Source organism: Cervus elaphus, chromosome 22, assembly GCF_910594005.1.
Source record: "Cervus elaphus chromosome 22, mCerEla1.1, whole genome shotgun sequence".
Taxonomy (NCBI): domain Eukaryota; kingdom Metazoa; phylum Chordata; class Mammalia; order Artiodactyla; family Cervidae; genus Cervus; species Cervus elaphus.
In genome coordinates this window covers 27,668,252-28,635,569 of record NC_057836.1, presented here as the reverse complement: position 1 = coordinate 28,635,569, position 967,318 = coordinate 27,668,252, and the positions used below count along the sequence as shown (strand labels likewise).

The following is a 967,318-nucleotide window of genomic DNA, read 5'->3' as shown; positions in this document are numbered from 1 at the left end:
TTTCCTGTTTGTGTTTTGTGTGCCAGATAGCAACGGTTTGACAAGTTGCCACGGACCCACAAATAAGAGTGAATTCAGACTCGACACAACAAGTTTGCCTCTTCCTGGACCCCTTAAATCTTTTAACGTTTTGTGAAATACAAGCTTGTCTTTTTCCCTTACTTTTTAAAAAATTCAGTTATTTACCAACCTGAATTTCTACTTCCTCCTATCTCCTATAAATTATATTAGCTAACTGTACAGAGCCTTCGAAACCGTGTACATTTTTTAAGTCCTGTGGATAGTACTATAATCCCCATTTTACAGATGGGAAAAATAAAGTTTGAAGAAACTTGCCCAAGCGTCCCCATGGACTGCAGCCCACCAGGCTCCTCTGTCCATGAAATTCTCCAGGCAAGAATACTGGAGTGGATTGCCATTTCCTACTCTAGGGGATCTTCCCAACCCAGGGATCAAACTGGGGTCTCCTGCATTGGCAGGTGGATTCTTTACACTGCGCCACATGGGTAGCCCCCAAGGTCATAATACTAAGTGACAAAGCCTGTATTTTAACTGACTGTTAAATTTCAAAAGTCCATTTGTATAATCACACTGCTATACTTATTTTAAGTCCCACCTTTTCTCTGCCCTCCCACCCTTTTTTGTTGATGTTGTTTTGTTTTGTTTTTTAACCAGAGAATGGCAGATTTCTTTGCAACTAAGATCTCCCTTAAGGCCAGTTAAGAGCACTGGCCTCCTCTTATTGTCTCTGATGCTCAGCCACACTTGGAATTGCTTCTGTGTCTTTGCAGCAAGATGACTCATGCCAACAGGACTACACAGCTCAATAATAATAATACTTAGTATTCTCATAGCACCTTTTTCTGACCAATTTTGGGGACCTCTGAAGAATTATCTTACTCATATTCCCTAATGCTCAAAGAAGCAAATCTTTTTCAACAGTTAGAGAAACTAAGGCAGGAAAAGGGTAAATGACCTTGGCCAAAGCAAGATCCAGCCACTAAGATGGAGCCTGGATGAGAATGCAGTTTCATTGGACTTTTATCTCTCATCCTCTAATTCCCCAAGGCCATTCTGTCTTTGGTGAAAAGGAGTCTGCAATTACTGCTATAATTTTGCTGTCCATCTGCATACACAGGGGAAAAAAATAACATCACTTTAATGTTTCTCTCTTTTCAGTTCCTTTGCATTCTCCTCTTTCATTTCATTACTTCTTGACATCTTATCTCCTGCCCAGTCTCTGGAAAAATGAGGTTTTTTTGTTTTTTTTTTTTAATCAATGAATAACTAGCAGGAAATGTTCCACATTACCATCAGTGGTCACAGGCTGTAAAATAGCAAGAAAATCAAGAGGTATTGACTTTATATCGTGCTATCATTATATACTGAAAAATCTAAAGTGAGTCTTTAATATCATAATAATAGCTTTAGAAATCTAATACCTATTAGTACAGTAGTATCATTTGACTTTTTGACTTCATACTGCTGAGAAGTCATTAAGTTGACCATAGGTTGCATGGAGAGTTCATTTTACATGTGAATCTTTGATTTACAAGATTCATGAACGCAAGGCATATTTCAAAAAGTGATAGAGGGACTTCCCTGGTGGTCCAGTGGCTAAGACTCTGAGCTCCCAGTGCAGGAGGCCCAGGTTCGACCCCTGGTCAGGGAGCTAGATCCCACATGCTACAACTAAGACCCAGAGCAGCCAAATAAATAAATAAATAAAAATTTAAAAAAAAAAAAAAAGTGATAGAGATTCACTTATAAAAATGTGTATCTTACAAAATCACATTTGCAGTGCTTAAATAGTAACCTAAAATCTTATATACAATTCCCTATGTCTCAAAATTTAGGAAAGGCAGTAAATAAAGTTAATGGCAATATAAAAAAATGAGGCGTATATAAAATGCTCCTGATTTGGAAAAGTAATAGTCCCCGTGGCTTCAGGGAAGTAATTAAAAGCAGCTTCTTACATTAGAATGTGAGGCACTCTGGATAATTTTCGCCCTTAATGAGTAAAGCTATATTCTTTAAATTTTCCTTGAATGTCCTTTCTCTGCAGCTTTATTGCCTTACCCAGGTCTGCTTTACTTTCTATTTGTGTGTACATGTAGGAAGCAAAGAATCATGTCTTCTCCATCACTGAATCCTTCCCAACCTTGAGTCAGTTCTCAGATGATTATTGGATTTCATTTTCTTCCCAGAGCTTTGACCTCCCAGCAGAGTTAGTTTCCAGTACACATCCCCTTTTTATCACTCTATACCTCTTTAATAACTGACTCAGATCTAAACTCCTATCTAACCTCTGCTTTTTATTTTTTTTTATACTTCCATCTTATGAAACCATTCCATTTCATACATCATGATCTACCTTTTTGAGGAGTATCAGCCTATGACTGTTGCAGCTTCTCTGGAAAAGAAGTTTAAAAGTGCTGAGCACTAAAAGTAAACATCACTCTGTCTATGTATAGAGGACAATCCTTGTCCTAAAGAGCTTCCAGTTCAAATATAACAGAAAAATATATACTGTGACAAGAAAAATCAGAGGAAAGTTTCTTAAAATATGTAAAAGAGAACAAAGCGACATCTTAGAAAACAGCAAATCAATTTTCCCCCCTTTTAATGGAAATGATAAAAGCCTGAGCTCTGGAAAGGGGACAAAGAGGCTCTAGAGAGAGAATTTTCTTGTTTACTATCAACAACCGTCTCTTATTCACGCACGCTGTTATTGTTCAGTCGCTCAGTCATGTCTGACTCTGTGCCACCCCATCTGCAGCACTCCAGGCTTCCCTGTCCTTCACTATCTCCGTGAATTTGCTGAAACTCATGTCCATTGAGTCAGTGATGCCACCCAACTATCTCATCCTCTGTCACCCGCTTCTCCTCCTGCCCTCAATCTTTCCATTTACCAACAAAGTTTGTGACTTTGATTAGGTTGTATTTCCAACTATGTTTGTGTTATCTTTTATGTTTTGTTACTTTATTCATTCACAGAGTAAAGACTATTGTAAACAGTTCCTTTAATTACTCAACTGTTGTTTAGCTGCTAAGTCATGTCCGACTCTTGTGACCTCATGGACTGTAGCCCACCAAGCTCCTCTGTCCATAGGATTTCCCAGGTATCAAACCCGCGTCTCCTGCCTTGGCAAGCAGATTCTTTACTGTGAGCCACCAGGGAAAGTGAAAGTGAAAATTGCTCAGTTGTGTCTGACTCTGCAACCCCACAGACTATAAAGTCCATGGAATTCTTCAGGCCAGAATACTGGAGTGGGTAGCCATTCCTTTCTCCAGGGTATCTTCCCAAACCAGGGATTGAACCCAGGTCTCCTGCATTGCAGGCGGATTCTTTACCAGCTGAGCAACCAGAGAAACCTCTATATATCAAGAAAAGTTCTGAGGAGGGGCAAATAGAGGATGCAATTAGTTCATTGAAAATCCAGAGAGAAAAGGTGGAAATTGAGGATTTAAAAGAAGGCAAATAATATTTCAAAGTCAATGTTTTAGAGATTCTTTTTCTGTTAAAGAATAAACTGATCAAAGAGTTATAGTTGAAATTATTTCCCTCATTCATTCAATGGCCATATATAGAATCCCTACTGTATATGAGGAACCAGCTGGGTGAGAGGAATCAGAAATCTTTGCCTCCTCTTGGAGGCTTAGAAAGAAAGATAGAGATGTAAATATTGAAGTACAGTTTAGAAGGAGCATCTCTACCCTTCCCATAGAAATAAACCAGAGCAGTTGCTTTCTAAGGGTGTCTTGTGAACCCTCAAGGCTTATCTCAAGCTACAGTCTTTTCATGTTGATGTTTTGGAGAGCTCTTCAATTCTAAACGGGGATAATTGAAAGAAATATGTAGTAGCGCTAGTAACCCTACTACTGGCTGATCCATCTACCACAGCTGGGGTTCTAGGCCAAGTTGGCATCTGCTTGGAGACTTGGGACTCACAGGGATGGATATCAAAAATGTCTTCAAGGAACTTAGCTGTGATTCTCTGGATTTGTTCAAACTAAACACCTCTTCCTTTATCCCAGTCATCAAAGCTTCAGTCATCTGCTTTTTTTCTCTGCTGTAAAAGGACTTCCACCAGGGAAATCTTTAACACTTCTTTTAATTCTCCACCATTTGCATTTTGGTCTTTTCTCTGGTGGCTCAGTCAGTAAAGAGTCTACCTGCAATGCGGGAGAACTGGGTTCAATCCCAGGATGGGGAAGATTCCCTGGAAAAAGAAATGGCAGCCCACTCCAGTATTCTTGCCTGGAGAATTCCATGGACAGAGGAGTCTGGTGGGCTACAGTCCATAGGGTCACAAAGAGTCAAACACGACTGAGTGACAAACACTTTCATTTCCACTTTCAGTGGTTAAGAGTCCATGCTTCCACTCCAAGGGGCACAAGTTCGATCTCTGGTTGAGGAAGATCCCACATGCTGCAGGGAAAAAGAAGTATTCTATGATGCACGGGCAAGAGGCTGGATACAGTGAGTGATGAGTCTGGCTGAATTTCCTGACTTTGCCATGAATCAGTGTGTGACTTTGAACAAGTCATTTAACCTCCATTCCCGTCTCAGACCTCTGGATTCTCATCTGTCAAGTGAGGGCATTGGTCTATTTAGTACGTCACCCATGATTCTCTTTGACTCTGAAGTTCTCAGCTTTCATGGGGTGAGCATTCCAGGAGCTGAAGCTGAGGATGTTTCGTCACTGTGAACAGACACAAGTAAGACGCCTGCTGCATAAAACTGTTTAGGATTTTCTGCTGCTCAGATGGTTTATTATAGAAGACTTTGGAAGAGCAATTTAGAAAGTTCTTTCACATGCAATGTCATATTTAACTTGTGCATAGGCATTATTAATGTATTATAAACAAGAATATGGGCTCCACAAATATATTATGTAACCTAGCCATTAAGTGGCAAACTCAGGGCTTAAGCCTGGTCGATTTCGATGACCCTTAGGGTTTCGATGTTCAATTTCAAATTCTGTCCATAAGGGATTCCCCTCCTAGCCAAGCTCCATTCGTTCACTCTCTTCCTTACCTGTAATCCCTCCCTCCCTTCTGCAGCTGGTGTCTGCTCTCACCACATCACTGCACCTGCTCTCCTGAGTCACCAGGTCCCTCCTGAAGGCTGCCAAGTCCGGTAGATGCATTCAGCTCCAAGCGTTCCTGATCTCCCTTCTGTAATCCATATATCACCGCTTCTACTCCTTGAAACTTTCCATTTTGGAGTTTCTTAACGTCACTTCCTTGTGGTTCTCCTCCTGCTCTTTGCTCTAAACCATCTGCAGCATAGTCACCTGGTAGCTTATCTCAGCGTTGATTCCTAGGCCTCCCCCAGATCCATTCAACCAGAACCTTTGAGGATTAGAGCAAGGAATCCACATCTAACTATCACTTCAGAGATTTTTGTATACATGAGTGTCTTAGAACCACCGCCCGATATGATGATAATTTCTAGCTTATTTCCAGCCTAGACCTCTCTCCTGAGTTCTAGACCATTTATCAAATTTCCTTCTAGACATATTTCTTCTGGAATATCCCTTCTGGGTGGTCCTCAAGAACTCAAATTCAACATTCCCAAACAAATCATTTTCCTCCAAATACTTGCCCCACCCCATGTGTTCCCCTCTTATTGACTGATTTGTTGTTGTTGTTGTTGTTGAGTCACTAAGCACGTCCAACTCTTTGCAACCACATAGACTGCAGCACACCAGGCTCCTCTGTCCTCCGCTATCTCCTAGAGTTTGCTCAAATTCATGTCCATTGTGTCAGTGAAGGGTACCAGCACCCAAACAAACATCCACACCAGAAACTTCAGAATCATCCTCCCATAACCAGTTAATAAGTTGTATTAATTATTCATTAAATATATCACAAAGCTATCCCCTTCCTCACTTCCCAGGTCCTAATATAAGCATTCATTGCTGCTGCAAGAAGGATTATTTTTTAAAATGCAAACCAGATTATGTTTCTTTCTTGCGGAAAATCTTCTCAAGGCTCAAAAAACTAAGACAAATCCTAAGCCTGTTGCCTGGTATTCGAGGCCCTTCTTGATCTGAGCCCTGCCCACCCACTGGTCACCATGAGTTGCCTGGGTGTGTGCTCAGTCACTTCAGCATCTCCAACTCTTTCCACCCTATGGACTACAGCCCACCAGGCTCCTCTGTCCATGGGATTCTCTAGGCAAGGATACTGGACTGGGTTGCCATACCCTCCTCCAGGGAATCTTCCCAGCCCAGGGATTGAACCTGCACCTCCTGTGTCTCCTGCATTGCAGGCAAATTCTTCACCGCTGAGCCCCCAGGGAAGCCCAAGCTTACTGTTCTCTAATTGAGCCAGGCTCTTTCAGGTCTCCATACCTGCTCCTTTCTCCCTACAGTGTCCTCTTCCCTGCTTACCTAACAAACTCCTGCTTATGTTTACAGTCTTAGCTCAAGACTTCCACTAAGAAACTATCTCTGGGGGATTTCCCTGGTAGTCCAGTGGTTAAGACTCTGCACTCCACTGCAAAGGGCACAGATTCGATCCCTGGTCAGGGAAGTAGGATCCTGCATGCCTGATGGGGTGGCCAAAAAGAGAAACCATCCTTGATTCCTTTGGGTCAACAAGCTACTCCGTCTGCCATATTCCCATACCTTCTCTACTGAATTGCTCTTATAGTCTACATCTCTTTCTCCATCATATTTCCCTCAATGAAAACATTTTATTTATTTATCTTTATCCCCTAACATTCAATAAACGTTGCTTACATGAATGAATAATGGTACTGATATTTACTTAGTGCACTGTATTTTATGAAGCACTCCTTATTTGATACTTATTTCTGTTTTTATTACTGCAAGTTGCCAGTGAGTCACGCTTCTTTCCTTTCTTAGATTTAACATTCTGTTTAGCTTTTTATAGAATATCCCATATAGAAGAGAAAAAAAAAATGGCATAAGCCCAAGACCAGCATAGCAGTATGTGAAAATAGCTGCTTTCTGTATAACTGTCTACCTGGCTTAAAGAATAGTAAGATTTGTAGTTCTTTTGAGTGAGAAATTGAAGGACAGAAAGGATTAAGCATTGTCTGTGATTTGCTAAAGGGCTTTATGGCATCTTTTTTTGAATATAAGTTCTTCCTAGAAAAAGCAATATTGATAAAAATAATATGTAGTACCTAGAAAATCAGATACTAGAGCTGAATGAACTGGAGGAAAAAAAACAAACTCACAATCACGAATTATGTGTGTAGCTGTAAGTGATAAAGGTTATCAGATCTCATGCCCTAAACCCAAGGAATAAATGAAAGGAAGCAAGGGAGTCATTTTCTCCCTCATTGTTAGTGTTTTGGGCATCCCAGGTGGCTCAGTGGGTAAAGAATCCACCTGCCAAAATTTAGGAGATGCAGGTTTGATCCCAGAAGATCCCCTTGGAGGAGGGCATGGCAACCCACTCCAGTATTTTTGCCTGGAGGAGTTCATTGACAGAAGAGTCTGACGGGCTACAGTCCCCAGGGTCACGAAGAGCTGGACACGATTGAAGAGATTAAGCATGCATATTAGTGTTTTACTTTCTGAATAGACAATTTTTCTTTAATATTTTGAGTCACTACTTGCTTAGAGCAAGAGATTTTCCCCCAACTCATCTTATTATAGAAAACTGTGTGCATGTACATGTATACATATATTTCCAGTTGTGTCATTCTGAGCCCAACTTTATCATTTGTATAGAGTAGATAGAAATAGCTCTTTATCTTGCTTTTTTGTTTGTTTTAGTATTTATTATTTATTTGACTGCATCAGTTCTTAGCGGTGGCATGCAGGATCTTTGTTCCATCATGTGAGATCTTTCACTGTGGTGCATGGACTTCCTATTATTAGTTGTGGTCCACAGTACTCGGGTTTAGTTGGTATGTGGCATGTGGGATCTCAGTTCCCTGACCAGGGATTGGATCCACGTCCTCTGCATTGCAAAGCAGCTTCTTAACAACTGGACTGAAAGGGAAACCCTTGTGTATGTTTTTTACTAGAATATTTTAAGAAAGTTTCTTGGGTAAGCAATCTTCATGATAGGGTGATTTAAAAACTTTTATAATTGTCATAACATTCATCATAAGCAAAATGTAATGAATTATGAATTTGTCAGCAATATTTAACATGCTCAGAAGATTAGATGATGTTCTAAATATTGATGAAAATAAAAGAATCCCTTCTGTTAGTAAGTAAAAAGATTGGTGCTAAATATTTTGATAGCTGGAGAAATTCTCTTTATACTATTACCCTGTGGTAACTAGCTTTATTATGATTAGAGATTCTTTATCTGCAATTTATTTTATCCAATTTAAGTAATAGACACTTTTCATGAACCTAATAATACATCTCATCCTAGGCTAGGGAAACGGGATAAAAAGAAATACAAATGCAGGTTAAGGCCCTCAAGGCATCATAGTCCTCAAGTTGAAGTAGAAGGGAGTGGAGAAGAGATAAAAAATATTATACTGGTAATAGATGATGTGATAGATAGTGCACAAGATGGAAGAAAGCTTGTAAAAAAGACATCCATCTTGCCACCATGGCAGGGGGAGGGTAGGGAGGTCTTTCTGGGAGAAAGCATTACCTGAGTTGTGTTATTAATCAACAGTACCTCTACAAGGATTTATTTTTTTTAATCATTTATTTTATTAAAGTATAGTTCATTTACAATGTTGTATTAATTACTGCTATACAACAAAGTAAGTTGATTATTCATATATGTATGAAAGTTGAAAGTGTCAGTAGCTCAGTTGTGTCTGACTCATTGTGACCCTAAGGACTGTAGCCCGCCAGGCTCTTCTGTCCATGGAATTCTCCAGACAAGAATACTAGAGTGGGTAGACATTCCCTTCTCCAGGAGAACTTCCTGACCTAGGGATTAAACCCAGGTCTCTTGCACTGCAAGCAGATTCTTTACTGTCTGAGCCACTGGGGAAGCCCATATACATATACATATACATATACTCTTTTCCATATTCTTTTCCATTATGGTTTAGCCAAGGATTTGAGTATGGTTCCCTGTGCTATATAGTAGGGCCTTGTTGTTTATCCATGCTGTTGCTAATCTCAAACTCCCAATCCATCCCTCTCCCATCCCCCTTTCTCTTGGCAACCTCCAGTCTATTCTCTATGTCCATGGCTCTGTTTATGTTCCATCACTGGGGTCATTTGTGTCATATTTTAGATTCCACATGTAAGTGGTATTTGTCTTCTGACTTCTTCACTTAGGATGATAATTTCTTGTTGCATCCATGTTGTGGCAAATGGCATTATTTTGTTCTTTTCTATGGCTGAATAGTATTCCATTATATATATATATACCACATCTTCTTTATCCACTCATCTGTTGATAGACATTTAGGTTGTGTTCATGAACTGGCTATTGTGAATAGTGCTACTATGAATGAAGGGATACATGTTATCTTTCTGATTTATTATTTTGTTTGGATATATGCCAAGGAATGGGATGGCTGGATCATATGGTAATTATATTTTTTTGTTTTCTAAGGAATCTCTATGGGAGAAGGCAATGGCAACCCATTCCAGTACTCTCGCCTGGAAAATCCCATGGACGGAGGAGCCTGGTAGGTCACAGTCCATGGGGTCACTAAGAGTCAGACATGACTGAGCAACTTCACTTTCACTTTTCACTTTCATGCATTCAAGAAGGAAATGGCAACCCACTCCAGTGTTTTCGTCTGGAGAATCCCAAGGACAGGGGACCCTGGTAGGCTGCCGTCTACGAGGTTGCACAGAGTCAGACACGACTGAAGCGACTTAGCAGCAGCAAGGAATCTCTATACTGTTTTTCACTGTGGCTGCACTGTTATATACCTACATACATTTACATACTACATACATTCATGTATATACTACACATCTAGTATGTACATACTACATAGTTACATACTAACTTACATATCTACATACATAACTTACACACCTAACTTGCATTTCCTACAAAGTGTAGGAAATTTCCCTTTTCTCCAAACCCTCTCTAGCATTTGTTATTTGTAAATTTTTAATGATGGCCATTCTGATCAGCATGAGGTGGTACCTGACTGTAATTTTGATTTGCATTTCTCTAAAAATTAGCGATGTTGAGCATCTTTTCATGTGCCTACTGGCCATCTGTATTTCTTCTTTGGAGAAATACCTCTCTAGGTCTTCTGCCCATTTTTCAACTGGGTTGTTTGTTTTTCTGGTGTTGAATTGTATGAATTGTGGGTATATTTTGAAAATTAAGCTCTTGTCGGTTGCATTTTTTGCAAATTTTTCCTCCCATTCTGTTGTTGTTGTTATTGTTCAGTCACCCAGTCATGTCTGACCCTTTGCGACCCCATGGACCGCAGCATGCTAGGCTTCCCTGTCCTTCACCATCTCCCAGAGTTTGCTCAAACTCATGTCTATTGAGTCAGTGATGCCATCCGACCATCTCTTCCTCTGTCGTCCCCTTCTCCTCCTACCTTCAATCTTTCACAGCATCAGGGTCTTTCTTAATGAGTCGACTCTTCCCATCAGGTGGCCAAAGTATTGGAGTTTCAGCTTCAGCATCAGTCATTCCAAGGAATATTCAGGATTGATTTTCTTTAGGACTGACTGGTTTGAACTCCTTGCTGTCCAAGGGACTCTCAAGAGTCTTCTTCAACACCATAGTTCAGAAACATCAATTCTTTGACACTCAGCCTTCTTTTATGGTCCAGCTCTCATATCCATACATGACTACTGGAAAAACCAAGCTTTGACTCAATGGACCTTTGTTGACAAAGTAATGTCTCTGCTCTTTAATATGCTGTCTAGGTTTGTCATAGCTTTTCTTCCAAGGAGCAAATGTCTTTTAATTTCATGGCTACAGTCACCATCTGCAGTGATTTTAGAGCCCCCCAAAATAAAGTCTGTCACTGTTTCCATTGTTTCCCCATCTATGTTTGTTTTGCTTATGGTTTTCTTTGCTGTGCAAAAGGCTTGTAAATTTGATGAGGTCCCGTTTGTTTATTGTTGTTTTTATTTCTATTGCCTTGGGGGTATTTCTTGAAACTGGTAAATTACAGCATCAGCTGACGCTGCCCTCATTCCTCCCTGCGATAGTTCTGTTAGAATATTAGGTACTAGAGATTTGGGGCCATGAGAGGCAGAAACTGATAATTTACCCAACATCTTTTCTTCCCTCTTAAAGCCCCCTTAGTTTTGTTGTTGTTGTTGCAGCTGGGTGCATGGATGCATGAACTAAAGACATATCTCCCAGGCATGCTTTCACTTAGGTATGAGCTCTTCAATTGGGTTTTGCAGACTGGGATGTAAACAGAGAAATGTATGGCAGATTATGGGAAATTTCCTTAAAAGATGGTTAGCAAATACTTGGTCCTGCTTATTTCCTCTTCTTTGAACTGTTGCTTGAGATGTGGATTGGACGACTGTATCTCTTCCAATACTCTGGCCACCTGATGCGAAGAGCCGACTCATTGGAAAAGACCCTGATGTTGGGAAAGATTGAGGGCAGGAGGAAAAGGGGGTGAGAGAAGGACGAGATGGTTGGATGGCATCTTCGATTCAATGGACATAGGGTTGAGTAAATTCAGGGAGATAGTGACAGACAGAGAAGCCTGGCGTGCTGAAGTCCATGGGATCACAGAGTTGGACGTAACGGAGCAACTGAACAACAACCACCTCCATCTGGGCTGAAGAAGACAAAGACTACATCCTCGGGATGCAGAGCAGATGCCTGGTTATATCCTGGGTCTCTTCGGACTCCAGGCAGCAGCACCAACATAACAACTCTAAAGTGCTTTCTCCAGACTTAAAGTGAGGGAGAAATTAAATTCCATCTTGATTAAGCTAATGCTGTTTGGGGAAATCAGGATGATCTGCTGCTGCTCTCAGCTCAGCCTAACCTTATGTATCACATTGATCTTACTCCCCAGCACTTACCACACACTACCTATCACATGTCAGATAGTAAGTAATTTTTTGAATGAATAAATTAATGAATGTATGGATGTCCACACACACATCAAAATTACTTACCCAAACTTTGCCTTATGCTTCAATAACTCCTAATTATTTTTTTGAATGAATTAGATAGTCTTATGGTGTACCTTGTTATTTCCTGCGAGTGAGGCAGGCTGCTTTAATACGTTCTGGGAATTGGACAATTTCTTTGATATCTTAATTTGAACTATAGCAGGCAAAAGTTAGTTGACTGCCCAAATAGTCATACTACATGCTATGACGACACATTGCCAATGTGCTATCATATTATTGCAAACAAAAAGCAAAACAGACAGAAAACTTGGATCCAAATAAGCATCTTTGCCAACTATGTACTGTTGGATATGTGTCGTACTGTGCTTGTCTTCTCTCTACCCAGGTCTCAGGGAGAGGGTTTGAATACCAGGTATGCCAATATCATCAACTTTCTCCCAGCTACATGCTTTGTAGAAAAGCACTGCTTATTAGGGGCAAGACACAGTTTTCAATAAGATTTGTATCATCTAGTTTGTTCTATATACAATGAAGTCTAAAGAGTAAACATCTTAGAAAACATTAAAAAAAACAGCCTTCTAAATGGTTCCAGTTCATTAATAGGAGTGCATTTTATTAAACATTTTGAGATGCAGCAAAGCGCATTAGACTCAGAGATCTCAGTCTTATGTCAATTTGGTGTCAGTTGTTTCTACTTTCCATCTCTCTGTAAAATGGCAGAATAGTTACCCAGCACGCTTCATTATGTGTGTTGAAACAGATAACATCTTAAAATAGCTTGAACTGCTCAGATATAAATGTTTTAAAACAAACATGGCATTTGTCTAGAGTAGAGAAAAAAGGAAGGTCATTTAAATTAGTAGTAATTTGCATGCTCTCTCCATCTCTGGGCAGCTTGCTGTGATTTTTTTTTTCTTCTAAAGACCATCACTTATTTTCAAAATGACTACTCCAAAATAAAACTAGAACAGCAGATTTTGTTTTGAAATAGTTGTAGAGGAGAATTTTCCTCCATGAAATTATACTTAATTCAGGGATGGAAATGAATTGCTTTTAGAAACAGAAGAGAGGAAGGAAGGAAAGGAGGGAGGAGAGGAGGAAAGGAAGGAAGAAAGAAAAGAAGGCAGAGGGAAGAAAGAAAGTGGAAAGAACCATACTATTCCGTGACTCTGATTATCTACAAGTTAAAGCTTGTGCTCAGTAGCTCGGTCGTCTCCGACTCTTTGCGACCCCATGGACTGCAACCTGCCAGGCCCTTCTGTCCATGGGGATTCTCCAGGAAATACTAGAGTGGGTTGCCATGCCTTCCTCCAGGGAGTCTTCCCAACTCAGGGATCGAACCCAGGTCTCCCACATTGCAGGAGGTTTCTTTACTGTCTGAGCCACCAGGGAAACCCAGGTTAAAGCTTAGAAGCTCAAATTGATTTTTCAAATTTTTTTCTTTTTGTTTCTGATCAATCCCCTCCTTATAGAAAATTTTACTGGATATGTCTTTCTTTTTGGACCATAAGAATTTATCATCATGAATAGCTTTCTCTTTTTCAGTTCCTTCATACTAAAAAATTAATGGCTGTAGTGCTTCAGGAGTAAATACAATCCAGTGCAATGATGAAGCTAATTGAGAAGGGAGAGGTTGGAGGAGACTATTTAAGGAGCCGAGTTAGAGAAAAGGGCTGAGCAATTCACAGAATGGAGGCTCTCCATCAAGCAATTAGAATGACTCTCAAAATTGTTTCAAGATATTTATGTACCTAAACAGTAGCCTCATGTATTCAGGAAGAACTCATTGAATCAAAATTGCTGTAACTTGAACAGGCCTAATTTTCTTTTATTATGTTTTACAGATGAGGAAGTAGAGGCAAAACCAGCTGTATAGTTTGCATAAATGAAAATGTCGGGCTCCTTGTTCAAAAATTATTAGGCAGGTCTTCCTTGGTGGTCCAGGGGTTAAGAATCTGTCTGCCAATGCAGGAGTGACAAGTTCAATCCTTGGTCTGAGAAGATCCTGCATGCCGTGGGACAACTAAGCCAGTGCTCCACAACAAGAGAGGCCACCTCAGAGAGACGTCCAAGCGCTACAGCTAGCAAGTCACCCTCGCTTGTTGGAACTAGAGAAAGCCTGCATGTAGCAATGACGCAGCAGCCAAAAATAATAAGTAAATAAACTGCTAAGAGTTGGACATGACTGAGTGACTGAACTGACTAACTAAAACTGCTAGTTGCTCAGTCATTGAGATCCCATGGACTGTATGGAATTCTCCAGGCAGGAATACTGGAATGGGTTGCCATTCCCTTCTCCAGGGGATATTCCCAACCCAGGGATCAAACCTGCATCTCTTATGTTTCCTGCATTGGCAAGCGGGATGCTAGCACCACCTGGGAAGCCCCCAAAAGAGATCAGTTCAGTTCAGTTCAGTTCAGTCACTCAGTCATGTCCAACTCTCTGCCACCCCATGGACTGCAGCACGCCAGGCTTCCCTATCCATCACCAACTCCCACAACTTACTCATGAGGTTGGTGATGCCATCCAACCATCTCTTCCTCTGTTGTCCCCTTCTCCTCCCGCCTTCAATCTTCCCCAGCATCAGGGGCTTTTCAAACGACTCAGTTCTTTGCATCAGGTGGCCAAAGTACTAGAGTTTCAGCTTCAGGATCAGTCCTTCCAATGAATATTCAGGACTGATTTCCTTTAGGATGGACTGGTTGGATCTTCTTGCAGTCCAAGGGACTCTCAAGAGTCTTCTCCAAACACTGCAGTTCAAAAGCATCAATTCTTCAGTGTTCAGCTTTCTTTATAGTCCAGCTCTCACATCCACACATGATTACTGGAAAAACCAAAGCTTTGATTTGATGAACCTTTGTTGGCAAAGTAATGTCTCTGCTTTTTAATATGCTGTCTAGGTTTGTCATAACTTTTCTTCCAAGGAGCAAGCGCCTTTTAATTTCATGGCTACAGTCACCATCTGCAGTGATTTTGGAGCCCAGAAAAATAAAATCTGTCACTGTTTCCATTGTTTCCCCATCTATTTGTCAGGAACGAATGGGACCAGATGCCATGATCTTAGTTTTCTGAATGTTGAGTTTTGAGCCAACTTTTTCACTCTCCTCTTTCACTTTTATCAAGAGGCTCTTTAGTTCTTCTTCGCTTTCTGCTGTAAGTGTGGTGTTAACTGCATATCTGAGGTTATTGATATTTCCCCTGGCAATCTTGATTCCAGCTTGTGCTTCATGCAGTCCAGCATTTCTCATGAGGTACTCTGCATATAAGTTAAATAAGCAGGGTGACAATATATAGCCTTGACGTATTCCTTTCCCTATTTGGAAACAGTCTGTTGTTCCATGTCCAGTTCTTAACTGTTGCTTCTTGACCTATATACAGATTTCTGAGGAGGCGGGTCAGGTGGTCTGGTATTCCCATCTCTTAAAGAATTTTCCACAGTTTGTTCTGATCCACACAGTCAAAGGCTTTGGCATAGTCAATAAAGCAGAAGTAGATGTTTTTCTATAACTCTCTCACTTTTTCGATGATCCAGCAGATGTTGGCAATTTAATCTCTGGTTCCTCTGCCTTTTCTAAATTCAGTTTGAACATCCAGAAGTTCACGGTTCACATACTTTTGAAGCCTGCCTTGGAGAATTTTGAGCATTACTTTGCTAGCGTATGAAATGAGTGCAATTGTGCAGTAGTCAGACAGGTTAAATTACTTGCCTGATGTGATGAAACTGGTTAGGAGAGCTAACCTCCTAGTTCTTTGACTGGTTTTTCTTTTTTTCTCCACATTCTATTATTTTTCCATATTCACCTGATGTTTCACTTAGAATAGTATATATTCATTCATCTTTAATTTAATACATAAATTTAATGAATACAGAGTATGTGGCAGCACTATATTAAGAATCAAATAAATAATTTAAGACAATTCCTTTCCTTAAGTACTGCTTAACACTGGGTGCAGAAAAAGGATTTAAGGGGGGAAAATCTATTTCTACAGAGGTTGTGCAGAAGGTGAAACTCATATTCTACCACTGAGAGTTAAATAGTTAAGTGAAAAAAAAAAAAGCGAAGTGAAAGTATTAGTCGTTAAGTCGTGTCTGACTCTTTCTGACCCCATAATGTAGCCTGCAAGGCTCCTCTGTCCATGGAATTCTCCAGGCAAGAATAGTAGAGTGGGTAGCCATTCCCTTCTCCAGGAGATCTTCCCTACCCAGGGATCGAATCCAGGTCTCCTGTACTGTAGGCAGATTCTTTACCATCTGTGCCATCAGGGAAGTCCCAGTTGAGACTTAGATAGATATTAATTTTCTGGAAGGCACCTCGGCTATATTTGACAAATGTCTTAAAATGGGTATACCCTTTGGCCCAGAAACAATACTTCTTGGAATTTATCCTAAGGCAATAATAAAAAATGTGGCAAAGTTATATATACAGAGTTGTTCATCATGGTGACTTTTTTTTCTCATAAAGGCTCAAGAATTTGGGTTTTTTAGGCACATTTTTGTATATCTATGCTGTTAACACATGGCCATTAAAAATGTGGTTTTAGAAGACTATTAACACAGGGAAATATAATTGGCTGCTTATGACTAGAAAAGCAGGGGAGGACATATACCTAAATCTTGCAGTGATTAACTTTTAGTTTAGTTTTTTTCTTTAGAAACTCATCATATTTTCTAATAGTTCTTTATGAGGTATATTTTATTTTCATTATAAAATAAATTTCATTTCACCTTTATTTAACTATGAAAATTTACATTTTCTAAAATTCCTAGAGTAGGGTAGCAATTCTGTATTTTACCATTGGGAAAAATTAATAAAGTTTCATGTATAAAGCCTCATGATAGACTAAACTAAATGTCCATCATAAACTTGGGTGAATTGAAATATTTCCCTTATGGTTGAAAGAATTATACAGGTCATATAAGCTAAATCTCTGTAGAAATTGACTCTATAATACCCTTGATAAATTTTATCTAAACTTACTGAGTTTAGAGACAGATTCATTTTATTCATGAAAACCTGGATTTTTAGATCAATTGTAACAAATAGAAGCCAATTTGGAATCAGAATACCAATATTCTGTAACTACCCTTTAGATAATTGTGTTTGGAAAAAGATAAAGGGAGTGGGTATATTACTGGATAGATGCTTTTTTAAAAATTCATCCAAATTGATAATTGACTTTTGGCTACTGTATGTTTAGTGTCACTATTCACCAGAGATTCTGTTTTTTAATGTCTGGATATGAAAGTTAGGAGCACTTCACCCAGAACACTCTCATAGGGACTGATCTACCAGACTGTATCCATAAAAATACCCAGGACAAGGGATCATTTAGAACCTCACCCAGTAACATTTTATATTTGTAACTCTACAGGAAAAACTGTTTTTATAATCATTACATTAATATTTTGTAAAGTGAAAAGGCAACTTTCAAAAATTACTATGAACTTATAGAAACCAGAAATGCATACGCAATAATAATATTTTAAAAAGTTGAACTCATAGAACCAGAGACTGAAAAGTGATTATAGGGGCCTAGGGTAGGGGAGATAAGGGGATAGGAAGAAGTTGGTAAAAGGGCATAGACTTTCAGTTATAACATCAATGAATGAATAAGTTCTGAGGATCAAATATATAGCATAGTAACTATAATTGCTAACACTGCACTGTATAATTAAATTTGCTGAGAGTGAAACATAAATGTTTTTACCAAAAGAAACAAAACAAAACCATGCGAGGTGATAAATGTGTTCATGAACCTGATGGGAGAATCTTTTCATAAGGTATATTTTGGACCCTTTAACTACCTTACAGTTTTCATGATTTAATTCAATAAAGCTGAAAAAATAGTGTTAATAGTCTGGTGCCATTTTAAAATCTCAATTTTATTAGAAAAAATATATGCAGAGAAAAATGTCTAGTGGATTAAAAGAAAATATTAATAGTAATTATCTTTGGGGAAAAGATTATAATTTCAGAATAACAAAACTCTGAGAGGAAAATTCCTTTAAAACAATACTGAAGGCAACATACTTCTGGAAAGAGTTGGGTAAGTTGCAAGAGTGTGCTGACTGAAAAGGCTATTACATTGGACCCGATCATTCCTTTACTCTAAAATCCCATTTTCTATCTTTTTGGTTTTTGCTTGTAAATATCTAAATATTTTGTACTAGTGGATCACAACAATTTTTTTTTTTTTAACTTTCAGAAGTTGTCATTCATAATCGTTATACTTTTAGTGTCTACTGACTAGAGGGAAATATGTATGTAAGTCTTTTATCCCAGTTGCCATACCTGTTCTGTGCCCCAGATTTCTAAGGAAAATAGTTTAGGAACGACTATTCTATATCTTCAGAGAAGGCAATGGCAACCCACTCCCGTACTCTTGCCTGGAAAATCCTATGGACGGAGGAGCCTAGTAGGCTGCAGTCCATAGGGTCGCGAAGGGTCGGACACGACTGAGCAACTTCACTTCCACTTTTCACTTTTGCGCATTGGAGAAGGAAATGGCAACCCACTCCAGTGTTCTTGCCTGGAGAATCCCAGGGACAACAGAGCCTGGTGGCTGCCGTCTATGGGGTCGCACAGAGTCGGACACGACTGAAGAGACTTAGCAGCGGCAGCAGCAGCATTCTGTATCTTGGTATTTGATACATAAAGTTGGTCCAGCACATTCTTCAAAGATAAAGATGATGGTAAAATTACTTTTCCTTAAGAATGACAATCACGAAAACAATCACAAAAGCCTATGCTCTATAGCTTAGAACATGCTTTCTTATTCCAGAAAATATTTAAAAAATTTTGCTCAGTCCTGGTCTTTTGTGAATTCTTTGAAACCCACAACAATTCTTGTAGCATTTGTTATAATCACTTACTTGACCAGTTTTGTTACAATGCAGTTAGATCGAGTTTATGAGTTAAGAATTATAGCTATGATAGTTTCTCCTCCTCTTAGTTTTTTCTGCCTGCTTGGCAAAACACAAACCAAGGTGTTATTTAACACTTAAGATCCCTTTTTTAGTATCACTGCATCCTTCTTCTCTATCCGCTTCACAGCTCTCAGAGCTCGTGATCCTTTTTATCCTTAGAGGTAAACTCTTCTCCCAGCCTACCTCCTTCTGAGCTCCTCCTTGGCTCCCATTTAATCCAGAGGACTACTGGTGAATTTTGCCAAATCTATCTTGTTAAAATATGAGAATGGAGAACATGGGAGAAACAAACTTTGCTTTAAAACATGTTGCTTTTTGGTTTGCGGAATTGCAGCTTAGAGAACACCCATTAAAATTAGTGTTATTTTTTTCACCTTAAAAGAACAAATGCAAAGGGAAACTTTTCAGGGATAAATAATGATATCATAAAGTAGGGGGAGACAGTAAGCAGAAAAAGAACTTGTTATATACAAGGAAACCCCCAGGAGACTATCAGCTGGCTTTTCAGCAGAAAGTTGGCAAATCGGAGTGGAATGCTATATTCAAAGTGCTAGAAGAACAAACACACACAGGTGGAGACTGAACAACAGGCTTACCGATTCACTGCATTCTCAAATTCCGATGGAACTTTTCATAGAACTAGAACAAATGATTTAAAAATGTATATGGAGAGACTTCCCTGATGGTCCAGTGGTTGGGAACCCGCCTGCCAATGCAGGGGACATGGGTTCAATCCCTGGTCTGGGAGGATCCCACATGCTGTGAGGCAACTAAGCCCATGTGCCACAACTACTGAAGCCCCAGTACCCCAAAGCCCGTGCACCACAAGGAATAGTAGCCCCCACTCACCACAGTTAGAGAAAGCCCAGGCACAGCAACGAAGTCCAGCCAAAATATATATATATATATATATGGAACCACAAAAGACCCCAAACAGCCAAAGCAATCTTGAGAAAGACAAACAAAACGGTGGTTTTGAACTCTATTGCATGTAGTCTTTTGGATAGCAGCCATCCTGACTGGCGTGTAATGGTACCTCATTGTGGTTTTGATTTGCATTTCTCTAATAATGAGTGATGTTGAGCACCTTTTCATGTGTTTGTTAGCCATCTGTATGTCTTCTTTGGAGAAATGTCTGTTTAGTTCTTTGGCCCATTTTTTGATTGGGTCATTTATTTTTCTGGAATTGAGCTTCAGGAGTTGCTTGTATATTTTTGAGATTAATCCTTTGTCTGTTTCTTCATTTGCTATTATTTTCTCCCAATCTGACGGCTGTCTTTTCACCTTACTTATAGTTTCCTTTGTAGTGCAAAAGCTTTTAAGTTTCATTAGATCCCATTTGTTTAGTTTTGCTTTTATTTCCAATATTCTGGGAGGTGGGTCATAGAGGATCTTGCTGTGATTTATGTCAGAGAGTGTTTTGCCTATGTTCTCCTCTAGGAGTTTTATAGTTTCTGGTCTTACATTTAGATCTTTAATCCATTTTGAGTTTATTTTTGTGTATGGTGTTAGAAAGTGTTCTAGTTTCATTCTTTTACAAGTGGTTGACCAGTTTTCCCAGCACCACTTGTTAAAGAGGTTGTCTTTTTTCCATTGTATATCCTTGCCTCCTTTGTCAAAGATAAGGTGTCCATAGGTTCGTGGATTTATCTCTGGGCTTTCTATTCTGTTCCATTGATCTATATTTCTGTCTTTGTGCCAGTACCATACTGTCTTGATGACTGTGGCTTTGTACAAGCAATAAATGCTGGAGAGGGTGTGGAGAAAAGGGAACCCTCTTACACTGTTGGTGGGAATGCAAACTAGTACAGCCACTATGGAAAACAGTGTGGAGATTCCTTAAAAAACTGGAAATAGAACTGCCATATGACCCAGCAATCCCACTTTTGGGCATACACACTGAGGAAACCAGATCTGAAAGAGACACGTGCACCCCAATGTTCATTGCAGCACTGTTTATAATAGCCAGGACATGGAAGCAACCTAGATGCCCATCAGCAGATGAATGGATAAGGAAGCTGTGGTACATATACACCATGGAATATTACTCAGCTGTCAAAAAGAATTCATTTGAATCAGTCCTAATGAGATGGATGAAACTGGAGCCCATTATACAGAGTGAAGTAAGCCAGAAAGATAAAGAACATTACAGCATACTAACACATATATATGGAATTTAGAAAGATGGTAATGATAACCCTATATGCAAAACAGAAAAAGAGACACAGAAATACAGAACAGACTTTTGAACTCTGTGGGAGAATGTGAGGGTGGGATGTTTCAAAAGAACAGCATGTATACTATCTATGGTGAAACAGATCACCAGCCCAGGTGGGATGCATGAGACAAGTGCTCGGGCCTGGTGCACTGGGAAGACCCAGAGGAGTCGGGTGAAGAGGGAGGTGGGAGGGGGGATCGGGATGGGGAATAAGTGTAAATCTATGGCTGATTCATATCAATGTATGACAAAACCCACTGAAATGTTGTGAAGTAATTAGCCTCCAACTAATAAAAAAATTAAAAAAAAAAAAAAAATGAACTCTATTGCAAACCTATAACAATCAGTACGTGTCTGTGTGCACAGTCGTGTCTGACTCTTTTCAACCCCATGGAATGTAGCCCACCAGGCTCCTCTGTCCATGGAATCTTCCAGGCAGGAAAACTAGAGTGGGTTGCCATTTCCTTCTCCAGGGGCTGTTTCTGATTCAGGGATCAAACTCATCTCTCTGGTGTCTCCGGCATTGGTAAGTGGATTCTTTACCACTGAGCCACTGGGGAAGATATTAAATTATTAATTTGACTCCAGAAGTAAAGGTAGCAAAAGCAAAAACAGACAAATGGTACCACAGCAAATGCTTTTGCACAGCAAAGGAAGCCATTAACAAAATGAAAAGACAACCTACTAAATGAGAGAAAATATTTGAAATAAAATTTCCAATAAGGGGTTAATATCCAAATTACATGACCAGAGCAAGCAACTCAATAGCAAAAAAAAAAAAAAAAGCAACACTCCTCTCCAACACACACAGTTTGTGGAATCTTAGTTCCCTGACCAAGGATTGAATCTAGGCCCATGGCAGTGAGAGCTTGGAGTTCTAACCACTGGACTGCTGGGAAATTCCCCAAATAGGACAATTAAAACTTGGACAGATAATCTAAACAGACATTTTTCCAAAGAAAACATGCATACATGTGTGCTAAGTCACTTCAGTCATGTCCAACTCTTTGCAACCCTATGGACTGTAGCCCGCCAGGCTCCTCTGTCCATGGAATTCTCCAGAAAACTGGAGTGGTTAGACATTCCCTCTCCAGGGGATCTTCTTGATCTAGGGGTCGAACCTGAGTCTCTTACATCTGCTGTATTGACAGGTGGGTTTTTTACCACTGGTGCCACTTGGGAAGCCCAATATAATGTTATATACTATGTTTATCTCTCTTTTTTTTAAAAGAACTAATCCAAGGAGAAATTTTTCATGAAGAAATAATGTTCATAAAGTGGAGGATGATGGTAAGCATAAAAGGGTTGTATAGAGGGATGAAATCTGTCCAGTCATACTAAAAACTCTAGGAGCTTTTATTTCAGATCTCATTATTATTTTTAAAAATATTTATTTATTTGACTGCCCCAGGTCTTAGTTGCAGCACGTGGAATATTACATCTTTGTTGCAGCATGCAGGATCTTTAGTTGCAGCATGTGGGATCTAGTTCCAGGACCAAGGATCCTGCCTGGGCCCCCTTCATTGGGAGCTCAAAGTCAGCCATTGGACCATCAGAACCTGAAATCTCATTATTAATGGAAGGATGTGCAGGATTGAGAGGTGTCAGTAAGATTTTCAAGAAACAATTAGCCTAGGTGGAAATGTTAACTAATGAAATAAAGACTATAACAATCATTTTTTGGGAATGAGAGGATGAAACTTTGAAGATGTAAACATTCAAGGAAATGATTAGTTTTGCCTTATCCTTGGGTAGATAAGAAGCAAGCAATCGTCATCAAAAGGGAAAAGGGAGGACATTTGGACCATAGGGTAGCATGCCAAATTGAGACATAGACACTGAGGACTGGTTTTGCATTGACCCAATGGTTGAAGTTGGGAGAAAGTGGAGCAGGAGGAACAAATTTATGTTTATTAATACTGTCTTTGTTATGGGGCTTCCGTGGTAGCTCAGCTGATAAAGAATCCTCCTGCAATGTGAGAGACCTAGGTTCAATCCCTGAGTTGGGAAAGTACCCTGGAGAAGGGAACGGCTACCCACTCCAGTATTCTGGTCCGGAGAATTCCATGGATTGTATAAGTCCGTCCAAAGAGTCGAACATGACTAATCGATATTCTGATTGTAATGCTACTTGATTAATCAGTTACCTTCTACCACATCCCAAGAATGTTCTTTAGCCTTAAATATTGTGAAGAATTGCGTTTTCCTATAAAATATTATGATTAAAATTCCTGCTAAATTTTATATTCTGATAGTATAAACTCCTGCATAACATAGCAGAATCTACACTTTATTAACTTAGCAGTTAAGAAAAATATTCAGTCACATAAAAAATAAAAACATGAGTTCCTCAAGAAGCTAAAAAAACCTCTAGTTCCTCAAAAAGAATATCATATGATCCAGCAATTCCACTTCTATGTATATTATGAAATAATTGAGACAGGGTCTCAAACAGATACTTACACACCAATGTTCTTACCAGCATTGTTTACAATAGCCAAAAGGTGGAAGTAATTCAAATGTCCATCAATGGATGAATGGATAAACAAAATGTGGTATATACATACAATGGAATGTATGTATATTCAGTCTAAGAAAATAAAAGGAATGAAATTCTGATTCATCTTACTACACAGGTGAACCTTGATAACATAATGCTAAGTAAAATAAACCAGACAAAAGAACATAAATTTTATGATTCATTTTAAACAAGATACTTAGAATAGGCAAATTAATAGAGACAAAAAGCATAATAGAGTTTACCAGGGGCTGGAGGAAGAAGAGAATGCAGCTATTGTTTAATGGGTATAGAGTTTCTGTTTGGGATGAGAATAAAGTTCTGGAAATGGATAATGATAAAGGTTGCATAACATAGCAAAGGTACTAATGTCACTGAATTGTAACTTGAAAACTGTTGAAATAGTAAAGTTTATGCTATATATAATTTTACCACAATAAAAATACATTAAAAATAAATATTAAAACAGCATTTAAAAAAAAAAAAAAAAAAACAGCATTTAACTACCACAGGAACTTTGAGAAATGCCACCGCTTCATACCAGAAATGGCCCTTGTTTTTGAATGTGCATTATATTTAATCTTTCAAGCATATAATACAACTTTAATTTTATGTGTTTTTCAAACTTTGAGATTATTCATTTCTTCACATTTCTCAGTCAGAGCCAGACGCCTGAACACTCTACAGAGGAAAAACGTTCCGTGCTATTAACCAAACAAAGCTAAACAGAGTCCTTAATAAGCTAATGTTCATTTCTTAAAATCTCCATGGTCTAGTTTGCTGCCTTTTTCAAATGTAAATGATTACAAACCTTTCAACATGTCCCTGACCCAGGCTTCTTTGGGACACGCTTTGGAGGATACTGATAACATGTCACCTACATGGTGCAGTTTATGAATCAACCTCCACAATTGATTGATCCATTTACTTCCTTTTCATTCTTTCATTATTTTATTCTGTCATTCTTGGATCAATTCAACAGTTATTTATTGAGTATCACATTGTGCCAATCAGTATGCTGAGTGCCACTCAGTGTCCCTGGTCAATTTCCTATGTCTAGCTATGAATAACCTGAAATACCTCTGTTTAGCATTTACAATTATCCTTGAGTCTGTCCATTTAAAGATTTGCCCAGGGACTTCTGGTGGTCCAGTGGTTAGGAATTCACCTGCCAATGCAGGGGAACGTAGGTTTGATCCTTCTGGGCCAGAAGGATCCCACACGCCACAGAGCAACTGAGCCTGCTATCCACAACTACTAAGCCCACATGCTCTAGAGCCCATGCTCTGCTACAAGAGAAGCCACTGCAATGAGAAGCCTGCGTGACACCGGGGCCAGGACTAGAGAAAGCCTGCGTGCAGCAATGAAGACCCAGGGCAGCCAAAAATACGTACATACATACATTAATTAATTCAAAAAAAGAATTGCCCAGTTTCATGTGAACCCATCTCACTGTATTCTACGGAAATGACAGAAGAGGAGCTTCGCAATGGAAATCAGCCACAGTTTAGGATGTGAGAGGAGGATCTTCACCTCCTATCCAAGGATCTTTTCTCCTTTGCCCTCAAACCACAGTGGGTTTGCTTTCTCCTCCTACCCTGTAGGTGGACATCATCTGCCCATCTCTGCTTCTGCATCTTTACTTTTCATGTAAGTGGATCTGTGGTTTCCAGGCCAGAAACACAGGATTCAGTATCTTTTGGGACTCCTCTCTGTCTGCAATTCTGTTTTTCCAAGGGAAGAATCTCCTTGACTTCCAAGTGCCAGAGGCCTGTTCATTTATTCATCAGAAATATTTTGAATATCTTCTTGCCTGTATTTTGCCAGGCACTATGGATCCAAAAATGTATAAAATTTGTTTCTTGACTAGAGAAACTGGACTCACACAAATCTAACAAAATGCAATGGACTAAGTGATATACTATCCTCCTTATAGAAATTCCAAATATCTACTGAATGCTCATGTCCTTACGTAACATTGTTTTCAGTGTTTACTGTGTGTTAAGCTGCCATATATCCATAACAAACTTATGATGTTGTTACTTACATTACTCTCATTTTATAGATAAAGGAACAAGCCCACAATTATGCATATAAATCTGATAAATGGCAGATCTGGAATTTGAACACTGCAGTTTGACTTCAGAGTTGGTACTGTTAGTCACTATTCTATGCTGCTTCTCTAGGTCTGACATAGGAGGGAGACAAGAAGCCTCTCCTGGGAAAAATCACAATGGAAGTACTAATGAGCTGGGTCTTGATGGATGAGTCCCATTTCACTGAGCACCACATTGAAGTGTGTAGGTGTGAAGGTGGGCAGCAGAGCAGGGTTAGAAGAAGGACCACCCCATAGATTGTAGCACTCCAGGCTCCTCTGTCTATGGGATTCTCCAGGCAAGAATACTGGAGTGGGTTGCCATTTCCTCCTCCAGGGGTCTTCCCAACCCAGGGATTGAACCTGAATCTCCTGCACTGACAGGTAAATTCTTTACTGAGTCACCTGAATCCACTTTTCACATTCCCCTCAGAAAGTCATCTCCAGCCCTATCTCATTCCCAGCTTGGGTAGATTGAAGCAGAGCTCGATGTTTTTCTTGAACATTCAGTATGATCTGCCCCAATCCATTAACTAATATTATTTAACATAAACTCCACATTATGTAGAGTTGTCACTCTCAGCAAGCCCAGAAGTGTTCCTAGCTTGCCTCTCATAAGGTCTTTTTATTTTTAATGCAAATACTCCAAGTGTGAATAACGCTTTTGACTAATTTACACTGAGGTGTTAGGGAGGTTTTTTTTTTTTTTTTTGATGGTCCTTTATTCCTCAGTAGGAACTTAAGGAGGGAGGTTAGAGAATAGGGGAGGGAGGATATACAAAGGAAAAGAGAAAAGGAAAGAGGCAAGAAAACGGAAGAGGTGGAATAAGCATAATTGAAACTGATAATACCTGATGGTTTCATCATTTAACCACTTCACAATTTTTACTTTTGGCACAATGATTAGAATAATATCTTAAGGAAGCTCATCAAATGAGTTTATTGACACTTTTTTTAACCCTTTTTTAAACTTGAAGTATAGTTGATGTACAATATTGTATGTTACAGGTGTACAATATAGTGGCTTACAATTTTAAAAGTTACGTTCCATTTATGGGCATCCCAGGTGGTGCTCTTGGTAAAGAAGCCCCTGCCAATGCAGCGCAGGAGACGTAAAAGATGCGGGTTCGATCCCTGGGTCAGGAAAATTCCCTGCAGGAGGGCATGGAAATCCACTCCAGTATTTTTGCCTGGAGAGAATCCCATGGACAGAGGTGCCTGATAGGCTACAGTCCATAGAGTCGCAGAGTCAGATGCGGCTGAAGTGACTTAACACACACACACACACAAGCACTCCATTTATAGTTATTGTAGAATATTGAGTGTATTCCTTGTATTGTATAATATATCATTGTAGCTCATTTTATTTTTCATTTATTTTTTAATTGGAGTATAATCACTTTGCAATGTTGTGTTAGTTCCACAACACCATGAATCAGCTATATGTATCCATATATCCCCTCCCTCTTGAGCGCCCTCCCAACCTCTAACCCTACTTGGGCTTCTAAGGAGCTCAAGAAGATCTCTTGTGAATAGGTTTCCAAATACAGAATTTTTTAAAGTATTGATTCAGACCTTTCATGATATATATTACAGAGAGGCAAGATTTCCTACTCTTGATAAATAAGAAACAAGTTTTTCTTTCACATATCTTATGGACCATGTGAATTCTTTAAAGTTTGTGAGGAAATAAAAACTTTCCCTCAAAGTGTGAGAACATTATATTACATGCCTTAGGACATATTTGATATAAGGAACAGGTTTCCTCTGAGCCAGCTAAAGAAAAGAAGAATCTTTTATAAAGAGGCAAGGTATCTCAGAGAACTCAAGGGCAAGAAATACAATCAGCTCTCCTGAGGGAGTGGAGTTGAGGACTGAAAAGTTGTCAGTGACCAAGGCAACACTTGGTGTGCTTCTTCCTTTCCCTCCTTATTCCCACCCCCACTGCACATTCACTCTAGTCTTTTTTTAAAATTTTCCTTTTACTTATGTATTTAGTCCTTTGGCTGAACTGCTTGGCATGCAGAATCTTAGTTCCCTGACCAGGGATTGAACCTGTGCCCCAGGCAGTGGAAGAGTGGAGTCTAACCCCCTGGACCACCAGGGAAGTCCCTCACCATATTCTTTAACTTTGCTTATTGCTATGTTTTTACTCTCTTTTTACAGAGCAGCGTTCTTCACTTTACATGGCATATGTGTTGATTTGCCAGATTTAGCAAATGAAAATCCAAGATGCCTGTAGTTTACCTGGCAACTGTATCATGGCTAGTCAATCCACTGCCCTCATTTACTGGGTGTCCCTGATGTGTGTGTGTGTGTGTGCGTGTGTGTGTTAGTCACTCAGTCGTGTCCGACTCTTCGCGACTCCATGGACTGTAACCTGTCAGACTCCTCTGACTGTGGGATTCTCCCACAGGCAAGAATACTGGAGTGGGTTGCCATGCCCTCCTCCAGGGGATCTTCCCAACCCAGGGATTGAACCCAGGTCTCTCACATTGCAGGCAGATTCTTTACCATCTGAGTCACCAGGGAAATCTGTACCTGACCCATGCCAGAGATAATTTTCAGGCCTCTGTATCCTTATGCAAAATTCAGTAGGGAGAATTTATTTAGTTCAGCTTGGGTCAGTGACCAGTCCTGGTGGCTAAGGTAGTCTTAGGGCCCTTCTCTATAGGTGGGAAGCGTTGTCAGAAAAGGAGTAAGTGCTGAGGAATCAGCCCAAAATGTTACCTGCTAAATATCAATTGAGATTATGAGTAAATTTTGCTGCTCATAGGGAAGTCTCTCTTGCAAACTTCTTGAATTCATAGACTAAGTTCAATTGGTCTTTGCATTTCCTGGTGTCTGGCTTCTGGTACTTCATACATACTGGTAAATTCAGTTAAACAAGAAAATTTTCGGAAATTATTCTATTTCTCTATTATCTTGAATATCCAAAAATGTGGGGAGAAGACTTCCCTAGTGGTTCATGGTTAAGACTCCATGCCTCCAATGCAAGGGGCGTGGGTTTGATCCCTGGTTGGGGGAAGTTCACAGAAGGACCGTGCAGCCAAAAAAAGAAAATGTGGAGAGAAAACAAAATAACCATCCAGAAGTGGTGTTCTAAGTTACTACTGTGTTGCCTTTAAGGAATAGTATAATAAGGGATCAAATGGAAAATGATGTGGACCTAATGAAGGCAAGAGTCACCGAAAGGCTCAGTGATTTAAAAATAGCTTAAATATTTTCTCTGCAGCAAGTTTTATCATGCAGATATGTATTTTTTAAGTAGACAAATTACCCCAGGAAGGCTAATATATTAACCAGTCACTAAGAGGGGGATTTATTCTTTTGTAACGCTTTGATGAAATGCTTCTCTCCTAATAAACAATTTTTTAAAAACCTGTTGTAATGGATCATTGCTGTTTTATTTTCTTGCTTCCTTTTTTGGTTATTCATAATACTCTTTCCATGATGATTTTTTAATTTAATTAAAAATTTTTATTTTTGGCTGTGCTGGGTCTTTGTTGCTGCATGGGCTTTTCTCTGGTTTCAGCGAGCAGAGGCTACTCTTTATTGCAATGCGCAGGCTTTTTATTGCAGTGGCTTCTTTTGTTGCCGAGCACAGGCTTGAGGGCACCGAGCTTCAGTAATTGTGGCACGTGGGCTCGGGCTCAGTAATTGTGACCAACAGGCTGAGTTGCTCTGGGGCATGTGGGATCTTCTTGGATCAGGGATCGAACTTGAGTCTCTTGCATTGGTGGGTGGATTCTCTACCACTGAGCTACCAGGGAAGCCCCCCCATGATGATTTAATATTATTTTTCATGTTACTTTATGCACTGTGGGAGCTAGCAACTTTTAATTTATTACCTATCTCTTTTATTATGCTAAGTAAACATGGGGTAAAATCATCTTCATTATCAACATCTATAACACTGATGGCTAAAAGTCATGGCACTGATCAATCCACTCGGGGTCATAAGACAGGAGGCAAAATATGGAGGAGAGGAAATTGAACCTGGATTACACGACCTGGGCGTGAAGAAACGTGGTCTAGGTTTAAAACCTACCGCTCCCTACTGTAGACTATGATGCCTTAGGCGAATTTCATAACCTCTCTAAGTTTCAGTTTCTTTAGAGCAGGGATAAATATGTCTGCCCTGGCTATCTGCCAGATTGTTAATCAAATGAGATAATGTATGTGAAGGTATTTGTAAACTATAAAACACTTCACAAACATCAAATTCTTCTTATTTTTGTTATCTGGTAAAAGATGCTTATAAATCACATTCATAGTGTAAGAAAATACCTAAGAAAAATGTCATTGCTCTATTGATGGTTACTATGAGCTAGAGGAATAAGCTATAAACGTAGAATCAAAGAAAAATAATCACCCTGAAGTGAATATTACTTTATGTGTCATCTTTAAGAACAAAACTATTCTCAGTATTTATTATTATTTTTAATATGTAATTTGAGATGAATGGAAAACTCAAGGCTTGGGAGAAATATAAGCCATAACCTAAAGTAACAGGGATAACAATGCTTTCGTGGTGACCACATGTGGTTTTCTTTTATATATAGTATTTTTGCTTATTTTTATTTATTTATTTATTTTTTTGCTTATTTTTAAAAATAATTTTATTTGTTCATTTAGGCTACCCTGGGTTTTTGTTGCTTCCATGGGATTTCTCTCATTGCAATGAGTAGGGGCTACTCTCCAGTTGAGGTGTTTGAGCTTCTCACTGCTAAGGCTTCTCTTATTGTGGAGCACTGGCTCTAGGGCACACAGGCTCAGTAGTTGTGACGAACTTGGCATGTGGGACCTTAGCTCCCAGACCAGGGATCGAACCTTGGTCCTACGCATTGTGGGGTGGATTCTTAACCACTGGGCCACCGGGGAAGTCTGCCCACATTGTTAAAAGGTAGAATCTTTGAGGCTCCCCTGTTTGATTCCCATCCCAAGCCACCATTTCCCTTGTCCTTATTTGGTTGGAATCCCCAGAGAGAAGGAAGACCCTAGCTGCTAATAAATCCCCTGCCCCACACAGAAACTTTAACATTGTATCTGTTCTCTTCTTATTCTATTTTCCTCCATGATCTTAAGCCATGATATAGTAAAATGAGAAATGGCAAAAAGCAGACTCGTGTGAAAGCAAAGATCTCTCTGCTGCAAAAGCTCCTTTTTCCTTGTAATGAGTTTGGAACATATTGATCTTGTCTATGGTGATTTTCAGCTCATCATCAGGGCTTCCCAGGTGGCTCAGTGGTCAAGAATCTGCCTGCCAATGCAGGAGTCTCAGGAGATGTGGGCTCAATCCCTCGGTCAGGAAGATCCCCCGAAGGAGGAAATGTCAGCCTACTCCTGTATTCTTGCCTGGAAAATCTCATGGACAGAGGAGCCTGGTGGCCTATAGTCCATGGGGCCACAAAGAGTTGGACACAACTGAGCAACAGAGTGCGCGCGCGCGCACACACACACACACACACACACACACACACACACACGGATGATTTTCAAGCCCTAGCTGGGGGTCCCATATACATAGGTCCCCAATAAATGACTATCAAAAGGATTGATAGTAGCCTGGCTAAATTACTATTGTCTTTTAAAGGATTTATTTATTGATTTGGCCGAGTAGGGTCTTTGTTGCAGCACACGGGATATGTCATGCAGAATCCTGCGGCTCTTGGACTCTCTAGTTGTGGTGTGTGGGCTTGGTAGCTGTGTTGTGTGTGCTCCAGAGGTTCGGACTTCAGTAGTTGCAACACACGAACTCTCTATTTGTGGCACAGGTGCTCCAGAGCTGGGGCTCAATAGTTGCTGCGTGTGCACTTCCTTGCTCCAAGGCCTATGGAATCTTAGCTCCCTGAGCGGGGATCGAACCTGCAGCCGGTGCATTGCAAGGTGGATTCTTTTTTTTTTTGCAAGGTGGATTCTTAACCACTGGACCACTAGGGAAGTCCCTTGGCTAAATTATCACATTCTCAAGAAGAAAGACAAATATCTTTTTGTTAATTAATCCATTTAACTATATAAAAATATTACAAAACATTTGGCCCTGAGATTGTCTATGGATTTAATTCCCCAATATAAAGCAGCTGTAGAACAGATTGCTAAATCAAACTATTAAGTACCGTTAAATCAAACCCTTGCAACTTGTTTTATTTGGGAGTAAACAAATTTGCAAAAATCCATTTTAAATGTTGATAAAACAGTATGCCTATGTTCTTTTGTATTAATAATTTTTATCATTTCTTATCATTTAAAATTTTAAAGTCACCTTAATTCATGTTTAACCAGACTGAACTGAATTTCAAGTCCGTGTTGTTAACTTGGAAATGATTAACATTTACAAAGGAAAAACAAACAGGCTATTTCCAGGCAAATTTTATGTTTACAAGTTGTAGAAAGATTGCTTATTTTAACCAGTGAGATTGGTCTGGAGTGTCGAACTTTTAAAACAGGATGGACTATGACCAATTTGACCTAGAGACATAGAAAATGAGTTATGAAAACAAAACAGGCAGGATAGAGTTACATTGAGGGGCAGTTTTTTATATGGGATTTAAGCACTGGTTATTATTCTATTTCTTTTACTAGATTCATAGATCCCGATCATTGTAACATTTCAACTAGCTAATGTATCAGGTTGCTCATGTGCTTACTGCAGAGTCTGTAATTGCTTGTCGTATCACGATATTTTATTTGTTTGGTGCTGCTGTTGCTCATCTCCATCCAGGCTCATCAAATTCTGCCCCTTGTTTACACTGTCAGTTTTCTGTCCTTATGCCTGAAGAAATTATCTCCACTTTGTTGCTTTCCTTTGTGACTTGTCTCTTGCTTAGGTCCCAAGTTTCTGCCTAACTGGTTGGAGAAATACTTCTGGGCTTGCCACTGTAATTTGTTTAATCAGGTCCAGGTCATGGGAACAGAGCAATGATTCTGAGAATGGTTTGCCCTCAGCTGAGGTCTGGCCACCCCAGAGAATAGAGTTAACATTATGGGAGCCACAGCATCCTGTCTCAAAGCAGGGGACAGCGAGCCCTGAGAAATCATTCTGGGGAAAAGAAATTTGGAAATTAACCTGAAAATAGGAGAAACTAGTGGGTAGTCCAGAACAGAATATCTGCCACGCCTGTATGGCAGTTGCAGTGGTCACATCCTTGGGCTCAACTGTCTTGTCTTTAGTTAAAATGAATGTAATATATTTTTTGCTTCTACTTCATAAGCAATCACATTTGTATATCAGTCAAATCTTTCCTTTTGCATGCCACCAAACTTTTCCTGTAAAAATTTAACAAAGAGTTTTCAGTTGCAGTCATTAATTCATTGATCAAAGCAGTATTTTTCTAGGAGAGAAATAGATACAACCTTAAAAAAAAAATCATACATGATAATAAAGGGAATATTTTGATATTCTCTAAAGATGACTTTGGGTGTTGAAAATGAAGACAAAACTAATGCTATAGCAACAAAATAACTCTATCTTCATGCTTGCACACATAAACAATAGACTTGGTAATTGCATAAATGTCAACATGCCACTGAGGTTATGTAAAATTATATCTAAGAGCCACTTTTGTCCAATTTGAAGCAGAAGAAAAAATGTCCCATAAAGGGTAATTAAGGTTTTTCTTTTTTGCCCACAAACTTTTTCTTAGAGAATGACTTATTCACCCCAGAAGGACTGTGGGGGGACAACACAAGTTAATTGCTAATAATAGACACTATGGAGTGTGCAAATAAAACCAGACTGCTGAGGTCTGATTCACTTTTTTATTTTTCACCACACTCTATGGCATGTGGGACCATATTTCTCCAACCAGTGATTGAACCCATGCCTCCTGTATTGTAAGGTGGAGTCTTAACCACTGGATGACCAGGGAAGTCTTGAGATATGATTCTTTGGATATTACCATTTTAAATATGCTTGCTTATATTCAGTTCAAAATATGATGAAGACAAACCTTGCTATATTCACATGATTCCTAATGACTGATTTGTGATTGCTGCAAGCTCAACTAAAACACAATATTTGGAAAATCTGGCTTTTATTGGGCAATACAGGCAAGGGTTGGGGCTGGTGTGGTAAGACATGCAGTTCTCATAACATTCTCATGAAAGTTCAGTGGCCAGAGGGGAAAAAAATGTCTTTTGTGTCCTTATCATGTTTGTGCAACATTAAAAAAAAATTACTGCTCTAAAAATTGTGCAATAGAAAGGAGTCATACTTGGAGCTTTATAAGATTGCAATACACGGGCCACAGATGTCATTTAATTAAGTACTGATTTACCTGTTTAAACATGTCTTTGCTGTCCCTGGGTATTCAGCAAAAGTTCAGGTATAATTATAATTAAGATTTTAAGCACTTAGTAATGTACATATATAGCATTTGTGTAATTACTGCTTTTTGGTAAAAACTGGACCATAAGTTTTGTTTTAAAGGCATGAGTACCAAACATATCATTTCCCAAGGTTATGCTTCCACAGTGTTAACTTTTAGCTGAAAGAAAGAAATTAACTTTGCCAGTAAAAATTAATTTTTTCCTACTAGTACTGAAATTTAAAATATGTTATGGCATCAAATTTTTTATGAAAATGTAGGCCGATCAATTTTGTTTAACTTAGCATTACATATAAACTGTTAGGCAGAATTTTAAATGTGATAAACTTGTTGACACATTATGCAAACCTTTTTGCCTTCATTTGAAGATATTTCAAGAAACACCATATGTATATATCTGATATTATGTATATATATATATTTATGTGTATATATACGTATATACATACATATTCATTCAGTTTCGTCTCCTCTTTCAACTCTTACAAAATTAAATTTCCTGATATTGGAGTAGTTAACTCAAAGAAGGTAAATAGAAAAATGGAATACTACCCCTGTACTGCAGAAACAACCAGAATTCAAGATAAGGGTAGTGAAACTGCCAGAAGCCTTCTTTCTTTCTAGCTAAACCTACCACACCCATCGCAATAGGACAAAGTTCAGTGGCTGAAGCATAGCTTCCTTCAAACCAGTGGCTCACAGATTTTTGTTTTTCAAATGACACTTTTGCCAACAAAATGCCACATACTCTGTTCCCTTCTTCCTTGTAAAAAGTGCTTTTCTGAAGTTTACTTCTTAAGTGGTTCATAAGTCAGTCCCTTCCTAACTTAATACCTCCTAAAGTAAACAACACAATTGTGCACTAAGAATACAAATATGAAGGTTCTTAGGAGTTATCCAGTAAGTTTCATTGTGATAAGATAGTGCTTAAATCTAAGAAAAGGAGGGGGTATGTTTACAAATCTTTAAAGCTCTTCTGCATACAAAAGGAAAAAATCATATAGAAATAACTAGGCTTAAGAAAAAAAAGAGTTCATAATACTAATGTGGCAGTAGTCTAGGACCACAGATCCTGATAGTTCTAAGTTGCTGACGGTTGGAAGAGGGAATAAAAAGTTTTAGACCACCAAGCATTCTTACTTGCAGTTCCTTCATAAATGATAAAAAGTGGATTTGTTTTAGGGTATCCTCCTCCTTTGTTTTGGAAGAACTCATACTTCATGAGTTAGATATTTGTAAGTTAAGTAAATAACATTTCTTTCAGTTGAGTATTTGTAAATGAAGTACCCATCATTACCTTTCAGGAAGCCCATTGATAAAGTCCTCCAAAAATCGATCTCTAAGTCTACTGACTTCTTTAGGGAGAAGAAGAGATTTTTGATGATATGACCTCTCACAGAGGAGATTTTTGATTATATGACCTGACTATTCTTCCTCTGGCTGAGTCTGAGACCGTGTTTAGGGATAAGGCACTAGGAGAAGAAATGAGATCAAAAACAGAACTTTGGCCAGAGGAGATGAAGTTGATTCTGCAAATACACAAGTAGACTGGGTCCCAAAGAGACAACCCACTAAGAGATTTCCTGTGAAGAGGCATGTTAATCAACTTTAGACTTTAGGATGAACATCTCACATCAATGTTCAGATGTCTCTTTTCCTTTCTTTTTTGTTTCTTTTATTTTCTTTTTGTTACTTGTTTTTTTTTCTTTATTATAATCTCTTAGATTGTCTTCAAACCCTAGTGAAATATCCTAAAATGTGTTAATTGTGTTTTTTTCTAAGTTCAATGTGTATATGTGTCGGGGGGGTGGGGGTGGAATCCATTTCTATACTTTGGGAGAAAAGTGTGTCTATGCTTTGGGGATGTTAAGAAGCCTGGAGAACTTCAGTCAGGCCAGAACAGTGGAGAAGTCTGAAGCAGCAGCCCAGAGGGAGTTGACACAAAACACTCAGGTTGGATTTGTGAAACATGTGAGAACTTCCTGTGTGACTTCATAAAGTCTGGGGGAGGGACTGGACTCTCTGCATTCCTTGGAGGGAGACTCTGATCCTTCTTCTTCAGATACCAAAGAGAAGAGTAATGTTGGGAAGCTGGAGAAGTTGTGTTAAAGAATTCAAGCCACAAGAGTATGTGATGAAAACCCAGTCACACCAATACACTAGTATCTGGCAGTAAAGTAGCAAGATCATGCCAGCAGTTGAAGAAAAATTAACCAGTCCATCTAAAAAAGGATTGGAAATTTTTATTTGAGCCAAATTTGACGATTATAGCTCAGAGCATCTCAGGAAGCTCTGAGAACTGCTCCATCCATTAGAAATCAAAACACAGTTTATGTAAGTTTTTTGAAACAGAAGACCATACATTAAATGACATATTATTGACAGTTAACATAATCCAGATTTAAGCACCAACATGATGGGTCATGTGACCCTTTACAAGATCCAGAAGGAATGTTATCTTTTAAGAAGTTGTATTATTGATGCTGGGAAAATGTTGCTGTTTATGGTTAGTAGGTATTCCTGCTATGGGGGGAGGTGTATGCATAAAGTGCATACACAATGCACAGTAGGGGAAGCGAGCAGTCAATGTGCAGAGGAGATGTTTTATGTTTAAATTTTTCTTTTCTTGCTGTAAATATGAATTTTATTTTATGGAGGCAGTTTCAGAATAACTTGGAAGGTAAAGAGAGGAAGCTTTAAATAGAAAAGTCTTTTACTTCTCTACTAAATATGACACCTCTATTGTTGCCTAAGGACATATAGAAAAAAATACATAGGCATGCAAAGGGAAGAAGCTTAAATGTGCATTAACAAAAATTATAAAAGGTCTACTGTTCACTCATCATGGTGAGAACCGCAAAAAATGTTTGAAAACACATTCCTGCCTTTGAGAAGTCTCCCACTATGATGTCTAATTTGCATACAAATAGAAAGATATATCTGAGAGGCCAAAGAAAGCCTGTGCAGAAGCCCGCACCTCTCTTCCCAGACAGGACACGCCTCTCTAGACAACAATGTCTGGAAGACATAGGATGTGGTGGCCCCTCTTAGACCAGATTTGGGATGTGGTACTTCTACCAAACAAGTGTCTAGAATCAGTGGGGTGCAACTGGGCATCTTGTTTGTCAGATTTCAGCAGAGGGGTGTCTCATTGCTACTGTTCAGCAAGGAGAGGAGCTGAGCAGTGCTATGAGAGAGGGCCCATGCAGTCCAAAAGTCCAGAGAAGGAATTCTAGAGTCACCTGAGTTCTAACTTAGACAATCCACTTCTTTTTCTTGAGAAGTCACCTTATTTTCAGTCCACAAGAATCAATTTAGATGAGTCACTAAAGAGGTAATGTTTTAAGACTTGATTTGAATATTTCCGTCCAGGCTTAGATGAGGTCTTACATGATCACTATAGATGACAATTGGTTTATGCCTACTCTGGATTCCTTTTGGAAGTAAAAGTTATTCTTGGTTAAGAACAATGGAATTATGTCCAATGGATTCCTTCCCCTATAATTGAGGTTAGGTCTGTTACATTTTGAGGCGCTTCCAGGTGGCTCAGTGGTAAAGAATATGCCTGCAATGCAGGAGACACAGGTCCTTCCCTGGTTTGGGAAGATCCCCTGGAGACGGAAATGGCAATCCATTCCAGTGTTCTTGCCTGGGAAATCCCATGGACAAAGGCACCTGGTGGGCTACAGTCCATGGGAATGCAAAGAGTCAGACACGACTTGATGACTAAAACAACAACTATTACATTTTAGATATAAGGTGCAGATGAGCTTGATGGGTTTGGGGCCATCTCCAGGACAATTAGCAGTGAAAACCTTGGTTATGGATTAGTAGTGGCATTAGAAGAGTTTCTGTAGTCATCATAGATTTTCTGCTACAGTCTACCACCTGGTGACTTGGTAGTCTTATAGAGTAAAGGAGGCAATGATTGAAAAAAAAGTCAATAGATAGTTCTTTGCTGATAGGTATAATGCATAAACTGTGTTGTTGGGTTAGTTGAGAGGTTCTGTAGAAATATAATGGTGTAATAATACCCCTAACAGCAGTATTCTATAAAACTAAATAAACTCCCTTTTTATTAAAAAAAACTCCCTTTTTAGAACAGACTTTCGGATTCAGTGGGAGAAGAGGAGAGTAAGATGATATGAGAGAATAACATTGAAACGCATGCACTACCATAGGTAAAATAGATAGCCAGTGGGAGTTTGATGTATGATGCAGGGAACCCAAAGCCGGTAGTCTGTGACAGCCTGGAGGGGTAGGGTGAGGAGGGAGGTGTGAGCGGGGCTCAGCAGGGAGGGGACATATGGATGCCTACGGCCGATTCATGTTGCGGTATGGCAAAAACCATCACAATATTGTAAAGTAATTGCCCTCCAATTAAAATTGAAAAAAAAACCCTCCCTTTAAAAAAAAAATGATGTTCTGTCAAAAATGGTAGCATTAAATTGCATTTAATGTCCTCCTCTAAAAAAGAAAGGGTGTTATGATGGTAAGATTGTTTTGTACTACATGTACCTTAACAATAGTTGGTTTCTTCCGTATACACTTTACTACTCTGTGCTGGCGTTAAACTATGAACTAAAGTTCAGGGAAAGAAAGCCAGGGGAACAACACTACAGTCAGAAACAGACTACACTGCACAGGAAGGGGGTACTCAGAGAAAAAGCACATGTCGCAAGATCTCCAACTACCTTTTAAAAAAATTATTTACTCGTTTATTTTTAAACTTTTTGTTTTGTATTGGAGTATAGCCAACTAACAATGTTGTGACAGTTTCCGGTGAACAGCGAAGGGACTCAGCCATACATGTACATGTATCCATTCTTCTCCAAACTCTCCTGCCATCCAGGCTGCCACATAGCACTGAGCAGAGTTTCCTGCGCTATACTGTAGGTAGATCCTCCAAGCACTTTTTTGAAAGTATAGTTCTCATACCGATACAGAGAGTCCAAGACCTACTACAGCTCAACTTTCTATTCCTTTGATTTGACCATGGGGCAGAGGTGGCAAGCATTTGGTAGAAGCCATACTTTGAATTTGGATCTTTTCTGGGGCTCCTGATGATGCAGTATGACATTCTCTCATGACCCTGAGCAGTGGCAGCCTCGACAGCTCCCAGTCAGCCAGGCAGTCAGGAGGGTAAACAATTGATATACTTACAACTATTCTGTATCCAGACTAGCATTATGTTTTATTCACTTTCAATACAGTCATCAATAAGTTACATAAGCTAGTCAATGTTTTATTATAAATAGGCTTTGTGTTACATGATGCTGCCCAAATGGAGGCAAATGTGTTTTGAGCACACTTAAGGTAGACTAGGTTAAGCTTCAGCAATACCTGAACCATGAACTTCCAGATGTTCAAGCTGGTTTTAGAAAAGGCAGAGGAACCAGAGATCAAATTGCCAACATCTGCTGGATCATCAAAAAAACAAGAGAGTTCCAGAAAAACATCTATTTCTGCTTTATTGACTATGCCAAAGCCTTTGACTGTGTGGATCACAATAAACTGTGGAAAATTCTGAAAGAGATGGGCATACCAGACCACCTCACCTGCCTCTTGGGAAACCTGTATGCAGGTCAAGAAGCAACAGTTAGAACTGGACATGGGACAACAGACTGGTTCCAAATAGGAAAAGGAGTACATCAAACCTGTATATTGTCACCCTGCTTATTTAACTTATATGCAGAGTACATCATGAGAAACGCTGGGCTGGATGAAGCACAAGCTGAAATCAAGATTGCCAGGAGAAATATCAATAACTTCAGATATGCAGATGACACCATCCTTATGGTAGAAAGTGAAGAGGAACTAAAAAGCCTCTTGATGAAAGTGAAAGAGGAGAGTGAAAAAGTTGGCTTGAAGCTTAACGTTCAGAAAACTAAGATCATGGCATCTGGTCCCATCACTTCATGTGAAATAGATGGGGAAACAGTGGAAACAGTGTCAGACTTTATTTTTGGGGGCTCCAAAATCACTGCAGATGGTGATTGCAGCCATGAAATTAAAAGATGCTTGCTCCTTGGAAGGAAAGTTATGACCAACCTAGATAGCATATTAAAAAGCAGAGACATTATTTTGCCAACAAAGGTCCGTCTGGTCAAGGCTATGGTTTTTCCAGTAGTCATGTATGGATGTGAGAGTTGGACTGTGAAGAAAGCTGAGCACTGAAGAACTGATGCTTTTGAACTGTGGTGTTGGAAAAGACTCTTGAGAGTCCCTTGGACTGCAAGGAGATCCAACCAGTCCATCCTAAAGGAGATGAGTCCTGGGTGTTCATTGAAAGGACTGATGCTGAAGCTGAAACTCCAGTACTTTGGCTACCTGATGCGAAGAGTTGACTCATTGGAAAAGTCCCTGATGCTGGGAGGGATTGGCGGCAGGAGAAGGGGGCCACAGAGGATGAGATGGTTGGATGGCATCACCGGCTCGATGGACATGGGTTTGAGTAAACTCTGGGAGTTGGTGGTGGACAGGGAGGCCTGGTGTGCTGCGATTCATGGGGTCACAGAGTCAGACACGACTGAGCAACTGAACTGAACTGAACTGAGGCTGAGCTACGATGTTTGGTAGATTGGGTGTGATAAATGCATTTGACTTATGACATTTTCCGTTTTTGATGGGTTTATAAGAATGTAATCCACTTGTGAGGCTTCCTGATTGGTGCAGTGGTAAAGAAACCGCTTGCCAATTCAGGAGACTCAGGAGATACAGGATCAATCCCTGAGTCAGAAAGATCATCTGGAGAAGGAAACGATAACTCACTCCAGTATTTTTGTTGGGAAATCTTATGACAGAGGAGCCTGGAGGGCTATTGTCCATGGAGTCACAAAGAGTCAGACATGACTGAGCAACTAAGCACAACCCATCAGTACTTAGACCATTTCAGGTTAGAGTTCTAGGTACTGTCCAGCTACTGTATAAATCATCAACTGCCATTGTTTAAATTTTCTTGAAGTTAAACCTATCCTTCGTTTTATAGATGGATAATATAAACCAAGGAGTAAGAAAAAAAAAAGCAAAGAAACACAGCCACATCTGCTAACTCTTGATTTCTCCTGGAGCCAAGAAGATATACTTCCATCATTCTTACCTAAAAAGTTCAAAATATCTGAAATGTTCATTCCAGAATCTTAATTGGGAGAAGCCTCTCAGAAGTTACTTTTAGCATTATGCATTTACCATATCTAGGGTAAAAAACCTGCTTTTACATTCTGCCTTTTTTTTTTCATCTATTTGAGATCAGCAAGTGAAATATTACAAAATTCAGAAATTTTCAGTTTCATCACTTGATCTCATTTGAAGGGTCTTTCCTTCTCATACACTATACTCAAAACTTCTTAATTTCCATTTTTCCTTTGTGTCCATCAGAATGAAGAAATACGTCTGCTGAGAAGTTTCTCCCTCGTATATAATTACCATGTCAAGAGTCAGCTTGAGGTCCTGCCGAGACTTAAGCCCATACCCAAGCCACATGAGGTTAAGATTTGATTCTGTACTGTTCCCCTCCCACCCCAGCTCCAGTGCCGGATGGACTCTGGAGCAGCAGGTTCCTAAAACTGGCAGCAAATCATTAACTTAGAGTCATCCTAATGCTCAGGGCACACAGAGCACTCCTCTGTCTAATTTAGTCTCAGGCCTGGCTGGGAAATGAAGTAAAGACACCAAAACTCGTTACACCCCTTAATGTCTCAAAGGCCTGCACACCCATGCTTTCTCCTTAGTTAGATGTTTTCCTGGCCGGCATAAGGAAAGCTGTGTCTATGTAGTAAACTGTAGCAGTCTGTATCCCGTGGCTGCCTTTATCCTTGCTAAAACCCACCTGCCTGGCACATCGGTTTACAAGACTATCACTCCTGGCTCCCATACACTTTTGTAGGGTTCAGCGGTCCCTGCCTTTTGCCCTGTGGTCCAAGTGTCTAAGGTGTTCACTGGGAGCTGCACTTAAGTAGATTGCCCTCTGCCCAGCAGCACCCCCCTCCACCCCCACAAGCAGCCCTTGTCTCTTAGAAACAGCTGTTCATCCCTGGATAAAGCTGCCATAAATTGTAGTCACCATTCTGTATGACCCCAAACTGAAAGCTCACTCTCAGACTCTAGCCGTCTGCCCATCTGTTCAGTCAGCTTAGCTAATAGGTGCCTTCACAAACCATTCAGGTCAAAATGTTCTGCCCGTACACTAAAGTCTAAAGCCCTTTGCCACCCCTTCTGACCCCATCAAAACCCACTCTTATGTATATATATTCTTTTTATCCCCTCATTCTACTTCCTTTATTTCTCAATGTTAATAGCTCATCCAAATTAGGGGTCTTGGTGAAAAGTCACCAAATAGTGCCTTTCTTCCTCATCTGGATTCTGAACAGATTGGAAATATAAAGTAAAAGAATAAGACAGCTGGAACGTCCAAATGGCACCACTATTACCAATAAAGGTTTTATTCAAGAGCCAAATGGACTTCTTCGTACTGAATCCCATGATGAAAGTCACAGCTGGACCCCTACAAGAAGTGTTTTAATTTGCTACACTTAATGGAGGTGAAAAGAAGGCAGGGGAACCAGCGCTTCTCAGAAATGTCAGATCAGCTCTGTCATTTTAAACTATCTCATAATTCAGAGAAGTCTCAGTTGGTCCAGTAATCTGTAATTCATCAGGAATTCGACAGTGCCGCTTGTCTAGAAAAAGAAATAAATCTATGGAACCTGTCTTTTACCTTTCTTGTGAAGATTAGGGTGTAACAACTGCCTTCTATTCATTACAGAAGCTTTGTTTCATTTTTCCAGAAACACTGGTTAGGTCTGTTCGGCATCAGCAGTCAATCAGCCTAGCTACTCCCGGTAAACAAGGACTTGTTCTGCTCCGGCTCTGCTTAGACTTCCAGAGGCTGTGGCGCAGCTTTTCAGCCTGGAAGATCTAGTTTTTATTGTTGCTGTTTTTGTTGTAGTTGTGGTGGTGGTGGCGATGGTGCGTGTGTGTATGTAGGTGGGAGCAGTGAAGAGGGACGAAATTTATGGGAAATATTCTTGTTTTAAAAAAAATAGTGAAAATATGGCATACAGAAATGTGCCTTTGGCTAGCAAACGTGAGACAAAATTAAATGCACACTGGCTGAAGGTTTGCTGGGGAAACGGAAAGAATAAGAATAATTGAAGGAAAATAATACGCTGAAATAGAAAATTGGATATAGAAAAACAAATGCCCAATACTGAAAATTTGTGATTTGCTAAGAAAATGTGGCCTGATCTTTTTTAAACAGACAGAAAAGGAATTTAGAAAGAGCAGAGCTTTAGAAGTATAGCATCACATTTAAGAAAAAAGTCTACAAACAATAGGGCATTAAAAGCAGTGTTCGTCTTACATAAATGCTGAATTAGAATTTTTTTCATAATGAATGGCCTAAGGGATTTTTTTGTACAACTGTGTGATTTAAAAAGACAGCTTTTTTTCTTTGACTTGCGAAAAAAATTATGGTAGGGCATTGAAAGCTTGTTATTATTATTTTTATTTTCAAAAATGAAGATTTTTCTATCCAAATGGAAGACTTTATCTTAAGTCACAGTCATTTGCAATAAATAATTATGCCTAATAATAGAAAAACATATGGACTAAATGTAGCTAATTTATAATATGTTCTTCTAAAAAGCTATTGTTTAAGTTGATTTTAGAATTAAAGTAAGATTATAAAGGAAAGGCAAAAAAAGAAAGAAAATTTCTAAGTTCGAAACCCACTGAAAGTTTTCACTTCCAATGATAATACTTTCACAAAGAACTATATTCAGAAAACTATTGGCAATTTGAACAAATATTTGATGTTGTGGTAATTAATTTAGTATGCAGTTTAACATTTTTGACTTTTCTAAAAACATGGTCACTACAAAGTCTGAAGTATCTGTGAGAAATAAATGATATATGATTGAAATTATAGGTTATAAAAAGTAACTATTTTATTCTTCTTCCTTACAATATCTTTAAAAAAAACAATAAACAAAAAATTATTGTAACACGTTATTTTTCATTCTATAGGATTGTAATGAAATTAAAAGAGATAATATAGTATAATATATTATATATTATAAGAGATATAAGATATATATATTATATATGAGATAATATATATATTATATATTATAAGAGATATAAGAGATATATATATTATATATATATATAAGAGATAATATAATATACCCACTCCAGTATTCTGGCCTGGAGAGTTCCATGGGCTGTATAGTCCGTGGGGTCGCAAGGAGTTGGACATGACTGAGTGACTTTCACCCACTCACTCACTCACTCCTTCCTGGCAAATCAAATACTGAACCTTCCAGTTACCTACAGTGGTGGTCGTTTAGTCGCTAAGTCATGTCCAACTCTTTATGATGCCGTGGACTGTAGCCTGCCAGGCTCCTTTGTCCATGGAATTCTCCAGGCAAGAATACTGGAGCGAATTGCCATTTCCTTCTTTAGAGTGTCTTCCGGATTCAGAGATTGAACCTGTCTCTTAGGTCTCTTGCATTGGCAGTTGGGTTCTTTACCACTAGCCCCACCTAGGAAGCCCACACCCTGAGGTACTGGAGGGTGTCAGATGTTACTGTACGAACTGTGGGAAGGACATAATTCAACTCAACAGCACATATCCAAGGAGAAGACGGTTTCTCCCGTCACACCTACTTGTCCCTGTTTTCCTCTCTTTTGTGTGGCCTTCTACAGAAGTGTTTACATGTCATCCACCCCCCAGACACTGAGCTTCTTAAGATCAGAGGCTACGACTTCCCTGGTGGTCCAGTGGTTAAGAATCTGCCTGCCAATGCAGGGGACACAGGTTCAATCCCTGGTCCTTGAAAATTCCATATGCTGCTGGGCAACTAAGCCCATGCACCACAATTACTGAACCTTCCTTCAATCTAGAGCCTGTGCTCCGCAACAGGAGAAGCCACCATAATAAGAAGCCCGTTCACCATTACTAGAGAGTAGCCACTGCTCATTGCAGCTGGAGAAAACTCATGCACTGCAACAAATAAAGTTTTTAAATATATATATATATATGCGTGTGTGTGTGTATGTGTGTGTGTGTGTGTGTGTGTATTTAACAAGATCAGAGACTACATGATTTTAACCTGTTCAGCTTCTGGCACAGAACCTGTCATAAAGCAGAGTAGTCCTATCTCCCTTGAACTAGTAACTGCAATCGCCTTCTAATTTTACTCCCTGCTTCCTCCACTTTTGGTTGAGCCATTCTGATTCATCTTGCACAAAGCTGCTCACTCATTAAAGAATGCCCTTGGCCAAGTGGTCTATCTGGCAAACTCCCATTCATCCTGCAAATCTTAGATCAAACACTCTCTCATCTCCAATACCTCTGTGACATTCCTGGGCAAAGTTAGGTAGTTAATTCCTCTTTACTTCCATAAAACATTGTGCATACCTGTGGTGGGCATTGGACATTCAGTAAACGTTTGAATGTATATTTGAATTAACTAAGTGAATGATTTATAAAGCAAATCCTATAAAGTGATTTTTTTTCTAAAACTTTTAGGGAATATTTTCCTACTTCTGTTTGTACTCTCACATATGTATCACTAAAGACTTATTTCTAAAATTGAGACATAATTGACATCACCTTTTTGGTACATTTTATTTTTATTAGAGTATAGTTGCTTTTCAATGTTGTGCTAGTTTTTGCAGTACAGCAAAGTGAATAAGCTATATGTATACATATCCCCTCTTTTTTGTATTTCCTTCCCATTTAGATTACCACAGAGCATTGAGTAGAGTTCCCTGTGCTATACAATACATTTGCTATTTTATACAGAGGGGTGTATATATGTCAATCCTAATCTCCCAATTCATCCCACCCTCTCCCCTCCACTGTGGCATCCATATGTCCATTCTCTGCATCTGTGTCTCTATTTCTATTTTGCAAATAAGTCCATCTGTATCATTTTTCTAGATTCCACATATAAGCAATATTATACAACATTTGTCTTTCTTTTTCTGACTTACTTTGTATGACAGTCTCCAGGTTCGTCCATGTCTCTGCAAATTGCACAATTTTGTTCTCTTACATCATGTTTAACTCCAAAGAACTACCTATAAATATCACAAAGAATGTAGTTCAAAAACAACACGGTATCAATATATGATTTACAATTTTTTATCCAAGTTAAAAAAAAATCCTTTAGGGCCCTCAAATTTTCTTTTGAATAAAGATCAATATTCATAAAAGAACCAAAAGAATGACATACCATTATTAAGGTAACTACCCAGGAACATCATTAACATCACTTGACAAATCAGAAAACTTCATCTGGAAAAGAAAGCCTTGGAATGTATCACTCCTCGGCTATCTGGGCCACGAAGATCAGGTGTCAACTGTTTGGGTAGGGCACATGAAATAGATCACAAACAGCTTAACAAAGAGGGTTAAGACAGTAAGTGGAGCAATTCAAGCCTGTGCTGAAAGCAATTCGAAAAGCTCCATGTATCATCATTAGGGACAAATAGGAAGCTACTGTTGCTCTCAGAGCTAATTTGTATATCTTGGGTTTAAACTGCATGAAAAAGTAGATTATCTCACCCATAAGAAAATGCTCATAGCAAAACCCAGGGACTGCCAAGCCATCCACCCTCCATCTGCCACCTAGTCCTTTGTCTTCACTTCATATGGATCCTTCTCCAAAATGTCCTCTCCATTTTCAGTCCACGTCTTCAATTCTCTTTCGTGTTCCCTCTGGCCACTTCAGTCTGGTTTCTACCATTGGTCTTCCCTAGTTGCTCAGTGGGAAAGAATTCGCCTGCAATGCAAGAGCCACAGGAGGCATGGGTTTGAACCCTGGGTCGGGAAGATTCCCTGGAGAAGGAAGTGTGAACTGACTCCAGTATTCTTGCCTGGAGAATTCCATGGCCAGAGGAGCCTGGTGGGCTCCAGTCCATGGGGGTCACATAGAGTCCAGACATGACTGAAGTGACTTCGCATGCATGCAAGGGACATGAGGCTATTTAACTTTTTTGAAATGTTGTTTTCTTACTGTTTGACTCTTTAGCTCTTATATGAATGCCTTTATATAACACGAAAGCTACCCTCTGACACAGTTTCAAGTGTATAATACAGGATTATTAAGTGTATGCCCATTGTTATACAACAGATCTCTAGAATTTTTTCTTCTTTAAAAAAGTTTATTAGCACCTAGAATTTTTCATATTTATTAAGTGAGGTTTTTTTTTTTTTTTTTTTTTTTTTATTTTGGCCATACTGGCTCTTCACTATCGAATGCAAGCTTCTGTAGCTGCAGCACAAAGGCTCTAGTGTGTGTGGCCTTAGTAGTTGTGGCACTGTGGACCTCTCTACTTGTAACGCCCGGACTTAGCTGCCCTGAAGCACGTGGGATCTTGGCTCCTGACCAAGGGTCGAACTTGAGTCCCCTGAATTAGAAGGCAGATTCTCAACCGCTGGACCATCAGAGAAGTCCCTGTAGAACTTTTTCATCTTGCAGGACTGAAACTATACACATTGAACAATAACTGCCCATTTCCTCCTCCTCCCAGCTCCTGGCAAACCATTTTACTTTCTGAAGCCATTTTTCTGGATTGCAAATGACCTCTTAAGTGCAAAAATCTACCGTGCTTTTCTGTCTTTATCTTACTGGGTCTTCTGCATTCCACACTGATGAGTGAGCTTTTCTTCTTGAAACCTTTTGTCTTTCAATTTTCCTTCCATTTTTTTGTGTGTGTTAGTCACTCAGGCATGTCTGACTCTTTGTGACCCCATGGACTGTAGCCCACCAGTCTCCTCTGTCCATGGAATATTCCAGGCAAGAATACTGGAGTGGGTTGCCATTTCCTTCTCCAGGGGATCTTCCTGACCCAGGGATCAAACCCAGGTCTCCTGCACTGCAGGCTGATTTTTTACCATCTGGGCCGCCAGGGAAGTCCATTTCTTTACTGTCCTCTATTTCCATCAGTGACTCCTGTCTTTTTATCCATCTAGTAAATGCTGGTGGCCTCCAAAACCCAGTGGTCTCACTCTCACTCTCCTAGAACTTCCCTAAGTGGTTATATCAGAACTGATTTCTGCTATTCTATCTGCCCATGTCTGCTTCAATCCTTGACAGTGTATATTCTAATGACCATCTTTACCCAAATATCCCACAGGCGATCCATAACTACACTTGTTGAAAACTAAACTCTGTATTTTCAGCTATTATTTCCTTCAGCTGGTAACACTAAAAGTCTTACAGTAACCCACAGCAAAGATGTCGGAATCATCTAGAACAACTCCTTTTTTCTTGCTCTCTACATCACTCATTCACCAATTCAACGTATTTTAATTTTCAAACTTTCTTGCCTTTGTCCATCCCTCACTATGTCTGCCATCACTGACTCAGTTCAGGCCTTCATCCTTTATGATCTGAAATTCTGAAAAGTCTTTTAATCTCTCTCCTAGTTTGTAGTGTGTGTTTTTTTTAAAATTTTTTAAAGATAAGCTTGGAAATTTTTGTTATACTTTCTTAAAATCCTTCTTTTCTTTGGAGTTTAATATAGCTTCTTCTTCACATTATGTGTCAATTTTAAGGATTTTTTTTTTTTTAATGTGGGCCATTTCTAAAGTTTTTAACTGAATTTGTTACACTCCTGCTTCTGTTTTACATTTTGGTTTAGAGGAGAGAACAGCAGACTTGAAATAAAGAGATCTAGGATCTATCCCAGTTTCACCAGTCATTGAGTTAAATTATTTATTTGTCTCTTTACATCTTAAACCATAAATTGATCATCACTATAATACAATCCTACCCCCTCCAGTGTTGCTTTGAGAATTAAACAAGTGTATAATGCTCAAACTACCACATAATTGCACTCATCTCATATGCTAGTAAAGTAATGCTCAAAATTCTCCAAGACAGGCTTCAACAATACGTGAACCGAGAACTTCCAGATGTTCAAGCTGGTTTTAGAAAAGGCAGAGGAACCAGAGATCAAATTGCCAACATCCACTGGATCATCGAAAAAGCAAGAGAGTTCCAGAAAAACATCTTTTTCTGCTTTATTGACTATGCCAAAGCCTTTGACTGTGTAGATCACAATAAACTGTGGAAAATCCTGAAAGAGATGGGCATACCAGACCACCTGACCTGCCTCTTGAGAAACCTATATGCAGGTCAGGAAGCAACAGTTAGAACTGGACATGGAAAAAAAAAGAACTGGACATGGAACAACAGACTGATTCCAAATTGGGAAAGGAGTACATCAAGGCTGTATATTGTCACCTTGCTTATTTAACTTATATGCAGAGTACATCATGAGAAATGCCAGGCTGGATGAAGCACAAGCTGGAATCAAGATTGCCAGGAGAAATATCAATAACCTCAGATATGCAGATGACACCACCCTTATGGCAGAAAGTGAAGAGGAACTAAAAAGCCTCTTGATGAAAGTGAAAGAGGAGAGTGAAAAAGTTGGCTTAAAGCTCAACATTCAGAAAACTAAGATCATGGCATCTGGTCCCATCACTTCATGGCAAATAGATGGGGAAATAGTGGAAACAGTGTCAGACTTTATTTTTTGGGGCTACAAAATCACTGTAGATGGTGATTGCAGCCATGAAATTAAAGGACTCTTGCTCCTTGGAAGGAAAGTTATGACCAACCTAGATAGCATATTAAAAAGCAGAGACATTACTTTGTCAACAAAGGTCCATCTAGCCAAGGCTATGGTTTTTCCAGTGGTCATGCATGGGTGTAAGAGTTGGACTGTGAAGAAAGCTGAGCACTGAAGAATTGATGCTTTTGAACTGTGGTATTGGAGAAGACTCTTGAGAGTCCCTTGGACTGCAAGGAGATCCAACCAGTCCATCCTAAAGGAGATGAGTCCTGGGTGTTCATTGGAAGGACTGATGCTGAAGCGAAACTCCAATACTTTGGCCACCTCATGCAAAGAGTTGACTCATTGGAAAAGTCCCTGATGTTGGGAGTGATAGGGGGCAGGAGGAGAAGGGGACAACAGAGGATGAGATGGCTGGATGGCATCACCGACTCAATGGACATGTGTTTGAGTAAACTCCAGGAGTTGGTGATGGACAGGGAGGCCTGGCGTGTTGCGATTCACGGGGTCGCAAAGAGTCGTACACGACTGAGCGACTTAATTGAACTGAACTGATGCGTGTAAATCTTCCCAAGTGATGCTGGTGGTAAAGAATCACCTATCAAAGCAGGAGACACAAGAGACACGGGTTTGAGCCCTGGTTTGGGAAGATCCCCTGCAGTAGGAAATGGCAACTCACTCCAGTATTCCTGCCTGGAGAATTTCAATGGACAGAGGAGTCTGGTGGGCTACTGTCTATGCAGTTGCAGAGAGTTGGACACAACTGGATGCACACACACACACACACTCATGCAAAGTACTTTGTAAATTACAATACAAATGTTATTTCTTTAAAATTATGAACTCTTTGATGGTAAGAACTATATCTTATTTATTTCCAAGGTTCACCATTTCATCTCCTCACCACAATAGTGGGGAGGCAATGTGCATTTATTAATAAATTAGAAAAATTGTGGAGAAAGCAGAATAAAACCCTGCCTTATGCCCCTGGAAATTATTTGGCTTTCAAATTTTGTTAAAGTACTAAAATATCAGGTTTCTGAGTATCAAAACAACTTTTCTAGCTATAGAATCAAACAATAATAAAAAGTAAAAACAAACAAACAAACACAAAACTCTGTAACTTTTGTTATATTGAGGTTGGAAGATCCCTCCAGGGGTGATAGGGAGCGGTCCCAATCCAAGAAGGGACTTGCCCAGCCTGAGGTCAGCTTTCTCCTCCTGTAAAAATGGAAATGAGAAAACTCAGTGTGCAGTTTAAGTAGTAAGATGATATAAAAGTTTTCAAAATAGTGGCTTCCCCCCTAATTAAAATTAAAAAAATTTATTGTAGAAAATAAATATTGGATTATATATATAAAAGAAGAAAATTAAATTCATCCAGTATTTGGCTATTTAGAGATAGCAATTTTTTAACATTTTGGTGGTTATCTTACAAGGGGGCTTTTTTCAGTGTAAGAATGAATTTGGCATCATAATAAATATATACTATTTTATAACACTTAGTCTCAGTTGATTAAACTTTCGTCTATAAAATGATGTTCAGTGACTCCCAAACAATTCACTAAACCAGTAATAATATCAGTTTCTATGATCTACTGAGCACTCACTATATACTACAGTTAGATATACTTATAAACACTTATTTAATCTTCACAAGAACTCTGCAAGGCTATTTCAACTGAGGAAGCTGAATCTTAGAAAATTTGAATAACTTCTCACTGTCACACTGGTAGGCTGTGATTGAACCCAGATTTGTATCATTCCACATACTAAGATCTCAGTCACTGTTGACTACTGGCTCATTTATGGATGTAACACCATATATTTATTTGAGCAATTAACCAGTTTTGTATCATTTTGCATTTTCATATATATTTAATCAATTTTATATTCTTGGAGTTTAGGTGATTGTTAATTTGATGATATGAAAAAAACTGTGATTAGCATATTCATAGGAAAATTTATAAACATAAGGAGATTATTGCTTTAAGTTAACTTGCTAGTAGTAAAATTGCTCAAAGGGACTACAAAATTTTAAAGTGGCTTTTTTAATACTTATTGCCAAATTGCCCTCTAGAAATACTGAAGGAATTTATAGTACCTAGTTTCCTAAAATCTCCTCAACACTAGGTATTGTCTTTTCTTCAGATGTTGGCATAAAATGTTCAAGGAGTGCCCAGGAAATTAAAAATTCTATAGTTTTGAGGGAGTAGATGATTTTCTTTTTGGAAAATTTGACAGACTAGATTTCTGTCTTATTAAGATGGTATTGTATCTGAGCAATTAAATCAATAAATAATTTGGTGAAGATTGAAGCCTTAAAATAATAGTAGACTCCGACAGTTTATGTTAGCTGGAGCTCTTCACCCTGACTTTAATTTAAGAACTTAAAGTAAATGGAAGCTAAAAAGAGGATTTATTTTGTCATGGCCTAAGGGGATCATTAAATGCTTCTTCTTTATGATATATTACGTTATATACATCTACACAAACTTGATAGGAAGAGTGATTTTTCAATGTCATTTTTAGTTCTTGAAAATATGAATTATGGTGTTTTTGTGTGATCTGAACAAAACTTCTCTTTCCAAACTTCTTTAAATATTTGAGGTCAAAGCACATGGAAGAACCTATGTTAGATAAAAATCAGAGCTAAAGGCCAGTAGTGTAGTAAGATGGTGGACTGGGAGTCTCTTGACCTGGATTTTTGCCCTACTTCGTTTATCTGTGGGCAAGATTCTTAACTTCTTTGGGCTGTGTTTTGTGTGTATTATGAAAATACTTTTCAACCTAATCAGTGGTTTTCATACTGCTACAGGCATTGTAAGAAATATGACTCAAGTTTCACTTGGAAGTGAAAGTCACTCAGTCATGTCCCTGGTCTCCTGCATTGCAGGCGGATTCTTTAGCAGGTGAGCTGTTAAGGAAGCCTTTAAAAGATAATTTTTGACTATTCAAAAGTCAGTTGGTACAAACTGAAGGTTGTTAAGCCCCCCCATTTTAATGTATTTGAGACCACTTACACACTGTTATGGGCTTCCCTGGTGGCTTAGAGGGTAAAGAGTCTGCCTGCAATACCTGGGTTCCATCCCTGGTTTGGGAGGATCCCTTGGAGAAGGGAATGGCAACCCACTCCAGTTTTCTTGCCTGGAGAATCCCATGGACAGAGGAGATAATCCATGGGATCACATAGAGTCAGACATGACTGACTGACTAGCACTTTCCCACACTGTTGTATCAACCTCTCTTTTGAGGTCAGTCCTGGTGTAAGGATCCCTATGCTTATATTTGACTGCTATGAAAATGTGTCCTTGACCAACACGGATACAGTTTTTCTAGGAAATTCTGTGAATTTCCTGCAAATTCAGGCCCAGGTGTTCTCAAATACAATTATACACATGAATGCAAAGACGGGTGTCAAAGAAATGACAACTTAAGGACTTTGATGGCAGTCCAATGGTTAAGACTCTGAACTTCCACTGCAGGGGGCACAGGTTCAATCCCTAGCTGGGGAACTAGGATCCCACATGCTGCTTAGTCCATCTAAAAAGAAAGAAATAAAAGACAAGTCAGAAGCACATTCATCTGCCTGGCCTCCTTCCACTCACCATCTAATCATTAGTGGGATAGTCCCGGGTGACTGCTTTCTATATCTTTGCTTGAGAATGCAATTGGCAGTGTATTTAAATGCTTACTTTTCATTTTGGGTGCTTGTTATCTGATCTTAGTACTCATGTTGTTACACGTTTTGAGTGTTTTGTGGATTGGTTTTTGTTTTTTATGTTTATTTTAGGTGAGGTGGAAAAATTCCCCTGCAACTAGAAACGGATTGCTGGTTAAAAGTAGCGCATTTGAAAAGCAAATGTGATAAATGATCATATCGACTAGGCTCACATTTTAGGATGGATAGGCAGTATTGATTAGACTAAGAATAAAACGAGTCATACTGTTAAGAACTGAATGCATCTTACAGTTTTATCGACCAGACTTATGGCAGTATACAAAATGAAAGTGATATGCAGAGTATTCTCTTCAAAGTCACTGTGATGCAAGTTTATATCTGTTTGGCCATTCAGGGTCTCAATGAACTATAGCTACGTATTGAAGTATCAGTAAAAAAAAAAAAAAAAAAATCTGAAAACACTATTTTTTGTTTGTTTTTACCAGTATTTATCACTGAGACTTGCCTCTGTGATAATATGAATGCCCAAAGCTTCAATATGAAGATTTGCAAGGTACATAGTGAAGTTTTCCAAGATACTTTTACGTTCTAATAATCAAATTACATCTTCATTTTGAAGTGCAATTTCGTGAAGTAAACAAAAGGATTCAAGATCCTTTCAGAGGTGGTCTATTTTTTGACCCCTTGAATCTAAACTTGCCTCTTGACTTCTTTCTATTTTGACTGTGCTGGGTCTTCATTGCAGCGAGTGGGCTTTCTCTAGGTGTGGCCTGTGGGCCCTGTTGCCCTGAGGCCTGTGGGATCTTAGTTCCCCCACTGGGGATCGAACCCTTGTCCCCTGCATTGGAAGCTGGATTCTTAACGACTGGAGCACCAGGGAAGTCCCTTGACGAGCTTTTACTCATAGAACGTTGTTGAGGTCATACTGTGCAGAGGCTGGGCCTCCAAAGCCTTGGAGCACTCGTCTCTCCCCCTTAGAATGCTCTGGTCATCTCGTCAAGAAGTCTAGCAACTGACCGATGAGAAACCACACAGAAACCACCCTCTGACCCAAAGCAAGTCATCTTATCAATACGACCACAGGAGTGAACACAGGCAAGACTAGCAGAAGAGCCAGCCAGTTAATTTATAGAATTGTGAAAAATAATATTGTTTTTTTAAGCCCCTGATCTCTGGAGTGGCTTGTTACATAGCAACAAATAACTGATGCAAACGTAGTAACAAATATGAGAGCAGATCTGTAACATTATCTGATAACACATTCCAGAAAGGATTTCAGAATGTACCTACTGAAGGTGATACATTAGTAAGGAAGCTGAGATGATACAAATTCTTTATAGCTCAACTGACAATGCTGCAAATACTGTGAAGTTTTCATTTTTGCTTGATTCATCATATGTTCTGGCATGCATATAAGATGATTTAAGGCTGTGTCAAACACATGATTCATAGGAACCAGAAAGAAATGGTAAGAGTTAAAATCATTTTTTCAAATATTGAATATTACTCATGTAGGAATGTCTTCAGTGAGTATGTAGGAGCAGTGGTGGGGGAAAAAAGCACCAAGGGATCGGTGGCTCAGAGAAAATTCATTGCCAAAATGTACTTAGTCATCATATGTTATATAAGAGAAACACTAGCTATTAAGAGGATTCTAGCATCTTTGTATGCAGTGTTGGATGGTGCCATGTGCTCTGCTTAGTCGCTCAGTCGTGTCTGACTCTTTGCAGCCCCATGGACTGTAACCTGCCAGGCTCCTCTGTCCATGGGGATTCTCCAGGCAAGTATACTGGAGTGGGTTGCCATGCCCTCCTCCAATCCAGGGATCAAACCCTTCCCAATGAGTCCCTTCCCAGTCCAGCAATCAAACCCAGGTCTCCCTCACTGCAGGCAGATTATTTACTGTCTGAGCCCTGAGGGAAGCCCAACAATACTGGACTGGGTAGCCTATCCCTTCTCTAGGGGATCTTCCTGACCCAGGAATTGAACCGGGGTCTCCTGCATTGCAGGTGAATTCTTTACCAGCTGAGCTACCAGGGAAGCCCTAGATAGTGCCATATTAATTTCATCAACTCTTAAATTTTCAACTGCAGGTTTTTCAGGATTATCTGCATCGATATGGGTAGTAAGTTATAGAATGTAAACAAGCTCATGTTTATTTGGCGATTCAAGATCCCCATGAATTGCAGCTACAGATTAAAGTGTCTGTAAAGAAATGAAAAGACTTGATATACAAAATAACGCAATCTGATTATTTTACAAATTTCAAGAAATATCTGACAAAATTGTCCTAGAATCTGAAGTTTTAAAAGATACCACCAAACATATCATAATTTAACAATATATGTTTGAAAATTATTTTTCCACCAATAACAGTCTGAAGAATCCATCTATTGATTCTCTCGACACTGAACATTTATCAATTAAGAAATGTTTGTAGATATTATTACTTATTAGGGCTTCCCTGATAGCTCAGTTGGTAAAGAATCTGCCTGCAATGCAGGAGACCTGGGTTCAATCCCTGGGTCAGGAAGATCCCCTGGAGAAGGGAAAGGCTACCCATTCCAGTATTCTGGCCTGGAGAATTCTATGGACTGAATAGTCCAGGGAGTTGCAAAGAGTTGGACATGACTGAGCAACTTTCACACACATTATTACTTAATAGATATTAAAACTTTGCTCTTAATTTAAATGCCTGGATTGGTGTTTCCTGAATGTGGAGGCTTGTTTCTAAAAGGGCCACCATCCACTCCTTCAGCTTTTTGAATGCATATACCATTCCTCCACTGAGAGTCTATTCTTCTCTCCCCTTGAACCTGGGCAGGCCTTAGCGCCTTGTTTGTTCAATAGAATGTATTGAAAAGAATGCTTTAAAATTCTGAAGTGAGCTCACAAGAAGACCTGCAACTTCTGCCCAAGCCTCTTGGAACTCTCACTCTTGGATCCCTGAGCTACCAGAAAGAAATCTGACGACCTAGCTCGGGTGCCACATGGAGCGGTCCTGAGCTTGCAGGGAGGTGTAAGGCCTCCACTGAGCCCTCCTATCAGCTGTGTCCACCAAAGAATCAGATGTGTGAGTGAAATAATTTTGATCACTCCAGAAGAGGTCATCTTTCTGCTAAGTACCATTGAAGAATGATCTCAGTTGAAACCACATGGAGCAGAAGAATGAACCATCTGAGTTCTGCTTAAATTCTTAAATTGCAATGATTTTCTAAGCCATTGCATTTTAGGGTGGTTTATTACATCAATAGATAATTAGAATATTGAAGAATAATCTGATAATAAGATAAACTATTAGAAAGTTATGACCACTTGCACCTATTTATCTTGAGCAACAGAAATGAAGAATGCAAAATACAGAAATAAATTAGAACATCTTGTCTGGTTTAAGACCATGTGTCTGATTTAAGGGGCTTCCCTGGTAGCTCAGATGGGAAAGAATCTGCCTGCAATGCAGGAGACCTGGGTTTGATCCCTGGGTCAGGTTTGATCCCTGGGTAGGGAAATCCCCTGGAGAAGTGAATGGCTACCCACTCCAGTACTTTTGCCTGAGAAAAATCCCATGGACAGAGGAACCTGCCTGGCTACAGTCCATGGAGGTCACAAGTCTGATTTAAGACTACAGTTAACACCAGTAACCTTTAGTTTTCAATATCTTGGCATTTGCAAAACTGCTTTGTAATTTTCACTGGTTGTACTTTTAAATAAAAACTTATTATAAATTTGAGTTAAAAATAAAATTTTGCTAGTATAATACCCCCTTTATCTCTTGGGGGTCTATTCATATTCTTTTTGGAATATTACATCTGGGAAATACTTTCTGAACTTAAAATTGTTTGAAACCACTGGAGAAATGGTATCTCTTTCTAGTTCTAATATTTATAAAATGTGTCACAGTGGGCAATGGTGGATTTCAAGTGGATTTTGATTTGAGTCACAATTTCACTTGGTCAGGGGTATTGAAAAATTCTTCTTGGTGCTTGGACAGGATATTTTTCTTTTAAAAAAAACCCCAAAAAACCAGAGTCTCTTGAAAATAGCACCTGCCTTAATAAAGGTGAAATCACTTCCATTTTATGTGCTTATGTACATGTTATAAATCTCAATGCACAGGTCAAAGTATGTAAGAAATATACTTTTATTTTTCAAATTTAATTTCTCTTTGAACACCCATTCCTCTAGAATGGTAGAAACTTAATGGTGGTTAAAGTGGTCAGGTTCCCTATACTTCTATTACCTTTTTACTTAGGTTGCATTTAAGACCAGAAGAACTTACTTAGGTCTAAGCCCTTAGGGCTAAAGAGGACATTTGACGACACACGCATCTCTGAGACACCCCAGTGTCCTGTCCTGTCCTCGTATCTCATCATGCGTGCGCTCTTCACTTCTGTCTGGAAGAGGCCTTCAGTTCTGGCATTGGTCTCAGCTACATTCCCGCCTTTCTAGGGGTTTTGAGAAAATTGTATTACTACTCCAGGTCATGCTGGCATTTGTAAACCTCTGTGGAGGCTGGGAAGACCCTCTCTTGCCAATACTTAGAGGACTAGTCATAAAATAGGGCTCATGTTTCCTTTCCTCTAAGATTCCAGAAAGTTATCTGGGAGTCCTGCTACCTCACAGCAGTTTGGTTCTAGGACAAGAGTACTGGGTCCTGATTACCCCACCTCCCACTACCAAGGAGACCTCTAATAGTCAGGGGCTTGTTCATACTCTATGTTTTCTCCTAAATTGTTCCTATGCCATGAGTCCTTGCTAGTCTACAGAAGTTCCCCCACCTTCCTAGGTTTATGGTGTCCTTAGTGTGTTGATAGTTTTCTTCATGGCACCCATAGGCCTAAACAAACAAACAAAATATAAACAATGAGCAAATGAACAAGTCAAATACCAGAGTCTTTTTTTTTTTTTCTCAGTGGGTTTTGTCATACATTGATATGAATCAGCCATAGATTTACACGTATTCCCCATCCCGATCCCCCCTCCCACCTCCCTCTCCACCCGATTCCTCTGGGTCTTCCCAGTGCACCAGGCCCGAGCACTTGTCTCATGCATCCCACCTGGGCTGAAATACCAGAGTCTTAACAGTTCCATTCACTAAACAGTTAGGTCCAAGCAGCTTAATAGCAGTACTTTGTGCACAGACGGCTCAAAAATTTAAATACGCCACTGTGGTCCTGTACATTCATGGTAAAACTATGGCTATTGAAACACAAAATCCAAGAAGACTCACTTTTTGATTTCATATGTTCTTGTATGCACAGGAGCTCAAAAAGGACAATTTGATGGACAAGAGTGAGCAGTGGGGTTGTGGCAAGGGGACAGGACATAATAGAAAGCAGTTGCTATAAAAACAAATGGGTTCCACAGTGATAAGAGAACAGACCCTGTATGATTTCAGTATCTTTAGACCATGAAATTTTTACACCTGTTTTATGTCCCTGGATATGTTCCTATGCCTCCTAGTTTACAATCTACGAGAACTTGAATAGAATTTGAAACCTACTGTTACGTGAAAATTCTATAATTATGTTGAACTGATTGACAGTGCTTTTGAGGTCTACTGTATCCTTCTACTTTTCCTTATATTCTATCAATTTTTGAGAGTTTGATATTGAAGCTTCAACTAAAGATCTTAATTTACTTAAAAATAATTGTAATATATAGTAGAACTATATGTAACCTTGTTCTATATTTTCTAAGTATCCTGTAAATGTGTTATTATACTTCATAATTTAAAAAATAAAAAATTAAAAAAAAAACCCAAGCGAGTTTCTCCTACATTGTTGATGGAAATGTAAATCGGTGCTGCCATTATAGAGAACAGTATGGTGATTCCTCAAAAAATGAAAAATAGAGCTACCATATGATCCAGCAACCCCACTCCTGCACATATAATTTGAAAAGACACATGCACCCAATTTCTACAATAGCCAAGACATGGAAGCAACATGGAAGACATCCATCAACAGATGAATGGATAAAGAAGATGTGGTATAGACAATGGAATACCAATCAGTCTCTAAAAAGATTGAAATCATGTCACTTGGAGCAACATGAATGAACCAATAGATTATCATATAAAGTGAAGTAAGTCAGACAAAGACAGATATATAATATCATTTATATGTGGATTAAAAAAAATGATACAAAGGAACTTATTCACAGAACAGAAATAAACTCACAGACATGAAAAACAAACTTATGGTCACCAAAGGAGATAGAGAAGGGTGGGAGGGAAATAAATTAGGAGTTGGGGATTAACATATACACACTATTATATATTAATATAATATAGGTAAGCAGCAAAGACTTACTACATAGCACAGGGAATTATACTCAATATCTTGTAATAACCTATAAGGGGAAAGATAGAAAAGATTCTGAAAAAGAATACATATGTACATCTGAATCACCTCTGATTCACTTTGCTGTACACTCAAAACACAGCATTGTGAAGTAACTGTATGTTGCAGTCCATGGGGTCACAAAGAGTTGGACACAGCTGAACAATAACATAAGTAGTATTCTAACAAGAGATTTATAATAGAAAAGGGAAGGAAGAAATGAGAGAAGAATCACTAACCCATTTATTATATGAGTGAAAAGTCGAGGACTGCGGGAAAACCCAAAGAAGCCAAGCATATAGATAACAAACGATGAGCTCATAAGGAAGTTTGTGGAAAAACTGTTAGCCCTGTGGGTTCACAATCAAATGTCTGGAGTCGCTGTTGGTAAATTGGGACTCTGGAGGGAACAATAATGTCCACATGTATTCAGTGATGGTGGTCAGGGAGAACTAGGAGAGTTGAACAAATAAAGAAAAATTTTATTTAAGAAGATCAGGATTGGATAGTTTCCTCAGATATCTGAGCACGTAGCTTCCCAAAGAGGAAAAAAGACCACATTGGATTCTGGGGGCTGGAAAGTTTTACAGATGGATAATAAAACTAAATAAGCTCTCTTGAGATGAATTACCTATCTTGCAATAATTTGCACTTTTCTTATTGTCATTAACTGTAGTAAAGTAGTTATTAATGTCCTCACCAAGAATGATTGTTGTGTCAGTTGCTAAGAATGAGAGAAATCAGAAAATAAATGGTGTGAGGCGATTTTTGTTTCCAAGTTTATAAATACAAGAGGAAACCTTCAAACGCTCTGGTGGTCACAGCAAAGGCAGTTGGTTACTAAACTGTCACATTTCCAGACAAACCTGGTCTGTGAGTTCTATTTGAAACTGTCACAGTTGTAAAAGCCAATGGGTATAGAACGGACTTGCCATCCCATCGAACTCAATTCTGAATTTAATTATATGGAGGGGTCTATAGCATAAATACAAATTAAATATTCATCTCTTTAAGTCACTTTACTGGTAATAAAAGACTGGTAATCTGCTGGTCTAATGAATTGTAAAGATGATTTTTGGGTGGTTGAAAACCAGAGTGCAGTTCTTAATGCATAAAATCCTGACAAATTTGAGCAGGAGAAGATGTGCATTAGTCCATTAATGCTGGGTGACAATCACAAAACTGAGGGGCATAAAACAGCAAGCATTTATTTCTTGTTTACCCGTTTGGTGTCATCTGGAGTTCAGCTGCTCCAAGCTTTAGCTGAGGGTTGGGCTTAGGTCTCTTACATGAGTATTCATTTTAAGACTGGGGTCAAAGGGGTAATGGCCATCCAGTGGAAATCTGTCCCAGGGCAGCGAGGAGTGCAAGAGGGCAAGTCCAACCACACAGGCACAGGTCAAGCCTTTATGAATCTTATTGGCCAAAGCAACTCACATAGTCAAATCCAACATCAATGGGAAATGAAAGCATATGCCTCGGATGGAAAGGGGAAGGGTGAATATTCCCTTAGAATTTACTATAAAGTTGCTTTATGGGCTTCCCTGATGGCTCAGATGGTAAAGAATCTGTCTACAAGGCAGGAGACCTGGGTTCAATCCCTGGGTCAGAAAAATCCCCTGGAAAAGGGAATGGCAACCTGCTCCAGTATTCTTGACTGAAGAATCCCATGGACAGAGGAGCCTGGCAAGCTACAGTCCACAGGTTTGAAAAGAGTCGGACACAACTGAGCAACTAAAATTGATGCTTAGTTGCTTATTAAAAAGATGTTTTATACATTATTAGTAGGATGATTAATTATTCTTATTAATAAGATGCTTTACATATTACTTTCTATTATATCTCAAATTTTAAATTACTCCAGTTCAGAGTCAATTTTTTAAATTTAAAATATTTACATATATACACAGGCTTCCCTGGTGGCTCAAAAAGTAAAAAAATCTGCCTGTAAGGCAGGCGATCCGAGTTCGATCCCTGGGTCGGGAAGATCCCCTGGAGAAGAGAATGGCAACCCACTCCATATATATATGTAATATATATATATATTTATGGCTGCACTGGGTCTTCTTTGCTGTGCATAGGCTTTCTCTAGTTGCGGCAAGTGGGGGCTACTCTCTGTTGCGGTGCAATGACTTCTTATTGCAGTGGTTTCTCTCGTTGTGGAACACGGGCTCTGGGCACTCTGGCTTTAGTAGTTGTGGAGCATGGGCTTAGTTGCTCTGAGACATAGAGGATCTTCCTGGACCCGGGACGGAACCCATATCGCCTTCATTACAAGGTGGATTCCTAATCACTGGACCATCAGGGTAGTCCCCAGATTCAATGTTAAATGATAGAAACTGCTAGATAACAGTAGATTACAAACTGCTAGATAACAATATAGAATCTTTTTGTACCTGTAAATGAAGTTCACAGGAAAGCAAGCCAAAGTAACATGGTTTCTTCATAATCTGGAGCCCAGTGCCTTCTCTGTAGATCTATTACTGTTTCTAGGTCACTTCCTGGTCCAAGATGCTAATCAAACTGCCTCAGCCATCAAGTTCACATTCCAACAGCAAGATGGGAAATGGGATGAAGAAAATCCCCTCTCCTGTCTTCCCAGAGGTTGCACACAATTTTTTGGCTTACATTCTTTGGTCAGAAATTATTCACATAATTATACGAGAAAGGGAAAATGAAAATTTACACTTTATTTTTGAAAGTCTCCAGGTGGCCATGTTTCCTGTGAAAAATAATAGGTTTTAAGATGTTAATATACTATTAGGGAAGAACAGCTGTTAGTGTAAACAACTGGGTGAGTTTGCCACAAAATTACAAAGAAACCATTTGTATTCTCACTCAGCACTTCTGAGGCTGGGTTCAGTAGCTCTTCAACTCTTTGCAACCCCATGGACTGCAGCCCCTGCCAGGCTCCTCTGCCCATTGGCTTCTCCAGGCAGGAATACAGGAGTGGGTTGCTATTTTCTCCTCCAGGTGATCTTCCCAACCCAGGGAGCAAACCCACTTCTCCTGAGTCAGCAGGTGGATTCTTTATATATATTCCCCACCACTGAGCCACCAGGGAAGTCCATCACTACCAAGCTTTTACATCAGATATTTAATTTCTTCTTCTAAATTCTTACAACAAAAATATGATTGTTAACAGTAAAGACACCATAGATAGCATTCCTTAAATTAACTTTCTGAATTATTTTTAGTTATAGCTGGCAAGCTGCTAAGAAAAAGGTGGAAGGAAGGAGGTTTCTAACATGCACCTTTGCTCTCAATGGAGTTTATTCTCAGTGGTATCTCTACTATCTTTCATTCTGAAAATGAATTACAAGGCAAACCATACTTTATCTCTTCCACCATAATATGCTAATTTCAGTACATGAGTTTTTGAGAGATTTTGGAGGAGAAAACATTTCCTGTTATGAGTAAATGGCTAAGATTTGAATTATCCCACAGACACTGATGGAACACTGCTTTTTATCATGATAGTTAGCCTCTAATCAAGGTCATCCAAGAGCTGTTCCCAATATACCTTTCTAGGTTTATCTCACACAACTCTTTTTCATGTATCTTTTAAAAATTTATGACATGTTGCAACATGTGAAGTGTTATATGACTTTCTCAAACAAATGAGATCTGTTGTGCCACCCAAATATATCCTGTATCTTTGTTTCCCTATGCTTCAGCCATCTTAGTAGAGTAACTCCCATCACAGAACTATAAACTTATTGGTACAGTGCTTAAGATTCTGCCTTTCAGGTGCAGGGAATTCAAGTTCAATCCCTGGTCTGGGAACTAAGATCTCACATGCTGTGGGGCAACCAACCCCGTGTGCTGCAACTGGAGAAGCTCCCATGCATGACAGCTAGAGAAGCCCTCATACCATAACGACGACCCAGTGCAGCCAAAAAACACACAAAAAACTTATTCCTTAATTTAAGACTTAAAACAAAGATTTACTTCCTTACAAAAGCCTCTCCAGAATCCCACAATCAGAAATGAATCCTTTCTATACTCAGAACTGTTTTTGTGTGCTAAGTCACTTCAGTCATGTCTGACTCTTTGCAACCCTATGGACTGTAGCCTGCCAGGCTTCTCTGTCCATGGGATTCTCCAGGCAAGAATACTGGAGTGGGTTGCCATTTCCTTCTCCAGGGGATCTTCCCAACCCAGGGATCAAACATACATCTCTTATGTCTCCTGCGTTGGCAGGCGGGTTCTTTACCACTAGTGACACCTGGGAAGTCCAAATATAACTATATTATATTCAATATTTCCTATACTATTTTACAGTTGATTTTATTGAATACCCACTGTGAAATCTCTGTGCTAGATTTCATTCATAGCATTTACAGTCTAGTGAGGGACATTAAACAAACAATATTTTCTTATGTACATTCTACAAGCTGTCTCAGGTTTTACTTCTGTTCATCTTGCTTACCTCTACAAGATAAAAAAAAAAAAGGAAAAACTGTCTTATCATCTGTATACCCTCTTTACATGTAGTACTGCGCCTTGCACTGTTGGTTACATATTCAGCAAAAATATTTGATGAGTGAATATTCTTGGTTTGTTTCATTTACTGCTTTCCCCTAACTCCAGGAGAGGCAATAAAAAGTATGTTACCATTATGTTAACTGCTATAGAAAAATTTGTTTAAAATCAAAGCACACATTTAAAAATATATATTTGTTGACTGAAAAACAGCAAAATCTAAAAGTTGAGAATTATGCTTTATTTGGTGGACTTGCTGAGGACTTAAGTCTGGGAGGAAGCCTCTCAGATACCTCTGAGGCACTGCTTGGAAGAGTAAAGGAGGGGTCAGGATATATAGGAGTTTTGCAAAAACAAACCAGGTAGCTGAGCATCAGAAGATTTCTTCTAATTAAAGGAAAAGCAAACATCTCAAATTAATGAACTTAGCATTTTTCTGTGTATGGGAAGATGCAAGAGTCCAGGCTCATTGAAATTATTCCTTTGTTTGGCATTAACTATCTCGGGCCAGTATCCCATTTTTATCTATCCTGAATCCCCTCAGGGTGTATTGTGGTGGGGGACTTAATGGTCACAACATCCTTTGTTTATTGATATGGGAGGTGACATTGCCCATCCACATACATGTATCTTCATTATAGGAATGGTGGAGATGGGGAAGAACCTACAAAATGAAAATCCAGCCTTTATCTTATTAAAAATACAAAGTGTCCCAGTGTAAGATTACATGAATTTCAGGAGAAGACTACATATCAGATGTCCAGTGTCCAGACTTGCAAAAACCATAGAGATGAAAGTAAACCCTGTCTAATCTTTGTCTGCTTTCTGTGATTAAAAGAAAGAACACACCATAAAGAAGTGATCTTTAGGCATTCTGGGGAATACTTACATCCTGCTACAACTACTGTGTATCATGATGTTTTCTGGCTCAGCAGCATTTGCCTTGTTTTGTCTTTATCCAGTCTTCAGATCATAATTAGGAATCCGGTCATTCTTTCCCCAGCTCAGATTCAATTAGCCATATGTTACAGGCAGCAAACACAGTGGCTATCAGACTTCAGCAATTACCAAGGGGAAAGAAGGTTGTGGGGTCAAAATTGTGGACTTAAAATTCATAAAGTAGAGGCAAACTCCTAATTACAGAGCATTAATCAGAATTTTTGTCTGATCATTCATCTGTCATCTCCACGGACCAGCTCTGGAAATAGCAGCCTCCTATCCGTGTGAGACAGAAGAGTGGAGCTCCTAGAGCAAAGGTATCAGAAAAGGAAATGAGTTAATATGCAATTCTGTTTACTTTCTCCATCTCAACAATGAGAAAAATCAATAGGCTTACAGAATATGGCAACTGTACTTTCCAATGAAGGCTCTTTAGAAGGTAGGTTTTTTTGTTTGTTTGTTTGTTTTGTTGTTGTTTTTTGTAACTTACAAAGGCTGATTCCAAACAAGTGGTTTTCTCACTGTGGGACACTTTATGCTTAATTAGGGTTGTGCTGGGTCAGCTCTGCTGTGGGAAAGGCTTAGTGTGGAGGATCACCATTAAATTCATTTTACTCAAAAAAGGTGAAGTTAAATTTAAAAATTTAACATTGAAAGCTGTGTGAGTTCTGAACTTTTCTTCTCTGTTACACGCTGATTTGTTAGAGAAAGGGGGTTGGAAGTCCTAAGGGGCACATAACATTTAAAAAAAAAAATTAGTTAAAAGAAAATGAGTATTGAGGCATGGAGTTCTTGAGGAAAAACACATAATTAGGAAGGTTTGGTGAAGAAATCTACTACTTTATAAAAACCTATTAATTTTTGGCTAACCCACCCATTCATGCTCTTCTCCAAAGAAGGAACAGAGTTACAATACAGCCACACTCCATTAAAAATAAAATTTATTCCACAGCAGGTCTGCCTCCTGGGCTAGCTTCCTCTTAGAAAAGGCCTATTATAGATCCCAGTAATTTTCCCATGAGTTCTACAAAGAGTGTTTCTTCGTGGTGGGTTTGAGTAGTTTATCCACTATAATTTAAATGTCTCAAAGGATGTCACTTCAAGTCATTTCCCTCAGGAAAGTAGCTCCAGCCTGAAAAATATCTTCATTAAGAGATTTCTCTAGCATTTAACCTGGGAATTTTCCATTCTGTTTTATCTGGCATCAGAAATATGTCCTTTTCTCCCCAGCCTGACCACTGAACTTTGTTTGAGGAGCCAGTATGCTGGCATGAGAAGGGTGGTTGCCTTTTCTTCATAAAATAAGTATAATTGAGCTCAATTATACTGAGCACATGAAAATTCCCATTTGCTTTCATCCGCTCTATGTATGTGTTGGAGACACCAGTTTTGAGAATTTGGTCAAGGAGAAATTGAGCTTCGTTTAGAGGAGGATGAAGGCCAGTGGAGAGAATTTTTAAATGTAAATTTTAATTACTTCATACAAATAGAGTTGTTGTTTTTTTTAAGAAAATATTGAGAAGTTAAACTTTAATCTGGCAAAATGGAAATTGAGGAAACCAAAGAAGTTACAAGAACATGTGTGTGAAGCTTCAGAACTGTTTCCTTTGGAGGCAAAAATAAACAAATGAAAAACTGGGAAAGCATTTTGCTAAGTAGTCAAGGCACAGACTTCTGATCCCTTTATGAACTTCTACCAAAATTCTTTAGCTTTAAATGCTTCTACTTTAATTTTAATAACTTAATTGGAATGACAAAGGAGGAAAGTATTGTGGAAGCCAATATATTAAAAGATTGTTAAGGAAGGCCTGAGAGCCCTGTGGTACCGATAATTCGCTCAGCTCCATGGGGATGTGGATTTTTGTCACTGGAGTCCTTGGACTTTTCAATGTGTGTGCAGCTGACAGTTCTATGGGAAGCAGAGCACTCCAACGAAGGTCCTAGAGCGTCCGTAGATGGAATAGTGCAAGAAAATACACACACACACACATATAAACTACACATAGTTCAAAATGGTTGCTTCTGACAACCTTGTAATTCAACTTTTGTAAAAAGAAAACTCTAGGGACTTCGCTGGAGGTCCAGGTGTTAAGAATCCACTTTGCAATGCGGGGTCATGGGTTTAATCCCTGATCGGGGAACTAAGATCCCACATGCAACTACTGAACCCCGGGCCACAAGTAGAGAGTCCCTGCACTGCAGTGAAAGATCCCACATGATGCAGCTAAGACCCAAGACAGCCAAATAATAAATAAAAAGTAATATTTAAAACAAACAAGGAAAACTCCAACGTCCTCCATTTAAATCAATGTCATGATGGCTTCAGTAAGGATTGTTGTGTTGAGCTGTCATATAGGATTATTCAAGTTACCATACAAAGGCCAGGCCTGAATTTAACAGGCCATTGGTTGCAACTAGCCAGTGTCAGTGGACACCACCCACTGGTTCACGTTGAAGCTTTCTTAAGCTTTTAAATTCTGAAATTAAGAGTTTAAGAAATACAAGGATTTATTGCAGCAATGTTTACAATTGCCAAGCCATGGAAGCAAACTAACTTGCTTCTATTGACAGATGAATGGATAAAGAAGATGTAGTATATATATACAATGGAATACCACTCAGTCATAAAAAGTATGGAGTCATGTCACTTGCAGCAACATGGATGGAACTAGAGATTATCATGCTAAATGAAGAAAGTCAAAGACAAATATCATAACATATTGTTTACGTGTGAAATCAAAAAAAAATTATACATATTAACTCGCATACAAAACAGAAATAAACCCACAGAAAACAAACTTATGGTTACCAAAAGGGAATGGTGGGGGGGATACACTAGGAGTTTAGGATTAACATATACACACTGCTATTTATAAAACAGAAAATCAACAAAGGCCTACCATATAGCACAGTGAACTATACTCAATATTTTGTAATAATGTATAAGGGATAAGAATCTGAAAAAGAATGCCAAGAATATATGTATATATATAACTGAATCACTTTCTTGCACACCTGAAACTAACACAATATTATAAATCAATTAAACTTTGATTTAAAAAATTAAAAACAACGTTCAAGGTGATCCTGCTATTTGTAGCAACATGAATGGAACTTGAAGGCATTATGTTAAGTGAAATACAGCAGATCAGTCAGTCAGTCAGTTATGTCCAACTCTTTGCAACTACATGGATTATAGCCCACCAGGCTCCTCTGTCCATGGGATTATCCAGGCAAGAAACCTGGGGTGGGTTGCCATTTCCTCCTCTGGGGGATCCTCCCAACCCAGAGATTGAATCCACTTCTCCTGCATTGGCAGGCTGATTCTTTATCACTGTGAAACTCTGAAATGCATCAGATAGGGAAAGACAAATACTGCATGATATTCACTTATATGTGAGTGAATTTTTTGAAAAAAGGCAAACTGGTAGATACAAGGGAAGATTGTTGGTGCCAGAGTTGGTGGTGGGTGGGGGATGGCAAAATTGGTAAAGGTGGTCCAAAGGTACAAGCTTCCAGTTTTAAGAAAAATAAGTCCCAGGGATGTAAGGTACAGTATGGCATCTTCCCAACCAAGAGATCCAACTCAGGTCTCCTGCACTGCAGGCAGATTCCTTCCATCTGAGCCACCAAGGAAGCTCAACTATGTGGGGTGATAGATGTTAACTAAATCTTGCTTGCAATGTATCAGATCATTATCAGTACACCTAAAGCTAATACAATATTATATATCAGTTATATTTCAGTTAAAAAAAAATTCCCATTATCACTAAATTGATTAAATTTCCAAAGACAATTTGAAGAAAAATGAAAGAAATAAAGATATATGAAAAGGCATGAAAAAAAAAATGTGTGCCATAATGATTTATCACAAAGCAAGTCTTGCAACTACCACTCAGATCAAGAAATAGAATCTGGCCAGCATTCCCAAAGCCCCTGTTGCATCCCCTTCACCTCCTCCTGGTACTTACAGTAATCACTTCCCGCTTGCTTTATAGTTCCAATGTATCCCAAACTCTATAGTCCTGCCTCTTTTGAACTTTACAGTAAATGGAATCCTATAGAATAAATGCTGTCATGACAGACTTTTTCTTCTCAATATATTTGTAAAATTTGTTTTATAAATAAAATTTGTAAAATTTGATCACAGCTGTAGTTAGTTCGTTTTCACTATTTTATAACCTTTGATTGTATATATCTGAAATTTATTTATCTATTTTATTCCCTTTTTTCCAGGAAAAGAAAAGATTTATTATTTGCAGCAAATAAGAACACTGGGGATCTTCCCAAAATAGTGTCTCCTATTTATCTATTCTACTCATAATGTATGTTTGGGTATTTCCAATTTGAGATAGGAATAATACCATTAAGAGCATTCTTCTCCAGTCTCTTGGTGCACATGTATACACATTTCTCTTCTCTCTCTTCCTAGGAGTGGAAATGCTGGGTCCTAGGGTGTGCTTGTATTCAACTCTGCTGCAAGTGCCAATCTCTTTTCTAAGGAGGTTGTACTAATATACTTGCCAAGCAGCAGTGAATAAGAGTTCCTGCTGCTCGCTACTTGCCTCAATGACTGGTATTATCAGTCTTTTAAATTTTAGCCATTTTGATGGGTTTTGTAGTCAAAGGAGAATTCACTTTTCGCACAACTCTTCTGACACCAAATGTGTGGGCTTTTCAAACCAAGAAATTCTCTAATCCTCTGTTGGCACCCGTGGATGTTACATGATTTAATTCAATTCTGACCCACCTGGAGTTAGTATAGACCCTACAGCATAAAGGCTCAGTCCCACGACACTGCCCCCACCTTAGATGCTAATTGCAAGTATTAACAGAAGGTTCCAGGTTACTCACACTTCTGTCTTACTCGACTAAAAATTGGGGGTTCTCTTAACCCCCTTAATATGAGGTATGAAAATTTGCTATAATGGTTCACAGAACCTAGTTTTATTTTATTTTATTATCACCAGTTTATTTTAAAGAATGTTATTGTTGTTTTTCAGTCACTCAGTCATGTCTGACTCTTTGAGAACCCACGGACTGCAGCACCCCAGGCTTCCCTGTCCTTCACTATCTCCTGGAGTTTGCTCAAACTCACGTCCACTGAGTCGGTGATGTTATCCAACCATCTCATCCTCTGCTGCCCCCTTCTTCTCTTGCCCTCAATCTTCCCAGCATCAGGGTCTTTTCCAATGAAAAGAATGTTATAAGGGTGCGTTAGATAGCTAGATGAAGAGGTACACAGTGCAAGGTGTGGGAAAGGGGTGTGGACCTTCCGTGTATTCTCTGGTTGTGCCAACTTCTCAGCACCTCCGTTTATCTACCGACCTGCACTCCGCTCTTTAGGGTTTTAACGGAAGTTTACTATCAGTACATGGGCATGGTTGATTAAATGACTAGCCGTTGGTGATTAATGCAACTGTAGTCTCTCACACCTTCCTGGATGTTGGTGGATGTGGGGCTGAAATTTCTAAGTTTCTAATTATGCCTTGAGTTTTCTGGGAATTAGCCCTCATCATGAAACTATCCAGGGATCCCGGTGACCAGTCATCTCATTAGCTTGTGAGGAAACATGCCTATCACTCTGGAGATATCAAGCAACTCAGAAACTCTTATGTCAAGAACCAGGGATTTAGACCAAATATTATAACAAAAATGCTCCTGTTACTCCTGTCATTCAGGAAATTACAGGGTTTTAGGAGTTCTGTGTCAGCAATTAAGGGCAGAGGCCAAATATAATATTTCTTGTCACAGTAGTGTTATCTCACATAGTGTTTGTTTACATTTCCCCTGACGTTACATTAGTCAAAGTGAAGTTGCTCAGTTGTGTCCAACTGTTTGCGACTCCATGGACTGTAGACTACAAGGCTCCACTGTCCAGGGGACTTTCCAGGCAAGAGTACTGCAGTGGGTTGCCATTTCCTTCTCCAGGGGATCTTCCCAACCCAGGGATTGAACCCGGGTCTCCTACACCGCAGGCAGACGCTTTACCATCTGAGTTACCAAGGAAGAGTTATTCAACTCATATGCTCATATAGTCGCTGGCTATTAACTATCATAATTTGTGAAGTGGCTGTTCAAATCTCTTCCCCATCTTCCTTTTGGTTGCCAGAATTTATTATTATTATTATTTTTAAATTTATTTTATTTTTGATGATACCATATGGCACTTGGGATCTTAGTTCCCTGACCAGGGATCAAACCTGTGCCCTCTGCATTGGAAGCACAGAGTCTTAACCAATGGATCACCAGGGAAGTCCCAGATTTTATTATTATTGCTGTTGATTTGCAGAATTGTTTAGGTGATTCAAAATACTTTGTCTCTCACTCTGTGGCTTACTTTGTACTTCCTTATGGGTGTTTTAATGAACTTGAAATAGCAAAATTTATAAATCTTTCCTTTATGATGATACTTTTGGTGTCTTGTTATAAAGTATTTTCCTACCCTAGATCATGAATATATTCATCTATCTTATCTTCTAAAAGCTTCAGAGTTCTATATTTCACATTTAAATCTGCAATCCGTCTGGAGCTGTTTTTTCTGAATGGTATGTAATTGAATTCAAGTCCATTTCCCCCTGCCTCCATACCCAGCAACCCCCAATGGGGATAACCAATATTCTCAACAACATTTATTGTAAAGTTTTGCTTTTCCTAAGGTTCAGAAGTGTTATCTTAGTCATTCAGGAATCTATAAATGCACAGTCTTGATTTTATCCCCTTATTTTGTCTATTCTTTCATTAATATTCTCTTGTCTTCATTACAGCCACATGAGGAAAACTATCAGTGTCTTGTAGACTAGGGTCTCCCACCATGAATTTCTTTAAGGGTACCCTCACTATTCTTAGTCTATTGCCTTTCCATTGATTGCCATTTTGGAATCAAGCGAGTCCACTGAATTTTAATATATTTTCTAGAATCTGCTCTTTGAATTCCATAAAAGCAACAGTAAGCCAAGTAGATACACATAAACATCAACATACACTTAAAACAATCTGGTCACATGGGTAACAGCTACTGTTGGGCTGTGCCCAACTTTTAAAAAACACAACAAAGTAACAAAATAAATCTGACCACTGAAACAGCTACTTATTAAGCCCCATATCCCTTATTAGAGTATTTCTCAAACAAAAGTTATTTTTTAAGAACCAAATGTATTTGACAATCTAAACCTCTAAGGAGGTCACCCACCACTGACTCTAAGGGAGACTGTTACATGGGGGTGAAGAACATACAGAAACAAAATAGAGAAAATATCAAGCTGTGTCAGTTTCCTTAAGGTGTCAGCCCAATCTTACCAGCTGACCAGAGTCCATCACCTGTGAACTGTGACCCTCCTTCCGGGCAAGTCGCTTTCCTCCATGCGCCAGACCAGTTCCGTTGACATCTCAGCCTCTGTCTCCACCTCCTTGCCTTTTCCCTTGGCCTTCTCGCACAACTCGGATACTCTATCATCAGCCTCTCCATAGGGAGGCCGGATGCGATTCAAGGTGCCCTGCTCCGAGGCCTCCACCTGTGTTTTCATCTGGATGAGCAGACGGTCCACCTCCCGCCACTTGCTTCTGGTCCTCAGACATGCGCTCCTGGATTCTCAGTTGAGCGCTTTGATGTCCTCCCGCAGGCAGCTGATGCCTGGGAGCAGAAACTGCTTAAAATCTACCTCGGGCTCCAGCACACCCACCTCCTCCAGAGCTTCTACTTGGTCCAGGGCCAAGATCCCCATTTTTCCTGCCACTGCTTCAGACCCACAGCCCCGGGACTATTACTGCTCAACAATCTCTGCTGCAGTCGAAGCGACCCACACTCCTGGTCAATAGTATTCCTGAATTATCTTTTAAAATAATAATAAAATTTCCCTTTACTCCTCCCACTTCCCAGCTGATCTGGAAAGAAATGCCTCGCAGGCATACAGCGGAGCCCTCAACTCGCTGGTGTTAGTGATTCTTTCACAACACAGCCAGTCCTGTGTATCTTATGTTAGGTTTGATGTTTGGTAATTGGATGTTTCCAGTTTTGTTGAGTAAATGGTCTAAACTCTTATTTTCTGACTGTTCATTGCTGATATACAGAAATATGTTTGTGTCTAGGTGAAGCCTTTAGAGAGACTTCCCTGGTGGCTCAGATGGTAAAGCTTCTGCCTACAATGTGGGAGACTTGGGTTCGATCCCTGGGTCGGGAAGATCTCTTGGAGAAGGAAATGGCAACCCACTCCAGTATTCTTGCCTGGAAAATCCCATAAACGGAGGAACCTGGTAGGCTACAGTCCATGGGGTTGCAAAGAGTTGAACACTGAGCGACTTCACTTCACTTGAAGCCTCTAGAAGATAACAGAGGAGGAGACTTACGACCTGTCATACAAAAAGAAATGCTTTTGTGTATTTTATATAGCAACTCGTTGAACTCTCTTGTTAGTGTCAAGTATCTGTAATTCTTATGGAGTTTCTTCTCCCTCACCCCAGCTTTACTGAGATATAATTGACATATTCAGTTCAGTTCAGTTCAGCTGCTCAGTCGTGTTCGATTCTCTGCGACCCCATGAATCGCAGCACGCCAGGCCTCCCTGTCCATCACCAACTCCCGGAGTTTACTCAAACACATGTCTGCGGAGTCAGTGATGCCATCCAGCCATCTCATCCTCTGTCGTCCCCTTCTCCTCCTGCCCCCAATCTCTCCCAGCATCAGGGTCTTTTCCAATGAGTCAGCTCTTCGCATCAGATGGCCAAAGTATTGGAGTTTCAGCTTCAGCATCAGTCCTTCCAATGAACACCCAGGACTGGTCTCCTTTAGGATGGACTGGTTGGATCTCCTTGCAGTCCAAGGGACTCTCAAGAGTCTTCTCCAACACCACAGTGCAAAAGCATCAATTTTTTGGAATTCAGCTTTCTTCACAGTCCAACTCTTACATCCGTATTTGACAACTGGAAAAACCATAGCTTTGACTAGATGGACCTTGGTTGGCAAAGTAATGTCTCTGCTTTTTAATATGCTATCTAGGATGGTCATAACTTTCCTTCCAAGGAGCAAGTGTCTTTTAATTTCATGGCTGCAGTCACCATCTGCAGTGATTTTGGAGCCCCCCAAAATAAAGTCTAACACTGTTTCCACTGTTTCCCCATCTATTTCCCATGAAGTGATGGGACCAGACGCCTTGATCTTAGTTTTCTGAATGTTGAGCTTTAAGCCAAATTTTTCACTCTCCTCCTTCACTTTCATCAAGAGGCTTTTTAGTTCCTCTTCACTTTCTGCCACAAGAGTCGATAGCGTGTAAATTTAAGGTGTACAATTTGATGATTAGATATAGTAAAATGACTAGCACAATTAGGTTAGGTAACATAACCATTGGGCTTCCCTGGTGGCTCAGTGGTAAAGAATGTGCCTGCCAACGCAGGCAATGTGGGTTCAATCCCTGGGTGGCTAAGATCCCCTGGAGAAGGAAATGGCAACCCTCTCTAGTAGTCTTCCCTGGGAAATGCCATGGACAAAGGAGCCTAACTAGCTATAGTTCATGGGGTCGCAAAGAGTTGGACATGACTGAGTGACTAACACTTGTACTTTCATAATTAATATACAATATTATATTAGTTTCAGATAAAATAGATAGCTAATAAGAACCTACTGTATAACACAGGGAACTTAACTTACTACTCTGCAGGTATCTCTTTGAGATAGTCATTTAGTTTCCTTCAGATAAACACTCAGAACTGGAATTTGCTATACGATATGATAGTTCTATTTGTGCGTGTTTAACCTCCATATTATTTTCCAAAATGGCTGTCCCATTTACATTCCTTTTTTGAAATGTCGGTGAACACAAGCACGTGGCATCTGTGAATAATGAGAAAGTGTTATTTTTTATTTCTTCCTTTCCAATTGTCTCTCTCTTTTCTATAATAGCTATGTTCCCTGTTTGCACTGTCTGGGACCTTCAGTTCAGTGTTGAATAGAATGGTGATAGCAGACATGCTTGTCTTGTTCCAGGTCTCAGTAGGAACGCTTTTATCATTTCACAACTAACCTTAATGCTTGCTGTGTTGATACAACAAGAAATGTTTCTTGTTGATGCTGTTTTTGAAACAGACAAATTCCAGTCTCTTCCTCTTTTGCTAAAAATATTATAAACAGTAAATTTTATCACAGTATTTTCTCCATTTATTAAGATAGTCATGCTATTTTTCTTTTCTTCCATTAACATGATAAATTACATTGATTGATTTTTGGCTGTTCAGTCAATTTTGTATTCCTGGAATAAACCCAATTTTTATATTTTGCTAAATTTGATTTGTTAATATTTTACTTGGACTTTTTTCAATCTGTGTTATGAGTGACATTAGCTTGGAATTTTTCTTTTTCATGATGTTTGTGTCATGTTTTGATATCAAGGTTATTAAGCTCCCTTAAAAATGATGGGAAGTTGTCCCTGGTTTACTGTCCTCTAAAAAAGTCTGTTTAAATGTTTGGTAGAACTCACCAGCAAAACCATCTGGGCCTGTGGTTATTCTCTGTGGGAAGGAATTAAATTACCAATCCAATTTCTTCAATAGTTATAAAACAATTTAGGCTTTCTATTCTTGTATTTGATTTGTAGCTGTGTTTTTGTCCGTGTTATCTGAATTTTTAAGTTTACTGGCACGAAGTTTTTCATAATGTCCTCTTATGATCATTTTGATGTCTGTATGATCTATAGTAGGAGTCAGAAAACCGAAGCTCTCAGGCCAAATCTGACCCATGGCCTGTTTTCGTTTGGCTCAGTGAGCTAAGAATAATTTTTATATTTTTAAAGGATTTTTAAAAGCAAATGAAAACAAAACAACAGCAAACACACACACACACAAGAATATGAGACAGAGACCTTAATTCCTGTTCTTATCTTTATATTCTCTTCATTTTCTTTATTTTTAAAAATTTTATTGAGGTATATTTGATTATACTGTTGTGTTAATTTCTGCTATACAGAAAATGATCCAGTTGTACATATATATTATTTTTCATTATGGTTTATCACAGGATATTGAATATAGTTCCCTGTACCCTACAATAGGAACTTGTTTATCCATTTAGTATGTAATAGTTTGCATCTGCTAATCCCAAACTCCCAATCCTTCCTTCCCCCACTCAACCCCCTTGACAACCACAAATCTGTTCTCTATGTCTGTGAGACTGTTTTTGTTTTGTAGATATGTTCATTTGTATCATATTTTAGATTCCGTGTGTAAGCAAAATCATATGGCATTTGTCTTTCTTACTTACTTTGCTTAGTATGATCATCTCTAGATCCATCCATGTTTCTGGGAATGGCATTATTTAATCTTTTTTTATGACTGATTGACATTACATTGTATATATTTACCAAATCTTCTTTATTCATTCATCTGTCAATGGACACTTAGGTTGCATTTACATGTCTTGGCTATTATAACTAGTGCTGCTTTGACCATCAGGGTGCATGCATCCTTTCACATTATAGTTTTGTCTGAATATATGGCCAGGAATAGGATTGCTGGAATCATATGACAACTCTATTTTTAGTTTTCTAAGGAACCTCTATAGGCTTTCCACAGTGGCTACACTAATTTATATTCCCACCAACCATGTAGGAGGGTTCCCTTTTCTCCACACCCCCTCTAACATTTGTTATTTATAGATGTTTTAGTGATGGCCATTCTGACTGGTGTGAGGTGGTACCTCATTGTAGTTTTGATGTGCATTTCTTTAATAATTAGTAATAATGAATATCTTTTCATGTGCCTAATGGCCATCTGTATATCTTCTTTAGGTTGGTTTTTTTGTTGTTATTGCTATTGAGTTGTGTGAACTGTTGGTATATTTTGGAGATTAAGCCCTTATCAGTCACATCATTTGCAAATATTTTCTCTCAATCTGTAGGCTGTCTTTTCATTTTGTTTATATTTTCCTTTACTGTAACATTATAAGCAAACAAAAACTTATAAGTTTAATTAGATAGGTCCCATCTGTTTATTTTTTATTTTATTTCTAATGCCTTGGGAAACTGGCCTAAGAAAACATTTGCACGATTTATAGCAGATAATGTTTTGTCTATATTCTCTTCTATGAGTTTTATGGTGTCTTATCTTATACTTAAGTCTTTAAGCCATATTGAGTTTATTTTTGAATATTGTATGACGGTATGTTCTAACTTCATTGATTTGCATGCAGCTGTCCAGCTTTACTTCATTTTTAATTATTTTACTTAGTTTCCTATTCTCAGCTATCTTCTTGAGAGGCTGATTTTTGTAAATAATCGATGTGTATTTGAAAAAGTCAAGTTTGCTATGTTATTTGATTCTTCTATATCCTTCCTAAATTCCTGTCTTCTTACTCTAGTAAGTTAGTGAGAGTTGCATAAAAAACTCGTTTATTGTGGATTTGAATACTTACCCTTGTAATTCTGATAAAATCTTGCTGTACATATTTTGAGATGATATTATTAGAATAATAATAAAATAAATAAGGAATAATAAAGGAATACTATGAACAACTTTATGTGCACATATTGTATAACCTGTTGAAGCTGGCCAATTCTTTTAAAGATACAATTTGCCAAAACTCACACAAGAAGAAATAGGCCATCTGAATAGGTCTGAATCTGTTAAAGGAATTGAGTTAGCTACTTTTTAAACAGTAAGCACCAAGCCCAAAGAGGTTCACTGGTGATTTCAATGAAACATCTTAGGAAGAAATTATACCAATTCTCTACAATGTCTTCCAGAAGATATAGACAGAGGAAAAACTTTATAATTCATTCTATGAAGTCAGCATTATCCTGATACCAAAACCAGACAAAGACATTGCAAGAAAACTACAGACATATCTGGCATGAAAATGATGTAAAAATCATAAACAAAATATTAGCAAATCAAATCCAACAATATATAAAAAGATTTATAAACCACAACCAAGTGCAACCTATGCTAGGTGTGCAAGGCTAGTTCAATATTTTAAAATCAATTAATGTAATTCATCATAATATCAGGTTAAAATAGAAAAACCACATGATCTTATCATAGATGCAGAAAAGCATTTGATTAAATCCAAAACTCATTTTAAGTAAAGACTCCATTTTGATACATGGGAACTTTCCCAACTTGATAAAGAAAAAAAACCTTGAGCTAATGCTATATTTAATAGTGAGAAACTTGAAGTTTTCCCAGTAAAACCAAGTACAAGGGAAGGATATCCCCTCTTACCACTCCTTTTCAATATTATACTGGAAGTTACAGCTCAAGATGGATCATAGACCTAAATGTAAAACATAAAACCATGAAATTACTAGACAACATAGAAGATAACATAGAAGGAAAACTAGATGACATTGGTATGTGATGATTTTTTAGATACCCAGAGGAATAATCCATTAAAAATGATTGATAGGCTAGACTTCATTAAAATTAAAAAGTGTAAAGTGAAGTTGCTTAGTCATGTCCAACTCTTTGCGACCCCATGGACTATAACCTATCAGGCTCCTCTGACCATGGGATTTTCCAGGCAAGAATACTGGAGTGGGTTGCCATTTCCTTCTCCAAGGGATCTTCCCAACCCAGGGATCGAACTCGGGTCTCCTGTATTGCAGGCAGATGCTTTACCATCTGAGCCACCAGGGAAGCCCAAAATTAAAAATACTTCCCTGCAAAAGGCACTGTCAAGAGAATAACAAGACAAGCCACAGACTGGGAGAAAATACTTGCAAACACATCTCATAAAGGACCACTATCCAAAATATACAAAGAACTTTTAAAAGCCAAAAATAAGAAAACTAACAACCAGATTTCAAAAAGGCCAAAGGCCTGAATAAAGACCTCACCAAAGAAGGTATATGGATGGCAAACAAGCAAAGGATAAGATGCTTAACATCATACGTTATTAGGGAACTGCAAACCAAAACAGTGAGCTACCGTCACCTAGCTATTAAAACAACCAAAACCCAAAGCACTGTCAACACCAATTGCTAACAAACATGTGGAAAAGTAGGAACTCTTGTTCATTGCTAGTGGGAATGCAAAATGGCATAAGCACTTTAAAGCAGTTTCATGTTTGGTGTTTTTTTTTTATGAAATTAAGCATTTTTATCATGTGATCCAGCAATTGTACTCCTCGGTATTACCCAAAGGAGTGGGAAAATATGTGCACAAAAAACCTACACATGAGTGTTTATAAAAGCTTTATTCAAGATTGTCAAAACTTGAAAGCAACCAAGATGTTTCAGTAGATGAAAGCGTAAAGAAGTTCTGGTACATCCTGACAAGGGAGCATTATGCAGAACTAAAAAGAAAGTAGCTATCAAGCCATGAAAATACATGGAGGAAACTTGTGTGTGTATTGCTAAGTGAAAGAAGCCAATCTTAAAGTGTATGGTGTCCTGGAAAAGGAAAAACTATGGACCTAGTAAAATCAGTGATAGCAACGAGTGTTTTCCAGGGTTGATGAAGTGAGTAGGCTGATTACAAAGGATACTTAGGGCAGTGAAAATACACTATATGATACCATAATGAAAGAGTGTTGTTGAATCTCTAAGTCATGTCGGGCTCTTTGCAACCCCGTGAACTGTTGCCGGCCAGGCTTTTCCAGACAAGAACACTGGAGTGGGTTGCCATTTCTTTTTCTAGGGGATCTTCCAGACCCAAGGATCGAACCCATGTCTCCTGGATTGGCAGGTGGATTCTTTACCACTGAGCCACCAGGGAAGTCCTTAATGAAAGATACCTGTCATTATACATTTGTCTAAACCCGAAGAAGGAATACCACAAAGAGTGAACTGTAATGTAAACTATGGACATTAGGTGCTTATGATGTGCCAATGTAGGTTCATCAGTTGTAACAAATGTACCACTCTAGTGAGGGATATTGATAACAGGGGAGGCTACGCATGTGTTGGACCAGGGCATATATGGGAAATCTCTGTACCATTCCCCTAATTTTGCTGTAAAACTTTAACTGCACTTAAAGAGCAGTTTAAAAATAATAATAATAATAAAGGGTAGAATATGGGATGAGGAGAAATTGGGGGAGTGTGATCAAAAAGTGCAAACTTCTAATTAAGAGATTAAGTACTAGAAATGTAACATACAACGTGATGACTGGTTAACACTGTTTTCCTACGGTATATAGGAAAGTTGTTAGCAGAGTGACTGTTAATAGAACTCCGAACAGTTCTTATCACAAGGTGATTATTTTTTTTCTTGTATGTACGTGAGAAGATGGATATTCACTAAACCTATTGTGACAATCATTTCATAATATATGTAAATCAAGCCATCATGCTTTAAACATATACAGTGATATATGTCAATTATTTCCAAAAAGTAAAAGCCAAAAACTAGAAAAAAATTGGTGAGGACTTTATTTTGGTTTGCTTTAAGTGTCAGGGGAAGGAGTTTGCATATAAGCCATTCCAATTTTTTTTTCCTGTTGTGCTTTTCAGCATGTGGGAGCCTTTTTCCCCAGCCAGGAATGGAACTCGAATCCCCTGCATTGAAAACGTGGAGTCTTAACCACTAGACCATCAGGGAGGTCCTCCATACCAAATTTCTGAATGTCATTTTTCTGACCTAAATTCAAGCTGTTCATAATCATAAGCAGTATGAAAGACTATGATTTAAAGCTTTAGACATCTTTTCATAACTTTACCAAGAATAAATGATCTTAATCATTTATTCTTAAACATCCAGTTTTAATAATTATTCTACCGTCTCACTTCATTTTTCTCAAGAAACAAGTGAGGTAGATTTTTATAAGCATAAAGAACAAATGAGTGCTCATTTGTTATCCCTATGTGAAAATACTCATGTTGAAAGTAAAAGTCACTCAGTCATTTCTGATTCTTTGTGACCCCATGGACTATACACAGTCCATGGAATTCTCCAGGCCACAATATTGAAGTGCATAGCCTTTCCCTTCTCCAGGGGATCTTCCCAACCCAGGGGTCAAACCAGATCTCCCTCATTGCATGCGGATTCTTTACCAGCTGAGCCACAAGGGAAGCCTAGGAATACTGGAGTGGATAGCCTATCTTGTCTCCAGTGGATCTTTCCCACCCAGGAATAGAACCAGGGTCTCCTGCATTACAGGCAGATCCTTTAACAACTGAGCTATCAGGGAAGCCCACTCATGTTGGGTATTCCTTTATTTTCATTTGAATGGTGACCTTTGAGATAAAAATAACTGGAGAGACAAAGTGAAAGTCTGGCCTCAGAATTGGCTCAGTCCCAGAGCTCTGTATGTGCCAAGTCGTGCCTTGAAGAGTGGCTGCCAGGTGATTCTGGTTTGGTGGTTGGAGATGCACAAAGGTTAAGATTCAGGACCCATTCAACCATGACAGAGCTGCAGAGGGACTTACTCAACAAACGCCAACTTGAAGTCAGCGAAAGGAGGATGAAATGGAAGGGGCAGCAGGGGAGGGCTCTCAGGGCTTTATAGGGACACTCATCTATTCAACAGAAAGCTGCTCTGAACTTTAGACCAGCCTTGACTTCTGCCTTACCTAACAGTCACCAAATTTACAGCAACCATATCTTCAATGATTCATTGCCTACTAAACTGTTCATTCTGATTTCCCCGAATCCCACCTTCCCATCTTTCCATCTGTTGACTCTGAGGGTTCAGAAAAAGACAATTCTCAGCTGGGATGGGACTCTGGTACCCTTACCTGACAGGAGAGGTATCTAGTACATGACTGGTTCCATGCCTTACTTGACAACTTACGGGTGGTGAGAACATCAGTTCAGTTCAGTTCAGCTGCTCAGTCGTGTACGATTCTTTGCGACCCCATGAATTGCAGCACGCCAGGCCTCCCTGTCCATCACCAACTCCCAGAGTTTATTCAAACTCATGTCCATCGAGTCAGCGATGCCATCCAGCCATCTCATCCTCTGTCATCCCCTTCTCCTCCTGCCCCCAATCCCTCCCAGCATCAGTGTCTTTTCCAAGGAGTCAACTCTTTGCATGAGGTGGCCAAAGTATTGGAGTTTCAGCTTCAGCATCAGTCCTTCCAATGAACACCGAGGACTGGTCTCCTTTAGGATGGACTGGTTGGATCTCCTTGCAGTCCAAGGGACTCTCAAGAGTCTTCTCCAACAGCACAGTTCAAAAGCATCAATTTTTTGGCGCCCAGCTTTCTTCACAGTCCAACTCTCACATCCATAGATGACTACTGGAAAAAATAGCCTTGACTAGACGGACCTTTGTTGGCAAAATAATGTCTCTGCTTTTTCATATGCTATCTAGGTTGGTCATAACTTTCCTTCCAAGGAGCAAGTGACTTTTAATTTCATGGCTGCAATCACCATCTGCAGTGATTTTGGAGCCCCCAAAAATAAAGTCTGACACTGTTTCCACTGTTTCCCTATCTATTTCCCATGAAGTGATGGGACCAGATGCCATGATCTTAGTTTTCTGAATGTTGAGCTTTAAGCCAATTTTTTTGCTCTCCTCTTTCATCAGGAAGCTTTTTAGTTCCTCTTCACTTTCTTCCATAACGGTGGTGTCATCTGCATATCTGAGGTTATTGATATTTCTCCCCGCAATCATGATTTCAGCTTGTGCTTCTTCCAGCCCAGCATTTCTCATGATGTACTCTGCAAGTAAGTTAAATAAACAGGGTGACAATATACAGCCTTGACATACTCCTTTTCCAATTTGGAACCAATCTGTCATTCCATGTCCGGTTCTAACTGTTGCTTCCTGACCTTCATATAGGTTTCTCAAGAGTCAGGTCAGGTGGTCTGGTATGCCCATCTCTTTCAGAATTTTCCAGTTTATTGTGATCCACACAGTCAAAGGCTTTGGCATAGTCAATAAAGCAGAAATAGATGTTTTTTTGGAATACTCTTGCATTTTCGACGATCCAGCGGATGTTGGCAATTTGATCTCTGGTTCCTCTACCTTTTTTAAAACCAGTTTGAATATCTGGAAGTTCATGGTTCATGTATTGCTGAAGCCTGGCTTAGAGAATTTTGAGCATTACTTTACTAGCATGTGAGATGAGTGTAATTGTGCGGCAGTTTGAGCATTCTTTGGCATTGCCTTTCTTTGGGATTGGAATGAAAACTGACTTTTTCCAGTCCTGTGGCCATTGCTGAGTTTTCCAAATTTGCTGGCATATTGAGTGCAGCACCTTCACAGCATCATCCTTCAGTATCTGAACTAGCTCAACTGGAATTCCATCACCTCCACTAGCTTTGTTCATAGTGATGCTTCCTAAGGCCCACTTGACTTCACATTCCAGGATGTCTGGCTCTAGGTGAGTGATCACACCATTGTAATTATCTGGGCCGTGAAGATCTTTTTTGTACAGTTCTTCTGTGTATTCTTGCCACCTCTTCTTAATATCTTCTGCTTCTATTAGGTCCATACAATTTCTGTCCTTTATCAAACCCATCTTTGCATGAAATGTTCCCTTGGTATCTCTAGTTTTCTTGAAGAGATCTCTAGTCTTTCCCATTCTGTTGTTTTCCTCTATTTCTTTGCATTAATCACTGAGGAAGGCTTTCTTATCTCTCCTTGCTATTCTTTGGAACTCTGAGTTCAAATGGGAATATCTTTCCCTTTCTCCTTTGCTTTTTGCTTCTCTTCTTTTCACAGTTATTTGTAAGGCCTCCTCAAACAACCATTTTGCCTTTTTGCATTTCTTTTCCATGGGGATGGTCTTGATCCCTTAATCCAAGGCCATGCCCCAATCAGTAATGCTGAAGAAGCTGAAGTTGAATGGTTCTATGAAGACCTACAAGACCTTTTAGAACTAATACCCAAAAAAGATGTCCTTTTCATTATAGGGGACTTGAATGCAAAAGAGGAAGTCAAGAAACACCTGGAGTAATGGGCAAATTTGGCCTTGGAGTACAGAATGAAGCAGGACAAAGGCTAATAGAGTTTTGCCAAGAGAACGCACTGGTCATAGCAAAAACCCTCTTCCCACAACACAAGAGAAGACCCTACACATGGACATCACCAGATGGTCAACCCCAAAATCAGATTGATTATATTTTTTGCAGCCAAAGATGGAGAAGCTCTATACAGTCAGCAAAAACAAGACCTGGAGCTGACTGTGGCTCAGATATGAACTCTCTATTGCCAAATTCAGACTGAAATTGAAGAAAAGGGAAAACCACTAGACCATTCAGGTATGACCTAAATCAAATCCCTTATGACTATACAGTGGAAGTGAGAAATAGATTTAAGGGAGTAGATCTGACAGACAGAGTGCCTGATGAACTATGGATGGAGGTGAGACCATAGATAAATTGTTTTATCTACCTCTGCTCTCTTTCCTGTATCTGTAACCTGAAGATAATAGAATTGTACCTCCTCCTGCACACTTAACTGACGCACCTGTGAAGATAAGTGGAGGCTGAATTGCAATGTAATAAACTCCTAAGAGTTCTAGGAATAAGGACTATGTATAAATAAAAATGTATTAGGAATGAAGAGTGAAAGTGAAACTTGCTCAGTCGTGTCTGACTTTTTGTGACCCCATGGACTATACAGTCCATGGAATTTTCTAGGCCAGAATACTGGAGTGGGTAGCTTTTCCCTTCTCCAGGGGAGCTTCCCGACCTAGGGATTGAACCCAGGTCTCCTACATTGCAGGTAAATTCTTTATCAGCTGAGCCACAAGGGAAGGAAGCCCATGATTACTGGAGTAGGTAGCCTATCCCATCTCCAGCAGATCTTCCTGACCCAGGAATCGAACTGGGGCCCCCTGCATTGCAGGCAGATTCTTTACCAACTGAGTTAGCAGGGAAGCTCGCATTATGAAGGTCTGCATATTAATCAAGTTTTTTATATTTTACCCTCATGGTACACTGGGAAGTCATAAACTGTTGAATATCAAAAAGATCTTTTCGCCCCCCTCCCCAATAACACTTCTAAACTCTCCAAGTTAGTCCCTAGAAAATAACCATAAAGAAGATAAAATTTGTCTCTGTTCTCCCAGTTCCCCTTTTCCCTCTCATCCACACCACCACTGCAAATAGGTTCAGGGCTTTCATGGACTTTCCATTAAAATGCATTCAACACAGAGGAGTTCATAAATGTTCATAAATTGAGGTAAGAACGACTGATGAAGGTATCATGCTATCTTTTTTAAAGTATTTTTACAAGTTTTAAATAGTACACAATCTGTGTGTGTGTGTGTGTTCAGTCACTCAGTTGTGTGGACTGTAGCTCACCAGGCACCTTTGTCCTTCAGATTTCTCAGGCAAGAATACTCAAGTTGGTTCCATTTCTTCCTCCAGGAGAGCTTCCTGACCCAGGCATGGTACCCACATCTCCTGCATTGCATGCAGATTCCTTACCACTGAGCCATCAGGGAAGCCCACACAATCTTTAGTGAAATAATTTAATCTAAAAAAGGGTTTTCGGATTTTCTTTTGAGTGAGGTTTTCCCGCCCCCCCCCTTCTGGTGGTGGTAGAGTTGAGAACAGAAGGGAAATAACAAGTTGGAGCTTCTGAAATCTTACTACATACGTCCAGGTGTTAAACAATAACTCTAGTATCAAACACTTTATGTATCACCAACTGTGAAGTGAAAGTTGCTCAGTTGTGTCTGACTCTTTGTGACCCATGGACTGTAGCCTGCCAGGCTCCTCTGTTGTTGGGATTCTCCAGGCAAGAATACTGGAGTGGGTTGCCATTCCCTTCTCCAGGTCACCGACTGTACTTATACGCTATCCAATGCAACCCTCAGTAAATTAGATCATACAGCATTTGCCTTTAAAAAAAAAAAAATGCAAAAAAAAAAAAAAAATGAAAGTACTGAAGCTTGAAGAGATTGAATAACTGAGGTCACACACCCAGAAAAGAGCTGAGCTGAGCTGAAATTTGAACTCAAATGTGTTTGTTTCCAAAGTGCTTTTCTTGTGCTATACAATAATTTAAAAAATCACAATTTGTAGATCTGCCCCTACAGTTGACTTTGAACTTACCTCCTTTTGTTTCATTCTTGCTAGTCAAGCACACATCTTTTGTGTGTGTGTAATTTTTTATTTTATATTGGAGTGTAGCCAATTAACACTGTTCTGATAGTTTCAGGTGGACAGCAAAGGGACTCAGCCATACATGTGCATGTATCCATTCTCCCGCAAACTCCTCTCCCATCCAGGCTACCACTTAACAATTGAGCAGGGTTCTCTGTGATATATAGTAGGTCCTTGTTGGTTGTCTATTTTAAATGTAGCAGTGTGTGCATATCCATCCCAAACTCCCTATCTTTCCCCCCCTTTATCCCCCCTGCAAGCACCCATATTTTGATGCTAATAGGGCTTCAAGTCCATGGCTCTGTAATTCTAGCCACTGAAATAGACATGTGTATATTCAGCCTGCGCTCTGAAATAATTACGTGGTGGTGAAACATCATCAATAGATCAACAGTATCTTCTAAATGCCCTTCAGCATTTCATCAAATGTAACAATTGATGTATTTTCATTAAATATCAGAAAAAAGAATGCTGTAGTAAAACACATATGGATGAGCCAATCCAAAGGCCTTTTCTTTATCAGCAATTTTCTTGACATAAGTATAGCATTTTTCCTGGATCTATCTGTACACTGTAGTACATGTAGTTCTCTTGCTCCTTCTTCAGTCAGTTCTGTTATTTTTTCCAGCTCTTCTTTCTTTTTAACAGAGCTCTTATATAAGTATTCTGTTACATTTTTCTTTTCTATTACCTCTTAAGCATTTGCAATCTTCATGTTGGCTTTTATTTCTTTCCAGTATGAATCTTGATTCAGGCTTGAATTTTCCTCCATTCTTCCCACCTTGCTTTTCTGTATACTTATGCTTGTATCCTGACCCCTTACACACACACACACACACACACACACACACACACACAACCAGCACTCCATTTAGTACAAGCTCTGTGTTGCCCACACTACGGTTAGGTCACTATGTCACAGAATTCACAATTTTTGAGTTTTTTCCAATAACATTTGAGAAAATTAGAGACAAATTATCAAGGTAAATTCCTAATAAAATTAGTGATCAATACTGAAGTTTCTCAGTAAAATTAATAGCTAGTATTAACCAAGTGGAGCCATTATCACAGTTTATCTGAGGGTGTGCAGTCTTTTGTGTTCTTATGGGATCTTTGCTCATCCATAGGTTTCTCTCCGCTCATTCACAGTTCTTTGCTCACTGTCATTTCATGACTCAGCTGCCTGTCAACATAAGTATTAATTGGGGCCGTTGATGACATATCCCCTTGTCACATCCACTCACTCCATTACCATTACACTGACCTTTCAGGCTTTCATCTCGAACTCTCCCTAACCTAGAAAAATTTTAGAATGTGTCAGACTTCACAACAAGTCAAGTTAAAAACCCCTATTTTTTTTTAAAATCTATGAATATCCTTCTCACTAACTCTTTCCTGAAGCACGGGAACACTCTCACATCAATAACTGCTCCCCTTTCTCTTAAAATTTGGCTCATATTTCCCCAGAACAACCTGAAAGTATTTAAATGTGAGAATAGTTTAAAAAATATGTTTTTAATAAGTCATGTGTTCTGTTTCTCCACGTGGCAGAGAAATACCCTTTTGAATTTTCCTCTCACATGCAGTTTCACTGAAATCAGAAAGAGCTTGTAAATTATTTTTTGAAATTCCCTTTTATCTCTAGGGTAATCCATCAGTTTCTCTAATTATGATCAATAGAAACTGACTGCTGTTAACTTAAAAGAGAATTTACTTAAGACTATGATGGCGATGAATACAGTGTTTGTGTACGCAGGAATAACAGGTAAGGAGGCTGTGAGGATAAGCTTGGAACCAAAAAGAAGGAAAGAGAGCTTTAGAGGACCAGGAAGAACAACCACCACCCCATGGCAAAAGACACCTCCTTAGCTGCCACCGAAATGAAATCATCTCCGTAATAGTTTCTTCATTGTTGCATCACACTCTCAAGATTCCCAGTCCCAGGAGAGAAAAACTGGTTGGCTGAGGTTGTCAGATGTCTGACCCTTGGGTTTACCACATAAAGGACCTGGGTCCTGGGTCTCCAAAGCCATGCAATTACTTTTCCACTGTAACAACATACAATAGGGAAGAGGTAGTTTCTTGAAAGAAAATCAGGGAAAGGTGAATAGACTGCAGCCAATAAAGACCAATATCTGTGAAAAAATGAACATTTTGGACTGAGTTGCTCATCAGCTATAGGGAAACTGAGTCTAAATACAACTTCATGAAACCATCAAATATTACCAGTTATGTACTTATCTGTTATAGGAAATAGTCCTAGATAATATGTATGTATTTGCCTTCTAAGAACTTACAATAGTATACACAAGCAAGTAATTCCCAAATGGGCACAAGAGATGGTCTCCATCTTTGATTTTACATTATATGTTGTTGTTATTCAGACGCTAAGTTGTGTCCAACTCTTTGCAATCCCCTGGGCTTCAGCACACCAGGTTTTCCTGTCTTTCACTATCTCCCTGAGTTTGCTCAAACTCAAATCCATTGAATTGGTGATGTCATCCAACCATCTCATCCTCTATCTGCCTTCTCCTCTTGCCTTCAACCTTTCCCAGCATCAGGGTCTTTTCAGTGAGTCAGATCCTTGTATCAGGCGGCCAAAGTATTGGAGCTTTAGCTTCAGCATCAGTCCTTCCAATGAGTGATCAGGGTTGATTTCCTTTAGGATGGACTGGTTTGATTCCCTTGCTTTCCAAGGGACTCTCAAGAGTCTTCTCCCGCACCACAATTCAAAAGCATCAATTTTTCAGTGCTGTCTTCTTTATGGTCCAACTCTCACATTGGTACGTAACTACTAGAAAAACCATAGCTTTGTTTATATGGACATTATCTGTTGGGCTTCTGCTGAAATGTTATAGAAAGGAGAGAAGAGAAAGAATAAATCTGAATGAAGGATAAAGACAAGAAAGGCTACATGGGGAATAGATATGAGTGGATCAGCATTTTACATACATCACTTGCAGATCTACTTATTTGTGGAAACTTGGAACTGATTTTCAAGATCTTGGGGAACCTGCTTTTCTTTTTTTCTATTCAACTTTCTTCTTCCATTCTAACAGGTAGAGTTTTCTGCACAGTGGATCAAGCTTTTGAGCTACATGTATTTACTACCCACTTTTCTCTGTGGCAATTTCTATCCCAGTTTTATGCATGCTGCTTGTGGTATAATAAGTAGTAATAAAGTTTCATTTTTCAGGAGGGAGCATCGATAGTAAAAGAATTGTAAAACCATTCAGCATCCTTCATTCTTCTTGTAATTAGCAAGGAATGGGTTGAAGGCAAGATAAAGTGGATATAGTTCTGACTTCCTTTTTGTTTTCCTTTTTTTTTTTTTGCAGATGACAAGGCAAATTGGGCTGTTTCTTGTCTAATTTAACAACATGACTATTGTCAGCCACATGTCTTCATTAATTCTATGAAGGAAGAGGAGAGAGGATCAAAGAGAAAAAGTGTTGAGCTTTCTTTCTGATCCTCTGGGTAGAGGTCATACATCTTATAGGATGATCTAAGAGAATAAGAGTGGTTTATGGTATTTTGTGCAAAATGGTCACTTTTTTAGGATTAAGATCACCTGTAGCAAGCATTTGTTGGGTCCCGACATCCCATTTTATAGTTTTGGGATATTCAGTGTTATGACTCATTTCAGGGAATGATAACAATTGAGACAGACTTTCATTTTTAGGTGTTTAGGTTATGAAGAGAAGTGTATGGCAACCAGGTGAGGTTAATCCAAGGTGGAGAAGACTGGAAATGAGCTGGATTAACATCCCCACCTATAATGAAGCTTACCAGTAAAATCATTTTAACAGTAATTTTATTTATTTATTTATTGGCTGTGCTGGGTCTTTGTTGCTGTGTGCAGGCTTTTTCTAGTTTCGGCAAGTGGAAAGCTACTCCCTAATTGTGGTGTGAGGGCTTCTCATCGCCCTGGCTTCTGGGCACGGGAGCTTCAGTAGTTACGGCTCCCAGGCTCTAGAGCACAGGCTCAATAGTTGTGGAGCTTGGGTTAAGTTGCTCCTTCGCATGTGGGATCTGCCCGCATCAGGAATTGAATCCATGTCTCCTGCATTGTCCGGCAGATTCTTTACCACTGAGCCACTGGGGAAGCCCTTAGTTGAATCATTTTTGTCAGCAGTGTCTATTTAATTTCATTCCTGTACATCTCAAGTTAAAGAAATAACTACCCACACGTGAGTCCTTTTTCTATTTCATAATCCTCATTTTCCTTGCTTTTCCTCCACTCCCAACTGGAGGATCAAAATAATCTTCCCCCTAGAATTTCTTAGATTTTCTTCTTCTTTGATCCCAAAAGCGTGTCAAATACCCTTTCTCAGGATTTATCCTTGTTTTTAATTCTTTGACTCTTCAAGTTACCTTATGTTCGTCACAGTGGTCATAGAATAATGTTTTTTTGTAAGCAGCAAAGAGTCTCAGCCACTCCTGAGGCTGCTTTCTTTCTGTAAGTAACGAGGTTTCTTTCTGTAAGTAACCAGGTCCCTCAGCAGGACAGGGTAAGAAAATGGTGTCACAGCAAGAAGCTTATATTGTGCTAGTTAAGTGTGGGGAGTGACCAGTGGTCTACAATCAGAGCCTGGAGACTAAACAACAGTGGCAGCCATTCTGGACAGATTCCTGCTCTATTAATTCAGTTATGCATTGTGATAACTACTATGCATCCTTAACAATAAACTGCAGGTGATCAAATTATGCCTTTCAATCATCATGATAATGTAGAGGGGCGTTATAAGAGCAGCAGCTTTCAAATGCTATGTACTTAGTAACCAAAAAACCAGGGTTAAGAAATAGTGCTGCCAGGAAGAGTCATTTTTCTTTTGTTTCTTCTTTTTCTCTACCTTTTAAAATTACTGGTTCCTTCCCAAACCCACTAGGAAAATGTCAACCATACATTTTAGCACTAGGTCTTATCCTTCTTCCCCTCATCAGCTAGTACAGAACTTGAGAAATGAAGTACAGAAAAAGGTCTAACACTCTGGATGTATGATCAGGGAGTATTGTTTACATTTGAAATTAAATGGGCTAATGTGATAGCAGTGAGGGAAGGAAAGAATGGACGATGACAAGTCACTTAAAAAAAAATAGCCCATAACATATGGAACAAAGTAAGTTTAATGTAAAAGTTCTCACTTCAATTGCTTCTATTAGGTCAGAAACCTTTACCAAGATGTCAAGAATAAGATTAAAGATAATGTGATTATGATATTTATGCACCCAATCAATAAGAATTTATTGCATGCCCAGTTGCCAGTTGTCAAAGAATACAGAAGTGAACAAAGTCCTTGTTCTCATGGAGCTTGTATTCTAGTGGTGGTGAGAAAATAGGGACAACAACTAAGCAAGTAAATCCACAACATGGTGGATGATGAGGAGTACCACAAAGAAAGGATAGAGGGATGGGAGTAGTAGCGAAGAACAGCTATTTTATCTGAGTTTATCCAATAGAATCTCCAATTAGAAGATGGCATTTGAACGTAGACCTGTAAGAAGTAAGGAAGTCATCACTGTGGATATTTGAACAGAGTTTCCAGGTAGCAAGTGCAAAAATCTCTGAAGGAGCATGCTTAATGTGTGTCAGGAAAAGCAAGGAAATAACATGGTTAGAACTGAGAAATAAGGAGAGTAGTAGAAGATGAAGTCAGATAGACGGGTGGGAGGGGGTGGGAACAGCAGGTCAGTTTATGTAAGTACACCTGTAGGACTTAAAGCTTGGAAAGACATTGTGTTGTTATGTTGAGAATACATTGTTGGGGTTAGGATCAGGGCAGCTTCAGGGAGACCAGTTATGGGGTGTCTTAAAGTTTGGGTTGCTATTACAAAGAGCCTTGGATTGCGTGGCTTATAAACAACAGAAAGAGGAAAGTTCTCATCAGATTCTGACTATGCTGGCACTGTGACCTCAGACCTCCAGACTTCCAGTCTCACTGTTTCCTCAAAGGGCAGAAAGAGGGAGAGAGGGTTCTCTGGGTTCCTTTTTATAAGAGCACTAATACCATTCATGAGGGCTCCATCCTTTTAACCTAATTGCCTTTCAAAGGTCCCACCTCTAAGTACCATCTGGGTACTAACTGGGTGCTGGGTTTTCAACATATGAATTTTGGGGGAACACAAACATTGAGTCCAGTGCAGGGGTTATTACAATAATTAAAGCTAGAAATAATGTGACTTGGATTAGATTTTGTATCAGTGGATGTAGTAGAAAGTGGTTGGCTATTACAAATGAAAGTTCTATGAGCTTTTATGTATGTACAAATCTTTGTTTGGATGTACACATACTTTTCTCTTGGGTAAATAAATACCTTGGAGTGGAATGACTTGGTCACACGATAAGTGTATGTTTAACATTCTGAGAAACTACCGAACTGTCTTCAAAAGTGTCTTCCATTTTAATGTTCCCTCAGTACTGTTTGAGACCTCCAGGTGCTCCACGGTATTGCTAACACTTTTTACACTCTTTAATTTAGCCGTTCTAATAGGTAGGTAGTGAGAGGTATCTCACAGTGGTTTTCGTAATAAATAGTATTAGTATAATAAATAGTGGTTGTCTCTCGTAGATAGTAATGTTGAGTGTCTTTTTCATGGTGCTTATTTGCCATCCATATATCTTCTTTCATGAAGTGTCAGTTCAAACCTTTTGTCAACTTTAAAAAACTGGATTGTTTGTTGTCTTATTGGCTTTTAAAAAATTTATTCCACTTTTTAATTTTGGCCGCGCTAGGTCTTTGTTGTGGTGCTTGGGCTTAGTTGCCCCGCAGCATGTGAGATCCTAGTTCCCCAACCAGGAACTGGACCTATGTCCCCCGTATTGGAAGGCAAATTCTTAACCACTGGATCACCAGATAATCCCTGTCATCTCATTGATGAGTCTTGAGAGTTCTTCATATAACCTGGATGCAAGTTGTTTGTCAAATATGATTTCCCAGTGGAGAAAATATTTTCTTAATATCTTTTGAGGAACTGAAGTTCTTAATTTTAATTTTAAAAGAAAAAATTAAAAAGGAAAGGAAAAGAATGAAACGAGGTCCAGTGTTCAATACAACATCACATGTTGCATTTGTCGTATCTCTTCCATCTCATTTAATCTGGAAAAGGTCTTCAGACTGCTTTTGCTGATCATATCCTTGAGATAATTGAAGAATGCAGATAATTGAATACAATACAGTTATTGTCATAGAATGGTTCTCAGTTTGGATTTATCTGATGTTTCCTTGTGATTAGTTTGAGGTTATACATTTTGGGCAGGGATATCACAAAGGTGATGCTGTATGCTCCTCAGGGCCCTATATCTGGGTCACATGTTGATTTGTCTTAATACTCGATGTGATGTTAACTTTGATCATTTGGTTAGTTTTCTCTGTTGTAAAGTTGCTACTTTTCTCCTTTTAATTAGCAAGCATTTTCTGGGAAGATAATATTTTGTAAGGTACACAGGTCTCTCAATTCATCACCAAACTTACACTCAGTAGTTTGAGGAGTTTTGCCTAATTCAATTACATCTGTCATAGAAAAGTTTTTCTTAATCTTTCCATTCATTTATTCATATGTTTTCTTTTTTTCTTTGATTTTTGCTTTTTAAATAAATTTTAATATCTTCCACTTAGTCTTTTTTCCTAATTCATTCATATGTTTTCTATATTAGGATAAATTCATGGATTCTTATTTTCTCGAATGGAATTTAATCTGTTAGTATATATATTTTCCTAAAAATAATAATATAATTATTTTAATCTGCTAATATAATGATTTTTACATTTGGCCAGGTAAGAACTTTTTCAAGATGATTTCTTTTTTTTTCCCATTTATTTTTATTAGTTGGAGGCTAATTACTTTACAATATTGTAGTGGTTTTTGCCATACATTGACATGAATCAGCCATGGATTTACATGTGTTCCCTTCCCGATCCCCCCTCCTACCTCCCTTTCCATCGCATCCCTCCTGTGTTTTATTGCCATCCCTAACATTTTTGAAACCTTTTCTTACTTTTTGGCACAATAAGGTGTTCACAGTTCCTCTTATACTTTTTCTGTCCCAGACTTGATTCCTTTAGCACAAAATATATTTAGAAGTCAAAATTTGGTCATTAATTGTACTCTCTGCTCTTGGGGAGTGATTACTTCAAACACATAGGGACATTCATATATGCATATCCCTTAGCTATTTCTTGACCTTTTCCCCTCTTTTATGGGCTTCCCTGATGGGATCAGCAGGTAAAGAATCTGCCCACAATATGGGAGATGCTGGTTTGATCCCTGGGTTGGGAAGATCCCCTGAAGAAGGGAACGGCTACCCACTCTTAAAATCATATGTTTAATATTTACTAATGGTTCTTTCTCTTTAGAATGAAGATATAGTATTAAAATGCTGTGTTCAAATGTTACTTGAACCTGTAACTAATATTAGTTTCGATGTCAATTAAATCTCAATTTCAAAAAAGTTACTTGAGGACTTCCCTGGTGGTCCAGTGGTTAAGAATCTGCCTGTCAATGCAGGGGACACAGGTTGGATCCATGGTGATCTTTGGTCTGGGAAGATCCCACATGACCTGGAGCAACTAAGCCCATGTACCAAAACTGCTGAGCCTGTGCTCTAGGGCCAGTGCTCTGCAACAAGAAAAGCTGTTGCAATAAGTCCGGGCACCACAACTAAGGAGTAGCCCCCCTTGCTGCAAGTAGAGAAAGCCCACACACAGCAATGGAGACCCAGTGCAGTGCCTCCACCAAAAGTAAATAATTAAAAAATTTAAAAGTGACTTAAATAGCTTTTCCTGGTCCACCACCACCCCCAACTCCCCCACCTCAAGTATGGTTATATCATCCTTTTGGAATATAATAATGTTCGTTTGCTTTATTTGTTTTCTCATTTGCTTTGTATTCCCTTTTAAGAATAAAATCTATTCATTAATTACTTTATGTGTTAAAACATTAACACGATTCAAAGTCAAAGTGATAAAAAATTATATCCTTAGAGAAGTATCACTCCTCCCAACTTTTCTATATTCTATCTCAGAATTATTATTATTTTAAAAATTTGACAGTGCTCTTTAAAACCTTTTAGTCACTTAATGTCCTATGTCTGGGGAGGCCCTTCATGAACCAGCTTCTGCCTAATTTTTAGCTTCATCCTGTGATAATCCTTGCTTACTATGTTCCAGGCACAAGAGCTGTCTTTAGTCCTCTGAGTAATTATACTCTTTGGTCTCTTAAGACCCTCTCACACATCATGCCGTCTACCAGTAATACTCTTTTCCGTGTCTTTGCTGTTCAGTCACTCAGTCCTGTCTGACTTTTTTCAACCCACTGGACTGTAGCACGCCAGGCTTCCCTGTCTTCACTATCTTCCGGATTTTGCTCAAATTCATGTCCATTGAGTTGATGATGCCATTCAACCATCTCATCCGTTGTCTCCCCCTTCTCCTCCTATACTTTATGTCTCTTAAACTTATTTATTATTCCTTAAACTCCAAGCCTAAGCCAAATGCCACTTCCTCAGGGAAGCCTTCTCCATCGCCTATGCCACCTCCCCACCCTCTCCAAGATGTCAGTCAGACCTTCCTATTATTACGTCCTCCTGACATTTCCTTTATGGCACTGATCACTCAGTTCAGTGCAGTTCAGTCAATCAGTCGTGTCTCTTTGTGACCCCATGGGCTGTAGCAGGCCAGGTTTCCCTGTCCATCACCAACTCCTGGAGCTTGCTCAGACTCATGTCCATCGAGTCGGTGATGCCATCCAACCAGCTTATCCTCTGTCCTCCCCTTCTCCTCCTGCCTTCAATCTTTCCCAGCATCAGGGTCTTTTTCTATGAGTCAGCTCTTTGCATAAGGTGGCCGAAGTATTGGAGGTTCAGCATTAGTCCTTCCAATGAATATTGAGGACTGATTTCCTTTAGGATTGACTGGTTTTATCTCTTTGAAGTCCAAGGGACTCTCAAGAGTCTTCTCCAGCACCACAGTTCAAAAGCATCAATTCTTCGGTCCTCAGCCTTCTTTATGGTCCAACTCTCACATCCATACATGACTACTGGAAAAACCACAGCTTTGACTAGATGGACCTTTTGTCAGTAAAATAATGTCTCTGCTTTATAATATGCTGTCTAGGTTGATCATAGTTTTTCTTCCAAGGAGCAAGTGTCTTTATATTCATGGCTGCAGACACCATCTGAGGTGATTTTGGAGCCCAAGAAAATAAAGTCTTTCACTGTTTCCATTGTTTCCCCATCTATTTGCCATGAAGTGATAAGACTGGATGCCATGATCTTAGTTTTTTGAACGTTGAGTTTTAAGCCAGCTTTTTCACTCTCTTCTGTTACTTTCATCAAAAGGCTCTTTAGTTCCTCTTCGCTTTCTGCCTTAAGTATGGTGTCATCTGCATATCTGAGGTTATTGATATTTCTCCCTACAATATTGATATTTCTCCCTACAATATCTCCCTGGAATATTTCTTGATCCAGGTTGTACTGATCACTATTTGCTGTTAAAATAAATATTTAACTGTTTGCTTATTTGAATCTGTGGCCCACCATCCCCCAAGTTCCAAGGACAGAAATACTTGTTGAATTAACTTAAAAAATGAAATGTAAGTTAGTATGTAATATCAAAATAAATGCCATCTTATATGTAACTATTTTAGCTGATTCATAGTTATTTTAGTTTTGTTCACAAATTCTTGTTTATTTGCCCAATTAAAGTTAATGTAAAATATAAATCTAGCCATGGCTAATTGAAAGTGGTTCTTTTGGTAAATACAACCTCATACTTTTAAATGGCTAAATTATAGAAAAGAAAGGATTTTAAGGAAAAGAGAGTGGATAAGTGAAATAACTGCTGTATTTCTTGTTGCTAAGTGTAGGAAGCAGATGGAGTGAAGTGGGAGATAAAGAGAGTCATTCTTCAACAAACAAAAGACAGCTATTTTGGTATTTGACTGAAAACCCTTTTCATTATTTTTGTTATGTTTTCCAATATGATTGCAAATATGCTTACAGACCTTAATGCAGAGCAAATGCTTTTATTTTCCGTGGTCAATAAATATAATTTTATCTACAACAATTGCAGGCAACTATTATTTTTTAAAACTGTTAACTTTATTTTATATTTTTATTGTTAATAGACTTTATATTTCAGAGCAGTTTTAGGCTTATAGCAAAACTGAGCCGAAGATACACAAATTTTCATGTAATCTCTTCTCCAGATATTCATAGTCTTTCCTCTTACCAACAATCTCTGATAAGGTAGATTTTTTGTAACAACTTATGAACATACTTTGACATATCCTTATCATTGGAAATCTATTTTTTTTATATTAGGGTTAATTCTTGATGCTGTACATTCTATGGGTTTGGACAATTTCCTAATGGCATGTATGCATGGTTTTGATATCATATAAAGTAGTTTCATTGCTCTAAAAATTCTCCTTCCTCTACCTGTTTATCTCTTCTCACCAGTGCCCAGGTATCCACTATCTGCATAGTTTTGCCTTTTCCTGACTGTCTTATAGTTGGAATCATACAGTATGTAGCATTGTTTGGTTGACATCTCTCAGTTAGTAACATGTATTTGAGGTTCCTCCATGTCTTTTCATGGACTGATAGCTCTTTTCTTTTAGCATTGAAAAATATTCCCTCTTAGCAAATCAATTATTTCTCTTTTAAAACTTTTTGTTTAGTGGTTGCCCTAGAGTTTGTAATACACATTTACAACTAATTCAAGACCATTTTCAAATAGCCCTAAACAGCCCAGTGGGTAGCTCAAGTACCTTATAATAACAAAACATTCCTAGTGATATGAATGTTTCCTATAGAACCAGGCACTGAGGTATGTGGACAGTGTAAGAGAAAAAGGGTGTTTAAAAACAGGAAACTAGTCTGTAGAAAATTCTTCTAAGCATTAGAAGTGCAGAACTGTAAGCAAAGCATCTCCTTCTCATTATCACCTAACCAAAATGGTTGTTCTCTCCTATCAGTAACACACAATAATGCAGAATGTACAATGACAAATGCACCAAATATTTTTTCTTTTTTGGATGAGAATCACAAAAATAAAATTTATCCAATAACTCTTGTGTTTATAGGTCACAAACTTTAGGAATATTACAAACAGTGACTACGTCTCTTGACAGGCCGTGCATTTCATTCTAATATGTCAGATCTCTTCTTGTAGTATCTGACATATTTTGTCCTTGGAAAGTTGAGCAGTTCCTGATGAAATTGTCCATGAAGAAATACAGACTGAAAAAATAAGTGCTCCAGTGACAGGATATCTATACATATTCATCAACTTAGTCAATGTATGTAGTGTAAGAATAATTTGATATTGATGCAGCTCAATATAATGTAGCAACAATTTAAAACTCTGTTTTAATTCCTCTTGTGTTGCAGTTAATTTTGTAAATATATTTCAGAGTATGAAGCCAAAAAAAATAGAACTATGGGGACTTTTCTGGTGGTTCAGTGGCTAAGACGCTGCATTTCCCAATGCAGGGGACTTGGGTTCAATTCCTGGCTAGGCAACTGGATCCCACATGCTGCATCTAAGAGTTTAAATGTCACAACTAAAGAATCTGAAAGTACAGCAAAGGTTGAAGATCCCATGTGATGCACCTAAGACCCGGCACAGCCAAATAAATAAATATTAAAAAATAGAAATATGTATCCGAGAATCTTATCAGGCAATTAATTAATAAAATAGCTATTTTCTGTATTGTGTGATATTTAATATATTTGTCTGTTTCTTAAGTTGTATTTCATTGTGATTTATTTTTCCTTCCACACACATATTAACATTTGTTCCCAATATTTCATTTGTAGTTTTGCATTCTTTTTCTTAAAAAGTAACCCCTTAAGCTGAAAGGACTTATGCAGACTTGATCTTCATTTGGTTAGATGAACTAAAGATGTTTGTGTCCTTTGAAAGTGTTTTTCTGTTAATCATGAAGATAATTAAACACATACACATACTGCTTTTCCTCAACTGTGTTTTCCACATTCATGAGATAATTGTTCAGCTTTCGTTTAAGTTATGTTTGGATTATGAATTCACAGAAATTGGGTCCTTAGAGAACTTTTAACCCTTCCTCCTTCAGAGATGGGTCTATTTTTTCTTGGCAAAGACAGGCAGCATCTTACCAGGAAGATGAGTCAGTGGTTTGAGCCAGCACAGAATAACAGAGGGAGCTGGGGCTGGATGGAGAACTAATTAAAAAAATAAGTTCACATAGCTAAAATCTTACTATTCGTGTTAAAAATATAGCCAGATGATATCAGATGCCTAGGAATAAGCTACTAAATGCAGAGAAACCAAAAAAGTCACTGAGTTGGAATCTGGGGGAAAAAAAAAGGTTATTATGGGATTGTGGGCTTCCCTCATAGCTCAGTTGGTAAAGAATCTGCTTGTACTGCAGGAGACCTGGGTTCGATTTCTGGGTCTGGAAGATCCTCTGGAGAAGGAAATGGCAACCCACTCCAGTATTCTAGCTTGGAGAATCCCATGGACAGAGGAGCTTGGTAGGCTATAGTCCATGGGGTTGCAAGAGCCAGACATGACTTAGCAACTAAACCACCATCATGGGATTGCATGAAATCATGTATGTGAAACTTCAGAAAATTATAAAGCACTATAGAATCTAAAGAATCTTTCATTCAATTAAAAATAAATAAACTGACAAAACAATTTTACTCTTTAATTCTTCCAGCTAAAAAATATGGAAAAATGAAAATTATCAAATTTACATATAAGCTGTTTATTTTATAATTATGTATATTTAAGATATAAATTATTTATTTATGATTGTATATAAATATATACATAATTCCATCTGTATAGTTTTCCTTCAAGTTGAAAGACTCTTTTTCCCATTTGTTACGGTTAGGTTTGTTTGTGCCAAATTTTTTGTTTTGTTTTCATTTATCTGAAATGGCTATATTCGCCTTTGTTCCTGAAGAATACTTATGCTGGATGCAGAATTTTGTCTTGGCAGAAATTTTTAAACCTCTTTGATGCTGTCTTTTCATCTCCATAGTTTCTGATAGGAAATCAACAAGATTCAAACTCTCTGTTCCTTTATGTACAGTTGCCATTTTTGTGTATCTGCTTTCAAGGTTTTTTTCTCTTTGGTTTTTAGCCTATTATGTGCCTTTGCATGTTTCTGCTCACATTTATTCTTCTTGAGATTTATTTGTTGTTGTTTAGTCACTAATTTGTGTCTGACTCTTTGAGACCCCCATGCACTGTAACCCTCCAGCTTCCTCTGTCCTATAGCATTTCCCGGAGTTTTCTCAAATTCATGCCTACTGAGTTGGTGATGCTATCTAATCATCTCATCCTCTACTGCCCCCTTCTCCTTTCGCCTTCAGTCTTTCCCAGCATCGGATTTACTGGATTTCTTAAATCTGAAAATTAATTTCATTCATTAAATTGTGAAAGTCTTTCGTTAGTTAAAGTCACTGAGTTGGAGTTTGAGAAATGTTGAAGCCAGAGGCTAAGCATCAATGTAAACAAAACAAAACAGACCCCCCCCCCCCAAATATCCCAAAGGAAATAAAAGGAATGGAAGACGAAAGACTAACTGAATGGAGGTTGTAGGGCAAGCTAGGAAGATCTCTTGGAAGTTATTTGAAAAGAGCTGCCTCTCTCCTGACCAATTTTGATATAAATCAAAGCCTCTGCTTCTTGTTTTGTCTAGCCTCAGATTTTGGTCTCCCTTGCACTGTGGTCACATATCTAGTGAGCAGAAATGGTATTATTCTTCCATATTTCTCACAGAGGTTTTGCCATTGGATTTTTCTGGCTCCTACTCACCTTTCCTTTGGGGCTTCTTTCTGCTTAGGTGGAGCTGGAAGTTGCAATTTCTAATTGGCAGCTCAAGTGGCTAAAGCTCTTTGATGTTTCATCATTGGAGAAAAAGTAAACTAATCTGCAGATTATAAGATATTTGCTATCAGAGTACATGGAAGGAAGGATAAAGAAAATCCCAAGGACTTTCCTGGTAGTCCATTGATTAAGACTTCACCTTCCCATGCAGGGTGTGCGGGTTCCATCGCTGGTGGGGGAACTAAGATCCCACCTGCTACGAGGCCAAAAAACTAAAGTGTAAAGCAGTAACAGTAGTGTAACAAATTCAATAAAGACTTTAAAAAAATGGTTCACATTAAAAGAAAAATATTAAAAAAAAAAAAGAAAATCCCAAATTTGAGACCAGATCACAAAGTGTTGAATTAGGTGAGTTAATAGTATGGTTGGGGATTCTACAACCACACAAAAACCTGTTAAGTCAAAACATCTGAAGCTTTGTCATTCATTCTTGTACATTTCTTTTTTTGCCATTCCTTCTGTCTTAAAGTACAATAAGATTTGTTATAATTTTTGACAGCAATCTGGTTATCAGAAGAAAATGTAAAACATGTACATCAAAAAATGGAGAATTCTGAGCTGCATTAAGAAAAAAAGGGTCAAATTTTAGCTAAACATCCTCAAGCCTTTGCACAACAAATTACCTCTGGAGAGCTGTAATAATATGACTCAATCTGCTGAGTGTCACATGTTGCTTGTTTTGAAAATACTTTGCATTTCTTAGCTGAAGGGCACGCTCTAACACTTCAGATCACAATACTGTGGACCGACATTTCAGCTACTTTAATTCACATCAATCTCACAATCCAGCAGAAACATTTTCCACCCAGTCTGCATTTGTTCTGGTCACACACAGAATTCTGTTTTTAGAACAAGGTGTGTAGTATGGAACCACAAGCACAGATGTAGAAAGATGTTATCCTGAAACTTATGGATGTGTTTCCGATATCAAACTTAGGAAATGAGGTATTAGTTAATTTCTATGGATGATCCTGTCTTGCCTGGACTGTAAAAGGAAAAGAGGAAACAAAAGAAAAAGAAATATATCCTTAGCAAGCTCAGGGAAAACTTTCTGCCTCTAAAATTGTTTTCTTTCAAGGGTAGAGAAAGTGTAAGGGTGGAGAGTTATTTGTCATATCCTGCTCTGATTATATTTCATGTTTTGGTTTAAATTTTGCTCATATGCTTCAAGGACTCTTCATGAAGAAGGGGGAAAAAAAACCCTTCCAGAAATGCTTATTAAATCCAAAGCACACCTGCTACAGATTAAATGCCAGTCTCTCTTTGACTCTTCACATCTGAACATCTCTCTTCACTGAGGTGTATCATTTTTACTGCCGGAAATTCTGAGAAACGTGGGAGTTAGACATGCAGGCCAGTTAAAAGGGAATAGACCTAAACAATTTAAACAAGTTTGGGAAAAAATCTTCGTCCAAAGCTTATGATATTTACCACTGTAAAACACGTTCCTCATTCTTTTGATAAACATCAGTGCTTCATCCACACTGGAATGTTCTGTTGAACTGTTAACAAATAATAAATCTTACCTTGCTATCTCAGAAGAATAAGGAATAAGAAAGCTGTCTTCTAAAGGGAAGTTCTTCTAGATAGGTAACCTGCCGTTGTGTGTTATTTATTGCAGTTTATTTTTAATCATTTCACAAACTTCACCTCAGAGGCACTTTAGGGGAGAGGAGGGGCCAGGTGAAGACCTTGACCTAAGGCAGAGCTGAAACCTGGAAAGGAATCAACAGCCGAGGTGGAAGCAGCTGGTAGAACAGATTTGTATCTGGAAGACAGTACTTTTTTAAGCGGCCAACCCAACATGTGATGAAAGACTGCAGAATGTAGGGACTGGTGAAGCCAGATAGTAGCTCAGGGGTGAAGAATCTGCCTGCCAATGCAGGAGACATAGGAGATGTGGGTTCCATTTCTGGGTCAGGAAGATCTCCTAGAGGAGGAAATGGCAACCTATTCCAGTATTCTTGCCTGGGAAATCCCATGGACAGTGGAGCCTGGCAGGGCACAGTCCAGGATTCTTTTTTCTCACAAAAGAATCGGACATGACTTAGTAACTGAGTGAGCATGAGCATAGTTATCAGATTTTTTTTTTTAATGGACTTCTCCAACTTTTTTGTTGAAAAATTGATTGGAATGAGACAGAAATGGATTTCGGGAGACCATGTAGGTGGCTCTTGTCAGAAATTTCACCAGATTTTTCAGCTTCAGACCCCGATGCCAACAACTTGAGTCCTGGGAATAATTTTAACCAGAGCAGAGTGTACATAGAGCTAGGTTCAGATACACTAGCTGCAGAATCTACCTGGCTGCTGAGGGTGATGTCTTGTTCCCAGCATGTCCTAAGCCATGAGGCTGCAGCCTCTTCCACTATGGCTCTGTGGGCCTGGGTCACGTGCCAGCCACTGTTTCAGGGCTTCCTTCTTCTTTCATTTGGCACACGTGGCTGAAACCTGTTCCTAAAACCTGCCCCTGACCTCTCCCTGGCTTCCCTCTGATGGCTGTGTGTGTGTTCAGTCGTATCTGACTCTTTGCAATCCCATGGATTGTAGCCCACCAGGCTCATTTGTCCTCTGTCAGTGGGATATCCCGGGGAAGAATTCTGGAGTGCACTGCCATGTCCTTCTCCAGGGGATCTTCCCCACCCAGGGATCGAACCTGCATCTCCTGCATTGCAGGCAGATTCTTTACCAACTGAGCCACGAAGGAAGCCTACGATACTATTCCAAATAGTATAACATAACAATAACAGTAAAATGAACCATGTCTGTGGCTTACTTTATTTGCTACTAAATCCACTTTTTTTCAAATTCCTTTTTTTAGGGTTGGAAAAACCTTACTTAGAGGAAATGAAAGAGAGAGAAGAAAAGAGACAACAAAATACCATTATCAGTTTTCTGGAATTGATAAATCAACTGAATCCTTTGTATTGATGACTTTTTCTATGTTCGTCCGTAAACCACTAAATGTACTGTTGTTTTCCAAAGTCACATCAGTCTACAAACAGTAATATGTTCAATAACCTACACTTTAGTATGTTGCCAGAGGCTTTTATCTCACTGCCCTGTGTAATACATTGGAGTTGAAGTGAAACCTTAATATTAGATCAGTTCACCAAAGGAAAGGTAAAGTGTGTACCATTCCTGCCTGCTCAGTCCAAACAGTGTCAAGATCTGCTCCATGTGTAATAGGACTTGTGAAAGGCTGTTCATTCAATTTATAAAATGTCTCTAAAATCCGTTCCCTCTTCCTGCCTCTGTTCACACTTCTACTATCACTACAGTGATTTGGACCCTTTGTTATCCCTCATACGAGTTATTTTTAACAGTCTCATGGTTTTTCTGCCTCTTATATCTCCTTTCTCGACTCTTTCCTCCTGGCCTGCAACCAGAATTAGCTGTCTGAAATGTAAATATGGTCATTTAACTTCCCTAATTAAAGATCTTTTATGACTTTCATTTGCTTATATGAGCAATTTTATAACCTAGAAATAACAGCAGGGTTCTACTTCCAAATTAGAAATATAAAAGAGATATATTAAAAAGATATCAAATGGGGTGGGGTAGAGTGGAGGGGGTCAGAGCTTTGACCTATTGTGCTCCCATTAGGGGACCTCTTTGGGACCTGCGGACTCATTGGATGACCTGGTTGACCTCATCAAGTCCAGTCTCTTCAGAAAAGCATTCATGAGTCTTTACAACCAGAGCACACTTTACCCTCTACATAGCCTTGCTAGTCCACCCACATACTTTCTAACCCCTGAATTTGTCACTGTTTCCAACACTTTCACTTTTGCCTTGGCATCTTCTATTAGTGCTGATTAGAGAGGCTGCTGGTGAAATTTAGGACCCAGCTTGAGTCTCATCACTTCTGAAAGGCTTTTCAGATGCTTGCAATCAGAACCAGGCTCTTTCCACCCCCAACACTGGTTCTGCACTCAACCCCATCACAATACTTAGCACATTATATGATTTGTTTCCTTATTTGACATTAGAAAATATTTTCTTCATCTTGGTGAAACTAGTGCTTTCCTAACACTGATAGTTAGGTGTTTGCTGAATGCAAGATGGTTCTACTTCCTTCTGGAAGTAAAATTCCTGGGGTGGGGGGTGAATTCAACGTAACTTTTTCATCATCATCACTTTCCTCCCTGCCACCGTATACACTGCTGTGGACTGAAAGTTACCCTCTGCCCCCAACCCACCAATTTATATCTTGGAGTCCTAATTCCCAATGCGATATTTGGAGGGGGGACTTTTAGGAGGTAATTAGGTCATGAGTGTTAAGCCCCAAAGTTGGAGTTAGTGCCCTTATAAGAAGAGACATGAGAAAGATACTCCCTCTCTGCCATGTGAGGATAAAGTGAGAAGGTGGCTGTCTATAAACCAAAAGCAGGCTCTTGTGGATTGAAAGGGAAAGCTTAGTCATATCCTACTCTGCGACCCCATGGACTGTAGCCCGCCAGTCTCCTCTGTCCATGGGATCTCCCAGGCAAGAATATTGAAGTGGGTTGCCATTTTCCTCCTCCAGGGGATCTTCCTGACCCAGGGACTGAACCATGTGTATCTCTTGAGTCTCCTGCGTTGGCAGGTAGATTCTTTATCACTAGAAAAGAAGCCTAAGTGGGCTCTTGCCAGACACCAAGGTGTCTGCTGACACCTTGATCTTGGACTTGCCAGGCTTCAGAACCATAAAAAATAAATGTCTGCTGTTTAGACTGTCCAATCTATGTTATTTGTTATAGAAGTGTGAGTTGGCTAAGACACATACCTATACACGGAGAAGGCAATGGCACCCCACTCCAGTACTCTTGCCTGGAAAATCCCATGGACGGAGGAGCCTGTTGGGCTGCAGTCCATGGGGTCGCTAAGAGTCGGACACGACTGAGCAACTTCACTTTCACTTTTCACTTTCATGCATTGGAGAAGGAAATGGCAACCCACTCCAGTGTTCTTGCCTGGAGAATCCCAGGGACGGGGGAGCCTGGTGGGCTGCCGTCTGTGGGGTTGCACAGAGTCGGACATGACTGCAGCGACTTAGCAGCAGCAGCATACTTACATATTTAAGATGCTGATTTTCTCTTCTGCCTGATTTGAATAGACATTTCAACAAGACATGGCTATCCCTTTCTTGGGCTTTGAACCAGACTTTGGATTACAAAGAAGAGTCCAAGAGGGTCATTGGATCCCTCCTGAAGAGCTACTAGAGGAGAAAATGCAAGAGAGGTGCCAAGCCTTAAAATACAAGATCTTGGAGAGAAAAACTGAGAGAGCCCAGAATTGTTTTTCCTTGTGTCACATATAGTGAGTATGAATTTCTCAAAATCCAAAATTCAGATGGGCAAAAAAAGAACATTTTTAGATTTTTTTTTCTTAATTTCAATGCAATATCTTTTGAAAGACTCTATTCTTCCTGATGGCAGTTATCATAATTTTAGTCATTTCCTGGCAAATTCAGTCACTTCAAGTTTTAATGCAGGCAATTCCCTGACTGCGTTTGAGTAGCCTTTTGGCTCCAGGGAAGGAGGAAACATCCGGGCCTTGGTAAGTAGTTGTCCTTGCTGTCATTTGCTGAGGTCATTGTGTATGATTTCCAGATGTAGTAGTCATTAATTTATAGTAGCTTCTATTGAGATGTTCATGTTCCTTGTAATTTCTGGTGCTATCATACAAGCTTCCAAAGAAAGCTGCAGTGTTTTTTTGTCATGACTACAAATTTCATTCAGGGCTCTTCTCTGTCTGTCAACTAACTCTGTAAACCTAAGCCAGTTTGGTCATAACAAATTTAGGTTATTTTAGTAAATAATAGTAACCACCATAAAGTTGACTTACTCTCCATAAATTATGCCACAAATACAGACTTTATTAAAAAAAAAACACCACTCACTGGCAAGCAGACTCAAAAACATTTATGCAAACTGTTTTGTAAGATCGATGAAGTCCAAGTTCTCTATTCTTTTGAAGAGCTCCAACTATCTCTTTACAGGAAATGTTTACCTGAAGCAGATGCAAAAATACCCAGAGGCAGAATCCTGTGCTGTTGGAGTCACATGAGGCTACAGGAAGTCCTCTGACTCAACAATTGGACACAGGTTCACTTGTGGGTCAAGCCTTTGGCATTATCCTTAAGGGTAGAGGCTACAGTCAATCCTGGGTGAGCCTGGTAGTTCAGACAGTAAAGTATCCACCTGCAATGCAGGAAACCCAGGTTTGATGTTTGGGTTGGGAAGATCCCCTGGAGAAGGGAATGGCAATCCACTCCAGTATTTTTGCCTGGAGAATTCATGGACACAGGAGCCTGGAGGGTTACAATCCATGGGGTCACAAAGAGTCAGACATGACTGAGTGGCTTATAGTTGCTACAGTCAAACCTAAAGGAAATCAACCCTGAATATTCACTGGAAGGACTGATGGTGAAGCTGAAGCTCTAATACTTTGGCCACCTGATGTGAAGAGCTAACTTATTGGAAAAGACCTTGATGCTGGGAAAGATTGAAGGCAAAAGGAGAAGAGGGTGGCAGAGGGTGAGATGGTTAGATAGCATCACTGGTTCAGTGGATATTAATCTGAGCAAACTCCAGGAGAGCAAAGGACAGGGAAGTCTGGCATACTGCAGGTTATGGGATTGCAAAGAGTCAGACACAACTTAGTGACTGAACAACAACAGGCTACAGGCCTTGGTGGACTTTCTTGTTCTGTTCATTGAATAACATATCTCAAATTCTACTCATTTCCACTATGAGACCTTGTTTCTAACATTCATGATGCTAATTACAAAAGCTAGTATTGATGGATATGTGGATAACAGAAGGCATATATTCCTATCAGCTGTCTCTGGAGTGTGGGTTCCTGATTTGCATGCCAGATGGGCCCTCCTGGGAACTTAGTTCCTGATTTGGGTAATAGTTCAGCCTGCTATCACAAAAATACCACAGGCTGGGTGACTGAAACAATGAATATTTGTTTCTCTCAGTTTTAGAGGCTGGGACGCCCAATATCAAGGCATAAGCAGATCCAGTGTCTGGTGAGAACTCTCTTCCTGGCTTGTAGATAGACATCTTATTTCCTTCAGTGATGGAGAACAGAGAAAAAGGGAAGCTCTCTTTCTCTTTTTATAAGGACATTAATTCCATCATGGAGGCAACAAGGTCATGATCTAATTATCCCCCAGATGCCCCACCTTCAAATGCCATCAACTAGGTCTTCAACATATGAACTTTTTCTTGTTAAGTTGCTAAATTATGCCTGAATCTTTTGCAACCCTATGGACTGTAGCCCGCCAGTCTTCTCTGTCCATGGGAATTTCCCAGGCAAGAATACTGGAGTGGGTAGCCATTTCCTTCTCCAGGGGATCTTTCCGACCCAGGAATTGAACCCTCACATCCTTTGAGTCTCCTACATTGGCAGGTGGATTATTTACCACTGAGGCCATCAGGGAAGGCCAACATGAAATTTGGAGGGACACAAACATTCAGTCGGTAACTGGAAACTAAACCTTGAAAATGAAGAGCCAGTGATTGGCCATCGGAAGTTGACAACCAACTGAGAGCATTATTGAAGCTGATCCTCTTACAACTACACAAGAAGTTGCCCAAGAACTCAGCATCAACCATTCTATGGTCATTTGGCATTTGAAGCAAATTGGAAAAGTGAAAAAACTCGGCGAGTGGGTGTCTCGTGAGCTGACTGCAAATCAAAAAATCATTGTTTTGAAGTGTCATCTTCTCATACTGTACACCACAACAACGAACTATTTCTCAATCGGATTGTGATGTGTGATGAAAAGTGGATGACAACCACTTTATATGACAACCGATGATGACCAGCTCAGTAGTTGTTTAGTCACTCAGTCGTGTCTGACTTTTTGTGACCCCATCAGCTGTAACCTACCAGGCTCCTCTGTCCACGGTATTCTCCAGGCAAGGATATGGAGTGGGTTGCCATTTCCTTCTCCAACCAGCTTAGTGGTTGGACCAAAAAGAAGCTCCAAAGCCCTTCCCAAAGCAAACTTGCCCCCAAAAAAGGTCACGGTCACTGTTCGGTGATCTGCTGTTGGTCTGATACACTACAGCTTTCTGAATCTCGGCAAAACCATTACATCTGAGAAATATGCTTAGAAAATTGATGAGATGCACTGAAAACTGCAATGTCTGCAGCCAGCATTGGTCAACAGAAAGGGCCTAATTCTTCCGCATGACAACGTCTGACCACATGTCACTTCAAAAGTAGAACAAATTGGGCTACGAAGTTTTGTCTCCTCTGCCACATTCACCTGACCGCTCGCCAATCGACTATCACTTCTTCAAGCATCTTGACAACTTTTTTGCAGGGAAAATGCTTCCACAATCTGCAGGAGGCAGAAAATGCTTTCTAAGAGATCACTGAACACCAAAGCGTGGATTTTTATGCTACAGGAATAAACAAAGTCATTTCTCATTGGCAAAAATGTGTTGATTGTAATGGTTTCTATTTTGATTAATAAAGATGGGTTTGAGCCTAGTTATAATAATTTAAAATTCATGGTCTGAAACCACAATTATTTTTGTACCAACCTAATATTACTCTGGTTATGCTGACGGATTTTAAATTTGTCCTCTTTGTACTCTGGTTCTGCCATTATAACTATCCTTTTGGACAACTATCCTTATGTTAAATTGCCTGAATTTGAGGTGGGAGTGGAGTGGGATGAAGTCAGGATACATGGATCAGTACTTCAAAATACTACCCTACCCTGTAAATGTACTTTTCTCTTTTGAGAGGAAATGCAGAAGTCATTTGCCCATAAACCATCAGCAGGAAATGGATAACCCTTTTAGATAAATGTTAACATTTTTATTATTTGTGACAACAGAGCCCACTGACATGTTGGGTAAGAGAAAATTTAAACTGACCTGATCTAAATTTAGAAAGTGAATCTTGGAGCTTTTCTTTTCTTAAGGCAATCCAGTTTATCTTTATTTTAATTAATCATTACATCACAGTAGGTTGCCTTTTGTAATCAACACACAGAAAGGCAGGGATTATAAAAAACCTTGAAACATCTTAAATCTTTAAGTATGAAAACCATGCATAGAGGAAAAATAATTTTAAGAAACTTAATAGCAAGAATCTGTCACACAGTAAGGCCTCATTAAGCACTTGTTTTTGAATGAATGAATGAACGCATGATATCAAAAAGTTCATGGGGATGTTATTAAAACATAAGCATTGGCTTGGCAACCTTATGCATGGTAGAAACTTCTAGATGATTGAGTTTGTTTCTGCAGACATGATCAGAGGAAAAAAACAACACTGTCAAATTCTTGTGGGACAATTAAGGTGAGGAATCCCCACTGACTCTCACCTCAGTGCCTTTGAACTTGAAGCTCAGAATCTCAGAGTCTGAGGTTTTCTGATGGAACAGAGAAGGATTATGGGAACAAGGAGGACGCCTCAAGAAGGCTGTTGCTCCTCTTTGAGTGTCAGAACACAGAGCAGGGCAGAAATTACCTGTCAGAAGTTTAGAAACAGTCATTAAACTTTGACTCCTACATTGTAGGAAATTTTTCTTAACTTTATTTTATTTTTTATCAAATTATTCAGGAGTGATGTAAAAGGTTAAATAGTTGTATAAGGTGGAGAAGGAAATGGCAACCCACTCCAGTGTTCTTGCCTGGAGAATCCCAGGGATGGGGGAGCCTGGTGGGCTGTCGTCTATGGAGTCGCACAGAGTCGGACACGACTGAAGCGACTTAGCAGCAGCAGCAGCAGTTGTATAAGGTTTATAACAAAACAAGAAGTCGTCTTTCTTTTTTTATTTCTACATCCCACTACTTAAAAAAAAATGTTTTCTGCCCTTGCTGAGCATCATGCAACATCTTGGTTCCTTGCACCTTCGACTTCTGCATTGGAAGCAAGGAGTTTTAATCACTGAACCACCAGGGAAGACCCCCAAAGTCTCCTCTCCTACCTCTTTTTACTCTTGATCCACTAAAGTGGCAACTAATGTTAACTCTTTTAGTTATTATCATGTTTATACTTTTATCTCCTATTTTTTTCAGTTTTAGACATTAACTATTCACTTCCTAATAGGGAGGATGAGAATTTAGCTTGTGTATGTCCTCCATGCCCTTCCCATTTTGTCTTGGCTGAGATACCTGTAATAAGAGACCGATTGACAAGAGAAAAGCAAACAGCAGTTTATTAAGGTGTATACCTCACGTGTTCTTGAGAGAGACCTAGGGAAAAACAGGTAACTCCCCCAGGTGGCATAGAATTCACACTTAAATTGCCTTCCTAATAGGGAAAAGGGGAGGGAGGACATACACCTCCTTAGGTAAATGATTTTGAGGAGTGACAAATGGGCCCTTAGAAGAATAGGTGGGAGGGACGATAGTTTGTGACAAAGTTTGTCTGGGTAAGGTGTCCATTTCTAGTCTCCTCCTCTGTAATAAATATCAATCTTCCCTGCTTATGAAACTCCTGGGAAGGGGTTTATGACCACTGAGTTCCTTATGGGGCACTGAATCTGTCTTTAGACTGAAAACAGAAGCTCAGAGAAGGCCTCTTAATGTACCCAAACTGCATATTTTGGGGTAGCAGGTCCTGAATTTCTGTAGTCATATTTTGGGAGTGGCATAATCTGCTACTGGCTGTTTTGCTACTTATACTCCTAACATAATGAAACATAATTTTTGTTAAATCATCATTCAGTGTTTATTCTCACAGGACCACATGAACATCCATCACGTAGCATGATTACATTTTCTTTGTGGTTCAATCATTTTTTTCCCTGGAATATTTGTCTCAGTGTTGCTTATTAGGTTTTCTCTGTATCTATCTTCGAAGTCTTCCACAGAGGTGTAAGTGTCTCAGTATATTTAAAAACACCAGGCATTTCCTTGGTTTTTATGGCATGTGCAATCTATGTTATAATTAAGAGTATTTGAAAGTGAACAGTGTTCATTGCTCAGTTGCGTCAGACTCTCTGAGACCCCATGGACTGTAACCCACAGGCTCCTCTGTCCATGGGATTCTCCAGGCAAGAATACTGGAGTGGGATGCCATTCTCTTCTCCAGGAGATCCAGGGGTTGAACCTAGGTCTCCCACATTGCGGGCAGATTGTTTACCATCTGAGGCACCAGGAAAGCCCAAGAATACTGAAGTGAGTAGCCTTTCCCTTCTCCAGGGGACCTTCCTGACGCAGGAATTGAACTGGGGTCTCCTACATTGCAGGCAGATTCTTCACCATCTGAACCACTGGGTCCTGGATTTAGACTCGGGATGAGCTTCTCTGCTGGTTCAGACGTAAAGAATCTGCCTGCGTTGTAGGCAGACCGGGGTTCGATCCCTGGGTTGGTAAGATCCCCTGGAGAAGGGAATGGGTACCCACTCCAATCTTCTCATCTGGAGAACTCCATGGACAGAGGAGCCTGGTGGACTCCTTCGCGTCCATGGGGTCGCAAAGAGTCAGACATGACTGAGCTACTAACACTTTCACACTTTTCATAAGGTTTAAGAGGATGTTGGGATAATTTGAACATAAGAAATGGTTAACTTTTAGAACAATAACAGATGTGTTGTAAATGTTAATTTGTAATAGCCCTCCTGTAGCCTCTGTTCTTCTGCTCTGGAGTATTTATTTGTGCTGTGTGTCTTGGGGCTTATGTTTCCTCTTCCTTGGTTCACTCCTTATTTTGGAAGGAGTATAACCACTGGTAAAGTGCTTCTCAGGCTTCAGCTTGTGCTTAAAGTTTGATAGGATACAGGTTGTAACCTTTCCTCTCCCTCCCTTTTTTTCCTACCCCTCCACTCCTGTGCCAGCCCCTGAGTTTCTTCTTCAGTAGAGTTGGGGTGAGGTCTCAGAACTTGTATTTCTAAACAAATCTCTGAAAGATGTTGATGTTGCTTTGGCAATCATAGCTTTAGAAGCTCCCTGAGAGAGAAATTTTAAGAAGGAAAACTTCTGAGACCTTGCTTTATTCTGTAATCATGCATGGTTGATAATTCGAATGGGTGAGAACTCTAAGGTGCAAATCATTTTCCTCTATAATTTTGACTGTTTTGTAACTTCCAGGAATTCTTGAACAGCCAGTATAATTTTCATTCCCTATAACTTTGTATGTGATCTGCTTTTCTCTCTGAAAGTGTTAGTCACTTAGTCATGTTGGACTCTTTGAGACCCTATGGACTGTAGCCTGCCAGGCTCCTCTGTCCATAAGATTCTCCAGGCAGGAATGCTGAATGGGTTGCCATTCACTTCTCCAATGGAAGTGTTTAGGACTTTCTTATTCCTAATATCTTGAAGTTTTTCTATAATATTCTTGGTATATATATGTATGTTTCAATCGGGCCAGTGCTTGGTGGGGCCCTAGGCTCCTTCCTCCTTAAAACTCACCTCCATAAATTCTGGAACCTTTTGTTGGTGTTTTTTTCTCTTTTTAACAATTAATTAATTTTTTTATTGAAGGATAATTGCTTTACAGAATTTTGTTGTTTTCTGTCAAACCTCAACATGAATCAGGCTTGGTGTTTTCTTTTTGACAATTTCTGCTTATCCATCGCTCTATTCTCTCATTCTGGGGCTTCTGCCACCTGAATGTTCAACTTTCTTGCCGGTTTTCTTTTTCTCAACTCATATATATATTTTACTTACAGATGGTTTTATTTCCTTTTGGACAGCTTCAACTTTATTTTCCAGCACTTTTATTGACATGTTTATTTCTGCTATTTTTTAAAATTCTAACAGTGCTTGTTCTCTAAGGATTATTTGTTTTAAAAAAAGAGTCCTGTTTTTATTTAATGGATGTAATAGTTTCTTTTCTCTACCTGGGAACACTGGGGTTTGGTTTAAGACATTTTCTCTTGCTTGTACTGTAGGTCATCTCTTTTCCTTTTACCTGTTTTGCCTTCTACTTTCATATTAAAAGCCTTCTTCATGCTTAGTGATCCTTGGCAATGCTTTTAGGTTTAACTGTAAGGCAGTTAAAAGCTGATTGAAATTTCTGTGTGCACCTGAGAGGCATGTCAAATGTTGGCTTCACTGCTGGATAATTAGCATGGAACCTGTGTCTTTCAGTGGGGAATCTCCAGCTATCTGCTCCTGTGGGTCTTCTCCTGGGTTGATCAGAGTTAATCTCTTGCTTGAGGCTTATTGTTGAAGCTGCTGCATCCTGGGAACAAACGGAGAAAAGGCATTGGAGACTTTACTATTCAGACTGCAGATTTTTCACTTAATCCTGGTTTTCATGATTACCTACATCTTTTGCTCCCAGCTCTGTCTATTGTCCTCAAGTCCATATTCCTTTATTTTAAAAAAATATTTATTTATTTTTAATTGATTGATGATTGCTTTACAATATTGGTTTGATTTCTGTTATACATCAACACGAATTAACTATGGGTGTACATATATCCCCTCCCTCTTGAATCTCGCTCCCACTGCCTGCCCATTCCCACCCCTCTAGGTTATCATAGAGCCCCAGTTTGAGTTTCCTGCATCACACAGCAAACTCCCATTGGCTATCTATTTCCATATGTTAGTGTATATGCTTCCATGCTACTCTCTCCATTCATCTCACCCTCTCCCTCTTCTCCCCAACCCTCGTCCATAAGTCTGTTCTCTATGTCTGTGTCTCCATTGCTGCTCTGCAGATTGGTCAGTACTATCTTTCTAGATTCCATATATATGTGTTAATATACGATATTAACTTACTTTATTCTATATAATAGGCTCTAGGTTCATCCACCTCATTAGAACGGACTCAAATGCATTTCTTTTTATGGCTGATTAGTATTCCATTATATATATGTACCACAGCTTCTTTATCCAATCTGTCAATAAGTCCATATTCCTTTTGCTTCATTTTCTCCAAAGAGAAAACCTCTGGTCTTCTGCTGGAGTTGGTGACAGATAGACACCTAGTTCAGGGAGCTGGGGAGTTGATTTAGGTATTTAATTGATTTTCACTTTAGATTTTCTGCTCCCCTTGAACACCTCCCATCTCTTTTCAGAAGCATCTTATTTCACGAATTGCTGGGTTCTTCTGGGATTTTGTGGGGGGCACTTAATTTCTTGATTTTCTGCTTACCTGTGATTTGTCATTCAGCTACTTAATTTTGGTTTTCAAAATTTTGTCACTATTTCTCTTAGTTGTAGTTTCTTATTTTTTTTAAATGTATTTATTTTTATCTTTTATTAAAAAAGTTTTTTTTTGGCTGCAATGCATGGCATGTGGGATCATAGTTCCCCAACCAGGGATCAACCTTGTGTCTACAGTAGAAGCTCAGAAGCTTAAGCACTAGATCGCCAGGGAAGTCTTTGTTATGGTTTCTCATGTATTCTTGTTCTTATGTGTTTATACATTTTGTTTGGGTAAGTTAGGGGCAAAAAAGTGTATTCAAATTACCAGATTTCACCAGAAGTTAAGTAAATGCATTTTTCAAAGTACAGTGTGTATCCTCACACATGAAATTTGATTGATGAAATGTCTTTTGTAACTGTAATGATTTTTAGAGTAACTGATGATGCAGTTTGTAATAAGAAAAAAATGCAAATTGTAAATACAGGCATCAGGAGGCAGAAGAAACTTGTATTTGCTATAGACAAAGAAAAGAAACTAAAAAATGTATTCTTGGAGATTACTAGCCATCTAATTTGTTTTGTTTTTCTCTACATATTTGTTCAAACTAACAATCTTGATGTCATCCTTACAATGTGCTCTTTTACATCTTCACATTCAATTTTCCCCTAAATTTTATTTTTCTCTGTTCCCTTTACTCTGAGCTTAGTCCAGACAGTATACCATCTCTCATGTATGCTACATGGCCTCTGTGTACACGAGTGGGCTTCCCATGTGGCATTAATGGTAAAGAAGACATCTGCCAATGCAGGAGTAATAGGAGACACAGGTTTGATCCCTGGTTGGGAAGAATCCCTGGAATAGAAAATGGCAACACACTTCAGAATTCTTGCCTGGAAAATTCCATGGACAGAAAAGACTGGTGATCTATAGTCCATGGGGCTGCAAAGAATCAGACACAACTGAGTGACTAAATACACATACACAAATAGCCTCTGTGAGGGTTAATTTTATGTGTTAACTTGGTTGGGCCACAAGTACCTGAATATTTGGCCACACATTATTTTGAATGTTTCTGGGAGGGTGCTTTTTTTTTTTTTTAAAGTTATTTTATTTATTTTAATTGGAGGATAATTACTTTACAGTATTTCAGTGGTTTTTGCTATACACCGACATGAATCAGCCACAGGTATACATATGTCCCCCCAAATCTGAACTCCCCTCTCACCTCCCACCCCACCTAAAATTAACATGTAAATGAGCAGATGTTGAGTAAAGCAGATTGCTCTTTATAATTTGGTGGGCCTTGTCCAATCAGTTGAAGGCCTGAAGAGAACAGAGAGACTCACTTCTGCTGAGCAAGACAGAATTCTCAGCACTCTGTCTTTGGACTTCCACTGCAGCACTGAAGGACTCTTCTGAGTGCTAGGGCACACAGCCTTCAGCTAGAACCACGGCATCGGCTCTCGCAGGTCTCAGCCTACCAGCCCAGCTGGCAGGTTTTAGATTTGCCATCATCTGTGAGCCAATTCCTTAAAAGAAACCTCTTTCTATATAAATACATATACACCTCCTTTTGGTTCTGTTTCTTTGAAGAACCCTAAAACAACTTCCTTACTTTAATTTCACTCTTACTCTATTTTTTTGCTGCACTTGTGGCACGCGGGATCTTAGTTCCCTGACCAGGGATTGTGACCAGGAATCAAACCTGCACCCCCTGCAGTGGTAGCACAGAATCTTTTATTATTTGGTAATTAATTAATTAATTTTAATTGGAGGCTAATTACTTTATAATATTGTGGTGGTTTTTGCCATACATTGACATGAATCAGCCACAGGTATACATGTTTCCCCCGATCCTGAATCCCTCTTCAACCTCCCTCCCCACCCCATCCCTCTAGGTTGTCCTAGAGCACCGGCTTTGAGTGTCCTGCTTCATGCATCAAACTAGCACCGGTCATCTATTTCACATATGGTAATATACATGTTTCAACGCTATTCTCTCAAATCAGCCCACCCTCGCCTTCTCCCACAGAGTTCAAAAGGTCTGTTCTTTACTTCTGGGTAGCACAAAATCTTAACCACTGGACCGCCTGGGAAGTCCTTCAGTCTTACTCCTATCTACTCTCCAAATTGCAATATGAAATTGTCTTCTAAAACTGAAATAAGAAAGTTTCACTTACTTGTTGAAAAGCTTTTCAGCGTCTTCTGTATAGTTGTTTGAGATTCCAGGCTACCTTTCCACTTTATCCCCAGGCCCCAAATGGTGTAAACTTCCTGAACACACTGTGGTCTTTCCTCCTCTGTCCACTCCTTTGGGGACTGTCCTCCTCTCTCTTTTCCATTTGGAAAGCTGGTCTTCTTTTAAGTCCCTGCCAATATGTCACTCCTATGAAGTGTTAATAATGCTTTTCTTCTCTTTCCCAACCAAGTGAAAGCTTTCTTTTCCTAGCCTCCCAAAACCTTTCCCATAGTCGTATTTGGAAAGAAACGCAACCCAAATTGATCATACTACATGGAGATTATTTGGTTTTGTTTCTACTTCTCATTAGACTTCAAGACTCTTTAAGGGGACCTAGTATGTAGGAGATATGTCATTAATATTTAATTACTATTTCTTGGACTGTATTTAAAATTTCTTCATCATTTCTTATTGCAGCTGGAAAAGGACAGGAAAAAAATGAACCAAACTCACCGCAACTGAACTTAAATTTTAGTTATGTATGTCACAGCTGACACAGCAAAGAAGACTATTTCTATATTTTCTGGTACAATTCTCCCCCCTCCCTGTCTGTGAGATCCTGCCATCTTGTTCTTTGCTGGTGCAATGTTCTAATTGTTTTCATATCTTCACAGTTTCTATTGTACACATGCTTCAACCTTTTCTGGAGATTGACAGTCTATAAATAATAAATAATCTAAACCAGAATATTGCTTATTTTCCCAGGAGACTTTCCTTGTAAATGCACAGTTGCCTTTTCTTTTGTGAAGCTTTATAGATTGTTAAACAAATAAAGGGTGAGAAAAATATCTAAAATGAAAAAGATGTAAATAAGTTACTACCTTCTTCTATTTTTCCTGAATCCTACCTCTCTCCATGACAGAGAGAGACAGATTCTGAGGCAGATTCTAGAAGTGAGAAGAAGCACTATCAGGCAAGCTCTTTCTTGACGTTATCCCTCACTTGGCCCCAGCTTTTCATGGTGAGAGCCAAACTGATCTCCAGCTTCTGAACTCTGAATAAGCCGATGCCTTTTCCGCTCCACCATCTTGGGCAATGGGTTTCTCCCTGCTGTTGTGATCATCTGATGAGTGGCAGTGTGGGGTTAGGAACTTCTAGAACTCAGCCTCTGGGCCTCTATCAGACTCGGGTTTCCAGTTTCCTTTGAGCTCCCAGGAAATTTACACTTTAGAAAATTCTTCTTACTGACCTCATGAAGTTCTTGTCTCTCTTGACTTCCCTGATATTTGTGCTTCTGTTCTGTCAGTTGATTTTTTTTTTTCTTTCAAATTCAAGTTAAAGTTTCAGCCTTTTGTTCAGTTCTTTGGGCAACAGCTGTGCAAACTAGCCCTTTTCTTTGTTGCTAGTGGCTGAGCCTGGAAAAGAGGGAGAGAAGCTGTCAACTACTTTATTAAGGCAGATCCCTGTTTGTTTATTTTAGAAACCACTCTGTCTCTCTTAATGCTTGATTTTTTTCTTTCTTTTAAAGTTCTTAGGTTATTGGATTCAGTGAGCTTTCAAATTCTTCTTTAATCCCACCATCTTTTTTTCTAATCTCTTCGAAAAGTTTGTTATAAGTGATAGGTCACCTGAGAAACCAGGAATGAATTTAAACCTACGGCCTGCACCTCTACAGAATAATTCTTTTGTGTAAGGATTCTAAGACCCTTTTCTTTGCTAATAGGTATGCAGGATAAAGCTCTTCTCTTAAGAACCCGACTGAAGGGAAGCAATACAAAGCATCTAGCACAGCAAAACTGCAGCAACAAAAGAGATTTCTTTTTATAGTTTCCAGAAAAAAATGAAGTAGAAACTTCCAGAGGAATATCGGAGCCTGTTATTTTACATATGCTGTGGTTAGAGTTGAGAGTAACTAGTTTCTTTCCCTAAAATGGGTTGCTGTTGTTTGTTGTTGTTTAGTTGTTATGCCAGGCTCCTCTGTCGGTGGGATTTCCCAGGGAAGAATACTGGAGTGGGTTGCCATTTCCCTCTCCAAGGGATTTTCTTGACCCAGAGATCAAGTCTGCATCTCCAGGAAGCCCAGGATGGACTGTACAATATTTCTATTCAGGATCACCCTAAGAAGCAATGAAAAGTGGTCTTGTGACCAGGGAGAATAATAATCCAAGCAAACTTGATATTTACTCTGTTTTTTGATTAATTATTACTCTAAAATGAAACGTGCAGTGACGGTTTCCATCTAACTTTTGTTTTCCTCACCGCCCTGCCTTGAACATTTCCCTGTCCAGGGCTGCTGGTAGCATTCCACGGGCGGCTTCTCTAGGTATCAGTTTTTCCTGTGAGCTGAAATCTAAGTCTTTATTTACAGAGAAGAAAGCAATCAACTTAATGCAACACCCTGTAAATGGAAATTTTACTGGATGTAAGTGAAGTTGGTAAATAGTTTCATGCCCCTTTTATTGTTAGGTACTTAAAAAAATGTTTTGGTTCAGACTCTGGAAATCTTTTCTTTCTTCTACTCAAAGGGAGACTCAACAGGTGGAGAAACAAAAGCCTTGCAGGTGGCTCCACGCAGAGCCAAGCCAAATGGAGACCAGCAGGCAGAAATCAGACAAAAGCAGTGGAGGTGGCAGTGATCTGAGAGCAAGGGGGTATCCTGGAAGGTCAGGTGAAAGGAGGCAGCTGTTTTCTAGTCAGGTATTTGGTTCCCTTCTATCTTATTCTTCTTAAAAAAAAAGAGGAGAGAGACTGCAACATGTATATGTAAGATGAAAAGTTCATGCATATTACAAAAATTTGTTATTTTCCCTCAGAATCAGAACAATGTCACCAGGTAGAATAAACTTTTCCTTTCACTCTTGTAAAATAAAATAATTATTACCATCAAATGGGTATGTACTGCATGCCTGGTGCAATGCTGGGCATAGTGTGTGCATTGTCTGATTTAACCACCATCATTAATATTAGTCCGATTTTCTTTTTATTTTTTCCAATCTAGTACTTTGATTTTTGTGTACTTTGATATTTGTCCATGCTATGTCCCACGGACAGAGAAGTCTGACAGGCTACAGTTCATGGGGTCACAAAAGAGTTGGACAGGACTTAGCAACTCAACAACAACAACATCAGTGTTATATATAATCCGGAGTCCTGAGAAAATCATTTTCACCAGGTAAAGGAGAAAAAGCGACACTGCACTTATTTGAAGATGACCATATTCTTTATAGCAGAGGATCTCATACCCTGTGTGTACATTGAAAATGGAGTAAAGACACACTGTGCGCTGTCTGAACATTGCTTAAACTTCTGGACGTTATTGATCCGATGCATAGGGTACCAAAGCAACAGTCCCAGCAACATACCAACCTTTTTGGCAGCAGGGACGGATCTCCTGGAAGACAATTTTTTCAGGGACCCGGGGTGAAGGAAATGGTTTACGAGATGATTAAAGCGCATTTCATTTATTGTGCACTTTACTTTATTTCTAGTATGATGCTGCCCCTGATCTGGTAGAAGGTACTGAGATGCAGCCCCGAGGGTGGGGATCCCTGTAGTAGAGAATTCCTAGCATACATTTTACATCCTAGATTCAACTCGAGTGATCATGGATCTTGGCCTTCTGATCATCACCGCATGTTTTAGTGGCATTAAGACCTGTGGCCTGACTTTGATTCAGCAGCAGCGTTCCTTGACAATTGTGTAATAGTCATCCAGTTTATCCCACAGGGTTTCATGATCAGGTCTCCGAATGTTAAAGCTTTCAAGAGGTTCATAGAATGCATCAAGTGAGCTGGCCACTTCAAATTGTTGACTCTAATCATAAGCGTTGCAGGCTAAACTAGAGAAATTTTCAAAACTGAGCGTTTGGTCAAGGCTCTTCACCCCAAGACTTTCCAACTCACTTAGGCCAGGAGCCTCGCCTTAGTGCTATCAATTCCACCAGGAAAGCTCCAACCCCGCCTTCCCTGGTGGCTCTAGTTTTAAAGAATCCGCGGACGCTAAAGACGCCGGTTCTCTCCCTGGGTCAGGAAGATCCCCTGGAGGAGGCTATGGCAAACTACTCTAGTATTCTTACCTGGAGAATCCCCTGGATAGAGGAGACTGACAGGCTACAGTCCCCAGATCACAAAGAGTCTGCAGGCCGGAGCACGCACACACACACAAGCTCCGCCCCGGCCAGCCCACCTCTGCCAGCCCCGCCCCCTGCAGGCCACGCCCCCAAGCGGCAGTGCCGTGAGACGCCCCTACCGGAAATTATCGCGAGGGCTGGCTGCGGCCTGCTGAGTATCCAGGAAGACAGTGAGCTCTGAGGTAAGAGAACTTGTCCAATGGTTGAAGCTAGTTAGAAGTGTTCAGATCCCATTGACGTATTTTGTGGGTAGAAACACTCCTTTGTAGGAAGTCATTTATTTATTTTTTTAGTGGAGTGCAGTTTATTACACCGGCGGGCCCAAGGCAGAGTCTCCTCTTAGCCAAGAGCCCCGACCAGCATTTGTGAAAATCTTTTATACCCCATGTGTACGTGTCCAAACCCACCAGCCCAGGAAGTCAGTAATTTAAAAGTCAATTTTGTATCCACTTTTTTGGAGAATCAGTTGTTTAAAAGAGCAGGTATTTTAAACCAAGGAATATATGCAAGCTTTTATATATATATATATATCCTTTCAATTCAGTAATTGTTTGTTGAGTATCTACTACGCCATGCTCTGTTAAACAAGTGCTGGAGAGAATGCTGTTAACAATAGCCAAACAATTGTACAGTTTTGTCACGTAGACCTACAAAATTATTATTTTTTGAACAACACATACAGAGGAACTTCCAACTGTCAGGACTCAATTGCATTTCTTATTACATACTGAATCCACAGTATTTAAGAAAGGACCTGGAACATCTGAGAAAAACGTTGGAATATGTCTAACTCAAGTTATGTATGTCCTCATTTTCACAAGATTTCTTCTTGTGGACTTTAGCATTAGCCCCTCAAAGAAAGAACATGGGAAATCGGTTTGTTTTAAAAAGTAAAAGCATGTATCAGTATAATAATTACCTTGTAGGAATTGCTTTTGTTAATCTTCTTTGTAAAGGATTTTCAAAAGTGGAAGAGTACTTATTTATCAGCAAATTTAGTCTAATGACAGGTACATTTCTGTTTTGCCTCGTAATGATAGGTAAGGTTTTAAGCTTAAATGGAAAAGAAAAAAGTTGCAGTGAATTCTTTAGGGCTTAGTGCTCTTCTCCTTTGTTGGTACCACTGTACAAAAAAAGATGACCTTTTCCCTTTTCTTGCATCAGTGAGAAACACCAAGGCTTCTGGAAGTGAGATTGTTTTTAATATGTAAAAGATTGTTGAATTACTTCAAAGTTAAAGGCCTGGAGCAGAGAGAAGTTCTTAATTGATAATGTTCCCAGTGGGGAGCTTATGCATTTAAGTAGAACTTTTCAGAAGCCACTAGGGGAAGAGGTGATTTGGGAGAGGAAAGAATGCTTTTGAAACTCTGAGTACTTAGGTGAAAAATGATGACATAAATTTGGCTGTATGTCTCATGTCTCTTCTTGGACCTTTTTAAAAAGGGAAGAATGGACAGTAAAGATTTGGAATAATTTCACAACATATTAAGGTTGCACATAAAATACAGAGGAGATGCAGGGAATTAAAACCATAAAGGCTCATTTTTCGCTAGGATAGGTAACTTCTCCAAAATGTATTTGAAAATCATTAAGAACTCAACTGAGACAGTGAATTCAATGATCCAGTGAATCAAAGAGCCTGCAGTGATTACTCTTAACTTAACCAATTCTTTATTTAGTTTAAGTTGAATAAACAGCCTTCCTAGGCAGTTTTGATATTGGACTATTTTTTAACTAAAGGAACCTAGACTAATCAATAACTCTTATTTATATTATTAGGCCTGCTTGAGAAATTTAAATAAGAAAGCAAAGACCTTTGGAATTTGTGGAGCTGTTCCATTAACAGCAGGCATACATGTAATTATTCGGTTAGCAAAGCATATCACATGTCTGCTCCCTTTGGGAACAACCTTTACCAGGTACCTTACTATGTCTGACATAGAGTAGTACGTGGTTGATTGTGATTAGTTTGTTCTTTTAGACACACTTGGTCAAACTTCTGTATCTTTGCATGTCCACATTTCTAATAAAGGAGTGTATTACTGACTTAAAGACTATTTGAATCAAATGGTAGAACATTATGTAATTTTAAGCTGCTTTCAAAAAGCCCCAGCAATACCACAAAAACTCATATATTGACATATATTATTTAGTCCAAAATAAGTGTGTCTTTTGTAATGTTCCATTGCTAGGTGAATGGAAAGTTTTTCGTTCATTGCAGGAACTGAAACAGAATTCTTTTCCTGTATAACATAGAAAAAGAAGAGTAAAATTGAGCATTTGATGCTTCCGGCGTTCATAGATTAGTGAGAATATGAATACTGGCAAGGGAGCTCTGTGTTTAATATTAACTCTCATATTTGAAGATGATGCTTACAGGGTGACTGTGATATCAAAAACACAAACATTTCTTGTTTTCAGGGGGTAGTTTTTATTCATGAGAGTACTGGCGAAGTGGCTCTAAGTAGGAGACTTGAAAATAAAACATGGCCAAATAGAAGGAACCTTATTTCTGTCTTTCCTAATAGTCTAAAAGTAGGTGAGCTGACCAGGGCAAGTTGACAGCTTTGTTCCACAAAACATGCAGGCACCCAGGTTCCTCCCATCACAGGTTATACCCTCCCTGAGGGTGACTCATGACCACCACATCGAGGCTCCAACCCTTAACGGGCCAAAGAGGAAGTACAGATTCCTCTTAAGATGATGACCATGTCAAACTTTACCAGAGCCCTGGGATTCTGGAAGCCAGTGATGGTTAAAGAAATCCCTCCTTCTCTTTCTGTTCTGAGAAACTTCTGTTCTGTTCTTACTGCAAAGAACCCCCCTTACCCATGGTTTAGGTAAGAACTCAAGGAGGCCCCTCTTGTTTGTGTATTACAAGACCAGACACTGACTCTCCACATTCCCATTCTTTGCTTCCTAACTGATTAACTGAACTGTTTTGTCTCCACTGGAGATCACTGGGAACAAAATATTTATTAACCAAGCTTTGGTTAAGATTTTCTCCTTCCCTTGTGCCCCTTGAAATTTGATCTGCCTTCCGCCTGAACTTGGGTACAATCCCTCCTTAAATGTCTCACAAAAAACATATTGGACTCAGAGTGAAACATTCTTTGATCTACTGTCTTACTTTGCCACCCTTTCGTCCACTGTCCTATGCCTGCTTCTTTTTAGCCTAGATTTCCTTCTCTTGGTGGAAGAAACCTGTTTTGCCTACCATGTGCAGTTCATGCAGTCAGAATGCTCTCCCTGTTCTAATAGTTCTCTTTCCTCCCATTGCAGTCATCCCTCCCCAGCACTTTCGCAGTAATCCTTTTGACTAAAGTCCAGATTTGTTTTTAATTCAACAGATGTCAACTGAAAATTCAGCCGAAAATTCCATTGTTTTGAAGCTAGCTGTCAAGGAGGCTGGGAAAGTATCAAGCCGATCAGCCAAACCTAGCTAAAACTAGGGGGAGTTTGGGTTTGAGTGTCAGTCGTGGCTGACTCTTAGTGACCCCATGGACTGTAGCCCGCCAGGCTTCTCTGTCCATGGGATTGTACAGGCATGAATATTGGAGTGTGTAGCTATTCCCTTTTCCAAGGGATCTACCCAACCCAGGGATTGAACCTGGGTCTCCTGCATTGCATTCTTTACTGTCTGGGTCAACAAGGAAGTCCCTAAAACTATGGGGTTCTGTCCCTAAAGGAAAGAAGTGGGTGATGGATATTAGAGGACCATCGACAGCCTCTGGCACACTCTTCATAAAGCCAGCCATCATGTGTAGTTCTGCAGCCTCTTCTCGTCTCTCTGTCTGGTCTTTTTGCTCAGAATAGATCACCCAAGGCTTCCTTCATGGCTCAGCAGTAAAAAATCTATTTGACAGTGCAGGAGATATGGGTTCAGTCCCTGATCCAGGAAGATCCCACATGCAGCAAAGCAACTAAACCCTTGAGCCTGAGCCATAACTATTGAGCCTGTCCTCTATAGCCCCGGAACCACAACTGCTAAGCCCATGTGCCACAACTATTGAAGCCTGTGTGCCCTAGAGCCCATGCTCCACAAGAGAAGCTGCAGCAGTGAAAAACCCATGCACTGCAACTACATAGTAGCCCCCCATTCACCGCAGAGAAAAGTCTGAACAGCAATGAAGACCCAGCACAGCCACAATAAATAAGTAAATAAAAAATTTAAAAATATATCACCCAGAATCTAGAATATATATATTTAAATCTATATTTTAAAAATATTTTAAAAATAAATATATTTAAATATTTTTTAAATTCCAGGGAGTCACCTTGGTCTCCCTGTCAGGGTTTCCCTGAACTACTCTGCTGTATTTCTGAAAATGTGTCAGTATGGTTTTCCTTCCATGAAAATGCTTGCTTCTTCTCAAATTCACTTTAGGACTTCAGCTTTGAGCTTAGGGCTCAGTGTTTAAAACTTCATCAAAGTCTTCCCTGGTGGCTCAGTGATAAAGAGTCCACCTGCTGGTGTAGGAGACACAGGTTCGATCCCTGATCCAGGAAGATCCCATATGCCATGGAGCAACTGAGCCTGTGCTCTAGAGCCAGGGAACTGTACTGAAGGTGGTGTGCCCTACAGTTGTGTTCCACCACAAGCGAAGCCACCACAGGAAGCCTGAGCACTGCAGTGGAGAGTAGCCCCAGTCGCTGTAAGTAGACGAAAGCCTTCACAGCACCGAAGACCCAGCACAGCCAAAAATAAATAAGTAAACTTATTAAGAAAAGCTTAAACTTTTTGCGGAAAGAGTTGGGCTTTAACCGGGCCATTGTATATGGCTGTGTAGGTTGAACAACCCTATCAGGCGGCGAGAGGGATAGGTGTAATATCAAATCCTGGCACTGCAGGATTGTTAAGTAAAGTGAAAGTGTTAGTTCCTTAGTTAAGTTAGTCCCTTAACTCCCTGGGATTTAAACAATATTTAAATATATTAAACGAAAAATTCTCCAGGCAAGAATACTGGAGTGGGTAGCCATTGCCTTCTCCGGGGATCTTTCCAACCCAGGGATTCTTTACTGTTTGAGGCACCAGGAAAACCCTTATAGGAATGTTAAGCCTGGTATATAACCCTCTGAAGATTTGATTCCTTATCAAAAAATGGGAGACCTGCTTTGTAGCATCACTGCAAGACTTAGAGATAAGATTCATGAAGTGTCTTGTTCAGTGCCTGGCCCTTGGCATGTGCTCGATGACTGGTGGATGCCATTTTAATTATTAGATAAAACTTCTTTGGAATTCTGGAATTCTCCCATTCTGTCTTCTCTTCAAATGCTTCATCATTCTGTGTTGCTCCCCTTAGTCTGGTTCCATACCCACATCTCATCTTTCCAGACAACACGCTGTGCTTTCTTCAGTGTTTTTATTTTCTCTTCTCTGCTATCAAAATTGTCTAATCTGGGTTGAATTACTTTAAGGCTCAGTTTTCTGGTTTTAGATATAAATTTTTTTAAAAAAAGATAATTCTGGGACTATAACAGATAGGATGAATTATCTCTTTGGTTGTTCCAAACTGCAACCTGCTGAGCTATGGGACAGTGAAATGACCCTGTGATATTTTCTTAAGTATCCTCCTATTAAGGGCTTCCCAGATGGTGCCATGGTAAAGAATCCACCTGCCAATGCAGGAGATGCAAGAGATGAGGGTTTGAACCCTGGGTTAGAAAGATCCCCAGAGAAGGAAATGGCAACCCACTCTAGTATTCTTGCCTGGAAAATTCCAAGGACAGAGGAGCCTGGTGGGCTACACTCCATTGTGCAGCAAAAAGTTGGATGTGACTGAGCACACACAGAGCACATCCTTCTGTTCACTGTTTTCTGGACATAGTAGGAGGAGTAGAATTGCCTGGCTCCCACTTGTTGAGAAAAATCCCATTCAGTTCAGTTCAGTTCACTCGCTCAGTCATGTCCGACTCTTTGTGACCCCATGGACTGCAGCACACCAGGCCTTCCTGTCCATTGCCAACTCCTGGAGTTTACTCAAACTCATGTCCATTGAGTTGGTGATACCATCCAACCATCTCATCCTCTGTTGTCCCCTTCTCCTGCCTTCAATCTTTCCCAGCATCAGGGTCTTTTCAAATGAGTCAGTTCTTTGCATCAGGTGGCTAAAGTATTGGAGTTTCAGCTTTAGCATCAGTCCTTCCAATGAATATTCAGGACTGATTTTCTTTAGGATGGACTGGGTGGATCTCCTTGCAGTCCAAGGGACTCAAGAGTCTTCTCTAACACCACAGTTCAAAAGCATCACCACAGTTAAAAATCCCATTAGGATATTTAAATAGCCAGAACGTGTTACATAACTTGTCGGCCTGCATTTTGATGGAATATACATCAAATGGTGATTGAGATTAGTTTCAGAATCGAATCCCTGACAGGCAGAAGGATGAAGTCACTCACCTCTTTTATGGTGTCGAGATAGTGTTTGTGGGTGAAAGTACATGGGTTCTTATTTCAGGTGTATATGGTTTTAAACTCAGATCTGCAGGTCACTTAGGGTGCTTCCTTAGGTGTTCTTTTGATATAAATCATTAAACGCTTTATAGTCCTGGCAGTGGATTGCTTGTTTTGCTAAGAATAACTTTAATCTTTGAGTTCTCACCAAATTCAGGCTTAATTATTCTGCAACCAAATATTCCATACCATCTGTTGGTGTTGTTTACAAGGGAATAAAAGTAGGCATGTATAAATCTGAAGCAAATTAAATCATGTAGAGAATCCTTAAGGCCTCCAGGTAAAGCAAAAAACAAATTTCATGTAGGGGAGGCTCAGTAATTTTTCTTGCATTAGATGATATGAAAACAAGGCTTCACAGATTACCAGCATCTGAGCTTGGTGCTGTCAAGTTTTCATGATGATGAAGCATTTTTACTCTTCCCTCAGTCTTACTGCAGGATTTGGGGAGTACTGATATAAATGGGAAAATGTGTTGAGTAGTCTTTTGACAAGATTGCTAGAGAATAACTGAATAACTATAAGAAAATATATAATGTGAACATCTAAAATTATTATTCTGCAGCCCCTTCTTTTGGGAGCCTAAAGGCTGGCTGGTGATAGTTATAGGACTAAAACAAACAAGAAGAAATTAAAGTCAACCACAACACTTCCCTCCTCCACTCAATATCATGGTGAGATTTGATTTTACTGGCACCTTGGAACCTTAGGCACCTAAGCCTAAATCACCATCATCTCCTTCCTGGACTATTCCAGCAGCTTCCTAACTTGTCCCTATCCACTTCTTTTGCGTTTTTCCAAATGATCACATGATAACCAGAGTAATTTCCTAAAAACAGAAATCAGATCATGCCACTCTCCTCCTTAAAACTTGTCAGTGAAAAAAGAAAAAAGAAAAAAAAAACTTGTCAGTGGTTGTTCAGTCGCCAAGTTGTGTCCAACTCTTTGCAACCCTATGAACTGTAGCCCTCCAGGCTTCTCTTTCTGTAGGATTTCCCAGGCAAGAATACTGGAGTGGGTTGCCATTTCCTTCTCCAGGGGATCATCCCGACCCAGAGATTGAGCCTGTGTCTCCTGCATTGGCAGGTGGATTCCTTACAGCTTAGCCACCCAGAAAACCCTGTGGTTAAAAATCTGTCTTGCAATGCAGGGGACGCAGTTTCGATCCCTGGTCAGGGAACTAAGATCCCACATGCCACAGAGCAACTAAGCCTGCTTGCCACAACTACCGAGCCCATGGGCAGCAGCTAGAGAGTCCATGTGCTGCAACAAACGATCCTGAGTGACCCAGTGAAGATTTCATGTGCTACAACTAAGATCCAGTGCAGCCAAATAAATAATAAAAACAAAATTAAACTTTCTGTATTAAGTTAAAAAAACCCAACCCTTCTCAATGTTTCCCATTGAACTTAGAGTAAAAGCCAAGTTTCTTCTCATGTCCTACAAGATTCTGCATTTTCTGGCTTCTGAAAATCTTTCAGTCTGATCAGCACTTCTTAATAAACATGCTCAAGACCCACAGTCTACTTAATAGTGCTTTCCCACTCAGCCTCTGTCTTCTGCCTTTTCCTGCTCTTCACTGGGTATTTTCCTCATCTTTCATGTCACAGTTTAACGATAACCTTACCCAGGACGCCCTTCCCGATTACCCCCTCCCTCTTTCTCTGGTGTACTCTATTACAGCACCTGTTTTCCTCTCAGGCCTTTGTTGTTTGCATTGAATAAATAGATACTGATTTGTTTATTGTGCGTCTCTCCAGCTAAGGTGTAAGCTGCATAGGGTACAAAGACCATGTCTCTTTTATTCACCACTCATTATTCAACGTTTAGAGGGTGCCAGGAACATAGTAAGTGCTCAGAAAATAGTTGACGAGTGAATGAAATGAACAGTGTTACAAAAACAAACATCTCTTAGACCCTTCTTTTGTGTTAGATAGTTGTCCTGCCATGATCCTAGCAAGAAACATCAAGATAGGTACTAACATCTCTGGTTTATGGATGAAGAACCCAAGGTTTAGAGAGTCTACATAGCTTGTCCAAAGTTTGACAGCTAATAGATCATGAAGCTAGGACTCTGACTTAATTCAAACTTAAAGATCATACTGTGAACCACTGTGCTATATTGATGTCTATTCATTTATCCTTCAAATGTTCAGTAAGGATATAAAGTGAACAGAACTATTAGGAAACAGGGAACAATAGTAGTAGTGGTGCTTTGTTTTGAATTTATAAACGACTGGCATTTGAAGCATATTTATGGATGAAATTACCAGATGATATTTGTAAGGCAGACTGGAATCCAGCACAATATTGAAGTTTCTTGTCCAGAGGGATTACAGGGCAGAGATAATTGAGAGTGAGCAGTGATTGATGGGAGTTGGCTCTGCCGTGAGGAATGTGATGGGCGAGACTGGAAGAAGCCTCTCATTGAGCTTGTTCTGCTACTAGAGAGGAGACCATGGGGATCGTAACAAATGACAAGGCTGTGTCTAGGGTGATAGGAGCAGAGCTGAAATCAGGTTTTCAGTCTACTTTTGAGGAAACAAATGGTAATGTTTACTTTATAAATGTTTGTTGCCTCCATGGAAAAAATGCCCCTCCAAGCTATTTGAAAATGTTCCATAGTTTTGTGTTGTTATGGCAATGCGATAGAGCTGCTGTAGAATGAGATTTGTAAAGGAAAAAAAGAATGTTAAACCTTAGTGCTTAGCCTGTCTTATCAGTCAACTTTATTTCTCTTTGAAAACATGGAGGGGTTCTTGGGGAGTTAGTGTGCAGCCATCGAGAGATTGTTCTAGCTTTTGAATATCCAGCAGGTTGAATATTCTAATACACAATTACATTAAAGCATGAAGGTCCCTTCTAGGTTTATCGATATTAAAGTAGCAACTTTAGAGGTTGTCTTTAAAAAGGAATCATGAACTAATTAAACAGGAGGAAGTTTTACTTGAGCAAAAGGTCAAGATGCTTAAAATTATACTTTCTCATATATCTTGAAAAATCTCAGAAAAAAATTATTATTGTTTTGTCGGTCATTTGGTTATTTGCTTTTAAATTACACTTATTACATTTAGGCTGAGAAGTTCTTTCTACAAAAGTGCATTTCAATTAAATATTTTAATACCTCCAGTTAGGTGTTTATTTGTAGACAGAAATACGACATTTCAGACACTGATTGGACTGATTAATGGTGCTCATCAGGGAGAACCAAGGGATCATAATTAAACACCAAACCTACATGGTCTGTTGGTTTTATGTTATATAAATTATGTATGAGTTTGGCATTTATATTTCATGGAAAAATTACAGTGCTGTTTCCTCAATGCATTTTCTACATAAAGAATATTATATGTGTGTGAATGTGAATATGAATTTTCAGAACCTGATGTATTACCTTTTTTTTTAATAAGCAAAAATTTCAAACAAAGATTCATGAGTTTCTGCTTGAGGATGCAGGAGGCTCTATTTCTGGTTGTTCTATACTATTGCCTCTTACAAAATAGTCAATTGTTTAAGGTAGAAAGCAATCTAGATACTATTACCTTTTGAGTCATTTGTTCCTACACTTGTATATTTCACAGAACACAAGAAGATACCCCAAAGTCAGATGAAGGTACTTTTGGGGGTGCAATAGAGTTGCTCCCTTTTGATTTTTCTAGGTAAAGACATTGAAAATAAAACCGACTATCATCACTATTATTTCACAAAAAACTAATAAAGACACAATTATAAAATTCAAAATTGAATGAATTTATTAACAGTTCTCTACATTGTCCTGTTTTTCTTGCTTTTGCACCTCCAGGCACTAAAACTTATTATTCATGGCATGGCACGAACCTGCAGACCACATTTTGGAAATTATTTGCTTCATAGGTCATTAATTTCTATTTCCTAGGTAGTATTTGCACATTGTTGGCAATTGGTAACACCATGGCTATAGTAACGAACGTACGCCTAGCCTCTCAGGATAGGCGTTCTATGCAAGCTATTATGAAAAAGGCATATATCTTAGTCTCTTATTATATGTCCCCCCTGCTTGCTGATTAGACCACAGCAGCCTTCTTTCAGCTCTAAGAATGTACAAGTCTTCTCCTCCTTCAGTCTCTTACTGCTTCCCTCTATCCATAACAATCTGTCGCGCATTCTTCACCTGCCTAATACCCCCTTATTATCTTTTTTGGACTCACTTTAAATGTTTATCATTTCAATAAGGTTTCCATGATAGACCTGCGTATTAAACTTGTGGGTTTCCCTGGTGGCTCAGATGGTAAAGAATCTGCCTGCAATTCGGGAGACCCAGATTCTCTCTCTAGGTGGAGAAGATCCCCTGGAGAAGGGAATGGCAACCCACTCCAGTATTCTTGCCTGGAGAATCTCATGGACTGAGGAGCCTGGCTGGTTACAGTCCATGGGGTTGCAAAGAGTCAAACATGACTGAGCAACTAACACTTTCACTTTCACTAAACCTGTGGCTTTCCTCTGCTGAACTTAATGCAGATAATAGACTATAAGATCTCAGAAAGTACAGAGTAGGGATATGCTTATCTTTGTATCCTTGCCACCCATCATATGCTTGTCACATAGCTGATGCTCCAAAAACAGTTGAATGATTACTAATTATACAAAATGATAGCAACAGTATTACCATTTGTTGAGTGCAGACTTTGTTTCAGGTGCTTTATGTGTAGTAGTTGTCTCTAGTCTTCACAATAAACTTGGGAGGTAGTTCTTTCAATGCTTGCTGTGTGAAAGAAGAAACTTAAGTTCACAGATTGGTTTTTTGGTCTATGATTAGCTAGCTAGTAAATGTTAGAGTCAGAGTTTTAACACAAATGTGGCCTGTTTCAGAGCTTATGATCTTGGCTCTGTAATGCTAAAGTTTTTTTTTTATTAAAGAACATGGAAATTACTAATACACAAAATAATTTCTTACTTTTAATTTTTCAATTACCTCCCATTCAAAATCATTTATTTCAATTATCACCCCAAACCCTTAGTGTCTGAAAACAATAAGAGTCATTTTGTTTACTTATAACTCTGAAATTTGAATAGGACCTGATGGGACAGTTCCTTTCTGCTTCACATGACATCAGTTCTGGCAACTTCATTATGGCTGAAAGATCCAATTCCAAGAATTCTCATCTGTATGCTGGCAAATTGATACTTGCTAGGAACTCACTTGGAGCTATCAGCCAAGGTCTTGATGGCCCTCCACATGGCCTCTCCACAAGGCTAGGTTGGGCTTCTCACCACCTGGTCACTGATTTATGTGAGAGAGTCTCCTGAGGGCAGACACTCCAAGTGGACAGACTCCATGCGCAAACATCTGTTTTCATCAAGCCCATTAGTGTGCGTGCGTGCTCAGTCATATCCAGCTCTTTGCGACTCCGTGGACTGTAGCCTGCAGGCGCCTCTGCTCATGGGATTTCCCAGGCAAGAGTACTGGAGTGGGTTGCCATTTTCTACTCCAGGGATCTTCCCAACCCAGGGATTAAACCCACGCTCTTGCGTCTTCTGCATTGGCAGGTGGATTTTTTAACATTAAGCCACCTGGAAGCCGCCTGTTAGTGTACTGTTGGCCAAACCAAAGTTAGTGTACTGTTGGCCAAAGCCAGTCAAATAGTGAATCCCAAAGTCAGGGTTGAAGCGGTCTACGCCGGGTCTACCCAAGGAGGCATGGTTCACTGGAGGCCACCAAAAAAATCATCTGCTGACTTGCTGTTCAGTGCAGAGTCGTAGGAGTAAGATTCTTGGTCGCATTTGCTTTTAGCCTTTTTTTCTTAAAACTGAAGTGATGGCTGACTCATAGGTACTTATTTTTCTGATCACTGCTCTTCTGAGAAAAAGTACAGTCATCTCTGTGTTGGTCAGGATAATCTGGGTTTCTAGCAGGAATAACAGACAACCCCCACATTTAATGAACTCAGTTCAAGAAAGCTTCCTTTTTTTTTTTTTTTTTGCCTTTTAAAAAATTTATTTTTAATTGGAGGATAATTGCTTTACGATGTTGTTTACAACAAAGTGAATCAGCCATAAATATACATATGTTGCCTTGCTCTTGAACCATCCTCTCACCCCACCCCTCTAGGCTGTAAAGAGCTTTCTCCCAAGGACAAAAGCTTATTTCTTGTTCTTGCTGCATTCCCAATGCCAGTCAGAAGGGAGGCTCTGCTTGTCACAGTTCTTCAGTGACACTGACTGATGGAAGATTGGTCTTGACATGTACCTAGATATGACCTGAGCAGAGGGGAGAGAATGCCCTGAATCCCACACTGGCCTTTAAAACTTCATCTGGAAATGGTACACAGCACTTTCATTCACATTTTATTGGCCAAAGCACAGCATATGGCCACAGATAACTTCAAAGAGGCTGAAGAAATACAATTCTACATGAGCTCAGAAGGGAGATGGCTGGAAGTATTTGGTGACCAGCACTGTTATGAGTTGAATTATGTGGCACCCCCAGATTCACGTGTCGAAGTCTTAGCCCCTAGTATCTCAGAAAATGACCTTATTTGGAAGCAGGGTCATTACCAAGATAATTAGTTTGGATGAGGTCATAGGTGAACCCCCTACTCTCACTTGACTGGTTTTCTTATGAAAATGGGGAATGTGGACATAGGGCATGCACAGAGGGAGAACACTGTATGAAGATAAAGTCAGAGAGTGGCATGATGCAGCAGAAGCCAAAAGGAACACTGAAGTTTGCTGGTAAACCATAGAAGCTGAGACAGAGGCATGGAACAGATGGTCGCTTACAGCCTGCGAGGAACCAACCCTGTGGACACTTTGAACTCAAACTGGTAGCCTTCATATCTGTGAGACGAAGCTTCTGTGTTGTTCTAAGCCCCCCCATTTTCTGATACTTATGGCAGCTTTAGCAAACTAATTCAAGCACTAAGGACCATCACCATCTCTAACCCTCTCCTATTTTCCCTTTAAAATACTAACTTTCTCTTCTTAGTTTCCCTTTCTGTTCTTCTTCACATATTGTGCACTTGGGTGTTAGTAGTAAAGAATAACCCATTTTTCCAATTTAAGACTTTGAAGTTATGTGCAGCTCTTTTTTTTTTTTGTTTTTTTGCATCTAATTGGAGTCAGTTTCTGATCCACAGTACTTCTTGCATGTTCTTATCTTTCTTTTAGCCTAAACCTTGTTGCCTCTTGCATCTCAAGGTGATAGGTTTCTACCTCACTTCTTTGTCTCAAGTTATGCACTACTTCTATCCACTTCATGTATAGTTTTCAGAATTGCCTACTTGCAACACTAAATCTCTGTATTATTTCTCTAGTTGGTCTAATGTGTCCTGTTATTTCCTAGTCGAGTTTTTACATCTCTGGACTTATTATGTCTCATTCTCTCTTCCTCCATAGCTTCTTTCTCAATTTTCATTATGAATAGGTATCACCTGTCTAACCCAGCAGACTATACCTGATGGTTGCCCATTACTATATTCATCTTGGTAATTTTACCTCAGTGCTTTTGTCTGACATTTTTCCGTATGGAATGTTCTCCCCAATAACTCATGTCTTTCTTTAATGGTTTTCTCAGAAATCACCTCCCAAAAAAAAAAAAAGAAAAGAAATCACCTCCCCAGGGAAACTTAATGGATAATACCATCGATACTACTCTTAACCTTCTCAGCAGTTATTTAGGGTACATTATTATTATTACTTTGATCTGGGCATTGTGCTAAATGGTCTGTATGAATTATTTAATATAATTTTCTTGCCAGTACAGTAGATAGTATCATTCATATCTTCTAGACAAAGTTTCAGTGAGGTTGAAACCCACTGAATCTTTTATAATAGTCAAAGTGGTCATGATGAAAAAAGTCACTTCAGGTCTAATTTATATAAAATAAAATGCACAGATTTTAACAGTACAATTTGATGAGCTTCAACATGTGTATGCATATATTCTCTATAATCATCACTCCAGAGAAGATATAAAATATTTTCATAACCCAAATACTTTTTTCATGCTGCTTAGCAGCCAGTTCTCCATCTTCAGGCTCAGGTCTGATTTCTATCACTGTTGGTTAATTTTGCTTTTTCTAGAACAGCATGTAAATGGAAGCATACTGTATATTCACTTTGGTTTTTGGCTTTTTTTGCTCAGCATAATGATTTTTTTTTTTCCATAATGATTTTAAAATTCATTCATGTTGTATGTGCATTAGTAGTTCTTTTCTTTTAATGCTGAGTAACATTCCATTATGGGCTTCACTGGTGGCTCAGTGGTAAAGAATCCACCTGCCAACGCAGGAGGCATGGGTTTGATCCTTGGGTCGGGAAGATACCCTGGAGAAAGAAATGGTAACTCACTCCAGTATTCTTACCTGGGAAATCCCATGGACAGAGGAGCCTGGTGGGCTATAGTCCATGGACTCACTACAACTAAACAACAACATTCCATTACACCACATGCCACAGTTTCTTTACCCATTCATCAGTTGATAGGCTTTGGTTTCCATTTTTGACTATTTTGAACATAGTTGCTATGAAAATTTTTGTTGAAGTTTTTGTGTTCACATATATTTTTCTTTTGGGGAAATAGAGTAGAAATGCTGGGTCATATGATCAATATACATTCAACTTGAGAAACTACCAAACTCCTTTCAAAGTGGTTACAGCATTTCACATTCCCACCAACATTATATCAGAGTTGTAGTTGTTTTACATCCTTGTCAACACTTGGTATTGCCAGTCTTTTGAATGTTCACCATCATGTAGTGAGTATGTGTGATATCTCATTATAGCTTTGTTTCTCATTTCCCTGCTGTCTAATGATGTAGGGAATATCTTTATGTGCTTCTTGACCGTTTATCTTGTTTTGAGAAATTCCTGTTTAAATATTTGGCCTGTTAAAAACTAAGTTATTTGACTTCAAATAGTTGGAAGAGTTCTTTATATATTGTGGGTACAAGTGGTTTGTAAGACATATCAATTATGAATATTTTCTCCCAGCCTGTGACTTACCTTTTCATTTTCTCAATATTTTTGAAAGAGTAAAAGCTGTAGTTTTGTTCCAGTCTAATTTAATTATTGTCCTCTTATAGGTGGTATTTTCAGTGTCCTGCCTAAGAAAAATTTGCCTTCCCCAGTGTCATGAAGAGGACTGCTAAGTTGTGTCTTTCAAGAAATTTGTTGATTTCATCTAAATTTATTGGCATACGTTTGCTGAAAATACATCCTTAATATTTTTAAGAACTGTGAAAAGCTAAGATTTTACTCTATTTGTAAGTTGTTGAGTTGCCAGCTACAGTTTCATGGATGCTGGTAGAAGACACAAGAGTCTTGGGTCAGAGGTGAAGGATAGTTTATTACTCATAGCAATAACAGTAATTAGAGTGTTACTGTTTCTTTATCAGTTCCCAAAATCTAGTTCCCATAGGGTGGCTTAAAGAAGGCCAGATGACACTTGCACATGCAGTGGGTTGTATTATAGGAATTGCACACCAAGTTTAAGAAATCCAAAAACTTTTTCTTGAGTGGTAATCATACCTGCCCTTTGTTATAGAGGGAATCACTCTATCTTCCAAGGCTGTAAGCAAGTCCTAACCCTTATGCTAACCCTTCATTAGAAAGTTCATTAATTAACCTAAAGATACCAATTTAATATATTTAACAAGTATTCATTTGGCTCTTATTATTTGACAGTCATTGATCTTAGCACTTTGGAAACATCAACTCATTTAATTCTCTTAATGACCCTACAAGGTAGGCATAATTAGCACTCCTATTTTATAGACAGAGGATAAGAGGTACAGAAAACTTAAATAACTAGCTCGAGGTTATGTGGCTCGTAAGTGGCAGAGCCAGATTTGAAACCAGGCAACCTGCCTCCAGAGCCTGCATCCTCTAAGATTATACTGTGCTGCTTGTTGGAAATAATTTTTTCCTGGTGAAATAAGTGGTATTTTAAGATATCATTTCTTGACCAGAAGTAATATTCAGATACCTCTGTAAATGTTGCATAATGATATTATATCATAATATTATGCATTAATAAGAATTAGGGAGCCCATCAGCCTCAAACTCTTTGAAAAAGGGCTCAGTACATTTAGTTCAGCACTCCACCACTTAATGGAAAATTCTGTTGTCTGCTCTAAATAGAGGATTCGTTGATTCTGTTGCTAAAATATTTTTGTGTCTGCCATGCTTGTGAGATACATGTTTGAGTGTCTAAAGGACTTCCCCCAGGCTCTGAGATTGTGTGGCATTTTTAGTGCCTGCCTGCTAATACATATTGTACATGTCACAGTATTTGGCCTAGGGTTTGCTTTCCTAGTGGCTCAGACGGTTATGTATCTGCCTGCAATGCAGGAGACCTGGGTGTGATCCCTGGATCAGGAAGATCCCCTGGAAAAGGAAATGGCAACCCACTCCAGTATTCTTGCCTGGACAATCCCATGGACAGAGGAGCCTGATGGGCTACAATCCATGGGTTCACAAAGAGTCAGACAAGACTGAGAGACTAACACTTGTTTTCATTGTAATATCCTACTTGTTCATAAGATTGTAGGTGGAGTTCTCTATTGGAAAAAGACCTTGACATTGGGAAAGATTGAGGGCAGGAGAAGGGGGTGACAGAGGATGAGGTGGTTGGATGGCATCACTGATTCAATGGACATGAGTTTGAGCAAACTCCAGGAGATAGTGAAGGACAGGGAAGCCTGGCATGATGTAGTCCATGGGGGCTGTGAAGAGTTGGATGTGGCTTAGTGACTGAACAATAAGAACAGAATTCTCATCTGCTATTAATTTCTAGAGATTGCAGACATCTACCAAGAAGAACCAGATAATTTGGAAAGTCTTTTTGGCTTAGATCTGTTAGCAGTGCCAGGTTTGTCTGAGTTCAAAATGCTTTTGTACAGATTATAGCTAGCTTATAGCCCTTCATTCTGTATTTCCTTTAGAAAAAGACAACTCATCTATTTTGTTTTTGAAAGGGTAATACAAACACATGGCAAAAAAAGTCAAGGTGTATAAATAACTGAGAGTGAAGTGAAGCTGTCCCCACCGTGGCTATCTTTCACTCCTCTTCTGTAGAGGAAACCACTGTGTTTGTGTATTGTCCAGAAGTATTCTATGTGCATGTTAGGAGATATTCTTGATTGCTTCTTAATAGTTCTTTGTGTCATTTCATAACCCCAAATATCTTTCGTGTTCATTAATGGAAGACTATTTGTTAAAAAATTTTTTTCCACACTGCTCAATGTAGTTTCTTAAAAGAAAAAAAAAAAAAAAAAACTCTCAATAAATACATATTTTTGTTTTCTATTTCGGTAACATGAATAATCAAGAGAAAGGAGAGTTGGATTAAGTTAAGGGGTATATTCTGGTGTCCAAATAGCTTGAACACTTCAGACTCATAAGTGAAATAATACACACATACATATGCACCTAGTAGAATGGTTAGCTTTTTTTTTGGCCTATCAGTTAAGGTAAAGAAAATCCTCTTTCTGTCTCATATTCCTCATACCAGGGAGGGTCCATGGATACTGTGGGATACTGCTTTCTTTCCTTCTATAAACACAGAATGGTTAACTTTGAATAAGAAGAATATCAATTTACACATTATGACTGTAGACCTCATATCCCCAAACTTCAGTGGTTTTGGTTCCAAATGAGGCCGTGTTTGCTTGTATATTTATTTTTCTAGCCAGTTAACTCCCACCTGCACAGCCTCTGAGACTCCCCAGTCGTTCTCAGATTCCCATGTGCGCCTAGCATCCCTCTGGTGCTCTTCCATCTAACTCTTCCTATTGAGAGCTGCTGGCTGCAGGCTGCTTTCCAGCAGTCACTGGGAAGGCTGCTTCTCTACCCACCATACTTTCTCCCAGAGCTCCCAGAACTGCAGCCTCTCTAAACTGCCAAATGTGACTGAATTCCTCTCCAGTTTCAGGGCCACATCAGAGCCGTGCTGTGTTATTTACAGGAATGATAAAATGTCCTTTCCCCAGCTCTTCCTGGGACGTTGTTAACCTGGCACCAAGCTCATGACATGCCTTCTGCAAACAGCCACTTCAGCTTTTCTCTTCAGCCCTGTTCTCTAGGATAGTTCAGACTGAGTCTTGGGGGGCAGGCTGTCAAAAGGACTAGATTGTTATCCCTTGTCTTTGTTCCTCTCTGGACCCAGGAATCCACATATAAAACCATTTTTCTCTATCCCCATATTCCCTCTGGCTCCCACAAATGGATGCTGAAGCTGGGAGGCGTAGCGATGGGCGTTGCCAACCAGACACATCCGATCTCAGCTATGTTAACATTTATTCTAGTTATTCAGTGGAAATGGAACATGGTTTACCAGAATGTCTGTTGGCTTCACATCCTATTTAATGACATTTAGAACTCTTTATTTTGGGGTATCTCTCTAACATCAGTGTTTTTCATATTTTTTTCAAGTGAAGGATCTTTGCACACTGGATTGTAAATAATGTGTTTGTGTAGTTCACATTTTAACTGTTGTGCTGAAATCAGTGGAGACATACTCTGAATACTGATTTGATAGAAATGCTTCACTGATTTTACTAGCCTGGGCCAAATTCATTAACAGCCTGGATTCATTAGGAAGGCACCATTAATTCAAGGAAAATTAAAAAAAAAGATTACATTCTTTTATTATATTTTATAAAGTATTACACATTAATCAGAATTTAGTATGTTTGGTTTTAAGACTACTTCCATTTCATCTATGAATCTTTACAGAGAACACATTTATTAGTTTGCTTACCAAATATTTATTTGTGCTGGTCTCTATGTTGAGTTTTGTTGAGCTATGTGAACTGCAGGATGGGGTTTTAAAATCCTCACCCTTTCATAGGTTAAGTTATTAACGTCTGCTCCTGGGGGTTCTGGCTTATGCTAAATTAGAATAATACGACTTGGTAAAAATGGGAAAAAAGACAGAAATTCTTTAGAATCAGAGCTATGCAGTGAGATGAAGATGCTTCCTCTGGTTCTTAGAGAGAGGTGGTTCCCCCTTGTTCCTTCCCTCTGCACATAAGACCAGGCTCAGGGGATGGAGTGAAATTAGAGAGGAGGTGGGTAAGTAATCATGGAAGGAAGAAAGGAGGGGAGGAGGCACATAAGAGAGACTTCCTGACATTCTTCTGAGCTAGACTCAGTAGGGACTGGCTCTGACTCCAGGGAAATGTAGAAGTCTCATTTCTCCATCTCTAGAAGTTGGGTTTATTCCTCCTCTTTCCTTAGTACAGGGCTTCCCTTGTGGCTCAGCTGGTAAAGAATCTGCCTGCAGTGTGGGAGAGCTGGGTTCGATCCCTGAGTTGGGAAGATCCCCTGGAGAAGGGAAAGGCTACCCACTCCGGTATTCTGGCCTGGAGAATGCCATGGACTGTATAGTCCACGGGGTCACAAAGAGTCGGACACGACTGAGCGACTTGTACCACACTGCACTGTACTTCCTTAGTACAGTTTATTTTGGGGCAATGTGCTTATCAGCTGATGCAGTGCTAAGGAGATTTTAGGGGTCTCTAGTGCCATCAACATCTCCATCAGAATCCCAAAGCCACCTAAGCAGCCTAGGTGAAAACAGTTTGCTAACCAAGCAAATGCCTCTTCCAGCCAAGTCTCCCATGTCCTTCCTGCCTCCACAGCCAGATTTCTAAAGCCCTTCTTGATAGGAATTCTGGAGCCTACTGATTCTTGTCCTTCCAGCATTTAATGGCATAGCTAAAGGATTCTTCTGTGTGAATAAAACACAGCCCCTTCCTTTCGGGAACAAATAATTTAGATGAAAGTAATGATGTTATACCAAAAGCTGAAGTAAAATCAGAGAATAACCCGTGTTAACTTCTGTTATGTCCTTCCCAGGTGGCACAGTGGTAAAGAGTCTGCCTGCCAATGCAGGAGACACAAGAGACACAGGTTTGACCCCTGGGTCAGGAAGATCCCTTGGAGAAGGAAATGGCATCCCACTCCAGTATTCTTACCTGGAAAATTCCATGGACAGAGGAGCCTAGCAGGCAGCAGTCCATGGGGTTGCAAAGAGTTGGACATGACTAAGCATAGTGCATGTGCCTAAATTTTGTTACATGCTAGGAAGGGTGTTGAAAAAAAAGGTAGAGATTTGAAAGATTTGAGCATGATTGATTCAAAGTATGGATCAAGGGGAAGCAAGGATGAAAGCAACTTTAAAGTTTTGTGTCAGGTTGATCTGAATGTTAGTGATGTTGTTAATAGTGAGTTGTCTCAGGGGAGAATAAGAGGATCTCCAGTAGAGAAATGTTGAGTTGAAGGAATGAAGGGATAGATTGGAGGAGATACAGGAGGGCATCTGATGTTTGATTCTGGAGATCAAAAGAGTGTTCTGAACTAGAGGCATGGATTTGGTGTCATTGAATATGGTGAAACCTGAACTCTGATTAGGATAAAGTCGATGCTGTTCCTGCAGAGAAGGGGCTGACCATTAAAATGCATGTTTAGTAGCAGTTAGAGGAGGAAGAAAAGACAGAAACAAAACACAAAAGAACAAGTAACATTTTCACAAATGCAAATGAGAAATGAGAAAGCAGAGGGGGAAGAATCCATTGTGTGAACAGCTGAGAAGTTAAAAGGGATGAGGGTGGAGGAAACGCCCGTAGACTTGATGACAGAGAGGTTATTGGTTTGGAAGAGTGGGTGGGAAAATGGAACCAGACTGGGTTGGAATAAGGAATGATGAGTAGAGCGGAAGTAAGAGTGAGTGCAGATTTCACCACCACCATCACCACTGATGAGTACATGCAGAACATTTAAAAAAATGAGGCAACGGAGTCTTGATTCTGTATGTGCCTTATCTGAATTGCTTTGAGATCTCAAATGTATGTATTATATCTTTAGGGGAAAGTAATCTTATATTATTTTATAACAGGAATAAAAAGGTAGTTTTGATTTCCAGTTCCTTAATCCCAAACCAGCTAACTAAATTATTCATTTTCCAGTATCATATTATAGAGAGTAGGTTTCCAAGGTCTTAACACTTATTAAGAAATAGATTTTGGCATAAATGAGATTTTTTTTTCCAGCTACCTTAGATTTCTAGAAACGATTAGAAGACTAATGTAAAAAAAAAAAAAAACTTAATTAGGAAAAAAGGCCTAAATGTTTAGCTGCTCTTCTGGGTCTTCCAGTTGAATTGAGAATATAACTTGATGAGAAGAATCTAATTTTTCATAATTAGTTATAAGACACTTAACATAGCTTTAGGAAAAATATAAACTAATTTAAAATGTAGGAACACCTATCATCCTCAAGTATAGGAAATCTTAATTTTAGTGAACTAGTTTTGGTGTCTTTAAAATCCTCTTTGTGAGTTCCAATACTTCAGTTAGGAACATGTCAAGAGTTGCAGGGGCAAGACTCTCTTTTAAAGTGAGAACCTAGCTGGAAACAGTCTGAGAATTCTTTAGGAACAATTTTAAAGCAAAAATAGTATCACCCTTGAACTTTGTTTAGCATGAAAGAAAGCTATAGTACTCATCTTAATCTTTCCTTATCTCTAAGGAGTAATTCAGAGCACTAAATAGATATGGAAAGTGTCATTCTCCATGAATTTACAGTCTAAAATCTACAGGATTTTTGAGTATACTGCATGCAGAAACATTTGCATTGCTCTGTCACACATAGATGACAGATACCTTAAAATATCAATCAATCAACCACTTACTTTTACAGGGGAAATATCAATCAATCAACCACTAACTTTTACAGGGAGGCGAGGATTGGGTTTCTTCTCCAGTACACTACACGGGGGCAGGAAATTGTCAGTGAGGTCACCAGGTGCCCTCTTTACTACAGTGTGACCTGGCAAGATGCTTTCTTGACCATGAGTTTCTACCTGTAAAGATAATGAGAAAGTATGCATCTCACAGGATTGTTGTGAAGAGTAAATGAGACAACAGATGTGTGAGTCGTTACTCAAATTTTGGTGCCTTTCCATGCATTTATTTCCTTTTAAAGTGCATAACTGAAAACAGATATGCTATATATAACTTCACTTAGAAGAAGCTTTAATTCAACAGTCTACTTGTTCATGGATTTCCGTTCCCCATGTGCCCCATTGCTACAGAGTCCTAACTTTCTTTTTCACATTAAAAAAAGAGACCTCCCAGCTATTAGGTTGAACAATATAAAATTGCTAATATTGAACCCTTTTGACCTATAAAAACCTGACAGCTTCATGTGATTCAATCTAATAATTTTACTCCAACTATAAAGTCCAGCTCAGATCTCAGCATCCAATTTGAGACTGGAGATGGAAATCCTGTGAAACATAGCATCTTTTCCTGCCGCATTTCCTGTACATTTATTTGGACACTTCTTGTGTTACTCTTTTGTATTGTTGGCAATGCTTTCATATGAACGAGTCTTGCTTTCACAGCTGTTTTGTATATTCCTTGAAGGTGTTCACTGTTTCTTATCTATTATGGGAAAAAATTTTTATGATGTTAATAATAATATTTCATAACTATTGACCTGACTGCTCTAAGGATAAAAAATTTATCCTACACTTTCTCCCAACACTTAACCTTTTCTTCCATGTGTCTCACATCCAAGAAGGAAAATTCTTTGGTTTGGAGGTGTCTTCTGGTGATAATATAGGTAATATAATGATAATACTGTCCCTGATACACAAAGGTAACTGCTGCTGATCAGTTCAGCATGAGTCTTAGACTGTTTTCCCACTAAAGGTCTTGGAGTCCTGTTAATCATTATGGTTTCCCTGTAGGTTCCACTTGGCTGGAGAGCTTGGAGAAGTAAGATGTTAGCTAAAGTGACGAGGAGCCAAGTTAAATTAACTGGTCCACATGGGACTGATCCCTTGTTCTTGGTATGAGTTATGTTGTACTTGAATCAACAACCCACTCCAATATTCTTGCCTGGAGAATTCCATGAATAGAGGAGCTTGGGGGGCTACAGGCCATTGGGGTCACAAAGAGTCAGACACAACTGAAGCAACTTTAATCAATAAAGATGAGCACCAAATAAAGCTTATTTTAGAAGCAAAAATGATGTATTTTAGGGGGGATTCTAATCTCGTATTTCCAGCAAGAAATAGGGGGGGAGAATTATGGTCGTTGTATGTCCCATAGGACAGGAGCTGGCAGAAAGATTCTCTCTTATGTAGAGTTGGGTTTGACAAAAGTGAGGAAGAAGGCTCAAAGCAAGAGCTGAGCTTCAGAGTTAAAGAAAAAGGTCTAAGTGAGTTACCAACATGAGGAGAAGGGCTTAAGCCAGGGCATTGTTGAAGTTTGAGGGGGTCAGTGAATCACACACCTTTCTACTCTGGGTTCAGTTTTACTAGGAAATATGAACTTGAATGGCGCCTGTGCTCAAGGTCTAAGTAGCTTCCTGTTCTTTCTTCCAGTGTATCAGACTGGTTCGGCTTAGGGTGGACGGAGCAGCTGGGCACCAACCTGCCGGGCAACCCCTGCACTTCATGCCACCTGGGAACAGGCGGATTTATGTAAGAGAACAAGAAGCACTGAGGAGGATAGGCCGCCTGCCTTCCTAGAACACTTCCTCTTGCAATCTGGCCACTAGTTATGTTGCTTTTCTTCCTATGTGGAGAAGCTAGTGAGAGCTAGAGATAAGGAAGAAGTTTCTTCTTAAAATTCAGGCAGTGTGACAGCTCCCAGTTTCAAGGCTGGCAAACATTTTCGACTAGGGGGAGAAACTGCCTTCCCCTCCTCCTAACCCAGTAAGAATGAACTTGAAGGATTGAGGAGAGAGGTTAAATGTCAAACTGGCAGGCAGTTTGGACACATGCCAGAGTGAGGGGCTCAGCTGAAGCCAGCACTTACGGGTCTCCTGAGGAATGAATATGGGTAGCTGGCCTCATCATAAGGGTCTGAGACAAAGCAGATGTCAGAAGCGGATTGAATTTTCACTTTGTTGTTTCAATATCCTCTTATGGTTAATGTCTTTAGTTTTCTGCTTCTGGCTGTGATGAAGTTATTGGTACAAGGATAGCCTCATGCCACACACTGTCATGAAACTGGACAAGAGGTATGTGGCATTGCTTTTTAGGCTTTGGACAACAGGTTAGTGCAAGACTGTAATCTTTGAAAGAGGGGACACTCACAAGATGAGTCCCATGCTTGACCTGAATGTCAACCTAGGAAACATTTCCCAGTCACAGGAGAAGATGCTAAAGAGATAAAGATTAGAGTTCAAGATAGCATAGCAGGTAGAATATTTGGGTATTGGAGAGGAAAATGTGAACCTCAAATTTATATGGAAGTTCCCCATTCCTACCTTGTCTGAGGATTGGGCTTCATATGTCCCAGGTGAGACTACTCAAGCTTACTAGAGAGCTCAGACTTGCACCTGTGGGAGATGAGAGTGGAAGAGGATGCTGGAGGTTGAAAAGTTCTGGGGACATTGGTGTTCTAGCTCAGTTATAGGGAGAAGTCTATTAATAGTTAACATCTCACAAATGTTTATTATGATAAAATCCAGTTAAGACATCAAAAAGACCACTAAGAGCCACATCCTATGGTAAAACCTGGGGGAGAAAAAGTTTGGAAGGTGAATTTTGCCAACTTAGAGGAGCTGGGGAAACGCCTTGTGCTTTCTGCCAGTCCTTCCTAATGAAGCGTAAACCCAGGCACACCAGGTTTTCATATAAGGTTCAAGATAATCATTAAGTAATTGAGCTGCTTAAGAAAACAAGTCAACTCTTCAAGGGAAAGATAATAGAATGCAGAGTCTTCATAGGGATTTGTCCACAATGTTGAGTGTAAGAAACCCTCCATTATTATAAATATGAAAAAACACCCAAGAAAATATGGCCCATAACCAGGAAAAAAGTTTAATGAAAGCCAACTCCAAGATAACTCATGTATTGAATTTAATAGACAAAGACTTTTAATTGACTATTATGAATATATTCAAAGAAAGAAGGGGAAATATTACCTTATGAAGGACAGAGGGAAAATCTTAGGAGAGAATTTTAGAGTTTAAAGAAGAACCAAATGGAAATTCTTGAATTGAAAATGAAATGTTCAGTGGAAAATTCATTGGGTGATTTTAACAGCAGATTGGAGATGGAAGAAAAAAGTTTATAGTCTTCAGAATGAAAATTCACTCAAACCAGCCTTGGTCTAAATTTCCTCAGTGATCTCTGCTGAAAGATTTGGAATCATTTTGGAGGTAATTTACTCATTTTTATTTGTTGTACTCAGTCAGTCTCTAGGGCCTGTTGATCTTGTCTTTAAAATACTTTTCATATAGGAGATTTTTATTTCTATTTCTACCTCCCTAGTTCCAAGATATCAATCTCTTATGCCTGCTGCTGCTGCTGCTGCTACTATAGCCAACATGCTGGTCTCTAATCCTTATAGTACAATTTTCAGTCCATCTAGTCTTACTGCTTTAATTATTTATTCATTGAACAGATATTTATAAAGCACCTAATCTGTTTCTGATATGCATCTCTATTCTGTTTTGAAATCTTCAGTAGTTCTGATTTTCCTGCAGTAGGAAGTCTAAATTTCAAGTCTTCTATACTCACTTCTTCATCCTCCATTAATTATTCCAGTCATATTTCTGCTTGTCATAAGCACTGTAGTAGACTTATGGCCAGCCACTAATGGAATGCCAGCCACTGATGGAACCACTTAACTGTGGGAATCCCTGCCTTATGAAGCAGAACTACACCCCTGTTGTAGAAATGGAAGATACCAGATAGTCACCTTTCCTGCCTCTCTTGCGGTGTCATCATCTCTCATAGCATGTAATCTAGGTTCTCTCTTTTGGACATACTTCTAGACTCTGAGTCATAAGATAGAGATACAGAGTGATAGGGCCCTCACAGAATGCACTGTAACATGTGCTGGCAGTGGCAACACCCACTGCATTCCGGAGGCATCAGTGATGGTATCTGGATGCAACAGTGCGTCCTAAGGTGTCTGTGTCCATCAGTGGGTACATTAGAATCTTCTAGGACGGTCTTGCATTACATTTTTGGTCATTGACTCTGGATGCTTAACCTCTAAACCTAGTTCTATGTTTCTCCTGTGAGTTTTGTGATCTCTCTGAATCCTTAAATTAGCCAGAGTTGTTTTCTCATTGGATGTGGCTAAGAATTTTGACTGAACACATGCACACACATCCTACCCTAGACAGGTTAATCTTCTCATCCCAAGAGCATGCAGAACTCATCCTGGTCTGCGTGCTTGGCTGAGGTCATTGTAAACAGTAGGAATTCATCCATTTTTCTGTGTCTCTGTTTAAATCCTGCACACCTCCAGTGCTTCAAAGAGATCTTTTTCCCTGACTGTTCCTAGGCTTGAATAATCTGTTTTCTCTGTCATTCACATCTTAACCCTAGGTTACATATAATTTTTTGTTCTTCATGAATTTTAAATATGTAATAACTTTCATTGTTTATAAAAGAGACTACAGTGCATGCCCTAGATGCTCATATCCCTCATCTTGCTTAGCACTGTGTTCAGAACATTATAGTTATTCACTGTGCCTTAAAAGGAGGATGAATTTTATGAAGGATTTTGCTTTTAGTAGTGTTTTGTAAGTACCAGTAATATCCAGGATAATGTTAAAACATGACAGCCTTTGTGTAGGAAGATGGCATGTTGACTGGTTGAAACCATCTGACATGAGTGCATTCAGTTTCTTACATTCCCATCACAGTATTTCCCAAGGGCCCTAATGTTTTTTCTTGTTCTTCTTGCCTCAGAGGAACAAGTACGACTCTTTATACCTTGACCCTCTTCCAACTCTTTTGAAATCTTATTCTGTTAATCTTTTCCCCATCCATATTCTCTTTTCCTTGGGACTGCTTCTCTGTACTAAAACAACAACAAAAGTTCTCATAATCTAGTTCTCTTTTCTATTACCTTTCAAGTTGCTGAATCCTTTCCATCTTTTCATGTCCAGATTTACTGACACAATGATCTTGCTGAATATGTCACTTATCCCCATCCTATCACTTCTTGGCACCTCACAAGACTTTTTTTCCTCCCCACTTTGTGAAGCTGCTTTCATGAGGGCTCCCCCAAATCTTGCTCTGTCAGTTACTTAAAACCACAAAGATTAGCCTCTCAACGTGTGTTACACAGACAACTGCTGCAGTGTTGGGAGTGGCCTGGGGATGCGCCCCATGACAGCATCACTCTCAGATCCAGGCTGATGAAGTAGCGCATATCTAGAACGTTGCAGGTTGCTTTGGCAAAGGAAAAGAGAATTCCACAGGGTTTTGTACTCGCAAATTACATTTTTCTCACCTGGAAATGAGACATGTCACTTTTGCTGAAACTCATTGGCCAGAACTAGTCACATGGCCCCATCTAATTAAAGGGGTCCGTTGAGGAAGTACAAGCTCTCTGTGCTCAGAAGGAAGAAAAATGGAACTATTCAGGGAACTACCAGGTCTCCTTATTATCAAATAGATTTTTCTCTCTTCATTCTTCTTTATCTTCTGCAGCTTTTGATATTATTGATTTACTTACCCCTTCTTACAACTACAGATCTTCCTCGACTTATGACCAGATTACCTCCTGATAAGTTCCTTGTAAATTGAAATTATCTTATGTTGAAGATGCTTTTCAACACTCTTGATCTACTGGGCATTATAACATAGCCAGCCTACCTTAAATGTGCTCAGCACTTACATTAGCCTACAGTTGGGCAGAATCATCTAACACAAAGCCCATTTGATAATAAAGTGTTGGATATTTCGTGTAATTTATTGAATACTGTACTAGAAGCGAAAAGCAGATTGAGCGGGTACAGAAAGGTTATAAGTGTATTGAGTGTTTACCCTTGTAGTCACGTGAGTAACTGGGAGCTGTGGATTGCTGCCACTGCCCAACAACAGGAGGGGGTATCACACTGCCTGTCACTAGCCTGGGTAAAGATCAATACTGAAAATTCAAAGTACTGTCTTTACTGATGCAAACTGCTTCTGCACCATCATAAAGTAGAAAAAAAATCGTAAGTTGGGGGCATCTTTAAAGCCTGTTTATGAATCTGGTTTAGTATTTAGCCAGAACTTCAAACTCACTGTATATAAACACAAATTCATCATCATCATTTACCTTTCTGACTCCTCCTGGCTTATTGCATCCCTTTTATTTCTAGTCTTTATTTCTGCTTATGATACTACCATTACCTCTATCACTGGATTTTGAATCCTCATATATTTTTAATTTCCCTTCCTTCAATAATTTCTTCCATCTGATCCACTGCCAAATCCCGGCAGTTTCCATTTTCCCGGTATTTTCTGAATCTGTTTCTGTTCGCACTGAGATCTTGGATATAGCTATTGGGAGAGCCTCATTTTCTTTGCTTTTGTCCCAAGCCCCTCTCCATGGTTTGCCACGCCACAATCAGTGTAGTCACTGAACTCTATTCAGGTGATTGCTGTTTTAAAAATTTCTACTAGTTCTCTGTTTCCTTTTTTTTTTTTAGGATTTTTTTTTTATGTGGATCATTTTAAAAATCTTTTTTGTATTTGTTAGATTATTGCTTCTGTTTTATGTTTCGGTATTTTGGCCGTAAGGCATGTGGGATCTTAGCTCTCTGACTAGGAATCGAAGCTGCACCTCCTGCGTTTTGGAAGGTGAAGTTTTAACTCTGGGAGCCACGGAAGTTCTTACTAATTCTCTGTTTCTTAAAAGATAAAGTTTATTTATGTAGTATTCAAGGCCTTCTGTTACTTAGTTTTTACTTATTTTCTAGACTTTTCTCTCAATTTTTCCTATAAGCCCCAGACCAAAATTCCTTTTTTCCATTAAGTCACTTTTGATCACACTAGCTGAATATGAACTCTCTGTCCTTTGTAAGACTATGGAGCTTTTAAAATTTCATGATTTATCATAAACCCTATTTTAGGGCTTCCCTGGTGGTTCAGATGGTAAAGAATCCACCTGCAATGCAAGAGACTTGGTTTAATTCCTGGGTTGGGAAGATTCCCTGGAGAAGTGAATGGCTACCCACTCTTCTTACATTCTTCTTGCCTGGAGAATTCCATAGACAGAGGAGCCTGGTGGGCTGCAGTCCATGGGATTGAGGAGAGTCAGATACGACTAAGAAACTTTCACTTTCGCTTTTCATTATGCCTATTAATTACTTCTTGCTTGTATTGTAGTTTCTTTTTTATATGTCTTGGCGTTAATGTTTGACTTTAGTTCTTTGTTGGACAAGACTGCTCCTGAAGTCGAATGGCAGATTGAAACTGCTCTGCTTACCTTAGTTTTCTTCTGATCTACTACTGACCTAACATATTACATTGCACGGAGCAGATGTGGGGTATTAATTGTTGAGTGAATGACCCACTAATTTCCCTATAATCTCTAAACAATGATGGTGACCTTCCTTGAGTTACCCACACTCTTTCTCTAAATATTCTCTTGAGCTCACTGGCATGTTTTTTTTACATGGCTGGCTGGGTTTAGAAGTTTAATCTGCATCTGTGGAATGGTGGTTTTTGTGTAAGTGAAGTTAATTGGCTCATGTGGAGATTGAATCCACAGCCTTAGCCTCATTAGCACTTTGTTCTAATCAGTTGAGCTTTCTGGCCCAGTGCTATAAAATATCCACAAAAGACATAAATATAGGTACGTTTTAACCGGGCTCATGCTTTTCTCTGTGTACTGTGGCAGGGGTGAAAATTAGTTGCCTATGAAGCTTAGACAATTGTTTTAAATTGAATCGTGGAATTCAATTTTGAATGAATGAATGAATGAATTTAATTGAGTCAGAATAGGCTAATTAAAAGCGATGGAGCAGATTGAGCCTTTGAAATACATAAGAAAGACACTTTTGTGTGATGTTTTGCACTTTGCGCACTTCAAAAATGCTAGACAACTACTCAGTGGGACTTGAAAATTTTTGAAGAAACTGCCTAAATGCCCCAGAGTGGTCCGGCACCACAAGAAATTTCTCTAAAGCCCAAACTTGCAAGCTTTTTTTGGAGCAAAACTTGAAAGCAGCTGCAGGTTGGTCATGTTGACTTGGGCGGGGTGGGGGGTTGGGGCACAGTCTTGAGCCACAGCTGTGAAGAGCAGCTTTGATGAGGGACTTTGGAACAGTGTTAACATGGCAGCGCTTTAAAGTTAGCAGGCTCATGCTGTGGGCTAGGAAGGTACCTGATGGGGAGGGACAGCCATGGCTGACTTGTCTATAATCTATTGCTTTGTCTAGTCATGGCAGACAGTCTAGGGCAGTCAAAGGGCCAGATCATAACTTACCTCCAAAAATCAGAGGGTAGAAACCGACATGAGGGACCCGGCACCTGGTCTGAGTTAAATGGATTTAAAAAAAGCCCACTGTTATTTATTTGCCTGCTGTGTATATTTCAAATATATTTATTTCATTGTCCTGAAAGAGCTCATTAACTTACATCCTAAGTTGAAATTTTAAATATTTATCATGGATACATTAGTTGGTTTGTTTATATGCCACCTTGTTACTGATTTAGTATGGAACTGGAAATACATGTCTAAATTTGACATAGTTGTAATTTTGCTCCAGGATAATAATTGCCAATTTTTTCCCCCTCACATACTTGAAATATTGAGAATTGATGCATTTGAAGTAATTGTGTTCTGAATGTGGTGCTCCGAGGGCATCATCACTGTCTCTGAAAGGTGAACTTGTGTATTTGAGGGCCCTCTGAACAGGTCTGGGAAGTTTGTGATATGAAAATGTGCATTAAGCTCAGGCCTTGGGGGAAATGGTCAGTCTAGGCTTTTGAGAGAAAACATTTGAAAGGGTTGGGGGTTGGGTAATCTCCATGAAAGAAAATAATTGGCAGAAAGTATTCTTGAAAAGAAGTTTTGGTGAAAATTTTGAGATACAGCAAGGAAAATGAAGGTCTGTCTTTGTTTCCTGTAAGGAAGAGTTTAACTGAGAAGAGTTTGATAACCACACTGCTGCAAATATAATTTCTTTGTTATTAGTTATTTTTTCCTGGTTATAAAAGTAATCAATGTTCATTGTAGAAAAATGAGAAGTTGCTAACCTAATTTCAAACAAAAGGCTGAAATAAGCTTAAGAGGAAAATGAAATTAGACAAAACATAATAGCTTTTAATACTGTATCCTTTATACTCAGTGCATCAAAAGAGTATTAGGAAGAAAGCTTATGTTGATCAAAATTTGACCACAACAGACCTTCTTTCCTGAAATCTCTACTGGCTGGTATTGATTCTGTTTCTAAACTGGGGGTGACAACCACAGGTAGGTGGGCTTGGGAGCTGATTTGTGGACAGCAGCTCTCTGTCTGCATGTGATTCTGACAGGAAACTCCTCCTCTTCCCCCTCTCAGTGTCACTGGACTTTTCCTTCTAGGCAGAAACCAGCAGAACTCTTTTCACAGCAGAGCTCCCTGTTAAGAGACTGCAGTCATCCACTCTGGGCACTTCAGTGTTCTCTCTCAAAAGGACCAAGCAGTCATTACATTTACAGCTGGGCCTGTCGCTCTGTGAGCACAAAACCGGATGCTTTTCTTCTGAGCTGTGCTGTTTGAGTCACCAATTTTATTTTAAAATCTACCCAGTGGACTAGATGCTACAAAGAAGATGCAAAGTGTTTTCTATCCAAGAAACATATATAAGTACATAGCAACAGATGAACAAAATTTGCTTTCATTGAACTATATATTTTTATATATACACACACATACACACACATATATATGTATATATAGTAGTAAGTCTTGTAAAGGACTAGGACTAGGTGGAGGGTTTTATTTTTATTTGATTTATTTTTTTATTGGAATATAATTGCTTTTCAGTGTTGTATTAGTTTCCACTGTACAATAAAGTGAATCAGCTATATGTATACATATATTCCCTCCATTTTGGATCTCCCTCCCACCTTCCCCCCATCTCACCTGTCTAGGTCATCATAGAGTACTGAGCTGAGCACCCTGTGATACCCAGCAGCTTTTCACTAGCCATTTGATTTACACATGGTAGTATATGTGTGTTAGCACTACTCTTCCAATTCATCCCACCCTCCCATTAACCCCTCTACGTCCCATGTCCGTTCTCTATATCCATGTCTCTGTTCCTGCCCTGCAAATAGGTTGGTTCATCAGTACCATTTTTCTAGATGGTGGAGGGTTTTTAAATGCTGTGTACTTAGGACTGGTAGATATTTTGTTGAAGTCTTTCTCTCTGACACTTAATCTAATTATGAGTTAATTGAAACAAACGATTTTCTGTCTAAAAGAGCTTGGAATAAACGGCTTTGACCAAACAGTAGTTTTCACTGAAAATAGTGAGGTCTTTGTCTTTCCTTTCCTTAGATCTCATTTCTCAATTGCAGTGAAACACTGCTAATATACCTGTATTTGCAGTGAGATGTTATAGCTCAGTGTCAGAAGAGTAAGATGAAAAAAGAGAATAGTTCTTTGGGTAACAAGTGCAAATGAACGACTTTATTACCTAATGAATGTTTTTTAAAGAGAATGTCAGAAGTGGATTGTTGCTGTGACTAATGGTAATTCATCTTTGAGGTGCTTTCAAGTAGTGAAACTATGATTTCTTTGTTTTGTGATCAAAATAAAACCAAAATTTGCAGGTGCAGTAGGGTATGTCATTAGACTTTGCTACTGAGCATTTTCTCCTTAAGGTAGCTTTTATATTGAAAGTTTAGAATAAAACAGTCTTGTGACGAAGTAGGAACGATTAATACGAGGAAAATGTTGGTTCTGGAGTTGTTCTATTAGCAAAACTTTAACATAGTGAGAAACTCTTAAACTGGAGCCTGGGTCCTGCTGTGGTCTAAATGTGATTAAAACTATCCCAGGAAAAAAAAAAAAAAGAAAAACTATCCCAGAATACACCTTAAGAGTCTGGGTCAGTTGTGGTTGATGTTTTACCTTCTTTTAAATAAATGTTGAGCAAATATCATTTGATCTGAAAACCAAGACTGGTTAGATTCCCAGCATATAGCCAGATTGTAATCAGTTTCCGGCTCTTGTGTTAAGGAAGAAGCTTTGATATTTTTGTTTACCTAAGTAGCTGCTTCCTGTTATAGAAGTCCACTTTTTTTTTTAAAGCCATAAATTGTATCTGGCTAAAATCTATTTGGGTGAAAAACAATGTGTGTACATAATGAGTTATTTGTATGGCACAAACAAGATAATTGGTGTCAGATGATTAACCCCCAAATCGATTTTTATAAATGCAGTAACAGAGAGTAACTTTGGACTGCTGAGCATAAACAGGCACACAAAACGACAAAGATAAAAACAATTAAGTGCCTATAAAACAGAGAGCAAGCAGGTCCAAGTGTAATAAGCTGCAGAGCAATGGCTTACAGCATAATTATCTGATGGTCATATTTGTCAAGTTTTTAGTGAGAAGTATCTCACTAGAGTATCTCACAAGTATCTCACTCTAAAATAGCTTATAGAGTTTGGCTGAAATGTATAGGAATTTAAGAAAAGGTTCATTTCAGTTCAGTTCAGTTGCTCAGTCATGTCTGATTCTTTGTGACCCCATGGACTGCAGCATGCCAGGCTTCCCTGTCCATCACTAACTCCCAGAGCTTACTCAAACTCATGTTCATCGTGTCAGTGATACCATCCAATCATCTCATCCTCTGTCATCCCCTTCTCCTCTTGCCTTCAACCTTTCCCAGCATCAGGGGCTTTTCCACTGAGTCAGTTCTTCACATCAGGTGGCCAAAGTATTGGAGCTTCAGCTTCAGCATCAGTCCTTCCAGTGAATATTCAGGACTGATTTCCTTTAGGATGGACTGGTTGGATCTCCTTGCAGTCCAAGGGACTCTCAAGAGTCTTCTCCAACACCACAGTTAGAAAGCATCAATTCTTCAGCGTTTAGCTTTCTTTATAGTCCAGTTCTCACATCCATACATGACTACTGGAAAAACCATAGCTTTGACTAGACAGACCTTTGTTGGCAAAGTAATGTCTCTGCTTTATAATATGTTGTCTAGGTTGGTCATAGCTTTTCTTCCAAGGAGCAAGCATCTTTTAATTTCATGGCTGCAGTCACCATCTGCAGTTATTTTGGAACCCCCAAAAATAAAGTCTCTCATTGTGTCCATTGTTTGCCTATCTATTTGCCATGAAGTGATGGGACCAGATGCCATGATCTTAGTTTTCTGAATGTTGAGCTTTAAGCCAACTTTTTCACTCTCCCCTTTCACTTTCATCAAGAGGCTCTTTAGTTCTTCTTCACTTTTTGCATTGAGGGTGGTGTCATCTGCATATCTGAGGTTATTGACATTTCTCCCGGCAATCTTGACTCCAGCTTGTGCTTCATCCAGCCCAGTGTTTCTCATGATGTACTCTGCATAGAAGTTAAATAAGCAGGGTGACAATATACAGACTTGACATACTCCTTTTCCTATTTGGAACCAGTGTGTTGTTTTATGTCCAGTTCTAACTGTTGCTTCTTGACCTGTGTATAGATTTCTCAAAAGGCAGGTAAGGTGGTCTGGTATTCCCATCTCTGTAAGAATTTTCCACAGTTTGTTTGATCCACATAAATGAAGGCTCTGGCGTAGTCAATAAAGCAGAAAAGGTGATACTATGCAATTAGCTCATTGTCTGCCCTGGTGATAAACTCTTCAGAATGGTCCCACGAGGTCTCCACTGCTAGGATGAGATTTTAAACTATTCTGCACAACCAAAAAGGCTGTGCTGACTTGGCCTCTGCCTTTTGATTCTGGCTTCGTTTTTCCAAGGGGCTTCCCGTAAGCTTGTTTCTTGGTCTAGGTAAGTCCTACATTTTGCTTAAGAATCATTTCAGGAATGTACTTCACTGGAAAACTTCTCTTGTCTTTTTTTTGCCAACATGGCACCATTCAGCCATAATGGTTATTACTGAAATTTCTGTATAGTAGGTACATTACGTTCGGGTCATAAACTGCTTATTTATTCCTTCCAGAGTATGCATGTCAGCTAGAGAGTTAAGGTTACAACTCTATACTCATAGTTTTCTGGTATTTTATTCTCAGAAGAAAGATATTCAAGAGAGGGTAAGTGGAAGCAACATCTCAGAAGCAGTCTTGTTGGCTGTGTAGCCTGAAGAAGGAGATTTTGGGGGAAGAATAAAGACAAACTAACCTTCATTTTAGAGTTTCTTTTAGAGTGGTATTTTAAACACTTTGTTGATCCAACTTTTTCCCTTAGTAATATCAACAGCATTTAATTAAAACTTGACTGGGTGGTGAAAAACTGCTAGATTATGGTGTTTTCCCCCTAGGTATGGAGCATTTAACTTTGTGATCTCATTTTTTCTTTTAATTTCTTTGGAGAATTCATAGATTTCCATAGATCTTCTAATGTTGTCATTTTTCTAATACTGTAGAATTCTTAAACCCTCCTGAGTGCAGTTGCTTGCAGTGTACCTGTTTGACCATTACAAACTCATGTAGGAAAAGGCCTCTGGATTACTGCTTGAATATTCATTCAGTTAGTTCATGAGATAATATATGTCCATATCTTTCTCATCTGCATTTAGCTATTTAGCTGTAGCCTTGGCAGCATCAAAAAATGAAACACTGATTTCCCCCTCCCCCATGTTTTGGAAGGAGTTGGAGGTTGAAGAAGGGAGGAAGCAAGTGAAATTTTGGCACAGGTTCAATCAGTGAAGTCTTTCAGGGAGCATTTCCTATATACTTGTAAGGCTTCTTGTATAATGTCCTAGTACTCCCTCTGAGAGGGGAGGAGATGATTTGAAATTCTGTTAAATTCTGCATGGAAGCTAGTGGATGGGGCCAAAAAGAAAAGATGCAGACTTCTTTTCTTTATGGTCTTTTTTTTTTTTTTCATTTATTTTTATTAGTTGGAGGCTAATTACTTCACAACATTGCAGTGGGTTTTGTCATACATTGACATGAATCAGCCATGGAGTTACATGTATTCCCCATCCCGATCCCCCCTCCCACCTCCCTCTCCACCCGATTCCTCTGGGTCTTCCCAGTGCACCAGGCCCGAGCACTTGTCTCATGCATCCCACCTGGGCTGGTGATCTGTTTCACTATAGATAATATACATGCTATTCTCTTGAAACATCCCACCCTTGCCTTCTCCCACAGAGTCCAAAATTCTGTTCTGTACATCTGTGTCTCTTTTTCTGTTTTGCATATAGGGTTATCGTTACCATCTTTCTAAATTCCATATATATGTGTTAGTATGCTGTAATGTTCTTTAACTTTCTGGCTTATTTCACTCTGTATAATGGGCTCCAGTTTCATCCATCGCATTAGAACTGATTCAAATGAATTCTTTTTAATGGCTGAGTAGTATTCCATTGTGTATATGTACCATAGCTTCCTTATCCATTTGTCTGCTGATGGGCATCTAGGTTGCTTCCATGTCCTGGCTATTATAAACAGTGCTGCAATGAACATTGGGGTGCACGTGTCTCTTTCAGATCTGGTTTCCTCAGTGTGTATGCCCAGGAGTGGGATTGCTTTGTCATATGGCAATTCTATTTCCAGTTTTTTAAGAAATCTCCACACTGTTTTCCATAGCGGCTGTACTAGTTTGCATTCCCACCAACAGTGTAAGAGGGTTCCCTTTTCTCCACACCCTCTCCAGCATTTATTGCTTGTAGACTTTTGGATGGCAGCCATTCTGACTGGCGTATAATGGTACCTCATTGTGGTTTTGATTTGCATTTCTCTGATAATGAGTGATGTTGAGCATCTTTTCATGTGTGTGTTAGCCATCTGTATGTCTTCTTTGGAGAAATGTCTGTTTAGTTCTTTGGCCCATTTTTTGATTGGGTCATTTATTTTTCTGGAATTGAGCTTCAGGAGTTGCTTGTGCATTTTTGAGATTAATCCTTTGTCTGTTGCTTCATTTGCTATTATTTTTTAACACTATAAAAAAATGACAACCATATCATGTACTGTGTTTACAGGGCTGGTTTTTTATAAAGCTCTTTGTCTCACCTTATCTCATCTGACAGAGAAGAGACATCAGGTCTAAAAGTAAATCTCTCAAAATGTTTATTTGTTTTACATAAGGGTTTAAAAACTATTATATAGTTTGCTTCCCTGATGGCTCTGCAGATAAAGAATCTGTTTGCCCAGGCGGGAGATGCAGGAGATGCTGGTTCCTGGGTCAGGAAGATCCCTTGGAGGAGGAAATGGCAACCCATTCCAGTATTCTTTCCTGGGAAATCCCATGGACAGAGGAGCCTGGTGGGCTACAGTCCAAAGGGTCACGAAGAATCAGGCATAACTGAGCAACTGAACATATAGTTTGCAATTATGAGAAAACATAGGTCACTTGTCCCAAAGTATGCATTCACTGGAAATAAGGAATATCCCCCTGACAGTTTTTTTCTTTTTTTTTCCCTGTCATCAAAGAACTTAAAATTCTAACAAATAATAACTTAGAGTCAAAGACTATTTTAGAAAGAAACTGAAGCAGTTGCTTTGTAGGGAAATTTGTAGGAAAGATCAGCCATATAGGGTTGGATCCCTAGGTCGGAGGATCCCTAGGAGGAGGGCATAGCAACTCACTACAGTATTCTTGCCTGGAGAATCCTGTGGAGAGAGGAACCTGGTAGGCTGTTTAGTCTATAGGGTCACAAGAGTTGGACATGACTGAAGCGACTTAGCGCGCATGCGCGCGCGCGCGCGCGCGCGCACACACACACACACACACACACACACACACACACACACACACACACACACACACACACACACACACGCGCGCGCGCGCGCGCGCGCGCGCGCGCGTACATAGTGGGAACTAGATAGCTTCAGTTCAGTCGCTCAGTAGTGTCCGACTTTTTGCGGCCCCATGAATCGCAGCACGCCACACGCCACACACACACACACACACACACGTATATAGTGGGAACTAGATAGCTTCAGTTCAGTCGCTCAGTAGTGTCCGACTTTTTGCGACCCCATGAATCGCAGCACGCCAGGTCTCCCTGTCCATCACCAACTCCCGGAGATTACTCAAACTCATGTCCATCGAGTCGGTGAAGCCATCCAGCCATCTCATCCTCTGTTGTCCCCTTCTCCTCCTGCCCCCAATCCCTCCCAGCATCAGGGTCTTTTCCAATGAGTCAACTCTTCTCGTGAGATGGCCAAAATATTGGAGTTTCAGCTTCAGCATCAGTCCTTCCAGTGAACACCCAGGACTGATCTCCTTCAGGATGGACTGGTTGGATCTCCTTGCAGTCCAACGGACTCTCAAGAGTCTTCTCCAGCACCACAGTTCAAAAGCATCAATTTTTCGGCACTCAGCTTTTTTCAGTCCAACTCTCACATCCATACATGACCACTGGAAAAACCATAGCCTTGACTAGACGGACCTTTGTTAGCAAAGTAATGTCTCTGCTTTTTAATATGCTATCTAGGTTGGTCATAACTTTCCTTCCAAGGAGTAAGCGTCTTTTAATTTCATGACTGCAATCACCATCTGCAGTGATTTTGGAGCCCAAAAAAACAAAGTCAGCCACTGTTTCCACTGTTACCCCATCTATTTGCCATGAAATGAGACATCTTACTTTACTTCATTTATTCATTAGCTACATGTGAAGGAACTAGTGCTTACTAAGCACTGTGTCACTAAGGCTTGAGACCCAGTTTTTGCTGTTAGGGATCTTAGAGGCTAACATGGAGAAACCAACAGACATCTGTGATGATGTTATTTGAAATGTTTCATTACTTCTTTGCTGTGCATTATAAGGAGAAATTGTGAAAAACCTTTAAATGGGCAAATATTGTGTGTCTGCTTGCTACAAAGTGTGCTGTTATCTTCACATGGTCAATTTGTTTAGAATTTGACAGTTTGCTCTTTAGAACTTCAGAATTTTCTATCCATCCATCCATTTAATTAGCAAATATTTATTCAGTACCTTCCATGTACTAAATAATGTTCTGGGCCCTGATGATCAAGTGGTGAATAAAACAGAAAAAACCCAGCTGCAGTGGTACTCACATTTTGGTGACTAAGTCCTTAAAAAAAATGTGCATATGTAGAATATATAAGATATTAGATATAGAATATATCTTATAATATATAAGATATTATAAGATATGAGATATTATGTAGAATATATTAGATATGTATATAATATATATTATATAATATATTATCTAGAATATATTATATATATAGAATATATAAGATTAGATATAGATATATCTTATATAAGATATTATAAGATATAAGGTATTATCTAGAATATATTAGATAATATATAAGATATAAGATAGTGATGTATGTAAGGAGAAAAAACTTGCATGGAATGAGGTTAGGAAGTGTGTGTGTGTGTGTGTGTGTGTGTGTAGGTAGAGAGTGGTGGTCGAGATGTTTTGATAATGTGACTCGAAAAAGCATCACCTAGAAGGTGATCTTGAATTACCTTTAGGTTTTAGATTCCTTCTGATCTTCCCTCCTCTATTTGTCACTTCTGCACATGACACACATTCCTTTGGAGATAGTTCTTCTGTGGGTACCCATTTCATCAAATAGGGGCTCAGGTCAGAGTTCTGCAGGAAATGACTTTCACATCTTTTAGAAAGATTTTGCTGTTTCACAATTCTTGTTGCGTGTTGAAATGTTGTTTTGACACCTTGGAAAGGGTACTAGTCATCTCTTAATAAAACCGGATCACTGTAGCTGGACCTCAACCTCAACTTTTTTTTTTTTTTCTTGAGCTAAGAAAACCCTGCCAAACTCAAAGGCTCAGAGCTTTCTAGGGGCAATTTGAATTCAGCTTTGAGGGTAAACTGCTCTTTTGTTTTAAGAAAATGTCTTGACTAAGGCTTTTAGATATGCAAATGAAAGGCTTTTTTCAAGCACCTTTCTTTTTTCTTCCCTGTTAAGAGTTGGGGAAGGCCTGAAGGTGGTGCAGTAACTGGAAGCAGATGTTTCAGAGGGAGATGCTGAGAGTTCTGTGTAGTCATAAAAGTCAAGAGTATCCTTTATGTTTTCTTTGGAGAATTTTTTTCCCCCCTCTACATATAGAGCCTCTAGTCTCTGAAAATTATTGTTTTTTCTTGTGGGGACTGAGTATATATTATTACTCATAGCTGTGTCTAAGCACTTGCTAAAGATTGTGTGCTAAGTTGCTTCACTTGTGTCTGACTCTCTGTGACCCTATGAACTGTAGCCCTCCAGGCCCCTCTGTCCATGGGATTCTCCAGGTAAGAATACTGGAGTGCATTGTTGTACCCTCCTCGAGGGGATCTTCCCGAGCCAGAGATTGAACCTGTGTATCTTGCATGTCTAGCATTGGCAGGCAGGTTCTTTTACCACTAGCGCCACCTGCCAAAGATTAGAGGAAAGATATTATTACAGGAAAAAGGATGCAAATAGACACCACAAACTTGGGGGAGGGGTACCTTAAAAATGAATTGACTGAAGTTGTTGAAGCTTACTATCCTGGATTGTTCCGTTGAAGCCCCACAAATGATGTTATCAAAAAATTGAACAGCTTTAGGGCTTCTCTGGTGACTCAGTGGTAAAGAATCCACCTGTCAATGCAGGAGACACAGGTTCCATCCCTGATCCAGGAAGATCCCACCCACAAGCCTCGGAGCAACTAAGCCCATGCACCACACTATTGAGCCTGTGCTCTGTAGCCCGGGAACCGCAACTGCTGAAGCATGGGCACCCTGGAGCCTGTGTTCTGAAAGAAGAGAAACCACCACAATGAAAAGCCTGCACACCACGGCTAGAGTAGCCCCTCACCCCCTCGCCGAAGTTAGAGAAAAGCCGGTACAGCAACAAGGGCCCAGTACAGCCAAAACTTCATAGCATAAATTTAAATATACATATTGAACAGCTTTAGACTTTAGAAAATATGCAATTATTGAGTTGTCATGATTGTTGTGTTACAACTCTCGGGGCAAGAATAACCCCCAGTGGGCTGAAATGGTATGTGTATGTGTGTGTGTGTTGTGTGTGCTTGGTTGTATCTGACTCTTTGTGGTCCCATGGGCTGTAGCCCACCAGGCTTCTTTGCCCATGGAATTTTCCAGGCAAGAATACTGGAGTGGGGTGCCGTTCCCTTCTCCAGGGGATCTTCTTGACCCAGGGATTGAACCTGCGTCTCTTAATGTCTACCTGCTTTAGACGTAAGTAGGTAGGTTGATTCTTTACAACTAGCATCACCTGGGAAGCCCTGGAGATGGTATATCCCTTATAATTTACTGTGGGAAGAGGCCAATTCTAGGGCAGAGAAATAAAAATTCTTGGAGGTAAATTTTAGATTCCTCTTCTCTCTGAGTCAAGTAACAGTTTTGCCTGGACTGTGGGTTATCAGCAGAGTTCTTAAACCTCCCCCACGGTGGAAGGGGTGAACTGACATCAGTTACCTGGAGAAATCATGGAGGCTAGGCAACAGGTTCTGAAACTGAGTTTGTATTTTTAGTTTCAGAAGAAGAGTGGTTACTTCCGGTAGCATTTAAACCACTCTTTGTTGTCTTAGTCTCTTAATTATTCTTTGTCTCCATTAAATATGTTGGGCTGGTTCTGAGTTGTGGAGAACTGGGGACTGGATGGACTCTCCTGTGCTTAAGGAGCAGGGATAGCAGTGTCATGGCGGTCACAGTGGGGTCAGGTATGCCCAGCAGAGCAGCTTTGTCGTGAAGGAATTCATGACAGTTCAACCTACAGTTGCACCAGATGTGGTGAGGATTTAATTTCTGAAACTGAAACTGGTGGGAGCATGAGCTCTTATTAGTTGACATTGAAAAACATGACCTGCTTTTGGTGTTCTGTGTCTCTCAGGCCTGTGACATATTTACTTATTCAACAAACATTTATTGAACTCCTGATATGTGCCAGGTGCTGTTTATGTGCTTGAGAGATACCCATGAACAAAGCAGGCACAGTGACTGAGCTCATGGAGACAGACGGTAAATAAGCAAATTATGTAGTAGAGTTGGAAGGTAATGAATGCTACAGGAAAAAGGTAGAGTAGGTGAGGTAACGTGGAAGTAAAGGGAATCAGGAATGCAGCGGTGAGGAGTTGTTGATTGTTTTATTTTTATTTTATTTATCTTATTTTATTTTTTGGCCATGCCATACAGCTTGTGGGATCTTAGTTCCTTGACAAGCGATTGAACCCAGGCCCTGGCAGTGAAAGTGTCAGTTTCTAACCGATGATGCATGCATGATAAGTCGCTTTAGTCGTATCTGACTCTTTGCAACCCTGTGGACCGTACCCCTCTGTCCATGGGATTCTGTAGGCAAGAATACTGGAGTAGGTTGCCATATCCTTCTTCAGGGGATCTTCCTGACCCAGGGATTGAACCCACGTCTCTTAGTCCCCTGCATTGGCGGATAATGGGGATCAGCCGAGTAATTATCTAGAAGAGTGTTCCATGCAGGGACAGTAGCCAGAGCAAAAGCCCTGAGGTCAGTATGGAGGCTGAATTATGTAACCTCCCCCCACCCCCCAAAATATGTTCATGTCATAATGCCCAGAATCTGTGAATCTTATCTTATATGGCAAAAGGGACTTTGCAGATGTGATTAAATTAAGGATCATAGAATGGGGAACATATCCAGATTATTAAAATGGACCCAGTGTAATCACAACCTCTCTTATAAGAAGCACAGTGAGAGGTCTGAGTCAGAGACGACATGATGATGGGAATAGGGGTTGGAGTGATGCATCGTAAAGTTGGAGGAAGGGGCCACAAGCCAAGAAGCTCAAGTGGCCACTTAGAAACTGAAAAAGGCAAGAAAATGGGCTTTTCCCTGAAAGCCTCTGGAGGGAACCAGGACTGCTGACCACTTGGCTTTAGCCCAGTGAAGCTGATTTCGAACTTTTGACCTCTAGACTGTCATAGAATGAATTTGTGTTGTTTTAAGCCACTGTGTTTGTGGTAATTTGTTGTAGTGGCAAGAGAAGATTAATATAAGCTGAGTGTGTCAAAAATTGTTCAAGCAACAGATAGGCCAGTGTGGAGGGAAAGAGGAAGGGCAAGAGAGATAGCAGTGGTGGGGCTGCTCTCATGAGTTTCATTGAGGTTTTGTGCAGAGGAGTGAAGTGAGATGAGTTTTATAATAGATTCTGTGTGTCTGTGTGTTTTGGAAGAAGGTTGGGGAGCCTAAGGTGGTAGAAGCTTTCCTGGTGGTGCAGTGGTAAAGAATTCACCTGCCAATGCAGGAGATGCCAGAGATGTGGGTTTGATTCCTGGGTCAGAAAGATCCCCCGGAGAAGAAAATGGCAACCCACTCCAGTATTGTTGCCTGAAGATTCCCATGATTAGAGGAGCCTGGCAGGCTACAGACCACGGGGTCTCAGAGTTGGACATGAGTCAGTGACTGACATGCAAGGTGGTAGTTCAGTAATCAAACAGAGAGATGATGCTGGATCAGATCAGGGAGGTAGCAGTGGAAGTGCTGAGATTTGCTTTAAAAATAAATCTAACAATATGTCCTGACAGATTGGATGTGGGATATGAGTGAGAGGGGGGTGGGGCAGGTCAGTGATGGCTCCAAGAGATCTGGCCTGAGAAACTGGGATAGAATTACCAGTCAGCTATGCAGAGGAAGCCACAGGTAGAATATGGATCTAAAGTTTGAAAGTTTGAGTTTGGATTAGACATCCAAGTGGAAATACTGAGTGGGTACTCAGTTATACAAGTTTGGATTTCAGAGGATGATCTGGGATGGAGTTACAAATTTGGGAGTTGTTGGCAATATGAATACTACTTAAGTGATGGGATTAGATGAGATCACTGATGGGGTCATGGGAGACAGGGAAGAGAAGTGTTAAGGCCTGAAGCATGCCAGTGTTCAAAGAAGAGGAGGGACAGGGAAGAAAAAGAAGAGCAGTGGGTGAGATAGGAGGAAAAGAAACCATTTTCTTATCCAAAAGACAGTAAACTCAAATTTATTAAAAAAAAATTTTTTTATGGCTGTGCTGGGTCTTTATTGCTGTCCACTTTCTCTAGTTGTGGCGAGTGGGGGCTACTCTCTAGTTGTGGGGTGTGGACTTCTCATTGTGGTGGCTTCTCTTGTTGTGGTTTGTGGGCTCTAGAACGTGCAGGCTCAGTAGTTGTGGTACACGGGCTTATTTGCCCCATGGTTGTGGAGTCTTCCTGGACCAGGGATTGAACCCATGTGCCCTGCATTGGCAGGAAGATTCTTAATCACTGGACCACCAGGAAAGTCCACCATAAACTCTTGTACTTAAAACACACATCACTCCAGAACCCAAGAAGAGAGGCTACTATTGGGGATGTTTCTCCATAAGACTTTTGTTTCTGCACAGTTTGTCTTTAGTCCAGGCTGTCTTTAAAAGATATTTGTAGAGTGATCAGCTTTGGAAGATAGAAACAGTATCTCCCTCTAGAGCAGAGAACAATTTCATTTACTGTCCAGTGTAACAAGGACGGGGCTGTGTTCCTTCCCTGTTGTTTGACCTGAGGCTAAACTGTGGTGGAGGTAATGAAGATAATGGGTTTCCTTGGTGGTACAGAAGGTAAAGCATCTACCTGCAATGCAGGAGACCTGGGTTTGATCCCCCAGGTCGGGAAGATCCCCTGGAGAAGGAAATGGCAACCCACTCCAGTCCTCTTGCCTGGAAAATTCCGTGGACGGAGGAGCCTGGTAGGTTATACAGTCCATGGGATAGCAAAGAGTTGCACATGACTGAGCAACTTCACTTCCTTCAAAAGGTCCCATGCATGCACTGCCGCACTCAGTGCCCCCGACCCTGCACCAGGCCACTGCCAACCCATGCCTCTACTGGAGACTCCTGAACACTCGTGGCAAGTCTGGGTCACTCTCTTGTGGGATCACTGCTCCTTTCTCCTGGGTCCTGGTGTGCACAAGGTTTTATTTGTGCCCTCCAAGAGTCTGTTTCCTCAGTCCTGTGTAAGTTCTGGCGGCTCTATGGTGGGGTTAATGGCGACCTCCTCCTAGAGAGCTTATCCCATACCCAGGTCTGCTGCACCCAGAACCCCTGCGGCAGGCCACTGCTGACCCGTACCTCCACAAGAGACACTCAAACACAGTTCTGACTCAGTTTCTGTGGGGTCTCTGGGTCCTGTTGTGCACAGGGTTTTGTTTGTGCCTTCCAAGAGTCTGTTTCCCCACACTCAGGGCCATGGTGGAGACTTCTGACAAAACATGGACCACTGTAGAAGGGAATGGCAAACCACTTCAGTATTCTTGCCTTGAGAACTGCATGAACAGTACGAAAAGGCAAAAAGATAGGACACTGAAAGATGAACTCCCCAGGTCGGCAGGTATCTGATATGCTGCTGGAGAACAGTAGAGAACTAACTCCAGAAAGAATGAAGAGATGGAGCCAAAGCAAAAACAACACCCAGTTATGAATGTGACTGGTGATGGAAGTAAAGTCTGATGCTGTAAAGAACAGTATTGCATAGGAACCTGGAATGTAGGTCTGTGAATCAAGGTAAATTGGAAGTGGTCAAACAGGAGATAGCAAGAGTGAATATCAACATTTTAGGAATCAGCAAACTGGAATGGGTGAATTTAACTCAGATGACCATTATATCTAGTACTGTGGGCAAGAATCCCTTAGAAGAAATGGAGTAGCCCTCATAGTCAACAAAAAGTTCAAAATGCAGTTCTTGGGTGCAATCTCAAAAACAACAGAATGATCTCTGTTCATTTCCAAGGGAAACCATTCAATATCACAGTAATCCAGGTCTATGCCCCAACCAGTAATGCTGAAGAAGCTGAAGTTGAGTGGTTCTATGAAGACCTACAAGACCTTCTAGAATTAACACCCAAAAAAGATGTCCTTTTCGTTATAGGGGACTGGAATGCAAAAGTAGGAAGTCAGGAGATACCTGGAGTAACAGGCAAATTTGGCCTTGGAATACAGAGTGAAGTAAGGCAAAAGCTAACAGAGTTTTGCCAAGAGAACACACTGGTCATAGCAAACACCCTTTTCCAACAAGACAAGAGAAGGCTCTATATATGGACATCACCAGATGGTCAACACCAAAATCAGATTGATTATATTCTTTGCAGCCAAAGATGAAGAAGCTCTGCACAGTCAGCAAAAACAAGACCAGGAGCTGACTGTGGCTCAAATCATGAACTCCTTATTGCCAAATTCAGACTGAAATTGAAGGAAGTAGGGAAAACCGCTAGACCATTCAGGTATGACTTAAATCCCTTGTGATTATACAGTGGAAGTGACAAATAGATTCAAGGGATTAGATTTGATAGACAGAGGGCCTGAAGAGCTGTGGATGGAGGTTCGTGATATTGTACAGGAAGCAGTGATCAAGATCATCCCCAAGAAAAAGAAATTGAAAAAGGCAAAATGGTTGTCTGAGGAGGCCTTACAAATAGATGAGAAAATAAGAGAAGCTAAAGGCCAAGGAGAAAAGGAAAGATATACCCATTTGAATGCAGAGTTCCAAAGAATAGCAAGGAGAGATAAGAAAGCCTTCCTCAGCATTCAGTGCAAAGGAACAGAGGAAAGACTAGAGATCTCTTCAAGAAAATTAAACATACCAAGGGAACATTTCATGCAAAGATGGGCACATTAAAGGACAGAAATGGTATGGACTTAACAGAAGCAGAAGATATTCAGAAGAGGTGGCAAGAATACACAGAAGAACTATACAAAAAAGATCTTCATGACCCAGATAATCATGATGGTGTGATCACTCACCTAGAGCCAGACATCCTGGAACACAAAATCAAGTGGGCCTTAGGAAGCATCACTACGAACAAAGCAAGTAGAGGTGATGGAATTCCAGTTGAGCTATTTCAAATCTGAAAAGATGATGCTGTGAAAATACTACACTCAATATACCAACAAATTTGGAAAACTCAGCAGTGGTCATGGACTGGAAAAGATCAGTTTTTATTCCAATCCCAAAGAAAGGCAATGCCAAAGAATGCTCAAACTACTGCGCAATTGCACTCATCTCACATGCTGGAAAAGTAATGCTCAAAATTCTCCAAGTCAGGCTTCAACAGTGCATGAGCTGTGAACTTTCAGATGTTCAAGCTGGTTTAGGAAAGGCAGAGGAACCAGAAATCAAATTGCCAACATCTGTTGGATCATCAAAAAAGCAAGAGAGTTCCAGAAGAACATCTACTTCTGCTTTATTGGCTATGTGGATCACAACAAACTGTGGAAAATTCTTTAAGAGATGGGAATACCAGACCACCTGACCTGCCTCCTGAGAAACCTGTATGCAGGTCAGGAAGCATCAGTTAGAACTGGACATGGAACAACAGACTGGTCCTAAATCAGGAAAGGAGTACGTCAGGCCGTATATTGTCATCTTGCTTATTTAACTTATATGCAGAGTACATCGTGTGAAATGCTGGCTGGGTGAAGCACAAGCTGGAATCAAGATTGCCAGGAGCAATATCAATAACCTCAGATATGCAGTTAACACCACATGGCAGAAAGTGAGGAAGAACTAAAGAGCCTCTTGATGAAAGTGAAAGAGGAGAGGGAAAAAGTTGGCTTAAAACTCAACATTCAGAAAATTAAGATCATGACATCCAGTTCCATCACTTCATAGCAGGTAGATGGGCAAACAATGGAAACAGTGAGAGACTTGATTTTTTTGGCTCCAAAATCACTGCAGATAGTGACTGCAGCCATGAAATTAAAAGAAGAAAAGTATGACAAACCTAGACAGCATATGAAAAAGCAGGGGCTTTACTTTACCAACAAAGGTCTGTCAAGTCAAAGCTGTGGTTTTTCCAGTAGTCATGTATGGATGTGAGAGTTGGACTATAAAGAAAGCTAAGCACCAAAGAATTGATGCTTTTGAACTGTTGTGTTGGATTAGACTCTTGAGAGTCCCTTGGACTGCAAGGAGATCCAACCAGTGCATCCTAAAGGAAATCAGTCCTGAATATTCATTGGAAGGACTGATGCTAAAGCTGAAGCTGCAATATTTTGGCCACCTGATGTGAAGAACTGACTCATCTGAAAAGACCCTGGGAAAGATTGAAGGCAGGAGGAGAAGGGGACAACAGAGGATGAGATGGTTGGATGGCATCACCGACTTGATGGACATGAGTTTGAGTAAGCTCCGGGAGTTGGTGAAGGACAGGAAAGCCTGGCGTTCTGCAGTCTATTGAGTCACAAAGAGTCAGACATGACTGACTGAACTGAACTGAACTGAACTGTAACATGGACAGTGTCTCCTCCTTCCAGAGCTAAATTCAGTTCAGTTTGCTAACTCTCTTTTTAAAAGATTGGGGGTTCCTAGACTTAACAATGGCACAGATTCATCTTGGCTGCTATGCCCAGCCCTTAAGGAACTTGGGATGGAAGGAACTTGCACAGATAAAGAAGCTCATGCTTCCTGCTGTACTGTGACTAACAGGTTCTTTGTCCCTGGCCCAGAAATCTCCAGTCTTCTGCCAGCATGAAACTGTAGCAGTTGCAACTGGGCTGAAACCTCAGGCCCTCCACAGACTGTGACAGTCACAGTTCTTCCATTATCTGGATGTCCTGATAGTTATCCTGTTGCACATGAAGATAACAAAAAATAAAAAATATTTGTATATTAACAGTTTTCAAGGATAACCATTCTCAAATTGTTCACATTCTTTCCCACTTTATAAAAGAAGAAGTTTCTGAAATCATCTTTGTCTTTTGGGGGCTTGGTGTATGGTTCGGCCCTGAAGGCCTATTGAGTTATATAGGGCTGTCTGCATCTACACCTGTGATTCTCAAACTGCCCTTTAGGAAAGAATCACCTTGTATGCTTGTGAACATTGGACTTTCCCACACCCCCAAGGAAGTATTAACAGGGCTCAGTACCTTACGAGTTTAACAAATCCCCAGATGATTCTGATGTGCATGCTTCACACTTTAAGAAACTCGTGAAATGACTCTGGATTAGCCGGGGTTTGACCTCTTAGGACAGCATTTTATAGTTGTATATCTTTTCCCCTTACTGTCATTGCAAATTATTGTTGTTAACATTGTGACTGCTTCTAGCAGCTTTTCACTTCATATCTTCTGTGCCCCAAGGAATGTGATAACCAAATTTGTTAGCATTGTGTCTAAATGAATTAAAGCAAGCTTTAAGTGAAGGACAGAGTTATTCTTCTGGTGCAACTTGTATGGTCTTTGCTGCAGAGCTTTTGTAATGTTTAGAGGTTTTTGTTTGTTTGTTTTTTTTTTTAATTTTATCTTTTTGATGATCAGAGCTGTGTTTTACAGCAGCATTCCCCAATCTTTTCGGCACCAGAAACTGGTTTCATGGAAAGCAGTTTTTCCATGGACCTGGAGAGGGGATGGTTTTGGGATGATTCAAGTGCATTGCATTTATTGTGCTCTTTATAATCTAATGCAGCTACTGGTCTAACAGGAGGTACGCGTGCGTCCCTGGCCTGGAGATTGGGAACCTCTGTTTGAGAGAGTCAGTGTTGCCATGTTTGTACTCTCTGGATAATTTAATTTACTGATTCCAGTCTTTCCCTGCAACGAATTTGAAGTGGCTTTTTCAATGTTAATAAAAAGATAATTAAATAGAAATTCAGAACTATGGAAAAGTGGAGAATTCAAAATGATGCCCTCTGGGAGTCTGGGATAGAGCACAGTGCTCTATCTTAAATGGACAACCAGCAAGGACCTGCTGTATAACAGAGGGAACTTTGCTCAATGTTATGTGGCAGCCTGGATGAGAGGAGAATTTGGGGAGAATGGATACATGTATATGTATGTACATATACATGTACACCTTCTCTGTTCACCTAGATTATCACAGCATTGTTAATTGCCTAGACCCCAATACAAAATAAAAAGCTTAAGAAAACCCCAAACAACAGAAAAACCAAAGTGATGCCCTATGGATTAATTTATTGCCATATTGAACTTCACATTTACTTTTGGGATTCCTGGCAGTCAGTCCGAAGGGAGAAATAAAAGAAACTACCTGTTTCTTCTTATTTAAAAGGAAGAAGCCCAGGTCTTAGAAAAGGTAAAGTTTTTCTGGCAGCATTTTCTGGAGTAAATTTTGTCCAGGGGCTTTCCTTTATAGAAGACATTGTGATAGGTTCGATAACCTACCCAATTATTATTTTTTTTTAAACAGCAGATGCAAAGACAGATTTCTTTTGAATGTTTCTTATAACAACATTTCATAGATGCTTAAGGCAGCATTAAATGGTATCTCAGTCAAAGCAGTGCTGGGACGTGCTGAATTGCTGTGGCCCAAATATCTATCTTTTTTGTAACATAATAAAGTAAGGTATAACTAAGTTTAATTTTTCAGGAAAAGATGCTTGCAGAGAAAATGTGCACATTCATCTTCTGGAATGAATGGCTGATGTGATATCTCTCAATGAGATCAGGGCTAAATTATTCCTGCTCTATAACTGCCCTGACCCACCCATTCAGTTTATATATCCCATATTTTGTTGCCTTTTCTTACCTAAAGCTCTGTAAAAACTGTGTATGGATCCTGGATGGTTGTGGCTTTTGATTTCTAGATTATTGTTCTGCTCACCACATGGATTAAACAGCCACCTACTTTTATCTCAAACCTTTAAAACTTTTGGGTACTCTTGCTCTGTGATCATTTGTGCTTGTGCTGTATGCTTTGAACATGTCATTCATCACAGATTTCTCTGGGGCACTGCATAAAAATTACCACTTGACTCTAAGACATTATGTTACCCAACTGTGACTAAAAAAGATGTTTAGATACTAGCTGTCAGCATGGTTGGAAACTCCCACCTAAACATGGAAATTGTAGCCACAGCAGAAGATTCAACATGCCTCTAAACAGTGGCTGTCCATATTAGTCTGAACGATTTGAGAAGGGGAAGGACCAGTGAACAGAAATTTGCAGTAAGTGAGACAAAAAGGTAGGCATTTGTCTTTGTAAGTATCCTGTTTATAAAAGTTGGAAATAGACAACTGGTTGCATGGACTTTTATGACGTGTCACAGCAAGATCAGATATCTCCTGTGGGTAGGCTTAGTGCTTCTGTACATAGGAAACACTTTTGCCTTTGTTGTTCAGTGCAGAATTCTTTGTACTTTCCTATGGTTCTCTCAATTTGCACTGATCAACGTCCTTCTTAGGATGTGGTGGTGGTGGTTTATTCGCTAAGTTGTGTCTGACTCTTGTGACCCCACGAACTATAGCTCGCCAGGCTCCTCTGTCCATAGGATTTTCCAGGCAAGGATACTGGAGTGGGTAACCATTTCCTTCTCCAGGGGATCTTCACCACCTAGGGATTGAACTCGGGGCTCCTGCACTTCAGGCAGATTCTTGACTGAGCTACCAGAGAAGGCTTCTTAGGGTGTGGGGGATTTTTCTCCCAGCTCAAATAATATTTGTGTTTTTAATTGGAGGACTGGCATAAAATATCTAGCATTTCTACTCGAGCAAGGTTTTGATGTCATCTTGAGATGCTCTGTGCCATTCTCCAGCAAGAAGCATAGCAACCAAGATAATTATATAAACATTCCATGTAAAAATATTCTATCTAAATCCGTATAATTATATAATAACATAATATAGTAAGCTAATATATCGGACCACCTTGCAGGGAGAATTGCAAAGCTCTCATACAGACATGCTCTGGGATATATAGGAGTCTGCAGGCAAGGAGGGATTTTAAAATGGGAAGCAAACTGGAAAACAGTTTATGTTTCCAGGTTTCACAGTTGGTGCCTTGAATCTTAAAATGTTATAGCAATAAAAAAATTATTTTCTACATCTCAAGAAAATTTTATCTACTCTCCTCTAATGATAATGTGAATCAAATGGTTCAACATTCTGATCGTAAATTCTTACCTTCTGAGTGAGCAGGTTAGATATTTTTCAGAATGCTTGATGTGGCATTGAAGAACCTTTTGGAGCTCTCATGGTGGGCAAATGGGGAGTCTGCAGTGGTGGTGAGCTTGGATTCCAGTAGTTTAATGCATCTACTCCCCCTCCCCCCAGAGGAGTCCCTGCTACTTCTTGCAAGCCAGGGCATTTGGGAAAGAGTCCAAGCAGGCCAGAGAAAACAGAAGGATGTGTGTGTTAGTCGCTCAGTTGTGTCTGTCTCTTTGCTACTCCAAGAGCTGTAGCCCGCCATGCTCCTCTGTCCATGGAATTCTCTAGGCAAGAATACTGGAGTGGGTTACCATTCTCTTCTCCAGGGGACCTTCCTGACCCTGGGATTGAACCTGAGTCTCCCTATTGCAGGCAGATTCTTTACCATCTGAACTACCAGGGAAGCCCACAGAAGGCAGTGCACATGTGCCGGCTAAGTCGCTCAGTCCTGTCTGACTCTTTGCAACCCCATGGACTGTAGCCCACCAGGCTGCTCTGTCCATAGGATTCTCCAGGCAAGAATACTGGAGTGGGTTGCCATGGCCTCCTCCAGGGGATCTTCCTGACCCAGGGATCGAACCCCGAGCCTCTTATGTCTCCTGCATTGGCAGGAGGGTTCTTTACCACTAGTGCTACCTGGGAAGCCCCGGAGAAGGCAAGAGGATCAAAGTAATTAGTAAGATAAGCAAAATGGCTTTTAGGTGACCATGACTGAGTGGTAAAAAGCAATACGTAAAAAGCCATCTGTTTTTCTCTCTTTAGTTTTGGGAATTTGTTGATCCTGTTATTAGTTTGTGATTTACGGACTAAGAAAAGAAGGAAATTGGGGCGGGGGGAAAGAAAAAAAGCCCTTACTATTTAAACAGGAGGTTAAATTAAGAAGAGTAATGGCTCAGTTTGATTTTCCTTCCTTTGACAGCTTGGTGTTAACTTTCTTTTTACCTGTTGGTTTTGTATGAAAGTAAATAGGGTTCTTTAAAGCCAAATTGTATTTTAAAATTACTGTATCTTTTTTTTTTAAGATTAAGACCTCTTTTTTGTTTTATTTAAGTCTTTACTGAATTTGTTACAGTATTGCCTGTGTTTTACTTTTTGGCTTTGGTCGCAGGCATGTGGGATCTTAGCTCCCAGACCAGGTGTCGAACCTGCACCCCATGCATTGGAAGACGAAGTCCCAACCACTGAACCACCAAGGAAGCCCCTACTCTATTTTTTAATGGGAGCAATGTCACAAATTGTCTTGAAATTCCATTTGAGCGATTTTTTTTGTGTGTGACCTAGATATGCGTTTCATCATTCATAAAAATAAAAATATTTTAAAAAGATATGAAAGTAAAGTACTAAGCAAAAGCATTCATTCTGCTCTGTATTCCATTATCGATCATTGTAGGGTGGGCATTATACTCTATGTCCTGTTACAGCTTCATAGGTTGACAGAATTGAGGGTAAGTGGGTTTAAGGAATTCACTCAAGGTTATGTGGTTATTAAATGTATTGTGGGGATTATGCCCATTTGTCTAAATGCGATTTAAACTCAGGTTTATGTAATTCCAAGGCTGGCATTCTTTCCATGAATAAATAATGAGCTCATACAGCTTTACTTGATTGATTATATTGGTATCAGCTAAGCTGAATGACTTTTACTACAGAGCACTTAAGAAAAGTAATCCTAGAGTCTTGCTTCATCAGAGGTGTTCAGAAGAAAGCAGGTTTACTCCAGGGAAAAGTTCAAAGGGTTCAAAAGTTCAAAGACCGGTAGCTCGGAGGCTGTCCTTCAAAAGGAAGGATTTACTTCTAGGACAAATGTTGCTGTAGGGCAGTGTGGTCTAAACTTCCCGTATTAGAAGGCTCACTTGTGATGCTTGTTAAAAAGTATGGGCTGTTAGCCCTCCCCTTTAGAGATTCTGATTCAGGAGGGTTTAGGTGCTGGGATCCAGCAATCTATATTTTAACAAGAACCCCTCCTCCCAAGAGTTTATGATCAGGGAAGTTTAGAAAACATTGCTTAAAAAGGATGGGTCAGTATTCTGAACTCCCAGAATCTAACAGAGACATGTATTTTAAACAGATGTTAGAAAAAGAGTATCACAAAACAATCATCAAGGAGATTTTGTCTAAAGATAGATGTAAATAGACTGTGTGAAAAAAATAAATCGGAGTAAATGAAGTTCAAATAAAATACAGTAAGGTCCCCTACATACCAGCCCTCAAGTTTTGAACTTTCAAAGATGCACAGTGTGTTCACATGTCCAGTCCTGTAAGTTAGTTCCCGAGTCTGGCGTACGCTATCACGTGCATGCCTCCTCTGCAAGCGGTGGTGCAGCTTGCCCTCCGTCCCCTGCTGCTCACAACCCTTTGTCTCCATCACCCCTCCCTCCTCCAGTCAGTAATTCTTGCCTGTTTGCTCGGTGGCAGCCCCTGTATGCTGGCTGTTGTACTGTGTTACTGTACTGTACCTCAGGGTACTGCACTATAAGATTTTGGTGCTGGAGAAGACTCTTGAGAATCCCTTGGACTGCAAGAAGATCAAACCAGTCAGTCTTAAAGGGAATCAACTCTGAATACTCATTGGAAGGTGATGCTAAAGCTGAAGCTCTAATACTTTGTGTACCTGATGCAATCAGCCAACTCATTGGAAAAGATCCTGCTACTGGGAAAGATTGAAGGCAGAAGGAGAAGGGTGACAGAGGACGAGATAGTTGGATGGCATCACTGATTCAGTGGACATGAACTTGGGCAAACTCCGGGAGATGGTGAAGGACAGGGAAGCCTGGCATGCTGCAGTCTGCGGGGTTGCAAAGAGTTAGACATGATTTGGCAATTGAACAACAACACTGTAAGATTTAAAATGTTTTCTGTATTTTTTTAAATGTATTATTTGTGTGGGAAGTATTATAAGCCTATTACAGTACAGTACTACATAGCCAATTGTGCTAGGTGGGTAGGTGGGTACCTAGGCTAACTTTGTTGGACTTATGAACAAATTGGACTTTTGACCGTGCTCTCAGAACAGAACATGTTTGTTTAAGTAGGGGACTTACTGTAAAGGATAGTACACATACCGTTTAGAACTTGTTCAGGTACATGTGACCAGCTCACACTAGTTTAGGCAAATAGTTTGGGGACTGGGATCTACTGGTTTACAAAATAGTGGAAAGAACCAAGGGTTTAAATACTGTGTGGGTTCTGCTTTGCTGATGCAGCTTCCTTCTCAGGGAAGGCTGTGACTGGCCATGTGAGTCACGTGCCTGCCCCTATGGTGATGGTTTATGGTCAGTGATTGACAGTCACGTGTGTACCTCCTGAAGAGGAGAGGCAGGCTTCTTTAAAGAAAACCATGGTGGTACAAGAGAAGGGCATGGGGAGAGAGATCTAGGCTTGGGGAGAAAGTGATTGAGGTCAGTCACTATTGTCCCGTCACACACTATAATTTTTATTTTCCCATTATTTTGTGCCATATTTAAGAATTTCCTTAAATCATATAAGCTGCTTAAAGTATTACAAATAAAACTGAGTATTGTAATTAAAAATGTATACACAATCCTGGGGGTGAAGGTGGCATTTTCCTGGAAATTTCCTATAAACCAGCACCTTAAAATCAAACTCTAGTCGATCATGCTGCTTATTTTTCACTTCAGTTGAACAGAAAAAGGACATGGCTTTCAGGGCAACTAAGAAACCTCTCTCTCTTTTTTTTTTAATGTGAAGTATAGTTGACTAATAATATATTAGTTTCAGTTGTACAGTATAGTGATTCAATATTTTATAGATTATGCACCAAAGTAATTATAATATTATTGACTATATTCCCTGTTGTATAGTACATCCCTATAAATTCTTTATTTTATATCTGGTAGTCTAATGTGCCTTTTTAGGGCTTGCTCCACTCCCAAATAATGAGTACATCATTGTTTCATTTACTTTTATATCTAGTACTTCCTTGAAGTACCTATTTGAACTCATAAATTCTCTTTGGAAATTGATTTTTTTTCCAAAATTAAAAGCATCAGTTTTGCTAGAGTTTTCCAGAAACATTTCCAGTAAAAATTCTGAGACTTGACTTTGTTGAATATGCGTTAGCCTTATGAGAAAAAGGCTTTGTTCTCAGTAGTTGCAAAGATAGAGTGATAAGATAATATTTGAGTACCTTTTACTGAAAAGTTGTGAAGCTTTTAAAATATTTTTAGCAGACTAAAAATATTGGTTATATTAGCAACTTTCTAAAGCAGGATGTCCTTTGAGACCAAAAACAAAGTGGCAATGAAAGAGCTCTTTGTTCGTTGAACAAATCTTAAATACAAAAGCTTACCATGTGTCACGTCACAGTAAATAGTTTGGGAGTTTTGGTGTGTGTTATTTGTTATCTGGATAAGTGTTTCTAGAATATTAGTTCTCTAAGTCTCTCAGAAATTTGTTGCATAACAGCTTTTGCTCAATAAAATTTGGAGATTTGGGGCTTCCCTGGTAGCTCAGTGGTAAAGAATTCACCTGCCAATCGATATGGGAGACGTGAATTTGATCTTTGGTCCAGGAGGATCCCATCTGCCTTGGGGCAGCTAAGCCTGTGTGCCACAACTGTTGAGCCTGTGCTCTGGAGCCCACATGTCCTGGAGAGAAGGCACCGCAGTGAGAAACCCACGTACCACAAGTAGAGAGTGGCCCCCACACACCCCAGCTAGAGAAAAGCCGGCACAGCAATGAAGGCTCAGTACAGCTCCCCCCATCCCCAAAATGGAGATTCACGGTTGTCGCCACCACCGGAAGCACGGGGTTGTCGCCACCACTGGAAACACACCCTGTCCTCACTACCTGCTGGGTTCCCTTTCAGGACTCCTTGCTTTCCTTCTGTTCCTTCTCCCTCTGTCAAGTTTCTGCACAGCCCCTTCCTGAGTGCTGACTCTCTGGGGCTCCAAAACGTCTCATTACTGGCTCCCTGCCTAGCTCTCCTCTCTCGCAGTGTGCCGTCTTCCAGAATTACCCCTCATACCAGTTATGATAAGTATTAGTTGGTGTTAAGATGATACTATGGTTGTTGGTGTTTAGTCATGTCTGACTCTTTTATGACCTGATGGACTGTAGCCCCCCAGACTCCTCTGCCCATGGTATTTCCCAGGCAAGAATACTGGAGTGGGTTGCCATTTTCTTCTCCAGGGGATCTTCCTGACCCAGGGATTGAGCCTGTGTCTCTTGCATTGTCAGGGAGATTCTTTATTGCTGAGCCACTAGGGAAGCCCAGTTCTCAGGAACACAGTAATACTTGAATCCTGCCAGTCTTTCAGGTACCCTCTTTCTCCAAGTTCCCGAGGGGGATGCAAGCATCTCAAAGTGAATGAAGAAAATGCTTTTCTCCCTGTATTGTGAGAGAAAACCTTGAATCTTCCTGCTATATACTCAAAGGCCCATCTAACATACTCAGCAGGTCTGAGAGGATTAAGCCAGAGAGACAGAGAGCCTCCTAGGAGGCTCTGGCCCTGCTGCCTTGTGGGACAGCAAATCCTTCAATATGTCTTAAGATCTGTCTTCCTTCCAAGAGCACTTTTTAGAGTTGGTTTTGAACAGTGAGCTTTTCCTAACGTTGAGTTGGTTTATTTTTCTCCCTCGGTTCTTGTCTCATCGTAACAAAAGATTTGGAGTGATAGTCTAATTACAACTCAAGCAGGTAGGATTTCTCAGCTCCTGTCTTGTCATAGCAAGGATTCAAAACTTGTTATGGCTCAGTTACAGCTCAAGCAGACAGATCTTTTATTAAACAGACAGGGGACAGTACACTCCTGACAGAAGGGAGTGAGCCGACCCTGAAGGAGTGGCTTCCCTTATTATATTCCCTGTCTCCCCCTCTTGGTTCTGCCCTATGCAAAATAAGGCTTGTACCCACCACCAATCAGGAAAGGGAATGCAAATAGGCATATGCTCAAGTCTGATCGACAGTTGCAAGTTATATAATAACAGGCTCTATTGTGCACATCTTTCCCATAATTCAGTCTGTTATAATCAGATGTCAGTATGGATAGAAAATTTATGAACCCTTAATGAGCTCCTGATATGCAGATGACACCACCCTTATGGCATAAAGTGAAGAAGAACTCAAGAGCCTCTTGATGAAAGTGAAAGAGGAGAGTGAAAAAGTTGGCTTAAAACTCAACATTCAGAAAACCAAGATCATGGCATCCAGTCCCATCACTTCATGGCAAATAGATGGGGAAACAGTGGGAAGGGTGGCAGACTTTAATTTTTTGGGCTCCAAAATCACTTTAGATGGTGACTGCAGCCATGAAATTAAAAGATGCTTACTCCTTGGGAGAAAAGTTATGACCAACCTAGACAGCATATTAAAAAGCAGAGACATTACTTTGCCAACAAAAGTCTGTCTAGTCAAGGCTATGGTTTTTCCAGTAGTCATGTATGGATGTGAGAGTTGGACTATAAAGAGCGCTGAATGCTGAAGAATTGATGCTTTCTAACTGTGGTGTTGGAGAAGCCTCTTGAGAGTCCCTTTGACTTCAAGGAGATCCAACTAGTCCATCCTAAAAGAAATCAGTCCCGAATATTTATTGGAAGGACTGATGCTGAAGCTGAAACTCCAATACTTTGGCCACTTGATGTGAAGAGCTGACTCATTTGAAAAGATGCTGATGCTGGGAAAGATTGAAGGCAGGAGGAGAAGGGGACGACAGAGGATGAGATGGTTGGATAGCATCACTGACTCAATGGACATGAGTTTGAGTAAACTACTGGAGTTGGTGATGGACATGGAGGCCTGGCATGCTATAGTCCATGGGGACACAAAGAGTCGGATACAGCTGAGCAACTGAACTGAACTGAATGAGCTCCTGAGAGTCCCTTGGATAAGAAGGAGATCAAAGCAGTCAAACCTAAAGGAAAGCAGCCCAGAATATTCATTGGAAGGACTGATGCTGAAGATCCAATACTTTGGCCACCTGATGTGAACAGCCAACTCATTGGAAAAAGACCCTGATGCTTGGAAAGATTGAAGGCAGAAGGAGAAGAGGGAGACAGAGGATGAGATGGTCGGAGGGCATCACTGAGTCAATGGACATGATGAACTTGGTGTAAACTCCTGGAGATGGTGAGGGACATGGAGACCTGGCATGCTGCAGCTCTTAAGGTAGCAAAGAGTCGGACACTATATCACAACTGAACAACAACAACAACAACCGTGGGCTCCTGGCTGCCTAAGTTTGCTTGAGGACGCCGCTGAACATCAAGGGAACATGTGCTGCAGTTGGAGAAGCTCCTGTGGTTAGTTTGTATTCACTGTGTACCTAGGGCACATGTGCAAGAATTGAAAAAGTCTCTGGTTATTTTTGTAGCATTTTTGTGAGCTCTCTTGGGTGTGTTTGGGAAGGGGTTTAGAGATCAGCTTGCATCCTTTTCGGCTAGGCCACCCCTCCTTGCTCATGCCTAACTTCCAGCTTAACACCATCAATTGTTGTATACCAGCTTTCCCCTTGCACTCTGCACAAAGTGGTATTAGTGGATTAGATCTTACTTCTGAAATGCTGGCTGTCGGTATTTATGTGACCTTCTTATCTAAGGCCCTAGGGTGACTGCAGAGAGGAAGAAGCTGAAAGGCAGGCAACTCGTTCCCCTTCTGCTCCTTGCGGCCTGTCGACTTTAGGCAATTCACTCGATTTCTCTGAACCTTAGTTGCTTGATTCATAATCTCAGATAATGACTGCCTTTGATATTTTCCTGAAGGGCAAGATAAGCTCTTGACATATCTGCCAGCTCCCAATTCCTAAACCTCTTTTTTTAGGCTTTGGAGGGGCCCCAAAGTGTGAGGATTTTCTTTTTTTTCATATTCATTTATTTACTTAGAAGGGAATGAAAATGAAGGTGGAAGCCTCAACTGCTTTTCTATGATGTCAGAATAGGTCATCCAAATGGCTTGCTTGCATCCAAGTCCCCAGGCCTCCTGGGAGAACAGATGCAGAGAGCTGGGAGGCCTGATGGCCTGGTCTTGGGAGTCGTAGGATGGAGATGTTCTAGGAGAAGGGACTCCCCGTAGCCCCAGCATCTGGCAGTGCCTCCAGCAGCGGGGCGCTGCTAGAAGGAGCCAGGTGCTCAGTGGCAGCCTCCAGCTCGTGACTGGCAAGAGTAGAGTTTCTGAGAACCATGAAGGGTTTCTCAGGAGATGAAAGGCAAACACAGGAACGACAGTAGAATCAATTCCTTCCCGACTGAAAAGTCCACCTGACATAAAATTCTAGAATATGTAAACCCATTTCTGAATACCTTTCTGATAACCTTGGGGACTTGTTGGGAGCATGGAGAGTTGAAAACCCTAGCTCATAATAATCATCTAATATTTGGAGAAAAGGAGTTTGCAGAAGAAAAAGTATGATCTAAAAATGAACTCTTGGTTTTCTTTTTTTTTTGGCTGTGCCAGTTGGCATGCGGGATTTTAGTTCCTCGACCAGGAATTGAACCCACACCCCATGTGGTGGAAGCACAGAGTTTTAACCACTGGACCACCAGGGAGGGAAGCCCTGAAAATGAACTCTTACTTAAAGTCTCATTAGTTTCTTGGTTTTCTTTTTATATCTCTTTTTATGATGATAGTTTGTATCCTTGCCCTCTTAAGCCTCCCTCCCGCCTCCCGTTCCATCATCTGTCACAGAGTGCCAGGCTGGGGTCCATGTGTTATACAGCAGGTGTCTATTGATTATCTATTTCATACATGATAGTGTATATTTGTCTTACCCTCTCCTTTTCCTGCTGTGTTCACAAGAGCAGAGGGCAGCCCTGTCTTTACAGATGGACTGGACCTGCGTTCCCTGGGCCTCTCCATCTGTGCACACGCATGGGCTCAGGCTGGTGGTCATGTCCGTGGTTCTCTGACTCTTCCCTTCACCTTGCCACAGCCCGTTCTCTGATGCTCCTCAACTTTTTGTCCACTTATTTCTAGCCGTATCTGGTGTGTATCTCTTGTGCTTAGGAGCAGTTCTGTTGGCTAAAGATGCTGCTAAGTCTGCCATGTTCTTCTTTCTTCTTTTGGTCCTTTTGCTCTTTGTGACCACTCTGGGGGGTGGTCACTGCTGCCTGCTGCTGTGGCTAGGATCAGCAGGGGTGCCCCAGGCATGGTCAGTGAGGGGCATCAGGACCACCTCTGATGTCTCCAAGCAGCAAGGTGAGAAGCGAGGGGGAGGCTTCTGTCCCCTCCTCTCAGTCACATTGTTAGGCAGTGTTGCCTGTTACTTGGATACAAATGTAGCATCACCTCTACTGGGTGATTTGTAGAATCTCTCATTCAGCCTGAGGCCTGTAGTCAGTCTCTATAAAATGGCTCAGCATGAGACTCTCGGCCCAGGCCTGGGAATCCCACAGGTGACAGATGCTGTGTGTGTCTTCTCTCTCTCTCCCTCCCTCCTTCTCCTTTCCCCACCTTCTTCTCCCTCTCAGCATGTTTTTCCCCCTCATGTAAATCAATTCTTGCAAGTAGATGCTTGCTGACCACCTGCCTTTTTGTTTCATGTATATGTCTTGACCAGTAAAATTTTAGCATTTGGGACCCTTACTATACTAACAATGTGTGTCATTGGTATATTCATTCAAGTGTGCTGTCTATATATAGAGTTCCAGATAAAATACAGGATGCCCAGTTAAATTAAAATGAATACTGAATAAAATTTAAAGTGTAGGAGCTTCCCTGGTGGTCCAGTGGTTAAGACTTTGCCTTTTCCAATGTAGGGGGTGGAGGGCGGGGGTTCGATCCCTGGCCAGGGAGGTAAGATCCCACATGTGTTGCTGCCAAAAAAACCAAAACATAACAGAAGCAGTGTTGTAACAAATTCAATGAAGACTTTAACAATAGCCTACATTTAAAAAAAAAAAAACTTAAAAAATTTTAAACTGTGAGTATGTTCCAGATGTTGCATGGTACATTCTTATACCTTATACTAAAAAAAGTATTTGTTGTTCATTTGAAATTTAGACTGAACTAGGTGTTCTGTATTTTTATTTGTTAGATATGGCAACTCTAGTCTGTTACTTTATTTTTATAATTATAAAATATTTAAGAAGCTTTTTATGATCATTCTGGATGTTAGTCCAGTTTTTTTCTTTTTAAGGTTTCCTTCAGCCAAAATCTCTCTACAGAAGTCTTTTAGAAACCCAAGCTCAAAAGTTGGAAGGTTGGTTCTCATAATCAGTGTCTTCCCCAAAGCTGAGAACCCAGCATTGGAAAGCAGAAATGAAGGAGACAGTAGGCTAGGGCTGGAGACCTGACTTCAGCAGAAGGAGGGTGGTCTGGGGAGTTTGGAGATCTTGAACATTTTTCAATAGAGCTTTGGGAACAGAGATCCCTGGGATATTGCTCATGACCTTGGTTATTGCTCAAAACAAATGTGACGTGTTTAAGGAAGATTTACCCAAAGTTAGCACTAACAGAACAGGAAATGTATGAGAGGAGCATCCAAGCAGTTCTGATGTTAACAGTTATGTCTCCTGAGTTCTCATATTACATGTTGAAAAATTCCAAGCTAAGACTGTGGATTTATATAAAATGACAGAAAATACTTTTCCCATAGAGAGAGATAAAAATAGAAATAGTGCCTTCAAAACTTTAGCGTTAGAAATATAATCTCTATTGATCTGAATTGCTGATGCAAAAATATTATGTTTTTATTTTTAAATCTATATCCCTCTGTCTTAAATTTTTCATAAATATTGTAGCAGAATATTAGCTTTCATTATTTATGAATCTGTTGAACTTTGCAAGGATTTGCTGACAGTTAAAAGATTACGGTTTTAAGGATAGTTCATTTTACATCATAAATAACCTAAAAGGTCGTTCAGTATTTTACAGTAACATCCAAAGAGCAGATATTGAGAGTGTTAGAAGTATTGACGATTATTTTTACAAAGATCCATTGATTAAAAGAATTTGGAAATAAAAAAATAGAAGTTCAATGAGGGTTAATATATGTATTTGCAAAGTGATTGTTTTTGTTTATGTCTTTTCTGAAAGTCCTGTTATTTTGTTAGTATTTTCCTATATTTGAGCTTGTTGTTTTCTGGTTTGTGGGCATTAATTAAGGTATAGGCTAGGCTGCTCTAACAAATGAACACAAAATGAATGTGGCTTAAGCAAAATAAAAGTTTCTCTCTTTCTCTCACACAGACATAGACACTGCAGACACACACAGACAGTCATGCATACTGACACACATTTGCTTGCCCTGCATGCTCAGTCACTTCAGTTGTGTCCGACTCTATGCGACCCTATGGACTGTAGCCCACTGGGCTCCTCTGTCCATGGGATTCTCCGGGCAAGAATACTGGAGTGGGTTGCCAGGCCCTCCTCCAGGGGATCTTCCCAACCCAGGGATCGAACCCATGGCTTCTCCTGTGTCTTCTGCATCACAGGCAATTCTTCACTGCAGAGCCACCCAGGAACACAGGCCTAAATGTTCTGGGACTAGCCAGCACTCTTCCTTTTCTCAACCCATGGCCTCCGTGTTTGGGTCCAAGCTGGCTGTCTCGCTCAGTAATGGAAGGGTGCAAAGGAACTAGCGGATTTATGTTCAGATGTGTTGAGACCAAGACCCAGAAGCGACACAAATTATTTTTGCTGGCATTCCACTGAACAAAACAAGTAGCCACATGAAACAGTGGGAAGTATCTGGGGCCCTCTCACAGTGCTATTTTCTGATTTATTTCGCTAACAGCTGTTGACAAAATAAGGAGTGAAATTTTTGTTAAGCAGAAACTCTTTTTTTAAATATGTCTTTTAGTTTCCAATAAAATAATCTTAGTTAACTTCCATTTAAGGTAATGATAAATTAATTCTTATTATATAACTTTATAATAGTATCTGTTCATCATGCTATTTTGTAATAATTATTAGCTCCATGTAGGATGTGATTTTGTGTGTGTGTTAGTTGCTCAGTCGTGTCCGACTCTGTTTTGTTCTATTTTCTTCCTCATGTTTATGTATGTTTTTTAAAAACTAATAATCCTTTTAAAAGATACTACTGTGTGGGTAGTGAGATATAGTACATTCAAAATGTAATTATATTTCCAAACTTGAAATGGAGTCAAACCTTGTTAATAAATTTGTTGCTTATACTTCTATTTTTAATCCTCTAAGACTACTGTTGTTGTTAGTCACTCAGTCATCTTGACTTTTTGCGAACCCATGGACTGTAGCCCTCCAGGCGCCTCTGTCCTTGGAACTCTCCAGGCAAGAATACTGGACTGGGTTGCCATGCCCTCCTTCAGGGGATTTTCCTGACCCAGGGATCAAACCCACATCTCCTGCATAGCAGGCAGATTCTTTACTGTCTGAGCCGTGAGGGAAGCCTAGGATGTGATTAATAAAGTATAATTGTTACCGTAAATGAAAAATAAGCTAATATCTAGATTTAATCCTAGATGGGGGTTTTACATGCTTATGTTTCTGTTGAATTTACAATTCAGTGTGGGATTTTCTGTTTTCAGAAGTCTGGTATACTGAAAGTGGTTTTCAAATATTATGCCAGCTAAAGCATTTGTTTTGACTTTCTACTCCAAAAACACTTTTGGAGACTTAATGGAAACAACTTCTCTAATGGAACAGCGTTTCCTTCTATGCTGCTTAATTGTATAATTTAGTTTAAATTGTAGATGTTCTGTTACTTGGTGACATGTAAACTTTGCTGCTGAGAGTAGTGATGATATGAAGGGCTCTCAATGCTTTTGAAAGCTTGGCGACAAGGTACCACTCAGGTCAGTGCATAGGACCTGCCACCCTATTGGTTAAAGCCTAAGAGGTTTGGAGAATTATGAAAAAGGACCTAAACTGTACTTTTCCCCTAGCCTCTTGGAAAATAAAACTCTCCTGGGGGCACTTATTCAATATTTAACTTTCCAGGCCCCTCACCTGGAAATTCTGATTCAGTGGTTCAGGGTGGGGCTTGGGTGTTTGTGTGTCTGTCAACTGCTTCCAGTAGTTTTTATCATCTACTGTGCTGAAGAGCAAGGCAGCATCTTCCTTCAGGGGGTCCTGTGCTCCAAGTGCTAGGTGGGGGGCTGCCAGTCACCACCCAGTAGCTTCTTAGGCTCTTCTCTGCCATGGAAAAGCCGAGATGACCGTGGCCACTGTTCACTGCCGGCACCTTGCGGTGCACACCTTTGTTATTTGACAGGGAGTCGAAAGATAGCCTAAAATATTCTCTCTCTGGTCCCAGACTCACTACCTGATGGCAACTACTTTTTGTTACCGACCAGGGTTCTTGGACTTCCCATATCAATAGAAATTGACTTGAGACCAGACAAGAAATTCAGGCAAAGGCTTTATTAGGGCCCCTGCTGCAGCATGGGGGAGTGAGAACAAACAACAGGTTCCCTTCCTCACTTGCTTCCCGAGGTGGGGCAAGCTTGTTCCTTAAATGGGGTGAGGGTAAGGGCGAGGGTTGGGCTGGAGGGGTGGCTTAGATGTTTTGCTCATCCTTTAGGTGGTGGTGTGTGCAAGGGGGCATGCACAGTACCCAGCTTTTGTTCTAGGCTCTTCAGATGTGGCAGTTGCGTTTTTTGGTCTCTGTGTATCTTTTATCCAGAATTTGCCCCTAGGGCAAATGCATGTGGTTATTTTTAGTCCTATATAGTTTCTTTGTATTTTGTTGCTTAAGGAGAGGTGTGTCCAGGTGCAGGCATTGTAGCACTGCAGCAAGGGGTCCGGGGTCCCAGACTGTCTCACTTTCTACAGAGAGGAAATCCTTTTATGACTATGGACGCTTCCCTAGGTGTCCATCCTTACGCTCCATTTCCGAAGCAGAGCTGACAGTGTATGTGCTTAGTCACTCAGTCGTGTCCAACTCTGCAACCCCCCGGGGTATAACCCATAGACTCCTCTGTCCATGGAGGCTGTCCAGGCAAGAATACTGGAGTGGGTTGTCATGCCCTCTTCCAGGGCATCTTCCTGACTCAGGGATCGAACCCCTGTCTCCTGTGACTCTTGCAGTTTGGGCAGATTCTTTACCCAATGAGTCATTGGGGAATCTCACACTACCTCAGAATTGTGGATTCCTCAGTCTACTAACAATAGCTGTTTTACTTTTTACCATCCTTTCATCTCTAGATTCTTGGTGCCAGAACATTTTCCTCTTCTTTCTTTTTCATGTGCGGGAGCAGGGAAAGTAATGGTCTGTGTACTGAAGCTCTCTAACCTTTCTCTGGCTTCGACTAGTTCAGGTTATGGCCAGAGTCCACAATAGGGTAAAAATAGCCAGGGCCTGTGCTTAGCAGACATGTGGAGACTTTCTTCATCAAACATCTGAACTGAAAACCTCTTCTTCTTCTAAGATTCTGTATCCTTGGTCCTCCAAATGGGGCACTATTTAGAATCTGATTCTAAGCAGGGATTTTTACACAAGTGTTTCCATCTTTGCTCTCCAAGATCCAGTGCATCTGTGCTCCACAGAGTGGGGTGACCATCCACTTTGAGTTAATTCTAAGTGGAATTGTGCTGCTGTGCCATGAATAAAGAGCCTTGAGTCAATAGCGAGATTTTTTTTTTTTTTAAAGCAGCATCCTTTAGTGCGGTATGCAGTTGCTTTGAATAGTAGGCAAGAACTTTGTTTTCTGATGCGGGATGACAAGTGGCTCTAAAAACACACCTCTTATTTCTTAGAGTGTCTCCTTGAGGGAAGCCAAATGGGTCAGTTTCTGTTCTGTGTGGGATAAATACCATTTTGATGAGCTGGCTCGCTAAATTTTAGAAGGCACAGAAAGAATCATTTTGAAACCCTCTTACAGTCCTAAGCAGGCACTCATATATAGTAAAATAGGGATGCAGAAAGTATGTTTTTACAAACAGCATAATGAACAATCATAAGACCCACCTTCTGGAGCACTGAAAATTATCATCATTTGTGGTAATGCAGATGATATCTTTCTTTCTGGAGAAATAGTGGCCATTCAGTAAGCATGGAGCAGCAGTCTTTCTTCTTTTGTTTTTCTTCTCCTCTCTGCCATTTCTCAAATGTGACTGTCTTCTCATTTTTATTGTAATCAAAGGGAAAGTGTTAGCAGAGAAGAGTCTGGAGGCCCCCTCCTCCCATGGGCCTTGGTTCTTTGTAAGGACACCAAGAAGAATCTACCACTGTGAGAAAGTTTATTGCTGATAAGAAAAGAAAGAATATAGAGAACACTTCAAAAGAGAGGTGGGTCACACAAAGGGAGGCAATGGCCCGGGAAGGCTGGGGTAGAGAATTTTTAAGGCAAGGTCATAAGCTAGGAGGTCATTGATTGATAGTCTGGATTGATAGCTGCAGGTTATATAACAAGATGCTCTGCTGTGCATGTCCTTCTCATAATTCAGTCTGTTATAGTCAGATGGATGTATGGTCTTCCCAGGCTTCCCTGGTGGCTCAGATGGTAAAGAGTCCTCCTGCAGTGCAGGAGACCTGGGTTTGATCCCTAGGTTAAAGGCTCAAAGAATCTTCTAATTGTGGTGCTGGAGAAGACTCCTGAAAGTCCCTTGGACAGCAAGGAGATCAAACCAGTCAATCTTAAGGGAAATCAACCCTGAACACGCATTGGAAGGATGAATGCTAAAGCTGAAGCTCCAGTATTTTTGGTCATCTAATGCGAACAACTGACTCATTGGAAAAGTCTCTGATGCTGGGAAAGATTGAAGACAGAAGGAGGAGAGGGCATCTCAGGATGAGATGGCTGGATGGCATCACTGATGCAATGGACATGAACTGGGGCAAACTTTGGGAGATGGTGAAGGACAGGGAGGCCTGGCATGCTGCAGCCCATGGGATCGCAGTCGGACAAGACTGGGCGACTGAAAAACAGGTGGTGCTAGTGATAAAGAATGGCCTGCCAATGCCATTCAGAAGGCCAATGCAGGAGGTGCCAGAGACACAGGTTTGATCCCTGGGTAGGGAAGAGACCCTGGAGGAGGGCATGGCAACCCACTCGAGTATTCTTGCCTGGACAGTCCCATGGACAGAGGAGCCTGGTGGGCTGTGGTTCATAGGGTTGCAAAGAGTCAGACATGACTGAGTGACTAAGCACACACAGTGAGTCTGATGACCACCAAGGGTTAATTTAGTACATGTAGTGTGAGATCTGTGCATGTGCCAGAGTAGGGAAATTCCCACCAGTCAGCCGGTGGGGGATTTTTCTGACCGCCTGACTATTTTGGAGTACTGATGGGGCCGTATTTGGGGCAGGGCTGGTAAATTGGTTGATGGGATTAGGTGGTCTTTGGATGGTTAGCTCTAAAGAAGGGATACCTCTTTAAAGTTAGCCACCTCTCAGCTAACTTCCTGCCTAACAAAAGAAATAATAGAATCTAGGCTCTCATTGGCTTGAAAGAATATTAATGGTTGTTTAGTTGTCTGATCATCTCTTTAATGCTGGGTAAACTCTTGCATCTCACTAAACTGCCCTACTCATATTTATCTTGCTGCAGGGAACTAGAAGCAGCTTCCTATTCTTGAGACAAATCATTCTTCTTGTGAATGACTCAGACTGTTGATAGCTTTTCTCTCAAATGAGCTGAAAACTGTTTCTAAGTTCTACCTGTTCTTTCTCTTTCCTGCATGGCCATGCTTCATGTGTTTGCTGCCACAATTGATAACTTCACATGAGTCTTTCAGTAATAACAACTGCCAGTTAGGGGCTTCCCTGGAGGCTCAGTGGTAAAGAATCTGCCTGCCAATGCAGGAGACATGGGTTCGATCCCTGGGTCAGGAAGATCCCCCAGGAAATGGCAATCCACTCAAGTATTTATGTCTGGGAAATCCCATGGACAGAGGAGCCTGGTGGGCTACAGTCCATGGCGTCGCAAAGGTGTCAGACATGACTTAGTAACTAAACAACAACAAGAAGGCTTTGTGGTTAGCAGTTTATAGGCATCATCTTGCTTAACTGTCACAAATAACCTGTTTGTCAGGTGCTGCTGTGATCTTCATGTCACAGATAAAACACTGAGGCTTACAGTGTTTAAGTGATTAGTCTAAAGTCACAGAGTTAAGAAGCCAAAGAACTGAGACTTGAACATGGCTATATCAGGGTTTGAATTTGGGTCAGCTTTACAGTGAATTTCCCATTATTTGTTTAAGAAGCTCAAGTTGCTCTCTGCTACTGGTGGCTACAGTTGACCTAACAAATGTACTTGCTAGTCTGTACTTTGCAGTATCCAGCTTAGATTTAGAAAAAAATGTCAGTTTTTGGTTTTCTGTCTCCAGCCTCACAGCCTTTCCTCCTCCTTCCTGGATTCTTCAAGATCACTGGATGTGCTTTGAACTGCTTCTAATGGGAATGAACCATGTCTACGGAAGCCTACCTGCCTGTTAATTTGCTTCAGTCGTGTCCGACTCTCTGCGACCCCATGGACTGTAGCCCGCCAGGTTCCTCTGCCCATGGGATTCTCCAGGCAGGAATACTGGGGTGGTTTGCTGTGCCCTCCTCCAGGGGATCTTTCCAACCGAGAGATGGAACCTGCATCTCCTTACATTGGCAGGCATGTTCTTTACCACTAGTGCCACCCGGGAAGCCCCGCCTACAGGGCAGGACAAGTCGGTTCCCACTCCGCCAGGCTGCTGGGCAGTGTCCGTCGTGGCCCACGGCTGCTGCTCTGCCTGCTCCTCCTTTCACTGTGTGCACAACCGTATGTCACCCAGCAGGGGAAGGGAGAAGGGTTGGAAAGTTGAGAAAAGGAATACATTTCTGTCTTGTTTTGTCCTCTCACTTGAATACATTCCATGTGGTTTATAAACAGAATAAGACTTATGAGGTACTCAGTTTTTTGAGCAATTTTTGATATTTATAAAGCCATTGTTTGAGTATTTTACATCTCTGGGTTGACTTAATCTAAACAGATCACCCCAGCCTTTTATCAGAGAGAGCACAGTACCCTACCTGACTACTGATACATGAAGAGATTTCCCAAAAATATGGGAAGCATAAATGACCCTAGAGGTAGGAAAAGCGCTTCCCTGGTGGCTCAGTTGTAAAGAACCCGCCTGCCAATGCAGGAGACAAGGGTTCAGTCCCTGGGTCGGGAAGTTCTCCTGAAGGAGGGAATGGCAACCCACATTCAGTATTCTTGCCTGGAGAGTCCCATGGTCTGAGGAGTCTGGTGGGCTATGGTCCATAGAGTCTCAAAGAGTCAGACATGACTGTGCACGAGAGGAGGGAAAAGAGGAAACATATTTAACCATGAAAGTAAAAACGTCAAACACATAGGTACACGATATCTGTAATTCCTCTTTCATACGATTTCTTGGGAGTAATATCTTTGAGTGATCTCAAGAGTAATTAATATTTATGTGCTTCTTTTCCACTCAGATCCACTCCTGGTGTGGCTCATGCGTACTCCGGTTCAAGTCCGCTATGCTTTCATGTGCTGTGTAACCTGTTTCCTTATTTTCTGCATTGGCTGCTCTCAGTAACGTCGGATGCAGAAGTCCTGGCTGCCCACCACGCTGGGCGAGGCGCACTGGCCATCACTACTAGTGCCTGACATCCAGAGAACTAATCCTGCTCCGGGCTCCCAAGGTGTCTCTGCCACCCCCAGGCAGGCCAAATGTTTGAATCCTATCATAAAACACGGCAGGGACTAGTTTGGGAAACGCCCCTCCCCACTGCAGAGCATTATTTATTTATTTACTTATAAGTGCCGGTGAGGTTTAGCCAGCTCTTGTTACAGCTGTGGAGAACAGTCTCATTTGTAACATGTTGATTTTGATCCTCTCATTACTGCCATTTTATCATTTATCTACTTACTGTTTTATCATGTTCACCAAGGAGTTAGCATGGTCAGGAGGGGAAATCAGAAATCCAGTTAATTTGATTAGCAAGTTTTGTGGACTGTTTGGTGAAGTTCTGAAAAGGTAGTGCTAGCTACAAAGAGATTTTAGGATTATTCATGGGCTTTGCTTATCTATGCCTTTCCAGTCATGCACCACCGCAGATAATTGGAAAAATGCCTTGTATGCATTACCATGTCAGGACACTGCATGATGACACAGTGTGAAACGGCAGATTTGGGTGATGACAGTAGCTTGGTCTAAAGCAGCATGATAAAAATCAGTGAAAAACACATTTAGAAACAAAAAGACAAAGTTACTGAACAAAACAGAATGCAAAATTAGTTTGAAACAGTAACAGAAGAAAATCCATGTGTTTAATATTCAGTGTATGGACCCGTAAAAAGTCAATTAAAGGTTTAAAATTTCAGTGCCGATCCATATGTCACCACATGTTTCCTTAAGCCCTGGTGCAGAAATGAATATTTCCAAGAATAATCCTTTCCTCATGAGGTCCCTTAGGCCTGCCCTGCTCATGAGTTGGAGTCTGTAGGTCTAGTGAGAAGAACTGTTTGAAAAATTATAATAGTCCTTCAGATCTGAGAAATGCAACAGGAAAATGTATTGTAACCAGCATGGTTGATATTATTTTCAGCTTTAAACTATTATGGATTTTCTTTTTTACCATTGTTCGTTTGTAGCCTCCTGAGATAGTAACCTGTAGTTTTATTCATTAGTTTTTTACCCCTCCCAAAGTGGGGGTAAAAAAAGAAGTTAACTGCCAGGGACCTGATATCATAAAGATGGCAGTGAGGTAAGAGAGTTCTGAATTCAGAAAGTCTCTGCAGTAAGCAGTGCTTCATTAAGAAGGTGCACACAAAATTATTTCAACTCTAATTTCAGATTCTGCCTAAAAAAAGATAAAGGAATTTGATTTTATTATCACTTCCCTTCCTTTGGGGCTAGAGGTCTGATGACTTGAACACAGTGAAATCCACTCGATGAAAGTAGAGCTCAAAGACTCTATACCCTCCCCGCACCCACCCCTGCCACCGGGATGTGCCCAGGTAGGCAGGAACTGTCCTAAGAGCCAACACCATTGAAAGTTCACTTCTGCTGTCCCATTCTGTGCCTCTCCTGGCTGAGTGCCAGGACAGAAGCACGAGCAGGAGTGACTATGCAATTACTTGATTCCTCAAAAATTCAAATGTCATTTCCAAGACACACAGGCTCCTGTCTTGACCCTGGTCCTTTGCCTTCTCAGCATGATAGAGGAGAAAGAGGAGAGGCAGCAATGCCATTTGAAGTCATCCCATGATCCTGGAATGTGGACAAGATGGAGAGAGGCTTCCGAGCATCAGTGATGGCGTCATCTCTTAGGAGATCTGCAGTCATTATTTTAAAGAGGAGAGAAGGGTGGTAGGACGTAAAGGGAGACCTGCGTGGGATGCTGAGGGGTGGAGGAAGCCAGGTGAGGTCAGCTCAAAGGATTATAGAATGATAAGAGTTGGAAAGACAGGGGGGAAACATCTTTATGATCTGTTTTTGGCAGATGAAAGAACTGGGATGCACAGAGGCTGTGACTTTTCCAAGGTTTCAGAAAAGTAAGATTGATTTTTTTATGGGTAGGTTTTGATGTTATGATAACAGATTCCAGCACTTCTGTCTGTAGTCTGTGCTGCAGACAGGTGTGAGTGCTGATAGGTGAGGAGGGGAGTGGGTGTGTTGAGGGTCTTCATAAGAGGCTCCATTCTTTTATTGTGTCTCCAGTCGGGGCACTGTTCTGAGGCTAGATCTTATCCAGACAACAAACTCTCTACTATTTTGAGCTTTAATTTCAGAACGGAGTAACAGAAAGCTATCTGAGCTTCAGTTTCAGTTTGCATTAGTGTTAACTGTAGATGCAAGTGACGCTCATACCATGGAGAGCAGAGACCGCCACCTCCCATACAATAAGAAAACCCTCCTTCCCCAGGCAGGACTGAGAGTGGGGTGGGATGAAAGGTATTAAGCATCCATCTTTTCAAAATGCCAGTTTTCTCTTGGTCCCGTGATTCTTCGTATAATTGGAAGAGTTCCTGGAGCAAACCAAAGCCGTGGTGGTAACTCAGTCATCCCTGAATTGGATTAGTCAGACCATTACCAATGTCTGTCGTGCTGAGATTACAAACCTCCAGGGCATGGGCTAGGTCTTCTCTTCTGTTTTATATTATTTCAAACTCAATATTGGCTCTTGATTGGTGATTTAGTATATGATTTAATATACAATATGATTTAATCTAGTATATGATTTAGTGTTTCACCTCAACCACTGTATATAAAATATGAAAAATTTAAGAAGAGTTCTAGTTAACTCTGTAAGTGAATGTCAAATTGAAACAGAAAACTAAAACCTTCTGTGAACCTCCCGTTTTAAATTAGTGTGACATTCCAGTAGACTACTGCTTAGCTCAGTATAAAATGTGACAGTAGCTTCTAGAATTGGACCAACACCTATCATTTGACACCTGTGTCCAATTAGTTTTCAACACCTGTAGCTTCCTACATAGTATTGCTGGTATCTACTTCTTATCTATATGGGGTGATAAATGTTCACTAAACTTCTTGTGGTTATCATTTCATGATATGTGGAAGTTAAGCCATTATGCTATTCACCTTAAACCTATACAGTGCTGTATGTCAATTATATTTCAATAAAACTGCAAGGAAAAAAATAACCAGTCATAAGTACCTAGTTCTAGATTCTAGTATCTGGCAGTTGCAGACTTTCATAACATCATTTAAAATTATACAATAATTTAAAAGTTTTAATATTATATTGATTATGCTTACTAGAACTGACAACTGTCTTTATCATTCATCCACTTATTCTTTTTTATATGAAACTTGTTTTTTCTCTACATCACATTGTAATGTAAAGTCTTTCCAGGAACACAGTACTTTTTTTTTTTTTTTAAAGTTGCTGCATGCAAACTCTTGGTTGTGGCATGTGGGATCTAGTTCCTTGATCAGGGATGAAACCTGGCCTTCCTCTGCATTGGGAGTGTAGACTGTTAGCCATGGGACCATCAGGGAAGTTTTGAACATAACACTTTTAATTATAGCTAAAGGTAGTCTTATCCTTCATACTTGGTTTTCAGGTTGTGTTGGAAGCTCTGAAGTTTCTTGTGACTTTAGGGAGATCCACTGGGCTCCAAAGCTACCACAGAGGAATGCTTGTCCATCACCATCCTTTGATCCTCACATTTCATTGTCTCCTTGTTCTTAGTCCGCCATAAAGACAATTAACTGCCCCTTCCCTACGCTCCTTAGTTACTTCCTCTTTCTTTTGCTTGACCCCTTTTCTTTCTGTGTCCAACTGGAGCCGTTCATTAACTCTTTTGTAAATGCTCCATTAACGACCATGCTTAATCACAGCAGTTTCCCTCCATGATGCTAAACTTCCTCTGTCCTTGGGCAGTGTGTGTCTTGACCCAATTCTTGATGAGCTTGGGATGCTATTCATCTTTGAAGGTCTTGAGTAGTTAATTCCAGTGTGTGCCTCTGGTCTGGGCAAAGTCACAGCTGTCACCGTGTATATTTGTACAGGGCTGGGACCAGCACCTGGTGGGTAGTAAGTGCCCGGTAGTTCCTGAATGCATAAATAAATAAACCGTGCCCTGTATGGACTTGGTTTCCCAGCCCAGACGTTGTTTGCTTCCATTCCTTTTTGTCCTCATTAAGTCCCTGTTGGGAGCGGTAGTCAGTGGTGTGCTGCAGCAGGCTTGCACTGGGTTACCAGTAAGTTGTTAAATTTTCAGTTTTGTGAACTGGAGGTTAAACAAGGCCATAATTAAAAATTAACTTAAAATTAAATAATTTATTTTTAAAACAGAGGTAATACTCAAGACCCATCACTTCCTAGTGATATTTCTGCAATTTAATATCATCTGTATGTTGAGATTGGATTTTCCTGGTGACTCAGTCAGTAAAGAATCCACCTGCCAATGCAGGAGACCTGGGTTTGATCCCTGGGTCAGGAAGATCCCCTGGAGGAGTGCACAGCAACCCACTCCAGTATTCTTGCCTGGAGAATCCCATGGACAGAGGAGCCTGGCAGGCTACAGTCCACGGGGTCGCAAAAGTGGGGCATGACTTAGTGACTACACCACCACCACTGTTGCCATGTGTTGAGGTTATTTATGTCTGTCGTGTCTACCATAGGTAGCTTCCAGCCACTTGCTAGCACATGGCCATGGTTGCTTTCTTCAGTGGCTGTTCTTCATCAGTGGATAGAAGGACACCTCTTATACTCTTTCATATATCACTCTATACCAGCAATTGGCTTCCAGCCAATTCCAGTGAAATCTTTTTCTTCCAAAGAAAATATTTAATGTGATATATATTCAAGTATGTAAACATAAATGTGTCATTTAATAATGAATTTGCAGGAAATACCCATGAACCACTACCCAGGTCAAGAAACGGGACACCATCAGCACCTTAGACACCCCTAGATACCTCTCCACAGATCAAGGGACCTCTCGCCTGACTTGATAATTGTTTACTCACCTTTCTATAGAGTTTCACCATTTAATTCTGCATCACTGTTTGTGTCTGACTTAGAATTTTATATCACCGAAATCATGCAGGATGTATCAGTTCAGTTCAGTCACTCAGTCGTGTCTGACTCTTTGCAACCCCGTGAACCGCAGCATAACAGGCCTCCCTGTCCATCACCAACTCCTGGAATCTACCCAAACCCATGTCTGTTGAGTCGGTGATGCCATCCAACCATCTCATCCTCTGTCGTCCCTTTCTCCTCCTGCCCTCAATCTTTCCCAGCATCAGGGTGTTTTCAAATGAGTCGGCTCTTCTCATCAGATGGCCAGAGTATTGGAGTTTCAGCTGCAACATCAGTCCTTCCATTGAACACCTGGGAGTGATCTCCTTTAAGATGGACTGGTTGGATGTCCTCGCAGTCCAAGGAACTCTCAAGAGGCTTCTCCAACACCACAGTTTAAAAGCATCAATTCTTCTGCATTCAGCTTTCTTTATAGTCCAGCTCCCACATCCATACATGACTACTGGAAAAACCATATCCTTGACTAGACGGACCTTGTTGACAAAGTAATATCTCTGCTTTTTATTATGCTGTCTAGGTTGGTAATAACGTTCCAAGGAGTAAGTGTCTTTTAATTTGATGGCTGCAATCACCATCTGCAGTGATTTTGGAGCCCCCCAAAATAAAGCCAGCCACTGTTTCCCCATCCATTTGCCATGAGGTGATGGGACCGGATGCCATGATCTTAGTTTTCTGAATGTTGAGCTTTAAGCCAACTTTTTCACTCTCCTCTTTCACTTTGATCAAGAGGCTCTTTAGTTCTTCTTCACATTCTGCCGTAAGGGTGGTGTCATCTGCATATCTGAGGTTGTTGCTATTTCTCCCAGCAATCTTGATTCCAGCTTGTGCTTCCTCCAGTGCAGCATTTCTCATGATGTACTCTGCATATAAGTTAAATAAGCAGGGTGACAATATACAGCCTTGACACACTCCTTTTCCTATTTGGAACCAGTCTGTTGTTCCATGTCTAGGTCTAACTGTTGCTTCCTGACCTGCATACAGGTTTCTCAAGAGGCAGGTCGGGTGGTCTGTTATTCCCATCTCTTTCAGAATTTTCCACAGTTTATTGTGAGCCACACAGTCAAAGGTAGGATGTATATGTTTGGCTTTTTCTTTTCAATATTATTGTTATGTGCTTCAGACATGCTGTCATTTTTGTTCAAAAAATTTTAATGCTTGTAACTCTTGTAAAAAGTGGGCATTTGATCCATTTTAATGGACTTACCCCACTGAATAAATAGATGTGGAAACAGTGACAGACTATTTTTTTGGGTTCCAAAATCACTGCAGATGGTGACTGCAGCCATGAAATTAAAAGACGCTTGCTCCTTGGAAGAAAAGTTATGACCAACCTAGATAGCATATTAAAAAATGGAGACATTACTTTGCCAACAAAGGTCCGTCTAGTCAAAGCTGTTCTAGTAGTCATGTATAGATACGAGAGTTGGACTATAAAGAAAGCTGAGCGCCAAAAAATTGATGCTTTAAACTGTGGTATTGGAGAAGACTCTTGAGAGTCCCTTGGACTGCATGGAGATCCAAATAGTCCATCCTAAAGGAAAACAGTCCTGAATATTCATTGGAAGGACTGATGCTGAAGCTGAAACTCAAATACTTTGGCCGCCCGAAGCAAAGAACTGACTCATTGGAAAAGACCCTGATGCTGGGAAAGATAGAAGGCGGGAGAAGGGGAAGACAGAGGATGAGATGTTTGGATGGCATCACTGACTCAATGGATATAAGTTTGAGTAAACTCCGGGAGTTGGTGATGGACAGGGAGGCCTGGTGTGCTGCAGTACATGGGGTCGCAAAGAGTCAGAAACAATTGAGCAACTGAACTGAACTGATCGCACTAAATGAAGGTGAAATTTAACTGAGGTGCTGAAAAGGGGAACCTTCATGCATTCCTAGTGTTTCCAAACTGCTCTTGGGCTCCTTCCGTTTAGGCCAGGCCATCAGAACCAAAGCACCTGGCCATTTTGTGCATAATGGCCTCATTACCTACATTTTTCTCTCTCCTCCTCTCCCCTGTGCTCTCAGAACCAAAGTCCTATAGAGGTGTAGATCCCATGGCAATCATCTAAGGGCAACACCTGGCTGGTCGCAGTTGGTCATAACCCTGGGGGCCCAGGTGGGCACTTGTCATTTAACTAAGGGATGCCAGTGTTGCTACCGAGGAAGCCTCCTTCCCACACTGTTTTAGGGGGGTCGGGTCAGGCCTGCTCTGGTTGGAGCAAGTCAGAACTATAGTGAGTGGTGGCAGGTCAGCATGCTGGTCACTGCCAAAGTGCCTTCCTTATGGTACCAAACTTGAACTCCCTGGGGCTGGGGAGAGGCATGGTACAGCAAAAGTCAGGCTTCTGCAGTCCTTGGAAAGAATCTGTGTGCAGAAAGTGGAAATGTGGGGTGCTGATGGGCACAGACACTCAGTAATCAAAAATAAATTCTCTTGTAGCACTAGAATAGAGTTCTGGAGTCCCTCTGGAGTTCCAGAAATAACTCTTTTGGTTCTGAATTGAGAGAGGTTATGATATTCCTGGGGCAGCCTCAGAAATGCTAACATAGTACATAACCCGCAAAGAAGTTGTGGCAGTGGTCTTTACCAGTGATTAAAGAGGTAACTGGGTCTTTTAATCGCTACAACCTTATTAGAGTGCAGTGGCCATACCAGCCCTGGGTATGTGTGTGGTAGGGAAAAGAGCCTGTTCTCCAAGGACCCCTAATTCTCCCTGCTGGCTTAAAAAAAATACATCTCTCAAGTTATGAAGCCAAAAATTCAAAACAAAACAAATTCACTTGACTCTATTATAGTCTCTAGCTACCATTTTTTTTCCAACCAAGATTCACAGCAAAAGTCTCCAGTGAAGGATCTGTACAATAGTCTTAGCTTTCTTACCAATCTTCTTAGTCCCCTTTAATCTTATTACTTTCCCAGAGACAAGACTCTGAAACTAAGAATAGGCTACCTTAGGAAAGGAACTGTTAAAGAAGGGAGTTTTTGGTAATTAAAAATATGGTTTTTGATTAGCAACAGTTTAAGACAAATGAAGAATCTACCCATGAGCTCCAACAAACATCTAATGAAAGTTCTAAAAATAGAAAATTGAGGGAAAAAAGAAAGAAATACAAAATAAGTATTTCTCAGGAGAGATGAAATATATGAGTGATCAAATTGAAAGGCCTATGAACTGCCATACTGAATAATACTTCTTAACATCTTATGTGAAGTATATTCCTGATAAATTTCAGAAGACTAAATTTATTCAGATGAATAAAATGAAGATTGAAAATTGTTCAGAGGAAAAGCTACTTACCTACAAAGAAAAGGGAATTACATTGGCCTCAGACTTTTTATCAATAGCACTAGATGCAGGAAGATAATGGTTCAATAACTTTAAGTCTAAAAGGAGAGATTTTTATTCTAGAATTCTCATTTCAGTTCAGTCGCTCAGTTGTGTCCAACTGTTTGCGACCCCATGAACTGCAGCATGCCAGGTCTCCCTGTCCATCACCAACTCCCGGAGTTTACTCTAACTTATGTTCATTGAGTCAGTGATGCCATCCAACCATCTCATCCTCTGTTGTCCCCTTCTCCTCCTGCCCTCAATCTTTCCCAGCATCAGGGTCTTTTCCAATGAGTCAGCTCTTCGCATCAGGTGGCCAAAGTATTGCAGTTTCAGCTTCAACATCAGTCCTTCCAGTGAACACCCAGGACTGATCTCCTTTAGGATGGACTGGTTGGATCTCCTTGCAGTCAAAGGGATTCTCAAGAGTCTTCTCCCACACCACAGTTTAAAAGCATCAATTCTTCTGTGCTCAGCTTTCTTTATAGTCCAACTTTCACATCCATACATGACTACTGGAAAAACCATAGCCTTGACTAGATGGACCTTTGTTGACAAAGTAATGTCTCTGCTTTTTAATATGCTGTCTAGGTTGGTCATAACTTTCTTTCAAGGAGTAAGCGTCTTTTAATTTGATGGCTGCAATCACCATCTGCAGTGATTTTGGAGGCCCCCCCCACCAAAATAAAGTCAGCCACTGTTTCCCCTGTTTCCCCATCTATTTGCCATGAAGTGATGGGACTGGATGCCATGATCTTAGTTTTCTGAATGTTGACCTGGCCAAAAAGACACTTCCAGAAATTCTAGCAAGAAGTCCAGAAATTTTGTCTCTCATTCATTTTTTTCTGAAGAGTGTATTTGAAAATATGTGAAGAGAAATAAATCCAAGAGAAAAGAGGATACAGAACCCAAGAAACATTAAAACTAACCAAGTAGTATGAGAAAATCCTTGGGTGACCCAAATTGTAAGATGAAGCCCAAGGTATGCAGAAAGAATGTCTTCAAGAAGAAAGCAAATTTTATCACACAATTTTTTATCAAGAAATCATATCATTTTGTTGATAAGATACTGATTTGTTTTACCAATCACAAGAAAGAAAGGACAATTAGGAACTCTGGGCAAAGGAAATTTTTTTTTTTTTTTAAATCATAATCTAAATGTTGAGCAAAATAAAATGTGTCATGGATTTGAGTAATTGATGAATTATAAAAAAAAATTGTTACTTTATTTGACCCTAATATTTGGGATATTTTCCTTCCACACAGGCTTAGGTGAGATTTGGGGTTTGTTGAGAAATTTAAATGTGATAACATTGGAATGTAACCATCATACAGTAATATACCCAGTATGCAACATCTATTGTATAGTAATTTCTCAAATATCACTTCCTTCATTATCTCTACCATAACTCCTAGTACTTCTAACTGTGTGTGCTCAGTTGCTCACTTGTGTCTGACTCTTTGCAGCCCCCATGGATTGTGGCCCACCAGGCTCCTCTGCCCATGGAATTTTCCAGGCAAGGATACTGGAGTGGGATGTCATTTCCTACTCCAGGGGATCTTCCTGACCCAGGGATCGAACTCTTTTCTCTCACGTCTCTCGCATTGGCAGGTGGATTCTTTATTACCAGCATATAACACTTCCCAGTTGTGTAGTTGAAATTTCAGTCATTCAGAAAAATTGTTAAATTTCCCTTTGGGAAGAAATGAGAGCAGCTTGACCAAATATGTAATCAAATGATTGCATTGGGTTGACTAGAAGGTTCTAAAGCAGAAATAATATTTAGAGAGAAGATTATTATTATTTTTTTGATGTGGATTGTTAATGCTTTGAATACCTTAAAGGAATAAGGTAGTAACTGAGAAGACAATATTATAACACAAGTACCTGTTCTCTCTAAAGGAAAAGCAGTATATCATGACAGACCAAAGTGATACATTTCTGATCGCTTTACTCTTTTTCTTTCTTTATAGCAAAGCATCTCTTCCCACTGCTCTACTGCTGTAGACCTTTCAAGGAGATTGGTGTGTTTCAATAGGTTTCCTGTCCTTCCTTCAAAGGAAACAGTGTGTATGAAAAATCCTAGGCAGATCATTAAAATTGTAATAATACCCCAGTGTGGAAGATGAGAGGGAAGAACTCTCCCTTATGCTGGATTTATTTTTAGTACTCAGTGGTGTGTTTTTTTGCATGGTCCTTGGATCAGATCATCCAGAAGGAAAGGATCATATTAACATTGGTGTTTGCAGGGAGATGCAATATTATTTAGTAGGACTGTAGCCTGTGAAACCCAGATGAAAATGAATGGAGATGGTGCTGCATCCAGTCCCATTTATTGAAACCAGTTCTTCTGGCCAGTGACATGCCTGACATTCAATGTAAACTCATCTCTTTCTCTCTCTCTCTTTTTTTGACAATTTATTACCCAATTTCAGATAGCAATTTATTGCCTGATACATGCCAGACCACATTCAAAGTATCAGTCATGTTCGCCAGAGAGTTTAGAGTCATAATTTATTTGCTTCCACATCAATACAACCCTAATCACGCCTCAGAATTTTCTAAAAATGCATAGTCAATAGGGTTGGATATCCTATCTGCTGAGAAGAGGTGGCTCGGTTATTGATGGCTACTTGAGTTCAAGTGAATTCTGTAGCCACTGCCTTTCCTCTTTGTTTCTGCCTGACTTTTCTAGCTCTGCCCTTGCAGGGGGGCCTCAATAGAGTGAGATCTGAGGAATACGAATCTGCCTGTAATGCAGAAGACCCAGGTTCAATCTCTGGGTTGGCAAGATTCCCCCGGAGGAGGAAATGGCTACCCACTCCAGTATTTTTTCCCTGAGAATCTCATGGACAAAGGAGCCTGGTGGGCTACAGTCTGTGGGGTCGCAAAGAGTTGGAGAAGACTGAGTGACTAACACTTTCACTTTCATAGGTGGCCAAAGGAAGGCAGGCTAATTTTATTATATGGGGAGTTTTGGAAAAGGTTGATGAAGAGGAGGTTTTAGAAATGATCTGGAAACTAGAAATTTACTTTTGATTTGTCTACCATTATCATTGCACGTAGGAAAAGTGTTTTTCACTTAAGAAAAGTTCACTTAAGAAAAGTATTTTTCACAATGACACATTTAAAAAATCACATTACTCAAAGATGTTAATAGACAATGTTCTTTTTGCTAACTTTGTGATTCTGGCAAGATACTTAACTCACTCAGCTTTGCTGTTTAGTTGCTAAGTTGTGTCTGACGCTTTTGCAACCCCCATGGATTGTAGCCTGCCAGGGTCTTCTGTCCATGGGATTTCCCAGGCAAGAATACTGGAGTGAGTTGCCATTTCCTACTCCAGGGGATCTTCCCAACACAGGGATCAAGCCCAGTTCTCCTGTATTGGCAGATGAATTCTTTACCACTCCTCACTTATAAATATAGCAAAAATAGCACATACTTCATAGGATGGTGGGGAAGATGAACTGGGTTATAAAACATGCTTCTGGTGGTACTTGTGCATATTAAATATAAATATAATTACATGATTTAAATATTTACAGAGTTAGAGTGACAAAATATGACCTTTAAAATAAACAAACACATGCTGAATTTTTCTGCTGTTAGATTTTAATTTACAGATTTGTTAAATGCTCCCAACTTTCAGGTCTATGTAATTTAAAATTTTAGTAGCAGACAGAGTTTCACCAGATTTCTTTCTAGGCATAAAAAAGTGCTAATTATGCTTCAGTTTCATTTACTTTCCTTTCTCTTTCCTATTACTGCAATAACCAATCTGCTCTCCTCTTCCTGTATTGATGGGGGTTGCCTGTAGATTTTGACTGAGAACTTGAAATCAGTCATAAATTTATACAACTAAGTTCTGCCCTCAGGAATGCCAATTTTATTTAATCTAAAAATACTAGAATTCTATTAGAACAGCATAAACTAAACATTATAAAGCAACTATACTCCAGTTAAAAAATAGAATTCTATTAGATAATTTTTATATTCAACCTTGTGAATCATAGAAAATGATATCTGAAAAAATATAAAATGTTCCTCAGCTGAAGTATTGCATGTTTGAAGCTTTAAAGTATGTGACTGTGTATCAATATTAACACATTTTTTTTCAAAGACTTTTAATTTTAGAGCCCATTTCACTAGATTGTTTTCTAGATCAGTCATGTTTTTTTAAAAATTTTAATTTCCTAGTCTCTTCTGTAATTTTAATTAGAATTATGTTACTCCTTATTATTTGGTTTGCCATATGTCTAATATCTGCATGTTTTGCATCCCTCTGTCTTCTCTGCTTCATTCTGGGTAATTTCTTTGTGTGTGCGTGCATGTGTCTGTGTATGTATTAGTCATTAATTCTCTCTTCATCTGTGTTTTATTTTCAGTTTAGCCCATTGATTGAGATTTTTTTTATTTCAACAGTGTATGTCTCTGTACATTTTAACGCAAATATATCTGGTCAGGGAACTAGATCCTTGTTGTTCTAAATCTAGAACAACTAGATCCTTGTTCTAGATCCAAGGTTGCTCTTAATAATCTCATTTCCGTAGTCAATCTCTGATTTTATCCTCTATTTCATTAATCATTTTGTATGTCATTCTTCTATGTTCTGTAGCAACAGCCCCTGGATCTGTTGTTTACCCTTTCTCTGAATGGTGGCTTTCTTTCAAGTATGTTTCACATCAAATATTGTGAGTTTGTTGCTTAATCCTTTATGCCTTAATTGAAAATTTGAGAAATTGCTTTGTAGTGAATTTTTTTTTCCTGCTGACTGTTTTTGTCCAGTTGCTCAGTCATGTCTAACTCTTTGAGACCCCAAGGACTGCAGCATGCCAGGCTGCCCTGTCCTTCACCACCTCCCGGAGTTTGCTCAAATTCACGTCCATTGAGTTGGTGGTGCCATTCAACAATCTCATCCTCTGCCGCCCCCTTCTTCTCCTGCCTTCAGTCTTTCCCAGCATCAGGATCTTTTCCAATGAGTTGGCTCTTCGCATCAGGTGGACAAAGTATTGGGGCTTCAGCTTCAGCATCAGTCCTTCCAATGAATATTCAGGGTTGATTACCTTTAGGATTGACTGGTTTGATCATACTGTCCAAAGGAATCTCAAGAGTCTTCTCTAGCACCACAGATAGGAAGCATCAGTTCTGACACTACCTATGCTCTGCATGTGAGATCCAAGTCCTTGTTCTGAGATTCATCCTAGCCCAAGGCTGGCTTGAGGCTGAGCTTCCTGACAGTAGCTACTACAGTAGCTGCTTTCTGGGAACTCTGCTCCTCCTGGATGTCTGCTACCAGTCTAGCCCCAGTGATGTCTTAAGAAAAAGACTATGTCCTTAGGAAGGACTTTCCTGGTGGCTCAGTGGTAAAAAACCTGCCTGCCAATGGAGGAAACGCAGGTTTGATCCCTGGATCTGGAAGATCCCTTGGAGAAGGAAAAGGTAACCCACTTCAGTATTCTTGCTTGGGAAATCCCATGGATAGGTTGCCCTGAAGCCTGGCAGGTTACAGTCCATGGGGTTGAAAAGAGTTGGACACAACTTAGCAACTAAACCACCATCACCATGTCTTTGAAAAGTGTTCCTGTTCTTTGAGGTCAGCAATAATTTTCATATATTTACATTGTTTACAAACTTCAGTTGTTCAGTAGAGGGATATTTCCTTGAATCTTCTAGTCAGGCATATTGTTGGAAATAGAAATCTATTATATGTCATATGTACACCTCACAAGCAACCTAAGCATGTTTTGCCTTATCATTCACATTTATAGGTGTTTGAATGAGTATATGTGTGCTCGCTTTGGCAGCACGTATACTAAAATTGAATGAGTATATGTTAAATAGATGACATCTCTATCATCTCTATCACTATTTTATTAAGCTTTTAAAAATCTTTTATTTGAATTTATATATTTGACTGCATGTGGTCTTAGTTGCAGCACGTGGAATCTTTTCTTTTTAGTTGCTTATGGCATGAGGGATCTAGTTCTCTGACCAGTGATCCAACCTGAGCCCCCTGCATTGGGAGCAGAGTCTTAGCCACCGAACCACCAGTGAAGTCCCTAACCTTTTCAGTAATATTATCTGTTAAATTTGAAATAGTCAGGTTTTAAAAATAAATATTCAATATTTGCTTTTATTGTTTTATAACTTATGTATATTCTTTGGTATATAACAGATATTTCATTTATCTAAAAAAAAATTGGGTGTATAGGGTTGAAAGTAGATGTAGAATGAATTATCACTCACCTCACAGAAAATTTTGACATGCTCAGCCTGATTGTTCACAACTATTTTGTGGTGGTTTGGGTGAACACATAAAATGACAGCAAGGGGAAAGAGAACACTTGGAAATAGGATGATAAGATTATTTGATAAAACTGAGAATTACACAAAGGCTTGGGTTACATCTATAAAAAGAAGCAAATAAAAGAAAGAAAACCAGGTATGTTTCCAAGGTATTGAACCACCCAACAAGTTCAAGAATATAGATTAGCTCTGAGCCCAACTTGAGTGAATGGGCAGTGTCTTCAGAGATGGTCCAGGGCTCAGTCGACTAAATAAATACACAATAGACTTCTTTCCGGGAATCAAGCCAGCTCACTTCAAATGGCAGACTGCAAACTTCAGTAAAACTACTAAAGTATTTTATATTTGAATATTTACAGTATCATCAGTTCTTGTAAAAGAATCATCTCCATAAGGCTTTAAAATAAAATTTTTCTTTCTACCAAAATTGACGTTCCTATTTTACTCCACAATTACTGTGCTTTGCTTCAGGGTGGCATAAGCTCATACTCTGAGAAACCTGACTTTCATTTTTCATTATGTAAAAATCCCAATGAAAATCATGCATTTGTGTGAAAAGAGAAGGCTCATGATCTAGGAGTCTGTCTTTCACCAAAAACAAATTCTCAAACTATATTGAGGTCTTAGTTCATGGGAAGGATTATGGCACAGTTTGCCAGAAGTAGCCTTTCCAAAGTGCTTATCATCATTCTGCAATTGGTTTTTAAATTTTAATGGACCTGATTTTTATTTGACAATAACAGTTGTATAACAACCCTGTTATAAGGGCCTAAGGAATCCTAAGCAAAAAAGACCCAGGTTGTCTATGTTTTGTTTGCTTACAATTTGGCAAATTGCAAAGAAACATGTAAGCTGCAAATTTTATGACACATTAGGGGCAAAGAAGGTGATTTGTGATTTGCATTTGTGAATTTGAGACGGTAAGACCCAGTTAATAAACATGTGTGTAGCATTATAAAGCCTACATTTTAATAAAGTTTGAAAGAATATAAAAAAATGTGAACTGAGTGATTATTTCTGGGTGGTGGAATTATCATGCGTGAATTTTACTTTCTTTCGTCTCTTTAAAACAGATTTTCTGTAAATTACCTGTTAATAATCATTGAAATGGATTATTATTATTAGCCAACTCATTGGAAAAGACCTTGGTGCTGGGAAAGATTGAGGGCAAGAGGAGAAGGAGGTGACAGAGGATGAGATGATTGAATGGCATCACCGACTCAATGGACAAAAGTTTGAGCAAACTCTGGTAGATAGTGAAGGACAGGGAAGCCCGATGTGCTTCAGTTCATGGGGTCACAAAGAGTCAGACAGGACTTAGCGAGTGAACAACAGCAGCAGCAGCAACAGCAACAAAGTATTCCACAAGCAGTGACAGTGGCTTTTTTAGGTAGGGTTACCTTTAATCTTTAAATTGTGGCCCTAAAACAGACCACATGCTTCTTGCTGTGGATACAAAGCTAGGTTCTACCTTCATGGGGGTCTAAGAGTCCAGTGGACAAGGCAGTTAAATGGACAGTTCCAAATGTGGGAAGTAGTGAACTGTAATAGGAAAAGTACAGATTTTATGGAGTTAATGACAATGATAACAGCTATATGCCAAGTATTTAAAGATGTAACCTGTTAAGTAACTGTATTAAGAGTGTCTAATTATCACTCCTTTCCCAGTTTTCACTTATGGAGGAACCAAAGCTTATGGAGGTTGAGGTAAGTTGCTCAAGATCACATAGTTTATGTGCCAAAGTGTCAAGAGGTCTGCGGCCTCTTTTCAGATGGTTTGGCCACAGGGCAGTGTGTGTCTGTGTGCGTGTATCTATATCCCTCTTTCTATATAGTAATAATATGGCAGGCTATTAACTGTGCTGCTCATTGTACTTTTCGTTCAAATTTACTATGGGAATAAAAAATTTCAAAATTAAAAGGAAGGTCACACAACTAAGAGTTAGGAATCAAATACAACCCAAACTCATATGCTTAAGCATCAGCTACCGCCATCTTGTTATATGTAATCTCTCCATTCTCGGGCTTTTGTATCATTTTGTGTGAGGAATCAGGAATGATATATGATAATATATAAACTGACTGAAAAGTCTTGATTCTCTTAGAGTCTCACTAGAGTATTTTTAAAGATTATATTCAGTTGGGCAGTTGGAAAAGCTGATTTGCAAACCTGTTTTGTACATGCTTTCTAATATGTGCTCAGTTTGATTTGTTATTCAGTGAGTATTTGTTAATCACCTAGTATATACTCAGCCCTGTGGGAGAGGTAGCTAATATGGAAAAGTTCAAGAGTTCAAATTATCTATTTTTTAAAGCGTTTAGAGTCTGTTTAGGGCTTCCCATGTGGCGGTAGTGGTAAAGAACCCACCCACCAGTGCAGGAGATGCAAGAGACGTGGGTTCAATCCCTGGGTTGGGAACATCTCCTGAAGGAGGGTGTGGCAGTGCAGTCCAGTATTCTTGCCTGGAGAATCCCATGGGCAGAGGAGCCTGGTGGGCTATGGTCCACAGAGTCACACAGAATTGCAAACGACTGAAGTGGCTTTGCATGAACACGGGCAGAGTCTGGTTAAGTAGACATGATAATACATGCCAAACATTAGTGACCGACAGCAACACAAATATATGAGCAGGATTTTGATGCAGACCCTAAGTGCTCTAAAAAGTAAGAAGACAAAAATCAGTGTGGTCTGGGATTATTTGGGAATGCTTAATGAAGAAGGCAGTCTCACAATCTCTTTGAAAGATGTCTAAGATTAGAAGGTTTAGAAAAGAACATTCCAGATGGAAACAATACAGGCATTATACATAGGTATTTTGTGTTGATGGAGCAATGATGCAGCATGATAGAATGGATTAATTAGTACAGAGAGGATATGTAATGGTGGGAAAGTTGGATTGGAAGATATGCTTTCTAAGGTGAGTAGTTTATTCTTGTTATCACCGGAAAAAATAAATTATTGAATAAGGTTTTATTTATCAGAGGTGCTCCTGATGAAGCTTTCTTTTTGAAAATCTTTATGCTCTGCTCTTTTGTTGTTGAGGCCTCTGTCAGAATGGCTTTCAGTGAACTGGGTGTTCTGTGTCACTATCACAGGCTTCAGTAAGACATACTGTATACAAATCAGTCTTAGAAAATGCTTATATACTTTTTTTTTTTTTTTAACTTTTTTTGGTACTGTATTCACTGCAGCGAAGTTGTCAAATGTCTTGTCTGCCACATCCCTCAGGGACCCTGATTTTGGGGAACAAGGAACTTTTCTCCAATGTTCTTGATTCCAAGTGGAGGAAGCTGCAAACTGTGTATGTCTTTGCCTCTCATTTGCTCCTCCTTTGGGGAGGTGTGAACTAATGGGTGATTTTGGAAGAACTGGGTAAGGGTAGCTCATCCCTTCTGTCTGTTCTTCTTTTTTGGGAGTGAGTCTGTACACAGAGTGTGCTCTCGACTGCCCTCTGCTCTTCTGAAAGCTGCGTGGTAGAGGGGGGGCCCTGCTTCCATGGGGCCATGGGCAGGGACTGGCAGAGGGAGTTGACCTAATCCTGGGTTCAGTGTGTGAGTGTGAAGCCCATTCGCCTGCAGATGTTAAGTTGTATTCTCAAATTGAAGCTTTATCAGTGGTAATCTTGTTATTTCACTGGTATATTCCCTTCTTCTATTTTCTCAGTTAATAGAAAACCTGGGTAAGAGACAGGGTTGCTATTTGTCAAGCTTTTTCCACACCCCAATATCTTATGAATCGAGAACAATGAATGGATAATATTTCTTCATCAGGTTGTTGAAAACTAGCTTTTTAGTAAATTAGAACACTTGTAAATGCCTTTATAATCTACATATCTATGCTTCATTGCTCTCTGATATTGTATTGTATTCTAATTTATACTTTCTGTAGTTCTGATTTTTTAAATTTATGATGAACTGTTTTATGTGCTTTCTATATGCCACTTCAAATATTTTTGTGGAATTAGGCCAAGTTGAAATCATATAATACTTCCATGATATATTGACAGATCTGAAAGATGGCTGGCTGTAGAAAATGAAGGAGAGAAATTAATTAGAAGTGTGTCAAAATCTCATCTAAATGACTCTAAGAAGGTGGCATCGCTGTGAGACCTCAGTGTTTCACAGATTGAAGGTGTTGGTTTTCAAGTGAACAAGGGACATCTGAGTGAAATAACCAGAAGATGGGGCATTTGAGAGGAGCTTAGGTAAATGAAATAATGAGAAAAAATTGATAAAAGAGCGAATAGGGAGGGGGAGAGGGGGAGAGAGAAAATAACCATATGCTTTGGAAGAATGTCCATAGTTGATGTAAATAAACAGGAAGCATGACTAGAGAATAAAGTGAGCAGGAATCAGAGAAAGTTACATTTCTGAAACCTTGGGAATGATCAGGTAATGTCCACTGTAAAGGGAAGTTTTAGGAGAATGATGCTTGTAAGCCCATTTCTAGGCAACAATCTCTTTGAGGGATTTATTTTATCTTTCATTCATTTGTTTACCCCATTCCAGCAATGTTTATGCAGTGCCCAGCATAACGCTACGTCATTTGTGCTTGGACTAGGTGAGAACTAACCACAGGATTCGATGAATGAATCTAGCCAGCTGGTGTGGTCTGTAGGGTGGTTCTTCTACATGACACTTCTCTTACACTGGATGGATGGCTGTGTGTGAATATAGTATGTGGGTACCTACCACTAGAGTGTTTGTATATAGCCAAGGAAGGAAGTATATAGCCAAGCTAGCCCCTCTTCTGGACGATTAAATAAGAAGCTCCTCATTCTGTGGTATCTCATCCACGCTAGGAACCCTGGCCTTTCCAGGCATATTGTGCAATTTGTTTAGAGAGTGTTTCTTTGATCTTAGTCTATGGCAAAATATTGCTGCCACCAGTCACTTTACACATGTGGAAGTGGCGGTGGGTGGTGGAGGATGGGCTGCTGGTATAGCTGTTCTAGATACTATACTTTGATCACCTGACTTCTGCCCCCTTCCCACTCTAATTCAAGTTTTGGGGCTTCTCTGGAGCTGACCTGGAAAGAATATCTTCTCCATGTTTTTTTTTTTTTTTAAATTTTGTTATTAGAGTATAATTGCTTTACAGTGTTGTTGGACTCTGCTATACAACAAAGTGAATCAGTCATATGTATACATAGTCTCTGATCTTTTCATTTTATTTTGTTTCCTCTGTATATTCTGGACTGCAGTCTGTCCCCCCAAGCTCCTTCTTTTCCATCTACATAATTCCACTTGCTTTCTGTTTTTCAGAAATCATTCAAATCCCTCTTAGAGCTCTCCCTCTTAGAGCTGCTATGAATTTGTTCTCTTTTTGGCATAAATTGTCATTTCAATTAGATCTTTGCAGGAAGGGCTGGTAAATATATGATGTGTTCACTCTGCCATCTTGAACTGGCAGTCAGTTTTCAATTTAAAAATATATTGCCAAGACTCTCACTTTTTAAAATTTATTTTCCTTATGGACATTTGAAAGATCTTTATTTCTCAAATTGTGTTTATGATAATGAATTAATTGTGATGATAAAAGCATATTTTTTCCCTTAAAAATCATTATTTCTAAGGTCCAAACAGACCTTACAATCGGCAAACGTAAGCTGTGACATCAGACTGAATTGATGCAATTTCAGGCAAGAAGAAGAAGTTTGACATTTCTGTTTTCTAACATAGCTATTGTGATAGAAAATAAATTATTAATATCAAGAGCTGATTCAGATGTTCTAAACATTTATCAAAAAACAGTTACATGTTAGGCCCTCTGCTAGACCCTGGGTGTACTGGTGAATAAAATAGACGTCTGCCCCAAGGCATTTGTGGACTAGTGATAGAGGAAGACATTAAATACACACAAGTAGAAATAAAATTGTGGATAGTCTTTTAAAGGATAAATGTAGGTTACTATGAGGAAGCATGTTAGAAGGAACCTAACTTAGTTTGGAGGCTCAGGAAAAATCCTCTTTGGAAAGTGACATTTAAGGAGAAGCCTAAGACAGGCATTTAGGCAGAATAGCATGGGGAATACTGAGGGTGATGGGACAGCAGATCAGATCCCCAGTGGTCTGGGAATGGGCCAAAATGGGGAAGAGAGGCCCAAGATAAGGCTGGAGACAAGGGGAGAGACCCAATCAAAATCCTGCAAAGTCTTGGATTATTTTCTAAAATCTGTCAAAAGATTCTACCCTTGGCATTGGCTTGATCTGGTCTGTACTTTTAAAGATTTGCTCTCTTTAAGCTTTGTGAAGAGCAGTTTGGTAAAATGGTACTGCTGTTATAGTACAGTTGAGAGATGATGGTGGCATGGCTAAAAAATGCCCAGGGACATTGAAAGAGATAGCTAAAATTGGAGACACACACACATACACAAATACACACGTGTTGAATTGATAGAATGTAGTGATGATTGTGGTAATTTTAGGAATGAAAGTTGAATGACTTCTAGGTTTCTGATTTCGGCAACTGCGAGGTTGAAGTTTACTGCGATGATGGATATAGAATAAAGATGAATTTGGGGGCAAAAATGAAGAATTTAGTTTTTGATTTTTCCTTGGAAGGGAGACAGATCTAAGTAGAAATGCTAAGAAGGCAGTTGGGTGTGTGAATCTGATCTCAGAAAATAGATCTTGGCTAGAGATATAAATTTGGGAATTATCATCATATCTATAATTATTTAATGCTGCAGGAGTGGAAGATATCAGGGAGAAAATGAAAATGAGAAACCAAATCCCCAAGGAGCCTCAACATTCAGAGATTGGATAGAGAGGAGAAGCTGCTTTGAGAATTTGAAAAGAGCCAGAGAGGTAGAAGAAAAACTAAATGAGTTGATGTCAAAGATATCATGTCAAAGAAATATATGATAAACCCTTTAAAATATTGCTAACAGACCTTCTGTGTTCGAGGATCCATATTGTCTTTCTCCTATAAGAATTTCAGTCTGAGATGAAACCACATTCCTTTTAAATTTAAATTTGTTTATTTATTTAACTGGAGGATAATAGCTTTAAAATATTGTGTTGGTTTCTGCTATATAGCAACATGAATCCATGTTCTAAAGTTAGGGAGAGATTCTGGGAGTGGAGCTAGGCAGGTGGTCTTGGTGGTGTGTATCAGTGGTTAATGGGAGACAAAGCAAAGAGATGTCAGGGATCTGGCTTATCTCGTGTCTCCCCTTCCTCCACCTGGCTTCCCACCTCAAACATCTTTGCATCGCAATCTCAACAACTAATATGCTAACAGAAAAATTGTTGTGAAGACAATACTATTGGAGAATTTCTCAAAGAGAGAAATTTCTGCTCTTATTACTGTCTAATATGGTGCTCTGCACCAAGTTGAGAACAGCTGGAGTAGTTAATACAGGTGGTTTGGGGGAAAAGAAAGCTCATTTTTAACTTGAGTTTTCTGGAAGATTGCACTATGTGAATCAGGTAAGTCTTTGACTGTGTTCATCTGAACACTGGCCTCCTTTGGTGGCTCAGACAGTAAAAGATCCACCTGCAATGAAAGAGACCCAGGTTTGATCACTGAGTCGGGAAGATCCCCTGGAGAAGGAATTGGCTACCCACTCCAGTTTTCTTGCCTGGAGAATACCATGGACAGAGAAGTCTGGTGGGCTGTGGTCCATGGAATCGCAAAGTGTCAGACATGACTGAGCTACTAACACTTTCACTTTCTTTTTACTTTCATCTGAACATTAGTTGAAAGTTGAATATCAACTTCTGTTGAGTCCTTCTTCCCCTGGCTAGCTTACCATACTTTATGTAGATAAGATTATAAAGTATTGTCATGGTTTTTTGCATGTAGTTTTCCAAATCAGAATAATGGACCAAATATTACCTTTCTGAGTGTTTTGTAGTTATGCAAATATAAGAGAAAATACTAGGTGAAATTATATGAAATTGTCATTTGATGAAAAAATGGCCAAATATGGGCAATTTCTTATAGTTCAACCTAATACTTGACGTGTGTCTAGCAGTTTATTCCAGAAATGACTCTTTGTTTTGTTGTTCAAATAGTTTCTCTTAGTTATGGTGAGCTATGGTAAATTAACTTGTGCTAAACTTAATTCTGTTTTGTAGTACTGGACATAATATTTTGAATTTTTATCTCCTTGCATACTTTCTTTGTTAAGTGGTTTCAGGCAGCACTAAGGAAGGAACTTCATCCAGACTATAGTGAAAAGTTTTCAAGTTTACTCATTCTTTCCTAGTCCTTTCCTTATGTCTCTGATGTAAATGGGTGAGAGTTCACAGAAGCTCATCATGTGCCTCAGAGCTGTATTCTAGAATGTTCTTGAGGAGTAAAGGCAACAAATAGCTCAGAAAGATTCCTTTGCCTGTGTTGAAGGATAGTAGCTATTTTATTGTTCTCCAACAAGATGATCTTTAGCTATTTTATGAGAAATTTCATAAGAGAGAAAATTTCCAGTGCATAATCTTGTTCTACAATAGGTGTTTCATTCTTGGCCAGAATCAGCTCTCATACAATTGGATTTATCTTTAAATTTTTAAATTTTTCGGTTTTTAAATCTTTTATTGAAGTATAGTTGATTTACAGTATTGTGTTAATTTCTGCTGCACAGCAGACTGAGTCCTTTATGCATATATGTGCTAAGTCACTTCAGTCGTGTCCAACTCTTTGCGATGCTATGGACTGTAGAATGCCAGACTCTTCTGTCCATGGGATTTCCCAGGCAGGAATACTGGAGTGGGTTACCATGCCCTCCTCCAAGGGATTTTCCCTATCCAGGGATTGAACCTGTGTCTCTTAGGTCTCCTGCATTGGCAGGCAGGTTCTTTACTGCGAGAGTCACCTGGGAAGCCCTATACATGCATATATAAATATATCTATTCTTTTTCATATTGTTTTCCATTATGCTTTATTACAAGATATTGAACGTAGTTCCCTGTGCTGTTTGGAAGGACCTTGTTGTCTGTCCATTCTGTGTGTAATGGTTTGCATCTGCTCACCCCAGTTTCCCAATCTGTCCCTCCCTACTCCCCCAGCAACCACAGGTCTGTGTTCTGTGAGTCTGTTTTTATTTCTTATGCTTTGTGGATTGGTTTATTTTTGTCATGTGTTACAGTCTACTTATAAATTTAACTGAAGCTGGAATTGTTTTTTGGCTGCCAGATTAGTAATTTAAAAAATTGTGAATAGATTCAGCACTTGGTAATATTATATATTGATTTTATATATGCATGTATACACATAAAAAAGGAATGTCAAGTTTTGTTATAGCTGTAATAGGTAAGTAGTGTTCTAACTCACAGAGTTTGAGTTATATTTACTTGTGTGAACATATTTTAAATTTGAATAACTGTCATTGGGAAATACATTGAAGTTGAAGTTAGCAAGGACCTGTTAGTTCCTTGCTTCTAATATAGGCAGATCATTTGAAAAAACATAGAGTCCACAACCTGTGGATTCTAAAATGATACACACAGTTGCATTTTCTTACGATTTGTACATGTAGTATCTTTCAGAAGATTAGGAAAACAGAGAGATTTACTACTAAGAAATAAAACCAATTAATGTTGTGGTGTGTTTTGTTAAACACATGTAGCAGAATGTGACCACTTAGATTCTCTTGATGTATTTTTCTATACTGCAAATGAAAGATAGCATACAAATACTTCTTCTTATCTTTTGGAAGGAGTTAAAGATAAAACTTCCTCTACACTCAAGATAAGGAAAGCTACTATTAAATATTGTTAAATAACTTTTCAGTGTCCTATCTTTTTGCCTTTTCATACTGTTCATGGGGTTCTCAAGGCAAGAATACTGAAATGGTTTGCCATTCCCTTCTCCAGTGGACCACATTTTGTCATTCTCCACTTATCAAACCCCTTACGATTATACAGTGGAAGTGACAAATAGATTCAAGGGATTAGATCTGATAGAGTGCCTGAAGAACTATGGACAGAGGTTCGTGACATTGTACAGGAGACAGGGGTCAAGACCATCCCCAAGAAAAAGAAATGCAAAAAAGCAAAATGGTTGTCTGAGGAGGCCTTACAAATAGCTCTGAAGAGAAGCCAAAAGCAAAGGAGAAAAGGAAAGATATATCCATTTGAATGCAGAGTTCCAAAGAATAGCAAGGAGAGATAAGAAAGCCTTCCTCAGTAATCAATGCAAGGAAATAGAGGAAAACAATAGAATGGGAAAGACTAGAGATCTCTTCAAGAAAATGAGACACACCAAGGAAACATTTCATGCAAAGATGGGCTCAATAAAGGACAGAAATGGTATGGACCTAACAGAAGCAGAATATATTAAGGAGACATGGCAAGAATACACAAAATAACTATACAAAAAAGATCTTCATGACACAGATAATCATGATGGTATGATCACTCACTAGAACCAGATATCTTGGAATGCGAAGTCAAGTGGGCCTTAGGAAGCATCACTATGAACAAAACTAGTAGAGGTGATGGAATTCCAGTTGAGCTATTTCAAATCCTAAAAGATGATGCTGTGAAAGTGCTGCACTCAATATGCCAGCAAATTTGGAAAACTCAGCAGTGGCCACAGGACTGGAAAAGGTCAGTTTTCATTCCAGTTCCAAAGAAAGGCAATGCCAAAGAATGCTCAAACTACCGCACAGTTGCACTCATCTCACACGCTAGTCAAGTAATGCTCAAAATTCTTCAAGCCAGGCTTCAGCAATACATGAACCATGAACTTCCAGATGTTCAAGCTGGTTTTAGAAAAGGCAGGGGAACCAGAGATCAAATTGCCAACATCTGCTGGATCATTGAAAAAGCAAGAGAGTTCCAGAAAAACATCTATTTCTGCTTTATTGACTATGCCAAAGCCTTTGTGTGGATCACAATAAACTGTGGAAAATTCTGAAAGAGATGGGAATACCAGACCACCTGACCTGCCTCTTGAGAAATCTGTATGCAGGTCAGGAAGCAACAGTTAGAACTGGACATGGAACAACAGACTGGTTCCAATTAGGAAAAGGAGTATGTCAAGGCTGTATATTGTCACCCTGCTTATTTAACTTCTATGCAGAGTACATCATGAGAAATGCTGGGCTGGAGGAAGCACAAGCTGGAGTCAAGATTGCTGGGAGAAATATCAATAACCTCAGATATGCAGATGACACCACCGTTATGGCAGAAAGTGAATAAGAAGTAAAGGGCCTCTTGATGAAGGTGAAAGAGGAGAGTGAAAAAGTTGGCTTAAAGCTCAACATTCAGAAAACTAAGATCAAAAAGAAGACTAATAAAAAAAAAAAAAGAAAACTAAGATCATGGCATCTGGTCCCATCACTTCATGGGAAATAGATGGGGAAACAGTGGCTGACTTTATTTTTTTGGGGCTCCCAAATCACTGCATGTGATGATTGCAGCCATGAAATTAAAAGATGCTTACTCCCTGGAAGGAAAGTTACGACCAACCTAGACAGCATATTAAAAAGCAGAGACATTACTTTGCCAACAAAGGTCTAGTCAAGGCTATGGTTTTTCCAGTAGTCATGTATGGATATGAGAGTCGGACTATAATGAAAGCTGAGTGCCGAAGAATTGACGCTTTTGAACTGCGGTGTTGGAGAAGACTCTTGAGAGTCCCTTGGACTGCAAGGAGATCCAACCAGTCCATCCTAAAGGAGATCAGTCCTGAGTGTTCATTGGAAAGACTGATGTTGAAGCTGAAACTCCAATACTCTGGGTACCTCATGGGAAGAGCTGACACATTTGAAAAGACGCTGGTGCTGGGAAAGAATGAAGGCGGGAGGAGAAGGGGATGACAGATGAGATGTTTGGATGGCATCACCGGCTCAGTGGACATGAGTTTGAGTAAACTCCAGGAGTTGGTGATGGACAGGGAGGCCTGGCGTGCTGCAGTCCTTGGGAGCGCAACAAGTCGGACACGACTGAGTGACTGAACTGAACTGAACTGAAATAATTTTTATTTTTTGAGTTTGTTTAATTTCTTTATAGTTAAAGGTATGGATTGAAGGTTTAATGGGGCTTCTGGGTCTGTTATAAAAGAGAAGAGGAGTGTCAGTTTTGAGGATGGATTAAGTGTTGCTCAGGGAAGCCTGAAGAAAGAGATGGGCTATAGGAACATATGGTATGGAATGATAGTGGAGACATGAAGAGTAATAGAGCGGTGCCTGTCAAGGTGGGGAATTTTGTCCCAGGATTGAGAGGGCCTGATTTCTGGAAGTCTCAGATGAATGAACCTGGCAAAATAGGTGCTGTAAGTTATTGAACCTTCCAGGACGTGCATTGGCCCTCAGTCCCTGCCCACTAATAACTTAGCCTCCAGTGACATCTTGTAGCGTCCCATTGCCTATGGCAGGGACTGTTACCCTTTTACTCTTTCCAGCAGGACCAGAGGAGCATTTCTATTATGTTTGTAGCTAGTATTATCACTCACTGACTGCCCAGCAGACGTCATCCAGTCCATGGTGGACGACTTTTCTTGGTCCCTGTTTGAGTACCCCATGTGGACACCCCTCCAGCATAGACTGGGGAGTCTTTCTTAGTTTGGCTTCTTCTAGAAGTAAATCCTGAGATGAAGACTGGACTGCAAGTAATTTATATGAGGGTGATTCCAGGAAACCCTGGTAACAGGGTGGGAACGTAAAGGGCTTCCCTGAGAGCTCAGCAGTACAGAATCTGCCTACCAATGCAGGAAACATGGATTCAATTCCTGGGCCAGGAAGATCCCCTGGAGAAGGAAATGGAAACCCACTCCAATATTCTTGCCTGGGAAATCCTGGCGGGGTACAGTCCATGGAATCGCAAAGTGTCAAACACAGCTGAACAATTGAGCACACACGCAGACAGCCATTAAGGAGATTGTAGTCAAGCAAGTTACCTGTAGGTAACTGCAACTCACTGAGGAACTCTGGGAAACAGCAGAATGTGTGCTTGAATTATCCTCCCTTCACATGGAAGGAACCATGGCATTTATACCCCAGTTCCCTCCAGTCACTGGTTGAATGCTGCTCCTGGTGTGTGTTAATTCTCTGACACTTCAGCCTTCCCTGTGTGTGGACAGCAAGGCTTTGACCCCCAGACAGAGTCATTGCACAGTTGGAAGTCAGCTTTATGCCCTACAGTGGTACAGTTTGAGGGTGAATGATGGTACACAGATAATCTCTGCTAGTGTCTGCCCCTTGCACTGCTCAAATACACTCCTGCTCCATAATGAATTCCTTTCTTCTGTCATTCATTCTTCAAGATGGTGGCTCGTTACAAATTCTTAAGAGTTTTCTCTTTCAACAGGTGCCCTCTAAATCCCTTGAGTCCCAAACATACTTAACCCTTTGTCCATTTTGCAGAAGTTCTAGTTCCTCATGAGAGTTGGTCACTCCTGCTCACTTTGTCTGCTGATCTTTTGTTGTTCAGTCACTTAGTTGTGTCTGACTCTTTGTGACCCCATAGACTGTAGCATGCCAGGCTTCCCTGTCCTTCATTATCTCCCAGAGTTTCCTCTAACCCATGTCCATTGAGTCGATGATGCCATCCAACCATCTCATCCTCTGTTATCCCCTTCTCCTCCTGCCTTCAATCTTTCCCAGCATCAGGGTCTTTTCTAATGAGTCGGCTTTTCACATCAGATGGCTAGGATGTTTAGGATAGTTAGGATGAACGATGAAAATGACTGTGAGGCAGTCATAGCTTTAGGCTTAATGAACTCTTGTCCTTCATTATATTTCCACTCACCCAGGAACCAGGATCTTCAGTCCAGGTGACCTTAAAGTTGGAGGAAGGGTAGGCACAAACTCCTTGAATAATTTACTGGGACTGATGGTGAGAAGGGCCACCCTTACTTTCATTCCTTGGTACCCATTTCAATTCTAGTTGTTGACACAGAGCAGCAGATGATGGCCATTGGTTCAAAATATGTACTGTATCCTAACCTCATGGGGTATCATCCCATAGCTGGCACTTCAGCTGTGCCTTTAAGATGCTGTTCAAATACCCTAAAAGGCCAATGGCTTTTGGCATGAAAGTGTATGGTGGGAACGAATGTAAGCTGCTGTCTCATCCAAGCAAATGCAAACTATTTAAGATCCTCTTTCCTGGAGGTAATTGACGAGAACTCCTTCAAACCTGTAGCTTCATTCCAGTCTGTGCTAATTTCTTCCAGTAAAGATACTACTTCTGGCACTGCTGTAGTGACTAAGATTGCCATTTAATTCAGTTTGTATATATACTCAGTTGTGCCCAACTCTGCGACCCCATGAACTGTAGCTCACCAAGCTCCTCTGTCCATGGGATTCTTCAGACAAGAATACTGGAGTGGGTAACCATTCCCTTCTTCAGGAGTTCTTCCCAACCCAGTGATCGAACCTGGGTCCCTTGCAGTCATATTCTTTACCATCTTAGCCACCAAGGAAGGCCAGAAGATGTTCATTATTGGTCATTTCCAGCCTGTCCCAGGTGCAGGCAAAGCAGATTCTGAATGCCAGAGAAAACCCTAAGGCAGTTGGAAGCCAAGCAGGTCTTACTCTGCCTTGGAAGGCCCGAGAAAAAGTGCTGGGGTGCTGACAGTGTCTACTCTGGGACCCAGAGACTCAGCACAGAACCCTGGACACTTTGTGGGCTTGTGGGTCGCGTATGTATTTTGAGGTGTCTGAACTCAACAGGCTTGAGATCCGCAAGTTGGGGCATGGCTAGATGCTGTCATATACATATACATATACATACTACATGTCCAATTTTATATCTTTTTATCACTTAACCTTGTACCATGAGTATGGTCGGGCTTCCCAGGTGACATGAGTTTTAAAGAACCCGCCTGCCAATGCAGGAGACAGAAGAGATGCCAGTTCGATCCCTGGGTCCTCCCTTAGAGGAGGGCATGGCAACCCACTCCAGTATTCTTGCCTGGAGAACCCATTGGCTGCGGAGCCTGGTGGGCTACAGTCCATGGGGTCACAAAGAGTGAGACACAACTGAAGTGACTTAGTGCACATGTGCGCACACACAGACACACACATGCATACACACACACAATGAATATGCTCATATTACCTGAAACATTATTAAAAAACCATTTTTAGGTGCCATCAGAAGGAGTTTCATCTTCAAATGAGAAGGCACGTTACACTCGTTTACTGACAATTCTTGGAATTTAAAAAGCATGACAGAATGTCGACAGACATATATTCATGGCTATAGACAGGTAGAGTTTTGAATCTGTGAGCTTAGAGTATGTCCCATATTTAAATTACGCAGCATGCACACTGAAGTCCAGATGTAGTTTGAATTGTACTTCATCATGGGGAGGGTTCTGTTCCCTCTCTGCCCGGGGCTCCCTGCCTGCTCTCTCCTGGCTGTAGAAGCACCATCTGTGTGAGAGCTCCTGAGAGACAAATTGCTTCCTATCCTGGGCAGTAGTGCTTAAGAAATAATTGCTTCAGGGATCTCAGAGTACTCTCACCTGATGAGTTCTGGCAGCTTCTCGAGGAGTCACAGGACTTGTGACTGAGGCCCCCAAAGATTGATTTGAAACATAGGAAGCAAAGATGTGATGTCTAGGGTAGAAGGCATTTTGTGATACCCATTCCAAAGTACCAAGTTATATATGAATACTCCTCAGGTGTTGGAAGAGGAAATGGCAACCCACTCCACTTTTTTTACCTGGAAAATCCCGTGGACAGAGGAGCCTGGCAGGCTATAATCCAAAGGGTTGCAAAGAGTCAGACATGACTGAGTAACTAACACCTATGCACACACACTCCTCAGGTGTACAAGGCTAGGAGGTGCTAGTTTCCTGTAAGCTGAGATGGGGTAGGATGGCCAGGTAGATATGAGCAAGGGGAGGGAGGGCTGTAGGGAAAACAGTGCAAACCAGATGTGACAGGGAAGACCTTTAGAAACTTAATTCACCTAAAGAGTAGGCCAAGGAAGAGGGCATTCCATAATGCCTTCTTGAGGCAACATTGAGTTTATATAAGTTACCCGAGGGGATTAGCTGGATTCAGAGGAGCTGAAAAGTATAAGAGAATTTTGACTTGTTTCAGAAATGCCTCTTACATAGGCTTGCTGACTCTTCCCTCTCCCTAGTTCTCATATGACATTTAAAGCAGGTTTCATAGTTTTAAAACTACTTTGAGATGAATCAGTGATCCCCTTGTTTTAGTGTTAAAAGCCCAGATCGGTCTAATAATCAGATAATTCCTGTCTAGTCCACCGTTGTATAAAAAGAAAAGATAAGTCCAGTATAGTTCAAATTCACTTACTCAGCTCCAGCCTGCTTCAGGCTTGGCTTGTCAGCCTACCATGGGAGAGTGGCTGTAATCATCTTCAGGCTCTTGATGTATTTTTTTCTCCCTGGAAAGTAACTGCTCGACCCCTTCCAGAGCTGGCCCAGCCAGAGAGTAGATAGGGAGCAAAGGGGGCATTTTATGCGGAAACACAAACAGCTCTTCTTCAGAAAAACCTACCCTTTTGCTACATCAGTAGCAGAACAGTTCACTCCTGATACATCCCCCTTTCTTCAAGCCACCATCTTTAGTTTTGCCCACTGTGAATGAGTGTTTATTTTTCAAAGTTGAAGGGACACGTGTCAAGCTTTTCCCAGTGTCCTGTGATGTTCCTCTCTTTGGCTTGAGGCAATGGGGACTTGGACTTCCCTGGTGGTTAAGTGGTAAAAAAAAAATTCGCCTGTAGTGCATGAGACATGAGTTCGATTCCTAGGTTGGAAAGATTCCCTGGAGAAGGGAATCTACAGTATTCTTTCCTGGGAAATCCTATGGACAGAGGAGCCTGGCAGGCTACTGTCCATGGGATCACAAAGAGTCATATACAACTTAACAACTGAAAAACAACAACAAAATAGGGACTCATCCTCCTCCTCATTCCCAGGGTAAAGAGAGGAGAGGGGCCATGGTGACCCTACAAGTCTCTCTAAAAGAAGCATTATCTTTAGTGTCCTAACTCTTTAAACCCTCAAGGTATGAGGTAGGCTAAGGTTGACAGAACTAGTTTTCTACTTTCCCAGCATGCCCCACACTTACTGGTGCTTTGGAATCTCACTTAAGGATTGGGCAGTGCTTGCCACTTTTATTATCCTTTGGAAACTCCACTGAAACAATTGTTGTTTAGTCACTCAGTTGTGTCCAACTGTTGTGACACCATGGACAGTAAGTAGCCTACAATCTCATCTGTCTATGGGGTTTCCCAGGCAAGAATACTGGAGTGGGTAGCTATTTCCTTCTCCAGGGGATCTTCCTGACCCATGGATGGAACCCGAGTCTCTTGCATTGGCAGGCAGATTCTTTGCCACTGAGCCACCAGGGAAGCCAGTTGAAACTGAGATATGTATAATTTTACCACCTGTCTCCTGTGCTTTGGTGTCAGATGGAAGTAGGTTAAATGGAGGCTCTCCTGCTTGTAACTGACCACCTTGGGCAAGTCACTTAATTTCTTTCAGCTTCAGTTCTTTCTGCTGTAAAAAGGGGAAGATAATATTTCTCAGTAATAGGTTTGTGATGAGGAATGTAAATTTATGAAGTGAGGATGTGGGGCTCCTCAGATCATGAGCGTAATGATGGCACTGGCTGGGTTTCCTTAGGTTCCTGACTGTCTTCCCACCACCATCTACTAAAGAGAAAGCTGCAGCCAACGATGAGATGTCCTGCCCATGAGAATTCCCCCAGCCCTCTACTCGAGTGGTGGAAATGCCTGGGCAGTGGCAGGCACTGCAGTAGAGTCTTGGAAAGAGATGAAAAGAAGTAAGAGATGGTCACAGTCCATTATTCTTTGCTCTCGTTATTCTATCATGTACCCATGGGCCGTGTTGGAGGAGTTGCCTCCCTGGACATTCGTTCTCTCACCAGCCTCCCTTACCAATCAGGAAGGGGATTCATGGAAAGCCTGGCTGGTGGCGGGATGCCAGGCAGTTTCTGCTTGCTGGAAAATTTGATGTGGCAGCTGTAGCTTATTGTCCTTGCAGCTACCCTGCAAATGCCAGAGAAAAGAGGGTTGTAAATAAGTGCGAGGAGCTGATAGCAAAAATTTGAGCCTGCACTGCAGTGCTTCGAACACCATTACAGGGCACTGATTTAGTGCCGGCTCACAGAAGGGCAGGCTACCTTGAGTACTGAATTAGCATGTCCCCAGGGTGTTCTTTGGCATTCTACCCAGGCCGCTAACCAAGTCCTCCACGCTTCATTTATGGAATCTGACACTATCACAGACTCCAGCAGTATAGCTGCAGGCTCTAGTAAACTCCTAAATTAAAAGTCAGCCTAGTCAAGGATATTTTGATGTCCAGGGCTTTGTGTACAGCTCCTGTGAGGATTAGTGCCCAAGTAACTTCTGACTTATTGAAATAAATGCAGACCCTCCTGTCCCAGCCTTATGTTTTTGCACAGGAGTTTTTTAGGGCTGAGATGAGATTTTTCATGTAGGTCAATCACTTTAAGAACGCTTCCTTTGGGGACAGGAGGCATATTACATATGTAAGGCACTATTCTGCAGAAAGGATAAAAATACTCTTCCTGAAAATAAACTCTTTCTTTAGTGTTTGGGTTTTATAGTCCACATTCTAATGAATTCCACCTAACATAGAGCCATTGAGGAAAAGGGAGAGGGAAAAGCCTGTTAATGAAACAGTCTTGAAAAGCATGGAGGTTGCTAGAGAGAAGCTCTCTCAGCTTCTTAACTCATGGATCTTCTTAATTCATTAAATGGTTTATGGGCTTCTCACGTGGCACTAGTGGTAAAGAACCCGCCTGCCGATGCAGGAGACATAAGAGGTGCCAGTTTGATCCCTGGGTCTGGAAGATCCCCTGAAGCAGGGCATGGCAACCCACTTCAGTATTCTTGCCTGGAGAATCCCACGGACAAAGGAGTCTGGCGGGCTACAGTCCATAGGATTGCAAAGATTCAAACACGACTGAAGTGACTTAGCACGCACAGGGGGTTCATAGATCAGGTGGTTCATCAGAAGCCACCGAACACTTAACTGCAGTACAACATAAGTGTCACAGACTGATCCTGTGCCAGCTTGTTGGCAAGAGAGAAAAAAAATAATGTATGTTTCAGAGCAATGCAGCCAGCTAAAGTTTTTATTGCTTCCTTTTTCCACCCTCGTCCACGACACACTATTTAGAGTATTGTCCCAGTTACTCAGTGGTGATGTGTAATCAATGCACTCAATGGCCACGCAGGCATGTGTGAGAGAACTGCATTTAGAGGCTTTGATCTTGCACAGTCTGGTCAGCTAGCAATTTACAGATACAGTAAAAAGAAAAAGAGAAGCAAAAACAAAAATAGAGGCAGACCTTCTGAAACTTTTATTGTTTGTTGATACCTTTTGGGTGTCAGAACTTTCACTTATACTATGTTGGAAGCGGGTGATTTGGGTTCTATCCCTGGGTCAGGAAGATCCCCTGGAGGAGGAAGTGGCAACCCACTCCGGTATTCTTGCCTGGAAAATTCCGTGGACAGAGGAATCTGGTGAGCTATATAGTCCATGGGGTCGCAGAGAGTCGGACACGGCTGAGTCACTGAACACTCTGAGCTTGTTTCTGTCTCGGGGCTTCTACATGTTGCATTTAGAAGAGTTAAGTGGCTTAGAAAATAGGACTCCATGGAAATTCTGTTATATAAATTTTGATCTGTAGGGGCAATAAGTGATTTCTTTTTGATCTCCGCTACTGCAGATTATGACAAATGATTCCAAAAATTTCATTAACCAAAGAGTTCGTTTGATTTTTTTGTAAGATGGCACTAATAGCATCTAGTTGTCTTTTAACTTCATTTGAGACAATCTTGTTAGATTGTATTTTGACAGCTGTGCTATCAGCATGCATTAAAATAAAAAACCTTACCAAAATTGGTGAATTTTTGTGTAGGTATTGAAGGTGAAAAAAAAGCAGCACTTCTGGCATATTATGCTTTATTATTACAAGAAAAGTAAAATTGCAACTGAAATGCAAATAAAGATTTGTGCAGTGTATGGAGACGGTGCTGTGACTGATCAAATGCATCAAAAGTGGCTTGCGAAGTTTCTAGCTAGAGATTTCTCACTGGATGATGCTCCATGATTGATAGACCAGTTGAAGTTGATCGCACTCAAATTGAGACATTAATTGAGAACATCAGTGTTTATAGCACATGAGAGATAGCTGACCTACTCAAAAATCCAAATCAAGTGTTGAAAATCATTTGCACCACCTCAGTTAGGTTCATTGCTTTGACGTTTGGGTTCCACATAAATTAAACCAAAAAAATCCTCCTGACCATATTTCTGCCTGCGATTCTTTGCTTAAATATAGCAAAATGTTCTCTTTTTAAAACATTGTGACAGGCTATGAAAAGTGGATACTGTACAACAAGTGGGGCTATAAAAAGTGGATACTGTACAATCATGTGGAACAGAAGAGATCATGGGTCAGGTGAAATGAACCACTACCAACCACACCAAAGATCAGTCTTCATGCAAAGAAGATGGTGGGATTGGGAGTCCTCTATTATGAGCTCCTTCCAGAAAACTGAACAGTTAATTCCAACAAGTACTGCCCCCAGTTTGACCAACTGAAAGCAGCACTTGATGAAAAGCATCCAGAATTAGTCAATAGAAAATGCATAATTTTCCATCAGGATAACACAAGACTGCCTGTTTCTTTGATGACTAGGCAAAAACTGTTACTGCTTGGTTGGGAAGTTCTGATTCATCTGCCGTATTCACCAGACATTGCAACTTTAGATTTCCATCTACAAAATTCTCTCAATGGAAAAAAAAAAAATTCAATTCCCTGGAATACTATAAAAGACACCTGGAACAGTTCTTTGCACAAAACGATAAGTTTTGGGATGGTGGAATTACGAAGTTGCCTGAAAAATGGCAAAAGGTAGTGGAACAAAGGGGTGAATATGTTACTTAATAAAATTCTTAGTGAAAATGAAAAATGTGTCTTTTATATTTATCTAAAAGCTGAAGGAACAAAGCAAGCATTTTTTATGAAAAAGGAGCATACTGCTAATTAAAACACTCAAAAAGAGGTTTGATATTGAACTGAAAATTTTAGAACTGGAAGGTATCTTAGAGAACATCTATGTAAAACTTTTTCTCCTTATCTTTGTCCCCATTCTGTCAGGAAGAAAACTAAAACCCTAAGAGATGTGGTTGCTGTCCCAATTCATAGCTCAAGGTAAGAGACCATTGTCTGAGGCTTATGGCTTTCTGATTCATTATACCTAATGGGAGGACAAAGGCATCTCTGGTAAGTAGGGAAAAAGTAGCCTAATTTAATATATGATCTTGTGACAGCTTGTCAGTCATCTGAAAAATAATAGTGAAATGCAAAAAAAAGAAACCTTAAACATTCTATAGAAGAAAAAATAGTGAATGCCTTTAGAACCTTGGTGTGGAGAAGGCCTTTTTGAGTATAACACAAAATATGGAGGCCATAAAAAGCAAAGACTGGTAAATAAAAATATATAAAAATAAATTCTTAATGGTGAGACCCCCAAGAAGGCCAAAAGACAAAAAAAAAATGGTGAAAATATTAGCATTCCTATATTATATATAGAGTAACCTCCTTAATATCTAAGAACTCTTTGATGATACAAAAAGACCAACTAGATCAAAAACTAGTCCGAAGATTTACACAGAGCTTATACAGCAAAGGAAATAAAAATAACTCAAACATATAACTCTTGTCTTTGCTACCCTTTGTTATACATTCTCTCCGTTGACTATTAAGTTAATACTAAAAAGATATTCTGTGTCACTCTGATTAAGAAATACAAATGTATATCCACTGAAACATACTTTGTAATTTATTGGATTGGCACAAATGCCAAAGATCAATGACACACTTGTATAGCTGAGGCTATGGAAAAACAATTTCCTAAAGAAATACTATCTTCACCTATAGTGGGACATTTAGGGCAATTTAGGAAAGTTTCTCAAAATTTAAAATGCATGAACTCTCTGACATTTTAAGTAATTCCCCTTGTATGTTGCTCTACTCTTGCTCAAAGTATGCAATGATTATACAGACATAAGTCATTATATACAGTTCTTTCTGTCCATCTATTTATATTTTTAAATGTTTTAAAGGATATTCCCTTGTGAATAATAGCAAACATGTTGAAATAAGCTGAACGTTCACCAGTAGGTGACTGGTTAAAGAAATCATGGTATGGACATGCAATAGAATATAATACAGCTGTGAAAAAAGTATAAGATGTTCTCTGCATACTGAAATGGAAAAAAACTTTCAGAAATATTAAGAAAAAGAGACAGAGTACAGGACATTGTAAAGAGTAGGTTACCTTTCTTGCTTCTTTTTTTTTTTTGGCAAATTGGTGGGGATTGGAGGAGATGTATATCTGTATTTATTTGCTTATATATAAAAATATAGGATTATTCACAAAGAAAAATCATAGTGGTTACATGTGACAGATGGTAGGTTCAGAGCTTGGAAGATGGGAAAGGGAGTTGGAAGAAATTTTATCACTGTGTACTTTTATATAAATAAAAGGAACAGGGGAATCTATTACCTTCTCAGTTAAGTAAATGTCAAAAAGAGAGAAAATATTAGAGGACAAAAATACCGCTGACCCTCTGTAGCAGTCAGAGTTCCAACAGAGAAGTAGAACTATAGAATATTTATAAAAGATTTTATTGTAAGAAATTGGCTTATGTGACTGAGAGCTGGTTAGGCAACTACATCAGACTGTCAGGAAGGACCAGCTGGAAACTCTCTGGGAGGATCTGATGCTGGGGAAGTTCTGCTTCCTCAGGGAAACTGCAGTTCTCCTCTCAAAACCTTTCAACTGATTGGATCAGGTCAACTCAGATTATGGAGGATAATCTCCTTAAAAAGCAACTCCTGCAGCTCAATTCCAGAAAAATAAATGACCCAATCAAAAAATGGGCCAGAGAACTAAACAGACATTTCTCCAAAGAAGACACACAGATGGCTAACAAACACATGAAAAGGTGCTCAACATCACTCATTATTAGAGAAATGCAAATCAAAACCACAATGAGGTACCATTACACACCAGTCAGGATGGCTGCTATCCAAAAGTCTACAAGCAATAAATGCTGGAGAGGGTGTGGAGAAAAGGGAACCCTCTTACACTGTTGGTGGGAATGCAAACTAGTACAGCCACTATGGAAAACAGTGTGGAGATTTCTTAAAAAACTGGAAATAGAACTGCCATATGACCCAGCAATACCACTTCTGGGCATACACACTGAGGAAACCAGATCTGAAAGAGACACATGCACCCCAATGTTCATCGCAGCACTGTTTATAATAGCCAGGACATGGAAGCAACCTAGATGCCCATCAGCAGATGAATGGATAAGGAAGCTGTGGTACATATACACCATGGAATTTTACTCAGCCGTCAAAAAGAATTCATTTGAACCAGTCCTAATGAGATGGATGAAACTGGAGCCCCTTATACAGAGTGAAGTAAGCCAGAAAGATAAAGAACATTACAGCATACTAACACATATATATGGAATTTAGAAAGATGGTAACGATAACCCTATATGCAAAACAGAAAAAGAGACACAGAAATACAGAACAGACTTTTGAACTCTGTGGGAGAAGGTGAGGGTGGGATGTTTCAAAAGAACAACATGTATACTATCTATGGTGAAACAGATCACCAGCCCAGGTGGGATGCATGAGACAAGTGCTCCGGCCTGGTGCACTGGGAAGACCCAGAGGAATCGGGTGGAGAGGGAGATGGGAGGGGGGATCGGGATGGGGAATAAGTGTAAATCTATGGCTGATTCATGTCAATGTATGACAAAACCCACTGAAATGTTGTGAAGTAATTAGCCTCCAACTAATAAAAAAATTAAAAAAAAAAAAAATCTATTGATGGAGAATGTTAACCTCATATCTACAGAACACCTTTACAGCAATACCTGGGTTAGTGTTTGAATAACTGGAGACTAGATTCCAGGCAAGTTGACTCAATAAAACTGACTGTTACACTTTCCCTCTTAAATCCAGTTTGGGTTTAGAGAATTACAAGGTTTGAACCTGTATATTGAACATGACAGAAAATCAGATTGCTTTTCCTGAATTTTCTGGAGTAATCCTGGGGTCAGATTGGTCAAATCTAAGATGCTATTGATTGTAAGGCACACCGTTACTTTTTGTACCACAAATCAAGAAAAAAAGTGCTATCAGTTAAACCTGCATGTTACTGATTACAAGACACACTCTTATCCTTATTTCAGTGATGTTAGAATAATAAAACTATGTGTCTATTAGCATTGATAAAAATATTCTGTGTTCTTTTTTTTCCAAATCTGTATTTTATTTTTTTTAACTTTAAGCTTTTTATTTCATATTGGGGTATTTCTGCTTTATTGACTATGCCAAAGCCTTCGACTGTGTGGATCACAATAAACTGGAAAATTCTGAAAGAGATGGGAATACCAGACCACCTGACCTGCCTCTTGAGAAACCTATATGCAGGTCAGGAAGCAACAGTTAGAACTGGACATGGAACAATAGACTGGCTCCAAATAGGAAAAGGAGTATGTCAAGGCTGTCTATTGTCACCCTGTTTATTTAACTTATATGCAGAGTACATCATGAGAAACGCTGGGCTGGAAGAAGCGCAAGCTGTAATCGAGATTGCCTGGAGAAATATCAATAACCCCAGATATGCAGGTGACACCGCCCTTATGGCAGAAAGTGAAGAAGAACTCAAGAGCCCCTGATGAAAGTGAAAGAGGAGAGTGAAAAAGTTGGCTTAAACTTCAACATTCAGAAGACTAAGATCTTGGCATCTGGTCCCGTCGCTTCATGGGATATAGATGGAGAAACTGGAAACAGTGTCAGACTTTATTTTTGGGGGCTCCAAAATCACTGCAGGTGGTGGTTGCAGCCATGAAATGAAAAGATGCTTACACCTTGGAAGGAAAGTTATGACCAACCTGCTGCTGCTGCTGCTGCTGCTAAGTCGCCTCAGTTGTGTCTGACTCTGTGCGACCCCACAGACTGCAGCCCGCCAGGCTTCTCCGTCCCGGGGATTCTCCAGGCAAGAACACTGGAGTGGGTTGCAATTTCCTTCTCCATATGACCAACCTAGACAGCATTTTAAAAAGCAGAGACATTACTTTGCCAACAAAGGTCCGTCTAGTCAAGGCTATGGTTTTTCCAGTGGTCATGTATGGATGTGAGAGTTGGACTGTGAAGAAAGGTGTGCACTGATGAATTGATGCTTTTGAACTATGGTGTTGGAGAAGACTCTTGAGAGTCCCTTGGACTGCAAGGAGATCCAACCAGTCCATCCTAAAGGAGATCAGTCCTGGGTGTTCGTTGGAAGGACTGATGCTGAAGCTGAAACTCCAATACTTTGGCCACTCACTTCATGCAAAGAGTCGACTCATTGGAAGAGACGCTGATGCTGGGAGAGATTGAGGGCAGGAGGAGAAGGGGACGACAGAGGATGAGATGGCTGGATGGCATCACCGACTCGATGGACATGAGTTTGAGTAATCTCTGGGAGTTGGTGATGGACAGGGAGGCCTGGTGTGCTGTGATTCATGGGGTCACAAAGAGTCAGACACGACTGAGCAACTGAACTGAACTGAATAGATGACTAACCATGTTGTGGTAGTTTATTCCGTACTCTTGTTTGACTGTGGACTGCTTGACCATTATCTGACTAGTATGGTTCCATTTTGGTTCAGAAAATATAATTATATTATCCATAACTCATGTTTTTGAATTGTCTGCCCTGCTTTCTGGCTCAAGAATGGAAAATGAGCTCTGTCTAGAGTCTATAGATGTGTCTCCAAAGGTGGAGTGGTGTTGGTAGCATTTTGAGATGAAGTGTGGAGGATGGGAGAGAGTCCTTTGCAGATTCTTTCCTGCCTTCCTTTCCCCACCCCCATCCTAAGCTGGGAGGAGGACCACAGCAGTTTGGGGCACTGTTTGCCACATGCTGAGACTAGTTGTAGCTAATCACTGGTGTTTGGCTTGTCCCACTTTCTTTTCTTCCTCTCTGATGGCCAGAGAGTGCAGGGAGAGGACAACCTGAGGTATCTCACATTTGTTGTTAAGTCATGTCCAACTCTGCAGCCTCATGGATTGTAGCCTGCCAGTGAACTGTCCGTGGGATTTCCCAGTCAAGAATACTGGAGCGGGTTGCCGTTTCCTCCTTCAGGGAATCTTCCCGACCCAGGGATCGAACTCACATCTCCTGCATGGCAGGCAGATGCTTTACCACTGAGCCACCAGGAAAGCCCAAATATTAAACCTTTGCTCTATATCATCATATATATATTTGTTGTTATTCAGCTGCTCAGTCATGTCCAGCTCTTTGCGACCCCATGAACTGTAGCATGCCAGGCTTCCCTGTTCTTCACTACTTCCCAGAGTTTGCTCAGAATCATGTCCATTGAGTCAGAGGTGTCATCCAACCATCTCATCCTCTGTTGCCCTTTTTCTCTTGCCTTCAGTCTTTCCCACCATCAGGGTCTTTTCCAGTGAGTTGGCTCTTTGCATCAGGTGGCCCAAATATTGGAGCTTCAGCTTCAGCATAAGTCCTTTCAGTGAATATTCAGGATTGATTTCCTTTAGGATTGACTGGTTTGATCTTCTTGATGTCCACGGACTGTCAAGAGTCTTTTCCAGCACCACAGTTCGAAGGCATCGATTCTTTGGTGCTCAGCCTTCTTTATGGTCCAGCTCTCACACATTGGTACATGATTACTGGAAAAACCTTAGCTTTGATTAGATGGACCTTTGCTGGCAAAGTGATGTCTCTGCTTTTTAATCATAGCTTTTTCTCCAAGGAGCAAGTGTCTTTTAATTTCGTGGCTGCAGTCACCATCTGCAGTGATTTTGGAGCCTAAGAAAATAAAATCTGTCACTATTTTCACTTTTTCCTCATCTGTTTGCCATGAAGTGATAGGACTGGATGCCATGATCTTAGTTTTATGGATGCTGAGTTTTAAGCTAGCTTTTTCACTCTCCTCTTTTATCCTCATCAAGAGGTTCTTTAGTTATTCTTCACTCTCTGCCATTAGAGTGGTATCATCTGAAGTTATTGCTGTTTCTCCTGGCAATCTAGATTTCAGCTTGTGAGTCTTCCAGCCCAGCACTTCGCATGGTGTACTCTGCATGTTAAGTTAAATAAGCAGGGTGAAAATATACAGTTTTGACGTACTCCTTTCCCAATTTGCAACCAGTCTGTTGTTCCATGTCCAGTTCTAACTCTTGTTTCTTGGCCTGCATATAGGTTTCTGAGGAGAAAGGTAAGCTGGTCTGGTATTCCCATCTCTTGAAGAATTTCCCACAGTTTGTTGTGATCCACACAAAGACTTTAGCATAGTCAATGAACCAGAGTAGATTTTTTCTTTTTAATTCCCTTGCTTTTTCTGTGGATCCAGTGAATGTTGGCGATTTGCTCTCTGGTTTCTCTGCCTTTTCTAAATCCAGGTTGTACATCTGGAAGTTCTCAGTTCATGTACAGTTGAAGCTAGGTTGAAGGATTTTGAGTATTACCTTGCTTGCTTGTGAAATGAGTGCAATTATATGGTAGTTTGAACATTCTTTGGCATTGCCTTTCTTTAGGATTGGAATGAAAACTGATCTTTTCCAGTCCTGTGGCCACAACTGTATTTTCCAGATTTGTTGCATATTGAGTGCAGCACTTTCACAGCATCATCTTTTAGGATTTGAAATAGCTCAGTTGAAATCCCATTATTTCCATTTGCTTTGTTTGTAGTAAAACTTCCTAAGGCTCACTTGACTTAACACTCCAGGAGGTCTGCTCTAGGTGAGTGATCACTCCTTTGTGGTTATCCAGGTCATTAAGACCTTTTTAATAGAATTCTTCTGTGTATTCTTGCCACTTCTTAATCTCTTCTGCTTCTATTAGGTCTTTGGCTTCTCTGTTTTTTATTGTGCCCATATTTGCATGAATGTTCCTCTGATATCGCCAGTTTTCTCAAAGAGATCTCTAGTCTTTCCCCTTCTATTGTTTTCCTCAATTTCTTTGCATTGGTCACTTAAGAAGGCTTCTTATCTCTCCTTGATATTCTCTGGAACTCTGCATTCAGTTGGGTATATCCTTCCCTTCTACTTTACCTTTTGCTTCTCTTTTTTCTTAGCTATTTGTAAAGCCTGCTCAGACAACCACTTTGCCTTCTTACATTTGTTTTTCTTGGGAATGGTTTTGTTCACTTTCTCCAGTACAGTGTTATGAACCTCTGTCCATAGTTCTTAAAGCACTCTGTCTGCCAGACCTAGTCCCTTGAATTGATTTGTCACCTGTACTGTATAATCATAAGGGATATGATTTAGGTCATACTTGAATGGCCTAGTGGTTTTCCCTACTTTCTTCAATTTAAGCCTGAATTTTGCAGCAAAGAGTTCATGATCTGAGCCACAGTCAACTCCAGGTCTTGTTTTTGCTGAGTGTATAGAGCTTCTCCATCTTGGGCTGCAAAGAATATATCAATCTGATTTTGGTATTGAATATCTGGTAATGACCATGTGTTATATAAATATATTTATTTCTATCTCTTGTATGATATAAATATAGGAATGTGCAAATTTCACCTAATGGTTATGAAGTACACTGGCTCCTACTTGGGGCTGGGCAGAGGAGCCTGGGGGACTATAGTCTGTGGGGTGAAAAAGTGTCAGACACAACTTAGCGACCAAACGGGAACAACAGCAACAACAACAGCAAGCTCCTAGTTAGTTTAACTTGAGAACAGAAGGGTGGCAAAGCCGCCATGCCATCCAGTTTAGAGTTACAGAAAAAAAAGCTGGGTGCCATGTTTCCATCCAGAGGGGAGAAAAGACATTGGAAAGCCAGTTGAGTGCTCATAATCAGTTATGGTGACCTACAAGCCCAAAGGAGTGGGTGGCTGGTCCATCTGTTTGCCAGGGCCAAATTTATCACCACTGTTATGAATTGGAGCTCTTACATGTTGCAGATGTTTGAATATTATCTCATTGAGGATAGCCTACTGTTTGTAGAAAACTGGTTCTGATTGCTAACTTCAAAAGGGCCAAAAAGATTGCTAACTTTAAAAGGCATGTCAGAATCATGCCTAGTTCAGCTTTACTCACCAGCCTTCCTGTACCCCATTTTACTCAGTTTTATGGAGTCTACATAAAACTTGGAAGGAAATTTGTGACCAACCTAGATAGCATATTAAAAAGCAGAGACATTACTTTGCCAACAAAGGTCCATCTGGTCAAGGCTATGGTTTTTCCAGTGGTCATGTATGGATGTGAGAGTTGGACTGTGAAAAAAGCTGAGTGCCGAAAAATTGATGCTTTTGAACTGTGGTGCTGGAGAAGACTCTTGAGAGTCCCTTGGACTGCCAGGAGATCCAACCAGTCCATCCTAAAGGAGATCAGTCCTGGGTATTCTTGGAAGGATTGATGCTGAAGCTGGAACTCCAATACTTTGGCCACCTCATGTGAAGAGTTGACTCATTGGAAAAGACCCTGATGCTGGGAGGGATTGGGGGCAGGAGGAGAAGGGGACGACAGAGGGTGAGATGGCTGGATGGCATCACCGACTCGATGGGCATGAGTTTGGGTAAACTCTGGGAGTTTGTGATGGACATGGAGGCCTGGCATGCTGCGATTCATGGGGTTGCAAAGAGTCGGACACGACTGAGTGACTGAACTGAACTGATGGAGTCTAGAAAGGCATCTTGTTTTTAACACCATGGGTTCAACAAAGTAAGCCATGATACTGACTACTTTTAATCTCAATTAGTAGGAATATAGATCTCAAAAAAGATCAACTTACTTTTATTCAAACTCATAGTAAAAATATAATGAGAAGATAAAAACACAAAAACAGCTGAGTCCCTTCTAGACCCTTATTTCTGAAGAGCTCGGTAACAATTTAGGATGAACTTATGCTGTTTAAAAAGGTGGCATCATAAGCTCTCTGTGTTTTGAAATTTGCTTCTTTTCTTTATTGGTTTTCTTCTTCTGAGAAACAAACTGACAATGATTTGAATGGTGAATTTCTTCCCTAAATAACAACCACTGGAGATATTATTGTAGATACAGCATCAAAAGAAGAAAACAAAATCCTGTTAAGAAGCGGGAATAAGTACCCCTCAAACAATGAATGCTACTAAGAACCACTGTTAATATCTATTGTTGATATTAGATCTATTTCTACAATATGTATTGTTGATATTTTAAGTGTTGAAAATCTACTTAAAATGTACAGGTGTGTATAATAGCATCATAGGAGCCTGGGGAGCTCTTTTGTGTCTAGCATATAAGTCTTCTGAATGCATCAGGAACATTGTGCCTCAGAAGTATATTTTATATTAAAGGTATTTGAAGACAAAAAAGAAAAAAAAATAGCAGCAAAGGGCCAAGTCTCTCCCATGCAAAAGAGGAAAAAGTCATAAGAGGAGAGAACTGATGACCTTTGGCACTTATTTTCATTATTTTTGACAATAGCCTTCCATTATATCTCTGATTCTACTGTGAAATCTAATTTTTACCCATACCTTTGAAAATGTGGTTCTGAAATATGTTCAACATAAGAAATAAAATTTTGAGTAGGCTTGTTAAGTGAATCTGTCACCTGAAAAGGCAGAGTGCATATTCAATGAAAACACCTATTGAGCATCTTCTATGTATAAGACCCTGACTCTGGGATGTGGAAGATGCAAAGATGAATAAGACACAGTTGCTGCCTTTGTGAAGCTTGCAGAAGATGAAGGAGAGAAAACTAAAAATAATTACCTGTTGTGCTGAAAATAAGTTGTACAAATAAATGCAATGGGTATAGTACTTTCTTACAAATTCAGCCTCTGTTTAGACTTGAAAGCTAGTTGCAAATCTTATCTCCTCACTTCCCTTCTTATACTGTGAATGCAATATTCTTCATTTTGTTGTTCTTTAGTCGCTAGGTTGTGTCCGATTCTTTGCGACCTCATGGACTGTAGCCCTGCCTGCTTTGTCCGTGGGATTTTTCCAGGCAAGAATACTGGAGTGGTTAGCCATTTCCTCCTGAAGGGGATTTTCCCAACCCAGGGATTGAGTCCACATCTCCTGCATCAGCAGGTGGATTCTTTATCACTGAGCCACCAGGGAAGTCCCGTTCTTTGTTTTGGAGTCCTCCATTTGCAGAGTCTGAATTCTAAGTAACACTTGCTTGTTTCCCCCAGTTTCCAGCAGTGCTTTGAAAATGAATCCTTGAACTTCTAACTAAATGACTGTGTAAGAAAGGATCTTTTTCTTTTCTTTCCATTTAAGTATGCTTTTCAACAAAAGCTAGCAGTGCTACCTTCTCCTTTTCTATTAAGAATTGATGCCAATACATGGCATGAGTTGCAGTTTGACTATTTTCTGCACTTGTAGAGGCCACATTAGGTTTTGATTCTAGGTATCCTTTAAAAATGGCTCCCCAGGTGGCACTAGTGGTAAAGAAACTGCCTGCCAGTACAGGAGATGTAAGAGACGAGGGTTCAGTCCCTGGGTCGAGAAGATCCCCTGGAGGAGGGCATGGCTACCCACTCAATTATTCTTGCCTGGAGAATCCCATGGACAGAGGAGACTGGTGGGCTACAGACCGTTGGGTTACAAAGATTCATACACGACTAAAGTGACGTATCACACACGCATCTTTTGAAAAAATAAAAATCCTGAAAAAGAGATGGGTAAATGATTTCTCAAAATTGCTAGTTTTCTTTTTTTGGTTGATGGAACCAGACCTAAGATGGCTATGTTGATCTGAAAACTGAAGGAATGCTGCTACACTGAGGACAGGAGAGAGAGGAGTGCAAGATGGGGGAGGGAGGAGGGTAAGGATGAGGGATAGGAAGGAGGGCAGGACGGGGGAGGGAGGAGGGCCAGAAGGCATGGGGCAGCACAAGGGTTCACTTTCGTGCAGGTTGCATCATGGCATCGTGGGGAGAGTACAGATTCTGGAGTCAGCACACTGAACTTGAGGCTTGTGTATTAGTTGTGCCTCCTTGAACACTTAGGCTCTTTAAGCCTCAGTTCCCTAATATGTAAAATTGATTTAATACTTTGTAGTTGTCTAGAGTGTTGAGACAGCAAGTGATTTAGCATGGGTTACTTGTTTATTTCATGGTGTCTAGTGCATAGTGAGTACTCAGTAAATGTTTGTTTCTCTCCCAGGGCAGAGGGAAGGTACTGGAAAGAAAAAGGTTGAAGGAAATGCTAAGAGAAAAGGGAAGAAAGGATTGGAAGATGAACTTCATAAAGTAACGGGAGGTGGCATTAATTTTGAGTATCTAGTAACTGTAGAAACCTGGGACTGTCTAGGAAAATACTTATCGTTTTTTCAGGCTCACAGGTAGATGGGTTGAAAGACCACTGGATTGGGGTTTAGGAGCCTTGGGTTTTATGATCAACTGCTTCACTAAGTAGCATGGCCTTGGTCAAATCTCTGAACCCCACTGAGTCTCTGATCCACTATTAAGTGAAGAGTTCATTTAGATGATCTCTTCTGGTCCTAAAATTCTTGATGAAATATTTAAGATGAAAATAACTGAGAATCTACCTACGTACTTCATCTCAATCTAAGTAGTGACCTTGTAAAAGTCAGGAATGAGTTTAAGTAGTTTTATTTATAAAGAAACTATTTGCAACAGTATGAGTGTAGTGCTCATACTGGGACGTCCCTGCTGGCTCAAGGGTAAAGAATCCACCTGCTAATGCAAGAGACTTGGGTTCAGTCCCTGGTTTGGGAAGATCCCCTGGAGAAGAAAATGGCAATCCACTATCATATTCTTGCCTGGGAAATCCCATGGATAGAGGAGCCTGGCAGGCTTTAGTCCAAAGGGTCAGACAGGACTGAGCACAAAAGCCCTGAAATGTTGGTAGTATCAAAGAGCTCTGAAACATATGATCATTAGTTTGATCCAGGAGCCAACCGATACATATAATACATTTAGATGTTATGTAAAGCATACAGATTCTACCTGTGTTGAAAGTTCCACTCAAATTGTCTTAAAGAGGGCAGATATTTTGCTTCTGGCAAAGTAAGTTTTATTTTGATGCTCTGTGTCTTCAGGGCATTTTTGGTTATTTTCAGAGAAAATAAATAATTGCCAGTAATTGAGGGCTGTCTATGCACCAGACATTGTAAGTGTACTTCACACATGAAGTGAGATAAAAATTATGCATTTCTTCTAGATTCTAAGAGGAGTCTGGAAAGACTCTTTGGGCAGATTCTTCTTACTAAGTGAAACATTGCAAATATAAGACCTGTTTGCTGTCTCTACCTATGGGAGGGGGGATAAAAGAAAAATTTACCTAGGGATCCCAGTGGACTTTCTTGGAAGAAGGGGTATGGGAACTCTTTCAGAGATTTGAGATTTAGGAACTGGGTCTTCAAACTTTGCTCTCAAGAAGAATCTATAGGGACTTCCCTGGTGGTACAGTGGGTGTGAGTCTGCCTGTCAAAAAAGGAGAGACAGGTTCAATCCTTGGTCCAGGAAGATTCCACATGCTGTGGAGCCACTGAGCCTGGGCACTACAACTACTGAAGCCCACGTTCTAGAGCCCACGCTCTATGACAAGAGAAGCCACTGCAGTGAGAAGCCTGTGCACCTCAACGAAGAGTAGCCCCCGATCACTGAAACTAGAGGAAGGCCGTGTGCAGCCACGAAGAGACAGTGCAACTAAAAATAAGTAATTACATAAATTATTTTTTAAAAAGGAGAATCTTGTAGTGGATTGAATAGTGTCCCCTCAAATTCATGTCCACTGGAACCCAAGAATGTGATCTTTGAAATAGAGTCTTTGCAGGTATCTGGATGCTTGAGTTATTAACTCTGAATGAAAAGAGACTTGGCTGTGTGTTTATCCTGAGTTGGTGAAGTTGACTATGCTGTTTGTACCTTTATAACTTCTAGGGTAGGTGAGATATATTTATCATGTTTAGATTGTTTTGGCAACTTGGAGAGATAAGGTAAGTGCTTTACTGTCACAGAGTCTAGTTGTGAGTTCAGATCTGAATTCAGGGCTTGAGATTTTAGTTACTGTATGTTCCCTCCGCCAAATCCCACTGAGAAGCTACTGGTTCTCCGTTGTCTCATATAGAAATATATCTAGCCAACCAACGTTGGAATTGGGTGGGAGGGAGTGGTCTACACCTTAAGCTTGAAGTAGGGTCCTGAATGTGGGCCTGAGTATGGTGGAAGTTAAGAGGGGTTAAAGGGAACTGGGAAGCAGACTTGGGCTGGGCAGAATGGAATACTGCCTCAGAGATGGTGCCACCATGAGGTGGGGTTTCCTGGATAAATCCAGATGTAGCAGCCAGCTAGCAAGCGTGGCTCCGACAGGACTGGGTTGTCATGGAAACAGAGAGAGAGCCAAAGGCCAGAGCCTGGAATCCAACCAAGTCAGAGTGAGATGGTAACTGAAGCCACAGCTGGAGCACACATAGGCCGGGGCCCACAGATGTCCTCCATGTAGCTGCCTGCTGCTCTGATGTCTCTGGTCCCTGCTTACTGTCCTGGAGAGTCCTCTGGCCCTGAGGTGCCTTAAAGGCGTGCTCATACTTCTGGTAGTGCAGTAAAGAATCTGCCTTCAGTGCAGGAGACCCAGGTTCAATCCCTGTGTTGGGAAGATCCCCTCGAGAAGGCAGTGGCAACCCACTCCAGTACTGCCTGGAGAATTCCATGGACAGATGGGCTACAGTCCACGGGGTCACAAAGAGTCAGACATGACTGAGTGACTAACATACAATGTTTCTGACAAGCAAAAAACCCTCTATCACCTCTCTGTAACTGGTTTACTGGTTCTTGCTCAAATATATTCAGCAACAAGCTTCTGAGTTTAAAGGTTCTGTCTTTAAACAGTTTGTGATACAGTTTTGTTATGTGGCAGTGACATCTGCTCCTGAATCAACAGAGAGTATTTTCTTTTTCTCCTGGGGGCCAGCTCTTAAACTGTTAGTCACAGAGACTGGCTGGAGGAGTCTTCAAATTCTCAGGGCTTAAGCAGCAGAAATTTGGATTCACTTAAGTCAGAGGCAAGGCCAGAGAGAGTCTGTGTTTTTGAAAAACTCCCAAGATGTCTGCTATGTGCAACTAGAGTTGGGAACCACTCATGTAGTTTCCCTCATTAAAATCCAACCAAGTAGTAAACATTATGAAAAGGAAGCAGTCTAACACTTGTAGAGAGCTAACCAGTTGGGCAGGGAGGGGCAATTTTGGAGTAGGGGATAGGAGGTACAAACAGTTGGGTGTAGAATATAGGCTTAGGATGCTTTGTGCAACACTGGTAATATAGCCAATATTTTGTAATAACTGTAAATGGGAAGTAACCTCTAAAAATTGTATAAAAAAAAAATCTCGTTAATTCTGCCTGCCGAATGTTTCCACAAATAGCTGGCAAGGCTTGCCCTCCTTACCGCACATGCCATCTTAGTGCCAGCTCTCATCACTGCCTACCTCTGTTACTACACAGACTTCTCACTGGTCTTCCCATCTCCAGCTTTTCATCCTAATTTTAATCCATCCTTCTCACAGTTGCCAAAGTGATCTCTTACAACTGCACATATGAGCATGGCACTTCCAGTCCTATGCTCACTGACCATGGCAATGATAAGGGAAATAAAATGAGGTGGATGAACCTAGAACCTATTATACAGAGTGAAGTGAGTCAGAAAGAGAAAGATAAATATTGCATTCTAATGCATATATATGGTATCTAGAAAAATGGTACTGAAAAATTTATTTACAGGGCAACAGTGGAGAAAACAGACATAGAGAATAGACTTAAGGACATGGGGAGAGGGGAGGAGAGGGTGAGATATGTGGAAAGAGTAACATGGAAACTTACATTACCATATGTAAAATAGATAGCCAACGGGAATTTGCTGTATGGCTCAGGAAACTCAAACAGGGGCTCTGGATCAACCTAGAGGAGTGGGATGGGGAGGGAGATGGGAGGGAGGCTCAAAAGGCAGGGGATATATGTATACCTGTGGCTGATTCATGTTGAGGTTTGACAGAAAACAACAAAATTCTGTAACGCAATTTCCTTCAAAAAAAAAAAAAAGTAAAATAAATAGACAACCAATGACTTGTTAGGTCTCTGACTGTCTCCGTTCAGCCCTGGTGCCCTGGTCATGCCACATCACTTAAGATTCTCTGATGCTTCCTCCTTTGTCAGGATCATACCTTTGCATTCTTGCTTCGGCCAAGAATGTCCCTTTCCTTGCCTAAGTAACTTCCTGTTTGTCCTTCTACACTCGGGTTTGGCATGGCCTTCATAAATAGGTTAATCCAAGACTCTTCCTGCACTGCATCATTTGTTGTGAGATATTTTGACTCGGCTATTTTCGGTAAATTTTACCCTGAGGACATTTTGATTCCAGGAACATTTTTATACACCATCACTTACTCGAGTTCACTTTGATGGAGCCTAAAAAAGTGAACCACTAAATTCTTGACTTCAAAAATTCCTGAGAAAAAACAGTTATTCTTACCCTATTACTGACCTTTACAGCATTGCTGACCCTCCACTCTGGGGGTGGGGAGAGCGAGGAGATTTGATTTAGGGATGGTGTGAAGATGAGAGTGAGGACTGGAGTGGAGTCTGAGATGGGGGAAGGGTCCATGATGAAGGGAGGATTGGGGTCAGAGGCCCCTGCTAACGTGGGAGTATAACTTTTGTTACAGCTTCTGTTTAGATACTTACAAAATAGAAAGAAAAGATATTTTGACATGTTGCTTTCAAATTAGCTGTGTGTTACGAGTTGAACTCTGTCCCCATCCCCCTAAAAGGTATGGAAGTCCTAGCCCCCAGTACCTATGAATGTCACCATATCTGGAAATAGAGTCTTTGCAAATGAGCAAGTCAAGGGTGGGGCTTCACTGGTGACTCAGAAGGTAGAGAAGCTGCCTGCAGTTCAGGAGACATGGGTTTGATCCCTGGGTTGAGAAGATCCCCTGGAGAGGGGAATGGCTACTCACTCCAGTATTGGTGCCTGTACAATCCCATGGACAGAGGAGCCTGGCGGGCTGCAGTCCACTGGGTTGCAAAGAGTCAGACACGACTGAGCAACTAACACACATACACACAAGTCAAGATGAGGTCATTAGGGTGGGCCCACATCCAAAATGACTGTGTCCTTATAAAAAAGGGAAATTTGGCTAAGGAGACACACATAAAGGAGAGACTATGTGAAGAGACACAGGGAGAACACCATGGGAAGATGAAAACAGAGATCAGGGTGATGTATTTACAAGCCAAGGAACACAGAATTGCCAGCAAATCACCAGCAGATAAGAAATTCATGGAACAGATTGTCCCTCTCAGCCTTCAGAGAAAACCAACCCTATGGACACATTGATCTTGGACATCTAGCTCCCAGAACTTTGAGACAAAAAAATTCCTGTTGTTTTCACTGCCCAGTTTGTGGTTCTTCATTAAAACAGCCCCAGGAAACTTAATGTAGCATGAAAAACAACCGTATCGAGAAGACCTGGTCAAAATGTCCTGTTTCAGGGTGAGTTGTCTGTCCTCTGAACTCTCAGAGGATCATTACTTTATATGTTAATGGACTGAAAATTGTCTGTTTTGGGCACCAGACTGTTAGGTCTCTAAGATCAAAAGCTTGCTTTTATTCTGTTTTTAGTACCTGACGTATTGAGCCTAGATAATTTAAGAATAAGCAGACCGTATGGGCTGAGGATCCTGGGAGGTTGAGATGAAATGGTTGCCCTGGTTCTCAGAGTGTTAGGGCTAGGATAGAACTCTGACTTGGTCTTTAGACTGTGTACTTTCCATTATGCCATGAAGAGTGCTAGCAAATTTACCTCTAGTGTTTTCCTCTTCAGACTAAATTTCCTCTGTTTCTCTAGCTTTGCCGTATATGCACAGGTCTTCAAAGCCTTCATTGTACTGGTTACTGTACTCCAGATAGACTTAAAAAAAAATAATTTTAGGCATAAAAGACATGGGTTCAATCCCTGGGTTGGGAAGATCCCCTGGAGAAGGACATGGCAACCCACGCCAGTATTCTTGCCTGGAGAATCCCATGGACAGAGGAACCTGGTGGGCTAGTGGTCCATAGGGTTGCACAGAATTGGACACAACTGAAGTGATTTAGCACTCACGCATTTATTATTTTTGGCTCCGCTGGGTCTTCATTGCTGTGTGGGCTTTCTCTAGTTATGGTGTGCAGGCTTCTCATTGAGGCGGCTTCCCTTATTGCAGAGCACAGAGCACTGGCTCAGGAGTATGGCGCTCTGGCTTAGTTGCTCCACAACATTTGGACCAGGGATCAAACCTGTGTCCCCACATTGGCAGGCAGATTCTTTACCACTGAGCCACAAGAGGAACTCTGGATAGACTTGATTTTAAATAGTGGCATGTAAACTCACTGTGGAGAACAGTGTGGAGATTCATTAAAAAACTGGAAATAGAACTGCCATATGACCCAGCAATCCCACTCCTGGGCATACACACCATGGAAACTAGATCTGAAAGAGACACGTGCACCCCAATGTTCATTGCAGCACTGTTTATAATAGCCAGGACATGGAAGCAACCTAGACGCCCATCTGCAGACTAATGGATAAGGAAGCTATGGTGCATATACACAATGGAATATCACTCAGCCATTAAAAAGAATTCATTTGAATCAGTTCTAATGAGATGGATGAAACTGGAGCCCATTATACAGAGTGAAGTAAGCCAGAAAGATAAAGACCAATACAGTATACTAACGCATATATATGGAATTTAAAAAGATGGTAACGATAACCCAATATGCAAAAGAGAAAAAGAGACACAGATGTACAGAAGAGACTTTTGGACTCTGTGAGAGAAGGCGAGGGTGGGATGTTCAGAGAGAACAGCATTGAAATGTGTATATTATCAAGGGTGAAACAGATCACCAGCCCAGGTTGGATGCATGAGACAAGTGCTCAGGGCTGGTGCACTGGGAAGACCCAGAGGGATGGGATGGAGAGGGAGGCGGGAGGGGGGATCGGGAAGGGGAACACATGTAAATCCATGGCTGATTCATGTCAATGTATGACAAAAACCACTACAATATTGTAAAGTAATTAGCCTCCAACTAATAAAAATAAATGAAAAAATAAATAAATAAAATTAAAAAAAAAAAAATCTCAAAAAAAAAATAAATAAATAGTGGCATGTAAACTGAACAGAATCTCCCATCACCATTACCTCCTTTGATACAGACTCTGGGCTAGTCCTCATTTACTTACGTCTGTTTGCACATTCTGGCTTATTATGGGCTGCAGCCTACCTTCTGTGCGGTGCTTTATCACACAGGTTTGTCTATGCCTTCTTCACTCTCTTTTCAACTTTTGCAAGTTTTGAAATCAAATACACAACTTTATAATTAACTCTGTTAAAGTTTGCTGCTTTTCCCTAGTGTTCTGATTTGTTAACATAATTTTATGTTCTACACAAAATTATACATCACAGTATAGTATCTTAATTATATTAGCTCTCTCATTCAGTTTGGGCCATCTGAAAATACAGTAGGGATCTTATTTATTAATATGTTTTCAGATCACTGCTAAACATGTTGGACGGTTGGATGTTTACCCAGTACAGATTAGCTGGTTAATCATCAACTCTCAGCTGCTTTTTTTTTTTTCTGTTTAGTCTGGGCTCAAATCAGCATAGAATTGGAAAGCAGAGCAAAGCCTTTTTGATATGATGTGAGGCAGGCAACTGCGTGCACACACTTGAGTAATGTGTAGTGAGATTTTGTGACCTACAGATTTTGTTCTCATACAACTGTTCTTCCAGTCTCAGCTGGGATTGTCTGGTTCCAGTAGTCTGGCAAGAGCCCCCTCCATACCCAGCTGTGCCAGTACAACCTGGCAGAAAGATGGCTCTCCATTCTCAAATTTTCCAGTTGTAGAAAATTTTGCCTGAACTTCCCACTTGCTTTCTTACCGTCAGTCAAAACTCCTGTTGATGGCATCTTAAGTAGTAAATTGGTCAACTCTTCCCAAACTCTGTTACCATCTCAGGTGCAAACTAATTGGTAGGGTTTCTAGTTAAGTTGGGATATAACATAATCTAATGAAGAGTGGGAATTACAGAATTTATTTCGGGTCCAATTTCAGTTCTGCTAGTGAACTATGTGGCTCTAGCTAAGTTATATAGCCTCTCAGTGCTTCTGTGTTCCCATCTGTGACAAGAGGCTATGAATATCTGTTAGTGTTAATGAGTTTTAAATTGAATTAGGTGGGGTAGGTAAGCGCTTATTGCAGGGGTTGGCACACAGGAGACATTTAATCATCATCATCAACATCATTATTATTTAAGCATAAAGCGTTTACATCTTTTAAAAACACTAAGGGAACTATACACGAAGTACTTAAATTTTCCTTTACCATTACTGACATAGGAACTTAATGCCCCTATTAATCTTTGCATAAACATGAGCTTATTGAAACTATTTCACACATTTAAGGAATGCCTTCAAATAAGTGGAATGGTTCACCTAATTACCGAAGTCCTTTCATTTTGAGCAGAACTGATTCACCCTTCTAGTATGCCTTGGAGATCTGTGAAATCCAAAAAAAAAAATAAAAAATAAAAAGGATGTTGGGGTGGAGTAGGCAATCTCAAAGCAGCCCAAACCTTCTAAGACAGAAACAAACAAACAAAAAAACTGTCTACAGAGTCCTCAAAAGAATGAAGACTGGCTCTGTTGAGATCCATCATGCACTGTTAACTAAACAGGAATGTTTCTTTAACATCTGTACTTTGGACCAGCGCACTTATTAAGGACGGTAGGAAAATTGTTCTTCCATGGAACTGACTTTTATAGTCCAGTTTTTATTGTCTTAACCTGCCTACTTGATTTTTCTTTTTTTTTTTTTTCCAGAAAAGTCTGGGTTTTCTTGTCAGATTAAGAAAGAGTAGCAGTATAGTTTGGTAAACTCATATTTGCCCTACGTTATGAAGATCACTGTAATAATGGCTGAAGTTGGCAGTCAAAATTCAGTTCAATTGAGTGAGCATTTATCATATGCCTTTTTATATGCAGATGCCACATTAGAGCCTCCAGGGGGTGCAAGGCTGACCAAGAGTTGGTTTCTGTCCTCAAAGCAATTACAAATGAAGAGGGACAATTCCAGGAGAAATTGCATGAGCAAAAGCATAAGGGAGGCAATGAGGATTTGCAAGATGTTCAGAGAATAGAGCTGGAGGAGATGATTTGTTTTGGGAAGAATGAAGTTGCAGAAGGAAGGCCAGGGACCTGAATGAGGGCTTAGCTATAATTATTTTGCATGCTATTTTCTATTTGATAATTGATCTAATACACCAAGTGTCAGTTTTCATTGAACAAAACACTGAAATAGTGGTGCTCAAATGAGATGAAGTTAGTGTTAAATAGCTTTTGGTATGTGTGTCTGTTAGTTATCGCAGTATTAAATTTACTTGTCTGACATATCATTATTAATTAGTGATGGAAGCATTCTAAAACTTCTAATGAAAAGCTTCACAGATTGACAATTCAAAACTCAGGCCTCTCTCTGTCTCTAAATTTAAACTGCTTTTTCCCCTTGTAACATTTGCTTCACATCTGTAAATCTTTAACCAACTCAAAGTAGATGGGTTACATCATTGTATTTCCATTGCATAGGATTTAAAAGAAATGATTTTGACCACAGACAGTTTGTGAGGATGACATGGAGCTCTGATTTTTAGGAATCATTTAGCCTTTGATAGTTACTAAGAGGGCTTTCCTGGTGGCTCAGTTGTAAAGAAACTGCCTGCCAATGCAGGAGACCTGGGTTTGGTCCCTGATGGGGAAGATCCCCTGGAGAAGGAAATGGCAACCCACTCCTGTATTTTTGCCTGGGAATTCCCATGGTCGGGGGAGGCTGGCGAGCTACAGTCCATGGGGTCGCAAAAGAGTCGGACACGACCTAGCGACTAAACAGCAACAACAGATTACTAAGAGTTTCTGAGAGGACCAGTCCACAGGCAAAATAAAATCTTTATTAAAAAGGTAACCTAAATGTTAAACTCCTGGAGAAAATGTGGTAGGTCACATACTGATTCCAAGGTCCAACCCAGGGCATCCTTTATTATTCAACTGTTTGCTTTCCTGTCTTCATTCTCCCTGAGATGGTGATCCCTGTTTTCTGGACTCCCTAGCAATTTGGATAGAAGCCCCGGCAGCTTTGGGGTTAGGTAGCCCTCAGGCTTTAGGTATTTTTTTAGACACTTGTCCTAAGATCAGAACTAACATCATAATATCTATGAGAAGTCCCTGTCCACCATTAAAAAAAAGAAAAAGATCTCAAGTTAGGCAAAACTATATGGGGAAAAGTAGAATGAGCTCTCATTTGCTAATGGCTTCATAAGTCTGGTCCAAGTCATAATCTGTCCTTTTATTTTATTTTTTTACTATTATTATTTTTTTCATTTGTTTTTATTAGTTGGAGGCTAATTACTTTACAGTATTGTAGTGGTTTTTGCTGTACATTGACATGAATCAGCCATGGATTTACATGTATTCCCCATCCCGATCCCCCCTCCTGCCTCCCTCCCCATCCCATCCCTCTGGGTCTTCCCAGTGCACCAGCCCTGAGCACTTGTCTCATGCATCCAACCTGGGCTGGTGATCTGTTTCACCTTGATAGTATACTTGTTCCAAAACAACAAAGCAAATGGCAATGGGACCATTCTTATCAATTATTACCTTAAATGTAAATGGGTTGAATGCCCCAACCAAAAGACAAAGACTGGCTGAATGGATACAAAAGCAAGACCCCTATATATGCTGTCTACAAGAGACCCACCTCAAAACAAGGGACACATACAGACTGAAAGTGAAGGGCTGGAAAAAAATATTTCACACAAACGGAGACCAAAAGAAAGCAGGGGTTGCAGTACTCATATCAAATAATCTGTCCTTTTAGAGAATAGGTTTTCAACTATATGCTCTACTGTATAAGAATGGACAGATTTCTTTCCCCCTTTTCTAAAAATTTTTTTATTTATTTGTGGCTGTGCTGTGTCTTCGTTGCAGCATGCGGGCTTTCTCTAGTTGCAGCGAGCAGGGCCTCCTCTTGTCGCAGTGCATGGGTCTCCCATTGAGCTGGCTTCGCTTGTGTCCCACAGGCTCTGGGCGCTTGGGCTTCGGCAGTTGCCGCACCCAGGCTCAGTAGTTGTGGCACATGGGCTTAGTTGCGCTTTGGCATGTGGAATCTTCCGGTCTAGGGATCAAACCCATATCCTCTGCATTGGCAGGTAGATTCTTATCCACTATACCACCAGTAACGTTCCCTTTTACCCTTATGTCAACTCAGATCTGCCTTTGAGCTCCTATCCTGTCGGGAATGGTGGCACATTTGACCTTTAGTGTTGTCTGCCCTCTGCTCCACCAGATTGTACGCAACTCCGGGGCGTTTATGGCTTCACCAGAATGTCAGGGAAGCTCCTCCAGTCTCACTGATGACCCCTGTGATGCCTGTTGTCCACGATCCTTCCAAGAGGAACAACTGTGCTACTTTTGTTTCAAACTTGGGGACGTGAAAATCATTACTTTTGACTTAGGGCTCAGTGTCCTTGAGTGACTGCATAGCAGTGACCTGAATTTAGCTGCCTTCTCCAGTTACCGCTATAGAGCCATGCTATCCCTTGTCCTCTTAAGACCCTGGTGTGATATCTTCAATGAAGTCACTTCTCTGCTGTCTGCACAACAAAACACTTGAATTGAGAAATCTAAAGCAGATGTCACCAATCCCTGGGCCATGGACTGGTATCAGTCCATGACTGGTTAGGAACTGGGCCATACAGCAGGGGCAGTGGGCGAGTGTGTGAAGTTTCATCTGTATTTACAACTGCTCCCCACTGCTTGCATTTCCCCCATCCTTGGAAAAATTGTCTTCCATGAAACTGGTCCCTGGTGCCGAAAAGGTTAAGGCCTGCTGATCTAAAGGATCTGGCTACCTGCTTGGTAACATGGAAAGAAAATGGAACGGCGGTCTGATATGATTAAATATAGGTAAAATATCTTGCCTCATTCTCATTGAAGGAGGTAGGATTCTTAGTGAGACCCACTTTCTCTTTTAAATTTTTTCTTTACTAGGTTGCCTTACCTTCAGTATTTTTATAGATCCTCAGTGTTTTCTACATCTTAAAGCTACTTCAGATCTCTACTAAAAATTTTTTTGCCATTTCTTCCCCTCAATGTCTTCTTTTTGAATAATGATAATCACTAATTGCACAATATTTAACTCTTCTGTTGTGTGTATGCTCATGCAGTATATTTCTAGAGAAGAGACAACTTTACAGTTGTTGGTCATAAACATATGTTTTCCAGAGGAGGCGAGTGAGGGTGAGCAACCATTTTACTTCTTTCCTTTTCCTGTTGAGTTGCCACTTCTGAGTTAAACTTACTGGGGTTTTGCAACTTCTCTCTCCCTGTTCTCTTCCGTTCTACACAAGTCCAAGTTCTTCTGGTGCACAGAAAACCCAAGGTCATGATCACTTTTGTTTTGGACTGGAATGTCTGCTATCAATTCTATGGTTGCTTGGTAGTCATTAGAGTTGTTTCACCTCAATACTGGCAGGTGGTAGGATTACACTATCTTAATTTTGTAGTTAGGCCTGGCCGTGACTTGTTTTGACTAATGAAATGTGAGCTAAAGTGATGTGTGTCACTTCCAGGGGTAACTTTACCAACTGGTGCATGATAATTTTTGTTGCCCCATATCGTGCTGTGGCTCATCAAGGAAACCTGTTTCAAGATGGACCTCCCTTTCATCTCATCCTTGAGTGATTGGGATGACCAGAATTCCAAAGTCAGTTCACACTGGGCATGAAAGAGGGAGTGAGAAACAGATTTGTGCTGTGTTTAGTCACTGTGATTTTAGTGTATTAGTTGTGGAGTCATGTCTGACTCTTTGTGACCTCGTGGACTGTAGCCCGCCACGCTCCTTTGTCCATGGGATTCTCCAAGCAAGAATACTGGGGGTGGGTGGCCATTCCCTTCTCCAGAGGATCTTCCCCACCCACAAATCGAACCCACATCTCTTGCATCTCTTGCATTGGCAGGCAGGTTCTTTATCATCTGAATCAGTAGACACTGAGATTTTGGGGTTGATTTTTACTGAAGCATAACCTGGCTCATACTGACTGACACAATCTTCTTTAACAGTGGATTATCTGTCCTAGATTGTTTAGAGTGGAATATCTAAGAGAGATAAAATAAATAGATCTTGTCTTACTGATATCCACACACTCTTCAGTTTGAAATAAAACAAACAAAAAAAAAACCTTAAGAGTGTCTTTGCTTCTTTCCTTGGTCTTTCAAAGATTCCGTTTCCATCTGAACTAATGTGGGCGGGATGAAAAAAGATTGAGTGGGGTGGACAGTCCCTTTGTGCCACGATGGGTTTGGATGCCCCTAGTCTCCATTTTCCTAAAGCTTCATACTTCTCAAATGATATGTAGACTTTAAACCATGTACTTTATTTCTATCTTTTGATAAGTCTTTTGGTGACTCCAAGATTTTAATCTCAGGAATGCCAGTGATCTGAGATCAAAACTGAGAGCATTTCGAATGTGGGTGCTCTGTCTGTGTTAAACAGAAACTTCAGGTATAGAATGGCACACACTGCATGCTCCTCATTCAGTCTTCAGTTCAGTCAGTTCAGTCGCTCAGTTGTGTCCGACTCTTTGTGACCCCGTGGACTGCTGCACGCCAGGCCTCCCTGTCCATCACCAACTCCCGGAGCTTACTCAAACTCATGTTCAATGAGTCAGTGATGCCATCCAAGCATCCAATCCTCTGTCATCCCCTTCTCTTCCCGCCTTCAATCTTTCCCATCATCAGGGTCTTTTCAAATGAGTCCTTCACATCAGGTGGCCAAAGTGTTGGAGTTACAGCTTCACCATCAGTCCTTCCAATGAATATTCAGGACTGATCTCCTTTAGGATGGACTGGTTGGATCTCCTTGCTGTCCAAGGGACTCTTGAGAGTCTTCTCCAACACCACAGTTCAAAAGCATCAATTCTTTGGCGCCCAGCTTTCTTTGTAGTCCAACTCTCACATCCATAGATGACTACTGGAAAAACCACAGCTTTGACTAAATGGACCTTTGTTGGCAAAGTAATGTCTCTGCTTTTTAATAAGCTGCCTAGTTTGGTCTTTTAATTTCATGGCTGCAATCACCATCTGCAGTGATTTTGGTGCCCCCCAAAATAAAGTCTGTCACTGTTTCCAGTTTCCCTGTCTATTTGCCTTGAAGTGATGGGACCAGATGCCATGATCTTAAGTTTTCTGAATGTTGAGTTTTAAGCCAACTTTTTCACTCTCCTCTTTCACTTTCATCAAGAGGCTCTTTAGTTCTTCTTCACTTTCTGCCATAAGGGTGATGTCATCTGCATACCTGAGGTTATCGATATTTCTTCCAGCAATCTTGATTCCAGTTTATCCTTCATCCAGCCCAGCATTTCTCATGATGTACTCTGTGTATAAGTTAAATAAGCAGGGTGACAATATACAGCCAATATACATTCAGTCTTATAAACTTATTAATGGCCTAATATGTACTAGTGTCTTGTATGGATGTGAGAGTTGGACTATAAAGAAAGCTGAGCTGCGAATAATTGATGTTTTGAACTGTGGTGTTGGAGAAGCCTCTCAAGAGTCCCTTGGACAGCAAGGAGATCCAACCAGTCCATGCTAAAGGAAATCAGTCCTGAATATTCATTGGAAGGACTGATGTTGAAGCTGAAACTCCAGTACTTTGGACACCTGATGCGAAGAGATGACCCATTTGAAAAGACCCTGATGGTGGGAAAGATTGAAGGTGGGAAGAGAAGGGGACGACAGAGGATAAGACAGTTGGATGGCATCACTGACTCAATAGACATGAGTTTGAGTAAGCTCCAGGAGTTAGTGATGGAAAGGGAGGCCTGGCGTGCTGCAGTCCATGGGGTCGCAAAGAGTCAGACACAATTGAGCAACTGAACTGAACTGAACTGATGTGCTAGTGCCATTGCTAATCATAATCCGTGATAAGTGCTCTGAATAAAAGTTACACAGGGATATAAAGGCATGTATTGGGGAGAACTGATCTGTTTGGGAGCATCAGAAGGTGTCTTGAGGAAGCAACATTGGCATTGAGAGCTGAAAGATGAGTTGCATTTGGCCAGGAAAATGATGGGAAGGAGTTAGGATCCAAGGGTTTCTGCTGAGTAAGTAGCACTATCCTTGTGAGGAATCTGAGGCTGGAGCATGCGTGCTTGCTAGCTCAGTCCTATCTGACTGTGACGCTATGGACTGTAGCCTGCCAGGCTCTTCTGTCCATGGGATTCTCCAGGCAAGAATATTGGAGTGGGTTGCCATACCCTCCTCCAAGGGATCTTCCCAACCCAGGGATCGAACCTGAGTCTCTTATGTCTCCTACATTGGCAGGCAGGTTCTTTACCACTAGTGCCACTTGGGAAGTCCATTGACAACATGAGATTTGGGCTTATGACTGGATTTAAGTTTGTTCATTTAGTTATTTATTCATTCAGCTTTACCATAGGAATTACAGAGCAAAGTGTTGAATCAGCTCTGTGTGTGTGTGTGTGTGTGTGTGTGTGAAAGTCGCTCAGTTGTTTCCGACTCTTTGCGACCCCATGGACTGTAGCCCGCCAGGCTCTTCTGTCCATGGGATTCTCCAGGCAAGAATACTGGAGTGGGTAGACATTCCCTTCTCCAGGGGATCTTCCCAACCCAGGAATCAAACTCAGGCCTCCCACACTGCAGGCAGATTCTTTACCGTTTGAGCCACCCGGGAAGTCCTATAGATGCTAACTCAGTTGGGGTTATCTTTATAAAAGTCAGAGAAAGGGCAGGGAAATTGTCTCCAACATGCTTAGTCGTCTGTGGCTTGCTTTGATGTGGCAGCTAAAGTGTTGGTCCTGGGATAGGTTTTACGTTATCTGAATTTATTGGACCAAGGCTAAGACATATAATAGTAAACCTTGTCTTTTTAATATATTCCCCAGGGATAGGCTATAATCCTAAAATATTGATTCACTAACCAGACTAATCAGGGACTTTACATAGTTGCAAACAGAAAATATGTTCAGATGTGGATTGGTAGTACAGTTTCCAGAAGAAGGCCATAAGTTTATTTTTCCAGTTTTATTGAGGTATATTTGACACATAATATCAGCTAACTTCTAAGGTGTAAAATATCAGAATTTGATACATGTATATATTGTGAAAGGGTCACCACAATAACTTATATCACCTCGTATAGTTAACGTATCACTACATATAGTTAGAATTTTTATTTTTGCTTATGATAAGAACTTTAAAGATCTAGTCTTTTAGCAACTTTCAAATGTACAATACCATATTGTTGACTGAATCAGGCCACTACTTCATATTAAACTATAACACTCAGGCTCATACAAGCTCTCCTTGACGTTTTGGTAGCAGCTGAATCATAGTTTAAAATAGTCTGAACTTAACCTCTGAGCTTTTATGGTAGGAAGCAATTCAACATTGGCAGGAAGCTGAATTGAATGCCCTATAGATCATTTCCACATATGAGTTTCCGTTGTTCCAAACAAATCCATATTCATTCCAATGATTTCCCCTTCATTCATTGCAAATTCCCGAGCAGAAAAGATTAGATTCAAGTTTCCTCTCATAAATTACACAGTTTTAACTCAGTAAATTTGCATAAGCCTTGAATACCAAAGTTCCTACTACTGGTTGAAAAAGACATAGCATTTATGTATCGCATTATCTATTCATAGATTTTCAAATTATGAATTATCTGACTTTTGTAGAATATAACTATGAGGAAGGTCAGCTTCAATTCCCACAGCAGAGATAGAGCCAGAAGGGTTATTCTACTTAATGAGCCTGAGACCCATGAATTCGAGCCCAGGAAGAACAAGGAGAGTCGAGGAACAGAACAGTATCCCAGTGGAGCCAAATTTAAAACAAAATAATCCTTTGGAGGAGTGTCTGGACATGAAGCCTTGTGTTAAGCACAGGATCCAAGCCATCCACTCATGTTCACTTCATACCAAGCCTGATATTTGATATCCTGAATTGATGATAAATTCCTCGAGGGGACTCTGGGGAGCCTTGCCTGAAGATGGGCCAGACTCAGGGCATTTGGCTGTGTGTGCCTGGCAGAGTGCTGACAGGTTCATGGTTCCTGTCCTCTTGTCTTCACCTTACGGTGCTTCACTCTTGTTGCTTCTGCCCTTCAGGTGTTCTCATTCCTCTCTTCCTTGTGCTTTTCATTTCCCCAGTCAAATGTAAATAAATGGCTTTCTTGCCTTTATTCAGTCACCTTCCGTCTTCTGAAATAATGTCTCTCATCTTCTGATCAGACCGTATCACTCCTTCTTAGACCTTCCTGAATTTTCTCTCCTTCAAAAAACCTTTTATGACTGCCATTCAGCCTGCCCCTGCTTTCCCTTTTCTCTGAATATCTATTGTTCTTATAATCAAGGGCTTCCCTGGTGGCTCAGAGGTTAAAGCATCTGCCTGCAATGTGGGAGACCTGGGTTTGATCCCTGGGTTGGAAAGATCCCCTGGAGAAGGAAATGGCAACCCACTCCAGTATTCTTGCCTGGAAAAATCCCATGGACGGAGGAGCCTGGTGGGCTATACTCCACGGGGGAAGCAAAAGAGTTGGACACGACTGAGCGACTTCACTTATAATCAAAGCACAAAATTTCCTGCCTAAATGTTCTGAATTTTTTTAAATGAGGTCTGTTGTATCTCTTAAATGAGCTATAAGCTTTCTTAAGACAGAGTCCTTGTCCTAGACATTTTTCTCTTGTTGAGCAGGCTTCAGATGGGCATGAAACAGGTACTAAAAACCTATTGACTAATTAAATTGTTTTCTCTTTTCTTCTTGTCAGGATTGTGTTGTATGATTTGAGGTTTTTAGTTCAGCTGCTTTTGGGAAAATTTTACTGTTATAGCATGGGTCTTGACAAATGCATTAAAATAAAACACTTTGCAAATGAATTTTAGTAATAATGACAAGTGAATTCTGAGTTTTCTCCATCACCAGTTTCCTGAGTATTCATTGCACTTATGTTAAATCACACCATTTTCTAAAATAATAACTAATAATTATATATATTTCAGGGTTCAGGTGATTTTCATGTCTATTTTAACAGTGCAGCTTAGGGTCACTTATGTAATCTGTTCCAAGTGGAGGAATATCTTAGATTTACAAAAAATTTTTCTTTAATAAAAAGAAGTTAAAGAAGATAAATCCTTAATTCTATAACATATTTAGATTTTAATGTATATCCACAGTGATTACTAAGTTAATAATTTCTGTTATCTGTTTCAACATTTACTTTTATCCTCTCCAGCTTATATTGGTAATTTCCATGAATTACTGATTTGCTAGGCAAAATATTACTCTGTTGACCATTGAGAGGAAAATTATATTTCTCTAAAATTCCTGATGAAATGAATTTAAGGATATGAAAAATGTGAAATTAATTTGGTCCTTTAAATAGGAAGACAGATGTTTGGTTACTTGGAATGCTCTAAAACTTATTTTCGAAGTAATGTGTGTTTATGTAGAAAATTTAAAAATATCTCCCCAAAAATTATCAATTAGCCTTTTATTAACATTTTAGTGTCCCTAGTTTTTTTAAACAAGCATTTTACCATAAAGTACAGTTGATATTTTTGTCCTTAGTATACATGGAAATAAAGATAAATGCAAATATTTATAAAATTTTTTAAGCTTGTAAAAATATGAGCATATTTTATTAGCTTTTTAAGTTTTTGCTCTGATGAGTTGTAATACAAAGCTTAGCTTCTTGAGTTACAGAGTTTTAACTTTTACTACTATGTCTAGATGGAAAGTTGCTGATTCTGACCTTGAGGGTGATTAATTTTTAAAAAATACCTTGAAGCCTTCTGGGTAAATTGGCTAGAATGTATGCTGCAGTTAGAATTAGAGACACAGTGAATTTTCTCCTTCAAATTTTCAGTGAATTTTAAGTGTTTGAAAAACATGCCAGATTGACAGATTATGTTAACTCAAAGATATCATAAACACTGATAAGTACAGAGAAAACCTCTCTGCTTTGAACACACCCAGATATCATAGCAAGAACTTTTATAAAGCACAAGACACATATGGGAGAAGTGTATGAGGAAAAAATATTCACAAACAACAAAGAATTAAGGTTAGTCAATTATATAAAAATTATGGTATAGCAGACTATTGGTAATTCTTGCTTTTGTTCTTGAATGATCATGTGTACAGTTTTGAGGAACACTTATTTCTGGAAATCCATGCATATGTTGGAGGTGGGTTAGAAACAAATATTCACATCACCAGGAAAATTAGGTGTCAGGATCAAACTACAAATTCATTTAGATTGATGTGTACATGTCTACAGCATTTTGCCATGTAAGGGAACCGTATGAGCAAAGGTGACTCAAAATCCAAGACTTTCTTGGTGGCACAGTGGATAAGAATCCGCCTGCCAGTGCAGGGAACATGGGTTCGATCCTTGGTCTGGGAAGATCCCATGTTCAGCTAAGCAGCTAAGCTTGTGCACCACAACTACTGAACCCACACTTTAGAGCCTGTGTTCTGCAACAAGAGAAGCCTCCCACAATAAGTCCATACATTGCAACTAGAGAGTAGCTGCCATTTGCTGCAACTAGAGAAAGCCCACATGTAGCAACAAAGACCCGGTGCTTCCAACAAGAGAAGCCTCCCACAATAAGTCCATACATTGCAACTAGAGAGTAGCTGCCATTTGCTGCAACTAGAGAAAGCCCACATGTAGCAACAAAGACCCGGTGCTTCCAAAAATAATTAATGAATTAAAAATATTTAAAAAACAAAATAAAAAAATTCAAATCATGTTGCTATTATAAAGTGAGTCTCCAGAATCATCTCTGTAGAACACCTCCTTCAACTATGTGTGACTAATATATTATAATAAAACATTTTGCAGACATACATTTCTAAGGTTTTCTTGTTTCCAGTTCTCTGTGGTAGACCCAGTTGATAGATGCATGTTAGTTCCTGAACTAAGGGGAGAAATTTACTCTCTCACTCACCCGATATTTCTGAAATGATTTATTCAACAAGTATGACTGAATGAATGAATGAACAAGGAAAGTAACCCTTTAGATTATGGCAGAATCACACATGTGACGGGGAAAGCTGTGTACAACCAGAAATGAAGCTTTGGTTGCAAAAGATATGGATCTCCTCAAGAACTGTCCAATAGTTATTCTTGATAATATTTTCAAGACACCTGGTCAGACTAGTCAGAAATACAATACAGAGAGCAGTTGTGTAGAGGGAAATGAGTGGGATAATTTGATAAGCTTTAATTATATCCCAGCACAGAGAAAAAGGTCTTTCACAACACTGATTACAAGAAGAGCAGAGGCGGAGCATAGAGTCTCATTTTTGCAACCCTGATGCAGTTCACCCTTCCTTTAGATCAAAATTTGCTTGGCCTCTACATAAAACCCAGCTGTGTCTCCACCCACTGGGGGAAGAGGGGAGTCAAGACAATTATGTTGCTAATCTCTCTAAAATGGACAAAATTGCAGAAATAGTTTTCTCATTTCCCCTTGAATTATCCAGATAGGGGGTCTAGAATGATTAAGTTTCTGAGGGCATCTCTCTCTCTCCTCTTCATGTTTGCATATGCAGGCTCTTTCCCCCATCTCTGCAGCTGACATTTGCCAACTGCTAAATCCTTTGAATTCTGTACCTTCACAGTTTGACCATGAGGTCACTGTATATATGTAGATCTGAGAAGTTCCATAGCTCAAACACATGCACACACACACTCATGAAATGGAGATCCAGTCCCACCATAATTCTGCTTTGATATACTCCATGTTGTAAAGGTGCCAGATGAAGAGCACAAACTTATATAAAATAGCCCAAGGTTTAGCAGAAGCCTAATGTAATCTTGTTTTTCTAAGTACATTCTCTGCTCTTTGGCAGGAATTTCCAGACCATGTTGTATATTTCTCATTGTAACCTCCATTAACACTTAACACATGTCTAGTCACATAGCTGTATTTTAATAAAGTATTTTTGGAATTGAAACCTCAGTTTGAATACATGCTGAGTCACTTCATTCATGTCTGACTCTTTGCGATCCTATGGACTATAGCCCACCAGGCTTCTCTGTTCATGGGATTCTCTAGGCAGAAAGCTGGAGTGGGTTGCCATGCTCTCCTCCAGGGGATCTTCCCGACCCAAGGATCAGACCCAGGTCTCCTATGTTGTAGGCAGATTCTTTACCCACTGAGCCACCTGGGAAGCCTGAAATCTCAGTTTAGTGCTTATTACTGTGGTGTAAGTCTTTAAGCAGAGTCTTTAACATGTTTTAAGCTCAGGTAGAGATGATCGTATGCTGTCTTAGTCCATTTCAGCTGCTATAATCAAATCTCAGGGCTTCCATGGTGGCTCAAGAAATCTGCCTGCCATTTCAGGAGATGTGGGTTTGATCCCAGGGCTGGGAAGATCCTCTGAAGAAGGAAAGGGCAACCCACTGCAGTATTCTTAACCTGGAGAACCCCATAAACAGAAGAGCCTGGTGTGCCACAGTCCATGGAGTAGCAAAGAGTCAGACACAACTCAGTGACTGAACAATCAACACCACCACCAAATTTCACAGCCTGGGTGGCTTACAAACAGCAGAAGTTTATTTCTTATAGTTCTGGAGGCTGGAAGTCCAAGATTAGGGTGTCAGCACGGTAGGGTTCTGCTGAAAGTCCTCTTCCTGGTGGCAGACTGCCTACTTCTCACTGTGTTCTCACATGGTGGAAAGAGCAAGGAAATTCTCAGGAGTCTCTCTCATAAGGGCACTAATCCCTTTACAAGGGCTGCACCCTCATGACCTCAGTACTGCCCAAAGGCCCCACCTGCTAATGTCATCATTTTAGGGATTAGGCGTGTGAATTTTGGGGGAGTGCCCAAACATTGAATCTGTAGCACGTGGTTTTCAGAGAACTACTTAGCTTAATCTCTTCGTGCTGTGGGGAGGGCAGCAGAAGAGATTGGATGGTTCTAATAATGTACTGATTTTTAAAATTACTCCTCTGTGAATATTCCTTTAACTTTTATTTTGAGAAGTAACTGAATAAGATGTGAGAGGAGGATACAGAAAGAGAACCAGTTGTGGCAGTTCTCAGCTTTTCTAAAATAATCCCCAGAAAATCAGTTTTGGCTTGAAACTCACATTCACCTCTTAGCAAAAGAAAAAAAAAAAAACCCCAAACCTAAAAAACCTTGAGGTCAATCAAACATAGTCTCCTTGGAAGGAAGGCAGGGTTATCAGGCTGTTAACCTCCTCTAACCTCCCACCTTCTGAGTTTATTCTTTCCGTCTATAAGCAGTTGGCTTTGAGAAGAGTCAAGATAAAAACAAATTTCCTCACCTCATTCCTGTCCAGTGACACGTTGTGACTTCATAAATGGGTACTATGTACAGTTGCCTGGCCTGGGAACCAGCTTAGGGCAGAATCTGTGATGTGAAAAGTTTGGATCAAGAGTTTGGCTTCAGGACATGGCTGAGCCACACACTACAGTGTAATTGAAATATCCTGGAATCCATCTCTGTCCCTTCTAACCTTTACAGATGACTTTTTGAAGGCATGCAATTCAGAGATGAAAAACTCGAAACTGCTTGAATTGTAATTATTTTCTTCTTTCTTTCTGAGTTCTGCCTGCGAAAAGACAGACTTAGAAAGAGTTTGTATTCTAGACACTCTCCACAATGAATGTGGCTGAAGAAGCTGTGTCCTCGGACTTCTGCAGGTTAACTTCTCAGCAACAGGTAATTAGAAACTACCCACCAAAAAGCCACAAAGTTGCACTCCCTGATGTCTCAGATGGTAAAGAATCTGCCTGCAATGCAGAAGACGTGGGTTTGATCCTGAGTTGGGAATATCCCCTGAAGAAGGGAATGGCTACCCACTCTAGTATTCTTGTCTGGAGAATTCCATGGACAGAGGAGCCTGATGGGCTACAGTCCATGGAGTTGCAAAGTTGGACATGACTGAGCTACTAACACTTTCTCTTTTCTTTCTTCTTTATAAAATTTTACCGTGTTAATCCTTAATCATAATTCTGCTATTAAAATGTATTGGTCTGAATCTACATTAGCCTCCCGTGGGACTTAGAAGCAATTACATTTAAAAATGGAATTGTGGTCCACACATAAACAGGAATGATCTTTAAAGCAAATTAAACAAAGGCTCTAATTACAAATCCATTTAATTTACAGACAGAATTAACCTTTGGTTCACTGATGTAAACTAATATGCAGAGAAACAATAATCCACTATTTGATAACAGGAACAAAGTATTTTTTATAAGCTGCAGGGCTGATATTTGATCATAGTTTTCCGTATCGTTTCACCTTTTGAATTTTAAAAGGGTTGAGGAGAAATTAGTCTGAGCAGAGAAGAGAATGAGTTCTAAGTTAGTTTCAGGTTACTCTTCCTTTTTTATTATGTCTGGAGATTATTTATATATAAAAGACCTCTTTATGATAAAGCATGTTTACAATGGGCCACCAGTCCTGACTTGTAACATTCATCCTGTCTGGCTAAACTGTGAAGCTGTTCACATAAAAAAGGTTCTGTGGCCAAAGATTTTAAGAGTGTATCAATCAGAATGTTGCTGGGAAAATAAGAGTGACCAAAAGTGGTGTTATGGCCTGAATTGTGTTCCCCCCAAATTCATATGTTGAAGCTTGAACCCCCAGTACCTCAGAATGTGACTGTATTTAGAGATGGGGTTTTAAAGAGCTTGTTGTTATTCAGGCACTAAATCATGTCCAACTCCTTTTGATCCCATGGACTACAGCATGCCAGGCTTCCCTGTCCTTTACTATCTCCCAGAGTTTGCTCAAACCTGTGTCCATTGAGTCAGTAATGCTATTTAACCATCTCATCCTCTGCTACCCCTGTTGTGTCTTGCCTTCAACTATTCCCAGCTTCAGGGTCTTTTCCAGTGAGTCAGCTCTGCATCAGGTGACCAAAGTGTGGGAATTTCAACTTCAGCATTAGTCATTCCAACGAATATTCAGGCTTGATTTCCTTTAGGTTTGACTGGTTTGATCTTGCTGTCGCAGAGACTTTCAAGAATATTCTCCAGCACCACAGTTTGAAAACATCAGTTCTTTGGCACTCAGCCTTCCTTATGGTCCAATGTTATGGTGGGTTATGAATCCCATTGGATGAATCCAATATGGCTGGTGTTCTTAAAAAAAGAGAAAATTTGGACATACAGGGGAGACCCCAGAGACGTGCGTGCACAGAGAGGCAGCAAGAGGGTGGCCATTTACAGGACAAGGAGAGAAGGCTCAGAAGAAACGTGTCCCGCTGGCATCTTTTTTTTTTTTTTTTGACTGCGGTGGGACTTTGTCGCTGTGCACGGACTTTCTCTAGTTGTGGCGAGTGGGTGCTACTCTCTAGTTGCGGTGCAGGGGCTTCTCATTGTGGTAGCTCCTCTTGTTGCAGAGCAGGGGATCTAGAGTGTGGGCTCAGTAGTTGTGGGGCACAGGCTTAGTTGCTGCACTGTGTGTGGGATCTTCCACGACCAGGGGTGAGCCTGTGTGCCCTGCATTGGCAGACGGATTCTTAACCACTGAACCACCAGGGAAATCCTACTACGAGCATCTCGATCTTGGATTTCCAGTCTCTGAAACTGGGAGAAAATAAATTCTATTTAAGCCACCCCATCTGTGATATTTTGTTAAGGCAGCCCTAGCAAATTAGTTAAAGTATTAAGGGAAGAAAAAGTTTTCTGTATAAGTTGGAGCTTACACAAATGTCAGTCAGGGAGAAGAGTGAAGACCTCAAGAGAATCAAAGGATCAGGAAGTCACTAATCACAATGGCGCAGAACGTGGGTTCTCAGAGTGCTGTCTGGGGACATACTGGCTTTCCTGAGACCTTCTCAGGGGTCCCAAAGACACCTTTTAAGAAGTCTGTGCATGCGTGCTTAGTCGCTTCAGTCGTGTCTGACTCTTTCTGACCCTATGGACTGTAGCCCGTCAGACTCCTGTCTCCATGGGATTCTCTAGGCCAGAATACTGGAATGGGTTGCCACGCCCTTCTCTTGGGGATCTTCTTGACCCAGGAATCAAACCTGCATCTGTCTCCTGTCTTGGCAGGTGGATTCCTTACCACTAGTACCACCTGAGAAGACTCAGGAAGTCTACAAGATCAAAATATCTTAATAACGCTCCTGAGATATATTTTCTTTTTTCTCTTTCAAGTCTCTCGTGAGGATATGGTGGGAAATTTCAGAGCCTACGTGACTTGAGATCGTATTGACATGGAATGTGTGTGTGTGTGTATATTTTGTGTTTTATTAATAAAAATGCCTCTTATTTTTTTAATATTTATAGATATATGATCCATGTATAGTAAAACTCTTTGGGGGTCTTCATTTGTTTTTAAAAGTGTAAGAGGACAAAGTTCTGAGACCAGACAGCTTGGAGCCTCAGACATGGAGCTTTGGTGAAAATGTGCAAGTTAGAGTTTGTAGGAGAATCCCAAAAGCTGTGTGTCAGGTTGTGTTTAGTCACTCCGTCATGTCTGACCCTTTGCGACCCCATAGACTGTAGCCCGCCAGGCTCCTTTGTTCATGGGGATTCTCCAGGCAAGAATACTAGAGTGGGTTGCCATGCCCTCCTCCAGGGGATCTTCCCAACCAGGGATCGAACTCTGGTCTCCCACATTGGAGGCAGATTCTTTACCGTCTGAGCCACCTCAGGTTACTGGAATGGAATTGCATTACTGGAAGGGGGTGTATTCATAGGGAAGGGTGTGGAAGCTGCTGCCTAACTGGGAACTGCAGTCAAGCATTTGGTCGTTGGCTTGGGATCTCCATCAGTGGGCAGGTTAGGGTCTTTTCAAATGAGTCAGTTCTTCACATCAGGTGGCCAAAGTATTGGAGTTTCAGCTTCAGCATCAGTCCTTCCAATAAATATTCAGGACCGACTTCCTTTAGGAGTACTGGTTGGATCTCCTTGCAGTCCAGGGGACTCTCAAGAGTTTTCTCCAACACCACAGTTCAAAACCATCAATTCTTTGGCGTTCAGCTTTCTTTATAGTCCAACTCTCACATCTGTACATGACTACTGGAAACCATAGCCTTGACCAAATAGACCTTTGTTGGCAAAGTTGTGTTTTTTAATATGCTGTCTAGGTTGGTCATAGCTTTTCTTCCAAGGAGTAAGCGTCTTTTAATTTCATGGCTGCAGTCACCATCTGCAGTGATTTTGCGGCCCCTCAAAATAAAGTCTGTCACTGTTTCCACTGTTTCCCATCTGTTTGCCTTGAAGTGAGGGGACCAGATGCCATGATCTTAGTTTTTTGAATGTTGAGTTTTAAGCCACCTTTTTCACTCTCCTCTTTCACTTTCATCAAGAAGCTCTTGAGTTATTCTTCACTTTCTGCCATAAGGGTGGTGCCATCTGCATATCTGAGGTTATTGATATTTCTCCCAGCAATCTTGATTCCAGCTTGTGCTTCATCCAGCCTAGCAGTTCTCATGATGTACTCTGCATATAAGTTAAATAAGCAGGGTGACAATATACAGCTTTGATGTACTCCTTGCCCTATTTGGAACCAGTCTGTTGTTCCATGTCCAGTTCTAACTATTGCTTCCTGACCTGCATACAGATTTCTTAAGAGACAGGTCAGGTGGTCTGGTATTCCCATCTCTTTTAGAATTTTCCCCAGTTTATTCTGATCTACACAGTGAAAGGCTTTGGCATAGTCAATAAAGCAGAAATAGATATTTTTCTGGAACTGTCTTGCTTTTTTGATGATCCACGGGATGCTGGCAATTTGATCTTGGTTCCTCTGCCTTTTCTAAATCCAGCTTGAACATCTGGAAGTTCACGGTTCACATATTATTGAAGCCTGGCTTGGAGGATTTTAAGCATTATTTTAGTAGGAGGCTAATTACTTTACAGTACTGTAGTGGTTTTTGCCATACATTGACATTAATCAGCCATGGATTTACATGTATTCCCCATCCTGAACCCCCCTTCCTGTGTGGTAGTTTGAGCATTCCTTGGCATTGCCTTTCTTTGGGATTGGGATGAAAACTGACCTTTTCCAGTCCCGTGGCCACTGCTGAGTTTTCCAAATTTGCTGGCATATTGAGTGCAGCACTTTCACAGCATCATCTCTTAGGATTTGAAATAGCTCAACTGGAATTCCATCACCTCCACTAGCTTTGTTCATAGTGATGCTTCCTAAGGTCCACTTGACTTCACATTCCAGGATGTCTGGCTCTAGGTGAGTGATCATACCATCATGATTATCTGTGTCATGAAGGTCTTTTTTGTACAGTTCTTCTGTGTATTCTTGCCCCCTCTTCGTAACATCTTCTGCTTCTGTTAGGTCCCTACCATTTCTGTCCTTTATTGAGCCCATCTTTGCATGAAATGTTTCCTTGGTATGTCTCATTTTCTTGAAGAGATCTCTAGTCTTTCCCATTCTATTGTTTCCCTCTATTTCTTTGCATTGATCACTGAGGAAGGCTTTCTTATTTCTCCTTGCTATTCTTTGAACTCTGCAATCAAATGGATATATCTTTCCTTTTCTCCTTTGCTTTTGGCTTCTCTTCTTTTCACAGCTATTTGTAAGGCCTCCTCAGACAGCCATTTTGCTTTTTGCATTTATTTTTCTTGCATATGGTCTTAATCCCTGTCTCCTGTACAGTGTCACAAACCTTTGTCCATAGTTCATCAGGCACTCTGTCTATCAGATCTACTCCCTTAAATCTATTTCTGACTTCCACTGTAAGGGATTTGATTTAGGTCATACCTGAATGGTCTAGTGGTTTTCCCTACTTCCTTCAATTTCAGTCTGAATTTGGCAATAAGGAGTTCATGATCTGAGCCACAGTCAGCTCCTGGTCTTGTTTTTACTGACTGTATAGAACCTCTCCATCTCTGGCTGCAAAGAATATAATCAATCTGATTTCGGTATTGACCATCTGGTGATGTCCATGTGTAGAGTCTGGTCTTGTGTTGTTGGAAGAGGGTGTTTGCTAAAACCAGTGCATTCTCTTGGCAAAACTCTATTAGCCTTTGCCTTGCTTCATTCTGTACCCCAAGGCCAAATTTGCCTGTTACTCCAGGTGTTTCTTGACTTCCTACTTTTGCATTCCAGTCCCCTATAATGAAAAGGACATCTTTTTCAGGTGTTAGTTCTAGAAGGTCTTGTAGGTCTTCATCAAACCGTTCAACTTCAGCTTCTTCAGAATTACTGCTCGGGGCATAGGCTTGGATTACCGTGATATTGAATGGTTTGCCTTGGAACCTAACAGAGATTATTCTGTCGTTTTTGAGATTGCATCCAAGTACTACATTTCGGGCACTTTTGTTGACTATGATGGCTACTTCATTTCTTCTAAGGGATTCCTGCCCACAGTAGTAGATACAATGGTCATCTGAGTTAAATTCACCCATTCTAGTCAACTTTAGTTTGCTGATTTGTAAAATGTCAATGTTCACTCTTGCCATCTCGTTTGACCACTTCCAATTTACCTTGATTCATGGACCTAACATTCCAGCTTCCTATGCAATATTGATCTTTATAGCATCGGACCTTGCTTCTATCACCAGTCCCATCCACAACTGGGTGTTGTTTTTGCTTTTGTTCCGTCTCTTCAGTCTTTATGGAGTTATTGCTACACTGATCTCCATGTGACATGAGAAAGTAAAATTTTTGCTAGTAGATCATTATGTTGCGAGTAATCGCTCACATCTGTGTTTCTTGATTCCCAGGCCATGAATCCTGGCTATGGTAGAAAGAGTACTGTATTTTGTTTGCTGAATCAGGGCATATATTGACTCCTAAAAGAAACATCCGAGTTCTAAAAGCTGGCATGATAACTGAGTCTTCAAGTCACTCCCCTATTCTATCAAGCCAACGTCTTCAGAATGATGGAGAATATGATGAAAGCAGGGAATCCTTTGATCAGGAACCTAATGCCACATTTCATTCACTGGACAGGGAGCCCTTTGGTCAGAAGTAATTTGGGTTGGAATACTGTGAGAGTGAATAAAGGATCTAGAATAACCTGGAGACTAGTTTTGTCAGAGGTATGTAAGGCAAGGCAGATCCATATGAAGAAATGAAACAGATTGATGTCTCTTCTGTGATGGGTCTCATTCAGTTAATCAGCGTACCTTCAGTTCTTCTTAGTTGCCACATTGAGAGCTCAGTGTTGGTATCTGCTGATCACCGGTCATGGTTGCAGGTTGGCCTTTCTGAGCCAAAGCCGTGTTGCTGAACTCAAATCTCCATTCCTGTTGCTCTTGTCATTCTGTGCTGGAGCCCATATGGCAATGACAAAAGTGACAGGAGTAAGTGACTGTCCTTCCCAATTAGGTCGTGTTTTCTGTTTGGTTCATAAGAGCCTTCTCTGCTCAAATTACAGTGAGCATTTACATGAGGCACAGATACTCTCACATGATTTGCCAATTCTGAGAGGTCTGTCCAGATAACTCTTCCCCTGACCTTGTTGTCATCAGTGTTAGAGTTGTGCTCTTTCCAAGTCTCCAGTCACCTAGAGAAATGGTTAGCCACTGCTCCTGAATAAGTATAGATCTGTACCTCTGGAAATCATTCCTTCCAGGCAAAATGAATGTATCCACTTCTCTGCCCAAAGGTGTGCCTCTTGGGATGGTTTCCTTTCACTGCTGTCCATCCCTGAATGGACTACAGTGCTCCAACCAGCCACTTGTAGGTTGTACCAGTATTTATACAGAACCATCTGTAGAACAGGCTCACATTTTTCATTTATCAGCTAACTGACCCCTATTTTCACAAAGTTGGTGGTTTAGAAAATACTAGTTCATGATCAGTGGCTCAGATAAATTGCTAGTTCATGTTCAAGCATTCAGTTTGTAGTAGGTCCCATAAGCAAGCTAGGGAGGATAGTTAAATGGAGAGTAGTTGTATGTAGAAACTGAAGTAAAGATTAATGGCTTCAAAATACCGAAGGCCTGTATTATGATTCACCTTTAATGACTACAGGCTTCCTACTGCATCTCTTTAAGCACCATTGGATCTACTGGGTCATATGGACCAAACAGTAGGGTAGCTTGCATGATAAGCTGTATCTGGTGCAGAGCCTTCTGTTCCTGTGACTCTCATTCAAAACAGATTATCTTATGGATTACTTGGTAGATGGGCCGGAGCAGTCTGTGCAAGTATGTGTGTACTGTTGTATCTGTTTTTTAGTAACAGCAGGTGCAAGGTCAGTAGCATATCCATCTTAGAGGGGCTATCTCAACATGCCCCAGCCTTTGAACCCCTGGAAATAATAGTAAGAATTCAGGTCTGTGTTTATTTGCTCCAGTTAGAAAAAAATAAAACATCTGGACCAGCAGTTGCAATAAAGCTGAAACCTGAATTATTGTTATTCCTTAAGAGCTATTTGTTTTCTCACAGTCCAGAGAGGTGGATTAAATGATTTGGTAGGAATTGGGGTTCCCTGGTGGCTCAGATAGTAAAGAATCTACCTGCGATGCAGGAGACCTGGGTTTGATCCCTGGATTGGGAAGATCACCTGAAGAAGGCAATGGCTACCCACTCCAATATTCTCACCGGGAGAATTCCATGGACAGAGGAGCTGGGCAGACTACAGTCTATGGAGTTGCAGGGAGTTGGACTTGACTGAGCGACTAACATTTTCACTTTTCTTTTTCACTTGGTAGGAATAATCATACTTCATTCTTCAAGTCCTTGATGGTAGCACTAATTTTTGCAGTCCTTACAGAAATGTACTTTACTCTTTTTGCAGGTAGAAGTTATAGAAGATTTGAAAAAAAAATCGTGTGTGCTTAATTGCTTAGTCATGTCCAACTCTTTGTGACCCACGGAGTGTAGCCCACCAGCCTCCTCTGTCCATGGGATTTCCCAGGCAAGAATACTAGAGTGGGTTGCCATGCCCTCCTCCATGGGATCTTCCTGACCCAGGGATCAAATGTGTCTCTTGTGTTTCCTGCATTGCAGATAGATTCTTTATCCACTTAGCCATCGGGGCATTGCTTTTTAAAAAATAATTTTGTTTATTTATTTATTTTTTGTTGTTAGCGGTCCTGGGTTTTCATTGCTGTTCAGTCTTTCTCTAGTTGTGGTGAGTGGGGCTGTTCTTTGCTGTGGTGTGCAGGCTTCTCGTTGTGGAGCATGGGCTTTAGGGCACTCAGGTTTCAGTAGTTGCTCCCATGTTCTGGAGCACAGACTTGATAGCTGTGACACACGGGCTTAGTTGCCCTGAGGCATGTGGGAGTCTTCCCAGATCAGATTGAACCCGTGTCTCCTGCATTGGCAGGTGGATTCTTATCCACTGAGCCATCATGGAAAACACGTTATAGAAATTTTCACTTGCTCTTTCCCTTAATATTCCTTAGGGGATCAGTTTGGTATTAGTCTATTAGGGGTACCGTAACCTAACACCACAGACTAGGTAACTTAGACAGTAGGAATGTATTTTCTCACAGCTCTGGAGGCTGGATGTCCAATATCAAAGTGTTGGCTTTAGTTGGTTTCCCCGAGGGCTCTCCCTTCTTGGCCTGAGAATGGCCCCTTTCTTGCTCTGTCCTCACATGGCCTTTCTGTGTGCACATCATCTCTGCTGTCTCTCCTCATGTCCTAATCCCCTCTTCTTACAAAGATGTCAGTCAGATTGGAGGAGGGCCCGCTATAATGGCTTCATTTTCATTCAGTCACCTCTTTAGAGGCCTGTCTCCAAATACAGTCACATTCTGAGCTGCTGGGGTTTAGGGCTTCAATATAGAAACTTTGGGGAGACACAGTTCAGTTCTTAAGGCTTATTCTGTTAATTACATTCTGTGATTGGGGAAGTAGCCATGGAGAATCATTGAGATTCCTTTGGAAGGAATCCAAGCCAAAATTCCCACCTGATTTCTCTAATTCTGTGCTCTGACTAGTAGACCACGTTTGAGTTTGGGTCCCAGGAATTCATGTTGGATGTGAGCTACTGAACAGAAATCTCTGAAAAATGTGGGTAATTACTTTACCCATTGCACAATACTCTGGAAAATGGTTAATTGGGTAAATGGCTGTTGGTTACGTTGTTGTTGTTTTAGTCTTTAAGTTGTGTCTGACTCTTTGTGACCCCATGGAGTGTAGCCTGCCAGGTTTCTCTGTCCATGGGATTTCCCAGGCAGGAATACTGGAGGCAGTGGACATTTCCTTCTCCACGGGATCTTTCCCACCCAGGGATCAAACCCATGTCTCTTATATGTCTCCGGCAGTGGCAGGCAGATTCTTTACTACTGAGCCACTAGGGAAACCTGTTGGTCTCTTTAATAAAGTGTGAAAGGAAGATTTATAGCACACATTTTAAAAGGCTTGCAAGGATCTCCTTCATGGGGACCTGGCCTTTTCTTCATCAGTGGACTCTGGGTCTGGGAGCACTCTAAAGTCTGGAAATCAGTTGAGGACCCATAACTCTGTGGAGGTTATTGAAATCACACTTTTGCTCATCAGAACAAGACAAATCAAATTAAACTCTTGTCATCCTCCCATTGGTTCTCGTCCTAGTGACAGCATGATCCATTAGCCAACATGAAAGAACTCGGGGTGAGGGTACTTTCTGATGGCTTAGCTTTGCTGCCATTACAGTAAAATTCATTTCCATACATATTTTTATTCCCCAGGTTTCCATCACTGTAAACTGGAAAAACCTGATATTTTGGCATGTGTGGGACCTCTTACTGGGCCGTGCTTTGTCCTCAGTCCCATAGATCCTCCTAGGATCTGAGGCTGGTTATAAGTGTGGAAGCAATGAGAGGTCATGGAGATGGGTGTTGAAAGAGGACCGTCATTCCCCTGCAAGGTCACTTACATCAGCAAAGATCACTGCAGTATCTTCAGATAAGGGAAAACTGCTCTCTTTGCTCTCTTTGGAGAGGAGATGAAGAGCTATTTCTGTTAGAAGAGGGAGTTCAGCAGAATTCAGGTGTCTAAGACCTGCAGCTCCTTTCTATCTGCCCAAGTTTTCAGGACCCCATTATTTTCCCAGTCAATATCTTAACTTTAACATAAGAGATCTCTTAAAGCTATGAATTTAATTTGCATTGTAATTCAATCACCTGCAGATTCAGATTTGGGGTTTCGTTTTCAGAAATAAAAACCCTGCATGAAGAGGAGAGGAGGATTTCCTGCAGAAACATTATGTTTTTTGCCTTCTTACTTGAGTCAAGATGAGAGAATTTTAAACTCAGAGATGATCATTTTCTTTCTCCGAGCTCCACTGGTAGACAAAGAACTCCATAGTCTTTATTCTGTTTCTTTCCATGATGATGTTTGATGGATGGCAGCAATTTGGTCACCCAAGCCTTGACTTTGATAGGCATGCAATTATGGGTGACTTCAGGTGATAATTTAAGTGACTTTTGCCACTGGATATCATAGAATACTATTGTCTCGTTTACTAACAGCAACAGGGTCACTCATGCATTTCTTTATATCTAATCAAAACAGAGGGGAAAAACGTCAGATTAGTGTAATATCACTTGTATGTGGAATCTATAAAAATGGTATAGATGAACTTATTTGCAAAGCAAAAATACAAGCACAGACATAGAGAATAAACTTATGGTTACCCAGAGAGGAAGGTGGGATAGGATGAATTGAGAGATTGGCATTGACATATATACACTACTATGTATAAAATAGATAACTCATGATAATAGACTGTATGGCACAGGGAACTCTGCTCCATGCTCTGTGGTGACCTAAACAGAAAGGAAATCCAAAGAAGAGGGAATACATTTATACGTGTAACCGATTCACTTTGCTGCCCAGCAGAAACTAACTCACCATTGTAAAGCAACCATAATCCAATAAATAGCTAATTTTAAAAAAGTCAGAGTCCCCTCCCTATGATCTTGTTCTTCTGAAACCACTTTCAGTACTAAACTGGAACCAGCAGTAGTCACTCAGTAAACCAACCACTAAAATACCATGGGATTTACCGTAGAAATTAGCACTTACATACTTGCAGGAGGAACCAGGAAAGTGACAATCTGGATGAGCGGAATCAGAATCAGAAAAAGCCAGTAACACAAAAGCCAGAAGCTTTAGTGTTAATGTTTGGGTCAAAACTCATGGGAAAAATCCCCCAAGCGGAAAATCCCCCAAAGTGTCTGTTTTAAGCAACATTGCAAAGATGAGTTACACTGAAGGGGAATTTGAAGGGGGAGCTGGTGGAGAGGTTTGTAGAAGCTGCCGCCTCTGTGGGAAATGCAGTCGAGGATTTGGTGGTGGACTTGGGTTACTCTTGACTGACATAGCCAGAAGCTGGGAAAAGAGCTTAAAGCTGGAGCCCTTCAGGCACTTTTACCACCTCTGTCACTGAGGCTGGCTGGCCTTAGCCCTGGAAGTTATGGGAAGGCTATCCTGGGAGATGTCATTCCCAGCCTCAGGGGAAGTGATAACACCACACTGACAAAACGCAAGCCAGCATATAGGCAGACAGTGGAATGTGGCTACTCTGTGTCATCATTTTACAAATTAGCAAGCAATTTAATATAATAGACACAGTGTAATATTTGTTTTGTTCCCATTCATCAGGGTTGTCAAGAAGGGCAATACATTTGCAATTTGGACTCCTCACTCCATTACAGGATCCTAGAGATTTTACTCAGTTCTAAGACAATTTACCCTGTTCTCAGAAAAGAGATACCCTCTGTGGTCAGTTGTCTGGCTGCTCTCAGGGCAGGGTATAGGTTTCTCAGAGACAGGCACCTCTCAGTGCAAAGTTTTACCATGGGGACATCCATCTTCCTGGTGGCCATGTTTAGGAACTCTACACTTTTTTGATGAAAGTGAAAGAGGAGAGTGAAAAAGTTGGCTTAAAACTCAACATTCAGAAAACTAAGATCATGGCATCTGGTCCCATCACTTCATGGGAAATAGCTGGGGAAACAGTGGAAATAGTGGCTGACTTTATTTTTTGGGCTCCCAAATCACTGCAGATGGTGACTGCAACCATGAAATGAAAAGATGCTTACTCCTTAGAAGGAAAGTTATGACCAACCTAGATAGCATATTAAAAAGCAGAGACATTATTTTGCCAACAAAGGTCCGTCTAGTCAAGGCTATGATTTTTCCAGTGGTCATGTATGGAGGTGAGAGTTGGACTATAAAGAAAGCTGGGCGCCAAAGAATTGATGCTTTTGAACTGTGGTGTTGGAGAAGACTCTTGAGAGTCCCTTGGACTGCAAGGAGATCCAACCAGTCCATCCTAAAGGAGATCAGTCCTGGGTGTTCATTGGAAGGACTGATGTTGGAGCTGAAACTCCCAAGGCTTTGGCCACCTGACACGAAGAGCTGACTCATTGGAAAAGACCCTGATACTGGGAAAGATTGAGGGCAGGAGGAGAAGGGGACAACAGAGGGAGAAATGGTTGGATGGCATTGCCGACTCAATGGACATGGGTTTGGGTAGACTCCTGGAGTTGGTGATGGACAGGGAGGCCTGGCATGCTGCGGTTCATGGGGTCGCAAAGAGTCAGACACGACTGAGCAATTGAACTGAACTGAACACTTTTTTCCTATGTGAGTAACTGTTTGGGGCCATGCTTAGGAGGAGTTTTGTGCTCTCTGTTACAGGGAGTCTATACTTCTCTTCCCCAAACTTGTTTACGTCAAGAAGCTTCCTTCTTTAACCATACAACTCTATAGCGTCCAAAATGTCTTCTCTCCGGAGAAATTCAGCCTCATTCTTTTGAGAGACTTGAGTTTCCAAAACCAAAGAATATATACAACTGTCTTTATAGGCATCCTCTCCTTCTGTCAGCAACTCTTCTGATTCCCCCAAATTGGAAGGTTATCTTTCTCATCTGTTACTTTTTAAAAAATAAAACATAAGTGAATTTCCTAATCACTCTTCTTTTTAGTAAATAGTAATAAATATCTTATCTGTTGACTAAACTGAGAAGGTTATTTCAGCTAGATTTCTTAGAGTTTCTGTATTTGTTTTTTTTGCATACTAACCTTAGAAAACTTTGACAGACTTTGATAAAATTTGGAACACTTTTAAAGGTTATAGGAAAAAAATTTAAGTTTGATTTATGGTTTGATGGGGCTTCCCTGATGGCTCAGTGATAAAGAATCTACCTGCTAATGCAGGAGACATGAATTCAATTCCTGTATCGGGAAGATCCAGGATAGAAGATCCCCTGGAGAAGGAAATGGCAACTGACTTCAGTATTCTCTCTTGGGAAATCCCATGAACAGGGAAGCCTGATGGGTTACAGCCCATGGGATCACAAAAGAATTAGACCTGAGTTAGCAACTAAACAATAAGCATCAAGCAGTGGTTTGATCTTTGAGGATGAATTTTCAAACTAGCTTATATTTTGTAATGTGAAATGGATTTCAAAGATACTTGATATGTAGGCAGATATTATGATATTAAGTGATTGGTTTGTGAAACCTTCTAGTTTGTGATTTGAAATCATACAGACTCTCTTTTTTTTTTAAAAGCTGTGATGAACTCGTCTTTTTTAGAAAAGCATTTATTTAATTTTGACTGTGCTGGTTCTTCCTTGCTGCGTGTGGGCTTTTCTCTAGTTGGAGTAGGCAGGGCTTGCTTCACTGTGGTGAGTGGGCTTCTCATTGCAGTGGCTTCTCTTACTGCAGAGCATGAGCTCTAGGGTGTGCAAACTTCAGTAGTCATGGTGCAGGGGTTTAGTTGCTCTGTTCATGTGAGATATACCCGGACCAGGGATCAAACCCGTGTCCTCTGCATTGGCAGGCAGATTCTTAACTCCTGGACAACCGGGGAAATCCAGACTCTTTGGAGATACTGTATATATAATTGCGTGTGTGTGTGTGTATTTACCTTTGTGTTTACTCATATCAATATAAGGGAAATTACCTGTCATGGAACAGCACTAAATCTACTGCTTACAGTCTGGTTCAGCACAGAGCACTCTTGTATTTTGTCAGTATTACCACAAAAGACTCTCCAGATTTGATGTCACCACTGGGGAGTTTTGTATCCTCAGGCTCTGAACGAAGTGATAAATAAAAGAAGAGAATGACAGATGGAGGACACAGTATTATCTTCAATATTGACAGTGGCTTAGAGGATGTGGCTCCGGTTCTAGTTAGCAAAATGACCTTACTAGTTCTGAACCCCAGAATTAGAAAGGCTGATGCCAACAGACTCACGCAGTGTTGGACCAAGCCAGACACATTGCCTCCACCCCTGTCTGCCTCCACCCCCATCATAGGGTAGAGGACTCTAGACTTGTTTCAGGACAAGCTGCCTCCAAAAAAGGAAGAAAGAGAGAGCTGGGCTTAGCATACCCAGATTATTATTCCCAAATTCACCAAGAAGTTGAAGCTTTCCAGCCCCCTTAAGGTGGAGTGATTATGAGTGAAGCTAACAGGAACACTGAGTTGTCCTCTTAGCAAAGAAACCTAAAGACCAGGGAATAAATTTTATCTCCTAATACTATCAGATTGGGAGGATTATAAAGATAGTGAGAGACTTAATTCTTAGGTAGGTTGATAAGGGGTCTAGCCCTCGAAGAGGAAGGGCCCCAGGGCCCTTGAGGAGAAGAAAGGGACAGACTTTTTTTATATATTGCTTTGTCTTAGACATATAAGACATTTTTCTTAAATATCGAGTTGTAAAAAAGAATAAAAAAAAATATCGAGTTGTTAGGACAACAATCTTTAAGACTAACTTTCTTTAAGCCCAGAGCTCATGATTACACTGGTTTTCTAAAACCAGTTCAAGCTGGTTTTAGAAAAGGCAGAGGAACCAGAGATCAAATTGCCAACATCTGCTAGATCATTGAAAAAGCAAGAGAGTTCCAGAAAAATATCTATTTCTGCTTTATTGAGTATGCTAAAGCCTTTGACTGTGTGGATCACAATAAACTGTGGAAAATTCTGAAAGAGATGGGAATACCAGACCACCTGACCTGCCTCTTGAGAAATCTGTATGCAGGTCAGGAAGCAACAGTTAGAACTGGACATGGAACAACAGACTGGTTCGAAATAGGGAAAGGAGTACGTCAAGGCTGTATATTGTCACCCTGCTTATTTAACTTAAATGCAGAGTACCTCATGAGAAATGCTGGACTGGATGAAGCACAAGCTGGAATCAAGATTGCTGGGAGAAATATCAATAACCTCAGATATGCAGATGGCACCACCCTTATGGCGGAAAGTGAAGAAGAACTGAAGAGAAGACCTTTCTATTGTTGATAACTGAATAAAAAGGTATCTAAGGCCTTGATAAGACTAGGTGAGTGGGGCACTCTCCGTCCCCCTTCTGACATCTATGTGAGAAGCTTTCTCTATCCTTTTTAACTGTAATAAAACTTCTGCCATACAAAAGCTCTGAGTGATCAAGCTGGGTCTCTGATCCTGAAGCTAAATCTAATTCAGAAATCACGAATCCAAGATCATTCACCGTAAGCTGTCAGTAGCTGGGTGGTTGTTGTTCAGTTGCTAAATCATGTCTGACTCTTTGCAACTCCATGGACTGTAGCATGCCAGGCTTCTCTGTCCGTCACTATCTCCCAGAGTTTGCTCAAACTCATGTCCATTGGGTCAATGGTGCCATCCAACCATCTCATTCTCAGTCACCCCCTTCTCCTGCCCTCAATCTTTCCCAGAATTAGGATCTTTTCCAATGAGTTGGTTCTTTGCATCAGGTGGCCAAAGTTTTGGAGCTCCAGCTTTAACATCAGTCCTTCCAATGAATATTCAGAGTTGATTTCCTTTAGGATGGACTGATTTGATCTTGTTCTCCAAAGATATCTTTGTTGTTGTTCAGTCACTCAGTTGTATCCAACACTTTGTGACTCCATGGACTGCAACATGCCCGGCTTCCCTGTCCTTCACTATCTCCCAGGGTTTGCTCAAACTCATGTCCATTGAGTCAGTGATGCCATCCAACATCTCATCCTCGTCCAAAGGTAACCATGACTCATCAGATTGCTTCAGTCTATTCTTTTGTCTGATTCCTTTAGTCCCTGAGACTATTGGCTGCTAACCTGTTATAAAAATTCAGTGGGGGTTTGGTGTAGTAGGCATGTGTATGTTGGAAAAGGTGTCTGAATCTAAAGTATCCCCTCATCTACTTTCTGTTAGAAACTACTGACTTAGATTGCAAATATGCCAGTTTATATTCCCCTGTGGCTTTCATGAATCTTCAGTTTCTATTGCTCATCTAATTCTGACTCAGCACTTCATGGACCCTGCAGGTTTGCATATATTATACTTTTCTGGTCCTGGAGTTTCACCCTGGCCTCAAGCACACTGCTGTCCCTATGACAACCAAGCCTAGGAGGATGGAAATGAGGCATGGACACGCTAGGGAGAGAGTTGCTGCCTTTACAGCTGGCCCTGATTGGAAACAGAACAGTTGGCGGCTGTAACGCTCCAACGTCAGGTCAGTAGCTTGAAGCTCTGAGCTGCCACCAAACCAAAGGACTTCTCTGGACCGGGTTGGAGCACACCAAAGAGGAAAGGATGAGATTTCAAAGGGCATATGAGAAGGACATTTGTTTAGTGAACGTTTGAATGTGTAGCAAAGAGTGTCTTATTCAGGGCTCATGAACTCACTGATGCATTGGGAAAAGAATCGAATTTGATGCCTTTTGTGACTTAGACTCTCTAGTTTGGTCCTGTCACTCTCTTCCTTTTGCCGTTTCTTTTTAAACTAGGCTGCAGTCCATGTTGATGTTATCTGTTCTGACCAAAACCCATTTGAGTTTGTTGCCCCAGGTCTACTGTGAACTTGAGATTTTTTAAATAATCCAAACTCTTGATCCTCCATCTGCAGCCATCTTTGGCTTCCTTGGGGAAAGATCTTTAATTTCTCATTGCTTAGTTCCTCCCTAAACCTCCATATAATCCTAAAATGCCTTGGCAGTGAAGTGTCAGTCAGTTACCAATTAGGATGACACTGCAGTTTTTATTTTATTTTAAAAATCTTCTTTCTTTATTTCTTTTAAAAATATTTATTTCTTTTTGGCTGTATCAGGTCTTAGTTGTGATGTGTAGGCTCTGTAGTTGTGTTGTGTGAACTTAGTTGCCCTGTAGCATATGGGATCTTAGTTCCTGGACCAGGGATCAAACCTGTGTTGCCTGCATTGGAAGGCAGATTCTTAACCACTGGACCACCAGGGAAGTCCCCGAAACCATGGTGTTTTAAATTCATAGAACATAGTGCACTCTCATGTTATGGGCTGAACTGTGTGTGTTCCCTGCACTATCCCCTGCCCCCCTGCCCAAGTCCCCATCCCCTTGATCTATCTGTTAAAGTCCTAACCCTCAGTAACTCAGAATGTGAGTATATTTGGAGACTTTAAACATGTACTAAGTTAAAATGTGGCTATTAGGCTGGGCCCTAATCCAGTCTTATGGGTGTCCTTGTAAGAAGAGGAAATTTGGACATGTGAAGGGTGTGTGTGTATGGGGTGTTCCCAGGTGGCTCAGTGGTAAGAATCCACCTGCCAATGCAGGAGACACAGGTTTGATTCCTAGGTTGAAAAGATCCCCTGGAGAGAGAAATGGCAACCCACTCCAGTATCCTTGCCTGGAAAATCCCTTGAACAGAGGAGCCTCGTGGGCTATACAGTTCATGGGGTTGCAAAGAGTTGTACATGGTAAGAAGGCCACCGTCTGCAAGCCAAAGGAAGAGGCCTCAGAAGAAACCAACAGGGCTGGCACTTTGCCCTTGAACTTTCAGCACCAAGAATGTGAAAAAATAATTTTCTGTTATTTAAACCACCCAGTCTGTGATAGTTTGTTATAGCAGTCCTAGCAAACTAATACAAACCATTTTGTGTAGGAACCTCCCATTCTGCATGTATCCTAGTGGAAGGAGAAGAGGAAGATTCTAGTATTTTTTTTTTTTTTTTTTGCTTTTATCCACAAAAAGCCTTATGTAACAGTGTCTCCATTTGTGCCAAACAGCCTCTCTTCTTTTTTAGTACATGTCACTAAGCAGACTGTATTCCAAGTTCCACTCTCCAGCGCCTCTTTTTTTTTGTTTTTGTTTTAAAAAGACTATTTATTATGATATATAACTGCTAGTTAAAGACAATCTAGTACATTCGTTGGTCTGCCTGTCACTCAAACCGAATGGCTCAGATACAGTGCAAACCTGAGGGACCCCAAAGATAATCTAGGTAAAAAGTAATCTAGGTCATCCGGCCTCATGATTTTATTTCCTTTTTTCCCTATAGGTTCCTCTGCCCATATTGTATCCAAAATGAAGTAGAGGGATAAATATAGTCACATGGAATCTGTGGAAGCTAAGCATGTACAGGGGGATGCAGGAGAAAGCTGAGCAAACAGATAATAACTTTGATTGACTTGGACAGTTATCTGGGCACCTTGGGTAAAACACTCCTGTGTGCTGTTTACGGCATCTTGTAGATTTTTAGTAAAAAATAATTGTTGATTTCAAAAAGAAAACTGCATCTCTTATTTCAACATAGCATTTTGGTTCCTTCATCTTCAGACCTTCCTGTTATTAAGATTATTAATTTATTCCCTTAGCAAACACTTTGAAAGCCTTATGTGATTCTTGACATTGAAGATTAGAAAAGTATATGATACCTATGACCTGCCCTCAAGAAATTACAGTCTGGACAGAGGAGACAAACACATAAACAGATAACTGCAGTGATGTGTGTGAGGTCACTTCAGTGTACACAGATGATTCTGCATTAGTAGCTGCCAAAGAAAAACTGCGGGCATTCTTTATAGAGAATATTGTTGATATCCTCAATATAAAGATCACTCTAGATGAAGGAAATCATCCCTGAATATTCATTGGAAGGACTGATGCTGAAGCTGAAGCTCCATTACTTTGGGCACCTTATCCAAAGAGCTGACTCGTTGGCAAAGACCCTGATGCCGGGAAAGATTGAAGGCAGGAGGAGAATGGGGTGACAGAGGGCAAGATGGTTGGATGGCATCACTGACTCAATGGACATGAGTTTGAGCAAGCTTTGGGAGATGTTGAAGGACAGGTAAGCCTGGAGTGCTGTAGTCCATGGAGGTGCAAAGAGTCGGACATAACTGAGTGACTGAACAACAACTAGATGAAGATCTAAGAAGATCTTCCTCTGAGGAACCATGATGAGTTCCACTCCCTCTTTTACTTTGACGGAAAGGAAATCCAGAACAAAATTTATAATGCAATTTTAGTAAATTTATAATGAGGATTGGTAGCTGAGAAACCCCCTCCTCCTTTCATCGTCCCCCAAACACACACATACAGGCACTAGGAAGAAAGAACTTGGACTAGGCTTTCTTCTTTGTCAGAACTGTGTGAGAGGATGAGATGTGTGGGGTAGGATGGGAGAAGTAAGTGAGGAACACTGGGTGGAGCAGAGGTTGATGGGAGGGAAAGTTAAGGAGTTAGGACCTTGGAAAATCTGGTTTCTCATGTAGGATGAGAGAACTGGAAGGTTGGGCCAAGGGCTTAATTTCTGACTCAAGGGCTCGTCCCTTGCCTCTCACCCAGATAGTCTCTAAAGCTTTGAGGGGTGCTTCCTTGATGGCTCAGCAGCAAAAGACTCTACCTGTAATGCAGGAGACACAAGAGAGACGGGCTTGATCCCTAGGTTGGGGATCCCTTGGAGGAGGAAATGATAACCTATTCCAGTATTCTTCCCTGAAAAAATCCCATGGACAGGGTTGCAAAGAGTCAGACACAACTAAGTGCCTAGACAGACAGAAACAGAAGATTTGTGACCTTTGCAAGGGCCCCTTCTATAAAGAGCTGTTTACATTGGTGAGGCTAGAGTATTTCCTTTGGGAAAGACAAGGGCTGTGGCTTTAATTCTGGTGGAGAAGGGATATCCTCTCAGTTCAGTGATGAGTGGCAGCTTCCTCTTGGAGATTCCCAGGCTGAGAGGAGCATCTACTCAGAGTCCTTACACAGTTGAGGAAACGAGGTCTGTCCATCCATAAAAATAGTTCTCAGCAAACTTTGTGGGATAGGAAAACCAAAGGTGCTTCTTTCCTGGGCCAGGACCTTAGGGCTTGACTGGAAACAGAAATCTCCTCATGATACTAGCTTCTCATTATGTGTCCCCCAAATCCATCTCTCATGTACCAATTTCATATTTTTGCCCATTTTACATTGAATACTTGTGCTGCTGTTTTTTTTTTAAGAGCAGTGCAAGTATTCAATTTTTACTTACTGTTTCTGTGACTAAGCTCATTTTGAAATTCTAAAAAAAAATTAACTTTGTTCTGAGTAACTAGTACTTGTGAAACCACAGATTCTATGTGCTGTTTTTTTAATTGTTTTATTATTATTTACTATTATTATTATATTACTACTATTAATATCTTACTATTAGTATAATACTTAATATTATTATGCACAGGCTTTTCTCTAGTTGCAGTGAGCTGGGGCTGCTCTTGCTTGCGGTGCGCAGGCTTCTCACTGCAGTGGCTTCTCTTGGTGGTGGTGCCTGGGCTTCGGGCATGTGGGCTTTAGTAGTTGCAGCTCCCAGGCCCTAGAGCACAGGCTCTGTTGTTGTGGCGCACAAGCACAGTGGCCCAAGGGCATGTGGGATCCTCCCCGACCAGGGATTGAACCCACATCCCCAGCATCGACGGGCAGACGCCTGTCCGCTGCACCACCAGGGAAGTCCTGTGCTGTATTTTTTAAAATGCACATAAAATACAAGTAAAATTTCAAAAAAAGTGAATTTACATATCACTTAAAATCTCATGTATCAGCTTGAGTAACACTGTCATAGTGTATTTATTTAAATTTTTTTTTGTTATAAATTTAAGAACTGCATTTTCCTAAGCTATTTTAGTTCCTGTGTGGTGGATGCTGATGAGAGCGCATATAGGAAGAAAACACGGGTACCAGTGTGATGCTGTCAGGATGGAATTGGGGGTCTTGGGGTAAGTCTCGTTGGCTTCCCACCAATAGAAACCCTTTCTGGAGTTGGAGGTCCAATCTCATTTAATGATGACTCTTGTGCTCCCGATTCTCATGGCCACCTGCCCCCAACCCCGGGTTATTTGGGGGGTTCTGCCACAGTGGAACTTGTCCAAGGAGCTCATCCTTGATTTTTCTGACCCTTAAGTGAAAACCTACAAATGTGTCACGTTATCTGGAAGAACACACAGGTTGGCATTTCTAGGTACCAGGGCTGCCAGATTGCCAGGTTTACATTTTCTATATTTTTATGAAATTTTGGCCTACTTTTGACTATATTATTTCAGGCCTGCCTAGAAGAACTCATGCATAAATAGACAGGCTTGTTTTTGCCTGAATCACTATGGTGATTGCAAAACCTTTTCTCAGCTTTGGCTGGAGACTCGGGGTAAGAAGGGGAGGTTTGGAGTCTGCCTGAGTCAATCCGTGTACTTCTTTCCATCCCTTAGGCCCCCTCTGGCAGGACCCTCACCTGTGGTTTCTTTACCTGTGCCAGCCAACTTGCTTACAAAGAGACAGAGCGGCTTCTAGGAGTGAAGTCTTTTTCAAAAAGCTTTTAGAAGCAAAAATAGCCCATTTCTTTTCTGTGAGGACCCAGATTAATCGCTGATCTCTCTCTCTCTTTTTTTTTTCCATTTGCAAAGTTCAATTGCACCTTTCCTCACAAATGTGGTCTGAACGTGCACAGCTTGGGGTGGCCTAGAATTGTCACTTATGGAAAATAAACTGGAAAGGAAGTTGGCTTAAGAAATTGAGAAGAAGCAATGGGCAGTTCATTTTAGGACCATAATTGGCCAGTGTTCCCTCCCAATGTGTGGCGGCGAGTTTTACTGTTGTACAGCAAAACCCACAGATACATTTCCCAGGCGATTTCTTAGAGATATTCCATGACCGCCTTGCCAGCTAAATACGATGCACATTGAGAGCTGGCTGCTTCAAAAAGCCCAAGATTTTGTACAGTAAGATTAAGAACTGTAACATTTTCTGTGAGCCAAACAATGGGAGGCTTTCCTTTTGGAGGAAGCACATTTTAATGGCAGACGAGGAAGAATAACCCTGCATGTTTATTTTTTCAACAGTCAACCTGAACAGATTCAATTCAGCTAAAAAGCATTTGCCTTCCATTTGCATTAAGCCATTTCTTTTCTCCACTGTGAATTGGCCATACCCCTCTGCATCACTTTCTTAAACCGACTTCATCGGCTGATGCTCTGGGATATCACATGCTTTAATTTATTTATTTATTTATTTCTTCCATTTATTGTTATTAGTTGGAGGCTAATTACTTTACAATATTGTAGTGGTTTTTGTCATACATTGACATGAATCAGCCATGGATTTACATGTATTCCCCATCCCGATCCCCCCTCCCACCTCCCTCTCCACCTGATCCCTCTGGGTCTTGGAGAAAAGGGAACCCTCTTACACTGTTGGTGGGAATGCAAACTAGTATAGCCGCTATGGAGAACAGTGTGGAGATTCCTTAAAAAACTGGAAACAGAACTGCCATATGACCCAGCAATCCCACTTCTGGGCATACACACCGAGGAAACCAGATCTGAAAGAGACACGCATGCTTTTAGAGAAGTAGAGAGATGGAGCTTTTAATTCTGTATACAGCAGGGGCCTAACTCAGAAGGGGATGGTGCTCTCCCTCCACACCTTGACCTGCTGATCACAGTTGAAATGAAGTTGGCATCCTCTGTGGTCCTGGGTTGGAATTTTAGCCTCCATCTTGCTGCAGCAGCCTAGCGCTCGTTCTGTGGGTTCTGAATCACTGCGTCATGTAACACAGTCCCTAGAACTATCTGAAACAGCAGTATCATTCTTTTTTTTTTTTTTTTCAGATTATGGTTAGTATTTTTAGCAATAAAGCATTTGTTAAAAATTCATTCTATTTATTTATTTACTCTCTTTGGCTGCGCTGTTGCTGTGTGCAGGCTTTCTCCAGTTATGATGAGTGAGTGAGTGAGTGAAGTTGCTCAGTCGTGTCTGACTCTTTGTGACCCCATGGGCTGTAGCCTGCCAGGCTCCTCTGTCCATGGGATTTTCCAGGCAAGAATACTGGAGTTGTTTGCCATTTCCTTCTCCAGGGGATCTTCCTGAGCCAGAGAACAAAGCCGGGTCTCCTGCACTGCAGGCAGACTCTTTACCGTCTGAGCAACCAGGGAAACTTGATGACAAGCAAGAGCTGCTCTCTAGTTGTGATGCTTCTCGTTGGGATAGCCTCTCTTGCTGCGGAGCACTGGCTCTGGGGGGCACAACTTCAGAAGTTGCTGCACAGGGGCTCAGACGCTCTATGGCATGTGGAAGCTTCTCAGACCGGGGGTGGAACCCGTATCCCCTGCACTGGCAGGTGGATTCTTAACCACTGGACCACCGGTGAAGTCCTCATCCTTGTTTCTTTTTAAACAAGAAAAGCAAAGCATAGATAGGTTAAGCAACTTGCTCAAAGTTTCACAGCTTGGAAATACCTGGCTCTGAAACCTGTTTTCCTTGCACACTGTTGCAAGCATTGATGGAAGTAGATGGTAATTTCAAACACGGTGTTCAAAGTACCCCTGGCCCCCAGATATCTTTTCCTGTGCACCTGACCAGAAACTCTCCTTTAATCAAAAGACAGGCTTTGTCCAAAATGAAAATACATTCATAGATACAGAGAACAAATGAGTGGTTGCCGGAATGGAGGGGTGTGGGGGCCAAATAGGTGAGAGGATTAAGAAGTACAAATCTCCAGTTATGAAATAAGTCACCAGGATGTAATATATAGAATAAAGAATCTGTAATACAGCATACAATATTATTATAGTAACTTTTTGTATGGGGACAGGTGGTTACTAGACTTACTGTGATGATCCTTTCATAATGTATGCAGATGTCAAATTGTTGTGTAGTACAATTGAAATGAACATAGTATTGTACACAACTATGTTTCAGTAAAAAAATAAAAGAAATTGTGAGAAGGGGAGAGGTATATGGAAACTGTCTGTGCTATCCGCTCATGTTTCTCCTGTAAATCTAAAACTGTTTCAAAAGATAAAGTATTTTTTATTGAAATATAGTTGACTGACAATTTGGTGTTACTTTCAGGTGTGTAGCAAAGTGATTCAGTTACACACACACACACACACACACACACACACACACATTGTGTGTTAGTCACTTAGTCGTGTCCAACTCTTTGTGACCCCATGGTCTGTAGCCCAGCAGACTCCTCCGTCCATGGGATTATCCAGGCAAGAAGACTGGAGTGGGTTGGGTTGCCATTCCCTTCTCTAGGGAATCTTCCCAACCCAGGGATCAAACCTGCATCTCCTGCATTGCAGGCAGATTACTTACCGTCTAAGCCACTAGGGAAGCCTATATATATATATATATATATATATATACACATATATATATATGTATATATATATATTCTTTTTCAGATTCTTTTCCTTTATAGGTTATTACAAAATATTGAATATAGTTCCCTGTGCTGTACAGTAGGTCCTTCCTGGTTATCTATTTTATATAAAGTAGTGAATATATGTTAATCCTAATCTCCTAGTTTATTCCTCCTCCCTTTCCCCTTTGGTAACCATAAGTTTGTTTTCTATGTCTGTGAGTCTATTTCTGTTTTGTAGATAAGTTCATTTATATCTTTTTTCCCCTTAGATTCTATGTATAAGTGATATCATATGATGTTTGTCTTTCTCTGTCTGACACACTTCACTTAGTATGATCATCTCTAGGTGCCATCCATGTGGCTACAAGTGGCATTATTTCATTCCTTTTTAGGGCTGAGTAATAGTCCTTTGAACATTTATTTATAAAACACATCTTTTTTATCCATTCATCTGTTAATGGGCATTTAGATTGCTTCCATAGTTTGGTTATTGTAAATAGTATTGCAGAGAGAACTGGGGTGCATGCATCTTTTCAAATTATACTAATCTCTGGATGTATGTACAAGAGTGGGATTGCAGGATCATATGGTAACTCAAAAAATTAAAGTCTGATTTTTTTTAAAAAAAGGCATCATCTTTAGCTGGTTCCTGAAGGCTGTCTGCTTTATTGACATCTACTTTTTCTTTATTGATTATGCCAAAACCTTTGACTGTATGGGTCACAACAAACTGTGGAAAATTCTTCAAGAGATGAGAATAGAAGAGCATCTGACCTGCCTCCTGAGAAATCTGTATACAGGTCAGGAAGAAACAGTTAGAACTGGATATGGAACAACAGACCGGTTCCAAATTGGGAAAGGAGTACATCAAGGGTGTATATTGTCACCCTGCTTATTTAACTTATATGCAGAGTACATCATGAGAAATGCTGGACTGGAGGAATCACAAGCTGGAATCAAGATTGCTGGAAGAAATAGCAACAATCTCAGATATGCAGATGACACCACCCTTAGGGCAGAATGTGAAGAAGAACTAAAGAGCCTCTTGATGAAAGAGGAGAGTGAAAAATTTGGCTTAAAACTCAACATTCAGAAAACTAAGATCATGGCATCTGGTCCTATCACTTCATGGCAAATAGAAGTGATGGAAACAGTGTCAGACTTTATTTTTTTGGGCTCCAAAATCACTGCAGATGGTGACTGAAGCCATGAAATTAAAAGACTCTTGCTCCTTGGAAGAAAAGTTATGACCAACCTAAACAGCTTATTAAAAAGCAGAGAAATTATTTGCCAACAAAGGTCCATCTAGTCAAAGCTGTGGTTTTTCCAGTGGTCATGTATGGATGTGAGAGTTGGACTATAAAGAAAGCTGAGCACTGAAGAATTGATGCTTTTGAACTGTGGTGTTGGAGAAGACTCTTGAGAATCCCTTGGACTGCAAGGAGATCCAACCAGTCCATCCTAAAGGAGATCAATTCTGGGTGTTCATTGGAAAGACTGATGTTGAAGCTGAAACTCCAATACACCTGATGTGAAGAGCTGACTCATTTGAAAAGACCCTGCTGTTGGGAAAGATTGAAAGCAGGAGGAGAAGGGGACAACAGAGGATGAGATGGTTGGATGGCATCACGAACTCAATGGACATGAGTTTGAGTAAACTCCGGCAGTTGATGATGAACAGGGAGGCCTGGCATGCTGCAGTCCATGGGGTCGCAGATTCGGACACGACTGAGCAACTGAACTGACCTAAACTGACCTGGAGGCTGTCAAAGACTCTTGTTTATACCCAGTGTTTGTGGTTAGATTTATGATGGTTCTCAAGCTTGTTCTGGATGCAGTCATCAAAAAGTCATGGTGCTTTTCTTGTGTAATACAATGAAATATGGTTATATTAGTTTTCCAACTCTGAAATAATTAGTTTTTGAGAAATGAGGGAAATAGTAATTAAGTATTAATTACCAGTGTGGAGTGGAGGGAACAGTTTGGAAAACAGGGATGAAAATGTGACTTATCTGAATTTGTGTTATGATTTTGTCTTTGAAATTGTTTTTTTTTTTTTTTTGCTATTATTAAGAAGTTATTTTAGTCTATATTTTTAAAAAAATGGTTGAAAAGTGAAAGTCACTCAGTCATGTCCAACTCTTTGTGACCCCATAGACTATACAGCCCGTGGAATTCTCCAGGCCAGAATACTGGAGTGGGTAGCTTTTCCCTTCTCCAGGGGATCTTCCCCACCCAGAAATCAAACCAGGGTCTCCTGCATTGCAGGTGGATTCTTTATCAACTGACCTATTATTATATATTAATTTAATTAATAAAATATAAGCTGAAAAACTTTTAAGATTTCACTAAAAAATATTCTTGATTTATAGGCAGGTCTAAGTATGTTTCCGCTATCCTCTTGAGATGCATGTCAGTGTAACTGTCTTTGTACATTAAACCCCAGCAAGATTAAAGGTTTAAGAAAGAAGTCCAGATACTAATTTTTGCCTAGTTTTCAAGTCATACTGTCTTTGTCCCTTATGGTTTTTGAAACCAGCTTTGTTTAGATATAATTCCTGCTCCATACTTTCTACCCACTTAAAGGGTACAATTGAATGATTTTTAATATAGTCACAGGACTGCAATCATGACCACAACAATCTATATTAAATGTGTATAACACTTCTAGGATCATTTTTCTTGTTCACAAAATACATAACTTGAAAGTTCCTTTGGTAAAAGTCTGTTGGTGGTAAGCTCCCTCAGTTGTTGTTCCTTTGAATGTATCTTCATTTTACTCATTTTGTACACTTCATTTTGAAGTGATAAGTTTTGCTAGATTTACAATTCTGGATTGACAGTTATATTCTGTCAGGCTCTGAAGTTAGTAATGCTCAGTCTTTGGCTTCCACTGTTGCCAACGAGGGGCAGGTTATGGGTATAATTATCATTCCTGGTAAATGACCTGTCTTTTCTCTCCATCTGCTTCGATGTTTCTTTTCTTGTTTTCAGTATTCTGTAGCCTTTTAAAAAATACCCCAGTGTGTATCTCAAGGTCTGTCCTATTTGGTTTATGTGCAACTTCTTATTTGTGTGTGTGTGTGTGTGTGTGTATGTGTGTGTACAGTGTATATACACTTTATCAATTCTGAAAATTTTTACACTAGTTGTATCTTCAAACCTATCCCTTCTGTGCTTTTTCCATTTTGTTTCTAAAAATCATTCAGAAGCATTGTTTAATCATGTTCTTATCAAAACAAAACCTGTAGAAAAGTTCACACATCATACATCTTGGCAAATTATCACTTGGTTATCCATTTTATTCATTTATTTATTTAAATTTTTTAAAAATTTATTTTTAGTTGGAGGATAATTGCTTTACAATATTGTGTTAGTTTCTGCCATACATTAACATGAGCAGCCACAGGTATACATATGTCCTTTTCCTCTTGAACCTCCTTCTCATCTCCCACCCCATCCCATGCCTCTAGGTTGTCACAGAGTGCCAGTTTTGAGCTCCCTGCATCATGCAGCAGTCTCACTGGCTGGCTGTTTTGTGTGTGATGATGTGTATGTTTCCACGCTCTTCTCAATTCATCCCTCCCTCACCTTCCCATCCTGTGTCCACAAGTCTCTTCTCTATGTCTGTGTCTTCATTCCGCCCTGCAAATAGGTTCGTCAGTCCCTGTTTCATTTTAAAATGTTCTCTTCTTCTGGGACTCAATTGGATTCATGATAGACTCTCATTTCTCTGTCCTTTCATACTGTTCTTGTTTTCTTTCTGTGCAGTACTCTAGGTAATGTTTTCATATCTCTTTTCCAGTTTACCAACTTGCTCTGTTCTGATGCCTCACCCATTCACTGAGACTCCATCTTTACCCTATTTGTGTCTTATTTCTAAATGTTGATTCTCCCTTAGTTTTTCATGGTGTTTTCTGATCATTACTTCCTTAATCGTATTTTGGCCCAAATACTTTAAAAGATTGTAACGTTTTATACATGTTCATTTATGCTGTTGTTTTTTTCAGTCATTGAGTCTTGTCCGACTCTTTGTGACTCCATGGACTGCAGCACCCCAGGCTTCCCTATTCTTCACCATCTTCCGGAGCTTGCTCAAACTCATGTCCATTGAGTCTGTGATCCCATCCAGCCATCTCATCCTCTGTTGCCCCCTTCTCCTACTGCCCTCAATCTTCCCAGCATCAGGGCCTTTTCCAATGAGTCAGCTCTTCTCTTCTGGCCAAAGTATGGTTTATGCTTTGTATCTAATAATTATAAAAGCCAAGTCTTTGATGTCCTAAAACTGTTGTCTGTCTTTTCTGCTCATACTTACAGTGGGTTGAATGGCCTCTATTTTGGCCATCTCTGATTCTGAGGTATCATTATTTTGAACTTAAATTAGATCCTAAATCAGGGATATATTTCTGAATTTTTTTAAATTTATGTCTCTTATAGCCTGTATTCCTTGACAGGAATATTAGCTCCCCAAGATCAGGAACCCTATCTTATTCACACTGTATTTTCAGTGTCCTGAACAAGATCTGATAAAGAGAAATTGCTCCATCTTTGTGTATTTTCTCATCCTGTCTCTCCCCCTACCCAACACACATACACATGCTCATACTTTGTCATGAGCTACCATTGATTCTGCTTCCCAGGTGGCTCAGTGGTAAAGAATCCGCTTGCCAATGCAGGAGATGCACATTTGATCCTTGGGTTGGGAAGATCCCCTGGAGAAGGAAATGGCAACCTACTCCAGTATTCATTGTTCATGCCTAGGAAATCCCATGGACAGAGAGACCTGCAGGCTTCACTCCATGGGGTCACAAAAGAGCTGGACACAACTTAGTGACTAAACAACAGCAGCAACCATTGATTGTAATTCAGTAATGCTGCTCTAAATTCACTTGTTTGGTCATATACATATAGTTCACTCAGCTTCTAAGATGGGAAAAAGTGTGCCAAGTATTTTCAGGTCATATTTCTTTATATTTTTCCAATTTATGCCTCTGAGAAGTGTGCTTTTAAACACAAGTTACTATCGATTCTGGATCAATAAGTGCTTGAAATTGCAAGCTAAAGATGTTTGCCCTCATGACTGAAAGGGTAAATACAGTTGAGAATTCCTTACTTAATCCTGAAAATAATTTCACGTGTTTTCTGGAGAGACTTTTCTAAGTCACAGTAAGTTATTAAGATCCTCAGTGTAAATGAGCTAGGGAACAAACATTGCCTTATTAAGCTTGGAGTGATTTAAAATATAAAGATTGAATCCTACAGTCTTGAAAAAATGTTTGTGATTAAGTGGACTGCTTCAGGAGCACAGAGAAAATATAACCAAATCAATAATGCATTTATAAAACTGATATTTACCCAGGAATTTTTGTATTTAATCTCTAAAATGAGAGATTTGAAACAGTCTTATCAGGCTCACGCTTAACTTGGAATTGAAAATTATAAACTATTTCTCATTCTGAAGTCTGAACTTTGTATGTTATATCTTCTTTAGGCATTTATAAAATGCCTATGCAGAGTAGTAAGTTCAGTTCAGTCACTCAGTTGTGTCCAACTCTTTGCGACCCCATGGATTACAGCTCGTGAGGCTTCCCTGTCCATCACCAACTCCTGGAGCTTACTCAAACTCATGTCTATCAAGTCGGTGATGCCATACAACCATCTCATCCTCTGTTGTCCCCTTCTCCTCTTGCCTTATCTTTCCTAGCATCAGGGTCTTTTCTAATGAGTCAATTCTTCACAGCAGGTCGCCAAAGTACTGGAGCTTCAGCTTCAGCATCAGTCCTTCCAATGAATATTCAGGACTGATTTCCTTTAGGATGGACTGGTTGGATCTCCTTGCAGTCCAAGGGACTCTCAGTCTTCTCCAACACAGTTAAAAAGCATCAATTCTTTGGTGCTCGGCTTTCTTTATGGTCCAACTCTCACATCCATACATGACTGCTGGAAAAACCATAGCTTTGACTATATGGACCTTTGTCGGCAAAATAATAAGTTGAGTCTCAGAAATTAAGCATTTTTCTCAATTTAATTGCTTGCATACATAGGGCACTTGACAATAACCTCCACACTATAAAGTAGGCACTAACATTCATTAAGGTCATAAAAGATAATGATAATAAGAACCCTGGGATGAATCCCTTAAGAAAAATCGTTAGGCCATTAGGGAAGTAGATTTGGGGAAATGATTTTAGGAACTGAGTGCTATGTACGTTATTAATGAATTGTATGGTAGTGGTGACAGGATAGTCGCTGAATCGTATCCGACTCTTGTGACCCCATGAACTGTAGCCCACCAGGCTCCTCTGCCCATGGGATTTCCCAGGCAAGAATACTGGAGTGGGCTGCCATTTGCTCCTCCAGGTTATCTTCCTGAGCCAGGGGTCAAACCTGTGTCTCCTGCATTGGCAGGTGAATTCTTTACCACTGAGCCACCAGGCAAGCCCAATGAATTGCATGCTTACCTTCAAAGTATCTATCACTCATGAACTTGTAACCTGTTATCAGAAGCAGTGTTTACTTGGAACATAAATAGCTTTATAAAACATTTTGAAGACCCTGCGAAGATCACAAATGAGTTAAGTTTCTACCTTTTTCTTCCCTGAAAAATGTAAGGCCATTGGAAATTCTAGTTCTTCACTAACAACTGTGTGTTCTCTGCATTTCATCCAGTGAGAATGATTTTATGGAACCACTTTTAAAAGAAGAATTTTCAAGCCTTTGGAGAACTTCCAGATCCTTTGGGTACTTAACAGGAAGGGAGTCAGTGACTGAATTATCTGTGTCAGCGCTTCAGTGCTCTCTCATCCTCATTTTGGAGTCTCAGCTTCTAACACTCTTCCTGTTGCTTCTTCCCTCGTGCTTTATTCTTCCTGACACCTAGAGTTCAGGTGATGAGGACAGATTGAAAGTTTCTTCAGCTCACACCAGGTGAGCAGTGTTTGAAATAGTCTGCAAGGAGACATTATGCATTTCTGAAAATATCAAGACTCTTGGGAGAAGTTTCAGCCTTGGAATAGTAGAGTAGGGAATCATATCATGTTTGGTTTCATGACTAATGACATGCTTAAGATACTTGTGAAAATTCAGGAAATGCTTATTGAATGAAAGACTTATTTTTAAAAATTTATTTATTTTTAATTGGAGGATGATTGCTTTATAATCTTGTGTTTGTTTCTGCCATATATCAACATGGATCAGTCTGAAAAACATATTGAATGAAGTTATTACATGTGGAAAACAGGATGCGGATGTAACTGACTACCTTGATGCCAGATATAAAGTAAAGCAAGTGTTTTTTTTTTGCTGTTAAAGTACCTGAATTTGTCTTCCAGAATTTTATTCAGAGATTAAATCTTTAGACCAGAAATTATAAATGAATGAAAAAAATTTTGCAAACTGAAACAAGGAGCCAGTGTAGGTTGGCTTAAAAAATACACCGAGTGAGTATCAAGTTTGTAACTCTACAAATGACTAATGAAATCACTGCCAAAATAACACAGAACTGAGCCTGGAGAATATCCAGGTAGACTTGATTATATTACATTTCCTTTATATAATTCTCCAAACCCAACTTGGCTTCCTTTCCATTCAGATATTTCCCTCTGGATGGGATTCAGTTGTGCTTTTCTGAGTTGTCATCATATTTGCCTGTTAGAGTCCCTTAAAGGACCAAGGTCTCTTTCTTCAACACTTTCAGGCAAATGAACCTTTTATAAGATAATAGGCTGCTGATAAAGTCTCCTCTACCCCTCTTTCTTTTGTGTTGAATGTACTGAGGTTTTTCACTCTCTCCCTCTAAGTTCTTTTCCTTCCTTCTGAGGCACATAGAAATATGATACAGGCCTATTACCTTCCAGCCAAATGTACTGGAAGAAATTGTTCAAAGCAAAATGTGCATGAAAGGAAGGATCATTATGAGTACTGACATCTACCTCCCATGCTTGGTGAACAAAGAAATGGAATTCATAAGCAAAAGAAAAAAATAAAGTTTTTTGATGTGGCACTTCAGTGGCAGCTTCATTGGTAATTATGGGACATTAAAGGGTTCAGTAATTATCACCATTATTAATAATAATGCCACCTGAACAACCAGTCACTCTAACCCAGTCATCTGGAAGAATCATGGCAGCCTCTTATCTAATTATCACTTCGATAAAACTGCTAAACCTTTTTTTCAATAACTAAAATAAAATTATTTTGTAACTAATGCTATATCTCCATCATTAATGAAACATTACTCTGAATTTGGGATGATAAAATAGTAATGATAACAACAACAACAATAATAGCAGCTCCTGTTTGATGAATGCTTCATGTGTGTCAAGCACAAGGTTAAATGATTTACATGGATTGTCTCATTTGTTTTTCTACTTACAAGCCCTCAAAATAGGTATTATCTCCATTTTACAAGTGAAAATTGAAGCTTAGCAAGTTTAACTTGCCCAAGGCCACTTAGCTAATACGTAGAGGAACAGAAACCTCAGTCTGTATCTGATGGCACAGTCTAGTCTTTTGGCCACATTGCTGTTCTCTGTGTGTGTGTGTGTGTGTGTGTGTGTGTGTACACACGTGGTGGGATTGTCCATATACCCAGCTGTACCACATTGCTATTCTGTGTGTGTATGTGTGTGTGTGCGCGCCCGCACGTGTGTGTACACACGTGGTGGGATTGTCCATATACCCAGCTCAACTGATCGTGAAATACAGTAAACATTTGTTAGCACTGGGACACTTGCCATGGCTGGAACAGGTTTAAATCTAAAAGACACAGCTTTGGTTACTGTGTAATTTCTTATGGGCACCATGTCTTTGCCTTAGAAGATGTCATCAACCACTTGATGATGCCAGCTGGGATAACCAGTTATCACTAATTAGGACCTTTCCTCAGGCATCTCTCTTTGAGAACTTTAGAGATACAGACATATAATTCAGCAATTATGTTATAGAGGTATGAAGAAACTTAACTGTTCCATCTGTATGTTTATGGTTTGTCAGTTTCCGTATGCAGGTGTTTCAGTTTCTAAGAACTATTGTTTTGTTTCACTGATGAAAAATCTGATGTACAGGCAGTTTAAGCAAGTTACCCTAAAGTGTACAGATTATAACTGGCAGAGCTGGGGTTGCAATCAGACCACTATACCACAGAGCACATGACCTATTACGGGGGAATCAGTGGTGAGAAGAACTCTCTAACCCTTAGGAATGTGGAAGAGAAAGATATAAATAGCAGTTCTCTGCTTTAGTCCATAAATACCAGTGAATTAATTTTCCAAGTCATAGCTTCATTGTGCAATAGAAACTTTCAATAGGTTGTGAGGAAACTTTGTTCCTTGTGATAATTTGCTTATTGGTAAAGTCTTGGGGCTTCCCAGATGGCTCAGTGAGTAAAGAATCCACATGCAATGCAGGAGACACAGGTTTCATCCTTGGGTTGGGAAGATCCCCAGGGAATGGCAACCCATTCTAGCATTCTTGCCTGGAGAATCCCATGGACAGAGGAGTCTGGCAAGCTATAGTCCATAGGGTCGAAAAGAGTCAGACACAACTGAAATGACTTAGCATACATGCGGAGTGTTGAACTACTCAAGGTGAGGCTGACAGTAGCGCCTGCTGGATCCCTCCTTTAAGCTTAGCATGGCTTGAAATACTACACCTGCATAATTTGTGTCAAAAAAAAGGACTTTCAAGCCAGAATTTCCCAGATATTTAGCTTAGAGTAGTGGCCAATAAATATTTAGTTTGTGCTGCTATTTTTCCAAATCCGTTCGTCCCTTATGTGAGTGTGGATGGTTTGCATAACCCAGATAAAACAAACCTTGCATGTCTTCAAATGATATCTTTAAATCAAATACTCTCATGAGGTATCTTAGTGTGTTTGGGCTGCTGTAAAAAAAGTACTGTAGACAAGGTGCTTATAAACATGGAAAATTTATTTCTTATGGGTCTGGAGGCTGAGAAGTCCAAGATCAAGGTGTTGACAGATCTGGTGTCTCATGAGAGCCTGCTTCTAGGTTCATGTGTCCTTACTTGGTAGAAGAGGTGAAGGAATCTCTGGACTCTCTTTACCAGGGAGAGAGTCTTTACCAGGACTCTCTTACCAGCTACATCCTCATGACCTCGTGACCTCCCAAAGGCCTTGCCTCCAAATACCATTGCACTGTGAATTTTTTTTCAACATATGAATTTTGAGGGGACACAAACATTCAGTCTACAATGTGAGGTCAAATTATAAATAAGGCAGTGAAGATGAAAAAAAATACAAAAAAACAAAAACCAAGAGCTAAAAGCAAGGGTAGAGATCAAGACGTGTTAGTCTTGATAATTGTGTAAAGACAGAGTTTATTACTTCATTTATTTATTTCCAAACTCAAATTGTCCCACAAAAGATTCGAAGTGGCTTATACAAAATGCATAAACAAGCATGTTAAAAACAACAAGAATTTTTAAATTAAAATATCAAGTAAATATACATTAGGAGATCAAGGCAAAATTATAGGCAGGATTAAGAGTTTGAGGTAATGATGCATCTGAGTCAGTTTTTAAATTGCTATATATGAAAAGGTAAGAGTTTACACTCCTGAATTAACTACATTGGGTATCTCTACCAGCTAATTTGTCTGGGTAGATGCAGGCTTCATTGGGCATTCCAGTATAATTTTTAGTACATGTGTGTGTTACAACATTGCTCTGAAAAGCACAAGCCTACTCATTCACAGAGCAAAAGCTGGACAGACATAAAATCAAGAGATGATGTCACAATCTTAGTTAAAACATCCTTTCAGCCTCATTTTTTTTTTTTTACTTTTGTAGACTGGGAATTTTCCACTGGAAACTGCATTGCGATTGGGAGTGCAGTAGCAACACGGACTTAATTAGCTACTGTGCATTTGCCTGCATTAGACATTGTCAGAAGGATTGGCAGTGGAATGATTCAAGTGGGTGCTTACTGGGAACCACCCACACTCCCCCACCTACCTCACTATGGCCATCAGTTCCACCACCAGGCTGGCGGGACTTGAGGAGCCACCAGTGATCACTAATGGAAAGTACTTTGTGTTCCTGCAGTACAGTCAGCAGACAACTGTTTATTACTGTTGTTGTTATCTTTATCATTATCATTATTTTTGAATGGAGTCAGGAAGGAGGAGGAGATGAGGAGGAGAATGGGGATAGGATGACGATGGTAGATGTCACACAGGAGAACAAAGAGGAGGAAAATAACAGCTCGAGGGAGGAAGCACTGATCGAAGGAGAATAGAAAGGGAAAGAGAAAAACCAAGAATGAGATCGAAACTGATGGGAAAGCAACAGATTTGCTGGGGAGAACCAGAGACACAATCAATTTGACATCTCTATTTGTCCCAGTATGATCCTACTAACTCCTGTGGATGCCAGCTTGTTCGTTTCTGGGATAATGGGGGAGGATAAGCAATGAGAGCTCAGCGGTCACTGCCTCGGTCACTCTTCGGTAACTCCAGCCTCTAGGAACCTGCAGGCAGCTGTGACCACTGTGGGAACAAAGTGCGGGGGAGGAGGAAAATCTCAGTTTATTGGTGACTCATTCTGGCACCGACTTGGCCTTCTGAAAGTAATTTAACTCAACTGGGCTGAACCTCGTCATAATTAATAACAGGATACCTGTTTATAGAGTAGGTCCAGTATTATCAACAAAGCACTGCCTCAGGCAGAGCCTGGCAAGAAGAAACAATAGCATCAGAAAAAGAAAAGGGGAACAAGAGAAGGGAGAGAGGACAGCAATAGCTTCCAACATTCTTTGGGTTGTAGGTGCCTTTCTGGGGGGGAGTGGAATTTGTGGGTTCATATGTATAGTGCAATTGAGATTTTATGGAAATAATACTTCACTGCCTATTAGGTACCAGACAGAGTGCTGAATGCTTTTTCTATGTAACTTGTGTAATCTCTTCAACAGTCCTGGGCAGTAGCTGTTATTATACTTCTTCAACTGAGGCTAGGAAAATAGCTTGCTTGATATAACAGGTTTGAACTCAGGTCTACAGGGCTTGAATCAATGCTTTGAACTTGAAAATAATTGTACAATATACTCAAAGAGACATAGCACATATATATATAAAAGCAAGCAAATTTTCTGCCAGAGTCATTGCCTCTTTTTTTCTAGTGTCTAACTTTGTCTTAAAATCCCAATGTGTCAATCTGCCCTTCAGCCTTAGAAAATACTGAGGGATTCTGGGGTGGGAAGAAAATGGAAGGAAATGAACTTCGAAGTTAGAAATCTGGCCTTGGATTTTATTCTCACAGTTAGGTGTCCTTGTGTGTATGTGTGGGTGTGTACTTAGTCATGTCTGACTCTGTGGACCCATGGACTGTAGCCTGCCAGGCTCCTCTGTCCATGGAAATTTCCAGGCACGAAACTGGAGTGGGTTGCCATTTCCTTCTCCAGGGGATTTTCCTGACCCAGGGATCAAACTTGCATCTATTGCATTGGCAGGTGGATTCTTAACCACTGCACCATTTGGGAAGCCCTAGATGATCTTTGGAATCTGTAAAATAGGATTACTATTAGGTTGTTTTTTCTAAGGATGAGTGAGTTATGGGGACATACCTAGCATGGAGCTTTTCACTTATGGGGCACTAAATTATTGGTTTCCTTTCTTGAAATTTTAGATAGGATTCATTTGTTTCATAATTTCCCAACTATCCTTTGCAGACGGTTAGGAGTTGTGAGAGATGTTAGTAATATTCATCATTAAAACATTTTTAATGGTCGGCTATGTTGGCATTAAGTAAATTATTGTTTTTCCTTTATTCTTACCCCTCCCAATATTCTACCACATAGGGCTCATTGTATTAAGAGACTAAATGTAAAAACTAAAAAATAAAACCATTTAGAAAAAAACATATAAAAATATTTATATGATCTTTTGATAGTGAGGATTTCTTTAAAAAGACAAAATCTCAAAATGTGGAGGAAAGAATTTTAACTGTATTAAACTTCTGTATGACAAAAGACACTATTAAAATATATACCAGCCATAGACTATAAGAAGATATTCAAATGTATTTTATCCACAAAGGATTAGTATCTGAACATATAAGCATTCTTATGTATTAGTAAGAAAAAGGCAAACAGTGTGATAGAAAAATAAGCAACAGGTGTAAATGGACAATTCATAAAAGGATATGTTAAATGGCCAAGAACATAAAGAAAGAATAACTTCACTAATAATTGAGGAAGTGCCAACTAATATAAAAATACTTTATGCTGATGAAATTCACAAAAATTGAAAAGGTTGACAATACATACCTTTTTATTGTTAGTTATTAATATTATTTCTACTATATTTCTGCATTTTACTAGAAGTATAGTAACATACCTCAACAGCATAGTAACATACCTCGACACACAAACACATATAAATGAGATAGATTGCATAAGGATTGGGAAAGAAGACACAAGACTGTTATTATTTATAAAAAGTGGAATATCTACCAAGAAAATCCAACAGAAACTCCAGACAAACTATTAAAACCAATAAGGTAGTTTAGCAAGTTGATAACGTTTAAGATGAAGTTTTTTTTTTTTTTTTAGATTCAATTTTGGGGACTTCCCTGGCAGTCCATTCATTATGACTTCATTATGCAGTGGGCATGGGTTTGATCCCTGATTGGGGAACTAAAATCCCATGTGCCGAGTGGCGTGGCCAAAAAAAAGTTTCAGTTTGTGTAAACTGTATAGTAGTAACTACAAGAGCCTTTAATACTGTCCAGTAAATAATTTTGGTTCTGTCTTAGTACATGTCAGGGTTTTACTTGTTTATCCCTTTAAAGTTAGCTTTGATCAGATGACTGCCTGGGACCAATGAAATGTAATCAGAAGTGATATCTGTCACTTCCAGGTGAGTGAAAGCATTGGGAACTAGTATTGATACATGACTGGCAACTCTTTTTCATTGTTTCTCAGAACATGGCAATCTGCTGGATAATAGCTGTTTTATCAGTTGGGCCTTGGGGTGAGAAAAAATAGAGCAGTGGCCCACCTAATACATGTTAGACATGCAGCATAAACAAGAAATAAACTTTGTTGCTTTTAGTCACTGAGATTTTAGAGTTAAAACTTCTGTGAGTCCATAAGAATGAAATCTGTGAGGGTTGACACAGGAATAGATAAGCCAATGGAATAGAAAGGAAATTTAGAGCCAACTCTATTTATTTGAGGAGTGTGGTAATAAAAATTGGCAGAAACAAGATGGACTATTAAATAAATGATATTATGACAAAAATTGATATAGAAAAAGTTTATATCTGTTCATATATACAAAGTGAATTCCATGAACTAAAAGCCTAACTTTAAAAAGTAAAATAATAAAATATAGAGAAGAAACATGGGAAAATAGTATTTTAGTTATATCAGGTCTAGATTTCTTACATGTGATGTACAAGCACAGACTAATAAGGAAAATATTAATAAATCTAACTACAGAATCACTTCCATAATATACCATGAACAATGTGAAAAAAGAAGATAAAAACTGCCAGAAATTTGTAATGTATATAACCATTAAATTATTAGTATCCAGAATATGTAAAGAGCTTCTGCAAATTAATGATAGAAAGCAAACCAACCCAATAGAAAGATAGGCAAAGGCCATGATGGGCAATTCACAGAAGAAAGTGAATGCAAGTGAAATTTTGAAAAGGTTTCAACATTGTTAGTATTCAATTAAAAGTCATGGCATGCTATATCAAACTTATATAATGAATACAATGTAATAATTCTGGTGACACCTGCTGGAGAGATTATGTATTAACAATGGTGTTATAAATGTGAAAAGAGATGGGGACAGCAGAGGATGAGATATTTGGATAGCATCACCAACTCAAAGGACCTGAATCTGAGTGAACTCCGAGAGGTAGTGGAGGACAGAGGAGCCTGGCATGCTACAGTCCATGGGGTCCCAAAGAGTAAAACCCAACTTAGCAACTGAACAGCAACAAATAAATATGAGGGTACTTGTGTGCTATGACCCAGCAATTATACATTTAGGGAGAAATTCATGTATATAAGCAGACACATTATATAATTATTTTTCAACACTGTGTTATAGAGCCATACAAATAAGCAAGTTTGAACTGCAGGTGCCAGCATAGATCAATGTCAGAAATATAATTTTTAGGGACTTCCTTGATATTCCAGTGGCTGTGACTCCTCACTCCCAATACAAGGGATCTGGGTTCCATCCCTGGTCAGGAAACTAGATCCCACAAGGAGCAACTAAAAAAAAGATTCAATGTGCCACCACTAAGACCTGGCACACCCCAATAAATAAATAGATATTAAAAAAAGAAATGTACTTTAAAGAAAAGAAATATATTTTTTAGAGGGAAACGGTTAAAAGGGTATGTTTAATATGTACGAAAAGTTTTAAAGTACACTAATATTAGTAAATTTTCTTTATGGAGGTAAATGTCTCAAAACTTGTATGGAAAACATACACAACAATTTCAGCAAAGTGATTGAGAAGAAGAAGAGAGGAAAACAAGGGAGGTAGGTCTTTAATTTTAGCTGCAACATTTTATTTTTTCAAAAGGAAAAATTGAAACATATAATGGGAAACATTAACATCTGTTCATATTAGAGGCATGTTAATAGGTCACTGTTACTGTATTTCTACACTTTTCAGGTTTGAAGTATTTCATGATTAAAGTTTAAACTTGAAGTATCCTTGGATAGTATATTTGTATTGTAAAACAATTGTTCTTAAATCTTACAGCTAAGCAAAGGAGGAGGAAATGGCAACCCACTCCAGTATTTTTGCCTCGAGAATCCCATGGACAGAGGAGCCTGGCGGGCTATAGTCCATGGGGTCGCCAAAAGTCGAACACGACTGAGTGACGAATACTTTATAGTTGGTCCTTTGTTTATCATAAATAAGACAGTTTTTCCTCAGGTGTGTGTGTGTGTTTTAATCCATGTTTTAAAACAGGTGGCTTAATTATTTCTGGGATCTTTAGCAATAATTATGTATATTCTTAAACCCCACCCCCTGAGTTTATATGTCAAAGCCTGTTATCTCCATGTAATGGTCAGTTGGAGGTTTGGCCTTTGAGGGAGAATTCAAATTAGAAGAGGTCTTAGGGGTGAGAACCTTGTGATGGGTTAGTGTCCTTATAAGAAGAGAAAGAGATACAAGAGTTCTCTTTGTCATACAGGGGCACAAGAACATGGCCATCTGCAAGCCAAGAAGAGAACCTGACTGTTCTAGCACTCTGATCTCAGCCTTTTAGCCTCCAGAGCTGCAAGAAATAAATTTCTTTTGCTTATGGTAAAAAAAATTGTAAGGTCTACAAGCTTAATTTGAAGATGTTTGCTTGATTGTCACACATTCCTCAGGAAGTAGATGCTGTAATCTCTTTTTATTTTAAAGATTTTTTTTTAAGTCTGTATTAAATTTGTTACAGTATTGCTTCTGTTTTATATTTTGGTTTTTTGGAGGCACATGGGATCTTAGCTCCCTGACCAGGGATCAAACATGCAGCCCCTGTACTGGAAGGTGAAGTGTTAACGGTTGGACCGCCAGGGATGTTCCCCACCAGAATCTTACATGAAGACCATGGGACTGGGACAGATTGCCTCTGGTCTTCTATTGAAAAGCAGCAGGGCTATTCCTTGTACTTGGGATTTCATCCCTTAAATCAAAGCATCCTTTTTGCCTTCAACTGTCATTATTTTTTGTTTTCCTTTCATGCACAATGGGATCCATACTGGGCAAAGGTGACCTAGAAATACAGCTCTTTGGCCGTGGTCTCAGTGATCTCCTTTTTATTGACTATTCTAATTTGCCTTCAATGTATGAGACTGTGAGTGATTTTAAGTCCTAGCATGAAAAGGCAGACTAGAAACATTTCAAAGGAAATTTTTTTGGCAAGCATTATAAATTCTGAGGGAATAAGATATCCTTAAGGTAACAGGTATCTACAGGAAGAAGTGAGAGAGGTAAGAGCGAAATGAACCAGGGAGAGGAGGAGAGCAAGACGATGGAAGGAGAGAAGAGAGAAGAGGAGCAGGATCTAGGATGATAAAGTGCTGCTGACAGTGGCCTCATGGGCTTCTCAGTGGCCCTCAGGCGCCTTCGCGTCTGCTGTCATCCATCCTTTCTGTTCATGCAGGGTTTTCCAGGTGGGAACCTGACATTTAGGAACAAGGTTTGCAACCCAATCTGCTGCGGTCCATGCACTGACTTGCGTGTAATGCTGGCAATTGGCATTGTTGAACGTGGAAGCAGACAAGATATTAAAGGGCAAGGAAAGGAGAAAAACTTGGACACATGGGAGCTGCAAGAGAAGAGTCACTGAAGTGTGTGACATGGAGGTCTTCTCTCTGCCAGGCAGAGTTCATTAAGTGGCCAGTGTCTGCCGCTTCCAGCTCACAAACAGAAAGATGGCAGTGACAGCTCAGTTGTCACTAACAGATCAGACAGCTCTTTGCTGACACTATTCCTCCAATTAAAGAGAGTCTCAGATCCAACATTGGAAGGAATATAATTAACATGTAAGATCAGCAAACTTTCTATGTAAATTGCACTTAAAAATATCAAAGGTGAAGACATTTTAGCTAGGTTCTAAGCTGAAATTTGTATAGAAAAAGGCAGAAACAAGCTCAGTGGGGGTATTTTTCTTTTCTTTTTTTTATTTATTTTTTTCCATGTATTTTTATTCGTTGGAGGCTAATTACTTTACAGTATTGTAGTGGTTTTTGTCATACATTGACATGAATCAGCCATGGATTTACATGTATTCCCCATCCCGATCCCCCCTCCCACCTCCCTCTCCATCCCATCCCTCTGGGTCTTCCCAGTGCACCAGCCCTGAGCACATGTCTCATGCATCCAACCTGGGCTGGTGATCTGTTTCACTCTTGATAGTATATTTGTTTCAATGCTGTTCTCTCTGAACATCCCACCCTCGCCTTCTCCCACAGAGAGTCTAAAAGTACAGAGTCTAAAAGTCTGTTCTGTACATCTGTGTCTCTTTTTCTGTTTTGCATATAGGTTATTGTTACCATCTTTTTAAATTCCATATATATGCGTTAGTATACTGTATTGGTCTTTATCTTTCTGGCTTACTTCACTCTGTATAATGGGCTCCAGTTTCATCCATCTCATTAAAACTGATTCAAATGAATTCTTTTTGATGGCTGAGTAATATTCCATGGTGTATATGTACCACAGCTTCCTTATCCATTCGTCTATTGATGGGCATCTAGGTTGCTTCCATGTCCTGGCTATTATAAACAGTGCTGCGATGAACATTGGGGTGCACGTGTCTCTTTCAGATCTGGTTTCCTTGGTATGTATGCCCAGGAGTGGGATTTCTGGGTCATATGGCAGTTCTATTTCCAGTTTTTTAAGGAATCTCCACACTGTTCTCCATAGCGGCTGTACTAGTCTGCATTTCCACCAACAGTGTAAGAGGGTTCCCTTTTCTCCACACCCTCTCCAGCATTTATTGTTTGTAGACTTTTGGATAGCAGCCATCCTGACTGGCGTGTAATGGTACCTCATTGAGGTTTTGATTTGCATTTCTCTGATAATGAGTGATGTTGAGCATCTTTTCATGTGTTTGTTAGCCATCTGTATGTCTTCTTTGGAGAAATGTCTGTTTAGATCTTTGGCCCATTTTTTGATTGGGTCATTTATTTTTCTGGAATTGAGCTGTAGGAGTTGCTTGTATATTTTTGAGATTAATCCTGTTTCTTCATTTGTTATTATTTTCTCCCATTCTGAAGGCTGTCTTTTCACCTTGCTTATAGTTTCCTTTGTTGTGCAAAAGCTTTTAAGTTTCATTAGGTCCCATTTGTTTATTTTTGCTTTTGTTTCCATTACTCTGGGAGGTGGGTCATAGAGGATCTTGCTGTGATTTATGTCGGAGAGTGTTTTGCCTATGTTTTCCTCTAGGAGTTTTATAGTTTCTGGTCTTACATTTAGATCTTTAATCCATTTTGAGTTTATTTTTGTGTATGGTGTTAGAAAGTGTTCTAGTTTCATTCTTTTACAAGTGGTTGACCAGTTTTCCCAGCACCACTTGTTAAAGAGGTTGTCTTTTTTCCATTGTATATTCTTGCCTCCTTTGTCGAAGATGAGGTGTCCGTAGGTATGTGGATTTAACTCTGGGCTTTCTATTTTAGTGGGGGTATTTTTCATAAACTTGTGTGTATGGATGAAATTTTAAATACAGATAGATGTTTAAATACTGCACTATTGAGGAATGCAGATTGTAAGAAAAGTAAGGAGAAATAAAATAAATATGAATGAAAGAATCTCTGTGGGATTGTTTTGCAAAACACCTATCTTGCTATATGAAAGAGGTGAATTTAATAATTGAACTATTTTTTTATTTGTTAAAATGTATGTATTAAACTCCTCCACTGAGGGTCTGTTCTGTGCTTGGCATTGTTTTAGGTATTCCCTGCTCATGTATGTCCTGCATTCTACTAAACGTAATAAATAAGCAAATTGTATAATACATTAGAAAGCAGTAAGTAATATAAAAATCAAGCCTGGAGGAGGCCAGGGAGCATGCGTGTTTGGGAGAAGGTCTGTGCGGTACAGTTTGTACTAGGTAAGGCCTCATGAGGAGGTGATACTTGAGCAAAGACATATAAGGAGCGGGAAAGGCCGTTTCCCGCTGAGAGAACAGCTAGCACAAAGCCCTCAGGTTGGAGCGTGCCTGCTGCGTTCAAGGAGCAGCATGGAGGCCAGTGATGACTGGTTCAGAGTGAGCAGGATGGCAGGTAGAGGATGATGTCATCAAGGTAACGGGGGTAGAGTGCAGGGAGCCTAGAGGCTGTGTGTGCTACGATGCTTCAGTCGTGTCCGCCTCTACAACCCCGTGGCCCCTGCGTCCATGGGATTCTCCAGGCGAGAATACTGGAGTGGGTTGCCATGCCCTCCTCCAGGGGATCTTCCCGACCCAGGGATTGAACCCGAGGAGTCTCCTACATCTCCTGCATTAGCAGGTAGGTTCTTTACAACTAGTGCCACCTGGGAAGCCCCACCTAGAGGCTGTTGTAAGGCTTTTGTCTTCAGGGGAACTCTGGGGTATTTTGAGCAGAGTGGCATGATCAGACTTTGATTTTAGAAGGCTCACTGCTGAGAACAGACTGGAATGGCCAGTGTGAAAGTACGTAGATTGATCGGCATTCAGTGCAGTGATCCGGGTCGAAGATGGTGGTTGGAGCCGGGACAGCAGTGGATCGTGGAGCCAACATGTTTCTCTGATAGAATGGAGAGAAAGAATGTTGAGTGAAAGAGAAAGACAGAAATCCAGAATGACTCTTGAGGTTTTTGACAAAAGCACCTGCCAGGGTGGGATTACGGTCAGATGAGTTAGGAATCTATAGGTTTAGAGTGAAAGATTAGGAGTTTGATTTTAGACTTGTTTAAATTTGAGATAGCTATTAAATATACAGGACTTCCCTGGTGGCTCAAGGGTAAAGAATCTGCCTGCCAGTGTGGGGGATGCGAGTTTGACTCCTGGATGGGGAAGATCCCCTGGAGGAGGAAATGGTGACCCACTCCAGTATTCTTGCCTGGGAAATCCCATGAATGGAGGAACCTGGCGGGCTACAGTCCATGGGGTCACAAAAGTCAGACATGACTGAGCAACAGTAACAACATTAGATATACAAATAGATGTTGTATGAGTTCAGTTTAGTGGCTCAGTCATGTCCGACTCTTTGTGACCCCATGGACTGCAGCACACCAGGCCTCCCTGTCCATCACCAACTCCTGGAGTCCACTCAAACTCATGTCCATCAAGTTGGTGATGCCATCCAACCATATCATCCTCTGTTGTCCCCTTCTCCCCTGCCTTCAATCTTTCCCAGCATCACGGTCTTTTCAAATGGATCAGCTCTTTGCATCAGGTGGCCAAAGTACTGGAGTTTCAGCTTCAACATCAGTCTTTCCAATGAACACCCAGGACTGATCTCCTTTAGGATGGACTGGTTGGATTCCTTTGCAGTCCAAGGGACTCTCAAGAGTCTTCTCCAACACCACAGTTCAAAAGCATCAATTCTTCAGTGCTCAGCTTTCTTTACAGTCCAACTCTCACATCCATACATGACCACTGGAAAAACCATAGCCTTGACTAGATGGACCTTTGTTGGCAAAGTAATGTCTCTGCTTTTTAGTAAGCTGTCTAGATTGGTCATAACTTTTCTTCCAAAGAGTAAGTGTCTTTTAATTTCATGGCTGCAGTCACCATCTGCAGTGATTTGGGAGCCCCCCAAAATAAAGTCATCCACTGTTTCCATTTGTTTGCCATGAAGTGATGGGACTGGGTGCCATGATCTTAGTTATCTGAATGTTGAGCTTTAAGCCAACTTTTTCACTCTCCTCTTTCACTTTCATCAAGAGGCTCTTTAGTTCTTCTTCACTTTCTGCCATAAGGGTGGTGTCATCTGCTTCTCTGAGGTTATTGATCTTTCTCCTGGCAGTCTTGATTCCAGCTTATGCTTCATCCAGCCCAGTGTTTCTCATGATGTACTCTCTGCATATAAGTTAAGTAAGCAAGGTGACAGTATACAGCCTTGACGTACTCCTTTCCCTATTTGGAACCAGTCTGTTGTTCCATGTCCAGTGTTAGCTGTTGCCTCCTGACCTGCATACAGATTTCTCAAGAGTCGGGTCAGGTGGTCTGGTATTCCCATCTCTTGAAGAATTTTCCATAGTTTATTTTTATCCACACAGTCAGAGGCTTTGGCATAGTCAATAAAGCAGAAGTAGATGTTTTTCTGGAACTCTCTTGCTTTTTTGATGATCCAGCAGATGTTGGACCACAATCTAATCACATGGACCACAGCCTTGTCTAACTCAATGAAACTAGGAGCCATGCATGTAGGGCCACCCAAGATGGATGGGTCATGGTGGAGAGTTCTGACAAAACGTGTTCCACTGGATAAGGGAATGGCAAACCACTTCAGTATTCCTGCCTTGAGAACCCCATGAACAGTATGAAAAGGCAAAAAGAGGTATAGTTGGCGCCTGAATAGAAGCAGCTGGATTTCAGAAGGGCAGTCTGGGTTGGAGACATAGAAATCATCCCATGACCGAAAGTGATAGGATGAGATAAGATTTCCTGGAAAATAAATGTGGATGGATAAAGGAAAGAAGCCCAAGGACTAAGCCCCAGGATTCTCCAGTGTTAAAAGGTAGAGAGAAGAGGAGAAACTAGCAGTAGCGACTGAGGAGGAAACCTTGGTAAATGGGAGGAAAACCAAGGAAATACAGTATTGGCAAAAGACATGGGAAGAAAGTGTATTAAAGAGGAACGTGGGGGATCAGGTATGTAAAGTGCTGATGGAGTTTAGCAATGGGGAGGTCATTGGTGACATCACTGGTGACACTGTGGAGTCTTCAGGGCAAAAGACTTGTGGGAGCAGATTGTTAACAGCTATTATATTTTACAAACCATTTTTCAAAGCTCTATTAAAGGATTACAAGCTTGTCATTTAAAGTCATTAGACTTTAAAACATGAACTTACATTCATTTGTCCAAATCATGCCCTTTTTTCCTCTTACCACTTTGTTTTATTTTGTTTGTGATGCAACCAGGAATACACAATACCCAGACTATGTCAGAATGATATTATTTGTATTGTACTGTATTGTTGAGTTATTTTCTTATTTGCATTTTTCTTCACAGCAATAACTATGGTAATTTGGGGACAGTGTGTAATACTCAAAATTTTCCAACATGGAATAATACATTAATTGAAAAATTGTTGCTTTAACTACACCAAGCACCTTGGCTGGAAGCTTATTCCCAATATGAGAACATACGTTGAAATATTTCATCCCAAGATGTTGGTTTACTGTGATGAAACAGTATCTATCTGTAACTTTATTTATGAGGCAAAAGTTCATCGACAATTATCAGTTATTCACCCCTCCATAAGTCTACATCTTTGCAGTGCCCTTCCACCATGGTGGGAGGGATGTGTCCCAACTCTTGGCAATGGGTTCAGCCGTGTAGCTTGCTTTGGTCAATGGATGTTCACAGATATAATATAAGAAGAGGCTTGAAGAGGGCTTGTGTGTTGGGGTTTGCTCTTCTGATCCTCTGCCATCACCATGGGAACTTCCTCAGGTTGTCCTGCTAGGGCATGTTGAACCAAACCATGTCACCCCAGGAGTCATCACTGGGTGATCCAACTACCATGACTCCCAGACATGTCAGTGAGAAAAACTCACAAAAGCCACTGAAATTTTGTGGCAATAAACAACTGATGCTCTACCCTTTTCTACCCTTTTCTCAGTATACTCATGTCATTGAGAGTGGATAATTGACTTAGAGGCAATGCAGCTTAGAAAATTTTATATTTTTCTATATTGATACATTTTCAACTTAAGACCACTTACTTGTCTGTGAGCCTAGAGTTAAAACCCTGCTTGCATTCCAAGCAGGTGACTTATGCTTTTCTGAAAAAATTAAGTTGGTTTGCACGAGCTCTTTTAATTTCTTTCCTGACGACACCTTAATTTGCCTTTCGACTATTATCTATTTTTTTGCCTTCTGTCAAGTTTGGCAGAAGAAATACATTCTTTTGATGACTAACCCTATCAAATTATTCTCTTGATTCTTCCCTTTACCCTCTCCCTGACTTTGCTCCATCAAGTATTCTTTTTACTTTCTTTTTTTGGCAGGGGTTGATTTTTTTATGTTCATTTTTTGGATATATTTTTAATTAATTTTTATTGGAATATAGTTGCTTTACAATGTTATGTTAGTTTATGTTCATTAGTTTTTTTTTTTTTTTTTGTTCATTAGTTTTAATGAAAACCTACTCTATAGCACTGAGAACTCTACTCAATGCTCTCTGAGACCAAAATGGGAGGGAAGTCCAAGGATAATTTTTATTTTCTATCCTCACTCTATTTTGCTCCATTTGCGCCTTCCCTTCTGCATATAGATTAACTTATATTTCTTCTAAGAACATAAGCTCAGGTTTTTCCAAGTTATCCATGCCCTGAAGTTACCATTAGAACTCTCTGCATAATTTTACTTTTATCATGTCTACTTTCTCAGTTCTTACTTATTTTTTCACTCGGAGCTATGTAAATCCTGCCAACTGAAACTGTACTCTTAAAGACCACCATTGATCCTCTCCAGCCTTATAATAGGTAGCCCCTTAAGATCATATAATGCTATTGACCACTTTACTTCTTTTATGAAACTCTCTGTTATAGATTCTTTTTTTTTTTTTTTATTTTTTTAAATTTTTTTATTAGTTGGAGGCTAATTACTTCACAACATTTCAGTGGGTTTTGTCATACATTGATTTGAATCAGCCATAGATTTACACTTATTCCCCATCCCGATCCCCCCTCCCACCTCCCTCTTCACCCGACTCCTCTGGGTCTTCCCAGTGCACCAGGCCCGAGCACTTGTCTCATGCATCCCACCTGGGCTGGTGATCTGTTTCACCATAGATAGTATACATGCTGTTCTTTTGAAACATCCCACCCTCACATTCTCCCACAGAGTTCAAAAGTCTGTTCTGTATTTCTGTGTCTCTTTTTCTGTTTTGCATATAGGGTTATCATTACCATCTTTCTAAATTCCATATATATGTGTTAGTATGCTGTAATGTTCTTTATCTTTCTGGCTTACTTCACTCTGTATAATGGGCTCCAGTTTCATCCATCTCATTAGGACTGATTCAAATGAATTCTTTTTGACAGCTGAGTAATATTCCATGGTGTATATGTACCACAGCTTCCTTATCCATTCATCTGCTGATGGGCATCTAGGTTGCTTCCATGTCCTGGCTATTATAAACAGTGCTGCAATGAACATTGGGGTGCACGTGTCTCTTTCAGATCTGGTTTCCTCAGTGTGTATGCCCAAAAGTGGGATTGCTGGGTCATATGGCAGTTCTATTTCCAGTTTTTTAAGGAATCTCCACACTGTTTTCCATAGTGGCTGTACTAGTTTGCATTCCCACCAACAGTGTAAGAGGGTTCCCTTTTCTCCACACCCTCTCCAGCATTTATTGCTTGTAGTCTTTTGGATAGCAGCCATCCTGACTGGCGTGTAATGGTACCTCATTGTGGTTTTGATTTGCATTTCTCTAATAATGAGTGATGTTGAGCACCTTTTCATGTGTTTGTTAGCCATCTGTATGTCTTCTTTGGAGAAATGTCTGTTTAGTTCTCTGGCTCATTTTTTGATTGGGTCATTTATTTTTCTGGAATTGAGCTTCAGGAGTTGCTTGTATATTTTTGAGATTAATCCTTTGTCTGTTTCTTCATTTGCTATTATTTTCTCCCAATCTGACGGCTGTCTTTTCACCTTACTTATAGTTTCCTTTGTAGTGCAAAAGCTTTTAAGTTTCATTAGATCCCATTTGTTTAGTTTTGCTTTTATTTCCAATATTCTGGGAGGTGGGTCATAGAGGATCTTGCTGTGATTTATGTCAGAGAGTGTTTTGCCTATGTTCTCCTCTAGGAGTTTTATAGTTTCTGGTCTTACATTTAGATCTTTAATCCATTTTGAGTTTATTTTTGTGTATGGTGTTAGAAAGTGTTCTAGTTTCATTCTTTTACAAGTGGTTGACCAGTTTTCCCAGCACCACTTGTTAAAGAGGTTGTCTTTTTTCCATTGTATATCCTTGCCTCCTTTGTCAAAGATAAGGTGTCCATAGGTTCGTGGATTTATCTCTGGGCTTTCTATTCTGTTCCATTGATCTATATTTCTGTCTTTGTGCCAGTACCATACTGTCTTGATGACTGTGGCTTTGTAGTAGAGTCTGAAGTCAGGCAGGTTGATTCCTCCAGTTCCATTCTTCTTTCTCAAGATTACTTTGGCTATTCGAGGTTTTTTGTATTTCCATACAAATTGTGAAATTCTTTGGTCTAGTTCTGTGAAAAATACCGTTGGTAGCTTGATAGGGATTGCATTGAATCTATAGATTGCTTTGGGTAGAATAGCCATTTTGACAATATTGATTCTTCCAATCCATGAACACGGTATGTTTCTCCATCTGTTTGTGTCCTCTTTGATTTCTTTCATCAGTGTTTTATAGTTTTCTATGTATAGGTCTTTTGTTTCTTTAGGTAGATATACTCCTAAGTATATTATTCTTTTTGTTGCAATGGTGAATGGTATTGTTTCCTTAATTTCTCTTTCTGTTTTTTCATTGTTAGTATATAGGAATGCAAGGGATTTCTGTGTGTTAATTTTATATCCTGCAACTTTACTATATTCATTGATTAGCTCTAGTAATTTTCTGGTAGAGTCTTTAGGGTTTTCTATGTAGAGGATCATGTCATCTGCAAACAGTGAGAGTTTCACTTCTTCTTTTCCTGTCTGGATTCCTTTTACTTCTTTTTCTGCTCTGATTGCTGTGGCCAAAACTTCCAACACTATGTTGAACAGTAGTGGTGACAGTGGGCACCCTTGTCTTGTTCCTGATTTCAGGGGGAATGCTTTCAATTTTTCACCATTGAGGGTGATGCTTGCTGTGGGTTTGTCATATATGGCTTTTATAATGTTGAGGTATGTTCCTTCTATTCCTGCTTTTTGGAGAGTTTTAATCATAAATGAGTGTTGAATTTTGTCAAAGGCTTTCTCTGCATCTATTGAGATAATCATATGGTTTTTATCTTTCAATTTGTTAATGTGGTGTATTACATTGATTGATTTGCGGATATTAAAGAATCCTTGCATTCCTGGGATAAAGCCCACTTGGTCGTGGTGTATGATTTTTTTAATATGTTGTTGGATTCTGTTTGCTAGAATTTTGTTAAGGATTTTTGCATCTATGTTCATCAGTGATATTGGCCTGTAGTTTTCTTTTTTTGTGGCATCTTTGTCTGGTTTTGGAATTAGGGTGATGGTGGCCTCATAGAATGAGTTTGGAAGCTTACCTTCATCTGCCATTTTCTGGAAGAGTTTGAGTAAGATAGGTGTTAGCTCTTCTCTAAATTTTTGGTAGAATTCAGCTGTGAAGCCATCTGGTCCTGGGCTTTTGTTTGCTGGAAGATTTTTGATTACAGTTTCGATTTCCTTGCTTGTGATGGGTCTGTTAAGATCTTCTATTTCTTCCTGGTTCAGTTTTGGAAAGTTATACTTTTCTAAGAATTTGTCCATTTCATCCAAGTTGTCCATTTTATTGGCATAGAGCTGCTGGTAGTAGTCTCTTATGATCCTTTGTATTTCAGTGTTGTCTGTTGTGATCTCTCCATTTTCATTTCTAATTTTGTTAATTTGGTTCTTCTCTCTTTGCTTCTTAATGAGTCTTGCTAATGGTTTGTCAATTTTGTTTATTTTTTCAAAAAACCAGCTTTTAGCTTTGTTGATTTTTGCTATGGTCTCTTTAGTTTCTTTTGCATTTATTTCTGCCCTGATTTTTAAGATTTCTTTCCTTCTGCTAACCCTGGGGTTCTTCATTTCTTCCTTCTCTAATTGCTTTAGGTGTAGAGTTAGGTTATTTATTTGGCTTTTTTCTTGTTTCTTGATGTAAGCCTGTAATGCTATGAACTTTCCCCTTAGCACTGCTTTTACAGTGTCCCATAGGTTTTGGGTTGTTGTGTTTTCATTTTCATTCATTTCTATACATATTTTGATTTCTTTTTTGATTTCTTCTATGATTTGTTGGTTATTCAGAAGTGTGTTATTTAGCCTCCATGTGTTTGAATTTTTAACAATTTTTTTCCTGTAATTGAGATCTAATCTTACTGCACTGTGGTCAGAAAAGATGACTGGAATGATTTCAATTTTTTTGAATTTTCCAAGACCAGATTTATGGCCCAGGATGTGATCTATTCTGGAGAAGGTTCCGTGTGCACTTGAGAAAAAGGTGAAGTTGATTGTTTTGGGGTGAAATGTCCTATAGATATCAATTAGGTCTAGCTGGTCCATTGTGTCATTTAAAGTTTGTGTTTCCTTGTTAATTTTCTGTTTAGTTGATCTATCCATAGTTGTGAGTGGGGTATTAAAGTCTCCCACTATTATTGTGTTACTATTAATTTCCTCTTTCATACTCGTTAGAGTTTGCCGTACATATTGCGGTGCTCCTATGTTGGGTGCATATATATTTATAATTGTTATATCTTCTTCTTGGATTGATCCTTTGATCATTATGTAGTGTCCTTCTTTGTCTCTTTTCACAGCTTTTATTTGAAAGTCTATTTTATCTGATATGAGTATTGCGACTCCTGCTTTCTTTTGGTCTCCGTTTGCATGAAATATTTTTTTCCAGCCCTTCACTTTCAGTCTGTATGTGTCTCTTGTTTTGAGGTGGGTCTCTTGTAGACAGCATATATAGGGGTCTTGTTTTTGTATCCATTCAGCCAATCTTTGTCTTTTGGTTGGGGCATTCAACCCATTTACATTTAAGGTAATTATTGATAGGTGTGGTCCCGTTGCCATTTACTTTGTTGTTTTGGGTTCACGTTTATACAACCTTTCTGCATTTCCTGTCTAGAGAAGATCCTTTAGCATTTGTTGAAGAGCTGGTTTGGTAGTGCTGAATTCTCTCAGCTTTTGCTTATCTGTAAAGCTTTTGAGTTCTCCTTCATATCTGAATGAGATCCTTGCTGGATACAGTAATCTAGGTTGTAGGTTATTCTCTTTCATTACTTTCAGGACGTCCTGCCATTCCCTTCTGGCCTGGAGGGTTTCTATTGATAGATCAGCTGTTATCCTTATGGGAATCCCTTTGTGTGTTATTTGTTGTTTTTCCCTTGCTGCTTTTAATATTTGTTCTTTGTGTTTGATCTTTGTTAGTTTGATTAATATGTGTCTTGGGGTGTTTCGCCTTGGGTTTATCCTGTTTGGAACTCTCTGGGTTTCTTGGACTTGGGTGGCTATTTCCTTCCCCATTTTAGGGAAGTTTTCAGCTATTATCTCCTCGAGTATTTTCTCATGGCCTTTCTTTTTGTCTTCTTCTTCTGGAACTCCTATGATTCGAATGTTGGGGCGTTTCACAGTGTCCCAGAGGTCCCTGAGTTTGTCCTCATTTCTTTTGATCCTTTTTTCTTTTTTCCTCTCTGCTTCATTTATTTCCACCATTTTATCTTCTATCTCACTTATCCTATCTTCTGCCTCCGTTATTCTACTCTTGGTTCCCTCCAAAGTGTTTTTGATCTCATTCATTGCATTATTCATTTTTAATTGACTCTTTTTTATTTCTTCTAGGTCTTTATTAAACAATTCTTGTATCTTTTCAATCTTTGTTTCCAAGCTATTTATCTGTAACTCCATTTTGTTTTCAAGATTTTGGATCATTTTTATTATCATTATTCTAAATTCTTTTTCAGGTAGATTCCCTATCTCCTCCTCTTTTGTTTGACTTGGTGGGCATTTTTCTTGTTCCTTTACCTGTTGGGTATTTCTTTGCCTTTTCATCTTGTTTAGATTGCTGTGTCTGGAGTGGACTTTCTGTATTCTGGAGGTCTGTGGTTCCTTTTTATTGTGGAGGATTTACCCAGTGGGTGGGGTTGGACGTTTGGCTTGTCAAGGTTTCCTGGTTAGGGAAGCTTGCGTCAGTGTACTGGTGCGTGGAACTTGATTTCTTCTCTTTGGAGAGCAATGGAGTGCCCAGTAATGAGTTTTGAGTTGGGTCTATGTGTTAGGTGTGACCTTGGGTAGCCTGTATGTTGACATTCAGGGCTATGTTCCTGTGTTGCTGGAGAATTTGCGTGGTATGTCTTGCTCTAAAACTTATTGGCTCTTGGGTGGTGGTTGGTTTCAGTGTAGGTATGGAGGCTTTTGGACGGTCACTTATCACTTAAAGTTCCATGTAGTCAGGAGTTTTCTGGTGTTCTCAGGTTTTGGGCTTAAGTTTCCTGCCTCTGGATTTCAGTTTTATTCTTCCTGTAGTCTCAGGACTTCTCCAACTATACAGCTCTGATAATTAAACTTCTAGGTTAATGGCGAAAAGATTCTCCCCCGTTAGGGACACCCAGAGAGGTTCACAGAGTTACATGAACAGGAGAAAAGGGAGGAGGGAGATAGAGATGAGTAGGAGGAGAAAAAGGGGGACTCAAGAGGAGAGAGACAGATCTACGCAGCTGTCTGTTCCCAGAGTGTTCTCGTATCTCAGACACCTACAAGGATTCACAGAATTGGATGGGGAAGAGAAGGGGAAAAGAGGAAATAGAGGTGTTCTGAGGTAGAAAACAGAGAGTCAAGATTGGGAGGGAATAATCTTCGGTTTTAAGATAGGGCTTCTCTTTTTTTTTTTTTTGTAAGGTTATAGTGTAGTGAAGATGAAAATGAAGAGTAGTAGAGGAGTACTAGAGGACTTTAAAAGAAATAAGAGAAAAAGAAAAATAGAAAATAGAAGAGAAAAAGGAAAGAAAAAAAAAAATTTTTTTTTCCCCTAATTAAAAAAATCGTAAAAATCTATGAAAATGAAAGTTAAGGAGTAATGGGGGAGTAATAGGGAATTTTAAAGGAAAATAAAAGAGAAAAAATAAAAAAAATATATAAAAAGAAAAAAAAATTTTTTTTTTTCCTTACTTAGAAAAAACAGAAAAATAAAAAAAAAAGTAAAAACATGTCTAGGAATTTCTCTGGAGCTGTTGCGGTCAGTGTGGGTTCGGCTCAGTTTCAGATAGCTCCTCGTTCCAGCTTGCACTTCTCGATATCTACAGGGCCCTTCCGGTGAAGTCGGTGTTTTCTTCAGGGATTTTAATCTGTTGCACCAGTCCCTTCTGAAGCGGTTCCCTTTGTTTATTTGGCTTCTGTTTGCCGGTCTCTTCAGAGGCTCATTTCCGCCCTGACACAGGCGGCCGGAGGCGGACTCTTATTCAGGTAGCTAGTTCCGTTGCGCTGCTGGGAGGGGCTGACGCTGCGGGGCGGGGCTGACGCTGCGGGGAGGGGCTGGCCCTGCGGGGGCGGGGCTGACGCTGCGGGGAGGGGCTGGCCCTGCGGGGGCGGGCTGGCGCTGCCGGAAGGGGCTGACGCTGCTTTCTCCGTCTGCGCTGCTCAGGCTCCCGGCTGTTCTATATGGAGTGCGCCCCGCGCTGCGCGAGGTTCCAGCCCTCGGGTGTTACACAAAAGCGCGGAAGGAAAAGCTGCGCCTGCTCTCTGTGCCTTCCCCGTCAGAGCGGTCCAGGCAGCCAGGGGCTTGGTGGGCGCGCTATCCCCAGGTGTGGCGCACCCACTCCCTAACGCGGACCCAGTCTCAGTTTCCGCTGGCGCCAGGCGGGTGCGCGCGCCTTCCGCCCTCCGCGTCCCCAGCCCCAGTCCCCGCCCCGCGCCGGTCGGGTGCCTGCGCCCTGTGTCTCGCAGCGACCTTCCCCTCCCCCCTGCCTCCTGCCTCCGGCGGGGCTGGGCCGGTCCGCAGCCTGCGAGCTCTTCTCGGGACTTTCCCCGTCCCTTTGTTCTGCGAACGGCCGGCAGTGTGTTCCGGCCGGTCAATTTTCTCTCTCTCCTTTGGTCTCCCACAGTTCAAGTTGGCTCCTCACAGAAGCTCCCCCCGATTGTCCTCAGGGCACTCAGGCCCGGACCCTAGCCCAAGCAAGGCCGCCTAAGACTCCCTTCCCGGGACGGGTCTCCGTCCTTAGCTCTTTTGTCTCACTTTTTATCTTTTATATTTTGTCCTACCTCCTTTCGAAGACAATGGTCTGCTTTTCTGGGCGCCTGATGACCTCAGCTAGCGATCAGAAGTTGTTTTGTGAAGTTTGCTCTGCATTCGGTTATTCTTTTGATGAATTTGTAGGAGAGAAAGTGGTCTCCCGGTCCTACTCCTCCGCCATCTTGGCTCCTCCCTCTGTTATAGATTCTTGAGATGCAGCACTCAGCCATTTCTTTCCCCACCTTCTTTCTGGTTTTCTTTTCCTTTTCTAATCGCTTACATTTAAATACTCCCCAAAGCTCACCTTTTAGCTTTTCTCTTCTCTCCTTCCCCTCCTTTCCTCTTGAGCAATCTCACAGGCTCCCATGGTTTCAACTATAATCTCTATGCCTAGGACTTGTAAAACTACTTTGTCTGATTCCAGATGTGTTCAGTAAGTCCCCTATAAATGAACGAGTTCTGTTCCAAGAGCATTTTCCTAGTCCCGTTTGTCAGTCCAACAAAGTTAGCCTAGCTACCCAACTAACACAATTGGCTATGTAGTACTATACTATAATAGGTTTATAATACTTTTCATGCAAATAATACATAAGAAACAAACACAAAAAATAAAACATTTTTAATCATACAGGACAGTATATGGAAAATTGCAGTGGTACAGTACAACGGCTGGTATACAGGGCCTGGCACCAGGTGAACAGGCATGAAGAGTTACTGACGGGAGGAGGGAGAGGAGGAGGAAGATGGCAGAGCTGAAGGATCCTTAGCGACAGGAGAGAGGGTGCAAGCTGTAACATCACTCACACCTGACGCTGATGGAATACACGTTTGCATCTTTGAAAATTAGCAACTTGAAGGTTTGTATGTAGGGGGTTTAACTGTATTCCCTGTTGCTCACAGGATAACTCTAGTATTTCAAACTCACATGTTGATAATCAAATAAGTTATTTTCTCTATTTTCATTGGTTTGTGCTACAGTATTACAAACAGCATCATTATTCTCTTAAAATGGTAACTTCAGATGCATCTTTAATTCTTCCATTTAGTTTATATTCAACCTCTGATCTTTCGCTGGATATTGTGTATGTTAGTTGCTAAGTCATGTCCGACTCTTTTTGACCCCATGGATTGTAGCCGGTCAGGCTCCTCCGTCCATGGGATTCTCCAGGCAAGAATGCTGGAGTGGGTTGCCATTTCCTTCTCCAGGGGATCTTCCCACCCAGGGATCGATTCAGCATCTCTCTTCTCTTTCTGACCTCCCAGCCGTTGTCTTAACTCTCATTCCCTTTCAGCTGCATTATTGCAGTAAATTCTCTAGTCTTTTCCTCATATAATCTGCCTCCTCTAAACTCTAGAATAATTTTTCTAAAGCAAAATTCTGATTAGATTATTCCTCTACTTCAAAACCTCTGTTGTTTCTTCATCACTTACACACTAGTGTTTACACACTAGGGTTTGTCAAAACATCCTAAGACAGATATAGAACAGATTAAGCTGAAATAACTGTGGAAATGCAGATTTTTGGGCACAGCCTCAGGCCCCCTGAATCAGACTCTGGGCACGGGGACCTGGAGTGGGCAATAGCCTGCTCTTTGAATGACTGAATATACTAAAGTTTGCAATTCTCTAGCTTAAATTTGCCTGCATGTTAAATTTGATACACGGATTAGTTCCTCAAATCAAGCTTGATTTGTAATTCCACATGGATTTCTTGTTATTCAGATCTACTTGGATTTTTCATATTATTTTGAAAAATAATAAAATTGTTCTTACTTCATGTGTCAAATTTCTATTTATGTTTTTATATCTAAGATGATTATATTCAAGGATAAGCACTTTATGTTATGTTTTTACAGAAGATTGTCCTTATTTTTTTTGCATCTGAGAGAGCAAAATGTCCTCCAATAACTGGGACAAGCTGTGTCTTTCCATCCTTTTTGTAGGGATGCTACTCTTCTTTCAGGCTCGGGGTCATTTCTTTTTTGCTCCCTCTTCAGTCTTCCAGGGGAAAAGAAGGACAGTAGCTCTTAGACTAATAGCTGTTGGGCTGGCCTGAGTGAATGTCAACATAGGCCAAGGTGTTCTTTAAGAGTGGGTGGAAAGGGATGAGGTTCACATAAAAGTGGTGAGTAAGAGGACTTGAACCATCTTTCATTTCCAGGTATTGAAAATTCTTTTTTTTTTTTTTTTGAAAATTCTTGATAAAACTTGACAAAAAACTGTCTTAAGTACATAACTGAGTTCACGACATAGAACTTTACAAGTGATAGATATAAAACTGAAAATGAAAAGGAGCAAAGTGCCATGACTGCTAAAAAGTAGTCCAATGGGGCAAGGACATTACTTAAATTTGAATCTGTGTGAGTCTTTGCTTACAGTTTTCATTAAAGTGCCTCCTTCAGCATTTGATGACACAAAAGGAGACGATTTCCAGGTTATTTGATGGTTAACCACAAAGCTTTGTTTTACTTACCAGAGAGTGTGACTTTTATTTGACAGAACCCATGAATGAAGCAAAAATATATATCACAAGCAAGTAAAAAATAATTACAATGCATGTAAAGAACAAAGGGTTAGTGTTTAGAATATATAAAGATCTCAAACATCATAATAATATTAATCAACCTAACAGGAAGATGTGCAAATTATATGAATAGAGGAGAAAACTACTAATAAAACTAAAATATGCCAGCCTGCGTCTCCTGTGTTTCCTACATTTCAGGTGGATTCTTTACCCACTGAGCCACCTGGGAAGCCCTATGCTCCACTTCACTAGTAATCTAAGATTTTCAGACTGAATAAGAGTCAGATACCACTTCACATCCATCTGCTTGACAAATGTTTGTAGGACTAATGTTAGTATGTATTTGTGAGAATGTACACAGAAATAAATTGCTGTGGAGAGTAAAATTTGTTCAAGTTCTTTGGAAAGCAGTTCCCAACACCTGATAAAGTTTAAGATGCTTATGCCTTGTGATGTAGCATTTCACTTCTGACTGTTTTAGAAAAACTCTTATGTAAATTTACAAAGAGTTAATTCAAGAGTATTCACTACAGAGAAATAACAGTGAAACATTAAAAACAAATTAAATTTTCCTTATTAGTAGAAGGGAGAAATAAACTAGTATTCATTTATTCAATGTGATACTATATAGCCATTGATAAGGAGTGAACTGTGTATATATATATGTATATATATATACACACACACACACCTATAAGAATAAACCTTAAAACATAATGTTAAAGATATGGTATATTTATGTAAAATTTTAAGTATACACACTTTATTATCTACTTATCTACCTACCTATTTACCTATCTCCTCTGCCTAATTACCTTTTTACATTGCATTTGGACTAGAATCTGTTAGAAGCACCTGTTTTATAAAAAATTAAAACATTTTTTTCTGTCGTCAGGTAAATCTAAACCCAAGGTGTCTGAATCTTCCTGAGGAGCAAGAGAAACTACTCTTATATATATGGTACTGGTTTAATAAAGTACAAAATATGTGAGGACATTTATGGCTTAGATGGCCAAATTTTAATTCTTATTACAAATATATCGTTTGGTTGAACAGTTTCCTAAAACAAAATTTGGAGTTTTCATTATGCCTTCACATTCTTTGAATTTTGTAATTAAATGTTGGCTAATGTGGGGATCTACTTTCTCCTCACTGAACACTGAAGAAAGTCATTTACTTTAATGAAAATAATAAGCAAAATTTGCACAGGTTTAGATTTAAGTAATATTATTATCTCGCTTAGCCAGTGTCATAGCAATTTCTTCATTTGCTTCCAGGGGTTGTTGGAATATTAATATTTTCTAATCATGTCCTTCTTTTCCTGAAGCAAGTAATGACCAGTACAGTGGTTTGACTTTGCAAAGTACCTCTTTCAACAATGTTTGTTCAATCCAAGGTTTCTCTCAAATACCACTGTGACATAGATTTTTCTCTTAATTTTACCCAATACTGAGTTAACATTTTTAGATTTACTATTAGTATTTCCACCATTGTTGTTCAGTTGCTTGGTCATGCCTGACTCTTTGCGACCCATGGACTACAGTGCACCAGGCTTCCCGGTCCTTCACCATTCTGCCACAGTACAAGAAAGACAGACATGAGATGAGACACCCTGACCTCAGCAGAGTGACGACCCTGGGGGAGGAGAGTTAGGAGAAAATGTTTGGGGGGTGTGTCTTTTGCTCACATGTACCAACTTATCTCTTTAAAAAAGATCAGTCATCAGAAGCAATTATAGCAAAATATTAACATCTGCTTAATCTCTGTAGAGGCTACACATGTATTGGATTATTTTCTGTTTGAAAAGTTTTATAATTAGATGTTCAAAAGGGAGGGAGTGGAAGAGGAGAAATTGAACTTAGATTGGGTAATCCTGGAATGTCCTACCTACCTCAAATTAAGCACATATTAAATCCAAGATCTCTAGGTGATTAAAAATTTTTTTTTTTTTTTTAGTTTTTATAAACTGATGGAACTTTGTACCCTCTTTAAGCTTGCTTGTCAGGGGACAGGCTGTATGCTTATTGCCTTAGGACCATGCTCCTGCATTTTGCCAGCACCTGGATCCATACAGCTATAGCTCCCAATCTTATTCTTGGCCAAGCCCTTGCTTCAGTTCCTGCGTTGGTCAAGGCCCACAGTCACCTTTACAACCACTGGCTCATGACCCCAGATTACTTGACGTTGACATTGTCTCCAACTTTTAAGGTTTCTGGGCTGGATCAGTCTACTTAGTTACTAGCTTTATGTTACCTGGGTTGATGTCAGCTAGTTCTCAGCATGGCTCTTATATACACAGTCTTAGGCAGTTTGGTCAACACTTTCCCAGACTTTTTGTGAGCAGTTCCACTCACAGAGTTTTCTGCAGCTTCTGTCTCAAATTTGCTTAATCCTTAAAAGCAGCTCTTTGGTGAGCACTGGAGATCAGCCACCACAGTTTTAAAAAGACTGGGAATGGAAACAAAGACTTGAGAATTATCAAGATATAGCCAATGGAATATGTAATGGGAATAAGTGAAATTATCCCAGAAGAGAGCTTAGAAATGCAAAAGGAGAAAACAAAGACTGAACTCTGGAATAACTCAAAATGTATGGCCCAAGGCAGTGGGAGAGGATTCAGTGAAGAAAACAAACCAAGTCAAATGAGAAGAAAGAACCTGGAGGGAATGCTACCTTGGAAGCCAAGACATAGAAAGTTCTAAGAAAAGACAGAGTGGTAAAAATGGTCATTGTTTTAGGATAATAAATTAGAATAATGGCATTGGAGCTGAAAATTAAGATGTCATTGGATATTTCAGCAAGAGAAGAACAGATAGGGCAATAGAAGCCAGATTGATATGAATCAAGTATGAAGTGAGGAAGTGGAAGTGAGACTAGACCATACCCCTGAGCCTCTAATGTGCACCGAAATCGTTTGGATGGCTTGCTGGAGCTGCTAAAAAATGGAGATATCAGGCTCTCACTCTCAGAAGTTTAATTTAGTCTTAGCAAGGGCCAGAAATTTGCCATTTAAAAAACTTCCCAGTTTTAATAAAGACTGGACTATAGTTTTAAAAACTGGCAATGAAACAGAGGGATTATATGGGGAAGAAGTCTAAATGTTAGAGAGGGTGACGAATACCTTAAAATTTTAAACTTGCTTCCCCTACCCCAAAAACTTTCTTCCAGGGCAATTATGTGTTGTCCAGCCAAGATAAAGAACAGCCAGCTTAACAGTTATGCTTTTCACGGTAAATTATTTAATTGATTTTTTAGTTTGAATCAATTTGGGCACCATGACCTAATATATCCTAGGGCCTGATGGCCCTTGGATAAACTGAATGTTGGTTTTTTTAAGCCTTCAAAAAACATTTATTGTTTGATTTTTAGCTCTGCAGTCCCTAGAAACCAAGTACTTGAGGATTAAAAAAAATTCTGAATTCTTTCCCGACCATCATTTTTTCAGCCTCCATTCTTGTTTGCCAAGAACAAAGATTACTAGTGATAACCTTCCAGGCAATCTTTGCAAGAAGAGCCTTTTACTGTTTTCAATCTTTCCAAAAAACCTTTTATTATTTTCAGAGTTCTTGAGAGCTTGCTCTTTTCAAACCCTTGCCATCTGAATTCTACACTTCCTATTCTGCTTAAATCTTACCATATAAGGTTACTCAGCGATGTAAAAATCCACATTAAATTTTTTTTTGTTTTTAATTTTTAACTATCCTAAAGCATTAGAAATTGTTAATGCTACTTTTCTAAAATTAACCTATTCTTTAGATGTTTCTTATTCTCCATATTGCAGCCTAATTGTGGATGGCCACAAAATACCTGATTTCCAACTTTTATGTAGTAGTCTCATCTACTCCTAAAAATACAAATGTAAATTATATGCCATTTATTTATAGAATTTTAATTTTCAGCCCTGCCTTTCTTTCTTAGTTACTATCTTTCTCCCTACTTTTCAGGCTTTTTAACTTGATTGGCCTGACGACTGTCATGTGTCTTAAATGTAGTGGTCAATGTTGAAATAAACATTCATATCCTTTAAATTCTTTTCCAGATGTTTTGCTGTCAGTGCAACTGATTTCTATATGTTCATTTTGTGTCTTGCAGCTTTACCAAATTCGTTTTAATTCTTACTTTTTTGGTGGAGTTTTTAGGATTTTTTTGTATGTAAGATCATATCATCTGCAAACAGAGACAATTTTACTTCTTCGCTTCCAAATTGAATGCATTTTCCTTGCCTAATTGCTCTGGCTAGGACTACTATGTTGAATATGAGTCATGAGAGTGGGCACCTTGTCTTGTCCTTGATCTTAGAGGAAAAGCTTTCAGTCTTTCACCACTGAGTGTGATGTTAACTGTAGGCTTGTCATGTGTGCATGCGTGCTCAGTCATGTCCTACTCTTTGCGTCCCCATGGACAGTAGCTCGCCAGGCTCCTCTGTCCATGGGATTTCCCAGGCAAGAATACTGGAGTGAGTTGCTATTTCCTTCTCCAGGGGATCTTCCCGACCCAGGGATTGAATCCTTGTCTCCTACATTGGCAGGTGATGCTTTGCCGCTGCACCACTTGGGAAGCCCAGGCTTGTCATATGTGACCTTTATTATGTTGAAGTACATTCTTTTTATATCCACTTTGTGGAGAGTTTTTAATCAGGAAAGGATGTTAAAACTTTATCAAATGCTTTTTCTGTGTTTATTGAGATGATTATATGATTTTAATCTTTCATTCTGTTCATGTGGTATGTCACATTTATTGATTTGTTTATGTTAAACTGTCCTTGCATGCTAGAGATAAATCCCACTTGATCATGGTGTATGACTTAACATGTTGCTGAATTTGATTTGCTATACTTTGTTGAGAGATTTTGTATCTATTCTCGTTAAGTTTGTTGGCCTTTAGTTTTCTTTTTCTTGTAGTACCTTTATCCGGCTTTGTTATCAGGGTAATGTTGGCCTTAAATGAAGTTCCTGCTCTTCAGCTTTTTGAAGGAGTTTGAGAAGGATTGGTATAAGTTCTTCTTTACTTGTTTGGTAGAATTTACCAGTGAAACTATCTAGTTCTGGGCTTTTCTTTGTTAGGAGGTTTTTGGTTACTGATTTGATCTCCTTACTTGTTATTGGTTTGTTCAGATTTTCTGTTTCTTCATAATTCAGTTTAAGTAAATTGCATGTTTCTAGGAGTTCATCCATTTCTTCTAGGTTGTCCAATTTGTTAGAGTAACAACTATTTGTAGTAGTCTCTTACGATCTTTTGTATTTCTGTGGTATCTTTTATAATGTGTCTTTTGTTTCTGATTTTATTTCAGTCTTGTCTCTTTTCTTAGTCTAGCTACAGTTTTGTCAATTTTGTCTATCTTTTTAGAAAATCAGCTCTGAATTTTGTTGATCATGTCTGTTTTTTCTCATCTTTATTTCATTAATTTTGTTCTCATCTTTCTTATCTCCTTCCTTATGATAACCTCAGGCTAAGTGTGTTTTTCTTATTCTAGTTCCTGAAAAAGATATAAGGAAAATAATCTAATTTACAATATCATTAAAAATGATACAATATTTGGAAGTAAATGTAATCAAGGAGGTGAAAGGTTTATACACTTAAAGAGATAATATTTTGATGAAAGAAATCGAAGAAAACACAAATAAATGGAAAGATATCCCATGTTCATGAATCAGAAGAACTGATGTTGCTAGAATGCTTATACTATCCAAAGCCATCTATAGATTCAATGCAATCTTCATTGAATTTCCGACAGTTTTCATAATAATAAAAAAACAGAGACCCTGAATAGCCAAGGCAATTTTGACAAAGCTGGAGGCATCACACTTCTTGATTTCAAACTATATTACAAAGCTATGGTAATCAAAATATTATGGTACTTTCATGAATACTCAGTAGGAATAAAAGATAGACTCTTCAATAAATGGTGTTGGCAAAACTGGATGATCATATGTAAAATAATGAAAGTGAAAATAATTTATTATATCATTCACAGAAATTAGCTCAAATGAATTAAAAACTAAAATGTAAGACCTGAGAATTGGGAATGTAAAACCAGTGTATCCACTATGAAAACTAGTATGGAAGTTTCTTAAAAAATTAAAAATGAAACTACCATGTGCTGTTCTTAGTCACTCAGTCATGTCCAACTCTTTTCAACCCCATGGACTGCAGCTCACCAGTCTCCTCTGTCCATGGGATTCTCTAGGGAAGAATACTAGAGTGGGTTGCCATGCCCTCCTCCAGGGGATTTTCCCAACCCAGGGATCAAACCAGAGTCTCCTGCATTGCAGGCCGATTCTTTATCAGCTGAGCTACCAGGGAAGCCCAAAGAACTACCATGTGATCTAGCAATTCCACTCCTGTATATTTATCCAAAGTAAACAAAATCCCTATCCCAAAGAGACATTTTCACTCTCGTGTTTGTTGCAGCATTATTTATAGTAATCAAGACATGGGAACAATCTTAGTTCATCCACTGTTGGATGAATGGATAAAGAAAGTGTGGTAGGTATATACAATGGAATATTATTTAGCCACAAAAAGAAGGAAATTCTGTTATTTGTGACAACATGGGTGGACCTTGAAGATACAGAAAATTACTGTAAAGTCTCACTTACATGTGGAATCTAGATAATTGAGACTCACAGATACAGAGCATAGAATGGTGGTTACCAGAGGCTGAGGGTGTAGGAGAAATGAGATACTTGTCAAAGAAAATAAACTTTCAGGTATAAGTTGAATAAATTTTGGGAATCTAATGAATAGCACTGTAGCTATAGTCAGTAACACAATATTATATATTTGAAAGTTGCTTAAAGAGTATATCTTAAATGTTTTCACAATAAAAGCAAAATGGTAATTATATGAGATAATGAAAATGTTCACTAACCCTATTTGACATTAATTTTATAATATATACATATTCAAATCTTCACCCTGCACCTTCAACTTTATGTCAATTACATCTTATTAATTCTGAAGAAAAAAATCCACCTCCCAAACTACTTCCTTTTCTTGGATTCTTTATTTATTTACTTTTAGTGATTCCACCATGCTTTCAGAAGAAAGTTACTCCTTTGATTTTATATGCAGTTAGTTGCTGACATCTATCATTTATTCCTTTTTGATGTATTTAGAATCAGTGTCAATTTCTAGTAGCAGTCACACTACTGTCAGATTTAATTTGGATATTTTTTGTAGGTTTTAGTTCAGTTCAGTTCAGTTCAGTTGCTCAGTCATGTCTGACTCTTTGCGACCCCATGGACTGCAGCACGCCAGGCATCCCTGTCCATATAGGTTTATCTGGGTGTAATTACATATTATAAAATTCACTTTTTTGAGTGTATATTTTAATAAATTTTGGCAAATGTATATAGTTGTGTAATCACTGCTACAATCAAGACATAGAACATTTGCATCATCTGAAAATGTGGCAATCAGCATGTACAGTCAGTTCCTTTGCCAGCCCCCTGATCTCTAGCCCTTGGCAACTGCTAATCTGTTTTTCTGTCCTTCTAATTTTGCCTTTTTTATAAAGTCACATGAATTAGTTCACTCAGTATGTAAAATTTTTAATGAGGTTGCTTGCACATAGAGTGCTTTTGGGATTAATTCATGTCACATGTATTATTGTAATTCTTTCCTGTTTTATTGCTGAATAATATTCCACATATGGTTGCCCTGCAATTTGTTTATTGACTAGTTGATGGATACTTGGACATTTCAGTTTTTTGGCTATAATGAAAAAACCTGTTGCAAATATTTGCATGCAAATCTTTGTTTGGATATATGTTGTCATTGTAATAACACTTCAGTCATTTCCAAGCATGTAGTTTCTTAAGTTCATGGTGCGTGCATGTGTGTGTGCTTCAGTCATGTCTGACTCTTTGTGACCATATGGACTCAGTTCAGTTCAATCGCTCAGTTGTGTCTGACTCTTTGCGACCCCATGGACTGCAGCACGCCAGTCCCCCCAGTCCATCACCAACTCCTGGAGTCTACTCAAACGCATGTCCATTGAGTCAGTGATGCCATCCAACTGTCTCATCCTCTGTCGTCCCCTTCTCCTCCTGCCTTCAATCTTTCCCAGCATCAGGGTCTTCTCTAATGAGTCAGTTCTTTGCATCAAGTGGCCAAAGTATTGGAGTTTCAGCTTTAGCATCAGTCTTTCCAATGAATATTCAGGGCTGATTTCCTTTAGGTTGGACTGGTTGGATTTCCTTGCAGTCCAAGGGACTCTCAAGAGTCTTCTCCAACACGACAGCTCAAAAGCATCAATTCTTCAGCTTTCACTTTGATCAGTTCTTTATAGTCCAACTTTCACATCCATACATGACTACTGGAAAAACCATAGCTTTGACTAGACAGACCTTTGTTGGCAAAGTAATGTCTCTGCTTTTTAATAATGCTGTTTTGATTGGTCATAACTTTTCTTCCAAGGAGAAGGCATCTTTTAATTTCATGGCTGCAGTCACCATCTACAATGATTTTCAAGCTCCCAACAATAAAGTCAGCCACTGTTTCCACTGTGTCCCCATCTATTTTCCATGAAGTGATGGGACTGGATGCCTTGATCTTAGTTTTCTGAATGTTGAACTTTAAGCCAGCTTTTTCACTCTCTTCTTTTACTTTCATCAAGAGGCTCTTTAGTTCCTCTTCACTTTCTGCCATAACAGTGGTGTCATCTGCATATCTGAGGTTATTGATATTTTTCCCGGCAATCTTCATTCCAGCTTGTGCTTCATCCAGCCCAGAGTTTCTCATGATGTACTCTGCATATAAGTTAAATAAGCAGGGTGATAATATACAGCCTTGATGTACTCCTTTTCCTATTTGGAACCAGTCTGTTGTTCCATGTCCAGTTCTAACTATTGCCTCCTGACCTGCATACAGAGTAAGAGGCACGTCAAGTGTTCTGGTATTTCCATCTCTTGAGGAATTTTCCACAGTTTACTGTGAACCACACAGTCAAAGGCTTTGGCATAGTCAATAAAGCAGAAATAGATACTTTTCTGGAACTCTCTTGCTTTTTCCATGATCCAGCAGATGTTGGAAATTTGATCTCTGGTTCCTCTGCCTTTTCTACATCCAACTTGAACATCTGGAAGTTCACAGTTCATGTATGGTTGAAGCCTGGCTTGTAGAATTTTGAGCATACTTTGCTAGCATGTGAGATGAGTGCAGCTGTGCGGTGGTTTGAGCATTCTTTGGCATTACCTTTCTTTGGGATTGGAATGAAAACTAACGTTTTCCAGTCCTGTGGCCACTGCTGAGTTTTCCAAATTTGCTGGCATATTGAGTGCAGCACTTTGACGGCATCATCTTTTAGGATTTGAAATAGCTCAATCTATAGGAATCCATAGGGATTTCATCACCTCCACTAGCTTTGTTCATAGTGATGTTTCCTAAGGCCCATTTGACTTCAACATTCCAGGATGTCTGGCTCTAGGTGAATGATCACACCATCGTGATTATCTGGGACATGAAGATCTTTTCTGTACAGTTCTTCTGTGTATTCTTGCCACCTCTTAATATCTTCTGCTTCTGTTAGGTCCATACTGTTTCTGTCCATTATTGAGCCCATCTTTGCTTGAAATGTTCCCTTGGTATCTCTGATTTTCTTGAAGAGATCTCTAGTCTTTTCAATTCTGCTGTTTTCCTCTATTTGTATTGATCGCAGAGGAAGGCTTTCTTATCTCTCCTTGATCTTCTTTGGAACTCTGCATTCAAATGGGTATATCTTTCCTTTTCTCCTTTGCCTTTCACATTTCTTCTTTTCATAGCTATTTGTAAGGCCTCCTCAGACAGCCATTTTGCCTTTTTGCATTTCTTTTTCTTGGGGATAGTCTTGATCCCTGCCTCCTGTACATCGTCAGGAAACTCCATCCATAGTTCTTCAGGTACTCTGTCAGATCTAATTCCTTGAATCTGTTTGTCACTTCCACTGCGTAATTGTAAGGGATTTGATTTAGGTCATACCTGAATAGTCTAGTGGTTTTCCCTACTTTCTTCTTTTAAGTCTGAATTTGGCAATAAGGAGTTGATTTGAGCCACAGTCAGCTCCTGGTCTTGTTTTTGCTGACTGATAGAGCTTCTCCATCCTTGGCTGCAAAGAATATAATCAATCTGATTTTGGTATTCACCATCTGGTGATGTCCATGTGTAGAGTCTTCTCTTGTGTTGTTGGAAGAGGGTGTTTGCTATGACCAGTGTGTTCTCTTGGCATAACTCTATTAGCCTTTGCCCTGCTTCATTCTGTACTCCAAGGCCAAATTTGCCTGTTACTCCAGGTATCTCCTGACTTCCTACTTTTGCATTCCAGAGATAATTGCATTATAGAGATAATGTAAAGGACATCTTTTTTGGGTGTTAGTTCTAGAAGGTCTTGTAGGTCTTCATAGAACCATTCAGCTTCAACTTCTTCAGCATTGCTGGTCGGGACACAGACTTGGATTACTCTGATATTGAATGGTTTGCCTTGGAAATGAACAGAGATCCTTCTATCATTTTTGAGATTGCATCCAAGTACTGCATTTTGGACTCTCTTGTTTACTATGGACTATAGGGTACCAACAGAAAAAGAGGAATACCTGTGACAGTGCTTTGTACTTCCACCAAAACTTTTAGTGGTTTTCCATTACATTAGATTACACAAAATTTATTCCTTAGATAACATTATTAGATAAAAATCAAACCACTTGTTTTTGCATTGAAGACTTCCATAACTGATCTCAACCCACATTTTCAGGAATATTTCCTACTTTATGCTCATCTGTGCTTCTGGATATTTATCATTCCCAGCATGAGTTATAATTTAATACTTCCTCTGCTTCCACCATTAATTTAAATAGAATTTAGCTAAGTAAACATTCATTGATTACCTACTATGTATAAGTTGAAATGTTTTGTAGATACTAGTATTCCTTGCTGGTCACGTCTTATTGGTTCTTGAGTTTCTTAGAGCAAATGGTGAGAATTCAGCTAGTGAAAGATACTGACTTCATCTTAAACATTTATTTGTGTATTTATAGAAAAGCTTTTTATTTTGCTTTGGGGCATAGCAGATTAACAATATTGTCATAGTTTCAGGTGAACAACAAAGGGATTCAGGCATACATATACATGTATCCGTTGTTTACTAAACTCCACTCCCATCCAGGCTGCCACATTACATTTAGCAGAGTTTCATATGTTTTACAATAGGACTTGTTGGTTATCCAGTTAAAATATAGCAGTGTGTACATGTCCATCCCAAACTCCCTAACTATCCTTTACCCCCATCCTTCCCCCCTGGCTGCCGGCAACTGTAAGTGTGTTCTCTAAGTCTGTGAATCTCTTTCTATTTTGTAAGTTTATTTTTATCATTTCTTTTTAGATTCCACATAAAAGGAATGTCATATGATATTTCTCCTTCTCTAACTTCACTAGTTTGACAGTCTCTCGGTCCATCTATTTGAGTATTTTTGAGTTCAGATAGTGATAGGAGAGTCTCTAGCCCACGACAAGTCTCTGTATACAATGGATGTTTAGTAACTGCTTGTTGAATTAAATATTATTCATGTCAGTGGTATGAGCTTTGGAGCAGATTTCAGGTGAGTAGGGTGAGTTTATTTTTAGACACACTGAGATAGAGGCATCATGAAAACGTGGGCTAGGAACTAAAGAGAGATCTCGTTTAAAGACATCGCTTGAAGCAGCAGTCACAAAGATGTGGTAGTTGATGCCAAGGGAGTAAGGTCCCTGAGGGAAAAAGCAAAGGAAGAGGAAAGACAGAGCTGAGAAAGCTTTAGGGAATGCAGGCATTTCATGCCTGTTTGCTGGAGTGGAATAATTCAGACGCTGCGGAGTAGACAAGCATATGCAGGAAATGGGCAAGGTGGTGGAGAAGGGAGGGCCTGGTGAAAGGCTTGAACATTTATTTAATGACTATTATATGTCCGATAAGGATTAATTGGCAATTTACATAACTTGCCTCATTTAACCATAATAATATTTCTCATGAAATAGTATTATTCTCCTTTTATAGGTGAGCAAGATTATGGCTGGGAAATGCTATATAGCTGGGTTAAATATTAAGCAGAGTGAGGGCATGGTGTTTCATGTCTGTCTTTACCATTGATCCCCAGAACCTAGTTTAGTCCCTGGCACAGACTGTGTATTCTGTAAACACTTATTGATTGCATTAAATCAAATTTAGGTTCATTTGACTTCAAGGCCCATGGTCTTTGCACAGTACCTCATTGAATGATCACAGAAACCAAGGAAGGTGAAAGTTTGAATATAAAAGCAAACATTAAATCATGTAGAAATGTTGAGTCATCACAAGGACTTAGAAAAATGCATTGAATTTTTCAGCATGGAAAGTAGTCGTCGGCAGCTTTTAAAAGAGCATTATTCTATAGAGGAGACCTGGAAACCAGAAGGTAATAGGCTGGAAAATGCCTTGCCCCAGTAAACACTGGGATTTCACACTGATCCCTACACATAGCAGCAGCACGCCAGTGCTCTTAAGATAACTGCAGCTTACCAGCCTATTTCTATCTCCTCATCTTGGTGGGAGTTAGATTCCAGCCAACTGTGCTCCTCCCAGCTTCTGGGCTCACATGCTGAGTCTCAGGAGCAGACTCACTGATGCTCCCTCATGAGGCCTGAGAGCTTCCCCACCCCTACGGAAGTTGTGACTCCAAGCACCGTCTTAGAAACACTCAGAAAGTCCATCTCCTATCTCCATTTTTCATTTTTTAAAACACTTTTGATGTGGTGGAGGGATTCAGGCATTGTTTCTAATGAGCTATTTTTAAGTTATTTTTAAATTAATTAATTTACTTTTAAGACGTTTTATTTTGTATTGGCGTGTAGCCGGTTAACGGTGGACAGCACAGTGACTCAGCCCTGCATATATGTGTATCCATTCTCCCCCAAACCCCCCTTCCATCCAGGCTGCTGCATCAACGCTGAGCAGAGCTCCTTGTGCCGTATAGCAGGACCTTGTTGGTTATCCATTTTAAATAAATCAGTGTGTACATGACGATCTCCAGTGAACTACTTTTAAAATTCTCTAAGTGGTCCGGGCTTCCCCGGTGGCTCCATGGTAAAGAATTCACCTGCCACTGCAGGACATCAATCCCTGGGTCAGGAAGATCCCCTGGAGGAAGAAATGGCAACCCACTGCAGTATTCTTTGCCTGAGAAATCCCATGGACAGGGGAGCCTGGCAGACGACAGTCCATGGGGTCACAAAAAAGTTGGACAGAATTTAATGACCAAACAACAATAACGACAAATAATGGTCTAGCACCTCCTTTGGCATGTAACATCTATTGTGTTGGTGTTTCCATTGAAACTTGCAGCTTAACATCCTGTTATATCAGCAAATATTTGCAATACAGTGTAATGTGCATTATATAAGAGAGGTATGAAAAGGCGTGGGGCAAAGGAAAGAGTGATCAGATCTCCCCTGGCGTGGGGATATGATCAGGCAGGACTTCACAGGAAATGTGATGTTTGACTTGGGTTTTGAAGGATGGCAGCATGTGGGTGGCATAGGGCTTTGACAGTGGCTGGCAAATAGTGTTCTTCTTGCATCTTTCCTTCACTGGCCTCTTTCCAATCTCTTTTGGTTCAGGTGATAAACTACATGTGCATAGCATTGCATTTTTTGAGATAATTTTGTCCTTTTTTTCCCCTTTAAGTTTATATAAGAAATGGTTCTGCTGCTGGTGGTATGCTCACATGCAATAGATGGAAAATAAAAAGAAAAATGACTTAAAACACAGAGGAAGCAAAATTAGATTTTAAAAAAAGGCTGGAGAAGCCAGAGAAGAAAGCTTTTTATGAACCAGTTATGGGAAGGGTGACTATTAAAGAAATGGGGTGACTATCTAGAATGTCATTTTGCCTACTGAATTGCTTTATATAGGCAAGTTGAATCATAGACATAATTTAATGTGTTGAAATAAGTTCTCACAGATTGAACCAAGTAGATAGCATTAATAGTAACATGGTAATAGAATAATATTTTAAGTCAAATTTCAGACCGTGCAGATAGAAGGAGAGACCTCCCTGGTGACTCAGTGGTGAAGAATCTACCTGCAATGCAGGAGACCGTCTGCAATGCCAGAGATGTAGCTTCGATCCCTGGACCAGGAAGATCCCTGGAGAAGGAAATGGCAAGCCACTCCAGTATTCTTGCCTGGGAAACCTTATGGACAAAGGAACCTGGTGGGCTGCAGTCCACGGGGTCACAAGAGTCAGACACGTCTTAGCGACTGAACCACCAGACAGAGAAAAAAGATTATTGAAGATACTTGTCATTTGGTGATCACAAAGAAGTTCTTTCTGAGGTGATTGAGGGTGGGGAGAGAATCAGGGTCATGGAGTGTAGACCTGCATGCAAAGTCCAGTTGTGCTAATTTCTGTGTCTTGACTTCAGGAAGACTTCTCCTTTAAAACTTCAGTTTTCTCATGTCTAAAATGCAAATGATGGCATCTTTGATGTTAGTTATGTGAATTACATGAGTTCAGGTACCTGCAGTACCTTACATAGTGTCTGGACCAAAGCAGTTGCTCAATTGCTATTGGTTAATTTCTCCCTTCTCTTTTCTTTTCCACCCTTCCCCTGTTTATCTCCTCATGTTTTCCTTGCCTCTTCTCTTACTATTATCAAATGGGAATGAGAAGCTATGGTATATTTAAGGAAAGTCTTGGTAATCGTTAAAGAGTCAAGAATTGAGAGTCAGGACTTATATAAAAGAATGATGACATGGTAGATATCATGTTGAAGATTATCACTCTCATCTTACGTATAAGAGAACTAAGCTTTGGAGAGATTAAGTAATTTGCCAAGCTTACTCCGCAATACAAGTCAGATCTGGGACTTTATCCTTCCATCTTTTTGACTCTAAAGAGCAAGCCCCTAATCACAGTTCACCCTATTGACTGATGGTAAGCTCGCCATGAACTTGACTAAATTCCTCAGTTCTCATTTCACCTGCTGCCTTAAGCCGCAACTCCCCCAGCCTGTGCTTGAATAGCAAGGCTCTTTTCTTTTCTCTTCTTTTTCTTGTTGTTGTATTGACCTTACATTTATCCTTATTAAATTCCATCTTGTCAGGTTTGGCCCATCTCTCTAGCCTGTCAAGATCTCTTTGGCTCACAATACTGGCATACTGTCATCCAACCTATTCCTTATCCTTCCAAGTTTTGTATCCTCTGCAAATATAATACACATATATTTTCTGTCTTCATTCAAGTCATTGATAAAATCGTTGAACAAGACAGGGTGTAGAGGCCACAGACTGTGACATCATTTCATTAATCAGTATCCTCAAGAAATGACTTTCAATTCGCTTCAAGTCCGTCCAGTGGTATTAGCTTTCAATCACATTGTCTCTTTCACAAGAATATTAAAAAAGGCTTTTTCAAGCCTTTTGGCCTTGATAGTGTAGATACATGATGTCTTCTGCGTTTTCCTGATGTGTAAGTGAAGTAACCCTGTCAAAAGGGGAACTCTTCAGTTTTCAACATAGTATGCATCACATATTGTTTGCTAAAATATCTCCTTTCAAAAGAGGATCAAATTCTAATACTTTTTTTTTTTTACAGCTACCTAGTTAAAATAGAACTTCAATCTGCAGCTCCTGATTGTAACTGTCTTTGTACAAAGCTTCTCACTTATGCCTTTTCTAAATACCATAGGCTCATAGTTCATTCTCTTTGACATGAAGTTAAATATATATACCTTCTATTAATTTTTATAATTCACCTATTCTCAATAGGGTGTGCTTAAAGCTTCTTATTTTCCCTAGATAAAGGATTTGAAGGTGATTCCCAGGAAGCTGACAAAAATCACAAAATTCTATATTAAAAATAACTGACACAAAGAATGGTGCAAGGCAAAATCAAAAATATTTAAAATCTGAAGTCTATGTGATTGTGTTTTCATTATAACAGGAATATTAAGAAGTGATGCCGTGATGATGGAGGGGGAGACTGTCCCACAAAGATCAACGTCCCCCCACAAAGACCAATCATTAGACAGTGATCTGCCAATAAAAACAGCTCTGGGAGATCTCAGGAGTCCACTTACGAAACTTCAGGAACACAGGAGAACAAAACCCCTGGGAGTAAGAACAAACAAAGGGAAGGAAGAGCAGCTTCAGTTTTGCCTTGCACCATCCCATTCCCCAGACGCCAGTGCTCTGTGCAAAGAGGGAACTTCCAGCTAGAGAGGGTTCCCCTGGCCAGGAGAGAGAGAGTAGGGTGAACCACTGGCTTCTCCAGCCTTTCAGGGACCACGTGAAAGACCTGCTTCAGTTTCATCTCAGCAGAGACCAGCAGAGCTGAGATGTAGTGACAACTAGGAGCAAGGAAGAAAGGCTGTCAGCCATGCAGCAGGAGTTCCTGGGGTTCCCAGTGACCTTTCCTGCAGAGGGAACCCCAGCAGCTTCAGCCACTAAAGAAACCAGCAACCAGCACAGCCACTGCAGACCCTTTGCAGATTTTCCTGGGCTTTGTCCTACAGGTTTTTTGTGTGTGTTCACAGGTGGCTAGCACAAGGTGTCAGCCTAGACCCCTGCAACTGACCGCCACCCCCACCACGAGATATAACTGACATATAGCATTGTGCCATTTTAACGTCTAAATGTGATGATTTGATAAACATATATTGCAGAACAATTACCACAATTATGTTAGTTAACACTTCAGCTCAAATGATTGCCATTTTTTTGGTTGCTGTCATGGGGAGAACATTTCAGGTGTATTCTCTTAGCAACTTTTTTTTTTAATGTGGACCATTTTTTAAGAAGTCTTAATTGAATTTATTACAATATTGCTTCTGTTTTAAGTTTTTGTTTGTTGGCTGCAAGGCATCTGGAATCTTACCTCCCTAAACAGGGATTGATCTTGCACCCCCCTGCATTGGAAGACAAAGTCTTTTTTTTTTTTTTTGACTCCTACAATCTTTATTAATATTAATATTTTTAGTTCTTAACTTTTAAATAATTGTAGATTCAAAGGAAGTTCAAAGATAATACAGAGAGGTCCTGAGTACCCTTCTTGGACATTAGCGGATTCTTATAACCATCACTGCAATCAAGATTCAAAGCCCCTCGCCTCCATTTACCCCTTTATAGCCACACCCACTCCCTCCTGTCTCAACATTCTTTTTTTTTTTTAATTTTAATTGGAGGCTAATTACTTTACAATATTGTAGTGGTTTTTGCCATACATTGACATGAATCAGCCATGGATTTACATGTGTTTAAAGAATATTTTTAAAGGAATTTTTATGTGCAATACCTTGCTTGACTTTATCTGTTTCATGAAATATTTTTATAGCATTTTAAAGCAATATTAGCACACAGGAAAATATGGAATAAGCACTTATAAAATTCTGAAATTTGCGGTAACCTATTGGGACTTCCTGGTTGCTTAGTGGTAGAATCTGCCTGCCAGTGCCAGAGATGTGAGCTCGATCTCTGGATCAGGAAGATCCCTTGGAGAAGGAAATGGCACTCCAGTGTTCCTGCCTGGGAAACCTCATGGACAGAAGAGCCTGGTGGACCACAATCCATGGGGCCATAAAAAATCATGATTTTTTATGACATGATTTAGCAACTCAAAAACAATAACATATACATTGCACATATGTGTATGTGTATACATCACATTTATTTTATTCATTTAGGTTGTTTCCATGTCTTGGCCATGAGCATGGGGTTCAGATATCTGGCCAACTTTTACTTAGGGAGTAATGTATGAGGAATCTCTGGCTCATTACATTAGGTAGAATCCTATGAATCTGCCATTTTTAAAGTCAAATAGTTGAATATTGGCAATCTCATATAGTTTTCACTAATAATTATTTGAAATCTGAGAGAGAAAATTTATTGAAGCAATTTCTTTGCAACTGGTTAATAGCAGGAAGCAACTAGTTTGTGGACGGATTTCTGAGGTAACAGAACCGTTACCGTCCTGCAGCTTATTCCTCTAATTGACACTGAATAAATCTCCCATATTATGAAGAGGAATGAATGCTCATATGATGCCAGAGAAGAAAATATGCAGCATTCGAATGCCAAAATAGAATCTTTATAGTGATGAAACAAACAATAAATGAGGTGCTCGCCAAAGTGAATAATCACTGTTGAAAAAAAAGTGAAGCCAGAGCAGTGTTTTGCTTTTGAAGACAATGAACAGATGGCCTGTTCTCATAATTAGAATGAAGCTGGATCACTTATTTGAGTTAGTGACTGTGATTCATTGGTCTTACATCACATGTTGGGAAACAAGATTAGTTATAGGAATGTTTGGATGGCTTCCTTGACAGCTTCTTTTGACTACACTTGAAATATTTAAAAACCTGACATAAAACAAGTGAGATGGAAATATTGGATGAGTTATGTTGCATTCATTTATAGAACCTGATATTGATCCCAACCATGATTTTGTAGGCAACATAGAGTGAGACAGGCCACATGGTTGTAAACCTTAGCATAAATTTATATTATAAAAAGTCGGTGCCATTTCCAAAGTAGCACTTTGTCCTTGAAATATGTTTTTGTACTTTCTTTTTCTTAACCAAATAAGTGGACCCTTTCTTTCAGTTAAATGCATCTTGAAATTTCATCTCTTTCTGTTTGGATCATAATGCTTTGCTCCATCTTTCTTCAGTTTTGAAATTCACTGGATGTATGCCTTGCTTTTCATGTGTGTTTTACTTAGAACTTTTTATTCTGTTGCTATTTATGGACCTTTGTCACTTTATCATCCTATCTCTATATGCGTAACTATAGAAGCATACATGAACCAAATGAAATATGGTGTGTGAATCACTTTTTGAATTGTGAGATAACATGTAAATGATTATTGTTAGCCTATGTCTATTGAATTATAAAATCCCACAGGGTGGTGGTAAGCTGTGTTTATGAAATTCTTTGTTTTATCACTGTACAAGGCCAATGATGGTGTTGACATGTGTTAGGATGTATTGATGGTGTTTTGAAAGGAGGAAGAATCAGAACCAGCAAAGCTTTTATGTGTTCTTGGTTCAGTCTGAGCTCAAAAGATAAGAAGTATGAGTTATTGTACAGTTCTAAAAATTGTTCAGTGTCATTGTGTTAAGAGCTTTGTGTTCTTTGTCAGGGATCTCCCAGTGCTTAGTGCAATAGAAGTTAATGACTTTGATAATGAATGACTGAAATGTAACTGTTTAGTAGATGAAGGTTATTTCTGAGCATTATCTATTTGTTACTTACTAATAGCTTTTTTCTCTTTCCTTTCTTCCCTGCCCTCCTTCCAAATATATATCTTGTCTATTTAGAATTTTAGTAGCTATTTAGAACTTTAATTTTTAGTACATTTTATCTTTTGATTTGATCTACTTGAGTTAGTGGTCAATTAACATAGACACATGAGAAGGTAACCATTTACTAATTGAAGAAACATAATGAGTTAACTTACCCCAAATTATAATTAACATCTGTGGCACTGTAAACCTCTCTTTTCTCTCTCTCTCTCTCTCTCTCTCACTATACATATATATATATACACACACACACATACAATGTGTGTGTGCACGTGCATATACATACACATATATAAGTACATGGTGAAGGAAATGGCAACCCACTCCAGTATTCTTGCCTGGGAAATCCCATGGACAGAAGAGCCTGATGGGCTACAGTCCATGGGTTGCAAAGAGTCAGATACAACTTGGTGACTAAACTACCATATATAAGAATGCTCGAAAATTTTGTTTCTTTATAGTGTTCAAGGTTTACTCATTCTTCTTACCTACTGAACTAAACTTTTTCTACATTTGCACTTCTCCAGTATTTAGCCTTTAAAGGAAGACTGTGTTGAAGTATTTTTCAAGAATTTAGCTGTGAATATTTGAGAAGATAGACTATATATGTATGTGATCTTCAGTTATAATATTACACATATTTAAGGTAGCAACTAACAATAATAGAGTCAAAATGGTTTTTTAGCTGTCATACTACTGTAAAATGAGAGGCAGTGATTTCTAAAGCAGTTTGAGATGGCTCAGATTGGTAATTTTTCACAATAGTGCTATCATTTGTATTCTAGGAAGAAATTTAATTTATTTCTATACTAAAGTGTAACAGCCACTTTCCCCTACATTTTATTTTAAAATGCTTTTCTACTATAAATTCTCACAAATTATAGAAATAAAATGCAAACTGCAGTATAATCACACATCAAACTAAAATAGTGCATCATGTTTTATTTATAACTAGGTACTAAGTATAATGCAGAGAATAAAAATAAAAGTAAAACTCATGTGCACCAAGTTCTGTAGCTCATGTGTGCAAAAGTCCTGTGTCTGTGTCCTGGGAGATGAAAGAGACTTTGAATTTAACTACAATAGACTTAGAGCTTAATTCTTCCTTTCTTCTGCTGAAAACAATTTAGAGATCAAAGAATGTAATGACAAAACAAATGATTTCTCCTGTATCCAGCCCTGAAAACACTTGACCCTGGCCAGTTAGAAATAGGATCATATTTGCTTTAACCTTAGGAATAAGACCAATTTATCTACATTTTTGCAACTCTAGTCCCTGTCATTAGGAAACTTATGTAGGGCATTTGCACATGTTCATCTATCTTTCCTTCTTTTTGTACTTGGGTAATTGCTAGTCATCCTTCTCATTTCAATACAAGAATGAGTTTCTTGGGAAAGCTGTTTCTGAGTATGTCACATTTCCTTATTATAAGCTCTTACATTACCATATCCTCATATTATAGCAGTTATCAAAAGTTGATAACTTCTATAACTTCTTTGTGGTTATTTGATTGTCTTTCCTGCCCCCATTCCAACTGTAATCTTTGATATTAAGGAGTGCTTTTGTTTTTGCTGATGATTTTTTTCTGTCCCTGAGTATAGAGGCCAATTCACTTTGGGGCATTAAATACATAGCAGTTGAATGAATGAATGAGTATGATAAATTGTACTCAATAAACTTATAGGAGATAACATAAAAGAAGAAGAGAAAATAAGTGAAATAATGTTCACTTAATAGTAGGGAATGATGGGATGAGTGGTAAAATATTATCCTCAAGTTGAGGGTTAGTGCAAATAAATCTTTATGTCCCAGTGCAGTTCACCACATTGCTTAATTTGAAGTAACCTGAATGATAACTGTAATGAGTATACCCACATTCTAGCAAGGTTTTTTTTTGTTGTTTTTTTTTTAATAGCCTTTGCAGGCCTAATTACAGCATAACGTTCTTTGTCATGGTTTTATGGAACCCAATTAAAGAAAGCTATTGGAATGACAACCATTGCTAAGTTTTGTCTACTCTTAATTTCTTTAATCTATTGTTTCTTAGCCAAAGAACATACAGGACATGAAGAAAAGAAACTATAGAAGAAGCTAGTTATTATACACTTCCACATTACATTCTTAGATAACTTAGGAAGCGATGGTCTATCATTCTAATGACTTACCCAAAGAATTACTTACTTTATTTTTAAAAATTTTGTTTATTTATTTGGCTAAATCAGATCCTAGTTGCAGCACATGGAATCTTTGTGGCATGCAGGATCTTCCATGGTGGTGCAAGTGTTTCTCTTGTTGTGGCTCAAGTGTTTAGCCGCCCCACAGCCTGTGGGATCTTAGTTCCCTGACCAGGGGTTGAACCTGTGTCCCCTGTATTGAAAGGTGATTCTTAACCTCTGGGCCACGAGGTAACTTCCCAAAGAATTCTTTGAAATACTCCAGCTAATATGGCAAGAGACTAGAAATAAGAAAGTTCAAATTTGATATCTTAATTCTACTGCATATAAATGGTCTTTGTTTTGGCTGTTTTATTAGAGGTCTTTGACATGGTCAAGCTTGACATAAGGCTGATCCCTGTAACAAGCAAGACACGTTCCTGATTCACCCTTGCTGTTTACTTTCGTGTATGTTCTATGTATAGGCAATTCCAACCCTATTCCCCCCCTCCCGGAAGTTAATAGGAAAAACATTTGTATTGATGAATGACACCAGTAATTCTGATGTAAAAATCTATGCTATGAAACACAGAAGTAGCCTCAAACAAATTCTATTGGTGGTTTGTGCTATTTGTTTTACTGCCTCCTGTGTTTCCATCTTCAAACACTTTTTTTTTTTCTTTCTTCATTAAGCAGGCTCAGAAACCAACTCCCTGGTGTTTTTACAACTGTGGACAATGCAGACAGAATATCTCTCTCTAGAGAACCATCAAAATCTGCTAAGGTGCTGTTGACAGTCTTCTTTATCCGCTGCAACATAATAAGCTTTGTCCTTAAAAAAGGTTCTGCTTAGACCTAGTTAGCTCAGTTGGCTAGGTTACTAATGAGGCCAGGATCAAGGAACAGAACCTTAGCAAAGTTAATCAGCTTTGTATCATTCTGTAGTCATCCACTGTTCCTAAACCTTATACAGTTGTTTTATAAATTTGTGCTGTCATTCACAACAGGAACCTAGCAAGAGAGGAAATGGATCAGGAATAATTTACCACTACTGGTAAATAAACAGCACCCCCCCCCCCCCAAAAAAAAAAAAAACAGAACAAAACAGAAAACAAACAAGCAAACAAACAAAAGTTAACTAATAATGATTTTGTATATGAAGTTCAACATATCATTACTATGATAAATTATTCATGGATCATTTGTCTGTTGACTTCTCCCACTCTCTGATTCTCTTTTATACACAGATGCTCAAACTTTACTTGGGAATGATTGCCACATTAACAAATGTAGAAGAGTGCTTCACATTCAATAGTCTGTTTGTGTTTCCTCAAGTTTCGAGTGCCAGAAAGAACCAAAAGAAATTTTCTTGTTTTTAAACTTGCATTGTCTTCTGATTTTAAAAGCAAATAGTTTCTGGTCTTACATTTAGGTCTTTAACCCATTTTGAGTATATCTTTGTGTGTGGTGTTAGGAGGTATTCTAATTTCATTCTTTTACATGGAAAGCTGTCCAGTTTTCCCAGCACAATTTACTGAAGAAGCTGTTTTTGCCCCATTGTATATTCTTGCCTCCTTTGTCAAAAATAAGGTACCCATAGATGCTTGGGTTTATTTCTAGGCTTTCTATCTTGTTCCATTTGTCTATATTTCTGTTTTTGTGCCAGTACCATACTGTCTTGATGACTGTAGCTTTGTAGTATAATCTGAAGTCAGGAAGGTTGATTCCTCCAGTTCCATTCTTCTTTCTCAAGACTGCTTTGGCTATTCTGGTTCTTTTGTGTTTCCATATGAACTGTGAAATTTTTGTTCTAGGTTCTGTGAAAAATGCCATTGGTAATTTGATTGGGATTGCATTGAATTTGTAGACTGTGTTGGTAGTATAGTCATTTTCACTATGGTCATTGATTCTTCCTACCCTGGAACATGGAATATTTCTCCATTTTTTGTGTTGTCTTTGATTTTTTTCATCAGTGTCTTATAATTTTCTGTGTACAGTTCTTTTGTCTCCTTAGGTAAGTTTATTCCTAGATATTTAATTCTTTTTGTTGCAATGGTGAATGGGGTTGATTCCTTAATTTCTCTTTCTGATTTTTCATTGTTAGTATATAGAAATGCAAATGATTTCTGTGTATTGATTTTGTGTCCTGCAACTTTGCTAAATTCACTGATTAGCTCTTGTAATTTTCTTGTGTATCATGTCATCTGCAAACAGTGAGAGCTTTACTTCTTCTTTTCCAATCTGGATTCCTTTTATTTCTTTTTCTTCTCTGATTGCTGAGCTAGGACTTCCAGAACTATGTTGAATAATAGTGGTGAAAGTGGACACCCTTGTCTTGTTCCTGATCTTAGGGGGAAAAATGGTACTGAAGAATTTATTTACAGGGCAACAATGGGGAAACAGACATAGAGAATAGACTTATGGACATGGGGAGAGGGGAGGAGAGGGTGAGATGTGTGGAAAGAGTAACATGGAAACTTACATTACCATATGTAAAATAGATAGCCAACAGGAATTTGCCGTATGGGTCAGGAAACTCAAACAGGGGCTCTGGATCAACCTAGAGGGGTAGGATGGGGAGGGAAATGGGAGGGAGGTTCTAAAAGGGAGGGGATATATGTATACCTGTGGTTGATTCATGTTGAAGTTTGATAGAAAACAGCAAAATTTTGTAAAGCAATTGTCCTTCAATAAAAAACAAATAAATTTTAAAAAGCAGATAGTAATTATATTATTGAATTGCAACAGAATACATAGTTCCAGATATTAATTGTGAGTAAACACATAAACATTTTTCTTTGACTTTTGACTTGTCTTCTCAGCATTTCTCTGTGCTTTATTTTCAACTACCTTCTGGCTATTTCCAACTAGATGTCCTAATCATCAGTGAGAAGAATGTTTGAGAAAGATGATGGACACAGAATCACAATGTATAAAAATCCTATCTGTTCACTGCAGTATCTTGTAAAGTCTCCAAGAGAAATATGCACACAAAGAAAATATATACTCCTATCAGTGACTGGGGATCTGTATGAAACCCCAGTATAGTTCCGTGCTGGAAGTGGAGGATGCCTTTTACTTTTAAAATAGCAGAGTTGGCCAAATCCCTTCATTCTGGCTCAAGGTGTGCATTGGTAGGTAGCCAAAAATCATTTCCCAATTATATAGAAACATGGAGCTAAGTGAGTATCATAGAAATTGTTCTGAAACCAGTGAAACTTAAAGACTTCAGCAGCAGAAATTATAAAGTTGATCCATATGGGTAAAACTCTATAACCTAGGACACATGTGACTGTATATGAAAATCATCATAAATAATGCAATGAGATAAAGTCAGCAGACCAAACAAATGTGAATATTCATACCTGAGGGGAATAACACCTATCTAAGAAAAGCTCTGAAAGGAGTATGTCTAAAATGTTCAGTTATCTTTTGAGAAATAAGGTAGTTGACAAAATAAGAATACTGCATTGAATAACAACAGGCAGATTGAAAATAACCCTCCAAACATTATAGAAGTAGAAAATGAAGTTATTGAAATAAAATATTTATATATGAATTAGCAGTAGACGCAACAAGATTAAAGAAATAATTATTTAATTGGACAACAGCTCTGAGGAAATTATCCAGAATATAGTATAGTGAGATAAAAATAGGAAATATTTAAGAGAAATTTAAAGATGTGAAAGATAGATCTAAAAGATTCAACATGTGTACACCCATGGCTGATTCATGTCAATGTATTTATCTAATATAATTAAAAAAAAGAAAAAATATGCAATGCATAAGAGAAAATAAAGAAGTGAATTAAAAGACATAATAGCCAAAAATTCTTAAAATTGAGGAAAGATTTGAGCAGTCAGAAAAAGCACACAATTGTGAGAAAGATAAAATAAATTCAGAGTTAGTTTATTCTTTCATTCATTTAGCAAAAAAAAATTTTTTTTGAATACCTGTTATGTACCAGATACTGTTTGGGGCCCAGTGAATTGATCGCAGCAGGCATACTTTATGCCTTCATGGAGCTGACTCTGTAGTGTGGGGCACTTGTATGCAAATCTCAGGTGAAGAAGAGAGGAGGTGTCCAGCATAACTGGGGAACAGCAAGGGTCCATTGTAGCTGGAATGGAGAAATAACCTGAAGTCAGGGATTGATAAATCAAACTATGCTAATATTAAGTTCCCTTCCTCAGAAGATGTCATTTGGTGAATGAAAAGGCAAGGTGCAGAGTGGAGAACATATTGCAATATGTTTTTCCAATGAAAAGCCTGTTGTCCTATATGTGTGCGTGTGTGTGTGTGTGTGTGTGTGTGTGTGTGTGTGTGTGTGTGTATGTAAGCTGGAGAAGGAAATGGCAACCTACTTCAGTATTTTTTTGCCTGGGAAATCCCAAGGGCGAAGAGCCTGGTGGGTTTGCAAAGAGTCTGACATGACTGAGTGACCAAACAACAATATATATATAAACACAGTAGTAAGGAAAAGGCAGAAAACAATTGAAAAGGACAAAAATATTTGAACCAGCTTTCAGAAAGTAAACATTTAAAAGGCTTGTGAATGTATGAAAAAATGCTCAACTCTATTAATCATTAGGGATTATATGAATCCTTAATTGCATATGGAATTTGAAACCACATTGTGATGCCATATTACATCTAGAAGATGGCAAAAAAAAAAAAGAGATGATACCATTTAGTGGTGAGGATATGGAGCAACAGAATTCTCATACATTGCTGGTGGGAATGTACATTGATTAAAAACCAGCTTGCAAAGCTGGGAGTACCTAATAAAGTTGTAATCATATTCCATGGCCCTGTAAGTATAGCTATATAATCAGCTGAAGTCCTTTTTGGCTGCTCTAACACAATACTACAGACTAGGTAGTTTGCAAAACAGAGAAATTTGTTTCTTATAGTCCTGGGCATTTAAAGTATGAGATAAGGGTGATAGCATACCAACATGAGGGCCCTTTTTGGGTCTCAGACTTGTCATTGGGTCCCCACATGGTGAAAGCGGCAAGGGACCTCTCTGGGGTCTTTTATAAAAGCACTAACCCCACTCATGAGAGTTTCACTTTTATGACATAGGCACCACACAAAGGCCCATCTTCTAATATTATCACACTGTAGATTTCAACATACAAACTGGGGGTAGGGGCACAAAAGTTCAGACCAGAGTGAATGTATACCTTTGATTACCATATTATATGTATAGGAATGTTCATGGTATCACTATTTGTAGCAGCCAAAATAAAAAACTAACCAAGATGTGGTAGAATTGATAGAAATGTATGCTTTGTTTATACAGTGGAATACTATACAGCAGTGAAACGACTGAACTACTGCTACATGAAATAACACATGTGTATCCCACAATCATAATATTGAGCACGCTAAGCCAGATACAAAAGGGTACAATTGACACTACATAGAATATGTTCCTAACCATGTGTAGTTCAGCAAAATAATTCTGTTGTTTAAATCACTCTGTTAAGATCCGTGAAAACTGAAGTATAATACAAGTTCTGGATCTCCTCTGTTTATAATCCAATAAGAAAGGGAAAGCCTTTTGTTTTCCATGCTTAGTCTGCTCTAGAGAATTCTCACTTAGCCAAAATGAATTTTAAATTTTAGTTTCTACCAGTACTAAAGCTTGCTTTTTAATCAATTCTTAAATTTTTCTTGGTTTTACTGGTCATCTTCAGAACTTTCAGGGGAAGTCATAATGCTTGATGTATAAATGTGATGGGCTTGTTTTGAGAGGAGAGGCTTGTTTTCTTTAGACAGTAGAGATGCTTTAAACTGAAGGGAAACTAGTTTTCTTTCCATTTCCTTTCCTATGGTATATGCTTCCCTGGTGGCTCAGCTGGTGAACAGTCTGCCTGCAATGTGGGAGACCTGGGTTCAATCCTGGGTAGGGAAGATCCTCTGGAGAAGGGAATAGCTACCCACTCCAGTATTCTGGCCTGGAGAATTCCATGGACTATTCCATGGGGTTATGAAGAGTCAGACAAAAGAGTAGTTTTCTTTCCATTTCCTTTCCTATGGCATATAAGTCAGAGTAGCTTGTTGGCAAAACATGCTGTTCAGTGTGGAGGTAGGGGGTGGAGAGTGAGATTTTCAATTTAGTTATGAAAACACTCCCTTCTAAACAAGTTAGGATGTTTTCTTTTATAAGGGGAGGTAAAAATTTTTTTAATTAGCTGGTAAATTACTTCATACAGAACTGAAAACCAAGAAAATCCTTAGGCCAATCCCCGAATACACATGGTGGAGCAGTTATGAAGAGTCTAAGGAGATTTGATGGTACTAATTATTTTTGAAATTTCCAGAGACTTGGGACTCTTTTGATCAGGGTGGGGGGACGTGTCTTAATTTTATAGTATAAAAATTTTATTTTATAAAAAATTTAATACCAACCCCCATAAATATAGTTGTATACTTAAAAGTGCTATAAAAACCAACTGAATGATAATAGTGTTTATTCCTTTTTTTTTTTTTTTAACTCTTTCCCCACATATTTCTGCTTGTTTGTGGGAAAGGTCAAGTAGGAGTGAGATTGAAGGGGAGTATGTGTTTAACCTTGTTTGGTGTCTTGTTTTATTCTTTGCTTTTCTACAACCTGTGATCTGCAAGCTGGAGTTTTTAGCCTCCATAAAAGAAGTGGTAGGCTTGGTAGTAATATGACTGGAATATGAAATGAATTAGTGTACTGGAAGCTACCTTAATTTGGTTTATGGTAACAGGGCGTTCACTGGCAAAATAATTGGTTTTATTTGCAAGCCTTTAATGAGGGAACTTACAAGAGGAGCAAAGAGACATTGCTTTTCCCTGAGTCATATAATTTTTAGTCTGTGTCTTCATGACAATCAATGTCAAATTATTTCAGCTTATCTGAGTATACTGCTTATCAGTTCCAGATCATTAATTCAGTTCCCATTTGGGCCAGTTTGGCTTTGTTCTGTTCCTTGGCCACACGTTAGCTCTGAACTGTCATTTCATAAGTGGGTGCTATTGATCACTGAAGGCAGAACCAGAGATTATGAATGAATAAGCTCAAATCCATCACCATTTCCAGAAAGGAACTCAAAACACAGGCTCACCATGGCAAATTAGTGTCATCTTCTGTATACAAAAGGAAATAATGACTTTTGTTGATATTTAAGATCTACACACCATCCGACCCCATGGACTATAGCCTATCAGGTTCCTCCATCCATGGGATTTTCCAGGCAAGAGTACTGGAGTGGGTTGCCATTTCCTTCTCCAGGGATCTTCCCCACCCAGGGATTGAACCCAGGTCTCCTGCATTGTAGGCAGACGCTTTTAACGTCTGAGCTACCAGGGAGGCCTATCCTGAAATTAAGCTCACAGCAACTCATTGAGGTAGACTTTTATCTCACTTATGGGAAAATGAGACTTAATGAGGTTAAATATGACCAAAGGGGAAGGTGACATGCTTTGAATTCGGATAAAGTTGAGTTTGGGCTTTCCAGGTGGCTCAGTGGTTAATAATCTGATTGCAACGCAGGAGACGCGGAGGAGCCATGGGTTTGATCCCTGGGTCAGAAAGATACTCTCGAGGAGCAGATGGCAACCCACTCCGGTATTCTTGTCTGGGAAATCCTATGGACAGAAGTGCCTGGTGGGCTACAGTCCATGGAGTCACAAAGAGTCAGACACAACTTAGTGACTGAACATGCAAAGTTGAGTTTGAAATCTAGCTTTGATAACATATAAATGTGAAGTGGGAAAACTTATCTATTTTCTTACTAAGATAGGATTAAAAATATGTGCCTTGCATTATCAAGGTTAAAAGAGATGATGCATATAAATCACTTTCCACTAAGCCTGGCATGTGTTATTTTTATGAAGGGACCTGCCTGGGATCACACAATTCATGGCAGAACTAGGGCTTGCTTGCACATGGATCCTCTGACTCTAAGTTGAGTGCCCTCCCTTCTGTATGACAGCTGAGATTATGTGAAATGAAGGGTAGAGGTGGGAAGTCACTGTCACTTTCCTCTATGTAGCGGTTCCCAAACCTGCCTGTGCATTTAAGAGAGACAGTTGCGGAGTATGATTAAGTGCTTCCTTATGATTTCCATGTCATCCTTGACCCATTGCCTGTCCAGCTACAGACTGTGTTTCCCAATCAAATGACTAAGTGCTCACTGAGCGGTTGAGAGACTTAGTGTCATGGGCAACTTCTACCCTGCTGCTGATAAAGAAACCATTTGGCTTGAATGTTTACTCTTTACCTTCCCAAAGCTGAAAAGTGAATATGACAGTGACCTCACTTTGACCCAAGAGTCAAGGCAAGACTTCAGCCATTAAGTTTGCAAAAAGCGTCTTTAATACAGTTAATATTTTATAACTATAAATGGAATGTAGCCTTTAAAAATTGTGAATCACTGTGTTGTACAACTGGAACTTACATAATATTGTACATCAACTCTACTTTGATAAAAAAAAAAATTGCTTCTTGTTGTAAGCTGGTTATATGGATGAGCAAGAAGGAAGAAAACTGGGGTCTTTAGTGATTAGATGGAGCCCAGCTACTCTGCCTATCTGGGTGACTCATTGTTGGGACTGTTAAGAAAGAAATACATGTCTATCTTAAATTATGTTGCTGTATTTTGGGGTGGGAGATGCTCTTTGCTTCAGAAGTTTAGTCTTTAAGCTACTTAGGAGGCTTTAAAAATGTAAACCATCAAACTCTATGAGATTTTAAAATCACAATCTCTGTGAGTGAGCTCGGGAGTCGATGTTAGTAAACTGTACTGAAAGCTAGGCTTGTGAACCACTGTTCTGTGTAACAGAAGACCCTTTCTCTGAAAGTCTTCACTTTTTGTAGAACAAGAAAGATTAGGAGGAAAGGGGGGAAAACTAGAGAGAAGAATAAAGAACATGAACAGAGAGAAGCTAAGACAAGACTGGAGTTTCCTAATGTTTCTCGTGGTTTTCATACTTTTGGATCCAATCCCTTTTCAAGACTGACTTAGCGTTCCTGCTCTTGATATGGTTGTGTGTGTATGTTCATTTGCTCAGTTGTGTCTGGCTCCTTATGGCCCCATGGACTGTAGCCCACCAAGCTCCTCTGTCTATGAGATTCTCCAGGGAAGAATACTGGAGTGGGCTGACATGTCCTCCTCCAGGTGATCTTCCTGACCCAGGGATCGAACCTGCGTTTCTTGCATCTTGTGCATTGGGCAAGTGGATTCTTTACCGCTAGTGCCATCTGGGAATCCCCCTTGAGAGAGGTGCATATCCCTAAAGCTGTGAAAAGAGACAATATTTGTTATTTAGAGTTTTCCCTGCCTTCCAAGGAGGTGGGTACTTCACTGCATTGGTGAAACACAACAGACTGGGGAGTCAGAGACCTCAGTTATTCTGCATAAGAAAAGGAACTTAAGTTTCAGTCCTAGAGCTGTGTTGGAAATGCTGGGACAGCAGAACTTGTAGTTCAGAAGAGAGAGACTGCTGCATTGGGAGAGAACGCTTGGGGAGATGATGGAAGTTTGACCATGCAGTATGGAGTAGAAGCCCTCTTTTCCACCTCCCCACAAAACTTTCAACAACACATCTTTTTGTGTGTGTAGCTAGTATGTTGATGAGCTGGATATATCTTTTTTAAAAAATTATTTATTTCTGATTTTTTTTGGGGGGGGCTGCACTAGGTCTTCACTGCTGTGTGTGAGCTTTCTCTAGCAGCACCAAGCGAGGACTACTTTCTAGTTATGGTGTATGGATTTCTCATTGCAGTGGCTTCTCTTGTTGAGGAGCATGGGGTCTGGGCATATGGGCTTCAGTAGTTATGTCGTGTGGACTCAGCTGTGGCTCATGGGCCCTAGAGCACAGGCTGTGTAGTTGTGGTACATGGGATTCATTGCCCTGGAGCATGTGGGATCTTCCTGGACCAGGGATCGAACCTGTGTCTCTGGCACTGACTGGTAGATTCTTAACCACAGGGCCAGTGGGGAAGTCTGAGCTGGATATATCTTGATGTCCAGGGTTTTTCCAAGTACTAAATTCAGCTTCCAGGTTGATATGAAATGAGATGAGCATTCTTTCTATGGGATCTAACCAGTATCACTTAAAATAGTTGATTTTTGTAATTAACAACCAAAAGAAAAAAAAACAAAAAACCCCACCAGTTAGGACTATTTGTTCTATGTAGACGACTTCCCTGGTGGCTCAGATGGTAAAGCGTCTGCCTCCAGTGCAGGAGACCCGGGTTCAATCCCTGGGTCAGGAAGATCTCCTGGAGAAGGAAATGGCAACCCACTCCAGGACTCTTGCCTAAAAAATCCCATGGACGGAGGAGCCTGGTAGGCTACAGTCCATGGGGTCGCAAAGAGTCAGACACGGCTGAGCGACTTGACTTCACGTCAGAGGGCTTCCCAGCTGGTGCCAGTGGTAAAAGACTCTGCTGGCCAGTGTAGGTGATGCCAGAGACATGGGTTTGATCCCTGAGTCAGGAAGATCCCCTGGAGTGGGAAATGGCAGCCCACTCCAGTGTTCTTGCCTGGAGAATCCCATGGACTGAGGCGCCTGGCGGGCTACAGTCCGTAGGGTTGCAGAGGGTCGGGTATGAGAGCACATGTGCCCTGCCCTGCACCATTCGGTATAGACACAAACTTAGTCCTTCTGTATAATCCTCATGCTAACTTCTATATACCTACTCAATTTTTGACACCTTGTGCTTTTCAGTAATGGCCCTTGAATGTTTATTCCCTCTACACCTGATGCTTATATGTGAGATATCAAATTGAGTTTGGGAAGATGAAAATGATGCCAGCACTGTCAGTAGTCATCTTTATCTTCCTGTTTTCGACTGCTGCTCATATGATGAACAGCCTCGTTTCACTCCGTAACAGCTGCATTTTATTGATGTGGCTTGTTATGTTTGTAAAGAGTCCATAGGTTACAAGTCGGCTCAAGTGCAAAGTGTTCTGATTAATGATCATCTTCAAAATGACAAGTGATAAAGCACTTGAGGATTCTGGGAGTGAAGAGACAACCTTGCAGCATTATTGGAGGCTCCTGAATTTCTAGTGACTGTAAAAATATCTCTTTAGAGATGGGCTAACACCCACATCCTCTAATAAATTAAAATTTTGGATGCACACCTCTGTCTTTTTGTTGCCAAGTACGCTTTAGTCAGATAAAAGGCAGAGTGTGTGCCTGGTATTTGATCACTTTAGAAGACTTTATAGTGTAACATGGGCTTCTCAGGTGGTGCAGTGGTAAAGAATCTGCCTGCCAATGTAGGAGATGCTGGAGACTTGGGTTCATGCCCTGGGTGGAGAAGATTCCCCTGGAGAAGGAAATGGCAACCCACTACAGTATTTTTGCCTGGAAAAATCCATGGACAGAGGAGCCTGGTGGGCTATAGTCCACGGGGTTGACAAAAGTCAGACATGACTGAGCACAACAATAGCAACAACAATAGTGTAACACACTACTGTTTTTATCCTTTGCATTTAGATTATAAACCAATAAAATCAAGGATTTCCTTTTATAATCAAAAGACAGGATGTTCAGAATTTCAGGGCTATCCCAGAAATACCATTAGAGAGACTGTGCTGGGAGGGTTGATTTATTTGTGATCTTTTTCGCTGCTCTTCTTTTGTTTGGCTTTGTTTTTGTAACTCTTCAGAATAAGAGAGTGATTGCATCCACTGCTGTAGCATTTTCTCAGAACACCCATATGGGGCATATTTTAGATGAAACAGAGTCTGGTTGGCAGTAGCTCCCTTTCATTTCACTCTATTATTAAGAGTCATTTCTCAAACTGTTTTTTAAATTTACATCTGGAATAGAAAAATAGAGGACTCTAAAGATGTCTTTGAAAATTAATTCTTTAGTAAGTCTTCTCACCATCTAGGGAATTGAAACTTAGCTGCAGATTTTCTTTAAGTGAGCTCTCTGGATGCAGAGCAGGATTCGGTTAGTGGGTAAGAGGAAGGGTGTATTGAAAACAAGGGAATGTTAGTGATGGCAATCAGCACGCATTAAATGGTGAATTTTTTTTTTAAATGAGCTCTGAATCAGAAGTCATAATCACTCAGTCACCTGCTGGGTTCATTTGTCCTTCAGAAATGAGGACATCTCAAAGTGTAGAGCATTTTAATAGAATAGCACCAGACAAGCTTGTTATATAGAATTTTATTTGACAGGCTGGAACTTGTTTCCAATATTCTTGTTTCCGAATTACATGAAAAACTGTATCCCACGGGTGCATTGTGAAAGGATAAATGGTAGATGACATCAAAATAAAGCAAAGTGATCTTTTTTCCTCCATTTCTTTAGAGATATTATCTTCCTGTGGCTGTGACTACCAGATTCCATGATAAGGCAATTAAATAGTTCATGTAATAGTCTTTCTCCAATGACAGCCTAGGACAGTAAAAGGATGCAAATAGATGTACCATTTGAGCATGTAGTTCCATAAAATAAACTTGATAGAGGCATTACAGTGAAAATAGTAAGGCATTGCCACCAGTCTTTTTTCCTTTGTAAAGTCTTTGTAAAGACCTCCATACAAACTGACTTTCCAATTTTGTCTTCTACCAGCATTAATGTGGTTATTATTCATTTTTATCTTTGTTGAAGATTTTGGACACATTTACTATTTCTGATAAGAGAGAGGGTTCATGATCCTGCTGACTTTAAGTCCATGTTCATGAATATATAAAAGTGACACTTCATACATACACAATTTGACCTACAGTTCACGAAAGCAAAGCAGACTGAATTGGATGGGAAATGATGAGGACCCCTGTTTCATAATCTATTCTTTGTCTAGTTGGTAACAGCATGTATCATGATGATATCCAAATAGTCCATTTTAGGGGGCCCTGGGTCCTCCAACATTATCCAGTCTTATTTCTCTAGCTGTGCATTCTCAACAATATTTCCTCCATCCCTTTCATGAGTCTCATACATCAGATCTTACACTTTCGTGATTCTTACTGTATCACTTTGTTAATTGTAGAAAATTTTGAAAAGATGAAAATAAGAATCCCATGACTCTGTGTCCAGACATAACTAATATTAACATCTCAGTTTCTTTTCTTTTTTTCTACCCTCCACTCCTCTTCCTATTGTTTTCCCCTCCTTCCTACTTTCCCTGTCAGATTAAATCAAATTATAAAGAGGACAGTCTTCCTATAATGCTTTAAGGCAGAAGCCCCTAACCTTTTTTTTTTTTTTCCCTTTCCACCTTTCTTTTTCTTTTTTTTTTTTATTTTTATTTTTTTATTATTATTATTTTTTTTTTCCAGTGGGTTTTGTCATACATTGATATGAATCAGCCATGGATTTACATGTATTCCCAATCCCGATCCCCCCTCCCACCTCCCTCTCCACCCGATTCCTCTGGCTCTTCCCAGTGCACCAGGCCGGAGCACTTGTCTCATGCATCCCACCTGGGCTGGTGATCTGTTTCACCATAGATAGTATACATGCTGTTCTTTTGAAATATCCCACCCTCACATTCTCCCACAGAGTTCAAAAGTCTGTTCTGTATTTCTGTGTCTCTTTTTCTGTTTTGCATATAGGGTTATCGTTATCACCTTTCTAAATTCCATATATATGTGTTAGTATGCTGTAATGTTCTTTATCTTTCTGGCTTACTTCACTCTGTATAATGGGCTCCAGCTTCATCCATCTCATTAGAACTGGTTCAAATGAATTCTTTTTAATGGCTGAGTAATATTCCATGGTGTATATGTACCACAGCTTCCTTATCCATTCGTCTGCTGATGGGCATCTAGGTTGCTTCCATGACCTGGCTATTATAAACAGTGCTGCGATGAACATTGGGGTGCACGTGTCTCTTTCAGATCTGGTTTCCTCAGTGTGTATGCCCAGAAGTGGTATTGCTGGGTCATATGGCAGTTCTATTTCCAGTTTTTTAAGAAATCTCCACACTGTTTTCCATAGTGGCTGTACTAGTTTGCATTCCCACCAACAGTGTAAGAGGGTTCCCTTTTCTCCACACCCTCTCCAGCATTTATTGCTTGTAGACTTTTCGATAGCAGCCATCCTGACTGGCGTGTAATGGTACCTCATTGTGGTTTTGATTTGCATTTCTCTAATAATGAGTGATGTTGAGCATCTTTTCATGTGTTTGTTAGCCATCTGTATGTCTTCTTTGGAGAAATGTCTGTTTAGTTCTTTGGCCCATTTTTTGATTGGGTCATTTATTTTTCTGGAATTGAGCTTCAGGAGTTGCTTGTATATTTTTGAGATTAATCCTTTGTCTGTTTCTTCATTTGCTATTATTTTCTCCCAATCTGACGGCTGTCTTTTCACCTTACTTATAGTTTCCTTTGTAGTGCAAAAGCTTTTAAGTTTCATTAGGTCCCATTTGTTTAGTTTTGCTTTTATTTCCAATATTCTGGGAGGTGGGTCATAGAGGATCTTGCTGTGATTGATGTCGGAGAGTGTTTTGCCTATGTTCTCCTCGAGGAGTTTTATAGTTTCTGGTCTTACATTTAGATCTTTAATCCATTTTGAGTTTATTTTTGTGTATGGTGTTAGAAAGTGTTCTAGTTTCATTCTTTTACAAGTGGTTGACCAGTTTTCCCAGCACCACTTGTTAAAGAGGTTGTCTTTTTTCCATTGTATATCCTTGCCTCCTTTGTCAAAGATAAGGTGTCCATAGGTTCGTGGATTTATCTCTGGGCTTTCTATTCTGTTCCATTGATCTATATTTCTGTCTTTGTGCCAGTACCATACTGTCTTGATGACTGTGGCTTTGTAGTAGAGTCTGAAGTCAGGCAGGTTGATTCCTCCAGTTCCATTCTTCTTTCTCAAGATTACTTTGGCTATTCGAGGTTTTTTGTATTTCCATACAAATTGTGAAATTCTTTGGTCTAGTTCTGTGAAAAATACCGTTGGTAGCTTGATAGGGATTGCATTGAATCTATAGACTGCTTTGGGTAGAATAGCCATTTTGACAATATTGATTCTTCCAATCCATGAACACGGTATGTTTCTCCATCTGTTTGTGTCCTCTTTGATCTCTTTCATCAGTGTTTTATAGTTTTCTATGTATAGGTCTTTTGTTTCTTTAGGTAGATATACTCCTAAGTATTTTATTCTTTTTGTTGCAATGGTGAATGGTATTGTTTCCTTAATTTCTCTTTCTGTTTTTTCATTGTTAGTATATAGGAATGCAAGGGATTTCTGTGTGTTAATTTTATATCCTGCAACTTTACTATATTCATTGATTAGCTCTAGTAATTTTCTGGTAGAGTCCTTAGGGTTTTCTATATAGAGGATCATGTCATCTGCAAACAGTGAGAGTTTTACTTCTTCTTTTCTTATCTGGATTCCTTTTACTTCTTTTTCTGCTCTGATTGCTGTGGCCAGAACTTCCAACACTATGTTGAATAGTAGTGGTGAGAGTGGGCACCCTTGTCTTGTTCCTGATTTCAGGGGAAATGCCTTCAATTTTTCACCATTGAGGGTGATGCTTGCTGTGGGTTTGTCATATATAGCTTTTATTATGTTGAGGTATGTTCCTTCTATTCCTGCTTTTTGGAGAGTTTTAATCATAAATAAGTGTTGAATTTTGTCAAAGGCTTTCTCTGCATCTATTGAGATAATCATATGGTTTTTATCTTTCAATTTGTTAATGTGGTGTATTACATTGATTGATTTGCGGATATTAAAGAATCCTTGCATTCCTGGGATAAAGCCCACTTGGTCATGGTGTATGATTTTTTTAATATGTTGTTGGATTCTGTTTGCTAGAATTTTGTTAAGGATTTTTGCATCTATGTTCATCAGTGATATTGGCCTGTAGTTTTCTTTTTTTGTGGCATCTTTGTCTGGTTTTGGAATTAGGGTGATGGTGGCCTCATAGAATGAGTTTGGAAGCTTACCTTCATCTGCAATTTTCTGGAAGAGTTTGAGTAAGATAGGTGTTAGCTCTTCTCTAAATTTTTGGTAGAATTCAGCTGTGAAGCCATCTGGTCCTGGGCTTTTGTTTGCTGGAAGATTTTTGATTACAGTTTCGATTTCCTTGCTTGTGATCGGTCTGTTAAGATCTTCTATTTCTTCCTGGTTCAGTTTTGGAAAGTTATACTTTTCTAAGAATTTGTCCATTTCATCCAAGTTGTCCATTTTATTGGCATAGAGCTGCTGGTAGTAGTCTCTTATGATCCTTTGTATTTCAGTGTTGTCTGTTGTGATCTCTCCATTTTCATTTCTAATTTTGTTAATTTGGTTCTTCTCTCTTTGCTTCTTAATGAGTCTTGCTAATGGTTTGTCAATTTTGTTTATTTTTTCAAAAAACCAGCTTTTAGCTTTGTTGATTTTTGCTATGGTCTCTTTAGTTTCTTTTGCATTTATTTCTGCCCTGATTTTTAAGATTTCTTTCCTTCTGCTAACTCTGGGGTTCTTCATTTCTTCCTTCTCTAATTGCTTTAGGTGTAGAGTTAGGTTATTTATTTGGTTTTTTTCTTGTTTCTTGATGTAAGCCTGTAATGCTATGAACCTTCCCCTTAGCACTGCTTTTACAGTGTCCCATAGGTTTTGGGTTGTTGTGTTTTCATTTTCATTCATTTCTATACATATTTTGATTTCTTTTTTGATTTCTTCTATGATTTGTTGGTTATTCAGAAGCGTGTTATTTAGCCTCCATATGTTTGAAGTTTTAACAATTTTTTTTCCTGTAATTGAGATCTAATCTTACTGCACTGTGGTCAGAAAAGATGACTGGAATGATTTCAATTTTTTTGAATTTTCCAAGACCAGATTTATGGCCCAGGATGTGATCTATTCTGGAGAAGGTTCCGTGTGCACTTGAGAAAAAGGTGAAGTTGATTGTTTTGGGGTGAAATGTCCTATAGATATCAATTAGGTCTAGCTGGTCCATTGTGTCATTTAAGGTTTGTGTTTCCTTGTTAATTTTCTGTTTAGTTGATCTATCCATAGTTGTGAGTGGGGTATTAAAGTCTCCCACTATTATTGTGTTACTATTAATTTCCTCTTTCATACTCGTTAGTGTTTGCCGCACATACTGCGGTGCTCCTATGTTGGGTGCGTATATATTTATAATTGTTATATCTTCTTCTTGGATTGATCCTTTGATCATTAAGTAGTGTCCTTCTTTGTCTCTTTTCACATCCTTTATTTGAAAGTCTATTTTATCTGATATGAGTATTGCGACTCCTGCTTTCTTTTGGTCTCCGTTTGCATGAAATATTTTTTTCCAGCCCTTCACTTTTAGTCTATATGTGTCTCTTGTTTTGAGGTGGGTCTCTTGTAGACAGCATATATAGGGGTCTTGTTTTTGTATCCATTCAGCCAATCTTTGTCTTTTGGTTGGGGCATTCAACCCATTTACATTTAGGGTAATTATTGATAGGTGTGGTCCCGTTGCCATTTACTTTGTTGTTTTGGGTTCACGTTTATACAACCTTTCTGCATTTCCTGTCTAGAGAAGATCCTTTAGCATTTGTTGAAGAGCTGGTTTGGTGGTGCTGAATTCTCTCAGCTTTTGCTTATCTGTAAAGCTTTTGAATTCTCCTTCATATCTGAATGAGATCCTTGCTGGATACAGTAATCTAGGTTGTAGGTTATTCTCTTTCATTACTTTCAGTACGTCCTGCCATTCCCTTCTGGCCTGGAGGGTTTCTATTGATAGATCAGCTGTTATCCTTATGGGAATCCCTTTGTGTGTTATTTGTTGTTTCTCCCTTGCTGCTTTTAATATTTGTTCTTTGTGTTTGATCTTTGTTAATTTGATTAATATGTGTCTTGGGGTGTTTCGCCTTGGGTTTATCCTGTTTGGGACTCTCTGGGTTTCTTGGACTTGGGTGGCTATTTCCTTCCCCATTTTAGGGAAGTTTTCAGCTATTATCTCCTCGAGTATTTTCTCATGGCCTTTCTTTTTGTCTTCTTCTTCTGGAACTCCTATGATTCGAATGTTGGGGCGTTTCACAGTGTCCCAGAGGTCCCTGAGGTTGTCCTCATTTCTTTTGATCCTTTTTTCTTTTTTCCTCTCTGCTTCATTTATTTCCACCATTTTATCTTCTACCTCACTTATCCTATCTTCTGCCTCCGTTATTCTACTCTTAGTTCCCTCCAAAGTGTTTTTGATCTCATTCATTGCATTATTCATTTTTAATTGACTCTTTTTTATTTCTTCTAGGTCTTTATTAAACAGTTCTTGAATCTTTTCAATCTTTGTCTCCAGGCTATTTATCTGTAACTCCATTTTGTTTTCAAGATTTTGGATCATTTTTATTATCATTATTCTAAATTCTTTTTCAGGTAGATTCCCTATCTCCTCCTCTTTTGTTTGACTTGGTGGGCATTTTTCATGTTCCTTTACCTGTTGGGTATTTCTTTGCCTTTTCATCTTGTTTAGATTGCTGTATCTGGAGTGGGCTTTCTGTATTCTGGAGGTCTGTGGTTCCTTTTTGTTGTGGAGGATTAACCCAGTGGGTGGGGTTAGACGATTGGCTTGTCAAGATTTCCTGGTTAGGGAAGCGTGCGTCAGTGTTCTGGTGCGTGGAACTTGATTTCTTCTCTTTGGAGAGCAATGGAGTGCCCAGTAATGAGTTTTGAGATGGGTCTATGTGTTAGGTGTGACCTTGGGCAGCCTGTATGTTGATGTTCAGGGCTATGTTCCTGCGTTGCTGGAGAATTTGCGTGGTATGTCTTGCTCTAACACTTATTGGCTCTTGGATGGTGGTTGGTTTCAGTGTAGGTATGAAGGCTTTTGGACAGTCACTTATTAAAGTTCCATGTAGTCAGGAGTTTTCTGGTGTTCTCAGGTTTTGGGCTGAAGTCTCCTGCCTGTGGATTTCAGTTTTATTCTTCCTGTAGTCTCGGGACTTCTCCAACTATACAGCCCTCCTTTCGAAGACAATGGGCTGCTTTTCTGGGCGCCTGATGACCTCAGCTAGCGATCAGAAGTTGTTTTGCGAAGTTTGCTCTGCGTTCAGTTATTCTTTTGATGAATTTGTAGGAGAGAAAGTGGTCTCCCCGTCCTACTCCTCCGCCATCTTGGCTCCTCCCCCCAGCCCCTAACCTTTTTGTAACCAAGGGCCAGTTTCGTGGAAGACAATTTTTCCCTGCTCAGGTGGGGGATGGTTTCAAGATGATTTAAGCACATTGCATTTATTGTGCACTTTATTTCTATTATTATTACCACATTAGCACCCCCTCAGATCTTCAGGCATTAGGTCCTGGAGGTTGGGGACCCCTCCTTTAGAGAGTTCATCATTTGGAAGTGGAATCTCTACCAGGCTGTTTTGGTCCATTAGTTCCTCAGATAGGTAGTGGATGTAGACATACAAAAATACTTCCCCATGTTTAGGATCCTGCTTATGAGCCCTATCATAGAGAGAGAGCCTTTTCATAGAGTCTTATCTGTAACATGTAACATCAGCGTTAGAGGCTGTACTGAAGTTGCTGCTGTTATGAGAGAGTATCTTAGCTGGCTTAAGTGAAGGCTCAGCGTATGGAGAGGAGAGTGCCAATGTTTATTTTATTTTTGCATTTCCAGCCTTGTTAAGAGCCACACAAGGGGTATGAGCTAATTATGAATAATGTAGTAATAAAATGCCAGGTTCTTAAGTCAGGCAGGCTTGGCCATGATGACCTTAGTGAAATCTTTCGTATTATCCAAGCTTCTATGTCCTCATCTAAACAATATAGACAATAATAGGGTTGCTTATAGGGTTCTTGTGAGCACCCCTCTCTCTCTCATCTGCTCCCTTGTTATAATGTGTATGTGTGTGTGTGTGTGTGTGTGTGTGTGTGTGTTCAGTTGTCTGACTCTTTGTGACCCCATGGACTGTGGCCCACCAGGCTTCTTGGTCCATGGGATTTCTCAGGCAATGATACTGGAGTAGGTTGCCATTTCCTCTTCCAGGGATCTTCCTGACCCGAGGATCGAACCCACATCTCTTGTGTCTCCTGCATTGGCAGGCAGATTCTTTACCACTGTGCCACCTGGCAGTCCTCAGTAATTACAGGCCCCAATATTCATGTCCTTGTGTCATCTCTGCCTGCCCTGATCCTGGACTTGTCTCTGTGGTTTTTCTTTGACTATGAAACTTGCTTGGTTAACGGGACATTAGCAATCATGACACAAAGCATCGTCCAGTGGGGCTTGGTTTCTTCTGCAAACCAATCACTGTGAAGAATCCTGTTACCCTATTGATGACATGGGGTCCACTCAACAGCCAGCACCAACTGTCAGATATATGTGTAAAGACATCTTGGATTATCTATTCTCAGCTAAATTGTTAATTAAGTCCAGGAAAGATCTGCAGAAGAATCACACCAAATGGTAAATTAAGTGGTAATTGTTTTATGTTACTGAGTTTTGGGGTCATTTTTAATCATGTGATAGACAACTGACATAACACCCTTTGTGTATGACTTTGTATTTTCTTTTACTAAAAGGCAGAGCTCATTTTACCATCTCTTGATTCTGAGTTTGGTCGTAGGACTTGCTTTGGGCAATGGGATACTAAGCAGAAATGATGCAGGTAGAGGCTTGTAAAAGCACTTTCCTTTTTTTTTTTTCTTGATTGCTTCTCTGCCTTTGTCTTGAGAAAGCCTGGCTTGGTAGAGAAGAGACTCAGTTCAGAATTGCTCAGTTTTAACTGAGGCTGTTTAAGATCAGTGACTGGGTGGCAACTGTCAGATGTGTGAGTGAGCCCAGCTAAGGCCAGAATTGCTAAGCCCAAATTTCCAGCCTTCATTGATGACTCACAGGCTTGTGACCAAAGGAATGCCTATTGTTTTAAGCTGCTAGTCTTAGGGTAATTTGTTGTGCAGCGTTATTGTGAATAGATAACTAATGCATCCCCCTTGCCTAAATGTTGTGCATTCACAGCAGCTGCTAAAGCATTGTGTCATCTATCCAGATCTTTCCATGTGATTCTCTCAGTGCCCTAATTTTCTCAGTGTGTATTCTATCCTCTTTCCTCAAGCCCATCTTGTTGACTCAGGTCTGGACTCTATTTTTTGGTCCTGTTCCCAAAAGACCTCTAATATCACCTCAGACCTGATAAGCCTCATAACTCTGAGAATATAATGCAACCTCTACATTTATGATAAAACTCAGGATTTTTGAATAATTGATAGATCAAAATCACATTTGTTGAGACTGACCCAATCGATTCTGATGCTCAAGGCTTAGTTTTACTTTTCCTGGATAGCTGGTGCACTGCAGCTGTCCCTCTAATAGAAACACAAAAATGGAACATTTCTCCCCATTTTGATGTTTGGTTATGAATTCTACATGCAAATCCTCACTACTTTTCAATCTGCTGTAGAAGCTTTCCAGGGCAGAGAAACAATCTACCAAGGACATGGAAAACCCAGTGCTTTGGATTCCTGGAATAAACTCAGATGCTGAGTCCTGTGCATGCTCAGGCTTCCCAGGCGGCGTGGTGGTAAAGAATCCACCGGCAGTGCAGGAGATGCAGGTTTGATCCCTGGGTCAAGAAGATCCGCTGGAGAAGGAAATGGAAACCCACTCTGCTATTCTTGCCCAGGAAATCGCATGGACGGAGGAGCCTGGTGGGCTACAGTCCATGGGGTTGGGACAGGGACACGGCTGAGCACACCTGCACTCGCGTACACTGTCACTTAATCCTTCAGCCGTATCACTCCCACAGCACTTTCAGTGCTCTGCGCTAATCATGACTCAGAGGACTCCTGTGGAGTTGGTGCTGTCTGGAAATTTCTCTACTCGTGGTGTTGGCGTTGCCTGTACTGGTACAGAGGCCCTTAGACCAGCTGGAAGACCCACAGCTGCCTCCAAAGTCTCCAGGTGATCTAGTTATTAAAAAAGACACACAAGTTTGAACTACTCCAAGCATGGCTGATCAGTCTCTTCTAAAAATTAATTCTTGTTTCTAAAATATAATGGATATGCATTGAAATGAGGTTAAACACTAATATCCAGTCTGTAATTTTGTCAGTAAACTTTCTCATTGTAGTAAATTCATATAATGCTATTTGATTCTGGTTTCCACTCAGAACATTCATTCTTTTTTTTTTTTTTTTTTTTAGAACATTCATTCTTGAACGACATTTTCAACTTAAACTGTTGTTTCAGTCTCAGCAAGATCTTTCCAATGCATGCTCTGGTTTACCACTGTTATTCCAAGAATCACAATGACTCAGGTCTGCTTGAGTGTGAGACCTTTCATATACTTTTTCAGCAGACTATTAGGCATATTGAAAATGAGCTCAGAAAAGTAAGATTTTGAAGTGACTTCAGCAACCTAGGGAACTTTCCTTAGTCTCAATTTCTTCATCTCTAAAATGGGATTAGTAGTACATTAGGAATACTATTATAATAGTAATGTACAATCATGATGTTGTTATGATAATTAGATCATCTCTGTAAAGCACTTTAGCACCATGACTAGCATGTGATACCTCTATACATGTTCACTGTAATTACTAAATGGAGCTGTGAAAAAGTGTCTATTGTTTTAGCCATAGTTCATAGTTTAGGAAATGATGAACATGACTGAAAGCCATATTTAACCTAAATGACATGACAGATTCTCACTTAATTCATTTCTTGAGTAGGTGTTTATTGTATACATACCATATACTTGGAATACTACATGAATCCTGCCCTCATCAAGCATATATTTAAAGGGATAGATAGGTACTAAACATATATTGTTGTTATCTATTCGCTAAGTCATGTCCAACTCTTTTGTAATCCCATGGGCTGTAGCCCACCAGGCTCCTGTGTGCATGGAATTTCCCAAGCAAGAATGCTGGAGTAGGTTGCCGTTTCCATCTCCCGGGTATCTTCCCCACCGAGAGATTGAACCTGCATCCTTAATTCTTTAAGGTACAGGTAACATGTTATCAAAATAGGCCTGATTATTATTCACTTTACAAAGAAATACTCTATTACAATTCTCATAACAAAATGTAAGATTGGTTTCATCATAAACAGTATTGAAAGGAACTATAAGGTTAAAAGTGTAGGACAGTGATACGGCAGTGTCCTCCAGACATTTTAAAGAATCTTGTTCTGATTCCTGCTAACAAAGTATACTTTATGGATGGTGTTTAATGACCCAGAAATAGCAGGATTTAAAAAATATATATATATATTTATTTATTTATATATTGGGCTTCCCTATGGCTCAGCTGGTAAAGAATCTACCTGCAATGTGGGAGACCTGGGTTCGATCCCTGGGTTGGGAAGGTCCTCTGGAGAAGGGAAAGGCTACCCACTCCAGTACTCTGGCCTAGAGAATCCCATGGACCTTATAGTCCAAGGGGTCACAAAGAGTTGGACACGACTGAGTGACTTTCACTTTCGCTTTTCAGCGTGCCGTTCATTATTTAAGGGGAACTGAACTATGATATGTTAGAAAAGGATATTTTGTTTTGTTTAAACGGTGGAGTTTGTACTAAGTGCAATGTAACTGTAATTTTCTACTGATTATCCCATATTGTTCTAACTTCTTTGTCTCTTAGGACTGACATTAATTTGGCATTGGCTGCTTAAGCCACTTCCCTTACAAGAAGTCTGTGTGTATGTATGTGTGTGTGTATGTGTCTGTGTGTCTGTGTGTGTGTGTGTGTTAGTTGCTCAGTCGTGTCTGACTCTTTGCCACCCCACTGATTGTAGCCTGCCTAGCTCCTCTGTCCATGGAATTCTCCTGGCGGGAATACTGGAGTGGGTTGCCATTCCCTTCTCCAGGGGATCTTCCTAAGCCAGGGATCGAGCCTGGGTCTCAGCATTGTGGGCAAATTCTTTATCCTCTGAGCCACCAGAGTCTGAGGAATCAGTAAATAAACACTTAAATGGACTAAGGGAATAGCTTATTTAAGGAAGTCCTTTTGAAATTCAAATAATCACCCCCTAATGTTGTATAAGGGTTTTTCACAGGGAAGCTTGCTCTTGTGCTAGCTGTACTCTGTTGCATGTGGTAAGATTTCTTCAAAAGATAATGTGAACACATGTTTTAAAGTATACTGCATGGTTTGAAGTAAGTAGTATGTAGAGGGAAAAATAATAAAATCTGAAGAAGTGAACTCAGAGACTTTAATAATGCTGAAGGGTTTCTAATGAGATGTCAATTTATAGCCTGTCAGTTTAACAAGAGGGAGAACAAGTCTGTGGGGGGAAAAGAAAAAAATCAAATCGACGTAAACAAGAAGAAAGAGCAAGAGGTTCCCCAACAGGGTGAGTTGAATATTTTTTAAATGTCGAGTAAAAGCAAGAAGGTAGGATTTCCTAAGGTATTCTCGAATCTCTTTTCTTAATAACTTTGCCTCTCCTCTCCCAAGGGGGCTGCACCTTATATACTCATATTAAATGTCAAGTATTGCAACAAACGGTGATGTTCTTTCATTACTCTTGTCACCAATTTCTGCTGAGCATATAGAAGGCTTCTCTGATTAGAAATCATTGACAGAGAAGCTCAACGGGGTTTCTTTTGAACAGAGTAGTTGAAGTAGTTGAAGATTTTTATGCATGACATTATAACTCCTAATAGTTGCCAAGCAGAAAAAACATCCTCTTCTGTAACTTAAAAATGTATTTGGTCATGTATTCAAATATAACATATATTCAGATTCTGAGTGATCAGACTAAAATCTCTTTAATTAATATTGCATTTAATACTTAAACCCATTGGAACTTGAGTAGAATTTGTATCCTACTGTTGTATGAAAATTGTGTAAATCTTAATTATGTTGACTTGGTTCATAGTGCTTTTCAGGCCTATTATATTCTACTTTTCTATATGTTTATTCTATTAATTTTTGAGAGTTTGATGTTGAAACTCTAACTAAAGATCTCAATTAATCTACTTAAAAAATAATTGTAATATATAATGGAACTATATGTAACTTTGTTCTGTATTTTCCAAGTCTCCTGTAAATGTGTTATCATATTTACATAATTAAAAAATGTTAAAACCTATTAACTCAGATGCTTACAGGATCCTTTCTGGTTATTTTTGGAGGTGCCATTTCTTTCATGTTACTTTAGAAGATTCACAGCATCATAACATCTCACAACTGGAAGGACCTCCAACCCTGTTTTGCTTGGCCCAAGTTAGTGGCAGAGCTCCTGCTAGAACTAAGTCTACCACATCCATCTCCCATGATCTTTCTGCAGTAACGCTACTCCATGTCCAATGATACTTAATTTTAATACAAATATCCTCCAATGGAGATATAGACTATCATTTATTTTATTATTTTCTTAATGGATACAAGGGTTGAAGTGTTTTTGGCTCTGCCTTTTACCAGCTGTGAAACTTAATCAAGTTTTTAATCTCCAATCTTCAGTTTTTCTCACTAAAATTATCAAGAAATTAGATTAATTTTTAAGGTCTCTTCAAATATCCAGCTTCTGATTTTTTTTAAAATTGAGGATAATTGCTTTACAATGTCGTGTTGGTTTCTGCCATACAACAGTGTGAATCTGCCGTAATTGTATATCCTTCTGGAGTCTCCTTCCCCACTTCCTTCTCACCCATCTAGGTTGTCACAGCGTGCCAGGCTGGGCTCTCTGTGTTATATAGCAGCTTCCTACTAGCTACCTATTTTACACATGATAATGTAGATATATCAATGCTACTTTCTCAATTTGTCCTATCCTCTCCTTCCTCCTCTATGTCTGAAAGTCTGTTCTCTATGTCTGTATTTCCATTCCTTTCCTGCTGATAGGTTCATCAGTATTTTTTTTTCTAGATTCCATATATATATATATATATATATAAGTCGCTCAGTTGTGTCCAACTCTTTGTGACCCCATGGACTATACAGTCCATGGAATTCTCTAGGCCAGAATTCTGAAGTGGGTTGTCTTTCCCTTCTTCAGGGGGATCTATCTTCCCAGCCCAGGGATCCAACCCAGGTCTCCTGCATTGCAGGCATATTCTTTACCGGCTGAGCCACAAGGGAAATTGCAATGAACATTGAGATCAGATGCTGATTTTATGCTGTGTTTTCCACTACCAAACATTTCACAGCAAATATGCTGCAGTCCATGGGGTTGTGAAGAGGTGACTGAACAACATGGATTTATCAGATTTATCAGAGATATCAGTGTGTGATGAAGAAGTCAGTCTTCATAACTCACAGAGTGGGTCAAATCTCTAATGCCAAAACGATCCATGGTGATTCCTTTGGGCAAAAACACTGAACGTTTATAGATGTTCAGTGTCTTTGGGGACAGTTAGGATAACCTCTTCTACCTATTTGCTGACATGTGACCAGTCTTATCTCTCCTGTTCAGTAGCATTAGGATTTCTCCTGCTACCTGAGTGTCACAAACACCCTATTGCCCAGTTGACATCACGACAGTGGGAGGGGAAAGTTTGTAATTCAAATGCATTAAGGAGCCGGGTTGAGTTGGTCCCCAGGCTCTAGTGTGTGCATACTTTGCTTCTCATTCTCTGACATTTATTTTTAATATGTGAGTCTTGATTGTAATTCTGAGTCTGTGGTCTTCCTCCCCGCCCCCAGCCAACATGTGTAAGTGCTTTCAGAAAAGGAAAAGCATGATTTTTGTCTTTGAGAACCACAAGCCTAAATTATTATAGCTTGTAGAGAAGTACGATGTTACAGTTTAACTCTTTTCATCAAAAGGAGAAGGACATTGACAACATTCAATCCCATAAAGGAAGGAAAGCCATCAAGTTCTGACATTTGGTGAGGACAGGGAGCAGACAAAAGGGAGTGAAATTTTAGGGGAAAATAGTATGGGTTTTTTGAACATTTAAAAAAATTTATTTTATTGAAGTACAGTTGATTTAGGGGAAAATAATGTTGAAAAAGTGATTGCCTAAGTAGGCAAGTACCATCCAAACATTTGTAGTGCTAGTTGATTTCTCCATTCTTATAAATGAAGAACCAGGTTCAAGGAAGTTAAGTAATTTATCGCAAGTCACACAATTAGTGATTAGCAGCAGATCCAGGTTTTAAATTCATGTCCACGTAATTTCACAAGATGTTATTTTCTGATTCTCTATCCACATCACTTGATGCCAGATGTAATTTGAATATAAGAATTTAGAAGGTAATACAGTGCAAATATCATGTGTTATATAAACAGTCCCAGCAAGGTCTAAGGCTCCCTGTAATCAAAACAGATTCATATGCTGGCAGAAAAGCATGAATATTCACCTACAGTGGGATAAATGAAGTCTATAAATAGCCTCATACCAGTTCAGGTCAGATTTTGCAGCCAGATAATTCAGGTCAGTTCAGTTTTGTGGCCAAAAAAATTGGGCTTTAGAACTTTCTGAATATCACAGCTGGGGACTTAAGGATTGTGGACTTGATTACCAGCCTGCCTGAGTCTATTGAGGGAGTTCTGAGTGGGCCCTGGGTTTTCTGATTGAGGAAATAGTCTTTATGTCAGGCTTCTGAGCAGTCCCGTCAGAACTGGTGGTCAGTGATCAGAGTCAGGGGCTGTGACTGTCTCCCTGGGGGGTGCCAGACCCAGGGGTTCTGACTGAGCAGCCAAATCCAAGGGTAGTTAGCGCCAGGCAGTGCACAAAACCAGGGGGAACCTCTGTTGGCCACGTTTTTGCTGCCCCTTGAGCCTTTTTCCAGGTGGCTCAGTGGTACAGAATTCACCTCCCAACACAGGAGACTTTGGTTTGATCCCTGATTTGATCCCTTTGAGGATCCCTGGAAGATCCCCTGGAGAAGGAAATGACAACTCCCTCCAGTACTCTTGCCTGGGGAGTCCCATGGACAGAGGAGCCTAGTGGGCTATAGCCATGGGGTCTCAAAGAGTCAAACATGACTGAGCATGCATGCATGAAACTTTTTCATGCCAGAAGTTTCTAGAGTGAACTTTTTCAGTGATACCACATATTTTATATTTGGGGAGTCATTGAAAAATAGAGGACTTGTTCTGTATGGATTCACATTGCAGTCAAATTCAATGAAGCATAGATTATTTGAAAAGTGATGGATATTCATCATTAATGAGCTAAAGCTGCGTTATGGTAAGGTTATTTGAAAATAAAGGCAGACAAGAAGTGAAAGTGACAGTGTTTTTTTTCTCCACAGGTTAGGCTACTGAGACAGGGAAAAGCTAACATGTACCTGAAATCTTTCAAAAACTAATATATAATCATTTTTTTCCCCACATAGTATTTAAAATAGAACTGACGTTGTTGTTCTTTAGCCCCTCTTGGTTCCACATCTTAACATGAGATAATCATTAATAATTTCAAAATAGTGATTGAATATGAAGTTACTGTTATGAGAACATTACGAATTCACGCCATGCCCGTAGTCAGGATCGCGGAGGTACATTGTGTTGTATCCAAAATAAATTTGACCTTGGTGCTCCACATGCATTAATCACTTTCTTCTGGGCACAATAGCAGAACACTAACTGGATATGAATAATGGATGCCAAAATTTGAGATTAATTTTTAGCATACTAGGCTTTGTATGAACACAAAATGAGGTTAAATTAGGATTCTGGTTGTATCTCAACTGTTAAAATTGCCAGATATTTTAAATTTATTAGGCTTGGAGGTTTTTCCCCTGCCATTAACTAAGTAACTGCTACAATAAAGACAGACAGTATCCTGTAGATGTAATGTCCTTCCCTTATCTCTGTAATCAAATTCATATTGACCAGCTGAGATGATAAAAACTGCGCCAGATTCCAACAAAGCACCAAGGATAAACCAGTACATCCATACAATGATAGGTGAGAGTAAATTTCTATAGATAAGAATCATCAAAGACATATCTAACCTGATTGTAAAGTTTGAAAATCAAATTAGGCGACTAAGAAGTATTAATGTATGTACTAAGTGTTAGTACTATCTTCTGGCTGAAAAAAGGTCTCTAACTTAAAAACTAGGAACCAAGACACTGGTCTTTACCTATATACTTTGATTTAATTTAAACTTAGATGTACTCAAGATTAGTAAATTAATTTTGTTTAATAAACCTGAATAGTCCCAAATATAGAATCTAAACTACCTCAAAGTGAAAGTTGCTCAGTCATGTCTGACTCTTTGCAACCCTGTGGACTATACAGTCCGTGGAATTCTCCAAGCCAGAATACTGGAGTGAGTAGCCTTTCCCTTCTCCAGGAGATCTTCCCAACCCAGGGATCAAACCCAGGTCTCCCACATTGCTGGTGGATTCTTTACCAGCTGAGCCACAAGGGAAGCCCAAGAATACCAACTGAGCTATGAGAGAAGCCCAAATGTTCTATAAATTATATCCAGCGGTTTTTTCATCTGCCTGAAAATTGTAGAATGAGGTAGTGTTCGCTGCTCAGTCGTGTGACTCTTTGCTACTTCCTGGACTGTAGCCTGGCCAGGCTCTTCTGAGAAGAGTCCCTTCTCCAGGAGATCTTCCCAACCTAGGAAGACCCAACCTAGCCTGGGTCTCTTGCCCTGAAGGCAGATTCTTTCCTATCTGAGCCACCGGGGAAGTCCTGGCAAAGAGATATGAGTATAAATAAGTGAGTAAAAACCAAAGAGCTAAGTCTGTTTCTGTGACTGAAAACTAATGCACCCCTATTTCTCTTGCATTTGGAGTAATATTTAGCAGTTCAGTTATTATTGGGACACAACTTTTACTACTGATTATGCAGACACATTCAAAGGATGTTTACACATAAATATATTTTGTTCGTGTTACCAAGATATCTATTTTTAAAATCTTCTTAAAGTTCTTTTTGGCTGGATCTTCATTCTTTATGGGGGTTATTTCTGCTAAAATAAAACCATCATGAGATAAATCTTCAATAATAAATAAATAAGCAACTAAATATTGTATTTTGCTTTAAAATTAGAGCCTAGAGCTAGCTATGAATTGTTTTTTAATTAGGTGATGTTTCAGTTTTCTCAAATACATTTAATCCTGGAGGAAGAGTATTCCCTGAGGATGGTTTTAGTATGGTGCTGTTAGCTAGTGTTTATGCAAGTCTAAATAGAAATTGTTTTTTCTTAATCATTGTGGAAAGAGAGTAGTATATGTTCCAGTGTTGCTTCAAATTTGGGACTACACATCATGATTTTTATGCCACACATTAAATTCCATGTAGTAAGTTAAATATTGATATTTCCTAATTTAATTATTCAAAAATAATAAAGAATTTAGTACCTGATAACATTTCTGGTGAACACATTGTTCTTTCTTGGAAGGGAACAGTTGTGGTAAGGGTATTTTATTGATATCATTAGCAGATGAAACACAATTATAATCCTTTTTTTTGAGATGATATGCTATACAGAATGGGAAAATTAATGTAGCAGCAGAGGCTGAGCTGTCAAGCGTAACTGATACATGGCTGTTTTATTTGCTTTTATTAAAATGTCGTTGATGATCTTATGCTAGTTTCAGGTGTACTACAGATGATTTGATATTTGCATACATTTTAAAAGGAACACCATGATAAGTCTGGTACCCATCTGTCCCTGGATAAAATTATTACAGTATTATTGCCCATATTCCTTATGTTGGATATTATATCTCCATGGCTTAATCTTCTTCACCTACTTCACACACCCCCTCCCAAATCCCCTTACCCTGTGGTAACTTTATGTTTATTCTCTGTGCTTATGTCTGTTTTCATTTTGTTTTGTTCTTTAGATTCCACGTATAAGTAAAATCATACTGTATTTGTCTTTTTCTGTCTGACTTATTTATCATAATACCCTCGAGTACTAATGCATTCTAACTACCTTGCATTTTTACTCCTCCCTCCAGTATTTTTTTAATGTCATATTTTACATCTTTTTGTTTTGTGTTAATATACATGATTTTACTGCATTTGCTTTTTAACTTTCCTTCTAGCTTTCAAAGTGGTTGATCACTACATTTATTATACATTTGCCTTTACATGTGACATTTTTCCTTTTATAATTTTCATATTTCTAGTTGTGGCTTTTTCTTTTCCACTTCAAGGAGCCCCTTTAACATTTCTTTTTAAAGCTTGTTTAGTGGTGTTAAGTATATTTTTAAACTTTTGTTCCTCTGTAAAACTCATGATCTCTCCTTCAAATCTGAATGATAAGCTTGCTGGGTAGAGTGGTTTTGCTTCTACATTTTCCCCTTCCATCAGCTTGCATATACTGTGCCACTCTCTTCTGACCTGCAGAGTTTCAGCTGAAAAGTCATCTGAAAGTCCTGTGAGAGTTCCCCTGTATGTAACTGGTTGCTTATTTCTTGCTGCTTTTGAGATCCTCTCTTTATATTTAATGTTTGCTATTTTAATTTTAATGTGTCTTGGTGTGGACCTCTTTGGATTCATCTTGTTAAGGACTCTCTGTGCTTCTTGGACTTGGATGTCTGTTTCCTTCCCCAGGTTAGGGAAATTTGCAGCTATTTATTTCTTCAAACAAGTTCTTTGACACTTTTTCTCTCTCTTCTTCTGACATCCATATAATGCAAATGTTATTATGCTTGATGTTGCCCCCGAAGTCTCATAAACTGTTCAGAGATTTCCGTGTACTCTGCCTTCCAGAGCACTGATCAGTTCCTCTGTATCATTAGTAATCTACTGTTGATTCCTTCTAGTGTATCATTTATTTAAGTTATTTTATTATCCACCTCAGTTTAGTTCTTCTTTATATTTTCTGACTCTGTTGAAATTCTCACTGTGTATATCCATTCTTCTTCTGAGTTCCCTGATCATCTTTAGGATGATTGCCTTGAAACCTTTATCAGGTAGATTACGTATCTTCATTTCATTTAACTTTTCTTCTCAAGTTTTGTTTTGTCCCACCATTTGGAACATACTCTTCTCTCTCCAAATTTTGTCCAGTTCTCTGTGATTATGTCTCTGTATTAGGTAGATTGGTTACAAGTCCTGAGTTTGTCGTCTCTTTTTATAGAAGGTAGCCTCTGGGGCTGAGCAGTATGCTCCCCTCTGGTCACCAGAGCTCCGTGTTCTAGGGGTGCCCATATATGGGCTGTGTGCCCCCTTTCTTATGGTGGAGCTGACTATTGTGGACAGGCTGATAGATGGGGCTGGGCCCTGGCCAGGTTGGCTGTGACGCTGTGCCTCATGTGGTGAGTGCAGGCCTACTGGAAGGCAGGGTCGGCTTCCCTCATGGTTTGCCTGCACGTCCTGGGCTGGTGCTGGCTCACTGGAAGGCGGGAGATCACCTGCTACAAAATAGGATAAAGTACACTCCAGATCCATCCAGATGAGACCAGAATACTACAGTCCATGAGGGTAAGCAAACTGGTGTTTGCCAGAGTGCACCACCCACAGTTCTATCAGGAGAACCAAAGAATCCAAAAAATATTTATTCAACGTAAGCTTCTCTGTCAGCTGAGCTTAAATAAAAGAACTGTCTGTGTTCAAGTAGAAAGAGATGTGGGGTTGGCTAGATTCAGGGATGTATTCCTTGGGTCATTAAATTGAAAAAATAAATGGGCTCAGTTGTGAAAATCATGCCATGGGTAAATACATTCCAGAATCCAGTCTCATTCCCAGTTATAATTTTCAAGCCCAGATCCTTATAATAGAATGCTAAGAAGGTTGTAGCATGATTTAAATTACATAGAATTTAAGTTACTTTCTGAGTTTTTTTTTTTTTTTTTTCTGACCACTCCTCATGGCATGCAGGATCTCAGTTTCCTGCCCAGGGATTGAACTTGTGCCCTCTGCAGTGGACGTGTGCAGTCTTAACCACTGGACAATTTGCTTTCCAATGTTCCTATCCAACTAACAGGGTGAACCTCATATATACTCAAACACACTTATTTTTTCAATCAATACATACTTTTTAAACACAAACTATGTGTTCTGTTCTGTTCTAGAAACAGTTCCCACCCTCAGCGATCTTACATGAGCCATGGGGGGAAGGTTATATAAGTAAAAAAAGAAGTACATATATAGTATATTAAATTCTATGAAGGAAGTCCATAAGGAATATAAAACAGTTCTATGAAGGAATATAAAGTAAGTTCTGTGAAGGAATATAAAGCAGTATGGAGGACAGGGAATATACATAGGCATGGTGATGGTAGAATTTTATACGAAGTGGCCAAGAAGGATCTCTTTCATGGAGTAACCCCTGTGGCTATCTGGGGGAAGGGCAGTCAGCTAGCAGGGACAAGTGTAAAAGTCCCAGGATAGAGGCATATTTTTAGTGTCTGAAACCAAAGACCAGTGTGGCAGATTGAAAACTGGGGAAGAATAGTAGGGTAAGAGTTTAGAGAGATAACAGAAAGCCAGATTATGTGGTTCATTGTAAGGATTTAGGAAGACATTTTGAATGATTTGGGAAACCTCTGGAGGACTTTGGAAAAATGACTGACCTCATCTAATTTGTGTTTCAGAATGATCAGTTGTATATGTATGAAAAGCCTATAGCTACTATCATATTTAGTTGTGAAGACTAAATGCTATCCCCCTAAGCTCAAGAACAAGGCAGAGAAGTCTGCTGTAGTTATTTCTATTTAACATACTGGAACGCCACACTAATACAGTAAGTCAAGGAAAAGAAATAGAAGGCTCAAGACTGGAAACAAAGGATCAAAATTATTTATTTTCTGATGACTTTTTTTTTTTAAATGGAGAAAATCCTAAGGAATCTAACAACTACTAGAATGAATAAGTACATTTAGCAAAGCTAAATTGACCTAGTTTAACTAGGTCAATATATGTAAATATATTATGTTTTTATATACTAGCAACAGAGAATTGGAAAGTGAAATAAAATATAATTTATAATAATGTAAAATACTTAGTGATAAATATAATAAAAGTTGTAAAACCTCTATGCAGAAAATTACAAAATGTTGTTTGAATGACATTAAAGAGGACAAATAAATTGGAGAGGTATATCACATTCAGGGATTATAAGACAATATTAACAAAGCAGGTCTCCATGAAGCAACAGCCAATTTGGTGAAATTAGGACTTGAATTAAAAAAAAAACAAATCCCCATTTAGTAAGCCATGGCACTTGGGAAATGTCCCTGGGATTTACAGATCCCTGGGTAATAGTCCTTAGTTAGATTTTTTCTTTCCAGAAAGAAAAACAAAAGGTTTACACTTGTTTATAGGAAGTGATAAGTTTTACAAAACTCTGGTCTTTAGCAAGCATACAATATTGAACTCCATTACAAAGACCAGTACCTAGGAAGGTTTTCCTTTTGAAACTCAATCAATGTATTTGAAGTAGAACCAAAAATAATTTTTTTTCTCTTTTACTGAAGTTGAACTTCAGAGTACCTCATGTTAAAAAGGCAATTTGCTAACTTCTTCAAATTATAGTTCTGTTAATCTGTGGCATATTCCTTCTCAGTCTACTACTTGCTTAAAAGTCTGGGATTCTTAGGTCAATACATAATGTAGCAGTCAGATTTTATGTGTGGCTACTGCACACCTAGTATATCAGAGGCGATAATACACAATTTGTGGCTTTTATTGGTTCTCATTTAGAATCATTGTACATCTGTGGGATTTAGAGGGATCAGTAGAGAAGCTAGAAACTGCTAACATGTGGTACCTTTAACCTGCTTCTCATTACTTCTCTGCATCCTCCCTGTTTCAATTTATAGTTTCATCTTCTAGTTCCACTTTTGGATGAGCGCGATGCCTATGCTTGCTAGGAAAGACAAAAAGATAATCTTTTAAAAATAATTATTTATTCATATTTGGCTATAGTGGGTCTTTGCTGCAGCACACGGGGCTCTTCATTGCTGCGTGAGGGCTTTCTCTAGTTGCAGAGAGCGAGGGCTACTCTCTTGTTGTGGTGGCAGGCTTCTCATTGTGGTGTCTTCTCTTGTGAGAAAGCACCAGCTCTAGCGTGCATGGGCTCAGTAGTTGTGCTGCATGGGCCTAGTTACCCTGCGGCATGTGGGATCTTAGTTCCTGGACCAGGAATTGAACCTGTGTCCCCTGCATTGGCAGGTGGATTTGTAACCACTGGGCCACCAGGGAAATTCCCCCCAAAGATAATTTTTGTTTAATGTGCGGACCACATGAGTTTGCTAGTTAATTATTGCCAAAATAAAACTTATTTTCTTTTCTAAAACTAAGATTACTTATTTGTTTGGTATCTATTTCCTAACTTTTAACTGAGCAACAAATAGCAGTCCCATGGCTCAGTCAGTAAAGAATCAGCCTGCAATCTGGGAGACCTGGGTTCAATCCCTGGGTTGGGCAGATCTCCTGGAGGAGGGCATGGCAACCCACTCCAGTATTCTTGCCTGGAGAATTCCCAAGGACAGAGGAGTGTGGTGGGCTGCAGATATGGTTGTAAAGAGTCAGACATGACTGAGCAATTAAGCACACACAGCATAAAACCAACTGACTGCTTACTCTGTTATATTTTGGCTAGTAGTTTATCCTGGAAGGAATCTGAGGAAATAGTGTCATTCAAATCTAAGCATTCTGAGATTGCATGGTTGTGAGTTTGTTTTGTCAAGGCAGGATTCTGGTTTGAATTGCCATTATCATTTTTCTGGCTGAAAGTATCTTGATCATACTCTTTAGAAGAGAACTTTAAAACTTCTTCATTTATTTTTGTCCTGGAGGACATTCAGAATAATTTTCTGAGAAGAATTCTGGCTCTGCCCAAGGGTGTTCCCTCTGCTCAGAGCAAAGGTAATATAAGTCAGGCTTTTGATTCATATCTTTTTTTTTTTTTTTTGGCAAGGAACAGAAACCCACTCAGATTAGCTATTGTCAAAGGGGTTTATTGTAAAGTTAGGGGTGTTATATTAGTTTGCCATGGCTGCTATAACAAAGTACCACAAATTGGGAGCTTTCCTGGTGATCCAGTGGTTAAGACTCCACGCTTCCAATGCAGGGGGCACAGGTTTGATTCTTGAATGGGGAACTAAGATCCCACATGCCATGTAGCATGACCAAAAATAAAAAAAAATTAATTAAAATAATTTTTATAAAGGTGCCACAAACTGAGGGCTTCCCTGGTAGCTCAGTGGTAAAGAATCCACTTGCAGTGCAGGAGCTGCAGGTGATATTGGTTCGATCCCTGGGTTGGGAACATCCCCTGGAGGTGAGCATACTTCAGGATTCTTGCCTGGAGAATCCCATAGACAGAGGAGCCTGGTGGGCTGCAATCCATGGAGTCTCAAAGAGTCGGACATGACCGAAGCGACTTAGCACATAACGTAAGTCGAATGGCTGAAACAGTAAGAATTTGTGGCCGCATGGTTCTGGAAGCTAGAAATCTGAAGACAGATTCTCTTCATGGTTGGCTCCTTCTGAAGCCTGTGAGGAAGAATCTGTTCCCTGTCTCTTCCCTAATTTCTGGTGGTTTGCTGGTAAGCTTTGGTATTCTTGGTCTGCGGTAGCATCACCTACTGCTTTTATCTTCACGTGATATTCTCCCTTTGTGTGTGTGTGTGTGTGTGTGTGTGTGTGTGTGTGTGTCTCCAGAGTCTCTCATTTTATAATGACATGATTATATTGAAATAGGGGCCCACTCTACTTCAGTATGGGCTTTCCTGGTGGCTCAGAGGGTAAAGAATCCGCCTGCAATGCAGGAGACATAGGAGATGAGGTTTCGATCCCTGAGTTGGGAAGATCCCCTGGAGGAGGAAATGGCCACCCACTCCAGTATTCTTGCCTAGAGAATCCCATGGACAGAGAAGCCTGGAGGGCTACAGTCCATTGGGTCGCAAAGACTTGTATGTGACTGAGCGACTAAGAACACACACATACACATGTGGACTATAGACAAATACTTCTTTTATCCTTGATTTCTTTGTCTATAAAGAGATTAGAATAGAATTTATCTCATAGGATTAGCAATTAAGCAGAAACATGAAACAAAAGCCCTTTCCGTAATAACCACCATATAGTAAGCAATAAATGCTATTTATTACTTTATTAATTTATTAAATATAATAGCTATGGAGTATTGACATCTTTTCTACATTAACACTCCCAACCAGAATCCTAATATATTGCTCCAACTCTTCTTGTCTGTTTCTGTTATGCTATTAAAAAAAAAAAAAAAAAGCCTATGACCTAAATTAAATGAATTGTCTAGTCTTTAAATATGTTGACCTCTATTATCAGTGAAACTGTTTCTGTTTCTGAATTATTCTAATCAGGTATCATTTTTGCAAAGAGATGCAATTAAGTTAGTGGATTTATCACATAGTTTGGAGCCTTGCTGGGTTATTGTGTCCGGTAATAGCTTGATTCGTTTTTTTCTTTTGGCTTTCTGGATATGTATTCATGCCATCTGCAAATGTGGTTCATTTATATCGTCATTTTAAGGTTTGTACCCTGATTTCTTTTCCTGCTTGGATAGTAATTGCCAATATTATTAATACATGAATTGCGAGTCTTATTAATATACTCAGTAGAAGTGCTAAAAGAAAGACATTCATTGTCTTTTTTTTATTTAAAGAAATAACTCTGATGAATTTGTATTAAATATATAAACACATTACTTGAAACGGACGTACTCTTTGGTGGTTAAGGAATTCCCCATGACTTTAGCCTTAGACTTAAAATTTAGAACAAATATTGGATTTTGTCAAATGTATTCTTGGCATTTACTGAGAAGCTTAGAAGATTTTAGTTTTTTCCTGCGTTGTTAATGTGAAGAGCCATGTTGATTATTTTGTTTGTGGTCCATCAGTTTAAAATCCCAGGATAAATCATTGAGAGTTTTTATAATACTTAGATATTTGTGTATCCATTAAGAGTTGAAATTGGCTTAATAAACCTTTCTTTGGTATTTCCTTTTTAGATTTTGGAATCCAACATTTTTTGCCTGATAGAATTATATGACCTAGTTTTAATTTTGAATATTTCTGGACAGTTATTGTTATCTGTATTTATAGTTTTGAAAAATTTATGTGTTTTATTAATACAGTGAATCTGTCACTATGGGATACTCTTATATTTTTGTCTCATTGATTATATTAATGTGGATCTTTATTATGTTTCTCTGAATATGTTCTATTTTTGTAAATAGTTATCAGTGCTATTTGTCCTCTAGTTGAATGTTTTAGTTGAGAATATTTGTCACAGGTTAAATAATCTTTTAATATAGAATTTATTAACATTTTAAAAACGAAGCCCAGTGGTTGATCAGTGTTGTTAGGTTTTATTCTGTTGCTTAATGAGCTATGAACAAATAGGGTAGAATGGAAAAGCCAGACCCACATTGATCAGAAATCTTACATGGTACCAAGCTTCACAAGTTAGATCAAGGCCATAGGCAGTTAAAAGACTCAGATGCAGCAGAGAGAGATCCTTCCTGTGTCCAGCGTGCCCCTCTGACCAGGAGCAGATAGGTCTCTTTGTGATGTTGACAGGAGCCCATGGTGGAAGCATTTCAGTTATGAAACATCTCTATTTTTATACCCTGGGTGGATAGCCTACATTGACATTCTCTAAGGAGCCATGCCCCTGTCATCTTTGATTCTATTTACTCTAGGTAGTCTTTAGCCAGAGATTTCCTCTTCAAGTCATTTCAGAAATAAGTTGTCTCCTTTCCAACAATTATCTCTAGTCTATTTACTGGGAGATCCAGGTTGACAAGGGGGTCACCTGCTTTTTCCCTTGGGGATCTCTTCACCCCATGAAAGAAAGCCAGTTGCCTTATATACTCCGTCCCAGTTAATTATTGTTTCTAATGATCAATTTTTACTGATTTTTGTCTTCTTTTTCTCAAGCACGCTTGTTTCTGCTGTTAGTTGCATCATTTCTCTTTCCCACCTTTATTTGGCTTAATAATCTGTTTCTTTCCCAAGTCTTAGGTGGCTGGTATCCAATAACATTTATATTCAGAAAAATGTATTTCCTTTAAAGTATTAATTTGGTAATGTCTTATGAATTTGGATGTTTTTAACTGTTTTTATCATTCAAGTCTTTTGATATCTTATCTTTCCCTTAAATAAGATTTTGAAATATTGGGTTGACCAGAAAGTTCATTTGGGTTTTTCCTAAAAACCCAAATTAACTTTTTTTTTTTTTTTTAATTTTTTTATTAGTTGGAGGCTAATTACTTCACAACATTTCAGTGGGTTTTGTCATACATTGATATGAATCAGCCATAGATTTACACTTATTCCCCATCCCGATCCCCCCTCCCACCTCCCTCTTCACCCGACTCCTCTGGGTCTTCCCAGTGCACCAGGCCCGAGCACTTGTCTCATGCATCCCACCTGGGCTGGTGATCTGTTTCACCATAGATAGTATACATGCTGTTCTTTTGAAACATCCCACCCTCACCTTCTCCCACAGAGTTCAAAAGTCTGTTCTGTATTTCTGTGTCTCTTTTTCTGTTTTGCATATAGGGTTATCATTACCATCTTTCTAAATTCCATATATATGTGTTAGTATGCTGTAATGTTCTTTATCTTTCTGGCTTACTTCACTCTGTATAATGGGCTCCAGTTTCATCCATCTCATTAGGACTGATTCAAATGAATTCTTTTTGACAGCTGAGTAATATTCCATGGTGTATATGTACCACAGCTTCCTTATCCATTCATCTGCTGATGGGCATCTAGGTTGCTTCCATGTCCTGGCTATTATAAACAGTGCTGCAATGAACATTGGGGTGCACGTGTCTCTTTCAGATCTGGTTTCCTCAGTGTGTATGCCCAAAAGTGGGATTGCTGGGTCATATGGCAGTTCTATTTCCAGTTTTTTAAGGAATCTCCACACTGTTTTCCATAGTGGCTGTACTAGTTTGCATTCCCACCAACAGTGTAAGAGGGTTCCCTTTTCTCCACACCCTCTCCAGCATTTATTGCTTGTAGTCTTTTGGATAGCAGCCATCCTGACTGGCGTGTAATGGTACCTCATTGTGGTTTTGATTTGCATTTCTCTAATAATGAGTGATGTTGAGCACCTTTTCATGTGTTTGTTAGCCATCTGTATGTCTTCTTTGGAGAAATGTCTGTTTAGTTCTCTGGCTCATTTTTTGATTGGGTCATTTATTTTTCTGGAATTGAGCTTCAGGAGTTGCTTGTATATTTTTGAGATTAATCCTTTGTCTGTTTCTTCATTTGCTATTATTTTCTCCCAATCTGACGGCTGTCTTTTCACCTTACTTATAGTTTCCTTTGTAGTGCAAAAGCTTTTAAGTTTCATTAGATCCCATTTGTTTAGTTTTGCTTTTATTTCCAATATTCTGGGAGGTGGGTCATAGAGGATCTTGCTGTGATTTATGTCAGAGAGTGTTTTGCCTATGTTCTCCTCTAGGAGTTTTATAGTTTCTGGTCTTACATTTAGATCTTTAATCCATTTTGAGTTTATTTTTGTGTATGGTGTTAGAAAGTGTTCTAGTTTCATTCTTTTACAAGTGGTTGACCAGTTTTCCCAGCACCACTTGTTAAAGAGGTTGTCTTTTTTCCATTGTATATCCTTGCCTCCTTTGTCAAAGATAAGGTGTCCATAGGTTCGTGGATTTATCTCTGGGCTTTCTATTCTGTTCCATTGATCTATATTTCTGTCTTTGTGCCAGTACCATACTGTCTTGATGACTGTGGCTTTGTAGTAGAGTCTGAAGTCAGGCAGGTTGATTCCTCCAGTTCCATTCTTCTTTCTCAAGATTACTTTGGCTATTCGAGGTTTTTCCAAATTAACTTTTTGTCCAACCCAGTAGTATTTTTAATTTCTTTATTATTGGGTAACTTAATTTTTGTCTAATTTTGCTATGAATATTGCAAATGTAACACAAATTTCTGCCTTTTGGTATCTTTCATGTAAATACTTGAGCTTCAGAATAGCATGTATTTAGAGTGTCTGCAAACATTTACAAGCTCTTCGAATGTGCCAAGTACTGCTAAAATGGGAGCAGTATCCTTGAATGTTATTTTCTTTTATTTTTTAAGGATTTTGCTATTGTATCATTTCTCTGGCATCATCATCTTTGTTTTCTACTACATTTATATTTCCTTCCTACTAGATTTACAGTATCTCTCATCTTAAAATGGGACAGAGGGAATTTGAGGGACTTGGTGTATGTGTCTTAATTCCTAAAACCTATATATCTGTTACCTTACTTGACCAAAGGGACTTTGCAGATATGCATGCGTGCTCAGTCACTCCAGTTGTATCCAACTCTTTGTGACCCCACGGACTGCCCATCAAGTTCCTCTGTCCATGGGATTCTCCAGGCAGGAATACTGGAGTGGGTTGCCCGGCCCTCCTCCAGGGAATCTTTCCTACCCAGGGATCGAACTCAGGTCTCCTGCGTCTCCTGCATCACAGGCAGATTCTTTACCACTGAGCCACCGAGGAAGCCCCTTGCAGATGTGATTAAGTATCTAAAAGTGGAGAGATTATCCTGGGTTATCTGGTGGGCTCAGTGTAATCATAAGGGTCCTTATAAGAGGGAATTAGGAGGGGTCAAAGCCAGAGGAGATATGATGATGGAGCGATGATGTGGATTCATGAGCCAAGGAAAGCAGGTGGCCTCTGGAAAAGGCTAGGAAATAGGTTCTTTCATAGAGCCTTTAGAAGAAAACTTGTGAGCCTATTTTAGACATCTGACCTCCAGAATTGTAAGATAATAAGTGTATGTTGTTTTATGGAAAAAAGGTTGTGGTAATTCATTACAGCAGCAGTAGGAAACTAATACACTTGGAATAATTCACTCCCAATTAAAGAGTGCTGTTTTATGTCCCATCCTGGTAGCCATCTCTGTGCAATTAAGTTCCAATATCTTTGCCCTTGTAGCTACCTGATGTAAGGTTAACTGCCTTCTGATATCGTTTTATCAATTACCGTTCTGTTGTCATGCGTATATAGATAAAATGTTAGGAAACTGCTCTGTAGTCATAAAGAAATGATTCAGAGACTATAACCAAACTTTCAGGTTGCTAATATTTTTGAATCTAGGTGTAACTTAGATAAGCAATGGCTTGTTGTCATTTTTAAATTTAATTAAGGTCAGTTTTGCTTTACAGAAAAACAGCTTCCGTACTTATAATTTTTTGCTTCATTCAATTGTGTTATTCATCATCAGTTCATAAGTATTTAATATGCCATATTTTGACTTCCTCTTTTTATTTAAATGATACCTCAATGCATATTAAATCAAGCACTGCATGTTTTATACCATTTTTGGGAGATTTCAGGGTAAAACATTAATATTAGAATATACATCCTTATCGCCAAAATTCCCACTGCAATGATCATTTAAAAAATTTTCTGATTTCATATAAGGAGATAAAAATCAAATTGTCCTCAGAATTTTTTTCCTATGGAAGTGAATATTATAAGATATTAGAGGAAACTTACAAACTTCTCAGTGAAAACTGTTTGAAATAGATAATATTATGACCAGGCAAATTTTTATTCATGGTGAAGACACAGAAAATCCTTCCTGCACATGCAAGGGAAAATGAAAAATAAGTCAAAGACAAGATCTTTGCTATGATGAAATAGCAGTTGAAAAGAACTAGTGATCACTGAACCCAAATTATTTCTTCGTCTACTCATTCACTTGACAGATATTTACTGAATAATTATTATGTCTTGATTACTGTTCTAGATGCGAGAGACAGTTGTCAGTCAAACATGCCCTGGAGGTAGGACAGGAGTGAAGGGAGTATTATCATTCTAAATATGATAGTTAGAGCTGAGAAGATGATGTTTGAATAAAAGCATAAAGAAGGTGTAGACCAAGATAAGTTTTAATAATTATTTAAATACAATAAAAATCAGGAAATTCCCTGGCAATCCAGTGGTTAGGACTTCATCTTCCATTGCAGGGTGTGTTGGTTCAATCCTTGATTGGGGAACTAAGATCCCACATGCCTCAAGGCCAAAAAATCAGAACATAAACAACAGAACCAATATTGTAACAAGTTCAATAAAGACTTTAAAAATGGTCCACATCAAAAAAGTAATCTTAAAAAAAATTAAATCCACTGTTTCTCTTTTTAAGTTATAACTTATACAATTAGACAATTATTAAATGTCACAGAAATTTAGTGTAGTAGCTAGATGTTTAGGCTTTAACTCCAGAGTTTTTGAGTTCAGAGTCCAGATTCACCACACACAAATTCTGTGACCGGTGACCTACTCAGCCACACAGTTTTTCTACCTGTAATTTTGGGAAGGAGCAATATTCATAGGGTTGGGGTAAGGATGAAATGAATTAATATAAAAAGTGCTTAAAATAGACTAGCACATGGTAAGTACTCAGTAAACATTAGCTATTATTATTGTGATCATTATTATTATCACATCAAAACTACATGGGTTGGAAAGAGATGTAGATCAAGATTAGGAACTCTTGTTATAATAGCTATAAATGAATTATAACCTTTAAAAATTGTGAGTCACTATGTTGTACCCCTGAAATTTATATACTGTATATCAGTTTAATTTAATACTGTATATCAACTATACCCCAAGTTAAAAAAGAGTAGGAACCCTTACTGTCCATAAAGGGAAGTAAAATAATATTGATCTATTATCGAATTTGATAGTTTATTTAATATGAAAGTAAAAGTGTTAGTTGCTCAGTTGTGTCCGACTCTTTGCAATCCCATGGACCGTAGCCTCAGACTCCTCTGTCCATGGAATTCTCCAGGCAATAATACTGGAAAGGATAGCCTTTCCTTTCTCCAGGAGATCTTCCCAACCCAGGGATCAAATCTGGGTCTCCCACATTGTGAGCAGATTCTTTACCATCTAAGCTACCACGGAAGCTCTAATTTAATATAGATAATTGCAAAACTTCAAGATTCACAAGTAGAACAAATAATTCTTTCTCTTTAGAATTTTTTGAGAGAATAATAACAAATATTAGCAGGATAATGAAGAAAATTATGAATAGAATGGATGGAAGAAGTGTACTAAAACCAAAGCAAAGTTAACAATTATGACATTTAATGAAAATAGGTGAGATCTCATACCCTATACCCATATATCACTCAGTTGTGTCCGACTCTTTGCGACCCCGTGGACTGTAGCCCACCAGGCTCCTCCATCCATGGGATTCTCCATGCAAGAATACCGGAGTGGGTTGCCATTTCCTCCTCCAGGGGATCTTCCCGACCCAGGGATCGAACTCAAGTCTCCCGCATTGCAGGCAGATGCTTTAACCTCTGAGCCACCAGGGAAGCCCTGAGATCTCACTTTGAACATTATTAAGTAGCTGACTTTTTAAAAAATAATTGTCTTGTTTAAACTGTTTCCTCTTTATTTCTGTTTGATATGAATAATGCCACCTTCCTTCTTAAAAATTTTAAACAGTTTTGCCTAATAAAGATCTCTTTGATCCTGTTTCATTTTATAATGGTATGCTCTAAAGTAAAGACTCCCCTTTGCAAATATAAAAAAAAGCCATCAGATGGAATTTAATGGAATTTAAATTTGCAATTTATAGACCAAGATCTATTAGAACTATAAAAAAAATGAAATCTACAAAAATACAGTGGAAAATTTTAATAGTTCTTCATATATTTATACAGAGCAAGAAGACAGAAAACACATTATAATACTTGAATAATATGGTTACTAATTTTGAACTAATAGTTTAGTATCCGATTTTATAAGCGACAAACAAAATATTTTGAAATTTTCAAATGTCAAGGGAGCATTTATTAACATTAAATCTTAACTAGCTCTATTCCCCACCCACCCCTGGAAAAAAACTCAATAAATTTTTAAAGTAGAAAGTATACAGAGATTGTTGCAATCAATTTGGAACATAATTTGGGATCTCTTTCCAGGTTGAAGATGTGCATAACCCGTCATTAGACGGTTACAGTCCTAAGTATCCTACAAAAATTCTTCCTCATGTATGCAGAAAGATCCACACAAAAATGTTTCTGATACCAATTTTCATCTTCCCAAAAAACTGGAGTGAATTTAACTGTCCACCCATAGAAGAAAAGATGCATGTGCTGTGGATTATACATGCAATATAAAGTTCTATAAAGAGTTCAGATGAATAACCTATGAACCTAAGCAACCATGGGTGGATCTAAAAAATGCAAAATTTAGCTAAAAAGGAGCCAGTTTTAAAAGAATACAGTATGATACCTATTTGTATAGACTACAAACATATAACAATATGTTTTGTAAATGTGAACACAAAGTACGTCATAAAATTAAAAAAAATAGAAATAGCAAATATTAAGTGCAATATTAATGGTTACATTCTGTCTGGAAGGTAGGGACTGTGTGGACCACTTTCTTTGGTTACCTAAAATAAAATTTGAATTAATAACAATTTTAATAAAAATTCTTTAATTTCCTGAATATTTGAAACATTCTTACAAATTATCATAGGGTCAAAGAGCAAATTGACTTCCCAGGTGGCTCAGTGGTAAAGAATCTTCCTCCCAATGCAAGAGACACCAGAGACGTGGGTTCAATCCCTGGGTTGGAAGATCCCTGGAGGAGGAATTGGCAACCCATTCCAGTATTTTTTGCCTCAAGAATCCCAGGCAAAAACTCCTCTTCCATACAGAGGAGTCTGGCAGGTTACAGTCTATAAGGTTGCTAAGAGTCAGACACAAGTGAGCAACTGAGCACTCATGCAAAGAACAAATAAAAATTCAGCAGTTTAGCCAAGAAAAAATAAAGTCATAAAAACTTACATGATTTGACCAAAAATATATTCAGAACTAAATACTTCGACATGTTTTGAAAATTTAAAAAAAGAAAGAAATGAATCAAGCATTCAATTCAAAAAGAGGGGAATAAAATAAAAAATTAATTTAAGGAATCCAAGTGGAAAGAGATTTATATATTTGTTGTTCAGTTGCTCACTTGTGTTGGACTCTGCAACCCCATGGACTGCAGCATACTAGGCTTCCCTGTCCTTCACTCTCTCCCGGAGTTTGCTCAAACTCATGTCCATTGAGTTGGTGATGCCATCCAACCATCTTGCCTTCTATTGTCCCCTTCTTCTCCTGCCTTAAATTTTCCCCAGCATCAGGGTCTTTTCCAGTGAGCTGGCTCTTCACATTAGGTGGCCAAAGTATTGGAGCTTCAGCTTCAGCATCAGTCTTCCCAATGAATATTTAGGGTTGATTTCCTTTAGGATTGACTGGTTTGATCTCCTTGCTGTCCAAGGGACACTCAAGAGTCTTCTCGAGAACCAGTTTGAAAGCATCAGTTCTTCGGGGCTCAGCCTTCTTTATGGTCCCAACTCTTACGTCCGTACATGACTAATAGAAAAACAGCAGCTTTGACTATATGAACCTTTGTCGGCAAGGAGATGTCTCTGCTTTTTTAATACGCTGTCCAGGTTTTTTTCTATAAAATAGATAATTAAAAATAAGACAGAAATTAAAAAGGAATGACAACAACTAGTATTTTCAAATAAGTCAAGTCGGTGGAAAACCTAAAAAAAAAAAAATACAAATTCAGTTTGAAATGAGAGGATTTAATTATAAATGAAGAGTTGATAAAATCATAGGAGAATTTATGCTTATTAGAGCTTTTTAAAAAATTATTTAACTCAGGATGTAGAAAACTTTTCTAACATAATCATTAGAAAAAAATTTAGAAACACTCCAATTATCTAAAATTATATACTCCAGAGTCAGAGTCTTTATCAATCATCTATTTAAAATTTCAGGGAAGAGTTCCTTTTAGAAGCCTATTTTTCACTCCAGAGCATTGAAAACCTGTGCTGTGTGTCCGTCATATGCCTCTCTGGGTTGTCTCCCCGTCTCTACCCTACCCTCTGTAACAGACCGCTTCATCAAAAAACTCCATGTCCTCTGCTTTTACCCTGGGCTTAGCCAAATGGGAAATCCAGCAGGAGACAGGAAGGAGGGAGGAAAGGGAGGGTGTAGTATTTATTCCCTTGGCTCCCTTCCCAAGTAGTTACCCGTTTGAGATCCCAACTGAAAATCACAAGTTTTCTCAAGGTGAGCATTTTCAAGTTATTCTCTCATTTCAGGTCTGGTATCTACTTCTACCTGTGAACTAGGTGTGTTAGATCTTTTCCATCAGATCTAAGTATTAGCAGCCCTAATGGACTGTGGTATAGTTTGTGGTTTCTCTACTCCCTGCTCACCTCTCTGGACATTGTAACTTTATTAATCTTTGGAATTATCTTAATTTCGCCATATGGTATTTGTTTCTTCCTGGTACTCTGATTGAAGCAATAAGTAAATCATTTAATAAAGTATCACATATTTTATTAAAACCTGAAAAAGATACTGCACAACAGAATTACATACTAATTTCACCCTTCATTAAGAAGGAAATTCTAAATGAGATATTAAATTGAAATACTCTATCATGGTATAAAACACTTCATCATGAGTAAGTAGTTTGTATTTTAAAAATACAAGGATGGTTTGATATTAATCCATTTATTTCATAAATAAATAAGGAAAAATAATATTGACAAATATTCAAAAGGTATTTAATAAAATCTATTGTATTCATAATAAAAGTAATCAATACTTTAAAATTAATTAATAAAAAATTATCTCAAACTAAGAGTTATGTATAAAAAAAGACCTTTTCTTATCATTAAATTATTTTTTGCACCATATTATTTGACAGTATTAGATGTCAGTGTAGTTAGACAAGAAACAGTAAATGTCAGAATATTTTGAAAGACTGAGACCAATTTTCGTTGTTTACTGATGACATAATTTTTTAAAAGTTACCATCCCAGAATTAAGAAATCTCACTGAAGTGACTGAATTCAAGAACAGTGTACAAAACAATAATTATTAATGATATAATGACCTTTTAAATGAAACAGCAAGGAATTTCGTTCACAATTGCAGTATAACAAATTATACTAGTAGAAATTAACTTAAGAAATGTAAAGAAATATAAAGAAAACCATAATATTTTACTGCTGTATATGTAAGAATTCTTGAATGGATGGAGAGACATATAACACTCAATGAGAAGAGTATCATTTCAGTTCAGTCACTGTCATGTCCAACTCTTTGAGGCCCTATGGTCTGCAGCACGCCAGGCCTCCCTGTCCATCACCAACTCCCAGAGCTTGTTCAAACTCATGTCCATCAAGTTGGTGATGCCATCCAACCATCTCATCCTCTGTCGTCCCCTTCTCCTCCTGCCTTCAATCTTTCCCAGCGTCAGTATCTTTTCTAATGAGTCAGTTCTTTGCATCAGGTCGCCAAAGTATTGGAGCTTTAGCTTCAGCATCAACCCTTCCACTGAATATTCAGGGCTGATTTCCTTTAGGATGGACTGGTTTGATCTCCTTGCAGTCCAAGGGACTCTCAAGAGTCTTCTCCAACACCACATTCAAAAGCATCAGTTCTTTGGTGCTCAACTTTCTTTATGGTCCAACTCTCACATCCATACATGACTATTGGAAAAACCGTAGCTTTGACTAGACAGACCTTTGTTGGCAAAGTAATGTCTCTGCTTTTTAATATGCTGTCTAGGTTTTGTGATAGCTTTTCTTCCAAGGAGCAAGCGTCTTTTAATTTCATGACTGCAGTCCCCATCTGCAGTGTTTTTGGAGCCCAAGAAAATAAAGTCTCTCATTGTTTCCATTGTTTCCCCATCTATTTGCCATGAAGTGATGGGACCAGATGCCATGATCTTCGTTTTTTGAATGTTGAGTTTGAAGCCAACTTTTTCATTTTCCTCTTTCATTTTCATCAAGAGGCTCTTCAGTTCCTCCTCACTTTCTGCCATAAGGGTGGTGTCATCTGTGTATCTGAGGTTATTGATATTTCTCCTGGTAATCTTGATTCTAGCTTGTGCTTCATCCAGCCTGGCATTTTTGCATGGTGTAGTCTGCATATATTGTGATACAATTATTGAGAAGAATGTATTTTGATATAATTAACATCGTGGGTTTGGATTCAAAGTGGCCCAGGCTTGGATTCTGGTTCCTCCACTTAGTAGCTGCCTAGAATTTCCAAGATCCAGTTATGGTCTCTGTAATTTAGGAATAGCAATGATACTTCCTAGGGTTCTTGTCAGTATGTGCATTTATGCTCTGTCGCTTCAGTTGTGTCTGACTCTGCCACCGTATGAACTGTAGTCCCTAGGCTCCTCTGTCCATGAGATTCTCTGGGCAAGAATATTGGAGGAGGATCCCTCCTCCAAGGGTTCTTCCCTACCCAAGGATTGAACCCGCATCTCCTGCGGCTCTTACATTGCTGGTAGCTTCTTTACTGCTGAGCCACTGGGGAAGCCCAGGTTTAACACACTTACAGTTAAATTAGAGAGTAATTTTTAGGAGCAACTTACCAAAAATTCTGATGTTAATCTAGAGGAAAAAATAATGAGGTAAGGATGGTCAAAACCCTTTTTGACAAAGAAGAGCTATGTCTTAAAGTGACATGTTTAAAAATATGGAATAAGGACTTAATGGAAGAAAAACAGGAAAATGGAAACATGCACAAATACATGTGAGCATTTACTATCTCATAAAGGGTGACCACCAGTTAATGGAATAGATAGGAATATTCATCCAAGTGGCATCAGCTGTTGGCAGAGAAAAAAAAAATCAGTTTAGTAACAATTTCACACAAACTGGAAAAATAAAATCCAGATAGTTTTATAAGTTTAAAGATGCATCGTCACACCGTCAAATCATAGGGGAAAATGTGTAATTTGAATTTAAATTCTTATTGAAGTGTGTGCTGCTGCATGTTGAATAATAAGTGTACTTTAATTTTATTGGTCGATTATTTAGGTTCTCCAGGTCTTAAGGAAAAACCCTTCTTTATCTTTAGAAGGCAAATTTGTTTGCTTGGGCACTTACTGTAATTCCTTGTTACATTTTTTAATTTAAATTTTAAATTTGGATACATTCCACTCCAAATTTTCTATAATAACTGCATATTCACATGTAAAGTCACTTTAATATTTTGTGTTTTAGAACAGGTACCCCCATTTTTCCAGGCAGATAATAAGATCCGGCTGTGATTCACATATAAACTCTTTTCATAAGGACTTACAGACTATGTACTCATGTAAAACACAAGTTTGGTTAATTAGAGGATTTTTTCCCATCTCTTTATCTCACAGACTTTAAAATTGGACTTTATAATTGTTTTTCTCCCATTCTTAGACTACTTAGTTAACGATGATCCTTTTTATTCCCCATAAAGATACTCTCTCGTAAGCATTAAACAAGAGGGTTTTTCCTCCCTTAAGGAAATGGTCTGCTGTTTCTTTCACACTTTGTAGGTTGGGTGCGTTTTCTACAGAACAACTAGGTCTTCCTACAAAGCTTTGCTAGGATGTAACAGTCTGTTTCTCTATCCAGAATGCTCCATTTCCCTCTCACTAAGGCTTTCATTTTCCTGGTTCTGAAGTGAAGTTCATAGCCTTTGCCCTTTTAATTCTTAAAGTGGCAGAAGCTTAGGGACAGACCAAAGAGTAGCATCTGACACTTTCATTTCTGCCATAAAGTGATTAATGAAATGCTTGACCAAAAATATAACTATAATGCATGGGGCACTATGTGGGTCATGGTCCTATTGAACTTGGTACTGGTCAAAATACATCAATCCTGTTTGTGTGATATTTGACTTTGGTTACCTTTGGTTTGTAGGAAACTTGAAAAGTTGCAATGTCAGTGGAAGAAATGAGGATAATGAAGTGTTTAAAGAGCATAGAACCCTAAGTAAAAAGGATAAAAACAGAGCTTCTGGGGTTTCAGTTCAGTTGCTCAGTCGTGTCCGACTCTTTGCGACCCCATGAAATGCAGCATACCAGGCCTCCCTGTCCATCACCAACTCCTGGAGTTTACCCAAACTCATGTCGATTGAGTCGGTGATGCCACCTAACCATCTCATCCTCTGTCGTCCCCTTTTCCTCCTGCCTTCAAGCTTTCCCAACATCAGGGTCTTTTCAAATGAGTCAGCTCTTTGCATCAGGTGGCCAAAATATTGGAATTTCAGCTTCAGCATCAGTCCTTCCAATGAGCACCCAGGACTGATTTCCTTTAGGATGGACTGGTTGGATCTCCTTGCAGCCCAAGGGACTCTCAAGAGTCTTCTCCAGCACCACAGTTCAAAAGCATCAATTCTTCTGCACTCAGTTTTCTTTATAGTCCAACTCTCACATCCATAAATGACTACTGGAAAAACCATAGCCTTGACTAGATGGACCTTTGTTGACAAAGTAATGTCTTTGCTTTTTAATGTGCTGTCTAGGTTGGTCATAACTTTCCTTCCAAGGAGTAAGTCTTTTAGTTTCATGGCTGCAATCACTATCTGCAATGATTTTGGAGCCCCCCAAAATAAAGTCAGCCACTGTTTCCACTGTTTCCCCATCTATTTGCCATGAAGTGATGGGACCGGATGCCTTGATCTTAGTTTTCTGAATGTTGAGCTTTAAGCCAACTTTTTCACTCTCCTCTTTCACTTTCATCAAGAGGCTCTTTAGTTCTTCTTTGCTTTCTGCCATAAGGGTGGTGTCATCTGCATATCTGAGGTTATTGATATTTCTCCCAGAAGTCTTGATTCCAGCTTGTGCTTCATCCAGCCCAGTGTTTCTCATGATGTACTCTGCATATAAGTTAAATAAGCAGGGTGACAATATACAGCCTTGATGTACTCCTTTTCCTATTTGAAACCAGTCTGTAGTCCTATGTCCAGTTCTAACTGTTGCTTCCTGACCTGCATACAGGTTTCTCAAGAGCCAGGTCAGATGGTCTGGTATTCCCATCTCTTTCAGAATTTTCCACAACTTATTGTGATCCACACAATTTTCTGGGGGTTTAATCAGTGACAAAGTCCTTGGGCCCTATCCACAAGGTTTCCTTCTTCTCCACATGACAAAGCTTCCTCTTGAATAGCAGTGTAGACACTTCCATAGCCCTCCTTTATGGAGAACACAGAGTAAATCCACGGGAAAATTGGATTAAAATGAACATCAACTTTATAGGCTGAATTACTCGAAATTGCCAATTTTGCACCTCCAAAATGGTCAAATATCAACAATTTCATGTCGTTCCTCCTGACAGAGAGACTGTGTGGGGTTAGGAGCGTCCTTTTTCTGATCTTTGTGTCTGTCCCTTAAACGTTGAGGCCTGCCTAGTTGCTTGTAGGAAAAGGAGAATTGCAAAAACCTCGTATCCTTCATTAAAAAAATCTTATTCCTACCTAAGGTGGGAAAAATTCACCTTGTGATAGCAGTGGGGAAAGTGTATATTTATAGTAGTGAGTCTGCTGTAATGTCCATGAGTATAATAAACTTTATTTGGCTTGTAATAAATTGAGAACTTTTCACAGTAGGAAATATTTTAAACCCTTAGGGAATGTTTTCCATGGGTTTATGCATACAGAAACAGATCCTAATAATATTCAATACTAACAAAAATATCTGTATATATGCATTTTACTTTGTATATAATTTAATCAATTTCATAGCAGGACATTTGCAATTAAGAAATATCCAAAGCATCTTCAAAAATACCGATGTTTGTATTAATATCAATGGTTGGGTTCTTTCAAATGTGTCTCTTTAGGAAGATTTCTGTTTTTTCTATTTTACTTTTTTTAAAATTTAAGTATAATTGACTTACAATATTATGTTAGTTTCAGGTATACAACATAGTGATTCAGTATTTTTATACATCTTGAATTGAAATCTGTTTTAAATAGATTAAGGAATGCAAACTAAATTCCAGAGGATAAAGTAGCATCTAGTTCCGTGAAAAGTCTACAGGTTAGAACAGTTAATATTGTTGATATGGCTTCAAACCAGCCTTTTGATGAAGAGAAAAATGTTGACAGAAATTGTAATATGCTTAAATGAAAATGAACTTCAAATAGAATCCTAATCATTAAAATAACTGGACTGAAAAAGACTGTTAGCTGAAACAGTAGTTAATTTTTCAGAAAGTACCATGGAATAAATTTACATTCACAAGTTAGGCAGACAAAATAATAGCACCAAATATATGAAGCCCTCTTGGTTTCAATGTATTACTTTCCGAACATGTAGATAGATGAGCAGGAAGGTGACTTTAATATAGATGCACTTGAGGCTTTAATTCATTAGTAATCCAAGAAGGAATAATAAGTACTTCAAATAAGCTGCACTCTTCATATCTGCTCTCTAATGAAATTTTAATTAACTATAGAACCAATTATAAGATTTTGTATAAAATGTTGCAAGATTAATTTTTAAAATGGAAATTGAAGCACTCAAGCAGTTTTCCTACTAGGCCTCGTTTAGAAAGATGTTCCTTCCGTTTTATCATCATAAATATGAATATGTAAGTATTTAGGTTTGAAATACAAGCCTCTTTTTTATTTGTATGATATATAAATATATAGTCTCGATATATATATATATATATGATAATTTGGGAGTAGTTCCTTGTTAATTCAGTGGTTGAGACTTTGATGGACCTAGAGATTATGATAGTGAGTGAAATAAGTCAGACAAATGTCTTGTGATATCACTTATATGTGAAATCTGAAAAAATGGTACAAGTGAACCTATTTATAAAACAGAGATAGGGTCCCAGATGTAGAAAACAAACATGATTACCAAGGAAGAAAGGGGAGAGGGATAACTTGGGAAATTGGGATTGACATTTGCACACTACTGTATATAAAATAAATAACCTATAGGAACCTACTGTATAGCACAGGGAAGTCTACTCAGTACTCCATAATGACCTGTATGGGAATATAATTGAAAAAACAATGGATGTATGCATATGTATAATTGATTGACTTTGCTATACATCAGAAAATAACACATTGTAAATCAAGTGTACTCCAATAAAAATTAATTTAAAAAAAGAGAGAGTGAGAGAGAGCACGGCCCCTTTATGAGCAGAGGTCTTGAACTGACAAATCTTTAAACTCCTCAAGATGATTTTAGGAAACTATATATACAACTGTACATTTACAAGTTACCCTTAAGATTTTTCATAAAACGTTTAAATTGTTCCATGTAATTTCATTCGTAGATATTTACATCTTGAAATAAAATATTACACATCCAAAAAAATCTAAAAAATGTTTAAAAAGTATAAAATGATGTATCACATAATTTAGATAATTTAGATAAATTTTTAGCCAAAGAGGGACTTTCTTCTGCTTTGAGGCCCTAACTGAATTAATGGCTTTGTTTATATGGCAGTCAGTGAAATACTCAGAATTAAGGAAACAGTTTTGTTCAGTCTGTCAGTCATGTCTGACTCTTTGCGACCCCTTGAACTGCAGCATGCCAGGCTTCCCTGTCCTTCACCATCTCCCAGAATTCACTCAAACTCATGTCCATTGAATCGGAGGTGCCATCCAACCATCTCATCCTGTCATCCCCTTCTTCTCTTGCCTTCAGTCCTTCCCAGCATCAGGGTCATTTCCATTGTGTCGGCTCTTTGAATCAGGTGGTCAAAGTATTGGAGCTTCAGCTTCAGCATCAGTCCTTCCAATGAATATTCAGGGTTGATTTCCTTTAGGGTTGACCAGTTTGATCTCCTTGAAGCAGACAGCAACCTAAAGAATTTTTCAATAAAGTGCCTTTTACTCTCCTATCATAAATAGTACGCTGTAAACAGATACTGCTTGTACTGGTTTTTCAGTTCTACAGTGGGACAGTTTACTTTCCTGGAGTTCTCCCAAATGATTGAACAGTGAAGATACTCCCTCTGCTCTGCTCCAGTGGCCTCACCTTTACCCCACCCCCCACTCCATCGCATCCCTATCTTAGGAAGCAACCTCTGTGAAATGGATTGGTCATTTCTTACCTGGAAGTGAGAGGACCCTTTTTATTTACTCCTGAGATGATTGACAGTAATGATGGCCCTCAATTACAACTTTTTCTTTTTTGTTTGTGATGTAAAGAAGTGAAATCTTTCTATTCTTTCATAGAAATACTATGAAGAAGCAAGTGTGCAGAATCACTTGTGACATAGAGTAGGGCATGAACCCTTTGCAAGTTGTCTCATGCTTTTTTTTCATTTCCTTATTATTAGTTTTCTGTTTCTAGTAGTCTGAAACTAGATTCCACAAGCCTCAGGATGACAGTCTTCCAACTGGGCTGTTTGTACCTTTGGGGGTTTGTGAAGAAAGTTAAGCGAATTATATTCTGGATTCTCAATTTCCATAAATACTTTTCCTAAAATGTATCTACTGAGAACTCTCCTGCATGATCAAGCAGATTCTCTGTTGCCACCTGTCTTTTCTTAAGTTTTACCTCCACTCTGTAAAACAAAGGCACATCCCTGGCCCAAATCTTGCTATGGGACATTTTCCCTGGGTATAAAAAGTTCTAGGGCAATAAGCAGAAAGACATTTGAATATTGGTTGAGGGTTGTTATATTCTGAATTCAGGTAAGTTGTGGAGCTGGATGATGGGAGAGACTTTGCCTCTTCTGTTGCCTCCAGTGTTGTAGACACATGCATTGATCTGGAGAGAATGTCCTGAGAACAGGTTTTCCACTTAAAGGTAACTGATTCTTTTCAGCCATTTCCGATAGTCATCCTCAAGTCATGCCATTAGCTCAAAATGAAGAACCAAAGGATTAAAATTCTTTCATCTCTAACTGGAAATCATTTTAACATTATCAAATTTCTTAAGACATAGGATGATAACTGTAAATGGACATTTTATGTGATTTCTTTCAGATTGGAGTTCATTATTTGCTAATGTAGTTAAACTTACTTTCTCAAGTCATTTCATAAAATATTTATTCTGATTTCAGTCAGCCTAATCTTTCTCATCTATAAAATATTTAATGTTTTCTGCTTTCTATTAGCAAGAAATACAACTGTGTGCTTTGGACTAGGTAATTTTTAGCACTGCATATCATTTCTTTCATAAAATACATAGGGCATTTTTATTCTGGATTTATTATATTTTAAACACAGTTCTTAATTATATGCTAAAGCTGAACATCAGAGTTTAAAACATACAAGTTACATATTTGCCAAAGCAGTACTGTGCTGATACACTCCACAATTCATAAATAACTTGTAATTTTACATACAACAGTCTTGCAAATGAAGAAATAAAGATAGCATTTTATTATGCTTTTGACTTTATTAGAATATGTATAAATTAAATTATATATGAAAAGTTTTAGTCTTAATGATTGCTTTTAGTAATTTGTGCTACAAGGCCTGATTTCTAATTTGTTTCACAGTGATTTTTATATTTCTGAAACTATGTATTAACACTTTTTTTGAAAGTAAAAACTCGAAGTTCAGTGTTTTTCTGTTGTGGGTCAGTTTTGCTAATTAGGTTGTATGGTGAAGGTTTTCCACTAATTACAGGCGCTAACTCTGAATCTCCTAGACCTTCATAAGATGAAAACTGACAGTTAAAAAGATTTTTACCTTATCAAAGGTGTACTGAATTTAATACTTTGTTTTCCTCCCCCCTGTCTAAGAATACTGGATAAATAAAATGCCTCTAAGTGACAGAGTTGCAGGCACAAGGCAAGTCATCGGCTGAGTCTTGGTAAAGCCTTTGTGCTCTTCCAAGAAACTGAGACTGTCAGGGCCTAGTATGGTAAAGTGAAAGTGTTAGTCACTCAGTCGTGTCAGACTCTTGGTGACCCCATGGATTGTAGCCTGCAAGGCTCCTCTGTCCATGGGATTCTCTAGGCAAGCATACTGGAGTTGGTTGCCATACCCTCTTCCAGGGGATCTTCTCAACCCAGGGATCGAACCCGGATCTCCCCCACTGCAAGCCGACTCTTTACCATCTGCACCACCAGGGAAGCCCATTATAATAAAGCCCTTTGCAAATAAGTTGGTTTCTAATTTTTTGCTTTCAATACAGTAAAAGGGCTACCTAACAAGTTTGTGAATTGATATATCATTAGCAATAATTTTTGATAATAGATTATGGTGTGATTTTTAGTATATAATTCAGAAGAATTTAAAGAACAGAGTGACATTGCTATCAGAAAAGTTGTTATTCCTGTCCACTTATTTATCTGATAGTTTGCTCATTTCTTATATCTATGAAATAAGAAGAAAAATATAGTTGATGCTGAATCCTTTCATTAGCAATTGAATAATATTTATTCATAGATATATAAATTCAGTGAAGATCAGTTAGCTTGAGCAATACATTATAGGCTATATCTTCAATAAGTTTTATATTTAATAACCAATCACCAAACTTTTAATATATTTATTTTGTGTTGAATAAATGTTTATAGGAGAAAAAACTGTTTTTAAACTAAGGCTCTATAGGCAATGGAAAAAATTACATACAGATTTTTGAGCAAAGATGTATTATATTTTCTAGCATAAAAGACTTTTACTTCCAGTAAAAACCTTTCCAGCATAAAGATACATGACATTAGCATAAAATATGTTGGTGAAATGAAATAGAAAAGTTCAAAGAGATAAAGGAACTATATAAAATAAAGTGTTCACTTATTTTTTAGATAGATAAATCTAGGATATTTAGATTCTGTTGGCTGCTTTTTAAAACCTGATATAAAAAGAAAAAAACTTGGTATGTGGATTTTATTTCAAGATGTAAATATTTACAATATGCCTGAATTACCTGAAATAATTTAAGCTTTTTATGAAAAATGTTAAGGGTAACTTATAAATGTACAAATGGATGTACAGTTCCCAAAATTATTTTGAGGACTTTAAGGATGTGTCAGGTGAAGACCTCTGCTCATCAAGGGACCAGGCTCTGTCTCTCTCTCTCTTTTCTTTAAGTTACTTTTTATTGGCGTACAGTTGATATGCAATGTGGTGTGATTTTCTGCTATATGGGAAAATGAATCAGTTATGCACATACATATATCCATTCTTTTTTGATTCTATTCTCATATAGGTCTCTGCAGAGTATTGAGTAGTACTGAGTTCCCTGTGCTACACAGTAGGTTCTTGTAAGTGATCTATTTTATATATAGTAGTGTGGGTATGGCAATCCCGACCTCCCCATTTATCCTTCGCCCTTTCCCCCTTCGCAATTCTAAGTTTGTTTTCTACATCTGTGACTCTATTTCTGTTTTGTAAATAGGTTTGTTTGTACCATTTTTTTTTTTTTTACATTTCACATATGAACGATATCATATGAAATTTGTCTGACTTAGTATGACAATCTCTAGATCCATCCAGGTCACTGCAAATGGCATTATTTCATTCTTTTTTATGGCTGAGTAATATTCCATTGTGTGTGTGTGCCACATCTTTATCCATTCCTCTGTGGGTGAACATTTAGGATGCTTCTTTTTGTCCATTGCAGGATTTAGTCTCCCTTGGCGAGTCACCAAGCCTGTTTACCTCCATGAGGGGACTGTACAAAGGTCTCAGGAATTTTCCTGCAACAAGGATCCAGTGCTTGGTTTAACGTATGAGGTGATTCAGTCTCCCCTCACTGGCATTCACTCAGACTCCAACCACAACTCTCGATTTCTGCCACATCAGACTTCCTCTTGTCTCTTTGACAGTATCAGGTCCTTTCATGCCTTAGTGCCTGTGTATATTATGTTTCTTTTGCCCATGGTCATCTCACTTTCAAAAGCAAAACACCCAGAACAGGTAATGAAATTGAATTTATTCAGAATATTGCAATAGGGGGAACAACCCAGATCCGAAGATAGGAGTGTCTCAGCGGGGTGGCTTTGTAGGTTGTATAGGGGAGAATCCTGAAGCTGCAGGTGGAGCGACTTTACACTTGGGATTGGTTTTTGTCATCAGAGGGGGAGCCTCAGTCTGTTAGAAGAACAGGAACAGTTTATTTCCTTGTCTAGCTAGTTTTGGGGGGACAGATGGTTCAGCCAAGCATTTATGAGACAAAGAATGGGAATTTTGAAGGGTGGTGTCTGGCCTTATATGTAAACAAGGGAGTCATCTAAGAGTCTCATGGGAGTTAGGAAAAAGTAGAGGGGGATCTGAGTTGTATGGGGAGATGGTCCTCTTTACTGGAACACAATAGGGTGGGAGTTTTTGGAAAACTGATTTGGCGCAGCAGTACCCAACCTTTTTGGCATTAGGCATGGGTTTCATGGAAAACAATTTTTTCCACGGACCAGGGCAGGGGATGGTTTTAGGATGATTCGAGCGTGCTTATTGTGCACTTTATTTCTATTATTATTACATCAAGTCCACCTTAGATCATCAGGCATTAGATCTCAGAGGTTGCGGACCCCTGGTTTGGAGGATTAATTGTTTCTATTTTCTAGGACCATAGAGCTTGGGTAAAATCAATGTTGTCACCACTTTTCCCAACAAATTCTTGCTAAACCTCTCAGTCTCGGTTCTCCCTTTGTTAAGCTGTCATAATCAGGTTCCCAGGAAACCAGCTCTGAGACAAGCATTTGCTTGCAGTATTTTTGTTGGGGTGTCCTCTTGAAATTAACAGGAGCAGGCGAGGAAAGCAGTTATGGTTGGAGCAGGCTCTGCAAACCAAATTGGGCCCATAGCCTGTCTGTTTATGGCCCCAAGTTAAATAAGAATTGTTCTTACATTTTTAAAGGGTTAAAAAAAAAAAGATAGATAGAGGTTGACCTTCTGTTACCTGCAAAGCCTAAAAAATATGTGATCCAACATTTTTGGAAAAAGTTTGCCTACTCCTGGATTAGGAAGGAAAGTGAACTGCTAATGCTGTCACAACAAAGGCCCTATCTGGCCCATCTTACTCAGAAGCTGGAAGAGTGTGCACTTGTTCAGTTGCTAAGTCATCTCCTATCCTTTGTGAACCCATGGACTACAGCATGCCAGACTTCCCTGTCCTTCACTATCTCCTGGAGTTTGCTCAAACTCATGTCCATTGAACTGATGGTTCCATTCAACCATTTCATCCTCTGTGGCCCCCTTCTCCTCCCGCCTTCAATCTTTCCTAACATCAGGGGCTTTTCCTGTGAATTGGCTTTTTGTATCAGGTGGCCAAAGTATTGGAGCTTCAGCTTCAGCATTAGTCCTTCCAATGAATATTCAGGGTTGATTTTCTTTAGGATTGACTGGTTTGATCTCCTTGCTGTCCGAGGGACTCTCAAGAGTCTTCTCCAGTCTTCTCCACAATTTGAAAGCATCAGTTCTTTGGCGCTCAGCCTTCTTTATCATCCTGCTCTCACATCTGTACATGACTACTGGAAAAACCATAGCTTTGACTATACAGCCTTTTGTTCTGTAGACCTCATGTTCTGTAGACCTTTGGAAAGAGTTTACTGTGGCATCATTAAAAGCTTCTCCATGATCACTTTCCCAGGAGAAAGCTAATAGAGTGGGAAGGCAGACAGAGGGGCATAGTTTTATTAGATGGATAGAATACACAGATTTCTAACTCTGGACTTCCGTGGATGAAGATGACAGGGTTGCCTGAGAATCTCTTGCTGATTCCATAAGGTATTGTCTCACTATAGCCATTCCAAACACCTTTTGGCCTTTGTGCATAAGAACCATATTTTAACAATGTAATTAAAAAGTTACTGTATATATTTTAAGTTGGGCTATAGGGATGCCCAAAATATTTTCCACAGCTACAGTGTTCACTGTAAAAAGGCACTGTATTCCTCTGAATCTTGTTTCTTGGGGTGAATATAAATTGCCGTTCTAGTGTCACGTCTTGTGCTATCTGTTCTTTGTACCATAAACTCCAGGGCATCTTGAGAATACATGTGATTGTATAGTGAGGGCATCAAAGCCCTTCCAGGACTTATTTGAAAAGTGTGAACTCATTTTTCCCAGAAAAATATCACGGATAATTTTACAGCTAAATTCCTTCAAATGCCATACTCTGCTTAAAGATAAATGGATTTTATCTTTGTGGTTTTGCTTTTTCTGACACATTCACTGAATTCTAATAAGTAAAAATTAAAAAATGAATAGTTCAAGAAACTTCTCTTTGCTAATTTTTTTTCACCATCAGGAAGCTAGGTGAGGCAACAAGATAGAGGAGGACAAAATTGAGGATCAGACGAAGGGAAACTGGAGAGGCAGGTAATTTATGTCCTCGACAAAGCAGTTTTATTACACAGAAAATTGTTACAATTTTGTGCCAGTCACAGTAAAGCTGCGCTCTATCTTTATGATCAGACTTTTATAATTTTTTGACCTGGCAAGAAATATGCTGCCTTTCCAATTTTCCACAAGTTCGGGTCTCTTTTGGTCTCTCCTAGACAGTGGTACCTGTGGCAGTCTGTGGAGCCAAACTCACCTTTTCCAGTCACCTCCTTGAGAAAAACAGGGATGGACTTTCTTTTCCAGCCCCAGTTCATGCTTATCTTGAGGAAGTCAACCTCAGACCCGTGAGTGACATTCCCGACTTCGTTCAGGGCGCAGCCGCTTCTTGCCCTTGGCCTCAGTCTCACTATTGCGGACTTTTCACAGCTATATGAGCTGGAGGTGAAGTGTGGTGCCTTCTAAACCACGGGAAGTGAGGGATGGTGAGGGAAATGTCGTGGGGGGTATTTCTGCTCATCTTTGGGGACTTTGGGTTCACACTGCTTCTAACCAAGTAAAGCTCTTTTTACTTCTGTTTCTCTTTCCTTTTTTCTTGTGCTTGTGGTTTTTTTTTTTTTTTGGGTAATTTTACTTATTTATTTATCTCTTTTTGACTGTGATGGGTCTCTGCTGCTGTGCGAGCTTTCCTCTAGTTGTGGGGAGTGGGGGCTTCTCTCTGGTTGCAGCGCACAGGCTCCTCATTGCCCCGGCTTCTCTTGATGAGGAGCACAGGTTCTAGGGTCTCTATGTTCAGTAGTCACGACACTTGTGCTCTGGAGCTCATTATTTGTGGCACACGAGCTCAGTTGCTCCTCAGCATGTGGGATCTTCCCGGATCAGGGATCGAGTCCATACCATCTAAATTGGAAGGCGAATTCTCTACTACTGAGTCGCCAGGAAAACCTAAAATTTAATTTTAATTGGATGATAATTGCTTTTACAATGTCGTGTTGCTTTCTGCCATACAACAGCATGAATCAGCCATAAGTATGCGTATATCCCCTCCCTCTTGAAACTCCCTCCCACCCCCACCCAACATCTCACTCCTCTAGGTTGTCACAGAGCACTGGATTGAGCTCCCTGTGTTATATAGCAACTTCCCACTAGCTATTTTACAGGTGTGTTTATTACTAGTACTTTTCAATTTGTTTCCTATATAGGAAACCATTCTAATGCATTTAATGCATGTTTTAAAAAATACATTCTTAAAAAGTGTGCTTTATTTGGAGTATCTATGTTTAATCTCTGCATTTGTTTTCGTGATACAGATCATATTGTCTTACTTGCTTTTATCCAGCAGTGTGCTTGTACCATCCACCAAGAAGGATATGGCAACCCAGGCCAGTATTCTTGCCTGGAAAATCCCGTGAACAGAGGAGCCTGGTGGGCTACAGTCCATGGGGTCACAAAGAGTCAGACATGACTGAAGTGATTTAGCTTACATATACTGTTCCGTGTACATTTGCTCTGTTCTTCCAGCCATTCGTGATGTTCTTTGGTGTGCATTTACCATGTTTAACTTTTAAAAAATTTATTCATTTCTTTACTTTTTGGCTTAGTTCCCCGACCAGTAATCAAACCTGTGAGCACCCTGCAGTGGAAGTGTGGAGTCCCAACCGATAGACCATCAGGAAAGTCCCACCACTTTTGACTTTTAATCCATCATTGGTGAACTTCTAAACAGAGATTAGCTTCCTGCTGCAACAAACAACACTGCAGTGAACATCCTTGTACACGTTTCCTTCCAGAGACGTGTGAGAAATTTGGAAGGAAATATACCCAGGAATGAAATTGCTAGGACATATGATCTGCATACAATTAATTTGACTAAATAGTGCCAGATTGCTCCTGAGAATAGGAACTTTTGTTTAATATCCCACTAGCAATAATGTATGAGAGTTCCTATACACACACACATACACAGGCACATACATGCACATGCGTGCATATCGAAACATGTACAGGGACTTGTACATATACACAAATACACATTGTTACCATAATTTACTTAAATCAGCTTCTAATTTTTTGCCTTTTTAAATCAAAACCACTAATGGTGGTTTTAATTTGCATTTCTTTGATTATTGCACATTTTTTCCTTATTTGTTTTGGATTATCTTGGCTCAGTCAGTAAAGAATCTACCTGGAAGGTAGGAGATGCAGGTTCGATTCTTAGGTGGGGAAGATCCCTTGGAGGAGGAGATGGCAATCCACTCCAGTATCCTTACCTGGGAAATCCCATGGACAGAGGAGCCTGGCAGGCTACAGTCCATGGAGTCGCAAGAGTCAGACACGACTCAGCATCTAAACCACCACCAGATTGCCTGTTTCTATACTTTGCCCATTTTAAGATTAGGATTGCTGTTTTCTTCTGTCTAATATAAGCAGCTTCTTGTGTCAAATTGAGTGTATTAACAGAAGAAGGATAAGATTTACTTCGCTTCTTTACAGCTTCCCACTGAAGACCTGTGTAATTTCACCATTCATCAACCACACGGTGAGCATTTAAAAAAATCTGTTAAAATTATGAGCATTAGTGTTACCTCAGTTTACTAAGAAATTGTAGAGTCTTTTTTTCTATTTTTGAGGGAGGAGGATAGTATCTACTTGTGGGCGAGTTGGTAGTTTAAGTGGGAATGGAGCTGTTAGGATTTCCTTTGTTGGGACAAGTTCCTCCAGTTATCAAAAGATAATCATCAAAAGGGGAAATCAATGGGTATTTGATTCTACATGGGTCATAATGAACAGCTAATCAACTGCTGCACTGCAATAGAAATGGAAGTGGGTCTTTCCAGGCATCCTCTCTGAAATTAGGTGTTGCTCAACATCATCCTTTGGATCCAGTCCCCCATACATGGGCTTCCGTGATGGCTCAGTGGTAAAGAATCAGCCTGCCAATCCAGGAGATGCAAGAGACATCCATTCAATCCCTGCGTGGGTCAGAAAGATTCCCTGGAGGAGGAAATGGCAACCCATCCCAGTATTCTTGCCTGGAAAATCTCACGGACAGAGGAGACTGGCAGGCTACAGTCCATGGGGACGCAGAGAGCTGGACATGACACACACCCCATATATACTCCTTCTAATTTCTGTCCTGTGAACTTAGAAATAATAGGGAAAATGGAACAAAATGTGAAAATAACCTGGACCCAGGACTATACTGTTAATTAAAGCTGCATGATTTTGAAAAAGGCACTCAAATTCTCAGGGCCTCATTTCAATTTCCCAGTCTCTAAAAGAAGAAATAAAGCTGTATGATGGTTAGTCCTTTAGTCCAAAAAAGAACCAAAGATGCTATGAAACTCTTACTATTTCCAAACTTAGAAGGGTTTACCAGCAGAAGACTTTAGCATCAATTTTTTAAGACAAAGATTTAGCATCAATTTTTTAAGACAAAGATGGAATCAATTATAAGGGAACATCCAAAGCAAGAGAGAATTATTTGTAGAAATTAGGACATATAATGGCTAATTAACACAGTATTAACACCGTAGATAAATAAAGGATTTCCCAGGGGGGTGTGTGTGCGTGCGCGCACTGAGTATGTGCCTGCTCAGTTGTGTCCGACTCTTTGCGACCCCATGGACTGTAGCCCACCAGGCTCCTTTGTCCATGGGATTTTCCAGGCAGGAATACTGGAGTGGGTTGCCATGCCCTCCTCCAGGAGATCTTCCTGACCCAGGTATTGAACCCACATCTCTTGCATTGGCAAGTTGATTGTTTACTGCCGAGCAACCAGGGAAGAATCAACCTGCCAAAGCAGGAGAGGAAAGAGATGTGGGTTTGATCCTTTGCTCCGAAAGATCCCCTGGAGGAGGAAATGGCAACCCACTTCAGTATTCTTGCCTGGGAAATTCCATGGACAGAGGAGCCTGGCGGCTAGAGTCCATGGGGTCACAAAGAGTTGGCCATGACTGAGCACACACTCCCACACACCTAATAGCCTTGACATTAGTTGTAATGGATTTTTGAGCACATATATAATATTTTATGTCAGAATTATAAAGCTCATTATATATGAATAGAAATTCTTAACTCCTTGAAGATATGCCTCAACCTCTTATGTAAAGTGATAACTTTTCAACCTATGCTCGATTTTCTGTGGTTTGGGGAATGTTAGTAAGTTTTACTTCAAAGAGGATCCCCCAAATAAACATATTTGTTCAGTGAATATCTATTCCCTACCATGTGTCAGGTATTATTTAGGTGCTAAGGATGTTCTGGTAAATAAACAAGGTTGCTACCCCCATAGGGTTGGTATTCTAATGTAGGAAGTCAGAATTTAAAAAATTTTAGTGGTGATGAGTGCTTCCCAGGTGGTGCCAGTGTAAAGAACCCATCTGCCAATGCAGGAGACATAAAGAGACGGTGGTTGGATCCCTGGGTCAGGAAGATCCCCTGGAGAAGGACATGGCAATCTACTCTAGTATTCTTGCCTGGAGAATCCCAGGGACAGAGGGGCCTGGCGGGCTACAGTGCGTGGGGTCACAAAAAGTGGGACACAACTGAAGCAACTGGGCGTACAAGCACCCACTATGAAATAGATAAAGTGGGTGATGCGGGGAGAACTGGGAAGGGCCAGTGCTCTAGAGGAGTTTGGATAGAAGATACTTGAGCTGAGGTTTGAAGAATGAGGAGAGTTAATCATAAGAAGAGCTGAAGGGTATGTTTTCAGGCAGAGGAAATTCCAAGTACACAGTGCCTCATGTCAGAAAGGGTTTGGCAGGGAAAAGGCAGAGGACGGAGCCTAGTGGACAAGAGTGGTGGGCAAGGAGTAGTGGTTGATAAGTTTTGAGAGTGAGGTTCCGGCTAAAGGTCAAAAGGCTCTGCAGGCCTATTTATGAAGACTGTACTTTAAGGACATTTAACTCACTGGTATGCAGGGAATCAAGTTATATTTTTGAAAGCTTATTTTGGCTTCACTGTTGGAACGGTTATGGGTCTTAAGAGGGATCGGGTAGAGAGGGGGGTGGAAGGGGGGATCGGGATGGGGAATACATGTAAATCCATGGCTGATTCATGTCAATGTATGACAAAAACCACTACAGTATTGTAAAGTAATTAGCCTCCAACTAATAAAAATAAATGAAAAAAAAAAAAAAGAGTGGATGCAGAGATGTCAATTGGGAGGCAATTGCATTACTCCTGAGAGGCACAATGTGGCCATAGTCTACAGTAAGAGCAGCTGTGATAGAGAGAAGTAAACCGATATTCTCTGAGAGGTTAAACTCATAGACCTTGCAGATAGGTTAGATGTGGATGGTGAGGGGGAAAAGGAGGGATCAAAAATGATTCCAGAAAATACTCAACTAAAAAAATTTTTTTAGCGGCAGACTTCCTCTGAGCCTTTAATGTAGATCGAGACTCTCTAAGCAGGTGCATGTGCAGCATATTCAAACTTCGTATGGGATCTCAGGCACATCCTTTGTCCCTGCATTTTCAGCATCTTCTCTTGATGCTTTGAAGATTAAAATATTTAGTAGAGAAGTTATCTATTTAAAGGAAACAGTTTATTTTCTCCCTTCAATGTATTCATTCATTTGACTGTCCATTTACACATTCCACAAATATGTTAGGATGAATTGAGAAGGTAGTATTGACATACTTTACCCTATCATGTATAAAATAGATAATTATCAGGAAGCAGCTATATAATCCGGGAATCCCAGCCTGGTGCTCTGTGACAACCTAGAGGGATGGGATAGGATGGGAGAGGGAGGTTCAAGAGGGAGTGAATATATACATAAAATTCTGACTGGTTCACATTTTTGTATGGCAGAAACCAACACAACATTGTAAAGCAATTGTCCTCAAAAAAAAAAAAAATCTACTAAACACTCATTATATTCCACACTCTTTAATGGACTCACCAAAGTAAGTCAGTCCTTTTTCTTGAGGCATATATCTATAAAGACCTTTTTAATTTTTTTTTAAATAAAGACCTGTTTTTTGAAGGTTAATTTAAAAGAAGGAATTGAGTGATGGGAATGTAAAAAGGAAGTAGGGTTAGTAATAAGTCCATGAAAATATTTTGCAGAATTTTGGAGTTAAATAAATTTGCAGTAGCAGAGGATATTGGGATTTTAGTCTCTTAAAAAGGAGGAAGATGAGACACATATGGATGAGTTGGGCCAGGTCAGATTGTTCTGCAAAGTCCAGAAAGGTTTGATATGAGGTCTTCTTGGGTGAATGAATACAGTGTGACTATGGGTGTTGGTAGCTGGTTAGAAGTACCTCCCGACACCAACACAATATTATACAGCAGTTTTCCTCCAATTAAAAAATAAAAGTGCATCCTAGGCCAAGTGAAGTCAATGCAGCTTCACTCAAATTTTCTAGTCAAATTCACTATGAATAGATGTGTACTGAGAGTCAGTGGCCAATAAAGGGTATTGAATGGTTCCGTGTGACTATAAGGAGCCACTGTCGTCATATTTTCTTCTGTATCGTGAGGTCTTATCATTAGAAATCATGGCACACTGCAGGAATGTCTAGAAATTCTGAGGAGATCAGTTTGACCAATGAATTTCAGTGCTAGACTTGGTGAATTTAATGCCAGACAAATACCTCAGACCCTTCTTGAACTTTGGGCATTTGTTATGCTATAATAATAGTTTGGCAAAAGAGTCTTGATTTTTCTTTTTTTGTTATTTTCTAATAAATTTGAAAAGACCCTGATGTTGGGAAAGATTGAAGGCAGGAAGAGAAGGGGACGACAGAGGATGAGATGGTTAGATGGTATCACTGACTCAATGGACATGAGTTTGGGTAAACTCCGGGAGTTGGTGATGCACAGGGAGGCCTGGCATGCTGTGGTTCATGGGGTCGCAAAGAGTCAGACACGACTGCGCGACTGAACTGAACTGAATACATTTGAAGGCATTTGAGCTGTGGAAGATTGTTTAATCCAAGAAAAAGGTATAAAAAGAAGTACTGAAGTGAACATAGTAAATATCTTTTGGGAACATTGGGATACTGTTCAGGTATCTCTACTAAAAAAATATGATGTTTATGGAATCTTCACCTTACTTCATTGTCTCTTGCCTTGACTATCTCTGAACTGAGGGCAGTATTTGCATGCTGTTAGGGTCACAGATCACATTCCTGGGGAATAAAAAAAGGAATCTGTCCAATTAGTAAATCCTTTTCACACCATGAATTCTTTTCTATTCATATGAGTTTGGAGCACAGACATGGTGCTTGCAAAGTGCAGGTACTTTACATATTCTAAAATAAGAATAAAACGTGACTAGGGAAATAAGAACAGCATGATAAGCATTATATTTATGTAATAAAATTAATTCAGGAAAGCTGTTGCATTTATAACCTAGAAGAGGTTGTCCTTTTCAGGGGAGTTAAAATGGACTGAAGTATATAGAAAAATTATTTGAAATCCTTCCAAACAAATCTTTTATGTAGCTTTACAAAGTATATTTATTTGTTCAAAATAATGACATTTTAAAATGAACAAAAGGATGAATTTTGACCTTGAATTAATGGTGAGACAGATTGTAAAGCAGGAAAGAATCATATTCTTGAAGAGGAGAGAGGCAGGAAAGAAGAAAAACTTAATTCTGAAGTTGCTGGCTTTGACACACTATAAGTGGGACTTCTAGGTAATATTGGAAGGTAGAAGTGAGGCTCAGTCAAGTTGATTGGGGTCATTTCTAAGATTTTTTAGTAGATGTCTTGTTTTTGTTTGTAGAACATAGGTGGCCAGGGTTGGAGGGATGGTGGGATGGAGTTTGGATCAAGGAGGAGCTGTGTCAAGACAGGATGTTCTTGAAGGTCAGGTCTAACTGAGAGATGTGTTCATGGGAAGCTTCCCTGGGAAATGTGGTCAAGGTTGTATCTTAGTGCTTAGCAACAAGTTCAATAATCAAATGAAACTGAAAAAATAAGCAACAAGTTTGAAAGCCAAGAGCAAAGAGAAGACACATATGCTATAAAAAATACTGTTTTGAAGAGCTACTTTAATCATAGGTGTGGATTGTGAGTATCCAGTACTATTGTAGCTGAGTATTATGATGAATATTGTGAAGAAAAGGGTGGTTGCTGAAAACCTTGGTGAGTGAGGGTGATCATGTAAGAGGAAGAGAATGGAGGTCTGAAGTTTGGAGGATGCCTGTGTCTGATTGAGTGTGGGGTACAGTGGAAGGGGAAAAATGAAAAGACTTAGAGGAGGAGGAGAGTAGGATGCAGTTAGAACTGAGGAAAGAAAAGCTTTTCAGGATAAAGAAATAGTCAAGTTCCCATGATGATGACTGAGGGGAGGTCACTGGAATGAACAACGATGATATTGAAAACTTGCAAGAATGGATTTTCAGTATACTCTTGGACCAGAAGCCACAGAGTTAAGGGCAGGAGTTTTGAAGTGTGACGTACCTAAATTGGAATCCCAGTTCTGTCACTTACCAGCTGCGTCAATTTGGCCAAATTTCTTAAGAATATTCCTAGTTTTCTAAAGTGTAAAAAATAATTCCCTGTTGTATGATTCTTATAAGAATTCAATGAGGCAGGCGAAATTGCTTGGTAGAATGCCTAGAATATAGCACAGTCTTAGTTAAACCTATTCCTTTAAGGAAATAATAAATGGTAAGGAAACAGAAAAAAAGCGAAGAATAGGATAATCTTTTGAAAAGTTTCATAGTGAAAGGACCTGAGAAATTCACAGGGAAGTTTTTTTTTTTAGGGTAATTGGAACTGAGTATGTTTGCTTATGAGCTTCCCCGGTGGCTCAGATGGTAAAGAATCTGCCTGCAGTGCAAGAGACCCGGGTTCAATCCCTGGGTCAGGAAGATCCCCTGGAGAAGGGATGGCTACCCACTCCAGTATTGTCTGGAGAATCCCATGGACAGAGGAGCCTGGTAAGCTACAGTTCATGGGGTCACAAAGAATTGGACATGAATGAGCAATTAACACATACGCACATTTGCTTATAGAGGAGAGAAACTAAGAGAGGGTAGAGAATGTGAAAAGTCAAGAAAAAAAAAAAATAACCAATGAATCAAGAGACTGGATGACAGAAGATAAAGGATTTAGGATCAGGTGCACAAGAAGAATGGGCCTCAAAGGGAACGTACATGACTTTGGTGACTCTTAGGAAGGAGAAGGAAATAAGTATGTTTTTAAGTGCAGAGAAGAGAAGCTGTCAGAGTTCTTTTCAAAAGCATGTGTCTTGCTAGTAAAGGAACACAGTTGTTTATTTGGTGTAGGAATGATGTAGCATTAGAAAAAAAATACTGTACATCACTTTTGGAGAACTTGATTTTCTTAAACATGTTGGAGGAAACAATCTTTCTCCGTTGGGAGTGGGAAAAGAGCAAAGGTCTTCATCAGAGCTTGAGGCAGCTTCAGAAAGCAATCAACTGCCTTAGTATGAAGAGGCCCAGTGTCAGTCTCGGTAATAGGCAGAGGAATGCATGGCTCCTAAAGGAACAGCAGTAATTCACAGCTTACAAAATAAACCTCAAGCCCGATGAAGTCTATCATGCTTCATGTGTCTATTATCCTGCTTTGTTCATTCTTTCATTCATTGAGTACCTATCTTAAGACAGATAATTATAAACTAGATACTTGGGAGAAACAAGGTCCATGTTTTTATGGAGCTAACAGTCCAGCTGGAAATAGGATTGAGAAGGAGAAAATACTAGACTGTTAAGAAAAATATCACACCGAGTCTTCAGAATCTGAAGCATTTTGTGTGTCTGTGTGCATATGCCTGTATGCATGCATGCTAAATCGCTTCAGTCATGTCCGACTCTTTGCGGCCCAACTTGGGGATTGAACCCGAATCTCTTACATCTCCTGCATTGACAGGCAGTTTCTTTACTACTGGTGCCACCTGGGAAACCCATGTATATGGGCATACGTACATGTGTTTGTATCCATATCCAGATTTAAATTCAAATGTGTTTGTGTATGTGTGTGATAAATATTCAGAGAAGAGTTAGTAATGTAGATTTTTCTGACTATGCCAGCCTTCATATAAAGAAAATAACTACTAAATAATATCACTGTGGGCATGCTTTTAGGTAGAGGGCAGCATAAGTTAGAAGGAGTACAGAATGAAGCAAGGCAAAAGCTAATAGAGTTTTGCCAAGAGAATGCATTGGTCATAGCAAACACCCTCTTCCAATAACACAAGAGAAGACTCTACACATGGACATCACCAGATGGTCAATACCAAAATCAGATTGATTATATTCCTTGCAGTCAAAGATGGAGAAGCTCTATACAGTTAGCAAAAACAAGACTGGGAGCTGACTGGCTCAGATCATGAACTCCTTATTGCCAAATTCAGGCTTAAAAGAAAGAAGTAGGGAAAACCACTAGACCATTCAGATATGACCCAAATCAAATCCCTTATGATTATACAGTGGAAGTGACAAACAGATTCAAGTGATTAGATCTGATAGACGGAGTACCTGAAGAACTTTGATGAAGGTTCGTGACATTGTACAAGAGGCAGGGATCAAGACCATCCCCAAGAAAAAGAAATGCAAAAAGGCAAAACCGTTGTCTGATGAGGCCTTACAAATAGCTGAGAAAAGAAGAGAAGCCAAAAACAAAGGAGAAAAGGAAAGATATATCCATCTGAATGCAGAGTTCCAAAGAATAGAAAGGAAAGATAAGAAAGCCTTACCAAGAGTGCTCACCTAGAGCCAGACCTCCTGGAGTGTGATGTCAAGTGGGCCTTAGGAAACATCACTAAAAACAAAGCTAGTGGAGGTGATGGAATTCCAGTTGAGCTATTTCAAATCCTAAAAGATGATGCTGTGAAAGCGCTGCACTCAGTATGCCAGCAAATCTGGAAAATTCAGCAGTGGCCACAGGACTGGAAAAGGTCAGTTTTTATTCCAATCCCAAAGAAAGGCAATGCTAAAGACTGCTCAGACTACCACACAGTTGCACTCTTCTCACATGCGAGTAAAGTAATGCTCAAAATTCTCCAAGTCAGTCTTCAACAGTACGTGAACTGTGAACTTCCAGATGTTCAAGCTGGTTTTAGAAAAGGCAGAGGAACCAGAGATTCAACATCCACTGGATCATCGAAAAAGCAAGAGAGTTCCAGAAAAACATCTACTTTTGCTTTTGTGACTATGCCAAAGCCTTTGATTGTGTGGATCACAGCAAACTGTAGAAAATTCTTAAAGAGATGGGAATGTCAGATCACCTGACCTGCCTCTTGAGAAATCTGTGTGCAGGTCAGGAGGCAACAGTTAAAACTGGACATGGAACAACAGACTGTTTCCAAATAGGGAAAGGAGTACATCAAGGCTGTATATTGTTACCCTGCTTTATTAACTTATATGCAGAGTACATCATGAGAAGTACTGGACTGGATGAAGCACAAACTGGAATCAAGACCGCCGGGAGAAATATCAGTAACCTCAGATACGCAGATGACACCATCCTTATGGCAGAAAGCAAAAAAGAACTAAAGAGCCTCTTTATGAACGTGAAAGAGAAGAGTGAAAAAGTTGGCTTAATCTCAACATTCAGAAAACTAAGATCATGGCATCTAGTCTCAACACTTCATGGCAAATAGATGGGGAAACAATGGAAACAGTGAGAGACTTTATTTTCTTGGGCTCCAAAATCATTGCAGATGGTGATTGCAGCCATGAAATTAAAAGATGCTTACTCCTTGGAAGAAAAGTTATGACCAACCTAGACAGCATATTAAAAAGCAGAGACATTACTTTGCCAACAAAGGTCCGTCTAGACAAAGCTATAGTTTTTCCAGTAGTCATGTATGGATATGAGAGTTGGGCTATAAAGAAGTCTGAGCACCTGAGAATTGATGCTTTTGAACTGTGGTGTTGGAGAAGACTCTTGAGAATCCCTTGGACTGCAAGGAGATCCAACCAGTCCATCCTAAAAGAAATCAGTCCTGAATATTCATTGGAAGGACTGATGCTGAAGCTGAAACTCAATACCTTGGCCATCTGATGCGAAGAGCGCACTCATAGGAAAAGACCCTGATGCTGGGAAAGATTGAAGGTGGGAGGAGAAGGGGACGACAGAGGATGAGATGGTTGGATGGCATCACTGACTCAATGGACATGAGTTTGTGTAAACTCCAGAAGTTGGTGATGGACAGGGAGGCCTGGTGTGCTGCAGTCCATGGGGTCTTAAAAGAGTCAGACACGACTGAGCGACTGAACTGAACTAAACTGAGCATAAGTTAGTGAAATACCTTTTATACTTGTTTTACCTTAAAGTAGGTTGCCTTTCAAAGAAAAAATTTGATATTCAGTATTGCCAAGATTTTAGCGAGGTCTCTTATGCTACCGATGGGAGTATAAATTGTTAAATCTGTCTGGAAAGCCATTTGGCAATATGTACTAAGAACATTAATATGTTCATATCTTTTCAATATGTGATTTTAGGGAATTTATCTTAAGGGAAATAATGTAGAATGTGGGCAAAACTTTATACACAGAGATACTATAGCCTAATTAATAACAGAAATAAAATGCTAAAAATTTAAATTATGTATCAGTAGAGAAATGGTTGTCTTGTTATTGCAGATGAAAATATGAGTATCATGTAAATAATTAAAATTATTTGCTCAAGTAGTTTTAATGACATGGGACAATATCATACAGGAAATTATATAAAAAGAACAGGATACAAATTTTTATATGCTGTATATCCTTAATATTTAAAGCAATTCCATAAAATTGTATGCAAGGAAATAGGCCAATATGCTTTACACTTTAAGCATTTTTATGATTTGTACATGTGAGTTTTATGTTCAGAAATAGCAGTAAATATTATTTTAAATACCGTGTGTTAATAGATATCTAGTGGGAAGCTGCTGTATAGCACAGGGAGCTCAGCTTGGTTCTCTGTGATGACGTGGGTGGGGGATGGGGGGTGGGGAGAGGCTCAAGAGGGAGGAGATATGTGTATACATAAAATAAAAATTAAAAACCCCTGTGTTAGGTTGGGCATTAAATGCTTCTGTGATTGTCCCATGAAACATTAAGTCTTAGGATGGACTGATCTGGAGTATCAATACTTCCATATATAACCATAATATCAATTCAGATTTCTGTGAAAGAATTTATCAGATGGGTATATTTTAGTGCAGTGAGAGTACTTTTCCTTTTCTTTAGTTTTTTTTCCTTACATTTTTAACATGGCAAATGAAGGCAGTCAGATGTCTTTGGCCTGTGTGTGGCGAATCCAGTGAAGAAGTAGAAGTAGCCTTCAATGGACAGTAGTTGTGTAGGAAATTATTTCAGTTAAGTAAATGGAAAGCAGAGATGTGTTACTTTAAGAGTAGAGTAATATATCTTAAAATGTGATCCTATAGCCCCTTGTATCAGAATCATCACTATAATTGCTCAAGATGTAGATTTGCTGACCTACTAAGTCAGTCTGAGGATGGGTACTGGGAAGTTGTCTTAAAGATATACCCTGGGTCACTCTCCTGAGATTCTCTAAGATCTACCACCAATTAAGAGAGGTATGAAATTTAGACGTTTTTGCAGAGGAACCTTAAACATTGGCTCCATTGTTCATTAAATAGAATTTGACCTTTTTTTTTCATTTACATGGATCCAAACTGTAAAGCACTTTGCTTACCACATAAGTTGGATGTGGGGCTGGGACCCAGGTACTGCTCAACTGCAATCTTAGTAGAGAGGTTTAGATTTGGAATTCTTGAAGAACAGACAAAGTGGTCAGTAACATTGCTGGGACAAGCGAGAGGGGACTGCTTGGCTAGAAAACAGCGACCCATCAGTTCTAGTTCCCTTGGGAGTGGTATCCTTTGGGTGGAATGCTTACCTGAGTCATTGCAGAGTGGAGTTCACAACTTTTAATGAAACGGGCTTCCACGGAGAGCTGCAATGCTTTAGAGCAGCGGAGTCCAACCTTTTTGGCACCAGGGATCAGTTTCATTGAAGAGTTTTTTCACAGACCAGGGATGGGAGGTGGTTTCAGGATGATTCGAGCACATTACATTTATTATGCACTTTATTTCTATTATTATTACATCAGCTTCACCTCAGATCATCAGACATTAGATCCTGGAGATTGGGGACCCTGCTCTAGAGGTTAAGAGTGCTAGGGGTCAGTAACACTCATCACTTACTATGTGCCTGGATCAATTAAGTGACTCAATTTTTAGATTCTTCTCATATTAAATGGGATTACCACTAGTAGCAACCTAATGACAAAAATTTTGTTGTAAATCATCTAGCACAGGGTTCAGCATGAAATTCTCATATAAATGACTTCACAAGAGCTAGACTATATAAGCTTGGAAGTCAAGCTTTTCTACTTGATTATTTGAAGAAAAGCCTGGAGATTAGAGTAATTCTGGATTCTTGTGAGGGGTTGGGGTGTGAGTGAGGGGGAGTGGCCATGGGTCCAGTAGTCCTTCATATGAGCTAGATTTTTGATATTTGTTGGTTTCATGGACCATCCAACCCTAATGGCACTGATTGAAATCTACCCCCTTGTTGGTGAGTTGAGTTAGGTGAATTATCATTTGCAGAATGATTCTTGTTTGCTTGCCTTCTCCAGTTACAAAGAAAGTCAAAAGTCATTCCTACACACACTCACACAGCCTTATCCCTGGTCACCTATATTAATCCTTTGGGGTGCCACGTTCTACAAAGTCATTTTAGATTCTAATAAATGTTTCTGGCTTTATGATTGCCACTACTGTGAAACAAATTACCATCACCCTTTCCTTGAGTTACTGGTAAATATTCCTTGAATAAAATGATTTGGAAGACTTGTCCCTAATTTAAAACTTGCATCTGGAATTCCTTGGCGGTCCAGTGGTCAGGACTCTGCTTTCAACTGATGAAGGCTCGGGTTCAGTCCTAGGCTGGGGAACCAGGTTCCTACAAACTGTGTGATGTGCCCCCCCAAAAAAAGGAAAACCAAAAATCGCCCCAAAATTTACATCTGCCAAGTGATGGACATATCTAGTGGCTTCTCAACTTTAGGAGAATAACCTCAGCGCCTCCCCCCACCCCCACCCCTGCCCCCCAGAAACACAACTGAATCAGATCAAGACAGTTACCAGGAGCAATCCTTTATATTATCCAGTTGCATAGCACACTTCTTGAATAAATGACATACCCTAATTTAGGATACATCACCAGATTCAAGTCAGAGAGTATCCTCTGCCAGTCAATATGAGTACGGGTCACTGGAAGATCTCTTCGTAGAATTCTTCTCAGAGCTTCATTCGATAACTCCTGTAGTTCTTCTAACAGTGAAGTTTGAAATTTATTCTCTTGCTCTTCCACAAGCCTTGCGAAACTTAAAGCCAGTTGAGCTTGGTTCACCACCTCCAAGCTTTCTTTCAGGTCCTTGGAGATTTCGACATGTAGGTTGACACACCTGAAGTAGTGAGCTTGCACAAAAATTCTCCCTGTTACCTGGGTTAGGAATGGATTGACTTGGAAAATCCATTTTGATTTCCAAAGGCCATTCCAGTAGTCTGCTGTTTCATAGCTGTGGTCTTCAATACAGGCGATCAAGAACTCCTTACTTTTCACCGTTTTTCTCAGCACGTTGCAGTTGCCCTTTGGGTAGTGGTCGTTCACATACAGCTTCAAGGCACACAGAACTACAGTCCTCAGGTACTCCGTCTCATTCCGAATGATTCCATGACTCTGGATGTCCTTTAACTGGTTTTGAAGCAGGTCAAATTTGAAAGAAAGTTTGCTCTGGTAGTCGAAAAACCTGTAGTCGCCCACGACATTGTGGTGAGACAGGAGGACAGCATTCCCATCAATGCTGAGTGGGACAGAATATTTTTGGCAGTGTTGGTGGCCCGCACACTCCCCTTGATGGTGCATGAGTTTTTCATCACGGATAAGCAGACAGAGATCATCAAAGGCATTTACAAATTCCCCTGGAGGAGCCTGTATCAGTAGTCTGCGAATTACTTTTTCTTTCTCTTTCCTACTCAGAGTGCTACGTGACATGTTTGGTTGCGGCAGAAGCAGAGCTTCTGGAATAGACAGTGTTCAGAGGATGAGAGAACATTCCATGGGGCACCTTTCCCATCAAGGTGTTAAACATTCAAGCCTAAGATTACCATGTCTGACTGTGCCAAAAACAGGTTGTCTGGCCAGCTCTGAGTCTCCTGGTGAAGTCATAAAGGAGCTTGCTCTGTGAAGTATGGAACTTTTGATGAGATCACAGTGGGCGTTTGGACCCAAAGGAAAACATGACAGTCACCTGACAGCGTGGTGCCCAGCCAACCAGCTATACGAATTTTGAAGATTTTTTAAGAACTTAGCCTCCAGAACAGCCTTCTTCATAAAGTGGTGTGTCTCTGTGTTTATCGCATAGGTGGTTATAGATCTAAGAGAAGCAACCCAGAGTTTCTAGGGAGTATTTGGAAGCTCTTTGACCCTTTGGGGACCACAATGGCAGGGATTTGTAATCAGGCCCTCAGAATAACTGTCCCCAACCCAGTGGAAGCATGTTATCCTGAAAGGTTTTAGGGGTTTAAACAAAAGAGTAAAAATAAAATGAGAGACGATGACTGTTCATGGGAAAATGCCAGACGGCAAGGGTTGCCTCTCTTATAAACATTGTGGATTTGGAAATGGTCAGAACATGAGCAAGAAGCCAGAAAAATTTTAAGGGCAGTGAAGTGCAGAGACCACAAACCTCCATACAGTCTCTGGGGGATTTAAGTGTTGCGCTAACTGCAAAGAACAAAGGCAACAAACCACTGTGTTTTCTGCTTTCTTTCTAGAAAAGGGGCAGTGGCAACAGCGGATGAATTTCAAGGAATCCCTTTCTTGCCAAGGGGCAGAGTTAATTATATTTGGAACCTGTGACAACTCATAATGGGGAGAAGCTTCTAAGTGAGGAGAAACAAAACTTCAGGTCATGAAAATATGGAGAACAAATATCCACTCAGAAGTCCTTTCTGTTTCTCTTTCCTTTCTCTTGATTTATCCCTTTTGAAGACTCCTTGAGCTTGTTTCTCTCATTTAAGTGTAAACTGCTTCCTTCTTTATCCATCCTGAGGTTTTTTTTTTTATATTAATTTCCCTAGCTTCCTGTATCTTTTTCTTATAACATGAGCTTTGCCGTTTTAAGTCACAGCCATTAAATTGAAGGGCTTCCCATTAGTTCTAACAATCTGAAAATGAGTGTATTGTTGAACAATTTTTACTGATACTTTTCATGATTTTATAGACTGTCAAATCTTATTTTTTCAATTTGAAGTATCCTAAATTTTGCTGTTTCTCTGTAGATAAAGCAAGCTTGATTATTTTTGTTTTCTCCTTCATACTAATTAGACACTCACCATGGCATTTAAAAAAAAAAAAACAAACAACTCTTTCTGATGGTCCTTAAAATGTTGCTTTTGGAAGCATGCGAGTAGCTGGACATTTGGTTAATATAATGGTAATAATTGTATCAGACATGGTTACTATTTATTGAACTCTCAGTAACAGAAACTATGTTGAATGATATACTATGAGCTCATTTAATGCCCCTCCCTTACTGAAGTATTAATTTGACCACTTTTCAGATGAGGAAACTAACACTGAGAGAGATCAAGTGATAGAAAGATCTTGATGTTCATGTCTTCAGAAAATAGACTATATTTCCCGAGTAATAACTGGATTTCTCAAATGTTAATTTTTATTCTTTTCCTACAATTCTTATTTTATTATGGCTTTTCATACCTTTAGCACTGAATAGTACCTACTTAAATTTGTTTTAAATATTATTTACCATAAAATTATTTTCTTACTTAAGCATGAGATAGACTGTCCTCTGAAAAGAAAAAGAAAAACACTGAATTGAAGAGAGACAAAATATTCTTTAGTCATTTTAAGTACTTAATGACTTTCTGTGAGAGTTTCCTTAACGTGTTTTTTTGGTGTGTCTCCTACATGGTTTTTGTTGATGGTTCGAGATGACTTCAAAGGTGGAAAAATTACCCTAGAAAAAGCTCTGAAATTACTTGAAAAATTAGATATACGGTGCAATACTATACATGTGAAATATATTTTTAAGGTGAGATAATATCCGTCCCCTGCATATCCCACCCTAGGAAGGACTTAATCCAATATAGGGAAATGTGGTTAGCTACTTGTATGTTTTCTGCAGAAAATACATATGAAAGATTAGTCTTTTAGAAATTAAAACAATTAATTATGCTAGATATATTTATAAGCAAAATGGAAAGAATTTAGGTAAGAGGGAAAATGAGTTGTTGATAAAATTTGAAATAATACCAGGTTGTCTGCTTAGAACAATCTGCTGAGAATACACAGATGTTCACATCAGATTAGGATTTGTCATCTGATTAGATCAAATCATATAAATGGTGAAATGGTAACTGGATTGGATGTTAGTGATTTATAGAAGGCGTGGGCAATCTTGAGAAAAATCATATTTTACTCATTTTCAAGGAATTATACTGTAAGCTCCTCTGGAGAAGGGAAAGGCTACCAACTCCAGTATTCTGGCCTGGAGAATTCCATGGACTGTATAGTCCATGGGGTCGCAAAGAGTTGGACATGACTGAGTGACTTTCACTTCCCTTTGTTTAAAGAAGAATTAGTAGGAAGGGAACCTGGCTCAGTTCTGTCACTAGAGGATGAATGGAAAGATCATGAAAAAAAGAAGAAGCTGCATGTTAGAGCTGAGTTTTTTTACTAGAAGATGGTAAATTTCTTGGTGAATCAGGCAAGAGTACTAGACTGGCCAACCCAGATAGTTAGGAAGGTAGACATCCTGAGTATGATTTTGTTTCTTGGAACTGGGCAGCCAGATAATACAATCTATGGTGAAATTGTTACCAACCAACTTAAACTGGGAAGCCTGTATTACTTTAAAAGTGAAAGTTTTAGTCGCTCAGTCTTGTCCAACTCTTTGCAACCCCATCGACTGTAATCCTCCAGTCTCCTCTGTCCGCGGGATTCTCCAGGCAAGAATTCTGGAGTGGGTAGCCATGTCCTTCTCCAGGGGATCTTCCTGACCCAGGGATCAAACCCAGGTCTTCTGCATTGCAGGCAGATTGTTTACCGACTGAGCCACCAGGGAAGCCCCTGGTGTTACTTCACATGTGGGCTAACCAGGGAGCCTGGTAGAGTTCCAGGAATGCTTGCAGAGGCAGGTTCCAGTTTAGAGGAAAAAGACAGCTTGGTACTCCCAAAATAGCAGTTGCCAGGGTATCACCATTTTGCTGCCATTTCTCCCAGCCCTGTTCCCAAAGTGATGTGAAGAGGACCTGGTGACATGTGCCCATACAGTGGATGTATTACCTAGAGGGACCTCCAGCTTAAGAAACCCAGAGCTTTTATTACCGGCAATAAGCCTGTCTGATCTTTGCCCCGGAGGGTGTCGTTATTAACGTTATTATCCTGGACAGTAAACAAACCTGTTTTTTCCTCTGGAATGTAGTACTATCTCTTCATCATGTAAATATCCTTGAAGAGCTAGTCCTGAAGAAAGGCGATTGGTGACTCTGCTCAGAAAATAAGCAGAAACACAGGAGCAAGCATTTCTCTCGGTCAGATTTAGTCCTCGGGTTTACTAACCAAAAAAGGAGGTTCAGAAAAGAAAAACTGAACTTCTCCGGAGATTGCTGTAAAAGACAAAGAATTCAGAGTTGCTTCTATGGGTCCAAGGAGCTTGTGCTGCCATAAGCGATGAGAATTTTGATTAATTTCTAATACCACACCTGAAAAACACAAATTTCTCTGAAAGGCCGTTACACATAGAATTTCCCCCCAGTGGTATTGCCCAAAGGGAGAAACAGTTATGTGCTCTCTGGTTTAATAAAATTCACATTCAACACAATATAGAGGTAGTAATATGTTGAATCTGTATTTAATGTGAAATACAGTAAATCTTAGTGATTTTCAAGTTGCTTTGAATTAGCTGCAAGATAGAGATAGGTCTTTGAAATGCACTTGAGTAAAATGCAAGCTGTATCGAAAAGCATTATGTAGAGTGTTCAACAGGTATAACAATTAAATAAATAGCTCATTAATTGGAATTTATGATTATTTGGACATAGCCAGGCTGAAGGTCTATTTTGTTTAGCAAAACTTTTTTAAAGTAGCTATGGTAACAGTGTTAATTATAAAAATTAGAGGAGCAGAGATTCCTTAGAATACTTCAAAAACCCCTTTAAAATGACCTCAGATACTTTAGAAGCATCAATTATGTATAAACAAGGGTGATGATTATGGTAAACCATTAACTTCTATTTAAATAATTCTCCTAATAGAAAATACTTTGTTGCCTTAGGTGAAATTGCTGTATATGGATTAAAATGTTGATTAAGTAGTATGCCTAGGAAAAGTATATTGGTTAACTGAATTTTCTAGATAGCTCAAGATTAAGCTTAAACACCCAACTCTTTTGCTTTAACTTATGTTGCTGATCTCTCCACTCGGCAATGATACACCTATTAGCCAGAGCAAATAAAATGAATCACAGTGAATCTTTTTTTTTTTTTTTTGGTGTCCACAGAAACACAAAGGCTCTCAGTGTCTCAGCGCTGTTGTCGTTAGCAAGCTTATTGGGTGTAGAGATTCTTCAGTCTGTTAGAACCTAATTGTGCAGTACTTGATTGACAAGTCAGAAATCTCTGAGCAAATGTTTTAATCTGCAGAATGGGGCTACTAATATATTTATTTTGCAGGATGGTTCTAAATATTAAATGTTATCATTTGTGAATGTACTTAGTATCAGGCGCGGCATAAAGTAGGCACCAAGTAAATTTCAGTTGAAGCTACATCAAGATTGTTCAAAAAAATAGAGAAAATTACATTATATTTATTGATTTCCTAAGTGTTAATAGTTGACATAAATTCTGACTTGAATTTACTTTCTGACAGGGTGAAAATTTATTATAAAATTTGAGTAAAGCATGTATAACTTCATGACCCTGGCAAAATATTCTAAACTTCTTTTTTCCAAAATTAATTACTGAGTCTTGACTTGAGCAGTAGTTCTCTAAGTTTTTAAAAAATCCCTTTATTAAATTAAAAAAATTATTTTTAATCATTATTTTTAATTTATAGCAGGAAAGATCCCCTGGAGGAGGGTATGGCAACCCACTCCAGTATTCTTGCCTGGAGACTCCCCATGGACAGATTAGCCTGGGGGGCTACAGTTCACGGGGTCACAAAGAGTCTGACACAACTGATAGACTAAGCATAGCGTAACACAGCTCAGGCTGATTTTAGGAAATATCGCCTGTCATTTCAATACACATAGCTAGTCTTAGATTACAGTCTTCACTGTTGGCTGAATATGAAATAGTATCCTTTTCAAGTGCAAGAACTTATGTTTCTCTATATTTGCCACGGTTCTGCTGAACCCAGAAACACAAGCCCCACTGGCTATTGGAGCCAGTGTGTCCTCTGGACAAAAGGTGTGACCTCTGGACAAGGAGTGTGTCCTCTGCACAGCAGCTTGTGTGCCCAAGCTCACTTCTTCAGGCTAGACTCTGAGATATGCACAAAGGCCTTCAGGAAAGACTAAGTCTTAGGTACCTCTGATCACTGTATCTGCATTAGGGCTTCCCAGGTGGTGCTAGTGGTAAAAAACCTGCCTGCCAGTGCTGGAGACCTAAGAGACGCAGCTTCCATCCCTGAAGATCCCCTGGAGGAGGGCGTGGCATCCCACTCCAGTATTCTTGCCTGGAGAATCCCATGGACAGAGAGGCCTGGCAGGCTACAGTGAATGGGCTTGCAAAGAGTCAGAGAAGACTGAAGTGACTTAGCATGCATAACATGCATGCATGCATTAGGGACAGAAGGAAACAGAGAATAAGAAAAGGGGAAAGAACAAGTTGCTTGCTAGTTTAAACTAGTATATCCGTTCAGTTCAGTCACTCAGTCATGTCCAACTCTTAAGACCCCATGGACTGCAGCACACCAGGCTCGCTGTCCATCATCAACTCCTGGAGCTTACTCAAACCCATGTCCATTGAGTCAGTGATCCAATCCAACCATCCCATCCTCTGTTGTCCCCTTCTCCTCCCACCTTCAGTCTTTCCCAGCATCAGGGTCTTTTCAGATGAGTCAGTTCTTCACATCAGGTGGCCAAAATATTGGAGTTCCAGCTTCAGCATCAGTCCTTCCAATGAATATTCAGGGTTGATTTCCTTTAGGACGGACTGGTTGGATCTCCTTGCAGTTCAAGGGACTCTCCGAGTCTCCAATACCACAGTTCAAAAGCATCAATTCTTTGGTGTTCAGCTCTCTTTATAGTCCAACTCTCACATCCACACATGACTACAGGAAAAACCATGGCTTTGATTAGACAGACCTTTGTTGGCAAAGTAATGTCTCTGCTTTTTAATAAGCTGTCTATGTTGGTCATAACTTTTCTTCCAAGGAGCATAAGTTTTCTTCCTTGGAAGAAAAGTATGTCAGAGTTTGAGGAAAAAGTTGCAAGTCATAAGATTTCCTAGACTATATTTTGAATACATTGTTTTTAGGGTAATTTCAGATAGAATTTTAAAATGCTACATTTTATGTTAGAAGTTCTGGCTTTGATAGCTCAGCTTTCTCATCAGATAGATCAGCTTTCTTATAATATCGTTTATTAAGTAACCTTTCATCTTTTTACTAGCAAACTGAGCAGTGGAAATGGTAACAATGTGAAAGACCTTAATTCTGTTTTCTAAAGTGTACTATCAGAATGAGTAACAATAGAATTATTTTAATATGTTCTTTTATCCTCCTGGATTCAATCATTCATTTAAACGTATGATCACTAGGCTCCTAATTTAGGGTGTGCTCAGTTGCTCAGTTATGTCTGACTCTTTGCACCCCCATGTGGCCCCTTGGACCATAGCCTGCCAGGTTCCCCTGTCCATGGAATTTCCCAGACTAGAATACTGGAGAGGGTTCCCATTTCCATCTTCCAGTAATAGGCTTTGGGGATAAAAAAAGAATAAAGTATCTACTTTCATTGGGGTCATAGGTTTAAGGTAAAATATATATTTTATTTCTTTCTTAAATTAAAAAAATTATTCAAACATTTCATTTTTATTTATTTATTTAGTTATTATTGGCTGTACTGCATGAGGGGTGGGTTTAGTTCTCTTACTAGGGCTCAAACCCTGGCTTCCTGCATTAGAAGCATGGTGTCTTAGCCACTAGTCTGCCATGGAAGTCCCCGAAAGATATATTTTAAAATTATACATAAATTGTTTGGGAAAGTTCTTTTTGTAATGCCTTGCAAAGAATAACCACTTAATGAACTTTTATGTTTTTATAAACTAGAGAAAGATGATTTCATTACTCTTTTTTTTTTTTATGTTGTAAACTGTAAATGATTAATATGTAACATTTTGAAAAGCTGTAGTATTCCCTGCAGTGGGCCCTGAGATTTTGCATATTTCCTGTAATATATTTTAAAAGACATCTTTTCCTGATCTCCCTAGTTTTAGGGAGATATTTAGTTCCTTTTTCCAATTAAATGAACATATTTCATCAGAATCATCAAGTTCTGAAGGCCTCAGTCAAACACTCTTATACATACTGTTAGTCACTCAGTCACGTTCACTTCTTTGTGATCCCATGGACTGTAGCCCGCCAAGCTCCTCTGTCCATGGAACTCTCCAGACAAGAATACTAGAGTGGGTTGCCATTTCTTCCTTCAGGGGATCTTCCTGACCCTGGGATTGAACCCAGGTCTCCTTCATTACAGGGAAACTATTTACCATCTGAGCCAACAGGGAAGTCCTATATGTACTAAGGATATGGGAAACAAGTGACAGACTTTGCATCTGAGACAATTCTAGAAGGGATGTGTAAAGGTTTTATTCTGGTATAATAAACCCCAGTAGAGAAGCAGGTATAGAATCTTCTAGGAATCCTAGGTAGGGCTCTCTGACATGACCTGAGGAGAAGACACAGAGAGACATAGGGAAGACTTCGAGAGAAGGACGTTTTTTTGAAGATTAGTAGAAATTCATGCTCATGCACAGTCACTTGGTCATGTCTGACTCTTTGTGACCCCATGGACTGCAGTACATTGGGCTTCTCTGTCCATGGAATTTTCCAGGCAAGAATACTTCAGTGGGTTGCCATTTCCTACTCCAGAGGCTCTTCCCAACCAACTTAAATAAAAAAGAAAACAATATTCCAGACAGAAGAAACAGCCTTTACAATAGCAAGAGGTGGCTTGGTATTTATATTGTAACTGATTCAGAGCACAGTACAGTGTGAAGTGCATGGAAGAGGTGGTGGTGGTGGGTGGGGTGCAAAAACCATGTCTTTGAGGGCCTTGGAGGCCAATAGTTTGGATTTTGTCTTGAAAACAGAGGAGAAACACTGAGAAACACTGAGAGTTAGAGACATCAGACTTGTATTTGACATTAATTTATTTCTGCAAATATACTCTTGTCAACTGAACCAATACCTGCAACCTAAAAGTTGAGAGTTATGTTCTGTTTGATGGGAAGTTTTAGGATTTTGACCCTGGGAGGTAGCATCTAAAGTAATCCTGGGAGAATTGCTCTGAGGAGGCAAGGGGGACCCAGGTTACATAGAAATTTTACAAAAGGTAGGTAGTCTGAATGTCAAAAGATCATTGTAAATAAAAGAAAACCAGATATCAGTGACAGTGAAGTCGCTCAGTCGTGTCCAACTCTTTGCGACCCCATGGTCTGTAGCCTACCAGTCTCCTCCATCCGTGGGACTCTCCAGGCAAGAATACTGGAGTGGGTTGCCATTTCCTTCTCTAGGAGATCTTCCCAACCCAGGGATCGAACCTGGGTCTCCTGCATTGCAGCAGACACTTTACCATCTGAGCCCAGATATCAGTAGTTTAGTGCTTTTCTAAGTATAGAAAGGTGTAAGAGTCTAGGCTCACTGAAATCATTCCTTTGATATGCACCTCAGCTATCTGGGGTCATTAGTCTGTGTTTTCATATCCTCCTCAGGGTTCAACATGGGAAGTGGCTGCAGTCTGATGGCAGGTGTTCTTTCCTTCCTGAGTTCCCTCAGGGCTCACCAGCTCACATTGAAAGAAAGTGAAAGTGAAAGTCGTTCAGTCCTGCCCGACTTTTTGCGACCCCATGGACTTTACAGTCCGTGAGATTCTCCAGGCCAGAATACTGGAATGGGTAGCCTTTCCCTTCTCCAGGGGCTCTTCTCAACCCAGGGATCAAACCCAGTTCTCCCGCATTGCAGGAGGATTTTTTACCAGCTGAGCCACCAGGGAAGCCCAAGAATACTGGAGTGGGTAGCCTATCCCTTCTCCAGTGGATCTTCCTGACCCAGGAATTGAACCGGGGTTTCCTGCATTACAGGTGATTCTTTACCAACTGAGCTATCTGGGAAGCCCCCCGCCAGCTCACATTGGAGGGTTGCAATCACTGATGATATCCTTTGTTTATTGATATGGCAGGAAATATTCCATTTCTTACTTTGAGTATGGGCAATAGTGTATTGTTTTTCTTTCCTTCTTTGGAGTTAGTTCAAGTCCTGGGACTGGTGACAATTGACATATAAAGCTTTTGATCTTCAGTTTTATCCTACAGGGAAGATATTGATACATTGATACCCTATATTAATATTGAGGCTGCTGTTAAGAGGCTCAGTACTCAGATTTGAACCTTCCTTGCTTACCGCTTTTCTTCTTCCCCCTTTTCTTTTGCTGACACTGTGTTCCCCAGGCCTCATCTTTCTTCTCCTTATTACTTATGCTTTGTGCTTTCCTTTTCCTTCTTTACCAAAATTATAACTTCCCATCTCCAATGATAGGTTTCCCTGGTAGCTCAGCTGGTAAAATATCTGCCTGCAGAGTAAGAGACCCCAGTTCGATTCCTGGGTTGGAAGATCCCCTGCAGAAGGAAAAGGCAACCCACTCCAGTATTTTTACTTTAAAAATCCCATGGATAGAGGAACCTGGTGAGTGATAGTCTATGAGGTTGCAAAAGAGTCGGACGTGACTGAGCACACATAAGTACCTCACGGGATGGTGTATGTCATCACCACAGTGAGGATGAGGTTTGAGGCCAATCCAGGTGGTTCAGGGATGCCCTCAGTCTTGAAGAATCTCTAGCATTAATACCTCAGCCTGAAGTTGGGCAAATCTTTCTGGGCAGAGAGCTGCTTATGGGCTGCAAATCTCCTGAGGAACAGGGTTTGCTTCTTTACTTAAACTGGGCAGCCCAGGCCACCAGGTTTTTTTTGGTTTTTTAAATTTGTATTGAGGTATGGTTGCTTTAAAATAGTGCATTAGTTTCTACTCTACAGCAAAGGGAATGAGCGATAAGTACACATATATCCCCCTTTCAGATTTCCTTCTCCCTGTAGGTTCATCACAGAGCACGGAACAGAGTTCCTGCGCTATACAGTATGTTCTCAGTCAGCACAGCCGCTCAGTCGTGTCTGACTCTCTGCGGCCCCATGCATTGCAGCACGCCAGGCCTCCCTGTCCATCACCAACTCCCGGAGTTTACTCAAACTCATGTCCATTGAGTCGGTGATGCCATCCAACCATCTCATCCTCTGTCGTCCCCTTCTCCTGCCTTCAATCTTTCCCAGCATCAGGGTCCTTTCCAATGAGTCAGCTCTTCGCATCAGGTGACCAAAGTATTGGAGTTTCAGCTTCAACATCAGTCCTTCCAATGAATATTCAGGACTGATTTCCTTTAGGATGGACTGGTTGGATCTCCTTGCAGTCCAAGGGACTCTCAAGAGCCTCCTCCAACACCACAGTTCAAAAGCATCAATTCTTCGGCACTCAGCTTTCTTTATAGTCCAACTCTTACATCCATACATGACCACTGGAAAAACCAGAGCCTTGACTAGGTTGATAAAGTAATGTCTCTGCTTTTTAATATTTAGGTTTAGGTTGGTCATAACTTTTCTTCCAAGGATCAAGTGTCTTAGTTTCATGGTTGCAGTCACCATCTGCAGTGATTTTGGAGCCCAAAAAAATAGTCTGTCATTGTTTTCACTGTTTCTCCATCTATTTGCCATAAAGTGTTGGGACCAGAGGCCATGATCTTAGCTTCCTGAATGTTGATTTTTAAGCCAACTTTTTCACTCTCCTCTTTCACTTTCATCAAGAGGCTCTTTAGCTCTTCTTCACTTTCTGCCATAAGGGTGGTGTCATCTGCATATCTGAGGTTATTGATATTTCTCCTGGCAATCTTGATTCCAGCTTGTGCTTCTCCAGCCTAGCGTTTCTCATGATGTACACTGCATAGAAGTTAAATAAGCAGGGTGACAATATACAGCCTTGACGTACTCCTTTCCCTATTTGGAACCAGTCTGTTGTTCCATGTCCAGTGTTAACTGTTGCTTCCTGACCTGCATACAGATTTCTCAAGAGACAGGTAAGGTGGTCTGGTATTCCCATCTCTTTAAGTATTTTCCACAGTTTGTTGTGATCCACACAGTCAAACACTTTGGCATAGTCAATAAAGCAGAATTAGATGTTTTTCTGGAACTCTCTTGCTTTTTCTGTGATCCATTGGATGTTGGCAATTTGATCTCCAGTTCCTCTGCCTTTTCTAAATTCATCTAGAACATTTGGAAGTTCACGGTTCACGTACTGTTGAAGCCTGGCTTGGAGAGTTTTGAGTATTACTTTGCTAGCGTGTGAAATGAGTGCAATTGTGCGGTAGTTTGATCATTCTTTAGCATTGCCTTTCTTTGGGATTGGATGAAAACTGATCTTTTCCAGTCCTGTGGCCACTGCTGAATTTTCCAAATTTGCTGTCATATTGAGTGCAGCACTTTCACAGTATTATCTTTTAGGATTTGAAATAGCTCAACTGGAATTCCATCACCTCCACTAGCTTTGTTCGTAGTAATGCTTCCTGAGGCCCACTCGACTTCACACTCCAGGATGTCTGGCTCTAGGCGAGTGATCATATCATCATGATCATCTGAGTCATGAAGATCTTTTTTGTACAGTTCTTCTGTGTATTCTTGCCACCTTTTCTTAATATCTTCTGCTTCTGTTAGGTCCGTAGCCTTTCTGTCCTTTATTGTACCTATCTTTGCTTGAAATGTTCCCTTGGTAGTATCTATAATTTTCTTGAAGAGATCTCTAGTCCTTCGCATTCTATTGTTTTCCTCTATTTCTTTGTATTGATAACTGAGAAAGGCTTTCTTATCTCTCCTTGCTGTTCTTTGGAACTCTGCATTCAAATGGGTATGTGTTCTCATTAGTTATCTATTTTATACATTAAAAAGGAATGGAATTGCGTCATTTGTAGAGATGTGGCTGGACCTAGAGACTGTCATACAAAGTAAGTCAGAAAGAGAAAAACAAATATCGTATATTAACACATATATGTGCAATCCAATCTATTTGCAAAGCAGAAGTAGTAAAAGAGAATCAGGCCACCAGGTTTTAAGTGGTAATTATCCACTCGTCATTCCCAAGCTCTGGCATCATTTCATGCAGTTTTATATATTTATCTACAATAAGAATCCAATGTAACTTCTTTTCAGGATAAGTTGGTATATATGTTACACAACTACTCTAACATTTTTGTTTTGTGTATTTTTTACATTTGAAATGTGAGCCCACCAGTAAATTTTTTTAGTAGGATAATGACAGGCTGCAACAAGGAAGAATCACCATAGAAGAATTTAGAACAATTTATCGAATTATTACATACAGAGAAGAAATTATTGAGATTTTCAACACGTATTCTGAAAACCGGAAAATTCTTTTAGAAAAGAACCTGGTCCAGTTTTTGATGCGAGAGCAGTATACGCTTGACTTCAGTGAAAGTATTGCTTCTGAGATCATTCAGAAATATGAGCCTATTGAAGAAGGTATGACTGTACTTCAGAGTTTTAAATATTTGTATGCAAACTGGTTTTTATTAATAGCAGTTATCAACTTCAAACTTGATTGGGTCAAATTTCTCCTGGGTAATACTATATATATTGACAGTTTTAATTTTGTAACTTACAGACAGCATACATACCTTTTAGAAAGCTATGTTGTGTAACCACGACTTTCTTTCATTGTCCAGTTCCTTTTAATTGTTTCTGTACCTCTCAAGTGTTCAGAGATGAACTTAGGCAGGGAAAACAAGATGAGGAACCTGTTATAATAAGTACCATAATGGAAGACAGGGTCCTGAGATTCATTAATAAGATAAAAACCCAGGTGTAGGTAGTTTTCCATTTTTATGTATTATTGACAAAATATAGAATATTAAACTAGCTAAATGAAAACAGTTCTAGGAGGAGATAAAACATTGTAAAAGCATTCATTTCACCGTTGTTTACACTTAATTGTCTACATTTCATAAACATTAAAACATTTTTGCTTTTCTTTCATTTTCCTATGCAATCATCTGGTTTAAGTCCATTGACCATTTTGGCTAGTGATCTCTTGTATAGTTTTTGATCTTTGTTTCATCTTTAATGGGTAAAACACTTCGATTTTTTCCATTTATACTTATTTTTAAATAAAAAATAATGACATAATATAATATAATATTCATATAGTTGCAGAAAAAGCACTATTAAAGCATGCTGTTTAACCCTACAGAGATTAATAGAATAGCTCAGAATATTTATTTAACAAGGGCTATATGAAAGTGCAGGACTTCTCAGGAGGCACTAGTGGTAAAGAACTCACCTGCCAATGCAGGAGATATGAGATGTGAGTTCAATCCCTGGGTCGGGAAGATCCCCTGGAGGAGAGCGTGCAACCCACTCTGGTATTCTTGCCTGGAGAATCCCATGGACAGAAGAGTCTGGCAGTCTACAGTCCGTAGTGTTGCAAAGAGTCAAACAAGATGAAGTGACTTAGCAGGCACGCACGCATGTAAAAGCCCAAGTTCTGCCTTTGCAAACTGGTTTATGGCTCCCAGTGCTTAACATATGATGATATGGGTTCTAAGAAAACAAAACATCCCTTCATGGACTCATACTTCCTGATTTACTGAAGTATTTATCTGTGGCAACCAAGCATTTTTCTAGGAGCTGAGGATACAGTGGAGAGTGAGGCAAACTAAGTTATATTCCTGATAAGGGTTGGAAGGAGACTGACAATAAATAATTAAACATACAGATAGATAGTTTTAGAGAGTACTATGTACTGTGGAAAAAATAAAACAGAGAGTAGACAACCCACAAGGTCTAGCTCAGGTGAGTGTTTAGGAGAGTCCTTCATGGGGAATGTAACATTTGAGCTGAGATAAAAATGATGAGAAAGAATTAGTCATGTGACAAAATGGAAGAAGGGTCTGAGGTCTAGGCAAGGGAAGTGTTGGACCTGAGGTGGAGAAGCAAGGCACAGGAAGAGGACAGTGTGGTTCGAATCTGGAGAGATCGGCAGGGATCAATTCATGTTGGTCTCGTTGGTCATAAGCTAGATTTTGGCTCATGACTCAGTAGCACATAAAGACTTTGGATGCTTCTAAGCATCGTTGTGGTAAGACGGAAGATAGTGCTAGTAAGAGTTTGATCTCCACTAAAACTTGCAAGTTTGCAGGAAGATAAAGAGCTTGTATCAGAATGTAAAACAAGTACGTCTGTAAGCACATCTGATGAGTCCAGATGCTGAGTCTTTACTTTCAATTACAAAGACTTTCCCTAAGAAAGTAGTGAATTGATTTATGTTTTGGTTCAAGCTCTTTATATCATTGCCACCTGGAAACAACCAGTTCACAGACATGTACTTTATGGCCCTGTTCCAGTGAAGATTTTTAAAACACTGACTTTGGAATTGTTACCCTTGGGTGGTAAATTAAGTGTTTGTTGTTTAGTCGCTAAATTGTGTCTGACTCTTTTGCGACCCCATGGACTGTAGCCCATCAGGCACCTTTGTTCATGGGATTTCCCAGGCAAGAATACTGGAGTGGGTTGCATTTCCTCCTCCAGGGGATCTGTCCAACCAGGGATCGAACCCAGGTCTCCTGCACTGCAGGAGGATTCTTTACAGTTTAAGCCACTAGGGAAGCCCAACTTAAAAGGTGCAAAGGCATAGTGGAATGGTGCCACTGACATTTTGGAATTGTGTTTACATTTTAACTGTGATATTATACTGTATCCATTTCTTCTTTTGAGTCTTCCTCTGCTTCCATTCGATCTTCCCTGGTAGGTCAGACAGTAAAGTGTCTGCCTACAATGTGGGAGGCCCGGGTTCCATCCCTGGGTCGGGAAGATCCCCTGGAGAAGGAAATGGCAACCCACTCCACTATTCTTGCCTGGAAAATCCCATGGACTGAGGATCCTGGAAGGCTACAGTCCCTGGGGTCGCAAAGAGTCCGACACGACTGAGCGACTTCACTTTCACTTTCTACTTCCATTCAGACAGTTTTGCACACAGGCAAGACCACTCATTTCATTTACATGACTATTGATCACTTTAGAGACTTATTGGGGCCAATTTGAATTATGAACTTATAGTCCCAAATGCTGCTAAGTTTCTCAAGCTTGTCCCACAGTGATATGTGACATGTACCAAATGAGGAGAACCTCATTTTATTTTAAATGTAAAAATCCATCAGATTAACTATCATCTCAGTCTGGTAGTTTTTAAGGGCATAACATGAGTTCGTTTTTTATTCCATTACCAAAGATATTTACTTAGTTAATAGTTCAAAGAGCTATAAGCCAATCACTGGTAATTGCACTGGGAAGAAGAATAAATTCATGCAAATCATTACAATTATGATATACGAAGCATTTGCCCCATACACTTGCATGTTTCTAATTTGCATAGCTTTGAAATAGAGAGTTTAGTTTGCATCACTATAAACATTTTATGTATTTTCTTCTAGCTTTTATTTTTTTAAAGTAAGATTGTAATAGTATTTTGAATGCTGGCTTTTTTGTTTTTATGATGTCATAAACATTTACTTAATGTCACTATGTATTTTTTTCTGATACATTATTTGTAATGTCTGCTTAGTATTGTATCATATTTTGAGATTTAATCTCTTTCCTCCCCTCGCCCCATTTATTTTGCTTTTATAAATAATGCTAGTATGAGCATTCTTGCATATCAAGCTTTGTCTGAGTCTCTATTTCTGTAGTTTAAATTCCCAGAAATAAAATTCTTTGCCAAGAACCACTCACTAAAGTGAATACTCACACCAACTTTTAATATGAGGCAAACTGGGTTATCAGCAACAAAAGCAACGGTAACTAACCTTTATAGATCTAATATGCAGCGCTAGTATGCACGAATGGATGTTATGATTGCCAGCATTCCTAAGACAGGGAGAGGTTAACAGGCTCGTCATATAACAAATAAATGAATTTAACCCAAGCTGTCTCATTCCAGAGCCAGTGTTCTGCTTAAATAGATAATTTTGGTATATATGATACAGTGCAAAAAAGTTCACAGATCATTTGCTAAAGATAATAATATGCAAATGACTCAGTAATTCAATTCATAGGAATGCACCCAATAGAAACATGTACATATTTGCACCAAAAGATATATACTGGTTATTTATAGCAGTATAGTTTTGTAAATAGCCCCAAACTGGAAATTATCTAAATGCTCATCAAGAATAGAATTGATAAATTGTGGTATATTCACACAATGGAGAGCTATACAAAAAATAGGAATAAAAAATATCTGTGTGCCACTATAAGAATAAATCTTATAAACAATGTTAAGTAAAACAAACCAGTCACAAAAAATACATATTGTGTGAGTTCACTTATGTAAACACAAAAACTAAAGAAAACTAATCTATGCTTCTAGAAGCCATACCACTGAATATACTTGGCAGTTGGGGATTGGGGTATGGAGGAAAACTAGAAAGTTATAAGGCGGCAGTCTTCTGGGGTGCTATCGTGTTCTGTTCTTTGACCTTGGTGTTGGTTACATGGATGGTTAGCTTGTGGAAATTCATGAATCTATGACACATGTCCTTTTCTTGTATATATTTTAATTATTTGAAAAAAATTTTTAAACACGCAGGTCTTTGTTGGCTATTTTAAATATAGTAGTCTTGTATATATTTTTTAAACATTAAAAAAACAACAGAGATGATTAAGTACTATTTAGTGTACTTAAATGTTGATATGAAAGAACTAAAAATAAAAACCTTAGAAAAATTTGTTTCCAAAGAAACTTGAATAGATCAGTATTAATTCTAAATGAATACTTTAGAAACATGCTCTGCTGCTAAGTTTAAAGTGAAATGTAATTTTTATACTATTTATGATATTTCTGCATTCTTTTTATTTTTTATAGTTAAACAAGCACACCAGATGTCATTTGAAGGTTTTAGAAGATACATGGATTCATCTGAATGTCTGATATTTAATAATGAGTATGGTCATGTTTACCAAGATATGACTCATCCATTGACTGATTATTTTATTTCAAGTTCACATAATACGTACTTGATATCTGACCAATTATGGGGACCAAGTGACCTTTGGGGATATGTAAGGTATTTCTTTTGATTTTTTAATCTATTACATTTTAAAAATGTTTGAAAGGTCTTAGTGGTTTCTACCCCAGTAGGCTGTAATTCACAGTAAAGGAAGGCAGTGCACGCTACAAAAACCAGAGGGTAGAGAATTTTGATTGGTGCGTATCTTGAATATCCAACCTTTGAGTGGTTGTATACTTTATTCAGTGTATTGTTATCATGCATGTGTGCATGCATGCTAAGTCGCTCAGTCATGTCCGACTCTGTGTGACGCTATGGACTGCAGCCTGCCAGGCTCCTCTGTCCATGGGATTCTCCAGGCAAGAATACTGGAGTGCATTGCCATGCCCTCCTCTAGGGGATCTTCCTGACCCAGGGATCGAACCTGTGTCTCATACATCTCCTGCATTGGCAGGTGGGTTCTTCCCCATCAGTGCCACCTGGGAAGCCGTTCTAATCCTGTCTGCCAACCTCCTCTCCCTGGTTATTGGCCCTTTGAAGATTCCTGAACAATTTGGATATTTTGTGTAGGAAAAATGTGAAGAAGACTTTTAAAATCTTATTTAGCTATTCAGAGCATCCTGTACTTTAAAGAAAAAAATATGGTCAAAATTAATTCTCAGATATCTCCATGCCAAAAGAAAAACAGTAGCATTTATAGATAATAATACATATGTTTATATGTCAGCCGACTTACATAGATTAAAGGCAGTCTATGTTGCACCTTTAATTTTGTTTTCTACGATGTATCATATACTGCTCATACCAATTTAGCCTTCAGTTTTAGTTTAGTCAGTCCACTGAAGATACAGTGGTGAGCAAGATTTTCGAAGTGGTTACACTCGTTTGTTCATGAGTATAGACAGATAATAAAGAGGGAAACAAATCAGTATTTCAAGGGACTGAATCATATGAACCAGGGTAAAGTGACAGAAGGTAACTGTGGGGTAAGGGATGCTCCTTTTAATTGAAGGTTCAGGAAAGGCTTCTCAAGAGAGTATAGCTGTGGTTTGAGTGATAATAAAGAAGTTTCAGATCTAGTAGGAAGGGAAGAAGTAATAATGCTTGGCATGTTTACAAGAAAGACAGCAAGTGTGGGTATAAATGAGTGAATGGAGAAGGAAGAGAGGTGAATTAGAGGAAACAGGCAAGTTTATGAGGCTCTTGGAGACCATGGAAGGGAGAATGGATTTAATCTGGTTGCATAGGGAAGTCAATGGAGGGGTTTTCCTTAGGAAAATGTCATAATTTAATTTATTCTTTACTGTGGAGGAAAGACTGATGGTGAAAGTGTAGAGGTAGGAGATGCTTTGAGAAAATATTGTCGCAGTCCATGGATGATGGTGATCTAGATGGTTAATTCATGAGGCAGCGGTTGAGACACATGGTTGAATTTGAAATATTTTAGGGGACAGAGCCAACAAGGTAATTTACCAGGCAATCTGAAGAGAGGTATGAGGGGAAGGGGGTATCAGAATTTGGGGCCTGATAACCTAGAATGTGATGACATTATGGGCAGAGATGGTGAAGCCATTGTAGGGTGTGATTCAAAAGCAAAAGTTCCGTGATGTCCATGTTCAGTTTGAGATATTGATTAGTTATCAAAGGGCTAGGCAAGATAGTCAGTTGGGTATATGTATCTGGGGTTTAGAAGAAGTATCTAGGTTGGAAAAATAAGCTTGGAAGCCCTTGGCATATATATGCCATTCAAAGCTATGTGATTGGGTGATATTACTTAGGAAAAATCATAGAAAAGATATAATCCCATAATAACATCAAACTTACAAGTTAATATTGCTTCTATAATAAAATCTAAGTAAATACATAAATCCACAAATTCAGAAATATACACACTTAAAATCCTGTAAGGATAAGCCCATTCATAGCTCTACAGAAATTTCTATTCATACTTCATTATATTTTTTTTGAGAGAAAATACACCTTTTCAACAGGTTGTTTTAGAAATATAGAAATTTAATTTTGAATTCTGAGAAAATGTTCTACCCCTGTGAAAATTTACAGTTAAGTTTAATTATATTTCTTCCTCTATTTCCTTACCCACTTATGAGAGATACAATTTGATACAAGTTTTTCAAAATTTCTCTACTTGTGAGAGGTGGTGTAGAGTGATGTTTGACTATTAATATTTAAGTTTCTGGTGCTGATCTTTCCTTCCAGTCCCTCATTTGTTAACTACAAATGTATATAACATTTTTTATGTTGCAGTTTCCTCCTCTTTAAAAGAGAAAAACCAATATTAACTGCATTAAAGATTTTAATTCATGAAACCCCTCTTAGATTCATTTAAGTGGAGAATTTCTTTATTGAGTGAGAAATTTTTCATGATTCATTCCCATGTTTCATTATTCACTCATTTCAGTCAGTGTGAGATAGTGAAAAGTGGCCTCCACACCACCACGGAGCTTACTCTTACGAGCTTCTGAGTAAAGGGTTTGGCATGACCCAGTGCAATCCCCTCATTTTTTGCTGGACACCAAACCATGTAGTTAAAATAAGCAGCTAAAGGTTGGCTTGATCATGGATAGAATTAAACCTATTTAGAGATGTAGCCAGAAGCAATATTTTTAAGGTTCTCTTCCATGGGAAAAAAATTTTCTATAAAACCACAGAGGGTTTTGATCTACTAGTAGGCAATGAAACCCAGGTAGTATATGGTTAAAAGTGAAAGTGAAAGTCACTCAGTTGTGTCTGACTCTTTGAGACCCCATGGACTGTATAGTCCATGGAATATGGTTAAAGGTATAACCTATAATCCAGGAATGACAATTTTATTTTGTTTAAATTTTACTAGTGCCCTTGTGAAAGGATGCCGCTGTCTGGAAATTGACTGCTGGGATGGATCACAAAATGAACCTGTTGTATACCATGGCTATACATTCACCAGCAAGCTTCTGTTTAAAACTGTTATCCAAGCGATACACAAATACGCATTCCTAGTATGTGCATGCCTTTGTTAAGTCACAGTTATTTAAACATGAGATAATTTAATTGTTTCAAAATCCTATAATGCTTGGCCTTAGTTTAGATCAGTGACATTTCATCTGTCGGTTATGGTCCATTAGCAAAATCCATGTAGTATGTATCATTATGTGTGTATGCTCAGTCATATCTGACTCTTTATGACCCCATGGATTGTAGCCCATCAGGCTCCTCTGTCGGTGGGATTTTCCAGGCAAGAATGCTGGAGTGGGTTACCATTTCCTTCTCCAGGGAGTATATCATTAAAGATAGATTTATTAAAACAGATCTCAGGTAGGAAGGTACATGTAGTTTCATGGAACTTTTTGTTTAATTATGTAATTATATTATATATGTGTATATGTATGCATGCATGTGTATTGTGTCATAATGTAAGTTATATTTCTTACCACTAGTTATGGCCAAAAAGTTTGAGAAATACTGTTCTATTTAATAGTAACTATTTTACCAACATTCAGATATTTTACTTTCAAGACACAAATGTCAAAAATGTATTATCTCAACTTTTGGCATATTTTATACTATGATGGCAGTTATTTATACAGAAAAAAATGTTTAAAAGTTTACTTTGGATTTCAAAATTGTTATTAAATTTATTAAGTTAAAGATTCAAAGATCTAATTCTTTCTTTCTAAAGCTTCTAATTCAGTTTAAAAATACTCATCTGTAAATTGAACAGATTTTAATAGTCACTGAATTTTGAACAATACTTGATCCCATTGACAAGCTTGGTTTGAACACCTTCAGACATTTTAAATTGTGTTTTTAAACATAGTATATTTGATTTCTTTCTTAAGTACTTCAGTTGTAGTGTAATTGAAGAGATTTAACAAAATCTAAGTATTTAAGGTCTGTTTAATAAATTAAACTTACAAAGTTGAAAAACCTAAAGTTCTCTTAGCTTGGTCAATGTATTATCTGTAAACAGAAGCCTAACTTAAAATCACATACTTAGATTAATTGTTCCATTATATTTTGGAGTATAAAATACTAAATACTCATAAAATATTTTAAAATTTATCATAATATAAAACCTTAATATATGGCATTGATTCTCTTAAATCTAATTTCTGATGTTTAAATTTATCCAAACTTCTCCTTTGAATTTTACACCAATGTAGACAACTTTCTATTTGACATTTCCACTTGCATGTTTAATAGCTATAGTTAACATGTTTCAGCTTGAGCTCCAGATCATAACCCTCTTTTTCCTAGTCCCACTTGGCCTATGGTCTTTTCCATCTCAGTTAATGACAACTGTGTTTGGCCTAAATCTTTATTGTCCACTTTAATGTTCCCTTCTTTTCTCTCTAAATCCTCTATATGTTCTTCAGCAAATCCTCCTGGTTCTAATTTCAAAATGTACACTGAATTTAATCCCTTTCCCCATTCTCACTGTCACTCTCCTGGTCAACCAGCATCACCTCTGACTTGTGTTATTGCAATGGCTTCTTTTTTTTTTTCTTTTCAATTTCTCCTTTATTTATTTTTTACTGGTCAGCCACTTGTAAAAGAATGCAATGGCTTCTTATCCAGGGTCTCTGCTTCTCTCCCTCCTCTTCTGCAGTTTCATCTTAATATAGCAGAGTGACATTTTGATAAGTCCGATCATGGTATTCCCCTTTTCAAACTCTTTAATTCCACTCAAAATAGAAGTTAAGGTCTGTACCATGACTCCCAAGGCCTTACATGACCTGTTTACCATCACCTCCTTGATGTCCTCTCCTCCTCTCTCCCTTGTTCATGTGGCCATTTTGACCTCCTTACCTCTTTTCAGACCCATCTCAAAGCCTTTGCACTTGCTATTCCCTTCATCTGAAATACTCTTCCCAAACATTTTTGTACCAAACTCTCCCACTTCATTCAGGATGGATAACTGAAGGAATAAAAGGAAATAGAGACAGCCTGAAAATTTAAAGGCCTTGCAAGGATGGACAGACATCTACAACTTTTAAGACTCCAAAGAGTACGTAATGGAATGAAGAAAAAAGAAAGGCCTTGAACAGACTCAGTGAAACTTCTCAGTTGGACACAGTGACACAGTTTTGCAGCAAAGATTAGACTGAAGTTTAGACTTTCTACTCAACATAGTTGCCATTAACTTGGGGATAAGAGAGCAATGAAATAAAAATACACTGGATATCTATGGCCCAGAAAGAACTTTGAGTATAGGTTCCAGCACATGTGACTTACTAGAAACAAGTGTATATGAAATTGTGGTTTTTGAGGGCATTAGATTGCTAAAAACAGGAGCTAAGTCTGTCTTGCTAGGGGAACCTTAAAACCACGCTTAGTCAGAAAGTGAACTGCAAAAGTTGTTTAGCTTTAAGAAAAGCCAACTCCTCAGTTCACACTTCAGATCTGGCCAAGGAGGATAAAGACAAGATGATCTTCCCAGAGGATGGAACAAACACCACAGACGACAGTGAGCTCTTCCCAGTGAGTGAAGTCAGGGCCTAATTGAGAAATCCATTTGCTAGGTCTTCACTTTGCCTAAACTCAAAATCACTTATTATATTTGGGAAAAAAAATTTACACTCTTCTCTTGATATTAGACTTAAGTTTATATATGTATAAATGAAAATGAAAGTATTAGTTGCTCAGTTGTATCCAACTCTTTGTGACCCCATGGACTGTAGCCCAGCAGGCTCCTCTGTCCAAGGAATTCTCCAGGCAAGAATACTGGAATGGGTTGCCATTCCTTTCTCCAGGGAATCTTTCTGACTCAGGGATTGAACTTGGGTCTCCACAGGCAGATTCTTTACTGTCTGAGCCATCAGGGAAGCCCTATATATATATATATATGTGGGTATTTGCAAGAAGATCATTTTGTAGGCTGAATAAGAGCCCCAAAGATACTAGATTCTAATTCCTGGAACCTGTAAATGTTACTTTATTTGTTAAAAGGATCTTTGCAGACGTGATAAGTTAAGAATCTTGAGATTAGACACCACCCTGAGTTATCTGGATGGGTCCTAAATGCCAGTATCGTATCCTTCTTCATGGGAGGCAGAGGGAGATTTGACACACAATAGAAGAAGAGGCAGTGCGAAGATGAGGGGCAGACACTGGAGTGATATGACCACAAGCCAAGAAATGCTGGCCACCACCAGAAGCTGGAAGAGGCAGGGAAGATCTCCCGTAGAACCTGCTGACATCTTCATTTTAGCCTGTGAAACTGATTTCAAAATCTTGGCCTCCACAACTGTGAAAAGATAAATATCTGTTGTTTCATGCAACCTAATTTATGGTAATTTGTTACAGCAGCCATAAGAAATTAATAAGCTCAGACTTAATATGATATGTTATATGCAATATGACATATGACATATCTATCAAAGGTCTGTAATAATTCAGCAGACCTTGCAATTCCTTTTCTTGTTACTGTAAATTGGCAAATGTGCCCTGAAAATTATATGTGGAAAGAAGGAAAATAATTTTGAATAAGATATCCAAATGAGTGATATTCACTATTTTGTGACAAATTTAAAAGTTACAGTGGTGGAAAATACCTTTGTAGAGTCACTTTTAACCCACTCCAGTATTCTTGCCTAGAGATTTCCATGGACAGAGGAGCCTGGTGGGCTAAAGTTCACAGGGTCACAAAGAATAGACATGACTGAAGTGGCTTAGCATGCACACACACACACACACACACACACACACACACACACACACACACACACACACACACACACACACACAAAGGCGCTTTTACTTACTAGATATTCTTTCATATTTAAAACCTGGAAATATCTTTATCTTCGTTTCTAATTATAATGCAGTGAATTTTGATTATAGAATTTAAAATAGAAAAAAGTAGAAAATTAACATTTTGTCTAACATATCAGTGTTAACGTTTTTCCTAAAAATATCAAAACATAGATATGTACTTTATAAAGTAAAAATGTAGAATCTTACTTTTTGGCAACTTGGTTTTCTTCTTAAGACTAGATCATAGATACCTTATTTCTATAGCAGTATATATAGCTCTACTTCCTCTGTGACAGATCTTTATCATTCCTTTATATGAATGTGCTATTATTTATTTTAAAACATGGGGAGTTTTAACAAATTTATTTGTTGGGGGTTTCAGTTTTTCCCCCTATATTTTAAGTACAACTGGGACTAATTTACCTTTATGTACAGATTTAATGTTCCCTGTTTTGTCAGACTCAAAAGTATTTTCAGTTTAAAGAATAGATAATTATTTTGCTAAGGTACTGAACATTAGAAGTTAGTTTTAAAATCAATTAAGTACTTTTATTAATTGCATTAAAGTTACTGAGGAGTTTTGATTGTTAACTGTGGTAATGGTTAATTTTTTTAGGCATCTGAGTACCCAGTGGTGCTGTCTTTAGAAAATCACTGCTCCCCTTCCCAACAAGAAGTGATGGCCGACAGTTTGCTCGCTACTTTTGGGGATGCCTTGCTGTCATATACGCTTGATAATTTTTCAGACAGACTACCTTCACCAGAGGTAATACTTTGTCTGAGAAGCTCAGGCTAAGAAAAAGACTGCTGCTATTAATATTGGCCAATGAGACTGAGCTGGAGATTAATGAAAAATGCTTAGTTTTAATTATAGTGGTGTATCTTTGCAATGTTCCTAGGAAATAGCCCATGAGCATTTAGGTGAATATATTTTGATAAAAAGGATAGTCTAGTGTAGTGTTAGTTGCTCAGTCATGTCTGACTCTTTGCAACGCTATGGACTGCAACCCGCCAGGCTCCTCTGTCCATGGGATTCTCCAGGTAAGAATACTGGAGTGGATAGCCATTCCCTTCTGCAGGGAATCTGCCTGAACCAGGGTTCAAACCCAGGTCTCCTGCATTGCAGGCAGATTCTTTACCTCTGAGCCACCAGGTAGATCCCTTTGTTTCTATTAGGTTTTTAGGAATATGGAAAAAGGGGCTACCTATATTACTACTGTGGGCAAATTGAAAATATGATGAAAGGCTTTTCAATGACCATGACAAGTGCAAATTTAGCTGTACATGTATAATTGTATCTCTTTCAAATTGTTTCTGTAGGCATTAAAATTCAAAATATTAGTTAGAAACAAGAAAATAGGAACCTTACGTGAAACCCTTGAAAGGAGAGGTTCTGATATGCATGGGCAGGTAGAGGAATATGAAGAAGAGGAGGAGGTGGAACAAGAGGAGGATGGAAGTGATGCCAAAGAACCAGAACCAGTGGGTGATTTTCGAGATGATTTGGAAAAGGAAGAACAGTCGAAACGGGTGGTCAGAATCCCACTCTTCAGGAAAAAGAAGGTGAGGCAACGTTTTGTGAAAATCTTACAAGTGATTGAAAAGTTGTTTTATTTTTTTGTTAGTTGAGAATTTTTAAAACTTTTTGGAGGAAAACATCTTTTTCCTACTTGTAATCACTTTAGTTTATCATTTAAAATTTATTTGGAAAAAATTAGCAGTGGAAAAGAAATTTTAGAAGTTGTTATCTCTTTCCCCATGTTAGCTGTTCGTAAATTCTTTTTCTCTACAGCCAACAAATGTTAGGCCTTCTTATATATTAGACGTTGTGCTGTGTGTAAAAGATAATGTCTCTGCCTTGAAGGAGAGCTTACTGTCAGAGACAAGAAAATCACTGTTTATATTATATAGTATTTAAGTATACAAGTTAGCATGACAAAGGAAGGTATACAAGGTTGCAAGCAATACAAAACTAATTCAGCTGGTTTAAATAAAATGTGAATTAATTCAGCTGGTCAATAGAAATGAAACATTCAGGAAAGGGAATCTAATTTCAGGAATGATTTGTTAAAGCGTATTAAGCAAAGTCCACAGAATTTTCTTTCTGCCAACTTTGGCCCCACTTTCCTGATATGGATGCAAGCCTTTGCAAAGCTTCAGTTTTACATGCTTCTAGATTCAAATCTAAAAGTCCTGTCTATCTTTCAGCTACCCAAGCCAACTCCTTTTGGATCACAGTAGTAGGCTGGCTGTGATCCAAGCATGCGCACATGCCTAAATTGGTTTCTGTTGCCAGGGGAATGCACTCTGCTTAGCCACACCCACTTCACATGATTGACACTTAAGCACATGGATTGAGCATGGGCAGGCAATGTTTTCCTGGGGAGGGGGCAAAAAAACACTTTGGAAGAGGCTAACAGAACTGCAGAGAATATAGATTTTGGGCTGGAAAAGTGTACAATAGTGTACTATACAGCAGAAGTTATTCCAAAATGTTAGATCACATTGGAAATAGTCTAAAATTCCTGAACTTGTAAAATTCAGTAGACTAAACTAAGACCTTTGGGAAAAGGAAATAGAAATAATTGTCATCTTCAGTACTTACTGCATGAATTGGGATTTTAGGTTTAGATTGCCTGGTAAGTAACATCAAATGCTATTATCATAGAACGTATTTACATTGACCCAATTCAAATAGTTTTTGAGGGTATAATCTTATGAAAAAACTAAAATCATTGATTTGAAAGCGTATTTTCCTTATTGGAAAAATAATTTTTCAAATGATTAGTGCAAAATTGTGAAATTATTGTTTTTTTTTTTGTTTGCACCATAAAGATAAAAATATCTATGGCCCTATCTGATCTTGTTATTTATACTAAAGTTGAGAAGTTCAAAAGTTTTCATCATTCAAATCTATATCAACAATTTAATGAAAGCAACTCTATTGGGGAATCCCAAGCCCGAAAACTTACAAAGTTGGCAGGTAAATTCTTATAATTCAAATAGATGAAGTGTTTAAACAAGTTATATTCACTTTTAAGATGTAAAAATTGGTCAATAATGTTCATAAAACTATGTTCGAATACAATTTCAATGTATTTAACAGATTTTAAAAAGGGTTATGTGCCTCAGGTCACTTTACATTTTATTTCACAGAACTGAACCATTAATTTACTTCTCTAAGTCATGAAAGTTTGCTTGAGAATGTCCAGTATGGACACTTTGTTGGGAGGGGCTGTGGTGAGCAGTTTATATGAGAGAGTAGTGAATGACAAGGTTGCAGAGGTAGGCAAAGCTAAATTGGAAGAAACTTGAACTTTGTACGTGAGCAGAAGATTGAAATCTCAGGAGTTACATGATCCCTTGTATGTTTCTGAAAGATGCCTCTGTTAGCAGCATAAGAGTGATGCTGGCTGTAGGGAGGAGATGATAAAGGATTGTTGTTGTTCAGTCACCCATTTGTGTCGGACTCTTTTGAGACCCCATGAACTGCAGCATGCCAGGCTTCCCTACCCCTCACCATCTCCCGAAGTTTGCCCAAATTTACGTCCACTGCATTGGTGATACCATCCAGCCATCTCATCCTCTGATCCCCTCTTCTTCTGCCTCAGTCTTTCTCAGCAGCAGGCGCTTTTCCAATGAGTCAGCTGTTCACGTCAGATGACCAAAATACTGGAGCTTCAGCTTCAGCATCAGTCCTTCCAGCGAGTATTCAGGGTTGATTTCCCTTAAGATTGATTGGCTTATGGCAGCGAAATTGAAGCCAGGGTCAACTTTGTGGACATCTATGAATGAATGAATGCCGAGTCACTCAGTTGTGTCTGATTCTTTGCGACTGTAGCCTCCCAGGTTCCTCTTTCCGTGGAATCTTACAGCCAAGAATACTGGAGTGGGATCCTACTCCATGGGATCTTCCCAACCCAGGGATCAAACCTGTGTCTCTTGTGTCTCCTGTGTTGGTAGGATTCTTTACCACTAGCAGAAGTGGGCATCTATGAGGTAGAGATCATAGAGTAGAAGCTGCATCTCTAAAGTGAAGAAGAAGGTAAAAATGGTACTCAGACCAGGCTGCCTGATAGCTGTGTGCCTACAGAGGAGCCATTTGTCTCTGAATCTTGTTTTCACTGTCTCCAGACTCTAAATCTGAGGTGCGTTACTCTATGTGGTACAGCCCGAGATACGACTGTCAGGCCTGGGAAAAAGAATGGGAAGTGGACTCTGCCTTGTTCTCAGACTTACATGGTGGGGAACATCATCAACTTGGAGCTTCCTTGGTGGCTCAGTGGTAGAGAATACAGCTGCCAAAGCAGGAGACTCAGGTTTGATCCCTGGGTCAGGAAAATCCCCTGGAGAAGAAAATGGCAACCCACTCCAGTTCTTTCCTGGAAAATCCCATGGACAGAGGAGCCTGGTGGCTACAGTCCATGGGGTCACAAAAGAGTCAGACACGACTTAGTGACTAAACAGCATTTATCAACTTAAAAACGAATGGTCTGTTGGTAGGGGAAATCTTTTCTCTCTTACCCCTCTTGAATTCTTGTGACTGGACTAGTAATAAAATTGATGCCAGACATATTGACAGGAGAAAAATAAAACAAAATTTAATTCATAGAAATGAGACCCTAAGAAGTGACCAAAGTAGGCAGCTTTTATGCTTTCCAGACAAAGAAACAAATGTATGAGAAACTGACAGGAAATTAGTGAAGAATCTAAACAGTTTGAGCTTGGGGTAGTAATTAAATAAGACACCAGGTTTATTTTTATAGGCTTCTCAGCTCTGAATTCCCTATCATTGGTGGAAAGGATGTCCTACCTTCGGATACAGGGAGTGTACCTTTCACATGAGAGATTTATTTACTGTTTTGAAAGAAAAAGAAAAGAGGGAGAGTGTCCCTCTTGCACTGGCCATTGCTTAACTTTAATCCAAAATAATCAATATGCCACTGAGGCACATTTTGAGGCAGCCTATGCTGGGCCTCCACAGTCAATGAGAATAAGGTGACTTGCCATATCCTTTTTAAAAACTGCAATCTACTATCTTATGTAGAAGCAGAGAAATCAGCACCCGCAAACCTGCAAAAAAAACTTGAGAAAAGCTCCTGGCTATTTGGAAATGAAGATTCTAGTATATATGGTGGTTAACCTCATTGGGCTGGCCACCGGTGCTTTAGGGTTTTGAGGCATGCTTTAACTCATGTCCTCAAAATGCCTATTAGAAACATGCTGGATACTTTAGGACTTTTTGGTTTTTGTTGTAAACTGAGGTTTGTGACCAAAAATCTATTCAGTAGCTCTACATGGCAGTTAAAAGAAGAGAATAGTATGAAATGGAATATAATAAAATGGAATGGAATAGAACTAAACAATAGAGTACAGAAGAGTATATTGTATGCAGGAAACATAAGAATTATTTTATAAAACAGTTGTGTGTGTATGTGTGTGGTGTTGGATTGTGATATAAAGTATATTTTTACCGTGAAATATTGTGAATGGAGTTTGAATTTGACCTACTTTACTACAGTCCATCATTTCAAACTATTGGATTGTTTTGTTGTTGTTCATGTGGTTGGGACTTCTGGGCACAGCAAAAATGGTTATAATTCTCTCATTCTCATCATATTAAACACTTGCTCAGCATTTGAAAAGGGACTGAGTTGAGTCATAAAAGATAGCATCACCATTTCTTTGGAAAGAGTATAGAGCAGTTTTCTTGAACTAAAAGTCAGTTCAGTTTAGTTCAGTCACTCAGTCGTGTCCGACTCTTTGTGACTACCCTGGACTGCAGCACACCAGGCCTCCCTGTCCATCACCAACTCCCAGAGCTTGCTCAAACTCATATTCATCAAGTTGGTGATGCCATCCAACCATCTCATCCTCTGTTGTCCCCTTCTCCTCCTGCCTTCAGTCTTTCCCTGCATTAGGGTCTTTTCCAGTGAGTCAGTTCTTCTTATCAGGTGGCCAAAGGATGGGAGTTTCAGCTTCAGCATCAGTCCTTCCAATGAATATTCAGAGTTGATTTACTTAAGGATTGACTGGTTGGATCTCCTTGCAGTCCAAGGGACTCTCGAGAGTCTTCTCCAACACCATGGTTCAAAAGCATCAATTCTTGGTGCTCAGCTTTCTTTATAGTCCAACTCTCACATCCATACATGACTACTGGAAAAACTATAGCTTTGTCTAGACGGACCTTTGTTGGCAAAGTAATGTCTCTGTTTTTTAATATGCTGTCTAGGTTGGTCATAGCTTTTCTTCCAAGGAGCAAACGTCTTTTTATTTCATGGTTGCAGTCACCATCTGCAGTGATTTTGGAGCCCAAGAAAATAATGCCTTTCACTGTTTCACCATCTATTTGCCATGAAGTGATGACACAATGCCATGATCTTCGTTTTCTCAGTGTTGAGTTTTAAGCTAACTTTTTCTCTCTCCTCTTTCACTTTTATCAAGAGGCTCTTTAGTTCTTCTTCACTTTCTGCCATAAAGGTGGTGTCATCTGCATATCTGAGGTTACTGATATTTTTCTCAGCAATCTTGATTCCAGCTTGTGCTTCATCCAGTCCAGCATTTCTCCTGATGTACTCTGCATATAAGTTAAATAAGCAGGGTGACAATATACAGCCTTGACCTACTCCTTTCCCAGTTTGTAATCAGTCTGTTGTTCCATGTCTGGTTCTAACAGTTGCTTCTTGACCTGCATACAGATTTCACAGGAGACAGGTAAGGTGGTCTGGTATTCCCATCTCTTTCAGAATTTTCCACAGTTTGTTGTGATCCAGACAGTCAGAGGCTCTGGCGTAGTTAATAAAGCACAATTAGATGTTTTTCTGGTATTCTCTTGCTTTTACGATGATCCAGCGGATGTTGGCAATTTGATCTCTGATTCCTCTGCCTTTTCTAAATCCAATTTGAACATCTGGAGTTTCACGGTTCACATACTGTTGAAGCCTGGCTTGGAGAGTTTTGAGCATTATTTTGCTAGTGTGTGAGATGAGTGCAACTGTATGGTAGTTTGAGCAATCTTTGGCATTGCCTTTCCTTGAGATTGGAATGAAAACTGACCTTTTCCAGTCCTGTGGCCACTGCTGAGTTTTCCAGATTTGCTGGCATATTGAGTGCAGCACTTTCACAGCATCCTCTTTCAGGATTTGAAATAGCTCAACTGGAATTCCATCACTTCTAACTAGCTTTGTTTGATAATTCCTAAGGCCCACTAGAGTTCGTGTTCCAGGATGCCTGACTCTAGTATATAATTAATGATTGGTCAAAGATGTACTGCAAGGAGGTCCATCATTCTTAAAATATAATAAACATCATTAATTTTATTATAAGGAAAAATAAAAAACAAGTTTTCATATATGTGAATGCTTTTCATTCATCTAAAAATAATATCATATGTGAATATTATTGAAATGGAATGATTTTCATGTTTTCTTAGTAAGTCGAAAATGGAAGTTTTTAAAACAGAGTAAACAATAAGATTCAATTGAAGCATAGGTATATACCTATGTCAGAAGAATGGAAATATATATACCAAGAGGTTATCAGGGTTATTAATAGAGCGATGAGATTATATGTTGTTTTCTTATATTTTCTATTTGATTTTCTCATTTATCTAAAATAGACATAAATTGCATTTGTGAAAACATAGCATGTTTAATTTCTAAGTCTCAGAAGTAACAAAATCAGGTTAAGGATATTTAGTGATCATTCACGTTTATCACTTTGTAGATGAAAAAAGTTAAGACCCAGAAGAGTCCATGTTTTATCGAAAGGTAGACATCTAATGTAGGACTATATAAGAAATCATAACAGTTAAACACACAAAACACATTTATACATGAGAAGCTTCAAATGAACTTTTCCTCAAGGAGAGTATAGCCTTTAGAAATGAATTAATTAAATCAACTATAATTATTACTATTAACTTCAGTAACTAATGTTTTATCTGACCATGCATCTTAGGAAAAGAATAGCATTTAGGATGAGAGTGGCAATGATTCTGCTCAGACTTGACTAGCAAATAGAGTGGGTGTAGGCAATAACCATTTCTTCCACGACTCTCACTGTATTAGCCTAAATAGATGTGGGAAGAGGATCTACACAGTGAAAGAATAAAAACGTTGGAGAAATATGAAATCTGTGTTCAAAAATTTGAGGGGTATCCAATGGTGGTTTTTGTTTAGTCACTAAGTTGTGTCTGGCTCTTTGTGACCCCATGGGACCCCATGACCTCCTCTGTCCATGGGATTTCCCGGGCAAGAACACTAGAGTGGGTTGCCATTTCCTCTTCCAGGAGGTCTTCCCAATCTAAGGATTGAACCAGCATCTCTTACATTGGCAGGCAGACTCTGTACCCTGAGTCACCTGGGTCAAACACATACCTACACACAGTCTGTTTCAGTTTCTTTACAATTCCTATACATATTCTTTAAGTGTCTACATATATTTTTTACACATTTCTATTTATTCTATTTAAATCACTTAAGATTTAAAGCTAATTTACACCATTTACCATTATGGATGGTATTTTATTTTGGAATTTTATATGCTCTATGTCAAAGTGAAATTAACTTGAATGTGAGAAAAAGAAACATGTTATTCAGTTGTTTCTTTCTTCAAGTGAATGATTACATAAAATTGTAAAATAAATTATTATTAACTTTTCCATAACAGTTGAATTACACCATGAAACAAAAGTATGAATTTATTTTGATTTCCATGAATTGCAAATACTTTTGCCAAGACAGTAGACATCAAAATTGTAGAATTAAATAAATATATATACATAGTAGTTTATTTGAAATATTTTGCAATATTTTAATAAATTTGTTTTTCAGCCAGGGAATTTATTCTTCACACCAGGAAGTTCATTACCAGAGTATATCCCAAAGCAATAAGAGCTGACTCTTCTAATTTTAATCCTCAAGAATTTTGGAATGTAGGTTGTCAAATGGGTATGTTATATAGAATATTGAGGTTTGGGGTTTTTTTGTATTTTTTTTTTTTTTTTTGCAAAAATAAGGCAAAATAAGTTCATTTTGTGAACTAATAAAATATTCATGAAAAGAGCCTCCTTTGAAAAATTTTTGACCCTGAATGTTTTGGAGTCAAGCAGTGATGAATCACTGACTTCCAGAGTTGAGTTTATTCTTAAATGGGTTGCATAGGATAAATCTAGGTAAGGGTATAGACATGGAGGTTAAATTCATGAAGAGTTTGCACGGGAAGTGTCGGAAGGGGAAAAGGAAACTGAAAATGAACGTAAGAGGACAGTGAAGATCCAGTGCTTTGCATGAAAGATTTGATAAGGGCCTCTTCAAATCAAGTGACCTGTGCTCTTTGTACTTTAATCACTTCTGAATTCATAGTACTGAAAAATGAGTAATGAGCTCTGTTACTTTATCCTTGTCAGACCCTCCTTATTCCAAACTGATCAACTGGTATGCCTCTGGGACTAAGCAGTTAGAAAGTGCCAAGTGTTAACTCTTCTGTTACTGAACTGTGGCAAGGCCCATAGGTTTGTAGAGAGGGAACAGTTGGGACCAGGATGGTGGGGTGGGCAGTGGGGGGCAGATGGCGGTACTGAATACCACCGGTATCTGTTTATCAGGCTATATGAAGTTGTCTGTATATTTTAACAACAATTATCGCTCTGCCTGTTCCTCGCTTTCTCCTCAAGTGATAACAGTACCCCTTTAGACTTGAAAGTTTATGATACATTGGTGTCAACTCTTCCAGCATTTAATGTAGTGATTTTCTTTATTTTCATATTTCCTGAATGTTATCTGACATGTACATTGCTGTTCTATAATCTGTGCTATGTGCCAGTTTGGTTTTTTAACTCAAAAGCTGTAGAATAATTTACAGATTAAGTTTTGAAATTCACCTTCATCTGTTAATGGAGACATGGCAACAGCAAATGTTTAAACATCATGAGTCATTTGGTGAACACTTGCTGTTAAAATGTTCAAAGATATATAATCCATGATTAGGTTTCACTCAACTGTTTAACTATGTTTCTTTAGATATTCTCTCATTTACTGACAAAAGTTAAAGTACTCTTTTCCCTTACAGTGGCCTTAAATTTCCAGACCCCTGGTCTCCCTATGGATCTTCAAAATGGGAAATTTTTGGATAATGGTTGTTCTGGATATATTTTAAAACCACGCTTTCTAAGAGATAAAAAAACAAAGTTTAATCCACATAAAGTACCAATAGACGGTAATCCACTCACACTTACAATAAGGGTAAGATTACTTTTACCTTTTTTTCAGTTATGATATAAGCTAGATAGTACCCATTAATATTTTTAGTTCCATTGATTTTCCTTAATATCTTTTAAATTTCTGTTAATCTTTTCAAGTACTGTAGGTGGATGGTATTGCAGCATCTTGCCATATCTTTTTGTTGCCTTTTTGCATGAATGAAAAAATTCAAAAAGTTGCATTGTTCTAATTAGAAGAACTTGTCTAGTTGTTCTAGGGACTAGCTGGGATGAAACAGGAACTTTTTCAGACCCCTTCCTAATCCACACAAATCTCATTGGTGTGCTTCTGTGTGTTTCCTGTTTCCTTTTTCAATATGCCTCCAAGCAATTCTTTCTCACTTTCATTTGTGGGTTCCTCTTTTGTTGTTATTTAGTCACTAAATCATGTCTGTTTTGCAACCTCATGGACTGTAGCCCACCAGGCTTATGTGTCCATCAGATTTCCCAGACAAGAATACTCAGGCGGGTTTCCATTACCTTCTCCAGGGCATCTTCCCAACCCAGGGATTGCACCCACATCTCCTGGTTTGACAGGTGTTTTCTTTTTTTTTGACAGGTGTTTTCTTTACTACTTGGAGAGGGAAAGGGCAACCCACTCCAGTACCCTTGCCTGGAAAATCCCATGAATGGAGGAGCCTGGTAGGCTACAGTCCATGGGGTCTCGAAGAGTCGGACACGACTGAGTGACTTCACTTTCACTTTCTTTCTTTACTACTGAGCCACCTGGGAAGCCCCTGCATGCTTAGTCGCTCAGTCGTGTCTAACTCTTTTCGACCCCATGTACTGGAGCCTGCCAGGCTCCTCTGTCTATGGGATTCTCCAGGCAAGAGTACTAGAGTGGGTAGCCACTCTTCTCCAGGGTAGCCCCTACGTGCCCCTAAAATATTCATGTTGCCTAAGGCTTTTTCTCAATCCTCATTTCAAACTAAACATTCTCTTTGTGTTCTTTTATACACTTTCATGGTTTCAAACACAAACATGCTCACATTGCTAATCTGACTTCATTTTTTGACTCTAAAGGCTTATTTTTAATAGCCCACCTAGCATCCTTACCAGTGTTCTGTCAGGCTTAAAATATTAAAGCTAAACATCCCTTCCTAGTTAAATTGCTTCTATTTTATTTAAATCTCAGTGAATTGAGTCAAATTCATTTATTCAGTTGACTCAGGCCATAAAATTGGGAGCTATTCTTCTCTTCCACATCTCCTTCACATCGCATGTCTTATCAATCTCTAACTTCTGTAGATCTTACTTTAACTGTTTCTTTTTCATTCCCTTGATCTGATGTCATTTGCTACTGTCCTTTTCTTTTAAAGAATTTGTTACCTGTCATCACCTCTGTTCCTTTGGCTTCCCAAGAGGTTTTTAGGTAGCCTGTCTCAGTCATCCTGATCATCTTCTACAAGTCAACAAGAGAGATTTTGCTGAGGCTAATCTGATCATGTCTACTTAATATTTATTTGTGTCTCCGGATTGTTTTCTTAGTCTGGCTTTGTCCCACTCCTCTAGCCTCATCTCCCACCACTTCCAGCCTTTTAACCCATTCTAAAACCATATGGAAGCCTTTTTTTTTTGTCCACAATGGCACCTCTAGGCACTGCATATGCTATTTCCTTTGACTGGACTACTACTTCCATTCTTCATCTGCCTGTTGCATTCTGACTCATTATTTTCAAGACTTTCAGAGTCACTTCTTTTTGGAAACCTTTTCCTGTGCTGAGTTGCATTTCTTTTGAAGTTTTCTTCTGTTGTTCCATGACACCCTATGTTGTTGTTTAGTCACTCAGTTGTGTCCAACTCTTTGGCAATTCAGTGGACTGTAGCCGACCAGGCTCCTCTCTCCATGGAATTTCCCAGGTAATAATATTGGAGTGGGTTGCCATTTCCTTTTGTGGGAGGTCTTCCTGGCCAAGGAATCGAACCCACATTTCCTGCATTGGTAGGCAGATTCTTACCACTGAGCCACCAGGGAAGCCCATAAAATGCTATACATGCATGCATTATGGCACTTACCACACCGTAAGTTATAATTATTTACTTGTTATACTTGTCTTTCTCCCCCAACTTGTCTGAGGGTCCTTGAAAAATAAGGACTATGTTTTGTTCAATCCTTCTTCACAGTAACTGACACAAAGTATTTGCTTAGTACATGTAGGTTAATTTGAAAAAGCGAAGCTGGAAAATAGCTGGTATGCACAGATGTTTATAAATGCCACCTATTTATACTCCAAAAGGGGCTTAAGTGACATGATGTGAAAGAGGTAGGGTTAATGATTTTCCTAGGAAGCTGTTCTCATAGCCACATGGGTCTTCCCCTCTTCTTTTGATTGTTCTAGGGAGCTTTGTGATTACTTGCACAAATTGTGGAGAGCATGATTTGAGAATCAGAAGACCCAGTTATGCCATTATTTTCCTTAGGTCCTTGATAAAGTCATTCAGCATTTCCGGTTTACTCTTTGTCATCTGTAAACAGAGAACTTTGGATTACATTGGTTATTTTAAAGCTTATAAAAACTATGGAATCATTTCCTAAGTTTAAAATCTCCTGAGTAAGACCACCAAATGAAAGCAAGAGCTATCTGATTGACCACTAAGGGTCGTCTGCTTGACATCCATCCTCTGCAGTGGCCCCTGAAAGGGCTTTGTGAATTGGAGTGTACAAATAATTTGAAAAATAAATCTCTAAATTTTATTTCAGTGCTCATATTCAATTATCATTATTACTTAGCATTTTTTTTTTTTTGTCATGAGTTACACCTTAATGAGTTATACCATAATGAAAAGGATTTATTGTCCGGAGGACTGATAGTCTTGCATGGGTGTTAAGTCACTGTCATGTGTGACTCTTTGGGACCCCGTGGACTGTAACCCATTAGGCTCCTCTGTCCATGGAATTCTCCAAGCAAGAATACTATAGTGGGTTGCTGGGCCAGTTCCATGCTGATCATTAAATATTTGTGCAGTCACTCTGGTTTCTAGTTGGTGCTATAATGTGTGGATGTAGGAAAGAAAACATTACACATTGGCACTTTTTTCTTTCCTCTTCCCTCCTTTTTTCTTTTTCATAAACTTTTACTGGATATGGCCTAATTATTTTTCTTTCTTTCATTTTTCCCTTTATTCAAACAGTTATTTATTTGTTCCTCTTTATTATAATCTTCAGAAATTGAAATCATGTCTCAATTTCTACATTAGTGATAACTCAGTTGGTAAAGAATCCGCTGGCAATGCAGGTGACCCTGCTTCGATTTCTGGGTTGGGAAGATCGGCTGGAGAAGGGATAGGCTATCCACTCCAGTATTCTTGGGCTTCCCTTGTGACTCAGCTGGTAAAGAATCCACCAGCAATGTGAGAGACCTGGATTCGATCCCTGGGTTGGGAAGATCCCCTGGAGAAGGGAAAGGCTACCCACTCCAGTATTCTGGCCTAAAGAATTCCATGGACCGTATAGTCCATGGGGTCCCAAAGAGCTGGACAGGACTGAGCGACTTTCACTTTCACACTTTATAAATTAGTACACTTCAAATGCTGTTCTTTTTTATTTAGACTTTGTTCCTTTGGTTCAGTTCAGTTGCTCAGTTGTGTCCAGCTATTTGCGACCCCATGGACTGTAGCACGCCAGGCCTCCCTGTCCATCACCAACTCCTGGAGTCTACCCAAACCCATGTCCAATCAGTCAGTTCTTCACAACAGGTGGCCAAAGTATTGGAGTTTCAGCTTTAGCATCAGTCCTTCCAATGAATATTCAGGACTGATTTCCTTTAGGATGAACTGGTTGGATCTCCTTGCTGTCCAAGGGACTCTCAAGAGTCTTCTCCAACACCACAGTTCAAAAGCGTCAATTCTTTGGTGCTCAGCTTTCTTTATAGTCCAACTCTCACATCCATACATGACTTCTGGAAAACCCATAGCTTTGTCTAGATGCACCTTTGTTGGCAAAGTAATGTCTCTGCTTTTTAATATGCTGTCTAGGTTGGTCATAGCTTTTCTTCCCAGGAGCAAACGTCTTTTAATTTCATGGCTACAGTCACCATCTGCAGTGATTTGGGAACCCACGAAAATAAAGTCTCTCACTGTTTCACCATCTATTTGCGATGAAATGATGGGACCAGATGCCATGATCTTTGTTTTCTGAATGTTGAGTTTTAAGCCAACTTTTTCACTCTCCTCTTTCACTTTCATCAAGAGGCTCTTTAGTTCTTCTTCACTTTCTGCCATAAGGGTGGTGTCGTCTGCATATCTGAGGTTACTGATATTTTTCTCAGTAATCTTGATTCCAGCTTGTGCTTCATCCAGTCCAGCATTTCTCATGATGTACTCTGCATGTAAGTTAAATAAGCAGGGTGACAATATATAGCCTTGATGTACTCCTTGCCCTGTTTGGAACCAGTCTGTTGTTTCATGTCCAGTTCTAACTGTTGCTTCCTGATCTGCATGCAGGTTTCTCAAGAGGCAGGTCAGATGGTCTGGTATTCCCATCTCTTTCAGAATTTTCCACAGTTTATTGTGATCCATGCAGTCAAAGGCTTTGGCATAGTCAATAAAGGAGAAGTAGATGTTTTTCTGGAACTCTCTTGCTTTTTCGATGATTCAGCGGATGTTGGCAATTTGATCTCCAGTTCTTCTGCCTTTTCTAAAACCAGCTTGAACATCCAGAAGTTAATGGTTCATGTACTGTTGAAGCCTGGCTTGGAGAATTTTGCACATTACTTCACTGGCATGTGAGATGAGTGCAGTTTTGCGGTAGTTTGAGCATTCTTTGGCGTTGCCTTTCTTTGGGATTGGAATGAAAACTGACCTTTTCCAGTCCTGTGGCCTCTGCTGAGTTTTCCAGATTTTCTGGCATATTGAGTGCAGCACTTTAACAACATTATTTCTTTTTCCCTTAAATTAAAACAAATCTGTACTTAAAACAGTTACCTTGAATAATAGAAGGTGAAGTAAAATTATTATTAATTACTTTGTTAAACATTTTCTGCTATTCAATCCCTAAGATATGCATATATGAAATAATTGATATATCAAACTCAGGTGACTTATGATAATATAGGCAACAATGGGTAAGTTAAAAATTCATGATAATTTATCCAAACATATAAATTATATTGTCAGAAAATGCTATCATAGGAAATTATGTGGTGCTTTTTTGTACATTTCAGAAGTAATATTTATAGTTTCCATTTTTTCTGTTGTTTTTAGACTATATAGATTTGAAAATAGTTCAAGTTATCAGAGTGCTCAGTCTGTATTATAGCAGAAGGGGGGTCATAATATTTTTAAACATTGCTTTATAACAATCATAACAAATGCTATTAGAATAAAAATATATGTTCGACCATAAATATTGGAAAATGTGGATTCTACTATAATCACATCTGGGTCAAACAGAATAATTTGGTAATCTTCTTTTGATAGTTAAGTTTAAATTTAACTCATAAAGGACTAAAATTTAAGATTTGCACTGTTTTCTATGTTCAGTTTTTTGGTGGGACTTGACTTATTTCATCATAATTTTTGGAGAACATTTTATTTTGAAAGTAAGCTGTGATACAGTTTGTTCTGCTGAATTCTTAAATTTACTTATTTTTGTGCAGCTTATCAGTGGTATCCAGTTGCCTCCCAGTTATCAAAACAAAGCTGATACCCTAGTGATTGTAGAAATATTTGGGGTTCCAAATGATCAAATGAAGCAGCAGAGTCGTGTAATTAAAAAAAATGGTGAGCTCCTAATATATTTTATTGATCAGTCTATTAGATTTCATGTTGGAAAGCTTAAAAATTATGTATTGAAAAAAAAAATAAAAAAAATTATGTATTGATAGAGTTTTGATACATATTTATTTTTCATAAGGCAAACCTTTTGCATTGCGTTCAAGATGACCAAAGTATTATATGCAGCAAAAACAATTTGATAATGACTTAATGTTGGTTAGGTATAGTTTCAATTACAGATACAAAAATGTATCTGACCTGAAGAAGTAGTGTTTTTTCCATTTTTACTTCCTTTTTATGTTTCCTTGTTTAATTGATTAAGAGAGGTATTTTGATGGCCTCAAATCTATCTAGCTGTTAGCTTCTGCATAAAATAAAGAGCTTAAGATTTCTCTGATATAGTGTGTTGCATAGTTTTACTTGACAGTTTGAATTATTTTAGATCAAATGTCTGTGGCTTCTGACTCAGTATGCCATGGAAACCTACTCATAACAGTATTTGGACTCATAATTCAGTCATTTTTGCCAGAAGGGAAATGTAGGAATCAAAGAAGTGACTTTGGTGAGATTTTGAGTGTGCCAACACCTCATGACAATTTGCATAATACAGTACTAACACTGCTATTTATTCTCTGAAGTTGAAATCATTAAGAACATTACAAAAGTATAGATTCTTGGGGTTGACTGTTAATCAGATAGTCAGAATAACTCAGGAAGAGAACTTGCAGCTGATCCTTTGAGAGTAGAATCTTCTTTGAGTGAATATTTTCAAAATATAGTGGACTTCATTTCAGAGTTTAGAAATATGCTCCAGGTTGAATGGCATGGACAGAGAAGCAGGTGCAGTTTGAGCTATCTTTTCTTCTTTGGTGATAATTCCCTCAAAATCCAATGTTTGCCTCTTCCCACCCCCAAATATTCTTCTACCTCAACCCCTAGGAACAAAGGAGAGAAAAAAGATTTGGAAAGTTTTATTACCTCATCCTGTGTTATCATCGGGAAGGGATATTAGTAGTAACTCACTGCCTTATTTGGCTCCCCTTAGAGTTGAAATGGCAGTGTCAAGAAATGGTAAGTGCTAATATCAGGAGGCTTCTAGTAATCTATCCCTTGTTTTCTCCATCCCCCTTACTTGAGTCTTCATGACTAAATGCACAGAACATTAGTTTATTCCATGCACCCCTTATGTAATACTATGTAATACTATGGTTTTAGCTCCCATTAGAAATTTGATTGCATCCCTGGTTTTATGGGAATATACCTACAAAAATTCAGTTTGGTTCACCAGACACTACTGAGCCTATCATGGTAAAAGCCTGATTCTAAGCATCAGAAAACTTAAAGCCTCTATTAACTGCATTCTTATGTATGCCCCAGCTAATTCTATTATAGATCGTTTATAGTTCAGTATGGAATATCAGATGCAAGTAAAATTGTTATGAAAGACTCATTAGTGCTTTAAAGAAAGTACAAAGAATTGTATGGAAGGGGAAAATTTGAAGATGGTTCTTGGCAAATGAGTAGAATTTTTTTTATAGAGATTGAGGATAAGGGAATTTTCTTTCTTTCTTTCTCTTTTCTCCATTTTTGGCCACACTTTGAGACTTGTGGGATCTTAGTTCTCTGACCAGGGATTGAACCCAGGTGATGGCAGAGAAAGTGCTGAATCCTAACCACTAGGATTCCTAGTGGTTCCCTAGTTCCTCTAGGGAATTCCCTAGGATAAGGGAATTTAAGGCAAAAGTAATAATATGTGTGCTAAAACATGGAGAAAACAAAATTCAAACATGTTAGCAGAAAGTACAAAAGTTCAAGTACAGTATACTTAAGAAAGATTAGTTGTGAAATAAAGTGAGAGATTTACTTTGGGGATGGCTATGGAAAATCATGAAAACTGTGACACAGTATTAGAAACTTTCTTTTCTGTATAAAATGAATAAAATTAAAACTTTTAAGCAGGGATATAAAGCACTAAGAACTGAGTGTCAACAGAGATCATTTCTACAGAGTGGAGAGGAAGAAGTGTGAGAGAGAGAGATGAGAAATACAGGAGAGAGTCAGGATGTGGTTTCACAGTGATACGATGCAGAAGTCAAGTCTTAAAGAAGGGCTGCACCATCAGAAAAGGAATGGAGGATGCACGTGAGGAAGACCGGCAGGACTGAAAGTGTCGATAGCCAGACAAGAAGGGTGCTGAGATCGCTTAGCTACTAGGGTGATGGTAGTGTATTGAAAGACATGAGAGTCTGGGAGGAAAGCAATCATGTTTGCGTACAATAAGGAAGTGATTTTTAGGAAATATTTTTTTATTTGGTTGCATCAGGCGTTAGTTGCAGCATGGAGTATCCTCATTGCGTCATGTGGGATCTTTCCTTGTGCTGGACTCTGTAGTCATGGCGCAGGCTCTGGGATGTACAGGCTTCAGGAGCTGTAGCACTTGGTCTTTCTAGTTGTGGTGGGTAGGCTTTGCTGCTGCAAAGCATGTGGGATCTTAGTTCCCTGAACAGGTATTGAACCTGGGTCTCCTGTATTACAAGGTGGATTCTCAACCACTGGACCACCGGGGAAGTCCCATGATTTTTAACTATATTTGTAAGTATCAAATTAGGTTTTTTTTCTTTTTCGCTTTGACAACTAAAAGGACTTTCACATATATCTATGTATGATTTTGTGTGTGTACGAAAGAGAGAGTATGGTCAAGCAGGGTTAGAAGACAGAGAATAAGTTAGTATAAGAATTTTGTGCAGACATTTTGCAGTGCCTATAGAGATTTCACTCTTAAACCTGTTTCCTGTACTTCACTGAATTATTTCTCTATTAGGACAAGGTAAGATGGTCATTATTTCAATGTGAGTCAATTCATTTAATATTTTCACTATCATTGACCTCATTCTGAATTCCTACCTAGTAAATGTGCACTTGTGACCACAGATAAACTATAGAAAGCATAGATATGGTATAATTAGTCACGGATGCTTCAATATGTGCTGAAACATGATACAAAGGACAAATCTATTGAGGTAGTAGGTGTAGCATTGCCTTTGTATATGAAAAACAATGCATTATTTTTCCCTGAACTTTTTTTTAAATTAAAATAAGAGCATTTATTTGATCTGGATGAGAATTTCTTGGTTCCATTCAATTGTGCTTAATTTTTATCTGATTTGGGTCACATTGTGATGTAATTTGGATTTCTTGTTTGGCAGGATACTCATTTGGGATGATCTGTTTCGCTAGGGACATAGATTACTCATCAATTTTGGATTTGAAAATAAGCATTTAATCAAAAGAAGGATCAAGCGCTGACTTTAGAGCAAACATTAGTGAGCTCTCAGTCCAACCACTGCCTGTAGAGCTCTTCCCATAATATGTCCTGATCTAGAAAAATGCTGTTATATAACTTCCTGTTGTCTCAAGTTCTTTGCTGATAAAATGCTTGAACACAACAGTCATATTGTATAACAGTCACATGTTTCTGCTGTGAAATCAGACCATTTGTTTGATTTCCTGCCCCACTACTTAATGGCTATTTCTTGAAGGCTATTTCATACACACGCAAAAATGGCTATTTTTTGAAGGTTATGAAACATCTTTGTGACTCAGTTTCCCATCTGTAAATGTGGATAGAGATAACCCTGGTGTGAGGATTAAGTGAGATCATCTCCTTAAAGTTTTTAGAATATTGTAAACACCTAATAAGTATTATTATTGCCATTATTACTTCTTTCTCACTGGATGCATTAAAGATTTAAGTCCTCTAAACCATCAGCTTTCATTATTACTATTAAAGTGTTAAAAATAAGAATTTTTAAAGAACAGATATTAAGCATTTTCCCCTAGGAACAGTGTTTGATTTTTTTTTAATTCTATCTCTTCCTTTATATTTCAGCTTTTAATCCAAGATGGAATGAAACATTCACATTTGTTATTCAGGTGCCAGAATTAGCATTGATTCGTTTTGTTGCTGAAAATCAAGGTTTCATAGCTGGAAATGAATTTCTTGGACAATATACTTTACCAGTTCTATGCATGAACAGAGGTAATATTCTGAAAAGTAAAATGACTGTGCTAATATGTATAATTTGAGTTTAACAAAGAGACTTTTTGATATACCAAATAGCTTTCTTCATGACAGTCAGATATGTAAAAGAAAAAAATATATATATAGTTATATCTATATATAGATAGATATAGTTCTTCCTATATAATTGTTATATATATATAAGATATATATATATAGTTATATCTATATATATATAGATAGATATAGTTCTTCCTAGTGGAATTATAGAAGTATGTTCTGATACAGAAGGTGGGATCGGGGACTGGGAATACTAGGAAGACTAATTAGACAAATGACTTACATGAAAATTTCTCTGCGTGGATTATAGCTCTTTTGTTTCAGTTAAGAGTAGGCATGACTACCATGAAGGAATGAAGGATGGGAACCATTCAGAAGGGAGAAGCAGTGACTCTTTTTTTCCACCTGAGAAGAGACAGGGAGCCCAAGACTCTTATCTTGACTCTTTTCAGAGCTGCCTTGCAGTCTCCTCTCTGGGGTGATTTACAGTGTGCTCCCAATTTTATCCTTATATTTACTTTTCTAGTACCATCTGAGATGTACCTAGGAAACAGCCTTTCTGAAGCAGAAGGGTGATGGCTCATTTTGGAGATGCTGCATTTTCAGGGTGGGGGAAGTATGAGCTGTGTGGTGCTTAGTATGAAGTTGGGGTAGAAATTTCAAATATTTTATTTTGGAGGAAAATGGATATACATGATGGAATATAGCTGCATAGTCCTAGTTTTTATATGTGCTTCATTATTTCTTGCTGGGAATGATTGAAGGCAAAAGGAGAAGGGGAAGCAGAGGATGAGATGGTTAGACAGCATCACCAACTCAATGGACATGAATTTCTGGCACAACAGATAGCATGAGACTTGACATGACACAGTCAATTTATATCTACCCCAAGTGTGAGATTCAGGAGAATGCAGTGCATTTTTACAGTTAACGTGGTAGCAGTGGAAAATACTCTGGGCATCCCTCTAGCCCAACTCATGGACATGAATTTGAGTAAACTCCAGGAGATAGTGGTGGACACAGGAGCCTGGCATGCTGTATAGTCCATGGGGTTGCAAAGAGTCAGACACGAGTTAGCGACTGAACAACAGACAAAGTATGTTATTTCTCAGGAGCCCTGTGGGGGCCCCTGATGATGAATGTATTTATATTGTGTTAATCAGATGTGATTCCTTTTGCAGGTTACCGTCGTGTTCCTCTGTTTTCCAAACTGGGTGAGAGTCTTGAGCCCGCTTCCCTTTTTATTTATGTTTGGTACATCAGATAGCCACTCATGGTATTTGACATAGCATTAGCTTACACATTGCAATAAAACAGTCTAGAATGAATGTCTAGATATTTTTTTTCTTTTAACGTAAAGAAAAATAATTATTTTGAAGGTCTGAGCAAATTCACTTTTAAATATGCAAACTAGAGCAGTGGAAACAAAACAGAAGCTTCAGCGGGTCCCGGCTCAGTGTGACATCCTTGTCAGCCAATTTCTCTTGCCCCTCTGCTCCTGAGGCTGCTCTTTCAACTTGCTTGTATCATGTGTAATTAGTAGCATTTACAAGTTTCTAAAATATGTCTGAGTGAATAAGATATGTTGGCAAATATTTGGAGGTATAAAAGAAATGTGAAATCTGAGAGTGTTTTAACTTCTAGACACCCACTAGTGCATATTGTAGTGGGAAGGAATTGGATTCCAGGTACTTAGGTGCCCTTTTACATCCTGGAGGGTAATTAGCTCTTACACTCTCAGACTAGTTCTCAGATGCTGTGCACTGGCTTGGTTACCCTGTAATTATAGAGACGTTTTTATGAGTGCATATGATTTTGATTTGCATTCAAACTGCCTTCCAGACTCTGTATCTCTAAAAGTGATCTACTACAGTGGCTTACATGCTCAGATCTCAGAATGAATTTGCATTGTGTCTGAATCTGCTTCTCTGTGGCTCAGCTGGTAAAGAATCTGCCTGCAATGTGGGAGACCTGGGTTTGATCCCTGGGTTGGGAAGATCCCCTGGAGAAGGGAAAGACTACCCACTCCAGTATTCTGGCCTGGAGAATTCCATGGATCATATGGAGTTGCAAAGAGTCGGATGCAACTGAGTGACTTTCACTTCCCTTATGAATCTGCACTAAATGTACACTGAAGTTCATCTCTTGGTCAGATTTGAAATTCCTGTGCTATTTCATCTACTGGGCTTCTCACCATCAGCAGGGTTTTGCTTTACTAAATGTCATATGTAGAAGAATATGGTTCAGTATTAACTGTTTTTCAAAAAACCAAGCATACTAATACTGATTCTACCACATTGTTGCATGGCAATGAGGTAAAATCACCCAGTAAAATTTTTGACAACATAGAGGGTCATTATAAGTATTTGTTGAAATTAAATCTGACTTTATAATTAAAACACCAAAAATGACTCTTTGTTTATGACTGTTAATGCATTATCACTTGATAGCCAGAAAAATACACAAAAAAGTCATCTGCCATGTTTTCCTACTATCATGGTTTAGCCTCAGAACTAAATATTTAAAATAAACATGCCACTGGGAATTGAAATACCCAGCCCGTAAGGAGTCGGGTATCCCAGATTGCTCAGTGTATAATCATCCAGATCCTCCTTCATGGAGGAGTTAAGACCAAGAGACAGTCTTCCCACTGGTCTTCCCCAGTGGCGCGGAACCTGCAGTGCAGGGGACTCCAGAGATGCGGGTTCGATCCTTGGGTTGGGAAGATCCCCTCGAGTAGGAAAGCACTGGGAAAAAACTCCTGGACTGAGGAGCCTGGCAGGCTATAGCCTATGGACTCACAGAAGAATTGGGCACAGCTGAGCATATGGGCACAGTCTTCCCAGGGGGGAAATGAACAGCCAGTTCTCACAGGAATGCTTCTCTTTTGCCAGATTACAAAAGGACTTTATATTTATTTATTTATTTATAATGCTTTTATTTTATGAAAAAGCTAATTTCAAATCTCCCTGAAAACTAAGCCAGATACAAAGTCTTAGTGAAGGAGGCCTGGTGGTTCTGTGTGCAAAAACGTGGCTACTGTCCTCTGGCGTTCCAGCTTTAGGAAAAGCCCTTCAAAGGGCCTCACGTGTGCATGTTTTAGTGACCTGAGCACAGAAGTAGACTCTGGCATCTACTCTCAGATACCCTTCAGCTACCAGAGCATCCCGTCTCTTCAGCAGGTCATTCTTTGGTAAGGAAGTTACTTCCACAGATTCTCCATCTCCTGACTGTGGCTCAGGCCTTACATTTTCATTATCATCTCCACTGAGAGTTATGGTAGAGATGTGCATGGTGCAACTAATTTGACAAACCCAGATCCATACGTATGGCTGAAGAACATGCAGCGTTACCCTTAGAGCCAGTTTTCTGAGCAGCTGCTTCTGGGCTTTCACTGTCATCCATCAGACCCGGGGGAATTCTTGGCAGTAGCCTCCCCTTGGTGGTTGGAACTGCTTCACTAGAATGATGCGTTCCTAACAAAGGGTTCTTTGAGGCTCTGGGGTAACTGCCACCCCCATCACCCGACTATCCTCTGGTTGTATGCTTTGCTGTTTCACAAGTTCTTGTGTGACCAGTAGGATCCCTGTAAGTTGTTTTTTCAAGCATGATCCATTCCAGAAGGATCTTATTTAAATCATTTACTGTTCAACCTAATAGCAAGTGGCCTGTTCCGCCCATTAATGCAAGCTTTTCGCCTTCTCTAAACTCCTAAAGCCTTTTGAAGATTTGTAATTTCATGAGAGTTTAAAGGCTTTCATCAGGTGAGTATTTTAAGAGTTCCTCAATTCTTGAAGCAGAAAGAACTTATTTCTCATTTGTTACCAAAAAGATTTAAAATAAGAAAGAAAAAAGGATCTTTCCTTTTCTCACTTTACTTCAGGTACCACTCAAACTCAGCTCACTAACTTTGAAGACAAAATCTTTCTTTAACATCCCACACTACATTAGAAATGCAATTTTGAAAGGAAACATTATTTTATTTCCCTTCCAGTAATCTTGGAATGTCTTTAGGCATGTTTGTTTTCATTTTATGTGCATTATTTATCATTTACATTACCCTTTAAATTAAACTGGTACCATTATTGTTATTATTACTATTATTATTTTCTCACAAGATCTTTTAACAGATACTACCCATAGAAACTCCACTGCCAGGGATGTTCTCACATTAGAGAAGATTGGGAATGGTGTGAAAAGCCAGCTTTGACTTATTTCTAAGCCTAATTCACTTGTAGAAAAATAATAGTGTTGGTGAGGGAAAGGAAACAGAAGAAACAACTAAAATGAACTCTAGGCTGTGCTAACGGAAGATCTTTTAGCTTTTAAACTCTAGTTTAAATGTCACTTCCTCAGGGTGGCCATCCATGACCTCCCAGATTAGGTTACATTCCTTGGTTTATGTCTCTACGCAACTGAGTAAAGTAACAGCTAGGAAGAGACTTCGCGCTGTCAGGGAGGCCTTGGTGTTGCTAGGAGCTGGCCTGACACTCACAGTCAGGCTACGGTGTTCGTTTGCTGAACGTGAACAATTTCACATCAACACCCAACAGGGCCACTGTGTGACCACGATGAATAAGGAGAAAAACAAGATCAGTCTGTAAGTCTGTAACCATGATGGAGCACCTGACAGAAGCATGAATATTGTCCAAACACAAAAGTGCCAAACACTCCTGGGGAAACGTAAATGACTCTTGGATTCTTCACCTACCTCCTTGAACCTTCTCTCAAATCATTGAACACAAGCCTGAATCCAATAGTAAGTCCTTTGCCGAGACACTCCATGGCTCGTCATTTGTGTATCTCCCTCGTTGCAATGAGGAGTCAACCCACTGTGTGTATTTCTGGTGGTCTTTGCCTGGAGGCCATTAATGTAAACCCGGACTCTTCCTTTTGTTACTCTCATTACCTTGCAGTGATCAGCGACAGGAAAGTTTTGTTATATCATTAATTTTGACCTTTATTTTTTACCCCTTGCTTCTGGTTGTTTATAACTTCAAATAGAAAACATGCAGATCACAGTCTAGACTTACCTTGACTTTTATTTGGGAGATGGTGGCCACTGGAGGCCACTGATGCTGGTTGCTCTTAAGTTGCCCTATTTTTGAAAGAAGTGTGGAAGAACTGCCTAGAGCTGTAAAAAGGAGGTCTTTATTTAAATTTTGGGTAGGAAGCTCATGTTGTGGATTAGGATCGGGAAAATGGAATCACTTACTTTTAGTGAAGCCCTTCTGGGCTTGAACAATGAACATTTTATTGAGAGACTATGTGAATTGGATTCTATTTTCAAGAGTTATTGAAAGTCCTTGTTTTTTGGTAGCGTCTAAACATTTGCTGAATTACATTTCTTTCAAGGTAACAACCCTCTGGAAATATTTATACCAACAAAGCTTTCTTGTGATGCATTATGGATTCTTAGGCCATAAAGTTTGAGTCCCCTGTAGTATTTGGAGGTAAGTTATTTTTACCAGCCACTAGAAATTTCCATTTAAAACGTTAAAGTGGAATTTGAGCTTATGAGAGATTGGTCTTCTGTGTGTCTTGCATTCTTATGCATCAGCTGAGCACACGGTAGTGGTGGGAATGGTGGTGGGAGTTGGTGTTAAATTCCTTAAAGAGCTACACATTTGCAGGGACCAGTGCTCTCTGTCTACTTTCCATTCCATTTATATACAATTTAACCTTTAAAAAAATTATTTATTTATTTGACTGTGCCAGGTCTTAGTTGTGGCATGTGGGAACTAGTTTCCTGACCAGGTATTAAACCTGGGGCCCCTGCATTGAGAGGGCAGCATCTTAGCCACTAAACCAGTAGGAAACACCCTACAATTTAACTTTCACACTTGGTGTCACTAATCCTATTATTCACCCAGGATAATCCCTTTTCTAATGTGATAGTTACATCTCTGTGGTATTAGCAGTGCCTAAGATGTATCTCCAGTAGCATATTGGGCACCTACCAAACTGGGGAGTTCCTCTTTCAGTATCCTATCATTTTGCCTAAATCAAATCCCTTATGACTATGCAGTGAAAGTGAGAAATAGATTTAAGGGACTAGATCTGATAGACAGAGTGCCTGATGAACTATGGACAGAGGTTCATGACACTCTACAAGAGACAGGGATCAAGACCATCCCCCTGGAGAAGAAATGCAAAAAGGCAAAATGGTTGTCTGAGGAGGCCTTACAAATAGCTGTGAAAAGAAGCATCCCCATGGAGAAGAAATGCAAAAGGCAAAATGGTTGTCTGAGGAGGCCTTTCAAATAGCTGTGAAAAGAAGAGAAGCTAAAAGCAAAGGAGAAAGGGAAAGATACTCCCATTGGAATGCAGAGTTCCAAACAATAGCAAGGAGAGATAAGAAAGCCTTTCCTCAGCGATCAATGCAAAGAAATAGAGGAAAACAACAGAATGGGAAAGACTAGAGATCTCTTCAAGAAAATTAGAGATACCAAGGGAACATTTCATGCAAAGATGAGTTTGATAAAGGACAGAAATGATATGGACCTAACAGAAGCAGAAGATATTAAGAAGAGGTGGCAAGAACACAGAAGAACTGTACAAAAAAGATCTTCATGACCCAGTTAATCATGATGGTGTGATCACTCACCTAGAGCCAGACATCCTGGAATGTGAAGTCAAGTGGGCCTTAGAAAGCATCACTACGAACAAAGCTAGTGGTGGTGATGGAATTCCAGTTGAGCTGTTTCAAATCCTGAAAGATGATGCTGTGAAAGTGCTGCACTCAATATGACAGCAAATTTGGAAACTTCAGCAGTGGCCACAGGACTGGGAAAGGTCAGTTTTCATTCCTATCCCTAAGAAAGGCAATCCCAAAGAATGCTCAAACTACTGCACAATTGCACTCATCTCACACGCTAGTAAAGTAATGCTCAAAATTCTCTAAGCCAGGCTTCAGTAATACGTGAACTGTGAACTTCAGATATTCAAGCTGGTTTTAGGAAAGGCAGAGGAACCAGAGATCAAATTGCCAACATCCACTAGATCATCGAAAAAGCAAGAGAGTTCCAGAAAAACATCTATTTCTGCTTTATTGACTATGCCAAAGCCTTTGACTGTGTAGATCACAATAAACTGTGGAAATTTCTGAAAGAGATGGGAATACCAGACCACCTGACCTGCCTCCTGAGAAACCTATATGCAGATCAGGAAGCAACAGTTAGAACTGGACATGGAACAACAGACTGGTTCCAAATAGGAAAAGGAGTACATCAAGGCTGTATATTGTCACCCTGCTTATTTAACTTATATGCAGAGTACATCATGAGAAACGCTGGGCTGGAAGAAGCACAAGCTGGAATCAAGATTGCTGGGAGAAATATCAATAACCTCAGATATGCAGATGACACCACCCTTATGGCAGAATGTGAAGAGGAACTAAAGAGCCTCTTGATGAAAGTGAAAGAGGAAAGTGAAAAAGTTGGCTTAAAGCTCAGTGTTCAGAAAACTAAGATCATGGCATCTGGTCCCATCGCTTCACGGCAAATAGATGGGGAAACTGTGGAAACAGTGTCAGACTTTATTTTTTTGGGGCTCCCGAATCATTGCAGATGGTGATTGCAGCCATGAAATTAAAAGATGCTTACTGCTTGGAAGGAAAGTTATGACCAACCTAGATAGCATATTAAAAAGCAGAGACTTCACTCTGTGAAGTAAGCCAGAAAGATAAAGACCAATACAGTATACTAACACATATATATGGAATTTAGAAAGATGGTAACGATAACCCTATATGCAAAACAGAAAAAGAGACACTGATGTACAGAACAGACTTTTGGACTTTGTGGGAGAAGGCAAGGGTGGGATGTTTCGAGAGAACAGCATCGAAACATGTATATTATCTAGGGTGAAACAGATCACCAGCCCAGGCTGGATGCATGAGACAAGTGCTCGGGCCTGGTGCACTGGGAAGACCCAGAGGGATCGGGTGGAGAGGGAGGTGGGAGGGGGGATCGGGATGGGGAACACATGTAAATCCATGACTGATTCATGTCAATGTATGGCAAAAACCACTACAATATTGTAAAGTAATTAGCCTCCAACTAATAAAAATAAATGGAAAAAAAATTAAAAAAAAACCAGAGACATTACTTTGCCAACAAAGGTCCATCTAGTCAAGGCTATGGTTTTTCCAATGGTAATGTATGGATGTGAGAGTTGGATTGTGAAAAAAGCTAAGCACTGAAAAATTGATGCTTTTGAACTGTGGTGTTGGAGAAGACTCTTGAGAGTCCCTTGGACTGCCAGGAGATCCAACCAGTCCATCCTAAAGGAGATCAGTACTGGGTGTTCATAGGAAGGACTGATGCTGAAGCTGAAACTCCAATAGTTTGGCCACCTCATGCGAAGAGTTGACTCATTGGAAAAGACCCTGATGCTGGGAGGGATTGAGGGCAGGAGGAGAAGGGGACAACAGGGGATGAGATAGTTGGATGGCCATCACTGACTCGATGGACATGAGTTTGAGTAAACTCCAGGAGTTGGTGATGGACAGGGAGGCCTGACGTGCTGCCATTCATGGAGTCGCAAAGAGTCGGACACAACTGAGCAACTGAACTGAACTGAACTGAAGATGTATCTGATATTGAATAGAAATTAGAGACTTCCCTGGTGGTCTAGTGATTAGGACTCCCTGCCTTCACTGCCAAGGGCCTGGGTTCAATCCTGCGTCAGAACTAAAATCCCACAAGCCATGTGATGCAGCCTAAATGAATAAATACAGAAACAAATAAACAAACAGGAAATAACCTAAATTCTTGCAACAATCTTAAATTTTGTTGTTAACAAAACATGTTCAGAAACATTGAATTGCCTAAGGTCTATAGTGAATGACAGAACCACAGTAATTGATGCAAAGCAATCTGGAAAAAAGTTGTTAAGTCATACAGTATACAAAAATTAGCTCAAGTGGATATCAGACTTAAGATAGTTTTTTTTTTTACCAGTTTATTTGCTGTTTTTTTTTGTGGAGAAATGGACCTTTGGGGTTTCCTATTCCATCACTTTTGCTGATGTCATTCTTCACCAGTAGTATTAACATACTCAATTAGTATAATAATTTTATTACAAGTTAATGAACCACTATTGGCATTAAGACATTATTGTTAACAGAAGTCCATATTTTATTCAAATTTCCTTAGTTTTTTACCTAACATGACTTTTCTGTTTCTGAGTCGCATCTGCGATTCACATTTTATTTACTAGTCATATTTTCTGAGACTCCTCTCTGTTGTGACAGATTCTCAGACAGTCTTCTGTTTGTAATGAATTGACTGTTTCGAGAATGACTGGTCATGTATGTGGTAGAATGTGTGTCAAGGGTTTGAATAATGCTTTTCTCATGATTAGATGGAGGCTACACTTTTTGGAAGAAAGACCTCAGAAGTAAAGTGCCTCTTTCATAAAATCTTATCAAAGGTACTTTCTCTCCACATGACTTTTCACTGTTGATATTGACCTTTATTACCTGATTGAAGTAGAGTTCGTCAGGTTCTTCTCTCTGTAAAGTTCTGTTTCCCCTGCTTTTCATACCGTAGTCTTTGGAAGGAAGTCACTCTGTGCAGCCCACAGCTAAAGAGTGGGCAGTTAGTTATGTTTCACTTTCTAGAAGGCAAACTATCTACATACATTGTTTGGAATTCTTCTATGTGGGAGATTCATTTTCCCTCCTCCCCCATTTATTTATTTGTTCAGTCATTTATATCAGTATGGGCTAATGGTGTTGTCATTATTCAGTCACTAAGTCATGTCCAACTCTTTGCAATTCCATGGACTGTGGCACCCCAGGCCTCCCTGTCCCTCACTACCTCTTGGAGTTTGCCCAAGTTGATGCCCATTGAGTCGGTGATGCCATTCAACCATCTTATCCTCTGCTGCCCCCTTCTTCTTTCGCCTTCATTGTCTCAGGGTCTTTTCCAATGAGTTGGCTCTTTGTATCAGGTGGCCAAAGTATTGGAGCTTCCACTTCAGCATCAGTCCTTCCAATGAGTATTCAGTGTTGATTTCCTTTAGGATTGGCTGGTTTGATCTCCTTGTAGTCCAAGGGTCTCTCAAGAGTCTTCTCTAGCACCACAGTTAGAAGACATCAATTCTTTGGTGGCTCAGCCTTCCTTATGGTCCAGCTCTCACACCCATACATGACTACTGGAAAGACCGTAGCTTTGACTATATGGACCTTCATCAGTAAAGTTATGTCTCTGCTTTTTAATATGCTGTCTAGGGTTGTCATAGCTTTGTCATTGTATGGGCTCACTGATAACTATTTTATACTTTGAATTATAATCTAATACTACTTGCCCAACTTGGTCTAGTTTTGATCAACGAGAGCCCTTCACTTGGCATCTGTGTCCTAGGAAATATTTTTCACCTCCATCGTTTCATTTGTTTTACCTGGGGGATCACTGGTAGCAGACTCCTTACCTGAAGTTGCAATAGATATATGTGAACAGTAAGAGTCTGATGATAATTAATATTTTTGCCATCGGACCTTCAAAACACTTCCATATCTCATTTTTAAAACTTCTCGTCTCGAGTAGTATTTTTGTCAGTAAAGTCTTTTTTCTTTTTTTTAAGATTTCTTTTTTGATATGGACCATCTTTAAGATCTTTATTGAATTTGTGTCAATATTGCTTTTGTTTTATGTTTTTGGTTTTTTGACCTAGAGGCATCTGGGATCTTACCTCTCCAACTAGAGATCAAATCCATACCCCCTACATTGGATGGCAAAGTCTTAACCACTATCCCTAAAGTTCTTTTTCTGATGACATGAGGAAAACTTTTGGTATTTTCCCTCTCTTATTGTTTTCATATTCTTTTCAGATAGTTTGAGCTGGATTTATAACTTTTTTTTTTTTTACTTCATCTTTTGGTCTCTATTTCTGTAGTTTGTATAAGAATAACAGTGTTTCCTGGACCTGAGTGCTATATTTAGTTTTCCTATCCCTTTGCTCTGTGGCCTAGGCATTTGTTTTTCTTTCTACTCTCAAAGTTTTGTCTAGAGAGAGATGAAGTCAGTGAGTTCCATGTTTGTTCCACATCCCTTGTTCACATGAGTCTTGACCATCTTGATCCCCTGGAGTAGGTTGTGTTTTCATTGTTTAGTTGCAAGTCATGTCTGACTCTTTTGTGACCCCATTGATTATAGCCCACCAGGCTCCTCTGTCCATGGAATTCTACAGGCAAGGATACTGGAGTGGGTTGCCATTTCCTTCTCCAGGCCATCTTCCTGACCCAGGGATCAAACCCTTGTCTCCTGCACTGGCAGGCGATTCTTTACCACTGAGCCACCCAGGAAGTGGTTAGTCTCACCTAAACTGTTCCTTTCAGACCAACATCTGCTCCAGAGCAAGTCTTGACCTGTAAGTAAGCGTCCTGTCTGGTTTCCCTTCAGTACTTCCCTTAGAGTACCGGTTCTAGAGATTTTCCAAATATGTTCCCCTAGGCCCTCTTGCCAATAATTCTTTTCCTTTGAAAGTCACATAATAATTCTTGGAATCCTTTACACCTGTCTTCCTGGGTTTCCCTCTCAAATATGACCAGATTTGCTTATCACTTAATTACTCTGTCTCAGTTTTTGAGGGATGGTTTCCCAGTTGTTCTTACAAAATGCTGCTGCTTTATGGGAAATCTTTTTTAGAGTTTTTCTAATTTTAGCTCTCTTTAGGATGTCATGATAGCTGCTCTCCAAGACCTTTCCTCTTTTTATCTGATTGACTTTTTTTAGGTACTGTTCCTCCTTACTGAACCAGTAACAACTGAAATATATTGCCCTTTTCTGTTACTTTTTCAAGAGAAACTGGATTTGAATCACTTTTTTCACTTTGTAGTTCTCTCTCCTGGCTCTCAGCGTCTCATTTCCCCTTCATATCTGCCCAGTTTATGTTTTTAAGACCCCAGTATTTCTTTCAAGGAAATATCATTCTCATTACTACTCTGTTTGATGCCTTCTATTTTATTTTCCTTTTTCTACTACCTTTGTTCTGATGGTAAGAAATTCCAGTTCCTTCTTGATTCCTGGGGTAAATCAGAATTTTAGAGCCAGAGGCTAACAGGCACAGACTTTTAAATTGCGTTTTCAGTTTTGGGGCATTTAATAATCTCAGTCAGTTATTTTTTGACCTCAGCTTAGGAAGAGGGCATATTATCTTTATGAAATGAATACCCATTCTTTTTGATTTAAATGTTAATAAAATCTACTTCCCTTCTGTGATTGGAGGCATGGTTGGAATCTCTGAACTCTAATAATTACAGTTTCTTTAATTATCAAATGCAGTACCTGCTTGAGACTGTGTTGTTTCAGTGACTGAAGACTGTGGACATGACACACGAATTCAGGTTTGGTCTCGTCTCTTCCACAGCTGTTATCCTAAAGTCACTTCAAAATAACACACACATGCGCACGCACACACACACACACACACACACACACACACACACACACAAAAGAACTCAGTTTGGGGAAGTTGGTACAGTAGGCAAACATATCTGTCTCTGGAGCTAAGAATTTTAAGCTCTAACTTTACTAGAGCTTGTAGCACACTTTAAATTCAGCTAATGTTCAAATTTCTGGCCTAGTTATTTTGAGATATGGCTGAGAAATCCATTAAAGAAAGCAGCTGATGTTCTTTTATCACCTAATGCTTAAAAAGCTTAAGAAAATTTTAAAAGGCTTATCTTTCTCTTATAGTCTGTTTTGTTCTAAAGACTAAATCTTACATGGTCTGTACTCATTAATGCCTAAAGGTTTAATGCTACATCCCTTTAATGATAAAAACCAGTCATTTGGTGCAATCTAAGCCATTACAAACTACCAAGGTTAATAAATCCACATGGCCCGTGCTTACCAAAGCCTAAAGTCCAAGCAGTGTCTCTTGGTCCACTGAAACTTGTGTTGATGCTGTATTCACGCCAACATTTAAAAAATTTTTTTCAAATTTAATTTTGGCTGTGTTGGGTCTTCATTCTTGTGTTGGCTTTTCTCTAGTTGCAGTGGGCAGGGGCTACAGTTCATTATAGTGCATGGGCTTCTCACTGCAGTGGCTTCTCTTGTTGCCCAGCACAGGCTCTAGGGCTCATGGGTTTCAGTAGTTTCAGCATGCAAGTTTTAGTAGTTGTGGCTCCTGGGCTTTAAAGCACAGGTTCAGCAGTTGTGGTACATGGGCTTAGTTGATCTGCAGCATGTGGGATCTTTCCAGACCAAAGATCAAACCTATGTCTCCTGCATTGGCAGGTGGATTCTCCACCACTGAGCCAACAGGGAAGCCCTCCAATATATATATATATATTTTTTTTTTGAAGAAAAAGTGTTAGGTTTAATATGTTTATCTAAATTATATTGAGAACATTCTGGATCCTGTGCTAAGAAATAAAGTATATCTTAATTTCTGACTCTTGTGTTAACAATATGAGGGTTAAGGTTGCTGGGCAGTTTAGTTGCTGGAATTTCTCTGATGTATTAAATTGTCACTTTGGGCCTTGATAATATGTCAATCATCTATGGTTTTTCCAGTGGTCATGTATGGATGTGGGAACTGGACTGTGAAGAAAGCTGAGCACCGAAGAATTGATGCTTTTGAACTGTGGTGTTGAAGACTCTTGAGAGTCCCTTGGACTGCCAGGAGATCCAACCAGTTCATCCTAGAGCAGATAAGTCCTGGGTGTTCATTGGAAGGACTGATGCTGAAGCTGAAACTCCAATACTTTGGCCACCTTATGTGAAGAGTTGACTCATTGGAAAAGACCCTGATGCTGGGAGGGGTTGGGGGCAGGAGGAGAAGGGAATGATAGAGGATGAGATGGCTGGATGGCATCACCGACTCGATGGACATGAATTTGAGTAAACTCTGGGAGTTGATGATGGGACAGGGAGGGCTGGCATGCTGTGATTCATGGGATTGCAAAGAGTCGGACATGACTGAGCGACTGAACTGATTGACTGACTGAATATGTCAGTCATGGTAGCTCTTCAATAATCCATTTCTTTTTGGGAATCAAGTCCTGATCTTGAGCTGTATTTGCTAGAAATGAGTCTGTTGCCATAACCGCTTAATTGTTTGATATCAGTAGCCATGTCATATCTGTGATCCTCAGTTTCTTTTAGCCTGCTTGTTTTGAGATGTCTTAGTTTTCTGTGGAAGTTTCTCAGGGGTTTTGAAGATGACAATGGAGGGGTCAGGGTTCATGGGATGGGCAGTCGTCCAGTGCTGCCAGTCCCTCACATCCAGGTAACTTAAAAATCTGCCCCTCCCTGTAAACAGTGTGTATGTATACATTACATTCAAGTGTGTATGTATATATTACATTCAAGAATTCATTTGAGTGGAAAGTTTGAGCTATTAGACATTTGAATATTATTAATTTCTAAAACTATAATAATCTCTCCCTTCCCCATCTCATTGGACTTCCCTGATAGCTCAGCTGGTAAAGAATCCGCCTGCAATTCAGGAGACCCCAGTTCAATTCCTGGGTCAGGAAAATTCACTGGAGAAGGGATAGGCTACCCACGACAGTATTCTTGGGCTTCCCTTTTGAATCAGCTGATAAAGAATCCCCCTGCAATGTGTGAGACCTGGGTTTGACCCCTGGGTTGGAAAGATGCCCTGGAGAATGGAAAGGCTACCCACTGCAGTATTCTGGCCTAGAGAATTCCATGGGCTGTATAGCCCATGAGGTCACCTGTAAAACATGATATGAATGAGAGTTATGACTAGGAGCCTTGTTTTTCTCATTCACTGGTGTGTCATTCAGTCATTTGTTCAGACATTTAATTTATAAAGACTTTCTAAGCATCTACTACATGCCAGGTTTTGTAGGGGTTAGTACAGCAAAACAAATGAAGACTCAATGTTAGATTCATTTGTTAGAGCTGCCATAAAAAATGACACCAACTTGGTGACTTAAACAACAGAAATGTTTGTCTCACACTTCTGGGAGATAGAAGCCTGAAACTAAGGGGTTGGCAGGGTTGGTTCCTTCTGACAATCTGTTCCACGAAAGTCTCCTAGCTCAGGTAGTTTGTTGGTATTCCTTGGCTTATATGTGCATCACTCCAACCTCTATTTCATGTTTTCATATGGTGTTCTCTCTGGTTGCGGGTCCCTGTCCAGATTTCCTCCTTTTATAAGGACGCCAGTCTTATTGGATTACAGGCCCACCTACTCTAGGATGACCTCTTCTTAGCTAGTTACATCTGCAGTGATGCCATTTCCAAATAAAGTTGCATTTTGAGGTTACTGGTGGTTACTGTGCTTTGTTGTGCTCAGTTGTGTCCAACTCTTCTGTGACCCCGTGGACTGTAACCCTCCAGGCTCCTCTGTCCATGGGATTTCTCAGGCAAGAATACTGGAGTGGTTGCCATTTCCTTCTCCAAGAGATCTTTCCAAACCAGGGATCAAACCCACATTTCCTGCATTGGCAGGCAGGTTCTATATCATTAAGCTACCTGGGAAGCCCTTCTGGTGGTTCAGTTCAGTTCAGCTCAGTCGCTCAGTCGTGTCCGACTCTTTGCGATCCCATGAATCACAGCATGCCAGCCCTCCCTGTCCATCACCAACTCCCAGAGTTTACACAAACTCATGTCCATCGAGTCGGTGATGCCATCCAGCCATTTCATCCTCTATCATTCCCTTCTCCTCCTGCCCCCAACCCCTCCCAGCATCAGGGTCTTTTCCAATGAGTCAACTCTTCACATAAGGTGGCCAAAGTATTGGAGTTTCAGCTTCAGCATCAGTCCTTCCAATGAACACCCAGGACTGACCTCCTTTAGGATGAACTGGTTGGATCTCCTGGCAGTCCAAGGGACTCTCAAGAGTCTTCTCCAACACCACAGTCCAAAAGCATCAATTCTTCTGTGCTCAGCTTTCTTCACAGTCCAACTCTCACATTCATACACGACCACTGGAAAAACCATAGCCTTGACTAGACAGACCTTTGTTGGCAAAGTAATGTCTCTGCTTTTTAATATGCTATCTAGGTTGGTCATAACTTTCTTTCCAAGGAGTAAGCATCTTTTAATTTCATGGCTGTAATCACCATCTGCAGTGATTTTGGAGCCCCAAAAAATAGTCTGACACTGTTTCCACTGTTTCCCCTATCTATTTTTCATGAAGTGATGGGACCAGATGCCATGATCTTAGTTTTCTGAATGTTGAGCTTTAAGCCAACTTTTTCACTCTCCTCTTTCACTTTCATCAAGAGGCTCTTTAGTTCCTCTTCACTTTCTGCCATAAGGGTGGTGTCATTCTGGTAGTTAGGGCTTATCAATTTTGAGGGGACACAATTCAGTCCATAAATTTTACATAACATCTATCTGAATATAAAAGTTATAAATAAAGCCAAGAAGTCATTAAGTACCACATGCCTTGTTCTCCTTTATAAACACCTGAAAAGACAGCTCTTAATTGAGAATTCCTGGATGTCTTAGAGATCTGTGTTGGATTATGGTGACCTGAAAAGGACTGGCTCCTCTCTTGGAACTGGCTCTCCTTCTGTACGTCCTGCTTTTGCCTCCCGGCTCCCTTCTGTACTATCAGTGGCCTCATGCACTTTTGTGGACACTCCAGCTGGTACATTTAAGCTGCATCCATATACACTGTAAGCAGCCTGCCCTTGGCCACCACTGGAGCCTAGCCATCCTGATGTGGTGTCTGACTTTAGGTGAATGGACCCTTAGAAGGCCTGCAAAGGCTGTTTGGGCAGGGAATTCTGGAGTCATGTGTACCTAGAATTTGGTCTAGAATGAGGCTTGTGGGTATAGGTGAGTCATATACCTCACCATAGGTATATGGTGAGGGCACCAGGGCAAGGATTCTTCTTGCCTGGGTCTATAGCTGTACTGTCAGTGAACAAGACTTCTTGAGAGTCTTGTGTTTTAGTGAAAAGATACAAAACATAAATAGTAAACAAAATAAATAAGTAAATTGTATAGAATGTTCAAAGATGATAAGGATATAAGAAAAAAAGTAGAGCCGAGTGGGAAAGATCTGGTGTGTATTTGAGGACAGAGCAGGTTTCAGTATGACACAGGCAGGTCGAGATGGAAACATATGACCAAGACTTGAAAGAGGTGAGAGAACAGGTAGGTGGATATATGGGACAAAAACACATTTTGGAGGAAAGGAGCTGCATGATAAATATTCCAGGGAAGAAGCATATGCCTAGAACACTCAGGGAATGGAAAGGAGGCCAGTGTTTCTTGAGTGTGTTGAGCATAGGAGGATGTAATGGGAGTTAAAATCAGAGAGATGACCAATGGGAGGTCAGATCACATCAGCCTTTTGAGGTTATTTTGAAGGTTTGTGCTTTCACTCTGAGATTAGAAGGCTCTGCAGAGTTTTGAGCAGAATGACAGGATGGCTCCAATTGCTGTGTTGAGAATACACTGTAAGGACTTCCCTGTAGCTCAAACAGTAGAGAATCAGCTTGCAACACAGGAGACCAGGGTTTGATTCCTGGGTTGGGAAGATCCTCTGGAGAGGATCCTCTGGAATCCTCATTCTGCCTGGAGAATCCCAAGGACAGAAGATCCTGGCAGGCTACAGTCTGTGGGGTCGCAAAGAGTCTGACAAGGCTGAGCGACTAGAACTATTACTATTACTATAAGGGCGGGCAGGGTAAACACAGAAACTAAGGAGACAGTTTAGAAGAAGGCAATTGTAGTAATTTGGGACAAAGTTGATAGGATTGCCTTGAACAGGAGAGGAAACAGATGGAGAGGGGTAAGCGGTTGGATCTGGGAAACGTTGACTATTACTTTGTGTGTCCATTCCTCCTATTCATCTTGTTGTGATTCCTTCTTCTTATCTCCAGTTGTTGAAATTTTCTACTAGTCTTCAGATTGTTCTCATTTACAGTTACTCTGTTGTTGTTCAGTAGCTAAATTGTATCCTACATGGACTGTAGCATGCCAGGCTCCTCTGTCCTCCACTGTTGCCCAGAGTTTGTGCAAATTCATGTCCATTGAGTGGCTGTCTTTACAAATAGCTGAGTTGCTTTGTAATTGGTTGTTATTTTGGTGTGCCTGTGGGAGGAAGTGAATTCAGAGTCTTCCTACTCCACCATCCTTGCCATTCTTTGGGCTGGAGTTGTAAAACTGGGAATACATAAGAGATGAGAGTTCAATTCCTGGGTTGGGAAGAGCCCCTGGAGGAGGATGTGGCAACCCACTCCAGTATTCTTACCTAGAGAATCCTATGGACAGAGGATTCCTATGGACAGTGGGCTACAGTTCATGGGTCACAAAGAGTCAGACATGACTGAAGCAACTTAGCATGCATGTAGCATATGACATTTAAGGCCATCAGGATAGATGAGATCACTAGGGAGTGGAAGTTGATGGAGAAGAGGACCAAGGACTGGGCCCTGGACACTTTAACATTGGAGACTATGGAGATGCTCCTGCATGGAAGACCGAGAAGGAGGGACCAATGTTATAGAAGGAAAGCACAAGGGGGTGTTGTGTTCTGGAAGCCAGAGGAAGAGCTTTGAGAAAGAGGGTTATTGCCTGTGTATTTCAATGCTGCCAATAGGTAATTTTGGATCAGGGTTGGAAACTGACCTTTGCATTTAGCTATGTGGAGGTCAATAGGTACCATGACAAAAGCAGTTTTGTTGAAGTGTTTGGGACAAACATCTCCTTGGAATGGTCAGAGAAAATGAGAAGAGAAAAATTGGAGGCAGAGATTAAAGACAACCACTTTGAAGAGTTCTGCTGCAGAAAAGAGCCAGTCAATTAGATGCGTATTTGGAAGGAAGACAGAAGTGCTGAGATATTTTTTTTAAGAATGGTTGTTCCATCATGTGACCATGTATGTTGAAGAGCATTATCTAGAAGAGAATAAAGAAATGATGCTTTTGCATAGAGGAGAATTCCAGTACTGTTTGTGAGTAGGTAAGAGGTGGTTGTTGTTCAGTTGCTCAGTCATGTCCAACTCTTTGTGACCCCATGGACTACAGCACGCCAGGCTTCCCTGTCCTCCATCATCTCCCAGCGTGCTCAGACTCATGTCCATTGAGTCAGTGATGCCATCCAATCATCTTGTGCTCTGTCATCCCCTTCTCCTCCTGCCTTCTATCTTTCCTAGCATTAGAGTCTTTTTCAATGAGTTGACTCTTTGCATCAGGTGGCCAATGTATTGGAGCTTCAGCTTCAGCATCAGTCTTCCAATGAATATTCAAGGTTGATTCCTTTAGGACTGACTGGTTTGGTCTCCTTGCAGTCCAAGGGACTCTCAAGAGTCTCTTTTAATACCACAGTTCAAAAGCATCAGTTCTTTGGTGCTCAGCCTTCTTTATAGTCTCTCATCCTCACATCCCTCTCACATCCATACATGACTACTGGAAAAACCGTAGCTTTGACTAGATAGACTTTTGTTGGCAAAGTAATGTCTTTGCTATTTAATACACTGTCTAGGTTTTTCATAGCTTTTCTTCCAAGGAGCCAGCATCTTTTAATTTCATGGCTGTAGTCACTGTCCACAGTGTTTTTGGAGCCTAAGAAAACAAAGTCTTTCACTGTTTCCAGTGTTTCCCCGTCTATATGCCATGAAGTGGTAGGACGAGATGCCATGATCTTTGTTTTTAAATGTTGAATTTTAGGCCAGCTTTTTCACTTTTTCACTCTCCTCTTCTACCTTTGTCAAGAGGCTCTTTGGTTCCTTTTCACTTTCTGCCATTAGGATGGTGTTATCTGCATATCTGAGGTTATTGATGTTTCTCCCAGCAATCTTGATTCCAGCTTGTGATTTGTCCAGCCCAACATTTCACATGATGTACTCTGCATATAAGTTAAATAAGTAGGGTGACAATAAACAGCTTTGACGTATTCCTGCCCAATTTGGAACTAATGTGTTGTTCCAGGTTTGGTCCTAACTGTTGTTTCTTGACCTGCATACAGGTTTCTCAGGAGGCAGATAAGGTAGTCTGGTATTCCCATCTTTTTAAGAATTTTTTACAGTTTGTTGTGATCCACACAGTCAATGGCTTTAGCATAGTCAATGAAACAGAAGTAGATGTCTTTCTGGAATTCTGTTGCTTTTTCTATGATCCAAGGGCTTCCCAGGTGGCACTATTGGTAAAGAACCACTTGTCAATACATGAGCTAAGGGGGTCTGGAGTCAAATGTACAAACTGAGAGACTGGTTTTGGGTAGGAGCTGGGGTCATTTTTCTATGATAATAAGTAGAAAGGTAGAACGTACACTGTGCTGAGTAGGTAGATGCGCTAGTGGACTGATTCCAGTTTCTAAGTGAAGTAGGAAACACAGTCATCAACTGAGAGTGAGGATTATGGTAGAGGGTTCTGGGGTTTTATCAGAGAGAAGGATATGGAATCAGTCTATTAGAAAAGTAGAGGGAATAGACCTGAAACACACAGTCACTGCCCAGAGCATTACGGCTGACTTGACTTACGTGATCACCTGTTCAGAGCAAAACCATATCAGCCCACACTAGGCACACATATATTTTCTATGAATAAATGTACAGTCTTTTACATGTTTATGCCGATGACTGTATAAAAAGAGCTTAAATTGCTTTTTTAATACACACACAGGAGAACACTGAGTAAAGCAAGGATTTTAATAATTGGCGGGAATTTTTTAAAAGCAATTTAATTCTCTTAAAAAATATGATAAAGTGCCTTGATTTGTACCTTGATTTGCAGGTGGAAATCTGCAGGATTTTTAAAAAATTACTTTATGGCTGCACTGGGTCTTTGTTGCTGTGTAAGGGCTTTCTCTGAAATTTGCAGTAAGCGGGGGCTACTCTCTGGTGGTGGTGCATGGGCTTCTTATTGAGATGGCTTCTCTTGTTGTGGAGCACAGCTCTAGGGCTCCCAGGCTCCCTAGTAAGGCACTAGGGTTTAGCTTCCCTGTGGCATGTGGGATGTTCGTTCCCTGACCAGGGATCAAACCCGTGTCCCCTGCACTGCAAGGCAGATCCTTAATGACTGAATCACCAAGGAAGTCCCTCCAGGATTGTTTACTCAGGTCACGATGGGTATGAAAGTAGATTCAAAAGTAAGAAAACTTTTTGTTGTACAGAGAAGAGGTTTTGATCAGAGGGGAGAGTTTCAGAGTTTGAGATCTTTGAATTAAGGCACAACAAAGTTTAAAATGTGATAATGCCTCTGATTGGGTGAAATCCAGTGATGATGAGCATTGGAGAGGGTAAAAAGCTACAAAAATTCTTCCAAAAATTGGATTTAAGAATTTCAGGCATTTATGCTTGTTTTTTCTGTTAGAAAATAACTATTGTATTCTGCCAGAGCTTACTAATGCCTTCAATAAATATAAGATTACAAATGGATGTGTAGGTATATGTACTTAATTCAAAATTTTTTCCCCAATTATTTTTATTAGTTTGAGGCTAATTACTTTACAATATTGTAGTGGTTTTCGCCATACATTGACATGAATCAGCCAAGGATTTACATGTGTTCCCCATCCTGAACCCCCCTCCCTCTTCCCTCCCCATCCCAACCTGTTTCAGATATACTTAGGTATTGAAGTGATGAGATTTATTTGCTTGTCTTTTTTGAAAACTACATTAAAAGTATTGCTTTTAACTATAGGCACATAATTATAAAGTGAACGCATGTTTGATTTAAAAGATACACTAGAATGTCCTTTTATTATTTTACATATTGAATTTACACAATCAATTGGAGAAATGGTTCTAAGAAAACAATGAAATACACATAGAGAAAAAGTAACTAAAAACATTGATTCTGATTTCTTTTCTCTGTGTCCTTAATATACCACACTACCTTTGATTAAAAAAATTCCTGATCTTGTGATAGAGAGGCCCCAAAGTGAAAAAAATATGAGTAGTTAATGAAACTGTATGTTCAAAGCAATGCTCAAATTATACTGTTACCTAGTGGATACCATTTTTCTTCATTGAGCATGACACTGCAGAGTTGGATGTTAATTGCTCCTACAAATGTGGTTTTGCTCTTTACAATAAGCATTAAGACATGTCCTTGGAGCTCTGTGACTTCATCATATACTACCTGAAAAGGGAGAGAATTTTGAAAATATAAATCAGATATGCTTAAATGCATCTTTTAAAAATATTGCTTTTAACAAAATAATTGCATCTCATATTTTGTACCTTGGAATGGACAGGTTAATATTGTTATAATCTTTCATTTCTAACTCTTAATTCTGAAGACCTAAAGCTTCTGCTAACATGAAGGAGTTTAATGACAAAGTATTTCTTAAGAAGCTTAAAATTTACTCTGATTCCATTAATAATTGTCTATCCCAAATTTAATAAGACTGCAAATCATTCTCTAGGAAGAAATTTAAATACTTACCACCTTTAACTGTCCTTGAATTTATGTGCAGCATGGAGCCTTGAGCACTATTTTTCTTTGTTGAAGGCTAATGGGGAAATCAGACCAATCTCCATGATTTCCTTGTGTTAATTTAATGTAGTCCAACAATAGTTCCTTCTCCATGTGAAGCAGTCATACTATGGTTACTTTAATTTATTTAAAATTGTTTAATTTTTAGTTATGAAAATATATGCTCATTAAGTAAAATATGGGGATGAAACAGAAACGAATATAAAAGAAAGGAGATTTTTATATTTCTACCATTAGGAGATAATTATAGTTAACATTTTGATGTGCTTTTTGTTTTCTATATATAATCACTTTTTAGACTCTGAGCTATAATTATGCTGTGTGTACAGTTTTGTGTGTTTCTTCTTTTCATTTACTAGTCATATAACTATTTTTAAGGAGAGAGAACTATTCAACTGCAATTTATACTATCCAAGAAGTAAGTCATAGGCATTATCATTAGGTGCCTGCAGTGGTAAAAGAAACTTTGAAAAGTGCAGGATCAAGAAGTTAGTTATACATCATAAAAGGAGGAGATTGCTGTGTATAAACCCAACGTGGTTGCCAGGGAAACTCCTTATAACACATTTAGAGGAGTTTCATATGATGCCACAAATGTGCTTGCTTTTTATAGTGAGGCTACAAGATAGAAAGAAGTGCTTTCTGTGTATGCAAAGAAGAATCAGAGGAAACAAATTGAGAGGAAAGCCTTGAATCTTCTAGGAAGCCTGCTCAGTGTGTATGGATGTGATTTCCGGCCATCTTAAGTTATCAATGAAATTCCACTAAAGATGAATCTGCTAGCTGCTCTGAACACTGATTTACTTATCAAAAAAATAATAACTCAATTAAGGGACATGAGATACAATACAGGATGTTGATCCAGTCTATAGTATTTCTTGTGACAGCTCCTGGCTACCTACTCTTCTAGTATCTTGCTCCCATTCCAGGCAGGAGATTACCTTTTAAATTCTTGTGTGTGCATGCTAAGTCACTTCAGCTGTGTTCGACTCTTTGCGACCCCATGGACTGTAGCCTGTCAGACTCCTCTGTCCATGGGATTCTCAGGGCAGAACTGCTTATTCAAGTTATTCCACTTAATTTCTTGAGTTCCCCTGGCTAGTAAAAGATTTTAAGGGATGCCTTAAAAATTTCAAAGTCTTACCAATGTAATTCATCTTTAATGGCAAAGAGAAGTCTAACATGGACTCTGAATCACTCTTATCTCCTGAACACTTATCTTTCCAGGAATTCAGAGTAAGCTCCTTTTCCCCTTCTCTATGGTGGTTATTTTGAACTGTCTGAATTATCCTCTATTTTCCTTCCCACAACACATTCGGCAGATACACTCAATTCCTATTTTACAGAGGAAATAGACGAAGGGGCCCTCAAAGTGTATAAAGAAAAATGGAACAGCTCTGACCTTTAGGCCTTTGGAAAATCTGGTTTCAGAACACTGGGCATCTTATAAATTAGTGCTAAAAATGTAACTTTCTAAGAAACATATTAATGATACATATTTATTTAAATCTGTTGTCAACTATAGTTCTTCCTGTGTTTACAATGGGGTTACATCCTGATGGGCTTATAAACCCATGGTAAACTGAACAGGTGGTACTAGTGGTAGAACCTGCCTGCCCATGCCGGAGACGAAAGAGACCCAGGTTGGATCCCTGGGTTGGGACGATCCCCTGGAGGAGGGCATGGCAACCCACTCCAGTATTCTTGCCTGGGGAAATTCCATGGACAGAGGGGCCTAGCGGGCTACTGTCCATGAGGTTGCAGAGTTGGAGACAAATGAGCAACTGAGCACACACATGCTTAACCCATCGAATATCATAGCTTATCCTTATCTACCTTAAGTGCATTCAGGACACTTACATCAGCCCACAGTTAGGCAAAATCATCTAACACAAAGCCTCTTCTATAACAAAGTGTGTATGTCTCATGTAATTTATTGAGTATAGTACTGAAAGTGAAAAGCGGAATGGCTGGCTGGGTACAGAATGGCTGAGAGAGTATTGGTTGTTTACTCTCATGACTGAGAGCTGTGGCTCGCTGCCACGGCCCAGCATCAGGAGAGAATATTCTACCGCGTACTGATAACCTGGGAGAAGATCAGAATTTGAAGTACAGGTTCTACTGAATGCATACCGCTTTTGTAGCACTGTAAGTTCAGAAAATTTCAGGTTGAAACATCTCAAGTTAGGGGCCTTCTGAATGCACTTTCTTATTTGAATATGGTGATAATATTTACCTTTTAGCATTGTGAGGAAGAATAAAATGAGAGAATGAATATAATAAGCCTTGGTGCAGAACCTGGTACATAGTAAACACTAATGAATTATAACCAAAAAAGATCCATCAAATACAAAAAAAAAGAACAGTCATTTCTTGGTATTTTTGCCTTGAAAAGTGAAACTGTTAGTTGCTCAGTCATGGCCGACTCTTTGTGACCCCGTGGACTGTAGCCCACCAGGCTCCTCTGTCCATGGAATTCTCCAGGCAAGGATACTGGAGTGGGGGCGATCCCCTTCTCCAGGGGATCTTCCCAACCAGGGATCAAACCTGGGTCTCCCTCATTGCAGGCAGATTCTATACCGGCTGAGCCACCAGGGAAGCCTATTTTACCTTAGCTGACTGGAAATAATAGTGGTAGACAAAATTGAGTTTCCAGCTATTTAGCAAGCTGAATTTCTCTAATACACGATGCTGGAAATTAATTGCCTTCCTGGTTAAAATACAAACATTTGCACTCCAAAGTTTATATTACTATGGATTTTTTTCTTATGCTTCATTATGTAAAAGCTACTTCTCTTGGAAGTGTTTTATAACGTGTAATCATTGCACATCATAGATGATATATACATATATTCTAATTGCTTTACTTCATCCATAATGTTATTTAAAAAATAAGCACTTTTTTCTTCAATGCAATGAATAATTAGTGTGTAATGCTAGAGATGTACACAGATGACTATATTCTTTGAGACTTATCACCAAATGATTTAATACGTATTCTGCCTTAATAATGCCCCAAAATGCACAGCTCTTTTAATTTCACTTTGTAGTACTTTTTACCCATAGGCATGTGTCAGGTCTTTACTGCCTTCTGACAAACACTGAATGTGTAAGTTTGACACTGTTACATCAAGTAGAACACTGTTTAGGGTAATTTAATATCTATTAACATATGCAAGCATTCACTGTGTCATTTGACACCAAGTTCTAGTAAATAATTCTAAAGAGTATTTGAATGATTGCAAGGGGAGGAAAATAGTAAGGAAACTGAATTGTGCTTAAGGCTGGTGAGAGGAGTGAAGAGGCAGGACTGTGAAAGGGAGAGTGAAAGCCAGAACTCTCGGGGTGAGCGAGGCAGGGGCAGCACAGAAAGTTTAGTGGGGTCAGTCAGAGCTCTGGAATCAGGCACTTCTGGACTTGAAATTTAGTTACCGAACCCTGATCAAAATATCTACCTCAAGGCCTCGGGGTCTTCCTCTACAAACAGAATTATCATTACTTTATGACTATGGAATGAGAGGATGTTACAGACAACAATAATCATTGCTTACTGAGTATACCACACACCTCATTCTATGCTAGATATTCATGCACATGCTGAATATTTTAAGGCACATAAACTACATAGAACATTCTTATTCTGTCCTTTCTAATATCGCCTCTATACTTTATAGTAGGATAATGTCTAAGAAAGGAATATAATGTCAGTTACTATATACAGGATGGATAAACCACAAGGCCTTACTGTGTAGCATATCAATATCCTGTCATAACCAGAATGGGAAAGAATATAAAAAAGAATGTCTGTGTATGTATAAATGAGTCACTTCAGAGATTGGCACAACACTATCAATCAATTATACTTCAATTAAAAATAAAAGAAATACAATGTGCAAAATACATGGACTATAACAGTATAATTCATTTTTTAAAATTGAATCTGTACTTCTAATGAGTCATAAAAAAAATGATGGTTCTTAACCAGATAACAAAGAGAGCAGAGTAGAAAGGTCAGTGGTAGCAGAGTTAGCAGCCCACTCTGCTTCTGGAAGACGTGGAGGGCAGTTCTGGGGGCACTCCGACCCCAGCCCCACCCCATCCTGAGCCCATTCGTGTCCACCGCAGGGCTCTGTACGTGAGAAGGGTTTTCAGGAAGGCGGCAGGCAGTCCTGTTGGGACCACTCTGGAGAGCATCAAGGTGATACACTTGGCCTTGTGTCAGAGCTTTAGTGTCTGAGGGGTGGATGCTGAAGGGACGCTTGGCAGTCGTCCTGACCCAGCCTCTCTCAGGTCTGAGGATTGGGGAGAAAGAGGCTTGTGAATAACACCTGGAAGAACTATTTTCCTGAAAAGCGTTTTGAAGTGATGCAATATGATATTCCCTTTGAATTCCGCTAAGAGGTTTATATAAGAAGAGGAGTGAAGTCGTTCTCTCCCACTCCCCAGACCTCTGCCTGGCTTTGGCAGTTTGAGAAATCCCAAAGTCCCTGATGTAGCAGCCCTCAGGAAGCAAACAGGAGAAGTTAAATACAAGGTCGATGCCATGTGATAATTACCAGGCTCCTCAGAAAACACATACAGTTGGCCCTCTGTAGCCATGGGCTCTGCAGTCATCGGCTCAATCAACCACATATCAAAAAATATTCAGGGAAAAAATTTCCAAAGTTCTAGAAAGCAAATTTGAATTGGTTGCCTACCAGCCACTATTTAAACAGCACATACATTGTATCAACTAGATATAGTTTAATGTAAATGGGAGGATGTGTGTAGGTTATATGTAAATATGCCATTTTATAGAAAGAACTTGGGCACCCGAGAATTTTGGTATGCTCGGGAGTCCCGGAGCTAACCTCCCCTGCAGATATGAAGGGATGAGGATGTCTGTATAAGGTGTTGCTAAGAAGCACAGAAATAATAGAGGGGACTTGGCACAGAGATGGGGGCCTACATCATAGCTGAAGGGGAGAGAAAGTAAAACCACAGTTAAAACCAGTGCCCTTTCTGGGGGTATTTCTTAGAAACATTCTTGTATTGATACAGACACAGCATAATGGGAGAAAAATTAAAATACTATAGTCTTACATGCTTACTGAATAAAGCAGGTAACAAATTAATAGGTAAAATATGATCCCATTTTTGTTAGAGAATGTGTCTGTTGAGAGAAAGAGACATAATTCAGAAAGAATACTTGTTAAAATATTAACAAGGGCTCCTAAAAAAGATAATGTAGTCTTTTTCTTCTCATGGCTTTCTCAATTCAACCACTTCCCTGCCAAGTTTGTTTATATGATGATTGTTACTATTAAGGCAGTCACTTACCCGTACATGAATTCATCTTCCTGCTCATTTGGATTATGTATGAGTTGGAGTTTGCTATGCATAGACTTATGGGCTTCCCAGGTGGTGCTGGGAGAAGGCAATGGCACCCCACTCCAGTCTCTTGCCTGGAAAATCCCATGGACGGAGGAGCCTGGTAGGCTGTGGTTCATGGGGTCGCTAAGAGTTGGATACGACTGATTGTCTTCACTTTCACTTTTCACTTTCACGCATTGGAGAAGGCAGTGGCAACCCACTCCAGTGTTCTTGCCTGGAGAATCCCAGGGCTGGGGGAGCCTGGTGGGCTGCCGTCTATGGGGTCGCACCGAGTTGGACACGACTGAATCGACTTAGCAGCAGCAGCAGCAGGTGGTGCTAGTGGTAAAGAATCCACCTGCCAATGCAGGAGGCTTATGAGATGTGGGTTCCATCCCTGGGTCAAGAAGATGCCCTGGAGGAGGGCATGGCAACCCACTCCAGTATCCTTGCCTGGAGAATCCCATGGACAGAGGAGCCTGGCAGGCTACAGCCCATTGGGTTGCAAACAGTTGGACGCAACTGAGCATGTACATATATCTCTAGTGGTTGACATCATGGCAAATAATAAAATGTTAAAATATCTTTCCTTACTAAATTATACATATAGTTGAATATATATAAATGTTTGCTAGTTTTACATTTTTCCACATACACAAAAAGTGTCACTTATGGAATTACCCCAAATATTTAATTCCACAAATCTTTTTAGAAGTAGCTAAGTTTCAGAGATACTAAGAAAGATAAGACTTTTCCCTTGTCCTCAAGAAGTTTTCAGTGTACTAAAAAAAATAACTGTGTAGGACTGAACAAGAGATGGTAAGTGTGGTGTTAAGAGTCAGGGAAGGAAGAGTGGTTCACAGAGTCCATATTTGAGGGGAACCCCAAAGTTGGCAGAGAAGGGCAGGAGGGCGAACAACCTCATGAGCTCAGTCACAGAGGTCATGGGGATTACTCAGGGAATGACAAGCTGTCTGATGTGACTGGAGAATATGACTAAGTAAGGGGCAATGGAAGGCATGAGCAAGCAAATGTTCCTGACTTATTTTTGTCAAAGGTGAAAAAGACATTAAATGTAAGAAGAATTGCTTTTTCAGTGGATGGTACTGGAATAATTGGCATTCATAGGCAAAAAAAGTGAACCTTAACCTAAACCTCACACTTTATTCAAAAGTCAACTCAAAATGAATAATGGACTTAGCTGTAAAATATAAAATGATAAAATATTTAGAAAAAATACAGGAGAAAATCTTTAGGAAGTGCTAGGTGAAGAGTTCTTAGAATTGCCAGCAAATATGCAATCTATAAAAGAAAAACAATTGATGAATCAGATCTCATCAAGATTAAAAACTTTTACTTGTGAAAGACCCTGAGAAAAGAATGGAAGGTCAAGCTACAGACTGGGAGAAAATATTTGCAAACCACATACCTGACAAAGGTTATTGATAATATATAAGGAACCTCAAAAATCAATAGTAAACATAAGTAAAAATGCAGACTCTCTAATTAGAAAATCTACAAAGACACAAAGACATATTTCACCAAAGAAGATATACAGATGGTAAATGAGCACATGAAAAGAAATTGAAAGTGAAGTTGCTCAGTCGTGTCTGACTCTTTGCAACCCCATGGACTATAGCCTACAGCACTCCTCCATCCATGGGATTTTCCAGGCAAGAATACTGGAGTGGGTTGCCATTTCCTTCTCCACATTAGCTACTAGATACATGCAAATGAAAACCACAGTGAGCTATCACTCATTACCTTTCAAATGAACTAAAACTAAAAGTAGTGATATTTTTATTTGATAAAATAAAAATGATATCAAATGCTGGCAGAGATGCAGCGAAACTAGCACAAATACTGCATTGGGAGTGTAAAATGATGTAGAAAAAGAATATGACAATTTCTTGAAAAACTGTATATGGCATTATCATAATACCCCAGTAATTACATCTTGAGCATCTCTCTAGAGAAATTACAACTTATATTTACACAAAAATCTATACATCAGTGTTCAGAATAGCTTTGTATTGCAGTAGCCCCCAGCCAGAAACAACCCAAATGTCCTTTAATTGGTAAATAGTTAAACTTTCATACCTCCCTGCCATGACTACTACTCAGCAGTGAAAACAGTTGCTACATGCAGCTACTTGGATGGATCTCTCCTGAGATGTATAGTAAAAGAAAAAAGCCAACCTCAAAATGTTACAGACTGTATGATTCCATTTATATAACATTTGAAATGACAAAATTATAGACGTAGTGAATGTATTAAGAGTTGGGCGGGGAGTGTTAGAGTGGGAAGATTGACTGTGGCTTTAATAGGATAGCACCAGCATTTTGATAGAATAGCCTATACCGTGATTGATTGTAGTGATCACACAAACCTATATATGTGATATAAATGCATGGAACTAAATACACACATACATAAGAACACATGTAAAGTGAGAAATCCTAATAAGGTCAGTGGATTGTACCAATGTTAATTTCCTGATTATAATATTGTCAATAGACAGGCAAAGTGTTACCATTTTAGGAAAAGTGGTTGAAGGGTATTTGAATTCTCTCTATATTATTTCTTCCAAATGCTTGTGAATCTGCAATTATCTCAAAACAAAAATTTTTTTAAAGGTATATAAGGATGATATTGCTCCAGAGACAACTTTGGAAAATTACTGATTCAAATTTGAAGGGCTGTGAATGCCACACTTTGGATTTTGGATATTATCCAGTAGGTAGTAAGGAACATTTGGAAAAAGTTATGTAGGAGAGTAATAAAAATAAGTAGTTTTTGATACTTTAGATAGAGATTTGAGTGGTTTAACTGAAAAGTACAAGATGGACAGATAGGAAGCTATTATATTAGCCAAAGTTACGAGACCTTTCACCAGAGAAACAGTGATGGGACACAGAGGTGAAGATGGATTGAAGAGGCAGATGACTGCTCAAGGAAAACTGACAAAACTTAGGGATTAACTGGACTTGTGAGTGAGGAAGAGAGTGATGTCATTAGTATCTTCCCAGATGACAGTGGAGGGAAACCTGGTTTAAAAGGGCCTAGGAGGCATCCTAAAGGGGCTCTTTCTTTCTTTTTTTTTTAAATTTTATTTATTTATTTTTTTATTATTATTATTTTTTTCCAGTGGGTTTTGTCATACATTGATATGAATCAGCCATGGATTTACATGGCTCTTTCTTTTTTAATTGGAGTATAATTGCTTTGGGCTTCCCTGGTGGCTCAGAAAGTGCTGTGGCATCTTTGTCTCTGTCTCGGGTCACTTGCTGTTAGAGAGGCCAGCACCATGTGGTGAAGAACATCAAGCACACATGTGGCTAACACCTGAGACCTCCTCCAGAGCCAGAGAAGAAGTGAGGCTAGGTGAGCATCTGAGTCAACTCAGAAAGGACTCTTGCAGCCCCAGTCAGTCCCTGGATCAGGAAGATCCCCTGGTGAAAGGAATGGCTATCCACTCCAGTACTCTTGCCTGGAGAATTCCATGGACAGAGGAGCCTGGCGGGCTTCAGTCCATGGGATTGCAAAGAGTCAGTCACAACTGAGTCACTAACACTTAACTTTTGTAATTGCTTTACAATGATGTGTTGATTTCTGCCGTACAATGTGAATTCATCTATAAGTATACATATATTCCCTTCATCTTCAGCTTTCCTCCCACCCTCCCTGATATCTCAGGGGCTTTTCAATAATCAGGTAAAAGTACAGGTTTAAAGGGCTTCCCCGGTGGCTCAGTGATAAAGAATCTGCCTTCCATCTGGAGACCTGGGTTCAATCCCTGGGCTGGGAAGATCCCCTGGAGGAGGGCATGGCAAATGACTCCAGAATTCTTTCCTGGAGAATCCCCGTGGACAGAACAGCCTGATGGGCTACAGTCTACTGGGTCACAAAGAGTCGGACACGACCGAGCATGCACACACAGGTTTAAAGCTTAGGAAAGAAGCCAGAGTTTGAGGAAATAATTGAGATGCAACCTTCAAGTAGGTAATAAATGAAAATCTGCAGATCCATAAGATCATTTTGAGTGTATATATCAAGAAGAGATGAGGTCACATCATGGAACTCCAGTAAATAAATATTTTCAGGGGAAGAATGGCAATGAAGGAAAATGAGAGAGTGATTAGAGAAAACAGAAGAGAATTAAGGAAGGGCAGAACTCAAGAAGCAAAAGGGAGGTGTCAAGAAAGAGGAAGCAGTTAAGTTAATAGAGTTGCTGTCTAACTGCTCAGGAGAGGACAGCCCGATGGATCACTGGACTGAACAATTAGGAGTCTTCTGGTGCCCTTTGAACAAAGCAGCATTGGTCAAGGTAGAATCCATGTTGCAAAGGATTAAAGGGTGAGAAGGAAGTGAGGAACAGAGAGCAGGAAATATGCCAAGTTTGCTAAAGTGTGGAGGTGATAGCAAGAGGAAAAAAAAAATTTGATGCTTTAGAAAGGCTGAGTTGAAGCCCTTTTATTTTCCTTAAGATTTCAGAGTTGAGGAACTGGAAAGGTAAGCAAAGAATCAGGTGATCAAGGTACAGAGGAGATGGGAAAGGATGGAATCAAAAGAAAAATGTAGGGTTTGCCTGAGAAAGAATGAGAGGATCGGATGTTCAGATTGTATACTACAAAGGAATTAGAGAGCTATATATAATATAAATTAACTTTAATATAATGTGTGCTTTGTACTTGTTTATTTTTTTCAGTTTTTCAAAGGAGATTTTATAATGTTTATTGCTGTACAATAGATTAGACTATGATAAAGTTATCAGGTAAGGAAAACGAGGGAAAGAAAAGCTTGTTAGAGAAAATAAGATGGAGTCAAGGATAATGTTAGGAGGTGAAACAAATGCCATAAAGTCTTGGGCTCTTGCTGTAAGCTAGCCACAATTTGAAAATTGGTTCATAAGCACTTTGAAAGCTGTATTTTCCTATTTCTATAGCATCAAGAACAGTGAGTGGCACACAGTGGCTATTTTGGGAAACATCTTCCCTTTATGAAATAATGCTGCCAATTACTACAGATTTTCCATATTTCGTTGTGAAGCTGAAAAATGGTAAGAAAAAATACAAAGTGACGGGACAAGAGATGAATCATACTTACAATCTCATTGTAAGTGGGGTCGGTACATTTTGGAACAGATTTTGTTTTCCTCCTCCGGGCTTCACTGGGATATGGTAAAAGATAAAATTCAACATGTGCACTGGGCGCGGAGCCATCTGGGAGATGCTGCAAAGGAAAATGGTTATAAATATTAATGTGCATGGCTATCAAAGAAAACAAATACACGGCTACTAAATATCTAGACCAAAGACAGGATCAAGATTTATTACAGTCACTGTTTACCAGAAAAGAAGAGAACAATCAAAAGAAATACATCAGAGCTCAAAAGGAATCCCAAAATACAGTTTAAAGGAGTAAAACAGTCCATCTTAAATTAAGCCCCGTGTCAGAGAGCTACATTTAAAACTCCAGTAAGTATGAGTTACTTCAGTTTTTTGTAGTAAAAATGAAATTTGCATTTTTGACAGAAATGGTCAAGAGATGACTATAAGCCACTGGCTGAGGACCCAAGTGCCTCAGGGGACTGTACACCACTTGAAAATAAAAAAAAGAAAAAAATTCAAGTTTAACACCTAAAATAAGATGTAGAATTGAATGACATGTAAATGTATATTGCATAATATCATATTTTCAGATAGAATTTAATTAAAATATCAATTAGACCTACTTACAAGATTTTAAGGTAGTTATAATAACTTTATTATCTGAGTCAGGGGTTCCCAACCTCTGAGATCTAATGCCTGATGATCTAAGGTAGAGCTGATGTAATAATAATAGAAATAAAGTCCACAATAAATGTAATGTGCATGAATCATCCTGAAACCATCCCCCACTCCAGTCCGTGGAAAAATTGTCCTCCACAAAACCAGTCCTTGGTGCCAAAAATGTTGGGGAGCACTGATCTAAATTACCCTAAAATATATTGGATGATCCTTTCAAAATTGTCTTCTGTGGCACTCCCAAAGTTGTGTGAGTTCCGGCCTGATTGGTGGATCAATGATGCTAAATCTATAGCTCTCTGGACCCCCTCTCTCTAGCTTAGCCTAACAGCCTTCCTCCCCCTGAACTTCCCCAACTGGCTTCAGAATGTCTCCCTTTTTCAACCTTTCTTCTTATGAATATTTTTATTTCTTAATAAATTTGAAGACAGAGTATACTCTTAAAAGTTCGGAAACAACTGTACTTCAGAGAAATGGGTTCTATCTTTGTGACCAAATGGAGAGAAAATTGTACGAGAAGCTATGCATATCTCGCTTGATAAAATGAGAAATGTTTGTGTAATTTACATTTAAAGTGGATGATCTGAAAGTCACAATTGAGGAGTTTAAATGCTTATCTTGGTGAATACATCCTAACTACTAAATCAGTGGTTTTCAACAAATTCTGTGAATGACAATGACATTCACACATCAACATCCAGTGCCATCCCCAAGGTCATTAGCTTGAATTTTATATCGTTCTTTGACACTTAGAAAAGCATATTGGAAAGTAAGGAGAGTAAGGAAATATGATATACATTATTATAGGACTAACTTCTATTCTGTTCTAATTTACATAGTAAAAAATCATGTCATTAGGAGAATCTGGGTCTTTATTATTATTCACAAATTAGATAAAATACATCTGGATACATGCACATGTCAAAATGATAAGATCATCAAAACTGCTGCTTTGGATGGTGCTCAAGATACCCTGCTCCACTCAAAACCATCCCCCAGGAGGAGCTCTGAAATTTGTCATTGACACAATGGAATTTTCTGTGACACAGAAAAACATTGCTATTAATATTTGAGAGAGCTGATTTTGTGTGTGTGTGTGTGTGTGTGTGTGTGTGTGTGTGAAAGAGAGAGAGAGAGAGGAATGAAGGCAGTGAAGTGTTTCTGCTCTGTGTAATTGTCTCTCTTTTCTACCACTGGGCTTGAGCATTCCATACCTATAATCACTGTATGTGTCATCTTAGCGGTGACATCTTAGAACTGTGGTTCTGGGATAGGCTTTTTGGTTGCACTGTGGGCCCCCAAATTTCTCAGCCGTGTGACTCATTGGAAAAGACCCTAATCTGGGAAGGATTGGGGGCAGGAGGAGAAGGGGATGACAGAGGATGTGATGGCTGGATGGCATCACCAGTCGATGGACATGGGTTTGGGTGGACTCCGGGAGTTGGTGATGGACAGGAAGGCCTGGCATGCTGTGATTCATGGGGTCGCAAAGAATTGGGCACGACTGAGCAACTGAACTGAACTGAACTGAACTGTGGCTTTTGGTAGATAACTTCTCTGTGGATCAGTTTCCTAACGTCTTAAATGGGGCTAAAGGTGGCATTGATCTCAAAGTATTCAGAAGATTAAATAAAATAAACCATGTAATGTGAGTATGTTGATGCTGCTGCTAAGTCACTTCAGTTGTATCCAACTCTGTAACCCCACAGACGGCAGCCCACCAGGCTCCCCCATCCCTGGGATTCTCCAGGCAAGAACACTGGAGTGGGTTGCCATTTCCTTCTCCAGTGCATGAAAATGAAAAGTGAAAGTGAAGACGCGCAGTCGTGTCCCACTCTTAGTGCAGCCTACCAGGCTCCTCTGTCCATGGGATTTTCTAGGCAAGAGTACTGGAGTGGGTTGCCATTGCCTTCTCTGAATGTGAGTATAGTGCCTGAAATAGAGTAAGATTCAATAAATGCTTCCTACTATTTTTATTTTCTATAATTTGAATAAGAATACACTATATGCACGACTGAGCGACTGAACTGAACTGAACTGAACTGATATGCACTGATTGGACTAGATGGCCCTAATGTACTCTGACATTTGAGAGCAGGATTTCTCAACATTGGCACTATTGGCACTTGGGGCCAAGTGAGTCTTTGTTGTAGGGGGCTGTTGTGTGCCCTGAGGACATTTTAACAGCATCACTGACCTCTACCTACCAGGCTGCAGCAATACCATCCTCCTAGTTGTGACAGCAAAGATGACCCCAGACAGTGTTAAATGACCCCAGGGGGGCAAAGCTGACCCCAGTTGAGAACCACTGATATTGATGACTCTCAAATTGGAATCTGTAATTCAGCCTTCAGATTCCAGCTCTTCCTATGAAGAGCTCTACAAGTAGGTTATACTCTAACCAAAATCCATCTTCACTTTCCTCACTACTCCAAAATTGATTTTTTTTCAGCCTGTTGAAATTGTATTAAATGATGCAGTTTCATTTCTCCAATATCTCCAATATCTCCCTTGTCACTGATTTTCAAATCCTGGTATGTACCAAGATCAACATCATCCCTTTTTGCCTTAGTTCATTTGCCACCATAGATCTTTATTCCCTAACTTACCATTAGATTTTAATGACTTTTTTGTGTCCCGGTCTTCCCACTTCATTCCCTCATTTATTCTGTTTATCACTGATGTATTTAACCTTCCTGGAAACTGTTTTGACTGTGTCACTTTGCTTCTCAGAACGTTTCAAGGATTCCCCGCTGAGGGATAAGCTCCCAATCATGGAACAGAAAAAGTATTTTGTACACCAGCTTTTACCAGGCATTTACTAATTAAGGGTTTGGGCTTCTGTTTCCAGTTAGTGTCCTCGACAAGATCCTTGAATATCTTATTGTTTTCAGAATAATAGAACAATTTAAGTCAGAGATGCATTTGATCTGAGCAGCACAGTTAGCCTGTCCTTAGGAGCTGTAAATGCAGACATGGATTTCTCAAGTCTTTAAGAGAATCTTTTTTTCCGCTTAATGAATACGCTTAGAATGCAGGAGACCCTGGTTTGATTCCTGGATAGGGAGGATCCGCTGGAGAAGGGATAGGCCACTCACTCCAGTATTTTTGGCTTCCTTTGTGGCTCAGCTGATAAAGAATCCACCTGCATTGTGGGAGACCTGGGCTCCATCCCTGGATCGGGAAGATCTGGAGCAGAGAAAGGCTACCCACTCCAGTATTCTGGCCTGGAGAATTCCATGGACTGTAAAGTCCATGGGGTCGCAAAGAATTGGACGTGACTGAGCGACTGAACAACATAGCTGATTCACTTGGTTGTTCAGCAAAAACTAACACAACACTGTAAAGAAACTATATCCCAATTAAAAAATGAGAGAAAACGTCGACTGCAGGGTAAAGTAAATGTGTCTTGGGGTCTGCTTCCAAGGTCTGTCCTAGGGGTTTACCCTGAACGCAGAGCTATCTGAAGGGATTTCTCTGCTAGAACTGATCTTTTCATGCACACCACGGCATCAGGAATGTATCTGTTAAAGTCTGTTATGTTCAGTATCTTAATGTAGCTGATCAGTCAGCTACATCATGACCCAGGGATGGAACCCAGGTCTCCCACATTGCAGGCAGATTCTCTACCGTCTGAACAGTATCTTAATGCTTCACTTCAAAACCTTTGACTTTATCTCATCTCATCTCTCAGATCCTGTTAGACAGTTAGATCCTTATGACCCTTTCTTACTCCTGTTTTTGCTCCAACTGGAGCTAGACTGTATTTGTAACATAACTACTTGCACTCTGTCTCAGAATGAATCCTTGGTCACCATTCTTCTCGGAGACTTGATCTCTAATTGCTGTCCTTTTCCTGAGACCTTGTTTACGCTTCTGTGATAGTCCTCTCAACCCTCCGGACTTCACTAACTCATTAAAAATCTCCTTGACAATAAGCACAGCAGGTTATTTAAGTCTGCTCCTAGGAGCTAATGATTATCCAACAATTTCTTGGGGGCCTAATAGATGGCGGAGTGTGAACTAAAGTCATATTTTTGCACTACATTCCTGTGCCCTCTTGCAACCACCAATATGTTTTCTTCTCCATGTCCTGCTGTGTGGAGTACATGGAAGAAACAGGAAGAGGTACATTCAGTTTAATTGAAGGAGTGCCTTATGGGGGACTTTGTGTAGGGGCAGGGGGATGGCCCCACATTAGCAGCAAGCACTCCCTGCAGAGGAAATAAATATGTCTCACACGTATTTACTATTTTTTCAAACATATGTAGGTGCTTTTGTTAACACAATTTTATTATTTAAAAGCATGGCTGCATTTATAGTAGTTTTAAACATTTTTTGTATTTTTTAGATATATCAGATAGCAAAAGGATTTCAATGACATCTGAGAAATCAAAAACATTTTTGCTTATCTAAAAAGAGGCTCCTCTAGTTGAAAAGATTAGAAACAAAAGTCTTAGGATATTCTTAGCTTTCACTGGTGGAAGAGCCTTCCTTCTCAACTGAAAAGTGAAATATAGGGGATTCTTAGCTTGGTTATTATTTTAAATTAGAAAAAAATATATATATATAAACATATATATTAGTGAATCTTTATTCACAATGTGTGTTTAGTCGCTCAGTCATGCCCGACTCTTTGCAACCCCCTGGACAGAAGCCCACCGGGCTCCTCTGTCCACGGGATTCTCCAGGCAAGAATACTGGAGTGGGTTGCCATGCCCTCCTCCAGGGGATCTTCCCAACCCAGGGACTGAACCCAGGTCTCCCACATTGCAGGCAGATTCTTTACCATCTGAGCCACCAGGGAAGCCCTTATTCACAATGTTGACTTCTAAATAATGTTGTTAACAGTTGTGTGAGTGTGCAACGTTGCTTTGGTCATGTCTGACTCTTTGTGACTCCATGGACTGTAGCCCATCAGGCTCCTCGCTTCACGGGGATTCTCCAGGCAAGAATACTGGAGTGGTTTGCCATGCCCTCCTCCAGGGGAATCTTCCCTACCCAGGGACTGAACCCAGGTCTCCCACATTGTAGGTGGATTCTTTACCATCTGAGCCGCCAGGGAAGCCCAGTGCCACCTAGGTAGCCCTGCTAATACTTAAACATGTCAAATTTCTGTCTTCATTTCTTGCCTTAGGTTGCACACAGCGCTTCAAATAGTTTTCAATGTTACTTTTGTATTTTTTGTGATCAGTGGATGAAAGTATCTTGAAAATATAATTTATCAATAGTAAGCATTAGTTTGTTGGTATAAAAAGAAAACAAAATATAAACTGTAAAGTAAATAAAACCATCTTCACATTGTAGGGCATGCCAGCAACTCTTCATATGAGTGTATGAAAAAGACTTTTATCTTTCATACACAGTAATAATAATAAGAGCTACCACATAGTGAATGTTTAATTTATTTAAAGCACTCTCTTAAAATAATCCTTGAGCTAGTATTGTCTTTATTTTATTCAGGAGGTTTCAATGTAAAGCCTATGCTTTTATCTACTACCCTGTAAGGTCTCTCTAAAAAGAATGTAAAGAAAACTGACAGATTCAAATTAAGAGCACTTCTAGATCAAATTTTCTTAGTTATGTGATGAAGGTACATGGTTTAAAAATATCAGACACTTTGGAAATGTCTGTAGATTAATTCAAAGTTTAATTGTATTTAATAGGTTATTATCTTTTTGATGAATAATTTATGAGAATTTTCCACCAAGTTTTTTTTTTTTTAACTTAAATGTTTCCAATCATAGGGTAATATAGGCATTGGTAGAAATCAACTGAAGATGATTAAAACAAGATAGGGCTATCAAAACCTGAGGTCTATGCCAGAAACAAAACAATGTAATAAAAAAGCATTTCCCTCATTTATGTGCCTGCCAAATGGCAATTTTGAAACTCAGGCTGGCCATCATGAAGAGGGTGTTTTTATAAAATGACAATGTACATTAAAAGTACAGGAGTACAATAAGAATGCTTGTGATGTATGGTTTGCGGTTTGCCTCAAAGAAGTGGTGGAATGGCTTTTCCAGTCTTTGTGTTAATTTGTATAAAATGGGATGATTTCAGGTCTTCGTGAATTCAATTAGGATGGTATTCTGCTTCACATCACATCAATTTAAGCCTTTAATAGAACTTATCATCAATAGGTGATTTCCAATAATTTTTTTAAAAAATCAAGCTACCGTATGTCTAGCACTTTGGATGTTCTGAGAGAGGACACAGAATAGTGATCAAAATAGTTTCTGCCTCCAAGGCAATAACCAACTCATTGGCATGATCATCTTGTATCATATATATATATATATAATATATATGTATCATATATTTAATATATATTATATATATATATATTAATCCTCTACTTAATATAGTTAGCAACCAGACAAAAGTCACAGTCTAGTAGATAGAACTTCTTTTCTGACTCAGTACACATGGATTGAATTGCTTCTAAAAGTTCAGAATTCTAACTAAGGCTCCAGACTTTCACTGAAGTATCTTGTGAAGCTTAAAAGTTTTTCCATTTCTCAGTCTTAATAACATGTTACAAGTAAGCCATTAAATCTCATTTGCTTTTTACAGCCTACTCTACTGAAGAACTGTTTGAGTTAACTGGTAATTAAAATTTTTTTTACAGTTGCATTGAACCACTGTAGATGATTTCCAATTTCCAAAGCCTTAGCTTCTATCCACAGTGCAGAGGAAACTAAATACAAGTAAGAGACAGACTGTGTTTTGTTAGTGATTGCTGAGGAATTGTGATGAACAGATAAATACTGGAAGGTTAGCTTTATGATGTTATATTTGATAGGATGGGAGAAAAGGATGAACTATAAAAAGCAGAAACTAGTAACTTAGAGATAAAATGTAACAGTTTTTTTTTACCCATATACCTCAAATATTTGCCTTGATCATGTCCAACTAAACAGGTTTTATCATGATTTGAATAAAGAGAGATATATGATGTACAGGTGTCAATAATCTGAGTATTATGGCCAATATGCTAGATCAGATCATCAGGACTGAGTTATGAGGGGTTGGAATGATGAATTATATCTAACAAAGTTAAAAACAGTAGACTGAATGTCAAGTTCTTCTTTTGGGCCTGGAAAACTCATTCTGCAAATCCAGGGTGTGAAATTCTTTTTGCTTTCCTTCATTGGAATAGGTATTTTTCTTTTGTTGCTGAAGGGCATATGCCATCTGCAGAATTCTAAATTGATATTCCTTTTTATTTTCCAATTCTGTTACATGTTCCCCTGTCTTTTAGCTTTGGTTATTTCTTGCCTACATTGTTTCATTCTTCTTCTACATGCCAAGTGTTCTTTTTCTCTAGCTCTTTCACAATTTTTTTCCCACTGTCTTTGGTTTTTAGCAGTTTGAGAATAATATATAAATGCATGCCTTTGTTTGAGCTTTTCTTTTTGGTACTCAATAAGGTACTTAAATTTATAAATGTATGCCTTTCACTAAACTTTTTAAGTTTTTGGCAATTATTTCTTCAAATATTTTTTTGCCTCAAACTCTTACTTCTGTCTTTGGAGTTCAGAAACAAATGTGACCTAATGTTAGATCTTTGAGTATTTTCCCACAGACCTCTAAAATTCTATTTTTCTTTTTCTAATCTTTTTTCTCCATGTTATTTAAATTAGATAATTTCCCTTGATCTATCTTCCGGTTCACTGACTCTCCCATCTTCTCCATTCTTCTCTTGAGTGCAAGATTTTTAATTTTAGATATTTTATATTTAAGTCCTTAAATTTATACTGGTACTTTTGAAATGAAGCTTATAATTAATAGACCATTAATAGAACAATATCAATATAACATTATGTTAATTTTAGGGGTATAACATAATGATTTGATTATGATGTCTAGTTTACACCCATGACCATACAGGGTTAAATTTTTTCTTGTGATGGCAAGAACTTTTAAAATCTACCCTCCCCAACTTTCAAATATACAATACAGTATTATTAACTATAGTCAGCATGCTGTACACTGTTTCCTCAATGATTTATGTATTTTATAACTGGTGGATTATACTTTTTGATGCCTTTATCCATTTCACCCCTTCCCTGACCTCTGGCAGTCACCAGTCTGTTCTCTGTATCTATAAGTTTGGTTTCATTTTGTCTAGATTCCACATACAAATGAAATCTGGTGGTGTTTGTCTTTCTCTGCCTGACTTGTTTTGCTAAGCACGGTGCCCTTAAAGTCCATCCATGATGTCACCAAAGACAAGATTTTATTCTTTTTATGGATGAGTAATATTCTATTGTATGACTATATACTTTCTTTATTCATTCATCCATTGATGGACACTCAGGTTGCCTTCACATCTTGTCTACAGCCAATAATGCTGCAGTAAACACAGAGGTACACATATCATTTTGAATTAGCATTTTCATTTTCTTTGAATAAATATTCAGAAGTAAAATTGCTAGATCACATGGTAGTTCTAGTTTCAATTTCTTCAGGAAACTTTGTCTTTTTTTTTTGGATAATAGCCATTCTATTTGTGAGGTGATATCTAACCATGATTTTGATTAGTATTTTCCTGATGATTAGTGATGTGGAATACCTTTTCAAATACCTATAGGCCATCTTTGGCCAAACAAAACAAGTATGTTTTCTTTAGGAAAATGTCTTTTCAGATTATCTGTCCAGTTTTCAATTTGCTTGTTTGGTTTTCTTGCTGAATTATATGAGGTCTCTGTATATTTTAGATATTAGTCTTTTACTAGATATCTGTTAATCATATATCTTACTCCCACTCAGTAAGCTGCCTTTTCATTTTGTTGATGGTTTTCCTTGCTGTGAACAAGCTTTGTAGATTGATATAGTCCCACTTGTTTATTTTTCCTTTTGTTGCCTTTATTTTTGGTTTCAATTCCAAAAATCATCAGTAAGATCAATGTCAGGGAGCCTTTTGCCAATGTTTCCTCCACCACCCCCCCCAGGTGTTTTATGGTTTCAAGTCTTACATTCAAGCCCTTAACATTTTGACTTAATATTTGTGTATGGTGTAAGATGGGCTGCCCTGGTGGCTGAGGTAAAGAATCCACCTGCCATCAGAAGAGACTCAGGTTCGATCCCTGGGTTGGGAAGATTTCCTGGAGAAGGAAATGGCAATCCACTCCACTATTCTTGCCTGCACAGAGGAGTCTGGCAGGCTATGGCCCACGGGGTGGCAAAAGAGACAGACACAACTTAGCGACTAAAGAACAACAACAGTATAAGATGGTGACTCAGTTCCTTTTTTTTTAAAGCATGTAGCTGTCCAGTTTTCCAAGCACCATTTATTAGACTGTTTTCCCCTATTGTATGTTTTAGGCTCATTTGCCATCAATTTGTTCTTTCTCAAGACTGTTTTGACTATTTGGGGTCTTTTGTGGTTCCATACAAATTTTAAGATTGTTTCTTCTGTTTCTATGGAAAGGCCATTGGGATATTGATAGAAAACTTATTCAATATTGATTGAATCTGTAGACCACTTTTTAGTATGGACATTTAATGTTAATTCTTCCAATTCATGAATATGGAATATTTTCCATTTACTTTTAATTCTTCAAATTTATTTTGGTATCTTATGACTTTTCTGTGTACAGGTCTTTCACCTCCTCGGTTAAATTTATTCCTAGGTATTTAATTCTTTTAAATGCAGTTATACTTGGGATTGTTATCTTAATTTCTCTTTCTGATTGTTCATTATTACTATAATCAGGTGATTTATATATATGTGTGTGTGTGTATTTTCTGCTTTTTGGAAGTTTGCTTCATGCCATTTTGATTTTAGGAAAAACCTCCATTATCACCTGTTTTTGCTAACTGAACAAAATCCAGATAATTTTCGCTTTTACAAGGAAAGGTGAAAAGTGAAGACAGCATTCAGTCTTTTTGGGGGGCAACAAACTGTTCATAGCAGTGCTCTCGTTGCTCAAGGTAGCGTGAACCCTGAACAGTGAGGCTGGTGCTGCCAAGCTCATTTCCCAAGAACTACACTCAGCACTTCAGTGTCAAGCTGCCATAGCTCGGACCTGTCTGTGAGCATGGGTGCTTTATCTTGATTTACTCTGTGAATTTGTTAGCAAGATGCAGCCTAAAGTAATTGCTTTTTCATTTTCGCCATTTTGGCTTACTAAAGATTTCATAGGAATGCCCTATTTTTGGATAGTGAGGGAAATTCAGTGATTTCGTATCCTGCAATTTTACTGAATTCATTTATTAATTCTAATGGCTGTTTGAGAAGTGGTCAGGATTTTCTATATGTAATATCATGTCATCTATAAACAGGGACATTTTTACAACTTCCTTTCCAATTTGGATGCCTTTAATTTCTTTTTCTTACCTAACTGAATAAGAGTGGTGAGAGTTGGTATACTTGTCTCACTCTTGATTTTTGAGGAAAAGCTCTAAGATTTTTACCATTGAGTACAATGTTAGCTGCCCTCCCCCCACTACTGCCCCCCACAGTCCCTTTCATGGATCACAGCCTTGTCGTGGTGAAGGGGCTTGTGTGACTCATTGAAGCTATAAGCCATGCCATGCAGAGCCACCCAAGATGGACAGGTCATAGAGAAGAATTCTGACAAAATGTGGTCCACTGGAGGAAGAAATGGCAAGTCACTCTAATATTCTTGCCATGAGAACCCTATGAACAGTATGAAAAGGCAAAAAGATGTGAGACTGAAAATTGAGGCCCCAGCGTGGAAGGTGTCCAATATGCTACTGGGGAGGAACAGAGGGAAATTACTAATAGCTCTAGAAGGAATGAAGGCTGAGCCAAAGCAGAAACAAGGCCCAACTGTGGATGTATCTGGTGGTGACAGTAAAGTCCAATGATGTTAAGAACCATATTACATAGAAACGTGGAATGTTAGGTCCATGAATCAAGGTAAATTGGATATGGTCAAGTGGGAGATGGCAAGAGTGAATATTAACATCCTAGGAATCAGTGAACTTGAAGGGAAGGGAATGGGTGAATTTAATTCAGGTGACCCTTATATCTGCTACTGTGGGTAAGAATTCCTTAGAAGAAATGGAGTAGCCCTCAGGGTCAACAAAAGAGCCCAAAATGCAGTACTTGGGTGCAATCTCAAAAACCACAGAATGATCTCAGTTCATTTCCAAGGCAAACCATTCAAAATCATAGTAGTCCAAGTCTATGATCCAACCACTGATGCTGAAAAAGCTGAAGTTGAACAGTTCTATGAAGACCTAAAAGGCCTTCTAGAAGTAACACCCAAAAAAGATGTCCTTTTAATCACGGGGCATTGGAATGTGAAAGTCAAGAGATACCTGGAGTTATAAGCAAGTTTGGCTTTGGAGTACAAAATGAAGCAGGGCAAAGGCTAACAGTTCTGTAAAGAGAATACACTGGTCACAGCAAACACCCTTTTCCAACAACACAATAGACAACTCTACAAATGGTCAATACTGAAATCAGATTGATTATATTCTTTGCAGCCAAAGATGGAGAGGTTCTATACAGTCAGCAAAAACAAGCCCTGGAGCTGACTGTGGCTCAGATCATCAGCTCTGTATTGCAAAATTTAGGCTTAAATTGAAAAAGTAGGGAAAACTACTCGGCCATTCAGGTATGACCTTAATTAAATTCCTTGTGATTCTACATGAAGATGACGGATAGATTCAAGGAATTAGATTTGGTAGACAGAGTGCCTGAAGAACTTTGGACAGAGGTTCATGACATTATACAGGAGGCAGTGACCAAAACCATCCCCAAAAAACGTGATACAAAAAGGCAAAATGATTGCCCAAGGGGGCTTTACAAACAGCTGAGAAAAGAGAAGTGAAAAGCAAGGGATAAAAGGAAAGATATGCCCAATTGAATGCAGAGTTCCAGAGAACAGCAAGGAGAGATAAGAAGGCCTTCTTACATGAACAATGCAAAGAAATAAATGAAAGCAATTTCTTCAAGAAAATTAGAGATACCAAGGGAACATTTCATGCAAAGATGGGCACAATAAAGGACAGAAATGTTATGGACCTAACAGAAGCAGAAGATATTAAGAAGAAGTGGCAAGAATACACAAAAGAACTGTACCATAAAAGGTCTTAATGACCCAGATACCCACGATGGTGTGATCACTCACCTAAAGCCAGACATCCAGGAGTGTGAAGTCAAGTGGGCTTTAGTATGCATTACTAAGAACAAAGCTAGTGGAGGTGATGGAATTCCAGTTGGGCTATTTCAAATCCTAAAAGATGATGCTGTGAAGTTCTGCACTCAACATGCCAGCAAATTTGGAAAACTGAGCAGTGGTCACAGAACTGGAAAAGGTCAGTTTTTATTCCAATCCCAAAGAAAGGCAATGTCAAAGAATGCTCAAACTACCACACAATTGCACTCATCTCACATGCTAGGAAAATAATGCTTACAAATCTCCAAGCCAGGCTTCAACAGTACGTGAATCATGAATTTCCAGATGTTCAAGCTGGTTTTATAAAAGGCAGAGGAACCAGATATCAAATTTCCAGCATCCACTGGATCATTTTAAACGCAAGAGAATACCAGAAAAACATCTACTTCTCCTTTGTTGACTATGCCAAAGCCTCTGACTGTGTGGATCACAACAAACTGTGGAAAATTCTGAAAGAGATGGGAATAACAGACCACTTTACCTGTCTCCTGAGAAATCTGTATGCAGGTCAAGAAGCAACAGTTAGAACCAGACATGGAACAACAGACTGATTACAAATTGGGAAAGGAGTATGTCAAGGCTGTATATTGTCACCCGACTTATTTAACTTATATGCAGAGTACATCATGCAAAATGCCAGGCTGGATGAAGCACAAGCTGGAATCAAGATTGCAGGGAGAAATATCAATAACCTCAGATATGCAGATGACACCACCCTTTTGGCAGAAAGCAAAGAAAAACTTAAGAGCCTCTTGATGAAAGTGAAAGAGGAGACTGAAAAAGTTGGCTTAAAATTCAACATTCAGAAAATGGCATCTTGTCTCATCATTTCATGGCAAATAGATGGGGAAACAATGGAAACAGTGAGAGACTTTATTTTCTTGGGCTCTAAGATCACTGCAGATGGTGACTGCAACCATGAAATTAAAAGACGCTTGCTCCTTGGAAGAAAAGCTATGACCAACCTAGACAGCATATTAAAAAGCAGAGACAATCACTTTGCCAACAAAGGTCTGTCTTGTTAAAGCTATGGTCTTTCCAGTAGTCATGTATGGATGTGAGAGTTGGAATATAAAGAAAACTGAGCCCCGAAGAATTGATGCTTTTCAACTGTGGTGTTGAAGACTCTTGAGAGTCCCTTGAACTACAAGGAGATCCAACCAGTCAATCCTAAAAGAAATCAACCCTGAATATTCATTGGAAGGACTGATTGTGAAGCTGAAACTCCTGTACCTTGGCCACCTGTTGTGAAGAGTTTACTCATTGGAAAAGACCCTGATGCGAGGAAAGATTGAGGACAGGAGGAGTAGTGGGCAACAGAAGATGAAATAGTTGGATGGCATCATCAACTCAATCGATGTGAGTTTGAGCAAACTCAGGGAGATAGTGAAGGACAGGGAAGCCTGGCCTGCTGCATCCATGAGGTCACAAAGAGTTGGACAGGACTTAGCAACTGAACTACAACATAGTTTGTTTCTTTAAGTAATAATTAGTGATCTTTGAGGGTCAATTTTTTGGTTAAAAAGTCATGAAACACAGTAAGTTACGTATATCTGGGCTGGGTACTCTTCACTGTCCGTTGCTTTGCATCTTATTTATTCTTTGAAATGGGAAATGGATGTCATAATAGGCCAACTCTGGAAGAACAATTTTTATTCATGGAATATAAGGCAAATATAATTGTTTGAATAATTATTATTAGAAAATTTCCCTTTATCAAGAAATTGTCATTCATTTAGATAAAGTGAATCTAGGATGGAGCAATGACAAATTTCTTTAAAGATATAGATTTTTTTTGTTTGTTTGTTTTTTCTTTTTTATTTTTTTATTTTATTTTTTTTTAAATTTTTTTATTAGTTGGAGGCTAATTACTTCACAACATTTCAGTGGGTTTTGTCATACATTGATATGAATCAGCCATAGATTTACACTTATTCCCCATCCCGATCCCCCCTCCCATCTCCCTCTCCACCTGATTCCTCTGGGTCTTCCCAGTGCACCAGGCCGGAGCACTTGTCTCATGCATCCCACCTGGGCTGGTGATCTGTTTCACCATAGATAGTATACATGCTGTTCTTTTGAAACATCCCACCCTCACCTTCTCCCACAGAGTTCAAAAGTCTGTTCTGTATTTCTGTGTCTCTTTTTCTGTTTTGCATATAGGGTTATCGTTACCATCTTTCTAAATTCCATATATATGTGTTAGTATGCTGTAATGTTCTTTATCTTTCTGGCTTACTTCACTCTGTATAATGGGCTCCAGTTTCATCCATCTCATTAGGACTGGTTCAAATGAATTCTTTTTGACGGCTGAGTAAAATTCCATGGTGTATATGTACCACAGCTTCCTTATCCATTCATCTGCTGATGGGCATCTAGGTTGCTTCCATGTCCTGGCTATTATAAACAGTGCTGCGATGAACATTGGGGTGCACGTGTCTCTTTCAGATCTGGTTTCCTCAGTGTGTATGCCCAGAAGTGGGATTGCTGGGTCATATGGCAGTTCTATTTCCAGTTTTTTAAGGAATCTCCACACTGTTTTCCATAGTGGCTGTACTAGTTTGCATTCCCACCAACAGTGTAAGAGGGTTCCCTTTTCTCCACAGCCTCTCCAGCATTTATTGCTTGTAGTCTTTTGGATAGCAGCCATCCTGACTGGCGTGTAATGGTACCTCATTGTGGTTTTGATTTGCATTTCTCTAATAATGAGTGATGTTGAGCACCTTTTCATGTGTTTGTTAGCCATCTGTATGTCTTCTTTGGAGAAATGTCTGTTTAGTTCTCTGGCCCATTTTTTGATTGGGTCATTTATTTTTCTGGAATTGAGCTGCAGGAGTTGCTTGTATATTTTTGAGATTAATCCTTTGTCTGTTTCTTCATTTGCTATTATTTTCTCCCAATCTGACGGCTGTCTTTTCACCTTACTTATAGTTTCTTTTGTAGTGCAAAAGCTTTTAAGTTTCATTAGATCCCATTTGTTTAGTTTTGCTTTTATTTCCAATATTCTGGGAGGTGGGTCATAGAGGATCTTGCTGTGATTTATGTCGGAGAGTGTTTTGCCTATGTTCTCCTCTAGGAGTTTTATAGTTTCTGGTCTTACATTTAGATCTTTAATCCATTTTGAGTTTATTTTTGTGTATGGTGTTAGAAAGTGTTCTAGTTTCATTCTTTTGCAAGTGGAAAGATATAGATTTTTTAAAAATTGAAAAGAATTGAGAGCAGGAGAGAAGAAAACAAGTCTAGAAATGGAAGAGTAGAGGAATCCACGAATCGCCTATAAAAGGCAAATGCGGAAATCCCAGCCCATACTGACAGAGTCAGTGTCATGGGAGTTGCATCCAGGAGTGCGGATTTTAAAAACAAGAACCACCCCCCCAGACTACAAATACATAGTAAAACTATAAGAATTTTTTAAAATAAAATATAATAAAATTTTAATGTGTGTATTTAGTTCTTCTTGTTGTGTTTGACTACTTCTCTCTCTCCTGTTTTCATGCACTTAGGATTTTCTGCCATTTTGTGTCTTATGAAAGGACTAAAGAGCGCTCCAGTTGAGATATATCCCACTTTCCCAGTCATTACTTGCTCTTCATATGAAATCACTTATTATTCTGTTACAGACTATGGAGACTCTCCTAGTGTGAGCATATTCCATATCAGAAGGGAGTTTGGCATCCCTACTGATGCCATTACTGATGCTAATTAGTAATCCTTTCTGATTACTTTAAGAGGCTTCCGGAATGTGATCACTCAGGAGCAGGTAGAAGAAAACAGTCTAGAAATGACACAAAATTAGGGGAATCCACAAGACCAGGAGACACACAGCAATGCAAAGAGAGATTGCGGAAGTCAGTGGAAGAGAGCATTTTAATGTGGGCTACATGGGAAAACACTAGAAAGATGTAAAGACATATTTCAAATCTAAATCATTTTTCTGTTTCTCAGTTATACAAACTGAACTGTTATTTTTAAAAATCTTGGTCAGTTCTAAATAACTGCACTATTTTGTCAGTCTCTATTCACTGGGATAAATCATATTGTGTGGCTTTGAAAGGGAAAAATTTTAGCAATTTTGTTTTAGCCTGTGAATTCACAGGAGGAAAATAGTTCTGAGAGCAAAGATTTAATATAAGATAAACAATTCTTTTCATCAAGCTTACTATCAAATATAACAGAACTGCAGGCAGAATAATTCATTTTAATGTTAAAATAAAATCAAGCACAACTTCTTTAGTCTGATTACTCAAGCAAGTGAAAATACTGAAGGCTAAAAAATAAATAACAATTAGTTACAAATTGAAATGAGCAAAGAAAATGTGTTGAGAACTTATAGATAGATTTTTCTGTCATTTACATTATAATGTTATCTCAGTCTTCAGATAAGTCAAAGAAATAAAGCAGTTATTTAAAAGAAACTTTGAAAAATGCAAAGCATGAGAACTTTGTTATGATGATTTTGGGAAGGTGATAAAGATCTTAGTTCTTAGTTGTCCACATTAGAAGTAACTTAACATTCTTTCATTTAACAAAGTATTCATTGAGCACCTGATATACTTGACCCTGCTTTAGCCCCTGGGGTTATAGCACTGATACAGGGCAGTGGAGAAAGGAAGTTTGGAAGTGCCAACCAACAGGGGTGGTTTTGCAATTTTATATATGCGAGTAGGAGAGGACCTCATGGGGAAAGGTGACAGTAAAAACATAGCTGTTGAGGATATGTGAGATTGAACCATTGGGGAATTTGAACCATGGGCCTGGGGAAGAGCAGTCCGGGTATGCTGAGTAGCAGGTACCAATGTCCTGGGGCAGAAACATGCTTCGGTATTCAAGGTATAGGAGGAAAATCATTGCAGCTGAAATGGAGTGATTTAGGGAGTCTGCCTGGGAAATCCCATGGACAGAGGAACCTGGCAGGCTACCGTCCATAGGGCTGTAGAAGAGTCCAACATGACTTAGGGACTAATTACAACAGGCATGAGGTGAAGCTGGAGAGGTCAAGGGTGGTATGTGGCTATCATTGTAAGTAGAATGAGATTCCTTCTCCAGAGGGATATGATAGAGGGATGATAGGCTCTGACTTTTATTCTCAGAGGAATATTTTGGATGCTAGGTTAGAAAAACAGATATAAAGAGATATAAAGCAGCTGTCCCCAATGTTTTTGGCACCAGCGTCTGGTTTCGTGAAGATAGATTTTCCATGGATTAGGGAGTGGGGGGATGGTTTTGGAATGATTCAAGAACATTGCATTTAGTGTGCCCTTTATTTCTATTATTATTACATAAGCTCCACTGCAGATCATCAGGCATTAGATCCTGGAGGTTGGGAGCTCCTGATATAAAGGTAAAATTAGGGAGACCTATTGAGAGGCAACAGTAGTAATTCAAGTGAGAAGAGATGGTAGTTTGATCCAATGGTGGTAGTGATGGTGGTAAAGCATGGTGGGATCCTGGATTTATTTTGCAAGATGAAACTGACAGAATTTGTTGATAAATTGGGATGTAGTTTGTAAGAGCAATCAAAAGAACTCTAAAGATTTTAACCTGAGCAGCTAGTAGGATGAAGGTGTTATTTAGAGGTGAGGCAGGCTGCCAAAGATGCAGGTTTCAGTTCAGTTCAGTTCAGTTCAGTCGCTCAGTCGTGTCTGACTCTTTGCGATCCCATGAATCACAGCACGCCAGGCCTCCCTGTCCATCACCAACTCCCGGAGTTTACTCAAACTCATGCCCATTGTGGTGGTGATGCCATCAGCCATCTCATTCTCTGTGGCCCCCTTTTCTTCCTGCCCCCAATCCCTCCCAGCATCAGGGTCTTTTCCAATGAGTCAATTCTTCGCATGAGGTGGCCAAAGTACTGGAGTTTCAGCTTCAGCATCAGTCCTTCCAATGAACACCTAGGATTGATCTCCTTCAGGATGGACTGGTTGGATCTCCTTGCAGTCCAAGGGACTCTCAAGAATCTTCTCCAACACCACAGTTCAAAAGCATCAATTTTTCGGCGCTCAGCTTTCTTTGTAGTCCAACTCTCACATCCATACATGACCACTGGAAAAACCATAGCCTTGACCAGATGGACCTTTGTTGGCAAAGTAATGTCTCTGCTTTTTAATATGCTATCTAGGTTGGTCATAACTTTCCTTCTAAGGGGTAAGCATCTTTTAATTTCATGGCTGCAGTCACTATCTGCAGTGATTTTGGAGCCCCCAAAAAGAAAGTCTGACACTGTTTCCACTGTCTCCCCATCTATTTCCCATGAGGTGATGGGACCAGATGCCATGATCTTAGAAGCAGGTTTGGGGGGACAGTAATCAGAAGTTTGACTGGATGTATGTTAAGTCGTGATGCCTACTGAATTTCTACTAGAGTTGTCGAGTAATCAGTTGTACACATAACTGGATTTTAGGGAAACTTTCTTTCTTTTTTTTGGGGAGACTTTCGAGTTGTATTATATATACAGAAGGAAATGACATGTAAAGGGTATTTAAAGCTACAGGCCTGGCAATAAAAAGAGAAGAGGGACTGCCCTGGTGGTCCAGTGGTTAAGACTCTGTACTTCCAATGCAAGGGGCAAGGGTTTGAACCTGGGTTGGGGAACTAAGATCCCACATCTGTGAGGTGAGGCAAAGAAAATATTTTTTAAAAGAGAGAAAGAGATGAGTTCCAGGGCAATGTTAAGACATTAGGAGACAGAGAACAACCAGGAGAAAACATGACTTCATTATTAACAACTTTCCTTTGAAGGGCATTGGCAACATACAGGCCCTAGTGGCCTTAACATGTTAGTCACTCAGTTGTGTCTGACTCTTTGTGACCCCATGAACTGTAGCCTGCCAGCCTCTTCTGTCCATGGAATTCCCCAGGCAAGAATACTGGAGTGGGTAGCCATTTCCTTCCAAGGGATCTTCCCCACCTAGGGATTGAACCCCCGTCTCCTGTGTTGCAGGCAGATTGTTTACTGTCTGAGCCACCGGGGAATTCCAAGCAGTTTTCAAATTTTTAAAGGATTCACTTTCTCATTTTCCATTTACTCATAACTTGATCCAAATCTTAAACTCTTACTCTTACTCACTCCCCTCCTTTATGCTTTCATCACACTCATTTTGAATATACTTATTGGTAGTACAACTTCATTGGAGTGTAAAATGCAATTTTGAAAACTGTCAAAAGTAATTTGGGGATTTAGCTGATGAATAAAATGGGTGATCAGGTTGGTTAATACTGTTTTTGATCAAACATTAGGCATGACTGTTGAATAATATCAACAAGTTTATTGTGTGGTTTATCTGCAGATCTAAAAACAATGTCGACAGGCATGTTCTAAAATGTCTTCAGCAATGACATTACTGAAATATATGTATAGTTTCCAAGAGGACTGTTTTCAATTGCCCATTATATGTCATACACATATATAAATTCTGTTAAATTAACACTATTTCTTAAGTACACTTTATCATGTGTATTTATATAGATTCTTAAAGTCCATGAACACACATATCGCTATAAATAATATCTAACTTAATCTTCATTTCCCAGCCTAAGACTGTCTTAAACAACTGCTATTCTCAGTTAAGCTGATTAACTTACTAAAGCAATTGAAAATAATTACTGTTAATAAGTAAAAGTTCTACAAAGCACATTTAATAATATTTGCCCAATTCTTATAAAAATTGCTGATTGCAAACAACACAGATTTACAGACAAGCATCTTTGGATGTCTGGCTAATACTAAATTTATAAAGGATGTATTCCCTGAAAATTATGCCAAATATTTTTCAGTGAACAAATATTTATCAAGTGCTAGTATGTTCCAGATGCACATCATGTTGAGAAGAGTTTGCTCCTTTAAGTCCTTCCAAGTGCATCCTTAGAGATTTATATGCACAAAGGAGAGAGCCGAAGTAGTGCTTCTGACTTTTGCCACGTCAGTGGATTCTCTGGGGAGTTTTGCCATGTGGAAGACCCGTTTTGCTAGGTTAGTGGAAGACCAGAGAAGCTAGTGAGGCTGAGTGTTACCCTTGCCACTTACTGCATCCAGATTCAGACCTTTAATCAATTAAAGATTGACTCAGATATTCAAACTGGATTTAGAAAAGTCAGAGGAACCAGAGATCAAATTATCAACATCTGTTGGATCACAGAAAAAGCAAGAGAGTTCCAGAAAAAACATCTACTTTTGCTTCATTGACTATGCTAAAGCTTTTGAGTGTGTGGATCACAACAAACTGTGGAAAATTCTTCAAGAGATGGGAATACCAGACCACCTGACCTGCCTCCTGAGAAACCTGTAGGCAGGTCAAGAAGCAACAGTTAGAACCGGACATGAAACAATGGACTGGTTCCAAATTGGGAAAGGAGTACGTCAAGGCTGTATATTGTCACCCTGCTTATTTAACTTATATGCAGAGTACATCATGGGAAATGCCGGGCTGGGATGAAGCACAAGCTGGAATCAAGATTGCAGGGAGAAATATCAATAATCTCAGATATGCAGATGACACCACCCTTATGGCAGAAAGTGAAGAGGAACTAAATAGCCTCTTGATGAAAGTGAAAGAGGAGAGTGAAAAAGTTGGTGTAAAGCTCAACATTCAGAAAACTAAGATCATGACATCCAGTCCCATCACTCCATGGCAAATAGATGGGGAAACAATGGAAACATTGAGAAACTATTTCTTTGGGCTCCAAAATCACTGCAGTTGCTGACTGCAGCCATGAAAAAAAGGTGCTTGCTCCTTGGAAGAAAAGCTATCACAAACCTAGATAGCATATTAAAAAGCAGAGACATAACTTTGCCATCAAAAGTCCATCTAGACAAATCTATGGTTTTTCCAGTAGTCATGTATGGAGGTGAGAATTGGATGATAAAGAAAGCTGAGCGCAGAAGAGTTGATGCTTTTGAACTGTGGTTTGGAGAAGACTCTTGAGAGTCCCTTGAACTGCAAGGAGATCCAACCAGTCAATCCTAAAGGAAGTCAGTCCTGAATATTCAGTGGAAGGACTGATGCTAAATCTCCAATCCTTTGGCCACCTAATGCGAAGAACTGACTCACTGAAAAAGACCATGGTGCTGGGAGAGATTGAAGGCAGGAGGAGAAGGGGAAGACAGAGGATGAGATGGTTGGATGGCATCACCGATTGAATGGACATGAGTTTGAGTATGCTCCGGGAGTTGGTGATGGACAGGGGAGCCTGGCGTGCTGCAGTCCATAGGGTTGCAGAGTCGGGCACGACTGGGAGACTAACAGTGGCACAGAAAGCTCCCTCTCTTAATGACATGGTCCAGTTGCCATCCTGGTCTCTCTGACTTGACCCATCTTCAGGGAGTAACGGGGTATACTAGAGCAGTTTCTGCTTTTCCTTAGAGGCTAACTAACATTCTTGGTTCTGGGGATGCAAAGATGGAGGGTTCCTGTTATGGAAAAATTATTACTTTTTGAGGGAAGAAAAATATCTCTTTTTTTTTTTTAGAAAAATATCTTTGAGCAATTAAATCAGAATATGAAAAGTGTTCAAAGTACTGAATGAGAATCTGTGAGAAAATTACTTCTCTGGTTTCACAGAGAAGGTGTTGGCACTATTCAAAGGGATGAGTCAGCCTTCCACAAAGCTTAGCTTGATGAGACAGATGTAAACTGTTGGGACGTAGCTTTTTTTTCTTTTCTTTTGGTTCTCAATACTCTAGCTATGCCGGAATTGACTTGTTCTGACACGTCACTGAGAATAAAGTCTGACTTTCATTCTAGGACTTTACCTGTGAAATATGTTATAGCCTTTCCACCAAGGATCACCATTATACTGTACACTGAACATACTGAATACTGTAATTGGCTCATTGTTCCTCACTGATACTGGTGGCTGGCCCCATTCCTCTCACAAGTGTTGACATTAATCGCTTAAAGGAAGAGAGTTGTTTCTAAATGTAGGTTTACATGTTTCTTATTAGATAAGAGGAACTCACGATGTTTTTCATGTGCTTCACAAGTATGGTCAGCTTCGTGTCTTCGTAGGATATGACTAACTGCACTTTAGGCTTCTTGTCAGCAAACTTCTCACCTGATGAAACAGTAGAATTTCAGTGAGTTAAATTGGAAGTGGCTGATCATGTGATGGGGGCTTCCCAGGTGGCTCAGTGGTAATGAATCTGCCTGCTTACGCAGGAGACGTGGGTTTGATCCCTGGGGCAGTGTGGAGTGGGGGGAGATCCCCTGGAAGAGGAAATGGGAACCCACTCCAGTATTCTTGCCTGGGAAATCTCATGTACAAAGGAGCCTGGCAGTCTACAGTCCATGGGGTTGCAAAGAGTTGGACATGACTGAGCATGACCACATAATACACTGAACATTCAAAGACTAAAACTAAAATATACTCCATATATTTACCTCATCTCTTCCTTTCCAGTTCCACAGCACCTAGTTTAGATGCATAAGGATCTTTTGCTTAAATTGCTAGAACACTCTCTTCCCCATCCCCAGAACCCAATGTAACCCATATTGTATACAATTACCAGTATAATCTTCCTAGGGCAACTTTTATAAAATTACTCTTTCAATCAAAGCACTGTTCATAGCTTTCCATTGCTTATGAAAAAAATTCTGAATTTCTTGGCTTCATATGATTGCTTCTTATTGAATCCATGTTTGTTTTATTTCCCATTAATATTATTTCATACTGCAGTCCATATGTTCAGTTCTACAGACATCCTCTGCTATTTCGTTCCAGACATCACTCATATTATTCCCTTTATTTGAAATGAGCTCTTTCCACTATTTCTGGCTGTTGAATTTTTACCTTTCTACAAAGCCAAATTAAAATGCAAAATAGTTTCTGTGGTCACCTCCCTCTGAACTTCACTAGCACAGCCGTAATCACTTATTATTTATATCTTAATTATTACTTTACCTGTCTCAATTTGCTTAGTGGATTACAATCTCCCTTAAGGCTTCCTTTTTTTCCTCTTCCCCAAAGGATATGTAAATCAGTGCTTGCTCCATAATGTTGCACTAAACGTCTATTTAATGACAAAAGTAAACCTCAATTTTCTTTTCAAGTTATATAATAGCATTCCAACATTAAAATGAAGGCTTCACTTTTTTAATTAAAAGTTTCCAGTTTATAGCCAAAGGATTAAACATAATTCACAGTTTTCTAATATTTCTCTTGGTAATCGCTGGTTGTATGTTCTCTGAGGGAATTCAGAGAGAAGAAATTTATTAATAATAAGAAATTTGGCAGTGTCTTGTTGTGGGCTCATTGGGGTCTAGGTTGTTTTCTGACAGTCAATAGCTCTCTAGCCCTAACATTTGAATATTAAATATTAAATGTGGTATGTTTCCTCTCCCAAAGCCTTTTACATGTTTATTAGAATCACTTACACATTATAAACAGGTAATATTAATTATTAATAATTTTCATGTTAATGTGGATTATTGGCATTGAAATAATTAAAATTGACATCGAGTGTTTCTTACAACTAAAATGACAGTTATGTAGATAAATAATTCTTCTTTAAAATATCTTGATTACAGTGATTGAATGACACTGTCAGTCTGAGATACTATGAGGTAATTCTGACGGTATTACCTGGGTAAACTGCATTTCATAATTTAAAAATGTAGCTGAACTTTTGGTATGAGGACGCTAAAAAAATCTGATACTTTCTGATGAACAGTGAACATTATTTTTGAATTGAAGAGCGAAAGGATTATTAGACACATTAATTAGAAACTTAATGTGTTGAATTAGAGGAGCATTAATTCAAAGATAGGGGATTAGCATAAATTTATGGATGAGTGTCTAAATGATAACCATACGACTGTTACTTGAATTGACAAGAGGATCAGTTCAGTTCAGTTGCTCAGTCATGCCCGACTCTGCGACCCCATGGACTGCAGCACGCCAGGCTCCCTTATCTATTACCAACTCCTGGAACGTGCTCAAACTTATGTCTGTCGAGTTGGTGATGCCATCCAACCATTTCATGCAAGGTTAGTAACCGGAGTATCCATCAAAACACATCAGAGTTTAGAACCCACTGGAAATGCCAGCTACTAGGAAGTCACTGACTCAATGGAGATGAGTTTGAGCAAACCCAAGAAGACAGTGAAGAACAGGGAAGCCTGGCGTGCAGCAGTCCGTCGGGTTGCAAAGAGTCAGATACGACTTAGCGACTAAACAACTGCAACACAGGAAGTCTTTGTCGTCAATGTAATAATAGTAGAGGTGCTTAGGATTTCTAGAATTCTTATCATATGCCAATGTTGGGCTCAGAGTTGCACATACATAACTCACTAAATCCTCACAGCAAATTTATAAAGTTTGTATTCACTTCCATTTTACACACGAGGAAATTGAAGTGTTTGGTCCAAGCTTATGCAGACAGTTAATGGTACCAGGTCAAATGATCTCTAAAGTCTGTTTTTGAATATCATGAGCTAAAGGGGAAATGAAGAGTCTGTAACCTAAGGGGAAAGACTTTAAATGAAGAGCCCAGAGAGAGAGGTTTTTTATGTTTTCTTTTTTTGACTACAGGGCATATGGGATCTTAGTTCCCTACCAGGGATCGAACCTGGGCCCCTGGCATTGGAAGCTCAGAGTCTAATCACTGGACCATCAGGAATCCTGAGGGAGACTTGAGAATAGCTTCAGATGGACAAGAAGATATTAGAATATTTTGATTTTTCTGTTTCAAGTTATTCCAGGGGAATCTCATCATGCTTAATCTAACCATTTATAGTAACCCCAAGAACTTTTAAAATAATGTCAGTCCAAAGAATGACCATGTTGAAATGCTTGAATGCATGCCATGCAGCAGATAATACAGGGCTTATTATGCATAATGTGTCCATTAATGTTAAAAAATGGCATTTCAAAATTTAACTTCCTTGCAGCTGATAATATATTCATATGATTCAAAACTGAAAATGCATTTTCAAAGTACACAGTAAAAAGTCTTCCTCCCATTCTTAATACCTATACAGCCAGTTCTCCCATTATTATTTTATTAGTTTTGCAAGTATTCCTCCAGAGGGACACATATCCTTCCAGAATTTCTCCATTTAAGTAAATATGAGTAAGTATTTTTATTCTTCCCCCTTTTCCTTGAAAGGAATAGCATATTTACTATTCTATACAACCATCTTGGAGATACTTTCATATCAATAATACAAAGCTTCTTTATTTTTTAAATATACTTTCAGAATATTCCATCATGAGGAAATACCATGATTTATTTAACAATTTACCCACTGATGGGCAAGTCAGTTGTTTCCAATGCTTTCCAGCTCTTACAAACCATGCTGCATCAAATAGCTTTGTATGTGTATCATTTTGTACCCCTGTACAAGTATTATAGGATAAATTTCAACAGCAGAATTTCAGGGTCAATGGGTATTGATTGGCATTTGTAATTTTGGTAAATATCGCCAAACTGCCTTCCATGAAGGTTGTACCAATTTGCATTACCACCAACAGTGGATGAGTGCTTGCTGATTCTTAACCAAGCTTGTTAACTAAACTTTTGAATTTTTGCTGATCTGATGAGTTAAAACGGGATCAGTGTAGTTGTAATTTGCATTTTTCTCGTGAATGACATTGAGGATTCTTTCATCTTGTTAAGAGCCACTTGCATTTTGTTTTTGTTTTCTGGAGGTGTGGATTTATTTATTATTTATTATTGTATTCTTTACACTGTTTTCTATTTGGTCATTTTTTTAAACCAATTCATAGGAGATGGTAACATGTTAAATACTCAGCTCTTCATCTGTGATAAATGGCAAATATTTCACCCATTTTGTCACTTATCTGCACTTTTTTTAACTTTGCTACAGTGTTTTATATCATGCAGAATTGTTATGGACTCTGAATTATTTGTTATTGTTCAGTCACTCAGTTGTGTCTGACGCTTTGCAACCTCATGGACTGCAGCACACTAGGCTTCCTGTCCTTCACCATCTCCCTGAGCTTGCTCAAATCATGTCCATTGAGTTGGTGATGCCATACAACCATCTAGTCCTCTGTCATCCTCTTCTCCTCCTGCCTTCAATCTTTCCTTGCATCAGGGTCTCTTTTAATGAGTCAGCTCTTTGCAGCAAGTAGCCAAAATAATGGAGCTTCAGCTTCAGCATCAGTCCTTCCAATGAATATTCAGGATTGATTTCCTTCAGGATTGTCTGGTTTGATCTCCGTGCAGTCCAAGGGACGCTCAAGAGTCTTCTCCAACACCAAGGTTCAAAAGCACCAATTCTTCGGCGCTCAGCTTTCTTTATAGTCCAACTCTCACATCCATACATGACTACTGGAAAAACCATAGCCTTGACTAGATGGACCTTTGTTGGCAATGTAATGTGTCTGCTTTTAATATGCTGTCTAAGTTGGTCATAACTTTCCTTCCAAGGTGTAAGTGTCTTTTAATTTCATGGCTGCAGTCACCATCTGCAGTGATTTTGGAGCCCCCCAAAATAAAGTCTGACACTGTTTCCACTGTTTCCCCATCTATTTCCCATGAAGTGATGGGACCGGATGCCATGATCTTAGTTTTCTGAATGTTGAGCTTTAAGCCAACTTTTTCACCTCCTCTTTCACTTTCATCAAGAGGCTTTTTAGCTCCTCTTCACTTTCTACCATAAGGGTGGTGTCATCTGCATATCTGAGGTTATTGATATTTCTCCTGGCAATCTTGATTCCAGCTTGTGCTTCCTCCAGCCCAGCGTTTCTCATGATGTATTCTGCATATAAGTTGAATAAGCAGGGTGAAAATATACAGCCTTGACGTACTCCTTTTCCTATTTGGAACCAGTCTGTTGTTCCATGTCCAGTTCTAACTGTTGCTTCTTGACCTGCATACAGGTTTCTCAAGAGGCAGGTCAAGTGGTCTGGTATTCCCATCTCTTTCAGAATTTTCCACAGTTTATTGTGATCCATACAGTCAAAGGCTTTGGCATAGTCAATAAAGCAGAAATAGATGTTTTTCTGGAACTCTCTTGGTTTTTCAATGATCCACCAGATGTTGGCAACTTGATCTCTGGTTCCTCTGCCTTTTCTAAAATCAACTTGAACATCTGGTAGTTCATGGTTCACATAGTGCTGAAGCCTGGCTTGGAGAATTTAAAGCATCACTTTACTAGCGTGTGAGATGAGTAAAATTGTGTGGTAGTTTGAGCATTCTTTGTCATTGCCTTTCTTTGGGATTGGAATGAAAACTGACTTTCTCCAGTCCTGTGGCCACTGCTGAGTTCTCCAAATTTGCTGGCATATTGAGTGCAGCACTTTCAAAGCATCATCTTTCAGGATTTGAAATAGCTCAACTGGAATTCCATCACCTCCACTAGCTTTGTTCGCAGTGATGCTTCCTAAGGTCCACTTGACGTCACATTCCAGGATGTCTGGCTCTAGGTGAGTGATCACACCATCGTGATTATCTGGGTCGTGAAGATCTTTTTTGTACAGTTCTTCTGTGTATTCTTGCCACCTCTTCTTAATATCTTCTGCTTCTGTTAGGCCCCTACCATTTCTGTTCTTTATTGAGCCCATCTTTGCATGAAATGTTCCCTTGGTATCTCTAATTTTCTTGAAGAGATCTTGTCTTTCCCATTCTATTGTTTTCCTCTATTTATTTGCATTGAATGTTGAGGAAGGCTTTCTTATCTCTCCTTGCTATTCTTTGGAACTCTGCATTCAAATGGATATATCTTTCCTTTTCTCTTTTCCTTTTCGCTTTCTTTTTTTTCACAGCTATTTGTTAAGGCCTCCTCAGACAGACATTTTGCTTTTTTGCATTTGTTTTTCTTGGGGATGGTCTTGATTCCTGTCTCCTCTACAAGGTCACGAATCTCTGTCCATAGTTCATCAGGCACTCTGTCTATCAGATCAAGTCCCTTAAATCTATTCCTCACTTCCACTGCATAGTCATAAGGGATTTGATTTAGGTCATACCTGAATGGTCTAGTGGTTTTCCCCGCTTTCTTCAATTTCAGTCTGAATTTGGCAATAAGGAGTTCATGATCTGAGCCACAGTCAGCTCCCAGTCCTGTTTTTGCTGACTGTATACAGCTTCTCCATCTTTCACTGCAAAGAATATAATCAATCTGATTTCGGTGTTGACCATCTGGTGATGTCCATGTGTAGAGTCTTCTCTTGTGTTGTTGGAAGAGGGTGTTTCCTATGACCAGTGAGTTCTCTTGGCAGAACTCTATTAGCCTTTGCCCTGCTTCATTCTGTACTCCAAGGCCAAATTTGCCTGTTACTCCAGGTGTTTCTTGACTTCCTACTTTTGCATTCCAGTCCCCTATAATGAAAAGGACATGTTTTTCTGGGTGTAAGTTCTAGAAGGTCTTGTAGGTCTTCATAGAACTGTTCAACTTTAAATTCCTGAATATATTTGACTCTATTTATGGGCATTCTATTATGTTTTACTTGCTCCTCTACTTATGCACTGACATCACACCATTTTAATTATTGAGACTTTGTAATGTGTTTTTATGTCAGAAAAGGTAACGTCACCTCTTTGTTTTGCTAAGTTTCCTGATTTTTCTTTGTTTATTTTTGTTTATAAACTGTAGAATTAGCTCATGTTGTGAAGAATAAATCTTCTGGAGATCAATCAAGATGATGGGGTAAGAGGATGTAGAGCTTACCTCCCCTCAAGAACATATCAGATAATACATCTAAAGGTGGAACAAATTTCACTAGAAATTGGCAGAAGGACTCCTATACAATCAAGGCTATAAGAAAGATATACATGTGATCAGGTAGGAAGGAAAGAAAAGAGATTGAGTTGGGATCTTTGCTCCTGGGAGAGACTCAGAGGAAAGGGGAGAATTTATTGGCAGATAGCTGCCTTGGGGAGTGAGTAGTGAGAGCTATGGATTAGGCACCCCAGTCCTGAAGAAGAGCCCCCTTGGCTGGCTGGGGGACCACTGGAACCAATAGGGGAGCTGTGAGAAGCCTGGATTCTGCTCCTGAGGAGCACATGCACACTGGCTTATCCCCAGGACAGGCAGAAGGAGGTGGTCAAGTGACTGCTGGGTTTCCCACCGCCTCCTTGGTGCATGTCCCAGCCCCAGTTGAGTGAATATTCCAGCCCCATTCACTCTTCACATCATGGTGTGTTGGATCTAGGGCAGCTACTACTGAGGAGAAGACATAACTTGGGGATCCAGAGACTCCCCAGACCCAGGGCAAGTCTGTTGGGGTGGCAGTGCCGTGGTTGATGCTGACTCACTCTGCGCATCAGAAGCAGCCCAGAGCGCTGAGAGCAGCCCTTCCACCCCAGCTCACACCCCAGTGCATGCTGAGTGTCCATGTGGGGCCCTGCCTGCCCTGTGATGTGGCTCCACAGGGGAAAGGAGGGTGGTGGAGACCAGGGGCGGTGACTGACGGTGAAGGATGAAGAATACTTGGACCTCAGGCTGCAGCTGAGCCAAGGGACACAACTGCAGGGTCTCGCACAGGCCCCCAGCTCTGGGGCAGAGGTTCCAGTGTGGGGACAGGGGAAAACCCACACCTAAAGGCACCTGTGGGTTTTTCTTGGTGACTCAGTGGTAAAGAACCCGCTTGCCAATGCAGCAGACACGGGTTTGATCTGATCCAGGAAGATCCCACATGCCTCGGAGCGACTAAGCCCATGTGCCACAACTACTGAACCTGTGTGCTGCAACTGCCGAAGCCCTTGCACCCTAAAGCCTGTGCTCCACAAGAGAAACCACCGCAAAGCGAAGCCTGCATAGCGCAACAAGTGAGTAACCCTGCTTGTGACTAGAGAAAAGCCCGAGCAACAAGGAAGACCCAGCAAAGCCAAAAATAGATAAAACTATTTTAAAAAGGCACTTGCCATTTTTTTAGCACTTGACTCCAGCTCCAGCCCTTCCATTTCCAGTTTCACCCCCTACCAAGGGGGTAGCTGTCCGCACACCCTGACTAAAGATGTGATTTGCACCCCTGTCAAATCCAGCTCTCCCATTAAAGGCACTGAGCACTTGCAGTCTGAATAGGGATGTTCGCACATAAGAACACCCCTTCAAGACTATAACAGGTAACTGTTTCACACTAAATTCATAGAGTCAGAGGAAGTTAAGTAAAATGAAAAGGCAGAGGAAATGCTCTCAGTTCACAGAATAAGATAAAACCCTTGAAAAAGCAGATAATGAACCAGAAATAAAGAATTCAAAGCACTGGTGGTCAAAATGTTAACTGAATTAGGGTAAAGAACAGATGAACACAGTGAAAAATTTACAAAGAACTAGAAACTGTAAAAACGACTCAATCAGAAATGAAGAATTCAATAGCCTAAATTAAAAACACACTAGAAGGAATGAATAGCAGATTGATACAGAAGAAAGCATGAGTGATCAATGAAACCAAGAGTTTTTTGAAAAGATAAAATTTATAAACATTTATCCAGGCTCAGAAAAGAAAGAGGACCCAAATAAACAAAATAAGAACTGAGGAGATACCATAGAGATACATACTGATACCACAGAGATACAAAAAAATCATAAGAAAATACCACCAAGACTCAGATGCCAATTAATTGGATAACCTAAAAGAAATGGACAATTTCTAGAAACATACAACATGTCAAGATTGAGTCAAGAAAAATAGATAATTTGAACAAACCAATCACCAGTGGTGAAACTGCATTTGTAATTTAAAAACTCCCAGCAAACACAAGTCTAGGACTAGATGACTACACAGGGGAATTTTACAAAACATATAAAGAAGGACTAATGCTTATCTTTCTCAAACTATTCTAAAAAATTGAAGAAGACAGAAAACTCCCAAGTTCATTCTACTAGGCCACTAATTACCCTGATACCAAAACCAGACAAAGACACTTTGATAAAAGAAAATTACAGGCTAATTTCTTTGATGACTATAGATGTAAAAATCCTTAATAACATACTAGAAAAGTTAATTCAACAATATATAAAAAGGATCATACACCATGATCAAGTTGGATTTATTTCAGGGACACAAGGATGGTTCAACATTGACAAATCCATCGATATGATATACCACATTAACAAAAGGAAGGATAATAATTACATGAGCATCTTAATAGATGCAGAAAAAAAATTTCACATTTTCAACATTTATTCATGATAAAAACTCTCATCAAAGTGAGTACACAGGGAATATATCAACCTATCTTCTTGCTCAGTCACTCAGTCGTGTCTGACTCTTTGCAACCCCATGGACTGTAGCCCACCAGGCTCCTCTGTCCATGGGATTTCCCAGACAAGAATACTAGAGTGGATTGCCATTTCCTTCTCCAGGGGATCTTCCAGACACAGGAAGTGAACCCTCTCTTGTATCTCCTGCATTGGCAGATGGATTCTTTATCAAGTGCGCCACCTGGGAAGCCCACATATCTTCTTAGACATAATAAAATTCATTTAGGACATACTGACAACCAATATCATATTCAATGGTGAAAAGCTGTGTTCTAACTTCATGGCAAATAGATGGGGAAACAGTGGCTGACTTTATTTTTGGGGGCTCCAAAATCACTGCAGATGGTGATTGCAGCCATGACATTAAAAGACACTTACTCCTTGAAAGGAAAGTTATGACCAACCTAGACAGCATATTAAAAAGCCGAGACATTACTTTGTCAACAAAGGTCCATCTAGTCAAGGCTATGGTTTTTCCAGTGGCCATGTATGGAGGTGAGAGTTGGACTATAAAGAAAGCTGAGTGCTGAAGAATTGATGCTTTTGAACTGTGGTGTTGGAGAAGACTCTTGAGAGTCCCTTGGACTGCAAGGAGATCCAACCAGTCCATCCTAAAGGAGATCAGTCCTGGGTGTTCATTGGAAGGACTGATGTTGAAGCTGAAACTCCAATACTTTGGCCACCTGATGCAAAGAGCTGACTCATTAGAAAAGACCCTGATGCTGGGAAAGATTAAGGGTAGGAGGAGAAGGGGAAAACAGAGGATCAGATGGTTGGATGGCATCACTATCATGGACATGGGTTTCGGTAGACTCCAGCAGTTGGTAATGGACAGGGAGGCCTGGCATGCTGCGGTTCATGGGGTCACAAAGAGTCGGATATGACTGAGCGACTGAACTGAACTCATATATTTACTTTTACCTTTATCCATTTCTTTTTTCTTTTTGTCTTCCTTTGGTTTGTTTTGTGGCTCTTATTCTAATTATTCCAATTTTCCTCTGAGCATTGCTTTATCTTTCTCTTGTAGTTTTCTGAGATGTGCTTTTTCATTATTGCTATTCTTTGTAAGTTTTGTTATTTTGATTTGTAAGTCCTTTTGATCCAAAAGTTGTTCAAGAGAACTTAATTTTTTAAACCTTCAAACTTAATTATCTTTTAGCTTTATGAATTTTTCCATGGGTGTCTCACTGTGTTGTCATATGATTAGGGAATATGAGATTTCTACTTCTGAAAATTCATTGAAATTAATTTCCTTTGTGACCTAATATATAATCTATTTTCATGCATATTCCATGGGCTCTTGAAAATAAATAAATAGACCACGCCGCCATCGCTGCCCCCGCGCTCGCTGGCGGGCTCCCGCCACAGGAGAGGACCACCAGGGCCGCCGCCACCACTTCGGCCCTGGCCTGGGCTCCTGGCTGAGCCCACTGCCCTATCGGGAGATATAAAGTGTCACTACGAAGGGCTGGGGGTGCGGAACGACGCCGGCGAGGAGGAGCTCAAGAAGGCCTATTGGAAGCTGGCCCAGAAATGGCACCCAGATAAAAATCTGGATAATGCTGCAGAAGCAGCTGAAAAATTTAAACTAATCCAAGCGGCGTATGATGTGTTGAGCGACCCTCAACACATCATATGGTACGATAATCGTAGAGAAGCTCTGGTTAAAGGTGGACGTGATGGAGAATATCAAGAAGACAGCTTAGATTTGCTTCACTATTTCACTGTGACCTGCTACTCTGATTATGGCCATGATGAAAAGGGCTATTATACGGTGTACCTAATGATTTTGAGATGATTGCAAAGGAAGACCTAGAATCTGCTTTAGAAGAGGCCATGGAAGATTTCCCAACTTTTGGAGACCCCCCAGAGTGACTATGATATGGTAATCCATCACTCTAGGCTTACCGGCAGAGTTTCTGCACTCAGAACTTGGCTTGGAAAGAATATGATACACGGCAGGCTTCAAACGGCTGGGAGAAACGAGCCATGGAAAAGGAAAACAGAAAGATTTGAGACAAAGAGAGGAAAGAGAATGAAGTTGTCTATCAGCAGGTCGCTTTCATCCGTAAATGGGATAGAAGAGTGCAGGCTCATCGAAAGCTTGTGGAAGAACAAAACGCGGAGAAGGCGAGGGAAGCCGAGGCGATGAGGCGGCGGCGGAAGCGGAAACAGACCAGGCTGGCAGAGCAGTGCAGAGAGCACAGCTGGATGGCCGTGGCCGGCTTGGAGAAGGAGCTCGGGGAGATGGAGGCGCAGTATGAAAAGCAATTTGGAGACGGATCAGGTGACGATGAAGCGGAAGAACCGCAGCTCAGAGACGGACAGGATGGTAAAGACAGCGACGAGGCCGAGGACGCAGAACTTTATGATGGCCTTTACTGCCCCGCGTGGGATAAGTCTTTCAAGACCGAAAAGGCTCTGAGGAATCATGAAAAATCAAGGAAGCATCGGGAAATGGCTGCCTTGTTAAAACAACAGTTGGAAGAGGAGGAAGCAAATTTTTCAGGACCTTAAACTGGTGAAAACAGCCTGAATGCCAATTCCGAGGAAGAAATGGAGGAGGCGCCAAAACAAAAGCTTTCTAAAAAAACAGAAGAAAAAGAAACAGAAGCCAGCACAGAACTGTGATGATAATTTCAATGAAAATGGAACTGGAGAAGGAGTAAAGGTTGACCAGGAAGATACCAACCTACATGAAAACAGTGCCAAAGAATTGGAAGATAGTCTCCAAGAAAATGTTGGGGTCACAGAGACTGTGGAACTGTGCAGTGACCCAAAAACTGAGGCTAAAAGTGTTTCTAAACCCAAAGGAAAGAAAGCCAAAGGTACTAAAAAGTCTGTCAGAGTACCTGCTGAACCACAGACAATGAGTGATGTGCTTATCAGCTGTACAACCTGCCACAGTGAATTTCCATCCCGGAATAAACTTTTTGATCATCGAAAGGCCACCGGTCATGCAAGAGCACCTTCATCTTTAACATCTTTAAACAGTGTAACAAATAGTTGAAACAAAAAAGAGAAACTTAAAAATAGAAATTCTGCCAATGCCTTTTCCTTTCAATTGTCTGTAGATTTTGAAACCAAAAACTGAAGTGAAATCATCTAAAGAGTTAAAATTTCAGTGATCTGCAATTTATTGCATTGTGGAAGATTATTTTTTATCTTGTAAAAACTTTTTTTTGTTTATTATACATATTTTTAAACATGTCATTAGTGACTGAATTCTACTTTTGCCATCTGAAATTGGCTTGAATGTCTCAAAACAGGTAAATATTGTAAAGTATGCATTCTTGACTTTTGTTGGCTCATGTGGACAGAAATGTACAAGGAGAATTAAATTAACACATAAAAAAAGAAATATAACTTTTAACAATGATTTTTAAAGAAAGTCTTTCACAAATTTGCTTTATGTACTTATGATATTTATAGAAGTTTTAATTTTTGTTCTAGTGGTTATTTTATTCAATATCCTTAGACTTTTATTTCTTTTGACAATATTTCTTTCCTAAAAGAAGCAAAGATAAAATTAGTGTGATGATCTTTCTCATCTACTTTGATCTACCATCCAATTACATTCAATGTTGTGATCTTTCTCACTGTTTTTCTAACACTAATATTACATATGCTAAGATTTTTTATTGCTTGATTTGTTACACTTTAAGTGATATCTTTTGACACAAAGCTATTAGACATGAGGTAATTAGAGAAAGTCTTTTCTCATCTTTTTTTCATCTTTTGCTTCCTATATCAGCCACAAGCAACAGTCTAAAATAATCTTCTAATTACATGAGATTATATAAGATGCTATAGCAAAGTGTATATTTTAAAGCTTTCCAACCCCATGGACTGTAGGCAGCCAAGCTCCTCTGTTCATGGGATTCTCCAGGCAAGAATACTGAAGTGGGTTGCCATTCCCTATTGCAGGGGATCAAACCCAGGTCTCCTGTACTGTAGGCAGATTCGTGACTTTCTGAACCACCTTGCCACCAGGAAAATAATCTTCTAGTTAAAAACATGAGATTATATGATATATCGTAGCAAAATGTATATTTTAAAGCTTTCAGTGGAAAATTTCAAAAATAATACAAGTATATATTTACAAGCAATCCTAACCCTTCACCTCTTGTCCTTCCATATCAATAAAATTTAAATTCAAAACCTGGGTAACATGGACTTCCCCAGTGGCTCAGTGGTGAAGAATCCACCTGGTGTAGACTTGGGTTTGGTCCCCGGATTGAGAACATCTCCTGGACTAGGAAATGGCAAAGCACTCCAGTATTCTTGCCTGGGAAACCCCATGGACTGAGGAGCCTGGTGGGCTATAGTCCAGGGAGGTCACAAAAAGTCGGCCATGACTTAGTGACTGAGCACACTTGCATGGATAACATACTTCAAGCTATAGATAATTGGTCTGGGCTTTGTCAGAACAAGCAGCTAGAACATTAACCAGAGAGACCTTGCCATACATCTCAAAGGTAAAGTAGTGATATAAGGTAATGATTGAAAGTTCTTTTTTGTAATCATTTATAATTATCAATGGCATCTAAACATGCTCATTAATTCATCCTCTTAACTCTGGCAACTGTTGTTTTTGATCATGTTCTAGTCCATTACCTACATTATTATTTCTGTATTGTGACAAAAATATATCTTCTGTGTATCAGAGCTGTGTATTGGTGGAAGGTGGATAATGTTTATTTTTGTAAAAGTATTATTTGGCATGGTGGCTGTATTAATTTGTGGAGAGTACAGAGAGTCTGTCATTAGAGAATTAAAGAATACACAAGATAAAATTCAGCAACTTTCTGGTTAGTGTCTTGGTTGAGCCTGGTGTCTGTAATACTAAACATGATAATTTACAGATTTTTTTTTTCCTCCGGGTGATACTTCAAGAGAATTCTAGTGGTTGGGAAGCTTTGAATTCCTTGTGTGGGATTCTTCCACATAAAATGGTGAGTGTGAGAGAAGGAGCATAAATTTGGATTTTGGTTTCTTCTCTCTTGTCCTTTTTATAAAAATGGCAAGCTACCTTGGCACAGAATATTAACATAACTTTCATTATTGTTTTTTGATTGTCAGTTATTTATTCACGAATTCTTTATGGAGTATCTAGAGGAGACAAGGCAATTTGCTCAGCGCTGGGTTTACAATGGTAAGCCAGATACACATGGCTTGTGTCTTCATGGATTTTTAGTCTACAAAGAAGCACATAGCATAGTTATCATTGCAATATGTGTTTTGAGGGAAAAAAACACATTATATAGGACTATATAGTAAAGGCAATTGAGATGAGATCTGAAGGATGCAAATAATGATGGGGAAGGTGGAACAGGAATCAAGAAATCCAGGCAGAGAAAATTGCATCTGTGAGGTCCTGAGGGTCTTGTCTTAGTTGAAGAATTCGAAAAAGACAAGAGTGAAGATCGGGAAGGACCTGATATTTGACTGGAAAGGGAAATTGGTGGGTACCATATTCTGCTGAGATGCAGCAGGAGAATTCTGGTCTTTTTCCAAAGAGCTGGGCCAGCCACATACATAATTTGTGGGACTCAGTGAAATAAAAATGCAAGGTGAAAATTCACAGTCCTTTTCTATAAAAAACTTTTTATTAAGAATTTCAAGACAGTGACAACAGAATATTAAACCAAGTATAGGATTGTTCTAAGTACTGCACTTTGTAGGACTGCATAGGTTACAAGCCCATGAGGTTGGCTCTGCCTAAAGGCAATGAGAAGCCAAGGAAAAGGGGTGAGCAGAGGAGACAGTATACTTGGTTGGCACCTTCTGTTGTTCTACCAAGACATGTTTAGTTAGTAGGTAACAGCAGAGGTAGGACTACAAAGGATTACTAATGTGATCTTTACAGGTCTTGTGCCTAGATACATAGGTGTCCAGATGTGCTGTGCTAGGTCACTTCAGTCCACTCTCAATTCGTTAGTAGGGGTAGTAAAATGGTGAAGTCTGGGATTTTTGCTTCAGGTCATCATCTTTAACCATTACTTTAATACACTGAATAAATTTATCCTCTAATTATTTAACAGCTCAGAGTTTCAAATGACTGACAAGAAGTATCCTTAATAGTGTGCTGCTTTTTTGGAATCAAATGATAATCTGTGACAAAAGTATTCAGAATTCAGAATAAGAAAGAGGAAATAATTTAAAGAATACAAAAAGGAACAACTTCCTGTTAATCCTTCTTTGTTTCAATGATTTGCATATCCTGCTTAGAATATGCAGTCCTGGCTGTTGTAACATAATGGACAGCTTGTCTTTAAAAATATTGGGAACCAAAAATAAACAAAATTGACAAACCATTAGCAAGACTCATTAAGAAACAAAGAGAGAAGAACCAAATTAACAAAATTAGAAATGAAAATGGAGAGATCACAACAGACAACACTGAAATACAAAGGATCATAAGAGACTACTACCAGCAGCTCTATGCCAATAAAATGGACAACTTGGATGAAATGGACAAATTCTTAGAAAAGTATAACTTTCCAAAACTGAACCAGGAAGAAATAGAAGATCTTAACAGACCCATCACAGGCAAGGAAATCGAAACTGTAATCAAAAATCTTCCAGCAAACAAAAGCCCAGGACCAGATGGCTTCACAGCTGAATTCTACCAAAAATTTAGAGAAGAGCTAACACCTATCTTACTCAAACTCTTCCAGAAAATTGCAGAAGAAAGTAAACTTCCAAACTCATTCTATGAGGCCACCATCACCCTAATTCCAAAACCCGACAAAGATGCCACAAAAAAAGAAAACTACAGGCCAATATCACTGATGAACATAGATGCAAAAATCCTTAACAAAATTCTAGCAAACAGAATCCAACAACATATTAAAAAAATCATACACCACGACCAAGTGGGCTTTATCCCAGGAATGCAAGGATTCTTCAATATCCGCAAATCAATCAATGTAATACACCACATTAACAAATTGAAAGATAAAAACCATATGATTATCTCAATAGATGCAGAGAAAGCCTTTGACAAAATTCAACACTCATTTATGATTAAAACTCTCCAAAAAGCAGGAATAGAAGGAACATACCTCAACATAATAAAAGCTATATATGACAAACCCACAGCAAGCATCACCCTCAATGGTGAAAAATTGAAAGCATTTCCCCTGAAATCAGGAACAAGACAAGGGTGCCCACTCTCACCACTACTGTTCAACATAGTGTTGGAAGTTTTGGCCACAGCAATCAGAGCAGAAAAAGAAGTAAAAGGAATCCAGATAGGAAAAGAAGAAGTGAAACTCTCACTGTTTGCAGATGACATGATCCTCTATATAGAAAACCCTAAAGACTCTACCAGAAAACTACTAGAACTAATCAATGAATATAGTAAAGTTGCGGGATATAAAATTAACACACAGAAATCCCTTGCATTCCTATATACTAACAATGAAAAAACAGAAAGAGAAATTAAGGAAACAATACCATTCACCATTGCAACAAAAAGAATAAAATACTTAGGAGTATATCTACCTAAAGAAACAAAAGACCTATACATAGAAAACTATAAAACACTGATGAAAGAAATCAAAGAGGACACAAACAGATGGAGAAACATACCGTGTTCATGGATTGGAAGAATCAATATTGTCAAAATGGCTATTCTACCCAAAGCAATCTATAGATTCAATGCAATCCCTATCAAGCTACCAACGGTATTTTTCACAGAACTAGACCAAAGAATTTCACAATTTGTATGGAAATACAAAAAACCTCGAATAGCCAAAGTAATCTTGAGAAAGAAGAATGGAACTGGAGGAATCAACCTGCCTGACTTCAGACTCTACTACAAAGCCACAGTCATCAAGACAGTGTGGTACTGGCACAAAGACCGAAATATAGACCAATGGAACAGAATAGAAAGCCCAGAGATAAATCCACGGACCTATGGACACCTTATCTTTGACAAAGGAGGCAAGGATATACAATGGAAAAAAGACAACCTCTTTAACAAGTGGTGCTGGGAAAACTGGTCAACCACTTGCAAAAGAATGAAACTAGAACACTTTCTAACACCATACACAAAAATAAACTCAAAATGGATTAAAGATCTAAATGTAAGACCAGAAACTATAAAACTCCTAGAGGAGAACATAGGCAAAACACTCTCCGACATAAATCACAGCAAGATCCTCTATGACCCACCTCCCAGAATATTGGAAATAAAAGCAAAACTAAACAAATGGGATCTAATGAAACTTAAAAGCTTTTGCACTACAAAAGAAACTATAAGTAAGGTGAAAAGACAGCCGTCAGATTGGGAGAAAATAATAGCAAATGAAGAAACAGACAAAGGATTAATCTCAAAAATATACAAGCAACTCCTGCAGCTCAATTCCAGAAAAATAAATGACCCAATCAAAAAATGGGCCAGAGAACTAAACAGACATTTCTCCAAAGAAGACATACAGATGGCTAACAAACACATGAAAAGGTGCTCAACATCACTCATTATTAGAGAAATGCAAATCAAAACCACAATGAGGTACCATTACACACCAGTCAGGATGGCTGCTATCCAAAAGTCTACAAGCAATAAATGCTGGAGAGGCTGTGGAGAAAAGGGAACCCTCTTACACTGTTGGTGGGAATGCAAACTAGTACAGCCACTATGGAAAACAGTGTGGAGATTCCTTAAAAAACTGGAAATAGAACTGCCATATGACCCAGCAATCCCACTTCTGGGCATACACACTGAGGAAACCAGATCTGAAAGAGACACGTGCACCCCAATGTTCATCGCAGCACTGTTTATAATAGCCAGGACATGGAAGCAACCTAGATGCCCATCAGCAGATGAATGGATAAGGAAGCTGTGGTACATATACACCATGGAATTTTACTCAGCCGTCAAAAAGAATTCATTTGAACCAGTCCTAATGAGATGGATGAAACTGGAGCCCCTTATACAGAGTGAAGTAAGCCAGAAAGATAAAGAACATTACAGCATACTAACACATATATATGGAATTTAGAAAGATGGTAACGATAACCCTATATGCAAAACAGAAAAAGAGACACAGATGTACAGAACAGACTTTTGAACTCTGTGGGAGAAGGTGAGGGTGGGATGTTTCAAAAGAACAGCATGTATACTATCTATGGTGAAACAGATCACCAGCCCAGGTGGGATGCATGAGACAAGTGCTCCGGCCTGGTGCACTGGGAAGACCCAGAGGAATCGGGTGGAGAGGGAGATGGGAGGGGGGATCGGGATGGGGAATAGGTGTAAATCTATGGCTGATTCATATCAATGTATGACAAAACCCACTGAAATGTTGTGAAGCAATTAGCCTCCAACTAATAAAAAAATTAAAAAAAAAAAAAAAAATATTGGGAACCAAAACTTTTGCCCATTATCACTGACGAAAAAGTCTTGAGCTGTTATATGATGTAGTAAGAACTAAGCAATCCAGAAAAAAAAAAAAAAAAAGAAACTCTGAAACAACCATTTTAGTTTCTACAATAAGAACCCTAATTTTTTTGTGTGTATGTACTTTAAAACACTTTATAGACAATAATAATCACCAAAATAAAACTTGATAGTTACCTGTAGTTTATTTTTTGAAACATAAAGAATTTTCTTTAAGGGCTTTAATAACAAAACAGAGGCCAAGCTAGTAGCTTTTTTTAAAAGATCCCATGCAAGTTGCTACACTCAGTGCCCCCAGCCCTGCAGTAGGCTACCACCAACCCATGCCTCTGCTGGACACTCTTGGTCACTCACAGGCAAGTCTGGGTCAGTCTCTTGTGGGGCCACTGCTCCTTTCTCCTGGGTCCTGGTGCACAAGCTTTTGTTTGTGCCCTCCAAGAGTCTATTTCCCAGTCCTGTGTAAGTTCTGGCAGCTCTGTGGTGGTGTTAATGGTGACCTCCTCCAAGAGGGCTTATGCCATACCCAGGTCTGCTGCACCCAGAGGCCCTGTCCCTGTGGCAGTCCACTGCTGACCTGCACCTCCACAGGAGATGCTCAAACATGGTTTTGTAAAAATATTTTATTTTGTGGACATCATTTTTCTTTAGATACATGCCATGAAATGTAAGAAATTACCTTACTCAATACTGTTTATGGTTTGACTATAAAAGCAAAGCATCTTAGAGGGTAACATTACTTACATGAGTAAAATGTGGGGGCAATAAAAGTGATTTAATTATCATATATTAATTTAGGATTTGTTAGTATAGAGCAGTGCATAATGCGGAAGTGAGTGCTTGACTGAAAGTCACTTTCAGTCTAACAAGAGAAACAAGGCAGACACAAGAATAAATACATAACAGTAAACAATCACACTATAAGGCCTGATCTGGCTATAGAGAACTGTATACATGAGGGGTAAGTAACTAGGATATCAGATACAGACAGCAGTGATGAGCAGATGGGCCTCATCTTAAAGGCAGAGAATACGAAGGTGGATGTGGGCAAAAGGAAGGCTGGGAGTTGCAAGGTAAAGTTTGGGGTGGGGGGTGAGGCCTAGCCAATTATGAGTTTGCAAATCCTGTGTGAGATTAAAAACCAGTATCAGTATTAGATGGCCAGTGGCAATGGAATTACATTAAGGAATGCTTTAGATTGATAGGATATTTAAAAAGTCTTCCCCAATCTAGGTGAGATGATAGAAAAATTAATTAGAATTAGCACATTTGGCAGAGAATAGGGTAGATAATTGTGCTGGGCTAGTTTAGGATTCTGATAATAAAACAAGACTTCATGAAGGAGGTGGAATAATTATTGAGCTTTAAAATATAAGTATGAAACTGCTAGATAATTCATGGTCATTATTATTGCCCAATATTTATTTTTGTTGCTTTCTAAGATGTTGAGTAAACTGTAAGATTTACATGCAGGGGAAACCAGGACCTCTCTCTCTGAAATGCAATTCCACCTCAAAGCACAATTAACTGAAATGAGTTAATAGTGGGATAGCATGGAATTATTATAATTAGACAAACACACCTGGGTTTAATTTAACTTGATAAACATACTCTAAGGGGTTAAAAGCTTTGAAAATGGTTTGAAAAGACTATGAAAGCCTTATTGTTAAAAATATATTAATTTGAAAATTAAAAAAATATAGTTCTGATTTTTGATACAATTGAAACTCAATAATTGTACATACATGCTCAGTTGTGTCTGACTCTGCGACCCCACGGACTGTAGCCCACCAGTCTCCTCTGTCCATAGGGATTCTCCAGGCAAAAATACTGGAGTGGGTTGCCATTTCCTCCTCCAGGGGATCTTCCCAATCCAGGAATTGAACCTGGGTCTCCTGCACTGGCAGGCAGATTCTTTACCAATGAGCCACTGGGGAAGCCTCACAATTATATTGAAACTCAATAATTGTACATGGTAATAATGATAAAATTACTTGCCTAGGTCCACAGCTGATGATTCTTTCACTGCTTGTTCCACAGGCTCAGAGAGGAAAAAGCTATGTACACAATCACTCTGAAAAATAAGACAAAATATATTTTTTCATTTCATACATTTATTTATCATTCCTGTTTCTTAGTCTCTGAAAACACTGACCCAAATATAGAGTATTTATAGATACCTGTTTTATTTATAGATATATCTATGTTTATAGATTCCATAAATAGGCAAAGTATACTTGGAAGTTTATTAAGTCAGTGCTATAATTTTTCACTAAATTAAACTAATCTCTCATGAGATTAGAATCTAGCCATTTTACATTTCTTTAAGAGGCTCAGGTGTACACTGCTTTTAGAGCTCACCACAATGTTTACATTCTTGAACTTTACAATTATGCATCAATCTCACATGTCCTTTTTCTAGAAAATGTGTACTGTTGGACAAAGCTTTTGGAGAAAAATTACTCTCAGTAGGGCACAGACACTCAGTGAAAAACCATTGCTCTTCAGGGTTCAGTTCTAGAAATGCTCACTAAGCTCTAAGTATTATGGAATGTTAGGGGATATTTAGAAAGAGAAAGATGCAAAAGGTGACCTCTGTATTAGAACACAGTCTAATTAGTGGAGGAAACAGATAGTATTGAATGCTTCAGCAGAAATTCTAGTTCTGTGTAATTTTACTACAAAGTGAGTGTGCTTCTCTTTTAAACTGAGATGATCACAAACAAACTGACATTTTACCTGGACTCCAAATAAATGGGCTAACTGATGAATCAGAATAACTTGTCTTTTGTGACTTTGACAGGCATTTTGTTTTAAGGCATTATATTGACACACATTTTGTTTTAAGCAAAGCAGCCTTTCCTATATTTTTTATCTGAAGGGCACCACTACATAACTGATTATTGCTTTAAACTGTCATAAGCTGGTGCCATACTAGCTGCAAAGCTGCCTGACATTCTCCATTCTCCCCAGCTAACTTTGTTCTGTGCAGTGGCTCTTGCAACCTTTTCCAGAAACTTAAACTTCCAACTTTGAATCCTTTCCTGATGATTTTGTCTCCACTCTAGAGAAAAACAAAAGGCAGATGGAGATTCCTGAATTTCCTGCCAAAAAATCGACAGATGCACAAAGTCATATCTTCTCTTTTCTTTCTTCTCCAAGGGAAGAACTGTCTCTCTCTTCCCATCTATTCTGAATTGAAATGCACCCTCCCCCAAAATGTTGAAATCCTAACCCACAGTAGCTCAGAATGTGAACTTCTTTGGAAATAGAGTAACTATAGATATAATTAGTTAAGTTAGGATGAGGTCATATGGTGGAGGGTGGACCTCTCATCCGATATGACTGGTGTCTTTATAAAAAGGGGAAATTTAGACACATTTCACACTGCAAAGATGGTGTGGAGAGACAGGGAGGAGATGGCCATCTATCATCTACAATCCATGGTGAGAGCCTGGGATAGGTTCTTCCTTCACACCTGTCAGAAGAAATCAACCCTGTGACACCTTGATTTCAGGTGTTCATTCACAGCTTCTAGAACTGTTGATGCAATGCATTTCTGTTGTTTTAAGTCACCCAGCATATGGTACTTTGTTATGGCAGACCTTGCAAACTAAAACACCATTGAATGCTGCTCATGTCCTTCAGTGTCCCAGATTCTATACCTTTCTCCTCAAGAACCTTGTAGAATATCCCAGTGTATAGTCTTCTTCTTCCTTCCTCCTTTCCCTCCCTCCTTCCCTCTCATTCTTGCCTTCTTCCTTCCTTCCTTTTCCTTTCCTCCCTCTTTCCTTCTTTCTCTCAAGAATCAAGCATGGCCATTTCCCTTCATTTTACAACCATATTTCTCTTTTTATGATGTTTACATTTCTGTCTATTTTATTAATAGCATCTTATTTAAAAGTAACTGCAAGGGTGGCCACAGTATACATAAAGCATGAAAAGATTATAGCCCTAACAGTTATTGCTAGAGAATTTTTTCCTTCACCATTTCCGTTATTTCCAAGTTTTAATCCAGAAAGAGAGAGAAGGACGATTAATAGGTCCATAAGGAGTAATTGCCTTCACAATATTAACTTGGACAGAAACAATAAGGACCCAATTTAGCTGGTACCATCTTATTTTTCTAGGGCTTCCCTTGTGGTTCAGCTGGTAAAGAATCCACCTGCAATGCGGGAGACCTGGGTTCAATCCCTGGGTTGGGAAGATCCCCTGGAGAAGGGAAAGGCTACCCACTCCAGTATTCTGGCCTGGAGAATTCCATGGACTGTACCGTCCGTGGGGTCACAAAGAGTCAGACACAACTGAACGACTTTCAGTTTCAGTTTTCAGTATTCTATTTTCCCACTAGACAAGTTTTAAAAAAAGTCAAAGTTTTCTAAGTGTGGAAGAGTAGGACAGCTTTTACACTGACATGGTACCCCAGATGAGTTAAAAATTTCTCAAACCACGAAAAGTATACTCATACAAAAACAATGTCTTGTCATTAATGTCCTTTTCAAGTCCTGTTATTGTTCTCCTCTTTGACACAGACTTATGGGAAGAGCTGTCAGTACTCACACTGATTCCACTTCTTCAACTTCCTCTCACTTTATGATCTACCACACTCAGTTTTCTGTCATTAATTGAACTTTGAAAATGCTCTTACCATCATTTCTCTTGTTTACGGTCTTCCCCCTGCCCCAACCAAATCCAATGGAGATTTTCTTGGCCCTTTATATATATACAGCTACCCCATTTTTAGTGAAAAATTCTCTTTCACTTGCTTTCTTGTTCTCCCAGTTTTTCTTCCATTTGTCCTGCCATCTCTGCTTACACTTTTTTTTCAGGCTCCTTTTCTTTTTGCTTATAACTTCAGTTCTAGTGTCCTTCACTTCTAGGCTCATTTCTCTCATTGTTCTAACATGTTCTTTCTGGGTAATGTTATCCCCTTTGGTGGGTTCTATATTCCCTGGTGGTCTAGGGGTAAGACTGAACTCCCGATGCATGGAACCTAGATTTGATAACTGGTCAAGGAATTAGATCCTACATGGTGCAGCTGAGAGTTCACATGTCACAACTAAGACCCGGCATAGTCAAATAAACAAATGAATAAATACATAACTATTTTAAAAAAACAGACCTTATAATGATTCACAAATCTACACCTTTATCTCCATTCTATCTCTTGAGTCTCAGCCCTCTACTTCACTATATCGAAATATCTTTTTACTGGCTTCCTTGGCTATTCTAAAGATAATTAAAACCCCCAAAGTATACAACTAAATGCATTTTCTTTTCCCTTGATTTGCTACTTCTTCCTGTGCATGCATGCTCAGTCACTAAGTAGTGTCTGACTCTCTGCAACCCTATGGACTGAAGCCCACCAGGCTCCTCTGTCCATGGGATTTTCCAGGCAAGAATATCAGAGTGGGTTGCTGTTTCCTCCTCCAGGGGATCTTCCTGACCCAGGGATCAAGCCCACGTCTCCCACATCTCCTGCATTGCAGGCGGATGCTTTACCACGGCGCCACCATTATACTGAACTGTATTTCCTCATGCTCTCTCACCTCTGCTTTTCTACATGTTCCGTTCTCCATCCTTTCCACCTCTGTCCACCCACTTGCCCAAGTTTTATCACATTGTCTCTTTACTCATTTAGGCTAGTCAGTGTGATAGCAAGAGCAGAGATCACTTATTCACTCATATCTAATAAAGTAGTTTTACTCAATAGATATTTATTAATAAAAACTGAGATCCAATTTCAGATATAGAATACATTGGTCTTCTAATGGAAATATTTTTATCTGTGTAGCAGTTTTATGTATCATTATAAACTAGTTGATTACCAATTTTGATTTCTACATGTTGATTTCTTTTGAACTTGTTTAATAATCTATCTTTAAGAAATATATCTATATTCAGAGAGCTGACCAAATCAAGCTTTTTAGTTCGAGAGTCTGAAGTCAAATTTCAGGCAGTGCAGAATTTGTGGAAGGAAATCTGACCTCTGTTGGTTTTTGCCAACCAGTCAGTTATTCTCATTTTGGCAACATTTTGACCTCACCTCCTGATGGTTATTAAACTTCAGTAGTAGGCAGAATATCTCCCCAATTAGTGTCTGAAATGTCACCACTAGCTAATCATTCCCTTGTGTTTACACTGTCATATCCTTGAAACCCTCATTTGTAATTCCAGGTGTGGGTGACATGCTTAACGTTAATTTCTTCTTGTGGCAAGATGGTTTTCACTTGATGAGAAACATGATCCAGTGTCAATGGAAGGGAAAAAAAATCAATAAAAATGATGATAGGATAGGAAAATTAATATTGCTGGATTTCAAAATAATCAATTAAATTTTTTCTCACATTTGGTTTTACTTGGGTACATGTATCCCACAGCTTTTTAGCACATTGCACTACTGGAGAGTTTGGAGAATTATTGAAATGTTAGTGCTACGATTGCTTTCACTGATAACCTGAACCAGTGTTTTCAGTTGAGTTTGTACTGACCACCAGGCAGTGTGGCTGTCTTCAGTCATGTAGACTGTATACTGAGCAACTCTGTGGGTGCCTTCTTTACATGGACTATAGATAAACTCCTAGTCTGTAGGGCTCTCCAAATGTAGAGCTGCCAGATATAATAAATAAAAACAGATGCTGCTCGGGGCTTCCTTGGCGGTCCAGTGTCTAAGTCTCTGCTCCTGGTGCAGGGGAGCTGGATTCTATCCCTGGTCAAGGAATTAGATCCCACATGCTGCAATTAAAAGATTCCTGCATGCCACAATGAAAATTGAAGATTCTGCATGCTGCAACTAGGACCTCGCACAGCCAGATCAATCAATCAATATTTTTTTTTTAAATATATATGTTTTAAAAAAAAGATGATGTCCATGCAATATTTGCAGTGTGAAAAGTGAAACTGTTAGTCATTCAGCTATGTCCAACTCTTTGCAATCCCCTGGATTGTAGCCGGCCATACTCCTCTATCCATGGGATTCTCCAGGCAAGAACACTGGAGTGGGTTGCCATGCCCTTCCCCAAGGGATCTTCCTGACCCAGGGATAGAACTTGGGTCTCCCACATTGCAGGCAGATTCTTTACCATCTGAACCAGAAATTTGTTTATCTCATATTCAGATTTAACTGGGCAGCCTGCATTTTATCTAGCTAACTTACAGTGTGAGATGCTTAAAGATGTATGGGCACACTTTTGGTTGTCTCAATGACTAGAGAGTACAATTGGCAATTAATGAATAAGGCTACTTATTCTAAATATCCTGACATACCTACAATATTCTCCCATCATAAAGAATATTACTTTTCTGTTTAATTCTTCAAATGGTAATAGTTTCTTGGAGGAAAATCTCTACTTCATTCTAGAAATGAGAAAACTGAATATCAGTACTCATATGGGATTAACTGATTGAAATTAGTATAAAAAAGAATGTAGAGTATAATCAGTATGCCCAGGTTCAACTGTGTTACCACTGCCAATGACCTATAGACATGAAGAATACCTAGGGGGACAGGTGTGTCTACAGAGAGTTTTGCAGGCATCCTAGGGCACTCTAGTCTTCTGCACAAGCGTAAAGCAACTGGGACATATTGATGAGATATAAACAGAAAAATATGATATTTTATACTTATATACTAAATATTCTGGAGAAGGGAATGGCAACCCACTCCAGTATTCCTGTCTGGAAGATTCCATGGATAGAGGAGCCTGGTGAGCTGCAGTCAACGGGGTTGTAAAGAGTCGGACATGACTGAGCAACTAACACACACAATATACTTATATGCCATAAGTATATTTATAAGATATTTCTTAGAAAGTTTACAGTGCTGCATTGTTGAGGAAATGAAAAACAGAAGCCAGACTTAGAGAATGTCATCAGCAAAATCCCTGTAAGCTCAACATATTCTATCCTCCAAGTATCCCATTCTGCTTTCCTTGTAAGTTTCTGAGATGATGGTAGTGCTGTCTCACATTTCCCTTTATAACCCGAGTCCTGGTGATGGGGTAGGTCTCCTTCTTTCATCTCCTTGCTCTTCTAATCTCTGCACTTGCTTCCTGTCTAAAAATGCCCTGCTTTGAATATCCATGTCTACTACACAGCCCTCTCCCTCTTGTTTCACTTGTCTATTGACCTCTAGGTCACTGGCCTTTATTCCAAGAACATTTTAAATCCTGGAACATTGTCATTTTCTCCAATAGTACCAGTCACAATTCACACTTATGGTTTTTTTTTTTTCTCCATTATTTCTTTCCAATTACTTTACAATATTGTAGTTTTTGCCATACGTTGACATGAATCAGCTGTTTATTTTATTATTGACACAAAACATCCTTTTTTTTAAAAAAAAAAAAAGTCATTTCATTCAGTAATCTTATTCTGCATCTCACTGCATCACTCACTTTAGTTCTCTTGATCTTATCTTGATCAATATGACTGAAGCTCTTCCATTGCCTTGATTTCTAGCCTCTGATGCTACAAGCAACCGCTCCTTCCTTTTCAGCTCACTTCCTCTAGTTAAATAACTCAAACAATCTGTTGACCTTTACACTGAACTTAACTCCTCTCATATTCTCATATCCTTCCTTGGCCAATATGGATCACATGGTCGATACTTATAACAACTCTCTGCGTCCTCCTTTCAACTTCTTGACCCTTTCCCCCTTTACGTTATCATTCACTTGCAAAAAACAAAAACGAAATAACTCTGGTTACTCTCTGCCAACTCTGAAACTGTAACAGGCCTGAAAATGTCGCTGAAGAAAATCACTCACCCATGCTTACTGATCTTACTGTCACCTCATGCCCACTACCATCGAATTGGCACTCAAGATTTTCTGGCAGTTTTAGACATATCACTATCCCATTTACTCTTCCATTCACCTATAGGACTATTTAATGTCTTAACCTCACTCCTCAAAAGGCAAACATGCTTTCTCCCTCTTTAAGTCTTCTTGTTGATAGAAAAAACAGCAGCAGAGAAGAATTTTTATAAGCTCCCAACATCTATCATCTTACCATACCTCTGCCATTTTGTCTACTACGTAGGTGGGCTGCCTGTGCTGTAATTTGAGACTGATTTGGGCACCAGATAGCATGCCTTCTTCTCTACTTTAGGTCATCACTCTGATATCTGGCTAAGTGCATCACCAATTTTTGATTCTTTAGTGGATTTTCCTACCAGCTTATACATATCATTCATTTCAATAAAAAAAATGCTTGACTTACATTTCCCTGCACACTATTCCCCTCCCTCCTCCTTTGCCCCCCACCCCCCACATTCATCCTTACAGCAAAGATTTTGCAAGGATTGTTTTCTTCTTTCTACCCCAAATTTCTCTCTTCACATTCTCTTTTGAGCCCATTTTAATCAGGTTTTTGTTCCCAACACTATCATCAAACTGTCTTGGTAAATTCACCAAAGATACCCATTTTGCTAATCCAGTGGTCAGTTCTCAATTTTTGACCCATCAGTAGCATCTGAAACAGCATGTCATTCCTTCTTCTTTGAAATATTTCCTTCTCTTGGATTCCAGGCACCAGATTCTTTGTTTCTAACAGATTGCTTTTTCTCAGTCTCTTAGATTGCTTCTCTTCCATCGTCTCAAATTTTAAAATTGGTGTGCTACATGGTCTCATCCTCAGACCTCTTCTCTTTAATATTTACATTTTCACCCTAAGTAATATGCAGTCTCATGGCAAGAAAAACCAATTATTACCTGAAACTCCAATATTTATATTTCCAGTCTCTCTTTTCCCCTCAACTCAAAACAGTCAATTTTTCCACTTGATATCTCTACTTAGAAGCCTCATAGGCAACTCAGTATATTTTGATCCAAACTCCTGAAAACCCTCACTCCCCACTGCTCCTCCTGTAGTTTTATCCATCACAGCAAACATTCAACCAGTGCAAGCTTGTATGGCCATAAATGTGGGTTGTTGGCCTGCATTTATCCTGATTAATCAGCTCATGTGCCCTAGCAGTTGTTAAGTATTTGGAACATCCCTCCTATGTAAAACATTATATACTTCATGAATAAATTAATACATGGTTGGTATTTATCTTAAACGATTCTAAAATTATTGAACTTTGATATCAGTGATCCAGGTAAATGCACTAAGCTATATTAAATACTCTATGAGGTTATACATATTTTTTCTTTGTTAAAGTAGATGTTTATTTAACTAATATAGGATTCTTACTGTCTAATAATGTGTTTTTAAATTAGAAATTCAGTCAGTAAAAAGTAAATCTAAAAGCCAACTGAGCAATTTTAAACCAAAATCTGCATCAGCTTATATTTCAAACTCAGAGCTCATATTAATAGTTTGTTTACCAATTATATTATCAAGTCATTTGTAATTTAAAATAATTGATTTTTGAGAGTTGATCAATTCAAAATCATCCAAAACCTAAGTGTTTTTGTAATATCATATGAATATATTCTTGTTCTCAAAGACCACAGAGAGTTAAATCCTTGCAAAGATCAGAAGTAATGTAATATGACACTGAGATCAATTTTTTCTTTCTTTAAAATAACACATTAAGAATTCCCATTTATTAACTGGCCAGCCAACATCTAGAACTGACTGCAAGATTTAGTTCCAGCAAGTTAAAACAATAAGCTAAATCTATCTCTCTCAACCACCATGAAGTGCTGTAAAAATGTGAATTTAAAAATGAATTCCCTTAAGAGTTTTAAATCAGAGTTGAACAGTAATTATATTTTATTGCTTTTTTCATAGAGCAGCTTGTCAGAATGTCCAGTCTTTAATGTAGTTCAACCCACTATATTTGTATTGGAGTTACATGGAAGAATGGCACTATGAAAAATAGTGAACTTCTAAGGAATCTTTTATAATCCTGGCTCTAAAATGTCATCAGCATTTTTCCAGACTCTGAAAAATAATCTTGGTTTTACTGATGATACACATATGACATTTATCCTGCCTGCATCGTAATCTCAGCCAGCTTCAAATAGGAAAAGAGCAATATAGTGACAAATGCAGTAATTAACATCTGGGTTTAGCAAGCAGAGAACAAGAAACATATGTTCACTATTAAGACAGGATTTACCCGTTTGGATTTATTTTGACGTTTGATTTCTGCTTAAAAAAATAATATTGCTTATGCCATAAGTGATAGCATTCCTTATTTTAAGGGACTACTAGAAATAAGCAATAAGACTGAGAAGAGCTAAAAATCACAGTGAATATGGTTCTTAAAAGTTTTCAGACAACAGCTGTTGGTTTATCTTAGCTAAACTCCAATGTGGGAACACATTTGTTTAGGTACTGCAGTCATTTGCTGTAACTTTTATTACATGTTTATATTGCCCTTTATAAAGATCTTACTTAGTTTACAACATAATTTAACCAAAACAGAGCAAAATTTAAAGAAACAAAGGGAATTCCTGTTATCACGACTATTGTTTACTTGTGGAATGAAACTACACACATTGAAAGAACAAAAGAAGTTTCAATCAGTTTGAGAGACGGGAGTCAAGCTAAACAGGCAATCAAAAACCAAGAGATAGAGGGCTAGGGTGTCTAAATTGGTGCTTGCAGCCTCATTAGAAGAAAGTGGAATGGTGTGTAACTGTAGTCCTCATTTATGTCTGTTTTATCAACCAATTTGTGTGTGGAGAAGGGGAGTGGAGAGAAGAGAGAGAAGGAGAGGAGAGAAGGATGGTCTCAGGGATTCATAGTCATCCCTGTATTTGAGTTGCTCTTGGTTCTACTGATGATACACATATGTGTGTCATTGGTAATTGATACACATATGATACACATATATCTTGGGTTCAGATAAAACCTTCAGAGACATCTCTCCCATCTAACTTAACTCTGATACTTGAGACTGGACTTCAAGGCAGTCTTTTCATCTCATTTCCTTGACAAGAAAACAAGACTGCTTACAATTGAGTATGCCCCTGAAAGGGTATATAATATTTTATTTTAGTAAGGTAAGGTTGTCCAGTTTCATATTCAAGATGCACCTACTACTTTCTTTTCTCCTCCTTTTCCACTCATTGCCATCTATTATTTATATGTTCATGTCTGTATTTATCACCATATTATAAGCTCATTGAGAGTAAAGAATATATTGCATTATTTTAATCTTTTCAATTTGTTCTCTACAACCAATTTAAAGTTTTTAATCTACAGTGTTATACATAGTAAGTGATCAGTAAAAATTTAAAAGCCTTTACAGAGTTATGTACAGTGATATAAAATATTTTTAAATAGTTACAAATAAATGCTTCACATAACTAAAAAAGACTGCAGTGTTTAATGTATAGACATAATAATTTGTCTTTCCTACATTGCCATATGATAAGCAGCTATGGAAGAAGAAAAGTATTTTTATGAGGATTTTTCCAGGGTCAGAAATAAAGATAATCCTATCACAGGAGTATTCAGCAGAGATATTATAAATTTATTTTATAAATATTGTAAATTAACTGTCTTATTGGAAGAGGAAAAATATGTGTATGTAAAACAAGTCCTCTAAAGTTGTCCACATCACTTAAAATAATTACAATATTTATGTTATATCCCTGACTTTATAGATTTTAGTGTTTATGCAGATAGCTCTGTTAAAACATATGAGAGAAGGGAAGAAGTGCATCAATAATACAAAGTTTTTAAAAAATCTCAAAATAATATGATTTACTTTGGAGTTATTTATGTGATTTTTAGGCCAATAATGTTTATCTAGCTGCTCTTAAAATAAGTTTTCATTCCTTGGATATAAACAAATGGAATCAGGGAAGCATACACCAGCATATGGAGACACTTAAGCTTTCACTGTGGTTAACCTGTTTGAAGATTGAAATTGAAAACTGACATTATACATCACGGAGAACCTGGGCGGTCAGTCAGGTCACACTGCTCATTAAGGCTAGTCAGCATCTGCTGATGTCCCTGTCAAATTATTAGTGTTCTATCACTGTATAATATGTACGAGTAATGGATCAGATGCATAAAGTTCGTTGTTGTTTAGTTGCTAAGTCATGTCTGATTCTTTGTGACCCTGTGGACTGTGGCTCTCCAAGCTCCTCTGTCCATGGGACTTTCCAGGCAAGAATACTGGAGTGGGTTGCCATTTCCTTCTCCAGGGTAATCTTCCCAACCCAGAGATTGAACCTGCCTCTCTTGTATTGCAGGTGGATTCTTTACCACCGAGCCACCAGGAAAACCCCCATAAAGTTCCTTAGCAATAAAGGAAAGAAAACCCCCACGTGTGAAATTGTGAGTCTTTATGAAGCTCCAGAACATATCAACATACACAGAATATGGACAAGGATTGTAATTTTCTTAGAGCAGTGTACATATCTGATTTGGCTTTTGAATTTCTAGAGCAGAATTTCCCAAACCCGGTGGTGTCAGAAACGTGCGTGTGTGCTCAGTCACTTCAGTCGTGTCTGACTCTTGGTGACCCTATGGACTTATAGCCCCAGGCTCCTCTGTCCATAGGATTATCTAGGCAAGGAATACTGGAGTGCTTTGCCATGCCCTCCTCCTCCAGGGGATCTTCCCAACCAAGGGATTAAACTCACGTCTCTTATGTCTCCTGCATTGGTAGGCAGGTTCTTTACCACTAGCACCACCTGGGAAGCCCATATCAGAAACAGGTTCTTAAAAAACCACACAGATACCTAGCTAGATACAGTCATACCTTGGAGATATTGTAGGTTCAGTTTCAGAACACCATGATAAAGTGAATATAGCAATAAAGTGAGTCACACAAACTTTTTGGTTTCCCGGTGCATATAAAAGTGATGTTTATAATATATTGTAGTCTATTAAGTGAGCAATAGCAATATGTCTTTAAAAAACACACATAACTTGTTTAAAAATACTTTATTGCTAAAAGAATGCTAACTATCATCTGAGCCTTCAGCAAATTGTAATCCTTTCAATGGTGGAGGGTCTTACCCTGCTGTTGATGGTTGCTGACTAATCAGGCTGAAGGTTGGGGTGGTTGTAGCAACTTCTTCAAATAAGATGACATGATGCCTCTTTGACAAATGGTTTCTCTGTAGCAGGCAATGCTGTTTGATAGCATTTATCCACAGTAGAAGGTTTTTTAAAATCGTAGTCAATCTGCTCAAGCTGTGCTGTTGTTTTATCAACTAAGTTTATGTAATATTTAAAAGTTTTTGTTGTCATTTCAACAATCTTCATGGCATCTTTACCAAGAGTGGATTCCACCTCAAGAAACAAGTTGATTTGCTTAACCATAAGAAGCAACTCCTCTTCGTCTGTTAAAGCTTCATCATAAGATTATAGCAATTCAGTCCCATCTTCAGGCTCCACTTCCAAATCTAACTCTCCTGCTATTTATATCATACCTGTAGTTACTTCCCCCACTGAAGTCTTGAACCTCTCAAAGTCATCCATGAGGGCTAAAATCAACTTCTTCTAAACTGTGAATGTTGATATCTTGACCTCTTCCCAGGAGTCATGAAATGTTCTTAATGGCATCTAGAATGGTGACTCCTTTCCAGGAGAGCTTCAATTGACTTTGCCCAGATCATCAGAGGAATCACTATCTATAGCAACTATAGCCTTAAAAAATGTTTTTCTTAAATATTAACGTTGGTGCAAACGTAATTGCAGTTTTTGCATTGTGGAAATTTGCCATTTAATATTGGAATGCATTCTTAATAAATGTGGTCATGTTATACACCATTTTAATGTGCATTTCTTGGTTTATATTTTTTGCTAATGACATTATTTGCTGTTTATTTGATATTTACCTTAGACTATGGAAATGATGCTAAGACAAAAAGCAAATTGGAGCAATTTTCTTCTTTGAATTCAAAATGGATCGTAAAGCAGTGGAGACAACTTGCACCATCAACACATTTGGCCCAGGAACTGCTAATGAATATACAGTGTAGTGATGATTCAGGAAGTTTTGCAAAGGAGATGAGAGCCTTGAAGATGAGGAGCACAGTGGCCAGCCATCGGAAGGTGACAATGACCAATTGAGAGCATCATCGGAGCTGATCCTTTTAAAACTACATGAGAAGTTGCCAAAGAACTCAGCGTCGAGCATTCTATGGTTGTTCGGCGTTTGAAGCAAGTGGGAAAGGGGGAAAAGCTTGATAACTGGGGGCCTCATGAGCTGACTGAAAATCAAAAAAATCGTCGTTTTTAAGTGCTGTCTTCTCTGATTCTACACAACAACAATGAACCATTTTTCAATTGGATTGTGATGTGCGATGAAAAGTGGATTTTATATGACAACCAGCGGTGACCAGCTCAGTGGCTAGACCGAGAAGAAGCTCCAGAGAACTTCCCAAAGCCAAACTTCACCAACAAAAGGTCATGGTCACTGGTGATCTGCTGCCGGTCTGATCTACTACAGTTTTCTGAATTCCGGCAAAACCATTACATCTGAGAGGTATACTCAGCCAATCAGTGAGATGCATGGAAAACCACAACATCTAGAGCTCGCATTTGTCAACAGAAAGGGCCCAGTTCTTCTCCTCAACAACAGCCGACTGCATGTCACACAACCAATGCTTCAAAAATTGAATGAATTGGGCTACGAAATTTTGCCTCATCCGCCATATTCACCTGAGCTCTTGCCAACCTACTACCACTTCTTTAAGCATCTTGACAACTTTTTGCAGGGAAAATGCTCCCACAGCCAGCAGGAGGCAGAAAGTGCTTTCCAAGAATTCATCAAATCCTGAAGCACAGATTTTTATGCTACAGGAATAAGCAAACTTCTCATTGTCAAAAATGTGTTACTTGTAATGGTTCCTATTTTGATTAATAAAGATGTGTTCAAGTCTGGTTATGATGATTCATGATCTGAAACCACAATTACTTTTGCATCAACCTAATAAGACTTGAAAGTCAAAATTGCTCCTTGATCCATGGACTGCACAATGGATGTTGTATCAGCAGGCATGAACAACATTAATCTCATTGTCCGTATCCATTTAGTGCACTGTGAGTGAACAGTAATATTTTAAAAATAATTTTTTTTTCTCAGCAATAGTTCTTCAACATTGGGCTTAAAATATCCAGTAAACCATGTTGTAAACAGATGTGTAAACAGATGTCATCCAGGCTTTGTTGTTTCATTTACAGACCAGAGGGCACAGTAGATTTAGCATACTGTTTGAGGGCCCTAGGTTTTTTGGAATTGCAAATGAACACTAGTTTCAACTTAAACACCAGCTGTATTAGTGTAATTACTCTCCCTTGACAAGAGTCAGCTTGAGCTTTGAAATTCTGAAGCCATGCATTGACTTCTATCTGTGAAAGTCCTGCAGGCATCTTCATCCAAAAGAAGGGTGTTTTGTTTAAACCAAAAATCTGTTGTTTAGTATAGCCACCTTCATCAATTATCCTAGCTAGATCTTTTGGATAACTTGCTGGGGCTTCACCTTGCACTTTGAGGTTATAGAGACAACGTCTTTCCTTAAGCCTCATGAACCAACCTCTGCTAGCTTCAGACTTTTCTTCTGCAGCTTCCTCACCTCTCTCAGCCTTCATGTAACTGAAGAGAGTTAAAGTCTTGCTCTTTGTTTTAAGGGAATGTGTGGCTGGTTTGATTTCCTATCCAGACCACGAAAACTTTCTCTTCTCAGCAGTAAGGCTGTTTCTATTTCTTGTGATTCATGTGTTCACTGGACTAGTACTTTTAATTTCCCTCAAGAACGTTTGCTTTGCATTCACAACTTGACTGAGTATTTGGTGCAAGAGGCCTAGCTTTCAGACCACCTCATTTTTCAGTATGCCTTTCTCACTAAGCTTGATCATTTCTAGCTTTTGATTTAAAGTGTGAGATGTGCAACTCTTATTTCCACTTTAACATCTAGAGGCCATTGTAGGGTTATTCATTGGCCTAATTTCAATATTTTTGTGTCTCAGAGAATATATGGAGGCCCAAGGATGGTGGTGGCAAGAGAGAAAGAGAAAGAGAGAGAGAAGAAGGCAGGGCTAGTCAGCAATGTGGACCAGTCAGAACACACAAAGGTTCAGAGTCTTATATGGGTCCAGTTCATGGCACCCTCCCAAAACAATTATAATAGTGACTTCAAAGATCACTTGTCTCAGATCACCAGAACAAATGTAATAATCGTCAGAAAGATTGAAACGTTTTGAGAATTACCACAATGTGACACAAAGACTCAAACTGAGCATATTCTGTTGGGAAAATGGCACCAATAGATTTGTTTAAAGTAGGGTTGCCACGAGCTTCAATTTGTAAAACAAACATAATACCTGTGCATGGCAAATAAAGTGAAGTGCAATAAACTGGAGTATACCTGTATCTCCCTTTGTCTGTATGACCAGCATCTCTAAAGACTGGCCTTAGAACATACTTTTTAAAACCTCCCCATGAAACACTTGATCAGTAGGTACTATTTTGGTTTCTTGGTCAGGAAGTATACAATGTAGGCAATCAATAAACATTTGTTGAGTGACAGAGACAGTAGATTTTGAAAGTATTAATAGTCTTTATTATTCCAGTCCTCAAATTTAATTTTTATTGATTTTATCTTTGTTAATCTAGCACTATTTTATTTTGTTATATAGAAAGGACAATTAAGAAGCAGATGTAGGATTTACATCTTAGGAAGGTATTTTCTTGTACTTCAAATACTCATTTTACAAAATTGAGTACTTGAAATACTCATTTTACAAAATTCAATTCAACTATTAGCAGGGTGTTATTTGTGAGACTCACACCCATCATATCAGCTTCCTTTTGCTTGCTACTTTTATGGCACAAAATAGGATTGCTCTCTTTGGAAGTCCAGGGTTAGAAAATGGTTGGCACAGTCTTACTTCGAGCATTTCTGGGATCTGTGATTTCACAATAGTATCTCATGTTTGATGACATAAATATCTCTTCTTTTTCTTCTCCTTCTTTTTTTTTCCCCCCATTCAAATCCTACATCCTAATCCCAAAACAAAAATAATGTGGTGCTTGAAATTTCTTCAGCCGTGTTTTCCCTAAATATTTGCCAATAGAATTTAAGAATAGCACAAAACAAAATAAAAACATCTCTTCTTGGTGCCTCTTCAGTTGCAATTTAATTTAGCACAGTAGTAAATGTGAATGTGATGAAAACTGAGGTCCTCTGGTAGTTCTGTTCAGCTGTCTCAGTGCAGCTGTGATCATGATGAGCTGTAACACTATTCATTAAACCTTGTGGTGATAAACTTCACTTTGCAAGTCTTCTCTACCTGTATATATCTGACTCCTTTCCTTTTCCCCTCTCAGGACAGTCCTCTGCAAACAGTTCTCTGTGAACCCATCCTCTAGGCAGATATACTTAGGAAATCTCTGTTGCCATACCAAGATAGATCTCAATATTACCCTATTCACACCAGGACCAGAAATCAGAAGCTTCTTCACTTTGCACTCACTTGCCTCTGCTTAAAAAGGCCAAAGCCTGACATTTTCAATGGTTACTAGATATTTTGCCAATTACCCTGAAAAGTCTTTAAAACAGTCTTTAAAACTATCTGATCTGTAAGGCAGCCCTCAGCCTGAAAGATGACAATCCCATTCACAGTCCTCTCAGCATGATCCCTTGCAGACAGTTGTCATAGCCATGTGTCCTTCACTATGACAAAGTGAATGGACATGACCTTCAGAGAATGTCAGAGTTAGTAAGAACATTAAGATTTCAACATACTACATTCTTGAATACACAAAAAGCATTTGAAGTCCAGTGACATAAATTCATTTGCCTTGATCCTATAGAACAGAAGCCTCTCTTATAACTTATTTCCCATTACTCATTGATTTGAGACCTAAATACTAAATATATTCAAAAGATAATTTATATTGAGTATGCTAGTATAATATTGGGTTGGCTAAAAACATTCTTTCAGTTTTTCTATAATATTTACAGAAAAATTCCTAGTGAATGTTTTGGCCATCTCAAACAGTTAAATTCATGCACATGCAAGATATCTACGTATATCTTTTAGTATAGTGTAGCTTTTCTATTGTCTAGTGCTGTTTCAACAATCATTTTACATCTTTATTTTCAGTTAGCTTATTATGTGGTTCTGTTCCCGTAATGAACAGATACTGTTCACTTCTTTCTCTTTGTTCATAGCAGATATACTACAGATGTGCTCTGAGTGATCTTTCTGAAGGGTAAAATCATGACCCAGTGCACCAGTAATGCTCATCATTTAAAGCATGACCAAGCAGTGTTCCTGGCTTTAGTACTAGGTAACCAAGGAACTTGTCCTCAAGCTGGCAGCTAGCAAGATTCTCCAGACCATTCTTTACCAAGCCAGAGGTGTCTGGTCACAGAGTTCATGTGGGATTATACAGTGGGGTGAGAAAAAAAAATCAAAATTGCATTCATATTTATTTTATAATATAATCCAAAATTTCCCCAAAATTTTGCATTATTTTCTACAAATTTTAAAGCCTTTATTGCTTACTAGCATGGTAGCTTATATATTAAAGATAAATTATGTATTTTGGGAACATGCATTAAAATAAAACTGGTAAGAATAAGTTAGGAGACTGCGTACTTTTCAGATGCAAAGTTTCAGTCCCCTAGGTTTTACAAAACAACATAAATCCTATAGGTTAATATATGCTAATAATTCTGTTATTTTTCATTTAAAGTATTTGTTAAATATTGATGAGATTATAAGTGTGCTATCCCTGAATAAAAATTAAGTGAATATAGTCATTGATTTCTTTAAGCTTCCAAACAAGAGAAAAACATGTAACCACAATGGATGCTTTGTCCTTGCAATTCCCCTTGTCTAGAGCAACTTTTTCCCAGTTGCTATTTACTAACTTCTATTATGTGTGCCCTTTAACAACAACCTGAATGCCATACTCCCCGGGATGCCTTCTTTACCTCACTGGGAACTGGGTTAAGTATACCTCCTTAAGTGCTCAGGCACTTGTCCTTTGATACAAAACAGCATCTCCAGCTGAGCTACCAGCCTGGAAACAATATTGCAGCACAATATTCTTGAGTTCAGATTTGCTAAAAAATCAATAATATAGTAGGGTACCTTAATATCTACTACATTGGAAACCAAATATCTGTCCACGTCCAAACTGGAAAAAAAAAAAAAAAGAGGAAAGATGACTAGACTATGAAATATGGTTCTCAAATATGTCATGGAGATTTCCCTTGTGACGCAGTGCATTAAAAAAAAATCTGTCTACCAATGCAGGGGACATAGGTTCAATCCCAGGTCCAGGAAGATTTCACATGCTGCAGAACAACTAAGCCCATGTGTTTCCACTACTGAGCCTGAGCTCCAGAGCCTGTGAGTGGTGACTACTGAGTCCACTGTCACAAGTACTGAACCCTTAGTGGCTAGAGCCTGTGCTTCACAAGAGAAGCCACCTCAATGAGAAGCCCTTGTGCTACAATGAATAGTAGCCCCTGCTCACCGCAACTAGAGAAAGCCAGAGCAAAGCAATGAAGACCCAGCAGAGCCAAAAACAACAACAACAACACTATCATGGATCAGAACACCCTGGAGGGCTTATTAAAACACATTGCTGTACCTCATCCCCAAAGTTTCTGATTTAGATTCTTATTGAGGATGAGGCTGATATTTTGTAGTCTTATAAATTTTCGGGTGATGTCCCAAGCACAGTCCAGAAACTGAGCTTTAACCGCTAGTCTTAAGGACTGGTGATAGGGATTTAAAATTTTCTCTTCTTGATCCTGACTATATGCAATCTAATACAATCATTATTGACAACTGTGGTTTTTTTTTTTCTAATAGACTTAGGATGCTTATAATCTGAATTGTGGGATTTTTTTAAACTAGGTCTATTCATCAATAAACCACAATATTACCCAACTAGGAGGTATAGCAATAAGCCAGCATCCTGAATCAGCAAACCTACAGTTAGGAAACAATTTTGAACATGTTCATTAATATATTTTATTTTTAAATTTCAGTAAGGTTACCTTGATATATACTGACTTAATCTGCTATACAACATGTAACTAAAACAATTTACACTCTGACTGGAAAGTAATCTCATCTAATGTCTTTCCCAAGTTGCACATGGAGAAGAAAAGTTATTGAATGTACAGCTGAGAAAAATAGATTTCTTTGGCGCTTTATTAAGTCCAAGTTATGGGGTCAGTTGTGGGAAGATTCCCTGGAGAAGAGAACAGTTACCTGTTCCAGTATTCTTGCCTGGAGAATTCCATGGACAGAGGAGCCTGGCAGGCTACAGTTCATGGGGTCACAAAGAGTCGGACACAACTCCGCGACTTGCACTTTTATAGGGTTAGTTGTAGTCCTCTTGTTACAATACCTTTAACTTACTGAAGTTCAAAGTCTGCATATTGTATGTTTCTTAGATCAAAGGATACCAAAGTGCTGCTAGGATTTAATCAAGACTGCAGAAAAATTATCAAATCACTATGCTGTACACCTAAACTAATATAATATGGCAAGTCAACTATACTTCAATAAAAGGAAAAGAGACTAGAATCCAGGAGTGATCTGTTAATGTCCTAATTGGATGGCATCACTGACTCAATGGACAGGAGTCTGAGTAAGCTCCGGGAGTTGGTAATGGACAGGGAAACCTGGCGTGCTGCAGTCCTCAGGGTCACAAAGAGTCAGACACAACTGAGCGACTGAACTGAACTGAAAGGCTTCACTGTCAGGGTGCCTGGATAGAGGAGAAGGGAAAGAAATCGGAGGTTCTCATTGTTTTAATCAAGAAATTCATACTAGAAGCAGTCAATATAAGTGCTTCTTTTATATACTCACAACTCATAGACAGTTTACAAATGCTAATTACTGATGTAATTAAAAGCACTCTAAAATTTGGGGGAGAGGATGAAGAAGAGGTAGAGCTATTATATGTTCATCTTATGACATTTATAAATTTTAAAATTGCTTTTTTCTCTTCTTTTTATTATATCTATAGGATATGATAGATGTTAACTAAACCTATTGTAACCATTTCACAATATATGTAACTCAAGCCATTATGCTGAAAACCTTGAGAAAATGGACATTATTAATTAGCACAAAGATGAGATTTTGTTCATAAAAGTGGTGGCTTGTTGACTAGCATGATTAATATTAGAAATGGTCTCTCATTGGGACACTAAAGTTATTCCAGATATATGGATTAGCTAAAGATATTCCATAAGCAGTCTCTATTCTTTCATCAAAAGGCAAAAAGTTTAATAGATCTTGTACCTTTTACACTTGGGCTTCCCTGGTCGTTCAGCAGTAAAGAATCTGCCTATAATGCAGGAGATGTGGGTTTGATCCCTGGGTTGGGAAGATCCCTTAGAGAAGGAAATGGCTACTCACTCCAGTATTCTTGCCTGGGAAATCCCAAGGACAAAATTGGTGGGCTACAGTCTGTGGGATCACAAAGAATTGGACACAGCTTAGCAACTAAACAACAACAACAATAACATTTTACCCTTAGGGATGATGTTCTAGATAAATCCCTGCTGCTGCTGCTGCTAAGTCGCTTCAGTCGTGTCCGACTCTCTTCTACCCCATAGACGGCAGCCCACCAGGCTCCCCTGTCCCTGGGATTCTCCAGGCAAGAACATTAGAGTGGGTTGCCATTTGCTTCTCCAATGCATGAAAGCGAAAAGTGAAAGTGAAGTCGCTCAGTCGTCTGACTCTTAGCAACCTCATGGACTGCAGCCCACCAGGCTCCTCCATCCATGGGATTTTCCAGGCAAGAGTACTGGAGTGGGGGGCCATTGCCTTCTTCGAGATAAATCCCTAAAAGGTTCTATGTCTAGCCAATAACCCCAGAGGATTCTATTAGCTTGGTACCTGCCTCTGTAACTTACATTTATCTCATAGGACCTTTTCATGCACAATGATGATAAAGATTTAATAGTAAAGGGAGCAAGTGCTCTCTTGAATCCTCAGAAGGACCTATATCTTCTGCATGCATGTGTACGTTGTAGTTGTATGTATGTATATATAGGGAGGGATCTTAAGAGTACCTTTTTTTGATGCATATGACAGAAGGGAGCAAAACTGGGAAGTGGTATATCTTTTCAATTTTCCAGCCTACTCAGAATCACTGGTGAGTAGTACCAAAATCTCACCAAGAAATTCTCAAATATTTTTTCATATGGGAAGTGACCACAAACTTAGATCCTCTGAAACAGCTCCCTATGAGAGACAAGGTTTGTTAGAACACAGGATGGAGGTGAAGAGGTAGAATGGCAGATATCTCTGGAAGGGGAGGGATTGAGTGGGTGATGACTGCAGCTCTAAACTCCCATTTTTAGTGACAGTAGATTCAGTCATTTACTCTAGACCTCCTAGTGAGAATAACTTGGATAATTAGACAATTTGTTTTCAAACTGCTTGAAAGCATCAGATAGCTAACAAGATAGTGAGGAATTACCAGACTAAAATCTGGGTAAGACATCAAAATATAAAATCAGTTCTATCTATGTACTGGTGAAAAAGGATTTTTAAAAAGTACCATATCTGGTATAACAAAATATTTTTAAGACCTCTGTGCATAGAACAATAAAATATTATTGAGAAAACATTCTAAAAATACTTAAATGGGTATATGACAATGGATTGGAAGATATTAAGATGCAATTTCAACTAAAACCCCGGTTGGTTTTTGCACGGAATTGACAAGATAACTTTAATTTGCACATGTGTTGAGTAAATGTAGGACCAAAGATGGTATAAAGTATTTAAAAATATTCCCAGTAATGATATATAAAACAGCCCATATGTAAAAATATAAAAGTAAATTGTAACATACGTTTGCAACTTCATATGATCCATTTAATATCTGTTCCATGTAATGATTTAGATCTCTGAACCTTTTGTGATCTGAATTTGTAAAAGGTAAGTGCCACCAATGAGGAAACCTGTTTTAAAAGAAAAAAGGTATATTTTCATTAGTTTGGAAATTGGTGTCTGTATCTTAGAATTGTTCATGGAGTTATAGCTGCATCAGATGGAAGAGCCAAGGAAAACATTTTTTATGAAACCACAGAATGCATGATTAATTCTGAGAGTTTTATTAACATGGCTGTGGACATGTGCTATTTTAACCATCATTAATATTAACACTAATTTAATTTAGCACACTAAACAAATATATATTTTCCCTCTTACTGTATTTATGGCAGACCACACATTTTGTCTTTTGATACATGTGGGGGTTAATAAATACTTTCTGAAATTTAACGATTCATAATTTTCCCGAAAAGTCAGATGGTATTGTTGCTTCTGGGTTCACTAGAGACACTGCTACACTAGCTAAATTAAACGTTTTACCAAGTGACATATGCTTCCATCTGGTCTTAGTCTCTTGGAACAAAGTATCACTTTCCTCAGAGGTCTGACTTGCAGAATTTCCTCTTCGTTATCTGATGATTCATCTTGATGGGTTGGACATTGATTACGACCAATTATTGGGTGGCATGACCTGTTAAAGGCAACAGGTTTTGCTGCTTAAGGGCTTCCCTGGTAGCTCAGATGGCAAGGAATCTGCTTGCAATGCAGGAGACTCAGGTTTGTTTCTTGGGTTGGGAAAATTCTCTGGAGAAGGGAATAGTTACCCACTCCAGTATTCTTGCCTGGAGAATTCCATGAACAGGGGAGACTTGGCGGACTACAGTCCATGGGTCACAAAGGGGCAGATACAACTGAACGACTAACACTTTAACATTTCTGGTTAAATGCATTGTTTTAGGAACTATAGCAACTTCCTCTGACTGCAGTCTTCCTGTTGCCACCTTCATCTTTTGCTTCTTTGGTCTTGACCTTCCCCTGGGCAAAGGAGCATGGGGGATGGCAACGGATTGTCAGCAAACACACCGACGTATGTGACAACTGCAGGACATCCTATCCATTGCTTCTTGTCGGAAACGTCAGGGAAATCCAAAATAATATGTATGTGTCTTTAAATAATTGATATTTTACTTTTTTACTTTTGCAGTTCTAAGGCTTAAAGTATTGAAAGTTTTCATCCAGATTTAGTTATCATAAAAATTAGTATCATATATAATTAATCAAAGCACAGAAATACATTTGGTAAGTAGATAGATTTTTCTGGTTTTAAACATTAATTTGCTTATTTGTGGATGAATTTTCCTTAGAATTTTTTAGAATTTTTCTTTAGCAATTCTAGAATTGCTAGAATAAAATGGAGTTCAACATTAGTTCTATTCCATTTCTATAGATGGATGTACTAAAAAATATTGCCTGTAAATAAATATATGAGAATTAAGGAATTCAGCTCCAGTAATGTCCTTCAATTGTTTGAAATGCTTTTGAGCTATATGTCAAATATAACATAGTAATAGTTCTTGAAAATTATTTTTTAGGATATTTTATCTGATGGTGCTGACAAGTCTTCTTTCAATTCTGTTCACACCACAGATTAAGAAAAACCTGACCTGCAAACAGATTTGATATCCAGAATACTAGAATAATTCATTTTCTCAGTGCCAATACCGGTATTTTGGTTTGCCCTTTATTTGAGCCTCAGAGACTTTGTGCTCCCTGGGACAGTGTATCAGCATAAATTCCTAGATGGCTGGCAGAAGAGCAATGGTGAAAGTAAGCGAGGGAAAGGAAATCAACCTTTCCCAAGTAGATGAGTTTTACTGTTATTTTATGATTTTATTCATTTATTTTTTGCTGTGCTGGGTCTTGCTTGCTGCGTGGGTTTTTCCCCTAGCTGCTGTGAGTGGGGGCTCCTCTCTAGCTGCAGTGCAACGGCTTCCCACTGCGGTGGCCCCTTACTGCAGAGCACAGGGTCTCGGCTTGCGTTGTTGCTGCTCCCAGGCTCCAGAGCGCAGGCTAAATACTTGTGGCGCACAGGCTTAGCTGCTCTGCGGCGTGTGGGATCTTCCCGGACCAGGGATCAAACCTGTGCCTCCTGCATTGGCACGTGGATTCTTGACCATTCTTTACCACCAGGGAAGCCCTCATGCAGATGACTTTAAAGATCATTAATTTCAAGGAAGATTCCTATGTCTTTGTATTCTCAGAAGGTACCAAGAAGTACAAACAGCCTAATTTGAAGACCACTGTTTTACAATATGTCTAATTTGAACTTTCTGATCATACTTTCTAGATTGGATTTACATAATTTGCATAGAGCTTCTCTTAGTAAATTTAGGAGTCAAAGGCAATCTTGCCCTCATCCTTCATGTATATGCATTGCTATAAGCCTGAGTTCCTTTGGGACTGTCAGCATACAAATATTGTTCAGGGCACAAAGGACTAAATATTCCTCCCTTCCACATGTTGCTTGAATGGTTTTAAAACCAATTTAGGCCACCTGACAGGAGTTGTTGAGCAAAGCAGAATCCTAACTAAAGCTGAAAATCTAGACGAGGCACATGGAAAGAGATTACTGACACTTTAAAGTTTTACAGGTTATACTAATATGTATTGAGGACAGAAAAGAGTAGAACAGAGACATTTTTGAAACCTAAAGGAACAGCCATTTACAGAAATGAATGAACGTATTTCTAAATCATTAGTAAGTAAGATACAATGGAAACCACTAATGTTGAATTCAGTATTTGTAGTTGGACTTTAAATTTTTTGGCCAGTATTTCCTTTTCCTGTTATCATATTAGATGTTTTTCAATAATTCTTAAAGCTGATGTTGTCTTTAAGTTTTCACAGTGACATTCCTTCCCTGTCAGTCTCTTACTCTGATGACTTTCTAATTTTTAAAGCATTTGTATTTCAAAATTTCTGAGCTATCTGCAAGTATAGAGTTTCATGAATGTAAACTACTCGGTCTTCAATAATGCCCACTATCTTTCCATCCACTGGTGATGTTGCTTAGATTTATACTTTGGTAAATGACTAAACCCTGAAAGTCTAATGAAAATCCACATGTTCCAAGCATGTCAGGTCAGGTATGAACACTCCTATTGTTAGAGGACCATTTACTTAAGAAAAATCCTGGTACATTTGGCTCTCCCTATCTGCAGGTTCGACATCTGCAGATTCAATCAACTGTAGATGGAACTATTAGGAAAAACTAATCCAGAAAGTTCCAAAAGGCAAAATTTGAATTTGCTGCATGCAGAAAATATTTACGTAGCATTTACATTGTATTTACAACTATTTACATAGCATTTATATTGTGTTAGATATTATAAGAAATCTAGAGGTGATTTAAAGTAAGAGGAATACAAGTACACTCATGGCGGATTCAAGTCAATGTATGGCAAAACCAATACAATATTGTAAAGTAAAATAAATAAATTAATAAATAAAAAATAAAGTAAGAGGAGACTTTAAAGTAAGAGGAGACTGTGGTTAGGCTATATGTAAACACTACTCCATCTTATGGGTAGGACTTGAGCATGCAAGGATTTTGGTGTCTGCAGGAGGGGGGTCCTAGAACCAATTCCTTGTGGATACCAAGAAACTCTATAGGTAACATTTGATATGCCTAAGTGCAAACATCAAAATTTCTAAAAAGTTCCTTTTTAAAAAGTCAAGATATTCCACATACTGAAGTCTATAATCTAAATTTGGCTAGTTCTAAATGATAAATTTTAGAAGATTTATTTGATCAGAAGTTATTTTGAATTATACCCTTTGTTTATGCTTAATATGTTTTTGCTATAACATGAACTGAAGCAATGGTTCTCAAGACTGCAAAATAAAGTTAATAACAAGTTAAATTTAGATAACCCAAGTTCAAGTTAATGTGTGTGCTCCATGCTTAGTCGTGTCCGACTCTTGCGACCCCATAGACTGTAGCTTGCAAGGCTCCTCTGTCCATGGGATTCTCCAGTCAAGAATACTGGAGTGGGTTGCCATTTCCTTCTCCAGGGGATCAAGTTAATAATTAATAACAAAAATGAACTGATGTGAATAAATTTTACTTGTATACTAATTGATATTGATAAATTTTTCTTGTACAGCAAATAAATATATCAGAGATTTTTGTCACCATTATTTGCTGAAAGAGAAGATATATCCAATTTCATTCTGCATTTTCAATTTTATTTTAACAGAAAATTCTAGAAAGAGATTAAATTTAAAAAACAGGCAAAGAAGACAATTTTACTGATAATTGATGAAAAATGAAATTGGTTCTGATTTTTTTTTGTTTACAACACCAATGCCTGAAAGCAGACAAAATTAAAAACCTTTTTCTGTTTGATGAGACAAAAGGTTCTTTACTCTGAGACCAATAGAGACTGCTTGGATAGGTTCAGTGGAACTAGAATCAGAATGCTGTATTGTTCACAAATAGAAAGCCCCATAACCGTAATTTCTCCTTATGTTCAAGGGCAAGTACTGAACACAAAACCCCAGGGAGGACAATCCTTACTCTGGGAGGGTCAGTGATGCAAACTGCGTTTGAAGTTGGCTGTGAAGTTTTGCAAACTGGTCAAATGACTTTTCTGTCAGGCTTGTTTCGTTGTTACTGTGAGTCACCTGGATTAGATACAGCTGCAGAAAATAAATAGACAAAATCAAAAGACGGCAGTATCAACCTTCAATACATTCTAAAATCTGGCTCTGTGTAAACTAAACAAAGCAAGAATTTCTCTGCAAAAAAAAAAAAAAATCATCACAAAAGATAAGAGGTGCATTTTGTAAAGGCAAAATTACCTATAAACACACGGTATAGAAAGATATCATAATCTTAGGTGCTGGGAACAGACTGCCTAATTTCTTTTCTTCTGTCCTGTGGACATTTTAATTAGTTCTTGATTTATAGTCTACCACAGGGCAGGAACTGTTCTCTTTGATGATTCTCTACTAACAGCTCTGGTTGTTATGATTTCTGCTTGGAACATCCTCCTTAACTGCACTTCTACTCAAACTGTAACTGATTTTTCATATGCATAGTAAAAAAAAAAAATAAGCATGGTATGAGGAAGAGTGTGTATAGTGAAGCAAAGTGGGAGATGTAGTCAAATGATATTTAAGTCAAGATAACAGTTTTGAAACTTACATGGCTGGTTTTCTTGCTGAACCCTAAGATTGTTGCTCTTTGGATTGACCTGCTTGCACCTGGCATACAGGATTCCTGGGAAAACGTCTGTGAAGTTGATTTGGCAGGATTTATGGATGTCATTTGTGCAAGTGTGTGGATCAAGTTATTCAATTTCACAGGGAAGCACTCCAGACTTTCCTTTATTTTCCTAGAGAAATGAAAAAAGATAAGATAGTGAGTGATGTTCCCCCTGAGTTGACCCATTTCACTTGAGTCATTTCCTTGTGTTAGATGTGGATGAAGAAGTAAAAGACCACGCCTATTGATTTGGAGTACAACTATTAATAGTAAACATTATTTTTTATCAACTTCAAATTCACATCTTGAGCTGTTAGCAAATATAAGAGAAACTTTCGTGGTGAAATATAAAACTAATTGTAATATTTCTATTTTGACTTCTTTAAATTTTTCAAAATTAGAAATTCTTTAAATTTCTATTTTTGTTGTTGTTCAGTACTATGTGGTGTCCAATTCTTTGCAACCCTATGGACTGTAGCACACAAGGCTCCTCTATCCTCTACTAACTCTTGGAGTTTACTCAAACTCATGTCCATTGAGTCCATGATGCCATCCAACCATCTTGTCCTCTGTTGTCCCCTTCTCCTGCCCTCAATCTTTCCCAGCATCAGGCTGTTTTCCAATGAATCAGCTCTTCCCATCAGGTGGCCAAAGTATTGGAGCTTCAGCTTCACCATCATTCCTTCCAATGAATATTCAGGGTTGATTTCCTTTAGGATTGACTGGCTTGATCTCCTTGCAGTCCAAGGGACTCTCAAGAGTTTTCTTCAACACCACTAAAAGCATCGGTACTTCATTACTCAGCTTTCTTTATGGTCCAACTCTCACATGCATACATGACTACTGGGAAAACCATAACTTTGACTAGGCAGACCTTTGTCAGCAAAGTGATGTCTCTGCTTTTTAATACAGTGTCTAGGATTGTCATAGCTTTACTTCCAAGAAGCAAGCGTCTTCTAATTTCGTGGCTGTAGTTACCATCTGCAGTGATTTTAGAGCCCAAGAAAATAAAGTCTGTCACTGTTTCCATTTTTTCCTCCTTCTATTTGCCATGAAGTGAAGGGACTGGATGCCATGATCTTAGTTTTTTGAATGTTGAGTTTTAAACCAGCTTTTTCACTCTCCTCTTTCACTGTCATCAAGAGATTCTTTAATTCCTCTTTACTTTCAGCCATTAGAATGGTATCATCTGCATATGTGAGGTTGTTGATATTTTTCCCAACGATCTTGATTCCAGCTTGTGCTTTTCACATGATGTACTCTGCATATAAGTTAAATAAGCAGGGTGACGATACACAGCCCTGATGTACTCCTTTCCCAATTTTGATCCAGTTCTTTTTTCCATGTGCAGTTCTAACCCTTGCTTCTTGATCCGCATACAGGTTTCTCAGGAGACAGGTAATGTGGTCTCAGATTTTCGTATTACATTTTTTAGGAATAATTTAAAACATCAATTTGTTAAAAATACTTAAACAATTCCAGAAGTTATATCTATCAAAACAGTGTATATTCCAAGAAGCCCAACATCTATCCCTGAACTCTCTGTACTATTCTTTTCTTCCCCCTATATTTAAACATTTTTGAAAAATGATGATTTAACTTTCATTGTTTTATTTTCAAATATATTTGATTTCCTCTGTCAACTATTTTCTAAGAAGTTGTATACTATAATACTATATTTAATATACACATATTTTACATGAAATGCTTTTCACTCTGGTCTTTATTTACTTATTTTTTTTTTGGTTAGGTCTGCTTTATTATGATGATTATTTATATTTAAGAAGGTTTGCACTTGTGTCCTAATAGTATAATGAATATCTTCAGATAATACCCTTTATCCCCCATGCCCTTTTTCTCCCGTATCTGATTGCAGTGTTATCCTTTTTATCCCAGTTCATATAATAAAGCAATCTTTATGCCTACTCCACTTTTCATATGTGCTTCCTATTTCACTCCCATTTTTTTACAGAGCTATTCTATTTACATCATATGGTATCTATGCTATACATATTACACATTCTGTCTTCTATCATTAAATATGATATGCTCTACCAGTCCTATGTCACATCCCTCTGTCATTTCAACTATCTGATGCTCATTTTCTGGCAAATTCCTCCAGAAGTTTTCCAGGAAGTAAGTTTCTGAGTTCTGGGCGTTGATAACAGTTTTTCTGTGGCCTTTATGCATGAAAGTCAATTTTACTGGCTACAACATCCGTGGCTCACGTTTTCTTTTTTGGAGGGTCATAAAAATATTATTTAATTTTCTTCTGGAATAAAGGATTAAAACCCAAAACTCTTATGACAGACTGAACTTTGTTCCCTTTACAAATGAATTGATATTTTTGCCTAGATGCTTAAAGGAAGTTTTTTTTTCCCCTCAAATCCAATACTTTCTCCAAAGGTATGGTTCAGGTTGGTTATTCTGGGTAGCTTTCTCAATATGCAAAGTGTCCTTTCCATATGTAATTTCAAATCTTTTCATTTTTCTGAAAACTTCTTGAATTATGGTGTTAATATTTATTAAAATACTAAATATACAATTTAGTTTTGGTATTGTTTTGATATATTACTTTGGTTTTCTTCTTCAGGGACTTTATTAAAGTATGTTTTATTTTCTAATTTTTGGGAGGTTTCATCATTTTGTTTTTGAGTTTTCTCTAATTATAATTTACATTGCTCCTTCATATCTTTATCATTTTCTTAATTTCTTTTAGCTCAATTTGAAATATAACAGTTTATCCCTTTGTTAGGAATGTCTTTCTGGCATACTTTCATTGAAGAGATTTTATTTGCATCTTATTTCTTTTTTTTAAATTCTAATTTTGTATGACATTCAGACATGATCCATGTTACTTATTCATTTAAGATGAAATTAAACTTTCAGGAAGGAGTAGAGGGTCCTCAGGATCTTAAGCCCTCTTTTCTGTTGCTGTCAGAGTGGTAAGAAAAAATACTGTTTCATACTTTCTGAGATGTGCTGCTTTGCCCCCAATTTTTTCTGGATTTTGTTTTTCCTTTGCTCTTACAATCTTTCTCCTTTCATTTGGATTATACTTATAGCAGTTTGTGTTCAGCTTAGGACTTTTTCTAGGGAGGAAGTGCCAGTTACCTTTGAGAGTTTATAGACTTCTTCAGCCTTCTCAGATTTGCCATGGAATCCTTGCCCTTCCTTCTGAACTGGAGTGTGTAAAAGTCCTTCCCCGTTTCAGCTGCTTCATAGCTTATCAAATTGGCCCACTCAGCTTTCCAGTGAGTACCTGTGAGCTCTGTGGAGCCTTGTTCTCAGGTCCATCAGATAACCTGTGGCTTCCTTAGCTTCCTCCCATAAGATGCTGTTACACAGGTCTTGTAACTTAATGATCTGCCCTTCCCTGCTTGTTCTTGGAACACCTTGTTACTTAGTTTTGTCTTGGATGCTGTCCACAGCATCTGTTTTATTAATTATGAAAGAAATTCCATGCACACTAAAACATTTGCTTTTTTTTTAAAATAAAATGTAATTCAAGTCACACAGTAAAATATTTAGTAAAATGTAAAAGGCTTGCCTCATCCTTCTTCCATTACCACTCTCCTCCCCCCAAATAACCACTATGAACAGTTTGGTAGTCTTCTTTTGCGGTTCCTCTATACACTTGTGCAAACGAACAGACATACAGACACAGATGACACTCCTACTATTTTTACTCTTGTTATATGCCAGGTGCATACTGGGATTATACCAATGAGAAAACCAGACAGAAATGTCTCCCCTTATAAAGTTTCTATAATGTGAATATAAAATATCATGAAATAAACATAAAAATATAGGATTTGAGAAAGTAATATAAACCATAGAAGAAACTAAGAAATTGGGGAGAGGGAATGTGGGGTAGGAAACAGTTGCCAGTTTAAGCAGGATGAAAGTGAAAGTGAAAGTTGCTCAGTCCTGTTCGCCTCTTTGTGACCCCGTGGACTATACAGTCCATGGAATTCTCCAGGCCAGAATACTGGAGTGGGTAGCCTTTCCCTTCTCTAGGGGATCTTGCCAACCCAGGGATCACACCCAGGTCTCCCACAATTGCAGGTGGATTCTTTACCAGCTGTGCCACAAAGGAAGTCCAAGAATACTGGAGTGAGTAGCCTATTCCTTCTCCAGCGGATCTTCCTGACCCAGGAATTAAACCAGGGTCTCCTGCATTGCAGGCGGATTCTTTACCAGCTGAGCTACCCTTAAGCAGGATGGTCAGGGATAATTTCACTGAAAAGATGAGCAGAGTGATTTGATTAACTTAATTTGCCGAGAACATAGACCATGGGAATTTCTGTTGGAGGCTATTCTAGAAAGAAACAACAGCTCATCCAGAAGCTCAGAGGTAGATGGTTGACTGGTTCTTAATAGACAGCAAGAAACTGCAGTGTGACTGACAGAGTGAGGACGGGAAGAAAGGAATCAGGCAGATAAAGGGAGCATGTCTTTGTAAGAATTTTGAGACTGTGTGAGATGGAAGTAAAAAAGGCAAGAGTCAAAAATCACAATGTAATCTGCTTTTTTTTAACAGTAATATATTTTGGACATGAACTTGGGCACACTTTGGGAGATGGTGAGGGACAAGAGAGGCCTGCCGTGCTGCAGTCCATGGGGTCACAGAGTCTGACATGACTTAGTGACTGAACAACAACAACAAATATATTTTGGAAGAAAAATTTTACAATAACGTGTGCATAGTAAGTAGCCTTCAAATATTTGTTGAATGAACAATCTATTTGGGAAAATGGAGTTAACTTTATTTTTTAAAAAATGATCTATCTGGAAGTATAGGTACACAATGATTAATTTAGCCAATTTTTTTTTTTCCATTGCAGACCATTCTTTCCTCACTGATTCAACTTTTGTCCAACACCAATGGTCTACATACATATAGGCTTGTTCTTGGCTTCTTCATTTGGTTGTACATTGTCAATTTGTCTATCTCTGTGTTAATACTGAAAGTGAAACGTGAAAGTGAAGACACTCAGTCGTGTCCAACTCTTTGCGACCCCGTGGACTGTAGCCCACCAGGCTCCTCCGTCCATGGAATTCTTCAGGCAAGAATACTGGAGTGGGTTGCCATTTCCTTCTCCAGCGGATCTTTCTGACCTAGGGGTCGAACCCAGGTCTCCCGCATTGCAGGCAGATGCTTTAACCTCTGAGCCACCAGGGAAGCCCCAACTTACTACATATTCTTAAGTAGCTAGAATTTACAATAAGTCTTGAAAATTCCTTTGCCTTGTTCTTCTTTAGGTGTTTATTTTTTTCCCCATGATTTTAGGTCCTTTAACCTCCTGAATATATTTTAGAATCAGCTTATCAAGCTTCTGTTGTTGTCACGTCTGACTCTTTGGGACCCCATAGACTGCAGCATACCAGGCTTCCCTGTCCTTCACCATCTTCTGGAGTTCACCCAATTCATGTCCGGTGAGTCGGTGATGCCATCCAACCATCTCATCATCTGACACCCTCTTCTCCTCTGCCCTCAATCTTTCCCTGTATCAGGGACTTTTCCAATGAGTTGGCTGTTACCATCAGATGGCCAAAATACAGGAGCTTCAGCTTCAGCATCAGTCCTTCCAATGAGTATTCAGGGTTGATTTCCCTTAAGGTTGACTGGTTTGATCTCTTTGCTGTCCAAGGGACTTTCAGGAGTCTTCTCCAGCACCACAGTTCAAAGGCATCAATTCTTTGGTGCTCAGCCTTCTTTACAGTCCAGCTCTCACAATGATACATGATCATTGGGACCACCATTGCCTTGACTATATGGACTTTTCTGGTTTGTCATAGCCTTCCTGCCAAGAAGCAGTCATCTTCTGATTTTATGGCTGCAGTCACCATCCACAGTGATTTTAGAGCCCAGGAAGAGGAAATCTGTCACTGCTTCCACCTTTTCCCCTTCTATTTGTCATGAAGTAATGGGGCCACGATCTTAGTTTATTTTAATATTTAGTTTTAAGCCAGCTCTTTCACTCTCCCCCTTCACCCTCATCAAGAGACTATTTGGTTCTTCCTTTTTGCTTTCTGCCATCATCTGCATATCTGAGGTTGTTGATGTTTCTCCCACCTATCTTGATTCCAACTTGTAAGTCATCCAGCCCAGCATTTCTCGTGATGTGCTCAGCTTGATGTGCTTATCAAGCTTACCCATACACAAAATAAATGAACAATCATTTGAGTGGCATTCATTAAACTATAAATTAATTTAGGGAGAATCAACACCTTCACAGTATTGAAACTTACAGCCACTAAACATGGCATATTTCTCCATTTAATTGAGTCTCATTTTACATCCTTCTGTACAATTTTAGAATTTTTTTCCTGTGGATGTTTTGCATATCTTTTGTTAGGTTTATTGTAGCTTGTAAATTCTAGGTTTTTTTTTTTTCTAAATTTTAATGAATAACTGTTAATATATGAGTAGATTTTAAGTTATTATTTCTAACAATATATTGTATATTCTTTTGAAATTTGAATGGACATAGTCATGTTATATGAAAACAATGACAGATTTTTCTGTTACCTTTTACTTACTAAGATTTCTAGTTCAATGTTAAATGAAAATAGTGATAGCAGGCATTTTTGGTTTGTTTGATTATAAGGAAAAGCTTTTAATGTTTTACCACTAAGCACAATGTTGTCTATTGTTTTTAGCTACAGGTTAAGGACACTTCTTTCTATTTTTAGAATTAAAAAAACAGTGATTCTAAATTTTAATAACTGCATTTTCTGTATCTATTTAGGGTGATCATATAAAGTTCCCCCTCCATTTTTTTCACTCCTGACTCTTGAATGTTTATCTTGTAACTACTTACTGTACTAAATTCTGGTTATTTCAAAAATTAAAAGAAAATTATCTGGAATTGCTTTATTTGTTTTCTTATTCAAGTGGAAAATAGCAATATACCAAATCTTAAATATAGAGCTTTACTATAAAGATAGAGGCATTATTATATTTTTCTTGACATTAGTGACATTAAAGATTATAATTTTTCACTTTAAAATACATGTTTATCTAAGTTTCCTTCTATTCTGAGCTTACTAAAAATTTCCAAGAGGAATAGATTGTGAATGTAGTCAAACACTGGTTTTCTGGGTGGGCATCTATCCAAGTTATCATGCAGTGATTTCTTTATGAAGAGGCAGCCATGTCCTTGATGTTAAAAATATAAATCAATAATGTTTAATAATTTCCCCCTCATTTTTTATAAAACTTCAAGCCCATTTATCTTGTTCTGGTATTAGGTTTTTTAAAAAAATCTAAAATTTTCCATTATTATATATCAATCTTGGCCAAAATTTGCTAAGAAAGTTAAAATATGACCCTGATCATTATTCATTTCCACAGTGTTCATTATTTCTAAAGATGTCCTTTGACTTTATGAATTTTTTGGGAGATAGATAGTACAGGATAAAACGTTCATTTCTTTCCTCATCAGCAGTTTAAAGACATGAAGACAATAATAATAGTAAAAGAATAATACTAAACATGATTTATGGAGACCTTAAAATTTATTCACTCATTCAACAAATATTTACTGAGCACATTTTATGTATTGGGATGGAAAGTTTTATGGTAACAGCATGTACTCACTTCTCCTGAAGACAGGACTATGAACCATAAATCTTGAGTTCTGATGTACTCATGCTCACATAATCTCAACCACATCGTAGCCTTATTCGTACATTTCCCAACAGTCAAGATGCAAGAGGGCTAGTGGTGAAGGATGAACTCTTATGATAAACCTAGAGTTTTAAGGCAACTTTCACCTAAATCCATCTCCAGTTTCTCAAGTGGCAGATTTAACAAGTCAGATAAACGAGTGTTGTTAAATATGATGCAATTTAGGACGGGGGACCTTGGAGCAGAATTGGACATGACTGAGCGGAAAAGGTCAGTTCTCATTCCAATCCCAAAGAAAGGCAATCCCAAAGAATGCTCAAACTATCGCACAATTGCACTGATCTCACAAGCTAATAAAGTAATGCTCAAAATTCTCCAAGCCAGGCTTCAGCAATACGTGAACCGTGAATTTCCAGATGTTCAAGCTGGTTTTAGGAAAGGCAGAAGAACCATAGATCAAATTGCCAACATCTGCTGGATCATTGAAAAAGCTAAAGAGTTCCAGAAAAACATCTATGTCTGCTATATTGACTATGCCAAAGCCTTTGACTGTATGGATCACAATAAACTGTGGAAAATTCTGAAGGAGATGGGACTACCAGACCACCGGACCTGCCTCCTGAGAAACCTATATGCAGGTCAGGAAGCAACAGTTAGAACTGGACATGGAACAACAGACTTGGTTCCAAATAGGAAAAGGAGTACATCAAGGCCGTGTATTGTCACCCTGCTTATTTAACTTATATGTAGAGTACATCATGAGAAACGCTGGGCTGGAAGAAGCACAAGCTGGAATCAAGATTGCCGGGAGAAATATCAATAACTTCAGATATGCAGATGACACCACCCTTATGGTAGAAAGTGAAGAGGAACTAAAAAGCCTCTTGATGAAAGTGAAAGAGGAGAGTGAAAAAGTTGGCTTAAAGCTCAACATTTAGAAAACTAAGATCATGGCATCTGGTCCCATCACTTCATGGGAAATAGATGGGGAAACAGTGGAAATAGTGTCAGACTTTGTTTTCTTGGGCTCCAAAATCACTGCAGATGGTGATTGCAGCCATGAGGTTAAAAAAGATGCTTACGCCTTGGAAGGAAAGTTATGACCAACCTAGATAGCATATTAAAAAGCAGAGACATTACATTGCCAACAAAGGTCTGTCTAGTCAAGGCTATGGTTTTTCTAGTAGTCATGTATAGATGTGAGAGTTGGACTATGAAGAAAGCTGAGTGCCGAAAAATTGATGCTTTTGAACTGTGGTGTTGGAGAAGGCTCTTGAGAGTCCCTTGGACTTCAAGGAGATCCAACCAGTCCATCCTAAAGGAGATCAGTCCTGGGTGCTCATTGGAAGGACTGATGTTGAAGCTGAAACTCCAATACTTTGGCCACCTGATGTGAAGAACTGACTCATTTGAAAAGACTCTGATGCTGGGAAAGACTGAAGGTGAGAGGAGAAGGGGAGGACAGAGGATGAGATGGTTGGATGGAGTCATCGACTCTATGGACATGAGTTTGAGTAAACTCCGGGAATTGGTGATGGGCAGGGAGGCCCTTTGTGCTACAGTCAATGGGGTCGCAAAGAGGTGGACACGGCTGAGCGACTGAACTGAACTAAACTGAACTGAGCAACTGAGCAGAAGCCAACAGATTAGTATGGAATTCCTAGGTGGGATAAAAGCACTGAAACAATGCCCCTTTAGTTTTTATACAGAAATAACACAGAAAAAAAATTTAGTATTTCTTGAATCAAGGGAACATAGTCCGAAGGGACATAAAATAAGATAAAATTTCATAAGCCATAGGTTCCATCTTAAACATATGTACAAATTCTTTTCTACTTCAGAACAGAGGTACCTTTTTATGTATGTATTTTAAATTGCTTATCATCAGAAACAACTGCTACTAATAGGTTTCCTAGCTATATGTGAATAGGCAATTGAGTTTATCAGTCTTAGAAAACTGTCAAATTCAGGTCTACTCTTTCATGTCAGTTTTTTTTTTTCTTCTCAGGTTAAATACTGTATATTTTGAGCTCAGATTTTTGCTAATATAAATTTATATTAATAAATAAAAGGGCAAAAGTTTGTAATTGTTTCATAAACTACATTGGAGTAACCATTGGAGCTTGCATGAGCGTTTCGTCACTCAGTCATGTCTGACTCTTTGTGAGCCCGTGAACTGTGACCTGCCAGGTTCCTCTGGCAGGTATGTATGTATGTATGTCTATTTGTATGAAGATACATTTAAGCTTCATGGTCTAACCTTAAAAAATTAGATGCTAAAAATGGATATCTCATGTTAACCTCATATAGTTTTGATGGCATGGTACCCTAATTTGAGAAACAGAGCTATGAACATTTAGGTTTTTTCTCTCACTATGTTCTTTCAACTAATCCAAAGACACTACAGTTAAAGCACATCCATATTATCTGAGATTATCAGTTTCCTATGTAGTTTTATTCCCACATAATTTTGTTTAGCATCCTGAGAAGAGCACCTATTATGCAAGAAATCAGTTTTGTTCTCTTTTGAACTCACTTATCAGTTCTGCCTGTAATCTCAAGAAAGTCAGCTGAGACTCAATTGTTACCATCTAGAAATATAGTTGATGACTAAACCATGCCATCCCCTGGGACTATTGACAGAATCAAATGAAGTAACATATAAAAAGTTATTAGAAATAGAATGTGTATCTGCTAAGTAGCTTCAATCTTATCTGACTCTTTGCGACCCCGTGGACTGTAGCCCACCAGGCTCCTCTGTCCGTGGGATTTTCCAGCAAGAATACTGGAGTGGGTTGCCATGCCCTCCTCCAGGGGATCTTCCCAACCCAGTGATCGAACCTGTATCTCTTATTTCTCCTTCATTGGCAGGCAGGTTCTTTATCACTAGTGCCACTGGGGAAGGCTTATAAATTTTATTTAAGAAAGCTTACTACTAAATAAGTAATAAAATGAATATATATATGAGCCCAAAAGGCAGTAAACTAGTAAGATAGATACAAGGGAAAACAAATGTACAGATTTATGATTCTGTGGAAACTGACTTATGGTAGACTCTTCAAATCCTACAAAAGAGATGTTAGATAAGGATTAAAACAAGAGGCAACTTTAGAGTTTCTCATCTTTTTCTCTTTTCTCCTACTCATAGTTTAGAACCTGGCTTTAAGAATGAAAAACTGCTCTCCTCCAAGTCCAAACTTCAAATCTTAAGAATTCATCTACAAGTGTTATGCAAATTTCATCAAAGGCACCCAACTGCATACAAACAAGAATTCCAGGCTCCATGGCTTTTAATAGAGTAAGTAATTCTTACATTTTCTTATGGAGGCTTCTTACAAAATTTTTAGCCAAATTAGAGCAAATGGAATTAAAAAACATAGGGAAATATAGATGGACTAGTCTTATGTATAAGTACTATGCCAGCAAAATAGCATTCCAGGTTTTGATCTCCACCTTCCCCTAAAAGCCAGCTTTTTTAAAAATTTATTTATTGTAAAAGCTATCATATGTGTGTGTCCAGTCACTCAGTCACATCCAATTATTTTCGACACCTTGGGCTGTAGCCCGCCAGGCTCTTCTGTCCACTGGATATTCCAGGCAAGGATACTGGAGTGGGTTCTATTTCCTACTCCAGGGGATTTTTCCTGACTCAGGAATCAAACCTGAGTCTCCAGCATTGGCAGGCCAATTCTTTACCACTGTACCACTTGGGAAGCCCCTCTAAAAGCTGTCCTATCTGCAGTTAAAAAAATAGTAGTTTCAAAAATCAATTTAGTTCAGATTAGTTCTTACAATTACATTTTTTAAAAATGGAAGACTTTTTTTGGGGAAATGCCAGTTTAATTTGCATTTCCCTTTGAATCTGCTTTCCTAATTTAAGGAAAGTTGGAGGTCATAACTGTTAGTTCCTCTAACTCCTGTTTTTTATTTGGTTTTTCTTGTGAGCATTCATTTCTGAAAGTATCAACAGTTAAGCTAAGGCAAAAGAAAACTTTGACCCTTATTTGTGGAATTCAGCAATCCATGAGATGACACCTGATGCAAAGAGCTGACTCATTGGAAAAGACCCTGATGCTGGCAAAGATTGAGGGCAGGAGGAGAAGGGGACAACAGGATGAGATGGTTGGATGGCATCATCAACTCACTGGACATGAGTTTGAGCAAACTCCAGAAGATAGTGAAGGACAGGGAAGCCTGGCATGCTTCAGTCCATGGTCACAAAGAGTTGGACACGACTGAGCAACTGAACAATGAGATGACAATTTGCAAAGTCCTAAAAAAATAAAATCAAGAAAGTTTAATGATAAAAGAGCACAGGGATCTGCATTCCTGTCCCGTACTCTGTTTCTCAGTTTGGAGGAGAAACCAGGTAGAAAGCCATTGAACTATGTTTTGAGACATTTGAGCATAAGGAATCTTGTCTCACCTTATTAGGTTAGGTGTGCAAGCTCAGTTGTGTTAGTCTCCTTACAACCCCATGGACTGTAGCCCACCAGGCTCCTCTGTCCATGGGATTCTCTAGGCAAGAGTACTGGAGTGGGTTGCCATTTCTTCCCAACCCAGGGATTAAACCTGCATCTCCTGCATTAGCAGGTGGATTCTTATCACTGGTTCCACCTGGGAAGCTTATAGCCATGAAAAATAAACAAGAAGGAATGCTGGGGACACTGGGGATTTCTGGCACTGTATCTGCATACTTTGTCAGCTAAGGGACTCTGACTTCTGTGTTTGTGATGTGAGGCCTGGGAGCACTCTTTTGGGATGTCATCATTTTCAGCAGCTTCATGCTTGTACTTGTTGGGACAGTCATTGTGCCTCTACTACCCAATGACCGCTCCTTATTAAGATTGTTCCTTCTAAAGCCCAGAGTTCAGAGAAGAAGCTCCAGGCTGTTCTCTGTGAAGGGGTGGCCCATGGTGAGAATAAGAATGGACAACTGAATCCATGATGGCTTTGCATGAAGGACCCTGTCCAGTAGGAATAAAGGCCACTAGTTAAGTCAATTAGACAGTCTCTCTCTGGAATTTATATGACAGAATACTGGCCAATAGGCAAAGAGAAGTAGTATTTGATAGGTAGAGATAAGCAGAAGAGAAGGTCTTTGTTTTCAATAGAAACTGGCCAGGCATATTGGTTTCTGGTTTGTTAGGTGACAGTGTGAGTCCATGTGTGTGCTTCTCCCCAAAGATACCAGATAGAATCGAGTTCTTGCTATCAAAATACCCCACTGATGCAAATAATTAGTTATTTTGAAGTCTGGGGTTCTGTTTTGCTTCAAGCTGCCTTCAGTTTTAGCTGAAGAGCTGGAGATCTTACATTTACTAAACCAAAGAATCTGCGTGACAGGCCAAATGGATTATCTGGGAAGACAAATGGAAAATGTCTTCTTATATTTCTGGAGGAGGAAATGGGTAAAGGGAAAAGCAGGATCTGTGTATAGGAGGGAAGGTAGGCTGGGAAATTTATGCTTGATGATCCCAGTCTGGCCTGTGAAATAGGTTGCCTGTTTCTAAAGGACAGCTCGCCTGAGGTTTGAGACTGACTGAAAATTCTGAAATAAACCATTTGGATGGCACTTTAATGGATGGTTGCCTTTGTTGCCTAGCAGTGGGCTCGGCAGAGATATTACATGAGAGTATCAATTTGCAGGGACTGAGTCGTGATACTTTGCTGATTCTATTCAACAGAACGCAGCTGTAAGGGGAGTAAAACAAAAAAAAAAAAAGTAAGGGAAGCAGAGAGAGGAATTGGCAATGAGGTAAAAAACCTTTGTGGCCGGTAAACCAATTTTATTTTCATTTTTCTCTAAATGCTATTCGTTGTAATATGATTTTTTAACGTCACACACCTTCTGAAGCTCTTGTGATCATTTCTTAACCCAGAATGTGAATACCCAAGAGTGAAGCAGGATCCTGTGTTGTTCATGAATAGAGTACTCCCTGAGAGACACAGGAAAAGCCATTTCTTTCTTTCAAGTCTCGAAGAGGGTCAAGAGGGGCAACCTCTTAATGCTAATACCGTAGTCAGGATGAGGGCACTTCAGGTATCCACACATGCTGTGTCTCGGATGGCTTAGTCCTCATTCATGACCCAAATCTCTGAGTTTAGTAGTGGTGGTGGGAGAGGGTTGATTTTCATTTTAGTTTTATCTGTATCTTAGTAGAGATATCAGAATAAAAAGTGGCATAAAATACTTCTAGTTTGTTAGAACAAAGAGAACAAGGGGTTTAAATATACCAGGGCTCTCATAAGTATACCCAAGTTAATGACACTCATTGAGGCACCAAGACCATTGCTGGATCCATTACTGAACTTGGTTTCCTGTTTGGTAAATTATGTGCTCTGTCATCGACACTTCAATTTTTTCCTTAAGTTTGGATATCCATATAATGTCAGAAAACATAGCTTAAGATAACAGTATAATTTATGCAGACAAGTAAACAAGCACACAGAGTTTTTAAAGGCTTCCTTATTGTTTTCAATTCACCAGCCTGCTTTTATAAATTCACACTATATGTTAAGCATTAACAGAAGAATACTGTATAATTTCCTTTAAAATTTTAAATGTCTAAATAATAGAGAGTTTAAGTAGCTTTTTAACTGGCAAAGAATCATAGTCACATTCAGTTCAAGGCTTCCTGAACCTCGATAATAGGTTCCAGCAAAAGTGCTGGATGGAAAGTGTGTTAGGAAAGACCCTAAACATTTGATCTACAGATACTGACCAAGAAACTTAAAGGAGAGTTGAAAAGATAATCTCAAGGCATATTAAATCATATGTAAAATATAAAGGTACATAATTAAGATTTTAGGACAAAAGATACTACTGAGACAGGCTCTTGGAAATTAATGGGAAGGTGAGTCTCCTGGCGATTTCTCTGAGAAGAAAAGTAGAAAAAAATAGAGGTTCAAGGCATCTGGTAATGTGCCAAAAGTGGGAAGGCAGGTGGTGGTCTTTAGTCGTGTCCAACTCTTTGTGACCCCATGGACTGTAGTCTGCCAGGCTCCTCTGTCCATGGGATTTTCCAGGCAAGAATACAGGAGTGGATTGCCATTTCCTTTTCCAGGGGATCTTCTCAACCCGGGGATCAAACTGGCATTTCTTATATCTCTTGCATGGGCAGGTGGGTTCTTTACCACTAGCACCACCATCCTGAACCAAACACCTGGGGGACACCTGATGGTGGCACAGTACAGAGCTAGAATAATAATTCTGGGAAGGACCTCGGTCCGCCAAGGCTTGGGGTATTCAGGAATGAAGATAGGTGCCCAGGAAAGGTTACAATATCTTCCTGCAGCCAGCGTGGGCTCCGATGAACGAATCTCAAGAAAACTGTGGTCTGAATTAAGAAGCAGCACAACTCCAGTAGCCCTCACATGCGAGGGGAGCATCTGAGCACAGTAGAATTTAAGACCCCGCGCTATGGGGCATGAGCCCCTGGATTTGCATCGTGACTTTGTCTCCTGTTGGCTGTATCCTTTGTCAAATCATTTTCTTTCTCTGGGGTCTCAATTTCCTGATCTAAAAATGTAGAGAAAAGTGATACTGCCTCATAGACTTGTCATGATGATTAAACAAGTTACTGTATGAAAAGTACTTAGAACAAGGTTTGACATGTAAGAAGCACTGTATTAAATGTTAGCCATTATTATATGAGTTTTATACACTTGATGTTTCATGTTAAAATTGTATTTTCCGTGAAGTTAAACTTTTTAATATATTTTAAGGGACTAGAGCTTGTTTCACATTCAGATATTTTTGGAAGTGGAAATAAGTCCTCTGCTTTACTTGGGAAAAACTGATTAAACCAACCAGCAGATTAACTTAGGTGATATACTAGATAGTATATAATTCAGTAATAAATTAGGCATATCATGAAATAATACATGTTCTGTAGAATTATAGAAGACTAGTGAGTATTAAAATAATATGAAAAGCCTTTGTGGATGACGTCCAGAGTCTCAAGGGATGGATAAGACTAAAGATTAGATCAGAAACCCTCCTCTTTTCTAGTAATTTTATAATTCTTAGGAAGCCATTTTTGATGAGGCTGTACACACAAGTTAAAAAGACAAAGCAGGAATGAGCACATGTGTGCTCACTCGTATCTGACTCTTTGCAGCTCCATGGACTGTAGCCCACCAGGCTCCTCTGTTCATGGGAGTTCCCACGCAAGAGTACTGGAATGGGTTGCCATGCCCTCCTCCAGAGAATCTTCCCAACCCAGGGGAAGACTGAACTGGCATCTCCTGTATTTCCTGCATTGGCAGGTGGATTCTTTATCAGTGAACCACCAGGGAAGACCTGCAGGACTGAATGTATATTGACAAATTGATCTACCATGGCAAGAATTCATTTGGGAATAACAGAGGTGGTGTGGATAAACCTCAATAAAGACAATCAAGTTTATAAGGTCCTCAAAAGTAAGAGGTAGGATATGGCAAGTCAGAGACAATTACTGAACAGAGTAATAGTGTGCTGTGGTTTAGATGACCAGATGTGTTTTAAGTCTCCCAAAGAGAACAAGTTCTTGATTATAAATTTGTAGAAAAGTGTTTAATTAACCGAATGTACCACATAACATCTGAAAGTGAGAAAATTAGCCTGGCGGAGAGATGCAGGCAGATAATGAGATCTAGCTCACTGCCAGAATTCTACTGGCTTCAGATCCACTTCTTTTGTTTGTTCAGGTCCTCTCAATGGGAAAGGGAGATGAGTCAACATAGGCAAGCTCTCCCATCTCTACAATTCTATCCCTCACAGATCTGAGTGTGTCAGATGAAGTTGGAGGATGTGGAAGGATGAGACTCTGGCAGACAAAGCTTATTTACCTCTCTCTATGGCCTCGCCCTGAAAGAACGTTCTTCATCTAAAATATAGTTTTTTCCTTTGTTCTAAATGGTAGCAGGACTTATTTGTGGACTGTAGCCTATAACTGCTTTGTTCAAGCATGACACATCAAATGCAGGTTGGAGCACAATCGCGTTTTTACCCTCCACCTTTTCCGGCCCTCTCTCCGCTCCTCCCCCGTCTGACTCTGTCTCACTGACATGCCAGTCATTGTGCCTGCCCTGCTGCAGCCCACTTTAAAGAAGGGCATCCCAGTCAGATCCTGACAGAATAGCCTGAGGGGACTATTTTTGGTACTAGGTGAACCCATACACCTTGGATGGAGTTAACTGTAGCAAGGTCAGCAGCTCGAGTGAAAGGCTGATTTCCTATTGATGAGGTCCCCAGAGCTGCCCTCAACATAAATCTGGAAGGACCTTCCAGGCCCTGTGATAGACCTTCTGTTCTTCCTGAGGCAGGCAGTTAGCCAGTCCTTCCTTGGGATTTCTCATTAGTCTCTTGCCCCCACTAACTGAGGCAACTTGAGAGTCCCTCATCCTTGAAACTGAGGATCTGAAACACCTCTTCCAGTCTTCAAGCTAGTGTCTTTGGCCACAGTCAATTGTCAACTAATATTTGTAGTTTTCTAAGGGGCACTTAGAAGTGAACTCCTTATTGCCAAATTCTGGCTTAATCTGAAGAAAGTGGGGAAAACCACTAAATCATTCAGGTATGACCTAAATCAAATCCCTTATGATTATACAGTGGAAGTGAGAAATAGTTTTAAGGGACTAGATCTGATAGAAAGAGTGCCTGATGAACTATGGGCAGAGGTTTGTGACACTGTACAGGAGACAGGGATCAAGACCATCCCCAAGAAAAAGAAATGCAAAAAAGCGAAATGACTGTCAGAGGAGACCTTACAAATAGCTGTGAAAAGAAGAGAAGAGAAAAGCAAAGGAGAAAAGGAAAGATATACCCATTTGAATGCAGAGTTCCAAAGAATAGCAAGGAGAGATAACAAAGCCTTCCTCAGTGATCAATGCAAAGAAGTAGAGGAAAACAAGAGAATGGGAAAGACTAGAGATCTCTTCAAAAAATTACAGATACCAAGGGAACATTTCATGCAAAGAAGGCATAATAAAGGACAGAAATGGTATGGACCTAACAGAAGCAGAAGATATTAAGAAGAGGTGGCAAGAATACACAGAAGAACGGTACAAAAAAGATCTTCATGACCCAGTTAATCATGATGGTGTGATCACTCACCTAGAGCCAGACATCTTGGAATGTGAAGTCAAGTGGGCCTTAGGAAGCACCACTACAAACAAAGCTAGTGGAGGTGATGGAATTCCAGTTGAGCTATTTCAAATCCTAAAAGATGGTGTTGTGAAAGTGCTGCACTCAATATGCCATCAAATTTGGAAAACTCAGCAGTGGTCCCAGGACTGGAAAAGGTCAGTTTTCATTCCAATCCCAAAGAAAGACATTGCCAAAGAATGCTCAAACTACCACACAATTGCACTCATCTCACATGCTGAAAATTCTCCAAGCAAGGCTTCAGCAATACATGAACCGTGAACTTCCAGATGTTCAAGCTGGATTTAGAAAAGGCAGAGGAACCAGAGATCAAATTGCCAATATCTGTTGGATCATCGAAAAAGCAAGAGAGTTCCAGAAAAACATCTATTTCTGCTTTATTGACTATGCCAGAGCCTTTGACTGTGTGGATCACAATAAACTGTGGAAAATTCTGAAAGAGTTGGAAATACTAGACCACCTGACGTGCCTCTTGAGAAACCTGTATGCAGGTAGGAAGCAATAGTAAGAACAGGACATGGAACAAAAGACTGGTTCCAAATAGGGAAAGGAGTACGTCAAGGCTATATATTGTCACCTTGCTTATTTAACTTCTATGCAGAGTACATCATGAGACATGCTGGGATGGATGAAGCACAGGCTGGAATCAAGAATGCCAGGAGAAATATCAATAACCTCAGATATGCAGATGACACCACCCTTATGGCAGAAAGTGAAGAAGAACTCAAGAGCCTCTTGATGAAAGCTAAAGAGGAGAGCGAAAAAGTTGGCTTAAAGCTCAACACTCAGAAAACTAAGATCATGGCCTCCAGTCCCATAACTTCATGGCAAATAGATGGGGAAACAGTGGAAACAGTGGCTGCCTATTTTTCGGGGGGCTCCAAAATCACTGCAGATGGTGATTGCAGCCATGAAATTAAAAGACGCTTGCTCCTTGGAAGGAAAGTTATGACCAACCTATCCTAGACAGCATATTAAAAAGCAGAGACATTACTTTGCCAACAAAGGTCCATCTAGTCAAGGCTATGGTTTTTCCAGTGGTTATGTATGGATGTGAGGGTTCGACCATAAAGAAAGATGAGCACTGAAGAATTGATGCTTTTGAACTGTGGTATTGGAGAAGACTCTTGAGAGTTCCTTCGACTGCAAGGAGATCCAACCAGTCCATCCAAAGGAAATCAGTCCTGGGTGTTCATTAGAAGGACTGATGTTGAAGCTGAAACTCCAATACTTTGGCCACCAGATGCAAAGAGCTGACTCATTTGAAAAGACCCTGATGCAGGGAAAGATTGAGGGCAGGAGGAGAAGGGGATGACAGAGGATGAGACGGTTGGATGGCATCACTGACTCAATGGACATAAGTTTGGGTAGGCTCCGGGAGTTGGTGATGGACAGGGAGGCCTAGCGTGCTGCAGTTCATGGGGTCGCAAAGAGTTGGACACGACTGAGTGACTGAACTGAATTGAACTGAAATTTCACTAGTGGTGGAGAACTCGACTGCCAATGCTGGAGATATAAGAAATGTGGGTTCAGTCCCTGGGTCTGGAAGATCCCCCAGAGAAGGGCATGGCAAACCATTCCAGTATTCTTGACTGGAGAATCCCATGGACAGAGGAGCCAGGTGGGCTACAGTCTATAGGGTTTCTAAGAGTCGGACAAGACTGAAGCAACTTAGCATGCAAGTAGATATAAACCATTGCTTCTTTCAGAGATAATTTTACTATTAAAGGGCTTTTTTGTTGTTGTTCAGTTACTCAGTCGTATCCTACTCTTTGTGACCCCATGGACTGCAGCAGGACAGGCCTCCCTGTCCTTCACTATCTCCTGGAGTTTGCTCAAACTCATGTCCATCGAGTCAGTGATGCCATCCAACCATCTCATCCTCATTTGTCCCCTTCTTCTCTTGAGTTCAATACTTCCCAACATCAGGGTCTTTTCCAATCCGCTGGCTCTTCACATTAGGTCACCAAATTATAAGAGCTTCCACTTCAGCATCAGTCCTTCCAATGAATATTCAGGGTTAAGACTCAAAAAACCAGACCTACCTAAAGAATCACTAATGGTAGAATTTCAGAAACAAATCAGATAGCAGGAAGGTATATTTTTGACAGGGGCTCTGCCTGGAGTTCCTTAATCATATCATATAGTTTCCAATGTTGAATGCTGAAAAAACCCTAGAGCATGGGATCAAAGCCTTAGCTTTGGGCTGTAGTCCTAGCTCTATGTCTTACTACTTCTTTTAATCATGGGCAAGCCCTTAATTCTTTAGATCTCAGTTTTCTCATTTGCATATTTATTGTCACAATAAATAAGTAAATAAACTATTTTATTTAGAAGCTAGGGCTCTTCTAGCTCTAATATTCTGTCATATTTCTACCACTCAACCACAAGAGCAGCGTATCCATTAAAGTTCGTGAAACAGAGATTCCTTGCAAAAGTGAAATTCTCTGAGTGTTTAGGACATACATTCCCATGAACTACCCCTAATCCCTTGGAATAGAGACAGATTCTACACTATACATTCTGGGAAAAGGAGAGAAAAATAATACCTGTGTGGGAAAGATTTTACTATCAGTAGTGTTGTCTTTAACAAGACAGAGCATACATCCATTAAAAAAGTATAATTTGTGTTTACTAATTGCCAGTTGACTATTACAATGATTAAAAATTAGACTCAGATAAGATTCAATATTGGGCTTCCCAGGTAGTTCAGTGGGAAAGAATCTCTCTGCCAATGTAGGGAACGCAGGAGATGCAGGTTTGATCCCTGGATTGGGAAGAACCTCTAGAGGAGGAAATGGCAACCCATTCCAGTGTTCTTTTCGAGAAAATCTCATGGACAGAGGAGACTGGTGGGCTATGTAGTCCATGGGATTGCAAAGAGTTGGACACGACAGAGTGACTAGATTCAATATTAAGAAATTACAGGAAAGAGCACTGTATTTCTCTACCTAAAATGTTTACTAGGATAATGATTACGGCTAACATTTATGGAGCATCTAAAATCTGCTAGCAGTTTTGCTATCCTTTCAAAAATTAAAGTTCAAAAGACTTTTGTATTATAAAATGAACCACCCATTTGACAGATTTTGGATCTAACTGATAATCAGTACACTGTGCCCAGACTCTTACCTTGTTGTTCACTAGCGCTTTCCCAGACGTGCTTAATAAAAACTAGATTAACAACAGAAGACAGTCACCAAATATTCCAACATTTGTATTGTCTTAGAGATGAAAGTAGTGAGTCCATATCTCATCATAAATCTTTTTCCAAACTGTTTTTCAGGACATAGTTCGAGTAGAACAACCAATTTATTTCTGTCAGCTCTCTGACCTCTTCATTGAGTAATGTGTTACATGAAGAGGCTGGTTAGCGAACAATAGCTTTTGCTACAGAGACGCTGACTAAGGCCTCCTGCTAGACAGTCTGCATTGCTGCTTTTCTGTCCCTGGAGTAAAAGACACAAGCTTGTTTTGGAAATGACAGTTTTATACCCATGACTGTTTACCCTAAGATCATCTCAAATGTGAGATGTGTCTGTACACAAGAATACATGCATACGCATACATTCACAGCTAGTCTTACTTGGTAAAATGACTTGTTGCTTCGAGGTCTGTATCTTGTGGACGAAGATTATTATACACATATTTCAGGTCTTGGATTCCACTTAGCTCGGGCAATCCTGCATGTAACATCTTAGAAAAAGAAAAACACACAAACAAAACAAACAAAAAAATCTCAATAAATGTAAATAAAATCTCCATTCTTGTCTTCTGTAGAAGAGGCATGCTCAGCAAGAGACAATAGAAATAATAAGAGCTCTAGTGTCTGAATTTCTGGATCCATGATTTAAAATCTAAATGATCTTGAAAAAGGCTCTTAACCTCTCTGAATTTCCATTTTCTCCTTTTTAAAGTGGATATAAAAATACCTAACATGTTCTGGGAGAATCAACTAGTAATGATTAAGAAAGAGCTATACATATAAATTATAACACAAAAATTATATCACAATACATATTTTTAAGAAGAAAAACTTAATCCCTCCAAACATGTAAGTAAAGCATACAGATCAAATGGTGTGTAAGGAAAGAAAAAATTCATCTTTCTGTTGCTTAATCTTATGCCCCATTCCTTTGCTTTTTAATCTTATGTTCTTTCATGAGTCAATGACTCTTACTATAAGAACACATTCTTCTCTAGTGAATTTATTAAAAAAATATTAAAACAATGAAACAAAGATTAAACCATACCAAGTTTCAGGTATTTTTTTTGCCAAACTTTGGGAAAATGCTTTGTTTAAATTATAGTGTAGATTGAAGGGGTAATATTCTCTTTAGTTATAGGCAGACAGCTTAGAAAAAAATAGATCTTTGAGATAAATGTGAGCTCTGAGAAAAAAAGAATGTCATCAGTATCTCATGACTAAAATAAATTACTTCCTGCTCTGGAATAGAGGAAGGGAAGTTAAGAACAGTTGTGGGAAGTTAAGAACAACGAGGTTGATCCTAAAAATAAAGAAAAGCCTGAGGAACTTCCCTGAAGGTCCAGTGGATAAGGCTTTGCCTTCCAATGAAGGTGGTGCAGGTTTGATCCCTGGTTAGGAAGATAATATCCCGTATGCCTTGTGGCCAAAATACCAAAACATAAAACAGGAACAATACTGTAACACATTCAGTAAAGACTTCAAAAAGGGTCCTCATCAAAAAATAAAAATCTTAAAAAAGAATAAACAGAGTGTGGCTATGGAGGATGGCTGAAGTTGTGACTGACTTGATGAAATTCAAGTGAAAAAAAAATGGATTTGAAGCTATTTTCCCTTCCTACTCTTTCCACACAGGCTGAGGGACCAGCATAAATAGATGGACAGAGGAGAGCAAGATGTCTTCCATTTGTTCACAGACAGAGATCCAAGATAGATTTCAGGAACATTGGGTATCCTGTGGGTGAGTGACAAGAGATAGGGCTGAAAAGGCAAGGAATGTGGGATGTTTTAGCAATAGGAAATATTCTGTACTTTATCCTAAAGGCAAGGAAAGCTCCTTTCATGTTTATATATGAGCATAAAAAGAATGAATTGTGTTTGAGAAAGATCATCATGGTTACATGTGAAAAATAAAGTGGGGCCAAATAAGAGGCTAGATCGGAGACTGTGGAGGAATAAAGAAAAGTTACTAGAGTTTAAATATACCTAGGGGATAGAATTGAGAAAACTAGGTGGGTTGACTGGATATATTTGGTGGACTGGTTGGGGCTTAAAGCATAAATACAGATTTGGGGGTTATTAGCATACAGATAGTAATTGAAACCATGGGAATGGATTAGGTTGTCCTGGGAAGTTGTTAGCTATCTTTCCCCGTGGCTGATCCAGCATCTTACATTCATGATATCTAAAGTTGAGCAAATTTTTTTCTCCTATAAACTCTTCCTCCTGTTTCTTATTTCATATCTCACTGCCACTATTATCCAAATAACAAGAAGTGAACATGTTAGTCACTCATTTGAGTCTCTTTGCGATCGGGTTCCTCTGTCCATGGCATTCTCCAGGAAAGAATCCTGGAGTGGGAAGCCATTTCCCTCTCCAGGGGATCTTCCTGACCCAGGGCTCAAACCCAGGTCTCCCACATTACAGGCAGATTCTTTACTGTCTGAGACACAAGGGAAGCCCATAGTAACAAGAAATTCATATCTTATTTGAGTTTCTCTTCTTCCTGATTCCCAATGACAGTCTTCCATTGCAATTATTGTTCCAGCCCAGCTCCCCATCTTCATTTGCTTAGATAACTTGAATAGTTTTTTCTCCTGGCTCTTCAATACTTATCTCTCTAATTACATAATTTCTAAGTTATCTGTCTAAAATCCAAGCTACATGGATTTCAGTATGATGGTACTTCCTTCATCAAAAACAAATAAATTTTTCTAGGTTCTCAGATGGCTATATCTCAGGTGGCTATATAAATCCAAAATTTTCATCCTGGTCACAAATGACTTTCTTAATCTAACTGTGATATAACACTTCAACCTTACTATCTACACAGGCCTCCATCTGTGCCACAGACTGGGTGCACTTGATCACCTCCGTTTCTATCACATGATATGCCCACGGTCTCTAAGCCTTCACACATACTTATGATTTTCTTTCAGTCAGGCTTCCTTTCCTCTCTTCCCTTGTCTATTGAAATTCTTTTTGAAGGCTCATCTCAAATACTTCTTCCTCCTTGAAAGCACCACAGGTGCCCTTGCTAAGATTTCATAATTTGTTTTCTTTGTACAGTAATCCTATTTTGGTTACAACTCTTTCAAAGAACTTATTGCTGCTTAGATTTAGCTACGTTTTATTTGAGTGTAAGTTTTTCACATTAGATCTTAAGTTCTTTGAGAATAGAAATTAAGTTTTTAGTCCACGTTGAATTGTCTATATTGCTTAACATGGTGCTTTGTAGTTAGAACTTAATGAATGTCTGAATTAATGAATGCATGAGTGAATAAAAACCCTGTGAGGCATTGAAAACCTACAGATAGAACATCAGTCCCAACTAATAAACTTAAAATCAACCATAGGGAGATACATTGCCAAGGGCAACTAAAGCCTAGATTAGGTTCTATCAGTTCTGTACTTAAGAATTCCAGAGACACATGTGCACTTATTGTGACAGTGTCCCCCTTTAACACACTATGACTGTCTGCTTGCTATGAACACCTAGATCTGAATTCCTTTCTAGTTTCTCTGAATATTCTGAATTCACACATGCTCCTTTAGGACTCTGTCAAACATTTCCTTGGGAAACAGACTTTATACTTACCCCTTCCTACACATGCACACATACACACACAGACCACACCAGTGGTCTACCGACTGCAGATGGCTTCAGATCCAAATTCTCTCCCTTTCATGTGGCTGATTAAAGGAAGCAAGTGCTAACTTTGCCCTTGTTGATGGGATTCATTCCTTAGAAAGAGGGCTTTTAGTGTTGCAACTCTGCACATGAGAGTAAGGACGGTCTCAAACTTGGGTTCACTTAGCCAGGTCTGTTCACTGACCCACAGAGATGTGATTCCAGTGCCTGCCAGCTTAGATTACATGGGTCAAAACTTTAGTTGGGCTTCCCCGGTGGGCTCAGTGGTAAAGAATCTGCCTACAGTGCAGAAGATGTGGGTTAGATCCCAGGGTTGGGAAGATCCCCTGGAGCAGGAAATGGCAACCCACTCCAGTATTCTTGCCTGGGAAATTCCACGGAAAGAAGAACCTGGCAAGGCTAAAGTTCATGAGGACACATGAATTGGACACGACTTAGTGACTAAATCACCAACAATAACCTTAATTGGGGCAATAAGAAAGAGAAAGGGTGGCTGGTACAGATAAACAGATAAGTTTCTTCTTAAAACATGGGAACATTAAAATTTTTTTTTAATTCTGTTTTTCAACTACTGAGTCCAAATCTATCTTGATAGTCATGCTTCAGAAAGCAGACACTCTTTGCCACCACGTAGAGAAGTTAGAAAGATTTCTGTGGGGAAATATTGGATATAAAAATGGGTGTGATAAACATTTTAAACTGGGTGAATGGTCCCTATGTTCTTTGGGAGCCTTCCATAATGACTGCTATTGATTTTTTAATAAGAGAAAAGCTGATGAAATACAGGCTTTTATGTTAGTGAATTCAGCCAGCAACACTCTTGGGTCTCTACAGATGTTTTGCTTTTAAGCAAGATGGGAATTTCATGGATTATTTTTCCCCAGCTTTTCCCAGGAGTAAACAAAAATGACTGTGGATATCTGGAAACGGACTGTTCTCTACCAACGATGAGCAATGAACTCCACAGCAGACACCAAATGTTTGTGTCTCATAATCCTTTGTTATTGGCCATTCATGGAGGGCAGAATTTAGGACCCATGTCAAGTACTTCTCAAGTCGTAACTAGGTTATGGCACAGTAGATTAAGTTCTTTTTGAGCAAGTTAACACAGAAGAAGTCATTTGAGGGAGAGTTGAGGGAAATATAGATTACACACAGAGGTAGAAAATAATCCAAAAGGAGTCCATGTGTAGGCCAGAATTGGAATGGAAAAGAAAAATAGCTTGGGGTAAAGAGAATGGGATTGATATATACATACTGCTACTGCTGCTGCTAAATCGCTTCAGTCCTGTCCAACTCTGTGGGACCCCATAGACGGCAGTTCACCAAACTCTGCCATCGCTGGGATTCTCCAAGTAAGAACACTGGAGTGGGTTGCCATTTCCTTCTCCAATGCATGAAAGTGAAAAGTGAAAGTGAAGTCAGTCATGTCCGACTCTCTGTGACCTCATGGACTGCAGCCTACCAGGCTCCTCCATTCATGGGACTTTCCAGGCAAGAGTACTGGAGTGGGTTGCCATTGCCTTCGCTGATATACATACTACTATATATAAAATAGGTAACTAATAAGAATGTACTGTGTAGCAAAGGGAACTCTACTCAATAGTCTGTGGTGACCTAGATGGGAAGGAAACCCAAAAAAGAGTGAAAAGTCAGTGTTAGTCGCGACCCCATGGACTGCAGCTCACTAGGTTCCTCTTTCCATGAGATTCTCCAGGCAAGAATACTGGAGTGAGTTCCACTCCCTTCTCCAGGGATCTTCACGACCCAGGGATCGAACTCCAGTCACACACATTGCAGGAACATTCTTTACCATTTGAGCCACCAGGGACGCCCCCTAAAAATGTCAGCAGAGTGTATATATGTCTATAGATAGCTGATTAACTTTGCTGTACAGAAGAAATTAATACAACATTGTTAATCAACTACACTACAATTAAACAACAAACAAAAAACCCGAGCTTGGCACTGGTACTGCAGTTCTTCTGACAATGGATACTTCTTTTTCCAATAGACTATAAACTCCATGGGGACAGAAATTCTGTTCATCCCTTTACAGATATATATCCAGGGCCTAGCACAGTGACATAGATGCAGCCAATCTTCATCAAATACTTGTTGAGTGATAGAATAAGTAGCTAAATGCCGTAAAACAATCTTCTGTACATTTAAATTTGGTCTTTATTTTATAAGAAGCTCTACCAGAGAAGACATGGTCTTGAAACCTTTACTGATGCTTTGTTTATCTACAGAACCCCATAAGAAAGAAATGTGAAGAGCAGGGAATCAAGAGGTAAGTAATCAGAAACAGAGATATAACATTGTTGTTTTATACATGTGTGTGGGGTCACAAAAGAGCCAGAGATGACTTAGTGACTAAATAACAACCACCTTCGTTTGTCTAATTGGTCCATTTCCCAGGTGGGGCTCAGTGGTAAAGAATCAGCCTGCCAATGCAGGAGACGTGGGTTCGATACCTGGGTCAGGAAGATCCCCTGGAGCAGGAAATGGAAACCCACTCCAGTATTCATCCCTGTCAAATTCCATGAACACAGGAGCCTGGCACCAGGGCTACGATCCATGGGGCCGCAGAGTCAAACATGACTGAGGACACATGCACACACTAATTGGCCCACATTGCATCTGATCTCTGTTTCAATTTCTGTAAAAGTCTAAATCTAAGATTATAAAATTAATTTGAATTAGTATCATTCACTGCCAACTTTTCTTCCTTAGCCTGAAAGTCACACTTGAATAATTAAAACAGGGATTTTTTTTGCAAATACTACTTACCAGAATCCTTCAATGTCTGATTTTAATGTTATTTTATGAAAAATTATTTGACTACTTGAATAAAATATCACATATCTACTTCTTTCGATGAAATAACATTGTATTACTCTTTAATGACCATTTAATATACTATGACTCACATGCTAAAAGTTTTCTTTTTAGGTAAGTGGAAATGTTTATTAAACAAAAGAAAAAAGTCCACCAATACCTTTTAGAATTTTTTTTCTTCAAAAGCTGTTCTTTCACATTATTTTAACATGCTTGTCATTCAGCATAATTTTACTGTCATCTGAGAAACAGTATAAAATGATATCTGTCCTTTTCTGCTTTGGGTTTATTTTTGAAATGTCTGTGACTGGTGGAAGCAGTTGTTAGAATATGGTACTCAGTCTTAGTAGGCAGTTACTTATAGCATTTTAGACATTTAGAATCGCTGGGTACCTAATTTGATTGTGTACATGAATTTTGTCCTCCTTATTAAATTGAAAATTTTAAGACTGACAAGATCTCATATGTTAATGTATTCGCCACAGTTTCTGGCATATAGCAAGTACTCAAAAGTTTATGGATTCATGAGTTAGACCCCATTAGAGTGTAAACGTTGATATCATCTGGATATTTACTGTGAAATGGAGTCAAGGTCATAGACTCAGTCCTTGTAGAGTTTTACCTGTGGCTTGAATACAATGAACTATAAACCATCTCATGATTGTAATATGGCCTAATAGAATTGGGAGATAGAATAAAATTCTACCAGTATGAATTACTGGCTATTACTGGAAAGTCAGTTTGACTCTGGAGATGGACAGAACTGTATATATCGTTTACATGTGAAGTAACCAAAGTGTCTTTCTATATGAAGGACTACATGTTTATAGAATATTTAGAAATCCGTATTTTCAAGACAGAGAGAAAAGAAGTAAGGTCCATATGTTGTTTGAAAAGTGAAACAAGAATCAAAAGCCAATCTTCAGTGCAAGAAGGTCAACATTTATTTAATACTATGCAATAGAACTTTTCTGCTATGATGGAAATGTTTTATATTTGTGCTGCCCAATATGGTGCCACTAGCTAGATGTGGCTGGTGAGTGAAATGTGAAATTTCAAGTGAAATGTGGTTAGTGAGACTAAGGAGCTGAATTTTAAATTTTATTCCATGGTAATTAAATTTAAATAACCAAGTGATTAGGGGATACTGTATGGACAATGCTCTAATAGGTTAACAAGGATCTAGTGTAATAACTGGATCCTACCATAGGACAGGTACTGTGCTGTTTATATTAATTATCTAATAGGGCTATTACAAAATGTATATCAATTAGTACACATAAGGCACTTAGCATAAATGCTCATGGAAAGTATTCAGCATTAGGTCATTTATTTATCAGTCCTACAAGGTAGATGCTACTACCTTTATTTAATAGATGAGGAAACAAGAGTCCAACTGGAGTGAGTAACACATGCTGAGGAATATAGCCAGTAAGAGGCCAACTTAGAATTCAAACCCGGGAATTCAAACTTACCCTTAACAACATCTAATAGAACTGTCATCTGATGGTTCTAAACCAGTTTTTTTTAAATTTATTTATTTTTAATTGAAGGATGGGGAAACAATGGAAACAGTAAGAGACTTTTTTTGGGGGGGCTCCAAAGTCACTGCAGATGGTGACTGCAGCCATGAAATTAAAAGACGCTTGCTCCTTGGAAGAAAAAATATGGCCAACCTTGGCAGCTTATTAAAAAACAGAGACATTGTTTTGCCAACAAAGGTCCATCTAGTCAAAGCTATGGTTTTTCCAGTAGTCATATATGGATATGAGAGTTGGACTATAAAGAAAGCTGAGCACCGAAGAACTGATGCTTTTGAACTGTGGTGTTGGAGAAGACCCTTGAGAGTCCCCTGAACTGCAAGGGGATCCAACCAGTTAATTCTAAAGGAAATCAGTCCTGAATATACATTGGAACAACTGATGCTGAAGCTGAAGCTCCAATATTTTGGCCACCTGATGCAAAGAGCCAATTCATTAGGAAAGACCCTGATGCTGGGAAAAATTGAAGGCGGGAGAAGAAGGGGATGACAGAGGATGAGATGGTTGGATGGCATTGCCAACTCAATGGACATGAGTTTGAGTGAGCTCTGGGAGTTGGTGATGGATAGGGAAGCCTGGTGTGCTGTAGTCCGTGGAGTTGCAGAGTCAGACACGACTGAGTGACTGAACTGAACTGAACTGAATTGAAAGATAATTGCTTTACAAAATTTTGTTGCTTTCTGCCAAACCTCAACATGAATCAGTCACAGGTATACATATATCCCCTCCCTTCTGAAACTTTCTCCCATCTCTCTCCCCATCCCACTCTTCTAGGTTGATACAGATCCCTGTTTGAGTTTCCTGAGACATATAGCAAATTCCTGTTGGCTATCTATTTTACACATGGTAATGTAAGTTTCCATGTTACTCTCTCCATACAGCTCACCCTAAACCAGTTATTTTTGATGATTGTACTGATTCCAACACCATGCTCATTTACAAAAGATGTACAGATCTCCTACAATTTGCTGCAGTTATTAGTGTGTATGCATGTGCCCATAGGAATCACCACATTTCCTTTCCAGGAGATATTTCTATCAGATTCCCTCTCCTCTCATCCTGACATTTGGTTGGTCCACTGGACAGTGGAATGAAACATTAAAAATTCCTCTGTTGGTCAACAGAGAACACCCAGGACTATGATGCATAGACTCAAATGTGCTATTCTAGAGTTGAGTTGCTAGCAAGTCATCTTACATTTTTGACTCTCAGTTTCTTCATCTGGAAAATAAGCAAGTGATCAAAGGGACTGGGAGGGAAACCAGGAAAAATCATTGCTTGTTCTACATCACTGTGTTGCCATAATGTGAAAATGAGATAATATTTTTAAAATACTTTTGAAAAAATCCTAAAGTACTATGCAACTGATATAATATTCTAAATTACTGTCCTTGATCTTTAATCAAAATATACTGAGATAACCCCTGAATATATCAGTATTATTGTGAAGAGAAAGGTTTGAGACAATGACTGTGAACTAATGTTATGAATTATTAAGAAATGTATTGGTAAGCTGTACAATGGTACTTTTAGTTTGTTCATTCCATTCCATTTTGAATAGCTCTTTGGGGAACTCCAAACCATTAGCAAAGATAGACGACTGAAAGAGAGAAAAAAGTGAAGCTTATTATTTCTATTAATTCCCCAAGGGACTTACCATTTCTAGCAGGTTCAAGAGCAGCCGACTGTGTCTTCTGACAATATTATAAGCTCGACAGCAAAGCTCCACAAAATCTTGGAAATGCTGTGGGTTTTTCCCACCCTCTGTAATAAAGTACTCCATCTCTGAAGTAAAAATAAAAGGGGCTCGGTCCCTATAGGCAAAAAAAAAAAAAAAAAAGGAAAAAGAAAAAGAAAAGCAAGAACAACCATAAACAGGAAGAGAAATGGTTGGAAGAGTCAAATTAGGCAGTTACAACAACTTATTTCCATTTGAAATTTTTTGTTATTTTTCTCTCCACTCTAATGGATGAACCTCCTTCATTGTAGGATGGTTAGAGAAACTTGCTAATTATAGGCTTTGAATAATGTGACTGAGCTGTAACAGAGAAGGAAGGGCAAGTTATTTTACAAAGTTGACCTATACTGTCTCAAATAGTAATTTCAAGTTATTTTTGATGTGACTATTATCCACTAAAGTTAATATAGGGAATGTGATTTTATAGAAAATATATTTATTGCTAAAGTATGAAATGATAGAACAGATCGTGTTTTTAACCTCATGGTACTTTTTCTTTTTTTTTAATGATCTTCCCTGATGCTCAGATGGTAAAGAATCTGCCTGCAATGAGACAGACTCAGGTTCAATCTCTGGATCAGGAAGATACCCTAGAGAAGGGAATGGCAACCCACTCCAGTATTCTTGCCTGGAAAATTCCATGGACAGAGGAGCCTGGAGGGCTACAGTCTTTGGGAAGACTGAGTGACTAACACTTTCTTTCACTTTCAGCAAATTGAGGAGCATTATTTACAACAGCCAAGATATGGAAGCAACCTAAGTGTCCATCAATATACAAATAGATAAAGAAGATGTGACATATATATATATACACACACACACACACATATATATGTATATATATATATTTTTATGATATATATATATATATAAAGAAATGTTATTCAGCCATAAAGAAGAATGAAATCTTGCCATTTTAAACAACATGGATGGATCTAGAAGGCATCATCCTAAATGAAATGAGTCAGAGAAAGACAGATACTATATGATTTCATTGACATGTAGATTCTAAAAAACTAACACAACAAAACATAAACAGACTCATAGAATCAGAGAACAAACTGGGGTTGCCAGAGGGGAGGGAGATGGAGGAATTAGTGAAATAGGTGGAGGAGACTAAGAGTTAGAAACTTCTTGTTATAAAATAAATAAGTCATAGGGATGTAATGTACAGCATAGGGAATATAGTCAATAATACTGTAATAACTTTGTATGGACACAGATGGTAACTGGACTTACTGTGTTGATCATTTTGTAATGCACAAAAATATTGAATCTATTGTTCTATAGCTGAAATGAATGATGATATTGTAAGTCAACTATAGTTAAGGAAAAAAAAAGCTAAGATATGCATGACAAATTCTTTCAGAAGGTAATCTGTGAAAGAAACAGATGTTACCAATTCATTGTGATATGCTTAGTAAGGGAAAAAGAGGTAGCTATGTTTCATTTTATACTAAGTGTAATAAAAATATTGGTCAGAAAGGAGGAAATATGACCAGACACTGTTAGTATGGGGTCATGAAAATTTGGACATGACTTGATGACTGAACAACAACAATACCTAGCTCTTAGAATTGCTGTGAGGACTAAGAACATATACACAAAGGCCCGACACAGACAGAGCTATACATTTGTGAACTGCTATAAGAGGTTCATGCAGAAGGCACAGACCGTAGCCTTGCCAGCTAGGCTTCCAGTCATATTCAACCACTTACTAGTACCCTGAACAAGTCACTTGGCCTCTGAGTGTCTCAATCTCTTCCTCTGTAAAATGGGAATAAGAGCACTTGACTCCTTGGATAGTTGAGAGGATTAAATGAGTAAAAGTACTTAAAATATAGCCTGGCATATAGTAAACACTCAATAATTTTAAATACTGTTCTTAGTCTCCAAACTAATAAAATTATTCTTGGAGCTGAACCTAGTCATAGCTAAATCTCTCTTTCTCTTCAAAAATTCCATCTGTGAGATCCCACCTATCCTTTAATGTTTAGTTTACTTCCAGCTTCTCCATGTGATCTCTTTGGCTGCATGTCCTTAAGTGTTTGGTAGCATTTTTTATAAATCATTCAACCATGGGGTCATCACTACAGGTAACATTTTAGTGAGTTTTAGCAATATCTTAGATTTCTATAATTGGAAAAAAGCTTAATTTTATATATAAAAGTCTTCTAATTCTTTTTCTTATTCTCTATAGTATATTTGCTATATTGAGTGAAGTTTTTGAAAAACTTTTGAAAGGGTCTCAAACTTTACAACTTCCTGAAATTTTCTTTTTTAGTGTCATAGATATGCTTTTCTCTTTGACAAGGAAAAATATGTCTGACCAAATTGATTTCTCTTGGAAAAATTTTTAGTTATGTTTAAGTTCATGTGATAATCTATTTCAAATATGTAAAAAAAATATACAAATTAGAGAAAATATATAAACTAAAAGAGAGAACTGAAAGTGAACTGAAAGATGAATTCCCCAAGTAGGTAGGTGCCCAATATGCTACTGAAGGTCAGTGGAAAGTATCTCCAGAATGACTGAAGGGACGGAGCCAAAGCAAAAACAACACCCAGTTGTGGATGTGACTGGTGATAGAAGCAACGTCCGATGCTGTAAAGAGCAAAATTGCATAGGAACCTGGAATGTTAGGTCCATGAATCAAGGCAAATTGAAAGTGGTGAAACAGGAGATGGCAAGAGTGAATGTCAATATTCTAGGAATCAGCGAACTAAGAGGGACTGGAATGGGTGAATTTAACTCAGATGACCATTATATCTACTACTGTGGGCAAGAATCCCTTAAAAGAAATGAAGTAGCCATCATAGTCAACAAAAGAGTCCAAAATGCAGCACTTGGATGCAATCTCAAAAATGACAGAATGATCTGTTTCCAAGGCAAACTATTCAATATCACGGTAATCCAAGTCCGTGCCCTGACCAGTAACGCTGATGAAGCTGAAGTTGAACAGTTCTATGAAGACCTACAAGACCTTCTAGAACTAACACCCAAAAAAGATGTCCTTTTCATTATAGGGGATTGGAATGCAAAAGTAGGAAGTCAAGAAACACCTGGGGTAACAGGCAAATTTGGCCTTGGAGTACAGAATGAAGCAGGGCAAAGGGTAATAGAGTTTTGCCAAGAGAACGCACTGGTCATAGCAAACACCCTCTTCCAACAACACAAGAGAAGACTCTACATATGGACATCACCAGATGGTCAATACTGAAATCAGATTGATTATATTATTTGCAGCCAAAGATGGAGAAGCTCTATACAGTCAGCAAAAACAAGACCGGGAGCTGACTGTGGCTCAGATCATCAACTCCTTATTGCCAAATTCAGACTGAAATTGAAGAAAGTAGGGAAAACCACTAGACCATTCAGGTATGACCTAAATAAAATCCTTTATGATTATACAGTGGAAGTGACAAACAGATTCAAGGGATTAGATCTGATAGACAGAGTGCCTGAAGAACTATGGATGGAGGTTCATGACATTGTACAGGAGGCAGTGATCAAGACCATGCGCAAGAAAAAGAAATGCAAAAAGGCAAAATGGTTTTCCTAGGAGGCCTTATAAATAGCTGAGAAAAGAAAAAATGTGAAAGGTAAAGGAGAAAAGGAAAGATATACCTATTTGAATGCAGGGTGCCAAAGAGTAGCAAGGAGAGATAAGAAAGCCTTCCTCAGCATTCAATGCAAATAAATAGAGGAAAATAATAGAATGGGAAAGACTAGAGATCTCTTCAAGAAAATTAGAGATACCAAGGGAACATTTCATGCAAAGATGGGCACACTAAAGGACAGAAATGGTATGAACCTGACAGAAGCAGAAGATATTAAGAAGAGGTGGCAAGAATACACAGAAGAACGGTACAAAAAAGATCTTCAAGACCCAGATAACCATGATGGTGTGATCACTCACCTAGAGCCAGACATCCTGGAATGTGAAGTCAAGTGGGTCTTAGGAAGCAGCACTATGAATAAAGCTGGTGGAGGTGATAGAATTCCACTTGAGCTATTTCAAATCCTGAAAGATGATGCTGTGAAAGTGCTGCACTCAATATGTCAGCAAATTTGGAGAACTCAGCAGTGGCCAGAGGACTAGAAAAGGTGTTTTCATTCCAACCCCAAAGAAAGGAAATGCCAAAGAATGCTCAAATTACCACACAATTGCACTCATCTCACACGCTAGTAAAGTAATGCTCAAAATTCTCCAAGCCAGTCTTCAATAGTATGTGAACCGTGGACTTCCAGGTGTTCAAGCTGGTTTTAGGAAAGGCAGAGGAACCAGAGATCAAATTGCCAATATCTGTTGAATCATCGAAAAAGCAAGAGAGTTCCAGAAAAACATCTACTTTTGTCTTATTGACTATACCAAAGCCTTTGACTGTGTGGATCACAACAAACTGTGGAAAATTTTTGGAGTGGGAATACCAGACCACCTGACCTGCCTCCTAAGAAATCTGTATGCAAGTCTAGAAGCAACAGTTAGAACTGGACATGGAACAACAGACTGTTTCCAAATCGGGAAAAGAGTACATCAAGGCTGTATACTGTCACCCTGTTAACTTAACTTATATGCAGAGTACATCCTGAGAAACGCTGGGCTGGATGGAGCACAAGCTGGAATCAAGATTGCCAGGAGAAATATCAGTAACCTCAGATATGCAGATGACACCACCCTTATGGCAGAAAGTGAAGAGGAACTAAAAAGCCTCTTGATGAAAGTGAAAGAGGAGAGTGAAAAAGTTGGCTTAATACTCAACATGCAAAAAACTAACATCATGACATTTGGTCCCTTCAGTTCATGGCAAATGGATAAGGAAACAATGGAAACAGTGACAGACTTTTTCTTTTTAGGCTCCAAATTCACTGCAGATGATGATTGCAGCCATGAAATTAAAAGATGCTTGCTCCTTGGGAGAAAAGTTATGACCAACCTAGACAGCATATTTAAAAGCACAGACATTACTTTGCCAGCAAATGTCTGTCTAGTGAAAGCTATGGTTTTCCTGTAGTCAAGTATCGATGTGAGAGTTGGACTATAAAGAAAGCTGAGCGCCAAAGAATTAATGCTTTTGAACTGCTGTTTTGAAGAAGACTCTTGAGAGTCCCTTGGACTGCAAGGGAATCCAACCAGTCCATCCTTAAGGAAATCAGTCCTGAATGTTCTTTGGAAGGTCTGATGCTGAAGCTGAAACTCCAATACTTTGGCTACCTGATGTGAAGAACCGACTCACTGGAGAAGACCCTGATGCTGGAAAAGATTGAAGGCAGGAGGAGAAGGGGACGATAGAGGATGTTATGGTTGGATGGCATCACCAACTCAATGGACATGAGTTTGTGTACACTCTGGGAACTGGTGATGGACAGGGAAGCCTGGCATGCTGCAGTCCATGGGGTCACAAAGAGCCGGACACAACTGAGTGACTGAACTGAACTGATATAAACTTAATAATATTGTTGAACCTAATCATAATATAAATAATCATAATAAAAATAATATTGTTGAACCTAGTTTTAACCATGTTTAAATATTATGATAGTCTAAATTGTGGCATCTTTTCTATATGATTTGTATGGCTCACTTCTGAGCAATTTTTTAAAATAATGTAGAATTTGACTAAGATTTTTCTATAAACAGAAGGAAGCCTCACATATGAAACAGAAAGCTATCCCAGCCTGACAAGCTGTAGGTATTGTAGCTGGATTGATTTATCAATCTACTCAAATGTGACCACAATCCCAGGTTGCAGAATTAATGTATTGGAGCCTGTGTCTGAAGTTAAAGCAATACTTACAAGTCTGAGATATAAGTTGGTTGTGGCAAGAGGGAAGATTGGAAACTATTTGATCTCTTAGAGTCCATACTGTACTGCATTCTGAATCATATGTTGGAAATCTCTCACTTATAGCTGTATAAATAAACCAGAAATTCCTTATTGTGACTATCCCTTTTTTTTTCTTTTCCAGATAAGTGATTTTACTATTACCTGCCTAAGCCCTAACTATTTGTGCTTCTGTACCTTTTACTTGTATAGTTTGCCATTTCTGGATATGTTTCTCTTTCTGTCTTAATATCCTTATACTAAGAGACCAGGATCAAAATTTTTTTAATAAGTTTTCTCTAAGGAACCTTTCCCTTGCTCTGCCTTATCCTTTTGCTTAGTCCTACAGCTAATATATTTTATTTTTTGATAGTCTCTAGTAATCTCATGAATTTCCCCCAATGATTGTATGATTTTCAAGGGAACATGAAGTATTTTATTTTCCCTTTATAGTTTTTAATATCTCAAACAATATTTTGTTGCATTCATTGCTGTATACAATGAATGCAAGAGTAAATAAATACAAGCTCACACAGTGAAGAGCTTAGATGATTTAACATTTATGTGGAAAGACCGTGTGAACAAAGTTATTATGATTCTGTCATTTTGTTGTCAAATTTAATCTTTTTATTAACTTATGATCAGTCTTTCCCTGAAATTATTATCCTGTAAAAATGCTGGGAGTATTTTGTATAAATTTTCAATATAGGTAGGAAGCAAGTAGTAGTTTAAAAATGTACATATACTTGGGAAATTTAAGGATATTTCTCTTATAAATAAATACTAATTACCAAGACAAATTCTCTTAGTATGGGAAACAGCAGGACAATTAATAATTTGCTTTTTGTTATTACTTATGCATAAGCTTCCCTTTTAACTGTACTGTATCAGGTCACTAGAATACCAAGGTCATCATCATTAACTATATATAGATTCTTACTGTACTGAGGGTACACAGAGATTTAGGAAATGTCTCTGCCCCACGGGCTCCCAGGTGGATCAGTGGTAAAGAATCCACCTGTCAATGCAGGAGACGCAAGTTTGATCCCTGGGTTGGGAAGAACCTCTGGAGAAGGAAATAGCAACCTGGTCCAGTATTCCTGCCTGGAGAATTCCATAGGCAAAGGAGCCTGGTGGGCTACAGTTCATGGGGTCTCAAAGAGTCGGACACGACTTAGCGACTGAGATGCCTGCACTCTGCTCCTTAGGTGACTTCAGTCTAGCTAGAGAGGCATGCATCTAAAATGTTAGCATACTATAGGTATTTATCAACAAATATTTAATAGGCATCTATAATAGATATTTGGAAGGCTAATAGGTAGGTGGAAGTTAAAGGTTTTAAAAACCAATACCCTAAAAGCAATGAAAATTTACTGAATAATAACAATAGTTTTTGAAAAGCTCTATCCAGCTGTAATATGGAAAAGAACGTAAAACAGGGAGGGTGTATGTGGGCAGATCAGGTAAGGGGTGTTTGCAGAAGATTTTGATTAGATGCGAGAGTTGTTTAGATTAGAATTGTGGCATGCAGATACAAAGAAGTGTGTGTGTGTGTGTGTGTGTGTGTGTGTGTGTGCACGCGCGTGCTTAGTCATGTCCAGTTCTTTGCGACTCCATGGACTGTAGCCCGCAGTCTCCTCTGCCCGTGGAATTCTCCAGGCAAGAATACTGGAGTGGGTTGCCACTCCCTTCTCCAGGGGATCTTCCTGACCCAGGGATTGAGCGCATGTCTCTGGCATTGCGGGTGGATTCTTTACCATCTCAGTCACCAGGGAAATACCTAGATACAGTGAAGTGGAAAGAATTAAAAACTACTTTGAAGAAGAAAGTCAAGAGGACTTCATGATGGTTAAAATGGAAGCGAAAAGAAGAACTAAGCAGAACTTCACATTTTTGGCTTGTGTATCAGGAAGGTGACAGCGCAGCATTCCGAGTGGGCTCAGCCTTGAGCAGGTCACCTTTGAGACTTACAAGAACAGAGGATAATGAGGTGTTGCCACACTTACTTCTGGACCACAAAGAAGGGATACAAACTGGAAGGAAAATTTTGTGACTTTTGGGAAGACTACATAGGAATATTTTTCCTTATTCCTCCCACTAAGTACACAAACCCCCTTGGAAATTATATATAAAACAAACATAAGAAGACTCTTAAAGGGTGTAGAGAAGAGGAGAGACTTAATAGGGGCCTCAGACCTCAAGGAACAACATTATTTCTGCCTCACACATTCCAGACATAGAGCTCAAGAAGCCAGCAATATGGAAACGCCAGTGGATGTAGGCAAAAACATGACCAAAAGAAGGTCTGCTCTCTGTAGCCAAAAGACCAGGAAAAGGTAGCTTGGCAAGACAGAAAATGTTTAAACAATAACCACTGTACTCCAGCCAAATATCACAGAAAAGACTGTGGCTATACTCCCCTACCACACTAGAATAGATGAATAGTGGGGAGCTTAAGCTTCCATGCTCACAAGGCTGTATTGAGGCACCTCAATCCCCTCTCCAGGGGGTATCAGAGACAGGTGAGTCAGGAGCTAGGTATTGATGGAGGAAGAGATACATAGATCAGTGGAAAAGGATAAATAATGCAGAAATACTCATTTGTATAGCCAAAGCTATGGTTTTTCCAGTAGTCATGTACAGATGTTAGAGTTGGACCATAAAGAAGACTGAGCACTGAAGAGTTGATGCTTTTGAATTGTGGTGCTTGAGAAGACCTTTGAGAATCCCTTGGACTGCAAGGAGATCAAGAAGTCAATCCTAGAGGAAATCAACCCTGAATATTCATTGGAAGGGCTGATGCTGAAGCTAAAGCTCCAATACTTTGGCCACCTGACTCAAAGAGCTGACTTACTGGAAAAGACCCTGATACTGGGAAAGGCTGAGAGCAGGATGAGAAGAGGGCAACAGAGGATGAGATGGTTGAATGGCATCACTGATTTGATGGACATGAGTTTGAGCAAACTCTAAGAGACAGTGAAGGACAGGGAAGCCTGGCATGCTGCAGTCCATGGCATCACAAAGAGTTGGATACAACTGAGTAACTAAAGAACAACAAGCTCAAATAAATACGCCCAACTGATTTTTGAAAAAGGGGCAAAGCCAATTTAATGGGAAAAGGTTTCAGTGTTTTGACCAGATGACACTGTAACAATCAGACATCCATAGGCAAAAATATAAACTTTGATCTAAATCTCATACCTAATATAAAAATTAATTTAAATGGGTTACAGACTTAAATGTAAAATGTAAAAGCAAAATTTCTTGGAAGAGAACACAAAAGAAAATTTGGGGGCTATGCAAAAAGTTTTTAAGAGGATGAAAAGAAAAGTTATACACTGAGAGATAATATTTGCAAATCCCATAGCCAGCAGGGGAGCAGTGTCTAGAATATGTAGAGAACTCTTAAACCTTAACAGTAAAAAAACAAATGATATAATTAGAAAATGGGCAAAAGACATGAAATGTTTCATGGAAGAAGATATGCAATAAATAAGCACATAAAGAATGGTTGACATCATTAGTTATTGTGCGTGTGTGTTGGGGGGTACTCAGGCATGTGTGTGCTCAGTAGTGTCCGAATCTTTGTGACCCCTATGGACTACAGCCCGCCAGGCTCCTTTGTCCATGAGATTCTCCAGGCAAGAATACTGGAGTGGGTTGCCATGCCCTCCTCCAGGGATCTTCCTGACCCAGGGGTTGAACCCGTGTCTCCTGCATTGGCAGGTGGATTCTTTACTAAGTCACCTGAGAATCCCCATTAGTTATCATGGAAAAGCAAATTAAAACCACAATGACATGCCCATAAGAATGACTAAAATATGTAGTTAACGACAATGCCAAATGCTGGTAAGGACGTGGAGAAAATGGATAACTCATACATTGATGGTGAAAATGCAAGTAGTACAGCCTCTCTGGAAAACCACTTGGCAGTTTGTTAGCAACAACATGAACTATCATACAATCCAGCAATTATACTTTTGGGCTTTTGTCTCAGAGAAATGAAAACATAGTCACATAGAAACCTGTATGTGGACGTATCAAGCAGCTTTCCTTGTAATAGCTAGAAACTGGAAATAACACAAATGTTCTTCAGTGGGTGAATAATTAAACAAACTATGGTATATCTACACCATGGAATATTATTTGTCAATAATATAAATAAAATATAAATAAATATAAAATATAAAAAAATATAAATAAAAGGAACAAAGTATTGATACACACAACAGTTTGGATGACTCTCCAGTAAATTATGCTATGTGAAAAAGGCCAGTCCCCAAAGTAACATTATTGTATGACATCATTTACATAATACTCTTGAAATGACAAAATTATCGAAGTGGAGGACAAATTAGTAGTTGCCAGGAGCTAAGGATGGAGAGAGACAAGGGGTGAGAGGGAAGTGGGGCAACATGGAGGCTCTGGGGGTGATGAAGCTGTTCTGTATCTGGATGGTATCAATATTAAGAAGCTGGTCATGATATTGTACTGTAATTTTATAAGATGCTACAAGTGAGGGAAACTGGTAAAGGGCACATGGGATCTCTTTGCATTATGTCTTAAAACTACATGTGAATCTGCAAATATCTCAAAATAAAATGTTCAGTTAAACTTTGTATGAGTCATCTGGATATAAATATTGATAGAGGTCTTGGATGTAGCTGATAGCAGTGTGCTGGAGACAGAACAGTGAGAAGAGAAAGAAAAAGGCTAAGATAAATCTCCAGGAATCTGACATCTAGTGGCTTGGGGAAAAGGAAATCACCCTGCATTGGACACTGCCTGGGGGAGAAAACTAGAAGGGAAGCAAAGATCATCACTATTCTGAAGATGGAATAGTTAACGCTGCTGAAATCTGCAGGTAAATTAGGTAAAATGAAGAATAAATAATGTTGTGCGTGCTAAGTCACTTTAGTTGTGTCTGACTCTTTGTGAGCCTATGGACTGTAGCCCACCAGGCTTCTCTGTCCATGGAATTCTCTAGGCAAGAATACTGGAGTGGGTTGCCATTTCCTTCTCCAGGGGATCTTCCCAACCCAGGGTTGGAACCTGTGTCTCATATGTCTCCTGCATTGACAGGAGGGTTCTTAACTAGTAGCACCACCTGGGAAGCCCAAATAATGTTGGGTTTAGCACAATGAAGGTCACTGATTTTATCAAGAAATGAAGAATAAAACCAGGTTGAAGTGGGGAATCGGAGGTAAGAAATGTAGATCAGGAGTTTCGATACCTCTTTCACGAAATTTGTGAAGGTGAGGAAAATGCATGGAAATGGGGGGTTTGAGGCAAGGTCATTCAAACTTTGGAGAAATAAACATATTTAAGAGTACTATTTAAAAGGGAGAGGGAATTCTGTGGAGGTCCAAAGGTTAGGACCTTGTCTTTTCACTGCCTTGAAGTGTCAAAGTGTTAATTCCTCAATCGTGTCTGATTTTTTGCGACCCCATGGATTATAGCTCATCAGGCTCCTCTGTCCATGGAATTCTCCAGGCCAGAATACTGGAGTGGGTTGGCATGCCCTCCTTCAAGGGATCTTCCTGACCCAGGGATCAAACCCACATGTCCTGCTTTGCAGGTGGATTCTTTACTGTCTGAGCCCCCAGGGAAGCGATGGCACAGGTTCAATTCCTGGTTGGGGAACTAAGATCCTGTAAGTTGCACAGTGTGGCCAATAAATAAAGAGACAGATAGGAAAGGAATGCAGGGAGGTATGAATTCTTGGTAGTATAACACAGCAGTCCCTAGCCTTTTTGGTACCAGGGACCGGTTTCATGGATGACAATTTTTCCATGAATGGGGGTGGAGATGGTTTTGGGATGATTCAAGTGCATCACATTTGTTGTGCACTTTATTTCTACTATTACATCAGCTCCATCTCAGATCATCAGGCATTAAGTCCAGTATAATGTATGTAAGAAGGTGAGAAGGAGATGGCTCCAAAGCACAGATGGAAGGACTGGCTTTGAAAAGGAAAAACAAATTTGTCTATTATCACAACAAGAAAGAAATTGTGATGCAGATATAAGTTTCTGAGTTTTGTATTGAGTACAAAAGCAGGTTCTGTTCTGTTTCCCTTTTTCTTTTTTTTTCCCCACAATAAAGTAGGAGGTGTGGCTGTCTGTGTAAAATAAGGAGTAGTAAACAGTGGGTTGGAGAGACTGGAGGTTTATCCTATAAGGATAAGCATGGTAGGATTGCTGGGCCATGTGGATGGCCCATCAGAAACCAAGAACATCTGCCCTGTTGTGCTGGGGCTTTCCTGTAGTGCAAAACTGCTGAGGGTCAGTAGCCCTGGCGGTGGAGACCACCCTATTCTGAAATACAGTATTAATGACAAGGACCAAGCATGCCAACTGCAATGGCTGCACCCTGAAACGGCTGTGGTGCAGTCTCCTTAAAAATGAGCATTCTTCCATTTATTGAGCTGTTCCTTAAACAATTAGGTACATATTTGAAAAATGAATGGCATTGGATTTTAAAGTGTCAAGCATATAATCTATTTGAGGACATAATAATTCACAGAAGCAACATCCTCAGATGTAAATTATTCAATCTAAATATTAATAGTACCACTGGGCTTCATCCCAATGGTTCTGAGTGGTCTTTGGCCATACCAAGTTCAACAAAACAGTCTCTGCTGAGCTCGGAAAATTAGAGTCATATCCCTTGAGCACTTAATTTCTATTAGATTAATGACCCTGTTAGATTTTTTTTTTAATGTAAGAAAAAAAAGGGTGAGCAATTGTGCCTGAGTTTTCATTCATAAAAGAGCATATTGCCCATAGACAAGAGAGTGGCCCTGCTGCTGTCACGCTTGGTCCTAGAGTTTGAATGCCTCTTACCATACAACCATCTTGTAACACATTTACGGACATGAATTTAATATATACAATGGCCATAAATGCAGGATAACTATGTCGTCTGGTACTAACTAAAGAAACAGCCAACTTTCCCAATGCTGAAGAGGAAACAGTGTGTTGGAATTACAGAGAAACAGAATTACCAGATTCCTACATGGCACCCTCCCAAGGGTACCACCACCCAGTGACTAGGACTCTGGACAAATTATAATGACAAAGACTTCTTAGTTCTTGATTCATAAATTAGAGAAAATAACAGTAACTTCCTCAAAGACTTTTGTAAGAATTAATTAAGCTAATGCATATCAAGTACTGACAAGTCTTTAAAGGGTAATTTTGAATCTCTCCTTTAGAATCTGCTCCCTACTACTGCATGACATAGCACCTCACTGAGAAGCACTGCTTTCTACCACTCCCAGCGATATTTCACAGCAATTTCAGAAAAGTTATGTGTTTCAGTATTGATGATGGAGGCAGGGAATATGAAGTGTGGGTTGGAAAGACAGAGAAACTCAAGCAAGGATTCACGGTGGTAGAATTTGTCTGCTATACTCTGTGGACATACTTTTAACTTCCTCTTATAGGATGAAAGTGTGAAAGTGTTAGTCATTCAGTCGTGTCTGACTCTTTGCAGCCCCTTGGACTGTAGCCCACCAGGCTCCTCTGTCCATGGAATTCTCTAGGCAAGAATACTGCAGTGGGTAGCCATTCCCTTCTGCAGGGGATCTTCCTGACCCAGGGATCGAGCTGGGGTCTTCTGCATTGCAGGTGGATTCTTTACTATCTGAGTTACTGAGGAAGCCCTTTTATAGGATAGTTCATCTAGTATTTACTTGAGCAACTGATAAAGCCAGTAAGTAGATACCTACAAAAGGACATATACAAGTTTGAAAGGCTCCAGATGAACACATGTTTGTACATCGCACTGAAATGTGGGACTCGGTAGTGAGGCACATTTTATTTCTATTACTGAAATTATTATTACTAATTTCGTGAATTAAAAATGTTTCTGTCCCCAGGAAGTATCATCGTCACATTAAAATATATTGTTTTAAAGATTTTTAAAAGCTCCAGACTGCTGTTATGGTGGATGGTGATCTTAGCAACACAAATAAGTGGGGAATGTTTCAGCCTACACTTTCCCTGATATCACAAGTGACCTACATTTCAGAGTGCACATTCTGCTGTCCAACACAAAGAGCACAAGTCTCTTGTCTCATATCCATGAGTTAATTGAGAAGGCACGTTTGGCATCTCCATTGGAGAGGAGAGCACCTTGTATAATTAAACAGCACAAGAAATCTCATCTGTGCAATATAATAAGAACATAAGGGTACATGTACTATCACAAAAAGAACATCTAAAGTCTTGGGAGATCTCCAAGTTCTCAGCAGTTATTAACTAAGGAGACCCTCACCAATAATCTCTTAAGTGTAAGACAAAGTTTTCCCTCCACTAACCTCTTTTATAACTCACTGTGGGTCCTAAGTTAGACTCTGGGAGGTCCTTGATCTTTAATTGCTTAATAACTTTAGATACTGACTCTGGAGTTCCTTCCCAGGCTCAGACACTCCATTTCACTTCTTTGAAAATGCTAATTAAAACAGTTACCTCTTCCAATGATCAGTCCTACTTTCCTAAGTATGATATTTGGGAGTGAGTTTATAGTAGGTTGGGATTATTTGGGAGTACCCAGGTGGCACTAGTTGTAAAGAACCCACCTGCCAATGCAGGAGACATAAAAGATGTGGGCAAAAATCAAGAATAGCCCAAATTAACTCTGAAAACATTCCAGTCACTCCTAAAGTTACCATATGCATGATCAAAATTTAGGTATCAAGCTTGAAATGGACCTTTTACCTCTTACTGAAGAGTTTAACACCAGGAGTGTCTCCCTGAGCACAGAAACAGGTACTGTTTCTTCATTTGGGTATCAGATAAAATTCTAATACCTGGCTCAAGTTTAGGAGATATATTTAGTCTTGCTTTAAAAACTAGACTCAGACTCAGGACTATGAGATGTTTTTATTGACAAGCACATTGTACCTTGGATCAGCTGAAGAATCAGTACCCATGTCTTCCATCTTAAACATGTTTTGTTCTCACTGGTGCAGGAAGGCAGGATCCTTACAGTATTTATTCTCTCTCTCCCCTTCTCTCCTTCCCTCTTTCATTTTGTTCCTTTTATTCCCTCTCTGTCACAAACTTTTCTTCCTTTCTTAAGCACTCTTCACTTTTTTCATCTGACAATCTACAAGCTTCTCTTTGAAAAAAACTCATAGTTGGTTGGTTTGGCTTTTTTTTTTGTTTTTGCTTAAGTTATTTTATTTTTTATTCTTTTAATTTATTTTTTTTCTTTTTAATTTATTTTTTTATTGAAGGATAATTGCTTTACAGAATTTTGTTGTTTTCTGTCAAACCTCAACATGAATCAGCCACAGGTATACATATATCCCCTCCCTTTTGAAAGTCTCTCCCATCTCCCTCCCCATCTCACCCCTCTAGGTTGATACAGAATCCCTGTTTGAGTTTCCTGAGACATATAGCAAATTGCTGTTGGCTATCTATTTTACACATGGTAATGTAAGTTTCCATGTTACTATTTCCATACATCTCACCCTCTCCTCCCCTCTCCCCATGTCCATAAATCTATTCTCTATGTCTGTTTCTCCACAGCTGCCCTGTAAATAACCCTGTAAATAAATTCTTCAGTACCATTTTTCTAGATTCTGTATTTGTGCATTAGAATACAATATTTACCTTTCTCTTTCTGACTCACTTCACTCTGTATACTAGGTTCTAGGTTCTTCCACCTCATCAGAATTGTCTCAGATGCGTTCCTTTTTATGGCTGAGTAATAGCCCATCTTGTATATGTACCACAACTTCTTTATCCATTCATTTGTTGATGGACATATAAGTTGCTTCCATATTCTACCTATTGTAAATAGTGATGAAATGAACAATGGGATACATGTGTCTTTTTCAATTTTGGTTTCCTCAGGGTATATGCCTAGGAGTGGGATTGCTGAGTCATATGGTGGTTTTATTCCTAGTTTTTTAAGGAATTTCCATACTGTCTTCCATATTGGCTGTATCAATTTACATTCCCACCAATAGTGCAAGAGTGTTCCCTTTTCTCCACACCCTCTCCAGCATTTACTGTTTCTAGACTTTTTGATGATGGCCATTCTGACCAGTGTAAGGTCATTGTGGTTTTGATTTGCATTTCTCTAATAATGAGCAATGTTGAGTATCTTTTCATGTGTTTGTTAGCCATCTGTATGTCTTCTTTGGAGAAATGTCTGTTTAGGTCTTTTCCTCACTTTTTGACTGTGTTGTTTGTTTTTCTGGCATTGAGTTGTATGAGCTGCTTGTATATTTTGGAAATTAATTCTTTGCCAGTTGTTTCATTTGCTGTTATTTTCTCCCATTCTGAGGGTTTTCTTTTTACCTTTTTACCTCTTTTTACCTCTAGGAGGTGGGTCATAGAGGATCTTGCTTTGATTTATGTCATCGAGTGTTCTGCCTATGTTTTCCTCTAAGAGTTTTATAGTTTTTGGTCTTACATTTAGGTCTTAATCGATTTTGAGTTTATCTTTGTGTATGGTGTTAGTAAGTGCTCTAATTTCATTCTTTTACATGTAGCTGTCCAGTTTTCCCAGCACCATTTATTGAAGAGGCTGTCTTCGCCCCATTGTATATTCTTGTCTCTTTTGTCAAAAATAAGGTACCCATAAAACCACAGGGTTTATTTCTGGGCTTTCTCTCTTGTTCCATTTGTCTACCTTTCTGTTTTTGTGCCAGTACCGTGCTTTCCTGATGACCATAGCTTTGCAGTGTAATCTGAAGTCAGGAAGGTTGATTCCTCCAGCTCCATTCTTCTTTCTCAAGACTGCTTTGGCTATTCAGGGTCTTTTGTGTCTCTGTGTGAATTGTAAAATTTTGTTCTAGTTCTGTGTAAAATGCCATTGGTAATTTGATAGGGATTGCATTGAATCTGTAGATTATGTCTAGTAGTATAGTCATTTTCACAGGATTGATTCTTCCTACCCAGGAACATGGAATATCTATCTGCTTATGTCATATTTGATTTATCAGTGTCTTATGATTTTCTGTGTACCATTCTTTTGTCTCCTCAGGTAAGTTTCTTCATAGATATTTAATTCTTTTTGTTGCAATGGTGAATGGCGTTGATTCCTTAATTACTCTTTCTGATTTTTCATTGTTAGTATATAGAAATGCAAGTGATTTCTGTGTACTGATTTTGTATCCTGCAACTTTGCAAATTCACTGGTTAGCTCTAGTAATTTTCTGGTACTATCTTTAGGGTTTTCTATGTAAAGTATCATGTAATCTGCAAACAGCGAGAGCTTTACTTCTTTTGTGATCTGGATTCCTTTTATTTCTTTTTCTTCTCTGATTGCTATAGCTAGGACTTTCAGAACTATGTTGAATAACAGTGGTGAAAGTGGACACCCTTGTCTTGTTTCTGATCTTAGGGGGAATGCTTTCAGTTTTTCACCATTGAGAATAATGTTTGCTGTAGGCTTATGATATATGGCCTTTACTATTTTAAGGTAGGTTCCTTCTGTGCCCATTTTTTGAAGAGTTTAAATCATAAATCAGTGCTGAATTTGTTCAAAGGCTTTTTCTGCATCTGTTGAGATGATCATATGGCTTTTATCTTTCAATTTGTTAATATGGTATATCACATTGATTGAATTGCATATATTGAAGAATCCTTGCATTCCTGGAATAATTCCAACTTGATTATGGTGTATGAGCTTTTTGATGTGTTACTGAATTCTGTTTGATAAAATTTTGTTGAGGATTTTTGCATCTATGTTCATCAGTGATATTAGCCTATAGTTTTCTTTTTTGTGTGTTGTCTTTGTCTGGTTTTGGTATCAGGGTGATGGTGGCCTTGTAGAATTAGTTTGGAAGTGTTCCTTCCTCTGCAATTTTTTGAAAGAGTTTTAGAAAGATAGGCATTAGCTCTTCTCTAAATGTTTGATAGAATTCTCCTGTGAAGCTATATGGTACTGGACTTTTGTTTTTTGGGAGATTTTTGATTACAGCTTCAAATTTCAGTGCTTGTAATTGGGTTGTTCATAATTTCTATTTCTTCCTGGTTCAGTCTTGGAAGACTGAACTTTTCTAAGAATTTGTCCATTTCTTTCAGGTTATCCATTTTATTGCCATATAGTTGTTCATAATAGTCTCTTATAAGCCTTTATATTTCTGCATTGTCTGTTGTAACCTCTCCTTTTTCAATTCTAATTTTGTTGATTTGATTCTTCACTCTTTTTTTTCTTGATGAGTCTGGCTAAAGGCTTGTCAATTTTGTTTATCTTCTCAAAGAACCAGCTTTTAGTTTTAGTAATCTTTACTATTGTTTCTTTCATTTCCTTTTCATTATGTCTTCTCAGGTCTTTTTGATTTCTTTCCTTCTACTAGTTTTGTTTTTGGGGGGGGGGCTGTTGTTCTCCTTTTTCCAGTTTTTATAGGTGTAAAATTAGGTTGTCTATTCGATGTTTTTCTGTTTCTTGAGATAAGATTGTATTTCTATAAACTTCCTTCTTAGGGTTGCTTTTGCTGCATCCCATAGGTTTTGAGCTGTCATGTTTTCATTGTCATTTGTTTCTAGAAATTTTTTTATTTCCCTTTTGTTTTTGTAGTCCAGCTTTCTTTTGTTTCCCATTTGCATGAAATATATTTTTCCATCCTCTCACTTTCAGTCTATATGTGTCTTTAGGTCTGAAGTGGGTTTCTTATAGATGGCATATATGTGGGTCTTGTTTTTGTATCCATTCATCCAGTCTGTGTCTTTTGGTTTTAGCATTTAATCCATTTACCTTTAAAGTAATCATTGATATATATGTTCCTATTGCCATTTTCTAAATATTTGGGGATGATTCTGTAGATCTTTTATTTTCTCTTGTATTTCTTGACTATATAAGTCCGTTTAACATTTGTTGTAAAGCTGGTTTGGTGGTATTGAATTCTCTTAACTTTTTCTTGTCTGAATAGCTTTTTATTTCTCCATCAGTTTTGAATGAGATCCTTGCCAGGTGCAGTAATCTTGGTTGTAGATTTTTCCCATTCAGTACTTTAAATATATCCTTCCATTCCCCTCTGGCCTACAGAGTTTCTGCTGAAAGATCAGCTGTTAAGCATATGGGGTTTCCCTTGTATGTTATTTGTTGTTTCTCCCTTGCTGCTTTTAATATTCTTTCTTTGTGTTAGTCTTTGTTAGTTTGATTAGTGTGTTTCTTCTTGGGTTTATCCTGTATGGGACTCTTCGTGCCTCTTGAACTTGATTGACTATTTCCTTTTCCATGTTGGGGAAATTTTCAACTAAAACCTCTTCAAAAATTTTCTCACACTCTTTCTTTTACTTTTCTTCTGGGAACCCTGTAATTTGAATGTTGGTGCATTTGATATTGTCCCAGAGGTCTCTGAGACTATCCTCAGTTCTTTTCATTTCTTTTACTTTATTCTGGTCTTCAGAAGTTATTTCCACATTTTTATCTTCCAGCTCACTGATTTGTTCTTCTGCTTCAGATATTCTGCTATTGATTCCTTTTGGAGTATTTTTAATTTCAGTAATTGTGTTGTTTGTCTCTGCATGTTTATTTTTAATTCTTCTAGGTCTTTCTTAATTGATTCTTGCATTTTCTCCATTTTGTTTTCAAGGTTTTTGATCATCTTTACTATCATTATTCTGAATTATTTTTCAGGTAGTTTGCCTATTTCCTCTTCATTTATTTGGACGTCTGTGTTTCTAGTTTGTGCCTTCATTTGTGCAGTATTTCTCTGCCTTTTCATTTTTTTTCCTTAACTTACTGTGTTTGAGGTTTCCTTTTCCCAGGCTTCAAGGTTGAATTCCTTTTTCCTTTTGCTTTTTTCCTTCCTAAGGTTAGTCCAGTGGTTTGTGTAAGCTTCATATAAGGTGAGATTTGTGCTGAGTTTTTGTTTGTTTGTTTGTTTTTCCTCTGATGGGCAAGGCTGAGTGAGGTGGTACTCCTGTCTGCTGATGATTTAGTTTGTATTTTTGTTTTGTTTGTTGTTTAGATGAGGCTTCCTGCACGGGGTGCTACTGGTGGTTGGGTGATGCCAGGTCTTGTGTTCCAGTGGTTTTCTTTGTGTGAGTTCTCACTATTTGATTCCCCCTAGGTTTTGTTCTCTTGTAGTCTGGGTCTTGGAGTCAGTGCTCCCACTCCAAAGGCTCAGGGGTTGATCTTGAGTTTTGCATGTGTCTATATATTCTTTTCCACTGGTCAGACACTCCTGTCTGCTCTCAGCTGTTGTTCTGCATGCACTTCTGTGTCTGAAGATGTATTCCTGATGTATCTGTGAAGAGAGATGTACTCCATGTCCACCTACTCCTCCACCATCTTGTTCTCTCTCTTTAATTTATTTTTAATTTGAGTATGATTGCTTTACAATGTTGTGTTGCTTTGTCATAACAACAACGTGAATCAGCCATAGGTATACATATGTCCCCTTCCTCTTAAACGTCCCTCCCACCTCCCACTCCGTCCCACCCCTCTAGGTTGTCGCAGAGAACTGGATTGAGTTCCCTTTGCTATACAGCAACTTCCCACTAGCTATCTATTTTACACATGGTAAAGTGTATGTTTCAATGCTACTCTCTCAATTCGTCCCACCTTCTACTTCCCTTGCTGTGCCCACAAGTCTATTGTCTATATCTGCATCTCTATTCCTGCCCTGCAAACAGTTTCATCAGTGCAATTGTAGATTTTAGGATGATGGCCATTCTGATTGGTATGAGGTGATACCTTGTAGTTTTGATTTGAATTTCTGTAATAAAGAGCAATGTTGAGCATTTTTTCATAAGAATGTTTTTTAACTTATCATGGGAGGGAGGTAAATAAATAAAAGGAATTTACTCAAATGAAAGCCAATGATGAAACATAGTGGAATGATAAAACGAAGTAAAAGAGGGAGAATTAGCTATAAGATGATGAGAGTGACAAAACAAACTTAATTTCTTGAAATAGTGAAAGAGCTTTGAAAAATCCAGAGGTCTATTCAAATGCTAGGTGGAGTTTACCTTGGATTGATTTTATGGCTAGATAAGGCTTTTGTCAAACTTACAGTTTACCAAAAAAATTTTTTTTCAGTTATTTCACTGTGGTAAAACACACACAACATGAAATATACAATCTTATCCAGTGTTAAGTGTACAGTTGAGTGGTATTAAGAATATTCATAATGTTGTGTGACCATCAACACCATTCACCTCTACAATTCTTTTCATCTCTTAAAAGTGCAACTCTATACCCTTTAAACAATAACTCCTCATTTACCCTCCTCACTGCTGCTGGCTGTGGGACTCCTGGCCACCATTGCCTTACTTTCTGTATCTATGAATCTATGATCTGAACTACTCTAAGTACATCATGAAAGTGGAATCATACACTCATTTGTGTGTTTTTTTAATTTTAAATTTATTTATTTTTTATTTGAAGGATAATTGCTTTACAGAATTGTGTTTGTTTCTGCTGGCTCACTTGTGATTTTGAGAGTGGCTTATTTTGCTCAGCATAATGTCCTCAGGACTCGTCCATGTTGTAGCATGTGTCAGAATTTTCTCTTTAAAGAACTCCATGTTCTGCTTATCCACTCATCTGTTGATGGACATTTGGATTGCTTCCACATTTCAGTTATTATGAATAATGCTGTTACAAACATGGTTGTACAAATATCTCTTCGCTGCTCTGCTTTCAGTTCTTTTGGGTATATTCCCAGAAGTGGAATTGCTGGATCATATGCTAATTCCATTTTTAATTTTATGAAGAACAGCCAGGAGGTTTTCCACAGTAGTTGCACTGTTTTACATTCTCACTGACATTTCTCCACATCCTTGTCAAGAACTTATTTTCTGTTTTTTGATAGTAGCTATCCTAAATGGGTATGAGGTAGTATGTATCAAATTTTGAATCTCATCCTCCAAACTCCCACATGGAAAGTGACCATCAGGTAAAATCCCTTGGTAAATTTCCAGGTGGAATAAGAGAATATGGCAAATTCTTCACAATTTTATCTTCAGAAAAAGTGCAGTTGCTCAGGTCAAGGAAAGTCAAATGTATGGCATTTTTCAGTGATCCTTCAGTTAACCAAAACTGAGTCTCTGCTAAATGTCACGCATTAGCTAGGTGTTTAAGATACAAAAGCGTTCTCATGGCACTTACAGTTGGAGAGGTATTGGAAAGTGTGTTTTTCTTCTCAAAAGTTTAGGTGAAATTGAAACCTGCTTTGAGTTAAAGGAATGAGTCTTTCTTAATAATAATATAATTTTGTGAATAACAGACAGTGAAACTCACCTAATTTCAAAGAACACTAAGATAGTAATTAAAGCATGCGGGAGATCATTAATATCCATGTAGCATGTGGATTACTGTGAATATTGTACTAAACCAGAAAGACTGGAGTAAGGCAAAAATTAATCTTTTAATCTGCTCAGGGAGTTTTTTCCCCTAAAGATCGTTAAATTGAGGATATTTAGAATATAAATAATATAATACTCAAATTAGGACTGAGACATTAAACATTTTAAAATTTAGTAGTAATTAAATATTGAAGATAATGTCAAAATGATTACAGGTACAGATAATTTTTAAGACTAATATTGAGAGAAAATTCTGAGATCAATTATATTAAGTGATTGCTGATTTGCTGGGATAAAACTTGAAAACTGAGTCTAAATCATGTTGTAAAAGACATATATATATTGATCACCCAGGTGTATATATACCCAGGTGTATATATTTTAATAGGAAAAAACCAGAATTTGACTTTTGTTGAGTTCTCAAATGGTTTTCATCTGTTTTAATAGTTGATTTATGTCCTAGAGTGTGGTGGTAAATATTTAATAACCTGCTCACTCACTTTTTCTAAGAAAAAAAAAGCTCTGATTTGTGACATTTGCCAAATTTCCATGATATATATTCTCCCACCATGGCTGATTTCAGGCTACCAGTGGAATGTCATTGAAATGTGGCGTTGAGAAGAAATAACACATAGTAGGCTCTTTCAAGCCAGTATTAGCCAGTTCTCACACAGCTCGGCTCATGTCTTAAATTACATCAGAAGTCAAGAGTGACTTGGTGAAAAACATCATAAACTGAATAAACCTGACAAAGAGTGTAATCTATTCTTTCAGGCAACAAGCTTCAAAGTCAGAGAACTAAAAGAACTAACAGTTCAATTTATGAATTTCAAACACATCCTTTAAAGAGTACCAAATAAGATATTTAGCTTTTTGATGGCTCAATTGGTAAAGAGTCTGCCTGCAACATGGGAGACCCAGGTTTGATCCCTGGATGGGGAAGATGCTCTGGAGAAGGAAATGGCAACCCACTCCAGTATTCTTGCCTGGAGAATTCCATGGACAGAGGAACCTGGTTGGCTGCAGTCCATGGGGTCAAAAGAGTCAGACATGACTGAATAACTAACACAATTTCATGATATTTAGATAACTTTAAACAAACAAACAAAAAACAATACCTAATGATGCAACCTAATTTCTTGTCACTTCATTTGGAATTTTTACATTATTATTAATTCCAACAAACATTTATAGAGGCCTCACTCAGTTTAAGGAAGTCTTCTAAGCACTTTACATATATCAATTAATTTAATCTTCAAACCAAATCTATGTTATAGCTGATTAAACTGATGCACAGAGAAGCCATGTGTTTAAGATCAGATCATTAGTAAGTGATAGGAGGTTTTTTGTTTGTTTTTTTTTTTAAAGCAGAACTTATCTTAGGGTATGAGACTAACTACTGCTCATATGGCCTCTTTAAATTATCTAGAAATAAGGCTGCAAGAGGTTTTCCCAGGTTGTACTAGTGGTAAAGAATCTGTCTGCCAATGCAGGAGACTTAAGAGACATGGGTTTGATCGCTGGGTCAGGAAGATCCCCTGAAGATGGGCAACACACTCCAGTATTCTTGCCTGGAGAACCCCGGTGACAGAGGAGCCTGGTGGGTTACCTCCACAGGGTCTCAAAGATTTGGACACAACTGAAGTGACTTAGCATACATGCATAAGGCTGCAAGAAAGACTTCATGCAAGTCCAGCATTACCAAAGTGAAAGATCATACGGACTGGAAATAATAGTCTAAAAAAAATAAAAGTGTGAAACAGTGAATTAGAACAATAAACATCACCAATAAAGGCCTTCCTTAATTTCCCCTCCTCTGTAAGAGAGTCACCATCAAGAAATCATTGAATGGAAATTTAGAGTTTATTACAATAATATTTTTATGCAATGAAAAACTTACTATATAGAAATAATCGTTACACAGCAACTTTGAAAAATTGTGGATGCATAATTTGTTAATCATTTTTATTTGAATCTTTGTGAGAGAAAATAAAGAAATGAACAAAATAATTAAGCAATATTTCAAAAGAAAAACCAATTGGTTTCAGAAAGTTGGTGAAATCTCATTGTTTTCATGGTGGGGATTTAGCCATTTTTTTCTCCCAGAATCATTAAGTAATGCTGGGGCTAAACTGTCCTGTGATTTAATCTGCCGGTGTAAATCCTCTTTATCTAATCTCATAATTAAAACCAACACTAAAGAACTGCTTTTTTATGTACAGGATGTGAAATTCTTCAAATTCATAACTGAGCTGTAACTTTTTTTTCTTTCTTCATAGTTAGAAAATCTACAGGAACCTCAGATTTGGTCTATTGAAGATAGGTTTTCCAGATTTCTGGAAAACTGAATTCAGAGCAGTGCTTCAGGGACACCTGAGTGAAGACTCCAAAGGAGTGTTGCTGGGCTGACTCACATAATTCAAGAATCAGAAGAGCCTGATGTTTATAAACATTTCTTAAACAGAATCACACAGATGGTTAGTGTGAGATGCTCTGGAATGATGATATAAGCATGAGTATTAAAGGGCAGTGGCACAGCAAGAAATCCCTTTATTTCTTGAGACTTCTCTGGAGGTCCAGTGGTTGAGACTCCGTGCCCCCAATGCAGGGGTACAGGTTCAATTCCTGGTTGGAGAACTAAGGTCCTGCATGCTTCAGGGCATGGTAAAAAACAACAACAAAAAAGTCCTTTATTTTTCAAGATCGTATTTTTATGGAGAATGTCACTTCATTACTGTTTCCTTTTAAGGAAACCAAGGGAAAATCTCTCCCCAGCTTCAATTTATTTGCATCTGCTTTGTTGGACTGTTAATTTCCATTATTAAGTTCTGTATCCTTGGCTAAGGGTTAAATCTGCAATATAGAGAAGGATTGTATGTGATTTCTTTTTGTCAACTCCATTCCCATTCATAACTGGAAACTGTACTCTTTTACGTGAGGTTAAGCAACTGTCTTGTGAAGTAATATCAGTTAATGTATGGGGTTAGTGACACTTTGTAAACCATAAAAAATCACACAAATACTTTCCTTCTCCATGTTTTTAAGGAGTAGACAAATAGGAGAAATATGCATTCTGGGATACATATGCTCTTTTTTCCCTGTGGGTACAGCATTTTTTGTAAAGGAGTATGATCCTGGCTTATTGCTGGTTATTACTGGGACATTTATATGGCCTTGCTAGGCTATAAGAGATTAGAATAGTCATAGAGCATGATTTACAAACCTGGCTTTGTACATTAGAGAATGTTTATTAATATGTCTAGTATGTGTATAAAAGAAGCAAGGTGTAGTTAGGTTTTGCTCTAGAGATCAGTTATATAATGTAATAATGAACACATTTATCTCAGGGGGATTCAGAAGCCTTTTTTATAAGAGACCTTTGTTCACCTAGCAACCAAGAACAACCAATGGACTTAGGATTGAAGAGTTGGCTGCTTAATGAAACAACATTCAAATGAATTCCAGAAATAACTGAAAGAGATGTGGAAGGAAATTATTGGATGCTGCCTGAGATTCAGGGCTTCCCAGATGGCTCAGTCATAAAGAATCTTCTTGCCAAGCAGGAGGTGCGGGTTCTATGCCTGGGTCGGGAAAATCCCCTGGAGAAGGAAATGACAACCAACTCTAGTTCTTGCCTGGAAAATCCCATGGACAGTTTTTGCCTGGAAAATCCCCATTGTGGGCTACTATGGGGTCGCTAAAGAATCAGACATGACTTAGTAGCTAAGCAGCAGCAGAAGCAGCAGCTATAATTCAAAATATTAATCTATATAGAGTAATAGTGAGTAGGCATAGTTCAGGTTAATCACTAAAGAAACTCAAGGCATATATTAATACTTCCCTGGTGGTCCAGTTAAGAATCAACTGGTGGTTAAGAATCCACTTGCCAGTGCTGAGGACATGAGTTCAATCTCTGCTTGGGGAGGATTCCACGTGCCTCAGAGCCACTAAGCCCCTGCATCACAACTATTGAACCCGCAATGAGAAACCCGTGCACTGCAATGAAGAGTAGCCCCTACTCACTGCAACTAGAGAAAGCCTGTGTGCAGCAACGAAGACCCAGGACAGCCAAAAAAAAAAAAAAGGAAAAAAGGGCAGAAGTATCAGTATCAAGAAAGAAATCTAAGGAGATATTGCCAATGAGCCTTACATAGTCACTGGTGGAGATAAAATCCTGCAAACAATAATCCACATGGATCACAATGCTTCTGTTGGCCACCTCAGCTGGTGCCCAATAATCTCAAGGAAAGACAGTGCCAACTTCATTTTCTTTCATCCAGTTAGTAATTATTGAATGGCTGAGGGCTGACCTGTGAATAGTTTATTGGCTGAGTAATTCAGCAAGGACTTTCCCAGTGGCTCAGCAGTAAGAAGTCCCCCTGCCAACGCAGGAGATGAGAGTTCAGTCCCTGGGTCAGGAAGATCCACTGGAGAAGGAAATGGCAACACACTCCAGTGCTCCTGCCTGGAGAATCTCATGCACAGAAGAGCCTGGCGAGACCCTATAGGCCATGGGGTCACAAAAGAGTCGGACTTGACTTAGTGGCTAAACAACAATTCAGTAAATGGTATTAAGAACCTACCGAAGTAAGGTTCTCTGCTGGGCACGTTTTCATGACCTCCTTAGTGGTTGCATTAAAAAAAAACTGTCACACTTCAGAAGCAGCAGTAGCTGCTGAAGCATCAATAAACCAACAAACTGGGCTCCACCTCTTCTGTAGACCCTGGTACATACCGCTAACATAGCACTTACCCTATTGTTTAGTAACTTGTTCTTTATTTTTTGTTTCCCCAGCTGAATTTTTTTTTTCTGTGTAACTGGAATATCTTTATGCATATTTTAACCACCCTGTGGTCAACACGGATGCTTATCTAATAAATGAATAGGGTTAACCTGAATTCTCAATGGACGATGTGCATATGTGCTAAGTTGCTTCAGTTGTGTCCATCTCTTTGTGACCCCATGGACCATAGCCCACCAGGCTCCTCTGTCCATGGGATTCTCTAGGCAAGAATACTGGAGTGGGTTGCCACATCCTCCTCCAGGGCATCTTCCCGACACAGGGACCGAACCTACATCTCTTATGTCTCCTCCACTGACAGGCAGATTCTTTACCACTAGTGCCACCTGGGAAGCCCCGCCCCCCAGTGGGCAATACAGCACAATAAAGATGTCACAATTTTAATGTAATCTTTAAATTTCTAGGAAAGAGTGGATCTTAGGGAAAGTGTTACATGAGTAAATTATGTAATATGCTCATAGCTGGTAACGAACATTTGTCTTTCATAAACCAGGTATCCCTCCGCTGTGATGTTCTAATTTTCTATACTTCTACCTTTTCCTTCACCACATTTTTGATAATTATTTATGTGTCGGTCTTCCCAGTATTCTAAAGACAGAGTAAGCACCACTGAGGTGGTTGTGGCTCAGCTAGTAAAGAATCCGCCTGCGCTGCGGGAGACCTGGGTTTGATTCCTGGGTTGGGAAGACCCCCTGGAGAAGGGAACGACTACCCACTCCAGTATTCTGGCCTAGAGAATTCCAAGGGGGTTGCAAAGAGTTGGACACAACTGAGCGACTTTCACTTCACTTCACTTCCCAGTATTCTAAAGACAGAGTAAGCACCACTGAGGTGGTAACTATAAACTATTCATCTTTGTATCCCCAAGGTTTATCATAGTTCTTCACACATAGACCATACCAAAAGATGTTTAAGGAATGAATGAGTATGTGGTGAATTTTCCTGAGCTTATTAATTATAGAAGGCAATGTTTTGAAAGTGATGAAAAGTGAAACAACTCCATTTGTAGGCCTTCAGAAAATAGGAGCTATCAGTTTGTAAGAATTGAACCTTATTATGTAGTTTATATTGGCATTTTAATACCAGATTATGACCATCTGGTGAAAATTCATCTTGTAATATTGTAGGAGACATTTTTATGTCCTCTGTTGAGGAGCTGTTTTTAGCTAAAAGTGACTGATGGGTCTTTGGAATGGTCTGATACCATTTCTACTTTAATATGAGGTTATCTTTTTAAAGCAAGGGACTTTTAGTCTTAGACTTCTGGTTCCCTTGCCTCCAGTTCAAATAAAATAAAACAAAAAACTGTTTATTCACCAGTCTTTTCCATTTCAGTAAATGATATAATTCTTTGCAAAGAATAAAAATCCAAGAGCCATCCTTGAATGCTTTCCTTATTTCTTCTACCCACCAGGCCTGTTTTCCCCGCCTGTTAATGATTGACAATGCCCAGTCAATTAGTAGGTCTTGTGGCTCAGATTCCAAAATATGTTTGGAATCTTCTTTACCATTAAGGTCTTCCCTTAACTATTGTAATAGTCTGCTAACTACTTCCATTATTTCACAGGACAGCAGGAGAGAGCTTTGAATTCCATTGAGATCTATCAATGGTTGCCTCTGAATGTTAAGTAAAAGCCATCCTCTACACCATGTCTTCAATGCCCTACTTGATCTGGCCTCCACCAAACTCTTCATCTTTCTTCCCTACAGCTCACCTCTCTATCCCATCTCCAGGCCCCAAGGCCTTCTTCTTGTCATGAGAACGCACCATGCTTAGTCTGTGCTCATGGCTGTTATTTTGGTGTCCTCTCTTCCAGGAATACTCTTCTCATGGATCTCCACAAGGGGATCACTTACTATACAGCTGTCTCTCATTTCTTCCAGAAGGCTGTCTAAAATATTAGATTGGCCAAAAAGTTCACTCAGGTTTCTTACAATGTTATGGAAAAACCTGAGCAAACTTCTTGGCCAACACAAATAGCATTCCTCACGCAGTTACTTTCTATCCCAATTCTCAGCTTTTGTTTCTTAGTATGAAATGAAACCCCTCATTTCCTCATGTTATCTTCTTTGATGTCTGTTTTCCATATTAGAAAGAGGTCAGGGTTTGTATTTGCTTCATCCACTGTTGCATCCTCGGAGTCTTGAATGGTAGTTGCTTACTGAATATTTTTGGAATGATTCAAGACTAATTTAGTCAGGAAGTGTGCTCATTTTAAGTGTGCTCATGTAAACCAGAGTGGTGATTGTTATGGGCAAGATACCAGCTGTATTGAGACCATGAACTCTGTCCTCACTGTCCATTCAAAGCTTATAAGAAAATGAAAATACCATGTTTCAAACAATTCAGACCAAAACAGGAATAGGATCCTGTGAGAGAAGGCCAATTTAATTCACTAACAATTTGAGGAACCTAATTTGTTCCATTAGGGCTTTCCAGGTGGCTCAGTAGTAAAGAATCTGCCTGCCAATGCAGGAGACACAGGAGGCAAGGCTTTGATCCCTGGATCAGGATGATCTGGAGTAGGAAATGGCAACCTGCTCCAGTATACTTGCCTGGAAAATTTCATGGACAGAGGAGCCTGGAGGGCTACAGTCCTCGGGGGTCACAAAGAGTTGGACACGACTGAGCGATTGAGCACACACACACACACACACAAACACAATTTGTTCCATTAATAATCTATTGAGAAAACTCTTCCCTTCAATATTATTAGCTATATAATCATGTTTATGTTATCTTAGGGGATTTGAGAGATGTAGAGCAACTCATCTGCTGGGTTTCTATTCTGTTACATGTTATAGATCACTTCAGGAGACTGCTTAATTACTACAATAAACATGTTTTGAGCACTCACCTTTTTATCCCTCCAAAGGTTTGTGCATGACCCAGGAATTTTCCAAAGTCAATATGAAACATGTGGCCCGACTTTGTTAGCATGATATTGTCGTTGTGTCGGTCACAGACTCCCAGGATGAATGTTACCACACACCAGCCAGCACAGGAATAGAAAAAGTTCCTTAAGACCTAATCAGTTGAAAAACAGTAACACAAAAGTAATATAAACACAAATGAGCAAACACAGAGGTAATGGTAAGAGTATGATAAAAAACAGAATTGTATCATCTGGAATCGATTCTACATCTCAGTTGAGAAGATATGATTAAATGGTTGGTTCTTGATATGCTACAGAAGAAGGTGAAGCAGTCTGTTCTTTGGCTTAATGAATGTTTTTGTTGAAATGAGAGAAAATATCTTTTATTCAATTAAAGCCAATTTTCATAGTTTATTCATAATGTGATCTTTTAATGTTACAGTTGCACAAGAGTGGATGACTTTTTTCAAGGTAAAAGAAGAAGGAACAACATGGCTCAATATTGCCTAGTCCTATAGAAATTTAAAATATCAATTTTGGAATATATGAAGTTTTTACACAAAATAAACTATATTGAGATGTTTCATCCCTTACAAATATATCATCCAGTTAATGCCCCAAACGGTTTGCTACAGTATATACTTGTGTGGGTGGAAGAAGGTTCCATTAAGTCAGTTGTGGCTTATGTTTCTTTAATGAACACAGGTTTCTTGCCAAAATTCCTTTTTCTACAAAAAAATTGTCTCCTGGGTATACATCATTTTGATGGATGATGGGACGATGAGTGTAACCATGGTGCAACCATGAGTGACAGGCTGAGCCACACATATGGACCTCCTCAGCTAGTGTGGCTGACCCTTGGGAAGGGAAGTCTATGTGGCTGGACTACATGCCGGGTCAGTTCCAGGTATCCCAAGTGCCTTAATTTGTCTGTCTCAATTTTCTTTACTTATGAAGATAATAAAATATGTCTCTCACATGGTACTTATGAATATTAAATGTATGTGGAAGCACCTCAAGCAATACAACCTCACGGTTTGTGCCTAACTCAAGTCTCAATTTTGGGAATGGGTAAAAAATAGATTCAAGATAATTTCATCTAATTCTTTGTTATTTGGACTCCCAAACCTGTATTTTGCTGTATTCCATGGCTCAGCTGGTAAAGAATCTGCCTGCAATGCAGGAGACCTGGGTTTGATCCCTGGGTTGGGAAGATCCCCTGGAGAAGGGAAAGGCTACCCACTCCAGTATTCTGTATAGTCCATGGAGTTGCAAAGAGTCGGACATGATTGAGTGACTTTCAGTGATTCACTCAATCTCATAGAAGTCTGGAGTGGATTAAATCTTGGGTCTCTCTTGCCTGTCCCAGGCCAACTAGGGTGACCAAACCTCCCAGTTTGCCCAGGACTGAGGAGTTTCCTAGAATGAGGGATGTTTAGGGCTCAAGATGGTTCTGAGCAAATCTGATGCTGACCCACATTGCATCTTTGTGTGTATCAGCATAAAGGTGTCCCTACCTCTCTAGGGGACCTAGCTGTACCAGTTCATGCTTTGGCAAGTGGGGCAAGGCCTGGCTCTAGTCAACTCATTCTTTCGTCTAGGAGCCCTGGTTGAGGGCAGAATCTGAACACTGTACACTGCAGGCTAGATGCCAAGGTAAAGTGGGGAAAATGTTTGCAGTCAAATGGAATACTATATTTTGTAAATTCTAAGATATAAAAAATGAAAACTCTATTATGCATTCTGAAAACATTAAAAGAATAAGGCATGAGAAAAGAAAACTTGGCAGAAGAAAATACATTGCAAAGGAAGGAGGGGGATTTATAGAAATTATAGATTGTGGACAAATAGGCAGAGGTAACTTAAAGACAGTTTCAAGAAGCATCATCTCATGTGAGATTGCTGTAAAGGAGACTGCTAAGTCACTATTTATAGCCCAGAATTTCCACCCAGAGGAAAAACCAAACACAGAAATTTTTCCGAGTTAATATACCAGTACCTTGGACTGCAAGAAGATCAAACCAGTCAATTCTAAAGGAAATCAACCCTGAATATTCATTGGTAGGACTGATGCTGAAGCTGAAGGTCCAAATCTTTGGCCGCCTAATTCAAAGAGCTGCCTCACTGGAAAAGACCCTGGGGCTGGGAAAGATTGAAGGCAGGAGGAGAAGGGTGTGGCAGAGGATGAGATGGTTAGATAGCATCACCAATTCAATGGACAGGAATTTGAGCAAACTCCAGGAGACAGTGAAGGACAGGGAAGGCTAGCATATGGCAGTCCAGAGGGTCAAAAAAAGTCAGACAGGACTTAACAATTGAACAATGAAAACAATATACCATTTAAACTGTGTTGTTATTACTAGACTGTGACTGAGTGAATTAGAATTCAGGAGAACTCAAGAACTCAAGAGGACTCTATTTTTTCATAAATCAGAATATCTAATAAGCCAGTGTATATCCTTATTTAAGTACATCATTTAAAATTAGCTACAGAAGGACAAACCTTTTCATAATCCACCTTTAAAGGGTTGTGCTGACTGAACCATTTTTTGATTGTATTTTCTTTCAAGGGTCCTATTGGTCCAAAACGACGATGGATTTTTGCTAGGGTTACAGCATCAGGCACCATCTGCACCAACCCTGGGTGATTAAAAAAGAGATTATGGAAACAGCTCTTTCTCTGCAGGATGAAGGATACTTAGGAAACACATCTTGATCTAGGTAACGACAACAACTAGCATGACTTGGATTACCCCCTCACCCCGCTTTTTTTCTTTTTTCAAATTTTCTTTTCTGAAGGAGTCTTACCTAGATGGTATTCCTTCTAATTTTTCCTAAATCCTGGGGAGTGATGAGGCTACTCATGTTTGGCCAGATGTATAAGAAGCATCTATTTCTACTAGATGCTTAGATGTTCCATTAAAACAATAGTAGAAAGTCAATCTAGATGGTCTCCCAGAAACCTCACTGAGTCAACAGAGTAGTGAATTAATTAATGTATGGCTTGCGCATTCATTTACAGTTTAAAGGAAGACATTTAAACTTGTATAACAAGCACACCTATGATATAAGTGAATCAAATATAATCTACATGACAAATATTTCAAATATATGATAAAATCAATGTTCAGGTTAATAAATGCTTCACTTACCAGTTTCACTTCTAGGAGTGAACAGAGTAACTCTGCAGTAAACATGTGCAGAGCCACCAGCTCCTTCCTTCCCAGTCAATGTTAAAGGGAAGCTATGATAATTTTTTAACAGAACATACATAGGTTGAACTTCAATAGGACCTTTGACCCACTAACCATCAAGGCTTCTTTTCACTGTATTCCTAAGGCTACTGGCATGTAAATATTTTCAAACCTTCTGATTTTTATTCTGTACAGAACAGCAATTTAAACCCAGTGTTTAAAATTCTCCTAGGAATAATGCCGAATAAACAACCTGTAATCTACAGTTCTGTAAATAAAGTCATTGAAAGAAATTAGAGTTGAGAATTTCTGATTTCCACAATCTTCAACAGATGCAAGAGTTGCAAACACAAATGCCCAAAGGGATCAGGGACATAAATGTAACTACATAAAAAGAGAGACAGTTAAGTTTTAAAAATTGACTGTTTCGTGTCTACCTTAAAAATATTCAAATTAAACAACAAATGAGTAGATCATAGTAATGGTGGGCAGAACACTTCTCTGTGTTGGATTTGGCCAGTGGCAGCTGGTTGTAGCCTTCATCTCTCTCTCTCTCTCTCTTTTTTTTTTTTGCAGCCTGAATCTTTTAATATTCAATAGCCCAGTCCAGGGTGACCATTAGGCATCTACATTGCTAGATCAGAGAGAAACTTAAAACATGGAGAGTGGGAATAGAATGCTGCAAGATATAACATATTAAAATCAATTTGTTGAAAACAAAAAAAAAAAGAAGGAAATGTAACATCCCAGAGATAAATCTGAGTCATATCTTTAATATCATTTCTCCCTCCCTGCCTAACAGTATTTGGCTCTTGTGCAGGTATTCCCTTGCTTATAGAGATAGTGAATGTAAAACTTAACATTTGACAGTAATATAATTACTTTGGAAACAGTAATATAATTCCTTTTTCCAACCCTGAAATTTTCCTTCATTCTTCCAGTTCCCCCGTTTGATACTTTCTAACAGAAAACCACGGCACCTGGCTCCACGGTTCTTCATCGCACCTCGCATTTGTTGTTGTTGTTCAGTCACTGAGTCACGTCTGACTCTTTGCGACCCCATGGACTATATAGCCCACTAGGCTCCTCTGTCCATGGGATTTCCCAGGCAAGAATACTAGAGTGGGTTACCATTTCCTTCTCCAGGGGATCTTCCTGACCCAGGAATTAAACCCACAGCTCCTGCATTGGCAGGCAATTCTTTACCACTGAGCCACCAGGGAAGCCCTGTGCATCTGGCCACACCCCAGACTAGCACGTAGATTAGCGCGCCCCCTAGATACAGTACTGTAGCAAAGTCAGTTATGCTTCAGACCTCATTTGTCTTCAGGGAGTTAATCACTGCTAAATCCCAAGTCATTTATCATAAGTTTTTCATTGCTGACTACCCGGAAAACTTTGTACCTCATTTATAACAATCATGGTGGCTAAATTCTGCCCATTAACTAAAACCATAATTTACATTTTTATACATTTTAAGCTACTATATATTATACACCTTTTAAACACTTCTAGCATAATTCTGTGCACATTGGGTAACATGTGTTTCTCCAATCCCATAGTTCTGTAATACAGCATTTCTCAAAATTTAATGCCCATATGTATTGCCTGAGGATCTTGTCAAAATGTAGGTTATGGTTCAGTAGGGTGGAGGTGGGGCCTGAGATTCTGAATTTCTAACAAGTTCGCAGGTGATGTCATGTTGCTGGTCCATAGGTCACACTTTAAGTAGCAAGGTTCTTAGGGAGAAAACTTTTTAAGATGGTATCAGACAAGGTGTGCATGCATGCATGCTTAGTCACTAAATCGTGTCTGACTCTTAGCAACCCTATGGACTATAGCCTGCCAGCTTCCTCTGCCCATGGGATTTCTCAGGCAATAATACTGGAGTGGGTTTCCATTTCCTTCTCCAAGAGATCTTCCTGACTCAGGGATTGCATTCATGTCTCCTGTATTGGTAGATGGATTCTTTACCACTGAGCCACCAGGGAAGCCCCCCATCTTATAAGGTAGTGATTCTCAAAAAAAGGTGCCTGAGAAACACCAGAGCAGCTTTTTGTAATCACTGAAACTGAGCCTCTCCACTTTCCATCACCCTCCCCACCCCTGCCCAGTGGAGAGCTTGATTTAGTAACCTGGCTGGATCCTAGATGTAACTGCTCCAATTTTCCTAAGTAATTTTTATGCCATCAAATCTGGAGCAAATTTGGAGCAATAAAATAAATCCTAAAGAAATTTCATCTGTTTGATAATCTCTTCCAAAGTTCCTACAACACCATATCCCAAGTAGTCATGAGAATTAACAATGTTGATAAAGTTATATTAACTTGTGGCCTGGAGTATACTCTCCTTAAGACCAACAGCCCTGTTTAGGTCGTTTTAGTATTCCTATCTTTGTGACAGGTGTCCCTAGCGGTTCAGCAGTAAAGAATCCGACTGCAGTGCAGCAGACACAGAAGACATGGGTTCGGTCCCTGTGTCAGGAAGATCCCCTGGAGAAGGGGATGGGAACCTACTCCAGTATTCTTGCTTGGAGAATGCCATGGAGAGAGGAGCCTGGCAGGCTACAGTCCATTGTGTCGCAAAGCATAGGATACTAGGGACTTAGGACACATGCATTTTACTTTGTGACATTTCTTGAGAACAGTAGATATTCAATAACCCTTGGAACCTGATTAAAAATGGAACCTAAATGCCTAAAATAAGACATTTGCTTTAATGATCACCATTTCAGTGGAAGAAGTATTTTTCCATTATAATCTCACAACTAAAGAAATTGTTGGTAGATAGTGGGGAAGAATAACTTGTTTGCCTAATTATATCTGTAACTTTGGGCAAGTCTAGAGTTATTTTTGCTGAATTATTTTATGAATGTTAAAAGTTTTAGTCTCCATTACATTCCTATGATTGTAAACAGAGAAACAAAGAGATGGAATTGAAGAATTCCACTGAGGTTATTGCTGTATTCAATTTCTGAATAAAAAGTAATCCATGTGACATCAAGAAGCTCAGCTTGGCTCATCTAAGCCTTGGCTCATTCTTACCCTTTCAACATATTAGGATATGAAAGAATTAGGTCATTTATGTGAGAAAAGGGAGAATAAAACTGAAGGAATAAGGATCTCTGAGTAGCAGTAATAAAAGACTTTCAGGATTTAGAACATTAGAAGTTCAGGAGTGGTACACTTGGCATGGAAACAAAGGCCCTATTATTAGAATCAAAATAATTGGGTAGTTTGACTTGTAACAGTAACCCTGAACTATCTAGCTGCAAGTTAACTAGGAGATGCTTCCATATTTAGCTTCTAAAATCTTGAATCTCAGTTGGCTTGGGGACTGAGCCTAGGTATGGGACCCCAGGAACTGGAGGGTGCGTGGAGGCAGTAACAGTTTTTCTTTTAAGATGATGGGTTTAAATTGTAGTTCTGTCTGAATTAAAAAGCAAAACAAAACAAAACAACATAATCCCTTTTCCAATTCTATGATTATTTTATCCCTTTGTTTATGCAGATATATCTTCTATGCTGCTGCTGACTAGTGCTCAGTTTTGTCTGACTCTTTGCAACCCCATGGACTGTAGCCCTGCCAGGCTCCTCTGTCCATGGGATTTTCCAGGCAAGAATGCTGGAGTGGGTTGCCATTTCCTTCTCCAGGGGATCTTGCCAACCCACGGATTGAACTTGGGTCTTTTGTGTCTGCTGTACTGGCAGCAGATTCTTTAGCACTAGTATCACCTGGGAAGCCCACATTGTCTATATTTCATACCAATTAACTTAATGAAATTTTAAGTGGCAATGGCCACATGTAAAAAAATCATGATACCTTAGAAATTATTTCTTCAATTTAGCATGATTGTAATTAAGTACAACTTTTACTTCTGATGTCTGCTTATTTGTGTGGATCCTCAACATTTTAAAAATGTGTACACATGTAATTATATTTACATATTAACATCTTGGCTTTTATACAGAGAAATGCTGAAGTAAGTTCAAAGTTTGCATATAGATCATCTTTGATTGTTGATATCACATTTTACTCAAAAGTCTTTCAGAAACTAAGTGCATGTTTATAACTTATTTAGAATTTTCAGAACTCCTTTAAGTGTTTGCAACTTTGTAAATTTTGTCTCAATTGGAAACAATTGTAATTTTTATGAGTAAGCAGATCTTTCTATTATCAGCTTAAAAAAGAGAAAAAATATGAGTTATTAATGTAAATAATCCTTAAAGACACTCAAAAGAATATTACAGTTAACATTTGAGTTGTCAGAGTCCTGATTAATATTTAGAAGGACATTATGCTTTATATAAATCATCTTTGTTTATTGTTTTTGAAACTAATTCTTTTTTTTTTTTTTTAAAGAAGAATGACTATGTTTGGGGCTTCCCAGGTGGTGCTAGTGGTGGTAAAGAACCTGCCTGCCAAAGCAGAAGAAATAAGAGACGCAAGTTTGATCCCTGGGTTGGGAAGATCCTCTGGAGGAGGAGGAAATGGCAACCCACTCCAGTATCCTTGCCTGGAATCCCATGGACAGAGAAGCCTGGCGGGCTACAGTCCATAGAGCCACAAAGAGTCAGATGCGACTGAAGTGACTTTAGTCACTTGATAATATTAGATTATCTTGGCTTATTGTTTTTGAAACTAATTCTTTGTTAAAAAAAAAAAAAAGAAGAGTGACTATGTTTAGTTCTTTGGATTTTAAAATTTGTCATCTAAAATGAAAGTTGTAGAAAGTCTGAAGGTATATTACCAATAAATGTGTGAGACAAGTAAAGTAAGTCAGCTTTCTAATCTATACTGACCTTGGCCTTTTCCTGTGGATAGACATCTATAAACGATCATTTGCATATCCAGGCCCTCCTGCAGCCAAATATTGTCCATCACTTGAATAATCTGCAGAACAAGCATATCCTGACGGAGATCATCTCCAGCCTGTTAGAAACAAAAGTATAGACTCTGGGTTTCTCCTTGAATTCCATTGAAAGTTTTCAACAACAGTATATGTCATTTCCTTCTCTGAATAACTTTCCAGCCTGACTTAGGGTGGTTTCAGTTGTTCTGTTAGCACTAAGAGTACCCTGTGTTTCTGATAGAAGATCAAAGAAAATAAGAACTTTCTTTTAAATGATTATAGAAGCTTTAGCAATCAAATTAGAAGTGTCTTGTAATGATGTTCCCTGATACCAACATTTCAATTTACTATCCATGTGCAGCCTCTTAACCTCAAAGTCTGGTGAAGAGAGGCTAAACAAATGTTCATCCAAATTTCAAACTCAGCCAAGTGACATCTCTTTCAAAGGAAATGTATTTGATGTGTTACAAATTTATACACTGATATACAGTTTGATTACCTGGAGCTTCTTGACTGGGAGTATAAATAGCACATATATGATTCATCAGACTGACTCATTGGCTTCTCTTACTTTGAAGGCAGTTACAGAGTTTTCAGAATAAATGGCCTTTGATAACAAGAAATCATAAAGGGTGATTTTCTAGCATAGGTGAAGGAAATGGAAAATGTCCAAAGGGGAAGGACAGTTCTATGCTGTTAGCTACCAAGAGGCTCAGTTTTGAAAATGCTTTCTAAATTACATGCAGAAGACTGTGTGCCACGATGAGATTTTGTGTGGTTCTTTTTCCTTCACTAAAAATGCAGTGCTGGGGGAACTCTTAATGCTTGAGGTTACACAGATCACAGCAAAAATATGGATGTACTAATAAGTGTGATCCTTAAACTAGTCAGAATTGAATAGAAATTCCACTCTGAGACCTTGTATTCTGGTTTGGCTGAGTCATTTAACACATTAATCGAATGACCGGCAAATATTTCCTTTGTTCCTACTGAACTGTAGGTAACATTTTACTCTACTGTCCCATGGGATTCGTGATAAAGACTGCTATGGCCCATATTTATGTTTTATTTAAAAAGAAGACAACAACCCAAATTACTAAAATAAGCAAGTGCTCACTAAGAAAAATTTTATGTTAAATCATATCATTTGAGTTGCAGCTGATTTTGATTCAAATTTAATATAGAGGCCAAAAGAAGACTTTCCCCTGAGAAACTTACCACAATTCTGCTTTCTGTACTACTCAAAAGTGATCATATAATTTCATTTATTGAAACATACCTCCCAGAGTTTTGCACTGAAGATTCATTGGCTTTGAGCCAGTAATGTTGGATTTATTGCCAATCATAGTGTGGCATGTACTGTAATTCTGTGAAAATGCGGAATCGAAAATAACTGGCATCATCTGTGCTGTTGCCAGAGGAATAGAGCTATACTAATTTATTTTTCTGAGTAATAAATCAATAGTCCTATCTATGGGATCAATTTGATGTTTCAGGAGAGCTACTGTACCTTAAAAATGACACTGATGTTTTTGCCCATTGGATTGGCATTAATGAAAGTAATCTTCAACGGCAAAGCATTAGATGTGAAATATGAACATGCCTACAGGACAAAAGCAAGAGAAATATGGTGAGCAAAATAAGGCAAAAAGAACAGTTTGAAATCATGGCCCCAGCGGAATCTGTTATATGAGCAAATGTAACACATATGAATAATTTTTACACTTTGAAACAAAGAAACATATTTATTTAAAAAAAGGCTTTAGTCTACCAACAAAAGCCTTCATTTGTAAACTAAAAAGCCAGCTCTTTGGCAGGTTATAAATCTTCAAGGACATTTTTTTCCTCATTGAGCAGTGATGGTGTGTAGGGGGTTTAAATAAACTAAGTAGTATGTAGGTATTGTGCTTTTGCTGGTTGGTTAATATCTAAAAGATGAAATTGCTATTTAAAAAGTATATATTTCCTTTTCATTCTTTCTGCCCAATAGCATATTTTAAGGAAACATGGATACAGAGTTAAGAAAGACCTGAATACAAATTTGGACTCTGATACAGAGGGAAGCTGGCTTCCCAGGTGGCTCTAGTGGTGAAGAACGTGCCTGCCGATGCAGGAGACATAAGAAATGTGGGTCTGATCCCTGGATTGGGGGGATCCCCTGGAGGAGGGCATGGCAACCCACTCCAGTATTCTTGCCTGGAGAATCTCTTGGACAAAGGAGCCTGGCAGTCTACAATCCATAGGGTTGCAGAGTCAGACACGATTGGAGTGACTTAGCATGCATGCACAGTGTGAAGTAAGCCATAAAGAAAAACAAATATTTTGTATTAACACATATATGTGGAATCTAGCCAATCCAGCCAATCCATCCTAAAGGAAATCAGTCCTGAATATTCATTGGAAGGACTGATGTTGAAGCTGAAACTCCAATACTTTGGCCACCTGATGCGAAGAACTGACTCATTTGAAAAGACCCTGATGCTGGGAAAGACTGAAGGCAGGAGGAGAAGGGGACAACAGAGGATGAGATGGTTGGATGGCATCACCGACTCAATGGACATGAGTTTGAGCAAGCTCCAGGAGTTGGTGATGGACAGGGAAGCCTGGCGTGCTGCAGTCCATGGAGTTGGAGAGTCGGACATGGCTGAGTGACTGAACCGAACTGATGGAATCTAGAAAAATGGTACTGATGAACCTTTTGGCAGGGCAGGAATAGAGATGTAATTGTTGAGAACAAACCTGTGGACACCGTGGGGGAGGAAGAGGGTGAGACAAAAGGAAAGAGTAGCACTGATATATATACTACCACATGTGAAATAGATAGCTAGTGGGAAGTTTCTATATAACAGAGAAGAGAGCTCAGCATGGTACTCTGTGACAACATAGAAGGTAGGATGGGGAGGTGGGAGGGAGGTTCAACAACAATATGTATGTTGTTATTTTTGTTTAATTTCTGAGTCATGTCAAACTCTTTGTGACCCCCACAGACTGTAGCCCTCCAGGTTCCTTTGTTCATGGGATTTTCGAGGCAGGAATGCTGGAGTAGGTTGCCATTTCCTTCTGTAGACAATCTACCTGACTCAGGAATCAAACGTGTGTCTCCTGCTTAAGCAGGCAAATTTTTAGAACTCAGCCAACTTGGAAGCCTGAATAAACACACACACACACACACATATAAGTTCAGTTCAATTGCTCAGTCGTGTCGGACTCTTTGCGACCCCATGGACTGTAGCATGTGAGGCCTCCCTGTCCATCACCAACTCCTGGAGCTTACTCAAACTTATGTCCATTGAGTCGGTGATGCCATCCAACCATCTCATCCTCTGCTGGCCCCTTCTCCTCCTGCCCTCAATCTTTCCCAGTATCAGGGTCTTTTCTAATGAGTCAGTTCTTCGCATCAGGTGGCCAGAGTGTTGGAGTTTCAGCAACATCAGTCCTTCCAATGAACACCCAGGACTGATCTGCTTTAGGATGGACTGGTTGGATCTCCTTGCAGTTCAAGGGACTCTCAAGAGTCTTCTCCAACACCACAGTTCAAAAGCATCAATTCTTCGGCATTCAGTTTTCTTTATAGTCCAACTCTCACATCCATACATGACTACTGGAAAAATCAGCTTTGACAAAACGGACCTTTGCGGGCAAAGTAATGTCTCTGCTTTTTAATATGCTTTCTAGGTTGGTCATAAATTTTCTTCAAGGAGTAAGTGTCTTTTAATTTCAAGGTTGCAGTCACCATCTGCAGTGATTTTGGAACCCCAAAAATAAAGTCTCTCACTGTTTCCGTGTTTCCCCATTTATTTGCCATGAAGTGATGGGACCAGATGTCATGATCTTAGTTGTCTGAATGTTGAACTTTAAGCCAACTTTTTCACTCTCCTCTTTCACTTTCATCAAGAGGCTCTTTAGTTCTTCACTTTCTGCCATAAGGGTAGTGTCATCTGCATATCTGAGGTTACTGATGTTTCTCCCAGGAATCTTGATTCCAGCTTGTGCTTCATCCAGCCTGGCATTTTGCATGATGTACTCTGCATATAAGTTAAATAAGTGGGGTGAAAATATACAGCCTTGAAGTATTCTTTTCCCAATTTGGAAACAGTCTGTTGTTCCATGTCCAGTTCTAACTGTTGCTTCTTGACCTGCATACAGATTTCTCAGGAGGCAGGTCAGGTGGTCTGGTATTTCCAACTCTTTCAGAATTTTCCACAGTTTGTTGTGATCCACACAGTCAAAGGCTTTGGCATAGTCAATGAAGCAGTAGATGTTTTTCTGGAACTTTCTTGCTTTTTCAATGATCCAGTGGATGTTGGCAATTTGATCTTTGGTTCCTCTGCCTTTTCCAAATCCAGCTTGAACATGTGGAAGTTCATGGTTCACGTACTGTTGAAGACTGACTTGGAGAATTTTGAGCATTACTTTGTCAGCATGTGAGATGAGTACAATTGTGTGGTGGTTTGAGCATCCTTTGGCATTGTCTTTTCTTTGGGATTGGAATGAAAACTGACCTTTTCCAGTCCTGTGGCCACTGCTGAGTTTTCCAAACTTGCTGACATATTGAGTGCAGCACTTTCATAGCATAATCTTTTAGGATTTGAAATAGTTCAACTGGAATTCTGTCATCTCCATTAGCTTTGTTCATAGTTTGCTTCCTAAGGCCCACTTGACTTCGCATTCCAGGATGCCTGGTTCTAGATGAGTGATCACACCATCGTGGTTATCTGCATCATGAAGATCTTTTTTGTTCTTCTGTGTATTTTTGCCACTTCTTCTTAATATCTTCTGCTTCTGTTAGGTCCATACCATTTCTGTCCTATATTGTGCCCATTTTTGCATCAAATGTTCCCTTGGTATCTGTACTTTTCTTGAAGAGATCCCTAGTCTTTCCCATTCTATTATTTTCCCTAATTTATTTTGTAAATTAATTTATTTTTTATTGAAGGATAATTTCTTTACAGAATTTTGCTGTTTTCTGTCAAACCTCAAAATGAGTCAGCCATTGGTATACATATATACCCTCCCTTTTGAAATTTCCTCTCATTTCCCTCCCCATCCGACCCCTCTAGGTTGATACAGAGCCCCTGTTTGAGTTTCCTGAGCCAGACAGAATTCCAGTTGGCTATCTATTTTACACATGGTAATTTACATTTCCATGTCACTCTCTCCATACATCTCACCCTCTCCTCCCCTCTCCCCATGTCCTTAAGTCTATTCTCTGTGTCTGTTTCTCCATTGTTGCCCTATAAATAAATTCTTCAGTACCATTTTTCTAGATTCCATATATATGTGTTAGAATACAGTATTTATCTTTCTCTTTCAAACTCACTTCACTCTATATAACAGGTTCTAGGTTCATCCACCTCATTAGAACGGACTCAAATGTGTTCCTTTTTGTGGCTGAGTAATATTCCATTGTGTATATATACCACAACTTCTTTATCCATTCATCTAGGTTGCTTCCATCTTCTACATATTGTAAATAGTGCTGCAATGAATAATGGGATACATGTGTATTTTTCAAGTTTGGTTTCCTCAGGTTATATGCCTAGGAGTAGGATTGTTGAGTCATATGGTGTTTTCTTTCCTAGCTTTTAAAGGAATCCCCATACCATCTTTCATAGTGGCTGTATCAATTTACATTCCTACCAACAGTGCAAGAGTGTTCTCTTTTCTCCACACCCTCTCTGGCATTTATTGTTTGTAGACTTTTTGATGATGGCCATTCTGATCAGTGTGAGGTGATATCTCATTATCGTTTTGATTTGCATTTCTCTAATAATGAGTGATATTGAGCATCATTTCACATGCTTGTTAGCCATCCATATGTCTTCTTCGGCGAAATGTCTGTTTAGGTCTTTTCCCCACTTTTTGATTGGGTTGTTTGTTTTTCTGGCACTGAGTTGCTTGTATATTTTGGAAATTAATCCTTTGTCAGTTGTTTCATTTGCTATTATTTTCTCCCATTCTGAGGGTTTTCTTTTCATCCTGCTTATAGTTTCCTTTTCTGTACAAAAGCTTTTAAATTTAATCAGGTCCCTCTTGTTTACTTTTTTTTTTCTTTTCTTTTCTTTTCTTTTTTTTATTAGTTAGAGGCTAATTACTTTACAATATTGTAGTGGTTTTTGCCATACATTGACATGAATCAGCCATGGATTTACATGTGTTCCCCATCCCTATCCCACCTCCCACCTCCCTCTCCACCCGATCCCTCTGGGTCTTCCCAGTGCACCAGCCCTGAGCACTTGTCTCATGCATCCAACCTGGGCTGGTGGTCTGTTTCACCCTTGATAGTATACTTGTTTCAATGCTGTTCTCTCTGAACATCCCACCCTCCCCTTCTCCCACAGAGTCCCAAAGTCTGTTCTGTATATCTGTGTCTCCTTTTCTGTTTTGCATATAGGGTTATCGTTGCCATCTTTCTAAATTCCATATATATGAGAATAATGTTTGCTGCTAAGTTGCTTCAGTCGTGTCCGACTCTGTGCGACCCCATAGCCTACCATGCTCCTCCGTCCCTGGGATTCTCCAGGCAAGAACACTGGAGTGGGTAGCCTTTCCCTTCTCCAGGGGATCTTTCCAACACAGCAATCGAACCCAGGTCTACCCCATTGCGGATGGAATCTTTACCAGCTGAGCCACAAGGGAAGTCCAAAAGTGGATATGTCTCCTTTGAGCTGGAGTCGAACCAGTGACCTAAGGATGTCTCTCGGTTAGAGTGTCAACTACAGTCCTCCACTCCACCAACTCAGCTATCGAAGGGACTTAGGGAAAAGGAAAGACAATGTTTGCTGTAGGCTTATCACATATGGGCTTTACTATGTTGAGGTAGGTTCCTTATGTGCCCATTTTTTAAAGAGTTTTAATCATAGATATGGATGTGAGAGTTGGACTGTGAACAAAGCTGAGGGCTGAAAAATTGATGCTTTTGAACTGTGGTGTTGAAGAAGACTCTTGAGAGTCCCTTAGACTGCAAGGAGCTCCAACCAGTCCATCCTGAAGGAGATCAGTCCTGGGTGTTCATTGGAAGGACTGATGCTAAAGCTGAAACTCCAATACTTTGGCCACCTCATGCGAAGAGTTGATTCATTGGAAAAGACCCTGATGCTGGATGGGATTGGGGGCAGGAGGAGAAGGGGACGACAGAGGATGAGATGGCTGGATGGCATTACCGACTCGATGAACTTGAGTTTGAGTAAACTCTAGGAGTTGGTGATGGACAGGGAGGCCTGGCGTGCTGTGATTCATGGGGTCGCAAAGAGTTGGACACGATGCAGCGACTGAACTGACTGAACTGAGGGTTAGTTCTGGTAGTCTAGGGTCTTGGAGTCAGTGCTCCCACTCCAAAGGCTCCGGGTTTGATCTCTGTTGTGGCACATCTCATTTATGTGATGAGTTGCTTATGCCTGTTAGTGGCTCAACAACCTGGTTATTTAGTTATTTTAGAGCTCTCAGTCTGCCTCTTTGATTTATTGTCCTGGGAAATAGCAATACATTCCAAGACCAGAGTAATATCTCTATATGTATCTGACTGTGAGGCCCGGCCTGTGGTTCTGCATATCTCTGGGCACCGTGCGCATTTCCACCTGATCTCAGAACACAGCTCCATGTATTTTCCTCTATTTTTTTGCATTGATCACTGAGGAAGGCTTTCTTATCTCTCCTTGTTATTTTTTGGAAGTCCATTCAAATGGGTATATCTTTCCTTTTCTCCTTTGCCTTTAGCTTCTCTTCTTTTTTCAGCTATTTGTAAGACCTCCTCAGACAACCATTTTGTCTTTTTGCATTTCTTTTTCTTGGGGATGGTCTTGATCACTACCTCTTGTACAATATCACAAACCTCCGTCCATAGTTCTTCAGGCACTCTATCAGATCTAATCCCTTGAATCTATTTGTCACTTCCACTGTATAATCATAATGGATTTGATTTAGGTCATATCTGAAGGGTCTATTGGTGTTCCCTATTTTCTTCAATTTAAGTCTTAATTTGGCAATAAGGAGTTCATGATCTGAGCCACAGCCAGCTCCTGGTGCTTTGCTTTTGTATGTATATATATTTATAGCTGATTTACATTGCTTTGGCAGAAACCAACACAATGTTGCAAAGGAATTATCCTCCAATTAAAAATAAATTTTAAAAAATTTGGACTCTGTTACTTATCAACTGTAACACCTTGGACAAATTACTTAAATTTTTTTGCGTGTGTGTTAGTTGCTCAGTTTTGTCTGACTCATCATCCCTATTTCACATTGGGATAAATGTTTGTATCCTAACATAATATAGGGATAAAAATCCTACCTCATACAATTTTGTAATAGGTATATGAACTAATGGATATAAAATAGCTTTTATAATGTCTGATATTAATCAGGTACTTAAAAAAGATTAATGCATTTTTCCCTTTTTGTTAATGAACATTTTCTTATCTTTACAAACAATAGGACAACATGTATTTCCTGTTCTCATGTTTTTCAATTATACTTTACATTTTATCTTCAGCTACAGCTGAATGATATCATAAACAATATCAACTGCTTTCCATTATTTTCCTTTTATGTGCTTACAATTGTTTGAGTGCTAAAGGCTATATGTTTTTAGGTTATTAGAGAGTTCATGTTGACAGTGAAGAATTAAATCAAAACTAAAAGGAAAAGGATTTGATACTTTCAACTTATCAACTTAGTAAAAATATGAGATCAATACGTTTTGCAGGATCAGTTTGAATGTCATTATTTCTGAGAAGTCTGAAATGGGTAGAAGAGAGGAAAGGATCTATTTCTCAACCTATCGATGTAAATCTAACATAATCCCCAAGCAAATAGAAACCCTTGTTTACTGAATCAATTTGAGTTTTACAGTGAAAGGATGAGGCTGCTTGTTAAGTAATGAATTCTTGCTGCAAGAATCAGTCAATCAGGGAACATATGAACTCCTGTCATGGTGTTCAATTAGGAAACCCTGTATTGGGCCACAGTCTAGACCAGTGGTTTTCAAATTCTCTTCATTCAACTCTGGGGATGCGTGGGGTGCGGGGAGGTGATGAAGTCTTTGAGGCATGCCAAGTCCAGGGGAGAGACAAAGGGCTAAGAGAGACTGAGCCCCTCTTTGTAATTACATCACTGAGAGTGATTATGCTTTCATTGTTTTGTATTTTGGTTTTCAGATGCAGTATGTTTTTTGAGAGTCACAACAAAAATACCACACACTTGACAACTAGTATGCACAAACCACTATCTATATGCAAATAGAAAGAGGCACCAAATCTACCTTTGAAAGAGCCTGCAAAAAGTTGGTATGAAAGTATACACACATGCATTAAGTCAAAAATAATTTACAAGGCAATGTAACAGTTGAATGAGGAAGCATTTGAAGAAGAGAGTATTTCAGAGATGAGCTGAATTTGAAGATTGTGAAAGACATAGATGAGTAAACAGGTGAAAGAAAAGGTTTGCTGGATAGGAAAAGGCAAACAAAGACACTCCAGAGTAGAAGTTAAAAGTGGATTGGGAAGGCCATAACCAAGAGATAGGAAAGAATAAATCAGTCTTGGAGGATAGATTATAAAAATGATGAGATAAAGGAGCTGGAATAGAGAAAGATAAGAAAGGTTAGAATAGGGAAAGGATGATATGGCTTCTCTTGTTGTAAAGTAAACACTGCTGAAATAAACTTAAAACAGATTTTTGAAATGAAAAGAAACCTATTAGTAAATGAAAAGTCTGGTCCTTACTCTCCCAGGAGTAGAGAAGGATTGCATTAAGTTATTCCCACCCTTTCATTCTAACCATCCTTTAATGAAACATGAAATGGTCCATTGTGATTAGTGGTCCAAACAAGAGGTAGGGGTGAGAATTCTCCTTATAAAGAAAGCTTCGCCAAACCTAAGAAGACTTTTGCTCTCTGTCTTGAAGGGCCATGTTTTAAGAAATGGATTGAGCCAGGCCTGAGTGCTTCTCCCTTATGTAGTTAACTGATGGTGATTCAACTAGAATGCTGACTATGTATGCAGGCTTTTCCATGCTCTCTCATTCATGGGACTTCTCTCCAGAGTGACTTCTGACACACGATAAGCTCAGTATTGACTTTTCCACCATCACTGCATTTATCAGCTTTCTCCCCAGATGGGCTCTCTGAGGTCCTAGAGGACTGGTGGTTTAACCAAAGACCTTCCCATGCTCATTATTACATCCATAGGACTTCTAACCTGTGTGAATTCTGTGATATATAATGAGGTGTGAGTCTCAACTGCGTATTTTCCACATTTATTGTGCTTTTCTGGTGTGAAGTCTGTAACATAAAGTAAGATATTTATTAGACTAAATGCCATGCCATGCCACATTCAAAAGGCTTTTCTCTGGCATGAATTTGCTCATAATCAACAAGTTTAGAGGTCTGACTGAAGGCTTTTCTACACTGCCGACACATATGTGCTTGTTCCCTGGCATGGGGGACCCAGTGTCAGTGAGACTGACGCTGACTGTCTTACTTGACACTGGATTTTACTCTGACTGAAGGCCTTACTACATTCCTTACACTTGTAAGACTTCTCCCCAGTGTGAACTTTCTGGTGGTCAGCAAAATTTCTATCAGAATAGAGAGCATTCCCACATTCATTTCAACATAACATTTGTCACCTGTGTGAAGCGCCTGGTGCTGTAAAAAGATTCTACTCTGAATGAAGGCCTCCCACACTCATGATATTCTGAAGACTTCTCCCCAGTAAGGGCTGTCTGATGTACCTCTGAGGGGATGAGGAGTGAAGGCTTTTCATGTTCATCACCTTGATGAGGTTTCTCCTTGTCTAGTATTTATTGAGACGGGAGGAGTGGTGACAAATCTCCTCACACTCACATTCATAGAATCTGTCCCCTCAGTGGGTGCTCAGATGAACCACTGGCTGAGGGGTTTCTCTAAAGCTCTTAACATACTCATTACATTCCCAGAGGTTCTTACAAGTATGCATTCCCTGATGGTCAACCAGGTGTGGGTTCTGACGAGAATTTTGCTGCATTTATGGCACCTTCGGAGGTGATGTGTCCCTTCAGACCTCGTCGTCGTTCAGTAGGACTGAGGACAGACTAAAATGTCCTGCAGGTGAGAGCTTTGCCTGCCACAATCCCTGCTCATTGCCGTACCCACAGCACAGCTGACCAGAGCACGTGGGCAAAGAGACGGCTCCCCTTGGCAGCCTCAGGAAGAGTGCTGGCGGCTGCGGGTTGCTGTAGGGGAGGAGCGTGGCCCCAGCCGCAGCACTTTGGGTGCTGACTGCTGGGTAGTGGGGACCCTGGCCTGGCCAGCTCACCTGGGCACTCTCACAGCCACCCAGTAGAGCCAGGGCTCCACATCCTCAAGGCCTGTACAAGGCATAAATGATACGTAATTTTAATTGAAAAAAATCTTTCTACTCCTTAAATAATAATAACAAATCAAGAAGGCAGAAATAAAAAATAACATCTGACCTCCACAGTCTCATTGTTCTTTCTATGTATTGCTCACGTGGCTGCTCAAATGACCTAGTTATTTACATAAAAAACTTCCTTTTCATTTCAAAAACTGTTGACTGGACCCAACTGCTTTTTGATTGTAGTGTTAGAAAAGTATATTAATACTTATAACCAAAAAAATAAAAAAGATATGGCTGTCTTTGCAATATTGAGTTTCCATGTATCTTTAACATCAATCAGTATACACTACTTATAATAAAAATGTTACACATTTTTTTAAAAAATCAGTGATGATTTGGATTTTAGCTTTGATAGACAGCTCAGCTTATGGAATTGATGCCTTGTTTTGTTTTTGTTCAAAATACATCAATGAAGTATATTAGGAAAGTTTGTAGGGTGTCTTTGTAGCAGAAAAGTTGTCAAGGTGACAGCATTAAGCTTTTAGCAAAATGTTTTCTATTCATGCATTGTGCGGGTGTGTGCGTACTCAGTTGCATTCAATTCTTTGCGACCCCATGGACTGTAATCCTCCAGGTTCCTCTGTCCATGGGATTTCCCAGGCAAGAATACTGGAGTGGGTTGCCATTTCCTTCTCCAGGGGATCTTCCCGACTCAGGGATCAAACCTGAGTCTCTTGTGTCTCCTGCTTGGCAGGCAGATTCTTCACCACTGTGCTACCATTAGTATGAATAGAAGAGGAAGCCCTCTTCTATTCATACTAATGGTCTAATTTTTCCCTTAATTATTAAATTTACTTCCTTGACTGTATTAAGACTTCAGTTATGTAACATTTACTGTGTATGTATGAAAGTTTAATCTCTTCACTTCTAAATGTCACTTATCAATCCTTTTTAATAGAGTCTTCTAGTCTTGGACTTTGGAGAAAGAAAATAATAAAGTTCATGGAGAAAGGATGATTCTAAGTCAGACAAGGGTGACAGAGACTTGGCAGAGAAGGAGTTTGTGAGTTCAGTGATGCTGAGAAGGGCTTTCCGGGCATGAGTAAAATCACAAAATATATCACATAGCATCATGACTCATGAACATCAATGAATTTTAAATTGAATCAAAACTGAGATGTTATAGCTAATGATATACTCGTGTCCTAGGCAAGGGTGCACACATAATCTAAATAAGCATGGAATTAAACCAGCCTGCATAGGGTCACCAAACCAACCAGTTTTGATTAAGTCAAGAAATCAATTTAAGTAAGGAGTATCTTTATTTTTTTCACTGAACTGAGAGTCTGTTTCTATTAATAAACCAACAAAATAGCTGATGCAGTTAATGTGATCCCAACTGGTCACAGTGCATCAAATAGAGTATGCAGTTTGGATGAGATTCAATTAATTTTTCTTAAATAATTATGATAACAATTCACAAATTGTTTTTGCCATTTCAAAACCATCCACTGAACTAAACAATACAAAGTAAAAATACTCAACTTATCTACTGAATATATCAACTTACATCACCATCAATCCCCTGTATGCATAGGGCAGGGTTCAGAGGGAGATGACAGGTCTTTGTACACCAAAAGAATTCTTCTAGTCTGCCAAGCTCCTTCTTCAGGACCTCCTGTGAAAAATCATTAGAAAAAGCATTTTTGAAACTGTAAAGAACTTGACTTGCCCTTCAAGTTATACATTTCTTCTTTCGATTATAAAAACTCGTTAATTTAGGGTTACACACTTGGATGCTTTGGGTCAGTGGGTGATGTAGCTGCATATGAGGAGGCAACAGGCTAAAGACAAGAGGGAGTCCTAGGAAAAATGAGGGAGTAAAGATTGAATGCCCTTTCTGAAGCACTTTAAATTAAAAACAAAAGCAAAACAAAGTACTGTTCTATTCAAACAAAACATGATGCATTGGGCTTGACCTGTGACCTAGCAACTTGCAACCCCTGCTTTAAGGAATTATTAACATGATCCATTTATCATAATTCCCTGAAGTCTTAGTTTGTAACTCTTAACATTTACACCTGATACTAATAGTACATTTTAGAAAAAAAATTTCCATACAGTAGGAGCAATAATGTCAAAAAAGATAATTACGGACAATTGATAAATGTCAGAAACGGTAACATATATGAACAAATAGTTTACTAAATGCCAGTGAGTGTATTTCTGATACTTGACTCACTCCCTTCCACAGTCCTCTGCACACGTGGAAGGTCAGAGACCAAACAACACCTTTAGAATTGTGTATCCCCTGAGAGGTAGAGAACAAACGTACAGATATCAGGGGGGAGCTGAGGGGATGGGATGCACTGGGAGATTGGCACTGACATACATCCATTATTATGTATAAAACAGAAAACCAATGAGAACCGACTGTATAGCACAGGGAACTCAGCGCTCCGCGGTGACCTATACGGGAAGGAACGCCAGAAAAGAGGGGACACGTGTGTACATGTGATTGATTCACTTTGCTGTACAGAAAAAACTAACAAAACATCGTAAGGCAACTATACTCCAGTAAAAATTAAAAAAAAAAAATAGAATTGTGTCTTCCCTGTCAAAAAGAGGGAAAAACAATGATAATTAAAAATACAAACAACTTTTGAGCTATTTTGAAAACTCTTTTAAGTCCATTTCTACAAATGAGGTGATCAGATTAATGATGCTTGACTAACTCTCAAGAGTTTCTCAGCTCTGACTTCTGGCTCATGGTCAAATAACAGAATTGACTGCTCCCAGAATCCAGAAAAACAAGGAGGAGAAATGGGGCAAAGTTCCACAATGGGATTCTTTTTGCCTGCCCTCTTTGTCTTTTCTATACCTGGATTTGCCTGAAGAGCATCAGAGGGGAAGCTCTGCTCTCTTTAACTAAAATCTCTTCACCAGGTATAGTTAGGTTTAATTGGGCTTTAAAAGAAAAAATAGAGAAAAAAAGCTTACAGTAACTTGTGAGAAATTATAAATTTTTCTCCCACCTCCTTCTTTTTTCTTTTCCTGTTTTCATGTGAAGAGGTGTTCTCATAAGAGCAGCCAGTCAAGGTGAGAGAAATGCATTTATATGAGAGGATGATGTCAGTATCACTTTGGAACTTGATGCAATTGGTCAAAAAGGCACTGTACTGACTGTAGTATGCATCTTCAATACATGAGGGACTTTAAAGTATAAGAAATAAAGACCAAACCTATACACAAAGTTTGTAAATTTTAAACCAAATTTATTTTACTTATGCTCAACTTTTTGTTTACCATTAGACAATAACTAATGAGTTTGCAATAACATGGAGAAGTCACAGAAATATTTTTTGCATTGCATATCATGTTATGTGCCTTAAGGCTCTTCTCTGCATCCAGAGATTATATGCCCCCCATTAAAAATAAATTCCATGCTTCTGCTTTTTATTTTCCATTTTTTCCTACATAGGTGAAGTAGCATAGCTTCTGGCATTACTACCAAATGAAGATATTTCCAGTAAGAAAAATCTTGTGCTGGGAAAGAGTTCTGGGACAATTTGCCTCCTACTATGTTCATATCATTTTGTTGAAAATTCCTGTTGATTTTAAACGGTGGCTGGAGAGAGACCATGAGCTCCCTTGAGGACAAGATTCATGGTTTAGTCATCTTTCTATCCTTAACTCTGAGACCATAGTAAGTACTTGTTATTGAATTATATTCTTAATCCAATGAATGGAAGTTCACTATCTCTCTACATCTAGAATGTGAACTTAAGAGAATCTACTTAATCGTCTGTAACAGTGAAGGGAACTAGTAATGCAGACAATTAAAAAGAGCAAGTATTCTTCCATTAGATCAAGAAAAAGAACAGCCAGGTCCTTTATTATAATCAGTGATGAAAGAGGTACAATATTTTGACTACCATCCATGGATGTTAGTATGAAAGTCTTATTATCCATACCACTATTGATTTGTTTCATGTATTTCACTTTATTTGTTGTGGCAAGAAAAAAAAATGCCTTTAAAAATGTAACTTTGATTAGTGCAGAGTTAGAAAAATTTAGACCCAAATTTTGTCCCTTGGACAAGGGTGTTTAAAAAGTCCCATTTGTGTACTTCTTCTGTGAGTCTGAACTGTGCCTCCATTCTGAGGAAATTACTTCATCTGGTCATTTTAGTCAAATTGCCTTGAAATTGGTCTCTTGTCAGGTACTGTTTGTGCTACATGGCTATTTAAATTAAAAAACCATGTCCTGGTGATAGAAATTATCATTAACATTAGGATAGTAAATTGACAAAAAAAAAAACTTAAAAGAATTGATTGAAGTGTCTTATGACTAAGTGGCAGTCAAGGAATGTACTTTCAGTGTTATGAAATTCAAACTTAATTGAATCATAATGAAAAAGAAAACAAAACTTCATTACACGAAGATTGATGTCCCAACAAACCTGTCTTTGAGGGTCACTGGCACCCTTGACTTTTTCCCCAATGTCTCCCAGAATCTTGATAAGTTTTTGCTCCTTGGCAAACTCGTCCCTCAGGGCTTTTCCTGCACAGAATTGGAGTGCAGCCAATAGCTTCTGATACCAGCTTTTAAAATAAGCTTCATTCTGTGCATCCTTTAGCAGCCTGAAGGAAAGGGAGAAAAAGAATCCTTGTATCTAAAGCTGATTTTTTTAAAACACCTCCAGCAGGAACAATAAGTGCGTTTCAGACTAATCTGTGTGATGGCTTTGGGCAGTTTAACAGCCTAGAATGGGGAAAATGTTGTTTATTTGTTGCCAGTCGTCAAGTTTCATCTGATAGTTAATCAGATTCCGAGAGTGAAAAATCAATAACAGACCCACTATTCCTCATTTCAGTTCATGATGCACTTTTTCTTCTTTCAGGCTTCTTAAGTTCTATGACAAATAACTTATCCTAAGAGCCTATTTTTGGCTTATTAAAATACAGACAAAGTTTTTAAAATTGTATTTAATAGTCACTATGCTTAATGGTGACTCAACCATCAACCCCATGTTTTTCTGTTTTTCTTCAATAGATAATGTCCCCACACTGTCATATATCTATGTATTGCTCTTTATTCCATCACTTCCCCTTGATTACCTGGAGGAAGATACCATAAAGGCAAGAACATGGTGCTTTTTTTGTTGTTTCGTTTTGCTTTCAAGTATTTCTGGATTCAAATCTTAGCCCTACAACTTCCAAGTAACTTAGGCTACTTACTTAAACCAGTTGAGGTTAAAAAAAAATTAATATCTCTGAACCTATAGAATTATACAGAATATAGAAAAAGTTAATGTGATTCTAATTCAAAAGGGCTTAGCTCAAAGTATGTACTAGTCAGTAAAAAAACATTAGTTCAGCTGTATCTTGCAGTCTCCCCAAGCCAACTTCTCTCACTGGCAGTCTGCTGGTGTCATGAACACGGGAAGCACAGAACAAAAGAAGGGAAGGACACTTCGCGAGATAATGGAACAGTGACAATTACTGGATTACTCTTTCTGCCATGTGACAATTTCTATTTCCTTGAAACTAATCCCAATATGCTTCAGCTTTACTTTTTATTATGCCCTAAAACAATGAAGTAAAAAAGACTGATTCCTTTAAATGTTAACCTATCTTTGACTGATTCTTTAATTCTTGTCTCTAGTCTTCTCTTCTAAAAAAAAATTATCATTCAAGGAACTAGAAGAAAGTTATGAGAATGGAATGCTGAAAAAAAGGATTAAATGCCTAGAAGCCAAAATATTAATATATATAGATGAGTTTCATTTTGCATTCCTAATTTTGCATCTCTGCCCACTATGTATTGTGCTACAGAGATTCTAAGAAACACATTATTTTCATTTGTTGTATATTCTCTGTTCTTACACATTTAAGTTAAAAAGTTAATTGAATGAATCTGCTTTTTTTTAAGGAAAGGGCTTTCTCTCTTGTCATTTTTACGAAGCCAACTTATCTTCTCGCACCTCTTTTACTTTTGCAAAGGAAACATAAACTGAGTGGAATAATAGTTCTTATTTCTGAAAGGCATTAAAAAAAACCTCAAGGTGCTAAAGATGTATTGATGAAAATATAATCTATTGATACTTATAGTTTCAATGTAAGGAGAATAACAGACAATAAAAAGTTTCCTACCTACTCCTTCAATGGGATTTTTGAGATGTCAGATATAATAAATGAATCATGTCATTATTTGAAGGCTCTAGGAAAATGAGAGTTGTATGGATGTGAATTGGAAAGCCTCAAATGAAAGCTTAAACTTCAAGATATTTTCTGCAGAGTGTATACCTCGGAGGGCCTTCCCAGTGCCTCAGTGGTAAAGAATCTACCTTCAGTTCAGGAGACACAGGAGACACAGGTTCTATCCCTGTATGGGGAAGATTCCCTGCAGGAGGGCATGGCACCCCAGTATTCTTGCCTGAAGAATCCCATGGACAGAGGAGCCTGGTGGGCTATAGTCCATGAGGTTGCAAAGAGTCGGAAATGACTGAAGCGACTGAGCATTTACCCATGTATACCTCAGAGATTTTCACAGTAATTTGAGGACTTCAGTAATATCCAGTTGTATAGGCTACTTAGTTTTCAATAAGGTAAGGAAGTGATGGATAGAATATTTCTATATCCCATATCAATGCTTGCCAACACTCTCATACATTTTAAATACTGAATTACTCGTTTTTACAGATATTATTATTTAAAACTTTTAGAACATAACTATAACTCTATTACCACCTGACTATTACATACATGATGAAAGGTTATTCTGCACAGATGAAGTCAACTTTTTACTAAAATAGTTAAAGAGAAGATATATTTTAGGAATGGGAGTGTGGTCATAGGAATTGTCAAGATTGTATTACTTGTATCCAAAATACTCTTAACCAACTCGATGGACATGAGTTTGAGTAAGCTCTGGGAGTTGGCGATGGACAGGGAGGCCTGGCATGCTTCAGTCCCTGGGGTTGCAGAGTTGGACACGACTGAGCGACTGAACTGAACTGAATTCTTATTCTATTAGAAGTCTATTTGCTTTCATGAGCACTGGTTCAAAGAGGGAGAAAAAAATCAGTCTAACTCATTGTCCAAAATAAAACAGCAGGGACTTCCCTGGCAGCCCAGTGGTTAAGACTCTGCCTTCCACTGCAGGGTGCGTGGGTTCAATTACTAGTTGGGGAGCTAAGGTCCCACTTGCCTCATGGCGAAAACCTAAAAAACATAAAGCAGAAGCAATATTGTAACAAATTCAGTAAAGACTTACAAAATGGTTCACCATAAAAAAAAAAATCCTTAAAAAATAAATAAAAAAATAAAACAGAGCAGGGGAGATTTGTAGAGAGATTATGTGACTGTGCTTTAAATTTTTTTAAGTGAAGAAAACTCAGTGTATTTCATTGTGATTATTTTCCTTATAGAACATGTCTCATTCAAACTTTCATTTCTCCCATGATGACATGGTCTCCTGGTTCCAGCTCTGTGGGTTTTTACTCAACTTGTAAGTTGTTTTACAGAGTGCGGAATTGAAATGATAGTGTGTTGTATAATGATCCTGAGAGGTCAATTAGTCTATCCCTGTGTTGTCAGCGACAATCATTTTAACTGAGGAGAGAAATTAGCATGTACTTTAATTTTAATCTATTCAGAGAAAGCTGGACTATTCAATTTTGAGTGGAGGGTTACATAATTCTGTGTCAATGACCTTTACCAGCAGGAAGTGGCAAACCCATCATGTGGTATTTTTTACCTGCTGCTTCTGTTTGTAAGACTGGAAAACAACTGGTCACTTTCCCCTGAGAATTACAGAAACTCTTTTCACAAGACACTGTCACTGGGAAAAGCAGAATTGCTTATGCCAAATTAAAAAAAATAATTTTTTAAAGTTCAGATCAAGGGATTGAGAAATAGGAAATAAGACTTGGTGCTGAAAGACTGGGCTTTTAAGATGCAGGCAACGTGACCACAAACAAACTATGAGGTAAACCTCAAAATGTCAGAGACCTGTTTATCCCAGTGCAGGCGAGATACAGGAATAGTTCAACTTGATATTATTTTTTACGTGTGTCTAATGGACTGTAAGTAATGACAACATTAAAATGAGAATACATGCATAAAATCCAGCTGATTAAAGGTTTTGGTAGTGTTGAGAATGAGAGGCAAAAATAAGAAGAGAAGCAAGCATAACACAGATGACAGAGCATAGTTGTTCTGGGATGTCATAAAGGCATTTGCCTAAGTTAAGGGGATAGTGGTGAACTCAGATACACAAACCCCAGCAGCATGAAATGGAGATTTTCCTTGGAAATTAGAGCTTTCCTCCATTTCTTCATGCACATCATGCTTCTGATCACATGGTGAGTGACTTGCTGGAGGTCCAGGAAAAGGACAGCTAGTTCTCACTTCATCAGTCTACCAGCAGGACAGAACAGGCTAATCACACCAACCCAGCTCTCCTTGCCTCATGACTCCCTTCAGTGTAGGTCTTAATCTTAGTTCTCAATAGCATTATATCTTAATCAGATGGTAAAGAATCCGCCTGCGATGCAGGAGACTCCGGTTTGATCCCTGGGTCAGGAAGATCTCCTGGAAAAGGGAATGGCAACACACTCCAGTATTCTTGCCTGGAGAATTCCATGGACAGAGGAGCCTCGTAGGCTACAGTCCATGTGGCCACAAGGAGTCAGACATGAATGAATGTATGAAATACACACCCACGTGTGTATTTCCTGTGAGGGAAGAGAAGAAACAACATTCAAAAGAAAACTGAGCTACACAATGAAGATGAGTGATTTCAGGTCACTCCAGGACCTCCCCTTCCCATTGCGTCTATTGGTTTTTACTTTAGGTGGGGGTAAGGCATGTGCTCCTAGACCAGGTCTTAGTGAGCATAGCTGGATTTTCGAATGTGACTTCTTTGAGTGTATTTATAACCCTGGGACATATAAAGGCTGAAATCCAATATTTGATATGGAATTATTAACTATAAGTTTTCAACAGTTTGTTAAAAAGTAAAAAATAATGTACCTCTTTAGTCTTTATAACTTTACTTCTCATTGGTTGACAGATTTATTTAATATTTCCCTAAATCGAGGTGCTTGATACATTTTATTGTCTTGCAAACATAGCTGTTTCCTATGACTAGCTCATTTCTAGAATATTGATTCTCTCTTTCAGAAATATAGCACCAAACTTCTTTTGAATTTTGCGCATAGGGAGCATTACATGGTCGAAGTCTGCTGAAATGTAATTTCTAATCAATAGTTATTTTGCAACATACATTTGTCTATAAGCCACTTTGAAACAAGAATATAAAACTATTAAAGGGGAATAAATTCAGAAGATAATGAAATCCATACTCTGGAGACTGTATACATTTTTAGAACACTTAAATATATGAGAAGAGTCCCTAAGGTATGAACTGACTTCATTTTACCCCCATTTTGCAATTTATGTACCAAATATTTATTACCACCTCCAAAGCAGTGTGTTCAGAATGCCATATGTTCATACTTACAATCTTTCCACTGTGTTCACACTGTGTGGTAGATTTGATTATTTTTCTCAATGCCATGCTTTCTTCTCTGAAGCTTACACAACTACACTATTTGCTCTGTGACTTCCAGTGTCTTCCCAGAGGCAACATCTACTTTTCCACCCCATGTCAGGACTGGCCTTGTGACTTGCTTAAGCCAGGAGGTTATGACTGGATAAAATGTATGCCCAAGTCCATGTGGACGCTTTAAATGTACTATCGTGGATTGGTTTGCTGTCTTGTACTTCTGCTTTCTGCCATGAGAATAGCATGTGCCCGCTGGGGTTGCGGGTGAGGGATGGGGTTGTTCCTTCAGTGCTGGAATGAGAAGATGATGCTGAGTGGAGCCGAGCACTGCTGTGTGGAGTCCAGGGCAGCCTAGCAGAGCTATAGTAAGTCTGCAGCCTGTGTGGTACATAAGTGAGAAATAAATCTGTTGCTATAAGCCACTGAAACTGTGGGGCTATTTGTTGACATGGTGGAAACTAATGAATATGCCAAGTTTTATACTCTTTCTCTTTCCCTTTTCTTTGCTTTTGTTTTCATTTGTTTGTTTATATTGCCTTTAGAATATGGAGCATATATATGTTTTTTAATCTCTCCAATGTTAGCCCTGAGGATACTCTGGGGGCAAATCTAACGAAAGAAATTAAACAAAGGAGGCAAGTCTGGTGAAATAGATGGGTGAACAATTTGAGTACACTAATTTAGATTAAAAAAATTATAAAAGTTAGAAAAATGACTTTCTTTTATGGATCATTCAGTCAGTTCAGTCACTCAGTTGTGTCCGATTCTTTGTGACTCATGGACTGACTGCAGCATGCCAGGCTTCCCTACCATCACCAACACCCAGAGCTTGCTCAAACTCATGTCCATCGAGTCGGTGATGCCATCCAACCATCTCATCTCTGTCGTCCCTTTCTCCTCCTGCCTTCAATCTTTCCCAGCATCAGGGTCTTTTCTAATGAGTCAGTTCTTCGATCAGGTGGCCAAAGTATTGGAGCTTCAGCTTCAGCATCGTCATCAATGAATATTCAGGACTTTAGAATTGACTGGTTTTTATGGATCATAAAAAGCCCAAAAGAGTACTTAAAAAATGATTTGATATGGTTCATTTGGACATGCATATTCTGTTATATTGCTAGAAGCTTATTGTTATTTTATTACTACTAACATACTTTTTGACTCATTTAGAGTATGAACAGGCCTAGGTACCATCTGCTGTTTTGTCCAGCCCAGGTGTCTGAACATCTAATAGGAGATTCTCTCTGAGTGAAAATGCACTAATGGGTGCAACAGGGCAATGACAAAATCTTTTGACCTACATAACTCAGGACTAGACAAACCTAACACACTACTAGATGAAGGGTCTGATGGTTGAGGGAAGTGAGGGAGGCAGTACACCTAGCTGTTTGAGAAACTGAACTCTGCTAATGGTGACAGCTGGAAGAATGCAACAGCTGAATAGGGAGGGTTTTGGAGGAGAAAGCATTTATCTATATTAGCATGCTTAATGGAACTTCCTTTATTGCTCTGGAGTTGGTGATCAAGACCGAAGATTAAAGGAAAGAGACAGCAGTTATCCTATGCTTTAACAATAGCCGAAGAAGTGACTGGAAGTCAGAGAACTCTACAGGGTTTATTGGGAGATGCCCAAAATGGCTATGATACACCAAGTGCCATCTCCCCTACTGGGCTTTATATTTTCAAGTGGGGTTAAAGGAAAGGGGCTGTTTGAGAGTCATGAGTCATCAGCTTAGTGAGGGATAGAGTGGATCTGCTATTCTCACACATCCCTGCAAAGTCTAATGAGGAGGGAAGTTCAAGGATAGCCATTTATTCAGATATGTGCAAGAATGGGAGACAATTGCCTCATTTCCAGGTTAAATGTCTGTGCTAAAAGAGGGTATGTTGATTTTCCCTGGGGATGTCAATAGGGAACAGAGTGCAATGCCAAGATGGAAAAACAGGATAGCAAAGGAGCAGCCTCTAGTCCTGCACCCTAACTGGCAAAGCAAGGATGTGTGAGTTTCTCATGGTTCAGATAAACACATGGCAGGTAATTAAATGTGATCCCACTCCTTGTGTTGGTTCCTCAGCCATGTCTGGCTCTTTGTGACCCCATGGACTGTAGCCTACCAGGCTCTTCTGTCCATGGAATTCTCCAGGCAAGAATACTGGAATGGGTAGCCATTCCCTTCTCCAGGGGATCTTGCCCATCCAGGGATTGAACCTGAGTCTCCCACATTGCAGGCAGATTCTTTACCATTTGAGCCACCAAAGGTTCAGCCAAAGGAAAATCTCCTAATGGGAAATCCTGCAAGGCTGGAACTCACTCACATGAGGGAGCCAGCTTTGACACTGAATCCACAGGGGCCTTGATGGAGAGTCAGAGACCACACACAGAAACTGTACTTTCTTGCCTCAGTGAGTGCGAGGGTCACTCTTTCTCTTTGTCCCCCACTCCAAATTAAGAAAAGTGAGAACTAGAAGACAGAAAGAAGAGGAGTGAAACAGCAGGTAATATTCTCCACCCACCACAAGTCCCCTAAGCTAAAACTTGGGGGTGCTAGAGAATGAGGGGGAGGTGTATGCCAAATTGGAGAAGAAAATTAAGTTTTAAATTGGACAAAACTGGTGAAGAGTTTTTTTATTGTTTGCTATCTAAAAGTGACCTAGGAATCTGTGGAATCTATCCTGGCTTTAATTAGGAAATGTGAAAGGAAACAGTAGATTTTCAAAATAATAAAATGTTTTATTGGAGACCTACCAATACCAGGCTCAGCCATTTTAAATAAAGCCAGGCAAGACAGTTAAACACCTATGAGTCAGTGCAAAAAGAAATATAGCTTTAGGAAATGCACTGACCACACTGCATGAGAGAAAAAGTCTCAAAATGCAGAGTAAAAACTGGGAAGTCTTGTCTCGTAATTTTCAGGGAGTTGGTTGAGATTTCCCTCTTTGCCTTTCTTCATCCCCTTGCAGCCACTGACTGCTCTTTTAGAGCACTGCTGATTTTGGCTTCCCTTGTGGATGACTGTTGTGATACAATACACATAACTGTTTTCAAGAAATCAAAGTTGTTTCACCAAGAAATAGGATATTAATACTTCATATATGTGTACATAGAGGTATATATTTACTACTATAATTGATATTTTATCATCATATCAAAATCTTTTAGCAGTTATGACCAGTTGCATAGTTAATGATAAGCTTAAATGATATTTTTCTGAACAAAAATTAGCCATAAAGGGTACCCAGTTTATGTACACACTTGTAATCAGGATGACGCTTACACTGCAGTGTTGCTCTCTTAAGATTATCTGGAAGCTATGAAGGAAAGAAAAAAAAACTATGCTGAGCAGGTAAGTTCCCCTGAGTAGATTCTTGAATCTATAATTAGAAATCAGAGCCCTTTTCGCTCATCTTGCTAAGGGATATGGTCAACTTGGGAGATGTCATTGCTGCTGTTTAGTAGCTAAATTGACTCTTTGTGACCCCAAGGCTTATAGCCCGCCAGGTTCCTCTCTCCATGGGACTTTGGAGGGGGTTGCTATTTCCTTCTCCAGGGCATCTTCCCAACTAAAGGATGGAGCCCACGTCTCCTGCTTGGCAGGTGGATTCTTTACCACTGAGCCACCTGGAAAGCCCAACTTGGGAGATTAAGGTAAATAAATAAAACTCTTTCCAATCCACTCACAGGTATTCCTTTGTTCACATGTTTAACATACTGAATGATGTGATGTCAGAGAGCAGAAACTCTGTCATCCTCCTCTCATGCCAACACACTTTCTGCTTTAGTGTTATTTTATTCAAATCACTTTCCTTAATTGAGCACCAAGCTGTGAATGGCTATCAGTGACCTCTCTCAGTCCCCACTGTTATACTCCTTATGTGCTTACTAATCCTAAAACAAAACAGGCGGACTTTTGGCCCTGGGCACACTTCAGAATACTAGCCAGCCTTCAATGAGGTCCTCCTGTATTACATTTCCCTTTTTTCTCATTCTGGTTTTCTCCCATCCCTGACCACCAAGATTCGTACTGCTTCTGCTGCTCTTCCTTGGCCAGAAACTACCTAGCCCTGCTCTCCCCTGTGGTGTTCTGGGGTCCCAATTACTCCTTGTTTTTCTTACTCTGAACATGTATCTCTCACTTCAAATTACACTCATATTTTTAGAGAATAATATCACATTAGTGTAGAGCTGAACTGCACTTTGAGATAATCCCTCCCACCCATCACATTTATTAGGTGAGGAAACAGGAAGATTAAGGGACTTGCCTAAGATCCTTATGACAAGAACACTGCATTCTTAACAGGCTCTTTCCATAGCACCACAGCTTGTGTGTTATGGAACAGATGTTTGTGTCTCCCCAAAATTTGTATATTTAAGCTCTAATTCTAAATGGGATGATATTGGAGGTGGGACCTTTGGGAGTTGATTAAGCTTAGATAAGGTCATGAGAGTGGAGTAATATAATTAGATTACTGCCTTTATAAGAAGAGGAGACTGGAGCTCTGCCACGTGAGGACACTGGGAAGGTGTCCAGTGCCATCCAAGAGCCAGGAAGAGGACACTTATGGAGGACTGAAATTGGCCAGCACCTCAATCTTGGACTTCCCAGCCTCCAGACTGTGAGAAATAAATTCATGTTGTTTAAGGCACACAGTCTGTGTTATTTTTTAACTGCAGCCTGAACTGATTAACACAGTGTCCTAAAAACCATTAAAACACAACTTGGAAGATGATTTTATGCTTGCATCACCTTTGGCAAGAAACTTAGTGCTTTAGCTCTTCACTTTCCTACTCTGTAAAATGTTGGAGTTTGTGAGGTTCTGTTAGATACCTTCCAGCTCTAGGGCTCCATGACTTTCATACTTAATGAACTTACCCAACATCTACACCAGGCATTTCCTAAGCATTTCCGGTAGCTCTGTTAGGTAATTCTCACAAGCACTCCAAGTAACGTGATTCCCTCCATTTTACAGAGGATATTACAGTTTACAAAGATCCAATAACTTGCCCAAAGTTATTGGATAATTAGGTGACAATGCCCAAAGTCACCCAACCTGTAGACCAGGGATTCAAATGCAAGTGTATCAGACTCCAGAGCCCTTGCTCTTCATCATCACCTTGTACCGCCTGGTGATATCCTAACACAGGTACCAGCTGATGATTTACTCTTGAGACTAACAACGACGGCTCAGCAGGTAAAGAATCCACATGCAATGCAGGAAACAGTAGGTGCAGGTTCGATCCCCAGGTTGGGAAGATTCCCTGGAGGAGGAAATGGCAACCCACTCCAGTATTCTTGCCTTAAGAAAAATCCCATGGAGAGAAGAGCCTGGTGAGCTACGGTCTATGGGATTGCAGAGAGTCAGACACGACTTGAGCGCAGGCACCGATCGAAGGATTCTCTTCTTGCCTCTTTCTAATTATGTTTTTCTTTAACATCTCTCTCTTACTTACTGTTTTGTAACCCTCAGAAGTCTCATGCTCTCCAGGTTGACTTCTTTCTTTCCAAAGTTCCTCATTTAATTTTGTCCTGCTATGTGTAAGCTCCCTGCCAAAAACCACCAAACGATGTTAATAATATTTTCCTTTCTGCTTCTATTAATAACATTTTTTGAACTTTTAAATCAGAGCTTGTTAACCTATTTTCATGTGAAACACTTACAAGCAGGAATACTTTTTTCTCCCCACCTGGTCAGTAAAACGAATAGGATATGTGGATCTACTTTGATAATGCAAGTAATACACTCACCTATGCTCTATCCTTCCTCACTTGAGAAAGTGAGACCAACACCTAAATTTCAAAGGATTTGGACTTTCATGGTTTGTTTATACAAGTGGTGGTGCTGGGTGAGGCTAGCTAGGAGAGTGGAGGGAAAAGATGCTGTATTGAAAATAACACTCATTGCACTTGGGAACCTAAAAATCCTGATGAATTGTGTGGACACAACCCGTGTGCCTTGAGCTACCCACCTTAACTGGGTCTGTGGTTCCAAATAAATGCCAAGCTGTGGCAGAAGAGAAATGGGGAGTCATTACCAACAGCACATGTGCCAAAATAAAATAAATTTTACTCGACATATAATTAGTGTTCAAATTCATGTCTGTGGAGTTTTAAACTAGTCCAATAGATGTCTACATTTTCCCTTACTTATATTTTAAAATATGGTTCTGAACTGAGTTCCTAAACTCAGTCTTTTTGTTTTCTTTTTCTATATATATATATATATTTTTTTTTTCTGAATACATGTATAGTTACTTTAAAGGCCATGTAAGCACCTTTTTCATAAAGCTTCCTTCACAAAAAATTTTTAACAGCAAAGCAATTCCTTTGCTATATGAATGTTTCATAAGAACAGCAACCTAATAATAAAAATCCTCTTTACCACTCAGCCTTTTGTTCTTGCATAGCCCTCTGGTGAAAGTTGGATAATCATTACACTGTGCAGTGAGCAAGTCATGTGTTTGAACACAGCCGGAGGGGCTGGTTTACAAGGCTAAAGGCAAAGCTGGCTTTGAAATACCCTGCTTCCCCAGAACCCAAACGCATCAGAACCCCAGTTTCAAGTCACAGCTGGGTGGTTGCTTCACCCTTCATCCTTCAGAGGCACAAATAGCGTGGTTTATTCTGTGAGGGTATTAAAGTTTCCCTGGGAGGCTATCTGTAAGATTTGGAGCTATGTTTGATGTCCTGAGAAAATTTCTGGGACATTCTTGCTCAGCATCATGAAAGAGCGTGTTCCCTGAAGTCGGCAAGCACCGTTTAATCCTGTTCCTTTTGGAAATTCAATAAAGCCTTAGAGGTGTTCCAGGAGGTGTCCACAAACTACCTGGTTAATTTTCTGTTGATTTAGGTGATGTTGTTGCTTTGTTCTGTGGCTCAGGTTGTACTTGCCAGGCAGGGATAACTGTCCTGTCCACCATACTGTGTGATTGTGGGAAAAGTACTAAGCCTATTCCATCTCTCAGGCTCTCTGTATGCACAAGTAACTTAGAGGTTCCAACCTTAGTCTTCCCATTTCTAAAATGATAATAATGAGTGTCCTGTCATCAGATCTATGTGTCTGTTACGGACTGAATTGTGTTCCCTGAATTCTTATGTGGAAGCCCTAACTCTCAATGTCACTGTCTTTGGAGACAGGCCTTTAAGGAAGTAACTAAGATTAAATGGGGTCATAAAAGTGTGGACTTAATTCAGTAGAACTAGGGTTTGTATGAGAGGAAGAGACGCCAGGTAAGTGTTCACACAGAAAAATGGCCATGTGAGGACCCAATGAGAAGGTGGGCTGTGTGGAAGCCAGAAAATCTGTTTGTAGCTCTTACCAGTAACTAATGCTTAAGCACCTTGATCTTGGGAGTTCCAGCCTCCAGAACTGGGAGAAACTTAATTTTTAATGTTCTAGCTACCTAGTCTCTGGTACTCCGATTTGGCAGCCCTAGAAGCCTGTAAGACAGTTTCCAATCTAGAAGTCATTTTTTCAGTTTAGACCTACGTGTCCATCTGTCTACAAGATATGATTCTCAAATTTTCTTAAAGCATCTTAACCTTGAGGGTGAAGAAATCAAGAAGTGATGGTCATTCAGTTGTGTCTGACTCTGCAACCCTCTGAACTGCAGCCCACCAGGATCCTCTGTCCATGGAATTCTCCAGGTAAGAATACTAGATTGGATTGCCATACCCTCCTCCAGGGGATCTTCCCAACTCAGGGATTGAACGCAGGTCTCTTGCAATGAAGGCAGATTTTTTACTGTCTTAACCATTACATGACTAATTTCATCATTATTCCTCCCAATGCCTACTTCTTTACCTGAATTACTTATCTCCACAAAGAGAATGGCCAGCCATCCATCACCTGAACTAAAAATGAGACACGATTCCTCTCTCACCCTCATCCCAACATCAACTCTGTTACCATGTTTCATTATGTTTACCATTTAAATAGCTCTCAAATCTAATTCCTTCTCTCTTCCCTGACTGACAGCATTTAATTGAGGTCTTAAGTTCTTGAATGTATTACCTTACTCTACTGGTACTTGATTTTCCTACCACCTGCATTTTTAATTTTTTCCCACCTCAAATTAGTTCTCTTTACTTAGTCTAATAAGTCCTGTTCTAAAAGTCCTGAGATTAAAAGCCATGTAGCCTCAGGATAAAATATAAAATCCTTAGTATGAAAAGACAGTGCACTTGGTGGTTTAGCTCCTCCACATCTTAAAGGCTTGTCTCTGAGTCCCATTCATGTTTTTCCATTCCCAAACACAAAGTGCTACTTATAACAAGTTGAATCTTCTGTTTTTACAGGTTAGAATGCTTTTGCATTGCACCAGCCCCTGTGTCTGAAATTATATTTCAATATGCCAACATGTTTGTCCTTTAATGTTTAACTTAATTGGCATCTTTTCTAAAATAGTCTTTCTTAATTTTTTTCCAATCTTGGGCATGTGTTCAGTCTTCTGTCTGTAAGGATGAAGTGTTTTCCCATATCCATTATTCTTGTAACACTACCTGTTTTTTTTTTTATGGTGTTTTAATTGTTTATTTTTTTATCTTTCACCTACTAGACTTTAAGTTCTTTTTTTAATTTAATTTTGTTGGAGTAGGAAGTTTCTAATTGTGACAGTAGCCAGTCAATGTGTTAGTGCTGTCACCTCAGTAGTGTCCGACTCTTTGAGACCCCATAAACTGTAGCCTGCCAGGTTCCTCTGCCCACGGGATTCTCCAGGCAACAATACTGGAGTGGGTTGCCATTTCCTCCTCCAGGAGACTCTATACAGCATTATACAGTAATAGTCCCAGAAGTACAACCATGTGGAGAAGATATATGCACATGAAAATGTACACTGAACATGTGAACTAACATGTGACAGGATATGAGAACACATATTCTCATCTTTGAAAGTTTGCAACTTGAAGGTTCAAATGGAGGGGACTTACTGTTCTTAATTAGATGGACTTAGCTGAGGAGGCTCATATTGAAAGTGCATCACTGGGAAAGGTACTTGAGCTAAGAGGCAGGTAATCTGTAAGGAAGATATCTTGCAAAGCACTTTTCTATTAGATAAGCCATGCCATTTTAGAATTGGAATTTCCTACATCTCAGAGGAAAAAAAATAATAAATGTAAACATCTATTTCTGCTTTGTTTACAATGCCAAAGCCTTTGACTGTGTGGATCACAATAAACTGTGGAAAATTCTGAAAGAGATGGGAATACCAGACCACCTGGCCTGCCTCTTGAGAAACCTGTATGCAGGTCAGGAAGCAACAGTTAGAACTGGACATGGAACAACAGAGTGGTTCCAAAGAGGAAAAGGAGTACATCAAGGCTGTATATTGTCACCCTGCTTATTTAACTTATATGCAGAGTACATCATGAGAAACGCTGGGCTGGAAGAAGCACAAGCTGGAATCAAGATTGCCGGGGGAAATATCAATAAACTCAGATATGAAGATGACACCACCCTTATGGCAGAAAGTGAAGAGGAACTAAAAAGCCTCTTGATGAAAGTGAAAGAGGAGAGTGAAAAAGTTGGCTTAAAGCTCAACATCCAGAAAACTAAGATTATGGCATCCAGTCCCATCACTTCATGGCAAATAGATGGGGAAACAGTGGAAACAGTGGCTGACTTTATTTTTGGGGGCTCCAAAATCACTGCAGATGGTGATTGCAGCCATGAAATTAAAAGATGCTTACTCCTTGGAAGGAAAGTTATGACCAACCTAGACAGCATATTAAAAAGCAGAGACATTACTGTGTCAACAAAGGTCCTCTAGTCAAGGCTATGGTTTTTCCAGTGGTCATGTATGGATGTGAGAGTTGGACTATAAAGAAAGCTGAGTGCTGAAGAATTGATGCTTTTGAACTGTGGTGTGGAGAAGACTTTTGAGAGTCCCTTGGAATGCAAGGAGATCCAACCAGTCCATCCTAAAGGAGATCAGTCCTGGGTGCTCATTGGAAGGACTGATGCTGAAGCTGAAACTCCAATACTTTGGCCACCTGATGCGAAGAGCTGACTCATTTGAAAAGACCCTGATGCTGGGAAAGATTGAGGGCAGGAAGAGAAGGGGACGACAGAGCATGAGATGGTTGGATGGCATCATCGACTCAACGGACACGAGTTTGGGTAAACTCCAGGAGATGGTGATGGACAGGGAGGCCTGGTGTGCTGTGATTCATGGGGTCACACAGAGTAGGACACAAAAGTGACTGAACTGAATTGAACTGAAGAAAACATTACTGTACATTTGTGAGCAAGAAATGTGTCTGTGTGGGCGGGTGGATCTATTTAGGTGCGCAATCAGAGCATTCATTTCCAAAGAATTTCCAAAAGCTTGTTGTATGATACTTAAATCTCATGTTAAAAAAAAAAGTTGGTGCAAAAAATGTCAGACCCTAAAATTTATTCTTAAGAATGCGTTATGATAATTAAAAAAATGTTTATCTACCCAAGTTAATATGGCTTGTAACAACCTAAGGGTGGTTTTTATTCCTACTGTTATTCTTCAGGGGATCTCCAAGTCTTTTCTACTCTGGACCATCAAATCATCTAGTCCTCTATGGGACTGTCCATTCATAATTTATCCTTGAAGAAAAGCTTCAGGAGCTTGCTTTAATGAGACTCTTTAGTTACCTCAGAAATCAACAGTGGAGTTTGTATGATAGTGTTCAAAGGGCAGATAACAGAAATTGCTTTAGACAAAAGTGGTTGAGAACTTACTTCTTTTTAATGACACACATTAAAAAAAAGAATAAGTGGTTTACTGTTCACATTTCTTAGGGAATGACATTTACTTAGTTAGGATTTAAAAATTAATTCATTTGAATTATGAATCAAATATTTGCATACTCTACTTTTGGAGGTGTTCTTCCCTAAAACAGTATTTTCTGTTAGCTAAATCCAACAATGCTTAATTTCTTATTTTTCCTTTGTTAATGCTTAACTTTTTTCTGTTTCCCTCTATTTCAATTAGCAGCAGCAGAACAAAATAACTTATTTATTTTAATGCTTTTTCTGTTTAGAGTGTAATGATTTCTATTTTCACAAATGAGGAAAACATGCTGATAAGAGGGTAAGTTGATAATGAATTTGTGCTCATTTCTTTTCCTAAGAATTTTGGAAAAGTATAAATGGACAAAGAATTCAGCATGAAAAAGTCTGTTATTTTTGCATAAACTCTGCCTCAGGAAACATTCATGGTCTCATCCCTTTCTTGGACTGGTGATACCATTGATAATCAATTAAGAAGTGGTATTTTCAGTTTAAAGGCTTTGAAATATAGGTAAAACAATAGGCCAAGGAGTCAGACATAACTGATAGTGTAACACAGTTGGGCCATTTAATTGCTGTGTGACCTTTGGTCTCTGATTTAAACTCTCCGAGCTTCCACAGTATCTAATGACTGCTCTGAGGACTAAACGATAAAATTCAGGAAAGTACTTAGTGAAAATCTGCCATTACTATCATCTCAATCATAATGGTAATCGTTGTTCTTGCTATCCCTAGAAATATGCAGCTTGAATTCTAGCTTGCATTTTTCTAGACTTCATAAATGTTTTTGGTTACAGTGGGGTTCATTTTACAACAAATATTTTTCTAAACATGACCTAATGGAAAACTTAAACTTTCCTCAATCGAAATAGCTGCTGAGTTAAATATATTTCTTATTTGAATGCTATTTAGACAACACTCTCTGTTTAATAAAAAGACAATTAGGAAGAATGGTAGAAGGCTTTCTCCACTGTTCAAGGCAATTCTGGTTCTAAGGATATGCAGGTTCAATATCTTCAGTTCGTTTTATATCACTATCAAAAATACTGGCAAAACAACCACTAGAATAACAAAGAGAATAAACATATAATAATAACAACAATCACTGAAGTCGAGGAACCAAGTGTAAGAAAAATACTGTAATTTATTCAGCAGGCACTCTAAAGTTGACCATTGTTACTGATAAGAGTGGATATATGAGTATTTTTCTGAGTTTTTAAACATACGCTGACATATTGCTCTAGACATAATACTTCTACTTGACCCACATAGCAGGACTTGTTTTTGATATTTGATCTGAATTGGTTTAGCATGCAGAGAAGTAGCAGTCAAACATAAGACAGAAATCAACTTTGGAAACTGCCCCAATATGTAAATGTGGCCAGACACACAAGGGCGTTTTGTCTTTTCATTAGACAAATGTGCTATCGTTTGTAGGCTAACCTTTGCACAGTAGTGGAGAGAATAATTACTTCTTTTAATGTTTGCCCAATAATAAGCTGTAAAATGGGACTTGGACTATAGGAAGTTTTATGGAAATAATTTTATTCAGAAGTTTTTTTATTTGTTTTGTAAAAGAGCATACATTTTTAAACAAAATCTTATTTAGAACTATCTTCTTCCTCCCACCTCTCCCTTATTAGAAAAATAGATAAAAAGAGATTTGCTCAGTTGAGAATGAGGTCAACAGCTGCCTAGACCAATGGTCTGTTTTGGTGTCACCTTTCACCTTCAGTAAAACACTTCTCCAACACTGTGGTGTTGAAGAAAACTCTTCAGAGTCCCTTGGACAGCAAGGAGATCAAACAAGTCAATCCTGAAGGAAATCAGTCCTGAATATTCATTGGAACGACTAATGCTGAAGCTGAAGCTCCAATACTTTGGCCACCTGATGCGAAGAACTGACTCCTTGGAAAAGACCCTGATGCTGGGAGAGGTTGAAGGCAGGAGGAGAAGGGGAGGACAGAGGATGAGATTGGATGGCATGACTGACTGGATGGACATGAGTTTGAGCAAGTTGCAGGAGTTGGTGATGGACAGGGAAGCCTGGCGTGCTGCAGTCCATGGAGTCACAAAGAGTTGGACATGACTGAGTGACTGAACTGACTGACTTCACACTCAGAGATAGCTCTGGGAAATTTGTGGTTTGAAAGAATACATGTTTAAAACATACTGGAATAGGTAAACATTTCTATTTAGAGATGCAATGGTTGAGGCCAAGAGAGAAATAGTGACATGTAAAAAAAAAAAAAGAAATAGCGACTTGTTCTAGTTTGTTGTTATTGTTAGTCGTGTCTGACTATTGCAACCCCATAGATTGCAGCACGCCAGGCTTCCTTGTCCTCCACTATCTAGTTTATACAACTACTTTATTTATAATATTTTATTCAAAAGATAGATACTAAGCATCTACACATACTCTGATAATACAGTCAGTCAGTTCAGTCAGTTCAGTTGCTCAGTCGACTGAACTGTAAAAGACTAAGGTCTTTTAAAATGAGTCAGGTCTTTGCCTCGGGTGGCCAAAGTATTGGAGCTTCAGCTTCAGCATCAGTCCTTCCAATAAATATTCAGGACTGATTTCCTTTAGGATGGACTGGTTGGATCTCCTTGCAGTCCAAGGGACTCTCAAGAGTCTTCTCCAACACCACAATTCAAAAGCATCAATTCTTTTGCATTCAGCTTTCTTTATAGTGCAACATTCACATCCATACATGACTACTGGAAAAATCATAGCTTTGACTATATGGACCTTTGTCAGCAAAATAATGTCTCCGCTTTTTAATATGCTATTTAGGTTAATCATAGCTTTTCTTCCAAAGAGCAAGCGTCTTTTAATTTCATGGCTGCAGTCCCCATCTGCAGTGATTTTGGAGCCCAAGAATATAAAGTCTCTCACTGTTTCCATTGTTTCCTCATCTATTTGCCATGAAGTGATGGGACTGGATGCCATGATCTTAGTTTTTTAAATGTTGAGTTTTAAGCCAACTTTTTCACTCTCCTCTTTCACTTTCATCAAGAGGCTCTTCAGTCCTTCTTCACTTTCTGCCATAACGGTGGTGTCACCTGCATATCTGAGGTTACTGATATTTTTCCCTACAATCTTGATTCCAGTTTGTGCTTCATCCAGCCCAGAATTTCTCATGATGTACTCCGCATAGAAGTTAAATAAGCAGGGTGACAATACACAGCCTTGACATACTCCTTTCCCAATTTGTAACCAATCTGTTGTTCCATGTCTGTTTTAACTGTTGCTTCTTGACCTGCATATAGATTTCTCAGAAGGCAGGTGAGGTGGTCTGGTATTCCTATCCCTTTAAGAATACAGTAGTGACCGAATACATGATAATACAGTAGTGACCAAAACATGGACGCGCAACAGTGACCAAGACATAGTGTTGATTGTGATCAAAATTCTTATGCCCATGGAGTTTATATTATAGTGGGGGAGGACAGATGTTAAGCAAATATGAAAATGGATTAGCAAGATAATCTAAAGATGTCATATAAAGTGACCAGAATGCAGACATTTACATAGCTGATAAGTACAGCCAGTGAAAGAACATCTCTAGACACAAATCCAGAGTACAAAAAAATAAAATTAAAATATCTGCAGATGTTTAACTTTTAAGATGAGGGTACATTTTAAAGAAATATGCTTTAAGCAAAAGTGAAAGAATTACAAACATATAATTACAAACAATTCTTAAATAAATTAACTGCTTGATTTGTTTCATATTTTTATACATTTGAATGTACTTTTGAATCAAGAAGTGCAGAGTGTTCTTTCAAATTTGAAAGTAAGGGAAAGTTGAACTAGTTCCTATTTGGAATAAGTTAGTGACTGGGGAAAGTTCACTCTAGTAATATAGACTGATAGAGTTACATTTCTCATAGCTTTTCAAGTATATGCCATTTTGATTTTTTTGATTCAGCTTTGAATTGGACATAAATAGACTCTTATGGATTTAGAGACCTCCCATAATAAATTAACATCCAAATATTTATAAATATTAATTTCTGGACACAGGTGAGATATTTTATTAGGTACTGTCAGAAAGCCATTAAAGTATAAGAATCCTTTGCCCAAGAAGCACATCTAGCTTAACTGGAAGTAAGGGAATTAAGATACACTTAAAAATATAAGATCTTACATTATGCGGATCAAATGTGTGCTAAGTTGCTTCAGTCATGTCCAACTCTGTGTGACCCATGGACTGTAGCCTGCCAGGCTCCTCTGTTCATGGGATTCTCCAGGCAATGATCCTGGAGTGGGTTTCCATGTCTTCCTCCAGGGGGTCTTCTTGACCCAGAGATTGAACCCAAGTTTCTTATGACTCCTGCATTGGCAAGCAGGCTCTTTGCCACTAGTACTATCTGGGAAGCCTGAGGATCAAATATCAGCACACAAATTTTTGTACAGAAAACTGACTAGAAAAAAAAATAATTCTTGTTCAGAATGACTGCAGAAAGGTCAGCTGTAAATTAAACCATAAAAAATAAGTAACACATGGATAGGATGTATTACAAAGGTAGGAAGTTTCCAGAGATGAGTCATATATAAGCAATGACTCTGTGATGGGATGAAGCAAAATTTATTCAGGCACTGGTAACCTCAAAAATCTGATAACAGCAGAAGGTTTATGCAGGGGACTAGTGGAAGCAAAGTTGTAAAGGTATTAATAGATTTGTGATAGATTATGAGCATGTGCTCAGTTGTGTTTGACTCTTTGCAACTCCATGGACTGCAGCCCACCAGGATCCTCTGGTCATGGAATTTTCTAGGAGAGAATACTGGAGTGGGTTGCCATCCCCTTCTCCATAGGATCTTCCTGACCCAGGGATCGAACCCAGGTGTCCTGAATTGCAGGCAGATTCTTTACCCTCTGAGCCACCAGGGATCTTAAATACCTAGCAGAGAAGGTGGGAGTTTCTATAAATAACTTCAGACAGGAGTACATGCAGTCAAGATTTATGAGTAGGGAAGAGATGTTGCATTCACACAGGTTCAGATTGGTCTCCTCCTGTGTACTCATTTAGTAGATGAGAAGACCTAATTCCATAGGGCATAACTGTTTTGCCTGATGTCAAACAACTGGTTCTTTTGCAGCAGTCGCTTGGCTGCATTTTTATAGGTTTTCAAGATGAGGAGAAGTTTTCGTTTATTTCTTTTCAGATAATTGCATGGCTGAGAGCGGCTGTGGTACACTAGAGGGCAAAGAAACAGATCAGACAAACTCCAACAGAATGATTGAGCCCTCACAAAGGTGTTTCTCGATTTCTTAAAACCTATTCTTTCTTTTGATGAATAAAACCAATCTCAAGCCTTCCTTCAATCCTTTTTGGAAATTTTGAAATCAAGTAAATTATTTTCATGATGAGCAATTAAATACAAAGAGAAGAGAGCTGTAGACACAGTGGGGGAAGGAGGAGGGGGGCATGAACTGAGAGAGTAGCATTGAAACATACACATTACCATATGTAAAATTAGATGGCCAGTGGAAATTTGCTGCATGATGCAGGGAGCTCAGATCTGGTGCTCTGTGACAACCTAGAGGGGTGGGATGGGGTAGGAGGTGGTGGGGAGGTTCAAGAGGGAGGGGATATACGTATATCTATAGCTGATTCATGTTGCTGTTTGGCAGAAACTAACACAATATTGTAAAGCAATTATCCTCCAATTAAAATAAATAAATTTTAAAAAAAGTACAGAGTTAAATTTGAGTTTTGAAATTATATTTAATCCTGTTGATAGGAGCTATATCTCTCTTTCGGGCTTCCCTGGTGGCTCAGATGGTAAGGAGTCTGCCTTCAATTCAGGAGAACCGGGTTTGATCCTTGGGTCAAGAAGATGCCCTGAAGAAGGAAATGGCTACCCACTCCAGTATTCTTGCCTGGAGAATTCCATGGACAGAGGAGCCTGGCAGGCTAGAGTCCATGGGGTTGCAAAGAGTTGGACAGGACTGAAGCAACTTAGCACATACCAATCAGTAACTTTGACAAATATCTTGCCCTTGACTAACTCCCACCCCAAATGTTAGTCTGGTTCCATGTCTATTATTATTTCAACTGCCCTCCTGATAGTCACCTACCTTTACTCATGCTTATATTATTACAATTCATAATTTCTCAGCCTATACTGTTATTATAAATAATAAAACAATATTATAAATAATCTTTCAAATTGCTTTCTACTCTGTGTGTGTGTTAGTTGTTCAGTCATGTCCGATTCTCTGTGACCCTATGGACTGTAGCCCGCCAGGTTCCTCTGTCCATGGTATTCTCCAGGCAAGAATACTGCAGTGGGTTGCCATGCCCTCCTTGTGGGGATCTTCCCAACCCGGGGTAGAACCAGTGTCTCTTACATCTCCTGCATTGGCAGGTGGGTTCTTTACCACTAGTGCCATTGGGAAGCCCATGTTAGGCTATAACTCAGGTCAACTCTATATGGCTCCAAATCTTCTAAGTTGATAGTGCCAGGTGTCAGAAAGTCTACAGGAATTAAAACAGTAGTAGCAGATTGCCACCCTTCATTTTCCTACACTTAAAAAGTTTTAAGCACACAGGGAAGATAGGTAAGAGGGAAAAGTGCTGATATTTAATATTTAATATTACAGTAACCAGTTTATGCAGACGGCACCACCCTTAAGGCAGAAAGTGAAGAGGAACTAAAGAGTCTCTTGATGAAAGTGAAAGAGGAGAGTGAAAAAGTTGGCTTAAAACTCAGCATTTAAAAAACTAAGATCATGGCATCCAGTCCCATCGCTTCATGGCAAATAGATGAGGAAACAATGGAAACAGTGAGAGACTTTATATTCTTGGGCTCCAAAATCACTGCAGATGGGGACTGCAGCCATGAAATTAAAAGATGCTTGCTCCTTGGAAGAAAAGCTATGATTAACCTAGATAGCATATTAAAAAGCAGAGACATTACTTTGAAAGATTGAAGGCAGGAGGAGAAGGGGATGACAGAAGATGAGATGGTTGGATGGCAACAATGATTCAAAGGACGTGAGTTTGAGTAAACTTCGGGAGTTGATGATGGACGGGGAGGCCTGGTGTGCTGCAATCCATGGGGTTGCAAAGAGTCAGACACAACTGAGCAACTGAACTGAACTGAGCTGAACAAGTTTATCTAGTAAGCTTTTTAAAAAAGAAACGCCATAGGTGAATCAAGCATGCATGCATATTTTTAAAGAAAATATAAAATGAAATATCAGAAAATAATATAATAAACCAAACATGGAAAGGAGAAAGGGATAAAGGGAAAAGAGAGAGAGAGAAAGAGAATGACTTGGGAGGTAAAGGAAATTTGCAGGGAAATGGATTATTAAAAAGAATTTAAAGGGGCCAAGGGGTTAACTTGGAGAAGGAAATGGCAACCCACTCCAGTATTCTTGCCTGAGAAATCCCATGGACAGAGGAGCCTGGCGGGCTACAGTTCATGGGGTCACAAAGAGTCAGACATGACTTAGCGACTAAAACAACGAAAACAAGGAGTTAAATAAGAGATGCCCTTCCATAGGATAAAAGTCAGCGTAATATATATAATAGCTTGCTTAAATAAAACCTCAACTACAATCTGAAATGTGATTATAAATAGGTATAGTATAATTTGAGCATATTCAGCATGTCTTTGAAAAGGTCATGGTTAAAATAAGCAATCTGTTGCCATTAATTACCAAGCTTATGAAAGTATTTCCAAGAAAACTTCCCCTTCTCTCCTTCCCCTGTGGGGTTTTTTCCCTTTATTTCCCATAAGAAATTATTATTTCCATTCTATGCAGAGTCAAAAGCATCACTGCACTGATATCAAAGAAGCTATACACTACTTTGTAGGTAAGAGCTTCCTTGTCAGCAATGAACCTCTGAGGCAGTTCCAATTTAGGAGCAGTAGTTTAGGGACTGAGGGACAGAAGAGCCTCTGGTCACATTTTCACACGAAGCACATTTAATTCTGATTTGGGAAGAAAGTTCGAAAATACAACACAAAGGCTTTATCTGAATAGTTGATTGAAACAATATGGATATATGATCAAAGAACATACTCAACAGTTTTTAGAGTCCTTTTTGCTGAAAAGATGAATTACAGGTTTAGTATGTTATAATTTCAGGGAAATGAAACCATGTTAGCTTTTTTCTCTCCGTAAGGTACATTTTAGTCATTGGTATTTTGTGCATTATTTACCTTTAACCAATGAAATTAAGCCCCTCAGTTTCACATCAATACACTGATTCATGTTCTGGCTGTTAAGTATATGGCTTTTTTGTTCACAGCAACATGGGTGAGATTAAAGTATATTTTAAAAAAGTAATTCACAGAAGCACTTACAGTCATTATTTTTTATGAAACTCAGTCCTTGAGAAACCAATTATGAATCACAAAAGGTTAGAAATTCTTTTTAATCACAGAATATTACTGCTCAAAGATCATAAGGTGCAATAATTAATCAGTGTATTACTTACAGTCAATAAAGGCAGATGTCACAGGAACTATTTGTTCCCTGTAGTCTCATAATCCATGACCTCACACTGTTCAGACTGTCTGCTTTGCTTGACATAGTTGAGAATTTTTTGAAAACTTCTCTATTAATGAACTTTACAAAACAAATAGTATTTTAAGGCTCTGGCTGGGGAGAGCATTCCAGAATCAACAAGGAAGCCAATCAAGGATAAGATTTTGAAATAAGAAATACTGCTCCCTTGGCCCCATGCTTCTTGGTTTTAGAAGTCAGCATTCTGTGTGTTGGATTTCCTACCAGAATAATAGAAAGATGCCAGAAAAAGATCCTAAGAATAGGAGTAGAATCAATTATCTGAAGCAGCATCTCTGTATTTGAAATCTGTTTGCCAGCTTTGAGCAAACTGACATAGTCATAACTTGTTTGACTGAACTGGTGAATCAGTGAATAACTGGGCAGTTCAATTTATAATATCAAGTCATTTTTACATGGCTTCCCATCTTTCAACATTTCAAAAATAGGACACTATGAATGACAATATAAGGTCATTTAGTACTTGTCCTAGAACATGGTAAGCTCCAAAAGTGACTCAGTGAAAATAGTAATGAAAGGTAAAAATGTAGAGTTCTGTTGATTGTGTTTTCTTTTTGAGAACTGTGTTCTTTCACTATCGTATTATTTCTATTAAATTAGGAACATACAAAGTGAAAAAAGAGGTTATTAATTCTATTTATATCAAATGTTAATACTTTATTCATGTGTGATTGAATTAGAAGTTTGCAACAGATGAAGGTTAGGGAAGGATAATGTTGATTATCTGACTCTGGGGTCATTTTAACAGAGCTTTCTCCTTTCTGTGTTGGAGTAAAGTGGTTTGCTATTGACTTTTCCCCATGTGCTAGTTCTTGAACATTTCAAGCTTCTCTAAATAAATTCATCCATCCATTCAGTGATCACATCAGCCAATAAATGTTTAAACTTCAGGAAGGCACTAACATTTTTCTATTCTCTTCATAAAATAGCTTTTTATTAGTTAACTGATTAAATTTATTTTAAGTGTTACAAGCTTGGATTTATGTAAAACATTTATAGAAATAAACTACAACCAGTACAACTATGTATTCTCCTGGTGGCTCGGATGTTAAAGAATCTACTTGCAATGTGGAAGACCTGGGTTTGATCCCTGGGTTAGGAATATACCCTGGAGGAGGGCATGGCACCCACTCCAGTATTCTTGCCTAGAGAAGCCCCATGAACAGAGGAGCCTGGCGGGCTACAGTCCATGGGGTCGAAAAGGAGTCAGACACGAATGAGCGACTAAGCACAGCACAGTACAAATATGTATTTTAGATATTGTGGTATGGTATAAGATTTCACTTATAAAGGAGTTCTACAAATAAGCTTGAAACCAATACTTTGATATCAGCCCTGAAGATAATTGGTGTGGGAAGCAGAAATTAAAATATTTCAAGTTGGAATGTAATAATGTTTAAGAATATTAGTCCTATCTTTATTAACATTTTTGTTTTTAAAGAAGTTCATTAAGCCCACTATTTCTCTATCTAATTCCACTGTTTATGATAAAATTTCACTTGGTCTCATGGTCACAAGAGAAATCCACAATAATAAATTGCGTTGTTTCTACCCTTAATGTATATATGAAATATGATCACTTTCATCACTATTCAGTTCAGTTCAGTTGCTCAGTCGTGTCTAACTCTTTGCAACCCCATGAATTGCAGCACTCCAGGCCTCCCTGTCCATTACCAACTCCCGGAGTCTACCCAAACCCATGTCCGTCGAGTTGGTGATGCCATCCAGCCATCTCATCCTCTGTCATCCCCTTCTCCTCCTGCCCTCAATCTTTCCCAGCATCAGGGTCTTTTCCAATGAGTCAACTCTTCACATGAGGAGGCCAGAGTATTGGAGTTTCAGCTTCAACATCAGTCCTTCCAATGAACACCCAGGACTGACCTCCTTTAGGATGGACTGGTTGGATCTTCTTGCCTTAATCTAAATTTGGACTATTTGAACTGTTCTGCCTATTTTCACCTTTACATCTCCACTGCTTTCTCCAATCAAAATGCATGTGTGCACATTTATACATAAACACCTACAAAATTTATTCACCACAAAATAGCTATGAAGCTTTTAAAGTGAACCAGTTCATATCCTTCCCTGTTCAAAACCTATCAAGGGATTTCTACCTTATCCATAATAAAATCCAAAATTCTTGCCATGGCTTATGATGATTTGACCTCTACTGAGCACTGTCACCTCACTTCCAACTACCTGCTCACTCCACTGGACCACTTGGCCTTCTCCAGTACAACACGTGTAGTCCCAGCCCTCGTTCCTAAGGGTCCTCCTCAGGCATTTAAATGGATCCCGCCTTCATTTCATTCCGATGTTTATGAAATATCTTACTATCCTTACCAGCAATATCCTGAACACTGTTCTATTTGTCCTAATAACAATTGTCACCATTTGACATCATATAACATCACATATTTATTTGTATTTTTTTTCCTTCTATAATGGATACCCCTGAAGGCATAAATTTCATTGTGTTCACTGACACACTGCAGCGACGAGAAAGTATTCAATAAAGATTAAATGAATGAATAGATAACTAAATGAATGTGTATGCCCATTCTCTTATCTTGCTTATGTGGACTAACTCCAAAGCAAGCCATAGAAATAATGCTTACTTACTATTTTACATTATTTAATCCTGGACTATCTTCACAACTCCCACATGGTGATTTTCTCAATATGTTAATTCAAGGTTAAAGCAATTAGATTTCAAAATTTTATAAACATTGATCCTTCCAAGATTATTTTCAGTCTAATTCTATGACAAGTGATTTTTAAATTGTAGAATTCTTCAAAGACAGTCTATGATAAATCTCATGCAGCAACAATACTTATCATAACTTATCCTGGGTGGCCCTTCCATTCTTTTGGTTTATTTTACAAAGAGACAATAGTCATAGCAGTGTTTGGAATCATACTGTTCAAATCCCAGTTTCAAAAAAAACAAACAAAACAAATCCCAGGTTCAACAGTTATTAGCTGAATAACTCTGGGCAAGTCACTTAGTTTCTCTAAGACAAATGTTCTTTATCTGGAAGGAGAGGATATTAATATAGTCTGTTCTACAGTAGCATGTATTTCTGTAATGTGAATTACTCATGTAAGATTAGCATATGGGGGAATGATGTTAGCATAATGCAGAAGTTATATTGGTTCATAAGCTATTTTTTCTAGCATATTAATAGTATTTTGTGCCACTAAAAAGCAGCAACTGAATGTCATGTACAGCAAGAGTTGAAAACAATAAACCAAGGAAAAATAACAGTAGTATTTTCATAGTTTCCAGTAGTATTCAAGTTCTTTGTTCAAAGTGGCCACAAACTTTCTCATGAAAAAACTTTATACTTGCTTCTATCAAGGTAAATTTTATCTTATACTTCTAAGTTAAGCTTTGCTGCTCAGGGCTGCCTGGCCCCAGTCAGGGAATACTGGGGCAAAGCCCTAGCAGTCGCCCGAACCATTTGTCCCGAGGATCTTTCCTTCAAGATTCCCTGACATGGCACCGGTTGCCCCTGGGCTTGGCAGTTGAAGCTAGGAACCGGCAAATTACCCATTGACAGACTCAATTTTGTAGGGTAAGTCATTGCAGTTTGCACACTGGGAACATATTTCCCCTTCACTGTGGGCTTTTCCTTTAGGGAACAAGCCAATTTGATTGGGGTACCCTGTTGGGAAGGGGAATTGTTGTTGGACTGTACCTGAGCTGGAACTGGGTTCATTGGAGAACTAGTTCTTGTGGGGGTAAGCCTATCTTAGTTGGAATTGACTCATTTGTTTTGTAGAATAAATTTATTTCCATGAGTTGGAAATCAGTTCAGTTGGAGCCAGTTTATTGGGGAACTAGTTCTTGTGGGGGTTAAGTCTACCCCGGTTGGCATTAGTTCTTTGGTTTGTAGGGTAAGTTTGGGAGTTGGGAACCAATTTGTTGGTGTATCGATGCTGCCATTCTTTTGTGGAATTTTTTATATTCGACTTGTATACATCTTTTGTGCTGTGGTATGGTCATACTCATAAAAATGGGAAGTATTCCATCAATTAATGGGAATTACTCCATCTATCTCAAAGAAGAGTGCTTTTGGCCATATACTGGACAAATGGGATATGGATAAATGGATACTGGATATAACTGTAAGCCTATGACTATGCTACTGTAATAGGGTGTGGACCCAATATATTTTAGAATCAGAAGAGCAATGGCCCCTGAATGGCGCACTCAAATATTATGCAATCTCACAGTTAGAAGTGTTTTGCAAAAGAGCAGGGAAAAGAGATGAGATGCTACAGGTAGAAGCACTTACGCTATTTCATCAGGAGAAAAAGGAACCAGAGGACTACTGCCTTATAGTGTGGAGATCTGAGAGAAAACCCAGTGGGATACCTAGACAGAAGAGCTTAAACAAAATTCAGGAGACAAAACAAAAGCCAACTGAGGATCCGTCAGTTTCTAGAAAGAATTTATCAAGTTTATAGGTGCTACACAAATACAGACTCTGAGCACCCTGAGAATGCAAGGATGATAAATATGACCTTCATCAGGCAAAGTGCCCCAGAGATTAACAGCAGGGAACAACGACAGAAGCAAGGAGATGAGAAACAGAATGTAGCTTTTTTTTGGCAGCAGCCTGGAAAGCCAGTAACCTAAATGAGGGCTTAGGCTCAGTGGTAAAGAATCTGCCGGCCAATGTAGATCCCTGGTTCAGGAATATCCCCTGGAGAATGGAATGGCAACCCACTCCAGTATTCCTGCCTGGAAAATTCCATGGACAGAGAAGCCTGGTGGGCTACAGTCCAGGGGATTGCAAAGAGTTGGACACGACTGAGCACACACGCAATTATACTTTGCATTTCTTTATGTATTAGGAATCTAACATATTTTCAAACTGTCCTGGTATTTATTACTAAGAATGTTACTGTTTTGCCTAGTTCTCTAACAATAACATTCACAGAAATGTTGAATAGTCAGCCTCAACACTTTTCCCCATAATCCCTACTTCCTTTCAGTAGATGATTCTGCAGAATGTGAATTTTCTTTAGGAATACATATGGCTGTGGTGAGGATTACATGAGATAATCCATATGATATTTACTAGAGTGGCATCTACTAAATATTTAAAAAAGAATGCCTGTTGCACACTCTTAATGTGTATGTATGTGTATGTGTGTGATGGGTGTACAAATCTTGTTGAAAGACTACTAAATTGTTAAACTGGAGATGCACATAAGTAATGATTTATAGTATGCAAACTGCTTCCAGTAACAGTATTAAAAATATATTTTTAAATTGATTACTTACTTCCGTTTTGGGTAATGCAGCAGTTTAAGTATCCTGACCAAGTTTATTGCAAAAGAAAATCCCAAATGCTAGATTATAATTAAAATATTTATTTTAAAATGTATTACATGCATGGATGAGCCAGCAGGAAGGTAAAGATTCCTCAGATGCCAAAAAAAATAAGAGAAAGCAGAAATGTGGAGACGTAAATAGGACTCGGAAGCCAAATTTTGCCTGGCATTTGCTGAATTTAAGCAACAAGGACTTTTATTTTTCACTTGGGGTGATAAGGAACAAAGATTGTACCCTGAGAAGAGGGATTTAATAAGCGATTTACACATAAATCTTGGAGCTCAAAGGGATAGGCCTTTAGTTTAGGAGTTGACTAAAATCAATTAGACATTTCCAAAGCACTTCAAGGAAAATTAACTTTCTGAAAACATGGTGCTGGGTGGAGAATTCTTTTGGCTCCTATCTGGGTTTATATCTCATATATATAGTACCCTAGTGTTCAAAAACTCCTTCAGCAAATAACTTAGTTGATATCATTCTGAATTGACAGAGCTCTCAGGCACACAGCAGAAGCAAATGCAAATCTTTGAAGGAACATACATTCATCCAGGCAGGGCTTCTGTCGTGGCTCAGATGGTAAAGAATTTGCCTGCAATGTAGGAGACCTGGGTTCGATCCCTGAGTTGGATAAAAATTCCTATAGATAAGTTTCCAGAAAATATGAGCTCTCAATCAACTACTCTAGGGGCTTCCCGGATGGTGCTAGTACCTGCCTACTAATGCAGGAGACACAAGAAATGCTGGTTTGATTCCCTAGGTTGGGAAGATCCCTTGGAGAAGGGAATGGCAACCCACTCCAGTATTTTTGCCTGGAGAATCCCATGGACAGAGGAGCCTGGCGGGCTACAGTCCATGGGGTCACACAGAGTCAGACACGACTGAAGTGATTTAGCACACATGCATGATCAAATACCTCAATATACATAAGGAAACAGGACACTACGAATCGGAATCAGCAGCAATAAAACCCACAAAAGTTAGACCCACACTGTCAGATAATTTTTCACTCCACAATTTCACAGTTCATGATTTGTTAATGCAAATAATTCTGTGGAAGTTAATAATGGAACTGAGTACACAGCTAAGTGTCAAGTTGTGAGATCAGACCTGTGACTGACTCTGACATGAGGAAGAATGGAAAGCAAGTGGGCAAGGAGGAAGTGGGCCAGGTAAAGGGCAGAGCAGAGAGGCTGGAGTAGCAAAGAGCCCTTATGAGCATCATCAACTTGCATATTGTCAGCTCTGAGACCATCAATAAACTCATTCAGGGCTAACACAAAGGGGTTTGAGGAATGAAGACATTGAGTCTCTCTGGGTTTCAGTTTTCTCACTTGTAGAATGAGAGACTAGGTCATAAAGACACCTAAGGTCTTCTCATTTCTCACATTCTACGTTTCTGTGATTCCACAAACACAAAAACTGCCTTAATTGCTTTGGTTTGCACCAGAGAATAAAAGCTACTAGACTACCTGTACTCATTAAATACCATTCAAATTATGAACACCTGCATCAGAAACACAACCAACATATAATCTCCAGTGCAGTCCACCGCTGACTAATTAGGGAGCATTCATCCCCTCTGGTAAACATTTAGCAAGAATCCTCTCTGTTGCCTATGCCAAATTTATCTGTAAGAGGAGAAACCTGGATTGAAATATTAAAGAGAAAATATTTTATTATGGGGCAGCGGTGGTGAATTTTTTTTTTTTTTGCAGTATTTTATTCAAATACTGAGCTGTCATTGTAAGAGGGATAATGCTTCGGTTTCTTGCTGCCTTATGTTTGATTTCCCTTAGATATAGCGGGCTTCCTTGGTGGTTCAGACAGTAAAGAATCTGCTTGTAATGCAGGAGTCCCAAGTTCAATTCCTGGGCTGGGAGGATCCCTTGGAGAAGGGAATGGCAACCCACTCCAGTATTCTTGCCTGGAGAATTCCACGGAGAGAGGAGACCAGTGGGCTACAGTTCATGGGGTTGTACAGAGTCAGACAAGACTGAGCCATATGCTATTAAAAACTGCTGTGCACTACTATAAGCATGCTTGAAAATCACATGATGAAAGAAATTATTCTGAATCTTATCAAATTTGGGTATGTAAGGTATACTGTGAAAACGAATAGGTAAAGCAAATCTTAGGACTCTAAAAGGATGATAGAAATCAGACCACAGGAATCAATGTTGATGATGGTGACTATTTACAATAATGAAATTAAGTCAAAATCTAATATATCCTTATCAATTACTGAGTTTTTCCATGCTGATTGGAAAAACTATATCTTTAAGTACAGTTGATAAAGCCTGTGGTATTCTTGTACACGTAATGATTCTATGCCAAAAGAACATTTTATAAATGATAGTATTTATTTATTCTTTTAAAAGCTGTTTCCAAATCATTGAAAATAATGTAATGCTGGATAATTTAGTTTTATTGGTAAAGGGAATAGATTTTATTGTTGGTAAGCAAGTTGGCCTTTAGAAAACAGCCAATATCATGTGTTGAAATGAGGCCAATTTAATCAGTGAGAGGAAATTTCTAAGCCAGAAATTCAACTTGCAAAAAAAAAATAAATGACATTACTTGGGGGGAAGAAAAACACACACAGAAGATCCACATTTGTGACTTCTCTTGTAAACTTGGTTAAGTTTTTAGAGTTTCTCACAGCTTAAAAAAGAAATTCAATTGTTTCATTCAGTTTTCCCAAGGGTACTGGTTTAGATTTCAGAATCATCAGTTCCTTTTGACTTATCCTCTGTCAGTGATCTATAAAACAGGCCTAAATTATAGTGGAGACAAAGCAAGCAGAAGGGAATGAGAGGGAAAAGGACTGCTTACTTGATTTCATTCTAGTTTATTCTAGTATCGGTTATAATATGCATGCCATATCTCTAAGGGAAAGCCACACTTGTTGTTGTTGTATCATAGTTCTCCACAGTATGTTATTTACCTTTCGCAAAAGGGCTGTTCTTTCATTTCATTTGAATACTGTCTCTGAGTGGCCAATATTCTATAGACCGTTTATGAAGTTTAACATTAGAATTACATCTCTTCAGCCTTTTCTAAGGATTCTCTAATGTACCGTGGGTTAAACTAAAGGCTATGCAGGGAGGACATTAAGGTAATTCCCTATGGTAAGCTGAATAATACACTCCTTTCCCCCATTATATCTGTGTCTTTATCCCCAGAAACTGTGACTGTGTTACCTTAATTGGTCAAAGATACTTATGATTAAAGATTGATTATTCTGGATTATCTGGCTGGATCCACTGTAATCAGAGGGTCTTTACAAAAGGGAGGTTGGAAGGTCAGAGTGAAGAGGAGATATGATGGAAACAGAGGTCAGAATGAGGCCACTGCTAGAAAAGACTCCCGAGTCAAGGAATGTGGGCAGCCTCTAGAAGCTAGAAAAGGCGAGGAGGTAGTTCCTCCCCTAGAGCCTCTGGAAGAAATAGAGCTCTGCTAATACCTTGATTTTAGCCTGATAAGACCCATTTTATGATTTTAATGTCCAGAACTAAGTTGGTGGTAATTTGTTACAGCAGCAATAGTAAACTAATACATTTGCTATAGGGCCTTACTGAGAAATGGAATTCTTTGCAATGCAAGTTGTATAACATCCCTTATAAAATAAATATACCATTCAAAAAATTAACAGATACTAGATAAAATGAACAGAAAACCATACCCAACTTCCTTTAGAATGTGATTACCTCAATAGTTAGACTTTTATCAAACCAGTTGACTTTATTATCAAACCAGAGTTTAAGTATACGTGAGGATCCAGGAAACAGCCATTTTTGTGTACTACTAGTGAATGTGTGAAGTGAAGTGAAGTCGTTCAGTCGTGTCCGACTCTTTGTGACCCCATGGACTGTAGCCTATCGGGCTTTGCCGTCAATGGGATTTTTCAGGCAAGAGTACTGGAGTGGCTTGTCATTTCCTTCTCCAGGGGATCTTCCCGACCCAGGGGTCGAACCCAGGTCTCCTGCATTGTAGGCAGACGGTTTACCCTCTGAGCCACCAGGGAAGCACGTGTAGCACACACACAAAAAGGTGTCATGTTATATTTTATTTATAAGTGCAATAATAAAGTGAACTGGTTTGATAATCAAGTCTATTCCTGGGTTGGGAAAATCCACTGAAGAAGGGATAGGCTACTCACACCACTATTTTTGGACTTCCCTTGTGGCTCAGCTGGTAAAGAATCTGCCTGCAATGTGGGAGACCTGGGTTCGATCCCTGGGTTAGGAAGATCCCCTGGAGAAGGGGAAAGCAACCCACTCCAGTATTCTGGCCTGAAGAATTCCATGGACTGTATAGTCCAAGGGGGCTGCAAAGAGTTGGACATGACTGAGCGACTTTCACTTCACTCACAGTGAATGTGTAAGTTCCCACAATCTTACTTAATAGAGGGCATTGGCAATGGAGAGCAAAAGAAGTATAAACACTTAAATAACTTCTATTCCAGTGATTCAACTCTTGAAAAGTAGCCTAGTGAAATAACCAAGACCCTATGCAATTACTTAAGTACAAGGAAGTCTGTCTAAATGTGACTAGGTAAATATAGGAACCAATCTGAATTTCTGATCAGTTCAGTTCAGTTCAGTCGCTCAGTCATGTCTGACTCTTTGCAACACCATGAACCAAGGCACGCCAGGCCTCTCTGTCTATCACCAACTCCTGAAGTTTACCCAAACTCATGTCCATTAAGTTGGTGATGGCATCCAACCATCTCATCTTCTGTTGTCCCCTTCTCTTCCCGCCCTCAATCTTTCCCAGCATCAGGGTCTTTTCAAATGAGTCAGTTCTTTGCATCAGGGGGCCAAAGTATTGGAGTTTCAGCTTCAACATCAGTCCTTCCAATGAACACTCAGGACTAATCTCCTTTAGGATGGACTGGTTGGGTCTTCTTGCAGTCCAAGGGACTCTCAGGAGTCTTCTCCAACATTACAGTTCAAAAGCATCAATTCTTCTGCACTCAGCTTTCTTTATAGTCCACCTCTCACATCCATACATGACTACTGGAAAAACCATAGCTTTGATTAGATGGACCTTTGTTGACAAAGTAATGTCTCTGCTTTTTAATATGCTATCTAGGTTGGTCATAACTTTCCTTCTAAGGAGTAAGTGTCTTTTAATTTCATGGCTGTAATCACCATTTGCAGTGATTTTGGAGCCCAGAAAAATAAAGTCAGCCACTATTTCCACAGTTTCCCCATCTACTTGCCATGAAGTGATGGGACCAGATGCCATGATCTTAGTTTTCTGAATGTTAAGCTTTAAGCCAACTTTTTCACTCTCCTCTTTTACTTTCATCAAGAGGCTCTTTAGTTCTTCTTCACTTTCTGCCATAAGGGTGGTGTCATCTTCATATCTGAGGTTATTGATATTTCTCCCAGCAATCTTGATTCCAGCTTGTGCTTCCCTAGCCTAGCGTTTCTCATGATGTACTCTGCATATAAGTTAAATAAGAAGGGTGAAAATACACAGCCTTGATGTACTCCCTTTCCTATTTGGAACCAGTCTGTTGTTCCATGTCCACTTCTAACTGTTGCTTCCTGACCTGCATACAATACAGGTTTCCCAAGAGGCAGGTCAGGTGGTCTGGTATACCCATCTCTTTCAGAATTTTCCACAGTTTATTGTGAGTCACACAGTCAAAAGCTTTGGCATAGTCAACAAAGCAGAAATAGATGTTTTTCTGGAACTCTCTTGCTTTCTCAATGATCCAGCAGCTGTTGGCAATTTGATCTCTGGTTCCCCTGCCTTTTGTAAAACCAGCTTGAACATCTGGAAGTTCACGGTTCACGTATTGCTGAAGCCTTGCTTGGAGAATTTTGAGTATTACTTTACTAGCGTGTGAGATGAGTGCAATTGTGCAGTAGTTTGAGCATTCTTTGGCATTGCCTTTCTTTGGGATTGGAATGAAAACTGACCTTTTCCAGTCCTGTGGCCATTGCTGAGTTTTCTAAGTTTGCTGGCATATTGAGTGTAGCACTTTTACAGCATCATCTTTTAGGATTTGAAATAGCTCAACTGGAATTCCATCACCTCCGCTAGCTTTGTTCGTAGTGATGCTTCCTAAGGCCCACTTGACTTCACACTCCAGGATGTCTGGCTCTAGGTGAGTGATCACACCATTGTGATTATCTGGGTCATGAAGATCTTTTTTGTACAATTCTGTGTATTTTTGCCATCTGACAACAGGGGGTTAACTAACTTTATCATAATAATTGATGATATTAAAATAAATAAAGGTATTAATTAACAACAGAATACTTAGCTGTAAAAATAACATCATGAAAGTGTAATTATTTTTGGAAAGATGCTCAGGCCAAGTTGTATTTTTAAAATTACAGTATGGACAACACAATATCTATAATATAATATCATTTTTATAGTATATGTAATACACACAGATTATGCACTTACATACACATAAACACGCAGTTTAGGAGAGTATCTGCCAGCAAGGCCTACTGATATCTAACACTTACATATCACAACTGATTTGCAGCATCTATTGTAGGCATTCTACATAACTCATTTGATCCTCACACCAAACCTAGAGAGTAAGTGCTATTATTAGTGTCTATTTTTCACCTGAGGAAATCAAGGTTAAGGTTTAATTTGCTCAAAGTGATATAAATAGCAAGTGGGAGATCTGGTAATCAGTGTACAGGCTTCCCTGATGGCTCAGTGGTTAAGAATCCTCCTGCCAAGCAGGAGATGCAGGTTTGATCCCCGGGTCGGGAAGATCCCTTGGAGAAGAAAATGGCAACCCACTCCAGTATTCTTGCTTGGACAGAATCCCATGAACAGAGGAGCCTGGCGGGCTACAGTCCATGGAGTCACAAACAGTCAGAAATGATCCTGCAACTAAAACAATGATGTGCAGAATTTATGGACCTAATCAACAGGGGCCAGCCTTAAAAATGCTCGGATTAGCGACAGTTGAAAAAGTATTTTTACTGATCTAGATTTTGTATTTTTGATATAACAACAACAAAAATAGTAACAAAGATTAAGATATATTGAGTGCTTTAATTATTCCAAGCATTGTGCTAAATGCTTTATATGCATGATCTCAATTAATACTAACTAACAACTTACAAGGCAATATTTCTAATCATCCTGTTTTGCATAGTAAGTAACTAAATCTCAGAGAGGTGAAGGTACATTTTCACAATCACACAACTACTGAGTGTCAGATGGAAGTTCATAATTATCTGAATTCAAGGCCACTGTTTTTAACTACCATGTCATGCTGCCTGAATGAACTTAACACTGTAGAAAAATTCACTGAAAGAAAAGAAACCTTCCCTTTCTGGCCTTGGGTTCAGAGAACTTCAACATACCATTTGATGTGACTTAATGACAGCAATTCTCTACACATTATAGACTTAGTTATATTGAGTATATTTCATTAAAGAGTTCAATTTAGGCACAGGTTAAATACTCAAAGGACTGGAAATGAATCTCAATATAACTAATGTATTTCCAATATAAAATCCAAGTAGTGAGATTTGAATTTAATTGTTTCTAACAGTAAAGATACCCACTACAGAATATAAAGGAGTGAAGCAGTCTACACATTCATAGGGATCAATATCTAAATAGTAGAAATTAATCTCTCACACTTTCCCATGATCATTACCTTGAGGCTTCTGCTGTAGTAAAAGGAAGTTTTCAACAAAATAACTGCTTCCTAACATAGGTTACAGGATTCCTGAGGGGCTCAGATGGTAAAGAATTTTCCTGCAATACAAGAGACCCAGATTTGATCCTTGCATCAGGAAAATCTCCTGGAGAAAGGAATGACTACCCACTCCAGTATTCTTGCCTGGAGAATGCCAGGGACAGAGGAGCCTGGCGAGCTACAGTCCATGGGGTCACAAAAAGTTGGACACAAATGAGCGACTAACACTTTCAATGTAGGCTACTCCGTTAGTTCCTAATGTAGGTTGGTCTCTTTTCCTTTTTCTAAATGCCTTAGAATTAGGTGAGTGGCTAAAACAACTCATATTGGACTGACCTGTGCCAAACAAACACTTCAACAAACCCAGGAATTGAATCGAGGTCTGCTGCACTGCAGGTGGATTCTTTACCAACTGAGCTATCAGGGAAGCCTGATATAATTATTTATGGGGATCTATATTACAAGTTTTATGGATTGTGTGAGATGTAGTTATATATTAAAAAAAAAAAAGACTAGCTGAGGGTTTCCAGGTGATAAACTTCTTCAAACTCTCTTTTGCTGAGGATTCTTTTTCTCGGATTTTAATGAGAATAACAGCTGATAGGCTACAAACTTAATGTATTAAAACAATGACCATATATTAGCTATGGATAATGAGTCTGAGCATTGTGTGACTGGATAGTCTGTTCAGGATATCACAAAGCTGAAATCAACGTATTGGCCACATTAAGTACTCTTCTGGAGGCTCTGGGGAAAAATTTGGTTCCAAGCTCATTCAGATTTTCATTTCCTCACTGGTTCTCAGCTGGGCGTCACTCCTTGAATACAGAGGTCATTATCACTTCCTGACACATGGTCTCCTGCCATCTTCAAAATCAGCTACAGAGCATCTCCTCATATCGATTCCCTCTCACACTTGGAATTGTTGTAGTAGCTTTATCTTCTGCCAGCTAAAGGAGACTCTGCTCATAAGGGTTCAACTGACTAGTCAGGCCCACACAGGGTAATTTCTCTTGCCATATATAAACAGACCTCATTTTATTCAGCCTTGCCTTATAGTGCTTCCCCAATACTGAATTTTCTTTCTTTCTTTCTTTCTTTTTCAACAAATCAAAGATTTGTGGCAACTTGGCTTTGACTAAATCTTGGCACCATTTTTACAACAGCATTTGCTCACTTTGTATCTGTGTCACATTTTGGTAATTCTCATAATATTTCCAACTTCTTCATTTCATAATTTTACCATGAATATCACTATTTTCATTCTTATTGAAAGTCTCAAATAAAAAAAAAATCTGGTCTTTCATTAAAAAAATTTGATACACTTTATTCTTATTTTATAGAGATTGAAAAGTTTTAGAGTCAACACAGATAAACACATTACAAAGAAGGAGCATCTGGGACCCTATGCTTGCAACTTAAAGAACTGGGGAAATTTTTTGGAACAGTGTGAAGATACATAAATTTTCTAAAATCAGTGATGTATGTGGTTTAGACAGGTAGGAACAGGCTCACACAGAAATGAGGCCAATGACAGTAGCACTGAAGAATGAGCTATATTAGTAGTGTACATAACAGCATAATTTCCTGATGGCCACTAAAGCAGAATTGTTAAATTATTTTTCTGTATTGACATGATAATATGGGCCTACATTGCATTCATATTTGTTTTCTATATTGCTTCAGTTACCATCATAAATAAAAGTAAATTCAGAAAGAAAGAGGTAATATGTAATGCTGCAGAATCGAGCAAAAGCATTTAACTATTCTCTGTTGATACTAATCTTTCTTACTTTCACATTTATCTAATAACTTCCTATGTACAAGCTACAAAGGAAAATATAATATGCATATCTTCATCCTATCCATTTTTCAAGGATCCATTTTTGTCTTGTCTCCTTCCAGCCAATTTCTCTACTCCAATCCACCCTGATTGCTCCTTTTCCTTGGTTTCAATTTTTTTCTCATTTCACATTGAAATGCTTTGTAAGTAACCACTTTCCGATGGCTTCAAGAATGTTGGTTTTGTCTCTCAGGAATACAAAGCCTTTAAAGTGGAAAATAGCTGTGCAAAGAGGATGGACTGTAAAATAAGAGAGATACAGGTGTACAGGCTCAAACCCAGCTCTGCCTCACTAGCAGCATGGCCTTGAAAAATGATTAGCCTTTTAAAAGCTTAATCTCTTGCTAAACTTGCATCTAGCTTTCTTTAAATCTCTGACTAGTAAACAATGGCCTGTGTTGAGTTCTTCTTGAGGACAGAGCCTCTGTGTAACTGCTCTGTAACTCAATGATGGGCACATCTGAAACCTCAAGGGCTTCCCTGGATGCTCAGCAGTAAAGAATCTGCCTACTATGCAGGAGACCCAGGTTCGATCCCTGGGTTGGGAAGATCTCCTTGATCCACTCCAGTATTCTTGCCTGGAGAATCCCATGGACAGAGGAGCCTGATGGGCTACAGTCCATGAGGTTGCAAAGAGTTAGAGATGACTGAAGCGACTGAGCATGCATGCATGCTGAAACCTCAATCAAGATTTCTGGGCCACTTCTGGGAACTCCAGAATGGTTTAAAAAAATGGTGAAGAAAAAATGGCATAAGGCAAATGTCTCTGACATATTACGAATGGAGGCGTAAAGTCCTTAAATAAAAAAGGTATCATGAAGATTTTGAACTTGAAATTGATTGCAATTCAAACTCAGCAATTCAAGAAAAAAAAGATGACCTATTCACTGTTATTTACATTGAAGCCATTCCTGGTTCTTCCCCATCCCCTCATACCTCTGGTGGGAGGCATCTTCTGATATGGTTCCCAGTGATGCCCTTCTCCTGGTGTCCATGCCCCTGGGGAATCCTCCCCTTAAGCACTGGCTGAACCTAGTGACTTGCTCCCAACTGATAGAATATGGCAAAGGTGACAAGATGTCACTTCTATGATTACACTATAAACACAAGACTCTGTGTTGCTGGTATTTTCTCTGGCTATTCTTGTATTCTCGCTCTGATGAAGAAGGTCTCCTGATCAGGAATCAAATCTTGTCAAATATTAGTTTGAGTCAACACGGAAGTCAATTCTGTTCCATCTAAATCTTGAGATGACTGGGGATCTCAGGTCGACACTTTATTACAGCCTCTTTAGAAAGAAATCTTGACGCAAAATAGCTAAGCTCTGCCTGAATTCCTGATCCACAGAAGAAGTGAGATGATAAACATGTCTTTTTTCAGCCAGTAAGTTGTTGGGATAATTTGTTACCCAGTCCCTGATGCTGGGAAAGATTGAGGGCAGAAGGAGAATAGGGTCTCAGAGGATGAGATGGCTGGATGGCATCACTGATGCAATGGACATGAACTTGGGCAAGCTCTGGGAGATGGTGAGGGACAGGGTGGCCTGGTGGGCTACAGTCCACGGGGTTACAAACAGCTGGATATGACTGGGAGACTGAACAACAACATCAGATAATGAATTCATCAGTAAACTGTATCGGCTCTACGTTCACATTTAGAATAGAAAATTCTGTTAATAAAATTTCCTGAATTCTAAATTCAAAATGAGAATAGAACCTTACCAATTTACTGTTACCGCCTTCATCTAATACAATTTCTCACCTGATTACTGCAGTAACCTCTTAAGAACATGTGACTTTTCTGCTTTTGCCTTTTTCCCCTTATTTTATTTCAAAATGGCAGGCACAATGATCCTATTAGTGGAGTCCACTCTAAGTCAGATACTCAACCACCTTACAGAGACCTATATAGGCTTGCCTGGTTTGTGTCTTCTTCCTGAGCACACCTAGCACATCACATCAGCTTCTCAGACTTCCCTACCATGCCATTATCACACTCTGATACTCACCAAAAGATTTTGAAGCCCCTGCATTTTGCTTTCTCAGCATAGAATGTGCTACACCCAACAACTTCATAGCTGGTTTCCTCAAATATCTTACTCTACTGTCTTCTTCTCAGAGAGGTCTTCCCTGGACACCCTAGTAAAACTGCAACTTCTCAACATAGTTCCTAGTTTTATTTCCATTTTAGTATTTATCACAATAGCATATTTTATACACTTTATTTATCTTGTTTATTATCTGTCTCCTCCACTAGCATATAAGCCCCATGAGGGCAGAGAGTTTTAATATGTTTACTATTATTTCCAGCATATGAAACAGTGCTTAATATATAGTAGGCATTCATTAAATGAATGAATGAATGAATATTATCAATTTGTACTTGCTAGAAGAAATTAGTATAGAAACTGTTTTGAAGAGAGGATGTGTATTATGTAAGCATGCAATGACATTTTTGTGGTACTTAAGACCACAAGGAGCTTTACATTAATAAGCTAAGCAGTGGGGTGGAATTAAGCCAGCTTTAGGTTCTTCCTAACAAACAGGAGTAAACCTTGGCATGGAATACTCCAAACCACAGACAACTGACAACATTCAAATTAGGCACTGAGTCAGAACACTAATTAAAATGTACATTTAAAAGCTAATTGAGTGGCATTTACTTGCAAAAATTATTTCAGTAGTAAATTACTTCCTTTTTATTTTTTTAATTAAAGAGAATAAAACAAGGATGACAGAAAGTCGCTCTTTGTGGCTTCACAATTATTCTTCAGAAACAACACCTGAAAGAAAATTCCCAAAGGCACTTTCCAATTTTCAATATTGCCATTAACTCAAGATAAGAGTGTCACTTTGAAATGTTACATTGAACTTCGGACCCAACTCCAACATTCAGGACCTATAGTGAAGTCGCTCAGTCGTGTCCGACTCTTTGCGACCCCGTGGACTGTAGCCTGCCAGGCTCTTCTGTCCATGGGATTCTCCAGGCAAGAGTACCAGGATGGGTTGCCATTTCCTTCTCCAGGGGATCTTCCCAACCCAGGGATCAAACCTGGGTCTCCGGCATTGCAGGCAGATGCTTTATCCTCTGAGCCACCAGGGAAGCCCTTCTAGGCAAGTATTAAAACCACAGGTCTTAAAACTTTTTCAACATTTATTTCTCATATAGAAAAAACTGTAGAGCTGCTCTCAGATATATATATATATAAATATATTCATTTAAGAGTTACCTGCATATTATTCCATATAAATATGTTAATTATAAAACATAAAAGATATATTAGAATAAAATAAATTAGTATTTAAAATTAATTTTAATTCCATCACATATATTAACTAAAATGCATTTCTTGCTCTTTCTAAATACAGTTACTAACACTACTTGTTGATAATTATATTAGTAAACATTCTACATTATATTTTAAGGTCTTGGCTTATCACTTTATGCTACCAAGGTCTGGGTTCAATATTTGGGTTTACTTGGTTTCATTACTGGGAAAAGCCTATCACAAAGATGCATAGATCCAAGTAGGAGAAAGACCTCAGAGTCTGCCCTGTCATAGGTGTATTTAATAATAATAATTTTTAATAATACTATCTAACAGCTAAGCAAACATTTCTAAAATTTTGCTAAAAATTTTTATTATTACCTACTAGTTCTTAAAAGCTAGTGGAAGTTTTTGCACTTTCATACTTTTAACTTCTTTATTTGGAAGATTTTAATACAAGTTAGAATTTTCTATCCCCAAGTTTTAAAAGTATATAGATATGAGAGATTTTGTAGGTCATCCTTTTACATAAATTTTGGCAACAAATGCACTTAATTATGAAAACATATCCTAACTAACATAACACTTTCAAAATACTCCCTCTTAGCACATTAACAAAAATGAAAGTTGCTTTTCCATTACTTAAAAAAATTACCTTTATCTTGAAGGAGCACATGAAATTCAGCGTGTGTGTGTGTGTGTGTGTGTTTACTTTAAGAAAATATCTGCCAAGTAGAATAATAAACACCACAGAAAAAGCTGCAAATTTGGAACTCATAGTTTATAAATGAAATTACACAACTCACTTTTATGTTTGCCAACTTTTAAAAGTGTTCTATCACGAGATAGCCACTGATTGGGCCATCTGTCTAGACAAAAATTCTTCATGGTTACTTCCTGTATTATTACAAAGAACTGTAATGATAGGACTCTGCCTTTCAAAATAACATACATCTACTTAGCCAGGCACAAGCAAAAAGTGCCACGGGCAATTGTTGTACGTTGTGGAATTCACTCTTCTTTTATGATGTCGTAAGAGAAGATGAATCACCTGACATGTGAGTCAAATGAGGGTACCAATGAGTACTCTCATATTAAGTGCAATGATTACTGCAGTATGTGGTTCAATATCTGTATTTAATCACTGAAAAAAGGTGGAACACCATGGAGCCTTGGGAAGAAACTGAAGAAATTTAAGACCCCTAACTACAAGGAGATATTAATATAATTTACATCTCTTCTAAATAAAACAATTTCATCCAACTCCATCTGCTCTTTATTCCATATATGTACTATTAAATAGTAAAAACATCTAGCAATCAAATGAAAAAAAGAAGAGTCAAGGGAAAGAAAACAAGGCCTTGGGAGTTCAGTAAGACTAAAGCGAGTGTGCTTTCACTGTTATATTTATAATGGATAACCAACAAAATCTTACTGGATAGCACAGGGAACTCTGCTCAATGTTACATGGCAGACTAGATGGCAGGGGAGTCTTGGGGAGAATGGATACACGTGTATGTATCACTGAGTTCCTTCACTGTTCACCTGAGACTATCACAATATTGTTAATCAGCTAAACTCCAATAAAAAATAAAAAGTTTAAAATAAAATTAAAAAACACAGTATACTTTATTTTGAATAAAGACTATCTTAATACATATATTCTCTGGAAATTAACATAAACCTTTCTGACTATGATGATTTGTGGTATAGGGTTCATGATAACAATTAAATATTTACTTTTGCTCATTCCAATATTAATTGAAACAAAACAACACCAAAACCTACCTCCTTCACTGTAACAGTCAGGGTCCAAATGGGGAACAATGTCCATTTAAATAAGGAATGTGTTATGAAGAAGATATGGGAGGGATGATGAGAAACCACCTTGAACAGCTAATAAGTGAGGCCACTCACAGTGGGATTGTTATCAGTATTAGGCCTGAGGTGTGGGAACACTTATGGGACCTCAGGAGGGAGTCAGTGACCATACAAGGAGCAGTGAAGACATGGCCAACTGGAGAAGAGTTTCACAGATAGAGGCAGGGAATAAATATATACTCCGACTACACTTCCTTCTTTTCCTGTAATATCCTGCTGAGTCTACTCACTGGCTATTGTCAGCCAAAGGCAAAAGAGACTCTGGAAGCTGACCATGAAGGTTAGCCTTCTTGAAAGGGCAGAGAGCAGGGTGAAGAGTGGAGAGTGGGTCTGAAGAGGCAAACACAAGACACAAGGCCAGATGTTTTTCAATTTTATTTCCTTCTGTAAGATAAAATAGTTAAATGACAGACTGGCACTAAATTCTGTTTTTAAGAAACTGTATGTAAAAAAGATATGAGATCAATTAAAAAAATATGGAGAGATTATATAGTCTGTTGCTGTGGCCCTAAAGCATGACTAATTACAGGCTTTTAAAAAATTACTTCTTTTACCATTTTGAATAGGTAATGTTTCTATGTTACAAAATTCAAAATTGTAAATGGGACTAGAGTGAAAACTGTCTACAATTCTCCTTTCCTTGTGCTCATTTTCCCTCCTTACATAAAACCATGGCTCCTAGTTTCCTGTACTTAACAGATTTTTCCATGTGATTGCAATCAAGATTAAGTATATAAATATATATTTTTTACTTTTTACAAGTATCGTAGCGTATTATATACACAGAATGTAAATTCCTTTTGAAATGTAATAATACATCTTTAGACAGTTTTAAATCAATACATAGAGTATTTTCTATAGTGCGTGTGCGCGTGCTAAGTCACTTCAGTCATGCCCGACTCTTTGCTACCCCATGGACTGTGGCCCGCCTGGCTCCTCTGTCCTTGGGATTCTCCAGGCAAGAATACTGGAATGGGTTGCCATGCTCTCCTCCAGAGGATCTTCCCAACCCAGGGACTGAACCCACATCTCTTTCATCATAGGCAGATTTTTTTGCTGCTGAACCACCAAGGAAGCCCCGTTTTCTATAGTATTTAAGATTTTGTTTGCATGAGTGAAACAGAACCTCCTTTATTAGTTTTCTATTGATGAGTATTTGTTTCTGCCTTTTTTCCTACAATAAAATCTACAGTGAATATTGTCATATATACATCATTTTTACATCTTCTACTATATTTATAACAGGACTTAAAAGCAAAATTGTTTTGTTAAAAGGTTAGCACATTCAAAATTTTAAATTATACTGATAAATCTCCATAAATAAATCTCCAGTCATAACCATTAAACTTCCAGCTGCAGTTTGAGAGTCTGTTTTTCTACATTTCACCAGCTGAGTGCTGCCAAATTTTTTGGTGTTACTAATTTGACAGGTTAAAATGACGAATGATTTAATTTTAATTTCTACTATTATGACTTAGGTTGGAACAATGATTCATTTTTTAATTTATTTTTTATTGGATTACTTGTTTATATCCTTTAACCATTTTTATGGATTGGGAAGGGCTCTATATTCATTAAGAAAATAAGTTATTTGCCACTGAAGAGAGTGGGTTTATAAAACACTTTGATTCATGAAAAAGTGTTTTTCTACTTAAAAGAAATTATATATTTTGTAATAGAAATTTTATGGTCTCTTTCTATTTTACCCTCTTTCTGTTTGTCTTATAAATCTTTGATGTACTTGGAGTTTATTTCAGGGAATTGTATAAGTTATGGATCCAGCTTTTTATCACACAGTTGGTTATCCAAGCACTATTTACTGAATGATCTATCTTTCCTCCACTGATCTAAAATTATTTTTATTAAAAAGAAATCTACTAAATTACTAAAGACAATTTGGTATACATCTGGACTCTCAAATCTCTTTCACTAATCTTTTTTTTATGGCAATCTTTGTTTTTTTGGTTTTGGCAGTACTATACAGTTTTTATTATGGATAATGATTCATTTTGATCATAAATGTACCAAAATGATAAAAAAAAAATCCACTGTGCTAAAGAGTGTTCATGAATATATCAAACCTAGAACATAACTTGAATGAATTCTTTGGATTTTGGATAAAACAAGTGGATTCAGAGAAGTACTTTTAATAAAAATAAAAAAATAAAAACATTTTGTTGGATAAAAGGTCAAATCAATTCAGGCACACTGAAAATAATAAAAGAAAAATTAGTCATCATTTGTCACTATCATCAGCAGTGACAATAGAAATATCCCTGTATTGACTATCATATGGAGGACCTGGCCATCATTATACCCATTCTACATTGTGAAAACTTAGGTCAGGAGAATTTAAGATTAGGCAGCTGGGAAATACCAGAACCACCACACCACCACAATTAAAATATTGATGAGCATTTGCTACATGTATTAGGCTAAGTGTAAGTATTCATAAGATGCAGGCCTATATACAAGACTAAAACGTAAATTATCAAATGATTGATAAAGACAAAATATGATATAGGATTTCAGCAGAGTTAGAAATTCTCGAGATTGGGGTTGTTCAAGTATGACAATATTTTTATATTAATAGGTGGACCTGTTAAAGAGGATGACTCAGGAAATAAAGATCATGACTCAAGAGGTCATTCCAGGGAGTGGAATTGAAGATCAAACATAATGTTACAGAAGGAAGATGGCTCATAATGTATTTGGAGAAAAGGTGTATAGATTTTATCTGAATGGGAGAGCTTTTACATCCATTAGTTCATTTATGTATTCATTTTGTAAGAGAATAGTGCTTTGGTACTTTCTGATGGACAAGATGATAACTGGTATTTTTTTCTTATCAAAGGAAATACATTCAAAAACATATGAGAGTTAGGAATAGGAATCAAGCCTGGTGTGAATATCTGCATAGTTATAAAATGCTTCATGAACTAGGAATGTGGAAGTGGCAACTGTGTAAATAAACAGCTCTTGGGTGGCCAGGGGAGATCATTACATTCTAAAATGTTTTCCATCCAAACTTTGCTGTCCTATTTTAAAACAATTCTTGGATCTTTCTTATGCCTATGCTAGCATGCCTGCGTGCTCAGTCGCTCAGTCGTGTCTGATTCTTTGTGACTCCATGGACTGTAGCCTGTCAGACTCCTCTGTTCATGGAATTTTCCAGACAAGAATACTGGAGTGCGTTGCCATGCCCTCCTCCAGGGGATCTTCCCAACCCAGGGATTGAACCTGCATCTCAGGTACCTCCTGAATTGGCAGGCAGATTCCTTACCACTGAGCCATCTTTCTTATGCATAAATGATTGGTGATGACTGTACAGTTATTATAATTATTGGATAGTAAGAGATTAGGAATAGACTTTAGTAGTTATACATTTTGATTTAGCAATTCTTCATTGTCTTATAATCATTATACAATGTAATTCACTTTTGCCATGAAATGATTCTCTGTTCATTCTGCCTCTGATTTTATTCTTTCCTTGTCTTTAACCAAAATTTCAGCTTTTGACAATAGCATTCCCACTCCAACATACAGAAGAATTTTCCAGTGCTTATGGAAACAAAAGGGTAAACAGGTTCTTCAGAGGCTCCTTTAATTAAATTAAACAAGAAACAGTCCAATAAACGTTTTCTTTATTTCCTATGTGCTGTGTAATGAACACAAATGCTTTTCCAAACCATAACAGCACATGAAATAAAAGGAAAATATATTCATATAAGATTGAACAAAGATAAAAATATTAAATATGTAAGTATGTGCTCTGCTTAGTCACTCAGACGTTTCTGGCTCTTTGTGACCCTGTGGACTGTAGCCTACCAGGCTCCTTTGTCCATGGGGATTGTCTAGGCAAGAATACTAGAGTGGGTTGCCATGCCCTCCTCCAGGGGATCTTCCCAACCCAGGGATCGAACCCAGGTCTTCCGCATTGCAGGTGGATTCTGTACCATCTGAGCTATAAGCATACATTTCCTTTCATTTGGGCTTCCCAGGTGGTACCTGCCTGGGGATGAATTCACCTGCCAATGGCAAGAGACACAGGAGACTGGGTTCGATCCCTGGGTTGGGAAGATCCCCTGGAGTAGGAAATGGCAACCTCCTCCAGTATTCGTGCCTGGAAAATTCCATGAAAAGAGGAGCCTGGAGGGCTTCAGTCATGGGGTAGCACAGAGTCAGACCCAACTGAGCCTTCACACACACATGGGGAATACACACACACACACACACACACACACACACACACACACACACACACACAGATAGCACAACACCCAGAGTAATTACTCTATTGATTTCTGTATACTAATTCTATTTCTTAAATTGTGAGACCAGCTTCCAGGAACTCACTCCAAACTAAAAATGAACACATTAGCCATAGAGAGAAACTTGTAGCCTGTTTTATTGAGTTCTAACTCCTATTTGAAAATTGTAGGTACAAAAGGACATAGCTTTTCTTGTCATTTTAAAAGAAGTACTCCTAGATAATTTAATCAGTTGTGAAGGTTGTTGGTAAGACCTGAAGAATTATAATGCAGTAACTTGGTACTCTTTCTTTCTTTCCTAAAATGATCCCAGTTTCAGAAAGTTAATCCGGCCACTCTTTTCTCATTTCAGCCTGTGTCTTTCCACGAGGTCCTTGGAATCTACTCAGATTATCCTTATCCATAGCCTCTTTGAAACAGTGTCAAAACTGTACTTCCAAGAATTCATTTTAACTAAGCTCGCTTAATCCTGAAGACTTTTAAATTTTCCATTCCCTTCCTAGTTGTTGTGGTTATCTTACAATTACTGTGCTATTCCTTTATAAATGTTCTTATATTGTTTCAGATTAAATTGCTTGTTTATACTTAATTATTTTAAGAAAGAATGTAAACTATTTGAAGACAGGTACTTATTACATTTTTTAAATTGGTCCACTGCATATTTTAACAGTGCCCCACACTCAGCCTCATTAAACGTCTCTGAGTGAGACGAAAACAGTTATTTCTCCCAGTCTGGGGGTTGATACTGTCAGTTAAATCAAAGCAATCATAACCATTCATTTTAATATAGTTTTTATTTAAATGTTATTATGCTAAATGTGGCTCAGTGGTAAAAGAATCCCCCTGTCAATGCAGGAGACTCAGGAGATGCAAGTTCCATCTCTGGGATGGGAAGATCCCCTGGAGGAGGGAATGGCTACCCACTCCAGTATTCTTGCCTGGAATTCCCATGGACAGAGAAACCTGCAGGGCTACAGTTCATGGGTTGGCAAAAGAGCTGGACAAAATTTAGCGACAGAGCACACACACACATGCTAAAATGTATCACACCTTAAATCCTAATTTGATGTTTCTAAATTGGTAGAGTACAATTAAATGCTGCTGATAGGTGGTCAAAATTTTTTTTTGCTTCTTAATGGAACCTGGTATTCAGTCCCACTACTGAATTAAAATTTTGTTCATTTAAAGCTTTACATTTTTATAGCTTCATTTGAATAATAAAATGCACAGACAGAAGTAGGAGATTAAAAGAAAACAAAGCTTAAAGAACAGTTAAGTCAGGAGTTGAAGTAGAGCAATCTGTATCGCTGCACTTGGCACTCACGTCTCTAGAATGTACATCTGTCTTCAGCACACTGTTCTTGTACCTTTCGTCATCATCATCTGCTCTACTAGTTGGTCCTCTGCTGTATCATTGGAAAATCTTGGACTTCTCCTATTACTACACATGATTTTAGAGTTTGTGACATAGAAAAAATAAATAGGCCCAGAGATAGTATTTTTGCAAATGAGTAGTTGAATGAATGAACAAGCCAACTAAGCATTCTGGGAAATCAGAATTTTGAATTCTAGTCCTAGATAATAGGCAGTTATTTAACACAGATCAGAAATTTAATAAAAAAACAATAGTGTAATTGGAGGAGTGAAGGTTCATATATTAATTGAAATAAATGTATCAATTAGACATTCATGACCTCACCACAAACCTTTTTATCTTTGAATAAGTTATTTAGCTTTTTGGAGGCTTAATTTTTTCATGTATAGAAATAACACCTACTTTGCAGATAAAATAGCCATAGAGTTGTCAGGTTTAGCAAATGAGGGTACAAGATAACCAGTTAAATTTATTGAATTTCAGATAAATATTTTTCAGCATAAATATGTCATAAATATAGCATGACATACTTGTACTAAAGACTACTTATTGTTTATCTGAAATTCAAATTTAACTGTATATTTTGCATGACCTCTGGCAATCCTACTTGCTGATGACATGTTGAGCACTTGGTACTTGGTACATACCATGTGCAGGGTAAAAGGCGGTGAAGGTACTGGCTGATCCCACTTCTGTGATTGTAAGAGACAACACAGTTTAATTAGTATTAAAAGTGGGAGCTCTGCAGTCAGACTGCCTGATTCAAACCTCCTTCTCCAACTTAACAGTTCAGCATATTACTTAACATTTCAATTTTCTTATCTGTAAAATGGGGATAATGATAGCATCCCATGGTGGAGCTGTTGTGTGGATTAAATGAGTTAATACTGGTAAAAATATTTAACATAGTGCAAAGACTTAGCGACTGAACTGCAACAACACATACCATCAATATAAGCCCTGGATATATGCTAGTTATGTCTGTGGTTTCGGGCAAACCACAGATCCACTTTGCCTAGAACTGAGGGGTTTTCTGGAACATGGGACTTTGAGTGCAAAAACCCAGACAATTCAGGACAAACAGAGAAATGTAATTTAAGCTTTTAGCCAGGGAAACAGAACTCACAAATATGAAACTACAAAGGAGTTAAATAATAGTAATAATAACAACAATAATATTACTGTCATCATCAAAAATAATAATAGCAATTCATGTGTTAAGGACACTGATTATAATTTATATTTACCAGCTCTTTACTAAAATAATTCAAGGAAATCATGTTGAACTGGTTACTTTTAGGAGTGGTTAAGCCTTTGCCTTCAAGGAGCTATCAGAAAGACAGATTTTATACAGACTTTAAACAATTAATTTCCAGACAATTTGATAAGTAACATAAACAGGAGATCTTTGGGAATCCAGAGAAAGGTTTAATCAACTCTAGCAAAGGATGGAGACGATTTAGAGAAGATATTTAAACTGTGTATTCAGAAATGCCAAGGAGTTTTCCAGGCAAAAAGCGAAGAAAAGCATTTTAGTATCTTCAGACAGTAAAGAGATGTGAAGGTAGTGATCTCTCCAGGCAGCAGCAAGCATGCTGGCATGGTCCGAGCATCAGAGCATAGAATAAATAGTATAAAATGAGACGAAAAAGACACAAGTGAAGGACCAAATGTAAAGGGCTTATGTGCTCTTCTCTTTATGTATCAGCTATATATTCCTACAGGATAAAATGAAAATATAAATTAAATATGATGCAAAGGAAAAGTACAGATAGGAAAGATGGACCTGGAGTGAAGTTAGTGTTAGAATTCAGGCTACAAGCTCATGCTTAAAGGTCAGCCCCAAATTGTATATACAGTCAAAGGGGAGTAATGACATCTAATGAATGTTTACTATGTGCCAAGCACTATTCCTAATAATATCAGACTTTCTGGTGTCTTCAAACAGTTTTCAGTCTAGAAAAGATCATTCAAAAATTATTTTAGCTGTTCAAATTAATATTTATTTTATTAACTTTTAAGTTTAAAGAGTCCATTTTCCTTAAGGTTTTAAGGTCAGATTATATATCTTACACTATTTATAAATGTAATTAATTTTAATAATCACTTTTGGTGGGGAGTGGGGGGGTGTATCTTTGATTAATGTTTTCCTAGTTAGAAACTTAATGCTATCAAACATTTTGAACTTCATTTATAAATTTAGTATGTTTAATGTTCTTTTAATAGCTCAGTAATCTGTCTTAAGAGAGAAAACTTTCTCAATATAGCTTATACATAATATCATAAATATGGTGTGTTGTTTACTCAAATATTTCATATTATTTATATAGTACCATTTCAACCTAAAAATCACAAGCCTATTTGATTACTTGGCTAATCTGTTACCCTAAAGGCCACATTCTCTTTTTTAAAAAATTACAATGGCATACATATGCATGTAATAATAGTTATTACAGTATAATTCTCTCAAATATTTCCATACCTAATTATAAATCTAAGGGTTAAATGATGCTTTCTTTTTTTCTGGCTGCACCACATGGTTTGTGGAATCTTAGTTCCCCAACTAAGTCACTCAGTCCTCATAGAGCATTGTTCTGCTCAGGTTCCTCTGTTCATGAGATATTCTAAGCAAGGATACCGGAGTGAATTTCCATTTCGTACTCCAAGTTCTCCAGCCAGATAAGGATTGAATCCTGGCCCCTGGCAGTGAAAGCTAGGAGTCCTCCTAACTACTGGACCACCAGGGAATTCCTGATGTTTTCTTAAATGTACCAAAATCTTGATAATTGTTGAAACCTGGTGACAGTGTATGTGTGTGGGGGTAGGTTATGGTACTATTTTCTCTATTTTTGTAAGTATTTGAACACGTTTAAAACAAACAAAAAAATTAAAATGCTTTGTCATTAAAGATGCAAACATGTTATTCCAAACAATCTTGGAATATCTTTTTAAACAATTTTTGTGTTGCTTTCTCAGCTTGATGAGATTTCCTAACTACCAGAGTGGCTTCTGGGTAGAACACTGGCCAGTTGATGCTTAGTTTGTAATTTCTAGGTCAACACCTTCCAACTGAGGGAGTCTTTCAACCCATGTTCCTTAGGTTCACAGTAGAAATTACATCATTTTTCAGACTGACATTAGCATTCTACTACATCCTCTCATACCTGCCCCTTCCTGCCCTCTGAGATCTCTATCCAACCTTCACCTTGGCTCCCACAAGCTTCTCTGTCACTTAAATAAATTTTGCTTTTTTCTGGCCCTTAAAATATTTAAAGGACTTTGCTTCTGGCTCCAATGACTGCTCCTGATGAAACCAAGCCTGGCTACAAAAGTCTTTCTGAGCGTCCCCTATTTCTTGTTTGTAGGAAGAAGGCTTCAGCCTCCTAGACCTTCCCTGAGTTTCAAATGGCAGGTTCAAAGTTACTACTTGGGGAAGGGAGGGAATACAGAAACAAAGGAGGAACAGGCAAGAAACAATTGCGCAGCAGGGTATTGGTTCCTCCTTGGGATATATGTAACAACACATCTCTGAGTTCTTCTGCAGGACCTAAGACCCCCACCCAGGTAGAGGACAGTAACTTCTAGCTGAGCACAAGATTCCTGGAGCACCACACTGTTGTTGTTGTTTAGTTGTGTCCGACTCTTTTGCAATCCTATGGACTGTAACCCACCAGGCTCCTCTGTCCATGGGATCCTCCAGGCAAGAATACTGGAGTGCATTGCCATGCCCTCCTCCAGGGAATCTTCCTGACCCAGAGATTGAACCTGCGTCTCTTATATCTCCTGCACTAATAGGCCAGTTCTTTATCACTAGCACCACCTGGAAAGCCCTGAATATGCACATGTGTGTGTGTGTTAGTCACTCAGTTGTGTCCAACTCTTTGCGACCCCATGGACTGTAGCCCACCAGGCTCCTCTGTCCATGAAATTCTCCAGGCAAGGATACTGGAGTGGATAATGGACTGGTTTGCCATTTCCTCCTCCAGAATATGCACATACCCTTAGCTTAAATCTTCACCAGCTCTGCTGTTCAAGAAGACACTGCTTTGGGAAAGATCCCTGGTGTTCTCCTTGCTTGCTGCAAAGAATAATAAATTCTTCCTTCTCCTGATCTCTGGCTTGGTTGTGTCTTTTGGCTTGGCACCCACCAAGAGGTGAATCCGGTTTTTGGGTAACGCTCTGTTGCATAAACCTTCCATTTCCTTGCCTCTCTCTCTTTTTTTATTTTTGGCCGCACTGCCCAGCATGCAGGATCATTGTTCCCTGACCAGGGATGGAACCTGCATCCCCTGTGTTGGGCCAGAGGAGTGTAAACCACTGGACCCCCAGGGAAATCCCTTCTTGCTTCTCTTGCTTGATGATATATTCTGATAAACAATATTTCTGGTTAAATCCAGATCTCCACATATTTCTTGGACAGGGAGAAAACCACACAAGCATGCCTGTTGTCCTTTTGAATTAAAAGCAATAATTTTAGGTGATCTCACTCTTCATATCTCCAACACCAATTGCCCTATTCAAAGATGTTCTTGTTTCCTCCATTTTATAAGCAAGTATAGGAAATGGCAACCCACTCCAGTATTCTTGCCTGGAACATCCCATGGATGGAGGAAGCTGGTAGGCTACAGTCCATGGGGTCACAAAGAGACACGACTGAGCAAGTATCTGTATGTATCTGTGTATCAGTACATCTAGCCCCCTATGTGTTCCCATCTACCTTTCAATTATTTTTTTGTTAGTTTGTGTGAACTCAGTGTATTAATCCTCTTGTGCCATAGATTCTGCTCCTTATCATTACTCACTGACGATGCATCAGAAAATTTACCACTTTTGTCTCATTAATGTTGCTCTATTAGTTTCTCCCATCAGTATATAAAAAAGTGGCAGTAGTGGTAAAGAACATGCCTGCCAATGCAGGAGATGTTAGAGATGTAGGTTGGATCCCTGGGTAGGGAAGATCTCTTGGAAGAGGGCATGGCAACCCACTCCAGTATTCTTGCCTGGAGAATCCCATGGACAGAGAAGACTGGCGGGCTACAGTCCATGGGGTCACAAAGAGTTGAACATGACTGAAGCGGCAGTATATACACATATAAAAAAGTTGCTATTTCTCACATTCTAAAAACAAACCCAATGCTCATTTTGATGATCCCACTTCTCTTTCCCTTCCCAGAAAAACACCTAAAATCATTATCTTTGATGCCTACAAAAGTCCGTTTAGTCAAAGCTATGGTTTTTCTAGCAGTCATGTATGGATGTGAGAGTTGGACTATAAAGAAAGCTGAGTGCCGAAGAATTGATGCTTTTGAACTGTGGTGTTGGAGAAGACATTTGAGTCCTTTGGACTGCAAGGAGACCAAACAAGTCCATCCTAAAGGAGATCAGTCCTGAATATTCATTGGAAGGACTGAGGTTGAAACTGAAACTCCAATACTTTGGCCACCTGATGCGAAGAACTGACTCACTTGAAAAGACCCTGATGCTGGGAAAGATTGAAGGCAGGAGGAGAAGGGAATAACAGAGGGCAAGATGGTTGGATGGCATCACCAACTCGATGGAGATGAGTTTGAGTAAGCTGCGGGAGTTGATGATGGACAGGGAAGCCTTGGCATTCTGCAGTCCATGGGGTCACAAAGAGTCGGACACGACTGAGAGACTGAACTGACTGATCTCCCCTTCCATTATCTCTTGAATCTATTCCTATCAGGCTTTTATCTCCACTGTACTGTAAATTGCTTTTTCAGTGACCTGCAGTGATCTCCATGGTGCTACTCTGATCTCTGAGCTACTTAACCTATTAGCAGTCCTTGACAAAGTTGATCATATCAGTTTTATTTCTATACTTTCTTTATTTAGAAATAACGTTGTAGAATTCCATGCCCACTTGGCTTATCTTTTACATCTCTGCTTCTGCTTCTTTTTAGTCTTTATTTCTGCTTCTGCCTTATCTTTTTGACTTTTAAATGTTGGCTTGACCATGAATTATTTGGACTTTGCCTTTCTGTCTGTTCTCATTCTACCACCACATCATCTGTGCTAATAGTTTTAAACCTCATCTTTTGTGTTGATAAATACATTTTTTATCTGTAGTACAGATAAAGATGTCAATAGTCCTTATTTCAGATTTTAATAGGTTCAGACTGATGTTTTGATGTCTATTTCCTACCCTTAGAAATAAACACTCCTAAAACTATTCTTTCAGCTGTTCAAGCAACCACCTTGGTATCATAATTTACTTGTTTCTCTTATACTTCTCATTCATCAGAAAATTCTGCTGGCTTTAATTTCAAAAATGAATCCAGAATTTAACCATTTCTCACTTCTTTTACTACTATATCTTAGACTAAGACACTATAATCTCTCACCTGGATCACTGAGTTAGCCTCCTAATTGGTTTTCTTCCTCAGCTGATTTTTAACACAGCATAAAGAGTAATTCTGTTAAAATATAAGTCAAATCATGTCTTTCATTTTCTCTGAACCCTCTAATGACTTTTCATTTAGATTAAAGCTAGTATTCTCATAATGCTGCAGAGAATTTTATATAACTTGTCCCCATCTTCACCTTTTTCCCAGTTGATCTCATTTCCTACTATTCTTCCCCCTTTTCAAGTTAATTCAGCCACACTGGGCTCATTGTTTTTTCTCTAACACCCCAAATACACTTTGCATTTGCCATTTCCTCTTCCTGATATCCTCTTCCTTTACATATTTAAATAATCCATTCTTATACTTCACTGATGTCTTCTTCCAAATACCACGTTTTTAATAAAGCCTTTCCTTCTTTGTTGTTCAGTCACCAAGTCATGTCCAACTCTTCGTGACCTCATGGACTGCAGAATTAAAGTGTTAGTTGCTTCAGTCATGTCTGACTCTTTGCGACCCTATGGACTGTAGTCCACCAGCCTCCTCTGTCTATGGGACTCTTCAGGCAAGAATACTGGAGTGGGTAGCCATTTCCTTCTCCAGGGGATCTTCCCAATCTCAGAATCAAATCCAGCTTTCTGGCTACTCTATCTTAAAATTGCAACTCCTTGGACTCTTGTATTCCTGTATCTCCTGATTGTTTCATTTTTCTCCCTAAATCATATCAACATCCTATAACTATGTATCTTATTTCTTTCAAATGCTACAGAAGGAAGGGCGGGGATTTTTGTATGTTTTATCCACTGCTGTATCCCTGACGATGACAACATAACCCAGCTCATGGAAGGTGCTTGTGTGCCTAGTCACTCAGTCGTGTCCAACTCTTTGCTACCCAAGGACCATAGCCTGCCAGGCTCCTCTGTCCATGGGGATTCTCCAGGCTACAATACTGAAATGGGTTGCCTTGCCCTCCCCCAGCGGATCGTCCCAACCCAGGGATCAAACCCAGGTCTCCTCATTGCAGGCAAATTCTTTATCATCTGAGCCACCAGGGAAGCCCAAGAATACTGGAGTGGTAGCCTATCCTTTTTCCAGGGGAATTTCCTGACCCAGGAATTGAACCAGGGTCTCCAGCATTGCAGGTGGTACTTTACCAGCTGAGCTACCCGGGAAGCCCATGGAATGTGCTTAATAAATACCTATTTAATGAGTAAATCTTCCTATGGGATAGGATAACATCTCTTATAGATATAAACCTGACACTGGTTGGATTTTCTGTATCACAAAGCTCTCCATCTCTTTCATCCCAAATCTGATCTCACAACAACCCTCTGAAAGTAAATGATATTCTCACTTGTAATGCCTGAGAAAAACTGGTCTCATAAAATTTAAGTACCTTGCTAGAAGTCAGATACCTAGTAAATAGCAGAACCAAGTTTTGCATCCAGGTATAGTGATGTAGATCCTAAACTATTAACAATTACCCTGTGGGTTAAGAGAACCTACATTTTTATATGTTAAAAACAAACTGCATGTCTTGGAGAAGCACAAACTTTCCTGCTATAGATAATAAAATTAAATTTATCTTGTGGGTCATTCTATATACTATAGGATGAATGAATTTGATCTGTGTCTTAACAGACACTGCTGAATCATTGAACTGGGTAGATGAAATAATAAACAACAGCATTATTAGTAGAGAAATGATGATGTTCTAAGTTAAGGGTTTAATGGAGATGGAGAAGATGGTACTGATTCATATTTCTTAAGTTAACTTGGTAGATACAGTGAGTGATGGAGAAAATTAACCCAGATATAGAGATGAGTGGCTAGAAAAACTGATAAGAAAGTAAGTCAACTCTGAGTAGTGTGATGAGACTGAAGAACCGGTGAAGGTCAGGAGTGGAGTTTCTATTGACACTGAACTCTGAGTTTAGTACTTGTGGTAAAGTCAAAATGTAAAAAGATTAATACATTAGATTTCTAAGTTTAAAAACTTCAGATGAAGTGCCATTCTTAGTGATGACAAGATCAAATATGTAACCAGGGAAAGCAGTTACTGAAGTGCGAAGGTGCTAAATTTTACTGGTGAAAAAGGAGGTCAAGGGCTCTTGACACTTTAAGATTTTAGCTGAATCATTCATTTAGAAAGGAAGCATTCCATAATGGTGATAAAATGCGGGATGGTGAGAAACACGAGGAATGGTGTTCCAGCAGGTTTCCCAGGTACATAGTTTTCCCATTTACACTTAGGTGAAACATGCATGAATTAGACCACAGAGTTACAGATATATGCCCGCTTATCTGATGAAATACTTTGGTTGGGGAAGTGCTATATTCCAACAAATAGAATATCATTTGATTAAAAAATAAAAAAAAGAAAGGGAAAGAAGGAAAAGCATAAGAAGAAATAATTGTCATGTCTAGAAACTATATGAGGCATATTGCATAACCTTATGTTATTCCACCTTTAAAAAAAATCTCAATTCTTTCAATGATTGACTGATTCAACATCTATTTATTGAGTAGCTACAGGTGTCAGGGCCTGTGCTAGGTACTTATGGTAAGTATGGTATTCTTGTTTTGCAAATGAGGAAATGGAGGCTCAGATGTTAAGCCAATTGCCCAGGACCAAAAAGGCATGGTGTGTCATAGCAAAGATCACTGGGTGCTTCAAAATAAAGCTCCAAAAGTGACAGATACAGTGTCCCCTAGAAGTTGGAGCAGGAGTTGGACCTAACTTTAATATGTAAAAAAGAAAGTGAAGCCGCTCAGTCCTGTCCCACTCTTTGCGACCCCATGGACTGTAGCCTACCAGGCTCCTCTCTCCATGGGATTCTCCAGGCAAGAATACTGAAGTGGGTAGCCATTTTCTTCTCCAGGGGATCTTCCCGACCCAGGGCTCAAACCCAGGTCTCCTGCATTATAGGCAGACGCTTTACCTTCTGTGCCACCAGCGAAGCCCATCTTCATATGTACAGAAATAAAAATAATTTCTTCAAGATAGTAAAGGAAAGAGAAAAGAGAAATATTCAGTCTTCACTTGTCATTAATCCACTGCCAAATTGGAAGGAACTGCCAACTATGACCCTGAAAGTGAACCCTGCATAACTGATGTTACTTTACCTTAAGAACGAATTATCTCATTTTAGTCATAAGCACAGTGATAAGGTTTATTATAGACATTTTGTACCAAATGAATAAGTCATTCAAGGTTTGAAAATCTGACTAAATTATGAAAAAGTCCATGATGGCCACCAATCACATTTTCTTCCCCATTTCACGAGATGTTCCAATGATTTCTTATCTTTTCTTGGGTAGCCTACAATGCTTTCCTAGTGTGGTAGGTTTAGCAATGTTTTGGTGATCCATTCTCTTGCTGTTGTAAGAGGTTCTTTAGTTCTTTGCCTTTGACGTTCCCAACTTCTTGAGTGAGTACAGTTTGCATTTGCACTTTACAGTCATAACCCTTTAAAATAAACAAAGGATTGGTGGAAATTTTTACTTGTATCGTCTCCTGAATTGTGTTAGCGGGCAGTGGAGTGATGTGAGTGATATAGATGCTGACTGTTGAAATGTAAAAACAAGTATCAACAGGCAATCTGTGAATGTTAGATTCCTTTGTCTGTTAAATTTCTCTGAAACTAAACGATGCACATATTCCCAACTTTTTCTGACACTGAGCATGTTTCAAGATACTTTTCTTAACAGGTCTCTGAACTAATCTGTATACACATTGATTTTCCTGGTCCCACATCTAAATTCTATTATTAAGTTTCAATTACAAATTTGAATTGGAAAACACACACACACACACACAAAGAACAATGGTAGGAGTGAGGAGTCAAATGTCAATAATCCAAGATTTAAATTCAACACAATTATTAATTAGTGCTATAACCTTGGGAACTATAATATTATGTTTCTAAATGAATTCCTATGTTTTCTAAATGACTCAAAAATACATCCTTAGATGTGCTAAATACACATCTTGATATATATGATCTCAATCCATTTTAACAACTGCTAGGCATAATTGTATTTCTTTTTACAGATTATGAAAAAGATCTGGGAAATTAAGTAATTTTTCTGAGAGCATTTAGCTAGTAGAGATCTGAGTTGGAATTTCTATTATGTTTTCCTCCAAATTTTGTTCTCTTACTACTACATTATTCTGCCTTTTATTGTTATTATCTTTTATAATATTTACGTGGCTTGGTGGATCATAATGGATGAGACTCAGGGTCAACTTCTGGCTCTTCCACTTAGTAGCTTTGCATATTTAGGCTTTTGAGAACTATGTTTTTCATTTGAAAAGTGGAGATAACAGAGTTCTCTGAAATAATGAAAGAGTATTTGAAACGACTAGTATATTATCTAGCATTTGTCTACCAGAAGGCAGTGCTGTCCTAAGAAGAAAGAGTATTGAAAACAGAGAGTTGGATGATTAGAATTTTTAGCAATACTCTTCAAGTCAGAGCCATACCAGAGCTGATAAACTTTAGTATTCTAGTCTTCTTAGCAGAGAAAAGATAATAAAATATTCCTAATGATTATCCAAGATACTGTCTTATCACCAATTAGGTTCATGAAGTTCCTTGATCCTGAGAAGGGGTTCACTGGACACTTGACACAACTATTCCCAATAACAAGTAATTGCACATGAACACACTGAATGTATGGATGTGAGAGTTGGACTATAAAGAGGGCTGAGCACAGAAGAATTGATGCTTTTGAACTGTGGTGTTGGAGAAGATTCTTGAGAGTACCTTGGACTGCACGGGGATCCAACCAGTCCATCCTAAGGGAAATCGGTCCTGGGTGTTCATCGAAAGGACTGATGTTAAAGCTGAAACTCCAGTATTTTGGCCACCTGATGCGAAGAACTGACTCATTTGAAAAGACCCTGATGTTGGGGAAGATTGAAGGCAGGAGGAGAAGGGGACAACAGAGGATGAGATGGTTAGATGGCATCACTGACTCAATGGACATGAGTTTGGGTAAACTCTGGGAGTTGGTGGTGGACAGGGAGGCCTGGTGTGCTGTGGTTCATGGGGTTGCAAAGAGTGAGAAACAAATGAGTGACTGAACTGAACTGAACACTGAATTTGGTTTCATAATTCAATCAGAGGACTTAAAAATTATTGAATAAAATGTTTATAATTATTCTATTGAGACAACAGAGTTGAAAAATAAACTCTAGAATCTGTAATAACTGCTTGGATTAGCTAAGAGGGAAGCTAATGGTTGAAGAAAACACATTACTTAAACTATGTTTATCATTATTTGTTTATATTTTCTATTCCTTTCACAAAATAGCTAAAATTATGTATATAATAGACACTCAATAAAAACTTGGGGAACAGATATATGAATGAAAGAATGAATGACTAACATAACACTCTTTTTCTCAGTAGACTTTTTTTTTTTTAAGATATAGCAGTGGAATTTATTTCCAATATTTGTACATATCTCTGAAAAAGTTCTTGATGGCAATGTTCTCTAATGATTTATTTATTTATTTATCCAGTGTTATTTATTTATTTTTATTTTACAATATTGTATTTGTTTTGCCATACAGTGACATGAATCTGCCATGGGTGTAAATATGTTCCCCATCCTGAATCCCCCTCCCACCTCCCAAAGAGGACACAAATAGATGGAGAAATATACTATGTTCATGGATCAGAAGAATCAATATAGAGAAAATGAGTATACTACACAAAGTAATCTATAGATTCAATGCAATCCCTATCAAGCTACCAATGGTATTTTTCAGAGAACTAGAAGAAATAATTTCACAATTTGTATGGAAACACAAAAAAACCTTGAATAGCCAAAGCAATCTTGAGAAAGAAGAATGGAACTGGAGGAATCAACCTGCCTGACTTCAGTCTCTACTACAAAGCCACAGTCATCAGGACAGTATGGTACTGGCACAAAGACAGAAATATAGATCAATGGAACAGAATAGAAAGCCTAGAGATAAATCCACGCACCTATGGACACGTTATCTTTGACAAAGGAGGCAAGACTATACGATGGAGACAAGACAGTCTCTTTAACAAGTGGTGCTGGGAAAACTGGTCAACCACTTGTAAAAGAACGAAACTAGAACACTTTGTAACACCATACACAAAAATAAACTCAAAATGGATTAAAGATCTAAATGTAAGATCAGAAACTATCAAACTCCTAGAGGAGAACATAGGCAAAACATTCTCCGACATAAATCACAGCAGGATCCTCTATGACCCAACTCCCAGAATACTGGAAATAAAAGCAAAAATAAACAAATGGGACCTAATGAAACTTAAAAGCTGCACAACAAAGAAAATTATAAGCAAAGTGAAAAGATAGCCTTCAGAATGGGAGAAAATAATAGCAACAAAGCAACGGACAAAGAATTAATCTCAAAAATATACAAGCAACTGCTGCAGCTCAATTCCAGAAAAATAAATGACCCAATCAAAGAGTGGGCCAAAGAACTAAACAGACATTTCTCCAAAGAATACATACAGGTGGCTAACAAACACATGAAAAGATCCTCAACATCACTCATTATTAGAGAAATGCAAATCAAAACCACAATGAGTCACGCCATCAGAATGGCTGCTATCCAAAAGTCTACAAGCATTAAATGCTGGAGAGGGTGTGGAGAAAAGGGAGCCCTCTTACACTGTTGGTGGGAATGCAAACTAGTACAACCACTATGGAGAACAGTGTGGAGATTCCTTATAAACCTTGAAATAGAACTGTCATATGACCCAGCAATCCCACTGCTGGGCATACACACCAAGGAAACCAGAATTGAAAGAGACACGTGTACCCCAATGTTCATCGCAGCACTGTTTATAATAGCCAGGACATGGAAGCAACCTAGGTGTCCATCAGCAGACGAATGGATAAAAAAGCTGTGGTACATATACACAATATTACTCAGCCATTAAAAAGAATACATTTGAATCAGTTCTAATGAGATGGATGAAACTGGAGCCTATTATACAGAGTGAAGTAAGCCAGAAAGAAAAACACCAATACAGTATACTAATAAATATATATGGAATTTAGAAAGATGGTAACGATAACCCTGTATGTGAAACAGCAAGAGAAACAGATGTATAGAACAGTATTTTGGACTCTGTGGGAGAGGGTGAGAGTGGGATGATATGGAAGAATGGCATTGAAACATGTAAATTATCATATGTGAAATGGATCGCCAGTCCGGGTTTGATGTGTGATACAGGATTCTCGGGGCTGGTGCACTGGGATGACTCCGTAGACTTCTTATGCACTTTTCTATCTCTGTTCCCTGAAGTCCACTGGTCCTTTTTTCAGCTGCCCCCATGACAACTAGAAAGTAAAGCTCTAGACTGAATTCTGTGATATTTGCAGAGTCATCAATCAATTTTTGTTGACATAAAAAATTGAGACTCTCTAAAAATAATGGTAAGTTTTACTTGGAAGAAAGTAATGGAAATTTCATCATTTTGGCAGCTGAATGACATTTACAGTCTCTTAGTAAACATATATACACAGTGCCCAATTTATAAAAAAGATTTATAAAAAAGGAAAGTGATGCATACATTAGGATTCTCCATTTAACAATTTCAGATGACTAAACTCAAGTTAAGATAGACCAATAATTTGACATTCTTTCACAAGTGGTTAATGTATCAGGCAGACTGTCATATCTGAAGACAAACACTATTTGTGCAAGCTGTTCACTCATCTTTGGTCAAAAATGAATCACACATGCCAAAACAAGAACAAGAATTCTAAGTTATTAAACATGACAAATATTTGACTGAAATACCCAGGTCTAGATTTTGTAGCAAATAAAAGCAACACATATGAAGCTCTTTAGAGGAAAATAAAGTCAATTTTTTCTGTTGTAACTAAAATGATTGTATACAGATAAAGTTGAAATCTGAGCTAGAAAGTTAGCAAAAAAAAAAAAAACCTCCAGCCTTTTCAAAGAGTGATCTTTTGATGAGCAAAGATAGAAAGTAAAATAGGGCCTGAAAAGAAAGGAGTTATTCAGTAACTGATATAAAACAAAAAGAACTAAGTATCTTCACAGCCCAGAAAAAAGAACAAAAAATTGGAGAATACAGGAGTCAGCAAAAGTCATAAAGTCTTCAGTAATTCCCTAAAGCTCACAGAAAGTCTCAATACAGATTGTATTTAAAAGATAGTAATCAGCTATTTGGCAAGGTTTGCCCCTAAAACACTTCTTGCCAAATCACTAGACATAACCTTTTATTTTCAATCAGGGCTTTAAGAAACAGCATAGTTAAAGTCATAAAAGCACCTCACTCTGTGGACTCAATCAGTATTAACACCTGATACCTCTTCAAAAAATTTATTCCAGACTACCATATTTTTCTGTAAGTCATTTAACTCAACAAATATGATTATTAGAATACCAATGGCCAACTCTATACATTTAGTATAATATGATTTGGGAGGATTGCCTGCTATTGTAAGTACAGTAGTTAAGATAACCTATTGGCAGCACCAATGTATGTGGTGTGATTATTTTTAAAATTCACTCAGCAAGTATGTATTGAGCACCAATGATTCTACTTTCTGCCACATGGGTGGTGTCATCTAGATATACAGATGACACCACCCTTATGGCAGAAAGTGAAGAAGAACTAAAGAGCCTCTTGATGAAAGTGAAAGAGGAGAGTTGAAAAAGCTGGCTTAAAATTCAACATTCAAAAAACGAAGATCATGGCATCTGGTTCCATCACTTCATGGCAAATAGATGGGGGAAAAAATGGAAACAGTGAGCGACTTTATTTTCCTGGGCTCCAAAATCACTACAGATGGAGACTGCAGCCATGAAATTAAAAGGCACTTGCTCCTTGGAAGAAAAGCTATGACAAACCTAGGCAGCATATTAAAAAGCAGAGACATTACTTTGCCAACAAAGATCCATCTAGTCAAAGCTATGGTTTATTCTGTAGTCATGTATGGATGTGAGAGTTGGACCATAAAGAAAGCTGAGTGCTGAAGAATAGATGCTTTTGAACTGTGGTGTTGGAGAAGACTCTTGAGAGTCCCTTGGATTACAAGGAGATCCAACCAGTCAATCCTAAAAGAAATCAGTCCTGAATATTCATTGGAAGGACTGATGCTGAAGCTGAAGCTCCAATACTTTGGCCATCTGATGTGAAGAACTGACTCATTAGAAAAGACCCTGAGGCTGGGAAAGATTAAAGGCAGGAGGAGAAGGGGATGACAGAGGATGAGATGGCTGAATGGCATCAATGACTTTATGGACATGAGTTTGAGCAAGCTCTGGGAGTTGGTGATGGACAGGGAGGCCTGTTATGCTGCAGTCCATGGGGATACAAAGAGTTGGACACAACTGAGCAACTGAACTGAACTGAACGATTCTACTATGTACAATGTTCTGTGTTAGGAGAGATGATCAAGATAGAGCCTCACAGTACAGAAAGGGAACAGAGGTTTTTATCTACACCAAATCTATTTCCCTCTTTATATCTGAGTAAAGAATCTGATTTTGTTCAGATATAAAATTCTTCAGGAGAGATGAACAGTTTGGGGATAGATTCTCAATATTCTAAATCAGCTGGGTAAGTCAACTCATTCAATTGCCATCTAATTAGATAACTGGCTCAGGATGACATGCAACCCAATTCTGGCAAATGATATAGGAAGTTAACTCTGCTATGAAGTTTACAGAAAACTTTTCTTGTTGGAGAAAGATTGGTCCTTTTCCTTTTGCTGCATGGTGCCATGTATGCATGTGATATCAATGCTGGCAGTCTTCTGTAACCATGTTATGAAACGGACTAAGGACCAGTCAACATGCTAAGGATGACAGAGCAGAAAGATAAAAGAAACTGAGTTTATGACAAAATCAGTGAGCTTCTGCAATAATAAACTCCAGAACCACCTGATGAGCAAACTGTGAGATGATTATTTTTTCACATCATTTCAACCCTTTGAATCAAAATTTTCTGTTACTTGCGGCCCAAAGTGTCTTAAAGAAAAGGGATATAATGAAGTCAACGCAAGTATGCATGCTTCTCAGGTGGCTCAGTGGTAAAGAATCTGCCTGCAAATGCAGGAGACACAGGAAACTCAGGTTCAATCCCTGGATTGGAAGATTCCCTGGAGTAGGAAATAGCAACTTGATCTAGTATTCTTGCCTGGAAAATTCCATGGACATAGGAGTCTAGTGCGCTATAGTCTGTAGGATCACACAGAGTCAGACATGACTAAGGAGGATGAGCATGCATTCACACAGATATACACCCAATCTGCTTTCCTACACTAGCTGACAGTGGGCAGGGCCTTCTTATTGACTTCCCATGTATGGAATATAATCCAAAGTGTATGTGCTACTTCTAGACCTGGCACCTAAAAATATTTTCAACCTGATGCTCCCATTCTCTCTCTTTCTTTTTCTGGGTCCAATACCATCAGCGTGGTGATATGCTTCTATTACCTGTCACTAATCCAGATCTTTTTCCTTATCTTCATTAAAAACCAACAAAAATCAAGCAATGCTGTTTTTTAAGGTCTTAACCCAAATCTCCAGCATACACTATGGCAGAGAGGGGCTAATATTATTATAAGGGAACCAGATGACTATCTAAGGAAGCAATGATGTAACTGCATGTAGTTATAATGACAAATTGCAAGACTGGATTAGAAAGTTTAGTTCCCAAATGTCAGATGTCTGAGTTCCAATAATTGAGCTCAGTATGTATGTACATATGTATGTATATACATATATACAAAATGTTCCTTTTTACAACTCTTTACTTATTTAACAAAATAGAAGAATATCAAGGAAAAATAATTTAAACTAAGAATAATTTTAAGGTGGAGCTCTGTGCCTGTTTTTGCATTTTTCTATGGCAGACCTTTGTATTGGTCTTCTCTCATGGCTCAGGTGGTATAGAATCTGCCTGCAATGTGGGAGACTTGGGTTCAACCCCTGGGTTGGGAAGATCCCCTGGAGAAGGGACTGGCAACTCACTCCAGTATTCGTGCCAGGAAAATTCCATGGACAGAGGAGCCTAGTGGGCTACAGTCCAGGGGGTCGAATCAGATTCTATTTTCATATATATTTAATAGGAGTAATAAGACAAATTATATTAGAAAATAACTTAAAATTATATTATGCTTTTTAAATACATCTTTTTATTAAAGGAACTACATATAACCTTTATCATATAAAACAGACAAAAAACAATTGTTCTTATTTTTGACCTTAACTAGAAAATTGTGTTAATGAATTTTACAGATTATTATGTAAAATGTAAACCTTTTCACAAATAACTGTCGCTTTTCTCCAGGTTGATCGGACTGGAGAAGAGCTATCATTAGTTTGGTGAGTTGTTGATTATAGGGATTTTATCTGGTGTGTACTTTTCTGAGAATGACAGGGTGAAAGATGATTATAACAGATCAATATTAAATGACAAGATATATCTTCCCCTTACAAAAAAGTGAAGCAACAATTCATTATTTATTACGCTGTAAAGATAAAATGGTGAATTAGTGGCAATATAGTGATTCTAGAAGGTAAAGGATTGAGGCTTTAAAACCACCTATTGATTCTGTATCATGCGTGCTCTATTACACCATAATAACTCCCTAAAGTGCAGCTCTTCACTCTCACTTTAGGGAGTGTTCCAGACCTCGAAAGAGACAGAGCACGTACCTCCTCTGTGTATAATTTGTATGCCTTTATCAATATTTAAGTCTGACAGAAGGGAAGTGTTTTTTATTTACCTGATGGCCAGCCTTGCCTCTCTGCCTTGTGCTTATATTATATTTGGAACATGTCATGGGCGAAACTGTCAAATGTGCAGAATCTGTGGCCAGCTCTCTCCTTCTACTCTGTCCCTGCCACACAGCCCAGAGGTTTTTTTTCTGCCCGCTAGATACTAATGAGAGTTAGCCTGTGAGTTTCTTTAGGCAAACACCATTCTAGTCTATCCTTAGTAGTTCAGCAGTATCTAACATCTTAACATCTGTCATATAAATGGACAAATGAGGACTTCCTTGGTGGTCCAGTGGCTAATAATCCCCCTGCCAATGTAGGGGACATGGGTTCAATCCCTGGTTGGGGAAGATTTCACATGGCTTGAGGCAACTAAGCCAGTGTGCCAGCTTGCCCTACCGAAGACCGCATGCCCTAGAGCCCGTACTTCGAAACAAAAGAAGCCGTCACAAGAAGTCCACGCACAGCAACTAGAGAGTAACCCCACTCATCACTAGAGAAAGCCTGCTTGCAGCAACGAAGACCCAGCACAGTTAAAAAATAAAATATTTAAATATGAACAAATGATAAATTAATTCCTCATAAGCATTATGTTCTGAATATATATATATTCATATATATATATACACACACATATATATATATATAATATGAGAAGAGTACTTCTGAAAGGAAACATTATTTAACCAAAAGGAGTGGTTGCTAATGAGAGAATTTCAGGCATTGGTGAGAGATAAATTTAGGAGAGGGTTAAGGGGGACATGTGACTTCAGATCACATGATGCAAAATTTCCACATTATTTTGCTTTATTTAGAGTAGTCCCTGACTTGAGAAATTGCCCCAAAATTCTAGATAGGAAAAATTTAAGGTAGATTGTTAAGAAAATGACTGGTCAGTTTTCAAATCATCTCAACTTTAAGCATACTACATTAGAGCTCATATAGTCCTTTGACACCATGGGCCACCCTGGAAAGTCCTCGTGGTCCCAGAGACTCCAGTGCCTTAGGTCACTGCGGCGTTCTCCCAGCTGTTTCAGCAGACGCTGCATCAGGGGCCAGTCACCTGATACTGTTCTAGCCTTGCCAGCATTGTTTGGCATCAAGGCTGATTGACTGCTCAAGCAGCTCTCTTCTGCCCCCTTCTGTCATAAATTTGCATGTACCCAGCTGGGCCTGGGACAACTTTGTCCTATTCGTTCCTTGAGTAGCAATTTATTGAGTATTTGTCAAGTGCCAAGTACTGTCCTTGATAGTACTTGATACATATGATATATTTGATAAATATATATTATATACTTGATAGTACTTGATAAATATGATATTTATCAGTGAATAAAACAGAAAAATATTGTACTTGGAGAGTCAGCCAATGGGCATTTCATCTCAGGTTATCCCCACACTTTGAAGAGAACATTTTCAGAGTTTTGTAGGATATGACTTAAAAAAACAATTTATACAGATTTTTATTCAAAATGACTCTCTTGGAGCTCATTCAGCCAGACTTATTAATACTATTAGGAATATGAAAGACTGCAATATTGCTGTTCCTTATGATATGTGTCTAGCATACTGATGCTCCAATTTTTTTAAAAGCAAATATTTAAATTAGTTTTCTTTGATAAAGAAATGTTTATCTTATCTAAGCTTCCCTAGAACAGACACAGGAATTAAGGTGTATGTGATTTACTGAAAGAGTTACTCTTCAGGAATAAAACCTTTGAGGGAACAAGAAGCACTCTAGGGGAGGGGAAGGAGTTAACCAGGAGATCAAGGTCTAATCTAGCTTTGAGTCATCTCGGTGGAGGCTTGGAATGAAAATGGTACCGTAACGATTTCCCACTCCCCAGACTAGGTAGCTATGTTAGCAGAGATGGATTCTGCAGAAAAGAGGCAGCTGTCAATTGGCAGTCAATATTCACAGAAGCTGCAAGAGGGGTCCACCAGCTGGGTAGAGGGGATCTGCCTAGGGCACTGACAGCATCTTTGAGAGTGCACTGAATTCCCTGCATGTGAAACTATTGCTGGCCTTAAAGAAATTTCTCTGGTTTCCTGACTTAAAAAACGTTTTTTGTCAGTATCTCCTGAGTGTCAGGCATTGGTATGATTCGTATGTTGATGAGCATGACATGATAGCTATCATGAGTCACCATCAGGACTAGCAAGGGAAGCAGACGGGAACAGAAGTGTTAAGGTAATGTGATATGACAGCCGTGGGGTCATCTAGGGTGTACTCTGGGAGACGGTACGCCTGCTGGACAGCGGCTGCGGAGTCAGGAGAAGCTTCCTGCGTGATGTGTCATCAGAGCTAGTCTAGTCAGGGCCCTTCATAAAGTCCTGTCCTTACTGTGTACTGCCATAATAGACTAACACAAACTGAACAATTGAGATTAATCTCACAGCTCTGGAGACCAGAAGTTTGAAATCAAGATTGGGCTGTGCTCCCTCTCAAGGCTCAGGGGGAGAATCCTCCCCTGCCTATTCTAGCTTCTGGAGACTCTGGACAGTCCTTGGCTTTGGGCTGTATCACTCCCATCAATGATGCCATCTCCACATGGCCTTTTCTGTATGTGTGTGTCTTCTCTTCTGTTTCTTACAAGGACAGTTATCATTGGATTTAGGACCCACCCTGATAAAAACCCACACTGGGATTCCCAGATGGCTCAGTGGTAAAGAACCTGCCTGCCAATACAGAGACACCAGAGACCTGGGTTCGATCCCTGGGTTGGGGAGATCCCCTGGAGAAGGCATGGCAACCTGCTCCAGTATTCTTGCCTGGAAAATCCCTTGGACATAGGAGCCTGGAGGGTTATGATCCATGGGGTCTCACAGAGTCTAACATGACTGAAGCAACTTAGCACTCACACACTAATAAAACAGGACAATCTAATCTCAAGATTTTAAATTTAATTTTATCTTCAAACACCCTTTTTCCAAATAAGCTCAGAGTCACAGGTTCCTGGAATTAAGACGTAAATAAATTTTTGGGACATCCCATTCAATCCAGTGTCTCACTATCAGCTAGTGATGGCTGTTTGTTTATTTCTTATTCAAAATGGAAAGGGTCTGAGCTTAAATTTCTATAATTGCTGTATGATGGGGGAGAAACGTCCTAAGTATGAACTCCAAATGCTACCCTACCAATTTACAGTCACCTTTTAGGGTGCAAACTGTGACTGAGATCTTTTAAACTTTCCCAATCCAAAGCTACTGTTAGCTCCCTTTCCGTGAAAGATTGGGGATATTCATCCTATGTCACCCTTTCAATGGAGGAGACTTGCAGTAACTCCAAGTCAATTTCCCTTTTCAGGAAGGCTGCCCGCAGTGATGGCAAGTAGTCAAGATGGTTTCTGTGAAAGCCTGTTTATTCACAACTCAATATCTGAGGAGTTAACCTTCTGATCAGTGGCAGGTGGAAGCAACTGTTTGGGGGAGACCTATTTGGGAGGTATACGATTACAGGGCTTGGTAAACAACTGAGCATATTAGTGAGAAACAGGGAGGGTCCAGAAAAGCTTCCAAGACCTGAGTGACCAGGGTAAGTCATTGAGTTCAGTGCTGAATATGAAGAAGCAGGAGCTCACCCAAGTGGAAAAAAATCATTAAACTGATGTCTGATGGAACTCTACCTTTTTAAAAAGTTATCAGATATTGGTTTTTATTGTTTTTGCTTTGTTTTCTAAGGAAAGACAAATTGAGAATTTTTCAAGTGTATCATGAGGATTCTGAGCAGCATCTTTGAAGTTTAAACTCAGCACTCTACATACAAATGTCCCCTAAATATGATGCTCATTCCCAGTCGCTCAGTTGTGTCTAACTCTTTGCGACCCTATGGACTGTAGCCTGCCAGGCTCCTCTGTCCACGGGATTCACCAGGCAAGAATACTGGAGTGGGTTGCCATTTTTTTTTTTTTTGGTGGGTTGCCAATTTTTCTCCAAGGTATTCTGCCAACCCAGGGATCAAACCTGCAAATCCCACGTCTCCTGCACTGCAGGTGGATTCTTTACCACCAAGCCACCTGGGAAACCCCAAATACGATGCTAGGCAGCTGCTTTTTTTTTTTTTTAACTCCAAGATGTATTTTAAATATACGTAATGTTCTTTGATGCTTAGAATATTTTGCCTGATTCTTAATTCTTAAGTTTTAAAATGATATTGGTATTTTAAAATTTCCCTCCATGTTGTCTTGTTCCTTCTTCATATTTTCATAAATTAAGCATTCAGAAACAAGCAGTTCATTTATAACTTACATCTTTTTCTAGTCCTTCTATCTTACTCTCTTCTTAAATCAGTGAGAAGGGAAATGGGCTTTGTTACTCTTTTTTCTCTTTTTCATAAGGGTGAGTTCCATACTGAGAAAGTCTTTCCTCCCACCTTCTTTGACAAAGTGACATTATTGTATTTATTGTGAACCTGCAAGTATGGCATTAATTGACAGCTCTGTCTGTACCCACTGTTTCCTATCAAATGACCCCACTTTTCGCAACTTTAGCAGGTGCAGAACTTACTAAGATGGCTCTAGTACTAGTATTATGACAATCAATGTAAGTCCTCAATATTTTATTCTAATTTTTTAAGTGATCTTTTTATTTGCTCTTCTACTTTATATATTTATATTATGTTTTGGTTCAAATATTTAAATCAAGACTGTTATGTGGTCATGTTACTTTTTAATATGTCTTCGTTTTAGTAAACATGTTTTAAAAAAGTGAAAAGTGAAAAAAAGTGAAGTTTGAAGGGAAATAAACATTGAGGGTAATGGAGTTCTAGCTTTAATATGACAGTGAAATACCAACAAATATATCCACTTAACTTCCCTTATCATCAAAGTAGCTGTTGGAAAAATGCAAGAGAATAAGACTTAATTCAGAGTCTGATGAAGAGAGTCTACTTAGTGGAAGGCCTACTATTGGCCAATGTAGCTGATGTCTAATTATACTGACATACTAGAGGAAAATGATCTGGCTTTTCTATTAGACACTTGAAATGGAAATCTGCATCTAATCAAACACTAGTTCTTGACAATTCCTTGTATTTCTATTTTTATTTGAAATCCTTGAGTCATTTTTCATGGGAAGAGTGATGTCAACAAGAGCAATGTTTTTCAAAGTAGAAAAACATGATATTCAAAAATTATATTGACTTCCTTTTTTCCCATTAATTAAAGTTATTCACTAGCAGTTGAAGCCAATAAATGATGCTTGTCATACATATGTGAGGACAAAAGATAGACTCAATTCCATCTTTAAGTTACTGACACTTGTAATTGCTAAATTTTTTGTGCGAATTTAGTAATAACAGTAGGAAGAACAGCATCCAAAGAACACCTTGTTTAGTAGGATCAGGAGCAGGCAGTGATGGGAGAAATCCTGATATATCTTTAAAAAGTCTAACTTCTTCACTAATAGTATTCAAATTTAATGTTTTTGGAAAACTTTAGTGCTCCAGGAATTTTAAGCTTAAGACAGTATATATTGGCCTCGATCCCACTGTTTATAACTAATATTGTTACAGAAATTACTTTTCAAGCTTACATTCTTCCAAAACATACCCAATCTTATAACTAGATTTTATACTGAAATATTCAAGAAGTAGGTGTGACCACATGTAGACCTTGTGGTTTAAAGCTATTGGAAAAGGATCACCTAGATTTAAAATTCCAGTTGGATTCAAAGAGCAGCAACAGTGCAAAAGGAAGACTTTTAAGACAATGACAGTTAAATTGTACTCATAAATAAAAATAACCCTGATAAAGATTCACATTTGGCTGAATTTTAAGTGGAAGTTTGTATCAGTTTTATAAGGAAAAGCTGCCGCACAAAAAGAAGTTGACAATAAAAAAGGCATCCTACCTTACTTTGGTTAATCTTACCAGTAAAGACGATGGGCAACCTGGATGCTTTGTAGTGACCGGTGTAACAGAAGTTGCACTAGAGGACTCTCAAGGCTCCATTCAAACTTGACAGCCTGAAATAAGAGATGCAATTACTTTATTTTTTTTTTTCAGTAACAAAATTATATCAGAATACAGAGGTACTTAAGAGGCTTGAGAAAGGGAAAACAGCATAAACGGTTTGACAAAATACTTATATTTGATAGCTTTATCAGTTGGTACGTAACTAATAACAGAGCATATACACATCACACAATTCAGTGTTGTGGAGTCTGCCTTTTTTTCTTTTTTGGCTTTTAGTATCACAGAATAAATAAGAGCAGGTGGTTGGTGGAGTTCAACCATGGCTAGGGAGAGAATACTGGCACACAGAAAATAATATCATGAACAGTGTCTTGGATATAAAAGATGGAATTATTAAACAATAGATGTTTCTATTCTCTTGGTTTGAAAAAGTGGAAGTCATTCAGTTGTGCCCGACTCTCTGTGACCCCCATGGATCCATGGAATTCTATATGTAAGAATACTGGAGTGGGTAGCCTGGATCAAACCCATGTCTCCCACATTGCGGGCACATACTTTACTAGTTGAGCCTCTAGGGAAGCCCAAGAATACTGGAGTGGGTAGCCTATCAGGTAGCCTCCAGGGGTTCTTCCTGACCCAGGAATTGAACCAGGGTATCCTGCATTGCACGCAGATTCTTTACCAACTGAGCTATCAGGGAAGCCACACACACACAAAGCCTTAACTGAAATCATGTACTGAGTATTAACCTGCAGATTTTGAAGCTTTACTTTTAAGTGTCAAAGCTACCTTTCAGTGGACACATAATCCACCCATCCCCCAATCTCCCATTCCTTCATCTGTACTGTGAACAACTTTCTAACATTTTCTAGGATATTCAACCTGACGGAAAAACATAGCAACAGCAACCTTTGAGACCTAATTTAGACCTCCCACTTCACCATCAGCACTCGGTATCTGGGCCCTCATCATCATCTCATGAACCACAATAAGCTGTGAAAATGAATGTCAGGTTTTCTCCCTATCTTTCTAAAAGGACTTATTCCTGCTTGAGAAACAAAGCTTCTATGGCTTGTTGCTCCATAAGCCATTTAAGTCACATACACACACAGAGTTAATACCACAGTCCAGAGAGCAGAAAAAATGGGTACAACGCTCATTCAACACACACCTAAAGAAACACCTCAGTATACTAATTATCCTTCAGGATGGGAATGTTTATGAATTCTTGAAGTGTGAGAATGTCAAAGATGATCTCAGCAAATTTGCATAAACTCATGACGCTGTCTGAATATATAAAGATCATAATGTGTGTTGTCTTAGACTGCAGTTATGACCTTCTTTAACTAACATGCTAATATTGGATTGACTAGACCATGGGCTATGTTCATGCCCTTATTGTGAACATATCCTATGAGTACATTAGCAGGAGAGAGATGCCTCAGAGTCTACTTCCATGCTTGTCTTTTAGCTTTCTTTCAAGATTTCCTTGTGATTTCTTTCTGAACCCCGTAACTACTTACTGACCATGAATGGCCTCCCTTGCTTCCAAATTCACTGCATCACTCTGTCTGCTGCTACAATTTCTCCCTACATCCTGCATCATCATCTAAGAAGGAGACAATATTTTGGATGCATGCTTTGCTGACTTCCTAGTTGTCTCAGTGGTTAAGAATCTGCGTACCAATGCAGGAGAGGGGTTCAATCCCTGGGTTGGGAAGATCCCCTAGAGAAGGAAATGGCAACCCACTTCAGTATTCTTGCCTGGGAAATCTCACAGACAGAGGAGCCTGGCAGGATATAGTCCATGAGGTCGCAACAGAGTTGGATTCAACTAAGGAAACGGAACAACAACAACAGCATTATTTTGAACTCTCTTCTTGAAACCTACCTGCATTGTTACAGCCTGTGGTTTGCAGTAACCTCTGGGTCTGTGTCTTATTTGAGCATTAGCTATGAACCATAAGCTTCCCTGGTGGCTGAGACAGTAAAGAATCTGCCTGCAATGCAGGAGACCAGGGTTTGATCCTTTGGTCAGAAAGATCTCCTGGAGTAGCGAATGGCAATCTACTCCAGTATTCTTGTCTGGAGAATTCCATGGATAGAGGAGCCTGGCAGGTTACAGTCCACATGGTCACAGAGAGTTGGACACTACTGAGCGACTAACACTTTAAGAACCATACCTTCCGTTTTCATCATGGTCTTCAAGTACCTTCATATTGCTCTTTAACATAGCCTGCACAGTTCTAATAAAATAATGCATAAAAAAATAACATGATTCCAAAAAATAATCAGCAGGGTAGGAAATTTTTTTTATGTCTTGCAAAGTCAGGGTGCAGCATCAAAGTTTTAAGGGCAAATCCCACAATGAATGTTTTGAAAATTCTTCCCATTTGTTATTTTCCAGTCACATTACATATTTCTTTCCATCTCACATGATTTTATAATTACCATTTTTAATTAGGGAATATTTGCAACTTTACCTATCTTTACCTCTGTGTATTTGCAATGCTGGATCTTGGGTGCAACTTGTCTTATAAATGAATTTGCATTTACAGGTGTATGTCTCTCAGCCACATTCCTAGTGTCAAGTGTTATTGACAGATTCTGGCCTTCAAATAGATTTAATTTACATATACTGTTGTAGAAATTTCCTTTTTTTGAGTTGGGTTAGATATAGCATGTTTCCCATACTCAAGAGGCATGAGATGAATAATGTTTCTGCAAGTTGAATTAATTTTTATTTTCACTACACACTCCTGCAAGGCTAGGAAAACCACAACTGTAAGGAGTGGTAGCAGTAACTCTCTGGTACGTATGCTTCTAGATCAGTTCTCTCTTTAAGGCTTTCAGAGAAGTGAATGTTCTGTTTGTAAAGTAACATAGAATTCAATTCTATTATTAGAGACTCCTCACTTTAGTCTCAGGGTCCCTGTCTTAAATTCAAAACCTGAGGCACCTGGCATTTAAAATAGCTTATAACGATGACCTGATCTTTCAGATAAGAAAACACCTGAGTTAAAAGCAAAGCAAAAGAAAAACATACAGATCCCTATTTTAGACCTATTCAGCATTCAGTATCCAGTTAACTTAGAAAAAAATCATTGTTTATATTTTGGATATTCAATCATATACATGATTGTGCAATTGCTTATATGGTAACATATTCAAACTAAATCAGACCATGATCAGATTTCTAGATAAGTTTATAGTATTTTCCAAAATTACTCCAATATCAGGATATATGATGTCACAAAGCTACTATCTGGCAGCAGAATTTGATTATTAGAAACTACTGTTTTAAAATCTGTAATTAATATTAGGATATGGGAAAAGCAAGAAAATATTATGAGCAGATGCCTAGTAACTGACTATTTTCTACATAATGTTTATTTGGTTACTTTTTTACAGTTTTATATATACAGCTGGATAGCAATTTTTCATCACAAGTATTATTTATTTTTCTGTTCTAATTAATCAGTGAAGGTGTTCTTTAAAAAAATATTTCCCTTTTGGTGTTTATATACCTTTTTTGTAACCATATCAATTTTGGGTAGAGAATTTCTGCAGTACCCAAGTTGACATATGAGCTATATTTTTAGCCCCTTGGCTAGCCAAACTGAAATTATCACTTTTTATGTAGGCTACTGTTGATTCACTGGGACCTGTTTTAGAGAATTATTGGTTAAAATCCTGGAATCCCTTGGCAACTTTGCTGTCCTTACCTGAACTAGCTGTGGGAGATATTCCAGTAGTTCATCATTCAAGAGGCTGTCTAACTGCTGAACTGCCACATTACGAATTTCTTGATCTGGAAAACTAAAACAAAGTAAATATACTTACTATGCTGTTAATAGCATACAATAATGCATGAGAAATATCAAGAAAACAGAGAATTAATTCCAACCCCAATGCCTTAGGTAAAATAATCTCAAAATCATTTAAGATAATCATTATCATCAAATAATCACTTTTTTTTTTCTTCATATTCCGTGCTCTCCTGTGAACTGTAGTCGAAAGTTCTCTTGACTAGATTTTGGAAACATGAGCTTAAGTCAGATCCCTGCCAACTTTTCTGCCTATAAAATGTGGATTATAGGATATCTAAGATTTTTTTAAAAATATATGAAAATCTTTGCTTATTATTTAGCCGTGTATTTAAGTAAATAATTACTAGCTGGAGATCTGATGGCTTATATGATTAAAAATGGGATAAAACATATTTAAATGAGTCTTTGGGCAGAGAATAATAAAAAACAAGAAAACTAAAGTATCTTACAATAAATAAACACAAATAATTTAATACAGCTAAATCGTACTAGGCTGTTAAGTTCTTGAATGTAACTATGCCTTACTCATTTTGAACTGCATATGCCTGTTGTAAGATTTAGCACCATAAACACAATAAAAGCTTGCTGCTAAACTAAATTTATGAAGGTAGTTCACATCTGAAACCCTACAGTTTGGAGGGTTCTCATCTGTACATAGGGTGGGTTGTACTATGCCCTTTTATATAAGGGCCTTGAGCTTCTAGATTTTGGTTTCTGCAGGGGTGCTGGAACTAATGCTACTGATGGATGACTGTGCTCCTCATAACAACTAACACTGCTCCATCAGTAGAACTGTGTGTGTGAGTGTGCACATGCATGCTTAGTCGTGTCTGACTCTTTTGTGACCCCATGGACTGTAACCTGCCAGGCTTATCTCTCTATGGGATTCTCCAGGCAAGAATACTGGAGCAGGTTGCCATTCCCTTCTTCAGGGGATCTTCCTGATCCAGGAATCGAACTCGAGTTTCTTACGTCTCCTGCATTGCCAGAGCTCCTGGAAAGTGCCTAGATATAAATTTGACACCACGCTGCTTTGACATGATAAATAAATATAACAAGGGTTTTGGTGAGAGCAACACCCTTATTTATTATTTTAAATAAACAAATCTTAAAAAATTAATATGCACAATTTAAAATTCGAAGGAACAGTTTAGAGCAATTCACTTAAAAACAAAGAAAAGAATAAATAAGACCCTCAAATCTCTTTGCATGGGAACTATGAATGCCTTTCAGGTGAGAGCTCTAAAGACTGTGGAGGTCAGAACATTTTAGTCTCTAATGCCCAGTCTCTTTTCAGCATGTCCAGTTACTTAAGGGTGAAAGGAATACATGTAGCTATAGTGTGAAGGACAAAAATAGCACCACTCAGTATTTCCCCAACTGTCCTTCTTGATAGCAGTTTGAAATGTGGTGCTTAAACAGGTTACATATTTTCTCTTCATTCATTGAAACTGAGCATTTTAATTGCAACAAGAATTTCACTTCCAAGGTTGGTCATTCAAAACCTTTACTTCTGATCTACATATACTTTTCCAATAATATTTTCCCTATGGATATTCTAGCAATAAGACCTACTGAGACTGTAGTCCAGGCACATCTCATGAAGTACCACTAAGGTCAGATTTCAGCATAGCATCATGCACAGATGGAAAGAAGAAAGGGTGTAATAAAAATGCAAAGCTGGAGGAAGGTCAGCTTGTTTTAGCACACGAAGACTTTATTTTCTCCTAACTAAATGTGATTGACTCTAATTTATTGCTCTCAATTACGAAACCATTTGTCTGAGGCTTGTAGACATCAAGGTCAGTTTGAGGACACTTTGAAGTCTTGGGGGAATAGTTACTTGGTACATTTTGTTGCCTAAGTGATGACTTAGGTCAGATACTAGTCATCCTCGCTTTCCTATGTGCCTATTTCATCTTACTGATGTGAATGACAGCAAAGGAGGAAAAACAGAAAACAAACATCACAACAAAATAAAACTTTTTGCTAAACACTGTATCTCTAATCATGTGCTTATTTCCAAACACTAGAATGTAAAGTCCTTGAAAGCAGAAAAATTTTACCTGCTTTGTTCACTTACTGTCCCCATTATCTCTAGATTGGTGGACACTCTACATATTTCAGAAATGTCTAAATTGAATTAGTTATCTTTCTATCTGAAGCATCACTACTGCCAGACTTCTGTCTCACAGTCTGTGTTATCATCTTTCTCCAGTCATGTAGGTCTGAAATTTTAATAATTGTTTTCTCCCTCTTTGCTAAAGACTCGTCATTTAATTCCCACCCCCCTCCTTTCTATCTGGTGAAATTAAATTCATCCTTGAAGACAAAGTTCAAGCATCAGTTTACTGGTGAAGCTGTTTCAGCCACTTTCTAGAATCACCCCCTTTTCTATGGGATTCTAAACACAAGGTTGAGGGTAGGCTCATTCATTTACATCCCTAGTCCAAGTGTAATTGAATAAAAGTTTGTGGAATTTCTAGCAGTCTCTTATCTTTGCATCTGATCCGTTGCCAAGTTCTGTTAATTTTTCTATCCCAATGGCCCTTGCATCAATGTTGTTATTTAGTCACCAAGTTGTGTATGATACTTTTGTGACATCATGGACTGTAGCCTGCCAAGTTCTTCTGTTTATGGGATTTCCCAGGCAAGAATCCTGGAGTGGGTTGCCATTTCCTCCTTCAGGGCATATTCCCTACCCAGGGATCGAACACAAGTCTTCTGCATCTCTGCTTTGGCAGGCGGATTCCTTTACCCCAGGCCACCAGGGAAGTACTCTATGCTTGTTTTCAGTTTCTTCTGCAATTATCTATGCTAGGCTATACTTGGCTCACACTGGTATTAGCATTTTTTTTTTTTTTGTGGTATTAGCATTTTTAATAGTAATACCTTATAAAATTTCCTGAATTGTTTTGTAAATTCATTTCCTATAAAACAGTAAATGGTTTTCTATTTTCAAAGAAACTTTCAGGCCCATACTACTTATTTACATACTAAAAGCTAGCCAAACACTCCAGATTTTTGTACTACTGCGATACTGAATAAACTGCCCTGGCTCATTGTATGCTGTTTTTACTTTGAATATGCTACGTTCATCGCCACCTTTGTAAGTACTGTAACTTCTGCTTGGAACACTCTCCCTTCTCTTCTTAAACTTCTAGTTCTCCTTCAACCTGTGGATCATATTCCCTTGAAGGCCACTATACCAGTCTTTAGCAATCACTTTTCTTAACTCCCAGGGCACTGAGTGTTTCCTCCATTGGGCAACTGGGTATGACAGAGCGTGAAAGAATTTATCATTTTATTAATATGTATCCTCATTCCTCAACTAGTGAATATACTGTAGCTAAGGATTGGTCTATCCTCTTTTTTTATTTCCAGAATTCAGGACCACCTTCCTTATGTGTTGGGTGATTAATACAAACACATTGATCACAGGAATTCCCTGGCAGTCCAGTGGTTAGGACTCCATGCTTCCACTGCTGGGGCGGAGGGCAGGGGCGGGGCATGGATTCAATCCCTAGTCAGGGAGCTAAGATCCCACGTGCCATGTGGCACGGCCAAAAAAATAAAATAAAAGCATTGGTCACAATAATAATAATGAGGAAAATCATACTATGCTTCTTGTGCTCTGAGATAATTTATATATTATATATTGTAGCAGGAGGTTCAATTCCACAAACAGCACTCATACAAATCCCAGATTTTTTTCCCCTCACAGTCGAAACAGTAAGACAAAAACAAATCCAATGGTGATGGAAGAGAATTTTTTTTTTTCAGGCTCTTTAGGAATAGGAGAACAAAAAACTCATAATATCTTTATAGAACAGTCCAAAAGGAATATTATGTATTTGTATTAATACACACAAATGTTGGGAAGAATGTTTTTGCATTTTCATAGAAAGGGATGTCTCTTTTTATTCATTACTGGTGCTTGAAGTTGAGGAAGAAATTGGAAGAGAAACTGGCAAGAAATGAACCACATGACATCCTGAGACGTGACTAAGGCCTAACGACATTAAAGCATATCCAAATATAACCTGAATCTGACTATTTTAGGAAGAGTTGGCTACATTAAAAGAGATGCTGGCAGTGTTGGTGAAGTTCCTGGAAAATGGGGCTCTTTTATACATTGCTGGCAATATATAGCAACATGTATAAAAAGAATCTTTAAAATGTGCTTATTCTTTGATCAAGCAATTCTACTTTGGGAATTTATCCTACAGAAATAATAAAAAATGTGTGTGAGGATATATGTATGCAAACAAAACTGGAAATAATGTAAATATCTAAAAATAAGCACTTAAGTTAAATGTTCTATGACTCTATGATAAAATACATGCTGTCATTAAAATATTAAAATAATATTTAATAATATGAGAGTATAATGAAACATGTGTGCTTAACAAAAAAGATAGAAAGGAAGGATCAAAATATGAATACCAAATTTCTAGATGGAAATGTCATGGATGACTTTAGGTTTCTTCTTTAAAGCTTAGTTTTTAAAGATTTTTAAACTTTCTATATGACTGTTTTATTGGTTACTAAAAAACAGTAATTTTAAAAGTAAGTCTCATTTAATTAATTATGAAAATACATTAATAATTGCAAATAATTGCACATTTTAAAATAAAATAAAGTGAAAATAAATAATTGCAAATTTATTACCACTAGAACAAAGATCCAAATCATGTATTCTTTTAAGAATACACATTGTAGAGTGAAAGAACAAGCCTCATATTTTGTACTTGATTTAGAATATTCTTTTAACTAACAGGCCCAAATAGGGATCTCTACCCTTGGAGAATTTGTGCTTAATATCTTTTCAGGGCCATGAACTCAGCCACAGATCAATGGACAAATATGTTCCACAAATCCTGGCCTTTCTTCCCTGTGATGTTGTCTGCAACTATTTAAACATTCTTTGGGGATATAGCTATTGGCATTTCATGCTCAGTAACTCGCTCCTCAATGAGGTGAGGGCTACTCATATTAGTTCTCTGACTGTGGTGTGATATTTACACACTGAAATGTCATATGTATCAGAAGAACTTCAATCTATTTTGAATTTTCCACAAGCCAGGTTATTGTAATTTCCAATGACCTGGTGTGCTTGAGAAATAAGTATAATTTTTGCTGATAACAAACTAGAGCCACTTTCTAGTGATCCTGCTAACCTTGGGATTACTAATTTCTGTAGTCATGGACATAACACCTTGAGTCTGGGGAATAAAGAAAAGTCTCAGTAGAAGGATTCATCAGGCTGATGTCAATTAGGTCCTCATTCATTTACATTTATCAGAAACTTCCTTATAATCTGGTGGCTCAGAGGGTAAAGCATCTGCTTGCAATGTGGGAGACCTGGGTTTGATCCCTGGGTTGGGAAGATCCCCTGGAGAAGGAAATGGCAACCCATTCCAGTGCCCTTGCTTGAAAGATCCCATGGATGGAGAAGCCTGGTAGGCTACAGGCTATGGGGTTGCAAAGAGTTAGACATGATTGAGTGACTTCCCTTTCCTTTCCTCATAATCAATCAGAATATAGATAATTTAAAATGTAATAAATGGAGATCTATCTGTTTTAAGGTATTAAAAAGATATAAGATCAATAAAATTCACTACTTGTTAGGGAGGAGACCAGGTAAGTGAAACAAATTTTCATTTACTATGAAATTTAAAAAAATTAGAAATAAAAAGAATCCATGTGAAATAATCACTTATTTAAGGTTATTCATAATTTTTAAATGTCCATTTAATTAACTTTATGCTATCTAATTTAACTTCCAAAGTATGTCTGAAGAGAGGAGCAAAAAAAAAAAAAACAAAAAAAAAAACCCAAAAAAAAAAACCCCAAAATAAACCTCAACAATTATGGTCAAAAGCAAAAACATTAAGACTGGCTTACTATTCAGTTTTATATGAGCTTCCTGAACAGTGATTCTATATATTCAGGGTTTAGTTGCTTTTGAACTGAGCTAACAATTGCATCTTAAGGATTTCTAAAAGGGCAAGATACCATACCTCAGAAAAATATAAAACTCGCTACAGTAATTGTTAAGGGATTTTACCTAAAAATAGCTTGTTGTCCAATGAGGACATTTGGACACAAAGAAAAAAATACTCTTTGCAGACTGGCTGTAAGAGTTGAATAAAGGAATCTAAGAAATATGGCTAAAAACCTCAAAATGTGAAAACATTAAGTGAAATGAAAGCAAATTCAAGACAAACATTTTTCAAAGAAACTTCAGTGAGATATCAATTTTCTATTTTGCTAATACTGTAGGGTAAACACAAAGTTGAAAGTCAAGCAGAAAATTAACCTGGAATTGCAATCTTTACATGGGCAGGAAAGGAAGCATATCAAATATTCATGTAATTCTTTGACTCAAGGGAGAAGCAGAAACTGACCAGTGGTTAGAATCTGCTGTTCAGTAGAAGTTCTTCAATTTCTTTTGGACCCTTTGAGATCCTTAAAAATTATAGACGATTCTGTTAGGTAGTTAGAATAGGGAAAAAGAGTCCAAAATGGCGGTGTCTAAAGGACAAGGAAGGGAAAAGCCCGCGAAAATAGAACAAAGGAAGGTGAAAGGAAGGTCTGAGGACTGGAGTGAGGATTTCAGGTAGAACAGCACTCCTGGCTGAGCCCAATTTGCATAGGGCAGGCCCAGGGGGAAGAAAACATATAAAAGGAAGAGCCAAGCGTGTTCTTTCTCTCTCTCTCTCTCTGAAGAGCCAAGCGTGTTCTTTCTCTCTCTCTCTCTCTCCCCGCTGCGTGGATATCCTCTTTCTCCCTCTCTACCCCCCACCCCCCCCCACATGCTGGCGCGCTCCTCCACTCTCTTCTCTTCTTCAAGGATGGATTTTTCTGCTATTTTTCTGCTATCTTCTAAATAAAATAGAGCTGTAACACTGATTTGTCTAAGAGCTATGACACGGTTTGTCCAAGACCTGAGAGCTGTGATGCGCCGAGGGCTTTAATGTCCGTCGCTCCAAATCATTGTTGTGATGAGACAAAGAACCGAGAAGCATACACTCGCCTGACAATTCCAGTTTTTTTTATGTGGGTTATGCAGGCAGGTGTTCATGCTCAGTCATGTCTGACTTTTTGCGACTACGTGGACTGTAGCCCACCAGGTTCTTCTGTCCCTTGGATGTCCCAGGCAAAAATACTGGAATGAGTTGCCATTTCCTTCTCCAGGGGATTGTCCCCACTCAGGGATTGAACCTGCATCTCCTGGGTTTTGGCAGGAAGATTCTTTACCGGGGAGTCACCTGGAAAGCCTCTATCTATAAATAAATTATCAATTAAAAATAAAACCAAGACATTTAAGAAATATTTATCAATTCATTTTAAGTGACATTAATAAATTCATTATATGTTAACATAAACAATATGTTTCTAAAAAATATAGCTGTATTTTCTGAAAGAAAATAGTGAGAAGAACTATACCATTTTTGTCTCTAATGTCTGGCTTAACAGAAAACAGCTGAATTCTCCTATCTGCTTCGGCATTAACTCTGTTGTAATACTGCATATCATGCAATCTCTGGAAAACCCCACTCTACACTCATGAGTAAATGAGTATGACAAAAAGAAATGATGTCTGGAACTACTTTGGAAACAATTTCGACCTTGTGACATCGCTGTAAACATCTTGAGGACTGTAGACCTCTAGGACTGTAGACCGTAGACTTTGAAAACTTTGGATGTACAACGTAGTTTTGGTCAAAGGATCAGCACCCGTGCCCTGTTTCTAAGACAACAGCACATCAACCTATGTCTCCCATGAATGAAAAATTGGCTTCAAAGTCATCTGACCAACATCAGACTTGGGACTTGTCATTCTTCCTCAAACGTATAATTCCTCTCATCTCAGAGGGCTATAGGAATATCACAACGGATTCAGACAAGCTTCAATAGGACCACTGGAATTATGAAGTGAAATTTCAACAGAAAAATACATCTTTCAACTTCTTCCCATTTGGCTTGTTACTTTGCCATTTCTACTTATTTCTTACTTTCTTTTTCTCTTCTTTTTCTAGTTTGAACAATGATATAGGGTCAATAGCTTACTTCAAAAACTTCTGAAGATGGGTGAAAGCCAAATGCAATGTAACAAATGTTGACCTTTAAAAAAAAGCAACTTGGAGTAAACTGAAAAGCAAAGAAATCTGAGATCAAATTTAAGTGTAACAGAAATGTCAGACTTCAGAAAACACAGTAAGAATTCATGCAGAATGCCATGAGGCTATTCAGCCTAAAAGCACCAATGTCAGGTTGGAATTAGAAAACCATCAGAAGTACAGAACTGTTTTTCCAACAGGTATTGAGTCTGATGACACACTCAGCATCAGCTTGGAAGGAAAATGTCAATATGAACATCCTTGCTATTTTTCTAACACTAAAAACAATCAGATATGACAGAAGAAATTTTTTTCTAGGAAAAGAGGTGAATAAGGCTTCTTTAAGATGATTGTCAACCTCTATCTACTGAATAATTCATGTTCTTTCAAAATTGTTCACATGATTATAGAATATTAGAATTCAAGGAAACCTGGAGATCTGGTTCAACCTCCTGACTGTATACATGAAGAAACTGAAACTCAGAGAGTTTGGGCTATTTTCCTGAGGTCATTCACTGGTTGATACTGAAACTAGATTCTAAATATCCAGAATACTAGGCCAATATTTCCATCAAGGCCTTCTAATCTTTTGACTAGCTATTATCATCTATGCTTATATAATAGGCACAAGACTTATTTGGGTGTATTTTTAAATTTTATTTTATTCTAAATGGGTCAATAGAGACATATAATAGTGAGTAGTGTAATTTATGTATCTGGATTGGGGCACTGGTTCAGCCATGAGCCAAAAGGAATAAGAATGAGTCCTAGGCCCAAACAAACAAAGGAACTGTTCAGATATTTTCTGATGGATAGTTATGGACTTGCACAACGATACCAGGAAATGACTATATAGTCATGTGTGCACGTGTATGTAGTCGCTTAGTTGTGTCTGACTCTCTGCGACCCTTTGGACCGTAGCCTGCCAGGCTCTTCTGTTAGTGGCAGTTTTCAGGCAAGAATACTGGAGTGGGTTGCCATTTTCTCAAGGGATATTCCCGACCCAGGGATCAAATCCACATCTCCTGTGTCTCCTGCACTGCAGGCGGATTCTTCACCCACCGAGCCATTGGGTAAGCCATCTAGTCATGGTATTAACTAATTACCTAATTAAAATTATCATTTATAATTAAAGTGTAGTTATTGGTCTTGTTCCTTTTTATGATTGCATTTTGATTTTTACTTAGACGAGGTTAGAAAGGCACTACCTAAAGCAAATGGTATAATTGAAAGCATAATAGAGAGAGTTTGTGTTTGGACACATTGAACATTACAAGCAAAAGCAGTATGACATTAAGAAAAAGAATAAGGGGTTTTGATGTTTGTGTCTCTATTTCTGCTTTGTAAATAAGTTCATCTGTATCATTTTTTTTAGATTCCACATATAAGTGATATCTATGATATGTTTCTCTTTCTGAGAATGGACATATAGACACCATGGAGGGAAGGGGGTGGGATGAATTGGGAGACTGACATATATATACACTAACATGTATAAAGTAAATAACTAATGAGAACCTCCTGTATAGCACAGGGAATTCTAACAAGTGCTCTGTCACCATCTAAATGAGAGGGAAATCCAAAAAAGAGAGGACATATGTATACATATAGTTGATTCATTTTGCTGTAGAGCAGAAACTAACACAATATCATAAAGCAACTATACTCCAATAAAAAGTATTTTAAAATTTTTAGAGTTTTATAATTCTAGCCAATAGGCATCTGACTGAAAAAAATAATAATGTGTACTTAAATTCCAAAGTATAACCAAAAAATACTCATTGAGAATAAAGTTATTCATTATCTTGTGGGGAAAAAAAAAGAATAAGGGATTTTGAGTCTAAATATGAAGGGTTCTAAAAACAAACAAACAAACAAATAAATAAATAAATATGAAGGGATCTTTTCTTATCTTAAGACCTCTCCCTAAACAAATTTATTTGCACCCTTGACTTAATTCCCATCCTTCACTGGATGATTTCCATGTTGGGGTCTCCAGCTTAGATACCTTTCTTGAACACTTTTGGTCATCTCAAGCACTCCTCAAAGCCAACATACAAAGTCTGAACTGCAGAGTTCTTGTTCTTCTATTGTTTATGTGTCACCCAGTGTGCCCCATCTTAGGGAATGTTACTTTTATCCCCTTACTTACCAAAGACAGAGACTTAGGAGTAATCCTCGACACTCTTCTTTTTCACTATGCCTTCCCATTCAGTCCTGTCATTTTTATGTCTAAATATTCTGATTCTCTTCATTTCATTACCTTACCACTCACCTTCTAGGGCTTCCCTGGTGGCTCAGCAGTAAAGAATCTGCCTGCAACATGGCTTTGATTGCTGGGTGGGGAAGATCCCCTGGATAACAGAATGGTAACCCACTTCAGTATTCTTGCCTGGAGAACCCCATGGACAGAGGATAGTGGCAGGCTACAATCTACAGTTTCAGAAAGAGTCAGACAGGACTGAGCAACGAAACAACCACCACCACCACCACCTTCTAAGGCTGACTTGCCATTCTCTGATCCTTGGACTACTTCCATAACTTATCGCATCTTCTCTTATCTACTTTTGCTTCCTTTAACAAATCCATGCTTCACTTAGAAACCAGAGTAACCTCAGAAAGATGAAAATCAATTCAAAATATTCTCTCACTGAGAATTATTTATGCCTTTATGTTGCTTTCAGAATAAAGACGAAGTTGCTTAACATGGCCCTGTTTAGAAGACCCTAACGTGATCTAGTTCCATCTGAAGGTACCTGTTCATCACACACTCCTCCCTTGTACTCCAGGCATACTGGCTCTCTTCAGTATAGTTCAGTCGCTCAGTCCTGTCCAACTCTTTGTGACCCCATAGACTGCAGGATGCCAGGCTTCCCTGACCATTACCAACTCCTGAGGTTTACTCAAACTCATGTTCATTGAGTCGGTGATTCCATCCAACCATCTCATCCTCTGTTGTCCCCTTCTCCTCCCAAATTCAGTCTTTCCCAGCATTGGGGTCTTTTCAAATAAGGCAGTTCTTCACATCAGGTGGCCAAAGTATTGGAGTTTCAGCTTAAACATCAGTCCTTCCAATGAATATTCAGGACTGATTTCCTTTAGGACAGACTGGTTGGATCTCCCTGCTGTTCAAGGGACTCTCAAGAGTCTTCTCCAACACCACAGTTCAAAAGCATCAATTGTTCTGCAGTCAGCTTTCTTTATAGTCCAACTCTCACATCCACACATGACAACTAGAAAAACCATACCTTTCACTCTTTGGATCTTTGTTGGCAAAGTAATGTCTGCTTTTTAATATGCTGTTTAGGTTGGTCATAACTTTTCTTCCAAAGAGCAAGTGTCTCTTAATTTCATGGCTGAAGTCACCATCTGCAGTGATTTTGGAACCCCCCAAAATAAAGTCTGCCACTATTTTCACTGTTTCCCCAACTATTTGCCATGAAGTGATGGGACTGGATGCCATGATCTTAGTTTTCTGAATGTTGAGTTTTAAGCCAACTTTTTCACTCTCCTCTTGCATTTCATCAAGAAGCTCTTTAGTTCTGCTTCATTTTCTGACATAAGGGTGGTGTCATCTGCACATCTGAGGTTATTGATATTTCTCCCAGCAATCTTGATTCTAGCTTGTGCTTCATCCAGCCCAGCATTTCCCATGATGTACTCTGCAAATAAGTTAAATAAGCAGGATGACAATATACAGCCTTGATGTACTCTTTTCCCTATTTGGAACCAGTCTGTTGTTCCCTGTCCAGGTCTTACAATTGCTTTCTGACCTGCATAGAGATTTCTCAAGAGGCAGATAAGGTGGCCTGGAATTCCCATCTTTTGAAGAATTTTCCATAGTTTATTGTGATCCACATAGTCAAAGGCTTTGGCATAGTCAGTAAAGCAGAAATAGATGTTTTTCTGGAACTCTCTTGCTTTTTCGATGATTCAATGGATGTTGGCAATTTGATCTCTGGTTCCTCTGCCTTTTCTAACTCCAACTTGAACATCTGGGAGTTCATGGTTCACGTACTGTGGAAGTCTGGCTTGGAGAATTTTGAGCATTACTTTACTAGCATGTGCTGCTGCTGCTGCTAAGTCGCTTCAGTCATGTCTGACTCTGTGCGACCCCATAGATGGCAGCCCACCAGGATCCTCTGTCCCTGGGCTTCTCCAGGCAAGAATACTGGAGTGGGTTGCCATTTCCTTCTCCAATGCATGTATGCTCAATCACTTCAGTTGTGTCCGACTTTGTGACGCTATGGACAGCAGCCCACCAGGCTCCTCTGTCCACGGGATTCTCTAGGCAAGAATACTGGATTGGGTTGCGTGTGAGATGAGTGCAATTGGGCGGTAGTTTGGGCATTCTTTGGCATTGCCTTTCTTTGGGATTGGAATGAAAACTGACTTTTTCCAGTCCTTTGGCCATTGCTGAGTTTTCCAGATTTGCTGGCATATTGAGTGCAGCACTTTCACAGCATCATCTTTTAGGATTTGAAATAGCTCAACTGGGATTCTACCACCTCCATTAGCTTTGTTTGTAGTGATGCTTCCTAAGGCTCATTTGACTTCACATTCCAGGATGTCTGGCTCTAGGTGAGTGATCATGCCATCATGATTATCTGGGTCATGAAGATCTTTTTTGCATAGTTCCTCTGTGTATTCTTGCCAACTCTTCTTAATATCTTCTGCTTCTGTTAGGTCCATACCATTTCTGTCCTTCATTGAGTCCATCTTTGCATGAAATGTTCCCTTGGTATCTCTAATTATCTTGAAGAGATCTCTAGTCTTTCCCATTCTATTGTTTTCCTCTATTTCTTTGCATTGATCACTGAGGAAGGCTTTCCTATCTCTCCTTGCTATTCTTTGGAACTCCGCATTCAAATGGGTATATCTTTCATTTTCTCCTTTGCCTTTCACTTCTCTTCTTTTCACAGCTATTTGTAAGGCCTCATCAGACAACCATTTGTGTTTTTGCATTTCTTTTTTGGGGGGATGGTCTTGATCCCTGCCTCCTGTACAATTTCATGAACCTCCATCCATAGTTCTTCAGGCACTCTGTCAATCAGATTTAATCCCTTGAATCTATTTGTCACTTCCACTGTATAATGTAAGGGATTTGATTTAGGTCATACCCGAATGGTCTAGTGGTTTTTCCTACTTTCTTCAATTTAAGTCTGAATTTGGCAATAAGGAGTTCATGATCTGAGCCACAGTCAGATCCCAGTCTTGCTTTTGCTGACTGTATAGAGCTTCTCCATCTTTGGTTGAAAAGAATATAATTGATTTGATTTCAGTATTGACCATTTGGTGATGTCCATGTGTAGAGTCTTCTCTTATGTTGTTGGAAGAGGATGTTTGCTATGACCAGTTTTTGGGGGTTTGCGTTCTTTTGGCAAAACTCTATTAGCCTTTGCCTTGCTTCATTCTGTACTCCAAAGCCAAATTTGCCTGTTACTCCAGGTATTTCTTGACTTCCTACTTTTGCATTCCAGTCCCCTATAATGAAAAGGACAACTTTTTTGGGTGTTAGTTCTAGAAGGTCTTGAAGGTCTTCATAGAACCATTCAACTTCAGCTTCTTTAGCATTTTTGGTCCGGGCATAGATTTGGATTACTGTGATATTGAATGGTTTACACTGGAAACAACACAGGTCATTCTGTTGTTTTTGAGATTGCATCTAGGTACTGCATTTCGGACTCTTTTGTTGATTATGATGGCTATGCCATTTTTTCTAAGGAATTCTTGCCCACAGTAGGCTCTCTTCTCACTTCCTAAATGCAGTTTCTTCATTTCCTAGCTCTCGTCTTCCCATGGAGCTCTTCTCTTATCTCCCCTTTCACCAGTTCATTTTCACTCATCTTAGATATGAAATCAAACATATAACTTCCTCAGGGAAGACTTTTCCCACTCTGGAGAAAGATTTGGATCCTTCATTTTATGTTATCATGGAACCATGCACTTTTCTTTCAGAGCTGTTATGACACCTGTTATTTTACATTTATAATTTGGTAAGGGCCTATTTCTCCCCACCTCCAGTGGACTACAGCTCCATAAAGGCAGGATTATGTTTGTTTTTGCTTAATATGCTAGCTTTAGGGCCTGAAGAAGTGTCTAACATGAACAGGCCATCAATAAGTATCTACTGAGTGAATGGATAAACAAACTGGATATAAATTTCTGTGTCTATAAAGTAGAAATCAGTAAAGGGGGGGGAATTGTACATGATGGTAATGATATTAAAGAGACTGTTTTGTAGGTCAATCACATAATATTTTGAAAGTGCTTAATAAGTAAGCTATAAGTCACTATTCAATTTTCAAATATAAATTTGCTCTTTTACCATATACGTTTTGACAAGTGATCTTAAGTTTAGTGAAGCTTACTAGAAAAGAAATTGTTCCCATGAATTTATGATATTTACAATTTAGCATTGAAAAAAATCTGAAAACTTTAAACCCTTTTAAAAATACAGATACCAGGAAGAGGATGATGTTGACAAGCTTGACTGGTAACATTTATTGAAAGTTCTCATAAGTCCTTTATCCTGTAAGGGACAACACATGATACTTATTACTCCCACTGACAGGTAAGAAAACTTGACTGAGGTGATTGAGGTAGTAAGTGACAGAGATAGATATGTCTGATTTCAAAGCTTTTATTGTCAACTGTGAAAGTTGGAAGCAACTCCATAAACTCTTCAAAAATACACAAAAGTAAGATTCATATCTTTGGTTTATGCAATTCTAAGTTCTTCATTCTCAGTATATCACTTTGACTCTCTCTTCATGTGGAATACTGAAACCTTCACATTTTTCTCTTCCATATCCATTTGTTGTTGTTGTTCAGTCACTAAATCATGTCCGATCCTTTGAGACACCATGGACTGCAGCACGCCAGGCCTCCCTGTCCTTCACCATTTCCTGGAGTTTGCCCAAGTTCATGTCCACTGAATCAGTGATGCCATCCAATGGTCTCATCCTCCGTTGCCCTCTTCTCCTTCTGCCTTCAATCTTTCCTAGCATTAGGGTCTTTTCCAATGAGTTGGCTCTTTGCATTGTGTGGCCAAAGCATTGGCACTTCAGCTTCAGCATCAGCCCTTCCAATGAGTATTCATGGTTTATTTCCTTTAGGATTGACTGGTTTTATTTCTTTACTGTCCAAGGTACTCTCAAGAGTCTTCTCCAGCACCACAGTTTGAAAGCATTAATTTTTCACTGTTCTGCCTTCTTTATGGTCCAACTCTCGCATCCACACATGATTACTGGAAAGACTGAAGCTTTGACTATATGGAACTTTGTCAGCAAAATGATGTCTTTGCTTTTCAATACACTGTCTAGGTTTGTCATAGTTTTCCTTTCAAGAAACAATCGTCTTCTGATTTTATGGTTACAGTCACCATCTGCAGTGATTTTAGAGCCCAAGAAGAGAAAATCTGTCACTGCGTCCACCTTTTCCCCTTCTATTTGCCATGAAGTGATGATATTGGATGCCATGATCATAATTTTTTTAATACTGAATTTTAAGCTGGCCTTTTCACTCTCTTCTTTTACCTTCATCAAGAATCTTTTTAGTTTGTCTTTGCTTTCAGCCATATGAGTGGTATCATCTGCATATCATTGTTGATATTTCTCCCTGCAATTGATTCCTGCTTGTAACTCATCTAGCCAGCATTTCGCATGATGTGCTCTGCATATAAGTTAAATAAACAGGGTAGCAATATACAGTCTTGTTGTACTCCTTTCTCCATATCCATAGTTACCTATAATTCTATTCATATATTTCCTTCCCTCCCAACTGAGAGGAACAAGGTACTCTCTTTCCTTGAGAACAGCTCTATTTTCATTTTTGGTCCAGTCTGTTGGGTGTTGGTGTCATCTCATTTTGTCACTTCACTCATCCCTGTTTTCTGAGCTTCTCCTCATGCATCTTTCATCTCAGTTTGTAAACATGCTTGGAGCTCTTTTATTTAAACAAACATATGAAGCCCAAACATAAAAATCGTTCTCTTACCTCCTTCAACTTTAGTGATCTTCTCACCTTTACGATCAATCTTATTCCAAGAGGCACAAATTATTTTTCTCGGTTTCCTCTTTGATGCCTTGAAGATGGCATCCAACTTCAATACCCAAATTTGCTCTTTCATCCACAACTCTTGTCTTGGTTAATGATGTAATTATCTATCATGTACCTAAATCAAAAAGTTCAAAATCTTCCTTATTTCCTCTCTTGTTCACTTTCCTCTGAAATATTTCTCCAGTCTGCTCTGTAAATCTTGACTGATGCCTAGAGCAGGCCCAGACCACTTTTCAAGTAGACTATTTCTATACCTGCATCTAATATCCTTGCTGTTACTCTTTTTTACAGTTCACACTTTACATTAATGTGCAGAATTATCCTTGTACAAAATAAATCGGACTGTGTGAGTCCCATTTTTAAGATTCCATGGGGTGCAATAAAGTTAGTTATGAGTAACTGCCTGACTTATAGAGCCCCAAATGATTTAAACTGAAAAAGTCTTTTCAACCTTGTCTCCCAGTACCATTCCCTTCTAATATTATAGTAAATCTCTCATATTCTCCGAACTTCCATAACTTTGACCATCTAGTCTTTCTTTCTGGAATTCCATTTCCTCTCTTCTCCACTCAGGAAATGCCTATGAATGTTTCAAGTCAGAATTAAATTCCTTTCCAAAGCTTTTCTTACGTTTTCTGAGAGAATCTGTCTCTCTCTTCCTTGGGGGCATACAGCACTCAACACTTTGATTATAGTCTAGAGAACATTGTGTGGTGATCTTCAGTTTGAGTCTTTCCCTCTGAATTCTATGTTCTTTAAACACAGTTGCTATGTCTTATTCTGCTTCTTTGATTCACTGTGTGCCAGTTTCCATGTACACATATTTTTGCTCAAAAAATAAATGGAAAGGATACATCGTCACCTATCAGTTGATTGTTTAGTCAAATGTGGAAGTTATAGCTGTCTAACTTTTCCATATTCTCTTTGGCCTGCTTGCAATGTTAGTTAAGAATGACTTTAGTACATTAATCTCTACAATAAAGAATACAGTGGTCTGATGCAAACATTTTCATGGGACATTTTTCCAGGGAAACTGATTTTGAAAGCTAAGGCACTGCCTATTAACTATTGCTCTTGTTTCTGCAAAACAATAATTTCACTTCATGTAGGATGGGAAGTTCTAGTACCTTGTCAAATTTTTATTTAAGCTTCTGATGTAATCCTCTGATGCTAATTCAGAGTTGCTATTTTTAAATGAATGCTTTCCTTGAACTGCCTTCTAATTCCTTGGGTAATTTCAGCTTATTATTAGTAGTTGAATAGTTGTGTCTGTGCACCAGGGTTCAAGAAAATAGCAACCATCTGCCAAGAGCTACAGACCTTAGCCCTTGGTCTCTGGTATTCTGACAGTACTGCCTTCTCTAATGGAAATATCAGTACCCGGTGAACACACTGTTAACACTCAGCTGTGGAAATATTAACACCCTATGGCCCACAACAGCGAAATCAAATCTCAACATGTCTCTTGCTAAAAAGAAGCCAGCAGGAGGTGGTGAATCTTCAAACAGGATTAAGTAATCAGCAATATTAAAAATTATCTGAGCTAGAAATGGAGCACGCAGGTTCTCAGGAGGTGAAGCCCTGGGAAAAAAAGTAGATTATTCAATGGAGACAAAATATAGACCTTTGAAGAACTCACTCTGACAACTCACTTAACAAGCACATACTGTTTGTTCTCAGAGAAGTCAGCTTTTGAATTTAGAGAAGTTGAAAGGTTCATTTCTCTAAACAGCCTGTCCTCAAGTTTTTTAACAGTTCGGTTAAACTGAGAGTGGGAGTCAGAGGATGAGTACAATGGAAACACTCCAACCTCTTCAGTAACCTTTTTTGATACATGATAAGGAACTGTTCAATGTACAAATAAATCAAGTTTCTACTAAGCTCCTTGAATGACGCTTACTAAACACCACTCTACTCTGAAACCAGTCCTCATAACGTCTAAAATTCTGATTATTCAGAAAAAAAGAAATTACACAGGGAAGTGGAAACATCCAAGCATAAGTACTGCTATTTACTATAATCAAACTACTTTAGGATAGTTTTTAAACAAACAGCATGTATTTATGTAGGAATGGTGTGAATTATAGGGTGAGGATGGCAAGCTCCAAATCTCTGGATTTAACTCTAGCTCCTTAACTTACAAGTGCCTTTTGGGCAAATTAACCCTTGTAAGCTTCAGTTTCCTCAAAGGTAAAACTGGGATAATAATAGTATTTGTTTTATAGGGTTATTATAGATAATAAAATGAGGCAGTATTAAGGGAGCACTAAATGAAAATCTAAACTTTATACTTAAAATATTAAGAGAATCAAATAGATGTTCAACATCTCTTCAGGTAGAGAAGCTTAGTTATCAGGAATTAAAGAATATAGAAGTCCCTCTAGTGAATCCTTTTTATCTATAAGCAAGAAAACTAAGCAGGCTTCATGCTGACAAAGATTTTTGTAAAAAATATTCCATGAACTTTACAAGAAAATATACATTTAAACATCTTTAAAATAGACCAAAGTATATCTTAATGGAACAATAAGCTATCAAAACAAAAAAGGCCATAGTTAATGCTTTAGAAACTTTAAAAAGTTATCCCATAAGAAAACTAGGCTTTAGTGATATAGAGTCATATTAATAGTTTTGCCTTTACAATCATTCTTTAAGTATTTTTAACAGTTTTATAGAGATGTGATAAATACCATACAATTCACTCAGGGTACAATTTAATGGCTTTTAGCTTCCTCCCAGAGTTACTGAATCATAACCACAAAAGAAATCATAACCACTGGCTCTCATTCCCTATATTGCCCCAAACTCCTCTGGCCCTAGGTGATCAGGGATCTACTTTCTGTTTCCATCCATTTGCCTGTCTCTGGGCATCATAAAACATGTGGTCTTTTGTGACTAGCTTCGTTTGCTTAACATGTTTTCAAGGTTCATTCATGTTGTAACATACATTAATATTCACTTATTGAATACTCTAACATTGCATGGACAGACCACATTTTATCTATCCACTCATTATTTGATGGTCATTTGAGTTGTTTTTACTTTTTGGCTATTGTAAATAATGCTGGTCTGCACATCCATGGAGGAATTTTTAAGGGAACCTATTTTTCATTTATCTTGAGTATATACCTGAGTGGAATTGTTGGGTCATATGTTAACTTGATGTATAGTATTTAAGAAACTGACTAACTGTTTTCCAAAGTGGCTGCCCCATTTTACATTTCCATGAGCAATATATGAGATTTCCAATTTCTTCACATCCTTGCCAAAGCTAATTGTCTTTTTCATTATGGTCATCCTAGTTAGTGTCAAGTGATACCTCAGTGTGGTTTTCATTTATATTTCCCTAGAGATTAATGATGTTGAGCATCTTTCCACGTGCTTATTGGACATTTCTATATTTTCTTTGAGGAAATGTCAGACCCTGTGACTATTTTTTGTTTTAAATTAGGTTATTTATTGTCTGGTTATTGAGTCATAAGAGTATATATTCTGAATTAAATGCCTTTATTAGATATAGGATTTGCTAATACCTTCTCTTCTGTGAATTGTTACCTTCACACTTTTTTTTAACCTTTACATTTTGAACCCATTTTCTATGAGCTAATCAGTTGAGGAATGACAAAACAATAACTGTGCTACTTTTCTAAGTCTTACCTGAGCTAAAAACAATTAGGATTTAGCAAAAAAGTATTTGTAGATGTTGGCTACTCTTATCTAAATCAGAAAAAGAGGTTAAGAGTAAGGTGAAAATGGGAACTCATTTCTTCCAGAAGTTTCTTGAAATATAAGTGTGAACTGTAAGTAATTCCAATGAAACCAATTGTTAATTGATTTTCTTATATAATTATTTCATTAATTAATTCAACTGTATAAGGAGATGTAAGAAACAAAGATAATTGATGACTCCTTCAAATAATATAGTTTAAATATTATTTTAAAATAAGGCATAAATGATCATAATGAATTTTTGAGAGTGATTGATTCAATATTGAGTAATTACTATGTCTCAGGTATTATTAAGCTTGTGGTAAACAGAAACACTATGATGAACTATTTGAGCTTAACTAGCTCTCATTCTAATGTGGGTAAATTATATGTTTTACATGTTGTGTGTAAACACATTGCAACATAATGTAATTCATAAAGAAACAAAGCACTGTAGTAGGAAAATGTGGTCAGTTTTACTTAGGGAGGTCAAAGAAGGATCCACGTAGAAGAAGCCTTATAAAAAGGGGGAGAGCTGCAAGCTCAACTAAAAGACAAATTCTATCTATGTATCTATCTATGTTCTATCGTTTATTAAGGAAGGTGGGTATATGGGTGCACAGTAATCGATGAAAGATATCAGAAAACAGGAATATTCAATGTACGAGGCACAAAAAACATAGAATTTTAAGATAATTTGTAAATTTTGAACTTGGAAGATTGAGAGGAAGCTTCTAGTAACTCCTACGAATAATAGAAAAAAATTCCTTTCTCCTCCTTTCACATGCTAGAAGTTTTATAAAAGACACAAATTTTAAAATAAACCAAAATAAATTGTTTGAAAAGTCCTTTGTGTCACTTTCTCTCCCTCCTTTCTCCTTCATCAGGATCTTGAGAGAGAATTCAGAACAGAACTGAGTGTCATAATTCTTCTCTGACTCTAGAGATTGCAGACTTTCTTCATGGCATCAGTGCTGATGCCATGAAGAAGACTTAAAATATCTCTTCTTGGCTTTGAATGTGAAGCAGAAGCCAAGTAAGAACTGCTTCCCCAAGCCAGAACCAGACATCACACTTATTCCCACATGCTTCCTCTTAACTAGACGATGACATCATTATCCACCAGATTCTCAACCACCATGCATTTTATTCTAGGGAAGATACAGAGAATACACAAGGGATAGGTTTTTTTCATTTTCCTCTTATCATTATCATTGTCTTACTAACTGGACACCTACTATAATCAGGGTATTTTGCCAGGCTTTGCATATTTCAATAGTAAAAGATACTGTTTCAATTTTTAAGGACTCTTTTGTTTTGAGAGAGGGACAAGTAGAGAAGCTTATTTTTCCCTATTCAATATTTTTTGGTTGTTATTTCTCTAAGAGCAACTAGACTCCCCATTTAAGAAACTCTGGCATTAATTTTATTTCAAGTTTATTTTAGTTTAGAAGACACAACTGGAGCCCATTATACAGAGTGAAGTAAGCCAGAAAGATAAACACCAATATAGTATACTAACGCATATATATAGAATGTAGAAAGATGGTGACAATAACCCTATATGCAAGACAGAAAAAGAGACACAGATGTATAGAACAGACTTTTGGACTCTATGGGAGAAGGCGAGGGTGGGATGATCTGAGAGAACAGCATCGAAATATGTATATTATCAAGTGTGAAACAGATCGCCAGTCCGGGTTGGATGCATGAGACAAGTGCTCAGGGCTGGTGCACTGGAATGACCCAGAGGGATGGGATGGGAAGGGAGGTGGGAGGGGGGTTCAGAATGGGGAACACATGTAAATCCGTGGCTTATTCATGTCAATGTATGGAAAAAACCACTACAATATTGTAAAGTAATTAGCCTCCAACTAATAAAAATAAATAGGAAAAAAAAAGAAGACACAATTATAGTTTAGATTTGTTTAAAATTTATATTCACAGCTTACATGTATCTAAATTTAATATCCACAGCTACTGAAATTGGAAATAAACAGAACTGGTATTGAATTATTCATAGAGACTTGCAGTTTTTCTCCTCAAAATTTTCACATTAGTAATATCATGTCTGTCATGCAATTCTTACCTGGAAGTCAAAAGTCCAAGTGCCTCCAAAGGGTGAGAGAATTTCCATCTTCTTAAAATGGTATGCATTTCTGAAACAGTTCTTTCATCCCATCCAGGAGCACTTCCCAAGACCAAAGGAAGAGAGCAATTTTCATTGTTGCAGTAGAAGCGATAAAACCATAAGTATCTTCTCTTTCCCTCAGAGAGGCTGCAAAACCAGATTGAAAGTGATAATTTACTGGAGTTTGTGACACTAACAAACGCTTGCTATGAACAGTCAGTACAAAATATTAGGTCTAGTTCTTTAATTTTTAGTTTCTTTTGGAAAATAAATCCTTTATCTTCTTGGGACAGTTTGATAGGTTATTTTATCAGATTATTTCCCACTAACTTTAATCTTTTATAGAAAAATTAAATAAAATGTACTTCAGATAATTCACATGTATTTTTTCCTTGCCCTTATCTTTGCCACTTTTTAAAAAATGTCATTCTGGTTAGTAAAGTTTTTGTCTCCTTTAAGCAGAACAAGTTTATCAATTCTGCCACATGTACTACTTAGAACAAAAATTCTGAACCATTTACTTTCTTATTGTTTTTGGAAATTAACTTAGACCCAAGTGGGCCTGTGAAGAAACGGCATATTTTAAAGATGATATTCCTTCATTTCAAAGCAAGTTTCATCAGAGGTCAGAAAACTTTTTGCTCTAAACGTCAGAAACAAAGATCTCATTTCATCCCTGGATTCTGGCTTTAAATTCTCGGAGTTTGCTGGAAGTTTGGAGTTAAAATGCCAGTGAATAGGACTTTCTCACATGCACAAGTGTGTGCCTCAGAAGATCTAGATCTGGGACAAGGGCCATTGATTCACTGAGAGTTTACCATGTTTTGCTTACACTCCAGGAAAAGCATTCAAGACCACAGTTGAACTGAAGGACAGCATTTCTCACATGACAATGACAGCTTTTCAACACTGTCTCCTCCAAACTGACACTCTGTCGCTCAGCTTTCTTTAACTAAAACTCCCAAGAAGGGATAGCAAGAGTTATTAACAGATTTTAAATATCATTATTTCTCTATAATGTCTTCTGAAATCCTCTCCATCTGCAAAATGAAAGAAATGAATTCCAGAGGATGGTTTTTGAGGTACATTTGGGCTCTTTTTCTCTTTTGTCACTACCTTCTTCACCAGAAACCCCCCAGAAGAAAAATATTCCATAATAAAACTGTTACTATGCTACTAAAACTAATTATTTTGTTTTAACTGAATTCATTTTTCAATATTGAACAGTGCATTTTTCTCTTTTACTGAAGCATAATTTACGTAAAAGAGAATGCATGGATTCAGTTAATTAAATTTTGACAAATGCACATATCAAGTATAATAAAATCCACACTCTTTTCAAGATATAAAACAGTTTCTTATGCTACCAGAGGCAAGCAGTAGTATGACTTCTTTCACTTTAGACAAATAATAACTACTTTCAAACTTCATATAAACAGAATCATGAATATTTTTTTATTTATAGCTTCTTACACTAAGGATAATTTTTTGAAATTATCCATACTGTTGAGTATATCAGTAGATTATTTCTTTCAGTTAATGACTATTACTCCTTTATATGAACATATCACAATTTGCTTATCCTTTCTCCTGTCTGATGGACACTGGGCGTGTTTCCTGTTTTGGAATGTTATGAATAAAGCTTTTGTGAACATTTGTGTGCATGTGTTTGTACAGGTGTATTTTCATTTCTCCTAGGAAGTACCATGGAGGGAAATGAATTGGTTGTATGTCATGTGTTTACCTTTTGAAGAAACTGCTTCCTGAAGTGGTTGTTGCATTTTACATTATCAGGTGTAGGGTGTGACAGAACCAATTGTATGGCATTCTTGCCATTCTTTAATTTTGTCCATTAAAAAATATTATCCAAGTCACTGGAGTTTAATTAAAAGCATACTGATCATTTGAAAAAAATTATACTTTCTAACAGATTATAATTGTATTTTTATCAATTAGACACTGTCATCTTAACAACAGAACAACTAGAACTATCATCTTAACAATAATGGTTATTCTAATCAATGACATGATATATTCTTCCATTAACTGAGGTTTTCTTTAATTTCTCCTAGCAAAGTTTTGCATTTTTAGGTAATTGTGTGTTAGTCACTCAGTCATGTCTCATTCTTTGCAAACCCATGGACTCTAGCCCTTCAGGCTCCTCTGTCCATGGAATTCTCCAGGCAAGAATACTGAAGTGGGTTGCCATTCCCTTCTGCAGGAGATAGAGATGTTGATATTGTAAATATTGATAGAATTTAGAAAAATGAAATTTATTTTCTATTTTTTACTGGGATAGAGCTGCATTTTGTACATTAATCTCAAATGCTATGATCTTACATAATCACCCATCTGAAAATAGAGTCAGTTTTATTTCTTTCTGACTTTTACACATTTAAAATTTTTCTTTTTTTTTTTTCCTGTGGTAGTGCACTGGCTAAGACTGACAGTATAACACTGAAGAGGAATATTTAGGCAAGCATCTTTGTTCCCAAACTTAGGGGGAAAACATTTATTCTTGCATCATTTAATATAATGCTAACTATAGCTTTTCCTATAGATCCAGATTCAACTCAAGAGTTGAAGGTCGAGGAAGTTCCACTCTATTCTATTTTGAAAGTTTTTATTATAAATTGGTCCTGAATTTTGTCAAATTTTTTCCCCCAAAGATATCAAGATGGTATGATTTTCCTTATATATCCTTTTCTTTTAATTTTAATCTAGCTAAATTTTTGTATTTAAAATATGCACCTGTAAACAACATAAAGTTGGATATTACTTTTGCAATGTAGGCTAACAATTTCTTTCTTTTAATTGGGGTTTTTATTTATATTTAATGGAATATTGATATGATTAGGTTTAAATCAACCATGTTGGTATTAATTATTTTTGTCCAAACTATTTCTTCTGTTTCTTCTTTCTTTTGGATTTTTAAAAAATTTAATTTCTGTCATCTTTTTTACTTTTAGATGTACTCTTAAAATCTGGGGGTTATGGTTTCTGTCAAGATTATAATATTCTTCTTTAGCACATCATGGGTGTGTGTGAATGCTCAGTTGCTAAGTGGTGTCCAGTTCTTTGTGACCCTATAGACTGTAGTCTTTTCATTTATTCTATCTTTGGGATTCCCCTTATGGCAGAAAGTGAAGAGGAATTGAAAAGCCTCTTGATGAAAGTGAAAGAGGAGAGTGAAAAAGTTGGCTTAAAGCTCAACATTCAGAAAACTAAGATCATGGCATCTGGTCCCATCACTTCATGGGAAATAGATGGGGAAACAGTGGAAACAGTGTCAGACTTTATTTTTTTGGGCTCCAAAATCACTGCAGATGGTGATTGCACCTGTGAAATTAAAAGATGCTCACTCCTTGGAAGGAAAGTTATGACCAGCCTAGACAGCATATTAAAAAGCAGAGACATTACTTTGCCAACAAAGGTTCGTCTAGTCAAGGCTATGGTTTTTCCAGTGGTCATGTATGGATGTGAGAGCTGGACTGTGAAGAAAGCTGAGCACCGAAGAATTGATGCTTTTGAACTGTGGTGTTGGAGAAGACTCTTGAGAGTCCCTTGGACTGCAAGGAGATCCAACCAGTCCATCCTAAAGGAGATCAGTCCTGCATGTTCATTGGAAGGACTGATGTTAAAGCTGAAACTCCAATACTTTGGTTACCTCATGCAAAGAGCTGACTCATTTGAAAAGACCCTGATGTTGGGAGTGATAGGGGGCAGGAGGAGAAGGGGACAACAGAGGATGAGATGGCTGGATGGCATCACCGACTCGATGGACATGAGTTTGAGTAAACTTCAGGAGTTGGTGATGAACAGGGAGGCCTGGCGTGCTGCGATTCATGGGGTTGCAAAGAGTCAGACATGACTAAGCAACTGAACTGAACTGAACTGAACTGGGATTTCCCAAGCAAGAATACTGGAGTGCATTGCCATTTGCTCCTCCAAGGGATCTTCCTGACCCAGGGATTGAATCCACATCTCCTGCACTGGCAGGCAGATTCTTTACCACTGAGGCAGCCAACCATGGTTATTACACTGCTTTATGTATAAGATCCTTAGAATACTATGCTTTTATTTTTCTACTTCTCATTATTATTGTAGCTGCTATATGTTTATTTTTATTTATATGCCCAGTTGTACATTATGATTATTTTTAGTTAAATATTTTAAAAAATAAATAAATAAACATGAAAAATGTATATCTTTATTATCTAGCTATTTTCCCTTTGTGGTACTTTTCATTTACTCTTGTAGATTTGAATATCCATCTAGTTATCACTTTTTTCAGCCTGAAGTATTTTCTTTAAAATTTTGTACAGTACAGATGAGCTTATAATTAACTAACTCAGCTGTATTTAGTTGAAATGTTTTAATTTTGTCTTAATTTTTGAAATGCAATTTTATTGGTTATAGAATTTTTAAGTTGATAAGAGTTTCTTTTCCCCTTTCAAAATGAAAGATAACATATAATGTCTTTTGGTTTCCATAGTTTCTAATGAGAAATATGAAGTTAATGAGAAATCTGTAGAATTATATATAGTTCATCCCATGAATATGATTTGCTGACTTTCTCTGAAGCCTTAGAAAAATTTTATATTTATCTTTAGTTTTCAGACATTTGACTATGGTGTCCTTAGGTGATGTGTATGAGTGTGTGTGTGTGTGTGTGTGTGTGTGTGTGTATGTGTTTGGGATTTGCTAAATTTCTTATATCTGTAGCTGATTTTTTAAAAATTAAACGTAAAATTTTGGCTATTATCTCTTTAAGAATTTGTTTTCTTCACTATCTCTCTTCTCTCCTGTGTGTCCAATACATACATGTTACATTGCTTGATAATTGTCCTATAGGTCACAAGGCTGTATCACTATTTTCAGGTTTTGTTCTTTCTGTATTTCAACATGGATAATTTCTATTGCCCATTTTTTAAACTCACTCTTCTTTTATTTCATTATGCAATCTATTAAGCTTTTCCAGTGATTTTTAAAAATGTAGATACTGTGCCTTCCAGTTCTTAAATTTCCATTTTTCTACTTCATTTGTTCACCCATATGTGTCTTTTAATTTAAACCCATAAATACCTTTATACTACTACTACTACTACTAAGTCGCTTCAGTTGTGTCTGACTCTGTGCGACCCCATAGATGGCAGCCCACCAGGCTCCTCTGTCCCTGGGATTCTCCAGGCAAGAACACTGGAGTGGGTTGCCATGTCCTTCTCCCAAATACCTTTATAACAGTTGTAAAATATTTGATGGAGGAGGAAATGGCAACCTGCTCCATTGTACTTGCCTGGAGAATCCAATGGACAGAGAAGCCTGGCAAGCTATAGTCCATGAGGTTGCAAAGAGTTGGATACAACTGAAGCAATTTAACATGCATGCAAAACATCTGAAGCTGTTTCTGTTAACTGCCTCCTTCAATCCGGGTCTATGTTTATATATTCCTGACTCTTCCTATGTTTAGCAATTATTGGTTGTACACTAAACATTTAAAATCCTACATTGTTCAGAGTCTGCGTTTTGCTACATTTGAGTGCTGAATGTTTCCTTTTTTTTTTAGGAGGCAGTTTAATTACTAGTAGATCAGCTTGATCCTCTTGGGATCTGTTTTTATGATTGTTAGACTAGGCCAAGCACAGTCCTAAATCTTGAGCTAGAGCACCCTTACTCCTAATATGCATCTTTCTGATTTCTTTATTGAGTGCTGAGGTGTTCTGTGATCTTTCTGCATCATTACTGGTCAGAAAATTTATGTCTCCCAGCATTGTGCAACCTCTAGAATCTACATTTATTTCATATCTCCTTGTAGCAGTTCTTTTGCTATAAAATCCCCAGGTGCTCATGAGTGGCTCAGTACTCAGCTGAATATATAAGGGGACACCACTACATATTTCTGTAGCTCCTATCCGGTGGATCTCCCTTTTTCCACTATTATTCTCTGGAAATTCTAGCTGCCTCAAAATTATTAAACTCTGTGATCTCTGCCTTATTATTTTTTTTAATCTCAGGAGGTAAGACCTGCCTGCTCTTCTTTAATCATAACTTCCAGAGCTATGATACAGAAAATGTCTCTGGGTCTGAAGGCCTTTTTACTCATGGGTTCACCTCAAGCCTTCTCTGCTCAATTTCTGAGAGCAGTTGCTTTATATGTATTTCTCTTGTGTCTTATTTCTTTAATTCAGGAGGACTAGTTTAGTAATATAGTAGGTAACCTTCATGGCTAGAAGTGGAGGCATAATTTCTTTCAAAAGATTTGTTTTTTTACCTTATGTTCTGAGATTTTCCTTACATTAGATACTTTTCTTTAGAGGTCATCAAGAAGGTATTCTTATTTTTACAAATGTTATAGTACATTTTCACCAAACTTCATTGAGTCTGAACTTCTCGACTGCTTACATTTAACCAATTTGAAAGAAGACAAGTATGTCACCAACTAAATGATAAAATGTGGTATTTGGGAAATGAATTTAATCTGTTTCTAACATAAGTTTTATCACATTGAAGACTTCTCCATCTGTTTTCACAGTCCTGAATGAAACTGTATTCTACTGAGCATTAATAATTGTATTTGAGTGAGTAAAACAGAAAAATGTTGCTTATTTTATGTATAAGTTATTGACTTAAATAGAAAACTGAAGTATAAAACCAGTTAGAATTCCTGGGGCTAATTTAAAACCACAAACCTTTAATATTTAAAAGCAGTTTCTATGCTTATTTATTTGTTGGTTTTGACATTTTTTGTTTGAACATATTTAAAATTTCAAAGGATAGCAACTTTTTATATTTTAAAAAAATCTCTCATACAAATATATCAGTCTTTGATATGTGACATACTTGTTAAATGTAAAGTTTTATATTTTTGAGTAAGAACTATCAAAAGATGCTTCATTTAATTAAGATGGCAATAGTCTAGAATAACGATGGATAATCAAAATATGTGTCATAAGGACTATGAGAATCCTTAAGGTCATTTTTATACCAAACTCTATGCCAAGGAACTTTATCCTTTATGACATTTATTTTACACATATTATTTATCAGGCAAAATGTAGAACACTGGAAATGTAGTAATAAATAAGATAGGTTCCTGGTTCTCTTGGTTCTCACAAACAAATGAGGAAAAAAACACATTAATGAACAAGATGATACTAGATTGTGTTATGTGTCATAAAGAAGGTAATAAGAGAGATTGTAAAGAGGGGAAAACTTCATTCAATAGGGTCATAAAAGAAGGTCTCTTTGAGAAGATCACAATTAAGTGAAGACCTACAGGTTGAGGGGCTTCCCTGGTGGCTCAGATGGTAAAGAATCTGCCTGCAATGCAGGAGATCCAGGTTCAATCCCTGGGTTGGAAAGATCCCTTGGTGGAGGAAAGAACACCAGTGTTCTTGCCTGGAGAATCCCATGGACCTAGGAGCCTCGCGGGCTATAGTCCATGGGGTTGCAAAGAGTCAGACATGATTGAACAACTAGCATTTTAACACTTCCACTACAAGATGAGATGATTCAGCCATGTGAAGAACTAGGAAGGAGTATTTCATGAAGAGGAAATCGCAAATAAGACCCTGAGATGGGAAAGGGAATGGCACGTGTGAAATATGTGAAGTAAAGAGATGTCATTGGCTTGAAGTGAATGAGGAAAAGAGTAAGACATGTGGAAATTAGAGCTCAGGGCAGTAACAAGGCAGTAACAAGATTATCCCAAACTAAATGCTTAATCACTTTCAATACCTCAGTCTGAAAGGTCTCTAGTGACCATGACCTTCTGCCTAAAACATTACATCAGCTACTTTACTGTACTGCTCTCTTTCTCTTTTCAGTTTAGTTCAGTCACTCAGTTGTGTCCAACTCTTTGCGACCCCATGAACCACAGCACGCCAGGCCTCCTTGTCCATCACCAACTCCCAGAGTCCACCCAAACTCATGTCCACTGAGTTGGTGATGCCATCCAACCATCTCATCCTCTGTTGTCCCCTTCTCCTCCTGCCCTCAATCTTTCCCAGCATCAGGGTCTTTTCCAATGAGTCAGCTCTTCGCATCAGGTGGCCAAAGTATTGGAGTTTCAGCTTCAACATCAGTCCTTCCAATGAACACTCAGGACTGATCTCCTTTAGGATTGACTGGTTGGATCTCCTTGCAGTCCAAGGGACTCTCAAGAGTCTTTCCCAACATCACAGTTCTAAAGCATCAATTCTTTAGCGCTCAGCTTTCTTTATGGTCCAGCTCTCACATCCATACATGACCACTGGAAAAACCATAGCTTTGACCAGATGGACCTTTGTTGACCAAGTAAGGTCTTCCTCTCTTACTTCCTCTCTAAACCATCCTTCAATTTATAGCCAAAAGGATCACTCAAAAAGATTATTCCAATCACATGACTACCTTGTCCAAAACCTTTAAATAATCTTTTATTCTTGGAATAAAACGTTTTATTATATTATATATCTCACATACATGAAAAGTTGCTTTCTTAGGTTTGTGCTTTTCCATGTGGTAATGAGAGCATCATAAGCTGTGGTTTGGAGATTACCAAATATTAAGTACAAACAGTAAATACACAGAATTAGTAAACTCTTATAATTCTTCCTGGGATATCTCTTTCCCAGAGAATTGCTGTTTGACAAAATTTAAGTACTCCTTTAGTTACTAATTTAGTGGTATTAAAATGTAAGCTATTTCTTTTCTTTTTTAAATGTCATTATAATTAAATTTTACATTTTCTGGTTTACCAAAACAATTTTCTATCTAACTGAAGAGCAATGGTTTATCACTGTTAAATGCTGATCTGTATCTATCAGTCTCTGCTTTGTTGTTCTGAACTGAATGTTTTCCAATCTTTTTATTTTTCCTTGACCAAAGTTAAAGTTTCTGAGTGTCACAGAAAAAAAAAAATCTTTAAAAAAACACAATTACTAACTTAGCTCCTAAGTATTAGTGGATCATCCAACAGATGTGATCGTAGGAAATGAGAGGAGTTATGTGGGAAGAAAGGTTCACTCTTAACAGATATGAGTGCTTCTAGAATGATTGCTGGTATCATGAAACGCAGGCAAAATTCCCTCCCAAGAACTGGGTCACTTACAGTATGGGAGTCTGTTTCTGTGACAGTCTGGCAATATGTTTTAAACATTCTTTTGGTGGTTCTTCAAGATCACTTCCATTCTCTTCAGAATCAAGTTTCATATACTCCCACTCAGTAGCTGGAAAATCAATCTGAAATAACAAAAAGATGGTTTGCCATGTATCAAATGCCTGAAAAATGCATCATTAATTTAATGATCTCTATCTTAGATTTATAGAAAATAAAGCAAAAGGCAGGAAAATATCCTATGTTTCCTGTGATGTTTATTATTTAACAATAATTTTAGAAGAATCATTAGGGTTTGGACTTGGTGTTTAAATATACATGATATTTGGCAAATTCTCAATTATTTATGTAAATGGTATATAAATTTGTAGTCTGTAACTTTATCTGAGAAAAAATAAGAAAATAACATTTATTAACTTTTCATAAAATTAAACGCTACATTTTTATGTAATGCTGAAATTATACCTTTTCTGTATTTCACTACTAAATGTCAATTATTAATTGATGAAAATTATAGATTGTAATCACACTTTTTTTCATGTAATCACTTGAGAAAATAAAAAGAGTAACTTTATGTTGGTCTCTACTATTTAAAATCTGTAAGTCTGTGAACCACTTTGTAGACATGATAGTGAACTCTTCTCTGGTTTGCAAGTATACAACCAAACAGAATATTCTTGCTGTGGCTCTATAGTTCAGTTTTATAGACAAGGCTAGAATGCAGACCTTCTTTTTTCCTGGCTTAACATGCCTCCCACTAGACCACATTTAAGTGATAACCTGATTCTAGTAAATAACATTTGTCATTGTTGTTGTTTAGTTGCTCAGTCATATCTGATTCTTTTGTGACCCCATGAACTATAGCCCACTAGGCTCCTCCATTCATGGGATTTCCTGGGTAGAATACTGGAGTACGTTGCTGTTTTCTTCTGCAGGGGATATTCCTGACCAGGGATCGAATCCACATCTCCGGCATTGACAGGCAGTTTCTTTACCACTGAGCCACCAGGGAAGCCCAGTAAATAAAATAGTAGTTATAAAAAAATACAGTTTCCAAGTATGTAAATGAGATAAATATTCTACAGCCCCATATAATGCTTAGGGGGTTTCCCTGGTGGCTCAAATGGTAAAAGAATTTGCCTGCAATGTGGGAGACTCAAGTTTGATCCCTGGGTCAGGAAGACCCCTTTGCCTGGAGAATTCCATGGACAGAGAAGCTTGGAAGAATACAGTCCATGGGGTCATAGAGTTGGACATGACTGAGTGACTTTCACTTTTCATAGTACTCAAAAGTATCACTTTTTTTTTCATTTTCATATCGGAAAATCTAAAGAATTTATTTTTCTCTGTTGATCTATGTTAGATTGTGATCTCAGAGAAAATGGAATAAAATTATATGGTAGACTGTGAGTTATGGTTTGAAATACAGTTTAATCTACTTGGGTTCTTATTTGAAAAGTCTTAGGAATTTTATTCTTTAATCTTTGAAATTTGTTGCAATATTTGTTTTTGGTATAATTTTTGTTACAATATATGATTCTTTATTCCAATACACCAAAGCAATATTATAGTAAATTTTACCTCTTGACAGAAAGATTAATTTTGCCTTGGAAAGAAGCACCTCCAGAATTAGTAGGTTACCCTTTACTCTTAATATATCCAAATATTTTAAACATAGAAAACAAAAATACTAGAAATCGTATTTAATGAGCTAATTCAATTTTATGTTGGTCCTAAGTAAAGGGCAAGGTAGATGAGGAAACTAAAGCTAGTGGATGAGAATACAGAAGTATCCTTATACAAAATCTACTAAAAATTCCTTGATATATTTTAATTATGAAATTTTTTTCATTTCTGATACATGAATGAGGTCCTATACAAATTGCATATTTTCATATTTTATGAAGCTAAACAGTTACCGATTCTTCAGTTGCTAACAGAAAATAGGGCTTTCCCCAGTTGCCTCTTGTTCTAGTTTTTCACAAAAGATACTTTCCCAAAATATGTGTTAATGTACAACATTTTCCCTAGAATTCTTTTGAGTTCTATGCATTATGGAGGAAGAGAAAGGCAAACATCAACAATTAAAATAGGGTTGAATACATACAAAGCACCCCAAGCTATGCTTCAGGTTAATAATGGCAAACATGTGACTCTTCTTCTGTGATCATGATGCACCAAGCTTGGCCTTAGTCTTATTTTTTTTTTTTTTTCTTTTCTTTAATAGAGTGCTGCAGGAGCTCTCTACTAATGTGTTCACTTAATGTGCCATGACACCTACTGCTCCATTCTTGCCTCAAAGAGTTAAGGATAGACTACTGACTTCAAACAAAACAAACAAAAAAAGAAAATTATGAGGCTCTTTCTTCCAGGGTACAGGAAAATATTCAGATTCAATCATCCACACTTATAATTCACACTTCCTCATACACTGAATATTGACTTCTTGTGTTCCATTTATCTGTTGTGCTTTTACTCTCTCCTTCATCCTTCTCCATTTACACGTGGCCACCATGGTTCCTACTATGGCTTCATTTTGGAATTCCTTGAAGGAGCTGCTGTGAATGTTCCTAGCGTTCATGTTCACATAACTATGCCAATACGATGTTCATGGACTTGCTCAGGCCCCCCTGATTCTACCTCCTTATTCAAAGAAATGAGCCTGGGCTGTAGGTGTAGTTTGGATATAAGGCATATACATATTGGACCATAAGTTCTATGCGGTTCAAGGGAAGGAATGATGTCTATCAACTTGATGGCAATTGCTGTGAGTCTGTGGAAGGAGTTGTAAAAGAGGGGCTGAAGAAAAAGGAACCTGTGCTACACTAGGACAAAAATGTACTGTGTTCTAAGGATCATGTACCAATAATATTACTGTTGCCTCACCCTAACATCACTGATAATGAAGGATAAACAGGTAATGAAATGTTAGGTAAAGTAAAATACCTTGTATGAATGAGTAGGTAAGAACTATGGTTTAAAGAAGTTCTCAAGAAAGAAATACAAGGTGTTGTAAATGTGTTGACAAAAATCTTCTTGGTTATTATGTGAACATACAGGTAGGGCATGCTAACACAGAGTGAAAAGAGGGAAGGGGGTAAGAGGGAAGTTCATGGAAGAGGGTTCCAAGGATCCTAAAAGGTGAATAACAATGACAGAAACTAAGCCCAAGGGTGGGTAACAGACAATTAAGGGAAGATGGTAGACACATTGCAGGCAGTGAACAGAATTCATAAATGCACAAAAGGTAAAAGCAGGACAGTGCATGTCAGAGACTACAACTTTTGAAGCTGCTGGAGCTTGACGTCAGGGAGTGACAAGGGAAACAATGGGAGGAGGCTGTGCTTTAGAACTTGCCTGTGATTCTCTAGGTAGTGCTGAGTTACTGAAGAGTATAAGAAGGAGAATGGTGGGTTCAGATTTCTATTTTAGAAGGATCATGCTTGTGGATTTTGGATTAGAGAATAACAAAACTAAAGACAAGGGGAAAAAAGCTGAAATATTGTAACCTAGAAGGGAAATGTTGAACTACGGCAGACACAGTGGGGACTTGTGAGGACAGATTTGAAGAACATATGAAAGAAGAGTTGACAGGATCTACAGTGGACAGAATATGAGTATTGAGAGAGAGATGAGACAAGTGCAATAGCTAGCTGTATGTGAGTGCATGAACAGTCATAAATAATTCAGGGAGTGAAAGCAATTCTCAGAGGACGGTGAGCTCAATTTGGGATGTGTTGTTTTTGAAGCTGTCTACAGAATATCTCTTGATGAGGGTGAAAGAGGAGAGTAAAAAAGCTGCCTTGAAACTCAACATTAAAAAAACAAATGGCACCTGGTCCTATCACCTCATGGAAAATAGAAGGGGAAAAAGTAGAAGCAGTGACAGATTTTATTTTCTTGGGCTCCAAAATCACTGTGGACAGTGGTCCCATGGACTGCAGCCATGAAATTAAGATACTTGCTTGCTCCTTGGAAGGAAAGCTATGACCAACCTAGACAGTGTATTAAAATGCAGAGACATCACTTTGCTGACAAAGGTCTATCTAGTCAAAGCTATCATTTTTCCAGTAGTCATGTACAGATATGAGAGTTGGACTATAAAGAAGGCTGAGTGCCAAAGAACTGATGCTTTTGAACTGTGGTGCAGGAGAAGACTCTTGAGAGTCCCTTGGACTGCAAGGAGATCCAACCAGTCCATCCTAAAGGAAATCAGTCCTGAATATTCTTTGGAAGGACTGATGCTGAAGCTGAAATACCAATACTTTGGCCATCTGATGTGAAGAACTGACTCACTGGAAAAGACCCTGATTCTAGGAAAGACTGAGGCAGGAGGACAAGGGTGTGGCAGAGCGTGAGAAGGTTAGATGGCATCACTGACTCAATGGACATGAGTCTGAACAAACTCTGGGAGATAGAGAAGGACAGGGAAGCCTGGCATGCTGCAGTCCATGGGACCACTCAGACATGACTGAGTGACTAACACTTTCTTTCCCTGTGGTGTAAAGGAATGTGAACTAAAGGTATGGACTTAGGCATGAACCTGCAAGATATTCTAAGTCAAACCTTAGGAACAAATGAGACCCAGCAATTCCATTGCTATGTATACAGCCCAGATAAATGAAAACATAGGTTCACACACAAACTTGTACATGAATGTTCAGAGCAGCTCTGTTCTTAATAGCCAAAAGGAAATAATCTAAATGCATATCAACTAATGAGTGGTATATCTGCATTATGGGTGGGGCTTCCCTGATGGCTCAGCAGGTAAAGAATCTGCCTGCAATGCAGGAGACACAGGAGATGCTGGTTCAATCCCTGAGTCAAGCAGCAACTCACTCCACTATTCTTGCCTGGGAAATCCCACTAACAGAGAAGCCTGGCAGGTTATAGTTCAAAGGTAGCAAACAGTCAGATGTGACTGAGCAATAAGCACATTTCTATATTGTGATACTATTCAACAATAAAAAAAATAAGTGAATACTGATATTCGGTGCAAAGTGGATGACTTTTGAGACATTATGCTAAATGAAAGAATCCAGCTACAACAGAACACATACTGTATGATTCCATTTACATGAAATGTACAGAGTAGGTGAATCTATAGAGACAGAAAGTATATTAGTAGTTGCTTAGAGTTTGGGACTGAAAAGCAATAGCTAAAAGTTATGAGATTTCTTCATAAAAATGAAAATGCTCTAAAACTGGCATTGGTTGAGATTAGTTGTACATATCTGTGAAAATACTAGAAAACATTGAATTGTATACTTTAAATGGGAGGATTGTATGGTATGTGACTTATATCTCAATAAAGCTTTAGAGAAATTCTCTCAAGGAGAATATACATACTGAGAATAGCAATGGACAGCAGACAGAACCCGTGGGAACTGTCAACAGTGGGAACAAGTAAAAGAAAAGGAGCAGGAGAAGAAAACAGAAAAAGAATAACCAAAGAGAGTGTGAAGAGAAACCTAAGAGGGCAATATCAGCAAAGTCAGAGGAGAAGAGTGTTCTGTAGTGGGGAAGTTGCTGTTGAGTCACTAAGTCATGTTGGTCTCCTTTGTGACCCCATGGACTATAGCCTGCCAGGCTCCTCCGTCCATGGGGATTCTCCAGGCAAGAATACTGGAGTGGGTTGCCACTTCCTCCTCCAGACCCAGGGATGGAACCCACATCTCCTGTGTCTCCATTGGCAGGTGAATTGTTCACCACTGAACTCCTTCGGAAGGCCTGTAATAGGGAAGAGACAGAGCCAAAAACTGCACAGAGAGGACTAGAATGAAGAGGTATGAAAACCAGTACTGGGTTTGGCAACTAGAAATTAGGAGGTTATCTGACAGCAGTGTGGTGAGGACAAATAAACCAGAATATAGTGTATTTAGAATGAATGGGGGGGGGGGGGAACTTCTCTGTCGGTCCAGTGGCTAAGACCTCGCCTTCCAATCTGGGAGTGTGGGTTCAATCCCTGGTTGGGGAGCGAAGATCCAATCTACCTTGTGGACAAAAAAACAAAACATGCAACAAGCAATATCATAAAAAATTCATTAAAGACTTTTAAAATGGTTCACATAAAAAAAAGAAAAACTTAAAAAAAATAGAATGAATGGGAAACTAAGTAGAGAAATATAAACTAGAACAAGAGCAACATTAACTAAAACAACTCTGCTCTTAGTGTTTAAATTATGTCACTATACTAGACTGTCCTTATGCTAAGAGTTGACCCATTGGAAAAGACCCTGATGCTGGGAGGGGTTGGGGGCAGGAGGAGAAGGGGACGACAGAGGATGAGATGGCTGGATGACATCACCGACTCGATGGGCATGAGTTTGGGTAAACTCAGGGAGTTGGTGATGGACAGGGAGGCCTGGCGTGCTGCGATTCATGGGGTCGCAAAGAGTTGGATACGACTGAGCGACTGAACTGAACTGAACTGATACTAGATTGTATACAGGGGAAGGGAAGAAGTTGAGGGAGACACACATTGATCGGATCATATAATAATTTGTCTCCATGTCTGAATTCATATCTGTGCATGCATGCTAAGTTGGTTCAATCATGTCTGACTCTGCAATCCTATGGACTGTAGTCCTCCAGGCTTCTCTGTCTGTGAGATTCTCCAGGCAAGAATACTGGAGTGGATTCCACGGAATCTTCCTGAGCCAGAGAATGAACCTGCGTCACTGACATCTCCTGCATTGGCAGGAGAAATCTTTACTACCAGTGCCACCTGGGAAGCTCCGAACTCAGATCTACTTCACTCTATTCACTGCTTCCAGTCTGCAGCATAGTGTGAAAAAAAGAAGACTGACTGGAAGGAATTAAGTTCTGTAACATAACCTGCATCATACCATAATTGTCATCTTTTAATAACAGACAATCAGCAAAGCACAGACCAGAAAGAAGTTGAACAGGCATAGTACAATCCTCTCACTGTAGGGAGGTGGAAAGTGACTTGTTCAGAGTCATAATGTTTACGATTAAAGAGCTAAGACTAGACTCCGGATCTCCTGACTCTGAGCCTGATGTCTTTCCCTGTGACTCACACTGACTCCTTAACACAAACACTGGTTGCAGAACTTGCTTCTAATTTCCTCACCATCTCATAATCCTTAGGTTGAAAATTCTGCTCTAAATTTAGCTGTGTGTAATTAGAATGAGACTAGTTATTAAGGCTTTTAACTTTATTACCATAATACCTCTTACTTTATTTTGTATATTTCATCATCAATTGAAAAAATTCTGAGACGTTTCCGTCTATGTCTATACCATGTGAAATTATTTTGTAAAAGCAGACAATTGAACATTTTTTCATACTGTTGGATGATTTCCATATCTTCTCTCCTTTTCTTGTAAGATAAATTATGTCATATGGGGCTTCCCAGATGGCTAAGAGGTAAAAAATACAATCAGCCTGCCAATGCAGGAGACACAAATTTGATCCCTGGGTCAGGAAGAACCCCTGGAGAAGGAAATAGCAATCCACTCCAGTATTCTTGCCTGGGAAATTCCATGGACAGAGGGGCCTGGCAGGCTACAGTGCATGGGGTCCCAAAGAGTTGACTTAGTGACTGAACACGGGCATGAGGTAATTCTGTCCTGGCTGTAGGTCTCTACCTGGAATCTATGCTGCTGAATACTTGAAACTTCTTCAGCTTCCACTTCCAAGATCTGTGCTCCTAAAGCAGCTGATCCCCTCACTTGAGAGGAATCAAGGAAGGTCTCATCTGATAGTCTCCACGTCTCCCACCCCATCTCAGCCACTAAAGACCCTGATAATCATAAATTTATATCCATAAAGCTCTGGTAATGGTCAGACTTGGAAGATTTTTGTTAAGGTCAGGTGGTTTAGATCTGGCAAGAAAAAGTCTGCATTCATCCTCTTAAAGAAAGGTGGTTGTCCTGTTACAAGGAAATATCTGCTAATCACTAGGTCATCATCTGTTGAGTGTCTAGAATGCTGTGCCAAGATCCAATTTAATCAACCACCTCTTTGGCGTGTGTGTGGCTTTATTTTTGACAACATCTGGCTTTTATTTTTTTATTTTGTATGGAGGTATATAGCCAATTAACAACATTGTGATAGCTTCAGATGGACAGCAAAGGCACTCAGCCATACATATACATGTGTTCATTTTCCCCCAAACTTCCCTCTCATCCAGGTTGCCACATAACATTGAGCAGAGTTCCCTGCACTATACAGTAGGTCCTTGTTGGTTATCCTTTTTAAGTATAGAAGTGTGTATGCATCTATCCCAAACTTCCTAACTATCCCATCCCCCATTCCCCACTCCCAATCCCCACAATCAGAAGTTCCTTCTCTAAGTGCATGAGTGTCTCTTTTGTAACACTTTTTTTTATCACCCCATCCAGGGATTAGAAGTGGCTCTTCAGCTACTGTCTAGAGGGGGAAGTTCCTTCATCTTGCAAAGTGAAAGCCACGCTTTCTTATTAGTGCTGCTTTTCTTTTCCATTTTTAACAGCTTGCTTTCCATGTTGCTAAACTTTGTCCCTCACATCCTTTACCCCAAACCTGGAAATTCTACGAACCTAGAGACTCTACTCATTTCCTCCAGCATAGTGATTCTCACTTGAGGGCAATTTTATCCCTAGAGACCATTTGACAGTATTTGGAGACATTTTTGGTTATCAGAACTGGGAAGGTACTAGTGGTACTCAGTGGGTAAAACTGAGTTAAATATTAACTCAAAACACTGTTAAACATCCTGCAGGGCACAGGGCACCCCCCACAACAAAGACTCATCCCATCCAACGTGTCAATAGCGAGAGGTTGAAAATCCTGTACTATGGAGCACGGCCCAGTTTTTCCCACGCAGATGGAGAGTCCGTATTCCCTGCATTTGCATGTATGGGAGCAGTTGGGCTTCAGGTTATCTGATGAAACTGATCACTTACTAGCATGAAAAAAGTGAGGAAAATGAAAAATAAAATCCTCTGAGCAGAAAGGATGAAAGCCCAAAATCATTAATCACCTTTCATTCATGATTACAAATCACAGAAAGAAGAGAGCCTTTAAGGAAAAAGGAAGGATTTGGTTTGCTGTTTCTCCTCCTACTATTCAGCTTAATGGCTAGTCATTTAGAAAACATATAACAAAAGAGATTTTAAGGCAATATGACATAATGAAGAGGTAGGTGTGAATAAGGTATCAAGTTAATAATATATACTAATGACTGTTTTTAGACAATGGAAAGAAAAATGAATATGTATAATGAGTAGACTCATGGCAACAGTCCATTCCTTTCCTTCCTGATTGTGTTGGATGGAGAATGGCTTGAAATTACTATTATATAAACTGGGAGAAAAGTGCTTTGAGAACACTGAATGCAAAATAAAAGCAATAGAGGTTTTACAGATCCCAGCAGGCTGGAGAAAGAGAAGACTATTAAAATGTGTGATCCTGGAAGAAAATTGTTTCTGTAATTGACAACAAGCTATTTATCAAGTAATCCTTGCTGTGTGTACTTTAATCTCATAGCCTGACACTTACCTGCAGGGTCACTGGGGACGGCTGACTTACATCCCACACTCCTGGAGCGATTATTTCCATGGGAGGCTCACTTTGTAACGTCATGCTGAATAGCACAGACCCGAGAATGGATCTGCTGCAAAAGACAACACATATGGACAGACAGAAGTCATTTCAAGAGGGAAGCTACTATTATTTATAAATTAAAAGATGTATATAAACACAATTAGCTTCAGTAGCTTTATTCAGTAGTTAAAAGAGAAATAGGATATTCCACAAGTCTAGATACTGATGAATGGTTCATTTCTAATAACACCACATGCATGGCTATGTCTGTAGATGTCTACATTTATTTTCCACAAGAGAAAATTGTTTCCACAATGGTTTCTAACGGGTAGCATTTACTCTTAATTTCCAACAATGCTGATTACAAGATGGGACCAAGAATGTCAAGTTTATATTCTTGGAGTTATGACTGCCTTAAATCAATAAAGATGTTAATAACTTTTAAGAATATTTTTTTGCTTCATAGGGTGACTAAATTCCCTGGGAATCTTTAAAGATATGAGCTCTAAATTTATAGAAAGAAAAGATTTAAATTAGCATATGATTTGCAGATCAAAGTAGTTGTGGGACTTCATGGAGGAAGTGGTTCTTTATGCATAAATAGAAAGATTATTCATATTCTGAATATTTAAACCTATGTTGTAAATTACCATAGTAAATGAGAGTGAATACAGGAAAGACTTTAGACAGGAAGAATTCATGGATAGTTTTAACAGCTTCAATAACATCCAAATTCACAGAGGCTTATAGGAATTAAAAAACAAGCTATACCTGGCTTGTATATATGAATACGATTATTGGTTAAAATGTTCTACTGATCACTGGGAACAGTCTTTGATTAACATACAAAATTAAAACTGTAAAACTTAAAGTCAACAAGATTAAAGTTTATATAGAATTTTAATTCATTAAGCAAGTCTTTGGAAAATAACATAGAATTCTACCTTGACATTTAATGGGCAAATATGCAAAGTAAGAGGAAAAAAATCCAAATAAAGTTTTCTAAACCCTTAGCTTCTTGAGGCTTGGCTTCTTTAGCTTTCATATTTAAAGATACTATTAGAAAGTATACAGGGAAGTATAATTTTAATCATTACTGTGCAGATATTTTTATATAACCCAAGAATATTCTTTTAGCAGGATGAATTTTGAGTCATTTTTATCCCTTTCTTCTATCCTCACCTCATCTGGAAAAACTTGAGTTCTGTTTTTTTGTTTGTTTGTTTTTTGGTATAACAATACCAGGGACCAGTATTAGCCAATACCAGCATTAGCAAAAGTAGTGTCAAAGCGTTAGCTGCTCAGTCGAATTTGACTCTATGTCACCCCATGGACTGTAGCCCACCAGGCTCCTCTGTCCATGGAATTCTCCGGGCATGGATAGCCATTCCTTTCCCCAGGGGATCTTCCTGATGCAAAGATGGAACCTGGGTCTCCAGAATTGCAGGCAGATTCTTTACTGTCTGAGTGACCAGGGAAGCCCACAGTATATTAGCAAGCTAAAAGTTAACTCAATGGAGATAAAGATTAGAAAATTATTCCTGTGGTTTTCTCTTTTACCTTTCAGAGTATATAACCTTGCCCCAAATGGTTTGAAGCATCCATCTTCTTGGGAAAAGTTGTGGATTAGTTTCAGCCAGAATGCAGAAGAAGAGTGCTATAACTGAACTTGGAGGGCTCAGATGTTAATGTCCTCCACAGTATTTACAGAAAATATGCCTATCCATGGTAGAGTAAACAGGAGTGTGGGAAGGTGGATGTGGCATACTGGAAGGAGAATGTAGCAAAAGAAAAAGCTACCACTTCCTGGCAATTTGAGTTGGTGGGAAGCAGAAGACAGAGAAAGAGGGGACAGTGTGATCATGGTATCCCAAGCTCCCCTCTTCTGCCCATAGGAAGGCAGATGGGGAGGAGTGGTAAGTAAGTGAGCACAGCCTAATGCTGAAGGCGGAGGGGGCTCCATTTTATGCTCTGCGCTTCAGATCTGAGAAGAAAATCATTTCTTGAGCTGATCCTGTACAGAGTTGAAGAGTGACCTTCAACATGGGGTCACACAATACATAGGCCAAAGGAACTTGTGTTCAGCTTTATTGGGTTTTTGGTTTCTTTACAGACGAGACGGAATCTAGACAGAGCTGAAGATGCTTGTGTGAGAACGTTTCCATAAAGGGAGTCAGGTGGTGGGGATAAAGGGCCTCTACAATAAGGGCATCTGGTTAGACCATCTGAGCTGAGGTCAGCTCGGAGTCCTGTGTGGGTCTATGGTGCCTGTGAGAGCCCCAGACACCCTGAAAGTGTCAGTTAGCCCTAGACAAGTTGGGAGGGTGCCAATCACAGGCTACAATAGATGGAACAAACAACCACCAGCTTAAAAATGCCTTTGATTGGATATCGCATGTCACTGGGCCAAATAACCTGTTTCTTTTCTGATCCTTTGTATCTAGATTTCCCAGGTGGCACAGTGGTAAAGAATCCACCTGTCAAAGCAGGAGATGCGGGTTCTATCCCTGGGTCCGGAAGATCCCCTGGAGAAAGAACTGGCAACCCACTTCAGTATTCTTGCCTGGAGAATCCCATAGACAGAGGAGCCTGGTGAATCCAACAGACAGAGGAGCCTGGCAGACTACAGTCTTTGGGATAGCAAAAGTTAGACACAACTCAGCGACCAAACAACTGTCCTCTTAAAGACTTAGGGTGTCAGAAAGCTGAGTGATTGAGCATTTTATCCAAAGGAGGCCTCATAATTCTAAAAAGACCTATTTAGATGATCAAATTGGCTAATTTTTTAGTAATCAATGGAAAGTTTGTCCTCCTCCTTAGTTACAGGGTGGGAGCTCATGAGGAAAAGTGTGATATATTAATTGCACTTTTTCTTCACATCTAAGTTGTGTAGTGAGCTATATTTATGGCCCTACTATATTTAGACATCTTGGTCGTATTTCACTCTGAAAATCTGAGTGATCTAAGCTGATTGCTATAAATAATGAAGGGACTCAAGAATAACTGTGAGTTATCTGTCATTTGTCTTCTCAGATGGAGTCTGGGTCAATAGTCACCCTGGCCTTAACCCTGAGTTGTATGGGCACAGTGAAGTCAGAACTCTTGATTCAAATATATGTATGAAAGGATGTATCAAGAGATAGGACATAGAGAGAATGAACTGCTAGTTGTCCAGTTAAGGTTAACATGATACATACTTTAAGACAATTCTGGGGGAAAGGATGTTTGGCACCATTCTTTGGGTTCTCTGTGGGCAGGAAATTACCTAACTTATATTCTGACAAGGGGCCTTTTTCAACACTATAAGCATGACTGAAGGACTACATTTTCATAGACTTCTGTGACTAGAAAATAGGAGCATGAGGAAGATGATCAGTGGAATCAAGGGATTTAAAGAATGCATCTTAGTGTTGGTGGTCTCAGAAAAAAAGGATGAAAATGGAAAATTTTAATATCCAAGTTGGTGGGATTCACCAGTAGGTTTTACGTTATAATGCCATGCAAAGGTTTATGAAGTCAGTTAAAATTAAGCAAACAAAACAAAAACATGATGAAAGCAAAACATACCAGAAACAGTTTCATAATCGTGGAAAGAGCACCAGATTTATACCAGGACATCTGTATCCTGTCTTCATTAGCAAGCCTTAATTTGCTTAATTTCTTCGAGCTTCTGACACAAAATCAATAATTTTTGAGTTTTATATCTGTCTTCATGTGGCCTTGTGTTTGGGGGAGTCGATTTTAGAAAGGTGATGTGCTGTGCTGTTCTTAAGTCACTGAGTCACGTCTGAGTGACTTTGCTACCCCATGGTCTATAACCCACCAGGCTCCTCTGTCCATGGGGATTCTCCAGGCAAGAGTACTGGAGTGAGTTGCCATGCCCTCCACTAGGGGATCTTCCCAAACCAGGGATTGAACTCAGGCCTCCCGCATTGCAGCGGGATTCTTTACCATCTGAGCCACCAGGGAAGCAGAAAGGTGCTGAGGCGATGGCAAATTGTTGTTCAGTTGTTAAGTCATGTTCGGCTCTTTGCTACCCCATGCACTGTATGTAGCCTGCCAGGTTCCTTTATCCACAGGATTTCCCAGACAAGAGTACTGGAGTGGGTTGCCATTTCCTCCTCCAGGGGATCTTCCTGAACCAGGGATCGAATCCATGTCTCCTGCATTGGCAGGTGGATTCTTTACCACTGAGCCACCAGGGAAGCCCTGGCAAAGAGATAGGAATCTAGAATTTCAAATGCCACCCTGCCCACTCCACCAACATGTATATGGACTGTTCATTAATCTTATATGTGGAGATTTTGAATAAGATGTCATTAGTAAAGGACTATGCCAATAAATAACATTTCTATCCTTAGTTTAGTCCAGTTCAGTCACTCAGTTGTTTCTGATTTTGTGACCCCATGCATTGCAGCATGCCAGGCTTCCCTATCCATCACCAACTCCTGGAGCTTACTCAAACTCATGTCCATCCAGTTGGTGATGCCATCCAACCATCTCATCCTCTGTTGTCCCCTTTTCCTCCCACCTTCAACCATTCCCAGCATCAGGGTCTTTTCCAATTACTTAGTTCTTCGCATCAGGTGGCCAAAGTATGGGCGTTTCAGCTTCAGCATCAGTCCTTCCAATGAATATTCAGGACTGAATTCCTTTAGGATGGACTGGTTGGATCTCCTTGAAGTCCAAGGGATTCTCAAGAGTCTTCTCCAATATCACAGTTCAAAAGTATCAGTTATTCGGTGCTCAGCTTTCTTTATAGTCCAACTCTCACACCCATATGTGACTACTGGAAAAACTATAGATTTGACTAGACAGACCTTTGTTGGCAAAGGAATGTCTCTGCATTTTAATATGCTACCTAGGTTTGTCATAGCTTTCTTTCCAAGGAACAAGCATCTTTTAATTTCATGGCTGCAGTCACTATCTGCTGTGATTTTGGAGCCCGAAAACTAAAGTCTCGCTGTTTCCATTGTTTCCCCATCTATTTCCCATGAAGTGATGGGACCAGATTCCATGATCTCAGTTTTCTGAATGTTGAGTTCTAAGTAAACTTTTTCACTCTCCTCTTTCACCTTCATCAAGAGGCTCTTTAGTTCTTCTTCTATTTCTGCCATAAGGGTGGTGTCATCTGCATATATGAGGTTATTGATATTTCTCCCTGACATTTTGATTCCAGCTTGTGCTTCATCCAGCCCAGCTTTTCTCATGATGTACTATGAATATATGTTAAATAAGCAAGGAGACAATATACAGCCTTCGCGTATTCCTTTCCCTATTTGGATCCAGTCTGTTGTTCCATGACCAGTTCTAACTGTTGCTTATTGACCTGCATTCAGATTTCTCAAGAGGCAGGTAAGGTGGTCTGGTATTCCCATCTCTTGAAGAACTTTCCACAGTTTGTTGTGATCCACAAAGACTTCGGCATAGTCAATAAAGTAGAAGTAGATGTTTTTCTGGAACTTTCTTGCTTTTTCGATGATCCAATGGATGTTGTCAATTTGATCTCTGATTCCTGTGCTTTTTCTAAATCCAGCTTGAACATCTGGAAGTTCTCGGTTCATGTACTGTTGAAGCCTGGCTTGGAGAATTTTAAGCATTACTTTGCTAGTGTGTGAGATGAGTGCAATTGTGTGGTAATTTGAGCATTCTTTGGCATTGCCTTTTTTTGGTATTAGAATGAAAACTGACCTTTTCCAGTCCTGTGGCCACTGCTGAGTTTTCCAAATTTGCCTGCATATTGAGTGCAGCACTTCCACAGCATCATCTTTTAGGATTTGAAATAGTTCAACTGGAATTCCATCACCTCCACTAGCTTTGTTCATAGTGATGCTTCCTAAGGCCCACTTGATTCGCATTCCAGGATGTCTGGCTCTAGGTGAGTGATCACACCATCATGGCTATCTGGGTCATGAAGATCTTTTTTATACAGTTCTTCTGTGTATTGTCACCACCTCTTTTCAGTATCTTCTGCTTATGTTAGGTCCACATCATTTCTGCTCATTTACCTGTTAAGGCCATAGCATTTCTATACTTAAGGGTCCTTTAAATTTCAATATTATACAAATTCCTATGCCTGGATAAACCAAATGAAAATCTGTAGCACCAGGAGAATAGATGGGCTAGTTGGCCCTCTCTGGCCCCCTGTTTCCTCAGACAATTAAAAAGCATGTTTAGAATAAATTAATTACTCCCATTTTTAAGTATAGGATTCTATGCATCCATGGTTTGGCATTCTGGAGCCAGCACTTTCAGAAGATCTGATCTTATAAAACTCTTTGAGACTCTGACTCTCATAAATCTAACAGGTTTCATGGCCAGGAAGAGAGACAAGATCCCCTCCTGTGCTGGTGAGGTTTCCACAGCTCATTCATGAAGGAGGGCATGGCATCTAAGGGCAGCAAGGGAGGCAGCTTGAAGTAGGAAGATGTGTGGACAGAAGTCAACCCTCCATTCTGATTCTCGTTCTATTCCTAAATAGCCCAGTGACCTCTAGCCAGTCCTTAAACTTCTTTCATCATAAAGATCTTCATGTATAAATAAGATATTTGAATTGAGTTCTGAGAGTCTTTATCCTACAAGATGGAAGAATGATAAGGCATTTTTATCTACAACTTGTTTTTATTATTTGATTTTAAGGGTATATCTGAAATGACAATACATAGTGGGGCCAGGGTTGGCTCCTGAGACAACAGTCTCAGGAATAAACTTGTATTATGATTTACTTAGGCTTCTTTTTAAATTCTACAAAAGAGATTCTCATTTTCTTGCATTTTAACTCATCTCAGGAACTCTGGAACTACTGATGCCTGGGCTTCTTCATAGACCAATTAAATTAGAATCTTTGGGAGAACTTGGGTTTTGGGTTAGTTTTAAATCTCCCCAGGAGATTCTATTGTTCAATCAGGGTTGAGCATCTCTGCACTGAAGGAGTTTACTGCAGTTTAGAAATGCTAAGTAAGGACCACGCTATTTGTTTTGAATTTAAGTAGGAAAGGTAGCTCATAGAAATGACTAAGGTGAGAACAACCCTGTCTTACTGCAGCGGAGGCATTGTGAATACAGATGTGGTATCAGCCCTGTCTGCAAAGGAGAGGAATATAAAACTTCTGTGGGCAACATTTTACCTTTGTTCTTGACACGTCTTTTTAAAAGAATTGAAAGTGAGTTTGTGTGCTTGAAAATGTTGAGCTTTATTTTTATTTGTGCATACTCTTGATGCAGCCATAACCAATACATGTGAGTTTAATCTTGGTTGGTTCTTCTGAAACCTACCTCTGGAAACCACAAAGAGATAGAAAGCCTTTAAGTCCGCATATTTTCAAGTCGTATGTATCTTGGAAAAAATAAAGACATAAATGCTCATTACGGCTCCACACGACTAGGTATGAGCAATTTGAACTGAAATAAATGACAGAACTGATACCAAATGTTTATGGGCAGGGGTCATCCTATGAAAGGAAATGAAATTAAGTGACTTATTTGATGTGATCTTGAAAAACCTGCATTACATAAATTGGGTTAGAATCTTTGTAACTCAAAGCAATGAACACAATGGGAGTTATTACATCTCCCCAACTGGCCACGTGATGGATTTCTGATGTCTTAAAAAGATCTAAATTTCTTTACGTTGTTTAGCCCAGGAGAGAGCAGATTTTCTGATTTTCATAAGAAATGATCTTTCGGAAACACTTCCACAAATGCTTACTGACATCCTCTTTGAAGTAAGTTGTGTTTCTGTGATGTCTCAGCATCCACAATTTTGCCATTTTCCCTTAGGAAAAGCACTTAATATCAGTCCCAGATGGCATTCCTTAAAGATACCGATTGTCTCTACTCACTTGCCTCTAAAATGCCTACCAAAGGTTAAGTGACAGATGACGAAACAACATGGAGGCAGCATTTTACTGTCACAATAAGCATGTAGAAAAAAGCCTTGAAGATTAGTTTGAAAGACAAAAACATTCCAGATCTTTAATATATTTAACAAGTTTTTGATTACCTGCTATGTACAAAATAGTGTGTTAGAGGTAACAAAATGGATTTTTTTTTCAGTGAATAGCTACAGATGTATTCTACAAACATTTTAGATCTTACAAATACTGCAGATGAAACTTTAAAGAAACTCACTCAGGAGAAGGAAAGGCACCTGTGCAGCTGCTCCCAGTGAGAAAGTAATGAAAGTTCTTAGCCCACAAATCAGATTTTTGAAATATCTGCTAACAGCAGTTGGTATTCCTGTTAGGGTTGAACTGTTTCTGATAGACTTTTGAGATTTTATTTCATTCTAAATCTCCTATAGAGATTGATTTTCTTCCAATTCAGTTTAATAAACAAACCTGTACTGATTGCCTATTTATAAGAGGTACCATATTAGATGACAGAAATTACAAAGAAAATACATTCCCTGTGCTCACACATGTGGAAACTGGCTATAACATGAAAACAAATAAAAGAGCAACAAATATACACACACAAACATGCACACCATGTCATAATTAACCCAATAGAAACTATCTTTAAAATGTACTACAGAGGACTTTCCCGTAGACCTGGTGGTTAAGACTTGTGCTTCTACTGCAAGGGGCACGAGTTCGATCCCTGGTTGGGGAACTAAGATCCCACATGCCACAAGGTGTGGCCAAAAGCAAAACAAACAAGCAGACAAAACCAAAATACATATCACAGTTGCTTTGATGACATTTTATTTATACTGACTAAAAGTGGGAACTAAAACCTGGTGAAGAATTTTGTTAACATTTTTATATTACCAAATCTTTCTAAAAGAGCAGAGGCAGAAACACACTTAAAATAATATTAAAATAACAACACAGGTTCTAATTTTTCAAAAGTCTTTTTTTTTTTTTAACAGTTTGATTCTAAGGCAAGTTTTGTCAAGGGAATGTAACTCGGATGTTTTAAAATATTTTTCTTTAATGACACAGAAAATCACATTACTGACTTTCTCAAATATTCTAAGTATTAATAATTCCAAATCCTTACCGTTAAATTGACAACTACTTTTTCAGTGGCAACTAGTTCTGACAGAACTCCTATTTATTTGGCTTACTTTTCTGAAAAATATAGTCTTAAAGTTGACATATATTTTTTCTCGGCAATAAAAGGTCAGTAAACCAATTACATTGAATAATTTTACTTCAGCCAGAATTTCATGACTTACATTGTTGCTAAATGACAGTGCTGATCTAAATCATTTTGCATTAGTAATTCCAGAGAAACTGGCTGGTCAGAGAAGGATAAGAAATTGAGATTGGTCATGCTGATACCTTTTCATGGTAAATGACCCAGTTGACAAGCTGAGCATGAAGCTTGTTTCTAAAGCCATTTCTACATTTTGCTTTTCAGTCCTGCTTTCAACAGTCATGATTTATATTGAGGTAGCTCAATTTTAGAATAAAATGTCTTCTTGATTTTCTCATTATGCCATATACTGAACATTATCTAGGTTCAAGGAGGTTTTATTGAGATGGAAGTTTTGTTAATCACAAATGATATACTTACTGTTTTGGAAACAGTGGAAAACAAGTCCAGGCCAATAAATCTGCATTGGTTGCATAGGTAATCCCAAACAATTTTATAGTGAGCATGGATTCCCTTGGAAGTGATTTTATTTCAAGAGGAAAATTGATCCTTAAGATAAAAGAAAAAATTAGGTTGGGTTTTCCTGGTAGCTCAGATGGTAAAAAAAATTGCCTGCAATGCAGGAGACCCTGGTTTGATTCCTGGGTCGGGAATATTCTCTGGAGAAGGAATGGCAATCCACCCAGTATTCTTGCCTAGAGAACTCCATGGACAGACCATGGGGTCACAAAGGGTCAGACACCACTAAGTGTGCCAAGCACTGTTACCCTTGATCTCATTAATACTCACAACAACTCTAGGACACTAGGACCCGATTTCAATGATGTTTTCATACATTTTTCCTTCTAATACAGTGCTGTGTAACACAAGTGTTTTAACTATTTGAGTTGAGGCATTCTCTTAAGTTTTAATGTTTTATCTTATAAATGCAGAAATATAGCAGAAGTACTAGAGTAATGAGATTGATTATGGTGATCGTTATGATTTTGACACGTAAGCTTATTTTTTGAAAATACAAAAACTTCAGCATCAAGAAAGTATGATTAACATTGTCTTAGGGAATGGGGGGAGGGCAGGAAATAACTCATAATGGGTCTTAAAGAGTAGGTTGGCTACAACCAGGTGAATAGTTGGAAAAGAATATTCCAAAAAAGAAAAAAGTGCACAGACAAAGGCATATACACATGGAGCTGAGGAATGGTCAGTGGTGCATTGTAGCTAGAACAAGAAACATAGTCAAGTTGGTCTTAACCTGAAAGTTACGAAGGATGCAATTAGAAAGATAGGTGGTTGCCAGAATATTTAAGAACTCTGTATGCCAGGCAAAGGAATTTATTATTTTTTTCCTAATGGCAAAAGGAAACGTTTAAATGAGAGAGCTAAAAGCATAGAGAGTTGTTTATAATTTTAAATGTGAACTATTCTGGGTGATGATGAGATTCCAGGAAATTGGGGGCTGATTGCTGAGATGTAATAGACAGTACAATTCCTGGATATGTCAAGGTGAAGAACATCAAACTCAGACCCTGGATGGATTGTAGATATGGGTAAAAAAAGTGGCTAAGATTAAGCGTAAGGTTGTTAAAGGTGGAAAAAATTTGAATTTGGGCATCGAATCCATTAATATATATATGAGATTGCCTAGAAAGTATAAAGATACTTTAAGACTGGGAGGAATATACCTGGGTGGTTGAAGCATCTAAGAAGAAAGAGCTTTTGACAGGAAATTGAGAGATCTGAGGTTCCTAATGGTGGACAGGAAGAAGGGTATCTTTCTTTCCTTTCAGGAGTCATCTTGGCTACATAGAAATGATACAAGAGTCTCAAGAGAAATACAGTGTTTAAAAGAGATAAATTTGTGGGTGGCTAGGAAGCATGTGTGGAGAAGGAAACAGCTACCCACTCCAGTATTCTTGCCTTGAGAATCCCATGGACAGAGGAGACTGGCAGGCTACAGCCCATTGGGTCGCAAAGAGTTGGACACGACTGAACGACTTTCACTCACTCATTCAGGAAGCATGTGAGAGTTGGACTATGAAAAAGGCTGAATGCCGAAAAATGGATGTTTTCAAATTATGGTGCTGGAGAAGACTCTTGAGAGTCTCTTGGATAGCAAGGGGATCAAACTAGTCAATCCTAAAGGAAATCAAGCCTGACTATTCACTGGAAGGACTGTTGCTGAAGCTGAGGCCCCAAAACTTTGGCCACCTGATGTGAAGAGCTGACTCACTGGAAAAGACCCTGATACTGGGAAAGACTGAAGGCAATGGGGGAAAAAGGTGGCTGATGATGAGAGGGTTGGATAGCATCACTGACTCAATGGGCATGAATTTGAGCAAGCTCCAGGAGCCTGCGAAATCCTATGGACAGAGGATCCTGATGGGCTACAGTCCATGGGGTTGCAAGAGTCAGACACAACTTAGCAACTAAATCACCACCGGGAGATAGTAGAGGACAGAGGAGCTTGGTGTGCTGCAGTCCATGGGGTTGCAAAACGGTGGACACGACCTAGTGACTACACAACAACAACAGGCAGCATTCAGCCTGAGGAATAAGGAGCAGTTAATTCAGACCAGTGCCCATAACTGATTCTGAGGAAATACACATCTTTCCCCTCAACATGCTATTCTCTGAGATGGAGAGGTCCAGGTCCAGGTGTAAAAAAACCATCTAACAAGAGGAAAGACAGAAGAGCTGTTTTAGAGATAAAAATGGATAACTAATAATTGACTGACAGCATATTAGTGGAATAGGACAATGACGAATTGAAGATGAATTTCAGGCTCCTAGATTATGTTAGTGGATACCTTTAACTGATAGAAAACACAGATAAGGAATTTGGGGTAGGTGACTTATATGTGGTTTATGGCATTCTGTCATTGAATTAATAATAACTCAGAGATGTCAATATGTAAACTGCGTGTGGAGATGAATCAAAGGTTTTGATTCAAATGTTGGCCCTGTGAATAAACAGATGTTCTTCTTTGAGTGATAAATTTAACCTTTTTAAGCCTTGTTTATCTATAAAAGGGAAAAAATATTACATAACACAATATGTGATAAATGGTAGATTGTATATCAGCAGTATATTCGTTATTCCATCAACAATGTAATAACTTATATTAGCCATTGTAAAACAGATGAAATATAATTCTAGTTAAAAGTAAGGGAGGGGACATACATATACCTATGGCTGACTCATGTTGATATATGGCAGAAACCAACAAAATATTGTAAAGCAATTATCCTCCAATAAACAAACTTTTTTAAAAAGGAAGGAAAGAAAACAAAGGAAAGGCTAAAGAAAATTTATTTTTCAATATTAGCAAAAATTTAGATTATTGAAAATTAAATTATCACGTTTAGTTATCTAAAAGTTGTTCTTATCTTTCATATTATTTCACAGTTATAATATTCATTCAATGTAATGTGGACATATTTCTCAGCTTAAAAAGAAGCTTTGAAACTCAACATAAAATGTTGATGATTTTGTGAAATGCACAGTAGTTTCTTGAATATTCTCTTTTACCTGTAATTGACTTTCTATTTAGTTTTCATAATTTTGTGTCAAGATGGAAGCTATAATCTCACTTTATTTCTCACATAATCTGGAATGTTCTTTTTCCCATTGCGTCTCTCTTCTTCATGTGTAACTTCACTTCTTAGTGAGCTTTTCAAATCAAGAATGACAAAACATTCGATAAGTTACAGTGGATAGTTACTGCCTATCTCCATTTTGTCATTTTTATTAATAAAAATAAATTCTTCCAGAGTAAGAATACATACTTTATAGTTATTTATTCATTTTCTTGAATACATATGGATTTTTAAGCCAGAATAATCTCATAGTCACTGAGAAATCTTTTTTATTAACTTCTACACAGCTATTGAAAAATCAAAGGAATGAACTTTACACAAAAAAGGAAGAAAAATACTTTGAGATAATTCAATAAGTGAAGTAAGATTGCTTCTCTATATTTACAAACTTCAAATTTTAACCATATGCTTGCCTTACTCTACTATTTAAAAATGACTAAAAACTAAAATTTTTCTTAAACATTCTTTACTTCTATATAAGACAGTTTTTCTAAAATCAGAATAACTTTTTGATAGTGAAATTGGGAGATTTAAAAAGTCACACTGTATAGAATTCCCCTATTAATACTGATATAAAATAATGGACCATTGTAAGCACTTTGACTTTTGTCTGAGTGAAAGAGGGAGCCATTTCAGGATTATAAAAGAGCACAGTGATGTAGCCTGACTTATATTTTAAAAGAGGTTACTTGAGCTGTTGTATGAGAAGGATTATAAAGGCAGAAGAGAAGTAAGGTGACTATCACAAGGCAGTTGTAGGAATACAGGGGAGATACGATGGTGGCCTATACAAATGAAAGTGACAAGAAATGACACTCTGGAAATATTCCGAGGAGAGAGCCAGTAGGATATCTGAGAAATGGGTCTGAGAGAAGAAAATTCAGGCTAAGGATCTGATCTAAACAACCAAAACTGGAAATGATCATCCAGGGTGGCCATCCATAGGTAGGACAAATTTGGAGTGTCAGATCAAGAGCTTAGTTTTAGACATGTTGAGTGAATAAGTACGAGGTTTGTGACTGATGCCTGGGTTGGTGATATAAATTTGGGAGTTGCTGGCATACAGATGGCATTTAATGCTATGTGACTATAAGAGAAAACTAAGGCTATAAATATAGCTACAACAGAGGAAGCTTAAGTGCCGGGAGCCAGCACATGAGATCCCACTCATGACAAGGTCATGAGGAGAAGACCTGACAAGCAAGGCAGATCAGGACTTCAGGGATTCGAAAAGCTTCCCCGGCGCTCACCTTAAAGATGATCTCTGTCTCTCTGATGCTTGCTATATTAGACTACTCCCTAATTTCTGTGACACAGGAAGAAGGCCTTCCCCGATCTCTCTCCAAACAGAATCAACCTAGAACTTTAATGAATATGTCCCCCGGATGGCGGTATCCTTTAAGATTATCCAGGATGAAAGGAGTGTTTCAATTTAGACCCCTTTGCTGGCATTCTAGCCTGCTTGGCAAATGCGTACTGATGCACATGCCTGCTCACAACACCTTAATCATATACAGCATAAAGAACCTGATCACATAAAGGCCCTAATGGCACGGAGCCCTTCGGGGGTGAGGAAGCCCTATTAGAGAACATAAAAATATTATTCTAAAAGTGGTTATAGTTAAAGATTTAGAAAAATAAGAGTTTAGAATTGTTCATTTTAACCAGGAATGCTAAACAGGGGCTGCCTCACCAGAGCTGCAGAGTCTTTGTGTGGTAAACCTTTTAGATAAATTTAACTGATAACTTCTGCAAAAGGACTGACCTTTGTGTTCATTATACAGAGTGAAGTAAGCCAGAAAGATAAAGAACATTACAGCATACTAACACATATATATGGAATTTAGAAAGAAGGTAACGATAACCCTATATGCAAAACGGAAAAAGAGACACAGAAATACAGAACAGACTTTTGAACTCTGTGGGAGAATGTGAGGGTGGGATATTTCAAAAGAACAGCATGTATACTATTTATGGTGAAACAGATCACCAGCCCAGGTAGGATGCATGAGACAAATGCTCGGGCCTGGTGCACTGGGAAGACCCAGAGGAATCGGGTGGAGAGGGAGGTGGGAGGGGGGATCGGGATGGGGAATATGTGTAAATCTATGGCTGATTCATATCAATGTATGACAAATAAATTAAAAAAAAAATGAATGAAAAAAAAAAAAAAAAAGAATAGATTATGGAAAACAGCTTTGCATTCACCTAGGTCATAAAATGTCAATAGGCCCTGAGGCCAGAAGATAATGTATAAGACTCTCACAAAGAAGTTGCAGGAAACACCCTGGTTTTGTGAAGGATAAGCTGATGTAATATTAAACTATCTTCCCCTTAAAAATGTACTAACTTAGAATATAAAAGCTACAGTAAAAAAATAAAGATTTGCCAGACTCTACTACACACCCCCAGTCTGGTCTCTCTTTCTCTCTCTCTCTCTCTTTTTCTCACCGACGCTGTTCATCCTGAGGGTACCCCTGGATCCTGCTGAGGCTGGACCTCAGAACTTAAGGGCTAAGACTATGAGCAGTCTGGGAGAACAAAAGGATACGGAGAAGGAATGCCCAGTGAGGGAGGTGGAAAGCTAAAAGAATGTGGGAAACAGCTCCTAATAGATTATGTAAGATGAAGACAAACATCAGATTCAGGTCTGCAGGTCACTGGTGACTCTAACGATCCATTTCAGCGGAAAAGAGATGATGAAAGCCTGACTGGAGTATGTTTTAGAGCAGGGGAAAGAGCCGAAGAAAGTGAATACAGACAACTCTGGAAGGGTTTTGTTGCAATGTAGAGAGAAAAATAGCATAGGTGCTGTTGAAACAATAGAGCAGAGTTTGTTTTTTTTTTAAGTTTAAGATTAAGAACTATTTGGAGAACATAAATATTCAGCCTAAGATTTTATATGTTGTAAAAAAGTATGAAAATCACAGTAAAAACCTCAGCTTTGGAGTCAGAGTGTATTTGAGCACTAGTTCTGCCTTTTGCTGGTTGTGGGACCAGGGCCAAGTTAATTAAGCTTCATAAACGTCAATATTCTGATCTGTAAAATGGAGATGACAATATCTCTATGCATTTTTGTTATTAAGTTTAGATGAGATAATATGTTTGGGGGGTAAACTCTGATGACTGGAATGTAATAAGCAGTCAAAATCTATGTCACATAGTATTATTAAACAAAGTTTATGTCCTCAAATTTACAGTCTGGTAATAAAACATGCAATTAATTGTATTGTAATGGGTATATGTCAATAAAATATATAAAGGATGCTACAGGCCAGGCACCTAGAAAAATGGTAAATAAATATATTTTTAATGAAATAAAATGAGAAGAATTAACATACACACTACTATATTCAAAATGGATAACCAACAAGGACCTATTGTATAGCATATAGAACTCTACTCAATGTTATGTGCTAGCTTGGATGGGGGGTTAGTTTGGGGGAGAATGGATACATATATATGTATGGCGGAATCACTTCACCATTCATCTGTAACTACCACAACATCGTGAATTGCCTATATCCCAATACAAAATAAAAAGTTTAAAGTATGAAAAAAGATAAAAAGATTTGAAGGACAAAAAAAAAAGAAAGAAAAGAATTCTGGTTAAAGTAACTAACTCTTGGGGGAATCAGAGAAACTCCACAGGAAAGATAACACTTATGCACTCTTGAAGGACAAGAAGAAAAGTATACCAATGTAGTTATTCCACTAACACTAATAATTTCAATTTCTTTTGAGATTTTTTTCTCTGAAATTGGTTTTAGAATTAGGAAATTTTTCTCTTGAATTGTTTAAATGATGGCACATATTTGTCAGTTGAAAACAACCATGGATAAGCTTTAATTAAGTCAGAAGAAAAGTGAAAAGTCAAGTGAAAGTCACTCATTCATGTCCGACACTTTGTGACCTCATGGACTATACAGTCCGTGGAATTCTCCATGCCAGAATACTGGAGTGGGTAGCCTTTCCCTTTTCCAGGGGATCTTCTCAACCCAGGAATCGGACCAGGGTGTCCTAATTCTAGTAAATGAGCTGGTTAATATATTTTTGAGGAGTCACTTATTACATAAAATTCATTCACTTGCCAAGCTACATTTACTGGACTCTTACTGTGTCTGGTGCTGCTTTAGCTGTTAGGGATAAAATTTGAAAATAAAATAAAATAAATAAATAAATAAAGATCTTGGTAGGAGTTGATTATCCCAAATTAGATGACATTTTACACCATGCACAGATAGTTACTGTACAAAAACTTGATTGCTTAAATAAATTTGCAATTGGCTTTTGGGAGAAAATAGAGATTACGTATGTCATTAAGTGACATCTTTCTTCTTTGTTATAACTGAAATCCATCTCCCTCCAATACCCAATAGAGGGTATTCCTTTTATCCACAGTCTACAAATGATTAATAATTCTCCTTTCCCCAATTTCCTTCTTTGAGCAGTTCAATAATATAGATTGGATATTTATCTAGATTTTTAAAGGGACCTTTAATCTGTTGAATTGAAATTAGTTACCTAGTATGCTTAGCATATTTACCACATCTCTGAATCAAATCAACCAGCTACATTAAAAAAATTATATCTTTCACTTAGAAAGCAGCAGGGGAGAGGGCAGGTGGAAGGAACCCTGGTCTTTATTGGACAAATAATCCTTCCAGAATAAAAAATAAACTTACGTTTCATTCCAGTTGACCATGAAAAAAAACAACTTTTTGACGGGAATATTTCTGCAGTTTCTCACTTGGCACAGCTTCTTTCCAGCATATGTAAGCCAACAGGAGAAAGAAAATGCTTTATAGCTAAAAAGAAACAACATTGATTCAGTAAGTTGAACACTATGAAGGAAGCAGTTTTCTATACGGGTCAGTTATTTTATAGTGAAAAGTCAAATGATAAAGTGCTGTTTGCTTGTACAGAGTGTACTTTAAAAATTACTAAGAATTTATGTTTGGTGGCTTCAGCAAAATTGCAGAATAATGGGAAGTCCGAGACCCTCTTTCCCCTGCTGGAGACACCAATTCAACAACAATACATGGATCAGTTTCCTTTGCGAGAAATCCAGAAACAAGTTAAAAGGCTCTTGTACCCAAGTGCAAAACCAGTCACAAAGAAATCAGTAGAAAAATTCATGGCACTCATTTTGCAGAGTGTCATGTGACCATAAGAGAACTCCCAACTCACAAAGGATTAATCTCAAAAATATACAAGCAACTCCTGCAGCTCAATTCCAGAAAAATAAATGACCCAATCAAAAAATGGGCCAGAGAACTAAACAGACATTTCTCCAAAGAAGACATACAGATGGCTAACAAACACATGAAAAGGTGTTCAACATCACTCATTATTAGAGAAATGCAAATCAAAACCACAATGAGGTACCATTACACACCAGTCAGGATGGCTGCTATCCAAAAGTCTACAAGCAATAAATGCTGGAGAGGGTGTGGAGAAAAGGGAACCCTCTTACACTGTTGGTGGGAATGCAAACTAGTACAGCCGCTATGGAGAACAGTGTGGAGATTCCTTAAAAAACTGGAAATAGAACTGCCATATGACCCAGCAATACCACTTCTGGGCATACACACTGAGGAAACCATATCTGAAAGAGACACGTGCAACCCCAATGTTCATCGCAGCACTGTTTATAATAGCCAGGACATGGAAGCAACCTAGATGCCCATTAGCAGATGAATGGATAAGGAAGCTGTGGTACATATACACCATGGAATATTACTCAGCCGTCAAAAAGAATTCATTTGAACCAGTCCTAATGAGATGGATGAAACTGGAGCCCATTATACAGAGTGAAGTAAGCCAGAAAGATAAAGAACATTACAGCATACTAACACATATATATGGAATTTAGAAAGATGGTAACGATAACCCTATATGCAAAACAGAAAAAGAGACACAGAAATACAGAACAGACTTTTGAACTCTGTGGGAGAAGGTGAGGGTGGGATGTTTCAAAAGAACAGCATGTATACTATCTATGGTGAAACAGATCACCAGCCCAGGTGGGATGCATGAGACAAGTGCTCGGGCCTGGTACACTGGGAAGACCCAGAGGAATCGGGTGGAGAGGGAGGTGGGAGGGGGGATCGGGATGGGGAATAAGTGTAAATCTATGGCTGATTCATATCAGTGTATGACAAAACCCACTGAAATGTTGTGAAGTAATTAGCCTCCAACTAATAAAAAAATTAAAAAAAAAAAAAAAAAAGAGAACTCCCAACTCCCATCTTCTCCCTGGGGTGGGAAAGAGAAGACTGGAACATATGTCTGACATTCAGACTTTTTAAGGGTTTATCCAAGGGACTTGTTTTTCTCTCGCCTAAATCTGAGTGCTGAACAGGAATCGGTGCCAAGTTGGGGGCCTCTGAAAACAAAGGCAGTGAGTGGTCTAAACTAGCACAAACTAAGGACCTGTAGGCAGAGGCTGATGCAATCTGATGATCTCTGAATTGGCAGGAAGAGAGCGGAGCAGGGAGGATGCAGTGTGCATCCAACAGTTTGGCTTTCTTTGGAGGCCGTGTGAGGGTCTGGTTTATGTCTCATGCACCAGAGCATCTATGGGACCAGGCATACTCTGAATGCTGGCACCCAGCTGAGAACAAAAAAGAGCTGGGCAGCTTATGGAGAACCAGCAGGAAGGACCACAGGCTGATGCTAGATGAAACAAGAAATTCAAGTTCTTGACAAAAGAAGTAAAACCTCTCTAAGTGTGAATTGACACACAAATCCAGGGAGGATGCACCTACAAGAAAGGTTTGAAAACCCCCAAATCTCTAGCTGATTGGTAACAACATTCTGTCAACCACAAATTGGCGTTTGCCATGGATGCTTGCCATCTACCTCTGCAAGGATTAAATCACATGCTACTGTAGTTGCTGATCTCCAACACCCCCTGAAGGAGTTCAGGGTAGACAGCAGAAATGAGGCACTCTGTGTTTCTGGAAACTGGAAAGGACAGGTTTCATAGATAGTAAGATATTTTCAGGAACTGAGTTTATGAGCCCTGTTCTTGATTCTCCTCATATCTTGAAAAGCACTAAAATCCTTCATATCTAGAAAAGCACTAAAATGATCATTTCTCGTGACTAGCAGAAGCTTCACGAGATCAACGGAAGTTTTCTACAAAAAATCTGTGCTTGATTGCATGTACTCCCCCTTCACCAAAGTCACATATATGCTGTCCTTTCCCCCTGCCTCTTTGGAGCCGTTTTTCAGAGCTATCTGAGGTGCTGTCTCGCAGACTGGAGTCCTCATATTGCCTCAAATAAAACTTAACTCACAACTCTCACATTACACATCTTTTTTCAAAGCAACAATTCTTTCCTTGTATGAAACCAGTCCATAAGGACTGGGAGAGGTAGCTGATTTTTTTTTTTTTTTTTTTTTTTTTAATGTTCAAATCTCAATACAAAGTAAAACAAGGTATACGGTGAGAGAGGAAAACATGAGCCCAACCAAAGGAACAAGATAAATCTCCAGAAGTGAAATGAAAGTTGCTCAGTCGTGTCCGACTCTTTGCAACCCCATGGACTATATGGTCCATGGGATTCTCTAGGCCAAAATACTGGAGTGGGTAGCCTTTCCCTTCTCAGGGGATCTTCCCAACCCAGGGATCAAACCCAGATTTCCCGCATTGCAGGCAGATTCTTCACCAACTGAGTAAGAAGGAAAGCCCTGAGAGTCAAAATGCATTTCTAAACCATTTCTGAGAATGAAAGGATGAAAAATGAGGTTAGGCTAGATAAACTTACCATCTTCAAAGTCAATAATTTTGTATGAATCTAACTGACATTACAAAGATCCTCTAGTCTTTTCTCTACCAGGTCTCCCAATGAAAGAACAAAATTAGAAACCAAAGAGAAAATGCAAACAACCCTCAAGTGTTGTTCACTGCAAAGTCAAGTTTATTTGAAACATATCAACATAAAATGGTGCCAGGGCTAGAAAGCAAAGACCTTTATAACAGATGAATTAAAGTAACAAGTGCAGACACAGAACCAACACTCTTTTATTTCCCTCACAAAAGGGTAAGTTCTTACATCACCATATTGACCAACTTCATGAAATGTTATGAATACATCAAAATTGTGGAGAGTTGGTTTATGCTAAAAGAAAAATCTCTAGAAACCAATCTTAAAGAAATGGAAATATATGAACTACCTGACAAAGAATAAAATATATACATATATATACACACACATGCTAAATAAGCTCAGAAAAATAATACATAAACAAAATGAGGATATTAAAAAATATATAAAAAATATTTAAAAAAATAATGAAAATATTAAGAAGAAATTGTGGAGCTGAAGAATACAACTGAGTTGAAAAAAATCAATAGGTGGGTTCAAGAACACACATGGATCAGGCAGAAGAAAAAATCTGTGAGCTCAAACATAGGTATTTGAAATTATTCAGAGAAACAAGAAAAATGAAGAGTGGAGAAAGTCTAAGGGGCTTACGGGACACAATCAACAGGACAAACAAACACATTATTTGAGTCCCAGAAGATGACTGAGAGAAAGAGGCAGAAAGCTGATCTGAAGAAATAATGGCTGAAAACTTATTAATTGCAGGAAAGGAAATGGACATCCAATTTCAAGAAGCCTAATGGGCTAAACTAGGATGAGCTCAAGGAAGACCATACTAAAACATTAAAATTAAACTGTTGGAAGTCAAGTACAAAGAGAGAACTTTGAAAGTAGCAAGAGAAAAGTGATCTGCCACATAAAAGGGATCTCATCAGCTTTTCAGCAGATTTCTCAGCAGAAACCTTGAAGGCCAGAGGGAGCGAGATGATATATGCAAAGTTCTGAAAGAAAAAAAAAATATTGTATCTGGCAAAGCTGTCCTTCAAAAATGAAGGAGAAATAAATACTTCCTCAGGTAAAAAGCTGAGGGAGTTCATCAGTAGTAGACCTGACCCAACATGAAATGCTAAAGGGAGTCCTTCAAGTGGAAATGAAAGGACGCTAGATGGCAACAGGAGAGCATACGAAAGTATGAAAGCTTGCTGGTGAAGGGAAACATATAGACAAATACAGAATACTGTAAGACTGTAATGGTGATACATGAATAACTTTTAACTCTGCTACAGAATTTAACAGGACAAAGTATAGAAAACTTTAATGATAACAATATATAAAATTTAAGAAGATGCAATTTGTGATATTAGTAACATAAAGTATGATGAGGGAAGAAGAGTAGAGTTTTTGTATATGACTAAAGTGATATTATAACAAAATTTTTAAAAGTGAAGTTATTATCAGCATCAAACAGTGTTTTAAATATAATATGTTTTATGTAAGGCCCATTGTCACCACAAAGAAAGCAACCACAATATAGATGATACACAAAAGAATATCAGAAAGGAATTGAAGTGTATCATTATAGAAACTCATCAGGACACAAAGGAAAGTGGCAAGACAGGAAAAGAAGGACAAAAATGCTACAAGACAGAAAACGAGCAAAAAACTGGCAAAAGTAAGTCCTTCTCTATCATTAATTATATTAGATATAAATTAAATTCTACAATGAGAAGAAACAGCATAGCTGAATGGACTAGTAAACAAGATCCAACCATATGCTGTCTACAAGGCATACACTTTAGATTTAAGGACAGAAAAAGATACGATAATCAAAGAGCAGGCGTGGCCATACTTATACAAGACAAAACAGACTTTAAGTTAAAGCAGTCACAACAGACAAAAACATTATATGATGATAAAGAGGTCAATTTACCAAGAGGATACAATAACTGTAAATATACATGCACCCTAAATTGAAGCAAGTATATTAAGCAAACATTGAAGGGATGAAAAGGAGAACTAGAAAATAACACAATAATAACAGAAGATCGCAATACTGGTTACAAGGAATAGAACAATCTGACAGAAGCTCAATAAGGAAACAGAGGGTTTTAATAACACTCTAGTCCAGATGAACCTAATAGACATTTATAGAACATTCCACCTAACCTCAGGGCAATATGCATTCTTCTCAAGCTTGGATCTTTCTCTAGCACAGATCACAAAATTGGTCATGGAACAAGTCTTAACAAATTTTTAAAAATTGAAATTATAGCAAGTATATTTTCCGACCACAATGGAATACAAATAGAAATCAGTGGCAGAAAAAAAAACTGGAAAAATTCTCAAATTAATGTTAATTAACACTTCTTAGTTTCTGTTTCTTTTTTTATTTTACTGAAATATAGTTATTGTACAATATTACATTAGTTCCAGGTGTACTACATAATGATCTGATGTTTGCATACATTATGAAATGATGACCATAAGTTAAGTAACCATCTGTCCTCATAAAAAGGTATTATAATGTCATTGATTCATGTTTCTTATGCTGTATATTATTAATACATCCATGTGAGTTATTAGTTATGTAACTGGAGATTTATGCCACTTAATCCTCCTCACCTATTTCACCGCCAACCCACCCCTTTCCTTCTGGCAACCACTTGTTGTTCTCTGAGAGTCTGTTTTCATTTTGATTTTTAGACTCTACATAAGTGAGAAATGAGTACTTTGGAACAACCAATGGGTCAAACAGAAATCAAAAGGGAAATTAGAAAATATCATAAAATGTGAAAACACATACCATAACAAAACTTATGAGATATAGCAAAATCAGTTCTAAAAAAGAAGTTTAAAGCAATAAATGCTTACATTCAAAGAAGAAAGATCAAATAAAAACTACAATGAGGTAACACCTCACACTGGTCAGAACGGCCATTATCAGACAGTCTACAAACAAGTGCTAGAGAAGGCATAGAGGAAAGGGAACTCTCCTACACTGTTGGTGAGAACGTAAATTGGTATTGCCATTATGGAAAACAGTATGTAGGTTCCTTAAGAAACTAAAAATAGAGCTACCATATGATCCAGCAGTCCCATTCCTGGGCATATATCTGGAGAAAACCATGCACCCCAATGTTCACTGCAGCACTATTTACAGTAGCCAGGACATGGAAGCAACCTAAATGTCCATCAATGGAGGAACAGATAAAGAAGATGTGATACATGTATACAATGGAATATTACTCAGTCATAAAAAGAATAAAATAATGCCATTTGCAGCAACATGAATGAACTTAGAAATTTTCATACTGAGTAAAGTTAGATGGAGAAAGACAAAAATTGTGTGATATCACTTATAAGTGGAATCTAAAAAAAAGTACAAATGACCTTATTTGGGCTTTCCAGGTGGCACTAGTGGTAAAGAACTCACCTGCCTGTTCAGGAGATGTTAAGAGATATGGGTTTGATCCTTGCATCGGGAAAAGGATGGAGAAGGGCAAGGCAACCTACTCCAGTACTGCCTGGAAAATCCCGTGGATAGAGAAGCCTGGCAGGCTACAGTCCAAAGGGTTGCAAAGAGTCAGACACAACTGAAATGACTTAACACACACACATGACCTTGTTTACAAAATAGAAATAGAGTCACAGATGCAGAAAACAAACATGGTTACCAGGCAGGGAAGTGGGGAAGGGGAGGGATAAATTGGGAGATTGGGATTGATATATATACACTACTATTTATTTATAAAGTAGACAACTAATAAGGACCTACTATATAGCACAGGGAAGTCTTTTCAATACTCTGTAATGACCTCTATGGGAAAAGAATCTATAAGAGTGGATACATGTATATGTATAACCGATTCACTTTACTTTACAGGAGAAACTAACACAACATTGTAAATCAACTATGCTGCAATAAAAATTTCAAAAACAGATTTAAAAAATTAAAAATGAAAGAAGTTCACAAATAAACAATCTAAATCTATACTCAAGGAACCAGAAAACAAAGAACAAAGATAAAAATTAAAAGAAGAAAAAATAATAAAGATTAGAAGCAAAATAAATAAAATAGAATAGCAAAACAATAGAAAAATAAGCAAAACTAAATTTTCCACATGCATAAATAGAAGCTGTATGTATATAGCTTTCTCAGTATTTATCTGGCTACATGGTTTTTCCAGGTGAATTAGAATCAATAAGGATATAGTAAAGGTTTAACAATTATGAAAACATTCTAGTAGCAGTTTGTTACATTATACATCATCCTCCTAAAATACTTCATAAAATTAAGAAAAAGTGTAAAAGAACATCCCATGGGTTTTAAAGAATGTTTATGTGAGATACATAGATAGTTGTTTTTCTTTTTTACATACAAAGGTAAAATTTTCGTTATAATTGACTCATAAATTTTGCACAGTTTCCATTTGCAAAAATACAGACCAAGATAAAAGTTATTTCTCTTTTAACTAAAACTGTTTCTTTTAGCCTTTCTTTGAGATGCTAAGTGCAGTGGGCGCAATAAATCCATTAGAAAATTACTATTCTCTTATCATCGTTAATTTGATTTAATCAGTATTCTCTTACAGATTTAATCCGTAAGGAATTTAAATTAATTATTATAATATTACTCTAATTATGTTACTCAAGAAAATAGTACATAGCAGAATTAACCTCAAACCTGGCAATGTTCCATGCATAATTGTGGTTAATTTCTATTGTAACTCAAGTAACTCTTGGCTAATTTTCACTTTATCAAGGTACTAATCTTACAAAATATTTACCACTCACAACTTGATAGGGATCAAAGTGATTTCTTTCTATTTTTAAATATTCTCCAACTCCTTGTATGTGTGTGCACATTCTCACCCTGTGTTAATTAGCATCAGTCATTTAAACTCAAACATAAAATATGAAAAATTTAGGGCAATCACTATGTGAAGATGGGCATTTTCTGTTTCTGTTATGATATACTGATAACATGCAGTTATTTTTAATAGGAGAATGGGAGAAGACTTGAGAGAAAAGGAATGTGCACTGGACTGGAAATAAAAGTGTGAATGATTTTAAGAACACGGATACATCCATGCTGATTAAATTTCAAGATGAAATACTTGCTTCTGCAAATAAGAACAAGGCAAATTATATTCAACTAGAAGCTACACAAAACTAATTAACCCTTTTGTGGAAAAGGCATCACTACTCACCTGTGCACCCAGGTTTCTGGAATATTGTGAGCTGCATACACTGTGAAGCTAAGGTGGGAAGGGACCCCAAGATTTTCGCAGGAGACTCTATACAGAGGTGCATGTAGAGGCTGGAAATCTGCATAGAAGCTGCTGCAATGGATATCAATTAGCTGATAGATGGATGTGGATAGTTCAGTTGTCACTTTCTCTATTAAACCTGGGGAGAGGGCGGGGAGAGGGATAGAAACTAGGTCATCTGTGAAGGGTCATATTTATCACAAACCATTCTTTACAGCTTTGAAACTTTTTATAACAAAATTTAAAGAAAATTGAATTAAAATGACCCTCTACCAACTGAAGCCAATTAGCCATCTGTGCCTCTGTATGCAGCCTGGGGTAGCTGCTATAGTGTAATTAATAAGCTTTCATTTCTTCAATTGCATAAATTTGGGAAGCGCAGCCTTTAATCACAAATCATAATTCTGGGTTATCAATTTGGCATTCTGCTCAACTATAATTCACAAAATTTTTGGCCTAGATTATTATTGTTTAGAATTAATGTTCAGACAAGGGACATGTTTTCTGTGTGGTTTATCCCTACTTTAAACAAACTCCATCTAAGGAATTAATTATAATAAGTTTGATTATGCTATGTACGCCATTAACTGAACACTAATCATACACATTATGGTGCCATAAAAAGAGTGCTAGTACATGGCTGGGATCTGAGGTAAGTTTAGAAAAAAGATTTATGACATTTAGTATATTTCTTCAAAATCGAAGCCTTGCTGGGGTTACCATTAGTTATTTGTAGGGAGTCTATTGATTATCCTAAAAGTGACTTGTCGTGAAGGAAGAAAAAAATGAAGAAAAAAATGAAGAAAAATGACTAAGTACAGGGACCAATGGTTTTGAAATGTCTGCTAGATGTCATGTCAATTTACCTTAGAGCACATGAAAAGCGTCCCCTGATCATTAAATTTAAGGTAAATTTTTCTGAGAATGGTATTCTCCCTCTCGTTAAACCCTCTTTGCTGGACAAACTCCAACCTGAGTGGGAGGGAGCAGAAGAGGCTGATGAAATAGACTAGGCAGAACTGGTGGACTTTGATACGAATCTGGCGCCATTAGGATGGAGAAACCCGAGGATGACGAATGTCATCCTCGGGTAGGATTCACTGTCAGACCCTTAACAGGGCAGGTGAATAACACTCACTGCTGACATTTGGTATGCAGTAGTCAATGCATCGAAAATCGTAAGATGCTCATGACCTGCAATTATTTTTAATATTCAACTATGTTGTTTCAGAAGTTAGGTGAATAATCTCGTGTAAAAAATTGTATTTTAAAAATTATTCCTTTTTTACCTAGAAGAGGAAACTCTTTAATGGACAAATATTTAAGTGACAAAGGGTTTTAAGAGATAAGTGTAATATGAAGTGTTATGAATGGAGCCCTTCTACTCCTCTGAGTCACGCATGCCTGACTTTGCTGACAAGTCTCGAAGGTCAGGGGTCGCAAGGCTCCTGGGGTCGTGATCAAGACCCCTCGGTACTTCGGGCCTTTGTCCAATCCCCCCAAAAGGTCTCCTTAAATTCCACAGGTGGGTCTTGGTAGACGAGAGTGAGGCAGAAAACCATGCGTTCCTCTATCCATCCTGGGCCAGAAATATGTACGGAAATGCCTGGGCCAGAATTATGTACGGAAATGCCGAATTTCAGATATTTCTACTTTTCGGCCGCCTTGTTCTGGAGAAATTAAGTGAAAAGGCAGTGCCGCCAGTGTGGGGAAGACAGAGGGGAGAAACAGTGTTCTTGGAGGCGGTTCCCACGTGGGGACTGGACGCCGGGCTTTGGAGAAGAGCCTCCCGGAGGAGAGCCGGCCCTCCAGGCGGTACTTGGGAGGGAGACACCTTGTCCGGAGGCCTGAAGCCCATGCTCCTAAGCATCTGTAGTAATCCTCGTCTCCTGGGTGGGACCACGGAGAACGTGATGGAGCCCTGGCGGAGGGATGGGCGGAGCCAGCTTGTGTGGGTAAAGGCAGGAGGTTCTCTCCCCTTCCTCCTGATGCTAGGCCTCCGCCCATTGCTGCTCCAGAAGTCAGCCTCCATCCGACTTCCGTCTCGGGTTACCGTACAGCCTCCATTTCCCGGAGGAAAAGGGCCGAGACAGGAGCTGGTCGGCCTCGACTGGCAGCCTTTCCCCAGCAGGGCTGAGCTAAGTTTACAGACGCCTGGCAGGTGTTCGCAGATGATGACTGAGGTTTCTGTAGTGCGAGGGACAGACCGATGGACAATTTCCCTCCATTTCAACCCCAAGCTTGCCAGTCGGACACCAGTTAGTTTTGGTTCGCGACTCTGCGGTCAGAGTGCGGGCCTTTTCAAGCGAGGCGTCCACGTGGTACTGGGAGTGTCAATTGCAGAATAGGGCTGTGTGGCCTTAGCTTTGGAGTGGTCCGGCCTGAATGCCTGTTCTCGCTCTCCGGATTGCAGGTTCTTAGTCCACTGGTTGAGCAGGGTTGGTGGTGCTCACCTGTCCCAGATGGGGTCCCGAATGCCAGGTCCAGGGCGGGCTCCTTCCTCCTCCTCCCTCCCGCCTCTCCCACTCCTCGGGTGGCTGGGTCATGTGCAGCCGTGAGTCCCCAAGACCACAGCCCAGAAGAGCGAGGTGGCCAAGCCCGTGGCAGCTGAGGAGACGTTGTCAGAACAAGCGCATCCTCAGATCTTATGTTCTCAAGATCTGCTGTGATTTTTTAAAAATTCTCATAACATTTTATTTTACTTCAGTTCAGTTCAGTCGCTCAGTCGTGTCCGATTCTTTGCGACCCCATGAATCACAGTACACCAGGCCTCCCTGTCCATCACCAACTCCCGGAGTTTACTCAAACTCATGCCCATCCAGTCGGTGATGCCATCCAGCCATCTCATCCTCTGTCGCCCTCTTCTCCTCCTGCCCTCAATCCCTCCCAGCATCAGGGTCTTTTCCAATGAGTCAACTCTTCGAATGAGGTGGTCAAAGTACTGGAGTTTCAGCTTCAGCATCAGTCCTTCCAATGAACACCCAGGACTGATCTCCTTTAGGATGGACTGGATGGATCTCCTTGCAGTCCAAGGGACTCTCAAGAGTCTTCTCCAACACCACAGTTCAAAAGCATCAATTTTTCGGCGCACAGCTTTCTTCACAGTCCAACTCTCACATCCATACATGACCACTGGAAAAACCATAGCCTTGACTAGATGGACCTTTGTTGGTAAAGTAATGTCTGCTTTTTAATATGCTATCTAGATTGGTCATAACTTTCCTTCCAAGGAGTAAGCATCTTTTAATTTCATGGCTGCAGTCACCATCCACAGTGATTTTGGAGCCCCCAAAAATGAAGTCTGACACTGTTTCCACTGTCTCCCCATCTATTTCCCATGAGGTGATGGGACCAGATGCCATGATCTTAGTTTTCTGAATGTTAAGCTTTAAGCCAACTTTTTCACTCTCCTCTTTCACTTTCTTCAAGAGGCTTTTTAGTTCCTCTTCACTCTCTGCCATAAGGGTGGTGTCATCTGCATATCTGAGGTTATTGATACTTCTCCCGGCAATCTTGATTCCAGCTTGTGCTTCTTCCAGCCCAGCATTTCTCATGATGTACTCTGCATATAAGTTAAATAAGCAGGGTGACAATATACAGCCTTGATGTACTCCTTTTCTTATTTGGAACCAGTCTGTTGTTCCATGTTCAGTTCTAACTGTTGCTTCCTGACCTGCATACAGGTTTCTCAAGAGGCAGGTCAGGTGGTCTGGTATTCCCATCTCTTTCAGAATTTTCCACAGTTTATTGTGATCCACACACTGTACCATATTTTAAAGGTTTTTATATTTTGAGTTGTAGAAAAAGAAATGTCCATTAAGATTATGAAAGGGGCCAAGTGTGGGGGTGGGGTTCCCGGGTGGCCCAGTAGTTAAGAATCTGGACACTTAAACTGCAGTAGGTGAGATTAGAGCTAAGATCCTATCAACCGTGCAGTTTGACCAATAATAATAATAATAATAATAATAAAGATAAAAAGATGATGAGTGGAACAAGTAGAACAAGTCACAAATTTGGCATAAGCGTATTCAGTGTGGAGTCACATCACACACTATTATTGTTTTTTTGAGACACATGCACTTTCTCATAAGTAGTTTCCAAAACGGAAATTGCTTTTTGGTTCCTCTGTGCTGTGCTTCGTTGCTCAGCTGTAGAGAAAGAACTCCTTCCAACCCCATGGATTGTAGCCCACCAGATACCTCTGTCCATGGGGATTCTCCAGTGAAGATTACTGGAGTGCGTTGCTGTGCCCTCCCCCAGGGTGTCTTTCCCAACCCAGGAATCCAACTGGGGTCTCCTGCATTGTGGGCAGATTCTTTTGGTTCTTAGTTGTTTCAAGAAATTGACAGAATGAGCTAGACACTTCCTCCAATAGTATGTATGCCGTGTTCCATTGCCCAGGAAAGAGGCCAGCTTCTGCAAGGAGCTTCTTCCACATCCTGTCCCTCAGCAGCTCTGCCAGTAATTAAACATTTTGTTGTTGTTGTCCAACACATGCTATTATTCACTTAGTTATTCATAAATTTGTACAAAATTTATGAGATGGCCAAGTTCTACTCACTTGCTGTGTTTCTAAAATTGTGCCCTTTGTTGAAACAGCCTGAGGTGACAAGCAGAGTGAAAGAGCTCTAATTAAAATTCTCTGAGAAATCAGCAGTAGCAATTAATGAAACAGAAGAGGAAAGGCTCATAAAAATAGTCTTTAAAGAGGCCTCATCAAACTCTGGAGGCTAACCAACAGGGTTTCTCCTGAACAACAGGAGGCAGAGAATTATAAATTTATAAAAACATCTTGTTTCTCTGGTCTCCAAATTGTATTCTGAAGCAGGAAGTACAGACTTCTTGTTAATGATTCCCAATCTTGTGCAATTGAATGCATGTTAAAATAAACCATAAAGTTGAATTAGATGAGATCTCATTAATTCAAGCCCCAGCACATATTTTAGAGAATCTTAATTATTGGGCTAATTACTCAAGCTCCACTTTTTACTTTTTTGCAGAAATACAGTTCTAGGTTAGAATTTGCTTCTTTAAGGTAGGATAGAGATTGGTGAAATATGGGAAAATGTTTATTGTACCTGATTGCAATGAGAAAAGACTTGTAGTAACAGGAAATAAGCAATGTCAATATATAGGTGATTAAAATGCATTAATTAGAATGTTTTGTTTGCCTTTTTATGGAAATGAAGGAGTAAGAGTACATGACTTTATTCTAATGTACTTTTGAATGGAAAATAGCCTCTGTGTTGTTGCTCTTTGTCACTTTCTGTACTTCTGTTCAGTGAAGTCTGTGTTTTCCTTGCAAACATAATCTGTATTAAAATCTGGTTTGTTTTTCATGTTCCAAATAAACTTTGTTTACACAAACAGGCAACATGCCAGATTTAATGAATGCTGGTGTAGAGCACAGGTATGATCAGATCTCTTAGCTCAAAGTATATTGCAGAGAATCCATAAGAATATTAAGTATGAGAATCAGAATCATCAATAATAGTGGCTTATTGTTAGATCAACATTTTGTGTAAAGAGGGTTCTAGACTTTTATTTCAGAGTACTGAAATAGAAAGCAACTGCATGCATGTACTGGCAAATGTTCATTTCATTTTGCTGTCATTTCAGCACTCTTCCTTTCTGCTTTTTAAACTACTGTGAGGTGTTTCTACTTAATAAAATACTAGAAAAATATATTTATCTTGTAGAATGAGAAATATGATTTATGAAAAGTTTATGAGAGCTGCAGATGGAGAATTTTTAATCCAGAATTAATTCCTTTTCTGTGATGACTTAGCGTGGATTATAAATCCCTGGGAACATTTCTTGCAGTTTTGTGGACTCTCATATCCTGACCCCTGAAGAACATAGGATGAGAGGAGTTTATTCCAACATTCCTTCCTAATAGAAAGGAAGAAAAGGCCAGTTTCATATAGGCATAACTCTGGCTTATTCATTCCTCGTTCTTTTTCTTGTACTCTGTGCTAGGGAGATTGTTAGGGGGTGTCTATCTCTTCCCTTCCTTGGTGGTGCTCTGGAGTTTTATTATGTGAATGCTTGGAATAGGGATTTTTGCACTAGCACAGGTTTTTTGCCCTTACCCTTTGCTATCCTGTTTTCCTCTGTGATGTGAAGTGGGGGAGTTCTTCCTATGTATTGAATACAGTAAGTCCTCTATATATGAATGAGTTCAGTTCTGAGAGTGCATTTGTAAGTCCAATTTGTTTGTAAGTCCAACAAAGTTAGCCTAGGTACCCAGCTAACACAATCAGCTATATAGTTCTGTACTGTAATAGATTTATAATACTTTTCACACAAATAACATATAAAAAGCAAACAAGAACATTTTTAATCTGATAGTACAGTGCCTTGAAAAGTACAGTAGTACAGTCCAACTGCTGGTGTACAGAGACTGACGTCAAGTGGACAGGTGAGAAGAGTTACTGACTGGAGATGGAGAGGAGGAGGTGGGAGATAGTGGAGCTGAAGAATCATGAGCAGTAGGAGACGGAGGGCAAGCTGCAGTTTCACTCATGCCTGAACACACGTTTGCATCTTTCAAAGTTCGCAACTTGAAGGTTCGTGTGTAGGGGACTTACTGTATCTTCTTTTAAGTGGTGGGAACTAGAGTTGACAGGATATCCTGCTATGCATAACTTTCTACTGAAAACCACTAAGGGTATGGAGGGCAGGTCAGAGTTATTGTTTTGCTTCACTGTCGCCTTTGACAGTGTTAGTTGAACATCTGTGAGTCAGATTATTTCCTTTAAGATACTCAGAAGTGTTCATAAGCCAAATACGATCTGCCAGTGCAAACAAGAGCAATCTTGACCACACCCTGCACTTTACACACTGTCCTATCCTTTATTCATATTAGGAAAACTGAGGATCAGAGAGTTTCATTCTTTACCATCAGAGTCAAAAAATGGGCAGTTGGAATTCAAAACCAGTTCTGCCTGATTCCAGAAGCCAGACTCACTGCTGCACACCACACTATCTACCCTTTTCAACAGAGGCCCAGTCCTCCTGTGGCTTACAGTTTTGTAGGCTCAGAGCTTCTGCAAACACTTAAATATTTCAGAACCAAATCCTCCTGCCTGATACATTAAGTTGGTGTTTCAAATAGAGCTTGATTTTAAAATGGAAATTAATGACCTTGAAGAAAGACATCTGCTACATTTCTGACTTCTCCTACATCAGAATATCATTAGTTAAATAAAATTTTATTTTTTCTTAGAATGATAATAAGGGCATTTTCAGAATTCCTTTTATTTTTATAGCTTTCTTGACTTTATTTTTTAAAAAATCTCAGGCTCAAAGGCAGTGGATTTTTATTCACTTGCAGAATAATTACTACCGTCAATAAAAAGAGTTTTAGCAAAAGTTTTTTCCCTCAAAAATATTTTTTGTGTGTGTTATCACCATATTTGGAAAAATTAAATTATTTTTGGCTTTAGAAATTGTTTATTTAAAAAATATTTGGATGCACATATGTTTTACCTTTTGCTGAAGTGTCTGAATTTTGATGAAGATTCTGAAAAAGAAAAATAGGTCCAAAGATACACTTGTTATTCGGAAAACAAATTTGGAAAACCAAACCAATAATGTCCACAATCTACATACATAAATTTCTCTGCCATGATAAAAAGAAAATGCATTTCTTGGTGTCATATATATCAATATTACTTATTAAACAGGGAATCTAAATTGTAAGATGAAAGAAAGGTCTTCTAACTGTCATAATCAGCAATCTTTGTTATTTGATTCAAGTAAAAAAATTTCTAGCATAAACTCAGGTTTCTTAGTATTATTTGAACAGTTCTGCAGATATTGCCTGGTGGCAAAACAGCTTCTAATGGTTCAGACAGTAAAAAAATCTGCCTGCAATGCAGGAGACCCAGGTTTGATCCATGGGTGGGGAAGATCCCCTGGATGAGAGTATGGCAACCCACTCCAGTTTCTTTCTTGGAGAATCCCATGGACAAAGGAGCCTGGCGGGCTACAGTCCATAGGGTCGGACATGACTGAAGCAACTCAGCACACATCGACAGATGGTCCCAAAATCCAATCCCCCTTCCACAACGGAGACTGATATTTTAGTATAAAAGATTTGTCATTTTCTCTGTTTAGTGTGTTCAGTTCTTATTTTAACAGTCACTTAGATACAGGCTTAAAAAAATCATACAGATTCACTGTATAGTTTCATTTCTTTATTTTGTAGGATTAAAAAGAGAAACTGGTAGTCAAACACTTGAGGTTGTATCCTGAATTTTTAAAAAAATACTATCTGAAATTTGTGTTTTTCATTATCATTTAAGTTTGTATCCATTAGCATGGTGATTTTTATTTGCTTGTTTGTTTATGTTTATTGTACACCTGGAGTTACTTTAGTGGTTTAGAATGTACTGGCTATAACTTCATTATCATGAAAACTATATAAGGTAGGTGATTCACAGATTCACTAAAAGTTACATTTGAGTCCAAAAGCAAATTCAGTTTTCTAACAAGATCCATTTTAATTGACGCTAAATTTTTTTTGAAATTTTGCTTTGACAAGTTTGCTTTGAAGGAAATCCAATTAATGAAAAGCTTGATTTCTCAAACAAACAAACTAGGGAATAATTGTTTTCCTGTAACAAGGAACTTGCTAGAGTATTCCTTTTAGAGAGAAAAGTCTTCTGTCATGTTTAGAATGTAATTAAACATTTATGTAACTTTTCATTGAAGAGTATCATTCACATGAACCTTCTCAGAAGCATTTCTCTTAGGTAAAATAGGTCATCTGAGCATAGATTCAACTACTAAGCTGAACACATGAGATCTTTACCCCAGCTTTGTGGGTGAGATTGTTAAACACGTCACCATGACTTAACTAGAATTCAGTTTATTCAGAAATGTAAACTTGTATTTTAAAATCACCATGACACCCACCTACAGCACAGTGTGTAAGACTGTATTTTTTATCTGTAGTTTGTTTATTGCGTATTTAATGGAAATATATTATGTGAGCTTCTGGAATATAATTCTAAAGAATGGAAAATTGTTTCCAGTGCTAGGTGGGAGCATGAAGTATAGATGGAGTATAACTGCATTCGTGATATAATTCTTCATTTTGCCAAAACTTACATTTAGTAAACAATTACTTCCCGGTATGGCAGGAAATAGTGTTTTGCTAGTTGACCTAAAAATGCAGCCAAGAAAAAGGACAGCTTCTGAAATTTGAGTTTGTTGGCAGAAGACATATTTCTCAGTGTTTCTTTAGTTTTAGGTTTATGGTGGGTGGATAGATTGAATTACTTTGGCATTATTAGCCATAGTTGGTTACTACAGAAATAATGTAAAATATACTTACTACTTGTGCTGATTCTCTTATATAGGTGGGCTTATAATTAAGATACATTGAGAAAATGGATAGACAAAATATCTGAGTGATGTTGAATAAGTTAATTTTCAAAATGTACTCAAGCAAAATCTGTTTACTTGGGCATATTCAACTATTTATTTTGACTCTTGACATATATGAAATAAAACTGGTAAATGTCAATTATTTTCTTCATTTCTATGCATGAATAGTCACATACAATTTAGTGCTCATAAGTATAGAAGAAATGTGAAATATGATACAGGCTTCTCTTGATTATTGTTAATTGTCCATATTTTCCTAGGAAATACTTTGTTTCTCCTTGAAGGATTCTTTTGCTTCAGATATGCTGAAAGTTTGATATTTTTGAGAAAACTGTCATTTTTTTTTTTATCTAGGGAGTTTCGGAAAATGAATGTTTAAAGAAAGCTTTTTCTTTAAAAAGCTTTTTTTTTTGTTTTTGGTTAAAGTGCTACTTTAACAGCATTTGAAGTGCTTCATCCTAAAATTGGATTTTCCTCCTTCTTTGATCATTTGTTTGTTTCTACTGATTTCCTGAGAGCAGGACATAAAAACTGAAGAACAGCCAAGTGGTCTTAACAGATGGGAAGACATGTGTCCACATTCATGTATCTGGTCTCCTACTCTAGCATTTGCCATGAGGTTGGCTATAACCAATGGTCCAGAGATAAGACAGTACTTAGTGGTACTTGGGTGAATTAAACTCTTCATCTTGGCCTCATGAGGAAGATTATAAAAAACTACTACAGCATCATCTCTACTACTTCCACTAATAATAATGGGTGGTAGTGGTTTACTTGCTAGATTGTGTCTGTTTGTGACCTCATGGACTGTAGCCCGCCACACTCCTCTGTCCATCAGTTTTCCTAGGCAAGAATGCTGGACTGGTTTGCCATTTCTTTCTCCAGGGGATCTTCCCAACCCAGGGATTGAACCTTCATCTCCTGCATTGTAGGCGGTCTCCATTGCAGACAGATTCTTTACTGCTGAGCCACTCAAAATGCACTATCATCTGGCCCATTTGTTAATGTTATTTGTGATACAAGAACCCTGCAAATTCTGTTTTCTTTTTCTGTTTTAGAGATGAGGAAAATTGAAACTTAGAGAAATTAATTAGTTTTCCAAAGTATATTCACCTGGAAAGTGGCAGATCTCAAATTCAAATCATCTCTGCATGACCCTATGCTTTTTGTATTTTGTTACCAGCTCTAGGTATTCGTATTATCTCCAAAACGTGGTAATCCAAGAGAAATGAATAACTTGTTGCAAGTTAACTCTCGATTGTTATCGTAAGTTAACTTTAGCTGTTATAAAATCTTTTGTTGGTATGACAACTTTGCTCCTCAGTCGTGACTGTCACTGTTCATGTAATGCAAATAGGGTATTTACAATTCTGGATGTATTACATATGATTGCAAAAAACACAATTGTAATTATTTATTATAAGACATAGGGGCAAAAACAAATACCATATATTAACACGTATGTAAGAAGTCTACCAGGCTTCCCTGGTAGCTCAGCTGGTAAAGAAGACGCCTGCAATTCAGGAGACCCCAGTTCGATTCCTGGGTTGGGAAGATCCCCTGGAGAAGGGATTAGCTACCCACTCCAGTATTCTTGGGCTTCCTTGGTTGCTCAGATGGTAAAGAATCATCCTGCAATGTGGAAGACCTGGATTCCATCCCTGAGTTGGGAGAATCCTCTGGAGGAAGGCATGGGAACCCATTCCAGTATTCTTGCCTGGAGAATTGCCACGGACAGAGCAGCCTGCTGGGCTACAGTCCACGGGGTCGCAAAGAGTCGGACATGACTGAGCAACTAAGCACATGGAATCAAGAAAAATGGTACTGATGAACCTATTTGCAGGGCAGGAATAGAGACATAAGTGTAGAGAACGGACTTATGGATTGGGGCAGGGGTGGGTGATTGTGAAGGAGAGGAGGAGATGAATTGAGAGAGTAGCATTGACAGATATACACTACCATGTGTAAATAGCTAGTGAGAAGCTGCTGCATATCATAGGGCGCTCAGCTTGGTGCTCTGTGATGACTTAAAAGGGTGAGATGGGAGAGTAGGAGGGAGACTCAGGAGGGAGGAGACATATGTATACATATAGCTGATTCAGTGAACATGTATACACATAGCTGATTCACTTCCTTGTATAGCACAAACTAACACAACATTGTAAAGCAATTGAGCTTGAGGGGAAAAAAAAGACATAGAATGTCCAATACTAAGAAATTACTGCTTTTTACCAAGTCACCTATTTGAAACAATAAGTATGACAATTTATATATATTAGTATAATTGTCAACTTTGTAAATCAGTCTTTTTGAAATTTCAAGACTGGGGCATTCAAGGTAATAGAATCTATGCTCTTCCTATCCATACAGATAAGGAGTGCTTGCAGTCACTCTCTTTTATGAAGTTTCATATGTACTGAAGTGTGTTTACAGGCCTGAGCTCACATTTCTATTTTGCTGCTTATTAATTCTCTATACACAGCACTCTAAGCATCAGATTTTAATACTAAAATAAACAGTAAAATATCAGCTTCAAAGTATTGCTATGAGGATTAATTGAAATAAAATAAAAATTAAATGAAATGAAGTAATATATAAGTGAAGATACTATTGCAATTCACTATCAAGTATTAGTTATTATCATCAGCAGTATCATATCTTTTTGACTTTATCACTTGCTAACCTAGTAACAAGACTGAACAATTCATTGTAACCAGATGTTCTAATCTTTTTCTTAGGCAATAATCACATATAATCTACATCAGATTTCTGAGATTAAAAAAAAAATCATATAGCGCTCATTTTTATAAATGGAAAAACCAGGAAATCATTATAGAATGTGAGATCATTGAAGCAGTGTGCTTCAACAAAAAAAATCACAAAAACTGATCTCTTCTTTCCTGCATAAATGCTTGTCCAAGGAAGCATGGATGCCTGCCTTTGCATACACTGGTGTGCATGAGAGCCATTAATAGTCTATACAAACACTTGCCTGTGAATATTATTATATAAGCACATTCATCTAGGTAGGACTGTAGGGTAGATTTCAGTCTCATTTGAAGGTTATATTGTAGTTCCACTTTGAAGGTATAAGAAATTTCCTTTTAATTAAACCATTTTGGTATAATAGAATTAGGTTTTCATTACCCCCAAATGATTGAAATATATATGAACAGCAACACATGCACACACATACACACACACACACATACGTATGTACCAGTCAATCAGAAGTCTTTCACTCTCCTTAATTAATTATTGAACTCAGGTTTAAAATAATTGTTGTGTAATAAATGAGTGTATTTACCTTTGCTTTTCTCTGAAGAATAAGATTTAGTTCATTTACAGCATCTGTAATTTGTTTGGTCTCCACACATCCCAGGACACTGCATATATTTTTCACTTCTTCGATAACATTATCCACATTTTGCTGTAGATGAAAAGATTGATACCTTTTAGTTTATTGAAATCAAGAGGACACTAATATATATTTAAACTACCTCTCTACCTAGGAAGAGGAAACGGAATAAAAAATGATTGTTTCCATGCAAAAGAGTCTCAGGACTGGTTACCCTGTGATCTAAGCATGATTTGCATTGAGTGAATGCTGAAAACTAAGACTATCAGTCCTAGTTGATATATATCAACTCTAACATTATCTGATATAAAATGGGCGAGAGAAGAGACAGAGACAGAGAGAGAGACTGAAAGTCTCTGGTTCCTGCAAAATACTTGGAAAACCAGACAAGTTATAGCAGATCTGTGTAGAGTGCAGAATACATTTATTTTTGTAAGCACTGTACACAAAGGCAAAATTATTAAAAATCAGAGTTCAGAACAAACGTGGGACAATGAAGTTTGGTACTGGGGGTGTTAGGTAATCATTTGATTATACTGTATTTTAAGCTTATGATGTTTCAAAAATAAAATCACTGATGACAAGTACAGTCCACAGAAATGCCCAAATATTCTTAAAATCAAAATTACTGTCTCTGCTTAAGATAGTTATACACAGATTTTGTGTCACAGTTCTAAGAGCTTTTATTTTTTTTTTTTTAATTTCTAAGGTTTCACATGTTCTTAAACTTAGCTTTCATTAAAAAAAAAAACTGCCCTATTTTGACCTTATTCTTTTTTATTTTTTATCAGTAATTATTGAGAAATCTTTTTTTCTTTAATCCTTTGCTAATCATTTTTAACTCTATAATATTTTAATGTATTTTATCTATATCACTAATAAAGTTGGCTTTTCAAAACACATTAGCTCTATCAAGTCTAGAATCACAGTCATTCCAATGGAGAATTTCAATGGAGTTTATTTCAAGAGAGATGGAAAAATTTTTTTTCACACAAAGATATGAATTCATAATACAAAAGATTTTAACTCTACTTATTCTAGATCATTTTCTTATCAAAATATTATCAATATAAAGACAAAAAAGTGGGTATTATATTAAGAATATCATTTTGTGTCTTTTGTGGAAGAACAAAGCTTTTTAATATATCTCCAGTACCTTTTATAATGATTTTATAAACATTGAAAACTGTTGACAAAAACCTAGAAAGAATGGCTAATTAATACAATGAAAGAGACAATCAGGACTCCAAAATTGTCAACAGACTTGATTAGTGAGCTAAAAACAAAACAAAACAAAACAAACAAAAAAATGAACTTAATTGGGTTCTTGGATCTTAAGTCTTCACAGATTAAGAAAATATAACTACTCAGTTATAACATGGGAAGAAAAATTTATTACTAATGCATGTGGAAAAAGCTCAGTTATTTTATTTATGTGTGAAATAAATGAGTCCACACTGATGTGGCTGCCAGAAGAGCTACTTTATTATTAAATTGGAAGATATGTACTCTCCAGAACCAGAAAGTTAGAGCTCAGCAAATGTATATAATCTGAACTGAGGTTAGTGTTGAGTATCACATTTGACACTGGACTTAACACACCAAATTTTTCCCAAAGAGAGCAATCCAACTATTAATATGATATGAATATACTCTTCTGAAAGAAATAATAAATTCTATTTCCAGCTCTGCAATAGGGTTACATGTGATAAAATCCTGATTCTGTCCTATTCTACTTATGGCCATTATCAAAATTATTTAACTTCCGTGGATCTGAAGTCCCTCATCTGTAGAATTGGAACAATAGTAATTACTTATTATGATTATTAAATAATAATTAATTTTTATTATCTGGAGAAGAAATGGCAACCCACTCCAGTATTCTTGCCTGGAGAATCCCATGAACAAAGGAGCCTGGTGGGCTACAGTCCATGGAGTCGCAAAGAGTCAGACATGGCTGAGTAACTAACACACAACACACAATTATTATTAAGGTTAAATAAGGCAAAATTGGAAAAGTCCTTGGCAAAGAATGTGGGCTAAATTTTAGTTAGTTCATTTTTAATTAGTTCATTTTTATCCACTCAAAGAGATTTTTTGGTTTATAAGAGAAATCAGACACTGTTCATGCCCAGGTAACTAATAAGATAAAAATTAAGAAATATTAAAACTATGAGAGAGATGTGTATTAGGTTCTGAGTGAATGAATTTGCTTTTCATTTGTACATTCTTGGTAGTTATGAGATACATGTGAATTTGTTGAAATTCATGAAATATTACTAGTTAAAGTGCAAATGTTGGGTTGACTGGGTCACTCAATAACTAATTTATTTCATCTGTTATTGTAGTCTTGTAGTGCCTCTTGTCTGATCTATTTATCTCATTTGATCTGCATAAAAATTCAGAAAGATAAATATTTCATTTTTGAGTCACCACAATTACTAGAATATGTTAAATGAAATGTTGCCATTGTAGAATTAACTTGGTGACTAACTAGATTGAGTGCAACAGGGATATTGGATTGAAGATGTTTTCAAAATTTCATATTTGGAAAACCAAGACAGAGTGCCATGAGTTATGGCAAAATATGAAGTTTTGGTGGAATTGTGATGTGTGTATATTTTTGATACACAGAACTTGAGTTGCCAATGGAGAAACCAAATAGACTCAGCCTCTGGATGTTGGGAAAATGCAGCTGAGTTCTAGCTCTTGCAGCTGTAGGGCTGAGTACACATGGACACCTTACACACACACACACAGTGTACACATATAAACATTAGCTGAACCATAAGAAAAAATGTAAATCCAAAGTTTAGCCCAAAACAAACATAGGATAAATCTGTGGATGACAGAAATTTAATGAGGGAATTTAAAGGGTGAGCATTAGCTTCAACATGGATATGTCAGTAGCCTGGGAAAATGTCAGTGGACTTAGATACTGGTGTTTACTGCTTAGAATGGGACAAGTGCTGAAATTTTAGACCTAAACCTATTGGTTGAGGTAGGAGAAGGGACAGACCTGGGACTGAGATCCCTGACACTGGATTGTCACCTGCAAAAATGCGGAAAAAACAGTGCCTACTGACCAGGAGAACATTTGAGGAATTCTCTGTCAACCTGGGCATTGCGTAAGGAAAATGATTACCTGAGGAACTGTTATGTGTAGCTATGGGGTATTAATTTGCACTACCCTTAGCAGGAATATATGCTAAAAATAATGCCAGTGTTGTTACTATTTTGGACTCAGGCAGAAGCAAATGCAAAACTTTTCTGACCCCAAACCACAAGGGCTTTGGGTGATCCATCATGAAGAATTTGTCCCTGATTTCAAGAGATAACAAAGCTTAGATTTGAGTGTTATTTTCATAGAGGTGATACCCAACAAAGAAATTGGATTTGATTGTCCAGAAGGAAAATATAAATAGAGGAAATAAAAATGGAAACCTGGGTATATAACATTTCAGAGCATTTAATATTTAGATGATGAAGGAGGAAGTATGGGTCACAGTTGGAGCACACAAAGTTTTGAGACATAAGCCATAAGCCTGCAGTTTAATGGGCATAAAGGAAATATAATAGAAGGTATTAGAAAGTTTCAGTTTGGAAAAAAGAAAAAGGAAAAACAATCACTTTCAAGTATACAATGACCTTTCAAGTAAAAAGGGGATTAGATTTACAGTAAGTTCTGGAATGATAAATTAGAACAAACGATTGCACATTTAGGGAATTTCATTTTGGCTCAGTGTGAGAAACTCATTTTGGCTTGATATTTCGGAAGAATTATTTTTTCCCAAAATTGAGTAGGCTGCCTTGTGAGTAGAGACTTCTTCCACGTTACAGGTGTGCAGGCAATCAGGATGTTTAGAGGAAATTTTTGCGTTAAATAGGAGTTTGAAGTAGCCTACTGTAAAGTCTTTCTAACTCTATGGATTAGTGAAAACTAACAATACTGCTGTGATGTTATTTTATGTGCTATATTCTAACCTTAGAAATAATTGATGTAGACTCTGAAGGAGCACCAGTCTAATACTTTAGAGATTAAGCATATTTGTAATGTATTTTGAACACTGCAGAAGATTGGTGATAAACTTTCCTCCCCATCTTTTTTGAAAACAAAACTAAACTAAGAGCCTAAGTTTCATGTCCCTGACCCCATTCCCTTAATTTAGCTATGAGGGAGACCAAAGCAATAATGTGTTTAAACAGCTTGCTGTTTTCCAGGATTTTTAAAATAAATCTTAATTAATTTCTATTTCTGTTTACATACTAAAAATTATCAAATTCAATTAATTATCAAATTCAGGAGACAAATTGAGAATTTAGAATCATTTTTATTCCAGGTTCAGCGGTTAGTGCTATTATAAATTGCTCCTTAAAGATTAAAAATTGTCTCTGGAGTTTCATTTCAGCTTAAAATGTAGAGCTTTGGACCCACTGTTGAAATAGAAAAAGGCAGACAGTATACAAAGAAATAATTTTTCCTGACTGCATTAGAGATTTGAGGTCAAAAGGTGACCAAGTAGACTAAATTCCAAAGAGTGGCAGGCCCTGCCAAGGGGAGATGGAGCACAAAAATGTCTTTGGCCTTTGGCAGAGCCCAGGAGAATGAAATGACCACTATATACGAGGGTAAGAATAAATCAGCCAAAATTTCAGCAGATTCTTAAAGGCTAGATGTGAGCAAGCATGTCAGTCTGAAATAATCTGGGAGTTCAAGACACAAGGAGAGTTAGCAGTCATTTGTAAGCTCGTCTTGGACACCTACCAGTTATTCAGGGGAAATAATGAAGACGGTGCAGGAAACTGAAGGTCCATTCATTGGCCTTCTAGGGGAAACCCTATATCTGTAGATCTTCCTCTGATAAGAAGCAGAAACTCTAAGCTACTGGTTTATGATACTAGAAAAATGATAATACGAGAGGAGACAGATATCCTCTGTGATCCTGAGTGCAGGCAAAAATCTCTTGCTTTGGAGGAAGGGAGAAAAAGCAAACAGCCTGCCTCACAGGGATAAGTGGGACACGGGTTAAGATCCTTTGCTGGTGAGAGAATGGTTGAAGCAAAAACCTGTTGTTCCTGGGGAAAAGACTGGGGACCCAGTATGGAGTCCAGGATCTCACATGGGTACCAGTCCGAAGTCAGGAACCAAGAGGAAGGACAGAAAACTGTCTCCTGTACAAGATTAAGTGCAGATATAAGATACAGTTTGGCTGCCAGAAAGTTCCAATATAAGGCAGAAATGCTCAGACAGTTCCAATCCTGAGATTCAAAAACACAGCCTAAGGCTGTTGTTGATCGTTACCTCAAAATTCCCTTTATTTTAATACAAAAATGAGTCTATTTTGAATAATAAACAATAGCAGAGTACACTAGGAGAGAGACAGTAGTGTTGAGAGAGATCGTCTCTGTGACCTGGCAAACGGGCTGTTGAAAGCTGAAGAACAGAGAAAAAGATTCTAGTATTACAGGTGTTCTAAATCTGTATAGGTGATGGTAACGAACCATTAGGGGAATTTGAAGTCTGAAGTGCCCTGACTATAATGATAGGAAGAACGAAACACAAAGCTCAAATCCAGACTAGATTTACCAACTCTACATACAAATAGCGTAACAGAAGAGCATTGCCCATATCCAGGTATGAATACAATTAACCTCAGTCTCTAGTATTGTTCAATATGGGATGTTTAGGACTCAATACAATATTGGGATCTATACCAAAAAACCAAGATATAACAATCCATTGTCAGTAGATGAAACAACTAACAAAACCAAACTAATAAATGACCCAGATGTTAGAACAATCAGACAAGGACTTTTAAGTAACTATGATTAGCATGGGACAGGACATAGTGGAAAATGTAGACGACAGGCATGAACAGATGGGGATTTCAGCAGAGAAGTGAAAACGATGTACAAGAGGCAAGTGGAAATCATAGAAATATAAGAATATACTTGATACTAGAGATGAAGAATTCTTTCAATTGATTAAACATCAATCTGAGCATCAGATTGAACACAGTGAAGTAAAGTATCAGTGAAATTGAAGATAGATCAAGAGAAACCATCCTACCGAAACACAAAGAGGAAAATGAGTGGGAAGAAAAACCAGTACACACCATCCAAACCTGTCAGAGGCATTTACGCATTTGGAGTTCTGGAAAGATAAAAATGGGGGAGAGACATATTTAAAGAGATGATGGCCAACATATCAAAATTCATAGGATACCACTAAAAGTTAGAGGGAAATTTATGACTTTAAACTTTGAATGATTCTATGTTATTGAATTAGAAGAAACTGAATTTATCATAAATCCTTCCCATAAGGAAAATTCTATAAACAGATGGTTTCGTTGGTAAATTTTATCAAACATCTAAGAAAGAAAGAAAACCAAATCTACACAAATTATTTCAGAATGCAGTCAGCCAGAGGGAACATTTCTTAACTTATTTTATAAAGCTAGCATTATTTCAATGTTAAAATCAAGCCACAATATTAGAAGAAAAGCACAGACTGATGTCTCTCATAAACACAGATGCAGATAGCCTTAACAAAATATTTGCCAATTGAAGCCAGAAATATACAGAAAGAGTTCTAAGTCATTACAGTTCAGTTCAGTCACTCAGTCCTGTCTGGGGTTTTTGCGACCCCAGGGAATGCAGCATGCCAGGCTTCCCTGTCCATCTCCAACTCCCGCAACTTGCTCAAAGCAATCCATCGAGTCGGTGATGCCATCCAACCATCTCATCCTCTGTCATCCCCTTCTCCTCCTGCCTTCAATCTTTCCCAGCATTAGGATCTTTTCCAGTGAGTCAGTTCTTTGCATCACATGGCTAAACATTGGAGCTTCATCTTCAGCATCAGTCTTTCCAATGAATATTCAGGAAATTTCCTTTAGGATTGACTGGTTTGATAACCTTTCAGTCCAAGAGATTCTCAAGAGTCTTCTCCGACACTAAAGTTCAGAAGCATCAATTCTTCGGCACTCAGCTTTCTTTATGGTCCAACTCTTACATCCATACATGACTACTGGAAAAACCACAGCTTTCAATAGATGGACCACTGTTGGCAAAATAATGTCTGCTTTTTAATATGCTGTCTAGGTTGGTCGTAGCTTTTCTTCCAAGGAGCAAGCATCTTTTAATTTCATGGCAGCAGTCACCATCTGCAGCGATTTTGGAGCCCAAGAAAATAAAGTCTGTCACTATTTCCATTGTTTCCCCATTTGTTTGCCTTGAAGTGATGGGACTAGATGCAATGATCTTAGTTTTTTGAATGTTGAGTTTTAAGCCAGATTTTCACTCTCCTCTTTCACTTTCATCAAGAGGCTCTTTTAGGCTGGTGTCATCTGCATTTCTGAGGTTATTGATATTTCTCCCGACAATCTTGATTCCAGCTTGTGCAGTGTTTCTCATGATGTACTCTGCATATAAGTTAAATAAACAGGATGTCAATATACAGCCTTGACGTAGTCCTTTCCCAATTTGGGACAAGTCTGTTGTTGTATCTGGTTCTAACTGTTTCTTTTTGCACTACATACAGATTTTTCAGAAGGCAAGTAAGGTGGTCTGGTATTCCCATGTCTTTAAGAATTTTTCACAGTTTGTTGTGATCCACATAGTCAAAGGCTTAGTCATAGTCAATAAAATAGAAGTAGGTGTTTCTCTGGAACTCTCTTGCTTTTCGATGACTGACAGATGTTGGCAATTTGATCTCTGGTTCCTCTGCCTTTTCTAAATCCAGCTTGAACATTGGGAATTCTTGGTTCACGTACTGTTGAACCCTAGCTTGGAGAATTTTGAGCATTACTTTGCTACCATGTGAGATGAGTGCAATTGTGCGGTAGTTTGAACATTTTGGGCATTGCCTTTCTTTGGGATTGGAATGAAAACTGACCTTTTCCAGTCCAGTGGCCACTGCTGAGTTTTCCAAATTTGCTGACATATTGAGTGCAGCACTTTTACAGCATCATCTTTTAGGATTTGAAACAGCTCAGCTGGAATTCCATAACCTCCACTAGCTTTGTTCATAGTGATGCTTCCTAAGGGCCACTTGACTTTGCATTCCAGGATGTCTGGCTCTAGGTGAGTGATCACACCATCATGGTTATCTGGGTCATGAAGATCTTTTTTGTATAGTTCTTCTGTGTATTCTTGCCACCTCGTCTTAATGTCTTTTGCTTCTTTTAGGTCCATACCATTTCTGTCCTTTATTGTGCTCATAATTGCATGAAATGTTCCCTTAGTATTTCTAATTATCTTGAAGAGCTCTCTAGTCTTTCCCATTTTATTGTTTTCTTCTATTTCTTTGTATTGATCACTGAAGAAGGCTTTCTTCTCTCTCCTTGCTATTCTTTGGAACTCTGCATTCAACTGAGTATATCTTCCTTTTCTCCTTTGCCTTTAGCTTCTCTTCTTTTCACAGCTATTTGCAAGGCCTCCTCAGACAACCATTTTTCCTTTTCTGCATTTCTTTTTCTTGGGGATATTCTTGATAACTGTCTCTTGTACAATATTACGAAACTCTGTCCATAGTTCCTCAGGCACCCTCTCTATCAGATCTAATCCCTTGAATCTACTTGTCACTTTCACTGTATAATCATAAGGGATTTGACTTAGGTTATACCTGAAATGGTCTAGTGGTTTTCCCTACTTTCTTCAATTTAGGTCTGAATTTTGCAGTAAGGAGTTCATGACCTGAGCCACAGTCTTGTGGCTCCTGGTCTTGTTTTTGCTGACTGTGTAGAGCTTCTCCATCTTTGGCTGCAAAGGATATATCAATCTGATTTTGGTATTGACTGTCTGGTGATGTCCATGTGTAGAGTCTTCTCTTGTGCTGTTAGAAGAAGGTTTTTGCTATGACCAGTGTGTTCTTTTGGCAAAATTCTGTTAGCCTTTGCCCTGCTTCATTTTGTAATTCAAGGCCAAACTTATCTGTACTCCAGGTATCTCTTGACTTCCTACTTTGGCTTTCCAGTCTCCTATGATGAAGTACACATTTTTTTTTGGTGTTAGTTCTAGAAGACCTTGTAGGTTGTTATAGAACCATTCAACTTCAGCTTCTTTGAGGTTGAGGCATAGACCTAAATTACTGTGATATTGAATGGTTTGCCTTGGAATGGAACAGAAATCATTCTGTCATTTTTGAGATTGTATTTTGGATTCTTTTGTTGACTATGATGGCTACTCCATTTCTTCTAAGGAATTCTTGCCCACAGTATGAGATATAATGGTCATCTGAGTTAAATTCGCCTATTCCAGTCCATTTTAGTTCACTGATTCCTAAAATGTTGATGTTTACTCTCGCCATCTCCTGTTTGACCACTTCCAATTTACTTTGATTCATGGACCTAACATTCCAAGTTCCTATTCAATATTGTTCTTTACAGCATCGGACTTGACTTCCATCACCAGTCGGCAGGTGGATTCTCTACCATTAGTTCCACCTGAGAAGCCCCTCACTGTGTCTATAGTAGTGCAAAGATTTTTCAAAAATTGAAAAGAATAAATGAGAAAATCATACACCCATATGTATAGGTACAGTGAGGGGCTTCCCAGGTGGCACCAGTGGTAAAGAATCTGCCTGCCAATTTCGGAGACATGAGTCTGATCCCTGGGTTACGAAGACCCCCTGCAGGAGGAAATGGCAACCCACTCTAGCATTCTTGCCTGGAGAATCCATGGACAGGGCAGCCTGGCAGACTACATCCCTGGGGCTGCAAAGAATCGGACCTGACTGAGTGACTGAGCACACAGACACACGCAGGCACAGTGAAGCCTGAGGACGGCACTGAATTGCTGCAATTTCATGACAAAACCCGAAGGATGAGGAGCTGAGTCTTCTGGATGAGCCAAGAAAGTTGTTTCTCGAAATGGAAACTACTCCTAGTGAGGACACTGGGAAGACTTTTGAAATCACAACCAAGGATTTAGAATACTAAAAAAAAACTTAGTTGATAAGGCAGTGGCAGTGTTTGAGAGGACTGACTTCCAATTTTGAAAGGAGTTCTCCTATCAGTAAAGTACTATCAAACAGCATTGCATGCCCCAGAAAATCATTCATGAAAGGAAGAGTCAACCAATGTGGCAGACTTCATCGTTTTCTTAAGAAATTGCTGCAGCACGCCAATCTTCAATAGACATCAACATCAAGGCAGTATCCTCCATCAGCAAAAAAAGATTACAATTCACTGAAGGCTCAAGTGTTTGGGTTGATATTTCTAAAGAAGGGAAGCGAAAAGCAAAGGAGAAAAGGAAAGATACACCCATTTGAATGCAGAGTTCCAAAGAATAGCAAGGAGAGCCTTCCTCAGTGATCAATGCAAAGAAATAGAGGAAAACAATAAAATAGGAAAGACTAGAGATCTCTTCAAGATAATTAGAGATACCAAGTGAACATTTCATGCAAAGTTGGGCTCAATAAAGGACAGAAATGGTATGGACCTAACAGAAGCAGAAGATATTAAGACAAGGTGGCAAGAATACACAGAAGAACTGTACAAAAAAGATCTTCATGTCCCAGATAACCACGATGGTGTGATCACTCACCTAGAGCCAAACATCATGGAATGTGAAGTGAAGTGGGTCTTGGGAAGCATCACTACAAAGAAAGCTAGTAGAGGTGATGGAATTCCAGCTGAGCTATTTCAGATCTTAAAAGATGATGCTATGAAATGCTGCACTCAATATGTCAGCAAATTTGGAAAACTCAGCAGTGGCCACAGAACTGGAGAAAGTCAGTTTTCATTCCAATCCAAAAGAAAGGCAATGCCAAAGAATGCTCAAACTACTGCATGATTGCACTCATCTCACATGCTAGTAAAGTAATGCTCAAAATTCTCCAAGCCAGGCTTCAGCAATACATGAACTGTGAACTTCCAGATGTTCAAGCTAGTTTTAGAAAAGGCAGAGGAACCAGAGATCAAATTGCCAACATCCGCTGGATCATTAAAAAAGCGAGAGAGTTCCAGAAAAACATCCGTTTCTGCTTTATTGACTATGCCAAAGCCTTCAACTGTGTGGATCACAAGAAACTGCGGAAAATTCTGAAAGAGATGGGAATACCAGACCTCTTGACCTGCCTCTTGAGAAACCTGTATGCAGGTCAGGAAGCAACAGTTAGAACTGGACATGAAATAAGAGACGGGTTCCAAATAGGAAAAGGAGTACGTCAAGGCTGTATATTGTCACCCTGCTTATTTAACTTATATGCAGAGTACATCATGAGAAATGCTGGGCTGGAAGAAGCACAAGCTGGAATCAATATTGCTGGGAGAAATATAAATAACCTCAGATATGCAGATGACACTACCCTTATGGCAGAAAGTGAAGAAGAACTAAAGAGCCTCTTGATAAAAGTGAAAGAGGAGAGTGAAAATGTTGGCTTAAAGCTTAACATCCAGAAAACTAAGATCATGGCATCCTGTCCCATCACTTCATGGCAAATAGATGGGGAAAGAGTGGAAACAGTGGCTGACTTTATTTTTCTGCGCTCCAAAATCCCTGCAGATGGTGATTGCAGCCATGAAATTAAAAGATGCTTACTCCTTGGAAGGAAAGTTATGACCAACCTGGACAGCATATTAAAAAGCAGAGACATTACTTTGTCAACAAAGGTCGGTCTAATCAGGGCTATAGTTTTTCCAGTGGTCATGTATGGATGTGAGAGTTGGACTATAAAGAAAGCTGAGTACCAAAGAATTGATGCTTTTGAACTGTGGTGTTGGAGAAGACTCTTGAGCATTCCTTGGACTGCAAGGAGATCCAACCAGTCCATCCTAAAGGAGATCAGTCCTGGGTGTTCATTGGAAGGACTGACACTGAAGCTGAAACTCCAATACTTTGGTCACCTGATGTGAAGAGCTGACTCATTCGAAAAGACCCTGATTCTGGGAAAGATTGAGGGCAGGAGGAGAAGGGGACGACAGAGCATGAGACGGTTGGATGGCATCACCGACTCAATGGAGATGGGTTTGGGTGGACTCCGGGAGTTGGTGATGGACAGGGAGGCCTGGTTCATGGGGTCGCAAAGAATTGGACATGACTGAGCAACTGAACTGAAATGAAGCAAGAAATTATTTTTTAATTATGGTACACACATTGTGTTTTTTTAAGACATAATGTCATTACACACGTACTAGACTACCATGTAACAAAACTTTTATACATACTGAAAAATCAAAAAAATTCATGTGACTCACTTTAGTGCCATATTTTCTTCATTGTGGTGGAGTGAAACCAAATCTGAAATATCTGAGGTGCAAGTTGCTATTGGATGCATACTTCTGTGGTGATATGGCAAAGAAAAGCTACAAAGTGGCTTTTCTTCAAAGAATACCACTCATGGAGAAGAAAAGAGATATAAAGTGGCATACAGCCAGATTTTAGAATAGTGGCAATATTTTGTACCAAACTTATTCTGTAATAAGATTGCCTATTCAGTTCTTTAATTTGTGTGTGTGTACTCTTCATGTATTATATAACTCACTGCACAGATCTTAAGTCATCAGATTATGTCATTATTCTGATGAAACTCTTTGTATCTCACTTGAAAGTGAAAGTCGCTCGATCATTTCTGACTCTGCAACCCCATGGACTGTAGCCTGCCAGGTTCCTCTGTCCATGGAATTCTCCAGGCAAGAACACTGGCGTGGGAAGCAGTTTTCTTCAGAGGATCTTCCCGACCCAGAGATGGAACCCAGGTCTCTTGCCTTAGCAAGCAGATTCTTTACCGTCTGAGCCACCAGGGAAGCCCACTTAGGATACAAATTATGTTGAGTAGTAATTATCTCCTTACTGAAGATCTTTCATTGTTTCTTCTTATTCTTGTCTGGCAGTTTTCTATACATAGGTTTGACTTTTAGTAGTTTCAATCTGCCCTTTATTTCTGCTAAGATAGGTTGCAGTTCTGCAAAGGTGTTTTACTTCCTTTTTAACCTGACTTATCTCCTTTGTCTCCTTGACTTCTCCGTTTGTGACCTTTTAGCTGGTCCATGTTACTTATTCATTTTACTCTATTTTATTATGATGATTTTTGCTCCTTTCCCTCCTGTTATATTCTGTTGTGACTGCAAATCAGTTTTGTGACATTTTTCTTCTGGGTCCTATACAATCCTCTACTTTAGTGACAGTGTTAAAAATAGTAACTCTAATAGCAATAAAATCACACTTGTACTTATCTTTTCTTGAACATTTTTAATCTTCCAGCACTATATAATATTAAGCACATTACATCTACTGCTTGGTTAATTTTTAACAATATTATTTTACTATCTTCACTCTAGTAGTGAGTAATATAAACTCAAGGATTGCTGAATTAAAGCTTACCCCATGGCAGAATGTTTATACATACATTTGGAATCTCTGCTCCTAGACTCTGTCTTTACTGCCACTCTGGTTAAATTATGTTTGAAATTGGAACTTCTGAAAATCCAACAGTCAGTCTGCTTATTACTAAGACAGCTATTGTCCTAAAAATGCTATATATATATTATCAGATCCCTGTATGCCCACTTTCTTTCTCCTTATAAATGGAATTTTTGATCTCTGTTTAGAGGCTAAGTACTGTTAGATTTTGGTCTTGAGGAAGGTGTGAGAAAAGAATTATTCTGCCTTCCTCATTCAGTTAGTTACACCTGAACAACAGGCTTCCCTGTTGGCTCCATGGCAAAGAATCTGCCTACAGTGTAGAAGCCTCGGGAGACTTCTGGCTTTGATTCCTGGGTCAGGAAAACGCCATGGAGGAAGACATGGCAATCTACTCCAGGATTCTTGCTTGGAGAACCCCGTGAACTGAGGAGCCTGGCAGGCTACAGTCCATAGGGTTGCAAAGAGTCGGGTGTGACTGAAGAGACAGCACAGACACACGTGAACAATAGAGGTGACGTTTTTATTTTTTGTCTGGTTATCTAGTTGGTACAGCCTCTGAGTTATGCGCTTGAAGGTAAAGTGTTTGGAGGCTTTTAGCTCTTTTTATACCAAGCAGATGTTTCATGAAGCCAACCTACATTTTGAAGCATGGATAGATTTTTTTTCAGTCCAGATCCATTTGGTCTACAATGAGTTCATCAGTTACTAGATCCCAGTGTAAGTTTGTCCTCAGTGATAGGGATTGCTAACTTTCTCTAAAGGTCCTACTTGGCATTTAAATAAAAATTTTGGAGACAATGCGTTAGAGGCTACTAGGAGAAAGCAACTTTGAATCACAAGCTGATTGTTACACCTAGATAGAAATCTGGCTTTACACTGCTTTATCCTGGAGATTGACCACTCTGTGTTCTTTATGTGAAAATGCTGTTTCCAATTAGATTGTTAGCAACTTCAGAACATGGTTCTGACTTTGATTTCTGTTGATTCCAGTAAGTAAATAGTTTAGTAATTTGTACCAAGTAAGCATTAAGTAGCTCCTCCGGGGAAAATTCTTTCTCTTTCTTCTGTTCTTAATTTCTCCTAAATGTTAGCAATGAATTCTGAATATAGAATGAATACAGAAAACATTCCTTAATTATTAGTAGAATAGAAGAGAGGGGGAAAAAATTGCCAAAAGGAAAAGCTCTATGTAAATTACTTACAAAATTAGCTGTTTAACAAGCATAAATTAGGATGCCCAATCTGAAATGTGTCAAATGTAAAATATGCTAATAGCCATTGCTGATGAAACAAAATATTTGGAAATTTAAGTTATCCATATTATTCAGTAATATCCATGGCAAGTTTATTTGACCTGCTTGTTCGTTATTTTGCCAAATCATATAATAATTCAAGTATGAGATAGGTAAAAACATTGTTCTTCAAATTGTTAACTATTTTCAGTGTTGATGAAATGCTATTTAATGGACTTGTCAAACAAACAGAAAGTGCAATATTGTAAGTTGATAATATCACAGTCTGTTCTCACTTCTTAGATATTTAGCTATTGATGCTTCTTAGGAAGAAATGTCATTTAAAAAATTCATTGGTTTAGAGAGAGTTCATGTGGAAAATTGCAGACACTGTGGCCTATTTATACAATAATTCAGATGTGGTGATAATAACTATTTGCCTGTGATAATATAAAGACAGTATTTCTTCGATGGTTTGCCAACTTTTCAGTCGTATTGGAAAAATTGCTTTTTTTCAAAAAATGATTTCTTTTAAAGTGAAAGTATTGGAGGCCTCATATATAAGTGATATGACCAAACCGCTGCATTTGACAATTAAATTAATTATCATGGATCTGTTATACATGAGCAGTACTGAGACATTTAGGTAGTTAAAATTCATCCATAAGGAAGGTATGATAACCTCCACAGTATATCTGTGTATAGTCAAGAGCCATAAATGATATGGGATTAGAGCCTTAATATGCCCTGGGTACCTGGTATATTTCAAATTCTACAGTAGAAAGAATGGAAGTCACAAAGAAGTAGTAATTATGACACTTTTATGAGGTTTAAAGCAATAGAAATAATTGTGAATTGTTTGCACATTCCACATTTTAAACTTCCAGATTCAGGCTAGACTCAAGAAAGAAGTGGAATTAGAGTTAGAGGATTACACTTTGGGAAGGAAGATGAGTTGTGTATTTGTCATCCCTGTATCTTTACTTATTTACATGGAATTAATGTGTGAGTTTCGTATCTACATCAAGAAGTGTAATGTATTATTTTCAGAACTGTTTACTCTTTTTTAATATTGGGGATGGCAATTTAATATTGCTTAAGATCTGGACCCTTGGTATAGTTATCAAGTCATTTGTTTAATGGAAAAAGAAATCTTCCCTTGTTTTAAAAACATTCTCTTACCTCATTTTCTGTAATCATACAGTATTTTATCTGTGGAAGACTAATATGTATGCTGAGCACATCAGGAGAAATGCTGGGCTGAATGAGTTACAAGTTGGAATCAAGAGAGGCAGGAGAAACATCAACGACCTCAGATATGCAGATGATACCACTCTAACGGCGGAAAGTGGTACTAAAGAGCCTCTTGAGGGTGAAGGAGGAGAATAAAGAGCCGGCTTAAAACTAAATATTAAAAAAAAAAAAAAAAAGATTGTGGCATCCAGCTCCATTACTTCATGGCAAATAGAGGGGGAAAAGATGGAAGCAGTGACAGATTTCCCCCTCTTGGACTCTAAAATCACAGTGGATTGTGATTGCAGCCATGAAATCAGAAGACAGTTGCTTCTTGACAGGAGAGCTTTGAAAACCTAGGCAGTGTGTTGACAAGCAGAGACATTACTCTGCTGACGAGAGTCTGTATAGTCAAGGCTACGGTTTTCCCACTGCTCATGTATGGCTGTGAGAGCTGAACTGTAAAGAAGGCAGAACACCAAAGAATTGATGCCTTTGAACTGTGATGCTGGAGAAAACTCCTGAAAGTCCCCTGGACAGCAAGGAGATCAAACCAGTCAGTCTTAAGGGAGATCAACCCTGAATGCTAGTTGGAAAGACTGATGCTGAAGCTAAAATTCCAGTATTTTGGTTGTCTGATGTGAACAGCTGACTCAGTGGAAAAGTCCCTGATGCTGGGAAAGATTGAGGGCAGAAGGAGAAGAGGGTGCTAGAGGATGAGATGGCTGGATAACATCACTGATGCCATGGATGAACTTGGTCAAACTTCAGGAGAATGTTTGGGACAGAGAGGCCTGGCGTGCTGCAGTCCATGGGATCACAAGGAATCAGACATGACTGGGCAACTGAAAAACAACAATCCTTCCCTGGAAGAACACACTGTAAGAAATGATTTGCCTAATGGTGACTACAACTTGGATGCCTAATAGGCATTAGATTAAACTGAATCCATTATTTTCCCTGCCAAGCTAGCTTCTCCTACCTTCACTGTTTAGTTCATTAATGTCTCCATTCGATCAGTCAGCCGCCAGGAATCTGGAGATAGTCTAGGCACTGTGTTCTTTTGTTGTTCACAGTTTTTCACCAAATCATGTAAATTGCACATTTTCACCTTTTATGAAGTCCCTTCCTTTCCTTCCCCATATTAGAGCTTTTGTCCATGCCCTCCTCATCTCTTTGGGTTAATGAAATATCCTATAGTCACCCATCTGTCGTCATGCTGCCCTGCATAATGGCTCTATGTCATCAGCTGATAAATTAGAAAATCATTAAATTGTCCATAAAATGTCCTTAAGACCATATATAACTTGGTTCCTGCTTCTCCCTTTCATCTGGTCTTTTCCTAGGCTTTCACCTTGAACCTTAATTGTGGCCATTCCAAAGTTTCAATAGCATACAGTTTCTGACTCAAAGCTGTTTGCTACCTGCTCTATTCCTGTTGTTATTTGCTTTAAGTTATCCCTACCTCTGACTTACCTTCACCACACCCCTCCCTTGGCTGACACACTCATTTTTCAACACTCAGATCAAATAAGTAAAATCAATAACCCTCTTTTGTGTGTCCTATATACACATAGGTCTTTCACAGTACACATGACACTTTATTACACACCTCTGGTTACTTGTCTGTTTTGCCATGATAGAATGAAAGCCATTGAAGTGCAGATCCTCTGCTTTATAAATCTTTGTATATTCAGAAATGTGCAAAGTTTTAGAAAAAGAGTAGATAATAAATGCTTATTAGATTAATTAAGTAAGTAACAAAAGTTAATACCTGGGTTTTCAATAAGTATTTCAGGTGGAAGTCATATTTTTGGATTACTGTTGAGAGACACTGTCTGGAAAGAAAAAAAGAAATTTGTTTAAAGTTGACTGGGAAAACATTAAATTTAGCAAATTTATCACAAGCCTTGCTTTGCCCATGATTCTACAGCAAATATGGTTTAAGGATTTCTGTTGATGTAATTTTAAATATCATTTTGAATGTCTGCCTTAAAACCTCTGTATAACTTGATAGGCTACAAGCATATTTAAAAACCTTAGAACTCAGAAGAAATTTTTGACAACATAACCAAACCTCTCAAAGACTGTTCATTATAAGAAACTACTTTTATTTCAAAATGTCAGTTGCAAAGGGATTCACAAGGAGATAATGACAGATACATCAATATTAAATATGCAAAAATTTGCAGAGAATTGCTTTCAGAATTAATGACATATTTATCATAGGTAGTGTTGTATTTGATCCCAAACCTCTGTGTTTTCCTGGTATTTTTGCTTTTTCCCTAAGCTCCAATTAATGCTTCAGCTTTATCTCTTCTTAGGTGGGATAGATGTGAGTTGAACAGAGATTCTTCTGGCTTCACTATTCAAAATTATTTTCCCAAACATTATTGACTTTCCCTTCATATTTTTTCCTGAAAACTCCTGAATTGAATCAAATGATGAATTGTACAACACAAATTCACACCAATATATTTTATAGTAGCAGGTAGCCCTGTTCGATCCCCTGTCCAACTCTATGAGTGTCTGCAGCCAACCCTGTCGCTACACAGGCACCTGCAGCTGGCCTTCACAGCTGGGTGTGGGTGTGTGTACACGACCAGCTCCAGCAGCGACTGCTGTCTGCCCTGGTCCCTAGCTGGAGGCACTACTGAGGATCACAACAGCCCCCGCAGCACTGCAGACCTCCCACAGCACTTGCCAAGGACCACATGGTGGTGGATGCTGTGGAACCCCATGGCCTGAGCTGAGCAGACTTTGTGTTTCTCCTCCCCTCCTGGAGTTGTCTCACAATTCTGTGCTCGGTGCCTTGCACCACTACACCCAGGGTCACAGCACATTTCGGGGTACCCTTGCCTGTAGGTGAAGGTCTTTCCATACTGAAGCCAGCTCATACAGTCTGGAAGAGGTGACTGCTGCTTCCTGCGTACAGACAGCTACGCAAGGCTGTGTGCAGTGAAAGTGTTCGTTGCTCAGTCATGGCCAACTCTTTGTTACCCTATGGACTGTATAGCCTTCCAGGTTACTCTGTCCTGAGGATTCTCCAGGCAAGAATACTGAAGTGAGTTGCCATTCCTTTCTCTGGGGGATCTTCCCTACCCAGGGATATAAGGCTAGAAGATCACAAAAAATCAGGGAAATATGACACCACCCAAAGAATACAGTAGACTTCCAGCAACTGACCCCAAAGAAATGGAGATACAAGAATTGTCTGATTAAAGCACTCAAAATAGTTGCTCTAAAGATGCTCAGAGAACTACAAGGGAACACAGGAAAAGAATTTAGTGAATTTAGCATAACCATGCAAGAAACAAAATGAGAAATTCAGCAAAGAGAAAACACAAGAATCAAATAGAAATGTTTGTGCTAAAGAATACAAGACTGAGCTGAAGAATTTGATAAACTACCAAGCAGAAGACTGTAAACTTACAGACAGATTTCTTGAAATCGCCCAATCAGAGGAACAACACAATGAAGAAAGGGAATGAAGAAACGTTGTCTGTCAACTATACTTCAATTAAAAATCACTGACAATGAAAAGTTAGTGAATAAATCCTATGGGTCTTACAGTCAGCTCAGTCACTCAGTTGTGTCTGACTCTTTGAGACGCCATGGACTGCAGCACGCCAGTCCAGCATGCAGTTGCCATCACCAAATCCTGGCGCTTGCTCAAACTCATGTCCATTGATTGGGCGATGCCATCAAACCATCTCATCCTCTATCGTCCCCTTCTTCTCCTGCCTTCAATCTTTCCCAGGACAGGGTCTTTTCCAAAGAGTCACAGGCTCCTTTTGTTTCTCTGTGCCCTAGGTAGCATCCACCTACAAGTCACAGCCCTCCACCAAACAGTTCAGAAAAAATCTCTGACTCTCAGGGATTCCAGACTTTTTGAAGAATTTGTCCAATTCGATGTTTCTCTCTGCATTTGTTGATGTGGTAGTTGTTGTCTTATAAATTTATTTTGAAACACAACCTTTGATTTAATACACCATTTTGATGGGGACCTATCTGAAGCATGTAATTAGTAATACAATAATAATTTAGATTAAGTGATATCAAAAGTCCTCCTTAGTTTTACCCATTCTATGATTTTATGGTATGAGGCTGAATACTGGCAGGAAAGAGGAAGACATGATATTTTAATGAAAGAATGTAGCCTTTGCAAATTGCAGACAGCATTGATTTCACTCTTTCTACTAACAAAAGGACTTCCCTGGTGGCTCAGACTGTAAAGCGTCTGCCTACAATGCAGAAGAGCTGGGTTTGATCCCTGGGTTGGGAAGATCCCCTGGAGAAGGAAATGGCAGCCCACTCTAGTATTCTTGCCTGGAGAATCCCATGGACAGGGGAGCCTGGCAGGCTATAGCCCATGGGGTCGCAAAGAGTCAGACACGACTTAGCAACTATACCCCAACTAACAGACTGAGTGATTGGCCCTAGATAAGTTATTTAATCTTCCAGAAGTACAGTTTCCTTGATTCCAAAGTAAGGTAGTATGTGTTGTTATGGAGTTAAAGGGAGAATTAGATGAGATAATGTATGCAAAATGTACTAGAACTCCAGGAAGTGATAGCTATTATTAATAGTCACTAAAACAATTTTAACTCACTTTTATATCAGGCTGTGCTTTAGAGAATTTATGACATATACCTCCCACACTCCATTTTTTGCTCATTTAGCTCAGAGCAACTTTAATTCCTGATAAACTCACCCTGTAGCACTGATACCTTCTCCCAGGTTAGCTTTTTGATATGTCTATTCTTTCAAATAATACATGCATACGTTGAGATATCAGACTCAATTAGGATATGCTCATTTGCTGTCACTTGAGTTTTCCAATTTGAATTCACTTTCCTTTGTTTATAATGTACCAATTATTTTCAAGGAGTTCCAGAAAGGAATTTAAAGCAGGAGACGGTGACTTTCAAAGTATGGAAATTCAGAGATACAAAGAGCTTAGTGACATATGCACAATCAAATTTACCAAATGAATGAGAAAAAAAATCCTCGAAAATGTAATAACCAATAGTAAAGAGATTTTTAAATGAATGTTAGATTGTTCTGGAAGGTGTTAGCAGCTCTTCAAACGCATCTGAATAGCTGTGAAGAATAGATAATTACTAACAGAATTTGCCAAAGGGAGATATCTATTAAAAGCACAATAGCTTCCACAGTATTAGTGAAAGGATAGTTTTTACAATCAACTGAAAAATATTATGATTCGGCACTTGAGAAATCAGTCAGAAAGTAGTCTTGGAACAGAAATGAAATGTCTTACCTGGACACTTTCCAGATATGCATAAATTCTAGAAGTTGCTTCAGATAAAACTGACTGTGGTCATCCTCATGCTGTAGACAGGATATATTAATATTTATAGAGAGAAGAAGAATGAATCCCAGATAAAAATAGGTCCGTAACTTCCTGCTGTCATTTTATTCACCTCTTTTGATAACCCTCATTTATCATTTTAATATTTTGTTTTAAAGACCTTAGAAGACACTTCTTAACTGTAGAAACATTCTTTTCAAAAGTAAAGTGGAAAGCTGCTCTTTGGTTGAGGATAAACTCCAAGGACAGTTGAAAGGCATCCTGCCACCACCAAGGTCAAATACGAATTTATCCCAGCAGGAAAGCAATTTTGACACCAGTTCTCCCACATATGTGTACGTTTTCTTTACATTTAGGCCTTGGATCCATGGCAGCATAAGACTTGACAGCTTGCCACATTGGCCGGCAGACACAGAATGGAATCCTCCGTTTTTCAGATTTTCCATGTCTTGCCACCAAAACGTCAGGGTAAGAGAACTTCCCATCTCATGAACGCTGAGTTATGCTAATGAAAGACGACTACTGATAGGTGTAAATTGCAGGAGTTATCAGATGGCATTGTATTTTTCTCCCAAGATGAGCAGGAACTACTCATCTTAAAATAGCAGCCTCCTGATCCACATCACTGCATTCACACAAATGCACTCATCTTAACTCCTTGATCAACTCTTCTGAAATGGGCACCTATAAAAACCCTATGCAGGTCTGCAGAGGAAGCAAATATACCCCATCATCTTTGCACTTTTTCATCACCCAGAGCCGTTAAGTTTTACAGCCCAGTGGGTCCCTTAGCGCCTGGGGTGCATATAATCTTGTATGTCAGTATGCACACAATCTAACTTTAAAACTGCCTGTTAGAGTTTCTGACAGAAAACATCAGAAGGAAAACCTTTACATGGCTTAAGGTCAACGGTAAATCAATTTTTATGTTGGGTTGTTTTGTGAGGAAGAGGGAGGAAGCTAAGTAACATGGAAAAAATAAGGTCATTGCTATGAAAAAGGAAGGCTTTGTATTAATAGAAATGCTAAGGAACTTGGCAACATGAGGCTTACTCTATAGGCATTTACATCCAAGGTCCCTGGTTGATGAAATCTGAAAGTGTGAGAATGATTGAGATAGTTTCTTTTTCTGCAGAAGATAAAGCTAAAGTTCAGGCTTGGAAAGGACAGTAAAAGGGAAGGGAAAATAGAGAAAATAAGAGTCAAAATACATTAAGATTTGAACTGTAATGTTTGGCATTTGCCTTATTTCAGAGACTTCCCTGGTGGCTCAGTGGTAAAGAATCAACCTGCAATGCAGGAGACACGGGAGATGTGGGTTTGATCCCTGGGTCAGGAAGATCCCCTGGAGGAGGAAATGGCAACCCACTCCAGTATTCTTGCCTGGAAAATCCCATGGACAGAGGAGCCTGGGGAGCTGCAGTCCATAGGGTTGCAAAGAGTTGGACATGACTGAGCACACACGTATGTATTTCAGAAGTTAAAACCAAAGCAGCATATAAATAATATGACATATTTGCATCTTTCAGTATAGCACAATCATATTCATTTAAAAGCTACTTTACTTGGCTTCCAGAGATACTTTTTGGGGCAGGGGAATTGTCCTTTTTCATACAGTCACTTGGAGAGGGAGGTGGGAGGGGGGATCGGGATTGGGAATACATGTAAATCCATGGCTGATTCATATCAATGTATGACAAAACCCACTGGAAAAAAAAAATAATAATAAAAAAAAAAGTGGATAAAAAAAAAAAAAAAGAAAAAAAAATTATCTAAAGGATCTCAAAGAGTTGGAGGAAAGTTTGAGCATGTATCCTTGGAATGTATTGTGCAATTTACTTTTTTCCAAAGCTGAAAGCCCTACCTTTGTTTTAGTAAAAATACTAAGGTATTTTTTTTCCTTTTTTTCATACAGAAATCTATTGCTTTAAGTATTCTGTGAAAGCTTCCTTAAGCTATAAAGAATTCTTAATTTTATGATTAATATCTACAATGTTGGCAATACTTTTGATCAAACCTGAAAGATGTAAAGGAAGAAAATTAAAAAAAAAAATGTTTCAGTTATTCTTGTCATCAAGACAGGAACTTAAAAATTTTGAAATCTAGGATGATTTCTAAAGAATATCAACCTGTTTTGTGAATAATCTCTTGGAACATGAATTAAATCATCGTATGTCAATATAATAGGAGTCAGTTTAAAATAAGAAAGCCATCTAAGTTGAATTGAGCTTTGTAATGGTTTTTACAATGAAAAAAACTCTGAAATAGCTCCTGAACGGTGTTGGTGTCAGTAAACTTAATAAAATGATAGTGATCATTATAGTTCCAATATTACATAGAAACAATATTGTCAAGCCATTTTATGTTGTTTAACTAGAAAGAAAATTTAATTATTCCTAACGTTTAGCATACAGCTGAAATTATGAAAATCATAGAGAATTTTGGCATCATTTTAAATAATACAATTAAGAGAGGAGATCATTCACCGTTTCCTTAGCATAGATTTATAAAAGAAAAAGAATCATGGGTCATTTATTTTAAATATAGCCATTCAGACCATGAAGAAGGGTTGCAAACTGTTAAATTGTTTGTTATATCCAGTTATATTAAATTAGTCAACATGCTTATTTAGTCCTGAAAGAAGATTTTATAAAACCAGGCAGTTAGTTTTTAGTTTCTTCAACTGTAAGATTTTCAAGTGAAATTATAGTCTAACCTACTCGACGGGTACAATATTGTAAAGTAATTAGCCTCCAACTAATAAAAATAAATGGGAAAAAAAAATAAAGATACCTTAAACAAAACAAAACAAAATTCATAACAAAAAGTATGATATATCAGAGTGCAACATATGCATCATGTTGACATAACATAACACACCAGTGTCCAGATTCTAATATTTTCAATATCATGAGTAAGTTTTTGAGCTGTATGAATGTTTTAACTAACATTAGGGTGATCTAATGGCTAAAACTTTGCCTTCCAATGCAGGGGATGTCAATTTGATCCCTGATTGGAGAGCTAAGAGCCCACATGCCTTGTGACCAAAAAACTGAAAAAACATAAGTAATGCTGTAACAAATTCAGTAAAGTCTTTGAAAATGGTCCATATCAAAAAACTCTTTAGGACGTCCCTAGTGGCTCAGCGGTAAAGAATCCACCTGCCAGTGCAGGGGATGGAGATTTGATCCCTGAACTGGGAAGATCCCGCACACCACAGAGCATCTAAGCCCATGCCCCACAACTATTGAGCCTGTGCCCTAGAGCCTGGGAGCCACAACCACTGAAGCCGTAATGCCCCAGAGTGCGTGCTCCACAACAATGAGAAGCCTGTGCACCAAAACTAGAGTAGCACCCACTTGCCGCAACTAGAGAAAAGCCCACACAGCTGTGAAAACCCAGCCCAGCCAAGAATAAATAAATAATATTATTTTTAAAAGTTTAAAAAAAGACTACAATATCATATAGTCTAACATCCTATAGTTTTTGCTTTGGGGCTGTTATGAATTAATACATGTAGAGGACTAATAACAGTGCCTGGCACCAAATATATGCTTAATGTGGTTAATTATCATTAAATACCCTGTGATGGCCCAGGCTTTGGGATATGTGGATACAGCTGTGGAAAACAAAACAAAGCCAAAAAAACATAGAGGTAGAATTTTGACTAATTGCTCTGACACCCATATCTAAAACGTTTGAGTATAGTCCATTAATTCTCAGTGGAGACTCACTGACTGGGCTCAGATCCAAGTCTCTGCTTACTAGTTCCATGAATGTGACCTGAGAAAGGTCATGAGCTCCTTGGGATTCAGCGTCTTTATTGACACATGGAATTGTAAAGAGTAAACGTGATGTAAATGTTAAAGTTTCAGATATAAAGTATATGTTCAGTACATATTATATCAAAGTAGTGGAGTTACATGCATTTAAGAATAAATACTTAATTTACATGAAACTGAAATATTAGTGATTTGTGAATTACCACCAGTGACATTCTTTTTAGCAATTATTCAGCTTCTAAACAAGAGTAGGAGTTAGAATGATACATTTTCTCCTCCCCCTGTTGAAATGAAGCATGATAATTTCAGCTTTTTCATCAACACCGAGGACAATTTGAAGACGCTTAGGTTTATTAATATTAAGGGTTTTAGTTACTTTATAATGCTTCTTTGTGGAGATTTCAGATGCATAGACCTGGAGCTGTCAACGCCATCTGAGTTGGGTACAAGTTCCAAAAGATATTTCTAAACAACTCTCTTTTGGCCTCATTATGTTATGTTCCACATAGATATATTACAAACTAATGCACTACCTGACACTTGTTATGATGAAGCTCCCCAAACTAAAAAAAAAGTCATGCATTGGAAATCTGTTATCTAAGGTGAATGACAGGGTGATGGGAGTTTTGCTTAAAACAGGTAATTGGAAGATTCTATAGATAAAATCTGCTAAAATATCAAAGTTTACTGCATACTGTGCAATTTGGGTTTGATGTAACTCAAGACATCACACAGGGAATAAAATTTATATCTAACAGCATGAAGCTGTCATTAAAGCACAGTAATTCCTTTCTAAGGAGTTTCATTATATATATTATAAATATTAATCTGTCCTGATTTAAACTGTGTTGATACCACCATTGTCTTCAAATAGAGCAAAAGTTGTGTTATTTTTCTTCCTTCAATGGTTTCCCCATTATGTTTTCTGTTCCATTCATTTACTAGTGGATTCTTGTATGAATATAACATTAATAAGTTACTCATAAATGACTTTTCAAGAGACCAGTTGATTTATTATACTGAGGTTGCAGTACGCTGTTCATGTAATTGCTTTAGTCCAAATTGTTAATAGACATATAGACATATATTTCATTATGTTTCAATATACTCAAATTGAATATATACTCAATATACTCAAAATATGTTCAAATATACTCAAATAAATACATATTCATTAAGCCATGTAATCCCAAAATGGTAACAATCCACAAGGATGGGAACACTGTCCTTAAAGAACCCATTTGCTAACTGATGCCAATGCTAAGAAAGTCTCACCTTTCGAGATAATGTTCCTGGAGTGTCTCTCTTTTTCTGTAGGTGAAGTTGAATAACAGACTCATTTTTCTGAAATACTCTGTGGCTTCCCAAATAATGATCACTGGAAGAGAAAAAAAAAATGAACATAATTATTTTCTCTTACTATTCCCCTAGTGTATGTTTTCCGCCCTGACTCCATGTCATTTTATTTTATTTTTAGAACTTAGTCTGATAAAAGTTTAAATATATCTGTAGTTTTCTGTCTGTCTACCTATCTATCATGGTTTTCCAGGTGGCTCAGTGGTAAAGAATCTGCCTGCCAATGCAGGAGACGTGGGTTTGATTCCTGGGTCAGGAAGATCGCTCCTGGAAGAGGAAATGGCAGCCCACTCCAGTATTCTTGCTTGGTAATCCCCTGGACAGAAGAGCGTGGCAGGCTCCAGTCCATGGAGTTGCAAGGAGTTGGACACAACTGAACATCTATGCCTTAACTATCTGTGCATGTGTATATAGGCGTATAGAGATGTGTCTCCTCATATTCAGTTTTAAAGGCAAGATATATTTATTTTCAAATTCACTGTTAGAAAAAATGAGTAGACACCTTTAGAATGGATTTGATAAAGAATCCATATTCAGAGTTAGTTTTATCCGGCCATCTCAAAGCTGACCACAGCATGTTTCTGGGAGGTCTAACTGATGCCACAAAATGTATGTGGGGATCACTGTAACAAGGAAGCAGAGCCGTGTGGTAGACATATCACAAGTTTAGAGACAGATGTACTAACTCCTTGAGCTTAGGCCAGTTAAACTATCTGAAACACAATATTTTTCCTTTAGAGTTGGGATATTAATGTCTATGACAAAGGCTTGACAAGCAGATTAAATAAAACATATTATACATTTCAGACATTTTTAATGGTGTAATTGTATTTTGTTTTCCTCCCTCCCTTTCTTCCTTCCTTCCTTTCTCTCTCTGTAAATATTTCCTAATCACAGATGAAATAATGAACAAAATAACCTGTTGCTATCCATAGGGCTCTTATATTGTTCCTTGAATTATTTCTATTGCGAATCTAGACATAAGACATGGCCAGTGTATTCCCTGAGTTTCTGGAATCATTGATTTCTGCCTTCCTCCAAGGGCTATTCTCGTATTCTATCACATATACTCAAGTTCCTCTTTTCACTTCCCCCAACCCCAACTCTTTTTTTTTTTTCTTTTTCCATGCTTAGAGTTCTGAAATTTCCTCTGAAGTTCCTCTTCTTATTTTGGGAACCACTTTAAGAGTAGTGAACCATCTTGCTCTCAAAGCTTCCTTTGCTCAGTGTGTTGAAGTCTGGACCCTGGATCCCAGGGCAGTGAATTCAGCCCCAGATATGGCTACTGCTTTCTTCAACTGCGTATTTCACCCACTTGTATGTACGTCCCTCACTAGGATTGCCAGAGAAAATAGATGACCAATAAACATGAATTTCAGATAACAATGAATAAACATTTTCATTCATGTATTATATGAAACATACACCAAGAAAAATGGATATTTTTGAAGTTCAAATTTAACTGAAAATTCTGTATATTTATTTGCTAAATGTGTCAGTTCAACTCCCTTCTAAAAGTCAGCCCAAGTTCTTCCCTTATCTTTGCCTCAAGTGTGGTGAGGAGACGGGTAAGGTCTGGGTAATTTTCAGATTTTGAAAGGAATTTTTCCCCTATAAATTTTCTTTTTTAAAAAAAGTTATGTTATAGGAATATATTCTCAGGGAAAACATTTGAATTCGGCTAAATTGTGCACAATAAAAAAGATCTTAAAATTGTTCTCTTTCCCTTTGTCCAAAACCATAGTTAACAAGAGTATACTGCACTTAAAAAAAAAAGAAAATAGGCTGAGATAAATGGTCAAGCACACATACATTTATGTTAAAAATAAGATCATTTTTATTTTAGCTGTGTCTCTAACTTGTAGCTAAATTTCTTTTAATTTATTTTGACACTGCCTTTTTTGTTTCTGGCATACCACATGGTACTCAGGATCTTAATTTCCCAATCTGGTGATCAATCTCATGCCCCCTGCAGTGGAAGCACAGAGTACCAAGCAATGGGACGTCAAGGAATTCCTGAGACTTTGCTTCTTGATCAGAAAATTTAAATTATACCATTCATAGCAATACCATCTGCTGTGTTATTGTAGGTTTATATTAAACATATTTATTTTTTAAAATGTCCCTTTATTCTCTGGGATTATTTGAACCTTGAGTCTCTTTTTCCTCTATCTTTAGAGGCTTAGAAGACACAAATAATTTTAATCTTCTACTGGTTGCTATTTTTTTTTAGAAAGATGTATCTTAAATCTTTTCCATTTCAACATCAATTTAATCATTATTTATATTACATTCTCAAATAAATCTTAGAGCTTAATATGACTTTGGTTCTATTTCATAGCACTACACTTGCCCAAGAAGAGATCATTTCAATTTTTTTTCCAGATTCTTTTATAATTTACTGGATGCAATAAAAGCATGTAGATCAGTTGGTCCGAAAAGTTAGAAATGGGAATTATGAAAAAGATATCTTAATACACTTTATTTTTAAACTAAAAATAGCTAAATAGCCTCTCAATAACCAAAGTATTGATGCTAGAATAAAGTTGTTGATATAGGATGAAGGGTCTGTTGATTACAATTTTGTGTCTTCTGGCATAAAGCAAATCTATAATTATCTTTAATTTTCAGCACCAGCTTCCAACCTGAATGGAGAATTTCTTTAGATTCCTGTGCTTATTATTCTAATCTTTTGAAGTTGTTTCCTCCACACTTAATTCAGCAGTAGTGATTTTTAATGATCTATCAGGAATGTATTTGTTGAGTAAAGAGGGATTTACAGCTCCAATTTTAGACATTTTTTTCAATATAATAACAATTTGCCCAAATATTCTTAAATTAACAAGGACATTTTTTTTATCTCTGACCTTTTGTATTTAACATATGAACAATTTTCATAAATATCTGATGTTTCTGGACACTAAATATTTCATTAATCCATATATTTATTCCTGTCCAGTACCAAATTGTTTCAATTATTTAATTTTATAGAATATTTTGAAGTTTAGAAATAAAAGTAATCATTTAAAAGAATTATATTATCTTTGCATGATTTCTCTTTCAGAACAATTTTGAAATTAGTGTGGTAGTATTAAAGAGAAATTCTAATATAGTGTTGACTTATATTTCATTTATGGAGTTATATAAGAGGAGTTGGCCTTTTTATAACATTGAATTCTTCCAAGGAAAATATACGTCAACATGCATTCTGATTCTCTTCTATACCCTTGAGTAAAATGATAGTTTTCTTCCGAGTAGATTTTATAAGTATGCCTTTTGCAAGGTATTTTATAGTTTCTGTTCTATTACAAATCAAATATTTTTTTCCATAATATTTATTAGTTGAGTTTATTTGTTGATTTTTCTTATGGAATTATGTTGTAATACATGAAAGTTTTTCAGTTGATTTTTTTGTATTTTCTAAGTAGAAAGCTATATTCTTTTAAAATAATTGTAATTCTATTACCTTCCAAAAGCAAAAAGCTTCCTTTTGATTTTTTGTTCTATTGTGATAGCTAGGATGCTTGGCAGACTTTTGAATAGTAGTAATGAAAATAGATATCCTTCTCTTTTTCTTACTGTATGGAGAATGCATCAGATGATTAACACATATGGTATTTGCTGCATTCCTGGTCTATACTTTTTTTGCCTATGTTGTTAATGATATTTTTCAAATTATGAAAAGGTTCAAATTTTATTTAATGAGCTTTTTGCATTTACTGAGTACGTCATATTGAGAAGATCTTTTTTTCTTGAATGTATTAATATATTAATTGTATCAATAGGCTTTTTCTATGTATAATTATCTTTACATTCTTGGGTAGATTTAATTTGCAATTTTTAAAGTTTCTTTTTGTATATAGCAAAATCTAGATTGGCCTATAATCTTAAAGTTTGTGTTAATATTTATTTGTTTTAGACATTACAGTTTAACTATCTTTATAAAGTGCATACATCTTATTCTCTGTCCTGGCACAGTATATAATTGAGAATTATCTATTCCCCCAAGGTTTGGTGCAATTTGCCTAAAAGTACATTTTCTACTCCCCACTGCTCTTTGTTCTGTTTCACATTTATACTTCTCCTTGAGCTAATTTTGAAAATTCATGATTCCTTAGGAAATTATCTATTTTTTATAAAGTTGTCAAACAAATGTCCCAAGTCCCTCCTATTTTAAAAAATCTTTTGACATTTACCTGGGAGCTCTACAATCCCCTTGCGATCCTTCTGTCCTTTCCATCTTATCACTCTTCTTGTTTTACCAGAAGTTTTTTTATTAATATTTTTTTCCTGTCCTTTCATGAGAATTTTGGTGGGCTGCTGGTAGATTTGCATTTTCAGTCTAATGTATTAATCCAATTCTGAAGATTAATAATTATCATTTTAATTTTGGGAATGATTTTACATGAGAAGAGAGCTCAGAAACTGGAAAGGAAGTACTTTTCTGGTCCAGCTCTTTCATTTGCAAATAAAGACACTGAGTTCAACAATCTAAGATCAGAAATTAGAACATAAATATTTGGAGTAAATATAGCATGCTTGAAGTTTATTTATAGAGTTAAACTTTCCTGTTATAATGTGATATACATGCTTCTTCTTATAAAATGGAGCAGGGGAATTAAGGTGTTCTGCAAACTTTGAGCTGAAAATAAAACATCTCATGTGAAAATAGGACTGGAAGAGACCACTCAAATCAATACAGGTCTACGCAGAGTTCATGTGTTTGTGTGCATACACACACAGACACCTTAGTGCAGAACACTAGCACGGTCTTAAAAAGACACATTCAATTTATATATATATATATATATATATATATATATATATATTAAAATAGACCTGGCTTTTAAAAATGTCTTTAACTTGGTGAAAGAGAATATATAGAAAACCTTGATGCTGCTGAATATAGAGATGAGGGCAAAATGTACAAATATTGTGGAGAATTCTTCAATAAGCATTTTCAAGACCGTGAAGTCAAGTTGAGGGGGGAAAATGCATGTTTTCTGGGTGAATAGTCACAGTCACTGGTATAGTATTGTCACTCTCAGCAGCTTTGTGTATATTTCACATTCATCTACTGTTACTTAGCAGAACAAACATTACAAATATGCCTGAAAAATTTCCCTGTATGTAAAGGTGACTTGTCTGAATAAACTAATTCATTTACAGAAATATGTCATATTGTTGAAGAATTTGGAGAAGGAAATGGCAACCCACTCCAGTATTCTTGCCTGGAGAATCCCGTGGACACAGGCGCCTGGTGGGCTGTCGTCTATGGGGTCGAACAGAGTTGGACACAACTGAAGTGATTTAGCAGCAGCAGCAGCTGAAGAATTTGTATTTGGAACTTCTTTTGGGGCTATCATGTTTCAAATACTAAACAGTCCTTTTTACCTATTTTAACAATAATAAGAACTATTACTGCACTCAGTAGTTGATATAATATTTACATGTTTCTTTCAATAATGAATGACTTATTTAGCATAAGCTCTTTCTTTGGGGAATTGCTTTCAAATGAAGGTATATATAGAGTATTCTCATATGGGACATTTGTTCTAGTACAGTTACTAGCTAGAATCAAATTCAAGTTTGTATATATTATTTTTATTAATTTTTAAACTCAGCAGTGGCCACAGGACTGGAAAAGGTCAGTTTTCATTCAAATCCCAAAGAAAGGAAATCCCAAAGAATGCTCAAACTACCGCACAATTGCACTCATCTCACACGCTAGTAAAGTAATGCTTAAAATTCTCCAAGCCAGGCTTCAGCAATATGTGAACTGTGAACTTCCAGATGTTCAAGCTGGTTTCAGAAAAGGCAGAGGAAACAGAGATCAAATTGCCAACATTTGCTGGATCATTGAAAACGCAGGAGAGTTCCAGAAAGACATCTACTTCTGCTTTATTGACTATGCCAAAGCCTTTGGCTGTGTGGATCACAATAAACTGTTGAAAATTCTGAAAGAGATGGGAATACCAGACCACCTGACCTGTCTCTTGAGAAACCTGTATGCAGGTCAGGAAGCAACAGTTAGAACTGGACATGAAATAACAGACTGGTTCCAAATAGGAAAAGGAGTACGTCAAGGCTGTATATTGTCACCTTGCTTATTTAACTTACATGCAGAGTACATCATGAGAAATGCTGGGCTGGAAGAAGCACAAGCTGGAATCAAGATTGCTGGGACAAATATCAATAACCTCAGATATGCAGATGACACCACCCTTATGGCAGAAAGTGAAGAGGAACTAAAGAGCCTCTTGATAAAAGTGAAAGAGGAGAGTGAAAAAGTTGGCTTAAAGCTCAACATTCAGGAAACTAAGATCATGGCATCCACTCCCATCACTTCATGGCAAATAGATGGGGAAACAGTGGCAGACTATTTTTTTGGGCTCCAAGATCACTGCAGATGGTGATTGCAGCCATGAAATTAAAAGATGCTTACTCCTTGGAAGGAAAGTTATGACCAACCTAGATAGCATATTAAAAAGCAGAGACATTACTTTGTCAACAAAGGTCCGTCTAGTCAAAGCTATGGTTTTTCCAGTGGTCATGTATGGATGTGAGAGTAGGACTCTGAAGAAAGCTGAGCGCCGAAGTGTTGATGCTTTTGAACTGTGGTGTGGAGAAGACTCTTGAGAGTCCCTTGGACTGCAAGGAGATCCAGTCAGTCCATCCTAAAGGAGATCAGTCCTGGGTGTTCATCAGAAGGACTGATGTTGAAGCTGAAACTCCAATATTTTGGACACCTGATGTGAAGAGCTTACTCATTTGAAAAGAGCCTGATGTTGGGAAAGATTGAAGGCAGGAGAAGAAGGGGATGGCAGAGGAAGAGATGGTTAGATGGTATTACCGACTCAGTGGACATGAGTTTGGGTAAACTCCAGGAGTAGGTGATGGACACGGAGGCCTGGTATGCTGCGGTTCATGGGGTCGCAAAGAGTCGGACACGACTGAGCTACTGAACTGAACTGTTTATTAAATATAGCAACAAAAGTTCATATTAAAATGTTTGGAAGGGTACTTTGAAGGAGATTCAAAACTAAATAGAAGTAACTCAGAATACTCTTAATGGATGGTTTATTAAGAGAACATGTTTTCCTTACTGTGTGAGAGCTCTCAAAGTGATGACATGTTCTTTCTGTGCTCTGACATGGTTCCGTGATTTTATGAGGAAAGCAAAGTATGTAAATGAGAAATGCACTTAAATTTTTTTTTTTTTTGCTCAAAGTAAATCTAAAAAATTATAATAGACTAAATTATAGTACTATAAGTCTTAGGCTGTTCTGAATGTGCTGAAACTAATTAATTTGTTCAAGTTTGCTAAACAAAACCCTTAATTTTATTGAGAATAAAAAGACTCATTTTCTCCCCCAGGAATATAGGCAACTGGGCTTTTACTGCTAATGAGTATAATCTATTACCTTAAACTTTATACAATATTACCTAGTCTTTTTTCCCTGCTAATTAATAGTTTGATTTTTATTTGAATTAAAGGCAATTGCAACTTATAATCAAATGTTTAAAGAATAAATGAATACTAATTGTAATGGAACTAGCTAAAACATTTTTTAAATAGACATTTTCTTAAGATTATTTAAAAATTCTACTTAGATTTAATTTTTGAAGAGGACTTTCTTAATTTCCTCAAAGGAATTCAGCATTTTGTTTCCTAGGAGAGGTCAGAAGAGAGAAAAGGGACTCCATAGTAGATAACCAGATCAGACTAATGAATGCTAATGATGAATCAAGAGGTAGATATTATTTCTTAATTTGATTTAAAACTATGTACGGCAGTTTCAAGGTAATACTTTTAATTAATTAACATTAGCTTTCTTCTTTTCTTATGTCTTTTTAGTACTCTGAGTTCTTGAACTCAAGAGTCAGTTAAATAGTAAAGAAAAGTTTTGCTTTATTTTGTTTAAATCAAGGACTGAAAACTTGGCCATAACTGCAAGCAGTAGGCCCAAGCACAATTTCAAGGAAGACTGTTCACTTTCTCCTTATGTGGCACTTGTGGTTCACTATTGACAATGCAGTCATGATTAACTTAACAGAAACTTTTAGGTGCAGTCAATTATATTTTTTCACACAGAAGCTCATAAGGAAAATTGTTTTTAAGTTGAATTAGAAAGCAAGAGAGCAAGACTTTTGAGAAAAGAAATTGCTCAAATCACATAGATTAGGAGTAAGAAACAAAAACCTGCACTCTTCAATTGGCAGGCTTTTAGATAATAAAGGAAAAACGATGAAGTAATGTTATATTTCATATATTATTGAGATATGTCCATGTCTCTGTATCTATCTTATCTATATGTGTATCTAAACTTCACATGAAGTTTATAGGTGAAGGTATAACAAGGTTTACTATCTGCAGAAACTGCAGAAACTTTACTATAAAGCAGAAACAGGAACACTCTAGGAAACAGTCCTTCTGTCCCTAGGTCTTTTATCTGTGCTGTACCTCACAGAAAAGACAAGATGTTATAGTCCCTGACCTCAGTACTGCCATTGCATAAGTCCCAGAGATTCTGTCTACTGGATAAGACCATGAGCAATAGGGAAATGAGATTACCAAGACACTCCTATTGTGGTAGTTAACTTGTGGGCGAAAACCAGGAATGTAATGGAAGATGCTAATATTTTTATTATTTTTCTGTTTAATTTATTCTGACTTTAATTAGCTCATTCAGTCTCCATACTTCATATTGCTCACAACTTTATTTTACACTACCAACAGCCTATGTTACAATTGATAAAATTCCAATGCTTTCATTTGCTCTTTGCTCCTAATTTACAAACTTTGTGAGGCAGTTTTTTAGGAGTATATGATACTTGATGCAACTCTCTTTGATGTTAACTGAAGTACCTGGTAAGAATAGCATGATAGCCACGTGTAAGAGGTCAGGAGCCATCTCATTTTGAGAAGAGTTCTGGAGTTAGTAGAGTGAGTTACTGGATTCTTAAAAGTGTTTCATAGAGAGAAGGAGTGCCAGAGCAAGATTCAACAGAGTGAAAATGGAATACTTTAATTGACAGAAAGAGTTTGTCATATACTAGGTTATGATAAGTGGTAAGTGGCTGTAAAAATAAGATAGTTGACTTATTAAAAGGGGAATTGTGACTTGCTAGGAAAAAATTATCTTCATTTTTCAATATGTTATGAAGTATAACATTTTGTTTTATTGATTAAATTCAGTATTTGTGCAAGACACTGGTTTTAAAAATATGTACTTTAGGTTGTGGTCCTAAGATGGCAGAGGGATAGGATGGGGAGACCACTTTCTCTGCCACAAATTCATCAAAAGATCATTTGAACGCTGAGGAAATTTCACAAAACAATATCTGAATGCTGGCAGAGGACACCAGGCACCTGGAAAGGCAGCCCATTGTCTTTGAAAGGAGCTAGGACAAAATATAAAAGATAAAGAGACAAAAGATTTAGGGATGGAGACCTGTCCCGGAGGAAGGAGTCCTGAAGGAGGAGAAGTTTCAAAACACCAGGAAACCCTCTCACTGTTGGGTCTGTAAGGAGTTTTGGACTCTCAGAGGGCAACATAACCAGGAGGGATAAAACAAACAAACAAACAAAAACCACAGATTATGTGCCTAACTGCAACTCCCAGTAGAGAAGTAGCCCAGACAATCGCATCTGCCACCAGCAAGCGGGGTCTGAACAGGGAGGCATGGGCTGCATTGCATAGGGTAAGGACCAGGCCTGAATACCCTGAGCACAATCTGAGGGAGCTAATGTGAGATAGCAAGCCAAACTGTGGGATAGCCAGAGAGAGAGAGAGAGAGAGAGAGAGAGAGAAACAACAGAGAAAGAGAGAGAACTTTTCCGTGAAAAGCTCTAATCTAAGGCACTGCTGGGAGGCTCACAGAACAAAAGACTGAGCAAATTCCAGAGGGGAACTAGTGGGCTGCGGACCGGCCCATCCCCCGCCAGAGGCAGAGAGGAAGGCAGGTGACAGCCAGAGCTGGAAGGTGAGGGGCAATCTCCACCCCAGGGACAACATCCTCTACCAAACTGTGAGCAGGCTCCCAGTTGCTAAACAAGCCTTACTGGTATCCTGGACAGTTGACACCCACCAGGAGGGCCACAGCCAGAGATCAGCTACCCAGAGGAGACACACAGCACACCTGAGATGGTGCTCCCACTGTGCACCCAGGAAACTGAGCGGCTGGGACCAGGGAGGTTACAAGATGCACCGCCCACCTGGGGAGAGTGTGCTCACCAAACACCTGGTCACCTGAGTTGCTCAGACCTGGGAAGGGCACAAAACTCAGGCCCAACTGATTCTGTGCCTTTGTGGAGTACCCGAACACCTGAACCTGAGCAGCTTAGACCTGGGAAATGTACACAACCCAGGGCCCAGTTTAGACAGTTCCCCTGCAGAGCAACCTGGAGCCTGAGCAGTGTAGAGCAGGAAAGCACACATGCCATGAGCGGGGGCAAACCCAGTGTGGCCGAGACACTGCGAGCACACCCCACACATGCCAGTGATATTTGTTCCCAGTGTTCCTCCCTCCCCACAGCACAACTGAACAAGTGAACCTAAACAAGTGACCACTTTTGCCCCTTTGTGTCAGGGTGGAAATTAGACACTGAAGAGACTTGCAAACAGAGGAGGCCTAAATAAACATAGAAGAGGGAACTGCTTTGGAAGTGACAGGTACAACAGATTAAAACCTTATAGTTAGCACTGACTACATTGGAAGGGGCCTATAGACCTTGAGAAGAAGTATAAGCTGGAGCAAGGAACTATCTGAAACTGAACTGATCCCACACTGCCCTCAACAGCTCCAGAGAAATTCCCAGATATATTTTACTACTATCATTAAAAATTTTTTTTTAATTTTAAGTTCTTTATTACTCCTTTAATTTTATAACCTACTATTACCTTGCAAAAAAAAAAAAAAAGACCTTATTTTTAAAGCAAATTTCATACATTTAAAAAATAATTTTTGTGATTTTTTAAAAAATATTGTATTTTTGAGAGTCTAACCTCTACTCTAGATTTTTAATCTTTGCCTTTTGGTATTTGTTATCAATTTTGTACCTTTAAGAATCCAATCTTCAGTAGCCATTTTTACTTAGGAGTGTGATTACTGGCTTGATTGCCCTCTCCCCCTTTTGACTCTTCTTTTTTTCCCCCACGTCACCTCTATCTCCTCCCTCTACCCAACTCTGAGAATCTCTTTGGGTATTCCAGGCTGTGGAGAACACTTAGGGAACTGATTACTGGCTAGATTGTTCTCTCCCCTTTTGATTCCCCCTCTTCTCTTCCTTGTCACTTCTATCACCCTCCTCCCTCTTCTCTTCATATAACTCTGCAAACCTCTCTGGGTGTCCCTCACTGTGGAGAATCTTTTCTCCATTAACCTAGATGTTTTATCATCAGTGTGGTATGGATGGAGAAGTCTTGAGGCTACTGTAAGAATAAGACTGAAAACCAGAGGCAGGAGGCTTAAATCCAAAACATGGGAACACCAGGAAACTCCTGACTCCAGGGAACATCAATCGAAAAGAGCTCATCCAAAAGCCTCCATACCTACACTGAAACCAAGCTTCATCAAGAGACAGCAAGTTTCAGAGAAAGACATACCAAGCTAATTCTCCAACACAGGAACATAAACCTAAGCACTAAAATACAGGCAGTCAAAAGTCACACCAAACCCACAGACACCTCAAAACTCACTACTGGACACTTTATTGCACTCCAGAGAGAAGAGATCCAGCTCCACTGACTAGAACCGATGCAAGCTTCCCAATCAGGAAACCTTGATAAGCCACTTGTCCAACCCCACCCATAGGGAAGAACCTCCACAATAAAGAGGAACCACAAACTTCCAGCATACAGAAAGGCCACCCCAAGCACAGCAATCTCAACAAGATGAAAAGGCAGAGAAATATTCATCAGGTAAAGGAATCTGATAAATGCCCACTAAACCAAACAAAAGAAGAGGAGATAGGGAGTCTACCTGAAAAAGAATTCAGAATAATGATAGTAAAAATGATCCAAAATCTTGAAAACAAAATGTAGTTACAGATAAATAGTCTGGAGACAAAGATTGAGAAGATGTAAGAAAAGTTTAACAAGGACCTAGAAGAAATGAAAAAGAGTCAATCAATAATGAATAATGCAATAACTGAGACCAAAAACACTCTGGAGGGCACCAACAGTAGAATAACTGAGGCAGAAGATGGGATAAGTGAGGTAGAAGACAGAATGGTAGAAATAAATGAAGCAGAGGGGAAAAAGAAAAAAGAATTAAAAGAAATGAGGAAAACCTCAGAGACCTCTGGAACAATATCAAATGCCCCAACATTCAAATCATAGGAGTCTCAGAAGAAGACAAAAAGAAAGGCCTTGAGGAGATAATAGTTGAAAACTTCCCTAAAATGGGGAAGGAAATAGCCACACAAGTCCAAGAAATCCAGAGAGCCCCAAACAGGATAAACCCAAGGCAAAACACCCCAAGACACATATTAATCAAATTAACAAAGATCAAACACAAAGAACAAATATTAAAAGCAGCAAGGGGAAAAAAAAACAAACAACATACAAGGGGATCCCCATAAGGATATCAGTTGATCTTTCAATAGAAACTCTTCAGGCCAGAAGGGAATGGCAGGACATACTTAAAGTGATGAAAGAAAAAAAAACCTACAACCCAGATTACTGTACCCAGCAAGGATCTCATTCAAATATGAAGGAGAAATCAAAAGCTTTACAGACAAGCAAAAGCTGAGAAAATTCAGTACCACCAAACCAGCTCTTCAACAAATGCTAAAAGATCTTCTCTAGGCAGGAAACACAGAAAAGGTGTATAAACTCGAACCCAAAACAACAAAGTAAATGGCGATGGGATCATATTTATCAATAATTACCTTAAATATAAATGGCTTGAATGCCCCAATCAAAAGACAAAGACTGGCTGAATGGGTACAAAAACAAGACCCCTATATTTGCTGTCTACAAGCTGCTGCTGCTAAGTCACTTCAGTCATGTCCAACTCTATGTGACCCCATAGACATCAGCCCACCAGGCTCCCCCATCCCTGGGATTCTCCAGGCAAGAACACTGGAGTGGGTTGCCATTTCCTTCTCCAATGCATGAAAGTGGAAAGGGAAAGTTAAGTTGCTCAGTTGTGTCTGACTCTTAGCGACCCCATGGGCCACAGCCTACCAGGCTCCTCCATCCAGGGGATTTTCCAGGCAAGAGTACTGGAGTGGGGTGCCATTGCCTTCTCCAATGCTGTCTACAAGAGACCACCTTAAAACAAGGTACACATACAGACTGAAACTGAAGGGCTGGAAAAAGATATTTCACACAAATGGAGACCAAAAGAAAGCAGGAGTAGCAATACTCATCAGAGTATAAAGGCTGTGAAGAGAGACAAAGAAGGACACCACATAATGATCAAAGGATCAATCCAAGAAAAAGATATAACAATTATGAATTTATATGCACTCAACATAGGAGCACCACAATATATAAGGCAAATGCTAACAACTATGAAAGGGGAAATTAACAGTAACACAACAATAGTGGGAGACTTTAATACCCCACTTACACCTATGGATAGATGAACTAAACAGAAAATTAGCAAGGAAACACAAACTTTAAATGATATAATGTACCAGTTAGACCTAATTAATATCTATAGGACATTTCAACCAAAACAATGAATTTCACCTTTTTCTCAAGTGCACGTGGAACCTTCTCCAAGATAGATCAGATCCTGGGCCATAAATCTAACCTTGGTAAATTCAAAAAAGTTGAAATCATTCCAAGCATCTTTTCTGATCACAATACAGTAAGATTAGATGTCAACTACAGGAAAAAAAAACTATTAAAAATTCAAACATATGGAGGCTAAACAACACACTTCTGAATAACCAACAAATCACAGAAGAAATAAAAAAAGAAATAAAAATATGCATATAAATGAGTGAAAATGAAAACCAAACAACCTATGGGATTCAGTAAAAGCAATGCTAAGGGGAAAGATCATAGCAATACAAGGTTACCTCAAGAAACAAGAGAAAAGTCAAATAACTAACCTAACTCTACACCTAAAGCAACTAGAAAAAGAAGAAATGAAGAAGGGTTAACAGAAAGAAAGAAATCATAAAAATTAGGGCAGAAATAAATGAAAAGGAAACAAAGGAGACCATAGCAAAAATCAACAAAGCTAAAAGCTGGTTCTTTGAGAAGATAAATAAAATAAACAAACCATTAGCCAGACTCATCAAGAAAAAAAGAGGGAAGAACCAAATCAACAAAATTAGAAATGAAAATGGAGAAATCACAACAGACAACACATAAATACAAAGGATCGTAAGAGACTACTACCACCAACTATATGCCAATAAAATGGACAACTTGGAAGAAATGGACAAATTCTTAGAAAAGTATAACATTCAAAAACTGAACCAGGAAGAAATAGAAAACCTTAACAGATCCATCAAAATCACAGAAATTTAAACTGTAATAAAAAACTTTCCAGCAAACAAAAACCCAGGAGCAGACGGTTTCACAGCTGAATTCTACCAAAAATTTAGAGAAGGGCTAACACCTAGCCTACTCAAACTCTTCCAGAAAATTTCAGAGGAAGGGAAACTGCCAAACTCATTCTATGAGGCCACCATCACCCTAATACCAAAACCAGACAAAGATGCCACAAAAAAAGAAAACTACAGGCCAATATCACTGATGAACATAGATGCAAAAATCCTTAACAAAATGCTAGCAAACAGAATCCAACAACATATTAAAAAGATCATACATTGTCATCAAAGACCAAGTAGGCTTTATCCCAGGGATGCAAGGATTCTTCAATATTCACAAATCAATCAATGTGATACACCACATTAACAAACTGAAAGATAAAACCATATGATTATCTCAATAGATGCAGAAAAAGCCTTTGACAAAATTCAACATCCATTTGTGATAAAAAAAAAACAACCCTCCAGAATGCAGGAATGGAGGGAACATACCTCAACATAATAAAAGTCATATATGATAAACCCACAGCAAACATTATCCTCAATGGTGAAAATTTGAAAGCATTTCCTCTAAAATCAGGAAAAAGACAAGGGTGCCCACTCTCACCACTACAATTCAACATAGTTTTGGAAGTTTTAGCCACTGCAGTCAGAGACGAAAAAGAAACAAAAGGAATCCAGATTGGAAAAGAAGTAAAACTCTCACTGTTTGCAGATGACATGATCCTCTACATGGAAAACCCTAAAGACTTCACCAGAAAATTACTAGAGATAATCAATGAATATAGTAAGTTGCAGGATATAAAATTAACACAGAGATCTCTTGCATTCCTATACACTAACAATGAGAAAACAGAAAGAGAAATTAAGGGAACAATTCCATTCACCATTGCAACGAAAAGAATAACATGCTTAGGAATAAATCTACCTAAAGAAACAAAAGACCTATATATAGGAAACTATAAAACACTGATAAAATAAATAAAAAATAACACAAATAGATGGAGAAATATACCATGTTCATGGATCAGAAGAATCAATATAGTGAAAAATAAGTGTATGACCCAAAGCAATATCTAGATTCAATGCAATCCCTATCAAGCTATCAATGGTGTTTTACAGAGAACTAGAAGAAATAATTTCACAATTTGTATGGAAATACAAAAAACCTCGAATAGACAAAGCAATCTTGAGAAAGAAGAATGGACCTGGAGGAATCAACCTGCCTGACTGCAGGCTATACTGCAAAGCTACAGTCATCAAGACAGTATGGTACTGGCACAAAGACAGAAACATAGATCAATGGAACAAAATAGAAAGCCCAGAGATAAATCCATGCACCTATGGACACGTTATCTTTGACAAAGGAGGCAAGAATATACAATGGAGAAAAGACAATCTCTTCAACAAGTGGTGCTAGGAAAATTGGTCAACCACTTATAAAAGAATGAAACTAGAACACTTTCTAACACCATATACAAAAATGAACTCAAAATGGATTAAAGATCTAAATGTAAGACCAGAAACTATAAAACCCCTAGAGGAAAACATAGGCAAAATACTCTCTGACATAAATCACAGCAAGATCCTCTATGACCCACCTCCCAGAATACTGGAAATAAAAGCAAAAATAAACAAATGGGACCTAATTAAAATGAAAAGCTTTTGCACAACAAAGGAAACTATAAGCCAGGTGAAAAGACAGCCTTCAGAATGGGAGAAAATAATAGCAAATGAAGCATCTGACAAAGAATTAATCTCAAAAATATACAAACAGCTCAATTCCAGAAAAATAAACAACCCAATAAAAAAATGGGCCAAAGAACTAAACAGACATTTCTCCAAAGAAGACATACAGATGGCTAACAAACACATGAAAAGATGCTCAACATCACTCATTATCAGAGAAATGCAAATCAAAACCACAATGAGGTACCACCTCATGCTGGCCAGAATGGCTGCTATCAAAAAATCTACAAACAATAAATGTTGGAGAGGGTGTGGAGAAAAGGGAACCCTCTTACACTGTTGGTGGGAATGCAAACTAGTACAGCCACTATAGAGAACAGTGTGGAGATTTCTTAAAAAACTGGAAATAGAACTGCTATACAACCCAGCAATCCCACTGCTGGGCATACACACCAAGGAAACCAGAATTGAAAGAGACACATGTACCCCAATGTTCATCACAGCACTGTTTGCAATAGCTAGGACATGGAAGCAACCTAAATGTCCATTGACAGATGAATGGATAAGAAAGCTGTGTTACACATACACAACGGAATATTACTCAGCCATTAAAAAGAATACACTTGAATCAGTTCTAATGAGGTGGATGAAATTGGAGCTTATATACAGAGTGAAGTAAGTCAGAAAGAAAAACACCAATACAGTATACTAACGAATATATATGGAATTTAGAAAGATAGTAATGATGACCCTATATGCGAGACAGCAAAAGAGACACAGATGTAAGGAACAGTCTTTTGGACTCTTGTGGGAGAAGGTGAGGGTGGGATGATTTGAGAGAATAGCATTGAATCATGTATATTATTATATGTGAAAGAGATCGCCAGCCCAGGTTTGATGCATGAGACAGGGTGCTCAGGGCTGGTGCACTGGGATGACCCTGAAGAATGGGATGGGAAGGTAGGTGGGAGGGGGGTTCAAGATGGGGAACACATGTACACCCCTGGCTGATTCATGTCAATGTATGGCAAAAATCACTACAGTATTGTAAAGTAATTAGCCTCCAATTAAAATAAATAAATTAATTAAAAATGAATGAATAAAGAAATAATAATCTAAAAAATGTGTACTTTATTTTTCATTGAGTCAAAAATCTTAGGTTGCTAATATCCCCAGCCTCGAGAGTCCCTTGGACTGCAAGGGGATTCAACCAGTCTATCCTAAAGGAAATCAGTCCTGGGTGTTCATTTGGAAGGACTGAGGTCGAAGCTGAAACTCCAGTACTTTGGCCACCTGATGTGAAGAGCTGACTCATTTGAAAAGATCCTGATTCTGGGAAAGATTGAGGGCAGGAGGAGAAGGGGACAACAGAAGATGAGATGGTTGGATGGTATCCCCAACTCAATGGACATGAATTTGAGTAAACTCTGGAAGTTGGTGATAGACAGGGAGGCCTGGCGTGCTGCGATTCATGGAGTCGTAAAGAGTCGGACATGACTGAGTGACTGAACTGAACTGAACTAATATCTTGTAACTTGAAACAAAAACCATGAACCATTAGTGTGAGCATCACTCAGAAATCTGTTAAAAGTGAAGTCACTTCCCTTGACCAAGAAATTCAGAATCTATTTTTAACAACATCCTCAGATAACTCATATACACGTGGAAGTTTGAGGACACTTTTAATATATCAATGTAAAGGTAAAATTATATGTAATTTGTGTCTATCTTATATATTTACATCCCCTGCCTTTTCAGAATTTTATTACTTTACTTTGGTAAAGACAGATTAGTTCAATAAAATAGCGAAATATGACTTAAGGAGGAAATGTTAAAAAAAGTAATAGATAATCACAAAAATACTATTAGTCAAGTTGGGAAAAAATATCCTGACCATTGACATTTAATATTGACCAAAATTTTTAACTGATTTTTGAAAACTTGCTTGGTTCATCAAGTACTTACTTATTATGACTATTTTAACAGACTGATATTCCATCTGGAAGAAACCAAGAAGTTTAAATTTTGAGGATTTGCCTTATCTAATCCAAACCAGATGAGAAACTACAAAAGTAGCAACTAAATATAATTTGTCGCTATCTTCACAAAGCAGATTAAGAAACATAGATCTGATAATTTAAGGGGAGTTTAAAATAAAAAATCTTTTGACCACACGAAAAAAAAAAAATCTTTTGACGTCATTTTACAACAGTAATAGTAGGATTTGGGGGGAAGGAATACATTTTTATTTCTCAGTTTATTATATTATAACAACCATACAATACTTTTAATTTATTTAGAACTGTGTTTAGAGCTCAAAACAATCCATATGTAATGAAAGGACTAGTAGAAGCTTAATAAAATTTTACATTTTGAAAAAAAAAAAATTTTTACATTTTGAATTAAAGATTGCTAAAATATAACCCTACATCTCAGTTTTAAAGTAGAAAAATATATTAAAGACTCAGTTTTTAAAAGGAAAAAAATTGAAATTAAAGGAGGTTAACTCATTTTGCCAAATCAGGGGTGATAGTTACCAAGAGTGGGAAGGATTTGTTTTCATATTATTTATTTGCTTAAACAGACTCAAGATTTCAAAAAGAGAGTTCATTTTTATCTAATCGGAAATTTGGAAATGACAACTAAAGTCCACTTTTAGTGATTTTGATTTGCCCTATTTTAGTCGAAGCATTTCTAAGCATATCCTGATTAAAGAAACTGAAATATTGTGTATATGTCAGAAATTGAGTGTTCTGAAAGTTATGTATCTTCTCCTTGAGTTTGACCAAAATACTCTATGTTGAATTATAAACTCATGTTTAGTGGGTTGTTTACCACTAGCGCCACCTGGGAAGCCACGTATGGTCATTATTCATAATGAGATGTTATTCTGTAAGTTTTGTTTTCAAGTGGACCTTTATCATGAAAGGAAGCTTTGTAATTGAGTGGGAAGACAGGACTTCAAAGTCAGATAGACCTGTGCCATCCTGACTTTGCTGCTTACGATTTTATGAACTTCAGGGAGTCAGTTAATTTCTTTTAGCCTCATTTCCTCCATGTTAAAATGGGAATAATCATGCTTTTCTTATATGGGAACAAAAGGTATTGCATGTGAAAATTTTATTAATTGCTCATAAGAGGCTTTTAAAAATATTCATTTATTTGTTTTATATTTTTGGCTGTGTTGGGCCTTTTTTGGTTGTGTGGGCTTTTCTCTAGTTATGGAGAGCAGGGGGCTACTGTCTAGTTGTGGTGCACAGACTTTTCATTATGGTGGCTTCTCTTGTTGTGGACCATGGACTCTAGGATGCATGGCTTCCAGTAGTTGAGGCTCATGGGCTCAGCAATTATGGCTCATGGACTCTAGAGCACAGGCTCAGTAGTTGTGTCACATGGACTTAGTTGCTCCATGGTGTGTGGGATCTTCCTTGACCAGGGATAGAACCCCATGTCTCCTGCACTGAGAGCAGATTCTTTACCTCACTGAGCCACAAGGGAAGACCCATTAGAGGTGTTTATAAGTAGATTTTCTTCTTGTTTTTATTGTTATAATTATTCTCATTTCGATGCAACTTCCTTAAGCATCCCTGCTTTTATCAGAGATTCAGTTTTTCAAATGCATAGTTATCTTTCTGGCTATTTTTTTCTTTTTTTCATTTAATATTCATTTGAGCTCCTGTTGGTCTTTCTGGAAAGGGAAGTTTCTCTTTCAAGGCATTGCTCACCTTTTCTCTGTCTTGTTTTTTATGTGTATGATTGTTTTTTTTTTTTTAGTTGAAGGATAATTACAATATTGTATTGGGTTCTGCCATACATTGACATGGATCAGCCATAGGTATATTCATCTGTCTTCTTGATCTGTTCCCATGCTCTCACGACACCTTACAACTGATACATTCTCTGCCTTCAGTGTTTCCCTCTTCATTGCTTCTTTCCCTTCATCTTATGAATATTTTCAGTATCTCTCTTATCCACATTCCCCAAATCTCCAGACTGGTTCTCCTCAGCATCGAAACCCCCATTTTCCTCTAGGCTTTTATCACCACACATTACTTCTGAGAGAGTAGTCTGCTTGAGTTTCTTTTTAACACCTTCCTTTCTCCTTAGATCATTGCAATCTTGCTTTTTTCTCCTCCATTTTATGAAACCTGTTCTTATTTGAATCAACTAATTTCTTAATTGTTAAACTTAATGATTATTTATCAATCTTCATCTAATTTATTTCCGGTATGATGCTGTATTTACTTCGTAATTCAAATTTCTCTTTCCTTTTGTGAAAGGCAAGTTTTCCAAAGTATCATACAATTTAAATTGCTTTTTTTCCAATTTCCTTTTTCTGCTCCTCTTCCTTCTTTCATCTTTTGCATATTAATGTTCTCAAGATCCTTTCTTTTGTTGCTTTCCTTACACAGTTGCATGTATCTCTAAAATTTCCATTCCCTGTTAGTGCCAATGATTCCTTAATCCATGCCAGATTTCCCTAAATCTGAGCTGTTTTCTCAATATCAGATGTCCCTTGGCACTCACAAACTCAGTAAGTTTCTAACTTGATTAATTACTTTATACCCTACAGAATGTCACTCACCATCTGGCTCTACAAGGGTTGAGTCACTAGCCACTGCAGTCTCTGACCTCCACACCTGAAAGTTCAGGGAAGAGATAGGAAGGAGGCATTCTATGCTCTAAGAAAACTGGCAGAATTGGCTTTCAGATAGTTAAGATATTTTCAGGAGAAATTTTATGAACCCAATTTCTTGCATCTTCCCATACTTAGGTATATACTGAAGTCTTAAAGATATATCTTTGCTTCTTGAATAGCAATAGTTTTCCACCAAGATGTGTGTTCGATTGCATGTATCCCTTCTCCAAGATCACGTATAAACTAATCTCATCTTAACTCTTCAGAGCAGTTCCTCCAAGCTAGCTGAGAGGCTGCCTTTTGGCTACAGTCTTCAGTGTCTGTGTGCATGCTCAGTCATTCAGTCATGTCTGACTCTTTGTGACTCCATGGACTGTAGCCCACCATGGAATTTTCCAGGCAAGAATACTGGACTGGGTTGCTATTCACTTCTCCAGGGGCTCTTCCTGACCCAGGGATCGAATCCATGTCTCCTGCTTGGCAAGCAGATTCTTAACCACTGCACCACCTGGGAAGCCCATAGCCCCCCCACCCCCAAATCCTATAACTCACAGCTCTCACATTGTGTGTTTGTATTTCAATCATCACACATTTACTTGCCAAGTTCCATTAATTTCACCGTTTTAATACCCTAGGGATTTAATACTTCCTGTTTAGCCCCACTGCTACTACTATAGGTTAAACTCTGTCATCTTTCATATGTTCTTCTAACTCCAGTTTCCAACCCTCGTTTAAGCATATGTTATTATTCATATGATCACTTAAATACTTCTCCCAGCCTCCAGAATAATTTGTTTCCTTAATCTCCTGATAGCAAAAAAGACATGCTTATTGTTGAGGTTTTGTAAGTAAAAAAAGAATAAATATTATCTTTATTGTAGTTCTTTTTCAAGGAATAGCTACTCTAGCATTTTAGTGTATAAGATCTCATTTACCGTATAGGATTACATTTTCATATGTAGGATTTCTATTTATTTTCCAAATAGTAGTATACTTATTTTAACTAATATTAATATATTAAAATATGGTGATATATTGAAAATATGGTCAATATATTGAAAATATATCTTTTCACCCTTAAAAGGTATGATATGTATGTATGTTAGTCACACAGTTGTGTATAATTCTTTGCGACCCCCATGAACTGTAGCTCGCCAGGCTCCTCTGTGCATGGAATTCTCCAGTCAAGAATACTGGAGTGGATTGCCATTCCCTTTTCCAAGGGATCTTCCCAACCCAGGGATTGAACCTGGGTGTCCCACATTGTGAACAGATGCTTTACCATCTGAGCCATCAGGGATACACATGTTTTCATATCAAGATTTATGATACTGTATTTTCTATTAATTTATATATTAATACAATGAAATTATTATATATCATGAAACTGTATATAATGAAGTTATTTTATCACTGTTGTTGAATACTGATGGAGATTTAGTTTTTTTATTACTATTAGAAATTATTCTATGGTGAATGTAGTATTTTGTAAGTCTTTTTTGTATAATTATGATTGTTTCTTTAGAAATATTTGTAGAAGCAGAATTGCTGGAACACATATATGTTTTTGACACATTTCTATAGATGTCTGACACATTTTTGACAAAATTTCCTTTAGAGCATGCTCTGTTTAAATTCCCAGCAGCTTTTTGGATTTTGTCCATTTTTCCCACTGAATTTCATCATAATAAATATTTTAACAACTTGTAAGCCAACGATGGCATCTCATTGTTTTAACTGCATGTTTGTCCTTAAACACTTTACTTTCTTGTTCACTGAATTTCCAGTCACATTCTTAGCTTTTTTTTTTAATCTTAATAATTACTTCTTTAAAAATTTATGCACATTTTATATATTCCAAAGCTGTTATCATTTTGTCATACAGTACTGAGTTCTTTCCTCAGTATTTACCCTTTAAATACAAATTAATCATTGACTTTCTTTTGCACCATTTCCTTATTCTTGCTGTTAATCCATGTCTCTTTTTGACCTGCAGGTAGTTGGTATATACAAAAACTAATAGTGCCCTCACAAAAAGACTTTGTAATAACTAATTACATAGTTTTATGAATTCCTTAGTCAAGGAAGAAGGCAACGATTATATTTTAAGTCATGTTTGTATCTCAATGATAAACCAAATCACTTGCACACCTGTGTGCCCAGTAGGTGCTGAACTGGAATACTGTAATTCCTGCACACCTATCCTGTAGACCCCTGAAAAACTGCAAGTATTTTCTACCCCACGCTCCAGCATGAAGAACCATTAGCCATTTTCTGGGTCTTACTCAAGAGCTTTTTTAATGTTGTTTTATAGTTAAGAGCACAGAGTCGGACACGACTGAAGTGACTTAGCAGCGGTAGCATAGTTAAGAGCCAAGGTTATGCAGGTAGCCAATCCTGAGTTTGAGTTCAGGCTTGACCCTACCGACTTCCTAGTTGTGTAACCTTGATGAAGGTCTCAGATTGTCCATCTGTAAAATGGATCATTATGGTATCTATCTCTTTGATATGTTATGAGACTTAGATGTTTACCCAATTTGAGACAGGGGCATAATTAGCACTTGATAAATGATGACTATTAATATTATTATTACAATCAAAATTAGTTAAGTACTTCAGATGAATTGTCATACTATAACTGTTAGAGTTTGAATTATTACTTATTGCATCATTAACTTATTACATGTTACCTGTGTTCCCTCTACAGAGAAATAAGAGCAGATATCCAAGTCTTTAAGGATGTATTTTTAAGACAAATTATGTCGGAATACATGAAAAAAATTTGAATGAAATACATATTCCTTTAGCTATTAGAAAGATTAGTAATGAATATTCTGCTTATTAAAGTAGTCATATCAGTCCTCATAGGCTATTATTCTTAAATAGTAAGCAAATTCCAGATATGTACCTATCCTTCAATTTTCATTAGATAATAACTAACTCTAATTAACCTACACTAATACTTGGCAACTTTCCTATCTTAATCAACCCAGGTAAATGAATTTTAATAAAATAATATAAAAACATTAAAAAATCTATTATGTTTATATTAACAAGAAAGAAAGAATAAAATGATTTTGTTGTAACTGGGAACAAAGAAAGGAGAATAATCAGTCTTAAAAATCATTTGCAGTTAACATTGCACAATAAAGGAAAATCACCCACAAGATACTTTCAAGCATATTCATGGTGGAATAGCAATGACATGTGACAATGGGTGTCTCAAAAGAAATACATTTTTACTTCCCATAAGACTGTTTTCAATCTTTAGGTACTGATGGAAACACAATGAGGAAATATAAATACCAGGAGAGAAATAACATGATAGCAGGAGAGAAATATTAGTACTTCCTTTCTTAAGTCTGTGTTATATTTTCAAAGTTTGTCTTTAGGGAATTTTAGGACAATAGTTATTGTGGTACATTAAGAAGAGTTAAGTTTTTTTTTTTCTATCAAATAAGTATATACATAAGAATAGACTTCTCTAATTATTTTACTGAGCTCCCTGAATAAAGAACTGAAGAAAGTATTTTAAAACTTAGTTTTTTATGAAAATATTATAATTGTCATACTCATACACTCTGTGATTTTGAAATGTATTTAAACAACATGCTAATATTGTTCTGAATCAAAAAATTTACTTATTGCAAAATAACTTATTGTTTAAATTGTGATCAATCCTACTAAGCTTTGTCACAAGTAAGATAACTTGGGTTCCCCAAGATTTTCTTGATTTCAGAACTGAAAGTCCCATGTCTGGGGAGCAGCCTCAGTCTGAACAGACTGAGATAGTTGGTCACCCTAGTTACAGGTCACTTAAATACACAAAATACAAAATCAAACCAAGAATAAGACTGTTAGTATGACACAAAATTTTAAATTCACCTTAAAGTGAGCAAAATTGATTATGAATAGAGTATTTTCACAGTCTGATTAAAAGCAAAGAAATGCTGCTTAATATAGATTAACAATGATCAAAATTTACCTTAATAAGATACTTACTTTTGTAAAAATTCTTCATGGCCACATATACTTAAAAGATGATCTCTGGGGAGTAACTGGTCATTTGTGCAAAAATGTGGAATTTCTGCAACTAGGTCTTTGACAAGATAATTAGCTAAAAATAAGATTGAATAATAAAATGTTAATAAGAGCTCATTATATATTGGCTAAGTAAAAGATTTTGAGCACAAAAAATGATGCACGCATTATGAACTATTATAACTGTCTAGCTCTATCAAGAGGAATTAAAATGAGATGCATCACACTTACTGGTCTGATTATATGTGGAGATTTTTTTTTTTAAAGTATTCTTTGCATTTTCTTTGATCACTCTGTCTTCATATAATCGAACAGAGCTAGGTATTTCATTTCTCATTCTGAAATCTTTGGTAATGGTAGCTTCTGCATTAAAAAAAGAATGTTCTACTGTGGTTATCCTTAGAGATTTGAGAGATACCAAGGAGATATACAGAGTGAATGCTAGGTGGCAAGCCAGGAGTCTAACCCAAATATGGCAGCTTCCAAAGCTGGTGCTCTTAATAATTCTGAGTCTTCACACCTGATCGTTCTTCCTTTCCTGTGCAGAATCACCCCAGATTCTGTCTTGGACAGCATTATAATAACCTTGAAGGACATGTGCTCTTTTTCTTCACCTTCCTTAGGACTCAAAAGTGTCAGCATATTATAGGGTAAAAACCCTTTGCCATCTCATATTCACATTCTACAATATCTCCCCATAATGACACACATATACTGTTTAATTATGTTTGCCTATGAAATATTTTCTATTTATAGATGATAAAGAGGGATTCATTATCATGTATGATAATAGTTAGAAATTATGGACAGAGGAACCTGTTGGGGAACAATCCATGGGACCAGAGAGTTGGACATGACTGAGAGGCCAAGCACATAGCCAAAAATGCTTTCAATGTGATCTTGAATGAAAGTAGGTACAACAGATTGTATTGATGATCCTTATTGAAGATTTGAACAGCATACTGCAAATCCTCAATTGCACTTATTCAAGTTGAGTTTTGCTTATAATTATATGTTTACATTGATGTGACTTCTTTTACCGCCAAACCATTGGGAAAGATTTTTGTCACAGACTGGCTAACAAAACATAGTGTAAGTGGTATTATTGAACTTGCCATGAAGGAAAAAAGGAAGCATATAATGCTGGATTTAAAAGTGTGTATTTTATGGGAGATCAAGCTGTTATCAATAAAATGGTTAGAGAGACAAACGGTAGTGATCATCAGGGATTTAGAGATTATAGAAATACCCTGACATAGGAGAGAGAATCTTATATGTGCTACTGCTTGGTAATATTGACTGAAATATTATGAATTGAAGCTAAAATAAAATATAGCCACAGGCAAAATCAAGACTGGAAAGGCTTTGGAAAGAAGGGGAGAGCATTGCTAACGTAAAATGGCAGGGAAATATCTCCAAAGACTCCAGTTTATTTTAATTAATTTGACTTTCCCATTTCCAAGACTGTGTTGACTATGCTATTTTGTAGTATGTACGAATTCATTATTTCACTACAGTTAATTGTTGCAGTTTACATGAAGGACTCCATAAGCTAGTTTCTAGCTGTTACTCCTCTTCTGTGCTTTGGTCTCATGTCTTCTACTACTACTCATGTTACTCTTTGGATGTCTCATTATCACTTCAAATTCAGCATGTCTGTATCTGAAATTACCATTTCTCTCCTTGAAGCCAAACAGTTAAGTTTCTGTAAGTTAAACTTTTCATCCATATGGTAAACCAACAAGTACCATGGTTTATTTTAAGTAGATTTTATACCTGTATCTTCAATTTGGCAGCTAATATGATCCTGTTTCCAGTTTCTCATAGTTGCCAACTTCATACAACCCTTCTCAATCTGTTGACCATATTGCCTACCATATTGAAAAGGCGAAGACCCACTCTGATTCTTTAAATTATGCTACTTTGCAGCTTAAATCTAGTGTTTATGCATCCTTCTTGATCCCTTTACATCTCTTTTGATACAAAAGTATCACTGTTGTTTTGCTTAGTGCTAAGTCATGTCCGATTCTTTGTGACCCCATGGACTGCAGCACAACAGGCTTCCCTGTCCTTCACTATCTCCTGGAGTTTGCTCAGACTCATGTCCATTGAGTCAGTGATGCCATTCAACTATCTCATCTTCTGTCATCCCCCTCTTCTTCTACCCTCAATCTTTCCAGCATCGGGGTCTTTTCCAGTGAGCTGGAGTATCCTTGCTTTTTATTAAATCTAACTTCTTCACATATGATTCTTCCATCACTGGTTTGCTGTTCCATCAATTTAATTCCCTCTCTTATATATATGTAGTATTCCCCACTCTAAAGATGCTTTTGTCTTTTCTTTAAAATGTTCTTTTTCTGTTTAATATTCCAATAAAATCACTCCTCTTCCATTATATTCCCTTAAGGATAGTATCTTATTTATTTGTTTAATTTTCACCTTCTCATTACTGCCAAATTTCTTTAGAGTACTTAACTTCTGATAATAGTTCTCAATTACTCTTTAATCTTTGCAAACTGATTTCTACCATTTTTCAGGTCACAAATGACTTCCTAATACAATTCCAACTATGTGTCATCTAAATCTAGACAGTGAAGACACTGGCTTTAGAATAACTTTGGAGTTGGAAAAAAGGACAGGGAATCTTCTTCACTGAAGATTGTAGAAGCAGAGAAGACCTTGTTCAAAACACCTGCTCCTCCAGAAGGATTCTATTTTCTCACTCTGGGGGAAACAATTCTCTTTGGATAAGAATCTTTCACCGTCTCCTCCTCTTTCTGTCTAGATTTCCTTATTCCTTAAGTTTCTAGCAACAGCTTCTGTCTTTTATTGGTCATTCTTGAAATGCTCTTCAGAATCTTATTCTTTAGAGTACATCTATATTATTAGTAAAGCACTAATATAAAGTAGCAAAGGGATCGTAATTTTGGCATAAAAATTTCTTTAAAATGAAAACATTTGAAATCTTATCTGTACTTTTCTTATCTGAATAAAGCCAAGTCTCATAATGCAGGTGCTATTAATTTCCTTCTGAGAGAGCTTCCTGCAAATTCCAGAAAGGAGACAGACCACACACCCACTAGCATTAAAAGATATATAATCATTGTTTTTTCTAGCTGAAGCTTTAAACACCTCCTACTGCACACATTTTTTTTTTTTTTTTTTTCACACATTTTTATATTATGCTGTTATATAAATGTTTACCTCTGAGTTTCAGCAGGTCACTCATTAATGAATAGCCCCTGCATGCCTGTGTAAAGAAACCTTGCCTTTTGTCCTGTTAATCTGTCTATTGTCAATTATGTCACAGTCCTAATCCCACTTCAAATTTAAATGGGCAAAGGAGAAGTTTTTCTCCTAAGAGTAGCATACACGACTCTGTATATTTTCATAAATGTGTCTTGTCTCCCCCTCTACTTTTTCTTCCTTCTCCTAATTCGTCCCTTCCTCCTCCTCCTTCTTATAAACACTCTTAGTATCTTTGAGGCCACAGACATCCTCTTTACCACTGTACATCTCTAACACTTAACACAATGACCTAATCACTTTACTGAAACTTCTTGTAAAAGTCAAAAGTGGCCTCTGGCTTGCCAAATCCAATATTGGAAATTAAATATTATAAACTGGAAGATCAGGAGTGGTCTCCTTAGTTCATAATTCTTTCTTCTTCTCCAGCAACTGAAGTCAGCTTTACTTTATGAAGTCAACTTTATTATATCTGAATATCATTCTGATAGGATCAAGGTGCAATAGCATTGGCCTTGGCTGTCCAATCAGAACCCTGTTTTCAGAAATGGGATGTGGATCTGAAAGCAGCTCTTTTGACCCTTTTCTCTTTGCCCATTTCTGTTCCCCTGTAACCTTGAAAGAACCTAATTAACCTGTTGATTCTTTTCTGAGATAAAAAGAAGTAAGATGAAGAATTAAGTAGTTAAAGAATGATTAGTTCTCTAGAGCAACACCCCACCCCCCTTAGCGATCCTGCAGACATGTCCCACAGGCAAGATAACATCTGAAGAGAGAGAGTCAATCAACCTCCACAGAACAGAGAACAATGCAGAACCCAGCCTTCTGCCTCCGTGATTCACTGAGATTCTTCCCCCACTTGTTTCCCTTTAAAAACTGTCAGGGCTGAGCAGAATCTTTGGAGTGGCGTTGGGGCATGAGTCCATCTTCTCCACAGATTGCTGGCTTTTCTGATTAAAGCACCTTTAATAATTCCTCCTGATTATTGGTTTTTAGCAGTGGGCAGCCAAACCTGAGTTTGGTAACAGATCCAACAGAGTGAACTTTCTTTAGAGATTGAACTTTCTTAAGGTGGCTGACAAATAACATTTAAGCTTGAGTCTGGCTTTCCATGTGTTTCAGAAAAGTAAGGAAATGAGTCAGCAGAAAGTAAGAGAAACATAAGAAACAATTATAAAGAGAGAAGATAAGGTGAGAGACATACAGGAATTTTGGACTGCTTGTATATCAGAGTTTTCTTCCCAAATGTTTTATGAATTCCTACTCCTAAATTCCAGAGAAATACCTGTAATCCTTAAAAAAAATTTTTTTAAACTTACATCAGCAGGAGTTGGTTTCTGTTAGTTTTAAAGCAGATGATCCTAATGCCCCTACGTAATATTGTTATGTTTGTAGTCATCTGTACTAACTTGGAGCCTTAGCTAAAGTAAGAAAGAAAAAAAAAAAACCAACAAAATCTGGTAGTCATAATGAAACTACAGTCCATGGGGTTACAAAGAGTCAGACATAACTGAGTGACTAATACTTCTACTTCAATTAAAAAATTGAGCAACCTTGAATATTCATCAGAAGGACTGATGCTGAAGCTGAAGCTCCAGTAACTTTGGCCATCTGATGTGAAGAGCCAAAAAGACTCTGATGCTGGGAAAGATTGAAGACAGGAGGAGAAGGGGACAACAGAGGATGAGACTGTTGGATGGTATCACTGATTCAATGGATATGAGTTTGAGCAAACTGCAGGAGATAGTGAAGGACAGGGAAGCCTGATGTGTTGCCATCCATGGGGTCGAAGAGTCAGACATGACTTAGCAACAGAACAACAATTTGTCAAGGAACAGCAGTTGATAGATAGAAACTTAGTAGCAACAGAGGTTGTTTGAAGAAAAAAAATTGTTTTGCAAAAAGGTTGACTGTAACAGTGAAATATATATTAAACAACTTAAAGAGATTCTAAACCTTTAGAGAAGTAAGAATCATCTGGTGAGTTTGATAAGATAGATGCCTGGGATCCATCTGCAGAGACTGATTCAGTAGATCTGCTAACTATGCTGGACTGACAGGACTATTACAGTTCTTACTCTGAAGATACAGGCTGTGTATCAATGTCTATTCCATCTCCCAGTTTATTTACTTTTGAATAAAAGAGTTGTTTCTAAAGGATAAGAACAGCCATTTCCACTTACATGTAGCCTTTCTCTAGAATCTTTTTGAAATTTAGCTTTTATTTTTAATATGCTAAAAACTTGCTATACTTGCTATTTCATAGCAGGAAAATAAGGTGTCCTGGGGTGAGCTATGGAGAGAGTTCTTTGAAACAATAGCTAAACAAATGTTAAAAGATTTCCAGCTGTTTTCCTGTTACTTCACTTCAGGGCAAAATACTAGCTAATACTTCTTTTAATGACTTCAGACTGTGGGCTCAAGGTTAGGCAGCTCATACCAGCTTTATACTTATTTGCAAGATTACTTACCACATGGGATAAAATGAAGTCCTTGTGTTGAGTTATCAGTAAAAATATTTATATTAAATTTAGTATTAGAAAAGAGCTTATATGGAAATGCTGTAGTCGTGCTCCAAATCTTCCCAGAATTGGAATCCATGTCAGTGGCATGATATGTTTCTCTTATTCTGAAAAATATATGTGAAAAAGTACTTAGGACAAGATTTTAAGAAACTTCTTGCAGGGTTTGCAATAGAAGATTTAATATAGGAAAGTAGCCAGCAGCTGATTCGTGGTACAGTGCTGTTAGCTAGGCCAGATTGGTAAAGATTACAGTTAAACCAAAAACAACTGTAAATGTCTGGTTTTTAAGTTTTCTCCGGTGCATCTCATTTGAAACAATTAGGAATAAATTGTCCAGCAAAAACAAGAGAGGAACAGTTGCTATTGTTGCCTTCTCTCCCACAAATGTACACACACACTGTATTGCATTCCTTTTTGTATCCCACCAGACACACACACACACACACACACACACACACACACACACACTATGATATACTCATTTTTGTATCCCATCATCACTCAACACAGTCCATGAACATGAAAGGGGTTCCACAAATGCTTCTAAATGCTTTATTGAATGGAAAACTTTTTGCCAGTGCACAACTACACAGTCAGCCAAGCAGACTTGGAAAAGGAATTTTGTGACATAATAGAGAGAAATTTCATTAGACCTACCCGATGGCTAATGCCTGACAATCCCGTGGGGGATAATACCTTTTGCCAGATTTCCAAGAGAAAAGATTTTCCTTGCCTGGCAACAACTCAGTCAGTGAGAGGCTGTCACAAGTCAGCCAATGAAGAGCCACTTTACTGGGAAACTCCCTTTGTCTCTGATGGATTTTTGTAATAGCCCCTCCCAACTTCCCCTTCTCTTTTATGAAAGTTTTCCTCTCCTTTGCTTTACTGGGACTTGCCTGTGGTTTTCCATAATTACATGTCCCAAATTGTAATTTTTTGCTTCTCCCAAATAAACCCATTTTGCTGATGAAAAAAGAATACATTGTCATTTATAAAATATGAAAATTCACCCTGAACAGTGACTGTGGCTTCATTGACATTTCCTCTGAAGCCTGAACTCGTGCCTTTCTCAAGCCAGAAGTCACTCATTTATTTATTTATTGATGGTTAAATTCTCTTGTTTGTGTCACATTGGTAAGTACAATTCTTGGCAGCTCATTTTCTTTAAGATTTGGATTTTACACAAATATTTGGATTTTACATAAATAATTGAGCCCAGAAGTCATTTGTACTTTCTGCACAATTACTTGCTGTGTCAGAGTCAGAGAATTATAAAATAGTTTCTCCTTGGAGCCAGGAGCCTTGAGTTTGAACCCTGACTCTCATATTCAGTAGTTTTATGGTCAGAGGCAAGTTATTTGACCAGTTTCTTTGTTTGCACAAATGAGGATATTTATATCTACTTTAAAGTTTTATGTGAGAAAAGGCGTATAAAAGACTTTTGTAGAATGTAAAGCAATATATGCATGTAATGTATCATAATTATCATTATATATCATTATAACTGAATCCCTGTAGAGCTATATTTTTATGCCCACATGTAGAATATAACATAAAATTTGTAACTAGCTACTTAAAATGCTTTTGATGATGAATATCAAATCTTGGATTATTTTTCCTTTTTTGTTAATTTTGCAGAAACCTAAACTTTCTAGTACTTTTCCTGAATGAAAAATTATGCATTCTGTGTAATATATCAGATATATTACATCCTTGACATTCATCCTAACAATTTATGCAGCTTTAAAGTAGTGTAGGCTCAGTGAAGTAGTTCCATCTCCGTACGCTTAAACTCTACCAAAACATCCCTTCCTTAAGGGACCTCACAAGTGGAAAAGTACATGTTCATCCAATGGGCCTGGCATACATAAGGATCACCTTGTTTTCTGGGTTCCATCCCCAAAGCTTTTGACTCAGTAGGTAAGTGGAGGATTCCCACCCCCACCCCCATTTTTTTCTCCCAGCAGTTTTCCAAATAAGTCAATACTACTACAGTTCAAGAACCACTGTTGAGGATAAACATATAGGCCACTCTTCCTTCTTTTACCCTCCATCAAAGGTTTGCACTCCATTTCTGAATTGAGATGCTGGATGATCTAGCATTCAACCATATGATAAGATACTACTCAATGCATACATGCATGATTTAACCTTCTACCATTTTGGAGAATTAAATTTAAAATGTAAATTCATGACTCTTTTTTTTCCTAAATCTTCACTAAGCATCTACTGTGGGCCCAAAATTTTTTGTGTGTACTATTGTTCTGGTGACTCAGACAGTAAAGAATTCACCTCTAGTGCAGGAGAACTGGGGTGGAAAATTCCCTGGAGAAGGAAATGGCTACCCACTCCAATATTCTGGCCTAGAGAATTCCATGGACAGAGGAGCCTGGCAGGCTACAGTCCACAGGGTTGCAAAGAGTTGGATATGACTGAGCGACTTTGACTATTGCTCTCTGATGGCCTTTGCCTGCAGCAGCTTAAAGCATGGTTTAGGTTCCTGGCTAGAGATTGAAGTCAGGCCATGGCAGTGAGAGTGCTGAATCCTAACCACTAGACCCCCAGAGACCAATGACAAGGCCCTGGCCCATCAGATGTGTAGAAGTGAATTTTCACATAGAGATGGAAAGTAGTGAAACAAGCAAAGTGTTTATTAGGAGGAAAAGAGCATATGTGGATAGGCACATGGGTGGGCTCAGAGAGAGAGTCATGTTCTCACAGGAGTTTGAATCCCTTTTATGGGGTGTTTCTTCTGGGTTTCCTTTGGCCATTCATCTTGCTTTGCATGGTTCTGAGTCTGTATTTGGTTTATCCCAGGGTCCTTCCATGGGTGCAGGCACATCTCTTAGCCAAGATGCATTCTAGCGAATGTGCTATTGGATATTGACATTACCTACTATGCCCTGGAACCACCTTCCTTTTTGACCTTCAGGGAGCCTTCCTGCACATGTGTAGTTGGGAAGATCTCTTTGACATCAAGAATGAGGAATATGGGATCTTTTATCTCTTAACTGGGTAGGGCTCAACTCCTCTCTCACTCTTATTTTGGAGTATCTGTCTACAGGGGACAAACTCTGGCTGCATAGTTTGGGACCCATCTGTCTCCTGTCTCACTATGATATTTTATTGTATCATAAAACTATATTTCTTGAGATATATGGCTTAAAAGTATGTCATAATAGGAAACCAAATTCCATAAATTAGAGAGCCTCTTGAAGGGTGTATAGCAGGAATGTTAACAGCATTTTTAGGTATGGTTATTTAAGTATTAGGAAAAAACACAAATGAAATTGGATACATAAATCCATTCTACTATGGCTTTTCAGAAAGTTTGGAGACTCTCTTAAGAAAGTTGTCTTTCAAATTCAATTTGGTCTTTTTTTGAATGAAAGAGCTTTGGATATTTAGATATCTAAATATTTTTGGTAGTATTTGGATACCAGCACACAGTAGGTCCTCAAAAAAATTGTTGTTGAGTGAACAGTGTGTTTATGGACAAAAAATTATGCATATATAAATTTATTTTATATGAGTACATGCCAACAAAAATTATTGAAAACCAAAAAAGTAAATGTGTAAATATAACCTTTGTCTTCTTTTTACTACTTTAATATTTATTATTGTTTGGTTGTCTTTTTTTTAGTACTCATGGTTACTTTGAAAGAAACTATTGAGAAAAATTCCATCTAAGAATTTTAAAATGTACCATGAGCTACTGACAAACCATCCCATAAAATATTTTTATGTCACTATTAAGAAGGTTTCATCAAAGAATACATACTAAATTCTCTTGGGGATAAAAGTTATGGGAGAGACTAATAAGTGTTTTTTGATGAAGCTATACCAAGTACTACCTTGTGATATTAAGAGAGCTATTTCCCATGCTTCGAGAGTAGAAATTATCACATCTTAAATTTTATTAAAGTGTCAAGTTCCTGGCAGTGCTTGTCAGGTTGTTACAGTGGGTAGCTTATTCTTGAAAGAATCAATATTGGTATCTTTAAAGATCCTAATTTAGGAATCCAAAGTGCCATTTAAAATTTTCTTGTGAACTGGAGCAAGAAATTAATTAAAGATTGAATATGGGTTCATGGATTTGAAATGCTTTTTTTTTATTTTTGTATGCATGTGCCCTTTGGTTATTCCAATATGGTAACAAGGTTTTTTAACTTGACCTTGCTTTTCAGTTTTCTTGCTTGTTCTTTGTTTGAATCTCTCTCATACATGAATTAGTTACTAGGGACTCAGGTAGCTTTTTATGATAATGATTAAATAAATGGTTCAACTCTTTAATCCCAAATGATCATTCAGCAGGCAGCTGCTATAGGTGATAAATAAACTAATGTTTACTTGTATGTAGATTTATTACACTTAAAACAGTCCAAAAATATAAAAATCAAGATAATTAAAATAAAAGTGCACTAATTTTTCAAAAATTTCAGAAATCTGAGCAAAAGAAGAAACGGCATTATATAAATTTTCATTGATTTATTAGAGATTGGTCTTTAAAAAGGAGGCATCTACTTTTAGAAGTTTTTTTTTAGATTAGCAAAAAGGGGATCTGTGATTTCTTGGTAATATCCCCTAGTGATCGAGTTTGTTTTTCAGTGGACAAACACCCATGCATTTGTTCAGCATTCTGTCAACCTATTCAGGGTAAGATTGAGTTATTAAGCAGAAGGTATTCTCGTTGTTCTAAATAGTATATTCCAGGTAAGAAGGATAAATTCATGCTAGTTTTGGACAGAGCCACAGAAGTCAGTCACATATGTGCCAGTTAAATGAGAAGTTAATTTACTGCAAACCAAGCTATTAGCAAACAGCATGAGCAAGCCCAAAGTTATAAAACATTCATCTTTAGCAGATTTTCAGGGGAAAATTTTATTTGACTGTAAACAACAAAACAATACCAGAAGTTGATTAATGAACTACTGTGTAATACATTTACACTTTTAACTATGTTAAAAATTATAGAGCTTTAACATTCTATATGCAAGATTAGTCTGTTCAGGGATGTTAAAATAGACAAATTCATGCACGTTGTAGAAATGTCAAAGTTGAATGAAATAGCAGCACTCACTTTTTTACTTTGTTGCAAAAGGATGCCAAACTCATATTACTGCCTTGAGCTACTTCAACCAGCTGAATGGAACAACCTGTCAGCTTAAAGTAAAAACTGTTAAAATAGTTTTGTGTGCAGAAAAGGTAAATACAATTCTAAAATTTTTATTTTGTTTTAAAAAGCCATTCTGCTTTTAATTTTATTTTTAAAACTTTACTGAAACAATACAAATGGAAAAATACATAAATCTTAAATATATTTATATTTGAACTTTGAGGAATGTATGCAACTATGAATATTAATATCCAATCAAAATATACATTTCTATCACTTTAGAAAGTTCCCCCATATCTCCTTCCATCAGTCTCAACATCTATTTGGTAACTGTTAATTCACATTTCTGTCACCATAGATTAAGTATATATGCTTTTGCGTTTCTGTCTTCTTTCATTTAAATCATCCATGTTTTAAAATTTGTGCTGTCATACATTATCAATAGTTTATCTTTTTTATTGCCTATTAGTAGTATTCTTTTTCATTACTATTCCACAGTTTGTTTACCCATTTTCTTGTTGATGGACAGGTGTGTTGTTTGTAGTTTTGGGGTATTGTAAAGAAAAATATTAATTTTCATATGCAAGTGTTTTTTGGACATGTGTTTCACTTCTTCTGAATTAGTGCAGAAATGATTCAGTCAGAGGGTAGGTATATGATTAACTTTAAAAGAAAAATCTTTGCTTTATATATTTTGAAGCTGTTATTAGGTATATATGCACTTAAATTTATGTTTCCTATTGACCCTTTTATTATTATGAAATGACCATTTTCTTTCTAAACTGTACTTTTTCTGATATTTGTAATGACACAAGGCTTTGTTTTGCTGGTTGAATGTTAAATATGTTGATTCTTTTACTTTCAAACTATCTGTACCTATGTTTTTCAAATTTGACTCTTGTAAATAACACTTGTCTTTCTTATCTAGTTTGGAATGTATTCAGTATATTTCTGGATGTGGTTGGGTTTAAAACTGCCATGTTCACACATGCTTCTATTCATTTCTTCTATTTTCTTTTGTTCATTTATTTCTCCTTCCCTGACTTTTTCAGTCTTCTTGATTTTTTTCCTGTTTCATTTAATTCCTCTGTTGGATTTTTAGTTTTTCTTTTCTTTTTTTTTTTTTTACTGTTCTTTTAGTGGTTATACTAGCTTAGGAATTACAATATGCATCCTAAATATTTTACAGTTTACTTAGAGTTAATACTGTACTACTGCATTTAGAATCTAAGAACTTTCAAGAGCAAATAACATTTACCCCCTTCATCTTTTATGCTCTTGTTGTCTTATACTTTTTATTTACTTGTACAGTAATTCTTATAATGAAATACTATTGTTTTTTGCTTTATACAGCTGTCTTTCAAAAAAAATAAGATTAAAGTAGTTTTTCATATTTACTAACATATTTACCATTTGTTCTGTTCTTTTCTAGATTCCATCTGGTGTAATTTTCTTTGCATATAAAGCACTTTGGTGTTTTTTGTGTGTATGTGAACTAAGTTTTCTATACATTTGTTTATATGATAATATTTTTATTTCATTTAAAATTTCAAGCATGTACTCAATGAGTACAGAAGTATGAATTCTGTTCTTTTTTAAATAAAGCTTTAAAAATGACATTCAATTGTCATTTTGGCTTCCATTGTTTCTGAAAAGATAACGCTTTAATTCAACTTGTTTCACTGCATGAAATATTTTTCCCCTCTGCTGCCTTTTATGATCTTCTTTACGAATTTGGTCTTCATATGTTTTAGTATAATTTGTCTACATGTGGTTGTCTTTGCATTTATAGTTTGAAATGTATTGATTTTCTTATATCTGTAATTTAATATTTGTACCCAATTTGATAAAATTCAGGGCATTATTTCTTGAAATGAATTTTTCCATCTTTCTTCTCCTGTTAGCTTTCCAAATTATCCATATGTTAAACTCCTAATCTCATAAGTTTCTTAGTCCTGCTCACTTATATAAAGTTCTTTTATTTTCTATTTTTTAGTTTATTTAGTTTAGTATATTATTTAGTTTATTTTCTATTTATTATTAGTTTATTTAGTTTAGTATATTATTTTTCTTTCAAGTATTGTTTTTTCCCTCTGTCATCCTTTATCTGTTTTTAGCATACTCACTGACTTTTTCTTTGCAGATATACTTTTATTACTAAATTTTCCATTAGTCTTTGTTTTTTCATAGTTTCTTGTTTCCTCATGAGGTTCCTCATTTGTCTATTCATTATGTTCACCTTTACTTCATCTACTTGAACATCCTTTTAATAACCTCCTTTGAGTCACTCTCTGTTAATTCCAACATCTGTTCTATCTCAGAATCTATTCACTGTGTTATTTTCTTGATTATGGTTCAGAATTCCCTATTCTTTATGTATCTTATGCATTTTTTATTAAATGTTGGCTATTGTAGATGACACATGAGGAATTGTTTCTACAAACTACAATTTTTCTCTGGCAGGCAGTTAAGATCCTTTTGGTCTTGTCTGCCTTGATTTTATTTTTTGTGAGGCCACATCTCATTTGGTATGTAGAGCATTTACTAGAGAGCGCGACTTTTGTTCTTAAGAGGTAGTTTTGTGTGATCTCAATCGAATACCTGAAGTGCTCTGCTCAGAGTCTTCTCTTGCTGGATCAGAACCTGTGGCCTGCATAACTTCTGTTTGTGTGTGGTGAATACGATCTCTTGGCCAACAATCTGCGGTATAATTCATGCAGACTCCTGACTCCCATCCATTGCATAGGTCCCTCTGTGGTCTGCTCTGCAAATCACTGCTTCCTTCACAGCCTAGAACTGCAGTCCCTGCCTCCTCAGTTTACTGATGCTGTTGTCGTTCAGCTGCTCAGTCGTGTCCAGCTCTTTGTGATCCCATGGACTGCAGGCTTCTCTGTCCTTCACTATCTTCTGGAGTTTGCTTAAACTCATGTCCATTGAGTCGGTGATATCATCCAACCATCTCATCCTCTGTCATCCCCTTCTCCTCCTGCCCTCAATCTTTCTGAGCATCAGGGTCTTTTCCCATGAGTTGGCTCTTTGCATGAGGTGGCCAAAGTATTGGAGCTTCAGCTTCAGCATCAGTTTTTCCAGTGAATATTCAGGATGGTTTCCATTATGATTGACTGATTTGATCTCTTGCTGTCCAAGGGACTCTCAAGAGTCTTCTCCAACACCACAGTTCGAAAACATCAGTTCTTTGGCGCTCAGCCTTCTTTAGGTACTGCGGCTCAAGTTAGGCTCCCCTAGCCTTCCTAGCACCAGGAAAGAGCCCTGCAGAAACCAGAATGACCATAACAACACTTGGGTGTTTCTCTTCTCTCAAGGATCCCTGTCTCGACTGGTTCTTCAGTCCTGAAAACAGTAGTTTCATGTATTTTGTCTAATTTCATAGTTGTTTTCAGTGGTAAGAGAAAGTTTAGTACTTGTAACACCGTCATGACCAGAATAGAGGTTCCTAAAATTCATCCACTTTTAATGCAAATCCCTTGAGGTGTGATTTCTTCTGCAAGTGCCTCAGACACAGTTGTGTCTTCTCTAATGAACTCATCATCTGTGTTATTTTACTGTGTTGACATTATTCATTTGCACGTAAATTTGAACAATATGCTATTCCTAAAATCGGGTATCATGCATTTTTCTTCTTTGTATTTGTTATGCCTAGTATATTATATATACCTTAAGAATATGATAGTTGTCGAATAAATGAAGAATCCTTTTGTCTAACCCTGTAAACTGCAGCTGAAATAATGCTTCTTCTTTTTATTGTTTACTTCCGGTTTCCCTTGTGTCTAGATTCAGTATAGCAGAGCAATGTTCAAATATTATGCAAGAAGCTTTGTGGTTACAAAAATGATTGGCAAACTACTAATGAACCCATCAGGATGAATTGCACAATGATTACTTAATTTCCTATTCTTGAAATGTTCCCAATAGATGGTGCCTGCCAACAGGGTAATTTAGAAGCCTCTGAGTAAAGGGCCATTTTTCCTACCAATAATGATATGATGCTTTAATTCATGGTAATGTAACTCAAAATATAAATGTAATGAAATGTATTTGTGTTTCTGTGTGTGCATAACACAATAAGAATGAAAAATACAACCATATAAACCTCCAACTATGATATTTTTATCTAATAAAATGTAAATACTATACCACACTGTTTAATTTTGATGAAACCAGAACTTTAAAAATATTATAAAAACTCTTTCTTTAGAAAAAATAATTAATTCATGAAAATGGAATTTGTGAATAATAAGTATTTTTTCCAAAGTAGTATTAATACACTCCCCTACTGAAGATTAGTTACCCTTGTTACTAAATTCACCCAGCACATTACTGATTGATTCTTTCAGATTCGTATTTTTAGGTTGACAAATATGATACATACCTCAGTGTTCTTTGGGCATGTACTTTCCCATGTCCTGGGTAGAGAAGAACCTTTAAAGGGCGTCAGAGAAGACTCCACAATGTTTGTATTTCTACTGCTTTTATTTTCTTCTTTTGGCATCAAGTTACTTGACAAGAATGGATATATAGGAAGAACACTGCTTTCAAATCCTATATGGTAGTTATGATTTTCATTTTCCAGTTGACTCTGGGAATTAATTTTATCCAGACTGGTAGATGATAGAGGTAAAATATTGAATCCGTAATCATCAGCACCATGGTATTTTCCTATGGGATTTCCCCAAGAGCTTCCTTTATTGATGTTTTGAGGGTTTGGTAGCACAGAATGCCTACTAAAACCAATTACTGGTGTTTCACTAACTTGGTGACAGGAGAGTTCTGAGCCTTTAAAAGTGAATTCATTCAAGGATGTTTGGTGTGTTTCATCTAATGAATGTTTTCTTGAGTCCCAGTGTGGTGCACTGGGCATAAAAAAGGCATTTTCTTCAATTTCTCTCTGACAGAGTGGGATTTTGTTACTGATCTCATCTACTACATTATCAAAACCCAGACTGACTAGACTAGGAAAAAGAGGTTGATTCAAGGAGGGCAATTCTTGGTGCTCCTGCTTCTTTTCATGTGATTCACTGGAATTTAGATCTGTTTTCCAGTAATATGCCATTCTTTATTTTATGTAACTGAGAGGGTTGACTCTGCTCCAAATATCTCTTCAATGATATAAAAGATGATAGGAATTTTCCTAGACAAATGATAAAAGGAAATAAAAAATGTGATTAGTTAGAAATAAAAGAGCTTGCAAGAAAGAAACATGTTGAGTAAATACAGACAATTGTTTTGAAGTTTCCCCTTAGCAAATGAGATGAACCCATGAGTTATATAAAAATCCATCAGGGCTCACAGAATTAAAGTCCAAGGGGGAGTATTGACTTCAGAGGCATGCATGAAACTCCTGTAGGAGAAAGCTAAGTCCACTTCAGTCATGATGGTGGTTTCATGAATGAAAGCCAGTATTCCCCTTTGGACTCCTTTTCTACTGAAAATCCACTGGCCCATAGCAGCATTATCTCCTTCTATATTCAATTACCTATCAGCATGCTAGTATGCTAAAGTATCTTAACAGTCTCTTCATGATCAGCAGTGATTCCATTCCTAGAAACAGTCTTAACTTTTTTCTGCCCTCCACAACTAGTTATCTTGTAGGTTGGCTAGACCCTTTCATATCCTCCCCAAAACTTCTTTAAATAACTGCAAACTTTTCTCATCACTTCTCCAAAGCAACTTTCATTAAGTTTACTGATGAGACAATTCAACTGATGTTTATCCATCTCTATTTTAACTTTTCTCTCTGCAAAACTTGAACCCTTTTGTTCACTATACTTGTTTAAAATTTTCTTGTTGTGTCCTACATTGACCCTGTGTGATGCTGTACTCTCTGAGTTCTGTGTTAGCTCTTTCTCAAGAATCCTCTGCCATATTGTTCATTACCTACTGGACCCCTTGTCAGAGCTCTTCTTCTCAATCATTCTCTGCGTGTGAATTATTTCATACCTCCTATGGCTTAAATCACCCTCTACATATCAATAACCCTAACACAGGACAATTCTTATTATTGTCTCCACTTCGAATTTTTTTTAACCTCTAAGAGAAAGTCCAAAACCTAAATCAAAATTCACCCCAAAACCTGCTTTTATTCCAATGTCTTCTGTAATAGATAGAAAAAGGCCCAACAACTCACTCAGTTTCTTAGACCAGAAACCAGGGTTTTATTTTTGAGTCTTCCCACACCTTCATTCTTCTATATCCAGTAAATCACCAGTTCCTGTAGGAGATCTTGCTTCCTTTTTGGTCTACCATTGTTACTCACAATCCTAGTCTAAAGTTTTCTAATCCTCTCATCTGCAATGTTGCAGTGTCTCTGAAACTACTTCCACACTTTCTACTGTTCATTCTTGAGTCTTACAATCTACTTTTTATGTTATAGTGTTATATTTAAGAGACTAACCATATATCACCTCTGTATATAACAGTGGTTTCCTACTGTCTCAGGGTAACATGTATAAATGATATACATGTAACATTTTTCTTTCCCATTAAATCATTAGGCCGTGTTAGTCTTTTTACTTATAATTCAGTACTTAGTGCTTTACTTCACTCAGAGTAGTTGCTCATTTGCATTTATTGATCAAATGATTTAAATGTTGGAAAAATTATAGTTGAATTATAAGAAAATGACACTGAAAAGTATTTCTGTCATTTTGTGGATTTATTTGAAGGAGGAGGTGGCAAGCCACTCCAGTATTCTTGCCTGGAAAGTTTCATGGACAGCAGAGCTGGACAGGCTACAGTCCATGGGGGTCGCAAAGGGTTGGACATGACTGACTGGGTGACTAAACAACAATAACAACATGGATTTATTAATCACCTTAACAATTATGTGTGTATTAGGGAAAAAACATTTTAAAAGGTGATTATGATAGTTATTACCTATCAAATACCATGTTCTATCAATGTGTTTTGCAATGGCAAATGATTTTTATTATATTGGCACTAATGGTCTACTTGAAACTCACAATGACCTGAGACATAAATGAGTTAGATTTATTATATTTCACTCAAGAAATTGCACAGATTCGAGAAAGATTTTCAAGAGATATAAATAAAATGGAACTTCAGGAGATATAAATAAGATGTGTATAGAAGGATATGTGAAATAGAAAATTAATCTATAAAATTTATGCCAAACTATTCAAATTGATGGGTCACATAGATACATTATCTAGCTATGATCCCTTTTGCAGACATTGCCATTTTTTCATTTCCACAGTAGTAGTGAAAGGTATGTTTCATTAAAGCAAATTATACACTAACAAAAGCAGAAGATATTAAGAAGAGGTGGCAAGAATACACAGAAGAACTATACAAAAGATCTTCACGACCCAGATAATCACAATGGTGTGATCATTCACCTACAGCCAGGCATCCTGGAATGTGAAGTCAAGTGGGTCTTAGGAAGCATACTATGAACAAAGCTAGTGGAGGTGATGGAATTCCAGTTGAGCTATTTCAAGTCCTAAAAGATGATGCTGTGAAAGTGCTAAACTCAATAGGCCTGCAAATTTGGAAAACTCAGCAGTGGCCACGGGACTAGAAAAGGTCAGTTTCCATCCCAATCCCAAAGAAAGGCAATGTCAAAGAATGCTCAAACTACCACACAATTGCACTCATCTCACACTCTAGTAAGGTAATGCTCAAAATTCTCCAAGCCAGGCTTCAACAGTACGTGAACTGTGAACTTTCAGTTGTTCAAGCTGGATTTAGAAAAGGCCGAGGAACCAGAGATCAAATTGCCAACATCCACTGGATCATTAGAAAAGCAAGAGAGTTGCAGAAAAATGTCTACTTCTACTTTGTTGACTATGCCAAAGACTTTGACTGTGTGGATCACAACAAACTCTGGAAAATCTTAAAGAGATGGGAATACCAGACCTCTTGACCTGCCTCTTGAGAAACCTGTATGCAGGTCAGGAAGCAACAGTTAGAACTGGACATGGAACAACAGACTGGTTCCAAACAAGGAAAGGAGTACATCAAGGCTGTATATTGTCACCCTGCTTATTTAACTTATATGCAGAGTACATCATGAGAAACACTGGGCTGGATGAAGCACAAGCTAGAATCAAGATTTCTGGGAGAAATATCAATAACCTCAGATATGCAGATGACACAACCCTTATGGCAGAAAGTGAAGAAGAACTCAAGAGCCTCTTGATGAAAGTGAAAGAGGAGGGTGAGAAAGTTGGCTTAAAACCCAACATTCAGAAAATTAAGATCATGGCATCTGGCCATCACTTAATAGCAAATAGATGGAGAAACAGTGGAAACAGTGGCAGACTTTATTTTTCTGGGCTCCAAAATCACTGCAGATAGTGGTTGCAGCCATGAAATTAAAAGACACTTACTCCTTGGAAGAAAAGTTATGACCAACGTAGACAGCATATTGAAAAGCAGAGACATTACTTTGCCAACAAAGGTCCGTCTAGTCAAAGCTATGGTTTTTCCAGTAGTCATGTATGGATGTGAGAGTTGGACTATAAAGAAAGCTGAGTGCCAAAGAATTGATGCTTTTGAACTGTGGTGTTGGAGAAAACTCTTGAGAGTCCCTTGGACTGCCAAGGAGACCAACCAGTCCATCCTAAGGGAAATCAGTCCTGGGTGTTCATCAGAAGGACTGATGTTGAAGCTGAAACTCCAATACTTTGGCCACCTGATGGGAAGAACTAACCAGTTTGAAAAGACCGTGATCCTAGGAAAGATTGAATGCAGGAGGAGAAGGGGACAACAGAGGTTGAGATGGTTGGATGGCATCACCGACTCAATGGACATGAGTTTAGGTGAACTCTGGGAGTTGGCGATGGACAGGGAGATCTGGCATGCTGCAATCCATGGGGTCACAAAGAGTTGGACACAACTGAGCGATTGAGCTGAAATGAACTGATACACTTTCTTTTATCTCTATCATGGAACTCAGAATTTTCCAGTAAGTGTGACTTTCCTCTGACAAGCATAGGTAATATCCTTTTCTAGTCTTCTGTAGTCTAGACTGCTCTGTCTTGTCTTAGCTTAAATGTGGTAAATATGGCTACATCATGTTGACTTTTTAAATTTTGGGGTATTTCAAATGAACTGAGTGTTTTTTAATTATTTGAATTTTTCCTAGAGCCACAGAGGAAGTCTTTAAATGAAATATCAGTGGTATAATGCTGAAATTAAAGATTCAGGTAAGCTGTACGACCTGGTTGTTGTTAATAATAATGATTCTGAACATCTTTTGAGCACCCACTCTAGGCAGTACTCAGTAGACTGCTTTGTTTACATGAATTAACATATCCTCTCAACCTGTGATATTATTACTGCCATTTAACAAATGAGAAAACTGAGGCACAGAAAGGTGAATCAACTTACCCAGTGTCTAAGGGTTTGTGTTCATAGATTTGTTTTAAATGGGAATTAAAAAGAAGCAAGTGAATGATAATTCCATACTAATATAACATCTAGAGCATGCCAGAATTTGGGCACTGAAAGACAGCATTAACAAGTCAAACTATCTTTGCTGAAAAGGGTTGGAAACTTAAATATTTTTATCAATAATAATATTTTCCATGCATTTCTCACAGCAGTGAAACTTGAAATGAGTGAGAGGCCCTCCTTGAAGAAAAATCTCATTATAGTGAGATAAAGGAGAATGATAAATACTTATTCATATTGAAAATGTAATAAAACAGAAACCACGTCCAGATGCACTTTTATAATATTAAATTTGGAGATTTTAAGAAATTCCTAATAATTTTATGTCTCCTCTTTACCATTACAGTTCTGAAGATAGACATACCTTAGTTTAAAAATAAATAAAAATGTGATTGAGTGCCAGCTGGTAAATGTATGCAGTCTGCATTAGGAAGTAATGCATAAAAGTCATATACCTTAACTTTGAGGCAGAATTATACACACTATGCATGCACGCTCAATTGCTCAGTAGTGTCCAATTCATTGCAACCCCATGGACTGTAGCCTTCCAGGCTCCTCTGTCCATGGGATTTTTGAGGTAAGAATACTGGAGTGGATTGCCATTTCTTATTCCAGGGGATCTTTCTGACCCAGAGATCAAACCCACATCTCCATGTTAGCAGGTGGATTCTTTACCACTGTGCCACCTGGGAAGTTCTACTATATATATACTACATGGCATCACATATGTCATAATAGGGATGACATGGCTGTTGGTTCCTGATTTAAATAATGCTCTGTCGAATTATAGGATAAAGTTCTGTGGTAGGCAAAATAATGCCCCCCAGCCAATATTCCCATATCTTAATCTCTGGAACATGTGGATATGTTAGGTTACACAATGAAGAAGAATCAAGGCTCTAAATGGAATTAAGTTTCCTAGTCATCTGACCTTAAATTAGGAAATTACCTGAATAGGATCAGTACAATTACAAGGAGGGCTTACCATGTGGCACAGTGGTAAAGAATCTGCCTGCCAATGCAGGAGATCCAAGTTCAATCCCTGGATCGGGAAGATCCCCTGGAGGAGGAAATAGCAACCCACTCCAGTTTTCTTGCCTGGGAAATCCAAGGATAGAGAAGCCTGGTGGGAAGTCCATGGGGTTGCGAAGAGTCAGACATGTGACTGAGGGACTGAGCGTGCACATATACACACACACTCACACACACACACAATCCCAAGGGTGCTTAAAGGCAGAAGAGGTCAGAGTGATACTCAGGAAGGACTCAACCTGATTTTATTGGCTTTGAAGATGGAGTAAGGGGTCCATGAGCCAAGCAATGTGAGCAGCCTCTAGAAGCTAGAAACGGGAAGGGAATGGATTTCCCTCAGAAGCCTCCAGAAGGAAGCACATCCCTTGTAACACCTTGATTTTTGCACAGTGATAATTGAGTTGTATTTCCTACCTATAAAATTGTATGATAATAATTTGTGTGGTTTTAAGTCACTTAAGTTCATGATCATTTTTTACACTGGCAACAGAAAATCAATACAACATGAAAACTGGAATGTGATTAATGAATGGATTGGAAAATCAGGGACTTAAAGAAGGATAGCAGACCACACAAAAATGTTTCCCCAGTCTTTGTTGGTAAGTCCAGATAAATTCAAACAGGGAAGTTCAAAAGTGTTAATAATGACAAATCAGTATTCTTCAATAGCTTATAACTTTCTATTCAGTTTGACTTTCAAGAGATCTGTTTTTATTGAAGATTAAATGCTCAATTGCTCTCAAAAAACAAGTAGAGACAAAACCTGGGTACCTATCAGGGAAAGGGCAGCCCCTGCCAGCTGCTTCAACTCTGTAAATCTCCTAAGATGCAAATATCATCCAAACAGCCCCAGTGTTCAGAATAGGAACAAAAAGATGTTTATTTTACAAAAGAACAAAGAACCTTTCTGAAAATTGTCTGTTCTGAATCACTATATCTGCAGGGACAAGATGAGAAGAAGGTGAAGGGAGTAAATTATGAGATTGAAGAAACATGATTTTTGTTTCAGATAGCAAGTTGTAATGTGTTGAAAATTTAGCAGTTTTTAAAATATGTTTTCATGTCTTGGGTGATAAAGATTGTGCCAGCATAAGGCATGTCAAAGTGTAATCAAGCTAAACCATCTGTATTTCAGCAAGGTGGAGGGCAAGTCCATATTATCTATAGCAGCAAACCTGGGTTCGGAGAAAATTCTGAGTTGCCCACATGGTCTGAAATTCCTATCTCTCCATCTTATGAGCCAATTTTATGTGTCATGCAGACACTATTTTAGATTGACATAAGTATGATCTTTTTCAGCTCACTTTGCTGAATGAATACAGAGAAGACTGTAACTATTTATATATAACTTAATGATATATATAATTAAAGCATGATATGTATAAAATTTGGATTACCTTACTTTTTCCATTTTCAATTTGTAATTGAGTGGTAAGGTAAACATACTACTTACATGAGCTCTGATTATTTTCATGTAAGCACAGACAGGAGATACTTAGGAAAAACATTAATTTCCAAGGAGTCTCCATCAGGTGACTTTTTATGTGAATAATTGACATTTTCTTAATAATGTATACTCCTATAGAAGACACTTCCTATTAGACTGCCTCAAGCACTTATATGTGGAAAACTAGAAGCTCTCACTTATGCTTATTTTTGAGGGATATTGACTTGAAAATATCAATTCATTTATTCACACCTCTATTTACTCATTTGCACATTTATTTATTCAGTATGTGTTTTAAAATACATTGTGTCAAGTACTGTGCAAAGCACTGGAAATATAAAAAGGATAAAGCACAGCTCTTGCCCTCAAGTATTTCACAGACATAAATTTATAATACAGATGTATGAGAATGACTTTAATAGACAAAGTCTTCATTTTGTTTGGTGAAATTTCATATCGAACATCATTAAGATTATTTTACTTTAGAAAGTGCAGAAGTAAAATTCATAAAGCATATATTTAAGGCTTATATATTGGGTATGTTTTGTTCAGGTCACTGAGACCTGGTTTCAAGAATACTTCGATTCCTAAGTATTGTTAAGGTTTTAGCCTCAAACATGATAAAGCAGTTGAAGCAGTAATTCATTCAATTCCTCTGAGTGTGTTTTAAGAATAAACATGACAATGGAAAGTCAGCCTCCAGCTCTGAGTAACAGCTCTGGGGGAAATTACCTAATGTGACTGAAGCCTGATTCAGGGGAGGACAGAGACAGTCAGGAAATTTGACACCAACCCTGAAGGGAGGAAATCTTCAGACCCAATCCAGTTAACCCTTGAAATATGACACTCAGTAGGGGCTCCATAAACACAGCCTAGTGGTATTTGGGAAGAACTAACAGTGTTTCGCCTATTGTTAGACAAATCTATTCTGAAAATTAGGACTAAGAAATTTTATGTGACTGAAGCAGTAGTGGCCGTTGTTTTCTTTGCCTACTTTTGCAACTAATACGTAGGTCCCTATTGCTTAATTAAGTCTCTGTTACTGAGTGTTTGGCCAATGCAAGAGGCACGGGTTTGATCCCTGGGTCAGGAAGATCCTCTGGAGAAGGAAATGGCAACTCACTCCAGTTATTCTTGCCTAGGAAATCCCAGGAACAGAGGAGCCTGCAGAACTACAATCCATGGGGTTGCAAAAGAGTCAGACACAACTGAGCGACTAAACAACAACATTGAGTGTTCTACTAGTAATGAATGAGAAGTTAGAGGGTTCTGTCAATAATTTACTTGGTTTCCAGAGAAATACTTTACATTAAACTTTAAGTAACAACATTAGGAAAAGACAATTGCAATTTATCAAAGTGGATTGAGCAAGGTTTTAGGAAGAGATGATTCCTAAACTAAGAGAAAAAAGAAGCAGTTTTCCAGACAGGTTTGGCAAAAGGAAGAGGAGGTCCTTGGTTTTCCAGACAGAGACTATTATTTGTGAAAAGTCAAGGAGAAAAATAGGAAGAAAGAAAAACAAGAATAGGAAAGAGGGGATAAAGAAACTGTGAAATGCAGAAGAAAGATGAAGATGGAAGAAAAATGAAGATGTGAAAAGATACTCTGTTGGAGCAGAGTGCTAGCTGCTGTGTTAGGGCATGAGGAAGACTAACATAGTCTTGTGACCTAAATGGAAAGAGAATTGTCATCAGGTTTTATGGCAGGAACACCCGTGCCAAGTGGATAATTGACTCTTACTTTTAAGAGGTACAAGGAAAGAAATTGGGAACCAAAAATATGTCTTCACTTAACTGACTTCCAAATTAGAATTCCTCAAACTGTCATGGCCACATGAGAGCTTAGGGAGTATCGTTTTTATGGACTAGTTATCTAAGCTACTGAAGAATAAACTTCAGATTAATCAAAAAGATGGAGATACATCAACATTGAGACTACTGATGAGCATTAAATATACACATATTATCTTAAAGAACTCAGATAGATGAGGGATATAGGAGGCAGTTTAATATGGCTGCACTGAAAATCTAGATAGAGTTCAACTTTAGTAAAAAATAGGGAAAGTGAAGAGTACATGTACACATTTTTGGAAGAGTTTTATTAACCATATGGTGACTGTGTTAGAATTATTATCCTTATAATACTTTGTGTGTAATGCTTGGTAAAACAAGCAGTATTCTCAGAAGTATAGAATTATAACAAAGCATCAGAATGAACTCATCAGATTTTTTTTTCAAAAGAAATCACATTTATCTATCTATAGTTTTCTTCATTGGAAAAGTCTACAAATAAAGCCCATCCTAACAGCAGTGAGCATCTCTACCATCCAGGCTGTGATATAAAAATACAACTTCCTATGAAAAGAAACAAAGCTACTTGAAGTACCACGTGTCTTTGAGGACAGGGCAGCTAATGTAACATGAGCCTAGCAAATCCTATTATTCTAGTTAATAAGGAGGTTGTCACAGAATATAAGGATGCACCAATAGACGTTGAGAGCCAACTTGAAAAGGCTTACATTGTTCAAAAAGTATAATAAACTGAAATGGATGAAAGCATATCAAACATGTTAGATGCCTGAATTCATAATGATACACATTCACACCTACAACTAATTGATTGCCTTTGTATGACACAGGGCTAATAAACTACACAATAAAACATGTTTTGTCCTTTTTTATATGAAATGATCTAAGTAATAATGTGAAATGATTTGAAATAATATGAAATGTTATGAATAATATGAAGTGATCTAAGTAATAAATAAGGCAAAGTTTCTTTTTGTACAAGTACTGCAAAAGATAAGTGAAGAAAGAATGATAAAGTCAGGTTATCAATATTTTACAGTAAGTCATGAATTATAAAATCTAGACATCTAGCATTGGTGGCTGCTAACATCACAAAAAGAGGAGCGGCTAGCATTTTGTGCCTTCTTTAAGATTCAAAACTATCATGAAGTCTTGCCAACAAAATCTAATCTTAATCTGTCTACATATGCTTCTAGATCCAGTCACCATGCACAAGGATACCAGATAGAATTAAATCAGGATGGAAACTGATATAGACAATTAAGCTAGTTTCTTCTGCAAATAAATTAGAAGACAAAAAAAGCGAGATGAAATACATCAATTGAAAAAGACTGTAAAAACCCATTCCTGAACCCCTCCAAAGAAATAGAGAATGTAAAACAAAGTCATACACTTTAGGGATACACATTTCAATGATGAAACTATATACAAAAGTACAGATGTGACATCAGAAGAGCTGTTTTTCTTGGGGGAGGAAGGGTATTGTAAGAGGGGTTGGAGAGGTTTTTGAGGTGGCAAAAAAATGCTTATTTCTCGACATGTAGGGTAGTTAGAAGGTTGTTCAATTTATCTATAACAGTACATTAAGCTATACATTTGGTTTATGTAGTTGGTAATATCATACATTTTAGAAAACGAATGAGTAGCCAGATTCATTGGCCATATGGAACTCGGGGACTTGTACAAATCTAAGTGAAGATGCTGAATAAGCATTTGCGTATGTAATTCTTCAATTCAGGAGATAAATTTTGTAGCTGGACCCATGAGCCTTGTCTAAGGAGCAGTTGAAGAGTAAAATAGGTATAAATGAATCTGAGAACGGAATCCCATTGTGGGGGAAAAACAGTGTTTAATAAATGAATCTAAAAAGAAAAGGTACAGAATAGTCTAAAAGGTAGGAAGAGGAATGGTAAGCCACTGTCACTTCACTTTCTCCACTTTTGATCCTGGTAAGAGAGTAAGAAGTGAAAGGCAAGTGACTTCCTTTCAGGAACCTTATTATGAAGTTGCACATATCACTTCTGCTCACATCCATTGGCCTGAATATGTATCTGCAAGGAAGCCTGGGAAATGCAGTTCCTCACTGTGTTGCCAGGAGACCTGAAGAAGCACAGATATTCTTGTACTAGAAAGAGAAATGATGGAGGAAATTGAAGTTCTCTGGACGGCTTGGAGTTAGAATGCAAAATGAAGATGTTGAACCAGCTGCAATTAGGAGCAAAAGTCTTTAATGGATGTGGAAAAACAAGGTCAGGGGATGGCAGTAAGTAGAAGGGACATAAGTAGGAGAGCAAAATGTTACGGGATCCTGGTTGTACTTGTCTCATCTTCTTGATACAAGGGCCATGAGAGAATGAACAACTTCCACAGAACTGCAAAGAAGCAGAGTACTTGGAGAGCCAGGGTTACTTTTTGGAAAAGGAAGTGAAGAGGCTAAGAAATCAACAGTGCATCTTGCACATTAAATCTCAACCAAAGAAATACCTCTCACTACATATTTTATAAGTATGGATTTCTGTTACTCCTCTTACTTTGAGGGGATATGGAATACAAAACATTAGTTAATTTATTCAACTCTAGTTCTTAAAATTTGGTTTCCCTGGTGGTTCAGGTGGTAAAGAATCTTCCTGCAGTGCAGGAGACCTGCGTTTGATCCATGGGTTGGGAAGATCCCCTGGAAGAGGGCACGGCAACCCACTTCAGTATTCTTCCCTTGAAAACCCCCAGGGACAGAGGAGTCTGGCAGGCTACATGCGATCTCAAAGAGTCAGACATGACTGAACGATGAAAAACAGCACAGTTCTTAAAATCATTTAATTTAATTTTTAATTAAATTTTAAAATTTAAACTTTTAATTTAATTTTTAAAGTTTATTTTTTTAACTGGAGAATCATGAATATATTTTTTTAATAATGGCAAATACTGCTATGCTTCTAGTAAAGAACTTGAAGCATATTGAAGTTACATGTATAGAATACAAGACCATTCTTTAAAGGGATTTGTATTTATGGAAACATTATATATTTTCATCATAAAATACCGACAATAGATTGTTCTCTGTTCTTTCAGACTATTTAGAACTAAAGTATAAACAGTTGTATTAAAGTGAAAGTGTTGGTCGCTCAGTCGTGTCTGACTCTTTGTGACCCCATGGACTATAGCCCACCAGGCTCCTCTGTCCTGGGATTCTCCAGGCAAGAATATGGAGTGGGTTGCCATATCCTTCTCCAGGGGATCTTCCCAACCCAGGGATCAAACCCAGGACTCCTGCATTGCAGGCAGACTCTTTACCATCAGAGCTGCCAGGGAAACTACCTGGGAGCCACATATAATTAGGCCAAATTTCACAGAATCCTGGTCCAAAGTAATTTGGACTACTTTAAGTTTTACCTGACCCAGGAATTTAATCCTTAAATATTAATATTTTCTGGAAAGACAACAATAGTCCTTAGGGCCATTCTAGGTGCTAAACATGTTCCATGAACCTATAGCAAATAGCTATTCTACTATAACCTCCAATAAATAACTTTTTTCTATTTTTGCCTTTTCCTAAACCTGAATCTAGGTTTTTTTTTTTTTAACATTTTAAATATAAAAAAAGCAAAGATTTTCATATTTGCTGTCTCATCTAGCTTAAGCTTCATTGTTATATACTAATATAATTTTTTTTTCTATACATGCAAAGGTTTTTCCTTATGTACTATTTGAGAATGGAAAGTAGCAGAAACAAATCAATAACAGTTTCTTCTTTGGGGGAACCCTAGTAAGGATCTGAAACTAAAGTGGTAAACAGTTTTATCCCATAGGTAAAATCTCATCACATGGTAGTGGCTTTTCAGGAGATGGTTTGAGACCTGTGAGACTGAACAGAACTCAGGAAGCAATGATGCTCCATTACTGCAGTCTGTGTGGATTCAGCAGAAGGGGAGGAGGAGGGATGCACACATCGTGGTCCCCATCAACTGTTCTAATAGCTAGAAACATGTCTGTGTTTTTCAGTGGGTAAATTAAACTTCCATGTGAATTAAATATTCAAAATATCATAGATATTGAAGAGATTTCTACCTAATGATACTTCGTAATCAGTAGCACAAGATATAAGAAATCTAAATTCTGACTGAATCTTTGACAAAATTATTGATATGATGAATTTTTGCTTCTGTGATGGCTCAGACTGTAAAGAACCCACCTGCAATGCAGGGGACCTGGGTTCAACCCCTAGGTTGGGAAGACCCATTGGAGAAGGAAATGGCAACCGACTCCACTATTCTTGCCTGGAGAATCCCATGAACAGAAGAGCCTGGTGGGCTACAGTCCATGGGGTCGCAAAGAGTTGGACATGATTGAATGACTAAGCACAGCACAGCACATGATGAATTTTATTTGAGTAATAGTTAAGAAAAAGATCTCAGAAATGTTTTATAAGCCAAGTGTAGGAGAAACCAATAATAATATGATAATATGACTATATTGTTACCTTTAATGCTTCTAAGGACTTGTTTACTGTGCCAGCTCATGCAGTGAGCTATAACACGGGGCATTCCTCTAAGATACATGGTTAATATATACATATGGTTAAAATAAGCATATTTTATTTTAATCATTTAAAACATATATCTGTGGTACAGCCTCTATGGAGACCAATATGGAGGTTCCTTAAAAAACTAAAATTGAGTTACCATATGATCCAGTCATCCAACTCCTGGACATATATCCAGAAAAAGACAAAAACTCTAACTTGAAAAGATACAGGCACTCCAGTGTTCATAGCCACACAATTTAAAATAGCCAGGTCATGGAAACAACCTAAGTGTCCATCAAGAGAGGAAAGGATCAAGAAAATGTGGTGTGTGTACGCATACATGCACACAAAGGAATATTGTTGTTTAGTCACTAAATGGTGTCCAACTCTTTGAGACCCTGTGGAATATAGCCTGTCAGACCCCTCTGTCCATGAAATTTCCCAAGCAAGAATACCAGAGTGGGTTGTCATTTCCTTCTCCATGGGATCTTCCTAACTAAGGTATCAAACTCGCATCTCCTACATTGGCAGGGAGATTGTTTACTGCTGAATCACCAGGGAAGCCCCAAAGGGATATTACTCAGCCATAAAAAAGAATAAAATGATACTATCTCCAGCAACATAGATGGATCTAAAGATTATCATACTAAATGAAGTAAGTCAGACAGAAAAAGACAAATCACATGATATCACTTATATATGGAATAAAAAAAAACTGATACAAATGAGTTTAGTTACAAAACGGAAACAGACTCACAGACATAGAAAACAAATTTATGGTTACCAAAGCGGGAGGAGGGTGAGGGATAAATTAGGAGCCTATGTTTAACATACACACACTATATATATATATATATACAAAATAGATAAACATATAGATAAATATATAGATAAAATATATATTAAATATAAAATAGATAAACAAGGACCTACTGTATAGCACAGGGAACTATATTCAATATCTCAAAATAACCTATAATGGAAAAGAATCTAAGAAAGAATGTAGAAATTTAAAAAATCAGTCCAGTTGACTTTCCTTAGAGTGGCATCTGGCTGGTAGTGTGTGACTTAAAAAATTAATCAAATATTTTTAAAACTAAAAAGACAAAGTCTATTCATTGTACAGCATTACCAGCAACAAAGACTGGCAAACATTCACTTGGTTGCACAGATTTTCACCATATGTGAGACCAAGTAGATCAATCTGAAGTAGAAGGGAAAAAACTGACTGGCACTTTCTTAATTACCTTTAGGATATGACTTGCCTTATTATCTGAAGGAGAATAAATCTACCAGTCTAACCAATGGGAAAGAAATGGCCAATTTCCCTAGTGCTGCCTGACTTGGAGATTCAGGGTCTGAACAACTCTCCCCACTGACCAAAAAAAGAGCATCTGCACTCAGGACCACTTTACCAACCTCCTTTCCACTTGCTTTCTAAAGCTAAAATTTGTAGTAATACAAAATAGTCAGAGTCTACAGTGGCTAAGTGTTAGGTTTGCTGAATCTGAGAATATGAGAAAAGAAAGTGTCATAAGAAAGTACAAAGGTAGACCACTTCTGGTATAAGAAGAACTATATATACATTGATTAGAATTACCTAGAAAAATGCTTACCTTCTCAAAGTAGTCAACCAGACCATGATAGTAAGATTGATGAAGTCCAGAATTTAGAGAAATCAAGTGACTGCCAGAGACCTGTAGTTAAACTAAGTCTGTTCACATTTACCATTTCTATAGCTGAATATCTGAGAAACGTGTTCTAACAGCAACCAGGTAAACAATGAGAGTAATCAGAAGAGTCTACAAATGTTATTTATGAGTAATCAGTGGAGAGAATCTTTATTCCTCAAGGATGAGTAACTGGAAAAAAATCGACAGAGGAGATGTGAAAATATTCTGCAAGAAGTAAAATGACTAACAAACAAGACACTAGAGGATAAATTATTTTTGAAAAATATATGCTACAATGCCATGCCCTGCTAAGTCACTTGTCATGTCTGACTCTGTGACCCTATGGACCATAGCCTGCCAGATTCCTCTATCCCTGGGATTCTCCAGGCAAGAGTACTGGAGTGAGCAGCTGTTTCCTCCACCAAGAGATTTTCCCAACCTAGGGATCAAACCCACATCTCCTGCATTGGAGGTGGATTTTTGGCCACTGAGCCATATGCTATAATATCCCTAAGTAAATTTTATAAAAATGTAAGCTTTTTTGTTTTTTATAAAATTAAGAAATGAGTTAAATGAAATAAGAAAAAAATAAAATTTTAAGTAGTATAACAATAAAATGAAGAAGAAAGATATGGAGGAAAGTGGAAAAAAGAGATGTTAAAAACAAAATTAATTACTGACATGCAAAAAAACTAAATATTCAAACATTTAAAATATTCATTAAAAGCAGAATGACAAAGAAGAAAATGAAATTTTGAGATAAACACTGAGAACCACTCTATGAATAGAGGAAAAGGAGCTAGTGATAGAAATGAATGAGAGGTACTCTTGCAATTGCAAAAGGCAGAGAAAAGATATCTAACATCATATTATTGAAATGAAATAGAGGTAACATTGAAGAATGCCAAAGGAAAAAAAAATCTAACTGAGCTGAATAAAGCTCTGAATATGCATATCAAACCTAAATACTTTTATGGCACACATACAACCAGGAAAAACTGAGGATGTATGTAAAAAATCTAAACTTTTTAAAGGACAAGGGGAAGAGGAGCGGGGGAAAGGAAGAGGAAGAGGGAAGAAAGTTAATCTGGACATTGTTGTTGTTCTTGTTTGGTCACTAAGTCATGTCTGACTCTTTCCAATCCCATGGATGGAGCCTACAACATTCCTTTGTGCTCCACAATCTGCTGGAGTTTGCTCAGATTCATGTCCAGTGAGTTAGTGATGCTATCTAACCATGCAGACATAGACTTCACCTTTAAACACTAGCTGTCCTAAGACAAGGAAACAGCCACTACATAGTGTTGAGGGCAAATATGTTTTATGTCATTCAGTTTGCCATTTATATGTGAAAATAGTTAAAACATATATTTGCGTGTATGTAAGTTCTTAGAAATCTTTATACACTTCTAATGGAAAAGGTGTACTAGTTGACAAAATTTTAATCAAAATAAGAACTCAGGATTAGAGACCTAAGAGTAGATAATAAAGATCAGTTAATGTTGACTTAGTCTAAATAATTATTATGAACAAAATTTTAAATGTAATAAGAGATTAAATTTTGAGATTTAAATAAATCTCAGAAATTATTTGGTATTAATAAGTTAGGTGAGAAATCATAGACTTATTTCAAAACTGAAAGGCATGCTAAACTTTCTGCCTTAAAAGAAGAAAGGAGATTAAAATATGCTATTTTCGTTTCACCAATGATTAAGAAAAAATAAATTCATATACAATTATTTGTACACATATATAATTGTAATGTGTCACACAGAATTATTTGTTGAAGAGCAGTGTGTATAATTTTCAAACCACGAGATTGAACAAAATTTGATAGCATTTTCATTATAACAATAAGGAAAATAGTAAAAGTATGTATTAAGAATGAAAGCTGGAATGAGGCAAGTAAGTTCAGTGGCATTTCTAATGACAGAAGTATAGATATGTGGAATAAAAAGTTATTAAAAAATAAATGTATTATCATTAAAAAATATTACATTAAAAATACATAATTCTCAACTGTGTGGTTTTTGCAACAGAAACAAAAAGTATCAGAGAAAGGTTAAAAGTTTTTCCAAGTATGTTGCTCAAACACAGAAATACACAAACACACAAAATGAAGCAGGATGGGAAAATAGAACATAAAACAGAAATGCATCAATATAATCTTGTTGCAGTTTCTCAAGATCTTAAAATAAACGTGGACATTCATGCATATATAAAATGTGTTGTGTGTATATTTTTAAAAAGGTGAATTAATACATAATTCTGGGATTTTGTAACCAACTCAATTTATCAATAGTTTTCTGTGCTTAGTCTCTCAGTTGTGTCCGACTCTGACTCTTTGCGACCCCATGGACTGTAGCCCGCCAGTCTCCTCTGTCCTTGGGATTCTCCAGGCAAGAATACTGGAGTGGGTTGCCATGTCCACCTGCAGGCAGTCTTTCCAACCCAGGGATAAAACCCAAATCTCCTGCACCACAGGCAGATTCTTTACTGTCTGAGCCGCCAGGGAAGCCTATTAAATCTTGTATTTATATTTTATATGATTTTCCCTTTTATCTTTCCAAGAATGAATCTTCTAATAAATAGTTAATTAATAAGTCATAGCAGAAAAAACCTGGCATATATCAATTTTAGTTTAAGTTAGACATGAAGGAAATGCTGGGTCTCTTATTAGATGGGGCAGGCACACCTGGTTAATTATTTGAATAAATAAGAATCTTAGCACCATTAAGTATAGATTACAATTGTAAAATAAATTCTACAGGGAGTAAAGATCTATAATGTGGAATCATGAGACTCTTGTATCAGTGGTTTCAAAACTACTCTGAAGCACACATTTATTCTCTGTGACTCAGGTTTGTCATTTGTTACAAGAAGTTGTCAGAAAAAATGTCCAGATATGTTTGAGAAATGCTATTATGTTCAGGTAGGAATGCTTTTTTAAAAAATAAAATTTCTTATAGACATTTATAGAGGCTTTACTGTGCTTTGTGATAGCATAGTATTGGAGTAGGGAATGGCAACGCATTACATTGTTCATGCCTGGAGAATCCCATGGACAGAGGATCCTAGCAGGCTACAGTCCATGGAGGTCACAAAGATTCGGACATGGCTGAGCACGCACAAGAGCATAGTTTACTTTTAAAAACTTCAGTAAAGGGCTCGAGCTTGCAGCACTTTTAAAACTAATCTACTCAGGATACTTTTCAAGAGCACTTTTGTTCTGGTCAGGACTCTTGGTCACAGGCGGCAAAAGTCAATACAGAAGGAAATGTGATGTGAACTGAGGACAGTCACAACTAAGCCTCTCTTTCTCTCCCTTGGTTCTCTCAGTATATTGGCTTCTGTGTTTTCTAAGCAAATGAACTTTTCCTCCAGGATGGGGAATATGGATAGAGGCTTCCTGGAGACATGTACTTTCTGCATAGCAAATGGCATCTGATTAAATATTTGAAGCAGGAATTTGATTGACCAGGCTTGGGTCTTGGTCACAGTGGTCAGAGGTAGACAGAGGATGAAGTACTAGCGTTAGTGCAGACTGGAACACAAACCTAACTTTATGTCCTGTTCACAGGAGAATGAAAACCCAGACATGACCACACCTCTTCCAGTTATACTCATTAATATTTTCTGGAAGATAGTCCTTTAGCATATGTTCCAGGAAATGCTGAATAGGAAGGAAAAATGTAATTTAATAATTACATTTGCAAACATTGATGAATGCTAACTTAGAATGTGTTAGGTATTATACTAAGTGCTCTACTTTTAACCCCTTTAATCCTCATACAAACATGAGCCTCATGAGAGTCTCTTGAGTAGGCATTATTATTGTCTTCATTTTAGAGGAAAGAGGAAAGAATGTAAGCATCTTGCAGAGTTCCTATATAAATAAAAGTGGGAAAAATGGAATAAATTTTTTTCATCAAAAAAGATTATTATATTTAAATCACTCCTATTCAAAGTTGTGCATTTGTAAGAAATAGTCAGAATGATACCTAAGCAAAAATATCACAACAAAACAGGAAGCCAGTATGATCAGGAAAATAAATCAGATGAGGAACATATGCATGTCTTTCAAGAAATATGGCAAAATAAGATCATGGTTTCTGAAAGGAATGATGAATACAGATTGTAGTAAATATGTGGATAATTCTAAACTAACAGTTGGCTGTATACATAGTAGTGATTTCTAATACAGAGATCAAAATAGATATAATAATCAAACAGTAGTGTTAGTCACTGAGTAATGTATGACCCTTTGTGACCCCGTCTAATGTAGTACATCAGGCTCCTCTGACCATGGAATTCTCCAGGCAAGAATACTGGGGTAGATTGCCATTGCCTTCTCCAGGGGATCTTCCCAACCCAGGGATCAAACCTGGGTCCCCTGCATTGCAGGCAGATTCTTTACCATCTGAGCCACCAGGGAAGATCAAAATAGATATAATTAAACACGAGACCACAAGACTGTAAAAATTTGGATTGGGTTATCTAAATTTTAAATGTTCTTTATAATATCCAGGAAGAAGTACAGATATAGATAACTAGGTTTTTAAAGAAAGCATGTATAACTTTTGAAAATTGACCATATATTCAGCTACTTTTAACATAACTCAAAGTCAGTATTACATAGACTAATCTTTATGACTCTGAAGTAGTTAAATATTAGTTAAAAGAAAGATAGTTTACAAAAGAACTCATATTTTTAACTTTAAAAACATTTCTGAATAACTCAAGGAAAAGAATCACAATAAAGTTGGAAGACGTTTAGAAATACAAAATAAAGTTGTTAAGAAAAGAAGTATTTTGTGTAAGAGAATTTCAGAGATACACATCATGCTTATTCTGCAGCTCTAAATAATTCTTGAAAATATTCCATCCAACAAAAAATATAAATGATAATAACTTGAAATAGAAAAGTGTGTCATAAAAGGAGTATTGCTAATGGCTGTGTGTGTGCTAAGTTGCTTCAGGTGTGTCTGACTGTGTGACCCCATAGACTGTAGCCCACCACGCTCCTCTCTTCATGGGAATTCTCCAGGCAAGAATACTGGAGTGGGTTGCCATTTCCTTCTCTAGGGGATCTTCCTGACACAGGGATCGAACCTGCATATCTTAAGTCTCCTGCATTACTAATGGCTGATAACAGTTATAATTGATTTATGCATAAATAATTACAGTGGTTCATTTCTGCTATGATTATCTATGTATCATTTTATCAGATCATACATTTAAAGAAAAAGGTAATAATTGTTAGAAATACAATACAGTACTTTTCTAGATAGAAAATGACTATTATATCCGTTTTTCTAAACTCCAAAACTATACGGTTTTTTTTGCTTCCTTGAAGAGGATTTCCTTATGACCAAAGAATCTCAGCTCTGACAGAAAAAAAAAAAAACCCATGAAACCGGGGACTGAAGTTTCACCCTGGCAACATATGCACTTATTCATTCCATCTGTGAACTCACCTACTTACTACGATCCTTTTCTATACGAAGTGGATGAAGCTATGTCGTTGTTTTTCCAGCTCAGTCAAGATGATCTTCTTTCCTTATGCTCATTCCACAGACTTGCTTTCTACATTGTACAAATGGCAGGTACACATGTATGAAGTTAAGTCACATGTCATGGAAAGAGCCCCTGAGATTGAGTAAGAAAGCCTTGATTCGAATCCAAGTTCTTGATATTATTAATGACGTGTGTGTGCCAGGTGCGTGCTCAATCGTGTCTGACTCTGTTACCCTGTGGACTAGAGCCTGCCGGGCTCCTCTGTCTGTGAAATACTGGAGTGGGCTATCATTTCTTTGTCCAGATTAATGACATAGATAATATTATTTATAATGTAGGTAACATGCTCTTGAACCTCTCTCTGTTATTTGATATGCAATATTGCAATTCGATAATGCAATTTAACAGTATCACGTGTATATTATGATTTATAGGTGGGATATATCATTTCTATCATCAAACTCAAGTATCAGAAATATAATTGTTTGCCAGGTAAGAATGTGAGGGAGTAACTTCTTACTATACCCTGTTCATATCAGCCTTCAGTGAGCTACCAATACATGGATAGAGAGACAGAACAGCGCAGGAGCCCAGCATGGAGTGACAGAACAGAAACAAAACAGTTGCTTCCTGCAGCAGGAACTCTTGTTAATTTGGAGCACATATGTTAAGAATATCCACCCTTCATTAAGAGTTTCTTTATGCACTCATCATCAACACACAGTCTATAGACCATAGCCACTGATTCAAGACATTGAAGACAACGTGCACAAGGAAGGAATCTACCAGCAGACGGGACTGAAATTGGCTCAAGACTTTGACAGATATGAAATTGAGCAGGTAAGAGATGAAACAAAAGAAATTATATAGTGCCATTTATGGGGTCATTCGGAGATAGGGAGAAAGGGAAGGAGAGAGGGAGAGAAGAGATCATCAAGGTGCAGTTTTTCAGGAAAGATCTATATCTTCTGGAGAATATTTACAAACCTACTCAGAATTGAAACTCATCTACCATTTATTTCACAATATAGTTAAAGAGCTACTAGGCTTTAACAGTACACATGAATTCAAATATTCTCCTATGTATTCAGTTAACCATAGAAAGTTGATTTGTTTCAGTCTCTTACCTGGAACATATATCTTCCTGAAACAAAACATGATCTCATTTCTGTCCAAGAGTGAAATACACTCATACAAGCTACAACACTCCTGTTTCAGGGGAGCATTATGCTTCCACTGGAAGCTTTTATTCCTGTTTGACAGGTTGAACATGTTTAGGAATCTATTTTTCATCAAACCTTGGAGGGTTATGTGGAAAAAAAAAAGGAGTTTACATAATGAATACAGGATTTAAGCCAAACACTCAACAATGAATTAGCTTCTCTGTGCTGAACAGAATTCGTGCCAGAAGACACTGAATGGCAATATGCAAACAAAGTACTTACTTGAAAAAAAAGTGTATAAGGTGAACCTATTTCCCCTCAAAGTATTTCCCCTCACGTGATCTTGCATTTGAATGTGGGAGTGGATGGGGACAGGGGCACTGGTGGTTTCAATTCCCAGAAGCAGAGTTGAGCCCTTGAAAATGTTACTGTAAGCATTCTATGAGTTTAACTGTCAAGTTTTTTTTTTTTTAATTAGGATTTAATATATTCCTTTTTTTTTTGGTTCAACCTCAGGACCCAAAGTAAATTTCCAGTGTAAAAATAATTTTATTATCTAATCATGTTTGAAAGAAACAGAAATAGAAAAGAATATTTACAAGGTTAGCCAGGAAGCAGATGTGGATAGTTTTTGTTTTGCTTTTTAGTATATTGCTATTGAAAATGAACAATGTGTGCAGATTTGGAGTTAATACATAACGTATCTAGTTGGATCCAGGAACTAGGTCCAGTCAGGAGTATGTTTGCTTTATTGAGGAAAGTTTTAGGAACTAAAATATATTATAGGATCCTCAATCCTTCTCTTTTTTATCCTTTTAATTTTATATTAGTGTTTTTCTAAGATTGATATCTTGAAAGGAAGGATAGACAACAGAAAATTAAAAATTACGTTCACATTAGAACACCTGATGAAAAGATATTTATAAGAATGAAAGTCACAAAATTGCACATCCCCCTCGCATTCCTTTCCTTATAGAGTAACACAGGTTGTGTGGGGTTAAAGACAGAGTAGAAGCTTAAGTAGAAATAGAGGATGGTGATACAGGGAAATGTTTTCACTTTTATATTTTAATAATAACCTAGATTGCAATTCTAAACTTTGGGACTCTGGAGAGGTAGAGAGACTTAAAAATCACTTTACATGTAGTGATTTTCACTCAGTACATTTATGCTCAACATTTACTTTCTCTTTAAAGTAACTCCTAAAATATACTGCTAACTTTTAAGAAAATAAATCCTTGAAAAATTGGAAATTTTTATACCTACAAATCTCTTTTGTTATGGTCGACATGAATTTTGGAGGAAAAGCCAAGAGATCTGGACTGATTTGAAAAGTCCAGCTGTTTGGACAGTCTAATCTTGGCAAAGCTGAAAGATTAAGGTTAACCCAGTTTGATACTGGTTATTTATTAACAGGAAAAGGTACCAAATATACCTTGTGCTTTGTTTCCTCTCTGAATATGCCCTTCAACACCATCTATTTCCTTCACATAATGCTAACCCTTTTTAAGTAGAACTTTTAATTAGAAATAAAATCAGATGGAAAGCCATGCCATTTTTACTGTTTATTTTTTCATGACTTTGTTCTGTGTCCACTACTTAAACAAGTAAAGCCTCCTCTTCAACATAGTAGTCTACTCATTTTGCAGGCAAAGCATTTAAGACAAAGTGATCAGCCTTCAACATGGAAATTACACATCTTTTAGGAAAAAAAGAAAAGCTTTATGGGATCAGTTTATTTCCTTTTCTGTGTATTCTGTGTATATTCTGTTAGTATTACTGTAAGTTGTTTTATCTATTCATTATAAGAGACAAAGTTAAATGAAATTGTCCAGGCCAGAATACTGGAATGGGTAGCCTTTCCCTTCTCCAGGGGATCTTCCCAACCCAGGGATGCAAGCCCAGATCTCCCACATTGCAGGCAGATTCTTTACCAACTGATCTATCCGGGAAGCTCCCTGAAAAGTGTTAGAAACAGGTGATTTAAGTATCTTGGTGAATAGCCTCCTAAAACTTTCCTGCTTGTTGGATTAAGAAATCAATGTCCAAGCGCATATAACCGATTCATTTTTTAATGTGATTTCCCAACTCTAAAGATGATTTTTTGTTGTTGTTCAAAATGACTTAATTTTCAGAACACACATTCCAAGATAAGTTCTGTAAGTGTCTTTGCTAGTCACCCTGCAGTCTCGCCTCAAACCTGAGAAAGAATCTTTAACAGTGACCTTGCCAGTAGGATAAAGTTTAACAGTCATCTTGAAAATTGACTACAAAGAGTTATGATCCAGAACCTTGAGACTGGTTGTGTGTGTTTCATGTATGCTCAGCATTTTCCTTACCCTTCATTATCTTCCTAATATTATTTTTATAAACTGTTTTAAAAGTGAAAGTTGCTCAGTCATGTCTGACTCTTTATGACCCCATGGACTGTATAGTCTAAGGAATTCTCCAGGCCAGAATACTGGAGTGGGTAGCCTTTCCCTTCTCCAGGGGATCTTCTCGACCCAGGAATCGAACCGGGGTCTCATGCATTGCAGGAGGATTCTTTAGGGCCTTACTTATTAAGTGAAAAATTCTTAAAAGGTTATCTAGTGGGTGCTTAGCAGTACTTGGTTCTGGATCTACTATGATGAATGAGACAGGCAAGGTCCCTGCTATCACGCAGGGGACAGTACAACTTTCTACTCCTGCCTTATTTTCTAGTTGAGTGACCTGAAAAACAATTAAAGGCAGTTGCAGATAAGATAAAGTTATTTGCATATTCCTATTTCAAATATCAGGAAACTGACAAATAAAGGGAAATATCTTGATCAAGTTATTTTGAAATTAAGTGCTAGCTGTATTGCTACTATATTAAAAGTAAATTGCTTATTCTTTCATTCACTGTAGCTTGGGAGAAGGAAAAAAGTGAATTAATAGAATATGAAGTCTCGATAGAGAGAACTTTCAGACCTTTAAAAATAGTATTTGTAAAAAAAAAAAAATAGTATTTGTTTAAAGACTAGTATAGTATAAAGGAGGAAGAAATTGATATTCGTATGTCCAAATCTCATACAAACTGAGCTTCTTGACTCTTATTTTGGTGAAGTGAATACAATTATTTTGTTTTAAATGATAATTCAATTACTAAAGCATAAACACAGATGAAAAGTTCATTTAGAGTATTCAGTTGAATAAAATGATACTTCAACAATATCTGCTCTGCTGAGGTGCCTGTTGTTGATTAATAACACTGATGATGCTATAGATTGGCTCATTAAACACCATTCCAGCCTTCTTCTTCCTGTGTGTGTCTGGCTGAAGATTCTGAAAAGCTTAAAGTGATACTTCCCCTATGCCTTTGCAGTAAAGAGTCAGGAAGAGAATTAGACTCTACCATTAAAATGTATTTGCACAGACTTTAGAAGGTAAAAGTAGGAATAGTTGTGTTGCTTTAGATTTTTTTTTTTTTCCTACCAGCAGGCAAGACCTTGGTTTCTAAAGCAGTACTCCAGTGTATGTTATCCACTTCCTTTCATGTTGAGAGGCAGCTGTTGCAAAAGCAGTGATGACAGCTAGCTCCCAGCTTTCTGATTATGGAACTGCTTTTAAAGTGGGATGTCTGTACTCAGCCGTTCCTGTGGTAGCTTCAGTCCCTGGCTGTGTCAGCTCTGCAGTGTTGTGTTCATGTCCAGAGCCCACAACTTTGGCTCTGTCTTCTATTAATTTTGAAAGTACTTTATTCTCTGTATTAAATCTTTCTTGCTTGCTTTAAATATTTAGATTTGTTTCTGAAGAACACAACAGCGTGTCAGACTGTGAGTTGTCTAATACCTGGTGTTAACCTCTTTCTAATAATAGAGTTTCAACTGGTCACATATCTATATAATGAAAGACTGCCTTGCTCAGCTTCTCTTATTGAGAGGTATAACCGTGTGTCTTAAGCTTCAGATAATAGAATTTAGACAGGTATTATATTTGATATTACTGGGTTTTGTCTTTAAAAGGATGGAGCATACAATACTCTGATACTTCCTAGTTGCTATGTGATAGCAAAGGTTGAATATCTTCCCTAAATCCAGGGACAGAGTATAGAGAGTTTAGTGAGAGTATAATGAGAATATAGTGTTCAGTCAATAGTGAACCACCCACACCTGAATTATTTTATGAAACACACAGTTCTATCCTGTTTTGTTGTTGTTGTTCAGTTGCTCATTCATGTCCGGCTCTTGAGACTCAATGGACTGCAGCATGCCAGGCTTCCCTGTCCTTCACTATCTCTCAGAGTTTGCTCAAACTCATGTCCATTGAATCGGTGACGCCATCCAACCATCTCATCCTCTATCGTCTCCTTCTCCTCTTGCCCTCAGTTTTTCCCAGCATCAGGTCGTTTCCAATGAGTCAGTTCCTTGCATCAGGTGGCCAAAGGATTGGAGCTTCAGCTTCAACATCAGTCCTTCATGTGACTAATCAAGATTGTGTTCCTTTAGGATTGACTGGTTTGATCTTGCAGTCCAAAGACTCTCAAGAGTCTTTTCCAAAACCACAATTCAAAAGCATCATTACTTCAGCATTCAGCCTTCTTTAATGCTGGATTTTAGACTCTCTCTTGCTTTTGAAAAATAACATCTTATTCTTAAATAAAACATAATTGGGTTGCTAGAAGTAGAATTCGAACATAATTTTAAAAATGAGGCATGGGTCTAATAGCTGGGTACTGGGTGGCAAGAACCCTACTATTGCAGGCTGAAAAGCCAGTGATTCTTCCGATATCATGATAAAACATTTGACAAAACTGTCACTTGTAATCCTTATAAAGATAGACTACTTACCAAAAGAATGTGCAGCCTCTGTAAATTGCTTGGAAAACCTTAGGACATTAAAAAACTCAGAAAGTTTATGGGTGTTAGCTCTTTCTTGCAATGCACAGTTCTGTGACAAGATGTACTTGGACTGGTTATAAGATGCGATTTTAAAGAAGCAGCTTTCACAGTAAGTAACCTCTGATGTCCTCAAGTGCCTCCATTAAAACCTCTCAGTTAATTGGGGTCCATTCTAGTTTCAAAGGTTAGATTAAGGGTGATGCTTTCTTGCCTCAACTAATATTTTCAGAGAGCATCAAAGCAGACATCATTAAATTGAGGGGAAGCCAAAATATTCTGAACAAAGAAACCAGAAAGTATAAGAGGACAGCCTGCAAGCTTGGAAAGCTTTTCTCAGTTAGATCTCTGGTTATGATTATTTGCCTGTGGATCCGACTGTCAGTAGAACAAAAGCTTACTGAGTTTTTTAGGGATTGTATTGATCTGCAAAAGCCAATGTATGCTTGACCTTTAAAGCAGCTCCTGAAGCCTCCCAACTGGCCTTGAAGAACATAACCCAGAAATTTGTACAGTCTTCAAGGAGAGAATAGAGTCCAATTCTCTCTTAAGGAGGAAATTATAAGGTATTCAGATATTTTCAAGAATGAAAGAGAGAAATATTTAAAACAAAGAATTCATTCATTCAATATTGATGTGACCCCAGGACAGTCCATGTAAGTCAGGATGATCACAAGCAAACCAGTCATTATGGTAACGGGAATATTGGACAAAGAACAACATCTCAAAGTAAAGAAAACAGGAACTGTAAATGACAAGGGACGATGAAATTTCTTCTGGATAATATAATCAGGATCTAGTCAAGGAAATTATTTCAGCACCAGAATGGGGAATGTTTATAATTCCTGTGCAGTAGGATTTGATCATTGCTTTGAAAAATGACAGCTGTTCTTTTCCAATTCTTCCATTTTTTGGAAGGCAGCTGTGCTTGGCACTATATCTCCAACACTGCACTCTTCCATTTTTTTCGAATGGGACTTTATTATATTGGATATACATGTGTGTAGAGGGAGGGTAGGTCAGTGGGAAGAAGTGCACACCTGGAGTTTTGGCAGCAGGCTGCAAGTTGTGTCCCAGTATCTTTTTTCCCCTCCTATAGTAATGGCCAGCCAGTCAAAAGCCACACTTCTCAGCCTCCATTTCAATGAGATTTGGGCAAGTAACTAGTTCGTTCTACTCAATGAAATGTGAAAAGAAATATGCGATTGGTTGTGCCCTTAAAAGGATGACATGTACACCTTCCTCTCTGCTCCTCCTTCACACGCACACACACACACACACACACACACACACACACACACACACGCAGATGCACACTTGAAAGGTAGCAATTAATACAGTGGCCACTTTGGACATGGATAGCTGGTACTGACAATAGTAAATCTGAATTGCCCATTATCATTCTTACCTTAGCTATAAAGAAGAGCGCGAAAACACAAGAGGGAACATATTATCATATTTATACTGCTGTATTTTGGGTCTTTGTTATAGAGTTTATGTTAAAACCATGTTAACTACCGCAGTATGCATAGACCGAAATGATTATTTTTCCTAAAATTTTATTCATATTACATTACTTACAAAAACTGAATCAGAGATCCAAACTGGCTATTTCAAGGTGCATGTTTAAATTAAAAATTGTATGAAGTATTCATGTTCCATAAATTTAGAATAAAAACTTAATTGTTCTCAAACAATTATCTCCAGAGAATATTTACAATGAAAACGTCATCCACAGACTACTGATGCCAATAATCATTAAATTAATGCTGATAAACATTCTATGAAAGGCTTACATATTAGACTATTACAGATTTTCACATAGTTTGGTATAAAGCTGAGAAATATGGTCCATACAGGGACTAGTTGAAATGAGAGTTTTATGAAGTCTAACATCCATTCTGGAAAATAACAATAACAATTGAAAAATTATCTTGACTCATCAAATGTAAAGTTAATATTCAGAGTATGTATAGAGTGCACAAAAACAGTGGATTGATTTTAAAAGGAATTCAGCTTTTTTTCCTGCTTATAATGACATGATGAGAAAATTCCTCTACATTAAAGAAAAAAAACATGTATTACATATCTATTCCCAAATTTGTCAATTAAAGTAATTGCTTGTGTTTCTTAATCCAAGACCAAAGAACTTAGAATGCACTTTTCTTTCTTCCTGGGGTTTGTCTCCTTGGAGCGTATGAGAGAATTCTCACTGCCTTTTGGCTTATAGGGCTGCCAGGGTGAGAACAAAGCTGAGGGGTGAAGCCTGGGGAGAGGGGACCAGAGGAGAAAATTTGTCAAAACAGTTTTATTTGAAAAGAAAGGAAATTAGTTGAAGTTATCAGATTGGTTTTGGCTAATTTTACTTACTGATTGTATTTTAGCATAGTATAGATAACTAGAATTTGAACATAAGAGATAGTGAGAATCAAACTGAAGTTATACTGTGGATACTTTCAAGCCTTGGAGGATATCATTGTCCTACAATTACAGAGGACAATGGCCATGAACATCAGGGTGGCTAGTTTCCTTAATGAGTCTATTTTTACCCATTTGAATAAGACTCTTGAGAGTCCCTTGGACAGCAAGAAGATCAAATTAGTCAATCCTAAAGGAAATCAACCCAGAATATTCATTGGAAGGACTGAAGCTGAAGCTCCAATACTTTGGCCACCTGATGCGAAGAGCCCAGTGAGAGACTTTTTTTTTTGGGACTCCAAAATCACTGCAGATGGTGATTGCAGCCATGAAATTAAAAGATGCTTATTCCTTGGAAGAAAAGTTATGACCAACCTAGACAGCATATTAAAAAGCAGAGACATTGCTTTGCCAACGAAGGTCTATCTAGTCAAAGCTATGGTTTTTCCAGTAGTCATGTATGGATGTGAAAGTTGGACTATAAAGAAAGCTGAGCGCCAAAGAATTGATGTTTTGAACTGTGGTGTTGGAGAATACTTTTGAGAGTCCCTTGGACTGCAAGGAGATCCAACTAGTCCATCCTAAAGGAAATCAGTCCTGAATATTCATTGGAAGGACTGATGCCGAAGCTGAAATTCCAATACTTTGGCCAGCTAATGTCAGAAACTGACTGATTTGAAAAGAGCCTGATGCTGGGAAAGATTGAGGGTGGGAAGAGAAGGGGATGATGGAGGATGAGGTGGTTGGATGGCATCACCGACTCAATGGACATGAGTTTGAGTAAACTCTGGGAGTTGGTGATGGACAGGGAGGCCTGGCGAGCTGCCATTCACGGGGTAGCAAATAGTCAAACACCACTGAGTGACTGAACTGAACTGTATGTTAAATTGACTTAAGTAAAGGAAGAGAATCCAATTCTAAAAAAATAATACAATTTAGGGAATAAAATATACTCATCAGTTTCTCTCAAATTTTTCCAATAAAATTCCTTAGTGACAAAGGGAACCTATACTGGTTTATAGGAAGTATAACATTTATTTAAGGTGTTACATTTTATCTTAAAATTGTGTGTATACAGTGTATATTTTATGTTAAACTTAAAATATAACGTTCCCTCCTCATCTCAGTCTTGGAGCAAAACTGAGTCAGAACTGTGTACTTCACAATGAGTTCTATAGCTTCAGTTGTAGCCTATACATAAATAGTTTTAGTCTGCTGAGAGAATTGTGATAATGTGTGTCCGTATTTGTCTGAAAACTTTGAGTCTATTATTTGGTACACTTAATTTCGAATGTTAATATTTGAATGAGTTGTGTCTCATAGTTTTTATCCGAATGTTTCTTGCATCCATTTTCTGGGACCAACTCTATTTTAAGGCAAAGTAGAGTTTATCATATTCAGAGATGGATTATTAGTAGAGTTATGTGTGTGTATATATATATATATATTTAATTTTACTTTTTTGGCTGTGCTGCATGTCACGTGAGATCTTAGTTCCCCAACCAGGGTTGAACCCACACCCCCTGCATTGGAAGGCTGATTCTTAATCAGTAGACCACCAGGGAAGTCCTAGTAAAGATGTTAATATTGCCAAATATCTCATGTAATTTTGGTACCCTTGATCTTTTTCCCTTAAGATAAATTACTGATTTAATTTTCAGATATCCTCCCAAATCTTTACAAATGAGTGTGGTATGTATACTATAATGCATTGTGATATTAAGTGATGTACTAAATATATTTTACATGATGTATTTCAAATATGTTTTCTAGTCAGTCTATAATATGGTCACAAACAGCTATGTTAGAGATCCATTTGTGGCTTGTTTAATATAACAACTGGAAGACAACAATACTCAAATAGACAAATAGCTCTTAGGATAAAAATGATTATGACTAAAACTTCCAACTTTTACAGAAAACTTATTAGCTGACATTTTTAATGGTCTTTGACATTCTAAACATAGTTTTCCTTTGATCACTGAATAAATTCTTATTGCTGATAGAAATAAATAAAACTACTAAAAATATTCATAATCTCTGGCAAGATCACAATGTTCTCAAATTGTCTCTGAAGAGAAAATGGATCAGTTTACTGTCAAGCTTTATTACTTCTTTGGTGCCACAGACATTTTCACGGGGCAAAGATTTCTAAAAACTTTGTTTAAAAAACTCAAGAATTAACCTTTCCTGAAGAAATCATTTTTAATGTCTTTTCTAATTTTTTCACTCTCTTTCAGCTTCTCTGTATGCTTATTACAGGCCAAAGATTTTATAATTTCAAGTGCATTTTAAGTAATCAAAGAGAAATCAAAATTTTCCGTAATTGTGTAATTTTGCATATTTTTTGTATAAAATAATTGTATGGCATCAACTATTATTCAAATACATTTACAAATGAACTTTATTAAAAGTCAAAACAGAAACTGGTATACTTTTATGTAAAACTGGCCAAGTTTTCTAACATTGCTTGTTATATTTTATGTCTATTTTTTCCAGTTTCATTGAGATTTAAGTAACCTATGACCTCATATAAGTCTAAGATATACAGCATAATGATTTGACTTACGTTCATCATGAAATGGTTATCACAAGTTCAGTGCACATCTATCATCTCATTTATATGCAGATTTGAAGAAATAGACAAAAATTTTTTCTTGTGATGAGAACTCTTTGCATTCATTCTTTTAACAACTTTGACATGTAACGTACAGCAGTGTTAATTATATCAGTCATGTTGTACATCATATCCCCAGGGCTCACCTATCTTATAACTGGGAAGTTGTACCTTTGGACCACCTTTATTCAGTTGCCCCTTTCCCCTCCCCTGTCTCTGGTAACCACAAATCTGATCTCTTTTTCTATGAATTTGTTTTGTTTTTAAAGTATAATTGATCTGTAAAGCTATGTTAGTTCCTGTTACACAACATAATAATTTAATACTTCTGTACATTTCAAACTGATCACCATGTTAGTTAGCATCTCATAGTTATTGACTATATTCTCCACCTTGTTCATTTCATACTTGTGACTCATTTACCTCTTGATTTTTCTCACCAATTTCTTTCCTCCTCCAGCTCCCCCTCTCCTTTAGCAACCACTTATTTCTTTTCTGTATTTGTAACTCTGTTTTGTAATGTTTGTTCTTTCATTTTTGTTTAAACACTACAATATCTAAACTGTCATGTTGCTAGTTTTCTCAAGAAAGTAAGTTAGATCATGGACACAAATATTTGAATTTTTAAATGCTATCAATAAGAAGACACCAGGACCTTTTTTTTTTTGGTTTGAATAGTCTACTCTGTGTTTCCAGATTTTCAGTTAACTTGAATAGGGATTGAATGCATCTCTGCTTAGTTTCAAACAGAAGCAAACCCGTTTCCAACTATTCTATAACGCCACCTTCTGGAAATGAAATGCTTCTGTAAATGTCAGGAAGCAGTTCATTTTTATTGTGGTAGATTTAGGACTTGGTACTGAGAAAACTCATGCTTCATCAGGAACATAAGTTCCTTTTAACCAAATATTCTCCACCTCCAGCCCTGGGGAATTAAAGAAGACACTGGTGTGTAACAGCTGCAGAATAAGTGAAAGTTTTTAATTGCTTATATTAGGAATAAAATTCTGTTATATTTACTTCCCCCGCCCCTTTTTAGAACCACAAAGTTGTTCTGCTTCTGTAATACATGACATTTTTACATCTAATAATAGTGCATAGAAATAAGTAACACCACTGTTCACACCATTAAGAATGAGCTAAGCCTCTGCAGTTCCAGTTAATCATTCTGTTCTAAAGGCTAGTTAATGAATATACATTTTCTTTGACATAAGACATGAGACAATCAGGATTTTTCTGACTAATTCTAACTACGTCAAACTAGTTAAACTTGTTAGTAGCCAGAGTTCACATTTAAGTATGGGGTAACCCACATTTGCCACCTCTGAGGACCGATTGTTTTCACAGTGTTAGTGTTAGAACTTAAAAAAAATAAACTATTGGTATTTCTTTGTTGGAAACTTATGGGGTGAAGATGAGTATGTGTAAACAGATTTTTTTTAATGATAGTTTTATTTCTAAAATGTGAACTTTGTAAAATATGTTTCCGAGGTTTCACTTTTTAAATAAAAAAATCTGCTGAAGATTTTAAAATTCATAATTTCTGTGTTAATTTTTAATTCTGGTCACTTGAGGACTATGCAGATATATACTAGTCAGTTAATCTTAGTGGTTTCATACAGACATGGGCTATATCTGGAAGAGCAAATTTATTGTACATGAGTAACCACTCATGCCCACAGCAGATATTACTAAATGAACTTGCCTCTGTTTTTCTATGAATCCAGGAAGCAGTGTATACAATGTTTTACTCCAGTTACCCTTGGTAGAATATAGTTCATTTATGAGACGAAACTTACTGATTATTGAGACCCTAGAGGAACCAGATGGCTCTAGTGGTAAAGAACCCACCTGCCAATGCAAGAGACACAGATATGTGTTCGATCCCTGGGTTGGGAAGATCCCGTGGAGGAGGAAATGGCAACCCACTCCAGTATTCTTGCTTGGAGAATCCCATGGGCAGAGGAGCCTGGTGGGCTATAGTCCATGGGGTCGCAAAGAGTCAAACGTGACTGAAGCGTGCACAACACACAGAGGAACCACAAGAAGGATGAAAAGTAAAATGTTTGCAGTTGGGATGGGAGAAAAATATGAACAAGAGAAATATCAGTTTTAAGGAAAATGTGGAAAGACAGGTCCTTTAATGATATAATTTGAGTCAGCAAATAGTACTAATAGTCTCATACTATCTTCAATTAAAGTCCACCATTAGATATTCAGTCTTTTAAAAGTAGTTCTTATTCAATAGGAACGACTAACAGAAGGTCAGAAACATAAAACCGTACCAGTCATTAACAGTTTTACTATATTTATTTCTTAAAAGCATCAGTCATCAGAGGACCATTTGTTCTTGAGGTGGGGGAGGAGAATATAGACCCAATTTTGAGCACATGTGCAGTCCAAAGAGAGCAGAATCCAAAACAAGATAAAATAGTAGATTGATTACTTTGTCTAGGAAGAAGTCCAACAATCTTCAAGCCTATTAAGTGCTAGATACTGGTTATGATGCTAAAGATATAGAGAAGGTATGCCAGAGTCCTAAAGTACTGTAAAGAGTCAGAGAGACTGACATAAAAGGAGATAGTTGGAAATATTTCATTTGCATTCATTATTATGCCTACAAGTAGTATGGGGGGAGAAGTTGAGGAGAACTAGCAAATAAAATTCCCTTGAAAAATACATTTAAAACCAAGATAATGGATCAGAGAAGAGAGAAATCATATCAAAGAGATTAATAAGGGCAAGACGTGCCCCAAAGTATTGTCTTTTATATAATGTTTGACCTTGATATATATAAAGAATATAATCTTAAGAGTGATTGAGCAGTAATGGAAACATACAAAAAGCAGTCATGGAATCAGAGTTGAAGGAATCTAACCAGATATTGCCCCTGTTAATCAGTAAAGCTAATTTTGGTTGCAGTTTATGTTTAGAAGGGAGAGAGGGGAAGAAGGGCTTCCCAGGTGGCGCTAGTGGTAAAGAACCGTCTTGCCAATGCCGGAGACATAAGAGACATGGTTTGGATCCCTGGGTTGGGAAGATCCCCTGGAGAAGGGAATGGCCACCACTCTAGTACTCTCACCTGAAAAATTCCATGGACAGAGGAGCCTGGCAGGCTACAGTTCACGGGGTCACAAAAGAGTTGGACAGGACAGAGCAACTGAGCACAACACATTACCTCCATAGCTCACAATCCAGGAAGTTAATTTTTGCTTCCTACCAGTTCTGGCAAATTGAAATCTCACTGATTCTGATTGCCCTGGATCTCCCTCCTTATAGATGCTGGACGTGCCACAAAAGAGATGTCCACACATCTGTGAGAAGCTGGAGCCTTTGCAGTATTATAATTCCATAATCTGAACCTGGGTTTCCTGGATCTCTAATTCTGGGAGATATCAGAGTTCATACTCCTCCCCTAGCACCAAAAAAACTCCATTTGGGAAAATAGGGCTTATGATATTTTTCTCTGAGACATTAATGATGAACACTGGCATGTTAAAAGCAGTGAGAAACCCTAAGGGAGGAAGCAACTTTCATTGGGTACAAATGTGTACCCAATTGTGTTTTATAGAGTATATCATTTTTCTTTATCAGCCCATTGTGATATGATTTGGAAAGTTTTGGGATAGACGGTCTCCAACATAAAAATAAATGATTCTCATCACCTTAGTCTATTGCCATTAAAGATTCAAATTATAATATTCCTCTTTGCTTCAGAGTCTGCCAAGCAAACAATTGATTATAATAATAATTTGGGATTCTATATAAGTCAGCCTGTAGGGAGAGAATGTCCTAGTTTTGACCATCAGAGAATTCCTGTCTGCATAACAGTCATATTGCTAATGATGAATTACTAATTGGACTCCTCTTTATACATCAGTTATGTAACAGAATGCTGCAACATTTTTATGATATGATATTGAAATGTAAGTAAATCTTTCGCTTATAGTCCTATGAGGTAGGACTCTTCTCAGTGTTTAGTTATATTACACCAGCATCAAAAAGTATAAAATGCTGATGTTAGCTTTGAGTTAAAATGTGAATTCATTGGCAATAAGTGATAATAAAATAGAAAGAATAAAGCACTGTGCTTGTTAAGTAATAAATACTCCCAAACTTGAACTATATATTATCAAATATGCCTTTTTTCTTCCATAAGCTTTTCCCTATTTTGTGGGGGAGGGGCTCACATTACGTCTTTAATGGAGTACTTTAAAATTCAGATGCCCAATTATTAATATCATGCAGTGCAGTTCTCATTCTTTTAACACCTGATACAGAAATTCTTGAAAGACTCTGGGCATATGAAAATACGTTCCTTTTATAGTTCAAAAATTGAGAGCCAGAAGGAATGTAGGACTTCCATGACAGCATATGGGAAAATTGTAAATCTTGGAATCTCACCCATATCTTTGATTTCAGAATTAATCTTTTATTATAATCTACCTTGCTATATTTAAAAAATACTGTGCTTTTTTCCTTCCCAGACACCATCAATAGAATGTATTAATCTATACTACACACTTACACACTTTGAATGTAACTCCATTTGACATACATCATTTCTGCGTTGTTTTTTAAATTAATGTTTGTATTAAAAAGCTATAATAAATGTCTTGAGGATGAGACTGTGTCTACTTAGCTATTCTCCACAGCTCCTTTTAATGGCATTAGAGCAGTGCTAAAGATGTACCTTATCCAGTCATGATTGGAAATCCTAGTACTCTTCTGGCTTGGTTAACACTTTATTGATAATTTAAAATCACTTTAGAAAAATAATTTAAGATATCAGAGAAAATTACATGATTCATGTGTTTCCTGGATTAACGTAGTTCTCAGAAACTCAGAAATTAGGTATGAAAAAGGCTCCGAATTCCACCAAAAGTAACGTAAAATCTCTGCCTACCAAGTGCTCTGTTTTATTATACTCTTCTAGCAATCCACCAAGAACCTGCAGAATCCCAATTTGTTATATACTGTCCAACCATTAGAATCTACAATGTCTCCTTCTGTTAATACAAAGGGCTTGACCAAGAGCTGATGATACCTGGATTATCTTAGGTTTCTTTTATTATACTTTTAGATTCTGTTATTAGCCATCTGATTATATTGTTATTGATACTGATAGGCAGTTAGTTTTCCACTTTATTATGTATCCTGAAATTTGGGGAAAATGTCCTTTTCTTCCAGACATTTTCTTTGGCAGATAAAGTTATTTTGCTTAATTCTATAATTTACTAAGATCACTGTGACAGCTAATATTCTATCACTGTTTTCACACTAAATTCTTACAGTAGAGGCTCTTGTCTCATAATTATTAGCTCACAGTATCTTGAACTGTAATTGTCACTTTGTTCTCTCCTCCTGAACATAAAGTCTTGAAAGCAAGGATCCAGTCATAATTTTCTCAATATTTCTTTTGTCTATAGTAATATCTAGCATTAAAAAGACTCAAAATATTACATTAATAAGCTTAGGCATATGCTCTACATATTGTTACAATGACAGATTCTGTGTCTGTATCACATTTAGGAGTTTCCAAATTTTAAATTCTATTTGAAAATGCAAGAACTGTAGGAAGAGTGTGTACACATTAAAAATGAAAGCTAGTTTCACAAGCTAGAAGACAAAAAAAAATCCCAAAATGATAGCTCTGTAATGAGAACTTTATTATCCTGCCACTGGTTTCTTAAGTGTTAAGCACTTTTATTAACATTCTTTAACTGCACACTCTTATTTGTGACTAAAATATCTAGAGTGATCTGTGTTTCTAAAGTTTCTATTTTACCTCATTTCTTTGAATTTGAATTCCACTTGGTTCTTTGGACCAAGTGGAAATGAACTACTGACCTTGACCATATCTTTTAAACTTTCTGGGTTTTAGAGTCCTGTCTCTAAAAGAAGAGTTTCAAAACAAATCCTTAATACTTAAATGGTTAAACAAAATATTCTTGCCATATGCTGTTTTATTTTTACCCAGAAAAATTATCCCTGAAATTTGAAAAATATACATTGTAGAAAACTTTGCTTATGGGAATTTTAATGCCATTTATGAGTTAATCATTTTTGCAATTATTTAGGCATTTCTATCATTATATAAATACAGATAATATTTTATAACACAATGTACATCAGTATTACTTACCTTATTATTATTTCTTCTTTATTTTAATTGTATTTCTCTCCTCATTAGAAAGCAAACAGAGTGAGCTCAGAAGCTCAGTTCATGTTTAATGATTCACTACACATTATGAAAGGAGTTTTGTTCACCCTTGATTTTATCTTATCAGTTGCTGTGCAAATAAAATTACATGTTCCCATACTTTGTTTGAGAACCTTCAATGATTGGCACGACCACCATCAAAAATAATTTTCTCCAATCTCTTCCGTTAACTCTTACTGTTGACACATTTAATTTATATGATTAAACAGTTACAGTAACAGTCTAGCTATTTAATGCTCCCTTTTTCACTAACTTCCATGACCTGGATGGGGGCTCAAGGTTATAAAAGGACTTCTATAAATTTTTAAAGAAATTTTATTATTCTTTGGGATTCTCACTCTCTTTTTCTGTCACCCATATAAAATCTAAATTTCCATTGATAATTTAATGGAATTGGAATTAAAAGTGTGTGCTGTAGCTTTGTACTTATATTTCTTCCCTACAAGGAAATTACTGGATTCACTGTCTTTTAAAGAATAGAGTTCAATCTAATGGATTAATTCTCAAAACTTTTTGCTCCCAATAATATTTTATCCTCTTAAGAACTACTGAATAGCTTTTATTCATATAGTTTACATAGATGTATGTATATGTGTATATAAAGACATCATATTAGAAATGATCATTGAGAACTATTTTAAATATATATATATATATGTATTAATTTTTCTCTGAAGTTCTGTTTTTCAGTCAGATTGAGAGGCAGCTGACATGTAACTTTGGGCAGAGTTAAGGTAGGCCACATGTTGATTTAATACATATATACTAAAAAACACTTGCTCCTTGGAAGAAAAGTTGTGATCAACCTATATAGCATATTAAAAAACAGAGACATTACTTTGTCAACAAAGGTTCATCTAGTCAAAGTTATGGTTTTTCCTGAAGTGATGTATGGATGTGAGTGTTGGGCTATAAAGAAAGCTGAGTACTGAAGAATTGATGCTTTCGAACTGTGGTGTTGGAGAAGACTGTTGAGAGTCCCTTGGACAGCAAGGAGATCCAACCAGTCCATCCTAAGGGAAATCAGTCCTGAATATTCATTGGAAGGACTGATGCTGAAGCTGAAGCTCCAGTACTTTGGCCACCTGATGTGAAGAACTGACTTATTGGAAAAGACCCTGATGCTGGGAAAGATTGAAGGCAGGAAGAGAAGGGGACGACTGAGGATGAGATGGTTGGATGGCATTACCAATGTGATGGACATGAGTTCGAGTAAATTCTGGGGGTTGTTGATGGACAGGGAGGCCTAGCATGCTGCAGTCCATGGGGTCACAAAGAGTTGGACACAACTGAGTGACTGTATTGTACTAAACTGATACTGAAAAATGATTATTGCCTAGGGTTAGCTAAAATGCGCATCATGTCACCTAATTGCTATTTGTTTTCTGTGGTTAAAACATTTGAGATTTACTCTCTTAGCTACTTTTAAGTATATAATACAGTATTATAGTTAATAACTATCATGAGTAGCTATATATTCGATTTCTAGAACACATGTATCTTATGATCAGAGGTATGTACCATATGATCAGTATGTCCCATTCCCTTATCCTCCTCCTACCCAGAACCTGGTAAACACCACTCTGCTGTCTGTTTTTGTAAGTTCAGCTATTTTAGATTCCACATGCAAGTGATATCATACAGTATTTATCTTTCTCTGACTGACTCATTTCATTTAGCATAATGCCCTCAAGGTTCATCTGTGTTGTCAAAAATGACAGAATGTGCTTATTCACAGCTGAATAATATTTCACTATATATATATGTATATATATTATATATATTGTACATATGTAATATATATCTATATATGTAAACCATGCCTTCTTTCTCTATCCTCCATTGATGGACATGAAAGTTGTTTTCCATGTCTTGGCTGTTGTGAATAATGCTTTAGTAAACATGAGATTGTATATATCTCTTTGAGATTTTATTTTTATTTCTTTTGGATATATACCCATAAGTGGGATTGCTGAATCATATGGTATTTCTATTTTTAATTTTTGAGGAACTTCCATACTGTTTTCTATAGTGGCTGTATGAACTTCCATTCTCACCAACAATGCACAAAGATTTCCTTTTATCCACATCCTCACCGACATTTCTTATCCTGTCTTTTGTCCAGTTTTCCCCAAACCATTGTGTATTCTTAGCTTCTTTGTCATAAATTAATTGACCATGTATGTGTGGGCTTATTTCTGTTCTCTCTGTTCTATGGATCTCTGTCTGTTTTTATAACAGTGTCATATTGTTTTGATTATTACACCTTTGTAATATATTTTGATACCAGGATGTGTGATACATCCAGCTTTTATTTTGTTTCCAAGATTGCTTAGCTATGTAGGATCTTTCATGATTCCACATAGATTTTAGACTTTTTGTTCAATTTCTATAAAAAAGAACATCAAAGTTTTGATCTGGATCACATTAAATCTCTAAATTGCTTTGATAGTATAGTCATTTTAACAGTATTAATTCTTCCAGTCCATGAGAATAGAATATCTTTCCATTTATTTATGCATTCTTCAGTTTGTTCATCAGTGTCTTATTGTGTTAAATGTACAGATCTTTTGCTTTCTTGATTAAATATTTTCCTAAATATTTTGTTCTTTTTGATGTTATTATAAACAGGGTTGTTTTATATCTTCTCAATAGTTGTTACTGTATATAAAGACAACTGGTTTTTTTTACATTGATATTGTATTCTGCTAAACTACCTATTTTGTTTATTAGTTCTAGCAGTTTTTGGTATAGTCTTTTCATGTGGTCCCAATTAATTTTTCTTGTCTAATTGCTCTGAATGGGACTTCTAGTACTATTTTGAATAAAAGTGATATGAAAGGACATACTCATCTTGTTCCTGAACTTAGAGTAAGGCTTTCAGATTTTTTAAACTCTTAACCTCTTAATTTTGGTTGCTTCATTTATGAAATCTATAAAAACTAAAGGGTAAATGGTTTTTCATGTCCCTCAGAGTATAAAAATTGCATGAAATTTAGTGTAGTGTGAGTTTGTTATAAGCTACGTATTGTAGCTGTTGTAACTTCATATTGTTTCAATATTGTTATTAGAAATGGGATTACATTTAGGGTACAATTGTATTTTTCCATTTTTTATTTATCTAAAAAAATTAGTTAAGGAAATTTATCCCTAAAATACTTTGAAAACTCCTTTAAAAAGTAGTAATAGCATTTTTGAGCTAATTGAATTATATTCCTAAGTAAGGATTTTTTTTATTAAAAAAGAATTTTTAAAAATTCTCTTTGTTGACAATGTGCCTATACCATTCTCTTTCATAGATCGGATTAATAATCAGTTTATTTTCCTTTTTGTAGTATATTATAAAATACACATTGATTCAGAAGCATCATTTCAGGGCTTTTTATCAAGTTAAAAACCTATCATTTGTTCCTATAAAGAATTGAATGTACTGATAATATGGATTGCTCATCTGACGTCTTAGAAAAGACAAGAAACCCCCAGTGGTACACTCTGAGAAGGTACAAAAACTAGGATTAAAAGCTCTAGAGTTAAGATAATCCTATGATTACTTTGGGGTGTGAGTTTAAACAGACCTTGGAATAAGAATTGAATCCACAAACAAACAAACAAACAAACAAAAAAAACCCTCCCTAATGAGATGTATTAGATATACTCTGACTGCCAGTCTTGGGAGAAAAGAAGTTCAAAACATTTCCCTGTTAGCTAAGGGAAAATGTCTCCTTGTGAGAAATCAAGACCCAAGGTCTGTGTCTTAGGTGAAATCAAGTATGATTAAAAGGCACCAACTGTGCCAAATTCTCAGTCCAAGATTAGCAAAAATATTTGTCCTGGTCCAGAGATACCCTTGTAAACCTGTAATACTGCTCTAGAGCCACCCACTTATAATGTAAGGCTGGGAGGAATTCAGTAGGGAAAAATTACAATCCTCACTACAAAGCAGCTTTAGATTAAAATAAATCACAACACAAGTGAATGAACAAAAAGTGTCATGAGTAAAGTATCAGTTCTAGCAAAAATAAGCCAGAATTTTGAGATAACAACACTAAATGAAAATAATAAAATGAATCTGATGTGTTTAAAATTATTAAAGCAATAAAGTGTAAAACCTGTAAGGATAGAACAAAATACTGTAAAGATAGACAAAATAGAAATTATGCACAGTAAACATAATACAGAAAAAACAGATTATGTGTATATATATATATATATATATACATATATATATGTACACATATATCTTTTATGCACACACACACATACATATATGTATATATTTGTATTCAAGCACATCTGATGTGTTTAAAATTATTAAAGCAATAAAGTGTAAAACCTGTAAGGATAGAACAAAATACTGTAAAGATAGACAAAATAGAAATTATGCACAGTAAACATAATACAGAAAAAACAGATTATGTATATATATATATATACATACATATATACATATATATGTACACATATATCTTTTATGCACACACACACATACATATATGTATATATTTGTATTCAAGCTGGTGGCTCAGATGGTAAAGACTACCTGCAATGTCCCAGGTTCGATTCCTGGGATAGGAAGATCCCCTAGGCTACCCACTCCAGACATGAAGCAGAGACTGAACAACAGCAGCAAGAAAACAAAGGAAACAGAGACTCTGGTTTAGATTAAAATGGAAAAAGGTCCAGTTAAATATAAACTATAAATGACATCATGAAATTCGCTTAACAAGTATGTTTTGAGATCCTATTATGTGCCAAGCATTGTTCTAGATATTCCAGTACTTCATTGAATCAAACATACAAATATTCCTGTGACCATGAAATTCAATTTCTAGTGGGAGAGAGAAAATAAGCAGTAAGTACATTACATAAAATGTGAAAAATATGAACAATGAACACAGAGAAGTTTTAAACTAGATAATATAAAAGATATATCAGCAGATACTTTGTGAAGGAAAATTGTGATATCTGTATTAGTGTGAGAAAAATGAAAGCCAGGAGAACAAGACGGCAGAGGAGTAGGTGGATGTGGAGTACATCTCTCTCCATGAATACATCAGGAATACACCCTCATTTACAGAAGTACATGCAGAACACCAGCTGAGAGCAGAAAGGAGTACTTGACCAGTGGAAAAGAATATACAGAACCACACAAAACTCAGTAGGACAAAGGAACTAGGGGGAAAAACAGGAGCGTTAGTAGGACTGGACCTGCCCTCGGTGGGTGGGGGAACCGATGCAGGGGTTTGATCCCCACATAAGAGCAGTTGTCTGAGAGGAGAACATTTAAGGTCGAGAGTGAAACAGCTGATCTGTGGCAGCCTAAATGGAATGAGAATCAGACAGTCCTTGCCACAGCCATACATAATTATTATTTGTCTGATTTTGTAATTGCCATTGATATGGGGTTCATCTTTGGTTTCTCTTTTTTTTTTTTTTTTTGGATATTTATTTTACTCTCCCTTAATGCCATAACAAGGAGAAGGCAATGGCAACCCACTCCAGTACTCTTGCCTGGAAAATCCCATGGACGGAGGTGCCTGGTAGGCTGCAGTCCATGGGGTCGCTAAGAGTCAGACACGACTGGGCAACTTCACTTTCACTTTTCACTTTCATGCACTGCAGAAGGACATGGCAACCCACTCCAGAGTTCTTGCCTGGAGAACCCCAGGGACGGGGGAGCCTGGTGGGCTGCCGTCTATGGGGTTGCACGGAGTCGGACACGACTGAAGCGGCTTAGCAGCAGCAGCAATGCCATAACAAAACACTTGTGGAATATTCATTCCTAACCAGAGATCAAACCCTGAACCTTTGGAGTGGGAGCACTGACTCCAAGGCTCTAGACTCCCAGAGCACTAACCCTAGGGAGTGTCAAATCGTGAGGACTCACAAAAAGGAAACCACTTGAATACAAGACCTGGCATCACCCCACCACCAGTAACACTGGGCAGGATGCCTCATCTAAACAACATACAAAACAAAAATACAAACCAAGTCATCAGCAGACAGGAGTACTATGTCACTCAGCCTTGCCCATCAGAGGAAAAACAAACAAACAAACAAACAAACAAACAAAAACTCAGCACAAATCTCACCCTATACAAAGCTCACGCAAACCACTGGACCAAGCTTTGGAGGGCAGAAACCAAAAGGAAGAAAGATTCAGCCTTCTTCAAGGAAAGAACTCAACTTTAACTGAAGCCTGGTAAAAGGAGAACTCAAACACAATAACTTAAAAAAAAAAAAAGAAAAAGGAAAAAGAAAAGGCAGAGAAATATTGCACACACACAAAAAAGGAAAACTAGAAACACAGAAGTCCAAATAAATGAAGAGGAAATAGGAAAATTACCTGAAAAAGAATCCAGAATAATGGTAGTAAATATGATCAAAAACCTTGAAAACAAAATGGGGAAAATACAAGAATCACTTAACAAAGACCTAGAAGAATGAAAGAATAAGCATACAGAGACAAACAACACAATTACTGAAGTTAAAAATACTCTAGCAGGAATCGGTAGCAGAATATCTGAAGCAGAAGAATGAATCAGTGAGCTGGAAGATAAAATGGTGGAAATAACTTCTGAAGAGCAGAATAAAGTAAAAAGAATGAAAAGAGCTGAAGACAGTCTCAAAGACCTCTGGGACCATACCAAATGCACCAACATTTGAATTATAGGGGTCCCAGAAGAAGAAGAGAGAAAGAAAGCATATGAGAAAATTTTTGAAGAGATTATAGTTGAAAATTTCCCCAACATAAAAAAAATAGCCAGTGAAGTCCAAGAGGCACGAAGAGTCCCCTACAGGATAAACCCAAGGAGAAACATGCCAAGACATATACTAATCAAACTAACAAAGACTAAACACAAAGAAATAATATTAAAAGAAGCAAGGGAAAAGCAACAAGTAACATACAAGGGAAACCCCATATGCTTAACAGCTGATCTTTCAGCAGAAACTCTGCAAGGCCAGAAGGGAATGGCAGGGTATATTTAAAGTACTGAAAGAGAAAAATCTACAATCAATATTACTGTAGTTGGCAAGGATCTCATTCAAAATTGATGTAGAAATCAAAAGCTTTTCAGACAAGCATACGTTAAGAGAATTCAGTTCCACCAAACCAGCTTTACAACAAATGTTAAATGGATTTCTATAGTCATGAAATACAACAGCAGAAAAAAGATGTACAAAATCCCAATCCCAAACAATTAGAGAATGGCAATAGGAACATATATATCAATAATTACTTTAAATGTAAATGGATTAAATGCTCCAACCAAAAGACACAGACTGGCTGAATAGATACAAAAACAAGACCCATATATATGCTGTCTACAAGAAACCCACTTCAGACCTCAAGACACATATAGACTGAAAGTGAGAGGATGGAAAAATATATTTCATGCAAATGGGAAGCAAAAGAAAGCTGGAGGAGCAATTCTCACATCAGACAAAATAGGCCTTAAAATAAAGAAGATTACAAGATATAGGAAGGACATGACACAATGATCAAGGGATCAATCCAAGAGGAAGACATAACAATTGTAAATATCTATGCACCCAACATAGGAGCACCTCAATACATAAGACAAGCAAGAACAGACTTAAAAGGAGAAATTGATAATAACACAATAATAGGAAGAGACTTTAACACCCCACTCACACCAATGGACAGATCATCAAAACAGAAAATTAATAAGAAAACACAAGTCTTAAATGATACATCAGGTGAGATGGATCTCATTGATATCTTCAGAACAGTCCATCCAAATGCAGAAGAACATCTTTTAAAATGCACATTGAACATTCTCCAGGATAGACCACATCTTGGGTCACAAATCAAACCTCAGTAAATTTAAGAAAATTGAAATCATATCAAGCATCTTCTCCGATCTCAATGCTATGAGACTAGATATCAATTACAAGAAAACAACTGTAAGAAACACAAACATGTGGAGATTAAACAACACATTTTTAAATAGCCAACAGGTTACTGAAAAAAGGGAAATCAAAAGATTTCTAGAAACAAATGACAATGAGAACACAACAACTCAAAACCTATGGGATGCAGCAAAAGCAGTTCTAAGAGGGAGAAAGGGAAGTCGCTCAGTTGTGTCCGACTCTTTGCAACTCCATGGGCTGTAGCCCACCAGGCTCCTCTGTCCATGGAATTTTCCGGGCAAGAGTACTGGAGTGGGTTGCCATTTCCTTCTCCAGGGGATCTTGCTGACCCAGGGATCGAACTCAGGTCTCCCGTATTGCAGGCAGATATTTTACCTTTATTGCAATACAATACTACCTCAAGAAATGAGAAAAACATCAAATAGAAAACCTAACTTTACACCTAAAGCAACTGGAAAAAGAAGAAAAAAAAATTTCAAAATTAGTAGAAGGAAAGAAATCGTAAAGATCTGAGCAGAAATAAAGGAAAAAGAAACGAGAGAAATAAAGATTAATAAAACTAAAAGCTGGTTCTTTGAGAAGATAAACAAAATTGACAAACCCTTGACCAGACACATCAAGAAAAAAATAAAGAAGAATCAAATCAACAAAATTAGAAATGAAAAAGGAGAGGTTACAACAGAAAATGCAGAAATACAAAGGATTATAAGAGACTATTATGAATAATTATATGGCAATAAAATAGATAACCTGGAAGAAATGGACAGATTCTTAGAAAAGTTCAATCTTCCAAGACTGAACCAGGAAGAAATAGAAATTACAAACATCCCAATTACAAGCACTGAAATTGAAGCTGTGATCAAAAATCTCCCAACAAATAAGAACCCAGGACCAGATGGCTTCAGAGGAGAATTCTATCAAACATTTAGAGAAGAGCTAATGCCTATCCTTCTAAAGCTCTTTCAAAAAACTGCAGAGGAAGGAACACTGCCAAACTAATTCTACAAGGCCACCATCACCCTGCTACCAATACCAGACAAAGACAATGCAAAAAAAGAAAACTATAGGCCAATATCACTGATGAACATAGATGCAAAAATCCTCAACAAAATTTTAGCAAACAGAATTCAGCAACACATCAAAAAGCTCATACATCATGATCAAGTTAGGTTTACTTGAGGGATGCAAGGATTCTTCAGTATATGGAAATCAATGTGATATACCATATTAACAAATTGAAAGATAAAAACCACATGATCATCTCAATAGATGCAGAAAAAGCCTTTGACTAAATTTAGCACCTATTTATTATTAAAACTCTTAAAAAAATGGCATAGAAGGAAACTACCTTAATATAGTAAAGGCCACATATGGTAAGCCTACAGCAAGCATTGTTCTTAATGGTGAAAAACTGAAAGCATTCCTCCTAAGATCAGGAACTATGTTATTCAACATATTTCTGAAAGTTCTAGCTACAGCAATCAGAGAAGAAAAAAAAAAAAGAAACAAAAAGAATCCAGATCAGAAAAGAAGTAAAGCTCTCACTGTTGGCAGATGATATGATAATGTACATAGAAAACCCTAAAGATAGTATCAGAAAATTACTAAAGCTAATCAGTAAATTTAGCAAAGTTGCAGGAGACAAAATCAATACACAGAAATCACTTGCATTTCTATATACTAACAATGAAAAATCAGAAAGAGAAATAAAGGAATCAATCCCACTCACCACTACAACAAAAAGAATTAAATATCTAGGAATAAACTTACCTAAGGAGACTAAAGAACTATACACAGAAAATTATAGGACACTGACGAAATAAATCAAAGATGGCATAAACAGAGAGATATTCCATGTTCCTGAGTAGGAAGACTCAATCCTGTGAAAATGACTATACTACCAAACACAATCTACAGATTCAGTGCGATCCCTGTCAAATTACCACTGGCATTTTTCACAGAATTAGAACAAAAATTTTCACAATTCATATTCACTTCACAATTCAATTCACAAAAGACCCCGAATAGCCAAAGCAGTCTTGAGAAAGAAGAATGGAACTGGAGGAATCAACCTTCTTGATTTCAGATTATTCTACAAATCTACAGTTATCAAGACAATCTTGGTACAAAAACAGAAATATAGACCAATGGAACAAGCTAGAAAGCCCAAAAATAAACCCATGCACCTATGGATACCTTATTTTAGACAGAGAAGGCAAGGCTATACAATGGGGCAAAGATAGCCTTTTCAATAAATGGTGCTGGGAAAACTGGACTGCTACATGTAAAAGAATGAAATTAGAACACTTCTTAACACCATACACAAAGATAAACTCAAAAGGGATTAAAGACCTAAATTTAAGACCAGAAACTATAAAACTCTTAGAGGAAAATATAGGCAGAACACTTGATGACATAAATCAAAGCAAGATCCTCTATGCCACACCTCCTAGAGTAACAGAAATAAAAACAAAAGTAAACAAGTGGGACCTGATTAAACTTAAAAGCTTTTGCACAGCAAAGGAACCTACAAGTAAGGTGAAAAGAAAACCCTCAGAATGGCAGAAAATAATAGCAAATGAGATAACTGACAAAGGATTAATTTCCAAAATATACAAGCAGCTCATACAACTCAATACCAGAAAAACAAACAAAACACTCAAAAAGTGGGAAACAGACCTAAACAGACATTTCTCCAAAGAAGACACAGATGGCTAACAAACACATGAAAAGGTGCTCAATATTGCTCATCATTAGAGAAATGCAAATCAAAACTACAAGGAGCTATCACCTCACACCAATGAGTCAGTTCAGTTCGGTTCAGTCGCTCAGCCATGTCCAACTTTTTGCAACCCCATGAATCGCAGTACACCAGGCCTCCCTGTCCATCACCAACTGCTGGAGTCTATCCACACCCATGTCCATCGAGTCGGTGATGCCTTCCAACCATCTCATCCTCTGTCGTCTCCTTCTTCTCCTGCCCTCAATCTTTCCCAGCATCAGGATCTTTTCAAATGAGTCAGCTCTTCACATCAGGTGGCCAAAGTATTGGAGTTTCAGCTTCAACACCAGTCCTTCCCATGAACACCCAGGACTGGTCTCTTTTAGAATGGACTGGTTGGATCTCCTTGCAGTTCAAGAGACTCTCAAGAGTCTTTCCCAACACCGCAGTTCAAAAGCATCAATTCTTTGGTGCTCAGCCTTCTTTATAGTCCAACTCTCACCTCCATACATGACCACTGGAAAAACAATAGCCTTGACCAGATGGACCTTTGTTGACAAAGTAATGTCTCTGCTTCTTAATATGCTCTCTAGGTTAGTTGTAACTTTCCTTCCAAGGAGTAAGCATCTTTTAATTTCATGGCTGCACTCACCATGTGCAGGGATTTTGGAGCCCAGAACGATAAAGTCAACCACTATTTCCACAGTTTCCCCACCTATTTGCCATGAAGTGATGGGACTGAATGCCATGATCTTAGTTTTCTGAATGTTGAGCTTCAAGCTAACTTTTTCACTCTCCTCTTTCACTTTTATCAAGAGGCTCTTTAGTTCTTCTTCACTTTCTGCCATAAGGGTAGTGTCATCTGCATGTCTGAGGTTATTAATATTTCTCCCAGCAATCTTGATTCCAGCTTGTGTTTCCTGCAGCCCAGCATTTCTCTTGATGTACTCTGCACAGAAGTTAAATAATCAGGGTGACAATTTACAGCCTTGATGTACTCCTTTTCCTATTTGGAACCAGTCTGTTGTTCCATGTTCAGTTCTATCAGTTGCTTCCTTACCTGTATACAAGTTTCCCAAGAGGCAGGTCAGGTGGTCTGGTAAACCCATCTCTTTCAGAATTTTCCACAGTTTATTGTGATCCACACAGTCAAAGTCTTTGGCATACTCAATAAAGCAGAAATAGATGTTTTTCTGGAACTCTCTTGCTTTTTCAATGATCCAGCAGATGTTAGCAATTTGAACGCTGCCTTTTCTAAAACCAGCTTGAACATCTGGAAGCTCACAGTTCACGTATTGCTGAAGCCTGGCTTGGAGAATTTTAAGCATTACTTTACTAGCACATGAGATGAGTGCAATTGTGCGGTAGTTTGAGCATTCTTTGACATTGCCTTTCTTTGGGATTGGAATGAAAACTGACCTTTTCCAGTCCTGTGGCCACTGCTGAGTTTTCCAAATTTGCTGGAGTGTATTGAGTGTAGCACTTTCACAGCATCATCTTTCAGGATTTTAAATAGCTCAACTGGTATTCCATCACCTCCACTAGCTTTGTTCATAGTGATGCTTCCTAAGGCCCACTTGACTTCACATTCCAGGATGTCTGGCTCTAGGTGAGTGACCACACCATCATGATTATCTGGGTTGTGAAGATCTTTTTTGTACAGTTCTTCTGTGTATTCTTGCCACCACTTAATATCTTCTGCTTCTGTTAGGTCCCTACCATTTCTGTCCTTTATTGTTCCCATCTTTGCATTAAATGTTCACTTGGTATCTCTGATCAGAATGGCCCTCATCAAAAAGTCTACAAACAGTAATTTCTGGAAAGGGTGTGGAGAAAAGTGAACACTCTTGCAGTGTTGGTGGGAATGTAAATTGAGACAGCCACTATGGAAGATGATATTTGAGATTCCTTAAAATACTAGGAATAAAACCATCATATGAGCTCTCAATCACACTCCTAGGCATATACCCTGAGGAAACCAAAATTGAAAGACACACATGAATCCCATTTTTCATTGCAGTGCTATTTATAATAGCTAGAAAATGGAAGCAACTAGATGCCCATTGACAGATGAATGGATAAAGAAGTAGTGGTATATATACACAATGGAATATTACTCAGCCATAAGAAGGAATACATTTGAGTCAGTTCTAATGAGGTGGAACCTATTTTACAGAGTGAAGTTAGTCAGAAAGAGAAAGATAAATACCGTGTTCTAAGACATATATATGGAATCTAGAAAAATGGTACTAAATAATTTATTTACAGGGCAATAAGGGTGAAACAGACATAGAGAATAGGTTTATGAACATGGGGAGAGGGGAGGAGAGGGTGAGATGTATGGGAAGATTAACATGGAAACTTACATTACCATATGTAGAATAGATAACCAACGGGAATTTGCTGTCTGGCTCCAGAAACTCAAACAGGGACTCTGTATCAACCTAGAGGGGTGGGATGAGGAGGGAGATGGGAGGGAGGTTCAAAAGGGAGGGGATATATGTTTACCTATGGCTGATTCATGTCGAGGTTTGGCAGAAAACAGAAGAATTCTGCAAAGCAATTATCCTTCAATAAAAAAAATAATTAAAAAAAAACAAAACTGAAAGCCAAACAATTATTAGTGAGTAAAGATATTCTGGAGACATTGTTCATATTTCTCTATTACACATACTAGAATGCTATTCATTTATTCCAGAAGCTCAATGTTTTATATTTTAGGGTCTATTGAATAATTTATCTCAGTTATATATTTAATCTGTTCTTTATTATTTTCTGTTAATATCCTTGGATGATAAAAGTGGCTTCCTTGTCCCTTGAGACACAGTTGGCCTCTAATTTAGTTAATATGTCCCTTCCACTAAAGAAATAGGACAGTCAGGCACAAACAGAAAGCAGTATGAACACAACTGGCTGTTGATGTTGTAGAGCAGATGGGTTTCCCTGGTGGCTCAGATGGTAAAGAATCCGCCTGCAATGCAGAAGCCTGGGTTTGATCCCTGGGTAGGGTAGATCCCCTGGAGGAGGGCATGGCAATGCACTCCAGTATTTTTGCCTGGAGAATCCCCAAGGTCAAAGCAGCCTGGTGGGCTAAGTCTATGGGGTTGCAAAGAGTCAGACATGACTGAGCAACTAAGCAATTGGCCGTTGATGTTATAGAAAAGAGGTCCCAGGAAAGTGATAAAGTATTTTTCTTAATAAGAACTAAAGAGCCTCTTGATGAAAGTGAAAGAGGTAAGTGAATAAGTTGGCTTAAAGCTCAACATTCAGAAAACTAAGATCATGGCATCCAGTCCCATCACTTCATGGCAAATAGATGGGGAAACTATGGAAACAGTGGATGACTTTATCGTTCTGGGCTCCAAAATCACTGCAGATGGTGATTGCAGCCATGAAATTAAAAGACACTTACTCCTTGGAAGGAAAGTTATGACCAACCTAGACAGCATATTAAGAAGCAGAGACATTACTTTGCCAACAAAGGTCCATCTAGCCAAGGCTATTGTTTTTCCAGTGGTCATGTATGGATGTGAGTTGGACTATAAAGAAGGCTGAACACCAAAGAATTGATGCTTTTGAACTGTGGTGTTGGAAAAGACTCTTGAGAGTCTCTTGGACTGCAAGGAGATCCAACCAGTCCACCCTAAAGGAAATGTCCTGAATATTAATTGGAAGGACTGATGTTGAAGCTGAAACTCCAATACTTTGGCCACCTGATGTGAAGAGCTGACTCATTGGAAAAGACCCTGATGCTGGGAAAGATTGAGGGCAGGAGGAGAAGGGAATGACAGAGGATGAGATGGTTGGATGGCATCACCGACTCGATGGACATGGGTGTGGATAGACTCCAGCAATTGGTGATGGACAGGGAGGCCTGTCATGCTGAAGTTCATGGGATCACAATGAGTCGGACATGACTGAGTGACTGAACTGATACTGATCCCTATTACTTATTTCTTATAGTCGTTAAGGTTTTCAACCTTTTCGGTTATGACTGAGAAGGCTGCACCAGTGTCTATGAGAAATTTTATCAAGTGACCTGCCATTTCAATGACCACCTGAGCCTTGGCATTAGTTATATAGGTGGCGTCTCTAAGGCAGAGACACTTTAGGCATTGGGCCCCATCAGTCTTTAGATTGTGAAACTTTCAAAGGCAGAGGGGCCCCTGCCACACTGGTAGTGTGAAGTATCAATCACAGTCTTTACTCCAGTGTCCCTTCTGTCCACACAAGGCACACAGATTTTGCCTGGGTATCCATGGGCCATGTGGTATACCATGGCCAAACTGGCCCAGAAAGCCTGGCCTCTTTGGTGGTCTCTGAGTGGACAAAGACTTTGTCATCATTTGGGTTTTTTGTTTATCTCTCTGTGTTCATTCCACCTTTTTGGCCATATCACTGTTATTGAAAACCAAATAAGCCAATTGGAACAAGTCATTTATAGGGATCTGAGGACCATCAGTAGTTTATTGAATTTTGTGTCTGATGGCTGGAGCAGACTGTACTATGCAATGTATGCTCAAAAGGGTCTGTCCCTCAGGTAAGGAGGGATCGACATTTGTATACTTTTTAAAAGCCTTTATGTGTGCAAAGAGCATATGCTAGGGACCATTAACTTGCCGAGCTCACTGGGCAGGATGTGGGTCTCATGCCACCATTGTTTGAATGTTTTGGGGCATGTCCCGTGCTTCTGTTGCTTGGTTTTGTTGCTAATCAAGCCTGCCGGGTTTTGTGGTTAAGCTAAGCTGCTTTCTTAAGTGATCATTAGCCTATAGAATATAGCCTAAAAAACATATGTATAGCTATAAAAATATAGCAATATTTTTTTACTTGCAGTCTCCAAGTGAGATTAACTATTTAATTACCCACTTTGCCCTTTCAATTTGTCCCCAGTAATACATGTAGGAACAAATGTAACAAAATATGGAATCTTTACAGAGAAAGCAGTTAGTGATGAAGAAGATAAAACAGCACATAGTAACTGGGGCCTTATCACTGCCATGGATGTAAACAGTCAGTATCTTTTTTTTTTTTTTAATTTTCAGTTTTTTTTTTCCATTTATTTTTATTAGTTGGAGGCTAATTACTTTACAATATTGTAGTGGTTTTTGCCATACATTGACATGAATCAGCCATGGATTTACATGTATTCCCCATCCCGATCCCCCCTCCCACCTCCCTCTCCACCAGATCCCTCTGGGTCTTCCCAGTCCTCCTCGAATTAAACTATTAAGTGAGTGTGATGCTTATGTAAAATCTCAACATGTTCTTTCATGAAACTTGATAAGCTCTTCTACAGATCATTGGGACAGGCAAAGGAACAAGATTGGCTAATATAATTTTGACAGTAAGAGCAGTATAAGAAAAACTTAACCCTCTAGGTCTCCAGAATCATTATACATGACAGGAACTTAAAAGATATGCTATTTGAACAGGGTTTAACAAATAAGACAATGGACAGGGAGGCCTGGCGTGCTGCAGTCCATGGGGTCGCAAAGAGTTGGACACGACTGAGCCACTGAACTGAACTGATGTGCACATAGAAGGCTTCCCTGGTGACGCTAGTAGTAAAGAACTGACCTGCCAATGCAGGAGACGTAAGAGACCAGGGTTCGATCCCTGAGTTGGGAAGATCCCATGGAGGAGGGCATGGCAACCCACTCCAGTGTTCTTGCCTGGAGAAACACCATGGACAGAGGAGCCTGGTGGGCTGCAGTCCATGGGGTTGCAGAGTTGGACAGGACTGAAGTGACTGAGCACACGCAGATGTGCATAAATAATGTAGGGACATTACAAATCCATTTACTTTTAACATGTGTCTTTATACTTAAAGTGCACTTCTTGTCGATAACATACATTGAGTCTTGTTTTCTGATTCACTCAGACAATCTGTCTTTTAGTTGGTGCGTTTAGATCATTGGGCTTCCCTTGTGGCTCAGCTGGTAAAGAATCTGCCTGCAATGCAGGAGACCTGAGTTTGATCCCCGGTTGGGAAGATCCCGTGGAGAAGGGAAAGGCTACCTACTCCAGTATCCTGGCCTGGAGAATTCCATGGACTATACAGTCCATGGGGTTGCAAAGAGTTGGACACGACTGAACGACTTCCATTCGATCATTGACATTCAATGTAATTATTGACATAGTTGGGTTTCTCTATCATGTTTTTTAGTGTTTTCTTTCTTCTTTCTATTATCCTTGCGCTTTGTTCTTATTTTTGTTTTATTCTCCTTTTCTTCTTTTTGTGGTTTCTGGTATTAAATTTTAAGAGGAAAAATTTCAACTCTTTTATAGCCATTTTAGTAAATTACTGAAAGGAATTTGTTTTCTGATTTCTTTTCCTCCAAGGTTTCAAATGCAGAAAATAATTATGGTGGTGGCTGACAATGGTGAGTGAGGTAAAAAGCAGAGAAATCATTAAATATGAATTCCCTTTTCCCTGCATTTGCCTCAGTGCCTAGCATGATAAAATAGTGAAAGCAATTTTGATGATAATGACAATAAATCATGTGAAATAATCGTTATGCATTCTCTAAAATTAAGAAAGTATAAATATTTAAATGACAAAAAAAGGCACCTTATTTTTCACTTCCTGTACTTACTACCTGTTTTAACTTGTTAACATTTTGTGATGTTAAATGGGGCTTACTATCTATATAACCTATATAACCTAGTGCTTTAGAGTCCCTCGTTTCAGTTTGTTTTCAATGATTAATAACGCTTGTTTATAATTTTGCCTCATTTCAGTGATACTAACTTAAGAATATAGCTCTACTTACACTAAATTCTAAAGAATTGCCAAAAGAAATACCACGGAGGAAAAGTAACAATGGTATCACAAATTTAGATTCCTAATCTCAGTCCTTTACTTGTTCCTGGAATTAAACTTACCTTAAAATAACATATCATGTATTTTAGAATATACCAAGAATATAAATATGTAAGTAAAGATTCACAGTTGGCCTAAAATATTAAAAAGCATTTGTTTGTTGACATTTTTCTTATGAATACAGTGTTGCTTTTCAGCACTTAATTTAAACTATTTAAGTATATTTTAATTATCTGGGTAGGAGTAATATGTTAATTTACTACTAGTGTGCATTTAAATTCATCATTTTCATATCCTTTCATTTTCCCTATGCCTTTCAAATTCCTGCAAAGTTCCTCTGGAGGGCAGTATTATCATAACTAATAAAATTAGCTCCAGCTGGCTGTGACAGGGAAGCCCTGCATCTTGGCTGCTTCTTGCTTACCAATTTCAGATCTTAATGTTCAGTATGACTTTAACTTTTTCACCTCCTTAAGGGAAAACAAAACAAAACAACTCTTCCGTCTATCTCTTTTGAAGATTATAGAAGTTATCCCCAGTCACATTATACCCTATTTAAAAGCAAACACCATTTTTGCTCTACTTATCACTTCTTGATAAAACTTCCTGGAAAGTGAATGAGGTGCTAACATGAAGTGTGAGTTCTGCATGGGAAAAATTTTTTTTCTAACTGCTTTAATAAAATATAAATAGGAGTTTGCATGTGTGCATGTGTTCTCAGTCACTTCAGTCATGTCCAACTCATTGCGACCCTAAAGATTGTAACCTGCCAGACTTCTCTGTCCATGGGGATTCTCCAGGCAAGAATACTGGAGTGGGTTGCCATGCCGTCCTCCAGGGGATCTTCCCAACCCAGGGATCAAACCTCAGTTTTCAGCATTGCCTGTGGATTCTTTATCACAGTGCCACCTGGGGAGCCCAGGAGTTTGAGTAGCAGGATGGAAGTCAGCTAAGCATAAGGTCCCATCCAAATTTAATTTTCTTTCACATAATCTTTTGCTCACTCAATGAGAATTCAAGGTAAAACTAAAAAAAAAATCTTTACAGGTCAAAGTCATTTTCATGTTTTTATGTCTGTAGAGAATACATGTTATTTTAGGAAAATGATGCCACTCAGAAAGCTGTATTTGAGGACTATAACCTTGATAATCAGTTCATTAAATAATTTATGTGATCCCACTCAGAATTCTAATTGAAAAGGAATGCATTTCATTGAAGGTCAATTGAGATAATTACCTATATAAATAACACCTGAGTCACTGAACTATTTATTTGTACTATTCTCTTTTCAAAAAATATATTTGAATACTTTGTGTTTTTGAATCTTTATCATTTGCTGCCTAAATAAAAAAGGTTGTTTGACGATCTCATAAGTTTCTAAATTACAATCAGAAGTTAAATATTACCTTCTAGATAATGAAAGTTTTCAGAAATACTCTCATTTTAATGATGTATTATATAGAAATGTAGCAACTATAAATCTGATGTTAAGAAACAAAGTAATGCATATAGGAAGTAATTTTAATTTTTTTGCTCTGCTTATCTATTTTTTTAGATTCTATTTTGTGCTTTTAAGATGCTTAGTCAGCAATTTATTGGTTGTCTGGGTTAATAGAATGGTTAAAAAAAAAAGAAGGAAATTCAAATCTAGATAGAATCTCCCGGCTAGTACATGATATTAATTTTACATACATAATATTGTTTTAAATCAAAGTTTTAGAATGTGATGATAATAGCAAACCATTATTAAGATCCACCCAACAACCCTCCATACTTCTAGAATAATATTTCTCTTCCTTTCGGAGTTGTCTCCACTCTCCACTTGTACCATGTGTTCCTGATGGAAGTTTGGCATCTTTGTAACCCACCCACCTGTCTGAGCATAGGGGTGAGTATGGGCCCCAAGCTGAGCCAGTCCATTCCAGGGTCTAGAAAGTAATTGGGAAAAAAATCTTTATTAATTTTCAAAAAAGGTATGCTTTACTTGAGTATATTCCACATCAATTAGTATTCATTTCTGAAGTATAGGAAAATATTGATATGTTAATGTTTAACAGGGGGGCTTCCTAGGTGGCTCAGTGGTAAAGAATTGCCTGCAATGCAGGAGACTCAGGAGACCAGGGTTCAATCCCTGGGTTGGGAAGATCCCCTGGAGGAGGGCATCGCAACCCACTCCAGTATTCTTGTCTGGAGAATCCCATGGACAGAAGAGCCCTACAGAGCTGGGCTACGGAGTCGGACATGGCTGAAGTGACTTAGCAAAGCATGCACACACTCTATCTGAAGCAAATCATTGCATTTTGATGACATTGATGACATAAATTTTTTTCCTTCAAAGGAAATAACCTTTTTCTTGTCCTCAACATATTGTACAGTTGTGTTGATCAGTGGCAAATCTCACTGTGAGCATTTACTCTAAGATAGTAGCATAAGGGCGTGTGCTCTAGGAGCAAATGGACTCTGCTTCCTACCTTTTTGTTGTATTGTACTTTTAGAAGAAAGTCACCCTACATAATGTAAAAGTTTTCCAGAGCCTCTTGTTAAGAATTCATGTAATTTTTGCATTGCACTTTATATAATTCCATGTCCAGACTACTGTGTGATGTTTATCCCTGACTTCAGTACTCTTGAGTTCCACTTCCAAAGTCATATTTGAGAAGCAAGAGAGAGAAAATGCATTTGTAATTAAATATAAGTTCAGATCTTAAGTATATTGCTTACTGGTATTGGCCTTGTATGATTTATTTAATTTCTCTAAACCTCAATTACTCCTTGTAACATGGAAATCATATTTGACTGACCCAAATGAAACTGCTGTTTATGCAGGTTAAAAATAGTGGAGTACTGAAGATTTCTTCTGATTCAGACTAAAATAACCTTGCATTTCCACATATATATAAATAAACTAATTGTATGCAAAGCTCTCAATAAACTGCTTGACTTGAAGTAATTTTAATTATGCTAGGAAAATTGTTCAGAGCTATATGCTAACAATGTAAACAAAACACTCTATTACAAATAAACATACCCTCTATGTGATACATGAGAAGTCTATACAATTAGAAATCATAGTTACATTTTTAACCACTTATTAGCTATGAGAGTAAACATTAATATTGTTACTTTTAAGTAACTAATTCATGTGATTGTTAAAATGATCATATATATGAGCATGTCTGTCATGTATTTACTCAGTAAAGAAAAAGTACTACAAATAGGTATTATTTAGAAACAGTACAAAGAAATATGTCAGGTGCTCTTCTAGATGTCAGGAATACAGCAAATAATAAAATAAAATCCATTATCTCTGGAGGAATATGTGCTAGTAAGGGGAGACTCATAATAAACAGGTAGATATATTAAAAAAACTAAATAATTGCATATAAAGATATGAAATAAAAATTAAAATCTTAAAGTACCTAATCTTAGTAGATGCTTTATATATATTTTTAAAATTCAAATTTTCTTTAATCACTATATATCCATACCATTAAATCACTGCCCATCATTCCTTTTCTTTGTAGCTTTATAATATATGTGGGTCTGTATATTTGGAGAATTCAAAGAATTCTGAATCACTAGATTCTTTGGATAGCAAACATTCTGTGGAAAAGCCTCTTTCCTCCTTTTCTTCATTAATGCATCGGCAGTAATACTTAGCTCTGGTTAAAGGGTGATAGCACCATAAAATTTTAAGGCTAACTCTAATCTTGGTTAAGAAATATGGTAATTGTTACCAAGGTATCTGACTTCTATTTCCCTAAATAACCAGGCTTCCTAAGTGAAACATTTTTATTTCACTTTCTCTTTTTACAGCTGCCTCCCCTTGGAATCTTTTATCATTTTATTGCATTTGAAGCGCTTTCTTTTTTGGGGAAAAAAGAGAACTATTTGAACTTTACAAACAGATATAAATGGAAAGAAAGAAGAGGAAGGTCAGATTTTGGGTCTGCTAACCTTGGCAACGTCCTTTGAAAGTAGTCCCCGGGTAGCTTTAACTTCTGCCAGCGCACGTGAGCCTGAGATCACCCCTGGGCCCAGCCTGCTTGGCACGCTGACAGAGGTCACATTTTCACACAAATGAACAATTTCCCTGATAAAGTGAAACTGGTACTTAAGCACAAGCTCTAATAAGCAGCCCCCGTCTTTAGCTCCCACTTTAAAGTATCCCCAAGGTTCCCAGTACAATTTCATTTGACCTTTAGCTAAAGACCGTATTTTACTAGATCACCAATTCCCCCTGATCCCTGGAGTGTTTGCCTGTGTCAGCACTTATGAGAAACCCACTCTGCACACGAGACGGGTGTTCTCACCCCTCTTTAAGGACAGCTCACCAGAACTCTTATCCCCTCCCTCTGATCTCCTCTCTCTCTTTTCTTGGGATGATGGCAATGTTCACACTATTTCTTCAACTTCTACAAACATGAATTGATGTATTTTTGAATTGATATATTTTAGCCTGGGAGCAAACCATGATTATGAATTGTCTAAAGTGCTCTTATTTTTGGGACAAACTTAAGATGGCTCCAGTGGTAAGAAATCCACCTGCTAATGCAGTAGACATAAGAGATTTTCAATCACTGGGTCAAGAAGATCCCCTGGAGGAGGAAATGGCAACCCACCCCAGTATTCTTGCCTGGAAAACAATCCATGGACAGAGGAGCCTGGTGGGCTGCAGTCTATGGGGTCACAAAGAGTTGGACATGACTGAGTGCACATGCACACACACTTACACACAAATATGTGTTAATTTTCTTAACATTACAGTGAGCACAGAGTCTTTGTACTATAAGAGCCTCAAATAATTTATGGAACTCCTGTTTTCCTATTTTGTTTAGTAATTAGGATTGTATGACAGAGTAAGTAATTGGTCATATGGATTTTTTTGGTGTTAGTAACTGGCTTTAACCATACAATATTGTTATTACTAAAAAAAGACATCCCTTTTGAATATACTGATATATACAAATAATATCTTAGAGATTATTAGGGGGCAAACACTTATTCACCACTAATTATATTGCATATATGGTTGGATAGCATCACCAACTCAATGGACATGAACTTGGGCAAACTTTGGGAGATAGTGAGCAACTGGGAGGCCTGGTGTGCTGTAGTCCATGGGATAGCAAAGAGTTGGGCACAACTGAGCAACTGACCAACAATATATCTGCATAAGAGGATAGAATTTCCATTCTGCTTCCCCGAGGGAAAAGCTTCGACAGGATACCTTCATCTCTCCCACACTTTCTTACTCCTTCCTGCCAAGGAGAGGACAGTGACTTACTAGTTCAGTACCCTGTGGGTCCTGAGGTGATATTGTGATCTGCTTTTCTTATCATGTGATAGCCATGATAGGTTGGATTTTGTCCACATAAGGTAGAATAAGTGAATTCTAGAATGAAACATTAGGAAGCACATTGTAACCCTACATGAAAGCTATGTACACTGATTCAGTTTTTCTCTAGAAAACTCTTATCTTGATCTTCATCTCCATTATTCCTGTGTATATTTCAATCAATTACAAATGTGTCAACAAAAGTAAAGCTGGTATTTGCTGTAACAAACACCTTTTAATCTGTAACATGATACATGGTACTACAATCAACTTAAAAAAATTATTGGAGTATAGTTGATAATACAATGCTGTATTAGTTTCAGGTGTACTGCAAAGTGACTCAGTTAAACATATATATAAATATATATATATATGTGTGTGTGTATATATATATATATATCTCCACTTTTTAGATTCTTTTCTCATTTAGGCCATTAAAGAGTACTGAGTAGAGGTCCCTGTGCTACACACCAGGTTTTTATTGTTATCTATTTTACATATAGAAGTGTGTATATGTCAATCCCAATCTCCCAATTTATCCCTTACATTTATCTCCTAGTAACCATAAGTTTGTTTTCTGCATCTGTGACCCTATTTCTGTTTTGTAAGTTAAGTTCATTTGTACCTGTTTTAGAGTCCACATCTAAGCAATGTTATATGATATTTGTCTTTCTGTGTCTGACTTACTTCACTCAATATGACAACCTTTGTTCTTTTTGATGGCTGAGTAATATTCCATTGTATATACATACCACATCTTCTGATGATGGACATTAAATTGCTTCCATGTCCTGACTATTGTAAATAATGCTGCTATGAACTTTGGAGTGCATGTATCTTTTCAAATTATGGTTTTCTCCATATTATAACCAGGAGTGGAATTGTTGGGTAGTTTTCTATTTTTAGTCTTTTAGAGAACCTTTGTACTGTTATCCAGAGTGATTGTACCAATATACATTCCCAAAAACAATATGGGAAGGTTCTGTTCTCTCCACACCCTCTCTAGCATTTAGTGCTTGTTGATTTTTTTATGATGGTTATTTTGCCTAGTGTGAAGTGATACCTCATTGTAGTGCTGATTTGCATTTCTCTAATAATTAGTGATGTTGAGCATCATTTCATGTGTTTTTTGACCATCTGTATGTCTTCTTTGGAGAAATGTCTCTTATTTTGGCTACACCACATGACTTGCAGGATATTAGTTTTCTGACAAAGGATTAGGGATTTAACCCAGACCCCAGACCCCTGCCATGAAAGCACTGAGTTTTAACCACTGGACTACCAGGGAATTCCCCACAATCACCATTGTTATGTTTATTCATTCTAGTGAATAAAAATTTGAAGCACCTAACTTGTTTTTGAATGGGACGAGTTCAAAAGCAAAATCAAACTAAATTTGAATGCCCTTAAGACATCTTTTTACTCTCTAGTATTTCAATCCCCACTATTCCCAAGAATCAAATTCATTCTAGTGTATGAAATTTGAAACAACCAGGCTTAGTCAGAATTTAAATGTAAATTGTCAGATATTTTAGATCTGACAATATGTAAGTTATGTCTTTAATGACTCAGATATTTACAAAAGACATAGGAATATGAACATAGTGCACATTTTGTGACTCTTAGTTACAAAAGTATATATAACTTTTAGTTATATATACCAAACCAGACATTGGAAATACAAATTCACTTAAAATGACTACAAGACTACTGAAATCTATCAAAGATCTGCTGTATGTTATTTATAGTACCAAATGCTTAATTAGTGATACCTGATTTAATTCACAGAAATCTATATATTTAGATGCTATTTCTATTTCACAGGTGAATGAGCTATAGGCATGATAACATTTTGAAGGTTACATTGTTTACAAGTCTCTAAATTCTCATATATGTCAGGATTATCTCCAGATCTGATTCTTGTGCTATCCTGTCCTCAGAAAAATGTATGGAAATTTTTCTCTGCCCTCAAACTAAGTTTGACAGGAAAAGATGATTATTGTGCTTCACTGCTAGCTTCAGTATTTCATTAATATTAATATGATAGTACAAATGTTAGGGCTTCCCAGGCGGCACTAGTGATAAAGAATCTGCCTGCAAATGCAGGAGACACAAGAGACATGGGTTTGATCCCTGGGTCAGGAAGATCCCCTGGAGAAGGAAATGGCAACCCACTTCAATATTCTTTACCTGGAGAATTCCATGGACAGAGGAGCCTGGTGGGCCACAGTCCATGGGCATGCAAAGGGTCAGACAAGAACTGACTGAGCACACACCCAAATTTTGGCAGCTTGAGTTGAATAGATTAGTTTCTCATGCTATTTTTTTTTAACAAAATGACATATGTGAATTATAAATATATATATTTTTTCCTCCAAGAATCTTTTCAAGCACCCAACTAATAAACTTATGTCTTCAGTAATGGAAAAGCATCTAACAATTTGGATACATTATATGAAGTGTTAGGATGCATAGTTTCTTCTCAGTAAAAGCAAAATTTAATTAATATGTAATACACAGGAAAGAAAGAAGAGCATATGTATGTCTCATATGTCTAGGGGGTTTTTAATACATTATTTGTTTTGTGAGCAGTGATTGTCAGAGTTCTTATGTAGGAGTGTGACACTATTATTTTTGAAGGATAAGTTGAACACAGCATTGCCAATAATTTGAAAAGTGGAGAGGGCAAGAGAGAACAGTTGAGATGCTATGGCTGTTGTCTCCTAAAACCACCTGACTGAGGTCAAGGACAGTGGAGTCGAAGAGAAGGGAGTCAAAGACACACAGGAGGTAAAGTTGAGTACTCTTACTTTGTACATGACTGAGTGCAGTGGCCAAAGAGAAGCAAAATACGAGGATGATTTGAAACCTTCTCACTTGAATGAATGAATAAAGTGTGATTCATTATGAGTGATTTGAAAATGCAGAAAGCGGAACAGATTTGAACTGGCGAGATATCAGGGAATCAAGTCCTAGTCAGTTTAAATATGCACGTGGTTTTACGTTATCCAATGAAACAGTAAGTTGGAAAGTTGTTTTTTTAATCACTGTTAAAATTATATCATAAGTCCTGAGGTGAGTGTTCTGGTAGAAATCCTATAAACTTGCTAGAATGAGCATGGCTTTACAACAAATCCAGGTATAGAGGCTGGCAAATATCAGAGTGGAACTCTGCGAAATAGGTTAATGGTCCTGAAAAACCATTTTTTCCCAAGATTAAAAAAAAAAAAAAGTGAGGGATTAACAAGCTAGCAGCCTTACTTTAATTTTAGAGCAAGTCATATTTCATAGTCTTTTGGGATGCTATTTACAGAAGGTTTCATCAGGCTAATTCACCAATATTAATTATTATTTATCTCATATATACAGAATAGGACATTTTATTACATAATTTGCTAGATATGAAGAAGCATTTGAAGAGGCATAGCTCCTTTCCCCGAGGGAGGTTATATTGCAAAAGAGAAATGCCAAAAACCATTATCAGTTACGCATGGCTTTTCAAAATGATAACTTATTGATTTTGACCTACTAAAGTTATAGTCCTCCAGTGCTGCACGCACACACAGACCCTCATTCTCCAGGTCAAAATCACCAGAAAAGACTTCCATAGAGCAAGTGAGTACATAACTCAATTCAAAAAACATTTATTGTCCATCTCTAGTGTGCAAAGCTTTGTCCTAGGTACTGCTTCTTGGAAGTAAAGATTAATAATATATCTTGGGCTTTAAAAAAGCATTCTGTATTTATCAATACAGAATATGTATGGCATTTTTATACATATTCTTTCATTTGATTTTCACAAGTATTCTCTGAAATAGGTAAGTGAACTATTGTCCCACATTTTATACAAGATGTAGTTGTCTTGTAGTATGGTAATATCATGTCCTTACACTTTGAGATAAAGTTGTTTTTAGTTAGATAAATGAGTCAATATCACAAATGGCAGATAAAAACTAGGGAAGGATTAAACTGAGAGGTATTTGTGGTCTGGAGTGAAAGGACTGGATGCATGTCAGCAATCATACGGCATTTGCCCCAGACTGCCTATTTCCTCAACCACTCCAAGCATCACCAGTCAACTCCAGAACTCTATTACACTGGAATTGATCTTAGAACCATTTCTACAGAGAACTTCAAACAGCCATTACGGTCTACTGCAAGTGGCATTTGTAATGGAATCTGTTTGTCACTGGATTTAGCAAAGACAAGAAGACAATTAAAAAGCTAGGAGATATCAGTAAAGGAAAAATGTAAGACATATCTTTTTATTGTATTCCTGTGCTCATAACAAAGTAAAGAAAGACCCTAAAAAAAGAAACAAAACAAAACAAAAAACAAGAAAAAATAGACAATAGAGAAAAGGAAAAGAAAAAACTTAGAAAAGAGAGTTATAGCCTTGGTGTCAACTTATCAACCTGAGGTTGTTGGTCACTTAAGTAATTAAAAGAGTCTTGGTTCTTAATTGTGAACAATGGATGGATTTGAAACTGAGACTACTCCATAAAGCTAGGCTCTTTCAGATCTCAGTCATTGAAAAGGACTGTGAGAATAAATCTACCTACTCACAAAATAAGACTACAAAATTTATCTGTCTTGCCGTAGGTTCTGGGTGAAAAAGAACCACTTGCCCTTTAACATCAAGTCACTCACTAAGAGCCATCCCTTAAAAACACATAGGTATTTCCATCATATTATGATTGGTGATGTAAAAAAGAAGATAGATTTAATAGATACTAAGAAGATAGATATATAAGACCAGTAATGATTGGGAATGGGGGAGTAAATTCAAAGATGGGTTTCAAGTTTGTGACGTAAGTGAACAACTGAGAGGTGATGACACTTAAAGAAATAAAATATAGGGTGAAAATCAGAGGAAAGATAATGAATTCAACATCAGACATTGGAGTAGACACTTTCTCTGCCTCAGTGGAACAAGATGCAGAGGTGTGATCTTGGCTCCAACATTCTCTTGCAGTGGACTTTGATTCTAAAACTGGTGACACAGGCTGGTTCGCGGTGGGGTTGATCTTTCTCTCCCCCATCACTCTTCCCTCTCTCAAATAGTAAGTAATAGTAACAGCAACAGTAGTTAACAGTTGTAGTCATCATATAGGGTAAAAACTGCAAAGTCAGTTGCCTGGTGCAAAAATACTGGCTGGTGTTTATTGCTCAGCCGTGTTGGCAAGGAATCATTCTATGCTGCAGTTTGGTAACAATTTTTAGGTGTTTAGCCTTAATCCAGGCTTCCCTGGTAGCTCAGCTGGTAAAGAATCTACCTGCAATGCAGGAGACCCTGGTTCAATTCCTGGGTTGGGAAGATCCCCTGGAGAAGGGATAGTTATCCACTCCAGTATTCTTGGGCTTCCGTGGTGGCTCAGACAGTAAAGAATACGCTCGCAATGCAGGAGACCTGGGTTCTATCCCTGGGTTGAGAAGATCCCTTGGAAAAGGGCATGGCAACCCACTCCAGTACTCTTGCCTGGAGAATCCCCAAGGACAGAGGAGCCTGACGGGGTTCCATGGGGCTGCAAAGAGTCAGACACGACTGAGTGACTAAACACAGCACAGCACCTTCTTAATCTAGGTTGTTTGGCCCTTTAAAAAAATAATTGGACATTTAAATGATCTAGAGTTGGCTTCTGTGGCTTGCAACTACTGATTCTTGATTAAATAATTTAAATTCAGTCAACTGTAGGATATACAATTAGGAATGTTAGATTGGAAGTACAGATGCATGGGTATTGGTTCTTGAAAAAATGTTGAGCTGGAGAGTAGATCAGTATTTGACTTTTAAACTACTAGCATTAAGGTCCCTGGAGTAGCAGGTGGCAATGAAATTCCAAACACAGGTGAAGAGTGTCCTTAGATGAGTTATGGATACTTCATTCTCCAAGACAAGAAAAAAAATTCTAGAGGCAATAGCAAAAGTTGAGCACCTGCCTCCCCATAGAATCCTTAATAACCATGATTGATTTCCTTTCCTCCAATGCTTAGAGTTTTGTAATGACTACAGAACTCACTCCTACAACCCAGTATTTCAACCCAAAGAATTTCCTTTTAACCCAAGCTTTTAAATATACTCTTTACAGAATCTAGTTCACATCTATGTTATATTAACAATTATTTATTCTACTGGTCTTTTGATGAGAATATTTGATATTTTCATAGGTCCTGAACAATTTTTATGATCAGAAATCTCTGCTTTATTATTGGACCTCGCTAATACAGTATATTGGCAAGGTTAAATAAAATAGAAAAAGATATATAATATTCAAGGAAATGCAAGATTTAAAGAAACTCAGAAGTTTCCAAAACAATTTTCAATAGATATTTCTGTTAATAACAGGAACAAATTCAGATTGAGATAAGTATAGATTATTAAATGATGGGTTTCAGTAAACTTTTCTTTCTGGATTTTTATTTTTTCTTCAACTATCTAGCTCTGCTATTTATCTTGAGTAAAAATATTGATAGATCTCTAATATTTCAATTCAGTTCAGTTCTGTCGCTCCATTGTGTCTGACTCATTGTGACCCCATGAACCGCAGCACAGCCAGGCCTCCCTGTCCATCACCAGCTCCCAGAGTTTACCCAAACACATGTCCATTGAGTCGGTGATGCCATCCAACCATCTCATCCTCTGTTGTCCCCTTCTCCTCCTGCATTCAATCTTTCCCAGCATCAGGTCTTTTCAAATGAGTCAACTCTTCTCATCAGGTGGCCAAAATATTGGTGTTTCAGCTTCAACATCAGTCCTTCCAATGAATATTCAGGGCTGATTTCCTTTAGGATTGACTGGTTGGATCTCCTTGCAGTTCAAGGGACTCTCAAGAGTATTCTCCAACACCATAGTTCAAAAGCATCAATTCTTCAGTGCTCAGCTTTCTTTATAGTCCAACTTTCACTTCCACACTTGACTACTGGGGAAAAAAATAGCTTTGAATAGATGGACCTTTGTTGGCAAAGTAATGTCTCTGCTTTTTAATATGCTGTCTAGGTTTGTCATAACTTTCCTTCCAAGGAGTAAGCTTCTTTAATTTCATGGCTGCAGTCACCATCTGCAGTGGTTTTGGAGCCCCCCCCAAAAAAAATAAAGTCAGCCACTGTTTCCACAGTTTCCCCACCTATTAGTTCCCCATCTATATATTCCCCATGATCTTAGTTTTCTGAATGTTGGACTTTAAGCCAACTTTTTCACTCTCCTCTTTCACTTTCATCAAGAGGCTCTTTAGTTCTTCTACACTTTCTGCCATAAGGGTGGTAAAATCTGTATATCTGAACTTATCGGTATTTCTCCTGGAAATCTTGATTCCAACTTGTGCTTCATCCAGACCAGCATTTCTCATGATGTACTCTGCATATAAGTTAAATAAGCAGGGTGACAATATACAGCCTTGACGTACTCCTTTTCCTATTTGGAACCAGTCTATTGTTCCATGTCCAGTTCTAACTGTTGCTTCCTGACCTACATACAGGTTTCTCAAAAGGCAGGTAAGGTGATCTGGTATTACCATCTATTTTAGAACTTTCCACAGTTTACTGAGATCCACACAAAGGCTTTGATATAGTCAATAAAGCAGAAATAGATGTTTTTCTGGAACTCTCCTGGTTTTTTGATGATCCAGTAGATTTGGCAATTTGATCTCTGGTTTCTCTGCCTTTTCTAAAACCAGCTTGAGCATCTGAAAGTTCATGGTTCACGTATTCTTGAAGCCTGGCTTGGAGAATTTTGAGCTTTTCTTTACTAGCGTGTGAGATGAGTGCAATTGTGCGATAGTATGAGCATTCTTTGGCATTGCTTTTCTTTGGGATTGGAATGAAAACTGACCTTTTCCTGTCCTGTGACCACTGCTGAGTTTTCCAAATTTGCTGGTGTATTGAGTGCAGCACTTTCACAGCATCATCTTTTAGGATTTGAAATACCTTAACTGGAATTCCGTCACCTCCACTAGCCTTGTTCATAGTGATTCTTCCTAAGGCCAACCTGACTTTGCATTCTAGGATGTCTGGCTCTAGGTGACTGATTACACCATCATGATTATCTAGATCGTGAAGATCTTTTTTGTACAGTTCTGTGTATTCTTGCCACCTCTTCTTAATATCTTCTGCTTCTGTCAGGTTCATGCCAATTCTGTCCTTCATTGAGCCCATCTTTGCATGAAATATTCCCTTGGTATCTCTAATTTTCTTGAAGAGATCTCTAGTCTTTCCCATTCTATTGTTTTCCTCTATTTCTTCACATTGATCACTGAGGAAGGCTTTCTTATCTCTCCTTGCTATTCTTTGGAACTCTGCATTCAAATGGGTATATCTTTCCTTTTTTCCTTTGCTTTTCACTTCTCTTATTTTCACAACTATTTGTAAGGCCTCCTCAGACAGCCATTTTTCTTTTTTGTATTTCTTTTCCTTGGGTGTGGTCTTGATCCCTGTCTCCTGTATAATGTCACAAACCTCTGTCTATAATTCATCAGGCACTCTGTCTATCAGATCTAGTCCCTTAAATCTATTTCTCACTTCCACTGGTTAATCATAAGGGATTTGATTTAAGTCATACCTGAGTGGTCTAGTGGTTTCCCCTACTTTCTTCAATTTCAGTCTGAATTTGGCAATAAGGAGTTCATGATCTGAGCCACAGTCAGATCCCAGTCTTGTTTTTCCTGACTGTATAGAGCTTCTCCATCTTTGGCTGCAAAGAATATAATCAATCTGATTTCGGTGTTGGCCATCTGGTGATGTCCATGTGTAGAATCTTCTCATGTGGGCTTCTCTCATAGCTTAGTTGGTAAAGAATCCACCTTCAATGCAGGAGACCCTGGTTTGATTTCTGGGTTAGGAAGATCCCTGGGGAGTGGAAAGGCTACCCACTCCAGTATTCTGGCCTGGAGAATTCTATGGACTATATAGTCCATGGGGTCGCAAAGAGTCGGAGATGACTGAGTGACCTTCACTTTCATTCTAATATTTAAGAGCTGTATATTTTAAGGATTTGTCTGCTCTTGCCCTAATATATATATCTCTTCTGATATGAAGAAGAGGAATCAACCATTTGGAATGAGGACAAAAGTATTATCACTTATCATTTAGGTCTTGTGACTTTGCAGATAATTTCTTTATTGCTATTATAAGATTGTATTTTCATGTTTCTCTCCCCAATGTATTTAAGATTCCCTACAGGAGCAGATAAGGGTTTCTTGCCTGGTGGCTCAGTGGAAAGAAACCATCTGCAATGCAGGTGATGAAGACAACTCAGTTTTGATTCCTGGATTGAGAAGATCCTGTGGAGGAGTGCATGGCATCCCACTCTAGTATTCTTGCCTGGAGCATCCCATGGACAGAGGAGCCTGATGGGTTATGGTCCGTGGGTTGCAGGATCAGACACGACTGAAGTGACTGAGCATACATTCACACAAAAGGGCAGATGGCATGCCTTAATGATTTTTGTAAATCCAGATGCTAACACTGGATCTAACATGTAGTAGGTTTTCAATACATATTTGTTGAAGGAAAGATAGACGGAATCATGAACCAGTCAAGAGAGAGTTTGTTCATATGGATGTTAATAGATGGAGGTGCAGTATATTGAGAAAAGTATTTCAGGTACAGAATTCATTTTTAATATCACATGTTTATTAAACACCTAAAAATGATAAACATTGTGGATACACAAAAGTGATGAACCTTTTTTGTAGGCTACTTATTAGGAAAAGGAACATTTGAGAGATTTTCAGGAAAGTATTTACTATCACAAAAGTTTGAAAACTGTACACCTTTTTAGTATTGTTGCTGTTCAGTCTCTAAGTCATGTATGACTCTTTGTGATCCCATGGACTGCAGCACCCCAGGCCTCCCCCAGCCTCACTATCTCCTGGAGTTTGCTCAAACTTATGTTCATTGAGTCGGTGATGCTATCTAATCATTTCATCCCCTGCTGCCTGCTTCTCCTCTTGCCTTCTATCTTTCCCAGCATCAGGGTCTTTCCCATTGAGTCGAGTCTTTCCATCAGTTGACCACAGTATTGGAGGTTCAGCTTCAACATTAGGAATATTTAGGGTTGATTTCCTTTAGGATTGACTGCTTTGACCTCCTTGCAGTCCCAGAGAGTCTTCTCAGGCACCACAATTTGAAAGCATCATTTCATTGGTGCTCAGCCATCTTTATGGTCTGTTAAATGGCAACCCACTCCAGAATTCTTGCTTGGAAAATTCCAGGGATGGAGGAGTCTGGTAGGCTACAGTCCATGGGGTCACAAAGAGTTGGACATGACTGAGCTACTTCACTTTCTTTCTTTTCTTTCTTTAGTATAACAAGAGCATTTTATTTAATACTTGTGAGAATGCAATGAGAAGACAGAAAAGAAATGTATTCTGACAAGATTTAGCTCAAGGAGTGCTATATTGAGCAATCGAAGATGTCAGTCTTTGGAAGTATTCCCAGTCATAAGAACTAAGGCAAATAACATCTTTTTTTTTTTTTTTTTTGCATAGTGTTCACCTTCTTTGTGAGTATGAATTGAAAGTAAATAAACCATGATTCTTCTAATTTCTTTTTGAGAAGTAAGGATTATCTCTTTCAGAACTTTGACTGACTCCAAATGTTGTCACAAGGTTCAGTATGAATTAAGGGTTTGTGTAAGGATGCTTTGAAAAATAATTTCTGTTTATAGGGTCTGTTTGCAATTAGCAGATGACAGTAGAATGATTAGATGAAAATGCTAATTTTATGATGCTTGTATCCTGCTGTTTAATGGTTGATTCTGACAATGTTGTAATTAATTTTTTGCATCTATTTTGTTAGAGTTTCCAAAGCCAAGGGCATAATTTATACAATTAAATAAAACCTTGGTGTTTTCAATCGAAAAAGAAAAACACTCGAAATAATTTGTATCAGACCTTTTGAAAAAAGCAAGTTGCTTGTAAAATAACCACTTCACTCTGAATAGTTAGTATCTCAGCTCTAAATTTCAATTAATGGTACCAATCAAAAGGCTCAGGCTTTGATAATTAGTTTGGACCTGTGTCAAATTCATTTAAGTGAGAAATCAGCTTTCAAAAATAAAACATGCTTTAATTTAGAGGTCAGCTTTGAAATTTTTAAAAGTTTGTCTTTTATTCTGAAAAGTTTCAAAGACTCACAAAAGCTGAGTGAAGAGTGAAATCAATACCTATGCATCATAACCAACTTTGACCAATTACTAAGCTCCTATCTGCTCTATTTTCCACTTTGTCTGACCAAAAGGATGGTGGAAACATCAAGACATTTCATTTCTAACTACTTCAACATGAACCATCCAAGACAAGGACATTTTCCTAACAAACCACAATATATTACACTTCAGAAAGTTAGCATTAATTCAAAATCATGTTGCAACATGCAAAATTTCCTCAGTTGTAGCAAAAAATGTCTATTAAAGATCTGTTTTACCCCATTGAGGATTCAGTCAAGTTTGATGAATTATCCCTTCAATTTCTCACAATCTATAACAATCCTAAAGTTTCCTGTCATTCTTCATATCTGATTCATTGAAGAGCCCAGGCCTTTTGTCTTGTAGAACAACCAAATTTTATATTAAATAGTGTATTTATGACTTGATTTAAGTAAAATATTTTTGATAAAACTGGTGCTTGAGTGATGCCAGGTACTTCTTACTATACCTCTGGTATAGCAAACCTTCACAAATCTTCACTGAAAGCCTGAGGTCTTTACCAGTCTCTTGAACTTCACCTTCTGTCTTCCCAGAACTATAAATCTGCTGAAAACTTCTGCTCATCTCTCTCTTTAGCATTCCAGCTGCTGCTTTCTGGTATTTTGTGTTTGTCTATTTTTCAAGACATGTCCTTCCCACGAACAGCTTTTTCATCCAAACTTTTCTAAATAAAATTTCATGCAAATTTTTGGCTTTACTTTTCAGCAGCTTTCTCCTCTTCATTTTCATCTCTTTGGAAATTCTGGATTTCATATCTCTGCTTCCTTATCTCAGTGAGATCAGGGCTTTCTGTTCATACTGTGTTGTCCTTCACTGACAATTGGCAAATGCCCTCAAGTTTGAAACAAAGGTGAACATAGAACTCGTATCCATACATTTCCTTTCTCTTGAGGATCACAGACCCCAGAATTCTCTGTTGTCTCCTCTGTGAAGCATTCAAATAGGTGTTTCATGTATTTTGCATTGTTTTTAGAGTTGTTTTGGAAGATGGCTTACTTTTACACAATTTATTCTCTAATAACCAGACTTAAAGTCTACTCACTTTTCTTTTAATAATAGTCTAGTTATGCAGACTCAGCTTCTGTTCCTTGTAACTTAAAATGTCATCCAATAAGAAAGAAAATGAAAGGAAAATGACCATTAACTTCTTTATTGAACTTAGACAAACAGAGAAATCTGTGGTTTAAAACATGTTCTGAGGGACTTCTCTGGTAGTCTGGGGGTTAAGACTCTGCCTTGCAATGCAGGGGTGCTGGTTCCATCCCTGGCTGGGGAACTAAGATCCCACATGCTGCACAGTGTGACCAAAAAAAACAAGTGTTCTGATTATTCTTCATTTTCCTCTTCCTCCAAACCTGCTATTTTGTGTCACATTCTATGCTCTTAGAGACTATATTCTGTGGACTGCATTATCTGGGCTTCTGTTTTAACTTCTAGTTGGGACCAGGCACTGGGGGTCTCTGACAGTAGAAAGTGAGTTGTGAGTTATTAGGATAGAAAGAGTAAGGATTTTTTTTTTTTTACTATGCTTGTGCTAGGACTCATGGTGATTCTGGCAATACCTTTGTTTCTCTGTGCCTATGCTTATAGTTCCTAGAGGCCTTACCTCCTGTCACAGCATCAGTCCACACTTACTGTTTCCTGAAACCGTTCTCTTCCTTTGCTTCTTCAGACCTCAAACTAGATTTCCCACTCTTACTTCTCCTGGGTGTTTTACCACTCACCGTTTCCTTAGGCATGCCCTCACAGCTGAAAATAGCTGATCGATTAAATACTCTTTAGTTGAAGACTGAATTAAGCTATCAGTTTCTGAGAAACTTTCACTGACACATTATATTAGTAGTTATTGAGAAATACTCCCAGGGTGGAGGGGGTGCAGAACATCAAGTATATAATAGAAGGTTTAAAAGAGAATAGGCTGAGAAATTTGATGTTTATTTCATAGGTTTTTGTAAGTCAGGTTATGTTAACACATACCTAAGTAAAAATTACAAAGTGCATTAAAAATTACACATCTTGAGTTTTCATTCGCAGAACATGTCCCTGAAAGCAGAATCCAACTATGTCATTACTCTTAATGCATCTGCTTAGAATGTGGCACATGCCACTCCCACTTAAATTTCATTGACCAAAGCAAGTCACATGGGCAAGCCTGATTATAATGTGTAGAGATAAATAACCCTTCATCAAATGTGGTGAATATTTAGTACACTAAAAACAAGGTATGGCAGAGGAACAAAAGGAGAAAAAGAAGTATTTAAACAGACAACTTAGAATCTTCCAGAATTGAAGGAAATTATGGATCTCCAAATCAAATGTATACTCTGTGTACTAAGCCAGTTAAACTAACGAAATGCTATGCTCAGCAAATCAGAGTGAAATTGTAAAATACTAAAGGTGAAATGAAAATTTTATAATATGTTGAAGACAAATGACATTTTCTGTGAAAGTATGACAAGTAGATTAAAAGAGTGTGTGTCATTGATAACTATAAATACCAGAATACTTTACCAAGATATTGTCTAAGTTCCTTAGAACTTAGTATTTTATGATAGCTAAACTATCATCCATGAGACAGAAAAATAAAGGCATTTGTGAATCATAGGCAAGCTTTCTGCCCTTAAGGCTGTCACAGAAAAAAGTAGTAAAGGCATTAACTGAGCATGAAGAAAATGAATCCAAGTCGAAAGAGAGGGTAAACAGAAAAGTATTACCCCTAAAACCCTGATGCTATAATATTTATATCAGATAAAAAGATAAAGAAAATACAATTTAGTAATCAAGTGAATGTACAAACAAGATATAGTACTGTTGAATTTGCTTGCACCTAATAACTTGGCTTCAACATTTATAAAACAAAGCTGAAAAAAATTAGAGAATATAAGTTAACCAGTGCGGTTCAAATCCATATTGTTCAAGGATCAACTGTAGGGATTTTTTTTTTACTGTATTTGTTATTCATGCATTTTTCACTGTATATTAGGTTTTAGGGATTAATGTATTTCTGTTGTCTAATATACATTTATTTTTAATGAAAAATGCATTTATATTTACATAAAAAATTTTTACAAAATACATGTTACGGAGACCTCATTTTTTGAAATAATGCAGTTAAGTGAGACATGCATGAATAACAAATGTATAAAAAACAATCCCTATAGTTGACCCTTGAACAACATGGGTTTGAATTGCACTGGTTCACTTACATGCGGATATGTTTTTCAGTAAATATTATATACTGTAATACAATATTCATTCATACAGTATGATTCATGGTTGGTTGAATTCACAGAAGCAGAACCACAGGCCAATTGTAAGGTTATATGCAGGTATTCACCTGTGTGGGGGTTTGTATCCCTACCCCAATGCTGTTCAAGGGTCAACTGCATATGTTGTAAAATTTAAAATACCTTGAAAAGAAATACCATGCCTTGGACAGAAAAAAAATACCTTGCCTTGGAAGGAAAAAAATGACACTGCAAAATAAAACTGAATGGATGGATATATCAAAGACATGCTAGAATTCTGGAACATTTCCTAACATAATTTCAGTTGTATTTTAAATCAAGAAAAACTGAAATTTCATGACTTAAGAATCTAATGCAGGACACTTAAAAGGAAGAGAATGTAGCCTAAAGAAAATAGGAGTGTGAACATGATAAAGATAGCAGAAATTAATAAAATATAAAATAGTAAAATATATGACATACATATGAGGATGACCAAAACAAAGCCAAAGCTGACTCTTTAGAAAGGAGAATATAATAGAAACATTTTTAGTAAGATTTTTCAGGAAAATAAAATAATAACAAAAGACAAATCATTAACATATGGAATAAAAAAAGGAGAAACAGCTAGAAATATAATAAAGATTTAATATATATATATATCATGAAAATATTCAAGTCAAATTTAAAAAATTCTATCAATGAAGTTTATCATATACTAAAATTAATAACCAAAATTATTTCAAGAAAAGAGATTTAAAATCCCTTAAGCACTAAAAATTTTAATTATTAATCAAGATAAAATACTTATCTCTCAAAGACACAAGAACTAGACAACTTTATAGGTAAAAGGTAAAATATACTAAACCTTCAAAGAACCAATAATGTCTTCTCTATACATGCGTGTGTGTGCTCAGTCGTGTCCAACTCTTTGTAACTGACTCCAAGGACTGTAGCTTGCCAGGCTCTTTTGTCCGTGGAATTTTCCAGGCAAGAATACTGGGGTGGGTTACCATTTCCTCCTCCAGGGGGTGTTCCAGAATTGTCTCCTGCATTGGCAGGCAGATTGTTTACCACTGAGCTACCTGGGAAACCCCATTAAAATACATATTGAAAAGTGAGAATGCAAAATTCAAACAAATGAACCTAGTCACAGATTTTACACCTTCACAAAAATTAACTCAAACTAGACTGTAGACCTAAATGTAAAATGCAAAACCAATGAATTTCTAGAAGATGACACAGGAAAAAAATTTAAGTGACCTGTGATTTGGTGATAATTTTTTAGATATGACACCAGAAGCACTGGCCACAGAAGAAAACATTGACAAGTTAAAAAAAAACTAAAAAACTTCTGCTCCCTAAAGGACACTGCTAAGAGAATGAAAAAAAGGAGACACGGACTAGGAGAAAATATTTGCAAAACACTTAGCTGTTAAAGTATTGGTATTCAAAATATACAAAGTACTGTTAAAACACCACAATAAGAAAACAAACAACCCAATTAAAAAATGGTCAAGAATCTAAAAAGACTCCTCTTTAAGATATACAGTGGCTCAGTCGGTAAAGAATCTGCCTGAAATGTGGAGGACCTGGGTTGGATATCTGGGTTGAGAAGATCTCTTGGAGGATGGCATAGCAATCCACTCCAGTCTTCTTGCCTGGAGAATCCAATGAACAGAGGAGCCTGGTGGGCTGTAGTCATGGGTTCACAAGGAGCCGGACACGACTGAGCGACTAGGCACATAAAGATACACAGATGGCTTATAAGCATATGAAAAGATGTTTTAAAGTTATATGTCATTAAAGAATTGCACGTTAAAACATTGAGATACCACAATATGACACATTTATAAGAATAGCTAAAATTCAAAAAACAAACTGACAAAAAACAAATAAAAAACCACCAAACCTGAGAAATAATGCTGGCAAGAAGGTAAAACCATAGGAATTCTCCTCCATTGCCAGCAGGAATGAAAAATGGTCCAGCCACGTCGGAAGCTAGTTTGGCTGTTTCTGGGCTTCCCTGATGGCTCAGACAGTAAAGAATCTGCCTGCAATGCGAGAGACCTGGGTTCAATCCCTGGGTTGGGAAGATCCCCTGGAGAAGGGAACGGCAACCCACTTCAGTATTCTGGCCTGGAGAATTCTGTGGACTATATAGTCCATGGGGTCACAAAGAGTTGGACACAACTGAGCAACTTCACTTGCTCCGTGAATTAAATTAAATGTAGTCATACTATATGATCCAACAGTCAGTCGGCTAGGCATTTATTTGGTTGAATTGAAAACTTTGTTGACACAAAAACCTACACAACAATCTCCAAATAGTTTGATCCATAATTGCCCCAAACTGAAAGCCACCAAGTTATCCTTCACTAGACGACTAAATAAACACACTGTGTTGTATTTATACAATAGAATGTTATTGAATGATTTTAAAAATTAACTATAAAGCCACAGAAAAATAAATGAATCTTAAAGGCATATTGCTAAGTGATAGAGGCCAGTCTGTAAAGGGTACTGTGAAATTCTTGCTGTATGATATTATGAAAAAGAGAAACTCTAGGGACAGTGTTAAAAAGAAAAAAGAAAAAGCACTGGTTTCCAGGGGGCTCAGGGATATGGGCATGGATGGAATAGGTGAGGAACTGGGGGGAGAGGGTGTGGGCAGGAGTGAGGGGTGGGGGTTTATTACAGTGAAACTATTCTGTATGACACTGTAATGGTGGATACATGATATTATTCATTTGTCAAATCCACAGAATATTATACACAAGGGTGAACCTTAATGCACATGATGGAATTTAGTTATCAGTAATATATTAATATGGGCTCATTAAGCACAAAAATATACCTAATATATTAATGTAAAACATTAATAAATAGATGAAACTGTATGCAGGGGAGGGTAATATACGGGAACTCTCAGTACTGTATTGTCTAATATATTTTCTGTAAATTCAAAACTATTCTAACAAATAAGTCTGCTAAGTGAAAAGAAATCTGATGTGCCTTTGTATGAAAAGCATAGAACAGGACAAAGAAAGGTGGAGCGTGATAGTGGAAGGGCAAATGGAATATATCCAGCAGTTGAGAAATGATTTGACATCTAGATATCAAGACATACTGTAAAGCTGTATCAAATCAGGTAGGCTGATGTTGGTCTAGGGGAATATTTGCTAGAGTAATTTAATTGGTGAAACCTCAGAAACAGACTTATGGACAAATGGGACTTTGATCCCATGAAATAAGAAGCACTGCCGATCTGTGCATGGACTCTTCCATGGTGCAGGAATGTTTTCCTATGTTAGAAAAGAATGTTAAAATCATACTTTATGGCAAACACACACAAAAAAACCAAATTCCTGATGGATAAAGGAATGAAATGATAAAAACAAAGTTGTAAAAAATTTAGAAGAAAAATGACCTTCTGGTATTTAAGCATTTCTTAAATAAGACTCAAAGTCATAAAAGCTAAAATATACTTTGTGATAATTTGACTATATTAACAAAGGTTTCTAGGAAAGATATCTAGTCCACCTTCAAAAATTAATAGAAAAAGTGCAGACTTAGAGAAAATAATCACAACAATTATCTTTGACTAAGGACTAGTAATCATTGCTTCTAAATTACTCAGAAAAAATCAGCAACAGAATAGAAGAATGAGCAAAATATGTAGTAGAAGACCCTGGTGAATCATATAAATGAATGTTGAATTATATCATTTATGTATTTGGGAAAGTGCAAAGTTAAACAATAATGAGATACTATTTTATACTTATTAGAATGGAAAAAAGAAAACATTTTCTAACATCAAACTTTTGGTTTGTTGTGGAGAAACAAACATTTCTAAACCATGATAAGTGGAGTATAATCAGTGTAACTTGGTAAGTAATTTGGTAATATCTGGTAAATTTGAAAAATATAATTTTTTATTTAGAAATTTTACTCTCATATCAAAAATCAGTATCTATTTTGTCAATATTACATCCTTGTTAATATGTGTGGCTTTGTGTGACTAATGTAGGACTCTAAAAATTCTTTTGGTTGTAAAATTTACATTATATTTTGACTTTATATCAAGACACCTTTACCAGACAGAGAAAACATTGGTCATTGGAATAAAATAGATATCCCCCAAATTTCCTAATGTCTACTCATAAATCTATTCAATAGCATTATTATAGTTTTAATATAGTTGAAAATAGTAATTGTTTATTTTAATTTGCTGATGAAGATAAAACTCACTGAGCTCTTATTTTACATGGTTTGTTTTTCTTCACCAAAAAAGAAAACAGTTCTGAAAGGCAAATGATATTTGATTCTTTTGCTTGAGAATTCTGGGTTATAAATAAAAATCCCACTGGCATTCCAATCATTCACCACCTCACTCTTTTCCACATTCTTTTGTATGGGCTCTGACACTATAATGGTGTTTCCTAGTCTTTATTCTTAATCTTGAACAGAAACCCTGGTGTGCCTGTCAGAATTTTAAGGGAAAGAATAAAGAAATTATGCATTATGGTGCCAGTAAATGAGAGACAAATGAATAATTTGAAATGGTAGATTTGAAAGAGACTGAATGGAATTTGCTATTCTTAAGAAAGTTTACTAAGGCATTTAGGAGAAAAATATCTCAGTCAATATATTTTCCTAACAGCTGAATCATAAATATAATTTATTGATTGCTATATTTATCTAGTGATATACGATGCTTTTTACTTCACCTTCAGGCATTGTGGACATTACCAGAAGCAGATTATTTGGTTGTTATAGTGTTTAGCAAAATATACTTATTTTGTCAATATAAAATGTCATGAGAGTACTAAATACATTATTCAGGCAGTACAAAAGTAAGAAATTCATTCTGAGAGTGTCATGAATCATGAGTTTTAGGACAAAAAAGTCAATCCAAAATTAGTATCTAAATGTAAAATAATGATATTGTATTTCACTGTGAATTTACTATATGTCAAGCACCCATAAGTAGTTCACCTGCAGTATCTATCTAACTCTCAAGCAACTCTATGAATCATTAAATACTACTATTATTCCAATTATATGAATGCAGTACTGAATTTTAGATAACATAAGATTACATAGATAGTAAAACTAGTGAGTGGCCTGACTATTACAGCAATTTTTCTTCCCTGTCTATCCATCATGTACTAATTTTCTGCCAGTTTGAGCTATTCATTACTGACAGAAATATTTTGAAGAGTCCAACTATAATAGTGTATATTTCTTGTTTAAGTTACATTGGTGTTTGCTTCACATACTCTTTGATGCCCTGTTGTTAGGTACATATATATTTAAGATTAATGTCTTCTTTTAGAATTGACCCCTTTGTCATTATATAATGTTCCTTATTATCCTGAAGTCTACTTTGTCTGAAATTAATGTGGTTGCTACCAGCTTTATTTTGAGTAGTGATGGTACTGTATACCCTCTCTTTCCCTTTACTTTCCATTTGAGTCTTTTAGTTTAAGTGAATTTCTTGTAGACAATGTATAATTTGGCTCTTAAATCTCTTCTGACATCCTCTGCCTTTTAATTGGTGTATTAAATCATTCAAATTTGAAGTGTCATCTGTATGGTTAGACTAACACCCACCATTTTTGCAACTATTTTCTTAATGCTGCATTAGTCCTTTGTTTCTTTTGCATCTCCTCATACTCTGTCTTTTCTGGTTTTAATTCAGCAATTTATATGACCTGACTTTATCTCCTCTCATAGTGTATCAGTTTACTTAAAAATATCTAATGGTTGCCTTAGAATGTACAATAAATATTTTAAGCTAGTCTAGTCCACCTTCAAATAACATTGTGCTGCCATCCATGGGAGCAGGTACATTATCCCAGAGTATTCCCAACTTTACCATCCCATTTCTTGTGATATTGTTGTGATACACTTTATTTTTTCATATGCTATAATCACATTCTACATTATTTTTGTTATTATAAAATAGTTATCATTTAAGAATAAGGAAAGCAAAGCATTTTATCTTTATTGATTCCTTCTCTGACACTGTTCCATTTTTTATGAGAATCCTATATTATTTCTTTCTTCCTAAAATGCTTTTTTTTTTTTTTACCATTTGAAAGTCACATCCATGGGTAATGAACATGTCAGTTTTTGTTTGTCTAGGAAAGTCTTTATCTTTCCTTCCTTTTGAAGGGTAATTTTGCTGGATATATAAATCTATGTTGTGGCATTTTACTTTTTATTTTTCAATATTTTAAATATTTTATGTTACTCACTTCTTCACTGGTTTCAGCTAGAAATCCCGGAAGGTCTTATTCTTGTACCTCTACAGGTAGGATGTTTCCTGCTTCCTTGCTGCTGATTTCTTTCAATATTTTCTTCTTTTTCTTTGGTTTTCTTCAGTTTGAATCTGATATGACATGATATGGCTATGTTTGGGTTTTTTTTTTTTTTTTTGTATTTATTCTGTTTGGTACTCTATGAGTTTCATGGATTTGTGGTTTGATGTTGGACATTAATTTTAGAAAATTTTCAACATTGCTATTTTAAGTCTTTCTTCTGCTATAACTTTTTATATTCTCCCATACTTCTGTTCTATTGTGTTCCCTATACATTCTGTTCTTCTCCCTTTTTGTGTTCTATAATTTTCAGAATAAATCTCAGTGTTTCCATGGGTCTGTGTATCTGGGCTTTTGGGTGATGACACCACCCTTATGGCAGAAAACAAAGAGGAACTGAAGAGCCTCTTGATGAAACTGAAAGAGGAGAGTGAAAAAGCTGGCTTAAAACTCAACATTCAAAAAACTTAGATCATGGCATCCAGTCCCATCACTTCATGGCAAATAGATGGGGAAACAATGGAAACAGTGACAAACTTTATTTTCTTGGTCTTCAAAATCACTGTGGATGACGACTGCAGCCATGAAATTAAAAGATTTTTGCTCCTTGGAAGAAAAGTTATGACCAACCTAGACAGCATATTAAAAAGCAGAGACATGGAGAAGGAAATGGCAACCCACTCCAGTGGTCTTGCCTGAAAAATTCCATGGACAGAGGAGATTGGCGGGCTGCAGTCCGTGGGGTCGCCGAGAGTCAAACATAAAAAAAAAAGAAAGAAAGAAAAAAAAAAGCAGAGGCATTACTTTGCCAACAAAGGTCCACCCAGTCAAAGCTATAATTTTTCCAGCAGTCATGTATGGATGTGAGAGTTGGACCATAAAGATAGCTGAGCACTGAAGAGTTGATGCTTTTGAACTGTGGTGTTGGAGAAGACTCTTGAGAGTCCCTTGGAATGCAAGGAGATCCAACCAGTCCATCCTAAAGGAAATCAGTCCTGGGTGTTCATTGGAAGGACTGATGCTGAAGCTGAAGCTCCAATTCTTTGGCCACCTGACACGAAGAACTGACTCACTGGAAAAGACCCTGATGCTGGGAAAGATTGAGGGCAAGAGGAGAAGGGACTGAAAGAGGATGAAATAGTTGGATAGCATCACTGGCTCAATGGACACGAGTTTGAGCAAACTCCAGGAGTGAAGGACAGAGAATCCTGGAGTGCTATAATGCATGCGGTTGCAGAGTCAAACACAACTCAGTGGTGGAACAGCAACTATTTGAGGACATTAGCTTTTTACTTTAAATCAGTGCTACAGAAATCTCAATGAGAAATAAGTGATCATATTTCATTTTAGATACATAACAAGAACAATATCCATAACTTACATTGATATTCTTTTGTTAAAAGTTTCTGTTTGCTTAATATGACAGTCCTGTTAAACAAAACTGCTACTAGTGCCAAGACAGGGAGTTTTTTCCCATGGACTTGAACCAGGGACTGTTCCAAATGCTTTACATATGGCTCATCTCATCATTAGATATCTAATATTTCCCACTGGCACTGCTTGATTCATTCTTTATTATATTATCCTGTTTAGTTCTCTATGTGGCATTAGATACTATGTAAAGAATTTTCTTTAAACTTGTTCAGTGACAAACTTTTTCAGCAAGAATTGTTTTAGTGAAATCCTGTTTGCCATTTTGAGTAGAACTAAGGCTTCATGTTGGAGGGTAATTTAAAATCATTCTAAAAAGTAGTTTAGAGGCAGAATGAAATGAGCTTTAAATACAAAGGCAAAAAGTATATACTTCATCCTATGGATAGTGAGAATTTATTGAAAGTTTTAGTGTGGATGAGCAATATAATAAATCAAAGAAATGTTTTATGGAGAGTAGTTTGGACTTGCGATTAGAATGTAAATTATACAGTAGACATATTAGAAGAATAATTAAATTCTCTATTGCATGCACGTGTAGTTCATATGGAAACGAAAAGAGACAGGAATGTAATTGATAGACAATGTTGATTATGGACCTGCCTGAAGGGTTAGTTTGGGGAAAGAGGGAAAACATAAAACTTAAATCAGTATTTAGCCATGGAGTTTTAGAATTTATAATATCAAAGCATATTGTGTGCTACAGTGTGCTCAGTTTGTCAGTCATGTTTGATTCTTTGCAGTCCCATGGACTATCGCCCACCAGGCTCCTCTGTCTATGGAATTTTCCAGGCAAGAATACTGGAGTGAGTTGCCACTTCCTAGTCCAAGGGATCTTCCTGACCCAGGAATCGAACCCACATCTCTTGTGTCTCCTGCATTGGCAGGTGGGTTCTTTACCACCTGGGAAGCCCAAAGCATACTTATTCCTCCATGTAAGTCATTCTAGTATTGAAAATATAAATAACCAATCTTCTAAAGTCTTATATTTGTGTGGAGCTAAATTAATTTTAGCTATGTAAATAAAAATAAATAACTTTTACTGAGAACTGAATTAGATGTACTATGATTATTACATAGTAATACACAGTTGCACTCATCTCACATGCTAGCAAAGTAATGCTCAAAATTCTCCAAGCTAGGCTTCAACACTATGTAAACCGAGAAATTCCAGATGTTCAAGCTGGATTTAGAAAAGGCAGAGGAACCAGAGATCAAATTGCCAACATCCGTTGGATAGTCAAAAAAGCAAGAGAACTCCAGGAAAACATCTGCTTCTGTTTCATTGCCTACACCAAAGCCTTTGACTGTGTGGATCACAACAAACTGTGGAAAATTCTTAAACAGATGGGAATACCAGACCACCTTACCTGCCTCCTGAGAAACCTGTATGCAGGTCAAGAAGCAACAGTTAGAACAGGACATGGAACAACGGACTGGTTCCAAATTAGGAAGGAGTATGTCAAGGCTGTATATTGTAATCCTGCTTATTTAACTTATATGTAGAGTTCATCATGCAAAATGCCAGGCTGGATGAAGCACAAGCTGGAATCAATAACCTCAGATATGCAGATGACACCACCCTTATGGCAGAAAGTGAAGAGGAACTAAGGAACCTCTTGATGAAGGTGAAAAAGGACAGTGAAAAATCTAGCTTAAAATTCAGCGTTCAAAAAACCAAGATTGTATTATCTGGTCCCATAACTTCATGGCAAATAGATGGGGAAACAATGGAAATAGTGACAGACTTTTTTTCCTTGGGCTCCAAAATCACTGCAGATGGTGACTGCATCCATGAATTTAAAAGATGCTTGCTCCTTGGAAGAAAAGCTTCTAAAAACAATAGACCGCATATTAAAAAGCAGAAACATTACTTTGCCTACAGAGGTCCATAAAGTCAAAGCCATGGTTTTTCCAGTTGTCATGTATGGATGTGAGAGTTGGACCATAAAGAAGGCTGAGCTCCAAAGAATTGATGCTTTTGAACTGTGGTGTTGGAGAAGACTCTTGAGAGTCCCTTGGACTGCAAAGAGATCAAACCAGTCAGTATTAAAGAAATCAATCCTGAATATTCATTGGAGGGGCTGATGCTGAGCCTGAAACTCCAATATTTTGGTCACCTGTTATGAAGACCCAACTCACTGGAAAAGACCCTGATGCTGGGAAAGATTGAGGGCAGGAGGAGAAGGGGATGACAGAGGATGAGATGGCTGGATGGCATCACCGACTCGATGGACTTGAGTTTGAGCAAACTCCAGGAGATGGTGAAGGACAGGGAAGCCTGGCGAGCTGCATTCCATGGGGTTGCAAAGAGTTGGACAGGACTGAGCGACTAAACAGCAACATGATTATTGCTCTATCCATCACAGCAATTACATTTACTGTTTTATTTGCAATAAAATCTCATTAAACAGACTAAAGTCCCCTCTTAAGCAGAAGTAAAAGTGAGAGATTATAAAAACTAAATTATATATTCTCAATTCTCATAGCTATCTTAGATTTTCATAAGCTAATTACCTTGCTATCATCAAAATAAGCTCAATAAAATGCTTTATAAGAAATGTGTAAGAGAAGATTTTGATACATGTTATTTCAGTAGAAATATATTACTATCAGTTAAGTTCTACATTACATTTTTATATAAAAATAATAATTCTTGTTTCCCAATATTTTGTAATAAAGTATAATGTAAGCTAGTGATTCTATGAATCAAATTTTTCTTCCTATAAAATACTCCAGCTAGAATATTTAAAATATTTACTTGGAAACTGACAGTATATTTATTAGATTTCCAGAAAATTCAACTAAACATTTCATGAAATTCTTCTAATTCCCACTTGTAAGGAATATGAGCAATATTGATTGAGTGTTATGTTTCACTATATTGACTGTCACAAAGAATGTTGAGAATTGATGGCTCCTTTATGAAATCCAGCTCACTCAGGAATAAGCATTTAATATAAATTTTCAAGAACACTGCTTAAAAAGTATTGTTTCTTAAGAAAACCAAAACATAAAACTAAATTAAATTAACTTCCATGTATAAAATGTCAAATTATTATTAGAAGCCCTGCACATTAAGTACTTCCAAACCTTTAATAATTGTTTTTCTTTGGCTTTTTTAAAGTAAAAGTATATTTTAAACTTATATTTCCAATTTATTGTTTTGGATGTTATATATTGCAATTATAGAACTGGCAAATAAATATAGTTATGTTTGTCTTTTTAATTTTTTATACCTTGAAATATTGTTGTTGTTTTAGTCGCTAAGTCGTGTCTGACTCTGCAATGCCGTGAACTGTAGCCTGCCAGGCTCCTCTGTCCATGAGATTTCCCAGGCAAGAATACCTGAGTGGGTTGCCATTTCCTTCTCCAAGGGCTCCTCCTGACCCAGGGATCAAACCTGTGTCTCCTGCATTGGCAGACAGATTCTCTACCACCGAGTCACCTGGGAAGCCCACCTTGAAATATTGCTTTTACATAATTACAGTGGTGATTATTCCACAACACTGATAAAAAGTGGTTCTGGAGTACATTCCTGGGTTTTTTTTTTTTTTTTTTTTTGTATGTGTGTGACTCTAATGAGAATGCTAGTCTTTTCCCATTATGTGTAATACTAGCTTTGGTATTGTATGTATCTACATAATGTATACAGGTATATAAGCATAGTCATTAGAATCTAATCTTAATTGTTACAACATTCAGACCTTAAGTATTTATGGATTAAGCACAATAAAAGCTCATTCCTTGATTGACTATGCTCTGAAAGTTGTGATGGAATTGACAAGTGTCTTGTTGCATTGTCTTTCCTGCAAACCTGCCCTCACTTCTCTGGTACAAGATGTTTCACAATCACAATCGCATCTCAGAAATGTAAGGGGAAGAAAGGTTGCTTTAGACTTATTGCTAGCACGTCACAAAGACATAATCAAAACTCAGATTTTTCTGACTTTAGAAACCTGCAGTAGTTTCCAGATTCCCACACTGAACTGAACTGCTAAGCAATTAGTTCCATTCAGAGAGAAAAGAGAAAGGAAGATAACATTACAGGCAGGGTTTAACATGTAAGCAGTGATTCTTACAATCATATTTTCCAGATCCTGATGACTTCTTATAAATAGACCTCATAGTATCCTGTACTATTCTGGTTCCAAGGTAGCAAAAAAGCAGAGTGGGACTTCTGAAGTAGAGAAAAAAAGGTTTAAATTAGGCAACTTCATTAAAAAAGCATGCTGCCCTGAAGCGGTGCTGAATGATAGTACTTGATGCTAGTTTGTGAATCTACCTACTCCCATATTCTAGGTCAGGGACACCTTTCAGCACCTGCTGCATATTTTGTTTTGCCCTTTTATAAAAAAATAAGAAAATGCAAAGCAAAATCATTGAAAGACTTTCATATCTTGCTCAAGTAAGCCTAACCATCTTTTGAGGGGAGGTGTAATGTAGATATAATGTAATATTTCTGAAATACCTTAGCATCGTTTGAGGATCAGGAGAGGTTTGGAACCGTGGTGTGCTTCTGATTTACAACTTAATAACTTCAGTTTCTAGAAATAAAGTGGAGTTCTTATTTAAGTTCTTATTTAAAGGTTCTTATTTATCTCTGAAAACTAGTAATAATTTAAATTCATGACTTCTGTATTATTCATGCAGCCCAATTTGGTATGAACAGTGTTTCTCAGGTTCAGTTCTTATAAAGGGTATGTCTGGGGGGTATACTGAACTTTATAACAAGCAGATGCTAAAAGTAACTCCCCATGTGCTGCCCTTATGAATATGAGCCTGAAATATATTGGATGGTTTTGGCAACCTGATTACAGGAGGAAATGAGAATGTTTTCCTTAAAAAAAAAAAAAAAACTTTAGGAAGATACATGCTTTAAAAGCAAATATATGAAAAAAAATGTTGACAAAAGGATATTTCTCTTTAGGGCAGAAGTCATAATTTAGAATTTGAGACATGTCGGTGAGTTCCTCAATACGGACACTGATACTTTTGTTATTCACTTATAAGTAATGTATTAGAAATTATTACCAACTGAAGATCCACTAAAAAATTAAAGCTTTTATATGTCATATAATTAAAGCTTTTATATGTCATATAATTCAATAGGAAAATATGTCATGTTGTGAGTGTGATTTAAATGCTAACAATTATATTAGATATAATACTAAAGTAGTTGTATAAAGAACATTGGGCATTACTGGAGGTATTAAATATCTGTTGAATAAAATAAAGAACTCCTTTATAAAATTATGTTTTCAGAATACTTGATGATAATTAGTGATTTTTTTAATTTATAAGAATCTGGTGTTTATATCAGCCTTCCAGATGGATAAAATATCACAGTATTAATGACTGTCTCGTTAAAAATTATATAATTTTCACTTTTGCCATATTGTTTCCATCATGTGTTTTTTAAAGAAGTTAATGAGGGTCTTTGAAGGAACATGATCCTTTAATTATTATGGATAGTTAAGGTTTTATTTGGAATGTACTAATAATTATTTTCAAGAGAAAATATTCGTTAGTAAACTATATAAGAATTTTAAAACTATTTTCAAATAGTATTTTGAAAACTCTCTTTAGGTATTCTCAAATTTATGAATTCAAGAATATCTGCTGGTTTAAGCTTATGTTCTGATGACTGTGAAAGTAAAGGACTAAATATAACATTTATTGTATTTTTCCAATGACTCTGATTATTGGTTAAAAAAAAAATTGTAGGTAGACCTTGTTGGCCAGAAACCTGTTCTCAAATTCTATTCCTTTATTTCTTTTCTTTTATTCTATAATGAAGGCATTTGGTCAAGTTATTTAATGTTTTTTTGAACCCACATCATCAACTTCAAATTGGAGATAATAATTAATAAATAAGTAAACAATTTTTCATGTAGAGTAAATGAAATAATCTGTGTAAGGCCTTGATTCATAATAGGAATTCAGAAAGTGATGTTTAACGTGTACCTATAGTCTTTAATTTTTTTTCCACTTTAAAAAGTATGTTATGGTAACAGCAAAAACTCTGTGTTGCAGCACCAGCAGAAAAAGTAATAACTGAAGCCTCTGAATATAAAAGTAAAGAAAAAATAAAGGCTAGGCTGACAGTAGAAGGAAGTCAAAATCTGGAGAAATGAACCAAATAGGGGTCACTGATTAAAGACATTGAATTTGTAGTTTAAACTTGGAACAAAGAAAATTCTGCTCATTTATAACTTCACTGATGGATTCTTTAAAACATTTGTGTAAACTGGAAAGCACAGAACTCTTTCTAACTTGTTTTATGGGGCCAGCCTTATACTCAAACCAGATAACATTGCCAGGAAAGAGAACTAGAGCAACAGGCTAATATTCCTCATGAGCATAGAGGTAAAAGTTTTCAATGAAATATTAGGACATCAAATCAGCTAGCAAGTCACACCAGAATAATCTTAAAATGGTAACATATTTGAATTTGGGTTTGGATTTGGCAAGAGTTTTTTCACCAAGGGGATTAGACAGGTTGGCTTATCTGTTGGTTTATATTCCCCTAGTCTTGTATGTTGGAGAAGGCAATGGCACCCCACTCCAGTACTCTTGCCTGGAAAATCCCATGGGCAGAGGAGCCTGGTGGGCTGTAGTCCATGGGGTCGCAAAGAGTCGGACACGACTGAGCGACTTTGCTTTCACTTTTCACCTTCATGCATTGGAGACGGAAATGGCAACCCACTTCAGTGTTCTTGCCTGGAGAATCCCAGAGAAGGGGGAGCCTCGTGGGCTGCCGTCTACGGGGTCGCACAGAGTCGGACACGACTGAAGCGACTTAGCAGCAGCAGCAGCAGCAGTCTTGTATGAGAGTGCATTAATAACTCTCAAACATTTACAATTGCTTAATCTATAAGTTGTTCAGAAAATATTAATATATAAAAGATCACTGTATGAGATCTCCATATAATCAATGAGGGGAAGGCCAAAAAGTCCTTTTATATAAAGTGAAAAGTGAAAGTGAAGTCACTCAGTCGTGTCCGACTCTTTGTGACCCATGAACTGTAGTCAGCCAGGCTCCTCCGTCCATGGGATTTTCCAGGCAAGAATACTGGACTGGGTTGCCATTTCTTTCTCCTGGGGATCTTCCTGACTCAGGGATCAAACCAGGGTCTCCTGCATTACAGGCAGGCTCTTTACCATCTGAGCCACCAGGGAATCCTTATTATATAATCCCTTTTATATAATCTCTAGTGAAATATCCCTATTTATTAGAGGATGAAGGTTGTAATGGAAAAAGGAACAGGAGACTGAACTGGAAGAGGACTCCTAACGTCAAATGAGTTTGATATGCATGATCCTGTGTCTTAAGTTTACTCTACTTGGCTGGACTTCATAGTTCTACCCAATGCTTCCATGGTGTTGGTGAGCACTGAAAGTTCAAGAAAAATCTTCAAATTTTTTCGGACACAGTAACTCTGTCTTCTCTGGATCACTCTGGAATACAGGATATTCAATGCTATTAAGTGTAGGTTCCCCCAAAATAGCTTAGTGAATTGAGATTTTGAGTTTTATAAATACAAGACCACTCTTTTATTTTATTTTTTTTTAAATTTTTTTTAGGAAATTGGTGACTTTTTATTTATTTAATTTTTTGGCCACACCATGCAGCATGTGGAATCTTAGTTCCCTGACCAGAGATTGAGCTCAGCCCCCCTGCACAGTCTTAACCACTGGACTGCCAGGGAAGTCCCAAGATAAGCACTCTTTTAAATGCTAATTGAAATTTCTGAGCATGAATATTTTAACTTTAATTTTTACTATAAATCTTTCTAATATATATATGTGCCTCAGACTTCTTAACCCATTCCACATAAAATAATTTAACTTAATATATGCCTCAAAAATTCAAAGTAAAAGAAAAAGCACACACAGTTTCTGGATAGTGCAGACATACTATTATAGACATTTTTATAATCAGAGCTTTAGATACAAAGAAATAAATCAGTACAGAGGAGGCACTGTAGTCTACTTCCTTGGAAAAAAATCCTGATATATGTTTTATTTCAAACATATCTCCCCCCAAATCAGAGTCACTTGTGTCTATCACCTCGTCATCCTTCTCCCCACTCCACATATCACATATTACAGAAGTCTTCTATTATTGATTTGTCTTTATGGTGGAATATTGATTCTCCTAGAGGCTTCTTGCCTTACTTCTGTATGTGACTATTTCTAACTTCTGATTATTCAGTGATGCATCATCTTTTCTTTAATCTCTATTTTTGAGAGCCTTGACAGCTGATGAACCATGCTGCTTTTAACTACTACCTCTGCTATGACCAGATTTAAATTATAGCACCATTTCTATTACCTGATCTCTATTTCTCTTCACTTTTCTCTTTCTCTTGTCTGTTTTTGCCAGTAAAACTTCATCTTTCTATTAGATGATTTAGAAAGTATTTTAAATTTCCAGTTAGCGAACATTAAATGTTACATTAATAATAACTTCTGAGTGTTAGTGTTTACTTACCTTTGTAATTTGAGTGTAGCTTTTGAAATTTATCATGCCTGGGACTTCCCAAGCACTTATTCATTTATTTAATGAATGTTTGTTGAATTCCTGCTATGAACAAAGGACTGTACTAGATGCTGAATAAAATGACCAGTAAGATGGAAATGTCTCATCCCTAATGGGATTTTGGTGGAGGTGGTGATGTTCAAGTTTAATATTATATAATATTTTAGAAATTGCTTAATTTTCCTAAGCTTCAATATATACCTCTATAATGAGGATATAATGAGGTTGTCTTTGACATTAAATATGGTTATGTATTAAAAGTATTCATGTTAGCCTTTAATAATTAAGAACTCAGTTATGGTTATTTTAATGATTCTATTGTCATTATTTTACTATGTGTGAAGAAGAACTAAAGAGCCTCTTGATGAAAGAGGAGAGTGAAAAAGTTGGGTTAAAGCTCAACATTCAGAAAACTAAAATCATGGCATCTGGTTCCATCACTCCATGGCAAATACATGGGGAAACAGTGGAAACAGTGACAGACTTTATTTTTTTGGGCTCCAAAATCACTGCAGATGGTGACTGCAGCCATGAAATTAAAAGATGCTTACTTCTTGGAAGAAAAGTTATGACCAATGTAGACATCATATTGAAAAGCAGAGACATTACTTTGCCAACAAAGGTCTGTCTAGTCAACGCTATGGTTTTTCCAGTAGTTATGTATGGATGTGAGAATTGGACTATAAAGAAAGCTGAGCACCGAAGAATTGATGATTTTGAACTGTGGTGTTGGAGAAGACTCTTGAGAGTCCCTTGGACTGTAAGGAGATCCAACCAATCTATCCTAAAGGAAATCAGTCCTCACTGTTCATTGGAAGGACTGATGCTGAAGCTGAAACTCCAGTACTTTGCCCATTTAAAAAGACCTTGTTGCTAGGAAAGATTGAAGGTGGGAGGAGAAGGGGATGGCAGAGGATGAGATGGTTGGATGATATCACCGACTCAATGGACATGAGTTTGAGAGTTGGTGATGGACAGGGAGATCTGGCATGCTGCAATCCATAGGGTCTCAAAGAGTCGGACATGACTGAGCAACTGAACTGAACTGAACTGTCATTATCTTACCATCTGCTTTTATATACATATTTCTAAATTTCATGACAGTTCTAAAAGTAAGTACTATAGTCCTTTCTTGACAGATAATGTAAGTGACCAAAGCTCAGATAAGTTGTGTTCTGACCAAGGATCAGGGTCAAAATGTAGTTCAGAGCCCAAATGTAGTTCAGAGCCCTGAATGGGCGTGACCTATGGGATGGGACACTACTCTGTCCACACCCATTCACCCAGCTGTACTCTGTCCCCTGCAAATACACAGGCTCCTCCCTCCATCCTCAGAACTCAGATCAGCTGTTTTCTCATCTGAGAAGGCTTCCTGTCTCCTAGGTAAAGTGAATCTACTTTTATTCTACAGTAACTATATGTACATATTTCACTTGTGCAGTACCTCTATATTTTCAGATGTTATTAGCTAATTTTCCTGTTTCATTTGCTTAGCAAGGAGCTTTTTTGCTGCCCTTAGTCTAACTCTTTATCTGTGTGTCTGCAGTATCTTTCACAATCACTAGTAAATAATAGTTTTTTCAAATAAATATTCATTGAATTGAACTGAAAAAAAAAACCCATGACATTTATAACACTTTTTATATTGATTAAAAGACATTATACATCTTTGTCTTCATGGTGAACAGCAAGTCCCTTTC

At 38.4% G+C, this 967,318-nt stretch overlaps 3 protein-coding genes, 1 long non-coding RNA gene, 1 other non-coding gene and 3 pseudogenes across 5 annotated transcripts; 4 read left to right on the top strand and 4 right to left on the bottom strand.

Moving 5' to 3' along the window:
* Positions 1-72,449: 72,449 nt before the first annotated feature.
* On the bottom strand, positions 72,450-72,857 carry LOC122679959 (annotated as a pseudogene).
* A 154,824-nt stretch (positions 72,858-227,681) lies between these two features.
* On the top strand, positions 227,682-302,313 carry LOC122680511. The gene is made up of 3 exons (XR_006336706.1): positions 227,682-227,737; positions 301,401-301,485; positions 302,151-302,313. It is a non-coding gene; the product is annotated as an uncharacterized LOC122680511 (long non-coding RNA).
* Positions 302,314-351,680: 49,367 nt separating this feature from the next.
* On the top strand, positions 351,681-351,753 carry TRNAW-CCA. Its single transcript has one exon. It is a non-coding gene; the product is annotated as a tRNA-Trp (tRNA).
* Positions 351,754-417,341: 65,588 nt separating this feature from the next.
* CAPZA3 (capping actin protein of muscle Z-line subunit alpha 3) lies at positions 417,342-418,426 on the bottom strand. The gene has a single exon (XM_043881972.1). It carries the CDS (start codon positions 418,258-418,260, stop codon positions 417,361-417,363), a length of 900 nt encoding a protein of 299 aa, XP_043737907.1. The 5' UTR covers positions 418,261-418,426; the 3' UTR covers positions 417,342-417,360.
* A 54-nt stretch (positions 418,427-418,480) lies between these two features.
* Positions 418,481-463,760, top strand: PLCZ1 (phospholipase C zeta 1). Its single transcript, XM_043881856.1, has 14 exons — positions 418,481-418,605; positions 419,043-419,198; positions 420,199-420,322; positions 430,854-431,085; positions 435,482-435,683; positions 438,478-438,622; positions 442,996-443,145; positions 443,700-443,942; positions 445,215-445,362; positions 451,214-451,330; positions 452,451-452,623; positions 458,238-458,361; positions 462,245-462,394; positions 463,618-463,760. The coding sequence occupies exons 2-14, from the start codon at positions 419,188-419,190 to the stop codon at positions 463,701-463,703; spliced, it is 1,905 nt and encodes a 634-aa protein (XP_043737791.1). The 5' UTR covers positions 418,481-418,605; positions 419,043-419,187; the 3' UTR covers positions 463,704-463,760.
* Positions 463,761-465,431: 1,671 nt separating this feature from the next.
* On the bottom strand, positions 465,432-467,221 carry LOC122679958 (annotated as a pseudogene).
* Positions 467,222-483,946: 16,725 nt separating this feature from the next.
* On the bottom strand, positions 483,947-894,895 carry PIK3C2G (phosphatidylinositol-4-phosphate 3-kinase catalytic subunit type 2 gamma). The gene is made up of 33 exons (XM_043882432.1): positions 894,785-894,895; positions 873,781-874,539; positions 869,355-869,437; positions 864,221-864,378; positions 858,465-858,579; positions 833,536-833,638; positions 828,428-828,498; positions 824,921-824,984; positions 807,266-807,388; positions 802,054-802,087; positions 794,503-794,701; positions 786,143-786,265; positions 778,281-778,409; positions 768,714-768,828; positions 759,200-759,330; positions 750,070-750,258; positions 727,981-728,074; positions 724,211-724,305; positions 650,098-650,278; positions 647,206-647,313; positions 635,810-635,902; positions 634,250-634,379; positions 628,757-628,893; positions 626,236-626,405; positions 596,389-596,545; positions 587,079-587,188; positions 565,647-565,836; positions 565,017-565,138; positions 560,457-560,565; positions 538,688-538,763; positions 518,073-518,167; positions 495,280-495,405; positions 483,947-484,463 (listed from the first exon to the last, which is right to left on the bottom strand). Exons 2-33 carry the CDS (start codon positions 874,459-874,461, stop codon positions 484,311-484,313), a joined length of 4,464 nt encoding a protein of 1,487 aa, XP_043738367.1. The 5' UTR covers positions 874,462-874,539; positions 894,785-894,895; the 3' UTR covers positions 483,947-484,310.
* On the top strand, positions 525,160-530,377 carry LOC122680176 (annotated as a pseudogene).
* Positions 894,896-967,318: the final 72,423 nt, after the last annotated feature.

What these genes read in the sequence shown, in the direction of transcription:
- CAPZA3 (XM_043881972.1), bottom strand. Translation starts at nt 418,260, where the DNA reads ATGTCACGTAGCACTCTGAGTAGGAAAGAGAAAGAAAAAGTAATTCGC.
- PLCZ1 (XM_043881856.1), top strand. An exon ending in TACACAAATACGCATTCCTA is followed by an intron (nt 438,623 to 442,995) that starts GTATGTGCATGC and finishes TAATTTTTTTAG; the next exon opens with GCATCTGAGTACCCAGTGGT. An exon ending in AGTTCTATGCATGAACAGAG is followed by an intron (nt 462,395 to 463,617) that starts GTAATATTCTGA and finishes TTCCTTTTGCAG; the next exon opens with GTTACCGTCGTGTTCCTCTG.
- PIK3C2G (XM_043882432.1), bottom strand. Translation starts at nt 874,461, where the DNA reads ATGGCATATTACTGGAAAACAGATCTAAATTCCAGTGAATCACATGAA. An exon ending in CATATCTGGAAAGTGTCCAG is followed by an intron (nt 824,985 to 828,427) that starts GTAAGACATTTC and finishes TTTTCTTTCCAG; the next exon opens with ACAGTGTCTCTCAACAGTAA. An exon ending in AATACTTATTGAAAACCCAG is followed by an intron (nt 807,389 to 824,920) that starts GTATTAACTTTT and finishes TTTCATCTACAG; the next exon opens with CAAAATGTGGATAATGTTAT.